Source organism: Monodelphis domestica, chromosome 4, assembly GCF_027887165.1.
Source record: "Monodelphis domestica isolate mMonDom1 chromosome 4, mMonDom1.pri, whole genome shotgun sequence".
Lineage (NCBI taxonomy): Eukaryota > Metazoa > Chordata > Mammalia > Didelphimorphia > Didelphidae > Monodelphis > Monodelphis domestica.
In genome coordinates, this window is record NC_077230.1 from 149,681,407 (window position 1) to 150,804,001 (window position 1,122,595).

The 1,122,595-nt window shown below is 35.7% G+C and overlaps 4 protein-coding genes and 2 long non-coding RNA genes across 30 annotated transcripts; 3 read left to right on the forward strand and 3 right to left on the reverse strand.

Annotated features, from left to right (window-relative positions):
• Window positions 1-11,362: 11,362 nt before the first annotated feature.
• On the forward strand, window positions 11,363-151,417 carry ACVR2A (activin A receptor type 2A). 2 transcript variants are annotated; one of them, XM_056797202.1, is made up of 12 exons: window positions 12,573-14,331; window positions 104,499-104,706; window positions 105,136-105,196; window positions 109,733-109,842; window positions 110,040-110,194; window positions 132,484-132,627; window positions 134,878-135,021; window positions 137,074-137,219; window positions 139,773-139,887; window positions 142,052-142,190; window positions 146,801-146,931; window positions 147,542-151,417. In XM_056797202.1, the coding sequence occupies exons 3-12, from the start codon at window positions 105,192-105,194 to the stop codon at window positions 147,734-147,736; spliced, it is 1,284 nt and encodes a 427-aa protein (XP_056653180.1). In that variant the 5' UTR covers window positions 12,573-14,331; window positions 104,499-104,706; window positions 105,136-105,191; the 3' UTR covers window positions 147,737-151,417. The 2 variants fall into 2 exon arrangements, with proteins under 2 accessions (XP_007494189.1, XP_056653180.1); XM_007494127.3 differs by lacking the exons at window positions 12,573-14,331; window positions 105,136-105,196 and adding an exon at window positions 11,363-12,419.
• Window positions 151,418-157,629: 6,212 nt separating this feature from the next.
• On the reverse strand, window positions 157,630-257,301 carry ORC4 (origin recognition complex subunit 4). 9 transcript variants are annotated; one of them, XM_056797203.1, is made up of 15 exons: window positions 257,067-257,248; window positions 256,619-256,852; window positions 234,896-234,969; window positions 226,292-226,368; window positions 225,983-226,073; window positions 207,684-207,759; window positions 206,519-206,604; window positions 204,120-204,168; window positions 187,798-187,949; window positions 185,380-185,553; window positions 182,222-182,308; window positions 160,832-160,940; window positions 160,370-160,465; window positions 160,219-160,286; window positions 157,630-158,203 (listed from the first exon to the last, which is right to left on the reverse strand). In XM_056797203.1, exons 3-15 carry the CDS (start codon window positions 234,950-234,952, stop codon window positions 158,015-158,017), a joined length of 1,311 nt encoding a protein of 436 aa, XP_056653181.1. In that variant the 5' UTR covers window positions 234,953-234,969; window positions 256,619-256,852; window positions 257,067-257,248; the 3' UTR covers window positions 157,630-158,014. The 9 variants fall into 9 exon arrangements, with proteins under 9 accessions (XP_056653181.1, XP_007494191.1, XP_056653182.1 ...); XM_007494129.3 differs by lacking the exon at window positions 256,619-256,852 and having other exon boundaries at window positions 257,067-257,301; XM_056797204.1 differs by lacking the exon at window positions 257,067-257,248 and having other exon boundaries at window positions 256,816-256,858.
• A 114-nt stretch (window positions 257,302-257,415) lies between these two features.
• Window positions 257,416-704,495, forward strand: MBD5 (methyl-CpG binding domain protein 5). 11 transcript variants are annotated; one of them, XM_056797196.1, is made up of 18 exons: window positions 257,417-258,273; window positions 402,344-402,398; window positions 477,249-477,342; window positions 506,845-506,973; window positions 508,618-508,731; window positions 528,131-528,311; window positions 529,887-530,036; window positions 562,005-562,137; window positions 642,799-643,456; window positions 646,888-646,990; window positions 647,906-648,086; window positions 649,237-651,372; window positions 664,192-665,217; window positions 666,891-667,102; window positions 668,703-669,911; window positions 683,230-683,303; window positions 697,926-698,001; window positions 701,935-704,495. In XM_056797196.1, the coding sequence occupies exons 9-18, from the start codon at window positions 643,344-643,346 to the stop codon at window positions 702,004-702,006; spliced, it is 5,202 nt and encodes a 1,733-aa protein (XP_056653174.1). In that variant the 5' UTR covers window positions 257,417-258,273; window positions 402,344-402,398; window positions 477,249-477,342; window positions 506,845-506,973; window positions 508,618-508,731; window positions 528,131-528,311; window positions 529,887-530,036; window positions 562,005-562,137; window positions 642,799-643,343; the 3' UTR covers window positions 702,007-704,495. The 11 variants fall into 11 exon arrangements, 10 of the variants coding, with proteins under 10 accessions (XP_056653177.1, XP_056653174.1, XP_056653175.1 ...); XM_056797197.1 differs by having other exon boundaries at window positions 506,845-506,942; XM_056797195.1 differs by lacking the exon at window positions 506,845-506,973.
• On the reverse strand, window positions 321,369-323,489 carry LOC103100953 (uncharacterized). The gene is made up of 2 exons (XR_467470.3): window positions 323,247-323,489; window positions 321,369-321,761 (listed from the first exon to the last, which is right to left on the reverse strand). It is a non-coding gene; the product is annotated as an uncharacterized LOC103100953 (long non-coding RNA).
• A 15,648-nt stretch (window positions 704,496-720,143) lies between the features above and the next one.
• Window positions 720,144-739,689, reverse strand: LOC103101365 (uncharacterized). Of its 2 annotated transcripts, none has more exons than XR_008911764.1 (3): window positions 739,342-739,689; window positions 736,054-736,214; window positions 720,144-720,688 (listed from the first exon to the last, which is right to left on the reverse strand). It is a non-coding gene; the product is annotated as an uncharacterized LOC103101365 (long non-coding RNA). The 2 variants fall into 2 exon arrangements; XR_008911763.1 differs by lacking the exon at window positions 720,144-720,688 and adding an exon at window positions 728,714-733,616 and having other exon boundaries at window positions 739,342-739,685.
• A 184,915-nt stretch (window positions 739,690-924,604) lies between these two features.
• Window positions 924,605-1,117,057, forward strand: EPC2 (enhancer of polycomb homolog 2). 5 transcript variants are annotated; one of them, XM_056793822.1, is made up of 15 exons: window positions 924,921-925,055; window positions 946,766-947,153; window positions 975,995-976,154; window positions 1,037,476-1,037,621; window positions 1,072,694-1,072,900; window positions 1,076,287-1,076,435; window positions 1,077,679-1,077,811; window positions 1,081,812-1,082,003; window positions 1,094,348-1,094,437; window positions 1,096,387-1,096,532; window positions 1,096,626-1,096,969; window positions 1,108,792-1,108,928; window positions 1,110,496-1,110,655; window positions 1,112,697-1,113,030; window positions 1,115,793-1,117,057. In XM_056793822.1, the coding sequence occupies exons 2-15, from the start codon at window positions 947,112-947,114 to the stop codon at window positions 1,115,863-1,115,865; spliced, it is 2,313 nt and encodes a 770-aa protein (XP_056649800.1). In that variant the 5' UTR covers window positions 924,921-925,055; window positions 946,766-947,111; the 3' UTR covers window positions 1,115,866-1,117,057. The 5 variants fall into 5 exon arrangements, with proteins under 5 accessions (XP_001364998.1, XP_007494201.1, XP_056649800.1 ...); XM_056793823.1 differs by having other exon boundaries at window positions 946,766-947,114; XM_001364961.5 differs by lacking the exon at window positions 946,766-947,153 and having other exon boundaries at window positions 924,605-925,055.
• The last annotated feature ends 5,538 nt before the right edge of the window (window positions 1,117,058-1,122,595 follow it).

The window sequence follows — 1,122,595 nt, forward strand, 5'->3', positions numbered from 1 at the left end:
GCATTGGCTACATACCTTATAATCTGATTGGCTCAAGTAAATATACTTCTCTCCTACTGATCACAGATAAACATGGACTAATGGGTCCTTTACCAAGGGAGCTCTACACTTTTGTTTTCGCTTTGTACATGTAGTAAGTAAGCAGTGTGCTAGAACATAAAAAACAAAAACCTAGAATTTGAGTCAAGAACTGGGTTGCCATTTGAGCTGTCACTAGCTGCATGATCTTAGGTAAGTTGCTTACCCCCTTTGAATATCAGTTGCCTCATCTGAAAATTGAAGGGGTTGGCCTAAATGATATGTGGTTCCATCTATTTTTAACATTTTATTAGTATTAGTTGTGTTTATTATTTGTCAAATAGCCAGGTATCTGCATCATAAGGTAGGTCACTCATGTATTAATGATACTGAGAATACCAAAATGGAAAGAAGTAGTCAATTTAGCAATCTGCAGCATTTATACTGAGATGAAAAGTGAAGTCCTTGTCTTCCAGGAGGGAATAGCAGCACCCTTAGACCAACTGCTCTGTTTCCAGTCCAGATCCTTAAGCCATTGTCCAGGAAAGGGATACTTATACGTGGCAACTTCTCATACAAGAGCTACATCCTGCATTAACAACTACAGCTATTACAGACCTGGCAAAGAAAATTCTTATCACCAAAGTACTCGGCATTGTCAAAAGGTTCAGTATCAGAAGCAGATATATTTGTTTTATAGGTGGAAAAGAAATTAATGAAGACTCATACCCTAATATTTTGCTGCTGTATACTCTAAAGAATCCATGGTACCTTTCTATTTGACATGGAGCTGAGGCTTCCTATAAAGTTTTTCTCCCCTTTTCAGAACTTGAGAGCAGGAAAAGTCAGGCTTTTCTGTTTGTATACTTTGTTTTATAATTTCAAAATGGATGTTAGTTTTTAAAAGTAGTCAACTGTGTCAACTGTTTCAAAGAAATCAAAGACAATGAAGACTGAAAAACAAGCCACTAGATTTGGAGATGATGAGATCACTGGCAACTTTGAAAAGAACAGAGGTATGAACAGAAGAAAGATTTTTGAGGTTTGGGAAGTGGGTAGGAAGAGGTATGGAGAGTAATTGTTTTGGTTATTTTTTTTTTTAGAATCTGAGGAGTGAAAAGAGATGGGAAATAGCTCGAGCAGGTAGAAAGAATGGAGGAACAGTCGGTGGGAGGGTTGATGATAAAGCAGAAGAGAAAGAGCCAGTGCAGAAGAAAAGATTGAGATGTAAAAACAAACAAAAAAAAGAGATGACAGATACAATAAGGTCCTGGAGTAGGAAGGAAGGAAAAAAAAACTTTTTAGTATAAAGGTAGTATATTTTTCCTATGGAGACAGAAGGAAATAAGGGGGGTAATGGGTAAAGACAGATTAGAAGTGTGAAGAAAAGTATTTGACACAGATTACATCATATTGGCTCCCTCTCAGTAAAGATCATCTGCTGAAAATGAGTGACAGGGTAGAATTGAGATGTTGGTGAGGAAAATATTTGGAATGATCATTGTGGAGGATGTTACAAAGTATCTGAGTTGAAAGGAAAATTGCTAAGTAGCAATTAAGTCTGGGGTTGGCTGGTTAAGAATTTGTAGTGGATGAACTAATAAACAGTTACTTAAGGTTAAGGTTTGGCAGGGTAGGAATAAACATTGAATTGTTGAAATGGCTGACTATGGGGGTCTAGACAGAAACTTTCAAATCCATTAATATTTCAAAATTTATTTCTTCACATTCATTCTCCTTATTTTCTTCAATTTCAGAAGTAGAATAATTTTTTTCTATCTATATTATTACAAAGTCAAGACTTTGATAAATTATTACTTATGTAGATTTGTAATTTAAAAGAAATATACTGTTTAGAAGATGGTTAGAAGGATATTACATTTATCCGGTTTCCTCCTTCTCTTGTTTTTAATTCTGTTGCAGCAGTTGGTATCAATCAACCTTTCCCATTCTTCTATTGCTTGCTTTTCTAGTCACTTTGGTTGTGATTATCCTGGATTCTTATGGAGATGAAAACATAATCAAGCAGTTCAAGGACCAAAAAGCAAAACAGAGCTTCAAAACGAAGTGAAAATACAACTATTATAAAATTCTTGGACTGAAGGATGTTTTGCTCATCAATTGAACATCAATTCTAAGCACATGGGTGGCAATGCTTGATTTGGGCTAGAAAACCAAACTGTAATACATGAAGACTCATACCTATTTTTATCAGCTAATGTTCTTACACAAGTCACAGACTTTTATGTACATCTTTGGAGCAAGATATTTCAGGCAGTATTATATACTGATAGTCACATTCAAAAAGGAACACTAAAATAAGCATAAGCAGATTCTTTAAAAATCTTAAATCAGTCAACTTCTGAGCTCTGGGCTTCATGAAGATCTATAATTTAAAATTCAGAAATTTTAGAGAGAGTTTAAGGAGCTACAAGGATTAAGGATGACTACCAGAAGTTGTAGAAATGGACAGATAATTAAAGGATAGATTTAACAGATTCAAAGCTGGGTAAATTAATGGAAAAGAATGACAAAAAATATAGATATCAGAAGGAGAAATGATTAACTTGGTGGGGGAAGGTGGGAAAGAGATGAAAAAGCAAAATATTAATTAACAATGTAGTGTACTTTATCTTTTTAATTTTGTATTTATTTTTAAAGCAACCATTTTAAAGTACTAATACAGACTTGTTGCATGTAGGAATTAGAAGGCAATACTTCTCTAACTAGTTGTTTTTTCCAGACAGAATTTGACTTGTTATCATTTAAGTTCAATGTAAAGAAATGTGTGAAGAATTCAGTATAATCAACCAAAAATTACTAAGTATATACCATGAGCAAGGCACTGTGTTTGGTGCTGGGAACATAAATATGAATCAGACATGGTCACTTCTTTCAAAGAAATTGCAGTCTATGATGAAAAACAAGACATGGACACAAATAAAGAGAAATGAACAAATACAAAGGCAAAGATTAGATAGAGGCAGATCAGAGAAAGCTTCATGGAGGAAACAGGACCAAGATTAGGCTTTAAAAGAGAGGAGATCAATAGGTGAAGGCAGTGGAGAAAGGGAAAGAAGAAATGTCAAATACAGGAGCTGCAAAATGTAAAAGGCAGGCACAAGAAAATAGGATAAAAACAAGTGTCAGTGAATATTTAAATTTGGATGGAAACATGTATAATGGGAGATGCAGTTGGAGAACATAGGCTAGACATAGGTTGAACTGAAATAGGCAGATTATTGTGCCTCATAATTTCCTGTGAACATTCAAGCCATACTATCATGAGCATTCTTCTTCCCCCTCTTTTAATACCTTAAAAGATCTCTATTTGTGCCCTTGATTCCATCTTGTATAATTCCTTTCTATTATCATCAAACTCTTTTCTCCTAGATTTTCTTCCTTTAGTTTCAAGCACAATCAAGTCTCCAGGACCCTACAAAACCTTCTCTTCATCCTGCTAATCATCTCAGGCTTTATTTATTATTCTCTTTTTCACTAGCAAATGTCTTTTACTGCTGCTCCATTTCATGAAACATTCATTCCCCAACCCTCTATCTCTGTCACTCTACTCTTTTAATGAGAAGCCATTTAATGTTCATCCCATTTCTTTTAGGAAAAAATTATTTTTTTCAATTAGCAAAAATTCACCTTCTCTCCCTGTTCCTCCTCCTCCTCCCATTAAGAAAGAAGTGGGGGAAAAAAACCCATGTCTATATTGCCCATGTCCAAAAAAAAAAAAAGGTCTCATTTCAAACTCCAAGTCTTTTACTTGGCTATTAGGAGGTGGGTAGAATATTTCATCATTAGTCTTCTGGAAGCATGGTTGATATGTAAGTACATATAGATCTCTCCCAGGTTCTCTGAAACCATCTCTTTCATCCTTTCTTATATAGCACATCACTATTTTATCATGTTTGTATAACTTGTTCAGTCATTCCCCAACTGATAACCCCTCATATTGCAATTCTTTGTCCAACAAAGAGCTATATTTTTATACATCCTTAGTTTTTCTTAGACTCAATCCTTCCCTTCTCCTCCAATTCTCCTATCTCCCATCTCCCCTTTCCTTCCTATTATGTGAAATGTATTTTTGTTGAGGTGTTTTGAATGCATACAGTTGAGTGAAATGTGCCCAACTAAGTATGGGTATTATTCCTTGCTTCAATGAGTTCAGATTAGCCTTAAGTGGAAATGTCAGTTACTCCCTAAACCCTTCCGCCTTGTTTGTAATAGACTTCTATTTGAGCACCTTAATTATGTGAGATAACTATCCTTAACCTTACTTTCTTTTCCTTCCCTAGTGTATTACTTTCCCTCTTCCTTCCCATTCTTCTTTTAAGATTGATGTATCACAAGACCTTCTGTCAAATTAGACTCCTTTTATGATCTGTGATGATAGGATTCAAAGGTGACACATGGATCATCTCATATTAGGACATAAACAGTTCATCCTTTAGTCTCTTTTGGTCATATATGCTTGCCTTAAATTTCCCTTAACTCCTTTGTTTAAACCTCAAAGTTTCTTTGTATCTCTGGCCTTTTCATCAGCAATACTTGAAAGTCTATTTTACCCTAGATTCATTTTTTTTTCCTCCTGTAGAAAATGCTGTTTTGCTAGGTTAATGTTTTTGGTTCTAAACACTTATCTTTTTTCTTGAATTCCTTTTTTGTTCTGGCTGCTTGCAGTAATTTTTTTCTCTGACCTGGTAGCTTTGGATTTTGATTATAATGTTCCTAGGAATTTTCATTTGGGGGTTTTCTCTTAGGATGTGACTAGTAGATTCCCCCCCCCCCCATTTCTATCTAATTTGTCCTACGGTTCTAAGATGTCTATGCATTTTTTAACCTTTACATTTGTCTTAGTAACAATAGTGCTTTCATTTCATTTATAAAAATAATTTCAATTAAATTTAAAACACTTGTTTAATCTTTCCCAGGCATTTTAGTTGCAATTTGTGCCCCAATTGAGGCTTTGTTTTTCAAGATATTGCTTATAGATGTTTAGGAATAATTTCCTTCTCTGCTTTTCCTCAGCACCTCCATCACCAAAATAGTTTTTGTGGGACTCTTTTTTGTTTGTTCGTTCTTCCATCATATTTTCTGATTTTGAACTTTATGTTAGGGCAAGATTTTACACACTTCAGTAAGGAATGTGGAGATTAGTCCTGCTGTTTTCTCTTAAATAGAGTGCTACATTAATTCTAGCAGGGCAAATCTTATCCTTGCCCCCATGATCTGACCTCTGCAAGTTACTGTTTCAGTTGTGGATCTGAGCAATTGAACTGTGGGCTTACCTACTTTGGAGTTTCAGTAAACTGCAACTGGATTAGGTCCCTGAAAGTCTGTTTCAGAGTGACAGAACTACAGTGATACCTTGGTTTTCCTCGATAATCCATTGGAAAACAATTGGTGAAATCCAAAACCAATAAAAACTGATGCAATTATTTCCATATGAATCAATGTAAATCCAATTAATTAATTATAGACATTCCAAAATACATACCAAAAACACATTTTATAGAGAATAGTGTTTAATACTAAAACAATAAATTAATATAAAATGAATATAAAAGACTAATGTAAAGAATAAATGAACATTTCACATGGCAGTTACCTTTCTGAAGATTCTTCTATGGAAGGTGGTGAGGAGGGGAAAGAGAGGTTATTGTTTGGAAGGGGAATCCCCTCCAATAAGGACTTTAGGTATCAAGGCATTATCTGGACTTTGGAAAGAAGCTGGCATGTAGAGGAGTTGTGTCTTGATTATTTCCCTCTTCTTAGCTGCAATATTATAGGAGAATTTCCACTTGACCTTGATGAGATATCTCACTCCCAATGAGAGAGCTCATTCGTTTTGTATAGTCAGGTATATATTCTCCTCCTTATGCATTATTTGATTTCCGTTTGCTATCTGTGTGGATAAATGGATTTATTTGCTTTTCAATACATGTATTGCTCACACTGAGCAGGAGAATGTATGGGTCATTGCCTTTTGTTTTAGCATGGAGGTCAAGTGGGTGCACCAGTGAAATCTGGCAACCAATGAAAACTGAGACAAATTTTTCAGGCAAAAACTCAGTGAAAACCCAAACCGATAACTGACATCAATGAAAACCAAGGTATTACTGTATTTAGCTTTTTCAGTGACAAATTTGTAGGCTACCCTTTGGTCTGGGATTTCTGCCTTGGTCCTCCACAGACTTCACATGAGAAGGTATGAAACTTAAAGATCATATGCTGCTCCTGTGGTCAGTCACATAACTGCTTTCTACTGAATTTGTACCTTATTTAGGAACACAGTATAGGGTCTAGCTCTTAACCTGGAATGCCATTCCTAAATCCAGGTTCTTTTCTCAGTCTGCCTTAGATTTATGAGTGGAAACTCAGAAGTGAATGATGGAGCTGCCAATTGGCCTCTTTTCTCACATTTTGTATAAGATAGTGGTGCCCTTGTATGGATCAAGTGTTTCATCTTGCCCTTGGACATAGTCTTGGTCCTATTTTAAGTCCTTTAGTGCTGCAATGCTCCATGGGTCTCACTACTGGCCAGACTCCATCCTCAGCATCCACAGCCTTTTCTATCTCATTTTGGTGACCCTAGCTGGAAAATGATTTTGACTTTTAAACATTTCCTAAGTGGGAAAAGACAAGTATGCTTTTTTTCTTTGTTTTTGACTTTTTGAAGTTTTTTGACCAGGGAGCTCACTGTACTTAGCTCTACCTACTCTGCTCCATCCCATTTCTTTTTCCACAGGTCTACTTGCATTTCTATTTCTTATTTATTCAAATCTTCAAGTTCCTGTAACAGACCTTCTGTTTTTACCACTTTAATGAATTTGTTCTCACAAGAATATGGTTGATATCATTGATACTCGGGAAGGAAGAGGAAGATAAACCAATGGAGCTTAATAAGTCAGTAATAGGTTTATTTAGATAGGCAAGAGAGAACAATGCCAGGTGAGTTATTATATTTTGGAGGTTAATATGGAAAGGATGTCCAATAAGGGTGCTTTAGAGAATTACTGAATTGTTTTGAACAAAGAAGTAAAATGTCCAGAATCATTCTTTAGGGAAATTATTCTGATAATTATTTGATTCAGCTTATCAGGTGCCTACTTATGTGTCTAGCACTGAAGTTACAAAGGTAAAAATGTAATATTTTATGCCCTTAAGGAATTTACATTCTAACAGGGAAGGAAAATATACATATAAATGCTATAGGAATAATATTAGAAATTAAATCTTGTTATATTAGTTTAGAGATAAGAAGCATAGAAGCTGGCTTGAGAAAGAATTGGAGTTTCAAACAGAGCTGAGAGTGTCAGTTTCAAGTCTTAACAGTTTTTCTGTGTCAGTTGGTCTCTAGCAATTTGCAGTCAGACTCTCTTTGAGGGCTTGAAGGAGGTAACATCTCTCTCTCTCTCTCTCTCTCTCTCTCTCTCTCTCTCTCTCTCTCTCTCTCTCTCTCTCTCCCTCTCCTGTCTGAAATAGAAGAAAAGTAGGGAAAGACCTGAAGGAGCTAAATGTTTTTCTTTCCCAACTTAGGAAACACTAGTGACTATCTATTGCTGTTTTTATAGATTGTTTTAACTCTGAGAAGACCAAAGAAAGACCCTGTTTCTGTTTTGAACTCTGAGTCTGCTAAGGCTCAGTGTCCTAACAATTTTTGCTGAGGCTCAGTCAGCTAGCCTTTGTTATTTTTATAACTTGGGAGGCAAAGTTAAGAATTATAAGGATAATAGTGTTAGTTTACTTAGAATAGTAAAAATTTGGGCTACTCAGATCAGGAAGGATCAATGTAGACTGTGGACACAGGAGAAGCCGTTCCTTTTAGAACCAGGGAGTTTTATTTGGGTGGAGTTAGAATTCCTTAGTTATCCTTTTTTATCCTTATATTTCAATAAATATTTTATTTTTTATAACAAGAGTCTCTTTAGCATTCTTGTGCCTGGTCCTGAAGAGAAGTTCACTTATGAGCTTCACTTCACTTATATAAGCTGAAGATACTTTGTAAGCACAGCAAGCAGGGTATTGTATTAAAAAAAGATAAAAGAGGGAACCTTTGGAAGCTTGGACTTTCAGTATGGAGAAGGGGAGAGAACCCCCTTCTCAAAGTGGGGTTCAGGGGAGACAGCAGATATAACGGGTTGGCTCAGAGAGAGGAGAGGGGGGTTTGAAGATTTTCCCCCTTCTACCTTCCCTACTTAGCTAAAGCGGCTCTCCCCAATTCACTCTTGTCCCTCTTGTCCCCCCTCCACTACTCAAGACCAAAAGTGATCCATTCACTCACACTCAGCTTGGGGAACAGATAACTTTTAATGTTAACTCAATCAGGTAACACAAAAGGAAAATGGGCAGGGAAGAATGGAAAAAGGAATGTGGGAAAAGGGGGTTCATGTCTCTATCTAAACCCTTTCCCCTCCCTCATTGAGTTTGGGGGGAACTCGGGCCTTGACAGCCTGAGCCCCCTGAGAGAAAGCCAGGTTGACTCACCCCTGGGCAACAGGAGCTGAGGTAAAGTCTGCTCACTACTCTCCTCGTCAGAGTCTCCTCCTCCTCCTCTAGATTTCACTCCCTCCCCCATCTAGGTGATCAATTTCACATACTCTTCAGTCTGGCACTTTTCTCTAGTGCCAGCCTCTGTCACAGTATCTAATCAATTTATAAATCAATAATCAAATCCATTACTGTATTATTTTTACAGTCTGCTATTTATTTTTACAATGTATATACACTATGTTAAATAAATATAATTGTATAGGGAGACGCTGGAATCTTAGGGGAATCATGAGAAGCTTCTCATAGAAGTTAGCACTTGAGCTGAATCTTTAGGAATTAGCAATTCTAAGAAACCTTGAAGGTAAAGAGAAAGTACTTTTCAGACATGGGTGACAGACTGCACAATCTTGGTGATAGGAAATAGAACATATATGTAAAGAACAGCAATAAGGACAGTTTGGCTGAACTGGAGATTCTGTGAGAGAAGTAGAAGGCTATAATAGTGGGTTGTGATATGAAAAACATTTAGTTGGAAGAAACTAGTCACTATGGCCACTTAGGAGGTAACAGTCAACACAAGGTCTGATGAGAACCTCAATCAATCAACAAGCATTTATTAAGTACTTACCATGTGCTATTGTGTTAAACTCTAGAGATAAAAAGGAAAAAAAAATACTATCCCTGGGAGATCACTCTTGAATGGGGGAACTACTTGTAAATGACTAGGTATAGGCAAGATTTAGGAGTGGGAGGTGTAGCAGGAAAGGATTCTTACAGATTTTGGAACTTGATGGTCCAGGGGAGAGGGAATTCGTTTTAATTTTTCATATTTTTTTTTTCCAGCAAATGCCTCTGCTTTAAGTAAATTGTATTTTCTGGCTATTAAAAATATACACATATCAGTGGGTGTGTCTTACCCTACAGTTTGGGGAGTGTAGTCCAACAGAGTACCCTGAGCCTTGGGTATCCACTTGGAGATCAAAGCTGCAAGTTAGGAGGTAGCTAGGTAACTCAGTGGTCAGACAACCAGGCCTAAAGACCAGAGGCCCTAGACCCAAATCTTACCCTGGGAGAGTCACCCAACTCCCATTGCCTAACCCAGGAGGGGAATAACATAAAAAGCCAGGTTCTCTAAAGGGTTTTAAATACCAACTCTTTTCATTTCTCTCCTGTCTGTGGGGCTGAACTCTTCCAGGTTTCCACCATCATGATTTAGCTGCCTTCTCACCCAGAAAATTTCCTTAGCCCTTGGGGCTTTCTCACTGTGCAATATTTCCATTTCCTTCCTGAGAAGTCTTCATTTTGGGAATTGCTTCCCCTCCCCACCATGCTTCATTCCTCTTCACTCTCTACTTTCAACTCTCTAGACTTCTCATTTGTCTAGACATCTTAAAGTCTCTAGAATTTGTATTTCAGCATCATTCCTCCACATTGGGGAACTCTGACAAAAGCTGATACTAACCTTAGGAAGGTCATTTTCAGTTAACTGGTTAGGAACCAGTTAGATTTGCAAGATGTTGAAGAATTGAATCGGTGGAGAAAGGAGAAGGCACTGGGAGTCTGCTACTTTTTTTCTAGCAGTCTGTCAGTGAATGGGAGGAGAAATAAACCACAATAACTTTAACAAGGAAGGTCAAGGTTAGGTTTGTTCACTATAGAGGGCAACGAGCCAGTTGTTTACTTTTTCCCCCCACTTTTGTCTCTTCACCTACTTCTAGTACCTTAGTTAAAAATACTCATTGACTAAAGTTATTTAAGTTTGCAGATAATCTTGAGGAAATAAAAATTAGGGGGAGAAAAATGCTAAGGGTAAGCTCAAGATCTTAAAAATGGCTGTAATTCATGCAGAGATTTATTAAAAACCTTACCCACTTATTATCCTCATTTCACAGTTGAGGATACAGTGGTTCCTAGAAATTAAAAGGACTTGCGCTTTCATGAAGTCAACAAAAGCCGGAGGCAAGATTTAAGCCTGTCTCGAAGCAGTTTTGGCCATTCTGCTTTCAGCAAGTATTTGAATACCTATTAGGAGCTTATGTAAACACTATGCAATGCAAGTAGTAGGCGCCAGAGGTTGGAAGGTGGGAAAAAAGAGAAAGGATTGTTGATTCAAGTTGCACATTGGGCAGACTTACAGATAACGCTCAAAGACTACAGTCCAAGCCATACGAAGTTGTGAAATTCTGGAATGCTTAACCAGAGCAAACTCCTTCTCTCCATTTGTTTTCCCTTGAAATTCTGGAAGGCTTAACCATGGAAGACTCCCCCTCTCCATTTTTTCCCTTTTAAATCTTGGAAGGCTAACTCAGAGGAGACTACCGGTCGGGGGGTACCTGGGACGAATGCTTGCTTAACACCTGCAAGCATTCAACAGAGGCCTGCCTGCACAGGAGCCAAGCTAAACGGCAGTCAGACACAAGGCACAGCAGAAGGCCTAAGACAGGCCTCCCAGAGGGCGCGGGATCTAAGGGGGTTGCCATTGAGTCCGCAAATTTCTAGGTCCGGTGGAACCAGGCCTACCTCTCGAGGTAGAGCTTCCAGCCCCCATAATTGCCCCCGTGGTTGGCCACAGACACCGCCTACTCGGTCCCCAGCCCTAACAGTGGGGTGTGGGGGTGGTATCAGGAGCGGAGAGACTTCGGCAAAGCCCCAAGGATGCAGTAGTCTCGGGTTGCTAGTTCCCAGCAGCAGTAGCAGCAGCAGCAGCAGCAGCAGCAAAGAGGTCAGGGGTCGAAAAGAGCCAGTGCGGGATCTCCCCGCAGACCAACGGCGTCGAGACGTCGCGGTATTTGAGGGGGAGTGAGGAGGGAAGGGGGACGGCTCGGATCCACTCCTTTCTCTTCGTCAGTCCCACAGAGCCCCGCCCTCGAGCTCCGTCCCTCCCTTCCCCGCCCCCCTGCCCTCTGCCGCCCCGCCCCCCCTTGCCCAGCTTTCTACACTCCTCCCCTGCCACCTCCCTTTCCTAACCATCTCATCTCCTTCCCAGCTCCGGCACGCGCGCCTGCCGCGCCCGGCAGCCACCGGCCGCTCCTCGCCCGCTCCTAGCTTTCCTGCTTTGGGCCGGAACCGGAAGCTTGGGGGGCGGGGCGCCAAAGAGGAGGCCGGGGGACCGAAAAAACTCGGCCGAGCCCGGAGCCGGAGCCCTGGACACAGCCGCCGCCGCCGTAGCCGCCGCTGCCACCGCGACCAATCACTACGACTGCCGCCGCCGCCGCCGCTGCAAGCGTCGCGTTCAACGGGTTCCCGGACTTTGGGCGTCCGGGTTGAAGGTCGGTCCGGACATCGGACTGGAGTCCACGACCGCCGGACTGTCCGGGCGGCAGGCGCCGCCGCCGCCGCCGCCGCCGCCGCCGCCGCTGCTGCTGCCGCCTCCCGCTTCTCCTCCGCCTCCTCCTCCACCACCTCCTCCTCCTCCTCTTCTTCCTCCTCCTCCTCCTCCTTCTCCGCCTCCTCCCCTCCGCTGGCGTTTTGTTCTGCGAGCAATGAGAGGGGAGATGAGTTGACAGTGATTTTGACAGTGATTTAAATCTGCTTTTGTTGGTGGTGCCCTTTTTATTTTTATTTTTTTATTATAAAATATTTTTGTTGTTGTGTGTGTGGTTCTGGGTTTTTTTTGCTTTTGTTTTTTGTTTTTATTTTTTATTATTTTTTTTTTGGTTTCTGGTGTTGCCTTTTGTTGTGATTGTTGTTGCTGGTGTTGCCCACCCTGTGGAGCGGTTCGATCGAGGAGGCTCCGACTATGCCCTATGACGGTTGATTGGACACCGTGTTTGGCTCCGAGGAAGACCCCGGGCACTGGATATCTCGCCAGAACTTGCTACGGATTCCCCGGCGCCTCGGGAAAATGGGAGCCGCTGCAAAGTTGGCGTTTGCTGTCTTTCTTATCTCTTGTTCTTCAGGTAGGTTGTAGTTGGACGACTGTTGTGGTGGCTTGTCTGGGCGTTTTGCTTTGGTGGAGACTGGTGAGGATGTCCTCGCTTCCCCCTACCCTCAACCTTTTTATATCCCCCCCCCCTCACCCCCCCGTTTGCTTATGATCTGAAAATCTCCATGAAAAAAAATTTTTTTAATCGGCTTGAGTTAGCATGGTTTGCTGACATGAGTGAATGCTATGTTGTCGAAGTGAGTGAGAAAGTAATTGGTTTGTGGCCATAACGTTGGATGACAGCTTCTGTAGGGTTTCAATTAAGCCGCAAATACCACAGGTGACATTTTATGTAAATATTTGAAACCTGGTAAGGCGGATACCAAAATATGTAGCCTCATTTGAAATGGAATTTTTAAAACCAGTGTTTTTAAATTAGTGTATCTTTCATAAATATTATAGCAGCAATTTAAATCTGCTAACTATTACTTTATTTTGGTAGTATAAGAAACATTCATCTAGGTCAATCTGTCATTTTAACTGGGTTTCTCATCTTCTTAAACTTCAGTGTCCAGCAGTGTTAAAAAAAATAGTCGCGGTTCTGAGAGTAATTAACTAGTACTACATGCAGAGGATATATTTGAGCTGTGTGTTATGGTAGCGTTCTGGATTTTCTAGTACCTTTTATAAGTACAGATTTTGCTCACCTACCTAATGCTCCTTGTTTTAAAACTCTTGCTTAGAGGTATTGTTTTCCAAATAGGAAAATAGCTTATATAAAATAGCGTATATAATAAGAAAAATGAATTTTTGGTGAGAATGTTTCAGGGTTGCTATCATTGGTTGGATGGATGATATAGCTATTTTTCTATTTGAAATTTTGAATGTGAGATAATGTTTTATGGTCGCAACCAGTGGTTGGAAAGCTGTCTAGTCTTCTATATTTGAAATTCTGTTAACGTTGTTTTACAGTCTAAAGGTGTTCATTTACATCCACTATATGTTGAGTAGATTAAATGTACTTTAAAATGTACTAGATCTATTTATCATAATATCCAGCACTTAATTTTGTAGATTGTAATGTGAAAAGACTATTCTATATTTGTCATTTGACAATTGGATTTTTGTGGCCATATCTTAATCTAACTTGCCATAGGAAATAGGAGGTGGTAGTCATTTCTTTGTGTACCTCTCTCTGTCTCTGTCTCTCTGTCTGTCTCTCTGTCTGTCTCTCTGTCTCTCTCTCTCACTCGCGCACACACACACATACAACCTTTGAATTCTATAGGATTTTGCTGAATGGTACATTTCCTTGTGGTTAATAAATGGATAAAGTCTAGTCTTATGTCTGTAGTGGTATTGATCAGTTCCGGGTGGGCTGAATGTGCTGTGAAATGGCGATCATTGCCAGAGATTAACCAAAAGAATCATGTCTGTTTAAATGGAAGAAGGAACGTGCTTAAGGCAGGCTGACAGCTCATTTTGTGCATGATTTGGGAGGGAAGATGAACAATGGCATAACTAAAAAGAGTGAAGGCCTCAATAACATTAAATCTTTTGCTTTTGCTTACAAGATACTTTAATGTTGTGATTTTTATTTTCCCTAGTACTCCTATTCTACCCTTATATGATCTGGCTGGTGTAATCTCCTCGATCTTCTTGAGAAATCTTTTATTTGAACCCCCTTTTCAGCTCTCCTGCCTTTGAGGAGGAGGAGCATGACTGATTCTTAACTGCCCAAGGAATTGTGGACATTATTCCATTCCAAACCCACCTGGGTCACACTAATTGGTGAACAAGGTTGTTCATGAGCAGACATAAGGCACTACTTCTAGAAAAGGAAGCTTGCTGTATAGCTCTTGCAGCTTTCTTCACTTAGCTTGAAAGAGGGAGAAGAGAAATTGAGCAACGGTTTTCCTGTAAGATCATTTTCACTAGGCCAGCAGGTAAATGGACATAATTCTGCTCCTGTAAAATGTTTCATTTACAATAAAACTAGTAGGAAAAGAGAAAATAAATAATACATGGCTTTAAAAAATTCTAAAGATCTAATCTGTTAACATTTGAGCAATTTTATAATTTAAAATATTAGATTTTTAAAGGATTTTTTATCATATAAATGTGCTCTCAGTGTTTTATTGTATTTCTTTTAGTATTTTTATCTTTGGTATAAAATCTGTTATTAAAACATTTATGATTATTTTTATTTTTAAAAACAGTTTTTCAGATTCATCTTTCTGGACTAGTGCATATTATTTAAATCTCTCCTTTTTTAAACAATGAATAATAGAGAAGAAGAGTTTTATTCCACATTAGGTTATCTGTTAGACCTTCTTTTAAGTGTCTCACAAACTTTCTTATTTAATTTTTCTTCATATTTATATGTTTATGCACTCATAATATGTTCAAAGGTCAGGTTATGCTGAGTCAACCTGTTGGATATAGGCAGATGTGTATAACATTTAATTTGCTGTTTTAATCATCTAGGAGATATATTAGGTACTTAGAATAATCTTAGAATGCCTTTCATAATCTCCTTGGTTTTGAATTTTTTTTAGCCTTTTTTCATGTTTCAACTTTTAAAATTGTGTCAAAACAAAAATCTGATTGGGAATTCATCCCTATCATTTTATTTCATTATTATTTTCTTTCTTTCCAGAAGTTGTTAAAATGTGAGGATGATTAAAATTCAGTGCACCAAGGACTTGGTTTTATCATGAATTCTTATACTATTGTAATATTTGAAATACATTGAAATAAGTTGAAAAATTCCTTGTCTTCTGTGGGAGCTGGATATCGGCTTTATTGATGAAACAAGAAATGAAAATAATGTATTAAGTATTTTCATGTGATTCAGGTAGTCATTTTAATTTTTTATTTTTGCTGTAACTGAATTTTTTTCATGGCTTAAGAGTAGTTTATTTGAAATGCTTTATTGTATTAAAGGAACCAGAATCTGTATCTACACAAATTCAAACTATATATCCAGAGACAATCCAGTCTAGAAGTAAAGAAACATTTTAATTTACTCAGGTTAATAGAATTGGCTCAACCTTTAAAAAAACAACAAAAACCTCACCATTTGTTTTGCCAGCAAATGGAATCTTTTTGGAAAAAAAGAGCCTTATAAATGGATTGATTTGGTAATCTCTAGTCAACTTTGGATAGGAATATTTTTCATTTTTTCATCATCTTTTCTAAAGCTAAAAAACTGGAAAATGGATTATAGTTTATTATGTGATTAAGATTTTTAGTTATAATGCCTTTTGATGATAATTATAGGTATATACAGATATATACATATGTAGTATAATTTCTTATTAAGCTAGAATTCTTGTGCAAATATTTTCTTTAGGGATTCAATAATCATTGCATTTAAGCTAGACCTGAGTTTGGTTTGCTTGGGGCAATCAACTTAAATGATTCTTTTCTGTGTTCTTGTTGAGATGTCTTGAGGCTTTTTATTTTATTTTTTTATTTATTTTTTACCTGGTGGCTATAAGTTTTGGAATTGGACTGTGTTAATTAGCAATATTTAGTATCTCACTGTAGCATTTTATGGAAGGGAATTTGAGTTCTTTTTTTTTTTTAAGGAATAATTTTATCTAAGCAATTTCATTCTCAAAGACCTTTTAAAATTATTTCATGAGTTTGTGTGGTGTTGTGTATTACCGAGAATCATTAGTTACATTTGAAGACTACATTGAATAAAACTTTGACAAATGTTCTTGCCCTACTGAAGGTCAAGGTTTGGCCATAATTAGACTTGATTGCACCTTATGATAGAACTCTTACTTTTTAAGAAGACAATCAACTATGTTGAAGATTTCAGTGAAACTCATATTCAGTAAGCAGCATAGCATCCTCAGAGGGAAATCCTGAAGAAACTTCTTAAGAAGGTCTTCTTATAATGCCTTAATAACAGCTTCCCAGCATATTTTCCTAATATTGTTGATAATTTTTCAAATACATTTGACTCACAAAAATTTAATCAGTAAGAAGCACAGAGAGGCCTAAATACTTTGATTTCATTCTAGTCTTGATGCCAGCTAGCTTTATGGTTATGGGCAAAACACTTTTCTAGACCTTACTTTCTTCAAAGGTTGAAGTAGGAATACTTACTAAGATCTCTTCTGGTTCTAAAATTCTATGTTCCTTATATGTGAAGATCTGGGCACCTGTTGTTCTCTTTATCTCCTTCCTATTCTAAGAATCTTCTGTTACTTCATTGTTGGAATTCGATCTTACTTCATTGTTGGAATAATCTTGATTTTTTGTATTAAATTTACCTTTTTTTATCCTTTTACTCCTGTGATTCTTTTACTCCTGTGATTGGGTAACCTTTTGTGATATCTTTGAAAAGTTGGTTTAGATCATGGTAGGCATTACATGGAATGAGTCAAGTTGGTGAAGGTTAGTTTCCCACCATGAACTTCGTCTTTTTCCTTTTTTCCCCCCTGTTCTGTTTTGCCTCTTTTGGATATGTTTTTACTGTGTCACTGACATACAGGCATGGTTTATCTCCACTGGCAAGTTACAAGAAAAAAAAATCTGAGGCTTCATTTAGAATATTAAAGCAGATTGAATTTAGTATCCTTAAAAACTGGCTATATAGAAATGCTTTCCAAATTTCCAGAAATGTCTTTCAACAGAGAATTCATTTTCTGGAATGAGAAATACATATATACACACAAATTTGGGAGTTGTATTTCTTATCTAGAGTTGAGTGGATTTAACATTATATACCTATCTATATTTTTTTAGTAATTCCTTTCTTAGTATATAATGTGTGTTTCAGTGTACTCCCAAATGTAGCTAGTAATCTAGGCTGCACACACATATATGCATATATATGCATATATTTGTTTATATATATTTATTTTTTCCCTTTCTTATGATTTTATTTAATTATTCTATGACTTTTAAGAGGTAAATTGTCTATTAATGTTTGATGGTGCTTTTTTTTAATAGCCCAAATCTGCTCAGTGAGAATGCAGATTACATTTGAAGTCCTATGTGGCAGATTTCACTTTGTTAGGTTTAAATGTGACATCTAGACAAAATATTGATTTTTGACTTGAAGACTGAACCTGAAGATTCCAGTAGTAGTATATTTAGATGTGAGGAGTAGAAACGAAGAAAGTAAGAGAATAACTGGGGAAAATATTCTCAATATTGATCTTACTTTCCCTCTTTTTCCAAATAAGTTATACTTCACTACTTTTAGACGTCAAATAATAATAACTCACATTTGTGACCCACCTAAGACATATAATAGACAGATTTTATTTAGCAAAATGACTCAGGGATTTGTTATCGGCATAGTAGATGTCCTTAGATTAAAGGTAAGGATTTTGGTAGGTGTAATTGGATTGATGATAACATACAAATAAGACCTTCTTGCATCATGGTTTGATCTGGTTCATTTGAAGGCAGAAGGACTGATGACAAAAGCGTTTTACAGAAAGGGCATTGGATTGGGAACAAGGAGATGGAACTCTCAGTACTGTTCTGATACTAACCATGTGACTTTTATCAAATCACATACATTTCTCTCAGCTTCAGTTGAGGGCTGAATTATTCATCCTTATCTTCAACACCCTGTATAGTTCTTTGAACCCAGGTACCTAATAATTGGTTGTTGAATGAATGAGTGAATGAAAGGGATTGGGGTTGGACTCTAATGTCTTTCCAGCTTTAAAATCCTGTTGTGTGTTCAATAGAGAGTTTATTAAAAAATTGTTCCTAAAGTTTTCAATATCTTCATTATTTTCTCCATATTGTTTTTTATTCTTAAATCTGTAAAGCCCTTTTCCATGAAGGAATCCTTTTTACGTATAGTATTCCTGAGTGTCATGTTGCTTTTGTATGAATAATTCCAGTGAACTCATAAAGCAGTCTGTTTCACTGCTGGAAAACTTTATTGGTTAGAAATTTTTCTCTTTACTGTGCTAAAGTATGCCTTCCTAGAATTTCAACCCATTGGTACTATATCTACCTGAGTTGTTACACAAAATAAGTCTACCCCCTTTTCCTCATAAAGTCCCTCAAAAAATCAAAGACACCTAGTATTTCAACTCAAATCGTTAGTTCTATCAGCTGTTCTTTATATAATGTGACTTCCAGGCACCTGACTTATCATCCTGTTTGAAACATTTTGGTGAAATGGAAGGAGTTTTGGGGACTTGGCATCAGTGGGCTTGGGATAGTACCATAGTTCTGCTACTTAGTTACTACCAACATGACTGAAGGCAAGTCACTTTGAAGTGTTTACTCTGTAAAGTCATAACAAAACAGGACTCCCTTTTATAGTATCTCTGTCAAGTGATTATTAGTCTTTCAGCCTCTTCACACAAGTCTCCAGCACTACTTCAGAAGACATTCTATTCCACTGTTGGATTAGCTCTAATTAGGAAGTTTTTTCTGTATTGATTAAGCTATGAGTCTACTTTTTAAACTTTCATAATTTATTGCTTGTTTTCTCTCACTGAGTCAAGCAGAACAAGTGATATCCTTTCATATACTGGATCCTTACATGGAAGACAGCTGACATGGCCTCCTCCATATTATCTTTTCTGGTCTAAACATCTCTTAGTTTCTTTAATTGATTAAAAAAAATCCTTACTTTTTGTCTTAGAATTGATACTAAGTATTGGTTCCAAGGCAGGAGAGAGGTAAGCATTTTAAACATTTGGGACTAAGTCACTTGCCCAGGGTCACACAGCTAGGAAGTGTCTGTGAGTAGATTGGAACTCAGGATCTCCCAGATCTGGTTCTTTATCCCCTGAGCCACCTAGCTGCCCTTCTCCAATTTCATTACTTACTATTCTGGCCATATTTTCTTTCAGTGTTCTTCCCAAGTTTTGGTATCTCCAAAAGAGTTTAGATAACAGAAGAGATTTTATTTAAATCAGTCCATTGACAGTAAAAGATTACATAAAGACAAAATCTCAGGAGGGAAAAAGAGTTCCTTGACAGCCACAGGGTTAAGTTTCTCTTCCTATCAGGACATGTTTGTCCTGTACCTGCCCTTTAATGCTGTTCAACTATTGTCTGGAAAATAGTTTTGAAGGAAATAGTTTTGGTTGGGCTAAGACTAAGAATCTGTAACTTTTATTGGATTTTCATCTACTCTTTATTAGGAGGGGTAAAAGGGCATTGGGCAACTAGGTGGCACAATAGGGTGCTGGCCCAGGACTTGGGAAGCCTCATCTTCCTGAGTATAAATGTGGCCTCAGATATTTCCTAGTTGTTTGACCCTGGGTAAGTCATTAAGTCCCATTTGCCTTACTTTCCTCATCAGTAAAATATGCTAGAAAATTAAATGGCAAACCACTCCAGTATTATTGCCAAAAAAAATTGCAGTTACAAAAAGTTGGACAGCACTGAAAAATTGGGGGGGGCATATTGTTTTTCCATTTGTAATTCTGTTTCCCCCCCCTCCCTCATAGGCCTTAGCTTCTTTAAAGTAGTTGTCTTTAACTTTTTATGATCATTCTAGTCAGGGAAAACAACCCATATGATAAAGACTCCTTTTGTTTACAAAAAGATGCTGACATACAAGTTATATTAAAGCAGAAGTATATTAAAGTTCAAGTGTCATTTTAGTTATACTCTGCAGAGGGGGCACAGAGCAAAGAACTTATCTGAAGTAAAATTTTACATGATTGTTACTGAGAAATATTTAATATTCAGAGGGCTCGATTTAGAGATGGAAGTCTAGTTTTCTTGGTGAAGAAACTGGTGTCCAGGGAGGTCAAGTGCTTTGCCCAAAGCCCCACAAGTAACAGGGTGAGGATTTATATCCAGGCCATTTGACTTCAAATCTGGTGCTCTAAAACATATGGCTTTTTAATATGAAGTATATAAAAAGCAGAATTTCTGCTTTATATTCTGGACCATGTCTGCTGATAGAATTAAGATATTGAATTAACATTATATGTATATATTAACTGAGAAAATTTCAGTATCTTCCCTGGGCAAATACTTGGAAGAGGAGGATAGGCTTTTAATCAGAAAAAAATGTGTCCTGGTAAATGGATAAGAATTTGTTCTAATTTCAGCAGAGCCGTGTGGATAAAAAGGAACAAAGTTGGGTCAGGGAAATAGACCAATGTAGCATTCACAGTATGTAAAGAGTAGGATTGAACAGCAAAGGTTATTTAACTGATTCTGAACTACTAAAAAACCTTGAAGAAAGAATTAATGTGATTAGGAGACCTTTGTTTTATGAACACATTTAGTTTATTCGTAACACTGAAGTGGGTAGTTCTAGTATTATCTTTCTCATTTTACTGATAAAAAAAAGTAACCTTTGGAAATCTCTTTAAGACACTGACTTATCCTGGGTCTCCAAGGTAATTAGATCCCATAGGTGGCTTTTGAACCTAGGTTTTCTTGCTCCAAAAAGTCCTGCACTTTTTGTATCTTATCACTTTCCTTCAATTAGCAATTGTGAATGCAGAGAAGCTTTAAATTGATTCAACAATTCAGATAATCAAAACTTATACAAAGGAAAAGAAGGAGTAGATGAGGGAAATGCTGTCCCCCCTTCATTCCAAGTTTGAGCAACTAATGAAATTTGTGGTATATTGACAGTGCAGAATATTAAATAATTCAAAAGTTATAGATGTAATTTTGGTATTTCCATATAAGATTTTGGACGAGACTATACTTGCTAAGGGCATCTAGGTGGTGCAGTAGATAGATGGCCTGATCAGGAGTCAGATTTTGTTTCACTTACTAGCTATGTGACCTTGGACAAGTCTCTTAATTTCTGAATGTCTTGGTTTCCTTTCCTTTTTTTTTTAATTCTTTTAACAATATTTTTCTATATTTACATTGATTCATTTTCTTTGACTCCCCTCTTCCATCCCCCTCCCAGAGCCAACAAGCAATTCTACTGGGTCATACATTTGTTATAACTTGATAACCTATTTCCATATTATTCGTTTTTGCTATAGAGCATTCGTTGGAAACCAAAATCCCAAATCATATACCCATATAAACAAGTGATAAATCATATGTTTTTATTCTGCGTTTATATTCCCACAGTTTTTTCTCTCCATGTGGATAGCATTCTTTCTCATAAGTTCCTTGGGAATGTCTTTGCATTGCTTCAAGTAGCAAAGTCCCTTACAATGGATCATTTCACAGTGTTTTGCTTTCTGTGTATAATGTTCTTTTGGTTCTACTCATTTCACTCTGCATCAGTTCATTGAGGTTCTTCCAGTTCACATAGAAATTCTCCAGTTCATCATTCCTTATAGCACAATAGTGTTCTATCACCATCATATACTTTGTTCAGCCATTCCCCAATCAAGGGTCAACCAAACTCTCATTTTCCAATTATTTGTCACCACAAAGAGCGAGTCTATAAATATTTTTGTACAAACATTTTTCATTATTATCTCTTTGGGGTACAAACCCAGTAATGGTATTGCTAGATCAAAGGGTTTGCATTCTTTTAAAGCCCTTTGGGCATAATTCTAAATTGCCTTCCAGAGTGATTGGATTAATTTACAACTCTACCAGCAATGCATTAGTGTTCTAATTTTGCCATATCTGTTCCAACATTTATTGTTTTCCTTTCCTGTCATATTGGCCAATGTGTTAGGTGTGAGGTAGTACCTCAGGGTTGTTTTGATTTGCATTTCTCTAATTAGGAGGGATGGAGAACACTTTTTTTTTTTAAACCCATACCTTCTGTCTTGGAGTCAATACTGTGTATTGGCTCCAAGGCAGAAGAGTGGTAAGGGCTAGGCAATGGGGGTCAAGGGACTTGCCCAGGGTCACACAGCCCTGGCTGAGGTCAGATTTGAACCTAGGACCTCCCATCTCTAGGCCTGGTCCTCAATCCACTGAGCTACCCAGCTGCCCCTGTAGAACACTTTTTCATGTGATTATTGATAGTTTTGATTTCTTCATCTGAAAATTGACTATTCATGTCCCATGACCATTTTTCAATTTGGGAATGGCTTGTTTTCTTGTACATTTGACTTAGAGACTTAATTTGAGAAATTAGACCTTTGTCAGAGGTTTTTGTTATAACATTTTTTTCCCAGTGTGTTGCTTCCCTTCTAATTTTGATTGTATTGGTTTTGTTTGTACGAAACCTTTTTAATTTAGTATAATCAAAATTATTCATTTTACATTTTGTACAATTATCCCTTGCTTGGTCTTAAATTCTTTCCTTTCCCATAGATCTTACAGTTATACTATTCCATGTTCCCCTTACTTATAATTTCCCTCTATATTTAAGTCATTTATCCATTTTGAATTTATCTTGTATAGGATATGAGATGTTGATCTAAACCTAGTTTCTCCCATACTGTTTTCCAATTTTCCTAGCAGTTTTTGTCAAATAGTGGGTTCTTGTCCCAAAAGCTGGGATCTTTGGGTTTATCGAACACCAGCTTGCCAATGTCATTTACCCCAGTCTATTCCACTGATCTACCCTTTATAATTTTTTCAAGTTTAATTAAGTATATTTTTACATGGTTACATGATTCCTGTTCTTTTCCTCCCCTCCTGTTAACTCCCTCCCATAGCCAACGAACAGTTCCACTGGGTTTTATAAGTATTATTGATCAAGACCTATTTCCATATTATTAATATTTGCAGTAGGGTGATCATTTAGAGTCTGCATCTCCAATCATATTCCTAATAAACCATGTGATCAAGCAGTTGTTATTCTGCATTTCTGTTCCCATAGTTCTTTCTTTGGGTGTGGATAGCATTCTTTCTCCTAAGTCCCTCAGAATTGTCCTAGATCACTGCATTGCTGCTAGTAGAGAAGTCCCATCACCTTCGATTGTACCACAGTGTATCAGTCTCTGTGTACAATGTTCTCCTGGTTCTGCTCCTTTTGCTCTGCATCAATTCTTGGAGGTTGTTCACATAGAATTCTTCCAGTTTATTATTCCTTTTAGCACAATAGTATTCCATTACCATCAGATAGCACAATTTATTCAGCCATTCCCCAATTGAAGGGCATCCCTTCATTTTCCAATTTTTGGCCACCACAAAGGGTGCAGCTATGAATATTTTTGTACACATATTTTCTGCTATTATCTCTTTCCAGAATAGTGGTATCATTTCATAGCTTCACCAAAAGTATGTTAGTGTACCTCTCATTTGACAACCACTCCAATATTGACATTTTTAGTCAGTTTTTCCAGTTTGTGGGATGTGAGGTAAAACCTCAAAACCTTTGATTTGCATTTCTTTTATAGTTAGTGATTTGCAGCATTCTTTCATATCATTTTGAATACTTTGCAATTCTTTCAAGAACTATGTGTTCATATCCTTATCTATTGGAGAATGAAAAAATACAAATACACACTTAGACCCCATATACATATAGTCACAGATATATACAACTGTGTGTTTATATATGCCAAATACACATGCACATATATACATAAACATATATATATATATATATATATATATATATATATATATAATATGTTTACTAGTTGACATTATATCTTGAATACCAAACCCTTTTCAGAGAAATTTGATAGAAAGGCTTTCCCATATTTGACCACTTCCCTTCTTATTCTAGATAAATTAATTTTGTCTGTGAAGAAGCTTTTCAGTTTCAGGTAATCATATTTATTTATTTTTTTAATTTTTGTAATTGTTCTTATTTCTTGCTTAGTTAAAAATACCTGTTTCCAAATCTGTGAGAATTGAACAATCTTTTTCTCTTCTAATTTATTCAGGGAATTTTGAATCCCATCAAACTGTACTATTTGTCATCTTCTATCTCTTCATCTTTTCCGTATCTCATCAATCTGGAAACTTTTCAATACAATACAGATGATAACTTCTCTAGTGACTCTCATGTTCTTCTATAACTCTTTCTTCAGAGTTTAATTCATTGAACATAGTAATTGTTTTCTTTTATATCTTTCCATATCCTATACATGGTGCATGTGGGTTGTTAATCAGCTATTTAGAAGTATTGCTATAAGCCAGACTGTCTCTTTTTCCAACTCCTTCATTTTTGGCCTTTCATTTCTCTGTTATAGTCTACTCATGTGCTTTTCAGTTGCTTATTGGGAGACCTACAACTTTAATTCCTTGGATATTGAGAAAGTCCATATCTTGAAAAGAATATTAATGTTAAAAAGATAGGTTTTTGTTTTGTTTTGTTTTGTTTTTTCAAGAGGAAACGAGGTCAATAAAGATGAAATAATCTGTTTTGGCTGGAGGGGGAATGGTCATTCTAAAGTGCCATATTCACCAAAAGTTATCCACAGCTTAGAAAGGATAGGGTTATTCTTTTATAATCTTATTGCTTTATCATGTATTTGAAAATTGAGATTTTTGTCTTCAGTACATGAGAATTAACAATAATAGATGAAAGGATATTGAAAATGTTCATTCTTAAATCATTATATTACTTCAAAAGACTTAAAATTTGTATTTGGGTACCAACTATTTAAGTTTTGGAAAGCTAGTTCATCTAATTTAAAGCTTTGGGACAGCGAGGTCACACAGTAGATAGAATGCCAGACCTGGAGTTGAGGGAACCTGGGTTCAAATATGACTTCCTACTCATGTAATCTTGAAAAAGTCACTTAACTGATTGACTAGCCCTCACCACACTTCTGTCTTAGAATTGATACAAGATAAGGGTTTAAAAAAAAATTAAGGCCTCAGAGTTGAAAAAACACTGGACAGAGTCAGAAGACTATGGTTCTTGACTTGACTCTGCTGATAATGAAACAGATCATTTAATATGTTGGGACTTTATTTTCCTGAGTAGTAAGTTAAGTTCCCTTTTTAACTTGAAAAATGTTACCACCTAATTCTAAACCCTGGACTTAGTTATTGATACTGTTAATGCTATTTTCCTCCTTAAATATCAATTAAAATAATAGTTTATATTTAAGTAGTTTTTCCTATAATATCTCATTTGAGCTTTATAACAGTACTATATGATAGACAGTTGCCACCACTTGGATTTTACAGAGATTTTACATGTAATTTGTGTCAAATTTACATGATTAGTAAATTGCAGAGAGAACTCCAATTGATTTTCTGGTTTTCTCATTTCCAACTCCATTCTTTGTTTTATATCATGCCTTAAAAGTTAAAGTAATAACAACAACTGACATTTATAGCACTTTTACGTTTTGCAAAATATATATTTTTTAATTTTTATTTGGTCATTTCCAAACATTATTCATTGGAAACAAAGATCATTTTCTTTTCTTCCCTCCCCCCCTCCCACCACTTCTCCCACAGCTGACACGCAATTCCACTGGGTATCACATGTGTTCTTGATTCAAACCCATTTCTATGTTGTTGGTATTTGCATTAGAGTGTTCATTTAGAGTCTCTCTTCAGTTATATCCCCTCCACCCCTGTAGTCAAGCAGTTGCTTTTCATCGGTATTTTTATTCCCACAGTTTATCTTCTGCTTGTGGATAGTGTTTTTTAGATCCCTGCAGATTGTTCAGGGACACTGCATTGCCACTAATGGAGAAGTCCATTACCTTCGATTGTACCACAATGTATCAGTCTCTGTGTACAATGTTTTCCTGGTTCTGCTCCTTTCGCTCTGCATCACTTCCAGGAGGTTATTCCAGTCTCCATGGAATTCCTCCACTTTATTATTCCTTTTAGCATAATATAGTATTCCATCACCAACATATACCACAATTTGTTCAGCCATTCCCCAATTGAAGGGCATACCCTCATTTTCCAATTTTTGGCCACCACAAAGAGCGCAGCTATGAATATTCTTGTACAAGTCTTTTTCCTTATTATCTCTTTGGGGTACAAGCCCAGTAGTGCTATGGCTGGATCAAAGGTCAGGCAGTCTTTTATGGCCCTTTGGGCATAGTTCCAAATTGCCCTCCAGAATGGCTGGATCAATTCACAACTCCACCAGCAATGAATTAGTGTCCCTACTTTGCCATATCCCCTCCAGCATTCACTACTTTCCATAGCTGTTATGTTAGCGAATCTGCTAGGTGTGAGGTGATACCTCAGAGTTGTTTTTATTTGCATCTCTCTGATTATAAGAGATGTAGAACACTTTTTCATGTGCTTATTAATAGTTTTGATTTCTTTGGCTGAGAACTGCCTGTTCATGTCCCTAGCCCATTTATCAATTGGAGAATGGCTTGATTTTTGTACAATTGATTTAGCTCTTTGTAAATTTGAGTAATTAAACCTTTGTCAGAGGTTTTTATGAAGATTGTTTCCCAATTTGTTGCTACCCTTCTGATTTTAGTTACATTGGTTTTGTTTGTACAAAAACTTTTTAATTTGATGTAGTCAAAATTATTTATTTTACATTTTGTGATTCTTTCTAAGTCTTGCTTGGTTTTAAAACCTTTCCCTTCCCAAAGGTCTAACAGGTATACTATTCTGTGTTCACCTAATTTACTTATAGTTTCCTTCTTTATATTCAAGTCATTCACCCATTTTGAATTTATCTTGGTGTAGGGTGTGAGGTGTTGATCCAAACCTAATCTCTCCCACATTGTCTTCCAATTTTCCCAGCAGTTTTTATCAAATAATGGATTTTTGTCCCAAAAGCTGGGGTCTTTGGGTTTGTCATAAGCTGTCTTGCTGAGATCATTTACGCCAAGTCTATTCCACTGATCCTCCTTTCTGTCTCTTAGCCAGTACCAAATTGTTTTGATAACCACTGCTTTATAGTATAGTTTGAGATCTGGGACTTCAAGTCCTCCTTCCTTTGCATTTTTTTTTCATGATTTCCCTGGATATCCTTGATCTTCCAAATGAACTTAGTTATGGTTTTTTCCTAATTCAGTAAAGAAGTTTTTTGGTAGTTCAATGGGTTTGGCACTAAATAAGTAAATTAATTTGGGTAGGATTGTATTTTTATTATGTTAGCTCGTCCCACCCGTGAGCAATCAATGCTTTTCCAATTGTTTAGATCTAGTTTTAGCTGTGTGGAAAGTGTTTTGTAGTTGTGTTCATATAGTTCCTGTGTTTGTCTTGGTGGATAGATTCCTAAGTATTTTATATTGTCTAGGGTGATTTTGAATGGTATTTCGCTCTCTAATTCTTGCTGCTGAAATGGGTTAGAGATATATAGAAATGCTGATGACTTATGTGGGTTTATTTTGTATCCTGCAACTTTGCTAAAGCTGTTGATTATTTCGAGTAACTTTTTGGTTGATTCTCTAGGATTCCTTAAGTAAACCATCATATCATCTGCAAAGAGTGATAGCTTGGTCTCCTCATTGCCAATTTTAATACCTTCGATTTCTTTTTCTTCTCTAATTGCTACTGCTAGTGTTTCTAGTACAATGTTAAATAATAAAGGTGATAATGGGCATCCTTGTTTTACTCCTGATCTTATTGGAAAGGCTTCTAGTTTATCCCCATTGCAGATGATCTTTGCTAATGGTTTTAGATATATACTGTTTATTATTTTTAGGAAAGGCCCTTCTTTTCCTATACTTTCTAGTGTTTTCAATAGGAATGGGTGTTGTATTTTATCAAAGGCTTTTTCTGCATCTATTGAGATAATCATGTGATTTTTGTCAGTTTGCTTGTTAATATGGTCAATTGTGTGAATGGTTTTCCTAATATTGAACTATCCTTGCATTCCTGGTATGAATCCTGCCTGGTCATAGTGGATGACCCTTGTGATGATTTGCTGGAGTCTTTTTGCTAGTATCCTATTTAGAATTTTTGTGGCTATATTCATTAGGGAGATTGGTCTATAGTTTTCTTTCTCTCTTTTTGACCTGCCTGGCTTTGGCATCAGTACCATGTTTGTGTCGTAGAATGAATTTGGTAGCACTCCTTCTTGGCCTATTCTGTCAAATAGTTTGTTTAATATTGGGATTAGTTGTTCTTTGAATGTTTGATAGAATTCATTTGTGAATCCATCTGGACCTGGGGATTTTTTCTTAGGAAGTTCTTTGATGGCTTGTTCAATTTCTTTTTCTGAAATGGGGTTGTTAAGGTAATTTATTTCTTCCTCTTTTCGTCTAGGCAATTTATATTTTTGTAAGTATTCATCCATATCACCTAGATTGCCATATTTGTTGCCATATAATTGGGCATAGTAGTTTTTAATGATTGCCTTAATTTCCTCTTCATTAGAGGTGAGGTCTCCTTTTTCATCTTGGATACTGTCGATTTGGTTTATTTCTTTCCTTTTTTTAATTAGACTGACTAGTCTATTTGTTTTTTCAAAGTACCAGCTTCTAGTCTTATTTATTAAATCAATAGTTCTTTGACTTTCAATTTTATTAATTTCTCCTTTGAGTTTTAGGATCTCTAATTTAGTCTTCATCTGAGGATTTTTAATTTGTTCACTTACTAATTTTTTAATTTGCATGCCCAATTCATTGACCTCTGCCCTTCTTAATTTGTTAATATATGAACTCAAGGATATAAATTTCCCGCTGAGTACTGCTTTGGCTGCATCCCATAGGTTTTGAAAGGATGTCTCATCATCGTCATTTTATTCAATGAAGTTGTTAATTGTTTCTATGATTTGTTCTTTAACTAACTGGTTTTGGAGAATCGTATTGTTTAATTTCCAATTAATTTTCAATTTATCTCTCCATGTTCCCTTACTAATTATTTTCATTGCATTGTGATCTGAGAAAGTTGCATTTATTATTTCTGCTCTTTTTCACTTGTTTGCAATGTTTTTATGCCCTAATACATGGTCAATTTTTGTAAATGTACCATGTGCTGCAGAAAAGAAGGTGTATTCCTTTTTGTCCCTATTTATTTTTCTCCACATGTCTACTAATTCTAATTTTTCTAAGATTTCATTCACTTCTCTTACCTCTTATTTATTTTTTGGTTTGATTTATCTAGTTTGGATAGAGGAAGGTTCAGATCTCCCACTAGTATAGTTTTTCTATCTATTTTGTCCTTGAGTTCCTCTAGTTTCTCCTTTAGAAATTTGGATGCTATGCCATTTGGTGCATACATGTTGAGTACAGATATTTCCTCACTGTCTATACTACCTTTTATCAGGATGTAATTACCTTCCCTATCTCTTTTAACTAGATTTATTTTTACTTTGGCTTTGTCAGATATCATGATTGGGACTCCTGCCTTCTTTTTGTCAGTTGATGCCCAATAGATTTGGCTCCACCCTCTTACTTTCACCCTATGTATATCTACCTTTCTCATATGTGTTTCTTGTAGACAGCATATGGTAGGGTTTTGGACTCTAATCCACTCTCCTATTTGCTTGCGTTTTATGGGTGAGTTCATTCCATTCACATTCAGAGTTATGATTACTAGCTGTGTATTTCCCAGCATTTTGATTTCTGCTCCTTTACCTGCCTTTTCTCCTTTCACTATTTCCTTTTACACCAATGTTTGCTTTTGAGCAGTCCCCCTTGTTCCCACCCTTATTTTACTTCCCTTTCTACCCCCTTCTTATTTATCCCCCCCCTTATTTTCCCTGTAGTCTTTCTAAAATTAACCCCCAGCTCCCTCCCTCTCTTGTACTGCTTCCCTCCCCACCAGACCATTTGTTACCCTTCTACTCCCCTATACGGTGCAAATCTATTCTCTGCCCCCAATGGATTGGATTGTTTTTCCCTCTTTGAGTCACTTTCAAAGCAGGTAAAAGTTGAGTATTTCCTGTCTCTGACCTCTTTACCCTTCCAGTGTATTAATGTTCTCCCCACTCCCACCATGAGCTTCTTTATGACATATAAATTTACCCCCATTTGTTTCTTTTCCCATTTCTTTTAATATTAACCTATTTTAAAGCTCTAGTTAGATATATATATATATTTATATATATATATGCATACTCATGCGTATGTATTTTTGCATGCATATATCTATATACCTATTTATGTCTTGTCCTTTCATTCTATATAGTTTGTTACTGTTCCCTCTAAGTATACTTCTTTTTGCTGCCCAGCTAATAACAACAGTTTTTAAGAGTTACCAATGACTTCTTTTCTTATAGGGATACATATCATTTTAACTTATTGAGTCTCTTAAAAAAATTTTTTTTTGTTTTTTTTTCCCCTCTTTTTAAATTACCTTTTGATGATTCTCTTGATATCAAGATGTGCTTGGACATCAAATTTTCTGTTCAGGTCTGGTCTTTTCTTTACGAATTCTTGAAATTCTTCTATTTTGTTGAATGACCATACTTTCCCCTGTAAGAATATAGTCAGTTTTGCTGGGTAGTTGATTCTTAGTTGTAGACCTAGTTCCCTTGCTTTCCGGAATATCGTATTCCATGCCTTTCTTTTTTTCAGTGTGGATGCAGCCAGATCCTGAGTTATCCTCACTGTGGTTCCTTGGTATATGAATGACTTCTTCTTGGCAGCTTGTAATATCTTTTCTTTGGTCTGATAGTTCTTGAATTTGGCTATAACATTCCTGGGTGTTGTCAGTTGGGGATTAAGTACAGGAGGTAATCTGTGGATTCTATCAATCTCCACTTTTCCCTCTTGTTCAAGGATTTCGGGGCAGTTTTCTTTAATAATTTCCTGTAATATAATATCCAGGCTTTTTCTTTTGTCATGGTCTTCTGGTAGGCCAATAACTCTTAAATTGTCTCTCCTTGAACGATTTTCTAAATCCTCTGTTTTGTGAATGAGATGCTTCATATTTTCCTCAATTTTTTCATTCTTTTGGTTTTGTTTTATGGCATCTTGCTGCCTTGTGAGGTCGCTTGATTCAAGTTGTATTCTGGTTCTTAAAGACTGGATTTCATCCTTAGTTTTTTGGTCATCCTTTTCCTTTTAGTCAGATTTTCTTTGGAGGTCATCTTTCATCTTCTTCACCTCATCTTTCATCTGCTTTGCCTCATCTTTCATCTCCTTTGCCTCATTTTCCAGCTGGTTGATTTTGGCTTTCAAGACACTATTTTCTGTTTCCAGATGACTTATCTTAGTTTTTAAGTTCTTTTCCCAATTGTCTTCAGCCTCTCTTAATTGTGTTTTGAATTGCATTTTGAGTTCTTCCAAAGCCTGTATCCAATTCGCTGGGATTTCTGATTTTTCCTTTGCTGGGTCCTCCCCCTCTGTTTCATTCGCTCTTTGTTCATTACCTGTGCAGAAGCTGTCTATTCTAATTTCTTAATTCTTTTTCTGTTGTTTGCTCGAGTTTACCCCTTCTTTGCTCCCCATATTTGGCTGTGCTCTTGCTCCTTTCATTTTGTTTTGGTTTTGGGGCTGTCAGTCTCCCCTCTTGGAGCTTTGTCAGATCTCTTGGTACAGTCTCTAGGGGAGGAATGTTAGCTTCCCTGTCCTCTGGAGGCTTTTGATTGGATTGAGTTCAAGTGGGTTGGGCTGTATGTGGTATGAAGCACTGAGGCTCTGAAGACTCCTGGAAGGCTGGGCCACCCAGGCTCTCTCCAGGTCTCTCCAGCTGCTTCTCTGCTGTCTGCAAGTGCCTTTGCCAGCCTCCCTAAACTCTGAGGAGTTCTGATGGGATTAGTTCAACTGGATTGGTCTGGATATGCCTGAGACAAGGGTGAGACTGGAGCCCGATGGAGGGACCCAGCCACCTCCCGTTTCTCCCTGGCTTCCTCTCCGCTGTCCAAGCTGGATGCTCCGAACCCGGTGCCCCGCTGCTCCCAAGGTAGACCCTGCAAACCAGCACCTTTGCCCGCTCAGAGGTTCCCGCTGCTGCTGGGGGCTCAGCGCTCTGGGTTGTGGGGGAGGGGTCCTGGGACCTTCGCTCTGCCTTTCCCTTAGCCCTGAGTATTCTCAGATTCCGGCTTTTGGGGGGGGCATACCTTTTGATTTGAGTCCAGAAGGAGGGTTCCCCCCTTCTGTCCTGTTGTTCAGCTTGAATTTCAGTGCCGTAGGAGCATTCAGTCTGTATCGGTAAGGAAGGGTCTTCCATTGAGGTCTGAACTTTTGTTGCTTGCTAAGCTGACATCTTGACTCTGCCCCCTCCCTTCTCCCAAAATATTTTTTTAATCCTCTTATAGCCCCGTAATATATAAATGCTATTATAATCTCTGTTGTCTGACAAGGAAACTAAGACTCAGAGAGCTCAGGGTCACATAGTGGATGTCTGAGGCAGGATTTTAACCCAGGTCTTCCTTACTCCTAGCCTAGTGTTCTATCTACTGTGACACACTGCTTCACAGAGTCACTCAAGGAAATCCTTATGTATGATTGTAACTGCATAGCTTCAGATTAGTCTTAAATTCGGGGTCTTAAATAGATCAGAAGACCAGTAATAAAATGAAAATAGATCCAGCCGAATTTCATTTTAGCCAGCTGCTTATGTTAATGTACATTAGTTTATTAAAATATTCCTACCAATCTTTAAAACCTTGGCTTCACTTTTTCCCAAAGTACCTATCATAAGACATAGTGTATTTATTTCTAACATGCAAATGATATAGAATTCATTATTCTTTGAGGATTTGGAAGGGAAGATCAAAGAGGTGTTGTATTTCAAAATTATACATTTTATATTATAGAGTGGGGATGGGGTAGTTTTATTACATCTTTAGTTGAATAATTTTTAATGTACTGGCTAACTGTTCTATGACCATAGATTTCACCCTTCTTTCAGTTTGAAAACTTATCTTCAACATTGTCTTGTATCACCACTACTAGAAATGGGGAAGGTCATACCCCTTGTCCTACTGGTAAGTAAGTAGCATTAGCTTTGGATGACAATGACATTATTATTTCTGACAATATTGATTATAAAACAAGAATAATCAGCTTAAACTTTATTGGGATGAGGAGAACTATACTAGTAAAATCAATCAAATGGCACATTTAAAACTTCCTCTTTATCATGCTAAAATGATTTTCTAAAGGCTTGGCAGAACTAACTTTCTTTACTCTTATAGTTATACTTAAGTGGCCCAAAGTCAACTATTAAGAATTTCTGTGACACTTCCTGGCTTTTATGCTATATATTAGTGAAGCTTGAAACTACTGTCAGTTTGTGACTGATGAATAGACTATGCTAATGTTTTACATTTAAGGCTGGGACTTCATTCTGACTTGTAAAAGTGCATAATAAAATGGTATCTAGGAGAAATGTAAAGTTGCAGGCCTGAAATAGAGGTGACTTGCTATTGTCCTTGTGCATAATAGTTAACATTAAAGGCTATATTGCTGACTACTTAGGAGTTTTTTCAGTAAAGCATAAGAGTTTTGGAGATCCCACCTTTCCAAGTGATAATGAAAAGTGACTAAAGCACTATTTACTTCTTTGTGTACACCTTAAGCAGATCTCTTGATAGGACCTTTTTCTGGTCTTTTTCTTTGTTTTTTTCTTTTTTTCTTTTTTAAGTTGCCCTGGGGTATTTGCTAAATGTAAATAAATGGAGGTTGCTTTCTGGACTGAAGTGATTTAAATATCCCTAGCATCCTTCCCTTTCTCTAAGCTTACAGTAAAACTGAGGTCTTCTATGTCTCTTCTTAGAGATGTGATTAAGGTCTATAGTTTTATCAATCAATTACCCAAGGAACATTAATTAAGGGCTTAATATGTGCCAGGCAGCATACTAAGAACTGGAGATACAAAAAGAGGACCAAGAGAGTCCCTGCCCTCAAGGCCCTTATAATCTAATAGGGAAGACAACTTATAAACAATATATATACAAAACAAGTTATATACAGAATAATTGTTATTGTTTAGTTTCAGTTCTGTCTGATACATTGTGATCCTATTTGGGGTTTTCTTTGCAAAGATACTGGAATGGTTTGCCATTTTCTTTCTCCAGCTCATTTCACAGATGACGAAACCTAGGCAAACATGGTTAAGTGGCTTGCCCAGGGTCATACAGCTGGGAAAGTGTCTGAGACCAAATTTGACTCAGAAAGAGGTGTGTATATGATTTTAGGCCTGGTACTCTATCCTCTGCACCTTCTAGCTGTTTCACACTAGATAATTAGGAAATAATTACAAGAAGGAAAGCAATGGAAGAGGGGCTAAAGAAGGCTATAGAAGGTAGGGTTTTAGTTGGGACATAAAAGGAAACCAGGTCAGTTAATTGTCTGAGTAGAGGAGGGAGAACATTCCAGGCACAAGAGACAGCCAGAGAAAATACTGAGATAGGGTGTCTTGTTTGTGTAATAGCTAGGAGGTCATTGTCACTGAATCAATGAGTACAGCAACATAATATTGTTTGAAGAATAACTTGTATGTGTCTTCTTCCAGAGAAAGAATTGATAAAATTATATGTAAATATATATAATGATGCTTTCTCTAGTACAGGGAGAGTGAGAGATACCTGGGGATTTTAATGTAACACACTAATTTTTTAAAAAATCATAACAACAAAAAAAAAAGACTACATGTGGAAGAATGAAAGAATGAAGACTGGAAAGGTTGGGGGTGGGAGTTAGGCTATGAAGGGCTTTACATGCCAAAGGGACAAAACATTTTGTATTCACTCCTGGAGGCAGTAGGAAACTACTATAGACTCCCTTAATCTGTACTATATCTATAAAGTAGATTTCTAATTAGTCTCTCTCATTCAGATCTGCCTCTTCTTTTTCTAGTCCATCCTGTATAAAGCTACCAGAGTGATATTCCTAAAGTTCAAATTTGACAATGTCACTCTGCTACTCAAAAAGCTTTGGTGACTTTAGATTAAAATACCAAATCCTTTGTTTGCCATTAAAAAGAAATATGGCTGGAGCCTACCTTTCCAGATTCCTTTCTCCTTTATGTCCTTTGTGTTCCATCCCAGCTGGCTTTGCTGTTTGTCAGTACTGTCCATAATATTGCATCCTCTTAGTGCTTTTGTACAGTTTGCTTTTTCCCTATGCCTAGAATATGCTCCTCCATTAGCTTTGCCACATAACTTCATTTAAAACTAAAGTCAAGAGACACCTATATAATGCCATTCCTGTTTTTTTCCCTGTCTGTTAATACCTACTCCCCAAATTACTTTGCATCCACTTTCACTTACACCTGTTTTCTCCATGGAAGGTAAGCCATTGAGGGCTGGGACCATTTCTTTTTGGCATTATATTTCTAGTGTCCTACTCTGTCACCCATAATAGGTTGTCCATAATGAATGCTTCTTGATAAGCCCTGATTGCCCAAAAGTCAGTTTAGGTGGAAAGTAGAACAGACATTGGAGCAATTAGAGAATCTTAAAGAAGATAATTCTGCTGTCCTTATTTCCCAAGACAAGGTGAGTATGGAGGGTTAGGAGAGCCATAGGTAGACAGACTAGTTGTCATGGGGTTCTTAAGCTTTCTTATTTGTGTTATTACTGCTTCTGAATCTATAAATGATTTGTTTATACATGGTCTACAAATCATAACTTTCCCTTCTACTCAGTAAAGTGAGAATTATAACTTTTTTCAAGCTATAATAATCTTAGGTGTATTTGAGGGGGAACCCCAAACAACCCCAAACCAACCTGTTTTTAACTGTGAATTGTATTTTTAGCATTAATAAGGTAAAGTCTTGTTGAGTTCCTCATGTGGAAAGAAAAGCAACTTGCTGCTCACAATTGCACCTTATCTCCGAGAAGCAGAAGAGTAAATGAGTTACAGAGACATTACTGAATTTTTAGCTAGGGCCTTCTAGGAAAAGGAGGAGAAAGGAAAGACAAGCTTGTTTGTTGATGGAAGTGCAATATAGTTTGTCCTGCAACTTAAAGATAGTTTCATTTATGTGAGAAAACACTTAAAGAAGGTTGGCTACCCTTAGAATGAGTTTAAAGTACAGATAATAAGTAGAAGGTGAAGGGGAAGCAAATAAACTACACTAAAACTTCTTATTTAGAATTTGCTTAATTCAGATGAGAATTGGGCAAAAGTTTGTTATCCTTATACTATTAACGAAAGAAATAATTAAACAGCGAATTTTATAAATACATAAATATAATATATCATATGTACATATGATATTTAAATATAATTAATCAGGGGAATGTTTGCTTTAGAAAACCACCTGACTTCAAGGTTTTTTGAAACACTGGCTTGCAAACAATTCAGAAACAGTTTACTTTCTCAGGGCCCTATTCTGAAACTTAATTTTTCAAGCTAGCTATTTGAAACTTCAAACATTTTTACATAGAAGCTGTCTCTTGATTAATTTCACAAGCTGGCCCACAATAAAACTATTAGACCCTATTATGTATTGAAGTTAATATGCTCTTTAGACCTTACTATCCTATATAATTATTTTTGTAGCACAACACATTGAATTTCAATAAGGGATGCCAGTAACAACTATTTCTAAGCTACTGAATGAGTGAAAAAATTATTAATTATTTTGTCCAAAGCACTGTGTGAAGTGCTGGGGGTTACAAATAGAAAACAGATTTGGGCCATTTTCTGAAGGAGCTTACATTTTTGGAGGAGATTTCACATAAAGGAGGGTTCAGATATATTAGATAGAAAGGCCACTGGTCCTTATGGGGAAAGTGAAAAGCAAATGATAATATGCTGTCTTTAGTGCAAATTTCATTGATAAAATAGTATCCTTTTCCTTTGCTGAACTATTTATTAGTATGTAGAACTTGGGTAAGAATGTTCTTTTCTTGATCTTCAATACCTATAGGAGCTAAGGGGGCAAGGACTGGAGCACCTTCATGTCATGTCCACCCTAAGGTTATTCCTCTTTATAATGGTCATGGTGCTGAATTGAAATGAGGATTACTAGTGTTGGAGCAGGGGTGCTGTTCCTGGGGCTCGACCTATGTGTCCTGTGTTGTCTTCAGGGGGAGATAATGGTTGAGGGAGTGGCTGCAGTTTGACCCACCTGATACCTCCTGCCTCTTCCTTAGCTTCAGCTTGGCCAGCTTGTCTGCCATGGTGGTGGCAGGGATGATGGGCCTTTTTTCTTCCAGGTTTGTTCACCTGGATTATGGTTGTAGGAATCTAGACTGAGAGTAGTACTAGTGATGGGGGTGGGGGGGAACGACATACACTTTGACTGTGGTTCTTGGATTATTAGTCTTGGGCACTCCCCCTCCTATCTCCCTCCCTCTCTCCATGAGGGGAATTAGTAGTCAAGTGATGGAGGAGGTCTATTCACATCCTTGGGGACCTGAGCAGAAGGAGCTCCTGAGGAGGAGATGAGGATACTGTTTTCTCTTTAGGAACACTTTTTGGTCCAGGGTAGATAGTGTTCCTCTTCTCCATCCTCACCTGTGCCCCCCATCCCCTTTCCCTTCTATTGACTTCAGAGATTCATCTACCTACTTTCTTTTCTATTTCAGTCATTCTTGTGTTTCATCAGAATTTTCCTTCTTCACTCACTGAGGGATAGAATGTGGACTCAGGCTTCTCTCCTATCATTTCTATTATTAGAAAAAGCACGTGGTTCCTTTTGAGACATCTAAAGATTTTTAGTTTATAAAAACTAGAAACAGACTTTTAATCTACATTTGAGAGGAAAACTTTGACTATGATATATTGGCTATCTTGAGCTTTTTCTAAAATCAACTTTTTGAAGGATGAATTGATAGGGATGCTGACAGACATAAATGAAGATTGGGATTGAGGCATAGAAGTAGAATTTCTCAAGTATCAGAGAGAAGGGAAATTTCTCAGCTAACTGTTTAAGGCTTGAGTGAATAATAATCAACAAAAACAATACCATTAATAGTTAGTTTTATATTCTATAGCCATTTAGGGTTGACAAAATAGTTTACAAATGTTATCTCATTTGTTTCTTACAATTCTAATTTTACAGATGAGGAAGTAGAGGCAGATAGAATTTAACACAGCTGGTAGATATTTGAATCAGAATTTGAACTCATGTCTTCCGGACTCCAAGTCCAGTGTTCTATCCAGTGCACCATTTAGCTACCTCAATATTGTAATTACATGTATACAGTAGTATTCTATGCTTATGTTGGTGATTTTGCTGTCCTTATCTAGTCCATAAGACTTGACTCTTAGTTGGTGTTTGGTTAATCTACTTCTAATTTCAGTACATGAAGGTAAAATGAAATTGAGAAAAGCAGACCCTGTTGTACAAATTCATAACCTTTAATTTTCCCCTGGTTACTTCAGATGATCATGTTATACCTTTTCCTTATTTGCTGTCAAATTTCTCAAAAGATGTGTATACTTGCTACCTTCATTTCATCATGCATTTACTCTTTAACTCCATGTAATGTTTTCAGATCTTTCTACTTCAGTATATCTTTCTTGCATTCTTGTTTGTTTTGTAAAACCCCTCCTTTCTCTTTTAGAATCAATACTGAGTATTGGTTCCAAGGCAAAAGAGCAGTAAGGGCTAAACAGTTGGAGTTAAGTGACTTACTCAGGGTCATACAGCTAGGAAGTGTCTGAGGCCAGATTTGAACCCCAGGACCCTACATCTCCAGACCTGGTTCTCTATCTGCTGAGTCACCTAGCTTCCCCTAGCAACTCTTTCAAAGGCCACCAAATCTGATGGCCTCACTGCTGCATTCACTATTTACCAGCCACTTCTTTTGACTGTTTTCTTTTCCCTCAGCCCTTTCATCTTAGTTCTTAGTCTCCTACTTGTTTGTCATCTTCCATTGCTCCTTAAGTATGGGTATTCCCCTCATGCACTGTCTTGGCCCTATCACCCTATTTCCTTGGTGATCACATTTGTTTCCGTTGGTTGGTTGGTTCAATTATTGTTTCCATCAAGGTAACTCCTTAATATATGTGCATGTGCATGTGTGCCTGCAGATACGCATGTTTGTACATGTATATATGTGCTCTCTTTTGAATTTCAGTCATCCAATTGCTTGTTCAGCTTCTTTACTTGGATCCTTTAAACTTAGCTTATCCAAAACTGAACTTTTATCTTCTTTCTCCCTTTGCTCCCTGACAGTTTTAATGTCACCCAGGTTTGAAACCTTAGAGTGATCTTTGACTCTTTCTTCAGAATCAACCCTCATCTAATGATTTGCTAAGCCTTGTGAGTTTGTAAGTTTTAACTCCGCAAGATCTCTTTTACCAACTTCTCTAGTCCAGTGCCATGAATCTACTTCAGGCCTTTAGTTCTCCTTCCCTGAACTGTTCTACCAACCTCCTAATTGAACTCCTTGCTTCTAGTTTTTCCTTATTCTAATCCATCCTTTATACATCTGACAAAAAATAATTTCCCTAAGGTAAAGGTCTTACCATGTCATTCCCCTGCTCAAAAATTTCCCTTTCTGCCATAGGATAAATTATCAACTTCTTAGTCTGGAATTTAGATATTTAACAGCTTGTTTCCAACCTACCTTTACAATTTATTTTATATCACTCCCTTTCATTTACTCTGTTCAAGAAAAATTGAACTACCAGTTCAATTTAACATGGTTTCTCTTGTCTTCCTGTATCTCTGCCTGAAATGCAGTCCCTTCATATCTTTGGCTTTCAGAATTATTCTTTTATCCTTCAAGACTTAACTCACATGCCATTTTCTTCCAAAAGCCTTCCTTGGTTACCAGGAATTTAAAGTGTCCCTTTTCTCTTCTTTCTTCTCATTTCTTTAGAACTATTTGGCACTCTCCTTTTCCCCAGTCACATCATATCCTATAGAATATTTATCTGTTTATGCATTTCATTCATCCAATATGATATAAGTATTTTGAAAATAGAGCCTCCCCTTTTCCCCTACAAGGATGATTTTTAATCTTTGTATCTCTGTTGTTTAGAATAAAGCTTTGAACATCAAGAATCCAGCTTTACCTCATCTTTTATTCTTGCCTCTTTCTCCTTTGGGAGCATGGGATAATTTATTGTACCCCCCCTACATAGAGCTCAAGGGCAGGGAGAGGGGACATTTTATTAGAGGAGTTCCCAGAATGGATTTTAGTGATGTATACTCTTATATTTAAGGCTTTAACCATAATTTAAAGGAATTTTCTAACCATAAATCAGATGTGGCATTTAAAAAAATTTTTCTATAACCCAGGATTTCTTACCTTTATAGTTTTCTTATACTTTTTTCCTCCACATAATCTGTGGTCTCGCCACATTGGCCTACTTGCTGTTCCTTACACACTATGCTCCATATGTCCATATGCCTTTGTACTGGCTGTCCCCGCCTTCCTGGGAAGACTCTCTTTCTCTTTCTTCACTTTTGCCTCTTGGAATCCTTTATGCCCTTCAAGATCTCAGCTCAGAGAAGGTGCTCAATAAATGCTTGTTTATTGTTGTCTGTAACCAATGAATCTGAATCTATACCAAGAGAAAGTTGGTTAAAAGAACAGGTAGGCTAAATGTTTACCTGGCTACTTCTACTTGCTTCTCTTGTCTTCTGGGCTGGGTGAGATGGACTCATAGGGCTATGCTCTAGAACAGTGATGGTAAAACTTTTAGAGATAGAATGCCAGGCCCCCTTCCTCCCCAGGCTGAATGCCTTGCTCATATCCCCCAGAGACTGTGTGCCATGCCCCTTCTCACAGCCACATGCTGGGTACATCCTGCCCTGCCATAACCCACACAGGAGAGGGAAGAAGCACTCCCATTGGGCTGCCAGGCAGAGGGGTGGGCCATGTGAGACATGGCCTCAGGCATGGTGGAGAGGAGGAGGAGGGAAGCTCTTCCCAAGTCCCTTTGCCTTTCTGTGACCAATTCTAGGGTGTTGGGGATGGGGGGAGAGCAGCCATGTACCCACAGAGAGCTCTCTTGTGTGCCATAGGTTTGCCATCACTGCCCTAGAAGTCTTTTTTGTCTTTCTGTCTATTGCATCTGAAGTGGAAGAGCAGTCAGCTAGACATATGATGGTCAAAATTGCTGTAGCCTAGCAGATTATTTCTGTCTGGAGCTCAGTGACCTTCAGACCAACAAAGACAATTAACTTAGCCCAATGAAGACCCATAACATTTGAAAGTACTTATTGAAGAGGGAAATAGAATGATATCATTGGAAGGTATTGGTGTCTGCATTGTTGCAAGTGCAAATTATGTGGGGGATAGGAATTAAATTGGCCAAATGTATGCCCCAGCTATGTGTTTTTGTGTGTACCCTACATATGTCCCTTGACCACTTGGGTTGCTTCCATGTGTGCACACCCTCCATGCATATTCCAGGATTACATGTGTTATCTGCATACGTTCACTTCCTTTGGCCATATGGAAAAGTCTTATGGGAAAGAGTTCTTTCTGTCTGCATGGGGAGGAATCTTTTCTTGTCTCTTTATTTGCTATGCTGTTTTGATTAAATTTATTTTTCTTGAAACTAATATGTGCTCCGAGTTAAATGATAAAAGTAAATTAGTGGAGGCTCATGGGCTATGATTTTGAGTGTGAATACTGACCAACAGATTATCTTCGTCATGGGGGAATATTGAAGGGTAGCACTTGTAACAAATTATATCTAAAGTTATAAAATGAAACTCATATATTGCTTGACATTTTCCAGAGTAGCTTTCATATTTCATTTTATCATCAAATCCTCCTATGAGGTGGTGGGCAAGCAAACTATTATTCCCATTTTTTACATTATAAAACTGAGGTTCAAAAGATTTGCAAATTGCCATAGGTTAAAAAAGCTTAGTAAAATTTCAGGTTTTCCAGTTTTTGATTTAAATACTTTTTCTACCATTTCATGTCATTTTTGAGAGTTGGAAATCAAGACAGTGTTAAAATCATTGATATGCTCCAATTGGAAACAATCTATCACATGCTTCAGCAATTGATAGTTGTAATGTTGTAGAAGAGAGTAAATGGGAAAAGTCTGCAGCAGAGCTGGAGAAGCCTAGACCCCTAATACATAGTACTATATACACATAACACAATTGAGGTTTGTATTGTTTGTGTAATGAAAAAAACTGATTACTGTATAAAAATATATTAAAAACAATATTCCTAGCAGTTAGGATTATTATCATTTTTTCCTCCATGGTGAGGGTAGTACCCAAATTAATTAATGCAGACTTTTGCTTTGCACTCTTGCTTCTATAAGAGCTAACCAGAATCTTGGAAAACCCTTTCAGGATCTTTGCTTTTATTCACATAGATAAAGATTTTTAAAAAAGACAGCATCAACCTTAGACCCTGACACCAACTCTTGACTTCTCCTTTTTAGTTATAAGGTTCAATGATAATAGTGGCTTCAGTAATTTTACTTCCTACTTTGTTATTGGAATATTTTCTTGTGTGTTTTTAGGTTGTTTAAAAATGAAAACAACAAAGCCTAGGATTGCCAAGTATTTTTTGATCATTGTCTGTGAGATCTGGGTATCAGTGGAACAGGACTACCCAATTGGTACCAGAGTACATCTGGATTAATCAGATATTTATCAAGTGCTTAAAAGTACCAATACAAATGTGAAATACCCCTTGCTGTTGAGGAGCATTGGGAATGTGACCAGGGAGGAGTGAGTCTATTGGTAGGGACTCTTTGGCAATAAAATTTCAGTATTTGTAATCTTTGAGTTAAATCAGATTCTTAATCTTTTTTTTTTTTTGGGTGTCACTGACCCTTTTGACATTCTGATAAAGCTGATGACTCCTTCTTAGAATGACGTTTTTTAGTGCATAGAATAAATGCAGAATAAATGATCAAGGAACCTGATTATACTTAAACACATTTACCAAAATATTAAAAATGAAAAGTTCACAGACCCACATTAAGAACTCCCAAATTACATGAAGGCATAGATGGCATGCTTATTAAATTTAAAGAATTACACAATGTTAGGATAATAAACAAATGTTAGATTTTGCTGCATTAAGCACAATAAATTAAATGTCTTATTGAAAGAAGGCAATTTGACTCATATATATCACCAAAACTTAGTGGGATCTGCCCATGAGTTTCTGAATTGGTGTTTGCATAATTTAAACTTAAGATAAGTAAAAAGAAGGTAGAATTTTCTTTGAATTTTTATTGATAAATTACATCACCTTTATTTCCTAGTATATCCTGTTCTCTTTCTTCATCTAGAGAACCATCCCAAATAAAAAAATAAAAAGAAATAGAAAACCAAGTAATTCATCAAAACTAATCAGCACATCAACCAATGTTAACATTATATGCAGGGTTCTACACCCAGAGTCTCCCACCTCTGCAAAAACAAAAAAAACAAACAAAAAAAAAAACAAAGGAGGTTCATTCCCAAAAAACAAAGGAGGTTCATTCCCAAATATATATATATATATTTTTCCAGAGATAAACTTTGTTTTCTTAATTACAAAGCATTGTTTTTATTTCTCCCCTCATTTTCATTGTTGTCATTGTGAATAGTTTTCCTGGTTCTGTTACTTTACTTTTTATTAGTTCATTTTTAGAGCTCAGTAATATACATCACATTCATATATATCACAATTTGTTTAGCCATTCTTTGGCTGGTAGGTATTTCCTTTCTTTCTAGTATTTTGCCGTTATATATATGTTGGTTTATATGGTCCTGCCCTTCTACCCCTCAGTCATCTTTTTTGTATGTATATCTAGCAGGATTTAAAAAGTAGGTTAGATTTAAGACCTGTGGAAATGTAGGAAATGGGATCGATAAAGCTCAGTAAAGGGAGAAACAGAAATGATTTTGATATTGGAATATATTGTAAATCAGCATACTTGTATTCATTGCCATCTATGTGCTGGGTGTTGTATTAATCACTGAGTATAGAAATGGAAAAGCTAACAACTTCCTGCTCTCAGGAACCTTAAATTCAGTTGGGGAGAACAACCTGTACTTAGATCAATGCTCTTTAACCTGGTGTCTCTGAGCTTGTTTTTCAGATTTGTTTAGAATTGTTTCAAAATAATAGGTTTCCTTTGTAATATTGTAAGTTTTATTTTATGTTTTATGATCATGTTTCAAATCCAAGAAGGGGCCCATAGGTTTCAGTAGGGTGCTAAAAGGTCCATGACACAACAGAGGTCAAGAACTTCTGGCATTACAAATAACAGGGTAAATTGGGAGGATCAGAGGGAGGCACTAGTATAGCTGGTAGATTAGGGAAGGGCCTCATATAGGAGATTGTGTTTGTTTTGATTTTGATGAGAGGTAGAAGTGAGGATGGAATATATATACCAAGGATGAGAAGCAACAGGTGGAATTTTGTGTCTGGAATAGGAAGTAGACCAGTTTAGCTGGTCCATAGAATACATGAAGGCCCTTCATTGAAGGGAAACAATAATATAATAAGCCACAAAAGATAAGACACAAAAAAGGAAGTAGATTGTAAAAGTGTTTAAATAGCAAGAGGGGGAGTTTGAATTTTACCTTAGAAGAAAAAGAGATCCACTGGAATTTTTGTTTGTTTGTTTGTTTGTTTTTTAAACTCTCACTTTCTATCTTAGAATCAATACTCTCTATTGGTTTCAAGGTTGAAGAGCTTGGGGATAAAGGACTTGTCCAGGGTCACACAGTACATTTGTCTAAGTCTAGATTTGAATTTGGATCTTCCTGACTGCAGGCCCAGAACTCTTATGTACTTTGCCACTGAGATGAATTATAAATGCTCTATTATTATTAGTTTTTATTCTTTCTTTTGGGGGTGGGGCTTTTATTCTCACCAATAAAGAGGGATCAGTTGCTTGGATGGAATGATGGAAACCTTGCAGGAGGAAGAGCAGATCATCTAGTTTGTAATACAGAGAGGAAAGCTAGACATAGAATGATATATGCCCTAGATTTAGGGAGAACAGATATCTAAGGCCCTGGGATGCTTAGGACCTCACAAATGAAAATTCTATAGGAGAATTCAGCTTAGGAAGTATGGGAAGCTAGGAAGATTGAAAATTTTAAGACACAAATGGAAACATGATGAAGAGGAAAAAATGGACTTAACTGATTTTTTGAGACATTCAAAAGAGAGAAAGAAGGGCAAGTAACAGTATGAATATAAAAAATATAGCACAGAATCATAAGAATCTTGTATTGTGTGCTAAAAGCTCAGAGTAAACTGAAGTCTGTAAGGAAAACAAAGGATCACAGAAGTAGATGTTTAAAGAAAGCTACATTGAGGGAAAGAGGAGAACCTAGAAGGGATAAAATAAGACTGCTACCCAGGGTGGATGAGATTACTAACAACAGCAAGAAGACAAGCTGCTCTGCTCTTATTTTTGCTTATTTTCTTTGCCAAGAAGAGTGACCTTTGGACTGGAAATGACAAAAAAAAATGTCTAATGGGAAGTTGATATACAAGGTAAGTAAGGAGCTAGTATGAGAGCACTTATCTGCCATTGATGGATTCGAGTATACTGGCTCAGATAAAGCATACCTTTGGGTACAGAAAGAGCTAGTAGATGTAATTACCGAATCACTCTTGGTGATATATGAAAAAATTTGAAGAATGGAAAAATTGCTCCAGGACTACAGAAGGCCAAATATCTGAATTTTCAGAAAAAGAAAGCAAATGAAAATACAAAGAAGCCAATATTTGCCTTCTATTTCTTGGAATAATGTACCATGTGATAAGAATAATATCTACTAGCAATTCCCTACAGTATCTAGTATAAACATAATAAATGGCGAGGTATAAAAATAAAATATTCTCTTCAATACAGGTTCAAACTGTTCAGATACTTTTGAGTATCTTTAGTGATGAAGTGAAGCTCAAATTTGAACTTCCCTTCAGGGCCAGGTGCAAGGACACTAAAGAGACTCTTATTATAAAAAAAAATATTTATTGAAATATATAAGAATAAAAAAGTATTTCTAATTCTAAGGGATTCTAAATCCACCCAAATAAACTCCCTGGTTCTGCAAAGAACTGCTTCTCCTGTGTTTCACAGGCTACACTAATCCTCCCTGATCTGATTAACCCAAATTTATACTCTCTAAATAAAACTACCACTATTATTCTTATAATTCTTAACTTTGTCTCCAAATTATAAAATAGCATAATCTAGCTGGTTGAGTCTTAACAAGAATCAAGTTAGGACTCTGAGCCTTAACAGACTTAAAGTCCAAACCAAAGACCAAGTCTTACTTTGGCTTTTTCAAAGTGAAATCAATCTATAAAAATCACAGTCAATAGTGTTTCCCAAGTTGGGAGAGGAAAACACTAAGCTCCCTCAGATCTGTTCCTCAGACAGAGAGAGAGGCAAAGATGTTGTTACCTCCATCAACCCTGAGAGCTGAGTCTCTGAGTGTCTCTGTCAACTGCCAGAGACTAACTCCCAGCTGCCAGAGAGAGTAATTGACACAGAAAAATGATTATAACTGTCAACATCTGAAATCAACATGCTCTCTCAACTCTGCTTCAAACTCTTAATTCTTTCTCAGGCCAGCCACTCTACTTTTTACCCCTGAACTAATAAAATAATACTTATTTTCTAATATCATCCTTACAATTTCCTGCTTTCGAGCATATGGAGAGAGAAAAAATCTCTCCCTTATGCTCACTATTCTATGTAATTCTAAAGCTATGCCTAACTTTATTATTATTATATTTCCTAAAAATAGTCTTAATCTTACACTTATCATATTCTTATTGCTACACATTTTCTATGCTAACCCATACTAGGGACATAAATGAAAGAAAAGAAAATTTCAGTGCAATGAAAACGATTTGCACAAATGCAAGTGCAAAACATACAATTACAGAAATTCAAAATGGAAAATATAAAATGCAAACTTGAAAAACTTTTACTTAACTTGTAAGGTAAGGAGTTCTCCATCAGTAGAAATCTTAGCCTGTTGCTTATATCTTGGAGATGTACAAAGGATTCTTTTTTCCATTAAGTGTTGAACTAGATAACCTCCAAAGACCTTTCCAGCTCAAAAATTTTTAGGATTCTTGGTGTAGACAAGTCTGAAAGGATCATTTGGATGCCATAGGTTGGGTAAGAGTTGAGTTGTAGAAGAGGTAGCTTAAATCAGGAAGGATTAGTCATAGTAGGCAGATGGGCAAGGTTCTAAAAAATCAAGATTAGTGATACTAGCAAGTATGAAAGAGATTCCAAATCCTGAGGCTTATTCTGTGTTTCCTAGCTTGTTTTTGGTCCTAATATGTAATCATAATGTAATAATGGATGATCAGCACCACTGCGAGCAAACTTAGTTTTTGAATGGGAAAACATTGCTACCTCAGATCTCTGAAGAATAGAAGCAAATTTTATTTTATTGTTGTTCAGTTGTGTCTAACTCTGCACTACCCATTTTGAGATTTTCTTAGCAAAGGTAAGGTCACACAGGTAGGGTCAGATGAATCTCAGCCCAGATTTGAATTTAGGGAGATGATTCTATATGGCTTCAGGCTCAACACTCTTATCTACTTTATTACCTTTGATTTACTTTGTGGATTATTATAAACAACTCATTTCATAAATATTTAACTAGATAACTTTAGTCAAAACTTAAAAGTATAACTATGATTTTTTTAAATTTAATCACTAGATTTATTATCATGTAAGGAAGTCATTCCTGCTTTCTTGACACTTGACAGAAAGAACCTCTTGGGCTGTTTTAGAGTCTTGTGTTAGGTTGTTGGGTCTGGATTGTAAAAGATAATTTAATGAACCAACCAACAACTATGATTTTTTAATGTGTTATTAAATCAAGTACTGAGGTTGGGGGAGAAATGTTGTTGAACATGGTCAAAAGAATAAGCCAAAATCAGAATCACATGAGAATTCACTAATTCAATAATCATTTATTGTTAATAATAAGATACATTATGTCATAGTTTGTAAAGCACTTTACATAAATTATCTCATTTGAGCCTCACAACAACAGTAGGAAAGCAGGTAGAAATAATTCTTCTATAAAGATAAATATTTGTTCCTAAAAATAACACCATGCAAAATCCTTCAATAGCAATCACAGGGCTTATTGGGAAAATTGGGATACAATACAGGGATTACAATTAAGGGATACAATTTTCAAAAACTGTCAGTTCCAAACAAAAAAACGGAACCTAATAAAAAATGGAGACATAGTTGGTTAAGAAATTCACAAATACTAAAATAAATAATGGCCCGTTCTTGGCCTCAGGCTGCCATTTAACCTGTCCCTAGGTTCCCAGGGGAGGCAGCTATAGTAGAAGGTGGAGAGGGTGGGGGTTTAGAGTGTGTGTTCAGGAATTAGATGTCCTCTGTCCATGGCACCTACTTCACCAGAAGATAGACAATAAATATGGTACTTATAGATTACCATAAAAATATCACTTTGAAAAAAGACCTGATTTGCTTGTGGAATTGGGTTTCAGAAGGGTTTCATCTTGTGAATTATTGTCAAACAACATAGTTTTCTTCATTCTTGTTCTTTTTTGAGGACAAAATTGCTTATAAGCAAATTCATGTTATGCTGAAATTGTTCCCTAATATAATATCTGTCTCATTGGAACAAATTTGTGTTTTCAAAACTAGCTTTATAACAGAACTATTATTCCTCCTCATTCTTTTTACAGATGATAAAAGTGAGGCTGAGAGAGATTGTTTTAGGTCTTCCTGACTTCCAAGTTCAGTTCTCTATTCACTTTGCCACCTGACTGCCATAAGTGTCCACCTGGCGCTGTGGTAGAGTTTGAGAATAGAAAGACAAAAATAACAGTTCCTCTCCTCAAAAAATTGATTGATCTAGATCCTCTACTCATTTTAGATGATCTGTGTATTCAGTTCTTGCCTTTGTAACTATATCTGATATAGATTTAATAATAAGGACAACTTGTTTCTGAGGGAAAATATTTTAAAATTATTTTTTCAGTTATATGTAGAAACAATTTTTTGACAATTGTTTTCTGACATTGTAGGATTCAGATTTTCCGTTCCCATCCATCCCCTGTGGTATATAGTTTGGTATATATTATACAAGTACTTACAAGCAATATGTATTTCCATATTGCTCATGCAATGATAGAAGACATGCATCACATATACGATAAAAATCTCATGAAATAAATAAAGTGGAAGATGGCATGCTTTGGTCTTCACTTAGACTTCAACAGTTCCTTCTTTGGCTTTGGATAGCATTTTCATCATGAGTCCCTTGTGGTTATATTGGAAACTTGCTTTGCTGATAGTGGTTTAGTCCTTCAGAGTTGATCATTGTATATAATATTTCTGTGACTCTATATTGTTCTCCTGATTCTGCTTACTTTGCTTTGCCTTAGTTAAGTCTTTCCAGGTTTTTCTGAACTCATCCTTTTCATTATTTTTTATGGTGCAGTGACATTCCATTACAACCAAATTTCACCACTTTGTTCATCCATTCCCCAAATGATGAGTAACCCCTACGTTTCCAATTCTTTGCCACTACAAAAAGAGCTACTAAAAATATTATGGTACCAGGTAGGTCTGTTCCCTTTATCTCTGTTCTCTTTGGGAAACAGACCTAGGAGTGGTATTGCTGGTTGAAAGAGTATGCATAGTTTTATGGCCCTTTTGGGCCAAAATTTTTTTTCAATGAGAATTTGCTCTTGGAAAGGGAAAAGGTATCTTGTTTTTAAAAAAAATGTAGTTAAAAGATCTCTGAGTAATCAAAATAAATATCATTCAGTAAAACTGTCGGAACAAATATTTTGTTCTATTGGAGATGGCTTTTTTTTGGTCATTAAGAACTTAAGTTACATCCCCTTTTAAAAGTGGTTATTTATTTATTTTATATTTGTATTCCTAATGTTTCCTAGTGTATCCTTTTACTGCCTCCTATCGCCAGTTATCCTGCAGAATAAAAAAAAGGGGGAAACAATATGTCAAAAAAGTCTGTTATGTGTAGTGTTTTTCACCTTGCAAAGAAGCAAGGTTCCTTCCAATATCTTTTCTTTGGGGCCAGATTTGGTTATTATAATTTCAGGGTACTTAATTTAGATTATTTTGCCTTTTTCATTTGTATTTGTCTTGGGAAAGTCTCTGTGATTATTGATTTCCTGGTTGTGCTTGATTTCATCAGTTCACATAGGTCTTTCCATACTTATTTGTATTCCTCATATTTGTCATTTCCTACTACATGTCTGTTATATTCATGTATCATAACTATTGAGCCATTCCCTAATTGATGGGCATTCTATGATTCCATTTCTATGATACAAAATGTTTTGCTATAAGTATTTTGGTCTATATAGGGTCTTTCTTTTTGTCATTGATCTCTTTGTAGTATATACCTAACAGTGAAATCTCTAAGGCCTTGGTATGGACTTTTTAGTTACCTTCTTTTTTTTTTTAATAGTATTTTATTTGATCATTTCCATGCATTATTCATTAAAGACAAAGATCATTTTCTTTTCCTCCCTCCCACCCCCCCACCCCCCCGTAGCCTACACGTGATTCCACTGGGTATCACATGTGTTCTTGATTCGAACCCATTGCCATGTTGTTAGTATTTGCATTAGAGTGTTCGTTTAGAGTCTCTCCTCTGTCATGTCCCCTCAGCCATTGTAGTCAGGCAGTTGCTTTTCCTCGGTGTTTCTACTCCCTCAGTTTGTCCTCTGCTTATGGATAGTGTTTTTTCTCCTAGATCCCTGCAGATTGTTCAGGGACATTACACCGCTACTAATGTAGAAGTCCATTACGTTCGATTATACCACAGTGTATTAGTTTCTGTGTGCAATGTTCTCCTGGTTCTGCTCCTCTCGCTCTGCATCACTTCCTGGAGGTCGTTCCAGTCTCCATGGAATTCCTCCACTTTATTATTCCTTTTTGCACAATAATATTCCATCACCAACATATACCACAATTTGTTCAGCCATTCCCCAATTGATGGGCATCCCCTCGTTTTCCAATTTTTGGCTACCACAAAGAGCGCAGCTATGAATATTTTTGTACAAGTCTTTTTGTCCATTATCTCTTTGGGGTACAGACCCAGCAGTGCTATGGCTGGATCAAAGGGTAGACATTCTTTTATCGCCCTTTGTGCATAGTTCCAAATTGCCCTCCAGAATGGCTGGATCAGTTCACAACTCCACCAGCAATGAATTAATGTCCCTACTTTGCCACATCCCCTCCAGCATTCATTACTTTCCTTTGCTGTTATGTTAGCCAATCTGCTAGGTATGAGGTGATACCTCAGAGTTGTTTTGATTTGCGTCTCTCTGATTATGAGAGATTTAGAACACTTCTTCATGTGCTGATTAATAGTTTTGATTTCTTTTTCTGAAAACTGCCTATCCATGTCCCTTGCCCATTTATCAATTGGGGAATGGCTTGATTTTTTGTACAATTGATTTAGCTCTTTATAAATTTGAGTAATTAAACCTTTGTCAGAGGTTTTTATGAAGATTTTTTCCCAATTTGTTGTTTTCCTTCTGATTTTAGTTACATTGGTTTTGTTTGTACAAAAGCCTTTTAATTTGATGTAGTCGAAATTATTTATTTTACATTTTGTGATTCTTTCTATGTCTTGCTTGGTTTTAAAGTCTTTCCCCTCCCAAAGGTCTGACATGTATACTATTCTGTGTTTACCCAATTTACTTATGGTTTCCTTCTTTATGTTTAAGTCTTTCACCCATTTTGAATTTTGAATAGGGTGTCAGGTGTTGATCAATTCCTAATCTCTCCCACACTGTCTTCCAATTTTCCCAGCAGTTCTTATCGAATAGTGGATTTTTGTCCCAAGACCTGGGATCTTTGGGTTTATCGTATACTGTCTGGCTGAGGTCACTTGCCCCCAGTCTATTCCACTGATCCTCCTTTCTGTCTCTTAGCCAGTACCAAATTGTTTTGATGACTGCTGCTTTGTAATATAGTTTGAGGTCTGGGACTGCTAGGCTCCCCTCATTTGTGTTTTTTTTCATTATTTCCCTGGATATCCTTGATCTTTTGTTATTCCAAATGAACTTTGTTATGGTTTTTTCCAAATCAGTAAAGAAATTTTTTGGAAGTTCCATGGGTATGGCACTAAATAGATAAATAAGTTTGGGTAGGATGGTCATTTTTATTATATTGGCTCGTCCTACCCATGAGCAGTTAATGTTTTTCCAATTGCTCAAGTCTAGTTTTAGTTGTGTGGAGAGTGTTTTGTAGTTATGTTCATAGAGTTCCTGTGTTTGTCTCGGGAGGTAGATTCCTAGGTATTTTATTTTGTCTAAGGTGATTTTGAATGGGATTTCTCTTTCTAGTTTTTGCTGCTGAGCTGTGTTGGAGATATATAGAAAAGCTGATGACTTGTGTGGGTTTATTTTGTATCCTGCAACTTTGCTAAAGTTGTTGATTATTTCAATTAGCTTTTTGGTTGAATCTCTAGGATTCTTTAAGTAGACCATCATGTCATCTGCAAAGAGTGATAACTTGGTCTCCTCCTTGCCTATTTTGATGCCTTCAATTTCTTTTTAGTTACCTTCTTAACATAATTGCAGATTTGGCTTTTTGAAATGTTTGGGACCAAATAACAACTCCACCATCAGCACAGTAGTGTCCCTGTCTTTCCACAGTCCTTCCATCATTGACTGGGTGAAACTTTAGAGTTAATTCTATTTTATGTTTCTTTTATTTGTGGTTTAACCTCATTCTTTAATGTGATTGTTAAGTTGTCATTCTTTTGACCATTTAACTGTTGGAATTTTGGTCTTCTATATTTTTGTTAATTGTCTTTGTGTATATATATATATGTACATATATGTGTGTATATATATATATAATATTAGACCTTTATCAGAGATAGTAATGCAGTGTTTCCTTTCCATTCAACTGCTTCTCTTTTTACTCTTTTGATTAATTTTTTTCATGCAAAATAAACCACAAAAAGAACAGCTTTTCTACATAAGAATAGTAAAATCTAGGGGGAAATAATAGAAAGGGAATATCTTTTCAACATAGCTACTAGCTGCATACAATATCTGGGAGTCATTCTACTAAAGTATATTTGATACTTGTATAGATAGAATTACAAAATACTCCTTAAAGAAAGAGTAATTCAAATAAATTGGAAGGAATATTCTGTGCTCAAGGCTGGACCATGCTGAAATAATAAAAATGACAGTACTACTGAAATTTTAACATAAATATTTAATACTCTGCCAATCACATTCCCATGGGGTAATTTACAAAGTTAGACAATGCAGTAAAAAAATTTTTTTGAAGGAAGAAAAGTTTAGAATATCAAAGGAAACAATGAAAAATAAGGAATGAAGGGGAAATAGCACGTCTGTAACTCACACTTTTATAAAGCAGTATTAAAGCTATTTGGTAGTGGTTAAAAATTTAAAAAAGTAATAGATCAGTGGAATATACTAGACTAAGAAGAATCAGAAAAAAATGAACTCGATAACTTGATAGCTAATGATTCTCAAAGCTTTACTTGAGAGAGAGCATCTTAATTCATAAATTTGCTTTGGCAATTGGAAAGCAGTTTGGCAGAAACTTAGATCAACTTTATACTATTTACTACAAACTCAAAATGGATGCATCACCTCAATTTAAATTTCATATCATAAAAAAGAATAATGAAAAGGAACCAGATGAAATAATTTCTATGGCTGGGAGTTTGGGAACTTGGGAGGTGAATTCTTAATCCAGTAAGGGATGGAAGTGATTATGAAAGATCAATAATTTTCATTACAGCATATTGGACATATTTTATATGATGATAAAATCATACCCAAGTCTTTAAAGAAGGTTTAAACCAGGAGGCAGGTAGGTGATTCAGTGGATTGAGAACCAAGTCCAGAGATGGGAAGTCCTGGGTTCAAATTTTGTATGATCCTGGGCAAGTCACTTAACCCCTATTACCTAGCTCTTATCACTCTTCTGCCTTTGAACCAATACACAGTATTGATTCTGAGATGGAAGGTAAGGGTTTTAAAAACCCTATTTACTAAGGCATGGAAGTGCACACAGTTCTAAAAAGATGCTAAAATTAATATTTTTTTACCTAAAGATAAGTGGTTTTAATTTTATAGTCACTTTTAAATTATGGAAAACAGGTCATTAGTATATTTAACAAACTTGTGTTTACCTTCATAATCTCAGGATACTATAGATTTGAAGAGGCTCAATTTATTTTCCCCAGTTTTTATATTTCATCTCTACCTCTTTGATCAGTTTTGATTGTATTTTCTGAACCCTTTGTAGTACCACTATGACTTTTTTTGAGGTATAGTTTTAGTATTTAAGGGTTGACAATATAATTGTTCTTTGCTCCTTTTGATCTATGATCTCATGGATAAAGGTTTCTCTATGCTTTCTCTTCTTGAAACTGTAAATCATCTGTGAGAGAACCTCTCAATGTTCTGGGTGGCATATTTATATGCTTTTGTGTGTGTGTGTGTGCGTGCGCGCGTGTGTGTGCGTGCGCGCGTGTGTGTGCGTATGCATGCACATGTGCACGCTTAATAGATGGCTTTTGACTTGGTAACATTCTCTGATGAGTAACACTTGCTGTCAAGACTTCAACATGTAGTTGGATAATCAACCTATAGATGTAGGCTATTATTATCTGTATTTTTGACCATAAGTATGAACAATGAACTGGACCCAGAATCATACAGGAGAGTGGTCTGAATTGCATTTGGAAAATTGTGTACTACTTAAAAAAAAACAAAACATTAAGTTTTAATTGGGAGAGTGGTTCAGAGAGCATTTTTTTTTTCTGCTTCCATAAGATTTTCCAAGTAAACCATCTTATTATCAGCAAACAGGGATAGTTTTATTTCCTCTTTACATATTTATTCCTTTAATTCTTTTCTCTTAGTGCTTTGCTAGCATTTCCAGAACTATATAAAATAATGGTGGGGAGAGTACATGTACTTGGAATTCACTCTCATGTTTATTAGGAAAAGGTTCTAATCTATATCCCCATTGCATATGATGCTTGCTTTTGGTTTTAGATAGATGCTTTTTATGGTATTAAAAGATTCCTGTATGTCTATACTTTGAAGGGTTTTTTGCATAAAAATGTTTTGTGCTTTGTCAGAGGCTGAGATCATCACATGACTTTGGGTGTTTTGGTTTTTAATAATTATGTTTTCCTAATGTTGAACCATTTTTGCATTCCAGATATATATTGCACATGGTTTTGAGAGATGATTTTCTGGATAGATCATTGTAGTCTTGACAATATTTTGTTTAATTTTTTTTAAATTCGTTTAAAATTTCTGTATTGACCTGTAGTTTTCTTTCTCTGTTTTAGCCTTCCCTGGTTTAAGTATTAATAAGAACATATTTGACTCATTAAATTATTTGAAAAGTGTGCTTTCTCAGTTTTTGAGAATTATTTGTGAGATGTGAGTACTAACTGTTCTCTAGAAGTTTGATGTAATCCTCCTATAAATCCATGAGGATGAGGAATTTTTTATATTTTATCTTTGGTAACTCCTGTACCGAAATGTTGATGTTATTTCATTATCATTTCCTTTCATATAACTATTATTCAGTTGTTTCTTTGGTGAGAATTGCCATGAAAGATTCAAGTTTTTCTATTGCACCAATTATTTTTGCTTTGCCGTCTATAAATTCTGCTTATGTGATTCTCATTTCTCTTTTTAACTAGTCAAGAATAGTGTTTTATGGTTCCACATTCTCTTCAAATTCCACCGAGTGGTCTGAAAGGCCCCAGATGGGAATCTTGGAAACTGTAATAGTAGAAGAGATTGGAAAGGGAAGGATTTAAAGTGGGACATTCAAAGACCAAGGACTAAATATTCTATCCTGAGACATCAGAGAAGATCCTAAAGATTAAAAGCTCTGAACCTCAAAGACCTGAGGAACAGAAGCCACAGAGGGTGGAGGTCAGGGCAAGACTGCAAGTGATGGGGTCAAGACTTAGCAGGGCAGAACACCTACGGAAAAGCCCAGTGGAGGTTGAACCTAGTGCTGACACAAAGCTTTTATTCAGAAACTAAAGTTGTAGAGATAAGTAAATAAAAAAAGAAATACCAACCAGATAAAAAATTATAGTCTATCTAGAGATTTCCAACACTGGTTTTAATTCTATAACAATTGTAAGCAGAGATTTAAAGGAAAAAATGGATTTTCCACAAGGAATTGGAAAAAGTGAAGCAAGACATTAAAAGATAAGGAAAAGCTTCATGTAGGTGATAACACCAGAAGATGAGGATTTTCCTTTGAAAATCCATTGGGCAAAGAGATCAAAGATAGTGGAAAAGACCCTATCTGCAAAAATATTTATAGCACTTCTTTTTATATTGACAAAGAACTGGAATCTGAAGGATTGTCCATAAATTGGGGAACAACTGAACAAGTTGCAGTTTATGATTGTAATGTAATACTATTGTGCCATAAGAAATGGTGAATATGGTAATCTCAAAAAATCCTGGAAAGACATATGAAGTAATAGAAAGTCAAGTGAGCAGAATCAGAACACTGTACACAGTAACAATAATAAAGAACAATAATCAACTGTGAATGACTTACCTATTATCAGCCATGCAGACTGGACAATTTCAAGGGACTCATGATCTACCTACCACTATAGAAGGAACTGATGGAGTCTGAATGCAGATTGAAGCATACCCTTCTTCATTTTTTTCCTCTGTGAGTTTTTCTTTAGTGTAAACAATATGTGTCTTCCTTCACAAGAAAAGAAACACAGAGATATGTATTAGAAGATAACATACGTACAACCAAATCATAATACCTGCTGTCTTAGGTAGGGTGGAAGAGTAGAAGGGAGGGAGAGAACATGAATCACACAATGTCAGAAAATGATTGTTGAAAATTGCATCAATCACTTCCATCTCTTTGACTAGGTAAGAAAACATGGGTGACTAAAATATTTTCTAAGACAGGTTTTAAGATTCTTTTAGCTCAGTTCTTGAAAAATATTACCAGGGCAATAATACTGTTTTTAAAGCATTACTGATTTTATTTAATGCTACAGTTGTGTGTGAAAAGTGCTTAGAGTATATGTAAAGAAAGAAAATATACTGCTAAAATAAGTTAAAAGAATAACATTTTGGTCACGTCAGTATAAGCTAACCTTTAGGTACAATATTCTGTGATTTTTTGTATTTTCAAAATTTTCCTTTTTTTACCATCAGAAATAATTTTTCTTATCTTTTGCCCTTTTATTTCATTAATAGTAGCCTACACTCATTTCTTCTGATCTCTACTGAACTGAAATTGCTCCTTCCAGAATTCTAAAAGAACTGTGTTCTCTCCCTCCTACTTTTCACTCACCAACCACTGCACTGAGAAATAAAAAACAAACTCTTTCTCCCAGTTAGAAACATGTGTAGTCAAATAAAATAAATGCTCCCTTTGACCACACCCTAAATGATTATTATTTAATTGTACTTTGATTCCATCTCCTTTCTTTCAGGAGGTGAGTAACCTGTTTCATTATGAGCCCTCTGGAGTTGTTGTTGTTCTTTGCATATATCAAAATTCTAAAACTTTCAGATTTGTTTGTCTTTATGATAATAAAAACAAAAACAACAATTTTTTTTGTAAACCATTTTTCTGGTTCTGCTCACTTCATTCTGCATCACGTCCTACAAATTATAAGTTTTTCTGAAGTTGATACTGTTATAATTTCTTAGAGCACAATGATAATATTTAATCATATCTCCTAACTTGTTCAACCATTCTCCAGTGAATTGTCACTCCTGCAGTTTTCAGTTCTTTGCTACTGTAAAACAAACAAAATTTTATTATAATCTTTTCCCTTTCTTTTAGATCTTTGGGGAATGCATTGTTAAAAAGGTAAATCTGAAGTTGCCTATGGATCATTTACTTAATAGTAACTTAAATATTGAGTGAATGTTTTCTTTCACATCCAAATTCTAGTTTCTAAAGCTTTAGAATCTTTAGGGAATTGACCATAGTTTTGGTTTCTAATGTATTATAATTGAATTAAAACTTAATTATGGTTTAATAGATTTAGAGCTAGAAAGGACCTCAGAAGCTCATTCCTTTCTTCCTCATTCCTCATTTGAGGAAATTGTGGCAGTAAACATCAATGGTTAGATTTAAACCCTTGTCCTCTGACTCAAGCATCAGCATTGTACTATGTACATCACATATTTATACCAAGATTATTGCAGAAAGATTATTGATATAGCAAGATAATTGATTCCTTAAACTTCATATTCATTGATCACTTTAATCTTTTGAACAGGGCTATCAGATGAATTTTTATAAAACTACTTTTATTGTACTTCTGTTGTTTAAGATTTATAAAGTGTGTAAGATGTTCCCTAGGAATATTATATCTTTACCTTTCAAATCAAATCCTTATGAATATATCCCTTGCCCCTGTCAGAAGATTCTCCTTACTACCTCTCAACTAATACATATTCATTCATATTTTTGTGCCTTTGCTTAGATTCCCTGTTTTCTACCAAACTTCATTCCTCAATTCTTGCCCAGTTCAAATCCTTCCTCTTCCACAAACCCTTTCCAGACATTTGCCTTCTCAGACCTCTACTTATGCTTTCTTCCTACCCTAACCAAGTGATCCAGAGGAAATTTTAGATTATAGTTTTCACCTGGTGTCTGTAAGACTAATTACTATTAAGTACACCCTACATGCATGGCATAGTGTGTATATATATATATATATATATATAATTTATGTGTGTATATAATACTCAACAAACATAAAAGTTAGCTATGACCTTGACATTTCTCATTTCCTGACAATGCTACATAACAAAGTTATTAATGTAATATTAATCTATTGGTAATGAGTTATCTCCCTCTGATCAGTGTTGAATATATATTAATGATCTAGTAGCTTACTATGACTGAAGTTAATTATTAAATAGCTTTCTCTTCCACTTTGCTAGTTACTTTTCTCTGCAGTATAGCATATTATCAATTGGTCTGGGAAGTAATTTAATTCATATCTCAAGAAAGGCTTCATTTTAGTCATACTATGGTTATCAGAAAATTTCTAAAGGAGGGAATGGGAAACATCTCTAAAAATTTCATCAGAATATTTAACATTGTATAATATGTATAAATGCACATTCAGAGATTATCAGCCTAGTCTTTGCCTTTACTTCAAACTGTTTTCAGATAACAGAGTAAATTAATAACTTAATTTAATGTAAAATAATAAGTACAGACAAAAGGTGATTTTTAAGGGCAACCTAAGCATCATTTCCTGATCTTCTTTCTTAAGTCTTAAGTTGCTCTTAAACTCTATAGAAACTTTTTATTCTTATTACAACCAGTATTTGAATGCCTACTCTTATACTCCACACTAAATGTACCCTTTTCACATTTACCTAGTTCAGGAATTTTTACACTCTTAATAGGTTTTGATCACTAGAAGTAATATTGCAGTAAGCTCAAGAAAACAGTTCTCCTACACTGTTGGTAGGGATGTAATTTCTAGTTGTGCTAAATAAGTAACTAAAATTTCCACATATCCCAAAAAAATCAAGGAGGTTGAAGAAAAAAAAGGCACATATGCACTTCACAATATTATAGCACTTTTGTGGTAGCCAAGAAATATAAAGTAGATAATCTGTCAGGGTTACGACCAGAGGGGCCCTCTTGTGTTTTTGTTTGTTTGTTTTTTGAAAATTTGATTTAATTAGTTAGTTTAGAATATTTTTCAGTGGTTACAAGATTCATATTCTTTCCTTACCCTCCCAATCCCCCTGCTGTAGCTGACACGCAATTCCTCTGGATTTTACTTGTGTAAAATCCAGATCAAGCCCTATTTCCATACCATTAATATTTGCACAAGGGTGTGTGGTAGAGGCAGAGAGAGCTTGTAAACCAAGATGCAAGGACCTAACCTGGAGACCTATCTGTTAATCAAAAGAAGGAGTTTCCAAAATGGAATGTTCCTAGGAGTTGGCAGTTGAGCTGACCAGAGGGAGGGGTCTGGACTTGGAGTCACTCTCTCTGGAGGTTGGAACCTGGCTGAAAGACCCTGGTGGGGCTGACTTGGTTTTTGGGGTTCTCTGGCTTTGGACAGTTGAAATTGACAAGAAGGAGAAACTTGGCTTTTGAGTTGGTGGTCTATTTAAGAGCTGAGCTGGCCAGGAGAAACTGAGAGACTTTGAACTTTGTTTTTCCCTGGGGTTGAAGCTGAGAAGGAGACAAGCCAGGCTGAAGGACATATTTTGAACTTCCTTTCTGGGGTTAAGCCGAGAGACCTTGATGATTTTTGAAGAAGACAGAAAGAAGATTTAAAAGCTGTTGTCCTCCATCTCCCTAAACTGTTTTAGAGTCACATTTTGTGACTGGACTACTTCCTCAAACCCTCCTAAAATTCCCCTTGTAGTTAGGGACATCCTCATCCCTCTTACCTCAGTTTCCCATCCTGTTATAATAAACCCCTTACCTGAGAAAAGAAAATTAGAGTATTTTATAGTCCACTCAAAAGGCGGGGGGGGGGGGGGGGGGGGTGGGAGCGGGAAGCCAATTGCTTCCAGAAAGAGGGTGGTTAAGGGAGAGGGTGAGGGAGGAAGGAGGTTAGGAAATAGATTTGTCTATTAGCCATCAGTAGGGATCAGTAGGCAAACCCCAGAGTAAACCCCAGAGCAATCCCCTGTGTACCAGAATCCCTGTGTGGCAGTATCCCTCAGCTTTCCTTATTCCTACCTCCATTACAAATAAGCAGCCTCAGGTTCCCTTAGCAGCTTTCTCTCCCTAGTCAAAGCCAGAGAATAGCAGTCATTGCACAAGAAACAGTTTCTCTTCAGTTTACTTTCTCTATTTCAACAAGTAATAGTTTCTTTCAGTTTAGTTTTTCTATTTCAGGTGATCATTTAGAGTCTATATCCCCAATCATTTCCCCATCCAGCCTTATGATAAAGCAGTTATTTTTCTTCTGTGTTTCTATTTCCACAGTTCTTCCTCTGAATGTAAATAGCATTCTTTCTCATAAGTCCCTCAGAACAGAAGGGCCTCTTGTGATGAATTTTTCAGCCAAGGCAACCTTCGAAGCAAAAAAATATAAAACTGTCCTAATCCTAATATCCTTCCATTGCTTCTGCAAGGGTGGTCTCAGCCTGGCTCAGAAAGTGGGGAAGAACGTGCTGAGAACCATTTTGTATCTTTGATTTTGACTATCAAAATGCTTAATGTTAGATAGATCCTTGTATGAAGATCAAGTGGATCATGTCAGCCTTGACATTATTATACATTATACCAGAAGCATAATACTAATGGATTTTAGGGTAGGGTAACAACTTTGGTTTTGAAGTAGGAAGTAATTTAATTGACCCTTGGGGACCAGTTTCAAGAGGAGATGAGAACAATTGATAGCATGTGCAATAAATAAAGCAACAAGAAAAATAAAGTAAAAAAAAAGTACACTTCAATCTGCATTCAGACTCCATTAGTTCTTTCTCTGGACATGGATAGCATTTTTCATGAGTCCTTCAGGATTATTTTGAATTTTAAGAGAATAACTATTATTCATTTGATTGTTGTACTATATTACTGTTACTGTATGCAGTGTTCTCCTTGTTATGCCTTATCAGGTCACAAAAGTCTTTCTAGATTTTTCTGAACTTATCCTTTTTATCATTTCTATTGATACAATAGTTTTCCATTACAACCATTTACCATAGCTTGTTCAGCCATTCCCAAATTGATGGACATCCCCTCAATTTTCAATTCTTTGTCACTACAAAAAGAGCTGCTAAAAATATTTTAGTACAAGTAGGTCTTTTTTCCGCATCTCTGCTCTCTTTGGGATATAGACCCCAATAGTGCTATTACTGGATCAAAGGGTATGTACAATTTTATATTCCTTTAGGCATAGTTCAGAATCTCCAGAAAGGTTAGATCAGTTGACAACTATGCCAGCAGTGCATTTGTATCCTAATTTATCCACATTCCCTTCAACATTTGTCATTTTCCTTTTCTGTCATATTAGCCAGTCTGATAGGGGTGAAATGTTAGTTCAGTTCTTTTCATTTGCATTTCTCTTATCAATAGTGATGTGTAGAGTATTTTTTTATGGGACAATAAATCATTTTGATTTCTTCTAAAAATTGCCTGTTCATATCTTTTGACCATTTATCAATTGAAGAATGACTTGTGTCCTTATACATTTGAATCAATTCTCTATGTATCTGAGAAATGAGGCCTTTAACTTTCTGTAAATCATTCCATCCACCCCCTAGTTTTCTTGTTTAGGGGTTGGGTTTTGACCTGGATTTTAAAGAAAGTTAGTGACTGAGTCAGAGGTAAGAAGGGGCATTTCAGGTATGGAGTAAAATCTATGTAAAAGGTATGGGTAAAGAATGTCACATAAGAGGAATAGCCAAAAGACGAGTATTACTGGACCAAAATATGTACATAATGTGATATACCTCAGGAAAGGTAGATTTGAAGAAGGGCTTTTAATACTAAACAAAGTACTTAATCTGGCATTTATTGATGGGGAGTAACTCGATATCAGACTTGTGCTTTAGAAATCTCACTTTGGCAACACTGTGAAGGAATAATGGGAGTGGAAAGAATGTTGAGGTAGGAAACTAGTTAGGATATTGCAGTAGTCCATGTGAAAGCTGATGAAGGCCTGAACTAGGGGGACAACCATGTAAATAAAGAGAAAGGGATAGATATGAGATCATGTAGAATTGGATTCAACAAGACTTGGCATCTGATTGAATATATGAGGTGAGAGAACATGAGGATTGAAAATGATTCCAAAGTTGTGAATATCTGATTCAAACAGTGGTGCCTTAGAGAAAAATAGACAAGTTTGGAAGATGGGTGAATCTGGGGCAGGAAAGATGAGATCAGTTTTGGACAAGTTGAGTTAGACATGCCTATGGAACATCCAGTTTGAAATTCCTGTCTACTTTCCCCACCCCCACTCCCCCAACCCACATCTACCTTTTTTTTTTTAACTAAACCATATGCTTTATTTTTGCAGCCGTGTATTATTTTTTATTCAATTTTATTTTCAGTTACATATTCTTATCCTCTCCCTCTCTTCTCCAGCCTGTTGAGAAGGCAAGAAATATAAAACACATTACAAATATAAAATTGAATATAAAATAAATTTCCACATTAGCCATGTAAAATTAAAAGGCAAGAAAATACACTTCCACCTGCATTCTAGTCTTTCTGGATGTCTTTCTGGAGGTGGATAACTTACAGTCTAATGAGGAAGACTACATTTAAAAGGAAGCTGAAAAGTGGGGTGGTTGGGGAATGTATCAGAGAGTAGTAGGTAGAGCTTCATTAAAAGGAAGCTTTCTTGGAATAAGAAAACTGGAAGCAGGAACAATTGTTTTTGGTAACATGTTATGGTATGGTGGAAAGAATTCTAGACTTTGAATTGAGAGATTAGGGATAAAGAGATTTTTTTTGTGAAACACTTCAACTAATTATAAATCATGACTTTGTTATGTATGTTTACTCCTACCCATGCTTTATTTTTTTTTCAGTTCTTAAAAAAGTTTTTTAAGTTTCATTTTTATTTTCAGTTCCAAATTCTTTCATTTCTTCCAGCCTTGACTCTAGTCATCAAGAAGGCAAGGAATATGATATGCATTATACATATGAAGTCATGCAGAATATTTCCGCATTAGCCAGGTTCTGAAAAAAAATGAGAAAAATAAAGGAAAAAAAATATGCTTCAGTTTGCTTTTTGAATCCATCAGTTCTCTCCCTGGAAATAGCATTTTACATAACAAGTTCTTTGGAGTGGCTTCACATATTTTATAGGTTTCATAGAAGTAGGTGGCCCACATAAATGTTGTGTTTTAACTGAAATATTGACTAAGTGGTGGGTATTCCTTTAAAGCAGTGGTTCTTAAACCTGTTGTCCATGGACAGATTTCAGTACAATCATGATTTTGCAGGAGGGGGGGAATTGTCTTTATTCTCACTAACTTCTAATTGAAATTTAAGTATGAAAGTAGATAGCAATCTCCATACTAATATGTCTTAAAAATAAAATTTACCTTTACATTGGCCTAATTTTAAATATATTATCTTTTTAATGTATAAACAAAGAAGTGCATATATTACATTACAATTTTTATATTTCATTAATCTCACTTGAACATAATTTATTTCCTTTGTAGACCTATTTATTTTATGCACTTGAAAACATAAGAAAAACATAAGAAGTCTATAAGATTTACCAGGCTGCCAAAGAGTTCTTGACAAACCAGAGCTTTTTCATTTATTTTGGTGAGGAAGAAATCCAGGACTGTAATTTATGTAGTTCTCCAAGTTTGATTTTTCTTTGCCAACTACTGTGTATACCTGAGCAAAAAAAAAAATTCTGTCTTTTCTTTTTTTCTGTAAGCTTCACATTGTGAATTTTTAGGAAGGAATTAGAATGTCTTAGTCTTAGGAGCTCTTTTTTCCAGAGCACAAGCATCAGGTAAGTTTCTATTTTTTTTTTCTTTCATGTAGGTATGAGGTGGAAAAGTAAGATCATGAGCATAATATAAAAAGGAAAATCTTAATTCAGTTTTTGTTTCCTGGAAGCAGAAAAGATGACTATAGTTTTTTTTTAAAGCAACAGATATTAATTCTAAGGAAAAGACTATTTCTTGTAGTTTAAGATATATTGCAAAACCAAAGCAATTTCTTACATATTTTCCTTTTGTAGCCACTTTTTTCCTTGCTTTCTTTATTTTTATCTTTTTGTTGTTGCCCTTAACTTCTCATTGTCTGTTCCCTATCCCAGTAGGATAAATAAGCCCAAGTGTCTTTACATAAATAGGCACTGCCAATTATCTAACAAATATTCAGAAATCTACTTAATTTTGAAGTAGAACATAAAAGACTAGAATATAGACAAGGTCAAAAGAGGTAGAGGAGACCTCTTCATAATTATCAGCATGAAATCCTTGGTGGATCCATTTTCTACAACCCTTAAAATTTAGTAACCTACCCAAGTCCTTTAATTCAGACTTTGTTAGTTTGTGTAACACAAACTGTTGTGTTAATTTTATTTCATACATAGTGCCAGTAGTTATGATGTTTGAGTTGCTATCTTTTCTCTTGCTTTTCCTAACTGCAAATTCACCTTCTTGTTGTCAAGTTAAGATGTTGATTAATTGGTTTTTAAACTAAGAGCTTTGAATTTATGTCTGTGTAGAGAGTTATTGTTAGGAATTTATTCACTTTCTTTATCCTTAGTGTCTACTATTTAGGGATAATTTAGGACTGTTTCATATTGTGGATGAGTGAAAGTTCTGTCCTTTTGGACAGCTCATTTAATTTTGTTGTTTTTTCTTTCTGTTTTTGTACAGGAAATTTTCAAGGTCCTATTTATTCCTCAAGCAGTAACATAATTTAATTCTTTAGAAGAAATCATACTTATAAAGTATTTCTCAGGGAGAACATACTTGGAAATTCCGACTCTTCTCTAATGCTCTTGGTGTCCAGATAGTGTTTGACCTCATACTTAAAGTGCCTTGAACAGCCTCCTCCTTTCTTTGAAAATTAAACTTTTTTTTCCCTCAGCCTTTGTTAGGAGGTTAAAAGTTTACAGTTATTTTCTTGTTAGATGGTGTTTCTATTAAATTAGCTTCAAATATGAATTGGAGTATCCTTAGGTCTGAATATGTGAAATTATTGGCTTCCTCAAATCATTTATGTAATAGTTTACCACCAAAATATTTCTTACTTCATTTTAGATCATATGGGAAACAAAACAGCTTCATTTTTGTTAGTTCTTGCCCAGTGCAGGCCTCTGTTAACATAGTGTGAGAATTGTCTCAAAAGACCTATCCATTTCTACCATTTCCCTCCTTTAAGGAAGGAATCTTTGGAAAGCAACATGTTTTTCAAAGATTATTAAAGAAAAACAACCTTGATCGTTGGTTCTGTTCTAATGAATTAAATACCTGTGGTTTGGTATTTTCTACATTCCTACTATATGTACTGTAGATATCAGGTCAACAGGCATTTATTAAGCACCTATCATGTCAGACACTGTGCTAAGACTGATGATGCAAAGAGGTGAAGGAAAAATAAAAGCCTTCAAGGAGCTCACAGTTGAGCATGAAAAATAATTATGTACAAACAAGATATATACAAGATAAATTGGAGATAATCTCAGAGGGAGGATTATAGAGGTCTGGGAAAGATTTCTTGCAGAAGATAGGAATTTTAGTTTAGAACTGGTAGGAGGTAGAGATTAGAAGGGAAAGAGTTCTAGGCAGTAGGTACAGCTAGTGAACATTCCTGGAGTTAGGAGCTGGAGAATGTCTTGTTTGGGAGGAACAGCAAGAAAGCAAGGGTTACTGAGTCTGTAGATTATGCTGTGGTGGTGGGCAGAAGGTAGGATGAAGAGTAAGAAGCCTGGAAAGGTGGAGGCAGAGTGAGCTTTAGTAGTCAAAGAATTTTATATTTGATTCTTTTTTAAAAAAATTTATTTAGTCAATTTAGAACATTATTCCTGGTTTACAAGAATCATATTCTTTCCCTCCCTCCCCTCCCCCAACCCTTCCCTTAGCCTGCACACAATTCCACTGGGTATTACATGATATTTGATTCTTAAGGCAATCAGGAGCTCCCATATTTATTAAAGAGAGAAGATGATATGGTTAGAATATATTAGAATTATGTAGAAAGATCAATTAATTACCAGTTGTGATATCCTGTTGTGATTGGGGATAAGGGATTGGACTGGGATAGTAGCAATTGCAGAGGAGATAAGGAGATATTTATATGAGATGAATGAAAGTAGAAACAAAAGGAAAGTAGAAAAGGTTGGGAACTAATTGGTTTTATGGGATGAGGAGAATGATCTTCAGATTATGAAACTGGAAAGATGGTGGTAGTTTTGATAGCAAAAGTACTGTTTGGAAAGAAGAAGGTTTCGGGTCTAGGGGGAATATTATGAGTTTAATTTTCGATATGTTGAGTTTAAGATGCTTATGGGTCATCCAGTTGGATGTGACCTATAGGCACTTGGAAATTCAAGACTGTAGGTATACAGAGGTTAGGGCAAGACAAATAAGTTTGAGAAAAGAGTGGGCTGGCTATAAGAGAACCAGGAAGAGCAGTTTGACAGCATCAAAGGTTCAGAAAGGTCAAGAGGATAAAGACAGAAAAGAACATTAGATTTGGCAAAAAGATCATTGTAGAGTTTCAGTGGAATGCTAAGCCACCCTGTCAGTAGTTAAAAAAAAGAATGAAGGTCAAGGAAGTGTAGATTCTGATTGTAAATAGCTTTCTCTAGAAGTTTAGCCACAAAAAGGGTAGGAGGGAAAAAGATATAAGCCCATTGCTAGCTGAGATGGATGAGATAGATCAAATGTACATATTTATAGGCATTTGGGAAGTAGCAAATGTACATATTTATAGGCTGTTTGGGAAACCTCCTGTAGACCTGGAGAGATTTAAGATAAACAAGAATGGGAATAATAGAAGGGCAATCTGCTGGAGGATAAGGAATAAAATGGCACTACTTATGTATGTAGAGGTATTCTGCTTAGCTAGGAGAAAGGTTACTTCATTGTTTTGTTTCTTTTTCATTTTTCATCATTTGCTAAAGGATAAGTTTGTTACGTTAGTTCATAACCATTCAGTCTAACATTTCTCTCAACCAATTATAGCCATTTCTTGGAATATAGAGAATTATTATTTTAAAAATTCTTTCCTAATTTAAAAAAGGAAGGAAGAAATTTGATTGGGAGGATAAGGAAAATGATAACTATGAATATTCTATTTCAAGTTTTTTTTTAAACCCCTGGATAGACAGCTTTTGTTTATTGTGTTTCTTGATCTTTATTCAAGTTTTTTAATGTAAATTTGTCTCCTTGTTTCAGCTTTCTGTTACTATTTTCCCAAATAGAATGTCAAATCATGATTTTCTAAGAAATTTTTCTTTCTGTTTGGAATGGAGTTGTGGGGGGATATATAGGGAATTAAGTGGAGAGAGAGAGAGATGGAAGCAGAGTGGCAATGAAATAATTAATGACTATGTTTAGATTACTAACTGAATACTTATTAGTCAATATCCTTATTGCTAGAAGTGATTCATCCCTTCTTAGATCGTCTCAGCACTTTGTCTGGGCCTTTCCTTTTCCTATATTACATTCTACTTTATATCCTTCTTATTTGATTGTCACCTCCAGGGAATGTGTTGTTTGTTTTTTTTTATCTTTGTATCTCTAATACCTAACACAGTGCTTTATATGGGGGGAGGGCTTAATGAATGGTTTAATTGTTTTTGGGGGGCACTTATTGCTTAGAGAAATAAAGAACAGATCATATATAGATAAATGGAGATAATTTTCTCTTTAAGAAAAGAGGCCAACTAATAAAAGGGATTATGATTATAAAGAATTAAGGAAAACAAAGACTTACATGAAGTGATATAATGAAGAAAGCAGAACTAAAGAACAATATACAGTGTCTATAGCACTATAAATGCTCACAACATTGAGAGGAATGATACTTGGGACAAATAATGCATTATTATTATGTTATCAAACTTCATTGCTGTTAACAATTGATAAAATTTTTGGATCATTTCCTCAGATGTATTTGAGAATGGTCTTATATAAAAATAAACCATGTCACTAAGGTTAATGAAAATAAATAAGGTGCAGTGGGAGGCAGCTGTGCTTTTGCTAAAATTTAAACCTGGATTTCTTCATTGTCTTTGGTTGTAGAACTAGATCAACAGTGAAAGTGAAATAGGAAATAAGCAAATTATAACACAGAGGATATACTACTGATAGTCAGCAGTATACTTTTTCTCAAATTTTGTTTGACTTCATCTGATACAACAGAATTGAACTATGCCAAATTTAGAGAGAGATCTTCTTTGGACACAAATTTTGCATAACACTTTAAAGATTTTGAAATGCCTTGATTGTTGTAGCTACTATCAAATTTTTTAGTTACAGTCAATTCTGCTATGTGTTCCTAAAAGTCACCCACATATGCAAAATCTCAGGGGAAAAAATCACATGGTATATTGGGAAAATGGGGTTAAGGATACAACACTCAAAAACTTCATCCTGACATAAAAAAGATAACCTAATAAAAATAATGGTACAATTTTATACATGTTAAATGGTTAAGAAACATAAATATTAAATAGACGATGCTCTCTGTGTCCTTGATTGCTGCTTGACCCTGCACCACCTTTCCTACAAACCCTAGGTTGGCAAAGCCCAGGTGCTTTAAGTAAGAGGCTACACCATGGTAATTGGGGAAGGGTGGACCAGTCCTTCTCAGTCTGCAGCTCCTATTATGCTAGAAGGTATACAAAAAACATGGCATTTTAGCTTGAAAAAGACCTGAAGTTTGTGGAAATGAGCATTGGAAAGGTTGGAACAATTTTCTGTATTCTTTCAATGACAAAATTGAGTATAAGCAAACACTGGATTCTGACTGAACTAAGTGAAATATTTTAATAACTGTTCAGACATTCTGTAATAAATACTATAGAGCCCCAAAAGCAAAACAAAAAAACAAAACAAAAACTTCCCTAACTGAGAAAAAATGCCATAGAAAGTATTTGTATTTTCCTCTGCTTAAAGTTCATTTTGGTAGAACCTAGCTTGTTAGTATAACCATACAGAACTTATTTATATTTTTAAAATTTAATTAATCAATGATCAAAAATAATTTTCTTATTTTTCCCACTTAGAAAAAATAACAAAACCATTGTAATAAATATAGTTGAGGAGGACTAATTTCCCCATCAATCTTGTTAAAAAAAATGTCACAGTCTATATCCTAAGTTTGTCACCTCTCCTAGGAGATGGGTCACATGCTTCTTGGGTACTTTGGAATTGTTGCTGAACATTGCTTTGACTGGTAATGAAGTCTTTCAAAATCGTTTGTCTTTACAATGTCATTATTATCTAAGTTGTTCTGCTAGTTTTGCTCACTTCAGAATGCATCAGTTTATTGAAGTCCTCACATTTTTTCCTGAAATTTCCCCCTTCATATTTCTTACTCCTTTTCCAAAATATGTTCCATCAGTCCCCAATTGATGGTCACTTCCTGAGTTTCCAGTCTGTTGCCATCAAAAAAAGAGTGCTATAAACATTTTTGGACATATGTATCTTTTTCTTCTTTCTTGGGTCTCTTTGGGTGTATAAACCTAATAATGGTATCCCTGGATCAAAGGATATGTACAAGGGAGTGCAACTTTTGGAGGATAGTTACAAATTGTTTTCTAGTAATCTAGAACCAATTCATGGTTCCCTCAGCAGTGCAGTGTATTAGGCTTCCAGTTTTTCTTTGACTCCTCAAACATTTATCATTTTCTTTTTTGTCACATTTGCCAGTTTCATAGTTTCAAGGTGGAACTTTGCTTTAATTTAAATTTTTTCAGTTTAGCCATTTGGAACTTTTTTTTATGTAGCTATGGTTAGGTTGGATTTTTTTTGCTGAGAACTGCCTTTTCTTTGTCCTTTGACACATTTATCAATTGGGTAATGGATCTTATTATTAGATATTTGAATCAGTTCCTTGTAAATCTTGGAAATGAGAAACTTGCTCTAAACATTCCTTCCCACCTCCCAGTTATGTTTCCCTTCTTATTTTAGCTTCATTGGCTTTGTTTGTGCTAAAACATTAAAATTTTCTGCAATAAAAATTGTTCTTTTTATCTTCTGTGATGTTCTTTCTCCTTTGTTTGCTCATGAACTAGCTATCGATCCTAAAAGTGTTAACTTCCTTGCACATTTAATGTGCTTATGATATAAACCTTAAAGTCTAAGTAGTATAAGTTTGGAGTTTATCTTGGTATATAGTCTGAGATGCTGGTCTGCATTTAATTTTTCAGAATACTTCCCAGTTTTTCCATGAATCCTTACCTAAGTAGCTAGGATCTTTGCGTTTATAGAACCCCAGGCTGCTGTGCTTGTTTGCTTGTACCTAATCTCTTTCACTGATTGACCTCTATATTTTTAAAGCATTTCAAATCACTTTGATGATTATTCTTTGTATTGTAGTTTGCGATCTTCCCAGACTCCCATTTAATTTAAAGTTTTAATTGATTTTTTTTTACATCATACAGTTATCCTCTCCTCCTTGTCCTCCAGGAACACTCTTCCATATAACAAATAGTAATTTTAAAAAGAATAAAATAAATTAGCACAACTGTTCAATAAATTGAAAAGGTTCCAAAAAAGCATGTTCAGTATGTAATACCTGTGGACTTCCCACAAAGAGACAAGTTGGAGATTTCTTTTCATAATATTTTTATTCGAAGCATGCCTAATCTTTATAATTTGGTTAATTCACTCTTGATTTTCTGAGTGGTTGTTCTTTTCATTTACCTTGTAATTATTGTGCATGTTGTTTTCTTGGCTTGCTTAGAGATTATTACAAAGCTTATATCTCTGCTTACAGCCACGTGGTACAATGGATAGAGCATGGGGCCTGGATTCAGGAATACTAGAGTTCAAATTTGGCTTTGCACTTTTACTGGCTATATGACCCTGCATAAATCAATATCATCTCGGTTTGCCTCAGTTTCTTCATCTATAAAATGGGAATAATAACTTGCCTTCCAGTTTATGAGGTTAAATAATTATAAAGTGCTTAGCATAGTGCCTACTATGTAGTTGCTGCTACAAATGTTGGCTACCACTTCTGCTACTACTTCATTCTACATGTAGATGTTCATGTAAATCTTTTCATGTATTTCTGAATTCATCATATATAATTCCTTACACTAATATTCCATTGTATTCTTATGCAACACTTTGTTTAACTCTTCTACAAGTGGTTGGATTTACTTTGTTTTTAATTCTTTGCTATCACAAATAGTGTTGCTATAATTATTATGGGCTGTTCTACAACCCTTCTAACATTGACTTGCTGGGGAGTTTTTTGTTTGTTTTACACCAATTTGCAGGGTATAAAGTGAAACTTAATTGTTTTGATTTGCATTTCTCTTATGATTAGTCATTTGAATCATTCTTTCATGTGGTTTTGAATACTTTAGAATTTTTCTTTTGAGAACTGTTCATCATACCCTTCATCTGCTTATCTAATGGCTATTGTTCATCTATCTATATGTGTGCACATATATTTGTTTACTAATTATTTAGATATCTTGTATTCCATACAGTTTGTTAGAGAAATTGGTTTCAAAGATTTGACAGGTTCTCTTTTTAGTCCAGGTGTATTTTCTCTTTGCAGAATCTTTTTAGTTTGACTTGATCTACGTTAAATATATTATCTTTTGTAATTGTATCTACCTCTTGTTTAGCTATGAATACATCTACTACTCTTAACAATGAGAAGAACTTGATCTGCCATCCATTTAGAATAAGTTATGGAATATGGTGTAAAATATTGTTCAAAAACTAATTTCTACCAGACTGCTTTCCAGTTTTCCCAGCAGTTTTTATCATATAAAGAGTTTTTTCCTAGTTCATTTATGTATTCTGTTTTATCAAATACTTGAGTTATTGAGTTCTGTTGTTTCTCATTCTCAGACTAGTCTGATCTATTTATTAATTTATTATTTATAAATGTCTATTTCTCCAATTTTTGATTAATTCTACCTGGTTGGATCACTATTACTTTATAACAGGTTGAGGTCTCAAAATATTAGTTCCCCTTCATCCCTATGCCTTTTTTTGCATTTCTCTTGATAATCTACGTCTTTTGTTTTTCAAATGAATTTTATGTTATTAAGTTCTATAAGTAACAAATGTGGTCTTATTTTGATCTCTCAACAAACCCTGAGAAGTAAATGCTATTATTATCCTCATTTAATAGTTGAGGAAACTGAGACAGACAGGTAAAGTGCCTTGCCCAGGGATACAAAGCTAGTAGGGGTCTGAGACTAGATTTGCATTCAGATTTTCCTGTTCTAGTCTCAGTGCTCTATCTACTCTGCCACCTAATTGTTTCTTGTTTATTTTTATTTTTTTCAGAGATTCTTGACCCTTTTTCTTGTTCCTCTAGATGACTTTTGTTATTTCTTTTCTAGCTTTGTGAAGTAGTTCTTTGGTAGTTTTGATTGGCATGGCACTGTATAATTATATAAAGTAATATTTTAATTTTTAAAATAATTGCTTGAGCAGTAAACATTCTGCAAATTATTTAGGTTTATCTTTATTTCCCTAAAGAATACTTTTTAGTTATATTCATATAGTTTTCACATGTGCTTTAGCTGTTTTTGTACTGTCTAGTTATTCCAAATAGAATTTCTCTTCCTATTTCTTTCTGCTGAATTTTGTTAGTATTATGCAGAAATATTGATAAGGGATGGCAATTTTCTATCCTGCAACTTTGCTGAAGTTATGAATTGTTTAATTTTTAATTGACTTTCTATATTATCTGCAAAACCCCAATATTTTTGTTTCTCTTTTACCTATGCTTATTATCTCAATTTCTTTTACTATAGTCAGCATTTCTAGTACTAATTCAGATAGTAGTTATGATAATGGACATCCTTGTTTTACCTCTGATCTTATCAGAAAGGCTTCTAGTTTTTCCTGCCTTGTATTGGGAGATTTCATTATACATACTGAAGTTCACTCAAATACCCAAGCCTCCCCGTTCTCAGTCTTCTAACTTCCAAGAGCTACTCCTCTACTTTGCTTCAACAAGACACAGGGATGACTTATTCTAATCTTGTCATTAGTCCTCTAATCAGTCAGTAAACATTTATTAAGTATCTACTATATGTCAGACATTGTGCTTAGTTCAGAGATACAACAAAGAAAGGCAAAAGGCAAAAAAAAAATTCCCTGCTCTCAAGGAATTAATAGTCTAATGAGGTAAACAACTAATAGGAATTCAGTTGGTATTGCTAGTCAACATATTACCAACTATTAAATATAGCACATGTAAGTCTCACTTTTAAAAATTCCAAAATAATGGAACTTTAAATAGTTAAAGGTTTAATGCATTAAAAACAAACAAGACAAGCTATACACAGGCTAAACTGGAAATAATCAACAGAGAAAAGGAATTAGAATTAAAAGGGGGTTTGGGAAAGATTTCCTATAGAAGGTAGGATTTTATTTTATTTTTTAATTCAATTTGGTTTTAATTCTAAATCCTCGTCCACTCACCTTTCCCTCCCCTATCTATTGAGAAGGCAAGAAATACAAAATCTTGTTAGAAATATGTAATATTAAGCTAAGTAAATTACTGTAGTAGTCAAGCCTTTAAAAAATGACTTCAGTATGCCCTTTTGAGACCACTTTCTATCTGAAAATGTTTAGAATGTTTCATTTTGAATCCTCTGGAATTGTGGTTGGTCATTGATTGTCAATCAGAGATCCTAAGTCTTTCAAAGTTGTTTATCTTTGTAATATTATTGTTATTATATACATTGTTTCCTGATTCGGTTTACTCAGTTTTTTTTTTAATCAGTTTGTATAAGACTAACTAGGTTTCTCTGAAACCATCTTCTTCGTCATTTCTCATTGTAATATAAAATTGCATCACTTTTATATATCATAATTTGTTTAGCCACTTTTCAACCGAGGGGCATCCCTTCAGTTTATAATTTTTTGTTGGGTGAACCTATCTCTTATTTAATCATGAACTCTTTCTCTTTCCAAAGATTTGAAATATTATTATTATTAAATAATATTATTCCATGTTCCTTTAATTTCCTTATGATATCACCCTTTATGTAAAAAGTGTTTTTAGTCAACCTAGTTCCTTTGTTTTATCTTAGGAAGAGTTTCAACTACTTTTTATTGGTCATAGTTACTCTATCTCTTCTGCTGAATTATTTTGGTAATATACAAATGTTGTTATTGTTCAGTTGTTTCCACACATGTATGACTTTTCCTGACTCCATTTTTTTTTTTTGGCAAAAGTAATGTTGGGGGGGGGGCAGGTAGGTAGCTCAGTGGATAGAGGCATGCCTGGATATGGGAGATTTTGCATTCAAATGTGTCCTTAGATCAATGATGGTGAACCTTTTAGAGATGGAGTCCTATGTCCATCTTCCCCACTGAGTGCTGGGTGCACCCTGCCCCCCACCTTACCCCACCCAGGGTAGGGAGTAAGCACTCCAATTGGACTGCTCTGTGCATGGTATGGTCAGGCACATGGGGAGATAGGTAGGTATTTTTTTTTAAACCCTTACCTTCCGTCTTGGAGTCAATACTGTGTATTGGCTCCAAGGCAGAAGAGTGGTAAGGGCTAGGCAATGGGGGGTCAAGTGACTTGCCCAGGGTCACACAGCTGGGAAGTGTCTGAGGCCAGATTTGAACCTAGTACCTCCAGTCTCTAGGCCTGGCTCTCAATCCACTGAGCTACCCAGCTGCCCCCGGAGTTTGTATTTTTATAAATATTCTTTTCATTTAGATACTTAGTCTTATTGGGTGAAATTTAATATGTATTAATTAATTGTAATTATAAAATAGAATAAAGTAATTAAATCTAAAATTTTTAAAAATTTCTTCATTGGTTCTAAATTTACCTTTTTCACTTTTTATTCTGGTAATTTGGTTTTTTAAAATTAAATTAAAAAAAATAAATTAGCAGTGGCTTATTTATTTTCTAAAAGGCTATCTCTTAGTTTTGATAATGAAATTTTTCCCCTTTAATACCCCCTTTTGAAGATTTCTGTTTTGGTATGAAATTGGTAGTTTAGAAGATGAGATTTTAGCTGGAATTTAAAGGAAGTCAGAAACAGAGATGGAAGGGAGAAAATTTCAGATTAGGAGACAACCTGTGAAAATACCTGGAGTCAGATATATTGTGTCAGAAACAACAGGGAGGCCAGTGTGTGGGAGTATAAAGTATAAGAACTATGAAAAAGTGTTTTTTAGGTACAGGTATAGTTACAGGTACAGGTAAAAAAACCAGGAGAGGAAGCTTATGGAGGGGCTTGAATGCCAAACAGGATTTTATATTTAATATTCATCTTTAAGGTGATAGGGAGCCACTAGAGTTTATTTTTGGGGGGAAAGGTGGCTGCTCAAACTTTTCCTTTAGGAAGATTACTTTGACAGGTGAGTGAAAGACAGTCTAGAGTAGGGAGAGACTTGTGGCAGGGGGACCATGAAGTTTTTGCAGTAGTCCAGGTGTGAATTGATGAGGCCCTGTATCAGTACAGTGGCAGTGACAGAGGTGGGAAGGGGAGCGTATACAGGAGATATTACTAAGGTAGGATTGACAGGCCTTCACAATATATTGGATCATGAGGGAGTGGAAGGCAATGAGGGAGAATAAAGAGTTGAGTATGCAGTTATCTAGACTGTTAAACTACTTATCATCCTCAGGGATATGAAAGTTATGAGCCTGGGTCATAGTGATAGTGACATCCTCAACAGTAATAGGAAAATTGGGAAGAGGGGGGATTGTGGAAGAAAGATAAGTTCATTTTTGTACATGTTGTTTAAGACGTCTAGGAGACATTGAGATACTTAATAGGCAATTGGAGGTTTTCAGAGAGATTAGGGCTGTCAGTAGTACACACTTATTAAGCACCTACTCTGTTTCAGGAACTGTGCTAAGCATTTAGGATTTAAAAAACAAAACAGGCAAAAGCCCCAAGGAACTGTCCTCCAAAGAAGAAATCCAAAGGAGAAGATCCAAGGAGCAGACTCCAAAGAAGTTTCAAGGAGACGTCCCTTGGAGAGGAAGTTCAGGACTTTTTATAGTCCCTTTTTCATGTTACTTCCTGTCCCCTCCCCACTTTACAGGAACCAATCACAGTGCTTAGCATTGTGGTGGGGGTGGGGAGGGCAGTGGCCTCTGGAATTGTTACCCACTCTAGCAAATGATGTGTGAACTCTAGTGACTGGTAAGGTACTAAGTAAGGGGTACTTAAGTTTTTGATTGATTAACTTAAAAGTTGCTGATTGATAGACAAAGAGAGTTTGATTTCATTCTTCACATGTGTGATAGATATAAATTGCATGAACCTTATAGGAGGATAGGTTACTGAGTGATGGTAGTAGAGGGACAAAATATTACAACTACCCTGCTTCAACCAGTCGACCAAGGGAAATGAATGAAGGTGTAGCCAATACTGGAAAGGATGGCAAGGAAGGGGCTCTGTAGATTTCAATAATCTTGGAAGGAGTGGGAGAGGAAAAGATATGAGATGAAGAGAAATTTGTTGCCTGTGGAATAGGTATTCCAAAAGGTTCAGTGGAAGGAATGGGTGTGGTTTGGTTGGAACTTAGGGGTGGTAGTGTTAAGGATGACCTTTAGGGTGTTTCATTCAGGATCACTGGAATGTGAAAGGTTTGACCAAGTGTGAGAAGATTCATCATTCAGTGGAAGGTACAACTCATTCTTCTCAGAGAATGTGAGAAGTTCCATTTCACTTCTACTTATTCTTATGTCTTATTCCTAATTCATTCTCATGTGACCTCCAAACTCACAGTGTTTTTTCAGATCCTAAACTCTGGTTTAGTTATATTCTCCTTGCATGGTCAGTCAGTTCAATTTTACAGTGTCTTCTAATCTTTAATCATGTTCTTTTGCCAATTCAGCCTTGCCAAACCCAAATCTGAGTTATTTAATCCCTTTGCCTTATTCATTCCTATTCTTTTATTGGAGAATCAAGGGGAAAGAAGTTATGTTATGTCCCTGTGCTGACAGAATACAATATAGTTATTCTCTCTCATCTCAATTCTTTGCAACAAGCAATCATTCCCTTTTACTACATTATTTATCCCACTCATCACAGTAGCTATTTCAGATCTTATTAAGCCCCTTCACATATCCTCTCCTTTGACCCTCTTATCTGAGACCTCACTTTATATTTCGCAGAAAAAATTGAGGTATTTCTCACCTTTGGACACAAAAACAGCCTGTTAATCCTGCAAGGCCAGGAAGGTGGTGTTGCTGACATCATTCTGGCTAAAATATTTAATAACTAATATCAGTAAGTCCTATTGGGCAGAACAAGTGTAACATATGCTATCATGTATCTAATTCATTTTTATTGTAGTTTGGCATAATTAGTTTTACAGATGAATTCCATAGAATGAGGCTGTCCAGAAATATTCTATCATGAGACCTATACATATCTAAAGATACCCTACATATTTTCATGTATGAACAAAAATTTAAGTTTATTTTGTGCCTTTCTTTTGAAGCATTCAGGTAACTGTACATGTAACTTATTGGGCAATGGAAAGTTTAAAACAGTCATGTGAGCACTAGGATGAGTGGGGCTGTCAACAGCAGAGAAGACAAGAATAAGCATTTCTAAGAGCAAGCAGATAAACTCAAATGGTAGCATCATCTAAACCAGGAATGCCTAATCTTTTACAAGTTGGCCAAATTTATTTCACATTAAAGTTTTACAAGTGATCCACTTAGCAAAATAGTACACATGTGCCTTGAAGTTTATAAAACATTCCCCTCTGAACTCTGTCAAGTAGGGAATGAAATATCATTATCCGTATGTAATAAATAGGTAAGGAAACTGAGGCACAAAGGTCCAGTGACTTAACCATGACTGTGGAATGTATGGTTACAAAAATCAAATCCAATTCTCCTGACTGCAAGTGAGGAACTCCCTCCACTCCACTGGCAGAATCACTTTTTAAAAAAAAAATAATTTATTTAGTCAATTTAGAACACTATTCCTTGGTTACAAGAATCACATTTCCCTCCCTCCCCTCCCCTCCCCTCACCGTTCCCACAGCTGACACTCAATTTCATTGGGTATTACATGTGTCCTTGATCAGAACCTATTTCCATGTTGTTGGTGTTTGCACTAGGATGTTCTACATCCCCAACCATACCCCTCAACCCATGTATTCAAGCAGTTGTTTTTCTTCTGTGTTTCTACTCCCACAGTTTTTCCTCTGAATGTGGATAATGTTTTTTTCTTCTAGATTCTTCCAAGTTGTTCAGGATCACTGCATTGCCACTAACGGAGCAATCCATTACATTCGGTTGTACCACAGTGTATCACTATTGTACAGTGTTCTCCTGGTTTTGCTCCTTTCGCTCTGCATCAATTCCTGGAGGTCATTCCAGTCTCCATGGAATTCCTCTACTTTATTATTCCTTTGAGCACAAGAGTATTCCATCACCAACATATACCGCAGTTTGTTCAGCCATTCCCCAATTGAAGGGCATCCCCTCATTTTCCAATTTTTTGCCACCACAAAGAGCACAGCTATGAATATTCTTGTACGAGTCTTTTTCCTCATTATCTCTTCGGGGTACAAACTCAGCAGTGCTATCACTGGATCAAAGGTCAGACAGTCTTTTATGGCCCTTTGGGCATAGTTCCAAATTGCCCTCCAGAATGGTTGGATCAATTCACAACTAGTGTCCCAACATTGCCACATCCCCTCCAGCATTCATTACTTTCCATTGCTGTCATATTAGCCAATCTGCTAGGTGTGAGGTGATACCTCAGAGTTGTTTTGATTTGCAGTTCTCTGATTATAAGAGATTTAGAACACTTTTTCATGTGCTTTTTAATAGTTTTGATTTCTTTGACTGAGAATTGCCTATTCATGCCCCTTGTCCATTTACCAATTGGAGAATGGTTTGATTTTTTGTACAATTGGTTTAATTCTTTATAAATGTGAGTAATTAGACCTTTGTCAGAGGTTTTTGTATTGAAGATTGTTTCCCAATTGGTTGTTTCCCTTCTAATTTTGGTTGCATTAATTTTGTTTGTACAAAAACTTTTTAATTTGATGTAATCAAAATTATTGATTTTACATTTTGTGATTTTTTTTCTAGCTCTTGCTTGTTTTAAAGTCTTTCCTTTCCCAAAGATCTGACATGTATATACTATTCTGTGTTCATCTAATTTGCTTATAGTTTCCTTCTTTATATTCAAGTCACTCACCCATTCTGAGTTTATCTTGGTGTAGGGTGTGAGGTGTTGATCCAGACCTAATCTCTCCCACACTATCTTCCAATTTTCCCAGCAGTTTTTATCAAATAATGGATTTTTGTCCCAAAAGCTGGGGTCTTTGGTTTTGTCATAGACTGTCTTGCTGAGGGCACTTACCCCTAGTCTGTTCCACTGATCGTCCTTTCTGTCTCTTAGCCAGTACCAAATTGTTTTGATGACCACTGCTTTATAGTATAGCTTGAGATCTGGGACTGCAAGGTCTCCTTCCTTCACATTTTTTTTCCATTATTTCCCTGGATATCCTTGACCTTTTGTTTTCCCAAATGAACTTTGTTGTTTTTTTTTCTAATTCAAGAAAAAATGTTTTTTGGGTAGTTCAATGGGTATGGGACTAAATAAGTATATTAATTTGGGTAGGATGGTCCTTTTTATTATGTTAGCTTGTCCTACCCATGAGCAGTTGATGTTTTTCCAATTGCTTAGATCTAGTTTTAATTGTGTGGAGAGTGTTTTGTAGTTGTGTTCATATAGTTCCTGTGTTTGTCTTGGTGGATAGATTCCCAAGTATTTTATATTGTCTAGGGTGATTTTAAATGGAATTTCTCGTTCTAATTCTTGCTGCTGAAATGTGTTGGAGATATATAGAAATGCTGATGACTTATGTGGGTTTATTTTGTATCCTGCAACTTTACTAAGGTTGTTGATTATTTTGATTAGCTTTTTGTTTGATTCTCTGGGGTTCTTTAAGTAGACCATATCTTCTGTAAAGTGTGATAGCTTGGTCTCTTCATTGCCAATTTTAATACCTTCAATTTCTTTTTCTTCTCTAATTGCTACAGCTGGTGTTTTTAGTACAATGTTAATAATAGAGGTGATAATGGTCATCCTTGCTTCACTCCTGATCTTATTGGGAAGGCTTCTAGTTTATCCCCATTGCAGATGATGCTTGCTGATGGTTTTAGATATATACTGTTTATTAATTTTAGGAAAGATACTTCTATTCCTATGCTTTCTAGTGTTTTCAATAGGAATGAGTGTTGTATTTTGTAAAAAGCTTTTCTTGCATCTATTGAAATAATCATGTGGTTTTTGTTGGTTTGCTTGTTAATATGGTCAATTATGTGGATGGTTTTTCTAATTTTGAACCATTCTTGAATTCCTGCTATGAATCCTACCTGGTCATAGTGAATAACCCTCGAGATCACTTGCTGGAGTCTTTTTGCTAGAATTCTATTTAAGATTTTTGCATTTATGTTCATTAAGGAGATTGGTCTGTAGTTTTCTTTCTGTTTTTGACCTGCCTGTTTTTGGAATCAGTACCATATTTGTGTCATGAAATGAATTTGGTAGAACTCCTTTTTTGCTTATATTGTCAAATAGTTTGTATATATTGGGATTAGGTGTCCTTTGAATGTTTGATAGAATTCATTTGTGAATCCATCTGGTCCTGGGATTTTTTCTTAGGAAGCTCTTTGATGACTTATTCAATTTCTTTTACTGATATAGGGTAATTTAGGTATCCCATTTCTTCTTCTGTTAATCTAGACAATTTATATTTTTGTAAATATTCATCCATATCACCCAGATTGCCATATTTATTGCCATATAATTGGGCATAATAGTTTTTAATGATTGCTTTAATTTCCTCTTCATTAGAGGTGAGTTCTCCCTTTTCATCTTTGATACTGTCAATTTGGTTTTCTTCTTTCCTTTTTTAAATTAGATTGACCAGTACTTTGTCTATTTTTTTTGAAGTACCACCTTCTAGTCTTATTTATTAAATTAATTCTTTGACTTTCAATTTTATTAATTTCTCCTTTGATTTTTAGGATCTCTAATTTATTCTTCATATAAGGATTTAAAATTTATTCACTTTCTAGTTTTTTAATTTGCATGACCAATTTATTGACCTCTGCCTTCCCCAATTCATTAATATAGGAGGAATTCAAGGATACAAATTTCCCCCTAAGCACTGCTTTGGCTGCATCCCATAGATTTTGAAAGGATGTCTCATCATTGTCATTTTCTTCAATGAAATTATTAATTGTTTCTATGATTTGTTCTTTAAACAGTTTTGGAGAATAGTATTATTTAATTTCCAATTAATTTTTGATTTGCTTCTCCATGTACCCTTACTAATTATTATTTTCATTGCATTGTGATCTGAGAAGGTTGCATTCATTATTTCTGCTCTTTTTCACTTGTTTGTAATGTTTTTATGCCTTAGTAACATGCTCAGTCTTTGTGAATGTACCATGTGCTGCTAAAAGGAAGGTGAATTCCTTTTTGTCCCTATTTATTTTTCTCCAGAAATCTAAGAACTCTAATTTTTCTAAGACTTCATTCACTTCTCTTACCTCTTTCTTATTTATTTTTTGATTTGATTTATCTAGTTCTGATAGAGAAAAGTTCAGGTCTCCCACTAGTATAGTTTTTCTATCTCTTTCATCCTTGAGCCCCACTAGTTTCTCCTTTAGATATTTGGATGCTATGCCATTTGGTACATACACTTTGAGTACTGATATTCCCTCATTGTCGATACTGCCTTTTATCAGGATGTAATTACCTTCCTATCTCTTTTCACTAGATCTATTTTTACTTTGGCTTTGTCAGATATGATTGTGACTCCTGCCTTCTTTTTATCAGTTGATGCCCAATAGATTTTGGTTCCCTCCTCTTACTTTGACCCTGTGGGTATCTACCTTCCTCATGTGTGTTTCATGTAGACAGCATATATTAGGGCTTTAGATTCTAATGCACTCTGCTATCCCCTTGCGATTTTTTGGGTGAGTTCATTCCATTTACATTCAGAGTTATGATTACCAGTTGTGTATTTCACAGCATTTTGATTTCTACTCCTAGTCCTGCATTTTCTTCTTTCATTATTGCCTTCTACACCAATGTTTTGTTTTTAATTAGTCCTCCTAATTCCCACCCTTGTTTTACTTCCCTTTCTACCCCCCTCCCTTCTTATTCCCCCCTTATTTTCTTTACAGTCTTTTTAAACTACCCCACCACCCTTTCCCTCCCTTGTACTGCTTCTCTCCCCACCAGTCTGTTATTCCTCTGCTTCCCTATAGGGCACAAATCAATTATCTGCCCCCATGGATTGGATTGTTCTTCCCTCTTTGAGTCAATTTCAGTGTAGGTAAGAGTTGAGTATTTCCCATGTCCAACCTCTTTCCCCTTCTGGTGTATTGATATTCTTCCCCCTCCTGCCATGAGCTTTTTTTGTGACATATAAATTTACCTTTTGTTTCTTTTCCCATTTCTTTTAGTATTAACCTCTTTTTTTTAGCTCTAGTTTTATACACACCCACACATATGTATTTATGTATACATATATCTATATACATATTCATGTTTTGGCATTTCATCCTATACAGTTTGTCACTGTTCCTTCTAAGTGTACTTCTTCTAGCTGCCCAGGTGATAATAACAATTTTTAAGAGTTACCAATGACCTCTTTTCTTATACGGATACATATCAATATAACTTACTGAGTCTATTAAAAAAGGTTTTTTTAAATTTGTTTTGTTTTTCTTTTTTCCTCTCTTTTTAAATTACCTTTTTATAATTCTCTTGTGTTCTGTGCTTGTGCATCAAATTTTTTGTTCAGGTCTGGTCTTTTCTTTACAAATGCTTGGAATTCTTCTATTTTGTTAAATGACCATACTTTCCCCTGTAAGAATATAGTCAATTTTGCTGGGTAGTTGATTCTTGGTTGTAGAATTAGTTTCCTTGCTTTCTGGAATATCATATTCCATGCCTTTTGGTCCTTATGTGTAGATGCTGCCAGATCCTATGTTATCCTCACTGTGGTTCCATGGTATCTGAATGACTTCTTCTTAGCAGCTTGTAATATTTTTTCCTTCATCTGATAGTTCTTGAATTTGGCTATAACATTCCTGGGTATTGTCAGTTCGGGATTAAATCCACAGTGATCTGTGGATTCTTTCAATCTTCACTTCTCCCTCTTGTTCTAGAATATTGGAGCAGTTTTCTTGGATAATGTTCTGTTGTGTGATGTCCAGGCATTTTTTTTTGTTGTTGTTGTGGTCTTCTGGTAGACCAATGATTCTTAGATTGTCTCTCCTGGAACGATTTTCTAAATCTTCTGTTTTGTGAATGAGATGCTTCATATTTTCCTCAATTTTTTATTCTTTTGATTTTGTTTTATAGTGTCCTACTGCCTTGTGAAGTCAATTGCTTGCTTCTAATTGTTGTATTCTGTTTCTTAAAGACTGGATTTCATCCCTGGATTTTTGGTCATCCTCCTTCTCTTCTGATTTTCTTTGGTGCTCATCTTTCATACTCTTTGCCTCATCTTTCATCTCCTTTACCTCATCTTTCTTTTCCTTTGCCTCATCTTTCATTTTCTTTGCCTCCTCTTTCATCTCCTTTGACTCATTATCAAACTGATTAATATTGGTTTTCAAGACACAGTTTTCTGTTTCCAGATGACTTGTTTTGCTTTTAAAGTTGTCTTCAGCCTCTCTTGATTGTGTTTTGAATTGTATTTTGAGTTCTTCCAGGGCCTGCATCCAATTCACTGGGTTTTCTGTTTTTTCTTTTTGTTTTTTGCTTGGAATTCCTTCATCCTTCTCTGTTCTGTTTGCTCTTTGTTTATTGCCTGTATAGGAGCTGTCAATTGTAATTTTCTTTTTCTTTTTCTGTTGTTTGCTCATATTTACCCCTCCTTTACTCCCTGCTGTTGCCTGAGCTGTTGCTTCTCTCAGTTTTTATGTGCTTTTGCGTTTTTTGTTTCTTCCTTCACCCATGAAGTTTTGTCAGTAAATCTGTTAGTGCAGTTAGTGGAAGAGGGGTGTTGTAGCTTGAGATTCTCTGCCCTCTGGAACCTGTGATGGGATTAAGTCCAGCAGTCTGTTGGGATATGGTTTTGGAGCTTGAGTTTCCCTGTCCTCTGGATGATTTGATGGGATTAAATCTTCCTGGGTTGCTGTATGTGCCCTGGGGCCAAAATCTAGGGAAGGCAAGTGGTGATATAGAATGTCTCTGCTGCTACAACTCTGCCTCCAGCTCTATGATCTGTATTTCTCTTCTTTCTGCTTCCCTACTACCTGTGTTGAAAGCTCTGAGTCTGGCACAGCTTTATCCACAAGGTACTCCTTCCATACCAGAGCCATTGTCCACCCAGAGGTTCCAGCTGCCACTAGAGGCTTAGTGCTCCAGGTGGGGGAGGGTTCCTGTGACCTTTCTTCTTCCTTCCCCTTTATCCAAAGTGTTCTCGAATTCTGACTTTTGGGGACATACCTTTTCAGTGTTCCTTTGCTGGTCTTGTTGTTAGGTCTGATTTTTCAGTCCCCTAGGAGCATTTAGTTTGCAATCAGAAAGGAAGGGTTTTTAGAGGGTCTGAATGTTTGCTGCCTCTATGCCACCATCTTGACTCCGCCTCCAGAATAACTTTTTGACCTAATATTATTTTTCCTTTGTGGGATTAAAGACTTTCTTGCCCTCTTGATTCATCAGGGGCATTCTTGAAAGGAGTATATGTATCCAACACTCAAGTTTTCCTTTCTTTATTCCTTTTGCTAATCCCCTTCACAGTCCTGGATTTGACAATTGACTAGCATTTTACAGTTGTAGATTCTAGATTTTCTTTGGCTTGCACATACATATATTTTTTAATGGTTACAACCTAGTTCCTGACTTTTTTTTTAATTTCTTTCTTTCCCACCCTCACCTCTACTCCTATATTGCTGTCAGGCTAATGTTGTTCATTAAGTATCTTTTTTCATTACATTCAAAAACTTTCAATGAATTTCAATGAATTGGATGTTTGAAAACATCCAAAAGTTTTTCAGAATAACATTCAGAGTTCTCAAATATTTGGCCTTATCTTTCTTTTCCAGCCCATTTTTCCAGTGGCAGTGTGCTGTTGTGGATAGGGCACTGAACTTTGAGTCAGGAAAACCTGGATTCAAATCCTGCCAAAGATCCTTATTGGTTGTGTAATCCTGGATAATTCACTTAACATCTCTGTGTCTGTTTCTTCAGTAAAAACATGAATTTTGATTCAATTATCTTTAATTATTTCTTAGTGTGAATATGATATTTTTTAATAGTCTTACAAATACAGTGCTTATTCTGGGCCCTTTGCTTTTCACTATCTAGTTCTCTTCTCCTTTCTTCCCCATTCATGTCCTATTATGAGACCTTCAGTACCTCTGGCTTATATTGAGGACCCTTAAAAAATGATATTTTATTTTACTAATTACAAGTCATAACAATTTTCCATATGCATTTTCTGAAGTTATAAGATCACATTTTCTCCCTTCCTCCATTCCTTCCCCCCTCTCAGAGACGGTAAGCAATTTGACCTGGGATATACATGTAGTGTAATGCAAAACATATTTCCATGTCCCAAACCCCAAAATTGAAACTGAAATTAACTAAAATTAAATGTTGTATGCTTTGATCTGCAATCTAACTCCAACAATTCTTTCTTTGGAGGTAGATAGTATTCTTTGTCATTTGGTCTTAAGAATTATTCCGGATCATTATATTGCTGAGAGAAGCTAACTCCTTTCATAGTTGATCATCTCATAATATTACTGCTGTGTGTATACATACATACATATATATATATATGTATATAAGTATATATATATATATATTCTCCTAGTTCTGCTTATTTCACCCAGCATCATCAGTTCATATAGATCTTTCCAGTTTTTTTCCATCACCAATATATAGCATAGCACATGTTCAGCTATTCCCCAATCAATGGATTTTCCCTCATTTTCCAATTCTTTACCACAACATAAAGAGTTGCTATATTTTTGTACAATTAGATCTCCTTCCACCTTTTAAAAAATCTTTTTGGAATATGGGCCTAGTAGTGTTATTACTCAATCACAATTTTGTAGCCCTTTGGACAAAGTTCCAAATACCCTCCAGAATGGTTGTATTAGTGGAGGACTCTTGTCTTTGAAGTTCTTTTGTATTTATTACCTACTTCATTCATTTTGGTGTGCAATCATATACTACCTTACTATTATTTAGAAGTAAGTCTGCTATATTTATTTAAATATATATTATTTAAAGTAAGTCTGCCATAAGCAATAGTAAGCTAGCATCTGAATCAAGAAATACTGGGTTTTCACATGCTACCTCTGACACAGATTGTTGTGTGGTACTAGGCAAGTCACTTAGCTTTTGGGTCTTCTGTTTATAAGGCTCTACGTTTTAGAATATCTGGAGATAGGGAGTTTCCTCAGTGTCAGTTGCTTGCACTAATGAAATCACAGGTCTCAATGAAAAAAAAAAAGTAGTAGTTAATATATCCATGTATTTCTCCAGAATGTAAGGTTTGTTCCCAACACAGTATGGTATACAATTGTATTTAACAAATGTTGACTAGTGAACCAGAAGTTTATCTTCTTTAGTTTACACAATACCAGAAGTGTTCACATTGTACTATATTGTTAGCATAATTTTACAATAAATTGCATTAAATTGGTTCTTCAGTATTTTATTTTAAAATTTGGTTATTATTGGACATTGCTGAATGTAGCCTACTTTTGAAGTATAAATTCCATATCTGAATCCTCCATAGATTCAGTTTGCTTGCTTTTCTTAAGTATTTGGATGGAAAGGGCAAAGGGATTGGGTTGGATGATAGTAGTAGAAGAATGAGTGATAGTGAGTGAAAAATAAGTTATTAAGATTCATTTCTATTGACTCTGAACTCTGTTCATTTTCTTCCTCTTCCTTACCCTTTGAATCATGATTCTGATTTACACTGGTTTGGTGAGAAGGGAGGCTTCCTGTGGTAGTGGCAGAGCAATGAATTAAAAGCCAGAATACTGGAATATCAACTCTGCTAATTTTCTCTCTTTGTGACCTTAGGGAAATTACTTTATGTCTTTTAAAGTCAGTTTTCTTATCTGTGAGATGAAAGTGTTGGACAAGATGATCTCTGAGTTCTAGAACCTATAATCTTATGTTTAGGCAGACAGATAGTCTAATGCAGATTAACTGCCATTTCTAAGAGTGGCTCATATCATATGTTGTAGGAAATTATTTTTTTGCCTTTCTCAGAGAAGATAGTGAAGTTTCCTGAAATCAGAATTTCCTATCAATCTAAAGTTCTCAGCTTTATTTTCATTCTTGGTGACCCTCATGAGCCTTGAAACTAGCAAATCCTGTATGTACTGTTGTTGCCAAAATTCTTACCAGTAGCCTATGGATAGATTCAAGGTACATTGATATTAAAATAAAAAGATTTTATATCTTAGATATAGAGTGACCTCAAAAAACCATTGACCTGGAATTTAAATAGGTTACAGATACAAGTTGGATATGGAAAGCACAGTTTATCTGTTGAGAACCACAGTTCCATACTTAACCATGCCTCAGAGGGCCAAGGTTTGAGAAAGGTTGTCAGTTTATTACCTCATATTATGTATACCCTTTGCACCCTATATGTAATCAACAAATATTTGTTGATGGCACTTAGTGGAGTTCCTTTGAAGAATTGTGGGAATGCAACTTTGTCCTTTTCTTATATTTTTCCAGCCTTTCAATCCCTTTTACCTTTTGCTAGATGAAATGGGATCTAAGCAAGCAGGGTAAGTAAGAATTGTACCTGCCTTAAAAGACTTCAGTATTTAGTACTTGTGTAATTTAGGCAAATCACTTAATCCCAGAGGCCTTGAATTTCTAAGTAAAATGAAGGAGATAGATCATATGGTCTCTAAGGTCCTTTCAGAGTGGTAAATATTCAGCTCCAAATCCATTTTGGTGAAGGGTGAAATGTGTAATAATAATATTACATTCAAAATACATAATCCATATATAGTTGGAAGTAATTCCAGTGGTCAGTGGAGTTTTTCCAGGAGCAGTTAGGGAGAGCAGTGGCTGGAAAGCATGCTAGACCGCAGGCACTAGTTTTGTGACTTAATCGCTGTCTGCTTCAGTAAAATGAATAACACCTACCACTCAATGTCATTTTGAGGATCAAATGATCAAATGATGTATTTGTAAAATGCTTTGCAAATCTTAAAGTGCTATATGAATGTTATTGTTATGATTATTCCAGTGGCCAACCAGTGATAGTCTCTGTTTAGATCCAAAATAACACTAGCAAGCTAGGTTACTTAAATGGGCATATTAGGGGTTTAGTACTGACTTGGGGATAAGGTATAAGGATCCATTTCTGGACTTTCAGTACTCTTGCTTATTTGCCTTTCTTTTTTGAATTCTTAATCATATCTAAGAATCAGTCTTCATCGGAAAGCCACTTAATGTGCTGTATTATCACGCATGAGAAGCCATGTGGCCCCTCCTCCCCAAACTAAGAAGTGATTATTTTGCAATCATTGTACTTGTCCTGAGTTGTACAGGTCATACCTGTATAACCAGGTAGTATGGTGAAAACTGACAGCAGCATGGTTGGTGATTTAACACATACCTGCCCATCCTCCATGTCAAATTCAGGTAATTAGGGGAATCTGGACTCTGTGTAGGTAGTTGTGATTTGGGAGGATAGGGAAAAGAATATTTGATATATGGTAACCCTAAGCTATCATATTTAGTTTCTTTTCAGCAAATATACATGGTATAGTAAGTAGGCTTTGTCTTTTTAAAAAACATTTTTCAATTTATTATTTTTAGCATTCTTTTTTTAAATTTTGAGTTCCACATTCTCCCCCTTCTAACCCTCTCCCATTCATTGAGGAAGCAACCAATATGATATCAGTTATACATGTGAAGTCATGCAAAACATATTTTCATGTTATCCATATTTTTCAAAAAGCAAGAAAAGTGAAGTGAAAAAATTATATTTCAATTTGAATTCAAAAGTTTTTCTGTGGAGATAGATAGCATTTTTTTCATCTTTCATCCTTTGAAATTGTCTTGGATCATTGTATTGATCAGAGTAGCTAAGTCTATTACAGTTGATTATCATTACAAAATTGCTCTTTCTGTGCACAATAATCTGGTTCTTCTCTCACTTCACTGTTTATCAGATGATATAGATTTTGCTACACTTTTCTGAAACCCTGCCCTCTTGTCATTTCCCATAACATACTAGTGTTCCAATTCCATCACAATCATGAAACAACTTGTTCAGCCATTCCCCAATTGATGAATTCCCTCCATTTTTAATTATTTGCCACCACAAAGGATTTTTGTTAATCATAGATTCTTAACTTTTTTTTCTTTGTCTTAGTAGTGGTATTGTTGGGTCAAAGGGTATGCACAGACCTTTTGGGCCTAGTTCCAAATTGTTCTCTAGAATGGTTGGACCACTTAATTATTCTACCAAACAATTAATTCATTAGTGGAGCTATTTTTTCCTCATCCCTCCTAGCACTTGTCATTTCTGATAGGTTGAGGTGGTTACCTCAGCTTTGTTTTAATTTACCTTTCTTTACCCAGTAGTGATTTAGAGTATTTTTTTTCAGAGGATTCAATATAGTTTGATTTTTTTCCTGAAAAATACCTGTTTCTATCCTTTTGATCATTTATCAATTGGGGAATGACTCTTATTTTTATAAATATGCTTAGAAACTAGTATCTAGCAATATGTTGTTATATGAGACACACTTGAAAAGAAAGACACACAAAAAGTTTAAAAAAAAGAGCTGAAGCAGAATCTAATATGTCTTGATTATTTTAAGGGGGGAAAAAAAAGGTCGCAATCATACACTCTCAAAGCAAAAGCAAAAATAAGACCTAACCAAAAGGGTTAATCAGAGAAACTACATTTTGCTAAAAAGTATCATATACAATGAAGTAATATTAAAAAAAAATTGCCTCTTTTATGTGAGAAAATTTTCCCCATTCTACCTCTCCCTTCCCCCTTTTCTTAGTTTATTCCTCTTTCTCAAACATTTCTTTTGGGATGATTTGTATTTTAATAAAAATTCAAAATTTTGAAATTTTTGTTCGAGAAAGATCTTCAAGGAAGAAGCTTGCTAATTCCTAAATCCAGAGAACGAACTGTTGCAGAAAGATGCCAGAAAACCTATACTACATCAAGAATATCAAGAATAAACTTTAAATGTGGTTGATTGAACTGAATTTTGATTGAACATTTATTTGAATGTATACTCCTATGCCAAAAAGGGATTGCCCCCTAATTGGTTTTTGTCAATATGATCAGCAAACATTGGTTTTGCTGTCTGTCTTTCTTCTATTTCCCTCTTTATCTAACTATTGTAATTTCCCCTTAGAAATTGAATATCGTATACATCTGTAGTTAGAAGTGCTTTAGGACTACAAGATAATTATGTTAAATGATCAGTGGGGAGACTAGTCTGCAAATGATCATCAGGGGGGATTGTGAAGATTGAATTTAGCTATCTCCTGATTGTAACAATGAAGATACTTAGTCAAACAAAATCAGGGATGTATCGGGAACTTTACATCACTCCACCCTACTTTGTCTAACAAAAACAAGAATGTCTATAACAATACTTAAGGATTAAGTATTTAGGAGGATGGCCTTTGATAGAGAAAAATGACAAATGAGAAACAACTGACAGACCCCTGGGCTGTCCTGAGTCAAGCTTAAGCTACCATTGGTACAGATGAGATGCAGGAAAGTGATATAAAATCGTCTATATATTTCGCGTCACTTCCTCTCATCCCTCTCTTTCCCCGGAGATGTGGCTCGGGCTGGCACTGTACTAAGCGTTCTGACATCTTGGCATGTTGGCAGCTATTTGGGTTTTGGTGGTGAGTTTACCCTTGAGGCAATTCAGTTTCAGGCATCTTAGCTGAGCCCTCTTGGAGTTTAGGCTGATTTCTTCCTCCTTTACTCTCCAAACTTTATCTTCCTAAAAACCTCTAATCTTCCTCCTGGCACAGGCCAGGAGGGAGAAATACTACATCTTTTCCCTCTCCCTTCTCCTTAATTTCTTTCCTTTATATTAATTAAAATCACCATAAATTTCCGGCTGACTTGGGTATTTTATTTGAGATATCTCATGGAGACCAATAATTAATATAGTTTAGGTCACAACGCTAAAATTATCCGTTACAGATTCCAATATAATTGACTCACATCTATACCTTCTGTCTATGTAAACTCCCTTTAAATGCCCTAATAATGATAAAGTTCCTAGCAGGGACATCTTTCATCTTCTCTATAGGAATGTAAACAGTTCAACTTTATTGAGACCCTGATAATTACTTTTCACGTTTACTTTTTTATGCTTCTCTTGAGTCTTGTGTTTGAATGTCAGGTATTCTATTCAGTTCTGGTCTTTTCATCAGGAATATTTCATTAAATATCCATTCTTTCCCCCTTCCCCACCCCACCCCCATTATACTTAGTTTTACCAGGTAGGTTATTCTTAGTTTTAATACTATTTCCTTTGCCTTCCAGAATATCATATTCATATTCTAAGCTCTCTCTGCTCCTACAACATAGAAACTTCTAAATTCTGCATTATCCTGACACTATCCTCTACAATATTCAAATTATTTTCTTTTGGCTGTTTGAAGTATTTTCTTTCCATTCAGGGAAATCTAGAATTTGGGAGTTTTCATTTTGGGATATCTTTTTGGATCTAAGATATAGGGCCAATTTTTCTTGAAATATGATGTCTAGGCTCTTTCTTTAATTGTGGTTTTCAGGTATTTTTTTTCAAGTAGTAAGGTTTTTCAGCTCTTCTCTGCCCTGGAACTTGCAACTCAGAAGTCTATATGGGCAATAGAATTGCCAATTAGTGCTAGCTGTACCTAATGCCAGCAAAGGGCCCTCTTGTAATCTCTTTATGACCCCATTGCTATATATGGGCTTCGGACAGGCTTCTACTCCAGTGTCATAGACTTCTGCCAACCTACTAAGTTTTCTTAGGCTGGAAAAGTGTGTTACCCTGACCTTTTGTTAGCTTTGCTGCTTCAAAATTTAATTTGAGGCATTATCTTAAAGTTTTTAGAGGAGACTGTTGAGAGCATTCAGTAGGGTTGCCTCTAATCCATCATCCTGACTCTGCCTCCTCACTACTAATCCCTTGGTTATGTCTTGCTGGAATATTTATAGCCTGAATCATTACAGGGTTCCTGCTGAAATGAACCTTTTATGAAACTCCAAACAATAAGTGTTTTTCTGGTAATGATGATAATGATAATTTTGATATGAGAACCTAAATGAGGTAGTATGGAGTATATATGTGACTCAGGAAATACATTCTCATCTTAGAAACATGTTTACTTAAAAAAAAAAAAAACTTTAAACAATTCTTATATCTTTGCATAGGATTTTTTTGTGCCTTTTTTTGTACTTTTTAAAAGCATTTGCTTTGTATCATTTTGAATTATTATTGTCTTTACCTACTTTTTCCATTCCAGTGAGTACTATTTTATTTTACCTTATGCCTCTCCCAATGTCTACCACAGTGTACTTGAATTCAGCAAACTAAATTAATCAAATACTCATGTAATATCATCAAACATAGTTGTTTAAGAAAGGGGAAAAAAACAAAATAATAACTGACAGCAAATGAGTAAAAACCCACCAACAGTCTTCATTTTTTAAATTAAAATTTTATTTTGTCATTCTGTAAATCAATAAGCTTTTGCTAAGTGCCTACTACATGCCAGGTATATGCTTATAAGGAGAATGTTTCCTCATATGGCAGGGATTCTTAACCTCCATTATATCATTGACCCTTATGGGTGAATGGGTGAAGCCCATGGAGTCAGAGTAATTTTTGTTGCTTACATTTATGATCAAAGGAAATTTTAAATTTCCATTAAGAGCTTAGTGAAAATAAAGGTGTATTTTTTCCACTCCAAATTCACAGGCTTCCCTGAGCTCTACCAACCCCAGGTTAAGAACCCTTATTATTAAAGCAAGTCATTATCCTCCAAGAGAGACAATACTGTTTGAATATAGTTGTCTCTATAGGCAAATAAACATTTAACAAGGAAAAGATTGAAATTAAATATTTAAACTGACTTATAATTAGAAATTACATACATATGAGGAATGGGGAGGGGGGAAATGGAGCAGTTATAACTGAATAACTCTACAAGGCAACAAGAAATATTGGAGCCAAGCCAAAAGGAAGGAAAAAAAAGAAAATAAGAAGTTTCTGACACTCAAAATAACTTTCCTAGCAAACAAGTCAAGGAACATAATTTGGAAATGGTCACTTTTCACAGCTTTTAGTCCTAGAAGGTTTTGATAGATGTTGGGTTTTCAGGACCTGCCTGAATAAAGATGACACTTGATACTCATGGGTTGGAGAAGTGGGGAGAGAAAGGGATGATAATCAACATATATAATACAGTTCAAAGAAGATTAGATTATGTTGTTTTACTCTTAGGTGTTCAGAGTTCAGGCCAAGAAGGTAATGAAAAAGTACAGGAACCCATTACTTTGCCCAGGAAATATCTAAAAAGGTCCCCAAACAGAGTAGAAATAGACTCTTGCTTAGAAATAGACATGAATTCTGCAGTCCTGTCCAGACTGCACCATAAGATGGGGCAGGCTGGCTAAAGGAGTCTTGTTAAGAAAGTTGGAAGGAGCCTTTATAAATAAGCCTAAAACCTGCAAGTTCTAGAAGGAAGGATAAGGAGAACAGGGAAGTTGGTATGAGCTGTAGTAAATGGGCTGAAGTCTATGGATGCTCTTAAGAACAGTTCTAGGTATTGTGAGTCAGTGTTCAGTTCCTGAGCCTGCTAATCTGTTTAAAATGGAGGTTAGAGCCACCCCTGTAAGAGACTGTGCAGGGAAATGACACTTGGTTGTGGACTTATTAGAGCACTAGAACAGGAAACAAAGTCAATTCAGCACCTGAATGCCCTCACTGTAGGAGGCCTTTCCAGAGGCTACAGAATAGCATGATCTCCAAAATTGAACTAGAGCCTTTCAGAGCCACAGCAGGGGATGAAACCAACTCTTATTGGGAATTGTGTTCAGAGAGGGGAGAAAGGATGGGCATAACTCAGCACTCATAGGCATTTACCAAGAGATTAAGACAGAAATCAGGGATTGAGGCAATCATCCCATTCAAAGAAGCAACAATAGCATTTAGACTAAAGAAGAAACAACCAAACAATACCCTACCCAACCTATGCAAAGGTATTAGATGGCTGAGATCCCTGGCAATAAGTACCCAAAAAACCGAGGTAGAAATTAAAAGTAACCAGAAGAAAATATTAAATCCAACTATGAAGAAATACTATGGGCTAGTTGAAAGGCCAAAAGCAAACAGAGAACAGAAAAAAAAAAACCAAACCAAACAAACAGAAAAAACATGGCTTGACCACAAGGATGGCTGGAAGAAATGAAGCTGGAGAAGGAAATGTAAAATGAAATAACTGAAATCAAAATCCTAATGGAGAAAATTTGTAAAGGCAAACACAAGACTTAAGAGAAAATTGCAAATGTAAATTCACTGGAACATTTGGAAGGTGTTAAATGATGAAGAAATGTATGCATTCCAAAATAGGAGAGGTGGAGAAAATCATGCTATTGTCCTGTCTTGGTCTACTACAGATTTAGTAGGACCCGCAACTGGGTCCTTATTGCTGTTTGACAATCCTACTATATATACCTCTATAATCAGTTTGCTTCTTACTCCCCCTTTTTCTACCAGTAGCTCTACCAGGCCTTTTCATCCCTAAATAAACTTCTCATGGTTTCTCCCTCTCTCCCTACCTTCTCAGCTGAGAACTTTGCTTCATATTAAAAAAAAAAAAAGTCAGAAGCTACTTTTCCACCTTTAATGCTAGTGCCTTCCCTCTGTTGATTATGTCTAATTTATCCTGTGTATATCTTGTTGTGCATGGTTTGTCTCCTTGTTTAGAATATTATATCTTTGAGCACTGGACTGTCATATGGTTGTTTATATATTGTTTCTCCCATTAGAGTTCCTTGAGGAGAGAGACTGTCTTTTGCCTGCCTTTTTATGACACATAGTAGATGCACAATAAATGAATAAATAAATAAATAAATAAATAAATTAATTAATTTGGTTAACACTACCATTTTATTATATTGGCATAAACCAATCATGTGCCAATTGCTCTCCAAATATTTAAGTCTATATTTCTAAGAGGGTTTTGGAGATATGTTCTTTGTAAGCTGACTGACAGTTAATTTTATAAGTATTTTGAAATTAATTTTTATATAAATTCTGATGACTGAGAGGATTACCATCCTCAACAACAATAGGGTGATTAAGAAGAAGAAGGGTTTGGTCTGGGAATGTGGGGTGGGAAGTTAATAATGAGTTCACTTTTGGAGATAGTGAGTTTAAGATGCCTATGAAGTCTAATTTATTTGAGATCTTCATTAGGCAGTTGGCGATGCAAATCTGGAGATTAGGTGATAGGTATGGGCTAGATAAGTAGAGCTGAGAAACATGATCAATCATGAGATAAGTAGAAGCAGAGTAGAGAAGAGGGCCCATAGGGGTTATCTGCTGGAGAAGACAGAATGGAATATGATCACTTATACATGTTACAGGGCATTTCTTAATAAAGGAGAAAGCCCATGTTTTCATGTAAGGCAGGGATGAAAAGAGGAAATCATGGTAGAGGATGCTTGCTTAAAGTGAAAGGAGGAGAAAGAGAGAAGAAAATATGAATGAGTTATCAGAGTCCTTTCATAGCTTTTTATTCAAGTTCTGCTTCATCTTTGTAATTTTATTATATTTCTTTTTTATTTTTTGGTGTGTCATTGTTCATTTATATTGTAGTTAATATGTATATTTTTTCTTAGCTCTGCTCAATCCACTTTTCATCAATTCACAGCTCTTCATATGCTTCATGTTCTTCACACATATTTCTTATATTAATGTTCCATTACATTTATGTACCACAATTCTACTTTGTTTCCAATTCTTAGCTACCACAAAAATGCTGCTATAAATATTTTGGAATATATGAGGCCTTTTTGAAAAATATTATGAATGGCTTCATTGGAGTATTAGCTCAAAAGGAGTCTCTAGTTCAAAGGGAATGAACATTTTGGTCAATTCATGGCACAATTTCAAATTGCTTTCCAAAATGGTTATATAAGTTCACAGCTTCACCAACAATGTATTAGTGTACCTCTCATTCATAACATTTCCAATCTTGACTATTGCCATTTTTTGTCATTATTTTCAGTTTGCAGGATGTTTGGTAAACTTCAGGGTAATTGTGATTTGCATTTCACTTATAGTGATTTGGAGCATTTTTTCATGTGTTTTTGACTACTTCGCAGTTCTTTTGAAAACTTTTTGTAGATATCCTTTGACCATATAGTAGTAGTAGTAGTCTCTCGGTAACCGAGGATGACGATTGTCTTTGTGCGCTTTCATCTATGATAGATGAGTGTGCACAAAGACATTTGTGCGTGAAGATTTAAGTGGAAAAGTCGGTGCACAGAGACAGTCCCACTCTTTTGGCGTTGGAAGCCTGGGTCCAATGGCAGGAAAAGTCGTTACACCTGGAGACTTCCTCAGCTGCAGGTTACATGATACATACACAAGAGTTTGCCAGTTTTAGGGGTAGTAAACACAAACATAATCTAGATGCAGAAGGAGAGAAGGGAGGGACAATGTGACTGAAGAGTTTCTGCTCTATGGGCCTGAATCTTGCTGAGGGACTTTGGCCCCAAGGGCCTAAGCCTGCCGCAGGTTCTAAAAGGTTGCTTTTAATAGTCCTCTCCATTAGAAGGCAAACATTTAATTTTTTAAAAAATCTCTTCAGTTTTCTTTGCATCTTTGTTGTTGTTTATATTCCAGAATTTTTACACATATCAGGAATGCTTAGGTATCCTTTATTTTATCAAAGACACATTCCTTTTCCTTCTATACTCCCAAAGGATTATATATAGTTTTCTGAGTAAGTTATTCATGGCCATAAGTCTATGTATTTTGCCATTCGGGGAATATTATATTCAATATTCTCTGCTCCTTTAGAATTGTTTCTGGTTTATTAGGCAAATGTATATACTTTTTTCTCTAGTAAAGAAATGCCAACAAAGTTGGTACCCATCAATATGGAATGGCTAAACACATTATGAATGCAATGCAATTGCATTGTGCCTTAAGAAATGATGGAAAGAGAGAATTCAAAGGATCTTGGGAGTATTTATATCAACTGTTGCAGAGAAAAGTGTGAAGAGCCAAGAGAAAAGTGGTTTTATTTTTTGAAAAAACAATAGTTTATATTATTTCTTCAACATTATAAAGTAATAACAGCCTTGAAAGACTCAATAACAATGATCAATATGCAGACCAACCATGACATCAGTCAATCAATAAATATTTATTAAGTACCTAAATAATGAATTATGCTGCCTACTTTGGGCTAAAGCTATATAAGGAGACAAGTTTTTGAGCTTGCTCATTTTGTTTTTTTGTTTTGCTTAGCTACATTTATTTGTTATAAGATATGTTGGGTGGGAAGAAAGAAGAGTTGAGATAGTTAGGGGTTAGTGATAGTAATGGATGAAGAAGAAAGCATTAGTAAATCCTTTGAAAATCCTCAGAAGAGAATGGAAGGAATAAGTGACCAGTGTTAAATATAGCAGTATTGAATTACTAGGCCAAATTGAATATATGATTTACAAAAAAACTGTAAAATCATGAAAAAGAAAACTTTAAAGTATACTGCTTAGGTTCTGAATTATAGTTTTGAATTAAATCATTTCAAAGTTGCATAGTAATTTTGAAAGCTGGCAAAATTCTTTTGTTTAATATTTTACAAAATAGAACAACAAAAGGGACTACTTCTTAGATATAGATATTTTAGCTAAAATTTCTACTTTTATGCTAAGGACATTATGGATCTGAACACAACTTTTTTTTTAAATAGAGAAAGTGAAATAGTTATTCACCAAGTATATAAAAAAGAAGGCATTTGTCTAGAATATGTATGTACAGTACTGATTTATAATCCTTGTAATTGACTAACTCTTACTAGGCTCATAGAATCATACCTTTAGAATTGAAAGGGGAGATAGAGGCTTGTTTAATCCAGCCCTCCTCATTTTATAGATTTGGAGACTAAGCTTAAGCAATTTACCCAAAGTCCCATAGGTGACAGTGAGGAAATATTGATGTAGAAAAAGGAAATTACTTGCCCACTATCCAGCTCTATATAGAGCCAAGATGTTCTAATTTCTAAGCCAGGGTATGGTTCTCAAACTAATAATAAAATGAAAGATATTTGTAAACAATTTTTTTTTATTGTCAGGCATTTTTTTTCCTCTTCAACCTTCCAACCTCAAAAGGAAAAGTGAATGCCCCATAAAAAAATATTCATCAAGCTACACAAATTCTTAATATTGGTTCTATAAAAATGTTTTTCACTTTGTATATTTAATCCATCATTTCTCTCTTTAGGAAGTGAATAATATTTTAATGAAAATATTAATGAAATGAATAAGTTAAATGAAAGACAACAATCATGCTAAAATATAAAAGCCAGACAGATCTTGTTCTTAAAGAAGTTATTTTCTAGAAGATATCTAGAAGATAATATGTAGAGATGAGTATTGATGGCAAGGGTATTTTGACCTGGTTACTTAAAGAGATGGTGAATGGAGATAATACAGCTTAGTGAAAGTAGAGTAAGATGGCATGCCTTAAAGATGGTTGGATAACAGCTGGGATGGGTCTGGATCAGGCTATTTAAGGAGAACTGTTATCACTCAGCAGCATTGGACCCTTAGGGTAAGAGTTGGAGGGTTGACTGGAGATGGTACCTGAAATGGAGTGATATGGCATAAAGATGGCCAGAGCATTGTACATATAGCTATTTTCCAGTAGTATAACAAAAATATCCCCTGGATCCACTGGAAAAGGAAGTGGCAAGCTACTCTAGTATTCTTGCTAAGAAACCCTGTGGATAGTTATGGTCCATGGAGTCACAAAGAGTCAGATATTGAATGACTAAATAATAAAGTGTTATAAAAGCCTAATGTGCTAGGAAATTTTAATTTTATTTTCTTTAATATATTAATATCTTTTTGAATGGTACCTTAATTTGTAAATATGTCTGTCCAAATTCTCTTCTCCTAACTCCTACGTCCAGAAAAACATCTTCTTATAACAAAAAAGCAAGAAGAGAAAAAAAAGCATCAGTAAAACTAGCATATCAACCATCTCTGAAAGTATATGCAGTGTTCCATACTTATTGGTTCCCCACATCTTCAAAATGGAGGGAGGGTTCTCCTCCCCATTTCTCAGTTGTTATTTTTAGATGCAAACTTATGAAGAAACAAAACATTTGAACACAGACAAATCCTTTTTTAAAAAATTTGGTAGAAAATGGAAATAGGTCAAAAAGATAGTTTATCTTAGTGTCATTTGTGGTCATTTTTAAGATGAGAAAATTATGAAAGAATAAGTATATATTGTGTATAACTTTTCTAATAAAATGATCACATCTGGTACAAGTGATGTATGTTGTAAATCCTAGACCTTCTGTTCCCCAAAATAACAAACCTTTTAAAGTGTTTTTTAAAAGTACTTAAGAAAGTGTTTTGGGACCTTTAAAAGTTACTAAAAACATTGCTTGGGAAACATGACTGAGACCTTAGATGGGATAAGATAACATATGATAAAGAACAAAATCTAAGTTGCAAAGGATTTAATAATGTTCTTAAGTATAATGGAACTAGGTCTCATATTCTCTTGCCTTCTTCCTCTCATTTGCATGAATTTAAAATGAATTCTTGTTGAAGAAACAAATGGGTAGCCTAAGCTTCAAATTTTGTTTTTTTGTTCTCACTGTCCGAAGACTCAGTTTTGGCCATAAGAATTCTTGTATAGGTGTCCCTATCCATTCTCCTAATTAGGTCATTTTCATGATATTGGCTATTGGCTATATCCTTCTGTCATTAGAAAAAAGAATTGTTTAGTTCTACTCCCCCCCCCCCCCCAATCTCTAAAATAACTACAGGAAAAAAAGATTTGGGCAAGGTCTTCCTACCCGAGTGAGAGTGGAGAAAGCTTTCAGATTAGAACAAACTGATTCTTTTCTTTCCCCAAATGGACAAGGAGACTAGAATCATAATGTTGACAAGGTTTGTTCCAGTTTACAACAGTATGGCAGGTCAAAGACATACCAATACAAATCTTGATCTTAAACCTTCTAATCATCTATCTTGGATTCATTCTCCAATGATAACCAGCCCCACCTACTTTCCACATCCTCCTGATACCAACCCTAGGGCCATTGAATAACAAGTCAGCTCCCCACCTCAGTGGCTACAACTCTGAAGCAGGTCCTATTATAGTCCTTGAGGAAACTGAGGATTAGAGAGGTAAATGACTTTCCCAAGGTGGTAAGATTGTAGATATCTGGGGCAGGATTTAGATTTAGGGCTTTCTGACTCCTAAATCCAGTGCTTCAGCCTCTTCACCAAACTTGACTGCCTCCTTTCTGCTTTATTCCTGACTGCTGTGACTGTGCACCATCTATGCCCCCTCCCTCTTCCAGTCTGAAATGCTATCCATCCCAAACATTGATTCTTTTTGAATTTCTGGTCCTACTGGCTTGTGCTAAGGTTATTTTTCCATATCTACTCTGAATTTACCTTGCTTGTTTTGTTTTTTTAAATGTTCTCTCCCCTGTTAGAATGTGAGCTCCTCCAGGGAAAGATTGTTTTTTTTTTTCCTTATTCTTTATTTTCCTTCTGTTTAGCCCAGTATCTTGCAAAAAGCAAACAAGCCCTTAATACATGTTTGTTGATTCCTTGAATTTTATTCTTTGTTTTCAAACTTAGTCCTTTTCACCAGTTTCCCTAGCCCCTACCATTGGGACTTCTCTAAGTTCTGATCCTTCTACTCTCCTTTCAAAACCTCTACCAACTGGACAGATTATTGTGGTATTCCTCCTTCAACCTTCAGGCATTTGAAGTGTCTCAAAGTCTGGGCTTTCTGCTATTGTCCAATGTTTGCCTTCTGTTCCCCACATAAACTTTTCTCTCTTTATGGGCCAGCTCCAAGCTTCTACTTCATTGCCAGAAGCTATAGAACCAATGAAGATTAGATAGAAATAAGAATAACAGCTTTTATGTAGCACTTAGTACTTTACATAGGTTACTTTGATCCCTTATTCTTATTTTGAGACTGAGAAGTATCAATGGTGATTTAGCAATACTTATTTTAGAGTGATAAGTATTCCTTTGTTCATGGTTAGACCCCTCTGCTCTGGGCTGGGGAGAGGAGGGAACTCCTATAGATGACACTTTTTTCTTTTAATCATAAATACAAGGAAAAATAAATAGTATTACTACAAATATGTAGGTAGGAGACAAAATAAATTCTGGAAAAAACATGTTTCTAGTTCCACATCAATATTATCTCCTGAAATTTGTGCTTGATTTCGCTGTGGATTTTAATTCTGTAGATCCAGAAACATTGAATGTGTTCTTGAATTTAGATTATGATAGAACAGGAGAATTTATTAATTGAGGTTTTTCCTCTCTAACAATGGACAGTCAAGATGAACATAAGTTAGACCATAACTTTAAGGCAGTTGTTATTAAAGTGTATTTGGGGATCCATATTTTCATGATGCCAAAACCATCTTAGTGGTTCAGTGGATAGAGTGCTAGATCAGACCCAGAGTTAGGAAGACCTGAGTTCAAATTAGGTCTCAGATATTTCCTGGCAAGTTTCTTAACCTCTGTTTGCCTCAGTTTTTCTTATCTCTAAAATGGGGATAATAATAAAACTTACCTCACAGGGTTCTTGTGATGATCAAATGAAATAATATTTCTAAAGCATAATGCCTAGCCTTTAGGTGATTAATAAATACTTGTCCCCTTCCCTCTCCCCACCCCTACACACCGTTAAGTATCCTTTCCCCTCTATTTGCAATTAAAATATGTGAGACCAAATTTTCTTCAGATACTTCTATTGAAACAATGTTTTGCAACAATTTGAATGCAAAAAACAGATATGAGAATCCTTCTATCTTTTATTAAGCCAGTCATTAAAGAGATTTGCAGAAATATATAAAATAATGCAACTCTTACACCTTTTAATGAAATGTAGTTATTTTTCATAATTTTTCTACATTAAGAGGTAATGGATTTATTATTTTTTAATGAATTAAGAAATATTTTAAAATATTTTAATTACTAATGCATTAATTTTGAGAAAGACAAACAAAAGCTCACTGAAGTCTAAAGCAGTGTAAAGGAATCTGTCTTTATTAGTTTTACTTAACTTTTTTCCCTTTTTTATAAACAGAACCCTCAGGAATTGAAAGTAACATATAATGCCTGTAATCTAAAAACAAAACACCAATGATTTTTTTAAAGAATGCAAAGGGATTCTGAAATCACAAAGTTTAGGATGTGCTACTTTAAAAAATCATACTAAGATTTAAAAAAACTGAGTTCCAAATTCTCTCCCTCTCGCCATTCCTACTCTTACCCACTGAGAAGGCAAATAATATAATACCATTTATAAATGTGATGTTATGCAAAACATTTCCTTATTAGCCAAGTTACAAAAAAAGGCAAGAAAAATAAAGTGAAAAAAAAAAGTGTGTTTCTTAAGTAAAAGCGTAGTACCTGTGGTTGTTTGACTACTATTAGATTTGCCCCCTGGTAATGACCAGGTCATTGCTATTTTTCCCCCTTTAACATTGATCCTTCCTCCCCACTCCCCACATTAAAGAAGGTATTATTTCTGCACTGATGAACAATAATGATGTTAGTCATTTAAAAATAGAAATATAGTCATAATGTTATCATCCATAGTTTAAGTTATTTGAATAAGCTATTTCATGATAAACTTCTAGGATAATGGCATGAGTAAACTTTCTTATTCCAAGTAAATTGGAGATCCACTGAGAATCATTTTAATTATTCTAACAACTAAGGGTCCTAAGAATCAATGATTATCTAGGTCCTGTATAAAGGAAAAGAAGTATATAACCCAAGTATTTTCCTCTAATACATGTCTTTCATCAGGCACTTAGTTACCTATTATGGCTAATACAATATAGAACTCTCTTCAGTGATGTAAAGCTGAAGACTTAAATTTCAGAAATATTCAACTTTTTAAATCCTTTCTTTTTGAATCAATGTAGCAGCATTGACTGAGCTACTTTTGCTCTTTCTCTTTGCTATTATTAGTGTTAGGATTATTTTGGGGAATGTGCACCTTAAATGAATGGTTTAGAAGACATTGTGAGGTATTGGAGTCTTGGCACTTTTTTACAGATAATGAAAAAGAGAGGAAGGGACATAGCTAGGGTTACTGAACAAGTTATTGGCAAAACCAGAATTTTGACCTGAAGTCTTCTTGCCTTCATGTAAAGTGTTCTTATACCAATTATGCTACTGTATCCTTTTTGCCTAAAACCACCAACCACCTTAAAAAAAATCCAAACACCTGAGTAGCTAAGTGTACATGGTTTAAGTATTTTCTTATTTAGTATGGTTATTTTTTTTAGTGTGCCAGAAACCTTTATCAGAATGGAGTTCATGAAGAAAATCAGGGCAAAGAAGAGAAATTATGAGCAGAATAAAATATAGACAACCTGATTATTCTTTTCAATTCATTCATTTGAATTGATAGTGATTGTGTGTATACACACACACACACACACATACAGCATATATATGTATATATACTGACAAAAGAATAGAAGCAGGAAATAGGAGAAATGATCTTATTTTAAAACATGAATAAAAATACATTGATTACCCATTTTAAACAAAATACTTATTTCTGATGCTAACAGTTAAATTGTCTTTTTTTTTTAAATTTTTTGACAGGTGCTATACTTGGCAGATCAGAAACACAGGAGTGCATCTTCTATAATGCTAATTGGGAAAAAGATAGAACTAATCGTACTGGTGTTGAACCTTGTTATGGTGACAAAGATAAAAGACGACACTGCTTTGCAACCTGGAAAAATATTTCTGGCTCAATTGAAATAGTAAAGCAAGGTTGTTGGTTGGATGATATTAACTGTTATGACAGGTAAGTAAGCAAAAGTCTTATGTGACTCTGAAATATTTTTTTTAGTGAGTGTTACATAGCGATACAAAGTATTTTAATGAGTTACTCTGTTTCTATGTCTTCTGATTAAAGGATAGGGTTGGTATATCAGTAAGTCAGCCAGCATTTTGGAAGCATGTTCTATGACCTTAGGGCACTGTGCTGGTAAATAGTACAGTGCAAAGAAAGTAGCATGGCTAGGAGCCTCTGCCATCTGGGACTTCTAGAGCAGAGGTGTCAAACTTCTGCTACAGTGCCTCTGAAACAGATTAAAATGTAATTGGACAATATTAAACAAAACAAATCAAAATATAGTATAACAGAGAATGTTAATTTGTGATTGTTTGTTTTTTAGTTAATCTGTAGCCCATAGAAATATGTTCCTATTTGCATTTTATACTACTTTTTTAGATGAACATTGATCTGGAGCTGAAAGGAATCTCTGAAACCACTTGACTCATTTTAAGATGAGGTAACTGAAGCTAAGAGGGGTTAATAACTTGCTAAAGGTTATATAGATAGCTTTAAACATCTCTGGGAAAAAGGAAGAAGAAATCTTAAACCAAAGACCCCTAACTGTTTTTAAAGAAACAGAATTCCAAATGAAAATAGGGGTTTGTCTGAAAACACTGGAGAACTCCCTAACAGATTTAAATATTAAGTACAAATGCTCAAAAGATAGAAATGAGGCCAGGTAATAAAGGGTGAACATAAGGTGGCATAGTGCTGTAAAAACAATTGTCAGGAAAGCTAACATACAAAATGAGCTGAGAGAAATGAAGGACAACTAAAGGATTTGTGCTATTTGAGGTATATTAGGAGAGAAAAGAGGATCTAAGAGGGAGAGGATGTTCCATGGGCATGGATGGGATAATAATTACTTCCTTTTGAGGTTGGGCAAACCTGCTCAGTTCATATTATTGTCTTGTGTTCTCTCAACAATAATGATCCTTGCTCTAGAAATGACTAAGAAAGAGTTTATATTCAAGATAAGTGAGGATATTGTAAAAAGCACCTCCTTAGCTTCTCTTGATGAATTCAGATTACTCAGCCTAAATGAATTGTGATATTTGAAAGATCACAGAAAATGGGAATCCTATTACATGGATCAGGGAAAATGTCCTGATTTTCAAAAAGGGGAAGAAAACACTCTGCAAACCATAGATAACTTGATTTTGCTTCCTGGGAAAACTCCAGAATAGATCATTGATGACCTGCCTGGTGAATATCAAAAAAGTAAAGCTATGTTTATAGAGAAGCAAGCATGATCTTATCAGGACAAATCATGCTACTCTACTCACATTTTCTTTTGTGTATGTGAATTTAATATAAATTTGTACCCCTCTTAAAAGGAAAGAGGGTTACAAATTTATATTTTTTATCTTGATTGTAAAACCTTTGTGGCAAAAAAGAGGAATACCCTCAATGGCTCCTTGTCAGTATGGCTATCAACCATTTTTTAGTATGTTAAAGAAACATCCAAATGATGTTAGACCTTTCTTGAAATGTATAATGTTTTGGGGCCCTTATACACCCTAGTGACACAATCCTGAAATATATAGATTTTATATGTAGGATGATTCATTGGGGAGACTAACATGTCAGTCAGAGGGGGGATTATGTAAATTTAATATAAACTTGTATCCTTTTTTCTTTTTAAAAAGGAAAGATTTGAAAATCCATTTCAGTCTCAAGTTCATCCTTTGATTGGCTGCACATGCGTACAATGGGAGGATGGATGTCAGAGGCCTCATGGTTGTCTGGCATTTTTGAAGACACTTGCCTCTTGTCCTATGTGGCTCTTGGTGTCTAATTTAAAGCTGGCCTCTGACCTGGAATGAAGCCAAATCTGTCCAACCAGGGAGACCCAGAAAGAGCTATGTCACTAGGGTTATAAGTTAGGGAATGAGGAAGCAATGCAGTCTATTAGCTAGTAAATGGAGACACAGATTAGCTAGATGTTTGGCCATGTTATTATGTGCCTTTTCTCTACCAACCTGTTTTCACTATCTAATAAATAATTATAAATTAATATAGTTTCCAATTAATTTTAATCCTAACATTTTGATGGATTTCTAAACTTGTAGGTGAAAAAGATGCTGTGGATATATACTTCAGCAAAGCTTTTCATATAAAATATTTTATACTATTTTTGTGTAGAAGGTGGTGGAGTTTGGATTGGATAAAAATTTAGATTAGATGGATTTTAGAAGTGCTTGGATGGCCTTTCTGAAGATTTATTGTAGGTTGTGTGGTCAGAATGGCAGGATGTTTCTAATATAGTACTGTAGTAATCTTGGCTTGGCTCTTTGCTGTTTTGCATTTTTATCAGTCATTGAAATAAAAGCATAGATAATATTTTCTCACTAAATTTGCAGGTGAAAAAGTTAAGGATAGCAAACAACACTAGATGATAGAGTTATGATTTAAAAGTGTCTTCACAGGTTTACACCATTGGATTGAATCTGTGGAATTCAAGGGGGATAAATACCTTTTATTTGAGCTAAAAAAAAAATTAACCTTAGAAGTAGAAGAGGAGGAGGGCATGGTTGGACAATAATTATACTAGAAAAAATCCGTAGATTTTAGTGGGTCTCAAGTTCAAAGTTCAATATAATAAGTCAGTAGAATGACATGGGGACCAAAACATTAGTGCATTGTTGAGCTTGATGAAAAAAGGAATCTCTTCTGGGATTAGAGTGAGCCCATCTATACCACTATCTGTGTCAGACCTCCAGTGTTGTTCAGATAGAGCTTAATAAGGAGATTGATGATCTAGTGAACATCCAGAGAAGGACAACAGGAAAGATGCTGGGCCTTTAGTCCATTTCATATGAAGATTGGTTAAAGGATGTGGGGGTGTTTAGACTGGAGAAGAAAAGAAAGGCATAATGTAACTGTTTGCATGAATTTTCATGGTTGTCATATCAAACAGTAATTAGATATCAGAATCAGGGTAGAAGGTGCAAAATGTCCAATTTAGATTTTTTTTCAAAAAAAGTTTCCTGACAGAACATTCCCAAGTAGAATGTATGTTACAAGCAGAAGCTAAACTACCACTCATTAGCCTTTTTCAATTGATTAGTCCCTTCTGAGGGACCATTTTTGAAAATGATGAAACTTAGACAATTATAAATATTAAAAGCTAAACTCAATTCAGAGTAGTCATTGAAAATTGGCTGTCATCTCCAATGACTAGTTCATTGACATGATGCTCCTTAGCTTCTTTCTAGAGAGAAAGCAAAAAATTTGTGAGTTTTCTAGTGTTTAAAAGTTTTATTTTGTTTTTTAAACAGGGAGTATGATTTCTTGGGTGTAAGGAATTCCAGATCAGAAGCTTTTTACAGTCTTAGAGAGATATTAACTGTGGGAATCAAGAGGTTATGTGACTTTCTCAGGGTGACACAGTTTCTATGTGACAGAGGCAAGGACTGAACACATTTCTTCCTGGTTCCAAGGCTAGCTCTCTATCACATCACTATGCCTTGCTATTTCTCATCTTAAGCATCAGCTTTTCTAAATAAGATTAAAATGAGTAGGACTACAGGAAAAAGCAGGAGAAGGAAAAGAAGGGCTTAAAAATGCACAAAAATAAGCAGTCCAGGGTATTAAACATAAATCTAGATATGGAAAAAATAATTTTTGCAAAAATTGGTCAACTGTTACTTACCTGTAGTAAGTGTCTATAGTTGGACACTTATAGATGAAATATTCACCTTTTGCTGTCTACTAAGTAGATGATCATTGGTATTACCTTTTAATTAGAATTTAATTCTACCAAAATTTATTGAGGATTTCTTTAGAGACTTATAAACTTTAGGGCTGAATGTACTTGTAGTTGTGAATTCAGTATCTTAATCTAATGAAGATTATAGATTATTTAAAAATATAACTTAAATTTATTTGACGAATTTTCAACTAACCCAATTTAAAATAACTAAGAGATACTCAATAATGTCATTACTGTTTGTTGTGCACAGGTCTAATGTTGAAGGTTGCTTTATTACTTATATTTAGTTTGGTGGCATTACTGTGCTTCATCTTAATGTTTGTCTACAAAACACATTTTAGTAACTTCATATTTACTTTTTTTTTTTTGGTGGAGTTTTCAGAAAGGCAGAATGCTTCTTTAGTTAGATATTTATACAGTTCAGTGCTTTCTGTATGTTTATTACCCTCATGTGTTTAATGAATAGAAACCTGCTACTGTAAAAATGACATAGCACATTCCAAAGCCAAACACAACTGAATTTTAGAATCTACTGCTCCCTTCCATTAACTTGAATTAAGAATTGATAGTATGCTGCTCTCTTCTTAACAGGTGGGGAAGGGAATTTTATTTCATATTATCCTTTAGAGAAGATATTCTTAGAAAGTGCCAAATGCTAATCCATATATTGTCATTTTTAAGGATTTAAGGATTTCAAAGGATATATTTTTTCATTGTGATTGCTGTTCTCTTCACCAACTTCATATTACAGTCCCTCACCATCATCCTACTAGAATTTCATGTTTTGCTGTTGCTAACACCTAGTATTCAATCTTTTAATCAGCCTTTCTGAACTTAATATAGTTTTAAAATAACAGACTCCTTTGCCATATGTCAGTTTGCTAAAATCTATTTTGCACTTCCTTGATTACCCAAAAGTACTTCTGTATCACAGTGAAGCATCTTAATAATATTTCAGTACAACTAAACAGGAGGACACCTCACAACTTTTTCATTTAAAAAATGAAAGAAAGCAAAAATTTTAGATCATTCTCATTGATAATTATTAGAAAACATATCAAAGGAGCAAGAAACTAAATTATAGATAGATCTTTTTATCAGAAGAGATCTAGAAACAAGATGCTGTGTCATTTTTGTGAAATGAATCCATAAAAATGCCAAATTCAACATATATATCATTTTAATTTATTTTGATGTTAATTATCTTTTTTATAAAACTATTTATAGTTTATAAATCAAAAGACCTCAATATTCTTTTTCTTTCCTGTTTGTTTATAGGAATGATTGTGTTGAAAAAAAGGACAACCCTGAAGTGTATTTCTGTTGCTGTGAAGGCAATATGTGCAATGAAAGGTTTTTCTATTTTCCGGAGATGGAGATCACAATACGTAAGTCAGCAGAAGGAAAAGCCCAACTAACAAGCCAGTTTATCTTTTTATGATTTTGACTGTAGGTCAGTAAGATTTAGATTTGTCCCTTTTTTCTTACTTTTCTTCCCTTTCTAAGCTTTTGAGCCTTTAGGAAATATTTATTGATATAGAACTTTGAATATCAATTGTAAATGTAATTTTTTTCTTATCCTCAGCAACTTCCAATCCAGTTACACCCAAGCCACCCTTGTTCAGCACCTTGCTTTACTCATTGGTACCCATCATGCTAATTGCAGGAATTGTGCTGCTTTCATTTTGGATGTACAGGCATCACAAGTTAGCATACCCTCCTGTACTTGTTCCAACTCAAGTAAGTTATTCTGTTGTACTTATTTACTGTTGTTCCAAAACAGTAGATGCTTAGGATTTTTTTTTTTAAGAAAGGATTTGTTTTAGGATTTTAAAGTAATTGAAAATCTAATTTTATTTCTCTTTTGCTAAATATGAGTGCATATAGTAAAATATGACAGTGAAAATATTTTTTGGGGGCATTAAGAGCAGTTTCCTCTTTTGAGTTAGTTTATACAGTTGTATTGTATAGAGATTTGGGTAATTCTTTTGTTGTTAATTTGTCTTGCTAACATCCCTTTTTTCCTAGATCTTGAGGTAGGATGGATAGGTGGGGAGTGGGACAACATTCCATTTTTTTTAAATTTGTTTTTATTCCATCACTTCCGGGAGGGTAAAAATAATTCCAGAAAGCATCCTGTTGGACTTCTTCCTTTTTATGTACTCATTCATGGGAAGCAGAGGCTGGGAGAAGGAGGGAGGTAACCATTACAAGTCTTTTTTATCTTCCCTCCAACTTGGCTTCTTCTTCAAATACCTACCTCAGAACTTACCAAACCACCTTTCTTGATAGATGATTCTCACCTAGATGAAGTAGAACTAGTAAGAAGAAAGTTCTGGCTTGTAGAATAAGATTTTTTTTTTTTGGAAGAAGTAATAGCCTAAAGATTTCAGAGGATATACTTATAAGAAAGAGCATCAGAATAACACTGAAGTAATGTTGTTTAAACATAAAAGAGGATGGTTACCTAGAGTAAAAACCCTTGCATCTTTTTCATCTGTACTTCGTGATTGAATCTTACCCTCTAATAATGTCTCCCAAACTTTTTTAGTGGTAGTTAAATTTCTGAGGCTCATTCCTAAGAAAGTTACTGATAGTTTAGTTTGGGATGATCATATTAAATAAACTAGGTTTTTCTCATCTCGGATCACAAGAACATATGATTCTGTTTAAAACAGGTATGCTACTATGGCCTAGAAAGTCGTATACTAGGTTATGCTAGTTCCAGATTTCTGTGAACCCTGGGCTATTTGTGTTTCTTTTGATATAAAGATCAGATTACCTTGCCCCTCTGAACCTCTTGCTTTATCTTTGTCTCTATAATACCTATAGAATTACTGGTTAAACTTTGCTGAAAGAAATGGTCATTTTATAATTTTATGTCCAGAACAACTTTTTGCCCTGTAGATTTATTTGTATAGTACATTTTTTTCCTCTTGCCTTAAAGTGATTTTGGGTTTTTTTTGGCATTAGCTCCCTGATCTCTTAATCTACGTCAGATTAAAAAAAGGACACCAGAGTAAAGTGCCCTTAAAGTAGTATTCAGTTTCTAAACTTTTAAATAGCTATGGTTTTAGATGGTCAAAATGATTGGTTTGTAATAATAGAAGTTTGTACTTGTATTAAAAATTGTTTCAACCAACATTTATTAGACACTTGCTCTTTACAAAACACATTAAATACCAAGTTTAGGTAAGCCATGGTTCCTTCCCTCATGGAGTTTATAGTTTAGCAGGGAGAATAAGTTATAAGCACAAATAATTCATTATATTAAGTGCATTAGAGATCTGCAAAGCAAAGAATTATTTGAGGTTTGATGTTAAATGCTTTTATTAACAAGGTGGGGAGGGTCAGTGAAGGATTCCTGGAGGAGATGGCATTTGAACTGGGCTTTAAAAGTTGGGTAAGAATTCAATAAGTGAATAAATGGAGGGAAAATATCCCTGCAAAGAGAAACAGTGTAATTGAAGGCTGGTAAGTGAGAAAACGAGCACAAAGCTCATAGGAAGGAGACGGCAGATCACTTTGTAGAGTATAGGGGGTATAATAATACAGTGCTGTGAGAAAAACCACAACAATTTATCAAAAGCACCTTTCTAATACCAATCTTGGGAGGGAGGTAGTACAAATATTACCTCATTTTTACAGATGAGGAAACTGATGTTCAAAGGGCTTATGTTAAATATAGATGTTAAATGTCAGATTTGGGATTCACACCCAGTTCTCCTAAGTAGAGTACTTTTTCCCAGTATGCTAAAATACCTAAAGAGCACTTTAGTCACTTGATTTTCTTATATCTCAAAGAGACTTCAGTTTTGCCAGCTATAGTATGGAGTTTGCCTTTTTTTTCTGACAGAGCCATTATTCTTTTTATCTTAAGATTTCAAATGTGAAATTATATAATAAATGTCTAAAACTGTAGCATTCTGGGTTCATAGGCATGATCACATATTTAAAGATCAGGTATTTTTCTCTTGGAGGCTATCTGTTTGAAACTTTGGCTTTATAAAATAAATACATTCAGAATCATTCATAAAGAACCTAGAGACAACTGTCTCTAGAACTTGGATTATTTGTCCTCATGCCTTTTACTTTAATGTATTCATTTCAGATATCTTTTACTGCAATGATTATTTTGAATTTCTATAAATTGGGTGGTTTGTTGAGAGGAGAGAGAATAAGTTCGGTTTTGTGAATTATGTTTAAGTTGATATTCTCATTCCTCTCTTGTTAATATGTTATGAAAGAGAAATGTTGTCACCAAGCATAAATGAACTGCCCAACTGTCATATAAAAAGTGGGAAATATTTTAAATATTATTTATTACTTTGTATATAAATGTGGAGTTCTCTAGGGTCTCCTTTTAATTTTACTTATGCAAGGTTAGATAGATGATCTTCTACTTCAGAAAATAGATTTTTATTTCATTTAACTTAATGGATATTCCTTTAATTTTGTGCCATTTATATAGTACATATCACTTTTGAGAGTTTACTGAAAGGTTTGCTTTTTTGTCTTATATGTCATTGGCCTTAAGATACTGAGTAATTCTCTTCTTCTTGAAGATAATTCATCAAAATATCCAGTATTTATGGAATGCTTATTATGTTTATAAAATTCCTCTAGCTTTTGTATTAAATTTCACGGGAGGTAATTTTGTTATCTTTAATGATTTAAGTATGAAATTGTACACATGAATGTTAACATAGAGAACTGAAGGGGATCTAAAACATAGAAGCAGAAGGCACAGCTATATTTTTACACACAATTTGATCCTTTACAATGATGACTTACAAATTGGGGGTTAAGAACATACATGATAGGATTATAAAGTGTGTGTTTACATATTCATGTGTATATATACATGCATGTGTGCATCTATGTATATGTGAGCATATCCTTGTCCACATATAAGTGCATTTATATCCCAGGGCTGTTGGATTGGCCTGACTGCAGTGCTTCTTGAACTGTAGCTGCTGTGTTTTGAATGTGGTACTTTGCTTTCCTTGAAGCAGGCATATTTGTGTGTGTGTGTGTGTGTGTGTGTGTGTGTGTTGTGACCGCAAAAAATATGGTTTTCAAGACTGTGAATTGCCAAAACTGTAAAGATAATTTTAGTGTCTTGATTTTTATCAAAAATAAGTGGTCGCCATGGGGAAAATTCCCAAATATGAAATACCCAAGTCAGCTGGGTTTTTATGGAGATTTTAATTAATACAAATGAAGGAATTAAGGGAAGGGAGAGAGATAGAGTAAGAGGAAATAGTAGGAAAAGATCTAGGCCAAATGGCCTAGGGCTAAGCCTTAAGAGAGACTAGTCAGTTTTTTAACCACTAACCACAAGATTTTGTCCCAAGCAAAACTCCAACTAAGTTCAGAGAGCCAGCTCCTCCACACTAACTCCAAAAACTCCAACTACCCAATTCCACCTCAAGCTCCTTCCTTTTAAAGAAAATTTTCTCTTGTGTCACCTCCCCTAAATTTTCACACCTACCAATCACAGTAGATGTTTTCCCCAGGACTGACCATTCTTAGTTCACATCTTCTTTTATTATCACCTTCTCTGGATATACTAAAACTTCACACCTCTTTTGTTAAGCTTGCCTTTTGTAAGTTTCTTGACCTTTTAATGATTAATTTAACCTTTATAGGTACTTAGCACCCCTTTGTATTAGATCTAAAAATAGACCTAGCTTAAGGTTCTAGCTTTACTATAAGTATGAGTTAGGGACTTTTTCATTGTTCCATCAGGAGTTTACAACTTTATCTTCCTCTAAGGTACTGTCTGAGCAAGGTGGAGTAATTTTAAAGTTCCCAGTACATTCCTGATCAAGTACCTCCATTATTTAAATGGGGAATAGCTTAACCAAATCTTCTAAGGTATAGTCTGAGCAGTTTTAAGATTCACAGTGTATGTGTGTGTGTGTGTGTGTGTGTGTGTGAGAGAGACAGACAGACAGACAGACAGACAGACAGAAACATGGAACAAAGTACCTTACTTAGTTCATTTGGGAAGCAGAGTGATTTAGTGGAAGGAATGCTGGATTTGGAGTCAGAGGACTGTGGTTTAAGTCTTGCTTCTTTGAGTTACTTCTTTTATTACTGGATAAGTCCCTGCACATCTCTGCCTTGGGTTCTTTATGTATAAAGTGAAAGAGTTGGACTTGATGACTTCTAAGATTTTTTTCTTGCTCCAAATCTATAAGTTTATGGGGTTTTTTTTGAGAATTAATTCCATGTAGCTAGTAGCTGGCATTTTGTGCATTTTTACTCCTTTATATCCCTATGTTAAAAATTCAACACTAATGTTTGATGTTATGTAGAGAACAAAGATCTTTCTTACGGGTTTTCCATACATATTTGCTGTGGTCATTTCTGTGATAGTTTTACTCCAGAGTTCAATCAGGATAGTAGACTGTAAAATAATGGTTATTGTTTCTTTACTCAGTTAATTTTTTTTCCTCAAAGTTTTGAGTAAAATCTAATTGTATATATCACTTGGCACCAAATTAAAGCAATCATTTGTATTAAGATTGCTATAAGACCATTGGTATTCCAACATAAAATAGTTTATACTTCAGTATAGCATTGGAAAACTTGCCTACACCTTGTAGTATTTGAGAAGAAATTTATAGTGACTGATGAGTAAATGCTAAGAGTCTTATTTGTGTTCTCTATCCAGTCATCTAAACTTTCCTTTTTCCTCATGGGTGGTCAACAGTCCTTTGGGAAATTTCACAGAAAATTGAACATTCATGTATATTTTCCTAAGAATCCATCTTTGTGAATGATATTAAATGATTGTTTTCACCCAAGGCATTTATAGTTGCTGATTGTTAGCATCGTGAGGAAGTGTTATGGGATGTAAATATCTTTTAGACTGATTTCTGAGAATGAGAATCTGAAATCATAATATAGGAGATTGTCATATGAAACTGAAAAAAGTTAGGGATGCCTATTTGAATGTGAGAGAGAAATGGGCTTTACCTGCCCATTGCATTTGGAAGGGGGAAGTGTAAATATGCTCAGATTATTAGGCATCCTACTGTCACTGTATCTGCAATAAATCGAAGGTGAAACCCTAAATAGTTAAGATTTCTTTTGTTTGGTAAAATCAGTATAAGTTATCCTGATTTTGTGAACCCCAAACTATCAACTGAAACATCTTTTAATGCAGACTGCAAGGTGATAGCTTTCTTTGTTTATAGGCAGTGAAATCCTTCATGAATGTCAGTGGATAAATTGAAGGTAAACCAGTTTTCCTGGGTCAATGAGTCATGCCTTTACAGTGATACTGATGTATAGACTCTCATTTAAAACAAAACAAAACACCAAACCCAACCTTTCAGTGGCTGGATATCACTATAGTCTTTGAAGCTTCTTGCATCTTTTGTGGAACTTCTAGTGAGCTCAGGTTCCTCACTTGGAAGATTCATATTTGTAGTTGCATAGTTAGATGTTGGTCTTGCCTAACCATATTATAAAGAGGGGAAGGCTGCATTCTTTTCTTTTTTTTTTTCTGGACTTGATTTCTCTTTGTGCTCTGATCCTTTCACATCCATTTCCTTCTGACTGTTTGGGACTCAACAAATAAATGTTAATTTTTAAGGGATGTGATGCCTGTGTGCAAGAGACCAAGAAGCATTTAGAATATTTTGTTGTTTTTAATTTACAAATGACCTAGGCTTTATATTTTCTCACCATGGAGGTCAGTTATAGGAAGACACTGCTTCAGCCTTTTTTGGCAATTATTGGGATATGGGGGATGAGTAAGAAAAATACTGATTCTAGATTTTTAGTGATATTGGAGAGGAGCAGTCAGGTTGATTGTATGTTGAAGAAAGGATCCTAGAATTTGCTAAGGCAGTAAGGTACCCTGGAGGTACATCTGGGCATTGGGGAGCTAACTTCATAGCATTTCAGTTGGCTTATTGAAGAATATAACATTCCAAGTTAATATTAGAAGTATTTTTTAAAGCATTCTTTATGTTTTAGCCTTATACATATGCATCTTGAAATTCTTTATATGTTTTTACTTTTGTTCATGAACTATATTATATTGTTCACCAAAGTTTTCTTCATTGATATGGCTTGTTTCAGTAAATGATTGCAGGGTTTCATGAAAAAAAAAGGTTAATGATATAAGGGGATAGATATACATTTAATTGACTTAATTAAACAAGTATAAATGATTTTACTAGTCCTCAGTGATATTTGTATGTATGGCCCTTCCCTAACCTGACATATAACTGTAGTAATAAAATTAAAGTTCTCCAATGTAATCCACCATAAATTTTAGGGTATGTAGGCAAGGCACCACTTAAACAGCATTTTTTTAAAACCCTTAGCTTTTATCTTGGAATCAATATTATGTATAGTTCCAAAGTGGAAGAGTGGAAAGAGCTAGGCATTGGAGGCTAAGTGACTTGCCCAGGATCATACAGCTAGGAAGTATATGATGCCATATTTGAATTCAGGACCTCCTGTTTCTAGACCTGGCTCTCAAGACACTAAGCCACCTAGCTGCCCCCAATGGCATTCTTAATAAATACATTTAGTTATTTTTTAACTGTTTCAGTTAATCTTTTTGTTCAATTTAGACTTTTATATAATTTTAAACAGAAATAATGGTCAACTATAATTTTCACTTGAAAATTAGCTACTTGGAGAATCTTAAAAGGGACACAATTTTAGTAATCATAGGTCTGGTTATTTCCCTTAAGTGTAATAGATTCTTCATTGTTGTTATTATTTAAAATAATAATTTTAAGCTTGCCAGACATATATAATCTTGGATTTGGCAGGAACTCTCTAGGTCATTTGTTGAACCCATATCTGACAACAAGGCTTTGACTGGTGGTCACCTAGGTTATCATTCAAGATTGCCAGAGATGGAGAACTGGTCTTTGTGTGATGTGATTTCAACGCACCTAATCATATGCTGAGCAGGCAATAACTTATAAATATTATATCTAAAAATATGGTTCCAAAACTGAACACAATTCTTCAGTTGTCATCTGTTCAAGGCAAAATACAATAGAACTATTCATGTTCTAGATGCTATTCTGTTAACATAACCCAAGATTGAATTTCAGTGGTGTTTTATCATTTTATCGCAACTGCATTTTACTCATATGAAAAACAATAATTTAAATAGTGTTGAAAACTGATATTCCACTCATTAAAAAAGACCCTTGTAACAGATAAGCATAGTCAAATAAAACAAATTCCACATTGGCCACATCTAAAAATATATGTCTCATTCTTCATTTTAGTTCATCATCAGACCTTTGGAATTGTGGTTGATTATCATTAATTAGAATTTTTAAGCCTTTCAGAGTTGTTTATTTTTTCAATATTGATTGCCCTCTTGATTCTGCTCACTTTATTCCATTATCAGTTCATGCAAGTTTTTCTAGGTTTCTCTGAAACAATTTCTTCATTTCTTATAGCACAATACTATTCCATTACATCAGTATATCATAATTTGTTTAGCAGTTGCTCAATTTGTGAAAACCCCTTAAGTTTCCAGTTCTTTGCTTCTATGGAACTTACTCCTATTCTCTGCTTTTAAAAATTGTTACAATTGTCCTCCTTTTTTTAAACATTGTTGTTTATTTTTCAATTCATAAGATCAAAAAAAGTAACAAATAGTCCAGCAAAATTAATCTAGATAGTGGGTATGTCCAAAAAAGGCATTTTCCTGTGCTTTGAATCTGTCCCCTCTCTTTTGCCTTGGCTACATGGTTGGTCATTGTTTTGATAAAGAGTTTTTAAGTCTGTTAAAGTGGTTTTTCTGTATAATGTTGTTGTCATATATATGCTCTTCTGGTTTATTTTACTGTGATAATTTATATTACACAGGTTTCTGAAAACATTTCTTTCCTTATTTCTTTAGGGCAGAATAATATTTTAGTATGTTCATGTGCCACAATTGAGACATCACATGGTTGATGGATCATCCCTGTTAGATTCCAGTTTCTTGTTTTTCTTTATAATCCCTCCTTTAGCATAAGGAAGTTTATTTATGACTCTTCTTTTTATAGTATTACCTTCTGCTTTAACCCCTACTTTCCTTACCTGTTTCTCTATTGAATCTGATACATTCTACACCTCTGCATTGTGTGTATATGTATATTTTCAACACTTCTCTATCCATTTCAGATAAGAATGAGTTTAATGTCCTCAGTCCCATCTCTTCTTACTATTTGTGTGTTCTTTTGACTTCAGCTATGAAAAATAGTAATAACAATACAAATGGGCACTTTATCTGAAACTTAGTTGCCTAGGACACTGAAAGAATGATTTGCCAAGGGTAACACATTTGGAGTGTGTCAAGAGTATAGACTTGAGGGGGCAACTGGGTAGGTTAGTGGACTGAGAGCCAGGCCTAGAGATAGGAGGTCCTGGGTTCAAATGTGACCTTAGACACTTCCTAGCTGTGTGACCGGGGTTAGTCACTTTATACCCATTGCCTAGCCTCTACTACTCTTCTGCCTTGGAACCAGTACAGAGTACTAATTCTATTGATTCTTTAATAATAAAGGTTTATTATTATTTTTTTAAGGTATAGACTTAAACTCAGGTCTTCTCAGCTCTAAGAAGAGAGATAGGAGATAGAATGTCTCATATGAGGAATAGCAGAAAGGTCAGTTTAGCTGAACTGTATAGTGTAGGAACAGTTAGCTGAGTTACATAGTATTGGAAGAATAGAATAAAATTGAAGAAGTAGGCTGGGTTCAGGTTGTAAAAAATGATGATGCCTTTGACAGAAACAGGGAAGTTTGAGGAGAGATGAATTTTTGCAAAAGATAATGGGAAGGGTCAGCTGAGTGGCTCAGTAAGATTGAGAGCCAGACCTAGAGACCAGAGGTCCTAAGTTCAAATCTGGCCTCAGAAACTTCTTAGCTGTGTGACCCTGGGCAAGTCACTTAACCCTCATTGCCTAGCTCTCATTGTTCTTCTGCCTTAGAACCAATGAACAGTGTTTATTCTAAGACAGAAGGTAAGGTTTAAAAAAAAATGATAATGCGATGAGGCAACTTATGATATGGTTTAAGTGGGTTGAGAGTCACACTTAGTTGTGGGAGATCCTAGGTTCCAATGTCTCTTTTTGCCAATTCCTAGACATGTGACCCTGGGCAAATCACTTAACCCCCATTGCCTAGTCCTTAACGCTCTTATGCCTTGGTACTAATACTTAGTATTGATTCTAAAACAGAAGTTTAGGGCTTTCTTTTTCTTTCTTTTTTTTTAAGGATTTCTATTTTAGAATTCTTGAATTTATATTTGTATATATAGCTAACAATTTGCATGGAAATGAAAATTAAATCCATGAGAACTAAGGAGGTCATCAAATGATAATGAAGAAGGAGAATAGAAGAGGATTTGGAACAGAATTTTAGGGAAAACCCAAAATTTTGGGGTATAATGATCCAACAGAGGAGATTGAGGAGCCATCAGAAAGGAGAACCAAGAGAGCATTAACACCAAAACCTAGAGGGCCTGATGGTCTACATGTTGCAGAAGTGTCTGGAAAGAATAAAGAATTACAAAACTCACCAGATTTGACAATTAAAGAGACCACTGGTGACTTTGGAGAGAATAGTTTCAGTTGAGTAAGATAAGAACCTACCCAGATCCTTGTGATAGCATGTTGCTCTTCCTTCGTAACTACTTCATACTTCTCTTTTGCTTTTTGGGTTCACTAAAACTTTAATTTTTCAGAATTTGTGGCTTTCCATGCCTCATGGCCGTAAAGCATCATTAGAAATATATTGATGTTAAAATGATGTGCTTTGATTCTGGAATAAGCATAAAGCCATTAAGCTGAACTTCCCAAAGCAATTCAGCCCACTCTTCTCTTATTTAAATAATCTTCTGTGTCTAGTACTGTGCCTGGATTATAATAGGTGTTCAGTAAATGCCTAAATTGGATTAAACTGTAATTTGTCAAAAATGTTTGTATTGTTGAATCAACTATTTGCGTTTTCTATCCCGTTTTGATTTTTGATGATTTTTTTTTCTCTATTGTATGTTCCTCAGTGGATGAAAAGGACTTGTATCCTTTTCATGTGGACGAATTTCGAATGGGTCAGAAGTAATATGATATGACTTGGTTCTAGAAGAAAGACAATAAAAAAGTACAGCATGTGGCAGAAATATAAGTGAATCCCCCTCCCCAATTTAGTGACAGTCTTTTTAAAATGTGAATTTTACATAAATCTTTGAAGCTTAGAAACAGTCTACTGTATCTTTTTTAGTTTTTCATGGCATAGTTTAGTTCCTGTCTTAGAGCATATATTTCTAGATAGTGGAATTTTATGGGCTAAATCAGTTTTTAGGTAGCTGAACAATGGAGATGGAGATCTTGTTCTTAAAGAGGTTTTAATGCTTCTGTATAAACGATGGTGGTGTCATTAACAAGTGGCATTAGAAGTTTAGAAGTGGTCGTATATATGTAATCTCATTGTCTATGGCCACAGTTAGATCCATTCCGTGTACATATCTTACTTGTACAATGTAGGAACTGCTTCATTTTTTTGTCTTTGTAGTAGAAACCTTGGAACATAGTGCTTAATAAATGCTTGTTGACGGAGAAGGATGGTATGTTGTCCGAAGGATATAGGATTAGAAAAAGAAATGGGCTAGTCATGTGGCAATTTTGAGAAATAATGGATGGACAACCAATATATTGTTAACCTCACTGGTTGGTATCAGAAGATCTACAGGATTGCCTCTGGCACTTTGGTTGAATCTTTTGTGAAGAATTTTTAATTCCTTTCTACTTGTGCTTAGGGCAATAAATTAAAGACAGGCTTTATTTTGTATATACCTCCTATTTCTATTTTCTGCCCACTCTCTTCTTCCTCCTAAAAATAAAATCCTACACTCTCACTGCACAATTACAACTCCTTTTAAGCACATATTTATAGCATCCAACTTTTCTTCTTTCGTTGTCACTTCTACCAAAAAGGAATCAATTAATCCAGAAAGTCAGGAAGCATTTTGTGACTTGGTGACTGATGCTCCTTATCCCAGAAGTGACAGGATACTCTGATTAGGAAATAAGGTCCAGGCCATGAAAGAGTGACTTGATTAAGACCCCAAAATTTAGTTTTTCTTCCTTCTTATTACCACAGAAATGTTCAGTTTATTGCCATTTCACATGCTAGATATTATGTAAACTTTACTGGTGACTTAAAGCTTTTGGATAAAGCAACACTGCCATCTGGTGTTGAGAATCTGGTTTAAATTATTTAATTACAATAACATTTAGTTTAGAGTATTTCTGGAATATGTTAGGGAAATTAGCAGTAATAACAACGTAGGCTATAGATAAATACTTACCTTGGTATTAAAAAATATTGGTTTAGGTATTTTGAGTGAAGAAAAATTACACAGGCTTCTGTAGGCTCAAAATATCATTCAAGAATCTTCTTTGTTGTGATTAATTCTTCTGAGAGTCACTTCTCTACCATTCCTTAAGGGGGAAAAATAAGTTGAAGAAATCAGATCGTTATTAAATTTGTAAAATAAAACCAACATTCTCCCTCTTTATCTTTCATAATTGATGTGTCATTTTTCATCTCATTTTGAATACAAATCGTAATTTCTTTTGCCTGTGTTTTTTCTTCACAAGCACGCCTTTCATATAATGATAGAGGTAAGATGCATTGCTGTTTGTGTTATGGTTGTGACCTTATTTTTTTTTAGTACATACTTAAAATATTTTATTTTGGGATTTTTGTTGCTTTATTGTGCATCTTTCATAGTTCAAAAATTATAAAGTTTATTTTCACTGCATAACTTTTAATGCTAAAAACATGGTTAATTTTATTCATATACATTTTTGTCACTTAAGAGTTTACTAAAATTACACATATCTATAGTATGCTTCTAATTTGTTGCAAGAAAAAAATTAATGAAAACAAAGTTAATTTTGGTTTTCCTTTCCTCAAAATTCTCTTAAGTACTCTTGAGAAGTATAATTTGCCCAAATCCAACTTTTTAGCATGTCACTAAGCCCTTATTTTAAAATTGCCGTCCCTTTGGTTTACTGAGTATCATAGATTATTTACTTAAAGCTAAAAGGGGCCACAAAAGATAACCTTGTTCAACTTATTCACTTTACTGGGTAGGTTCAGTGACTTGCCCAAGGTCACTTAAGTAAAAAGTGGATTAAAGATCTGAACCTAGGTTCTCAAACTCCAAATCCAGCACACTTTCAATTATGCTACATTGTCTCATTACTTTCCCTTTATTCCCATCCCCTTTACCTTCTGTCATGATCAATTCTAAGACTGAGGAGTGGCAAAGGCTGGGCAATCAGGATTAAGTGACTTGCCCAGGATCACACATCCAGGAAGGGTCTGAAGTCAGATTTGAACCTAAGTTCCCTAACTTCTGTCCTGTTGCTCCATCCGCTGTGCCACTTAGTTTCCCCTTAGTCTCATTAACTTTCAGCTTCTAGTCCATATTTTCAAGCTTTGTTCTGCTTTAATAAAACTAAAGAATTTGTGGTGATTAGTTGTTTTTGTTATTTATTTTAGAAATTAGCCCTAAACATAAGAATCTACCATATGTTAAAGACTTACTGTCACCTCTTTATTTAGGGTGCTGTAACTTATTCCTCTATTAACTAAAATACTGATGCAACAGAAAAATTAACTCAAATTCTACCAAAGCAGAGCTTTAATTGTAGAGGGCAAAATGAATCTGGAAAGGGAGACCTATTTAGTTGGTATCCTTTAAGTCCTGAAAATGACAAAAATTTCACAGAGAAATTGAGAACCAAGGTAGGGAACTTACAAGGATTCATAGAATTCAGAGTTGTGATCTTAGAGATTCTTTACCTTCCCAATTTTGGCAGTGAGAAAACTGATACCACAGAGAAGTCATTTGCCAAGGTCTTATAGCTATAATATAGTAGGGGGAACATTGAAACCCAGATGGGTGGGATTTACATTCTAAACTCTTCCTACTATATGTAGAAGGTGTTCTACAGTCTATAATTGTCTTCAAAAAAGTTAGTCCTTTTTTTTTTTTGCATGACTAGATTAAACCATGTTTCATGTGCTGCTGCCTGAATGCCGTTGGCAGATGCACATGTTAATTCAGAGTTTGATTGAATTTAAGTAGTTTTTTTCCCAACTAAATCTGTTTTTAAAAGTATGTGTATACATGTATGTGTATATCTACATAGATTTCTACTTCTAGTTGTAGAAATAGAGTGTCCTTTCCAGGTGAAAGCTTTTGTTTTTGTGTATACATTGCAAAATTGTGGTTCTCTATGAATTTTGAAAGGCCATTTGCAATGTAGTATATATAAAATCCTAAGTATAAATTGATATATTTTATATTACCCAGGAATACTTCATATATTACTACTCTGAAGAGCATCAATGGATCCAAAGAAGATTAGGGCTTAAAAAGGTCTTATAAATATTATCTTCTTATCTAACTTATTTTATTTTAAACAGAAGGAAACTGAGGCCAAGTGATGTGGCATGAGCCAGTGGTCATATAGAAATTATTGACTTTGTTTTCCTATTTTCTCAGTCTAGGATATTCAATTAATTCTAATAGGGAGAATAATGGAATTAACTGCCTAATGGGTACTGAGAGGTCCATTGACCTTTTAAATAAATATCCATTGATTTACAACTACCTATATTACATTCTAAGCCACATTCTAGAATGTTTACATTTTAAAAACTAATACATGAAGTCAGTGTTATGATGTATATAAATTTTTAAAAAATATTACAGAATTATTCATTTTAAAATCCTAAACCTTCAGATGTTGAATGGCATGTAATCCAGGGTTACATTTTATTGTTATAATTCATTACGTTGTCCTGCTGTTAACATACTCTGTTGGTTACTTCCTAGAACTTTTAGAGGAATTTCATGTGTTTGTAGTTCCTCATTTTGTAAACTAGATTAGCTCAGTCTTTGAAAACTAGTTAGCCTTACTTTTAATCAAAACTGGTTTCATTGTTGGTAATAAAATTGATAGAGCTGTTAAGAAAGAATCATATGGAAAGGAGAGTTGGTAGTAGTGGTGTCATTAGAAAATTGACCTAGTTTTTGACTAATTCAAAAGGGAAAGAAAATGAACTTAGCATGTGTTTGGGACCTTAAGACAGTGTTGGTGAAGTATTGGCATGCATGCCCAGCCAGCGTGGGGAGCTGCTCCATTCCCCCTCTGTCCAACCACCCAAAAAGAGGACTTCCTCCTTCTGCTGGGTAATCCAGGGGCTCGTAGGCAGCTTGAAGTTGCACTTTGGGCTTGTGAACTTGAAAACCTTTGCCAATGCTGCCTTAAGAAAACTTAGAAGTTTATTTAGCAAGAAATTGTGGGTAAGAGGAATTTATTTAGCAAAATATTTTTAAATATAGGATTTAAAAATTATTAAAAGTCTCTTAAGATGTATGATTCTTAAAAACAGAGCACTCAGAAAACTTCTTAACAATATAAGAAATTTGTGGGAGTAGAAAACTTTGCTTTTAACAACTTCTGGAGTGCCTAGTAGCCCCATTGTTAAACTGGGAAAGGTATAGTCAGAGAGTTTTATACATATAAGCTATTGAGACTAGAAAACTTGGGTGCTTAACTTCAGATCCATAGGATTCTTTCTCTGTGATGTACCATCGTTTTTGTCTTAAAGTCTCTCTATTTTCTTTAGTTTCCAAGAGTCTCTTAATCAAGACTCCCTTTCTAGCTCATCTACACTTAATATTTCAAGGATCTGTTATTTCAATGGCATAGTAATTCTTTATGTCTTAATATTGTGAATTATACCTAAAAACTTTTATCACTAACTGAGCAACAGTGAGCCTTTCCCAACTTAGGTTGGCCAGATTGCTCATGTCTGTAGTTTTCTTTTTCTCTAGAAATCATATTTCATGAAAAAATTCTTATCTGATTTACATATTCAGTAATTCTTTTGAATTTAAGGCATTGTTATCATCTATTCTGGTAACATTGGAGGTGGGAAAGAAAAGAACAAATTAATTTACCATAGGTATGAAATAATTAGATTAGGAAGAATCATAAAAGTTCTTTTGATTTATTCCCTTACCTTAGAGTAGAATTTAATTTAGAGTAACCTTCATCTTGGAAAAATTATTGTTTGCTCATGTTCAGGGAAAAAAAATCCTAAACTGTCTTGTTAAAAAATGTTCCCAAGCCTTCTGCTTTGGGGTGGGGTAGAAGGAGAAGGATTTAAAATGTGATAAATAGTAGCATCAGTAGTCTTCTTGAGTGCAGTCTTCTAACCTACATGTGTCCTGAAATAGCAGTTGCAGGCCTTAGGGATTATGAGGGAAGAAAGAAAAAAAAGGGAAGAGGAACACAAATAGGTGCTTGTAGGAAACAGTTGCTTTAGATTGACACTCTGTGCTATTAGTTAGTTGTCTCTACAACCTCAATATCTAGCTTAAATCCCTTTTATGCTCTAATTTATTTTGTCTTGCTCTTTGCTCTTTACATGAAAAGTACATTCATATTCTTAGAATCGGTTGATAAAGACCTCCTTTGGACTTCTTTTTTGGGTCTAAATTACTGAATTATTTTATTTTTTCTTTACAAAACTTTGGATCTAATCTTCTTAATCATCTCATCTGCTTTCTCTACAGCCCCTCCAAGTTTTCCACGTAATTGTTTTAGCTCTAGGTACCAAAGTAAGTATAGTATCATATTAAGGGATACTTTGGAATGAAGGAAGATTGCTTGGTCATCTAGGGCTGGCCCTGAACCCTCAAAGGTTCAACTCTTGCTTCTGCTACATTCTGGCTATGTGGCCTAGTCACTTAACTTAGGAGTGCACTTTTTAAGTTGTGTGACTTAACATTGGTAGAAGGAACTTCCTCACCTAGGACTTCTCTCTATTCATGAAAGCACCGGTCTCTATCCATATGCTTATCTTCGTCCCTATCAATGTATTTTTATAGCATGTTTCTCCTAGTATCCAAGACTTATTTTGTGTGGACATGCTCTCTCTCTACTAATCACAGTGATTGATGGATGGTTTTAATGAGTTGTTATAATTTTAAAAATTGTACCACATCACTATAGCCAACCTTCTAAGGTTGAGCTCACCAGATTTAACTAGGCTGGTCCTAGGATGACAGACATATAGTCTGTCCATACACAAAACTTATTTATATTTACATTGGTTAGAATTTTCTTTACATCTTGTGATTTAATGTTTGCAAATCCTCTCTTTTCAACAGTGGTGTAGTATAATGGATTGGATACTAGATTTGGAATCAATGAAACTTGGCTTTAGATCTGTATGGCACAGTAAACAGGTGATCATGGGCAAGCCAGTCAAGTGGCAGCCATTTTGAGTCTTTAAAATAAGTCCTCTGATATGTCTAGTATCTCACAGGGTTGCTATAGTGCTCCAATTAGACAATGCCTGTAAAGTATTTTGTAAACCTTAAAAGTTTATAATAAATATCATTTATTAAGTCCTACACTGATGACTCATTGTGACTTAGAGGTGATGCTGGGTACTAAAAGACTGCAGTGAGTGCAAATCCTCATTGGGTCTCTGCCATACTCGAAAGGAAGGCTTTGGGAATGGGCAACCAGTTATGTTTGCTTTCCAAAGACCAGCCTAACTAATTAAGAAGAATCTTATTAGCAGTATGTTGGTCACTTCATGATGAATTCCTTGGCCTTGGCAACTGATGAAATAAAGAAAAACTACAAAACAGTAGTAGTCTTAAATTTATAGCATGACAAAAAAAGCAACAGAGGTAGGAAGTGGTTGCTAAAAATACAATTTTTAAGCCCTCTCTAGAAATTAATGTAATTGTTAGTATGTGATTCTTGTCTGGTGAACAGGGAGTGTGCATTCTATTGGAGCTGAATCCTATCAGTCAATCTCACCATCCTATCTTATCAGTCTTGACTGTAAAGTAAATCAGAAGACAAAGGAAACTTGCTGCTAAATGAGAGGATGACTCAGATCCTCCTTGGAGATTCAAATAAACATGTTGTCAGAAAAGGTTTTATTGTTACTTGACAAACATTTATTAAGCACTTGCTATGTGTGATGAGACCCTGTAACACTAGGAGTACAAAGAAAGGCCAAAGAAGTCCCTATTCTTAAGGAACTCACATTCTAATGAGGGAGACAGATATAACTACCTGGGCATGTAGAGGTATGTACAAAGTAGAGGTGTAAATTGTAATGATAATTGTGATGTAGGAATAATTAGCTTAGTTAGAAATACTATGTAGTCAGAGAGTTCAAAGGAGATGATTTGAGGTACTATGGTGCTTTAAGAGATTTCTATGGAATTCTGATCAGGTCAGACATAGAGAATTTTTGGAGGGTGCCTTGAGAACGTCAGTTGAGTAACAGCAGCTCCATTTCTTCTGGGAGAGAGACTGAGAGGGTGATTATTTCCTGACTTTCCTCTCAAATCATCTGTGGAGGGTTTGTGGAAGACTTACAACATGTAAATCTGATCTAAAAGTGAAGAGATCAGCTGTTTGGAGAACCAACTTCCAACTCAGATTATCAGAGTTGATGAAAGGAGGATTTCTATAATGTTAATATTTTGTTTTTGTAAATAGGTTTAGTAAGATAGAATTATAATTTGATTAGCTAGTGTAGATATAAAAGGATTACCATTTGGAAATCATCGAATTCCTGTGAGGGAAAGATTTGGTGGGAAACTTATATAGAATTATTAGTTAATAGGGAATCTTTTATAAATACATATTTTCCTTTACTTCCTTTTCCTTTACCTTTTTGTAATTATTTAATAGTTACAATAAATAAGTTGGGTTTTTTTATGACTGGCCTGAAAAAGATTTTTCTACAATTGCCTGGCTACCATATATTTTTCAACAGTCAAATTTGAGAACCTGTTCACACCTGATACAATTATTGGCATCATCAATATACCAATAACTAATAAAGAGTCAATAACCCCTTACAACAGATGGAAGGTCATCTCAAAGTCAAAGGCACCAGCAGCTAGCCTTTGCAACTAGAATGATAGTGTTGTCCTTAATAGTTATAGGTGTAAAAAAGGGAAGAAATCCTAGTGAGTTACCCTTAACAGACAAGGGAGACTTGGGAAGGTTGGAAGGTTTGGGGAAAAGATAAGTTCCCTTTTGGATCTAGTTTGAAATTTCTTCAAGGCAGTTGACGATGTGTTGTTGGCGAATAGCAGAGAAATTAGAACAGGATAGGTAATTTTGATAATCATCAGCATAAAGATGGTCATTAAATCCCTGGGAACTGAGAATATCATCAAGTGAAATAAGGTAGAGGGGGAAGAGAAGATGTCCCAAGACAGAACCTGGTAGTACATTATTGTTAAAAAGTGTGATATGGATGAACAGAGAAGACTGAGAAGGATTGGTCATATGGTAGCCAAAGAACCAAGAGAGGATGGTATCCTCAAATCCTAGAAAGAAGAGAGTAATTGAGGAGGACTGGATGATTATTAATGTCAGAGGTTGCAGAGAAGTCCGGGAGAATGAGGGGTGAGAAACGACCACTGAATTTGGTAACTAAAACATCATTGGTAACTTAGGAGGCAGCAGTTTAGCTGGAATGACAAGCCTCAAGTAGAAATTGTAAGGGATTAAGAAAACAGTAAGAGGAAAGAAAATGGAGATACCTATCACAGATGACCTTTACAAGAAATATTTCAAGAGTATTCAGAAATTGGACATATTTAATTGAAAGGCATTGGAGATGGAAAATGGGAGTGTTGTACACAAGGAACAAGTAGGTGAGTTGGTCAGCTTGTATTATAATACTGATAAGAATTTGCAAAGAGATAACTATGACTAAAGGTTATATGCAAGCATCTTTTTAAAAGGATGAGGAGGTAGAGACATTCTAAGAAAAAACTTGATAAAATCTTCAAAATTAAATTGGCATACACTAAAATGTGTAATGACTTCCATGCAAAGCTAGGCACAGGAAAGGCAACAAAAATCATTTTCGAAAGTATGTTTCAGGAATAAGAAACAAGATGTAAAAGACTTGATAGTATAAAAGGAGCAAGAACCAGATAATATAAACAAATTATTATATTTTGACAGATAGGAAATAATCATTACTCTATTTATGATCAGATCACTGTTTATTGAAAATAGAGATCAAAATTATTACCAAAGAAGGAACATATATGAAGCTAAGAAATAATGTGCAGTGCAGGAAACTTCATCCTGATCTATTTATTTAAACAAGGTACTAATGACCCAAAAATGGGAAGTGAGCAAAAGGGTAGATATTGAAACATTGTTTTTATTTTCTAATGAAATTTAACCAGTATAAATCAGTTGCCACAATTAGCAGACTATTAGAACCTCAGTGGAGAGATTTGGTACCCACAGGCAATACCAGTTTAGAATACAGATTTGTTTGTAAAATCTTGCAGAAGGTTATGGAAGATTATGAGCAGTCTCGCTTCATAAGACATTGAGAAATCAGTAGAGAGAAAAACAAGTTGTCAGAAAACTTGGCGAGGTTCAACTAAGGCAGATAATCCAGAAGGCATTTAAGGATGAAATTGGAAGGGATGCAACACAGACAAAAAATGTAAAAGCCTTGTCAAGATTTCTGTAGCAAACTTTCTTCTTTAATGGTAATAAAGCCACCACATTTGAACTCATGATAGCTCTGATAAAATCTTAACATCATTATAGGGAAGTAGAAATTACCCTGGAAAAAAAAATGAGAAGAGCAGCTGTACTGGACTAAGTATACATAGGGGAAATTCCTCTATGTACTATGGTTTTAAGGGGTTTGGCAGGTTGATTCTCACGATACATGAAATCAAGATACATGAGAATGGGGAATGATAACATGATGCTTAGAAAAAAAAGTCATTTTTTTTACTGTTACCATAAAAGGCTGCTGAGGAAATAGCAATAACTTCTGATTCATTTGCCTACTTTTCCATCTCTCCAAAAACTTTGAGAACAATCTAACATGTTTTGGAGGCATCTTTGAGCAAATGAGAGGGGACAAGGTGGACTTTTACAAATGATAGTTTCTGACAAACTTGGTCCTTTCTAGATTGGCATTGTTGCTAGAGTGAGTTGAGACCAGAATAGAAGGAGGATAGTAGTATAGAGTAATAGAGTAGTAGAAGGAGGATATGCTGAGTTGCTTTTGGGAAATTTCCCAGTACTTTTAATGAATAGATTTATCCATAAAACAATTACTCATCTTTGTGATCTTTGTATTCTTTTGGTGATGCTATATGACTATGAATCATGGAACAATGCAATCTTAGCACTTAAGTTGCAGTTCACTATGGGAAAATGGCAGTGACATGAGTAGCATCCAATCTTTTACTATTGAAGAATTATAACAAAGAAGTAAAGTAAAGGTCGTCCTCAGAGAGTTATAAGAGTAGAAAAGGAGATAGGTCACTTGCATGACAAGAATGAAAGTTAGTGGATAGGCCCACTATCCTTTTTCAAATTTCAGTTTCAAAAAGTTTAGAAGAAAAATCCAGACATTTGAGTGGAACCTCTGTATAGAATTTTTAGGAAGGCATGGACAAGGATAACACGAGACAAGAGGATATGAATGGGTTACAGTCTGTATTATATAGTCTGCATGGTGGCACTCAGGATTCATCAAAATATATATTTATTATTGTCCACACTTTGAAGATGAAGAAAATGAATTCAGAGTATTTAAATGATTTACCTGTGGTCACACACTTACTAGCTATGTGACTCTGGATGAGTAACTTAACCCTATTTGCCTCAGCCCATCATTTATAAAATGAGAGCAAGAAGGAACTGGCAAATTATTCCAGTATCTTTTCCAAGAAAACCCAGATCTAGTGCCCTTCCCCCCACACTAGTATTCCCTAGAGAACTAAGAGCCTTTTTATGTGTCAAGATAAAGTTGTGGAGTAGGTCTTTTGTAGAAGACAATATTCTTTTTTAGTTCATTTGTAATTATAAGAGCATGTTTTTTATTATTATAGTACATTCTAGATAACCCCTTTCTGCTAATCACCTTTTCACTTCCCCCCACCAACAAACAAAACTAAACCTTTTTGACTATAATTAATAGTTAATCATTGTATGACTCAAACTTTATCCTGTCAACTTCAAAACATTTCAATGTGCCTCTCTAGAGTAATTTGTGATAAACAATTGCTCATGGCTCATAGATTTAGAGCCTAAGTCAGAGGTTCTCTAATCCAATCCTTTTTTTTTTTTTTACAGATGAATAAACTTGGCCCCTAAAAAACAGTTGCCCATGTTCACTCACACAGAGCAGTTTTAGGATTTGAACCTAAGGCCAATGCTTCCAAATTCCACATACTTTCCATTATGCCTTGTTCTTCATTATGAGCCAAGGCATGAACTACTAGTTGGAAAATTAGATTTAAGTTAATTAAGGAAGCATAAGTTTGGAGATATTTGTTTGTGCATATTATCCTTGTGTGTGCATACATATCTATGCATAATCCTTTTGACATTTTTTGTTTTGATTCAGTTAATTAGATTGAGGGCATACTAGGCACTCTAGAGTGAGAGGTGGATATTGGTCATTTAGAGGTGACTACAAGTTACTGATAATTTCCTTTTCCTTGTACTTCTAGTATTATTAAACATTAAGTATAATAAAGTAGACAAAACCTGCTAGAACAAAAGTTGTCATTAGTATATTCTCACAAAGATATTTTTCTTTGAAATTTCATCTTATTGGTGTAGCAAAGAATTTTTCAATGTTCTTTTCACTGTTTATCTCTAGCTCCAGTACAAAGTGATATCATAAAAACTTGTTATTTAAAATTTTAGGTTGCCTTCTTTGTTATGATGAATTAAAATAGTTATTAATTAAGGAATTCACATCTGAACATTGCTGTAAAATTTTAAGTAAATGTAAAATGTCATTTATGTTATTTAGTCAACTATTATTTTGAATACATTTCTATTTTCTTATTTATTTTCAGAGTTTAACTTTGTGGTATGTTGCTTATTCAGACTGTTATAATTTTTCTCTAATTTGTAGGATCCAGGACCACCCCCACCCTCTCCATTACTAGGCTTGAAGCCCTTACAGTTATTGGAAATAAAAGCTAGGGGGAGATTTGGTTGTGTCTGGAAAGCTCAGTTACTCAATGAGTATGTGGCTGTTAAAATCTTTCCAATACAGGTATGTTAACTTTTGTTTTCAGTTCTTCTTATGTTGTTTCTAAACACTTGTAACTTCAGGATAGCCTGTGCAATTCAAAAATGGTCTGGAAACAGAAGAGTTTTAACTTACAAGGTGGTTCAGCCCTTAGTTGCTGAAGGCACTTGTCAAGTATTCCTGTTTATTACCTTATCTAGAAAGTGCAGTGTGCAAGACCAGCCTTCCTCTGCACTTTGTAGTTAGAAGAGCTTACAAAGATTTGTTTTTTAGTTCTCAGCTAATAAAAAGTGCTAAGTGAAAGTGATGCCCCCAATATATCTTGTTGTCTTGGTAATTAGATTTCTTTTCCAATGAGATGTATAATTATAGTCCAGAAAAGCAAACAATTTAGAGAAGAGAGTAGGTTGGCTTTCAGGGAAATAGCCATTTTGAATTTAAATGTCAGACTAAAATTTAATTCAACAAATCCTTTTTAAAATGTCTTCTGTGTGCATGGATGCTTGTTGTAAGGGATGCCAAGATGAATAAGATATCTTTACTATCTATTCTCTTTTGTACTTTAACCAAGAAGAAGCAAACAATCCTCACATAATCATTCAGCCTTAGATTCTTCTGTTAATGATGGAACATGGCAACTATAACATTCTCCTACAACCTCTAATAATTTGCTTCCTATTTTAAAAATTGTTCTTGTCCTTTATGTATTATACTGAAACTCCTGACTTATCACCAGCAGAATCATCCCTTTATATTCTCATCCAAGAAATGATAATCTCAAATAGTCAGTGCAGAAGTAATTTTTAGAGAGTCTCCTTTGTGACTTACTTATATTGGTGACTAAGGGCATATTGTGATAGCTCATTTAGCTGTCTTGGCCACAGGAGAGAATAAATGCTAATTCTCAAATATAGAGAAGTAACCTGGGACTATATTATCACTCTGTTTGGTCCAGCTGAGATAGTATACTTAAAGTTTGCCACCTATGTTAATAGCCAGAATTTGAGATGGAATATGTCTTTTATTCAATATCTTTGTTTTAATACAGAGTATTCTAAAGGTCTTAGTATTTAATATCTCAAGGCTTGTCAAGTTATTGAAGATTAAAATGGCACTAAGACCTTTGAGATATTTTGGATTTCTCTTTTTTGGTCTTATTATCATGTCCATCTTCTTGAGATCTATTGAAAATAATACACGGGGAAATGTATCACCTTTAAAAAATATTAACGGTCATATCACTCACAGTCTGGGCCAAGAAGGCTAAAACTTGATCAATCTCAGCCACATTCATAAATGTATAATCATGAGAATATTGGGATTTTCCTGTGGGAATCTTAAATTCACAGGTTTCAGCAGTGACAAGTGATCTTTTAAATGACCAGCTTAAGAAATGCTTTAGCTAATAAAACTATCCTTTTAGAGATAATACAAACTTACATTTCATAAGTAAATGTTAGTTAGGGATCATTTTCATAATGAAATAGAGGTATACTATTTTTGATGCTTACTGAAATGCTGCTCCCAGATAATTATCAAATGAAACTAGTTAGGAAAATAGTTTAAAATTGCATGCCAATTGAATCTTTTCTACTTAATCTTCAAAGTCTTTGGGTGTCTAAGGCTCTGTAAATCTTAAAGCTCCACATGAGTTATTGTTCTTTAGGAAAGATCATTTTGAATTAGGAATTAGGGTTCCCAGACCTCATGCTGGTAGGTGACATATAGACCTTTCAATACCATGTAGAAATATGTATTGGAGTCCCAAGTATTGCTTTTGTTTTGATTAAAATGAAACTATTAATATCATAAGATGGAGCATCTTAATAAATACTAATATACAACATGAGTTATATTTTTCTTTAGCTTCAAATAAAAAAACATGTATTAAACACCTACTAAGTGTTAGGTACTATATTAAGGCCCAAGGATACAAAGACAAAGGTGAAATATCCCCTTCTTAAGGGAACTTAACATTCTACATTACATCCTCTTTTTTCCTCTTTATCAAGCATAAGCTTTTTTTTTTTTTACCAATGCATAATTAAAACAATAAAGCAATTCTAATCACTTTTAAACTATACATATTTAGAGATACCTATTTTGCAGGTACTTGGAGTGCAAGAATTCTACCTTTGTCAGGATTTTGATAACCTTTTTGAAAGAGAAACTTTTTCAGTGCTAGCTTTATTTATTTTGGAATTTGTCCCAGAAATTTTAGCTTAGCAAAATACACATCTGTATCTTTTGCACTAAATTTTTTCTCTCTTTCAGGACAAACAGTCATGGCAAAATGAATATGAAGTATATAGTCTTCCTGGAATGAAACATGAGAATATATTGCAATTTATTGGTGCAGAAAAAAGAGGCACCAGTGTTGATGTTGACCTCTGGCTAATCACAGCATTTCACGAAAAGGTAAACATTTCCAGCAGTTCACTGTTCTATCCACAGGGAGAAATGTCTTTGTCTCAGCAATTGTCCACTTCTAATGATTACATTTTGGGATGCACCATCTCTTTGAAAAAGGCTAAAAATTTAAGAGTTTTTAGGAGCCCCCAAACCACTATTTTTATTCTTTGCATATAGACATTCTGAAAACAGAAATATGGCAGATGGTTTCCTAAAATTTATTTGAAAAAAGTTAATATTTTCTATGATGTTTTACTAAAACTAAGACATTGGTATTGAAATATAGTATCATTAGCAAAAATCTGGAAATGGTATATGTTTTGTCATTTAGTGAATAGGGAAGAAGTAAAAAGCCTTTTACCTCAATTTTCTTCTTATTCATTTTGTCATCATCCTCTTTCTCAGAACATTTCCAGGTGACTATTTATGATACAACCAGTGGTTAGTAATTTTCATCTATTATTTGTGAGTCATTTTGGGTAATTCCTTTTATTCAAAGTGATTTCTTCTCTTTGCTTCATGTTCTAGTCTGATGCCTAGAACATAGAACTTAGAAAGCTAGCTTCTCTGTTCTCACCTTTATCACTGACTTGCTGTTAGTTAGTCAATAAGCATTTATTAGGTGGTGATTCTGTGCTGGGCACCATGCTAAGTGCTGGGAATGCAAAGAAAGGCAAAAGAAATCTCTGCTGTCATGGAGATTTGGGAGTAGACAACTTCTGGTTGATTATGACAAAAAATATTTGATGGACTTTCTTCTCAGTTTTACCATATATACAGTAGGAAAAAACATCTGCTCCTTAACTCATAAAGATTTTGTGATAACGTAAAAAAAGGGTATTTGCACAATTGTTCATTCTCTAGTGGTGAGCTGTTATCCTTCTGTGATATTGTTTCCTCCTTTATAAGTTTTGCCCTTTTCATTCAAGAATTCTTTAATTCTCTCTAGAAATTATTTTAAAAGTTCTTGAAAGTACAATATTACTAAATTGTATTTCAAAATCAGCAGGAACATTCAAGGTTATCTAACTCAAATCCCTCTTTTTAGAGATGAGGAAACTTTAAGTGCCAAAGAACTTGACTAGTTTATTATATAGTAAGTAATAAATGGCACAGCTAGAACTATGAACTTTGCATTATTCTTTGTGAGTGAAATATTTCTTCCATTAAACTGCTCTTGATTTCATATTTTTTAGTTGCTTGACTTAACATTTTATGTATATCCTATCATTGAAAATAATAGTAACAATTTTCACTTTTCTGTAATCCACTTAAAAATATACATACTATATAACTTCTGTGTGTAAGTACTAATGGAAGAAATTGGTGGTTACCCTCACAGAAGATATCAAAAAAATTGTCTTTTCATAGGTGTGGGTTGTCCCTCGATTAGGACAGGTTGTTCCTCCTTGATGTCTTACTAGACAGTCTTTATGAGATGTGGCTGAAATTATTAATCACAGGGTGGCCATCCTTCTGGCAGCAAGTCTTTCCAAACTTAACTAGGTTGGTGTTAAAATAACAGAGCTGAGGTCCTGAGACTAGTACTTAAAATTCCTCCAGTTTGGTAAAGTATGCCAGAATCGGCATTCTGTTGGTGTAGGCTCTGTGGTACTTCTATACAGAAGCAAGGCATCAGAATATAACTAGAGTAGATGCTTGCAACATTTAGAAATCAGTGCATTCCCAGATATAGGGCAAATGTTGGTATCTTTGATCACTGAAGGAACAGGGCATATGGAAACTTGAGAGAATTCAAACTATGCTAAAAGGATAATTTTCTAGATGTTTGTCGAGATTACTTAGAAGATGCTCCCCTTTTCCTATTTCTTAAGAGACAAGGAAGAATGCTGTCATTATAAAATAGATAAGCAAGAATGAAATAACTGATGGGGATAGCCTGGATATTACAGGTGTCATGAAATCATGCAGAATGAGAAGGTTGGAAATAGGGGATTGGGACAAATTTGCACAAATGGAGGTTATAATCCACAGATGAGATCATGAATCATCTGCATATTGTTGTAAATGAAATATTTTTATTCTTTCTTCTTTCAGGGTTCATTAACTGACTTTCTCAAAGCCAATGTGGTTTCTTGGAATGAATTGTGCCATATTGCTGAAACTATGGCCAGAGGGTTGGCATATTTACATGAAGATATACCTGGTTTAAAAGATGGTCACAAACCTGCCATATCACACAGGTAGATAAATCTGTATGATATTCCTAAATAGTTTAGAGCCTTGTTATGTCTTCCTAAACTTCCCTTTTAGACAATATTCAGTTTTGCAAGTGATTCTAAAGAAAGCAGCTAATTTGTATTTGTTTTTTAAATTGATTCTCAGTTTTATTCAAAAGTATCTTGAGTTAACTGCACATTAGCATTGTCAATGAATTTCACTTTCTTGTTCCTAAGTTTGCTTTAAGAAATTTGGTAAATGACATGTATTTGCTTTGTTTAAAAAAAAAAAGCTAAAAATTGGTATTTTAGCTTAACAAATATAAATTAGGAGTAGTAAGATGCATTTGAGAAAGACTGTAAACATTTCTAACTCATTCCCTACTAATCTCTGAACTGTCACATAAATATTTTTCCAGCTGAGTATAAGGAAAATCACAGATTGAACCAATATTGTCTCTGTAATAAATTGCCTTTTTCGGAAAAAAAAGTACTTTGGAAAAACTATTTTTGGTTCATATAAAGTGGTTAGTTTGCTTTCAAATATGAGATTGTTTGCCTCATTTTATTTTTTCTTTAAAAGGCAGGTACTTGTCTTATTTACAACTGTGCGAAGTAAAAATAAAAATATCTGGAGAGGCACAGGTTCACACCCTGTCTTTGATGCTTAAAACTTGCGTGATCTTAGGCAAGCCACTCAGTCTCTCAGGGCTTCAGATTGTTCATCTGTAAAGTTGAACTAGATGATTCCTAAGGTGCCTTACAGCTTTATATTCCTGTTATATGCTACCATAGACATTTCTTCTGTAGATTTTTCATTTCTCCTTAATGTCATGCTCTCCCACTTGTTACCTCATTATCGCTCTTCCTCCATTCCATTGAGCTGTTCAAGGAGTAAAATCTCTGGGGAACTTACCTAATAACATGTGTGTTTGGATCTGTTTTTTTCTCATTCATTTCTACACATTTCTATGTGTCCTTGCCACATGTGATTTTCTCTATATCTTACTTTTTGTACTTACATAGATATAGACATTGAGTTGAAGACAGAAGAGACCTTAGAGGTCATCTAGTCAAACCTCTTTCTTTTAGACTCAGAATAGCTATATGAGGTTGGGAAGTAGAAGGGAATATGGTTGCCAATAGATCTACTGTTTTGCAGGATCCCATAGTTGATAAAGTCAGTTAGGGCTTAACTTAGTTTGTGATTAAAGTAGAAAAAAAAATTCATAGGCAACTGCAACTCAGAATTAACTATGTAGGGAAAAAGAAGGCAAAAATACCCATAATAGAGAATATCTTGAAAGATTGTAGAGATCCAAATGAACTTACTATAAGTATTTCTGATCTCTTCCATTTACATAGGTGCTTATTTGAATGTGAACATGGAATATAATATCTGTAGGAATACACTTATTCTAACCCAGCAGTTTAGAGATGAACAGTAGAGGAGGCATAGATAAAATGTGGGCAATACAGTACAAGTGTTTTTGGATTAAGACTGCTTCTTATTACAAAACTGCTTTAAAGTATGCTTTCATTTAACTTCACTTACAGGACAGGAATTTGTAATTAACTTATTGCTTTATTTTTAAATCAAGTTTTATTTCATCTGTAAATTTTGTTTTTTCTAATTATTCCTTTTACATTTGATACTATAAAAATAAATGATGAGACTTCAAAAACTAACAGCAGTGGATTTGATTATAAACTGATTTTGATACTCTGCTTGCTGTGCTAACAAAGTATCTTCAGTTTATATTGGTGAAGTGAAGCTCTTAAATGAACTTCTCTTCAGGGCCAGGTGCAAAGATGCTAGAGACTGTTGTTATGAAAAATAGAATATTTATTGAAATATATAAGTATAAAAAAGGATTTCTAACTCTAAGGGATTCTAATTCCACCCAAATAAAACTCCCTGGTTCCGCAAGGAACTGCTTCTCCTGTTTTTCACAGGCTACACTAATCCTTCCTGATCTGACTAACCCAATTTTTACCTATTCTAAAATAAACTATGCTATTATCCTTATAATTCTTAATTTTGCCTCCAAGTTATAAAAATAGCAAAGGCTAGCTGGTTGAATCTCAACAAGAATCAAGTTAGGATTCTGAGCCTTAGCAGACTGAGAGTCCAAACCAAATACCATGTCTTCTTTGGTCTTCTCAGAGTTAAACAATCTATAAAGACAGTAATAGGTAGTCAATAATGTTTCCCAGTTTGGAAAAAGAAAACACTTAACTCCTTCAGGCCTTTACCTCAAACAGTGAGAGAGAAAGAGAGGGGCAAAGATGTTACCTCCTCAAAGCCCTCAGAGCAAGAGTCTCCGTGTGTGACTCAGCCCAGTGCCAGAGACTAACTGCCACACAGAAAAACCATTAGACTTGAAACTGACATTATCTCAGCTCTGTTTGAAGCTCCAATTGCTTCTCAAGCCAGCTTCTCTACTTCTTATCTCTAAACTAACAAAACAATACTTATTTTCTAATATTATCCTTATAGTTTCCATACTCTTCTTATGGTCAGATAATTTGTTTTAACTTATTTCAAGTTAACTTGCCTATCTTTTTATTTCAAAGGGACATCAAAAGCAAAAATGTGTTGTTGAAAAACAATCTCACAGCTTGTATTGCTGACTTTGGTTTGGCATTAAAATTTGAGGCAGGGAAGTCTGCAGGTGATACCCATGGACAGGTAAGAAGAATGACAAAATATAATATAAAATAATTACATACGTTGGCTGTCTATCATTTCTGTCATGATAAGATGCCTTGGAAGTTTTGTGCCTTTTTTTTCTCCAGTGAATTTAAAAAGTTGTTATTTTTATTAGTCTTTTAAAATAAGATGGATTTATATAAAGTATCATGCACTGAGCTTTCTTAAATACATACCCTTTTTTTTTCTTTTTTTAAATTCTGTGGTATAGAGTTGGGGTCCTTGAATGGTGTAAGTATATCTCTCAGATAGATATGAATGAATGTATACTGTACTTAAAACTCAACAAAGAAAAATCCTTTGCAACTTGTATATTTTTTTAAAGACCCAAAATTCTTTCTTGCTATATCAGCAGTTTTCTTGTCAGAACTCAAATATATTACGAAGCAGTAATCATCAAAAAGACTTGGTCCTAGTTAATTATTCAATAATCATTTATTAAGTGCTAACTATATGTCAAGCAGTGTGTTAAGTACTGATCAAGACATGAAGAGGTTGATTAGCAGAACAAATTACTTACACAATGTACAAAAGCAAATAAACACAGTAGCCTGGTGTTTGATAAATATAAAGATCCCATACTGTTGATATTATTTATTAAGTTCTGCATTCTTCCTCAAAGAAATCAGAGTGAAAAAAATGACCCATATTTGGTGGCAAAGAATCAGTAGCAGGAAATGCCCATCAGTTGGAGAATGGCTGAACAAATATATGAATATGATGAAGTACTATTGTGTTGAAAGAAATGATGAAGGGAATAGTTTCAGAGATATGAAGTATGAAGTGAATGTAGAATGAAGTGAGAAGAACCAGGAGAACAATTTATTGAATAATAGCAGGATTGTAAAGATGAACAACATTGAATGACCATAGAACTCATCAACACAATGAGTATATATAATTCCAGTGGACTTATGATGAAACAGGATACCCATCATGTGGAGGTTGATTCAGACTGCAGAGTGAGACTTTTTTTTTAACCTGACTAAAACAGAAATTTGTAACAAAGGTTTTGTTTTTCTTGCTTTCTCAGCGGCAGAGGTAGGAAGACCAGGTAGGAGGGACAGTAGGCAAACTTTCATCTTTAAACAATTTTTAATATAAAAAAAAAAGACAGACTAGGAATAGTTAAATCATTGGAATAATCTTTTCTTCTTTCTCTATTATTTTCTCCCCCTACTAAATGAAATGAGAATGATATGCTTTATAATTTGGTCTTTGGTTTAATGGATCTTTTGGATAGTGAATTAGATAGCTAAAAATATTTCCTTCTATTGGACTTGTTCATACTGCTAAATACATTATTTGCATATTGCAGCTGCTTTTATGTCTTTGGAAAATAGTCCCATCTTTCCCTGATTTGCTGATGAAGAACATGTTGTAGGAATTTTTAAGTTAAGGCGTTTGATTTCTCTCAATTCCATATTGGACAGTATTCCTTTTCTCCATGTCAGAATAAGAAAAATACCAAGAGTTTACATTTATTTTATATTTTATCCCTTATAAAGTATTTTACTCCAAAAAAGGAAAACATAAAAGACATTGTCATTTTTATTATTGTCTTTTGTTTTTGTATCAGATTTATTTCAATATATGTCATTTTTACTCTGCTTTCTCTTGTAATAAGTATTAAAAAAAATTTTAAAACAAAACAAAACCCACCATAGCTCACTTAAGCCATATGACACATCATTTTTCTGACAATATACCCATCAATCTTTACCAATAGTTGCTTACCTCTCTTTAGTGAAAGGAAGGAGTGATATTTTCTTAATTTTCGTCTGGCTTCTGGCTTTTTCATTATAACTTAGTTCATATATTATCATCTCCATTTTAAAGTTGAGAAAACTGAGACTAAAATGTTAAATGCTTGCCCATAGTTACATAGAAAATTAAATAATTGTGCTGAGATTTAAACCTAGGTCTTTCTTGACTTCAAATCCAATATTCTTTCAATTTATCCCATCAGAAATTCAGTGAATGTGAATTAACATAGTTGTAGGTGGTTTTGACCAATTCGTTAATCTGCTAAAAATGAAGCTACCTCATGTGTTTCTTCATTAATTTGAAATGTTAGCTTTTACCTATGAATGTTAAAAAACATTCATAAACAAACTCTATTTGTCTTCAACATCTTTTCCAGGTTGGTACCCGAAGGTATATGGCTCCAGAAGTTTTAGAGGGTGCTATAAACTTTCAAAGGGATGCATTTTTGAGAATAGACATGTATGCCATGGGATTAGTACTGTGGGAACTTGCCTCCCGCTGCACTGCTGCAGATGGTAAGCAAAAGTTTTGTCTTTTTTTAAGAAAGTAGTATAAAATATGTAGAACAGCTAACTAAATTTAAATATAATATTCACTTTATTTCCACTTACCAATTTTTATATTGCTTCTCTTCAGAATTTTAGCTTCTTATGGAAAAAGGATTGTTTGATTTTTGTTTTTGCGTCTCTAATGCCTAGTATACAATATAATGCTTTATGATGTTTGTTGACCTTATTCTTGAAGCTATGATATAAGTATTTAAAATTAAAAGTCATTACATGGTCCAGGAAGCTTTGACCCAAAGGCACTGGTTTGTAAGGCATTTCCTTTGCCATTGCTCTCATCAGATGTAGGGTGGCAAGAAAGGCATATTAACTGCTTCATTTGGGTCTTATGGGAGATTAATCAATTAGCAAATATTTATTAAGCACCAGCTTTGTGCCAAACACTGTGTTAGAACTTAAGGATACAAGTACAAAGAATGAAATGATCCCTATTTTCAATGTGCTTTAATTCTAATTGGGGGAGACAAGATACGTGTGTGTGTGACATGTATGATTATATTTGTGTGTATTTGTACATGTAATTCATATATGTATGTGTATCATAAATAGAAAGGTTTTTAGAGAGGGGAGCCTGGGTCTCCCTATTTTGTCCAAATTAGAAGTGACCACTCAATGGGCTTGATTCTACTGTTGACTGCTATAGAAGTAATATGAGAGGAGACAGAAGTCAAATATGTGATAGTTTGGGAGGAAGGGGAGCCTCATTGTTAGGAGATCAGGAATCCAGATTTCCTGCAGAAGATGATGCTTGAGCAACATCTTAGGAGGAAAGAATCTATGAAATTGAGGTTTCTAAGGTAAGAGTTCCATGTATGGGGGATAACCAGTTAAAAAGTAGAGAGACCAGAGATGAAAATTGAGGAACAGAAAGAAGGCAAGTTTGGCTGGATTTCATGTGGGGTCCTATTGTTTATATTAGCTGTGGGATATGTGCTAGAGATCCTTCACTAACTTGGTGGTGCATAGTTTCTTGGTATCCCCAGGGTAATAACAGGGTACTTTTAAAGTCTTTTCCCTGAATTAGACATCTCTCTTTTTTCTAAGTACACTTAGTTAAGATGAGCATATATTAGATCTCTGTTATGCTGCAGTCTTTACACATATTCAGATACTGAAAGGTCACATAAATCTTATGCTTACAAATGAGTGTAGTAACAAGAGCCTCCTCAGACCTAGTGGTAAGAGGAATGTCAGTATTGATTAAAGGGTCTGGACCAGAAGTTGTATTATTCATTTTACTCTTTGTATCATTTGAAACACTTCTTAAAACCAATTTTTGCATACTTCCATTTTCCTGGTATTTCAGCAGTGTAAAAATATACAACTTTAAATGTGCTACTCTGGTGCTTCCTCAAGGAGTGGAAATGATTGGGTATTCTTGAAGGATGTACCAGGAGAACACAAATACTAGCAGGTTCTACCATGCTGGAAAGATTTCCTATACAGCCCTGATAAGCAGTGTGAGGCTGCTTTCTGAAGACCAGCTTAAAGACTCCTGGAGAGGCACATGCCCAGGAGATTGGCCTCCTAGTGATTAAGCTTCTTTTTGAATGTGACAAGCCATGAAACAAAAAAATGAAATCACTCTCATTTTGCTTTTGCAGTGACAATGTTAGAACAATTAGAAAGGGGACAGAGAGCTTTGAAAATCACTAGTTTTTTTTAACACCATCAACATATTTTAATTTGCACTCTTATATTAATTACTCTAAATGCAAGATCCTCATCTACTGATTAACAAGTGGATATGCTGGAGAAGATGAAACATCAATCTTGACATTATATAATAGAAAGCAAGAGAAAGAATGAAATTGTAGTTAAATGAAAGGATGACTTGTAGGTCTCCTTGGAAAGCAAAGACAGGAGTTGATGGAATGAATTTTATAAAACACATGAAAGTAATTTTTTCATATTTGATCAATACTTATCACAGTATTAATAAAAATAATTGCCACTTATGCATAACATAAGTTTTTGAGTACTTTTATAAAACCAAAAAAAACAAATCACATATATATTATTATTTGTTAATATCAGGGCAAATATAGGAAAAGTTGGGATAAGAAAAATATGGGCAGGACTGGTTCAAGAGAAAGAAACAGGAATTCAAAGACTCCTAGATCATACCAAATTCTCATTAAAAAAGAATTCGTAAGCACTAGAAATGACAAACAATAAATAATCACAAATATTGGATGAAACAGATGGGAAAAGACATGGATCCCTGTATCAACTTTTTGTGCACAGACCACTGTCTGATAAAAGCTAAGATGAGAATTTATAAGTAAGGAAGAATAAAGAATAATACACCCCCCCCCCAAATGGCATACAATTAGGAAGATTTAACATTGACACCAACTCTAATAATTTATCCAAGTTAGACCAATCTAAATTACTTCTATAATAAGCAAACCAAAGAATCCAGAATGTGCTTTAGCAAGCATTTAATTTACTTACTCTGGTGTATTGAGTGTTCAGGGAGAATTAACACCTCTGGTATAAGAGCTTGCTGAGCCCTTTTCAGGGTTGCTTATCCATCTTTGGTGCCAACCTATCATCCAACTCTCACATGAGGCTCCAAGAAGTTGTACTGGCCACATTCTAGTAAAAAATGTCTCAGCAGATGGGTTAAACCAGATTGAGGGTGACCAATAGGCCTCTTACCTATCAGTGACAGTAAGGCAGGGGATGTCTATCCCAACCACTGGAAGACTTCTCTTGTCTAAATGGGTAGATGAGGACATTTTTTTTTCCAAAGGCCATGAAAGCAGCTGAAGCAATATGGAGTGCTTAGAGTGCAGTCCGACATTGGAGACTTCAAGGTCATCCAATTCATCCCAGACAATCACCAGTCAGGACTTCAGTGACTCTAGAAAAGAGAGTAAGGCTGATGACTCTGTACTACTCTGCCTCATTTAAATCCACTTCACTTAAAGGTCAAGATATCATCTTCTTAATGTCATTGGACCTTTTTGAAAACAAAGAATGAAAAAACTACTTATTTATCAGAGGGAGAGAGATGACTCCCAGAAGTGACACTGGATTAGAACATAAATTTGCCTGTAAAATCTCATGAAGAAGGATGATGATGAACAAGCAATAGAGGATAAGACCAGTGTAAGAAAGCTTGCTAAAACATTCAGCTAATTAAAGTAATCCCAAGAGATGATTGCAAATAGAAGAAAAATGGAGAAGATTTGCAAAAACTCTTATTATAAACCCTTTTCTCCTTCAGGTTTAGTAGAACCACCATACTTAGACCCTAATTTCAGCTTCTGGTTATTATAGAAGAAGTAGGAATGGCATTAAAGAGAACCAAAAAAGGAAGAGCCACTGTACTGGATCAAGTATGTATAAAAAGAGCTCTATGATGGAGGTGATAGACTTCTGAGGGCATTGAGGGACCAATTTACAGGCCATGTAAAGGAGAATACCTTTACCAAGGTATACCAAATACCAAGAATGTGAAAAAAATTCTTAAACCATATTTATGTACATGTGTGTAGATATATATGTGGGCGTTTACACACACACACACACACACACACACACACACACATATCCATCTATTTAAAAAAGTGACTGAGAATAACTCCCAGGCTGTGTATCTACTCTCCCATCTCTGTAAGGTCTTTGTTAGTCATCAACACGTGATATAAGGGCAGTCTTAATGAGGAATTAATAAGGAACAACTTGTTGTTCAGGCATTCAATTGTGTCTGTCTCTTCATGACCCCATGGATGCTGGGCCCTTCCTTCTGCCCTCTACATCTCCCAAAGTCTGGCCAAGCCTGTGTCCCTTGCTTTGATGACACTATATCCATCTCATCCTCTGTTACCCCCTGTTGCTTTGAATTCACTCTTTCCCAAATTGGGTCTTTCTCAGTGAGTCCTGTCTTCTCATGTGACCAGCAAGTTTTTATATACTTCACCTTCAATATGTTTCCTTCCAATAATAGTTTGAATTAATTTCTTTTGAGTATTGACTGATTTGAAGACTTCTTGCATTTTTCTTATACTTCACATAGTCCTTCTTTTGCAGTGATCAACTGCATTTAATTGCATAGTGTATTTTGTAATTTAGTTATTCCTGTCCCGTTAAAAGGATCCCAGTGCCTTCTCATAGTGTAGAGGTGACCATGGATTGTACAAAGGCAAGTTGGTAGTTCTACCAAGGTAGAAATGTTTCAAGTAGGGGTTTGATGATGGATTGATGAAGTTGCAAATCTGAAGTATAAACTATGATGTATCTCCTACTGGATGCAAAGTGCTAAGAGATCCTGCAGGGATAGTGTCTCAACCTACACTTTCTGTCTCTCCCAGCATAGAATATACCTAATAGGTGCCCAATGTATATGACTGATGCTTCATTCTATTTAGTTGATGTTACCATCCTTGTGTTAGAGACCTAGTTGTTTGCCCACTTCTCATGTAATTATCTGTCACTGAATGAATTCCTTGTAACAGTTAAAAGGATGATACAGAATGTGTTAAAAGTTTGTACCATTTTCTTATGGAAGTCAGCATGACTTAAAATAACCTTATTTTTAAAAATTGCAGGTCCCGTGGATGAGTACATGTTGCCATTTGAAGAGGAAATTGGCCAGCATCCATCCCTTGAAGATATGCAGGAAGTTGTCGTGCATAAAAAAAAGAGACCTATTTTAAGGGAGTGTTGGCAGAAACATGCTGTAAGTTTCTGAAGTGAAACTGACTTGAAATTTCAATAAAATCCTTTTTCTCAAGGCTTGTGTTTGTGGCCACTTCTGGAAAAAAGGCTATTTTGTAAAGGTGATTTCGATACTCTACCAGTGGTTGAAGGAGTTTTGGCAACTGTGTGATTAGAATGGACCTTTAGAAACTATATTAGTTTAATACTATAATTCCATGATCTTGTCAGTGTTGTTTCTTTCTTGAATGATTTTCATGCAGTGTTGTGCTTGGGAGGTCACCAAACAGTCCTTCAATCTGCCTGCAAGGAGACTAAAATTAGTTTTGACCCTGGGATGTGTAAGGGTTAACTGATTGGCTGTCTCTAGTTTTTATTTTGTGTCCAGCCATAGTGAGGAGCCTCATTTCCTGAGCTCTGGATGAGAGAAGGGAGTTAGTTTGCTCTTTACTGGACCCCTCCCAGGCCAGCTTTGGCTGGTCTGATAATTTGGTTCAGTAGATGGAGTAAAGATTTAGTGGCTTATCTTTGGTATAGTCTCAGTATGGTGTACTGTTGGACAAGTCAAATCTTAGATTCTTTGGAGATTAGAAAAATGACACATTGAATGTTTTCTTTTTTCTTTTTTTAAGGGAATGGCAATGCTCTGTGAAACAATAGAAGAATGTTGGGATCACGATGCAGAAGCCAGGTTATCAGCTGGCTGTGTAGGAGAAAGGATTATTCAAATGCAAAGACTAACAAATATTATCACAACAGAGGACATTGTGACTGTGGTCACTATGGTGACAAACGTTGACTTTCCTCCCAAAGAATCCAGTCTATGATAATTACATTGGTTGTTCACACTGAGAAACAGGACTCGGAACTTGGAGCTGCTAAGCTAATGAGACTGCTTACAGTTTCAGATGTTTTCTGTGTGAGACGGAGTGGTGAGTCTTTTGGGAATGGTGGGAAGGCGGCCCGCTTTTAAAATGTGGATCCAGAAGACCTACTGCATTCCCTACATGGACTTGAAGGACAACATATGACCATGAGAAGAGGCAAACTCTGTCAATCAAAGAACTTTTCAGATGTAAAGGAAGAATGTGGCCCTCTACGGATCATATGGACCTGTCTAATCAAGCGTTTAAAAACTGACATCAAATTTCTTAATGTCTGTCAGAAGACACTAATTCCTTAAATGAACTACTGCTATTTTTTTTAAATCAAAAACTTTTCATTTCAGATTTTAAAAAGGGTAACTTGTTTTTATTGCATTTGCTGTTGTGTTTATATCAATGACTATTGTAATGCCAATATGACACAGCTTGTGAATGTTTAGTGTGCTGCTGTTCTGTGTACATAAACAGTCATCAAAGTGGGATACAGTAAATAGGCTTCCAAGCATTACTTTAACCTCCCTCAACAAGGTATACCTCAGTTCCACGGTTGCTAAATTATGATTGAAAACACTAACAAAATTTGAATAATAAATCAATCCATGTTTTGTAAAGACGTATTACAAATTCACTGTGTTATTTAAAAAAACAAAAACAAAGGGTAAGCTACGCTTTGTGCCAACAGGAAGTGGCCATTCCTAAAGCAGTGTTGTAAGCCTTTTCTTGTGCTAGCTCATGTTAAAAAAAAAAAGTGCTGTTTTTTGAAATGAAAACCTTAATATCGTTTCCTCACCCTCCCGTCTCCTTCTCCTTGATTTTAGGTTTAAAGCTTCATCTTACCTCCAGTTCCCAAAATAATACATATGCTTATTTTACTTAAATACTATTTAGGTTTGCTGTGTCTGAGGAATATTTGAAAATGTAAAGCATGATTTTTTAAAAGTGTTTTTTAAGTGAGCTGTGACACTGGAAAGCTCTTAGTTTTCTTATTAATTTTTTAAAATAGACTTTTTCCTATTTATGTATGTACAGTCTTAGTGTATTTTCTTTCATCCAGCAGTATGCAGTGCATTCTGTATCACTGTTTCAAGGATCACCTCAGGAAGCTTCATTACCCAGAATTCCTCACTCTCTGCTTTGAGACTTTATAACTAGGTACACCTTTTTGCTTGGTGCCATCTTGTCAGAGTAATATTTGATGTCTGTGATGTGTAAAAGATTATTTAGAATAAGTTGTGCATTTTAGACACAGATTTCAGATATTACTGCTAAAAAATCAGGGATAACAAGTTAAGCTTATAACTTCAAATATGCAATGAATTTAGAGGTAACCAATGTTGATGTAGGTAGCATGGCCTAGCAAAAAAATGATAATATTCAAATTATTTTCACAACTAATTGCAAGATTACTTTAGAATAATCCATGGCTTATTCTTGCTAAAGAAACAAATCAGGATTGATACGAAATAGGTGCCAAAGTACTTTTCATAGGAAAATGATTGGGTCCTCCTTCAGCTTATATAGGCCAAATTCAAATATAATGGTTTCTAAAATCACTAGATGACTGACCAGTGCTAGCCAGTATTATGCGATATAATTTCATCAGGCCTTTTGAAAATCATGCATTAATTTTATAAAGGAGTTGTTTTTTTTAATGTCATTATCAGGAGCTCACTGTGAATGTGTTCTATTCAGATGGTTATTTAAGACTACACAGTACAGTTCATTTTACATATGACATGCACTTAATCTCTGGGAACAATAACAAATTAATTATTTGAGACTTCTGTCAACATACTCTAAGCAGGGAGGGGAAGAAGGGTAATAGCAATGTTGTTTGTACTTAACATCCCATCCAGAACTGTTCTTGTTTGCTGTTTGTCCCTCTTATCATTTGGGTCTCATCGTAGCCATAAATCCCCATTTCAATGTGGAATGCATCTGCTTTATGTGTTTTAGCAAAGCAAACTGCTTGGGCTCCCTCCTGATTTCTTGATTTGAATTTTGTTTTGCTTCCACCTTCTGACACAAATCAAGAAAAGAATCCGTGGAGGAAATTTGAATACATGATGGAACTTTTTCAACCTTTTAAAGATTTATTTCTACCTATTTTCAGTGTTTAGCCCTCTTTTTAAAACACACACACACACACACACACCCAAGGGGTATTATGAATGTTTGGCTTATGTGAGCACTAGAGATAAATTTTATAAAACTCATTAGCAAAAATGATGTTTTTCTCTTCATGGTAGAAAAGAAATGAACCCTGTTTTTAGAACTCCTGAATATTGTACTTAACTGTAGTTAGCCAATTTTATGACTTGTATCCTTTTGAAAACTATGTTGGTAGTAAAATACTTTTATAACTAGTGAAGTAAGAATGCTTCAGTGACCTGTCCTGATTCCTAGTCATGTCAAGACTTTGTTTTGCAGGGCATTTTGTATTTGGTTTACAGTCAGTGTAGAAGAGGGCAAGCCAACAGAAGGGAAGTCTGAGCTTGGCCTAGGAATATGGAAAAAAAGGAAGATTGAAAAGAATGAAAATCCTGACCTTTGTTGTGGGGCTCTTTGGTGGCCCTGATAACTTTTTTCCTCATGTATATGGTGCTCCTCATGGCTCATCTTGTATTTTGCCTTTCTGATACCAAGTCAGACTCGCTGCTCTAACTTATACTCTTTACCTTGCCCAGATCTACGAAAGAGGATTCATTGCTGGATGACCAACTGCCATAGGACTGATGGATTAACCAGTGGGTTTGGCTTTACTGGAAGTCTATGCCCTGCACAGCTCTTGTATGTATTTAGATGCTAGGAAGTTTTTAGCATGTGAAGTGTGATTACTATTTGAACGTTTATTACAAGTACCTTATGAATTCCAGAACAGAGACTGTGCCTCATAATTGTTGATCCCTTGAATTTGCACTATCCTTTATGGTGACATTTAAAAAAACAAAAAACAACCAATCAGGAAAGAAATGCACTATCTTGTGAACGTTTGGGGAATTCAGAAACAAAATTCACTGTGCATGTAAGTTTTAAAAAGTCACGCCCCCATCCCTCCAACAAAATGACTTCAAAATTTATCCCAAAATATCAATGGGGAAAATAGACCTTGAACAAGGTTCATTAGAATAAATTGATTAAGAAAAATGTTTCACCATTCTTTTTTTCCACTTCCTCTTTCCATGTTTCAATCTTTTCAGCAAATTTATTTTTAGAAACATTTGGTATAATATGCATAAAATTATTTACTGATTTATGGGCAAAATGATACAAGTAGCATCCTTGATTGAACATCATTTACCTCAGATATCCAACCAGCAGTACGTTTTTTATGCAGTCTCAATCCATACACTATTTGTTACCTCTCAAAATATTGGTAAGCAATTATTTGAGCTTTACTCTCTGTATTTCTTGTCAGTGTTTTGGGCACAGGTTGTTGTACTACTGTCAAACTTGTACTTGCTATTTTTTCTGCAAGTATATAACAACGAAAAATACAAAAAAAAAAGCCCCACAAAACCCAACCCTGGATAAAAGTGATTGTTAAATATTGTAAAAATAAAAATGTATGCTATCCCCGCTCCACTTCCCCCAAAGTTAAATAAAAAATAAGTGACTACTGTATGACTTGCATATGCAGTTTTTTTCCCCCCCTTTGGCTATAGGTGCTTCTTGGAAGCAGTTTGGGCTTACTGCTGAGCCCTTGCCATTCTATTCTATAGAGCTGTCGGGACATTGGGTTGTACAGTGGTGTCAGGGGTGGGGGATTTAGGCGGCAGAGAATACCCTATGACCTTCTCACGTCTTCTCTGGATGCTCTTTCCCCAGCAAGCAGCATTTTTAGTTCAGGGGGTGGGATGCTATTTTTCTCCTTAGGGAGAAATCAGAGTCTGGCGGGGGCCCGGCGGCTTTTTTGAGTGCAGAGGTTGGAAATGGTGCCCAGGGATTACGTCTACCCAAACGGTGCCGGGAACACAGTGGTCGGTGGCCTTCATAGCTACTGGGCTAGTGCGCACTCTTTAAACTTCGGGGCAGGAATTCCGGGGTGGGAAAGGCTTTTGTCCGTGCTTGTTCCATTGTTGCACTACAGGCCATTTGGCTGTGGGTTTTGTAGCTGCTCCTAGGATTTAGAGCCGGGCAGGACCGCGGCACTGAAGTCAGCGTCTCCCATCTCACAGCGGAGGCTCAGCATCTGCTGCTCCTCGGGATCAACCAGAGGCGCCTTGTACAGACCGCCTCGAGTCCCACACGCGGCTTGTGAGGCTACGGAGCAGCCAGGGCGCGAGGGCACGCCCTCTTCAGCTGCTAGCCTTCTGCGCATGTCTTCTACAAGGAGGCGGGGCCTGGCTTTACAAGTGCAAGAAGAGGAGACTACATGCTGTGCTTTGGCCTTGCTCTGCTGACCCTTTTGCCTCATTTTGACCTATAAACAATGAACACAGGGAGGCCTTGTGTCCTTGATGTGTCCTCCGTGTGATGGCGAAGATGTGGTGGAACTTCGGCGATCAGGGCCCCCATCAGCTATTCTGTACGCGCACTCGTTGTTTTTATACAAATGGAAAGGAGGCCCGGACGTGGGTCCGAAGCTAGTGTCCTTCTTCTATTTGCCTTTTTTCTAGCCCTCAACATGACCCCAAATGTGTTCCTTTACTATCTGAAAACAAAACCAGATCCTCAATGGTAGACAAAAACACTGCCTTGTGAAAGGCCCTCTGCTGATGAGGTGTTTGTCAAAATTATACAAATAGTGGCCGCTGGCTGGCTCAGTGGATGGAGAGTCGGGCCTAGAGATGGGAGGGCCTGGGTTCAAATGTGACCTCAGACACCTCCCAGCTGTGTGACCCTGGGCAAGTCACTTGATCCCCATTGCCCAGCCCTTACCACTCCTGTCTTGGATTGGCTCTAAGACAGAAGGTAAGGGTTTAAAAAAATTATACACATTTCAGGTGACTTTGTTCACTGACGTTCTTTGATCATGAATATCAAGTGAGGCATAAATGGGGCTACCTATGCTTGGCAAAGGCATTTGCTGCGGTCACTGACCAGTTTTCATGGGCATTCCCAATAGATCATGAGGTCGGGGGAGGGGCATCCTCCAAGCGGCACTGAGCCCCAGAATGTGTTTCCGGTTCCGCAGAAGACACCCGATCACAGAGAGCGACTGCTAACAGAGGAAAACCAGGTGACTGAAGAGGGAAGAATGCCTGAGGGCAGTGCTCGGAGATGCAGTCGGGTGGGCCTGCACTTCTGTACAAGCTTGGCAAGCAGACACACTGGGGATAGCCGCGAGGCAAGAACAAGGAAGTGTGGGCCTGCTCCAAACTCCTCCCCGAAACAAAGGCGGCGCAGCAGCCAAGAGGGCGAGCAGGCTGCACAGCACACACACAGGAAGCCACCCAAGTGGTCCGAAGATGAACGACTTTTGGAATGAGTGCGGGCTGGTCACAGGGAGGGCGAGGGAGAAGCCCTGGGGAGGGCCTGCAAGTGCCCCTCGCAGCCCGAGCGGCGCCTTTGGGGCCCGGGAACGCAGGCCGCCTTACACACTGCTCCCTGGGGTTTAATAAAGGTACTACATATTTTGGGGGAATGTTGTCTAATACTCAGTGACACACACATTGTCCAATTCATTAGTGGTCATGCCAACACCTTGCTGAATTTGGCTCCCCCTCTAGGAGGCAGAGAGAGGGGTTAGAAGCAAGTGGACTGGCCCAGGCTGGGTGAGACCTGCACTGCCGGCGCGGAGGCTCTCCTGCCTCAACAAGCTCTGTACGGACAAAGGCAGGGAGAAGCGTGGCAGCAAAGGCTCCTGGGGTAAAGCCTGCTTGAGCCAACGTCTGCTTGAAGGCTTCTAGTGAGGAAGAGTTGTTTTTGCAGTGACCACAGGCCTTGCACTGTTGTTGGGCTTTCTTAGTTCATCTTCAGTTCTTGATGCAGTGATAACACCAGTGGATTTAAAAAACTTCAGCAACATTTTCTCCTTGTGTAATTGGAATTTGTTACCCTAAAAACGACAAGAACCAGAATCCTACTCACTTCCTGTCATTATGCGCTGATGTGAACAGGACATAAATTGTGTGGAGGTCTAGCTCTTGCTCTTTTTCCTTCCTATGGCAGCTTTGATGGAGCGGGGATTTTTGAGCAGGTAGAAAAACTTCAGTCACATAGTTCTATTTTGTTAGATAACTTTTTAAGTTTAGTCAAGTACTGGACATTTAATTTAAATCCTACATTTATGGCGATGAGAAGTGGGGTTCAGAACCCTTAATTCTCTCAGAGTAAATTAGTTTGAAAAGAAGCTATGTTCCTCCTGGCCCTTCCTCCCTCCCCTCCCCCCCACTCTTTGGAGTTTTCCTGGTCCTTCCACCTGCTACTGACAATCCTGCTCCTGCTGCTGTGACTGCTGCTGATTGCTACCAACAAGCCGCTCTCCAAACAGACTTGGAAAGTATAAACCCCTTTCCCTTACATTGGCAAAAGCTGAGTGAGGGGCTGCTTGCCTTGGGAGCTGGGGTGTGTTTCCCTTAGGCAATAATTAGCCTCCTAAAGGGCTTTTACCCTGTCCTTGTGGCAGGGGAAGCAAGCTACTTCCTGGCATTTTACCCCTAGGGGAAAGGGGAAGGAAGGTTACTCTTCCAAACAGGAAGAATTGCAAGCATGACTCACTCTATGAAAGAACAGTGCATCACCTATCTCAAACAGCTCCCACTTTTAGGATGTCTCTTCTTCCTATCATACCTGGGTGCACTGGTCCTTTTGATGACCTTGAATAATCCTGAGATTCAGGAGAAAAATTCATCTCTACATCCCCTTGCCAATTTGGCCTGACCACTCTCTAAAATACATCCAATATGGGGCTCCTCCACAGGAGTTCAATGTGGAATTCTCCCTCACTATGGGAGATACCAGAAGTATGACCAAAGGGAACCTAGATGGATGATGATCCTGGGGAGGGGAAAGAATTTTAAGCCTTTTCAGACTCCATTATTTTATGAAAGTCTGTATCATAATTGGAAAAAAAGGACTCCTGTATTGTCACATATTGTGTTTGCTGATTGCTTGAAGATTTTATTTTGTTACATTGTGTCACTTTTAAGTTACTGTGTTTTGACAGCTATATGTGTTGTTACATTATCTGTATTTGTACCTCCCCATAGGACTGGACTGAAGAAAATAACCATTGTAAAAAGTCCAGGAAAATGTAATGATCTAGAAAAATTGATTTTAAAAGGCCTTTCTGGAATGAAGTGCCTATTATGTTCCCCACCTCCGCATTTGTAAAAATGTAGTGGATGAGATGTCTCATCTGGAAGGTGGAAGTTAGTTTCTAAGGGGCATGGTACCCCTAAATATCTCTCCTCCACATTAAAATGGACGAGGCACATAAAAGACATGCCTTTAGAGCTGTTACAGTCCCATACCAATGAAAGGAGCAAACCCAAGGATTTGGTTCCCCCTTGATGGGTTATAGTCTTATAAAGTTTTCCTAAGGTGCTCGGTACCCCTAAATGGCCCTGAAGAGAGGGAATCTAAGACAAGATTAAAAGGCATGAGCTTTAGTGGCTACCTGAGTGGATCTGAGTACACCCTCCTTGGGGGAGATGAGGGGGGATTGCGTAATTGTCATAAAACTAAAAATAATTTAAGAAACAAACATTTTAGGAAAAGGAACTCAATAACTTTTCGAATCTAGTGTAAAAATTAAATTATATTTCTAATAATAGTTTTTTTGTTTATTAAGGATTATTAGAAATCAAGGATACAAAATAAAAACCACACGCCCATGGATGATTAGCCCATTCAGAGTTCCTGCTCTTAGCTTACTTGTTACATCATTGCAATGGCAGATGAGAGTGTGGGAGTCCTTACTGCCAGTTAAATACTAATTGTGATCTTGCCCAGGTGGAGATTCAGGTGAGAGTATAGGGAATTCTGGGAAATACCAAGGACTTCTGGGGATTGAAGTCTAGGGTTCAAATCTCCATTTTTACACTAGAAGACGAATTATTTGAAGAAGGCACCATGAAGATGCCTGAAGAAACCTCCACAGCACCAGAAGACCCAGAATGAACCATGTTGTATAATTGATTGAACTATACGGGGTTGTAACACATTTATTTTGTTTGTATACACCTATGCCAAAGGGGACTTCCCCCAATTAGCTTCTTGTCAATACGCCTAGCAATCATTGGTTTTGTTCTCTTTCCCTTTTATCCCCAAATTATTGTCATTTATAAGTTGGTTATGTTTACATGATCCATTGGGGAGACTATTCTCCCAAAGGATCCCAGAGATTATATAATTTGAATCTGTTACCCTAAAAACCATGATCCTCAGAACCCCATTTACTTTCTATTGTTACATGCTGATGTAAATAGGATATAAATTGGGTGGTCTGTCTCTTGCTCTTTCCTTCCTGTGGTGGCTTTGATGGAGTGGGGGTTTTTGAGCAGGCAGAAAAAGTTATGTGGTTCTAATACGTCAAGAATTGGACATTTAATATAAATCTTACATTCTTCACCAGAGGAAGCGGTGTTGCAAAGGTGCAGATCAGTTTGATACCTGAGAGACTGTGGGATTGTGCTACATTTTAATAGCCACACTGAAATCAATGACTTTGGTAGCTGATTTTAACTCTTTAGTCTAGAAAGGAAAACTTCTACTTTATTGACGAAATGTATAAGTGCATTATTATACCTTATCTTACAGGAACAAAAAGGGAAAGCAGATTGTATGTTATGCCAATAAAGGTTTTCAATCCAAAGAACACAGGTGAAGATAGCCCTTTAAAGTAAATTGTTAAAATTGGATTTTTAAAAAAACCCTTACCTTCCATCTTAGAATCAGTACTAAGCATTGATTCCAAGGCAGAAAGCCAGTATGGGCTAGGCAATGAGGTTTAGGTGGCTTGTCCAGGGTCACATAGCTAAGAGGTGTCTGAGGCCACATTTGAACCTGGGATTTCCTGTCTTTAGGCCTGATCCACTAAGCCACTTCGCTGTCCTTAATACTTGGAAGTATATCTGATGATTGTTGGGTATATTATAAAATTCAAAAATGATTTTTAAAAAACCCTTTCACTTTCTTCAAATTATACTGTGTAGAAGGCAGAAGAGCAATAAAGGCTAGGCAATGAGGGGATGGGGGAGGGGTGTTAAATGACTTCCGCAGAGTCACACAGCTCAAAACTGATTTTTAACTAACAAATATAATGTGTCCTCATAGTACTGTTGGAGGCAGTATTGTTATAAACGAGGAGAGATCAGAAAGAACGTGGGTTCTGATTCTACCTGACACCTATTAGCTTATTATCTGTGGGCAGCTCATTTAACTTCAGTCAATGTTAATACTCTCATTCATATTGTCTACTAAAGCATTATTTTCAAAACTATTAAACCTTCAAACCAAACTCAAATTCTTGTAATCGCTGAAGCAGGGTGTTGATAGTTCTGTATTTCAGAAAATTGTCCTTACATGATGAGGGTTGTGAAGATCAAGTGAAGTATTTGAAAAAAACACATCGCATAGTACCTCTCACGTAGTAGTCATTACAAAAATGCTCATTCCCTTTTCTCCTCCCTTCTGTAGAAATAATGAATGTCTCCTAAGGAAGTCATCTATCCTCCATTTGAGGTTTAAAAAAATGGGATGGTTCTATGTGTGATGTAACACAAAATCAACTCGGGAGAATACTATTTTCTCCTTAGACTTATGAGAACCTCTGTGGAAAAAAAGGAAGATGTACACTGGAACTAGCATCGGCAAAGAAATCCTCTTATGGATAAAGGTTTCAGTTTCTCCTTATCAATACATTAGAAAATCAAGACAGTAAGACTTGATAAGATGATTAAATTTTATTCTTTCCTAAAAACCTATTCCTTGAATGTACAACATACACCAAGCCAAATAGAATTATGAACATTGAATAGAAATATAACAAAAATAATTTGTAGCAAACATCAAAATGCAAAATTGTTTCAACAGTTTAGTAAGTTAAATGCACAAAGATGACCTATAAACTCATCTAAGTGTTTAAGGAACAACATGTTTCTATAATCCTTTAAATTTTAAGGAGGGGCTTGCTTGCCAGCACATCTTAGAGAAAACGCCATCTCATGCAAGAAATTTTACAATTCATAGTGGAAACTTGTACAACCCTGGGGCCTCTCTTTAAAGGGGACATTATGATTTCATTTACTCAGACACCTAAACTGCTGGTCAAATTCACAACCAGCTCAGTGAAGAGGCTGCCCACTGCCTAACATCTGTAGGGCAGTTTGGGTACTTTTGTAGAGCATCCATAATTTGATTATTGTCCAAAAGCAATTTCACCAGTTGGAATTCTCTCTGTGTATTTACTGATGTTCTCTCCATTACTTTGACTAATTCTAGTTGCTGTAAATGTTCAAATGCCTAAAGGGAGAGAAATATTTCAAGTTAAACAAACAAACCAACACCACCCTCATCCCCCCTCAAAGTTAATCTTCAAACTACTGATATTTTCTGCTTGATACCCTGACCTGGGAATACTTCTACAATGAAAGTGGCTCCTTGCTAGCTGGTACTGGTTTGTATCTGTGTGACAGAAATATCACTTTCCTACCTCTTTATCCTATAGGAAAGGATTACTACTAATAAGCCATTAATATCCAGTAAATAATACTTTCTGAAGCTCCCTGATATTGAAATGTTGTGCCTTTGACAACAAAATAATGTTAAAGGGATTTAAAGCATTGGTGAAGAGTTTATATTGGGGGGGGGGCGCAGAATAAGGGGTTTGGAGAAGGAAGTGGAGACCAGTGGTCTACCAGGCCTGTTCTACTGTTCCTGAAGAATATTGATTAAAGGACTAGAAAGAGATGGTTCTTTGGCTCCTCCAGACAAGTTCCTCAGATGAGCTGAGAGGGAAATGAAGATACTTGGCCCTAACCCCAGCGAAGGTCATGCCAAGGTAGCCACACTTCCTCCTTTCCTCCCCTTGCCCAACTTAAATCTTCTGCCTCTAGAGTCCGAAATTATGTTCGTATCATAAAATATCCTGGAGATACAAAGATAAAATCAAATGGTCTCTGACCTCAAATATATAAAGTATTATATGTATAAAATAAAGTATTATGGGAGGCAATATGTATATATAAAAGTTTATACAAAATATGTAAAACTTTTCTTTATTATTTATTTTCATATTTATTATCATATTGAGATAAATATTTTAAAAAATAATGTCTCAAAAAGTCTGAGTATTCCTCAGAGAAGAATTGAGAATGTTTTGAACACTAGGGGTAGCAATGCTCTCTCCCTAATGTCACCAGAATTAACAATCAGTCTTGTTTTCAAAAGCTATTGGTAAATTTACATAGCTAAACCTCTCTATTCTGAGAACACTCATTATATAAAACTAGATGGCCTAGAAAAAAAAAGTTAAGCCTACAAAATGTTTTGGGGTGCTTGGCAAAAACTGATATTCTGGTATTGAACAAATTGGTTCACTGCCTAAAAAAAAAAAAGAGGACCAACACTAAAGGGTTCTATCTATCCTACCTTAAGGTTCTCGCTCTCTAATGTGCTCTTAGATTTTTACTCAGCATGGTTTTTTGGGGGTAGAGAATATTCTCTGCCCAATGATTGTTTTAAATGTTAGTCACACATTTCACTTGCTAGCCTAATCTAAAAACTGTTGGTAGGGGTGAACTGAGGGCATATTCCACCTTGAGACTCCTGGCCACATTTAGAGCCTTTTGCATGGAACTCAATTCATCTGTAATTCCACTTCACCTTGCTACTTCCTTGCTCTTCACCTTGCTCTTCCAGAGATCTAGGATATTGTTGGTCCAGAGGAAGACAAAACAACCCCAAAGCTATCCACATAAGCCATCAGATCTGAGTTCAGCTACAGGACCTACTTGCCATAAGTTGAAAATCCTGATTCTCACAAAACCATATATGATCCTAAGCAAGTCACAATTTCTCTGGGCCATAGTTCCATCATCAGAACATGATGAGGAGGGACTGGATGATCGATACAGCCTTTTCTAGCCCGTAACATTTCAAATATATAAATGATAGACACATCTTAATGAATTCAGTTTCCTAATTTCATTGGCTCCTTAAATTAGCTGCCGCAAGTGAAAAAGTTGGGTTGGAAATAAACAGACATGGTAGTTTATACAATGAACTAAATAAAAATGTAATTCCATGACTGTATATACCTATAATCAGACAGCAGAGGGCAGCAGAGCCCCACAAAATAAAAAAAAAACTAGATTTCCATGGCTATACATTCTTTTCATTTTTTCTTGTCTATGTAAAATTTCCTATAATAAATTCATGCAAAGGAGCAACCTCATGTCAAAGAGTCCTCTCTTTTGGAAAGAAGAGAAGAATTTGTTTTTATTTTTGGTAAAAAATTTCACAAAATCATATCTTACCTTCATAACAACAGGTTTTTCAAAATTATAAACTGAATGGGCCTTCCTTTGGATAAACTTCTGAAATTCTGCATTTAAAAAAAAAATGGTATTAAGGGTATGCTTGAATACAAAAAAGATACGCCATTACATAATTATTAAAATATCTTACCATTATAGACCATCTGAAAGTTAAAAGGCTCATCCTGATAAATATCATTTAGATGTTTCATTGCTATAAGAAGACAAATTTCTAACACTGAAAGACCTGAAATGAGAAAGAAGCAAAATTAAGTTGTTCAGTCGTGTCCAACACAGTAAGTTTTCAGAGCTGGGGTTTGAGCCCAGGTCACCTTGCTGTAGGTCGAGTATACTCTCCATTGACTAATGTTATAAAATTAGTTTCTACAAGAAAACAAATCTCTCTCTCTCTCTCTCTCTCTCTCTCTCTCTCTCTCTCTCTCTCTCTCTCTCTCTCTCTCTCTCTCTCTCTCTCTCTCTCTCACAAGTACACTACATGAAACGAGTAATGAAAAACTTAAAAGAGGTCTTCAATCTGATGTATAAATTACTTGGTTTATAAATGGAAATATTATTTCATTAAACACAAACACAAAAAAGGTAGCACTCTTACCATGTACAATATTTCCTTTAGAGTCCATACTACACAAATGGTTTGCCTCCACCAGGTCTGTTGGAATAATAAATGGGCGAGATGGCGTTATGTGACTTAAGGCAAGCATCTAAAGGGGAAACAAAAGGGAATTGGAAAAAGTAAATTACTCAGTGTGGGAACTTTGGTGATAACAATAAGGACCAATTACCATTTTAGAACTTGGTCTTGGTGAAAGATTAAAAAAGATCAGCTAAGTGAGGTCCTTTCAGGTTTCATTCCCTATCAAAGTGCTTCAACTCTAACTACGGGAAACTTTTTTTTTTTTAAACCAGGTAAAAACTAGAGTTGCTTAAAAAAGGCAATTATATGTATTATTTCCAAAATATGAGAACATTTTAACTAGTGACTTGGGGAACAGGGCAAGGGTAAAAGAAATATGGAAGACTACTTGACAGATTTTTGTTTCTAAGTTCAAAATTCTCTCACAGTAATTTAAAGATCATATTTATAAACTTGACTTCTCTGCTTTCAGTTTTATGCATAAAAGACCTCATTTATTTGACAAGCATTCACTGAACATTCACTTAAAGGGGCTAGTATATGAGATATGAAGTCTATAAAAATGATATGATTCCTTTCCCTTAAAAAATTTAAAACCTATTGGTGAAGATAAGCTACATAAATAACTAGAAATCAAAATAGAATGTGATAAAATCTCACCAATTTTCAGAGTGCTACAAGAGTTCATGAGTAAAGTTACCGCTTTTTTGTTCAAATGGATTGGTTTCTGGTAGATTGATTGCTCCCTCCACCCAATCCCTTACCCAGAGTTTTCAGCAGAGTGCCCTCAGAATCTGTCACTACTACTTGTTCCTTCCCAGTTCCTTACAAACAAAACACTCTCTACTATGCTTAAAAAAAAAGAAAAAAGAAAATGTAGGTCTTGAGTAATGTTTTTGTCCTTTATCTCTTTGCTTTCTCAAATTGTTAGAAAAAGATATCTGGTCTCCTGTCTCTTATGTCTTCTCATTTCACTCTCTTTTCAAAGCCATGCAATTTGGCTTCTGACTTAAATCACTAAACTGAAATTGCTCTCTCCAAAGTTATCACAACCTCAATGGAGCCATTTCTTAATTCTTATCTTTTTGGATCTCTTTGTAGAATGCGACAACTGGATCACCCCTCACTTGGATAGTCTTTCCTATTTGGGTTTTTATGACAATGTTCTCTTGGTTCTTTTATCTCTATGACCACTCCACAATCTTCTTTGCTGGATCACCTCAATGTGATGTAAGACAATCCAAAGCTCTGCTTTGGCTCTCTTCTCTTCCCCCTCTACACTCTTTTGACATCATCATTTCCCTTAGGCTAAATGATCATCTCTATGATGTGAACCACCAGATTTAAGTATATATAGTACCTGTCTCCTTCCTTAGGTCCATGCCCTCACAAACTGCCTTTTTTTACCACATTTTGAAAATGGCACAAAATCCTTAACTCAAATGCAAAAATCCAAATCTGAACTCACTGTTTTTCTCCAAAATCTTACCCTTCTTCCAAACTTTACTATTTATTGAAGACAACAAATTTCCCCACTCCCATCATTTCCCCCCACAGATATTCATGAGATTTCCCTAGGGCTCTTAGGAAGGTTAGGCCCAGACCACCTTTCCAGAAGTTTTTTTACATTACTTTCCTCCTTTACACAGGCAATACCCACTTCTCTTTCGAATCAGGATCTTTTCACTGGTAATCATTTCAATAATACAATTTCTAGTTTCCTTCAAGGTTCAGGTTGTAGGTTTCCCAGTTGCTGGCAGCTTCCCAACCCCTTCATGTGCAATGTTTTTTGGATCTCTATTGCCTGCCTAATTCAAATAGAAGATAAGGGCCTCAAAGCCTCACTGTTACATTTTTGTCTATACCTAGACAAAAGAAGAACTTAAATGTATATAGAATGATTTGTCATTCTATTCTCTTTCATAGTAAGAAGAGATCAATTATTTTTCTACAGCGTTGGAAATCTCTTCCTTTATCAAAAAGCCTGACCATCGATTCTCAATACCCCAAACATACTGCCTATGGCAAAAAATCTCTCTAACTAATGTAGTCCAACTGTTTTTCTCATCTTATTTTTCCTTTGGCACCGGTTCCACTTCATTAAGCAGCACCTTTAAGATTTCGATATACAGAATCCAAATGTAACTTAAATGATCTTCATTAAGAGAACAGTATTTTAAATCTTTACTCCATTTCAATTTTTCATCTTAGTTTTTCTTTTTCTCTAACATACAGAAATACCCTTGGAATGACTTTGTATAGAAAATTCTATCACCCAGTTTTTAAAGACATTTTTTCCTCCATTGCTTCTCAATGTTTAAAACAAAACATTGCTCATGATTCTTCACTTATCTTTCTTTGTAAGATCTTAAGATGCTATGGAGTTTGTATTCTAAGTCAACATTGCCCATAGTTATTCTTTCATCCTGGTTGGTAAAGAGATCAAGTGTTTACTGGCCTGTTTTTTGTTGCCTCTTTATGGTAATTTTTTAAAAATATTTATAACATCTTCTGGAAATTGATGTACAAATTTTCCATCTATTTCCCATTTTTCTTGTCAACAGCTCATTTAGAGAGGCCAGTTTGAAGTTGTTCTTAATAGTATATATCTTTTTTGAGCTTTACATTAATTCCGATCTTTCCTGTAACAATCTGATGTATTCTCAGATTAATATGCATTTGTTTACTGACAAAAATTCATTTCATTTATCAGTATTTGGTCCTTGTTACATCCTGTGCAAATTCTTTTCTTGAAGCTTTACCAGGTTATAAGCCACCAGGTTTTCCGGAACCATATTTGCCAATACATTTTTCATCTTTGAAACCAATTACTATCAAAGTATAATAATAGGCTGATTTCATTTTGAGACTGGGATATCAGTAGCATTAATCTTCCTTTTTTCTCCTTGGAAACATATTTTGATACATAAGCTGAAATTATTTTTGTGGTGGACTTTCTATAAATGCTTATCAAAAGCAGTACAATATGATATGAATAAATGTCCTAGGACATGATTTTTCTTGTTGTCTTTGAATGCATGACAGAAATCAACTCCATCATCTCATTAATTTGCCTCTCCAAAGAAAAACTTGCAGATCATTCTTTTGCTCAGCTGAAACTCATAGCATAAATGTCAATACTGATATGACTTTGAAAGCACTATACAATCTATATTATACTGTTTACCACCTTAGGAAGCAAGAAAAAGGAGAGAGAATCTAAATTGAAGAATGTCAGAAAACAATTGTCAAAAATTGTTTCTATGTATAATTGGGGAAAAAAGTTAAATACCAGGAGTTAAGGTAGCATTTGTAGACTAACCACCTTCTGATTCTTAGCAAAGTTGGTCTTTTCTGACCCTCTGCCATGTATGGCACTTAGAAGAAGCACTGAGAGTAACTTTACATTTTCACTGATTATGAATCACTATTATCAAAGAATTCATCACCAACTAACCAGCCTACTTTTCTATACCGAGTTAGGTTGGTCCATTTTTCCAGACTGGTAAGATCTGGAAGCATTTCTGCTTCACTAGTACAACCTTCTGGGACCTTGGGACATCCCTCTGTCTGTGGCTAAGTTGATGCCCGTTTCATCTCCAACCTCTAGAAGGAAGAGGAGCCACTGTAGATCCCTCAATCTGTGGTAGTCCTCCACTTCTGGAAGGAAGTGGAAGTCAAGGTGCTTTCCACATGGCTGTATCTTTCTCCTGACTGTTCTTTAGCCTCCAGGAGAAGCATGAAGAGGAGCCTCAACACCAGAAGGAAGAGAACAGGAGAAAATGGGCAGGGGTTTGGGAGCCCTTCTAGCAGGATTGCACTAATTCTGTCTGGACCATTGTTCAACTCCTGCATAATCTTCAGCTTCTGATCAGAAAGAGGAAAGGCACCTTCCAACAAATGATTCTTAAGACACATCTTGCCATTGACTACTTCTGATACATATACACATACATTGACTCTTAAATCCTGCAGGTCATTATCCAAAACCCACTCCCCATTGCTCTTAACTCTCCTACCACAAAACTCAATCAAAAGCTCCCCACACCTTCCACTGTGCCCCCTGAAATACCTGTTCCACAGGCAACAAACCTGCTTTTACTTTACACTCTCTCCTATCTCATTCCTTCTATCTTCAAGCTCTTACTGAGACCAAGGTCCCTGGCTACCCTTTCCCACATTCCCTTGCACTCACTCATCTTTGCTCCCAATGGACACTTTTAGGTTCTCCACCTACCACCCTCATTCTACTCTATCTCCTTTCCTCCTTAGAGGACCAATCAATTCCTACCCTCAACTCCCCAATCAAAATCCTTTTGGCTGTTGTCTCCGCACCTCCAGGTCACTCTCTTCCCTCCTTCAATGAGGACAGCACATAGCTCACAGATCATGCTCTCATATGTGGGAGGGTAGGCAATGGACTTCAACATGATCCTGCCTTTGAAGTATCTCAGGACCCAATTCTTCAATCCACATTTCCCATGGTCTAACCCTCTCTGCCACACACAAAAAGGGGGTCACACCAAACATTTTGCCATTAACTACAAAAGCACCATTAGCTCCACAACCTTTTTGTTTCTTCCCTCTCCTGTGTGTTCCCATAACAAACAAAATCTTTACTTAGATAGAACATGCCTTGTGATTCCTCAAAGGCAGTTCTGAGACAGTTTCCCTTGCACTAGCCATTCTCCCCTCCTTTTCCCTATCTTAAACTTCTTGGTGAACCAGCTTGGCTCTTTATTGTTTTCTGGAGTCCCTTGTCCTATTATATTGTGCCCAGCCACATTTCAGGCTTGGATCACTCCCACAATCCCCTACTTTCAGTCCTCCACATATGCTGGTGAAGGAAAATGAAGAAAATTATGAAAGTTTTCTGAGTCCACCACAAATGTATCTCATGTAACTTTATCTGGGGCCACCCAAAGTGATTTTCGTAAAGCATAGGTCTGACTATATGCCACTTAGATATTAAATAAGTTTCAGCGACTGTATATGGTGTTCAGAGTCCTTCAGTCTAGTCCCTCCACCACAATCATTCCAATCTTGTTACACCTTTCCCATCCATTCCATGTACTCTTCAATGCACTGCCATTGGCCTCCTTGCTATTACTAGAAAAATAAACTGCATCTCTCAACTCCAGGTATTTTTTGATTTCTGGCTGTTAACTATGCCTAGAATGTTCTCCTTACTCATCTTTGTCTCCCAGCTTACCTGAGTTCCGCTAAAATTCTACCTCTTACAAGTCTTTCGTAAGTGCCTTTTCTGGTTCTGATTTTTTCCTCTATATCATTTATTTGTATCGCTCCTTGAGATCCTGAAATTGGATCATGAAATCTTTGAGGTCAAAGACTGTCTTTTGCCTTTCTGTATATAACTAGTGCTTAGCACAGGGTCTGGCTCAGAGTAGGTGCCTAATAAATGCTTACCAACTTAGAGGTCCTTAAATTTTTGGACACAGCACAACTTTACAATTTTAAAAGTTTAGAACCCTCAAAAGCTTGTGTTATGTGAGTTATATCTACTGATAACTGAGAAGAATTGTATTGTTTTGTATATTTTTGCATATCTTTTTAATATCTGGCTTAATTGAAAGTAGGTAAGATTCTTATATCTGCTTCTTTTTAAATCTATGGCAACATGTTAGTAAATCCAGCCTCACAAAGATAAGGAGTAGGAGAAGAGAGGTAAATTTTAATATGCAATAATAGTTTAGTACTACTATGAAAATAATTTTGAACTGCAGACTCCCAAAAGAACCTTGAGGGTCCTCCAGGAGTTTACAGATAATACTGAAAACTGCTGTTATGGGATTTTGTGGTAGATGTTAAGTATTTGGAAATGTGGATTTGGAACTAAGAAGGGAGACAAGTATTTCAGAATCAGTTGTATATACGTAATCACTGAAGGCATGATCACTTGAGGGGGAAGAGAGATAAAAGATGTAAGAGAGGAGAGAGAAGGAAGGGAGGAGAAAAGGTCTAAGAATAAAATCCTGAGGGAACACCTATAGAGAGAGAGGTGGAAAAAAAGGAATACAATGAAGGAGAGGCAATGAACATAAAGAATGAGTTAAGTTTAATTTCAAAAAAGAGATTTCTATCTGAGACAGGAAGTGTAATATGGGGAGAGATAAACACTCTAAGATGGAGAGGTGCCAATCAAAACACATAAGAAAAAACAAGTATATTTAGCAATAGAATACTGTAATTATCAATTTATGTTGCTTAATATATCCTCATATATAAAATCCTCCAAATCTCTACATATAATCCAGAGGAACAGTGGAACATTTTCTATAGGATTCTATCCTTGCTCATGTAGTTAACACTTAGGAATAACAGTAACTTAAGTACCCTTACTTAGTACCTCACTAGACTGAAGACAGTATCAACTCTCTTTTGTCTACTTTTGAATTAATCAACAAAAGGAATACACCCATATTTAAACCTTTATTAACGGAAGTCCACAAACTCTTACTGCTAAGAGTAAGTACCTTTAGAGGTGAGAAGCCAACAAAATAATTGGAAAAGCTCCACCCCTTTTTCTAACTCAGTAACTTGTGAATTCTTTTTCTTCTTTAGTTTTTAAGACATTATTTTATTTGGTCATTTTCATACATTGTTCATTGGAAACGGATCATTTTCTTTTCCTTCCCCACACCATCAACACCCCCTCCACCCCTTCCCTAGCCGACGGGCGATTCTTCTGGGTATCACCTGTGTCCTTGCTCTGAACCCATTTCCTTCATGTTGGTATTTGCGTTAGGGTGCTCATTTAGCATCTCTCCTCGATCATGTCCCCTCAACCTCTGCAGTCAAGCAGTTGCTTTTCCTCGGTGTGGTGTTTTCACTCCCTCAGTTTGTCCTCTGCTTGAGGATAGCATTTTTTTTTCCTTATAGATCACTGCAGGTTGTTCAGGGACATTGTAAAGCCATTACTGGAGAAGTCCATTACGTTCTTTTGTACCACAGTGTGTCAGTCTCCTTGTACAATGTTCTCCTGGTTTTGCTCCTCTTACTCTACATCACTTCCTGGAGGTTGTTCCAGTCTCCATGGAATTCCTCCACTTTATTATACCTTTTAGCACAATATCAGCCATTCCCCAATTGAAGAACATCCCCATATTTTCCAATTTTTGGCCACCACAAAGAGCACAGTTATGAATATTCTTGAACAAGTCTTTTTCCTTATTATCTCGTTGGGGTACAAACCCAGCAGTGCTATGGGCTGGATCAAAGGGCAGACAGTCTTTTAGTGCCCTTTGGGCATAGTTCCAAATTACCCTCCAGAATGGTTGGATCAATTCACAACTCCACCAGCAATACATTAATGTCATGACTTTGCCACACCCCCTCCAGCATTCATTACTTTCCTTTGCTGTCATGTTGACCAATCTGCTAGGTGTGAGGTGATACCTCAGAGATGTTTTGATTTGCATCTCTCTGATTATAAGAGATCTAAAACACTTTTTCATGTGCTTATTAATAGTCTTGATTTCTTTACCTGAAAATTGCCTGTTCATGTCCCTTGCCCATTTTGCAATTGGAGTATGGCTTGATTTTTTGTACAACTGGTTTAGCTCTTTATAGATTTGAGTAATTAGATCTTTGTCAGCGGTTTCTGTTATGAAGATTGTTTCCCAATTTGTTGCTACCCTTCTGATTTTAGTTACATTGGTTTTATTTGTACAAAAACTATTTAATTTGATGTAGTCAAAATTATTTATTTTGCATTTTGTGACTCTTAAGTCTTGATCGGTTTTAAAATCTTTCCCTTCCCAAAGGTCTGACATGTATACTATTCTGTGTTCACCTAATTTACTTATACTTTCCTTCTTTATATTCAAGTCATTCTCCCATTCTGAGTTTATCTTGGTGTAGGGTGTGAGGTGTTGGTCCAAACCTAATCTCTCCCACACTGTCTACCAATTTTCCCAGCAGTTTTTATCAAATACTGGATTTTTGTGCCAAAAGCTGGGGTCTTTGGGTTTGTCAAAGACTGTCTTACTGAGCTCATTTACCCCAAGTCTATTCCACTGATCCTCCTTTCTGTCTCTTGGCCAGTACCAAATTGTTTTGATGACCGCTGCTTTGTAATATAGTATTCTTCCAAATGAACTTTGTTATGGTTTTCTATGATTCAGCAAAATAGTTTCGTAGTTCAATGGGTATGGCACTAAATAGATAGATAAGTTTGGGTAGGATAGTCATTTTTATTATGTTAGCTCGTCCCACCCATGAGCAATCAATGTTTTCCAATTGTTTAGATCTAGTTTTAATTGTGTGGAGAGTGTTTTGTAGTTGTGATCATAAAGTTCCTATGTTTATCTTGGCGGATAGATTCCCAAGTATTTTATATTGTCTCGGGTGACTTTAAATGGAATTTCTCTTTCTAATTCTTGCTGCTGAACTGGGTTGGAGATATATAGAAATGCTGATGACTTATGTGGGTTTATTTTGTATCCTGCAACTTTGCTAAAGTTGATTATTTCGATTAGCTTTTTGATTCCCTGGGATTCTTCAAGTAAATCATCATATCATCCTCAAAGAGTGACAGCTTTGTCTCCTAATTGCCAATTTTAATACCTTCAATTTCTTTTTCTTCTCTAATTGCTACTGCTAGTGTTTCTAGTACAATGTTAAATAATAGAGGTGATAATGGGCATCCTTGTTTTACTCTTGATCTTATAGGGAAGGCTTTGAGTTTTTCCCCATTGCAGATGATGTTTGCTGATGGTTTTAGGTATATACTGTTTATTACCTTTAGGTAAGGCCCTTCTATTCATATACTTTCTAGTGTTTTCAATAGGAATGGGTGTTGTATTTTGTCAAAGGCTTTTTCTGCATCTATTGGGATAATCATGTGATTTTTGTCTGTTTGCTTGTTGATATGGTCAATTATGTGGATGGTTTTCTCAATATTGAACCATCCTTGCATTGCTGGTATGAATCCTACCTGATTGTAGTGGATGACCCTTGTGATGACTTGCTGGAGTCTGTTTGCTAGTATCTTATTAAAGATTTTTGCATCTATATTCATTAGGGAGATTGGCCTATAGTTTTCTTTCTGTTTTTAACCTGCCTGACTTTGGGATCAGTACCGTGTTTGTGTCGTAAAAAGAATTTGGTAGAACCCCTTCTTGGCTTATCCTGTCAAATAGTTTGTATAGTATTGGGGTTAGCTGTTCTTTGAATGTTTGAAAGAATTCATTTGTGAATCCTTCTGGACCTGGGGATTTTTTATTAGGGAGTTCTTTGATAGCTTGTTCAATTTCTTTTTCTGATATGGGGTTGTTTAGGTGATTTATTTCTTCTTCTTTTAGTCTAAGCAATTTATAATTTTGTAAGTATTCATCCATATCACTTAGATTGCCATATTTTTTGCCATATAATTGGGCAGAGTAGTTTTTAATGATTGCCTTGATTTCCTCTTCATTAGAGGTGAGGTCTCCCTTTTCATTTTGGATACTGTCAATTTGGTTTTTTTCTTTCCCTTTTTTAATTAGACTGACTAGTACATTGTCAATTTTATTTGTTTTTTCAAAGTACCAGCTTCTAGTCTTATTTATTAAATCAATAGTTCTTTGACTTTCAATTTTATTAATTCCTCCTTTGGTTTTTAGGATCTCTAACTTAGTCTTCATCTGAGGATTTTTAATTTGTTCACATTCTAGTTTTTTAATTTGCATGCCCAATTCATTGACCTCTGCCCTTCTTAATTTGTTTATATATGAACTCAAGGATATAAATTTCCCCGAGTACTGTTTTGGCTGCATCCCATAGGTTTTGAATAGATGTTTCACCATTGTCATTTTCTTCAATGAAGTTATTATTTCTACAATTTATTCTTTAACTAGCTGGTTTTAGAGAATCATATTGTTTAATTTCCAGTGCATTATTGATTTATCTATCTATGTACCCTTACTAATGATTATTTTTATTGCATTGTGGTCTGAGAAGGTTGCATTTATTATTTCTGCCCTTTTGCACCTGTTTGCAATGATTTTGTGCCCTAGTACATGGCCAATTTTTGTGAATGTACCATGTGCTGCTGAAAAGAAGGTGTATTCCTTTTTGTCCCTATTTATTTTTCTCCACATGTCTACTAACTCTATTTTTTCTACGATTTCATTTGCTTCTCTCACCTCTTTCTTATTTATTTTTTGATCTGATTTATCTAGTTCAGACAGGGGAAGGTTCAGCTCTCCCACTAGTATAGTTTTTCTATCTATTTCATCCTTGAGCTCCTCTAGTTTCTCCTTTAAAAATTTGGATGCTCTGCCATTTGGTGCATACATATTGAGTACAGATATTTCCTCGTTGTCTATACTGCCTTTTATCAGGATGTAATTACCTTCCCTATTTTGTTGGATATCATGATTGCTACTCCTGCCTTCTTTTTATCATTTGATGCCCAATATATTAGGCTCCATCCTCTTGCTTTCACCCTATGCTTATTTACCTTCCTCATGTGTGTTTCTTGCAGACAGCATATGGTAGGGTTTTGGATTCTAATCCATTCTGCTATTCGCTTGCGTATTATGGATGAGTTCCTTCCATTCACATTCAGTTATGTTTACTAGCTGTGTATTTCCCAGCATTTTGATTTCTACTCCTGGTCCTGCCTTTTCTTCTTTCACTATTTCCTTCTATACCAATGTTTGTTTATAGTCAGTCCCCCTAGTTCCCCCCCTTATTTTACTTCCCTTTCTACCCCCCTTCTATTTCCCTCCCTTATTTTCCCCTGTAGTCTTTTTAAAATCCCCCCCCCCCTCCCTCCCTTGTACTGCTTCCGTCCTGACCAGTCTGTTTTTTACCCTTCTACTCCCCTATAGGGCGCAAATCTATTCTTTTCCCCAATGGATTGGATTGTTCTTCCCTCTTTGGGTCTCTTTCAAAGTACGTAAGAGTTGTGTATTTCCTATCTCCAACCTCTTTACCCTTCCAGTGTATCGATGTTCTCCCCCCTCGAGTCATGAGCTTCTTTGTGACATATAAATTTACCCCCATTTGTTTCTTTTCCCATTTCTTTTAGTCATAACCTCTTTTCTTTTTTAGCTCTAGTCATGTATATGTATTTATGTATGCATATATCTATATACCTATTTATGTCTTGTCCTTTCATCCTATACAGTTTGTCACTGTTCCCTCTGAGCATAATTCTTCTAGCTGCTCAGATGATAGCAACAGTTTTTAAGAGTTACCAATGACCTCTATTCTTATAGGGATACATATCATTTTAATTTATTGAGTCTCTTATAAAATTTTTGTTGCTGCTGTTGTTGTTGTTGTTTTTCCCCCTCTTTTTTAATTACCTTTTGATGATTCTCTTGAGTTCTGTGGTTGGACATCAAATTTTCTGTTCAGGTCTGGTCTTTTATTTATGAATGCTTGGAACTCTTCTGTTGTGTTGAATGACCATACTTTCCCCTGTAAGAATATAGTCAGTTTTGATGGGTATTTTATTCTTGATTGTAGACCTAGTTCCCTTGCTTTCCGGAATATCTTGTTCCATGCCTTTCGGTCCTTCAGTGTGGATGCAGCCAGATCCTGTGTTAACCTCACCGTGTTTCCATAGTATCTGAATGGCTTCTTCTTGACAGCTTGTAATATCTTTTCTTTCATTTGATTGTTTTTGAATTTGGCTATAACATTTCTTGGTGTTGTCAGTTGGGGATTAAAGACAGGGGGTGATCTGTGAATTCTTTCAATCTCCACTTTCCCCTCTTGATCTAGGATCTCGGGACAGTTTTCCTGGACAATTTCCTCTAGTATTATGTCCAGGCTTTTTCTTTTATCGTGGTCTTCTAGTAGTCCAATTATTCTTAAATTGTCTCTTCTTGAACGATTTTCTAAATCTTCTGTTTTGTGAATGAGATGCTTCACATTTTCCTCAATTTTTTCATTCTTTTTGTTTTGTTTTATAGTGTCCTGCTGCCTTGTGAGGTTACTTGATTCTAGTTGTTTTATTCTGGATATTAAAGATTGGACTTCATCTCTGGCTTTTTGGTGATCCTTTTCCTTCTGGTCCGATTTTCTTTGGAGATCGTCTTTCATCCTCTTTACCTCGTCTTTCATCTCCTTTGCCTCATTTTCCAGCTGGTTGATTTTGACTTTCAAGACACTATCTTCTCGTTTTAGTTCATGTGCCTCTGTTTCCAGATGACTTATCTTAATTTTTAAGTTCTTTTCTCAATTGTCTTCAGCCTCTCTTAGTTGTGTTTTGAGTTCTTCCACAGCCTGTACCCAATTCGCTGGGATTTCTGGTATATTGTTTGCTAATCTCTCCCCCTCTGTTCCATTTGCTGAGTAGTAGCTATCTATTGTAGTTTCTTTCTTCTTTTTTCTGTTGTTTGCTCAAATTCACCCCTTCTTTACTCCCCGTATTTGTCTGTGCTCTTGTTCCTCTTACTTTTTTGTTTTTTGGGGACTTCTATCAGTCTCCCCTCTTAAAGCTGTAACAGAAAATCTCTTGGTGTAGTCTCTGGGGGAGAGTTGTTGGGGGTTTGAGCTTCCCTGTCCTCTGCAGGCTTTTGATTGGCTTAAAGTTCAGCAGTCAATGAGGATGGGTGGGGAGCCGGAGACTTGATCAGATTAAGTTCAGCTTGGTTGGGCTGGGTTTGCTCTGAGTTCTAAACTTCCTGGAAGGCTGGAGCAAATATGGAGGATCTCCAAAGCTCTAGCCAGGCTGCCAGGTCTATGCTCCTTCTAGGCTGCCATCTTGACTCCTCCTCTAGGTTTCTGTTTTTTCAGAAGATCCTGCTCTCTAAGGAGGGGCTGTGGCCTCCCTGGGCTCTGAGGGCTCCTGATGGGATTAGGTTCAGCTGGTGTGGGCTGAATTATCCCAGAACCAACCAACCAACCAACCAACCAACCAAACAAACAAACAAACAAAAAAACCCCTCCTCCTCTACAGTCTGTGTTGAATGCCGGGAGACTGGCCCAGGTTACTTTCAAGGTCAGCTCTTCAAAGCAACCCCTTTTAAGGAAATGAGGTTTCTGTCCTTTCAGAAGCTCTGAAGGCTCCTGATGGGATTGGGTTCAGCTGGTGCCCTAAAGCTGGAACCTCCCATGAGACTCAGATGGAAGGAACCAGCCAGGGGGCTACAGGCTTCCCCCTTCTATGTTTCCCTACAGTATGTGTTGGGCCCCCCAGAGACTGGCTCAGGTTGCTTTCAAGGTGAATCCTTCAGAATAGCCAGCCCTGTGGCCCTTTTGCCGGCCCTGAGGTTCCCACTGCTGCCGAGGGCTCAGCACTCTGGATTGGGGGGGATGGGTCCTAGGACCTTCCTTCTGCCTACCCCTTAGATCCGAGTGATCTAGGGTTCTGGCTTTTGGGGGGCTGTACCTTTTGATTCAGATCCAGGAGAAGGGTTCCCCGGGTCTGTCCTGTTGTTCAGCTTGAATTTTGGTGTCCTAGGAGCACTCAGTTTGTGATCGGTAAGGAAGGGTTTCCGAGGTCTGAACTTTCGCTGCTTCTAAGCCACCATCTTGACTGGAAGTGTCTTGTGAATTCTTTTAAGTGTTCACACCATCAGAAACTATAAACTTTTTTTGATGAGAAATTAACCTTCAGAGGCCTTTGAAAAGAGTTGCTATCTTCAGAGGATTAGAGGTCTAGTAATTCTGGAAATTGTGATTGTCCCTTGTGAAGAGAGGAAGGGATAGGAGACCACCATAAAAGCCACAAAATCCTTCAGCAAGCAGTCTGGTGAAGCTGAATCTTGGGGAGAGTGTCTCCTCGAGATAGTTTTTGAGGGAAGAAAACTCCAACTCCTGGACTACTTGGGTGGATGAGTGAAAAGGACTCCCTTCCTAGTTTCCTAAGAGACTAGATTCCATCTTAGAGGAGGCCAAGTGATTACTAACTACCAGCCTTCCTGGCTGAGGACTAGTATAAGTATTTTTTCTAGTCTCTTCCACATTTCTCTACGTTATTGTTTCCCCTATATTTTTCCCCCTATATTTTGGTAAATAAACTGTGTCCAAATATTCAATTTAATTTTTACAGTAGGAGTGAAATAAAGGTAAGGGAATGATTGTAAAAACACAAAATTTCTGTGTGGTTCCCAACAGTAGCTATTTCTTATGTCTCAAAAGAAATCATATTATTCGTTTCCTTTATCCTTTCTCCCAATATTTTAATATAGATGAATCAAGTTTCTATGATCTCCAAGGTGAGACTGAAGAAAGAAAAATTAGGTGAGATCTGAAAACTGATCAATGTGGGTACTTTTTCAAACAATGCAGATTGAAACTCATATTTATCAACAATGAATAAAAATATAAGGGAGACAAGTTACAATTCAATATAAGGAACTCACTAACAATTCCAAAAGGCTTCCCAAATACTGAAGGTCATAAAGTGGTTCTTATTCAGGCTATTATACACAGGATTCATGATTGGCTAGGGTGTTGGCCCCTCTGAGACCCCTTCTAATTTTGAAGACTCAATCATGAACAATGTTCTTCCACACTTAACCAGAACTCTACTTCATATGGATATCTGCAAAGATTTAGGAAAGAGACAATGGTTTTACGATTTTCTTTGCCATACTGGCCTATATCTGTAACACTAGAAAGCCCTACTTGCTCTTCTTGGGTTTTATTTAGCAGCTTGATAGTGTAGGTGTTTCATATATCATGTTAGCTTGACTGAATGTTCGTCTAGACAGGTCCTGTTGTGAAGCATCATGATTACGGTGCCATACCAATTGTTACATACAAAGGCATGACATTTATTTACAAGTATTTACTGAGTGCCAACTATTAACACTTTCAGTGTTAGTTTCAGTCAGTCAAGAAACATTATTTACCTACTATGTGCCAGATATGGGGTTTGGGGGCTAGATACAAAGACAGATTACATAATCTCAGACCTCAAAGGATTTATACTGAAGATGTTATAACAAAGCAGGGGTAGCTAAGTGGCTCAGTGGAGGCCTACTGTGAACCTTAAAATTGCTCAGACTATACCTAAGAAGATTTGGTTAAGCTATTTCCCATTTTCTACAATGCAGGTACTTGGTCAGGAATGTATTGAGAACTTTAAAATTACTCCACCCTGCTCAGACAGTGCCTTAGGGGAAGATAAAAGTTGTAAACTCCTGATGGAACAATGAAAAAGTCCCTAACTCATACTTATAGTAAAGCTAGAACCTTAAGTTAGGTCTATTTTTAGATCTAATACAAAGGGGTGCTAAGTGCCTATAAAGGTTAAATTAATCACTAAAAGGTCAAGCAACTTACAAAGGGCAAGCTTAGCAAAGAGATGTGAAATACTCAGAAGATATAGATATAATCTAATCAGAGAAGGTGATAACAAAAGATGTCAACTAAGAATGGTCAGTCCTGGGGAAAACGTCTACTGTGATTGGTAGATGTGAAAATTTAGGGGAGGTGACACAAGAGAAAAATTTTCTATAAAAGGAGCTCGAGGTGGAGATGGTTAGTTGGAGTTCGGACTAGTTGAAGTTCGTAGTTCAGAGTTGGAGTTCGCCTTGGAAGTTGGAGTTTGGAATTGGAGGAGCTGGGTCTCTGAACTCAGTTCAGGAGTTGAGGATTTCAGTGAAGGATTGGAGTTTTGCTTTAGGATGATCTTGTGGTGAGTGATTAAAGACTGACTAGTCTCTCTTAAGGCTTAGGCCAAGGCCATTTGGCCTAGGTCCTTCACACTATTTTCTCTTATTCTCTCTCCTTTTCCTTAATTCCGTCATTTGTATTAATTAAAATCTCCATAAAATCCAGCTGAGTTGGATATTTTCATATTTGGAAATTTTTCCCATGGCGACCACTTATTTTTGATTTATATCAAGACACTAAAAATTATCTTTATAGTTTTGGCAATTCACAGTCTTGAAACCCACATTTTTCAAGGTTATACTACCAGGGTTCAGATCTGACCTCAGACACTTCCTAGCTATATGACCTTGAACAAATCACTTAAACCCAAACTGCGTAGTCCATACTGCTTTTCTGTCTTGAAATTGATAAATATTATTGATTCCAAGAGATAAGGTAAGGGTTATTTAATTTTAAAAAGTTACACACACACACACACACACACACACACGAGTGGACAAAAAATAAATGAAAAGCTTGGGGGGGGGGGAGTTAGAGAAAGAGAAGACAACAATTTGGAGGGGCTGGACAAGAAAGAGCTTATATCTTGAATCAAATCAATCACTGCAGGGATCTCAGAGAACACCTAATGTATCCCCTATATTTAACAGATATGTACTAAATTGCAGAGAGGTGACTTCCCCGCACCCCCCAGGGTAACAGGTAATTAAATACAGCCTATGTAGAAAAACAGAGAAAGATGGACTGGATTGGGTGAAGACCATGAGGAAGGACAAGTGGGCTGAATGAGAGAATACGAAAAGAATAACAGACAGAAAGGAAGGCTGAAGCAGGCTTTAACTGCTATAGAGTGGAATCTCTATTTTACCCTAAAACCAATGAAGAGGTATTAAATTAGTGATGGGACTTCACTCCAAGCAAGAAGACTAATTAGGAGACTACTAAAATAGCACAGGTGAGTGAGAAATGATGAAGGCCTGAGTAAAAGAGTGATTTTGTGAGTGGAAAGAAGGCATAATACTGATAGAAACTAGCAACTGATTAGATATGGTGATGAGGGAATGGAAAGAATTGAGGATGATTCCATGTGGAAGCTAGAAGGCTGATGGCCTCAAAATAATTATACAATTTAGAAAGTGGGCTGGGTGACGGAAATGGAAGTTCTGATTTTGAACTTATTGAAATGGAGCTATCTATGGGGCATAAAGTGGAGATGTCCAAAAGATGTTAGCTGAATGCCAAAGAGGACTGTGAAAAGACCAATGCAATTAGGAAAAACTAAAGAGCTCATCATTTAAAACACAGACTGATGGAGATTAAACTATGATTGGGAAATGTTTAACGAAATAAATACAAATGCAAACCAATACAAATAATGTTAATACATACTTTTCTAAGTTAGTATGTTGTGATTCCTTTTCTGTTTAAGTCTAAAACTAAAGATTTAAACAGTATGATAATCCCTATAGGATGTAGAAGCCTGACTTTTTTATCAGTCATAATATTATAACTGTTAGCTTCTTCCTGTCAAGCTGTCCAAAGTGAACATAAAATAAATTTGAACAAAACAAAACCCTAAGGATTTCAGAGCTGAAAGGGCTTTTATTAGAGTTGAAGTAAAATGACTTGTCAAAGATCAAATGGCCATCCAGAGCATATCTAGGATTCTAAGTGAGTTATTACAACTTTAAATTTAATGGTTTTTGGTATTATGTAATTCTTTCTAATACGATTTTGAACCTTTGATTTAATTCCCCAGAAGTCCTTAGTATTTCCCAAAATTCCCTATAATCTCTCCTGCGTCTCTACGTTGGCGAGATCACATTATGAGTATTTAACTGGCGCTAACTCCTCCCACTGCCTCTTTGGTATGATGTAGCAATCAGGGGTGATGGTAGTAAGGTGGGGATTTTAAAATGGGTAAACAGCCATGGGCATGTGGTTTTTATTTTGTATCCTCTTTATTCCTTGATTTCTAATGATCATGTAATAAACCTCATAAAATATAATTTTTATTATTTGAGATTTAATTTTAATTTTTACAAAATGGAATACTACACTTGTAAAAACTATTCTAAACTTAAGGGAGAAAAAAGTTAACTTTCATATAATTCAAGTAGAGTATATTTCTAAAACTAAAACTACTACTAGAAAACGAGAGATTCATGAATTATTCCACTAAAGTATAAATACAAGGTAAAGGTGAAATGGTAATGGGTATAATATATACCATATAACTATATCTCTAATTTCAATAGTAAGAGCAGGCCAACAACCACAAATATCCTAAAGGGATGCCATTCTGCACCCCATTTCCCAACTTCCTTGTAAACTTTAAGAAAATCAGTTTAAACAGTTTAAGAAATGGTAACGAGTTGCCTTGTAGGCTAGTACAAAATAAGATCAAAATTATCCTAACAATATTGGGAGGAAGTGGGGCTCAAAAGGTAAGATTGTAGAAGGATCTATATGCCAAATAAAACAGGTATTTGTTATTTGTTTCTGGGGATTTTAGAAGCTATGAAAGTCACTTAAAAAATAAAAACAACTTGGTTATTTTCTCCTTCAACTCCTCCCGCCCCCAGTTTTATAGTGTAAGATCGGAAGGAATTTTCTAATATTCAAGACAGCCTTTGTGAACAACACAAAAATTATGGGCTGTTTAAACCATTCAGTTTTAATGTAATTCCACTGGGCTCTGCACTTGACACCTTTTAGCTCCACATTTTTACCAGTGACTTTGACAAAGAGAAAGAATGCTTATTAAGTGAAGATGACAAAGAAGAAGAAAAAACTAATCAGTGGATGAAAGAATCTAAAATCAAGCTCTTGGTAGGTCAGAATGATAAGGTCAAAATCAGATGGTTGAAACATAAATAGAGGTAAATCTAAAGTCATGCACTTAAGCCAAAATAGAAAGTAAGGCTTAAATGAAACTAATATTGAAACACTAAGAGGTTTTAGTGAACTACAAACTCAGTATGAAATAAAAGTATGATGTTACTACCAAAAAGAAGCCAATACTTTCAACAATTCAAGTTTCATTCCAGAATGATGGAGAATATGTAATAGCATTGATATAGTCTTCCTGCTCAGAGTATAGAAGAACCTACAGAAGGTTCTATTAAGTTCCAAGAGCAAACATTTGAAAAGAACACTGATAAACAAGAATGTTTTAGAAAAAAACTAGGATGATAAAACATTTACAATCCATATTATATGAAGGCAGGAAGAAGGAATTAGTCATATTTAGGCTGAAAATTATAAGACAAACGAGTTTTCTTCAAATAATTTTTGGATTGTCAGGTGGAAGGATTAGGCATTTCGACTTAGTTCCAGAAAGATGTGAAATTAAGTTGAAAGGGTTTGGGCTCAATACATTTTCAAAACTTTAAAGATTGGAGGATAAGTATCCTATATTTAAACAGGACTATGTTGGGTGTTGCAGAAGTAAGAGTTTAGATAAAATTAGTTCCTTGTTTTTGTGTAGATGGGGTATGGAGGTGGGAAGAAGAGAGCCATGAGAGGGCAGAGAAAGGGGAGGGCAAATGAAGAAGAGTGCAAAAGCAGAACAAGAAAGATAGGTCTTGAAAGGACTGACATTTAAATCGGGTTTTAAAGGATAAATAAGAAATTTGCAAATCTGACAGTAGGAGGAAAGGAATAGACTAGTGGCAACTGAGCAGCAGAGTTCAGTAGTCTAGTTTAACTCTGACATGAGTTTGTGATAGGGTGTTAAAGAGTCAGAAAAATGAATGATGAGAGTCAGGAAAAATAATAGAAACTTTACTTAGCAACCAAGGAGGGTAGATATATTGAAGTTCTTTGAGTAGGGACGTCACCAGAACTATTAATTAATTAATGCTATCATATTTTAAACGGCTGTTTGGAGAGGGGAAGCTTAGAAAAGAGATAAGAGATGAAGGAAGATAAGTTAGTACAAGAAAATGAAAAGGACTTGAAATGGGAGAGAATAGAATATAGGATATAGAAGAATGGGTAGAAAGGGGAGAAAATACAGGGAGAAGCAGGAGGAAAGGATTTGTCTCAGAAGACATTCACCATATCACAGTTATACAAGGAGCACAAGACAGAAGGGCCACCACAGAGGACTAGCCTCTTGCAATTATGTAAATCATTAGGGTCCTCACACTTTACAGTTCTTCAATGACCAAGTACAATCAGCATATTTCTCACTCTCAGAGGTTTAAGTTCAAGAATAAGTATGAATTTAGAATCTGTTGTCCTGGCTTCAAATCCTATACTGGTCAACTTATCTGTATGACCTGGAACACCTATTTAACTTCTCTGGTGGCTATCTCTCCAATATCTCGAGATATTGAGAGGTGGCTCTCTCACCTGAAAAATGAAAAAGGGGTTGGGTTAAACAGTCCCATAAGTGTCTCTGCCAGCTCTGTACCTATGACATGACCTTCAAAAGCTGAGACCTTTCATTATTTTGGGTACTCTGAAATTCAGAATGTGTGATCTGTTTGTGGACTCTTCAAGGCAGGTCCTGTACTATCTCCCCAATATCCCAAGGCTGAAGTTCATGATGCTAATTTAACCAGGCTATCAATGGACACTAAAATCATGTAACAGTAAATGGAAGAGTTTACTTTTATTATTTTTATTAAACCCTTACCTTCCATCTTAGAATCAATACTGTGTACTGGTTCAAAGGCAGAAGAGCAGTAAGGGCTAGGCAAGGGGAGTTAAGTGACTTGCCATGGGTTACACAGCTGGGAAGTGTCTGAGGTCAGATTTGAACCCAGGAACTCCCATCTCTAGGCTTGGCTCTCTGACACTCAGATGTTCCTTTAGAGTTTACTCTTAAAAGAAGTAGAAATGATCACCTGAAATTCAGATAATTTCATTTTTTTGCCCCATAATAACTGTATCAAATAAACATTAGTGATAGAAAAGACTTCATGAGTTCATTTCTATAGTAAAGAAGATATTGTGCTTAGTCTCAATTTGATGGCAGAAAAAATGACAGATATACACAAAAGAAACTGATACATCCAACACATGGAAAAAAAAAACCACACACAAACAATAAAAATATACTACTATCAACCTCATATTAGTAAAATTGTCAAAATCGGGACCCTCCATGTTAAATGCTACAAAGCACAGGTTTAACTAGCTTTTCAATAATACCAGCACAGCCACTTTCTAGACATTAACCAAAAAGTAAACAGGGCTCTTACATGAATTGATAAAAATTGGTCTACCAGACTGTAAAGATTAAAATTTAGGGAAACTGAGACAGGTAGAAATTAGTTTCTCTCTGCAAGGAGTATTATATTTTTATGAGGTTTATTAAAGATTGCAACTAAATACTACTAATTTTTCAGATATTCAGCATATCTAATGTTTTTGACAGTTAGCAATTACATACAGAAAACAGACTTTGTCCTTAAAAATGGACATAGGAAACAGGGTCTAAAAATAAATATAGAAAAAGACACCAAGGGAGACGATTTGGCTACTATATCTTGAAAAGGTGGCTAGAAAATAATGCGTTAATAGCTCTAATTTCTCAAAAAAATATTTCTCATATCAATTCTTCTCTAATAGACTGATCAAATATTCTTAGAAAAGAAAGAAGCTTTGAATATCAGAAAAGTGTCTTATATTTTAAAATAGTTGGGAAAATGTTTCCAAAATCCAATTAACTTGTGAAAGAAAGTGATGAGCAAGTATTTTAGAAAGTAACATACATTTCCATAGAGAAAGGCTATAATTTAAATGAATACAAACCAGTAACATATGTAGTGATCGAAGGTCTTTGCTTGTGTGGAAATGTTTTAGCAGAACTTCTTTCACATTCTTGTCTTCTGAGAGACACTAAAACAGAATAAAAATTGAAGCTGATGCCATCTACAGTAAAAAAATTGAAAAATAAGAGTGCCATGCTGGGGTATATGACAGACAACACTAACTGGCAGAAATTCATTAGTAAATAAATGTTACTGTTTTTATTAAGGTAACTAAAAGCTAAAATTAAAATTAAAAAACAAATAAACAAACAAACTTCAGTACCGAGTTTTAAAAATCAATTTTATTTGTCAAAGAAATTAATTAATGGACTGAGTTTCTCCTTTTACAAATTATATTAAAATATTTTACTGTTCAGAAGAGCTCAAGTATATATGCATATGCTGACAACATATCAATGCCACAGGGAATTTGAAGAATGATGACTACGTCATTATGGACCATCAGAAGTATTGAAACTGCTTTCTTTAAGTGACAATCAAACTCACGATTTAGGTACATGGAATTTCCCCCTGAAATACTGTTTTGTTCTATATAATGTCAAATGCATTAACACTTATATAAGACCTATTTTTCTAAGCTAGGCTGACTACATTATATATTTTATTTAAGGGTAATTATTCTTTTTAACCTATAACCTGAACAGAAAATGCACTTAAATGTTTCTTGAAGTTTCTCTGTCATTTTACCTAACTAGCTAACTAGATTGGTTAACATCTTCTGAGTGGATATTTGATCTTCTTTTGTAATATAAAGCACCTTGCAAAATGCTAGGTATGTAGAGAGTTCAATATGCACTGTTAGGGAGAATATCCACTTTGACAAAATAGTAATAATGAAGACAATGATAGCTAACATACATAGTAATCACAATGTGCTAAGCACTTTTCTATTATCCTCACAACAAACTTGGGAGGCAGGTGTTATTATTTCCATTTTACAGTTGAGAAAACTTGAGGCAAACAGAGATTAAGTGACTTACCCAGGACTGAGGACCGACCCAGGACAGCTAGTAAATGTCTGAGGCTACATGTGAACTCTATAAGTGTTCCTGACTCTTAGGTCCAGTGTCTTATCAATGATGCTACCCTACATTCACTGAAACATTCATAAAAGAAATAATCTAGTACGATTCTCAATGTTAAGAAAAATAATTATCTTAAAAGTTAATTTAAAAAGTTAACTTAAAAGTTAATTTTGCTATTAGTTTTTCTCCTTCATAGTAAATTCTATCTCTAGAAGCCATTAGCACATACTTCAAATAAAGGTTAAAATTAATAATGCTCAATTCAAAATGCACTGATTATTTTTATTGCTTCTTTCCAAACAATGATGCTTATGAGTTAAGATTTCAACAATGTGATGATTAGGTTCCAGAAACTAGTCATTATAGTAAAATGACTAATGACTGCTAATATATATTTCAAAGAAAGGATACAGTTGTATCATCCAAGAGCTGGTGATAAAAGTAAATAATTTTTAAAAGAAGGCAATTGGAATTGGAATGGTATGTGAAGCAGGATATTCCCAAGGGAAAATAAATTAATGAAAAAAAGAGGCTCTAGATTTGGTTTAGGTAAAGGTTGACCTAGGCAGGCAGCTCTCTGCCAATACTTTAGGTCAGAAATGGTGAACATATGAGAGATCAAGTGCTCAAACTAAACTGGCATGCTGAATGTAAGCCACCCCACCCCCCAACACCTTACTCTAGAAAGGGGAGGGAAGAAGAACTTCCACTGGGCTGCTGGGCAGAGCATGTGAAAAATGTCCTCAAAAGAGCATGGAGAGGGTGAGGGGAGTAGAAACCTCTGGCATGCGTGCTATCGGTTTGCAACATGGCTTTAGTTTATTTCTTTGACAAACAGCCCTAATTGTCCTAAGATTCTGAATTCTTTGCAATTTTGAGAAGTTAATTTATGATTAGATAATAAACCAAAGATGATGGAACTTTTAATTAGTATTTTCAATTAATATTGGTCTTCCCTTTACATATAGTCCCACCACCAATTGCATTCCATACTAAGACCTGACCTGAATCTGCAGCCCATCATTAATCCCTATTCCTCTCTGCAGTCTATTACTATTTCCTATAATTATTTCATTTAAGATAACTAAGCCAATTAAAAATATTATCCAAATGAACAAAATCTAGGAACTAACTCTTTTAGAATAACAAAGGATCTTGGAGATCATCTAGTCTATTATTGTTGCAGATGAGAAAAATGCAGACCTGGTAAATTAAATGATTTGCTTAAAAGTATCAAAAGTGAGAATTGAAACTTGCTCTTCAGAATACACTGCCAAGTTGCAAAACAACAACTTTAAGAAGTACACATAAACCCGACCTTTTCAGTCCTTTTAGAGAATCACATGATAGGTTATTAGGAGTACCTCCAGTCTTCCTGGAGTCAGGAAGACCCAAGTTCAAATTTGGCCTCAATTACTTACTAGTAGTATGATGCTCTGGGTAGGTCATTTAACCTCTGTTGCCTTAGTTTGTTCAAATCTAAAATGTAAACAATAATAGCACATATCTCACAGGGTTGTGATGAGAATGAAATGAGATAATATTTGCAGAGTGCTTACACAGTGACCAACACAAAATAGGTGCTAAATGAAATGTTTATTCCCTTCCTCTACACTTTAATCTTACCTTAAACTTTAAGTCATTTAGATCTTTTTTATCAAATGAAAATGTTCAAAGTCCAATGTACATTAATAAAGGTAACAAGTACCACTAAACACCCACATTATTTACAAATGTATAATTTTAATTGGTTTATAAATGGAATATATTGATATATTTATAAGGAGAAATAAATTGGAATCATTTACCTATGAAAATGAGTCAATTCATGTCCTAAAATTCCATTATCCAATCAACTGAATATATCTTTAAAATGCTGATTAAAAAAACCTCAGTGTAATTAAGTTTACTAGCTATCACATATTAAGTCTTAATAACAAAATGGTATCTTTTAAGAGAAATATGATTTGATATTTCAACTCCCTCTATAAGTAAATAAAGTATTTGTAGGCAATTTAGTTTCCATTTTATACCATGGTAACATTAGATGCAATTGCGCAAATTTTAATTGCTTTCTAAAAACCTGTACTTGTTTATCTTTGTTTAAAATTACCTGAATTGTTTCGTTCCATTTCTCAGTAAAGTGCTTGTCAGAAAATTCTTCAGGTAGTGTTAATTGTTCTTTAAATATTTTAAGATATTGTGAGAAACTAAAGGAATTCATTAAATGTATCTGCCGGTGAGAAAATCGTGACTTCACTCTCTTTTCTAGGAGTTCCAAAATATCCTTTAAAAAAAAATAAGATAACGTGCATATCATAAAAAGTTACATAAATGTCACATTGACAGAAATATTTAAATGATTAGGTATAATTTGCAAAAATCATTGAATAATAGGAATGTGTATGTTGAGACAACAAAACATTAAAACGGATCTCTCAGTTACAATTTTATTGCAACCTAGTCAAAAAATTACTTTCAAAGGTTCTTAGTGATTTGCATTGTCACAGCCTTTCACTTTGGATATATTTACAGCTTTATTCACAGCCAATCTTCATCACTCTAACACTTCAGTGAATGTTGAATATATATCCAAAATTTCAATATGGATAAGACAACCTAATCCAGCTACTAACAAGACTTCAATCAGGAAGATGGAGATGTAAAATGAAGCAAATGCTTATCTACTATTCATGCATATCTCAGCAACATCCAGACTCATGGATGTCAGGTATTTCTGGCATGTGCCTAATTCCCTGTCATCTTGGGATAGGGAACCTGAAGCATAGCTTCAGTTGAGCTCCTAGAGACCTAACACTTTTCTATATCTCAACGAAGTCTCAGAACTATAGAAGATCCAGGTCCTCCAGTAGTCAAGAGAGAGTAAGGATTGTGGTAAACCTATGCTTGGACCGTGAAGGATTCTACAGGGCAAGTGGTCCTTATTTTCAATATTTATCATATGGTAAACAAATTTCCAGTTGGCCTTTTTCGCTCCCTAATCCTTTCTCTTCCTGTATTCTCATTACTCCTCAACTAAGCCTTACTCTACCAACAGTCAATATTGCCCTTTGCCTTCCCTTTTCATTTTACCATCTAGGATGTTTCCTCTGTACAACAACAACAACAACATCCTCCTGTTCCTACCAATATCACCATTTCACTTTCTTGCACTAACAGAATACTAGTCACTACAAAGGGAAATAATTTTCCTCATCAATTTCTATAAAACTGGTTGTTCTCAAATGCCTTCTCAAGACCTGGAAAAAGAATAATATATTCATAATCTTCATGTATTAAACCTACTTCCAGACCTACTTTGTTACCACTGCCTAGCCATCTCCTTTCCTGTGAGGTTCACCCTAACCACTATAGATGCCAATTCCTTGTCAGTGATCTGGTAAGCCGGTACTTTAATATACATGGGGATGTCCCCCTCAAAATCCCTGCCCTTCCAATTTATCAAGTTCCTAAATTCCATGATTATCATTGTCACTCCATTTTAGTCACATATATAGATCATCATGTTTATAAAACCATACCTTTTTTATCTAATGGTCCACATCTCCATCAGACAACACTCTGGAAGTTATTAATCTGGCCATGACATTTAAAGGATATATCATCCTTCCTAATGTTATTCATTCCATGACCTTCATTTCAGAAACTTTTCTCAGTTGTACCAATCCATTATCCTCTCTCTGTTTAGCCTTCTCTCTCTTTAGTCTTGAAACTTTTGTTAACTAGCTTAGTTAGAACCATAGGATATCCCTGAATCACTTAATTCTTTGTCAGTCCTATCATACAAAATTTGAGTTAGTGATGATCTGATTAACTTGTTTTCTCTTTTGACTTTCATGGGGCAGCCTAGTAGCAGTGCAAAGCTCTGAGTCTGGAGTCAGGAAGACCCGAGTTAAAAATATGACTTAAAACATTTGTTTGATCTTGAACAAGGCACTTAACCTGTTTGCCTAAGTTTCCTCATATGTAAAATAAAGATAACACCCATCTCTCAGATTTGAACATTAGATCAAATAAGTTTATATATTTTAAACATTTTATAAACCATATATACCTTAAAAAAGCACCACTACTTATTATGATTACTATTATATACCACTTATTACTCTGAAAGCTGTTCCAATCTTGATCTTTGGAGAAATATACTGGTTTTAGACTGTCACTGTATGTGGCTGATATTCAAGGTTAAGCAGCAAGAGCTGCTGAGCTAGAGACGTGTGGGTCCCATATCAATAAAATTACAGATTACAAACTACCTATCAGATTCCCACTATTTCCACATGAAAATTACAATCCCTTCTAAATTGTCTGATAAAGTAAAAATACTCATTATTTTGGTAAGTGATACACTGTACTTCTTGCACCCCTTCATTGTGAGTTTGTTTTCCTTTTGTTAAGTTTAGCAACCTAATCTGTAACCTAGATATTAGGAAGAAATGATATTCAAACTACACGAGGAAAATAGATTAAGTTATGGTGTCTGAGGCTTAAGATTTAAAAGAACACTTACCAATCTACATGTAAGGCCAATAACAGCAACTGGAGTCTGTGCTGACTGAGATATGTCAAAAAGGTTATAAAGAAGTGTTTGGTTTTTATGATGTGCAAAGAGATCAAATTCATCCAAGATGAAGATCACAGGACAAGAGCTAGTCCGGTCACCTAAGATGAAGTTAAGAGTATAAAATGGAGAGGTACATAAAACTTCTTTATATTTAGAAACTACTCACATTACATTTTTAAATACATTGTGAAATGAAGGAGTTTATGATCACATTTAAATATTAATAAAAAGCCTTACAATAGTACTTTCTTCCCACAATGAACCAACAAAAACCATATAAAAATATCATAAAATATTTTAAGTAATGCCTTTTGATTTTGGAAGATAGATAACATACTTCAATTAATAACTGCATAGAAGACCATACTTTTGATTTTTAAATATTTAAGTTATCTCTCTAGTTTGCAGAGGTGGAGGAGAGCTCTCCTATAAGTGTATAATATTATATATATTATCAAGCATGGTTAATATGTATGATTTTCTCCCAGCTTTTGGGATAAGAACTCACTATTTGACAAAAACTACTGGGAAAATTGGAAAACAATATGGGAAAAATTAGGTTTAGATCTATATCCTACACCCTATACCAAGATAAATTCAAAATGGATAATGTCTTAAATATAGAGTGAAATCATGAATAAATTCGGTGAACATAAAATAGTATACCTGTCAGATCTAGGGGACAGGAAGAAATTTAAGGCCAAGCAAAACAGAGAGAACATTACAAAATGTAAAAATGACTTTGAATATAAATTTAAAAAAGGTTTTGTATAGACAAAACCAATGCAACCAAAATTAGAAGGAAAGCAACAAGCTGGGAAAAAAATTTTATAACAAAACTCTCTGACAAAGGCTTATTTCCCAAATATATAAGGAACTAAGTCAAATTTTAAAAAATCAAGCCATTCCCCAGTCAACAAATGGTCAGGAGACATGAATAGGCAGTTTCACATGAAGAAATCAAAATTTTCAAGAAGTACATGAAAAAGTGTTCTGAGTAACTCCTGATTTGAGAAATGCAAATTTAAAAAATGTTTGAGATACCACCTTACACTTAGCAGACCGGCCAATATGGCAGCAAAGGAAAGTGATAAATGTTGGAAGGGATGTGGCAAAATTGGGACACTAATACACTGCTGGTGGAGTTGTGAATTGGTCCAACCATTCTAGAGAGCAATTTGGAATTATGGACAAAGGGCTTTAAAAGAATGCCTGCCCTTTGACCCAGCCATATCACTGCTGGGTTTGTACCCCAAAGAGATAATAAAGAAAAATACTTATGGCAAAAAAAAAAAAATGAAAAATGAGGGATATCCATTGATTGGGAAATGACTGAACAAATTGTGACATCTGATGGTGATGGAATACTATTATGCTATGAGGAATGTTGAACTGGAGGAATTCCATGTGAACTGGAACAAGAATTGATGGAGAGCAAAAGGAGCAAAGCCAGGAGAATATTGTACGCAAAGATGGGTACATTATGGCACAATCTAATGTAATAGATTCTTCTCCTAACAGCAATGCAATGACCCAGGATAATCCCAAGGGACTTATGAGAAAGAAGTATATTCACATCCAGAGAAAGAACTGTGAGAGTAGAAACACAGAAGAAAAACATATGATTTATCACATGGTTGGATGGGGATATGATTGGAGTTCTGGTGGTAAAGATCACTATATTGTAAATCTGAATAATATGGAAATAAGTTTTAAACAATGATACATATATAACCCAGTGGATCTGCTTGTCAGCTCCTAGAGTGGGGAGGAATGGGGGAGGAGGGGAGCAATCATGAATCATGTAACCATGGAAAATATTCTAGATTAAAAAATATATATGTATGATTTCCATGAATTGTCTTTTTAAAGTTTTATTATAATACATGGTTCATCAGGTAGATGAAGGAGAAAGTAATTCAGTAATGAATGTAAATAAATAAAAGCTATCAATTGAAAAATATACATGAGTCTATGAACAAAATTCTCAGTCTCAATTTATTAATGGGTCATATTCCTAAAGTTCATTCATAAATCAGTTTTTTTTTGGAATTCAGAATACATTTTCTAGGAAAAACCAGCATTAGGATAATGATGACAAGAACAACTATTCTGACAGCAAAAGGAAGCAAAGTATAATGGATAGACAATTGGCACTGATCAAGACCACCTAGGTTTAAGAACTCCTAACACTAACATATGGTGGGATTTTATGATTGGGGGCAAACTACTTAAATGCTTTAAGTGCCTCAAGACACATTTAAAATTAAATGTGGCAACTAAGTTGCTTATCTCCAATGGGTGTGGGAATTTCCTGAGACTACTCAAATAAAACCACAGGTACAAACCTCCTATCATACCTTCACTCCTACCAACTACAGAGATAGTTGGCACAAATATTATTCCACTATTTTAAAAGAAGAAACTCAGATTCTGGGAGGTGGCTTGTTCCAAGTCACAAAGCAAATAAATATCTGAGAGAGTTAAACCTATGACTCCAAGTCTAGGCTCTCGATGGTCTTTTAGGTAAGCCCCTAAAGTCTATTTAACCCATTATGAAACTACTCTATTGGTGACCTTTAACCACGACATATAAAGATATCCCTATTGAGAAAAAACACTTGAATTCCAATTCTGGATTTCTGGACACCAAGCCCATTAGACTGCAGTACAGAAAAAAGACCTTGGGAAGAGTTGGAAGAGGTGAGGGGAAACAGCATAGATTACTCCTGGCTATCTATCATTGAATTAGGAGAAAAAAAGCAAATGCCCTTTGGGGCTTTTGCTATTACCTTTCTGAATAGATGGGTCACATTGGAATTTTTGATGAGTTGGGAACTGTTGGTTTATTATTATAATATTGGAGTAAGACATATATAGCAATCTCAAATCTGAGAAATGTGCATTAAAAGTAATTTATTAAAGAATGTCAGGGAATGTGAGATTTTACAAGCTGTCTTGTCTAGATAACTGAAGCTATTTTACAACTGTAAAATGTTGAAATTTCATATTTTCTTTGAATAGAAATCTATTAAAAACATTTAACTGACTGCAGGAATATATTATGTCACATAATTTAAACTATGCAACTAGATAATTAAAATAATTTCAACAGTAGGAATAAGTAACAATAGAGATTTTAATTTTATTAACAGAACTGAATGGCTTAAACTTTGAAAGAATTAAAAATCCTGGTGAATAGATTAATACACCATGCGTCTGAAACAATATTCACCTCTTTTCATTTTGGAAGGATTGAAATAAGCATTTATTAAATGCATATTATCACTAGGCATTGCACTAATAAGCATTTTTAAATTGTCTTATTGGCTCCTCCTAAATATTCTGAGGTGGGTGCTATTATTATCCTCATTTAACAGTAGAGAAAGTTGAATTACTTGACAGGGTCACAAAACTAATTGGTAACCGAGTCCAGATGAAAATTCAGTAATTCCTGACTCCAAGCCCAGATTTCTAGCCACTAGACTATTTAATCACCAGAGAGAGTACTGAATTTAAAAGCAGACAAAGAAACATACATTTTTTGGGTATGGCCAACATGAGAATTTCATTTATCTGGTCTATGCACACTGATGATGAGGATTATTTATTCAGGTTCTGCTTGGTCAGGTTCAGTGAGAAAGAGGCAAAGGTAGAAGGACAAGTTTCTTTTTTTTTTTTTAACCCATATCTTTCATATTAGAATGAATTGTATGTATTGGTTCTGAGGCAGAAGAGTGGTAAGGGCTGGGCAATGGAGATTAAATGATTTGCCCAGGGTCACACAGCTAGGGAATGTCTAGGGCCACATTTGAATCCAGGACCTCCTATCTCCACACCAGTCTCTCCATCCAACTATCTAGTTTGAATTTCAAAACTACTCCACCCTATTCAGACCATTCTTTAGAAGTTCTGATTTAGCTATTTCCTGATCAATAACAATAGAGAACTTGGAATAACAGAATCAGGTCTTGGAAACTACATTCTCCACCCAACTCAGTGTAACAAGATTAGGAAGGGCTGCAGCAAACTCAAGATTTAATTATTTGAGAATATGGCCTTCAACAGACATGTGCAAAAAAAAGGACAGACCTCTGGGCTGTCCTAGGTCAAGCAAGAGCCACCATTGGCACATGTGAGATGCAGGAAGTGAGGTAGAGAAGAGCCTCTGGAGTTCTGGGGACTTCCTGTGAGGAGGGCTAGAGTTCAGTTCGAGGCTGGTGCTTGAGCTCGGAGGAGTCCCTCAGACTGCTTTCTTTCAGAATGGTGATGTGAGTGATAAGTACTGATCCCTTTCCCTGCCTTGGCTATCCAAGGCCTTAATGCCCACTTTGGCTCAGCGTGAGCCAGAGTGGTTGTTATTTTCTCTGTCTCTGTCTCTGTCTCTCTCCCTCCCTCTAATACCTTCTTCCTACTGTTGTAATTTCATTTAGGAATTACATAAGTGAATTCCTTGGTGACCTTAAATTAATATATCAGTCTTTAAAAGTGATTTCAATATCACACTAGCTGCTCCCAAAAAACATGCTATTAAAAAAACCCTTCCTTACCGATCTCAAACCGAATGCTCCTAAGGCACCGAAATTCAAAACGATCAACAGCATAGACCCTGGGGGTCATCCTCCTGGACCTGCACCTGGATCAAAAGGTACGGCCTCCCCACAAAAGCCAGAACCCGAGACCACTAGGACCTAAGGGGTAGGCAGAAGGAAGGTCCTAGGACCCATCCCCCCCAACCCAGAGTGCCAAGTCAAAGTCTGAGGCAGCAGAGGCAACCTCAGAGCCCCACAGCCTGCTATTGTGAAGGACACATTCTGAAAACAACCTAACCCAGTCGAGGGGGCACCCAGACAGCAAGGAAGCAGAGAGGGACGGGGGAGCTCATAACCCCCTGGGAGGAGCCCTCGGAGCTCCGGGAAGCCGTGGCCCCTCCCCCTCAGAGAGCAGTGTCTTCGGGAACAACAGCAACCCTCAGGGCTGGCAAAAGGGCCTCGGGAGACGGCTATTCTGCAGGCCACATCCTGAAAACAATCTAACCCAGTCAAAGGGGCACCCAGGCAGCAAGGAAACAGAGAGAGGGGGGAGCTTGTAACCCCATTGCTGGATCCTTCCATAGGAGTCTCACGAAAAAAGTCCTTGCCTCAAGGCATACTAAATTCAACCCAGGGAAAGCTAATCTCATTAAAAGCCCTTGGAGCTCCAGGAAACCGCCACCCTTCCCCTCTCAGAGTGCTGGAACAGGAACTAGGGACAAGCCAGGCTTAGAATGTGGAAGTAAGGCAATGGAGAAGCATCAGGAGGGTGCCGAGGAGAGGAGGGCAGTAACAGGGACACACCAGCAATTCCTGGCTTCCCAGGAAGACAGAACAACAACTGCATAGAACGGACAATCTGCCTAGGGTTAAAACCTCTGAACACCAGACAGAGATAAGAAAAGCCAGTCCCCCCCACTCAGATAGAGATGGCAAACGCCACAGAAGCACAAAAGTCCCAAAATTCCAAAAAAAAAAAAAGAAGAAGAAGGGGGCGACTTTGGACACACTTTATGGAGCAAAAATACAAAACACAGAGGAGATAGAAGAGGAAACACAAGCAAATGCTCCGAAACCTTCCAAAGGAAATGGAAAGTCTCCACAAACCCATAAAGAATTTGAATCTGAAATGATCAAAAAGATGGAAGCCTTCTGGGAGGAAAAGTGGGAAATAATGCAAAAGGAAATTCAGGCATCTACAAAACCAGTTTGACCAAAGTGAAAAGGAAAACCAGGCTTTAAAGCAAGAAATATAAAGCAAAGCCAAAAGACCAAGAAATTAGAAGAGAACATAAAATATCTCACTGACAAAAGTGACAGATTTGGAAAATAGAGGGAGAAGAGATAATTTAAGAATAATTGGACTTCCAGAAAAGCCAGAACGTAATACAAGATATAATCAAAGAAAATTACCCATAGATTCTAGAATAAGGGGGCAATACAGCCACTGACAGAGCTCACAGAACACCCTCTACACTAAACCCCCAAAAGACAACTACCAGGAATGTAATTGCCAAATTCCAAAGCTCTCAAACAAAAGAAAAAATCCTACAAGAAGCCAGAAAAAGACAATTTAGATATAAAGGAATGCCAATCAGGGTCACACAAGACCTTGCAAGTTCTACTCTAAATTATCGTAAGGCATGGAACATGATCTTCAGAAAGGCAAAAGAGCTGGATCTTCAACCAAGAATCAGCTATCCAGCAAAACTGACTATATACTTCCAAGGGAAAGTATGGGCATTCAACAAAATAGAAGATTTCCAACTTTTTGCAATGAAAAGACCAGAGCGCTGTGGAAAGTTCGATATCGAGCATCAAAGAGCATGGAATACCTGACAAGGTAAATATGAAGGAAAGGGAAAAGGAGAAAAATGTTATCTTCTTCTTTAACTCAAACTCTCTTCTAAAAGGACTACATTTATATCAATCTATGTATACTAACATGTGGAGAAAATGTAATGTGTAAATAGGGGGAAAAGAAAGACCAAATAGAATAATCGTTCTCACACAAAGATTTACATGGGAAGGGGAGGGGAAGAAAACTCCTATAAGAAGGAGAGGAAGAGAATTTTTACTTAAACCTTACTCTCAGGGAAATCAACTCTGAGAGGGAAAAACATCCATATCCATTGGGATCCTGAATTCTATCTTACCCAACAAGGGTAGGGAGAAGGGAAAACCAAGGGGGGGAGGGGGAGAGGGAAAACAAAAGGGGAGGGAAAGAGAGGGGGGGAAGGAGAGGGAACAAAAAGGGAGGGACAAAAAAGGGAAACATATCAAAGGAGGGGACAAGGGGGACCAATTTAAAGTAAATCACTGGACTAAAAGATAGAGCGGAAGAAGCAAAGGTTAGAACCAGGGAAGGATATCAAAATGCTAGGGAGTCCACGAATGACAGTCATAACTTTGAATGTGAATAGGATGAACTCTCCCATAAACCATAGACAAATAGCAGAATGGATTAGAATCCAAAACCCTACCATATGTTGTCTTCAAGAAACACACATGAGGCAGGTTGACACCCACAAGGTCAGAATTAAAGGATGGAGTAAGACCTTCTGGGCCTCAACTGACAGAAAGAAGGCAGGAGTGGTAATCACGATATCTGAAAAAGCCAAAGCAGAAATAGACCTGATCAAAAGGGATAGGGAAGGTAATTATATTTTATTAAAAGGGACTTTAGATAATGAGGAAATATCACTAATCAACATATATGCACCAAATAATATAGCACCCGAATTTCTAATGGAGAAACTAGGAGAATTGAAGGAAGAAATAGATAGTAAAACCATATCAGTGGGAGACTTAAACCAACCATTATCAAATTTAGATAAATCAAACCAAAAGATAAATAAGAGTTGAAAGAAGTAAATGAAATCTTAGAAAAATTAGAATTAATAGACATATGGAGAAAAATAAATAGGGATAAAACGGAATACACCTTCTTCTCAGCACCACATGGCACATTCACAACAATTGACCATACATTAGGTCACAGAAACGTAGCACACAAATGCAGAAAATCAGAAATAATAAATGCAGCCTTCTCAGATCACAAGGCAATAAAAATAATGATCATTAAAGGTACATGAAAAACCAAATCAAAAATTAATTGGAAATTAAACAATATGATACTCCAAAATCGTTTAGTTAGAGAAGAAATCATAGAAACAATTAATAATTTTTTTGAGGAAAATGACAATGGCGAGACATCCTTTTAAACGTTTTGGGATGCAGCCAAAGTGGTAATCAGAGGTAAATTCATATCCCTGAGTGCATATATCAACAAACTAGGGAGAGCAGAGATGAATCAATTGGAAATGCAAATAAAAAAACTCAAAAGCGATCAAATTAAAAACCCCCAGCAGAAAACCAAACTAGAAATCCTAAAAATTAAGGGAGAAATTAATAAAATCGAAAGTGATAGAACTATTGATTTAATAAATAAGACAAGAAGCTGGTACTTTGAAAAAACAAACAAAATAGACAAAGTACTGGTCAATCTAATTGAAAAAAGGAAGGAAGAAAAGCAAATTAACAGCATCAAAGATGAAAAGGGGGACAGCACCTCCGATGAAGAAGAAATTAAGGCAATCATTAGAAATTACTTTGCCCAATTATATGGTAATAAATACACCAACTTAGGTGATATGGATGAATATATACAAAAATACAAACTGCCTAGACTAACAGAAGAGGAAATAGAATTCTTAAATAATCCCATGTCAGAAAATGAAATCCAACAAGCCATCAAAGAACTTCCTAAGAAAAAATCCCCAGGGCCTGATGGATTCACCAGTGAATTCTATCAAACATTCAGAGAACAGTTAATCCCAATACTATACAAACTATTTGACATAATAAGCAAAGAGGGAGTTCTACCAAACTCCTTTTATGACACAAGCATGGTACTGATTCCAAAACCAGGCAGGTCAAAAACAGAGAAAGAAAATTATAGACCAATCTCCCTAATGAATATAGATCTTAAATAGGATACTAGCAAAAAGACTTCAGCAAGTGATCAGAAGGGTCATCCACCATGATCAAGTAGGATTTATACCAGGGATGCAGGGCTGGTTCAATATTAGGAAAACCATCCATATAATTGACCACATCAACAAACAAACCAACAAGAATCACATGATTATCTCAATAGACACAGAAAAAGCCTTTGATAAAATACAACACCCATTCCTATTAAAAACACTAGAAAGCATAGGAATAGAAGGGTCTTTCCTAAAAATAATAAACAGTATATATCTAAAACCATCAGCTAATATCATGTGAAATGGGGATAAACTAGATGCATTCCCAATAAGATCAGGAGTGAAACAAGGATGCCCATTATCACCTCTACTATTTGACATAGTACTAGAAACACTAGCAGTAGCAATTAGAGAAGAAAAAGAAATTGAAGGCATCAAAATAGGCAAGGAGCACACCACGTTATCACTCTTTGCAGATGACATGATCGTCTACTTAAAGAATCCTAGAGATTCAACCAAAAAGCTAATTGAAATAATCAACAACTTTAGCAAAGTTGCAGGATACAAAATAAACCCACATAAGTCATCAACTTTTCTATATATCTCCAACACAGCTCAGCAGCAAAAACTAGAAAGAGAAATCCCATTCAAAATCACCTTAGACAAAATAAAATACCTAGGAATCTACCTCCGGAGACAAACACAGGAACTATATGAGCACAACTACAAAACACTCTCCACACAACTAAAACTAGACTTGAACAATTGGAAAAACATTAACTGCTCATGGATAGGACAAGCCAATATAATAAAAATGACCATCCTACCTAAACTTATTTATCTATTTAGTGCCATACCCATTGAACTCCCAAAATATTTCTTTACTGATTTAGAAAAAATCATAACAAAATTCATTTGGAATAACAAAAGATCAAGGATATCCAGGGAAATAATGAAAAAAAAAACACATATGATGGGGGCCTTGCAGTCCTAGACCTTAAACTATATTACAAAGCAGCAGTCATCAAAACAATTTGGTACTGGCTAAGAAATAGAAAGGAAGATCAGTGGAATAGACTGGGGGAAAGCGACCTCAGCAAGACAGTATACGATAAACCCAAGGATCCCAGCTTTTGGGACAAAAATCCACTATTCTATAAAAACTGCTGGGAAAATTGGAAGACAGTGTGGGAGAGATTAGGAATAGATCAACACCTCACACCCTACACCAAGATAAATTCAAAATGGGTGAATGACTTAAACATAAAGAAGGAAACCAAAAGTAAATTGGGTAAACACAGAATAGTATACATGTCAGACCTTTGGGAAGGGAAAGACTTTAAAACCAAGCAAGATATAGAAAGAATCACAAAATGTAAAATAAATAATTTTGACTACATCAAATTAAAAAGCTTTTGTACAAATAAAACCAGTGTAATCAGTGTAATCAGTGTAATCAGAAGGGTAGCAACAAATTGGGAAACAATCTTCATAACAGAAACCGCTGACAAAGATCTAATTACTCAAATCTATAAAGAGCTAAACCAGTTGTACAAAAAATCAAGCCATACTCCAATTGAAAAATGGGTAAGGGACATGAACAGGCAATTTTCAGGTAAAGAAATCAAGACTATTAATAAGCACATGAAAAAGTGTTTTAGATCTCTTATAATCAGAGAGATGCAAATCAAAACATCTCTGAGGTATCACCTCACACCTAGCAGATTGGTCAACATGACAGCAAAGGAAAGTAATGAATGCTGGAGGGGATGTGGCAAAGTAGGGACATTAATTCATTGCTGGTGGAGTTGTGAACTGATCCAGCCATTCTGGAGGGCAATTTGGAACTATGCACAAAGGGCGATAAAAGAATGTCTACCCTTTGATCCAGCCATAGCACGGCTGGGTCTGTACCCCAAAGAGATAATGGACAAAAAGACTTGTACAAAAATATTCATAGCTGCGCTCTTTGTGGTGGCCAAAAACTGGAAAACGAGGGGATGCCCATCAATTGGGGAATGGCTGAGCAAATTGTGGTATATGTTGGTGATGGAATACTATTGTGCTAAAAGGAATAATAAGGTGGAGGAATTCCATGGAGACTGGAACAACCTCCAGGAAGTGATGCAGAGCGAGAGGAGCAGAACCAGGAGAATATTGTACACAGAGACTAATACACTGTGGTATAATCGAATGTAATGGACTTCTCCATTAGTGGCGGTGTAATGTCCCTGAACAATTTGCAGGGATCTAGGAGAAAAAAACACTATTCATGAGCAAAGGATAAACTATGGGAATAGAAACACCGAGGAAAAGCAACTGCCTGACTACAGAGGTTGAGGGGACATGACAGAGGAGAGACTCTAAACGAAACTCTAATGCAAATATTAACAACATGAAAATGGGTTTGAATCATGAACACATGTGACACCCAGTGGGATCACGCGTCGGCTATGGGGAGTGGGGGGGAGGAAAAGAAAATGATCTTTGTCTCTAATGAATAATGCTTGGAAATGATCAAATAAAATATTATTTAAAACAAAACAAAACAAAAAAAAAGATGCTGGATGATTTATTTTAAAGCTCATATTGGTTTGAAATTGTATGACTAGGAACACAGATCTGATCCAGGGAAAAAAGAAAAAACTTAACATTGAGAAATAATTGTTGTTACAAGGTGCATTTCCACAAAGTCCTATTTAGTACTTCTAATGTCATAAAATGTAATCCTGGTTATAAAAAGGCTATGAACAAGGATCTAGAATGCTAGAAAGGATTCAAATAAGGTCCTGAAAATAGAATAAATGTGGTTTTTAAAAACTGTCCTAGTTTAATAATTAGAGGGCTCATCTCCAGAGGGCCTACTACTTGGTGAGGAAGCCTCTGACAATAACAAATACCCGCCCCCCCCCAATCTTGTTAGACCACGTTTTATTATTGCAGTGGCAAATTGGCACATGGGAATGGTTTAACTCAGGTTTTGGCACTCTAAATATGAGAAACTTATTAAAAGCCTAGAAGACCAAAGTCCTATCAATCTTGACATTCTTGGCATAAATGAAACCAGAAAAAAGAGGAAGAGGCAAATATGGAAGATGACTCAAGTTTTCTTTGGACAGGCAAGTAAAGAAGTTGATATAACCTATTTTACCATACATGTGAAACTAACAAGAAATCTAATTTCAATGGGGCATGCGTGCATTTTATATTAAGGGCCTTATGAGAATTTTCAAAAAGGTAATTTTGAAGAACTCTGGAGCTTCTATGCCAAGATATGATAAAGAAGAAAAGGGGAGGGACACTTCTAAGGGGAATGGTGGTTGGTAGAAGAAAGTATACTGAATATGGAGTCAGAGGACTTAGATTCGAATTCTGACTCACATCATTGATTCTGGATAAATCATTAAATCTCCTGAATATAGCCTCTTTAACTGTAAAATAAAGGAAATGGACAAGATGACCTCTTAGGTCCATTCCAGTTTGGAATTTATAATTCCACGAGATGGGGAAATCTATTAAGATCTTGACACGGAATCCTCCACATTAAATAAATAGGTAATTAGCACAGTGAATTGAGCACTGGGCCTGGAGTCATAACACCCGAGTTCAAATCTGACCTCAGATACTAGCTGTATCATTTTCAAGTCACTCAATCCATTTGCCCTGGTTTCCCCAATTGTAAAATGCAGCTAATAATGGCATTTACAACCAGGGTTGTTGTAAAGATCAAATGAGATATTTGTAAAAGCATTTAGCAGCATGCCACATAGTAGGTGCCCTATAAAATTATAATTACTATTGTAAAATTCAGATTTGAACTCTGGACTTCAATCCCCACAAGTCCTTGCTCCACTTCCCCAAAATGCTTTGTAATCTCACGGAATTCTGAGGTGGGCAAGATCGAGAAGGTACTTAAGCTGATTGCAAAGGCTTTTGAGCTCTCTCTCTCTCTCTCTCTCTCTCTCTCTCTCTCTCTCTCTCTCTCTCTCTCTCTCTCTCTACTTCCTTTTTGGGGCAGACGTGGTTCTTTCCATAATGTAGGTGAAGTCTTGTCTAGGCCTCTGGCCTTGGCATGTTTTCCTTATCCTGTATTTTCTTTAATCCTTAATCCTTAATAAACCTCTAAAAAAATATAATACTCCTTGCAGAGAGAAACTAATTTCTACCTGCCCCAGCTTCCCCCTAAATTTTAACTGTTACACTATTCTATTCATTGACGTCAATGAAAAAGTAAAGAAAGGATCTCAAAAACGCATTATAAATGTTAAAAAACAAACAAACAACAGGTTAATCAAATGCCTTTTGATTATGGGAAGTTCCATGGTCCTCAGACCAAGAATAAATTCTTTAAGAAAAAGGTACAAAAAAACAAAGTCTATGTTAAAAGAAAGGAAATTACTGGATACAGAAGTGGAAATCATTTCTTAATTACCTATTCACAGTTATCCCATTTCTTGTTAGAATAAAAAAAATGATATCAAATTTGAAAAAAAAAGAGATAAAAGCATAGAAACTGACACAAGGAATAAAAAGACAAATCTACACAAATAAGTCCCATCCCTACTCTCTCTCTCCTGTCTCTGTCCCTTCCTTCCTTCTCCTCCCCCCTACCAAGAAATACCCTTAGGTAGCCAACACTGAATCTCGCCCTAATAGGTGGTGAGATACTATACCCAAGAGGAACTTGGTTTCAAAAATATAAACTCCTCTTTAAAGTATTTCAAGAGGAGTGGTTCACAGGTCAGAGGCTGAAAAGATCATAGAGATTAATCAATCCCCTCAATTTCACAGATGAGTAAAGTAAGCACAGAGAGCATAACTAGCCCCAAAATTATTGAGCTGGTTGAGGTAGCATTTGAATCCAAGTCTTTTTCACCCAAAATCCAACCCTATGCTTTATGCCATACTTTCTGGAAGATAACAACAAATAACATCCCATAAAATAACAAGAAACAATGGCGGAGTTAAAAGTTCATAAAAGGCTTAGAAAAAGGGAAGTAACTAAGGCAAATCAAACTTAAAAGGCATTTAAGGATTAAGATCAAAGGATAACTCCCAGATGAAAAGGGAAAAGATCAAAATAGCTTTAACAAATTTCTCCCAATTAATGACAAACATCAGAGTACATTGTCCTGCACAGAGAGTTGAAAGAGGCACTAGGGAGGAGTAAGCAGAGCTGGATATGGTTTACATGGAAGAGGTTCAACATATTGGAGGTTATTGTTTTCTAAGTATTATGGTATTGATTCTTAATATGTCTTGGGGAGGGATGGATAAGGCGTATTTTGGAATGAATTATAAACTACTATTACAGAGGAAGGGTAAAAAGAAATACTGCATACATCAATGCTGTGCTTGAGGAAAGTATGAAAGAGGAGAGATGTTTTGCAAAGGAGAATTCTGCAGTTCACTAAGGGAATGAGGGAGTAAGGAGAATGCAGGATCCTAGGGGGTTTTTTTGGTATTGCTGATTATGGAAAAGCATTTTACTTGGTGATACAGGATAATGTTTTGAAGCTAGACTGTCTTTCTAATATGTTAGGTATAGGGATTCTTTGAGGGATATAGCAGTAGAGGTGGATTTGTTTAAGGACTCATCATTGATTAGAGAAAGCTAGACATGTACACAGAAATGGAAGAGAAGTTGAAAAGGGTTTCCTGATAATGGTGAGGTAATCCATATACTCCTATTTGGAGATGATAGTACATTCATTGCATCAAATACAGCAGCAGAGCAATGGGACTGGGTCTTAGCAGGAATAAGACAGTAGACTATGTTGCCTTTGGGAAATTATATAGTACTTTTAATGAACCCAAGATTATCCCTGATCTAAAGGTCCATTTAAAAAACTATCAACATTCTTCTAATCATGTTGCATTTCTGTGAATCATAGAATATTACATCAACAAAATGGCAACGTAGCAGCACAAGGTACTGTAATTGATGAGATGGCAAAACAAAATGGATCTGCAGAAAAAGCAAGAAGCTTAAAACTCTTGGAATGTCAATTATCGGAGGAAGGGCGAAGGAGAACAGTGTTCCAATGGAATCTTGAAGGGACCAGTAAGGAAAGTCCAGTTCCTGGAACTTCATTTCCTTCTCTGGTTGTTGGATGAGAACGTGGAAGACAAACTTTCTCTTTGGTTATTGCTTATCCATTAGAATGAGTGCAGAGAAGACTCTTGGGTTTAACACAGAAGAAACCTGTCAGCATCTCCCCTTAGGGAAAGATAACTTTGTTTCTTGAATTTGAATACATCTTGAACTCTTCAATCAACAGGGATAACTTGAAAAATATAGACCTATTTTCCTCTCACTCCTACCCTCTCCTTACTGCCTCTTCCCAAAAGAATAAAAGATCTCTTAGTTAAAAGATTTGATTGTGGGATTTAGTTATTAGGTGAAATCTTCAAGCTGACCATTTCTGAGAAGAACATTTCAAGACAGTTGAAAGGGAACAGGAAGTAGTGTAGGAGGACAAACCCAAGATTCAGTCTTTCCCCTAGCTTGCTTCCTGGTGTTACTGTTCTAATACTTCCCTATTACCATAATTCCCCTAAAAGCGGCATCTACTACAATTTGGCACCCCAAGAACAGTCTGACCCACCCCAAGCTAAGGGATATAGATTAAAGTGAAAAAGATGCTGCTGCAAAATAGTATGTGGAGTTATGTTATTGGCTGCTTTTGCCTTTTACTAGATTTACAATATATTATACAGTGCAGTCACAGGTGTGGTTATAGACACTATAGAAATGATAACTCATTCAATGGCTTTCATAACAACTATGCCATTCATTAACAAGACAGTGGTATGGCAAATAATAACATAAGCCTATGAATTTGCCATGGCAGTTATCCATACATTAACGTACATTAGGAACATCATTAAATTCACGACACCTAAAAAGGCAGGCTAGATTTTAGTAGTACATACCAACCTGGAACAACTGGTCAGGAAGATGTGTAAGGAATACTTAACTGAGCAAGAAAAAGGACAGACTCAAAAGTAATTACAGTACATATGAGTAGGATGCAGCAATATTCCAAAGGAAGAACTGTACTGGAGAAGCCATAGAAAGGATATCACCAGACATAAGAGTACTAAAGGAAAGTGGTCTGGTCATGTAGTACAGAGACAAGGGTCAACTAATGGACAGTCTCTAGTCTCCATTTAAATTTATACAATGTAGTGAGATCTACAGCAAAGACTCTAGAAGATTTATAGGGGACCATGGATAAGAGATGCATAGGATGAAAATGCTGCCATTTATAATGCTGGAGATGAAGTAATTACATTAATGGGATCAAATTCATCTTAAATTTGAAATAGAATGTATATTTATTTATGAAATTTATGAAAGAGATTTTGGGGAAACGATCGTCCTATATTAAGACCAACAACGACTCTTCTTAGGAATAACAATATTTGTTAATTTTTCCATCAAATATACTTTTTAAAAAACCCTTACTTTCCACCTTAGAATCAATACTATTGGTTCCAAGGCAGAAGAGTGGTAAGGGCTAGTCAATGGGATTAAGTGACTTGCCCAGGGTCACACAGTTAGGAAGTGTCAGAAGCAAAATTTTAACCTAGATCTCCTGTCTCTAGGCCTGGTTCTCAATTCACTGAGCTACCCAGTTGACCTTCCCCCGCCACCCCCCATCAAATATTCTTTTAAAATTTTACCAACGTTACTCAGCTTTGCTGGTATCTGCCAAGCTGCATCGCTGATCCTTACAATTACCTTTTTTTAAAGCTTCCAGAAGAAAAGAAAGATTTTCAGCAAAGGATCCCTATAACAAGTAAAAAAAAAAGAAAAGAAAAAGAAGAGATGAGAAATCTAATCAAAAAGGTAAGAATATATCCTCAGACTTCTGTTTGATATTAGAAAGTAACTGGTTAACACCAATATAATTTAATTAAACTCAAATCTTAAAATTTAACTACAATTTTGAAGCACACCAGCACATTCCAGGTGAGGCCAAATTGACTGATCTTGCTAAAATACTGGCCTTGGCTTCTAAACAAGCTATCAGATGAATAACTTTCTTCAAATATTAATCCCTCAAATGATATTTCCCCATTAAAACAGAGTGCTGAATTTGTACATGGAATCAAATGTCTATTTGTATTTGGCCGATAGTCAAGACATTTCAGTCATGCCATTTCTGTATCAGAGATGGGAATGAAAGATGAGCAGATGTGCTATACAGATGCTGCAGTTGTGGGTGGAGACCTTGCTAATATATTCCTTTTTAAAGTTCATTAGTCCTTACTTCATTTGTGTTGCTTAATTTAAAGAATCATATCAAACAACTTTAGATATCAGCAGATGTATAAATGGGGAGGAGAGAGAAATAAATCCACTTCCTCTTTTCCTTATTAATATTGCTGATAATAGAACAAATGATTAGCAATTTCAGTTTTCCTTTTCCTTCCTGAAACTGAATGATGTTCTAGTAAGAAAAAAGCCAAAGGCAAATGGCAGTAAGGGAGAAAGAATATGAATAATTCCCAAACTAACAGATCTGAAGAATGAATAAAACCTATTATTTAAGCAACAATGTCAATTTTTTCACATGTTATTCAGTGTTAAATTTGCATTTTAAGTAAAAATAACAATTAAATATATTCCTAATATTTTCAAAACACATTTAGATTTCTCATAGTTAGCCCTAATAACACCATCTCTTTGGGTGTTTTGTTTATAAATAATAGGTTATCTACACTAAATCTCAATTATGTTAAGGGTAGAATTTAAGGTTGAGACTTAATATATTTTTTTTTAGTGGTTGCCAAGGATTTAAATTCTAATTCTCAATGAATTACTCAAGTCAGAATGGAATTTTACGGTGGTTTATTTACAATAGAAAGAAGAAATTAAGAATGAGGGAGAGAGAGAGAGAAGGGGAAGAAGATCTGCTGCAGCCTGGTCTGAGCCAAGGGGAGTTCAGAGACCTCAGCCAAGGGGCCTTCCCAGAAGCTCAGCTTCCAGCCACAAGGTCTCTTCTAAGATAAGAGGCCTCCTTAGAGGCTATTGCCTCCAGAAAGAGCCAAGGAAAAGGGGAGTCAGCCACATGGATCTAAGGAAAACTGTCTGAGGTCCTACACTGGAGCTCCTCCAAGTCAAGTTCCACCTCCAAAATCCCTCTCACAGGAAGTGACGCGAAATCTAAAGGCAGTTCTTTACATCACTTCCTGTGTCTGACATACCAATGGTGGCTTAAACTTGGCTTTGGACAGCTCAGGGGGTCAAGTCCGTTGTTTCTGATTTGCCACTTGCTAGCACACCCGGGTCACAGACCTTCATCCCCCACACTTAATCCTTAAATGGGGGTGTATATATTCCTGGGTGCTAAAATCCTAAAGATTAAGCAGGGTGGAGTAAATCTAAAATTCACAATCCCCTCTAATGATGATTGGGAGACTAGTCTCTCCAACTGATCACTTAACAAAATAATCTTGTACCTCTAAATCTTCTAACTAGAGGTGCATACAAAATTTCATCTTCTAAGAGGAAATTACAATAATTAGAGATAAGAGGAGAATAGGAGAGACAGCAAAACCAATGTATAAAATAATTATACAATTATTATGTTATTTTAAAATTATGAAAATACTCCCTAAATATTCATTGAATGGCAAATATAATTCATCTATCTAAAACAAATCAGAGGATGGACCATTTTTTCAGTCATGTTAATTAGTAGTCTTAATTAAAACAAATCCAATTTTCTATTATTTGATTCACTAATACTTGTTTCTTACTTTCTGAATAAAAAACAGAAATAAAAAAAAAAGAAAAAAGGAACGCTAATTATGGATGGCTTGGTGAAGAATTTTTAAGGGTTAATCTAAGTATATTTTATTTATAAATTGAGACCCAGACAGAAGGAATGGTTTTCCTGAGGCATTTAGGTCAAAGTCTTAAATGAATTCTGATTGCTACATTAAAATATAAATCTCAAACACAGAGAAAACCAAATTCAGTTTTAACATCAAATATGTAGATATCTCTATAATGAAGGGACTGTACTGGTCATCAGCAAAATCCAATTTGGAACACTAACTCTTAACTTCATAAATAGATACTCCAGAGACTGCACCTGAAATCATATTTGAATATATTAAATTGCTACTTACAAAAATTTTATCTCCAACTACATTTTCCAGACATAATTGCTTTGTAATTTCCTTTAGAGCAATTTTATCACTGGTCTGCAGCAATCCTGAAATAAAATGTTATTTAAAAGTATTAAATAAAAGCTGTATTTAATGCAGAACTTTAAAAAATTATCAATACCTAAGGTTGGTTTTTAATGTTACTTAGCTGTCAGTGAAAAAAAAACCTAATCAGTTTTTTGCAACTTTTCTTCTTTTTATCATCAGTGAAGACATCTGAAACACTACCGGTTCTAGATCTGACACTATGAAAGGATGGAGCTAATTGTAGTAAAATATTCCTACAATACAGGTCTTACCGTGCTACTCTTTTACTTGCTTAGTAAAGTCTGGTTGGTGACTCTTTATAAGCTCTAGGATGAACTATTAACTACTGTTTGCACTAAAAACCGTTTACAACCCGACAAGATTGTACCTTTCAACCCTGATACATACTATTCCACCCATCGTGGCTTTCTTATAGTATTCTATATAACATTTCACTTTCATCTCCCTCTTCACACCAGTTTCTCAGAATCTCTAGTGTTTTTCAAAGTTCAACTCAAACACCACTGCCAACAAGAAGACTCTCATCTCAGCATCTTAAAAGTCTTCTCTCTGATATTCACTTATATTTAATTTGCATATACTTATGTTCTTTATAAGTTGTGTTCCTTGAAAAGGATATAAGGTCATTTATTTATTATCTACCACAGCACAAAGTTAACAAATGCTGATAAATTGATGTGTAAAAAAGAGCTTTTGTGTTTTCGGTTTCCTTAACTTTCCTAAAGTGTTATCTTGTTTAAGAAATGATAATTGGTACAAGTTGCTGAGGGAAATCTTAGAACTGTTTATAAAACCTGGATCTAAACATACAAATTAACTACACAGCATTATAAAGAATTATGGATGATTTTTTAAAACGCTTTCCATTTGTCTTAGGATCAATACTATGTATTAGTTCCAAAGCAAAAGAGTGGTAAGGGCTAGGCAATGAGTGTTAAGTGACCTGCTCAGGGTAAGGGTTTCAGGCCAGATTTTAAACCAGGACTTCCCACCTCTAGGCTTGGCTCTCAATCCAGTGAGTTACCAAGCTGCCCAGTGATAGTGTTTTTGAATGCCATCAACACAATGATACACTTACCATTTAGGTGAACTTGCAAAACATTTTCTCTCACTTGTTTTATTTCCATAAGTTCTTCCAAAGCTTGATTTAATATCTACCCTCCAAAAAAAAGACAAAATAATCTATAGTTTACAAAACTACTTAAATGAGATAATGGGTTTAAAGAGGTAAATATATAGGTTCAAAAAGTTGTGCTATGAAGCCATATTCATCCTATTTTTTATTTTTAAATAATTAATCAACTTTTGATCATAGCTAATTTCCAATATTTTAAAATAATAATTTACATTTATCTAACATTTTAGAGATAGCAGTGTTTTATACCTATCATGTCATTTGAACCTAAAAATAGCCATATGTGGCAGATATAACATATATTACATCTCATTTTGCATATATGGAAAGTAAACTTAGGTTAAATGAATTAACCATTGTCATATTGCCGAAAAGGCCTGGAGACATGATTTTGAACTTAGTCTCTAAAGATTATAAGTTCACTATTCTTCATATCAGAACATAATAGTTCTATGAGATAGCTTGTACAAATGCCTTGAAGAAAAGAAAAGAAAACCCAACAGTTCTGTAAATTCAAGTCTAATCCTCTCTGTGTGACCTCAATGGTATCAAATTATATTGCAGTCACCTAGATATATTGAAAACATTCACTATTTGAAAAATGTCAGCTTTAAAGATATTAGAATGAATGACGGCAGAACAACTTGTACCTAATGTATATACACACCTTGACATGACATAAGCATAAGAAAGTTTTTCTTAATTTCTCCCTTTTTCTCTTCCAGAGAAAAGGGAGCAAAAAGATTTCTGAGTAAGAGCCCCTTGCTGTGCAGACAGTCCATTGGTGATAGGAGGGTGGTTGGGTTGACAGTTAGTAGTTTGAATTGCAGGCAGTTGAAAGAGCCTTTTTGTTTCTGGGTCCCCTGGGGAGGGGAGCAGCAATTTCTGGCTCTCTTTCTGAGACTGGGATTTTTTGACTAAGTGACAGTTGTGGATAGAAAAAATGGATTTAAGACCTTAACAGCCTTATTGATTATAGATTAACTTAGTTAGATAGTGGGTAAATTCTTAGTCAGAGTAGGAGAGTAGGCTGGGTTTGGCTTGGCAGAAGACACTGCCCTTAAAGCCAGATAGATTTAGGGTTTTTTAGAAACTTTTGGTTAGGATTGGGATCTTAGGTATAGGTATAAGAGTTCTCTCACTTTCCTCCTATTTACTATCAGAACTTTTTTTCAAAATAAATTGTTTAGAGTTTTACTAAACTGCTCTCCTGACTTTTGTTCAAACTCTTACCCCAAAACCTAACCCTTCACACATATCATTAAGTAGTTCAAATTTTATTCAATTCAGACAATTTTGAAAGTTATCAAGTAAGCCACTAATCAATTTCAATGTTTATAGAGTTTCTTCTAGAGTGAAATGTTAGCCTGGGTTTTGAAGACTTTTATCAACATGACACAAGCCATGGTGTAATCCTATTAAAATGGAAAGGTTCAAAGCATTGGCCCAAGAGAGGATTCCATTTCTACCAATCAAGAACTAGCGGATTAACTAAGTTCAGAAAGACTTTCACTGGGTTGCCTACAGCAACTCTGCTCCAGTACTTCTTGAGATGCATTGTCACATAATAAAGAGAAAATTAAGTGGATTTGGAATCAACAAAACTGGGTGACCAGGGGGGAAATCACAGCACTTCCTGGGCAAGTATAAAATTAAGGACTTAGCTCTAAGTTCTTTCTAGCTTGAACTACTACCAAGTTATATAAGAGCTGAGATCTAAAAATCCCTGATCCTTTTAAGATCCCAACAGTTAGAATACCTTTTGGGTAACTATGTCCCAATTCTGTCCTTTTTCACCCTATCCATCATGGTCCAGTTTTAAAATACTAACACTTCCATTAAGTGTTTCATGCTTTGAACTCCAACTAGACTTATATTGCTTTGTCCTCTAATATTATGTATTGTTTTATACTACTTATATTAGTTCCTCAACTAGACCAGGAGCCAGGCCCCATTGTCATTCTCAATAAATAATTATTGGGGGGAGGAGGGGAAACTGGGTGGCTCAGTGGATTAAAAGCCAGAACCAGAGACAGGAGGCCCTAGGTTTGAATCTGGCCTCATTTCCCTAGCTGTGAGACCCTGGGCAAGTCACTTAGCCTCCATTTCCTAGTCCTTACCACTCTTCTGTCTTGAAGCCAATACATAATACTGATTCAGATGAAAGGTAAGCAGCTAAAAAATAACTAAATAAATGATTGTTGAATTGGGGGGAGGTTAGGAAAAAAGTGAGATACTGACAAAAGTTGAAATGCTGATTTTACTTCATGTAGCTGACAACTAAATGAAAATTCTTATTAGAGAAAGATAAGCTTACAGAAAAAAATGGTGATGAGCTGAAATGATTTGTTTTCATGATTACAAATAAAAGTAAAAAATATTTGTAACATCTTAAGTTGCTAATTTAGCACTGACTGGGACAGCTAGTTAGCTCAACTGACAGAGCCAGACAAGTCAAGAGGACTTGGGTTCAAATCTGACCTCAGAAATTTCCTAGCTGTGTAACACTGGGCAACCTCTATGGCAACCCTCAATGGAAATGTAACTCCAATGTTATTTTGTAAGTCCATGTAATTTTTCTGTTGTAGAATAGGTATTAAGACAGAAGGCAAGAGTTTGTTGTTTAAAAAAAAATGCTATGCTAGTAGAGTAAAACCTAAAGAAAGTTCTACAAAATTAGAAATGCTTTTGGTATTGGTCCCACAATAGTCTTAAGAGTGCTGTGTGAGAACAGTCTAGAATGTAGAGTGGCATTACCAGAAAACTGATTACAAGGTTATTCTTTTGGCCACAGTGATCAAAAAAACAGTCCTCTGAGAGAACACTAAGTATTTCCCCTGTAGCAAATGATGTTAATAACCACACATCTCTTAGGCTACATACAGATCATGTTATAGTATGCTATTGAGCCAATGATCAACAAATAGTACTGGAGGAACTGTAACATATCTATAGAGATTCTTGTTATAGAAATTACTCCAGAAGACACCAAAAAGCTATAACTAAACAGAAAAAAGGCTTATAAATTCTCTGGGGAGATAAGAAATAAAGATGTTGGTTTCATCATGTATACAAAAGTAGCAAGACTGATCACTTCACAAGATTCTGGGTCACCTTGTCTTGTGGTACTTAAGATTGGGGGAGGGAGGACAGGATGGAGGCAGAGAATCTAGAACTAAAATAATTTCATCAGTGAGGACACTTTGTATTATGAAACTTGTCTCTACAACACAAATCAAAACCTCTTAAATCTCACTGGAAGTGTAAATAATTAGCTTAGATGATTGAAGTTCAGAGCTCCTAAATTCAAGTAAAAGAGATTATAGGGATATGCCACCATAGCCAGCTCACAAATTTGAAAGAAATACTATTTTAATTAGTCTGGATAATGGAAAGAATGCTATTACTGATTAAGAGTTAAGTGTAAATGAACTACCTTAATGTATACAGGTAGATGAAAACATGTATATTTATAGGTCACAAGATACGCAAACTGAATTAAGCTAAATAATGTGAAAATATATTCAAATTTTCACAATTATAAAACATATAATCAAAGTAGAATGGCCAGTTCCTTCAATTGGTCATTCTCCACTAGACTTCAGTCTAAAACTTGGGGTAATATCATTTATGGACATGACTCAGGAGTTGATACTATATGATTATAAAAAATCCTCTAATTTGATGTGAGGTAGAAGAACTGATGACTGAGAATTTGCCAGTTTAGAAATGAGTTTGTATATGATAAATATTTCTTTCTCTTGTTACTCTGTGGATGCAAAAACAAAAACAAAACAACAACAAAAACAAAACAAAACAAAACAGGATGACTTTGAGCTATCTCCCAAAGAGTCAGGCACCAGTTATGTCTTGAACCCAACCAAAGCAGAGGTGAGCAAATGGACAACTTTGTGTTTTCTTCCCTGATTTTAGGAAAATTAATTAGAAGATGAGAATGCTCAGTATGCCAGAACACCTGGTGAAGGAAGGAGGAATTCTAATGGGAACTTCATGAAGACTTGATTAAGAGAGAAAAGGAATTCACTCAAAGGTCAGATGCAGGGCAATACTACTTTCCCACAAATAGTGAAAAGTACAATGAAATCCTCTCATTTGAATACTGTTCTTCAAAAATAAAGTCTGTAAACTCATTTCTCTCACCTCTTTACTTACTTAGGTAAGCTACTTCAGTGAATCAATGGCTGAAACCTTTGAAAAAGGAGAGAAAATGACATGGAGGCTGCTAAACAACAGCAATGATTTGGACTGAGTGGAAAATTTTCATGTTATGACCTTCAAAGAAAGAAAGGTTATATATCGACCTATACAAAGAATCAGCAAGAAATAATGAGAACAGGGAGTATGCTGCCCACTTCCTACAGTACTAATGTGTATTAAAGGAAGAGACAGAAGTAAGAGTCAAGAATGTAGTGCAAACATGATACTACAGAGAGGACTAGTATATGGAAGGACTGTAAGGAAAAAAAAAGTCCAAACAAAGGAATGCTTCTTCACTATGGAATGGGAATTTCAGAAGGCACAGTGGAAGGCTTGGGTAAGGTGAAAGTGGAACATGAATGGAGTAGGGTTTAAAAGGATAAAAAAAAAGGTATAAGAAGATGAAGAATTTTCTTTTATGGAGCTATAGAATGATATATAGTGAAGATAATGAAAAAAGGTAGTTGAAAATTGTGATAAAACAGTTCTGTGGATCAAAAATTAAAATAAGCTCACCATCTGTGAGAAGTGTTGTTGATAGGCAAAAAAGGGTACAAAGCCTTAATCACACTCCTTAGCTATTCTTGAAGGGATAAAATCAAGAATAATGCTGCTACAACAGCTGGGCCAGGATCTTGACTTATCACTAAGTTTGATGGGGCTATTGGCAAGATTGTTCTCAAACCTCTTATAATTCCAAATCCCTCTTCTACTCAGCTAAGGACATCACCTCCTACTATACTGTATATAAGGTTGTTCCTTGAGAACTTAACTTTTCTTCCCTTCTCTTCACCTTAAAACCTCTAGCCATTATGTGTTCCTTTCTTCTCTCTCCCAACCCCCAGGTGTCTGACAATAAAGTGGAGTTTTTTTCTTGCTAAGGTCAATATCTCTCTCTATATGTACACGATCCCATTCTGTCTTATCTTCTCTAGCAAAACACAACTGTAATCATCTACTCTCATGTTTCAGCTTCTGGAATTCTCCTCCTCAACACTGCCTTCCCACATGCTCTAAACCCATATTCGCAGCTTTGGAATCACTTGGACCTCTTCCTGATTGACTTACACCATATATCCAAATCAATTTCTAAGACTTGTTGATTCTACCTGCAAATGTACTTCCATAGACCTCTCTAATCACATAGGACCACACTAAATTAGGCCCTTATCACCTCTCAACTAGACCAGTGGTATCAAAATGTAAATAGATTTTTGAATCCCCCTATTAAATTAGAAACCACAACTTAACATTATGTTGTATTGTATTTTTTCCCTCAAATCACATTTCATTCTGGTTCCTGGGGTTGAGTTTGACATCTCTAATAAAGATTATTGTAATAGCTTCCTATTTGGTTTCACTACCTCTGATTTCTTCCCATTCCAATCTATACTTTACACAGCTGCTAGATTGATATTCTTAAATAAGGCACAAGTCTGATTATGTCATTCTAATTCTCAAGAACTTCAGTGGTTCCCTTAGGCTTTAAGAAAAAAACATAAACTTCTCAATTTGACAATTAAAGCCTTTTGTCACCTGATTACAACCTCTAATTCTGGACAGAACTGAAATGACTTCCCTCATGGGTATGTTACATAAATCTATGTTTTAGGTACAATAAATTAAAAGAAAAAGTTAAGCACCTACTCTTGGCCAGACACTGTACCAGTCAGGAAAATAAGTCTCAAAGGAGTAAAAGAGAGAACTAGAACTGAAAAGATTCTTTTAGGCATTTGGTAATTGCTCTGGGCTACAGGGATAAAAAATATGTTTTCAAAGGACTAAAATGATAGCACAAGAGCTCCACCTAGGAAAAAAAGTTGACAGTAACTTTGGAGATCTGTCTCATATGACACTCTTCTCATCCCATGATGGCAAGAGGAATAATGGTAAGAGGGAAGGAAATGGACAAAGGTAGAAACACAAAAATAAAAGAATGATACTGAGACAAGAAAAAGCTGTTCTTTACTTAAAGGGGAATTCAGGACCTTGCACAGACATTAGTGGGAAGGAGAATAAGTTTTTACATAGTGTCTACTATTGTACTGAGGAGAAAAAGCAGATGGTTTATTTTTTTTTAACCTTCCCTTCAATTTTGGAATCAATATTGTGTATTGATTCTAAGGCAGAACAGTGGTCAGGGCTAGGCAATGGGGGTTAAGACACTTGCCCAGGATCATACAGGTTCGAAGTGTCTGAGGCCAGATTTGAAACTAAGATCTCCCATCTCTAGGCCTTTGATATTTATTCTTGAAAACAGATTTCCACATAATAAATTGGCCAAAGAAGGTATTGAGGTTATTACACATATTTAAAGCATTTTCCAAAATATTTTTGCATCAACTCCATGAATTTAGTAGAATTAGTATTATTTCTGCAGGTTCACAGTTCAGGAAACTGAATATTGTGGTTAAATACTGGTCTATTTTAGTAGAAAATTTCTAGCTCTAATAGAACTAAAATTTGTTCCAAGACTTCCTAAACAGAAGTCCATTTTTTCCCCCTGCTTATACTATGCTATTATTTTTAGCTTCTCACCAAATGCATAAATCAAATGCAAAGTACTTTTTGGGTTGCTCACAAAGTATAATTTTTGTACTCAAGAATCATAGAGGAACAGTAATACATAAATAAAAAGTGATTATTTTCTGAACTTATTTTCTACTATCTAATAAAAGTAAGCCCAATGAATTAACGATGTACTAATAATCTTTGGGGCTAAATATAAGTGTTAAAAAAGAAACAATAAGAAATAAGAATAATGTGCTGAGTCTCCTGAATAATAGTTAAGTGGGGGGATAAGGCTAGAAGTATTTTCCAATCAAGAAATTAAGTCTTGATTATTCCAGAAACCATAGGGGAAAGGAACCAGAATTCCTAAAGGAGGAGCAGATTCAGACAAGATCATCAGACAGCCAAGTTAGCAATAAGGAGAATTTATCCAGATCATTGTGGAAATGGTGTGTGTGTGTGTGTGTGTGTGTGTGTGTGTGTGTGTGTGTGAGAGAGAGAGAGAGAGAGAGAGAGAGAGAGAGAGAGAGAGAGAGAGAGAGAGAGAAATCTAAGTTGTAAGGTAGAGAGGGTTGATAAAAATTATAATTAAGGTGGGTTATTTATGATATGGATGAGATGAGATCTAGAGTTATAAATTTTTGTATGGAGAGATTTTACAAGTTTTTACAATGATGAAATAAATAAGAACACTAAATCCCTTGCTTCCTTCTCACGTGCCACAAATAAACAGCAATAATGACAACTATCATTTATAAAGTGCTATAAAGCTTTATGAAGTACTTTCTTCACCAGAAACTTTTAATTAGACTGTACCAGTATTATTATGATGTTATAAATGAATAAAATGAAGTTCAGAGAGATTAAAAGACTTAACCTGGGTCACTTAGTTAGAATCAGCATTCAAACCCAAGTTTCCAGATTTTATATTCAAATAAGCATAATGAGGAAATACAAGGTTGCTGAAGCACAACTTACAAAAAGACCCAGGTTGTGGAGGGCCATAATTTCAACAGTCAAGAAAACAGGAAAAATTTAAGTAGAATATGTCACAATTAAAAGTAGCAATCTTGGGGAAATGAATCTGGAGATACTTGAGAAGTTTGGAGGGTGAAAAGGCTAATAGAAGAAAAGTCAGGCAGAAGAGGGTTTGTACTTCTGGTTTGAGACAGGTGATACAAGATTAAGTAAGAATTTTAATAATAAGACAGGAAAGGAAAGATGTAGGAGACAGAATAAAGGGATAGCAGATAGGACTTGGTCATATGTATGAGTAAGAACAATGTATGAGTATAAGATGATTTTAAGAAGTAGAAGCTAGATGACTAAGAATCAGGAACCATGAACAAGCAAAAGTCACAGGAACCTCTCCCTCCCTTCCTGGGAGAAAATCATAAATTTGATTATAGCCATATCATAGTCAATTTTCAACCAAACAAAAATTATAATAATGCAAATAACGATAGTACTAACAGACAACTAAATTAATGTCAGAAATAACAATAATCAATGTTAGTTTACATGTCAGACACTAAAGAGGGCAACTATTTTAAGTGTGAAAGGGCTCTGTGAATCCCTGTTCTTGAATCCTAGTCCTATTAAAGTCCTTAATGATGCACTTCCTATTAACAGTCATGCAATAAATAATTGGCTCAAAGTAAAGCAATTAATGGAATGCTATATTAATAACAATAGGTATAAATTATTACCCCCATAAGCCTGAGATGCATTCTCCCACGAATACACACAAAGTTTGTACAAAGAATAGGTAAAAATTTAAAGAATAGAATAGCACTTCTAAGGAGGTAGAGAACACATACTATATTGCTATGGGAAGTACAGGACCTGGAAGACTTCGTTCCCCTGGGGGGGCCTCAAGGGAACTACTTAATAATTTCTCCCATTGCTAGTAAGAAAAGAGGAAAATTAAATCCCCATTCCACTCCATTGGAAGCTCTGGTCTAAAATTATATTCTTTAAAGATCACCTATCCCTGGACACGTAATGAAATTAAAATATCTACATTTCCTAAGCTGGTTAATACTTGATTGTTCTTGTGATTATTTTGGGGTTTATTAACACTATGCCATTTTATAAAGTCACATGTCAAGATGAAAAAGAAAAAAATTAATGAAATCATAAAAAGATAATTCTTTATTAATATGAACTCTATATCAATTTCTAACTTAAAAATGACACTCATTTTCTGTTCTATTATCTAAACTTTCAACATTTAAATAACTTTCAAAATTCAAGGAGGTAATACTTTAGAAAATGGCATTGATTTGGTAATATGTGTTATTAGATTTTTATAAATTAATGGACGAAGTAGAAAGAAAGGAGTTTGGGAAATGAGAGGTTTAGAAACAGATTGCTATGAACTGGTTATATTCTTATGATACTGGATTTAGGGGTACAACTTATGACAGCTAGAGTGTGGGATGGTTAGAGGAGGTAGGGAGAGGCAAGAAAAGGGAAAGAAGGGAATGAAGTATTATGATTCTTGTACTCTATTAATGAAAATAAAGTCAATGTGAATTTTTCTGAAGGGGGTTAAGGATGTTCCATCTGAGTAAGAATAAGAATAAAAATCCTGGACTTGTGGTTTCAGTGTTATAGGGAACTCAAAGATGATGAAACTTCCTATGCCATATGGATCAGCACTTTCTACACAACTTATAGTCCTTAAAACAAAACAAAACAAAACAAAAAAACATACCTTCCAACCTTCCATCTTAGAGTCTGGTTCCAAGACAGGGATAGGCAATGGCAGTTAAGTGACTTGCTCAGGGCCACAAACTAGAAAGTGTCTAAGGCCAGATTTGAAACCAAGATCTCCTGTCTCTAGGTCTGCCTTTTAATACACTGAGTCACATAGCTGCTCCCAACAATTTATAATCCTAAAAAAAATTGCCATAGGCATTAAGAAAAACCCAGGGTCAACAAATTGGGAGAACATTTTTATGACAAAACTCTCTGACAAGGTTTGATTTCCCAAATACATAAGGAACTAAGTCAAATTTGCAAAAAAATCAAGTCATTCCCCTATCAATAAATGGTCAAGAAACAGGAACAGGCAGTTTTCACATGATGAAATAAAAACTATCAATAAGCACATGAAAAACTCTTCTAAATCCCTCCTGATTAGATAAATACAAATTAAAACAACACTGAGGAACCATCTCATACCTAGCGGATTGGCCAATATGGCAGCAAAGAAAAGCAATAAATGCTGGAGGGGATGTGGCAAAATTGGACACTAATACACTGCTGGTGGAGTTGTAAATTGGTCCAACCATTTTGGAGATCAATTTGGAACTATGCTCCAAGGGCTTTAAAAGAATGCCTGCCCCTTTGATTTAGCCATACCACTGTTGGGTTTGTACTACAAAGAAATAATAAGGAAAAAGACTTGTACAAAAAAATTTATAGTGGTGCTCTTTGTGGTGACAAAAAAATTGGAAAATGAGGGATTGCCCTCTGATTGGGGAATAGCTGAACAAATTGTGGTATCTGTTGTGAAATAATGCTAGGGATTTGGGGATGGGATTGTATGTGCAGAAGAGTAACCTGGTTTGGGAAGGCTACCTGAGCCCAGTGCAGGCAGAGCCAGACTCTGAGATGAAACACATACACAGAACTCTATGTTATAAAGAACAGGTGTTTAATATAATAAGGACAAGTTAGAAGGGATTTGGATATATCTTACTATAATAATAAATATCTACACCTCCCCAGGCCTACAATCTCTCCACAGATAGCGTCTGAGTGGTTTCCCTACACTATTCCTATACTCACTATATAACCCCATAATTATTATACTTAACTAAACTAACACTAAACCCCTCTTTGATAATATAAGAGAAAGGGTCTGTATGCAAGTCTGACAGGGCCCAATGATCAGCTGTTACTTGTCACAAAAGCAGTACAGGAACTCAGAGGCAGGTGTCAAAGGCCAACAGGTACAGGATAATTCAAACAGCAAGTAAGATGTTAAGAAAAAGTAGTCAAATGCCACAAGGAAAAAGCTAACTCTCTTCAGGTCCACCAGAGAAAAATGTCACAGCCCTAGGTTTAACTCTCTCTCTCCAACAATAGCTGCTCTATCCCAGAATTCCAGAACTCTGCCCTTTGCTGTCAGTCTAACTCACACACTTTCCTTAGAGCACTTGGTGATGGAATATTATTGTGCTGAAAGGAATAAGGAAATGGAGGAATTCCATGAGAATGGGAATGACCTCCGGGAACTGATGCAGAGAGAAAGGAACAGACCAGGAGAACAATGTACACAGAGACATTATGGTACAATCGAATACAACAGACTTTTCTACTACCAGCAGTGCAATGACCCAGGACAATCCAAAAGGAACTTATGAGAAAGAATACTATCCACATCTAGAGAAAGAACTGCCAGAAATGCATAAGAAAAATATATCCTTGATTACGTAGTATGTGATTAGTGTTTTAATATTAAAAAATTCCTCTACTGCAAATATGAATAACATAGAAATATGTTTTGAACAATGATACATTTGTATAACCCAGTGGATCTGGGCAGGAGGGATAGGAGGGAGCTGGGTTGAGGGGGATTATGAATCAAAGAGCCATGAAAAAATATTCTAAATAAAAATTAAAAACAAAAACAAAAAACACAACCTAGGGTCCCAGAGGTTAGTTTTGAAGGCAGATTTACCTGGCTCTGAAAACTACTCCCTATCCATTATGTCACACTGCCTAAAGTTATAACATATATAGCTAAATTTACTGCTTAATTTTAAAATTGGACAATGGGATACACCTTACAATTTTGTTATCTTTACTGTAATGAGATAGATCACCCACTTTCAAGAGGCTCATGGTTGCTGATTCTTTTTAACATAAATCTACTTAATATCATTAAACAGAAATTACATTGATAAAATATAGAAATTTTTTACAACTGGTGTCATTCTCTACCCATTATACATTTCAACCTCATCATTCAAAAGAAACTGCTCTTTGCAAAGTACTAACAATCTCTTAATTGCCAAATCTAACAGGCTTTTTTCCCCCCGAAATGCATCTTTTTTTAACCTTTCTGCAGGCTATTAACAATGTCAATCACTTTCTCTTTAATACTCTTTTCTCTCTAGATTTTGTGCTACCACTTACTCCTTGTTTTTCACTTACAAAAGTGAATGTTCCATGTTTCCATTCTTTCCATCTAAGATCTTTGCTAGATTTTAATTCAGGTTAGCCCACTAACCACATCTATCTCTTCTATATACTATTTAAGTCTACTTCATAAAGCTTCTATGGATTCACTCATCATCTCTGCTGATAGTTCTCAAATATTATCGAACCCTAACTGTGGTATGATACTTTCAACTATTTATTAAATGTCTCATAGACATAAAAAAATCAAAATGTCCAAAACTGAATTAATTATGTATTACCCCCTCCCCCCGCCCCGGCCCCCAGCTTCCTCTCTAACTTCCTTATTACTGAGAAGGGCAGGACTATCCTTTCAGTCCCCAAGGCTATAAATCTAAGTGTCATCCTTGCCTCCTCTCTTGGGCCATATCCAATCTATTGTCAAGAACATTATTAAGCTTTTAGAAATCTTTTAAAGATTTCTCATATATACTCCCTTCTTTCTTTTGACATTACAACCACTTTACTTATCACTGCAGGCCTAGACTACTGTAATAAGTCTGTTGGTTAGTTCCCTTGCAACAACTCACATTCCAGTCCATTCTCTAGTCCTCTTGCTAAATTATAGGCCTGACTATATGTAATTTTTGTTATTTTCTACCCAAGAAAAAGTTCTTTATAACCTGGCCCATTCTAAAATTCACAAACTATAATACCTTATCCCCCTCTTCCCCCACATATTCTGCAACCTGGGGATACTGGCTTCCTTGTGGTTCTCCATCTCTAGAATTTAGGCATTTCTACTGGCTATCCCTGATGCCTGGAATATTTTCCTTCTTTATCTCTTTATACTGACTTCCCCAGTTTCCACTAAAATCCCACTTTCCACAAGAAGTCTTTTCTGAACTCTCTACCATTGTTGATTATTTCCAATTTATTCTGGTCAGTTTGTGCAAAGCTATTTACATATTGTCTACTCTTTTAGACTGACCTCCTTGAGAGGGAGAATCTTTTTCTTTTCTTAATATCCCCATAGCAAAGAGCCTCACATCTAAACAGACCTTAATGAAGTACCTAACTGACTGATACAGAATAGGTAAAACTATATATTGTAGCTGTCAATTTTCACCTATTAATTACATATACAAGAATTTCTCAATCATTCTTTGAGATATTTTTCTTCAACAATAACAACAAATTGTGAAAGACAAAAATAAAAGAAGGCTAATTTAAAGATGAGTTATTGCCAAGATTAATTTCTGCTTTGTTACATTGTCGCCCACCAATTCTTTATTATATAAGAATGGTGTTTAGCTTCCAATTTATTTAATATTCTATTTAATACATATGGTAGCAGAAGTGTCACGCAGTTCAAATGAAATAACTAGGAAAGATTATTGCTGTAAAATTAACTAATAAAGAAAAACCAGTGAATTGAAAAAGAGAGAGGAAAGCTAATTTAATCAGAAGATAGCAAATGATGGAAACCTAAAGTGAGTCATAGTTGGATCTAGGGCAGTGTTGGCAAACCTTTTAGAGATCACATGTCCAAACTATACCTTCCAGTTGCCTGTAAGCCCCTTGTATTACCTCAGACAGCAGAGGAAGGAAGGGTTCACATTGGGTGGCTGAGTGGAAGGGTGGGACATGCAAAAATATGTTCTCAAGTGCGGTAGAAAGGGGGGGATGGAGCAGCTCCCTCTGGCATACTGGGGCACATGTGCCACATCCTTGCCAACAGGGGTCTAGGGAATGGTGGAATGATATTGGTATTAAGAATCAGAAGAGACCTGATTCTCCATAAATATCCCAGGAAAAGCTCTAAAAATGCACCAGAAAGAACAGAGATAAGGGAAATATCTTTAAGTCCATTCATTTAATTCAAGACTTGACAAAAATGTCTGAGAGAATTCTATCGAGGCTCTATGTACACATAAGCCACGGTTGGCACAGGCAGGCAGGGCAGATTGAGAAGAGACAAGAGCCAGATTAACACCCAGGGAGTAGAAAACCCAGGCCCAGGATGCAGAACCTATCTAGCCAGCCTAGTCCCACAGAGCAGAAGTTACAGCTAGAGAAAGGGGCAGGGAGGCAAAAAAAGCTCAGAACCTATTCAGTTACCATCTGGTAAGGGTACTCTAAGATTCACAGTAAGGAATGGAGTTAATTCTAGGTTTGGAACTGTTCAAGAAGGTGGGAAAGAAGCTAAGGTTATATCCTAAGATGAGTCACTAGGAGACTAAGCCAAAATACAGGCATTCCTATAAAAGGTAATATCTAGTCTTAGCCAACATATCTAATATTAAGCAGAGCTTGCTCAAAACCTCTGTTAAAAAGATACGAAGGAAGAGTGCTCCCAACACAGAAAATGAGATTGGAGATTCCAGGAGGAAATTGGTGAAAACAATGAAGAAATGCTATGGGTCTTAGAAAAGGACAGGAGGTAAACCCAAAAGAAGAAATCCTTGCTAAAAGAACCACCACAAAACTGCCTGGAAGAAATGAGACAGAAAATTCAATGTTAATATTTTAAGCTTATTCAGTTTCCTAATTTAAAAGATAGAGAAACTGAAGCCTAAGAAGCCAATAATTCTCTTTTCTTTAAGTATTTTTAAGAGCTTAAGAAATGTATGCCATTGTTTTACATTAGGTCTAACTAAATGTTACAATTTATAACATCCCTTTTCCTCAATAATAAATATATTTCTATCATTATATTTGAATTTGTCCACCATGACTTGTTCCAAAATGAAAAGGAAATGGAAGGAAGAAGAGAGAAAAAAGATTAAGACAATGAAATAGGGAGAAAGAAAAAAAAATGAGAGGAAGAGAAGGGAAAATTTTTTTTAGGGTACTGAATAAATGTGAGAAAAGATAAGGATATAGATATAATAAATGTGTGTGTGCGCACACACACACACACACACACACACACACACACTAGATGAAATGGAATAAACCAAAAAAGATACACATAAAAAATTCAGTAAAGTTGAATTTATTAAGTATCTATTATGTGCCAGGCACAATGGTAAGTTCTAAGGGATACAAATAGAAGCAAAAGGCAGTTCTTGCCCTCCAAACCTTACAATCTAATGAGAAAGACATCATGCAACAAATATATACAAAGCAAGATGTACACAGGATAAATATGAAATATTTAAAAGAGAGAAAACATTCATAAAAAAGGAATTAATGAAGGTTTCCTATAAGAAGGTGGGATTCTAGTTGTTATTTAAAGGAAGCTACAGAGGTTAGCAGTTGGAATTGAAAGGGGATTGTTCCAGGCACTGAGAAAATATCTGGAACTGAGAAATGGAATGCCTTGCTCATGGAAAACCAGGAGGCTGGTGTCACTGAATCAAAGAGTAAAATATAACAAGAATGGAAAGGTAAGAGGAAGCTAGATTGAGAAGGGATTTGAATGTCAAGCAAGAGAATTGTAAGAGAAGAATTGGACTCAACCTGTCAGAAGGAAGATAGAAGCAGATTTTGCAGGCTGAAGGACCAGCTAGAACGGTGGAACGGCAGGAATGAGAGAATTCTGAAGGAAGTAAGAGAATCTAGACAGTTGGAGAGGGGACTTCTTTCTGAGAAGCCTAAGAGAAAGAAGGACCTGAGTCAACACTCTCCTCCTGTGACCCCTGACCCAATTTCCAGAGAAACAAGCTGAGTGAACAGGACTTAAGTCAAGACATCTTCATAACTGACCCCAGGAGGTCAGGCAAGTAAAGCCTGATCCTGCCAGACTTTGGGGGAGAAGGGGTTCAGTTACTTTAGGGACCTCCCATTCCCTCTTTCCCATTACCTTATTCTTTAATTCAATTGCCTTACCCCTTTATCTGTTCCCTTAGAATAAACAGCTATTCTTAAGAGCAAGAGACTGGCTTCATAGTATCTAAGAAAGGAAGGAGACTTTGGGAGATTGGAGGGAGGAAAGTTACATTTCTCTCCTCTGAGAGGGAGAAGCTATAAGTATCATAACTGTTTCCACCAAGTCTGAGGGAACAGAAGTTTGTGATCTTGAAGGCAGTCAGAGTGGGGTTTGCCAGGGAGAAGAGAGAGGGAAATCAATCCATCCCCTTTCTCTTTATACTTGAAAACATTCCACCTCTATATCACTCTGGTCCTGACCCAGCAGGGGAGATTCCATTCTCTCCCTGCCCTTATATTATAGAACAAATATCATTTTCACAACATGACTTTTCCCATTGTGATTTTAATAAAGTGCAATTGGGCATAAGAAATTAAATGGGAATTTTTTGGAAGTTGTGTAGAAGATACAGATGGAATGTGAAGGCCAGGAGACAACACAGAAAAAGATTAGAAACTCAGAAATATATATATATAGTTGTAAAACCTCAATGTTTTATCTTTTAATAATACAAATGGACACAATTTCTTCTACAGTAGACATTTATAAAAAAAAAAAGAAAATTCAGACTTTTTCTCTAGTATGAAAAGAGGGCCAAAAAATTTTATGCAGACTTTCCAGACTGGGTGCTATGGAAGGGGTATCTATTTTATATTTATATTCATTCTGAAGGGAACAGGAAGCCATAGAAGTTTATTGAGTAGGGGGTATGACTTGATTAAAACTACATTTTATGAAAATCTCTTTAGTGGTGGCAAAAGGAATGGAGTGGGAAGAGATCTGAGGCAGGCATACCCCAAAGCAAGCTGCAGTTCATGCAGTCATGAGGTGATGAGGAGCTGTACTAGAGTAGTGGCAGTATCAGAGGAGAGAAGGGTGACACTCAAGATTTTTTGTAAAGGTGAATTTGACAAGTCTTGGAAACAACTTGGATAAGGGGGGAGGGGAATTAGATATAGAGAGGAATTCAGTACGGTCCCCTAGGTTTAGAGCCAGTAGGACTTAATGTAATATTCTGGTGTAAGTATTAAGGTTTTGGATTAAGGGGATAACTGCCTTTGTAAGGCTGTAGTGCCAGCCCACCCTTCAATGTTACTATATATCAGGCACCCTAACTGGTGATCCATTATATGCCAGGATGCCTGACCTTTAGTTCAGAACCTGGTACCACTCATCAGTACCCAGTCTTTGACAGGCAACATTGCTTCCCCTTTTTCATCAAGTGACTCTTAGGTAATGGTCAGAAGATGTATCTAACCTATGGACAAATAAGGAGTGCTTCCTATTTGATCTAACCAATGAATTTTGGTTCTTTCTATTTTTTGAGGGGCATGACTATTTTGTTCTATTTTTGGACTGTTATAAAAATTGTCTAATTCTTTGGGGTATAAAGGAAGGCCTCTTCACAGTGCTTGTGGTCCTCTGGTCAAGGCCAGTGTTTCAGCTTTCTTGTGGGATCAGTCCTCTCATAATAAATCTCTTTCTTTATGGCTTGGATATTTTGCTTATCATTTGCATACCTATGGTTAGAAAAAATTACTTAATAATATCTAGTCTGAGATAACTGAAGGCACTTGGAGATGTGAAACTGGAGGACAGCAAAGAGGTTAGGGTAGGAAAGGCAGCCTGGAGTATAATCTACATTTTGATGATAATTAAATCTATGAGAGCTGATGAGATCACCAAGTGAAGTAGCATAGAAGGAGAAGAGAAGATGATCAGGACATTGACCTGAGGAATACCTAAAGACAGTTGCTCTAGAAGTGGATCTAGCATACAGAGGAGTGGTCAGAGAAACAGGAGGAAAACCAGGAGACTAGTGTCCTAAAAACCTAGAGAGAAGAGTGAGTATCAAGGAGGAAAGAATGATCAACAGTATCAAAGTTGCAAAGAGCTGAAGAAGGAAAATTAAGAAAACCCATCACTGGGCCTGACAATTAGGAGAACATTAGTCTTTAGAGAAAGCTGCTTCAGTGGAATGATAGGTCAGACGTTAAGGAAGAGAGTGTGAGACTTAAAGAAGAGAGTGTGAGAGAGAGAAATTAAAGACTTCATTTTATATGACCTTTATGAGGAGTTTAGTTACAAAGAGCAGAAGAAAAATAGGATGATAGTTAGCAAAGATGAAAGGATCATGAGGAGAATTTTTAAAGATAGATAAGACAGGGGCATGTGTGCAGGTAGTAGAAAAGGAGCCAGTAGAAGAAGAGACTGAAAATAAGTAAAAGAGAGAATATGATGGGGATGGGGGTAGAGGGCATTTTGTTGGAAAAGATAGGATAGAATGGAATAAATAAATAACAGGAATTAAATATTTGCAAGCAGGTAGCTTGAAAGTTTCTAAATATCAATATACTAAAATATGAAAATCTGTCAAAGGGGGGAAATTCATATTCAAGATATTTTCACTTTTGAATATAACAAGAAGTTATTCATGTAATTCACCTATTCATATATTTAAACAAACAAAACAAAAAAAACCAAGGAAACTCAAATCGATTTTTACCATGGTTTTTCCTGATCCTCTAGGTCCAATAATTAATGCAGAGTTACTTTCTCCATTGATAGCTGTTCGTTTTAGCAGATCAATTAAGAGTCTGAAATTATAACAGGTAAAAATGAAAAGAGAGAACCTATTAAGTTCTGATAGCATTAAGGAAAAGATAAAAAACAAACAAACAAACAATTTAAGCAGAAATGTAGTAATAACTTTTAATACCAAGAAGAGGGAGGGAGAGCAATAACATTAGAGTCAAAGTACCTTGGAAGTGGTCAAGTTGCACTAGTCAAGTTTAAAGGTAACAGGTAAGCTTACTTGTACTGTGTCTGTACTCCAAACAGGTTGCCCTTTGGAATCTGGTGACAAAATCTTTCACGTAAAATTCTTTGTACCTTAAAAAAAAAAAATTTCAGTGGAAATAAAAATATACTTTTTGGCTATGAACAAAATTTTGAAATATACTGGGAAAACTTGTGCCCAGAATGAGGTACTAAAAATTCCATTTCTAAAGCCTTGGAGCAAATCAATAAATAACTCTTTAGAAACTTATTTCCCAAACTACATAAAATAGAGTTAAATAATTGTGAAAACTTGCAATTCCATAATTTTACTTTATTTCTGTAAATGCTTACCTTCCACCTTAGAATCAATATAGTGTATTAGTTCCAAGGAAGAACAGTAAAAACTAAGCACTAAGGGTTAAGTGACTTGTCTAGGGTCACACAGCTAGGAAGAGTCTGAGGCCAGATTTGAACCCTCAATCTCTTGGTCTGGTTCTGAATCCACTGAGAAACCTAGCTACCCCCAATTCTAAAATTTTATCATCTACCTCACTCATCAAAACTCCATGCTTCTAAAAAAGCCTTACTAATTATCATGATGCTAGTACCTTCTTCTATAGATTTGGAAAAGAGCCTGAATTCTAGAAGGGGAAGGAAGATGGAAGGTCCAGGACCCCTCTCCCACCTATAGTGCTGAGCTTCCAGCAGTGGCTGGAATCTCTGGGCAGGCAAGGGCCCAATCCAGAGAGTACCTTGCCTGAAAAACTGTGCCAGGCCCATGGCATAGAACATAAGTGGTGTAGAGTTAGCTGGAGAAGCGCAGAGCAAGTCTAGTCTCAGCCAAGGCCCTCCATCTTGTACCCCTCCCCCCTTTGGGAGGTTTTGGCCTCAGTACACATCCAGCATTACAGATCAACTGCCTCCCCCCTGCCTCAATCTCATCAATAGGGCAGATAAGAAGCCTTCAGAGGGCAGGAAAGCTCAAGCTCCAACACCCCTATCCCACAGACTGATCTGAGAGCCTTGCTAACTAAGCTCCAAGGGCAAAAGCAGCAACAAATTACAGGCAACAACCCTGACAACAGGGCAGGAAGCCCAGCTCCTTTGCAGCTTCTATAGTCAGCTGAGAAAGATCTGAATAACATTATCAACCAGCAGAACAAAGTTAAGAAGCCCCTTCAGGACAGAACAGCCCAAACCCAAAGATCCAGCACATAATGAGAAGAGCAAGACTACAGGCAACTAAAGGAGGACAAGAAGAGAAAAATCTGAGTAAATAACAGAAAAGAAATTACAATCGACAGCTTCTATACAGGCAATGAAGAAAGAACAAATGGAATAGAAGAGGATCAAGGAACGCCAAGCAAAAACACAGAAACTCCAGCAAATTGGACACAGGCTTTGGAAGAATTCAAAATACAATTCAAAAAACAATTAAGAGAGGCTGAAGACAACTGGGAAAATAACTTAAAAAGCAAAATAAATCATCTGTAAACAGAAAATATTGTCTTGAAAGCCAAAATTAATCAGCTTGAAAATGAGGCAAAGAAGATGAAAGATCAGAAGAAGGATGACCAAAAAGCCAGGGATAAAATTCAGTCTTTAAAAACCAGAATACAATTAGAATCAAACAACTTCACAAGGCAGCAGGAAACTATGAAACAAAATCAAAAGAATGACAATTTTGAGGAAAATATAAAAAAACCTCACCCAAAAAAAACAAGAGATCTAGAAAACAGGGGATGTAGACTCTAAATGATCATCCTAGTGCAAACATCAACAATATGGAAATAGGTTTTGATCAAGGACACATGTAAAACCCTGCTGAGCATCAGCTACAGAAAGGGTTGGGGGGAGGGGAGGGAAAGCCTATGATTCTTGTAACCAAGGAAAAATGTTCTAAATTGACTAAAGTTTTCAAAAAATAAAATTAAAAAAAAATTTTTTAAATTAAAGATCCCTGGGATTTTAATGACTTTATCTCTTTTTGTCCTCTGGCTAGTCTTTAGTCGTTTAAATCTAAGATCTGTTGCACGTCACTCCCAACACACCATAATCTTAATTCTTTCCCAGATGATTCAATCTCCCCCTTTGCCAGATCCTTGACCTTAGAAACAATAATTTGCCAAAGTAGGTTAAAACAAATAAAAATAAAACATTATCCTAAAGCCTGGTGGTCTTTTAATTATAATGGCACTTCACTATAAACTTGTTTAGCCAAACTTCTCCAAGTAGCTACCAATCCTGGCATTTTTCATTTACTATTCCTTAAATCAGACTGCTACCAGCCTTGTGTCCCAAACAGTCTACTAGAATTGTTCTCTAGGGTCACTAATAACCTCCTAATGTACCAAGAACGACAGTGTTTTCTCAAACAGCAGAGGACTCTTAAGGGTTAGAATTGGAATAGGCCTTGGAAATCTTGAAACTACCTTAATTTTCACGTCAGGAAACTGAAGTCCAAAATGAAAAAAAGTAGAAGAGCTGAGATTTGAACCCAAGTTCTAGGATTTTAAATTTAGGGTTCTTTTCATTATGCCATAGTGTTTCACAAGTCATTTTTGTCCTTGACCTTTCCACAGCATCTGAGATTATTGGAAAAAAAATAATCTCTTCAAGAATCCCATAAAAATATTATTATGCATTTATAATGTTCCAGGCACTATACTAAGACTAGGGATACAATTAATAAAAAGGAAATAATCCCCTATCCTCAATGTTCTTAGTATCTAAAGAGGGGAAAATACATACAAAAGGCAGGTTGGTTATTTAATATATCTTGACCTAACATTTCTAAACTGTTAAGATAGCATAGCAGAGAGAGAAACCTGGGCCTAGACTAAAGAAGAAGTGAGTTCCAATTCATTCTCATTCTCTCTCTCTCTCTCTCTCTCTCTCTCTCTCTCTCTCTCTCTCTCTCTCTCTCTCTCTCTCTCTCTCTCTCTCTCTCTCTCTCTCTCTCTCTCTCTCTCTCTCTCTCTCCTCATTAATTTAGGGTATTTTTACATGGTTACATGATTCATGTTCTTTCCCTTCTCTCCTCCCACCCTCTCACATAGGCAACAAGCAATTCCACTGGGTTTTACATGTGCCATTGATCAAAACTTATTTCCTTATTAATATTTGCAGGAGGGTGATCATTTAGAGTCTACATCCCCAATCACATCCCCATCTACCCATGTGATCAAGTAGTTCTTTTTCTTCTGTGTTTCTACTCCCACTCTGCTTTCTCTTAAGTCCCTCAGAATTGTCCTGGATCATTGCATTGCTGAATGCAGGCTTTCTTGACTTGGCTATTCTATCTGTCTACTGCCCCAGGCTGTACTCGTGAATCATCAGCAGTCAATTGGATAATTTAAATTTTATCTCCCAGGAAGCAGATCTCAAACAGGACGTATGAAAAACAAAACTCATCTTTAACTCCTTAAAGAAGCAATTAAACCACACTGTCCTATTCTGAAGGACTTATGAGAAAGAACACTATTCACATCCAGAGAAAGAACTATGGAAGTAGAAACAGAAGAAAAACAACTGCCTGATCACATCAGTGGATAGGGATATAGGGATGTAGATTCTAAATGATAACCCTAATGCAAATGATCATATGGAAATAGGTCTTGATCAATGATACTTGTAAAACCCAGTGGAGTTGCTTATTGGCTACAGGAGGGGGGTGGGAGGAGGAAAGGGAAAGAACATGAATCATGCAACCATGGAAAAGAATCTCTAAATAATTAATTAAATAGAAAATTTCAGATAAAAAAAATAAATTACACTGTCCTTCTCTACGCCATCTGCCACAACCTGCTTTCACCTGCCTTCAAGGAGATGACTACAAGGCTACATAACTCATCCCATTCCATCCTGTCTCATCAGATTTCCCCATTAATCCCAATTCTATCACTTACTTTCACTCTCTCCCTATTGACCAGTGTATTACAGATCTTGTTCCTTTGGCTCTGCTGCAGGCTTTTTTCCAATTTTTCTCATCCACACCAAGTTTCCTTCATTACTGCCTACAAACATGCCCATGTCTCCTTATCCTGAAAAAACTCTTACTTGATCCTTCTAATATTGCTAACTATCATCCTATATCTCTTCTAGTCTTCATGGCTAAACTCCTAGAAAAGGTTAGCTGCAAAAAATGCCTTTACTTCTGTCTTCTCTCACTCTTTACTTACACTCTAACTGTGATCCTATCATTTCATCAAAACTATTCTCTCTGAAGACATGCCAATGATCACTTAGTGGCCAAATTCAATAGCTTTTTCCCCGCCTCAATACTCACTTTCAAATCTCAGATACTGCTGATTATTGTCCTCCTTGATATTCTCTTCTCTCTAAGTTTTTGGGACACCTCCCTGACCAGCCTTTTCTTTGTCCCCTTTATAGGATCTGGGTCCAGATCACATCTTCTAGCCCTAAATGCCTCACATGGTTCTATCTTGGGTTCTCTTCTTTTCTTCCTCTATACCACTTCACTAATTACCACTTCAATGCTAAAAATTCTCAAAACAATTTACTCTGCACCCTCAGTCTCTCTGCTAGCTTCTAATCTCAGTTTTCTAAATGCTTTTCAAACATGAATGTTCAATAGCTATCTTAAAATCAACGTGTCTAAAATAGAATTCGTTTCAACTTTAACTAATCTCCCAATGACTATAGGGAGTAATACCAACTGCCTAGTCACCCAAGCTACCAAATTAGGTGTCATTCAACTGCTCATTATCTATTAACTCCTATACTGACTCCCCATCCTATGTGCTATTAAGGTGTGTCAATCTTATTTTTGCAACATCTCTCAAATATTCCCCCAGTTCTCTTGATGTAGCTACTACTCTGAAACAGGCCCCCATCTCTGCATCTATGGATTATCACAAGAATATGCTATTTGGTTCAGTTGTCATAAGAGTCCCAAAGTCATTTCTATTCATCTGCTAAATTCATTTCCCTAAAACACAGGTTTAACTATGTCAACTCACTACTTAATAAACTCCAGAAGCTCCCATCACTTTCAGGATCAAATATAAAATTCTCTATGTTTTTCAGAGTCTTTCATATCCTAACCCTTTCATTCTTACCTTTCAAGTCTTTTCCTAACACAATATACTACACCAAAAACATTTTATCTTCTCAATTCTGCCCATTTCCTTTTTGGCTTTCTTCAAGTCCAAATTAAAATGTGACTAGATAGGATGCCTTCTTAATTTTAGTATCTAGCCTCTGTTAATTAACAACTATTTACCCTGTGTAAAAAGGAATTCTTTATTTTTTTTTTAATTTAACCGGACCTTGTAGGTCCTCTTACCATAGATATGTATAGGGATTAACCAGCCCACAGTGACAGTAAGTAGAAAACATAGAGATAGGAAGTGAGAAAAATAAAGGGGATAAAAGGCTGGCAGCCTCAATTGGTGGGAGTGTCAGTTATAGGGAAATTGGTTGCTAGGTGTGAATTGGTGGTTGGCATTTAATTGCTAGAATATAAAGGCAGGCCTCGGCTTACTGAAAGGGCTTTTGGCTTTAGCCTTTAGAGTGCTTTTTGACCATTTTGGTTTGGGAGGTGGCTGGTCTTTGTGGACCAGACCTAATTGGGGTTGAATTAAACACTGATTGGGTTGGTTTTGATTGGGCTGGAACTTTGGGTGGTTGTTATTATAGGTAGTTATAGGATAACTAGTATAGACATTAGGACATTTTCTTTCTTTACCTCTTTTCTCTATTTATCTCTTTTACTATATTAATTTTACTATATTATTTTACTATCTCTATTTTAATTAAACTAAATTGTTAATTGTTAAATGCTGCTAGACATTTTCTTTCCTCTGACATAAAGAGATAATATCAATTTACAATACTACTAAATTCTAATGAAAATTAAATTATTAAAAGCTGCACTTATTTAGTCAAAACCCCTATTTTAACCCTGATACCTGTAAATAGCTTTTTTTTGTACATATGCTAATTTATCGGCTTCCTCATTCCATTGGGAGCTCCTTGAGGTCAAGAGATTTTTTTGGTTTCTTCTTAAAACCCTAACACTTAGCACAGGTCCAGAGGTTGCTATCTTTTCTCCAAAATCACTCTTCCTCCAACTTCTCTATTTCCTACTGTTAAGCCTCTATTACCCAGGTTTGAAACCTCAGTGTCAACCTCATTTTGATTTGTCTCACAGATCCAAATGCTTATATATTCTGCATACCCCTTCTTCTCTAAACTCAAACAGTTAGCACCAAATTTTAACTGTTAAAGAGCCTACTACCTGGTCTCCTTACCTCAAGTTTCTCCTTACTTCAATTTATTCTCTAAACAGCTGTCAAAGTAGTCTTCCTAAAAAGTGTTGCATGATTTCTAGTGACTCCCTGTTAACTCTAGGATCAAATATAAATGGCTGTTTTGGGTTTTTAAAGAACAACACATGGCTCCTTCCTATATTTCCAAATCTTCTTACACATTCCTTTCCTTCCCACACTGTACAGTTCAGCCACACTGGTATATCTACTGTTTCTCACACAGTTCTCCTTTTTTCAGCTCCATGTCTTTTCAATAGCTGTCCTACATGGCTAGAATATCCTCCTCTCATAATGCCTTCTATCTACTCTCTGTGTACCACATGTATATGTATATATTATCTCCTCCACAAGTATTAAGCTTCTTGAGGACAGAACTTATTTTTGCCTTAATTATCCAATGCTAGTCACTGTTCAGTCTACATTCTTATGGCTGTTTTTTTTTCATACTGTTTGGTGAATCTTGCCTAACAGCTCTAGTGATTCCTATGGCGTTTACCAATTTAATGCCCCTATATCTTTGAAATAAGATACAGACAACCTTATGTCATTTTTTTTACACTGGACTTTCTGTCTTAGTATCAACTTTAAAGGCAGAAAAGCAGCAAAAGCTAGACAATTGGGGTTAAGTGACCTGCCGAGGCTCACATAGCCAGTAAGTATCTGAGGCTAGGTTAGAACCCAGGTCCTCCCAACTCCTGTTGCTCTATCCACTTGTGCCACTTTGCTGCCCTAACAACCTTGTATTCTTAAAATAATGGTCATGTGGTTACAGTGAATACCATTCAAGGCAGTTTTCCTTGTCATTTTTGAATATCATTCAAGCCCCACCTAGGCCTCATTCATAGCAGGATTACTCACTTTATTTCCCCTGGTCCACCATAACAATCTCTATTACAGATTTCAAGACACTTCCATTGAGAATGTCTTCCTCTTTCTTTTCTCCTAATTACCAAATCCTAGTCCTTTTTCCTCCTCAGTCTCAAGAAGTTATAACTTCGTGCACATTTACAACTTCTACCACTCATATTCAGTCACAGGGTGAAAAAGTTATAGTTACAATACTTCCAATCTATCTTTCTGATCAATCCAATCTATCTTTTGAAGTGTTACCATTTTGTTGGCTGGTTGTCCTTTGTACACAAAGTAGTCCAAAATGAATCACTAGTGATAATTTCTGACTCAAGCAAAGTAGGCCTTTCAGACTACCATTTAAATATTCTTAAAGGATAACTTTGAATCATATTTCTCCATCTTTGACAGCTTTTAGCTATTCTTTAACTTCAACTGTCTAAAGATAAAAGTCTAAATTATTTAATATGGCATATAAGGAACTCCACAATATATTCCAAATCTACAGTCTCAAGAACAACAAGGATATAAATGTTACATTCTTAGTATTAGCTTTCTTCAAAATGGTACTACTGTTCTGGAATTCAATCTGATCAATGGGGAGGTTAGTTGAGGTAGAAATGAAAGAAAATTTCAGGTTAAGACTGAATAAACTTTTCATACTAGATTTCATCATAAAGCAAGAAAAGTCAACCAGAGTCTAATACTTATGGGCTAAAGATGGAGAAAAGGTAATTTTAAAAAACAAAATTCCATTTTTTATTCAAGGGCATACCAAATCCTTCATAGCTCAGAGGTGCCTATTAAATCTGAGAACATTCATCAGACTGTAAACATCTACCCTCTAAAAATGTTATGGGAATTAAAAAACATTTTTTAGTGAATCTTTAGTCTTCTCTCCATTGAGGAACTAACAAAATCTGCTAAATGTATTAATAATTAGAAAGCAAAATTGTTCTAGAATTACAGAAATTGCCAAATATTCTACATCACTTTGTATCATGCCACATATCACAAAAAGAAATGCATCTATACTTATTCTTATAGGCTGAGTAGAAGTTTACAGTGGAGGTTACAATTTATTTACCATTTATGTATTTCTTAAGCATTTAGCATACATAAAGCTGGGAGGGATAACTAAAAGATGTTAATCGACAATATGGATCCAGACATATCTGGGCAGGAAAATGTGACAGAAAAAATGTAGAGGTGACTAGCTAACAGTTTCTATAAAAAATATTTTCTGTCAGTTTTAGTGAACCTGAAGCTCAGTATGAACAAGTTGGGTCATGTTAGCCAAGAATTAATGTCATCCTGAGGAGGCTTTAAGTGAGTTATAAAGTACAGAATGAATAAACTATTTTTATTTTGTCCAAGCTTAAAATGCTTCCATTCAGTCTTTATCTTCTAAAATATACCCCTTAAAAGGATATTACAAGTTCAAGCTTATCAATAAATGTTATTAAATGCACAGTAACTTCAACACATGTACTAACCTGTGAAATACACTCTCCATATTTCAGGTTGTTGTTTTTTGACTTCCGACTGCTCATTTCAACAATTCAGATCCCTAAAATGGAAAAAAAAAACAAAAAAACTAACCACGTATTACGATGCCATGAACATTCTCAATTTTGTTCCCTTAGTAAGTTGCACCAGGCTGGGACACCAGAAAGGAAGCTCTTGAGGGCAGGAAGTATTTGTATTTTTTAATGGGATCTCATATCTAATGTAGAACACGAAACATTGTGGCCTATTCATTAAAAGCTGGCTGACTTGGTTCCCAAGAGAAAAAGGACAAAAACAAAGCTTTATTCATGGCAAAATCTGTATAGAAACAGAAAAATATTTAAAATAAAGGAAAAGTTATGGGAATAGAAAGAGAAGACAATCTTGGTACTCTTTTTAAAAATAAAGGTTTTCCTAATATTCTGTTTTTCTATCACAAATTATAAACAAAAATTTAATGTCTCACTTCTACTCTCCAACTTCCCCCTTTAGGGAGGAACTTCCAAAAAAAACAAAAAACAAAGCAAGAAAAACACACCCATATTTATCTTATACTTCAAAACACACATAATTCTGCATCTGAATCCATCCTTGTTCTGTTAGGAGGTAAGTAGTAGCATGCTTCAACATGGTATAACATTTCTAGCTATTGATTAATTATTGGCTATTGTCATTTTAGGAGTAATCTTCAAATCAGTTTTATTTAGCTTTGTCATTCATTAAACCATTTATTTTGAGTAGTTTTTCTTTGCAAATTCTTTATCCTCTAAAACACCTTTTCACTTTGTCACCAACACAGCAACTACTGATATCCTGGTAGGCAGAATTTAGTGGAGTGAACACTTTTAAAGGAAAATTGTAATTAAGATGTGACTAGTTATGTTTCAAGGCCCTAGTGACAGTTTCCAAGCAGACCATATTATCTAGCCTAGAAGTTGTGGCACATTTATAGATTTCTAGGATAGTGAGGCTCCAGGTAAATCATAGAAAGAATGTTTGTTTTTGGAAACACAAATGATTATCCAAAAGAAACATAAGTCAATATTTTAACTTCCCCTAAAAATTTAATCTAATGGCTAAATTTAACATCTCAAATTCTGGCATTTCTAGATGAGTTAATTCAAGTTATAGAAAAAATAATCTTTCAGGACAAAAAAGTTCTCATCAGAATCTCTCAAAATGGTAGCTTCCTATTAAGTACTGCTTATATTTCATGAAATAAGTGACTTATCCTTCATATATGATTAATTACTATATTTTATAATATTGTGGGTTATAAAATTAACAATCAATAACTAAGTATGATATTTTAATAGTTTTATTAATAATTACAAAAGTAAAAGAACTAACTGAACACAGCCCAGTCACAAGTAAAAACAGAGCGTGGGAGGAGTCACAGCAAACCTAAATACCCTCACACAAACAGGACACAGGAAAAGGGAAAAGAATTCTAGGTAAAACAGAAAGGAATTTTGGGTAATTTAATTTTAGGGATTCAAGAATTTCTAACTATACAATATTATGCTTATATTTCCTTCAACTAAGATACTAAGATTAAGCAGTTTTATAAAATGGACTGTTAACCTTCAGGCTTGAAACTAATCCAATTTAAAAGTGTTTTTTTGAGAGGTAAGATCACCTACTCAAAAGTATCTTGAATTTGGCATCAGTGTACCAAAGGCTCTTTTATTTCATCCTCAGGAAAATGGGTACTCACAAGCCAGTGTGCTACAAGTATTCCAGTCATCAAGCAAGTACAAAGTATAGAAGCATGCAGGCTCCTTTCATCCTAGTTCCTTTGCAAAGATGGTCCCTCCCTTCTTGTTCATCATTGGCTCATTACTTGAGTGTTACAAAACTCATCCACCAAGTCAGAACCTATGATTTACAAAGCCTGTTATCCTAATTATTTAGCAGTTTTTACCAATCAAAACAAGGACTGTTTCAATCTTATCTATATGCATATCAGCCTGTTCTGTCTTGTCCACCCAGGCTGAAGAGGTTTGGGGGAAAGGGCACCAGACTGGGAAAATTAAAACTTAAATTTGTTTGTATAGAAACTAAGCTGACATGGCCTGACTTCTTACTTCAGCTCCATTTTGTATCTTTCTGAGATGACCACTATTATATGGGTTCCTACTCCTCACACTTTTAAAAAGAAAGATGAAGAAAATAAGGTTTTTTATCTATGTAATCAATAGGTAGCCCAACAACAATAATCAAAATTCTGAAAGTAAATTTTTGGTCTTCTTTCATGTACTACCCCGATTGCTATCATTATTGTGCTAAACTATTATCACCTTGCTCTTATCTATCATTTTCCACTCAAGTTCTGGTACTTTTGATTTTCTCTTAAATCATAGTACATATCATCACAGGCTCAGTTGTAATCCTGAAGTAGTCTTAAGAAGTCACTTATGCAAAATCCTATTTTACTGTTGAAGAAATAGAGAACAAAAGTAGTAAAGAAAAAGCATAGATTTGTATGAATGTAATGAATGGTACACATTATGTGGAATCATAGTGCCTCTCTTATTCCACACATTTGGAACTCAGAGGGAGTAGTTTTACTCAACAAATATACTGGCCTGGAGCAGGGACATGGAAGCTTATTTTATAATTCATGATAGAATAAGGATTTATAACCTAAAACATTATAACATTAAAAATGTAGAGTTATTAAATGGAAAAATGTCACTCTTTTGCATCTTCTGAGTGAAATGCCTCCTTCTGTTGACTTATGTGGAAAAATGAAATGAAGGAAGCCTGCAAACAGAAGCAAGGGGATACAAGTTTGCAGAGCTGTCAGTCAAGGTGCATTCTGGAAAAGAATGTCACCAGGAAGAAGCAGTTGAAGAGAGATTCAAAACTGCCTGGCTGCCTGGAAATACTTCTCTCTCTCTTTCTCTTGGCACCTAGAGATTACTGAACCTTTCTCTCCTGATACCTGGAAGATACTGACTTTTCCTTTGGCCCATGGCTGTTATTGAATTTATTTTAGAAGAGCCTAAAGATCCTAAACTCTGCCAGCCCTGTCTTTTCATCTAGGCCTTTATAATTTTATTCTTTATTTAAGACTACTAAGATCTTGGAAACACTAAACACTCTCCCATCCAAATATCCTTCCTTTCCCTCCCTTAAATAAATCCCTTATTTTAACAAATACAGAGTAAGTTATATATCAAGCAAAGTCAGGCTACATACTCATTTCTGAATCTCAGTTGGACACCATCTGAAATCTAACTGAAAGTTGGAGGGAGAGGCTGGAAGGAGGCAAAGTCTGAGTCCTCAATTTCCATTGGTCTGTAGGGTTGCCTAGGAATCTTACAGGGCCACAAAATATTTAAAGAAGTACTTCCCTAATACACTAACCCAATTCCAGTTTCTGCAACTCTCTATATGTTGGGTAGGGGGAAAATAAGTAATTTGTTAATTTTTGTATAATAAGACGAAATCATAACCCAAAGAGAATTAAGTCAATATCAATCTGAGGTTTACTAGAATCTGCAGAGGCTAACAATCTCTTGCCTTGACTCCACAAGGGTCTCAGGCACATAATGTCAGAAAGACAAAGAAGATATGTATTACAAGTCAGTATATAGTGGACTAGCAGAGGGTTACATAATCTCAAATTACACATCTAAATTATATAGCATTAAGTACTATAGATAAGACACTGGCTAAGTGAAATAAAACAAGAAAAGAAAATGTGGTGGGAAAAAAAAAGGCACCTCAGAGGCAGAGTACTACATTTCTTCATTTCACAAGTGAGGAAACGAAGGTCCAAGGAAATTATGGTGATCAACCAAAAATCACACAGAAAACAAACATCCTGAGTAGTATGTGACCCTAAGTCTTGTAATTTCAGGGCAAAGTGCTCTTTTCATTGTAAAGGAAAGAATAATTTATTTTTTAAATTTAAGTTTATTTATTTACAATCATTTAAAATTTTGAATTTCAAATTCTTTTTCCTCTCATCCTCTCTCCGACCATCAAAAAGCTGAACAATATGAACCCACTATAAATATGTAAGATTTAGAATTGGTTTTACTAAATATAAGAATTAACATAATTGAATTGTGGTCACAATTTTCTCTCTGTCTCCTCTGCCACATTTTTGTAACTTCTAGATATCGTGATGATGTTCTACACCAAAATAAGTTTTACTTTGTTTAAAAATGTTTGCCAAGGTTGAAAAAATTTGCTGTTTGTAAAACTAGTGAAAAATATCCATCAGTTCATAGGCTTTTTAAAAATGCCAAACAGCAACTTATGTGAAATATGATAGTGGGTTTGTTTACTATTGTAATTAACTGGACTATTGAGAATTTTGGGGATAGTGATACCTACATATTTGTACTACTGTTCTTTATTTTAAAAAAACCATTACCTTGTGAAATTCATTTGCTTGTACTCACAGTGGATTATAGCCAGGGATGAAGAAATGGATCTCATTTTTTGTGAGAAAGCCTTGTATTCTGTATTTTCTTAGCTGACACAGAGTCAATGATTATAAGCTATATTTTTATTTTTAAAACTTTTATTATATTTTTCTTGCAGGTGCAATATGCTATTTCAGTTTTTTAATTTTTCTCTCCTTTTTATATTTGAAGCACATGCCACTAGTATTAAGATTTTCTTTAACTTTTTGATTTAGCAGTAATGTAAGTTTAAAATATATTTGCTATAATGTCAATGAATACCCCCAAAAGCTACAGACTATAAAAATGATGCCACTAATTGTTTAAAAAAATTATGGGACTTTGCCTAATGATTCTGTCCGATTCCAGGACAATACATACAAATGAGGCATTGCACAGGGCAAAAGAAACATCAAGCTAAAACTGAATAGTGCCAAAAAGAGCATACAGGAAATATTAATGTGGACTCAAGGTAGTGACACTTGATACTATGTTAAGTCGCAGGCCTTCCTTGCATACACACTCTTCTTGAAAATACTTACAGACAAGTATCTCAAATTTGGCTCCAACCTGGCTCCTATAATTTAGTCCCTTTTCTGTCTTTCATAGCGTGGCATCTTTCTGTAGTCCTGGCTACTGACTGGGTAAATGCTTATTTGCTTATACCATTTTAATTGGGCCCTGATTCAAGGACCTGTTAAAGATTTATTTTTCCTTTACTTGAGTTCATATATTAACAAATTAGGGAGGGCAGAGATCAATGAATTGGACATGCAAATCAAAAAACTTGAAAGCAAACAAATTAAAAACACCCAGAAGAAAACCAAATTAGAGAACCTAAAAATTAAGGGAGAAATTTTAAAAATCAAAAGTCATAAAACTATTGAACTAATAAATAAGACTACAAGCTGGTATTTTAAAAAACAAACAAAACAGAAAAAATACTGGCCAATCTAATTAAAAAAAGGAAAGAAAATCAAATCAACAGAATCATAGACGAAAAGGGAGAACTCACCTCCAATGAAGAGGAAATTAAGGAAATGATTAAAAACTATTTTGCCCAATTATATGGATATAAATATGCCAATCTAGGCAATACGGATGAATATTTACAAAAATACAAATAGCTTAGATTAACAGAAGAAGAAATAGAATTCTTAAATAATCCCATATCAGAAAAAGAAATTAAACAGGCCATCAAAGAACTCCTTAAGAAAATATTCACAGGGACTGATGGATTCACAAGTGAATTCTATCAATCATTCAAAGAACAGCTAATCCTAATATTATACAAACTATTTGCAACACTAAGCAAAGAGGGAGTTCTACCAAATTCCTTTTATGACACAAATATGGTACTCATTCCAAAGTCAGGCAGGTCAAAAAAGGAGAAAGAAAACTAGAGACCAATCTCCTTAATGAACATAGATGCAAAAATCTTAAATAGGATAATAGCAAAAGACTCCAGAAAGTGATCAGGAGTGTTATTCACTACAATCAGATAGGATTTATACCAGGAATGCAAGGATGGTTGAATATCGGGAATAATTGAATATATTAACAAGCAAACCAACAAAAATCACATGATTATCTCAACAGATGCAGAAAAAGCCTCTGATAAAATATAACACCCATTCCTATTGAAATCACTAGAAAGTATAGGAATAGAAGGGCCTTTCCTAAAAATAATAAACAGCACCTTTCTAAAATCATTAGCAAACATCATCTGCAATGGGGATAAACTAGATGCACTCTCAATAAGATCTGTAGTGAAACAAGGAAGCCCATTATCCCCTCATTTATTTAACATTGTACTAGAAACACTAGAAGTAGCAATTAAAGAAAAAGAAATAGAATGTATTAAAATTGGTGATGAAGAGTCAAAGCTATCACTCTTTGCAGATGATATGATGGTATACTTAAAGAATTCTAGAGAATCAACTAATAAGCTAGTGGAAATAATCAACAACTTTAGCAAAGTTGCAGGATAAAAAATAAACCCACATAAGTCATTAGCATTTCTATATATCTCCAACACATCTCAGCAGCAGGAATTAGAGAGATTCCATTCAAAATCACCCCAAGACAATATAAAATATTTAGGAATCTATCTGCCAAGACAAACACAATTACAAAAGACTTTCCACACAACTAAAATTAAATCTGAGCAATTGGAAAAACATTAACTGCTCATGGGTAGGACAAGCTAACAAAATAAAAATGACCATCCTACCTAAACTTATCTATTTATATAGTGCCATACACATCGAACTTCCAAAAAACTTTTTTACTGAAATAGAAAAAAAATAACAAAGTTCATTTAGAAGAACAAAAGATCAAGGATACCCAGGGAAATAATGAAAAAAAAATACAAAGGAAGGTGGCGTTGCAGTACTAGATCTCAAACTATATTATAAAGCAGTGGTCATATCAAAACAATTTGGTATTGGCTAACAGGCAGAAAGGAAGATCAGTGGAATAGACTTGGGATAAGTGACCTTAGCAAAACAATCTATGACAATCCCAAAGATCCCAGTTTTGGGGACAAAAATCCACTATTTGATACTGAGAAAATTGGAAGACAATGTGGGAGAGATTAGGCTTTGATCAACACCTCAGGCCCTGCACTAAGATAAACTCAGAATGGGTGAATGACTTGAACATAAAGAAGGAAACTATAAGTAAATTATGTGAACACAGAATAGTATACTTGTCAGACCTTTAGGAAGGGAAAGATTTTAAAACCAAGTAAGACTTAGAAAGAGTTACAAAATGTAAAATAAATAATTTTGACTACAGCAAATTAAAAAGGTTTTGTACAAACAAAACCAATGTAACCAAAATCAGAAGGGAAATAACAAACTGAAAAACAATCTTCACAACAAAAACCTCTGACAAAGGTCTAATTACTCAAATTTACAAAGAGCAAAATCAATTGTACAAAAAATCAAGCCATTCTCCAACTGATAAATGGGCAAGGGACATGAATTGGCAATGTTCAGTCAAAGAAATCAAAACCATTAATAAGCACATGAAAAAAGTGTTCTAAATCTCTGATAATCAGAGAAATGCAAATCAAAACAACTCTGAAGTATCATATCACACCTAGCAGATTGCCTAACATGACAGCAAAGGAAAGTAATGAATGCTGGAGGGGGTGTGGCAAAGTAGGGACATTAATGTATTGCTGGTGGAGTTATGAATTGATCCAACCATTCTGGAGGGCAATTTGGAACTATGCCCAAAGGGTGATAAAAGACTGCCCATCTTTTGACCCAGCCATAGCCTGTTGGGTTTGTACCCCAAAGAGATATTAAGGAAAACGACATGTACAAAAATATTCATAGCTGCACTCTTTGTGGTGGCAAAAAATTGGAAAATGAGGGGATGCCCTACAATTGGGGAATGGCTGAACAAATTGTGGTATATGTTGGTGATGGAATACTATTGTGCTCAGAGGAATAATAAAGTGGAGGAATTCCATGGGAACTGGAACAATCTCAAGGAAGTGATGCTAGAGTGAGAGGAGCAGAACCAGGAGAACAATGTACACAGAGACTGATACACTGTAGTAAAATCAAATGTAATGGACTCCTCCATTAGTGGTAATGCATTGATCCTGAACAATCGGAAGGGATATAGGAGAAAAAACACTATCCACATTCAGAAGAAAAAACAACAAAGAAAAACAACTGCCTAATGACATGGGTCGAAGGGATATGGTTTGGGATGCAGACTCTAAATGAACATCCTAGTGCAAATACCAATAACATGGAAATGGGTTCTGATCAAGGACACATGCAATACCCAGTGGAATTGGGCATCAGCTATGGGAGGGATGGAGGGAGGGCTGGGAGGAATAGAAAATTATTTTTGTAAACAAGGAATAATATTTGAAATTGACCAAATTAAAAAAAAAAAAGAATTCTCACTACTGATTCTTCCTTGCCAGATCCTATTGAGGGTTCCCAGCAACCATCCAAAAGTTCTCGTTCCAACCCATACCTTAGTCTGATCATTTGTAACTATTCTCACTTTCTTTATATTCAAGACTGAATATATATTATATTCAAGAACCACCCAGAAAAGGTTCAATAGTCCCCCTTCCTCTTACCTGGGTCTGAATACAGATTTATGTGGTCCAGGTATGCATAAGCCCCCTTCCACTTCACTGTCCTGACCATCAAAACTACTTCTGCAATACACTGACCAAAGGCTTCCCTAGGGTTTCTTCAGAGATGGAGACACACAATGTCCCAGCAACTGAGTGGCCACTGGGAAATGGTTTAGCAAGATGCAGGCAAGTTCAAGCAGTCACCATACACCCTTTCAGACCCCAAACATGCCAACTGAGAGGGACAACTGCTGACTCAACTGAATCTTCTGACACTCTTCCAGTATAGTAGAAGCTCTAATATTTCTTTCTCATGAGAAAGGGCACTCAGGAGATGAATACTGTAAGCAAGTGCTTAGTGTGTGGACACACAGCCTCCCTTTTATCCTAGTCCCTGACAAAGAAAGGTCTCTCTCCTCCTACACCATTGGCTGGTTATTGGAGAATCATAGTTTTGTCTCAAAATCTAGCTACTCGGAATGTGCATTTTATAAACCCAATTGTCCTAATTATTAAAGTAGGGTTGAATCAATTGAAACAAGGATTGTTTCAATCTTATCAATCTGAAATCCTATATCCATTTAAACAATCAAAGGAGAAGGTTATATATTGCTCTTTAGGGAAAAACAAAACTTGGTTAATTCACCTTTTTTCCCCCTATCCCATTTGAATTAGTTTATTTAGTTAATTTAGAACATTATTCCTTGGTTACAATAATCACATTGTTTCCCTCCCTCCCCTCCGTCCACCCTTCCCACAGACAACATGCAATTTCATTGGGTATTACTTGTGTCCTTGATCAGAACCTATTTCCATATTGTTGGTGTTTGCATCAGGATGATCATTTAGAGTCTACATCCCCAACCATATCCCTTCAACCCATTTCTCAAGCAGTTGTTTTTCTTTGTTGTTTTTACTCCCATAGTGTTTCCTCTGGATGTGGATAGTGGTTTTTCTTGTAGATTCCTCCAGGTTGTTCAAGGTCATTGCATTCCACTAATGGAGAAGTCCATTACATTTGATTGTACCACACACAGTGTATCAGTCTCTGTGTACAATGTTTTCCTGGTTCTGCTCCTCTAGCTCTGCATCATTCCTGGAGGTTGTTCCAGTTCCCATGGAATTCCTCCACTTTATTAGTAAGGGTACATAGAGAGGTAAATCAAAAATTAACTGGAAACTAAACAATACGATTCTCCAAAACCGGTTAAAGAACAAATCGTAGAAACAATTAATAACTTCATTGAAGAAAATGACAATGATGAGACATCCTTTCAAAACCTATGGGATGCAGCCAAAGCAGTACTCAGGGGGAAATTTATATCCTTGAGCTCATATATCAATAAATTAAGAAGGGCAGAGGTCAATGAATTGGTCATGCAAATTAAAAAACTAGAAAATTAACAAATTAAAAATCCTCAGATGAAGACTAAATTAGAGAGCCTACAAATCAAAGAAGAAATTAATAAAATTGAAAGTCAAAGAACTATTAATTTAATAAATGAGAATAGAAGCTGGTACTTTGAAAAAACAAACAAAACAGACAAAGTACTGGTCAGTCTAATTAAAAAAAGGAAAGAAGAAAATCAAATTGACAGCATCCAAGATGAAAAGGGAGATCTCACCTCTAATGAAGATGAAATTAAGGTAATCATTAAAAACTATTATGCCCAATTATATGGTAACAAATATAGCAATATAGATGATATGGATGAATACTTACAAAAATATAAACTGCCTAGACTAACGGAGGAAGAAATAAATTACCTAAACAACTCCATATCAGAAAAAAAAATTGAACAAGCCATCAAAGAACTCCCTAAGAAAAAATCCCCAGGTCCAGATGGATTCACAATCAAATTCTATCAAACATTCAAAGAACAACTAATTCCAATATTATACAAACTATTTGACAGAATAAGCAAAGGAGTTCTACCAAATTCATTTACTACACAAACATGGTACTGATCCCAATGCCAGGCAGGTTAAAAACAAAGAAAGAAATCTATAGACCAATCTCCTTAATAAATATAGATGCAAAAATCTTAAATAGCATACTAGCAAAAAGTCATCATCACAAGGGGTTATTCAATTATGACCAGGTAGGATTCATACCAGGAATGCAAGGATGGTTCAATATTGGGAAAACCATCCACATAATTGACCATATTAACAAGCAAACTGACAAAAATCACATGATTATCTCAATAGATGCCAAAAAAGCCTTTGATAAAATACAACACCCATTCCTACTGAAAACACTAGAAAGTATAGGAATAGAAGGGCCTTTCCTAAAAATAATAAACATATAAAACCATCAGCAAACATCATCTGCAATGGGGATAAACTAGATGCACTCCCAATAAGATCTGGAGTGAAACAAGGATGCCCATTTTCACCTCTATTATTTAACATTGTACTAGAAACACTAGCAGTAGCAATTAGAGAAGAAAAAGAATTGAAGGTATTAAAATTGGCAATGAGGAGACCAAGCTATCACTCTGCAGATGATATGATGGTCAAAAGAATCCTAGAGAATCAGCCAAAAAGCTAGTGGAAATAATCAACAACTTTAGCAAAGTTGCAGGATACAAAACAAACCTACATAAGTCATCAGCATTTATATATATATCTCCAACCCATTTCAGCAGCAAGAATTAGAAAGAGAAATTCCATTTAAAATCACCCTAGACAATATAAAATACTTGGGAATCTATCCACCAAGACAAACACAGGAACTATAAGAACACAACTACAAAATACTCTCCACCCAATTAAAACTAGATCTAAACAATTGGAAAAACATCTATTGCTCATGAGTGGGATGAGCTAACATAATAAAAATGACAATCCTACCCAAATTAATCTACTTCTTTAGTGCCATACCCATTGAACTACCAAAAAACTTTTTTACTAAATTAGAAAAAAACATAACAAAGTTCATTTGGAAGAACAAAAGATCAAGGATATCCAGGGAAATCACGACCTCAGCAAGACAGTCTATGATAAGCCCAAAGATCCCAGTTTGTGGGACCCAAACCCACTATTTGGTTTGTTCATCTTGTCAGTCAGATAGTACTTCACTGAGTCTATGTTATCTCTATTCACCTCAAGGAATAAAGCACTTATATTTGTTTCTGAAATGCATTTTGATTGTATTAACGAATTATTTATCTCTCTAATCATATTTTACTCAGGTTGTTATTTAATATAAGCATACATTATTTAAGCTAGTAAAAGGTTGAAAATTATTTGTAACTGACAAAATAGGCACATTTCTTAAAGTTGTTATTTTAATATTTCCTGCATAGACATTACATTTCTAGTACTAAGTTTAATGATTTATTTTGGTTATCCTTCAAACCTAAGTCAATTGTAATATTAAAAACAATATAAAAAAGTTAAATAAAATTATTAAAGCAAAAATGCAATCGGAAAAAACTGTATACATTTATCTCCTTGTTAATGGATTTAAAGTTTTTTATTATGAAACATTTTTCAGAGAAAAAAAGCAACTCTTGATTATCTATAAATTTATCTATATAATCTATGTACATGTACCTTGTCCACATTGAGGGGGGTGAGGAGCATGGTATCCCTAAAATCTGAAAGATACATGTAAAATTTTTTTTGGCTCTCTCTTTGTACTAGAAAAGTCTAAATTATTTTTATGGGGTGTTTCTTGTGCATCATAATGGTATTAAAAGATAGAATGTTGCTATTGTACACTATTAAACTTATATTTTATGCACTTCTGAGTTTCTGAACTTTTCCTGTGTTGTCTGCTGGTCTATGAACGCTGTCTGTAGTTCCCACAAATCTCAAAAATTCCTATTTAATTTCTTATGCCAACTTGTGATGAGGAACAGTCAAGATGTAGAAGGGATACCTTTGCATATATTTATAAATGAGGTGCATGTAAAGAGGCTGTGAAGAATAGCAGATTATGACCTGGCCTCAATGTCAAAAAGACCTGAAATCTCAAGCCCTGTCCCTGATATACTAGCTATGTGTTCTTACAAAGTCAATTAACCTCTCACTGCTCTAGAGCAATAGTGCTGAAGTCAAATAGAAATAGGGATCACTAAACAACACAAAAGGAACCCTATGAGCCACAAAGAGACTTGGTTTTAAAAACAGAATAAAAATAAAAATATAATAATTTAAATTTGAAAAAATTTAAAATAAAACAAAATAATTTTAAAATATAATAATAAAATAAGTATTTTTAATTATTTTGTTAAAAATGTCCTAGTTGCAGGGGGCATTAGTGGAATGAGAGCCAGGCCTAGAGAATGGAGGTCCTAGGTTCAAATCTGGCCTCAGACACTTCCCAGCTGTGTGACCCTGGGCAAGTCACTTGACCCCCATTGCCTAGCCCTCACCATTCTTCTGCCCCAAGACAGAAGGTAAAGGTTTTCAAAAAAATAAAAAACAAATTTCCTAGTCACATTTTATTCTGATCATTGCTCTTGGTAACACTTGGAGACTATTTGTGGCAAAGAAGTTCCTGATACCAATGAAGGGGTCTAAATGTCTACTCCTATTCCTTTTTGTGTATTACTGTCATTATAATTATGTACATTATAAAATTCACAAAAACATAACATTAAAAGGATGAGATAAAGATAAAATACTATTTAATCCTAAATATGGAGAGGTAAGATAGATGGATCACAGATGGATCCTAGCGACCCCCTGGAAATTATAGAGTAGAGGTTTGTCATGGTCAGATATGTACTTTAGACAAGGTTGCTTTTGGATACTGTGTAAAACTAACTGGAGTGTAAATAGACTTGAGGAAAGAAGAGCAGTAAGGAAGCATTCCCAGGCAAAAGGACATTAGAGCCTGAACTAGAGTGATGGGTGTATAAGTAGACAGGGACAGAAATAAATACTGAGATAAAACTGACAATATATTTGGCAACTGATTGGCTATGTGGATATGAGGTGAGGGAAAGTGAGAAGCTGAAGACTAATAGGGTGTAAGAACTTCAGACAACTGAAAGAATTGTGGTGCCCTAAAAATCAGGTTTAAACTAATATCTCATACAATATGAAAAGATGAGCTATAAATGAATACTGTTCTAATTATAAATAAATTAGACAAAGGAAGAAAATTCCTTTTGGGTTTCTGGATAGAGAAGAGCAAATGAGGGAAAAAGAAGATCATCTAAAAAGAAAGAATTTTGACTACATAAAATTATTCAGTTTTTGAACAAACAAAACCAATTCAGATAAAATTAGAAGGGGAAGTTGGGAGAGGGTAGAAGTCACCTTTGTAGTGGAATTCTCTTATGAAGGTCTCATTTTTAAGAACTATAAGGTTCCAATTCAAAATGGTAAGAATAAGATTCATTTCCAAATAGAAAAATAGTCGGTGGATAAGAACAAGTCATTTTCAAAGAAAGAAATCCAAGCTACCAAATGTCATTGAAAAAAATGTTTCAAATTACTACTAGAAAAATGCAAATTAAAGTCAATTCTGTGGTTCTACTGCAGAGGACAAAAAAGAATGCTGGTCACTGTGTGACACACATTAATATAGCTCTTACTAGCAAAAAACTGATTATTATCAATGGAGCACAGTGCTCCAAAAGGATTGCCATTTTTTTGGGTGGCAGAGGAATTTTTTTAAGAGCAACTGCACAATTACTGAGAGTAGCTGTTAGTTCAAGTCCAAAGTGCCCTTAAAGTGCTAGATAACTGTGAATTTTAAAACTACTCCACCCTACTCAGACCATACTTTAGAAGATCTGATTTAGCTATTTCCTGATTAGTAACAATTGAGATACTTTGTCTATCAGAATCAAGTCTTGGGAACTCCACATTCCTCCACCTACTTAATTTAACAAGGTCAGGAATGTCTGCACCACACTCAAGGATTAAGTATCTGAGAAATGGCCTTCAACAGACATGTGCAGAAACAGCAGACAGACCCCTGGGCTGTCCTAAGTCAAGCTAAGCTAACATTGGTACAGATGAGACACAGGAAAGTGAAGTAAAACCTTCTATATAGGGCTCGTCACTTCCTCTCTTTGGCTTCTTTTCCCAGAGAGGCATCCCTGGCTGGCAGCCTGTTAAGCATTCGACATCTTGGCGAGGTGGCAGCTATTTGTCTGGGTTTTGGCAGTGAGTTTGCCCTTGAGCTAATTCAGGTTCAGGAATCTTGGTTGAGCCCTTTTGGAGTTCAGGCTGATTCCTTCCTCTTTTACTCTCCAAAATCTTACCTTCTAGAGCCTCTAATCTTCCCTCCGGGCACAAGCCAGGCGGAAGAAATCTTACACCCTTTTCCTTCTCCCTTCCTCTTAAATTTCTTTCCACTATATTAATTAAATCACCATAAATTTCCAGACTGACTTGGGTAAATTTTTTTAAAATTATTTCAGATATCCATGGCAACCAAAAATTAATATAGTTTAGGTCACAACGCTAAAATTATCCTTTACATAACCTAGCTCAAATGCTGGGACACCTGGGGCTTGATCAAGGAAGCAGAGTGGCCTAATTGGGAGAGTTCCAACATAAGGAGATAAGGCCCATGACTGGCCTAAGGATGAAACAAGTCCTCTCAGACCAGTGATGATAAATCTGAGATGGAGTGCTGGGCCCCAGCTGCCCCCACTCTTGTGCCATGCCACTTCCCCCTCTAGTGCTAGGCATGCTTGGCACCAACCCAAAAAAGGGGAGGGGAAAAACTGCTTCCATTGGGCTACTGAAATGAGAATAGAGAGGGGGAAGGGAGCTGCTTGAGTACCACCCACCTTGCCCCCTGTGAGTTCTCATTGGGCTGCTGGGCAGAGGGGCTGGTGATATAAAAAATGTCATCAGTGCAGGTAAAGAGGGGGAAGGAAGCAGCTCCATTCAAGTTAAAGTATTGGGGGGGAAGGAGGGGGAAGGTACCAAACCCAGCTACATGCCCACAGGGAGCCCTCTGAGTGTTATCTTTGGCACCTATACCATAGGTTTGCCATCACTGTCCTAGATTTTATCCAAATGGCTTATTATATATCCTCATATTCTCGAAAGAAATCAATAATTACTTAAAAAAGAAGTTCATCCCTTTTAAATGAGAACTTCGTTTCTAGTTGGATATTTATATGAACAAAACACAGAACTCTGAAGCAAACTTCTCCCTATGAATGTAAATAACTAAGTTTCTTGAATTTGGGCCTTCATGCTCTTTAAAACAGCTTTTCTCTGTACATTATGTCAAAATCCAACTCTAAATATCAATAAACTTAAATGTATTTCAAAATTTAAGTCTATTAAAAACAAACACAGAATTTTTGCTAATTCTGTTTCATATTTAAAAAAATACTCTATGAACCATAATATAGCAAATCTGTTAATACTACATTGTAGAATATGGATTATAACATCTAAGTATAACTTCATTTTTTATAATACTTACAATATTTTTCCAGTCCTGTATGACTGAGATATGATCTTCAAGTGATTTCTTAGTCATCCTGTCATCATAGAAGTTTAGAGATATAACTTGCACTTTTCCCATAAGGACAACTATAAAGAAGTTGAACTCAAGTACAAGCTTTCCTATTTTGTCCAAAGTTATATAGCTGGCTAGGTCTCCTCCAATGAACAGAAAATATATTTCCTATACAATGTAAATCTCAGGAACCATCACAAATCATACACTCAACCAATAGCTTCAATCCCCGTGAACCTCTTTCTCTTAGATATAATAGTCAAACTCATTAGATCAAAATAAACTCCAATCTCAAATTCAGTAAAATTCCCTTCCTTAACATTTTGAGCTATAGTTCATTAAAGCTAAAAACTTTATGGGAAGACTGTTTGCCTGATAAATTCATATTGACCTTGAGAATGTTGATGGCTCAATAGAATGGTGACTCAAGATTGAGCTAGAAGAGAATGCTGTAATCTTACCCACAGAGTGTGGAATAGCTACATGTCTTATCTGTTTTTTTTGGGGGGGAACTAGCTAAATTTAAGCAGGCCATATATTAGGATTTTACAGCTCTTTAGAATGGGCACAAAAATAACTTAGCCTAATTAGAAAACATACATTGGTATCCTCACATGCTTATTGTATTGTTACACAATAATAATTAATTTGTATGTGTATAATATGAAAGGAGATAGTAGAAAGAAAGTAGGGCTTGTACTCAAAACTAACTTAAATCCTTTCTATGACACTTATTAGTTATTTAATTGTAAGCTAATTACCTAATTGCTATCTCAGGTTCCTAATCTATTAAATGGGATTAATATTTGTAGTACTGAATTTACTGGCCTACTGTAAGGAATGAAAAAAATATAAAAAATTCATTGCAAACTGCAAAGTTAAAGTGCTATAAGTTACTTGAAATCATATATAAAGTTAATGAATTACAAACAGCATGTATTATTTTTTTAAATCCTTACTTTCTATTTTATTAACAACTAAAAACAGAAAAGCAAGAACTAGGCAATTCGAGCTAAGTGATTTAACCAGGGTTATAAAGTTATGAAGTGTCAGAGGTCACGTTTTGAACCTAGGTCCTCCCAAATCTAGGCCAAGCACATTATCCAACAGGCCACCTGGCTGTCTGTCAAAAAGCATCTATAAAGTACCTATGTACAAGGCCCTATCCAAGGCACTACAGACACAAACATAAAATGAAAAAAGTTCCTGAACTTGAGCACCTCACATTCTACTGGAGTAGTATACATTCTGCAGAATACCAATCAATAAACATTTACTATGTGCAAAACACTGAGAACACAAAAAAAAAAAGGAAAGATAGTTCCTGCCCTCAAGAGCTTAAAAATCTAATACTGGGGACAACATGCAAACAAATTTTGTAGGGCCCCTAATCTATGGTTCATGAAAGGTCAACTGAACTGGGCCTGGGGAAGGAAGTCTCTTCAGCTTTCATTTTTTCTCCCCATTAAATTTTTTTTAGATTTTTTTTTTCAGAGAAGAGAGAAGGGGAGAAGGGTCAGCAGGTATTCACTTATATCTGAAGTTTCAAGCAGCTATGGACCCTCTCATGTAAATGCAAAGCATTACATATAAGATAAATAGGGAATATATATGTATATGTATGTATGTGCGTGTGTATATATTTTTTTTAAATCCTTACCTTCAGTCTTAGTATCAACTCTAAGGCAGAACAGCAAGGGCTAGGCAACTAGAATTAAGTGACTTGCCCAGGGTCACACAGTTAGGAAATGTCTGAGGCCAGATTTGGACCCAGGTTCTCTTAACTCCAGGCCTGGCACTCTGTACACTGTGCTACCTGGCTGCCCCAATTGGAAATAATTACGGACAGAAGGCATTAGAATAAAGAGAGTTTGGGGAAAGTTCACTGTAAAAAGTGGGATTTAGCTGGGACTAAAGGAAACTAAGGAAGCTAGTAGTTAAGGAGCATTCCAGGTATGGCAGACAACCAGAGAAAAAAATTTGGAACTGAGAATTTGGGTCAAAATTCTGGTCTTCCTACATACCAGCAGTATGATGACCTTGCACAAATCACTTAATTATTCTGAGTCTTTGGTCCTTGGATTAGGGATTATTTTATTCATGGTATTTGTATCCTTAGGACAAATGTCCTTAGTAAAAAATGTCCTGCATATAGAAGGCATTTTAATATTTATTGATTTTTTTTTCCATCTGTGAAACAGAATGGTAGTGAAAAGAAAAAAGTTGAAATAGATGATCTTTTGGGTTCCTTCCAAATCTACTTCCAAAACTACTTTTCTACATGATAAGTAAACTAAATTTGATGGAACTCTGATTTTGTCAGTGATGGCAGACCTTTTAAAGATTAAGTGCCCAATAGCAACCCTCACAGTGCCTTTGGGGGGGGGGGGGTCCCTACCTTTACCCTAGACACAGGAGGGAGGGAGGAAGTACTCCTATTGGGCTCCTGGGCAGAGGGGCAAGTGAAGTGAGAAATGTCCTCAAGTGTGTGGAGACTAGGAGGGGAGCAGTCCCTCCCAGCACAGTGCCATAAGTTTGCCAACAAGTGCATGCTGCAAGACTAGTGCATGCTGCCATGTTGCCTCTCTTTATATTTAAGGACAGTGATGGTGAACCTTTTTTAGAGGGGCAAATTATATGAAAAATGTCCTCAGGTGTGTATGGAGAAGGGGAGGAGGAAGCAGCCTGGCCCCAAACCCTGGGGGGGCTTTCTAGTAACAAATTCTGGAAACTCTGTGCTGGAGCATTAGTGGGTGTGCCCAGATGGCAGAGTGCCACCCCCCTCTCCTAGCAGGCATGCCTTAGTTTTGCCACCACAGGCATATAGCATTCTACAGGTGTAGATCAAAGTTTTCTATAACTTGTCTTGGTTTTTGTTGATGTCTTTCAAGAATCCTGAATGAGGATCTATTCAGAGGACTGATGCCCTCATCAAAACTATTTTATCCTATCAAGGCAGCAATATATCACTTAGCAATGTTCACTCTTTTTTTTTTAATTTTCCAGGTATGTCCAACCCATTTCTTTTTCCAGTCATCGAGGAGGACCTCAGCTATAGATTTAGAGATGACAGTCATCTGATGTAACTCCCTCATTTTGCAGATGAGGAAATTAAGATACTGGGAGGTGAAGAGACTGACCCCATAGACACTTAGGTAATAGCAGAGCTGGTATTTAAACCCAGGACTTCTGACTCCAAATCAACCACTCTTTCTTTTGTACAATTCTGCTTTTTTGTAGCTCTTTTCCAATGCAAGTCACCATTAATGATAAGTTGAAGATTACTATGCTTTTCATTGCCCCTGGCCATGCACAGCCAAATATCAACAACAAGGTAATTGGAATTAGTCGTTATTTTGCAACCCAATGTTTTTTTCAGGAACCTAGACAAGAGGGAATGGCTGAAATGAATGTGCTGCTCTCTGCCAAAACCCACAAAAAGTACAACAATATTCCTTTACAAGTAAAGGACTGGTTCTTCTGTAAAACCAAAATGAGGGCTGCTATTTTTACCAAAGAACTGAACAGTAAACAAGAAAAAATGTTTCATGGACATCAACACTAACAAATTTTGTTCCAAGATTCATAGATAATCAGCAAGAATTATTAACACTGTGATATGGCTGCTTAGAAAGCTCTACTCTAATCCCAGCACTTTCTTCTGTAGCTATCATTGACTTTCTAGACTTCATAATCATGCCATCTCTACCAATGGCTCATCCTGAAACTTCCCTTAGTGACTAGGGACTCCCCCTGGATCAACCAACCACACTGGCAACCTGCTAACTCTTCTCCCAATGGTGAGTTCCTCCTGGAGTCTCCATTTTGTTTAAAAGCCCAAGACAACTTACTTTCATTTTTCCCTCACTCCCATCACAGACCTTTTTGGATTTCAAGACTAATGCCCTCATACCAGGTATTTTTGTTTCCCACATAGAAGACTTAATAAATATTTCCTTCAAGCCCTATCCTCAATTTTGACTCTTTCAAGGTTGTCTTTCCACCATTCATAGCCAAATACCATCAATAAGAGAATGGGTATTAAAATTTTGTAACAGTGAAGTTAAGCTGCATGTAAAATACACAATTTCCATTATAACTCAATCCTAAAATTTTATCTATGTCAGGGATCATATTTTATGAGCGTGCCATATACCAGGTATGTGCTAAGAACTGGGGATACAAAGAAAGAAATAAAAACAAAACACCCTAGTCCCTGCTCTCAAAAGTGCTCAGTCTAATGAAACATGCAAATAATTAATATACAAAAATAAGATGTATACAGGATGATTTGGAAAAAATCAACTAGAGTGATGGCACTAGCATTAAGAATGAGCAGAAAAAATTTCTTGTATAAGGTGGAATTTTAGTAGTATTTGAAAGAAACCAGGAACTGTGGAGGAGTTAAGAAAAACAGAATTGGATAGTCAATGAAAATGTTCTGAATCAAGCAGATGAAGTGCCTAGTAGGCAGTACAGTAAGAAAGCCAGGGTCCCTGGACCATCAAGAGTATGGGTGTAAGAAGCCAGAAAGGCAAGAGTGAGCAAGGCTGTAGAAAAACCATAAGATTTTATATTTTATTCTGAAGGTGAAAGGTAGTCTCTGGTGTTTACTGAATGGTGTGTGTCTTATGTGGCCAGATCTGGAAACTAGTTTTACCAGTTTTCCCTTTCTATTAAATAGGGTATACAAATAGAACGCTGAGAATCTAAGCATTCTTTTAATAAACATTATTCACTTTGAGTATGTACCTATTTCCAAAAGTATCTTTTCAAATACCTTCAAGTAAAAAGATTCCAGTCTTTCCCTGAAAAATTTTCTACTGTTTAACATCTCATTGAAATGAATATTATCTAGTCATCCATAATTTCTTTGCTTCTGACAAAAATTTCATTATATTAGTCACGTTACATCAAATACTTTGTCTTAATCTGTATTCTTGTATTTATAAAAAGGAGTAAACTTCCAATATTAATGAATAAAATAGTTTAGTGCAGCTAATGCACTGTGAAAAATGTTTCGTAAGAAATAAATTCAAATTAGTTTTAAGAGAAACCACTAGTAGAACACTGTTAACTTCCTAGGGGGAAAAAAAAACACTACATAAATATTTTCCTGAAGAGGTCTTTCAGAGGATTTTTCAAAAATGGAGGAAGAAGCAGCAATATGGAGTTTTACCAAAAAAAAAACAAAAAAAAAGCTTTATGTCAACTCCTCCGCTTCTTTCAATCACATTCGCTTTTAGCATTGGAATTAAAAATGTGTGCTTTAGAACAGGTCCTAAGAGTAACTTTCCTTCTCCCTCCCCGCTGAACACCACAGCATTTTTTTTTGAGTGAGGAAACAAATTAAGCTTAAAATCCAAAGAAATAGGACAATCACTAGGACCAACACTCCATCCCCCTTTTTGTGATTCGCATCACCAACATTCTATCTCCTAATGACATCGAGAGCGTCCCTTCCCCCTAGACTAACTCTAGGTTTCCTTAAAGCGCTATCTAAATTCCAATTCTTCATCATTATTTTAACTGCAACCCAAGCTAGTCCCTAGCTTCAGATAAGAAGAATTAAGAGTGAGAGAAGGTTCGGGGAATAGCACGCGGCCAGAGAACCGCCAGGAGTCCTTGTCTATCCCCTCCCCCAGTGGGGATCAGATGGAGAAGGTGGGGGCGACCAAGGGTAACGGGAGAATGGCGCAGGGAATAAACATTTGGAGTACTGCACCTCGAGAAAAAAATGCACACGTCTGCGTCCCGTTTACCAGGCCAGTTCTTCCAAGACAGGTTCGCCCTCGCCTCCCCACCCCCATCACAGGATGGATTAGGGGGTTCACTTAAACGACCGCCTCGGGACCTTCACCTAAGGCCATCATCTCCCTCTTAGCATCATTCCTCCGCCACAAGCCCCAGTACAGCCACGACCTTGGAAGGTTCGACATCAGACGACGATCGAGAGCCTCTGCAGCGAGATGGGGGAGGGTGGGTTGACTGGTCCCGCTGGGGTCCATCCGGCCTATCAAGCCTCCCTGATACCCTCGTTTCCTTCTTCCTCATTTTTCCTTCTTCCTCTGGTCTCCCATCACCAGAGGGGCGGCATAATATCGCTCCCCTCTCTCTATCACATCCTGCTTTGTATTTAACTAACTGCGTATGCCTGTTGTTTCAGTCCTTACCGAAGAGTGAAGACGACACGTCCAAAGGTGGCGGCAGCAGCGTTCGTTTCTCTTCAGCCTGAAGGCTTCGCCTCCTGCTACAGCTACGGCCACCGCGCAATCGATCCCGGCATGCTCCGCTCTCTTCCAGGGCTTCCCAGTCCACTGCCCGCCCCTTTCATCACACGTGACACTCCTGCTCCTTCCCCGCCCATTTCCGCTATCTGCCCTCCTCGAGGTGGGAGGGGGAAGCTGAAGCATTCAACTTCCTCCTCCTCCTCCTCCTCTTCCTCCTCCTCCTCCTCTTCCTCTCTGTCTCCCCCCAGTTCCCGCCCCCCCCCCCCGCCTCCTTCCCCTTATCCCTCACCCCTGTCCTTCCCTCCAACACCTTCCGGGTCGCAGGAGCCGAGGTGTCCTCTGGGTAACCATCTCATTTCCTCCCCTCCCCCTCCTCCTGCCCTCGACCAACCAGCCTCCCGTCAGGGAGGGACATGCGCAGTGAGAACCTCCCATCTCTTCTAACAGAACCCCCCTCCCCCCCAAACCAGAGAGACCCCAGCAGCAGCAGCAGCTGATGATGAAGAGAGAGGCAGAGGCTAAGGGGGGGCACCTTTTATTTCTATTTTTAAAGGGACAGGACACTAATTTTACCCCACTTCAACCTTGAATTGCGAGGGGGGGAAGCGGTTGAGTTCCTTCCCCCACCCTCCACCCCTGAGCCCAGAGAGGGGAATTAAGCCTGAGAGAGAAGGAGAGTTTCTTCTTCTTCTTCTTCTAACCCCCCCTTACCACTCCTGCCCCCCTCCTCTCTCTCTCCTCAACCCCCTCCACCCCCCTCTCTTTGGCCCTGAGAGGAGGAAAGAGACCAAAAGCCTCTTAGCAACACAGCCCCTTCTCTGCTGTTGCTGCTGCTGCTGCTAAAGCTGCTGCTAAAGCTGCTGCTGCTAAAGCTGCTGCTGCTGCTGCTGCTGCTGTTGCTAAAGCTGCTGCTGCTATTGCTGCTGCTGCTGCTGCTGTTCTTGCTTGGCCCTGGCTGGAGACATCTCACTACACCCAGGAGCAGCCACTTCCCCCAGCTCTTCTCCTCCTCCTCCTCCTCCTCCTTCTCCTCCTCCTCCCTCCTCCTCCTCGTCCTCCTCCTCCTCCTCCTCCACTCCCCCCCTTTATTACCCTTTGTGTCATCCTCCACAGCTCCAGGGAAGGGACTCAAAAGTGGGGGGCAGGAAAGGTAAGTGTGTCTGTGGGGGCTTCATTGCCTCCCTCTGGCTCTGACTTTCACTTCGGGGCAACAGTAGCACCAAACCACATACGCAGTGGAGATGGGGGGGGGTGAAGTGGGGGGCGTAGGTGGTGGTGCTGGGAGGTGGGGGGGGGAGCCTGGGGAAGGGGATGGACTGGGAAGTGTGTGTGTGTGTGTGTGTGTGTGTGTAGTGGGATGCCCATTCCCTTTTGCTAGTCGGGAAAAGGATACTTTTATTTTTATTTGTTGTTTGCCAAAGTGATTTTTCCCCTTCATCTAGTATATTATTGTCTCTCTTTGCTTCAGTGGAAAAATTCACAAAAACAAACCCTTTTCAGCAATGGGGCTCTTGGGGGGAGAGAGAGACAGACAGACAGACAGAGACAGAGAGAGAGAAAGAAAGAGAGAGAGAGAGAGACACTGACTTTTTAGATCTGTCACTTTAAAAAAATTCAATTGCAGAGCCTTTTTCCTCTTTCCCAGTAAAACCTACACTGGCTTCCATTCTGAGTGGGAAAATGTCATAGTATGGATTGTATTAGAACTACTTTGCCCATTTATAGACGTGAGTGTTTTCCCCTTTTTGGCCCTGTATCTAATTTGGATATTGACTCCAGTTTTGGAATAGGCTTCTTGTCTTTTTTGGTTTTGTGGTTGAAATTTCAGTTTTTTGCTGTTTTTGTTTCTAGAAAGATAGATTTCTCTTGTAAACTACTGAAGATATTTACTAATAGAAGTACTAGGGCATGGGTTGTCTTCTGTCCTTCACTTTTTAATTAGTTCCATATATCACTTTATAAAGTTTATTACTCAAATGCACAAAGTTTAAATGATACCTGTATTTTCCATATTCATTTCTGGTGGAATTTGTTTTGAGTAAGACTTGAATTATAATTGCTGCACGATTAAGTAGGGTATTCCACTGCTTTAAGTTAGCAGAAACAAGTCACCCCCACTTGAAAACTTTTGTTATTTTGATTTCAAGGAAGGCCTAGCTTTTCCATCAATACTTTCTTTGCTGGATTGGGTACCACTTTCAGTTTTAACTGAATTATTTATTTACTCTTGTAAATTGCAATGAATTTTTCATCTCTTGGGGTAGTGAACCTATTTGCTTATTACATATAAAAGAGAATTTTTTGCAAGATGCTTTTGAGAGTCAAGGAAATCACAAAGTAGAAGTATCAGACCAAATAATAACCATCAAAGGTCTATAGGCTTAAAGTTTATCACATTATTTTTAAAAATGACCAATTTTTATTTTTGTTAATAACCTTCCTGATTTTCCTTAAAATTGAGAGAGTGCTTTCATTTTACAAATGCTAGAAAGTATGTTTCTGAACGCTGGTATGTAGGCCTTTCGGTAGGGCTTGAGTTAGAAAATGGGATTCAGTTTCATACATGCATGTTCTTTATCCTTTATTCGAAGAAGGATATACACATACATATACACACACAAATCCTTTCTTTGTAAATGCATTGGTATCTCTGATCCCATAATTTATGTCAGCAAAAAAAAATATTCTTCTGTAAAGCAGCAATTTTGTGATCAGACTAGCAATATGAAAACAGCAATTTGATCAGCCTGGAAAGGATTGGGAAAAAATAAATCTAGAATAATATGTAACAAATATTATGAATAAGTGATTAGAAGAATATATATATATAACTAGCAATTTTTAATTTAGCAATTTTTTAGATTAAGTCAAAAGAGATAGCTAGCATTTTAATGTGACATCCATATGTGTAGAAACTTGCTCTGTAAAATTGTAATTATCAACTTGTGCAAAAGTAGTCATTTACATGCAAGGGGAAAAAAGCTGTTGAAATAAGCATATGATTCTATTTCCTGTTCTCTTGTTACAAATCAGTATAGTCCTTCTTTCTTCTTTATTTGAGGTGATATTGATGTGCACCTTTTGCAAGCAGAAACCTGTGCCATATTCAAGTTTATTCCCCAAACATCAATATCATTTCAGGTCTGGCTATGATTTTCTATCCTCTAGATAAAACTAGAGCATCTTGTAACTTCTGAAACATAGGGTGGCATTTTAGTGAAAAAATCAGTTCTATTGAAGAAAATGTATAGATAACTGGGAATGGTTCTAAGTAGTTGACCAGTAGATAGCTAAGTAAAACTTCTTTAGTTTGTATCTTGAGTATAATACCTTTTATTTGCTTTATGTGATTTAGCCTCTGAAAATCTCCCTGAACACCTGATATAAATCCCTATTTAAGTAAATCTTTGTGGGCTGTTTTTGCTAAACTTCCCAAATTGAAGGATATTAACTAGTATTTGAGAATATTATTGGCTATGATTTTCTTATCTTTATTTGGGGAAAAATAATTGTACTGTTAAGTGTCACAAAGGTATAATAATAGTAACTTTTAATTAGTTGGTACTTTAAGGTTTACCAAGAACTTTCCTCACAGCAGTGTGTGTGAGATATTATAAATTACAAATATCATTACCCCCATGTTACAGATGAGGAAACTGAGATGCAGAGAAACTTGTCCAAGGTCATGTAGGTAATAACAAGACTCAAATCCAACTCTACTGACTCAAAGGTCACCACCATCAACCTCCCCCATCCCTACCCCCTTTTAGCTCAGGACTTCAGAAATAATTCGTTCTTAGTACATTTCTCCAAGCAGCTCCAGTTTTACAAATGTATCCACTGAGGCCCAGAATGATTAAGTAGCCCAGTCCAAGGTCACATTGCTTTCAATGACAAAATCAGAACTAGAATTTAGGGTTTCTTACTTTCAAAGGATGGTCTTATCACAATGTCACACTTCGTTATTTAAGTTTGTATAACTTTTTCCATTTTTATTTAAATTTATGTTTGGAGTTTTGGTCTATAAAATGAACCAAGAAAGTCGTTTTTGAAAAGCATGGCATTTCTATGAAAAAATTAAAGTGAAAATCAAACTTACTGTGTTATGATAATAAACAATTCATTTCTATCTTAAGTAATTTGCCATTGATTTTCCATATTATAAACTGAATTCACTCATAATCAAATTGTTCATCACTTTGTTGTGAGAGCCAGATTGCTTCCTTTCACATTTGTTATTTTCACTCTTTTTTTAATCAGTCTATTTTTCTTCCACTATTGTATTAAGGATCCATAACTGAATTTTTACAATAATAAATAAAACTCCAAGAACTAGAATTTTGTTTTTTAATGTTTCTTCCTCTTCTTCCTCTCTAGCTTTTTACTCAAATAATTAATTTCTTTCCCCCCTCCCCATCTCTAATCTTTGTAGTTGGATTGTGTATATAAATATATATAAACAGTAATCACAGTTTTCATAAGAAAGACTACTATCAGTCTTAATAAAAGCATAGAGTATCCTTAAACATTTTTTTGAATGATAGGATTCTACTAGATAATGGCCATTTATTCGTCACAGAAAAAAATATGTCAGCAATTTTTTGTTTGAAACTTATTTCATTGACTTCAATTTTGTAAGGTGATGAATACAATGATGGGTCACTGGAGTACTCCTGCTCCAGGTATGCTGTGTAGCAGTTACTTTAGAAGCCATTTTTTTTCCCTAGAGGGTTTTGGTTTTATGTTGTGTTGTGTTTTTCTTTTGTTTGTTTATTTTTGGTTTTTGGTTTATTTGGTGTTCTTTGAGGGGGAAAGGGCACAGTTCTTATCTAGACAGTTTTCAGCTTTCTACGTTGCTGTGAATATAAAGAACTACTTCTCATCATCCATGGGACATACCTGAAGTTAGCCAGTCTTTCTGCCCTTGGCTTTAATATACAAAACAGATTGCACAATAGATTTACCTGATGAAATATTTTGGTTGTATTCCAAATTTCTTAGCTATGATGATTTTACATTTTTACATGATGTATCTTTTGCATGTAAATAGGCATTGTTGGGTGGAGAAATCATGTTTTTTGAAGAGTATTACTGTATACTGTTAAAACAGTATGATTTTAAAATGAATTTTTCACTTAATATAGTATTCTGGTTATTTCCATTGCTCCCTTTGGACAATGAAAATCGACTCTATGGTTTCCATTTCTAGTTCTCCAGAACTAACCACAATGATGTTTAGGTCGATAATACCAGAGAATGTTTTAAAATGACTTTTTTGTTAATTGAAAAAGTAAGCTGTAGAAAACTTATCTCCAGTAAAATTGCCAATATCAATTCGTATAACAGTTTATCTCACATAATGATTTAGAAACTTATTTTCAGGAAATTATTATTTATTTTTGTTTGGGTCCTCCCCCCTCCTTCCAGATTTTATTTATATAACACCCGGCAGTATACCATTTCTTAACTTAATTTAAATCACTTAAATTAAAAGTGATTTAATTAGGTAGTACTATGCCCTATTTTGGAATTTTTATTAAAGTATACTAAGTGCCTGCTAGAATTGATAATTTTTTCAGTTCTAAATAAGTTGGGACTTTAAAATAGTTATATGATGATGTTTCTATAACTTTAAGAGAATTACTTGATAAAAGGCAATAGCCTAAAGACAGGGAATAGCATGTCATCCCATGTCCTATCATAGTTACTCATGTTAGCCCCCTTTGTGGTATTACTTTTAAAATATAGGTTTAAGTAGAGGGTCCCAAAACTTTTATTGATTACTAGTTTAATATAATTGGTTTCCTCTGTAACCTTATATATTGTACTTTATGGGTACAAAAACATCTTTCTGAGAAAGGATGGGAGAATTCATCAGACTTTCAAAGGGTTCATGAAGTAAAAAAAAAAATTAAGACCCCTATTTGAGTACAATATCTAAGGCACAAGTTAATGGCTTCATGCTTTTATAAAGACAAGTAAATATCTGCTTCTATTCTTGTGACAACTTTAAAATGACTTCATATTGCCCAATTCTAAAATTACTAAAACTTTTATCTTCATCCTTTGAAAAATACTCACTGTTTTACACTAACTACATTGAATTTAATAATGAAGAGTAAATAGTTAGTAATGGTTAATGACATACTTAAAATAAAAATGATAGTATAACAATGTGAAGTGATAGTTTTCTTTTTTCTAGGGACATATATGGAGTATGTTAGAGCAGAATTCAACTTGGTTTGCTTTTATTTCTTTTTTATGGAAGCGAAGATATCTTTCTTGTGCCTTAAGAGAAGTTACCAGGTCTTTAAGAACATTTACACAATTTTTTTTTCATAACTTTGGGTGATAAATTATTAAGAAATTCTATAGTTTGACCCAATATTTGCCAATTAAAAAGCATAGCTTTTGGGATTGTTGATTTTAGCAAACTAATCATTATTATACTCCAAGTAAATAAACCAAAAATGGCCAGTAAGTATCTATTACGAATGCACCTGTTTTAATAACCTAGTGTACTTGATTTCCTTTTTATATTCCCTGGTAATTGCTATTATATCTGTAAGATTAATTTTGAGGCATCTTTCTATTTCCTCCAATGTTTCCATTATAGGAAGAGTTATTATTTTAGAATACCTAAATTATTTGGAAAACCCATCTTTGACTTAATCACCAAGTGGTCATATTGACCCAACTAACTACAATACTCAAATGGATTTTTCCACTTCTGTGTTTACAAAGAAAAAATAGATTAATAAGAAAATAAACAATGTATATCCAGACAACCTTGGGACAAATTGCTATTCTACTATTCTACTATTAAAAATAATTTACTAGGAGGAAGCTGGATGGCTCAGTGGATAAAGAGTCACACCTGGAAATAGAAAAATCCTGGGTTCAAATCACTCAGATATTTCCTAACAGTTTTAATCCTAGACATGTCACTTAACCCCCATTGCCAAGCTCTTACTGCTCTTCTGCCTTAGAACCAAATACATATTGGTTCTAAGACAGAAGCAAAGGGTTTAAAAAAACTAAAAAACAACTAATTGACAGTAATGACCCAATAACTTTGCAAACTTTTAAATTGTAAAACAAAAGATCTCTTTCTTTGTGAACACCCTTGAAGTGTTTATTAGTAAGTCCTTTATCAAATATAAGTTCCTAGAGGGAAGGAAATGTTTTTTATTCCTTTCCCTTGAACTGAGCACAGTTTTCTGCTAATAACAGGCACCTTACTTAGTAAATTTTGTTGAATTGAGTTATATTTTACTTTACTTAGAATGGTATGTAGTAAAGCATTTGAGGAATTTTCAGCTATAAAATATTATAAACACTGTCAAATACAAAATTACTTTTTTGAATTTTAATTCTTAGAATTGTAATTTTTATATTACCTTTATTTCCAAATATGCCCTTTCTCCCCTCAACAGGAAACATAACAAAAAATAATGGAAAAAGAGGAGGAAATAAACAGTTTTGCAAAAATGAACATATTCACTTATATATTGACAATATTTGCAATTTTCCTCTCTACCACCAATACAAGAAACAGGATTTTTTTCTTTTTCCTTAAGGACTATGTTTGCCCTTTATAGAATTAAGTTTGTTGTTCTTGTTTTACTTAAGTTGTAGTTACTTTCAAAATGCCAAGCTAATTTTTTTTCAAAAGAGCAAGTAGGCTGAAACAAAAAAAGCTTTCATTCTGAATTAATCTAGATATTAATTTACCAAAATAACCCTATTTCATCAGTTTCGAGTTACTTGAAACATCTTTATATTCTGTGGTCTCCTAGATCTGTAAGAAGTAATATGCCTTTTGGTAAGCAGGACCTAATTATACAGTATAAGCATTAGAAAAGCAAATATTAAGGTTTTTCCAAAGTGGCATTCTATAGTGCAAGTGATTTAATGAATTAGTGTTCCAAAAGAAAAAGTGAATGTTACAGAGGAAAAATCTTAACCTCTTTATTTTGTAATAGATGGTATATTATTACCTTCACCTTCTTGCAATTCTTTAAGTCAATTATTCCCATTCCTTGAACTGACTACTAAACTAGTTGATTGAGATATAATAAAACTACTACTAACACTACTTTCCACTTCAGTACATTAGCTAACCATGGGCCATTAATATCAGCAATTAATATATGACCCTTGTGTTGAAATAGTCATTTGTAACTTAACATTTTTTTAAAATAATAATAATAACAATGCTGCCATTTCAATTGGGGACCTATAAAAATGTTTGTCTTGGCTAAATGTTAAAAATTCCATTGGGTTCCAAGGTTATTAGTTTTTCTTAAATATCTTATGAATATTAGTAGATCATATCTACCTTGATCAGTGTGCTGATAATGATGAATTTAATCTGTTAGATATATAATGTTAATGAATAAGCACAAACATAGATTTGGATAAGTATTTTACATTGGGAGAAAAAGGAAATGTAATTTGAAAAAAGATGTACATTTTATGGCAAGCTTTTTTTAAGGGAGTTCTAGAAAAGTAAAGGTTTTTATTTCTGTGAAGTTAGAAGTAAAGTGTATCACAAAGATTTATTAAATGGCATTGAAATTTATACAGAATTTAACATATATTACAATCATGCCAGCAATTATTTTTTTATGACTCTTTTCAGAATATTTTTCTTTCTTTAACATTTCTCAGATGGGAGTTTTTGCTGAAGGGTTTGTTAGCCATTTTAGAGACTGTAATCTAGTTAAAAGGTTTGTTTATGCTTCTCATCCCTGTTCTGCTGATGGTATTAGAATACAGGCCAGAGCCAGACATGTAACTGTTTATAATGTTCAAACTTCAATTAAAGCTGTAGCATTCAGTTTACGATATATCAGTATGTTCATAAAGCTACAGATAACTGTCAAAAATGATAGGGCTGGTTTTTTTTGCATAGATATAGGATTTTCTCAGCCTTGCCACTCCCTAACAAATGTTTTCCCTATTCTGTTTTTACCTTTAGCTTTAAGCTCAAACTCATTTCATAGAATTTTAAAACAAGAAGCTTGTTTCCTACCAAAACATATGCAGAAATGTCTATAATCAGTATGGGTTTTTTTTTTTACATAATGATTGAGTTGTCAGATGACCCATGTCTCAATTACTTAAATATACATTCCTATTTAATAGATTTCAGTTTAATAAGCTTACTGTATAGTTTTGATTGTTGATTTTGTTTTATAATTTGGAAAATACACTGTAATATTGCTTATCAGGAAAAAAAACAAAACAAAAATCCCCTTTTACTCTTAAGGACTTTAGTAATTCGGGAATGCTGTATGTATGAAAAGAGAAACAGGTTTTTCTAGCCTTGTATAATAATAGGTTTTAATTTATATTTGCTTTGCATTTTGAGGGCTGCTGCTAGTTATATTGTGGTTTCTATGTTCTTTAGTTGGCAAAGGGACTAAAAAGATTTTTAAAGCCAGTGTTTAGCACTGTTCTGAAGCTTGTTTATTGATCAGAATATCATAGATCTATAGTTGGAAGGAACTTTAGAGGCCATGTAGTTTGACTTACCCATTTTATAGATGAGAACACTGAGGCTTAGGGAAGTTAAGTGACTTGCCCAAGATTATATAGGGCAGTGCAATTTAGAAGCAGGATTTAAATAGAAATTTTCTGATTCTAGAGCCAGTGCTTTGTCCAAATGTATCTTGCTCCGTGCTTCATAGAAGGTTGTCTTATGAAGCAATAAATGAATTTTATGGGTAAGGGTTTTTTTTCTTAAGTAGTAATTAGTAAATTTGCTATTTATTGTAACTTGACATGGTTTTTAATGAAATATATTTTATTTTAATATACCTTTTCAAAATTGACTTATATTACCATATGTAATATATGGCATGTTGGATTTATTTAAAGTTTAAACCAGCAACCAAGTACAAAAGTACTCTGGGAAATATGAGAAATCTTACTGGAATATAAATGAAGATTCAGCAAAAGGATACTTTAAAAATATATATTAAAATTACAAATCTCTAAATACTGAAACAACTGGCCATATTCTCTGGGCCACTATAGCAACCTTTTTGAAAAATAGAGATCTATACTGTAGACTAGGAGAATACCCATGGAAACTGAAGATTACAAAAGAACCTTTTAAAAACATGAAAAATGAGTGGACATGGAAAGTGCAGCTCAGACCTAATTAAGACCCAGAAAAAGTATCCTGACAAATACCTTAAAATGGCTATAATAATACCTGTGGTATCTTACTTCATAAGTTGTGAAATTCAAATGAGATAATATACTGTATAGAATGTTACACAAACCTTAATGTATTAGACATATGTATACAGTTATGTTTATTATTACCTTGAAGAGATTATTTTGTTGGCAAAATCTACATAGGTTTTTCAAGAGTCAGTATAGACAATCTTACAAAGTGAAAGTCTCAATTTTGAGGGGGAACAATATAATAATAATAATAGATACTTTTGTATAGTGATTTAAGGTTTACAAAATACTACTTTTATATCATTTCATTTTATCTCAGAAAATCTAGTAAGTGGGTACTATGGATATTATTAGCATATTATAAATAGTGAACGAAGCTTAAAGAGGTTTGGTCATTTTCACAGAGATAATATTGTCAGTAATTCAATATATCATTGGATCTAGTCTCATTAGTGTTGATAATCCTTTTAATGATATAGATCACAACTTGTCCACATTTTGTCATTCTGTCCAATTCTTGTCTATGACTTCATGTACGTCCAAAGAAGTCTGACCCTTTTGATTGGGAGTAGGAAGGAACACCTTCCAATAGCCATTTTTATATTGCATAGATAACAGGAGAGCACATGTGTTCTCCATCAGTTAACTGTGTCTTACTCCTACTATATGCCTGGCATCTTATTTTCTAGTTATGGATCTCTCTGGTAAGATCTTTATGTTACATTCAGTTCTTTATTGGTAATATGTTGTATCCTCCTACAACCCATAATGTGCCTTTTGAATGATCTACAATTTTAATTGTTTAGAGACTGGTCTTTTATGAGTCAAAGCTATTTCATATAACATCACCAAAAGAATATTGTTGTTTAAAACATAGTAGGGCTTTTTTTTTTTTCAGGAATATATTGACGTATTTCTTGAGAAGATAGAAATAAAAGAATAGAAAGGACAACTAGACTCAACTAGAGTACAATATACTGAAGGTGATATGGGTTGAACATATTGAGAAGTTTAGGTTTTAGAATATCTGACAAGGGAAGATAAGAAATAGGGAGAAATAATTAAAGTCATTACCCTCCCCCCCAAAAGACAGTGAAGAAAATATCAGTAACTATTGAAACCATACCTACTTTTCCCTTTTCTATAAAATCCCAATGAGAATAATTATAAGCATGGTGTACATATGTAATATGCAAGGGTATATTTGGTAAACTATGAAAATGGAACAGCAGGCTTTTGTTAATGAATTTACACAGCACACCATATCTAATCACATAGTTGACTAAAAGATATAGAAAAGATTGGACTTATTGACTATAAAAAAAAATTGACTTGGCCAAGTGAAATATTGTCTTAAAGCTCACTTCACTATAAATATCTCCTACACATATATTAAAATCACATAAAATTACTTGGAAGATGCAACAATAAAAATAGCTTTATTTGATGACCTCTGATTATTGGCATAAAAAAGGAAGGTCTGTGTTTGCCATTGTCATCCAGGGTTTCCTACCAGGTTTTCCATCAATATAGAAATGGTTGGAGCATGTTCACCCAGTTTCTATACCATAACATTTTACAACAATTTTTGGAGTATCAGTTACATGCAGCAAATTTTAAAAAGAATTGGACTTGGGTTTAGCACTATCTTTGAGAGGAGAATATAGATGCGGAAAATGCAGTGTGTTTAAAGCAATCTATAAAGACATGTTTAATATTATAAAAAATAAGAATTTAAATATATTGATCAAGAGAGAAGTGAAAATTGGGTAAGGTAATTCTATAAGTCTTTCAAAGAGAACAAGAGAATTCATCAAAATTGATTAATGTGGATTAAAACAGGATTGAACAGAGAAAATAGACCAAAGAGGAGATTTTATATGCAAATAGGACAGGCTATGGTTCTATTTCAGGCCAATAACCTTGAAAGGAAAAAATCACCTGCAAAAATATAATATACTAAATGGCTATTTGTTTTTGTTTTTTTTTTAACTCTTACCTTCCATCTTGGAGTCAATACTATGTATTGGTTCCAAGGCAGAAGAGTGGTAAGGACTAGGTAATGGGGGTTAAGTGACTTGCCCAGGGTCACACCGCTGGGAAGTGTCTGAGGTCATATTTGAACCCAGGACCTCCGGTCTGTAGGCCTGGCTCTCAATCCACTGAGCCACCCAGCTGCCCCTGGCTATTTGTAATTATAATTTGAAATTAATCAAGCTGAATATAAGTTAGAGGAGAGCTATTTTAAAATTGAAAATCTCTTCTTGAATATTTAAATAGGTAAATAATAGCATTTATTAATATAATTTAATAATTAATATCTATCAATGATATCATGATTACAAAGCATTTTTATATATTATCTCACTTGATTCTCACAATAACCCTGGGAGATAGATGCTATTTTTGTCACAATTTATAGATAAAGAAACTGAGGCTAAGAGAGAGGTAAAGTGACCTTAGAGAGGGTCACACAGCAAATTAGTGTCTGAATCCAGAATTAAATCAATGTCTTTCTGACTCTAACTCTAGCATTCTTAACTGCTTAAATATGAGGGGAATAATAATAATAACATAATGTGCTGTCCACTTCTGAGTATAACTAAAGATGAACCATAAATATTATAAAAGGGTATAAATTAAAGGCAAAGAGAAACGTTTAAAATGATAGCTTATTCAGTTTTAGTGAGGTTTGAGAGACTAATAAATTTGCAAGTACAGGAAGACCCTTTATCAGAGTATAACCATCTGCTTTCAGTTTCTGAGATAAAATGTAAGAAAGAATATTGATTATTATGCCTTTGTAATGTATTAAATATAATTCTTTGAATTTTGTTTTTAAAAAATAGGAAATAAATTATTTTCCCTTTGCTTTCCCTACATCTTCTTTCTCCCAATTATAAACTTGACTATCATTATTATGTTTATTTGTGGACATGACTAATTAAAATTTCTCTTAAAGACTACATATAATGGTCAGCTAGGTAGAATAGAGGATAGAGCTGCCAATTTAGAGTCAAGAACTAAATTCAAATTCTGTCTCAAACACTAGTTGGGTGGCCCTGGTCAAGTCATTTAATCTTTTTACCCTTGGTTTCCTCCTCTGTAAAATGGGAATTATAATAATGATACCACCTCATCAAGTTGTTGTGAGGGTCAAGATATGTAAAGTTACTTTGCAAAGCCTTAAAGAGTTGCTTAAATGCCATTTATTATTTTTATTGTTGTTTTCTAGGTAGGAGATCAAGACAATTAGTGGGTTATGCATGTGGCCTTGGTGTGTCTGATTCTAGTTTCCTTTCTTCCCTCTATCGATATTTTACTAAAGTGGTACAAAGTAGAGAAATAATAATAGTAACTAAAATTTACATCTCAATAATATTCCTATTTTACAGGAGAAGTTAAGTGATTTGCCATGGGTAGCATTGTCCTGAGGCTGTATTTTAACTAAGAACCTCCTGGCTCCAAGGTTCAGTGTTCTGTCCACCTTCCTAACCCATTGTTATAAATTTGCAAACATGTATTTTGTTGAATATCCACTATACAACAAAGATAAGACTTCATCTCCATATGCAGATTCTTTTACTTGGTAAATTAGAAAAAAAAAACAAACAAGTTCAACAAAGATTATTTCAGTGCCCTTCTGGACAAGGTAAGAGATTGGCAACCAACAAGATACAGCTAAAACACCACTCCATGGTCTTAGTCAGTAGCTATTACCAAGCATTTATTAAGTGCCAGGCACTGTGCTAATAGCCAGAGATATGATCCCTATTCTCAAGAAATTCAGTATAATTCTGAAATATAAATGTATTAAAGGGCACAAAGAAGAGTGCTATATGAGGTCTAAGGGGGAAAGGTCATCACGGACTGGGAAGGTTTAGCAACTTACAGGAGGTAGTGTTTGAATTAGGCCTTAAGGAGTAGGGAAAGGGAAAGAATTCAAGCCATAGAGAATATGTGAGCAAAGGCATGGAGCTATGAGTAGGGCGCTTCAGAAGCAGAGTGTACTCGGGTTGGCTTGAATGTAAAGGGTTATATAACTTGGAATAAGCCTAAAAAGGGAGAGTGCCTTCCCAAATAGAGAAGAACTTGAGTATCAGGCAGAGGAGTATGAAATTTACTCCTTGGGCATTAGAGAATCACTGAATATTTTTAAAAGTGGGATTGGAACTTCTCCCACTGAAGAGTGAAAAAGCCTTCTTCTCAGGATTAGTAGCCTCCTTTACTACAAAGTTCAAGAATAAATAGTATCTATTCTGCCTCCTTCCATAACACCCAAAAGAAGGGAATATCTGACCTTAATGAGATGAGTGTTGATTGTTATCATTATGTGGTTGCTTTCACCTTACAGGTGTCCAGACCACCATTGCCTTTGATTTTCCTGTCTTCTACTCTTAGCATCTGGTAATAACCTCATTCTCTGACTAGTAAATTCCTGCTTCCCTAATCTCTTTTATTTAAAATTAGCATTTACTGAGTTGGAAATCTCCATTACCTTTCATGTTGGTATCTCCTTAAATATTCTGGCATCTTTCTTCATTATCAACTCCCTTAACCCCTAGACCTCTCTATTTCAGCAACTCATAGAGAGTCTAACATTAAACTTTATCATTAACCCATAATGCTACCCAAATAGAAGATGATGAAGTCTGAAGTTTCTCTCACTGATCATACTCATGTATTTTTATACCTTTCCCTTTGCCTCACTCCTCTCTTAAGCCTATTTTTCAGTCATCTTCACAGCAATCTCTAGTTCTTCCAGCCTTCTCTTTTGTCTCAAAGCTCAATTCTTCTCTGACCTACTTTCTTTCTTCACAGATTTGATCTTAAAATTAACGAATACTGCTCTGGACTGCCCTCCATCCTTGAATTCCTTATACTTCTGTTCATATTTGCTATCAACTTTGAATTGTCTTTTTTTGAAAACTATTGAACACTGTTGGAGAAAATCACATAACTGTACTGACCTGGTGCACTTCACTGTAAATTATGTAATCTAATCTCAACTGTGTCTTAAATATAAAACAATCTATTTATTTTGTCCATAATTAACTCTGATGCTCTGAAGCAATAGCTTCAAAACTTTTCCTTTCTCTTTAAACCCTTAACACTGTTCCATTCTCAATTCTCTCTCCCATGGTAGATCATCACATTTCCTATTTTACTGATAAAATTGATTCCATGTGTCATAAACTCTTCACTTTTTAAACATTTTTAATTGAGTTCAGTTTTCTCCCTCTTTCCAACTCCTCTCCCATTTATCCAGGTGAGCAATATGATATCAATTATACATGTGAAATCATGCAAAACATATTTCCATATTTTCTGTGTTGTTTAAAAAAGTAAGAAAAATAAAGAAAGTGGGGGAAAATATACTTCAGTTTACACTTGGTGGGGCAGTGTTCTTTCTGGATTGTAGTGAGTTAAATAGTGGAAGATACAAATTATGATAGATATAAGAGTGGGTGAGTAAATTTGACCGCAGAAAATATGTTTCACTTCAGTGTCTTGGTTTTTTAATCAAATATAAGGTGGTCGCCAGGGAATATATTCCCAATCATGAATATGCCCAAGTCAACTGGGTTTTATAGAGAATTTAATTAATTATACAATGAGTAATCAAAGAAAGAGAGAGAGAGAGAAAAAAAAGCATAAGTATGAAGGGTCTTAAGCCAACATGGCCTAGACCTGAGTCTTCAGAGAGAGAGAATCAGTCAGTCTTTTATCAAGGTCTGTCTAAGCAAGGATTCTAGTGACACCAGGCCAGCTCCATCTCATCTTACTTCACCAGAGAGAGTTCCAGCCAGAGTCCTCCTCAAAGAGAGATCCAGCCAGAGACTGTTTCAAAGGGCCTCTTTCCAGAGCCTCCAGAGGGACAGAGTCCCCTCAGAGGAGCTCCAGTGAGACCTCCTTAGAGATTGTCCTCCAAGAACTTCCCTTCTCCAGAGCCTCTCTCAATAGATTCTTCCCAAGTGATCCTCATCAGAGATTTCTCCAAAAGGATTCCCTCCTCAAGAGATTCTGCTTTTTCTTATATAGGGGTTTTTCTCCTATGTCACCTCCCCTAAGTCCTTACATCTACCAATCACTGTAGACGTTTTCCAAAGGACAACCCATTCTAAAAACACTGCTGGGTCGATTTAATCCTTTAGTAAGTTTGAATCAGAAAAAACACTGCTGGGTTGACTAATCCCCTCAGTAAGTCTGAACCAGAGAAAACACAGCTGAGTCGACTAATCCCCTCAAGAGAAAACCTCTAAGTAAGTTTTCACCTCTTTGCTCCTGGCAAGTTTACAAGTTGCCCGACCTTTAAAGGTACCTAGCATCCCATTGTATCAATTCTAAAAACAGGCATGGCTCAAAGAACTCCCTACCTCATCATAAGCATGGGTCCAAGTACTTTCATTGTTTAGCAAGGAGTTTTCTCCCCTAAAGCAGTCTTAAGTACGGGTGGAGTAGAGGTCCTCCCATTTCTGATCCTGGCGAGTTCTCACAGTCAAAATGGGGAATGTACCCAGTAGGGAATTGTTCCAATTGAGAATTCCCCATTGGGGAAAATTTTTAACTTTCACGAGTCTGAGAAATTTCACGATTTACAGGATGTAGATAGCATTTTTCATCATGAGTTCTTCAGAATTGTCTTGGATCATTATATTAATCAGAGTAGCCAAACCTATGTTTTACTTTTTTGTTCTAAATGTTGTAACCCTTCCAATTCTCCATTTTCTTCTACTGCCTTTCTTGCCAGAGCTAACCTAGGCTTCTGATCCCATCATTGCCTGTCTTCTCTGGGAACTTCTTCTCCTTCATCTTTGATTTCACTTCCTCATTTCTTCCCCATTACTTATTAAAGTCTATAATTAAAGCAAAACTTCATTTGACCCTGCCTTATCTTCAAACTATTGTTTTTTATAGGTTATCCCCTTACTTTGAATATAAAATGCCTAGAAAAAATTGTCTACACCTGCTTCTTCCAGCCTCTCATTATCCATTCCTGACACAATGATTTCTTCCATTCCTACTTCCCTACTGAAGCTTATTTCTCACAAGTTAAATGCTAAATGTCATATTTTCTTAGCTCATATTTTCCTTGGACTTTACAGTTTTTAACGCTGTTGACCATCATTTCTATTTGTGTCATGCTGTATCATTTGCAGATACATTGTTTGAAGATTGGAATACATTTTGCCATGGGGATCATGTTTTAAAACACACTTAGTTTGGTGTGTCTATGTATCATTGTACACACATCCATCTGTAGATAGTTGGACAGGCTTAGATCTCAGAAAGAGAATTCAAAAACAGAGACATACATTTGGTTATTTTCATTGTTATTTTCATAAAGGAAGTACTAGGTGCAGTGTCAGTGATTGGGGATACCAAGGGAAAGACTATAGAAAAAGTATAGAAAAAGGCTAGAGTTTTAACTTTAATTTTATAAACTTTTTCATGAGATGTGAAACCCTATAGCAAAAGAGGGGATAGGGTTGGCAAAACAATAGGCAATGTTACTGGATATGTTAAGCACAGTTCCTACAATAATATGCCTACATTTTAAAAATTAATGGAAATGAGATTGAAATGGCAAATTTTTTCCAAATGACAGTGAAGGCAATGTAGTGATTACTTAATATTATTTAATGTACTACAAATGAAGTCAGTTTGAATGGGAATATATCAACTTCTTATGTGGGCGTGTTTCGACTCCATCACCACAATTGCAATTTGTAATAAGTATAGTTGAGTTATGTCATCATTTAAAAGTAAAGTATATAAATTTGAAGCAAAACAAGCTATATAATATTTTTCAATGTCTTTCATTTTGGTAAATGGTTTAATAAGAGAATGCAACTTCAAATGCAACTTCTAGAAAGTTGAAATATCTATAACTACTTTATTTGTAATTTTCATTAATAACATCTAAAATGTATCTCCCTGAAGATTATATTATCTCATTTTTTGAAAAAATGAAGTAGAACATTGTAACAGATTATCTATTTTGAAGGTAAAAATTCTGTTGAACAGTTGAAGTTAATATAGGTAAAGATAATAAGGATAGTTTACAGAGTAGAAATACAGAAACAATAAAAACTTAAGAACTGAAAATCAAATATAGTTTATTTAAGTTTTGTCCTCCATTCCTGGAATGCACTCTCATCTCCCTTGTACCTTTTAGAATCCTTTCTTTTCTTCAGAACACTGCACAAGCCACACCTTTTAAGCAATTCCTGATTTACTCTTACTGTTAAGGGTCTCCTCTGACAAGAATTTTATCTTTTACTATATTTTGTATATACTTACCTATGTACATATGATCTCCCTTAATAAAATATAAACATATTGAGGACAGTGAGTGCCATTTAATAGTTGATTGGCAAATGCTTTGTTCATTACTGATTGAACATGTAAAAAAAAAAAGGAAGTTGAAAGAACAGATCTAATGGATATCATTAGGGAAATGTATATTCAAAAGAAGATAGGTTAGTCATGTGTGAAAGGTTAGTGGTAACTAGTGGATACCCTAAATACCCTACTGGAATCCTTGCTCTACATTGAATAGACCCATTTTCAGGAGCTTTAGGACTGATGGCCTGAATGAATGGCAATCTTCTCATTAAAGAAAACACTCAAATTGCTTACTATTATTAAAAATGCTTATGAAGAATCTACTATGTACCAAGCACTAAATAGTCCTTGCATTCTAATTGAGGAAAAGAGTACATAGAAGGAAGCTGCAAAGAAGCAGAGGATACTTACCAAACAGAGATGATGATGATCCTGGTGATGATTGTGGTGATGAAGACAATAACAACAATAAAGTGGTGGTGGTAATAAAATAAACCAAATGGGACTGGTGGTAAATGAAAAGATGGTGAATTTTGAGCCGTTTATGAAGGAAGACAACAAGAGGGTTTTTGTTCCACCCTCCATTCAGAGGGGCAGAAACAACTTGAGGATATTGATGAGGTATTAATACCAAAGCTGAAGTAATTTCCACGATGAAGAACTTATTAGGGAAAAAGGGGAGAAGGAAAGGAGGAGCATGATGATGGTTGTAGTTGCATGTAAAGGAACAGAGAAGCTGGTGGCAAATGAAGATATGGATGGGATTTTGAGTTCTCTATAAAGGGAGGCTGTATGAAATTATAAATGATCTTAATAAATATCTACAAGTTACGTCATTGTTGTATGATTGAGATTTGTTGAAATTGGCAAAAAATTATTTTAAAAATTAAATGTAAATGTAGAACATTTTTTACATAGATCTAATTTATATAAATGGGCACAGGTGTGTACAGCACACTTGGGGCAGGGCAAAAGTGGGAAAAAGTTGGGAAACAGTTGCCATAAGGGATCAGAAGAATGATGAGAAGTCAATGAAAACTGAAGTGTCAGAAAAGTAGAAAGTAGAAATGCTGTCTTTCAGGCAAAGAAGGAAAGACATCTAATTAGAGAAGATGATCAGTGTTATCAAAAACTGTTCAGGAAGATGAGGGCTAAGTAAAAGTCATTGGCTTTGGCAATAGAGAGTGTGATTGATCTATGTGAGATCTAGTTTCAGAAAAGTATTAGCAGTAGAAGCTCAAGTAGAGGGAGTTGAGGCAGTAGTGGATAGTGAGGGAAGTAAAGGCATTGAGAATATGCAACTTTCTCTAGGAGTGAGAGTGAAGAGAAAGGTAATATGGAAAATAGATAAAGTGTCAAGAGAAGATTTATTTGTTTGTTTTCTGAGAGGGAGAGAGGGTTTGGGCTTCAGGGATACAAACATGGCCTAATGAACAGAGATCTGGGCTTGAATTCAAATCTTACTCTCTGGGCCAGGCAACCTTTCCCAGGCTCCTCATGTATGTAAAAATTAGAGGGATTGGGCTCAGTGGCCTCTAAGAAATCACTAAATATATTTTCCTAAAATCAAGGTTCAAATTCTACTCATGCTGCTGTCTTTGTTGTGAACATGAATAAAGCTCTTAGCCTGTTTGAGCTTTAGTTTCCTCGTTTATAAAATTATATACTACTACCTATAGTGCCAATCCATCCTACAGAATTGTTGTGAGATATATGCAAAATATTTTGCAAGCTTTAAAGTATTATATGAATAGTCTTTGTAATTAATAATATGATTATTGGAGGCAGTGTAAACTAATGGATAGTGGGCTAGGCCTGAAAGCTGACAAGAGTTCTCTGGCCTAAGTGTTTTTTCTGGAATAGTCCAGGACTGAATTGTTGAATGGATTTCATTCTTCATTGGTAGAGAGAGTTTTCTCAATAGTTTACTACATGGATAAAATTACAAGTCTTAAAGAAAAATTTTCTCATCCTTATAGTCCTCTTCTTCCATGGAATGGAGTGAGCAAGAGGTAGAAAATACATGAGATCTTCCCAGATCAAGGTGTTTGAAGAGGTAGAAGGGATTCAGTCAAACCAGCTCATCTTCTAAATCTCTCAATTATTTTTAAGAATATCAATATCCAGATCAGTGATGGCAAACCTATGGCATGCATGCAAAAAAAGGGCACACAGAGCCCTCTCTGTGAGCATACCTACCATCTCCTGCCAGAGTTCATTATTAGAAAGGCAGATAGACTCCTGGGGACTGAACTATTCCCTTCCCCCTCTCCATGCCCCTAAGAACATTCCTCACTTCAGTGCCCCTCAGCTTGTCAGCCAAGGAAACCCTTCTTCCCTCCCCTTATCTGGGGTAAAGCATGGGGTGAGGGGGGGGGCACAGGGACAGCTCACATGCTGCTGAGGGAGCAGCACAGAGGGCAGCCTGTTGAATCTGTGGTGAAGGTGATTCCCATGGGTGGGGTTGGAGAGGAACTAGGTTTGAAGGGAGCATAGCTCAAAGAGTGGCATAGCTGGAGGGTAATTGAGTGCTGGGACCACCCTTCTTCCCTTCCCTTCTCCACACATGCCCCTCATCACCCTCCACTGTGCCCAGCAGCCCAATGGGAGTACTTCCTCCTACCTCTGTCTATGGTAAGGGGGGAAACTAGGGTCGGGGGCCGTGGCACTTAGTCTCTGGAAAAGGGGCATGGCACTTGGTCTGTGATGTGGGGAGGTCAGGGGGACCAGCACTCCATCTCTAAAAGGTGTTCACCATCACAGATCTAGGTGATCCAAGTTTACTACCTCTGATCATTTTGGACTTGGCTTTCAGCACCATATCCAGGAATTAGCAATGTTCTCATTTCTACCTTGTTACTAGTAATCTCTCAATCAGTCCCTTTCTTTCCATTAACATAGTAGAAACCCTAGTTCAGACCCTAAAACATACATAGGTCAATTTGTATCCCCAGTGCTTTGCACAGTGCATAAATGACACAGAGCAAATGATTAATAATGCCTGTTGATTTACTTTTATATTGTAAACACTTCATCTTTGTTTAGTCTTTTATATTTGCTTGCTTTTTTTTTACTTTTGTATGTTTCTCTTGACTTTCATCTTTCTATTAACTTTTTATTTTAGTTTGATCTTTCAATTAGGAATGCTTGAAAATGGTCTTTATTAAATGCTTATTTTACAGTTCCACTGTAGGATTATTCTTTTTTTCATGTGTAAATTATTCTTATATATTTTGCCTTTTGGAATATGATATTCCATGTTCTCTACTTCTCTATAGTGGAGACTGCTAATAAATTTTATATTCCTGACTGTGTCTTCATTGTGCATGAATTCTTTCTCTCTTATTGCTTGTATTATTTTTTTCTTTGACGTGGAAACTCCCAATGTTTCTGGAATTTTTTATTTTAGGATTTATTTCAGGAGATGAAAGATTCTTTTTATTTCTCCTTTTTATTTTTTCTCTGGTTCTAAAATTTGGTCAGGATTATTTTTTGAGTTCTTGAAATATGATTTCAGAGCCATTTTTTTTTCAGATGATCCAGTTATCCTTAAGGTATCTCTCTATGATCAATTTTGTTGGCCAGTTTTTTATTTGAGATATCTTACATTTTCTTCAGGGGGGAGGGGAGGTTTCACTTTTTAGATATTTTTATTTTTGTTATCTCATGGAGTCATTAACCACTATTTGGCTCATTTTAATTTTCAAGTACTCTGTTTTCCTGAATAAGATTTTATACTGTTTTCTCCATAGTTTTCATTTCTTTTCCAGTTCTTTTCTTTAGAGCACTAGAGCTCTCATCTCACTTTTAAAGTAATAATTTTAAAAATTCTTTCTTCATTTTTTCTAGGAATTTAAGTTGAATTTGTGCTCAAAATGTGTTTGGTTGTTTTTTTTTTTTACTTACAAATATTTCATAGCCATTCTCTTCCTTTGGGTTTGTTTCAGAATAATTGCTGTTTATGGTAGAATTCTTATTTCCTTACCAACTTTGGAATTTGTATTAAGGCCAGGCCATGAGCACTTTGGGAAGGAATGTCTGGGCCAAGCTTAGTCTCTGCTGTTTTTTTCTGTCTTTGACGGTTGTGTGTTTTAAGGATCTCAAAGACTATTCTGGCTGTGCAGCTATATATTTTCAGTGGGTCCATAGGGCTCTGATCCAAGGCAAAGGATGCTTCCTTCCTTCCTTTTCTGAACTTGCCCTTGTTGGAGAACTTATAGGCTGCTACTGGCCCTAGGTTTAATTCTACAGAGGCAGCTGTAGAGTCCGGAAGACCTGAGTTCAAATGAAGCTTCAGACTCTTACTAGTTGTTTGACCCTGGGCAAGTTACTTAACCTCGGTCTGCCCCTGTTCCCTCAATTGTGAAATAGGGATAATAACAGTACCAACCTTCCAGAGTTGTTGTGAGGATTCAGTGATATATTTGCAAAGTATTTAGGACAATACCTGACACATAGTAGGCATTTAATAAATTTTCATTGCCTTCTGTTAGTTGTTTGAGCAATGTTTTATACCTCTATTGCTAAGCCATTAATTTTCCTTCCAAGACTTTCCTCTATAGTTCTCAAATTGTTTTCCAGTTCTTATCTCCACTACTCTCACTTTATTCATAAATAATTTTAACCTTTTTTTAACTCTCTTGCTTTTTACAGGAATTCTTATTGAACTTGTATCCAAGCTGTGTTGTTCTTTGAGGTTTTACTTATAAATATTTTGGAGCCATTTTCTTCATTAGATTTTCTCTTGAGCATCCCTATCACCATAATAGCTTTTGTACCCAAGCTACATGATCTCAAGTGAAGTCTGATTGCTTCCCTCTTGACCTGAGCTTTTTAAGTTACAGATCCAAGTGTGGTTATTGTCAACATGTGTGGGTTTGGTCCAGGAGACTGTTGCTAAACCTAGTTGCTGTCAACTAGCTTGAAAGTTACTAAAAAAAAAAAGTTACTCACATTGTAGTTTGTGCTTTCCTTCCTCTGCCTCTGCATTCTGAGTTCTCTGTCTTGGTTATTCAGCTACAGGTTATTACACAAATGCTACTCCTTTCTGTTTCTTCTTCTTGCTCAATTCACAGTCCTCAGGCCCCAAAGTATACTCTTTGCCCTCTCCTGTCACCCCTAGTCTCATGTTTCTTTCTCAAGCTACAGTGGATTTCTGATCCCAGCTCTGTGGTACAAGCAGTAGAATTGTCCTTCAGCATCTCTTCTTATTTCAACCACTGCTTGTGATCCCTCCATACTCAATATATCTTCTGCTTGCCCTGAGTGCCCAATGAGCAAGTATTCATTGGCTGCAGGGTTCTTTGGGGCTAACCTGGTTCCCAGACCTTTGGCTATCTCCCAATAACTAACTAATGAGGAAAAATAACTCAGTGTAACTTTTTTTCTTTTTGGATGTCTAAATAAAGACTTGATTTGGTGTTTTTCCTAGGCTTTGTTGAAGGTATCAAATTCCAGGAAAGCGGAGCCAGACTGCCCCACTTCCTTCTATTTCACCATCTTGTCCGGCCTCCCTCTCATACACCCTCTTCCATCCCTTGTCTCTGGGCCTGGGGATGAATGTCCCCTATGCCATAATGCGTTAGTCCTCAGCTCAGTTCTTGGTTGCATTTGTTTCTGTCAAAAATTAAGTGAGGCACCAGGCACCAAGGAAATCCTCTAATTTCCCCTCAGCTGCTGGTGCTCTTTTACTCATTCTCCCACCTTCAGAAAATTGCTTTTTTTAGGTATGTTTTTACATCTCTTTGTACACATTATTTTTCCTTTGTGAACTATAAGCTCCTCGAGGGCATGGGCAGTTTTATTTATGTCTCTTTGCCCCAATTACCTAGAACAGTGTCTGGAACATAAGGGCACTTGAGAAATGTGTATTAAACTGAATTATGGATCAAATCACAAGTTGAAAAAGTAGCCTTTGTCATGAATTAGTGATACCTCTTCTTTTGTGACCAGAAGGAAGGAGGAGGGAGTGGATAATCATAGAGTAGTAGAAGTATGGGGGAATAGGGAGAGAGCAAAACTAAAGCTATAACTTTAAAGACAGTGTTCTACTTTAGTAAAAAGTTGTTGATTGTCGACTTCTGTAAGAGTGTTTATACCACCTGCTTCATAGAGTTGTTGTGAGGGAAGTATTTTGCAAATCTTAAGGAACCATTCATGAGTTTATTAATAGATTAATTATATTAGATGTAATTGTTACTGAGTTTAAGAGAATGGAAGAAGTTACTCAGGGAATAAAATAAAGACTCAGTAAGAATAGAAGAGGATTTTTTTTTTCAGCAAAAATCATCTTTGTTCTTTATCTCTTTTTCTAGTTAATGCATTTATAGCATTAGAGCCAGAGTAGAAAAATTAGATGGTGAGATTTGCCTTGGAATAAGTACTCTAAGATTAGGAATGGAGGAAGAGAGATAAATAATTGTAGAATAGTAGCTAGTAACATGTAATAGGTAGAATCTATGGGATCATGACTGGGTGTGGTGGTCACATAGATGTTGGCCAGTTATGCAAGGTCTCCCTTTTGTGGTTCTGTTCCACTCCTCCAGTAAAAGATTTCCTTCCCCCACACTCCACAAGGATTTGTATTCTTCTCTCCAAGCTTTCTTCTCATTCTTTAAATGCTTATAATTACTGTTTCACCACATAGACCTGTATATTTGCTGAATCATTTTCATGAGTCTGACTCATTGTTGCTTTTTCTCTATATTTGAAATGACCTAGCCATCTGGACCCAGGTTCTGTTTTCAGTCTACATTCTGTTCTTCCTCATATTGAGGCAATTTTCTAATCACCAATGATCAATAGCAACCCTGAGGCTACTTTCTATTGGCCAAGGTGTGACCAAATCTACCATGTGATTGAAATTGAGGGATCATTTGAATTAAGGAGGCTGGAGAATTGAGTGTTGATATTGTTTGAAGAATCATTAAAATGAATTTTTAAAGGCCCAATAAGTGATAGTAAAGGATGGAGAGAAAAGGATCACTAAGATCCAGGTACTAGAGATGACAGGAAAAAAAAAGGATAGGGAGGAGAGATAGAAAATAATAGTGGTAGAAATTGATTGCTTGAATGAGAAAACAGGAGAGTTACTTATTGAGGAGTGGTGGTAGAATTTCTCCCAGTAATAATGAGGAGCAGATATTCATCCTTTTCCTGACCATAATGAAGACGACTAGTCTCCAATGTCGACATTATTATTTTTTTTTGTTTATTTTAGAATTGATACTAAGGTATTAGTTCTAAGGCAGAAGACTGGTAGGGGATAGACATTTGGGCCTAGGGCCACACAGCTAGAATGTGTCTAAGGTCATATTTGAGCCCAGGGCCTCCTATCTAGACCTGGTGCTCTATCCACTGAGCTGACCCTCAGTGAAGGAATATGTTATGCTCAGGTTAGAGCCAGATTTAGGTGAAAAGTTAAGGAATGGAAAGAAAAGTTAAAACATGTAAGGAAATTTATTGAGAATGAAGGATTAGGAAATTCCAAAGGTCACTGGAAAAGGGTTATTTACTGTTTACCTGGTCTAGAGCAGGAACTAAAGCAATTAAACTAAAGAAAAAAGAATTTGAGGAGATAATATAGGGAGTTGCTGCAATCAAGGCAATGAGGCAGGAATTGAAGGCCATATAGTGGGACCTCATTTGGTCTGGGGCACTTAATCTAAAAGATATAGATAATAGGGAAGTTCTAACAGTAGAATTAATATCTTTTCATTCTTTCATTGCTTCCTGAGTGAAATATTTATAAAATGAGTGATTTTATTTCCAGTCAATTTATTAAATGGTTCTTGGAGCCCAAAAGGGTTAATAGCCCTCCAAAGTGAATATTTAATTTTGTATTATTCAAAAATTTAGTAGAGGGCTTTTATTTTTCCTCTCTATCTCCTCCCATCTCTTCCTCATTTCTGTATATGGGGGAAGAAGGATTTGGTTGTGTTCCTTCTCACTCCCTCAATTGAGATTATTATAGGAAACTTGATATTAATATCTTATCAAACTAAATAGGTCTAGTATGCCAGCATCTCTTATGTGATGGAGTCATATGATTAAAATGGAAGGGAAGTTGGTTATTGGCAGGGAAAGGATTTCTTATACCTCGGGAGGCCTTAAGAAAAATAATAGGATAGAGAATCCTTGCATAGTCAGATAGTTCCAAAGTTGGAGATTTGAAGCAGAGAAAAGCTTTGTGAACTTACTCTAGTGCCTTTACAAGAGGGCAGTTTTAAGTGAGATACTATGAACCAAATAGTTGCACTCATCACTACCTGGAAGCAGTTTCTTAGATTAAGAGAAATTGAGGTATAAGTATACCATAGGGAGCAGACTCAACTTATATATTGACATTTACCCAGAGGAGAACCACATTCCATCTCTACTGTATCCTCTGGCACAACAAAGAAAGGTGAATGAATTCAAGAGAACTAACCCAGACAGGCCTAATCAAAGCTGTGTAGAAGAACCCAGCAAGGCAGATACTGACTCCCCAGGAAAGGAATGGGACTGCTTTCAGCAGAGGAGAATAGATATCAGGGTCCACCAGCCTGGACATGCCATTGTTTATGATTGTTATTTCCATGGACATTGTGTTTATTTGTGGGCCCCAGATTAATAAAAGAAATGTCAGTGTTATTATACTATAACATCTTAGTAAATGCCTTTGCTTTGCATTCATTTTGTTTACTAGCTTACTATTAAAACTAAGCACACTGGTGAGAGTTTATGAGCTATTATTTGGAATATTGATCCACAGTTTATCCCATAATTAGGAGTAGTTCTCCCATGAACCTAACTTTAAAACTTTTAAGTAACCCTGAGTGAGGGAATATTAGATTTAATCAATCAGTAAATATTTATTCAGGGTCTACTATAGGCCAGGTAGGGTAGGACCCCTGTATCCATAAGGGTTACATTCTAAGACTGTGCTGGTAAAACTATGTAAGGCAAGTGTGCTGGAGGGGGCTGCTCCCCTCCCCCTCGCTACAGGCACCTGAGGACATTTCTCACATGCCTCTCTGCCCAACAATCCAGTGGGAGCCCTTCCTCCCTCCCTTGTATGGGGTAAGGGGCAGGGGGCTCACATGTGGTGTGAGGGTTGCCACTTGGGCATTCAATCTCTAAAAGATTTACCATCACGGTTCTATGACCTATTGCAAATGGCTGAAAACTCAGATTGAAGTAAACACCTGCTGAATAAAGTTAAACGCAATAAAATGTTACCAACATTAAATACAGTAATAACAAAGTTCATGGTTTTACAGTACTGTCCCTCCTCATCTATGGGAGGGATATGTTCTAAGACCACCTAGCCTCCAGAGGATTACTGAAATTAAGGGTAATTCTCACATTAACTTTTGACACCTATGTTAACTTTATAATATTGTACTCACCCTCTCTCTCTCGCTCTCTCTTTCTCTCTCTCTGAGGGAGCAATTAGAAATTTTGATCAGATTAAGTTTGAAATTTTCTGAATATTATTTCATAGGAACTCTATTCTTCATTAGCACAAATCATTAGTAATTGCCATATTTAACATTATTATAAATTGGATTCAAATTATTATTAATAATCATATTGCCTTTCTTTCTTATAACTTGTATTAATTAATAAATGTTTTTATTCTGAATTTTCTATCAAAATATCTAAAAGATTGAGAAATATTATCTGTAGGATTTTTTTTCCTCAGTATGATACTCAACATTATTAAAGCCACTGTGGTAGTTGTGTTGGTAAAAGGTGGGGTTGGATGTGAGCAGAATCATCAAAGTATAGAAATGACAAAGTTTAGAAACTGATGGGGTGGGGTATGTGTGGTAAAAGAGATTGTGGAATCAAGGAGATTTGGGGGTTAAGGAGTGTGCCAAAGTAACAAATGAGAGATTAGAAGAATGATGGTGCTTTCAACAGAAATTGGAAAGTTTGGAAGGGAGATAGAGTATAGGATGAGACAGCCAGGTAGATGGCTCAGTGGTTGGAGCACTGGGCTTGGAGTCAGGAAAACCACAGTTTAAATCTTGCCTCAGTCACTTATTAGCTGTGTAACCCTGGGTAAGTGACTTAAACTCTGTTGCCTTTATATCCACAAATGAGAGAACTGTCAAACCATTCCAGTATTTTTGCCAAGAAAATCCCATGGACAGTGTTATATGTTGTGTTCCAAGGGGTCACAAAGAGCAGGACACAACAGTAATAAGAGTTTAGAGTATAAGATGCCAAGTTCAGTTTTGGACCTGAATTTAAGAGTTCCAGGATATCCAGTTTAGGGCATCCAATAAGCTGATTTGAGGGAAGAGACTGGGGCTAAATTATATCTAGGAGTAATTTGTATAGAGAATAATTGAATATACATATGCAGATGAAGTTACCATGAAAGAAAACAAAGGGGGGGAAAAGGCTATAAAGAATGAGATAGATGATGAACTAGCAAAAAGACTGAGAAAATTAGCATTTAAACAACAGGTGAACCAGGAGAGAATAGTGTCTTAAAAATTGAAAGAGGACAATATCAAGGAGTTTGTATTATCAAATGCAAAAGTGAGAGGGGTCAAGAAAGATTCAGAATGAGAAAAGACCTTATATTTGGCAATTAGAAAGAAGAAAAAAACAAAAACCCTCTTACAAAGTTGTATAATCAATAAAAAAAATGCCAAAATTGGCCATGTCCAAAAACAAAGTAGATCTCATTCTTCATATTGAGTCTATCATCTTTCTGTAAAGAGGAAGGTAATCTTCTTTGGTTTGGAATTGTGGTTAGTCACTGCACTGGTCAAGGTTGTTAAGTCTTGGATTTATTTGGCTTTGCAATATTGTTATTGTTGTATAATTTTTTCTTCTGATTTTGCTCACTTCACAGCATCTGTTCAAAGTCTTCTCAGAAACTCTTTATCGCAGCACAATAGTATTTTTTTAAAATAACTTGTTCAACCATTCTCCAGTTGATAGAAACATTCAGAGTTTCCAGCTCTTTGTCACCCTAAAAGGACCCACTCTAAATGTTTGAATATATAAGTACTTTTCTTCTTAAGTTGCACAGGGCACACTAAGCCTGGATTCAGGAAGACCTGAGTTCAAGTATGACCTCAGATACTTACTAGCTGTGTGATCCTGTAAAACTTTTGTTTGTCTCAGTTTTCTCATCTGTAAAATGAGAGTAATAATACCACCTACCTCCCAACGTTGTTGTGAGGATCAAATGAAATAATGATTGTAGGATGCTAATCACAAAGCCTGACACATAGACAGCATCACATAAATGTTAGCTATCATCAAAATTATTATCATAAATGTAGGCATAGTATCAATATCACTGGGTTGAGGGATATATACAGTTAGGTAACACAAAAGGGCATTTCTACAAATTATCTTCCAAAATGACTGTGCAAGTAATCCACAATACCACCTGTAGTGTATTTATGTGCCTGTTTCCCCACAGTCCTTCCAATATTCATTATTTTACTATTTTGTCATCTTTGATATGTTGTGAGGAAGAACCTCAAAGTTGCTTTAATTAGTATTTCCCTAATTAGTTATTTTGAAATATTTTTTTCATAGCTTAGTTTTCTTTGAGAACTGCCTGAAATGCTTTGATTACTTACTAGTTGAGGTAACTTTAGAGAACAGTTTCTCTTTTGAAGTTTTCTGGTGTCTGATTATTTCGGTTTTAGGACTGAGTTTAATGGAGAGGAAGTAGAGGCAGCCAGCATAGATGTAGCCTTTTCCAGTAAATTTGCTGGGAAAACTGAAGAGAGATACAATATAGAAGATAGTTTGAGAGAATAGGAGGGTCTAGTACAGACTTTTTAAAGAATTAGGGAGGTCAGACATTGGCCATATTTGGAGTTTAGGGAGGTTGAAGATTTGAGAGGTGGGGACCACTATGAATATAATCTGAGTGAGAAAAATAGGTAGAAATGGGATCTAGTGCCTACTCCTTGTCATATACAGAGATAAAGGAGGAGAGAATGAGAAATAGCAGAGTTTTGTCTTGAAGAGAATAAAAGAATAGTAAACTGCACAGGGAGAAAAGAAAGCTCAAATCAAAATCTGTTTTCTTTTTCAAATAGAGACAAAGTCCTTTGTTAAGAGTGGAGAATGAACATGTGAAAGAGGGTTGAGAAGGAAAGAGGTTAGTAGCTGCCCTGGAGATTGAGTTGGAGAATCGAGGAGGAATAAGACAACTGACTTGCTTCAGTGAGGACACAGTTGAGAAGGGGATAACATGAATTTGTAATGGAGCCAGTCAGCAGGATTTTGCTACTGCTGCAGTTGCTTTCAGCAGGTTAGAGAAGGCTTTCACCACAGATGGTGGTGAGAGTAATTCAGATCAAACATTTGACCAAAGAAGAGTTGGTATATGATAAGGGGTCCAGAGCAGATGACCATGAAGAATTGAAATGGCTATTGGGTTAAGAATAGTGATGTTGAGGGCAGACAGTGTTTTTGCCTTTCTTTGTATGCCTAAAGCTTTAGCACAGTGCCTGCCACATTTTATAATGTTTGTTGATTGACTGAATGTTTTATTGACAAATTTCCTCTGCTTTCAGTGAATATAGCATATAATGCAGGAAAAAAAAACTGATTTCATGTAATTGTGAATGTATTCATTGTATCTTCTTGACCTTTTAGGAAAATGGGGAAGGAATGCAGTGTAAATGTGATGCCTCTCATTTTGGAGAATACAGAATTTAAATTTTGGACAGTTTTTTTATACTTTGAAGTCTATGTTATAAAATAATTTTGAATTAGGCATTTTATCATAGCATTTTATATTTTGCTAAATACTTCAGATTCTTTACTCCTTAAAATAGCACTGAGAGAGGAACCATACAAATAGCCTTGTTCTTTCCAATAAAGAAACTGAGGCATGAAGAAATGTTCAGAAGAGAGGCATTATAAAGGGAGGCACACAGTGAGTCATAGAAAGTGCTAAAATTAGAATCCAAAATACTCTGGGTGCCAGTACATTGAGCCAAACTATCTCCAACCCTTAAAATGGATTGAAACAGCCAGCCTGCCAGATAGAAGAATAATATTTGTAGATATTTTATCATATCACTCCCAAAATTCTTCTGGATGTGGTAGAGAAAAATAATTTTTTCAGTTGGTTTCATGTGGTTTGACATTTATTTAACCAGATGATTTAATGAAGATATATTATTTCAAATGGGATTAAGACTAATGAATTACACTGTCCATCTAGATATTTAAGTCTAGGGTGGAGCACCTTATTTAGTTTGTCATTCAAATGACAGTTTTCTTTTGTATTGAGGTCACATTAACTTTAAAGTGATAAATTTTATCAACTTTTCTAAACAGTCTTCTCTTGGAAAAAGACTATCAACATTTTTTTTTTGCTTTAAATTTTGCCTGCTGCTTTCAGTGGGAAATTTAATACTAAAACTAAATAAATGTGAGTTTTAAGTATTAACTTTTCAAAATTATAATTCTGTATTATTTTCTGTATTTTAATTATTACTATGATTATTATATATGGAGAATAATGTAAACTAATTAAAATTCTATTCTGTATTACTGTAGTTCTTAATTATTAGAGTTTTTCATTTAATGAAGAGTTTGACAGTAGACCACACTATGTTAAATCTGTTTGAACACATATACAGTTCTCTATAGTTTTGTTAAGACATTTCTGACATAGTTTAGATTAAATTACATATGAAGACAGATATACTACAAATTAAATTTAATACGCTGCATTTTAAAATGCTTTGTAATAAAATATGTTGGTTTTTAATATAGATTCCAATAAAATAAATGCATTGTTTAAAATTCTGTAGTAAATAAATCATAATCTTTTAACTAACATTATAAGTTTTATGGGTTTTTTAAACCGAAGATTGGATTAATCTTCCCTTTACAGCATGTTATTGGTGCTGAGAAAAAAAAAAGAGAGAATCAGCCATACCACCCACACTTTCTGGGGTTGCACCTATGTCCAAGAGAGTAAACTAGCCAGCAACTTTCTTCTCTTAAATTGGCTGGGAAAAGAAGCTAGTTATGTTTTAGACTATTCTTCTGTAGGTAAGATAATTTTAGGGGAATCATTGAAGAGTTTATAGTGGTAGAATCATTATATCTTTGCTCTCCTAGATACATCTCATACACTAGGGTGCATACCCTTCCTTGTTGCCTGCAAATATTGATTTCATTATGCCTCCCATATGTGAATATGGTCTGAATACTAAATACAGTGATTTAATTTTGGACACTAAGGATTTTTCTGTTAATGTTTCAGAAAAATATCCCCAAATATTAAACTTCTACTGAGATAAAATTTAGAATGGGAACACAGAAAATAAAGGAAAAGTTAAAAGTACTTTGATAAATGGGCCAAAAAGGGAGGGGAGGGGGGGAGATATAGCTTTCAGTGCGCATTTGAACTAAAAAAATCTGAAGCAGAATTATGCCCAATGATGCTAAATGCATGTTAGCTTTGTTAGTTGAATGTCGCATGGAAGAAAGTTTGGAATTATTACATTTTCCCTTTTTATTGGGCCCTTCAAACACATACTATATAATTCTATTTAAATGATGGCACTATAACTACAGAATTTTAGAGAATGTTATAGTTAAGTAGGAAGCATTTTTTTAGTGAGTATAAGAATAATTGTTACTGAAATAAGTAAGGCGATAATTTAAACACATTTTTGAAAATTAAGAAATAAGTTAAGACTTATAACAGAAAAGTCTTAAAATGTGGAAAATCATCAGTAGAGTCCAGGGAATAGAGATATTTAAAAATCTCTCCAAAATTATTTTTGACATTTTTTGTTTCTCAATATTCAGAATTTGATTTTGTTTTTATGCTTATTTTCCCCATTGTTGTAATTCCTGACTCCCTCATCCTACTCAAGTACCTTGTTCCTCCTAAATAAAACCTTTCCTCTTAACAAACATAGTCAAACAAAACATTTATCATGTGTAAAAATTACCTTTAGTTCGTTACATCTTTTCTGAGAGATTGGAGTCAAGTTTCTTTGGCATTATTATGGTCACCGTGCATATTTGTTCACTTCTTTGCACATTGGTTTCCTATGTGTCTTCCTTAATTTTTATGAGTTTTTCATGTCTTTATTCCTTATAATGCAATAGTACCACATTCACATGAAATATTTTTAACCCTTTTCCAAATCTATTAGCAACAACATTTTTCCAGTTCTTTGCTGACAGAAAAAATTTTGTAACTATAAAACTTCCCTTTCTGTCTTGTGTAGTCTTTGTGTCTTCCTGAGGATATGTTAGTCAATTTTTTTTTTAATACTGTGTGTTGGTTCCAAAGTGAAAGAGAAATAAAGGCTAGGCAATGAGGGTTTAGTGAATTGCCCAGAGTTACATAGCTAGGAAATATCTTGAGGCTAGTTTTGAACCCAGGACCTCTCTTCTCCAGGCGTGGCCCCCTGAGCCACCTAGCTGCCCTCTTCCATCAACATTTATTTAGCTCCTAATAAATGCAAGGCATTGCCCTAAGCTCTGGGAATATAAAAATAAGAAAAGACAAATCCTCCCTCCAAGGAACTTCACATTTTAAAGAATAGCAAGCAAAGGGATATGCAGAAACAGACTGTATACCAGATAAGTAGGAAATAATTAACAGAGGCTAGGCACTAAATTAAAAGGAATTGAGAAAGCTTTCCCAAAGAAGATAGATTTTTAGCTTGGACTTGAAGAAAGTCAGGGAATCCCAAAGCTGGAAATGAGGAAAAAAGAATTTTTCAGGCATGAGGGATAGCTAGAGAAAATGCTTAGAGCTAAGAGATTGATTGTACTCGGAACAGCCAGGAGGCCATTGCCATTGGATCATTGAGTAAATGGGAAACTTTAAGGAAGATGATTGAAAAGGTGGGGGGATAGTGACTAGGTTTTGAAGGGCTTTGAATGCCAAACAGAGCATTTTGTATTTCATCCTGGAGGGGATAGGAAAGTTTCAGTGAATATGGAGAATGTAATATAAGTAGGTGTATACTTTAGGAAAATCACTTTAGTGACTGAACGGAAAATGAATTGGAGTGGGGAAAATTTTGGGGCCGACTGACCCACCAGCTGCTTATTGCAATAGTCTAGGTATGAGGTGAGGAGAGCCTTTACCAAAGCATTGACAGTCCTAGAGGAAAGAAAAGGAACATATTAGAGAGACGTTGCAAAGGTGAAATTGACCATCTTTGGCAACAGATTGGATATGGAGGGCAAGAAATGGTGAGGAATCAAAGAGGATTCCTAGGTTAGGAGCCTGAGGGACTTGAAGATAGTATTGCCTTCTACAGTAATAGGGAAGTTAGGAGTGGATAGGACTTAGGGGAAAAAATCATAAATCCTGTTTTGGACATGAGTTTAAGATGTCTACTGGATATCTAGTTTGAGATATTTGAAAGGCAGTTAGAGATGTAAGATCAAAGAGAATTGAGGCAAGATAGGTAGATTTGAAAATCATCAGCATAAAAAATTTTTTTTTGGTAATAGGAGCTTATGAGATCACTTAGTGAAGTAGAAGAGAGCCCAGGACAAACAATTTGAGGATTCAGCAAAGGGATCTCTGAAGTAATGATCAGAGAGGTAGGAAAACTTGAAGAGAGTGATATAAAAACCTAGAGAGAAAGGATCAAATTCTTAATCAGCAATATCAAGAGACTATAAAAAAGTTGAAGAGAATGAAGTTTGAGAAAAAGCCATTTGAAGGAACAAGAGATCATTGGTAACTTTGGAGAGAGCAATGCTGGTGGAATAATGAGATTGGAAACCAAATTGTAAGGGATTAAGAAATGAGTGAAAAGAGAAAAAGTGGAGGGACCTATTGTAGATGATCTCTTCAAAGCATTTAGACACAAAGGGCAAAAGAAATATACAATGATAGTGAGGATGGAAGGATCAAATGAGTGTTTTTTTGAGGATGGTAGAAAGGTGAGTGTGTTTGTAGAGGACCTGAGTCAGAATGGCTTTTTGATTTTCTTAATTTCATTCAGGAATGTGTTTGAAGTGTGCAATTGATGAAATTATAAGAGATAAGTACTTGAGAAGAGGACAGTGTAGATTTAACCAACAAGTGGTCAAAACGGGGAAAAAAGGAGAAAGTAGGTGGTGCATGGGAGATGGTCTGGGAGTAAATTATAGTTTTAGAAGAATATTATTTGCTAAAGGAAAGCAGAGGGAGAAACATTAAGCCAATAGTTTATGGTCAGATAACAGGATTTTGGAGGTGGTACATTTGTGGGTGATGACAAGAACAACCATATTGTTATGGGCAGGAAGGATCCCTTTTGCAAGCATGCAAGACTCCAAAACTTAGCTTAAAAACAAAAAAGAGATTTATTAATTTAGAAAGTAATGTTGAGAGTGGCCAGGAGGATAGCAAGGTGGAACAGCAAGATGGGGAGCAGTTCCTTGGGAGGACAGCATGAAAGGCTGTTCTTCCATGGGGACAGCATGGATGGAAAGGCTGTCCCCCAGACAACATCAGTTCTGGGGATTTTATACTTTTTATATGCTATGTCCTGGTGTGGACTTGACCTAGAGTATTATTCCCTCAGTCATTTGGTGGGGTGAGGTGGTCATCTGACTGGGGCCTGCCTGGGGGCATAAAGATCCATCTCTTTGTCCATCTTAAATCTAGAGGACAAAAGAGGGTAAACATCTCAGGACCCTAGGTGGGGTCATTGGGTGTTTCTATGTTGAGTCATGAGGATGCAAAGGCAAGGGAGTTTCCCTGATAATAGTTGGCTTGGGTTTCTGGGGTACAGTGCCCATGTCATCTCCCCCCTCTCCTAATATGTAAGGGAAAAAGGACGGTGGTCTCTGTATTCTGTAACTTATTCACAGCTGAGAATGGGAGTAGAGTTGTCCCTGCCTATCTGTTAGGAGGGAGAGGTATTGACTGTAGACCGTGTCCAGAGCATCAGGCTGGGATGTTTGCCGAGGTTATGGTGGCATCTGGCATCTGGGTGACTCCCATGAGTGCTTTTACCCTAGAAGCAACTAGAGAGATGAATCAGAGAATTATATGTCTAGATGGCTGGATATGCATGATTTAAAACATAAGAGAAGACCCAAATTTTAAGGAAATAAATAGTTATGGCCGGGTAATTAAGAGCTAAAGTAAAAGGGGTTGAAGATAGCAGGGATGAAAAGGCTGTGGGCACAGGGTCTTAGGGACATGTCCTCAGTGAATGTCTGGGTCCTAGGTAGCTGGGAACCTGCTTGGAGATGTGAAGGATGTCCAGCGACTGCTTCCCCTGGTTGGCAGCACAAGGGGAGATTCAGCCCCTAAGATAGAAGTTTAGGAACCAGGACTAGGGGGATAGAAACAAGGAAATTTATACAATAGCAATTGGCATTACACATTTGCATTTGGGTATCTTAGCCAACCTACTTCTTCAGAAATCATCTTCTGACAGGAATAGATGCCTTTAGGAAATCAGATTCCTGAGTTGTTTGCAGAGCTGGTATGTGATGTTTCTGTTAAAGAATATCCTTTTGCAAAGTACACATTAACTTTAACATCTATAAATACTTGAGTAACAATATTTTACAGATGAATTTCTTTTACCCCTGATTCTGGGGGAAATTCAGGAAAGCTTTGAGCTATATTTCCAAGCTCAAGATTCAAACTTCAATTAAGGCTGCTAATACAAGCCATCAATTAATAACCTTCACCTACTTCTTAAAGTATGTTCCCTAACAGTTTGAGAATGTCCAATTATTAACCTAACAGGTTGTTTGGGGAAATGGAAACTTTAATTTTCCAATTTGTATTATGTGCTGATTATGGGAATTGTCACAAAGGAAGAAGACCCAGAAAGGGAAAATATCTCCTCATGTCACAAAGGACACAATGAGTGGCTTCGTGTACCAAGCAAGGCTGTCACTGCCATTGTTGTTTCACTCAAGGATTAGCAGCCTAGATGGTCAGTTAAGTCTAGTCCAAAGTGAGTTTTGGGCTGTCTTCTCTAACTATTCTAGGACTTTCTCTCTCCTTAGAGCACTTGCCATTGGATCCCAGAAGCCTTCTTTTTCCTTAAAGGACAAGTCTCGGCCATTACAGCTCAGAGAAATTCTGCTTATCAGCAGACAGAAACAAATTTCCATACCCTCAAACAAGCTTTTCTGACCATTTACCCTCTCTAAGAATTCCTTAAAGCCTAGGAGTCTACACTATAGCAATTATTCTTACATATTTTGGCAGTAATTAATTTGTCACAATTTAGTCATAAGACCCGAACAGGAATGTTAAATTCATTAGCTCTATAGCAATATACAAATCAAGGCTAGATCATAACCTGACCTTTGGCCATCTGAAGGAACTAAGACAAGATCAGTCAGGAATCTCTCTAAGGAATTTTCAGAGAAATTCCAGAATTATTTGTGATTTACCAAAACTACATACATCAATTCTAGAAATGATCCCGAAGTTAAAGATCCAATTATGAGAGCAAAACATCTATCTGTTCTCTTTTACCTTCTCTCTCTCTTTTCCTTCAAAACCCTCTGCTTAAAAGGCAGAACACAACTTCCATTCTTCCTTCACAAACTTGCATACTCTAGCTTTATGGACTTTAGATCAAAGTCCCTCTTTCTTCTGAATTCAAACCCCACATACCTCTTTATCTTCTCTGACTTGATTTTACCATCATAAGTCAAACAAACATTCTATTGGTATCACTTCAATTGCTAATCAGTAACCAAAAGAATTCTGATTTAAAAGATCATTGAAATACTGTATCTTCAGCATAGTACTCATCCGTTATAAATTTCAGTTCATAGAACAAATTGGTAAACTGAGGTAACCACTGAGTATTGAACAAAATCTATGGTAGAGTCAGGTTTACAATGAGCTTGTTTACATCCAAACAATACTTAAAATACATAGTTTAGCAGCAACGCACATAACATTTTAAAAACATTTCATAAAGCATTCTTAAAGCATTTAGTATTAAATTTAGAGATTTGAAACCTTTTAGGGAATGTAAACCTTAAAGCAAGCCTTTTGACAAGCAGGCTGATTATCTATTTTCAAGACCAAAAAGTTAAATGTAATAATAAAGTTAGTCCAACTTTAATACACTGGGATGAAAACCATTGAGATGAAAACCATTTGATAATTTTAAACAAAAATCCATTTTTGGCAAGTTTAAACACTGCTAAAACCTATTTTACAAAACTGATGTGTGGCTTTTCATACAAACAAATTTCACTGACAAAATTAAAATTAGGATGTTATTTTCGCAATTTTGAAATAAAATACCAATAAATACCTCTAATAGACAAATTTAAGCATTACTTCCTTTTGGCTATCAGACTGGGAAAGGAGATTTATCAGGTCTTCTTATCTCTTCCTGTTTACCTCAAAACAGAAGATAATTAATAGATTGTTCTACAAGTTTCTGGGGTACAGTGCCCATTTCAATATGTTATCTTTATGTGTTGTTGAGGTAAAATGGAAGAGTAAGTCATGGGATTTAAGTATATTGAGTTTTAGAGGTTACGGTCAATATGTAAATTGATATTCTCTGTATAAAGACAGGAGTTGAGGATGAAAAAAAGGTTTTTGAGTCATTTACCAAATTTATTTAGAGGAGAAGAGTAGTAACTGAATTTTATCCTGGGTCCCATAGCTAGTAAGTAAGATTTGAACCCATGAAAATTAATGAATCTTCCTGACTCCAAGCCCAATGCTCTATCTGCTACTCCACCTAGTGGCTATAGGTTTGAGGAGGATGTAAATAACTGTGGAATAGTGGGGAGTAGGGAATGGGATTTGGATACTGAGTTAACTAAGGGACACACTGATATATTATATATAGAGGATCTCACCACATTTGAAAATGTGCATCATTGAGTGGAAAATGCCACCCCTCTTTCCAAAAGAGACTGAGATTATCCTGGAGTCAGATGCAGTACCAAATAGAAGATACAGTCAGATGGTTTGATGGGAGGTCCCATTTCACTACTCCTCATCTCTTACTAGGCTGGAGATTAGTAAAGACACTTCAAAGTTAGAAATGGAAGTCCCACTCCCCACCTACAGTCTTTTATATTCCCTCCAGGGACTGCCATAACTAGAGATGGAGGGCCTGAGGTCAAGGAGAAGATCCTTTCACATTTCACCAGAAGCTATTTGCATTTCTTTTCTTAGTGATTTGGAGCATTCTTCTATATCTGTAGTTAAGACTGTCATCTTGCATTTCTTTTGAAAATTTGTTCTCTAATCTTCATTCTCCATTTATATATAAAGAAATTGCTCTTGCTCTTGCATATTTGTATCTGTTTTCTAAAATATGTTGGATTTCAAACTTTTTTCAGCAATATTTACTAAAAATGATTTCCCCCAATTGTTCCCATATTAATTCTAGCTGAATATTCTTCATGTAAAATTTTTTCAATTTAATTTTTAAAAATTTTATTAATGTGGGATGAATTTATGTTCTTGTTTCTATTGCAAACTTAATTTATCTGGATCTTAGTTATCTGGTTCCTACCTTAATGCTAGATGTGGTTGTGCTCTTGTATTCACTGACTCTGATTCTGCTGATTCAGTTACCCAAGTTTAACCACAGAAAAGAAATTTTTATGAATTGAAAATTTTGTTTAATTCCAGAAAAGAAAAAGGGTACATAACATAACACATCACAATACAGCATAGCATAGTGTACCACCCCTTGTGTATACCTTGTAGTGTACATGATTCATCTCCCTTTGTCCCCCCATGGAAGCTTCCATGTAAAACTTTCCTTCCTCCAGTCTGCCTCTTAGTGTTGTTCTGTTTGATCATGTTCCTTGTAGAATTATCTCAGTACCTTTGTTTAAGAAAGCTCTTATTTACTATAATAATGGCCTCAAAGTGCAAGAGTAGTGGTGCTTGTTAGTACCATTGTGCTCCCATATCTGCTGATTCAGTAACCCAAAGTTAACAGCAAGTGTTTGTTTATGTCCATGATTTTAGCCTTTCACTGTAGGTCTTCTTAACACCATGGTTATGGTGGGTCTTATCACATTTGAACATTTAAAACCTTGAATGAACTCTCTTAACATATATGATAATCCTTTAATTCATCTGTCCTTAACTTCCTATCATGCTCCCCATAGGGGCTATTCAAAACTTCCTTAAAGAAAGAAACTGAATACCCTAATTATACTCCAGCCTTCTCAGGGAACCTTGAGTGTAATGATCTTTATTATTCAGTCAGACAAAAAGCATTAATTATTTTTTTTATGGTAATACTGTATTAAATGCTCAAGCTATAAAGAAAGGCAAAAAATAGTCCCTGCTCTCAAGTGGTACCATTCTAATGAAGGAGACTACAATCTCTAGGTATGTACATATGTACATGCATATTAGATATATAAAGAATATATGGAGACATTATAATTTGGGAGTAACAAGAAAGGCCCACTTTTCCTAATGGAATTTTCCATCTGACCTATCCCATTATTTACTTCTCATCTATACTAGTCATCCTCACTGCCAAAACCAATTTCTGACTTAGATCTTATATCCTCTGAAGTCATGTTGTACTGATTGATCATCTATTGACTCATTCTCCTCTGCCTACAAAACTGATCATGCCCTCAAATCTTAAAAACATTAAAAAATCCTTTGATTCTGTCAGTTGATTCAGCAGACATTAAGTGAATGTTGTCATGTTCTCTCTTCCTCTTTAGTGCTAGATTTCTAGAAAGTTTTATTCTCACTTGCTTCTACTTCCTGACCACACATTTGTATTTCTCATTGCCTTATAATCTGATTTTCATTCCCACTATTCTACTGTAACTACTCTTTCCAAAGTCACTAGTGAATTCTGGTTCTTCAACTCCAATGTCCTTTTCTCACTATTGTTCCTTCTTTTACATATCATTTAAAACTTCCCTTCTCAATACTTTGTTTTCCCTTGCTTTTTGTGACATTGTTCTCTCCTAGATCATCTCTTATTCTAATTTCCCTTCTTTGCCTCTTCATAAGTTGTTCTTTCTCCTCCCACCCCAATTGCAGATGTTTAAGTTCTCTCCTATATCCTCTTTTCTTTGTGTATTTTCTCTAAGCAGTTTTAGTACTCTCTTTGTTCCAGTCATCACTTCTTTACAGATTCATTCATTCTACAATATTTATTAAATCCATAGTATGTGCAAGGCACTAAGCCAAACATACATAGACAAAAGATGACATCCTTAACTATAAGGAACTTGCATATTACTCAAGAGAAACTGCATTGTCTACAGATAAGTCCTTATAGTGCAGACAAGTTAATATGAAATAAGACAAAAGAGTTTCTTAAAGAATTAGAAAATTTTTCATAAATGCTTACTGAATTGAATTAATCTCAATTGACTCTCAAAAGGAGCTAGAGAGTCTAGGAAGTAAAGATAAGAAGAGAGCATTCCAGCTATGGGCAAAGATCTAGTGGTAGAAGATACTTTTGTATATAGAGAGTATCAAATGAAGTCAGTTTGTCTGGAACATAGATCACAGGAAGATATTGAGTCATGTTTCATCAATATAGAAAGACAAATTGCAGCCAGTTTGTGAAGGGTTTTTTAAAGGTCATGTAGAGCAGTTTATATTTGCTCCTAGAAGCCATAGAGAGCCATTGAAGTTTCTTGAACAATAACATGGCCAGACCTAGGCTTGAGGAATATCAATTTGGTAACTGAGTTTAGCAACAGATTAGAAAAAAAGAAATATTGCAATAGTCAAGAAATTATAAGAGTGGGAACTTATGTATAATATTGTGGAATGTGACTGTTAAGGTAGAGTAAACAATTAAGGAATTTCCCGATCTCTTTTGAAGAAATTAGACTTTCAGGACAATTCTGATCAAGTCATTTGTCTTCCCTAAAATATTCCATGGCTATAAGATAAATATAATATCTTTATCCTGATATTCAAGGCCTTCTGCAATCTGTCTCCAACATTAATTTTTAGCTCTTTTTTTTTGGTCACACTGATTCTCTTAAGGTACTCTGTGTCCCAGCTAAACTAGACTTTTATCTTGTTTTTTATTTTGTTTGTCTTCGCTATATCACATAATGTCCCTGATATCTGGAATGAGTTTTCTTCCCATCTGAGCCACTTGATGTCTTTCTTTTAGATCCAGTTTAGTTGCTATTTTATTTCTTCTCTAAATAATCAGAAACTTTCCACTGGATGTGATACCACTCTCAGAATTTCTCAATGTTTCTAATGTAAATTAGCTTTCATGTGGTTATTTGCATATGTGATATCCCTTAGCCAAAGGGCAGGAATTTTGTTTAAGAGCATAGTTAGAGCTGGGAAGGCCCTTAGAGTTCTTGTCCAACCTTTTCATTTCACTGAAGCAGAAGTTCAGAAAGAATAATTTTAAGTTTATAAAGTGAGGGGAGACAGAATTAAAAGACAGGTCCTCTGGCTCTTGATCCAATGCTTTTGCCACTACGTCATGGTAGCATAGCATTATTTTATCATATTACCCTCATAATTGAACATAGGTCTGTCTTCCTTTAAGGATAGAGTATAGGTACTTAACATTGAACTTTAGTCCTTTGGACTGAATGATTACTTATGGGATAATTCTGTAAAGGCGTTGCTCTAAAAAGCAAATTAAAAATTTCTTGATATTTTAAAATAGTTTTAAGACCATTAGAATCCCTGGAAAGAAGAGAACAATTAAAGGAAAGTTTAGCTAAAATGTTAGCTACTGCTAATTTAAGATTAATCAGAAAGAAGGATAAAACTGCTCTGAAATGATAATTCAGTCAAAAGAAATATGACTCCCTTCTTAAAATTCAATACACAAACCTTTTTAGAATATTTCCATTGTAAAGATTTTGTATTAATTGCTTTTGGAACATTGTAACTATTTCATAGTGTAATCTATTAGGAAGTAAAAGAGAATGAATTAACCACCCATACTAGAAAAACAAAGTAGGTAAAACATGTTTTCAGATTTTGATATACATCTAGAGAAGAAAACTATTCAAATGATTGTAACCCTGCACAAATCATTTAACCCCAATTGCCTAGCACTTACTGCTTTTCTAAGTGAAACCACTACTCAGTGTTCTAAGAAAGTAAAGGTTTTGTTTTTTTTTTAATGATATCACACAGACCCAATTGAAGCCTCAGGAGGACTAAAGACAGAAGGAATAACTACTGTCCCTTTCTGCCAAGTTGGCATCCTTGGAGTGGTAGTTATTCATCTGTCTTTAGTCCTCCTGAGGCTTCAATTAATTCTTCAACTCTTAAATTCAACTCTTAAAATGGCTAATCAACTTTTTTGTTGCTTTTTTGTTGTTTAAAAATCTATTTTTTGATATGTCTTGGGGATCCTTCTTTTTCAGGGATTCCTTAATGATAATTGATTCAGTGATGTCTACTACTTTTTGACCCCATTTGGATTTTCTTGGCAAAGATGCTGGAGTGATTTGTTATTTCCTTCTCTAGCTCATTTTACAAATGAGGAAACAGGCAAACAAGGCTATACCTGCCCAGGTTCATACAGCTCAACTCTTTAAGTCTCTGAAACTGATTTTGAACTCAGATCTTCCTGACTTCAGGCAGGCACTTTTTTCACTGCAACACCTAGCTGCCTGATAGTAGGAACCGAGAAGATAAATGTTATTTCCTGTTTACAGATTTCCATGTAGGAATTTTTGAACACTTTTAATGATTGAGTGGTATAAAATGCATACAATTGGAATATGCCCCGTCTCATCAAGACTGGCTAAAGAAGAGGACATAGAGGGTCTTATTTCTGATCCCAGACGTATTGGAGCCATTTGGGCACTAGTATTCAAGTGATTTCACTAATATTTATTTTGGAAAAGTGCTAGAGATAATAATGATCTTAGATTCTTTGAAAGTGCTATATGATTTTCTACATATGAATCCAGCTAGCTCTCCTATTCAATTTTGGGCTCAGCTCATTCATTGTCTTTCTGTCTACTTGTGTATATATGAACTAACTCTTGCTTATTCTTTGTTATAATGTGGATCAAAGGGCGTCTTTAACTACTATGTTTTTCCTTTCTGAATTCTAGGCTGCTCTCTTTTGAGTAGCCATAGATATCATTTAGGAAGCCCAGTAATGTTTCAATGCCTGATAATTAATACAATCTCATCTCTAAAGTGAAACATTTGCAGAACCTCACAATTTATAGGGACTCAACTGAGAGTGAGCTTTTTGAAATCAAGGACTTTGAAATAAAATCTTTTAATCAATCAAAACATTAATTAATCACACCTTTTCTGTTGTTTCCCCAGTGTTTAGTATATTGTAAACACTTAAATGCTTTTTCATTCAGTTATTTTGACTTTGTACAGAATGTCTTCTATGAAATTGTTCCTCATTTGATATTGATATTCAACATTCATTCAGTACTTGAATGAAATGAAATTATTTAATAACCCATGATGATAATATATTTAGGGGAGAATCTATGTTGGAAGAGAGTCATTAAAACTACATTTTCATTCTACAAAGTGATTTTTATAATTAAGCAGTAAGAATAGTTGGATTTTGTTGTCTATAGAATTTGGTCAATTTCAGGTAAAAGGACAGTGGAAAGAAAGACGTGGTGGGTATTCATAGAATTTATGGAATTGCCATTGAAAACTTAGACATGAGAAGTGACATAAAACTCATCACGCTACATACACATGACCAGAGGGTTGATATATCTGAAGAGTGAGGTATAAACAGTGGATGGCTAGAATATTGCCCTTGTACTGAGGAAAGGCTCAGAGTACTGCCTTAAGATAAAGAATTTATAGAATGATATCCACATGCATTTCATGGGATAAAAAATAATGGAGAGTTTGAAATATATTTTTATGGAGGAATTGCTCATCTTAATGATGTGGATTCATAGAAGTAAGTAAAAAGACAATCTGTGGTACATAAACAGGAAACTGAAGACTAAGACTATGAGCATAGTTTAATCCTATAATTAAATAAAACATTTGTATCATTATATTTGCATCAGAGTAATCAGTGTAATAGTCTTAAATTGCATTGTAATTCAACTTGGTAAGCAATTGAGGTATAGGATTATTATAACTTTTGTACTGTTAAATTAAATTTTTACATTTTTTTCTTTGCTATTAGTTTTTTTAGTGTCTCCCGTCTACCTAAATGTTAAGCATTTGCCCTATTAACACACACTATTTCATTATCAACATGCTTATGCAGCACAATTCAAGAAAATTATCCTGGATCTAATATCCCAATATCCAGTGCTCCCTTTGTCCTAAAATTCCCTACCTCTAGTATGCCCTAGTATAGATATTCCCATTTTTCTTTCATTTCTTCTTTCCTTTTCCCAAACTAATCTAGATAATCTAATAATCAAACTATTATTGCCCATGAGAACTATGCACAGAGGCTATATTAGCAGCTATGTAGCACAGTGAATGAGTATTGGACCTAGAGTTAAGCCGGAGTTAAATTCTAGGCTCAGATATTAAGCTTTGACCCTGGGCAAATAACCTAATCTGTCTGCTTCAGTTTCTTCTTCTGTAAAGGAAGATCATAATAGCACCTACCTTAAAGGGTTGTAATGAGGATAAAATGTTATTTGTAAAGTGCTTAGCACTGAGCCTGGCACATAGTAGGTGCTTAATACATACTTGTTCCCATGACATAAAAGCTATAGAGCCTGAAAACAGGACCATATTTCACTTTCTCTAACAAGCTTTGGAATTGGTCATGGATAGTCATAATTGAAATTCTTTGGCTCAACCTTCTTAGGGGGTGGGGAGGTTGGGAAGAGGGAGGAACTAGGGTACGAGTACCATAAATTATACCTTCTCATCTTCTTTAACTCTTCTTTTCCACTTTTCCCTAAAAACCTAAACCACTGAATCTGAATGCCTAAATTAGGTTTATTTTCATAGCTAGTCTTATAAGTAGTCATAGATTTTCAGAGACTGAAAAGAACATCCTTTTAAGGACTGGAACTTTTTCTCTCCTTTAAATTAAATTGTTTAAAAAGTAATCAAAATGGCTTTTTTCTAAATAATCCTTTCAAATTGGACAGGAGGAGAGTTAATTCTTAAATAAGCATACTCAAGTACAAGGAATAAGAAAAAACCTTTGTTATTAAATATTTTTGAAATAAACAGTAATATCATTGAAGTATCTATTGTCAACATTTGATAAAAGTAAAGACTGTATTAAGTTTGTAAGGCTAAATGAAGACGAGAACATATCATCATCAGGTAAATCCTCCAAGATAAGTTCTAAATATGTCACCTATGAAATTTTTAAAAATTTGTGAAAATCAACTTGTCCTTTCCTTAATCCATTGAAATTCTGGCAGCAGGAATGCCTTCAATATTAATCAACACCAGAATCTCATAAAAATAATTATATCAATTTTATCATCTCATTTCAGTGCAATATCATATTAATCATAAGTTTGTATGTTCACAAAAACATTCATCACTTGGTGGCTAACCTTTCAATGATGATCCTCTAAGTTTTTCTGGAGTGGGCTTTAAATGGTACATATATGTTATGTCAAGGGCTGTCTCTATTCCAAGCCTTTGTACCTTAATAAAGTCTGCCAGGGAATAGCCATTGAAAACCCAGATACACTTCCATGCTAAAATTGTACATCAGAAGACAATTATAGTGCAGTAACATAAAGTCAACTTTATTTAAAAAACTCTTGTTACTGAGAGAAAATTTTCACATCCTGATTGTCTGGTTGCATAATTAGTAAAACAAGATAAATTCAAATTACTGTTCTTTAATTTAAAAAATAAGATTACTTTAAAAATATTATCTTTTTTAAAAGATTTACCTTTTGCCTTAGAATCAATATTGTGTTTTGGTTCCAACGTGGAAGAGTAGTAAGGGCTAGCTAGGCAGTGGGATTAAGTGACTTGTCCAGGGTCACACAGCTGCGAAGTGTCTGAGGTCAAATTTGAACCTAGGACCTCCAATTTCTAGGATTGACTCTCAATCCACTGAACTACCCAACTGCCACCAAATGTTATCTTTTTTGACAGTATTTTTAAAAAATGATTATACATTATAAGAATTGATTTAGAATTTGTCAGTGAAACAGTGAGAATACTGCCTGATTAGTTGGAGGTAAATCCAATCTGATTGTTAAAGTTTGATTAAATGGAATTTATTTTAAAGAAATATAATTTTACTCTTTAGTATATATAATAGCATAAATAACAGCCTAATACTATAGAATGAAAAGAGAATCAGGAAACCCTAGATTCCAACTCTGCTATCAAGTGATTGTGCAACTTAACCTCTTTGGGCCTTAGAAGTACATAAAATACTGGTTTGGGGTTGGTTCACTAAGTTCCCTTCAGCTCTAAAATTCTATGGTTGTATTTTCAAAATTCTATGGGATCATGTGTCTTTGCATTTAAACCTTACATGGTTACTGAAGTGCTACCCAACTCTGAAATTCTGTAACCTTTTGTGAAACTTTTGTAAGTGACATACAAAAGTTATATCTAAGGTATATATTAAGTGCTACAGTGTATGTTAATATTGTTTCAAGATTTTTATGAAATAATTTTGCTTAGGTTAAACATGCCTGCTTTAATTTGTTGATCGTATTCATTTGTTCAGCTTGCCCTTTTTTTAATAGATGTACTTAAAACATAACCTTTATCCTATATTTAGTCCAAATTATCTCAAATTCTAAATTATTGGCATTTCTGAATTAATAAGTTTTAGCTGTCATCAGAACATTATGATATAGTGGAGCACAAGTTTTGGTGCTGAGAGACATGGATTCAAGGTCCATTTTTAGTACATAATAGTTATGTGACTGTGTATAATTCACTTAATCTCACTGAATTCTTTTTCACATCTGTAATATGGAGATTATTATGTTTATATTAACTACCTCACAAAGTTATTGTGAAAAATACTGTTAGTAAACTTTAAAGCTATATGTGAATGTGAATTATTTTTATCCTTGTGATTAACATGCACACACACACACACACACACACACACACACACACACATTTCTTCGTAGTTCTTTTGGAATCAAGAGTTGTAGATCCAAACCTTGTATGGAGCTGGCTAGTTCTCCACAAAGAAAATATTGTCATTATTAGCAGAGTTAGTCATCACAAAATCTGTGTTCAAATGTCACAAAAGTTGGAATGGCTAGTTTAATGCAGTTAATACTACTGTTAAGGCTACTTGGTGTGTTTTTTTGTTGGCTAAAGCCCTAAAAAGATAATTTTCGTAATTTAAAATATTGTTGCTATGTTAGTCTTTATTATATAGATTTTTTTAAAGGACATTTTCTTACCCATTCTTTATTGAAAGTAAATTAAAATCAATTCAATAAAATTTTGTGTGAAATCTGTTGGGTTCAGTAATGTCAGTAAAATAATAAAATGTACATACTCCCCAAAATTCTCATTCCCAGTGATTATCAAATTATTTCAGACAATCAAAAGAGGTATTTTTTTGCTATCATCTTTTTGCTAAAGGTTATAATTTAATTAATAATTGTTCTCTTTATTACAAAATGGAAAGTCATATTCTTGATCAAAGAAAGGTGGTAATTTCTGATTGTTTAATGTAGCTTATTTCTTTTAAATTTTTACTTTTCTCCTTACTTAGGAGTACTTGGCTACATTTTATTAGTTTTTATTTCAGTTCTGTAGTATTTACACTGCATTAAAAAGTGTAATTATCTGGTTTGAGAGAAAATGACTTTCTTTTAAATTGATTTTAATGTAAAGTGAAAATTTTATAACTATAGTTGATTTAGATTGATGTCTACCTAGACATTTGGAATTGAATCAGTTAGCAAATTCCTTTCTAACATTTTCGTAAGTTTTTCAGAAGAGGGAAAATTGAATGTTGTTAGTTAAATGAAGTATTGTTAAGATTCATTTGGATTACTTTCTCCAAGTATCCTGGGAAAATTCCTGTGAGGAGAAGAAAGTAGACTGTTCTCCTTCTCAATTGTCCAGCACCTCAAAATAAAAAAAAAAATACAGGTTTCCCCATAATTTAGTGGAGAAATTATTTTGGCATTGTCTATCCCAGACTACAAGTAATGAGAAAAACATATTTTCGTTTCCTTCACCCTCTTTTTTAACCATTACTTATCTTTTAAATTGGGGTTTTGTTTTGTGTTCAGAAAAAGACATTTCAGGTTTTCTAGGGATTTAAATAACTTACTGTTTTTACTTCAGTAGACCTATAATATCATCTGTGTGGTTATGCCCTCTAAAGATGCAGTTCAGAACCCATCTAATCCCCCATATCACGTGCCAGTTCTTCTTGTGTCCCTCTATGAATTTGACATAGGAGATCCATCCAATCTGCTGGGTTCATTCCTCATATTCTAATCACATTGGTTGGTTAACAGGTTGATTTTTGGTTGTCCATTCCTCAAGCTACATAATTGACCTTTGGTTTGGGTTTGTTTATTTTTTTTTCTGTTTGTATTTCTTTGATGACTTCTTTATATACCCCCTTTCCTATATGGTTACTTAATTTGTAATGTCTTACAGCCTGGTAATACCCACTTTGTGGTTCTCCATTATCCATTTGGTGATTCTCAACTTCACTTCTTTGGACCTTGTAACCATGCAGTAACAGGGGAAATACTGTTGTTGAATATGGTGGAATTTGTTTCAAGGAGCAATTTGTAGTCATTTAAAGAAATTTATCATTTCCCAAAGGGCACACTAATTGGTTTTAGGAATAAGCATCTAATTTTTTCACAATAAGCTCATATCAGCATTAATTTGAAGTATTGATAATAGATCTCTATATTTCTGGACAAGTATGACAGTTTGTTTTTTTTTTAATCTGACTGTATATAATGATATGGACAGCAGGCTTTCTTCATCCACTTTCCATACATATAAAATTTTTATGAGAATAATCTACACACATAACAAAAGAACCTTCAGTATGGCTTTTGGAAACATATAGTTTATCATAAGGAATATTCTATACTATACCACTTTTTTACAATCAGTCAATTCACTTACAATATAGAATATACCAGATCCTACTGTACTTATTTTAAACTATTTTTAAAAAATTGATTTGGTGGAGCAAAAATGCGACTTCAAAGGCTTTCCTTCAAATAGTTGTCTGCTTAAAATTGGCATCTTAAATTTATGCAAGATACGTTGAGAAATAACTTTGTTCTCTCATTTGATTATTAGTTTAAAACAAAGCTTGTATGCTTGTCAACAAGGTATTTTGCTATCATGAAGGAGATCCAAAGCATAGTCCAATTTGAAGAGAGCTAAATGGCGATCTGCTCCAAAGTCACTTGTTTTCAGATATTTTGCTTATTGCATCAAGCCATGCAACATTGCAAAGCACTCTAAATAAGATTCATAGTAACTGAAAAGAATTTGGTCTATATTTCTATCCAGAAAATGTGCTGTATTTTAGTGTAACACGATAAACCTGCATTGTGTTATAAGTTATAGTGTTGGATCCCTGGTGTTTTTTGTAATATGAACAAAGATATGATGAAAATTTTGGTACCTGTGAATCATATAGAAATGACCCCACCCCACCCACCCACCCCTGAGTAATAAAGACCTACTCCATGAAGGTATTATGCCAGACTTGGTGTTTTCTTTCCTTCCCCAGTTAACACTCAAGCCACATTTGTAGAAATCAGCACAGCTTGGGGAAGGAAACCATCTCCGCTTCACTATTCTCCAACGTTATACTAATCTAGAAGTCATTAATTCTAGCTCTCTCTTTTCTTTCTTCCTGTCTTCTCTGCTGCGCTACATATCCCCTTCCCTCAAAAGGAAATTGCAAAAAATATTAAGAGAAAGATTGCTGTCCTGACTTCTGTTTATTTGGGTTTTTAAATATTTATCCTCTGGCCTTCTCTCTGTGCCCTAAACTTTGACCCAGGTTCATATAACCATGCCAGATACATAGTCTCAAAGCTGTTTACATCAATACTAGTGGTTTGGATCAGTTTGGAAAATGCTAGGCCATAGCAATCAATTGTTCTTTTAATTCTAATATAGTCCACATTCTTCAAATTGGTTCTTTTTGAAAGCCTGGTTTTTTTTAAAGCAATAAAAAGTATATGTCATACATTAGATTAAATGATATACAATTACAAATAGATATATTTATGATGAACTATATTTTCACTTTTCCTTCAACTCAAATAAATGTGTTTTTATCTATTTTGATTAGCATTGGCTTTACCTTCATTTTTGTTGTTTCCATGTTCCCATTTTCCTAATAATATATCATCTTTACCACCATCTATTTGATTTGGAAAGCAGAATTTTTCCCAGGAGATATCCTTTTATACATAGGTCCTTAAATATCCTAGCTGGTTTGGGGGTATGTATTCCCAAAATAAACTGTAAACATTTTCTCCAGTACTAATAGGATCATCAGGAACTGTAATTAGGTTTTTGATAATATCATATTTTTGAAAATTAAATGACTTATTAATACTAATATAGTAGGTTTATAGCACAGTACAAGGTTTCATAAGACATTACAGAGCAGAAGAAATATCATGTTTCCTTTCCATAAGAAGTTTTTATTTCATTTGAAATAAGACAAACACATCAGACAACTAAATAACAATCCCGTACTGCCAAAATAAGTATAGAGTGTTAGCTCCTTGAGGGCAAGGAAAATTTTTTGCTTCCATTTTTAGTCCCAGTACTTAGTGTGGACAATTAGAAGTACTTTCAGAGTAAAATAAGAGTACTTAAAGTAGACCAAGAAAAATAGAAAACTGGAAATTGAGCTGATTACTTATAGATATGTATAGGTAGAAAGCTGCTTTCGAATCTCTATTTTGTATCTTACTAAGAATCAGATTGAAAGAGTTCTGAATTTGGAGTTAGGTGAACTAATTTTTAATCCTGGTTCTATTATACTTCCCTTAAGTCCCTTCTAACTTTAACATTTCAAGTTTTTTAGCCTTGAGATCAAGTCCATTTAACTCATTTTATCTTGTGTTCACACAACCAGTCAGTGAAAATTACTTTTGGACCCCAGGGCTTCTAATTCTTTACTCCCTTTAACCTTCCCCCACTCCCATTATTATTACTTTATTGCCTCTCTATCTTTAGTCCAATGCTTGAAAAATTAAATAGTTATCTCCACAGTGTAGAAGTTCACAAGTAGCATACAGTTTCAGAAAATCAGCTTAATTGATAATGTGTTATATGCCATTCTTAGCTTGAAGGACCAGATTATACTTGTCTTGGAAGGAGCTTGCATTATAAAGAATATGAAGTGTGTAACTGCAGATGTGTAGAGACAAAAATATGATGAAATCTTTTCACTATTTTTTTCTGTCTTATATATAGGATGCTAGAATTGAGGGAGAATTTAAGTGAGGAGATGCACTTATGAAAGCCATCAAGGGATGGGTTGCAAACACAGAACCTATACCCAAGGAAATAGATGCCAACATGCTGGTACATGTGCTAACTCCAATATTTTTTCCCCCCTGTGGGCCTTCCAGTGCCTGGAATCCTCACTATTAGAGTTACTATTTTTTGTTACTGCATTATCTCTAGAAAACTGATTAAAATTCAAATGTGTTCATCTCAAATATATAACACCTTAGCCTTATTGTGGGTATTCAGTTTATTCATTAGATTGGTAAAATTAAGTTTTACAATAGGCCATGCTCTCGTTTTTTCAGTGTCTAAAATCTTCACTCAGCCTTAGTACAGTTCTCATATTCTACTGCATGTTCAGCATGTTGACAAATGAATAAATAAAGGATATATGGAAACTAAAAACTGATTTGGCAAGTCATAAAAACTGAGAAGAATCAGGAAAAGACTCTTGATGGAAAAGCTCTTGAACCTTGAAGGGACCCAGAGGTTCTAAATGTTTATGGTAAAAGTGGGAGCACAGGTATTCCATTCGTGGAATACCTATACAGAGAAAGGAAGAGAGAGACAGATTGTTGTATTCAGGGGATAGAAAGTAGGCCAGTTGGACTGGAGCATAGAGTAACAAACAGTAATTAACATTTGATAAGTGTAGAAAGATATACTTTAAGTATAGCCTCCAGTAGTGAGAATGGACCCCAGTAAAATCAAAGCCATCATCTGGTAAGAATCATTCCTCATATGAGGCCCCCAAAACACCTCCTTTCCACCCATCCCCACAGAAATTAAATGTTCTTCAAAAAACCCACTAATGTATGCATTCCCTGAGAAAATGGGGGGTTACACATTTACATATGGATTTATCAGCCTATAGAAAACTCTGTCTAGATTTGATGAGGTAAATTAAGTCTATTGTAAAAAAGTGATAAATTATCTACATACATTGTATATGCAAAAACTTTACCTAGTCCCTTAGCCTACATCACTTTCTCTATAAAATACTGTGAACAATAAACTCTGATTGCTACCAGCTTTAGTGGCCCTCCTGATGCATATCATCCTCACCACATCTCATCCCTCTTATTCTTCTCACCCCTTCAGGACCCCCAAATGTTTGTCAGGACCCCTTAGGACCCCCTGACAAATGCTGCCTCATGGGGCTCCCCTAGACACATATTGAGGGATTGTAGGTAAGGAGAACCTTTCCCCCAGGGATAGATGCATTATTCATAGGGCAGGAAAGGCATACCAGGTAAGTTGGACCTTCCTCCCACCCCCAATGGCGGGGGAATTAAGTAAGAGTACAGGGAGGAATATTAGGAGTAAAATAAAAGGCAAGCCAGTGTGTGTCTATATATGTATGTTTAGAAAAGGAGAGAATTATTTTTCCAAGTAAATTCTTTTGCCTACTCCCCCCCCCCCAGATTCCATTTAGTAATAACCACAGACCATTTAAAAAGTCTTAATGATGTTCAAAAACCAACAAGCCCTACACTTAGTTAAATCAAGCTCTTTCTAAACTTCAGGTATATAGGATAGATATTTCTCTTCCCATTGCCCTTTTGAGCTTAACAATAGTATATACTCCCACTGCAGTAATTTATCAAACAAAAAATTTCTTCAGCAATGTGGTGTGCATGGGAATTATTCAGATAGATATTAGAGCCACTTCATAATAATAAGTAGGAATCTGTATAGTTATTAGACAATTCTCCATATTTACCCTTCTTTTATTGACCCACCTCTTCTTCCCCTTTCCACTTCTGTCTCCCCACCATCACATCAAAAAAAACCTGCATTTCTCAGAAGAAAAGTGTGTATGTTGATTAGGAAATAAATTTAGGAAGCTTTCAGAGTCTGTTGGAGCATGAAAAGTAATTTAGAATTGAGATTTGTCAAATGTCAACTTCTTACAAAAAGTGAACCCATTTTCTGAACAACCAACTTCTGAAATGAAAAAAAGCCCCATATTGGGCACCATTTGTCAGGGAGTCCTAAAGGGTCCCGAAAGGGTTAGGAGAATGAGATGACACAATATCAGGAGGACCACTGAAACTGGTAGCAATCAGAGGGGACGTTTATTGATCACAGCTAGTATTTTTATAGAGAAAGTGATATAGGCTAAGGGATTAGTTAATCTTTTTGCATACACAATGCATGTAATTTATCACTTTTTTGCAATAGACTTAGTTTACCTCATCAAATCTAGACAGAGTTTTCTATAGGCTGATAAATCCATATGTCAGTGTATAACCATCTAACCCATTTTCTCAGGGAATGCATACATCAGTGGGTTTTTTTGGAGGAACATTTAGTTTCTGTAGGGAGGGGTAGAAAGGAGATGTTTTGGGGGCCTCATATGAGGAATGATTCTTACCAGATGATGGCTTTGATTTTGCTGGGGTCCACTCTCACTACTGGAGGCTACATTAAAGTATAGAAAGATATACTTAAGTGAGATTAAATGCCAAGGAGAGGGGTTTCTTTTTCATTGTAGGGGGAATGGCCAGTCACTGAAGCTTCTTGAATAGGCAAATAACATAATAGGCCTGTGCTTTAGAAATATCCGTTTGGGCAGCAATGTGGAAAAATGAAATTAAAAGAACAGAGATTGTAGGCAACAAGAACAATTAGAAGGCTATTGTAGTTGTCTAGATATGAAGTGATGAAGTCCTGAACTAGGCTAGTGATGGTGAGACCAGGGGAAAAGGAAAGGGTTGAGAGAAATTTTTAGGAAGTAGAATTGGTAAGCTTTGAAAACTGTAGTAGGGAGGAGAGAAGATTTCTTGTACTAGGCAGGAGTAGCATAGCCCATACATTTGTTAGAATATTGACAAGCCTGGGAAAATTTCTGAACAGCATCAAAATGTTGAATAGGGACACTGTAGGGCACCCCAAAAGAAACGGATTACAGAACACTATTGGTGATATATTACCATTAACAATTGTTTTTAGACCAGACCTGAAACTTGAGAATAGAAGAATGGTTTTTAGAAATAGTAATTTAAATATCTTAGGCTCTACATATTATTCTAACCAAATAAATGCAGGGGATAACTTGAGGGGAGGAGAGGAAATAAGGGAATAAGTATTTATTTAAGGACTACTACATGTCAGGTACTGTTATAAGTGCTTTACAAATTCATTTAAGCCAAAGTAGCGTCATGCGTCCCGGGTTTTGAACATTCTATGAAGTATCCTTTCTCAAACCTCAAAAACATAGCAGAAAAATTTTTTGAAATACATGTATCTTGAAACAACACGATGAAGTGACCTGATTCCTAATACTTTCTACTTGCGAGTCACCCTGTCCTCAAGAGGTTCTGTCAGATCCTATATTTTCCTCAATAGGTAATAGAAACAAACGAGCCATCATTTATAAAATATTGTTGCTTTGTGAAAACTTTTTTTAAAAGATTGTAATGGAAAGCATCTTATTCTCAGGAAAACAAAAAAAAACCTCATGATCAACTTGGTGAATGTTCCACCAAAATTTGACTTTGTTGACTAATAATAGAAGCGATTGTGAAATTCTTATTAGAAGCATATGTGATTATAAGAATTTAAGAAATCTCAGTAGAACCTGTGGGAATAAGGTTAACCAGGTTTAGACAGAAGGTCTTGAGTTCAAATGTGGCCTCAGATACTTCCTAGCTGTATGATCCTGAGCAAGTCATTGCTCACCCCATATCATTCTTTCGCCTTGCAACCAATACACAGTACTGATTCTAAGATAAGAGGCAAAAGTCTTTAAAAATAGAAAAATAAAAATAAAGATAGTCTAACTTTTAAAATTTGGGAAATAATATTAGCTAATCTTATATGTAGGATGGAGTTAGGGAATTTAATTGAGGGAGTCTGAATAGCCACACAGAGAACCTAATTTTAGACTTGTAAAATTTATAAATAATTTTAAAATAATTCTGGCATAATTAAGTTATATGAACTCTTATAAGTTTCTTTTATAGATCTAGTAATTTTGATCATTTATAATACAGAAATTTATTTGTAATTCATTGTGTTTGTGCTCTGGTCAAGTACCCTCTGTCACCAAAAGTCCCTCAGACCTACCTTGTCTGAAATCTTCCATTGTGATCCAGATACAGCCACATTTAGCTCCACAGAGCTTGCCATGTCCCTCCCAATATACTTTCCAATTTCCTTACCACCACCACCTTCTTCCAGCCACACACACAGCTAACATCCTGAGACAATTCTACCTAAAGATAAAACCCTGTGGACAGTGATAACCCTACCTGAACATATTCCTCAATGATTACCATACTTCTATCCCATCATACCAGTCCAGTTCCACAGATTCTTACTCCCTGGTTGCCAATGTTCAAGTCTCATCCTCTATCCCCTTCTCACTTCTCCTTTATCCAAAACTCCCAATCTCCATCTTTAAAGCTAATAACCTTTCCACTGTGGTCTCCAGAAGACCTACTCCAGAGATGATGAACTGAATTTCATCTTGAAATTTTTCTTTTCCTGATCTCTTCATCTTCTTGCACTCTGTGAAACCAGATTCCTTCCTAGTGACATCTTCCTTGATTACCCTTTCCAGGACCGATGACACTCTCACTCATATCCCCTAAATCACTGGTTGTGATGGTTATGTTGAATTTCTTATAACTTTCCTCACTGCTACCTCTAGGCTCTCTCTTTACCACCATAACTCAGTAACCTCTGCTCCTCTGAGGTTCTTTCAGTTCATCATCAAGATTCTAGCAGCTGTTGTCTATAGACCACCATTCTTCCTTCCTCGGTGAGTATAGTACCTGATTCAGTCTTCAGTATATACATTGCTATTACCTCAAATAACCTGACCTCCCAAATTCTCAACTTACTCATTTCTCTTTGTAATAGATGCTCCTATTAGGATATTTATGGTAACAGAGAGGTGTTGGGGCAATAACACCAGGAAATAAGGTAGAGGAAAGGAGGTCTTTACTCCTTCCCCCCATCCCACTTCCTGTCCCTCTTTCAGTTGATCTTAAGGACTCTTCTCAATATGGTAAGTTATTAGAAGTTTCAAAGGAATCTCACACTGAAACTTTTCTGAAAGAGGTTTTATTCTTAATTTAGGGGAATTAAGGGAGGTGAGAGAGGGAAAAAGGGAAATTAAGGTCTCCATAATCTCTTATGGAGTTCAATGCAGGGAAATAAAGTTATTTTGTCTATGTCATATGAGAAAATATGTCTATTTTATCTATTGTTGATAAACTGAAAAGGCTCTTCAGAGCTAAGCTCCAATCCTTTCAATATTAAGTCAATGAGTAGCCAGAAATCCAGAGTAAGTCTGTCTCTCAGCATCTTTTCCTTCTAGTCAGCAGGAAGGAAGTCTCTCCGTTCAGCTGCTGGTTTTCCCAAATGCCTTTTCATCAGATTCTATTGGAATCTTCCTACTTTCTGGTTGATTGACAGTTCCTTCAAAATTCCATCTCTTGCCTTTGCTTGCCAATATCTCTCTCATGTATTAATCTCTTTCTCACACCTTGACCTATCCTTCCACAACAAACTAGTTTTTTCTATTACCCACATATTCATCACTTAATATGTTCATAAACTCTGAAATTAATTTATCTGATTGTAATATATTGTTATTTCGTTTCTCCTTCTACCTTGTAATTCCAAACCCTGTTCTTTATATTTATTATGAGATCCAATCTCACCACTCACAAGCCAGTACCCCTACTTCTTCCTTTTCCCATCTTGAGTCCAGTGGGTTCAGTCAGTTCAACTCTGAAAATCTTGCTCTTCCAAGCCTCAGCCTTGAATTACTCCTATCATCTGCTGCCTTTGTTCCTATTCATATGTTACTACATGAAATTGTAGAAAATCATAAAACCATGGTTATTCAGTCCATTATATATGTGTGTATGTATGTATATATGTATATGTATGTGTGTGTGTGTGTTACAAAATTTCAACTGGACCTTTGCTGCATCTAGGCAGTTCTCTTAAACCTCCTGTATCCAATTCATCCCAGTGGCTTTTCTGTACTTTTACATACTTTGTCACATTTTTCTCAGCTCCTCCTCCCTACAACTGAGAACCTATCTTGCCTCATACTTCATTGAAATATTGAGTCTTTTTGCAAAAAGCTCTCTCTTTTTCTGTGTTACTTATCTCACATCACTCAAGTGCCTTCTATCAGTCTTCTCTAGCTCAACATCACATGAAGATGTAGCTCTTATTCTTGCAAAGGCAACCCCTTCTATATTCACATAAGATGCCTTTCAATCCCATTTCCTCCAACTACTCCTTATCATCCTTACTGTGTTTGTTATTGTTGTTGTTCAGTTGTGTCCAGCTCTTCATAACCACATGAACCATAGCATTCCAGACCCTTCTATCTTCCACCATCTGCAAAAGTCTGTTCAAACTCACATTCATTGCTTTCATGACATTATATCTCATCCTCCTTCCATCTTTCCCAGCATCAGGATCTTTTCCAATTGTCTTGTTTTCTCATTATGTGACCAAAGTAACTAATCTTCAACTTCAGTATTTGACCTCCCAGTGAATAGACTTAATTAATTTAAGTATTGACTGATTTGAGCTCCTTGCTGTCCTATTGATTCTCAAAAGTCTTCTCCACTACCATAGTAAAAGTGTCAATTCTGTGATGTTGAGATTTCCTTATATTCCAGTGTTCACAGGCATATATTGCTACAAGAAAAACCATAATTTTGACAATATAGATCTTTGTTGGTAAGGTGATATCTCTGCTTTTTAATATGCTCTCTAGATTTGCCATAGTTTTCCTTTTAAGAAGGTATGCATTTTTAAATTTCATGGCTGCAGTAACCATTTGGAGTCATCTTTGAATTCAAGAAAATAAAATCTGACAATGCTTCCATTTTTTCTCCATTGGCCAGAAAGGGATGGGATCAGTTGCCATGATCTGAGTTTTTTGATGTTAAACTTCAAGCCAGATTTTACACTCCTCTTTCACCTTCATCAAGAAACTTCTTATTCTTTACTTTCTGTTATCAGAGGTAATATCTTCATAACTGAGATTTTTTATATTTCTCCCAGCAACCTTAATTCTGGCTTTGAGTTTATGCAGTCTGGCATTTTACATGATATACTCTGCCTGAAAGTGAAATAAATAAAGTGATATTACATACCTTATATTCCTTTCCCAGTCTTGAACCAGTTAGTTGTTCCATGTTCATGTCTAATGGTTGCTTCTTGACCTACTTACATGATCTGGTTCTCTCATCTATTTGAAGACTTCCCACATTTTGTTGTGATACATACAAGTCAAAAGTTTTAATGTAGTCTGTGAAGCAGAAGTAGATGTTTTTTCTGGAACTCCTTTTCTTTCTTTATGTCCAGTGAATGTTGGCAGTTTGAACTCTAGTTCTTCTGACTCTTTGGAAACGAGTTTGTTTTTCTGGTAATTCTTGGTTCACATATTGCTGAAGCCTGGCTTGTAGACTTTATCATGATTTACTGACTTGTGAAATGAGAGCAATTGTTAGGCATTACCATTTTTCTTTGGCATTGCATTTCTTTAGGCTTGGGGTATAAATTTATCTTTCTCACTTATCTTTAATCTCTTCTCTACTGACAGGCTACAAACATGCCCTTGTCTCTTCTATTGTTCTCTCACTTGGTCCTTCAGTTCTCTTTGGCTCTTGGTCTCATCTTGCTAACTTTTATGGCTAAATTCCTTGAAGAAGCCATTTGAAATATTTGCCTTCACTTCTTTTATTTTTTTTTTGAAAAATTTTATTTAGTCAATTTAGAACATTATTCCTTGGTTACAAGAATCATATTCTTTCCCTCCCCTCCCCTGTACCCCTTCCCATAGCAGGTGCACAATTCCACTTGGTTTTACATGTGTGCTTGATCAAAACCTATTTCCATGTTATTGATATTTGCACTAGGAGATAATTTAGAGTCTACATCCCCAATCATATCCCCTCGACCCATGTAATTAAGCAGTTGTTTTTCCTCTGTGTTGCTACTCCCACAGTATTTCCTCTGAATGGGGATAGTGTTCTTTCTCTTAGATCCCTCCGAGTTGTTCAGGATCACTGCATTGCCACTAATGGAGAAGTCCATGACATTTAATTGTACCCCACAGTGTATCAGTCTCTGTGTATAATGTTCTTCCGGTTCTCCTCCTCTCACTCTGCATCAATTCCTGGAGGTCATTCCAGTTCCCAAGGAAATCCTCCAATTCATTATTCCTTTGAGCACAATAGTATTCCATCACCAACAGATACCACAATTTGTTCATCCATCCCCCAATGGGAGGGCATCTTCTCATTTTCCAATTTTTTGCCACCACAAAGAGCTCAGCTATGAATATTTGTGTATGGGTCTTTTTCCTTATTATCTCTTTGTGGTACAAACCCAGCAGTGCTATGACTGGATCAAAGGCCAGACAATCTTTTTAGCGCCTTTGGGCATAACTCCCAAGTTGCCCTCCAGAATGGTTAGATCACTTCAAAACTCTACCAGCAATGCATTAATGTCCCAACTATGCCACATCCCCTCCAGCATTTATTACTTTCCATTGCTGTCAAGTTAGCAAATCTGCTAGGTGTGAGGTGATACTTCAGAGTTGTTTTGATTTGCATCTCTCTTATTATCAGAGATTTAGAACACTTTTTCATGTACTTATTAATAGCTTTAATTTCATTAACTGAAAATTGCCTATTCATGTCCCTCGCCCATTTATTAATTGGAGAATGGCTTGATTTTTTGTACAGTTGATTTAGCTCTTTATAAATTTTTGTCATTAGACCTTTGTCAGAGGTTTTGGTTGTGAAGATTTTTTCCCCAATTTGTTTCTTCCCTTCTAATTTTGGTTGCATTGGTTTTGTTTGTACAAAAACTTTTTACTTTCATGTAATCAAAATTATTTTACAATTTGTAACTTTTTCTAACTCTTGCTTAGTCTTAAAATCTTAATTTTCCCAAAGTTCTGACATGTGTTCTAGTCTGTGTTCACCCAATTTACTTATAGTTTCCTTCTTTATATTCAAGTCATTCACCAATTCTGAATTTATCTTGGTGTAGGGTGTGAGATGTTGATCCAAACCTAATCTCTTCTATACTGTCTTCCAGTTTTTCCAGCAGTGTTTGTCAAATACTGGATTTTTGTCCCAAAAGCTGGGGTGTTGGGGTTTGTCATAGACTGTCTTGCTGAGGTCACTTACCCCAAGTTTATTCCACTGATCCTCCTTTCTGTCTCTTAGCAATAAGTACCCAATTGTTTTGATGACCACTGCTTTACAATATAGGTGGATATCTGGGACTGCAAGGCCAACTTTCTTCACATTTTTATTCATGATTTCCCTGGATATCCTTGATCTTTTGTTCTTCCAAATAAACTTTGTTATGTTTTTTTCCAATTCAATAAAAATGGTTTTTGGTAATTCAATGGGTATTGCACTAAATAAATAAATTAATTTGGATAGGATTGTCATTTTGATTATGTTAGCTCCTCCTACCCATGAGCAATTAATGTTTTTCCAATTGTTTCAGTCTAGTTTTGCTTGAAGAGTGTTCACAACACAAGTTGTGTTCATATAGTTCCTATGTTTGTCTAGGCAGATAGATTCCTAAGTGTTTTATATTGTCTAGGGTGATTTTAAATGGAATTTCTCTTTCTAATTCTTGCTGCTGAGATATGTTAGAAATATATAGAAATGCTGATGACTTACATGGGTTTATTTTTGTATACTGCAACTTTGCTAAAGTTGTTGATTATTTCTACTAGCTTTTTAGTTGATTCTCTAGGATTCTTTAAGTAGACCATCATATCATCTGCAAAGAGTGATAGCTTAGTCTCCTCACTGCCAATTCTAATACCTTCAATTTCTTTTACTTCTGTAATTGCTACTTCTGGTGTTTCTAGTACAATGTTAAATAAATGAGGTTATAATGGGCATCCTTGTTTCACTCCTAACCTTATTGGGAAGGCTTCTAGTTTATCCCCATTGCAGATGATGTTTGCTGATGGTTTTAGATATATACTGTTCATTATTTTTAGGAAAGGTCCTTGTAGTCCTATACTTTCTAGTGTTTTCAATAGGAATGAGTGTTGGATTTTGTCAAGGGTTTTTTCTGCATCTATTGAGATAATCATGTGATTTTTGTTGGTTTGCTTGTTAATGTGGTCAATTATGTGTATTTTTTCCCTAATATTGAACCATCCTTGCATTCCTGGTATAATTGGTCTAAATCCCATCTGGACATAATGAATGACTTCACTTCTTTTCCACTCATTTTCTTCCTTACTCTTTATATACTGGCTTTCAGTTTCAGTACTCACCTGGAACCATATTCTTTAAAGTTAATGATGATATCTTAAAAAAAAAAAAAGCCTTCTCTTTTAGTATAAGTTCCAAGAAAAAAGATCTGCAAGGTCTGGGGAATGAGGATCAAACGACTCTCCCCAGTTTATATAGCTAGAAAATGTCTGAAGCCAGATCTGAACCCAGGTCCTCCCGACTCCAGTCCTGGCACTCTATCCCTGGTACTATTTGGTTGCCTAACTAATAATCTCTTAATTGCCAAATCTAATGGCCGTTTCTCTTACTGATCTCTCACAGCATTTGTCATTATCAATCAATTTCTTATCCTTGATGATCTCTTCATTCTAGGTTTTTATGACATTACTTTCTCCTACCTATTTGGCCATTCTTTTTAAGTTTTTTTTTTTTTTTGAAGGATCTTTATCTAGGTCACACCTTCTAATTGAGATTCTTTCCTTTTCCTTCTTCTCCCCCTATAATATTTCACCTGGTGTGACCTCATAAGCTCTCCCACTTTATTATCTAGATTTTCAAATCTTTCTTTACCTTTTTCTTAACATCCCATCTTGCATCTCTACCTTCTTTTTAGATATCTCAAAACTAGATGTCCTGTTGACTTCTTAACGTCAACATATCCAAAGCCAAACTCATCTTTCCACCTAAGACCTTCCAGTCTAGTTAATTTGCAGTCTATCCTACTGGTTGAAGTTACTCCCATCTTCCTAGTCAAGGTGTCATCTTCACTGTCATCTTCAACTCTATCTCTCTCACCCACCATATTCAGCCACTTGTAAAATCAAGTCCTGTCTTTTCTCCCTTTGTACCTTTTCTCATATGTCCCCTGATTTCCTCTGACACTGCCAACAGCATGCTGCCAGGCCCCCATCACCTTACATATTGACTTTTGTAATAGTCTACTGGTTGGTTTCACTGACTCAAGTCCCTCCCCACTCTAATATATTCAGCACTCAATTGTCAAATTAGTATTCCTAAAATGTAAGTGTAATACTCTCCTTTTCAGCAAACTCAAGTGGCACCCAATTATTTCCCCTTTCAATGATCAATCCAGTATTTGTCTTTTAAAGTCCTTTATAACTTGGCCTCTTCTTGCCTTTCCAGTCTTCTTATACCTTACTTCTCTCCATGTACTGTGTTATCTATCCAGTAATGCTGCCATCTTTATTCTTCCTTTCACAAGACCATCTCCCAGTTCAAGTTTTAATTGACTATGACTCATTCTTTCCCTTCTCACCTCTATTTCCTGCCTTCCTTTTTGTCCCAGAAAATGTCCCACCTTCTCCAAGAAGCTTTAATGGTTTCCCTCTGAGATTGTCTCCTAAATATGATCCCTTGTGCATCTTCTTTGTGCAAAACTGCATACATATTGCCTCCTCAATTATGCTCTGAGCTTCTTCATAGCAGAGGCTGTTTATTGCCATTCTTTGTATCCTTAATGCTCAATGCCTGAAAAACATAGTAGGTACTTAATAAATTCCACTTGACTTCTTATATAATCATGTTATTGGACATATTTAAAAGATAGTTTTTTCATACAATGATTGTAAATTTAGCAATCATTTGCTTTTAATATTTTCTTCCTTCTTTTCAAATGGTTATGTAAACTGCTGAATTCTTAGAAATATTTTTTTAATTTACTATTAAAAGCAAACAAAACTTGTGAAAAGGAAGGAGGCATTATGTTTTTTTTAAGTCCTATCATATAAAAGATCATTATGATCCCTTATCTAAGGATCCACTACAGTTTCAATTACTTAGGATCCTTTTATTTGGAGGGGAAACAGGATTGATAGCACCAAAAGTAGGACAAAATTCCCCCAAATTTATTCATCTCAATTTTATCGATTTGTAATTAATTATGTGTGCTTAATCACAATTTTTTGAGTGATCTCGCCAGGAATATCTGCTTTTGCATTTTTCACATTTTCTCAGGATAGAGAAAGCTGGAAATTTTCTTTGGATAGAGACTTGGTTCCCTGTAACATGATAGTAAATTCCTTAATTTGGTATGAATATATACAGAGATACATATTGCTGAAGATGAAAGAATCTGAAGCAGTCAAGAAGAAAGTAAAATTGGAGGCTAAGTTACATAAGATCTTACTATTATATTCTTTCTAGAACAGATCCTTGAAGATGTTCTGTTTTGTAGTGTTTTTTAAAGTATATCTAGTGTGATCTTAGATGAATATTGATTATTTTGTAACCTAGCAAAATGCAGTAATAGTTTTAAGAGTATAATATTTTTAGTATAATAAAAAAGTATAATATATAATATTTTTCCCTTTCAATCCTACATCTGTTATAAGGATTTTAGGTTAAGGGGAAAAGAGTTTTAGGAAAGGGAGAACATACTGTCAATGTGGAAATCTAGAAATCCCCAGTGTATTTAGTTGGGAGGTAGAAACCCCAGGTTTTTGACCTTGTCACAGGAGAGTTTTCCCCCTGAGGGAAGGTCCGACTTTGCTGGGCAGTAAACATCCATTTCAGCTTTGGCTCAGTAGGTAGGCATCAGTCTGGCAAGCTGAAGGTCCAGAGTAGGATCCTGGAAAGGAGGGTGTGATATACTGGAAAAGGCTTCTGGAGACAAAAGAGTTACTTGACTTTGGATGGGGTCTACCTCCCACCTGAAGTGGATGTTTATTGTCTGGGGAAGTGGTACCTTCCCTCAGGGGGGAAAACTCTCCTGTGACTAGGTCAAAACCTGAGATTTCTACCTCCCAACTAAATAAACTGGGGATTTCTATATTTCCAAGTTGACAACACTGTTAAATTAACAAATAGGAAATGATGGGGAAGGGAAGAGGATAATGGACCAGCTTACTAATTAACCCCAGATACTTAACCCACTATAATTATTTTCTAAGCCTATCTAAACTAAACTAAACTAAAACTAAGGATAAGTGTACACAATAAGCCCAGATTTCTCACACAGAGTCCTTAGTTGGTCAGGCAGCAGAGGTCCAGTTGCAGAGTCCTTAGAAACTCCAGAAAAAGCTTCTCTGTCCACCAGAATGAATGGGGAACTTCTTCTTCACCTTTGCTTGATGTTATTATAAGACAGGCAACTTGATAGATGGGTTTGTCCAGGAAGAGTCCAGATCCACACCTTCAGGCTTGAACTCCAAACTCCAGACTGACTGAGAGTCAGTTGAAAAACTGTTTTCTCTAAGCCATTAGAATTCTGGCCTAGCTCTTAATAGAATTCTTAGCTTGAGGGCTGTCAATCAATCCTTTGCAACTTCCTTTGCTACACATCCAAGAAATTTACGATTGCATGAATTGACTGACAGAAATTTCTTTCCAATTTTTAATAGTCTCACTTTCTTTTCTAAGTTTCTTTTTTATTTTTTTTATTAAAGCCCTTCTGTTCTCTCTTAAAATCACTCCTAAATATTGGTTCCAAGGCAGAAGAATGGTAACAGCTAGGCAGTTGGGGTCAAATAACTTACCCAGGATCATACATCTAGGAAGTGTCTAAGGTCTAATTTGAGCCCAGTATCTCCTGGCTTCAGGCCTGGCTCCCAATCTATTGAGCCAACTAGAGCTCCGCCCCCCCTTTTTTTTTACTTGTAAAGAGAGACCAACTAATTCAAATATTTTTGAGAATCTTTATGTGTGAATCCATATTATTTAGTAGGGAATATAGTACTAATAATATTAGATAGTGTAATAATGGGGAGTAGGACAAAAGAACCATTGGAGGAAATTGGAATGTAAGAATGACAGTTGTTAACTGAACAAGGACTTCTGGGAAATTCTCCACTGTAATTTTTGGGGTACTCACTCCTTAGATAGAGAAATAAGGGTTGAATACAGTGAGGAAAGGGTTGATGAAATGGCTTCCTCACTACTCCCTCCCAGAGTCCCTGAATTACTTGAGGGAGACAAAATGGAGATCTCCCCTCAGTGAAGGCTTGCCCTTTGATGGCTGTGCTGCCCCTCAAGGGTGGCGGGGAAGTCTTCTCTACAAGGAGAGGTATAAGGGACCTCAGTCCAGATATGTGCTGCTTTGGGGCTCTTATGAGCCTCCCCCTCCTGTCTTCTTGAAAACTGGTAACAAGATGGAGTCTGCCAATGGGCTACTCTCTAGATGTAAATAAATGAGATTGAATTCCCTATCTGACTGCTTATTTGATTTAATTGTTGATTGGGGCAAATGGTAAAATTTAGAAGGGTTCTGGGTCGCCCTAAATCTCTTTCTAAATAAAACTAATTATTGAAGTACAAGGTTTTCTCATAGCCAGGGGAGACGTAGGAAAAGGGGAGAGCACCACTCACTGATTTGAGTCCAGTATCTTTTTTTTTTTTAATTTTAATATTATTTTATTTGGTCGTTTTCATACATTATTCACTGGAAACAAAGATCGTTTTCTTTTCCTCCCCTCCCCTCCCCCCCTCCCCCCCCCCCCCCCCCCCCCCCCCGCCTTTCCCTCTCCCATAGCCGATGCATGATTCCACTGGTTGTCACATGTGTTCTTGACTCGAACCCATTTCCCTGTTGTTGGAGTTTGCATTATAGTGTTCATTTAGAGTCTCTCCTCAGTCTTATCTCCTCCAACCCTGTAGTCAAGCAGTTGCTTTTCAGCGGTGTTTTTACTCCCACAGTTTATCCTCTGCTTGTGGGTAGTATTTTTTTTTTAGATCCCTGCAGATTGTTCAGGGATTGCATTGATACTAATGGAGAAGTCCATCACCTTCGATTGTACCACAATGTATCAGTCTCTGTGTACAATGTTTTCCTGGTTCTGCTTCTCTCGCTCTGCATTACTTCCTGGAGGTTGTTCCAGTCTCCATGGAACTTCTCCACTTTATTATTCCTTTTAGCACAATAGTATTCCATCGCCAACATATACCACAATTTGTTCAGCCATTCCCCAATTGAGGGGCATCCCCTCATTTTCCAATTTTTGGCCACCACAAAGAGCGCAGCTATGAATATTTTTGTACAAATCTTTTTGTCCATTATCTCTTTGTGGTACAAGCCCAGCAGTGCTATGGCTGGATCAAAGGGCAGACAGTCTTTTATCGCCCTTTGGACATAGTTCCAAATTGCCCTCCAGAATGGTTGGATCAATTCACAACTCCACCAGCAATGAATTAATGTCCCCACTTTGCCACATCCCCTCCAGCATTCATTACTTTGCATAGCTGTCATGTTAGCCAATCTGCTAGGTGTGAGATGATACCTCAGAGTTGTTTTGATTTGCATCTCTCTGATTATAAGAGATGTAGAGCACTTTTTCATGTGCTTATTAATAGTTTTGATTTCTTTGGCTGAGAATTGCCTGTTCATGTCCCTTGCCCATTTGTCAATTGGAGAATGGCTTGATTTTTTGTACAATTGATTTAGTTCTTTATAAATTTTAGTAATTAAACCCTTGTCAGAGGTTTTTATGAAGATTGTTTCCCAATTTGTTGCTACCCTTCTGATTTTGGTTACATTGGTTTTGTTTGTACAAAAACTTTTTAATTTGATGTAATCCAGATTATTTATTTTGCATTTTGTAATTCTTTCTAATTCTTGCTTGGTTTTGAAGTATTTCCCTTCCCAAAGGTCTGACATGTATACTATTCTGTGTTCGCCTAATTTTCTTATAGTTTCCTTCTTTATGTTCAAGTCATTCATCCATTTTGAATTTATCTTGGTGTAGGGTGTGAGGTGTTGATCTAAGCCTAATCTTTCCCCCACTGTCCTCCAATTTTCCCAACAGTTTTTATGAAATAGTGGATTTTTGTCCCAAAAGCTGGGATCTTTGGGTTTGTCATATACTGTCTTGCTGAGGTTGCTTGCCCCCAGTCTATTCCACTGATCCTCCTTTCTGTCTCTTAGCCAGTACCAAATTGTTTTGATGACCGCTGCTTTATAATATAGTCTGAGATCTGGGACTGCAAGACCCCCTTCCTTTGTATTTTTTTTTCATTAATTCCCTGGATATCCTTGATCTTTTGTTCTTCCAAATGAACTTTGTTATGTTTTTTTCTAAATCAGTAAAAAAAATTTTTGGAAGTTCCATGGGTATGGCACTAAATAGATAGATGAGTTTGGGTAGGATGGTCATTTTTATTATATTGGCTCGTCCTACCCATGAGCAGTTAATGTTCTTCCAATTGTTCAAGTCTAGTTTTAGTTGTGTGGAAAGTGTTTTGTAGTTGTGTTCATATAGATCCTGTGTTTGTCTCGGGAGATAGATTCCTAAGTATTTTATTTTGTCTTGGGTAATTTTGAATGGGATTTCTCTTTCTAGTTCTTGCTGCTGAGCTGTGTTGGAATTATATAGAAATGCTGATGACTTATGTGGGTTTATTTTGTATCCTGCAACTTTGCTAAAGTTGTTGATTATTTCAATTAGCTTTTTGCTTGAGTCTCTAGGATTCTTTAAGTAGACCATCATGTCATCTGCTAAGAGTGATAACTTGGTCTCCTCCTTGCCTATTTTGATGCCTTCAATTTCTTTTTCTTCTCTAATTGCTACTGCTAGTGTTTCTAATACAATGTCAAATAATAGAGGTGATAATGGGCATCCTTGTTTCACTCCTGATCTTAATGGGAATGGATTTAGTTTATCCCCATTGCAGATGATATTAGCTGATGGTTTTAGATATATACTGTTTATTATTTTTAGGAAAGACCCTTCTATTCCTATGCTTTCTAGTGTTTTTAGTAGGAATGGGTGTTGTATTTTATCAAAGGCTTTTTCTGCATCTATTGAGATAATCATGTGATTCTTGTTGGTTTGCTTGTTGATGTGGTCAATTATGTGTATAGTTTTCCTAATGTTGAACCAGCCCTGCATCCCTGGTATGAATCCTACTTGATCATGGTGGATGACCCTTCTAATCACTTGCTGGAGTCTTTTTGCTAGTATCCTATTTAAGATTTTTGCATCTATATTCATTAGGGAGATTGGCCTATAGTTTTCTTTCTCTGTTTTTGGCCTGCCTGGCTTTGGAATTAGTACCATGCTTGTGTCATAAAAGGAGTTTGGTAGGACTCCCTCTTTGCTTATTATGTCAAATAGTTTGTATAATATTGGGGTTAACTGTTCTCTGAATGTTTGATAGAATTCACTGGTGAATCCATCAGGCCCTGGGGATTTTTTCTTAGGCAGTTCTTTGATGGCTTGATGGATTTCAATTTCTGATATGGGATTATTTAAGAAAACTATTTCTTCTTCTGTTAGTCTAGGCAATTTATATTTTTGTAAATATTCATCCATATCACCTAGGTTGGTATATTTATTGCCATATAGTTGGGCAAAGTAGTTTTTAATGATTACCTTAATTTCCTCTTCATTTGAGGTGAGATCCCCCTTTTCATCCTTGATGCTATTAATTTGCCTTTCTTCTTTCCTTTTTTTAATTAAATTAACCAGTACTTTGTCTATTTTGTCTGTTTTTTCAAAGTACCAGCTTCTAGTCTTGTTTATTAGCTCAATAGTTCTGTCACTTTCTATTTTATTAATTTCTCCCTTAATTTTTAGGATCTCTAGTATGGTTTTCTTCTGGGGGTTTTTAATTTGTTCATTCTCAAGTTTTTTGATTTGCATTTCCAATTCCTTGGTCTCTGTCCTCCCTAATTTGTTAATATATGCACGCAGGGATATGAATTTTCCTCTAAGTACTGCCTTGGCTGCATCCCATAAGGTTTGAAAGGATGTTTCGCCGTTGTCATTTTCTTCAACGAAATTGTTAATTGTTTCTATGATTTCTTCTCTAACTATCCGATTTTGGAGTATCATGTTATTTAATTTCCAATTAATTTTTGATTTGGGTCTCCATGTACCCTTGCCGATCAATATTTTAATTGCCTTGTGATCTGAAAAGGCTGCAGTTAATTTGAGTCCAGTATCTTAATAGTTCATGGAATGAATGTCTTTGAAGAAATTAGGTTTCTTGACAGGAACCAGTGATGTTTTAAACAGGAATCCTCAATGTTAGGAATTCTCTCAGTGACAGAAATCTCCACAGGTGTCTTGAAATGGCCCAGAGAAAAAGCTCCTCCTTCCCCACCCTTCTGCATCTCTACCCCCAAGACCCTGCTTCTCAGTAGAATTTCCCTGAAGTCCTTGTTCAGTTTCCAACAGTCATTCCTACATTCCAATTTCCCCCAATGGTTCATTTGTCCTACTCCCCATCATTACACAAGCATTTAAATAACTCTTTAAAGTTTGGAATAAAAAAAACTTTAAAATTATCTAACTTTATCCTTACAACAATCTTGAAAGGTAGATGCTATTATTATTCCCATATTATAGATCAGGACATTAAGGCAGACATAAATGGATTTTTAGGGTCACTCAATTATTTAGAGTTTGAGGTCAAATTTTAAACTTGGGTCTTCTTGACTCTAGACCCAGTTTTACCTAATGCTCCATCCTACAATATTCTAGATTGAATGTATAACAAATGTAATTTGTGTTTCAGATACAATGTACTGAAAAAATTGACTTGAATATATTTAGTTCTGCAGTTGAATCTGAAAGATATTCTTATTGAGAATATAATTTCCTTTATTATTATTATTATTATTGAGTAAAAGAATATATTTCTTATAGTTTGAGATATTTTGGTATCTGCAACTATTAAGTTCATTTCCTGAGAACTTTTCCCCAAATTCAATAAACTACTAAGGGCCTACAGTGTTCCAAGCATTGTACTAAGCCCTGGAGATACAATTTGAAAAAGACAGTTACTTCCCTCCATTTGAGTTTATAGTCTAAAGAGAAAGACAACATGCAAAAAAGAGTCCAAAAGGGGAGGTGGGGTTGGATACCTGGAATAGCTGGTTCCATAGAGTTGAAACCAGACAGAGCAGCAGATTCAAAGAGTTTTGAAAGCGTTTTCTATTGAGTATTAAAATTTCCCTTTAACAGGATTTTACTAGTGATTTTCCTTGGCAGTATTTTATTTTCTATATTTTTATTCAGCTATACAAAGATTTGTAAGATTTATGTCTTATTTTTCTTTTTTGAAAAACTTACCACATGACCAACCTCATAATTCATTAATAAGCCAGATGCACATCTTTTACAGTAATGTGTGGGCAGTTTTTTCACTCTGATTCTATTTAGTTTTTTCTCTTGTCATCATTGTTGAAACAATGATGTTTCAAACAAAAAAAATCAAATCTCTCCATATTTTCTAAAGGACTTCGCATATTTTATAATTCCTACAGTGTGTCAGTTTTCTCTCATTTCACTACTTTTCATAACACCTTAAGGAATAGCTAAGTAGTTCCGTGGGTAAGAGCCAGGCCTGGAAACTGGAGGTCCTGTGTTGAAATATGACCTCAGATACATCATAGCTATGTGACCCTGAGCAAATCATTTAACTGCTTTTCTAGCCATTACCACTCTTCTACCATAGAACTGATACTTAGTATCAATTCAAAGAAAGAAAGTAAAGGTTTCCCAAAAAATTATTTTTTTAAATCACCAAGTTATGATTTCTTCATACCCCTTCCATTCATTCAACCATTACTGTGACTTCTGCAGGAGAAAGTGCTTCATCGATAGTTAATTGTGCGTTTTATTCATACTACAACATTAAAAAATTTTGTTGAAAGACTGTCTACTGGACAATCAATATGATAATCTTAGTACTTTAAAAAATTAAAATTGCCTCCCAGTATTTGTTCTAGTTACCAGTGAATATGTTTCAGAAGAATGTGTTTGTGCTTCCAGAAATATATTTAATGCCCCCCATATTGAGATATTCAGGCAGTCTTAAGATATCAGTTTTATCTAAATTTTGAAAGACTGGTTTTTGTTTTGATAATGCTTCATGTTGTATATATTTACTTAAAGTTGGGGACTGGCCAGCATTTGTTATAATTAAATTAAAACACATGAAAATATTTCAAAATTTTCAGGCATTCTCTTCATGATTATGTAGAAATAACAACAGAGACCCGACTTCTGAATGAAGGACACTGGAAATAGCTATTGGTAATTCCTTTATCATTCCTCTAAACACAATGAAAGATTTTATTTTCTGCAAAAATATATTTGGTGATCCTAATAGCATTTTAAAATATCTATTTAATTTGAGAGTATTTGTAAGTCATTTTGGGTTTGATTCTGTAAGGTAATAGTTGGTCTGACACTTTCCCTTAGGAAAGAAGGAGGTAAAATGTAGTTTGGTTATTTACATGCATATTTATACCACAGTAGAAATTTAGCAACATATCCTTTCATATTTAACAGATTTTTGTTTTGTTTTTTAAATTTTCCTTTTTCACTTCCACATTTTCTCTCTTCTCTCCTCCTCTTTCCCCAACTATTGAGAAGGCAAGAAAAACAAAATCCATTATAAATAATGTAGTCACACAAAATAAATCCCTACATTAGGCATATCCAAAAAAGAGGGAAACATATGCTTCAGTTTTCTGAGTCATTCATTTGTCTATCTAGAGTAGGTAGATAGTATGTTTTATCATGAGTCCTTTGGAATTGTGGTTGCTTACAAATAGAGATCTTGTATTCTTTTTTAATGTTACTGATTTTTCCTTCTCTTCTTTCATATTATCTTTCACATACATATATTTGTATTTTTAATCAGTCGTTTTTCTTTTTGTTTCTTGAAATAGACTTAGTTGGATTCAAGTTTTCCAATTCTGATTGTTATAAAGGCCATGAATTCTGCCATTTGTTGTTCCCTTTTCACTTTTTGTCAAGATTCTGATTTTTCTTTTATAAATGTCTATTTCTAGTGTTCTTTCAGAAGTCATGTCTCAACTGTTACTTCTATAGCATCATGAAGACAATGCTTTGAAAATTGTGAAATATTTTCTTGTTATTTCATTTAATTATAACAAAGTGCTGGCCAAGCCACAATTTTAAGTGTAGATAGATAGATAGATAGATAGATAGATAGATAGATAGATAGATACATAGATACATAGATGTCATTGAGTTGTTTTCAGTTATGTCTGATTCTTCATTATCCCATTTGTTGTTCATGCAAGATATTATTAAGTACCTACTAGATAGATAGATAGATAGATAGATAGATAGATAGATAGATAGATAGATAGATAGATAGAAAGAAAGAAAGAATGGGAAGAATAATGTATTCTTCTGAAACATCACTTATGAAACATAATCACTATTAATTAGAACGCTTACTAGCAGGCAATTTTAATTTTTTAAATACTAAGATCTTATTAAGAGATCTGATTATTCTTTTATATAATTTTTCTCATATATTCAGAAACATTGTGTTATAGTTCTGTGAATTTTGGGGTATTTTACAGCATCCAATGTTTCAAGAGGCGTTGAATGAAGTTTCTTTGTTTTCTAAAATTTATTTAGAGATGTTATGGTCAAATGTCCTTGGTAGCCATATTCCCTTACTGTATCTTCACTGTTGATTTTTCTCTTTGTGTTATAGGTTTTTAACTAAATTTTCTTGTTCCTGAGATTTGTGGCGATTTAAAGTAATCTTTTTTTCTCTTTTTCCCTGCCATTCACTTTATGGTTCCTCCTCTGATGGAGGAGGCTTCCAGTTGTTGGACCTTAGAACTGTCTCAGCCTCCTACGATGTTGGAGAATTAATTTTGAACCAGTGTTGGATTACGACCCCATATAACCTCTGGCAGGAAAGGTATAATAGGGAGCTATCCTAGAGGAATGTGAGATGATAAACAATCCACTAGGAACTCCCCAGGGCCCGTAAAGCACAAGCCCCTTGACTTATAAGAAAAGAGAATTTATTTATAATAAGAGTAAGTAAAACTGGTAGGTAAGACCCTAACACTTAAAACTAAGCTCCACCCAACTTCTGTGTCTCTTGAAAAAGGAGAGTCTTCTTTCTCTTCTATGGGCCCTACCTACAGCTCCCTGCTCTTCTCTAAAAAAAAACCAAAATTATCTGACTCTAACCTAATCTTCCCACTAGTGATTGACCAAAGAGGAAAGGAAAAGCTGGGAGGGTGAGGGGGGAAGGTTGGCTGTACTTTCTAAACCAAAGTCACAGACAACAATATTTGTATTACCTTGACCAAAGAGGATTTCTGACAAATGGATCACTGGCAGATGATCTCTGTACCCAGGGAAAATAGTTCTCTCCAAAGCAGATTCTCAACCAAGAAGTCAATAATTTCTCCACTAAATTTTGACTGTCTAGAGAAAATCTCTCAGAGCAAAACCTCCTTCCAGCTTGATGGAAATCCAGGCAAACAGTAAAGACCTTTAATTGCCAGTAAAACTCCCACAATCCTTCTCTCCTCAGAATCCTCTCCTAGGGCTTATATCCAAATTCCCTTCTCTTCTTATAGGTAATCTCTGAAATTACTCTATCCCTAATTTATATTACTATAGAGGGAGGGGCTTGGAGATAATCTGACCCCATCTGGATTTTAGTTTCATTACCTGTTTTCTTGGCCTATGAAATAGCCATAATTGTGACACTTCTAACTCATCCTTTTTTGCAATTTTTTTTCAGTGTGAGTACTGTGATAAATGTCTAGTCCTCCATTTGTTACATCATGTGGCTCAGATATTCAGATATGCTATTTCTGATGTTAATTTATAAATATTATAGACCATATTTCTCCAAGTTTGTATTTAGTTCCTTTTTAAAAGAATTCTTTAATGAATATGATCCTATTGATTTATTCATCACATTTTAAGTATGTTATATCTGCCATTTGAATTTATCATAACATCCATCATTTAAAGGAATACACTTTTACATTAAGACTAGAACTGTTATCCATTCCATTCTATAATTTACCAATCTTATTCACTTTCCTCTTGACATCAATTTTTATCTAAAAATTTTTAATAATTATTTTAGCTAAAAGACAAAAACTATAGCTTCTTTATCTTATTTCCAGTATACTTTGTATCTCAAGTATCTCATCTTTATGATTTGCCCTCCATGCTGCTGCCAGAATAATATGTGACAAGGAACAAATCTGACCATGTCCAGTGCCTTCCTCTAAGCCTCTAAGACCATATACAAATTCCTTTTTGACATTTAAAGCCATAAAGCTCTCTAGTACTTAATTAAGTGCTTGGCACATAGTAGACACTTAATTAATGTTTGTTACTTGCTGCTTCCTTTATTTCAACCTGTGTCTAACCTACCTTTGTAGACTATTTCTAAACTTACACATTAACTCCCTTTATGAATTGTTTATTCAAATCAAACTTCTCTGTGTTTGGCATTTCTCATTACATTCTACCTCCATCTCTGCATTTGCCTAGGTATACCTCATGCCTGAAATATACTCCTACTCATCTCCTTCTAGAATCCCCAGATGCCTTCAAAGTTTAGCCCCACTGCTATTTCCTATTTGAATTTTTTAAGGAGCTTTCTAGTTGCAAATACTTTTAAATTCCTTACCCTCTACACATTCTGTTTATTTAGTATTTAAATATACATATATATGTATAGTATTTCCCTATAGAATATAAACTTCTTGAGATTAAGATTGTATCCCTAATACCTACCATAGCACTTAATACTTAATACTTGCTTGTTGATGAATTAATTGAGATTCTTTGAAAGGAATGATGTTGATAAGTGCTAACACTGATATCTGCTTTATAATGACATTAGATTTAAACCAAAAGTAGCAGTAACAGTCCCTAAACATAATTTTTTAAGATATAGCTATAAATTTCTATTTGTTGGGAAGTTATATAAATAGTATAATTAACATTTGTTTTGTTATTCTCACTCTTGTTTCGATGCCATTTCCTCTAGCACTGTTTTACTATAAGAAAAAAACCTTGGTTTTGTATGTGTGGTCCACATTCCTCTGAAAAATAAATGATTTTATGTAGTTTAAACTATAGTGATTATAAACTGGCATTAGTTCAATTTAAATCATTTTTTCTTGTATCTTAAACTTTTTTTGTCTAACTTCTATACAGCTTCAGTTAATACTGACCTTGAATAGATCCTGTAGCCTCCAAATGCTTCAATAGTCTCAGGAAAAAGAATAATGATACCTAGCTTTTATTACTTCATATAATATGAACAAGTAATAGTTATGTTACTAAAGGAATTTTAACTGATACCTTCAAATTATCTCGAGGATTTTGGCTTAGCATGTATTTTTTTTTATAACCAAAATCAAGTACCAGTGATATATTTTTATTTCTTGGTAACTTGACTTATTTGTGTACATACATTTAACTATATATACATATTTATAGATAATGTAACAGATAGGGGGAATAGGATAATGGAACAATGCTTACTAGACTTCAAGTCAAAAAGACTTTATTCAAATCCAACCTTAACAGTAATTTGTGATGACACCCAGTTCACTAACTCACTAACCTGATCCTTGATGTACTGTTACTAATCTGCATGTAATAGAAAATCTGTAGTGTACCTAAGGGCCATGATTGTATCCATCCTTTCTTTTTGTATGATTCTATTTATTCATTTCTAAAATTATGATAATAATTATTTGAACTACCCACCTCACAATGCTGCGGCAAAGAGAGTAATTTGTAAACCTTAAAATACTTGATAAATGTTCATAGTAGTTGTTTGTTTATACACTTAAGAAATGGCTTGGTTTTTAACAGCTTCCTGACCAAGACTTTTGGAAGTTTCTATTTATTTCTTCTATATAGAATACTCCCTGTAAGCCCAGAGACACACTTAGACATCTTTAGCTTAGTCAAAAATTTGTGAGAAAATTTTCTGAGACATGGCCTTAGTGGCATTTGCAACAACTACTTAAAAATGACCATCTACCACTATTGTTTAATTTATTCAGCCTGGAAAACTTATACTTTAGAGTACTTAAATGTGCTTTGTGATATCTTGCATTATATCTCTAAAAGACTCAGTAAAGACACTCAATTTTATATATTATCGATTTTTTTTTGTACTTCTAAACTTTTTAATTCTTTAATATATATTATTTCACTTTATTCTCACAACAGTCTATTGTTATAACTAAAAAGTAAAAAAGGAATGTTGTTTATATTTTATAGATAAGTAATTTAAACTCTGCTTTTGCCTAAAAGGTGTTTGGAAAAGTCAGTGAAAAATCTTGTGGTTCCTAGTTCTGAACACTTTCTTTATCATGAGTTCAGCTCAAAATCATTGATTTGGTACATAACCTTTTTTGCAAATAACGCATTCATCATTAAGATAAAAAAATTTATTGACGGTATGGTTTTTGTGGGACTTTGTTGGGAATTTATACTCTTCATTAACTAAATCCTTCTCTAGTTCTTTTGGCATAGACAAGTGAGTGAAAGAAGGAGAAATTTAGCACCAGGTATATCTTGGATCCTGAGAAAATGCATGTTGACTGAAGCGTAGGATGACACTATATAAAAATAGTAGGTTACCTAGTTTTTATATGTTTAGTATAATATTAACACAGCAATCATAATGATAAGTTCTTTAAGCCTTAAAATGCATGTACAGATGAGAGTATATAGAATGAAATAGCATAATTAAATATCTTTTGAGGTAAAATGATGTAGAAAATGCAGAAAGATATCCCTTTGAGGACTATTAACATTTAAGAAGGCTAATGAAATTCACAAGAATAATGAATTTCATGAGCAGAATTTCCGAATCTGACCTACTAGTTTAGAACTGCCACATGAATCTATATTAAATATGATCAGTCTATATTGAAAGTTAACATAATTCTGTCCAAAAATTTAGTGCTAAATTCAGAAATTTCTAAAACAACATTTAAGTAGGTTACATGCATGTTTTCTTATAAAATTCTCAGATCCACCAGCTATTCCATACATTAATGTATGATCAGTTTAAAAACATTTATTGTGTCCCTCCCTTTGTAAGCTACAAAGATTTGGAAAATTTATTGGAGCTAGGGGGAATAGCTTTGTAAGCTCCTGGAGAATAAAATGTCTTGCATCCATTTTGCATTCTTGGTACAGAGAGGTTCTTTACATACAATAAGAAATTAGTAAATTCGTGTTGAATTGAATTCTTTGTTTCTAACAGCAATTAAATCCCTTTAGTTAGCGAAATCTTTTTCCTCTAAACAGATAGGCATGTCCATATTAGTTTGCATGTTAAACATAATAGATGCAAAAACATGTAGAATAAAACACAAAAGGACTACTGACCAATATAATATGAGACATAATATATAGCATCATCTCTAAACAGTTACATAATTTTGTTATTTCAAATAAAACACTAGTTCATGAAGTTGATCAGATACAAGTTTTGACATAAATCAGGAGGAAAGTTCAAAGTTTAAAACACTTTATCTTCATCTTGCTAGATATAAAACCTACATGTTTTTTTTTCTATAGTATGTTTAAGTGATGAGCCAAGAGATGAACTATACTGCTTATATATAAGCTCTGTGAATTATTATTTTAAACAGAATTCATCTCGATTTGCAAAATATCTTATCTCTTCTACAAAATCAAAATGTCTATAATCTGGTTTGTTAACATATTAAGTTATGGTTGTGATAAGAAGTGATTCAACATATGTGGGAAATTTCAATGGTTATTGGGAAGATTTTTCATTTTTTAAAAGATTGAGACTAGTTTAAAAACTTTTTAATGATCAGAAATGATCATATTATATTGAAGATTACAAGTATATTCAATCACTGTTGCTAAATTCACATTAGGATGCCAAATCAACATTCTATGTTTTTTCCTGGGTTATATAGAAAATGATAGAGGTTTAAAATAGGAACAGGGAAGCTAATATACTTTAGTTGTGTTAAAGTTTTTATGGTTTGTACTGAATATTTAATTGGTGGTCGCCAAGGATTTCGTTTCTAAATCCCAAAATGAATCACTCAAGAAAATGGAATTTATGGTAATTTATTTTACAATAGAGGGAAGATATATATATATATATATATATATATATATATATATATATATATAGAGAGAGAGAGAGAGAGAGAGAGAGAGAGAGAGAGAGAGAGAGAGAGAGAGCGAGCGCGCGAGCGCTGCGGCTCCCTCTGACCCAGCTAGCAATTTTAAGGCCCTAGTCAGGGAAGACGATGTACCTTCCAGAAAGGGCAAGGAACTAAGTCAGCCTTTACACTCAATACAGTGATCCTCTAAAATGAAAGCAGGTCTCTGACATGAGCTCCGTCCGGTTTCACAGCCAAGTGTCTTCACTCCAAGTCTGAGTGTCTGTCTTCCAGTCCGAGTGACTGTATCTTCCAGGCTCTCCTCCGAGTGACTGAATCCTTGATTCTATCTTGTGTGTCCCTCTTTCCTCTATTTAAAGACCCTTTTCTCTTGTGTCACCTCCCCTAAATTTTTTCATCTACCAATCACATCAGACACTCCTCTACAGGACTGCCCACTCAATGTATGAAATCCATGTTCCCACCTTTTGTGGTTAGGTAACATTTTTTGGTTAGTTAACACCTTCTTGTATTTAAAATAGGTAGATCTACTTTAAATACTGAGTTAACACTTCCTAATCTAAAAATAGATAGGGGTTCACAATTTTATCTTCACAATAAAGGAAGAGCTAAGTACCTTCATTGTTAGAATCATGGAAGAGCCAAATTCAATCTTCACAGTTGGTAACCTTTGGGCATTTACTAATATTTGTTGATGCACTTAAGCTTCATTGTGACACCATATTTTTAACCCATTCTATTGGACTGCTTTATAGTTGAAAGTGTGTCATAATAAATATTTACAGTATTATACCCCCATTGGATTAGGTTTTTTTTCCTTTATTTTTTTTTAAGTTTTGGTCACACCATTAATTCCTTTTCCTTTTTCTTTTTAAAAAATCCTTAAAAATGATACTGATTGTTCCAAGACAGAAGACCATCTAGGACTAGGCATTTGGGATTAAGTGACTTGCTCAGGGTTATACAGCTAGAAAATGTCTGAAGCCAGATTTTTTAAAAATATTTTTTTCAGTGTCATTTGGAAACAATTTTTGAGAATTGTTTTCTGATATTTTAGGATTCATATTTTTTCTTTCCTCCCTTTCCGAGATAGTAAATAGTCTGATATAAGTTATACTAGTGCTTTAATGAAATACATATTTCCATATTGCTCATGTCATAATAGAAGACACATATCACATACAATAAAAATTCTTGAAGTAGAATAATAATTCATAAAGTGAAGATGGTGTGTTTTGATCTTCATACAGACTCCTACAGTTCCTTCTTTGGCTTTGGATAGCATTTTTATCATGAGTTCCTTGTGGTTATCTTGGAAACTTGCTTTGCTGATTATCATATAATATTTTTGTTACTGTATATATTATTCTTCTGATTCTGCCCACTTCACCTTGCATCAGTTCATGTAGGCCTTTCCAGATTTTTCTGAACTCATTCTGTTCATCATTTCTTGACACAGTAGTATTCCATTACAACTATATATCACAATTTGCTCATCAATTCCCCAAGTGATTGGCAACCCCTCAGTTTCCAATTCTAGCCACTACAAAAATATCTGTTAAAACTATTTTGATACATTTAGGACCTTTCCCCTTATCTCTGATCTCTTTGAGATACAGACCCAAGAAGTGGTATTGTTGTTTCATTACATTAGTTTGGGGGTAAACTTGTATTAATCTAAAGTCTGTTTCATAGCAAATCATACTTTGAGGATGTTTGACTTTATTTTTACAGACTCATATTGTTATTCAATTTTTTCAGTCATGTCTGACTTTGTGAGTCCATTTGGAATTTTCTTGGAAATAACTGATGTGGTTTTGCCATTTCTTTCTCCATTTCATTTTACAGATGTGAAAACTGGGACACACAAGATTAAGTGACATGCCCAGTATCACATAGATAGTAACTGACTGAAGCTGTATTTGAATATACTTATGTCTCCCCCTTCTTTAAACTGTTTCTCATATCATGTTTGTTGCCCCCTGACAATTGTGGTTATAACCTGTATTGCATTCTACTATCAAAATGGCTCTTAAAAACAGATTGGCCATACTTAAACACAATACATTTTCTGACCATTACCAAAATAACCAATAAGATTATTGCCCCTTGGCATGTGGATTTAATCTTCCTATTACTCCAACTTAATATTGAGTTAATATTTTTAGTATTAAATGATTTGCACTAAGTACAGCTTGTGACCAAGTAAAACCATCAAATTTCCAAGCCAGGTCTCCTTCATACCTTTTATTCCTTTGTCCATTTTAGTAATTGAGATATTTGTCACGTAAAGACCAAGGTTAAGACCATTGGCAATCTATGAGAAACATCTCTTTTATAAGTTTGTAGTGTGCTTTGTAAATATTGAACCTTTATGTAAATGCTAGATATTATCATCATTATTGCCAACCCATGTTAACACAATGCCTCTTCTTTGGATGTAGCCTCTTTTGAATCTACCACCATTTACATTGTTATCTGCAAGGATATCTTGAAAGTTCTGTTTACTCTGTAAAATAATATTATTTTGATTTTTTTATCTCCATTTTAATTAGGAAAGCATTGTACACAGTAACAGCAATATTGTATAGATTGTCAACTATTAAAAGACAGCTACTGATCAACACAGTGATCCACAAAAGTTCCAAAGGTCTTAGGATAAAAAATGCTGTCCAACTCCAGAGAGAAAACTGATGAACTCTGCATGCAGATTGAAGCATATTTTCTTTTACTTTCTTTATTTTTCTTGTCCCATCCCCAAACATAGCTAATGTAGAAATATGTTTTTCATTACTTCACATGTATAATGGGTATCATATTTCTTGCCTCTTCAGTGAATGGGGAGGGGATGACTGGGAGAGAATTCAAGACTGGAAATGCAATTTTTATATGAAATTTTATTTTATTTATTTATTAAGCATCTAATATCTCTCCATCCCAGCTGCTCTACCATTGGACAGTTAAAATGAAACAAAAAAAAAATCCCATAATGGATATGTGTTACCCAGGAAAATAAAACCATATATTTTTTTAATGTCCAAAAATATAAATTTCATTCTTCATTTTAAGTCTTGGAAATGAATTTTTTAATGAATGAATAAATATATAAATGGATTTTTTTTTTGCTAAACCTAGCCATGTGTGGCCAACTTCTCTCCCCAGTTTCATTTAAAGTTGTTTTATCTGAAAAGTTCTTACCACTATTTTCCATGACAAATACGAAATTTTGAGTCATCCAAGTGACATATTTACAATTTCAAAATTCATTATCATATGATTAATCTCACATTTATTTTTATCATGAAATATTTCCTAAGAATCATATTTATGTTATTTTCCTGTCACGTTTCTAGTATTTTTAGTTAATTAGTAAATGGCATTAAAAGTGTCAATGGAATGTTGCTATTTTACCTACCCTGAAAGTATTTGATACTTAAAAGCAACAATTACAATCCATGTCAATAAATAGAATTCATAAATTGAGAGATTATTACATAGGTATATAAATATATCATAACAAAAGAATAACTTGTAAGGGAGAACAAATAAAAATTTAAATAAATAATAAATTAATTTTAAAATGTTTTAAAATAATTTTAATTTAGAGGTATACCTTTTTCCTAGTCTTTCAGTAATTATTCATCTCTACAGAATTCAACTTCTGTTGGAAAAATTGTTACATTGTGGCATTAGCTGTCTTTATGATCTATTTATATCTCAATGTATATATATACACATATAAGATGAGTCAGAAATTCCCTCTCCTCCCTCCCCCTTTTTATGATTGTTTTAGTTTTAAGGCTTGATTTAGTTAAAATTGTGGTTTCAGTGTAAGTTTTATTTTTATCCAGACAATATGGCCTTGCACATGTAACCTTGCTCTTTCAGCATCTATCATATGATTTGACTTTGTCAGGCTACTCAAAAGGTGTGTCTTGACTTTTAAATGTCACCCATGTGACAGACTTAGGACACTTTCCTTTTTCCTGTATTATATTTATTTCAGTATATAAGTTGTGTTAAGTCTTTTAGGCATAAAAAGGAGGCTATCTCACAAAGCTCGAGGTTTTAGGTTTTGGCCAGAGCCCCGCTTTCTTGTGAGACTGGCCCCCTCTCAATAAACCTGTTTTTGGCTTGGAGACTTTGTTTCTTTTATTGACATTTCTGCTGATAGAAATTTCTCAACAATATACATATATACCCAAACATATGTGTATGTAGACTGATATCTCTGTTTACCCTTATAATAATGGAAGGTGGAAGGAAAAGTGAGCCAAATGTAATAATTAAATTAAACACTTGTATTGAGAATGTAATTAATATTTAAACTAGTATTGGTAATGGGTAAATCTAAATATTGTATATTGAATTGGTATGAATATAATTGATCTGTCTGTGTTGATATTGTGTATTGATAGCTTTGATTGAAGACCTGAGGCAGTTTGATTCAGTCTCAATTTACCTGTAGGAATATGGACAAGAAATAAGGAGTTATAACTATTAATCCTAACTATTTTTCTTAATAAACCAACTCAACCAAACTGCTTCTCACAAAGCTGCTTCATAAAGTTGCACTGTACTACTCTAAAAGATCATTCCTACAACTATCTTATCCTAAGCTAATTTATAAATCTTGAATTGATATGAATTCTTTATCTTCATACACCTCCTTAAAATAATAAAATCAAACTTTCAAAAACAACTGTCAGTTTCTCTTCACAGAGACTGATGCTGCTTCTCATTCTCTCTGGACTTCACTGGTCCAAATCTCTGGTGACAGTTCTCACACAAAAACTGCTCTTTAGTGTCCCCTGTGGCTCAAAAGGGAAAAGCCCTCTGTAACGCTTTTTCTTAGTTCTTTATATATCTCAAAACTCAAATAAAACTCTCCAAAAATAACAAACAAATCTTTTCTGTCAGAGAAATATCCAGCCAGCAACTTTCCCTAAAACTGGTCCAAGACCTAGGCTCAGTAAATCTATATCTCCCAACTATCTCTCCTCCCTTAAAGTAACCTCTCCAAGTTCTATGGTCTTCTCCCTTAAAGGAGAAGTAGTAAAAATCCTCAGACCCTTACTTCTGACCTCATCTTTACTCTTAACTAGACTAATTAACTTATTTAAAATAATTATAATTAACGCCTTTCTGTCTGTTCATCCATCTATCTTAAATAGTAACTGGACCTGTCATTTCATTACTGTAATGAATTCTGAACTAAGCAATCTACCTCTAAATGCAGATAGCAACTTTTCTACAGTTTTCTTTCTTAGACTTATCTAGATCACTAACAAGTTATGTGAATTGCAGAGGGTTGTAATGCCTGTATTTGTCATAGATGGGACTTGAATTCTGATCTTCCTGGTTACAGGGCTCACTTTTTTTTATCATTTATGCCATGATCTCTTTTTTATACATCCATTTATATATAAATATATAATAAAGATAGACATATATATACATATAACTCCCTTTAATTATAATCACCCACTAATCCAGCCATATCAGAGCTGTTCTTTTTTTAATAAAAACATTGTTTTTTTTTCAAGAATTATTTTCATCTGTAAATATTATTTCTTTACATTTCCAGTTAGACTTGACATTTCTTTCTGTAACTTCATTTAGATTTCTTCCTACATATTACAAATTGGTCTCAGATTTTAAATTGTTGAGTTCAAAAAATTTGGTTTTCCATATAATTTTATTGCACAAATTATATTTTATATTTTTATTTAAGTAAAATTGCTTCTAAGGAAACCCAAGTTATCATTCATAGCAAGAAACTTTTTGGAAGCATTCTCTTTGGCTAGGGAATAACAGTTGTACAAAATGTATTTGATCTCTGAAGATTCAACCTTTGCTAAAGAAAACAATAAAGACAGTAATAATGATACCTGCACAGGATGTAAAAAAGGTACTGGCCGCCACTGCTGGACATTAAAATAAGGACATGCTCCCAAATTTACTAAGGACCACAACTGGAGATGACTCTTTTGTCTACCTTAGTACAACATAATTCATCTGGTATTTTAACCACTAAAATCTATATCTTCGACTGCATTTCTCTTTACTGGCTTTTGTGCCACTTTCTGATTTCAGCTACTTTTACTTGAGACACTATCTCCTGCTCCTGGCCCTTTGAGCATTGTGACTCCTGTATTTGACTCACATTGTAATTGTCATCCTCATCTTGTTGAAAACAAGATTCACATCTTTGCTACTTGACTTAAGCAAGGAGGATTCACTTTGCACCATTGACCAACAAGGTAGAGTAGTAAAAGGAATATACTAACTAGTAGAAGGAATAACAATGGATTTGAGGTCAAAGGATCTATGTTTGATTCTGCTATTTACTAGTTATATGACCTTGAATATGTCATTTAATATCTTTGAGACTCCATTTTATCATCTATAAAATAAAGAGACTAATGAACCCATTGATCCTACTACTGGGCATGCAACTATAAAGAGATCAACTAAAGAAAAATCCTATATGTATCAAAATATTCAAAGCAACACTTTTGTCTGAGCAAAAATATAGGTAAGAAAGTAAGTGTCTACTAATTGGAAAATAGCTTCAGATTTTACTATATAAAAGTAAAGGAATAATTAGTTTAAGGACCAGTGGCAAATCTGTGGAATTCAGAATACAGTAAGATTTTCTTCCTAAAAACTCATGCAGAGAAAGAGAGCAGATCCAAGAAAAGAGTATACATAGTGATTACTGTTTTAAAGTAACACTAAAAAGCAACTGAATTCAAAGACATGACCAATATTAGTAGCAACTAAGTGATAAAATAGAGAACTGGACATGGAGTCAGGAAGACCTAATTTCACATCTAACTACACATTGGTTTGTTACCCTAGACAAGTCTCTTTACCTGTCTCCCTCAAATCCCTCGTCTGTAAAATGGGAATAGTAGCACCTTCCTACCAGAGTTATTGTGAGAGAAAAAAATTAGCCAATTATATAAAATGCTTTCAAACTTTAAGTGCTATATAAATGCTGTCCATTATAATATATTTGTTGCTGTTGCTACTGCTGTTGTTCCTACATGACAGATGATGAAGTGCCTTTGTCATGGGAGAGATGTGACAAACTACAGATATCAAGTGTATGTGCTATTAGTTATTTTATATATTTATTTATTTGTTATTTATTTTATTTATTTCTTGCTTTGTCATGCTCTTTGTACTGAAAGTTGAGGTGAGATAGAGCATTTTTGTAAAGATATTTTATCCCTTACATGTAATAACAAATTTCCACATAAATTTTCCAAAGTTATATCCTCCAATATGTCTTCCTTTCTCATATCTCTTCCCCTTCTCCGGGCTGGCAAGCAATTTGATCTAGGTTATACATGCATTTTCTATAAAACATATTTCCATATTGTTATTTCCATAAGAGATTAATCACATAAAATCAAAACCCAAATAAACTACAGTAGAAAATCATATACTTTGTTCTGCATTCTGACGCTGACAGCTAAAAATATTTTTTTAAATAACATATAGATGTTGGGTTTGACTCTTTCTTATTCTAATTACTATGACCCTATTACCTTACTTATTCATGTGCCAAAGGTGGCCAGAGTGGGCATTATATCATGTTTAGTTAAGTAAACTTTCTAAATTAGCAATTATAAGCTTCCCATTCTAAATATCAAAAAAAGGCCTGTGATCATGCTTCTGGGAAATATCAAAAGCTAGAAGATTTTTGCAGTGATCTAGATAACATGCTGTTTGTCTTTTATATTGTCTGTTATAGTTCATTAGCTTATCGATAAACAAAGTGTAAGCAGTCCTTTGTGTGTGTGTGTGTGAGAGAGAGAGAGAGAAAGAGAGAGAGAGTGAGAGAGAGAGAGAGAATGTAGTAGTATTCAACTAATGCCTCTGCATTTTTTAAATGAAAAGATGAGAATAAAGTATTCTCCTAAGGAAAATAAGTAAAAGAATCTTAACTAATAAAAGAGAATTCTGATCTATACTAGTAGTTTTGGGAATAGAAGAATGTCATCCAGAGGAGAAAAGGAAGAACCACTGAACACTAGTATTTCAAGGGAACTTCATAAAGAGAAAGAGATTGGAGCTCTAAGAAGGAAGTTGCTCTTTGTCATATAAGGAATGATGGTGTGAATTCTTTGGTATTGTCAAGAAGAATACTCAGTAAAAATCAGAAGAGGAAAAAGAATTGTATTGATAGGTATTTTCCTTCTATTTGTTATCCTGATGCAGTGAACTAGTGTCTTCCTGCAGGCAGATATCCAGGAAGTCAAATCAGATAATTACTACTTATTTCTGGTGATTCATTTGGGCACAAATGATATTGCCAGAAGGAACTGAGAAAGCACTATTCAAGCTAAGGTAAACTTGACTAGGAAGCTGCAGACCTCAGGCACATCAGTATTGTTTTCCTCTCTGCTACTAACTCAAAACAAGGACTTCATTGGAAACAAACAACATTTAGAAATAACCATATGGTAATGAATATCCTTACAGTAGTATTTGGATTTCCAAATCTTATGGAATAAAATAGAGTACTGACAGGCACCTGGCCTGTTATGTGGAATGAGAAGAGGAAAGTCTTAAAAAGAAGAATGCAGGGAAGGTAATAGTCACAAGCAAAATTAGCTACTTAATTCTGGGAATGACTTAAAAGGAAGGAAAAGTAAAGAGCTAGAATATATCGAGTTGCCTTAGAATTCCTCTTGCCCAATTGGTTAATGGCTGAAAAATTACAGTATATGAATGAAATTGAATGTTATCATGCTGTAAGAAATAGGAGAAGAGATAATTTTAGAAAATTATTTGAAAGAAATGATGCAGAGTACAGTGAGCAGAACCAGTAGAAAAATCCATACAAGGACAATATTGAAAAGAACTCTGAAAGCCTTAAAAATGCAGATTGGCTATATCTCCAGGGAACATGTGATGAAACATGAAACACCTCCTAAGAGAAGTGATAGACACAGTATGCAGATTCATATATTTTTGGACATTGCCCCTCTGGATTCATTTTGCTTATTATTTAATTTTGTTACAAGATGTGCTTTCTTATGTTTTCCCCGTTAACTCTTACTTAATTGAGGAATTTGGAAAATATAAAATAGAGAGAGGGGAGTTTAGCAATACTAGTATCAAAAAAAAGAACACTGTTGTAATATTTTTGTATATATTACACACACACACACACATATATACATATATACACACATATGCAAACAGAAGGAAGTTCAAAGGGAAGTACCTACATAGTAGATAGTATTGAAACTAACATATATAATTTATCTTTTTTTAAAATAAATAATCTCAAATGATGAGTGTTGATTTCATACAAAATCCTCTTTTGTGTTCTCTTAATATCTGTGTAAAGATATTCTAAGCCTGAAGGTCAGTGGGTGTTTGAGCAGAATTTAAAAAAAAAAAAAAACTTAAGTCCTCAAGCATGAAATACTATCCTGGGAAATTGACAGAAAATAGAGAAATGGGAATGGAGATCATTTAAGAGAACAAATAAATTTTTGTTTTGTTTACATTTAAATGATGTAAAGAAAGCCAAGTGGCAATTTTTAAGAGACAGTTGAAAATAAATGCATTTCTCACTTTAAAAACATGAAACCAGAAACAAATATATATGCATTTTTCATTTAGTGTTTTTTCTCTTATGTAGTTAACTAAATATATTCTTCAAATTGTCTTTTAACATTGTACCCTCTCAGTGTTCTGCTTTGCTCATTCTAGGCAAGACTGGTAAAGGTAAATAGGAGGAAGAGAATCTTGGTGTCTCATTATACTGCCAAGCACACACTGTGCATTTAATAAATGTTTGTTGATTGGTTGATTCGTTTAGCTTATAAAAACTTAAAGCCTTCATGTCCTTCAGTGATATCCTCTTGGTTAGTTACACAGGGCTTTATACTAATCAGAGGAAGCAGAAAAGTGCCTGAAATGAAAAGATTATAGAGACCATTCAATCTTATTTTCCTTCTTAAATAATTTCCTTGACTTTGACTATCTTTATAGAAAGAATCCAGATTGTTTTCTGGACTCTCACAAAATCATACTTAATAAAACTTATATTAAAAAGCCTATCTGAGATCCATAAAAAGGGGGTATAATATGTTCTAAGAATCAAAACCTTCTGTTTATACTAAAGCCTTGAATTCTGTAGTCTAGCATAAAAAGTCAAGCCTTGACGCGGTTTAACAACAGAGTAATAAATGTAAAGAAACTTTTGACGACCATGAATTACGAAGAAAAGACAAAATAACCAAGATTGTTAAATTTAGTTTTTTTTTATTTTTATTAATTTTTAAATATTTTTCCATGTTTACATGATTCATTTTCTTTCCCTCTACTCTTCCCGCCCTCCTCCCAGTGCTGACAAGCAATTCCAGTAGATTGTACAAATGTTATCACTTGATACCTATTTCCATATTACTCATTTTTGCTAAACCCCAAATCACACACACACATACACACATATATAAATGTGTGTGATAAGTAGGGTCATATATTCTTCTTTTCCTTTTCTACTCCTGTAGTTCTTACTCTCAATGTTGATAGCATTCTTTCCCATAAGTCCTTCAGGAGAGTCCTGGCTTGTTGAATTGCTACTAGTAGCAAAGTCCACTACCTTCGATAGTTCCACAATGTTTTACTTTCTGTGTACAATGTTCTGCTCATTTCATTCTGCATCAGTTCATTGAAGTTCTCCCAGTTCATATAGAAATCCTCCGGATCATCAATCCATATAGTACAATAGTATTCCATCATAATCATATACCTCAATTTGTTTAGCCATTCCCCAATCAAGGGACAATCCTTCATTTTCCAGGTGTTTTTTTTTTTGCCACCACAAAGACTGCAACAAGTCTTTTTCCTTATTATCTCTTTGGGGTACAAGCCTAGTAGTGGTATTCCTGGATCAAAGGGCATGCATTCTTTTAAGTCCTTTGCATATAATTCCATATTGCCTTCCAGAATGGCTGGATTAATTCACATTATATTAGTGTCCCGATTTTGCCACAACCCCTCCATAATTTATTATTTTCCTTTACTATCATATTGGCCAGTCTGCTAAGTGTGAGGTGGTACTTCACATAATTTCATTTCTCTAATTGTGAGAGATTTAAAACACGTTTTCATGTTTTTATTGATTGTTTTGATTTCTTTATCTGAAAACTGCCTATTTATATCCCTTGAGCATTTGTCAATTGGGGAATGGCTTAATATTTTGTATAATTTACTTAGCTTCTCATACATTTAAGAAATGAGACCTTTGTTAGAGGTATTTGTTATAAAAATAATTTCCAGGGGGCAGCTGGGTAGCTCAGTGGATTGAGAACCAGGCCTAGAGACGGGAGGACCTAGGTTCAAATCCGGCCTCAGCCACTTCCTAGCTGTGTGACCCTGGGCAAGTCACTTGACCCCCATTGCCTAGCCCTTACCACTCTTCTGCCTTGGAGCCAATACACAGTATTGACTCCAAGACGGAAGGTAAGGGTTTAAAAAAAAAATAATAATTTCCAAATTTGTTGCTTCCCTTCTAATTTAGGTTGCATTGCTTTTGTTTGTACAGAATCTTTTAACATAGTCAAAATTACTCATTTTACGTTTTATAATGTTCTCTTTCTCCTGCTTGTTCTTAAATTCCTTCTTTTCCCATAGATCAACAGGTATACTATTCTATGATCACCTAATTTGCTTACGATTTCCCTCTCTATTTAAGTCATTTACCCATTCTGAATTAATCTTGGTATAGGGTATAAGCTGGTGATCTAGACCTAAACTCTCCCATACTGTTTTCCAATTCTCCCAGCAGTTTTTCTCAAATAGTAAGTTCTTTTTCCAAAAGCTCATATTTTGGGGTTTATTGAACACTATGTTGCTACTGTCATTTACCCCAAGTGTATTTTATTGATATACCCTTCTACCTCTAAGGCAGTACCATATATATTTAATGATCACTACTTTATACTATAGTTTGAGATCTGATAGAGCAAGTATGATTGTCATTTTTATTATATTAGTTTGTCCTACCCATGAGCAATTGATATTTTTTCCAATTGTTTAGATCTACTTTTATTCGTGGGAAGAGTGTTTTTGTAGTTCTTTTCATATAATTCTTGAATTTGTCTTGGCAATTAGATTCCAATTATATTATCTAGAGTAATTTTTTTAAATGGAGTTTCTCATTCTGACTCTTGATGCTGGGTTTTGTTGGAAACATATAGGAATGCTAATGATTCGTATGAGTTTATTTTGTACCCTGCACATTTGCTAAAATTAATGTTTCTGCTAGTTGTTTAGTTGATGTCATCTGCATAGAGTGATTGTCTAGTTTCCTCATTGCCTGCTTTGATCACTTTAGTTTCTTTTTCTTCTCTAATTGCTACTGCTAGCATTTCTAGTATAATATTAAATCGAAGTAGTGATAATGGGCATCCCTGCTTAATTCCTGATCTTATTGGGAAGGCATCTAACTTATCCCTATTGCTGATGATACTTGATGATGGTTTTTAATAAATACTGTTAATTATTTTGAGGAAAGGCCCTTTTATTCCTATATTTTCTTGTGTTTTCAATCAGAATAGTTGTATTTTGTCAAAGTCTTTTTCTGTATCTATTGAGATAATCATGTGATTTCTATTAGTTTGATTGTTTATATGGTCAATCATGAGGATGGTTTTCCTAATATTAAACCAGCCTTGGATTCCTGGTATAAATCCTGTCTGGTCATAGTGAATAATCCTTGTGATAATTTGCTGTAGACTTTTAGATGTTATTTTATTTAATATTTTTGCATATATTTTCATTAAAAATATTTGTCTATAGTTTTCCTTCTCTGCTTTTTGTCTTCCTGTCTTGGGAATCAGTACAATATTTATATCATAAAAAGAATTTGGTAAAACTTCTTTGCCTATTTTGTCAAATAGTATGGTTTTGAGATTAGTTGTTCCATAAATGTTTGGTAAAATCACTTGTGAATCCATCTGGCCCTGGGAATTTTTTTCTTAGGGAGTTCTTTTATGACTTATTTAAATTTTATTTCTGAGATGGAATTATTTTAGTATTCTACTTCCTCCTTTGTTAATCTAGGCAGTTTATATTTTTGTAAATAATCACCTATTTCACTTAGATTGCCATATTTATTACCATATAATTGGGCAAAATAGTTCTTGATAATTACTTTAATTTCCTCTTTATTAGAGGTGAGATCACCCTTTCATCTTTGATAGTGTTAATTTGATTCTCTTTTTTTATTAGATTAACCAGTACTTTATTTTATTTATTTTTTTAAAAAATACCAGCTCTTAGTTTTATTTATTAATTCAATAGTTCTTTTGCTTTCAGTTTTATTAATTTCTCCTTTGATTTTTAGGATTTTCAATTTGGTCAGTATTTGACAGTTTTTAATTTTTTCTTTTTCTAGATTGTTTAGTTACATATCAAATTCATTAATATCCTCTTTTGCTTTTTTGTTAATATGGGCACTCAGGATTATTAATTTTCTTGTGAGTGCTGCTTTTGCTGTATCCCAAAAATTTTGATATGTCGTTCCCTCATTGTCATTCTCTTAGATAAAATCAGTAATTTTTTCTATGATTTTTCTTTTTTTTTTTTAACCCTGCTTCCATCTAAGAATCAGTGCTTTATTCTGAATCAGAAGAGTGGTAAGGGCTAGGCAATGGGGGTCAAGTGACTTGCCCAGGGACACACAGCTATGAAATGTTGGACATCAGATTTGAACCCAGGACCTCTTATCTTTAGGCCTGGCACTCATTCCACTGAGTGACCTAGATGCCTCCCTATGATATATTCTTTTATCCACCAGTTTTGGAAAATCAGAATATTCAATTTCTAATTAATTTTTAATTTGCCTCTACATGTACCCTTACTAATTAGAATTTTTATCATGCTGTGATCTAAAAATGTTGCATTTATTCTTCCTTTCTGTATTTTTTATGCCCTAGTACATGGTCAATCTTTGTAAATGTACCATGTGCTACTGAAAAGAAGGTATATTCCTTTTTATCCCTATTTAGTTTTCTTCATATATCTATTCATTCTAATTTTTCTAAGATTTCATTCCCATCTCTTAATTCTTTCTCATTTATTTTTTGGATTGATTTATCTAGATCTGTAGAGGAACATTGAGGTGTCGCACTAGTGTAATTTTAGTATCCCTTTCCTCCTTAAGCTCTAATATTTTCTCCTTTAAAAATCTGAAAGTGATACCATTTAGTACATAAATTCAGAGTACTGATATTTCTTCATTGTCTATACTAGATGTAATAATCTTCCTTATCTCTTTTAATTAGATCTATTTTTACTTTAGCTTTGTCAGATATCATAATTGTGACTCCTGCCTTCTTTTCTTAGCTGATGCTCAGTAAATTCTGCTGCAGCCTTTTACCTTTGTCGTGTGTGTGTGTGTGTGTGTGTGTGTGTGTGTGTGTGTGTGTGTGTGTGTGTGTCTGTCTGTCTGTCTGTCTGTCTGTCTACCTTATGTGCATTTCTTGTAGACAATATGTGGTAGGATTTTAGTTTTTAATCCACTCTGCTATCTACTTCCATTTTATGTTGAGTTCTTCACATTCACATTTAGAGTTATGATTACCATCTGTGTATTTCCCATCATTTTCATTTCTTCCCTCTCAGAACTGATTCCACTGACAGTAAAGATTAAATATTACCTATTACCAGTCTTTTCCTCCCATTCTTGTAATAGTATTCTTCCTAATCCCCTCCCCACCCATCTACCTCTTAAATTTTAACCCTTAAAAAGGCTTAAATTTTGGGGTAGCAGTTTGAACAAAAGTCAGGAGAGCAATTTGGTAAAACACTAAACACTTTGTTTTGTTTTGTTTTGTTTTGAGAATAGTTCTGATAGTAAATAGAAAGTAATAACTTGAGAGGACACTCATACCTAGACCTAAGATCCCAATTCTAACTAAAAATCTCTAAAAAACCTTAAATCTCTCAGCCTTTGAGGGCTGTGTCTTTTCCCAGGCCAGGCCTATTTACCTCCTCTGGCTATCTAATATTATACCCACTATCTTACTACCTATCTTAAGTTAATCAGTAAGTATTAATCACCTTCCACCTCCTTAAATCCATTTCTCTTTACCCAGTTTTTCAACTGCCAATTTGTCTGAGAGACACAGAGAGAGACCTCTGCTGTACAGGGAATCCAGAGACAAAAGCCCCTTTCAACTCCTTGCAACTCACCTACCAATTGTGAACCACACCCTCCTAAATGTCATCAACTGGACTTCTAGGGGTCTCTTACTCAGGAATCTTTTTGCTCCCTTGCCTCTTGAAGAGAAAAAGGGAGAAATTAAGAAAACTCTCTTAACTTAACCCCCCTGAGATCTGTTGGAAGACCAGTCTCCCCAATGGATCTTTCAAATAAAGCTATCCTACACTCTTTATTAGAAACGGGGAGAAGTAAAGAGAGAAAGAAAGAAAGCAAAACAATTCTTGCAACATGCAAGTCTCAAATAGTAGACAATTACAAATAATTACAGTTAAAGAATCACAAAATACTATACTGAAATAAAAACCTATTCTTCTTATACTCTTCAGGAATAAGAACTTAAATATATTAATCCAAATAAATCTCATAGTTACTATGCACAAAAAATAAATAAGAACCTTATATGTGTGTGTATATACGCGCACACACACACACACACACACACACACACACACACACACATATATATATATTATCCACCTTATATACTCATTATATACATCTAATATCTCCCCTTAGTTGGGTGTTGATCAACACTTATAACCCTTTGAAACACTTTACCATTTACATATCAAGTAGGTATTATAATCTTATAAAAGCATATAGTTCTTAATTACATATATAAATAGTTATAATTCTATAAAAATATGTTAATTATAGTTATTTTAAATAGCATTCCTTAAATCACAAAACAACATAAAATATGATATAAATTATACATTTACCTATTGAATATTACTTTTCTGTTTTAAAATTAAACCTTTATGTAAAAGAAAATCAAACCTTTTTATTGAACAGCAAAATATAAGTTCAGGAGTTCATTGAAATGTTCTTGAAAATGGTTTCCCGTTGTCCTTGTAGTCTTCTTGATGAGTTCAATGTCATTAAAAATAGTGTACAGTTGTATCTATAGTCTTATACTTTATTATCACTTTTGATGGTAGGTACTCTTTTCCACATGAGAGCAATGAATTCACCCTGTCTTTTTTTCCTATTTTGATTGCTGTAAGGTTTGTTAAAAGTACTTAGAATGGACCTTCCCAGGCTGGCTGCATTGCTCTTACTCGCTGAAAATTTTTTATGTATAATGTATCTCTGGAATGTAGATTATGTCATGAAAAGTCTATAGGTACAGCTTGCACTACAGCTCTTGATTCATGAAGTTCTTTTAATTTGTAGATCCTCATATATGTAGCAATAGTTATATCTCCTTCTAATAACCATATGTATACTGAGTTAAACAGTTTTGCATGAACAGGTGGTTGACCAAACAGCATCTCAAATGGTGTGATGTATAGCTCTCCCTTTGGCCTACTTCGCAGGTAGAACAATGCTAAAAGTAGACCATTGGGCCATTTCAAATGAATCTGGTTATATGCTTGGCAAGTTGCCCAAGCTGCACAGACTTTAGATGTGATAATTATTATGCCAGGAGCTATCCATACTTTCTTTACTGCAGCTACGATGCCTTGTGTTCCAAAATGACCATTTTTATGGATTGGTTATCAAATTTGTTGATAAAAAGTTCTAGGAAGTATTGATTTACCTTATGATGCCACCCATAGGCCATTAATTTGTTTAGCCTTAGTGTTTGGTTTCCATTTTTTAATCTCCTTTTCATTATATGCGAGGGATAAATCTTTTTCACTGATGATTGTAAAATTTAAAATCAATTTGGGGCCATCTATATAGCAGGGAGTTTTGGAGCAACGTCTGCTCGGTGGCTTTCTTTCAAAACAAAGCTCGTTCCACCAGTGTGGGCAGAGCAGTGTACAACAGCCAGGGTTTCCGTTAGTTGTACAGCTGTAAGAAACTCATTTATAATTTTTGCATTCATGATGGTTTTTCCAGTTTATATTAAGAAACCTCTTTGAAGCCAAAGAGTACCCACAGCCTGAAATATTCCAAAGGCATATTTTGAATTAGTATAAATTGTTTTTTTTCTTTTTCTTTATTTTTTTTTGTTGTTGAAATTACACAGGCTTGTTTTAATGCTATTACCTCTGCACCTTTTGCACTTATATTTGATGGAAGCAAAGCTGACCACAGAGTTGTAAATTCTGTCACTACAGTTGCTCCAGTTCAACATATACCATCTCTCATAAAGGAAGAGCCATGCATAAACACAATTAGATCTACATTTTTCTAATGGAGTGTACAAGAGATTTTCACATGGTTTTTCTACCATAGACACTAATGATTCACAACAATGCCATGTTTCTCCTGTAGCAAGGTTGAGAGTTGTCCAGCTTTTTAAACTAATTTTTTCATTGCCTAATAAAGTTATTTCATATTTTGTAAACAATGCAATTGGTCTGAGATGCCTGTGTTCTGTGTCTTTGCAATAATGCTTCTACTTCATTTGGGCACATTATTATTAGTGGGCATACCTACACTAAATCTGTAGATTTTGTTACTAATAGAGCTAGTGCAGCAACTCCTCTATTATATGCCGGTGCTCCAAAAGCTATTTGGTCTAACTGAGATGAATAATATGCAATAGGACTTTATACAGGTCCTAAAACTTGGTTAAGACACCTGAAACTACTTCTTTTCTTTCATGCACTTGCAAAGTGAATGGTTTTTTATAATCTGGGTTGCCTAGAGCAGGTGCAGATAAAATTGCCTGTTTTAATTTAGTAAGCTCTGCTAGGTGTTCTACATCCAATTTAAGTGGTTTAATAAGTGTATTCTTTGTCATTACTATAACGGGTTTGGTGATTTCCCTATAGCAAGGAATCCATTGCCTGCAAAAACCCATTGTTCCCAAAATTTCTCTTAATTATCTTTTAGTGTATGGAGCACTTAATTTTTGGATATCTTCAATACATTTAGAAGAAATGAAATGAGAACCTTCAGATAAAACAAATCCTAAATACTTCTCTTTTGGAAGATACCACCTGAACTTTGATTTGTACATTTTGTGTCCTCTTTTATATAACCCTACTGGGAAATATTTGCTATCTTCTTGATATACTTTATTATTTGGCAAGGCTAAGAGTAAATCATCCACAAAATGTATTAAATGGCTCTCTTTAAACTCAATATTTGCCAAATCATTTGTCAAAATTTTCGAAAACAATGAGACAGATGGCACCACATATATCCATGTGAATGCAAATATGTTTTGGGAATCATCATGGATGAGTGTTGAAAAAAAAAGCAGAGCACAAATCCATTACTGTAAAATATTAAATGGTGCTAGGAATAGAGGAAATAACAATTGATGGACTTGGAATAACACGTCTTTTGATCACATGGTTACTAATAGCCTTTAAGTCTTGGAAAAACTGATAAACCGGTTTTCTTTTTTATTCTAGTTTCGGTTTTTTAATAGGCAAGATAAGTGTATTATATTCAGATTTGCAGTGGATTATTATTTTCTGTTTGATTAAAGAATTTATCACTGGGGTAATTCCCTCTATTGCATTCTTTGACAATGGATATTGAAGAATAGACAGAGGTAGACCACCTCTCATTCAAATTTGAACCAGAAAAGCTGGCTTAAGCAGGCCTACATTGATAAACGATGTAGCATAGAGAGATTCAGGTATATCTGTTGGTATTTTAAAGGTTTGAGTATTATCCACCCCTAAGTTATCTAAAAAGAGTACGATGAACAAATTTAGAGATTCTTCAGATAGTTCTAATATAATATCACCATCCTGGGTACATATTATTGTGACTCTTAATTTACACAGATCTCTCCCCAATAATAAATTCATAGGGGAGTTTGGCATTAGCAGGAATGAATGTTATATGGATAAAGGTCCCACAAACACCATTTGTAGTGTAAGCTTTTGGACTTCCAAGGGTGTTTTGGACACTCTGTCAACACTAATAGAACCAATAGAATTACAGTTAGGATCAGGTGTACTCATTAGCATAGATCTAGATGCCCCAGTATCTAAAGACAATCATATAATATATTCCCTACTTTCCGTATTACATGTGGTTCGATGCTATCTGGGGAGAATGAACTGGGATAAATGGTGTAATTATAGCTGCATCTTGAAAATCAAATGTTTAAATGTTTGATTACAGAATCCCTTTTCCCCTATTCATCCTTCATAAAGGTCCATGTGCATCTTTCTGAGATTCCTCTCGTTGAGTAGGATTTACATTTTGGCTATTGCATGAACGTGCACCATTACGAATATATTGTAACAATTCAATTGCCTCAGCTTGGTTATGGTTTCTATCATTTCCATAATTGTTATTTCTGAAATTGCCTCTGTTATTACTATTTCTACAATAGTTATTCCTACACTACCCACCATTATTTCTGAAATTACTGGATATTTGATTCCAGCATCTGCAGTTTATCATTAGGTGTCCCCTTTTTCCACATAAGTAACAAGTTAGTCTCTGGTTTGTATATCTTGAACCAGAGCCATGGGTACTTCAAAACTTTCTCCCTTTTCAAGTTTATCAATTTTTCTCTTTAATACTTTTATCTCCTTAATGTATCCACCAAATCACTATCATCAGCATCTTTCATTTCATGCCCATTATAAACATAAACTGCTGCTCTCCTTAATGCATCAAAGTCTATATTCATCCAATTCGGGCAACTGGTTTTCAAATAGCTCTTGACTACTTTGCAATGTTTTTTTTTTTTTTTTACAAACTCTCTTCTCAGTTGTTTAATATCTCTTTGTCTGATTAAATCTATATCCACGTATCTTCCTCCCAGTTCTATGTCGGTCCATGAACTGCAAAAGATTTTTCTCCTATCTCTTGCCTTAGCTTTTCAAATTTTGTCCAGTTACCAGGTCTATCTGAAAACTCTCTCATTGCCTTAAGTACTGCCTCCCTAGCTTGTCATAATCTTGCATAATCCTGGGGATCATTACAGTCCTAATGAGGGTCAACCTCTGGCCAGTTGACTACCTAATTAGCCTCATTGGTAAGTCTGATAACTTTATCTTTTTTTCCCCCTTTTAGTTAATAACTCATCCAGAAGATATTAAAAATCAATCCAGGTTGGATCAAATTGCCTGCTGTTATAAGGAGTTTTATTAAGTTCATTCTGTCTCGTTAAGAGCAGGAATTTTATGTTAAAGGAAGTTTTATTGAGTTCATTCTGTTACTTTAAGAAGTCAGAGGAGATAGCTCTAAAATGAGAATTTCATGAATTCTGGGCTCCAATCTCTGACTTTATTGGGAGCAGGTTGCTAGATCATCCTCTCTGACTAAGAAGATCTGTTAGTGACTCGAGACAGTTACCTTTGAAAGTTTAGTATACACATGTAAATCTGAGAAAGAGTGTTTTACTGAGAGCTTTTCTCCTGAAGGGAGAAGCTTCCGGCTGCCAGAGATGGCTCTGTCCACTCTCTCTCTGACTTGGAAGTAGGCCTATGTCAGACACTCTCTGCTAAGATATTCTAACTGTTATATCTGGCAGCTGGCTTCAGGCAGCTTTTGTTTTTTTTTCATATTACTTTTAGCAATTCATTATAAATTTAAGGTTCATTGCTTAGCATAGGCTAGTAAGATAGAATTTAAATATAGATAATGAATTTAGTTTATTAGCTCTGCTTTGGCAGACAAGAAGAAATTGCAAAGAAAGTAGTCAGATTTGGGGAGGAGGGGTGTCAGAGATTTTAGTATAAGGTTAAGAGATTTTCTATCCTATTCCTAACTCCTAGTTTCTATCTTTCTATTTCTTCTCCCTACCTCTACTATAGAAGAAATAAATAAGGATTGTATCCAACTGCTTCTGGCCTTCCATCTACCACCTACAAGTTAGTTTACCCTAACTGCTTAAGGACAATTTATCAATACTCCTATCAATAATTGTTACCAGTAACAGCTTCAGGTTACACATTACCATTGGAGAGTCACAAGGATTTTGAACCTAGAATCTGTAATAGGGAGAAGTAATAACCATGGTATTTGAAACTACTATGACCCAAATGCTACAGGAAGGAATTCCATTATACCTTCAACAACTTCCTTTACCTAAATCTTCCACTTAGATTTTACATCTCATAAGGCTGGACATTTTGAAGTTAATGCCATTGTGTGGATTGGTCATGCTATTGGGATTGGTAGAGGAGTACTAAATATACTCAATAATCACTCAGATAATAACCAGAAAAAAAAGACACAAATAAATGATAGGCAAACAGAAACTAGATTAGTGTATTTAAAAGAGTTCATTACAAAACTGACAGAAACTGTCACTAGACAGAATGAAATAATAGCTCAATTTGGCAAACTCACCACTAATACTGCTAATATTATTTCTAACACCAATGAGAAAACAAAAACCTGCTACCAAAATCTAAATAATGTAGTCCTTAAATATAATGGAATGTTATATCTAATGGAATCATGAATTTCAGGACTTGAGAGGTGAATTAAATTAATAAGCAGAACCAGGAAAAAAATCATATGCAATAACTGCAATATTATGAAAAGAAGGAACAATTAAATGTAACTGCACAGTTTAATTGCAACTTGTTTTTGAAAAAATATAAGAAAATGTACTTCCCTTCTTTGCAGAGGTCGGGGACCATGGATATGCATATATTTTCAGATGGGACAAGTAGGTGACTCAGTAGATAGACCTGAAGTCATGAGGACTCTTCCGCCGTTCAAATGCAACCTCGAATACTGGCAGACACTTCCTATAACAAGTTACTTAACCCTGTTTGCCTCAGTTTCTCATCAGTAAAATGAATTTTAGAAGGAAACAGCAAGACATTCCAGTATCTTTGCCAAGAAAATCCCACCTGGAGTCAGAAAGAGTTAGATAGGGCTCAACAACAATGTATTTTCAGTCTTGCCTGTTGGTTTTATTTAGCTGCTTTCTTTCTCCTTCCCCTGCTCTCTTTAGTCTTTATTACAGTGTTTGGGAGGGAGAAAGATATGTTTGGAATATAAAGTGATTTAAAAACAAAAAATAATAAATTAATGACTATCCTTTTTTCGGAATATATATAATGTTTTAGAGACCTCACATAGAAAAAATGTCAGTTATTTGAAATTATTATATATAGACAGATAATGCTGAAGTATTTATCTAGTCCTACCTACTCATCCCAAAATCACCAACTTAATAACCATTCCAAACTGTATGCCTTTTTCATTAATCAAATTTTAATTTGTTCAATACTGAAATCATTTTCCCTCTAAACTAACCCATCTTCTAAATTTCCATTTTTCTATAACAGCCACCATTTTTCTTGTCACTCAGATTTTTAACCCAAGTATTATGCTCAGTTTTTCACTATTGCTCCTATATATCCCATTATTTATCAACTCTTTTCAAAACTTCTTTATTCACAATTCATACATCTTTCCCCTTCTCTCTGCTCAAATAACATCTCTGTTAGTTCTTGCTCTCATTGCTTCTCACCAGGCCTATTCCTCTCATTTGATTCCTTCTCCCTTGTCCAATCCATCCTTCACATTGCTCCTTAAATTATATTCTTAAATCATGACTGTGCTTACTACATTCCAGTGGCAACTTAATGCTTCCCAAGATCAAATGCTAACTCCTCTATTTGGCATTCAAATCACATTGCTATCTAACCTCAGCATTCTTTTTTCAGCTTATTACATATAGCCCTTCTCCACACTCTACAGATCAGCTAATCTGACTTTCTTTCTGTTCCTCACATTATATGCTTTCTCCCATCTTATCCACATATTTGCAGATTAAGTACTTTTACCCAAATCAAACTAATCCAAAGCTCAGATTCATTTCTGTCCTTTACATGAGGCCTTCTGTCTCCAGGTGTTTGTTACTTCCTTTGCTACAAAAAATTATCTTGAGCTTATTTTTTATATGTGTATGCCTTTTTTATGCATATAATCTCTTTAAACTTTATTATTTGTTTTCACCACTCATTAAAAGCATTTTTGAATTCCCAGTTCCTTCCAGGCCTTCCTTTCCTCCCCCGACCAAACATACTAATTAAAAAGGCATGCAATATTATATCACTTATACATGGTAAAAAAAATTTTTATGTTATCCATGTTGTATTTTTTTAAAAGTCAAGAAAACTAAAGTTTAAAAAATACTTCAATTTTCACTGAATTTATCACTTTTTTCTTTGAAGGTAGATAGCATTTTTTATCACGAGCCCACTGGAATTGTCTTGGATCACTATATTGATAAATTCATTTTTGTTAACCATTATTACAATATTGCTATAACTGCAATGTTCTAATTCTGCTTACTTCACTTTGCATCACTTCATAAAAGTCTCAACAAGTTTTTCTGAAACTTATCCCCCTCATCATTTCTTATAACAAAATAGAGATGAGTAACAGTACTCAAATCAAAACTGCCATTGATTCTAAAAGGGGAATATCATTTGCCTTCCCTGTGACATCATTCACTTTATCTTTGTGAGTTGGTAATCTAAAATACCACTACCTAACCACTACTCTTATATATGCTGGTCAAAGATTATCTTGCCTTTGCTTTTATATCCTGCTTAATCAAAGCACAATACTTTAAATATTAGTGCTTCAAAACTTTTCATTTATTCATTACCTCATTTTTATTTGTAAAATATTAATAATAAACCTCCTATAAGTTTTATATTGTGTGTATCTAAAAGCACATATGCAATATAATTTTTTGTCATTAAAGAAATATCTCATCTAAGAATGATCAGGATTAGATGGCAACATAAAAAAAAATGGTAGAATTAACCTCAACAGAAGACTTGGAAATGGGGAACCTTAAAACAGGAATTTCAAAAGCCTTATTAAAATTTCTTAAGACTGAGAAATTAAATAAAATTACTCTTGTAGGCTCTGGTTAAATTTCCTAACTACTGGTAATAGGAAAATAACATTTTAAAGGAGTTGATTACATTGGAAAATGCTATTTCTTATACAGATTTAAATCTGTTTAAAGATCAACAGCTTGGATTCTTGTCCAATCTTTTATTTAGAAGAATGAGCTGAACATCTACTCATTTAAGAAGGTTTATTTAAAGCACCCAAAAATGTCCAATGAGAAGGAATTCAGGAATTATTATAGTAATTTAGTGTTTTATTTTGTGCATTTTCTGTATCTTATTCTCCTCCTCTAAAAAATGATAATATTGGTCTTGGTCGATTCTGTCATCCATTCAGGCTTTGTTTCTAATATTCCTGTACTTGTTTTCTTGATATGCTTTTAAAATCTGATAAAGTCTCAATATTTTCATAATTACTACCCTTTTTTATTGATGGAGTTAACTTTTTTTAAAATTATATGTTTGATAATATATTCAAGAGATGCCACAGGACTCTGATTGTTTTTAAACAGAATACATTTTTTTTAACAGAAAATGTGGTTTTGTGCCTTTTTTACTGAGTTTTTGGGCCTAGTTTAAAAAAAAATCCCAATAGAAAAGTAAACTTCATAATAGCATGTCTTACTGATGATAAATCATTGTATTTATTGGTTGAAAACCTCAGCAGTGGTTTAAAAAGAGCTACCTTTTTACATGAAATCCTTAGGGGAGAGGAAATGCTAATTCAACTTGCTTGTAGCCCAGCATAAGGTTCTAGGTTGCTGTACAGGATTTTAAAACTCAAACCATATTATTTTGCTGTATAACTGGAATATTATTTAGCATAAGCACTACTCCTTTGTCAAAATGATGCTACTAGTAACATTTTCTTTTTAAACCTTCCCTTCCCTCTTAGAATCAGTATTGTGTATTGGTTCCAAGGCAAAAGAGAGGTAAGGGCTAGGCAATGGGGGTTAAGCGATTTGCCCAGGCTCATACATCTGGGAAGTGTCTGAGGCCATATTTGAACCTAAAATCTCCCATCTCTAGACCTGGCTCTCAATCCACTAAGCTAGCCACCTGCCACCTTACCTGGACACAATTTGATATTGGAGTGGTAATATTTCTCATCTTATTAGCTTATTATCTCTGAAGGGAGAGGTAAGGAAAATACTATTTTGTAGATGTTTGGAAACACAGTACTAATGTATAAATGTTCAGCTAAAGAAGAACTAAAAAGTTAAAAATGCAAATAGTAATAACCTTTTGAATGTTTTTAGGTTTTGATAAGAGAAGTTAAGAGTTAAGGCTTTTCAAACTAGGAAGCTTAGCGAGTCGGACTATATTTTTCTTTATTCCCATGATAATATTGTCCTTCCTTTTTGGGTACGACATCAAACCCATGCCTTTTTCCTAAAAAATAGGAGCTGTGTTATTAATATCTTCTGCCATATTAGCATTAATATCTACTCTTTAATTAACCTCTTTTAGTCTGACTTTACTTTGTATTCTTTCAAAGGTTCCCAGTGGTAATAAAAAAAAATTAAAAATATATATATATATATAATCAAGTCTAAAGGCAGTTTTTCAGTCTTCATACTCTTTGACTTCTCTTCTGACTCTTCGATAGTTTTCTACCCTTTACTGGAAAACTGTATCTGCTCTTGTCTCTCCCTCTTCACTATTTTCTTGTGAATCGCTTAAAGTCAGTTTCAGCCACAAATTTCTAAAAGTTCAGATTTATAAGGATTTAAATTGTTTTTGTATATAAATAAGATAATATTTTTTTTTAAACCCTTACCTTCCGTCTTGGATTCAATACTGTGTATTGGCTCCAAGGCAGAAGAGTGGTAAGGGCTAGGCAATGGGGGTCAAGTGATTTGCCCAGAGTCATACAGCTGGGAAATATCTGAGGCCAGATTTGAATCTAGAACCTGCCGTCTCTAGGCCTGGCTCTCAGTCCTCTGAGCTACCCAGCTGCCTCCTAAGATAATATTTTTAAAGCATATAGCACAGTATTTAGGACATAAATGTCTATTCCTTTCTTCCATTCCACAAAAGACCCTTAGTAATGTTTGTTAAATAAAGCTAAATTGGGGGGCAGCTGGGTAGCTCAGTGGATTGAGAGCCAGGCCTAGAGATGGGAGGTCCTAGGTTCAAATCTGGCCTCAGAAACTTCCCAGTTGTGTGACTCTGGGCAAGTCACTTGACCCCCATTGCCTAGCCCTTACCACTCTTCTGCCTTGGAACCAGTGGAAGGTAAGGGTTTAAAAAATAAATTAAAAAATAAATTAATTAATTAAGCTAAATTTGATAGGAAAGGTGAAGGGGGCAAGGGATCAGACAGCATTTAAAACTCATTCTTATTTATTCTTATTTAGAGAGAAGAATAAACATATGCATGTAATTGGATAAAGAAATTCATTTTAACACAGAAATAGAGTGGAAATCAATTTTCAGAGAGATATTAAGAGGGGAACAAGAAGGAGATTAGATTAACGGAATCAGTGATCAGAAGCAAAATAGCCTAAAGGGAAAGGATAACATTTTTTAAAAGTAAGGATAAGAGAATAGGATGGATGGAAATACATAATTACTAATCATAATTGTGAATGTGAATGGGATGAATCACCAAAAAATGGAAGAGAAAAGCAGAATGGATTAGAAACCAGAATCCAACACTGTTACTTACAAGAAATAAACTTGAAACAAAAATATCTACACTAAGTTAAAATGAGCTGACAAATTTATTGTACTTTACCTGAAGTAAAAAAAGGCAGAAATGGGAAGCATGGTCTCAGAAAAAGCATAACTGGAACATATTAGAAGAGATAAGGAAGTAAACTACACTTTATGTAAAGGTACTATAAAAATGCATTAATATCAGTAGTAAACTTAAAGAAAAAGTTAAAGTATTTACAGGAGGAGATGGAGAATAAAACCAAATTAGAGAGAGACTATTATCAATTTCTTTCTTAAGACCTCAATAAATATAAGCACAAAATAAACAAGATTGAAATTAAAATGCTGAATAAAAATTTAGAAAAGTTAGATATGATCATGTTTGGAAAATATCGAATGGAAACAGAAAGGAAAATACCTATTCTCAGCTATGTATGGCACTTTCACAAATGTTTTTATATGTATTATTACAATATTAAAACCTTACAAATGCAAAAATAATAAATGCATTTTCTAGCTAAAATGTAGTAATAATTATATTTAACGATGGGCCTCTGATTCATATATTAAAATTACTTAATAACTCAATCCACAAAGATGGCTTAAAGATCATAGAAATATTCAAAAATTTTATTAAAAATAACCATGAGTAAACACTAAAATTTGTAAAATGTTGTCAAAGCAGCATGTAAATGCTTATATCAATAAACGTGAGAAAGAACAGTTCAGTGAATTGAGCATACACCTAAAAAAATTAGATGCCCAATAAATTTAAAGTCTACATTTAAAAAACTAAAATAGAAATTCTAAAAATCAAAGATATTAGTAAAATTGGAAGTTTAAAAAATCCACTGAAATAATAAATAAAATTAGAAACTTAGTTTCAAAAAACTGATGAACCATCATCTAATCTTTTTTAAAAGGGAGAAAACAAAATTACCCACATCAAAAGTGAAAAAGTTAAATTTGCAACCAATTAGGATGAAAGAAAAGAAATTATTAAAAAAAACTATTCTGCCCAAGTATATGCCAATAAAACTTAAGATCTCAATGAAATAGATGAATATTTATAAAAATATAAGTTATCCAAATTAATAGAACAAGAAATAAAATAGCTATTCCTTCCTTTGAAAAAGAAATTAAATAAGCCCTAAATTTCCTAAGGAAATAACCTACCAGGATTATAAGTGAATTTTACCAATTAATTCCAGTACTACATAAACTGTTTGAAAAAATAGGTGTAAAGGTATGTAAGTCCAGTTCAAAATTTAGAGAAATTATGATTATAATTGTCCATATTGAAAACAATAAAATCATATAACTATTTGCCAATAATGTCAATAAACACTAATTTTTTTATAAAATATGTCACCCATTCTTATTAAAATCACTAGAAAATATAGAAAAAATGGAAATTTCCTTAGATGGTAAGTAGTTCCTATCTATAACAAAAAGCAAGCATTATTTGTACTGGAGATAAACTAAAAGCCTTTCTTATTAAATCAGAGCTAGCACATAGATTACATAGATAAAAGGGATAGAGCATAGGTCATCACCGTTATTATTCAGTATTGCACTAGAAATGTTAGCAATAAAAAGAAAAATTGAGATAGAAGAAACACACATGTGCAATGAGGAAACAAAGCTATAACTTTTGGAGATGTTGGTTTATTTGGAGAACCCTAGAATGTCAACTAAAAGTCTGTTTGAAACTATTTCAATAAGTACAGCATATCAAATAAATTCCCACAATTCTTCAGCATTCTGCTATATTGCCAACAAACCCATCAGCAAAACATGGAAAACTTCCATTAGTACCTATAAACAGTATAAAATACTTGGTAGTCTACCTGAATAGAAACACTAAGGAACTATATGAAAACAATTACAAAGTCTTCTTCATACAGATAAATGACATCTAGATAATTGGGAAAAATTTTAATCATTCATGTGTAAGCTCAACCAATATACTAAAAATAACAATCCTACCTAAATTCACTTACGTATTTAGTGCCATACCAATCAAAAAATTATAATAAAAATCACTTTTAAGGAAAATATGATTAAGAATTTCAAGGGAGTTTGTGGAGGGAAAAAGTAGTGAAATGAAGCTTAGAAATACCTGTTCTCAAACTATATTGTGGAATTTTAATTATCAAAATATTTTGATAATAGGGAAGATATACTAAGATTAATCAGTGAAACAAATTAGTTGTATTATATATAGAAGCAAATGAGCACAATAAGCTAATGTTGGATCAGCTAAAAGATCACAGCTGTTGGGACAAAGACTACTCAACAAAAAACTGATAGGGAAACTGTCACGTATTATCACAGAAACAGAAGCCAATATCATACCTACACCAACATAAGTTCAAAATAAGCGCATGATTTAGAAATAAAGACTGAAAGGAATTGCAAGTATGAAAATGTTCATGAACAAACAAAAGAGATTCAAAGGAGCTAAAATGTATATTTTTGATTTCATAAATTTAAACTTTTAAATATGCAAAAGTAGCATAAGTAAAATTAGAAGAAAACCAAGAGACTTTTCTACAAGTTTCTCTGATAAAAGTCTCATTTCTAAAATATATATAAGTAGCTGCTGGGAATTGAGGAAAACTATGAGTCAGAGAAGAGGAATAAAGAGTATTATTCCAGAAATAGGATACAATCAATAAAAATGCATGGAACCTGGAGATGTAGTTTCTCATTTGAGAAACAGGGAGGAGGCCAGTCAGGGTGACTGGATAACAGAGTTTATAGGGGTAAACTAACAAGGTATAAGAAGACCAAAAAGGTAATGTAAGCAGATAATTAATTCCTTTCTATATCATTTCTTGATGTAATAGGGAGTTCGTTGAAATAGAATAGGAGGGTCATCAGATCTATACTCTAGGTAGATTAAATTTTACTATATGGAAGCCAGAATAAAGGAATATTAAATTGGAATTCAATGGAGAATGGACTGGAATGAAGAGAAAATTGAGACGGGAAAACCAACCAACAGGTTCCTGTAATATTCTAGACATGAGATGATGAGAACCTGCACCAGAATGATGGCAGTGTCAGAGAAAAGAAGAGGGCATGCACATTAGAAGGTAAAATGAATAGGATTTGGCATCAGATTAGATATTGTTTGATAGGAAAAAATGAGGAATCAAAGATGATATCTAGACTGTGAGGCTGAGTGTCTCCCACCAATAATAGCAAAGTGAATATTGGTATTTGAGACTTGGCCATTTAACTAACCAATCTCTTTTTTTTTTTTTAATAAGAGATTGGCTGGTTAGATGGTGAAGGCAAGGAATGAGAAGTGGAAAGCTAAATTATTTTGCTCATATCCCTATGATATTATCAGGAAGGGGGAAAAAAGGACAATTTTCTCAAATTGGGTGGAACTCTATGGCAAATTTATAAAATCTCATTTAATGGGGCTTCATTCTTCAGAGTTGAAAGGATTTACCAAATGAATGATATCATACATCCATTTGAGTATGTCCTGTATTGTACCTATGAATGTATCACCATAGAATGTAAACATCTATAGGAAAGAGATTCCTACCTTTGTATTTTAATCTCCAGCATACAGCACTATACCTTGCACATTGTAAGTCCTTAATAGTTGGTTCTTGAATTATTGGTCAGTAGTCAATAGTAAACAATATTGTTGTTGTTCATTGTTCATTTTGAAGAAGACCTATAACAGCATTGGCAAACCTTTTAGATATCAGGTGCCCAAACTACACCCTGCATTACCCCAGACAGGAGATGGAGGTAGTGCTTACACTGGGCTGCTGAGTAGAGGGACAGGGCATGTGAACGTTGTCCCCAGGAAGGTGGAAAGAGTGAGGGAAGCAGCCAGGGCACATGTGCCACCCCTTCACCAACACAGACCTATAGCATCAAAGGTAGTGTCTGGATTTGCCCATGGATTGGATTTAAGTGAGGCAAAGGTGCATGAAGTCATCAATATCACTCTGTCTTCTAGAGCCATTGAAATCCAATGGCAAGACCAAAGTCAGAGTGACTGAAAATGACTGAGGATGCAGTTAATGAACTTGGTGTCTTCAATGTCTGAGCAAGTTCCAAGTGTTTTCTAGTGCCAGCTTCAGCATCTTTCATGACCATTGGAACCATTATGCTAGGGGAAGTCTTCTCATCCTTGGGGTACACATCTCTCTAACTCACAGACAGGTTTGAAGCCTGCCAGTTACTCTCAACCTGATTTAGTCCATCTGCCAAAATGGTTTTTCTGGAGGGTGGCTTCAGCATTGCTATAACTTCTTGTAGCATAGAGCTACATGTGAGATTATAAAGTGGACACCAAACCTGGATAAGCAGCCCTGAAAAGGACTTGGCAAACCCTCTCACCAAAGGTACTAATCTTTTTGGAACACTCCATATCTCCCATATATTTATTAAGGCTATACCCTGGGGATACAAAGGAAGGCATTAGATGGTCTCTGCCTCAGGGAGCTCACATTCCAATGGGGGAAGACATCACATAAAAGAAAATGAAATGAAAGGATATCTGATATGGCTTTAATCTTGCCAAATTATAAATTTCTAGATATTCTGAGATCCAAGAAGCCAGTCACAGGAAATAAGGAGTTGAGTTTCTTGAGTAGACTTTTTATAGATTGTAGAGAATTAGGGGGTTGCTCCTAAATGTCCTACCCTTTCCAATCAGAGGGAAGGAAAGAGGACTTAAAGGAGAAAAGGGTGGTAAAGAGGGATATGTGTTTCAGCGTTGATTGCATTTTGCAGAATGGTAAGTTACTAGAGATCATGAAATCCGATAGTTCAGCTAGGTGAGAAATGATAAGATGAATACTCTGAGTGCCCCTTAGGTGCATTTATAGAAGAGCTTTTGATGTTCTGTATTGAAAATTTGCCCCAATTTAGGTATTTTCATGAAATAATGAGGTAGCAGTTAAGATTCTTTAGGGCCTCATATAATGTATTACATGAATATGATGTTTTTCAGGATATGTTAGAGTTACAATCAAAAATAGAATTGAGTTAAGGAAGACTTAAGCTTTTTCTTTTGGCAATTCTGTGGAAGAAAAAAAGCGAGTAATTTATATGTTGTATAACCCCAACAGCCACCATAGCACAGTTCTTTTAAGGTTTGTAAATCACTTTATATATTCTCATTTGAATTTCACAACACTTTGTTCAGAGATAAACAAAATATTATTAGTTCCCTGAGAAATATTATTTCCTGAGAAACCAGGAAAAAACCTTGTATGAACTGGTAAGGAGTGAAGTGAGCAGAACCAGAATAGTTTATTAAATAACAACATTGTAAAGAGAAACAGTTTTTAAAGACTTAAGAACTCTATAATCAGTGAAATGACCAATCGTGTTTCAAAAAGACTGGTGATTAGGAATGCGGCCTGCCTTCCTAACTGAGAGGTGGTGAACCTATTGTAGAATGAAACACTTATTTTTGAACATAGCCAGTGTAGAAATTTATTTTACCTGCCCAATCATCGTTCTTATTGTTGTATTCTTATTGTATCCCACTGAATACTTGTTTTACCTTCTTTCAGCCCTTTACAATGAGAGTAAAGTTTACCCATTGGATGTCACCACCTCTCTATAAAGATTTTTCATGCCTCTTTATGTTATATAATTTACCCCATGAAGTGCAACTCTCTCAGCCCCAGATTAATTTTATATATATTTATATATATATATGTATATCATTCATATGCATACATACCATATCATATATACATATCATTTCATATCATATCATCATCAGTTTTCTTCTCCACCCTCTTTCTGAATAAATTCCTTCTATCTTCTGTATTACTAAGAGTAATTTTTGAGAATTATAGAAATCCTCTTTCCATGTAGACATATAAACATTTTTACCTTAATGAGTCCATTAAATTTTCTCTCTTACTTATCTTTTTGAGCTTCTCTTGTTTAGGTTTGGCTTATTCCTCAGGAATGCTTGGAAATCTTCTATCTTATTGAATTTCCATTATTTTTTTCCCCTGAAAGAATACACTCAGTTTTTCTGGATAGGTGACTGGGTTGTAAACCTAAGTCTTTTTTCTTTTTGCCTTCTTGAATATCATTCCATGCTTTTCAATCTTTCAATATAGAAGCCACTAAGTCCTCTGTGATCTTCATTATAGCTCCATGGTATTTGATTGGTTTATTTCTAGCTGTTTGAAGTATTTTTTCCTTGATGGCTCTTGAATTTAATTATTATGTTCTTGGAAGTTGTCATTTGAGGTTGGAAGTGATCTGAGAATTCTTTCAATTTCAATTTTATTTTATTGTTTGAGGATCTCTGGGCATTTATCTTTGATAATTTCTTGTAATTTGACATCCAAGTTTTTTCTTGATCATAACTTTCAGATAGTCCAGTAATTATCTAATGGTCTCTTCTAGATCTATTTCTAGGTCAGTTTTTAAAAAAATATTTCTTGTTTCCCTTTTTTAATTCCTTTTATATTGCTTTATTGATTCTTGATTTCTCATGAAATTATTAGTTTTTAGATGGTCAGTTCTGATTTTTAAGACCTGATATTTCTGTCAGTTTTTGATTCTCCTTTTTCATTTGGCCCATTTATTCTTGCATTACTTACCTTTCTCCTTTCATCACTTTCAATTCTCTTTCCTACTTTTCCTCTGCCTCTCTCAATTGGTTTTTGGTTTTTGAAATTCCTTTTGAGCTCTTCCAGAATCTGTGTCCAATCCATATTTTTCTTTTGGACTTTGGGTGTGTTTCCTTTGCTTCCCCTTCTTTGTCTTGCTCTTTGTCTTTATAAAAATTCTTTAATGTTAGGTGGTTGTTTTTTTTTTTTAATTATTGTTTGCTCATTTTCCCTCTCCAATTGTAGATAGGCTTGGGGAGAAGATGTGATGGTCTGAGGGCTAAGATCTCTCAGAGCCCTCTTCCCCTGCTGATTCAATTGGCCCTTTTGATGTTGATAGTTTAAAGACTTGCCTAAGACTTAAGTGTAAGCTTTTGATCTCACTGTGATCTTGATCAGTTCAGGGGTTGATCAAATTCTACCCTCAGGCTTAGGCTCTAGTTTTTGGTCTCCCTGAGTACTTGATCCAGTCAGGAGCACTCTTGATTGTCCTGTCTTGGAGCTCTGCCCTGAGCTTTAGGCAAAAGGATCAGTACTTAGTACTGTTATACACTCCAAGGTGTGAATTAAGTCCTTTTTGCAAGCCCAGACTAGAATTCCCTGGACTGGGGTTCAGAACTTCTCCACAGGTTTGAAATTTCTAGGAGTATGAATTGACTTTTACCTCTTTTTGCTCAGTCACGGTCTCAGAGCCTGGATGTTGGCTAGGGCATAAGTTTCCCGAACTTCAGACAACAAATGGGGGTGGGGGAGGTTGCTCTTGGCTTGTTCTTCTCTCCTGTCTACAGCTTCTTGCTAGGTCTTCTCTCCTCTAACCCCAGTGCCCCAGATTTTATTTTGCCTACCTTTTGAGTTTTTCTTTTCTTGGAGGTGTTTCACCTTTTCTCCTTTTTGGTTATTTCATTCCTGTCTTCTTTTAATTTTGTTTGCGGAGGATTCCCATGGTGGTACCAAGCTGCTAAGAATTGCTCTACCCCTGGAAGTCTTCCCCATGATAATTTTAAACTTTCTGGGCTTGGTGTAAGCATTAGACATAAAACTGATGAAGAAGATTATGATTTTTAAATCATGTTTTGTTGTATAGCAACTTCATTTTCATGTTTTTAATATAGGCTTTGCTATATATAGCTAATGTGGGAATTTTATTTTTATGACTATATATATATATATATATATGGCTTTCTTTTTTCCCCTTACCTTATCAATGGATTGAGGAGGAGGCAGTGGGCAGGAGAAAATTAGGGGAAAATTATATTAGATTTTATTAAAATAAATATTAAATTATATTAAATAAAAATTAAATTAAATATCAAATTATATTAAATTTGAAAAAATATAAATAAATTAGATGTAGAAAACAGCATTGGGAAAGCTCAAACTGATTTCATATTACTTTTTATGTCAACCATTTGATTCTTCACAAGCAGAAATGCTATAGCAACAACCCTATAAAACATGATAAAATGAAAGAACAAATGAAAAATCAAGTAAAGTAGAAATTTATATTATTATTTGTTTAGGGTATCTTTTTTCCACAAGAGGGTTAAGTTTAATATTCTAGGATAAATCTAATAATATTTTGATATTATTATGTAGTTTTCCATAAAAACATTCTATGACATTTTTCATTTGGATTATTCGGATAAACCCAAACTCTCATTTCTTTCATCATCTTTGATTGCACAAAAAAAGAAAGTGAAAAATCTTACAGAATATGTTTAAGCATCTTTAAAAAGTTTTTCTGATTTTAATCATTTCCAGACTGATACTTAACTTCATATTTTAGAAGATAGCTTTATGTAATGATTTAATGTACCAGACCTAAGAGTCAAATGTAGAGTTCTCTTTCTTGATTCATTATTGATATTAGATGAGTTATTTAACTCTTTACATATTTATTTAATTATTTTGTGATAATGTTACCTTTAATTATTGAGAACATAATCTTAGTTGATTTTAGTTACTTAAAAGTTGGTTTAAAAAATCTCTTTGTGTGGTTGGGCTAGTGAACATAGTAGAAATTATACCCATAAAAATCCCTGAAATGTGCAATTGTTTAGATATAATATAATATGTATGTATAAAGGCCACTTAAACATTTTAATTTTTAGAATTCTAAGGTGATTTTAGAGGTAATTATTTTAGCCTCAAGATCAGTGGAGAAAAAGCTAATTGACTCTTCATAACAAGATAAGGTACATGAATGTATTTGAATTCACTAAACATTTATTTGATAGGTCTCTTGGATTGTAGTGTACATTGTAGGGAATATAGAAATCTGAAAGTGAAACTTCTACATTTTATCTTCAAATAACCCAGAGTTTTATATGCAGGCACTGTAGGGGTATTTTGGTTATATAGGCGAAGAAGTAACTCATATCCTTTGGAATTGTGATTAATGGCGACCTAAGTACCAGCCTTCCCAAACCATACCCTCCTCTTTACACCACTTGGCTCAATGATCATGACCTTATAGTTCATACTTTTACTCTGCAACTAATTTTGTTGTCCAGAAACTACAGTGAAATTTTAATCACTTTAGTCTACTTGAATCTTTCTTATGGCTTCATCAAATAGCAACAGATAGTTGAGAGCCACATAATTTGTCTCTGTCTAATGTTAGGAACTTAAAAAAGTAATGAACGCAAAATATATTTTTACTATTTTAATTTTGTATTAGATCAAATTCTGTTACATTCAATTTAGACTCCAAGATGGAGGTGTTACAGAGAGAGGGGAGGGCTAGCCTTTTGAACAAAGTACAAACCTTTGCTATGTTTAGTTCTTTGTATTCCAAGCTACTTATTGGCTTCCTATATACAATCAGTTAACAGATGGAAAGCCCTAAGCAGCTCTGATCCATCCGAGTTTTATATGAAATAAATCAAGAATTAGAAATAGCTTAAAGAAATGGAGAAATCATGTAAAAATCCCTTCCAGATGCAAACATAAGGAAAAAGAAAGATTAGAGAAGTTAAACTTTCATTGACTTTTGCTGATCTTAAATGAATGATAACCAATAATTTCATTTCATTCTAATCACCTCCATCATATTTTTTTTTAAGAGCATAGGCCAGTGAGGAAATTGATATCTGGCAGCTGAATATTGACTTAGAAAAACACAGATCAGCACTATATATGGTGTATTGTGTTTTTAATTATTTTATTAAACATTTCCTAGTTAAATTTTATCTGATTTACCAAGTCTGGGATATCCCTCAGTCAAGAAAACAAGTCATTTTCCTTCCAGCTCTTTGCTCCAGAACTTTTATTTCCTTTTTTAAATATCATTCTTCCTTTTTTCTGTGTCTTTATGTAATTCTTATAAAAAAAAATATGTTCCTCTTCCTAGATTAGATTTTTGAATATCTTTGAATCTACAATAATTCCTTGTAATCAATAATGTCTTCATATTCTCTACTCTCCAGCCTAGCCTCTGAAATGTGGCTTTTTTGTGTGTGCCAACTTCCATCCATTTCTGCTCTTTTGAATGAGATTTTCATTCCTGTTTGTTCTTGATCTGGGTCACTTGGATTTCTGTGCTGACCTCCACATTCTGGGATTCATGTCCCTGGATCTTTTGAAATTCAGAGCACTGGACTTCTGACTGCACAACAGAGTGCTGTGGACCTCTTGAGTCTCTCTGATCCTGGAGTTTCTGCATCTGAGTGCTGCTGCATTTGGATACAGTTTTCACTTCTAGCTGTGGAGTAAGCACTAGTTTCTCTTGCACACCCATTTACCTTTCTTCTTTGCCTTATGCTTGCTTGTCTTTTTATGCATTTTTACACTGGATTAAGAACAGCTAGATGTCACAATGGATAAGAGTGCTAGACCTTAGTTTAAAACTCCTCTTCCTGAGATCAAATCTGTACTCAGGCACTTATTAGCTACATGACCCTGAGAAAATTACTTAAACCTGTTTGCCTCAGGTTCCTCATCTGCCCAATGACCTGGAGAAGGAATGGCAAATCTCTCCAGTATGGTGCCTATGAAAACCACAGATTGGATCACATAGAGCTGGATGGGACTGAACAACAACTAACTGGGATGGAAGAGCTTACTTTTATCTTTCTTCATGAATTCACATTGCCATCTTAATCAGTAGTCTCCAAGGGACAGAACCATGATGGTGTAGAAGGTACACAGATCCACCTGATTTCTACCAAATTATCCTCCAAAAAACTATAACACCGCAAAACAAATTCTGGAGAAGTATAACTCACAAAGGACAAAGTGAATAATTTTTCATCCCAGAACAACTTAGAAGGCTAGCAGGAGAATTCTGTTGTATAGCAGCAGAAGTGGAACATAAAGCAGCACACCAAGGCAGTCTCCATCTCAGCAACAGGACTTAGCAGCAGCTGAATCAACAGCAAAGGCTTTCTGAGCTCTCAGCCACAAGCAGTAAGGGAGGTGGGGTCAAGGTGTCAAACTACTGATCAGAAGAAGATTATAGGTTCCCTTTGCTACTTCTCGATGCAAGACTCTTATTGCATTGCCCATATATCGATCCAGGTCACTGTCCTGGGTTGCTGTGTCAGAGTGAGGAGGAGCACTAGCAAACCCCAGCCCCTATATCCACAGGGGAGCAGGGGACCCTGGTTACATTTTCAAGGTGGAAGAGAGTACTTGTGGTTACTCGCAGACCAGAGCATAGACCAAGAGAGTATTAAGTATTCTTTTTTTAATATCATATCAACTTAGTAGAACTGTAAACAAAGAGATCCCCACAACTGACTGTGAAGGCAACTGCACAAAGAATCTAAAGCTTGGAACAATGCTCCCTTCACAGTTACAGAGACCATTTTTAACAATTTTTTTTAAGTTAAAAGAAAAGAAGAAGCCCTGGGAAATAAGCTAACAATAACAACAACGACAACAAAATCTCAACAAAGAAAGTTATTTTAGTGACAGGGAAGACCATCACAATCTCAGAAGAAGACAACAAAGTCAGGACTGCTGCATTCAAAATCTCAAGGAACAATCTGAATTGTTCTCAAGCCCAAAAAAGAGGAGCTCAACAAGTATTTTAAAATATCAAGGAAGAGAAATAGAAGAAAAATGGAGAAAAGAAATGAAAGTGATATAGGAAAATCATGAAAAAAAGAGTCAATGACTTGGTAAAGAAGGCACAAAAAATACTAAAAACATCAATACCTTGAAAAATGGAATGGGCCAATTGGTAAAAGAGGCACAGAAATCCTTGGAAAAGAACTCCTTAAAAAGTAAAATTGGCCAAATGGTAAAGAAGATACAACCGTACTCTTTGTGGTGGCGAAAAAAAAATTGGAAAATGACAGGTGTCCATCAGTTGGGCAATGGCTGAACAAATTGTGGTATCTGATGGTGATAGAATACTATTGTGCTGAAAGGAATAATGAACTGGAGGAATTCTATGTAAACTGGAAAGAGCTCCAGGAATTGATGCATAGTGAAAGAAATAGAACCAGGAGAACAGAGACTGATAAATTGTGGTACAATAGGATGTAATGGACTTCTCTACTAGCAGGAATGAAGAACTTATGAGAAAGAATGTCATACACATCCAGAGAAAGCACTATATGAGTAGAAACTGAGGAGAAAAACATATAATGGATCGCATGGTTTGATGGGAATATTATTGGGATTCTTACTTTAAGATATCACCATTGCAAATATGAATAACATTGAAATAGGTTTTGAACAATGATACATGTATAACTCAGTGGAATTACTTGTTAGCTCTGGGATGGGAGAGGGAAGAAGGAAGAGAAAAATCATGAATCATGTAACCATGAAAAAATATTCTAAATAAGTTTTTTTTTTTAAAGAAAAGAAGGTACAAAATCTCACTCAAAAAATCATGCCCTAAAAATAAGAATTGAACAAATAGAAACTAATGACTCCATGGCCAATCAAGAATAGAAGAAACTGTAAAATATCTAATTGGAAAAAGAGAGACCTGGAAAGTAAATCCAGGAGAGATAAAGAATTATTGGACTACCTGAAAACCATGTTAAAAAAAAAAAAGAGCTTAGACATTCTTTCAAGAAATTATCAAGGAAAACTGCCCTGATATTCTAGAACCAGATGATAAAATAGAAAGTTAAAGAATTCACTGGTCACCTTCTGACAGAGATCCCAAAAGGATAACTCCCAGGAATATTATAGCCAAATTCCATAATTTTCAGTTCAAGGATAAAATATTGCAAGCCACCAAAAATAATTAATTGAAATATCGTGGAGCCACAGTCAAAATAACATAAAATTTAGCAGTTACTACATTAAAGGATCAGAGAGTGAAGGAACTAGGCATTTAACCCACAACACCAAACAAAACTGAGCATAACTCTTAAGAGAAAATCTGTATAACATCTACATGGAAAGATGATTCTTATAATTCCTAAGAACTTTATCATCTTTAGGGAAGTTAGAAGAAGTATACATAAAGCATAAAAATAAAAAGGCATTGAGAAAAAGGAATACATTAGGCGAAGGGGCAAGAGAGAAATAGAATAGGGGTTATTATTGCACCTAAAAGAGTCATGAAATAACTTTTACAGTGGAGAGGAGTATGTGAATCTTCACCTCATTGGAATTATCTAAATGAAGAAAGAACATATACTTGGGTGTAGCAATCCATCTTATCCAACAGGAAAGTAGGAGATCAAGTGGCTAAGAAAATGGGCATGGGGCTGAGAGAAAAGAAGGCAATTTGGGGGAGATGGTAATGAGGAACTAAATAGTGGGAAATAGGATAATGATACACGTGATCATAATGGTGCAAAATTTCTTCACAAGCTTCTACTAAAGACCTCATTTCTCAGATACATAGGGAAATAAGTTGAACATATAAGTATAGAAGTCATTCCCCAATTGGTAAATGGTCAATGGACGTGAAAAACCAGTTCTCAAACAAAGTAAAACTCTCTGTAGTCAAAATACTCCAAATCACTTTTAATTAGAGAAAAAGCAGATTAAAACAACTCTAAGATACCATCCCACATCTATCAAATTGACTTTTTTGACTAAAAAAAAAAGGAAAATGACAAAACTTGAATGGGATGTGGGGAAAATTGAGACATTAATGTGCTGTTGGGAGAATTGTGAACTGATTCAACCATTCTTAAGAACAATTTGGCCTAGGACCAAAGAGCTATAGAACAGTACAAACCCTTATATCCAAAAGAGATAAAAAACAAAAAAAAAGGAAGTACTTTTATATACAAAAACATTTAAAGCAGCTATTTTTGAGAAGGTATAGAATTGGAAAGTGAGGGAACACTCATCAATTGGAGAATGAGTAAGTTATAATATATGATTGTGATGGAATACAGTTGTGTTGTAAGAAATTAGTAGGAGTATCTCAGAAAAACCTGAAAAGACTTACATTAACTGAATCACAGTGAAATAAGTAGATAAGGGAACATTATACACAGTAACAGGAATACCATACAATGAACAGCTGTGAATAACTTGGATATTTTTAGCAATACAGTAATCTAAAACAATCTCAGAGGACACATGATTTTTAAAAATCCCATCTATTTCCAGAGAAACTACTGATGGAATCTGAATCCAGACCAAAGCAAATTTTTTTTCACTTTCTTAATTTTTTTTTTAGTTTCCTTCCACAAAAAAGATTAATGTGAAAAAAAATTTCAATGACTGCATATGTAAAATCTATATGAGATTTTTTAACATCTTGGCTTGGAGGGAGGGAGAGAGACAATTTGAGACTCAAAGTTCTTCAAATGTTGGAAACTGTTTTTATATGTAATTGGGGTGAAAACTAAATTTAAAAAAAATCAGTATTCTCCCTACTTTCTTTTCTAGACATACATGTTCTTTATAGCTTTTAGTTAGCCTCTGAACCAGTGTTTTTTTATCCTACCATATACCCTTTTTAAAAAAAATTTTTTTTAAACCCTTCCCTTCTATCTTAGTATTAATTCTAAAATAGAAGAAGTGCAAGAACTGGACCATTAGGGTTAAGTGGCTTGTCCCAGGTCATGGAGTTATGAAGTTTCTGTGGCCAAATTTGAATGTTGGTCCACCAGACTCCAAGACCAGTGTTATATCTACTGTACTATCTATGTGTCCCCCTTCTGTTTTTTTTGTTGGGTTTTTTTTGCAGTTATTGGCATTTTATTGTGTTTACCTCTTTTTTTTAATCCTTATATTCCCTCTTAGAATCACTAGTGTGTGTTGGTTCTAAGTCACAAGAGCAGTAAAGCCTAGGTAATGGGACTTAAGTGATTTGTCCAGGATCACACAGCTAGGAAGTGTCTGAGGCAAGATTTGAACCTAAGACCTTCCGTCTCTAAACGTGGATCTCAGTACACTGAGCCACCCAACTACCCTTATTTTTTGCTTCTTGTTTTGCATCCATATTAGATAACTTGAAGAATCATGATGAGAAGAAAGACTTTTGTGACTGCTGTTCTTTATCTTTGAAAAAAACTGCAATTTCCCATTATAGTCCAGTAGATCTCCCCCTTCCAATTAATTCCATCTATTAATAGGAATTTGAACTGAGTCCCTTTCACAAATATATTTCTCCAGTACCTTACTGTATATTCAGTACTTCACAGATGGTTGAGCAAAGTTAATCTCTGTTGTAGAAACTGTCTTGGACACTTTTATGTTTTTGACATCAGCTTATGATATACTCAGTTTTAGAGAGAAGAAAAGTTGGCATGTTGTTGCAGAGCAAAGTGTACTAAAACAGTAAAACAATAAATAGAATGACTAAAACAATATGAATGGAAATAATTTTTTGACTTCTGAATGCTATATAGCTATAATGAATAATTTGGGCTTGAAATAATGATAAAAAATATATTTCACTTCTTTTTTTGCCGAAGTAGGACACCACCAATGTAGAATATTACATATACATGGTTGATGCATTAGTTTTTCTAAATTGATTTTTTTCTTTCTACTAAATCAAGTAATTTCTTAAAAACAATAAAAACATTGGTTTGTTATTGTCTATATGTTAGTCAGCTGTTTTATTGTCAAGCTAAGAACAGATTTGAACTGTTTATACCCTTTGACCCAATTATTGTAGTACTGCACAGGTCAGGCCAAAATACACACACACAATTCATGTCTCTTCCTTTTCTGTTAAGAAAGAACTAGAAACAGTGTAGAATAGCAATGCAAATGACCATGCAAAGTTAAACATACTCCTCTGTATTAAAAGCATTGCATATGTAGGATTTGTAGAAACATGGACTTGTATGAACTGATGCTGATTAAAAGAAGTATAATAGTGGGAACAATGTACCCAAATTTCTGAGAGGCAATACAACATTTTAGAAAGAATCAGGACTTTGGTTTTTAAAATGATTGTTCAAATCTGATACTTTTTCTCTTCCTGATCTCTGGCAAATTCCTTACCCTCATTTAAAAAAAAAAAAGGAGGTAGGGTATAAACTGAAAGACTTTGAACTTCTTTATAGTTCCATAGCTATAATAATATGATCTTCTGGGCATACTGTATAACATTGAATCATAATAATCACTAACATTTATGTAGTGTTTTAATGTTTACAAAGGACTTCCTTTTTATCCTCTCATTTTATTTTCACAACAATCCTTTGAAGTAGGCACTATTCCACCCAATTTACAAATGAAGAAACTGAGACTTAAAGAGGGTAAGTGACTTCACACAGTTAAGAAATATGTGAAGCAGGTTTTGAACCCAGGTCTTTTTGAGTCCACATCTAGCACTCTTGCACTGTCTCACTTAACTGAACTACTAAAAGACAGATGTAATCAGATAAGTTACCATGCCTAATTTTGACTCTAGAAATCATAATGAAATACACTTCTTTCTCCTTTTTGTAGCAAATTGTAATTTTGGAGGGATCCACATTCCTTAGATGGAGAAATAAAGGTTGAATACAGTGAGGAAAGGGTTGATGAAATGGCTTCCACACTTCTCCCTCCCAGAGTCCTTGAATTACTTGAGGGAGACAAAATTGAGATCTCCCCTCAGTGAAGGCTTGCCCTTTGATGGCTGTGCTTCCTCTCAAGGGCAGCGGGGAAGTCTTCTCTACAAGGAGAGGTATAAGGACCTCAATCCAGATATGCGCTGCTTTGGGGTGCTTATAAGCCTCCCCCTCCTGTCTTCTTGAAAACTGGCAACAAGATGGAGTCTGCCAATGGGCTACTCTCTAGATGTAAATAAATGAGATTGAATTCCCTATCTGACTGCTTATTTGATTTAATTGTTGATTGGGGCAAATGGTAAAATTTAGAAGGGTTCTGGGTCGCCCTAAATCTCTTTCTAAATAAAACTAATTACTGAAGTACAAGGTTTTCTCATAGCCAGGGGAGAGGTAGGAAAAGGGGAGAGCACCACTCACTGATTTGAGTCCAGTATCTTAATAGTTCATGGAATGAACATCTTTGAAGAAATTAGGTTTCTTGACAGGAACCAGTGATGTTTTAAACAGGAATTCTCGATGTTCGGAATTCTCTCAGTGACAGAAATCTCCACAGGTGTCTTGAAATGGCCCAGAGAAAAAGCTCCTCCTTCACCTCCCTTCTTCCTCTTTACCCCCAAGACCCTGCTTCTCAGTAGAATTACCCTGAAGTCCTTGTTCAGTTTCCAACAGTCATTCCTACATTTCAATTTCCCCCAATGGTTCTTTTGTCCTCTCCATCATTACAATATCCTGGTTTTGATTTTTGTGAGTTTTTTGCTATTTCCTATTCTTATCCTATATTCTATCCTATCTTACTATCTTTCTCTAGGATTCTATCTACCTATGCTAAGAAAGATATATAGGAAAGTTTGGGGTAGGAAAGAATAATACAAATGGCATTTCAATGTTGCAATAGGTGAACAATTTTGGTAACAGCAAACAGGTTTTTCTCAAATCCAATGAGTAAATTCAATGTTACAATACAACAGTTTTTAGTATTAACCATTCTTTACTCTGTGTTGTTATACTTTTCTATTTTAAATGTTAACCTACTCATGTTTACATAATAATGTTAAATTATGCTATTATTTATTTGGTTATCTATCTTATTTTTGTTAGTATCACTATCCAAAATATAATAATATATTATAGTCTTATCCTTATGCTGTCCCTAAGCTAGCTAAACAAAACATAGGTTTTTCCTAGGCCCTGTCTGCTTCTTTCCCTGTGCTACTATTTTAATGTGGTTAGTTGCTACACTATTCTATATGTTGGAATTTTTTTAATAAGTTTTATCTACTTTTATGCATATATATTACAAGTATGTTCATATTTACATATGATACATTTTTACAAGGTTTTTTCCATCTTGTCAGGTTAAAAAACTATAGACTTTGGAAGTATATACATACATTTACACAATATATACATATATACATTTTGCACGTATGCAATCTTTAGACACTCATTTATTTACATGAGGTCTATGTCTAGAAATCAGTTTTTATGTTGTGAAATGTCTAATGTGTCCTGTTACATGCACATACCCTTTTTATTGCAAGGTATCCTTTGTCTAAGTAGTTGCCTGTAGGTTCTCTTCTTTTTTGAAGTTATGTAGTGTTGTTTACACATTTATAGTGTGAGGTTAAGTTGTGTTTTTTATGTTTACACTGCACTAGTCTTACATATACAGTTTTCCTTTTGTCTTTCTTCTTGGACTATCCTTTATTTTTAGTTTTAAAGTTCTAATTGTCCATTTTTGTTGCAAGTTGATTCATTTCTTATTTGCTTTTATCTTTTTCTTTATCTGTAGTAGTCAGATTTTTGTCTATTATCTACATGTTGACTGATAAGATCTTTCCTCTTGCTCTGAAACTTAATATGAATGTCATGTGATATTTATTGGTGTCTTGTGTTTTCTTCATTAATTCTCTAGGTTTTGATTTGATTCTAAGTTTTGAGTAGTTTGTGAGTGTTCTGATTGTTCTGTGTCTATGTTTGGTTTTTGCAATTTTATGTGGGAACAGTAGAACCATGAATCTTTGGAATTTTTACAGCCGATGGAAAAATGAACAGAACTTGATGCGGACTCAACCATTTTGGATCTGTTAAAGTTCTTTGTTTATACTATGTCTCCAAGTTTTATATTGTGCAGCAAATATTCTAGTGGAACTCTTTGTTGTATTATGCCCATTTCATGTAATTCTTTGTCTCTGTTGAATAGCCTGAATATATTAATGGAGTTGGCAATCTCCTCCTAACATTGATACATATGCAGGTTTTTGTGTTCTCCCATTCCAGATTGCATGACCATATAACATCTCGAATGGAGATAAATATAAGTCCCAACTTGGCTTTGTCCTGGGATGAAACATTACTATTGGCAGAGCATCTGTCCAGGATAGATGTGTTTCTGTACAGACTTTGCCAAAAAGCGTTTTTACATCTCTGTTGAATCGCTCAATCTGGCTTGCGCTTTGAGGATGGTATATAGGATGACTCAGGATGATTGGCAAAGATTTTCATACTTAACACCAAGTCCTCTCTAGCATTAAATAAATTAAATTTGAATGGTTAGAAAGTTCCAGGTCCTCAAAATGTTCTGGCCGTGAGGTTATATTAGGGTTATTTCTAGTTTTCTGAATGAATTCTACTTTTTTTTGCTAGAGTAAACATCTCTAAAAGAAGAATTTCAATGTCTGAGAATGTCGGATCAAAAAGTCTGATCGAGGATTTAAATTCTTTTTTTTTTCCTACTCCCTATCATTACACAAATGATTCATTAACTATACAAGCATGTATTGAGTGCCTACCATGCACTGTTAAATTTAAAATTAGTTTCTCTGCTAAAAGTATTATTTTTATGAGTTTTATTAAAAATTAAGAAATAAAGAAAATACAAATATAGAAAGCACATGGCTAGGAGGGCCGAAAGGCCCATTTAATTCCACTCACTACATCTTGAGAGACGTGTGTCCCTAGAAGTGGAAGCCGAGACAGTGAGCCTGAAGTAGGAGTTCGTTTAAAAACCCCTCTCTCCTCGCAGCCCAGGTGATGACCTCACCTGGGATTATGGGGAACTCTGGGAGCTACCAAGGTCTCCTGGGAATTAGAAGTCCAGGGTTCAAATCTCCATTTTTACATTTCCCTGTTTGATCCTTGTTGGGAAAAGATTTTCCAGAAAAGGATCATGAAAACATAATCAACTTAAAGATTACAATAATTTGAGGATAAGAGGGGAAAAAAAAGAACAAAACCAATAATTTCTAGATGCAATGACAAAAATCCAGTTATGGGGCAGTCCCCTTTGGCATGAAAGTATAGATATAAATAAATGTTCAATCCACCACACCCCCAAGTTCATTCTTGATCTTCTCGTGCAACATGTGGTCTGGTGGCATCTTCATGGTGTCTTCTCCAAACAGTTCAGTTTTTGGATTCAGAGAGGTAACATCTTTCTTAACCTAAAATTCTTCTAATAAGGAATTTAAACTTTGCAATTTAAAATAATATTATTTTTACATTTCCCTGTAAAGATGGTGATTGAAAAACACTGGATCACTTAGGGATGCATGGTTGAGTTATAAGGTATATGAATCAATTTGACAAGAGAAATTAAAAAGACATCAGAATAATCCAAATAAAAAAAGATAATTTCTGGATGGAAATATAGACTATCAAAGTCATATGTATAAAAATTACAAGTAAAGGAAAAGTAAATCTATAACAGGTCCATGAATCAGGGCCCAATTATAATGATCTAAGCAATGATGCATTTACCCAGTCAGTAGCCAGGACTACAGAAAGTTTGCCACACTATGAAAGACAGAAAAAGGGACTAGATTATAGGATCCAGATAGGAGGGGCTAAGTTTGGGATACTCATCTATAAGTATTTTCAGAGTGAGTGTGGACACAAGGAAGAAGACCTATGTCTTAAAGTATGTTAAGCATAGCAACCTTGAGTCTTCACGCTAGGTTCAAGTCATTTGTATTGGCTTGGAAGTGCATCAATCCGTCCTGGATTGGTTTATCTTTGGCCCTGTGTAATGGCTCTTTTGTATATCTTATCCTGGAATCAGATAGAATCATTAAGCAGAGTCCCATAATTTTTTTAAACAATTAGTGGCATCATTTTTATAGTCTCAAGCTTTTGGGGCATGCATTGACATTATAGCAAAAATTTTTAAACTTATATTACATCAAAAATTCAAAGAAAATCTTAATGCTGGTGACATGTGCTTCAAATATAAAAAGGAGAAAAAAATAAAAAACAGTATATTGCACACGCAAGAAAAATATAAAAAATGTTTTAAAAATTCAAAAATGTAGCTTATAATCACTGACACACTGTGTCAGCTAAGAAAATATAGAATACAAGGCTTTCTCACCAAAAATGAGATCCATTTCCTCTTCATATCTGGCCATGATCCACTGTGAGTACAAGCAAATGAATTGAACAGTAGTACAAATATGTTGGTATCAATATCCCCAAAATTCACAATAGTCCAATTAATTACAATAGCACACAAACCCACTATCATATTTCACATAAGTTGCTGTATGGCATTTTTAAAGCCTATGACCTGATGGATATTTGTAACAATTTTTACAAACGTAGAAAATTTTTCAACCTTGGTAAATATATTTTTAAACAAAGTAAAACTTATTTCAGGTTTTGAACATCATCAAGAATTCTAGATATCATTCTGGTAGAAGTAAAATGAGCTGAAGAGTTATAAATGAGAGGTGCTCCTTATTTTTTTTGGAGACCTCTAGGGGTACAAATACCCTGGGCTTAACTGCCCAGCTTCCATTCACATTTTTATAAATGCGGGAGGTTGGGGGTTATGATTGTATTTCACTTCAGCTACTAGAATGGGTCTTACCTCATGGTAGGGGCAGGCAAAATGACCAGAGATTGTTAAGAAAAATTCTAAAAATCATCTCTAAAAACCCTTAAAATTCCAATTAAATTCTTGGCTTATTAAAGTTGTATATTTTTGATGAAGTCCATCCATCATCATCTATGTGACAATTTACAAAGTCAGAAATAGAAAAGCTGTTTTTATATGGGCTTACTCAATAATGTTTGTTCAGTATAGTTATAGGGGGGAAAACAACAGAATATAACAGTAGTTAAAACCCAGTACATTAAACTGATTCAGTGTAACAGAATAGTATTGAATGCAGTAATATATGAAATTAAAATCACAAAGTTAAACCTTAAACAAAATCAGCAAAATGCAACAGAATACAGAGATTTTCATAAAACATTGGGAGTTTGAAATGCCTTAAAAATATAACCTCCAGTCTCTTTAAAGTTCGTTGGGTTTTTATCCACTTAGATGCCTATTGTCAGAAGGCAGTAAATTGGTAATGGTTAGGCTATGGCGGTTAAATGACCTGTCCAGAGCTGCTAGGAAGTGTCTGAGGCCAGATTTCAACTAAGGACCTAGCGTCTCTATGCCTGGCTCTCAATCCACTGAGCCACTGAGCTGCTTCCCCATAGTGAGGAATCTCAAATTTGGCTAAAGCATTGCAGGGAGCTGAATTGTTCCCCTGGCACGCAGGTGAAATAAATGATATCAATACAGTCAAAAGACATTCTTTTAACATAGCCATGCTTGTAAGTTCCTGTTTGGAAAAATCTCTACCTTCTTTTCTTTCTTTCTCCCTCCCTGTGATCCCCTGCCCCCAGTCCACGTGGAGGCTAATCGTAGCCTAAGGAAACAGACATCCCCGTTTTTACCAGTGGAAGTGAGTCAGGGGGTGATGAGTGATCTGCTCCAAGGCTAGAGTCTGCTGGGGCTGGTCACCAGATGATCGAGATCACAGTTCCAGATTGCAGGCAGGCAGGCAGAAGCAGGCAGCAGCTGGGAAGGGTGGGCAGGACTGACACCAGGTGAGAATAGGCTGGTTCCCTATTGCAGGCAGGAACTGATCAAGATGATTTTCTAAAAAAGCATCTTGGAGAAACATGGCTTAAAGATCACTATCTAGGCTATCATTTTTTTTTTAACTAAGAGTCTTTTGTCCCATTAGTTCTCCAACTGTTATAATTAAAATTTAGTTTCTAGTAATAAAAGTATTATATTTTAGAGGTTTATTAAAGATTAAGAAATAAAGAAAATACGAATATAGAAAGCACGTGGCTAGGAGGGCCAAAAGGCTCATTCAGTTTCATTCACTACATCTTGGGAGACGCGTGTCCCTAGAAGCGGAAGCCAAGTGAGCCTGCATTCAGAGTCCATTTAAAAACCTCTCTTTTCTCTTGGCCCAGGTTATGACCTCACCTGGGATTATGGGGAACTCTGGGAGCTACCAAGGACTCTTGGGAATTGAAGTCCGGGGTTCAAATCTCCATTTTTACAGCACTATGCTTTGTGGTACAAAATAACAATACAAATACAAGAAAAATAAAAGGTATGCTGTCCAGTAGCTTATGTCCAACTGGGGTCAACAAATGCATTAATACATACCAGATATAAAGAGAATAAATACAAGGTATTTGGAATCCTGAAAGACTTTTCTTAGCATAACGAAGGAAGGTAAGGATTCTGTGAGAAGCCGAGTTCATTCTTGCCATTGGGAATTAATCACTGTAAAGGGATAAATTGCCAGATGGAGTACACTCTTGGGATGAACAGAGAGAAGGCCAGTTTGGCTAGGCCAAAGTGTAAAAAAAGGGGATTACGTGGGTGACCAAAATAATTTTATCAATCTGGTCAGAAACTTGTTGGTGTAATAATATTCCATGTTTTTCTTATATCACAGTTTGTTTAGTTATTCTCCTGTGGGTATTAATTATATATTCAGTTTTTTGGCTACAACAAAAAGCTTAAATTAATTTTTCACTATATAAATCCTTTTTTTCTTTGCTCATTTGGGGCATATGTGCTTCATTATGATATCACTAATTCAAAAGATATGAATAGTTCAATAACTTTTGGAATATAGTTTCAAGTGATATATTCCAAATTATGCCTTTTTTCCCTCAGACACTCACTTGGGATGCCATTTTTCGTTTTGCTTGTCACTCTAATAAATGTTGAGTTGGAATGTAATATTTGTTTTAATTCCCATTTTCCTTAAATGATTTGTGATTTTCTAAATGTTGGCTTTATCAAGTTTGTAATTTTTTTTAACAACTATCTTTTGCTATATTTTGAACAATAATCTTTTGGGCAATACCTCTTCTTATGTATTCATGTAAATTTTAGACCCTTGTCATTTTTATCTCATTGAGATTATAATTTTATTTTTTATAATTAATAGTATCCCTAATTTCATAAAGAATTTTTCTAGCCATAATTGGAGAAGTAATCTCAATGTTATCTGGGGCAAAATTAGTCATTGTTCAGTTTCATTTTATTATTCTTTCTGTTTGCATAATTAAAATCAATATATAAATTGTTTTCCTTGCTCTGCTTACTTTACTTTTTTTTTTAAGCCCTTACCTTCTGCCTTGGAGTCAATACTGTGTATTGGCTCCAAGGCAGAAGAGTGGTAAGGGCTAGACAATGGGGGTCAAGTGACTTGCCCAGGGTCACACAGCTGGGAAGTGTCTGAGTCCAGATTTGAACCTAGGACCTCCCATCTCTAGGCCTAGCTCTCAATCCACTGAGCTACCCAGTTGCCCCGCTTACTTTACTTTTTATCAATTCAAAAAGTTATTTTGTTTTGCAGTTCTTTGAATTATACATATTCATCATTACTTAAAACTCATATAGCACCAGTTAGCCATTCCCCCATTGATAGTTTCTATTTTTCTTTCCCTATTATTCACTATCACAAAAAATTTTTTTTAATTTTTATACATATGTCATTTTTATTTCTTTCTTTAATGCCCTTGGGGTATATACATTTAGGACCAGGAATTCCTGGTCAAGGACAGTGCCATTTTATTCTAATTCATAAATTCAAAAGTGAATAATTTTAGAACTTTATCAATAAGGTATTAGTGTGTTTGTCTCTACAAGAGCATGGCATATTCCAGTCTATTGTTGCTTTTCCTACTTAAGCTGAAGTATGATTCTGTTCCCAACCTTTGCTTTAACTGTCTTTCTGTTTTTTTAGAGACAATATACTGTTGGGTTCTGATTTACAATTTTGAGCTCTTCACATTTCCCTCAATCTCTCTGTCTCTCTCTCCCCTTGCCTCCCTCCTTTCTTTCCTCACTCTCCTTTTCTCCTGTCCCTTTTAAAAAGTCTGTTTTGCTTCTTACTATTGTCTCCCTTTTTATCATCCCTGTCCCCTTCCCCTCCTATTTCCCTACTGAGTAAGTTATATTTCTATACACAACTCAGTACGTATATATTCTTCCCTCTTTGAACCCAATTAGACCTTGAGCCATTTGAGGTCATCCACTCTGCCTCTCTTTGTTTCCCCTGGACTTAGCACAGTGGCTGGCATATTAAAAGCTAGATATCTGTTGACTTAATTTGACTTAAATAGAAAACAGTTCTCTCTTTTTCTATAGTTGAGATATGCTGGTACATTATTCCCTTTTTCTTCTATCTTGTTTGTGTTTGCATTGCATTCAGCTTTAATTGGCCAAAAAATAATGTTGTAAGATAATCTAAACAATTTCCTATAAAAATAATGACAAATTTTCTATAGTAAAGTTTTTGAAACAATGAATTTTTTCTTAGTTTTTCAAACACTAATAATACATATGCTAACACATGTGACACTCTTTAGTTTTCCATTGTTTTATTTCTGTTTTTTTTTCTTGCTTTGCCTTGTGCCAGGACTGAGTTCAGATGAAGAGCAATAATGTATGGCTTTTTTTAATATGTATTATATTATTATATATATTATGTTATATATATAAATATTTTCATTTTTTATCTTAATTTTAATTTTTAAAAATTTTTCCATGATTACATGATTTATGTTTTCTCCCTCCCCTCACCCTTCCCCCCTCCTGGAGTTGCCAAGCAATTCTACTGGGTTATACCTAGATACATATATACATACATATATATTTTATATATATTATTACTCAGACCCATTTCCATATTGTTCATTTTTGTAAAAGAGGAATCATTTAAAATCAAAACTCCAAATCACCTACCCATCACATATTTTCTTCTGGATTTCTCCTCCCACAGTTCTTTCTCTAGATGTGTAAAACATTCTTTCTCATAAATCCTCCAGAATTGTCCTAGAGCATGCATTGCTTTTTCTAGAAAAGTCTATTACCTTTTATCATCCCACAGTATTACAGTTTCCACATATTATGTTCTCCTGATTCTGCTTACTTCACTGTGCACCAGTTCATGTAGGTCATTACAGTTCATATAGAAATCCATCAATTCATCATTCCTTATAGTACACTAGTATTCTATCACCATTACATACTTCCCCAATCGAGGGACAGCCTCTCATTTTCCCTTTTTTTAATTATTATTATTTTTTTTTTGCTACCATGAAAAGCACAGCTATAAGTATTTTTTTTACAAACAGAATCTTGTTTTGGTTTTTTTCTTTATTTATTTTTGGTTTGGTTTTTTTATATCTCTGAGATACAAACTCAATAGTGGTATTGCTGGATCATAGAATATGCATTCTTTTAAAGTCCTTTGGGCATGATTTCAAATTGCCCTCCAGAATGGTCGGATAAATTCACAACTCCACAAGCAGTGGATTAGTGTCCCAACTGTGCCACATCACCTCTCAATTCAAAAACAGTAAATTCAAAAATTTTACAGTCATATTGGCCACTTTGCTAGGTATAAAAGAGAGTAGTCTTAAGTTCTTTTGATCTGCATAGAAATAAATGTCTTATTTGTCAGATGAAAGGAAATAGATATGAAACAAATAAAATTTAAAAGAATGGCTAAAATTTTTACAGCTGTTTTGTCCTTCAAGGGTAGTGGCCCCATCAAACTTGGACACTGGCATCACAATCTCTGAAATGCTTACATGAGTAAAAATGTCATTAAGAGAACAGATGTGGAAAAAACAACCAGATTTGATCAAGCATTTATATATACATATGGATATGTAAATATATGTGTATATTGATATATAAATAGACATATAGATAGACAGATAGACAGATAGATAGATAGATAGATAGATAGATAGATAGATAGATAGATAGATAGATAGATAGATAGAAGATCCATTTTGGAAGCAATAAAATTGTATAGTGATAATCGTCGACTTTATTGCTTCCAAATAAAAGTAGCTAAGAAAAATTTAACTACTGATATATGTGCCGACTTTATATAAAAATACTTAATATCATCTGCATAAGAAATTATAACATCCTTAAAGGAGAACAAACAGGCCCACAAAAACAATATCAATAATGGAATACATTTTATGATCTCACAATTGACTGGATGAGAATATAAGCTACTGTGTTATTGGTTCATTGGTATATTAATACATCAATATGTCATTTGGTACATTGAATTCCTTTCCAATTAGCTTTTATTTTAAGGTAATTTCATAGTTGTTCTTCATGTAAATTCTTTGTATTTCAAACATCCTTTGGTAAATCTGACATCAATAATCCTATATTTTAACTGGAGGTTTTGTAAATATTAAGTGAATACCTAATATTAAATATCAGATAAGATATAAAACATGGAAATAATGTGTGCTTTCCATAATGTTTGCCACTGTGATGTAGGATATCTGGTAGAGTCCTGAAGACATTCATTGTGGATGGTAGTCTTCCAGAAACTCCTGTTTACTGATTGCATGGTTGTGGATTAAATCTCTTCTTTGAGTCTAAGTTCTTTATAACTTTCTAAAATTCATTATAATCTGTTTATGATTGTGGCTCTTTTCATTTACATTATAGTATTATGTATATATGATTTACTGGTCTCTGTTTCAGTTTGTATCAGTTCTTGTAAGTCTTTCCATGTTTCCCTGTAATCATTCTGTTCTTTATTAAATTACTAAAAGACTTGTGTAGTCTTCTGAATGGAATTTTTAAAGAAAATACCATAATGTAATTTTTAAAATAGTAATGAATCCAAGGAGCACAAAAATAAAACTCCAGAATAGCCAAACAAAAAAGTATGTATCAAATTTAAGGTTTCTGCTTCCTTGACAGTTGATAAAAGTAATATAAGTTCCAAAGCTACTCCCTAGTACACAAGTGATCAAATGATACGAACAAACATTTCTCAAAAGAATATTAAAAGTATTAACATCCATATAAATAAATGTTCCAAATCACTAATAGAGAAATTCAAACCAAAGCAACTTTGAAGTTTCACCTCATGCCCACCAAATTAACAAAGATAACAAAATAAAGAAATAATCAGTTTTAGAGAAGTCATAGCTAAGCAGGTATTCTAGTGCATTATTGGTATAACTATGAGTTAATTCAAATCAACTTCTTTTTAAGCCTGGCCCTTCGCTTTTTTTTCATTTGTTTTTCATATAAATGTCAAAAGTTTATCTGATAAAAAGGCCATTTATTGGTATTTTTGCTTTGTGTTGTATTGTCTATAAATGAATTTAGACAATATTGCTATGACGTATTAATTCAAAACATCTATGTACATTAAATTCCTTTCTCATTAATTAGGTCTTTATTTTAATAGTATAGTTTCATAATTATTCTTATACAAGTGCTTTGTTTTACCAAGGTAATTCCCTAATATTTGATAATTTGGAGCAATGTTTTTTGTTTTTGTTTTTTCATTTGCTACCTGTTTCAATCTAAGCCCTTTTCTCCCTTGTTTTTGGAACTGGAAAAATGATTGAAGTAAATGTTAAATTAGATATTCCTTCGAAATAGCAAGAATACTAATTATTGTTATAGAATTGATGTTGACTTGAGAGGGTTAAAATGGTGTAATAGACAAAAAAAAACTGTACTCTAATCCAGGAAGACCTGGTTCAAGTTCTGTCAGCGACAGACAGAAAAGCTAAGTAGTTAAGACGGCACTGGCTTAGTGTTAATAAAGTTAGTTTCACAACCAGAGAACTCCCCAAATACTCTTTCTTGATCTTTTTTACTAGTAAAATACTATGTGTTTGGGGGGGGGGGGTGCTTGTTATGTTTTCATTGCACTTGCCCATTGTTTCCATTAATTTTTTTTAAATTCTTACCTTCTGTCTTGGAATCGATACAAGTTTTCAAGACAGAAGAATGGTACGAGATAAGCAACTGGGGTTAAGTGACTTGTCCAAGTCATAGAACTAGGAATTGTTTCCCTGAAACTGGATTTGAAACTAGGACCTCCCATTTTCAGATCTGTTTCTTTATTCATGGAACCACTTGGCAGCTCTTTCCCTTCATTGGGGTGGTGAAGGGGAGGGGGGGTGGGGAGTTCATTTTCTAGATGTGATGTTATATCATGAAGAAATAATCAAGTTTTGATTGCTTAATTTCAAATAATATTCCCTGTCTGATAAATGTGGTAAATGTTGGCATCCTTGTTTAATAATTGTTCTTAATGGGAATCCTACTAATATTTCTTATTTTCATTACATAAGCTCTGGTCTCTGGATAAATATTTTTTATTGTATTCTACAAAAATACCTCCAAATATTTAACCTTAATGTTTTCCCTATCTTAAATACTTACTTGGGTCATCCTCAGCAACTCACTTAATCTGCATTAGCCTCAGATTCCTTATATATAAAATGGATAATGGCACCCACCTCACAGTTCACAGCTTCTGCAAGCAACTTTTTCTCTTCTTTTTCCATCCCTCCCCCATGCCCAGCAAGTGTTACTGCCTTCCCTCTGAAATTAGCCCCCCCCCGTTTATATTGTACCTATAGTTTTTTTTTTTCATGTCATCATCTTCATAAATGTGAGTTCCTTGAGAATATGGGTTCATTGTTTTGCCTTTCTTTACATTTCCAGAGTTTTGCTCATATGAAGTCCTTAATAATGTTTACCGTTGATGATGCTAATGATGGTATGATAGATTGTTTTTATTGGTCTGTGGTGTTATTTTATATTGATTATTTGGGATGAGGTGTTGAATTTGCCTTTTTTCATGATATAAAGATTGTTGTTACTGGATTTTAAAAAATTCTTCTCTCAATTATTTATTAATATTTGATTCTTTATATCTCTTCATTAGGAAATGATTTATAATTGGTTTGCTGTTGTGTCAAAATATTTTTATAGATAATGATCTATTGCTTTTACAATATCTGATTTGTTAAAATATAACTCTTGGTGGTATAGTTCCACTGAAAGTCTCTAGTAATTTTTACTTGTATGATCTTGGGCAAGTCTTTTTAACCTCTCTGTACCATAGTTTCCTGATTTTTAAAATCAGGAAGTTGAGTTCAGTAGTCTTTCAAACCTTATTCCTATGGTTTTTTGAGCACATGCCCTTGTACTTTTTTAACACATTACATCATTTATTAAACAATGACCTCTTTCCATTTTCCTTATGAAATAAATTGGTCAGATTAGATTATCTATTATCTTATCAGTGTATAGTCACATATTTGTAGATATTTATTTCCTTTAAATTCTAAAATACATTAGGATAAAAGCTATGCAAAGATTCTGATAATTATATTCTTTCTAATTTGTTATGATATTTATTGATCATTACTATTTTTGATCATTTGAGATTTCTTATTTTAATTAAGTTTGATAGTTCAATTCTCTTAATCACTTGTTCTCAGTTTTCATTTTCTTAATTTTGCCTTTATTTCAACAGTATTCTGGTTGTTTTGCATCTTTTGCATTCAGTTGCATTCAGTAATATGAATTTGTTTCTCAGCATTCTTTTGGCTATACACCATAAATTTATGTTGTATTCATATTTATCTTATATTTGATGTAATCTGCTGCATTTAACTATAATTTCATCTTTAATGCAGAAATCATTGTTCAGTAAACATGTTTTAAATTTTCACCGTACCTTTTGTTTATATTAATATCTTTATGTTCTAGTTATATTTTTGAAGCTCTATAAATGTAATATTTAAATTTCCCACACCTATGCACTTTGCTAAGATTTTCCTATGACCTAGAGGGTGATTTTTTGGGGGGTGACTATTCCTTGTTTATTTGGGGAGGGTGGAAATTATTGTGTGACTTTTTTTTCCCCATTAAGTTTCCCATGTATCTTTTAAGTCAAATTCCTTCAGTATTCTTACTAATTCATGTAATAGTTCATGATTTCAAATTTCCAAATCACTGACTTTTTAATAATTCTTAAAGATCATGATTCTTCATCATAAGTTTAATTTCTACACATACACACACCCCACGTAAACATAAACATAATAAAAGTAATGAGAAACTGTCTTATTTCCCCTTGGAATAAGTTTGAGTTGAACATGGTTCAAGCCCTTCCTCTAATGCAAACTAGCTTTGTGATTGAGTACAAACTGCCTAACCAGTTACTCAGGACTCCAGAGCAAAGGATTTGCTCCTGTGTGTAGATGAAGGAGGAGTTTCCATATAGCAATTTCCCCCACATAATGAAATGACCCATCTGGATTTAATTTTTTTAAAACTCAAAATTGGTCCCCCATTTTTCAGTGTTGCTTTAAATTTCTGTGATTTTAAAAGTCTCTCTTGTGTTTCCAATTTGCAATTGACTTGTCAAATATTCTTAATGTAGTTCTTTATTTTCTTTAGGTAGCATTCTTTATCTAATCTTTATTCCATTATTTCAATTTACATCTGTGTATATCTTTCAGCATTAATTGAGGATTTTTGAAGATAACATGTAACAAAACAAAACAAAAACAAGCAAACTTTGTTCTTAAATTGATTTTGTAGCCTTCTTTTTTTTTAAACATTATTTTATTTGGTCGTTTTCATACATTATTCACTGGAAACAAAGATCATTTTCTTTTCCTCCTTCCCCCCCTCCCCCCCGCCTTTCCCTCTCCCATAGCCGATTCATGATTCCACTGGTTATCACATGTGTTCTTGACTAGAACCCATTTCCCTGTTGTCGGAATTTGCATTATAGTGTTCATTTAGAGTCTCTCCTCAGTCTTATCTCCTCCAACCCTGTAGTCAAGCAGTTGCTTTTCAGCGGTGTTTTTACTCCCACAGTTTATCCTCTGCTTGTGGGTAGTATTTTTTTTTTAGATCCCTGCGGATTGTTCAGGGAAATTGCATTGATACTAATGGAGAAGTCCATCACCTTCGATTGTACCACAATGTATCAGTCTCTGTGTATAATGTTTTCCTGGTTCTGCTCCTTTCGCTCTGCATCACTTCCTGGAGGTTGTTCCAGTCTCCATGGAATTCCTCCACTTTATTATTCCTTTTAGCACAATAGTATTCCATCACCAACATATACCACAATTTGTTCAGCCATTCCCCAATTGAAGGGCATCCCCTCGTTTTCCAATTTTTGGCCACCACAAAGAGTGCAGCTATGAATATTTTTGTACAAGTCTTTTTGTCCATTATCTCTTTGGGGTACAAACCCAGCAGTGCTATGGCTGGATCAAAGGGTAGACATTCTTTTATCGCCCTTTGGACATAGTTCCAAATTGCCCTCCAGAATGGTTGGATCAATTCACAACTCCACCAGCAATGAATTAATGTCCCCACTTTGCCACATCCCCTCCAGCATTCATTACTTTCCATAGCTGTCGTGTTAGCCAATCTGCTAGGTGTGAGGTGATACCTCAGAGTTGTTTTGATTTGCATCTCTCTGATTATAAGAGATGTAGAGTACTTTTTCATGTGCTTATTAATAATTTTGATTTCTTTGGCTGAGAACTGCCTGTTCATGTTCCTTGCCCATTTGTCAATTGGAGAGTGGCTTGATTTTTTGTACAATTGATTTAGTTCTTTATAAATTTGAGTAATTAAACCTTTGTCAGAGGTTTTTATGAAGATTGTTTCCCAATTTGTTGCTACCCTTCTAATTTTGGTTACATTGGTTTTGTTTGTACAAAAACTTTTTAATTTGATGTAATCCAGATTATTTATTTTGCATTTTGTAACTCTTTCTAATTCTTGCTTGGTTTTGAAGTATTTCCCTTCCCAAAGGTCTGACATGTATGCTATTCTGTGTTCGCCTAATTTTCTTATAGTTTCCTTCTTTATGTTCAAGTCATTCACCCATTTTGAATTTATCTTGGTGTAGGGTGTGAGGTGTTGATCTAAGCCTAATCTTTCCCACACTGTCCTCCAATTTTCCCAGCAGTGTTTATGAAATAGTGGATTTTTGTCCCAAAAGCTGGGATCTTTGGGTTTGTCATATACTGTCTTGCTGAGGTTGCTTGCCCCCAGTCTATTCCACTGATCCTCCTTTCTGTCTCTTAGCCAGTACCAAATTGTTTTGATGACCGCTGCTTTGTAATATAGTCTGAGATCTGGGACTGCAAGACCCCCTTCCTTTGTATTTTTTTTTTCATTATTTCCCTGGATATCCTTGATCTTTTGTTCTTCCAAATGAACTTTGTTATGGTTTTTTCTAAATCAGTAAAAAAAAATTTTGGAAGTTCCATGGGTATCGCACTAAATAGATAGATGAGTTTGGGTAGGATGGTCATTTTTATTATATTGGCTCGTCCTACCCATGAACAGTTAATGTTCTTCCAATTGTTCAAGTCTAGTTTTAGTTGTGTGGAAAGTGTTTTGTAGTTGTGTTCATATAGATCCTGTGTTTGTCTCGGGATATAGATTCCTAAGTATTTTATTTTGTCTAGGGTAATTTTGAATGGGATTTCTCTTTCTAGTTCTTGCTGCTGAGCTGTGTTGGAATTATATAGAAATGTTGATGACTTATGTGGGTTTATTTTGTATCCTGTAACTTTGCTAAAGTTGTTGATTATTTCGATTAGCTTTTTGGTTGAATCTCTAGGATTCTTTAAGTAGACCATCATGTCATCTGCAAAGAGCGATAATTTGGTCTCCTCCTTGCCTATTTTAATGCCTTCAATTTCTTTTTCTTCTCTAATTGCTACTGCTAGTGTTTCTAATACAATGTCAAATAATAGAAGTGATAATGGGCATCCTTGTTTCACTCCTGATCTTAATGGGAATGGATTTACTTTATCCCCATTGCAGATGATATTAGTTGATGGTTTTCGATATATACTGTTTATTATTTTTAGGAATGACCCTTCTATTCCTATGCTTTCTAGTGTTTTTAGTAGGAATGGGTGTTGTATTTTATCAAAGGCTTTTTCTGCATCTATTGAGATAATCATGTGGTTCTTGTTGGTTTGCTTGTTGATGTGGTCAGTTATGTGGATAGTTTTCCTAATGTTAAACCAGCCCTGCATCCCTGGTATAAATCCTACTTGATCATGGTGGATGACCCTTCTAATCACTTGCTGCAGTCTTTTTGCTAGTATCCTATTTAAGATCTATATTCATTAGGGAGATTGGTCTATAATTTTCTTTCTCTGTTTTTGGCCTGCCTGGTTTTGGAATCAGTACCATGCTTGTGTCATAAAAGGAGTTTGGTAGAACTCCCTCTTTGCTTATTATGTCAGATAGTTTGTATAGTATTGGGATTAACTGTTCTCTGAATGTTTGATAGAATTCACTGGTGAATCCATCAGGCCCTGGGGATTTTTTCTTAGGAAGTTCTTTGATGGCCTGTTGGATTTCTTTTTCTGATATGGGATTATTTAAGAAAACTATTTCTTCTTCTGTTAGTCTAGGCAATTTATATTTTTGTAAATATTCATCCATATCACCTAGGTTGGTATATTTATTGCCATATAGTTGGGCAAAGTAGTTTTTAATGATTGCCTTAATTTCCTCTTCATTGGAGGTGAGATCCCCTTTTCATCCTTGATGCTGTTAATTTGCCTTTCTTCTTTCCTTTTTTTAATTAGATTAACCAGTACTTTGTCTATTTTGTCTGTTTTTTCAAAGTACCAGCTTCTAGTCTTATTTATTAGCTTAATAGTTCTGTCACTTTCTATTTTATTAATTTCTCCCTTAATTTTTAGGATCTCTAGTATGGTTTTCTTCTGGGGGTTTTTAATTTGTTCATTCTCAAGTTTTTTGATTTGCATTTCCAATTCCTTGGTCTCTGTCCTCCCTAATTTGTTAATATATGCACGCAGGGATATGAATTTTCCTCTAAGTACTGCCTTGGCTGCATCCCATAAGGTTTGAAAGGATGTTTCGCCGTTGTCATTTTCTTCAACGAAATTGCTAATTGTTTCTATGATTTCTTCTCTAACTATCCGATTTTGGGAGTATCATGTTATTTAATTTCCAATTAATTTTTGATTTGGGTCTCCATGTACCCTTGCCGATCAATATTTTAATTGCCTTGTGATCTGAAAAGGCTGCAGTTATTATTTCTGCTTTTCTGCATTTGAGTGCCATGTTTCTATGACCTAGCGTATGATCTATTTTTGTGAGTGTGCCATGTGGTGCTGAAAAGAAGGTGTATTCTTTTTTGTCCCTATTTATTTTTCTCCATATGTCTATTAACTCTAATTTTTCTAAGATTTCATTCACCTCTTTTACCTCTTTCTTGTTTATTTTTTGGTTTGATTTATCTAAATTTGATAGTGGTTGGTTCAAGTCTCCCACTAATATGGTTTTACTGTCTATTTCCTCCTTCAATTCTCCTAGTTTCTCTATTAAAAATTTGGATGCTATACCATTTGGTGCATACATGTTGATTAGTGATATTTCCTCACTGTCTATACTCCCTTTTAGCAGAATATATTTACCTTCCCTATCCCTTTTGATCAGGTCTATTTGTGCTTTGGCTTTGTCAGATATCATGATTGCAACTCCTGCCTTCTTTCTATCAGTTGAGGCCCAAAAGGTCTTACTCCAACCTTTAATTCTAACCTGTGAGTGTCAACCCTTCTCATATGTGTTTCTTGAAGACAACATATGGTAGGGTTTGGGGTTCTAATCCATTCTGCTATTTGTCTACATTTTATGGGTGAGTTCATCCCATTCACGTTCAAAGTTATGATTGTCATTTGTGGATTCGCTGGCATTTTGATATCTTCCCCTAGTTCTGACCTTTCTTCTTTAGCTTTCTCCTTTTGAACCAGTGATTTACTTTAGGTCAGTCCCCCTATTCCCCTCCCTTGAGATGCTTCCCTTTCTAGCCCCTCCCTTTTTATGCTCCCTTCCCCTCCCCCCTCTCCTTCCCTCCCTTTTTGTACTCCCTCCCCCCACCCCCTCCTTAATTTTCCTTTCTTTCTTGCCCTAATGGATAAGATAGAATTCAGGATCCCACTGGATCTAGATGTTCTTCCCTCTCAGATTTGATTTCACTGAGAGTGAGGTTTAAGTAATTCCACTTCATGCTCTCTTCCTCTCCTTCTCATATGAGAGTTCTTCCCCTCCCCTTCCCATGTGTATCTTTATATGAGAAAGATTATTCTATTGATTCCCCCCCTATTTCTTGAAGTTATTCTTAGTATTATCGACGGTTCCCCCCTCCCTTTCCTTTTTTTCCCCCCACTTTCCCCAAATCTTCTTAATGCCCCAATCTTTCCCTATGCATGTTTCTTCTAACTACTCTTATGATGATACAATTTATGAGAGTTACACAAAACATTTTCCCCACATATTAATATATATAATTTGATGTAAATGTAGTCCTTATAGAAGAGAGTTTGACTTAAAGAAAAAGATAAGATTTGTCTCCTTTTCCCTTTCTTTCATATTTACCTTTTCATGTTTCTCTTGCTTTCTGTGCTTGGATATCGAACTTTCCACAGAGCTCTGGTCTTTTCTTAGCAAATGCTTGGAAATCTTCTATTTTGTTGAATGCCCATACTTTCCCCTGAAAGTATATAGTCAGTTTTGCTGGGTAGTTGATTCTTGGTTGGAGACCCAGCTCTCTTGCCTTTCTAAATATCGTGTTCCATGCTTTGCGGTCTCTTAGTGTGTTAGCCGCTAAGTCGTGTGTGATCCTTATGGGAGCCCCCTTATATCTGAAGCTCTTCTTCTTGGCTTCTTGTAGGATTTTCTCCTTTACTTGGAAGCTCTTGAATTTGGCAATTACATTCCTAGGGGTTGTCTTTTGAGGATTTAGTATAGAAGGTGTTCTATGAATCCTTTCTATTTCTATTTTGCCCCCTTGCTCCAGAACGTGAGGGCAATTTTCTTTTATAATCTCCTGTAGAATAATATCGAGTTTATTATTTATCTCTGGTTTTTCTGGGAGACCCATAATTCGGAGATCTTCTCTTCTCCCTCTGTTTTCCAGATCTGTGACCTTCTCAGTGAGATATTTTATGTTTTCTTCTAATTCATTAATTTTTTGGGTTTGCTGTATTGATTCTTGCTGTTTTATGGTCTCAGTTTCTTCGAGTTGCTTGATTCTGGTTGTTAGGGACTGGTTTTGCTTTTCAGCCTTGTCTGCCCTTCTATTGGATGCTTCGAGTTCTTTTTCTAATTGAGCGTTCTTATCTGTCAGACAGCTGATCTCTTTCTCCCATTTTTCTTTCCAGGTTTCCATCTTTTGGATAAGTTCCAGTTTGAGATCTTCCAGAGCTTGTTGATAGTTTCCATTTTGGGAGGCGTGTTCTGAATTTTTTTGGATTTCCTCCTCATTCTCCTCTTTTCCTTGGGTACTTCCACCATAAAAGTTTTCAATAGTCACTTTTTTCCCTTTCTTCCTGGAGGCTTGATTTTGGGCCATGTGAGCCATCCCTTTGGTGGTTTTATTCCCCTTTCCTTTTTGGTCTGGGATCTGGGTTATATGGGCGGTTTTTCTGTGAATTTAGGTTGCTTCAGACTAGTTCTTCCCAGCCTCCGAGGTTTCTTAGAGTGCTGGGTCCCTGATCACAGCCACACTGCCCAGGTGTTCAGCTCCGCCCAGATAATCAAAGCGTGGTCCGCCCCTGTTGTTTAGCTCCGCGGAGATGTTCTGCGCAGCCGCCCCAAGTACAGCTCCGCTGAAGCGCTAGATTCTCCAGTGAAACCGCCCTGAGACATTTTTTCCTGGCAGTCCCCAGATCCCAAGGACCCTGGAGTACCCCTCCCCAGACAGAGATGTTCCCCACTCACTCGTCCCGGTGAGCGCTCAGGTAGCTCACGCTGGTTTAGTGTGGGAGGGCGGCTCAGATCACTTTTCTGTGCAAGCTTTTCCTCCTTATTATAGTGTAGAAATGTTCAAACCCCACGTACCTTTGCCTCAGTGGAGTACTGGGAGTACTGGAGTGTCCTTCTGTTCCTCCAAAGGTGATTTTTATGCTCCTTTGATGTAGTCTATTTCGTTCGGTGCCGGGGAGAGGAAGCGTGTGGCATCTAGATTGCAGCCATGATTACCCGGAAGTTGTAGCTTTCTTTCTTTAAAGAATTCATTCTAAATGATAATTTTTCCCTGGCATTTGCTATTTTTTTTTGTTAAATTAATATTTTTTCAGAAGGCAAAGCAGAATTTTAAATAACTATTTCTAGTCAGGAACTAAACTCAACCCAAGGAAACTTGAAGAAGGAAAAAAATCACTGCATTTGGTATTTTGATTTATAGCTATAAAAGCTCTTTCTTTCTCTACTTATCTATTAAGGGGTAATTCTGGCAGTGCTTTGTCTCTTCCTAATTAATATTCCTTTTTACGAATTTCTTTTACTTTTTCATTATTTTTCTATGTTGCCATACATATTTTTCCTCTAACCCATTTGTGTTAATCAGTTATTTGATCAATATAAGTTTAGTTATTTTTATCATCCTATAGAAAAGATGTCTTCATTAAGAGAACTAAATTTTACTATTTTAAACCACATTTAAGTTCTTAAGTCTCTGGTGCTTCTTCGAATAAAAAACTTTTTTTTAAAAGGCCATGTAGTTTGCTCTACAAATTGTAAAGTCCTCTGGGTTTTTAAATGTATGTTTTTATTTTTGAATAAAAGTCTTCTGTTAATTTGGAAATTGATACTGCATTGGATATTCAAATTACAGCAGCATTTTTTTCCCTTTCTGTGGTCATTTTTGCTTTTTTGTTAAAAACATTTTTCTCATATTCAATTTTATGTTTCTTTGTTAAGTAATTATGTCTTTCTTCTTTTAGCAGCTTGAAAGATTTTTGTCATCACAGTTTTGACGTTTCAAGATAATGTGCCCAGGTAAGTTGAATTTAGAGTTTCTTCTTGATTTCTGAATTGTTTGTTTCCACAAGATTGCTTGGTGTTTTTTGTGGTTTTTTTTAGTTATTGTTTTTAAAAGGTTTTTTAAATTTCTCAAAATATAAGGATTAACTTTTTTTCTGTATTTCCAAGAATATTTCAAGAATTTTCCTCAAGTCCAACTGTCACCAACATTTCAAATATTTTCTCAGCTTTTTTTTTTCCAAATCACAAATCTTCTCAGCCATTCTTTTTTCTAGTATGACAATCTTGCCTTCTAGTTGTGTTCATTGGTATTTTTAAGTCTTTTTAATTTTTTCTATTCTGCTTCATTTTGTACTCTTGGATTTTTTTTTTTAACAACTATCTTCCTTTTTAAAAGAAGTTTAGAAACCAGATTTCTTAGCTGTCATAATACTTTAGCTGAGCTATAAAGACTACTTGTATATGATATGTCCCTGCTGTGGGGTTGAATAGTACAAAATTAAGGGTATTTTCCAGCCAATTACATACTTGGGATCAGGAACTATTTTCCATTTTACTTTGTAATGCTTTTCAATGGCCCTTATGGTATTCTTCTCACAGCTGTCACTTTATGCTGTAGTTTTTGTATAAAAATAAAAAATTTTGAAAAATATTTTCTTCCCAAGATTGACATCACAAAAAATCCAGTCCGGTAAATATTATCATAAGCATTTTCAATATTTAATACAGCTTTGTTAATGTTAAACAGCACAGAAACCAATTTTCAAGTAATTTTTTTTTTAATTTTTGTGCCTTTTGCAAAACTTATCTTAGATATTGGCTTTTTAAAAAAATATTTACGATTAGACTTTGACCTCAACCAATTAATTTGAAACCTCCTCAATGGTAGGAGATTTAATCTTCTATTTTTCTATCATTTGGTAATACTGAGCACAATGCTAGAAATACCTCGTGAACTTAACTTCTAATTTAAAACCTTTTGATAATTAGATTTATTAACATGGTATTAGTACATATTTTTTACAAAGTTTTATTTTCATTAGTCACAAATAAATCAAATTTTAAAAAATATCTCACTGCTACAGTTTTCTCAAAACAGTAGGTCTAAGGTCACATTGCTTTTCATTGAAAGTATGGAATGGAAATTACTATGTTCATAACTAATATCTTTTGGGAATCTCTTTAAGGATTGAGATTAATATTTTTAGAAGTCCAAAGAATAAAGTATCCTTTTCAGACAAATTTATTATATCCTGTATCCCTGACTTCATCTTGAAAATAATATTTCTTAAGTAATTTTTTACCAACACAGCAATGTTTGAGTGCTGTTCAAAGTACTTTAAATGGAAATAGTACCTACCTTCTAACGTAATATGAATATATACAACTTGTAAAAATTAAAATTAATGTCAATAATACAAATGTTATATTTAAGGAGGTTAAATGATCATTAGAAATCAAGGAATAAAGAGGATACAAAATAAAGACCATGTGCCCATGGCTGATTAGCCATTTCAAAATCCCCACGCTTAGCTTATCATCACCACCACGCTGGCTGCAAACCCAAGAAAGAGGCCCAAGAGGACCGCCCACTCTCTAATATCCTCTGTCTACAGGAAGTACATAAGGACAGGAAGTCACTGGGCTCCAGTGAAATTTTTTTTGTTTTTTTGTTAGTAACAGATTTTCTAATATACATTCCCTCCTGAGAATCTTGGAAGACTAGTGTCTCCAATGGATCTTATAAACATAACCAACTTGGAAATCACAATAATTATAGGATAAAAGGAAAAGAGAACAAAACCAATGATTGCTAGATGCATTGACAAAAAGCCAGTTAAGTGTCAGTCCCCTTCAGCATAAGAGGATACATAAAAAACAAATGCATTCAACCCCAGGCAGTTCAAATCACCACATCCCACAGTTCACTCTTTATCCTCTGTTGCAGTGTGTTGTCTGTGTAGGCATCTTCATGGTACCTTCTCCAAACAGTTCACTTCCTGGATTTGGAGAGGTAGCATGTTTCTTAAACTAAAATTACCCTCAAAAAGGATTTAAACTTTGCATTTTAGAATAATAATACATCCCCACCCCCAGAGGGTATTGAAAAACACAGGTATAACTTGGGGAGGCATGGCTGACTTATGAGGTGTATGAATCAATTGTCAAGAGAAATCAAAAACATCAAAAAAATCCAAATAAAAGAGAAAATATAACTTCTGGATGAAATAGACTATCAAAGTCTTATTTGAAAAACTTCTAAGTAAAGGAAAATAAACCTATACCAGGTCTTTGAATCAGGGCCCAATTAAAATGATTTCTATCCCACAATTCTGTAGGACAAAATGCAGTAATATTTCACTTACCCATTTGCAGCCAAGACTACAGGAAGTTGCCATAATATAAGAGATTAAAAGGAGTAGATTATAGGTACAAATGGGAGCCAGGATGGAGGCAGAATAATCAATGCCATGTATTTTATATAGTATATGGTACAAGGAAGACCTGCATTTAACACATTTTAAACAGCCGCAACCTCTAGTCCTCACACGTGATTAAGACCTTGAGCTCTTTGCGCAGAATGTCATCAGTCCACGTAGTATCTCTTTGGTCTCTTTGACCTTATGCTCTATTAGCACTATGCAAGTAGCTTTGTGCTTCTTTGGCACTGTGCAGTGACTCTTTTTGTATTTCCTTCTCCTAGAATCAGACAGAGCCAGTTAGCAACCCATAATTTTTTTAAAACAATCAATGGCATCATTTTTTTTGATCTAAAGCTTTTTGTGTATGTATTAATATTATAGCATATATATATATATATATATATTACTGCAAAATCAAAAAAGTTAAAGAAAATCTTCTCAATACTGGTGACGTGCTTCAAATACAAAAAGGATAGAAAAAAAAATACTATATTGCACATGCAAACAAAAATAATAGTAAAAAGTTTTAAAAGTTAAAAATTTATAGCTCACAATCATTGACACACTGGATCAGCTAAGGAAATGTAGAATACAAATGTTTCTCACCCCAAAATTAGACCTATTTCCTTTTCGAACTTGATCATAATCCACTGTTTACAAAGTAACAGTTTTTATAAAGAACAATAATACAAGAGGTAATGAACATTCAAGAAGTATCAAAATCCCCAGTTATAGTAACCCACTTAATGACAATAGCAAATAAAACCCACTATCATATTTTACACGAGTCTGCTGTATGGCATTTAAAGCTATTGGATACTTGTCACAGGTTTTTCAGCTGTAGTAAATCTTTCAACCTTGGTTGAGATATTTTTAAACAAAGTAAAACTTATTTGGGTCTAGAACATTACTAAGAAATCTAGATTGTTCTGGTGAAAGTAAATTAAAATGAAAAGTTACAATGGAGAGGTGCTCACTCCTGGGAGCCATCGAGGGGTACCATGCCCTGGGATCAACTTCCCAGCTCCTTTGGTATGAGAATGTTATATCCCATCCATTCACATTTTTACAAATGTGGGAGGTAGGGATTATAATTGTACTTCACTTCAGCTGCAAAAATGGACCCTTTACCTCTTGTTACAAATAACTCAGTGGTAGCCAAAATGATCAGTCAGAGTTTTTGCCCCCCTAAAAATTTTTTAATCATGTCTAAAGACCTCTTAAATCAATTTAAGATATTTAGCTCATTAAATTTACCAAAGATCATTAACCAGGTTGACAGACTCCATCCATCATCTGTGTGACAATTTACCAAGCCATAATGGAATAAAAAGCTGTTTTTATATGAGCTTATTCACTCATATTTTACAATATTTTGTTCAGTAGTCATAGGGGAAAAGCATCAGAATATAATAGTAGTTAAAACACAGTAGATTAAACTGATTCTGTGTGACAGAATAGTATTGAATACATTAATATATGAACTTAAAACAACAAAATCTTAAAGCAAACAATCAGGAAAATACAATAAAATACAGAGACTTTCATAAAACACTAGAGTGCTTTTCTCAGAACTGTAGAATTTCCCATAGTGAGAGAGAACACGGATTTGAGGAATCTCAAACTGCATGAATCTTAGAGATTGGGGCAGGCCCAAATGGCAAAGGGTTGTAGGGAGATGAATTTCTCTCCTGTATCTCAGGCAAGATAAGTGAAAGATCAGTGCACTCATGAATGGTAGACACTGTTTGAAATAGGCAAGGTACTGCTCTTTCATAGAGTACACCATGCTTATATTTTACTTCCTGTTTAGAAGAGTAACTTCTTCCCTTCCCCCCTGAGGTAAAACACTAGTTTCCCCAACCATGGGGAGAGGGAGTCAGGAGTCTAATCATTGCCTAAGGAAAATACACCCCAGTTTTTACCAGCCTCCCAGAGATCAGGTCCAAGGACTCCTACCTTCTGAGCATCAACTACCAGCAGCCCAGCAGGAACACAATAGTAGTTTGGGCTTGGGGACAGAGATTAGGAGGAGGATTCAGGAGTTGGAGCAAGTAGTATCAGGAAGAGAAGCAGGCTGCTGGAATTTAGCAGCAGAAGCAAGCTGAATCAGGAATAGCAAACAAACAAACAAAACACCAAACAAACCTACAGGAGCAGGGCAGCAGCTCAAGTTGAGAGTTCGGGGTTCTCTCAGAATTCGAGAGGGGGGTAGGGTGTAGGTGGGGTGACGAAAATCCTTGGTAGGAGAAAAGTGGCTTATAAAAACATATCTAGGCTATCTTTTAAAAAATTGAGAATTTTTCTCATCCTTTCTGGTTGCTGTAACTGTAAAAATTAAAATTAATGTCAATAAAAATGTTATATTTTAGGAGGTTTATTAAATGATCATCAGAAATCAAGAAATAAAGAGGATACAAAATAAAGACCACGCACCACGCTATTTAGCCATTTCAATATCCCCTGGCAGCAAACCTAAGAAAGAGACCCAAGAGGACCACCCACTCTCTAATATCCTCTGTCTACAGGAAGTACGTAATGACAGGAAGTCAGCTGGCTCCCATGAAATGTTGTTCTTTTTTAGGGTAACAGATTTTCAATTATACAAACTTAAGTAGGCATAACTTTATTATTGGTTTAAAAACACACTAACATTTAATATTTGTTACTCCATCAATTGCATATTCTATCTTACATAAAATATGACTTTGTAACTCTGTATCCATTATAGCATGGAATCTCTTTTCATCATTATTTAAAATTTATTCATAAATTATTGGTACCAGATTGTTTTTAAATTAACCTTTTTATTCTGTTTACATAATTATCATGTCCAGGTATTTGAAATCTATTTAAATTGAAAATACCTATATTAATAAATTGGTAAATGACCCACATTACAAATTGTCAAAATATGTAAGGGAATCTTCTTTTTCATGTTGTATGTGTTTGTTGAAAACTTCTATTCAAATTCTACTTTCTCCTGAAGGTCAGAAGTTGTCACTCAGGCTAAATGTTCAGTAGGGTTAAAAGCCTCTGATCCATTTTTTAAAAATTTCCTGTTGTCTGCCTCTGCCTTGTATTTTGATATGTTATTCTTTTCTGTGCCTCTGTACAAAACTTTTTCTTTGCATATAACTGCCAAATTAAACTTCATCAAAAGTCACATTCATCTAGTTCTATGCTTTACACAAAGAATCTCTTTGAAAACTTGAGAGTTGTTTTATTCCAAATGCATTAAGTCCAGACTTCTTAACTTTGAACTTCAAGCTCTCCATCCATAACTTGGTTCCATCTTTCCTAATGAATGTTATCTTCTGCTATTTACCTACTCAGGTGCTCATCCACCAAGTAAATAAAGTCTTGAGTTCTCTTTCCCCTTCTACTTTCCCCTAACCCCTCTCATTCCACTCTATATACCATCACATCATTCTTATTCCTGTATTTTAGTTCTTAAAATTCTTGCAGTCTTTTCATGTATTCTGCCTATTGAAGCCCATTCAATCTTCTTTACTTTCCTCTGTGAAGCCACCTTTGATTACTTCAGAGCATGATAATCTCTACTAAATTATAATGCTTAAAATGTCCATGCAATTTAGTAATTAGAATCATAACTTTAAATCTTGAAAATGATCTTAAAGATTATCTAGTCCAACACTTTCATTTTACAGGTGAGGAAAATAACCAAAGAAGGTGTGAGTTGCTAAAAATCAAACAGAAAGTGTCAGGACCAGAGTAAGAAACAGTGCCCTCTGACATCAAATGCTTCATTTCCACTAAGCTGTGGTGCCTTCATTTATTCATACTTTTCTTCTCGAGTTAATCTGTGTGTCCAAACTCTTATCTCGTCAACAAAATTATACATTTCTCTATCACTAGCAACTTATTTTATTATTTTATATTCTACATCTAATTTATACAGATCTAAAATTTGTGATTTTTCTCTTTCCAAAGATCCTTGCCCAGTATTAAGCACATAGTAGATATAGTCAATCAAATGATAAACATTTTTTAAGCTTCTACTAAATTTCAGGTGCTGGGGATGCAAAAAAAAAAAAAGGGAATAAAATAATCCCAGTCCTCAAGGTGTTTATAATCTTATGAGGAGACAACATGCAAATATGTATACAATGCAAGCTATATTCATGATTAATTGTAAAAAATAACAGAAAAGGCACTAGAATTAAGAAGGATGCAAAACAGCTTTCCTAGATAAATTAGGATATGGTTAAAACTTGAAGGCACTAAATGGAGTTGTGGAAAGAGAGCATTCCAGGCAGGAGAGACAGTCAGAGAAAGTGCCTGAAGCTGAGTATCTTGTTTGTGGAATAGCTAGGAGGGCAGTGTCAATGGATCAGAGGGTATATGTCAGGGAGTAAGGTGTAAGAAAACTGGAAATATAGGAGGAAACTACATGATGAAGGGCTTCAAATGCCAAGTAGAACATTTTTTATTTGTCCCTGTAGATTCTAGTTAGCCATTGGAGTTTATTGTGTAGGAAAGTGACCTGATCAGACTTGTGCTTTAGAAAAATCACTTTAATGACTTAATGACAAATAGGAAGAGACTTGAGGCAAGCAGAATCACCAAGAGACTGTTGAAGTATTCAAGACATGACATGATAAAGGCCTTCACTAAATTGGTTGCAGTTTCAGAGTAGAGAAGGGAAAATATTGGAGAAATGTTACAAAGGTAAAATCAATAAACCTAAGCAACAGATTAGAGATGGATTATGATAGAGAGTGAGTAATCCAGATGACTCCTAGGTTTTGAGCCTGAAGGGTTGAGTAGTTAGTATTGCTCATGATCATAACGCAGTAAGTTGGGAGGCTAATTAAAGGAAAAGATAATGAGTTGAGTTTTGGACATGCTTAGTTTAATATCTTTACTAGACATCCAGTTTAAGTTATGAATATGCCTTATTGCCTAAGGGGTTCATGACACAAAAAGGGATAAGAACTCTGTAGTAGTAGTCCACTTTTCACAATGTATTTCCTACTTCATGGAGGTCTTCAACCTATGTTGAAAAAAAATGAATATATTTATGTTAGTATATTGTATGTACATCCTATTTTTAATAATGATTTTCATATTTAAAATGGAAATCGACACATCATAGGTAAATAAAAACAACAGTCTAAGATCTTGCTTATAGTACCAAAAACTTTTTTCTTTTGATTGAAATGGGAAGTACAGAAGAATGATCAAACATTATCATGGAATTAATGTAATTTTAATGAGAAGATGAGGGAACCAAACATTAGTATTTAAAGCAAAGAAATGTGAACCATAAATCAGATGGATTGTGTTCTACTTATGTTTCACTAATGTATTAATAGTAAAACACTAGGTAACTCTTTTAACCCTTCTAAGCCACAGTTTCCTCATCACTAAAATAGCGGTAATGGTTCCCATCTTACATGGAACTTTTGGTATATACACTGAATTTGACCATTAAGTATGTGAAATTGTTTTGAAAACTTTAAAGTGCTATTGAAATGGAAGGTGTTTTAGTAATGGTTTTTAATCACCAAAAGTCCCTAAATCTGCTATTCCACTTAAAGATAACAAATGTTAATGTACTTTAGTCAAAAGGCCATCCAAACATGTCCCTGATCTGATAGTCTTACCCAAGATGCCTTTCTTCCGTCCTCTGCACAGTCTGCTTTTTTCCCTTTCCTATATTGCTACTCCTACTTGGCCATTCTCTAGGTTAGGACATTACAAATGTGTTTCTTGACAGTGTGCCAGTCCTTATCTTTAATATGAGAATGGAGTTTTCAAGCAGGAGTTTAAGTAAAAGTTTTTCTAAGTCATTAAGATTATGCTAAATAATTGAAAAAAGTTTACTTTGTGTCTACATGCGAACTCTGCCCTCCAAACCCTAATCCAAGATTTTTTTTCTCTACCACATCATCAATAATAATTAAAGTAATCCTAGGTAATGGAAAGCTATTTAAGTGGATTCCCAGGCCTGGCATTTTCTGCAAAGCTGAAAAAAGTTTGTTTACTGTCATAGTCAGAGGATGTATGCCTGGCATTCCTAGGATACTCTTGCTACATAGAGTGGAGCAATTTATTGTCAGCAGGTTGGCCACTAGGGTGATGAATTATTTTATCATGGTATCCCATTAAATAATGAAAGAAAAAGTCCTCTCTCTCCCAAATTATCAGTAATTTCTTAATTGCCAAATACGACAGTCCTTTCTCAGTCCTAAAAGCTTTCTTGAATTTTATGCTACATACACTTTCTCTGTCTGCTCCTGGCTGCTTATTTATTTCTTGTTTTTAATGATTGGGGGAGGAGGAAAGAGTTACCTCTTACCTGAGTTCTCCTCATGCTCCTTTGTTAGATTATCTATCCTAACACTGTTCAATATATCATTCCCTAACTATTTTTGAACCCCAAAGTTCAGTTTTAGGCCTGCTTCTCTTTACCCTCTCTTGATGTTCTCATCAGCTTCCATGAATTTAACTGTCATCCCTATGCATGTGACTTCAAGCCCCATTCTCTCGCCTGAGATTGGCCTATATTGACACTTGCCTTCTGAAGATTTCAAAGTGCAAGCAAAGTGCCCTGGAAATACCTGAACTTGTTATAGCAAAATCAAAATCATGATCTTTTCCCCTAAACCCTCTAGTCAAAATTTCTCTATTTTATTGAATGTACCATAACCCTTATATTTTCTAAACTCCATAAACTTAGCATTAATGTAGACTTGTTATTCTTACCCATTCCACATATGTAACCAGTTTCCAAACTTTTCCATTTCTTCCTCCACAATATCTCTTACATCTAATTTCTTCTCACTATTCAAGCTGGTCTGGTATTCAGGCCATATACCATTTCTGCTTCATTGTATCACAACCACCTCTTAACTGGTCTCTCTCTGCCCTATGCCTCTTCCCATTTCAGTTCTTCCTACACATTACTTCCCAGATTTATTTTCTTAAGTACTATTTGACCATGTCACTGCTCCACTCAATCAACTCTAGTGGCTTTCTATTGTCTTTTAGATAAAATATATACCCTTCTACTTTTTAATGCCCTAAAAATCCCAACTTCAAATTCTATTTCCAACCTGGTACAATTCCATTAGTCTGGACTTCTTTTTATTTCATACACAACATTTCATATCCCAACTCTGGGCTTTATTCTGGCTGCCCCACATGCCTGAAATGCACTCCCTTTCTTCCTCCTTCTCAGAGAACCTTCTTGTCCCTGAAGACAAAGCTTAGGCAACACACATGAAGCTTTTTCCCCCATCCCAGCTACTAGTACACTCTCTCCCAGGCTATCTTATATTTAACTACTTTGTATATATTTGTATTTATTTCACATGTTTTATGTGTACTTGCCTCTCCCATTACATTGTACGTTTCTTATAAATTGGGATTTACTTCATTCTGTTGCCTAGCACATAATGCTTGTCTTCAATGATCTTGGAAAGTAGCCATCAAGTTTCTAAAAATTAGGCAGTTTTTAGACTGTCTTTCATGGTGTTGACCTCAATACAGTTATGGCTAGTCTAGCAGTCTAAGAAGGCTGTTCTAGTCACTTAAGATTCATATGGGATATGAAAAGGCTATATCATTCTGTAATACTGAGGTAATTTCTTCTGAGATGTAGTATTTATGCTAACTCTTAATAAATCTTTCTAATGCTTACAACTATTCTCTTCCTAAACTCAATTTCCACATCATATTCAAATACAGTATAGCATATAGTATAGAATCTCTTTATGATTATATGCAGCATTACCTGCACCCCATGGAAAGTTGTTTCAAGATGATGCTATACAGATCCAGTCTGTTTCAAAAATGACTTGTCAAGCTTTCCACTTGGCTTATGAAAAAGAACATGTTTCCAGATGTTACTTGAAATCCTAAGCACAATAGATTGCATTTTTATTTTCCATTAAGGTTTATAAAATGCATCATTTACATTATTTGCCATACACAATAACCTCATAAAGTAGAAATTGAAAGCATTCTTTTACTCATTTCACAAATGAGGAAAGTAAGGTTCAGTGTCTGACACTGACTGTTGACTTAGAAAGTTTAAATACCTTGTTTGGGTCACTCAAAAGCCAAGAGTCACCAAGTCAAAGACTTTTTCTATGATATAACATTGACTCATAGGTTTCCCTCATGAATCCCCCACCACTTTCTGCTGGGTTGTTCCAATTGGCATACATATGGATGATTCCCTCATTCTCTCCCCTCTTCCCAGATTTGAGATAGGGTAAGAACAACTATAGGATCCTTTATTCATTCCTTTATGAATTTCAATGATTTCATTTGGTGCAGATGATCTTTTTTTCACTACCAGCTTACAGTCCTCATTTTTTCCCCCCAGTGTCCCTAGTGGATATATGTAGAATTCTACTAGATATGAAAACATGAATTTCAGTGTACTATACATTTGTGGGTTTCTCCTCGTATCGGTGAAAGTCTCTTCAACTGATATAAATTTGAACTATAAACAATGGTGACATTTTCCAGTTATATCTTTTTTATTTTTCTTTGATCTCTATGGCATATGGTAGTAATATCTTTCATGTAGGCCTTGTGGAAAATCCTTTTTTTTCCTTCGAGTTTCTGCTCATGGTGAGTATGGATTTAGATTTGCAATAATTTATTATTATTAGAGAGTAGTGTCTTTCCTTTACTCTCCTACTTTAGTTTCTAGATTAAAGTTTTATACCAGGACCTGACTCTTCTCCCTGCTATTGCCTAAGGTGAGATGACTACTACTCCATTCTCTTTTTAACTGGGTCTTCTCAGTTCATATCCTAACTTGCACCTCGTAGAGTCCAGGCTTATCTCTAAACCTTTGAGGTTTAAGAGGGCCAGAACCCTCTCTACTATCTCAACTCGAAGAGTTTGAATCATCAATACTCTTGAGGTCTGAGCACTGAGACAGGCACTAGTCAGCATTTTACTGGTGTTAATTGAAAGTTGGCCCTTGACACCCTCCCCCACAGGACTTCTAAGGTCAGTACTATGGATATTTTCAACAAAGGCTTTGCTGCCCCTGGTCACATAGCCTTCCTTGTTAACACATGTCTCTGATGATAGCTAGATTTGGCTTCTTTTCAGAGGTGGAAGAGTAGCTTTCCTTGTGCTAGTCATCTTATGGCTAACTTTTTGGGTATTTCTGGTTTGAAAGACACTTGCTATAGTTTCTCATTGCATTACTTTATCATAATTTGGTCTTAACATCATCTGTAACCACAATGATGAGGTAATGATATAGAACCAGACATCTTTGAAAATTTAGTCAAGTGGGCCTTTGGAATGGAAACATTGCTAAGAATAAGATTTGTAGAGGGGCAGAACTCTAGTCAAAATATCTAAAATGCTAAAAGAAGATGCTGTTAAAGTGCTATACTTACTCCAGCAAATTTGAAAAACTCAAGGGTGGCCCCTGGATTGAACATATACCTGAGAATTACCAGAAATAGTGACTGGTTTTTCAAAGAGACAGTGGAACTAGAAACCAAATTGCCCACAGTCCCTGGATTATGGAAAAAACAAGAGAGTTCCAGAAAAGCATTTGCTCTTCCTTTCCTACATGAAAGACTTTAACTGTGTGGATCACAACAAAATGTGACATGTACTCAAAGAGATAGGAATACCAAATAATCTTACTTGTCTCCTGAGGAACCTGTATGCAGTTCAAAAAGCAATAGTTAGAACTGAACATAGAACAACAGATTGATTTAAGATTCAGAAAGGATTATGACAAGACTGTATATTGTTTTTTTGTTTACTTAACTTATATTCAGATGACATCATGCAAAATGCAAGGCTAATCTGATCCAAAGATAAAGTTAAAGTTGCTAGGAGAATTAGTAACAATCTCAGATATGCAGAAGATACTATTCTGAAGGCAGTAAAGAAGAGTAAGAAGATTCTTCATAAGAATGAAAGAAAAAACTGTAAAAGCTAGTTTTGAAGATCATTATTTAAAAAAAAACAAGATCATGGGAATTAAGTCCATCACTTTCTGAAAAATAGAGGGAGAAGAAATGAAAATAGTGTCATATTTTATATTCTCAGACTCAGAGATCACTGCAGATGGCAACCATAACCATGTAATTAAAAGACACTTGCTCCTTGGAAGGAAAGCGATGGCAAATCTGAACAATTCATTTAAAAAGTAGAACTATCAACCTTGCCAACATAGCTATAGTTTTTCCAACAGCACTGTATGGCTCTGAGAATTGGATCATAATTAAAACAGCACCACAGAATCAACACTTGTGACTTTTGATGCTGGAGAAGACTTTTTTTGAGAGTCTCTTGGCCAGCAAGGAGATCATATCAGTCAACCTTTAAAAAATTAATTCAGACCATTCATTGGAAGAAAAATTACTGAAGCCAGTGCTTAAATACATTGGCCACTTAATGAAAAGACAGAAGTCATTGGAAAAGACTGATATTGGGAAAGATTGAAGGCAAAAGGATATCATAACATCAGAGGATGAGTTGAATAGATGACGTCATGGAAGCAAGAGACATTAAATGGACAGACTTTTGGAGATAGTGGAAGACATTCTATGGTTCATGGGTTCATGAAGAGTTGGACACAACTGAACAACTCAACAATATCAGAGCTGAGCATCTTACTTCCTGTTCAGGTAACAGTTATCTTGGAAAGAAATCTCTTTTATGAATATTTTGGCATCATATTGTTGGCCATTCTTTCCTTCTCTTCAGTTTCTTAACACTTTTCTTTTTATTTCTCCTTCCTGCATTTTTTATTACTCTCTTTCATTTCCTGCCTAGATCTTCATCCATATCATCATTTGGGGGCTCTGTCATAACTATTTGCTATCTACATCTCTAGCCTTAATTAGTTCTCCTTAACTGCCTGGCCTGCTTTACCAGCTGCCTATTGGGCATTTCAAACATTTTATTATATAGGCTTCTCATTCTGTTTATGATTTCATTGATTTAAGGAATTAATTGCCTTACTAACTAATGCAAATGATAAGTCACCTACAATTTGTATTGTTAGTAATGTAGGATACTTAAGTTAAGTCCTTTGCCTGGGTCTCACTGCCAGCCTATGCCAAGAGACTCTGAGGCCTGACTTCCAGCTGCTATGCAGCCCCTATCTCTTCAACCATATTACAACCAAAAAATAATTCATTCTTACTCTCTGTACCTGTCCTTCTTCAGTACTTCTGTTTCTGTCAAGAATCAACACTTCATTGTTTCCTACTTCAAGTTGATTGATCCTCAGTGTCATAATTCTAGAGACCCAGATCCCCAAACTTTGTTTTCTTCAACAATTCACTTTACATCACCACACAGATCCAGTATTTTGACAAATTTTGTTCATTCTGACTCCATAACATTTCTCACATTTATTTCCTCTTGAATCACACTATCTTCACCATACTTAATTCCAAGCTCTCCTGATTTCTTACCTCCACTAATATAATAGCTTCTTTGATCACCCAATTAAGTTTTGGAAAAAGAAGGCAAAAAGGTAGGATAATTTTATAATATAGGCCACTACTCAAGAATCAGAAAATAACTGAATTTTAGAGACAAAAAAAAATTGGAGGTAAGTTGGACACAGGTTGTTAAAAGCCCTTAAATGCCCAATGGATAATTTTGTATTTTATTTTAGAAGTTAATAGAGAGTTACTGGTGTTTATTGGATAAGGGAGTAACATAGTTACAGGTTTATTTAGTCTAACCCAAACCTATATAAAAATTACTTTTTTTAATATTCCCAATAAGTGATCCCTGAGATACTTAAAAAATAAAGCCTTTTAGTGAGAAGCCATTGTTTCTATAAAATCAGATCATTTCCCTGACTGATAACTAATTGTTTTTAGAAAATTTTCTTCATATTAAGTTAGTATCTTCTATATTCCAGTGGCAGTCATAATCCAAAAGATGACAACTACAATAGTTTCTTAATTAGTTTCCCTTCCCTGGGTCTCTTCTCTTTTCAGTCCATCCTCCATACAGCTACCAAAATAATAAATAAATAACATCAACAAAATGAACTGAGTGATAAAGATGAATGGTACAAAAATCAAAGGTTGCTTAGTTATGGTTGTGGAGAGAGGATCTGGACATGGCAAAAATAGAACAGTGAATCTAATATATCTTCTGCCTGGCCCAAAATGTTTTGGTGGTGTCAAAAAGGAATAGCCAGCACTAGAGAGCCTTATAAAGATTTAGTTCTCTTCAGGAGAAACCCAGGTTTCAATGATTACCAAGTATGGAAAAACTTTGGTACTAAATCATTTCCAAGGTTCTAATGTGCCTTTATTAATGATAACTTCATGTGGTATGTTCAATTGATGAGAATTTGTGCTAGTAGTGTTTCTGAAGTAAACCTCTAGTCCTGAATATCAGGGAGCAGGAATAGCTATTCTGCCATTCTCTCTCACAACTTTGTTGAGGAACTTGGGAAATAAGTATTATAATATAGAGTATTGGTATGAAAATCAAATAGAAATAATGATCACTAAATCATACATAAAGATCTCTGTAGACACATATTGACTTAGAAAACTACACATTAATATCTGTTTTATTTTTATTTTGTTAAATATTTCCCAGTTACATTTTAATCTGATATATGAGTGCCCTCAACAGTTTTGAGTCCATATATGCATGTTTGACACCTGTGCTTTTTCTCTACTTTGGATCATCAACCTCCTCTATGCCTCTTTAATTAGTTTACATAATCTGGAATTTACTGTAAATCTTATGTAATTAATATCTGACTGCTTTTCGTATAGAAGATTGAGAGAAATCAAACATTTAAAGTTGTTAGTGACAGGGAGTATAGAAGGAATTACCCATATTGTTAAATTATGTAATGATTATTCTTGGAGATGGTGTTTGTTGGTATAAAGGAGGGTACTATTTTGAGCAGGTAATGTGATGAAGGGTAGAAGTCTAGGTGGAGTGACTCCTACTGTGTTCATCTTCCCGGCCTATGATACAAGAGATGTAACTCAGAAATAAGTGGTTCCCCTGAGGTAAGTAGGTGATGGGGAGTTGAAGGGAAGTCTCCCCTATTGGATGATGGAAGGGGTACCCCCCAAATTCCTGTGCACAAACTGGCCAGCTGACTGGCCCCCAAGTCTGCTGACGCAGTGGGGGAGGGGTCTAGATCAGCACTCAGCTATGACTGATCAGCTGCCTCAGTGAGTTGCTTTCTCCAAATGCCTTTGAATAATTCCTCCTTGCTATCTGACTGTGTTTTAATATTTAATAGATACTGGATATTAGGAAAGTGGTGATTTTCTCATGAGGTCTTTCGTTCTGCTACCTTCAGAGCCAGGTCAGAATTTCACCTTTCCTTCCTGCTATCTTTCACACTCAATTAAATATTAGAAGGATCAAGGAATATGTAGAGCAGATGTAATAAGGCTGATAGAGGGTCCCACTCTCAGACTGTGAGTCTGAGAACCCCTACAGGTCCAATGAAACCAAAAACCTCTTTATAGATGTTGTTAGAGATATTAAGATGTAGAATCACTCTTCTGGAGAAGTCCCAGGACTAGTCACTTGGAAATCCTTCAGTTGGCGCTTGACAAGATCTCTAGCAAAGAAAGGTGCTTCCTGCCACCATGATCCCAACTCAAAAGCCCAGCTCAAAAGAAGCTCAAAGCTCTTCCAGGTCCATTCTTCTCTCCCATCATATTCTCTTCTACCTACGATCATTGCCTGTCAATCACGTCTTCTTCCAATATTCCATTTTTCTCTTTGCATCCTGCTCTTACAGTTAGGAATAGAAAATTCAAGCACAACTTTTCTATTATACAGGAAACTTTAAACTCTTAATATTATCATTCCAGACTAAAATATGTTCAAAGTTAGTCTTATGGTTCTGAGACTATATAATTTAATATTAAAATGTTACAACTTTAGAGTAAAAGAATGCTAATTTATGTCTTCTATAAAACCAACTGTCACATTAGTATTTGTCATTTCATGACTTTACATATTGTGATAATAATATGGCTTGTCATAAAAACATTTTCTTCCATTTGAAATATTATAATAATGAATTCAGCATATCAATCACTAGCATTTTAAGAAAAAAAGTTTTTTCATTAATATCTACTTTTTATCCATTTGTGGTTTTTTAATTAAATTGAGAAAATTATTTCAATCGTGTTTTGAGCTACAAGGTGATATTTCTGCTTTTGAAAAAATTCTGGATATTGCTCAACAAAACTAGGTCAAGTTTTCAGAGGTAAAATTGCAAAAATTATAGTTACTCTATTGCTTCTTGTACTACTTTAATAAATATAATTTATAGTTTTAAGTTGATAAGAATCAGTTTATAAGCGCAAAACAGAAAATGGGATGAAGTAGTAATGGGTGAGACTTTTAGTGTTCAGGAAGTTTGAAAGGAAAAACTTCTATTTCTGTTGTAATGCTTATACATATTGTGGGACAAAGAATAGTTCTATAAACTTTCTACTTTGAAGATTTGGAGGAAGGGGAGTTTAAGCACAATTCAATTTAAGAAGCATGTATTATTTTGGAAGTTATTGTGCTATGCCTTGAGATTAAAAATGAAAAAAGTAGTTCCTGTCCTCAAGGAACTCATATTTAATATTATATCCAGGATATTTGCAAATACAAATGAAACCTCAAGCACTAGCACCAATCAGTGACAATAGTAAAGTCTTCCTGTCAGAAGGTAGCACAGAGAAAGCTAAAGATTCTAATGAGAAGGTTCTATGGAGGGGAAAAAAAACCATATCAGTCATGCAGGATAACCTTTCAGAAGGCATTACAGTAGAAAGGAATGTAGAGATCTAGCAACCAAGTTTTGTTAAAACGTGAAGTGTGAATGGGTTATAATAAAAATGAAGTTTAGAAAAATTGCTTTGAGCCATAATGTGAAATATTTTAAATTTCAAGATGAAGTTATATCTTAAAGCGAAGAGGTAGCCATTAAAGATCCTTGAGCAGTATAGTATCGTTTTCAAATTTGAGCCTTTGGTGATATAGGATGGAGAGGGAAAAGAGGCAAAACATTTGAAAGAAAGTGGCCGATCATAGAATACTTGTATAATAAATAATATTGGGGTAAGAAATAGTCTGGGTATTTATTACGATTGCTATCTTTATAATTGGAGAGATAGAGATATTAATGAGAAATGTTATGAATATGACAAGGAATTAAATATGAGGTACAATAGAACACAGAGTCAAGGATCGTGATTAGATTTTGAACTCCTTTCTGACTAGGAGAAAAGTAGTGTCTTCAATAAAAATTGTTGGGTATGGAGAGGAGTGGTTAGATTAGGAGGAGAAATAATATGTAGAAGACATTAAGTTTCACATGGCAACAGCCATAATGCTCATGTCTGGGAGGCAGTCAATTATGTGGTAGAAATAACAGCTAATAGTATCATGCATTTATATAGTACTGAAAGGTTTGAAAAATGCTTTACATATATATCACTTTATTTTCACAACTGTAGTAGTTAGGTACTTAGTTATTTTCCAGTTTTTCAGATGAGGAAACTGAGAAAAACAGGTTGTATGATTTGCAGTAGAACTAGAAATTAGGACTAAATAAATAGAATTGGGAATATTCTGGATAGGAGAGATTATTGAATGCATGGTAGAGATCACTAAAAAAGTTTATGGAAAAAGAAAAGAAGAGTACCCTAAGTCACAACCTTAGGGGATATGAACTTGATGAATCCACATCTTATAAAATACATTTCTAGTCCATGAAGGAGAGTAGAGTACAAAATGAATGAAATACACTTTTAAAAGATATTTTTATATTATCAAAATTAAAACTTTCTTTTACAGGGTTTTGTTGTTGATTGGTTATTTTTCAACCATGTCTATCTCTTAGTGACACCATTTAGAGTTATCTGCAAGACCAACTGTGAGTTATGATGAGGTCCTCTGCTTGTAACCATCCCTATCTGTGTGGCTAAGATAGAGGCAAGAACTAGTAACAGCCAGTTCTTCAGTCCACTCATGACCCATTTCTCCACTCCTATTGAGCTACAAAGAGAAATAATCATAGTTTGCAATCATTTTCTCTCCCTGAGCCTATTCTTGTTCTCACTATGCCTCTATCTTTTCCCTTTTCCCATCAAAACTTTGTATAATCAAACCCATTTTGGATTTACTTCTCTTTCTTCACAAACCCAGCAATTTAAAATATTTCAATTCCATATTATTTTCTACTCTTCATTTCCTTGCTGCCATTTTAGATCTTTCTCAAGCCCCACCCCCTTCTTATCATCTTGTTCTTATCATCTACCTCTGCCTCTACTACTCACATTATGCTGAATCTGTTATAAATTTGTTACTTAATATTAGCTCTCCTCCTCTCTAGCAAGAAAATTCTTGTTATTTTTCCTAATTCATCTTTCTTTCCTTAAAGTAGTTATTCCAAACCACTTTTCTAGAGCCTACTTTTCCATTGTTTTCCCCACTGTCTCATCTGAAGGCCTTACCTTGACACTACCAAGAAATGAAATGAAAATACCATGAAAATTTCTAAATCTCTCTTATCCTAAAATGAGACAAGACCTTTTCTATTATCCTCACTTTTTGGTCTCATCAGCTATCCTAAATTCAGGTTATATCCTCCTATTTTCCTTTCCTAATGTTGTACCTTACTCTTATAGTATTCATTTAGCAACCTTCCCTCTTTTAAAGTCTAGTAAATCAGAATTTTCTACCGAACTTAAATTTTGGTGACTCATAGTATACTTATACCCAGGTCATTGTGCCAGCCTTTTCAAGGAAGTTAGTATCTAACCCACTACCTTCCTCTCTTTACCAATTCCTACCTTTTTTACTAGATGTCTTGAAAAGTTACATTTATATTCACAAATCCCTTCACTTCCTAATTCTTAAGAATTTTAAATACCACAACTATTCTCATGCCACCCTAGATACAAATGGATTTTCTAAACTTTCAGTTTCAAAGTTTTTTATCCTTTCTGGACTTTTTTGTCAAGAATGCATGTAAATTCTTCTCTTTCATTAAAGGTCTGTTTTTCCTTTGTTATATTATACTCTGCTTTGGTATATAGGTTGTTCTTTGCTATAAGACTTAATATTTTGTCTGTGGGATATTGTATTCTAATCTCTGCTTTCCTTTAGTATGCTAGCTGCAGAGTCTTGTTTAATTGTGGTTGTGACTCCTTTGTAAGTGAACTCTTTCTTCTTGGCTTCTTGCAGTATATTTTTATTTGATCTGGAAGCTTTATATTTTGGTTCTTATATTCCTAGAAGTTTTCATTTTTTTCTTCCAGGTATTTTTGTAGTGCTTATAACCAAAACACTCTTTCTGAGGTTCTGTTTGAACTTGTGGTAGCTTAATATCTTATTCTTCTGGGTTTTACAACTTGGGCTTCTATCAGTCATCAGTCTATCAATCCCACCTGTCCACCTTAGTTTTCTGAATGGGAGCTTATGTGATCTCATGATTGTGAATGGTTTAAGTAAGTCTAGTTTACTCCTGAATTTAATAGTTAAGACTAGGCCCCTATTTCTGCAGAAATTGTTTCACCTTGTATCCTTCTATGGTTCTGGCCAAGACTGTCTTTATCATGGGCTACCTGGATGCTAGGTTTGGTACAGCCCCCCTGGATGTTTTATCAGCTTAATCTGCTTTGGAAGCCTGGCAGAGGAGGCTGCTTAGTCTGCCTTTGTCTCCTGTTTCAGGGGCCCCTGACTTACTGATTACTATATACTGATCTGTCCTTTCATGCTCTAGTTAGTTAAGGCTTCTGGGTCATCCTACAGGATGCTACTTTTACCCTTTCTTTTACTGTTCAACTAGCATATTTTATTTTCTGCCTACACTAATTTATCTCTTCTCAGGGTTTTCACAAGATTCTGGCATTCTTCTACAATTGTGCATTTTATAGAAGAATTTTTAGCAGTTTATTTTTTTGTTTTATCATTATTTTTGTTGGTGCAATATCAAAGCTTTCCTAGTACTTTTGGACGAATCTGTGATCCTCTGTATTTTTATATGTCACCCTTTCCCCATGTTATGCCTGAGACATAATGTGCAAGTTTCATCTAATGTATTTTACGAATGAGGACATGAATCTATAAAAGTAAAAGAAACTTTTCAAAGTGGTATAATCGGGATTTTTCAGAGCCAGGACTCCAGGTCCTTTTGACTCCAAGCTCTGTATTCTTTCCTAAACATTAATTCTGAAGTCTCCTGTTAAAATGCAAACGCCTCTAATGAACTGTTTTAATAAAGTAATAAGATCTCTTATCTAGATGAATAACATTCAGAAGATGAAAGTTTTGATTTGAGTTTTGAGTATATGAAAGCCTTGGAGTGTGAGGAATATAGTAAGAGTGATAAAGAACTTGGGAGACCCAAAGGACACTGAGAGTGATCAGAACCTTAAAGGTAGGAATAGTCAAAATCTTTGAAAGAGTGGTGAGTGGTTTAAAACAAAAACTGCCAGTTTGAATGGTTGCAAATCTAAATTTCTTCCATAAGAGCTTTTTATATGATGGGAAGCAGAATTATAATAGTAGAAAAACTGCTGGAGTTAAGTCATAAAAATGGATTTGAATCCCAGCTCTGTCATTTTCTGCCTATATAAAGTTAGTCAAGTAATTTTACCTCTCTAAGCCTTTGTTTCCATTAAGAGAGTCTTTTCCATCCTTTCCTCTAGTACATCATCTCATCTCTATACTTCTATAATGCCAATCCAAAGAAAAAAAATAAAGTTATATATGTGTTTCTTCCCCTACCTACATCATCACATGATACTTACTTTGAATCTACTACTATAAACTTACTTCAGTATTCCAGGGTTGTTTTGTAAAGCTATTTTATTTTACCAATTATATTTAATAACACTTTTCTACCTTAGTTTTATGAAGTTGTACGATCCAAATTGTCTCTGTTCCTTCCCTCTCCCTTCCCTGTGTGATACTTGTATTTTTGAGGGTATATATTCGATTGATACTAAATGACTAATGTATCAAGGTTTTCCTACTCTCCTCCCTATTCCTCGCGTTTTCCTCCCTCTTCAGAAGCCTTTCAGCTTCCCCTCCCCCCCTTTCTTCACTCACTCAGTGTGAGCTATGAGATTTCAGGGAAAATGATCTTTTCTCCTCTTTTCTTAAGTAAGGGTTTATTTGGGGAAGACAGGACAAGGGTAGAGGATAAGGTAAGAGGAGTAGGATTTCCCTATTCTCTATAGAAAGTGATAGATTGGAGGATATTGAGGGAAATGACAATTCTGTTACAATCATGAACTCAAGTCAGTCAGAGAGATATAAGGACCACTGTCCTTCTTTTTCTGCCAATCAGCCATGTCACCTCCAATTTTATTAATTCAAGTCCCAGAGATACAAATAGCTAGCTTCTTTCTCCACATCAGCCAGAAGCCAAAAGCCATTTAGCTTCAGTCACCACCATCAGCCAGAGACCACATGCCTCTTAGCTCAGTCCAACCAGTTCGCTTGGCTCCAACTGCCTTTCCCAGTAACATTCCAAATGGAATTTTCATTTGACTAACATGATCCATCCTCAGCTTTCTGTCCTTTGCGTGTATTATAAATTCTGTCCTCCACATATGCCTCCCTTTTTTGTGTTTAAAAAATGCAACTGGCTTCCTGTCAAGATGGCGGCTTAGAGGCAGCAAAAGTTCAGACCTCTTAAAACTCTTCCTTACCGATCACAAACTGAGTGCTCCTAGGACACCGAAATTCAAACAGAACAACAGGACAGACCTGAGGAACCCTCCTCCTGGACCTGGATCAAAAGGTATGGCCCCCCAAAAGCCAGAACCCTAGATCACTCGGATCTAAGGGGTAGGCAGACCCATCCCCCCCAACACAGAGTAATGAGCCCACGGCAACATCAGGAACCTTAGGTCTGGCAAAAGGGCTTCAGGGTTGGCTATTCTGAAGGACTCACCTCGAAAGCAACCTGAGCCAGTCTCCGGGGTGCCCAACACAGACAGCAGGGAAACAGAGAGAAGGGGGAAGCCTGTAGCCCCCTGGCTGGGTCCTTCCATCTGAGTCTCAAGGGAGGTTCCAGCTTTAGGGCACCAGCTGAACCCAATCCCATCAGGAGCCCTCCGAGCTTCTGAAAGGACGGAAACCTCAGGGCCGGCAAAGGGGTTACTCCGAAGGGCTTACCTTGAAAGCAACCTGGGCCAGGGTCCAGGCATTCAACACAGATTGTGGAAGAGGAGGTTTTTTGGTTTGGGGATTATTTGGCCCACACCAGCTGAACCTAATCCCATCAGGTGCCCTCAGAGCCCAGGGAGGCCACAACCCCTCCCCCCTTAGAGAGCAGGGTCTTCTGTAAGAATAGAAACCTAGAGGCGGAGTCAAGATGGCGGCCTAGAAGGAGCATAGACCTGGCAGCCTGGCCAGAGCTTTGGAGATCCTCCATATTTGCTCCAGCCTTCCAGGAGGTTTAGAACTCAGAGCAAACCCAGCCCAACCAAGCTGAACTTAATCCGATCAAAAGTCTCGAGAACACAGGGAAGTCCAGGCTCCCCACCCATCCTCATTGACTGCTGGACTTTAAGCCAATCAAAAGCCTGCAGAGGACAGGGAAGCTCAAACCCCCAACAGCCCTCCCACAGAGACTACACCAAGAGATCTCCTGTTAAAGATCCAAGAGGGGAGACTGATAGAAGTCCCCAAAAAAACAAAAAAATGAGAGGAACAAGAGCACAGACAAATACGGGGAGTAAAGACGGAGCCAATTTGAGCAAACAACAGAAAAAGAAGAAACTACAATAGACAGCTACTACTCAGCAAATGGAACAGAGGGGGAGAGATCAGCAAACGATATACCCGAAATCCCAGAGAATTGGATACAGGCTGTGGAAGAACTCAAAACACAACTAAGAGAGGCTGAAGACAATTGGGAAAAGAACTTAAAAATTAAGATAAGTCATGTGGAAACAGAGGCACTTCAACTAAAATGAGAAAATAGTGTCTTGAAAGCCAAAATCAACCAGCTAGAAAATGAGGCAAAGGAGATGAAAGACAAGGTAAAGAGTATGAAAGATTATCTTCAAAGAAAATCAGACCAGAAGGAAAAGAATGACCAAAAAGCCACAGATGAAATCCAATCTTTAAGAATCAGAATACAACAACTGGAATTAAGTGACCTCACAAGGCAGCAGGACACTATAAAACAAAACAAAAAGAATGAAAAAATTGAGGAAAATGTGAAGCATCTCATTCACAAAACAGACGATTTAGAAAATCGTTCAAGAAGAGACAATTTAAGAATAATTGGACTACCAGAAGACCACAACAAAAGAAAAAGCCTGGACATAATACTAGAGGAAATTATCCAGGAAAACTGTCCCAAGATCCTAGAACAAGAGGGGAAAGTGGAGATTGAAAGAATCCACAGATCACCCCCTGTATTTAATCCTCAACTGACAACACCAAGAAATGTTATAGCCAAATTCAAAAACAATTAGATGAAAGAAAAGATATTACAAGCTGCCAAGAAGAAGCCATTCATATACCATGGAAACACAGTGAGGTTAACACAGGATCTGTCTGCATCCACACTGAAGGACCGAAAGGCATGGAACAAGATATTCCAGAAAGCAAGGGAACTAGGTCTACAACCAAGAATAAAATACCCATCAAAACTGACTATATTCTTACAGGGGAATGTATGGTCATTCAACACAACAGAAGAGTTCCAAGCCCTTATAAATAAAAGACCAGACCTGAACAGAAACTTTGATGTCCAACCACAGAACTCAAGAGAATAATCAAAAGGTAAAAGAGGGGGGAAAAACAAAGCAACAACAAAAAATTTTTAAGAGACTCAATAAGTTAAAATGATATGTATCCCTATAAAAAAAGAGGTCATTGGTAACTCTTAAAAACTGTTGCTATCACCTGAGCAGCTAGAAGACTTACACTCAGAGGGAACAGTGGCAAACTGTATAGGATGAAAGGACAAGACATAAATAGGTATATAGATATATGCATGCATAAATACATATACATGTGTATGTATATATATACACATGAATAAAGCTAAAAAAGAAAAGAGTTTATGACTAAAAGAAATGGGGAAAGAAACAAATGGGGGTAAATTTATTTGTCACAAAGAAGCTCATGGCAGGAGGGGGGAGAACATCGATACACTGGAAGGGTAAAGAGGTTGAAGATAGGAAATACTCAACTCTTACGTACTTTGAAACTGACCCAAAGAGGGAAGAATAATCCAATCCATTGGGGAAGAGAATAGATTTGCGCCCTATAGGGGAGTAGAAGGGTAAAAAATGGACTGGTGGGGAGGGAAGCAGTACAAGGGAGGGAGAGGGTCGGGGGGGATTTTAAAAAGACTACAGGGGAAAATAAGGGAGGGAAAAAGAAGGGAGGGGGGTAGAAAGGGAAGTAAAATAAGGGGGGAACTAGGGGGACTGACTATAAATAAACATTGGTGTAGAAGGAAATAGTAAAAGAAGAAAAGGCAGGACCAGGAGTAGAAATCAAAGTGCTGGGAAATACACAGCTAGTAATCATAACTCTGAATGTGAATGGAATGAACTCACCCATAAAATGCAAGCGAATAGCAGAGTGGATTAGAATCCAAAACCCTACCATATGCTGTCTGCAAGAAAGACACATGAGGAAGGTAGATACGCATAGGGTGAAAGTAAGAGGATGGAGCCAAATCTATTGGGCATCAAATGATAAAAAGAAGGCAGGAGTAGCAATCATGATATCCAACAAAATAGGGAAGGTAATTACATCCTGATAAAAGGCAGTATAGACAACGAGGAAATATCTGTACTCAATATGTATGCACCAAATGGCAGAGCATCCAAATTTTTAAAGAAGAAACTAGAGGAGCTCAAGGATGAAATAAATAGAAAAACTATACTAGTGGGAGAGCTGAACCTTCCCCTGTCTGAACTAGATAAATCAAATCAAAAAATAAATAAGAAAGAGGTGAGAGAAGCAAATGAAATCTTAGAAAAAATAGTAGACATATGGAGAAAAATAATAGGGACAAAAAGGAATACACCTTCTTTTCAGCAGCACATGGTACATTCACAAAAATTGGGCATGTACTAGGGCACAAAATCATTGCAAACAAGTGCAAAAGGGCAGAAATAATAAATGTAATCTTCTCAGACAACAATGCAATATAAATAATCATTAGTAAGGGCACATAGATAGATAAATAAATAATTAATTGGAAATTAAACAATATGATTCTCCAAAACCAGATAGTTAAAGAACAAATCGTAGAAACAATAACTTCATTGAAGAAAATGACAATGGTGAGACATCCTTTCAAAACCTATGAGATGCAGCCAAAGCAGTACTCAGGGGGAAATTTATATCCTTGAGTTCATATATAAACAAATTAAGAAGGGCAGAGGTCAATGAATTGGGCATGCAAATTAAAAAACTAGAAAGTGAACAAATTAAAAATCCTCAGATGAAGACTAAATTAGAAATCCTAAAAATCAAAGGAGAAATTAATAAAATTGAAAGTCAAAGAAATATTGATTTAATAAATAAGACTAGAAGCTGGTACTTTGAAAAAACAAATAAAATTGACAAAGTATTAGTCAGTCTAATTAAAAAAAGGAAAGAAAAAAACCAAATTGACAGTATCCAAGATGAAAAGGGAGACCTCACCTCTAATGAAGAGTAAATCAAGGCAATCATTAAAAACTACTATGCCCAATTATATGGCAAAAAGTATGGCAATCTAAGTGATATGGATGAATACTTACAAAAATGTAAATTGCCTAGACTAAAAGAAGAAGAAATAAATTACCTAAACAACCCCATATCAGAAAAAGAAATTGAACAAGCCATCAAAGAACTCCCTAAAAAAATCCTCAGGTCCAGACGGATTCCCAAATGAATTCTATCAAATGTTCAAAGAACAGCTAACCCCAATACTATACAAACTATTTGACAGAATAAGCCAAGAAGGGGTTCTACCAAATTCTTTTTATTACACAAACATGGTACTGATCCCAAAACCAGGCAGGTTAAAAACAGAGAAAGAAAACTATAGGCCAATCTCCCTAATGAATATAGATGCAAAAATCTTAAATAGGATACTAGCAAAAAGACTCCAGCAAGTCATCACAAGGGTAATCCACTACGATCAGGTAGAATTCATACCAGGAATACAAGGATGGTTCAATATTAGGAAAACCATCCACATAATTGACCATGTAAACAAGCAAACCAACAAAAATCACATGATTATTTCAATAGATGCAGAAAAAGCCTTTGACAAAATACAACACCCATTCCTATTGAAAACACTATAAAGTATAGGAATAGAAGGACCTTTCCTAAAAATAATAAACAGTATATACCTAAAACCATCAGCAAACATCATCTGCAATGGGGAAAAACTCAAAGCCTTCCCAGTAAGATCAGGAGTCAAACAAGGATGCCCATTATCACCTTTATTATTTAATATTGTACTAGAAACACTAGCAGTAGCAATTAGAGAAGAAAAAGAAATTGAAGGTATTAAAATTGGCAATGAGGAGACCAAGCTGTCACTCTTTGAGGATGATATGATGATTTACTTAAAGAATCCCAGGGAATCAACCAAAAAGGTAATCGAAATAATCAACAACTTTAGCAAAGTTGCAAGATACAAAATAAACCCACATAAGTCATCAGCATTTCTATATATCTCCAACCCAGTTCAGCAGCAAGAATTAGAAAGAGAAATTCCATTTAAAGTCACCCAAGACAATATAAAATACTTAGAAATCTATCTGCCGAGACAAACACAGGAACTATATGAACACGACTACAAAACACTCTCCACACAATTAAAACTAGATCTAAACAATTGGAAAAACATTGATTGCTCATGGGTGGGACGAGCTAACATAATAAAAATGACCATCCTACCCAAACTTATCTATGTATTTATTGCCATACCCATTGAACTACCAAAAAACTCTTTTACTGAATTAGAGAAAACCATAACAAAGTTCATTTGGTAGAATAAAGGATCAAGGATATACAGGGAAATAATGAAAAAGAATACAAAGGAAGGTGGCCTTGCAGTCCCTGATATCAAACTATATTACAAAGCAGCGGTCATCAAAACAATTTGGTATTGGCTAAGAGACAGAAAGGAGATCAGTGGAATAGACTTGGGGTAAATGACCTCAGCAAGACAGTCTATGAGAAACCCAAAAACCCCGGCTTTGGGGACAAAAATCCAGTATTTGATAAATACTGCTGGGAAAATTGGAAGACAGTGTGGGAGAGATTAGGTTTGGATCAACACTTCACAGCCTACACCAAGATAAACTCAGAATGGGTGAATGACTAGAATATAAAGAAGGAAACTATAAGTAAATTAGGTGAACACAGAATAGTATACATGTCAGACCTTTGGGAAGGGAAAGATTTTAAAACCAAGCAAGACTTAGAAAGTGTCACAAAATGTAAAATAAATAATTTTGACTTCATGAAATTTAAAAATTTTTGTACAAACAAAACCAGTGTAACTAAAATTAGAAGGAAAGCAACAAATTGGGAAATAATCTTCATAACAAAAACCTCTGACAAAGGTCTAATTACTGAAATCTATAAAGAGCTAAACCAGTTGTACAAAAAATCAAGCCATTCTCCAATTGAAAAATGGGCAAGGGACATGAATAGGCAATTTTCAGTTAAATAAATCAAGACTATTAATAAGCACATGAAAAAGTGTTCTAAATCTGTTATAATCAGAGAGATGCAAATAAAAACAACTCTGAGGTATCAATCACCTCACAGCTAGCAGATTGGTCAACATGACAGCAAAGGAAAGTAATGAATGCTGGAGGGGATGTGGCAAAGTCGGGACATTAATGCATTGCTGGTGGAGTTGTGAATTGATCCAACCATTCTGGAGGGCAATTTGGAACTATGCCCAAAGGGCAATAAAAGACTGTCTGCCCTTTGATCCAGCCATAGCACTGCTGGGTTTGTACCCCAAAGAGATAATAAAGAAAAAGTCTTGTACAAGAATATTCATAGCTGCACTCTTTGTGGTGGCCAAAAATTGGAAAATGAGGGGATGCCTTTCATTTGGGGAATGGCTGACCAAATTGTGGAATATGTTGGTGATGTAATAATATTGTGCTAAAAGGAATAATAAAGTGGAGGAATTCCATGGAGACTGGAACAACCTCCAGGAAGTGATGCAGAGTGAGAGGAGCACAACCAGGAGAACATTGTACAAGGAGACTGACACACTGTGGTACAAGAGAACGTAATGGACTTCTCCATTAATGGCTTTACAATGTCCCTGAACAATCTGCAGCGATCTACGAGAAAAAAAACAAAACTATCCTCAAGCAGAGGACAAACTGAGGGAGTAAAAACACCAAGGAAAAGCAACTGCTTGACTACAGAAGTTGAGGGGACATGGTCGAGGAGAGACACTAAATGAGCACCCTAATGCAAATACCAACAACAAGGAAATGTGTTCAGAGCAAGGACACATGTGATACCCAGACAAATCGCGCGTCAGCTAGGGAAGGGGGGGGGGGGGGGGGATGAAAATTATCTGTTTCCAATGAATAATGTATGAAAATGACAAAATAAAATAATGTTTTAAAAACTAAAAAAAAAATGCAACTCGCATTTTTTAATGATGTTCACCTTTCAGATATTCCTAACTATCTTCTTAACCTCTACTATCTTAAATATTCCTTAACCTTTCCAAAATAACAAATCCTAGACTTAGCTATTCTGTCTATCTAGTTCTATGCTAAGTTTGGGTATAGGAAAATGATTTTGGTAACAGGGATTTACATGAACATGTTTTTGACATAATAACTCATGTAATGATTTCAAACAATTCCAACAATTTCAATAGCATTTTGAATATGAAACTGTCTTATCTCCTAATGTGTATAAATTCTACTAAGGAAAATTTTCTATTACTAACAATAGCTAACCTAAAATCATAATGCAGTCTAACTTCTATACTTAAGCAGTTTTATTCCCTAAGACTTTGAACAAATTCTCTAAACTGTGCATATAGTCATTAGAATATTAATAAATTATTCTAATATAGTTAACATGTTAGTACATTAGAATCTACATGTGTACATAAGTTGTACCTATACAGATTTACATACATACATCCATATACATCGTTCTATATTTCTGTGCAAACTCAACAGATAAGAAATATCTTTGTTTGATTTTCCACAGAAATTTATATCACTGTGACTTTTGTTTTGCCACTATGATGTATATTTACCCATTCCATGAAATATCTTCCTATATTATATTTCTATATAGCATGTGTATGCATATATGTGATGTTAACATGTATTATGCATGCTTACATAACCTCATAATCACAAGTCCAAACTTTCAAAGTCCTTCCATGTCCTTTTATGTTGATTGTATAATTCTGTCTTCATCATCTCTTGTCATGTGGTCCGCATGCCACTCTCATTTGCAGTTACTCTTGATTTTAGTCCTGTGTTCTTCAATTCAGGAACAACTGGAACAATCAGGAACATGCATGAGTGTAAGGCTTTTACATGTGCATGGATGTAAGATTGAAATTTTCATTGTGCATGGAAGTATGCTGAGTTCTTCATGAATGCTTGTCAAAATTCATCACTTATTTTTCATGTGTGGAAATAAGCTTTACATGTGTTCATCTTCATGTATGGAAGTAGATTTACTTGTATTCATCTTCATGGGTGTGTATAAGCATAATATTATAGTGCATAGGTTCTTAGAATTTTGGTTTTTCAGGTATATGAATTTTAATTTTTTCTTATCTTGCTATTTTATTTTTTCACACGGAGTATGTTTTCTTATATCTTGGAGATAGAATTTGGATATAATGTGTTTTGTTTGGACATGGAGTCATGTATTCATTTGAGATAACATTGTTTCTTTTCTGTTACTATGTTTGGCAGAGTTTGTATAGAATGTATAGACTTTTCTTTGGCTGCTAATCTTATAAATGCATATTTTCTTTTACTCTGTGTTACTGGCTTATGCAGTGCTTTCCTTTGTTTTCCTTTCATAGGCTTTCATTTTAACATGTGCAGTGCTCTCTTGTCTATACTTTCTGTTGATATGTATTCTCATGTGTGTTTTCCTTTGTTTTCCATAGGGGCTGTTACTGATTTTTTTCTAGGGCTATTCATGTTGCTTCTTATGACTAAGGCTTTTTTTTTTTAATCAGATGTCATTTGTATGTATCTTCACTGATGACATGATCATATTGTTTTGTCTTGTGAGGTATCTGAAACTATGAGGTAACATCTTCATGGTATACCCTCCTTCTCTTCCTTCCCCCAATAGAGAGTGTTAAGGATGAAGGTTGAGAGATATGGATAACCTGTCTCAGTTCTCAACTATAACTTGATGTTAAAGTCTTTGATAACAAATTTATCCAATGTGAATCTATGCTTCTATAGCATTTTAGGTGTTTGTGTCTGTTATAGTTATGTATATGGAGTTTTCTCCTACAAGCTTAGGAGTGTTCTTGTTGTTGTAGTTGTTGAATTACTTAGTTGTTCTTTTCTACCCAAGACTAATCTTCATTCTCATAAGGTATTGTGTTGTATGTTACCCTTTGGAATTCCAGCTAATCTTGGTTTCACTCTTACAGCATGAATGGTATTTGTCATGTTTTTGAAGTTAGAGAATAGATGTGAAATTGTGTATCTATCTCTACTCCTCCAGTTCTTAATATGGTCCTTGATATCCTCTTTCCCATTCAAAATCTTTATCAGTACAAGGCATGTAATTCAATTTCTCTATAAAGGCATCTTCATTATCAACCCCTAATCTTGCATAAAGTTCTTCTAATGGTATACAATTTGTTCTGTGCCCAAAGAATATCTCATCATCATAATCTTGGTAAGATTTTAATTGGACTTGTTTCAGGTATTCAGTTTTCTCACTTGTGTCCCACACATCCCCTTCTTAGTCTGCCTCTTCATAAAGCTAATAAAATTGGTGAGGCATTTGTTCTAAATCATCTTGATCCATTATTATTACACCCTCTGGTGTTCCTTCTGACTCTGTATCTGAATCTGACTCACTGAATCCAATCATTATGTTATTCATTGGCTTTTGTTCAGTGGCCTGTAAACTTGTGTCAGATGACGCTAACTCTGGCTTTGATTTAAACCTATGTCACCAGCTTTTATATTTCCCAAATCGGTTTCTGGTTGCCTCTCATTGTTGAGCTTTAGATTTTTGTTTTGATTTTGTAAACATGATGGTAAGGGGTTAGTTTCTTCTCACAGATATTCTATGCTGTTACTATTCATAGGTACTACTCTATCACCAGTCTGAGGTTCATGTTCATCTTCACTCTCTTTTGACTGTGTAGAGATAGAAATCTGTCCCTCTATGTTGTTATTTTCTTCTGGGAATAAGTTTAGTACATCTGCATTTTCCCCCGCATCATTAGGATGTATGTCTTCATTCTGTCCCACAGTACTACATAAATATGTTTCTGGCTGTGTAGCTAAGGTGTTTATTGCCACTGTTTTATTGTTCATTTCTTTGCTACCCTCTGCCAGTTGTATGTCTGGATCTGTTAATTCTTTTAGATTTAATTCATTTCCTATGAAGTCTTCATTTGAGGTTGAGTGTACTATATCCTCTACTACATTGGAACATGAATTTAAATCATAGCTGTTGCTTATCTCACATAAGTTTATTTGGCCAGATTCCCCTCTGCCATTTAGAATGTTGGCTACAAGTCTGCCATTTGAATCCTTGGTTGTTCTTTCAGGTACTAAGACTTCCATTCCATTCCTCTTTTTAAATTTAACTGTCATGTCACCTCCATTGCTTTGAATAGGATTATTGTTTTCAAATGTAATGTCAGCTTCATTTTCAGTAATTTCTGTATTATCTAAATTAATCATTGCTGGATGGAAGGTTTCTGCTTCTGGATTCCAATTAGATGTTTTTTTCTAAGGGTATCTGTGCCATAAAGCTTTTGGAAGAATTAACTGAGTTTGGTAGAATGTCTTGCAATTCTGTGAATGATTTCAAAGCATTTACATCTCTAGCAACAGTAACCTGTAGGGAATTGAAATTATGTTTCTCTATATCTCTCACTAACTCCTGCTTGAGTTCTTGAGACTTAATCTTTCTATTCCTTTTATACAATCCAATCCCATGGCCCAATCTACATTGAAAAAAGTTCTCCAAGAATGTTTTGATTTGATTTACATTTTTTTTCTGTGTGGTTACTATACAGCCTTTCTCTAAGTCATCTCTGTTACTGTTTGAGTTATATCTTTAATTTCTTCATCTATCTGTATTAGTACTCTCTGCCTTTCTCTTGATTTATTGCACATGCTATCACTCACACATTCACTTTCTTGCACAAATTTTTCACTGTTTCTCATCTTTTTCCTCCCAATTTTAACATCAGTGTCTTTTTCACTGTCACTTCTATCTCCTTGTAATGGTAGTCTCTCGGTTACCGATAATGACGATTATCTTTGTGCAGTTTCATCTACGGTGTACCCTCATGTGGCTTTGGAGTCCAAAGACTGAGGCGCAAAGTTTGTGGCACATGGGGCATGGGACTCCAGTTGTTACAGGAGGTGCGGTTGTGGCCTGGTGTCGGGGTTCATGCGCAGCGGCAAAACTGCAACGTTGCTCATCTTCAGAGGTGGCGGCGGCATGGTTAATGTGGGTTCGCCAGCTGCTTCTGTCAGAGGCAGTGAGTTCTAGTTGCTTTGGTGTAATGCCAGCCCACTTCAAGTTGGACTTTAGCTGATCCTTGAATCTTTTCTTTGGTCGGCCTTGTTTCCTGAGTCCAGCTGACAGTTCACCATAGAATACCTGTCTTGGTATTCGCTGTGGGTCCATGCGGATGACGTGTCCAGACCATCATAGCTGGGTTTTGAGGACCAGGACTTCGATGCTGGTGGAGTTGGCTCTGTCGAGTAAAGATAAATGGTTGCCTTGTATCTCCATGTACCAAGCTACATACATTACAGGCCTGTCGTCATAATTCTTTCCTAACCATGTCTGAATACTTAGGTTTGGCTCCAGATTTAATGGCCTGTTGCATCTCTTCTAAATCAGTTGTTAGCTTGTGAATTTTAGCTTACAATGAGAACAGATTGTGGAATTTTGTTTTCTGTATCTTTTTTGTGTAGTTTTGTTGTTAATTTTATATTTCTTCTTCAAAAAACAATCTTTTATCAAGTGTTCTCTCGTGGCAAAAAAAAAAAGCATTGCCTAGTCTCTTTCTGCACTGGTTTTGGTTTATAACTAGACTTTGTGTAAGTCCTAACAGTGTTTAGTTTCTTGATTTCCTCTATCTCCTTTTCCCTCAGATTTTTCTCCATTATCTCTAATTTATCTTTTAAGTCTTGCATTTGTTTATGTTGTTCTGAATGATTATCATGGAGGTAACTAACTGTTTCATATAATTCAATCAGACTGACAGTATTATGTTTAGGGAAATAGTGTTTTAAAATTTTTTTCAAGTAAGGTGTGCGACCCCTCAAAAACTGTCTTCTCATGTGACTAGAATACTCCTCACTATTAGACCCATAATTGATTCTGCCATTTCTTAGAGATGACCTATGAATGTGGCTGGATATTCCCCTTTGTTTTGCATGAGTTTATCAAACTTTGCCCATGCATTAGGCTTCAAGCAACAGAGCTTTACCTGAGATGGTAAACAAGTTGATCTGGATTATACATATATTATCATGCAATATATATTTTCATGTTGTTCCTTTAACCAAAACCACAAAATAAAAACCCAAATAAATGAAAGTACAGAACTTCATGCTTTGATCTGCATTCCAATTCCACCAATTCTTTCTCTGGAGATGGATAAAATTCTTTGTTATAAGATCTTCAAAATTGTCCTAGATCATTGTATTTCTGAGAGTAACTAAATCTATCACATGATCATTCCACAATATTACTGTTACTATATACTGTGATCTAGTGGTTCTGCTTATTTCACTCTGTAGCAGTTCAAATTATCATGTTCATCGTTTCTTATATGACTATAGTATTCCATCACATACCACAATTTGTTCAGCCATTCCCAAGTTGATTGATACCATCTCAATTTCTAATTCTTTGTTACTATAAAAAGGGCTGCTATCAACATTTTTATATTAATAGGTCCTTTTCCCCCTCTTTTAATCTTACTGGGATACAGACCTAGTAATGGTCAAAGGGCATATGCACTGTTATATAAAATTTTTGACATAATTCCAAACTGTCTTCTTCAATGATTGAATTAGTTCACAACTCCACTTAAAATGCATTAGTGTCCCTATTTTGCCACATCCCGTCCAAAATCCTTTACAGCCATTTTAGCCAATCTACTAGGTGTGAGATGGATCCTAAGAGTTGTTTTAACTTGAATTTCTCTAATGAAAAGTGATTTAGAACATTTTTATATGATTTTTTTAAATTTTTAAATTTTTTTAAATTTTATTGTCATGCAAAACACACTTTCATATTGGTCATTGTAAGAGCATACTCATATAAAACCAAAACCTCTAAATAAAACAATTCCAACAGTTCTTTCTCTGAATCATATGATTATTGATAGCTTTTATTTCTTCATCTGAAAACTGCTTGTTCATTTCCTTTGATCATTTGTCATTTGGTGAATGGCTTTTAGCTTATATAGTTAACTTAATTATATATTTATGTTTTTATATTATATATTATATATATATATGTTTATTATGCATATATATTTATATTATAGATTATATATTTAAGAAGAATGAGACCTTTATCAGAAAAATTTATTCTAAAAATTTTCTCAGTTTGCATAAAAACTTTTTAGTTTAATATAGTCAAAATTATTCATTTTATTTCTTATAATGTTCTCTCTCATGTGGTCATAAATTCTTCCTTTCTCCATAGACCTTCCTAGTAAACTATGTTTCTCTAATGTACTTATAGTATCACCCTTTATGTCTAAATTTTATATCCATTTTGACCTTATTTTGGTAAATATACAATGTGAGATATTGTTCTATGCATAGTTTCTACAATACAGTTTTCCCAGCAATTTTGATCAAATAGCAAGTTTTTTTATCCCAAAAGTTGCAGTCTTTGGGTCAATCAGACACTAGGTTTTTATGGTCTTTTATCCCAAATCTATTCCATTGAAACACCATTCTATTTCTTAGCCAGTAATAGATTGCTTTCATGATTGCTGCTTTATAATACAGTTTCAGATCTAGTACTAGCAGGCCAACTTCCTTCACATATTTTTTCATAAATAAATTAATTTAGGTAGAATTCTCACTTTATATTAGCTTGGCCTACTCATGAGCAATTAATGTTTTTCCCCTTGTTTAAATTTTACTTTATTTCTGTGATAAGTGTTTTGTAATTGTGCTCATTTAATTCCTATGTGTATCTTGGCAAGTAACTTCCCAAGTATTTTATATTGTCCAGAGTTATTTCAAAAAGGAATTTCTTTTTCTTTTTCTCCCTCTTGCTGCTAGGCTTTGTTTGAAATATTGTAAAATTTAATCTCTAGTAAATAAAATAAATATAAATATTTTAATACAAATAATATTATATATTTTATATACTGTATATTATATATAATACATAATTAAAATATATAAATAAAATAAAAATATAATTTAGGAGGTTTATTAAAGGATCATTAGAAATAAAGGAATAAGAGGGATACAAAATAAAGACCATGTGCCCATGGCTGATCAGCCTGTTGAAAATCCCACTCGCCACCATTGAGCCAAGATGCCAAAAAGAGGATGGGACCCTTCTCGTCCTTGCCTAATATCCCCTGTCTACAGGAAGTACTTAATGACAGGAAGTCAGTGGGCTCTATGGAGGCAAATGGAGTTCTTTTTTAGGGTAACAGATTTTCAATTATACACCCCCCCCCCATGTCCAGTCTCTCCAATGGTTTGTAAACATAACCAACTTTGAAGTTACAATAATTTGAGGATGAGAGGAAAAAAGAACAATAGCAGTGATTGGTAGGCACATTGACAAAAAGCCAGTTAGGTTGGTGTACGAGTATACATACAAAACAAATGCATTCAACCCCACACAGTTCAAATCACCACATCCCAAAGTTCACTCGGTATCTTCTGGTGCAGCTTGTGGTCTATAGAGGCATCTTCATGGTACCTTTTCCAAATAGTTCACTTTCCAGATTCGGAGAGCTTTTTTTTTTTAATTTCTTAATCTAAAATTATTCTCAAAAATAACTTAAGCTTTGCAATTTTGAACAATAATAATAATAATAATACATTCTCCCTGGAAGAGAATGTTGAAAAACACAGGGATCACTTAGGAATGCATGGCTGAGTTATGAGGTATATGAATGAATTATCAAAAGGAAAAAAAGCATAAAAGAAAAGCAAATGGAAGAAAAAGTAAACTTTTGGGGGAGAAAGAAAAAATTCAAAATCAGAATCAAAATATCAAAATTTATGTACATAAAATTTTGAGTAAACAAGAGTAAATTCATAACAGGCCCAATTAGGGTCCAATTAAAGTAATTTCCATCCCACAAATCTGTAGGACAAAATGCAGTACTATTTTACTTACCTATTTGCAGTCAAGACTACAGGAAGTTGCCACACTATGAAAGACAGAAAGGGGACTAGATTATAGGAGCCAAATTTGAGATACTTGGTAGAATGTGGGATAAGGAAGATCTGCCTCTGACATATGTCAAAACAGCCACAACCTCGAACCCCAAACAAGTTCAAGGCCTCTTGTCTCAAAATTTCATCAATTCCATCAAGATTGATTGATCTCTTTGACCTTGCGCTCTATTAGCACTGTGCAGTTTAGCTTTGTGCTTCTTTGGCACTGTGCAATGACTCTTTTTTGTATTCTCTTGTCCTGGAATCATTAAATCATTAAACAAAGTCTCATAATTATTTTTAAACAATCGATGGCATCATTTTTATAATCTAAAGCTTTTTGGGTATGCATTGACATTAGGGCAAATGTATTTTAAACTTATAAGTTTATATATATATATGTATATATATATATAAACTACAAAAATCAAAAAAGTTAAAGAAGATCTTCTCAGTGTTGATGACATGTGCCTCAAATTTAAAAAGGAGAGAAAAATAAAATTGAAATAGTATATTGCACATGCAAGCAAAACCAATAATAAAAAAGTTTTAAAAATCAAAAATATATAGCTTACAATCACTGAGTGCAAGCAAATGATTTCACAATAAAACAATAATACAGTAAATGATGAACATTCAAAGAAGTACCAAAAGTTCCCAAAATTCACAATACCCCAGTTAATAACAATAACTTACTGTATGACCAAAAACAAAAATCAACCTATGAACTGATGGATATTTGTCCCAATTTTTAGAGACACACGTGAACCTTAAAAATTCCCAGACCCTACTTCATAAGATTAGATTAAGACCATTACCCATTTGGGCAGTGAACTCTACTTAGATCAGAAATGTGAGACCTCTACTCCACCCATACTTAAGCCTGCTTTAGGGGAGAAAACTCCTTGCTGAACAATGAAAAGTACTTAAACCCATACTTAAGCCATGCCTATTTTTAGAACTAATACAAAGCGGTGCCAAGTACCTATAAAGGTCAGGCAACTTGTGAACTTACAAGGAACAAAGAGGTGAGAACTTACTCAGAGATTTTAGTCTACTCAGGTGTGGATTACTCAAAAGTTTAGTCTACTCAGGTGTGAATTCAGAATGGGCTGTCCTTTGGAAAACGTCTACTGTGATTGGTAGATGGAAGAACTTAGGGGAGGTGACATAGGAGAAAATGCCCTTTAAAAGGAGACGAAAAGCTCTCTCTAGGGACAGTCAGCTGGGAAAAGGCTGCCTTGAAGGGAGGAGGCCTGGTGTCACTAGAATCCTTGCTTAGACAGATCTTGCGGTGAGTGATTAAGGACTGACTGATCTTTTCTATTAGGTATTAGGCCTGGGTTGGCCAGGACTGGCCAGGGCCGGCTTATCCCTTTCTCATTATTCCCTCTTTTTCTCTTCTTTAATTCCTCATTGTATTATTAATTCTCTATAAAACCCAGTTGACTTGGGTATATTCATAATTGGGAATATTTCCCTGGTGACCACCTTATATTTGATTTAAAACAAAACACTGTAGTGAAAACATATTCCCTGCAGTCACAACTTACTCATCCACTCTTATATCTACTATAATTTATATCATCAACTATTTAATCACTATAGTTTATGGCCTCAACCATTTTAATTATTACAGTTTATGGCTCCCACTCTTTTAAATCTTACACACAGCAAATCTTTCAACCTTGGCAAATATATTTCTAAACAAAGTAAAACTTACTTGGGTCTAGAGCATCACCAAGAAATCTAGTTTGTTCTGATGGAAGTAAATTAAACTGAAGAATTTTGCAGGAGCTCTTTTTGGTTTCCTACTTCATAGAAATCACTTGGTAGAAACATTTCTTTGTTTCTCTGCCTTTAATACAATGTTCTTTATAATATAAATATTTTAAAAATCATCCATTCAGAAACCACTAGTTAATTAAAATTATTTCTGAATATTCCTTAGAATTACCATTTAAATTCTTAGCTCATTAAATTCTCCAAAGGCTATTAGCCAAGTTGAGTCTGTCCATCATCCATGTGGCAATTAACAAATGCAAAATGGAAGAAAAAGCTGTTTATGGGCTTTACAATATTTTGTTCAGTATGGTTATAGTAGAAAGGTAACAGAATATATTTAATAGTTAAAACACAGTAGATTAAACTGTTTCAGTATAACAGAATAGTATCGAATACATTAACGTATGAACTTAAAACAACAAAATTAGATCTTAAACAAAACAATCAGCAAAATACAATAAGATACAGAGACTTTCGTTTTGTTTTTTTTTTTAATGGAATCTGAAAAGGCTTAAAATTTTACCTCCAGACCCTTTAAGTCTCTTTTTCTAATATTCAAATCCCTATTGTCAACACTGTGGTATTTCCCATAGCTAGGAATAACAAGGGTTTGAGGAATCTCAAACTGACTGAATCTTAGAGACTGGGCAGGCCCAAATGGCAGAGGGTTTTAGGGGGATGAATTTCTCCCCTGAATCTCAGGCAATATAATTGAAAGAATCAGTGGTAGAAGGAAAAAACATCCTAAAGCTGGAAGCTGTTTGAAATAGGTAATGCACTGCTCTTTCATAGAATACACCATGCTTATAATCAACTTCCTGTTTGGAAGAATAACTTCCTTCTTCCCTCCCCTTCTAAGTAAAATGCTAGTTCCCCCCAGAGGGAGTTAGAAAGCTAATCATTGTCTAACAAAAAGACACCCTGGTTTTGTTTTGTTTTTTTACCATCTGCCCTGAGGAGTGGCTCCAAGGACTCCTACTTTCTCGGGTGGCAGCAATAGGCAACAGCAGTAGGGGTCAAGGTCTGGTTGGAGGCCAATTTTAGGAGCAGAACCAGAGATCAGGAGGAGGATTGCTGAGGGCTGGGGCCTGGGGCTGGGTTAGCGATCTGGGTCAAGAAGGTCAAGCAGAAGCAGTTTAAGCAATGCCAGAGTCAGTAACAAGGAACAAGGAATGAAGGAGGAATGAAGGACTCGAGCAGTTGGGCGAGAGAAACTGTTTATCTCTTCTTCACTAAGAGTCCCCCAGCTAAAAATATCCCACCCAGTAGGGAGAATAAGCAAATGGGAAAAAAGACTTGGAAGGAGAAATGTGGCTTTAAAAAAATCATCTAGACATCTTTTAAAAAATTAAGAGCATTTCTCATCCCTTTTGGTCACCATCTATAAAATTTAATCTCTATTAATAAAAATATTATAGTTTAGGAGGTTTATTAAATGATCATTATAAATCAAGAAATAAAGAGGATGTGAAGTAAAGACCATTTGCCTATGACTGATCAGCCAGTTCAAACAACTGACTTACCACCACCAAGCTCTGTAATGGAAGTAAAGAGATCTTCCTCGTCCCCGCCTAATATCCCCTATCTACAGGAAGTACATAATGACAGGAAGTCAGTGGGCTCCTGGGAAATGTAGTTCTTTTTTAGGGTAACAGATTTTCAATTATACAATATATGGAAATGCAGATGATTTATGTAGGTTCATTGTATTTCCTGCAACATTACTAAAGTTATCATTTAAGCAAGTTTTTTAGTTGATTCTCTGTAAAGAGTGATTGCCTACTTTTAACTCCTTGAATTTCCTTTTCTTCTCAGATAAATTTGGTCTTTTAACCTTTGTCTTATATTTCTCAACACTTACTATGTGGTCCTTCCCTCTTAATTGGCATTACAAATAATGAGCAAATATTTCCTGATGAAAGAAAGAACCTTTTAACCTCCTCTTCCAGAGAACATAAAACAATAAGAAAGTTCAATATCTCTAAAAAAATAATTAAATATGAAATAAATTTAAATTGGGTTTAAATAAGAAATTAGAAATGGAAATTTAGAAAATAAAGCTTTTTTGCAGAATTAAAATAAAGCAACATTAAGGTAGAAATCTCCATCATGGAGAATCTTAAGTGAAACAGAAAGTGTTTCAGCAATTCATGTAAAAAAACTAGTATATAAGCTTCAGTTTCTGTAGCAGTCCACCCCTAGCTATGGGCAAGGGGAACAGTTGGTATGTGCAGATTGCCTTAAAAAAGAGCATGCTCAGTCTTGAGCATGCTCAGTATTGCTCATGGCTGGGAAGGCCTCTGACCCTTGACCCCAGCTTCCCCCAGGTTAGGCGGGAAAACAGGTTTCTTTGTTCTCGCCTGGTTAAGAGAAACCACACCTATGCCTTGTCATTAACCAATGAGGGTCATCCCTATGTACTGTATATCAGAGGGTATAAGTAGCCCAGCAAGCTCCGCCTCTCTCTCTCTCTCTCTTTCAGGCTAGCTGATGGCTGTCCTTGCAGGAGCTTGGCCTCTGGCCAAGCTCCATCTTTAATCTTTTTCTATTCATCTCTCTGACCTGTGTGGTATTAAATATGGATCTCTGGACTGGTAAAAGCCTTCGGAAGGGTCCTTTGATCAGAGCTTAGCTGTGGCTCATTGATAATTAATAAAGACTCATTCTGACCACCTCATATCTCTAATTTGACTCCGTCATCCCCCTCGTGGTATCTAAAACTTCTATCCTGTCTCTATCTTCCTACCTTGAGGATTCTCTCCCCTCTGAGAGAGCTTCAGTTTCTAAGAATAGTTTCTGGAAAATATTTTTAATATGCTTTTAAAAAAACAGTATTATTGTCATTTCCCAGTAATGTCCCCTCATGGAAGTTTTCTTAATTGCAACTATAATTAAGGAAAAGAAACCAACACATTAACTAAATCTGTCAGTACTTGTGTCATTTCATTCCAGTTAATTGTCACCTTAAAAGTGAAAAGAGATTGGTGTCATTATCATTTCTCCAGAGTCCAAAATTTTTTTGGATTGATAGAATCTTAACATCTCTTCTTTCTTTTATATCTACCCAACTATATAAGTGACTGAAGCCAAATTTAAATGTATGTCTTCTTGACTCCAAGTCCAATAGTTTATCCACTGTGCTCTCTAGATCCATCTCTTTGCAAGTCCTTGAAAAGCTAGACAGTGATGAAAAACCTGATACTAGCTGGTTAAAAGATAGCAGCTTATCTCTCAGATTGAACTCAGCTGAGTTTTTTGTTTAGCCATTCCATATTCCAGACTTCCTTTATCTAGATATTAATTAATTTAGATATTCTACATATTTTGATTAGATAATTTTATTATATATATAACATTGTATTAAATTAGATAATTTAGATTAATCTAGATATTCAATTAGTTTTTAATTGACTGGTTTGTTGATCTTGCCACATGATGTCTTTGAACATCTTCACTTGGTCTTATAGACCTAAATTCTTATAATCCTTCTGAAGGCTCCAGCAGCACACAGCTAGTTCCTCATTCAATAAATATTTTTTGAATACTTGCTATGTATCAAGTATTATACTAGGCTCTGGTTTAAAGATCGAAATAAAAACAAGCCTGCTTTCAAAGAGCTTACATTCTTTAGGGAAAACAGCATGAATACAGAGAGATGAAAAAAACATTGCACTGTTACCCATTTGTTGACATGGGTCCCCATTATTTGAGAAGATTGTTCTCATGGTAATAGTAGTATGCATTATGAAGTCTTAGTGGTAAAAATCTTAGGCAGTAAATAATACTTGGGTAAGATTTCCTCTTTTGCGAAATTGAATATGTGAATTTTAATAGACATAGAATCAAAAGAAATTATATGAAGTATTGAGACCAGCAGAAATTATATATTGATTAGTTCCCAACCCTTTTTAATTTAAATATATAATACATAATCAAAAGTTGCTTTTCCTTTGTCTCTTATATTACTTTAAATGGCAGAGGATTATCTGTCCACTTTGTATGTCTTAAAAATATAGATTTAGATCTAGGAAGTACCCTATCAGTAATATGATCCAAACCCTAAATCTGACAGATGAGAAAACTGAGACTTAATGATTTTCTCAGAGTCACACAAACTTCACATGTCTGAATCAAGGTCCTCTTAATCCAAATTCAAAACAATTTCATCTAAAAATTTTACATCAATAATGTTTAGGTTGATCACTAGTTTAGTGTTATTTCTGCTTTTGTTCAGCTACATTAGGGGTCATAGATGTTTGTGTAGGCAAACCTTTGAACAAAACCACTACTTAAATCATTTTGTTTTAAATCTAAAGATTTTTGAGAGAATATAATAAACAAGATATTTGAACATCACCAACATAATGATACCTACTAATATTGGCAATCTGGACCCATCTTTAAAATGGTCTATATTTCAAAAATCCATTTAAAAAAAGGCATTTCCTTGGAAGTCATTATGCCTTTGCCCATGGGAACAGTTAATTAACCATAGTTTAATTATGGCTATCAGTTGTCATCAAAAGCATTTCTTACCTTTGTGTAATGTAGTAGATGTCTCCTGCCTTCTATAAATTAATAGTATAATAATGAAATAAAAAAAATCTGCTGGAAGAAAGATAAGGGGGTTAGTGGAATAGAGAAGAGAGGTTATACATATGACTAAGTTTAAAGGGTTTCAGTTAAATAAAAAGTAATGTGGATTTTAAGAAATTTACACTTGAGGAAAAATAATTCCAAACCCTGGAAGCAGTTCAGTTAGTTTCCTAGAAGTATTTCAGCTATAAATTGGAGACTATAATGATAATATGGATTTTAGAAGAGGAGTTCACATATAGCATGTGCCCTAGAAAATGATCTGAGGAATCGGAGGATACACGGAAAAAAAGAGGTTTTACGTTAAATTTTCTGAAAAGAATAAAAGCATATATCAGTGCACAACAACATCTAGAGTACCCTAGTGAAGATTTCTACATGAATGATCCACAATTCTGATGCATTTTTCTTTGTAGTAAGGGCACTAGATAATATGGAAGCATCAAAGAAGCTTTTTTTTCTTCTGGTGTAATTCATACATGATATCTATTTGAATATTTGATTACACATATCTATATACTCCTATTGTGCCTTTGAAGATGAGAAAACAGGGTTTTTTTTATCCCATTGATTTAGGTTTAAAAAATAAAAACATGAAGAAAAGCATTGTTAAACTCAAACAAGTGGTCAGTGACAAAGCTGGCAACAAAATTTAAGACACCAAATCTTTAGTGAACCAAAGTTACTACCCTGATAGAAGCCTTCCACAAACCTAACTTATAAATTCTCCTGGGCAGATTTACTGTTCTTGTTTTCCTTAACCCTTTCTACTACACTAATCACTTCAGAAAGCTGTATATTTGGAGTACTGGTAGACAGATTTTGATCCATTTGAATGCTTCAAATTTAAATAACTTTTGTATGACTAGGAAATTAAGGCTATGATCAGATTAAAAAGTATATATAGAGGTAAAGTCATATATAATAAGTACACAGTATTTTTATGCTTACATTAAATTAACCCCTGCCTTTCTGTCTGAGGGAATGATGCTTTTGTAATACATTTTCCTTAAAAAATGTTGAAGTTTTTGTTTAAGAAATATTTTGTTCAGAATATTTTGAAGCAGATTTTAGAAAAATTTGTTTTAAAAGGTCTGAAAATGTTTTAGCATTCATTGATTTCTTCGTATAGTTCCTCAATTTTTCTTATTTCATATATGATTTTAATTATTTAGTTTATTTCAATTTACCCTACATAATTATGTTAAGTAAACTCTTAAAATATATTGAACTAAAACTTCTTTGAATTTTCATCAGTTATAAGTTTTAGGCAGGTGCTATTAGTCATTTTCAGAATTTCAACACTTATGTATTAAGCTTTTCATGCCAGAAAATGTTCTGGACTTTAAGACTACATAGACAAAAATGAAATAACCTCTGCCTTCAATCACCTTATATTTGACAGAGGATTAACAGCATGTGCATCGACAAGTAAATAAAATATATACAAAGTAAATATAACTAGGTGGAAAGAGTAATCTCTTGAAGGTGATTGCACTAATGGAGGTCAGCTTGAGGTTGTTGACTCTTTAAATGATTGTGGGTGTCCTAAGAAGGAAAACTGTGGAGGGGGTAGCAATCTAGAGAACAGAGATGAGAGGAAATGTTATGTAATGGTATTATTCAGTAGGAAACATAGCAGGCCCTCATCTTACCAAGGGATTGTTTCCAGGAGTTGATTTGTAAATCAGTTTTTTGTTTTTTGGGGTTTTTTTTCCATTAAAATGCATTTCATCAATAAGTGGGGGAGAGGAGGGGCAGCAATAGAGAAACAATGGTAGGAGATCAGGAAATAATGAGAGTATTTAAATAGTTTCATTAAACTTTAGACAGTTTAAATAGAATGCTATAACAGCCACTCCCCAAAGCAGAGGTGATAGAGGTGACCCTAGAGAAGTCTGAGACTTCACTTGGCCATCTAATCTCTAATATTTGGTTCTCGTGTGACCTTGGACATGTCACTTAACATCTATATGTCCTGTAGTATCTTCTAACTCTATCTGTGGTTTATGAAAAATCCTCATATGTGTACATTAAAACTCAAAATCCCTTTTTTAACCTATTTAAAAATCTTTCTGATAAGTAGCTTTGTTGAGTTTTAAGAAATTTGTAAAAAATATAAAAATACAATACCCTCTGATTAGTTTGCAAGAACAGTTGATTGGGGGAAGCTAGGTAGCACAGTGGATTGAGAGTCAGGCCTAGAGACGGAGGTCCTAGGTTCAAATCTGGCCTCAGACATGTCCCAGCTGTGTGACTCTGGGCAAGTCACTTAACCCCCATTGCTGAGCTCTTACCTCTCTTCCGCCTTGGAGCCAATACACAGTATTGATTCCAAGACAGAAGGTAAGGGTTTTAAATTTAAAAAAAAAGAAGAAGAAGAACAGTTGATAGACATGAACAAAAATATAAATTTGTAATTTAAACAAAAACCCTGGAATGGTGAAATGAGTGTCATGATTTAGTAAATGTAGCTGTGATGTTCTTCTATTTGGATCTCCATATCTTTGTTCAGCATCTTTTTTACATATGTCAGCCATTAAAGGCAAGTATCAAAATAAACTGATAAACAAAATAAACTAGTTCTTTGAATTACTGTATTACAAAGTTGTCCAATACTAATAAAGTATATTCAGTCACATTACTCTTACTGAAAATACCATTACTGATAATACTTATTATCTATCTCCTCTATTTGAAAATAAACTTCTTGTAAGAATTGTTCAACACTTTTTATATGTATCTCAGTGCCTTATATACTATAGATATTTAATAGTTGTTTGTTGTTTACTTGATTCATAGTAGAAAACATGGATTAAGTACTTACATTCTAATTTATGGATTTGCTAATAGTTATAATAATGACTAGCATTTATAAAGGTATTTAAAGTTTGGAAAGTACATATTTATATATGTTACTTAAATTTTATTTTTATATGTAGTATTTCATTGATCCTAAAGTGCTGTCATCCCCATCTTACAAATGAGTAAATTGAGACTAAGAAAGTTTAAGTTTCATTGCCAGTAAGTATCTGAGTTAGAATTGAACTCAGGGCTTCCTTACTCTGCTACATGTTTTCATATTTTATTCCCTCTATAATCTTGAGCACATCAAACTTATCTGGTCTTCATAGAGGGTTAGATTTGATGCCTTCAGCAACATATAGTAGACCGATAGCTGTTCTTGGAGGCAACATGAGTTTAAGTCATACCTCTGATATTTATTAACTCTAAACTAAACCTCTACATAATCCAGTCAATCCTCTAAAACTATTAGCTACATAGAAGACAGTGACTCTCATTGGTAGAGTTTACTCACCTGAGAATTCTCCATTACAGATTCTCATCAGTTATTTTCTATTGTCACCTTTTTCCCTAGAATATTGTTTTTAAATACATAAAATGAAACATATGGGATTATAAAGGAAACTTTATATTCCCCTGTGTGTAATGTAATTTTTTCCCATCCAAGTGTATGGAGCTCCTTAAATCTGTCCATGGGGTCCTTGACTAATAGGTTAAGAGTCCTCATATCTTTTAGTAATTAAATCATAGTAAGAGACCCTATACTTATCCTTTCTACTGACTTTCATGGCCTTATTATTACCATCTTCTTAGTAATTTGTAGCATTCTTTTTTTTAAACCCTTACCTTCTATCCTAGAATCAATACTGTCTATTTGTTCTAAGGCAGAATAGTTGCAAGGTCTATGCAGTGGGGGTTAGGCAACTTGCCAAGGGTTAGGAAGTGTCTGAGGGCAGATTTGAACCTAGGACCTCCCAGCTTTAGGAGAATCACTTTGACAGCTCAGTGGAAGAAGGGCTGGATTTGGGAGCAACTTTGGCCACACAGACCAACCATCAGATTATTGTAGTAGTCCACATGTGAAGAGACAGGATATTTCACCAGGTAAATAAAACAAGGAGCATATTTAAGAAATGTTGCAAAGATGAACTCAACAGACCTTTAAAACAGATTGAATGTAAAAGGTGAATGATAGTTTAAAAATTGATGAGTAAATGGAGGAGTCAGTAAAACAATTTATATATATGAACTTTGCAAAGGTAAACCACTTTTGAAAAATGTAATATTTGATCAGTTTAATGACCAGTCATGATTGCAGAAGACCTTTTATTGTGATGGAGTCAGAGTAGAGAATGAGTCATACATTTTTTGACATGGACAATGGCAATTTATTTTGCTTGATTCTGCCGGAAAAAAAGATTCAAATGTGCCTATATTTTCATAGGTTTTTTTGTGCATAAGTGAGTGTCGCACTTTGCCAAAAACTTTTTCTGTATCTGTTAAGATAATGTGTTTGTGTATGGTTTTTTTTTTTTTGGTTTTGTTTTTTAGTGTGGTTGTTTCTGTTGATTGTTTTCCTAATATTGAACCAGTGTGGCAGTTCTCATATAAATCCTAGTTAATTGCAATGAATAGTTTCTCTAGTAAATTACTATGTTCTCTTTGACAGGATACAATTTAAAAATTTTAAAAGAATATTCATAAATAACATTATAGGTCCATAGTTCTCATTCCCTGGTTTAAGTGTTTAATATTTCTGAGTTTATTAGCACCTTATTTGACTCATATGATGAATTTAGAAAAAATTCAGTGATTCTTAATTTTTAAGAATAATTTTAAGAATATATCAGTTGTTCTCTAAAAGTTTCATAGAATTTTCTTGTAAATACAGTAAGACTAAAAGTTTTGCTTTATTTTCCTTCATAGCTCATGATAATTATGTCTTCATTTGGTATTGATATTTTGTTAGCTTAGACATTTCATATTTTTGGGGTAGGAAGGAAAATTCATGCATTTTTCAAAGTAATTACCTGTAATTTTGCAGATAGGATTTCCCACTGGGCTTGTTATGGCTTTGCCTTCATTTTTTAGTTGATATTTTTGTCCTTTTCCTTTTTTAATCAACTTAGATAAAATTTCGTTGACCTTTTAAAGAATGGTCTTTTGATTGATTGTTAATTCTTTTGTTTTGTGTTTTTAACCCAAATTATACTCTCTTTGATTTTCAATTATTTCTCCTCTAGTTTTCAAGATTGATATTTTATGCTATTTTAAATTTTATTCATTTGTTAAGTTTGTAATTTTTACAGCTGGGTGTCCAGATTATTAATCTTTCATTTTTCCTAATGTATGCTTTGGGGATTTAATTTTTTTCTCTGAGGGCTACTATAGCTTCAAGTCAAATTTTGGAATGCTATCATATTTTTTGTCTCACATAATTTTTTATTTGTTTCTTCCTTTTTTTCTTTAACCTGGCCATTGTTTAGGTTTTTGAATTAAGTTTCCATTATGTGTCTTATTTGTCATTCCTAAACACATTACAATTTTTTTTGCACTGTGGTCTATAAAGAGTTTTTATGATATTTCTGACTTTTGCATGTATTTGCAGTTTCTCTTTCCCAGTTTTTAAAACTTCCATGGTGCCCAAAAATGTGTATAGTTTTTAGCGTTCTCATTCAGAAGGAACCATAAGTCTTTTATCTCTACTTTCTCCAGAATTTTTTTCAGTTCTACATTTTTTTTCTTATTCTGTCCATTAAATTTGTCCATCTCTGACAGATTACTATTAAAATCACCTACTCTTACCATTTCTTTTCACAATTCAATTCAACTTTCTTTATTAATTTTAGATACTTTATCATTTAGAGTATTACAAGTTTAATTTCACTGTTGCTTAGTGTCCATGATTCTCAGCATAATGTAATTCCTCTATTTTGTTTTTTTTTTGCTTAAATATATATATGGTAATGTAATTATAATTCTTCTTTTTTTAGATTTACTTGAGGCACAGTAAATTTCATTACTGCTGCTTATTTTTATTCTCCATTTTTTAGATGTACTAAGTTATGGGATTTTGCTCTCCTCTAGTCTGTCATTCTTATTTTCATTGAATTGTTTCATCTTTTCACATTTAAAATTAAGGAAATATGTGGCTCTAGTATTGGAGTTTTTTCCCTAAATTAAGTTGGGGGGGGGGACTTTTTTGGCTCTGCTTCCATTTTTTTAGTCAGTACTTTGTCCCTTAAATTACCTTTACCTGGCCTATTTTTTTCAAATTTTATTTAGTCAATTTAGAACATTATTCCTTGGTTACAATAATCATATTCTTTCTCTCCCTTCCCTCCCCCAACTCCTTTCCATAGTTGACTCACAATTCCACAGGGTTTTACTTATGTCCTTGATAAGAACCTATTTCCATGTTGTTGATGTTTGCACTAGGATGATCATTTAGAGTCTACATTCTCAGTCATATCCCCTTCGACCCATGTAATCAAGGAGTTGTTTTTCTTCTGTGTTTCTACTTCTACAGGTTTTCCTCTGAATGTGGATAGTATTCTTTCTCATAAGTCACTCCAAGTTGTTCTGCATCACTGCATTGTCACTAATGGAGAAGTCCATGACATTCGATTGTACCACAGTGTATCAGTTCTCCTGGTTCTCTCACTCTGCACCAATTCCTGGAGGTCTTTCCAGTTCCCATGGAATTCCTCCAGTTTATTATTCCTTTAAGCACAATAGTATTCCATCACCAACATATACCACAGTTTGTTCAGCCATTCCCCAATTGAAGAGCATCCCCTCATTTTCCAATTTTTGGCCACCACAAAGAACACAGCTATGAATATTCTTGTACAAGTCTTTTTTTCCTATTGACTCTTTTGGGTACAAACCCAGCAGTGCTATGGCTGGATCAAAGGGCAGACATTCTTTTATTGCCCTTTGGACATAGTTCCAAAATGCCCTCCAGAATGGTTGGATCAGTTCACAATTACATCAGCAGTGCATTAATGTCCCAACTTTGCCACATCCCCTCCAGCATTCATTACTATCCTTTGCTGTCATGTTACCCAATCTGCTAGGTATGAGATAATGCCTCAGAGTTGTTTTGATTTGCATCTCTCTGATTGTAAGAGATTTAGAATATTTTTTCATGTGCTTATTAATAATTTTGATTCTTTATCTGAAAATTGCCTATTCATATCCCTAGCCCATTTTTTGTACAATTGATTTAGCTCTTTATAAATTTGAGTCATTAGACCTTTGGCAGAGGTTTTTATTGTGAAGATTTTTTTTCCAATTTGTTGCTTCCCTTCTGATTTTAGTTATATTGGTTTTGTTTGTACAAAAGCTTTTTAATGTAATCAAAATTATTTATTTTACATTTTGTGATTTTTTTTTTCCTAACTCTTGCTTGGTCTTAAAATCTTTCCTTTCCCATGGATCTGACATATATACTATTCTTTGTTCACCTAATTTACTTATAGTTTCCTTCTTTATATTCAAGTCATTCACTCATTCTGAGTTTATCTTGGTGTAGGGCATGAGGTGTTGATCCAAACCTAATCTCTCCCATACTGTCTTCCAATTTTCCCAGCAGTTTTTATCAAATAGTGTATTTTGGTTCCCAAAGCTGGGATCTTTGGGCTTATCATAGACTGTGTTGCTGAGGTCACCTACCCCAATTCTATTCCACTGATCCTCATTTCTGTCTCTTAGCCAGTACCATATTATTTTGATGACCACTGCTTTATAGTATAGTTTGGGATCTGAGACTTCAAGGCCATTGTGTTTGTTTTTTTTTCATTATTTCCCTGGATATCCTTGATCTTTTGTTCTACCCAGGCCTATTTTAAAGCAACAGTGTTCCCATAAAACTTTGTTCTTCTCAGAAAGTACTCCCTCTCCTTTGTCAACCTTTTCCTTAGTTTTAATTTCTTTTTCATTCTTGCTTTCATTTTTCTTCCTTCCTTTTATTTTTTTAAAATTTTCCCTTTCTTAGGTAAGTGATCATTCAGATCCTCCTTCCTCTACTATATCTTTTTTGTTGTTAACCTAGTTTCTTTTTTATCTCTTTTCTAAGATGAATTTCTTTACCTTGTTGTGTTCATGAATACTCTTCTAACAGTTTCTATGTTATTGCTTTTTGAAACCTGCCCACTTTTCCTTTTTTTTTTCTGAATTGCCTCTTTGAAGTTTTAATTCTTGAGAGAAATAATCAGAATATAAGCATTTCCTCATGGTAGAAATTTTCCTCTGTCTCAGATCTGATTATATCCCCTTCCCTTCCAAAGATCAGTTTCTATCTTTTTTCAGGATTATTGTGAGCTTTAAATGAGATGTTCTTTATAAAGGGCTTAGCCCAATGCCTGGTACATAAAAAATACTTATCCTATCCTTTCTTCACACATTTCTTCTTGTTATGAAGTGATTATATTTAAGGTTTATGCTAAAAATAACTTAGCTGATATCTTGCTAGTTATGTGTATCAGTTAAATTTTCAGTAATATTTATCTTTATTGAATTAATTATTGTGTTGATTTTTATTTGTATATATCGAGCTATGTTATATGCCTAAATAATAATAATAATATATGTTTTAATGTACTTTGGGTTTTACAAATATGTTCTCTCATCTCTTATCTCTTGATCTCCATGAAAATAATTAGGGAAATATGACCATTATCATTTTAGAGATGGGGCAACTGAGTGACAGTGCTTTGTTTTTGTTCATTAGAACAAGGGAAGGGCAGAGGTGGGACCAGAACCCATGTTTTTGGTTTATGATTCTAGTGTCCCTTCCAGTATACCACCATACTTCTGTGATTATTACTCAACTAGGTTCTTAACTATAACAAAATCCCACCACCCTCAAAAACACCTTAATTTTTTTTGTGTTTTTAAATATAGCATTCAGATTCAAAGCATACACCTAAACCTAGAGCTAGTAGCAAAAGTTTATAATTACATACTTTAAAGTTTACAAAATGCAATAATAGATTTTAGAACTGGAAGGAATCTTTTATATCCTTAGTCCAACAATCCCATTTTATCAATTAAGAAATGGAATCCCCAAAAGGCTACATGATTTATCCATGGTCACTCAGACTCCAAATCTAGTCTTCTCCCCCCCCCCCCCCCGAACCCTCTTTGTGTGACAGCTTCATAATCTGTGAAATATATAAATGAAATATCACTACATTCATTTTACAAATGAAAAAATAGAGGTTATGCGGAATAACTGACTCTGGTATTAAGTAGCAGAAAAAGATCTCAATCTCGGGTCAGCTTGCAAGTCCCGGACTCATTGTACTCTAATAATTAGAAACTCCCTCAGCATAGCAGCAGTTGCTTGATTTTAAGTTCTACATATACTCATAACAAGTTTTGTCTTTGTTTTATTAGTTTTTCACTTAGTAAATTTAATTTGAAGTAGACTCTTTAATAGATTATATACTTCGAGAGAAGAAACTATTTCATTTTTTCCTTCTGTTTCTCTTGTCAACCTAGCAAAGTTTTCTGTTTTTGCAAGTCATAGAATCTACTCAAATCTAATTTGTTTTTGTTCTATTTGTTTGTGTCAGAATTCTTCCAAAACCATTCTTTTATTTGTGACAGTTGGTGGTTGGGGTTCCTAATCTTATTCTCTCAAGGAGTTTTTCTATACCAAAGTATCATTATTTTTAGGTGATTAGTAGACATATAATATTGAGAAGAAAGTAGTGAAGATGGGGACTCTTGGGTGAGGAAATCCCTTCTAACACTGGCATTTCAGCACCTCCTTGGAGCACTGTTCAGAGAGACTTGCTTAAGAGACTTGCTCAGAATTCTATGGTCATCAGATCACAGCATCATTGATTTTTTTTCAGCTGGAAGGGAACTTAAAGATCCTACACCTGTATTTAAAAAAAGATAAATAAAAAAGAGGGAAGTTTTGTACTCTGAGGGAAGCTTGGACTTCCGGTATGGAGAGGGGAAAGAGAGGCAAACCCCCTTCTCAAAGTGGGGTTCAGGGGAGACAGCAGATGTAACGGGTTGGCTCAGAGAGAGGAGATGGGGTTTGAAGATTTTCCCCCTTCTGCCTTCCCTCCTTAGCTAAAGCTGCTCTCCCCAATTCGCTCTTGTCCCTCTTGTCTCCCCTCCACTACTTGAGACCGAAAGGTCTCCCCTTGATCTGTTCACTCACACTCAGCTTCGGGAACAGATAACTTTTAATGTTAACTCAATCAGGCAATGCAAGAGGAATAACGGGCAGTGAAGAATGAAAAAAGGAAAGTGGGGAAAGGGGGTCTCTTTCTCTATCTAAACCCTTTCCCCTCCCTCCTTGAGTTTGGAGGTAATTCAGGCCTTGGCAGTCTGAGCCCCCTGAGAGAAATTCAGGTTGACTCACCCCTGGGCAACAGGAGCTAAGGTAAATTCTGCTCAGATTTTCTCTTCAGAAGTCCTTTCAATTGGGAAGTGTTGGGGGTGGGGGGTGGGGAGATTTCCAGACATCAGCAGGAAAAATGGGTAACCCTCAGGAGAAAGTCTTTTTCCCAACTTCTCTCTTGGGCTTCTCAAGACCAAGACACCCTCATAGTTCTCCAAGCCGGAGTCTTCTCCTCCGGATTCCACCCCTGGGGACCCTCCCCTGTCGAGGGGATCAATTTCACATACTCTTCAGTCTGGCATTTTCCTCTAGTGCCAGACCCTGTCACAGACCCTAACCTCATTTAGCAGATGAGGAAACTTTGAATTTATACATAATTTGCCAATGGTCACACAATCTCTGGCCCTGAAAATTGGTAATTATTCATAGGCCAGAATATCTCTTGGAATAGTTCTTTGTGTTCTCATGAGTTCCTTCTGCCAAAAATCTATATAAAGTTAAAGATCAGAATATTCCCTAATGATACTGTCTGTGACTTCTTAGAAAAATGTCCCCACATTTTTATGGGTAACATCCATTCCCCTCTCATTTTTCTCTTCTTATATTTATATTGTTTTTCTGTTAGAACATTTTGGGGCTTCTTTATGTATTTGCACAGAAATTCTAACACCTCTGCAATTTAAGGTAAATGCTGTCACTACTCTAAACTTTTAGTGGCTTGAAACATCACAAAATAGTTTGTTTTGATTATTCCTGAAGCATTTATTCTGATGTTTTATCATTTGGTTCTATTTTATAACTTTGTGATTAAAGCATATCTGTATTCATATATCTATATACATATATATAAAACACATGTGTAGTTCACTTGCATTTACATGTGTCATTATTTTATCTACTTTTTCTTAATTCATAGAAACCACAAAGGGACTTTAAAGTAAATCCCATTAATTTGACGTCCTACAGAAATCAAGCTAAACTTTTCCTTTCCATTGCACAAAAAAAATGTTTTCTACTTAAGATCACAGTGTAAACAAAATCTTAAGCCAGGAGTCTTTATGTGTTTGAAAATTTTCAAATATCTCATTATGACCTTTTGCATATCGATAAAAATGTGATGTTCTGATTTAAAGTGGTGAATGAAAACAATTTTTTAAAGTGCTTATTGGCTGTAAAACACTGCAGAGACAGTCCTTACTTTCAATGGACTAACATTCTAATAGGGATTTTAGAGTAAGTGTAGTGGAAGGGTCCCACTGTTCTTAGAATAATACAGCAGAGCAAATGGTAATGTCTTTATTGTAATTTCTGTGTCAAAAAATCTTTTCTGTTTCCAGTGTTGAAGTATTTGACAGTGCCAGAGATTTTGCTGACAAAATTTTCTTTTCCATATCTTTAATAGTTTTCAGTCCCATCTCACAGGGATTGTTTCTCAGTATAATGCTTTTGGTAACTAGATTGAAAGTAGAAGAATTGGTTTAAAAAAAAAAAAGATATTGTCATTCAGAAGGTTCTTGGTTAACCTTTCTATCAGAGGTGATATTTTGGTTATGGTCATCTTCATAGTGATATCTCCCTCTCCTTTCTTTTATACTCTGTATTTATACTTTTATAATTTTTACATTTTCTTTACCTTTCATATGATGACTTCTTAAAGTGAGGTAGGAGGCATTTTTTTCCTCTAAATTCTTCCCATGTTCATAGGACTGTTCAGTAAAAAGCCTCAAAAACATGAAAATGAAGGCCACTAAAAATTTCTTAGGGCCTTGCCACCATTTTATGGTTTATCAAGTGATCCAAATAGTATCTGGTGTTCCCCACAAAATGGTTTAGTGTACTCTTACTCTCCTCTTAAAAAAAAAAAAAGCCTGAAATATGCCTGTGACTTTGTCTTCCTTTTTTTCCTTTGAAATTAAACACTAAATAAAGGGTATTTCTAAATACCAACAGAACATTAAAAAGAGAATTCTGTATGAAACAGTGAATCTCCATTTCATATCACTTTTTTAAATGTATATATAATAAATTCCACACATAGCTTTCAAAATTGCCCTGCTTGTCTGTGCTTCCTTTTGAATATTTGAATATTTTATTTAAATTTAATTTAAATTTTTTGTTGTTGCTCTTGTATAAATTTTTCTCATTTTACTCTGCATTTTTCATAGTACTGTTATAAGGTGTTTTCTTAATTTCACTGTCTCGTTAAGAGACAGTAAAAGAGATTGGCCCTCTGTCTCTTTAAGAGGACAACTATAAAAGAAAACATCACTTAAGAAAAAGAACTCTTTCTCTCTGACTTCCTAGGGAGAAGGGTTTCTGTGCCATTATCTTAGTCGAGAAGATCTGGCAGTCACTTTTGAGAATTTGCGATACAGATACCAATTTGAGAAGGAATTTGGCTCAGAGGTTTTTTCTCCTCAATACCTTGAGGGAGGAGTCTGTCACTGAGGGCCTTTCTCCTCAGAACTTTGAGGGAAGAGTTTTCTGTGTCTTTGACTTTGTGACAGGCAGTTTATAACTGAGAGTTAATAGAAGAATTACTTTAAGGTGTTTGTTGATAAATGTTCACTGATTAGTTAGCTTAAGGTAGATAGTGAATTTAATTTTAGTTAGAGTAGATAAGTTTGGCCTGCTTTGTCAGGCAAGAAGATCCTTAGATTAGGGTTTCTTAGAAATTTAGCATAGGGTTTAGATTTTTAGGCATAGTTATAGGATATGAGATATACTCTCCTATTTCCTACCTCCTATTTTTCTATACCAACTCTTCTACAAATAAATAAGTAGAGGTGGTTTACCAAACTGATCTCCAGATTTTTATCACAATATTATTAACCCCTTACAGTACCTAGGTTACTGCCTTGCTTAATCTTACTTTGCATATCCTAGCCCTGTATTGGGGAACCTTTGAAATGTGTGAGGGAGGGTGCTACTCCCCTCTCCCTCTCCACCCATGCCTGAGAACATTTCTCCTTTTACCCACCCCTCTGCCCAGCAGCCCAATGGGAGCACTTCCTCCCTCCCTTGTAAGACAGGAGGCTCACATGTGGCATGAGAATTATAATTTGAGCCCTTGGTCTCTAAAAGATTCACTATAACTGGTCTAGATCCTTGTGTTGATCTCCTTGTCCTAGGATCAGACTTCTCCTTGGATCTTTGATTCAGAAAGTACTGGTTCTCGAGAACTCTTTGTGATACTATATAATATAGAATGCTAAAGACCTCAAAGCCCTAGAGTGCTTCTAAGGACCCTGTTGTCAGTTACCACCACCACAGGAATTTCTTTGTGGAGAGCAATATTTACCTCAGGTAAAAATAGCATAAACATGACATCCCATAAAAAGGAGAGTTGATATGTGGTCTCATAAAAAATAATGGTTTTAGCAAACAAAAACTTTATAAATTGATTAATCCAATCAAGAAAATACATCTTTAATGAACTATATGATTGACTTTCTGTGGCACTCACAGAAATTTCAAGTCTTTTGTTTAAAAAAATGGCTATGTTAAAGAAACACTATTTAAAATATATTTTTATTTCAAATGATTGTATAATTTTGGATGACTTAGAATCAACATGTAATATTTATTGGGAAAGGAAATAGGATTGGAAAAAAGGGGGATAAAGGGAGGTTTGTATGGGGTATGGAGTAGTTGAGGGGAGAGAGGTATATTGCTTGGAGAGTCAAAGGAGGGAGATGCCCCCTGCTGAGAGGAAACAGCAGGGGTCCAATAAGGTCTTTTATTGCCTTGATGATCCCTCTCTGACCAGAAAAGATAGTCCACTTATCTGACTGCGAATTCAAATAATATAAAGTTTAATAATCCATTTGGAATTGTAGTTTTTTCTTAGCTTCAGAGTATAGAGCCAGGCCCTAGAGGTTGGTGGAGGGTTTTTCCACTTCCGTCTCCTCTATATCAGTCCAGTTTTGTATACTTCAGAATCTTAGCAGTAGATAGAAAGCAAACAAGAACAGGTCTAACCTTCAGAAGCGACTGGGCCTGAATCTTCCAGCTGAACCAAGAAGAGCATGCCACTCCAGACTGGGCTGAATAAGCTCCTCTCTCCTCCAACACCCGGAAGCAAGTCCCCCCTCTGCAGGAAGGAAGTGCTAGTCACAAGACCCAACTGCCACACCCAATTGGGCCCTTCCCCCACAAACTGTCAGTCTTGTTTCCTTTCCACAATATGCACAAATTTGTGAATCCGTATTTCCAGAAGGCCAGTGTTTATGAGATGGAATAAATATTATAAACTTCCTCTGAAGATGGCTTCCTGAACAGGAAGGCAGTCTACCCAGCTCACTACACTAACTCCAGCAACACTCCAAAGGTCATCTAGGTCATGTAACTAGCAATATAAATTATTTCAAAATGAGGAATTAGTGCCAGAGGTACACTGTCTTCACAGGACAATAAACCAAGAAGCTAAACATGATGTTAGCCTTATTAATTAACATCGGAGAATGATAATTCCTGACTAATCCACTAGTGTGTCAACCCTACACTATCTTTGCTCCAGTAGGTCATACAAACTTATCCACATCTTTGAGCTAAACTGGTACCAGTTTAGGAATTTTCCTTCTGTAAGTCTTTGCCATCTCATTTAGCTCTGCCCTTAGCACAATATTTCCTTTGAAAGAAGCCTCAGACCTCAACTCAGCCCAACCATATACCAAGCAGAGGGAGGTGTAATAGGATAAACTGCAGTTTGTCTGGAGTTTCCCTTAGATTAGGGAACTCCAAGATGACAATCTGTGTCCAGTGTACCTATTTTACCCTTTCACATGACTGCAAAAATGGCAAATGCTGATTTAGCCCAAATAGGAAACTTAATAACAGAAGAAAAATGAGGCAAGAGGCTAGTGGGTAGAGCCCAAGTAGGTCTCAGGGAAAAAGAAATGGAATCCATCTGAGGCCAGTCCTGTTCACCTAAAGATAACTTGAGGCAGGGACAAAGGCAGGGAAAAAGAGAATTTCCTAATGTGAATGAGCTTTGAAGTTCAACCTCACTATCAAAAGAGGAAAGATACAGATTTTGAATGACAAGATTTTTTTAAGGCAAAAGAATTTTGGGGCAGGGGGAATTACCTTATTAAAAATTTTAGAGTATAAACAGAAAAAAATCAGTCCAGTAAATAAAAAGGAAGATAAATATCAAGGCTTCTAAAAAATTGCCAATATCTAAAGAAATAATTCAAGATAATGTTGAGCCAATATTGTAGAAAACCCATCTACTGGAAATAGCTTAGAAGATATTTCAGAATGGCTCAGGAAAAAATACAGGACCCTGAGAGAAGACTTAAGGGGGAAAAAATGTTAAAATTTATTGCCTGCACAGCAAAAATAATTAGAAGAATTTATAATAGTGATTCTATCCAAAGAAGAATAAGAGAACAGTTTGGAAATACATATATGCTAAAAGTGAAAGTCATTTGTAAAGAAGAGAAGCAAAAAGCCACAGTATTAAAAGAGCACAAATCAATGTAACAAGCAAAGCACTTTGAACTTGAAGACAGGATGCAGAGAGGCAATTTGGACCTTCCAAAAAAAATGACAAATTACAAAAACTGAACATTTTAATGTGAGAAATAATATTAGAAAACTGTTCAAGACTTCTGAAAACAGAAAAAAAGACTCCAGTCATGAATATCCACAAATTGCATGCAAAAAAGCATCCTATCATAAGACACATGTTGATTAAATTTCAAAATTACAATAACAAATTCTGCAGGTCACCAGGAAAAAAACCTTCAAACATAAAAGAAACAATTCAAATAACACAGCTATTTTATAAAATTCACAAAAATTCAATGGAGTAAATAGAATAAGTTATTGCAAAACCTAAAGGGCTCAAGCTGTGACTCAAAATTGTATAATTTTTGGTCAAAAAAAGATAAATGTTCAATAAAAGCTGTCCTAAAGACAAAAAAAAGTACAAAAGGACATAATCTAGTTGACACCAAGTGGTACAGTAGTTAGAACATTGGGCCTAGGGTCAGGAAAACCTGAGTTCCAATCCAACTGTAAATGCTTTCCATGTTTTCCTAGAACAAGTGATGGTGAATCTTTTAGAGATCTGAGTGCCCAATTTGCAATCCTTACACCACATATGAGCCCAGCCTGCCTTCCAGGGGAGGGAGGAAGCTCTTCCTTAGACTACTGGACAGAGAGGTGGGGCATGTGAGAAATGTCCTCAGGCATGCATGGAGATGTGGAGGGGAGCAACTCCCTCCAGCATGCTCCAGCACCCATGCCATAGCCAACCCAGTCCTAGACAACCACTTAGCTTCTGTTAGCTTCTGTTTCCTTATCTTAAAAACCTGATAATTATAGCGCCTACATCACAGGATTATTGTGAGTCAGTCAATAATCATTTATTAAGTACCTACTGTAAGAATTTAAGATTAGATTTTTATGCTAATATGAGAATTCTGAGGTAATATTGTGGTGGCCAATTTAAAATATTTATAGCTCAATTCAAAATGACTTTTAGTAGCATTTATTTATAAAGAGGTGGAAGGAGTGAAAGTAAAGAAATGAAAGAAGAGGTTAGAGAAAATGTCTAACCTATCACACTAAATGTTGTTATGTCGTCAGCCTCAGCCATGGTAGGGCTCATTAACCCTCAGCCGGAAGACTTGGTGATATCATATGCTAGGGTTCCACCTACACAGCCTCTTCCAGGAAAGAAAGGCCTCTTTGGAACTAATCTCTCCAGAAGCCAGGAAAGGAAGGCCAGCTACTAACTCACCCAAGATGAAGTCCAAAGGAGTAAAACCAGGAGCAGTCCTACAAGAAACAGCCCAAGAGCCAAAGTCAAGGTCCAAACCAAAGGTCAAGTTCAAAGCCATCTCCAAAAGCGAAGTCACCAGGAGAAGATCCAAGGCAAAGATCCCAGCTGAAGATTTTCTGGACAGGAAGTTCAGAACTTTTTATAGTCCTTTTTTCACGTGAGTTCCTGTCCCTTCCTCTCTTCACAGGGGCCAATCACAGCTTCCAAATTGGCTAGCACTGCTCAGGGGGTCAGTGATCCACCTCTCATCCTCTGAGGGTATAAATTAAAGGATTCACAAGTTTCTGAGTTTAAAGGGTGGAGCTCTGTAAGTGACTTGTGAATTCTCTTACTTGATAGCTAACAAAGTGTTAAGTAGGGGTTTTCTTGATTGATTAACTCAAAGTAGACAAAGAGAATAAAGAATTCTCTTTCATACTACCATGTGTCAAGCACTGCAATAAGTGCTTAAGACTACAAATATGAAAAAAACATATTGTTCTGCCTTAAAGGAACATAGAATATAGTGGGAGAAAACCAAATACAAAAGGAAAATGAAAAGGTTGGTGGGAGCTCTCCTTAAACAGAAATTTTATTAAAATTAAATTAAAATTAAATTTTATTCTGGGGAAAAAAGTTTAATAACTTTCTTTTTGAATATAATGATGCATCTAATCAAGGTGTTTTGGGTTACTATCTTTGACAATTCTAATTATACCTTTAAACAATTATAAAATACTTCACCAATATCAAAGTAGAGTATTAAGTATTTTGATATTGTAACAATGTAACAAGAATAAAACTATAAAGTATCAGATCTAATAAAAATATGAGAACTGCTTATTAAGCAAACTCTTCTACTTTTCCTGAAAAAGTAGGAATTTAGTTACATGTAAAAATATTATTCCATTCTAACTTTGGCTAAAAATATTATAAAAATTCTAATCTAGTCCAATCAATGGGACAGAGAGTAGAAATGAGAGGGAGTACCAATGCTGGTGAGATCTAATGAGATAATATTTATGAACAATATAATACAATGGCTGTTGCATAATAGGTGCTATATAGATGCTTATTATTTTCCCCTTGTCCTTTTCCTATTACTCCTGGGGATTAAAAAAAAAAAAGAGGAGAAGATCCTTTGCTCAGAAATTTCCAGATCTAGAGACCTCAAACCTTGGAAGGGATAAATTAAGACACATACTATGGGACCCAGAACAAGACCAGCCCACTCAAAAATTTAGTTGTATGTTTCCTGGCCTTGGTGCAAAGCCCCTTTTCAACTATTAAAGAGAGAGATAAATTAAACACCAAAGTGTATAAAATCTCCCTCTCATTGTAACTGTTAGCAGAGAATCAAAGCAAAGAAATATGTTCTTCAAAGACTATAGGAATGCAAACAAGTGAAGCATTAAATAAAATCTCTGAGGATTAGAATAAATAACTTAGAAGAGAAAGTGGTCAGCCTTGGGGAAGAAATGAAGTTTTGAATACTAGACTAGACCAAATGGAAATCAATGATTCCAGAAGACATTAAGCAATATTATAACAAAATAAACCAAAAGTCCGATATTAAAAACAGCTGACTTGTAATAGAAGTCAAGGAGCAGTCATTTAAGAAATAATGGTCTCCACAAAAAACCATCTTTCAAGATGCCATATACATTTTCAAGAAACATAAAAGAAAAGTTCCAAAATCTGTTAGAACCAGAGACCAGTGGTGTTCCCCATAAAAGATACAGTCAGTGAGACATTTTTAAATGAACCAAAGAGAATTAAAAGATGTTCTGAAGGGAGTAAAGAAGAACAAGGCAGTTCTGAAAATAATGTATAGAGTGTTATCTGTTTTTAAAATGATACCCCATAAAATGGATATTGATATTTTCCTATAGATTTCCCATTCTCCTTCTTTAGTATTCTTTTGGTGTTTTCAGTACTCAATTTAAAAAAATAACTTTTTTAGCTATGTATGCAGTTTGGAGTTGTTAAAATATCCATACAACATTAATAGCATGAAAATATTCACCTACAGAAACTACAGATTTTTATTTCCTTTCTGAGACTAGATTAGAATTTTTATAATATTTTTAGCCAAAGTTAGAATGGAATAATATTTTTACATGTAACTAAATTCCTACTTTTTTCAGGAAAAGTAGAAGAGTTTGCTTAATAAGCAGTTCTCATATTTTTATTAGATCTGATACTTTATAGTTTTATTCTTGTTACATTGTTACAATATCAAAATACTTAATACTCTACTTTGATATTGGTGAAGTATTCTATAATTGTTTAAAGGTATAATTAGAATTGTCAAAGATAGTAACCCAAAACACCTTGATTAGATGCATCATTATATTCAGAAAGAGTTATTAAACTTTTTTTCCCCAGAATAAAAATTTTCCATGGAGTCATAGGCCTTTCATCATTATTTATTCTCTTAAAGCTAAAAAAGATATGTTATAGCTTTTTAAAACAAAACATCCCAATATTTCTGTGAATAAGAGCAGTTTCTTTTTATTTCCTTGTAAGCTTTTGATCATAAGAATAATAAGGGAATTGAAGGGAAAAGTGAGCATTTTCCTTATTTTCAGTATTTTTTTTTGGCTTTCCTAGCAATCTCTGGGGAGAAGATAATGTAATGAATTTGATTGTATGATAATGGCACATTTCTTATCATACCTGGTGGCCCCTTTATCAGAAAGATTAAAAAATCAATGCATGTATGTATGCACTATTTTATATATGTCCATATAATTTTATTTCTGCGCACATAAGGCAGGAATAGTTTTGGAATCACATAATCAGCACCCATTCAAGAAAATTGATGGCATCACAAAAATCCCTTGATATTGTTTTAACCAGAACTATTTCTTCATTGACACTTTTTAAAACCTTGTCTTTGGCAATAATTCCAAATATGACCTGGCAAAAATTGTTCTCGTTATGATGTCAAAACTGTCCTCAAAATCAAGTTCTTTTCCTATATGAAGTCAGATTAAAATCAGAAAAGAACATTTTAAATAACTTTATAATTTTAGTCCCAGCTTACAAGTTTTAGCATTTTATGTTGCAGTTATTTTCTTTAATAGAAGATTAGTGATAACCTATTTTTATGCCATCCCTGCCCACAAACACCTTCCCCTTTGCTTTATGTGAAGATATACAGTTGCTGCACGTTGTGCATAGTGCAACATGCGTGCATCTTCACCTTAGCTTCCCCATACATTAGCTTTGTCAAATTAGAGAAATCATTTGATTTGTTTTGACTTCAGTTTCCTTATCTATAAAGTAGGGCAATTGTACTAGCCAGCCTCCAACATCTCCTACTTGTCGGGGACTATGCTTTGCTGAACTTTTTTTCTTTCTAGCAAGATAATTTTCATGAAAAATCTTTTAGTATATTAAGTCATAAATATACTATTTTTCATAAGAAACAAAAGTTGTGCTTGCTTATAAGTAATCTAAAATGTTGACAACCTACTTCATTTTATTTTTAGTGCCTTATCTAGATGTTCTCACAATTGTGCCTTCTAAATTCAAGGAAAGTAATTCCAGGGTTGTTGTTTTTTTTTTCTTTTTAAAAAAATTCTACTTTATATTTGATATGAAATAAAAATCAGGCTTGCATATCCCATATGTTTTGTAGCATACTTTTAGCTATATTTGAAGTTTTAGGTTAAATTTTTTAAGTTAGAAATTAAAGGTAGTTGGATTTTTGTGGTTCTTATTGAGTTTTGTTCTTTTAAAATTGTTTTGGGGGTTTAGGAAAGGCAATGAATTTTTTTGTTATTTATTTTTTCTAAAATCAGCAGGCCAGATTGGTTGGGGGAGGGGGAGACTGCTCCAAAATTCCATGTCTGAACTTAAATACTTAGTATCTATATGAAGTCAGTTTTGTTTCCTCTTTTTCTAAAATGATGATGATATCTTATCTACTTCGAAGATGTTTGACAGGAAATTTCCTTGTAAACTTTAAAACACAAATAAACAAGTTGGAGTTTTTGTAGTTAAACATGTTTCTACCCTTTTTGTCAAAAATTAAAATTAATTTTTTTGCTGATTAGTGGACTTTTTCCCATCTTCCTTAAATCAATGGGAATCAGAAACAAAAAATTATCCTTTAAAACCTGACTTGTAATATGCAGAGAGGTTTCATGAAGTCATGTAGGTCATACTATAGTTAAGACAAATTGTATACAAGCCTTACCAGTTTGGTTGAATAATTGCAGTGCATGATTGGTTCAATGAAAATTTGATTATTTTTCTGATAGGATATTGAGTGGTTATGCCAATATTTTATGAATTTAGCTTTTGTTGGCAATTAATTTTAATCCAACTACTTCCTAAAATTAGCTAGTTCTGAAGCACAAACACTTTTTAATTGAGAATGTTAAAATGTTCTTTCTGTTCTACATCCAAAATTTAGTTTAAAAACTTTATTTAGAGTTTTTATCTGCATAAAAATTAGACACCAAATTTAAAGTAAACTCTTGATTTGTGACTTAGTACAGAGTTTTGTTTTGTATGATTTGCTAGAACTATGATTTACAATTTTATAGGATCATTGAATGTCAGAATTAGAAAATACTTCTAGAGACTTCATAGCCATCTGGTCAAATTTGTAGCTGAACAGTATCCCTTTCTGTAATTTACCTAAAAAAGGTTGTCCCTTGCCTTAAAACTTCAAATGAAGAAAAATCCCCACTTTTCTGAGGAAGACTTCTGTTTCTCATAATATCACATCAACTTAAATCCTTTGCCTTTCTAGTTGACCTCTTGGATTCTCTTATGTTTATCACTGTCCTTCCTATGATATGGCATTGAGAATTGAACACAGTACTTCAAATGTGCTGTGAAGAATGCAAAATAAAATAAAACTGTTACCTTTCTGGTCTTGAGCATTATCACTTTCTTAATTCATCCAAAATTCATGCTCCTTTATTTGCTATTATATTTAACTTTTAATTCTTATTCAATTTTCAGTCCACTAAAATCCTTAAGGACTTTTTAAAGATAAATTGCTTTTAAAGCATACTTCAACTTTGATGTTAATTTTTTTAGTCAGTGCAGGTATAAGACTTTAAATTTATTTCAATTTAATTTATTCTTCCATTTGGCCTAGTGTTCTTCTCTGTCAGGATATTTTAAAGTCTTGAATTTCTCATCTAGTATGTTCCATAGTTAGTGTCATGAAAGAGTTTAAGCAATAAAATATATATTATTTCAGATTTTAATAATTATTTTTCTTTTGAACTATAATTACTGACCAAACTATACAAAAAACAGAAAAATAGCATTGTTAGGAAACTGTGAACCTCAGTTATACAGTTATTTCAAACAGCGTATTTAACACCATATTAACAAAAATGCCCTCCTCTGCTTGATTGTATTCCCTTCTGAATTTTTTTGCTTTTTCGTCTATTTTAATATGTTGTCCATACTTTCTGCTTTTTTTTTTCAGTATTATTGCTCCCTGACAACCCCCAGACTTCTTTCCCCTAGAAACCTTCCTTTATGACAAATAAATATAGTCAAGCAAAACCAGTTCACCCATGGTGCACCTAATTTCTATTGCCATTGCCAAGTGATGAGAAACATGCTTCATTAGTCTTCTAAAGGCATGATTGGTCTTTTCATTGACTGGAGTTCTTAGATCTTTCCAAATTGTTTTCCTTTATATTACAACATTCATTCTCTCTGAATTATTTTCTTGTTTGCGCTCACCTCTCACTGGATCATATCATATAAATCTTCTTGGATTTTTCTGAATCAATTGCATTTATTTTTGCCCAAGCATTACATTCCCAGTGTATCATTTCATTACATTCACCTATTCATCCATTCACTTATTCCCTAATTGATCATCACCCACACCTTTTACAGTGGAATGCCATAACAAAAAAGTGTTACTATAAATATTTTTGTACATATGGTTTCTTTCCATTGTCTTTGACATCTTTCTGATATATACCTAAAAATATCAGAGAAGCAAAAAATATATATGATTTGGTAACTTTTGATTATTTTTGAGATATAGCTCAAAAATGCTTTCTGGAATGGCTAACTTATGGCTCCACTTAACAGTGTTTTAGTGTTCTTGCCCTCTTACAAACTCTCCAGTCATTTTCCCCTTTGGTCATCTTTGCCAAGCTGATGAGTGTGAGGTTTAGCATCAGAATGTTTTTAAATGTAGTTTTGATTTGTAAATTGATTTTTATTTAGTAAATTAATTTAATTTAGAGTTCTCTTATCATATAAATTGTTGTCTCAGAGCAATGGTGTCAAACTCAAATGGAAATGGGGCTACTAAACCATGCCTATGGATCTTTACCTGTGTATGCACTTTAAAAACCACATATATTAACATTGTCTATGTATATTTGTATTTTTATTTTGTAAGTTTTCCTAATCATATTTTAATCTTTCTCAAACCACATTCCTGAGTGTTGCTAAGGGAAACATATTTGACATTTATCTTTTAAAGCATTTTTCCCTTCACTGTTATTGATTATTTGCATTTCTTCTTTTGGGGATTCCTTGTTCATATCCTTTGGCCTTTTGAAAAGTGGAGAATGGTTCTTGTTCTCATATATTTTTGTCAATTCACTATTTATCTTGGATAGCAGATCTTATTGGAAAAATTTGCCACAAAAATTTTTCCTCAACTTTCTCCCTTTAAATTCTAATTGGTGGCAGAGTCAAGATGGCAGCTTAGAAGTAGCAAAAATTCATACCTCCAAAAGCCCTTCCTCACTGATCAAGAACACAGCACTTCCAAGGGACTGAAAACCAAATCTAACAACAGGACAAAGCTAGGGAACCCTCCTCCTGGACCCAGCTTAAAAGGTACTCCCTCCAAAAAGCCTGAACTCTAGAACATGTGTGTTAAGGGGAAGGAAGAAGGAAGATGCCAGGACTCCTTCCCTATCTATAGCTCTGAGCCTCCAAGAGTGGCTAGAATCTCTGGCCGGGCAAGGGCACTAGTCTGAAGGGAGAACCTTGTCAGCAAAGCTTTGCAAGGCTCAGGGCTTAGAACACAGGCAGCATAAAGGCAGTTGGAAGAGAAACGCAGAGCAGGCAGCACAGTCTCAGCCAAAAACGCTTTATTTCCTTTGCATCCAACACCACCCATTCTAGAGGTTTTGGCCTCAGGGCATAGTCAGCTTTGCAGATCAACTCTGCCCTTGCTCAATCTCATCAATAAGGGCAGATAAGCCTTCAGAGGGCAGAGAAACTCAAGCTTCAACACTCCTCCCCAATGGACTGACCTGAGAGCCTCACTAACTGAGCTTCATGGGGCAAAGGCTACAACAAACTACAGGCATCAACATGAAAACTGTGCAAGAATCCCAGCTCCTTCTCACCTTATGCTGTCAACTAGGGAAGATCAGACTACCTGACCAAACAGCAGAACAGAGAAGAAGCCCCTTCAGGACAGAACAGGCCAAACACACAGATCCAGCACAAAGTAAGAGTAGTAAGACTACATACAACTATAGGAGGACAAGAAGGGGGAAATATGAGTAAACAACAGAAAAAAAATTACAATTGACAGCTTCTATCCAGGCAGTAAAGAAAGAGCAAATGAAACAGAGGAAGATCAAGGAATACTAACCAAAAACACAGAACCTCCAGCAAATTGAACACAGGCTTTGGAAGAACTCAAAATACAATTCAAAAAACAATTAAGAGAGACTGAAGACAACTGGGAAGAGAAGTTAAAAAGCAAAATAAATCATCTAGAAAGAGAAAAGAGTGTCTTGAAAGCCAAAATGAAAGATGAGGCAAAGAAGATGAAAGATGACCTCCACAGAAAATCAGACCAGATGGAAAAGGATGATCAAAAAGCTAGGGATGAAATTCAGTCTTTAAAAACGAGAATACAACAACTAGAAGCAAATGACTTCACAAGGCAGTAGGAAACTATAAAACAAAATCAAAAGAATAAAAAAATTGAGGAAAATATGAATCACCTCATCCACAAAACAGAAGATTTAGAAAACAGATCCAGGAGAGACACCTTAAGAATCATTAGTCTACCAGAAGATCATGACAAAAGAAAACACCTGAACATCATCCTACAGGAAATTATCCAAGAAAACTGCCCCGATATTCTAGAGCAAGAGTGAAAGTGGAGATTGAAAGAATCCATAGATCACCTCCTATACTTATTCCCCAGCTGTCAGTACCCAGGGATATTATAGCCAAGTTCAAGAACTATCATGCCAAGGAAAAAAATATTGCAAGCTGCTAAAAAGAAGTCATTCCGATACCATGGAACTACAGTTAGACAGCACAGGAACTAGCTGCATCTACACTAAAGTACCAAAAGGTATTGCATATGATATTCCGGAAAGCAAGGAAACTTGGTCTATAACCAAGAATCAACTACTCAACAAAACTGACTATATTCATGCAGTGGAAAGTATGGTCTTTTAATAAAATTGAAGATTTCTAAGCATTCGTAAAGAAAAAACAAGACCTGAACAGAAAATCTGATGCCCAAACACAAAACTCAAGAGAATCACCAAAAGGTAATTAAGGAAGGGGGAAAAACAACAACAACAACAACAAAACAGCAACTTTTTTTAAGGGTCCCAATAAATTAAAATGATGCCTATACCTACAAGAAAAGAGGATATTGGTAACTCTTAAAAATTGATATTTTTCACCTGGGTATCTAGAAGAATTATACTTAGAGGGAACAGTGACAAACTGTATAGAATGAAATGCTAAGACATAATATATAAATCTAGAGGTAAAAAAAGAGCTTAATTCTAAGAGAAATGGGAAAAGAAACAAAATGGGGTAAATTTATATATCATAAAGAAGCATATGGTGGGAGTGGGGTGAGAACACCAAAACACTAGAAGGGTAAAGAGGTTGAGGATAGAAAATAACTAATTCTAATGTGCATTGAAATTGACTCAAAGAGGAAAAAACAATCAAATTCATTGGAGAAGAGAATTGTTTGGCTCCCTATAGGGAAGTAGAAGGGTAACAAACAGACTGGTGGGGAGGAAAGCAATACAAAGGAGGGTGAGAGTGGAGGGGTAGTTTAAAAAGACTGTAAAGAAAATAAGAGGGGAATAAGAACAGGAGGGGATAGAAAGGGAAGTAAAATAAAGGTGGAATTTACAGGGACTGATTAAAAACCAAACACTGGTGTAGAAGGAAATAGTGAAAGAAGAAAGGGCAGGGCTAGGAGTAGAAATCAAAATATTGGGAAATACATAGCTGATAATCATAATTCTGAATGTGAATAGAATGAACTCACCCATGAAATGCAAGCAAATAGAAGAGTGGATTAGAAACCAAAATCCTACCTCATGTCTACAAAAACCACACGAGGCAGATAGATACACATAGAGTAAAGGTTAGTGGATAAAGCAGAATCTATTGGGCATCAAATTAGAAAAAGAAGGCAGGAATTGCAATCATATCTAACAAAGCCAAAGTAAAAATAGATATAGTTAAAAGATAACAGGAAGGTAATTACATTCTGCCAAAAGACAGTATAGACAATGAGGAAACATCACTAATCAACATGTATGCACCAAACAGAATAGCATCCAAATTTCTAATGGAGAAACTAGGAGAATTGAAGGAGAATATAGACAGTAAAACCATATTAGTGGGAGACCTGAACCTTCCTCTATCAGAACTAGATAAATCAAACCAAAAAATAAATAAGAAAGAGGTAAGGGAAATGAATGAAATCTTAGAAAAATTAGAGTTAATAGATATGTGGAGAAAAATAAATAGGGTCAAAAAGGAATACACCTTCTCAGCAGCACATAGTACATTCACAAAGATTGACCATGTTACTGAGGGATAAAAACATTGCAAACAAGTGCAATAGAGCAGAAATAATAAATGCAACCTTTTCAGATCACAATGCAATGAAAATAGTAATTAGTAAGGGTATATGGAGAGGGAAATAAAAAATTAATTGGAAATTAAATAATACTATTCTTTAAAATCGTTTAAAGAACAAATCATAGAAACAATTAATAATTTCATTGAAGAAAATGACAATGATGAGACATCCTTTCAAAATCTATGGGATGCAGCCAAAGCAGTACTTAGGGGGAAATTTGTATTCTTGAATTCCTATATTAACAAATTGGGGAAGGCAGAGGTCAATAAATTGGTCATGCAAATTAAAAAACTAGAAAGTGAATAAGATCAGATGAAGACTAAATTAGAGATCCTAAAAATCAAAGGAGAAATTAATAAAATTGAAAGTCGAAGAACTATTAATTTAATAAATAAGACTAGACGGTGGTACTTCAAAAAAAAATAAAATAGACAATGTACTGGTCAATTTAATTTAAAAATGGAAAGAAGAAAACCAAATTGACAGTATCAAAGATGAAAAGGGAGAACTCACCTCTAATGAAGAGGAAATTAACGCAATCATTAAAAACTATTATGCCCAATTATATGGCAATAAATATGGCAACCTAGGTGATATGGATGAATATTTACAAAAATGTAAATTGTCCAGATTAACAGAAGAAGAAATGGGATACCTAAATTACCCTATATCAGTAAAAGAAATTGAATAAGCCATCAAAGAACTCCCTAAGGAAAAGTCCCCAGGACCAGATGGATTCACAAATGAATTCGATCAAACATTCAAAGAACACCTAATCCCAATATTATACAAACTATTTGACAAAATAAGCAAAAAAGGAGTTCTACCAAATTCATTTCCTGACTCAAATGTGGCACTGATTCCAAAGCCGGGTGGGTCAAAAGCAGAAAAAGAAAACTGCAGACCAATCTCCTTAATGAACATAGGTGCCAAAATCTTAAATAGAATACTAGCAAAAAGACTGAAATAAATGATCACAAGGGTTATTCATTATGACCAGGTGGAATTTATACCAGCAATGCGAGGATGGTTCAATATTAGGAAAACCATCCATATAATTGACCATATTAACAAGCAACCTGACAAAAATAACATTATTATTTCAATAGATGCAGAAAAAGCCTTGGAAAACATACAACACCCATTCCTATTTAAAACACTAAAAAGCATAGGAATAGGAGGGCCTTTCCTAAAAAATAATAAATAGTATATATCTAAAACCATTAGCAAATATCATCTGCAATGGCAATAAACTAAAAGCCTTCCCAATAAGGTCAGGAGTGAAACAAGGATGCCCCTTATCACCTCTATTATTTAACATTATTACTAGAAACACTAGCAATAACAATTAGAGAAGAAAAAGAAATTGAAGGTATTAAAATAGGCAATGAAGAGACCAAGCTATCCCTCTGCAGATGATATGATAGTCTACTTAAAGAATCCTAGAGAATTAACTAAAAAGCTAGTCAAAATAATCAACAACTTTAGGAAAGATTTAGGATACAAAATAAACCCACATAAATCATCAGTATTTCTGTATATTTCCAACACTTCTCGGCAGCAAGAGAAATTCCATTTAAAAATCTATCTGCTGAAACAAACACAGGAACTTTATGAATACAACTACAAAACACTCTCCACATAATTAAAACTAGATCTAGGCAATTGGAAAAATATTAATTCCTCCTGGGTAGGAAAAGCTACCATAATAAAAATGATAATCCTACCCACATTTATTTGCTCATTAGGACCATACCCATCGAACTACCAAAAAACATTTTTACTGAATTAGACAAAAAACATAAAGTTCATTTGGAAGAACAAAAGATCAAGCATATCCAGGGAAATAATGAAAAAAACAAAAACAAAAGAAGGTGGCCTTGCAATCCCAGATCTCAAACTATACTATAAAGCAGTGGTCATCAAAACAATATGATAGTGGCTAAGAGACAGAAAGGACGATCAGTGGAATAGACTTGGGTAATTGACTTCAGCAAGACAGTCTCTGATAAGCCCAAAGATCCCAGCTTTTGAGACCAAAATCCAGTATTTGATTTTTAAAAAATAAAAATAAAACTGCTGGGAAAATTGGAAGACCGTATGGGAGAGATGAGTTTGGATCAACACCTCACACCCTACACCAAGATAAACTCAGAATGGGTGAATGACTTGAATATAAAGAATCAAACTATAAATTGGGTGAACACAGAATAATATACATTTTAGAGCTCTGGGAAAGGAAAGACTTTTAAGACCAAGCAATAGTTAGAAAAAAAATCACAAAATATAAAATCAATAATTTTGATTACATCAAATTAACAAGGTTTTGTACAAATAAAACCAATGCAACCAAAATTAGAAGAGAAGCAACAAATTGGAAAAAATCTTCATAACAAAAACCTCTGACAAAGGTCTAATGACCCAAATTTATAAAGAGCTAAATGAATATCAAAAAATCAAGCCATTTCACAAATGATAAATGGGCAAGGGACATGAATAGGCAATTTTCAAAAAAAGAAATAAAAACTATTAATAAGCACATGAAAAAATGTTCTAAATCTCTTATAATCAGAAAGAAGAAAATAAAAACAACTTTGTGGTATCACCTCACACCTAGCAGATGGCTAACATGACAGCAAAGGAAAGTAATGAATGCTGGGAGGGGATGTGGCAAAGTTGGGATATTAATTGATTGCTGGCGGAGTTGTGAATTGATCCAACCATTCTGTAGCACAATTTGGATCAATGCCCAAAGGGTACTAAAAGACTGTCTGCCTTTTAATCCAGCCATAGTACTGCTCGGTTTATACCCCAAAGAGAATAAGCAAAAACACTTGTAAAATAATATTTGTAGCTGTGCTCTTTATGGTGGCAAAAAATTGGAAAATGAGGGAATGCCCTTCAATTGGGGAATGGCTGAACAAATTGTGGTATATATTGGTGATGGAGTACTATTATGCTCAGAGCAATAATAAACTGGAATATTCCATGGGGACTGGAACAAGCTCTAGGAATCGATGCAGAATGAGAAGAGCAGAACCAGGAGAACATTGTACACCGACACACTGTGGTACAATCGAATGTAATGTACTTCTCCATTAGTGGTATTGCAGTGATCCAGAACAACTCAGAGAGATTTATGAAAAAAACAAACAAACACTATCCACATTCAGAGGAAATACTGTGGGAACAGAAACACAGAAGAAAAACAACTGCTTGAGTACATGGGTCGAGGGGGATATGATTCGGGATGTAGACTTCAAATGATCATCTTAGTGCTAACATCAACAACATGAAAATTAAGTTTTGATCAAGGACACATGTAATACCCAGTAGAATCGAGGGTCGGTTGTGGGAAGGTGGGGGGAGGGGAGAAAGGGAAAGAATAAGATTCTTGTAACCAAGGAATAATGTTCTAAATTGACTAATTAAATAAAAATTTCCAAAAATAAATAAATTCTGATCGCACTGATTTTTTTTTTACATGGAGCTGCATTATAGTTTTATGTAATACATTATTACCCTCTATCCTTATATTCTCAAGAACTTGCTTCTTATACATAGTTCTAAATAGTATCTCCTCTTCAAATCTGATTTATTTGTTTGCTGATTGATTTGCAGATGAATGAAAGGTGTTGATCCAAACCTAATTTCCTCTAGACTAATTTTCCTAGACGACTTTCCCATTTTTCCTAGTACTTTTGTGCCCAACCCAGAGTAAAGTGCTTGGGATTTTTTTTTGGTTGTTTTTGCTTACTTTTCATCCTGGTCTATTAAAGTCTCCCCAATTATTTTAAGTTTTCATGATTTTTATTGAATGCATTTTAGTTGAGTTTTTATTGTCTTTTCCTTCATCTAAGGCATTGATCATTAGTTAGATACTAATCATCGTTAATCATTTAATCAGAAAATACAGATTCATATTTGAGACACTACTACTTTTCATGAAAACATTATTTAGTTGTTTCTTCTTGCCTTTTAGCTAGTTTCTAATCTACATAATTGCTCATCCTACATCTCTATCTTTTCTTCAAGATCTTATCAACTTCTTTAATAACATATAGTATATTGTTTCCACAGCATTCTTGTTTTGTTGCAAAATTAATAGCCATTTCAATCAAATGAAAGGAATAAAGTTTATTTGGATATAGTCCAGGTCTGGAAAAATGTACTTTTATCAGTTTCACAGAAGAAGTAAAAAAGCATTTCAAGGGAGTATTTTCTAGATCCAGAATGGACCTTAAATCTTGTCTAATCCTGTTACTTTGTAGATAAAGATTTTAAGCCCCAGAAAGGCTAAATAATTCATTCCAGATGACATAGCAGGTGTTGAATAAGAGAACTAGGATCAAATCCAGGTAACCTCATCCCCATCACGTTCTCTTTCCATTTTGCCAAACTGATTCCTTGTATGAAGTTATGATCTTTCACATACATTTTTTACACAGAATATGTTATGCTAGATAATTTTTAAAAATTAACTGCTTCCATTTTCCCCAAACTTAATGAAGAAAATAATAGAGTGCCATTATGTAATTTCTTCATGTATTATATGAGAAAACATATTTACTCTCAAATTAATTGCATACCTTTATTTTTTCCTTTAGGAACTCACAGAGAATGTTACTTCCTGGGTATATGAAAAAGATGTGGAATATTTTATTGTTTATAGACAAGAACTCTCAAATTTAGCCCATCAAGGTAGGTCATAATTCTAGTCATATCACAGTTTCATTTGGCATGTTTAATTTGAACATTTACCACGTTAGCCACATCTTTGTAGCTTCACATTCATGTATATGTTTTTACTTTCCAACATCTTTTGACAAGAGGTATTATAATTTATATACCTCCAAATAAGTGTCACTGATATACAGGAATTAAAAATAGATGAAAAAATAAATTAAACATGAATGAAGTAACTTCCACGGAAAAGAACAATCCAAATAAGTAAACAGTAAAAAACAACAACCATGTTACAGGAGTAAATAATTGAAACAGAAATAGATTAACCACTATATCCTTTCCTTGTCAGTACACAATTTTGTTCAGGTCATATTCAGAAGCCCAACCATTTTTGAAAAATATCATATGCAATGTAATTCTAATTCATCCTAACACATTCATGCTCCCTTTTTATTACTGAAACTCAGCTTAGGGGAAAAAAAAAAGTTATCTAGATAAGTAGGTATTAATCCTTCTTTATCTTTTTTTTTCCCCTAATTTGTTCTTAACTGACCCAAGTTTCTAGCTTCCTTCAATATGATTGATTCAAATTCTAGTTTTAAGTCCAACAAAGAAAGTGTCCTAAGGTCTCTGGGTCAGGTATGAATAAAATAGAATCTTTTCCCATTTTTCTAATTTTTAATAGATAAAATATTTTTGAATAATCCATTTTAACATATTAATTGATGGTATCGTACCTTGATATTTTTTCCTCATTACTTTCTTTGCTTTTGAGTATCTTTAGAAGCCTCTTTGCTTTTGAGTATCTTTAGAAGCCTCTAAGTAAAGAGTTAATGATAAGAGTCATTCATTTCTCTCCTATTACTGATCTGGATATTTTAAAATTGTCAATTGACATTATTTTCACAAATGCTTCTAAGTTTTTTCAATTTCTTTTGTCTTTATGGACTACTACTTCTTTAAGATAAAGAACTTCTTAAATTTTATTGGACTTAACATCTTTTCGTAAACCTGTTCCCCATTCTAATTCAGAGTGATACAGGAAGAATTTCATTACCTGTTGTTAAAGAGACACCTACCCTGACTTGCATGATCAGTTAATTAAGTTTTTTTATCGATATCTCTTCAGTCTCTCGCATCTGTTCTCTTTCTTCTGAATATGTTTTTGAAAGAAAAAAAAGAATATCTTTTTTGGATGAAAATTTGTTTAATATTCTCAAATAGTATGGAAATGTTTCTGTGTTTTCATTTGACACATTTAAGTCAAGAACAAGTCACAGAACATTTATCAAGCTCTTACTCTATGCCTAACACTGATCCAACCTCTGGGAGTACAAATGGAAGTATAAAGAAAGCTGAAGAAGTTTACATTCTAATGAGAGAACACAACACATTAAAGAATGGATTAAAAGTAGTAAAAAAGGAAAAGGAAAGAAAGAAAGAGACTATGCCCCCAGGGGCATCATAATCTAGAGAGTGCAGCCTAGAGTGGAATGGATACACAACTAGCCTGGGTGTCCTTCTTAAGATGGAGGTTCAGGTAGAAATTAGCCAATTAGAGGAAGAAGGGAATACTGGCGGAGGGAACTTCCGGTATGAAAAGTCCACAGAGTAAACTTCTAACATGAAACGTTTCTGTAACATGCATGCTAGAGGAAATTGAGTGACTTTACAAGCCAAGATACTAAATAATTACCATACTTTATATATTCACTTAAATAAACCAAGAATTTCTCATATAAACTGGCTTTGGAACCTTAAAACCAAAAGGTAAAAAATCAGAACATAAAAAAAGCATTTCTTTACAAGGCATTATGTGGCATCATTAAAAATATATATTATATACAATGGGCCCTTTTTTCTCTGAGAAAATGATAATCATCATTTCATTGTATTTATATTCCTCTCATTTATTTGAAATGAATCTTTTTTTATAGTAGCAAATATTGAATGTTAGAAGTGAAAACGTTCTAGACAGAAAAATTATAAATCTTTGTTTATATAATTACGGAGGGGTGTGAATATGGGAGGCATTGATTGTTTAAATACACTTTCCTGGGCAGCCAGGTGGGTTGTGGATTGAGAACCAGTTCTTTAGACAATCTGGTCTCAGTCATTTCCTAGCTATGTGACTCTGGGCAAGTCACTTAACCCCCCAATGCCTACTTCTTACAACTTTTCTGCCTTGATTCTAAGATGAAAGGTAAGTGTTTATTTTTAAAACAACACAATCATTTTTCCACTTTCACTTTTGCCACTGCAGTAAATTAAGAGCCCCCTAATACCCTGAACCGTTTATATTTCCTGTGTAGCTTTTTATTTCATACTAAAACAGATCCATAATCTCTGGGTTGTAAATGTTCCTTCAAACTACACAAAGGTGCAATACATCACTGACTATCATATGTGTCTCTTGTCCATATATTCTTATAAATCTTTCACAAGATTATCCTGCTAATATTTGGGGGACCTTATGCTGCTTAGACTTGTTGGAAAATCAGTACAATAATATGCATGAACTTTTTTTGCCTTTGCTATGTGACTATTTGTATTTTGCCCTCTCTGTCTCCCCCTCCACCTCCATCTTCTCTCCCTGTCTACTGATTCCTTCCCTAAAGCCCTCAAAAATATCCATATCTCCTTCATCCTTAAAAAAAATCTTTACTAGACCCTACCATCCCCTCAAGATATCATTTTATATCTCTCTTCTCTTTTTCAGTCAAATTTCTAGACAAAACTTTTTATTCTGTAGCTTTAATTCCTTTCTTCTCACTCCTCAACCCTTTGCAACCTAGCTCCTTACTTTCTCTCTCAACTATAACTGCTCCCACTGAGGTTACCAACAGTCTCTTAATTACAAAATCTAATTTCTCAGTTCTCTCATACTTTTCTTCTGCATTTCCTCCAATTGAATTCTCTCTTTTCCTGGTTGCTCCCTTTTCTCTGTTTTTGTGGTACTACTTTTCTCTGGTTCTCCCACCTTTTTTACCTCCTTTCCTGACTCCTCATCCATATCATATGCAATTATTATGACTATATTCCAAGTCTCAGTGCTGGATACTTCACTTTTGATAGACTAAATGACTTAATTGGCTCTCATGGTTTTAAATATCTTCTCTATTCAGTTGACACCTTAATGTACATATACTCTTTCTCTACTCTTTTCCCCTGAATTACATTCCTTTATCATCTGTTTATTAGACAGTTCAAACTCATTGTATCAAAAGCATAATTTATCTTCCCTTGCTCTCAAATCTACTCCTCTATCAAAACTTTCCATCTTTATAAAGGGTACCACTATTCTTCTAGTCTCCTACAAAACCACCCTCATTATCATCCTTAATTCCTCACTCTTCTCACTGAATATTCAGTTATTAGATCTCAACATTTCTACCTCCTAACATCTCTCACATCCATATCACAGCTACCTCCATAATTCAGATTCTCATTACTTCTTACCTAGATTGTTGGAGTTGTATTCTAATTGGCTTCCCTACTTCAAATCTCTCTCCATTCTAATTTATCATTCACAAATCTCCCAAAGGTACAAAAATGACTATGCTATTCCCATACTTGTTAAACTCCAGAGGTTTTTTTGTTGTTGTTCTTCTGGAAGATAAAATATAAACTCCTCCGTTTGGCTTTTTAAATCTTTGATAATTTAACCCACTTCTATCTTTCCATATTCATGTTCTCCTCTTCCTGCGCTTGATAATTCAGCCCAATTGGCCTTTGTTCTGTTACTCACATATAGCACTATCTCCCATCACCTATTTTGCACTACCTATCCCCTATATCTGTATTTCATTCCATTCTCACCCCCTTTTCTTAAAATCTCTTTTTTCTTTCAAAATGCAATTCAAACACCACCTTACATTTAGCCTTCCCTCATTTCTCTTCTCCTAGTTCCAAGTGAAATTCTTTCATAGCTATCTTTTATTTAAATCCTCTTTTTATTTTTATTTTATTCTATACATATTTCAAATATGTAATACATGTATTCCATTATATTGCATATGTCTTTTATTTACATATATAAATAAAAATACATTTATATACTTTTATTTCTATATTTTTTCTTCCCCAATAGAATGTAAGTTCCATGAGAATAGGACGTGGTTTTTTGGGTTTTTTTATCCCCGGTCTTATAGTGAGTACTGAATCAATGTTTTTTGATAATGTAAGAATTTGATTTTCTATTATATGCCTATTATTACCACATCTCTTATGCATTAATTAATGGTCAGAGTTCTAATCATTCAGCCCATTAGGTGCATTGTAGGTAGTCCATCAAAGATTTATTATAATATAACATATGAAGACAATTGGGTTTTTTTAAATGTACTTTTTTTTTCTGGGAGAAGTGTATATTCAATAAAAGCATCATAATTTCCCAAAGATTTTCTTGCCTTTCTTCTGTTTCGTGCTAGTCCCTATTTATATGTCTAGTTGCAGTGCTGCCTACAACTTAGATAATGATGGGCTAACTCTGTTGTCCATTTAACTAATCATAGTTTAGGCAGATATTCTTCCTCCATTTTTTTCTACTTTATATAGTTATGGTTAATTATTTTGAATATGCATAAATATCATTTAGGAGACTGCAGTTTTATAGGGTTTAATCCAATCAGAACATCATATATAAACATTTTCATAAATAACTATTCTATTTGTATGTTAGACTATATAGCCTCCTTGATGATGGCAAACATTCAAAGAATCTCATATAATTTTAGCATTTGCATAGGAGACACTGTTTTATGAGTGCCTTTAACATAGCATTTTCCTCTTCCAAATAATTTTTTTTAATAGTCAAGAAGAGTAAGCACGATGTGAACACATATTTCAGTCAGCATTGTGACTAAAAATGCTGTCAGCTCTGAAATGTTATTTCTACAGGCCTACCTGTTAACTTTTTTGTTGATATGATAAAGCATGAATATCGGTTTTTAGTTACTTATGTTTTGTCATTCATCTTTTTTGTGGATAATAAGATTTTTTCCCCCAAGTCCTTGGTGTCCTTTCCCCTTTTTGGTACCTTAAAAAACTATTTCTCAGTGCCCTGTAGCACAGACCTCTGTTGATTTCAATATAATTTATTTAGTCCACCTACTTTATCTTTGTTTTCATTACTGCTATTTCCAAATATGGTAGCTCCCCCATAATTGATGGGATGGAATAAAAGTAACAGTTGAAAGCTTTATAGTGCTTTTCCATATTTTGTCTATTTCCCCAAGATGTGCCTTTATACTTCAACATTAATATTTTTAAATTTTTCCTAACTTCTTAATTTCTCAAGCTACTCAGTTCCCATGGCATGTTTCAGCTATATGCCTTGAAATTGTCTTTACCCAGAAAATGTTTCATTTCCATGTTTATAAATTCCTAGATGCCTTTATCTAATCACAATCCTTTATCATACTGTCTTTCTTTATGCCTTAGGACTTCTGCCCCTGTTCTTTGACCTCACTGTGTCCTTCAGTTCTTTCCTAAATCATCACCCTTTCTACTGCTCCTATTGTCCTTCCTTCCCTATCTTGTTCCCTTTCAAGATAAATGAGTTCAGTTTTGCAATCTATTCTATACTGAAATCTCATCTCCTTGTCCTATTGCCAATCATGCTATGCTAAACTCCGATCCTAGAATTCTCATCCTTCCTTCAACTTTGCTTCTACATATATGTTTTTGAGCCTAGTTAGAGATGATCTTAAAGCTGCACTAATTGTGGCCATGAAAATTTATATTTTTTAACATAAAGTAAGCCTTCAGTACTATACAGTGATCCTCTTCCTCCTTAATCATTTAACTAACCTTCTCTTCCTACTAGCTGCTCCAATGTTTCCTTTCCTTTCTCAATCCTGTCATGGACCCTTATTTTGTCCAACTATCTCAGCTGAGAGTTCCTTTTTGTACTTCACTGAAAAGATTGAGATAATCAAGTTATAGGCCTCAAAATGTCTACACCCTACTATGACCTCCTTCACTCTAGTCTCTGATGAGACTTTTCTCAACCAAAGCCAACCTCTTTTCATGCACCCTTCATCCCAGTCACATACTTCTCTGGCAAGATCTTCCTCACTTTCATTCCCAATTGCTCTCTAATTATCAATCATTCCCCATTCACAGGCCCATCCTCTCTGCTTCCTAAACAAACTCCAATATCTCCCCTAGTCTTTTTTTTTTTAAGTAATACTTAATGTCATTTGCTGTCTATCATCCTATGCCTCTTCTCCCCTTTTGAGAAGAATTGAGAAATTCATCTATAAACAGGTGACTACCATTTCTCTCTTTTTACTCTCTATTAAACCCTCTGCAGTCTGTTCTCTTCAAAGTTGCCTGTGATCTTTTGATGAGCCTATTATGGTCCTATTCCTACTTCTCATTCTTGAAAACAGAATCAAGCATTTGAATCTGTTCATCATTTTCTCACTTGATCTTCTCTATTCATGTGTTTTCTAGATCTAGATATCTGGCCTTAGTGTGCCTTCTGAGCTGAATTCCTACATCACCAACTGTCTTTTGTACATACTAGTCCGGAACAATATGGTTTCACTCATTGAAAACCACTTATCTATTGTGGATTTTGCTTTTTCTCCTCTAAATAAGAAGGAAAGAAGAAAGAGTATAAACAGGATTTGATAAAGGGTTAAAGAAACTTAATAATTAGAACCTCAAACAGAAAAGTATAAGAGATGAACTTGCTCAAAAAATGAACTGGTTGATAATCAAGGTATACTCTAATTTTTTTTTAAGAAGCATACTTTAAAAACATAGTGAGTCATACAATGAATTTTAAAGGGGACTGACTTCATTTTGCTTCTTGTAAATCCAGAGGATCAGGAAGAACAATTATTATCTCAGATGGCAACAGTAAAAATAGATAGTTTAGAGACACAAGTGGGGAAACATTATGCCAAAAAGAACAAGAAATGATGAAACGATATTGATTTTGTATTTTAGAAAAGCCAAAGAGAGATATTTTTTATTGTAGATGATATCAGGAATCACTTCAGCACTAGAGGAGGAGACAACCTTGTTCAGCTCCCTGTTATGAGTTATCAGGTATCATCCACCTACCTAACCAGGCACCCATGATTATTGAAAGGAATCCTGTTAGCCAGTCACTAAGGACATTACTTTCGCTCTCCTTTTTGTAACTGTTTAGCATTAACTTCCCTCTGACCATACCCACAAAACTGGTGTCAAGATTGCAATAAAATGTCCAGTAGCTCATAATGCCTTTTTCTTAAGTGGTTTGACTTCTAAATTCCTCATGGAGACCAAGATGCCCAAATGAACCTGTTAGGTGGCCCCTGTTGTAATAGTGATCTAACAGTCTAGCCACCCCTTATGTCCCTATGAGACAAGGGCTTTAGGGGATGTCATAGGCCTTAATGAAGCCTCAACTGCTCCAATGTTTGATATATAGTATGTCTAGAATCTCCATTGCCTCATCATTGCTCTCCTCATGAGAGCCATGTTTCACAAGCCTCATCCAAAGTTCCTTATAGGATTCCTTCTTTTTTTTCTCAGTAAAATCATTGCAGAGTTTTGCAAAATTAACTTTTTTAGTAATAGCCTTTTTTTCTGTTGCTTTTAGCTAGATTATATTACATTATTTTCTTTCACATAGTTAAAACTTAGTTCTGAATGATTCCAACTTGGGTTTTTTTGATAGGTTATCCTCTAAGTCTCTAAGTGATTTCTCCATGACCTAGATAGGTTCTCTGAAATTTGATAGTCAACGTTCATGTTGGCAAAGTGTGGCACAAGTGACCCAGCATGCTTAAGTGGGCTGCCCACCTTCACCTCTCCACCATCCTGTGGATAGTGTTCACATGCCCCACCCCTCCACCCAGCAGCCCACTGCAAGCACTTCCTCCCTCTGCTGTCTGGAGTAATTCAGGAGCTCACAAATGGCTTGAAGGTACAGTTTGGACACCTGATCTCTAAAAGGTTCTCCAATGCTCAACTAGATAGTACAGTATGTACTTAAGTCAAGAAGTCCTGAGTACAGATCAGACCTCAGATATTAATGTTGTCACCCTATGAAAATTACCTAATCTCACTGTCCCCTTTCTTTATCAATAAATCATGTATCAGTCAAATATGTATAATAAAAGTACTTACCTCCCAGGATTTTGTGAAAATAAATTGGAAAAATGTTTGTAAATCTCTTTGCAAACATTAATGGGATAGATATGTGCATATGTATGCATATATATATCAACATCATTTCTGTCTGCATTGTATCTTGTTTCTTTTTTCTAGTTTCCTGTGGATTCTCCCTATGTTCCCTTTCCCTTGGATTCCAATACTACTGCATAATTTTGCTTTTATGATGTTGCAAAATTGAACAGTTAGAGTTTTTGCTTCAGGTTCTTCTGGAAGCACAATGTTCTTAGATGATTTTCTTATTCCTCATATTAAAAGTCATTTGATTCAGAGAGTAATTAGCTCACAATTTCTTGTTAATTTACTTTCTTTTGGCCTTGTTAAAATATTTTATCTGGTCGTTATATTTCTAACTTTTATACTCTCTTCTGTTGTTGTTGGTTTTCTTTCTTTTCCCAGATGTGCACTTTATTAACGATTTCCTACCCTCTTTTCTAAGCTCTTCTTTCAATTCTTTCATCAGGACTTCCAAATACATTGGGGTTTCTTATATATAGATCTTATTCATTTATAATTCTTATTTCTTATTTCTAGTTCTTTATAATGATTCATTCTAATTGGAATAAATATGGAATTAAAGAATTAATCTCTTTTGAAGTTTTATCTCAGGATGCTTTTACTGTTTTGTGTTTTATTGGTTTTTCTTTCCTTTTTCACTTCTCTTCCTATATCCCACATATCTATGTGAGTGAACTTTCTCACTATAAAGGAAAAGGCAGCAGTACTCATCTGGTAGAATTATTATGTCATCAGTACAGTGGTTGACTTCAGTGTCAGATTAGGATTAGCAGTAAGAAGTGTTCAGATAGCCATGGAAAAAGGATGCTAATAAATTCTAATTCTAATAAATTCTAATCAAAAGATCACTTTTGAAACAAGACTTCTACAAAGGGAACTCATAAATGCAATAGGTCCATGTTGGCAAACCTATGGCACAAGCATGCCAAATGGGACTGCTCCCCTTCCCCCTCTCCACATGTCCCTTAGGACATTTATCACATAACCTTCCCCTCTGCCCAGCAGCCCAATGGGAGTACTCTCTTTCTCCCCTGTCTCAAGTAAGGTGGGAGGGTCACATGTGGTGTGAGGGTTGCATTTTGGGCACACAGTCTCTAAAGATTCACCATCACTGCACTAGATAATTGTTCATCCTGTATTAGGGTGGTGTTGGGGATGGGATAAGGGATTAAAACAAAGGAAAGGAAAAGGGAAAAAATATACAATGAACAGTTCCAAAGTTCAAAATACAAAGCAGATATATGCATAAGCAAACAAGCAAGAAAAAAACATCAAAATAGAAACACAAAACTTCGTGTAAAACAATTAAAATTCTATTCTCATAATGCTATACTTATAAACTAATATAATAAACTATTACAGTGCTTAAAACAGAAGACAGAACAATTAGAAAAAGTACAATAAACACAACTTAGTATAAGTTTTTACAAAAAAGTCAAACCAATCCATCAAAACTTACTTATGCAAAATATGATCAAAAGTAGATGAAAATTCAAAACAATCTTATTCTAAATTAAACTTTATCATTATTACACAAAACTCAAAGTATTACATAGAACTGTGCATCTGTCTTATCCAAAGAACTTATCAAATACTCACTACATACGTAATTTTATATATATAGGTAATAAACATATACATACTATATACATATATGCTACACATACATGCATTATATACATATGTACAAATATGATAATATATTTTAACCCTAGGATGCATATTATTTATAAATATTTATATATCTATTTACATATTTGTGTGATATATATGTTGTAGTGTGATTGGCTACCCTTCCTTAACCTATAAATCATAAACTCTAATCTATCTAAATACATCCCTATACAGATCCTGATACCATCAAAACAGAACATCTCAAATCAGACATCTTATTTTAAAGTAATCTCATAAAAACTAACCTACCTAGCTATTCTAATCTATCTAAAATCTAAACAGTATCCATTTATCTACATGGACACTCATATATAACTAAATCCTATAACTAATAGTGAATCAATATATCCTAACCCTGTTTGTTTATGTTATATTTATATGTTTGTTTATTTAGCACACGAGATACTTACAAAAATTTCAGATCCTCCATCTTCTCATTTTGCCTGATGAAATCTCCTCTTCTACAAAGTCTATGGCAGTAATATGTACTCTAGAATGCATTGTAATATAAAAATATGCTCCCCTGTTGTCTCTGAATCCTCCTCTACCAGAGGAATTGTCCTCTCCTTACTGATCCTTCAGACTGAATGGGATTTGACTGTTGAAACTCAGCTTTCTGATTCACAGTTATTCACCAACTCTTTTTCATCTCCTTCAATTTCTCTTTCTTCTATCTCCACTATTTCCACACTTTTCATCATCAATTCTGTTAACTAATTTTACATGAGAACAACGGAACCAAGAATTTCTTCCTAATACTTTCACTGATGGAGGTGAAATTAACACAGTATAAGGACCAACCCAACTTTCTTGTGTAGCTGATGTTTTGACAAATCACCTGGTTGGATATCATCGAGAGAATAATCCAGTGGGTCAGATTGGATCAAACCTCCCATATTATGCAAATCTCTAAGTCTTTAGTGTAAAGCAACTAAATATGAAGCAATTTGACAATCTTCCCCCAAGAGAGAAGTATAGACAGCCTTACAAGTTTTAGCCTGCAAAGCAGCAGGACCTAATAGCATTTTACTTGATGACACATGCAAATCAGCTTTAGGTCTTGTATGCAGGAGAAACAAAACTGTGGGAAAAGTATCTGTCCATTTTAGATGAGATTCAGCACAAGTCTTCCCCGCCATAGTCTTGAGTTCCCTGTTCAAATACTCCACCTGACCATAACTTTATGGATGATAAGGAACATGAAACTTAGGTGTTATTCCCAGATTCTCATAAACTATTTTCAAAATGTCCTGAGTGAAATGAGATCCTCTGTCTTAGTCTATGGTGATTGGAACACCAAATCTAGAAACAGTCTCCCTAAGCAACACTTTTACCACAAATACAGCTGTATTTTGTAGTAGATGAAAACACTTCAGGTCATTTTGTTAAACGATCAACAATTACAAGACAAAACTTGTATCTTTCAGCTTTGGGCATACTTATATAATCTATTTGCAAACTCTCTAATGGGCAATATGCCAAAGGTCTTCCATCTAAACCTTTCTTTCTGAATGCACCTTGATGGAATTTTTGGCAAACAGAACAGCTGCTACAGATCCTATTTGCAACAGTACTAAATCATGGTGCTACCTACTATCCCTTAACAGAATCCACAACAATCTGTGTGCCAAAATGACCTTTCTTATGAATGGCTTGACACAAGTAGGTGTAAAAATCTTTTGGTAATAGTGGTTTCCCTGTGTCTACAATCCATATACCATGTTCTTTCCTAGCTCCAAATTTCTCCTTCCATGATTGAACCTCTGAGTCTACATAAGCTTGTTGTAAATCAGAAGACTCAATAGTGAAAAGAGTCATTAGATAAACTGGATCATTTTGGACTGCATACTTTACAATTATATCAGCTCTATGATTTCCTTTAGACACTGAGTCTACCAAAAGTATGGCTTCTGCAATTTTTCTGCAAAAAAGCCAGCTGTTTTGGCTTCTGGATATCATCCAGCAACACAATTAATATTTCTGCATGTGCAATTGGTTTTCTTGATGCAGTAATAAAACCATACTATTTCCAGATTTTCCCTGTTGTATGACACACTGAAAAATTTTAATCTGTATAGATATTAGCAATTTTACCATCAGCTAGAAGACAGGCTTGCTTCAATTCCACTAGATCTGCTCCTTGAGCACTAATATTTCCAGGTAATGAGCCAAATTACAGTCTCAGATTCTGTGACCACTACAGCACCGGTTCAGTGAACACCATTACACAAATAAGAAGAATTATCAGTAAACAAAATCTAGTCTGGATTTTCAAGAGGAGTTGTCTTTCAAATCTATTCTAGGCATGTCTGCCAAATCAACCACTTCCACTCAGTCATGTAATGGTTCATCATTCTTTGGAAGATCAGGAAGAAGCTTAGTAGGATTTAATACACTACACCTCGTCAACTGGATGTTCTCACTATGCAGGGGAATAATTTCATATTTAGAAATTCTCTGATCTGAATAAGCTTAAGTATGAAATTTTCTCATCAATGATTCTATTTGATGTGAACGGTATCAAGTCAGTGTACATCTGAAAACTAAATCAGTTGACTTCTGCACTAACACAGCAGCAGCAGCTACCCCCTACAAACAAGGTACAGTGCCTGCAGCTATGGGATCAAGCTGACAGCTATAAAACCCAAAAGGATGATAACTTTGTCCCAAAGTCTGTGTTATCACCCCAGAAACTATTCTCTTGGCCTCATTAACAAATAATTGGAATGATTTTGCATAGTCTTAGATACCCAAACCTGGAGCAGACAAAATGGATTCCTTAAGCTTAGCAAGAGCTTGCAGATGTTCAGGCTTAAGTTTCAGAGGTTCAGGTTCTGTGTTCCTGGTCAAATCAGTAAGACACGGTTATCTCACTATAACCAGGGATCCATTGACAACAGAACCCAATGGTTCCAAGAACAGTTCTGAGCTGCTCTTTAGTTTTTGAAGCAGTCAGCTTTTGGATATCAGCTATTCTCTTCTGAGTGATACTCCTTGAACCCTCTGATAACATAAAATCTAGATATTGTACTCTAGACAAAATTCACTGTAATTTTGCCTTGGAAATCTTATGACCACACTTATACAATTCTAACAAAAGAACTCTACTATCTCTAAGATACATTTTTGTTTTTGGGGGTGCAAGAAGAATATCATCCACAAAATGCACCAATTTGCTCTCTTTGAATGTTATGCTCTAAAGGTCTCTATTTAAAATTTGTGAAAATTGACTCAAAGAACACAAGAACCCTTGAGACAAATGAGTTCAGGTCCACTGTGTCTTTTCCCAAGTAAAAGCAAAGATCCTTTAGGAATCCTCATGAATGGGAGAAGAGAAAAAAGCTGAGCATAAGTCTACCACAGTGAAATATCTTGCCTGGCTTGGAATGGAAGAAATTATAGCAGCTGCACTTGGTACAATAGGATTTATAACAATCATTGACAGCCCTCAAATCTTGGATAAAATGATACACAGGTCTGTCATTCTCATCTAGCTTTGGCTTTTTAATAGGAAGTGTAGGAGTATTAAATTCTGAGAAGCATAGGGATGATTGGTCTAATTCCCTCAATTGCTTCGTTGGTCAGGGGATATTGAGACATACAAGGTACTGGCCCTTCTTTAGTCCTCGCCATTACTGGAGTGGCAGATCTTAAAAATCCCACATCTGAAGAAAACTTTGACCAGAGATCTGTAGAGATGTCATCAGGTATTAGGTAAATTGAACCTACTTCGCCCTCTAGTCACTGAATCTAAGAAAAGCATTGGAAAGTCTTTTAAAGATTCTTCTGGAAGATGCAATGAAATTTCTTCAGTTGAAGTACAGTGGATCGTTGCCCTCATTTTACATAAAAGACCTCTTCATAAGAGATTCATTGGGCAACCTGGCATACAAAGAAAACCATGCTCTATAGTTAATGGACCCAAAGAAACCATCTTTGATTGCAATTTGGCTACTTTTTGTGGTCTTCCAGTATCTCCCATTATTTCCATTGTACCAATAACTCTACAATTTTCAGGAGGAGTTGGTAATATTGACTTGCTTGCACCTGTGTCAACGAAAAGGTCATAGATCTGGTCTCTAGTAGTCACACACAGACACATGTGGTTCCATGTTATTTGGTGGTTGGAATGTTTCTGACACTGGAGTTTAACACAGTGACATCAGTGCAAAGTTCAGTCACCTCCTGTCCATCCAAACACACATATGCTTGCATTGCATGATTTTGCATTTTTATCACATTGCCCAGATTTTACACTACTCTCATTGGTCCCCTCAACCATTAGTTGGCATTAGTTAAATTGTTCACATTTACAATCACATTTTCTTTATCCATTTTACATTCTCCATTATTTTCCATTTTTACACAATCCTTTGAATTTTCAGACATTATTACATCAAAATTTTCTTGTTTCTCACATTCACCATCATTAATTACATTTCCTTTTGTTTCAGTTACATTATTCACTAATGTATGTATATTATCCTCATCACATCTAATGTCCATAGCCATAAACCCATTTTGCAATGATTTACCCAACCCTGGAGAAGTCTGGGTACACCTTCATAATGAACAGGCATCCTTATTCTGATCCCCCTTCTGGCAACCAGCTATTTGGCTAAACTTGGGCCTATCTCCAGATTTTATCCAATCCTAAATGTTTGTTAGGTTGGGAACTTGGCTTCTCTGACAACAAGCATTAGGATAACCATTAGCATTAGCCTGTGCTTGATATTGTGAATATCTGTTTCCATTATAATAATAATAATTATTATTATTATTACTATCATTATTCCATCCAAAAGAATTTTGTCTCCAGCAATTATTAAATCCATTATTTCTATTTAATTGTCTAGAGAATTGTCTCCGAAAGCAACAATCCCTAACAAAATGTTGTAATCAGTTGCATAAATAACATCTTAGAGCATCTGTCCTTCTCTCCCTAGTCACATACTAAGTTTTAGGCTATACAGATCTTAAAGCGGCTACTGTTTTTATCTCCTTAATTTCACTGTCTTTTATTTTCTTATTAGCTTCCTGCAACTGTTTCTTTAAATCTTCAATTACCCTGTCTTTTTTATCTGCATATTTTTCTTCATCAGCTAAATAAACATATCGATCTTTCCTCTTTAGATCTTCCAAACTTAATGTTTCTCAATCAGGACAATTGTTGTAACAACTTTTTTCTCCGGCATGCATTTCTCACAATCTCCTTATATGAGCAATAGTTTCTTCTGCTAAAATATCAATCAATTTATCTAAAAATGTTGCAGGTGACTCTCCAGCCTCCTGTCTTTTCCACTCAAATTTTGACCACAGATCTAGTCTTTTGCATTTGCCTTCATAGCCTCTAAAATAGATTCCCTCGTTTGTCCCAGAATCTATAATTATCTATAGAATTCAGTTCAATTTCCTCAAAATTATGAGGCCATGAAGTTAATGTTCTACGTATCTCCTCTACAAACTTTTCCCTTTCTCTCCTAGTTCGTATTTTCTCCATTAAGAGAGAGAAATCTGCAAAATCTAGGTCAAAAATCTTAATTGCATGCTTAAATTCCTTAATTACTCTATGGGATTTATTTTAAAAAATGAGGTGTTCTTTGTTTTATGGAATCCAAATCCACAGATGGAAATTGTGTTTTGTTCTCAAATGCACTACTCCTATTTCTGGAGTTACATAGGCTAAATCCTGTAAAGGAAACAAAGAAGCAGGTTTAGTGTTTAGTGCCTCGGTTTCCCTTTCAAGCCTAGAGAGATTTTTTGATGTTTCAGCATCCCCCTCTGCTTGCTGACCTGTAGCATTAACATTTGTATTATTAATACCAGTGCAATAACATTTTTCTATGTTGTCTAGTTTAGTCTGTAACAATAACACAATTTATTTCAATTCTGGATCTCTAAACAGCATAGACACAGTAACTTTGATCTTATTTGCAACTGTCATAAAAATCCACTTAAATTTATAAAGGCAACCAAATAATCAATAATGCTATCATTATATATGAACATATTCTTTGTAAAGTTAGTTTCATAACAGATTTAAAAGCATTCCAACTTGACACCGCATAGCACCATCCTGGGATGACAACCAGGAAGAGATATGGTAGTAATATCAAATTGGTATAAACAGCTTCTAGAATCCCCATAACCATGACATCAGTTAAATAAGAATAGTCTGGAAACCATATCTTATAAAACAAATGTTCTGAAAAGTTCCCAGCCACTTTGAAATTACAAAGTGTCTGAGAGGGGGGGAAAAAACTGCTTCCAAAGTTCTATTCAGCTGCTAGCTTGAGTGACAGCTCCTGCAGCAAAATTCTACATTGTCTGCCTACACAAAGTTCTGAGCTGTCGGTACTCGTTCTCAAATGGCTTCCAAAATACTGCTAACAGGTTTCAGGGTTTCGTTAAGGCCTTACATGAAACCCAATACCCACAGTAAATTTAACAACAAAACCTAAGTTTTTACCAAGTTTAGACCATCTGATTTGCCAAACTGTATTAGGGTGGTGTTGGGGATGGGATGAGATGCATTAAATTGGGCCAGTAACAAGATGTTACATCATGGGTGGAAGGCCAACAGTTACCTCTGACCAGGGCATAGCCTGGTCTGAGATCAACTCATAGACCACTCAGTAAATAAGGAAGTAGTTTAATTTAATAGGGAAAGGGTAAAAGGGAAATAAGATAACCCTGATGCTAATTTCCACTATCTAAATTCCCCCCCATCTAAATGTATTTCACGGAGAGTCTTCAAAGAGGTGGTTGGACTACTCTAATCCCTCTCCTCACTCATCTAAAAAATACCAGTCCCTGCTCTGGCTAACCTGTACTCAACCCCCCTTAGTTGGTATTAAAGGTAATGGTCTGTGGCAAGTTTGGCAGGGCCCAGGGAGGGTTCTAGATCCAGATTGGAACCAGGTCTTGTCTTACAATTAGTGCAGACAGCTGGTTCAGGATCACAAGGTTCTTCTCCAAGGGAAAGATAATAACCAGATAACAATAAGACAGCAAACAGCAAAGGACAGTAGAATAGGATCAGTAGCCCAAGGACAGCCAGCTATTCTTCCCAGGTACACCCAGAGAGAGCTAGCTCAATAGTCCCTGAGATATTGCTCAACACCCCTCCTCTTTTTTAGCATTCCAGAATTCTTTTCCTGTTGGTCCCCCTGGCTCTATCCTCTTGCAGATTTATATTTTCTTATTAACTTTATCTCTTCCTTATAACAATTATACCTGTTAGTATTTTGAATCTGCTTTTGTCACTACTACTGAAGAATCTTGCACCACCAGTAAAATCAGAGACCATATTTCTAGTAATTTTAGTTTATTCTAGGTAGAATGAAAGGAATATTGGATACCTCCATTCAAATAATTCTAAACTTCTTTCAGTACTGAAACTACAACCAGGTAATCTACAGCATTCAAACTAGAATAAGGTCAGAAAACAGAATAGGAAAATGATGGTACAATATTTTGCTTTAAAGAAAATTCTTCATGTATTACCTTGAATAAATTGCTTTTCTGAATTCTGTTTTGATTATTTTTTTCATTTCACTTGATGTATTCTTATTATTTTTGAAGTCTGGTATATTTCATACTATTTTTAAGTGTGAATTTATGTAGAACATATAACCTCACAGTACTGCTGGAAGTCTCCTTGAAAAGCATTTCTCAGAATATTCAGTGACTGAAAGTCTTAATGGTGTTAAAAAGATAAAGTAACCACTAATTTAACATCTTACAGTCTGGTTTTTGTCTTTTAAAAAATTCATCCATTGTACTTTATTCTAATATTCCAGATATTTTAATACTGTATTTTTGGTTGTGCAGTTATTTTTCAATCATATCCAATTCTTCGTGCCCTATTTGGGATTTTCTACTGGAGTGGTTTGCCATTTCCTTCTTCTGCTTATTTTACAGATGAGGAAACTGAGACAAAAAGGATTAAGGGGACTTGCCCATTCTCACACAATTAGTAAGTGTATGAGTCCAGAAAGATAAATCTTTCTGACTTCAGGCCTAGGACTCTATCCCACTGTACCACTTAGGTGCTAATTCCAAAACTACATGAACTTCAATAATATTTATTATTTTCTCATTTGTTGTGAATTATCCTTTTTCGTTTGTAATACTGATAATTCAATTTTCCTTTCTTTTTCATCAAATTAGCTACTAGTTTAATATTACAAGGACTGTAAATAAATTGACATTAATAACAAAACCATGTAGCTATGTCAAAAGAAAGATAAAAACTTTTAACAAATTATAATGCTAATTTTTATTAAAAAAAAAAACACTAGAACTCATAAGAGTAAATGCACCTTTTTTAAACTAAGAGTAAATGCACCTTTTTTTAGACCAAGTGTCAGTGTGAAATGTAATGGGGGATAAACTAGAGTTTGTTCCTAATATAATAAGATAAGTCATCATAAAGTATTAACATATCCCTATAATGTCAATAAAATCCAACAGAAAGAGTTGAGAAGGGAAACTCCATTTAAAATAAGTTAAGAATTTTTTAATACTTGGGAGCCTACCTAGCAAGATATCCATGATAGCTATAAATATAACCATGAAATACTATTTACAGAAATAAAGTTAGACCTAAATATTGGAGAAATTGTAATTTATTCTGAGTAGTTTATATCAACATAATAAAAATGGCAATACTATACTTACTCAATGACATCTAATCAAAGTACCAACTTTATTTTATGGAGCTAGAAATAGTAAAGAATAGATTTTTTTTCTTTTTTCCATTAATGCTTAAAATACAAACATAAATTAATGTTTATATACAAACAGAAAGGTATTACAACCTCTGAGAAGGTTCATTTCAGAGTTTTCTGCATGAGTACATAAATGGTAGCAATGAAAGGGCATATAGTTAAACTTTAATATTTACATATAATCAGTATCTATTGTTACTTTAAAATAGAGCAAAACTAGATCTTAGCCAAAAGGCAAAAATTCATTTGGAAGAAAAAAGATGAAGAATCTCAAAGTAATTACTTTTGAAAAGTGAGAATTAAGTATGCATTAAAGTACCAGTTCAAACTATACTACAAAAACAATTTGGTATTTCTTAAAAAGTAGAAGTCAATCAGTGGGCAGATTAAATACACAATAAACCAAAGCAACTAATCAATTGTTCAGTAAACGTAAGTAATCCAACTACTAGAATAAGAGTTTTACTATTTTTCAAAAATTACTGGGAAAACCAGACATCATCTGGCAGAAATTAATTTTAGACTACCAACTTAAACTGCAGCCCAAGATAAGATCTCATTGAATACATGTCATACATCCTAAACAAATTAGAATGAAAAAATTTGCCTTTAATTTCTATGAAAATAGGAATACATGTTGAATCAGTGCTTAGAGAAGATAACAAAAAAATAAAATGGACAATTTCAATTACATAAAATCAAAAGGTTTGCACAAATTAATCCAGTGCAGCCAAGATTAGAAAGAAAGGAGTTAACAGGTGGTGGAATGTTTACAGTAAATTTCCCCAATAAAGGTCTAATTTGCAAACTTTATAAAGAACTGATTTAGATTTGTAATAAGCATTGTTCCCTAATTCATAAGTGATTGGAGGATATGAACAAGCAGTTCACAAAGGAAGCAATCCAGACCTAGTCATAAAAAAAAAATTATCCAAATTACTAATAATTAGAGAAATGCACATCAGAGCAACTCTTTAGTTATACTTTATACTCATCAGATTTACAAAGCTGACAGAAAAAGAAAATGACATTGTAGAGATTATGGAAAATATACATACAATGATGCACTGTTGTTGGAACTTTGAATTCATCTAGCTATTCTGGATAGCAATTAGTAACTATGCCAATGAATGTCTTTTAACCCAGTGATAACCCTGCGAGGTCTATATCCCTATTAGTGAATTAATGAATAGATAATGGTATGAGAATGTAAAAGAATACTTTGGTAATATAAGAAAAATAGGAGGTGTTTTCATAGACAAATGGGAAGATGTTTATAAAATGAAGGAAATGAGCAGAACCAGTAGAATAATTTGTACCAAAAAATTATCATAAAAATAAATGATTCTGAAATAATTAAGAATTTTGCTCTATCACTCTATAGAATCTGGATTCCAAACTGTATTTTTATCCTCATTATATAATATTCTTATATGTTTCAGATACTTTGCATGTTTCAAAGATATCAGTAATTTCCCTCTCTGATTTTGCACATACTGTTACCTGTGTTTGAAATATCACCTCCATAATGCCTTCCTTTATAGTCCTAAAAAATATATTTTTAAAAGTTATTTAAACATTTTTAAATTTTTTTAGTTTTTTTTTTTTTAATTTTTAAAAAAGGCCATTTTTAAAAATGGTAAATTCAGAATTTACCAAATAGCAAATAAAATTAGCATTGTCTGGGAAATTATTAGTGTCTATTCTTTAGAGCTTGCTTCTCTTTTTACATGGAAAGATAATAAACTCAGCAACTTTCAATGCAATGTTTGTCTGTGATTCTTTGTGGCCTTTCTCTATCCCAGGCCACCTTCTTCCTTCCTCTTTTCCCTTCCAAATTTACAAGAAAGGAAAAAAAAATTATTTTAAGAAATACGCACTCAAGCAAAAGAAATTTTCGCATTAGCCATATGCAAAAAAAAAAAGTACTTTTCAATTTGCATTAAGTCCATCACTTTCCTTTAGATAAATAAGTGCCATGCTTTGTCAGTTGGATTCTGGAATCATGATCAGTCATTTTCTTATGAATCAGAGTTCATAAATCTTTTTTCTTTACTACATCATGTTTATGGAATTCTCCTGAATTTGCTCTCTTCACTATGCAGCAATTCATATAAGTCTCTTTAAGTTCCTCTGAAACTGTCCCTTTCATCATTCTTGATGGCATAGTACTATTTTATTACTTTCATATACCTGAATTTTTCCAGCCATTCCTCACTTAATGAATAGCCCTTTAGTTTTCAATTCTTTGCCACCACAAAAAGAGCTGACAAATATTTTTTTATATACAAGATCTTTTTTCTTTCTTCCTAACTCTCTTTAAAGTATAGGTTTCATAGTACTTTCTCTTAATTTTTCCCCTTCCCCCAAACCTCCTTGTCTTCTAGCCAAAAATGGTCTCACCTAAACATTCCAAGTATGTTGTGACTTTTGCTTCTTACAACAGTTACTACTCTGTAGAAGAGACATCCTGGGAGTTTAGGGATAACTTATTTTTTAAAAATGGAAAATCACTGCAACCTATGTAACTATAGCCATAGCCCCAATTAATTCTTTAATCAACTACCCTTACCCAAAGCAGTGACCCCACCCTATATGAGCCCCAATGAGTGTTTTTCCTGATCAGTAATTTTTCAGTTCCCTTCCTAACTTTGCTGAGGATATTTTGCAAAGTAATAACTGTTTTAGGATTCATTGGGTCTTCTACAACTTGCTACTCTAGGAGTCTTATGAGGGACTCTTACATACCTTTCTTTTTTGGTTATTACTTCAGAAAATGGTTCATAAGAAATGTGTCTGTGTTCCAGGGCAACAAAACTTCCAACTGTGTATCTCCGTAATTGTCCAGAACTTAGACCAAGCTGGTTATACTGCTAGAATGCAATGACAGTTGATGAGTATTTGCTATTAATTTCATCTGACTGTACTAACATCTTAAGAATATATAGTTCTTACACATCCTGCTCCCAACTCTAATGGCCAGAGAGAGCTATTACCCAAGAAATTATACATTTGTTTGTGTTACTTCATAGCTTTTTTTTTTTATGAGAAGCATTTAAGAGAAGCAGTAGGTAGGCTTGAAATCAGGAAAACTCATCTTCATGAGAGTTCAAATCCAGCCTAAGTCACTTACTAAACTGTACGACTGTGGGCAAGTCATTTAACCCCCATTACCCCACTTTCCTCATCTGTAAAATGCTGGAGAAGGAAATGTCAAACCACTCTAGTATCTGCCAAGATAACTCCAAATGAAGTCATGAAGAAGTGAAAAACAACTAAACAACAAATAGCTCTTTTATATTCTAATTGTATTCTATTTGCATTGTCACTATTTGAGAACATGTTTTATTAATCTTTATCTCCTAGTATAATACTTTACTCACAATAGACAGTAGATTTTTTTAATGCTTAAAGCCAAGTATTTTATTATTTCTATAAAGCAGATGGCTAATAACTATTACATCAAGCAAAGTATTGGATTTAACCTAGGAAATTTTAATGCTATTTATCATTGTGGTTTGGTTAAAAAATCTTTGATATGGAATCAAAACTCCTGATTCCATATCTCAGATCTTCTACTTAACTATTTCATCAAACTTTAAGAAGTTCATTTAACCTCTTTGGGCCTCAGTGTCCTCATAAAATGAGGATATTGAACTAAATGATCTCTAAGCTCCTATACAACTCAAAATTCTATTATCTTATAAAAGCCTTTGGAAATTTCATAGATTGTAATCACCTCCTTATAATCTTAAAATAGCAAAAGAAATGCTGCATTTAAAGAAACTTCTTGGAAATCCAGCAACAAAAGAAAAACCAAAAGAGATAGTGGGGAAAAAATGATGCAGTAAGAGAAGTGGTGAGAGGGATCAAAAAAAGGGCACACAGAAACACCTTAAGTTTGTATCCAGAACAATTTAAGAGGTAACCATTGTGATGATTGTTAGAGTAACTTTGCATAATTTGATAATATGTAGAAAACACTAAATTGACAAAAATGAAAGGTGTATTAGAGGGATTTAAATGGAGGTAAAGAATCTTGGGAGAATATTATAAAATTCAGAATTATGGCAGATAGCTCAAAAATAGGAAAATATTATAAAATTCAGAATTATGGCAGATAGCTCAAAAATAGGAAAATATCAAGTTATATCAAGACAGGAGAGGAGAGAATGGCAGGTGGTGCAACTTAGAAAGAAAAGTTAGATCAGAAAATAATTCAATTGGAAAAAATTAGAAAGCAATGTAGATTAAAATGACATTCTGCACAGAAAAACAATTTATGAAACCTTAGAAAGGAGAAACTTGCATCAGTTCATCTAGCCACCTCTTAGTTTTGAAATATGATGATAATGGAGACAAAAAAAAACTTTCCATCTCTCAAAATATTTTTTTAAAAAAACAGGTATGGACAAAGACTCTAGAATGATACTAGGAAAAATTTTAATCTTTCTAGGTCTCAAATTAAGAATCAGTTTTTTAGTATATTCTAAGGCTTATTTTTGAAAATAAAAGGTTGACATTTAGAAACCAAGAAACTTCCAAAAAATTATCCTTCTTTACTAAAAAATAGAGAAACTTAAGAAAATAATCTACTTAGAAAAATAAAATAACTTCTGATTATGATTAACCTTAAATATCTCATCAGTTTAACAATAGAAATGGTATTGAATATGTTCATGAATAATTAAAATATATTATTTGGAAAAAGGTAAATATTTAAGTAGAAACTATATAATTCAAAAGGTTTTTAATTTTCCTTTTTCTTGTGAATCTAATTAGCAGACATCAGTATATAAATGGATCATTAATATATATAAAGAACAAGATTGTCTAAGAAACTTAAGTGGTTTGTGTGTATGAGTATATACACATATGTATAATTTAATGTGTTATTTTTAAAATTACTCTCTGTACCCCATCTAAACTTATTTTTATTTTATTCTATGAGTTGTTTAATAGTATATTAATATTGTTTTTATTTTTTCTTTATCTACTTTTGGCATCTGTCACAAACCCCTAACTTGTTGTTTGTCCCCCAAATAGAAACCTTCTATCAAATCAAATAGTGTACTCAACAATCAGAATGCTTATGTCTTTCGATAGCATTTCCTTTATATAGTTTGGTTTACTGTATAAATTGTTTCCCTGGTTTTGCTCAGTTTGAAGCTCTTCTAAGTAACACTAAATTTTAAGGGCATTAAAGATTATAAATTAAAATTTATTTTCTTTGCTTCTAAAAAATATAAGTAATTAGGACTTGACCAAGCTTAGATGAAATTGTGTTAAAATGCTGAAGATAACTTAATGTCAAAATGTTAGAAGAAATGAAGTCCAAAAAGTTCTAAACATTCATCTCTATTTTCATGGTCATTCATTGTGGGGAGGGGGGGAATCATTGTTTGGGGAGATTTCAGGTTTTTGTTTTCATTTACTTAAAGATAGATTTTTCACCTAATGTAATCAACCTCTTTTTTATTCTAAATATCAGTTTTATGAATTGATTCACTAGTGTTTCAATTTGTCACAAGAGATAAATATTTCATCCTTAAGTTTATTTTATCTGCTTACTCAGAAATTAACTACAGAATGTATTTGACTATCCTTGCTGAAAATAGGAGCTTGGAACAAGAAGATTTTCAAAAAGATTTTTTAAAACTGACTATATCTTTACATTCAGACTAAAATATTCAGAATATGGAATATCTTCCTATTTCTTTTGTTGGCTTGAAAATAATATTTTATTTGTTTGAGCAAAATTGATTAATGGCTTTTCTCCATTGCATCATCACCGTTGGATATGCTGAAAATATATAGAATTCCCTGATAATTGCAACAATGATGACAATTTAGAAGATATATGTTAAAGTGCTTTCCTTTATCATGGAAGATATATAGTAGAGTTCTAAAGGAAAAGAATTCCCTATACATCTCCATATGATCCTATTTATACATCAGCTGTTCTCAAACTTTTTGGTGTCATGCACCCATTTTACAGTCGCATGAAACTTATGGACTCATTAGAATGTTTTGTTGGATTTGAGGATTTCCAGTTCTTTTGTGTTCTTGAATTATCAGATCTTGAGGCCTGGCTCCATTCATTGAACCACTTATTTGATATTTCAAATATTTGATATCTGAAATCATCCTCCTTGACTCATATAAATCTCTTTCAGGAAATGCCTTCAACCTCTAGGAATCCTCCTCCTAAGGATTATATATGTTGTTTATCTTTTATTCAAAAATGAATTCATTTTTCCAGGAAAAAAAAAGTTTGGAAGTGTTAAATATGAGTTAACATTTTTGTTTAAATTACTGCTGAAAATAGCAATGTAATTTTTTACCATGTAAGTTTTTTGCCCCTTACCCCCACCCCCAGAATATATCCTATTAGATAATTATATTATTCAATACATTAAGTCCAAAACGTTAGAGACAAAAATAATGCAAAAAAATTTTAACCTTCCAATTTACAAAGGAAAAACTCAGTAGAAGAAGAAGAATGGCACACAAGGAAAATAGACAGGTCCATTGTGGTCGTAAATAGACTGCATATCATCAGTTTTCCCTCAAGTAATGAAATAAAATTTATCATTCAAAAAGGTATGATCACAAAGGGAAGTAGCAAGTGCCAGTTAAATGAAAATGAAAGACAGTTATTAGACTCCTTAATAATTGTGTGGTGTTTTTATATGTGTATGTTTGTACACATACTCCCACATAAACTCCACAAGCTTCTAATTAAAATAGCTAAATGAAAACCTTTAAAAGAACCTAGCTCTCTGACACATATGCCAACACATATCACTAAGAGAGGATAAGATGAATCATAAATGATCAGGAATACAAAAAAAAACACTGCAGCAAACACCATCATCCAGATAAGGACTATATTATATAAGTCAGTCTTCTATAGAAGTCTATGGGTTCTCCAAGAGGGCAAGGAAAAAGTCAACTTAAACTATGATTAACAACCAGAAGCCTACAGGTACTTTTAAGTAAGACAGGCCAAATGGCTTCAAATCAGCCTAAAATCATAGAGCTGGAACCCTTGAGTCTCTCTGAAACAGCAACAGTATCTTTAATGAATATCAGCAATAGTATCTTTAATGAATATCAATGTAAAAATATTGAATAAAATGTTAGGAAAGAGACCATAGAAACATTTTTAAGTGTTATTTTGTGACCAGATCAGATTTATAGATAGAATGAAGGGATGTTCAATATTAGTGTGAAAATTGTGACTCTAACAAACCTCATTAATTACAAAACAATAAGAATTACCTGGGTATATCAATGGTAACATAAAAGGATTTTGCAAAATGCAACACCCTTTTATGTTTTTCAAATAAAATTTTATTGATACCTTTTGTTTTTTGTAACACTTTCATTTCCCACTGTATTTTACCTCCCTGCCTCTTGGGAAGCCATGTCTTTTTCTTTTAAGTCCTTCCCTTACAATTTAGTATTAATACTAAGTATTCATTCCAAGGCATAACAAAAAGGGTGAGGCATTTGGGGGTAAGTGACTTGCCTAGTATCACACAGTTAGAAAGTGTCTAAGACCAGACATGAGCCTAGGACCTCCTGTCTTGAGGCCTGGCCCTATCCACTGAGTCACCTATCTGCCCTTCAAACCACCTCTCATAAAGAATTTTAAAAGAAAAATAAAGGGGGGAAACAAAACATGGCATAACATGCAATGCTTAACACCCACGATGTCTCTCCTCTGCAAAAGAGTTAGAGGAAGATGAGAATTAGAAGACTATTCCTTCTTTCATTTTCCCTGCCTTTACAGTATTCTGGATTCCAAATCTCAGTTTTATGTTTTACTCCTTACTCACATTCACCCCATATATCCAATCTCTTGTAAAGGCTTCTTATTTCTCCTTTTGTAATATCGCTTATATATGTTTCTTTCTCTACATTTATTATCTTACCAGTACCTTTGCTATAACCTTCCAGCTTAGCTCCTTGTCTTGTTCATTGCTATTCCAATCCATTCTTCACTTAGTTTTAAGCCAAAGTGATTTTCTTAAGCAGGAGCTTGGCAATGTCATTCTCCCTACTCAGTTACCTCCAGTGGTTTGCCATTGCTTCCATAACAAATGTAAACTCTCCTGTTTGGTATTTAACACATTTTACAAACAGGTTTCCTTCTTATCTTGCCTCTCTTAATATACTTTATTCTCCTCTGCATAATCTGTGGTCATGCTACATTGGCCTTTTTTGTTGTATCTCTATTAAGATACTTCATCTTCTAATACCTGCATTTTGCTGTCCCCTAGGCATACTAGAATGTTCTCCTTCCTTCCTGTTCTTCTCTTTCACTGATTTAGGAATCAGCTTCTGAAAGAAAACTTCCACCTTCTGAAAGAAAACTCCTGTTCTCTGCTACCAGTGCCTTCCTTCTGATATCATCTTCAATCTGTTTTCTAGATAGAGATTTATAGTTAGATATAGATACTCATCTTTATAGTTAAATATGTATAGACATCTGTACATACATATTATATACATAGTTACTTGAATTTTCTTTCTCACATTCTAATATCACCATTTTAAGGGAAGATATTGTCTATTCATCTTTTCTTTCCATTACCAACATTTAGCATCGTGTCTAATTCATAGTAATTTAGAGTTCTTTTAATTTACTTTTTTTCATTATTTGTCAATTAGAGCATTGTATACTGGTGAATTCATAGAATTCAGTAAAAATTTAAAACATGATATGACTCAAATTAGAACAAAGAGATTGAATGAGCCTCTCAAGCAAGTATAGTAAAAATGTCAATATTAACAAAATCATTTTCCACCATTAGCACAATACCGATCAGACTACCAAAGGGGGTCACATTATTGAACTACATTAGAGTTGAGAGGGGAGAAAACAAGCATTATTAAGTACCTAATATGTGCCAGGCACTGTGCTAAGCACATTATAAGTATTAGCTTACATGATCTTCACAACAATCCTATGAGATAATTGTCATTATTATCCCCATTTTCCAATAGAAAAAGCTGAGAAAATCAAAGATTAAGTGACTTGGTCAAGGTCACACAGTTACTCAATGTTTTGTGACCAGATTCAAACTCTGGTATTCCTAACTCCAGGTCCAGAACTCTTATCTACTGTGCAATATAACTAAATAACAAATAAAGGTAATAGCTAACATTGATATGAACTTTAAGTTTCCTAAAGTACTTTGCATACATTATCCTCACATTATTATTAACCCTTTACTGCAAAGTTAGGTGATTTTCTTAGGGTCACATAATTAATGAGACTGGTCATCTGGATTCTAATTCACTCTACACATAATACTAAACTGCAAAGAATATCAAAGGAAATAATGAAAAAAGATAGAAATGAAGAAAGAAAAGGACTACTGGACCTTAAACTATATTAGAGGGCAATACAGTTTGGTACTCAACCCAAAAATAGAAAATCAACCCTATGAAACAGGCTGGACAAGAAAGATGAAAAGTAATCCACTGTGGATAGCTAGGTGGCTCAGAGAATTGAAACCCAGGCCCAGAGATGGGAAGTCCTAAGGTTCAAATCTGACATCAGACACTTCCTATCTGTGACCCTGGGCAGGTCACTTAATTCCCATTGCCTAGCCCTTACCAATCTTCTGCCTTGGAACCAATGCATAGTATTGATTCTAAGATGGAAGGTAAGGCTTTAAAAAAAAAAAAGCAGAATGAGGTAGAGGAAATAATTACATTCAAAATAACAACCCTGGGATGCAGGAGCTATTATTATCTCCATTTTACTGATGAGGAAGGTAAGGATAAGTAGAGATTAAATGACTTGCTCAGGGTCTCACAGCAAGGAATTATTCTAGGCCAGATTTAATCAGGACTTGATGACTCTAGGCCCAACATTTTTATCCACTATACTGCCTGGCTGCCTCTAAGAATAAAACCATATTAAACTATTATTTGAACCCAGGCTCTCTTTACTCCAAATCCAGAGTTTTTAAAATCTGTTTAGGCATATGTAAAAAGTTAAAATTCAAAAAGTCATTTCAGGGGGAAAATCATTAAATCAAATATATCTGATAACAGTTAAAAATTCAACTATGGAGAGAATTAACACTGATAAGTTACCAAGAGCTTTTCGCAATAGATATTTGTCCAAAGTTTCTGAACAGTTTTCAAAAGAATTATAAAAAACAATGTGACATATTACTCTTAGTCATTAAAAATGCAAGAGACGCATATCAAAACAGCTCTGAGATTGTGTAAACTGCATAACTATCAGGTTGACAAAGATAACAAAATATGGAAAAAGTGTTGGAGGAGCAACAAGATAAACATGCTAATTTACTATTGATTGAGAAATGAATTGCTCCAACTCTTCTGGAAAACTTATCTGAATAAAACAATTGAGCAAAGAAAAATGAAGCAAATGATATAGATAATAGTTTTAATAATGTAGATAAAAAGTATCCTAAAATCAAATAGAAGCAAGAGTAATTATAGTAACTGATCTTTACTTTAGAAAATAGATGGGATATTCCTCCATTCTTTTTTGTAGAAATATGTGTCTCTGAATAAGAAAAGTGGCATCGATGATGTTGTCAGATATGGTTGCTATATTCATTAGTTTACTCTAACAGCTTTTCCTTGTTACATAAGCAAGCAGGATGAGAGGAATATATATGGGAATGATGGTGATATAACAATCAAAGAAGGAATGCCATCTTTAAAAAAATTTGAGTCTTCTAAATTAAAGTAGTAGCAGCTACTTTTTATCCAAGGAATAACAGAGTTTCATAGATGCGGTCAAGTAAGAAACCTTCCAGTGAGGGTCAGTAGAAGAATAGGTTAGTAAAACCCTACCAAGAGATACATAAAGTATTTGTACACTCCAAAACAATAATAGAATGAAATCTATTTTCTTCTATAGGCATGATTCCAAGAATTGATAGAGAATCTTTCACAGCTTGCCAGATCAAGGACAGGTGGCTGGTGCACTACTCATGATTGACCTGAGCCACAAGCATGGTAGACATTGACAAAAGTTATTTAATTTATGGTAAATAATCTGGAGATCTCAAAAGTGCAGGAAATGTTTTTACCATTTATGTCCAAAAGATAAAAAAAGATTTTGAAAGTTAATGTCTAATTAGGATTACAATGTTAGTAGAATTACTGAATTTCTAGATCATAACTTAAAATGTAGAAGTACAAAACTCCTGGTTAATGGAAAGTGTACCAAACACATATTAATAAGAATGTACTTGGTAGTGTCTAATAAATCTAATCAAAATCTAATCAGAAATGCTTTAAACTGAATAGGAAGTGGAAGGTCAAAATCTGCTTCTGTATATACATCAAGCCAGGTAAGGTAATAACTAAGTAGGGAGAATAGTAGGTATAATGTCAAAAAATTCACAGGCGGCAAAAGCCAAAACCAATCCTTTATATACTTATTCACAAGTACACAAGCAAGATGAACTAGCAGACAAGGACAGTGATTCAACTTAACTTAAAAAAATTGTTTTTTATATAACTGATTTTCTCTGTGGATAATTATATTCAGAATTAACAAAAAAAAATTTAAAGTGACTATGGGGTAGGATGGCTTTCTACCATGGAATGACAGATATGATGACAACAATAGATCATAGAAAGAAAACAAAGTGATGAGAACAACGTAAATGGAAAGATCACTCATCACAAAACAATGAAAAATTTATGTTGCAAAATTATGAGGAAACCAATCCCCCCAAAGATATGATATGAAACGGCACCCATACACATTTGCAGAAACGGAGATGATCAAGTGATGATGAGTTGAGGAGGCCATGGGAGCAATTTTGTCATATCAATCGAGTTATTAGAAATAATAATGACATAGCATTCTATTGTACTATATGATCCTTTAATATTTGCTTGTACTTCCTTGTCTCAAACAAGTGCCTAATAATTTCTTAAATTTTTTTCCCCTGTTGTTCATTTTGGTCTCCAAGAAGTAAAAGAACCAATAGAAAGGAATTTGAGTTCTGAATCCAGTTCCTAACAATAGCAAAGAAATGGTGACTCGTGTCATGATGGGAATTTTGGAAGGATATTTGGAAGGATCTATATTACAATTTATGACAAAAAGGGGAAAGAAAGCCAAAAAGTCTTACCTCAGTTTTAAATTTTGGTAAAAATTGATTTCAAAGTATTAGAGAAAACATGTTTCCACCGATTAAAATTCTACAGGGTAAGTCAGCAAAAAAGAGAAGAGAAGCTCTCCAACGCAAAATTCTAGAGATATAAGAGAGACTTCAGTTAAGGAGCAAAAGAGGCAGCTGTCAGAAGGGACTTCTGTATTACTGGGTTCTTTTTACTTTTTGAAGTTAAGATATTGATTGTGATTAGAGAGCAGGGCATGCAAAAAAAAGTGCTTTGGAAGCAGAAAATTCAAGAATTAATAGCTTTTTTCAATATTTGGTCTGGAACAGGGAGGGAAAGTACAACCTGAGACACAAAAAGAATTAGACTTGAAAGCATATCAAGGAGGAGAAAGGTAGTCTATAGCTGTGATATCAAACTCAAATAAAAATGGGTTCCCTGCTAGCCACATAATGACTTAGAAAACCACAAATTAACATTTTATTTTATCATATTTTTGTTAAACATATCTCAATGACATTTTAATCTGGTTTTGAAGCTTTTTGGTGTTTTACAGGCCACTTTCATGGATCTGGAGATTGACAACTTTAGTAAACAGTATCAAGTACAATGCAAAGGTCATGTGAAATAAAGTCTGAAGAAAGACTATCAGATTTCACTATAGATCACTGTGAGTATTTCTAGTTGAGATGACAACATCAAAGATTCTAGCAGAGCCCAAATCTTCCACAAATGTGTCCATAGAGTTCCAAAAATGCACCACAAGGAACAATGTTAAGACACCCAAAGAAGCATCTAGAAACTCATTCATCTTGTGTAAGAAAATTGCCAAAAGTGTTTAGAAACAAGGTAGTGAAGGCAAAAACCACAGTACCTTGGTAACACCCTCCAAAGTCAGAGCAGGGGAAAAGGCAAGCCCCTCTCCCAGCTACCTCATAGTGGAAATAATGATTAAAAAATTGATCCTCACAACAATCTTGTGAGATAGCTGCTATTATTCTCATTTTACCAGTGAGGAAACTGAGGTTAAATAACTTTCCCAGCACCACTCAAAAAGAACTATCTGAGGTAGTCTTTGAAGCTAGGTATTCCTCAATTCAGAAGTAATGAAAAACTTGCCTTATTACTTTATAGAGTTACTCAAAATAATTCCATAATTCATCTGGAAGAGCAAAAGACCATAAATCCCAAGGAAAAATAATGGAAAAAAATGAAAGGGCTTTAATCTACTGACATGTGTTCCTAAGATCTGAGTAAACTATATTAAAATTTTTCCAGAAATTGAAATCATGCCCACTTGACTGAGGTTTACATATTCATTCTCTTCCCCCATTTTTTGGAAACTCAGGTATCATTTGCCATTCATGAGTTCTATGGTTCTCTTTAGTTATTTTTTGTGGATATATTTTTATAAATCCAGGTTGTATATTGGTATATTAATCCTCTAATTTTTCATTGTTATTTTAAATGAAATTTCTCTTTTTGTCTCTTCCTTGTTTTTCCAAAGCTGTCTCTTAGTATTAAATAAATGTTTTTTATTATATTAAGGAAATATCGTTTATTCCTTTGCTTTGTTTATTATTGATTGATTGATTTTCTAATTTTTAAGTGTATGCTCAAATTTATTAGTCCTCCTTTTTGTTAAACATTCTTATTCAGAAATATAAGTTTTCCACCAATGACCCTGTTAGTTGTATCTCAATAATTTTGGGTTAGTGTATCATTGTTACAGTTGTCCTTCATATAATTCATTATTTGTCTCATGAATAATTTAGGTTCTGCTGTAGACTCTTTTGATCTGTGTGACTCTTTTGAGTTTACTTGACCTCTCTAAGCCTGTAAAATTGGAATAATAATACCACTTAACTCACAAAGTTTTTTCTTTTGAAGATCAAGTCATATAATACTGATAAGCACTTTGCAAATCTTAAAAATGCTACATAAATTGTAACTATCATAATAATATGATTCAGATTTCATATAAGTCCCCTACCTTAATATCCTTTGAAAGATATTTGACACAACCCAAAAAAAAAGTCAGGTTTGGAATCTGAGAACCTGGCTTCAGGTCTCTTCTCTTATACTTAATACTTTACTGACCTCCAATAGGTCACTTAAGCTTTTGAGCTATTAGTTTCCTTAAGTGTAAAATGATGAGTTTAGAATTGTTGAATTCTTGGGTCCCTTCTATCCCTATCTATGTAATACCATTGCATTTTTTAATTGGGATAGTCTCTATAAATGATAACTTTAATATTTCTTCTGCCTTTCAACATTTATTCATCAATTATTCATTTGCTTAGCTTATGATCAGTTTTTGTAAAGATGTCATTTATTTCTGAAAATTAAGCATATTCCAGAAGTCTCATTTCATAATCACCACAAATGTGTTGATATTAGTTTTACCAACAACTTTTTAAAAATATTAGTGGTTTATTCTGAAGATTTTTTTTCTGAAAGAAGTCTGCTAAAGCTTCTAATTTTTGTCTTACTCCAGATCTCCTGGTAAATAACTTAGATTTATTGTGAATTCAATTGTATATTAGTGTAAATGTATTACAAATTCAATTAATAAATGTACAAATTTGCTGTAAATTTAGATTTATAATATAGTATATCAGTAAAGGATATGTCTTGCAGTACATATATATGTGTGTGTCACCCACATGAAAAGGATCCATAATACAAAAAAATGCTAAAAATCCATGCCCGATTCTTAGATCTGAAAGGTAATCTTTTCTTTCTTTAGTTTTTTTTAATGGACCTTTTATATCTAGGTCATCCATCCATTTGGAGTTTATTTTGGTGTGTTGTGTGAAGTGATCATCTAAATCTAATTTCTGCCAGACTGCTTTCTTGTTTTCTCAGGATTTGTTTTGAAGTTAGGTCCTCATCCCAATGACAAGTATTTTTGAGTTTGTCAAACAGATTACTTGTTTGTGTTTGTGGCATACCTTCTCTATTTCACTGATACAGTTATTTCCTTGACTAGTACAAAATCCTTCTTTGGATTACTAATTTTTAGTCTAATTTTGGTCATGACTTTCAAGTACTCAAATAATTCTTAAATTGTTTCTTTTTTATCTATTTTCCAGGTCAGTTGTTTCTTCATTGAAATATTTCTTATTTTATTCTATTGTTTTCATTCTTTTGATTTTGTTTTATTGTTTCTTAATGTCATATGAATTAATTAACTTCTATTTGCCCAGTATTAATTTTTAAGAACTATATTTTTTCCATGACCTTTTGATCCTCCTTTTCCATTTAGTCCTTTCTACTTTTCCTGGTACTCTTTTCATCATTGGATTTTTGGTACCTCGTTTTTTAGTTGACCAATTTTGCTTTTTAAGCTATTATTTTATTTTTGCATTACTTTCATTACTTTTTTCCATTTTTCTTCAACCTATCTTATTTGAGTTTTGAATTCTTTTTTGAGTTCTTCCAACATTTGAGACCAATTTCTATTTTTCTTTGAAGTTTTGTATTTGGTTGCTTAGATTTCACCATCCTTTTTGTCTCAGTAGAGGGTTAACTGTTTCTTTCTATTTCCTCATTTTCCCAGCTTTTTTTTTTTGCCTGTGGACTGGGAATTCTGAAAGCTATTGGTTCTATCTCCTCTGCTGCCAGCTTGCAGGACTCTGCATTATGAGCTACTTTGCCCTAGGTTTAGTTCTTCACCACTTCACTGGCTTGAAGGAGCCAGTGCTATGGAATTCCAGGCTTCACTGCAGGGTGGTGCCAGGGCCTTGGACTTCAAGGGGTATGTCTGGGGTATAGGGTGATCTGTTTTTGCCATCCTGGGATCCTGAAGTTAGCCTATGCCCAGTCTTGGTACCTGATACATTAGGTGGGGCTGCAGGGCAGCACTCCTCTGTGAGTGGTTTTACTTCTGGTTCCCCCTTATCCCATGAAAAATGAGTCTCTCTGCCTATGTTTCAAGTTGGGTTTTGACTCCTGTTGTTGGGAGGTTCTTTTTAAGTATTAACTTGGAAGGACTGGAAGGAGCATTCCTTTGATTCTCATATAGATGACTTTCCTAAAGATTTTAGAGCTGAGAAAGTATTCATGTAGGTTGATAATTATTGCTTTTCTTTCAGTTGTTTTATAATTACATATCATATTCTTGCATTGCTATATAAACTTTTCTTTACTATTTGCATTTTTTGATATCTATTACTCATTTTTTTCATTTCATTGTAACATTTCCTTAGTCAATAGTGAGTAAACATTCATTAAGCACCTGCTGTGTGTCAAACAATTCTCTAAACCCAGATGGCAAATACAAATGAAAAACAGATTTCAATGTACCTGACCCTTGGGCATGATTAAGAATTCCAAAAAACTCCTGAAGTTGGATAGTTCATAGGAAATGTGGAGAAAAACTGTGCTAGCCTCCCTCTTCAAATAAAAAGCCTGGAGTCCATGACACTGCCCTCTAGTTATAACATCCAGTCAGAGGACCAGGCAGATTCAATCTCATAACATGAAAATTTCCAGTCATGAATTACTTGTCTACTACTGATGTTTTTATGTCATTCCTGTTTTCTTCCAGCTTTTCTATTTCCAGAGATCTGTGTTCTCATCAATATTGATACCTCCTAATGGTGCAGCTTACATTCATTACTTCCAAAACCACCTCCCTAAAATAGTATACACCTTTTCATTCTGTGAGATTCCTGTCTTTTTTTTAATTAACATAGGACTTTGATTCTTTTTAGTTATTTAAACTATATATCAACATACTTGGTTTTAGTGTTTTATTTTTAAAAATAAAAACTCTTGGATATCTTGTATCTCTCTTCCAATATCTGAAGTAAAGATTACTTGTTGCAATTGGAGATTATCAGCCTTTGACTTTAGCTAATTTTCAGTGATTTACAAATAGGTCATTCCTTCTTTTTCACTTATTCACTGCATATTTTTGAGCCCTTATTTTCTGTTTTAGAATCAGTATTAAGTTTTACTTACAAGGCAAAAGAAATATAAGTGCTAAACAATTGAGGTTAAATGCCTTGCCAAGATCACACAGAAATGTCTTAGGTCATATTTGAACCTACATCTTCCAGACTTCAGGCCTACCTCTCTATCCACTGAGCAATCCAATTGTCCCTTTTTAAATACTTTCTAAGGGATCAACTAAACTATAACATGCACCCTTTCACACCAGACAAATAGTCTTGGCATACCAATCTTGAAAGATCATAGCCCCAGTTATAAGTAAAACTAAAAGTGACCCAATGTTTTATAAATCCAATAGTAATCTGATTTTTATAGAATGAAAGCAATCCTTACACATTTTATTAAAATTAATTAGATTAAAATAGGAAATATTTTATACCACAATTTTTATGCTTTTTTCTTTTAATTTTTTCAATTCAATTCTAATTTTTTCAATTTAAAGTAAAAGTTGTCTTAATGTGATATAATTCATCAAACTGTATAGTTTTATTATGATTGTTATAAAATACTACAGTAAATTTTTAAATGTCAACTAAAGGAGTTGCTTAGATTGAACCAAGACTTTGTTATATATATTACCAAAGTAAGATTGTTTGATCTTTGTTTGATTGTTTAAAAAAATACAAATCACACAAAAAAGTATTTTATGTAAACTGAATACCCACAATCAGGTATTAATAATGTAAGAATTGAGAAAATTATTTTACTTTATCAAATTCATATTTTTCATATGAATCTTTATCTACCATATGCTGCCTTTATATTATTTTATATTTTATATTATTAGTTTTATTCTCTCTAAAAAATCAGTTGTGCTTGATTTATAAAAGTTTGCTTCATTTTTTACACCATAAAATATTCTGTTTTCTTGTAGGTGTTTTTTTCCTATTAAATGATATATGTTATATAGTGTTCCATTCAGTATAAACTCTACCTAGCCTGAAAAAATAATTTAATTTTCTCCTTTTTTACACATGTCTGAGCAGAAATGATCTGCCTGGGGAAGAGCTTGTTCTGCAGATGAATTCCTGATTCGTCAAGTAGTTTAAGTTATAAATTGCAGTGAATAATAGCTTCATCCTACAACTTATAAAGCATCAATATCAGGACAAATACGACCTAATTTTAATTTAGAAAAAAAGTTGTGTTGTTTTGCATAGAGATAGACTTTATTATTTTTTTTTACATTCCCATTTGGTGTATTCCTACCTTATGTCTTGAAATAGCTGGCTACCTAAAATGACTATGACAGGGACTCTAGTTATTTAATTCCTTGTGAGCATCTTTCATTTTATGTTATATCCTTTAGCAAAGACCATGCCTTATTTCTAATGTTATTCAGAAACATTATCATACCTTATTTGCAATTGAAAGGAACTTGGACTCTTAAGAGTAAAGAAGAGAATGTCAAAAATGTTTTTATTGTGCTTTTAAGAAAATAAAGGTTTTAATTTTTAGTTCATTAGCACATGAAAATAATCAGGTATTAAAAACTTGTTCATTGATCTTTTATGCCATACCCCTTCGTTTTTCGTTCTTTTCACATATTTTATATACTGTAGATTTTCATTTGGGATACCCTCAAGAGTTTCTAAAACTTGCTGAGCTTTTCAGAGTAGAGATTTACAATGTTGTATCTGGCATTTGTAAGTGAAAATTTTTGTTTTTTTAACTAGAATTTTTTTTAATGGCTATACTAGCTACATATGTAATATGCTTATCAAATAGTACAACATCTTTCTATTCTCAGATGTTATACTTGAACTGTAATCAATCCTCAAAGTCTTTAAGAGTTTTGTAGTAGAAAAACAATCAAAGTTATAAGCAGTGGATTCACGTTCAAATTCTGGCCTTCCTTCATTTTCCTTGGGAAGTAACTTAATCTTTCAATTTCCTCCTGAAAAATGAAGTGACTGGACCAAATGAATTCTAAGATCCCTCCTAGCTCTACATCCCATCACCTTTTATTTAGTGACTATATAATTAATTCTCAATATTTGCATCATTTAGGTTTTGTGCATTAAGCAGTGCCATCTACAAACCCAAGTCATCTTCAAATTGGTTTGTGAGAGATCCCCATTGACAATGTTGAATAATTTTGGCAAGCATACATCTCCATTTTTCTTTTCTATGTTGTATTGGTCATCAGACTGGTATCAATCAAGGTTTTCTCTGTTGTATCTTTCCCGGAATCTTTTTAGAGGAAGCATTTAAGATTATATGTTAAGCTAATGAATCAGATACACTAATAAGCAGTAACTTTTCCTCAGTTTTGTAATGTTCAGGATAAGGTCTACCATGGAATAAGTCTTATCTCCTTTCTTTATTTTAACCTGTAATTATATATTGACACTAAAAATCAATTTTGGGACAGAAGAGCAATAAAGGTGAGGCAGTTGGAGTTGCCCTTGCTATGTCTATTGACTCATTTATCCTGAGCACCCATTTTTCAGTATCATGAACATTATGTCACAGCATATGTCAACTCTGTCTATAGCACTGGTTCTGTCCCATGGTTTTGTTTTCTCTAGTGCCATTTCTTCTTCCAGTGGTCCTGGGGAGTGAAATTGGTGACTTCTCTACTTTGGGTGCTAGGCATGGAGATTTTCTTTTAAAAAATTTTTGCACGCTTTTTCCTGATCCTTTATCTGTATGTTTTTCTGCTTTCCAATTTCTAAGCTCCATTAGGCTGACTTTTATTTGGGTCCCTAATAAAGCTTACCTTCATCTTATTTTTCTCTCTTTTTCTTTTCTTTGTTCTATTGGGTATTAATATTCATAATATGCCATTATGCCTTTTAATATAATTTCATTTTTATTGTGAACATATTTTATTTTTTTTACTAATTACATATAATAAATTTCCACAGAAGTTTTCCAGTTATAGGATCCAAATTGTCTCAATACCTCCCTTCCCCATCCTCCTCCCAGAGCTGACAAACAATTTGGTATGGGTTATACATGTATTATCATGCAAAACATAGTTCCATAGTGGGGTTTTTTAATAGATAATCATAAAAAACCAAAACATTAAAACTAAAATAAACTTAAGTGAAAAATCAGAATGTTTTGATCTGCTTTCTGACTCCCAGCAGTTCTTTCTCTGGAGGCAGATTTAATTCTTTGTCATAAATTCTTCAGAATTGTCCTGTATCATTATATTATTGATTATATATAGCTAAGTCTGTCACACTGGATCATTCCATAATATTGCTGTTATTTTTGTACAATATTTTCCTGGTTCTGCTTATTTCACTCTACAACAGTTCATATAGGTCTTTCCAGCTCTTTCTGAAATCATCCTGTTCGTCATTTCTTACATCACAATAGTATTGCTTCACCATCATATGCCCAGGATTTATTCAGTCATTCCCCAGTTGATGGATATCACTTCATAATTCTTTGACATCACAAAAAAGAGCAGCTATAAATATTTTTGTACAATTAGTTCCTTTCCCCCTTTTAAAAATCTCTTTGGGATACAAATCTAGTAGTGGTATTACTGGGCATAGTTCCAAATTGCTCTCCTTAATGGTTGGATCAATTCATAACTCCACTAACAATGCATTAGTGTCTCAATTTTGCAACATCCCCTCCAGTATTTATCCCTTTACTTTACTGTCATATTAGCCAATCCTCATAGATGGGAGGTAGAACCTCAGAATTTCTTTAATTTGCATTTTGCTAATCAAGAGGGATTTACAACATTTTTTCACATAATTATCAATATCTTTGATTTTATCTGAAAACTTCATAACATTTGACCTTTTGTCAATCAGAGAATGACTTGTTTTCTTATAAATGTGACTTAGTTATATATATAACTAAGTCACATTTATATATATATATATATATTAGAAATCAAACCTTTATATACGAGAAATTTGTTATAAAATCTTTCCTCCAATTTGTTGTTTCCTTTCTAATCTTGGTTACATTGCTTCTGTTTTTAAAAAACTTTTAAATTTAATACAGTTAAAATCATTCCCTTTTTCATAGATCTGACAGTTAAAGTATTCTATGTTTCTCTGATTTACTTATAGTATCATCCTTTAAGTCTAAGTCATAGATACCCATTTTGACCTTATCATTGTATGGGTTTGAGATTTTTCTATACCTAATTTTTGCCACATTTTCCAGTTTTCCCCAGTAGTTTTTGTCAAATAGTACATACTTATCCCAAAATCTGAGAACTTTGGGTTTATTAAACACTAGATTGCTCAGGTTATTTGCCCCTCATCTGTTCCTTGTGTATAATTGGAAATCTTGTGCCTTGAACTACATTTCCCAGGAAGCCCCTGTCATTATGTGCTGAAGTAGACAGGAGATAAATCAGGTGGTCTTCTATGGCTAGCTCTCTTTCCTCCCTGGGTCAGGACATTGGTGGAGCAGGCTGTTTGAACGGGTAGATTCGACGTGGGCATGTGGTTTTTGTTTGTTACTTCTAGAGATCATTAATTCATCTTATAAAATATGATATTTTAAATTATTGTATATTAATTTTAATTATAAACATGATTCATCAGTCTATTTCATAGCCACTCCCATATTGATATGACGATTACTGTTTTATACTACAGTTTAAGATCTGGTACTGCTAGGTATCTTCATGGTTTTATTTTATTTTTCATTAATTCCTTTGATATTATTGATCTTTTGTTCTTCCAGATGAATTGTTATTATTTTTTCTGGTTTTATAAAATAGTTTTTAGATAGTTTTAATTTAGGTAGAATTGCCATTTTTGTTATATTAATATGGCCTATCCATGAGAAGTAAATGTTTTTCAGTTGTTTAGATCTGACTTTATTTGTATGAAAAGAGTTTTATAATTGTGTTCATATAATTCCTATGTTTGTCTTATCAAATAGATTCCTAAGTATTTTATGTTGTCTAGACTGATTCTAAATGGAATATCTCTTTCTGACTCTTGCTACTACACTTTTTTGAGACTATATAGAAATGCTGATTATGTGGATTTGTTTTGTATCCTGTAACTTTCCTAAAGTTATTAATTATTTCTACTATTTTTCAGTTGGTTCTCTAGGATTCTCTTAAGTATAACATAATATCTGGAAGGAGTGATAATTTAGAATCATCATTAACTACCTTAATCCCTTCAATTTCTTTTTCTTCTCTAATTGCTACTAGTGTTTCTAGTACAATTTAAATAATAATGAAAGTGATAATAGGCATCCTTGCTTCACTCTTGATCTTACTGAGAAGGCCTCTAACTTATCCCCATTACTGATGATAATTGCTTGTGGTTTTAGGTAGATACTACTTATTATTGTAAGGAATTTCCCATTTTTTCCTATACTTTGGGTACTGTATTTTTTGAAGGCTTTTTCTGCATCTTTTAAAATAATGATGTGATTTCTGTTAATTTGATTATTAGTATGGTCAATTATGCTGATATATATATACCCCATACAAACCTCCCTTTATCCCTATTTTTCCAATCCTATTTCCTTTCCCAATAAATATTACATTTCCTAATATTAAACCTGCCCTGCATTCCTAGTATAAATCCCACCTAGTAAGTGGATGATCATATATTGCTATATTCTCCTTGCTAAAGTCTCATTTAAAATTTTTGCATCTATATTCATTAGTGAAATGGGCCTATAATTTTATTTCTCTGCTTTTGTTCTACTTAGTATATTCTTACTTACTACTTAATTATGAAATGAAAAGCATATTCATTTCATAAAAAGAATTGTGTAGGATTCCTTCTCTATTTTTCTAAATAGTTTATGTTGTATTGGGATTAATTATTCCTTAAATGTTTGCTGGAATTCACTTGTGAATCCTTCTGTCTCTGGGAATTTTTTTCTTAGGGAGTTCATTAATGGCTTGTTTAATTTCTTTTTTTAATATGAGATTATTTAAAGATTTTATTTCCTCTTTTGGTAAAATGGGTAATTTGTATTTTTGTAAATATTTATCCATTTCACCTAGATTGTCAGATGTATTGGCATATACTTACTCAATATAGCTCCTAATGATTGCTTTAATTTTCTCTTCATTGTTTTTGTGTTCACCCGTTAACACTCTATTTTACTTATTTTTCATAAAATCAACTCATAGTCTTATTTATTAGTTCATTGTTTCTCTTTCAATTTCATTAATTTCTCCTTTAATTTTTAGGATTTCAAATTTAGTTGTTTAATGAGGTTTTTTAATTTGCCCCTTTTCTAGTTTTTTTAGTTACATGCCCAAGTCATTAATCTGCATTTTTTCTCTTTCATTGATGGGTTTAGATATGTAAATTTTCCCCTAACTACTGCTTTGACTATATCCCATGAATTTTGATATAATGTGTCCTCTTTCTATTTAATGAAATTTAAGTTGCTATTCTATGAACCCTTATTATTTTTATTGCATTATGACCTGGAAAGGATGCACTTATTAATTCTGCTATTTCACATTTGTTTGTGAACATTTTATGCCCTGGTACATGGTATATTTTTGTGTACTTCCCATGTGCTGCTGAAAAGAAGGTATATTCCTTTTTATCCCCATTCAGTTGTCTCCAGGGAGCTAGTAAATCTGTCTTTTCTAAAATTTCATTCATTTTTCTTTCTCGGTTTTTTTTTATTAGATTTATCTATCTCTGAGAGGGGAAGATTGAAGTCCCTACTAGTCTACTTTGACTGTCTATTTCTTCCTGAAAGCCTTTTAGTTTCTTCTTTAAAATTTTAGGGGCTATGGGTCAGCTGGGAAGCTCAGTGGATTGAGAGCCAGGCCCAGAGATGGGAGGTCCTGGGTTCAAATCTGACCTTAGATACTTCCCAGCTGTGTGACCCTGGGTAAGTCGCTTAACCCCCATTGCCTAGCCCTTACCACTCTTATACTTTGGAACCAATACATACCCAGTATTGATTCTAAGACAGAAGGAAAGGGTTTTTTAAAAAATTTAGCGTCTATACCCTTTGGTGCATATATGTTAAGTATGGATATTACTTCATTGTCTGTACTACCTTTTATCAAGGCATTATTTCCTTTCCTTTCTCTTTTAATTTAAGTCTATTTTTACTTTAGCTTTGTCTGACATCATATTTGCGACTCCTGCTTTTTTTTATCTCAGTTGAAACCCAACAGATTTTGCTCGATCCTCTTACCTTTACTCTGTGTGAGTCTGTCTACCTCAGATGTGTTTCTTGTAAACAATTCATCAAAGGAATCTGGATTTTAATCCACTCTGCTATCTGCTTCTGTTTTATGGGTGAATTCATCCTATTTATATTCATAGTTAAGATTACCATCTGTATATACCCCACTATCTTGTTTTCCCTTTTTACTCTTGATCTTTCTCCTTTCACTCTGTCCCTCCACACAAGTGTTTTGCTACTCATCACCCCACACATACACCATTCTCCCTCCATTACATTTTTCCCTTCCCCACCACCATCCATGTTATTTCCCTCCTACATTTCTATGGGGTAGGATTCTATACCATAGTGAATCTGGCTGTTATTCCCTCTCTAAGACAGTTTTGATGAGAGTAAAGTTTAAGAATTGCCCACCACCATCCTTCTGCTCTCCACTGCTTAATGGTTTGCATTTTTTTCCTCATCTCTGTAGGCAATATAATTTTACTGCATTTTATCTCTCTCTTCCCTTTTCACTCAGTGCAGTCCTCTTTTTCACCCCTGGATTTTTTTTCATGTTATGATAACCAACTTACTCTCATACACTCTGTATATGTATACTTCTTCTAACTACTATAGTAATGATAAAAATTTTAAGAGTTACAAATATCTTTCCATGTAGCAATATAAACAACTCAATCTCACTCTTGTAAATTTTCTCTTATTTACCTTTTGATTGTTCTCTTGAATCTTGTTTCATTTGGACATCAGATTCTATTAAACAGGAATGTTTGAAAATTCTCTATGTAATTAAATGACCATTTCCCTCCCTGAAAGAATATAGTCAGTTTTGATGGGTAGATGATTCTTAGTTATACACCTAGTAGTAGTTCCTTTTCCTTCCAGAATGTCATATTCCAAATTTTTTAATCCTTCAGAATATATAGACTGCTAAATTCCTGTGCTATCCTGCCTATGACGCCATGCTATTTGAATTGTTTCTTTCTGGCTATTTTGCAGTATTTTCTCCTTGGCCTGGGAACTCTTGAATTTGACTATCATATTCTCGGGAGTCGTCATTTGCAGATCTATTGCAGGAGGTAATCTGTGAATCCTTTCAATTTCTATTTTACCCATTTTTCAAGATTTTTAGGGTAGTTTTATTTTATAAATTCTTATAATTTTATGTCTATGCTTGTGGGTTTTTTATCATGACTTTCAGGTAATCTAAAAATTCTTAGATTGTCTCTTCCTGGATCTATTTTCCAGGTCAGTTGATTTTTTCATGAGGTATTTCATGTTTTCCATTTTTCATCCTTTTATTTTATTTTATTGTTTCTTGATGTCTCAAGAATTCATTAGCTTCTATTAGCCCTATTTTAACTTTAAAAGCATGATTTTCTTCTGTAACCTTTTGAACTTTTCCATTTGATCAATTCTGCTTTTCAGTCTATTTTCTTTTTGCATTACTTTCATTTCTTTTCCCCATTTTTCTTCTGCCTTTCTTATTTGATTTTTTAAAATTATATTATGAGCTCTTCCAGAGCCTGAGACCAATTCCCATTTTACTTTGAAGTTTTGCATGTGGTTGCTTTAATCTCACTGTCCCCTACTTAGCCTGTGCCTTGCTCTTCTTTGTCTCCATAATTTTTTTCTGTTTGTTTAGGCGTTTCTTTTGGTGTTTTGCTAATTTCCCCAACCTTTTTTTTTAAACTTTTACTTTTATCTTAAAAGGTACACTCTTTTCAGATTAGAGGGTGCACTCTGTTGAACTTTAATTTTTCCTTTCTGATACCCTCAGATACTTCTTGTTTTCTTCAAGTTTCAGTTCATCCAAAGTAGCATGATGGCCTGTGGGTTCAGATCTCTTAAAGCTACAGAATCAATTTCCTCTAGAGGCAGAGCTTGGGTTTTAAGGATCATTACTATGAGCTACTTTTCTCTTGTAGTCTAGACTTCACCACAGTCTAGACTTCACCACAAACTGGAATGGACCAATTGCCATTGATTTAGGGCCTCACTGCCAACTTGTGTCAAGGCTTGTGACTTCAAGTAGTGGACATGGGGTGCTCTGCTATTTTTTTTGGCAAGGTCCCAGTGTCACAGTATTGGTTTGTGTCCAGTTTCAGAACTCAGCACAGTGGTGGATGGGTAGCTTACTTTCCTCTGTGCAGTTTTATTTCCAGTTTCCCTCTTCACCCAATTTATAGACCTAGTCTGCCCAACTTTAAAGTTGTTTTCTACAGGAGTGGTACTTCACTCCACCTTCTTATTCATTCTATGATTCCAGTGTTCATTTTGACACTCTTTTATAAGGTTGGTCTGAGAGGATTCTCAGAGCAGTTCCAGCTTTCCATGCTACTACTCCACCATCTTAGCTCAACCCCCTCACTGATTACTTTGGATACAATTCTTTTTTGTTTGTTTGTTTATTTAATTAATTAATTTAGAATATTTTTTAGTGCTTAAATGATTCATGTTCTTTCCCTCCCCTCATCCCACCCCCCTCTTATAGCCAACAAGTAATTCCACTGAGTTTTACATTTAGCATTGATCAAGACCTATTTTTATATTATTAATATTTGCAATAGAGTGATCATTTAGAGTCTCCATTCATATCTCCATCCAACCATGTGATTAAGCAGTTGTTTTTCTTCTGGGTTTCTACTCCCACAGTTCTTTCTCTGGATGTGGATAGCATTCTTTCTCCTAAATCCCTCAAATTGTCCTGGATAATTGCATTGCTGCTAGTAGAAAAGTCCATTAATTTCAATTGTACCACAGTGTATCAATCTCTGTGTACAATGTTCTCCTGGTTTTGCTCCTTTCGCTCTGCATCAATTTCTAGAGTGGATTCAATTCTTAATACAAGTTCATGTTCTTAATCATTGTGATTTTTGGCTATTATCTCTCTCAATTTGGAAAAATAAGTGTTTGCTGTGTCAGATAACTTCTAAGTTCTTTCAGTCTCCTAGTTTTATCAGTTAAATATGCAATTTTTGTAAACTATAAATGACATTATTTCTTCTATCCAGTCCTCATTTTTCATTGAATAACTTTATAAAAACAAATCAAGCTGAAGTTGTTTTAATTACAAACTATTCTTATTTTTATACTTATAATTGTGTTTCAGTTTTTATCTTTTGTCTAACCATTAAAAAATGAACACTACATCAATAGCAAGTTGTTTTCTGTCCACCAACTTCATTTTTTTCTGTCATTTAATTTGGTGCTCACCGTGTCCAATTCCTGCTGATTCTTTTCTTGAAGACATTATTCTCGATAAGTGAAACATGGTTTTACTTGTGGTTTTTTTTAATTTTTAAATCTAACCATCACTTCTCAATGTCCTCTTACTCCTTGGCCACCATCTCTTTTAACAAAATATGTTTTTACTAAATAAATAAGCAAAATAAATTGACAGCATTGTCGCATCTGACTGTGCCTCAACTTTTCCCTATAATTCTCTACCTGCCTGACAAAAATATGATTTTACATATCTCCTCACAATACAAATTGGCCATTGCATCGATTAGAGTTCTGAAGTTTTTATATTATTGTGGTTATCTAAACTATATTTTCTAAAATATATTTCATTGTTTTCTTTGTCCTCTATTATCATCTCTGCAGTGTCATCACTGAGTACCAGGAACATCTTGATTTCTTTATTCATATCAATTCTAGTTATTAGGCAAGATAACATTTAATGTTAGCCATGGGAAAACTGCTCTCAATCATGAATGATAAGAGAAATGCAAATTAAAACACATCTGAGGTTTTACCTCACATCCAGAAAAGTAAATAAAGATGACAAAAAATGGCAAGAGTAAATTCTAGAAGGGTCATGAAAAGACAATTTTTATAATAATACCCTTTTGATATATCTGTTGGCCTCACCATTCTGGAAAGCAGTTTTGAATATGCATTTTTAAAAGTAACTATCATGTCTGTACCTTTGACTCAAATTCCACTACTAGACATATATCCCATCAAAATCAGATTCTTTTTTTTTTATTTTATAATATTTTATTTGATCATTTCCAAGCATTATTTATTAAAGGCAAAGCTCATTTTCTTTTCCTCCTCCCCCCAATCCCCATAGCTGACACATGATTCTACTGGGTATCACATGTGTTCTTGATTCGAACCCATTGTCATGTTGTTAGTATTTGCATTAGAGTGTTCGTTTAGAGTCTCTCCTCTGTCATGTCCCCTCCACCCCTGTAGTCAAGCAGTTGCTTTTCCTCAGTGTTTCTACTCCCACAGTTTGTCCTCTGCTTATGGATAGTGTTTTTTCTCCTAGATCCCTGCAGATTGTTCAGGGACATTACACCGCCACTAATGGAGAAGTCCATTACGTTCGATTATACCACAGTGTATTAGTCTCTGTGTACAATGTTTTCCTGGTTCTGCTCCTCTCGCTCTGCATCACTTCCTGGAGGTCGTTCCAGTCTCCATGGAATTCCTCCACTTTATTATTCCTTTGAGCACAATAGTATTCCATCACCAACATATACCACAATTTGTTCAGCCATTCCCCAATTGAAGGGCATCCCCTCGTTTTCCAATTTTTGGCCACCACAAAGAGTGCAGCTATGAATATTCTTGTACATGTCTTTTTCTCCATTATCTCTTTGGGGTACAGGCCCAGCAGTGCTATGGCTGGATCAAAGGGTAGACAGACTAGACATTCTTTTATCGCCCTTTAGGCATAGTTCCAAATTGCCCTCCAGAATGGTTGGATCAGTTCACAACTCCACCAGTAATGAATTAATGTCCTACTTTGCCACATCCCCTCCAGCATTCATTACTTTCCTTTGCTATCATGTTAGCCAATCCGCTAGGTGTGAGGTGATACCTCAGAGTTATTTTGATTTGCATCTCTCTGATTATAAGAGATTTAGAACACTTCTTCATGTGCTTATTAATAGTTTTGATTTCTTTATCTGAAAACTGCCTATCCATGTCCCTTGCCCATTTATCAATTGGGGAATGGCTTGGATTTTTGTACAATTGATTTAGCTCTTTATAAATTTGAGTAATTAAACCTTTGTCAGAGGTTTCTATGAAGATTTTTTCCCAATTTGTTGTTTCCTTCTGATTTTAGTTACATTGGTTTTGTTTGTACAAAAGCTTTTTAATTTGATGTAGTCGAAATTATTTATTTTACATTTTGTGACTCTTTCTATGTCTTGCTTGGTTTTAAAGTCTTTCCCCTCCCAAAGGTCTGACATGTATACTATTTTGTGTTTACCCAATTTACTTATGATTTCCTTTTTTATGTTTAAGTCATTCACCCATCTTGAATTTATCTTGGTGTAGGGTGTGAGGTGTTGATCTATTCCTAGTCTCTTCCACACTGTCTTCCAATTTTCCCAGCAATTTTTATTGAATAGTGGATTTTTGTCCCAAAAGCTGGGATCTTTGGGTTTATTGCATACTGTCTTGCTGAGGGCTCTTGCCCCCAGTCTATTCCACTGATCCTCCGTTCTGTCTCTTAGCCAGTACCAAATTGTTTTGATGACTGCTGCTTTGTAATATAGTTTAAGGTCTGGGACTGCAAGGCCCCCATCATTTGTGTTTTTTTTTCATTATTTCCCTGGATATCCTTGATCTTTTGTTATTCCAAATGAACTTTGTTATGGTTTTTTTCTAAATCAGTAAAGAAATTTTTTGGGAGTTCAATGGGTATGGCACTAAATAGATAAATAAGTTTGGGTAGGATGGTCATTTTTATTATATAGGCTCGTCCTACCCATGAGCAGTTAATATTTTTCCAATTGCTCAAGTCTAGTTTTAGTTGAGTGGAGAGTGTTTTGTAGTTGTGTTCATATAGTTCCTGTGTTTGTCTTGGGAGATAGATTCCTAGGTATTTTATTGAAAATCAGATTCTTAAAGTGGGATTCCATTAATACTGTTGACACCAAAATCTAAAAGGACTTTACTGCTACCAAAGAATTGGGAACAAAAGAAGGTACCTGTCAATTACTCATTGGCTAACAAGTTATGGTACACAGGTAAAATGCATTTCCCTTATGAACAGGTAAAAAGAAAAATTGATAAACAACTATATTTGTCCCTTCCACATCATGGGTTAATGGTAATTGTATGATTCTAGTGATTGGAAACATCCACATAAAGTTCCTTGGCCCTTCCATCACACCAGAGAACTTATTTTTTTCTTTTTTCTTTTATGGGATGTTCATAGTATGTTATCATAAAATTTGGGTTAAATATTTAGTCATAGGCTATAGGTAGGTCAATATTAATATATCTCCACTTTTCTAGTCTTTGTTTCATCTTCTGGTTTTCATATTTTTTTCATAAACTTTAACTCTTTAATTGTACTAATATTAAAAAAGAAATTGTGTATTTTTATGGCATTAAAAGATAAACTATGTTGATAATATACAATACTATGTATATATACATATTTTATATATTTTTTGTTTTTAAACTTTTTCTACCTCATCTGCTGGCCTTTGCATATCATTTACAGCTTCCAAAAAATTTTTTCCCAAAATTCCCATTTAATCTCTTAAATATTTCTGTAATAGATATATCAAAACTCCTATGGGGAAAGTCACTATGTGGAAGGGGTATCTGTATAGGCCTATATGAATTGATGTACAGTAAAAAATAAAATAATCAGAGCCAGGAAAATAATACACATTCATTTTAAATTGTAATGAATAATCACAACAAAGAAAAAGTTAATGTTGTGTTATTATAGTAATCATTCCTGTCTTTAAAGACGAGATGAGAAAATACCTTTGTTTCAGCATTCTAATGTCAAATGTTTAACAGTGAGCTCTGAAGAGGGTAACATGGCATACTCATAAATTTAATCTACATTATTAACATTTTCATCAGTATGTTCTTAAGTGTAGATAACGAACAAAACAATATATCAAAACTTGATCTGTATTATTTGTGTATAAATGTTCACACTGAAAATCTAATAGTACTTTAGTTTGAGCTGCCCCCAACACATCTCTGCTTAAATAATATAAATGAATATTAGCTTGCCTCCCCAAATCAAGTTTAGAAGGTTTACAATAATTTAAAAGGTAATTTTCTTGTGATCTGTTAGTCCATAAGCATTTATTATATACCTACTATGTGCTAGTCCCTATGCTAATTGCAGATTTCAAATGATTATGTCTTCTATAAGGAAATTTGCTGAGAGATTTCCCATTTTTTTCCCCTCCCTTACATTGAAAAAGTATTTCTTATCTTTTGGATTCTTTTCTGTACTTTATGAAACTAAAAAAAAAATGGTTGGCTATGGCTTTTCTAGGCCATTTTCTTTCTTCTTTGAGGTTATTAAAAAAAACTTTGACAATATTATGAATCCTTTCAAGCTATCACATAATAAAAATGATGTCCTGTGTTCAACATCCTGCATTTATCTACTAATCTGAATAAAATGGGCATTTTCATATCATGATCTTTATAGATATATATATACATATATCCTCATAACATGATGAAAATAAGGGATAATTTTAAAGCTAATATTTTGATCTCTAAACATATAGCCTAGTACAAGCTTAAACAGAACTTAAGAGATATATTAGTTGGATCCCACATTCAAGAATTATACCTTGCCTTAAAGAAATAAATGAAAAAAAAGCTAACTTGGGTGATACCATGCTTTATAAAAACAAGATAACAGATATAGTACTTTGATCTTAGAGCTTTATGAATTTATACAGCTTTTTTACTTCAGTAATAATACTCTTACTAATCTCTGGAAATAATAGTTAGCAATATCTGCAGGATAAATTTGTGTAATCATCTCTACACCTACAGATTAGCAACCTTTTTACAATTAATAGTATTATGATTTCCTGAGACATTGGATGATGGTGGTGGTGGTGGTGGTGGTGGTGGTGGTGGTGGTGGCGGTGGTGCTTGTGATGGTGCTGGTATCCATTCTGTGCCAGGCACTGTATTACTATGATCAGCATTACTTTTTTCTTCTTTTTATTTTTATTTATTTTTTTTTTTTGCAGTTGGAAAACCTGAGGCAAACAGAGGTAAAGTGACTTGCCTAGGGTCACACAGCTAATATCCAAGGCCGAATTTGAATTCACGTCTTCCTGAATCCAGGTCCAGCGTTCTATCCACTGCACTACCTAATTGCCCCTGCGAGGAGATTTGTGTTAACCAAGATTACAAACCAGTATGTGCCAGGTGGGAATTGAGCCATGGTCTTTACTGACTTTGAGAATAATTATTTATTCAACATCATTCCTCTCTTAAATATATAATATATTGCTAAACAAACCCATATCTCTTTTGAAATTATAATTATATAGTCCTGTACTACCGTTATACTCTAACAATTCATCCTGGTATGGAGATGAACCTGAGTTCTCAAAGGCTATGTCAGTGGGGTATAAACTTTGACAGATTCTCCCATTTGGAAAGGCTTAGAATACAAACCTGATAATCAACTATGTGTCTGTCCTTAGAGGAACAACCTTTGTAATATAAAGCTGCTCATCACTGGAATTGCCTGAAGATGATGAATTATTTGTTTTGGTTATATCATCTTTCAAAAATTATCTCCTAAATTTTAGAGATGTATAGCAGATTAAAATCAGACCTCAACCAAACACAGTGAAGCTCACAGCTGGTGTAAAGGTGTGTCATAGCTCCAAGGTAGGAGTATTTCCAGGGAGTGTATAAGGTCTGCGTACCTATTACTCAGACTATGCAGAATGACTGTGCAAACTACATGGGCTTCTTGAGTAGGCCTTGAAAAACCATAGGAAGCTGCACTCAATAAAATAAATGCTTCGATCAAATACTGTGTCCTTGAGGGCTTTTATTACACCATATCAAAAAGAAACAGTGCTTGCCCACAAGGGACTGTAATTTGTACTGGTATGTGGGAGGATCCCTGAAGGAATGAAGTAAGAAAATCAAGGCAAAATTAACCATGTAAAATGTCAATATAAATAAATTTAGGTTTATTGAATTTAAAAATCAAGGAACTAATCTTAATATATATATTATCTGAACACTTTGGTGTATGTTTAGGGCCTCTCAGCTCTTTACTGTACTGTGTTGCTACTAAGTATTTTCTTCCTAACATTTAAAGAAAACTATATCATTTGTAATATGTTATAAAGCTATCTCTACTTTTCACATAGGAATTAGAAAGATGTTATTACAAATTTCTTTGAAAACAATACTTTAATCTTGCATCAAAAATTCCAAATCATGATGTAGTCTTTATTTTTCTTCATTACTATTAGATATTATAAAAGCATTAGCAAGGTTTTATGCCAGGAATTTAGTTTCCATACAACACCACATTGGGGCCTGTCTAATTATAATGTTTGTCAGTCAGTTATTACTATAAGAATTTCCTTCTAAAGAGACTAATCATATCCTTTTTTAAAAATGTACCCCAGATCTGACCTATTTCTGGCTTGTTGAAAAGTATAATGTTCTTTTATAAAGCATAATGTAATAGAAAGATCTTTTAAATGGGAGACCTAGGTTCTAATTCTGACATTGCTAACAATTGTGAAATCCTGAGCTAGTCCCTTAACTTAACTGGACTTTTTTGTTTACCTGTAAGATGAGGTTCTTGAACTAGATAACCTCCAACATTCCTTCCTAAACATAAAATTATTTGCATCTGTCAGACAATCATCTGAGAGTACTATTCTGTTTAAATGAGATTGCCTAAAAATATAAAAATAAAGGGTTGTAATCCAATCCAGAAGTTACTAATTTTTTGTTTCTTTTCAACAGGACCAAGGGAACATATCATACCAGAAACCAAGAACACAGAATATTTCCCTTCTCTCAAATTCTTAGAATTGTGATATTTCTCCACTTTTATCAAGAGAAAGGGCCAACTTGTCAAATATCCACAGATTTCAGGTGTCAACAATTCTTAAGGCAAGTAGTAAAAAATTTTTGAATAAAACATTAATTAAAATGTGGTAGATAGATTAGGGTGTTTTTTTTTACAACAAATAAAAATATTCTTAAAATACATAAGCTTGTAAATTTATCAAAACATGACTTCAGTTTTTAGTGTACTAAAGGAATTATGGCTAGATTTCACTGTAACATCTAATGACATTGCACTGGATTTATTTTGAAACTATATAGATTATTATAGAACCTCATTACATACCTAAACACCACATATAGTTTAAATAATATAAATTAGCACCTATGATTATAAATTGGGTCAATACTAAGTCTTTTTTTAATATATTATCTTTTGTTGCTCTAAATCCTATCAAAGTGGAAATGTAGCATTCTTTTCCTTTAAGCTTATGAATCTCTTATTAAGGTATCTCATTTGTGAAAATTCCATGATTTAAGTCATTCTAGGAATTTTTCTAAATTGTAACTTTTCTGAGCCAATGAAAATTTTTAAATAAGCCTTACTCTTCTGATAAGCCATTTTATTTTGTGTTAGAACTATATCAGAAGGTTCCATTAAACTTTTAGTTCATTTCATGGCAGGTTCTATTACTCCTAGAAGAGCATTCAAGTGAAGATCATGGGCCACAGATCTGCCTTCAACATTTAGATTAATTGCATTACCCTTTAAAGAGAAATCTAACTTTGTAAGAAAAACCAGTGAAAGTGTTTAAAGAAACTTAAAAAGAATACCTTTTTCCCTCCAAATGCAAAATCAAGGCTTTAAAATCTAAATGTGAATGAAATAAAATATTATTTTAAGAAAGTTCCAGATAAGTATATTCAAATAAAGACATTCAATATTTTTTTAATCTGTATTTAATGCCAATTCAGCATATCTGTTTTATAAGTTTTACTGGATGGAATACTCTCAAAAAAAAATACTGCAGCCACATATAATTTCTCAGTAGAGTCCAGTCTGTTTTCCCTAACGGAATCTTCAATTCTGAATATGGAGAATTACATCTAATACATTTGCAATGCACTCTAGGAACTGATCACCAAAAAAAAAAAAATTGCAGCAGCTGAATTTTCCTTTGTCTCTATAGATTTAACTGCCATATTTTCATTTAATCATCGGCTATAGTTCACTGCCCATTGTGCATTCCTACCCTCTATATTCTTTCAAGAATACACCTGACCTTTTTAAAATCTTTATGTTTGTCAAGACCTCCAGAAAAATAGACCTCACAACTTCCTTCAGTAAACTAATCCCATATTCCAGTTTTCACTCTCCAGAGAATCCTTCTGACCCTGTTATAGAAGTTCTTCTCAAGATTCAGATCTTTAATTGAGTCATTCTTAAGTTTTCTTTAATAACCTCAGGTACTTTGACTTTCCATAATATCTTCTTTATCCAGTCACACTTTAGTAACAGTGTAACATTCTTCTGAATTCTGTTTTCTTTAGTTAATCAGTTAAATTACAAGTAAATCACTACTTCTGAATATGATGGAGAGATCATAGTCCTCAAAATACGTAGACTTCATGTAAAACAATGACACATATCTTTTCGTGTTAATGCATTACTAATTTATTCAGGTTATTATCTACTTAGATTCCCTAGATATTTTTCAATGATTACTGTCAATATTCTTGCATAATATTAATTTTATTTGTTTTTCCTCATTAATGTACCACCTAGTAGTTATCCTCTTCAATTAAACAAGTTTATGTTCTATACTTTACTGGGTTTAAAATTTAATTCAATAATTTATAGTTTTATTTTCTTAGTTTCTGACCACTTTCTTTGTTTACTATAAAAACTTAGAATTATTATTCAGTGTTATTGATTTCTTTTCTCTATATCGCATTTGGAGGCCACTTATGAGCAGTGAATATACTACTTACATATTGTGTCAAGGACTACAAATGTTAACAAAAAAAAATCACAAATGATTCTCAAATCTACCTCTCCTTCCCCAGTCTCTCTGTTGACATCTAATCTTGCATCTCTAACTTCCTTTCAGACATCTTCAACTGGATGTCCAATAAACACAGAACTCATTAGCTTTCTCTCTAAACCTTCCCTCCATCTTCTAACTTCACTATTACTGTAAAGGGGAACACCATCCTCCCAGTCTCTCAAACTCCCAACATAAGATTCATCCTGGACTCCTAATTATCTCTCCCCCACCACCTCCACTATCAAATCTGTTGCCATTCTGTCAATTTCACTTCTACAACATCTCGCAAAAACACTCTTTTCACTTCTTATACACTGTCAACACTCTAGCATAGTTCCTCATCATCTCATGTCTTGATTATTAAAGTAAATTGAGGTGGGTCAGCCAGCCTCAGGTCTCTCCCCACTCCAGTCCATCATCCAGTCAGCCACAAAAATCATATTTCTAAAGTGCAGTTCTGATCGTGTCATCCACTTTAACTAATAAATTTCAGTGTCTTCTTGTTGCCTTCAGGATCAAATTCAAAATTTTTGTTTGGCATTCAAAGCATTCCATGATGAACCATTCTACCTTTCCGGTCTTCTCATACTTTATTCCCCAAGACAGAATCTTCAGTCCAGTAACACTGGCCTCATGGCTGTTCATGAACAAGAGCTTCCATCTTTTGACTTCCAGCATTTTTTCTGAATGTTCCTCTTGCCTGGATTGTTTTCCTTCCTCCTCTTCAACTGCCTACCCCCCTAGCTTCCGTTAAGTCCCAACTAAATCCCCAGATTTATGAAAGTCTTCCCTAACCCCTCTTCATTTTGATATCTTCCAATAGTTTTCCCTATTTATACTGTATTAGTTTGCTTTACATATATTTGTTTGTATCTTGTTTATTGCATTCGATTGTTAGCTCCTTGAGGATAAGAACTGTCTTCTGCCTCTTTTTGTATCCCAAACTCTTAGCATAGTCCCTGGCACATAGTAGACAATAATTGTTGATTAATTGATATGCCTTAAGATACACAAACCCATATTTTTTTTTAAAATAGGCATAGTTATAACATAAATATTCTCTTTATAAAACAGTCCAACACAGGCTTCCTATAAATAGCTAACCCCACATACATTTAAAATATTTTCTTTGAAATTTTTTATAGAATGTTATTTAGTTTCAGTGTATCACAATAATTGTACATAAAAGTTAAAATTGAACTTTGAAATTTTCTCCACTTCTCAAACAGGCTAAAAATTCATACCCAGTATTACAAAGTATTTTTTCACAACAGTTTTGTGAATAGCCATGTTTTGTTCATATTGAATAGATATTAATATTACATATTTTCATGATATATCTTTGTTGGATAAATTTTACTAACACTAAAAAATCAGTTTTATGTTTTTAATTAATTACTAATACTTACAGTTCTTAAAAGACAAGTATCATTAACCTCTTATTCTTTAGTTTTTCTATAATCAGATTCCCATACTAAGACAAAGATTTTCATTAGAAAAATGAGTATGAAAAATAGTATTTTCCACCTAGACAAAGGTTGTATGGGATAAGCATAGAAGCACATGTTTCTCCACAAAGTAGCTCCACTCTTGTCTTTTTCTATTTTCTGTTGTAGACTTGATAACATTTTTCCAAACTTCAGTATGGATATAGTCACCATTAAAATTATGAAGCAGAGGAGGGTAATGGGTACTTAATGACATTTTTCTCAGTTTCAGATTGGTATTGATATAATAGAAGGGTTGTAGTCTTATGATTGAAAGCTTGTGCCCCTTTTGCATGTCTCAACAACGGAAATACTGTAGTCTAAAGAGCTTGTTGTCTTTTGTCTTGTGAGAATGGTAGTAGGATGGTGTAAACCTTAAAATTTCTTAGACTTGTGAATGTTGGAAATTTCACCATTGGAAGGTTTCATGCTTGTAGGGAATTTCCTACTGATAGTGGGAACTCTATTGGAATGTGAACCCCATTGGCATGGGAGGTTCCTTCTCCTCCCTACTTGGGGCTGCTTTAGGACAGAAACCTTTTGCTGAACAATGGAAAGGGCTTTGACCTATGCTTAAGCATAGAACAGGAAGTTCTTTGAGTCATGATTGATTTTAGAATTGATACAATAGAGATACTTGGAATGACAGAACCAGGTCTTGGAACTTCCAATCTCCACCCTACTCAGGGTAACAGGATTTAGGAAGGGCTGCAGCAAAGGATCAAGATTTAATTATTTGAGAATATGACCTTCAACAGACATGTGCAAAGCCACAGACCTCTGGGCAGTCCTAGGTTAAGCTAGAGCCACCATTGGCACAGGGAAAACATGGACAATGATTGGTAGATGTGAAGAACTGAGGGGAGGGAACTTGGATGGTTTCCTTAAAGATAGCGGGGTCTGAGGACTGAGAGGTGGTTGGAGAGGTTGTGCTCTGAGAGGTTGTACTCTGAGAAGCTTGCTCTGAAGGAAGCTGGAGGTGGAGGCCCCTGAGACTGTTTCTCCATTTTGGTCATGTGAGTGATAGGGACTGGTCTTTTTCTTTGCCTCAGCTATCTAAGGGCTTGGGCCTTTTGGCCCAGCCTACACAGAGGGGGTATTTAAGCCCTATTCCCTTCTCTCCCCTTTCTTTCTCACTCTCTCTCTCTCTCTCTCTCTCTCTCTCTCTCTCTCTCTCTCTCTCTCTCTCTCTCTCTCTCTCTCTGTCTCTCTCTCTCTGTCTCTCTCTCTCTAATACCTTTCTTCCTCCTGTTTGTAATTAAAAACTCCATAAAAGGTTGACTGCTGACTTGAGTTTCATTTAGGAATTACATAGCTGAATTCCTTGGCGACCTTAAATTAATATATATCAGTCTTTTAAAGTGATTTCCTTGTCACAATGGGGAGTAAGCTTTTTTAAGTTAAAGTTCCTCTGTAATTTTCCTCCTGCTTTACTTGACTAAAGGCAATTGATATAGTCATTGAAAGCTAAATATTTGAAAGTAAATATAGCATTGTATTATTTTTTAATGTTTATTGATGCCCTTTGATTTGTTCCTATGAGCACACCCTCCTTTTTAGGAGCACAACCTCCTTTTTAGATAAGAAATTCAGGGACACCAAACATTCAGCTCAATATTTATTTAGGTACCTATTATGTGCTAGGCTTTTTTTTTTTTTGGTAATGTAGACTTGTTATTCCACAAGTTCACATTCTTTTCCATCTTTTAGAATCATGCTTTTAACTAGTTCTTTTTCCAAGTAAGGCATATAATTGTGGGCATATTTTTACAAAATATTATGCTTAAACAAAAGAATTTAAATGCTTATAAGAAGACAGATGACATCATGCTGGATCTATAGTCAGACAGATCTGAGTTCAAATCAAGCCTCAAACATATTAAGTCACTCTTTGATTTAGCTTCCTCAGCTATGAAAATGGGGATAACAAAAATACCTATCCTATAGAGTTGTGATTAACACAAGAGATAGTATTTTTAAAGCACTTTGCACAGTACCTGGTACATAGGAGGTACTATATACATACTTTTTCCCTTCCCCCTTAAAATATAAAGTAAAATTGATCAGTCAAATAATTTCTTTTTTGGTAAATATTTCAGTTATTATATATATTTATACCTGTTCACATAGAAACCCATTAATCAGGTAGAGTGACATGGGGCCAGAGGCAGGTCTCTAAATCATAGTATGTATTACCATACATCTTATACACACATATGCACACACTTAAGGCATGCATATACAAACAAAATTCTCTAACCTTTGAGATTAAAATTTACCCTTTCTAATTGACTTTATCTCAAGTAAAGAACAAAATGTGACTCCAAGTAGCATATGATGTACATTTTGTTCTTATACAATCAAATATTCAAACATCTGTAATCATATTAGTAACTTTGAGAATATGTAAAAAATAACATCAGTATTTTTAAGAATAAAGCACAGGAATGAAGTAATAGTGTAACTTAGAATATAAGACAGACATGAATTTTATATAAGGAATATTTCATTTGTTTCCACTGAAATTTGGCCCTTTATTTGTAGCATATGCTTCCAAATGCAGACTATTTTTCTCTAAAACCTTGTATGTACCTTACCAACCAGTGTACTCAGAATGACTTTTGTTTCCTGATTCCTTTGTCTTCCTATGGGAGTCACATGTGAAATTCAAAGTCATTCACACTGGGGTCTCTTAATTCTTCCTTTCTGTCATAACTTTTTTCTATCTATTTTTTTAAATACTATCTTATTTTAATAATATTTCTAGAGTAGCTTCCCTTAACCTGACTTGAACAATAATAGTTCCCCACAATAAATAACCTAATTCCCCCTTCCCTAGCTACCTAACTTTTATTATAATAAGTTTTAAATTTGATAATTTTGTATATTTTTCTATTTAGCATGTACCTGTTTTATCAGCCATATTTTCTGAACAAAACTCACAAATTTTAGTTGACTACAGGCATAATATGAGTTCTCAGTATGATATAGCAACCAGAAAATTGGGGGGGAGGGGTTAAAAAGAGGAGGGGAGAATCTTCATTTATATTAAGAGACATAGGTTCTAAAGAAACAAGGAGGTAAAAGTTCCTCCATACTATATTCTTTCTAAGATACATGTTTGGCTTTACGTAACAGTCTTTAAAAAGCCAATAGACTCTTTCAAGAGCAACTGCCTGCTCTTCTTAAAAGCCCCAGGTGTTTTCTCTTTGTGTTGCCATGCATCTTGCTCCATTAAGCTTGGGTCCAGTTCCTGTCCCTTCTCCCCACCGCACTGCTCTCTTTTGGCATTTCTGCTGGGCTGCTTTCAGTTGCTGTTTCTCCATGTATTGTCCTTTCTTAGTATCTTTTTCTACTGATTTCTCATGCTGCCATCTGCTGGCCTGTCTACTGGACTGTGGCCATGTCTCATTGAGACTATAAACTTAGGGTTTCAGGCTTTTTTTAAACAAGGGTTTTTTCAGGCTCTTTTTTAAAAATGCTTTGTCAATATTTTTTTTAATTTTGCTGTCATTTTCCAATAATACTCCCAGAAACTTCTTCTCTTGTTAAAAAAAAAAAAGTGAAAAAGTTAACACATCAGACTGTTCAATACAATATGTCACATCTGTCTACTTAAATTCACTACCTCTCTACCAAAAGAAGGGAGGTATATTTCATTATCATCAATCTTAAGTTCTAATGTCATTTAGTATTATGTTACTATAATGCTTAAGTATTTTGCTTTAAGGCTGCTTTTGATCTGCTATTCAAGCTTTCTCTATGTACCTCACATTTCTGTTATATAGGAGAATTTTTTTTATGTCTTCTGTCATGACCCTGGTTACTAGTTTGGGTCTGCACAAATTGTCCTTTGCAATCAATCTAAAGGAGCTGTTGAAAAAATTTGACAGAGATATAGTGAACAGATTCTCTTCAGTCCATGTCATGAGCCTCTTGTAAGGATAGAGGTATAAGGGAAAATGCAAAAGTTGTTTCTAAAAGGGAGAGTGGAGAATTTAGCCATGATCCCTGGGAAAAGATCTATTCAATTTGTCTGTGGCAATTTGGCTAAGGTAAACCAAAGGGTTTAACATCTGGGACTTTGGGGTTTTTACCTAGTAAGCCAACCCCAGATTTGGGAAAGGACTCAGTCCACTTGTGTCCCTTTCAGGGACAATTAAGTTTAATTGATTATTCTTAGTCTAGAAAGCTAGTCAGATGTTTTTGGGGTTTAGAAAGATCGGGGAGCTGATAAGAAGGGTTTAAAGAAGATCAGAAGAGCTTTCTCATGAGAAGAGCATAGAAAGTAAGAGGAAATAGAGCTTTGTATAGTCAGGGACATATTGAATAATGACTATCAGTTCCCTAACCTTAATAAGCAAAAAAACCTTGTGTTTTCATATAGTCGCAAGGGGTTTGCACTTCACTTATCACCAATCCTTCTGAGTCCTTCTCTATTCACATATCTCCTTTTGGAGGTACATTTCTTTTTCACTCTTCATTACCAGAAATAGAAATGTGTAGATCCTCAATACTTCAATTCTTTCTTTCTAGTTGCTTACATTATTTTTTCTGTGCCTTGAGAGCTCTAAATTTTACCTATAATATTTCTGGAAATTTTCCTGCAGGGGTTTCTTTCAGGAGGTATGCAGTGCCTTTTCTACTTTACTTTTTCTACTCTTACCTTTTTCTACTTTACCCATTGATTCTAAAAATGTCTCTGTGATTTTCTCTTATGATTTCTTGAAATAAGATATCAAGGCTTTTTTGGGAGGTCCCAGCTTCCAGGTAGTGCAGTGATTCTTAAATTAGTTCTCGTTGGTCTATTTTCCAGGTCAGTTGTTTTTGCTTTTAGATAACTCACATTTTCTTCTGTTTTTTCCTTCTTCTGACTTTATTTTAATATTTCTTGATGTCTCATGGAGTCATACACATCTCGTTTGTCCATTTTGATTTTAGGAATTTATTTTCATTTGTAAGAATTTGTGCCTGTTCAAGCTGTTAATTCTCTTTACAAATCTTTCTTCTGTAGTCCTCATTTATTTTACCATTTTTCCTACTATTCTTATTTTGTTTTTAAAATAATTTTCAGCTTTTTACTTATTTTTGCTTATCTTCTAGTAATTTTGATATGACTCATATCTAAAATGCATTTTTCATTAAAGCTGTGTATGTAAATGTTTTTGAGTCATTCTCTTCTTATGTCTTGAGCTTCCATATTGCCATAATAAGTCTTTGTGGTGGGATTCTTTTTTTCTTTTTGCTTATTTTTCCAACCTACTTGTTGACTTTGACTTGGGACTTTATTTTAGGATTGGTCTAACTGTTCTTATGTGGGGAATGTCTGGCCTAAACTTCTGTGTTATGATTCTATACTTATTCCATAGCTCAGGCTAGGGACCTGCAAGCTTTGCATACACTCAAAGTGATGTGATCTGGGCATAGTCCACTCAATGCCTTTATCTGCATGAACTCTGTCACTTCCTTACCCAGTTTTATGAATACTGGCTTGTCCTTGGTTAGAAGTTACAGTTGATAGCTACTGGACTCATTAAACTGTTAGGTCCATGAGGGACTCTACAGGCTTAGAGCAACTCAACTGCTGGCTCCTCATTGTTTTGGGAGTCTTGCCCTACTTGTTTCTAAAACACCTCAGCTTGGGCTAGATGCAAGAAAGGCGTCCCCTCTCTGCTCTTGGGGTCAGGGCATACAGCTCCTATGGCCTTCTGAGCTTGTTCCTTTCTCAGTTGAGAGCTAGAGTCCATTGCTACAACTATTCCTCTTCACCACTTCTCTGTTTTGGTCCCCTCTTCAGTCAGCTTTGGATTTTTCACCTGGACATGGGCAATATGCAGGAGCTTCCAAAGGACAATTCTTGCATAGATACTTCTTGCCTTAAGGCCCAGTAATGGCCCTCTTTCAGTGCCAAATACATATTGATATATAGAAATAAAGAGAACAAGCCCTAGTCTCTTCTTGAATTCTAGGTCCTCATCACTAACTCCGAGAAATTTTGAATTAGGTCTCCCATGACCATATAAAACTTAGTGTGTCTACACCATAATCCATAATTGAATCTTCACACATACCCCAACCCCATAAATCTACTCTATTTCTATAGTTCCCTATTTCTATCACCCACAAGTTATCCTTGCCTCTTCATTCATCTTCACATCACATTTGTAATTAATCTTTATATTTTTCATTTCGACATTATAGGATTAAACCTTTAAAAAGGGACTGTAGTAATAGGACAGGAATCTCCAACATCTTCACTTTACAAATGAGGAAAGTAAGGTATAGAGAAAAGTTCAGTGATTCCCTCAAGGTCAAAAAGCTGCTTCCACAGCATATATTCTGTTTGTAACTTTCTCTGTTTAGTTACCACCCAAGATCAGACCCTCCAATTACTGTAGCTTCCTAATTGGTCTCCCTGCCTCTGAAAAAGGAAATGGATGTGAATAATGTTGGCAGAAGAGAGTTTCATGTTACAGAGGTTTAATTTTTCCCAATTATGTAAGAATAACCAGAATGTAATATTGGTTGACTTTTAATATCAGCAAGTTTTACTTTAAAACTTGGTTGCTTTAGAAATTTAAGTTTGTGTAATACATTGTAATACTTGAGAATAATTTATAATAAAATTTTATGTAATGATTTATAAAATTCTAAATAGAGTGAGGTAATAGCCTCTGATTATAGTGTTTCATCAGAGAGAAATAAGAATGTGAAACATGAAAATATGTCACTTTGAATCTATTTAGATTGTTTACTAATAAGCATCCTAATTATAAATGAAGTAGGACATATGTAACTAAATGAAAACTCAAGTCAGCCGTCAACCTTTTATGGAGTTTTAATTACAAACAGGAGGAAGAAAGGAATTAGAGATAGAGAGATAGAGGTAGAGAGAAAGGGGAGAGAAGGGAATAGGGCTTAAATACCCCTTCTGTTTAGGCTGGGCCAAATGGCCCAAGCCCTTAGATAGCTGGAGCAAAGAAAGGAGATCAGTCCCTATTACTCACGTGACCAAAATGGAGAAACAGTCTCAGAGCCCTCACCTTCAGCTTCCTTCAGAGCAAGCTTCTCAGAGCACACCGCAACCACTCCGACAAACTCCTAAAAAACCACCACCCTGAATCTTCAGACCCCTCTCTCTTTAAGGAAACCATCCAAGTTGCCTCCCCTCAGTTCTTCACATCTACCAATCACTGTCTCATCAATTTCCCTGTGCCAATGGAGGCTCTAGCTTAACCCAGGACTGCCCAGAGGTCTCTGGCTTTGCACATGTCTGTTGAAGGCCATATTTTCAAATAATTAAATCTTTGATCCTTTGCTACAGCCCTTCCTAAATCCTGTTAACCTGAGTAGGGTAGAGATTGGAATAATTAAATTTTGATCTATGCTGCAGCCCTTCCTCAATCCTGTTAGGACTGAGTAGGGTGGAGATTGATTCCAAGTATCTCCATTGTATCAATTCCAAAATCAATCATGACTCAAAGAAATTCCTGTTCTATGCTTAAGCATAGGTCAAAGTCCTTTCCATTGTTCAGCAAAAGGTTTCTGTCCTAAAGTAATCTTAAGAAGGGAGGAGGGGGAAACTCTCATGCCAATGGGGTTCACATTCCAATAGCCAAGACCCACTATCAATAGGGAATTTTTCAAGTATGAAATTTCCCAATGGTGAAATTTCCAACATTTATAAGTCTAAGAAATTTTGAGGTTTACAATTGCTATCAAACATTATACATTTAATAAATCAAGTTGGAATATATAATTTCACAGTGCATTGTATAAATTCAGAGTCTAATAAGAAAAAGAAATCCAAGGGTAATAAGCCAAGTTCATTTTCATTTGAAAATGGTTAAGAGGCTATTAAAATAGTGTCTATTTTGTGTGATCAGAACTGCAGGAGAAATGAGTCATACCTAAAAATAACACTGTCTTAGAATAAGCTTCATATTCCCTGTAAACAAGAAAGGTAGTAGAAAGTTAAGTTCAATGGGTCCCTTAGAAGGAAGTGTTTGAGGGAATTATAAACGAAATGAAATAAGCTGGAAATTCAGTAGAAGTACTTTTAAGCTTCAAATGATTAATGATTTCATTACTCTGGCACTCTCTCCAGTGTCAACAGATTTTAATACATCCATGCTATCTCATCCTATTTTCTTATACATGTACCTTATAAATCTACTCCAGAAAATCTACCTAGTGCTGACCTTCCTTTTTTGTTTTAACATTATATCAATACCATGACAGCAATTGTCTTATCCCTTTACTCTAAATATATACCTGGACTAATTTCTTTTTTGATAATACATCTCCTGAAAAGCATCTTTTATGTTGAAGTTGGTAGTATGTTCCTATCTATTTACCTCTAACTTGTGCTTCTCCATTGTTCTTTGGGGTTCAGTGACTGTGGAATATACATTTCCTTGATTCATAAGCATATCATCACCAAATGAATATTATTATTTTTTAAGTATCTATGTTTCTGTTATCACTTTAGGTTCTTTGTGCTGCATAATTTACTAAATGCAGTACAACCCGTTCTTTCTTTTTCCTGTTCATATTCTGGACCTACCTCATTATGCCTTGGTGCCTTGTGTATTGTATGTGTATGTGTATTGTGTATTGCATTTGTATGCGTATTGTATGTGTATGCGTATTGTATGTGTATGTGTATGTGTATTGATGGACCAAGTCATTGGACTGTTCTTTTAAATGCCTATCAGAGCCTAGATAATAGGCATTCTTCATCCACTTGATTTTTTTTAATTTATGTATTGTTAAGTCAAATTCATAAGTGCTTAGAAATATAGTTTAGGAGGCTCTGTAGTATCCTTGTTCCTGATAAAATCAGTACAGTATCATCATTTAGTATGGGCATATAAAGGACTTAACCATCTCTAGAAAATCCCTTTTTTCATTTGGATTTCATTTATGAACCTCCTCTATGGTATCAGAGGTCTTAAGTGAGCATATTACCATTCACTGATGTATGGCCCTGTTTAACATAGATAATCAGTGTCTCCTTGAATTAAGTTATCTCTGTTGTATGTATAAAGGAAGATTTTGTTCTCTTAAGATATGCAGAGAAGAAACTTTGTAAGGGGAACATCTTTCAAACTTTTTTCTGGATCTACTAAATTAGGCAATTTTTTTTTAATTCCACAGACAGTTGGATCTTGTAATCTCTATATTTTGGAGCCATTTCTGTGGAAATAAATATGTAATCTACCATAAAATATAGCTTGTGAAAGCCTGCTTATTACAACTCCTCCAAGATACACTAATATTTATTTGGAAAGATGGGATATTGAAAAAACAGTGGATAAAGGAAGGTTTGTAGCAGGGAATGGAGAAGTTGAAGGGAGAGAGAGAATATGGCTACCAGTGAGGCAAAGAAGAGAGATGCCCCCTGCCGAGAGGCTATTTTTTACCAAAATGGGGTGCCCGAGAAATGAGCCACTTATGATAGCATGCGGGGATGTCTTCTCACTGGATTGCTGCCAAAGTTGCCCAGTGCAAGCTAAACACGGACCCTCCTGAGGGACAAGCCTTTCGCCATAATTTGGTCACCCAACAGGGGTCCAATAGGGACCGTTTGTAATTGGATCACTGAACTGAGGTTCAGCTCCTTCTATGCCCAAAAAAGATAGTCCACTTATCTGACTGCAATATTCTAATAAGATAGATGCTAATAACCAGTTCAGATTGGAGAGATATCAGGGAAAAGGTAAGAGGGAGGTCCCTAAATAAGGTTGGAGTCTTTCTCAGCTTTGGAGCTGAGGCCAGGCCTCACAGGCTGGTGGAGGGTTTCTCCCACTCCCTTCTATGCTATATCTGTGCTAGCTTTGTTATTTTCAGAATCTTAGCAGTAGTCATCAAGCAACAAGAATAGTTCTGACCTTAAAAGTTGATTGGGCCCATCTTTTCCAGCTGAATGAAGCAAGTCGAGGCACCTCAATCCCAAAACTCAGAAGAAAAGCTCCTCACCCTTCCCATGCCAGGAAGGAAGTCCTAGTCATATGACCCACTGGCACTCCCAGTTGCCCCTTCGCCCACCAACTGTCAGTCTTGACAATCTCTACTCTATGGATATTCCCACTGTTGCTTGTTCCAACAAAGTGGCAGAAAGTTCAGAACTTGTTCTTGTTTCCTTTCCACAATACCTCTCATATATGACTTATAGATATTAACGACATCACAGTCTGTATCCAATTTTGTAACTATAATACTACCTTCAGCTGTTTGACATAAAGGAATTTTTTCTAATTTATTAGCTTTGTAACCTTGAACCAAACAACCCTGTAATTCTCCTCAGGTGTTAAATTGGTATATTAATGATCCACTATATAGGACTTTAATTTTTTTATTGACAAGTTTTGTTTCTCCGTCACATGAGTTTCTCAATATTTTTTTTACTTGTTAGCAAACTAACCAATATATCAGCTTTGTTTTATAGTAGTCCCCTATCTCTACACCTAAGGAAAGACGGTGCACTTTCTAATCCTTCTACAGGGCCAAGATGCTCATTATGGGTATTGTGTTCTATTTTTTTTAATTGGTATTTCCATTTACATTGTCATATGCATTGTATATTTTTCTCCTATTTTTGTTTATTTTTCTCTCTCCTTTTCCCATGCTTCATTATTTCCTATAGCACATTCCATTACATTCATATAGTAAAATTTATCTTTTCCATAATTAGTAATAATCTAATTAACCTCAAGTTCCTTACCATCATGAAAAACATAGCTGTGATTATCTTGGTATGAATAAAACTATTCTGATCTTTGATCTCTTTGTGATATCTCAGTGGGATTTCTGAGTCTAAGATAATGGACAGTTTAGTTTCATTTTTAGCACAATTCCAAATTCTTTTCCAGAATAGATAGATGAATGCTCATTTCCAACAAAAGTGTAAATTTATTCTTAGATTTTTCACAACCCTTCCAAAATTTAATTATTTCTATCTTTTATCATATTTTCCCATTTATTGAATATCTGGGTGAAATCTCAAAGTTAATATTTTTACTTGCTTGGACTAGTCTTTTATATACTTTTTGGTAGTTTATCATTTTTTTGAGAACTCTTTATTCTTGTTCCTTGTCATTTATCTCCTGGAGAATGGCTGTGGTCTTTTACATGTATTTTAAATTCCTTTTGGCCATGTGGGAGATATATGGTAAAATTTTTCCATTCAAGTGTCCTTTCTTAGATTTGTTGATTTTGTTCATATTTTCCATTTCATGTTATCAGAACTGTCTATGTTTTGTAGTCTCCTTCATCCATTGGCAGTGTAAAGACAAAAGATGTCAACAATAAAAACTTAATTTAAAAAAAATATTCCCCTCTCTGTAAACATTACTTTATCCAGTTTACTCCAACTTTTTTATAATAAGAACTTTCATCTTTAAATTAAATATCCACTTGGCATTTATTGTGATGTTAAGATTTAATGTGCTAAGCTCAGCTGAGTTTTGATCCAACTTCTTTCTAGTTTTATAAAGGTGCATTATTTTATTTTGAGAAGAGTTACTTGAATAAAGGGGGATCAGAAAAGTCATCATATGGGAGGTGACATTCAGCCTGACCTTGGGGAAGAAAGCTTAGAATTCTAAGTTCAAGAGAGAAGGGTGCACAGAATGAGGGATAGGATATCCTTCTTAATAGCACAGGGAGTAGAGATGGACTCTTATGCTATAGGAACTGTAAGTAGGCTGCTTTAGATAGAACAAGCCAATCAAATACGTATGTATATATGTATGAGAAGAATTGGGAGTTTAGAGCCAGATTGTGTAGGATTTTAAATTTTAAGAATTTATTTGATTCTAGGATACATAGGAGGCACTGAAATTTTTTGAGCAGAAGAGTAACATGATCAGACCTGTGTTTATATCTCTTGGACAACAATATAAAGCATGTTTTGGAGAGAGAAAAGTATAGATACAAGGAAACAAATTAAAAACCTATTACAGTAGAGAGGTTAAGAGTAATGATGACTGAAATTTGTGATGGGGCTCTCTGGGTGAAGAGAAAACCCTTAGTGTGGACAACCTTGGCCCTCACCACTCAAGTAACTAGAGAAGGCAAGGGAAGTCTGACCACTGATAGACATACTGTCCACAGTTTATATCTCATTAATGAAGACCTCTTCTTTGCATTGGTGGAGACTACTAGAATGTTTTTTCCCTAAAGTAGATGATCTTGGAACCAGCATGTATCCTAGAAAAAAGGATATTCCCAACTTTCAGCTATATAAGGCCTCTTGTTATAGCATTATACAGAGTGCTCAATCTGGAGTCATGTAGACCTGATTTCAAACCTTTCTGAATTCAGATATTTAACTATCTGTGTAACCCTGGGAAAGTAATTTATAATCTCTTTCTGACCCAGTTTCCTATTTGTAAAGGGGGGGAGGGTGTCATAATAACACTTGCCTTCAAGGGTTTTTATTTTTTTGGTTTTTTAATTAAAACCCTTACCTTCCTTCTTAGAACTAATACTGTGTATTGGTTCCAAGGCAGAAGAGCAGTAAAGGACTAGGAAAGGGGAATTAAGTGACTTGCCCAGAGTCACACAACTGGGAAGTGTCTGAAGCCAGAATTGAACCTAAAACTTCCCATCTCTAAGCCTGGCTCTCAATCCACTGAGCTACCCTGCTGCCCCACCCCATCTCTACCCCCAGGCTTGTTTTGATGATCACATGAGAAAACATATATAAAGCACTTAGCAAACCTAATGTATTACATTAGTTATTGTCATTCAGTCGTAACAGTCCAACATCTTTATAACCCAATATGTCATTTTCTTGGCATAGATACTGGAGTGGTTTACCATTTTCTTCTCCAATTCATTTTATAGATGAGGAAACTGAGACAAACAGGGGTAAATGACTTACCTAGGCCAGAAAGGTCTGAGGTTAAATTTGAACTCAGAAAGATAAGTCCTCCTGACTTTAGGCCTGGTTTTATATCCACTACATCACTTAGCTGCCCAATACAATATTTAAATGCTAGTTATTTATTATTGTTTTCATTGTTTCTTTGTTTTTTTTTGTTGTTGTTGTTATTTTCAAAACAGGGAATACTGTTTCAGGAAAAGCCTGACTATCTCAAAAAGCCAAATTTCACTGACCAAGCTAAAGAGTAATTATACTGATATTTAAGAAATTTGGCTTCCAGTTCCTGCTCTGCATAAACATTTGTTGTTTCTTCCTTCCTTTGTGAAAGAAGTGGTTTGAACAAGGTATTTTCTGAGTCTCTTTCCAGTGCTAACAGTCTGAAATTCAGGCTCCATTAAGACCTTCCCACCTTTTCCTCATGTTCAATAATGAAATAAATTATCTTTCTTCACGGGGTTGGAGCACATCATTTCCTCTTGAAACCTCAGTTTTATCCTCTATGAAAGGAGTGAGACTAGGTAATAGGTAGTTCAGTGAGGAAAGTCCTTTGGCCCTGGAGTTCCAGGACCTGAATTTGTTTTACCTCCAACATCTATTACCTATGTGACCCTGGGTAAGTTCCTTCAAATCCCTTGTTTTATATGAAAGGATTATACTCTAGGTCTCTGAGGTTTCTTCCAGCTATAGATCTATGTTTCTATGATTTTTCTACTTCTGACATTCTGTCACGATATTTGGAATAATTGGGGAGTCAAGAAGTTGAACCTTATTTTGGGGGGGTTGTTGACGTCACCACTCCACTCCTATCGTCAATAATCAGGCTTCTTGGGTCCCAAAGTAGAAGAAACAACTGATTTTATAGCATCCACTTATCAAGAGTAATTCCTTATAATCAGGAGCTGTCAAATGGCCTGCTTTTCCTCATCAGGATACTCTTTTCAACAATGGCCTCTTGGTAGCCTGGGGTTCTTTTTTCTCCAGCAGAGCTGTGCCAGGTCTGCTAGCCATGCCATATTAAAGTGTGTTCTATGCCACTTGACCCACATATAATTTGTGAAGTTTGCCCCAAATGCAAAAATTCCTAATTAAAGATTGATTCTAGAAACCATTAGGTAGACCTGAAGAAAATGTTCTCAATATTTCTGTAAAGAAGAAAAATTCCTATTTGCTTAAGGAATATGAGGAAATAGGCGAGAATAGTAGAGAGAGCGGGGGAGCATTCTTTAGGTTTAATATAAAGTCAGTAACCTGATAATCACATTAAGCATTTTCATGAACTCTTTGTTCATTGTCTCTAGTTTTTACATGTCCTTCTTCATAGACTCCTGGAATGAGATTGATAAGATTGTGAAATATAAAACATTTCTTAATAGTTCCTACATACTCTAGTATTATTTGTATACTCAGTACGGTTTGCTTTTTAAAACAACCCCCCCCCCTCAAATTCTAATGATGCATTCCAGATTTCATTTTGGGGAAGGGTTTATTTGTTTTTGTGTGTGCCCACTTTAATGCCAATGGTCTTTTTCAGCGAAGCTGAAGATAATCCAGTCACTGTTATTTAACTCTTCATCTTATATTTGCGTGGTTTATAATTTCTCATCCTTGGGGATCTTACACATCTCTCAATAGAACTAAATCCTTCAGTCTTTTTTTTACCTTACCATGGTCATTTAAAATTCATATTTTTATCTTCTGGTTTGTTGGTTTCCCACTCTTTCCAGGTAAATTTGATCTAAAAACTTAGCAATCTTTCCATAAATTATGCAGACCAATGATGAAAAATTTAAATAGTGCTAGGACTGGGCGATACCAAACCACTTGTTTTTCTCCCTTCTTTGACACTAATTCGTGTCTAACCACTATGAGGATATAACTTTTTAGTCACATACATTCTGCTTTGCTGTGGAATGCATATTTTTTAGGAAAGAAAAACAAAGTTTAATGAACTAAAGAAAGGTTTCAGCTCTTTAGATTCAGCCTACTTACAAGGCCAGAAAACCTAAAATTCTGAGTCTGCTCGGATATAACTGTATATATCACATTTGGTATGTGTATTGGTTCAAATGTGAAATCAATCAATGAGTTAGAACAAGACTCTAAAATTTTTTAGTTTAAGCAGTTCAAAATAAATTCATTTAAACAAATATTTTAAGTGCCTGTTTTTGCAAGGCACTGTTTCAGACAATGAAATCTAAAACAGAAAAGAAAAAGAAGTAAAATCTCCTGGGAAGTAACTTCCATTTTACTAGAACCATGATAGTGAACCTATGGCACATATGCCAGAGATGTCACTCAAAGACTTCTCTGTGGGCACACATACTGTCACCCACCAGAATTAGTTGCTCGAAAGGCAGTGGGACTCTGGCAGAGTAGCTTCCTTCCCCCTCTTTACTACTACTCCCTTCCCCTCTGCCCAGCAACCCAATAGAAGCACTTACTCCCTCCCCTGAGCAGAGCATTCGGGCCACTCCTTTTCTTCCACATCTGTCTGGGGTAAAGGAGTGGGGGAAAGCACAGCAAGTACCCAGTCTCGAAGGGGGGCGGGGGGGAGTTGATGGCACACAGTGTTTAAAAGGTTTGCCAACACTGTACTAGTGGAATAAAATCTGAACAAAAGGTAAAGAATTTATGTAGAAAAGGATAAGGACTAAATATGTGATTTCATTTGAAGAGCAAACTTTGAAATGAGAAATGTAGCTTCGAGGTGACGAAACTTTCTGTATCAAAACAGGATGAACATTCCACAAAACTTATAAAAGGAGATAAAGGAAAAACCCATGGAAAAAGCTCTGTGTATATGTGTGTATATTTTATGTGTATATGAACATATATGTATTTTATAATAAAATTTTTATTTAATTAATTGATTAATTTAGGGTATTTTCCCATGGTTACATGATTCATGTTCTTTCCCTCCCCTTTTATCCTTCTTCCCCCTCCTGGAGCCAGTGAGCAATTCCACTGGGTTTTACATGTCTCATTATGTAACAAACTTTTCTAACAGTTTTCCAGGTATAACAGTTGAGCTTCTATGTTCATAATTTCAGTGTTTATTAAATTATACTTTTTATAATGAGTGCAACAAACACAAAAAAGATACATTTCCATATACTAATTAAAACAGAAAAAGATTATATGTAAAACTCAAATCTCTTACATTTAGTTACCTTATTGAGTACATAAATTCAGCATGTTACTTCAGAACTGTCCTGTAATATGTGTATCCTTCTGTGGACTTTTAAAAATTCTTAAATGGTTCTCATCATTTTTTAAAGCAAGATAATCACTATTTGACCTATCTCCTTAATACAATCCTTATAGCAAATTAACATTAACAAATAGCAATTTTTTTAAAGCCCTTACCTTCTGCAAGTCAGGAGAGTGGTAAGGGCTAGCCAATGGGGGTCAAGTGACTTGTCCAAGGTCACACAGCTAGGAAGTGTCTGAGGCTAAATTTGAACCCAGGATTTCCCGTCTCTGGGCCTGGCTCTCAATCCACTGAGCCTTCCAACTGCCCCCTGCAAATATCATTTTTAATTAAAATAAATGTATGCATTTACCATCTTTTAAAAAGTGTGTCACATTCTGAACATTGAGTATATTATCCCTCTGTCACAATTTGGATAGTATTCTTAAGTTCTCTGTATTTTCTGTCAGACTTTAAGTCTTTCAGACTTTGTTTTTCTTTACAATAGTATTCTTTTCTTTATTTTTTAATTTTTACTAATAGAATTCATTTCTAAGTATCTCAGCAAAGCACCTTCCTTCCCACCCTGCACTGTAGAAGGCATCTTTGGGCAAACAGATACGCATGTATAGCTTACAGCTCTCATGTTTCCATTTTTTATTTCATTCTCTGGTAGTTAACATTCACAAGTTATTCTTCAAATATTAAGTGTGTAACTGTATATAGTGTCATCTTAGTTCTTCTTATATCACTAATCATCATCTCATGTAGTTCTTTTCCAACTTTTTAAAATTAATCTATTCATCTATTTCTTATACCACAATATTATTCCATCATAATAATGTATCACAATTTGTTTAGTTGTTCTTCAATTGATAGACATACCCTCGATTTCTAGTTCTTTGCCACAAGAAAGAGAGCTTCTATAAAAATTTTGGATCATATAGCTTCTTTTCCTTTTTCCTTGAATCTCTAAGAAATAGACGTAGCTGAATCTCAGGGTATAACAGTTTTATAATTCTCTGAGCATCATTCCAAATTGCTCTCCAAAATATTTGGATTAGTTCAACCAACAGTATAATAGTGTCCTCCTTTTTCCCACATCCCCTTCAACATTTCTCATTTTAGCCAGTCTCATGGGTTTGAGATGATATCTCAGAATTGTGTTGGTTTGCATTTCTCTAATCACTCATGGTTTAGAGCATTTTTTTCATATACTTATATGAGATTTCAACTTCTTGATCCTAAAACTCTTTGTTAATCAGTTGGGGGAGAACTTTTCTAATTTTGACAACACTTGTTTTATTTATACAAAAACTTTCCAATTTAATGTATTCAGAATTATCCATTTTACTTTTCACAATACTCTACACCTCTTATTTACTCCTAATTCTTCTCTTATCCATAAATCTGATAATTAATATAATTCTTGTTCCAATTTGCTTATGATATCTCCTTTTAGGTCTAGATCATTTATCTATTTTAAGGTGATATCAGTGAATGGAGTAAGATATTGTTCTATACCTAGTTTCTGCCAAACCATTTTCCAGTTGTACCAGCAATTTTTACCAGAGTGATTTCTCATCCCAGTAGCCTGAGTCTATTTTGCTATTGTTATATGTCTTTGTTCCACTGATTTACCTTTCTATTTCTTAGCCAATACCAGATGGTTTTAATAATTTCATTTCAAAAATATGGTAATGCTAGAGCTCCTCTTTACTTTTTTTATTCTTTTGTTCCTCTAAATGAATTTTGTTATCATTTAACCCTGTAAGGTAACTTCAGTAATTTTATTAGGATGACATAAAATAAATAGATTAGAGAATTGTCATTTTAATTATTGATTCTGCCCATCCTTGAAAATTAATATTTCTCCAATAATTTAATGACTTTATTTGTGTCAAGGGTGTTTTATAATTATATTCTTGTAATTCTTTGATTTGTTTTTACCAGTACACTCCCAGGTTTTTTATTTTATTTGTAGTTATTCTTAAAGGAATGTTTCTTTCTGTCTTTTCTTGCAGGTCTTTGTTTATAATATATAAAAATTCTGATGATTTATGTGGTATTATGCTATATCCTGCTACTTTGATAAAATTATTGATAATTTCAGCTGACTTTTTAGTTAATTATCTAGCATGTTACATATATATGATCATATGGTTTATAAAAAGAGATAGTTTTATTACCTTTTTGCCCATTGTGATTTCTTCTGTTTCTTTTTCTTTTATTGCTATTGCTATCATTTTCAATACTATTTTAAAGAATATTGGTGATAATGAGCATCCTTTTTTACTTCAGATCTTGTTGGGAATGCTTTCTAGCCTTTTCTCATAACAAATAACCCATAATAATGGCTTTAGGTAAATGCTTTAAATCATTTTTTATAAAAAATCCATTCTTACCTATACTTTCTGGTGTTTTTAATAGAAATGAGTGTTGTAATATATAAAAAGTTTTTTCTGCATTTGGTGATATCTTTTGTAATTAACAGTTAATTATAGTTTTCCTTACATTAAACCATCCTGACATTCCTGGTTCAAATCCTGTTTGGCCACAATCTTTGTGATATATGTATAATCTCCTATGTAGTATTTTATTTATGATTTTTGCCTCTATATTCATTAATGAAATTAGTCTGTTATTTTCTTTCTCTGTTTTTGCGCTTTCTGGTTTAGGTATCAGCAACAAATTTTTTCATAAAAGTAATTTGGTAAAACTTCTTACCCATTATTTCGTATAATTTATTTAATATTGGGATTAGTTGATGTTAAAATGTTTTTGTAGAATTCACTTGTGAATCTGATGCCTTTTTAGTTGGGGTTTTTTGTTGATTTTTTTTTAGGAAATTAATTCATGATCTGATAAATTTCTTTTTCTAAAATAAGTTTTTTTCTTTTTATTTTCTACTTCCTCCTCTGTTGTCTAGGCAGTTTATATTTTTGTAAGTATTCTTCCATTTCACTTACATTGTTCTTGTTAAATTTATTAGCATATAATTAAGGAAAATAACTCCTAATATTTGCCTTGATTTCATCTTCACTAGTGGCATAGTTGCCCTTTCATCTTTAATGCTAGAGATATGGTTTTCTTCCCTTTTCATATTCACTAATGGTTTATGTTATTGTTGGAGGGGGTATTTATTTCAACTTTAATTTTTAGGATTCCTAATTTGGTGTTTAGATATGGATTTTAAATTTTTTATAGTTTTTTTAAATTCCAAGTTCTTTGATCTGTTCTTTTTCTATTTTATTAACATAAGCATTTAGAGAGCATTTACTGCTTTTACTATTGTCCATAGGTTTTAATATGTTGTTTCATTATTATCATTCTCTTTAATGAAATTGTTTCTATGATTTGATTTTTAACCCATTCATTCTTTAAGATATAGTCACTTAATTTCCAATTAATTTTTGCTTCGTGTTTCTATGGTCCCTTATTATATACAATCTTTATTGCAATCTAAATTGTACTTCATCCTGAAAGGGATGAATTGTTCCCAAAAATTCCTCCTGAAAAGGATGAATTTCTTTTTTTTTACTTTTCTACATTTAACTATGTTTTTGTGCACAAACATATAGTCAGTTTTTGTAAAGATAACATGTGCCACTAAGAGAAGTTATGCTCTTTTCTATTCCTTTACACTTCTCTACAGATATATATCATTTAACTTATCTAAGATTCTATTTATCTCCTTCACTTATTACTTTTTATTCAATTTGTCTAATTCTGAGAGGGAAAAATTTCCATCTATAACTCATTTAGCTTTTCCTTTAAAAATTTGGTTGCTGTAACATTTTCTGCAAATAGGTTTAATATTGGTAATGCATCATTAGGTATGGTACTTTTTAATATGTTAGTTTCTCCATCTGTCTCTTTTGATTTTATCTATTTTAACTTTGTCAGATATCATGACTGCTAGAGCTCCTTTTTTTTTGTTTGTTTGTTTCAGCTGAGGCATAGTATGTTCTACTTCAGGCCTTTATTTTTACTCTATATGTGTCTCTCATTTTTTAGTATTTTATAGTGTTTTATAAATATTATTATCAGGTTTTGCTTTTTGATCCAATATGCTATTCCTTTCCATTTTATTGGTGAATTCATCCCATTTGTGTTTGCAGTTGAAATGACTAATTTTGTATTTCCATTCCATTTTTCCTCATGTTATCTATTTCTCTCCTTTTGTTATATCTCTCTTCAGATAATCTACTTTCTTTTGTCCACTACCTCTCCATTTCATACCCCCTTTTTAAGACCCCTCCCTCATCCTCTCCCCTTGCCCTCCTAGTTTTAAATCAACCCATGCTTTTAAAGGCACCTCCTTTGTCGATTCTATCTTCCCCCTAGTTCTTATTCTATTTTCCTTTCCAAAACTTCCTTCCTGATCCCTCCACCCTGTCCTTCTATTTTTGTTATGAACTCCCTTCTAAAAATCCCTCTTTTCTTAAGTGAGCAACTGGAATCCGCTTCACCTTGCCCTCCTAATTCTCTGTATATACCCCCTTCTAAGGAATCACTTTTCTTATCCCTTAACTTCTTTTATCTTAATCTACACCCCCTTGTCTTAAACCATTAGTCCCCTAATGGAACTCTTTTTCCCGCCCTTATCCTAACCCCACATTCTCCTGTTTCCAAGAAGGGTTTTACCTTTCTTCCAGTTGTATATGTTGTTCCCCCTTTAAAGCAGATCTTATGAGAAAAGGGTTCTAGTATTACACCCCTTCCTCCCCTTCTCTGTGATAGTTCTACCTCTCATGCCTCTTTTATATAAGATAATTGTCCTATTTTACCTCTTCCAAACCTATTTTATTGTTATTTTTAGCTCATTCTATTATATTCAACTTGACTTAAAGTCTTCTATTTATGTATGTTCTTTGAAACTAAGTAATGATATCATTCTTAAAGTTCATAGATAATATTTTTCCATTAAAAAGTAAAATTTCAGTTCCCGTATAATTGATCTTTCATGTTTACCTTCTTATGATTCTTATAGATCTTGTAACTCAAATTTTCTACTGAGTTCTGTTTTTTCCCTGCAAAATACTTGAAACTGCTTTAGTTTGTTAAATATCCATTTTTGCCTTGTATAATTATACTGATCTTTGCTGAATTTCTTATTCTTGATAATAAAATCATCTCCTTTGCTTTTCTATGTTTTATCACCTTCAAAACTTCTAAGTTATGTGTTATTCTGACTCTCGCTCCATGGTATTTAAATTGTTGGGGTTTTATTTTCTCCTTAACCTTGGAATGACAAAACTCAGCAATGATATGCCTGTGCATTTTCATCTTGAGATCTCTTTGAAGTAGTAATTGGTGAATTCTTTCTATTTCTATTTTATCCTCTAGTTCTTGAACTTCCAGGCACATTTCCCTAATAATGGTTCCATTTTTTAAAAATAATCATCCATAATATTCTTGACTTTTTGATCCTCCATCTGAGAAAGCTGAGGCAAGAGTTAAATGACTTATCAAAAAACACAATTATTAAATGTTTAATGAAGTATTTCAGTTTTCTTGACCTTAAATCCAATATTCTATAACCATTTTGTCACTTTACTTCATAAAGTACACTGAGAGGCAACTTATTTCTTTTCCCTATTTGAATATGAGCACTTCATCATCTTATAGTCCCTTTTTATTGCTCAATTGTATTCTGTGTTTCTCTTAACTTCTTTGTTGGCAGGAATTCCTAGGAAATACTCAATTTCATTAAAGTTATTTTTTTTCCTCAGAGGATCATACTCAGCTTTGTCAAAGTTATTCTTAGTTGCAATTATCTTTTGCTTTCTGGGGGGGAAAGGAGGTGGTGGAAAAAAACTTTTCCCATGCTCTCCTCTCTTTTTAGTTGTAGCTGCCACATCTTGTATGATCCTGGCTGAAAGTCACATTGGAAGTTTTTGTTTTGGTTCATTATTTTTCTTTGTACTGATTTTAGTTCTATTTTTCTCTGATATATAAGCTCTGGATTTGGGCTACAATGCTCCATATAAATATGGAGGTTTGGGGTTTCTTTCAGGAGATGACAAATGATTTTTTTTCTATTTCTAGTTTGCCCTTTGATTTTAATTGTTTTTTAAGTTTACATTCATTTCTTGAAATCTAGGCATTATGGTCAAAGTTTTCAAGTAGCCCACTATTCCTTAGATCTCTTCTTGCTCTATTTTCTGTATCAGTTTTTCCTTTTGATCAAAGATATCTTAAATTTTCTGATAGATTTTTTACTCTCCTGACTTTAGTATTTCTTCTTTCTTTATTGTCATTGATTTTTCCATCTCTGATCCAAACTAATTTTCAAGGAGTCAATTCCTTAAGTATAGTTTTGTATTTTAATCTGTGTATTGTCCAATATTTTTCCCTATTAGCACTTTCATTTCTTTTCCCATTCTTTCTAGAACTCTCATTTCACCTATGTAATCATTTTCCACTTCATTTTTTGATAATTTGTTCATTTAAAAAATTTATTCTGAACTTTAACAAGCACTATTTAAATTAGCTCTTCCATTTTTATATTATAGATTAGGAGGAGAGGACTGTAAATGTAACTGAATTTCTGTTATTTATTGTATATTCTAATACTGCACACCATCATCTGAGGGAACAACCCTTGTGGAAAATTGATTCACTATCTTTACCTCTATCAATACCAATTTCTGACCCCCTGCCACCATTTAGCAGGTAATCCCAATAGCTCTTGGAATAGCAGCACATGTCAATTACCAGCCCCTCTTGCAGCCCAGACCCTATAGCATGGAAATAACCCCTTTGGAGGTAGGGCTAACCATACTACCAAGAGTCCATCAATAGCCATCTGTAGGATAGGCAATCCATTCTAGATGAAGCAGCAAAGACCTCAAAGAGAAAGACCAGAAGCAATTTGTGTCAGGCAAATTAAATTAAATTAATTTAATTTAATTAAGTAGCCCTTATCCCAAGATTTCAGAGAATAGTAGATGCCCCCCTAGACCAATTGACCCTTTTCTAACAAAGTCCTATAGCAATCATCCAAGTAAAAGAATCCCTTTGGAAATTTTACTTTCATCTGTTTTTGCATATGCCATAGCCACTGATTGCTCTACAACCATAAGCACTGAAGACTTAGAAAAGAAAATTCTTGCCACTTTGGCATTGGCAAATATTGTGAATGTTAAAAACTGTAAATGCCAAACTCTGTAAAGGTTTTGGCCAAAACTGTAAGGATAATTTTTAGTGTTTTGACTTAAAATCTAAAATAAGTGGTCGCCATGGGAAATATCCAAATATGAAAAATACCCAAGTCAGCTGGGATTTATGGAGATTTTAATTAATATAAATGAAGGAATTAAGGGAAGAAGGGAGAGAGAGAGAGAGAGAGAGAGAGAGAGAGAGAGAGAGAGAGAGAGAGAGAGAGAGAGAGAGAGACACTAGATAGTATTTCAGGTTCTTTCTAATACAAATTCATTCTATTCTAATAATGATCAAGTTCCTAGACATTACAATTATCATCTTCCCATGTACAAATGTAAACAATTTAACCTTATTGAATTCCTTATGATTTCTCTTTACTATTTTCCTTTTATGCTTCTCCTGAATCTTGTAATTTAAAGTCATATTTTCTATTTGGCTCTGGTTTTTTGTTAGGAAATGCAAGAAAGCCCTCTTTTTTCATTAAATATCGATTTTCCCCCCAAGAAGGATAATACTCATTTTGCTGGGTAAGAAATCACTGGTTCTTTTGCTAACTCTTTTGCCCTCTGGAATATCACATTACAAGCACCCAGTTGTTTAATGTAGAAGCTGTGAAATCTTATTATCCTGTCTATGGATCCACAATATTTGAATTTTTTCTTTCTTATTGATTGCAGCATTTTCTCCTTTAATTCTGGAATTTGGCTATGATATTCCTGGGAGTTTTCAATTTGTGGATCTCCTTCAGGAGGTGATCAGCGGATTCTTCTTATTTCTATTTTACCATCTGGTTTTAGGATATTAGAGCAGTTTTACTTGATATTTTTCTGAAATCGGATGTATAGAGTCTTTTTTAATCATATCTTTGAAATAATTCAATATTTCTTAAATATCTCTCCTTAATCTATTTCCTATGTTAGTTGTTTTTCCAATGATATATTTCACATTTTCTTCTATGTTTTTATTCTTTTAAGGAATTATTTTCTTCAGTGGGCTCTTGTATCTCCTTTTGCATTTGACTAACTCTGTATTTCAAAGTCTTTTCTTCAGTCTTATTTTTTTGTGTGCATCCTTTACCAGGTGTTGACTTTTCTTTCATGATTTTCTTGCCTCACCCATTTATTTTCTCAGTTTTTCCTCTACCTTTTTTCAGATTTTAAAAATCTATTGTGAGCTATTCCAGGAATTCTTTTTTGGACCTGAGTCCATTTTCTTTTCTTTCTTTTTCTTTAGAGGCTTTGGGTGTAACTGTTTTGACTTTCCCGTCTTCTTCAGAGTTTGTGTTTTGATTTTCCCTGTCATCATAGTAACTATCTATGGTTAGGTTCTTCTTTTGTTTATTACTAATTTTTTACAACCTATTTATTTATGTTAAAGTTGGCCTCTGCTCCTAGGGTTAAGTGGGCACTATCCCAAGGTTCAGATTTATCATTATTATTTGAGTTATTGAGTTTTAGTTATGTTAAAATCTTTGTGATCCTATTTGGGCATTTTCTTCCCAAAGATACTAGCGTAATTTCACATTTCCTTCTCCAGTTCATTTTTTGTATGAGGAAACTGAGACAAACACGGTTAAGGGACTTGCCCTTGGTCATACAGCTAACAAGTGTCTAAGATCAGATTTGAACTCAGGGAGGTAAATATTCTGACTCCAGGCCTTGTATTGTATCCCCTTGACCCATCTAACTTCCCTACATACTAAATCATTGCAAAAAGCATCTAATACCCATCAAATTGGTATTTCCTTTATTAGTATTTTCAAAGTCCTTTAATTTCTTTAAAGAACAAGAATACTTGAACAGAAAATCTTTTTTTTTTTTATTTTAAAGTATTTTTCCATGGTTACATGATTCATGGGGATTTTTTCCCCTCCCCTTTTTCTCTTCCTTCCTAGAGTCAACAAGCAATGCCACTGGGCTATACATGTATTATCATTCAATACCTATTTCCATGTTATTCATTTTTGTAATAATTTGTCCTGGAGGGATAGAGAACCATCAGAATTTATTGAGAAAGCTAGTGACAGACCTGTGTTATAGGAATATCACTGTGAAAGCTGTGTTACCAAGAACTTGCTGGAAAAAATAGCTGAGTTTCTTCAAGAGAGGCAGGATCCAAAAAATCTTGATAAGTTAGAGCATCAGACTTACTTCAAGATGAAAATCAGTCAAAAAAAATTCAGCTTCTTAAGTAGAGGGTGGGGAAGACATGATTAGGCAGTAGTTTTTCTGAAAAGAAGGATAGTACACTGCAATCTTAGTATAAATCAACTGTTCTATGCCAAGAAGAAAAATAATGTGATCTTGAGCTTTTTTAAGAGAGTCATGGTTTCCAGAAGCAAGGAGTTAATAGATATGCCCCGAGAAGATCAAATTGTAGTATTCTATTTTAGGAGATTTTTAGACTAGAGATTATACAGAGAAGGGCAAACAGATTAGGATATTAGGAAACTAGGCTGAAGGAATTGAGATGTTTAACCTAGAGATGAGAAGATACTAGGAAACATGACAGTTCTCTTCAAGTTTTTTAAAGGACTGTCATGTGGAAGAGAGAATTAGCTTTTCTTTTTGCCCGAGAGGACAAAACCTACAGCAATGGTTAGAAGTTTATAAAAAGGCAAATTTACATGTTAGAAATCATTTCCTAACAATTGGAGCTGGAATGTACTGCCCCTGGAGTCATCTACTTTCCCCTTATTTCAGGACCCAAATATTAGAAAGGTAGTAGTTTGAGATTCCTTTGGAGTGTTAATTGGAATAGATAGTTAAGATTCCTTCCAGTTTGAAAACTGTTGGACCATCATCACTTTCAAAGTAGTCACCTTGGGAGGCTACCAATTTATCCCAACAATACTTCCTAGCATGTAGTACCTTATACACCCACTAATCAGTCAATAAATATTGAACTGCTCATATACTTTATTTGGCAGTTCATTGATATTGTATTCCCAGGTACTAGCACAGTGCTATATATACAGTAGCCAAAATAAATGTGGGAGTGTTTTTGTACTGGTAATAAGGCCTAAATTTATGTAGGGGGGTTGGGGGAATATTTTCAGTATAATGATTTTCATTTTCTCATGCTTTTTAAAAGTCTCATAGGCTTAAGGTGAAACTATAAGTAAGAGTGATTGCTAGAGTTAGAGTGTAGAAAATGAGACTATTCATTCCACTTATCAACTAAGTTTTCTATAAATCTAAAGAGGTTCTTGGGAGCATGACATTGTAGAGCTAGATTTGCAGTATTCCTTAGAAATAATAGAATCCAGTCTCCCTTTTTAAATTCTTTTGTTGCATTGATGCTTTTTAATTTTACACAAGTTATTTTCCAAAATGCCTTCCTTTGTGGCCAAAATTTTAAAAAAATGTTAAACAAAACCAATTGGCAACTATATCTGACCAAATAAGAAACATTCTACATCATGATCTGCTGCTTTTGTGCAGATAAATAGAAATTGCATTTCATCATCTGTTTTACTGTACCAATATTGGTCATTATATTTAATTAAGATTCAGCTGCCTTTCAGTTTTGCTTTTATTTTCATTAATTTGTCATTTTAAATATGATTCTTCTAGTTCTGCCTATTTCCCTCTCTACCCATTTATGCAAAATCTTCCTGTGCTTTTTTGAATTTTTCACATCCATCATTTTTTTATATGCATAAACCACATGTTTTAGATCATCCCTTCTCCAGTAGTTGGCTATCTGATTTATTTCCACTTTTTGCTACCACCAAAAAAATGCTTATATGAATGTTTTATTTATATATGGGCCGTTTCTGTTTTTCATTTTCTTGCAGTATTTTGCCTAGTGCTAAGATCACTATATCAAAGAATGTGAATAGTTTGTTGACTTTTCTCACAAAATTCCAAATTATTTTGTATTAATTGAACCAAGGCACAGTTCCAACAGCTCTGTATTTCACAATTGCCTATCCATAGACCCTCTGACACCGACTACTTAGTTTTTTTTTTGCCAGTTTGACTGGCATGAGATAAAATTTCAGTGCTTAATCATATCAAATCAAATGTTTCTTAGTGAGTTGGGACATTTAATCATATTGTCATTGATAGTCAAAATTTCCCTTTCGAAACTCTTCCTAACCTTTGACTGGTGTAACTATAGTAGATAACTTTTGTTCTTACCTGTTTGTGTCAGTTCCCTATAGATCACATTTACCAATCTTATGTTATAGGAATGTGTGAAACTCCAATTAAAGATTTTTTTCTCTCCTTACTTAAATTTTCTTTGTGAAAAGATTTTTAGTTTTATAGAATTGAAATTCTCTATTTTATGACTTCCCTTATGTTGTTGGTAAATTCTTCTATTTTCTTCTAATCATTTTTAATAATGTGAGTATTTGTATTTAGCTCTGTTTTATTGCTTATGTCAATATTATATGATTTAAAATGTTAGTTTAACCTAATATCTGCCAAACTGCATTTTAATATTTTTTCTCATTATTCTTATTGAATAATGAGTTTTTCTCCCACTTTTTTGTGCTTTTACAACCTCCTTATTTTGCTCAAGAGTTAATTGAGTCCCACAGATATTGTTGCGTACCCATGTTCTCAGAAGGACTAAGCTTACTAAGAGTTTGTCACAAATTTAATGACTATATGTTGAACGTCAATACAAGTAGATTTTTTAAACTATAAATGTGACATATTTTCAGTTTCTCTAGTATATACATAGTGATCCCCTGCTGGTTCCCCAAGTTAGGCATGATGGCCCTAGTTACATGAGAATGATCCCTATTCTCTTATTCCTTCTCACCTGCTTCTTAGTCCACCTGGCTATCTGCTATTTGGGGCATTCAAGAACACAATGGATGTAAATATTTTGAGACTAAGCAAAACATTATTCTGATGACTACATAGATTTTTGATGTTAGTTTTAAAGTCTATTCTTAAAATGTGTCACATTTTTTATAATATATGAAATAATTATGGTGTTTCTTCAGATGTTTCTGATATGAAGAGGTAGAGAAGGGATGGTATGGTGTGTCTGTAGAAATAAAGAGAGGAAGAGAATGAGTACAAGAGAGACATTCTCCCAGTATAGGCTATGTAAATTTTTTTATATGTGGTATCCTCTTTACTAGGTAGCTTGCCTCCTGTAGTGTCATTATGGAACCTCTTGCCAGCTTATTTCTGTTTTATTAATGAAAAAAGTAATAAATAATCTAAAGTCAAATGTTTTATTTTTTGTTTGTTTGTTTTTAATTTTTAAAGTTTCCTTAAATGAATGTATACCTGGTTGGGGTTTGTTTGTTTGTTTTGTATACAGGAAAAAGAGGTGCTGTCTTAAAAAAAAAAAACAGGAATTGTAGAAATATAATAAACTATTTGAGAGATTTGATCTCCCAAGTAAGCAGTGGGCCTTGAAAGATTGGCTTGGTTTCATCAGTCCCTCTTTTGGGGTAAGTATGAAGTGTTTTCTCTCTCTCTCCCTCTCTGACTCTGTCACTGTCTCTATCTCTGTCTCTCCCCATTTTGAAATTATATATTTTTCCTTCTTTATAAAGAGTTGATTTTCACTAAATGTAAAAGACAATTGACAATTGCAAATTAAAATGCCAGATGACATTCATTAGATAGCCAAACGTATTATTCAATTAATTTTGTAGTTATTACATTTTTTACGCCTATTACATGTTGAAGATCCTACTTAAATCATTGACTTCCATTGGTTATAATAACATAGGTATCAGAATATGTCATTAAGGAAGGACACAGTTCCACCAGAAATCACAATGAAATTTGTACCTCAATTTAAAAAAAATGTACTCTAAAAATTCAATTTTTATCAAAAAAATAAATAAATAAAAATAATACTTGATTCATGGACCACAGACTAAGTTAATAGTATACTTTTGATTACCATCTAATGACACATAAATGAGAGTGATCTCTTCCATTAAAAACCAAGCTTCTTTTTTACCCTTTATATATCTGACATACTTCTAGCTTTGAAAGAACATTAATTTTGAAACTTCCAAATGAGTTACTCTGAATATTTCCCCAAGACTTTTAATTTAATTGTTAAAGTATAATTTAACAATGACTGCCTTTTCAAAATGTTAAGATAAGTTTGTTGTCCATTTTTAATCAAAATATCTTGGCATTCCAGATTTCAAACGTTATAAGGAATTGATGCCTTATTAATTTTTAAGATATTAGTTATGAAGAAAATAATTCATCCTCTTGAGTTTTCAATAGTTTTGTCAGGCAGAGCAACAACTTAGAAATAGACTATGTAAGCAGCTTCTTGCAATCTTGGTCTAAAGGACATTTTAACAATTCTTATAAATGTATAAATTTCTCATGCTAGAGTTCTGCTTTTCATGTTATTTTGTTTTGTAATTCATTAAATTGAATGTGTAATAATGAAACATCAAAATCTCCTGTAGACACTGGTGATATGATCATTCATTAAATTAGGAATGTGAAGACTAAAGCAGAGGGACAGTTTTCAATCCTTGTCCTAGAGCTTTGTCCTAGCTTTGGTATACAAAAGATATCAAGTATAAACTAGATGTGTAGCAAATAATACATTGTAATCCAAAAAGGACAAAATACAATCAAACCTTATTTTTCTTCAATTAACTAAATTGGAAACAAAACAATGAAAGAAGAAAAGTAGATGTTAATATACACCAAAAAGGAAAGATTGAATTCCAGGAATGAGTAATATAGTTTGAATGCAGCTATCCTAATTTTTATAGTTGAAAAGGACTTTGGAAATCTTTAACTCAACTGCTCATTTTACAGATGAATTAAGTAACTTGCTCAGTCCTATAACTAATTTTTCCTCATCATATCACCCACTCTTGAATTTTAGCCCCCTGACAGAAAAGATTAGTTGTTTTGTCTTTGTTTCCCTTGTGCCAAGTACAGTGTCATAGAAGTACATAGAAACTGTCTAATCTAATGTCATTTGAACTGAACTAAATGAAATACAAGTAGGTATGTAGTGAATAGAACTCTATACATTGAGTCCAGAAGACCTGAGTTTGAATCCTGACTCAGACATTTACTAATTATGTGACCATGGGCAAGTCACACAATCTCTTAATTTCTTCATTTGTAAAGTGATGAGTTGGGCTCAGCAGTCTCTCAGGTCAGTCATTCCTGCTCAAAATCTATGATCCTATGTTTCTTTGAATTAAAGTTATTGTCAGAGTTCGAATTAAAGCCCAGGTCTCCTCGTTCTTAAACCAATGTTCTTTTCCCTTATAATTAAGACTTCCAGAAAGTAACTCTGTAAAATCAGTATTTAAAGGTCAGAAAAACATAAGTCTTATTGACATATTTTGTTTTCATTTCTCTACTTCCCAATATCTCTCTTCTCTTTCACCAACCCAGAGAACTATCTTATGTAGTAGTTAATGAAAGAGAAAAAAACAGTTATAAATTATCAACCAAGTCAAGAAATAAATGCAGTGTTCCACACCCATTGTCCTGTACCCCTATAAAAAAAAGGAATGGGGTACATTCTTGTATCTGTTCTTTGGGGTCAAACTTGGTCATTATAATTTTACAGCATTGTTTCTATTTTTGTTTTTCTTTCCATTTACATTGTTGTCATCTTGTATATTGTTTTACTCCATCATGTTTCCCTTTGCATCAGTTCATTTAAGTGTGCTTCTCTATATTTTTCAAGTACACCATTTTTTATGGGGCAGTATCCATTGCTTAGTTCAAATGTCAGTAGATGATAAGCTACAAGCTGTATCAGACCCAAGTGCTTTTGTACCCACAAGCTAAGAATAGTTTTTAACATAGATGATCTTTGTCAACCTCTGGCATAGTTGATAGCCATCAATTTATTTTAGCTAGACTGAGGGAGTGAGCATTTATTATGTACTTACTCTCTGCTAGCCTCTAAGTGTCAGGGATACATAGGCAAGTAAGCAAGACAGCACCTCACTTAAGAAAGTTTACAATTATAATTGGGAATGAATAAAGGAGAGCTAGAAATGCAGTGGAATGCGGTGCTATATTTTTTTTTAGCAGGGCATAGCAATGGCAAATAAGTGCATTGGAGGCCTGGGCCATGGGAACATAAGGCAAAATCTCCCCTATCACAAGGAAGGTGTAGTTCCAGATGATTGATCCCAATGTAGAGGCCATGTTGTGGAGATGGCCAAAAAATTCAAAGGAGGCCTAAGGTTGGCAATATAAGATAAAAGCTCACCTATTAGAGTCACAAGTGGATTATTGGAGTATATCCAAATGTTGCTACAAATATAAGGTATATTTGAGGCTTCTTTCCCTCCCCCCCCCATTTTTGACCTTTTAGGAATATAGAACTAGGTAAAGTTTCCTGAGCATGGACATTTTAGTCACTTTCTTAGAATACTTCTGAATTCCTCATAGAATTGTTGAGCCAATTCCATCTCCACAAACAGTGTATTAGTGTGTTTATCTTTCTACAGCCCTTCTAACATTGATTATTCCCACCGTTTAATGTCTTTGCCAGTTTTCTCTGTATGAGATGAAACCTCATAGATGTTTTGATTTGCAGAAATCTATTTACAATACAGTGGTTAATAGCTTGTTCTTTAGGGAAGTATTCATATCACATGACAACCTACCTATTGGAAATAACTACTGGTTGAATATATTGTGTCAGCTGCATGATATAAAATATATTCGCAAAAATCAGCAGCATGTTCCCATATCAGTAACAAAATCCAGAATGAAATAATAAAATGGAATGTCATATTCAAAATAGATACAGCATGCATAGGATACTTGGGAGTCAGTCTACCAAGACACACTCAAATTCATATAGAGTTGCAGAATGCTGAAAGAAATAACAGAATGAAAGATTAATATTCAGTGCTTTGAGCTGAACTCTACCATTATCATGAGGATATTTTTATACTGCTGGGCAAATAATAATGAAATTCTTTCAGAGAAACAAATCTAGACTCTCAAGAGTACTAGTGAAGATTAATAGTAATAATGGAGGTAGCATACCATTTCAAAATCTCGCATTATATTCTAAATTAGTGACATCAAACTCAAAAATAATCCCTCCAGACTACATTGTGATTTTAAAAATACCAATTGACATTCTTATTTTACATTTTTTATTTATTAAATATTTCCCAATTACATTTTACTCTGATTATATAGCTCTACAATGAGTAGTGCAGCATTAATCCTTAAAATTATCTAGTAATGTAATACAAATATTAAAATAGATCAGTGAATATAATCTTTATGAAGAACAATCAAAAAAATGAACTCAACTCAATGTTTCATAAACCTGAGGACATAAATTATTTTAGAATAAGGTCCTTATTTAACTATTTTATGGAAAAGCTAGAAAGAAGTTCTTGCTAACAGTTGGATGGAAATTAGTCTTCAAAAAGCATCTTATAACATGTAATAAAATGGGCTCAAAATGGATATGCACCCTAAATATTAAAGCTCTCACTTTAAAACAATTAGAATAGATCTGGAAGAAGTATATATAAAAGATAGTTAACCACAAAATATAGACTAGATAATTTAGAATTATATGAAGTTGAAAAGCTTTTGTACCAATAAAATCAATAGATAAAAAAGGAAGTGGCAGGTTACAGGAGAAAAAAAAATCTGCTTCAAATGGCTCTGATATCCAAGTTATGCTGAAAACTATTACTCTTGACTCTTAGGACTAGGATAGATGGTAAGAATTTTTTGGAGAACCTAAATAGGAAAAAGTAAAAGGATCAATATAGGAAGTGTGTAATTGTAGAAAATGATGTTTTATCTTTCTTTTACTTATTACTAAATATTTGAATTAATATTTGCAAACATTTATGAAGGGAAAAGTAATGCTATATACATGTAGATTTATGTATATACATGTAACACTTCCGAATCCCTATTTAGTTTTAAGTTTCCTGAACTCTTATTTCCATTGTTACGTCCTTTCCTGTCACCATTTACTCCTTTCATAAATGTTTTGCATTTATTTTTTATTAAAATACCTTGTTAGAGATTAAATAGAAAGCAACTAATGGAACAGATTCATGATACCTTCAGCTAATCCTCTAAACTTTAGAGTCTAAAGATACATGTGAATTAAACAAAGACTAAAATTTCAGAAAGAATTTAGTTTCTAAATAAATTTTCAAGGCATTTAATTCTAAATAGCAATCACAATTTTAGCTTTGGGCTTTTTCCATGAGGTTGTAAATAATTGTTAGGCAAGATTATAGGCCCCATGCAAAGCCTTAGGACATTATTCTCTTCTGCCTAGTTAGTTATCCTCAGGGCCTCATAATGGTCTTTTAGATTTATAATATTTTTTGAATTATAGGAAGTCATCAATACTCATTTTCTCAGTTTACTGTTGAGTACTCTCAGAATTCTGAAGCTCCAATTGGCAAAATAATGGCTTACTAAAACTAGAATTATTGGTAGACTTTTTAGATCTAAATGTTATTCTGTCCTGAGGGATTGTTTTCCTTAAATAAGTTAAAAATGGGTTCCCCCCCCCAAAAAAAATATTTTGCCAACCATTCCAAAAAAAGGTTGGAAAATCATGTGTGCCTGACACACACACACAAGAAAATAACAATTTATGTTCAGCATTATCAGCAGTGCAATTCATGTGCTGAAAGCCTGATTAAAATGCTAACGAACCTAAAAGGAATTTCAGGTTTGGGATTCTTTTATATCATCTTTCTAGAGATTTATGTTTGAGGGAATTTCATCTCCCCTACACTGGTGTAAAATGAAAGTATAGTGAACATATCAGTGTCGGTGTCAAATTTTTAGTTTAGACCCATTACTATTACCTGGAAAAAAAGGAAATATTGGATTGCTCATTGTGTTTTCAGCTTCTTTCTAAGAATATCACAGTCTCCTCAGTTAGGGTCACTCCTTTGTTTGAAAATTTTTTTCACTTAAATCATCATTCAGCAAGCATTTATTAAGCACTAATATACCAGTTCTAAAAACTGAAGATTCAAAGAAAAAAATCCAAAGCAATCTTTCCCCTCTAAGACCTTGCTTGTACATATGAAAGTGCATGTGGTTTTAAATAGCTTATATACAAAGTAGATAAAAGGAAACTATAGATAGGAAGAACATGCAGCTATGGAGACCAGGAAAGTTTCTGTGCAGGTAGCACCTAAAATTACTCCTGACATCCATCTTATATCCATTATGTACAAAACTGAGCTCATTATCTTTCCCCAGAACACCTCCCCCTTCTAAACTTCAGTATTCCTGCCAAGGTACTGCTATTCACATTCATAACCTCAGCATTAGTCTCATTTCCTTACCCTCCCTTCCCTCACAGAGCCACTCTTTTGCTGGATCTGTCAGTCTTCTCACAGTGAAAATCTTTGCTTCAAATGGCTCTGATATCAAAGGTATATAGAGAACTAATACTCTTGGCTCTTAGGACTAGTATAGGATGGAAAAAAAAATTTTGGAGAACCTAAATAGGAAAAAGTAATAGGATCATTATAGGAAGCATGTAATTGTAGATAATTCTGTTTTATCATTCTTAAACTCACCCAGCCATCTCCTTCAGGCCCCTGTGGCTTCTTAGCTAGGTGATTACAAAAGCCCTTTTTTTTTTTAAACCTTCTGTTGGAATCTTGAGTTTCTTCATCTTGCCAATGCTGGATGTATAGCCATTGATAAGCCCAGGAGCCTTGACTGCTCCTATTTCTGACCTGAGATAGTACAGGCCTCCCTAGGCAACCTGGTGCCCCCTGCCCTCAGGGAAATCACTACTTTGTTTCCAGACTAAATGCAGACACCAGACTGGCTAAGTCCACTGCAGCACAGAATACAGAGTGGATCTACCAGATGATAGACTTTTCATATTGGTAGCAGCACTATTCTCAGAAGGAGCTTTCTGATTGGACTCCTTGCCTTAAGGATCACAACTCCAGTATATGCTATATACCACTGGCAAAGGAACTTTCCTTGAACTTAATTATGATCATATGACTCTGCTACTCATTCAACTCCAGTGGTTTCCTATTGCCTGAAAGAATCAAATATAAACTGCTCAGTTTGGTTTTTTAAAGCCCTGCGTAACTGGATTCCAACCTCCCATTTAGCATCAATGGTTAAGTATTAATTAAGAGCCTTACTGAATACTAGACTCATTTCTGGAACTTCAGTTGCTTTGGCTGTAGCACCTGTAGAAACTGGGCTGCACTGCACTGCACTTGCACTGCAGATAGGATATACTACAAACCCTCCCAAGATAAAGGCTAAGGGCACTGGTCTGGAAACACTGTCATTCTCAAGGCTCTTGAATATAAAATCCTGGGATATCTCTATTAATGTCTGAGGAAAGATGATAATTGAAATGGTAGTAATGATAATTGGATTTCCCTGGCACATGCTGTCCCCTCTCCCTCATAATGCTTTACTTGCCTAGTCTTTGACAGTTGATGGGAATGGCTGACCCCTCATCCACAGGAGTTGTTTCCCTATATGATGGCTGGACTAGAAGCAAAATTGATGGTCTTCAGGGAGTGATGGGGGGAGGGGGTTTGTCACTTCCAAGGCTCCACTGCCTGTCTGCTTGTTGGTGGTTGTTTCAGATAGCAATGAGGAAGATGGTCTTCCTCTCCACAATGATCCTCCCCACACCCCCAATGTTGATTGTAGAGACTGGGCTAGACAAAGGTCTGGTTGTTGGGGAAGCATTGCTCTTCTGAGTGTACATGGGCTCAGGGTCCAGAGCTATCTCCTTCAAGATCTAAAGAGGAAATGAGGGTCAGTGTTGTGGTGCTGGTTTGACCTGCCTGGCACATGCTGCCTCCTGTTTCTCCATCAGAGTAGAAAGAGAATAAAAGAAGACTCAGGCCAGAGCCTTGGAGGATATTCAGTTAATGACCAAAAACATGGATCAAGATCCAGCAAAGGAGGTTGGCAGGGAATAAAGGAACAGGAAGAGAATGGAGAGAATAGTTAAAAAGTAAATAAATAACCTGATGAGAAGAGCATATAGAGAAGGAGAAAGCAGCCAACAGAGCCTGGTAATCTTGGAAGAGAGTAATTTCAATTGTAAAGATGAGGATGAGGATTGAAGCCAGATTGCAGGTTTAGAAGAGAATGAGAGGAAGGGAAGAGGAAACACCAAGGATAGATGGCTAGGAGTTTAACTAAGAAGGGTAGAAGAGAAATAGAATGATATCTCATGACAATGATAAGAGGGGAGATGTGTATATCTTTAATGGGCAGGAAGAAAAGAACTGGTGCTTGAGAAGAGTTGAATATTAGAGAAAAAAGAAATGATACAAGAAGAATATTTTGTTTGAAAAGACAGGAGGGTATCTGCCCCATAAGAGGAATCCTAGGTACACATAGAAGTTTTGACCTTGGCCAAAAAGGACACAAATAAATGCCACTTGTTAATATTGAAATCCTAATCTCTTCTAATAGGAGATAAAGGAAAGAGGTTAGAAAACATCTTCAACTAAAATCAGTATCTTCATCAGAATCAAGGGGGGAGGTTGAACAATTAGTTATACAATAGACTTAAGAAAAAGTTGTTTTGACCTTATTTATTTTGATCTGATGAATACCAGAATTGTGATCAATTTTCAAATTCTTTTGAGTTTGCCTTTTTTGTGTGTGACCTCAGTTTTATTTAGGTACCAAAATCTGTAGCATTTTTCCCTTCTATTAGGACAAATATAAAATTAATTATATTTAAATTAAAATATACTCAGTATCCTGACTTCCATCACTTATTAAACTTGGATTTATAAGATAGTCTTGTTAGGATGTAATTGATTCCTCCTAGGCACAGAACATGAAGGACAGAAAACAGTGATTACTACATACTATGGGGTTCTGGGGATTAGGCAGGATATTTATGACCTCACATTCCTATACACATCCCTCTTAGGTCAGGGCTTAGTGCCAAACAGTACATGCATTCATTGTCCACTCAAAAGTATAGTATTCCCTCTGTAGTACCACCCAAATATTATCCATGAAAGTTGGGTTTCTCAGAGAAACAGTTACCCCAGGTTCATGGTACCCAGTGGTTTCTCCTCCTATTTCTGTGGTTTATGAGAAAACATTGATATGTTCTTTTCTCAAAGGTCAAACAGAGGGCACAGTTACTTTAAATCAAAAGCATTTACTGTAATGGTATTGTAAGAAGCCCAATATCCCCTCATAAACTTGGATTATACTCTCATGAATTTACCTGCTCATTGAAGAGAATGAAAACATAGAAGTCATAAGTTAGAAAGATATTCAAGTAAGAAAAAAATGCAACCAGAATCCATAGGAGGCAGGCAACTTATCCCAATGACCCAATGGTGTCAGATTGCAAATGATTCTTTAAAATTCAGATGTTAGAGGTAACTTTTAAATTATCTACACTAGTGAAAAGAATTAGTAAAGATCGAAACTACAGAAGTATTTAATTTCATGTCCAAGACAAGCTTGCTTTCTATTTCAGAAAGGGTAAAACCTCTAAGAAATTTCCTTAAAAAACAGAAGTTATTATAAAAATTAAACTAGCAAAGCAGGGGTCTACATGTCAGAAATGCATGCCAAAGTAGCTCAAGTCCTCATCAGTTTGAGGTTGCAGTGTCTTTTCTCTATTTATGGAGCTTTTATACTGCCAGCTTCTGAGTACAGCATATCTTCTAGGAGGGTCTTTCCTAGACCCTGCCACTCTCTACAACCCAAATCTCAGTGGCCAGAATCAGTTTTCTCTTGAGTACATAACATAATGTCTTCTTTGCTGCCAGAAGTCCTGATGCCTTGAAAATCACCTCTCTCCTTTTTGTATTGCTAGTGGTTCCATTCCTGTGACCAAAGACAGGGTGGAAGAGATTCCTTTTATTGCCCCAGTATAAGTATTAAGGATATTCTCTACCCATTGTTCCCAAATGTGATTGGCCACTGAGCTTAACAACTTTATAACTTTATAAAGGCTACCACCCAGGGGCATGACTAGTCTCTGCCAGCCAGTGCCAACTTCTGCATTACCAGCTTACTGTTACTTGGTTTAACACCTCATTAACTGTGGTTAAATGCTGGTCTGGCAAATCAACCAGTTAGGAGACCAACTTCTCTGTTTTCATTTAAGTAATCATCAATCCATACTGACTTAAAAAAAACCCAGACAGTCCCACACTATGAGCTGAGCATATTCCTATGACTCCTTTCAACTTACCCAGACCAGTTTCCAACTATTCAAAACAACAGCAATGTGAAACTGTCCTCCTGATGTCCTTGAACCTGCCCCAGGAAGGCTAAGACCATAATATTGTGCATTCTGGGAAATCCATTCTTCTACTACCCACACTCCTGACAACCTCCCTCCCATATCACCTTTGTTTCTGTGTTGCCAGCCTTGTGCCTGGCACACGGGCAACATGTAATCAGTGCTTGTTAATTGATTGACTGATTGAGCCTGGTACTTCTAAATACTCTGCTCACCTAGGGTAGACAAGTTATTTTGCACAGATTCACTAAGTATTCTCTTTTATTTTGCCTGGTGTTCTTTGCAACTTATTTTCATAAAGGACTACTTTTCTCGAAAAGCTATGACTTTCTTCCCTTATCAGTACATTAAATCCATTTGAAATGAATAATTTAAACAAATAATACAGGGTCATCCAAAAATTACCAAATTATATTTAACTATAGTAAATATTCATTTCCCAAATTAAAAACCTGTGAGTATATAATGATTTCATTGTGTTTTTCTTCAAATGATGTGTGAAGTGGGGCAGTGTACAACTAAAAATATCTCATATACTCATATCTAACAGAATAATTTTATAATTACTTGAGTACGTGAAAGATTTCTTTATAGGTTGAGATAGCTGAAAGCTTAAAACTATTCATCTTGCTTGAATAAATATAATAGGAATCATTTCTGTATCAAAATTCTATCTTTTTAAACTGGGCCATTTAAATTCACTCAGGTATTTACTACTTATATTTTAAAATGATGGATTGGCAAATGAAATTTTTATAAAATCCTGTAAAATAATTTTAAATTACCTTACTATAAGATTGATTTATGTTCCTTCCTCCCCCCCCCCCCCCGTTTTTTCTTCGAGATACTCCCAATTTCTAGTAGCCAAGATTAGGATATAATATTATGTCATGTTATTTACTGTCTGATTATTTAAGTATTAATTAATTGGGACAGAGAAGAATTATTATTTAAATTATATAATTGAGTTAGTAAATTTCAAGAAAAATAATAGAATTCTCCAGAGAAATTAAATTCAAGAACTATTGCACACTTTCTATATAATATATGCCAACTACTATGGGTCTTACGTTGTGAGAAATATAATTAACAAAATTTTGCTTTCAAATGTTAATGTGGGTGCTTATAGTTACCATTATTCTTTATGGAAACGATAGCATCTCAGTATTAGTATCTAATGCAGCATTTGTTATAAAATAGCATGATATGTTTTTAGTTGATTTAGTTTATTGCTGGGTTTATCTTCGCTATAGTTTTGTTTTATCTGTACCTGCCTATTTATTCTGTATTACATGTGAATATTTTATGTAGAATTTAAAAAATAAAGCCTTATAGTTAAGGGTAGGAAATACCTAAAAATGTTGTTTAATATATGTAAAGGGAGGGGTGTCCATTTTTATCCAGTGAGTACTATTTTAATCCAAAGTTATTGTTCCCTCTAATCATGTTATGAATTTTTATTCATAATTCAGAAGAAAAATATTATGTTTCTAGTTGACTTTACAAAAATTTTCCTACTTTATTTCTTTTTTATTTTATTTGCAGCACTTAAAATAGTCCATGTGACCTAGATATTGAAAACCAAGGTAGCACGTGCTACATTGCTATTATTTACTGTGAAGTCTTAGAAACATTCTAGTTCTATATAGTAGAATTATAGGGTATAACCTGTTCAGCAGTGTTGGTTTTTAAAGGTCTCTAAAAATATATACAAATGGTATTTACTTAATCTTGTAAACAATATGTCAAATAAAATTACGGTTAAAATTGAATAGCTTCTTCAAATTCTAACATAAATATAGCTATAATAAAATATCATTTTTTTAGGTGATGCTATTTAAAATTCATTTTGCATTGTTTTTTGTTATTTTCCTTCTGCTTACAGTTACAGGAATTGTATTTGTTTCTCAGATCTAATCATAGTGTAATCCCTCAACTTGTATTTCCCAATGTGGGACTGAAATAATATCTTTATTTTTAAGAAGAAACTGTTACAGTGCCTTTGTCCTGAAAACTCATTTAACAAGAGAAAGTAAATTTTGTCACTTGTTATTTATGAATAATAAGTATCAAAGGATACTTAGAAGTGCTTCAGATTTTCTTATTGAAATCATATAGCTCTAGAAGTGAAGCCAATTTGCTGAATACAATAAACATTACCCTGAAAAGGCTTTACTATAAGGTGGCAGAGTAGGCAGTGAAAAGATATGGCAAATTTTCTCTTTACATTAGTGGAATTCCTATAAAGTAGGGGAAAAGGACATGTAACATTCCCAAGTCTCAGTTGGAAAATTATCTTTCCTGAAATTTGCAAATCATCTTGTAGCTTCTATGTCCTTCTTAAATTTGATATTTACAATTAGGCACAAACTGGCCTCCAATGATTGGGAATCCAGCCTGAATCAGACCATGTAGTAGCTGGAGCCAAATCCTAGAACACAATTCCTGACTCAGTAGTCAGTACTATATCACTACATTCAAGACCCCTTTTTGGTAGCCTCAGCAAATAAAGTAAGCATTGAGACTGTGCCCTGTTAATCTATGAGGCAATGTGATAATCAGAGCAACATTGTTCCTGAGCCCATATCCTGATTACATGTAACAAGCAGTATAACTTTGAGCAAGTTACTTGAATTTTTAGAACTGTTTCCTCACATATAAAATGCAAAGGTTGGCCAAATGATCTATAAGGTCCCTTCTGCTACTGAAAGTATTTCATGAGTACTTTTAATGAATTGAAATATTTAAATAATTGTATCTCATTTTTAAAAGATTACCCATAGTCTACTAATTTAATTTATTTTAATTAATTTATTAATTACTAATTTAATTAATTTACAATTAGTAGTCTACTAATTTAAGTAAATATACTTGTTTGAATGGTAATTTTTAAATAGCTTTTTCTCACAAATTTTTATGTTTAATGACTTTCTTTATCTAATATTCATGTTAAAAATCCCAATATAACAACCTCAAACTCAACAGATTGTTATTTTCCTTTTTTGTTAGCTTTGGCAAATACTGGAGGGGCTGTCAGAAAATAGATATATTAAAGTGCTGTTTATGAAGCTTTGAATTGGTCCAGCAATTCTTGAAAGCAGTTTGGAACAACTCAAAAGCTGTTAAACTGTGCATACCTTTTGACCAAGTGAAACACTGCTATATATAACAAAGAAAAAAGAAAATTATTCATATGTACAAAAACATGGTGTCAAAGGGAAACTGAGGAGATTCCCATCAACTGAAAATGGCAAGCATTATGGTATATGTGCTGTAAAAAAATAATGAATAAAATGGTCTCAGAAAAAATTGGGAAGACTTGTATGAACGGATGCAAAGTGAAATGAACAGAAAAATTTATAGAAACAGTACTTGCATTTATTGTTTATACAAACAGTACTGTAAAGACAAACAACTTTGAAAGACTTAGAAATGCTGGTCCACACAATAGAATCAACCATTGTACTGAAGGACTCATGATGAAACATGCTATTTATCTCCACAGAATTGATCAACTCAGTCCAAGTTGAAGTATCTGTGTATACATACAGATATATGTTTATTTATATACATATAAAACATGGTTAATGTTAGACTTTGTTTTGATTGATACCTATTTGTAAAAGTTTTCTTGCTTTTTTCAATGGAAGACAAGGGGAGGTAGGAAGAAGAAAATTTGGAATTTAAAACTGTATTTTTGAAATCTTGATATAATGTTAAACCTTACATGAAATCTTGCATTCATTATTTTCATCTTTTTATGCTATATAAAAACTATTAACTCTAAGGTAAAAATGGCAAAAGAAAGTCTTTTTCAAAATAATTTTTATTGATTTGATTAGCATAGTAATTATTAATATAAAGACTTTGTAGAGGATTACTGTGTGTGATAAGGCACCATTTCTTAGTAGACAGAGAGCTGACCTTAGCTCATTCCCAGGAATACCTGTGTTCATATTGAAACATAATGGCTTTCTGACCCTGGGCAAATAACTTAACCTCTTAATGTCCTAAACTACCTTCCAGGACATAAACTGCTAAGACAGTTTTGAATTATTAGTAGTAGAAGTTCCTAACTTCAGAACTCTTGCCAGTAAACTAGGCCTGGTCTTTATCCTTTGTGTTTGTATGCATATGTGTATATTTATATGCCTGCACGTGCATATACTTGCATTGTATACTCATGGATATATTCATGCCTGTGTGTGAGGATGCATGTTTGTATATGTGTAGCTTTATTTGTTTGCATATGTGTGTGTGCCATATGTATATCAGTGTCAGCTAACATTCATTAAGTTCCTATGTGCTAGTCACTGCACTAAGCAAGAAAGCCAGAAGATACACCCCACCCTTGAGCATACAATGTAATGGGAAAAACATGGCAACAAGATTTATTCAGAATAAATTGGAACTAATCAATAGAGTGAAGGCACTATGATTAAGAAAGAAAGGGAAAAGTTTCCTTATAAAAGAGGGATTTTATTTGGGATTCAAAGGAATATAGGGAAGCAGGAAGACAGGATAAGGAGGAAGAGAATTCCAGACATGAGAAGCAGCCTGAAAATGCCCAGAGTTGGGAGATAAGAGTGTCCTATTCAAGAACTAGCAAGGAAATAAGTGTCACTGGTTCAAAGTGTACATGGCAGGGTATAAGGTGTAAGAAGACTAGAAGGAATGAGGGAGCTAGGTCATAGAGAGCCTTGAACATCAAACAGGATTTTGTTTTTGATACTAGAGGTAAAAGAGAAGCACTAAAGTTTATTGTGAATATCTGTGTGTACATGTATGTGTGTATACATGTGTGTACATCAAACTTATAGGCATAAACTTACAAACTCCTCTAAAAAATAAAAAAGACCATATATATCTCATTTTCTTGAAGGTATAGAAGTTTTGTTTAAATGAACAATTTATTTGCCAATGTAAGTGAAAATAGTACTTTTTTTAAGATATGAAGACAGTGTGACCTGTGGATCAAAATACATTTAACTATAAATATCCAACAATTTTGTAAAAATAAAGTATTTTAGGTAGAAGATGTACCACACTTCTGAATTTCATGCCCTGTTCTCTACATAGAATGACAGACTTATAAAGCAAGTTAGGAAAATTAATGAACTACACAGAGAAGATAACGGTTTTGATATTTGTAGGCTATCTTGGGTTCTTTATATTAAATTCAACATGTGAAATCAAAGTATTAATATCATAAATGATAGCATTTAGAGAAATACCCAGATGCCATTTTGACAGAGCAGAAAAATCTCCAACTCCTTTGTATTTGCCTAATTCTGATTTATCAGAAATTGTCATCAATACTATTTTTCCTATAGGTTGCACAGTAAATCAGTGTCCTCCCTCTAGAAAGACAATTTATCATGTACTTACATAAAATCTGTATTCAGTTGAGGGAAGATAGAAAAAGTAAACTATTCTCTATTAGCAAATTGTCCAGTTTTTTCTCCTATTATCATATGTCACAAACTACTGTATTGTATTTTTGCAAAAATGTGGGGTAATTTCTGTAATATCTGCAATTTAGAATGTTTTGAGCACATCCAAAAAGAGTTCTTAAATCTGATGTAGTTAGGGTGCTCTTATACCTTATAAATTACATTTGTAGTTTATGTCCTATAACTTTCTTTTATGGAAATGTAAGTTACACTTTTTTGGTGTATATCTAAATTATGCAACCTTGACTCTCAGGTTGACCATATTACATCTTTCTGAAAAGCACTTAAAAGTGCCAAATTAGCTGGTAATCTCCAAAAAGGAGGAATCATTAAGAATAAGAATAGCTAACATTTATATCATGTTTTTAAGATTTGCAAAGCATTTACATATTTTTTCTTACTTGAGCCTCACAACTCTTTCCGATAAGTGCTCCTATTATCCCCATTCTGTAGATGAGGAAGTTGAAGTTGAGAGATTAAATGATTTTCTAAGAGTCACACATAAAGTAAGTGCCTGAAACAAGATTCAAATTTACCGCTTTCTGACTCCAAGGTCTGCCCTCTTATCTACTATAGTTCCTTAATTTAGGTCTAACTTTTAAAGATCTCTGATCAGAGCTAAGATTAGAAGACAAATAATACTATTTTTAATAGATGTAATATGAAAATAACCTCACCTTCCTAAAATTGTAGTTGTTTTTGTTAGAACATAAATCTAAATTAAAACTATGTACCCAGAATTTCAAGCATTTAATTGGTCTATAAGGTACCTAGAACCATTGTAAGAAGTCATGCCTTCATGTGAGTACCTACACATTGCTAGTATCTATTCTCAATCAAAATTTTAAAATTATTTTCATTTTAATGTGTTGCAATATAAAATTTATTCTCAGAGTTTTAATACTTTAATGTTAGATGATTTTTCAAGGGGGGTAATTTTTCTAGGTTAAAATAGTGCCTTTTTTCCTAATTGAGTTTTTTAAAGCTTCATAAAAAAATTGATCTGACTTCACTAAAAATTGTACCAAGCAGGGTATTTTAATGATGATCACCTTCTTTTGTAACTGTTTAGTTTTTATTAGGAATTTGCCTCCAGTAACTATTTTTTATAGAAATTCAATATAAAATGCAAGACTGTTACTGACCTAGATTTTTTTTACTCATGTAGATTTTTTTAATGAAATAGATGTCTAGCACTAAGATATGAAGCCAGAATTTTATTGTAAAATATTAAAAAGAGAAACGCTCATTCTTGCTGTGTTTTCATAATTAGAATATAAGGTTACATTATATCAACAACCAGCAGATGGAGAAAATGAACACTCTAGGAAGCCAGGCCATAAATACTAGCTGATTCTGAAGCCTCTAAATTGTGAAGATTTCTCTAAAGCTTACTTAAAGTGCCTAATCTTTCAGGAAGAAATTATACTATGCCATTTTCCAATTTTTGATGGGAAAGGAGGACATATAATCTCAAATTGAGATCTATTTATTATGTCATATTATTTGCATTATCACATTTAATGCTATTAAACACGTTTTTCCTTGAGATTCTTTTCATCCTTGGTCTCTTGTCATGATGAATTCAAAAGAATACCTTAGGCAGTGTTTTATTTTTTAACAGAATTTTTCTCCACTAGAATTATGATTATCACAGTTACATATATATGTCATCACACAATTTTCAATACACCTACGTAAATAAAGTTCAGTAGATTAAATCAACCCTTTGATTAATTCCCTGTGAGTTTGTTTTTTAATTACCTATTAGCAAATCCTGTTCTGACATAACTACAATATTTTGGTTTAAAATGAATAGTGTTTCATTTTTAGGAATGAAAACTCTTGCCAGTGTCCAAAATTTTTATAATACTTAGATGAAGACAGTTTCTGTAAATAAAAAGTATAGGGAACTTTTAATTTGTAAATTCTCTCTACAGATACAGATTAGCAATTTTTCTGTAATTTAGAGTCTTATACAGTCCTACAATCCTGTGACTGTCTATGGTGATAACACTACAGTGAATCATATGAAGGACCTAAATCTAGACTTTGCTGACTGAAAAGTTAACCCCCAGTTCATTATTATGTATCACACTCACTTAATCTTTTAGGAATTCACATTCATGTGCACTTCTATTTTATTTCATCCTAAGATATCATGGGGGGAAAGATCTGGGAAATGTTAGTAATAGCAGAAATTTATTAACACTTTAAGGTTTGCAAAATGCTTTTTGTATATCTGCCCAACAATCCTTTGATAACAAACACATTAACCAGTTTGCCCAGTGTCATAGTTAGCAATAGTCAAAGATAGGGTTCAAACTTACATCTCTCCCATTTCCAAGTCCAACATTCTTTCAACTATAGTAATGCTGCCTCTTGACTAAACGTGAAAGTATTCTGCTAAAGAAAAACAAAGAATTTTATTATTTAATATTTTAGAATTTGCTATTGACACAATATTTGAAAGTGTCAGAATTAATCAGTCTCCCTTGCTTATTTTGCACACTTTCTGCAAAATGTAGATGAACTGTCTTGTGATTCATTATTCTATTTTACAGGCAAATTAAGATTAATTGAAAGCGCAAATATCATGTTAAGGAAAAGGGGAAAGTATCTTTCTATTCCCTTTCTAGAGTCTCCAAGTATGCTGGTTTAAACTTATTCATTCCTAGAGAATCACTTAAGTGCTACCCTAGCCTACAATCCAAGCTGCACTTTGGCTGAAGAAGACAATTTGACTGCAGACTTTTAACAAATCTAAAGGATTGTTCTTCAGAGACCTGAGAATTTTATAGCAGAATATCTATAACTGGATATAGCAACAACCCTTCTCTGTCCCAAGATAAACCCTTAAACCAGACTTGTGGAACCTGTTTACGCAAAGATGCTATCATCATCATCATTAGTAAGCATTTATTAAGTGTTTACTAAAAAAGGCCATCTACTGTGCTAAGCTCTGGGGATACAAAGAAAGGCGAAACAGTTCCTGCCCTCAAGGACCTCACATTCTAATGAGGGAGACAACATGCAAACAATTATGTGCATATAAGACATAGACAGATAATTTGGAGATAATAGGAGATAATCAGTAGAGGGGAGGCATTAGCATTAAGGGGCACTGCAAAATAAGCCTTCCAGATGGTGGGATTTTAGCTGAAACTTAAAGGAAGCCTGGAGACATAAGTGAGGTGAGAGATTTTTTCAGGCATGAGAGGAAGCCTATAGAAATGCAGAGCCTAAAATTGAGTGATTAAATATCTTGATTAAAATAACAGCAAGGAGAATAATGTCACTGTACAATCCAGGGGCCCAAGAAGGAGGAAAGTATAAGACTAGAAAGGTAGGAAGGGGCCGGCTTATAAAGGTCTTTAGAAGCCCAACTAGGGGTTTTATATTTGATCCTGGAGGCAAAATGGACAACATTTGAGATTATATCATTAGGAAGATCATTTTGGCAGCTGATTTTAGAGAAAGACTTGGGAGATAATCTCATTAGTGATGATTTGGGGAGTCAGTGAGTCACTGAAGCAGGGAAACCAGTCAAAAGTTCTCGTAATAGATAGACATGAGGAAATGAGTGCCTGAACTGTGGAAAGAAGGAGGGAGAATGTGTGAAGCTAAATGTGGCAAGACTTGGTGGCATAGAAAAGTAGAGTGGATAAAAGTGAAGTTGGGAGTTGCCAAGATGCCAGCTTGGGTGACTAGTGGTGCCCTTAACAGTAAAAAGGAAGATTGAAACAGGAGAGGATGGGGAGGAAACTAATGAGTTCTGTTTGGGACCTTGTTAGTTTGAAATGTCCAATAGGCAGTTGTTGGTGTCGTACTTGAAGCCAAAAAAGATGTTAGGGCCAAAAAAATATATCTGAGAATCATCTGCAGAGAGAGGATTGTTGAATCCATGGGAGCTGAAGAGATCTTTTAGCATTCATGAAGTGCTGTTTACTTTGAGTTAAAAACGAAAACAGGAATACATTCCCTTCTCCCCCAACACTTTGGAGGCCCACTTCCCCTATACTGTCTCCATCTCTAGGGAGAGTGGACACAAACTTGGCACAGTTTCCACAAAGCATTGGCCTCCTAAGAGCTATGCTGATTGCAAAACCCAGCATGGACTGGACATTTGGATTCCTGGATGCCTTTCTTTCCTGATTTTACAAACTTACAAGTTCTTTACCACAACTTCCTTCACCAAATTGAGAGAACAAAATGTCAAGGCAGACAGAGGTCCAAGGACTGTATTTATCGGGTACATGTTGACCTCAGATGAATAGAAGGGCTGAGACCTCTCCTCTTTTCTCATGGTCTCTCCCTGGACACCGTCTAACAGGATGGAAGCAGCTGACGGGAAGTCAAATCAAGAGAAAAGTGTATGCTAGCTAATGCCTAAAGAAGGCTCCTTCATTTCCATTTCCTCAACTGCTGCCAATCAAAGAGGTGGCTATATTCAACATGTGTTTAACAAACTGGAATCAGAATGATTATGCATGCTCCAAAATCTCTCCAAAACATAGCCATCACATCTCATCATGACTCTTCCAGAAGTAGGTTCCCAGTGTCTTCCACGTGGGTAATTGCATCACTGGCACGCTACACTTAAATGTTCTGTCTTTACGTAAAAAGAAAAAGTTTTATTTCATCTTCGGTAAGCCCCTTTTTCCTTTCTTGTTCCCAATGCATGACTATGCAAGATAGAATTGGATTCAGCAAAATGTGTGCATATTTTTAAGCTACTTAAAAAATGTTATTTGAATTAGATTCAAGATAGAAAAAAATTAACCTGAGATTTTTTTTTTCATGCTCAACTTGTTAGATCTAGATTCTAACACTGAAACAGGTTTTTGTCGTCATATGGTATAATCAGAGCAGTAGTAAGCCCTGCATACATTAAAGGTCAGCTGCCAAAAAGGGTTAAGCAAAAGACCCAATTTCATAACAAATACAGAAAAAAACTACCTTCATAATACATTCCTTTTCTGGCATTGCCATCAGACAGGATAATCTTTTACTGAAACTAATGAAATCTAATGAAAATGCAGGAAAAGTTCACTCTAAATGAAGAAACTTGTTAAATCCTTAGAATTTTCAATGGTGCTCTCTGAAAGACTTTTCCCTGTAAGTCAATATTTTTGTTTCGATATATACAATACAAAGTAAAGATGTCTACAGACACAAAAAGTATCAGAATGAAATTTTTTTATCTGTATAATATATCAGATATGGGTTTATGTTTGCACTTTTTACAAATTTATTTCCTATTTTCTGGTTTGTTTGGAACTTTTTTTAGTTCACTTCCTTTAAAAAGTTATTACATTTCTGAATGCTTTTCATTCCTGCAATGAAGGAAAAGTTTTTCATATCTTAATATTAGATTATTTTTTTATGAATAAGTGAACTCCTTTGAAAAAAAAGTTCTTTTAAAAAACAGACTTAGGAACACCTTGAGTGCCCTTTTTTTTTTTTTAATTAAAAGTGACTGCAGTCTCAAACATTGTATGCCCTGGGGAGGCCTTACAAAACAAACAAATTTTGATCCAGTATGATGCATTATATAGATATTGCCAATATCTGAAATAGTTTGTTTTTGTTTACTGTACCATCCCTGGTCAGTCATCTGTCACTTCCCTAAAATGCAAAGGAAAAGGGGATGAATAGCAGAAGTTTCCCTATTCCATGATAATTTAAACCCATTAGGGTTCTACCTATTCTGAAATCTGTTCTCATTATTACTGAATAGAACTGATATACATGGAATTTGTCATTAGCCTCCACTGAAAAAGAAAAGTACATTAAATAGCATTTACATACTCTGAAAGTTTTCAAGTAATATCAAATATACACCAAGGAAAACTGGAGACTGAAAGCTTTGAGGTTGAATCTAAAGACCAAATTGAACCAATAGATGAAGGTAATACTTTCCAATCCCTCAGTCTTCTCCAGGCAAGATATAAAGACCATTAGGCTAAAAAAAAGAAACAAAGAAATCTAAAACTATATAAGTTTAGAAATGGACTGGCATCCTATAATTTAATGTGACAAAGAAATTATCAGCTCTTCAATTCTAAAACCACAAAGTAGGTAAAAGTGGATCTAGATAGCATCAAAATCTACAAAAACTCATACAGTGTTAGTGAAACACAGGGCTAATCACCCCAAGGTAGCTGTAAAAAAGATGTACTCTTCCTAGACAAAGAAGAGAGAGAATATTGATGTTCTCAGAGCACATGATAAACAGATTAAAAATTAACAGAAATTCTTTAAAAACGAATAAACCTCCCTTCACAAAACCTTAGTAATAGCTGGTCACATCTACATACTTCAGGATGTTTTGAATGACAAAAAAAAATGGTTTTTATAAAGACAGCCTATGATACAGCTCAAATCTAAGAGTTAAATGAAAAGATTATGGATATCAGCCACATTAGTTCAACCAACAATATATAGACAAACATCTACAGAAAGCTTTATTATAAATTCAGAATAAGTGAAAGAGGTTTTTCGAGCAATTCAAAATCAAGTCATTGCCACTAAAAAATTACCAGAAAAGTTATACTCAAGGAGCCAGAATGGCTGAAGCAGATTATGCATTAAAATGAAAACAGCAACATGTATGTTGCAAAAAAGAAAATAATTTGCTGACTATCTAGAGAGACACAAGTATACAAAAAATACACTAAAACTTTATATTATTTATACATTAACAAATAATTCATCCCCATATTAGAAATACAAACTCAGAAAGGTCCTTGACAATTCAGCCAACAGACTGTTTAGAAACCAGATAATTATAGACACAACTATTGCGCGCCATCATTTAGACAAAAAAGTTGATCCATACAAATTTAATAAAAGTTTAATAGATGTTATATCAGATATATTCTCAACTACACGACATGAAAAAGTTCTCAAATATATGGAGAACTGAGCCAAATTTCTAAAAATATGAGCCATTCCCCAGTTGATAAATGTTCAAAGAATATGAACAGAACATTTGCAGAGGGAGAAATCAAAACTATCAATAGTCATGAAAAAATACTATGCATCACAAGTAATTAGAAAAATGCAAAATTAAAACAACTGACGTACCACCTCATATCCATTAGGTTGGCTAAGATGACAAAAAAGGAAGTAGCAAATGCTTGATGGAATGTGGAAAAATAAGTAAACTTAAACACTTGTTGGAACTGTGAACTAGTCTAATCTTTCTGAAGAACAGTGTGGTATTTTGCACAAAGAGCTATAAAACTCTGCATACTTTATGACTTAGCAGTAACACTAATATGTCTATACATCAAGGAGATCAAAGGAAAAGGACTAGTACAAATATGCATGTGTTTGTATATCAACCTTTTTATGTGGCGGCAAAGAATCAGTAAGTGAAAGGATCCCCATCAATTGGGGAATGCTAAAAAGATCATGGTATATGTTGATATTAATAAATAGGAGGCTATTACATCTTTCTAGGAATCTTATATGATTCTAATATATTCATGGAATGCATATTGTTGAAACAAAACATTTAAGGTAACATTTTGCTGTACTGAATCATATAGTTTAAGAATCAACAAAGGAGCTTGCATTTTCTATACCTTCTAGTTATAGTAAGAATAACATATTTGAAACCTGGTTGTTCTCTTTTCATAACTTCATCCTAAGCATATGTTTAGATTATTCCTGGGAAATTTTTGCAGAAATTAAAATATAGAAATAGTGGTTGGTGATTATTTGATATTTTATCAGTTCCCTTTTTTGTGTAACAATAACCTCCATGGTTTTTTTTCCCAAATGTTGATCATCCTTGTGTCTTTCACGTATCCTGAGAATCAGTCCTTAGAACCCTCAAATTATATTGTATCCCATAGACTTCCTTTGTATGTACTTGAACTAGTCCAGCTGTTCTTGACATTCCTCATATCATTTCTTAAAGTCTTAACAGACTCTCTTTTTCATTTTTATTCTGTTTGTCCTTCCAGTTTCATGAAATTATCTAATGATAATCTGGTTCAATTGGATATTTTGCCATATGGTAAACTGTAAAAATGGAAATTAATTCTTACTTAGAAGCAGGACCTTTTAGTAAATTTATTTTGTAAGATCTCTGGGTTCACCTTGAAAAATCAATGTTGTGGCAAAACAAAATGTATGAAGATACCTTACACACACACACACACACACACACACACACACACACACACACACACACACAAGAAAATAAAATGAAAGAATGAGATTAATGACCTCTTGAGGTCCTGAATAACTGTCGGTCCTAGAAAATATTTTTTCATGTTATTAGCTCTTTGGAGTTCAGGTCTGTCTTTATTAATGGCCACACTGCTTACTCTGACTAACCATCATCACAAAAATTCCTGCTACTGATTTAAAAGTGAAAATTATTGAAAGAATATGGATAAATCAGTACTTATATAACATCCAGTACTGGAGAATTAGCTCAAAATTGGTCTCAATACTTGATTAGCAACAATTTTTTTATGTACAAGGTCAAGAGGCTTAGTTATGTCAAGCTACAATGTATTTTTGGTATGGCATTAGGAAATATATTAGGGGGGAAAAGTCTTGAAAAGAAGAGATCAAAGTTAAGGTACTGATGAAGAAATTAAAAAACCTAGGAAATGTTAGGAATATGAGATGGGTTTCAGCAGTTAAATTTGAGATCAGTAATATACTAAATAGATAAAACAAATGGTTCTACTTGTTGAAGAGTCTTATCATTTAAAAATTGTATCAAAAAGAATAAAAAATTTCTGAGATAATTGGAAATTGGGGTATGTCATGATAATGTCTATTTTTGTGATTCTGACTCTAACTTTCCATCCATTTTTTTTGTGATATTTAAGATAAATAATTTTTCCTTGAGCATTTGTTTTTAGTAATAATTAGTAATGTTACAATATCTTTATCTGTTAGTGATCAAGTAAATATGTAGTCTGACTACATATTGTTATAATTTCTACATAAAGAAGAAAGTATATTCTGATGTCACACATTTTAATTGTGTTAAGGACAGACTTTAATGAAAATAATTTTCATGGATTTATCCCATTTTGTTAGTCTTAACTCTTCACTTTCTGTCACCTCTCCCACTATATCCAATTTGTGCTCAAGGCCTACAGATTTTGCCTTTAGAGCATCTCTTATAACTCAGCAGTTAAATAAATTCGACCATGTCATCCTCTATTCAATAAACTTTACCTCCAGGAAGATATATAAAATCCTCTGGTTTTCAGAGTGCTTCATAACCCAGCCCCCTCCTATCTTTCTAATCTGCTTATTAGTTACTGCTTCCCACTTATTCTGCAGTCCAATAATCCTGGCCTCCTTAATATTCTTTGCACAAAATACTCCATCTTTTGACTCCAAGACTATAAAATTCTCCCTCTTCATCTCCATCTCCTGGTTTCCCTCATTTCCTTCAAGTCCCTGATAAAATACAGCCTTTTATGAGAAGCATTTCCTTTCCCCTCCTTAATGCTAGGGCTTTCTTTCTCTCTGTTGATTATCTCCAATTCATCCATTCTCTGTCATTTATGTAGATAGTTATTTATCTCCCCCTTTAGATAGTGAGCTCCTTAAGGAAAGATATCTTTGGTCTATCTCCAGACTTAAAACAGTGCCTGCCAGGCAGTTATCCAATAAACATTTCTTCTGGACTTACTGTGTAGCAGGACTTAATAAAGAGATGCCTAATTTAGAGACAGATAATCTCACTGAAGTGATAAAAAACAATATTGATTAGAGGGCAAGATTTTGAAGCTGTAGTAAGCTAGGATTTTCAATGCTACTTCAGATACATACTAGCTGGTAATGAGATGTAGGACAAGCTTTTGTATGCTCTATGGCCTCTTAGGAAAAAAGACCTAAGAGAACTTGACTTCCAAGAACTGAATTTAACACCTAAGAGAATCCTGAAAATTTTGAGAAGAGGCTAAAAGGTAAAAGAAGTTTTATCTTAGAGCCAAAAGGGAGTCACTAGCATTGATTGAGTAGAAGAGTCACATGATCAGATGTATACTTAAAGGAAATTACTCCAGCAGCATTGTCAGTGATTGGCTGAAGTAGTAGAAAAGAAGGAAAGAGGGCCAGAGCTAGCATGGTAGTTGTGTGAATGGTGATAAGTTATAGAAATGACAACTGATTGAAAATATAGAATGAGAGAGGCATCAAGGATAATAATGAGAATCCGAAAGGATGATAGCCCCTCTGACAGAGATTATTGGAAGGAAAATCGAGCACAATTTTTTGATATGTTGAGTCTGAGATGTATTCCTTTTTGAAAAAGCCAACAAGTAATTTGGTGATAGGGACTAAAATTTTGGGGAAAGACTGGTCCTTGAAAAATATATCTGTGACTCATCAGCATTGAGGTGCTTATTTAATACTGTGGAAGCTGATGAGTTTACTGAAAGAGAATAAACCCTCCCCTCCAAAAAGAGATAAAAGTAAACCTAGGAAAGAACCTTGGAACTTCCACAGTTTGAGTGAATGAAATGATTTTTGATCCAGAGAAGGAAACAAAGGAGAGTAAGAAAGGTAGAAGGACATCAGTAAAAAAATAGTGTCACAGGTATAGTATCCAGTAGGAAAGAGTAGCCAACACCGTCATATGCAACAGATAAGAACAGTAAGGACTAGGACCATCAGATTTGACAACCAAGAAATCATACTTTACTTTGAAGAGACCATTTTCAGTTGAATGATAAGATTGAAAGCCAGATTGCAGAGGCAGTAACTATAGACAGTCTTTTCCCAATCATCCATTCATAAATCCTTCTAGTAATGACAGCAACAAGAAAAACATTTAAGCAAAACTAACCAAGCATTTTGCTGTCAATTTTATTTTTATTTATTTTATTGCAGTCTTTGTATGTATTCAACTCTTCACTCTCTTCACTTATGAATAAGTTTATTATACAAGCCTTTTCATGTTTCTCTGAACTTAATGTTTTTTATGGCACAATATTTAATTATATTATTCATATACAACAGCATATCTGGCCAATCTCCAGGTGATGGATATGCACTTTGTTTCTAGTTTTTTGCTATTAAAAAGTGCTAAGATGAATATTTTTGTCCTTTCATATGAACTTCCTATCTATTATTGATCTCCTTAAGTTTTTTGCCTAGAAATGGGTTCACAATATGAATAACTTAGTAGCTTTTATCACATAATTTAAATTATTTTCCAGAATTGTTGGGCTAATCCACACTTCCAATCAAAGTCAGTTAGGATACTATATATACTCCAATGTGTTTCTAACAGATTTTTCCATCTTTTATCAAATCTTCTAATTTGGTCAATGTGAGGAAAAACTTCAGATAGTTTAATTTACATTTCTTTTTCTCCTCTCTCTAGTGTGTGCTTGACAAAATTACCAAATTGATATTCCCATAATCCACATCTTCCCATAAGTGTAAACTCAGTTCAGAAATCTTAAATTGCTTCATTTCTGGAAAAAACATATCACCATTTTTCTCCTTTTGACTCCCACTTCCCTCTCCAATTTTTTGTTGTTGTTCAATCATTTCTGACTCTGTGACACCATTTAAGGTTTTCTTTGCAAAGATACCGAACTGGTTTGCCATTTCCTTCTCCAACTCACTTTACAAATGAGGAAAGTGAGGCAAACAGTGTTAAGCAACTTGATTAAAGTCATAGAGCTAGTAAGTTAGCTCAGGCAAGATTCTGAACTTTCTGACTCTCAGCATTTTATAACCTAGCTTCCATTTCCTGTTTTATTTAATTTATTTTTTTTTTTATACTTTGTCATAGTCAAACTGACCTTCAAACTGATTCTTATGCATTACACCCACTACCACCACATCTGTGCCTCTGTACAAATGGTCATCCATAGTCAGAATTCTTACCTTCTGGTAAGAAACATATCTTAAATACATATTCTACATAAATAATTTCCTGATTTCCCTAGTCATTCACACTTTCTTCCCCTTAAAAAATTTTGTAGTTTACTTGGTATGTCCTTTTGTTTTCTTACTTGTTAACTTTTTGTATCAGATCCTCCAGAATTGGTAAAATAAAATATTTTTACCAAAAGGAAAAAAAAAAAGTAATGTGCTTGAGAATAAGGGTGATTTTATTTTTATTTCTTCTGTAGCACCAAAAAAATTTAATTCACTTAATCTCACAATAAACTTTTTAAAAATTAACTATATTACTATTAATATAGAGCATTTTATCAAAGTTTATTGATCATTTGCATTGAAACCCTTAAAAACTGATTGTTCTTCTTTATAAAAGTAACAACCAAACTTGATGCCAGAGAAAAGAACCTATATCATTTCTTTTCAGTACTATAGGAAAGTGATTGTGGAATATTGTACATACTACCAAACATGATTGATGTATGTTTGGTTTTGCTGAACAACATTATTTTTCTTTTATATCCTATTTTTAAAAGAGTAGCTTTATAGTTGAAAGAGCACTATATTTGGAAAGAATGTTTCACTTTTAAACAAAAGATATCAGTAAAAATAAGGTTTTTAAGCTTTAAATTGCCTTTGATCATTCTTTATTGAAGAATAACTCAGTCATATATTTTGTATATTCCACATTATAAGTAATATGTTTATGTGTAAATGTATATATGTACATGTATACCTAGATGTATCCATCAGATATTAGGCTATTAAGAGAGATATTTTATGCAAAGATTTTTTTAGATATTGATAGCTTCCTATTCTGGCATCATTCATTTTATTTGTCCAAAAAAAGTTTTTAATTTAATCAAAATTATATATTTGCATTTTACAATTACCTTATCCTTCATTTAGTTATTAATTATCCTTCTAAGCATAATGGGAATCTTGTGGATGATCAACTGTGAAAGACCTAGCAATCCAGCAATACAGTGATCCGTTACAATTCTGAAAAATTTATGACCAAAAAAAAAAAATGCTCTCCATCTCCAGAGAAGAAACTGTTAAGAGTCAGAATGCATATCAAAGCATACAATTTTTCACTTTATTTGGGTTTTTATTTTATATTATTATTCTCTTACAACAATGAACAACATGGAAATGTTTTACATGATAATACATGTATACACCAGATCAAATGGCTTACCATCTCTGGAAAAGAATAAGGGAGACAACTGGAATCTTATAACTTCAGAAAACTTTTGTTGAACATATTATTGCGTGTAATTGGCCAAATAAAATATCTTTAAGGGAAAAAATAAACAATGTGAAAGAATATGAAAGATACCTCCTTCAGCTCCACCCTAATTTTTAATGACTAACTTTTTTATATTTTGACTTTTGGAACTTATTCTGGTATGTGGTATAAGATATTGATCTAAATCCCTTTTTTCCCCCATTATATTTTTATAGTTTTGCCCACAGTTCTTATATCAAGACCTTTCCTGTTTATTGGTTAGACTACTTTTCTTTGTACAAAAAGCTTTTTTATTTAATATAATTGAATTTGGTCATAAATTCTTCCCTTCTTCAAAAACCTGTCAGGTAAACTCTTCTGTACTCCCCTAATTTATTTATGGAATCACTCTTTATATATAAATCATATATCCATTTTGATTTTATCTTGGTATAGGGTGTGATGTGTTGGTTTATACCTGGCTTCTACCATATTGTTTTCCAATTTTCCCAGCCGTTTTTGTTAAAGAGTGAGTTCTTATTCCAAAAGCAAGGATCTTTGAGTTTATCAGACACTAGGTTGCTATGGTCATTTACCCCAGCATATTGTGTATTTAATCTACTCAATTGATTTACCATTCTATTTCTTAGCCATTACCAGATTGTTTTGATGATTGCTCCCTTATAGTACTTTTTGAGATCTGATACTGCTAGGCCACCTTCCTTTATATTTTTCTTTTCATTAGTTCCCTGGATATTCTTAACCTTTTGTTTTACCAAATGAATTTTATTATTTTTCTGGATCTATAAAATAATTATTTGGTAGTTTGCTTGCTATGGCAGTAAATAAATAAATTAATTTAAGTAGAATTGTCATTTTTATTATAATAGCTCAGCCTACCCATGAGCAACTGATATTTTCCTAGTTGTTTACCTCTGACTTATTTGTATGAAAAGTGTTTTATAATTGTGTTCATATAATTCCTGTGTTTGCCTTGGCAAGTAGATTCCCTGGTATTTTATATGTTTAAAGTGGCTTTAAGTGGAATTTTTCTTTCTAATTCTTTCTGATGGACTTTGTTGGTAATATATAGAAATGCTGATGATTCATGTGTATTTATTTTGTTTCCTGCAACTTTACTAAAGTTATTAATTACTTCAACTCATTTTTTAGTTGATTCTCTAGGACTCTCTAAGTATATCGTCATATCATCTGCAAAGAATGACAGTTTAGTCTCCTCATTGCGTTCAATTTCTTTTTCTTCTCTAATTGCTAAAACTAGTATTTCTAATGCAATATTAAATAATAGTTATGATAATGGACATCCTTGCTTCACCCCTGATCTCACTGGGAAGGCTTATAACTTATCCCTATTGCAGATGATACTTGCTGAAGGTTTTAGGTATATACTACTTATCATTTTAAGGAATGCCCCATTTATTCCTATGCTTTCTATAGTTTTTAATAGGAATAGGTGTTGTATTTTGTCAAAAGCTGTTTTCTGCATTTAAGATGATCATGTGATTTCTTTTAGTTTGATTATTGACATGGTCAATTATGCTGATATTTTTCCCAATATTAAACTAGCCCTGCATTCCTGGTGTAATTCCTACCTGGTCATAGTGAATGATCCTTGTGATATATTGCTATATTCTCCTTGCTATTATTTTATTTAATGTTTTATATATATATATTCATTAATGAAATTGACCTATAATTTTCTTTCTCTGTTTTTTAAGTTCTTTCTGACTTAGGTAATAGTACCAACTGAATTCCTTTTGTGTACCAAGTAGAATTCCTTTTGTGCCTATTTTCCCAAATCGTTTATGTATTATTGGGATTAATTGTTCCTTAAAGGTTTGGTAGGAATCACTTGTAAATCCATTTACCCCTAGGGATTTTTTCTTAGGGTGTTCATTAATTGCTTGTTCAATATCTTTTTCTGATATGGGATTATTTAGAGATCCTATTTGCTATTTTGGTAATCTGGGCAATTTCCTCTTCATTAATGGCAAATTCACCCATTTCATTTTTGATACTGATTGTTTGATTTTCTTCTTTCCTTTTTTAATCAAATTAACCAACACTGTCTATTTTATTTGTTTTTTATAGAACCAGTTCCTAGTCTTATGCAATAGTTCAATAGTTCTCTTTCAATTTTATTAATTTCTCCTTTAAATTTTAGGATTTCCAATTTAGTCTTTAAATGAGGGTTTTTAATTTGTTCTTTTTCTAGTTTTTTCATTGCATGCTCAATTCACTGATCTGCATTTTCTCTATTTTATTGATGTAAGCATTTAGATATAGAAAATTTCCCCTACATACTGCTTTGGCTGTATCTCATAAATTTTGATATACTCTCTTCATTGTCCTCATTAACAAAATTATTGGTTGTTTCTATAATTTATTCTTTGGCTTACCCTTTTTTTAGCATTAGATCATTTAGTCTCCAATTAATTTTTTTATCTTTTCATGGAGCTTTATTGAATATAATTTTATTGCATTAGGATCTAAAAAGGATGCATTCATTTTTTTCTACAATTGAATATTAAGTTTCTGTGTCCTAACACATGATCAGTTTTTGTGTAAGAGCCATAAACTGCTGATAAGAAGATATATTCCTTTCTATTCTCCAGATATCTATTAGTTCTAACTTTTCTAAGATTTCATTCACTTCCTTTACTTCTTTCATCTTTGTTTTCTTGTTTGATTTTTCTAGATCTGAAAGAGGAAATTAAAGTCTCCCACTAGTACAGTTTTACTGTCTATTTCCTCCTAAAGTTCATTTAATTTCTTCTTTAAAAATTTAGAGGCTATGCCATTTGGTGCATATATGTTTAGTACTAATACTTCTTCATTGTTAATAGTATCTTTTCAGGAGATGTAATTTCCTTCCTTCTCTCTTTTAATCAGACCTGGTTTTGCCTTACCTTTCTCTGAGTTCATGATTGCTACTCTTTTTTCTTTACTTTAGGTGATGTACAATAAATTCTGCTCCACCCCCTTACCTTTATTAGTTGGATTCCAGTTTTTAATCTACTCTGCTTCCATTGGGTTAGGGTTTTTTTTTAATCCTTTTTTTTTTTAGATTTTCACATTATAGGTTTCCTTTTCTCTTTTTTTCCCTTGATTTCACTTGGGCCTTTTAACCACCTACTATTCTGCTAAATGAATTTTACTCTTATTTTTGTCTCCTTTTCTACAAAGGCTCCTCAGTGGTTTTGGTATAGCAATTAATTTACAAACTACTTCAGTGATATAGTTATTTATATTATATTGCCATAGTCGAAACAGGGACAACAATTATCCCTTCATTTTTACATCACAACAATTTGCCAAAATATCCCTTTTAACCTCCCTTCTAACAAATAAAAATAGTTAAATAAAATAAATACATAGCCCATACCAGATCAACACTTAACATATCCATAGTACCTTACCTCTTTAATGAACAAAGGGAGATAAGTTTCATTATAATTTCCAGTGCATGTCTCTTCCCCGGATGACTTTTGGATGGTCAGAACTAGCCCCTGCTGGATGATATACTCTTTCCCTCAGACTTAATGGAGTGTTGTATAAATCCCTACAAATGTAGTGTCCCCTTCAAGGTTCCTGCCCTGTTCTCTCTTTTCTCAAGTCTGTCGCCCAGCACTGTTTGTTCACAGCTTTGAAGCCCTGATGCTATAGGGTTGTAGCCTTAGACAGTCTTCTGCTTCTAAAAGACTACCAGCACACTGGCTATCTGATGCAGCCTGAGCAAACTTATGTCATGTGGAACTGAAGTGAGGGAGACTGAGATGAGATATTGGGTGGATTTTGCTGTAAGCCTGTATAGTGTCTCTGGGTGTGCTAGTGTGACCTTCCTGCCAATAACATGAGAAGTGACAGAGAAGTACTAAGCGAGCATAAGTTAATGGATTTGGGTTTGTTAGTTTATTTTCAAACTTCTTTTGGATTTTTTAAAATGTAATTAATTAATTTGGAATATTTTTCCATGATTACATGATTTATATTCTTTCCCTCCCCACTCCCATAGCCAGTGAGAAATTCAACTTAGTTTTACATGTATCATTGATCAAGATTTATCTCCATATTTGTAATAGAGTGATCATTTAGAGTCTACATCCCCATCAAACTATGTGATCAAGCAAATGTTTTTATTCTATGTTTCTACTTCCACGGTTTTTTGTCTGGGTGTGGGTAGCGTTCTTCCTCATAAGTTCCTCTGAATTGTCCTGGATCTCTGAATTGTCCTGGATCACTGCATTGCTACTAGTAGAGAAATCCAATACATTTGACTATAGCACAATGTATCAATCTCTGTGCACAATATTCTCTTGGTTCTACTCCTGGAGGTTGTTCCAGTCCACATGGAATTTCTCCACTTTATTATTCCTTTTAGCACAATAGTATTCCATCACCAACATATGCCACAATTTGTTCAGCCATTCCCAAATTGAAGGGCATGGTTGGATCTATTCATACTTCTACCAGCAATACATTAATGTCCCAATTTTGCCACATCCCCTCCTACATTTATTACTTTCCTTTGCTGTCCTATTAGCCAATCTCTAATTATGAGAAATTTAAACACTTTTTCATGTGCTTATTGATAGTTTTGATTTTATCTAAAAACTGCATATTCAGGTCCCTTGCCCATTTATCAATTGGTGAATAGCTTGATTTTTTTTTTACAATTGATTTAGCTTCTTATGTTTGAGAAATTAGACCTTTGTAAGAGGTTTTGTTATAAGGATTTTTTTCCCAATTTGTTGCTTCCCTTCTCATTTTGGTTGAATTGATTTTATTTGTACAAAAACTTTTTAATTTAATGTAACCAAAATTATTCATTTTACATTTGGTAATATTCTCTGTCTTTTGCTTGGTCTTAAAAGCTTTCCTTTCCCATAGATCTGACAGGTATGCTATTCTATGTTCACCTAATTTACTTATAGTTTCCTTCTTCATATTTAAATCATTTACCCATTTTGAATTTATCTTGATATAGTGTGTGAGATGTTGATCCAAACCTAATCTCTCCCATACTGTTTTCTAATTTTCCTAGCAGTTTTTGTCAAACAGTGGGTTCTTGCCCCAAAAGCTAGTATCTTTGGGTTTATCATATAATTCCTGTGTTTGTCTTGGCCAATGGATTCCTAAATTTTTTATTGTCTAGGGTGATTTTAAATGGAATTTCTCTTTCTAACTTTTGCTGCTGAATTGTGTTCGAAATATATAGAAATGCTAATGGTTTATGTGGGTTTATTTCATATCCTGCTGCTTTGCTAAAGTTGTTGATTATTTCCACTAGCTTTTTAGTTGATTCTCTAGGATTCCTTAAGTAGACCATCATATAGTCTGCAAAGAGTGATAGCTTAGTCTTTCCCTTGCCTACTTTAAAATCTCTTCAATTTCTTTTTCTCCTCTAATTGCTACTACCAGTGTTTCTAATACAGAGTGGCTCAGTGGATTCAGAGTCAGGCTCAGAGACAGGAGGTCCTGGGTTCAAATCTAGCCTCAGACACTTCCTAGCTGTGTGACCCTGGGCAAGTCACTTAACCCCCATTTCCCAGCTCTTTACTGTCATTCTTGGTCACCGAGAGACTACCACTAATGCAATGTTAAATAATAGAGGTGACAATGGGCATCCCTGCTTCACTCCTGTTCTTATTGGGAAGGCTTCTAACTTAACCCCATTGCCAATGATGCTTGCTCATGGTTTTAAATATATACTCTTTATTATTTTTAGGAAAGGTCCATCTATTCCTATACTTTCTCATTTTCAATAGGAATGAGTGTATTTTGTCAAAGGTTTTTTCTCTCTCTCTGTATCATTCCAATTTTAGTATAAGTGCTGCTGAAACGAGCATTACTTAAGCATTGGTTCATAATTTCTATTTTGGAGAAATTTGAGTGTTTATTAAGATCAGAGAATGTGTCTGCATTTTGTTTCCTCTTAGGTTTATTACATTATTATATTATATAATTTATATATAGTATAATATAATGTATTATATTGAAAATGCCACTTTTTAGAAGATTTTGTAACTTTCCTCTTACAAAAACTACTAATCATCTTGATTAGTTTCTTTTCTAATTCTCTGAGGTTTTATAAACTATTACAAATAAGGATAATTTAGTTCTCTGTTTTTAAGTTATGTTTACACCTACAAAAATATTTATAATAGCCACATTTATATGACGCTTTAAATTTTGCAATGTGCATTATACATATGTTATCTGATCCTTACAACAACCCTATGAGATAATTCCTTTTATAAGATTAACTTGAAGATAAGAGGTCAACTCTGGAGTCCATGAACTAGTTTAGGTATAAAGATACAAATATCTATATCGACATAGATATACACATATTCATACATATACGTATATGCAAACATGTATATTTATATGTATTTTATGCATTTATGTTCACTCTTCACTTCCAACAAGCTAGTTTCCCCAAATCTTATTCAAAATGTCACTGGGCAAAGAAACTTTTCCCATTTCTCCTAATCTTAATTCCTTCACTCTGTTAATTATTTCCAGTTAGTCCTGTATACATCTTTGTTTGTATGTGACTGTTTGCATATTGTCTCCCTTAAAGTGTGAGCTCCTTGAGGACAGAAATTGTTTGGGGCTTTCTTTAATTTACCAGAGTTTAACCAAGTGCCTGATTCATAGTAATATGCACTTAATAAATGTTCACTGACTAACTCAGAAGTCTGCATTAAGATTCAAACTCAGATTCTGACTCCAAGCCTAGCAACTCTTTCTACTATACCACTTAGTTCTCTTTAGTTCCTGTATTTGCCTTAATGTTATAATTAGCATTGCTAGAAATCTGTCAAGTAAGAGTAGACATTGGGTTCTTGTCTTCTGTAGTTATTAGAAAACTTCCCACTGTTTCTCTTTTGAAAACAATGTTAACTCTTAGTTTTAGAGATATACTTTTGTTTATATTAACAAAGGACCCTTTCATGCCTATGCATTTTAGAATATCCCATTACAAAAAATGTGCCATATTTTGTTAAATGTTCTGTGGCTATGGATATGACCACATAGCTTTTGTTCTTTATCCTATTAATTATTCTAATTGTTTTCCTAAAATTGAAACATATGCATCCCTGCTAAAAGTTCAGCTTAATTATAGCAAATAATATTTTGGGTACATTTTGCCAAAAAAATGTATTTTAAAATGTTCTATTTAAATATTAATGATAGGTATTTAATTCTTCCTTTTTTTCTTTCCTTTATTTCTCCATTGATTTGGTGACAATGCCATGTTTGTCTCAAAAAGTAATATAGTAATATGTCTCCTTCCCTTCATATTAAGAAATCAGTCAACAAGCATTTACTAAGTATTAACTTAAGAGCTACTAGGTAGCACCAGGACAGGAGTCAGGAAGACTCAAATTCCTGGGTTCAAATGTAACTTGAGATATTAGTTTTGTTACCCTGGACAAAAGCAAAAATCCTGTTTTTCTTCGATAAAATGATCTGAAGAAAGAAATGGCCACCCACTCTAATATCTTTGCCCAAAAAACTCAAAATGGAGTCAAAGAGTCAGATAGTACTGAAAGGACTGAACAACAAATGTGCTCACTTAAAGCAGAACCAGCTGAAGATATGGTAACAATGATCAGCTGTGAAGGACTAAACTATTATCAATAATGCAAGAATCCAAGACAACCCCAAAGCACTCTAAGACAAAAAAGGCTATCCATAACCGTTGAAGAAATTATCAGACTATGAATGCAGATTGAACTATACCATTTCTTGCATTATTTCTTTCATGAGCATTTTCTTACATGTGCAATATATGTTTTCTTTCACAATATGAGGAATATGGAAATGTCTATTGTATGATAACAAGAAGAATAATCTATATCATAGATTAAGAAATGTTGTAAAAGACAAGATTTGGCAATTAATTGGCCATGTTAGACAAGAATGAGAATTCCAACAGCAGACCTACATTACTAGAAAGATGATGGGGTTATATATTAGGAAAGTTGGAAAGAAGGTAGGGTTTGAGTGGAGAGGATTAAAAACAGTTCTGTTTTGGATGTATTTAATTTTATATGCCTACTTAACATCAAGTTCAGTGTGGACAAAAATCAGTTGGTAATGCAGGATTAGAAATCAGTAGAGCTGGACTGACTCTATCTGGAAATTATCTGCACAAAAATGAAGTGAAAGATTATAGAGTAAAATAAGAAGAAGCAAGGTTTTGTTTTTTTTAAGTACGAAGGAAATAAGTTATGTTTATAGGCAGAAAAGGAACCAATTGATGTGGGAAAGACTAAAGATGAGGGAGAGTGGGGATGAAAGTGAAGTCTATCTAATGGAGAAGACAGGACTGGATGAGATTAAGGGAACATTTAGAAGGATTCATTCCCCTTGGCAAGGAAAAGAGTCAGTTCTTTATCCAAGACCAGAATGATGACAGGCATCTTGGGAAATGTCTTCATAATATGAAATAAATAATAGTAGAAGAGAGAGAAACTTCAGTGAATGACCTCACATTTTTCTGTGAAAAATGATGGGGTAGAGCAGAGGCTTGTTAAGAAGATTTGGATGTATTGGATGTAAAGGCTAGGATAAGGAATCAGGGAGATATACAATGAATGACTTTCTGTAATGAGATTAAATGATATTAGGTTAAATTAAATATTTTATTTGCAATTAAATAATATAGCTTAAATTTGTCATGAAGTCAATACAGCCTAGTTTTGTAATTTCCTCCCTTTCTGTTCAAAAATACCCAAATACTAGAAAAGGATTCAGATGATAGGGATAATACAGGGTTTGGGGTTTGACCATGTGAGGGTGCAAGGGACTCAAACTAGAAAATAGTATTGTTGTTATTGTCCTTGTTTTTTTTAAGAAGCCATTAAGGAGGGATATGACATAGCTAATTTTGTTTTTAAGAAAATCACTTTGTCGGTTGTCTAGAGGTACAATTGAAGTAGGTAGAAACTTGAGGTATGTAGATGAGTTAAGGAATCTTCTATAATAATTTAGTCAAAAGAATAATGAAGAGCTTTGTAGCTTTTTAGGCTTTTCTTGAGTGTTGTGGTCAGACATCACATTTTCTGTTTTGATCTGGTCTATTCATCAGGAAGGTTCGGAAATCTTCTATTTCATTAAATGACCACTCTTCTCCCTTCAAGAATATACTCAGTTTTCCTGGGTAGGTGATTCTGGATTGAAAGCCTAGATCTTTTGCCTTCCAGAATATTGTATTCAAAACCTTCTACCCCTTTAATGCAAAAGCTGCTAAGTCCTGTTTTGGCTGCTTGCAGTATTTCCTCTTTGGTTTGGTGGCTCTTGAATTTAGCTATAATACTTCTGGGAGTTGTCATTTTGGAAGTTGGTTCTGGAAATGATCTGTGAATTCCTTCAATTTCTGTTTTGCCCCCTTGTTCAAGATTATCAGGGCATTTTTCTTTGCTAATTTCTTGTATTATGATGTCCAGGCAATTTTTTTTTATCATGGTTTTCAGGTACTCCACTAATCCTTAAATTGTCTCTCCTGGACCTATTTTCCAGATCAGTTGTTTTTTCAGTGAGATATTTCATGTTTTCCTCTGTTTTTTTCATTCTTTGATTTTGTTTTTTGTTTTATTGTTTCTTGATGTCTTGTGAACTCTCCTAGGTGACAAATTGTAATTTTTAAGAAATGATTTTATTCTTTGAGTTTTTAAGCTCCTTTTCCAGTTTATTAGCTTTCATTTTCAAAGATGGCCAATGATATCATGGGGCAAAGTCTTAACTTGTCCAAGAATTACATTTAAGTGAAGCAGAATTGCATAAATTCATCAAACTCACTCTTTCTTCCACTCACTGAAGTTCAATGGCAAGGCAAAAATAAAGATTACTGGTTATGGCCTAAGATATGGTAAATAACTTCAGCAGTATTTAATGTCTGACCAAGTTCTGAGGCACTCCACAGAGTCTACTTCAGTCACCTTTGTGGCTGTTGGAACGAATCGTTATATATATATATTGGAACAAATTGATATTTTTTAATATCCCCATTGTGCATGGGGATGCCTTTACCTGCTTGGGATAGGTATCCCCCTAACTCATCAGCAGGTTTGAAGCCATAGCCTAATCTTAGCTCATGTGCCAAGATGCTTTACTTCGGCACTGTACATGTGTGGAACCACAGGTGAAAATTGGGTGACAGGGATTTACCAGAGGTGGATGAGTAGCCCTGAAAAGGGCTCAACAAACCTACACCAAAGATGCTAGTTCTCCTGAATGTGAACAGCCAGCCAGATCAGTTGATAGAGGGCCAGGCCAGGAAGACTCCTCTTTCCTGAGTTTAAATCTGTTTTCAGACGCTTACTAGCTGTGTGACTATGCAAGTTACTTCACCGTGTTTGCCTCAGTTCCTCTCTCCATTATCTTTCCGAAGCAAACCCTAAAAAGGGTCACAGAGTGAGACACAATTGAACTAATTAAAGAACATGCAGAATATTGAGTAGCTAGTAGAGAGCGCTGAGTTGGTGCACCAAGAGATTGCAATAGGAATTGGAAGAAAGTATAGGTAGCATAACGTTGCCAGCCTGAAAGGAAATGGGAGTCTGTGAAGATGAAGACAAGAGTTAGAGATGTTAATACACAGGGAAAAATAGAAAATTAAAAGATGATTGAATAAAATAATTTCAAGGTTATGAGCACAGATATGGAACATTTGTGGGTAATGACAATTTTGAGAGTATGTTCCTTTGTGTGTATTAGCTGGAGTGGATAGAGGAGACAGTCATAGGGCTTGAGTAGATTGTGGACCTGGGAAGTTAGGATGTTTGGGGGGAAATCACTCAGTATGTTAAAATTAGCCTCACTTAACCTCAACTTGCCTCAGTTTACTCAACTATAAAATGAGAATAACAGCACATATCTCCCAAAGTTGTTTTGAGGATAGTGATATTTATAAAGCACAGTGTCTGACACATTGTAGGCATTGTATAAATGTTTATTTCCTTCCTTCAAAGTTCTCCTTTTAAGGGAGGAGTTTTGTACCAAAGGCATTAATTGCCCTTTAAATATTTGATTGAATTCAATTACAAAGTATCAAAACCAGAGGGTGATTTTTTTAAATACCCGTTTGTAGTTATTTAAAGCTTCTTTGATCTCTCTGACACTTGTATAAGTTCTAAATTTTTTGCATTGGTTGGTTAGATGTTTCATATTTTTTTAACAGACACTTAAATGGTACAGTAGATACAGCAGAAGATTCATCTTCCAGAGTACAAATCTGGCCTCAGACACTTACTAGCTCTGTGACTCTGTGCAAGTCACTTAACCTTATTTGCCTCAGTTTCTTCATCTGTAAAATGAGCCAGAGAAGGAAATGGCAAGCCATTGCAGTATATGCCAAGAAAATTTTAAATGAGATCACAAACTGACTGAAAAACAACTGAATAACACTTATCTCTTAATAAAATCATCCACTTACTTGAAACTTTACATCTCTGTGGCATTTGTGTGCTGTAATTTTTTATTATTTTCTTTATTTCCTCATTGCTTATGAATTCACAACATTTATTTTTGAATGTAGTAATTTTATATCCTTATGAATTAGCTTATTATATATTAAACTGCCCTTTGTTTCATTTATGTTTCATAGTATTATTTTCAATTTTATCTATTCCATGATTTTTCAAGATTTCTTCTGTTGTGCCTTTCTGCTTAATTTGCTTTGCACTTGTTTTCAATTTAATTTTAATAATTATAATTTAACATAATTTATTGTATTATATATAAAATTATTGGGTGTTTTTTAAATTTTCATTTTAAATAAGTTGAGTAATATTTCTCTGACATTTTCTATACATATTAATTTTTCACTGAAGACTTTTAGGCACATCTCATTCATTTTGATATTTGTCCCATTGCTGTAATTCTCTTTAACATAATTATTAATTCTGTGATCTATTCTTTAGCCCACTTATTTTTAATGATGTTTTTACCTAACTTCTTTTTGTCAATTAATTACCATTTTATTATTCTCATAGGTTATCATCTTCAAAACAAGGTTTTGCCTAGAGTACCAAAAAATACCTCTCAGTATTCTCTGAGGCAACAAGTTACAGAGAACATGCCAACCTGCATTTCTATAGAGAATTCCCTTACCAATGAATTTCCAGGTCTAGCCCATTTATCAATTTGTACCTTTCCCTCTGCTTCTAATTCCTATTTCCTATAAGAAATTCCTACAACTTTACATGTACTTAAGATATCTATCATAATGGGAAAAGGGCTACAATTCCAGCACATACTGGGTATGTGAACAATGGCAAGTCAATTGACATCTCGGGTTCCCATCTTAAGACAGTAAATTACAGTTAATTTGCTAACTACTTAGAGGAGAAACTTTCTGCTAAGTGAGAGAGCTCTTCAGAGTGATAAAATCACAGAACCAGACTAAGTAAACAAAAAATACACGGACTGTAGGTAAAGTCAGGAACTTGATAATTTTATGGAAATTCCAGAGTTGAAGTATTTGGGGCAGCTGGGTGGCTCAGTGGATTGAGAGTCAGGCCTGGAGATGGGATGTCCTGGGTTCAAATTTGGCCTCAGACACTTCCCAGCTGTGTGACCCTGGGCAAGTCACTTGACCCCCATTGCCTAGTATTAGTATTCCTTTCAGAAAAGAAATTGCTCTGGAACAACTCAGACAAATAAAGTAATTATCCGGTTTTTAATTATTTCTACAGAGGAAGATCTTTCTTTTAAAATTTTAATATAGTAAATGTTTACTATTAGGAAATCCTGAATCCTTCACACCTAAATTTAAATTTGTTCTTTTATTTTGCCTACTAGAAAATTGAAAAAACAAATTTTGTAATCCTCTTATTAAAAGTACTTAACTTTTTTCATCATGGACCCTCTTTGACTCTCTGGTGAAACCTATTAGACTCCGTTCTCAGAATAATGTTTATTAATGTATAAAATAAAATACATACAATTTTAAGGAAAACCAATTATATTGAGATAAATATATGATTTTTTTTTCACATCCAACATCAGTGGACCCCCAAGCTAAGCAAACTTGCTCTATATGATTGTCATTCATAGGTACTTGAAGATCATGGGAAGATGGGAGATATTTATAATGCTTCCAATGGCCCCCAGATGCGTAAAGTTTATTTAAAGGATAACTTATAAGTGTCCTGCCCTTTAAGAAGCTTTGGAGTGGAGTTTGAGCTTTTGTGTGTGATAGAAGTAAAAATCCCATCTTCAGAGATTTAGACCAGTCAGTCATCTCTCGGATTCTGATCCTAGAGCCTTTGGTAAAAGTACAGATATAAGCAACTCATCCAGCCTCAGGTTATCCACATACAATCCTTACTTCCTTTTAACTTTACCTAATTTTTCTTAATTTTAATCTTTCAGTCATTTTAATAGTTTTTGCTTTTACCTCTTTACCTGTGTGCCATGTTCTTCTTAAATGGTCCCAGCTACCTGGGTTCAACAATGACTTTATTGCACATAAAATATCTGACTGAGCAGGGTATGAGAATAATGTACGCAGATCTAGAATTGCAAAAGACTTTAGAAATTATTTTGCCTACCCCAACTCATCATTTTATGGATGAGGAAACGGGAAGGACCAGGCTGGTTGTATCATCCAGGAAATAAGTTTCAAAGGCAAAAGTTGAATCCATATTCTCTGGCTCCAGAGTCAGAGCTCTTTTTCGTATACCAAGCATCCTTATCACTAAATTATAAGAGCTAAGGATTAACAGTGCTCTAGAAGTTCCCTCTTACATGTCTACTTCAAAGTTCCAGTTCAAAGAATACAGCTTTACACATACAATGGTACCAAAAAATGCATCTGTTGTCAGGCAACCTCCACTGAATCTGCATATCCTCCTTAGTGCTATTAAGGGCCTGACGGTACTACATTTTAGAGGGATCTTATTTTCATCCTTATGGAATCCTAATGTTATTGCTTTTTTAGGTCAGCTTATATTTTAGATGGTTAATAAGTCTTTATTGAATATCCATTATGAATAAATTTTCATTCATTCTTTAAATTGTTCAGGGATAAAAGAGAAAATAAAGACAGCCCTTAAAAGTTTCTACCTAAATTACTTCTATTCCTGGATAATGTATTATTCCCATGCTGTTTCCTTCTTCTGAAGATAACAGGAAGATGTTGAAGCACTTCCACACAGGCTGCTTCATGGCAGAAGTACATACCCCAGGCATGACTGCAAGTACATATACCATTTCTATAGAAAAAATAGCTGTTCTGAGGAGCTATGATATTGCATATTGTAATAAGGGACTATTTTGAATGGTAATTGATAACTAAAGATCAAGCTGTTAATCTTCTTCCTTCCTCCCTTCACCTTCCTTCTGTTAGTCTTTTAAATCTACTCAGGGTGAGTTTATGATGTCTCAATGAAAATATTCTTTCTCTTCTCTAAGTAAGGGATTTATTGGGGAAGACAGGGAAGGATAAGGAAATGAAAGGAAAGAGAATTTGGATTTCCCTAATACTAGGATGTCTTAGATGGAAGGATGGTGAAATATAGTTTAATTTGGAAAATGACTGATGGGTCTGGAAGTTCAGTCACTATCACAACAGAGCAAATCAGAGAGAGCTAGACTTTGTCCTTCTTTCTTCTGTCTTCAAAGCCAAAGAACCTTCAGGCTTCGGTCTCCAAAAGCCCAGAGAGCAGACTTCTTCCTGTATCTCAAGCCAAAAAGGTCCAGACTTCAGTTGGTGTGCTCCTTTCTCCAACTGCCTCTCCCAGGCACATTCCAAACTAGAATGCTTTTGTTTGAATGACAGGTCATCAGTCTCAGCTACTCCAAGCTCCTGCTACAAACCATTCTCAATTTCTCACTTCCACAATATACAAAATAGCTTTGCAAATTATGAAATCTTTTTAAGTTTGTCATTCCCTGTGTTTCTTTTTGCCTTATAAACCTATATCTACATTCAGACATTAAGTGCTTTGAAGCTTATTTTTTCCTAAGTTTACTATTTTGTTCTAATCACAGTTAAACATTATTATTCTCTTTGTATTCTTTTTCCATTCAAAGTTCAACAAAGTGCCTACTCTTTGCAAAGCATGATACTGATAATGGAAGAGCTTTAAGAAGTTTTCAATCTGGCACACATAAAATATGTTCAGAAATAAATATAATGAAAGTTCATAAGATTACAAAATAGTATGAAAATTTACCAGAAGTAGTTCACATTTTCATCCAATTTGCCAATGTCACATGAAACATAATCAGATTCTGCCTACTATTCTATGTATAAGAAATTGTTTTAGGTAATTAATGTGACTTTCTTGGCAGTAACTACCCTGTAAGTTCAGCATCCTCCACAATCTTAATGGGCATGAAGGACATCTTCAGTATCATTGGTAAAAATATCATAAAACAACAGGTGTAGCTCACTATGAGGAATAACTTAATCCCTGATAATCCCTGATAACTTTAATCCAAAGATTCCTGGGGAAATTACCATTTACGTGAGTGAATTAGAGTCAAAGGCCCCAACAAGTCATAGCTTAGAGGTGCCTTAACTCTCCCTGAAAAAAAAAAATCTAATCAAATGTTTTAGGGTTGAATCAACTTTACAATCTCCTTATATGTCATGAGCCTCTTAAATTTTCTTTGTAAGCATGAATAAATTTTAGAAGGTATATATTAAACACTTCCCCTGAACTGTTATAGGGAAATCATAGGGAAAGCAGGAAGTACTAAAGTAGAGGCAGAGAAAGAATTCCAGAACCCTGGAGAGACTGGCTCTGAAGAGTCAGTTGGTGGGATTTACTCTCTGGAGAGATTGATTTTAAATGATTTTAAAATCATTGAGATTGATTTTAAACTCCACAGGTACAGATCCAATAAGAAGGGGAGTAATGATTTAACTCACACAGTCCACCTGTTTAGTTTAAAACCAATCTCAATGACTTCCCAGAAGGTGAAACTTGCTTGAAGGCAAGGTCACATCTACAGTGTCCTACTCCAGAGAGTAAATCCCACCAACTGACTCTTCAGAGCCAGTCTCTCCAGGGTTCTGGAATTCTCTCTCTGCCTCTACTTTAGTACTTCCTGCTTTCCCTATGATTTCCCTATAATCGTACCACACTTCGAGCTTAAACCTGGGTATAAAATGAAAAAGTGAGAGCCCCTGCCCTCAAAGAATTCATATTGTAATTGAGAGAAAGAACATTTTTAGGAGAGTACAAAACTTAATGGCAGTGCCTATTGTGTAGAAGACTGTCTGCTTCTTTACAGTAGAAATATCGCATGTACTACCTTTCTTCAAGGGCATTCCAGTCATGAGGTACTCTCTGTGGTAAAAGAAAGGGAGGGAAAAAAAAAGTTTAGCATTCATACCTTGATAAGAACTTTGTAGTTCAGAAACTTTGTTAAGAGAATAATTATACATACATATATATATATTTCCTCATACTATCATACTAACAAATAGAATAAAAGTATCCATTTTTCCATTACATTAAATATATTTGAAAAAATATCCCAACTGTTAAGGAATGAGCTATTATATGCTGCCAATTTGGGAATAATGCTAAAACCCTCTTTAAGTAACCAACCCATATTTCCTTTTATAATGCACTGTGTTGGAAGAGAAATGTAGATAAGTCATATGAATCAGCTTTTTTCTCTATTTTCTACAGTGCTCATTAATTTGTATATTATAAGAATAAAGTTATTTCATATGTTAGTCCCTTACTCCTTAGAGCACAGATAAAATAGTAAAATCAGTTTAATGACATTTGGTTTCCTGATAAATTTCAAAGTTGACCTAAATTATATTGCTATTTTTTTCACATTAACCTCTAAAATTGCTAACTTTTCCCCAGGAATTATTATGTTGACTTCCAAAATGGAAGAGTAACCGTTTCTTCTATCATTTTTTTTTACTAAATTTACTTCTTAAATTAGAAGTTATATTTTCAAGCATTAGAACATGATTACAGTTCTTAGATAGAACTTTAAAATAGAATAAATAATATATTGCCTTTAATTAAGCCAAGGTCAATTTTTATAACTTCAAAATAAAAAAAATTTCCTCCAAAAAGTACTTTAGGTTTCTCTTTTGTAAATAATAATGATACAGAGGTTCACTTTATTCTCTCACCCTTTTTCCCCCCCAAAACAAGAACCAGTAATATGCCAGGATTTATTGTATTAATAAGTTTTAAAATATTTTGAATAAGCATATCTTGCTATTTCACCACAGTAGCAATTGCTGTCATGAAAACTTAAAAATTGATTTTTTTTCATATGAAATGTATCTGACTGATTATTTGCATGTATTTTGGCAATGTCCTGATTTTGCCATGTAGAAATTATAATTTTAAATAAGATAATGTGGTTGTTTGCAAAAGAAGGAAGATAATATGCAGTAAATGAGAAGAAAATAAAGGATTTTTTGAAGTTTATATATCTCACTTCTTTTTGTTGCTTTCAAAATTGTATTAAGTTTATCAAAATATAGAGTGTCTCAATACATAGACTCTATCTAATCCAAATTTTGAAAAGGATCATTTTTAGCAATCTTTGCATAAAGGCATATCTGATAACAAACATGGTAATTTTTTAAATAGTAATATCTATTTCTTATCATAATGTTTAAAGCAGGAATGGGAGGATGGCAAGTTAAATTGGAAAGGAATGGAATAATACAAGGTCTTTATATTACTGGATATTGACTTCCATATTTTGTTACCATTGGAAGGTCAGTATTTTCTAGAATTCTCCATCTTAAACTACTTCTGAATTCTTTTTAATTTGCTCATTACAAGATCGAATAGGGGTTGAAAAACAAATTTTAAAAGTCACATTTATAAAGCATTCTATTTAATCTATCAGTAAGCATTTATTAAACTCCTACTATACACTAGGAGCTATTCTAGGTACTAGTAATACAAATTTAATGACTGAATCTCTGCCATTAAGAAGCTTACATTCTAATAGAGGACACAGTCAGTTCATGGGAAAGTATCTGCATAATTATGTTAATTAATATAAACATATGCAAAGTAATTAAAGATGATTGAAAGGGAGGATACTAGCAGTTTGGGGGCATTAGAAAAGGCTTCATGTAGAAGATGTTGTTTGAGCTACGTTTTAAAAGAAGAGGTAGCAAAAAGAACACTGTGCTTTACAGATCTCTGGTATGAGCAAAGCCAAGGCACAGAAACAGGAAATATTGGGTCATTTGAGGAACAAAGACAAAGCCAGTGTGGCTAAATGACTGACTGTAGATGGGGGAAATAATGTCCACTTAACCTGAAAAGGTAGATTACAACCAAGTTGTATAAGACTTTAAAAACTAAATAAGGGAGTTCATATTTTTTCATACATTCATTAGAAAGCCATTGTAAATGATTGAGTAGGGCAGTCACATAATCAGATGTATATTTAAGGAAAAGTCACTGTGGTAGCATTATGTAGTATAGACTGGAATGGTGAGAGACTTGAGGTAGCAACACCAATTAGGAGATTGTTGCAATAATATAGTCAGCAGTTGACAAGGTTTTGAACTAAGGTTGTAGCTATGTAAGTAGAGATTGAGGAAGCAATTGGATATAAGAGAATGCTGTAGAGATAAAGAAATATCAAGATTTGGCAACTAATTAAATTGGTGAGATGAGAGGGAATAGGAGTTTAAGGATACTCCCAAGAATGTGAAATAATGTTGGTGCCTTAGACAAAAACAGGGAAATTTGCAAGAGAGTTTGAGATGCCTTTGGACATCCAGTTTGAAATGTACTGTAGTCGATGGATGATTTAGGACTAATGTCAGAGTAGAAACCAGGGTGGGAATATATAGATTTGTGAGGGATTTACATAGAGGTCATAGTTAAATCCATGAGAGCTAATAAGATTACAAAGAGAGTATAGTAGAAGGGAGGAGGACTCTATAACACAGCCTTGGGGAGATAGACATAATTTGAAAGTGGCATGAATAAAGAGCCAGCAAAGGAGACCAAGGAGTGTTCAAGAGAAAGAAGAAGAACCAGGAAAGAGTAGTGTTTATAAAAACTTAATTATAAAAAATTTAATAAATAAATACATCTTCAATTTTTTCATTTTTTCTTAGCATAATATAGCTTATTTTTAAAGATGTTTTACTCAAGAGTTATAGAAATGTTGATCATTTCCAGGATATTAACATAAACAAATTAAGAACAGTTTGTGTGGAGTGGTAACAATCCCATATCTACAAATAGATTTGTCACAACTATATTTTAGCACATGCATAATATACAGGTTTAATTTGTAATCTAGCTATATTTTTGGCACTTTATTAAAAAGCTTAGACTCAATGACTTATATTTCTATTAAGTGCTGGATTATTAGCACAAATTAGACTAATTTGATATAATTTATACTATTTAAGTCTCTACCCACTATTTTTTTACTTTAAACTGCTTTTCTTTCTATATATTCTGTTTCATAGTTAAGAATTTTGAGAATCACCAAAACAAAAAAAATTGTTATCTTATCAGCAAGCAGCATTCATTGACAATATTCCAGACTGTCAAGTTTTAGGAAGCATTGTAATTAAGAATTAATGGAAGCTTCTTTCACTTTAAAAATAGAAATATTTCTTCATATATTTATTAATGTGCTAAAAAAACTGACTGACTTTCCAAATACATATCATAATTTTTTATTCATTTTTTGTGTGTGGATTCTTAGGCCTTTTGAATAAAAATGCATGTTGATATTTTTTCCTATATTTTTCTAAAGCCAGAGTGATTCTCCTAAAGTACAGGTTTGAGCTTGTAACTCCCATATTCCATAAACCCCAATAAGCTCCTCATTGCCCTGAGGAAAAGTTTTAACTCCTATTTTGTTTTTAAAGCCCTCCATGATCTAGGCATAATCCTGTTTTCCATCTCTGTTATACATTACTTCCCTTCACACATTCCACAGCCTCACCAAATTGTCCCTCTCTGTCCTCATAGGTAACATCCCACCTTACCTTAGCTCTGGGTTCCCCCCAAGGCTAGAATACATTCCTTTTTTACTCAAGTACCACTTTCAGTATAAAATTTTTACTAATTCTCCTGACTCCTAAATGAAGGCCACTCACACTGCAGTATCAAAATGAATTCAAATAGTTTGAAAATGAAAAATCTTAATCAGTTACTTCTGTCCATTCCGATTTCTTCATATGACCTCTTCATGACTCCTCAAATTAATGATTATGTGGTAGCACAGATATGGGGACTGGAGAGGAAGGACACATATATAAAAAGGCTTTTTAAAAAGATATTCTGTGTTGCCATCTGAGACCTCAGGAGAGGTGTAGACAAAAGCAGAGTGCTATAGTCCTGCAAACCTACCAGTGAACTGCGGTGGTAGTGGTGTCATAGTCCTAAAGGTAATTTCAATCTTTCTTTTCATATGAGAAAAAGCTCATCTCTGGTACATTTTAGAGATACCCCTCCTTTTCAGGGGTTCCAAGGTAATGATTGATAGAAAGCTATATAACTTTATACCTGTGCTTCCATATGCCTTGAGATTTCTGGTCACAGTAAGTGATTAAGGGAAATGAGACTATGAGAATGGAATTTTCCCCAAATTGCTCAAGATTAGGTAACAACAGGAATGTAGTGGATCTTATCTGTAAGGCTACCTGCTGTGAGTCATTTGAGCCCAAATGGATCCTCTTTTTTTTTTAAGTTATTATTAGGGACATATAGGAACACCTCAGCTGATTTTAAGGTAAACACATAAGAAAGCAAGTACTTTACTCTTACAATATTGTGTGTTTGACATGGTCATGAATCATATCAAGGAGTTCAAAAATACCAGGAAGAAGACCTGAGGATATTTTCTCAAGTGAGAATTAAAGACTTTAATTATTAATATAGCTACATATAAATGTGTTGATAAATACAAATATGTGTGTATGGTTTTGTAGAAAACATTGTTGATTCATTTATATTCCTCAGAGGTGAGATGACCCGATTAGAGCATTTTAAGAAGCAAACACATCTTTATACATATAAAAAGGAAGGGTCCACAGAAATAATATAACTGACAATATGGAATTGACAATAGTCATGGATTAGGAAGTCTTCCCTCCCCTTCAAAACAAAACCACCCAATCTGTATAATGTGTGTGTATACATTTGCATATGTGTCTATATGCATAGACATATAGAGACACATATACTTACATACAAACATGGTATCTCCCAAAAATTTAAATTCCTTAAGGTCAGTAACTTTCATTTTTGTGTTTATATCCCCAGTTCATAAACCAGTGTTTGCTATGAGTTAGTGCTTAAAAAAATGCTCTCCCAAAATTCGTAGGTGGGGCATCTAAGTGTCTTAGTGGTTAGAATACCAGGCATGAAGAGAGGAACAATCATCTTTATGAGTTCAAATCCAGCCTCAGATACTTACTAGCTGTCTTCCTCAGTTTCCTCATCTGTAAAATAAGCTAGGAAAGGAAATGGCAAACCAATCTTTGCTAAGAAAACCCCAAATTGGATCATGAAGAGTCAGACATGAAGTATACATATCCACTTTGAATGTGCCTGGCATCCGAATGAGATCTCTACAAAGTCAGATTACATAAATAAAGGAAATGCTAGTTGTGTTTAAACAAAGGCTATTGTTAAATACAGGCTATACTCTTAAAATGAGATCTATTTGAAAAGAAAACATGTATTATAAAAGTCTATGAATTTACATATGAATCTATTTGTGTACATCTATGGTGTATGCAATGAATCAGGAAATGTGAAAATTTATCTTCCAACTGATTGAAAGTTTCACTTGTTTTTCAGGAAACTTTCTAATGATGAGATACCAATTGGTGATTCATTACAGGAAGCACTTTTTACAGTGAGGGAAATATGAAAAAAACCTTGCATACTAAGAACATGATTATACAGTCAGTGTTCTACCAGTAGATGAGTTGGTTTGGATCCTGGACCTGGATTCAGATTTTGGCTGTGACAGATAACAAAGATTTGTGACCTTGGGCAGGTCATTAACCATTTTGGGCCTCAGTTTCAATTGTAAAATTAAAGGATATGTCTATGAGGTCCTTTCCAGCTCTAAATTTATGCTTCTAAGAATTAGGAGGGAAGTTCAGAGGAGTGGTAAAAAGCTCTCGTTACTCCTACCTAACATCCTAAAAAAGCAAGATACATGATGATTGACACTTTCCTTTTCCAAAAACGAGTCAACATCTGTAGACTTATGTCATCTGTGCATTTTAGCAAGCAGTGAGTATTTTTAACCAAATTGAAACTTGGATCTTGCATCCAAAAGACAAAGCTCTGATTTTCCCAAAATCTGTGTTTAGCAGTCAGAATTTGTAAGTTGCTTCAAACTAAAGTAACCACATATCCTAGATTTTCTGAGACAAAGGTTGGTTTTACTTTCTTTCCCAGGGCACCAGTCTATCCTGATTTAAATCTTGGTTTGAGATTTCTTCCATCAGATATAAGTGAACTACTTTTAGAACAAAAGATCTTTTGTTCTCAGAACAAGTTGAAGTTTTTAAAAGTGCCCAACATCATGATTCCAAATTTTAGGCAGGCGTCTTAGCACTCCACATCATGAAGTTTGACAATGTGTACTCATTTTTATTATAGAGATAGTTATTATTTATTGATCTCTACTTTTTTGTTGTTGTTGGTAGTCCAGATCTTTGTAAATAGCAATATACATTTTTTTGGATCAGCCAGCTTTCAAGGTTTTCTTTTTTCTACATTTTCCTGAGGCAGATGGAATTCAGAGTTTAGCATCTATGAAGCTACTGCTCCTGTATTTCTTGAAAACAAGAAAGATAAGGATTTCTTCATTGATCTACCAGCACAAAACTCTTATTTTCCAAATTCAATCCCAAGAAAATTTCCATGAGGTGAAAATTAATCTAATTAAAACAACTTCTATTCATTTTGATGGGGAAACATGTTGATTTCCTCAACCCATCCCTACAGTTACCCATTTCCACTATATTCCTAGATATACACAAGAATAACTCTTTTATTGATAGTGTTTACCAAGAAAGAGACAGTGACAGCATATAAATGTTGAGATGGCAAGAAGAAGGGAAATGATATGAGTTCGTCCTAAGCCAAGTGTGAGGTAGAATGTGAAGGATGAGTAGACTACAGAAGGTACTCATCCTTCACATTCTACCTCACTCTTAGCAATTGTGTAATAGAGAACTGCTCTCTTTATAGAATTTTCAGCTTTTTCGTGTAAGTTTGAAAAAGTTTATATTCTTTAAAGACTTCATATTCCTTTTGTAGCTGCTATTGCCTCTCTTGGTTGAAGCAGCTTCAATTATCTGATCATCAGCCATGTAGACATGTCTGAGCTCTTGAACCTTTCAAACTAGCCATGGCTTTCCTTGAATTATGTGCCTTTCACATAATCATTGCCCTTTTCTATCACCATCTGTATTCTTCCATGTCTTTCTGAGTATCATACTTGATCCCCAAAGGAATTTGTCCTTGATAATTTACCTGGTAAAAAATACTATATGCATTAAAGCAAAAAAAAAAATTCTGAGAGGTGAGTGTCCTTATGATCATGGACAAGTATATTTGAAAGACTAGTAATTTTTCTCTTTTAGGTAAAAATAGCAGTAATACATAAAAATTGTAACTGTCTCTTAATAATGATTGTACTAAGCTTAAGAGTGGTAAAAGAAGCAGATTTGTTTTTACAAAAAGTCATTCTAAAACATTTAAAATTATATAAACCTTACATTTACCCATGATATAATGCACATTTGTTAATTTAGTACCTACATTTCATTTCAGAGGGACTAAAGAGTTATTTATTTGTACCTAGCAAAGGGTAAGAAAGTGCTTTCTTGAATTTTTATTTAAACCTTCAGAATTGAATATACCATGGAACATCTTAATTGGGGGATGTTTAATACAACAAATGTAAATCCTTTCCTCCTATATTTTGCAATGATAATTGAAGAGATGGCTTTGATTATTAATACCTCGATTCAGAAAAAGCTTACAAGTTGACATCATGATTCTCTCAAGATATCTCTATTTGGACAACTGAAAAAATAGATCTACAATACTAGTGACCTTGCAGAGGTACCCAGCTTTTTGCTGCACTACATTTATGTTAGCATTAATAAAACAAGCTAAATAAATGCTTTAAATTTGTAAAAGAATGGTTTACCCATATGCTAATATATAGTTAAAATGATTTCACTGGTTAAAAAACTAATAATTACCTTTTTCTGGAGATGAAAAAATCACTCCTGTGACTTCAATAACACAAATACTAAGTTACACTCCAAGCCCTGCTAGAAAATGATAAATGTATGACTTAGAAAGTAGAGTGAACAGTAAATTAATATGTGCCTTTTTTAACCATTAGATGAAGGAATAGATATAAGGCAAAGTGGTTAAAAAAAAGGTTACCATCCGTACACAGAAACCACAGACTATTTACAAAACTAATTATAACAGAGATTCACTCATCCTGTCTCTATTCTGTCCACATTTCTGATCCTGCCATTATGTAAGCAATATCATTAGGCATACAACTCCTTTTTGGCTTTTCCATAGGCTTGTCTCCTTTCACACACAGCCTAGTGGCTGTCTATGAAGTAGACACATGAGATGAAAAAAGCACAAAATCCCTAATGTAACTATGAAATTTCAAGTTTAAAGCAAATGGAATAATTATACCTAGTCAAATAGGCTTGTCACTCTCATTCATCAGCTCTTTCCAACCCTGGTTCATACCTTAGACATAAAGGAGAAAAAAAGAAAAGAAAAAAAATTTCTCCTTTGCTGGTAAGCAGTAGCTTTGGAATGCCAGTGGATACTATTTGCAAGGTAGTTGCAAATTTGGCAGCTGTTAGAACTTTAGGGGTGTGGCTCTAGGTCATCTCTGTTAACTAAATTTATCTGAATTATTTTCTTTTCTATTCATCTTGTTGTGAGTTCTTATATGTGTTATACTTTGGTTTTGTGCATTGGGTGTCTGGATTGGAGGGCAGATCACCTTGTATATGTATCCATCGCTTTGTCTGTGGGAAAAGAGGAAGACCCTTGAGAACTGCAAAAACTTTATATAATCACATGATCACAAGGACCTGATGAAACTGATAGTGATAATGAGTGTCTGATGTCATATTTTTAAGGTTCTCTCTCATCTCAGTCTTGAGACTTGGACACAGGCAAATAACCATTCCTCAGTGGTAACCATAGAAATAGATCCCGCCTATATAACTCCAACTGATAAAAGTAATTACCAACAGAGTCAAAACTGCCAACAATATGTCCTTGCATATCATCAGAAACTAGGGAAGCAGTGACTGCCCCATCACCATAGGTTATGGGTGCTCAAAGAACCAATAAGTGAGTCTCGCCCATTGATTGCTATTTATTGCCTTTGCATATCTAGTTACCTTGAGTTGCTAGAGTAATCTGCTGCATACTAGTGCTGAGTCTGGATTGACAAGACCGTAGGATTCATAGAAAAAATAGTGGCCTTTTGGAGCTATTGGTGACTTATCCCTTCCCTTGTTTCATATACTGGGACATCTTCTTTCCTGTTCCCACTCCACTGATATTTTTGTTTACCCAGATATGGTTTACCCAGATTTCTCCTTCTAGAAAGCCTTCCTTTTTTTTTTAATGTTTCACCTAATTATTTACCTGATTCTTTACTCATGGATGCCATCCCTGTGCTGCTACCTGACTTAGATAAGTTAACTATACAGGAATCTCTTTCCTAATGTGTTGATTTAGAATCTTGTACCCTAGAGACTACATTTCCCACAATCCCCCTTTCCTTTTCCTCTTTGTGCATCTCCTTGAGCTGGGGTTGCCTGAGCAGCAGGGGTTTCTTTTGCTGGCTGTGATGTCGGTTGCCCCGCCTATTGGTATCACTTGTTCCAAGTGATACATATATATATATGCATATATATATATATATACACACATATATATATATGCCTTATTAATTGCTTAACATCTATTCCTTACAAATTAGCTACCTCTGAGTGACTATTAATAGACTAGCCTGTACAATATGTTGATTCTCATAGAAGTAGCTTGTGCTGCTCAGAACTAATGTTGAACATGACATTATTTTCCTTTTCTTTTAATTTTCTCTTTGTTAACTATTTTTCTCTCTATCTTATTGGTTGGTAAGAAATATTGTCACCTTAGCTCACTATTGTGCATTAAATAGCCTGTCCCATTTCATTATGTGTATTTCAGTGCAAAACTCCCTCAACATTTATGAGGAATAAAGTTTTATGTCCAAATTCATCACAAAAGTCAGAAATTAGCATTCTGCCACTCTGTCTCTACAGTCAGATTCTTGTTTTGAAGAAACTATGTAGAATGTTCCAAGAGAAGGAAATATAGAATGGATACAGTGGAAGTTTTGATTGCTTGAAACATACAGAGAAAGGAGAGGAACCAGATAGTTTTAAGGGTTGTGAATCAAAGGTTGAGGGTATAACATAAACTGAAAGAGGTGGATAATGAAGAAAGAAAGAAAAATCCCTTTGGAGAAAGATTATCAAAAAATGAAGCCTTAAAAATTAAAGAAAAGGACCAACTTAGGAGAAGAAGGGGGAATCTACAAGACTAAGAGCAAAACAAGAGGAAGAAATAGGTAACTAGATAAAAGGAGAGAAAAATAACTAATAAACAAAATTCTTAAGTTAAAGAGATTAACAAACAAGAAGAGGGGGAGAGAGGAATGAGAGGAAGAGACCCAGAAGTCACCCCCCCCCCAAAAAAAAACCTAAGGTGAAGTAACTAAAGAAACATAATGTGTACAGTGTTTCCAGCAGAAGGGGGGGGGGGGCCAGAGATGTCCTAAGTTGGAAAAAAAAACATTTTCCTTTGAAAGAGGAAAATATAAACCTAACCCTAAATATGAATATATCAAACAATCCCAAAAAAATTAAAAGGGGATATATTCGATAACAAAACAAAACCCTTCAATCTGATGATTACAAGAAACATTTACCAAAAAAAGACATGCACAAAATAAAACTGAGGCAGATAGAAAAAAAAATTACTATGCATTAAGCAGATTTTTTTAAAACAACAGGAGTTGCCATCACACTATTCCATCATGCATTCAGCCATAAATAGGGAGACCATAATATGCTGAAAGGAACCAAGGATAGCAAACCAATATCAGTAATAAACTTAGATACTTCAAATGCCTTAGCATCCAAATTCATAAAGGAAATATCTGTGTTTTAAGAAGACATAGACAGTAACACAATAATGCCAAAAGACTTCATATCCCACTGTCAGTTTATGATAAATATAAGATAAAAGGGAAAATGTGAAACTGAAAAAAAATCACTTAGGAAAAGAGTTTAAAGATTTAAGGCATATTCAACAGAGAAGCAAAAGAATATATATCTCGGCACCTAAAGGAAACTTTTACAAAAATTGGCCATGTACTAACAGTGATATTACAAACAAATGTAAAAAGGCAGAAATAGTTTTAATACATCCTTTATATTCCATAATGCAAAAAAAAAAATTGGCTCAAGAACCATGAGCAAAAGAAACAGATCTAAATGGAGACTTAATAATGAAATCTTAAATAATGAGTGGATCAGAGAACATCATAGAAATAAGTAATGCCTATGTAAAAGAAAATGATACTACATCAATGGAGATAAGAGGTAATGATCAAGAAGTCACAGAAATCATTTTCATTACATAATAAATTTGACCTTATTGGCTTAGTGTTTTGAACTGTCAGTTGCAACCAAAACTGTCTGTAGCTATGTTGCCAATTTTTATTCCAAACAACTCCAACTGTTCCTAAATTTATTCATTCTTTCCTGCCACCTTTATGATTTCTCAAGTAGAGAAAACTCCCTCTAAGGAGAAAGGCCCTCTGCCAGAGCAGACCTGCCATGACTCACCAGTCCATGTTAGTATCTCCCTAGTATCATTTACCCAGTTGACATCCCCTCAATATTATCAGCAAACAATTAATATCCGTTATCTTTACAAAGGAATATTTACTGAGATGTAGTAAAAACAATAGTACAAAGACATCCTCCAAATCAGAACATACTCTTCTTCTTAAGGGGCAGGCAAATGAAATCAGCATAAGGAAAGTAAGTTCGTGGTTAAAGTGACCCCCACTATAAGCTTTGCTTCCACTAAGTTAAATTCAAGTATGGCATGGCCAGTGGATGAATGAATTCCTTTCTTATAGGACATGGTCTCAACCACTGGGTTGATTCCATTCTGGGCTGAATCGTTTTAGTTGTTCCTTAGCACTGCACTGGCTCTTCATCAAGCTCAAGGCCAACAGCTTATTTTAGGTTCTGTCACTTAACTACTCCCACTGGAACTCTGGTGGTTTGTCCAGCTTTTCAGAGCTCACATAGTCATTCCTTCTCCAAATCTCTTTCATCTAAGATCTGGAAAGAATATAACAGAGATAGAAAAGCTAAAAGCACCATACTTTAGAGGTAGGGGAGGAGCTATACTACCTGGAACTTCTCTGCATTTTTTTAGCCTCTATCAAAAACCACAAGGGAGAAAAAGAGTTTATTAAAAAGAATATGTCATGGTCAGATCTCTGCTTTAGGAAGACAGCTGAAATGGAGGATGAATGGAGTGTAGAGAGACAAGGCAGGGAGACCAGCCAGGAAGCTATTGCAGTAGAATAGGTATGAAGTGATGAGTGCTTTGCACCACAGAGGGGCAACAGTGTCAGAAGAGAGAAAGGAGCATACATGAGAGATGTTATGAAGGTAGAAATGACAGGAATTGGCCTCTTGGACATGAAGGTAAGAGAAAGAGTGGGGAGTTGAGGATGATGCCTAGGATGTGAGCCTATACACTAATCTTACTTTCTAACCATATTATTTGCTCTTAGAGGTCACTTTTTAAGCACTGAGCACATGTTGAGAATTCACTGAATATTTAATTGATTCAACAAATATTTATTATGACCTATTGTGTACAAGGGTATGAGAAGAAATAGAAACATAAGAAACAATTCCTTCTTTTGGTGACACTAATTTTTGATAGCTATAATTATCCTGCTTGTGTGTGTGTGTGTGTGTGTGTGTGTGTGTGTGTGTGTGTATACATATATATATATATATATATCACCTGAAATTTACTTTCTAATACTTCTATGCAAACATCCTAATACAATCAGAATCTGGGACTTAACATTTTGCTTCTTTGCTCCTGCTGTCCATACACTTCTACACAAATATAATTATGATTCATATAAACTATTTCTCTTTAATATAATTTCTTCTAGAGAACAATGTTTGCTTATCTAGCTGCAGGGTTATCATTTTCTATTTCCATCTATAATAGGCTTCTTTATCTGTCTGGAGAAACTAATAATTAATATTGCATCATTTGACAAAATGTGACTGACCTCAAATCTAAAGGATATTGTTGGAGTGACCATTTCATAACTCCTTCTCAAGAAAAATATTCTTTGGAAATTTTATTAAGAGATAGATAGATTATTCTCCATATTAATACTTTATTAACTAAAGATGTATAGAGTAGATGACCTTCAGGATTTTCTTCTAAAATCTATGTATAATACAAATAGTTCATCTAATATAATTTTATCAAAACTATAGAATCAGATTTTAAGATATATATAAGGAAGCTTAGTTATTCAGTTTGAAATGTGAATACTGGAAAAGAATCTCATCTATAGAATATTCAGCAGGTTTTATAGCTCATCTTTTCTTGAAGATTCTGTTAAAAATGAACTCATTACCCACCAATACAACACATTTCACTTTCAGTTAACTATAATTGTTGGAGAGTTTTTCCTGACAAACTTAAATTTGCTTTTCTACAACTTGCATGCCTTGTTTCTGTTCATAACCTCTAGAACAAAAGAGAACAAATAAAAATTTTCTCATTGATGACCCTCATATACATGAAGGTGACTATTGACCAGCTTTCAAGCCCTCCATTAGTCTTACTTCTGCAGGTTAAACATCCCGATTTCTTCAGTTGATCTCCATATCCTAGTCCCTTCCTCTGGATGTTTGTAAGCTTATCAATGTCTTTCCTTAACTATAGTGCTCAGGGAAGTAGTCTGCAGAATGAAGTACTACAAATGGAGTTTAGCAAAGCATAATAAAATAGAATTATTGCCTTATTATTTCTAAAAGCTATGTCTCAACCCAAGATTGTACTTTTGACTCATAATTCATTTTCAGCCCACTAAATTTTTTTTATTTTATTTTCAATTTTGAAATCTCTCTCCAAGTTTCTCCACTGAGAAAACAGGAATAACCACACCCATTACAAATATTTGTAGTCAAGTAAAACAAGTTCCCACATTAGCCATCATATAGATAATATATATACAATATATACACTAGTATATACATACATATAGTATATACACATATTTCTAGCTGGAGGTAGATGGCATGTTTCATTATGAGTCCTTGGGTCCTCTCGAATTATGGCTGGTCATTAATGTTGATCAAAGTTCTTAAGCTTAAGAATTGTAAATTTTTACATTATTGTTGTTAATATAAATTGTTCCCTTGGTTCTGCTTATCTCACTTTCTATAAATTCTTTCAAATCTTCTAGGTGTTTCTGAAACCATCCCCTTCATCATTTCTTACAGTATAATAAATAGTATTATGTCACATTCATATATCATGACTTATTCAGCCATTCCCCAATTGATAGTTATACTCTCAGAAACCATATCTTTGCCACTATGAAAAGCGATACTATAAATACACAAAAGTGGGGAAGGGAATAAAAATTCATAGAGTGCCTACTATGTACAAATATTATCTCATCTTATCTTCACAAAAACCCCATGGTATTGGTGCTGTTATCCCCATTTTATATTTGAGGAAATTGAGGCATATAAGTTAAACAACTTGTCCAAGATCATTAGGTTTTCCTGACCCAGCACTATTCACCACACCACCATATGGATCTCTTTAACTGTCATTAAATATTTGTTATGTGCCAGACATTGTGCCAAGCTCTGGGCATACAAAAATAGTCTCTGTCCTCAAGGAGACATATTAAAGTGGGTTTGAAAATGATGAGATGTCTGCCCTTGGTCTCTCTCCTTAAGTAGAGAATCTGGAAGTAGGTCCCCTCTGGATAAGGAAACCCACAAGCAGGGAGTACTGAGGAAGTATGAGTTTTAGAGTTAATGTAATCTTGCAATAAATTACTACAGACAATGTTGAAGTCCAGGAGAGTAGCCAGAAAGAAAATGATAAGATGGTTGCCCTGCCCCCTTAAGTGGAAGATATAGGAGGAGTTCTCTTCTAACAATCCATCTTCTACCCTTTATATCTATACATTGTTTGAATAATCTGTTCTGTTGACCAACTTCACTATTTCTTACCTAATGCTAAATTGTTTTGATGATTATGGCTTTTATAGTGCAATTTGAGATCTGTTATTGCTAGGCCTTTGTATTTTCCATAATTCCTTTGATATTCTTCACCTTTTTTTCTTCAAGGTAAATTATGTTATTACTGTTTTCTATTCCTCTAAAATAATTCTTTGGTAATTTGGTATAGGGCTCAATAAGTAAATTAAGTTAGGTTGTATTATCATTTTCATTACTTTGACTTCTGCTCATGAGCAGTTAATATTTTTCTACTTATTTAGATTTATTTTATTTTTGTTAATATAGTTTCTGAATTGGCCTTGGCAGGTAGATTCCCATTTGTTTTTATGCTTTCTGTTGTTATTTTAAGAATTTCTCTGTCTCTGATGGATTATGTTAGTAGGATACATAAATGCTAATGAGTTATATGTGTTTATTTTATATCATATTACTTTACTGAAATTATTTGAATTAGTGTTTTAGTTGGTTTTCTAGGGTTCTCTTAGTAATGATCTTCTGAAAAAAAGAGATAATTTTATTTCCTCTTAGTCTATGCTTATTCCTTCCATTTCTTTTTCTTGACTTATTGAAATAGCTGGCATTTTTAACCTTATATTGAAGCATAAGAATGTTAATGAACATTCTTGCTTTGCCTCTGATCTTACTGGAAAAGCCTTTAGATTATCATCATTGCCGATAAGTATTACATTATTAAATCATTAATGTTATTACTTTATAGATAATGGTTATTCTTGGTTTTAGATAGCTATTAGCTAGGGTCCAAGTCTATAACCTCATTCTTTCCACCATCTCTAGATATAAATTCCCTCCTCGGTCTAAACTGCAGGTGCAACCTGGAATTGAGTAGTGTGCAATAGAGCTACCCTGATGCACCCATTTCTGCTTTCTACTCAAGCTTGAAGATCCCCTTGAATCTTTCTCAGGCTCAGTGCTTCCTTCTATAGGGCCCAGTTTTACTCTCTTTTAGTTCCTGAGCATTAGAATGTTCTGCACACATGACATTCCTGACTAGACCCCAAGTATTAGTATATGCAGACCTCTCTGTCTATTTCCCTAAGCCACTTTGGCCTAAATGATTCACTGTGACTTTTTTTTTTTAATTTCCTGATCACAATTCAGTTCAGAATAACCTTCCCTGAATCTTTGTGACAGGGGTTTGATTTGATTGGAGAGTTAAGCTATACTTTTTTTTTTTTTTAACTCCTTACCTTTTGTCTTAGAATCAAAGGCAGAAGAGCAGTAAGGGCAAGGCAATGGGGGTTATGTGACTTGTCTAGGAAATGACTAAAGCCAAATTTGAACCCATGACCTCCCATCTCCAGGTCAGGCTTTCTATCCACTGAGCCACACAGCTGCACCCCCTAAGCTATACTTCTTACTGCTACTTTGCCGGGCTGATCTCACCCCTAACAAGTCAATCCCCATAGCTTTTTCTGATATAATGCTATCTAACCATACCTCCCCCATCTTGTATTTTTTGAACATAGCACAAGTATGTGATACTTTAAATCTCTTGTCCTTAAATTTCATCTCATTCAATTCAGCCCAATATTCTACTTACAGTACTTTTTTTGATCCTGACTCTTACCCAACAGTATTCAACCAACAGTTTTTGTCATCTGCAAATTTGGTATGTCTTTCATCATCCTCATCATCACTCCCTTCGAAGTCTAACTCATCCATCATGGGAGTTGGCATGAGAAATATTAACAAGAGTAATATATAAGAGGCTTGTTATGACTTTAGATCATCATGAAAATTATGAAGAACTGACTGGAATTTTGAAATAATAGAAATTTATGCTTGTGATATTATAATTAGGATAACATCCAAGTTAGTGTGATGCAGCTACTCCTTAAAGTCAAAAAAAATATATGAGATGACATCAAATTTTAGACTGTCCTTCCTGAAAACTGCTATAATAATCACCTGGACATGAATGATCATAGAACTAATGGCATTCTTTTATACTCTGCCTGGTATATAAAGAGGCAATATGGCACTCTCAGAATCAAGACGCTCTAGTGTATCCTGTCAAACCTGAAGACAGAAAGGTTGAAAAATGTGAGGTTGTTGAAAATCTTTACTTAATTCAAACTTCATAAATTCTACTTAACACTGAAACTAATGACAAAAACTGTTGATATCTCAAATGACTTAGAAAAAGAGATGGGTACACCTAGAGTGAAATTTCACAGTCATTTATCTTTTTCTACCATGAATCATACCTGCAAATTAACTATATAGCAAAATAGTTCCCCAAAGCTGACATTTATTTTGATCATTATGAGCAAACTATTTCTTCCCAATATATTAACCAGAAAAATATGTAAGCATTTTGAGAACTTCACACAAACATATATACAGTAAGTTTTTGCCATAGGACAGAATGTGGAACTATCACTTATGGAGGATCAAATGATATAATATTTGTTAAAAGTGAATAGTGCAGCATCTGACCCATAGTAAGCACTATATAAATGCTTACTACCTTCTCCCATCAAGAAATACTAATTCCTAAGAACAAGGCATCCTTGTCACCTTGCCACCATTCAAACAGGGAATTAAAGAACTTTTGAAGCTCTATATCGAGGAATTTATAGATTGCATTATGTCTAACTTGTTCACTCAATAGCAGGTATAAACTCCATTATCAATCTGTCAAAAAAAACAAAAAGGAAATGTAGAATGGAATCTGGTAAAGAAAATTGTATCCAAAATTTAAATATAGTATCTCAGAGCATCTAGAAAACAAAATTTTTAAAGGATTTAAAGAGGCAAAGTAGTCCTAAGAACAAAAAAAGCCATTCCACACCAGTTTATCCTCTGAAGAAACCAAAGAAAGGAGAACCCCCCCAAAAAGAATGGATGTAGATAACTTTTAAGTTATCTATGTAGACATAAGAAGTACAATACAACAAAAATGAAAATTGGATTGAATACAAACCAAAGGATTTTGCATTGTTCATTTAATAAGTGACAAAATAGTTGAGAGGTGAATGAAACTCTAGAAAATGACACGACTGGATAAGGTCCACACATTTTGACTCAGATATCTTTCGTAATGGCACTTGAATTGCTAGTAAAGACTCATCTCAAATGTAGTTCTTTTTTTGTTGTTGTTGTCACGAAATCCTAGAGAAAAAGGTATATACAGAAAAAAGGAATATCTGCATTGTCAAAACCTACAGAGAGGATGTGGATTGAAAAAAAGGCCATTCAATATGACAATTAAAATTGGTAACTCTGGAGAGAGTTCTTTCCCTTGGGTTATGAGTTCAAAAGTCTTATTTTGAAAATTATGAAGTCAGAAGAAAAGTTGAAGCACTTAGTATTAGTTACCTCAAGTAGTCTAGCCAAAGGGGAAAATAAAATAGGATGATAACTAATGAAAAGAGATGGATCAAGGCTTTTTTGAGAAGGGGAGAGATATGTTCATATTTGTAGGCAGCAAGAAAGCAGCCAATGGGAGAGATTGAAGATTAAGGAGATAGTATAAACTACAGAGGGAGCAATCTATTGATAAGGATGGGATGAAATGGTCACTTGAACACATAGAGGAATTTGCCTTGGCAAGGATGAAACTATATGAGAGAGTGTTAAAGGAGATAGCAAGGAAAAGCATCCGAGTTACATAAGATAAGGAGATCAGAGAGAGTTCTATGTGAATGGCTTTTTTCTTTCTTTTTTTTTACTTAAACATTTTATTTGGTCAATTTCAAACATTATTTCTTGGATACAAAAATCATTTTCTTTTCCTCCCTCCCCTCCCATAATCCCTCCCACAGCCAACGCACTATTCCACTGGGTATCACTTCTGTCCTTGGTCCAAACCCATTTCCATGTTGTTGGTATTTGCACTGGGATGTTCATTTAGAGTCTGTATCCCCAATCATATCCCCTGGGCCCTTGTAGTCAAGCAGTTGCCTTTCTTCGGTGTTTTTACTCCTGCAGTTTTTCCTCTGCATATGGATAGTGTTTTTTCTCATAGGTCCCTGCAGATTGTTCAGGTTAACTGCATTGACACTAATGGAGAAGTCCATTACATTCAATTGTACCACAGTGTATCAGTCTCTGTGTACAATGTTCTCCTGGTTCTGCTCCTTTCGCTTTGCATCACTTCCTGGAGGTTGTTCCAGTCTCCATGGAATTCCTCCACTTTATTATTCCTTTGAGCACAATAGGATTCCATCACCATCATATACCACAATTTGTTCAGCCTTTCCCCAATTGGAGGGCATCCCCTCATTTTACAGCTTTTTGCCACCACAAAGAGTACAGCTATGAATATCCTTGTACTTGTCTTTTTCCGTATTATCTCATTGGGGTACAAACCCAGCAGTGCTATGGCTGGATCAAAGGGCAGACAGTCTTTTATCGCCCTTTGGGCATAGTTCCAAATTACCCTCCAGAACGGTTGGATCAATTCACAACTCCACCATCAATGCATTAGTGTCCCAACTTTGCCACATCCCCTCCAACATTCATTACCTTCCTTTGCTGTCATGTTAGCCAATCTGCTAGGTGTGAGGTGATACCTCTGAGTTGTTTTGATTTGTAGTTCTCTGATTATTAGAGATTTAGAGCACTTTTTCATGTGCTTATTAATAGTTTTGATTTCTTTAACTGAAAACTGCCTATTCATGTTCCTTGCCCATTTATCAATCGGAGAATGGCTTGATTTTTTGTACAATTGATTTAGCTCTTTGTAAATTTGAATAATTACACCTTTGTCAGAGGTTTTTGTTATGAAGATTGTTTCCCAGTTTGTTGTTTCCCTTCTGATTTTGGTTACATTGGTTTTGTTTGTACAAAAACTTTTTAATTTGATGTAGTCAAAATTATTTATTTTACATTTTGTGACTCTTTCTAAGTCTTGCTTGGTTTTAAAAATCTTTCCCTTCCCAAAGGTCTGACATGTATACTATTCTGTGTTCATATAATTTATTGTTTCCTTCTTTATGTTCAAGTCATTCACCCATTCTGAGTTTATCTTGGTGTAGGGTGTGAGGTGTTGATCCAAGCCTCATCTATCCCATAATGTCATCCAATTTTCTCAGCGGTTGTTTTTTTTTTTTATCAAATATTGGATTTTGGTCTCAAAAGCAGGGATCTTACTGAAGTCAATTACCCCAAGTCTATTCCACTGATCCTCCTTTCTGTCTCTTAGTCACTACCATATTGTTTTGATGACCGCTGCTTTATAGTATAGTTTGAGATTTGGGACTGCAAGGCCACCTTCCTTTGTATTTTTTTTTCATTATTTCCCTGGATATCCTTATATTATGTTAGCTCATCCTACCCATGAGCAATTAATGTTTTTCCAATTGCTCAAATTTAGTTTTAATTATGTGGAAAGTGTTTTATAGTTGTGTTCATATAGTTCCTGTGTTTGCCATGCAGATAGATTCCTAAGTATTTTATATTGTCGAAGGTGATTTTGAATGGAATTTCTCTTTCTAATTCCTGCTGCTGAGATGTGTTGGAGATATATAGAAATGCTGATGACTTATGTGGGTTTATTTTATATCCTGCTACTTTGCTAAAGTTGTTGATTATTTCCACTAGCATTTTAGTTGATTCTCTAGGATTCTTTAAGTAGACCATCATATCATCCAGAAAGAGTGATAGCTTGGTCTCCAGATTACTGATTTTAATACCCTCAATTTCTTTTTCTTCTCTAATTGCTGCTGCTAGTGCTTCTAGTACAATGTTAAATAAATGAGGCGATAATGGGCATCCATGTTTCACTCCAGATCTTGTTGGGAGTGCATCTAGTTTATCCCCATTGCAGATGATGTTGGCTGATGGTTTTAGACAGATACTGTTTATTATTTTTAGGAAAGACCCTTCTATTCCTATACTTTCTAGTGTTTTCAATAGGAATGGGTGTTGCATTTTGTCAAAAGCTTTTTCTGCATCTATTGACATAATCATGTGATTTTTGTTGATTTGCTTGTGTATATGGTCAATTATGTGGATGGTTTTCCTGGTATTGAACCATCGTTGCATTCCTGGTATAAGTCCCACTTGATCATAGTGAATAATTCTCATAATGACTTGCTGGAGTCTTTTTGCCGGTATCCTGTTTAAGATTTTTGCATCTATGTTCATTAAGGAGATTGGTCTGTAGTTTTCTTTCTCCATTTTTGGCCTGCCTGGCTTTGGGATCAGTACCATATTTGTGTCATAAAATGAATTTGGTAGAACTCCCTCTTTGCTTATTATGTCAAATAGTTTGTATAGTATTGGGATAAGCTATTCTTGAAATGTTTGATAGAATTCACTTGTGAATCCATCAGGCCCTGGGGATTTTTTCTTGGGGAGTTCTTTGATGACCTGTTCAATTTCTTTTTCTGATATGGGATTATTTAAGAATTCTATTTCTTATTCTGTTAATCTTGGCAATTTATATTTTTGTAAATATTCATATCATCTAGATTGGCATATTTATAGCCATATAATTGGGCAAAATAGTTTTTAATGATTGCCTTAATTTCCTCTTCATTGGAGGTGAGTTCTCCCTTTCCATTCATTATTTTGTTAATTTGGTTTTTCTCTTTCCTCTTTTTTATTAGATTGACCAATACTTTGTCTATTTTGTTTGTTTTTTCAAAGTACCAACTTCTAGTCTTATTTATTAGTTCAATAGTTCTCTCACTTTTCGATTTTATTAATTTCTCCCTTAATTTTTAGAATCTCTAATTTGATTTTCTTCTGGGAGTTTTTTAATTTGTTAGCTTTCAAGTTTTTTTATTTGCATGTCCAATTTATTGACTTCTGCCCTCCCTAATTTGTTAATATATGAACTCAAACATATAAATTTTCCCCTGAGTACTGCTTTGGCTGCATCCCATAGAGTTTGAAAGGATGTCTCATTATTGTCATTTTCTTCAATTAATTTATTACTTTTTTCTATGATTTGTTTTCTAGTGTAATATTTATGGGAGAAAATGGGGAGGATATGAAGAACAGGGGATATGGGAGGGTTTGTAGGGAGGGGTTGAGGTGAGAGAGGGAATATTAACTCCTGGTGAGGCAAAGGAGAGAGATGCCCCCTGCCAAGAGGAAGCAGCAGGGGTCTGATAAGGACTGTTTGTTGTTGAATGACTGAACTGATGTTCAGCTCCCTCTTTGCCCCAGAAAAAATAGTCCATTTATCTGACTGCAAATTCACATAAGATAAAGTTTAATAACCAGTTTGGATTGGAGAGGTATCAGGAAAGAAGGACGAGGGAGGTCCCTAAATAAAGTTGGAGTCTGTCTCAGCTTTTGGAGCTACAGCCAGGCCCCACAGGCTGGTGAAGGGTTTCTCCCACTCCTGTCCTCTGTGCTAGTTTGTCAGTTTCAGGATCTTAGCAGTAGACAGAAAGCAACAATAAAGTCTGACCTTCAGAACTAGTTGGGCCTGTGTCTTCGGGCTGAACCAAGAAGAAACACCCCACTCCAGACTGGGCTGAACAAGCTCCTCCCACCTCCAACACCAGGAAGGAAATCCAACCATCAGGAAGAAAGTGCTAGTCACAAGACCCAACTGCCACTCCCAGCTTCCCCTTCCCCCACCAACTGTCAGTCTTGTTTCCTTTCCATACTAGCTAGCCTTTTTTGGAGAATTATATTAATTTCCAATTAATTTTTTATTTGACTCTCTATTTACCCTTACTGATCATTATTTTTATTGCCTTATGATCTGAAAAGGTTGCATTTATTATTTCTGCTTTTCTGCAGTTGTATGCCATGTTTTTATGACCTAGTATATGGTCAATCTTTGTGAATGTGTCATGTGTTGCTGAAAAGAAGGTGTATTCCTTTTTGTCCCTACTTATTTTTCTCCATATATCTATTAATTCTAATTTTTCTAGGATTTCATTCACCTCTTTTACCTTTTTATTATTTATTTTTTTATTTGATTTATCTAAATTTGATAGTGATAGGTTCAGGTCTCCCACTAGTATAGTTTTACTATCTATTTCCTCCTTCACTTCCACTAGTTTCTCCATTAGAAATTTGGGTACTATACCATTTGGTGCATACATGTTGATTAGTGATATTTCCTCATTATCTATACTCCCTTTTATCAGAATGTATTTACCTTCCCTGTCCCTTTTAATCAGGTCTATTTTTACTTTGTTTTTGTCAGCTATCATGATTGCAACTCCTGCCTTCTTTCTGTCAGTTGAGGCCTAATAGGTGTGGAAAGGAAACAAGACTGACAGTTTGTGGGGGAAGGGGCCAACTGGGAGTGGCAGTTGGGTCTTGTGACTAGCACTTCCTTCCTGCTGGGTGTGGCAGTTGGGTCTTGTGGCTAGCACTTGCTTACTGCCAGGTGGACTGGCTTCCGGGTGTTGGAGGAGGAAGGAGCTTGTCATCCCAGTCTGGTGTGGTGTGCCTCTTTCTTGGTTCAGCCTGCAGATTCAAGTCCAATCTCTTCTGAAGGTTAGACCTGTTCTTGTTTGCTTTCTGTCTACTGCTAAGATTCTAAAAAAGACAAAACTGGACTGATATAGAGTAGACGGGAGTGGGAGAACCCTCCGCCAGCCTCTGGGGCCTGGCCTCAGGTCTGAAACTGAGAAAAAACTCCAATTCCAATGGGTTATTAAATTTTATATTATTTGAATTCACAGTCAGATACGTGGACTATCTTTTCTGGTCATAGAGGTAGCTGAACTTCAGTTCAGTCATTCCAAAACAAACAGGCCTTATCGGACCCCTGCTGCTTCCTCTCAGCAGGGGGCATCTCCCTCCCTTGACTCGCCAAACAATATATCCTCTCTCCCCTTAACTCCTCCATACCCCATACAAACCTCCCATTATCCCCCATTTTCCCAATCCTATTTCCTTTCTCAATAAATATTACATAGGTCTTACTCTACCCTTTAATTCTGACCTTGTGAATATCTACTCGCCTCATGTGTGTTTCTTGTAGACAACATATGGTAGGATTCTGGATTCTAAATTACACTCTCCTATTCGTCTATGTTTTGTGGGTGAGTTCATCCCATTCACGTTCAAAGTTATGATTGTCACTTTTGAATTCCCTAGCATTTTGATATCCTCTCCTAGTCCTGTCCTTTCTTCTTTTGCTATATCTTTTTAACCCAGTGGTTTACTTTTAGTCAATCCCCATATTCCCCTCCCTTGATATGCTTCCCTTTCTGGCCCCTCCCTTTTTGTTCCCTTCTTGTTTTTTAGCATCTGTTAAGTTCCCTCCCCCTCTCCTTCCCTCCCTTTTTTTGAGCTCCCTTCCCCCTATCCCCCTTAGTTTTCCCTTCTTCCTTACCCTGTAGGATAAGATAGACTTCAAGATCCCAATGGATCTAGATGCTCTTCCCTCTCAGAATTGATTTCCCTGAGAGTAATGTTTGAGTATTACCTATTAGTACTCTCTTCCTCTCCCTCTTAGAGTATTCTTCCTCTCCCCTTCCCATGTGTATCTTTGTGTGACAAAGATTATTCTATTTATTTTATTTCTTCAAGTGTCTCTTGGTACCATCATCGATTCCCCCCACCCTTTTTTTTTTGCTTATCATTTTATAGCCTTTAGTGCCCCAATCTTTTCCTATGAATGATTCTTCTATTTACTATAATAGTGAAAACATTTTTGAGAGTTACAAATAACTTTTCCCCCATATATTAATATATATAATTTGATCTAATTATAGCCTTTAAAGAAGAGAGTTTGAATTTAAAAAAAAAAACAATTTTTCTCCTTTTCCCTCTTTTTCATATTTACCTTTTCATGTTTCTCTTGATCTTTTTGTTTGGATATCAAACTTTCCACTTAGCTCTGGTCTTTTCCTTACAAATACTTGGAAATCTTCTATTTTGTTGAATGCCCATACTTTCCCCTGGAAGAATATAGTCAGTTTTAATGGATAGATGATTCTTGGTTGAAGACCCTCTTGCCTTTCTGAATATCGTGTTCCAGGCCTTATGGTCCTTTAGTATGGAAGCTTCCAGGTCCTGTGTGATCCTGATTGGTGATCATTTGTATCTGAATTGTTTCTTTTTGCCTTCTTGTAGGATTTTCTCCTTAGCTTGAAAGCTCTAGAATTTGGCAATTACATTTCTGGGAGTTGCTTTTGGGGGGTTTAGGGTAGAGGGTGTTCTATGAACTCTTTCAGTGTCTATTTTGCCCCCTTGTTCAAGAATTTCAGGGCACTTTTCTTGGATGATCTCTTGTAGTATGGTGTCAAGGTTTCTGTTTATTTCTGGCTTTTCAGGGAGTCCAATGATTCTCAAATTGTCTCTCCTTCCTCTGTTTTCCTGATCTGTCACCTTGTCAGTGAGATATTTTATGTTTTCTTCTATTTTGTCAGTCTTTTGACTCTGCTTTATTAATTCTTGCTGTTTTGCAAGATCATTGGTTTCCTGTTGCTCAATTCTGGTCCTTAAGGCCTGGTTTTCTGTTATAATCTTTTGGTTTTCTGCTTTAACCTTTTGGTATTCAGCTATGGTTTCTTCCTTTTTTTTAACCATTTCCCACTTCTGTAACCAGAAGTCTTCCATCTTTTTTTCTAAGCTTCAATTGAAATTCTTCCAGGGCTTGTGGGCAATTTCTGGTTTTTTTTGGTTTTTTTTTAGGTTTTGCCTTTGTTTGAATTTCGTCCAGTATTTCCTCTGTAGCCTGGGTTTTTCCTCCTTAAACATTTTCAAGGGTGACTGCCTTTTTGTTGTTGTTGTTGTTTGTTTGTTTTGGGAAGGATTTTGAGGCTCCTGCACACAATTAACCATTTTCATAGACGTTTTTCCTTCCCTCTTTAGTCAGAAATCTTAGTGAGCTGGGCTAGTTCTCTGTGTATTAAGTTAAGAAGCAAGAATTTTGCCTGAGGCAAGTTCTCGAATCTCTGCAGTCCTTTGCAGCTCTTCTCTGTGCTACCTTCCCAGGGGCACTCAAGGTCTGCGCTCTCCTGCCCACCTGGGTTTTTTCCAGTCTAGCTGCTTTCAGGGGTTGTTCCCCAGGGGTCCTAGTCAGCTCCCAAGGACCTAGGGGTGCTCCTTCCGCTCTCTAGGGGTGCTCCTCACTCATTCCCTGGTTCTGGTGGGCACGCTGGCTCCGAGCACCTAAGGTCTGCGCTCCCTTGCATGCTGAGGCTTCCTGCCTAGCTGCTTTCAGGGGTGGGTCCCTGGCAGTCCTAGTCAGCTCCCAAGGACCTAGAGGTGCCCCTTGCTCACTCTAGGGGTGCCCCTCACTTGCTTGTTTTGGCATGCGTTGACTCTGGCTCCAGCTCCACAGGTGTGGTGGGGGAAGGTAGATTGGAATCGCATTTGGGTGGAAGTTTTTTCACCCTCTTATAGATTGGAAAAGCCCCAATCCCACATACCTTCAATACTGCACCCTACTGTACAGTTTCTCCGTTCTTCTGAAAATGATTTTTAAGATCTTTTGGGGTAGTCTTTGTCGGTGTGTGCTGGGGAGAAGTGACCCGTGTTCAGACTGCCTCCATACTTACCCAGAAGTCCAGCTTTTTTCTTTTTAACTGAAATATGAGGCAAAGTCCTCAGGCAGTTGATGTTGAAGGGTAGACAGTGCTGATTAGTGTGAGACAATCTAGAGGTGAGCTGGTAATGAAGAATGAGCAGTAAGGTTAGACCTTCTCACAATACTGAAATTCTAATCAAGGACTTACCAAACATTTAGATGGCCTTAAGAGTGGAGTCTTCTGTGGGCTCAGATAATGAGATCTAGGTGGAAAGCTAGAAAGATGTCAGAATCAATGGGATTAGTTTGCATAGGAGTAAGGCACCTGCTGTAAAATTGAAGTAGTGTGTTGAAAAGGCTTAAGAAATGGCTCACTCAGGTAAGGACTCTTCTCCCCATAATAGCATGGAGCTGTAGCAGTGTGCTGGAAGGACAGAGGAAAATCTGATCAAACGAAGACCTTATTCCTGGAGCAAACACAGAATATAATACTGAAAAAATTAAGACCTATGATCAATGCAATAATCACCATGATCTCAGAGTTGTGAGGATGGAGAATGCTGCCCTTATGATTGGCCTTCTGTCTGAAATCTCTGCTCATTCCAGTCCATCCTCTGCTCATGTGGCCACATCATTCTCCAGTTATCCTAATAATGCTTTTTGTTATAACTTATCTAAAATGTCCCTACTTTGAAAAATTGGTTTCTAGGTTTTGAAGAATTTCAGCAAAACTAATAGTAAAAATAATTTGTTGTGTTACTTAAAATCCAAATACAATGTTTATTTATTTTATGGTTATATTTACTTGCTCTAATTCATTTTATTCCTTATTCTCTCTGACTGGCTCTGTTTCATGCTAATGACTGAATTGCCATGTCTCTCAATATCCTCCAACCTAAGACTTACTGTAGATAATAGGGAAACCTCCAACCCTCTTACCTTATCCAATATCTTTCCTGTTTTTCCCCAATAAACCCTTACTTGAGATAAAAAAAAAAGAGTATTTCCTCTGAAACATCATAACTTACCCTGAGTGATTTAGAAGGAGGCTGAAGAAGAAGGGGGAGGGGAAACTGAAGAGAAGAAGAGAGGAGGAAGGGAGATTGGAAGAGGGAGAATAGAAAGTTTAGAGGAAGGAGGGTAGGCAAAAGAAGAGATAACTACCTGATCCATTAGTTATCTAGTATACCATCAAATATACTCTAAAAATATCATCTATTACAGATTGTAATTGTAATCCTTAAAGGGTTGATCGATAAATTTTGGAACCTGTTTCTTCAGGGAATCAAGCTCTTGGGTTGTAAACTGTCTATGTACTTTTGATTGTAACACACCAGCTGTATTTGATAATTTAGTGACCTTCTTTAGTGGAAAATTTTTTCAGGTTCACTATCAGACTTAGTGTCCTTGTCACTGTCATTTCCCTTTGCATTAGCCTTTGATTTTGTTGCCTTTCTCTCTTTCTCTTTGGGTGCACTATCTGTCTGGCCATTGTTCTTGTCCTTAATCTGGTCTGGCCCTTTTTCTTTGATAAATTCCTCAAACATGTTATTAATAACATTTTCCAAGTTAGTATCTACCACCATTATCCTTGCTGCCTTTTGGGGGATCACAAATCTATAGATATTCTTCAAATAGGTTAGAGTCTGAATGGCTGCCATGGAGATAATATAAACTTGAGTCATGATCTGCCAAAGTATAGTTTCAGTTTGAAATGTAAACTGGAGTATGAACATGGTGGTGATGCCAAGATAATCCAGAGAATCAAAAATCATGTTGGTCATTTTGCTATACAGGATGTTATATATCTAGTAAGCCATAATGGCTGCCAGCACAATTACACAGAGTTCTTGTTTGAACATCTTTTCTGCTGTTTCTTAGGGATTGTAAAGTTCATTTTAGGGGTGCCAATCTGTAATAGATGATATTTGGAGGGTATATTTGTTGGATACTAGATAACTAATGGATCAGGTAGTTATCTTCTTTTTGTCTACCCTCCTTCTTCTATGCCTTCCCTTCATCCCTCTTCCAGTCTCCCTTCCCTCCCCTCTTCTTCCCTTCAGTTTCCCCTTCTCCCTTCTTCTTCAGCCACCTTCTAAGTCACTCAGGGTGAGCTATGATGCTTTAGAGGATGCTTTTCTCTTTATCTCAAGTAAGGATTTATTGGGGAAAACAGGAAATATGGAGGATAAGGTAAGAGCAGTAGGATTTCCCTGTTATCTATAATGAGTGTTAGGTTGGAGGATATTGAGAGAATTGGAAATTCAGTCACTATTATGAAACAGAGCCAGTCAGAGAGAGATATAGGAACTATTGTCCTTCTTCTGCCTTCAGATCAGCCAGGTCACCTCCAACTTGATTATCCCAAGTCCCAGAAATAAAACCAGCTTCTTCCTTCAGTCAGCCAGAAAGCCCAAAGACCCAGAAAAAGTCCAGCAGTTGGCTTGGCTCCAAACTGCTTTTCCCAATCACATTCCAAAAGGAATTTTCCTTTGATTGGCAGCTGATCAATCTCCAGCTTCTTGTCTTGCTGTATGCCTTGTAAATTCTCTCCTCCACACTAGTAAATAATCAAAGCTATTTAATAAGTGGAATTTTTCAGTTTTTTCACCAATAAGATATGAAATTAACACATTCCTTTTGCTAATGCATCTACTGAATTTTTTCTAACTAAATTAGCACCATTCAGAAATCAATACCTGAATAAAGAACCAGAGAATAAATTCTTGTTGAGTCTTAAATATCTTTCATCTTATTTGTTTTAATAACTTCTCTTCCCTTTAATAACTTTTATTCTCTTTTATTTATTTCATTTATATGTGCATATGTTCCCTTGTAGTCATCAGCAATAAATCATATGCTTAAATTTAACAGGCATATAGAATTTTTATACTTGTGTTTCTTGGAAAAAGATCAAGGTTATCAGGTGTTTTCAAATGCTGACAATTATAATCAAGGTATAGACTCTAACTTTAACTTAAAACAAGCCCCTCAGCAATTAATCTGAATATGGAGGTGGCAGGAGGCATACGCTGTAGTTCATAGAGCACCCATCCTAGAACCAGGAAGATCTGAGTTCAAATCCAGCCTCAGACACTTACCTATCTGAGTGACCCTGGGCAAGCCACTCATTTTTCTGTTTGTCTCATTTTCTTCATTTGTAAAATGGAGATGATAACAGCCCCTAACCCTCAGGGTCATTATGATGATCAAATGAGATAATATTTATGAAGCAATTAGTATACTTCCTGGTACATGTTGGCACTTTATAAATACTAGCTATTATTATCAGTTTTTGCTTATTCAAGTATTGATGCAGTTTGTGAATTGTACAGACTGTTTGATTTCCATTTTCTTTCTTAGTTTGTGATAACTTTACTATCTATGCATTCCTCAGCCAGGAAATGTACAGGAAAAGTAAAAAGAGGGGAAAAAAACAAATGAGTCACTTCTGTCACATTTTAGTAGCTGGAAAAGGAAAAAATTTCCTGGCAAAGGTAGTTAAAATTAATGATGAAAATGTTTCCAAGTTAACTCAAGTTAGCTGTAATATTTGCATCAACTCCTGTGTACAAATGTAACTATGTATATCAGTACAAAATCCTGAAATTCACTTTTTATAACATTACAAAAGAATATTTAGCAAATATTTATTGAATCTTTGCAATTCTACATACAAGGACTTTTTTTTTCCGATTGTTCTCTTGACCTCAGAAAGGCTTACATTATCATTGATGAGATAAAGCAAATAGGACATAATATAAAAATAATTTTTTTAAGTTGCAGACCCAAACCCCATACCCTTCTATTCTAGTATGTATGGTATCAGTTTTAGCATCTTTAATTCTCGCAATCAAAAATTGTTCTTTGCATACAAGTTTAGATACATTTTCATTTACATTATTATAATTGTGCATACTGTTCACCAGGTTTTGCTTTATTCATTCTATATCCTTTCTAATAAGCCTTTCCATGTTTTTATAAAGTCATCATTTAGTATTCATGGTTTCTTAATATTGTATTAATATTCAATTGCATATTTACCACAATTTGTTAAATTGCCCAAATGATGAATGCACCATTTCAACTTTGTTATCCCTACTCGAAAAAGTGCTGCAATGGGACTTTTCTGCCTTTAACCGCTAAAGAAGTGAGATGACTGGCTCAAAGGGGTTCTAATAGTTTAAAAACTTTGTTCACATAATTCCAAATTGTTTTCTAAAAGAGTTTAACTAATGCATAGCTCCACAAACACTACATCATCATGCCTTCATCATTTTATAATTAGACCACAGTCTTTTCAGCTGTGTTTATTTCAACCTTTCATCATTTTTTGACCAGTTTAATGCATGTAGAACAATATCAAGTTTGTTTGAAGTTAGTTTTCTTATTAGATAAGAGTTTTCATTTCTCTTCTTCAGAGTATTTTTCCACTGTTATTGGTAATTTGGATACTTTGTGTCTCAAATGCCCCATGTCCTAAACAGAACTCATTACCTTTGCTTCCCAAACCTCATCATCTTATTTCCTTATATTTTTTGAGGAGCATCATCATCCCTTTATTTACCCCAGATCACAACCTCAGTTATCCTCATCTTCCTTTCCATTGCCCCTCACATCTAATAAGAATAATCCTTGTCATTTTTGTTTCCACTGTATATTTCCCATCATTTCTCTTTTCCTCACTCACACAGCCTCTATTCTGGTTCAGGTCATCATTACTTCTTGCCTAGACTATGTATGGCCAGTCTCCAAATTGGATCTGCTGCCTCTAATCTCTACTCTCTAATCAGTTCTCCATATAGCTACCAATGTGATATGCCTGACCTTTTTACTCCCTGTCTAAAGGAATTCTAATGGCTCCCATTTGTCTCTAGACTAAAATACAAACTCCCCTATTTGGTATTTTGAGTCCTTTCTTGACAATCTGATTTCTACCTATGTTTCCAGATTTATTGCTTATTATTCTTTTCTAGTCAGACATTCCATCTCATGTTTTTTGTGCCTTTGTGCAGGCTGTGCCCCCATCCCCAGAATGAACTCCCTCCTTATCTCTGCCTCAATGAATCTCTAGCTTCTTTCAAGGTTTAGTTCAAGTGTTTTCCCCTACAGAAAGTGTATCCTAAACCTGCCTGGACTCTTGAACTTCCTTTGTATGTATTTCTTTTGCTTTTTATACATCATGGCTATGTGCTTCCTGAACATATCACAATCTCAAGTAAGAGATTACACAACTCTGTAAGTGATGTAAATTGCAGGAAAGGCACCAACCTCCACTGATAAAGGGAGTTTTCCTCAATAGGAGTTCCCTAGACCAAATCAGAGGTCATACAGTCAAAATGTATAAGAAGCCAGTCTTCCACACTGGTCTCCCTAATTTCAAGGCCAGCTCTCTGCCCACTATTCCATGCTATTTCTCTGTGTTTTTATTACTTTTTGTAAGGCATTTATATATCTGTGTACATGTTCTTTCTCCTAAAGAATATAAGCTTTTGGAAAGCAGGGATTGTTTCATCTCTGGCTATATCTCTAGGCCCTGATTCATAGTATATGCTTAAATGCATACTTTTTAAATTGAAATCTTCCCTTGAAAACTATTTGGATAACTGCTAGAAAGTGACTCTTCCTTTAAATCACTTCTGCATACATCATAAATATCACACTTAATCACAGAGCAGCTTATTACAAAGTTTCCTGCCATTCACTATCTTTTCTTATTCTAGTTACATTGATTTTCCATAATTTTGTTGCTTTTTTATTTTATATATCTAGTTTACTTTAATGATTACATTTGTTTGCTTATTAATTCTTCCTCTAACCATAATTACAAAAGATACCACTTTCTGTCCTCTTGAATTGTTTTAGATGTGATTTTTAAAAACACAAAAACAGATAGTTTATCTGTTTAGAGCTCATTGTGTTATTTGACGAACACTGCTTTTTCTAAACCTATTTTCTTCCAAACTATTTTTCACATTTCCCACCAGTTCTTTTAAAATTTGGAATTTTTCCCCTAACAGTATGTGTTTAGGGTTTAACTGAAACTAGGCTATCTGGGGCTTTGTTTTAGCTCTTGTACATGTTGTGGTCCACCAATGTGCTTATTTTTAACTAATATCAAATAGTTTTGCTAATTACTATTATGTGATATAGTTTGAAATTTAATATAATTTAAGATATGATTATGGTTGGTCCTCTTCATTCTTACCTTTCTTCCTTTATTTTCCTTGGGATTTTATACCTTTTAATGCTCCAGTATATTGTATGTATTCTGTTTAGAATAGAATCTCACCTTATCCTGTTTGCTCTAGACTCTGAAGTCAACTTTCTAAACACTATGCTATATGGGCAGGCTCTTGTAGGATAACTGATAATTCTGACTAAGAAAAAATAATATTTTCTCCATTTGCATGTGAAGCTATAGCTTACTTTAAAAATTCAATAGAATCCTTAAAAATCTGAAATGGCTCAGTAAGATTCCAAATGAATCTCCATAGCCAGGAGCAAACAATATAATATATAACAATATAATTCCCTTCAAAATAACAGTATAAAAATAACTTCCATTTTTATTTTTCATTTTTTCATTTTTTTAATATGTACATTATGTAGGATGTCAATACTTAGTCTCCATTCAGGAATGTTTCTTTTGCTTATCTTTACTCTGTTATTTAGCATTTTTGCTATTATAGTCAATAAGAATAGGTCTAATGTTTATCCTTTTACAAAGTACATGATAAGTTTTTTTAAAGCTGCAATATATAAGTTTCTTTTTTAATACTGTCATGTAGAAATATTCTTGTCTTTCAAATGTAGTTTTTCTAAACATCTTTGGAGCTGTTTGGGTTTTTTTTTCCCTAATTTATCTTCATCAGGATTTTGTCTTGCTCTGGAAAAGGACTGTTAAAGCCTTCTAATTATTGATTTGCTTTCAATGTTTTTTTACAGTGTAGCTACCTTTCCTCTCAAAACTTTATTTCATTAAATAATGGGATTTGTTTTCTTATCTTATGGTCCCTTTAAACAGAGTTTATTTTATTGGTCCATTTAAGGTTATAGTTGTAAAGTTTATATTTTCTTCCTTTTAATTCTATTCTTTTTAACTTTTTTCAACTTTTAATTAAGCATTTGATCACAATTGTTTATTTTGCTTGTGCCTGTTCCCAAAGTTTTCCCATAAACTCTCTTTTCCTTTCTTCCTCACTTTATCTTCCTTAAATACTTCTTGCTTTTGATGTCTTTCTTCCTTTTGTTTCCTTTCCTTCCTTTTTCCCCTCCCTTTCCAATCCTTTACTTCTCTTGTGTTTTGACCCAATTCTTCCCCAATCAATACAGAATTGTCCACCCAGTTTCTTAATTTAAATGGCATTTTTTACATTACTTTCCAAGTAGTATTAATTTACTTTACTCCTTTCTTTTGCCTGTCTGCTCAAGATTAATCTAGTCCTCTATTCATGGGCTTTGTCATTACATATTCTTTATTTATTTTCCCTATATTCATAATACAAGGCAAGGTTTATAGAAGACAGAAACCTTATTCATTCCTCTGATTCATCTGTCTATTAATGCAGCTGGAGATCTCATCCCACTATTCTCTTACTCATTTTCCTTAAAACACACACATGTACACATCACACACAGACAGACACACTCTATCTCTGCCTATCTATCTGTCTCTCTCACCAGTCCCTGAGGAACTTCAGTACTAGAAATATTAATCCATGATGAAAATGGTAAAAGTTTCTCCACATATTGTGTCAAGTAGTCCAGTCCTATATTCAATATTCTTATTTATATCTACCTCCTGCCATTCTAAGACCTGTAATATTACTTGTGGACCTTTACCACCTTTTTTTTCTTCCACACTGCATTTCCCTTGTGGCCAAAATCTATCTACCCTAGTGGAAGCCTGACACAGAAGTTCTCACTTCGGAATCCATTATTGGACTCCCATAACACATCCTCCCACATCTCCAGGGAATTCTTCCCTCCCCGAATGGAACTGAACTTACTCCCCCTGCCCCCAGATATTTTTTCCACACTCCCATTGCTCTCTAGGGAGGTCTAAAGACTAAAAAAAGAATACATCCTTGTTCTCTCTCAAAACCAGGCAAGGAAAACAGTATAGCTTTGGTTCTCCCAACTCCCATACTTCTAGTAATTACAATGAAGTTCATTCCCTCTCCTGACTGTTTAAATCCCCAACTCCCATCCCTCTAATACCCACCCATGATATTTGAAACCTAACATTCTTTTCTTGGCTATTCTTCTTTATTCTATCACTGGTCTTTAACTAATGTGAGAGTTTTAAAAAAGAAAAACAAGTGACCTTGTCTTGCCATAAAAACATGTGAGTTTGGGCTTAATTGCTTAGTATGTTGTGTTTTCATGTCAAATGCTAAGCTTATCTCTGTTTTTCTTTGATATAAATAACTGAAATGTCTCCCTTTTTCTGACTTTTGTTAACAATTAGGCTCAACCTTTTGGTATGTTATTTTGTAGTACAAAGTGATCTTCTTAGCTTTTTAATTCAAATTACACTTTTTTTTCTTTAATTTCACATAAATGAAAAGTAATCTTGAGGTCTTTTGACTGATTTTCCTTAGTTGATGAAGGTTTTTCTTCTCTTGGTCTCCTAAGTTTTTGTTCTTTTTCATTCAAATTCTAAAGTTTGGCCATTTTGTTTCTTGAAGTTAAATTTGTTTCTAACTATACACTGTATTCTGTTTCCAAGATTTCTAAGCAGTTTTCATTTATTTTTTCCTTAAAAATGATATACAACTTAAGTCCTTTCTCTTCTATCCAATCTTCCTTGATCTATCTCCAGCTAAAGTTGATCTCTCTTTTCTCAAGTTTTCTTATACCACATTGCCTGTATCTCTCCTTTGCCACTGTCACATTCTGCTTTTTTTGTCATACTTGTGTACATGGCATATGTCTTTCCTACTAAGTACCATCTTTATATCCCCATTAACCTTCAACATCTCACTCATTGAAACACTTGATAAACATTTGTTGTATTAAGTTGAACTACAGTATTCTGTCAGTTATCACCTTTGTTTTTTATCCATGATGAGTGTAGAGAGATTAATTAGGTGAATTCTCCAGTTGACGAATCTTGGACTCAGTCTTAAAGGAAATACTAGTCTCATGCTGATGAAAAGTAAGAAAGACACCATATTTCACAAATGTATGTTTGTGTCTAAACACAAACATGGATCATTGAAATGTTGTATGTGTAAGACAACTCCTTATATAAGTTTAACTGGAGTGAATTGACAAAATTGGGGCGTAAAAGGAAATAAAGCTGAAATAGAGATTCTTTTATATAGGAAGAAACATGGTAAAAATGAGTGGTTCATTTAACAGTTCTATTTTAGAAATCACACAGCATTCCTTACCAAAAAATGGAATTTTCATACTTATATATATTTCAGGTTGCATTATTGGCATTGTGAAGACATGAACAAATCAGAAGAAAGAATCTACAACACTTTGAATATAGAAAAGAAGATAAAGTTGAAAGAATGTGGCATATAAAGTGGGGTAATACCTGGAAATATTAACTAGTTGATAATTGTCAAAGTAAGACTTTTTTCAGCAAATACAGAACTTATTAGGCTTCAAGTTTTGAGACATGCTATTGAATTAGAAACTTTACTTCCCTTCAATCCTTTCGAAGAAATATGATTTTCTTAATTTGGAAGCACTCACTTTTACACATGTAGTCTGTCCATAGGAATACATACATGGGAAGTTTAAAAGTCAGCTATTTAATGTAGATTATAATGGTCAACTGATTTTAACAATGGCAGATTTCAAGGACTTGGTTCCAAACTGAGCTAAAGCTTCCCAATGCACTTTGTACAGACTGCAAAAAACTGTACTGAATTGGCCTGTTCTTGAGGGTCATGATGCCATGTAATATAAGGATATCATCTTACTGTTGATATCTCTGAGGAGTCCCAAGCAGACACGGAAAATGAATGGAGGAAAGGAGTGTGATGGAGGGGACAAGGATGGAGGCCTGCCAGCAGTACAAGTTCCTGTAGGCTGGCAACGTCGGGTGGATCAAAATGGAGTGCTTTACATTAGGTGAGCATAATTCTAATAACTCTTTCCTCCTTTCCACTTTGCCTAGTTTGAATGAAACATGTTACTCTTATGAACATTTGAGCAAAATCATCATTACATGCAAAATTTCAATCTAATCTGAACAAATTATCATCCAAACAATACACATTTAAGTGTCTACTATATCCCAGCTACTTTGTTAGGTGCTTACAAACAATACAAATTGAATTTTCGCTCCTAAAATATATTTGAATGCTTTTATTTCATTTCATAGATCCAGAACTAGAAGGAATCTCCAAAACCAACAAGTATAGCCTCCTTACTTTACAAATGAGAAAGGCAAGCCCCAGGGAACCTAAGGCCACACAAATAGTAATGGCTCGAGGTAGAATTTAAACCCAGGTCCTAAGACTGCAGAACAAGGACATTTTCTACCATATCCCTGAAGTTTTGTCATTTCATTTTCCTCTGACCATTACTAAATTTGTGCTCTTTTTTTAAAGCATATAAATATCAGTGCTACATTCTAGAATATGTATTTTAGATTATGCCATAGCCATTTGATGGCATTATTATTTTCTGTAATGTTCTGGTGACTTTTCTGTTGTAGTATTATTTTCATTTACAATATGTCATATTAATGTTGATACCTCTTAATAATGCCTGAAATTTCCCCAAAATAATTATGGCTTCTTCTAGAGTTTTCATCAATTCACTTATATGTAATAACAGGAAAAAGTCATTTTTTATGTGATATTTACATTTTTTAACAAGTAAATATCTTCACAGTTATGTTTTAATTTCTTGTGCTGGGCTTTTAAGAGATTATAACTATGAGATAATTGCAGATTCCCAGTAACTATCTATTATAATAATAATCCATCAAATAATTAAATTTTTTTTGTATATCTATAAAAGGATTTTTGAGTATGGACCTGTGGTTTTATCTCTCAATATAGAAAAACCCATCAATGATTCACACATTAGCAATTCATGTGTAACTATTGTCTGAGGCACTGAGAGATGGAGTAATTTTGTTCATTGTCATAGAGGCAGCACTACAACCCAGGTTTACCTGATTCTACTTATTTATCTGCCTTTCATGTTGCCATATATTTTTGTGTAATAGATTTAGAACTTTAAATTTGAGAAACTTATTTTTTTTATTCTAAAATATGTAGATCAAGTCATCTTTGCTAATTCCAACAGGGGGATTTCAATTCCTATATTGATGTGTTTGGTTGCCTTAATATCTATCAGGCTTTCAACTGTGACTACATGGGTCAAATCCTGTTAAAGTGTACTTCAAGGAATTATCTCAATTCTGTTTTCATACTTGAAGTTTTGTAGTTAATTGTTTCTTGAGGTAAATCATCAAGTAGGTTTTGGAAATCTTCATGTCATAAAAAAATGTATGTCACTGGTATTTTTTGGTAAAAGAGTGTAATTTATATTAAATTATAGTATAGTGTCATTCTCTTAAATGGTAGACATATTGGGTAAACTGGGTAAAGATAAAATGTTTTCAAGTTTTTTAATTTACTAAATGTTGCCATTTATGTTATCAAGCAAAAGTATTTAAATGTGAATTTTCATAATGACAAGATATAGGAAGGACCTCAGCGATTTTTATTGAAATTTCCATTTTTAAGTGTAATCAGTCTATCAGCCATTGTTTATTAAGTGGCTACTATATGCTAGAATCTGAAGATACAAATACTAAATGAAACAATCTCTATTTTCAAGGTATTTACAATAAAACCTATTCAATATTTAATAATAACCTTTTAAATATAAATTGCTTAACTTTTTCTCTGGCTTTCATATACATATGTGTGTATCTGTGTGTGTTCATATACATATATACACACATAGATTCATGTCAGTTTTTCATTTTAACTAAGTGATGAAAAATAAAATTTTACCTTTAAAAGGAGTCTATTAGTCGTATTTCATATTTTTGGCATCATTGATGGAATTCTACTTAAGTGCCACCTTAATGATTGTAATAGTTTGATTTTTCTCATTTCAATTCAATAATTGATTCCTTTTAAAAATTAAATTCTGACCATTACCTCTTTGTTATAGAAAAGAAAGATGAGAGTAACTCTGAACAAATTTTCCTGGATGGAAAATAAAAGTAGGGGCCTTAAGCCAACATTAACCAATATGATTTTGATCTGGTTTTAGGCATCTTGCTAAATTGTCATAGCTCCTTCAGCAGCTACTTTTTGTTTTAAGTGAATATTTAGCTGACTAATTTTATTATAATTTGTAAGTCATATCTTCCACTATACTCTGGCCTGAGGGTAGCATTAATTCTCTATGTTAAATATTCTACCTGCTTCTGATCTTAGGCTATGTCTTACTACAGGCTTTATAACTGTTTATATTAATTATTACTACCTCAAGTTAATTAAAGAGCTACACAACTGTAGGGGCAAAATTAATTGAGAGGAAGTGTAACTGAATGGCTAGAACAGAGTTCTATAAAATAATTTAGAAATCTTGTGTCTGATTTTCATTTTATAGTTATTTCTCCCCTAATCTAATCCCTAACTATAAGATATCAGTGATGCTTCTTCTGCCAAGCGGCTTTAAATTTTTTATGTGAAAAGTTAATAATGAAAAGTTAATAATTTAAAGCAGATCAACCGGAATTTATATCCTTTTTTTCCTAAGAAGTCAGTAATGATGTTGCCTTTCTTCATCACTCATTTGTAATAAATTTACTTTTCACCATGGGCAAGAGGATATTTGACTGCTAATAAGGTTAAGGCCCTTTTATATGTCACATATAGATAGCTTGTGTGGTGTTTGGTAAAATATTTATAAAGAGTTTGCTTTTTCACCTTGCAGAAAATCTGGATGCATTTTCATAGATATAAAGAATATACTACTCTCAAATGAAGGATCAATACTGTAAAAGAATGGAGAAATTAATTTTCAAATTCACATGAATTGGAACAGGTGGTTTGTGGGAAGGTATATGTAAAATGGAAGCATAATCTGTTATGATCAATGTAGGATCACTTAATGAAATCTACATTAATCATTGAATGAAAAAGCTTAAAATGCAAAGTAGTCATTTCCAGTTAATTTCATAAGTACATTTCTAAGCTCTTTTTAGCCATCAGAGCTGGATAGGCTTGAATTTGAACAGAGTACCATGCCTTCAGAGGAGTAGAATCAAGGCATACACCGATTTTGGAAGATACAAAAAGTCCAGTTTAACCTGAACTTACTGTGCTACAAGGGAGGAACTTTTAACTCCAGCTTTGGCAAACCTGTTTAAGACGTTTCTTAGTTTAAAATAAAGACCTGTAATTTTATAGGCTGTAATTTAGTGACTTCTATAATTTTGTAAAAGAAAGTACAACTAAAAAGTATACTTTTTCATATTTTGTACATAGTTTAAATTATTTCCTGATTTTTTAAAAATATTTTTGCAGTCCCAGTGGGTCTTTGTTATCTTGCTTGGAGCAGGTTAAAACCTACCTGCTTACTGATGGAACCTGCAAGTGTGGCTTGGAATGTCCTCTTATTCTTCCCAAGGTAACAATTTTATAGTAGGCTTCTCTTCCCATATATTTTTCCTTCGAGTCTTATGCTTTTTTTTTTCTTTCACATTGCTTGTCATTTTACACTGTTTAATCATATGCTAAATATTTACTTAATAAGGTTTAAATTTTTCTTTTGCATTTCAGAATGCTTAAATTAATATTTGAACTGATTTTTTTCTTAAAAGTTTTGTAATCTAATAAAAACTGAAGGATGTTGGTATGTGTACTATTTTAGATATTTCCGTCAAAATGAATATACACCTTGTTTATTACAGCCATCACTATCCTCAGTTTAGTTTTTATAGCACATTTTGTTGCATTCCTTTAACTGTTCAAATATGCTGTGCTATTTTCAGATATGATGGTGGCAAATCTAACAGATTTTTCTAGAATCACAGAGCAAAACTGTCTTGTAGCCAGAAGGTGAAACTATTTTACTAATTGTGCAATGTAAAAAGAAAAAATGATACTATGTTAATCGACTTACTCGAATGTACTATAAGGTAAAAAGCAGAGCAACAGTTTTAGGTTATCTGTGTTGTTTGGTGTTTTTAAGTGCATTATAATTTTAAAATTATATTCTATTGAACTGTTTCCAGGAACCAAAACTGGGAAAGAATCTAAGATATGACTGCTTTGTTAGATAGTTATATGGCAAAGGAAAATCTTCAGTGAGCTGGGAGTAAGAGTAATGAATTTCCCACAAAAGCTCTGAGTTCTGCAGCTGTGTTTACTAGGGCATTTAAAATTGCTTTTCTAATATTTAAGAATCAAAAAAACTTTTATTCTGATTTGTATTCTCATGTCCAAACATTTTACTTTCCCAAGGGAGTTAGGAAGAGAAAAGGGGTATCCACAGGGAAAAGAGATGCAACATATACTCTGAATTATTATTTTGTATTTTTAGGTATTTAATTTTGATCCTGGAGCTGCTGTAAAACAGAGAACTGCAGAAGACGTTAAAGCAGACGAAGATGTCACAAAGCTATGCATACATAAAAGGAAAATCATTGCAGTGGCAACACTGCATAAGAGCATGGAAGCCCCTCACCCTTCCCTAGTCCTTACTAGTCCTGGAGGAGGAACAAGTATGTAATGGCTACATATGGATGAGAGACTGTTTTTTATTCTTTAGAGAGAATCCATAAAAATAGTTTTGCAATTCCATTATTTGTTACATTTTTAACATAAAATAATAAAAATTTTCCAAAAGTTTTCTGTATGTAGATACATATAAGCATACACATAAATATTAAAAATCAAATGTGGACCTATTGAACAGTTAGAAAAGAGGCTATTCAGAATTATCATACCTGACTCTGAAGAGGAAGTCCTCAAATTGCACATAAATTGTTATCACAAATTAGACTGTAAGCTGAAAGTTAGTCAAAAACCATATCCTCATTCTAAAAGTGATTCTGGGTAGCAGCTAGATGGATCCATGGATTGGGAGCCTGGCCTTAGAGATGAGAGATCCTGTGTTCTAAAGTGGCCTCAGATACTTCCTAGCTGTGTAACCCTGGGCAAGTGAAGGCCCATTGACTAGGCCCTACCATTCTTCTCCTTGGAACCAATACATTGATTCTAAGACAAAGTAAGTGTTTTTTTTTTTTAATAAATAAAAAATAAGAGTGATTCCAGGCCTAAAAAATTCAACCCTTCTCTCTTGCCACCTCTATCTTAAAAAAGCCCCCAGCTAAAATGTAGAAAATGGAACTTCCACTCTGATTCCATCTGTGCCCTTTGACAGAATATTCAGTTTAACCCCAAGGAAAAAGAAGACATGTGTCACAGAAAGTTAAGTAACACTGTTTAAATAGCACATATTCAATGGTTGGAGTGAACACTGCACTCTAGAAATACTATTATGTTCTAAGAGTTTGAAGGAATGTGTAGATCAGTAATTAATTGAATGATCAAGGAAGTTGTTATGGAAGAGAATAGTACATGACTTAACCCTACAGGGATAGGAGGGCTTTAGGTAAGATGGAGGGAAATGTTTTTTAAGACAAGAAACAACATGAGCCAAGCCTTGGAGTCAGAAATGAAAGAGAAGGTGGTGCCAAGTGCCCATCTTTGGGAAGTAATAAGAAAGGCTACCTAAGATTGACAAATGGAATGCATGTGCCCTTTTAAACTCTAATTTATAAGATGTTAGACTTCAGATATAAGCATATATATCATTTTCAGAATATTAACAGGTGTTTGTATTTTTTTTTGTTTTTCTTTTAATATCAGGTGCAACTCCAATAGTAACTTCACGGGCAGCAACTCCAAGATCAATGAGAACTAAATCACATGAAGGAATTACAAATTCTGTAATGCCAGAATGTAAGAATCCTTTCAAGTTAATGATTGGAGCATCTAATGCCATGGGAAGGCTTTATGTTCAAGAGCTGACTGGAAGCCAGCAACAAGAACTTCATTCTGTCTATCCTAGGCAGAGATTGGGCAGCAGTGAGCATGGTCAAAAATCTCCATATCGTGGCAGTCATGGTGGACTTCCTAGTCCAGCTTCATCAGGATCCCAGATATATGGAGATGGCTCAATCTCTCCTAGGACTGACCCACTTGGAAGCCCTGATGTTTTCACAAGGAGTAATACTGGTTTTCATGGAGCTCCTAATTCTAGTCCTATTCATATGAATAGGACTCCTCTTTCTCCACCCTCAGTAATGCTACATGGTTCTCCTGTACAGTCATCCTGTGCAATGGCTGGAAGGACTAATATACCTCTCTCCCCAACCTTGACTACAAAGAGTCCAGTAATGAAAAAACCAATGTGTAATTTTTCAACTAATATGGAAATACCACGAGCAATGTTCCACCACAAACCACCCCAAGGCCCACCTCCCCCTCCACCACCTTCTTGTGCTCTTCAGAAAAAGCCATTAACATCAGAAAAAGATCCACTTGGCATTCTTGACCCTATTCCTAGTAAACCAGTAAATCAGAACCCTATTCTCATTAATCCTACCAATTTCCATTCAAATGTCCACTCTCAGGTACCTGTGATGAATGTAAGCATGCCTCCTGCTGTTGTTCCTTTGCCAAGTAATCTCCCTTTGCCAACTGTTAAACCTGGCCACATGAGCCATGGAAGTCATGTTCAAAGAGTTCAACATTCAGCTTCAACCTCCCTGTCTCCTTCACCAGTGACATCCCCAGTGCATATGATGGGAACCGGAATTGGAAGGATTGAGGCATCACCCCAAAGATCACGTTCATCTTCCACATCATCAGATCATGGGAATTTCATGATGCCACCTGTAGGACCCCAATCTACTTGTAGTGGTATTAAAGTTCCACCACGGTCACCACGGTCAACAATAGGGTCCCCAAGACCATCAATGCCATCAAGCCCTTCCACCAAGCCTGATGGACTTCATCAGTACAAGGACATCCCCAACCCATTAATTGCTGGAATGAGTAATGTACTAAATGCTCCAAGCAATGCAGCATTTCCTACTGCATCTGCTGGAAATGGACCTTTAAAGAGTCAGCCTGGTTTGCTGGGAATGCCTTTAAATCAGATTTTGAACCAGCACAATGCTGCCTCCTTTCCAGCAAGTAGTTTACTCTCAGCAGCAGCCAAAGCACAGCTAGCAAATCAAAACAAACTTGCTGGTAACAACAATAACAGCAGTAGCAATTCTGGAGCTGTTGCCAATAGTGGCAACACCGAAGGACATAGCACTTTAAATACCATGTTCCCTCCTACTGCCAACATGCTTCTACCAACAAGTGAAGGGCAAAGTGGCCGAGCAGCACTAAGAGATAAATTAATGTCTCAGCAGAAAGAATCTATGAGGAAAAGAAAACAGCCAACTACTACTGTGTTGAGTTTGCTTAGACAGTCTCATATGGATAGTTCTTCAGTTCCTAAACCTGGTCCTGACTTGATAAGGAAGCAAAGTCAAGGTTCATTTCCCATCAATTCCATGTCTCAGTTACTGCAGTCCATGAGTTGTCAAAGCTCACACATGAGCAGCAATAGTTCCACGGGTTGTGGGAGCTCCAATCCTGCTTTGCCTTGCTCTGCTAACCAGCTGCATTTCACAGACACCAATATAAATTCCAGTGTTCTTCAAAATTCATTGACACAGAACTTACCTTTAAGAGGGGAAGCCATGCACTGCCAGAATGCTAACACCAACTTCATCCATGGTAGCAGCCCAGGGCCAAACCACCATCTTGCAGGCTTAATAAATCAGATTCAGGCTAGTGGGAATTGTGGAATGCTCAGTCAGCCAGGCATGGCTTTAGGAGGTCCATTACACCCAAACCCACCTCAGTCAAGGATTTCAGCATCATCCACTCCAATGATACCAAACAGCATTGTTAGCAGCTGTAATCAAACAAGTTCTGATGCAGGTATGGTTTTATTTTAAAATGGTACCCAGGGGTGCACTAGAGTTTTCTAATACTTTTTGACCTATACCAAAATATTTCATTACAAAAATGTATCCTTATTCATTTCAAAGACATATCAATATCTTTATTATTTGTGACTTTACTTTGTAAAGTGCTAAATATTTGCTTTTAAAAATTCTAGACAAGAGTATACCATGTCATTAATAATAGGTTTTGGAATACTCTAAAATTTACAAAATGTTTTACATACTTTGCATACTCATTGTAGTCTGACAAGATTCCTATGTTGGGCAGAGCTTGTATTTTTTTTTCAATAATCTGTGTTGATTTTATTATTCTGTTTTTTAGTCAGTCATAAAATCTTCCAAATTGCTCAAATTCAAAAGGAACAAACAAGGCAAGGCTTTCTGTTAGTTGATTTTGTTCATCCCAACATAAAACCTTCTTCACTAACAGAGAGATATTTTCAGATAAATGTAGTTCATCCTGAAAAATTCAAAGGGAGAAAATTAGCTTTATATTTTTAAGGATAATAACCAAAACAGATAGATAAGTAAATGAATGCAAAAGATGATAAGAAGCTTTAGAAATTTCTTGTCTTTTTCTTATACTAGTCTACTATCCTTTATCCTCACTTTTCTCTGAAAACCTGTAGAAAATATTGGTTGTTTGTTTTTATTTTAAAATGAAAAATTGGAGGTTTCATCATGATGATAAAAGAAATAATGAAAAGAATTGAATTTTTAAAAAAACAATAGATATCATGCTAATTATTAGTACAAAAGTATATGTATGACGAATGAAGATTTTTTGCAACATAATCTTAAAAAGTAATGAAATGATGAAGAATCACAAATACATACATTAAAGGAAATGAAATCAGTTAATTCATACAAACCTGTTAAACCTTTAAAATGAAGAAAGAAAAAGCAAAATTAAAACTAAGAGCATTCAAGATTTAGAGTAGGAAGAATGTCTGAAATGTGCGTCGTACACCCAGAGAATTTTTATGCTCTTTATTTTTTTTAAGAATACTGATTCACCAATAAGATAACTTGTTGTTTCATTGTTATTTTTCTCCTAGTATTTATAGTTTCCATGTTTTATATTTGGGTGTCATTTTATCGAACTGATTTTCCTGGTTACAAAAACAGTGGTTTTAGAAAAACAATTATATATGGGAATCAGTGATGCTTTTGTAATTTTTAAAATGCATATGTTTGTGTATACATATTTAACAGCTTGGAAAAAGTATTATCACCTATTTATCTTTGTTGTTACTGTTGAAATCAGATATTTTTCAACTGTTGTTGCAAGAAATGCTGCCATCTATAGCAGTCAACTGTATCGTATTTTCTTGTATAGTTTTTTAAAGATCTGTTCACTATGCTCTTGTGTTTGGCTGAAATAGAATATATGGTTCAGGAAATATTTGAACATATAATAATCAGTTTTATATTATTGTTCTCTGACAGCACATGAAATTTATTCTTTAATGAGTTATAGTATGAAAATACCTAACAGGATCTTTTCCAAGATTCATATCCTTTTGCAGATAATTCTGTGGGTAGAGCTATACAAATGAAAAACTGGTCCTATGCATACAATAAGCTGAAGTTATATAAAGTCAGTAACTTCAGTTAAAAATGTACAGATAGACTGAACACACATTTCATCATTTAGATCAGATTCGGTTAGTCCTTTTGGGGTGCTCTTTTTTTAACTTTTAACACTTCCTCATCTTTTTTTTTTATAAATTTTATTAATTCATCAATATTTTTATTTTTCTAATATATAAAACCAACTTTTACATTCTAATTTTCTTTAATTTTTATATGTAGAGTTTCATTTTTAACCTTTCTACTTTTTTTCCCTCTTTTTGTACTTTTTTGTACTTTTTTTTTGTACTTTTTTGAAAAATGCCTGGTCTATAGTGGTGATTTACACAATGTGTCAGAACACACTGGTTAAAAATCAGTTTTTAAGTGAAAGTTTTTAGTTGAGGAATGACCAAAAAAGATAAAAATAAAAATCATGCTAATATATCCAATCAAATGACAATAAGCAGAAAGTTTTTCTTTAATTGTCAGTAGGTTTTGTTGAAAAAAAAACTAACTTGTAGATATGATTATGAAAGTAAATATGTTTAATTACTAACAGCTATTTTAACAAGCCATTTTTGGTAAAGATTTCATCTGCCTATTCTTCTAATTTATAGTAAAGCTGTTGTGCCTACTAAAAATTTTATTATTTTATATAATTAGCTTAAGCATATATAACGTGTGATAGGCTGAATTCAGAGATCATTAATGAGACAATATAATAGTTCTTAGGATCACAAATTAAGATCTGGAAGGGGCTTTAGAGACCAGCTAATGCAACTCTTCATTTTATAGATAAAGAAAAAGGTCTATAGGTAGGAATTGACTTGTCCAAGGTCAAGTAGGCACTGCACAGATTTGAAGCCAGTTCCTCCATCTCCAAATCTAGTATCACACTGACTTAATAAAATCAATCAATAAAAAGCATTTATTAATTAATGTGAACCAGATTCTGTGCTAACCACTAAGAATACAAAGAAAATTAAAATAGCCCCTCCCCTTAATGAGCTCACATGAAGGAGACAGCATATCAAGAACTAGGTACATACAAAATATATACCCAGTGGATAAAAAGTGATATGAAAGGGAGCTGTGCTGTGGCAGGTACCAAACAGAGGGTCTGAGCTGAAACTTAATGGAAAGCCAGAAAAACAGGAAGCCTCAGCAAGGAGGGCATGTTCATTAAAGAACAGTGATGTAAGCATCCCATGATGCAAGCAAGAGGGGAAGTTGTTACTTTGTATTTCAGAAACTTATTTACAGTAACAATCATCATCCTCTTCATCATAACATAATTTACATAATGCTTCATCATTTACAAAGTACTTATGTACTTTTTCTCATTTGATCTTCACACCCAAACTGTAAGGTAACTAGTACAAGTGTTCTTAATTATCCCTATTTTACACATAAGGAAATCTGAGACTTAAAAATTGATGACTTACCAAAAGTAAAAGGACCACTAATAAAATGGCAGGAATGGTTTTGAGCCTGGTTTTGACATGTAATATTCATTCCACCATATCACTATGTTCACAAGTAATAAATTAAGTTCAACAGACAGGCAGTACATACCATACTTCAGGACTTTGAGATATACATTGTACTTTCTAGCTAACTGACAGGTTATCCTACTCACCTTTCACTGTTCATTCCTAGCTTATGATGTTGTATGCTTAGAATCATAAAGAGTTTATTTGATAACAGATCAATAATAGATAAACTGCAATAGTACTTTCAGAAATTGACCAATTGTCAATCCACCATTGTGTTAGTTGATTTTTTTTTTATCATTGGCCCATAGCATTTAATTAAGTTAGACTTCTTGGAAGGTGATATGTAAGGTGAATATCAAAGCTTTAAACAAAGAACCTTAGGTGGGAAAATGGGTCCAATTTTAGTCTTTTAGAGAATTAAGTATGTTCCCCAAAGTAACTTGACTTTGTTAGCTAGATTGCCTCCAGGTTAAATGCTTTTCCCACTCTCCTACATTAGTTGACTTGTAAAGATTTGGGATTTGAATAATTCTTTGCTTAGGAATCTGGAGGCTCCATGATGACTATCCTCCCTCTCTTCTTTGGTGATCTGTTTTATGAACTCTGTTTTAGTTATTTCCTCTGGGGATTATTTACAAACTTACATATCTCCATACCCATTCTTTTCTTCTCATTTCAGTCCTACTTTTCCAAAGACTTACAGATGGTCTCAAGGCCTTTTCTAGTTCTGAATCCCATCCTTTCCCCATCTCTTTATTGCTACATAAGTTCCCAAAAAGTAAACAATTCAATATTCATATTTGACTTGATTCTTCATTCACTTTCAGAATAACTCCATGAAGGAGGAGAGGGAATTAGTTGCCTTTTCTTTTCTCAGATAAGGGGATAAAGGCACTGAGAGGTTAAGCAAGAGAGTCTGTTTTGGGGTTTACAGGTTTTAGTTTAGCACCTATTAACGAAAGAATAATATTTCACTTAGTGATAACTTTTCATTTGTTCACATCAACATTTACATAAATCAAGGGGACAATTCTGTTAGGAATTGTGAGTGATTAATTAATAACTACTGTTGAAAATATTTGCACTCAAATCAAACTGTTTCTATATTTTCAATCACTATATGATTCACAAGGCCTCTCAGTTAACAATTTACTCCTGCTTGTTCTCTAATCAAACACTAAAACTACATCTAATTTCCTAGATTTAATTTTAGTGATAGTAAACTTTAAAACTATGGCAATTTCTCAAAGTAGTACAAAAGGAACTATTATTTCTCCTTTTTCCTGGGCATGATTTTTTTTTAATTGTTGATATTTCGCTACAACAAACTGTCAAATTAGTGCCCTGAATGACTACAAGATCTAAGAGTCACATGTCAGTTTTTAAGGACTCTGATACATTTCTTAAAATTCAATGCATTTTTCTATTCTATTGTACTTATATATATTTACATACAAACCTATCATTATCATTATAAAAAATTTTTATAATGCATCTGCCTTACAAAAAGATAATTTTAGAATTATGTCAGCAAACATTGGATAGTGCCAAATTACAGTAACTTTTGAATGTAAAGTTCTTTCTATTGTCACAAGTTCTAAAAGACAATAAGGTCAACAGCCAGAAAAATCTAATTTCTTGTTTCATCTGCATCACTGGCAACAACACAATGACCTGCCTTGGAAAAGTCATAATTTTTCTGGGAATCAAGTTTCTTTACTTGTCTCCTTACCTTGCTTCTTACAGTCATGTATTTTCCTAAATAATTACAAACTCTGTTGGCTCCTTTTCTAGAAATTAAGCGGCCATATTTTTAATAACCCAAAGAGGGCATTATCATATCAAGAATGCCTTTGACTGGTTATACTGATATAACTGTGTCTTTTAATCATTCTTTTATTTGTTCTACACATGTGATTTCACCTATATGGAAACTCCTAAAGAGGTTATTTGCTCTACCAAGGCTAGATCTTCCACCCCTCTGCAACATACACTCTTAGAGAGTGGCCTTGGGCTATGAGAGATTGAGTGACATGTCCCAGGGTCCCAGAGCCAGAATATATCAGAAGTGGAGTTTGAACTAGAGTAGAACTTGAACTCCAGGTGGGATTTCTATGGACCAAGCCAAAGTACCTCTCAATCACTACCTTAAGCTTAACCTGCAGTTGATTTGTTGGAATTTGTTTTGTTTTATTTTGTTTCTCTCTTTTAGTCGCAACAACCACAACTTATGTCAATCAGCAAGTTGACTTTTTTGGGTACATTTTTTATCGAATTCCTAGGCCTGGATCAGTAGTTGGGAAAATTACTCATGTTGATCCAAATGAGGTTGGAATGTATTTTGTGGAGGTTATCTATATATAGTATTTTTATAGATGTATCCTCTTTTATGAACAGCATGTTTAAAAACCCACACTTATAAAACCAATAAATTAAGATATGATTATAGACATAACTATTCTTTAAATGCTGAGTTGGGGTTGTATTTCTTTCTTTGCCTGTGGGTTACAAACAACCTGTCATAGTGTTTGGGATCAGAAAAAAAAAATTTAAGAGAAATAGCTATAACTTCAAAAAAAGGGGGAAAAAACAGAAAAATTATTTCTAAAATTCCATTTATTTCACTTCTCAAATCCATATTAATAACTGAAGAATGGTATGCTTTTTAGTCTGATCATTCCAACTATGCTCCTAAAAGTCCCTGTTTTAACAGATGATTAAAAGAAAAAGCAATGAAAGTTACATACTATCCCTTTCCAGAGAGCATCGTGATACAATTCCTAAATTTGACCCTTAATAAAATGGTCTGACCTAGGAGAAACCACTTTACTTCTATAAATCTGTTTCCTTATCTGCAAAATAAGCAAGTTGGACTAGATGATATTCAGAGTATCTTCCAGCTCTAAGCCTATGCTCCTATGGAATCACATGGAGCTTTACTAAAGATGTTAGTCATTTCTTAAAACTGAACCATGTAGCTTTCCCCCTGTGTTTGTTGGGTTTTTGTGGGGCTTTTGGTTGTTGTTTTTAGCAGTTTGACATAGTAGAAACTAGCATATTGATATGAAGCCAAACAACTCAGTTTTGAATTCTAATTCTGTGACCTTAAGCGAATCCTCTGTTTCAAGGAATGTACAGTGGCTAGCAGAGTAGGATTTAGTAAAGAGTTGTTGACTAATTGACTTTAAAGTAAGGAGGTTAGACTAGAAGATCTCTAAGGGGCCCACCTTCTCTAAATATATGATCCTGTGAACCTAGGAGTCTATTTTATCTACCAGAGCCCACACTTATCAGGTATTAAGGAGCAAGTTCCTGCTGGCCTACTTGAAATCCTATTATATTGTTTTCTTTCCTGAAGACTTCTTTCAATCAATTAATAAATATTTATTAAGCAGTTACTGTGCCGGGTACTGACTGGGCTTAATATCCAACATACAAATTGAGATAGTCCCTGCCCTCGGGGAGCTATAATCTAATGGGAGAGACAACATGCAAACAAATGTCAATACATATGAGATAGGAAGATATTTTATGGAGACTATCTCTATAATTATATTTTAAAAGTATATTCTGTTTTAATAAGAATAGCATATTAAAAACCCACACCTAAAAAAGGCATGATAGCTTTTCTTTAAAGGCTGAATTAAGGGTATATTTCTTTGCCTATAGATTGATGCAGAGTTGGGGATTGGAGAAAGTTAAATTGAAACAGATGTAACTCATTGGAAGAGCAATCAAAAAAATTGCAAAATAACATCAATAAACATTTATTAAGTACCTAATATGTGCAAGGCACTGTGCTAAGCAGTGGAAATACAAAAAGGAGGCAAAAGATAGTCCCTGCTTTCAAGTTTATAATCTAGTCAGGGAGAAAACATGCAAACAAAGTCATTCCAAGTGAGGTTAGAATGAATTTTATAGAGGTTCTATAAATCCAAGATAAATATGAAAAAAGTTTAACAGAGGGAAGGTACTGGAATTAAGAAGAATTAGAGAAAGCTTCCTGTAGAGGGTGGAATTTCAATTGGAACTGAAAAGGGAGCTAGGAAGGTTAGTAGTTGGAGAAAGGGAGGGAGAGAGTTAAAGCAATTCTTCCTCCCATAAAGAATTTAACTTCCAGGTATATACTAATTAATTTGCATCAAGTAAAGAATAACCATCTTCAAACATTGAATAAGATACAGAAATGCTTTCTGAAACATAGTCTGAAAATACAAAAATTTTAGCTGTATCAAAATTTTTTATTAAAAAAAAACATTAATACAGAAATTTTTGTTAAAAATAGTCTCACCGGAAAGTGACAGTTTAAAATAAATTGAATGAAAAAATATCCAACCACTAATTGCATCCAGTCATAAAAATACATTCTAGTTTAATACATTATTGATAAACTGATGGCAATAATGAACAAGTGGCTTCAGGAACTTACATGTGGTCACGTACTGAACTTATCTCTGCATTTTGATTTGAGATCCTGAAACATACTTCCAGAACCTAGATTTTTCTCTTCTCTGATTTTCCAACCATTCATTTTCCTTGTATCCTTTCTTTCTTGATATTATGTGGATATATGCAAGAGGATCAAATATAATTTTCTTCAACATCTATATAACTCCGATAAACGCCTAATAGCAAATTATTAGCAATAAAACCCCCTTTTGTCAAGACTATTTCTAGAATAGTTTATATATTTAAAGTAAGCTTCATCAAAGTATTATGAAATCTATGAAAGGCAGATTTGACACTCCCTTAGTGATTTATGATGATCAATTGAATCAGTTCTTACCCACCCATAAAGTCAGATGGATATAATGTATGACTTTTTCATTCAAAGTTTCAAAAAAAATATTTTTCAAGTTCATGTGATAAAAATTAAATATCATTAATTTATTCAGAGCAGTCGGTTTGTTTAAAAGTATTTATTAAGTACTTACTATTATCAGGCACTATGCTAAAGCACCTTTAGAGGGAAAAAAAACACACAAGAAAGTATATATGGGAAACGTATGAAAGAGACTGACAAGAAGGGGAAGAGAGAGAGAGAAGGAAATAATATCAGAGAAGGCTGATTTGGTTGATACTAAGAAATATCTCTTGTAGAAGGTGGAAATTGAGCAGTCTTGAGGGAAGCCAGGAGGTCAAGCTAGATATTAGAGCATTCCAGGTATGGGAGCCAGCCATTGCAAAGCCATGAAGTGCTAGATTTGAAAAACAAGTGGAAGTAAAGGCTAGAAAGGTAGGAAGGGGCTAAGCTTTGAAATGCCTTAAAAGCTAAACAGAGGATTTTATATTTAATTCTGGAAGTAATAGGGGAGCCACTGGAATTTAATAGAGAGACAACACAGTCAGACCTGTGAGAAAATCATTGTGAACGGAATGGAGGCTGTACTTCTCTGAAGAGAGACTAGAGCAGCAATGGCAAACCTTTTAGAGATAGAGTGCTGAGCCCTGCCCCTAACTCCCAGAGGTTTAGTGCTAGGCCCCACCACCTGGGCCCACCCCATGCAGGGGAGGGAGAAAGTGCTCCCATTGGGCTGCTGGAAAGAGGGGTAGGTGAAGTAAGGAATGTCCTCAGTGAGTATAGAAAGTGGGAGGGGAGTGGCCTGAGTACTCTGCTCCCCTTCAGCTCTGCCACCTTTGAGTTGACTACCTTACCCTCTATGCATTCACTGGCTACTGGACAGAGGGATAGGGAATATGAAAAAATGTCATCAGGCATGATGAGGGGTAGAGGGTGGAGCAGCTCTACCCAAGTCCCTCTGTCTCTATAGTAACCAACGGGAAGGGGGGGGGCAGCCACATGCCCACAGAGAGCACTCTATGTGCCATCTTTGGCACCCATTCCATAAGTTTGCCACCACTGGATAGAGGTAGGTAAACCAATCAAGAGTATTGCAATAGAACAGGCAAAAGGTGATGACGGGTTGCACCAGAATATTGACGGGGGAGGGGGGGGTAGACTTATAGGAAAATGAAAACAAGATCTGTCTATAGATTATATTTGTGGGATGAGTGCTGGTAAAGTAATAAAGATGATACTGAGCTTGCAAAACTGGGTGATCAGAAAAATGCTAGTACCCTCTACAGGAATAAGGAAGTTTGGGTTTAGAGAAAGGATAATGAGTTCTGTTTTTAATATGAGTGTGAGATATCTGTGGATTATCGCATTAGAAATATCCAGTCAGCAGCTGAAGATGTGAGACTAGAAGTCAGGTGAGAGGTTAGGGCTAAATTATAAGTAGCTATGAGAGACATCTGCATAAAGCTATTAACCCATAGAAGCTGAGGAGATCACCAACTGAGGAAGTATAAATAGGTAGTAGGAGAGGACCCACAACTGACCTTTGGATTATACCCAGGATCAGAGGATGTTATCTAGAGGGAAATCCATCAGAGATGAGAAGTAACAGTTAGACATATAAGAGAAGAACCAAGAAAACACTATCATGAAAACCTCAAGAGAAAGAATATTCAGAAGAGGATAAACAATGCTGTCAAAGGCTATAGAGAGGTTAAAAAAAAAGATGAAAACTGAGATGTTTATTGTCTACTAACCACTTCTTAATTATTTGTGATTAAATAATGCCTATTAATGAACCATAAGCCACTAATTTTAGACTGTGGTTTCGACTTCTTCCTTCAAATTTTAACAAGAATCACAGTAAACTGTTTTGAATTTCATCTCCATATATTTTACTGTTTACCTGCCTGTAGTATGTTACAGTGGGCCACACTGTAATTTCAATAGTGGTCATTTCAATACCTTGAATTCCACCATAACTCTTAAGAAATTATTATTTTAAAGATTAGCAAGTATATGTGGTTACACAGACAACAAAACTCCAGAATCTGAGAGTTGGAAGGGACTTCAGTGCCATCAAGCACAATAAGAAATTGCTTTACAGAACCAGGTAGTCATCCACCCCCTTACTGAAAATTTTCAAGAAAGGAAAACCTGCCATATTTTGAGGCAGTTCTATTGAACAACTCTTTTGAACAAGTGTTAGAAAATTCTTCCTAACATGAAGCCTAATTCTATACTTCCTTTCATCTCCCCACTTATTGTTCCTTTGTGACAAAAAGAACAAGTTTAATCCCTCCTCAACATGGTAGTCCTTCAAATGAATGATCATCCTTCATGTCCATTGGCAGTAACTTAACAATACATATAAGTAATGGTGATGGTCAAATTAAATAAAAATAAAATACATATGAAAGCTAATGTAAATTATTACTTTAAGATAGTTGAGAAACCTTTTGAAAAGATAAAGAGTATTTCTATAGGTGATGCTATAAAACATTTAATTTCTTTATTTTTATTGAAAGAGGAGTACATATAGTAATCAATCACTGAACAATAAACCTAGATCATCCACTAAATGAGCAGTTGAGATATATAAGTAGATGTTTAAAAAAAATAATGACCAAAACCACATCTGCTTGAATGATTATATTATGACTAGCATAATTTCTTTAGTAGTTTTGGCTAGTGAACTTTCTAAGTTTGTCAAAAAATTGCTTCTTCCTTGAATCTTAAATATGCTGGTTTGTTGGTGGCAAATGAAAGATGAATAAAATAACCTTTGTGAAAATTTTTCATAAATAAAACTTTATCCACACACTTGAGTTATTTTATTTTTTTGTTTGACTTCAAAGTAAAGGTGCTATGTAAATTTAAATGTTATTGTTTTAGAAGATAAATAAGAGTGATAATGATTGCCAATAAATTACTTTTATTATCTAATTTTTAAAGATTATTTCCAAATCCAATATTGGGAAGTACATATTTATTAAAGATGTAATAGATGTTAACATACAGTAAAATGTTTATACTTTTATAATAAGCCAGAAATCCTTTTAAAGAAACTGTTCTGTATGTCTGTGTCAGCATTCAGTAATCTTCTGTACTATATTCTATGACTAGAACAATTTTATTTAATAATTCAGAAATATTTATGTATTAGAAAAGATTATTTTCCTTTTTTACTTTAAGTCATCTACTTAATGTGTACCAAAAAAAAATGATCATGGCATGTGACCATAATGATATATGTCTTCCCCTACATTTTCCCTTCCAAGATCCTGTAAAAACTTTAAATATTTCTCTTCTTTGCAACTGTTTCCTAAGTACTTATGTTTCAGTACTTGAACAAAATATGTAATACTTGAATTATACATTTTTTGACCTTTTAAGGTACAACAAAAATCTTTAATCTATTGTTTATGTACAATATACGTATAAATATTGGTTTGACAAAACTCTTCTTTAAAAAAGATATTGTAATGAAGCAGGCTAAAGGTATGATTCAAGAATATTAAATTGTAGGCTACAACTTGATAAAATTAAGTTTCTTTAAAATGTAAGCACATACTCAACAGTCCTAAGTGATCTATGACATGTACATTATGCAGAACAACACAGGCAGGATTTTTATGGATAACCAGATTAGTATAAGCTGTTTTATGGAATGCCTATGAAATAATATTTCTAATTATTCAAGGCAAATTTTTGTTTTGAAATATGAAATGGCATTATTTTAATCATATTCATAATCAATAAGTATTTATTAAGACTTAAGAGAGAATATATTGTCATGCCTCTTTAATTCTAAGGATTTAAGTGGACCAGTTTGAATTAGTGAAACATGTCATTTAGCCCACTATATTTTCCTTAAAATTTTTTTTTCTTGAGGGCAGCCAGATGATTCAACAGATTGAGAGTTAGACCTAGAGACAGGAGGTCCTGGGTTCAAATGTGGCCTCAAATACTTCCTTGCTATGTGATTCTGTTTAAGTCAATTAACCACCATTGCCTAGCCATTGCCACTCTTCTGCTTTAGAACCAATAGACAATATTGATTTTAAGATGGAAGGTAAAGGTTTCACCAAAAAAAAAAAAACTTTTAAAATTGTTTTTGTAAGTACTCTAATGAAATAAACAGAAATCAAGAGAGTTAAAAGCTCAAAATTATTTATTTGAAACTATTTTAGGATCTGAGAATGTTCAAAAAATGTACCATTTTTCTGATATGTAATTGTTAATTGGTCAATGTTTGATAAAATGCAGAACTTTAAATTCACAACTCTTTACTACCTCAATAAAATCTTATTTGTAATTGAAAAAAATGAGGATGGTGTGTGTGCAAGGCCATAAAACATGTTTTGTAACAAAGTCAAAGGAAAAAATGCACATTGAAATTTTGTAAGAGATTCATGTATCCTCCTTTCATACTCCTTTTACATGAACAAGGTACTTCACTTCCAAGAACAACTTTTCACAAGTTTACCTATGCCCTTCAGTTTTTTGTCTACTGCTTACCTGCCTGGGATTCGGTGGAGTGGGGATTAGAGGGGGGAGAGGTGGATTATGATGTATTTTTTAAGAAATTAAATTGTATTACCTCCAAATCCATATAGCAATTTGAACTGCTAACAAAAATCTGCAAAATAGAGGTCCCTTTTGATCTACCCTCAAAATTAAAATTTACTTGCAATTAACAGTCATTTCTTGATGTACAAAGTCTCTCTAAACATGTACCTGAAATTAGTCAAGGTAACTTTTTTCCAAAGAGCATAAGTAACATTATTGTCATCATTACAGAGTGATAGAGTTCACATTCATGAGGTCTTACTTTATTAACAGAAGTAATTTTCAGTTATATCCAGTATAGTACATTCTCCCTTAATAGTCATGATTAATTTTGGTTGCTTTTTTATTTTAGGAGGTTCAGGACCATCGTCATCCATAGCCATAGCTGGCACCAACCAACCCGCCATCACAAAGACAACATCTGTACTTCAAGATGGCGTTATAGTTACCACTGCCACAGGAAGCCAACTGCAGAGTCAGCTGCCCCTTGGGAGTGATTTTCCCTTTGTTGGCCAGGAGCACACACTTCATTTTCCACAAAACAGCCCTTCAAACAACAATCTTCCGCACCCTTTGAATCCCAGCCTTCTCAGTTCTCTACCTATCTCTCTTCCAGTGAATCAACAGCATCTCCTAAACCAGAATCTATTAAATATCCTGCAGCCTTCAGCAGGAGAAGGCAAGTCTGAGGTCAACCTCAACCCTTTAGGTTTTCTCAACCCGAATGTAAACGCTGCTTTAGCTTTTCTCTCCGCTGACGTGGATGGGCAGGTATTGCAACCTGTTCATTTTCAGCTCTTAGCTGCCCTGCTTCAGAACCAAGCCCAAGCAGCTGCCATGCTTCCCCTGCCATCTTTCAATTTGACCATCTCAGATCTTTTGCAACAGCAAAATAACCCTTTATCCTCATTAACACAGATGACAACCCCACCAGACCATTTGCCAAGCAGTCAGTCAGACAGCAACAGAGCTGAGACCCTTTTAACCAACCCCCTGGGGAACCCTTTACCAAGCTTTTCAGGCAGCGACACTACTTCTAACCCCCTGCTCCTCCCCGCTGTCACTGGGGCCTCAGGATTAATGGCCCTGAATCCCCAGCTCTTGGGAGGTGTCCTGAACTCGGCATCGGGCAACACTGCTAATCATCCAGAGGTTTCCATAGCAACCTCCTCCCAGGCAACCACTACCACAACCACTACATCATCAGCAGTGGCAGCACTGACTGTCTCAACACTTGGTGGGACAGCAGTGGTGTCAATGGCAGAAACATTGCTGAACATATCTAATAATGCTGGGAATACACCTGGTCCAACTAAACTCAACAGTAACTCTGTGGTGCCACAGCTACTTAACCCTCTACTGGGGACGGGTCTGCTTGGTAAGTTAAATGTTTTCACAGATTTTTTACAAAAGAATTTTTTTTTAATTCTCCTTTCTCCTTTTTAAGGACTCCATTTTGTCACACTAGTTCAAGTCATGCTTTTGTTTTGTCACAGCTTACTTATGGACTATAAACAAAAACACACAAGTGTAATTGTGCACATTTTAAAGTGACTTTCCCCCCATCCCTAATTACAGCAATATTTAAATATCATTTTTGAATTTGTTTTCTTTTGTCTGATAATTCTGATACCACCTCAACATAATTCTCCCATGATAACTATGGTTTTCAAATAGTAAAACGCAGGTGCATTTTAACAAAGTCTTATTTCACTTGTATTTATTGTGGCATCACAGGGTTAATACGAGTCCTGCACTTTAAATGGAGACAGTTTGAGGCCTGTTTTCCAGAGGAATCTAAAATAAAGTAAAATAGAAGTGTGCAGCCAGCAAAATCACATATAAAGCACTCAAAATACAAATTTGCATAAGTTCAAGGTAACTAACTGCCCCAATAGATGTGGCACTTCCCTCAGACATTTTCTTTTTCATATCTTTATTGTCTTAAAAAAAATGAGTCATATAGATACATCCACAGAAAGAAGTGTTAGAAGATGCTTCAGAACATGCATCTTATCATAGCATACTCTGCTTTTGACAATGAAATCAAAATCATTGAGTCTACTTTGTTGAATGGGCTAAAAAAGCATTATAAAGTCAGTATTTTTTAAGATTAGATCTCCCTATCACACCCAAGATAGAAGTGCAAGGGCCATTCATAGGCCTAATCACATTACTAATCAGCATGGAAGCTTTGACCTGCTCCATTTCCAACCTTTTTTTTCCCCATCAACCCCGCCCCTCGCATTAGAGATATGATTTGAATTTAATTTAATTAATTTACTTGATTACCTTAACCCACTGCAGCTTACAGTCATTGAGCTCAAAGGATTCATCGACCATAGTAGCTGGGATAATAAGTATATGCACTAAGCTCAGCTAAAGTCAATATTTTTTAACCTCTAGGAGAATTCCTAATACCTTGACCTCAGAATCATCATGTGAACATAACTTTCAAGTTAGGTTAATTTAGAAATTTTAAAGTAGATTTAGTTACTAAGTAAATTTTTCCTACTGTGATGCTAATTGACTTTAAAAAATTTTAGGTGATAAATTTTTTACTTTTCCTACCAAAAAGGCAGATTTCTAAATTTTTTAGTTTCATTTGGCATCAATTAAAGACTAGGGCTTTACCAATGAACTTCATAAACCAAAAATATTGCATAAGTGCATTTGCAAGTGAGGACAAATTGGCATGCAACTTAATGTAACCACATTTTCATAGTTGCAAAAAGCTTTTAGATATATCAGAAATTTTGAGGAAGTTTTAAAAATAGTTCTTATGAAACAATCCTGCCAAATTTATACACATTTTGATCAAATGAAAAATTAAAAGCAAGGGTGATCAGAAGTGGTGCCTAAAAGATGTAAATACCATGCAAAATCATCCCTTATATCTTTCTGAGAGCTGAGAGAGGAAAAAACGTTTTATTACCTGTGTAATTCCAGCATTTAGTATTTGATTCAGGAATGGCTCTGTTCACAAACATAAGCTTAAGAACTCTTCTATAAATCATATTGACTTACATTTTTGTATTCTTGAAACTACAGGTGACATGTCATCAATAAACAATACTTTGAATAACCATCAACTGACTCATCTACAGTCCCTATTAAACAGCAATCAAATGTTTCCTTCAAATCAGCAACAACAGCAACTTCTCCATGGGTACCAGAATCTTCAGGCGTTTCAAGGACAGCCCACAATTCCTGGTTCAGGCAACAGTTCAAATCCTATGGCTTGTCTTTTTCAAAACTTTCAGGTACTTTATAGTTATTTTCCTATTATTTGATAATAAAAATTGCATTACACTGGGAACAAGGGGTATTAGGAGTAAGAATAGGAGGAGGAAAATGTATTCATTAGGGTTTTTCAAATTATAAAGTCCTTTCCTTAAAACATCCCTGAGAATAGGTCATAGATATATTATGGTCCCCATTTTACCAAGCAAAAAATTAAAATTCGAAATTCTTAAATAATTTGTCCAGTCTGGTGTGTAGCAGAACTAGCTCTTGGACTTCCAGGCTCAGTAGTCTGAACTACATGCTACCTTTCCTTCCTGGGTAATTTTAGTAGAAAACAATGTCTGTGATTAACCATTTAAATGTCTTATTTCCTTTTGTTAGAATTATTTTTGTAATTTTATGAGACCTGTTAATAGCTGTAAGAAAAGGCTGATATACCATTATAAAGTATATTCATAAAAAAATCTTTGTGATCAAAATAGAAAATGCTGGCATTAGAAAAAAGTAAAACTGAAATATTTGGGGACATTTAATAAGATGAAGAATTGAGTTATAAATAAAAGGAAGCTACTCAGGTCCCCAACTTTATAAAATATTTCAGTTTAATTATTTTCCTTATTGGGGAAGAGGACAAGAAATCTAAATGCAGGGAAATGTTCATAATGAATTTTTATAAAGGTGGGAAAATGCCTTGGACTTAACCCTCCCTCCTTCCCTCACCTTCCAACAGTGGCCTGCCTTCACCCCAAAGGTAGGTAGGAGGAACAACCTACTGACTGATCTACAAATCCTGCATTAACTAGTTCTCTACAGCAGCTAGTGATCTAGGATTGGTGCCCATAAAGCCAGTTTGGGAAAACTTAATTGCTATGGGCCCCAGAGAGCATCAGCTTTAGGAAAAAAAAAATAATGAATAGAAAGTTTTGAAATAATTGAATTACTACTTGCTTTTCCCAAGTTTGCCAAGTAAAAATAAGTCCTCAATCCAATTGTTTTGTTTTTTTTAGTAAATGTTCTGAAAAACTTATTTTTTCTTATGCTTTCCTCATAGCTTCTTAACTTGGTCACAATAAATCATTGGTAACACAGAGTGGCTAACTCATGTCCACAAAACTTGTCAGTTGTTATGAGTATTTCATCTTATTTCTATCTGAAGACTTCAGAAATTCAAATGATAGGGCTATAATGTTTCTCTATTGGAGAAAAGATGAGGTATCATTTATTTATTTCAAAGCCACTAGACATTTTAGTGAGTTAACATTGGAACAGTGCTGATGTGTTCTTTCTTTCTTCAAATCCTTAATCAAAAGTTATGACAGTTTTTAGAGCCATCACTTATAAAATTTTTGTTGTAATTTCCCTCAAAGCTAGTTGGAGGAATTAAGACATGGGCATTCCTTAAGGAAAAAACCAATCCTGATCTTTCTTAGTGGTCTTACCTGCCCTGTAAAAACATAAAATATGATCTTATAGCTTTCTACATTTTTTAATCTTTATTATCCCTATGTTTCCTTCATTTTTACATCTTTAATGTTGATTAAAATGTGAAGATGTCATTTCATTCAGTGAGGACCTTGGTGTTTCTCTCTCACTGTTTCTTCTGTATATTTCTTTAAGGTGAGAATGCAGGAAGATGCAGCTCTCCTAAACAAAAGAATGAGCACTCAAAGTGGTCTGACAGCACTTCCTGAGAATTCTAACCCTACACTTCCTCCTTTCCAAGATACAGCTTGCGAGTTGCAACAGAGGACTGAGCCAACACTGGGACAACAGGCAAAGGATAGCCTCAATGTGGCTGGTCAGGGTGATGCTTCAGTAGATGCAATTTACAAAGCAGTTGTAGATGCTGCAAGCAAAGGAATGCAAGTTGTCATCACCACTGCAGTTAGCAGTACAACTCAGATTAGCCCCATTCCAGCTCTGAGTGCCATGAGTGCCTTCACTGCCTCAATTGGTGACCCATTAAATCTCTCTAGTGCTGTCAGTGCAGTAATTCATGGAAGAAACATTAGTGGTGCAGATCACGACAGTAGGCTAAGGAATATAAGAGGGCCTCGCCTCCCAAAAAATTTGGAACATGGGAAGAATTCAAGCGAGGGAGATGGATTTGAGTATTTCAAATCAGGAGGTTGCAACACGCCTAAAAAACTGTGGGAAGGCGAGCAGAGTCCCGGTGGAGAGATAAACAGATGGAAATGTGAGGAATTTTTAGATCATTCAGCCCATATCCACAGTAGCCCTTGTCATGAAAGGCCCAATAATGTCTCCACACTGCCATTACTTCCAGGAGAACAGCATCCAATTCTGTTACCACAAAGAAACTGTCAAGGGGATAAAATGTTGGAAGAAAATTTCAGGTATAACAACTACAAAAGAACTATGATGAGTTTTAAGGAGAGACTGGAGAACACTGTGGAAAGATGTGCACATATTAATGGAAATAGGCCTCAACAGAGCAGAGGGTTTGGAGAATTGCTGAGTGCTTCAAAGCAAGAGCTAGTCATGGAGGAGCAATCTCCAAGTTCCTCAAATAGCCTGGAAAGTTCTCTAGTTAAAGACTACATCCATTTTAATGGAGATTTTAATGCCAAAAGCATTAATGGGTGTGTGCCTAGCCCTTCGGACGCTAAAAGCATTAGTAGTGAAGAAGACCTAAGGAACCCAGAGTCCCCTTCTTCAAATGAGCTAATTCACTATAGACCAAGGACGTTTAATGTTGGCGACTTGGTCTGGGGCCAAATCAAAGGACTAACTTCATGGCCTGGCAAATTAGTACGAGAAGAAGAAGTTCACAATTCATGTCAACAAAACACTGAGGAAGGGAAGGTATATCAATCTCTCTATGTTATACTTATTGTCAATGCCAGCCTTGTTCATCAGTCAATTGTTGCTTGATGTCACTTTTATGATCAGTTTCATAGTGGTTTAAATTGTATTTCTTCCTAACTCATTTTTGTCCCACAAAATTGAAGTATAAATGAAGAGGTAATTGAAGTTACAGAATGATCTTGAATGGTGCAATAAATAGCATCTATAGAGCCAAGAAGGTTCAAGGGGCCTCTTACCTGGGATCCTAATTGCTAATCATTGCCAAGTATGCCCACCTCTTCTATATATCCACCCAGCCGTGGGTGTCATGCAAAAAGATGGGAGGGAAAATGGGTTTAAGGGCAGTAAATGGCCAAAATGATTCAGCAGCAATTGGAGGCCCAAAAGTATTAGGCTTTCCCTAGTTTCATAGGTGATCAATTGATTGTCAATTCAGGGTACCCATCCCTTTTTTTTCTATCATGATATGTAGAACAGAAGAGATGCATTATGTAACATTATTAGTAGAAAGTGAAGGTATTTTCTATGTTCTGAATGGTATCTCTATAGGAAAAATCCTAGCCCTTCCTAATATATCGAAGTACTTAGTGTTGTAGTCTGGCTCTGATTAATTCAACTCAATCATATAAATTAAATGAAAACTTCTTCCTGAAACTACTGTTCAATTTTGAAGAAATTAGTATGAGACCTCAGACCTTTTTCCCCACCTTTGAAAGTATTGACTCTCTTTGTAAAATTAAAAAATTAGTAGGAAAATACATTTCTGACTAGAAGCAGATGATTGTACAGGTGCCCCTTGTGTGGCAGGGAAATATATAATTTTCAGTCTCTAAATCTTATGTTCTTGGGGATATAAAAACAATATGCATTTTATCTTTTTCTCAATTTCAGTCTAAAAGTGATTTAACTCAGACTTCGAATTAATTTCAATTTAGTGGCAGAAAACCAGAAATATTTCATCCTCATGCAAAAAAAAAAATCTCCCAAATCTCAACAAAATAGTTGAATAATTTGCATGTAATATTTAATTTACAAGGACACTGTGGCTCTGATGGTTAGGGTTTTGGTAAGCAGATGATTCAGCACCTCCTGGATTTGCAAAACATGTTTTTTCCAGTCCCTCTAATATCAAAGATATACATTCTTTAGGTTGTTAAACCCAAACATTACAGTAGAGTCAACTAAAAAGGGCTTTTGTCATACAAACAAAAGATTTAGAACAAAACATTTTGTTGTCACAACCAAATCTGGAGTATACATGTATGGCTTCAGAAAAAAAGTGTAACTAAAGAAACTGTATAGCATGAGCTTTCCCCCTCAAAAACTTTCTGTCAGTCATAGATGTCTAACCATCACATTAACTCACATTCTTGCATTTGCTAACTTATAGCTTGACTTGAACTGTTTGTAGGCTACCTCCCTCTCCACCATTTAGAAGAAAATGATCATTTTATGTCCAAATATTCATAAATACACTTAAATCAAAAAGCCATTATTAAAAGAGCATTACTTGCCCCACACCAACAGCATCCAATAAATATACTTCATTTTGGCATCAAGCTTATAAATATTGTTGCTCCCTGTGAAATCAATACCAAAAAAGCTTGTCTTCATACTTGCCAGGAGTAATCTCCCACTCTTCCCAGAGACCTTAGTGAAGACCCTTTCCAAAATTCCTCTGAGTAGGTCTAAAAAGCAAGAAACCTTCAGTCATGGGAATAATAGAGAGGAAACATCCTGAAACTACCCAAAAACTTTTTGCTCATGACTAAAGTATATAAATGTTGGTCTGCAGAGGAAAATTAAAAGAATCCTTTTATGGTATTAAAAAATCAATCCATAATGTACTGTTTCTACATTTTTGTAGCCAGGTAGAATTCCATTTTTAAACACTGACTGTTCTCATTCCTCTTGTTATATAGGTATTTATCAAATGATTAAAGTGTATGAGAACTTTGTTAGGTACTATAGGAATTTTCATGTCCAAGGCTTCAGTACATGTTAATGTTGCTTTGCTGATGAGATACAATTGTAGTCAAACCAGAAATCAAAAATAACAGTTGTGTCTACAATTCCCTGTCACTTTCTAGTCTTAGCATTTTTAGGAGTTAGATTGAAGACTTTAGGTTTTAGAACAGGGACATTTCATTTTGGTAAGATAATTACTTGAATGTTTGTATAGTGTTAAATATTCTTAAGTTTAACATGGTTCTTAAAACCTTATGTTGGAATAGATTGGGATTTTCTGAATAAGAAAATTAACTAGTAACATTGAAATGTTGTTTGGGCTTTCTGAAAGACTCTTATGAGGCTAGAGTGAAGAAAATTATAAAGGACTATGGATTATTTCAAATTATTTTTTCTCATCTGAAGCAGTGATTTCTTTTCTATCTTTTCCAGCAAAACAAATTGTAACAACTCATCTGTAACTTGTCAACTTAGAGAATTGCCTGGAGTACTGACAGGTTCAGAGTCTTCCCTATAGTCACAGTGTTTGGTTTGTTCTAAGTAATGTTTGTACCCTTCTATGTCTTCCTGACTCAGACTGACCCTCAGTAAGAATAATTCAAACTCCATCTGTTGTTGTCCCTGTTTGTTTTCCTATCAGGTTGTCATGTAGCTCAAGCCCTATATAAATACTAATTATCATTATTTCCTAATACACATAAAAAAGAACTATATTCATGAGCCTTCCAAATACCAGTGAAGGGAACAAATGTCTTAATAATTGAAGTTGGTAGTTGATACCTGAAACACATTACATTACAACTACTGTCAAACAATCAGTGCTTCTCTGTGTTTTCAAATTATATTGGTAGATTTAGGTCCCCCGTTCTCTGCTTGTGCTCTCCAAATATTAAGAGCATGACACTGAATTATCGGCAACAGTCAATTTTAATATTGATGTAATAGGATCCTTTTTTCCTCCCACATTAAGCCTTAAAGATTGGCCAAATTTCCCAGGTAATAGGATTTTAATATATGACTTTATTATGTTTTGCTATTAGAGTGTATGCATTGTACAACAAAACCCCATTAATCCATACCCTACTAACATTAAATTTGTGATGATTTGACTTAGTTTAGAATTTATTTTTGCATTGCCTTAATGAAGGAAGAATTTATGTAAGTAATTTAAGCATCAAAAGATTATAGAACATATTTTAAACTGCTTTTAAGCACTTCAGGCCATTGTTATACAAGTTGAGAGAATGGATTACAGCTGGATCTTCCATAAACAGTACTCTACTTGGAAATACTTTCATAGAAATTGTTACAAGTTGCTAAGTTTTAAGAGATTTTTTAAAATTTCATTTCTTTTGATATATTCTAAAATCAAACTTTACATTAATTCAGATTGACTTTCCCCATTTTTTTATTACTTGAGTTTTCCTGCACTCTTATTTATATTAAAACATTTTTGTTAATTGAAACCTCCCTGAATGTAATGTCACATGTCAAAATTGTAGAATTTGAGAGCTTCATTTTACAAATGAAAGAGGCAAGGCCTAAAGAGGAGAACAACTCACATACTGTCAAAAGGAAGGGCAAGACCAGAACCCAAGCATTTTGATTCCCAAACCATTGCTTTTACAGCTACTCCACATGGTATTTCATTTGACTTTTTACTAAAAAGTTTTTCTCTTTAGTTTTGGATTGTGACCAATTATGTCCTGGGAAGGATTTGCAGCTTACTCTAAGGTAGACACATGTTTTCTCTGACTTATGTGCAGACAGGAGTTATAAGAGCCAAGATGAAGGCCAGCATCTTGCTAGAATACAGAATCATAATATGAACATTATTCCAGACTTTTATAAAGATATTCAATAATATTTAAAGGATGAAGTTCATCACCTCTGGCATATAATATGTGCAATATTCTTTGCAACTGCTTTAGGACAAAATAACAGATAAAACCCTGCTATTTTTGTATAATTCATATAGTTCTCACTTTTCTAAAAAAAAATGTCATATACTCAACTGCTATCTTGGGTCCCTTCCTATATTATTTAACATTAAAGGGTAACTTTGCTTTAATACTTATAGAAATACACAATTTAATCAATGTGAGCATTTCCTCCACACCTTGGATGATGTACATGAGATACCATGGTCAAAGAAAAAGTAGCCACCTGTTGACATACCTTTTTGGTGATGTGATTCTCTGAATTTAGTTGAGATAGTTACTAGATTACAGGCACACAATCTGTTGGTTGGCCAACATTCAGCCTTTACCATTGAGCAGAGTTTAGACTCCACTGGCAGAGCTTCTGAGGAGCCAGTGTCTCCATCATACAGTAATGAAACATCAGAATAGCATGTTTGAATGGAGAAGAGTATTGCTTAACAATTTTTTTTAAAGAATGTTCTGTTTTGCCTATGTGAATCGTTTTTTCACTATTTTATTGTGGATTCATTGGGCCTAAAGTTAATTTTAAATTTAGCTAATGTATTGTAGCTGAGTTGAATGAAACAAATGAGGATAGGAGAGTTAGGAATTAAGATTAAACAGTGTGCTAAGTTGTTTATTTGGAATGAAATTTGGACAGGTTGGCTAGTTGAACTTAGAGACTGTTAACTAGTACTCTGATATATGATGTTTTGGTTCATTTGTTTTAAATTCTTACCTTCTGTCTTAGTCTCAGTTTTAAGACAGAGAAGCATCAAATACCAGGTAATCAGGGTTAAATGACTTGCTCAATCACACAGCTAGAAAGTGTCCAAGGGCAGATTGGAACCCAGGTCCTCCTGACTTCAGGCCCAGCACTCTGTCCAGTGTGCTCCTTAGCTGCCTCTCTTGCATGTATCTATAATGGTGTTTGAAATGAATATTCTTCCTTAAAGTGTACATATTATTTCTTCTTACCGACTATACTAACTACTTCCAAAGTTAAAGCTTATAATTATTTTTGCCAGGCAGAGGTTAGACTATTAGCAGTGTTCACAGTTCTAAATAAACCAATATTGTCTCATTATATTTAAAGCCTACAGTGAGGTTTTGGGTTTGGGGGAGGTTTTGGAGTTGTTAGCCAATTCAGTCACTTGTATTGCAAGTAAAGTGAGTATAACCTGAGAATTCAGCTGGCCTCATTCAAGGACTGGGTCTCTTGAAAAATCAAGATAGAGGTCTTAAATGTGAAATGTTGCACAATGAAGTCATAGTTCAAGGTTATGCTTTATAGAAATCCATGGCTGTGTCTTAATTACTGATAATAATTTCATTATTACCACATTTCTGTTGAAAGATAGTATCCTCTTATTTTGGGAATAGAAAAATATTTATATGTGCACATAATTTTTAACCCTAACAGCCATCGATTAATCTCTGAATTCAAAGAACAATCAGACTATTTGGAATATTAATGTATGAATTAAATTTATTATAAATTAATGTAACTTAATTTTAAGTGCTGTAGTCAGAATGTAAATGCTCTGTCGACAGGATCTCCTTGAAGAGGAGAGAATCAAGGAAAAAGACCAGGGTGGAAAGTTTGAATTTGGCTATCCAGGGTAATGTACCAATTAATAAGTTAAATATGTGGGCAAAATTAAAAAAATAAAGGGAAAATTTTTAGAAGTAAAAGGTATGATAACACACAAAACCTGATAAAGACTTGAAAATTTATGGTACCGAGCTGAACAGTTAGCACTCGATAACAGTCATTTTCTGAGGCAAATCAAAAAAGAAATGAAGGCACATCACTGCCTGCATGGCTGGTATTATTCAGCACAAAATAATGAAAAACCTATATTTTTGCATATATATTTTCCTCATTGATAGAAATGGAATCCAATGTTTAAGGCACAGGCATAATTTTGTTAGATATGACTAATTAGCAGGCTTTCATCCTTAGGGAGAAGGATTAAGATCAACAGTTTCATTTTTTAATAAATGACTAGTATGAGGTTATTTTTTTTGTCACTTTAAGATTAGATTTAAACCAGTCTTATGAAAAATAAAATCTATGGTTAGAGCCAACCATCTATATAGTAAGTATCCAGTACCAAATACTAGAATTAACAACACTGATTGAAATTGTAACAATTTGAATGTTATTTTATGTGGACATAATTAAAATATTAGCCCATATTATCCCTTTTCTATTTCATAGCAAAACTACTAGAAAAGCTTTCTATATTTGTTTCCACTTCTTTACTTCCTTTTTCTTAATCTCTACCTGTAAGTATATCCTATGGTCTAGTCTGTACTGTATTTCCAGTTGCCCACTTGGCATCCTTTCCTGAATATCCCAAAGACAACAAATTCTACATGTTTGAAAAATAACTTATTAAATTCATCCACACCTCCTCCATTTTCAGACTGTTTTTGCCCTTTTTATCCTCAGGGCTTGGCATAATATCTGCCATATAATCACCCTTAATAAATACTTGTTGACTAACTAAAATAAAATGAAGCCACTCCTCATAACCCTGTCAGAGTTCCTGTCAGAGGCTCCGCCATCTTTCCAGGAGCCCAGATTCGCAGCCTTAGTCAAGCGTCTGCCTGTCACTTTCACCCTGCAGGTCAGTCATTTGCTGAGCCATTGTTTCATCCTTCCATTTCCTTGTGTTCATATCACAGCCACCATAATGTAGGTCACTGGTATTAAGCTCAGATAGAAAACAGGGGCTCCAGGGGCTCAGTGGATTGAGAACCAGATCCAGAGACAGGAGGTCCTAGATTCAGACCTGGCCTCAGACACTTCCTGTGCCCAGCCCTTAGCACTCTTCTGCCTTGGAACTGGTACATAATGATTCTTAGAAGGAAGATAAGGATTAAAAGAAAGAAAGAAAGAAACTAGGGCCACTAACCCATATATATAAAGAGGTGGCCTGTTGGCTACATGTTGATTTAGAAAGCCATATATTACCATTTTGTTTAATTGTATTTTTAATTATTCTGTTAACGATTTCCTAGTTACAGTTTCAGCTGGACCTAATCATACATGTGGGCTAGGTTCACATCACACCCTGCCTGGCCGGGTACTGCAGCCCTCTGTTTGGTGTCAGGTGTCAAAGTCCTGCCTTTCCAGAGAGGCCCCAGGGATGTTCCCAAAGTGCCATCTGATCCTGTCACTCTTCTGCTCTAGAGGAATGGCTTCTCCTTTTCTTTTAGAATATAGTAAAGCCCACTTAGCATTTACAGCACTTTACCATCAGGGTCGAGCTTATCTTTCCAGATCAATTACACATTATTAAGCCTTTGTCTCCCCTAATTGTAGGTCTCTCGGCCCCAAACACTGGGTATTTATGAAAGGAAGGAAACAAGTATTTATTATGCTATGTTCTAAGGACTGTGCCAAGTACTTTACAAATATATCAGGAGGTAGGTACTATTAATATGTTCATTTTACAGCTGTTGGATAGAGTGCAGGACCTTGAATGAAGAACTGAGTTCAAGTCCAGCCCCAGTTACTACCTGTGTGACCTTGGGCAAGTCACTTAACCTCTACCTTAGCTTCCCAAATCTTACATATATATTATATATATATTATGTTATAATATGTATGATAGCACCAGGGTTATTGAGAAGAATACCTCAGGGTAGTTTGTAAAATGTGCTTAGCCCTGTACCTGGCACATCATAAATGCTTATTCCCCACTTCTTTTCTTCCCTGCATTTACTTATCTGAAAATGTGAATTCCCTCAGTTGCTCCATGAAGGCAAGAGAATTACTTGCTTTTATTTGTATTCCCAGGGCCTAGCAACTAGGCTTAACAAACCCTTGAGGATAAATTGACATTTTCTTCAGTTTAGACCAAGCTCAGAGAATCATAGGATTTTAGAGATAAAAGGAATCTTAGACATTTTTATAAAATAGAATTTGAGGCCACATGAAGTGAAAGTTGCAAACAGTTCATTAGTGTGCGTCAGCTGTGACTAGAACTCAGGTTCCTGACTCTTAGTTCATTGTTCTTTCTTCTGCAACATAGAGTCAGGCTTGTGTGAGGAGCAACTCAGGCTGCTTTTCAGGAAGAGTTGCTTACCTTTTGAATATGTTAATTCCCTTATTCCCATTCTTTTCAAATGTATAAAATTGTTTCATTGAGAAAGACTGGGATTTTGGTAGTTTGGGACTTCTATCACCATGATAAAAATAAAATGTACCGTTTTAGAAATAACAAGTTCCATCTTTCTGTGGCAGCTTTTTTTTTTTAACTGTTACCTTTCTGTCTTAGAATCAGTACTGTGTTTTGGTTCTGCAGCAAAGAGCAGTAAGGGCCAGGCAAAGGACTTAAGTGATGTGACTCAGCTTGGAAGTATTTTGAGTTCACATTTGAACCCAGGACTTCCCATCTCTGAACCTAGCCACCTAGCTGCCCCCTGTGGCAGCTCTTATTAAAGTAAAATGTCCCAAGAATTTTGAGATTTTTCATTAATAAAAAATTGATGTGTAAAGCATAGTTCATCCACTTTCTTCTCACACATGTTTTGCTTACAGGGAGCAAATTAAATATTTTTCGGGCCACAACATTTCCTTCCTATGAGAAGACTATCATTTAATAAGCTATTGCACCACATTTACCATCGATTCCTAAAAAGATTAACTCTATTCTCGGATTCAATAATTTATGTCCTTAGAGTATAGTAAGCAATGACTTGCTTTTGAGAATCGTCCTCTTCCTCAATAATTAGTTTAGATTAACAGTGAGTCTTGACCCCACTAAAAGGCCCAAAACAGGAGAATGCATCTGTGACAATGACGTTTTAAAAATAACAAGTACAGAAATATTGTTGTATGTAGTAGAGCACATTAGAGGATACCCATGGAATGTGACTGCAGAGGTGAAATAACTTAAACTTGTCCCACCTGAAGGCAGCATTTGATAGCAAGCAAGCCATTTGGGCTCCTAACAAGTGACCAGGATTTAGATTTATCATTACTCAGCAAAAATATCTGTAAGTTTAACTACAGGCAGTCCCTAGTTAGAAACAAGTGAGGACTGAACGGCCTTGTGGTGATCCAGGCCTAAGAACACAGTTTTTCTGTAGAAACATAAACAGTGGTACAACTCTGCAGCCCATCTTCACTCATAATGTAGCCGAGTGTACTTTCAGAACCAGAAAGACCTGGCTCCCAGGCCTACTTCTTACACAAATTGACTGGGAAAGCCTGGGCAAACCTCTGGGGCTTCAGGTTACTCTGTGTGCCTATAAGTGGCACAGAAGGGGGAGATTTCTCCCCAGAGAGTGGGCTCCATCAATATAGTAACAAAACTGGTCTCTTTCACCTTACTAATAGTACTATAGAGTGGTCACACCATCTATAAGAGTATTGCAACAGGAAAACATTCAGAATTCCAATGGACACATTTCCCCCCTTGAAATGGAATTGAAATCCCACCTCTGGGAAGGAGGACAACTTATCACTGGTCACCACCATAGTCTAGAACAGAATCTCCCCTGGACACGAGACACCATCCCAGAAGTGGGGAGGAGGGAGGGGAGTCAGGAACAGGGCCAGCAGGAGAGGGGCATCTAGTCTAGGTAGGGGCTCTTACACAGATACCAAAGATCTGTGCGAATCAGGATGGAAACAGCAGGGGGCATATCTTGGGGTCCAGTAGCTCCCCAGCTATCTCTTTAGTGATGAGCCTTCTGCCTTCAGCTGCTTTTCTTTCCACCTTTTGCTTCTGGCCAGAGTTTCTCCCTTCTTTTCCCCCATACTTACTGGTAGTGCTTGGCCTGAAGATCAAATCCAGCCTCAGTTTGTGTGTCTCTGGGCAAGTCACTTAGCCTTTGTTTACCTTAGTTTCCTCGAATATAGAATGGGGGTTATAATTAGCACCTCACAGAATTATCGTCAGGGTCAAATGTGATATTTGTAAAAGCCCTTAGCATAGTTCCTGGCACATAATCGATACTGTACATGTTTATTCCCTTCCCTAGCCAACAAAATATGAAGTCTCACAGTTTAGCTCTACTCTTGTGCTTAAAGCAAGTATAGTGTAACATAAAGCGAGATTTTCTAATTTTTTTTATTCTTAATAACCAAGAGAAAACAATTCAAAGACTCTTTCTGTGAACCCACCTATATACCACCTTTTTCCCCCAATCAACCCTATAAACAAACATAAAGTCATATGTAAGTGACAGATATTTAAATGCCCAAAAGATTCATGTAGGTTTCAGATAATTAAGTTTAGTTGTTCTCAATGTTTTATCACTAGAACCAGGAGACTTTGGGGTGAAAACTGAACCAAAATGCTAAGATCTGAGATTGGGAGAGACAGAAGATTAACACAAAGAAACAGAAACAAAAAGAAGTGTTGAGGCTAGTTTGGTGGCCATTGCCTGCTAAAACTGACCCAGGACTAGCCTTACAGTCATTTGTAATGAAAAGGGGGCAGGCATGAGATATATAGCATCTGGAGATATGATGCAAAGGGCATTGGTTAACATCAGTCCCAGCCAATAGAAAGGAAGATGTGGGGAAAATCTGGTTTTGTGAAGTAGTTGAGAAGATAGAAGAGTTTCTGCTGCCACCTGGCTGGAACTGAGGAGTTATTTCTAATTAACTTTTCTTAGATAACAAGGATCTAATCAAATTGCCTAATACTTGGTCTTCCAGTTAAGATATGAAATCATTTGGTTCCTAAGAGTTTTGCTTGTTAAGCTTTGACTATTTAATATTAACATTGCTGTGTTTTACAATTTTTTTTTGACACATTGGGCTCAGGAATTGGAAAAAAAAAGTTATGTTCAGAGTTTTTAAAATATTTGTCATAATTTCTGTTTTTTAATAAGGAGTTAATTTTATTTTCCTTTTCCTCCAATGTCAATTTATAAGATATTTCTAAAAGAATGTTCGAGATCAGTGTTTTACCACATAAAAGCATAGCATTTAATACATTATCTTTTGCAATATAGTTAAAAGGTAAGATGTCTAAAATACTGAAGCAAAATAAATGATGCCTCACAGTATTCACCTCCTAACTTGAAAAGATATTTTTATTTCAAAAGTAAGTCCAGGTATGTATTCTTCTTAGTTTCAAGTAACTGCAGCATTATTTGTACAATTCCTTCTCACAAGTTAAAACATTGCCTTCAAATTCTTTATGACCTTTAAACAAAATGTTCATTATTGCAATGTACAAAAGTTACATAAAAATCAAGAAATTGTGTTAAGGATTGTAGTGTTCAGAAGATGACCAAGAATTGCTCAAAAGTTTATAGACAGAACTTGATTTGTATGATGTAGCCTTTTGTTTAAGTCTAATATGGTTATTTGCATTTACTATTACTTGAATTGCTTCAAAGAAGTGAATGGACATGTTCCTCTCTCTTGATTCTGTGTTCTCCAGTTCCACTTGTAAATTCTAAAAGGTTTCTTTTAATTAAATAAAGAAGTTGCCACATACACACACACACACACACACACACACACACACACACACACACACACACACACACACACACACATAGGCAGGGACTTTTGTTTACATCTCTAGCACCAGCATGTTACTTTGCATACAATTGGCACAATAAATATTTGGGTGATTAAATTTATTGGCATAAATATCTGTATTCTGGTTATATCATGTTTATGTCAGTGACACAAGGCAACACTTAGTAGGCATTCTAAAAGAATGTCAGCTGGAAAAGGATTATTGAAATTATAAAGATCAACCCTTTCATTTTATATATAGATAAGATAACAAAGTTTTAATTTTTCAGTAATGTCTTTGGTTATACAAATTTCTCATTGTTCTCTTTCTGCTCTCCCTCCCTCTTCTTTTCCTCCCTCCTCTCTCTTTCTCTCCCTCTCTCTCTGTCCTTCTCTCTTTTCCTCTCCCTATCTCCTTCTCCCACTCTCTCCTTCCTTCCTAGTCTTCTGCTTCTAGTCTGTCACAATACAGCAAATTAGATAAATAAATTTCATTGGAATGGTACCTAAAATAAAGAGCAAAATAGACTGTGAGTCAAGTGCATTCACTTCAGTGTATGGACTTTCTGACTCCAAATTGGACTACTTCCTTCCTAGATCTTATCCAGGTGCCAAATGGTTACATATTCCATATTCAGTAGCAATGACATGTGAGAATAGAACATTTACATTTCACCCTGTCTTTAGTAGTTCTCAAACTTCCATCTCAGGCTCCCTTTGCAATCTTAAAAATTACTGAGCTTTTCTTTTTATTATTGTTATTTTAAATGAACTAATAAATATTTTCAAAATTATTAGTTTTAATTTATCTTCATATTTATCATTCAAAATAAAATTAATGACTTTTAAATATTTTATTAATTCATTTAAAATAACATTCAATCTGTTATGTTAACAGTGTTGTTTTTTTTTAACAACTTTTTCAAAAAATTTAGTGAGAAGAATGGCCATTGTTTTGCCTATTTTTGCAAACACAATATCTGGTTTAATAGAAGATAGGTAGGATCTTATTTTATCTGTTTTTGCTTTCATTATATTGTTTTTGTTGACTTATATGAAGGAAACCTGATCTCAGATAACCATATACTTGAAAAAAGAAGTATTTTCATAAGCAAATAACATTTAGTATTGTTCTAAAAATAGTTTTACCCTTGCAGAACCTCTCCCTCAAAAGGTCTCAGGGATCCTCCAACAGTCTATGGGCCACCCTTTGAGAACTACCATTTTAGAAGACAACCCAAAGCAATCAACTACAATCTCCTCAAAATCCAAAACCTTTCCTCAAGTTTCTCATATCCGCCACTCACCATGTTATTGTATCATCTGATCATTTAAGGAACTGTGTCAGTTTTAAGTATTTCATCATGCAAGTTATTTAAGAATCTAAAAAATAACATTCATCATAACCAGTTTCCTATTTATTCATTACTTACTATCATGCCAAAATTGATGGAAAGCCAAATTATGGCCAAAAATGTTAGTAATAAGCAAAAATTCATCATATGCAATATTGTCCATACTTTGTCCCAGTTTTTACAGTAAGGTAGATTACAAGCTCAATCTTTAGCTTCACAAGAGGCCCATCATTTGTTGTCAGTGACCAAAGAAAACGACAAATGTGTAATGACAAGAAAGGAACTTGAGTTGGCATCATTTGATGAATCACAAGTTTTCCTCAATGTATTATTTTCTAGATGTTACAGTTTACATTTATCTTCTCTTTGCAGTTTCATGTCCAAATGTTCTTTCATTTCAGTCATTCATAACTAGAGTCACTGAAACAGGAATATCTAATTGAATGATAACAGCAATATTTTACAGTGTATCAGGGATGAAAGACCTGCATTTTCAGCAGGAAAGAAAAGGCAATGTTTAATAATTGCAGGTCTGGGTAATGTGGTTTGGTCTTCATACATTCACTCAGGTGGAGCCCGAGAAGTTGAAGACACTAACCGAAGGTTTGGAAGCCTACAGTCGAGCCCGGAAGAGGAACAGAAAGTAAGCACAATTTTGTCCACTCTTGAAAAATATTATTTGCTGATCCTTTTAAAAATGATCATGAAATATCACCAAGTATATCTGTGTTGTGGCATGCATACATTCATTAGTTATTCATAAAGAAAGTCAGGTAGTACCGAACATTGTTAGCCATTAAATCTGTTATCTTCTCATCTGAACATTTGTACTCATATAATATGTTTTATGTGTTTTTTTTAATGTGCCTCCCCATTAGCTAGTGGGAAAAGAATAGCAGGTTTGTATGGAAACAGAAATTGTAATGTAAATTAACAAGTCAATATATGTTGAGGGGCAAAGTTCCCAAATATAGATTGCATAGAGTTGTAAGCAAACTTGGAAGTTTCCGAGTCACATTTATTCTAGAAATGTGTGGGATTTTTATATGGTTTAATGTTTTAACAACTTTTCTTTGGTATTATTATTACAATAGCAGAAATGATTGCAGAAAGATGAACCAAGACATTTATATCCTGAGTTAATTACTGTAGGACAGACGTAATGTTTAGGGTACAATATACACTTCAGTATAACAGAGTTTTATGGATTGTATATCAAGTCTAATTTAATATTAATTTTAAGATCATATCATAAACAAATCCTTCGCATAGTGGATAGAGGCTTGGATTTGGAAATAAGACCCAAATTCACATCCTGCTTCAGATACTTAGCTGTGTCACAGTGAACAAATCACTTAAACTCTCTCACCTCAGTTCCATCATCTATAACAGCAGTTCTCAACCTCTCAATTTGTAGCAATGAGAATGCATAATGCATATCAGGTATTTACATTCCGAATCATAACTGTAGCAAAATGACAGTTTTGAAGTAGCCACCAAAATAGTTTTTGGTTTGGGGTCACTGCAACATGAGGAACTGTATGCGGGGTCACGGCATTAGAAAGGTTGAGAATCACTGATCTATAAAATGGGCATAATCATAGTACCTATTTCATAGGGCTGTCATAAAGTTCAAGTGAGATAATTTATGTAAATCTCTATAAACCTCAAGGTGCCATATAAATGTCACCTATTAATATACATATCACATAACCAATTTTGTGAAATATAAATTGTCATATCTTATTGGTTGTTATACCATATTAGCAGAAACCTAAAAACACAGTGGATTCATTTTCAGCTAGGATAACTATTACACACACACACACCAGTTTTCCAAAAGTATACATAATGCATCATCTTACTGTCATAATTTTACATTAATAGAATAGATTCATTAGATATTCCAACATGGAAATTTATGTCGCTTACAGATGTCCATGCTCTGTTTCTACTGCCTCCACCCTGGAAACATTCCATCCTTTTTCTGACAGAACCTTTCAGTGCCTTTACTGCTACTTCCCCCCTATCCACTTCAGGAATATTTGGATCCTCCGGCCATGTGTCACCCCCTCCTCTTGCTCAGTCCTGCCCATAGTGACCTTCTGGAAAGTCCTGTGCTCTCCATGGACCTCACTTAGGGCCTGCCATACCAAAAACATTCTCTTCTCTTTTCTTATGAAACTGGTATATTCAAGGTCTCAGACTTCATTGGGGCCAGGGTGGGGGGTTGCCTCTGGGCTTCTCCACAACTTTAAGGAGAGCAGATACTCCAACAGAGAGACGATGGCTTGGTGCAGTGGAAAAATTACAGAGCCCAGGCCCTGGCTCTACCACTCACTGTCTGTGGGATGGGAGAAAGATCACCTCATGTCTCTTGCTCCTCAGTTGTAAAATGCAGGGCTTGGTCTAGATGGCCCCTGAGACTTGTAACTTGCTGGCCTTTCTCGCTCTGAATTTATTTATGGTCTTAAGAACCAGTAGGTGTTTGCTCATTGTTCTGGAGGGACTCCCCTGGAGCATCCCCATTGCCCCAGGGTGGGTGGACTCTGAGGAATGCTACAGAGACCCAGAAGGATCAGGATTGAGAGGGGGCCTTTAGACTACCCGGTCCCCTCTGCTAAGGAGCTTAGTGGCTAACATGCTGCCTCTTCCTGGGGTTCTCGTGCACTGGAGAGGGCTCTTTCTCTAGTCCCCATTGAAGATGTTCCTCCTAGGGCAGAAGAGCCTCTACACCACCATTTCATTTAATCACTTAATCAGATTAGCTTTTTCAAAGGAATATTCGCTTTTTAAATTCTCAAACATAACCCACCCATCCCACATCTGAGTAGGAAAAGGGAATCAGGGTTACAGTTTGTTTCAGTTAGCACAGTCTCAGTTTCCAAATCCAACACCTCTCCTAAGCATGACTCCTCGGCACCCTGGCTCCTTCAAGCTTCCCTGCCGGCCTAGCTGGCTACATTGTGCAGCCTGGAATTCCAGCTCCAGATTTACCAAGGGTTTGATTCCAAGTTGAGTGGAGATTCTACTTTCTACCTCCCTGCACCTAGAGCTGAAAAGAGCAAACAATACAGAGAACAGAAAACCTTGGGACACTGCTCAGTAAAAGAGCATAGGGAAGGATAATCTCTCCCCTTTTGTCTGCCTTTTTAAATCCTTACTTTCTGTCTTAGAATCAATACTCTGATACTTCCAAGGCAGAAGAACAGTAAGGGCTGGGCAATTGGAGTTAAGTCTAAGTCACACAACTAGGAAGGTTCTGAGGCCACATTTGAACCCAGGACCTCCCATCTCCAGGCCTCCTTCTCTGTCCAACTCAGCCACCTAGCTACCCTATAACTTTTCCTCTTTTACAAGTTCGAGTCATGGTGCTAAAGCAGTAAATTAACTCAGGCCTTTATCCTTTCTAAAGGTCATAGGAAAAAGTGAATGTCTCAGCCGGGAAACTTTTAAAGATGCAGCCTGTTCTGAGTTCTACCCATGTAGTGTGGTAGATAATTTTAGGGTTGTGACTTAAAATCTAAATTAATTGGTTGACAGGGAAAAAATACCAAATAAAATACCCAAGTCAATCTGGAAATTTATGGTAATTTTAATTAATACAGAGGGAAGGATTTTAAGGAGAAAGAGGGAAGAGGGTATAGAATTTCTCCTGCCTGGCCTGTGCCAGGGGGAGTTCAAGATCTACACTGCTAGGTCTCTGAAGGATATTAGAGGTTTCTAAGAGGATAAAGTTTGGAAAGTAAAGGAGGAAAAACTCAGCCAGAAACTCACCACCGAACCAGATAATAGCTGTAGCCACGTCAAGATGCCGAAAGGCCCAACACGCTGCTGCCAGCCACCTCTCTGCCGCCAAAAGGTACTGGAGAGAGGAAGTGATGCAAAATATGTAGACCTTTTACTCTTGTGTCCCCTCCTCTAAACTTTCATGTCTACCAATCACATCAGAGGCTTTTCTCCAGAACTGCACATTCTTTAGTTCTCATCTTCTTTGATTAGATTATATCTTTTGAGTTACTTAAAACTTCTTTGTTAAGTTTAACTTTTGTTAGTTACTTAACCTTTTTGTGAATAATTTAACCTTCATAGTTACTTAACACCTTTTTGTATTAAGATCTTAAAATAGACTTAGCTTAAAGTTCTAGCTTCACTATAAAGTAAGAACTAAGTACTTTCAATTGTTCAATCAGGAGATTACAATTTCATCTTCTCCATAAAGTAAGATCTAAGTAGGGTGGAGTAATCTAAAATTCACAGTAGTAGAGTAAAGAATCAGTTCTCTTAGAAGCACATTTCTAGCACTTCACAGGGTGCTAGATCACTTTCAAGTGATCTTGGCATGTTTAAAGCAAAGCTATGGTTACAAAGAGACCATTGGCAACTTCAAGGAGGGCAGTTTTAGTTGGATAAGGTTGGAAACCAGTTTGCAAGGGTTTAAAAGAAAAGTTAGAGGAAATGAAGCAGAGGCATTAAGTGTAGATGGCTTTTTCAAGGAGTATGACCATGAAGAGAAGAAGAGACATAAAATAACTAATGGGATAATAGGATATGGTGAGAAATTTTTAAAGGATGGAAAGACATGAGTCTCTTCAATAGCTTTTACCCAAGGGGAATGTTTTTGAAAATATGAGCTTAGTCCACTAAGGCACACCTATTATTCTGGATAAAATATCTCTTTTAAAAGGATAGGTAGCTAGCAGATCAGTTGGTAGTTCCAATGTAATCCTTTGTCCTTATGTTTTGTCCTTATATTTTAAAATAAGATTTTGTTTAGGTTATTTTTATGGCCACATATAGGTTGCAAAGTAAACTTCATAAAGGCCTGATAAATGAGCAATTTGTCTAGCTAGTTGCCTGCTGTACTCTGACTAAAGTGGCATTTTCTATGTAGAGCTGATAAAAGTGACAGATCCTGAGAAATTAATGTAATATATAGATAGGAAAGAAGATATTTAAATAAATAATTTAATTTTTTCACATAAAAATCCCTTATGATGTCTCTTTGGTATTTTACTGCAATTTGTTATCTAATATGCTACCTTAAGTAATCCCCCCCAAAAAGTTGATAATACAATTAATCCTGAAAGTGTATGTATAATACATAAATGCATACACATATATACATATATTTCTCTTACAGATTATATAAATGATAGCATCTAGAAAGGAGAATTTTTTTCATTAAATTATAAATATTTAATAAACATGAGGGTAGGTAAAGAGATGCCCTAGAGTACACAAATACATTTGTCATGTTGTTTCTAGTGTCTCCGTTGCTTCTTCAAAATGTCATTTGACCTCATCAAAACAAAATTAGAACTTTTTTAAATGTATAAATTTAAGCCTATAAGATAATAATGTACCCTTTTATTAGTTATGTGTATTTCCATCTCTTAATCATAGTAAATAAATACTTATTTTACATGTTAATTCAGTTAATTTTAACTAAAAATTAAAGTAGAAAAAGCTTTTATTTTATTTTTAAATTTTCTACAGCTTTAAGATCTGTTGCAAGTAGTTATCTTCTTTTAATTTACAAACTAAGTCTACCATCCAGATTTCTCATTAAGGATGTGGATATTTAATGACTTAAATAGCTAATTTCCCAATGAATCAGTCATTGACTTTCTTCTACAACTCACATATGTTTATACTTAAAAAAGAATTTTAGAATCACACTGACAAAATTTTATAACTGAAAGGAATTTTTTAAACCACTTAGTCCAATCCCTCTTTTATAGAGGAGAAAAATTGAGGCCCTGAGAGATAAGCTTACATGCCCAAAGTCTAACAGCTAAGTTGTAACAGAAGTTACATTAGAAGCCAGGCTTTCTGAGGCCTTTTATTGAGACATTCAAAAAAGAATGGTAGAGTGGAAAGACCACTGGGTTTGGAATCAGAGGAATTTGGTCCAATTACCAGCTCTATGGCCTTAAACAAATCACTTTGCTTCAAGGCTTTAGTTTCCTAGTCTTTAAATGAGACAGATGGATTTGTATGATCTCTGGCTCTATCATCATGTGGCTGCCAGTTCATTGTTTTTTCCACTATGCTCTACTGCTTCTGTTTGTAACCTAAATCTAATCCTGGCAAAAACTAAGAACAAAAAAAAAAAGAAATAGACCAAAGTTTCATTGCAAAACTAGCAACTAATAGTTCAGAATATTCAATTTGCTTAGGTGTGCCTACTTTCACTGATAAACCCAGTCCACAGCCCAGGATTCCTCCTAACCCAAATACTTTGTTTTGTTTAGTTCTGCATGAAGCAGTCCTTGAAACTCTAAAGTCATTCACTAGAAAGCAGAATGTTCTTTCCCTTCCCCCTCTTGTTCCTAATACAGTTCACAGATCTATTCCCAATTTCTTTATTAGCAGAGATAAGAATGTGGGACAGCATATGCCACGAGGGTGAAAGATGGCAGTTATCTCTATTAATAATTAGAAATATGGTTATGTAAAAATACCTAGTGGTTAATAAAGTAGTTTTTAGAGTGTCCATTAGCAAAAATGTTTATTATTAAATGTCAGTAGGGAATGGAAATTAGCTCCAAGGAGGCACTCTGGTTTTCAGAGCTAAATTTTTACTAATGCTTTATTTCATATTTCCATAATTCTGATTCTGACTTCTCTAATGGCTATACCTTTCCTTAGCCTGACCTCTGAGTGTAAAAATAGTCTCTGCCACTTTGACAAGTAAGAAAGTCTTCCTTTATCTCTATATCTCTTGATTTTTCCGGAGTACAAATCCTTTCTCTAAGCCCACATATTATTCTCCTCCTGTTAGCTTGTAACTTTTATAAAGAAAAAATGCTATTTTTTTAAATTTGCAATTAATTGTTGTCTCACAGCCTCCAGCCAAGTGTTACAACCAGTGATAGAGTTGTTGATTATACTTAATGGAAATACCATTGAATTCTAGCCTATTTTGAATGTAGTCTTTCATGATTTCTTTTTTGTTCTTGTTATTTCTAAGAGTAACATGTAGTTGTTTCCTCTTTGCACATTTTGACATTGGCCTTGATTGGCTGCCACAACAATCTGTGTTCAGACAAATAAAGGAAATATATACACCAAATAAAACAAAATTTCAAAAGATTGAGAGATGGCAACAGAGGGAATTTGGCAAGACCGTGGATGTGAGGGGAAGGTTCAGTTTGTATAATCCCGGGGTGACACGGGAGCAGTCTCCTCTGCTGCAGAGGCATGGAATAACTAACAGGGCAATCTGATGAGCCATGCATTAAGGGGGAGGCCAGGTGGCTCAGTGGACAGAGGCAGGCCCAGAATCAGGAGGGCCTGAGTCCAGATCGGGCCTCAGACACTGCCTAGCCGTGTGACCCTGGAAAGTCACCTAACCCTATTTGCCTAGATTCTGCCCTTCTGACTTAAAATGGATACCAAGATAGAAAGTAAGTGATAAAGAAATAAAAACCAGTGCATTAGGAGCACTAGGAAACGTGACTGGATTGTGGACCACGTCCCCTGACAGCCTGAGGAGTTTGCACCTTATCCGAGAAGCAAGAGGGAGCCTTGAAGTTTGTTTCTTGTTTTTTAATGGAGAGGGGACACGGCCATGTTGGTGTCTTACACACAGCATCTTTGTACCCATCTGGAGGAGAGATCCGAGGGGGGAGCCTGGAGGCAGCCAGAGCACTCATGAGGACCAGGCAGGCAGGCGGGGGGGGAGGGGTGGCTGATGCCTTCCCCAGGAACAGGAAAGCGAGGAGAGGAATGAGACTAGGGGCAAACCGGCTGAGTTCATCTCGATACAGAGAGGATATTGAGGAAGAGCTGTCCAGCCAACTAAGGCAGAGCTCAAGTCCAGGAGAAAAAGAGGTGGCATATGGATATTTAGATTGGGAAGCTGTCTAAGTTTTTGGTAGCTCCCTGAAAGTTTAGAGAAAGAAAAGAATAAAGCCTAAGAAAGAGGCTGGGATGGGGGCAGCTGGGTGGCTCAGTGTCTTGAGAGCCAGGCCCAGAGATGGGAGGTCCTGGATTCAAATCTGGCCTCAGACACTGCCTAGCTATGTGACCCTGGGCAAGTCCCTTAACCCCACTGCCTAGCCCTTATCTTAGAATTGATTTTAAGCCAGAAGGTATGAGTTTTTTTAAGAGGAGGAGAAGAAGAAAGAGCGTTAGAGAGTGAGCACACATACTAGGAGAGGAGGAGTCACAGAGAGAGCATGTCACAAGTCAGAAAAGGTGAGGGTCCAAAAAGACCGACTTCTTCAGCTTTTTTCCTCTGCTGCATCACACTGTGGACTCATTGAGTTTGCAGCCCACTATAATCCCCAGATCTTTTTCAAGACATACTGTCTAACCCTATTTCTTGTGTCTTTAGTGTATAAAGCGTAAAAAGGAACATTTACCCCTATTGAACTTTTATTACTAGATATATCCCAGTGTTTAGGACCCCTTAATTTGTATCCAGTTCATTAGCTAGTTGTGTCACCTACCATCATCTATGCCTTTATCCAAGTTATTGGTTAAAAATGTTAAACAACAAAGACACAACCATTTAATAACTACTCTTTGAGGCCTTAATCCATCTATCAGCATTATTGCCTAATCTGTATCTCTTCATCTTCTCCACAAAAAGAGCATAAAATAATCTTTCAAAAGCTTTATTTACTACAGTCTATGTAAAATATATATCTTTAGCATTCTTTTCATCCACTATTTTAATAATATGCAAATCTTTTTCTCTTGGTTCTTTATTCCTGAGCACTATTTTCCAATACTTTTCCATTTTACCTTACACTCACCTTTTCATTGAAATCATCAGGGAACATAGCAAGTTTTAAGTAGAATTTCTCTGCCTCTTCATCCTCCATAATAGATGTTGAAGCATACATTGAAATTACTTTCATAGTTGTCTTTTTGATGTTTCATTTTAGTGTATTTGGTTTTTTATTTAGGGGTTTTAGTTTTATGTGATTTTTCTCTTGGGGCAGCTGGGTAGCTCAGTGGACTGAGAGTCAGGCCTAGAGACGGGAGGTCTTGGGTTCAAATGTGGCCTCTGACACATCCCAGCTGTGTGACCCTGGGCAAGTCACTTGACCCCCATTGCCTAGCCCTTACCACTCTTCTGCCTTGGAGCCAATATACAGTACTGATTCCAAGATAGAAGGTGAGGGTTAAAAAAAATTTTTTTTAAATGAACACTATGGAAGTATGTTTTACGTGACAAAAGAGAACTCCTACTCTAAAAGAGAGAGACAATACATACCAAGGGGTTCCATGGTGCTTCAAGGGGAATGTGCCGCAGGTCCTTAAGGCTCAGCAGCCAAGATGACAGTATGGGACCCGCCCTCTTTGACATCCTTTCTATTGACAACATTATGTCTGTTTCTAATGTGAAACCATTTGACAGTGCCAAGGATCTTGTTGTGGAGGACGTTGTATGCCATTGCTTCAGTAGCCACAGCTTCTGAGGAGACTGAGGCTGAAGTACCCGCACAGGTGGTTGGCGGCGAGTCTCCCTAGAGGTTGTTCCCTGGATGATGACTGTAGGGGAAAACTGGGAATAGTTTGGTGGTCTGAGAAGGCACTTTTAGGCTTTCCTGCTCGGCGGCACTTGGGTTGATGGCTGGTAGGGCAGGGAGGGTCCCTATTTCTACAAGTTTTTGTCCCCTACATTATGGTAGCATGGGCCAGGCCTGGGGGACTGGGCACACTGCTATCCTGAGGCTTTGAGATTTACACACCTACATGAAATTATGTTTTTTATTGCCTTTGGGCCCACCATGAACCCAGTATCTTTATTTGCCTCTCCAAACACAAGCCATCCTTCCACTTAGCTGCAGCTTTTTTTTTCTCTTCTAATTTAATTTCTAGCAAAAATGTGGATATTGATACAATTCCGTTTCTCCAGCCATCTATTCACTCAATGGTCACTGGATAAAGATCTTGCATTTAGAGAACCAACAACTTTGTGTTTAAAGACAATCTAGAAATTCTAAGTGTCATCCTTTGCACCCTCTTTGGCCATTCTATAACCATCAATGTAAAAGTTAAGGAAGCTGAAGAAGTCTGAGGGCTCCTATCTCATTTTCCTTTTGCTTCGTATTTTGTAATCGCACAGGAATTAATCATCTGGTGGCCAACCTCCTGGTGATAAGCTTTTATGTTCTCAGCTCTTTTGGCCCTTGAAAAATAGAGAATCATGTGTTATCAGGACCACATTCAGCCATCTTTCTTGCCTGATAGAGCCTGCTCCCAAAGCTCCTCTATCTGGCCCTAAAAAGCCAGTGACACTTTGTGCCACGAGGAGGCACCGGCGCAGGCTCTCTGACCCCCAGAGCTGAGCCCGCTGATCTCCTCTGATCCCTGTATGAAATACCGCCAGCATCACTCCCCTCTTTTTACAAAGCTGGGATAAGTCAGGACCGTCTAATGCCCTTTTAGCTCTGCTCTTGCTCAGAGCCAGGAATAGCAAAACATCCGGGGAAAAATAAACCCATTAACCTTTTCTTGTTTCACATAAAAGATTTTGTTTTATATTCTATCATTTTATTGTATAACAAATATACCTTAACCTTGGTGTGAGCTCTAGATCTAGTTAGCAAATCTATCCATGCTCTCTGTGTATCTGACAGCATAGTCTTCTTTGAGCTCTCCTAGACTTAGAGAATTGCATTTAGAACAAAATTTATAAACTACTTTAGCCAACCATTTGGGTCAAAGAGACTGTCCTTTTCGTTTAACTTCTGTACACTGTTCATTCCTTCATGCCTATGCCATACACACATTTGGCCCTTAATAGCTATGAATAATAGTAGTGGTCCATGAGATTATATACCAGAGTAAAACTGTCCTTTAACCAAGTCCTTTATAACCAAATTTCCTCTTTTCAACTGGAAAAAAGTCAACTTCCAAAAATTAAATGAAGCAATCCCTTATAATTTGTTAACCTGGCATATCAATATCTATGCAAAGATGTATGTTTTTAATAAGGTCATACTCACCCCCCAAAAAATAAGAAAAAGTGGCCTTAAAGGAGAATGAAGTTTGATATATAAGAAACAAAAGGGGCAGCTGGGTGGCTCAGTGGATTGAGAGCCAGGCCTAGAGACGGGAGGTCCTAGGTTCAAATCTGGCCTCAGCCACTTCCTAGCTGTGTGACCCTGGGCAAGTCATTTGACCCCATTGCCTAGCCCTTACCACTCTTCTGCCTTGGAGCCAATACACAGTATTGATTCTAAGATGAAAGGTAAGGGTTTAAAAAAAAAAAAAACATGGGAATGGGGGCAGTGCAAAGGAGAGAGCTCAGCTCTTTTCTCCTCTGTGGGACCTTCTCTCAGATACCTCGCTGTCTCTGCTCTTCTAAGGGTCTTAGAACCCTTTGGATCTCTTCTTTGCTTCCATTTCCTACCACATACCTTAAATTTATCTTTATCTCCCCCTGCCTCTAGCAGAATGTAAGGGCAGCAACTTTCATTTTTGAAGTGAAATCATCATTTCATCTGTACCTTTAGTACCTGGCACAGTGCCTTTCACAAAGTAACCTTAATAAATGTTTGTTGAATCATATCATTGAATTTTTGAAAAGATGTGAATACCTAATTTTGAATGTAACAGAAATGGCACAGAAATTTGGAGTTAAAAAGCTAAGTACAATTCTCTTAGACTCATTTGGAAAGAGGAGGTAGGGATGGAGAGTAAGACGAGATGATCTCTAAGGTTCCATCTACATCTAAATCTGTGATCTGCACTTAAGAGTCTCTCATAATCCCTTTCTGGATATAACATGCATCCATCTGAATTGATAAGGATAGTTAAGGCAAGGCCTGGCTTCTCGAATGATCATTCCAAAGTGCCAGTTATTGATCATAATCAGTCCAAAGAGGTCTCTAACAGTGGGCTTCAGAATTCTATCTTTGTCCATATTCTTTTTCATTATTATTTTTATAGGTCCCAGAGATGAAGTGTAAATAATAAATAATGTGTTGAATAAAGGAAATAAGATCCTAAAAGATTTAAAGTGAAATTTATTAGAGATAAAATTTTACAACATGTGAAGTATAAAATTAGAAGATTTAACTTTGGTCATATGAAAACTTGCAGGTTTCAATTGGTGATATAATCAGTAGAATCAGTAGTCTACTATATTTTAAACTTCTTGAGGACAGGAATAATATGTCTTTTTTATCTTCCCTCAGTTCTCAGTACTGTGTAACAGTAACACAGTGGTGTACTCAGTACAGCATGTCAGATGATTAATATTTTTCAAATAAATGAATAATTCCATCAATGTGAGCAAATATGATCTTAAGGTGCATTAATTTGGAGTGTTGTGTTCAGTTATAAGTGTCATCTTTTAGGAGGGACGTTGGCAAACAGAAATGGGTCCCAAAAAACATGATACGTGAAGTGACTTAAAACCTTGTCATATGAAAAAGTATTCAAAGAACTAAGGATGTTTATCCTGAAGAAGACTAGAGCAAGAAGATGGGGATTCAAGTTATTTGGTATAGCTTCAAGGGGCAGAAGTTAGAGAAAAGAAGATTTCAGTTCAAAAAGAGAAGAAGTTTAACTTTAAAATGTCAGTGAAATAAGTTACTTACAACTGTCTGTCCCCATCACTAGAAGTATTCAAGCACAAACCTAATTAGCAGTTTTCAGAGATATCATAGACTAGTTGATCTTTTTAAGATCCCTTCCTGACACATGGTAGATACTTAATAAATGCTCATTGAATGATTAGTTAATTATTATAATTATCTAACATAATTAACTGATTAGTTAATTCTGTTAATGTAGTCGCTTTAGGAAAGAAAACAAAGTCATTAGTCTGAGAAGGGAACTAATTCTTCACAAATAAAGCAATTGGACATTTGGGGCCAGAGTTGAAGGAGTGGTTACAGAACAGGCCAGGATCCCCAGGGCTCCCCCGGCTCCCGGTGAAGCACTTCCACAGGGGCTCAGGCCAGCCTCTGGAGCAAACCCTTGTGCCCCCTCTCACCTCTTAATCTCCCTCAGCAGTGAGGTGCTAAGTGAAAAGAACTGTGTCTGGGCTCAGAAGACCCGGTGTCTCCCCCAGCCTGTAGGTAGCTGCCTGCATGATCTTGAACAAGTCAGACTCTTCCGTAAAATGAAAATCCTTGAGGTCATTCTAAAGTCCTTCTTGGACCCTCCCCCCCCTCCCCGCTTCCCCTCTCAGTTTTGGTACCACTGCTGTGGTCTGGGTCTCCTCCTCTGCATGGCACCTTCCCCCAGGTCACGCCTGCTGAACCAGGGCCTCTCCACCCCCTGGATGCAGTGATCTGCTTGTCTCCTCTCAGTTCTCTACTCACCAGCAGCCCTGCATCCCCAGCTGCCCTTTGTCCCTCACACTTCCCTTCCTCCCAGGTTCCTGGGCTCTGCGCTCTGTATCATCGCCGTATGCAGGATGTGGCCAGCACCTAGTGATCTTCCCTCCTAGGCACCCCTTTTCTCTGTGGCCTCCCGCCCCACCCAGGGGTCTCCCAAGGTGGACCATATCTCCCCCTCACCCTCCAGGAGCCTCCCTTCCCTTCCCTCTGAAAATCCATGAGCAGGGTCCTTTCCAAGGCAGAAGAGAGGGAAGGGCTAGGTCATGGGGCTTATTGACTTGTCCAGAGTCACAGACGGAAGAATTGCCTGAGGTCAAATTTGAACCCAAGTCCTCCCATCTCTGGGCCTGGGCCTCCACCCCAGGAGCCACCTATCTTATCACCTCCTGATCAAAGAGCCTTCTTGACTGTCCCCCTCTATCTTTCCAGTCTGCATCCCTGGGTCACCCCACTTGTTCTGTGATCCAGGAGCCACCCCATCCGCTGACTCTTCTCTGGCCTAGAACTCTCCCCTCCTCTTCTGCACCTCAGGGCGCCCCCCCCCACCGGGAGAGACCTCCCGTCTTCTCCCATCCATCACTGACCCTCTGAAAGCACAGGAGCTGGTTTTCATTCTCTCTTCCCTGCTCCCAGAGGTTCCGTTCCTCGATCGCCCCTTTGTGTCGGTGCACTGGAGAGAATGTCTCAAGTCCCTCCTCCAAGTGGGCCACCGAAGGGCCAGGAGAAACCATCCCCTGCCTGCCCCCAACAACAGAGCGGCCGGCTCCACTGTGAGAGCCGCCAGGCTTCTCCCGGGCTCCCCTTCCCATTCCATCCCAGAAGCCGCCTTCCCTCACCTGGCCCTTCCTTTCTGTAATGGTCGGCCGGAACCCAGGCCAGCACACGCTCCCGGGGAGATGGGCGCGAGGGAGAAGAGCCCCAGGAAGGCATCCTGGCCGGCCCCGGAGCCCAGATCCCAGGAGCCAGGGGGTGGGGGAGAGCAGCCGTGTGTGCAGGGGGCTGACCCGGAAGGGGCCAGGGAGAGCTTTAGACAGCGAAGGACGCTTTATTGGGTCCTGGACAGGATGGAGAACCACTCACGTGGGGAACAATGATTTTCACCTGCGTGTCATAGAGTGGGGACAGACTGAAGGTGGGAGACCATGAGGGCACTGACTGTGCTCCCGGCAGGGCTGGGGGAATAGTGATGCATGAGGAGGACCCTGGGGAAAGAGAAATGACTAGAGCCAGCTTTGACAGGCTGGGGGGGGGGGGCACAGCTGGAGGATGGCACCTCCTTTGTGCCAGTCCCATCTGACCTCCACCTGAAACATCCATGCTACATGGGCCGTCTGCCCCATCAGAATGGGAGCTTCTCCAGGGCTGGACTGTCTGGCTTTTCTTAGTACCTCCAAAGTTGAGAGCAGGACTTTGTATAGTTAGCACTTAATAAACACCAACGTTGCAAAATCAAGTGATGATTAGAATGGTGCCACTGCCCTTGAGGAGGGGGTCCACCCAGAGTATTTATGGCAGTCTCTACCAAAAAAAAAAAGAATGTGGCTCGATTTTTCTTCCAAAGGACATCAGAAATTGAGGGAGAAAATATGAATCCTAAAATGTCAGAAAACAATTGTCAAAATTTGTTTCTACACATAATTGAAAAAAAAGACAACAAATTGAGGGAGAAAAATCTAAGGTGGCAAACTGAACTGGGTTGTGCCTTTTTCCATAATCTGTCTCATGTGTAGATGCTTGTATTTTATATAGTGCAGCACTGAAGACTTCCTGTTCGAAGGCGAAACCCACAAATACCATACAATGAAATCTCATCTGCCAACTGTTAATACCCACACCTTTTCCCTGCTGGGATTGTTTGTGACCATGTCGCAAAGCCTGAAAGTGAATGATGGTAAAACAAGAGAGAAATGTGTTAAAATCTGATTGGTATTTTTTCCCCTTAATTTTAGGAGTGGAAAGCTAAACAACCATTTAGAAGCTGCTATTCATGAGGCCATGAGTGAACTGGACAAAATATCTGGGAACGTAAGTGACTGTTTTTACATTTACTGTACTTCTTTGAAAAGAAGGATATTGTTTTCAGCAATTTCTCTGTGATGATGCTATCAGGCTATATCAGATATAATTTCATAAGTATTAAATGGGAGGAGGGCAAAAATAACTGATACTTTAAAAGTAAATTTTTTTTAAATCACTGTCAACTGTATAATTATTCCCAGATGACAATCTTTTTTGTCATCTATGATATCTATATTTCCTTTTAAAGTCTAAGTTATAAAATATTGAAATTATTGAAATTACCAATCCCTTTCTTTAAATTGTTCCCAATGACAAATATTGATAATTGTTAGTTTACATCATATTGAACTAAATATTAAATGTGTAAGCATCCAGAAAACTGACAATACTTCATTGAACTCATTTAGAAGTGAGAGGAACTGCAGAGTTCCATCACCCTTGATTTTACATATGAGAAAACTGAGTCTTCGAGAGGATAGACTTACCTAAGGCTATTAGTATAGCAAGTATTACAGTCAGAATTTCTGGATAGAAGGTTAAGAATCATTAGATCTTTAAGTTCCTTTCTTCTGTGATTTTTTTTATTCTGATATGATAAAATTAAATTGTGAAATCTCCAATAGTAAATAAGCAGTTACCTTTTTTTAAATACATATATACATCTGTATATATAGTATATATAAAGACATTGTTCTCATGAAGGGAAGAGGGAAAAGAACAATAATTGATTAAGTTCTGTGTACTGTGTCCCCTGCATTATGCTAAACATTTTATGAATATTATCTAATTCAATCTTTAACAGTAACCCTGAGAGATAGGTGCTATTATTATTTGCATTTTATAGTTGAGGAAACAGAATCAGACGGGTTAAATGACTCTCTCAGGGTCACACAGCTAGTAAGAGCTTGAAGACATATTTGACTTCCCAACTCCAGGCCCAGCACTCTGTCTATGAAATCAGTGGTTTAAAAAACGGGGCGAAACAATGCCAGGATTTCCTGAGATCATAGACCTAAAGCTGGAAAGAACTTAAAGTCCCTCCATTTTATAGATAAGGCATCTGAGATTCAAAGAGATTAATTGACTCCTCACATAACTAGTAAACTACAGAGGTGATATTTGACCATAACTCTCAATCCATGACTCTTTCCACTTTACCACGAAGCCCCCTGCTTGTAGCAGGTTGCAGATGATTTACCCAGAATGCAATTAGAGCAAAAGGTTGGCATTCTTTTCCAGACAGAAGATCATTGATCCACAGTGCAAACACCTTTTTCTCTGACATTTCCAATTCCAAATAATGAGCATCTATTCACTGTTTATGTGTGAGGTACTGAGTGAGGAACTAGAGCTAGAGACAGAAATTAAACAGACCCTGATAGGTTTTCACTATGTCCTCAGTTCCAGAGTTTGTAGAGTTGGGTTCGAGGATATAGTTAGGCCCAGGACACTTAGAATGGTGCCCTTTGCATAGGAAGTCAGGAGGTAGCAGAGCCCAACTAGAATCCAGTTCCCTTTATTTATAGCCCCTTTTTTCTCTAAAAGCATTTGCCCCAGATTTCCAGAATTTTTCACTGTGATGTCAATAGAACAGAGGAAGTAAGGTCTCATTTCACTCTTGTTCATTTTTATTTGTGGTTGAGACTGAATATATTATTGGTGGTTGCCAAGGATTTAATTTCTAAATCCCAAAATGAATTATTAAAGTAAAATTTAAATTATGGTAGTTTTATTTAAAATAGAGGGAACATATTAAGGAATGAGAGAGAGAGAGACAACTCCAGCTTCCTCTGAGCCAGGTAGAAATTCTAAGGCCCTAATCAGGGGAAAAATCTCTCAAGACAATGGGCCTTTCTCGGAGGTTTATACCTCCAAGAAAGGCAGAGTTACTAAATCAGCCTTTCACTCACTAACAGTGACCGTCTAAAAAGAAAGCAGTCTAAGGTCTCCTGCACAATATCTTCCTGGGATCCAGTTCCACAGCCAAGTCCAAGTGTCCATCTTCCAGGCTCTCCTCTGAGTGAGAGTTCTTTGATCTAACAAATAAATATCTACTTCTGGCCTCTGTTTCTCTTTTTAAAGATCTTTTTTTCTTGTGTCACCTCCCCTAAATTTCACATCTTCCAATCACAGCAGATGCTCCTCTCCAGGACTGCCAGCTCTTTAGTTCACACCTTCTTTGGTTAGATTATACCTTTTTTGATTACCACCTTTTTTAGTTAGTTTACCTTTTGTAGTAAGTTAACACCTTCTTGTAGTTAAAATGGGTGGATCTATTTCAAATACTGAGTTACCACCTTTTGGGGATTAAAATCTAAAAATAGACTGGATTACAATTCAATCTTCCCAATAAAGGAAGAACTAAGTACCTTCATTGTTACAATCAGGAGATAGCTAAATCCAATCTTCACACTCTATCCAGTTTCGGGGAACTTAATGACCTCATAAGGTAGGTCCCTTTCCTAGTTGCCTGTCACTGACTGTTAGCACCTTCTTAATGGCCCCAAAGCAGGCCTGCTTGTAACTTCTGCTTTCTTAGTTCTAGCTCTGTCTTTAGAAGACAACTTAAGAGAGGCAAAACGGGGCCCTGAAAGGGGTGAGGGAGGCTGGAAGCCCGAGGGACCTTGAGCAGTCACTGTAGCCCTTCAGAGACTGTTCTCCGTAACATCAGCAACTTCATCCCTTCCAGGCTTTCAGCCCTGTGAGCACGGGCCTCGTTCTGCCCTAGGAGGAGCCTTTGGAGATTTTATATAGTGACTCCCGCCTGAGTCTAATCTCCAAGGGAAAATGTCCCTTTTTTTTGTCCTTCTAAACTCTTTCCCTTCTATCTCAGCATCCATACGGAGTATCCATTCCAAGGCAGCAGAGCGGTAAGGGCTAGGCAATGTGGGTTTAGTGACTTGCCCAGGGTCACCCAGCTAGGAAGCATCAGAGGCAAAATTTGAACCTAGGACTTTCTGACTCCAGGCCTGGCAGTCTATTCCCTAAGCCACCCAGCAGCCCCTGCTTCCTTCAAAGAAGCTAAAACTGCCTCCGTTCTGTCTTGTAACGTGTAAATGTTTTCAACCTAATTTTTGCACAAAGGTACTGACCTCTGGCTGGTAGCCATCCCCCCCCCCCCTGCCCTCAGGCCAGCCTCAGCAGTGCCTAAGACAGGAGCGCCCGAGGCCACCTGGGCAGACACAGCCCGTACCCCCAGCCTGCTCCCGGCTCCTCCAGCAGATGGCATTGTGCCCTCCCTTCTCTCCCAGCAAGCTTGTTCCTCCGTAACCGCACCGAACAATACGCGTCTCTGCCTCGAGACAGCCATTCGTCTGATGATCTCCCAAGTGGGCTGCGTGCCCACCAAGGCATGCTGGGTGTGTGCCTGCAGTCATTAGAGCAGGGGCATGTTGTGCTGACTGTCACTCCTCTGTTCAGCTCCTCTGGGATTCCTCGGCACAGGCTTGCTGGAGGTCACCCGATCCAACCCCTTGGTGGACAGATGAGGAACGTGTGAGACCCCAAAGATAAATCAATTGACTTGCCCAAGGTCCCACCACTGGCTGGTAGCAAAGCGAGTCCGGGGTCCGCCGGGTGCCTTGACGGGCTGAGGGGCATCCCGGGCGCTGTGCTGTTCCACAGGCCGCTTCCCGAGAGGGCTCTCCACCTCTCGAGGAACGGCAGACCTGATTGGAGGTTTGGTGTTGTACCATTATTCACTTACACAAACGAATACTAGGGCAGTAGGCTTTGCGTGAAAATGCATGTATAACCCGGATCCAACTGCTTGTCGGCTCCGGGAGGGAGACAACATGAATCATATAACTTGGGAAAACTTGTGGGGTCATTTGTTATTAAGATAAAGATCAAACATTAAAAATAAATAGGTCTTTTTCAGAAATCAGGCAGGATTTGTGACTTGCACCTCCTCAGTTTTTCTGGTTTCCTCATTTCCAGGTTCACCAAATCCCACAGGGAGATAGACAAGTGAAGCCTCCAAAGCCCAAGAGGAGGAAGATTTCCAGATAACATTGAATGTCTTGGTTGATGGTCCAGTATTTATCAAAAGGAACATGCACATACATCTGTCAGTAGGTACTGGTATAGCTATGCCTATATCAGTATCTGGATCAAGGCAGATCGCTGTCACCACTACCGGGTGCTAAATGAAACAGTGGTACCATTTTTTTTCTGATCAGGAAGGATACCGAGTGCTGGATAAGCTAATCAAAATCCTTGAAAGATGGTGATAACAAGGCATCAAGTGATTACTGAAAACTTTTTTTCTATAATACTAAAATTGTGATTATAAGAAATAGTCCAAATGTTTCTGAGAAATTTTCATTGTGTATATAGATAATACAGAATTTCATGGTGATATCTGAATTGTAAATACTGTACAATATTGTCATGTACACGCGTACCTGATGCACACTTTATCTTTTATTGTACAAAAAAAATAGTGTACAAAATTCTTTGGTTTCTATTGAGTACACATACCAGAGACTACCAGTGTAAAGTGATAAATAAAAATACAGCCTAAATGCTTTTATATGATAATGTAAAAGATGCTGTTTTTGTATTTAACAGCAGAGAAAAGGCATGATTATGTAATACCTTAATTATGACATACACTTCACACCACTGAGTGTTCATTTATATTGTCTGTTTGGAATGAACCCTGCCTGGAAGTACTGTACTCCATTTCGGGTCTCTGTAGGAGCGTGCAACCTTGCAGATTCCTAAGGGGATGTGGGCTCACAGGTCTAAATTAAGAATTCAAAACTGCAACCATTTGTTGCATATTTTTTTTACCTAAGTTTTAAAGTAGAATAGGTTTTATAAAAAAAAAAATCTTAGATGGACTATTTTATTCAGCCATTTCTGTAGTTAAAATTTCATAGCCACCTGTTGAACTGCATCACTTGTATGATACACCACCATTGACTCTCAAAAACTGTGTTGATTAGCATCCATTATCTGACCTGAGAAGACATCCTGTTTACACACATGGAGGCAAGGGCTCCATTTCAAAGGCATCATCCGATAAAGACAAAATCCATTTTGATTTTTATAGTAACAGAACCACACATGTGTCATCCGAATGCTTTTCATATCCATTCTTCAGTATTACTAAACCAGTCGTTAAGGTGGCTTACAAAATTATTAGCAGTGGTAATTTTTTATCAGTATTATGTAACATATCAGATTTATTTTATTTAAAGAATTATTTATACCATTAACAGATTCTTATATATATTAATGTGGCTGAAATGTGCAGGTTAAATCTATTAACCAAATTATTTATATTATATTAAGTAAAAAATGTGAAACAAATGTAGAGAGGAAATAATACACTACAAATATACAAACCTGAAACTGTGAGCCATTGTAAAGTACAAGAAAATTAATAAGAAATGTAGCACAACATCATTTTCCGTCTTCACATGTTTTGTGGTGGTGGTACAACCCCATCTCCCAGGCAGCAGAGCATAGGTTTCACTCCTCCGGCCTGGCCGGGGGGGGAAGGCCTGTTGGATGGGGTCCTCAGGAGCTCCTCTCCCTTCATGCGTGGAACCACCACGTTTTCCTGACCCAACGATGAGCGCGTGGCTCTGACGTTGGCTAGGAGAGCGAGTGAGCAGCGCGTTGGCGGGTTCCTGCCCATGCTGCCCGAGCATGGAGACACCGTCACGGAGCTCTTCCAGCATCCGCCTCAGCGCCCCCCCGCTTCTCACATGGCCAGCGCTTGGTGGTCCCTCCCCAACCCCTCTCCCACTCCCCCCAACCTGATGGAATGCAATCAGCTACACTAAGCTCCAGCGGCCTGGAGGCAGGACCCCTTCCTTCTGGGGGGTAGGTTCATTTTGTCTTTTCTGTAATGGCGGGGAGCCTTGCCATAGTCCTTCATGCAAACTCATGTGAAGTGATTCTTTGTGTAGTTCAGTTAACACTTTTTGTTACAAGTTGATGTGTTTGTTATGTTTAAACAGTTAATGTTGTCCATTTCCGTACCAACCTGCTTTTCTGCTGTTTTGTCTTTCCCGGATGTTTTTATTCACAGATTCACATATGTGTGCGGACACGTGTGGATGTGTGGCAGTGTGTGCGTGTGCCTGTGTGGGTGTTGATATTTAGGGCTTTTTGTTTTTCTGTTTTTAAAGTTTTGTTTTTCTGTCCTAAAACTGAGTTTGTATTGACCAACCCTTTTTTTTTTTGGACATTTTAAACTAATTAGGTTTGTACTTTTCTCACCAATGTATACTTTACATTAGTAGACTATGTAAAGTATTTTTATGCACTTGATCTCATTGGTTAATAATGGCATTGATGTGGGTGCTAGGAATAGTTTGTTTCAGTCCATACAGGTTTTTTTTTCCTCTTTTAGAGTTTTTATGGTTTCATGTAAGCAGTTAATGTAAATATTGTGAGCATTACAGGTCATGCAGTGCTGTAACATTTTTTTAAAATGTTGCACCTACTTTACAATTAAAAAAAACTGGTCACTCATACTTGAATTTTGCCCATAGAGCCATTTCTTTCTCTCTGCACTGAAGCATACTATCCATTTTTGATGGAGGCATGCCCTCCTCACTTAGAATATTTTTTGCCTAACAGCCACTTTTTTTGTTAAAGCTAAAGATGGAACTGATACAAAACAAAAACCTTTTTGTCCCTTTAATGAAAGTAGCATATCCTGCTGGAACAAAAGGAACCAGAGTATGGGGGTGACATCCCTAAGGAGCTCAAGTATGAGAGCTGAGCCAAAGGGTATTCTGAACAAGTAAGAAACAGCTTTTGCCTTCCAACTTCCAGCTGCTGCCATTAAAGGTAATTCAGGATTTTCATATGTTTGAATGGATTTTTTTTCTTGTTACCACTTCTCCATCCCAATATGACTGAAGATGCCAAATTAAGACGAGCGCCTGCAATGTGGAAAGTGCACACACACTCCCTCATGTCATCAAGCTCTTTTTACCATTTACTTCAAACACCCAATTTTGTATTGCTGATGGGCCGAATTTTTCTTATTTTGTCACCAAACACCATTAACATTCAAACATGATCATGCAGGCAGAAGTTAGAGGCTCTGCCAAAGATCTGCACACTAATAGTGACTTCCCTCCCCACCTCCACCAAAATCCAGTTCCTTTTGAGTGTTAATAAGAACAATGAAACTTCCCTACAATCATCTCTATGGACAATCCCTATTATTTTTCTTTGTGGATCATTCTGTTAGTTGCTACCCTTTCACATTTATGATTTTCCAAAGTTTTCAGTGCTTTCTAAAAAGTCCCGAGTAATTTTAAATTTAGATAAAGATTCTGAAAGGTTTTGTGTTTTTTTTTTTTAAAGAAAGGAAAGGTACTTGGCCAAACAATCCATCCGCTACTCTGTTCCTATTTTGCCCACGTATGCCAGTGTTGTCAGACATTCAGGAACCGTAGCACAGTGCATAAGGCAAGTTATGAATGTGTCACTTGATTTCATTTTTAGATGTTTTTAAAAAAAAAGCAGTTGTCAGAATTTTAATGTTGACTTGATTTCCCACTTGTTTCGTCCCACTTGTTTTATGATATGTATTAGCCAAAGAGATAACAACAACAATAATACCTATTTGTTAACATCCCCAAAGTTATTATTGTTAAATTAGTGAACCAGGAAACATTTTATATTGAGCTCAAGTACAAACCGTTGGTAAGAGTAAGAAGTCTGTTATGGAAAAAATATATCAAAATTATCATCAAATATTTTTAGAAATCTGTTCATAATATTCATCTTTATTTTCAAATATATGGCTATGCATTCACAAATACACTCTGTGTGTACCTTGAGAAATCCTTTTGAAACCTAGAAATGACAGTAGTTTGCACCATACCTACATTTAAAATTTAGGTAGGTAGTCCAAAAGAGCACACACTCAGAGAAAAGTATGTGAAAAAACAAATACATTTATTTTTGGATGGAAAAGGAAATGTTATGCAAAATAACTATAGAAAGTATAAAATACCTGGTTGTCCACATGCCATGACACACACACAGGAACTATACAAATACCACCATGAAACAACCTGTTTTTTTAAACCCTTCCCTTCTCTCAGAATGGATACTAAGCATTGGTTCCAAGACAAAATAGCAAAAAGGGCCAAGGCAGCTTGGGCCAAGGGACCTGCGCAGGGTCACAGCTTGGAAGTATTGAGGCCAGACCTTGAACCAACAATTACATTTTTAAATTAACCAAAACCCTTTTTCAAATTCAATAGAATCCCTATTGATAACCCACAAAAATGGGCACTTCTTACAATTAGCTATTTTGGTTCTAGGAATTAATCCTCAAGGATAAGATCCCACCAAATAGAATCTTTCCCAATATGAAGACATGTGTTTTCTCTCATGTTGTTCCTTCTGTGTCAGATAACTTTAGGGAAGAAATCCTGCCCAATTTTTTTTTTATTATATTTGACTTCCACACACCTTGGAAAGCACTACTCAGATTAATAGGACCTGAAAGCAGCAAGTTAAAGTTGCTCAGGAGGGACATCTTAACCGACTCGGTTATAAGCAGAGAAGGGGAGCATATGGCCAGGCAAGGCAGAGCGATATTTTGCAACCTGTCGATAAAAATCCAGTGCATTGAAGAGGAGCCAAAGATACACATGTCTCTCTACAGTAGAGGGAACCCTGCATTAGCTTCACATTAATAACAAACAGCCCTGGTATTTCTGATAATAAAATCAAGTTGAATCATGCAGATGAGAGTGCTCGGTGATGAATCAAAGGTAAGTTATCTGATGACGCAAAGCTGAAAATTTGAGAGAAGACTGAAAGATGACTTCAGATGATGAAGATTCAGGTACTGTAAGTTTTCTAAATGAATCTTCTTTCCTTTTGGAATAAGATATTTAATTTATTTTATAATGTGTGTGTATTCACTGTAAAAATTAAATTTAAATCTTAATAATAAAATTATTTTAGGAGGTTTATTAATGATCATTAGAAATCAAGGAGTAAAGAGGATACAAAAATAAAAGACCATGTGCCCATGGCTGATTAGCCCATTTAAAATCCTGGAGCTTAGCTTACACCATGCTGGCTGCAAGCCCAAGAAAGAGACCCAAGAGGACCACCCACTCGCTAATATCCTCTGTCTACAGGAAGTACATAACAATAGAAAGTCAGTGGGCTCCCAGGAAATGTAGTTCTTTTTTAGGGTAACAAATTTTCAATTATACAATACTAATAATAAGTTAACTACAGAGGTCTTAGTCTTCAAAAATGCTTGCATGTGCAATCATCAAGGGGAAAAAAGTCATTTCAGGTATCTGGACTTTAAAATATATACTGTTTTCACATAACTCAAGAAATGAAAAAAAGGGATTCCAGTGACCACCATAATTATTCATATAGCATCTGTTCAGTATATTCCAACAGAATAGAGGACTTGCTAAGAAGTCAAATTTCCCATCATCCAAATTTAGGAAGTAAAGGAGCAATTTCACCTTGATAAAAAGTTAAGAACTGCTAAATATTTTCTCAATTGTCTTTTCCCTTTATGAAAAAGGTATTTAAAGCAAAGCATAAACATTGAAATATATATTTAAACATACTGCACATATTGTAGCCATGATGTTTGTTGGATATCTTTTACTCGGGAAGGGTACAAAATTCTGAAGGGTGTGTTTAAAGAGCAGTCTAGACTTAGAAATAAGAATATAGGTAAAAATGATAAAATAATTAGGATTATCTGGTCTAGAGCAGTGATGGTGAACCTTTTTGGGATGGAGTGCCATGCCCCACCTCACCTCCAGAGACCACATGCTGTGCCCCTCCCCCCCAAGAGTGCTAAGTGTGCCCACCCAGGGAGGAAGAAAGCACTCCCATTGGGCTTCTGGGAAGAGGGGCAGGAAGTGTGGAAAAATGTCAGACAGGGAAAGAGGGGGAGGGGAGACTCCCTCTGCCTTTCTAGTAATTAATTCTGGGGTGGGAGTAACTGCATGCCTACAGAGAGCACTGCGTGCCCTCTTTGGCACCTGTGCCATGGGTTCGCTATCACTTCTAGATTTGTCATTCTTCAAGGCACAGGTATATCCTATATTGGTCTTGGAAGGTCCAAACAATGTGTATCTGCTGTTCAGACATCATCAAGCATCCTTTATATTGGGAGATACGCGCGCACACACACACACATGTATATATAGGATTTGTTTGCGATTTTGATGATTTATACACTTTCCATTCTTCTTAATGATTAATATACTTGAAGAATAGGAGCTACTAAGTGGCTCAGTGGAAAGAGAACCCAGGCCTAGAGACAGAAGTTGCTGGGTTCAAATCTTGCTGCAGACATTTCCTAGCTGTGTGACCCTGGGCAAGTCACTTCACCCTCATTACCTAGCCCTTGCTGCTCTTTTGCCTTCAAACCAATACTCAGTATTGATTCTAAGAAAGATAAGGATTTTTTAAGGTAAATGGAGCATACCTGTCAACATTACTATAGTCCATTTTCATTGTCAGTACCAAAGGAACTAATTCAATTCCAAATACAAGGAATATGAAGTCAGGGCAAGAAGCTGGGCCAGCCAAATCAAGTATACTTTAGAGTATACTTGTGCTAGAGTAAAATTGTGCTAGAAATTACTTCATCTTGAAAAAAGTAAGAGATTGCTTTTTAAACGAATCCTCAGTGACAAAACACCCCCCAAAAATGGAGGGGGGGGGAAGATGATACTACTCAGAAAAGGCATTTGAGGATATGTTAATAATTACCATCCAATGTACCTAGTTTCTCATCTTCAAATATTTATGATAATGAACTACACATTTTGTCCTGGATAAAAAAATAAGAAGACACCAGGATTTTGCCAAAAATTTTCACAGTTAGACAACATCTCTGTAGTCACAAAATTAATTAACAGGTGCAGAGAACACAAAATTCCATTTTTGTTTTTGTTTATATGATACTATTAGTAGAGCAAGACAGATGCAGCCTTTAAAAGTTTTGTTTCAATTAGAAGATATGTTAAAATTCTTAGTAAATGCAACCAGAAAAGTAACTTTATAATCATCTGATTATTAACCTTAAGGATGATATAAAACAGGAGATTTATGCCCACCAAAAGTGTTCACAATCAGCATAGAGGATGTTCAGTCCAAAAGGAAAAGAGATTTCCTCTAGGTGGTGAAATCCTCCAGATACTCTTTTTTTCATCACATTATGCTCATTTCCTCAAACTCTAAAATATCAAAAGCTCTTTTCAATGTGATTCATGATTATTCAAAAGAAATTGTCCTAATGTAGAAAGTGTTAAATGGAGGGAAAGTGCCTATGAGATGCTGTTGGAAGGCCAGTCCAGGGAGCTAGTCCATCCCTATAGATATGTGGTCAGGCACTAAAAGTGTAGACAATAAAGTGAGCCCAGAGCAGAATAGCAAGAAGTAGTCTCCATTGCATTTGGGATATTGTTCAGCACTTTTAGCAAACCTGAACACCGGGACTATCATTCTTTGAATATGTCTGGACCCAAACAGAACCTGGCACTTTAAGAAATGCTTGTTGATTAAACCTCTCCCCAACACAGGCTTAAGACACTTAACCAACTTGCTATGGCGTGGTTGTGAATATTGGCATCCTACAGTCTCTGAAGAAACAGTCGCGGATGAGCCAGAGTTCAATGGAAAGATTCGAGGAGGATACAAATAGTCCCCAATTTCTAATGGTGATCGTTTTGAACAAGAAGTGCTATAAAATAAAGTGTGATGTGAAAAGGAGATAAGTAAGCCATTTAAGCAAAGCAGGGGATAACAAAGTGGACAGCCGGTGCACTCCACTGGTGCCCCCAAGTGAAAACATCTAGAAGACCTCCAACACCTTCATTTGGTAGATCCTCTCGGCGATGGACAAGATCATGGAACTGCACACATTGAGAATCACAAAGAATACGAAGGTATGGATGTGTTGTGATCTGCACAGTGGCAAGAAGTCATACAAATGAGATCATAAGAGCCATTGAATTATTGAAATCTATCCGTGTAGCAAAAAAAACAAACAAAAACTTCCCTTCCACCAGTGTTTTGCAAACAGCGGGCAATCAAATCAGTAGTGATAATGAGAGTGATGACGACAGAAGGAAATGGACTTTAAATTGTTGCTTCAAAGAGTGGTATTTGAAAAAGGTAACTTTCTGGCAGTGAAAATTATTAAAACTTTAGGAAGAGTCACCAATGAATTTGTTTCCCTTATAAGCCTGGGAATATGGAACAAAAATCCATCTTTCTCAGGGTCACTAAGATTTAAGTCAGGAAACATTCTTCTTGGTTTTTCTGTCTTCTGTTCAAAATGCTCTTCCACCATAATTGGGTTTTTCTTTTCACTAGAATAAGAAATAGGCAGTGTTCTTCTCTTGACAAAGGAGGAAAATAAAAGCCCAAGAATCTCAAAAACTTGCTCCATGACCTTCACCAGACTGGTGACATATGCAGAGATAGGAGCTTCTAGATATATTATTCCTGATACTTTCAACTATAAGGACTCCTTTTTAACATAATAAAGTTTTGTAGACACACACACACATGCACAGCATCTGATGAACCCTCCCTGCAAAAGCTCTGGGAATCTGCCACCCACAAATTGGGATTCAGCCACTTGTCCAACTCCAGTGTGTAGCTAAACCAAGAAACAGAGAGGCTCAGAGGCTGACAGCAGACATGATGTGACCAAAAAACAAATGCTTATTCCTTCCCATTCCTTGATTTAATCTTAAGCAATGGCTTCCTTGGTCAAATATGATAGCTTCAGGAAATTCTTAGTGATTTTATAGGATGTACAGCCCTCCACTTCTGCCCAAGTATTACTTGGAATCCGTGGGTTATGTCAGAAATCAATATGTCTATCAGAAATACTCGATTTTTTTGGATTTCTCAGCCACAGATCATTTGGCTGAACAGGGCTGAGGGCGAGAGGGAGACTTTCAAGAACGAGAAGAAATCAAAGCTTTGAAGTAAACCATGAACTCACTTCATAGTCCTGGAAAGCTAGAAAGGACTTTTCTCCTTTCAGTATTTGCTTCCCGGGGTTACTCCAAACAAGGGAATATCATAGATGGATGCTTCATTCTCCTAGAGGAGAACATGGTGCCTTTAAAGAAAGCCAACAGGGAATTGTTCATGACAGCTTAGAAATGAAGTTTGCCTGTGATGCCTGTTTACTGTTTGTCAGCACCTGTTACTTCCTATAAATATAGTTGATAAAAGGTGTCCTTCCAGCCTTTAAAGAGGAACCAAGTGTCTAAAGAATGGGAGTAGAATTTATGGTAAGGACACACATATGTACACACATACAAATATGCTTCATGGGGCGGGGGGGATCCATACATGTAATTCCACTGGTGCAGAAACACCTTTTACAGAAATTCCATAAATGCAAATGAGCAATTCCTTAAATATAACAAAATCTCAAACAGTTGTTTGCCCATGATCCGGAGCCACTATCTGTCTGAGGCAGGCCTTGACACCAGGTCTTCCTGATGGCCAGCCCTCTATCCACCACTCCCATGTTGGCACATAGTCCTGGAGGAGAGTTGCTCCCCTCCCCCTCTCCACCCAGGCCAAGGACATTTCTCACATGCCCCACCCCTCTGTCCAACAGCCCAATGGGAACTCTTCTTCCCTCACCTGTCTGGGGTAAGGTGTGAGAGTTACAGTTTGGGCACTCAGTATCTAAAAGGTTCACTATCACTGCACTACTATATGATATATTCCAATCATTTAACACAATTCTCCACTTTTCCTAGTATTTACAGCCATGAAGGTCAAACTGTGGAAGGAACTTCAGTGAATACAGAATCTCCTGGGGTTATGGGAGATAGTCAGTCCCCAGGAGAGGAGGCAGGCTGATGGGAAGAGGTTTTAATTCTTGAATGCAAAAGGCAAAGCAGTATGGATGTATTTCTAAGAGGAAGCCACATCAGATCCATTGAACCACCCTGTATTTAAAAAAAAAAAAAGCTCAAAAAGCTGACAAGATATTCAAAAGAGAAAATCTCAATGCCTGAACAAGTTATAGCATATGAATTTAATAGTATATTATGATGCTGTTAGAAATGATGAATTTTAGACAAGAAAATCTAAGAAGATATTAACTGGTAAAAGGAATAGAACTGAGAGAACAATTTATACAGTAACACCACCATAAAGACAAAACCACTGAAAAACTTGAGAGCCAATCCATGAAATGACAGGCCACAGTTCCAGAGGACAGACATCAGAACAGGAAGTCCTCTTGCTGAAAGACAAATGATGGACTCAAAATGCAGAATAAAATCTGGGGTTTTTGGACAGGATCAAAGTGAGAATTCGTTTTGTTTAACTGTGCATCCTTGTTACAGAGGTTTAGTTTAGTTCTTTTTAATGAGGGAAAAGGTAGAAAAACATAAAAGTACATTTGTTCATTGAAAAAGAAGTAGAAAAAATGTGAGGGGCTATCAAATTCCTGGGGCCCAGCATCAATGTACTTCTTATTGTAATGACCCCAAAACCCTAAGTCTGAAAGACCCGTGTGAATAAGCCATCAGCATCACCAAGCAGGCAAAAAAGGCTAAGCACACAACCAAAGAGAACTCCCAGCATCTCCCACAAAGGCAGGAACAGCATGCAAACATTTCTTTGCCCCGAGCTGGTGGAAAACCTTAAGTTGTTCATGAGTTGGATGATTAAGCAGTTTTAAGTAACCATAAAAATAATCATTAACAATCCAAACTGCCATAACACCTTTAAGTTTAGCAAAGCACCTTACAGACATTATCTCAGAGAGAAAAGGAAGCATTCCTGAAGTCTTGGTGTCTAATGCTGAGAAAAGAGGAGACTCTTCTGGTTATTCTGCAAAGCAAAGAGAGGGGCAGCTAAGTGGTGCAGGGGATAGCCGGGTTCAAATCTGACCTCAGATATTTCCTAGCTGTGTGACTCTGGGCAAATCACTTAACTTAACCCTCATTGTCTAGCCCTTACCATTTTTCTACCTTGGAACCAATACCCAGCATCGACTCTAAGACACAAGGGAAGGGTTTTAAAAAGGAAAGGAAAGGGAAGGGAAGGGGAAGGGAAGGGAAGAGAAGGGGAAAGGAAATGGAAAGGGAAAGAGAAGGGGAAGGAAAGGGAAAGGGAAGGAAAAGGGAAAGAGAAGGGGAAGGTAAGGGGAAAGGGAAATGGAAAGGGAAGGGGAAGGGGAAAGGGGAAGGGAAGGGGAAATGGAAAGGAAAGGGGAAGGGGAAAGGGGAAGGGAAGGGGAAATGGAAAGGGAAGGGGAAGGGGAAAGGGGAAGGGAAGGGGAAATGGAAAGGGAAGGGGAAGGGAAAGGAAAGGGGAAAGGAAAGGGGAAAGGAAATGTTACTTTAGACAACAGCCGAGGTCCTGTGCCATGTCATCTTGGACCTCAGTTTCCACATCTGTAAAACGAGACAACATGGTTTCTGGAGGCCTCTGAAGCTCTAAAACTGTAATCCTAATCTGAGACCACACCCCGCAAAACTGATAGAAGGAAAGTTTAGAACAGCGCCTGCGCCAAAATAAAGTGCTTTATCCAATAGGCTGCAGTCATGCATTCAACAGCACTGGCTGCACGGGGCTATACTTCCACAAAGCTGGTTGGGCAAAGTCCACCGATGCCGATTCCGGGGAAGATGTTCCAGGAATAGTACCGTAGAGCTACATCTTCCCTAAAAAGGGCAAAAAAGTTCTGTACCTCACTCTGCAGCAAGCTAAATAGCCAATTGACTTTTTGGGGTGGACGGAGCCTAGCCCATTACAGATCCTAGAAACTGAGCTTTGGGGGAAACTTGAATGATGTCAAAGCAACTTAAAAGTGGTAACAGGTTTAAAACCCAGAACCTTGAATGGCATAATGGCCTTTTCTTCTAAAACTTGTTTCCCTAGGGGGCAGCTGGGTAGCTCAGTGGATTGAGAGCCAGGCCTAGAGACGGGAGGTCCTGGGTTCAAATCTGGCCTCAGACATTTCCCAGCTGTGTGACCCTGGGCAAGTCACTTGATGCCCATTGCCTAGCCCTTACCACTCATCTGTCTTGAAGCCAATATACAGTATTGACTCCAAGACGAAAGGTATGGGTTTAAGAAAAAAATTTTTTTAATAAATAAAACTTGTTTCCTGGAACTGAGATGTTATCAGTCTGTAAATGACCACATCTTGGTTTCCTATCCTTCCCATCAGACTTCCATGATAGTCTAAAGAATATATATACATATATATATATATATATTTTTTTTTTTCCTTTCAGACCTCCCAATTCCCTATGCAAAAAGAAAGTAATGGTCCTAGCCAAAAGCCAATCAGGAGTCCCAACACATTTTGGCTTCAATTCCTAGACTCCATGGTCACATGTTTAAAGCAAAGTGATCTGATAACAATATAATCAAATCCAATGGTAGATATTCACATTCGTCAATGATCTGGTGAGGTGAAAACCATTGGGAGCAAAATGTTTTTTTTTTTTTCTGAAATAAAGGGAAATGCCTAACCATAACCTAATTCTTTCTTTCTTCTTCTTTTTTTTATCAAGAATCTGATGTTCTGCTATTTCTTGCCTCCTTTCCTTCATAAGTGTTTTCTTACATGTGCGATTCACATCTTCTTTCACAACAGGAGGAACAAGGAAATTTGTATTGTGTGGCAATGCTGGAATAACCTAAGTCAGATAATTTGCCACCTGTGGAAAGTAGGAAGGGAAGGAGAGAATTTGGTTTGCAAAAGGTCAGAAAGCAATTGTTAAAAAATTGTTTCTACACGTAATCTTTAAAAAAATAAGTAAAAGAAATGAGTTGGGGGAAAGTGATGGAGTGGGAATGCAAAAAAAACTGGAAACTCGATGTGGGGTAAATACTCATGTTTATATACATTTCTGTTTATAAATTCAAAAGTGGCCATTTAGACACCCCTGTTATAACTGGCAGAATGATTAATGGGTAAAAAAGAATGAGTCAGGGGCAGCTAGGTGGCACAGTGGATTGAGAGTCAGGTCTAGAGATGGAAGATCCTGGGTTCAAATTTGACCTTCCCTTACAGTTGTAAAAATTAAAATTAATCTCATTAATAAAAAATGTTATATATTTGGAGTTTTATTAAATGATCATTAGATATCAAGGAATAAAGAGGATACAAAATAAAGACCATGTGCCCATGGCTGATTAGTCCATTTAAAATCCTGGAGCTTAGCTTACCACCTCCACCATGCTGGCTGCAAACCCAAGAAATAGGCCCAAGAGAACAGCCCACTTGCTAATATCCTCTGTCTACAGGAAGTATGTAAGGGCAGGAAGTCAGTGGGCTCCCAGGAAATGTAGTTCTTTTTGAGGTTAGGGTAACAGATTTTCAATTATACACAGTGTAACCCTGAGCAAAGAATTTAATCCCCATTAAAGATTAAGAGCCCTTACTGCTCTTCTGCCCTAGAACCAATACACAGTATTTTATCTAAGACAGAAAGTAAGATATTTATTTTTTTTAAAAAGAGGGGGAAAAAGGCAATCAACCTAGTTGAGCAGAAATTACCACATTCCCTTTCAAAAAATTTGTTCCCTTTAATCCTAGTTGGAAAGAATCTCAATGGCCTTCTAGTTACAACATGACCATGAACCCTCTCTACAATATTTCCACTCATTCTTCACTTGAAAATGTCTAATGATGAGGAATCTATCCCCTCTCAAGACAGCCCATTCCAATTCTAGATAGCTCTAATTGTTAGTAAATCTTTTCCTCACATTGAGCCTAACTCAGTGTTTCTGATGTGTCCATCCACATTGTTCCTACTGTTCCACATGGAGGCCAAGTGGAACAAGACCTCCACGTGGTGGCCATTCAAACACTAGAAGACAGCTCTCATGTCTCTCTCCAAGACTCCCCTTTTCCAGGACCTTTTATTTCAAGATCTTAATCATATACCACAACTTTTTCAGCTACTCCTCTATTGATTGACACCCCTTCGATTTCCAATTCTTTGCCACTACAAAAAGAGGTTATAAATATTTTTGTACAAATAGGTCCTTGCCACCATCTTCATTTTTATTTCTTCAGGATACAGACCTGGTAGTGGTATTACTGGATCAAACGGTATGGACAACTTTATAACTCTTTGGACATAGTTCCAAATTGCTCTCCAGAATGGTTGGATCAGTTCACAATTCTATCATCAATGGATCAGTGTCCCAGTTCTCCCATGTTCCCCTCCAACATTTATCATTTTCCTTTACTGTCATATTAGCCAATAGGCTCCGGGTGAAGTGGTACCCTAGAGATGTTTTAATTTGCATTTCTTCAATCAATAGTGACTTAGAACATTTTTTCATGCTTTGATTCTTCATCTGAGAACTGCTTATTTATATTTTATATCCTGTTACCATTTATCAATTGAGGGATTGAACAAAACTGCTACTACCACTGCCACCCAAGCCTGTCCAATTAGTCTCTCTCCTCCAGGGTCTTTTAATGGCCTCATATGACATGATCTCAGATTCCTCATGATCCTGGATCGCTTTCCTTTGGACTTTTTTCCACCTTGTCATTGACATTCATCAAATACCAGCACACCAAACTAATCTTAATACTTCAGAAATACAGAGAATTTTTTAGTGAACTGCAAACTCAAAATGAGTTACCAGTATAATATAAGCCAAAAAATTTAATACAACAATAGGCTGCATTAAGAGAACCCTAGTATCCAGATGGGGTCAGCTACATAGCATAGTGAATATGGAGCCTGGAGTCAGGAAGATCTGAGTTCAAATCTAGCCTCAGGCACTTACTAGCTGTATGACCCAGGACAAGTCTTGACCCTGTTTGTTTCAGTTTGCTCTTCAATCAAATAAGCTGGAGGAGGAAATGACAAAATCACTCCAATGTCTTTGCCAAGAAAACATCATGGGCAAAGTCCATGGGATCTCATAGAGTTGAACAGGACTGAATGACTAAACAACAGCAACAACGTGTCAGATGAAGGATTGTACTGTGCCCTGGTCAGACTACATCTGTCAATCAGTCAATAAGCATTTATTAAGTGCCAAGCACTGTGCTAAGCTAAGCACTGGGGATACAGCAAGCGACAAAAGACAGTCCCTGCCTTCAAAGAGCTCATGGTCTAATGGGGGAGACAAAATGGAGGTATGATGATGGTCCTCAAGGATTGGAAAGACTATTATGTGGAAGAGGGAGTTGTAGACTTGTTTTATTATTCTTGTTGGACCAAGAGCACAAGTTGCTAAGAGATTTGGGCTTGATGTGGGGAGAATCTTCCTTGTAATTAGAGATATCCAAAAGTAAAATGGGCTGCCTCTGTAGGAAATGGCTTTTTCATTACTGTACATTCTCAAGTTAGAGATTATAATATCTTTATCAATGATATTATAGAAGAAATTCTTGGTCAGGTACAGTCTGAACTAGCTGGCCTCTACGGCCTCTTTAAATTTTATAAATCTGAGAAGTAAGAATCTGAAATATAAAGCTAAATCTTGATCTGTTTTGGGGGGACCCTTGCTCTCTTAACCTAGTGTTGATAGACCCTGGGGGATTGGGTCTTGTAAGGATAATTTAGGGTTGCGACCTAATCTAAATTTAATTTTTGGTCACCAGGGGACATCCCAAATAAAAATACCCAAATCAGTTTGGAAATATACGGTGGCTTAATCAATATATAGGGAAGAAATCAAGGAGAAGAGAGAGAGAAGGTATAGGATTTCTCCCACCTGGCCTGTGCCAGGGGGAGTTCAAAATCTTCCACCACAAGGTTTCTGAAGAAGATTAGAGGCTTCTAAGTGGATAGTGTTTAGAAGGCAAAAGAGAAAGAATCAGCCTAAAACTCTGAGAGATCTCAGAGAAGACACCTCACCAAATTAGGTTACAAGGCTTCCTCCAGTATGGTATCAAGGAAAACTCACCAGTAAAAACTGGACAATAGCAGCCACCATGCCAAGATGCTGACATGCTCAGTCAGCTGCCACTAGCCACCTTCTCTGCTGTCCAAGAGCCCCAAGAGAGGAAGTGATGCCAAATATATAGACAGTTTTACATCACTTTCCTGCATCTCACATGTACCAATGATATCTTAGGCTTGACTTAGGACAGCCCAGGGATCTGTCAGTTGTTTCTGATTTGTTATTTGCTAGCACATGTTTGTCATAGGCCATCCTCCTAAATACTTAATCCTGAAGTATGGGTGTAGACATTCCTGATTTTGTTAGACTAAGTAGGGTGGAGTAATCTAAAGTTCACAATTTACTGATTTTTGTTAGACTAAGTAAGGTAGAATAATCTAAAGTTCACAGTTTGTGAATAGTTCTGGGGTGGGAGTGGGGAGTTTGTGAACTTGGGTGGGGGGAAAATTTACATCTTTATTTTCTCTAACCTCTAACTGAAATTTAACAATTCTTTTATTAATTTTTTTAAAATTTATCTAAGAAAGGATCCATAGGCTTCACCAATTTGCCAAAGGGTCCCATGACACAAAAACAGTGAAGAACTCTTTTCTTGATCAAAAATCTTTTCATATCACAACACAATTATAGAACCAGCATTGGGACTCACTGGGAGACAACCTTATTCTATAAATGCCTATTCATCGAAGATGCTTTGAAACTGCTAAATGCCCCAACACAAATAGAAAGCACAGTCATGCATGAAATGTGCGGGGAAGTAAGAGAGAAGACTGAACCAGCTCATGATGGTGTATTGGCAAGTCCTGGTGGGGGTAGCCTGAGCAAATAAAGAATTAACTGACTAATCAGTGCTCAGTTGGGGAGGTCTCGTGCTTATGTGCTTGAGATTTCAGTTGTCACCAAAAAAAAAAAATTCAAAAATAAGTCCTCAGACTAGCAATTGGAAAGTCAAGTGAAAGGCTTCACCAATAGATTTTTGTTATATTTCTCTAAAAAAAAGTTATGGAAAGGCCTTCAGCACTTAGTTGAAAAATTGTATCCCAATGCATTCTAAGCCATGTGAGTGATCTGCTCTGTTGCCAACATTTCTGGCAAGAATTTTACATTAGAGAACGATATGTGCTGTCAATATTTACTCCTGAGCCAGGTCAGGATAAATGCTGTGATTTAAAAACAAGGAACAGTGGGGCCCAGGAGGACAGCCTAAAAGGAGGGGGCAATTTGGAATTGGAGAAGAAAATGTTTAGTCTAGCCCAATGATCAAACCAGGACTTTTCTTAGTCCCTGGGAAGGAGGATCTAAAGCGTTCTTTATCACCACACTATTTGACACTTTGCTTTCCTCTTTCTCTACATCTTTGTGTCTATCTCTTATCCATCTGTCTGTTTCTCTGTCTTTTCTCTTTTAATTCTTCTGGGTTTGACTCTATTATCTCTGTTCTAATTCATTTCGCATCACTGTTTCTTTCTCACTATCTTTGTCTTCCTTTGTGCCTCTCAGTATCTTATTTGGATGGTCTCCTAATTTACCATCCATTCTTTTTCCACTCCCTTTCTTCTTCTTCCTTTCCCTAAGCCTTGAGCCAACAAGTGGTATCTTTGGCATCATCTGAACCTGGGCAAAAACCATTGTTTCATCCCCCAAAGATCACCAGAGACCAAGGATTGGGTATAGAATCCATGATGAGAAAATCCTTAAGCATGATTTAAGGATAAGGAGAGCAACCTCCGCCCCCCATGAGTGGGAGCTTCCAAGGGCAAACTAGCAACCTAAAAAACCTGCAGAAATCCTATAAAGTCTGGCTGGTGTGCATGTCAAACAGCTCCAAAGCAACCAACCCGCTATAAGCTGTGTATTTGCTGCCACACACAGCAAAGATGGGTTTGTGCCCAGCTTTTGTTTATACTCTCACTCTCCTAGGTAAGAGGGAGCAACCCCAGACAAAACTGTGAATCCAAGATGTGGACTTCATCATACCTCACCTCCTTTCTGCATTAGCCCTCCCGCCCCAATGGCGACGTTTCCCCATCCTTCAGGTGTTCAGACTTCTCCAGTTCCTTAATACACCCCCCATAAAGCAGGAAACAGGCTGGTACCTACCTAACAAAGGGGACAGTGATTTAAAGATAAAATAGTTCTTCCAGGATCACCTCCAGTAAATTAACAGAGGACCTGGCCCACTCTTCTCCCCATGGGTTCCCAGATGCATGTGTAAGGGTAGAATCCAGCCTGGATCATTACCTGAACTTTTTTTTTAACCCTTATGTTCCACTTGGAGTCAATATTGTGTACTAGAAAGTGTGATACCAAATTTGAACCCAGGACGTCGCATCTCTATGCTTAACTCTATCCACTGAGCCTCCTAGCTGCCCCCTTAATCTTACTTTTTGAAGTAAGTGAAAGGGGAATATGTGCCAATATATTTATTATGTGAAAATCAGATGGGAACATGGCCAAGGCCAGGTAGGAAGTCTATTCAGACATGCCTTTCTGGGAAAGGACCTGTACAAAATTATGAGGCTGCTTGAAATCAGAGATACAAGAGTTAAAGGGTGTTTGAGTGCCTGGCAGCGTAGGAGAGAGAGTGTTCCAGACCTGAGCTGAAATTACTTGGGAATAGGGAAAGGTGTGACTCAGCCTCCTCCTTTTCCTCCTCCTCCTCCTCCTGTCACCCCTGGGCTGGAGGAACACTTTGTGAACTTTGAAGGACCGAAGTATTTGGACTCTTGCTTTAGTGCCCTCAGAGTGTCCCCAGAATAGCAGTGGTTGGCATCAGCGTCTGCAATAGAAGCCAAGGACAGACAAATGAGGGAAGAGCCCGGCATAAACACTGTGCCTTCCTAAAGGGCACATGTTGAGGACTCCAACAGAAGGACTCGAAGTGTGAGCCCCATAGCTGCTGCATGAATTCTCTGAAACGAGAACCCACTTTTCTCTGTGTACAAGGGGGAAAGGGTGTTGTAGACTTTGTGAGAAGAGGAGTGGTCTTTGTACTGACTGCTCTGACTAAGACACCTTACTCAATTGTTGTTCATTCCCTCCAAGAGTATCTAATGCTTTGGATCCATTTGGAATTTTCTTGGCAAAGATACCGGAGTGTGGGGATGGGTAGGTAGCTCAATGGATTGAGAGCCAGGCTGTTAATATGGAAAGAGGTATCAGATGAAAGTACAGGGATACTCTATATCGGGTTATTCACTGGCTCAGGGAAGGGAAGGAGAAAATCTGAATTCTAAAGTGTCAAAAAATAGTTGTCAAAAATTGTTTCTACGTGTAACTGAAAAAATAAAATGGAAAAAAAATTTAAGATTATTTGCTGTTTCAGGGATAAGATGGAAGAAAGAGAATTTAGATTGCAAATTGCCAGAAAACAAATTATTTCTACATGTAATTGGGGAGGAAGTGCAATAAAGATTATTGGGGGAAAATAATTTTAAAAGATCAAAATGCACAGAGTTGGGAAATTTCAACTGAGATGATCAAAAGACTTAGGACTCTTGATATGATTGAGCAGTAATGGAATCCCACTCATCACCTTAAGAAGAATGGGACAATCAAAATGGAGAAATGGAAGGGTCAGGCTAGTCCAACAGGTGATTCCCAACTTCATACCCTCTATAAGCTACATATAAGTACAGTCATTCAGAATGGGAACAAAACTGTAACACTTCATTGCCTCTGTTACTTCCCCCTTATAATGCTGGCAAGTAGAAGGGGAGACTTTGTCCCTAACAATGGAAAACAGTAAGAAATTAAGGGAGCCTAGCATAACTAAATTTCAAAAAAAATTTAAGTACTTATGGGGCACCTAACTAAAACAGTGGTTAGAGCACCAGGCCTAGAGTCAGGAGGGCCTGGGTTCAAATCTAACCTCAGTTACTTCCTGGGCAGGTCACTTAACCCCAATTGCCTCACCCTTATGGCTATTCTGCCTTGGAACCAATATTTAGTATTGATTCCAAGATGGAAGTTAAGGGTTTAAAAAAAAAGGCATCTCCAAAAATATTTGGGACCAGTTTGAAAAATAGATCAATGGAACAGACTAGAAAAGCAAGCAATAGGGGAGAAAATGCCAAGTCTCAGACTCATGGAACTACCCTGAACTTTCTAATCTATCCCATATTACAGTCACTTGGGTTTTAGCCTCACCATTCCAATTTATCCTGGCCCAGGATGAGAGCCATGGCAACTGCCTCCCTCCTGGACCCAGATCAGAATAGCATTTCAAGCTGATTTGGGAATTTTTCCACTTGGGTTCTCTGGATCTCTTCCACTGGTCCCTTCTTTAATCTCAATCAGGAAGCCTTCTGAAGGCATGCTAGGACTGTGGAGTGCCTCATCCCCTTCTCACTCCTTCACTAAGAGGACACGATAGACGGAGTGCTAGCCTTTGATAAGAATGCCTGAATTCAAATCCTGACTCAGACACTGTAAGGGGGAAAAGGGGTTAATTTTAAATGGTTTGGACTAGATTACTTAAGAGTGTGGTCGCCAGGAATTTATATTAATTCCAAAGAGATTTATTTATAATTTATTTACAAAATGTAGAAAGAGTAAAGTAAGGAAAATCAGAGAGAGGATAGGGTAAGATATCTAATCTAAGCACTAAGTAATTTACTTCTGGCCCCTAGCCCAACCTGGGCAGGGAGAGCTGGTTCTTAGCTGACCTTGGCAAAGCCTAGGACCTGGGGAAAAACTCTCTCAAGAGGCTAGTCTCTCCTGAGGCTAGTTTCTTCAGAAAATATCCAGGAAGGGAGTTATCTCTTTCACTCATCACGTGTCAGTCCAACAGTCTAATCAGGAACAAGGTCTCAAATCCAGTCAGCAGATTTCTCTTTCAGCCTCCACTCCAAAGAAAGAAGAAGTGTCAGTAGAACTCCACTCAGGAAGTTGTCACTTCCTTTTAAAGACACTTTCTCTGGCGTCACTTCCTGTGCCTTCCCCTAAATCTACATCTACCAATCACAGTTGAAGCCTTGCTTTAGGACTGCCCAGGAGGAAGTCAGCTGATTCTAGTTTGTCACCCACTATCGCACATGTGGGTCACAGACCTCCCACTTAATGATTAAGTTGGATGTTTACACTTTTGGTGATTAGATCTAAAAATGGGCAGATCTTCCCACTCAACTTTAAGTAGGGTATTCTAAAAATAGGCAGGGGTTACAATTTTAATCTTCACAATCAGGGGAGAGTTAATTTTAATCTTGACATTTAGAAGTTGTGTTGTGTAGACACACTTAGAAGTTGTGTAGACAAATCACTTCACCTAATTTAGCCTCAGTCTCCTCATCTGTGAAAAGGGGATAATAATGCCTACATCATAGAGTTGTTGTAAAGATTGAATAATCTATGTAAAATGCTTTAAAAATCTTGTGGAATAAACAAGGACCACAAGATTTAGAGCTCCAAGGGGACCTTAGAAAGTGTTTCAAATTCCTCATTTTATATTTCACATTTCTGTACCCCAGTGAAATCCTGTTCAGATGCCCCATTCAACTTACATGTGAACCCAGATTTTTTATGGTTATTGATCACCCCTTTTTTTTTACACCACAGTCATTTCTAAATACAGATCCTGAGCTCCCTTTATCCCATGTTCTTGAAGGCTACACCAGTGGGGATCATGGGATCGATCTTTCAAATCAGAGGAGCTGAGTTCAAATTCCACCTGTGAACTTATTGTGTCTCATGACATTGGGAAATCATTTCACTTCCCTAGGTTTCAGGGAGATTGAGTTTTCTCAACTGTCCTCTGAAGGAGTTGGATTAGAGGGCCTCTCCAGGTCTACCACCTCCACTACCTCTCAGTCCTGCCAAGCTGAAAATGCTTTGACTATGAGGCAGGTGAGGGACCACAAGTCTGCTGTCTGAGGACTAATCTGCCTAAAATCAGAGTTTCATCTTGGCATCAGACACAGTCTCGGGAATTTTTCAGAAACTTCAGCTCTCAAAGACCTATTAAGCCACTGAGCAGTTTCAATGTCTGTCTGGAAAAAAATGATCATACCACTGAAATCACAGGGCTTTGACATTTTAAAGCATTTCCATCGTGTTTTATGGTTTCCCAAGCATTTTGCTCACAATCTCTCTATGGGAGTAGCAAAACAATTTTTCACTTTACAAATGAAGTCATTGAAGTGGGGATAAGTAACAAGACTTGTACAAAGTCATATAGCCTGGCTTTGAATTCTACTCGATCCATCCATCCATCCATCCATCCATCCATCCACCCATCATACATCCACACATTCATACATCCATACATCCACCCATCATACATCCACACATTCATACATCCATACATCCATCTATCCACACATCCATACATATATCTATCTATGCATACATACATTCATTCATTCATCTATCCATACATCCATACACACACCTATCCATACATACATCTATCCACACATTCATACATCCATATATCCACACATCCATCCATTCATCTATCTATACATACATACATACATCTATCCATATATCCATACATGTATCCACACATCTATACATACATCTGTACATATACACATCTATCCATACATCTACACATACATACATACATATATACATATACACACATACACATACCCATCCATATATATGCATGAATGAATACTTTCACTATGCCAAACGGGTACATGCAAATGGTTCCTAATATCTCAAAACCAAAATATTATGGCTTTGTAGTTTTAGAACTGGAAGAGAACTTAGTGGTCATCAATCCCCTCATTTTGCAAATGGGAGGCTGGGCTATGCCCAGGGTCACACAGGGAGGATGTGTCAGAGGCAAGATTTGAACGTAGGTTTTCCTGACCCCAAGTCAAGGTTTTAATCTACTATACCTTATTCCCTCTAGATAGTATTATTTGTTGTTCACTCATTTTTCAGTGGTGTTCGACTCTTTGTGAGCCCTTTTGGGTTTTTCTTGGGAAAGACACTGGAGTGGTTTGGCATTTTCTTTTCCAGCTCATTTTATAGACAAGAATCTAAAGCAAACAGTTTTAAGAGACTTGTCCAGGGTCACACAGCTAGTAACTAAGGTCTTTTTGACCACAGACCCAGCACTCTCTCCACCATGCCACCTAGCTGCTTCCAAGTATAACCTGACACACAGTTCATTGCCCAAAAATGGCCCCAAAGTCACATCGACTCCCCATAAAAATACAGGATAAGTACTGTGTGTTTCAAGAGGCAATGAAAGAGCAAGCGCATGTAACGGTGAGGTTCTGAAGGACAGCCTGGGGGGACCCTCGATGTTGAAGTCAGGGGACAGGGAGCAGATGAAGGAAAATGGAAGGGCATTGAAAATCATCTTCACAACTTTTGCCTAGGGCTAGACCTGTCCCTCTTTTTGGCAAAGAAAGTCTTGGGATTTTATTATTCATGTGATCATTCCCTTTTGACTCATGCCAAAGGAGAGAGAATTCTCTAAAGACCTCCAGGGAGAGAAAGTTCTAACATCTTTTGCATCAGCCCACATGGTAAATAAGTTGGTCTCTGAAAAAAGAGACTCATTAACCATCTTCCCTGCCATGGAGTTCATGTACAGCAAAGAACAAAATCTTCTGTTCTTAGAGGTAGCCTGGTAGATAGAGTGCTGCACCTGAAGTCACAAAATCCTGAGTTCAAATCTAGCCTCAGATAGTTTCTGATTTCATGACCCTGGTGGGCAAGTCACTTACCTCCCTGCCTGCCTCAATTTCCTCATCTGAAAAATAGAAACAATAAGGGAAATTATGAGGGAGAGCTTTTCAAATTTTAAAGGGCTATTACTATTATTATTTTTTAAAATATCTTTTCATAGATAAAATTGATGGAAAAAAATTCTAACATAAGAATTAAGCAAAGCATGACCATGTATTGTTACCCTGAACAAAAAGTACTAAATGTATGGTCTAGGGAAAGTCATTTAATTTTCCTCAACTTCCATTTCTTCATCTGTAAAAACAGAAATAAAATAAAATAAAAATAGAGAAAGGGGCAACTAGGTAGCACAGTAGATAGAGCATCAGGCCTGGGTTCAAATCTGAATTCAGACACTTCCTGGGCAAGTCACTTCACCCCATTTGCCTAGACCTTGTTCTTCTGCCTTGGAGTTGTGACTAAAACAAAAAGTAAGGCTTTTAAAAAACAGGTGAAAGAATACTTGAGTTTGCCACATCATCATGCTAAGAAAAGCGAGTTATTAGTAATAGCTGTTGATGTTAATCATGGAAGATTTCATGAACAATATCTTGGACTGTGTCTTCCAGGATAAATGGTTTCAGAGAGGAAAGATGAAGTTCAGGAAAATCTGTTCACTTTCCTTCAACAAGCACTTCTCAATGGCCCCTTGTATAAGAATACTAATAACTCCTAGCGTTGATGTAGCACTTTCAGGTTTTCCAAGCACTTTATATATGTTCTTTGCCAGGTCCCATGTTAGAGGCTGTCAACACAAAACCAGGCTCCTTGTGGTTCTCATCTTCAGAGAGAAATGCCTTTAAGAGATGGCCAAGATTGGAGGCACGTACATCTGGTCCTTGGCCTTCTCCATTCCAATGGCGTCAACAAGTACAGTGTGTCCCGAGCAGCCAGCAAGCAATGTGGACTATGAACCCAGGGTGCAGGGGATGCTCTGTACTACACACAGATAAGAAGGCCCTAACCTTTGAAGAGTTTGTAATAATCTAGTGGTGGAAAACAGAAACAAGACCCAAAAACCTGTACTTTTTAGAGAAAACAAGCAGATGTGATTTTTTTCTCTTCTTTTTTTTTGACCTTTGTTGAAAACATTTTATTTCCATTCCCATGCCTCCTAATTTCCATTTGTCTTACATTTAAACACAACCTGTTTCAAACAGATTCAAAAGTGTTTTTCCCCCCCATGTTCAATATATGTTCATTCCATGATCAGGTTAACCATTTGAGAGGTTGAGGAAATGGAAGAGTCCTTGGTAACCCAGAGGGAGGCAGAGCTGCTCTCTGTTGGGGGGTGAGAGGTGGGGGAGTGAGGAGGGGGTGATGGTTATCAAGGTCTTTTGCTTTGTGTAGCACTTTGTACTTTCCAAAGCATTTTTACAGGCTTTATCTCATTCAATCTCATAGAAACTGCAGGCTATCAAACAAATGAAACTAAGCTAACTTCCAAATGAGAATCCTGTTTTTCAGGTGTGCATAAAAGCCAGATTCAAAAGCCCAGGAAATCCTTCAGCCTGAGAAAGGCAGGGAAAAGAGCAGTCATTAAAATGGATATCTTCCACATCAGGGCTCCTCAGTTAAAGGGACAATGCTATATTTCTCTGTCTCTCTGTCTCTGTCTCTGTCTCTCTGTCTCCTCTCCCCTCTCCACCTCTCTGTCTCTCTCCCTCTCCTCTCTCTTTCTCTCATCTCCTTCTCTGTCTCTGATCTCTCTCCACCTCCTCTTCCTCCTCCTCCTCTTCCATCTCACTCTCATCTTTCTCTGATCTCCCTCTCTCTCTCTCTCTCTCTCTCTCTCTCTCTCTCTCTCTCTCTCTCTCTCTCTCTCTCTCTCTCTCTCTCTCTCTCTCCCTTCTCCCCTCCTCTCTGTCTCTCTCCTCTCTCTCTGTCTGTCTTGTGTCTCTCTGTGTGTCTCTCTGTTTCTCTTTGTGTGTCTCTCTGTCTCTTTCTCTGACTCTCTCTGTCTCTCCCTCTCCCTCTCCCTCTTCCTTTCCCTCTCCCTCTCCCTCTCCCTCTCTCTCTCTCTCTTTCTCTCTCTCTCTCTCTCCCTCCCTCTCTCTCTCTCTCTCTCTCTGTCTCTCTCTCTGTCTCTCTCTGTCTCTCTCTGTCTCTCTGTCTCTGTCTCTGTCTCTGTCTCTGTCTCTCTCTCTCTCTCTCTCTCTCTCTCTCTCTCTCTCTCTCTCTCTCTCTCTCTCTCTCTCTCTCTCCCCTCTCCCCTCCTCTCTGCTTCTCTCCCCATCTCCATGTCTGTCTGTTGTCTCTCATCTCTCTGTGTGTCTCTCACCCTCTCCATCTCTCCACCCCCTCCTCTGGGGGAACCCCAAATGGAAAGTCTGACCTTTGGAGAGGATGAAGTGGAGGCAAGTGGCTGAGAAAAGGAATGTACAGCTTAAGGCATTCAGAAAGTCTCATTTCATAAGATCAAAGGTTTGGACCCGAAAGGGACCTCAGGTGCTATCCAGTCCAGCTCCGTCATTTTACAGATGAGGAAACTGAGACTCATAAAGGGGGAACCACTTGCATAAAGGTCACAGAGGTAGAAAGCAGCAGTCAGGATGTGGCCCTGTAACTTCAGACAACAAATCCAGAGTTGTTTCTGCTGTGCCTTTGCTCGTCTTCAGTCAGTCACTCTGATTTTCACTATGAGACACAGGGAGCAGATACAAGGCTGCATCTGATTGATCCGGGACCCACAATAGAAGGCTCCGGGGGCCCAAGAGCAGTGGTATAAGGAGTGCGACTGTCCTTCGGCTGCTGACATCAGGTTGTTGGGTTGGTGATAGAGTGGATAATGGGCCAGACCTATTCCCACCTGTTGCTCCCCTGGACAATGTCTGCAGGGGCCAGGCTAGCAGCAGAGTCGCTTCCCTGGGAGGGTGCTATTCCCTTCGCTAATGAGCACAGTCTTGTGCTGCCTTGAAAAAGATATCAAGGTAATACATGTACAGCCCAGATCAAATTGCTTATCATCTCCAAGTGAGGGGAGGGAAGGAGACGATTTAGATCTTATCATTTGAATGTATGTTGAAAATTATTATTACATGTATAATAAAATGTATACATAAATATGTAAAATGATATTAAGTATATAAGATGTAATAAAAATCAAATCTTTGAATTTAAAAATATTGTCTAACTACTTATTGGCATCGCCCCATGTTAATAATATTTGTATCTCTTCTAGCTATTCTAGAACATTAAAAAAAACTTATTCAATACAATTTTTAATTATTTTTAAAAAGATCTCAAGGGAGCATTGGTGGGCAAAGTGGAGGCAATTTGGCCTGCCTTCTCATCCTGAGGATATCTGAACTGATCCGTAAGAGGGTTCTGAGAGGCATAATTAAAGGGAGAGGGCATGCAAGAGATGAGGAACACCTACATAACGCAGGGAAGCCATTTGTGCCATGTCAAGTTTCAGGACAGCTGGAATTCCATTTTAGCTGTGAAGGTGAATATGGAGAAATTAGGTCAGAAAGAAAAGTTGGAGCCAGATTATGAAGGGCTATAAATGCCGAGCTGGAGAGTTTTAATTTTATCCCAGAAGCAACAGGGGATCATTGGAAGTATTTTGGTAGGGGAGTGACCCGGCCACATCTGCGAAGCCGGCTTATTGTGGGCAGTTTTGGAAAGGATGGATTAGACAGGAGAGCTGAGAAGCAGAGAAACCAATGAGGAAGCTACTCTAACAGTCAAGAGGAAGGTAACGAGGACCTGAACGAAGCCGGTGGCTGGGTGGGTGGAGGAAAGGGGCAGATCCAAGAGATGCTCTGAAGGGAGGACTGACGGGACACAGTGAGTGACTGACTGGGTGCAGGGAGAGGGATGGGACAAGGGAGAGGGCAGGGGGATTCTAGAATTATGAATCTCCCTTAAAAGTCAGCTCCAACCCCACATTCTTTGTCCCCGTACTGCTGAAGCCTTCTCTCTGAGGTGACCTCATTTACACATTATTCTGCACCTTGCCTGGATAGGTGGTCTGCGTGTCCTCTCCCCCTCCTCCAATGTTAGCTCCTCGAAGGCAGGGGCAGTAAGTGTCTAATAAAGGCTTGCTCTATTGCCACTGCTTGTTCTGTTGAATCTGGACGGCTGCAGAGATGGTGATACCCTCAACACATATAATGCTTGGAAGTAGGGCAGGGATAAGGAGAAGGAGAAGGAGTCCTGTTTTGGACATGATTTTTATGTGTATTCACAACATCTGGATGGAGAGGACAATCAGGCCACTGTGATTCAGGGCTGGAGCTCAGGAGAGACATTAGGGCTGGGAGTCACCTGCAAAGCAATGATTATTGAACCCCTGGGATAAGATGAGCTCACCAAGCAAGTGAGGTTGGAGAGAGAGGAGAAGAGCGCTGAAGACAGTCTCTGAGGACAGCCAATGTGTAGCGGGCTAGAGATGGATGATGAACCAGCAAAAGAAATGAGGAAGTCAATATGGAATCATATAGTTGGGCAATGGGCCAGGAGAGAGCAGTGCAAGCTGAGCCAAGGAAAGAAAGAATAGCTCCCAAGAAAGAGAGAACTATAACCCAAAACAGCAGCAATTCACAAGGGAGGAGAATTCTAAAAAGGTCATTGGTGGGTTCAAATCCAGCCTCAGACACTTTCCAACTGGGTGACCCTGGGCAAGTCACTTGACCACCATTGCCTAGCCCTTACCACTCTTCTGCCTTGGTCTTGAAACCAATACACAGTATTAATTTCAAGACAGAAGATAAGGGTTTAAAAAAAATCATTAAAGGAGGGGGAAAACCCGTTAAAGGAATATGGAAAAAAAGGATAGCTGAGGTCTCCTCCTGCCCCTAGGTCTTCCACACTAGAAAAATGCTCCAGATCTTATAGGAAAATCTAAGAAAGATTAAAAACAAGTCTTTTTTTTTTCAGCCCAGGGCAACAAAGGGAGTTAGAGCAATCTGTGGACACCAGGGGCCAGGATCTGGCCAAGAGAGCACTGTCTAGAGCATTCATTCTACCAGGGAGAGGCTGTGTCCCAGGTCAAAAAGGGGTCCCAGATGCAGTGAGAGGGGTCTGAACTTGTAGAGAGTGCAGGAACAGGTGCCAACTGCAGCTCTATCACTAATTTCCCAGCTGCGGATCAGAGATCTGGAACCCGAGCCTAGGAGTGATGTTCCAAGGAGAGGAGAGGTTAGTCTCCACCATTAGGATGTGCTGAGCTAAATAAAAGGGTCCAAGAGCTCTGCGGCTCATAGCAAGGTCTCACTTTCATCTCACAGTCCTGCGTGCAGCCCAGAGAGCAATAACTTAGGCAGGAAGCCCAGACCAAAGTGGCAGCCACAGTTCCCTCAATCTAAACAGCAGAACTTTCTAGATAGTTGAGAGTTGTGTAGCAGCAGCCTCCTGGAACCACGGCCAGAATAAGCCCATAGGAGTAGGGTTGCTTTAACCCAAACCCAAGTCAGAAACTTGTAATCCCACTGTGCCTGGATCAGACACTCTGGGAGTGCAGAAAGTCTAGAGATGGCCCAGCCTGAGCTGCCTCTAAGATCTTGGAATAACTCAACATTTGATACCCTAAGCCACAACTACTCGGATCAGACTTTAACACAGAGTCTGAAGGCATGAAGTAAACTGGAAGAATGAGGGAAAAAGAATCACATCATTAAAAAAGCTATTATGACACCAGAGATGCTTAAGACACAGCCCCGACTTTCGAAAAAGAATGCTCTCCACCTTCAGTGAAAGAACTGTGGGAGCCGGAATGTAGACGAAAGCACGTGCCTTTCCACTTGTTTATTTGGGAATATGTTTGGGGGGTTGGCTGTATAAGATTATTCACTTACAAACATGAACAATACGGAAATGTGCTTTGTGTGATAATACATGTATAACCCAGATTGAATTGCTTGTCAGCTCTGGAAGGGGGAAGGAGACAATATGGATCATCGAATTTCAGAAAACTTATGTGGACATTTGTTATTCCACGTAATTAGTAAATAAAATTTTTGTCATTAGAAAAAAGAAATCAGGCAGTATTAGAAGGACAAATAAGCAAAACAAACAAACAAAAAAGACACCAACCCAGAAGAAAGAAATGACTTCAAAATAGAGTCCAGGGATTCTAATACCAAAAGGGGGTTAAAAAAAGACCCCCCCATAACAGTTCTTTTGAAGTATTAAGGTAAGCTACTGGGTCACCCTGATTTCAGTTTTCTTAACTGTTCCTGCTGCCTGGCCAGTAACTCATCCATCAGAACTTATTGAATGTCCACTACTTGTAAGACACTGCTCTGGGGGAATGCTTTTTTCTCCATTAATGCTACTTAGGAAAGCAATTTGATTAAGCTACAGGAAATTCTTGGGATTCCTTGACTTGTAATTTAGTCACAAATATCTACTGTTAGAGCTGGTTCTCTCTTATCAGAGGGAGTTTGGGGAGTTGTTTCTGGCCTCTAGTGATACAGAAAATTTAGTACAGACCTGTATTATACATGAAATTCTTCCATAGGTTTCCCAACAAAATGCTAAATAAAAACATAGCAGTTTTGGCCCCCGCTCTTTCATCCAGCTCCTTGTACCAACAAGTTCTGTCTCTAAAAAGCTAGTATTTCTCTAGTATTTTGTCTGAAATAGGAGGAAGACTTCAGCTATCACTTTTGCCCCCTTGGGAGCCTTCAAATAATACCCTAGTCTGCCCTCTTTCATTCAGTCCTAGGAAGAGGAAAAAAAAGGACTGAGTGCCAGTTCTAACTCCAACTGGAAGCACAGAAGCTGGGGTTGTGGCTAGATGATCAGGAAGAATGGCTGCATCTCTCTGATTCTCCAGCAAAGCTCTGTTCCCAATCAATCACCAAACATTGATTCGGAAATTACTTTGGGCCAGGCAGTGTGTTAAGCACAGAAGATAAAAAAAAGAGAGAGACAAAAGGCAGCCTTGCCCTCAAGGAACTTACCGGAGACATCCAGCAAATAAATAGATACAAAGAAAGCTAAAGAAGAAATAATTCACAGAGGGAAGGAATCAGAATTGAATTGAGGGAGGCTTCCTGAAGAAGGTGAGGTATTAGTCAAGACTGAAAAGCCAGGGAAGTCAGTTGTCAAAGGAGGGTAAAGAGAGTTCCAATATGGAGGCTAGCCAGAGAGAATGCTCAGAGCCAAGAGATAGAGTGTCTTATTTGTAGCACAGCCAGGAGACCAATGCCCCTGGATGGAAGCATGGATAGGGGGTGGCAAGGGTAAGAAGACTGGAAAAGAAATGACTAGAGAACACAATGGATAGACAGCCAGGTCTGCAGGTCCCGGGTTCAAAAGTGTCCTCAGACACTTTCCAGCTGTGTGACCCTGAGCAAGTCATTTAACTCCAATTGCCCATCCCTTACCTTTCTTCTGCCTTGGAACCAATACCCAGTATCAATTCCAGGACAGAAGCTAAGGGTTAAAAAAAAATACAGCAAACAAAGATTCTTCCCATATACCCACCTCCACATGGTGCTACATTGTAAATGGAAAGGGACATATCTACAAAATATTTTCATTTATTTATTTATTTATTTTGCTTTCTCAATTCTTTTTCCAAATTTATTTTTTTTTTACCAATTATATGTAATAACAAACTTCCACAAAAGTTTTCTGAAGTTAGATAATAATTGTCTCCTTCCCTCCCATCCCTCCCCCCTTCCCAAAGCTGGCAAGCAATTAGATCTGGGTTATACACAAATTATCGTGTAAAATGTATTTCCATATTATTCATTTTTGTAAGTAAATAATCATATAAAACAAAAACCTCCAAACAAAAATCCAAATAAACGATTGAAAAACCATCTGCTTTCATCTACATTCTGACTCCAACAGCTCTTTTTCTGGAGGTAGATAGCATTCCTTGTCAAAAGTCCCTCAGAATTGTCCTGGATCACTCTACACAACATTTGTGACCGGGGCATACGTGGGAAGGGGGCATCTCACAACTGTGATGCTGCAAGGTCTCCAGTGTTTTCTGGTGATGTTCCCATGCTGCTCTCAGTGGGCCAGCACCCTGCCAGGCTTGATGTCTTTGTTCTTCCCTGGTGGGTATGATACAGACATAAATGTATATTAAAAAAGAAAAAAAAAAATATATATATATATGTCTGCTAATCTCTGCAATGGAAGGGGCCCTGGGCCTGGAGTACTTCATAAGGTTGTTGTCATGATAAAGATGATCAAGTATTTTGCATCGTGTCTGCACATGGTGGACATTTACCAAATAAATGTCTTTCCCCTTCCCCTATGTCTCTCTCTCTCTATTTCCTCCCACTGAGCTAGTCCTAGCTCATCTCTAGAAATCCTCTGTGAGCTGAGAGAAGGGATTTGGAACTCCCTTGGTAGCAGTATGGATGTCTGCCCCAAACCTCTCCTTGTCTCATCTTCCAAAATCCTTATAACTGATTTAACCCCTTGTGGGAGTCCCAAGCTACACAAACCACTTCTGAGGGCTCTGCCAAAGAAAACCCACAGGAGCTGGGTGGTTCTGAGGTGCCTGAAAGCCTTTGGGTATTGCCATACAAATAAATGGCTAGGTGGGGATGCCACAGAGGTGTATTTCAGGGCATTTTTCTTGCTTTGTTCTAAATTCCAGCAATTGTGACCTAAACAAGTCCTCTCAAGCTTTAAGTAATTCTGTCACATATTTTTCTGGGCCTATCTTTCTGGAATGTTATATCTAGCTACAACAAAAGTCTATAGGAAAAGGAGTGGCTAGGTGGCTTCAGTGGATTGAGAGCCAGGCTTAGAGACGAGAGGTTCTAAGTTCAAGTGGGTCCCCAGACACTTCTGAGCTAGGTGACTCTGGGCAAGTCACTTAACCCCATTGTTTAGACCTTACCACCCTTCTGCCTTACACCAATGCAAAGTATTAATTCTGAGGCAGAAGGTGAAGGTTTAAAAAAAAAAATCTTTGGGGACTTCAGTTCCAAAGGCTGAATTGAGTCTGAAAAAAAGGGATAGTGAGAGAATGGAAGAAAGGAAAGAAGGCAGAAGGGAAAGAAGGCAGAAAGAAAAAGAAAGAAAGAAAGAAAGAAAGAAAGAAAGAAAGAAAGAAAGAAAGAAAGAAAGAAAGAAAGAAAGAAAGAAAGAAAGAAAGAAAGAAAGAAAGAAAGAAAGAAAGAAAGAAAGAAAGAAAGAAAGAAAGAAAGAAAGAAAGAAAGAAAGAAAGAAAGAAAGAAAGAGAGAGAAAGAGAGAGAGAGAGAGAGGGAGGGAGGGAGGGAGGAAGGAAGGAAGGAAGGAAGGAAGGAAGGAAGGAAGGAAGGAAGGAAGGAAGGAAGGAAGGAAGGAAGGAAGGAAGGAAGGAAGGAAGAAACCAAAATCACAAACTTTAAAGCTATAAAGACATAAAGAAGTGGCTGAATCAACATTGGAACTGAGGAAATAGTTAAGCCACTGGTTACCCAAGTTGCTTGAAGTGACAAGGTCAAGGTCCTGGCCTCCTCTTTGAAAGGACCAGTTAGCTTTGATCTGTTCTTTGACCATACTTGAAGGCCACAGCAGTTATCTTTCATTTGCAGGCCTTTGGTCACAAGACTTCCCAAGCAAAAGAATGTGGGTGACCAAGACAAATCAATCACCACCAACAGAGAAACAGTTGACAATATGTGACACCATTGACTCAGCCTTCAAAAAGGCCTGTCTGTGCAGTGTGAACAATCAGAATTGAGGATGAAGGAGGAAGAGGAAAGATGGGTCGCACGTGGGGATTTAGCAGGGATGTTTCCTAGGAAGGACCAAAGCAGAGAAAATGGGATAGCAAAACACCTCTCAGAAATCAAAAATGGCCTGGCTCTCAGGGTCAAATGAAAAAGCAGAAAACATGGCCTGAGGAAGAAAGCACCGGTAATTAGCAGCCTCTACACAGATGAAAGATTAGGTTGTTTAAGGAATTAAAAACCATCTTTCATGCCCAGAAGTTTGCAGAAACAAAAGTAGAAATTCTTGTGCCTAAGGCTAAATGGGACAGATAGTGTTTTCAGTTGAAAGATGGGATAGAGATACTGTCCCTTAGGAGGAGACAGACTTCAGGACTGCTTCTGAGGAAAACTTCCATTTGAGAGGGAAAGGATAGGTGGAGAGGCCTTGGGGAGGGGGTTTCAAAGTTATCTACTTTTCAAAAACTAATCATTCTTCTTTCCTAGGTGCTTAACTCTATTTTCTTTTTCCTACTCTGCTAAAAGACTTCAAAGGGATTGGTGTCATCTAAATTCAGCACCTTGGGGCAAAGCTCTGATTGCCTCGACCTAGTTGTAGCCCAATAGGGCAGCAAATTGGCCACACTCCCTCCTTTGCAGAACAGCTGTTTGATCTTTGCAACTAGGACAAATACAGAAAACAGTTTTAATGGCATTATTGGTGAGAACAGTAAAAGGAGGAATGGGCTCGCTTCCTGTCAGTGTTCACCTGAGCCCCGGTGAAAAGAGGTCCTGCATTTGGAGTCAGGTTTGAATAAAGTTTTGCTACTGATGACTTACCTGTGGGTTTTGGGGCGAATCACTTCAGTTCTCTGGACTCAGTATGGAGGTAGACTCCAGCTCTCCTTAGGTCTCAGTTTTCTCCCTTATCAAATGAGAGAATTGGATCAGATGGCCTCTGAGGTCTCTTCCAGCTCTAAGTCTGCGACACTAGGATTGTCCTGTGTAAAATGAAGCAAGGTGGATTAAATTATCAAGGAGGTCTATGAAAAGGAGAGAGTGAAAAGGCTCACTCTCTGGAACATTCTCTGGTAAGCCTACCTCACTCCTGGGTAAGAGCAGGAGATGCTCAAACTAGCTAATATGTACTAACTAGCATGTATATAATGCCTAAACGTTTGCAAAGCCCTTTATAACTATTATCTCATTTTATCCTCACAATAACTCTACAAGGTAGATGCTATTATTACCCTCACTTTACAGATGGGGAAACTAAAGCCAGCTCATATCTGGGGTTGGATCTGAACTCAGGTCTTCCTAACTCCAGGTCCCAGTATTCTCTCCCTTGCACTACTAGCTTTCTTTAATTATACAGGGATGGGGCAGCTGAGTGGCTCAGTGGATTGAGAGCCAGGCCTAGAGACAGGTCCTGGGTTCAAATCTGGCCTCATATACTTCCTAGCTGTGTAACCCTGGGCAAGTCACTTCAACCCCATTGTCTAGCCCTTACCTCTCTTCTGTCTTGGAACCAACACACAGTATTGATTCTAAAATGGAAGGTAAGGATTTTTTTTTAAAATTATACAGGAAGTAGATGGATGTTCTGGACACTTATTCTCAGCACAGCTCTCTGAGATATGGCTGAGCTTAAGGGTGGCCTCTAGACAAGCTTCAAAAAGAGCAGGAGGGAATGGCTCTGTAGTGGCAGATGGTGAAGCCAATGGAGATTTCCTGAACCAGTGACAAGAAGGGGTGCCCGAGAAGAAAAGAACCCCAGCCATCTGTCCCACAAGGCAATCTATGATAAACCATTTAATGGCACCTTGAACCTCTTTGCAGAGAAAGGAAGTAAGCCTCCAAGATTCAGGAAACCCCTATACATTGTACCAACCCACAAAAGAGTTACCCGAGGAGACAAAGTTCTTCCTGCTGCTCTCTTCCTCCTGCCCATCCTCTCTGCTCCCCCTCCACTTCCCAAAGTACCAAGTTCAGGTTGCCTCATGGGCCATCAGATGCACGAACTTATAGAATGTCAGATTTGGGTGAGGCTTTAGAGACAAGAGGAAACAGGACATAGAAGAAAAAAGTTGGCAGCCCAGCAGACTGGAAAGCATGCTGCTCTGGTTTCATAGGAGTTGGCTTTCAAAGTTGAGTGACCTTAGGCAAAACCACTTAACTTCCTTGGGTCTCAGTTTCCTTATTTGTAAAATAAAAGGGTAGGACTACTGAGGCCCCTTTCAAATTCAAATCTAAACTCATCCTCTTAAGTGGAGTCAAGAGCCGCCTAGATTGGAATCCTGCTTCAAGCAAAGGGGATAGTAATGTACTTTTGTGGTGGGAGGGAAGTGCTTTGCCATCCTTAAAGCCCTACATAAATGTTAGCTGTCCTTTGAAAAACATTTGCTAAGCACCTAGAATGTGCCACACACTGCACTAGGGGCTGGGACATAAGTACAAGGAATGTAACACTCCCTACTCCAAAAAGAGCATTCATTCTAATATGTGAGACAGCAAATACACATATATGTATATATGGCACAGATGTAAAAATAATTATTACAAGTGTATACAAAGAAGTTAAATGAAGGAAGTGGGGAGGGAGAACTCTTGTAGCTGGGGGTATCCAAAAAGGTTTCATGCAGAAGACGGTGTCTCTCTCTCACCTGCATTTTTCAAAAAGCCTTACTTTCTAGTAACAAGTCTAAGACAGAAGGGCAAGGGCTCTAGGCAAATAGGCTGATGTGATTTATTCATGCACAATCATCCAGCTGGGAAGGGTCTGAGACCAGATCTGAATCCAGGTCCTCCCAATTCCAGGCCTGGAGAGCTATCCACCCCACCACCTGGCTACTCCTGCTTGAGCTTAATGTAGAAAGGGATTGGAAGAGATAAGAAGGGAGTGCATCCCAGGTGTGGTATTGTTCAGTCGTGTCCGACTTTTTTTTATCCCATTTTGGTGTTTTCTTGGCAGAGATACCAGAGTGTCTTGCCATTTCCTTCTCCATCTTTGTTTTAAAGATGAAGAAACTGAGGCAAACAGGGATAAGGAATTTACCTAGATTCACATAGCTAGTAATGGACATGGGGGAGGACCAAGACATAGAATAGGATAGATACATAGATGGACAGGTGAATAGATATAGATGGATGGATGGATAGATAGACAGATAAATAGATGGGTGGATGGATAGATAGGTGGATAAATGGATAGATAGAGAGATAGAAAGATGTATAGATTGACAGATGAATGATAGATGATAAATAGGTAGATGCAGAGACAGATATAAATAGATGGATGGATAGATGGATGGGTAATGGATAGATAAAGAGGTGGATAAATGTATGTATAGACAGACAAATGGATAGAAAGAGAAATGGATAGATAGATGTATAGGAAGACAGATGATTAGACACATGTATAGATAGATGGATGGATCGATGGATGAGAAATGGTTAAATAGCTAGATGTATAGATCGACATATAGGTAGATAGATGGATAGGTGGATCAGTAAGAGACAGAGATAGAGAGACAAAACCCAAAAAAGGTAGTTGGAAAGGCGTTACCCACTGGGGTGACCTGGAAAAGTGTATTACAGAAGGTGGGGATTTGAGCAGAGTCCTGAAGATAATCAAGAAGACCAAAAGGCAGCGATGATAGGCTACAGCATTGCAGCATGAGGGCCAGTCACAGTGCAAAGGCCTGGAGATAAGTGATAAAATGTCATATCTGGGGAGAAACAGAAAGTAGGCCAGTGTAATTGGATTGTAAAGTTCATGGAAAGGAATAAAATGCAAAGACTAAAAAGGTAAAAAAGGACCAGGTTTTGGAGAGATTTAAATACCAAAGCAAAGAACTTATATTTAATCTTTGAGAAAATAGTTCCCTCATTTAGCAAAGGAGTGTTGTAGCGAGACAGATGATTTAGAAAAAACCACCATAGCACCTGAATGGGGGATGGGTTGGACTGGGGAGAGACTGGAAGCTGGTAGACCAGATAGAAAGCTATTGAGGCTGTTTTTAGTAAGATTTATCATCCAGGCCTCTCATAGAGACGTCCAGTCAGTTTCCTGACTCCTAGGGTTTATTCTTAGAGGCATTCCTTCCTACAGCTGAAGTGGCATCTCACCGTAGGAAGCCAATCTGGTAGAATGGAAGGGGCACTGGCTATGAATTCAGAGGCCTGAGGTGCAAATCTCACTTTTCCTTACTACCAACCAACTCCAGGGAAATCAAGAAGCCTCAGTTTCCTCCTCTGTAACCAGGGGGCTGGTCTCAAAGCTTTCTGCAGTCGGTTCCTCTGGACCGTGAAGCTCCCAGGCTGCTGAGTGTCTCTGTCGCCATAGTTACCGATGACATCACAGAAACATCAGCCCTGGAGAAGACGGAGTGGCTGAAGTGGTTGGGGATTCCTAGGGGGTCGAGCCTCATTAACGTCCCTGATGCAGAAACAGCAAATGAGTATCCTGTTTTGCTCATGCAAACTCACCCCATTTCCTCCACTCTGGGAAAGTCGATGACGCCCGGGAGGAGGGCTCTGCTTTGATCTATAGCGGGAGGTTTTGCCTCTACTTTGCAATCGCTAATGATAGGAAGTCGGCTGTTAGGAGAAACTCGGGGTCCTTGGTGGCCTCACTTCCGATGTTTAAAATGATAGAGTAGCATCTCGGGGAGCTCCGGGACGTAGTAACAAAAATGGAACCACAAGGTCAGCTGCTGCAGGCCACAATTCATGCCGTAGGGAAGGAAGGGAAAGGCAGTCCCCATCTCCCACTTTACCCCAGAGAAATGATATGCCTTATGCTTGCACCACTCTCGCAGCCCCTTCTTGCCTGTAAACTCCTGTAGTGCAAGGATGAGGACTTATTCTTCCCTTTTCTCTCTTCTCATCCCCCGGCACCTCTCTCCAGCAATGATAATAATAATTGACCCTTTTGCTACACTTCAAGGCTACCAAAGTGTTGTGTTCCTCAGTCTGCACGTGAGAAAGTTTAGATTATTAAACGTTCCTGACGTGGTGGTTAGAGTTCTGGACTTTGCACCACAAAGAATTGGGTTCAGATCCCTACTCATCCCCAACCCTTGCTACCTATGTGACCACTGGTGGGATACTTACCATTTTTTTTGTCTCAGTTTTCCTCATCAGTAAAATGGGGATGATAATCCCATTAATAGAGTTGTTTTGAGGCTCAAATAAAATCTACTAAGTTCTTTGTAAATAAGATGCTAAGGACAAACTAATTATCATTATTATGAGGAGGCTGAGTCACACTAGTTGTGTGACTCCATTTATCCCTCCAAATATTAGCTTTCTTCTCTATAAACTGGGGAGAAACTCTGACATAGTATAGAGACTGTTAGCCTCCGAATCAGGAAATCGGGTTCAGATACTGCCTCTGACATGTACAAACTGTGGAACTCTAGGCAAGTGGCTTAAATTCAAAGGGCTCAGTTAGCAAAGATGATGGAAGATGGTAGTAATGTTAGAGAGTGGTTGTGAGAAGATAGACACACTGGTGCATTGTTGGTGGAACTGTGAATCAGTACAAACGTTTTGGAAAGAAATTTGGAATTGTGAAAATAGTCTAAAATGCCCACACCCTTTGATCCACATATTTTCCTCCTAGGCATCCTCAAGTAGGTAATTCATATTAAGGATGTCTCCATCAGCAGCAAAATATTAATTGTAACACTTTTTGTATTTGCAAAGAAGGGAAAATAAAAAGGATGCCTATTGATTGGGAAAAAGCTAAGCAATTGGTGGTACATGAATATAATGGAATCCTACTCTACTATAAGAAAAGCTGTGAGGGAAAGACTTCAAAACCAAGCAAGACTTAGAAAGAGTTACAAAATGCAAAATAAATAATCTGGAATACATCAAATTAAAAAGTTTTTGTACAAACAAAACCAATGTAACCAAAATCAGAAAGGTAGCAACAAATTGGGAAGCAATCTTCATAAAAACCTCTGACAAAGGTTTAATTACTCAAATTTACAAAGAACTAAATCAATTGTACAAAAAATCAAGCCATTCTCCAATTGATAAATGGGCAAGGGACATGAACAGGCAGTTCTCAGCCAAAGAAATCAAAACTATTAATAAGTACACGAAAAAGTGCTCTACATCTCTTATAATCAGAGAGATGTAAATCAAAACAACTCTGAGGTATCACCTCACACCTAGCAGATTGGCTAACATGACAGCTATGGAAAGTAATGAATGCTGGAGGGGATGTGGCAAAGTGGGGACACTAATCCATTGCTGGTGGAGTTGTGAATTGATCCAGCCATTCTGGAGGGCAATTTGGAACTATGCCCAAAGAGTGATAAAAGACTGTCTGCCCTTTGATCCAGCTATAGCACTGCTGGGTCTGTACCCCAAAGAGATAATAAGGAAAAAGACTTGTACAAGAATATTCATAGCTGCGCTCTTTGTGGTGGCAAAAAATTGGAAAACGAGGGGATGCCCGCCAATTGGGGAATGGCTGAACAAATTGTGGTATATGTTGGTGATGGAATACTATTGTGCTAAAAGGAATAATAAAGTAGAGAAATTCCATGGAGACTGGAACAACCTCCAGAAAGTGATGCAGAGCGAAAGGAGCAGAACCAGGAGAACATTGTACACAGAGACTGATACACTGTGGTACAATCGAAGGTGATGGACTTCTCCATTAGTGGCAATGCAATGTCCCCGAACAATCTGCAGGGATCTAAAAAATACTATCCACAAGCAGAGGATAAACTGTGGGAGTAAAAATACCGAGGAAAAGCAACTGTTTGACTACAGGGGTTGAGGGGATATGACTGAGGAGAGGCTCTAAATGAACACCCTAATGCAAATACCAACAACAGGGAAATGGGTTCGAGTCAAGAACACATGTGATAACCAGTGGAATCATGCGTCGGCTATGGGAGAGGGAAAGGTGGTGGGAGGGGTGGTGGGGAGGAAAAGAAAATGATCTTTGTTTCCAGTGAATAATGTTTGGAAATGACCAAATAAAATAATGCTTAAAATTTTTAAAAAATGCTGTGTAAGATAAATAGAGAGAACTATGGAAAGAGCAACACTAATGCCCCAGGCAGTTCTTTAAGACAATAAATAAGAGATACAATAATAACAGTAACAATAACTAACATTTATATAGTGTTTACTATGTGGCAGGCACTGTGCTATTCTGATTTACAATTATTATCTTACTTGATCCTCACAACAACCCTGGGAGGCTGATGCTATTATTTTCTACATTTTTTACAGTTGAGAAAACTAAGATAAAGAAAGGCTAAGTGACTTACCCAAGGTCACACAGCCAGTGTCTGAGGTTGGATATGAACTCAGATCTGCCTGGCTCTAAGCCTGATCTTCTATCCACTACCACTAAGAGATGAATGATCATTTGCATTGAGGGGAGTTTCCACACTTTGAATTCCTTATCCTGATGAAAGCACAAATCTAAACTCTTCTCTAACTCTATCACTTTTTCAAAAAGTGCACAATCACCAAACAAGTAAGGCTATAACCACAGGAAACAAAGAGACAACTATGAGAGGTCAGCCTGTAATCAGTCAATACCAAAGGAAGCTGGGATCAAGTTGTGTAGGTCTAAGCATATCATAATAGTGTTGTTCATCCATGTCCAACTCTTCGTGACTCCATTGGGATTTTCTTGGCAAAGATACTGGAGTGGTTTGCCATTTCCTTTTTCAGCTTATTTTACAGATAAAGAAACTGAGGCAAACAGAGTTAAGATTTGCCCTGGATCACAGAGCTAATGTCACCACATTGGTGACTGCTACACTGACTGGCTGGTCAGCATGGCCAGCTGTGGCTTAATTACGGAAATGACTCCCCAGTCTTTCCTTCACTCCTGTCATAGCATTATTTCTTCCATATTGTGTCTTTGCCTCAAGGTTCTTAATTAGCTGCCATGACCTCAGGTTTATAACAAGCCAAGGTAGAAGAAGGCACATAGATCTAGAAGGGACTCCAGCGGGCACCCATGCCAGTTGTCTTGTTTTGCAGATGAGGAAACTGAGTCTTAGTCCAGGGTCATATAACTAGTAAGCCTCTGAGGTAGGATTTGAACCGAAGTGTTCCTGATTGAATAAACTACCTGTCTTATTTGACAAGATGATAAAACAGAGAGCCAGAAAGGCTTATATGATTTGCCCAGGGTCATACTTCCAGGGGTGTTGTAGGAGTCAGATGCCCTGCTTGGGAAAGTGAGTTGTTAAATTTTTAGGATGAGCATTTATGTCTCTGAAATCAGCAAATGCTATAAATCAGGGTTTAATTTAATATTTTGATAATTGCCCAAACTTTAAAAACTGTTGGAGAAAAAAATAATGCAGATTAAACTTTAAAATGTGTCATGATTTATCATGTGTTTATTTGGGTATGATTTGGGATTTGGGCTATAAAAGATTATTTTATTACAAAAATGAGCAACAGAGAAATAGGATTTGAGTGATAATATATGTATAACCCACTAGAATTGCTTGTCAGTTACAGGAGGCAGGAGGGAGACAATATGAATCTTGGAAAACATGTGCAGATTTGTTACTGGAATGAAATAAAGAAAATTTAATAAATAAATAAATTAAATGTGTTAAGAGGACATCTTTCCCCCTCCAGAGAGTCAATTATATAACATTTACCAGAATATCCCTGGACACAGCTAGACTCAAATGTATGTATCAAAGACACAGGAATGGCCTACAGTTTGGGAAATTCTGGATTCCCTAAGAAGTATTGAAAAGAACTGTTTTGTTGTTTTTCAAAAACCCTTGTCTTTTGTCTTAGCATCAGTTCTAAGACAGAAGAATAGCAATGGTTACACAGTCAGGATTAAGTGATTTGCCCAGGGTCACACAGTTGGGAAGTGTCTGAGGTCACATTTGAAAACAGGACCTTCTCATGGCAGGTCTGGAGCTCTAACCATTATGCTACCTAGCTGCCCCTGAAAAGAACAATTTTAGAAAAAACTGGGAAGAATATTAACTGATACAGAGTGAAGTAAACAGAGCAAAGACAACAAATACTATAACCATGACTTGGGACAATGAATAAATTTCAAAGACTTAATAATTATGATCAACACAATGACTAATTATGTCTCCAAAAGACTTGATGGTGAGAATTGAAATAACTACTAATTTGGAGGGGTTTAAGATGGAAAACACAAAGAGATTAACATATAAATATTTTGCTTTTATTCCGCAGAGATTAGAGGTTTGGGAAAGGAGGGAGGGGGAAAAGGAGGTCTTACGACTTAACCCTTTAGTTTAATACTCCTCACTAATAATCCTATCTTATCTTATCCTAAACTTCTAAGGGCCAGTCCAACAGAAAGTTCAGAGATCTTACATATAGTCTTTTGGCAAGGAGAGGCTGGAGTCTAGATGAGGAGTCCTAGGTGGTCCAGAGAATGGCTGGAGCTCCCAATATTGTCCCTTAGTCCACCTAAAGGTATTGAAAAAACTCCTATTCACTCCTGCTTCAGAGGGCTGCTTGTAGAATGATCCAAAGATGAAAGATGTCCACAGGAGCATAGATCAGCTACCTCCAGCTTCTTTGGTAGCTGCCAACCCCCAAGAGAGACCAGTAAACTTTCTCTCCAACCCATTTGGTTTCTTTCCCCTGTCAGCTCTGAAGATTCTCTGCCTGTCAATTATGTTTATGCACTAAGCATTACATTGTGTAAATATTAAAATTTAGGGGAGACTGAGGCAGGTAGAAATTAGTTTCTCTCTGCAAGGAGTATTATATTTTTTAGAGGTTTATTAAGGATTAAAGAAAATACAGGATAAGGAAAATGTGCCTAGGCCAGAGGCCTAGACAAGACCTCACCTACGTTATGGAAAGAGCCATGTCTGCTCCAAAATGGAAGTCCAAAAAGAGAGAGAAAGATCCCCCAAAACCTTTGCTACCAGCTTAAATCCTTTCTCGATCTCGGCCCACCTCAGAATTCCCGTGAGATTACAAAGCATTTTGGGGAAGTGGAGCAACGGCTTGTGGGGATTGAAGTCCAGAGTTCAAATCTCAATTTTACATTTGCAACAGTTCCCCCTTTGCACAAAGCCTAAATTGTGTTGAAAACACTATTTTGGCATTTGCGCACAACCTAAACTACTTACAGATTACCTAAATGAAGATATCTACCCAAAACAACAAACAACCTACACTCAACTATCTTAATCTACCTAATATTAACCTATTCTAGGGATTTTATTAAGGAAAGGGAAAAAAGGAATTAAATAATGAACAAATACAAATTTCAAATATATGCAAAAACACAACAAGCAAATAACATCAAAACCAAAAGATAAACACAACTTCTATGCAAGCATTAAACTCATAAATACTACTCATATCAACTAATACAGAAAATTCTACTACTGTTGTAATGCATTAACATCAAATTTAGAGAAAAATTTTTGAAAATTACAATAAACACAGGATCGCATAAGTTTTACAAAGAAATTAAACCAAAACAGTAAACTCACTTATGCAAACTACATGTAACAATTGATAAAATAAACATAAGTGATTTATTTACATAATTTTATATATACACATACAATATATACATGTATGCTATACATATACACTCCACATTTACACATGATACATATATTACATATATAAATCTACAAAATCTATAATACAATTAATTTACTATCCTATTATACATACTACATATATTTACACCTGTATTTATAATTTTGTTTGTTTGCTATGTGATGTTTTATGTTATTTGTGTCATGTGATGTATATTGTTATATAACACAAGTCAGTATCTAATCTTATCTTATTTATCTTACCCAACTAAATCCCTATCTTCAAAATTCTTCTGTCTAACCACATTTCTATACTAAATTAAGTATCTAAACAACTAAGTTTTGTTAGTAACTAATTTGTAGCTAATTATAACAATGTTAGTATCCTAACTATGCATTGTTTTACTCATTCAAATAGTGATTCAATGTAACCTAAGCCTGTTTATGTATTTGTGTTTATGTTCATGTTGTTACTTTTGCTATGTCATGTTGTTTTGCTAGTGTAATGTCAGTCTTACTGTTATGTTACTTACCAATGCTTCAGATCTTTCCTTCTCTTCTCATCTTATCTTGATTGAATAATTCTTCCTCTCCAACTCCATGGCAGTAAATATATTTGTTTGTTTGTGTATATGTTATGTTATTTTGTGCTATAATACATTACCCCCAAATTTTAATTCATCAGTTCATTAATCCTGTGATCTTCTTCATTGCAAAATTTCCAAAGTCTTTAAATTTATAAGTTTTCAATCTTTTAACAATATCCAGTAATTTCCAGAATTCTCCTCTTGATCTGCATTATCCTCTCTATCCTCTTCCACTGGAATGGTCCTCTACTTACTGATCTTTTTGACTGCAGACTCAATCTGCCTGATGATTCTAACTTTCTATGATCTCTTCTTCATTTTCTTCTTTGTTGATTTGTACATTTTTGTTTTTTATACCATGGGCTAATTTTATATGTGAACAATGATACCATGAATCTCTATCCAAAATTTTTACTGAAGATGGAGAAACTAACACAATGTTGTAAGGACCTACCCAACTCTCTGTGTGTTGCTGATGTTTTAGCAAAAATTTTAACATATACCATATCTCCTGGTTTGAAAATATGGAGAGAATAATCCAATGGACCAGCTTGAATTAATACTCCCATATCATATAATTCTTTAAGTCATTGTTGTAAAGCACTTAAGTAAGAAGCAAGTTAACAATCTCCTCCCAAGAGAGATGTATAGACTGTCTAACAAGACTTTGCCTGTATTGGAGCATGTCCAAAGAGCATTTCATAGGACAATACATGTAAATCTGCTCTTGGTCTCGTACATAGGTAAAACAAAGCTATGGGAAGAATATCTGATCATTTGAGATGAGTTTTAGCACAAATCTTCCCCACCATAGTCTTGAGTTCCCTTTTTACATGCTCCACTTGACCTGAACTTTGTGGGTGATAAGGAACATGATATTTGGGTGTTATTCCTAGATTCTCATAGACTCTTTTCAGGATATCTTGGGTGAAGTGAGATCCCTTATCAGAGTCTATGGTAAGTGGTACTCCAAATCTAGGAATAATTTCCTTAATCAACACTTTCACCACAAAGCTAGCTGTGTTTTTATTTGATGGAAATTTACATTGCAACAGGATGCTACCCCTCAGTGGAGAAGTGATGGAATAAATATGTACAATGAGACATATTTTTGGACATGACCAATGTGGAAATTTGTTTTGCTTGACTATTCGTATTTGTTACATTTTTGCTGTGTATTTTTTTTTTCTGTCCAGTTTGGGTAGGAATGAGGTGAGATGGAGACAAAAATACAAGTTTATTGGTTGAAAAAATTAATAATGATTAAAAAATAAATACTTGGCTGGGTAGAATGGGCTAGGTTCTGACATCACTTTCTTTTTCTTTAAAACTCTACTTTCAATCTTAGAATCAATATTATGTATCAGTTCCAAGGCAGAAGAGCAACAAGGACTAGGCAATGGCACTTAAGTGACTTGCCCAGGGTCACCCAACTACAGAATATCTGAGGCCATATTTGAACCTAGGACCTCCCATCTTCAGGGATGACTTTCAATCCTCTGAGCCACCCAGCTGCCTCCCTTGACTTCCAAGAAAATGTTTGTTTCCATTTTTAAGAGAAAAGTATTAAATTAATTGAATAGTGTTAATATTTACATCTTCAGTTGAATTTATTATGTCATGAGAAAGTTGACTTTGCTTATGTAAATCAGAGGAACTGGACTGCTGGGGTTTATTTTTACCGTAATAAGCAAATTAATATAGAGATAATCCCTTGAGTTTTTTTTATTTCTCTGGTTTCTGCTTAGATTGGTTTTGATTTTATTTTCTTTAAACCTCAGGTAGGTCCAATGCCCTAAAAAAGAAAAAGATATGATATGTGTGGGCAGAGGAAGGGGGTGGAGATTTATGAAAAGAATGTTGCTTGATTGTTCTCTGTGATATTACCAACAAAAAAACTAGTAATTGATGCTTATGACTTAGAAGCTGTTTTTACCCTTATCTTTTGGTTGAAACAGATTTTTAAAGTAACCCTTTCTTTTACAAAACAAGGCAAATGATTTCACCCCAAAGCAAGTTATGAAAAAAAGAGAACAGGTTTCCATGTGTATTCACTGCACTACTAAAACCCACAATGGAGCTATGATATTGTGGTAAAAGACAAACCGAGGAAGCTGCTTTTAACAATATAATCTGAGCCCTTTCTCTGACTGTAAATAACATGTAAGTGATTTCTTTTGGCCTCTGAGTATTGTATATGATGGCCAATCTCTTGTCCTTAAGGGGAAGAAACGATTTTTGGCAACAGCCAGAAATCTGAGTCTCAGTGACCTCAGAGGACATGAGTCCAGCCCTGGACAGGAATCCCTTCCAGTAGGATACTGGCAAATGGTCAGGAAGGCTCTTCTTCATGACTTCATTGGGAGGGAACTTCTCATTGAGTAGAACAGGCAGTACTAGAAATCAGGAAGAACTAGGTTTGAATTCTGCCTTAGAAATGGAATCTCAGGGCACCAAAGTGGCTAACCAGGACTGGCCTCAGATATTTCCTAGTTATGTGACCCTGGGCAAGTCCCTTAACTCCAATTGCCTAGCCCTTATCCCTCTTCTGCCTTGGAGCCTATACTTAGAAATTGATTCTAAGACAGAAGGTAAGGGTTTAAAACAAAATGAAATGGAATCTCCCTGTGACTGTGGCAAATTACCTACTAATCTCTTTGACCCTTAGGAAAATGGAGGTAAGAATCACACCTATTTTCATTGATCAAATAAGATGATGAAAATAAAGCCCTCTGTAAACTTGCAAGTGTTATAGAAAATGTAAGATCATATTATCACTTCAAGAGTGCCCATTTTGCTTTTGGAATAGCTCTGATTGTTAGAGAAAGTGGGAGGTCCTGGCTAATGGATATTCTGTCCCTTGGGCATAAGCACAGTTTTTACTACTGCATGTCTTCATAGAGGGTGAGTATACTAGGTGGTGCAGTGGATAGGGTGATGAATTTGGAGTGAGGAAGACCTGAGTTCAAATCCTACCTCAGATAGTAGCTTTAGGACCCTGGCAAGTTCCTTAACCTTGATAAGTCTCAATTTCCTCATCTGTAGAGATAATAACAGTGCCTGTCTCACATGATTGTGAGGATAAATTGAGATTACCTGGGTAAAATATTGTAGAAATTATTAAAAGCACAATATGAATGCTGATTATAATGGATAGGCTCTGTTCCTCATGTGGGTATTCTATTTCTGGTCCATGGCAAGCCTTTTTGAATTAGTGGCTGGAACAGAATTGAATGAGTATATCAAAGAAACCCCTCTAGAGGGCAGAGAGGAGACTCAGTGGTAGCCCAGAGCCAAGCCTGGTCTCATTCACTTCCAAACTATATGACTATGGACAAGTCACTTAAGCCCTACTGCCTAGCCCTTACTACTCTTCTGCCTTGGAACCAACACACATTTTTGATTCCAAGATGGAAGGAAAGAGTGTTGCTTCTGTCCCCATTGTCTCCATTCTCTCTTGCATTAGGCGAAAGAACATTAGATATAGAAGGGGTTTGGCTGTGAGCTTCCAAAGGTCATGAGGAACACCGGAACTCCCAGCGTTAGCGTCCATGCCAGAGTCTGTGGGCAGGCACATTCACTTCTCTGCCCCATTCACCAACCCACACTATTGATTTGCTTAGTCTTTAATTGTACCACTTCCTTTTTCTTACCTTAATTGGCATATCTACTGTCTTTACCTTGTCCTTCCTGAGTCTACCTTTTCAATTTCTACTCTTTAATCCTCCTAAATCCTTTCATGTCTTTTCATTGTCTTTTCATTCTTGCTTCCCTTGCAACCCAGGAGTAAAATCCAGACCACTGTTTCACTCACTTAATTTACCTAAAGCATGCTTTAGTGAGTGAAACATGGGTAATGGATATCAGATTGCTTGCCTTTTCAGTAGGTAAGGGAAGAACTGAAGGGAGTGAGAGAATTTGGAACTCACAAAAATTTTAAATAAATGTTAAAAAATTTAAAATAAAACAATATGAAAAATTTAACTGAGTGAAAGAGGAACTATTGAAAGCATCATGGATGAATAATTAGAGAAAAGAGAGGTAGGGAAAATACAATATAACTTTGGCTAGTCAGACAGACTGTTGGGCTGCTTTTTATAAACTATTTGCAAGGTTACTTTAGGAGACAGTGGCATCCACATTCATCCATAAGCAGGACAGGCTACTTATGAAGTGATTCGAGAGGCACCAAGTAACTCATTTATCAACAGTCTTTTCTTTTAATCTACCGTGGTCCCTGGAATCCTCACTTGAGCCATCCCTTTAGAGTCATCTGGCCATGAGTGCATCTAAACTTGGGCAAAGTATCATCCTACCCATGAAGGGTAATACTTCAGCCCACTAATATATCCACAGTGATCAGCCAGTTTTCCTGCTCATTACTTTCACCTAGCCAAGAGTAGGGAATGCAATAAAATGGGACACAAAATGGGTGAGTGTTGCTAGTAGAGGAGGAGAGAAGGGAAAGTCCCTGAGCACAAGGCACTGTTGGCCCTGCTGAACAACCACATCTGTTGGTGTGGTTGAGTCTTTGTCAGTCGTGTCCAACTCTTCATGACCCCATTTGGGGTATTCTTGGCAGAGATAATGGACTGGTTTTGCCGTTTCCTTTTATAACTGATTGTATAGATGAGAAAAGTGAGGCAAATAGGGTTAAATGTCTTGTTCTGTGTCACACATCCAGTAAGTGTCTGAGGCTGGATTTGAACTCAGGAAGATGAGTCTACCTGACTCCAGGCTTAGCACTTTATTCACTGCCCCACTGAGCTACCTCAAGAGCCACAGAGAAAGCCCTTAATCAGTATAAAGTCACTTAAACAGAGGTAAAGATGGAGTGGAAAAGAGGGAGAACTACCATTCCTCCTCACCATCTCTCCTTAGGTCCTCTGCCTCTCTGGTTTGTGTGTAGGACAGTAATTAAAACTACCAGTAGGATAGCACCTTCCATTTGAAACTATCTATAGTCTAAGGATGTGCTCAAGTCATCTCCAACTGCTTTCAAGAGCTGACTTCAAGTTCCCCATGAGCATTTAAAACTCACAAATTGGCAAATGTTACAAATTAGGGCTTGATTTATTGCTTTGTTAATTATCTAGACTTAAGAAAATTATGAAGAAAAATAAATAATACAGATTAAACTTAAAATATGGCATATACAATCTTCCCCCCATCAGACTAGTCATTTACACACCATACCAGTACTTAATCTATCAACAAGCAATAGTATGGGGGACAAGTAAAAATCATACCAGAGAAATTGAGGATCAGGAGGAAATGCAGGAATAAGAGTAAGGAAAAATAACCTAATGGAGCAATAACCCAATGAAGTGGTCTTGTAGAAATAAGTAGAGCTGGAATTGGGCATCCTAAAGTTCTGAAACATAGATCAGAAGAGGCACTGATTTTGAGTTACCAGAGACTTAGAACAGCTGGTGAGCTTTCATACATGGACACAAAGGCTATCTTTAGATCAGAATTTTAATTGGGCTTTACCAAAATATTCTCTGAGGCATGGCACAATGGACAGAGTGCCAAGCCTGGAGTCAGGAAGATCTGTGTTCAAATTTGGCCTCAGTTCCTTACTAGCTGTGCAACCCTGGCCAAGTAACTTAACCCTGTTTGCCTCAATTTCCTCATCTGTAAAATGAGCTGGAGAAGGAAATGGCAAACCATTCCAGTTTCTTTGCTAAGAAAATGCCAAATGGGGTCAAGAAGAGTCAGACACACTTGAAACAACAACAAAATGATTCTATAGAAAGTAACCACAAAGCAGATTTTAAGAATTCCTCTAAGTTGTTTTGATCCCTCTCCCTTCCTTCTGCAATTTCATTACTCCATTATTTTTTCCAGAGGGAGAAATCAAGAGGAATTTGTACTATTTCTTTAAGAGAGAAGAATTGACCTCCCCTCCCTAGGTTGGAGGTGAGGTTTGTGCAACTCTGTGGGAGTTCTGCTGGAGCTGTTGTGGCTTCTGGGGTTAAGAGAAGAATGTCAGCTCCCCATGCCCTTGGTTGTAGCACAGCCGTCTTGTGAGGGGTTGTGTCATCCTCCATAAAATGAACCAGCCACCCCTGCAAATAGGACCCACTTCCACCATGAAGGCAATGTTCTTCACTGACCCCATTATTCCATCTGATCCTCCCCCCCCCCCACTGGGTTTAATAAAGAGTTAGTTTACTTGGTGAGTGGAGGTGGAACGATGAATGTCCAGAACCATTCACTTTCTTTGGAAACCTTTACTTTTGAAATTGTTAGTTCATAAAAACATTTTAGGACGTACTGTAGGGAACAGTTCAATCTGAGCATGAAGACATTTTGGATTCAAATAAGGCCTCCTGGCCTCCTCAGAGTTTGCTTTTCTCCACACTTTTCTTCCCTCTGCTCCATTTTTGCCCTGTGGCACCTGAACACATGTCGAACACCCTCAGATGGTGAAGAGACTTACAAAGTTCCTGACTGTTAAAGAGATGAGTCATTTGGTGGGAGTTGGGGGAGAGAGTAGAGAGAACTCAAAAGAGATCAACCCAATTTAGATTAAAACCCAGTATTTTAGATTGTTGTTGTTCAGTAGTTTCAGTTTTGTCTTACCTTTCATGAACCCATTTGGTGTTTTCTTAGCAAAGATACTGGAATAGTTTGCCATTTGCTCATTATACGGGTGAGGTACTCGGGCAAACAGGCTAAGTAACTTGCCCCTGATCACACAGTTAATAAGAGCCTGAGCTCAGCAACAGCTCTAGTCTGAGAGAACAGGTTCCCCCAAATCCAATATATAAAAACATTTAAACAATCAGCTAGAAAGTCAAGTTCACTCATACTAAAACCCAGATGGTAGAGCAGTGAATTGGCTCAAGCATTTCCAATAGATCAGTAAACATTTATTACATGCCTACTTTGTGCCAAGCAACATGTTAAGCACCAGAAATACCAAAAGAAACAAAAAATGTTGCCTACCCTCAAGGAGCATGTGATCTAAATGAAAGGTAAGACAAAACTAAAAGATATCAATTTGCAATTGTCCAGAGTTAACTAAACAATCAAATCTCTTTGACCTAAGGATCCCACTGTCAGACCAAAAGAAGTCACCAAAGAAGTCAGACACACAAGTTGGTGCTTGTTCATTGGTGAATGGCTGAAAAATACTACAGTGCATGACTGATGAAATGATATGAGGAATTCAGAGAGATACTGGAACATTTGTACAAAGAAATGCAAAGTGAAGCAAGCAGAACTAGAATAATATGCAAAATGACAATAATGGAAATGAGAAGATTACTAAAAGGAAGGTGAACTCTGAGTAACTAAAGCACCAGTGAAAGTCCCCCAGAACAGATAATGAAGCAGAGCATGGCAGAAAGATGGAGGACAACTAGGATCACATATTCTATATGTAGTCAGATTCAATCAATTCTTTCAAACATTTTTGCTTAATTACTTATCTTTGTCCCAAGAGGTACAAAAGGGGTAGGAGGAAGTGTTATTCCCACTCCCTAGAAATGATTATATTATAAAGATTATCAGTAAAGGCATCATTAGAACAATTTAAAAAATTCAGGATCCCTTTTGTAGGCTAGAACTTTTGGGGGGAACTTCAAAAGATATCTTCAACAAGTAATTCTGATGTAGCTAGACTCATCTTACATTCCCATCATCCTTCCATTTACCTAGGTTCGAGTCGTTGGAGTCATTCTTGACTTCTTCACAACCCTTATACCATGTATCCAATCACTTTCCAAGACTCCATGATTTGTCTACCACAATATCTCTCCAGGCACTCCCTTCCCTATACTCACACAGCCACCATCTGAGTTAAGGTCCTCATCACCCTTCTTACAGACTATGGCAATAGTGTCCTAATTGTTCTTGCTTCAAGTCTTTCCCTTCTCCCATCCATCCTTCATACAACTGCCAAAGTGGTTTTCCTAAAAATCGACCTGAGCACATTATTCCCTGATTCAATGAACTTCAAAGCCTCCTTATTACAGAATCACAGAATTTGAGAACTGAAAAGGACCTCAGTGGCCATGTAATACAATACTTTTGTTGTTGTCCAGTCACATCTGATTCTTCATAACCCCATTTGAGTTTTTCTTGACAAAGATCCTGGAGTGGTTTGTCATTTTATTCTCAGGCTCATTTTACAGATGAGGGAACTGAGGCCAACAGGGTCAAACTCCTTGTTCAGGATCACATAGCTAGTCAGGGTATGAAGCCAGATTTGAATTCAGGAAGATGAGTCTTTCTGATTCCAAGCCCAAATCCAATACATTCATAAAAGGAGTTCCCACTATGACATACCCAGCAAGTCATCATCTGACCTGGGATTGACAGCTTCCAAAGAGGAGGAACCTACTACCTCCTGAAGCAGTCCATTCTACTTTGGGGCAGCTCTAATTGTTGGGAAGTTTTTCCTGATATCAAGCTTCAATTGGATTCTTTGTAACTCGCACCCAATGTTCCTAGTTCTCCTCTATGAGGTCAAAGAGAACAAATTTAATCCATATCCATAGGATAACTTTTGAAATACCTGCATACAGAAGAAAACATGATTTATCACTTGTTTATATGGGTATATGATTTGGGGTTTAGGTTTTTAAAAATTACAAAAATGAATAATATGGAAATAGGTTGTGAGCAATAATATATGTATAACCCAGTGGAATTGCTTGTCAACTCCAGGAGGGGGGAGGGAGGTAACATGAATCATGTAACCATGTAAAAAAATAAAAATAAAATAAAATAAAAATAAAATGCCTGCACACAGCCATCATGTCACCTCCCTACCCACCTATCCCACCCTGCCCCAGTCTTCTCTTCTAAGATCAACAACTCTAATTCTATTAGTTGATGGTTATAGTAAAAGGAACTCGAAATCCCTCACAATTTTGGATGCCCCAAACTGAATACAATACTTCAGACAAATTTCTGACAGGACAGAGTTCACTGAGGTCATAACCTCCCTATTCCAGAAAACTTTTGTTTACTCTCAACCTGGTTTAGCCTATGTCCTCAGATGGCTTACCAGTGTGTTGCTTCTGCCCATGTTACAGCATCCTAGAGCAACAGGTGAGAATTGAGTGAGAGGTAGATCCCCAAAATAGATGAGTAACACTGAAAAAGACTCAGCAAACCCTCACACCAGAGGTGCTAGTCCTCATTGAATCCCCACATATTGTTGGTGAGTTAGGATGGCAATCCCAGCAGTGAAGACTCTCCCCAGTGGAAGAGCTTGATGAGAATAATTTGTTCCAATGGCCATGAAGGCAGCTGAAGCAGATATTAGGGAGTGCTGAAGAAGCCATAGCCATCCATTGAATGCCATTCCGTCACTAGCCATTCTGACTTCTGTCTTGGACTTGGAAGACTCTGAAAGGGAGAATGAGGCTAATGACTTTGTATAACTCTGCCTCACTTAAATACAATTAACATGTAAGTCAAGACATCATCCTGTGATGCCATTTGTCCTCTTCAAAAAATAAGAATAAACAACAGCAATTCCTAAAAATTATGCCCCTCCTCATGTAGTCCAAGAGAGCATCTGCTCCAATAAATTGGCTACCACATCACATGGCTAACTCAGAGCTTACACTCTATCCAAACCTTCACATCTTTTCCAGACCTGACTAACCACTCCTTCCTGGTGCTATTACTTCTGTGACTTCCTCTCCTAGGCATTTAAAACCTTTCACAACCTTCCTTCAGCCTATGTTTCCATCTTATCACGTATCACTTTCCTTCATACCTTCTACCAAACTAGCTTTCTTTCTGGTGCCTCACACATAACATTCCAGTTCCAAGAATCTCATCCCCTCTATCCCTTCCTCACACCATAGAAGACATCATCCAGCAAACAACTACTTATATAAAGATTATGTCTTTTGTGTTTCCATTTTTCAGTTCATTCTCTGGAGGTAAATGTTCACAAGTTATTCTTCAAGGGCTAAATCTGTAGCTGTATATGATGTTCTCTTGGTTCCATTCATTTCACTGTTTATTATTCCATGTATTTCTTTACAAGATTTTTTCAATTAGCCTGCTTGTCATTTCTTAAGGCATAGTAGTGTTATATCATACAATCATATATCACAATTTGTTTAGACATTCCCAATTGATGGACATCCCCTCAATTTTCAGTTCTTTACCACCTCAAAGAGAGCTGCTGTAAATATTTTGAAACATATAAACTCTTTAGCTTTTCCCCTGATCTCCTTGGGAAACTGATCCAGCAAAAGTATTACTGGGTCTAAGAGTATGCATAGTTTTATAACTCTCTGGGTGTAATTCCAAAGTGCTCTCCAAAATGGTTGGATAGGTTCACAATTCCATCAACAGTGTATTAGTATCCCCATTTTTCCCATATCCCCTCCAATATTTGTCATTCTGCCCTTTTGTCATTTTAGCCAATCTGATAGATTTGAACTGATATCTCAGAACTGTTTCGGTTTGCATTTCTCTAACCAGTAGAGATTTAGAGTATTTCTTCATATACTTATATATGACTTTGATTTCTTCATCTGAAAATTTTCTGTTCATGTCTCAGCCATATATCAATTAGGGGATACTGAAAATGTATAATTGCATCCATACACCATTACTCCAGTAGTCAACTTCCTAGTAAGTTGTGAGGCATAGACATATACTTTATCCTAGAAGCTTTTGAAATTATCATTTGATTCCTGAGACATAGGTAGGTTGCTATATTTCTGGATTGGTTTGAATGGCTTCTTGAGCTAAAGCAGAAGGATTCATGAAATGACTATACCATTCTTTCTAAGTTTCATATTCTGTAATAAATAGATAACAGTTTTCCCAAAACAATATTTTACATTGGTAAAACACTTCTACCCTTCTGAAGCATATTCATGTGTACAAATTCATTTAATCTCACAAGTTTCCTATAAAGAGAGTAGAGTATGAAATCTTATTCTCCTTCCTAGACTTTGAGCAAGTCACTTAACTCCAATTGCCAAATCATTAATATTCTTCTGCCTTAGAACCAATATTTAGTATCAATTTTAAGAAAAGAAAAGAAAGACAGAAAGAAAGACAGAAAGACAGAAAGAAAAAGAAAGACAGAAAGACAGAAAGAAAGACAGAAAGACAGAAAGAAAGATAGAAAGAAAGAAAGAAAGACAAAGAAAGAGAGAAAGAAAGAGAGAAAGAAAGAAAGAAAGAAAGAAAGAAAGAAAGAAAGAAAGAAAGAAAGAAAGAAAGAAAGAAAGAAAGAAAGAAAGAAAGAAAGAAAGAAAGAAAGAAAGAAAGAAAGAAAGAAAGAAAGAAAGAAAGAAAGAAAGAAAGAAAGAAAGAAAGAAAGAAAGAAAGTCCCCATTTGATCAATCAGTACTTTTGTACATGATTGGTACTCACTGAATACCAGAATCAACAAGCAAATAGATGAAGTTATTGGCCCAGTAAATTTCAAGTATTCTGATAGTAGCCCATAGCCCTTTCTCAGATATCCTTAAAAGCACTTTATCTGATAGGATTAGAAGTATAGCCCTGAGACTAGCCTGTGAAGCCTTCAATAACAGATTGAAAAGATAAGAACAGGTCAAAAAGGAAGTGGGTTACCAACTGCAGAGCTTGCCTGAAGGCAGTTTAGAGAGATGCCCACAACCTACATCACTCCAGCTCTACCTGCCAGAGTAGTTTCCCACCATGGGTAAAGACCAGGACCTATGATATCTTGGGCATACAACAAAGTGGAGAAGGGGAGGAGACGGAAGGAATGAGCATTTATAGACTACCTACTATATTCCTGGCACTCTGCTAAGAACTTTTTATAAATGTTATCTCAATCCCCTTAAAATTGTTAACTCTTTGGTCACATACAAACTTGCCTAATCCTAGGTGGTCCCCTTTTAACACTACCAAAGGTTGTGCCTGAAGGGCAGCAAGGTGGTTCAGTGAACTGAGAGCCAGTCTTAGAGATGGGGAGGTCCTGGGTTCAAATTTGACCTCAGATCCTGGACAAGTGCTTTGACCCCCATTACCTAGCCCTTACACTCTTCTGCCTTGGAATATACATTTTTGATTCTTATAAGGAAAGTAAGGATAAAAAAAAAAAGACTATGGCTTATTTTGTTCAATTCATGCACCTGGACTATATACTTTTGGAACTGATCTGCCTGGATGGGGTTTAAACCACCCAATTTTGGCTCTGGTCTCTTGAATAGAACACGATAATCAGAATGGAGTGTGAACAAGGGCCTGGAGTTAAAGCCATTGTGTGAGAGATTGGGTCACTCCCTGAGCAATTTGTATAAAATGGAAACAATTTTAGAACTAGAGATTCAGAGCATCTGGATTCAAAAGCCTGGAGCCAGCATGGTGTGGAGAGTCAGGATATCTTGAAGGAGCAGAGGCGGAGCTCAACTGTGGCAGAGAAGGGAGATGGTGAGAAGAATGATGGATTCTACAGGCTTTTATGAGGGGAGGACACAAGTTAATGGAGATTCCAAGAAAAGCCCCAATCTTTCCTCAATTCCCCTCGTCCCCACCCCACTCCTGTTCATCTACAGATACTACAATATAATCTGCTGATTCATTTAACCAAATCATTTCCATAAACTGAATTTTGCCTTGACCACAGAGAGGTCAAAGTTTAATTAAAGACAGAGAATGATAATTATGACAGATAATTACAGACTTTTAAAAGAGAGAGCAAGGATATGCAGGCTGAGAGAATGACCGCAAGTGACATACTGAGAAGAATTTACTCCCAGACAACAGAATTGGTCACCTGATGGCAACTTTGTCCATCCCTGGAACCTCTCTAGGAAGCTGTACAGATTTATGAGTGAAGGATTATGTAGATTCCTGGGGAAAGAGAAGCTCATGGGAAAATTTTCTTGACTTGGGAGTGGGATGGGAAGAGGGAATAAATATTTAATAAGAACCTTATATATATATATATATATATATATCTGTATATACATATATATATATATGCTGGATATATGCTAACCACTATTATAAATATTTTCTCTCAGTTGATTCTTAGAAAGACCTGTTGACGAATATGCTAATATGGTCCCCTCTTTGTAGTTGAGTAAATTGAGGCAAACAGGTTGAGTTCTATCTAGGATCATAACTATATTTATATACCTAGCAAGTATCTGAGGTCAGAGTTGAACTCAGATCTTCCAGATTCCAGATCCACTGCACTACCTAGCAATTTGGAGTGCTTTCTTCTTATGCACTGTAAGATTAGGAGTGTTAAAAACTGAAATAATTACTTTGTCCAGTGGATTTATAGTCCCTTAGGGCAGGTATGGTTCAGTGGAAAGAAAAAATTGAATTGTTTTAACTATATATGGGCTGGAGTGAACAACATCTTTTCAAGTATTTTTTGTTGGGTTAAATAAAGTTTCCTATATTAAATGTTACATTAGCTCCTTTTTTGGAAGCTTAGGGCCTTTTTTTTTTCTTGTTGTGGCAATTTAGACATGAACCAAATTTCTTGTTACTGGGGAGATTCCCTGGATGAGGGGAATAAGGGAAAGAATACGAATAACGCAGAACCTCCAAGCTTAAACCTGGGCTATGTCAAGGCAGAGTTTTTATTACTTTTGGGCTGTGTTGGAGCCAGTTCCAAACAGTAAGAATTGATCATTAAATGTTGAGTCTGAACATTTACACCCAGGAAATTGGCAAATGCTACAAATTAAGGCTTGATTTATGTTCATTTGGTTTGTCTAGATCAGAGGTGTCAAATGGAGCAGCCCTGCAGGCCTAGGCTTGTGCACAAGCAACCAGATTAAAATGGAGTTGGGAAATATTTAATAAATACAATAAAACATAGCATTACATTTTAAAACTCAGTCAATATGCAGCCTGAAGGAATTCTTATGTATGGATTAATGACTCCCATTTCCATTTGAGTTTGATATCACTGGTCTAACTTGAAGAAAGTGCTAAAGGAAATATTAATAATGCATACTAAATTAAAAAGTGTGTTGTGCCTTTCTGGAGAGTCAGTTGTTAAACATTTTCCAGTTCTGCTCTGATTTCATTCCTCTTATCTTTCAGTCAGGCTCAGTTTTCATTTTCTCTTCTTTTCTTCTTCCTCTCTTTGCTGTTTGTTTGTTTGTTTGTTTTTAATTTAAAATTTTTTTTTATTTTTAATATTAAAAATTTTTGATTTCCAAATTCTCTTCCTACTTTCAGTCCCCCCCCCCCACTGAGAAGACAAGCATCATGGTATCAATTATATATTTGAAATCATGCCAATCATATTTCAAGTTAGCCATATCCCAAAAAAGGCAAGGAAAATTTAAGAGAAAAACATATTTCAATTTGCATTCAGAGTTCATCAGTTCTCTCTTTCGAAAATTCATAGTATTGCCTTATAGTAAATAGCAAATTCCTTGGAATTCTCTTGTATCATATTGCTGAAAATATCTAAATCACTTACAGTTGATTACATTACAATTACCATATTACAATATTGTTGTAACTGTGTTCAATAATCTCCTGGTTCTGCTTACTCTACTTTGTATCAGTTCATATAAATTGTCCCAGGCTTTTCCAAAACCAGTCTACTTGCCATTTCTTTTCCCCCCAATGATTTCTATTTATTTCTTAAATATCTCCCAATTACATGTAAAAAAACTTTAGCAATCATTCTTTAAAATTTTTAGTTTCAGATACTTCCCCTCTCCTTGAGAAGGTAAGCAATTTGGTATTGATTATATGTGTGAAATCATGTTAAGCATATTTCAATATTAGCCATGTTGGAAAAGAAAATACAAACAAAAACCAATAAAAATAGAGTTTAAAAATATGTTCAATCTGAATTTAGAGTTTATTAATTCTGTCTCTGGAGGTAGATAGCATTTTTCATCATGGGTGCTTTGGAATTGTGTTTGATCACTGTCTTTTTTTTTTATTACATTAGAAAAATTTTTTTGGTTACATATTAAGTTTTGAGCTGTCTCTTTTCCTCCCTCCCCAATGGGATGCTATCTTGATCAAAATAGTTAGGTCTTTCATGTTGAGCTGAGTGGCACAGGGGTGAGAGTGTGGAGTTAGGAAGATTCTTTTTCCTGAGTTCAAATCTGGCTTCAGACACTAACTGGGCAGCTCACTTAATCCTGTTTGTCTCAGTTTCCTCATCTGTAAAATGATCTGGAGAAGGAAATGGCAAACTATTCCCATATTTCCAACAAGAAAATCCCAAATGGAATCATAAAGAGTCAAACATAATTGAAACAAATGAAAAACAAACTTTTTACATTGTTGTTATATACAGTGTACTCCTGGTTCTGCTCAATTCACTTCATATCCATTCACATATATTTTCTCAGGTTCTTCTGAAACTATACTGCTCATTATTTTTAATAGTACTATAATATTCCATCACAATCATATACCATAACTTGTTCGGCCATTCTCTAACTGATTGGCATTCCCTCAATTTCTAGTTCTTAAACACATAAAAAGAGGCTAAAAATATTTTTGTTTCCCCTCCCCTCTTTTTCTTTCTCCTTTTTCTTTGATCCATTTAGGATTCAGACCTAGTAGTGGTATTTCTGGGTCAAAGGGTATAGATCTTTGGACATAGTTCTAAGTTGTTCTCCAGATTAGTTGGATCAGTACCTTCGTGTGGCTATTCTCCTTCATCTCCTCCAGCATTTGTCATTTCTGTCAGATTTGTTTTAATTTGCATTTCTCTAATCAATAATGATTTAGAGCATTTTTTATTCTAATATAGATAGTGTTGATTTCTTCTTCTGAAAATTGTGCATATCTTTTTACCATTTATCAATTGGTGAACAGCTCTTATTTTTATAAATTGACTTTTCTCCATATATATTTTAGAAATGAGGCCTTTTATCAGAGAAACTGGCTGTAAAATTTTTTGATACTACATCACTGTCTATAGTGCCTTTTAGCAAAAAGGAGTTTCCCTGATTATCTCTTTTAATTAGATTAATTTTTGCTTTTGCTTTGTCTGAGATCATGATTGCTCTCTCTGCCTTTTTTTACTTCAGTTAAGCATGATAGATTCTGACAATTTATAATGCCAGTGTTATAGTTGATTTGGCTTCTCTTGATTGTTTAATAGTTCTCTTATCTCATGTATCTCCTTTCTAGATTCTTCCTAAGCTGACTATCCACCCTTTCCCCAGGTTTCCCTAACCTCAATGCCCATAATTATCTGCCTACATTCTCTCTGCAGTAGCTTCAAGACCAACCAGATTGGCCAAACCTTCTACTGACATATGGAAAAATAAAGTCAATTCATTAGGAGCTAATCATTTTTTGATTCATTTCAATTCATCAAACCTTAAGTAAGCTCCTTCTAAGTTGCCAGACCTGATATTAAGTGCTGAAGAGGAGAAGGCAAAAAACTAAACAGTCTCTACCTTCAAGGAGTTTACTTTCTGCTGAGGAGAGACCATATACAGAAAAATGATACAGGGTGAATGGAAGGAAGGGATGGGGTAAGATTGTGCTATCTATATTATTTTCTTACTGACGGGAAAGAGCTTTATAGAGGTTTTAATTCTTTGACTTGACAAAAAAAAAGTGGCTCATGCCAAGCACAGGACACCCAGTGGGTTTTGAGGTTTACCAGTTAGCTAAGGCTGGGAGTGGTATTTTCAAGAAGTAGGTTCCTGAAAGTGAACTAGTTTGACCTTATCTAGTCATGTCTAAATATTTGAAAGACTTAAAGACTGTCTTTCCTTTCTCCTCTCTTGCCTTAAAAGGAAGGGAACTTACAAAGAGGTGGCATCCTAAAGTGACATTTAATATGGAGAGGAGGAGGAAGATGAAAAAAAGATGACTGGTGACACTGGAGAAACACAGAAACAGTTTAAATAAAATGACTCTAAGTCAGTTGAAACACATTAATGTCTGGTATGGGAATGGGGAAAATAAAACTGGATAGACTTACTTTTTTGTTTATTTTAGAGATGGGATGAAATTATGCTTTTATTTATTTAAAATTATTTAATTGATGCTCTTTTATTTTTGTTTTTATTTTTAATATCACTGTGACTTCTTGATGACTCTGTACCCTCTAATAAAATCCTCTCTTGTAACAAATAAAGTAAAACAAATCAACACATTGGCCAACTTTGAAAACACATGGCATACCTATTGATGAATCACCTCTCTTCATGAAACTGAATGGACTTTCAAACTTTCAAATCTATTCTTTAGGAAAACTTACCCACCTTTAGGGATGAATCACTTAATCTCTGGCAACTCTTTGAATTATAACATTCTGGGACATATTTCTTCTCACCATAATTCTCTGACCAGTATAGCCAAGTACATATAATTTGTTTTTTAAAGGGGAAAAAATGTTATAGAGTTCCTCCTCTGGGTTTTTGGTGAATTGCCATCACTGCTTCTTGGCTATCTCCTCTACATCCTGACTTCCAGTTGAATTGAGGTGTAGACCAAGTAATCAGCTCCCTAATTCTGTGCTTAGAGGTCATTTCCAAATGTTTCTCTATCATATGTCTGAAATTTCTTTAACAGAGAACAAAGCTGGGGTCAGTTAGGGGACTCAGTGTATTGAGAGCCAGGCCTACATATGAGTTCAAATCTGGCCTCAAACACTTCCTAGCTGTATGACCCTGGGCAAGTCTCTTTACCCCCCATTGTCTGGTCCTTACTTCTCTTCTGCCTTGGAACCAATACACAGTATTGATTCTAAGAGGGAAGGTAATAGAGAACAAAGCCTTTCCTTCCCCAATTAGAGGTCAGGCTCAAAATGTCTATACCTTTGGGAGACATAAGACATAAACAAATTTAAACTCAAGTATAAATGACTAATTTGAGCTACTTTTCCAGAGTTGAGGGTGAGGACAAGGAGGATAAGATAACCAGAAAAAGTCTGTTGGAAGACTGAAGGATGGGGATAGATGGAAGGAGGATCAAGAAAGAGGAAGGAATGAGAAGAAAAAGTATGCTCGAGTCAAGAGAAGAAAATCTTTGCTTCATAGTTTACCTCAAAGAGGAGAGCACCTTAAAAGAGTCTGAGATAATCTTGATGAATCTGAGAAATTTGATAAGCTTACCAATGATAGAGTTCTCTAGCATCTCCTATGAAAAGGTGGTATTGGGAGGAAGAAAGAATGACAAAGGTTGTAGACTCTAGGCTGGAGGCTGGTTGACAAGTCTTAAAAGCAGTGTGAAGGATAGAATTGCTAAGTCTTGACTGAGAGAGAAATAATAAAATTTCTTTTAATTGGTTAAATGATGCCCACATAGTTCAGTAATGGACACTTTAAATATAATACTGTGACAGGTGTAACATATCCTCTGTTAATTTACCATAAAAGTAATCATGAATGGATTCCCCTCATTAAGAGACAGTTATACTATAATACTATGTGATCAAGAAATATAATCTTCCTGGTGAGATGACAACATTCCAAGGCTTTCATATAGGTCTGTCTCTCTTTTGTTCTCTAGTACATTTGCCCTGATTTTTTTTTCCCAAAACTTGCAAGATTGGGTACTATTTAGGCCAACCCAAAGTAGGTTCCCATTTCCAGTCCTTTGGTAATATGATCTTCCATCATGGTCTTTTGGGAAACTGAAGATCCATGCTTACAGCTCATTAATTATCTTTTGATGATGTTAATATGAAATCAATTTCTGAGAAGACATCAGTGACAGATGCCAAGGTTAACATGAGGGAATAAATGGCCATGTCTATAAAGCTATTAAACCAACTATGTTCATTATGGGTGATTACTTTTTTTACAGTGACAATTATAGGGAAATGAATAACATGCTGAAGGAATTAATAATAGATGTTTTAGATGTCATTCTAAGACAGAAAATTAGAGCAAAATACATCATTGGCTTAAACTTCTCCACGGAACATCACCATGATGGACGTTCTCCTTCTTGGCAAATAAAGTACCTTTATTTCCATGGGATGTTATCAATCTTACTTTTTAACTTTCATTCATCCAACTTTCTGTGCCCTGATCTCCCAGTTTCTTTTTAACCTGAATTCTTTGTTACTGTGTGCTTCACCTTTCTTTCTGCTGCATAGCACTACTCAGAGAAGGACAATTTTCCAAGGGCTATAATATTCCTTCCCATATTTCCCAAATGAAATCTATTTGCATCTATCATTATATCTTTGTTATCCCTTTGATGATGGGCAGAACACATTTTGGGAGTCAAAAAGCTGGGTGTGTTTGAAAGGGGCTGGTATACTAAATTTTCTTTCAAGGACCCACTAATACCCCATATCTTCCTTTTGATGAATGGTGACACAGACAGAGGATGCTAAAAACTTTTATTGGTTTGACAATTTCGGACTTTCATCAGGGTAGAGATAATGGAATCCAAATGGATCTTGAAAGGATACAGAATTGGACTGAATCTAATAAGATGAAATTCAGTGTGAATAAATGTGAGGTCCAGCACTTGGATACACAAGTACAACTTTGTAAGTACAAGATGGCAGAATCATAATTGTTCTGAAAAACATCAGAGAGTAGTTCTGAAAAAAAACACCTGGGGAGAAATTCCTGGGGTTCTGGCTAATCATATTGTGTGTCCTACTGCCTAACATTTTTTTAAATCCTTACCTTCCTTCTTGGAATCAATACCTGTATTGGTTCCACGGCAGAAGAGTGGTAAGGGCTAGGCAATGGGGGTTAAGTGACTTACCCAGGGTCACACAGCTGGGAAGTGTCTGAGGCCAGATTTGAACCTAGGATCTTCCATCTCTAGGCTTGGCTCTCAATCCACTGAGTTACCCAGCTGCCCCCTAACATTTTTATAAAGGTCAAATATGATAAATGTGAAGAACAAGGACAGCCTTGACAGGGTAAGGAGAAGACAAGGGACATGCAACCTGAGCACACAGGTGTGTGTATAAGTCTGATGATACTAGGCATCAATCCCCAGTCTATCAGCCTTGCTGACTGTATGTTTAGGAACCACTTATCTTTTATGGTACCTCCTTCAGGCAATATCTTTTTCTCACATACCTACTATTTCCCAATCTAACTACTACTTCCAGTGAACATCTTCATCCCTATAATTCAGAAGAATTCTCAAAACCTTGAGTCCAGGGAAATTTATTTCCTTGATCCAGAAGTTAGCATCCTTTAAAAGAAGAGATTAAGGGTGATTTCCTGAGGATAACCCTATGGCATTGTGTGTTCTGTACAAGTATCGGTATTGTAAGGAATTAAATTTTATGGTTGGATTAAACATATGAGAATTCTAAGATAATACGGTGGTTGCTGATTTTAAAATTAATACAGCTCAAGTCAAAATGACTTTTAGAAGCTTTTATTTACAAAGAGGTGGAGAGAGTGAGAGTAGAGAAACATGAAAGAGGGTAGAGTAAGAAGTCTAGCTCATCACCCTAAATGTTGCTCTGGTCCCCCACTCAACCCACACAGGACTCATTAAACCCTCAGCTGGAGGACTTGATGGTGATTTAAGCAAGGATTCAACCCATGTGGCCTCCTCCAAGAAGGGGAGGCCTCTCCAAAACGAATCTCTCCAGAAGCCAAGAAAGGAAGGTAAGCTTTTCATTCACCAGGGGAAGATTCAAAGGGAGGAGATCTAGGAGCAGTCTTACCAGAAGCAGTCCAAGATCTGCAGTCCCAGTCCAAGCTCCTTCAACCTGAAAATTCAGGACGAAGACCTCTTGGTCAGGAAGTTCATCACCTTTATAGTCCTTTTTTACTTCCTGTCCCTTCCTCCACTTTATAGGGACCAATTGTAGTCTTTAAATTTGCTTAGCATTGCCCAGGGGGTGATCAGTTGTTTTTGAGTTGTCACCTACTTTAGCAAGTGGCTTGTGGACCTCCCCTACTTAGTGTTAAGTAGGGGTGTTTTCAGTTTTTGTTGATTAATTTAAAAATAGGCAAGGGGAGAGTCAATTCCATTTTTACAGTATGAGGGATAAAATGACTGCTGATTGGCTGAGACTTCTGAGTCTGTGGCACTGAGGACCTTTGGATTCAAAGAGACTACTGAAAGAAGGAAAGAATTTGTGTGAAATTGGAGCAAAAGAGGAGATGAACTTTTGTATGGTGGATTGGATTCCTTCTTGGATTGGAAACATTCCTAGGGCCATAGACCTTCAGTACTTATAACCTTAGAGATAAAGAACTAACTCACTCTGTCTCTATCAGTCTTTTTTCTTGGTTGAGCTGAGGACTTGTCTCACTCCAAAATTGAGTTCAATCACTCTGTTGTGTTCTGTTGTCACTCTAATATGTATAATCTCCCTGATTTCTGTTTATTGCTTACTTTTATGAGGAAGTTTACTTGGTATCCATAATTATAATTGGTATACCAAGTACTGGGGAGAAGGAGCTAAAATGATGAAAGTAAGATCTTTTCCCTTCTCCTTTAGAACAACCAGAGAAAATGGCTTTCATTTTGAACCTCAACTTCTAAAAAGAGAGAGCATTGTATTGTTATGCTACAAATTTTGATGTATGGAGATAAATCTAGTTCTAGCCTGGTACCCCTCTTGGAAACAGGAGAGTGAAGGAAAGATCACCCAGCCACACCAGTGTTGTATCCTGCCTTCCCTTCCAATGCCAAATGATTGGTAATATTGGCACAATCCCCCTCTTACTTTCTATAAAGGGGGACATTGAAATTTTTCTTTGGAGATATGGCATGAGACTTTTCAGATCACATATCAGATATCTATCTATCCATGTCATATACAAGGCAGATGTCTTGATTGGGAGAAAAAGTCAAAAGTCGAGCATTAGAATACAACTTGTTAAACACAACTTTTGAAGTCTCTACAAAAGTTCTAGTTCAATGTCCTTCATTATGCTGTAGAGGTGACTCTGGATTCTTGAAGAGTATGCCATGGGGCAGTTAGGAGGTCAGTGGATTAAGAGCCAGGCCTAGAGATGGGAGGTCCTGGGTTCAAATGTGACCTCAGACACTTCCCAGTTGTGTGACCCTGGGCAAGTCACTTAACCCTCATTGCCTAGCCCTTACCACTCTTCTGCCTTAGAACACAGTATTGATTCTAAGATGGAAGGTAAGGATTTAAAAAAAAAAAAGACTGTACCCTAGCAGGTCTAAATAACTTAGAAGGACTTCAAAAGGCAATCCACATCTACTTTCTGAGGACTAGTCTCTCTAACTATGGAGAGATTCCTTGTGAACATGTACCTCATGAACATGGGTTACTACAATATACATTCTATCTAAGACATAAGACTTTCTCCAACCACATCTTAAAATCTCCCATCCCCCCTGAATATCTCCTATCAATCTGGAATGAAAGATGAGATAATAAAGTAAAGTGATATTTACTTAAAACACAGTGTAAGGTAAGTAATAAGAAAAAATCCCTTCTGTTCATACATGGCACACCATCCTATAGATTTTGATGCCACTGGTGGGAAGAGGAACACCTAGTCAGATCCTAAGAAATTCATATTCCCAGGGCTGTGTCCCAGATCCCACAGCTCTGTCTTTCAACTTGCTGCTGCTAGTTGCTTCCTCAGAGCTGCTGATGTCCTGTATTGGGCTGCTTTCTTTTCTGAACTGTCTCTACTAAGCTGTCACTGCCACCTGCTGCTTCTCCACTGACTTAAAGTTTACTGGAAGCTTCTTCCTTGTAAAGTGATGTTCATGGCTCTTTTGTGAACCAACTTACATCCTCAGGGTATTTTTTGTTCTTATTGTTGCCCTTTGGTGTATCAGACCTATAACCCTGTACTCAGGCAACACCCAGAAAATCCTCCGGTCAAGCCTGCCTTTCCAACCAACTCTACTGTCCATTAGATGAAAACCATACCATTTGATATTTGGGTAAAGGTGAATACATTCCTTTTAATTCTTATCATGCAAATGGTAGCTACTGTCAGGGTCTTGTAACTTACCCTGGAGCTTACTTGGAAAACTTGAGGAGCAGGTAGAGATTGTAATGTAAGAAAAGAGACCCTGTGGTTGAATAAGCAGCTAGCCTGAGGGGGAGCAGCTGGTTGAGGAGGAGGGGAGAGTGAACAAGGAGGATTCTAGGAAAAGGAACTGGGGGCTGAGAGAATTCTGGAGCAACTGACTTCACTCCCAGTCTGGGAAGGAGACTGCCAGTAGCGCTTCCTGAGGGTCTGAGAGAGATTCCTGAAGCCAGGAGGACAAAGATCCTGATTTCCACCTTGCTATATACCTGTCTCCTGCTAGAAAATCCTCCACAACCCTTCACCATTAGACTCCTGCTACTCAAGACTGCTACTCAAGACAGAGTCAGTTGGACTCTGAGGCAGTGGCCAATCTGCCCTCTCATTTGGGTCTTTTCCCCTTTCCCTGGTTAAATAATAAAGGTATTAGCTTAAGTTAGTATAAAGTTAGAAGATAAGGAACAGGGTATTTGACCAAAAGGCTTTGGGGCATCAAGCCTCTGGCCAAGGACCTTGGATTTCAAACATCTGTTGAACTTAATTATTAGGGCTCTCCTGATCCCTCCCTCCATCCTGCTTCCTGATCTCTCCTGCCTTCATTTCCCATCCCTTTTGAAATACATTTCAGTTACTGTCAGAGATTGGTTAGAGTTTCTTGAAAGATAGCAGTTGGGTGTTGGGGCACAAGATCAAAGTGAAATCTCTGTTTCATCTGGGATAAGCAAAGAGCCAGCTTGTTACTGGGGTTATAGGGAAGGGTCTCACAACAAAGACCTTTGCCCCTGAAAGGGGCTGCCTGGGATATCACATCCTCCCAGCAGATTGAGCCCACATTCAAGTGAAGAGAAGTATACAGATTCCTTCTCTTTCTCCCTGTGTGATCCTTAGCTCTGAGGTCAGCTAACCTTGGGGAAGGAGAGACATAGCCATCTCTCCACAGACTTTCAGCTTTCCTCACATCCTTTTGCCTCCCTGTTTCCCTTCAACCCCTCACTAGAGAAATGCCTCCATCCAGTGAGTTAAACCCTGTTTAACCCCTCTCCATCAGTAAGAGAGGAGAGAAATCTCCCTTCATTTTCTCTCTGTTTGCCTCCTCTCTTACACAATGACTATCTTTGTCTTGGATTCTTGCATCTATACCCAAATTACTGTTATTTTTTATAATAAGTTAGCCCTTAGAAGTTGAAACCTTTGGCTATGATGAGCCATAAAACAGATACAAATGGAAAATAGAGCTTGGTCCTATGTGGCCCCCTTCTACTTTTGTAGTGATCGTGTGTGAGTGGTAAATAAGAGAACAGAGGATACTAAGAATTATATGGTTCTAAAGAATTGGAAATTGAGGGGTTTTCCATCAATTGGGGAATAGCTGAACAAATTTGATAATTATGGAATACTATTGTGCTATGAGAAGTGAGAAGCAAGATGATTTCAGAAAAATCTGGAAAGACGTATATGAACTGATACAAAACGAATGAGCAGAACCAGAAGAACATTGTACACAGTGACAGCAATATTTTTTTGAAACAACTATAACTGTCTTAGTTGTTTTCAGCAATTCAATAATCCAAGACAATTCTAGAGACTCATAATGAAAAATGCCATCTATCCTCTGAGAAAAGAACTGATGGAGTCTGAAGGTGGACTGAAATATATATCATGTTCTTCCTTCGTTCCTTCATTCCTTCCTTCCTTCGTTCCTTCCTTCTTTCCTTTCTTCGTTCCTTCCTTCTTTCCTTCTTTCCTTCCTTCCATTCCCTCCTCCTCCTTCTTTGTCTTTCAAGATTCCCTACACAAAATGTAATATGGAAGACTGATTTACATGGTTGCACATTTAAAATCTATATCAGATTGCTTACCATCTCAGAGGGGTGAGAAGGGGGAGAAAGAGGATTAGAAAAAGGGAGAGATTTTGGAATTCAAAAATTAAAAAAAAAAGAATGTTAAAAATTGTTTTTACATGTAATGGGGGAAAATAGGTTATTTTTTTAAAGACTTATAAGGCTCTTAGATCATATAAAATATTAATTTAATTGCTGATACTTGATAGGCTTTGTCCAATAGCCAACGAGTTAATAAAGTACCAGACAAACTGAATCACATCCACATAGTCTTGCTCTAAATGAGACTAGAACACATAAAGGATTTTGAGCTAATTTGAAAACCTGGCTTCAAATTCCATCTCTGTCATATAATACCTATGTGCGCTTGGGCAAATCTCTGGGCTTCACATTCCTTGTTTTTTGGTTTTTTTTTTTTTAGAAAACTAGCTGGCTTCTAAGATCTCTTCCAGCTCCAAAGTCATCACAGGTTCTCTGAGAAGAGGCAAATAAAAGAGTTAGCAAAGGGTCATTTTCTGCCCAAAGGCAACAAGGAACCTGAAGACACTTGATCATCTTGTCTAATAGAGTGCATGAAGAATGCAAGCAAACAGATAACTATGAATATAATTGAAGCTTGTAAGCCAAAATCTGTTTTACAAAATTTTTAGGAAGGACTTAACAAGAGATGTGGAATCAGGATGGAGTAAGAGACAACATTTGTACCCAGCTCACCCCAAACACCTCCTCCATAACAACCTAGAGAAGGTACCAGACCAGATTTTGATGATGAAAGCCAAGTAAAAGTCATAGTGACTCATTTGTCCCACCCAGGCTAGTTTAAGAAGCCCTCAATAGCACTGGTGGGGAGTATTCCAACACCCAGGAACAGTAAGAGGGTTGAGACTGAATATTGAAGCTGGTAGTGCCAGGATGGAAAGAGGTGCCAGGGGACTCCTGAACTAACTACTCTTGGGAACAAGAACAAGTGTCACTCATTACCTAGTTCCAGGCTGGAGAGGAGGATTTGAGAGCAAGTGAGGTCTTAGCTATGTATGGAACAAGAAACAAGTTCCCAAAACAGTTGTGTAACTCTGAACCCAAATTGTGGAAGAGAAGGGGAGATTATATGAACAGATTGAAATATTGGAGAAATATTAATTGCTTATGGATAACTTGAATCAATATAATAGAAATCTCTTGGGTTATGCATTCAACTCGATAGAATTCCATTGATCTGATGAAGACCAACTTTTCTTTATCTTCCATCATCCATGAGGATTTAATAGCATCCAAAGCTGAAAACTGCTGTTTGATCAGCAGACAATAACAGGGCATTCTGAATTCTCATCATAATGATGATATCACACAAAATCCTTATCCCATTTACAAGAATTAGTTATCACCTTGGAAAACCAGGAGAGCCTGGAGCTAAGGGGACAGATAGGCTGTGACACAAGGTCATAGGAACAAGGAAATAGAGTAGTAGGAAGCACTGGTGTGTGAGGAAGGAGAACAAAGAAGGAGAGGAGACCCAAATAAGTTATTGTGCTTTAGGCAAGTGTGGGTAACAGAGTAGGAAATCCAAGAGATTTTAGACCTGAGTTCTTTATACTCACTCCAAAATTATTTTTTAGCATGAAAGAAGTTTATATATGAATGGTTTAACTGAACAGAGGTAGAGACACATATATATTGGCTAAAAGGGCATCTTCCTAGAGCCAGCTTTGGTACTTTTCCCTAGACAATTTGCTCTGAGTTGGGTGGTGGAAAGAACACTGGATTTGGAATCAGAGAACCTGGTCTCAAATCTATACTGCCCCTCTGAGGGTCACAGATGACCATCAGCAAGTCCTTTCAAATCCATTCAATAAACACTGATTAAGAGCCTCCTGTGTGCCAGAAGGTGTATGGTGTGTTCATGGAGGATTAGTACCTCTTGTATGAGGGCTTACTGAACCCTTCTCAGTGCTACCCATTGTGAACCTTAAAAATTCCCAGATCCTAATTCATAAGGTTGGGTTAAGACCATTCCCCATTTTAAACAATGAAGGAACTTAGATCAGGAATGTGAGACTTCTACTTAGATCAGGAATGTGAAGACCTCTACTCCACCCCTACTTAAGCATACTTTAGGGGAAGATAAAGTTGTAAACTCTTTGCTGAACAATGAAAAGTACTTAAACCCATACTTAAGCCATGCCTATTTTTAGAACTAATACAAAAGGGTGCTAAGTACCTATAAAGGTCAGACAACTTGTGAACTTGCAAAAGGCAAAGAGGTGAGAACTTACTCAGGTGTGAATTACTCAAAAGTTTAGTCCACTCAGGTGTGAATTAAGAATGGTCTGTCCTTTGAAAAACGTCTACTGTGATTGGTAGATGTAAGGAGGGGAGGTGACATAGGAGAAAATTCCCTTTAAATAGGAGCTCAGATAGAGCTGGAGGGATATTCAGATTCAGATTCAGTTTCAGATTCGGGATTGAGCTGGTGGAGTCAGCTGAGATGAAGCTGGCCTGGTGTCACTAGAATCCTTGCTTGGACAAATCTTGTGGTGAGTGGATAAAGGACTGACTGATCTTTCTCTTAGGGGTTAGGCCTGGGTTGGCCAGGGCTGGCCAGGGCCCGCCTATTCTTTTCTCATTATTTCCTTTTTTTCTCTCTTTCTCTCTTCTTTAATTCCTCATTTGTATGAATTAAAATCTCTATAAAACCCAGCTGACTTGGGTATATTTCATAATTGGGAATATTTCCTTGGTGACCACCTTATATTTGATTTAAAACAAGACACTGTCTTGAAACCATATTTTCTGCGGTCACATTTTTAACAACCACTCTTTTATCTACTACAATTTAAGTCTTCCACTATTTTAATCACTACAGTTTATGACAACCAACTATTTTAATTATTACACCATCCACCTTTGATATCTACCCACCATCCAACTCTCACGGTGGCTCCAAGAAACTATTGCATGTACAGTGGCCACACTGGGGCAAAACTCTCTTCTGAGAGGCTAAACCAGGTAGAAGGGAACTGACAGGAATCATCAGGCAACTTGAGGAATGTCTACCATAAGCATGGGAAACCTTCCCCCAGTGGAATGGGCAAAGGAGAACAGTTTATTCCAAGGACAATGGAGGTGGCTGAAGCAGGTACTGTGGAGCTCTCAGAGCTCCGCCAGATATGGAAGATCCAAAGCCTTCCACTGTGCCCAGTGTCAGCACCAGTCATCCTGACTTTTCTCTTGCCACTGAACTTAGATGACTCTGGAAGAGAGAGTGAGGCTAATGACTTTGTGCTCTGCCTCCTAATAACATGCAAGCCAAGACATCACTCTATGATGCCATCAGTGCTCTTTGAAAGCAAAGGATGAAGAACAAATATGTGCCACACACTATGCTAAGCCCTAATGAATATAAAAAGAGCCAAAAGATACTCCTTCCTCTTCAAGGAGCTTACAATCTAATGGGGGAGACAACGTACAAATATGTACAAGGAAGCTCTATATGGAAAAAAATGGGAAAGAGGGGGAAACCATTGGAATTAAGAGATTTTAAGAAAACTTTCCTATAGAAGATGGGATTTTGGTTGAGACTAAAGGAAGACAGGGAGGCCAGAAGTCAGAACAAAGGAGGGAAAGTGTTCCAGGCACAGGGGACAATCAGAAGGAACACTATGTGCCAAGAGATAGAGTGTCTATTTCCTAGAACAGCCAGAAGGCCAGTGTCTCTGGATCAAAGAGAACAAGTTGAGAAGTAAGGAATAAGAAGAAGAATGGAAATGTAGGAGGGGGTTAGGCTATAAAGGTTTTTGAATACCAAACAGAGCATTTTGTATTTGATGCTAGAGGCAATTGGAAACCACTGGAGTTCACTGATTTGGGGATTTGATTGGGAGGGTGGGGGACATAATCAGACCTGAATTTTAGGAAAGTCACCTTAGTGAATGAATGGAAGAATAAATTGGAGTGGGGGGAGAGACTTGAAGTCTTAGTTTTTTTCATATAAAATGTGAGGTAATTTGGACTAGATAATCTCTAAGGAACTTCTCTTTTTTTTTCCATTTGAATTAGTTTATTTAGTCAATTTAGAACATTATTCCTTGGTTACAATAATCACATTATTTCTCTCCCTCCCCTCTACTCCACCCTTCCTGCCAGCCAATGCGCAATTTCATTGGGAATTACTTGTGTCTCTAAGGAACTTCTTACCTCTAAATAAATTATTCTAATCCTTCTAAAGTGATGACTGATGACACTTTAAGCTATTATACCTTTGGGGTATATTTATGTTAGGGGCTCTTGTCTACTAAACTACTGGTCTACTAAAATGACTATTTAAAGGAATGAATTATAGATACCATGATGTTTGTATCAGGTGTCTTGTACCTTCAGTTTTATACAACCCAAGCAATTGCCCCAACTCATAAAGCTGGCCAAGTCTAAAAGTCAGGCCTGGCTTCATCTGTGTTCTGGATTTTACTGCTGCTCCCAAATTGCCCCCAAACCAGATTGTTTGCTAACCTTTTTCCTGAACCTCCCCACCTCCAATTCCTTCAGGTAAAGAAATCACATTGTTTGAATTCCTCTGCCTTACAAGGTGGTGAAAGAAACAATATAATTTAAAATCAGATTATGGTGAGGGATAAAAATGAGGGGCAACATCTTGAAAACTCAGATGAAAAACTAATGACAAAATTCAACTGCTACATTGTCAAATGTCTAGGAACAATAACTTCAATTTTCTGAACCTGTGGCCCCTGAGGCAGAAAGATCAAAAGATCATAGCTCTGGACCAAAAAAGGAACATGGAAATTGTCTAATTCAAGCTCCTCATTTTTTCCCCATTTAAAAAAAAATATTTTTCCAGATTACATGTACAAACACGTTTTTTTAACCCTTACCTTCCATCTTGGAATCAATACTGTGTATTGGTTCCAAGGCAGAAGAGCAGTAAGGGCTAGGCAATGGGGGTTAAGTGACTTGCCCAGGGTCACACAGCTGGGAAATGTGTGAGGACAGATTTTAATCTGGGACCTCCCATCTCTTGGCCTGGCTCTCAATCCACTGAGCCACTCAGCTGCCCTCATACAATTTTAATAATCATTTTGCAATCCATGTTCTCTCCCACTGTTCTTTCCTCTTCAAGACAGCAGGTAATACAAGTTCTACATGTGTTATCATGCAGTACAAAATTCCATGTTCATCCTGTTGTGAAAGTAGACGCGTATTGCTTACACTGGAGAAAAATTCATGGAGGAAATCAAGTAAAGAATGGTATGCTCCAATTGGCATCCAGACTTTGTTAGTTCTTTCTATGGCAGTGGTTAGCCTTTGTTATAGTCCTTGGAGTTGTCCTGGATTCTTACATTGCAGATAATAGTTAATTCATTCACAGTTGATTATTATACTTTATTGCTGCTACTGGACAACGTTCTCCTGGTTGTGCTCACTTTACTTTATGTCACTTCATATGTCTTTTCAGGGTTTGAGGGATCACCTTGTTTGTCATTTCTTATGACACAATAGTATTCCATTACAATCATATACTAAAACTTGTTCAGCCATTCCCCAACTGAAGGATATGCTTTCAGTTTCTAATTCCTTACCATCACAAAAAAAGCTGCTGTAAACATTTTTTGTGCAAGGAGGTTCTTTCTCCTATCTTTGATTTCTTTAGGATATAGACCTAGTTATGCTATTGTTGGGTCAAAGGGTATGCACAATTTGATGGCCCTTTGGGCTTGGTTGTATTGCTCTCCAAAATGGTTGTATCAATTTACAGCTCCACCATCAGTATATTAATTCCCACATGTCCTCCAACATTTATAATTTTCCTTTTTTTTTTTTTGTTAGATTAGCCAGTCCAATAGGTATGAGGTAGTATCTCAGGGTTGTTTTAATTTGCATTTCTCTAATTAATACTGAAAAGCATTTTTTCCATAACTAAAGATAGTTTCAATTTCTTCATCTGATAATTGCTGTTCATATCCTTTGACCATTTGTCAATTGGAGAATGCCTTATATTATAAATTCAACTCAGTTCTCTCTATATATGTTTGAGAAAAGAGACTTTTGTCAGAGACACTTGCTATAAAAATCTTTTCCAAGTTTGTGGTTTCCCTTTCAAACTTTGTTGCATTGGTCAACCCCATTGTTTTGCAGATGAGAGAACTAAGACCTAAAGAGTCTAATAAATTCACAGCCCATGACTACAAAACCTTGGTACTCTGCAAATCTAAAGTTGTTCAGTTGAATCACAATGAATGCTTAATGGGTCCTTTCCAGAGAAAGCAGAATAATGTTTAGCTCCCATGCTAGAGACTCTGAAAATGTGAAGAACCTTAGGGGCATATTTTTGGGGGAATATTCACTTCTCTATAGTTGATAACAGCCTCATCCTAGAAAACTGGGGAAATCTCTACCTGACTCTTGCTGGTAAATTGACATCAATCTGTCTTTGCAAGCTTGTAGTTCTCAACATAAAAGGAGAATGTACATTTATTGAGATAGCAGGGAATACAAAACAGTAATCTCATAAAATAAACAGAAACCCTTCAACAAATATCTCCCCCAAATCCAGATAAACCTCTAGTCACTCTAGTCATCATTTCTAAATATGCAGATTCTTGTCCAGTTGTCCCTTCCTTAAAGAGGTTTCTGGTGCTGCTACTTACTTATTGACCTGTGCTAACCGAGTAACACCAGTGGCACAAGCAAAAGGCTCACAGGAAGCAAAGTTCCTTTTCTTAGACAAGCACATCAAAGAGTTGAATTTTGGCACTAGTTTTTTCAGTTGACTATTCAAGATATTCTAGCCTACTTTTTCTTCCATCATAATTTGATTTGAAGTTGTATTGCTCCTTTTAAGGTGCCAGCTCCATTGTCGCTTACTACTTGGCATAGGTGTTACCAAATGTTGCTGTCTTAGCTCCTTTTGTAGTTCCCAGTTACTTCCAGTAGGTGTCACCTGTTTACTTCCAGCAGGTGTCACCTGGTATTCATGGTTTTCTCCATCTATCTTGGTTTCTTCTGCAGTTCCCAGTTACTCCCAGCAGGTGTCGCCTAGTATTCATGGCTTTCTCCACCTAGCTTGACTTCTGCAGTTCCCAGTTACTACCAGCTGGTGTCGCCTGGTATTCATGGCTTTCTCCATCTATCTTGACTTCTGTAGTTCCCAGTTACTCCCAGCAGGTGTCGCCTGGTATTAATGACTTTCTCCATTTAACTTGGTTTCTTCTGCAGTTCCCAGTTACTCCCAGCAGGTGTCACTGTTGTCCACGGCTTTCTCACTCTTTCCCAGCAGTTCCCAGTTACTCCCAGCACCTGGTATTCAAGACTGTCTGATTTTATCCTGGCTCCTTCTGTAGTTGCCAGCTGGTTTCAAAAGGGGGCCTCCTAGTGTGGCTCATTCTTCCTCAGCCCCACAGATGTATGACTACTCTTTCCTTTAATCTATCCTTAGATGGCAAGGGGGAAAGCCCTGTACATATGCAAACACAGTTCTCCTGCTACAGGTTTGCAGTGTTAGACCAGACTTTTTCTCTTCCTGGGGCTTTTAATTTTATTTTTGCCACGGCTACTATCAGCTCACAACAGATTTCCTGGAATAGACTCTCCTGTTCTTTTCCATGTTCAGGTGAACTCTTCCGGGAGAAATTCGAGTTTTACACCCAGAAAACAATAAAAACAAATGTTGCAAAATTATGAAGAACAAGTATGCTGATGTAAATAGATATTCTATCCCTATTCTTCATTCTTTGCAAATGAGGATGAGGGGTAATTTCTGTCTCTGGAAAACTGCATACACTACCAGGCTTTTAAAAAATATTTTGATAGGTTTTGTGGAATTTTTTCTCCATGTTTATTTTTTCTTTCTTTAAAAATATTGTCTGTTATAAGAAATGACTCTAGAAGGGGAGAGGGAGATGGGGCAGAAATTTGGGTGAAATAAAAAGAGAAGATAGCAATAAAATCCATTTCAGAAAAGAAAATTCCGTTCCAGATATTATGTCTATAAAGCTTGGTATTCTTTTCTCCTCTGAAACCTGGCAGGTGTGTCTTCTACCCCAGGGAATACTCCCTACTTGTTGAAGAGCTAAGAAAGTATCTTAATTGCTCCCTAGTTAGCTCTCTTAAACAGGTGAGTGAGATTATTGGCATCGTTCCGCATTGTCAACAATCTGAAGGGGAGGAGGGGCCCAGCACTATCCCAGCACCTCCTCGCACATAAAGAAGCAGCTCAGAAGGCTACTGAGACACTAAGGGACTCAAGCTGTCCCAAGAGCACCGAAGGTGAAGCCAGATTTCAATTATCCAAGCTTTTAGGAAGCAGAAAAAGCACAGTGGATTGAAATCAGCAATTAATATCCAAATTTAATTTAAGGGACCGTTTCGGCTCTCTCCCCAACCAAACCTTTTTGTTAGAGAAGCCAGCAAGAAACAACTGAGAGATGAGTCTAAATTTGGGAACCATTCCTTTACCCTGACTATGCTTTAGGTAGAGTTCATTTTTATAAGTGAATAATCTTATAAAACCAAAATCCCAAAACATATACTCAACTCAGTGAAAAACGGTATGCTTACATTTGCATTCCTTTTTTTTTTTTTTAAAGAACAAAGAAGGGGGCAGCTGGGTAGCTCAGAGGATTGAGAGGCAGGCCTAGAGATGGGAGGTCCTGGGTTCAAATGTGACCTCAGACACTTCCCAGCTGTGTGACCCTGGGCAATGACTCCCATTGCCTAGCCCTTACCACTCTTCTGCCTTGGAACCAATTGACTCCTAGATGGAAGGTAAGGGTTTTAAAAAATAAAAATAAAGAACAAAGAATCTGTTTAACTCCCAAACTGGATAATAACAAAACCCAAGGAAATTAAGAATGAACTGTTTTTAACAATTAGATTAAAACATTGATTTCTTTTAAACTTTTTTTTTAACTCCAGATGGGCTTAAGGTGCTAGGGTAATGGGAAGGTGACATCAGTCAGCAATTACTTCACATCTGTTTTTTCATCCCCCTAGACCTTCCAGGATTTCCAGGATTCTCATCTTTGTCTTTTCCTGTCCAAGTCTCTCTCTCTCTCTCTCTCTCTCTCTCTCTCTCTCTCTCTCTCTCTCTCTCTCTCTCTCTCTCTCATCTATCTCTCAAATTGTATTTTCCCTCAGTTGCATATAGAAATAATTTTTAACATTCACTTTTTAACACTTTGTGATACAAATTCTCTCCATCCTTCCCTTTCCTATCCCTTCCCTGAGGCAGGAAACAAAATGTGTTATACACGTGCTGTCATGCAATACATATGTCCAAGGCCTTTCAGTTTTGCGCCTCTCCATATGAACCTGACTTTCTCCACAATGCCCCCCAACAGTGTTCCATTCCGTTATAGGAAAAAATAATTTCTTTCATTTTTTTAAACTCTTACTTTCCATCTTAGAATTAACACAAAGTATTGATTCCAAGGTATAAGAGAAGTAAGGGCTAGGCAAAGGGGGTTAAGTGACTTTCCCAGGGTCACACATCTTGGAAACGTCCGAGGTCAGATCTGAACCAAAGACCTTCCCATCTCTGAACCTGGCTCTCAATGCACTGAGCCACGCAGCTCAGAGAAAACCATTTCTTTATTTCAGTTATTCTAGTGATCCCAGGCTCCTCTGACCATAGGGAAGGGCATCTTTAGTTTTTATGAAACATCACACTGTTCCCAATTTTACTACTCTCCTATTTTTTTATTTGATTATTTCAACTGTCTTCCCTTTATATGAGTCGTCCCAGGAGCTTGGGGCACAGTGGGACAGGCTGAGGAGGGTAAAGGGAGATATTGTATCACAGAGGATGTCTTCATTATCTTCTATCCCATGAGAACAGCTGCAAAAGGAAAAAATACCTGTAATTCTTTGGAGAGTATCCAGGCATGTCAGGAAGTGTCTCCAGGCTGGTTGTGTATGGGGGCATGGGAGTCATGTCATGTGTGTGTGTGTGTGTGTGTGTGTGTGTGCTGGATGTGCATTCAAGTAAATGAGGAAGAACACTGGGTCTGGGAGTGAGTTTGTTCAAAATTAGAGACTGAAAGGTAATATGGGTAATGATGAGTAGGGTGCTTCTGAGTCTGGCAGTGCACTGTGACAGTGTAAAGACAGGAGTGAAAATTAATTGTAGAAATATGTAAATATAAATTAACTGTTCAACCTGTGTCTGGTTGCTGATATCACCTTCCCTTTGCAATTTATACCAGTATGGAGTGAGTTATACTCAAAAGCAGATTCTGTCTTTATATGAATAATTAACTTTTTAAAATTTAAATTAAAAAACCCCCTTACCTTACAATACTGTGAATTGGTTCCAAGACAGAAGAGTGGTAAGGGCTAGGCAATGGGGGTTAAGTGACTTGCCCAGGGTCACACAGCTGGGAAGTGTCTGAGCCTAGATTTGTCATTAGCCTTCTTTAAAAAAAAATAACCTTTACCTTCTAATACTGTGTACAAGGCAGAAGAGCAATAAGAGCTAGACAATAAGGCTAAGTGATTTGCCCAGGGTCACATAGCTAGAAAGTGTCTGAGACCATATTTGAACTCAGTACCTCCTGTCTCTACACTTGGCTCTCAATCCACTGAACCATCTAGACGCCCACAAATCATTAGTTTTGAGCTTGGTGTTCGTACTTGCAATGAAGTAGCTCAGTGGGTAGAGTGCTTGGACTGAAGTCAGGAAGACCTCAAACACTATTTGTGTCACCCTGGTCAAGTCACTTGACCCTGTTTGCCTCAGTTTCCTTTTCTGTCAAATAAACTGAAGAAGGAAATGGCAAACCATTCCAGAATCTTTGCCATGAAAACCCCAAATAGGGTCACAAAGAATTGGACATGACTAAAAAACTCATAGCTGATCAAGTAGCATCTCCTACTTTCCAATTTTATATCAAGGATTCTCAACCAGGGGGAGCCACCCAACCCCAAAAATCTGTGGATAGGTTTTGGATCAAGCGGGAGGGAAGAATTGTATCTTTGTTTTCATGAACCTCTAATTGATATTTCATACTCTCTCTGGTTATCTAAAAATATTACTCTGAGAAGTCTATAGGCTTCACCAAACTGTCAAGGGATCCACAATGCAAAAATGGTTAAGAAACCCTATTTTACCTAAATTCAATCTCAGAATTTGGAGGAGTTGTGAGCTGTATGTGTCGATGGAATGCTCACACCAAAGGAATCACTGAACATGGAAGTATATGTGGACAAGGCTTCCATTATTTCTCTTCATTACTCTAATAAAACTAGTCAACTGGATGTTCCCCACTCAGGCTATTCTACATTTCCTCTTGCACGTCCAGACTCCTTTTTAGACATTATTGCTGCCCATCTAGAATTCTCTCCCGCTTAATCTAGCTTCTTCCAAAGTTTCGCTCAAGTGCCCTAAGAAACAGAGGTTTCCCCCAGTTGTTGGTATATCCCACCACTGCTGTATTTATTATGTCCATACTCATCTACAAATATTTTCTCCAATCAGTATGTAAACTCACTGAGGGCTGAGTCTGTTTTTGTCCTTTCCTCTGAGAGCCTAGCTAGATGCCTGATGTGTAGAATGCCTTCTTGAACTGAATTTTAAAAGTTTGAAATTCCTCATCCCAGAATTTATCCTTTCATTTTATTCAGCTGTTCACTGACTTAGAATATTATTCTGGGAGTTACATGTGTTGTGTGATCCCAGCTGATCCTTTGATGTGTGGAGACGGGATTTCTCCAATGATGGAGTTGTCTCTTACAAGAATCTTGGGTGAGAACAAAGTCAGAGAGCAATTCAGTGCAGATTTCCATACCAGGACTTGTTGTCTTGAGCTACTTCTAAGAGCTTGGTTTCAGAGTGCCCAAATTTCCCTGGTCCTTTCTTTCTTCCTCTCTGCTTTCTTGATGACCCTGCCCTAGTGTCTAGTGTTTTCATGCTTGGCTTCCCAGATCCCCTGGGTATTGTAACATCCCAACTAGACCCATTCTCTCCTGACAGCAGCCACATAATGACCCTCTTTCTCCACCTTCTCCCCAATAAAATTCACCTTTTGTGTGCCTTCCTTATGGAAAGAGTGGCTTCTCTCACCTAACCAAAGACCTGTCTTGGAATGTATCACGTACATTCATTCCCTCTAGAGGTAACCTACTAGGTTATCTCTGCCAAAGAATTGACATTTCAACCCCCAAATTTCTTAGTTTGCTCAGAGGAGCAACTGTCTAATAATAGAATTTCAGACATCAGAGATAAACTTGTGGGGAAAACAGAGTGTTTGTTTATTTGATAGAGACAACCTCATCTGTGATGTAATGGAGGAATTAGTTGGTGGTAAAGAGGATAAAGGAGGAATGGATATCTTCCCCCTCAAGGCAGGGTCCAGAGGTAACAGCTGGTAATTGAAACTGGTCCAGAGAGAGGAGAGAGGAAGTCAGTAGTTTCCCCCTTTAGTCTTCCCTCCTCAATTATGGCTGTTTCCCTAAACTGGCTATTGACTTCCTCTACTACTAGAACCTAAAGGTTTCTTCTAAGGGAGATTACTCTCCTCCTTAAGCTGTCCCATTCACACTTGAATCACTTTGGGAAAGGACAACAACTTTATTATAAACTAAGTCAGTTAGGGTAACACAAAGAAATGGCTGGCAGGAAGGGAATTGGTGAGGAACATGGGGATGGGGGGGGTAGTGTCCCTTCTCTAAATACCCTTTTTTCCCTCCCTCCTTGAGTCAGGGAGGCCAGGTCTTGGCAGCCTTGGGCCCCCTGAGATAGTCGGGCTTGGCTTGCCCTGGTCTTGACCCAATGGCACAGTTCAGATCCAGGGCACCAGGAGCTGTGAGGTAAGTTTGACAGAGGCTCAAATGTCTTCTTCAGCTATCACTTCAGTTGGCAATTGGGGGGAGGGGGATGATGTCCAGTCACCAGGAGAGGAAAAGGTGAGTATCTCCTCAGTAGAAAGTTTTGGCCAGATCTTCCTCCTAGGCTTCTCAAGGCTGAGAGCTAACTGCCTCTCAGACAGAACCTTCTGACTTCTCATAATTCCAGACTTCCTGGGGCCCCTCCCCTGTCAAGGTAAGAAGATTCATCAGCACTTTAGCCTGCCACTCTTCCTTGAGTGCAAAACCTCTGTCACAGTACTCTTTCATGGATGGGACTACCATAGAGAGGAAGTGTGATATAATGGATAATCTGCTCAAATTAGGAACATTTGAATTTGAATTCTGTCCCTATCAGCTGAGCTACCCTTGGCAAGTCAAAACCTCTTTGAGCCTGAGTTTTGGGAGTGATCAATGCTGTCGTTCCTACTTCCTTGGATCGTGATGAAGCTCAGATGAAATTGTGTAAAGTACTTAGGGTAACCAGGTGAGACAGTGGATTAATTTCTAGCCAGGGAGTCAGAAAGACTCACCTTCCTGGGTTCATATCTGGCCTGAGACACTTATTAGCTATGTGCCCCTGGGCAAGTCACTTAATCCAGCTTGTCTCAGTTTCCTCATATACAAAGTGAAATGGAGAAAGAAATGTCAAATCACTCCAGTTGTTTTTGGTTCTTTCAGAGAGGACCAGTGGTATCACAGGGTGATGTCTTCACTCAAGCTTGAATTGGATTTAAGTGAGGCAGAGTTACACAGTCATCAGCTTCATTCTTTCTTCATCCAAGTCCAGTGGACTGGGATTCAACGGATGACCTTGGCTTCTTCGATGTCTGACTGAGCTCTAAGTGCTCCCTAGTGCCTACTTCTGCCACTTTAATGGCCATTAGAACAAATTGTTCTCATCTACCATTTTCACAGGGGAAGTCTTCACATGCTTGGGGTAGACACCCTGCAAGTCACTGATGCGTTTGAGGTTGTTGTTGCTCTCAACCTGCCTAGATAGTTTTACAAAGGTGTAACTTCTTAGAACTACAGGTGAGAGCTGAGTGGCAGGTGGACACCAAAGGGGGATGAGCAGCCCTAAAAAGGTCTTGGCAAACCCTTACACCATAGGTACTTACCTTCTCTGAACAACTAAAAAAAGAGTCAAAAAGAATACTGAAATATAAGCAGTCTGTGCTTTGGAAAATTTACAGTGTGATGCAAATGTCAGTTGTTATGATTATTATATATAAGATTACAGCACCTGGGGCATAATAGATAAAGAGGTCATCTCTTTGTCAGGAAGACTTAAGTTCAACTCCTTCTATTAACTATGAGACCCTAAGTCACTTAATTAAAAAAAAATTAAATTAAATTTATTTTTCCATATTGTTCACTTTTGTGAGTAATCTTATAAAACCAAAACCCCCCAATATATACCCAAATAAAGAAACGAAAAATCATATACTTTCATCTGTATTCTGACTCCAACAGTTCTTTCTCTGGAGGTGGATAGCATTCTTTGTCCTAAGTCCCCCAGAATTATCTGGATCATTGTATTGCTGAGAGTAGCTAAGTCTATCATAGTGGATCATTCCACAATATTGTGGAATTGTTACTATGTACAATGTTCTCCTGGTTCTTCTTATTTCGCTCTGTATCAATTCATGCAGGTCTTTCCAGTTCTTTCTGAAATTATCCTGTTCATCATTCCTTACAGGAAAATAATATTCCATCACTATCATATACCACAATTTGTTCAGTCATTCCCTAACTGATGGACATCCCTTCAATTTTCAATTCTTTGCCACCACAAAAAGAGCAGCTATAAATATGTTTGTACAATTGGGTCTCCCCCCTTTTTTATCTCTTTGGGATACAGACTAAATAGTGTTATTACAAGATCAACGGGTATGCACAGTTTATAGCCCTTGGGGCACAGTTCCCACAATTGTTGGATCAATTCACAGCTCCATCAACAATGCATTAGTGTCCCAATTTTGCCACATTCCCTCCAACATTTATCACTTTTCTTTTACTTCCATACTGACCAGTCTGATAGGTGTGAGGTGGTATCCCAGAATTGTTTTAATTTGAATTTCTCTAATCAAGAGGGATTTAGAATCTGAAAATTATTTGTTTATATCCTTTAACCATTTGTCAACTAGGAAAAAGTCACTTAATTCTGAATACCTCAGTAACTCCTTAAGACAACAGATTGCAGAGGAGGTGCTAATTTTCTTTGGTGAAGGAAATATCCTCCCTCCCTATACCTATGAAATCATAGATTTGGAAAGAAAAAAAAAATCAGACAGTCCTTGAGATTTTATTTCCCAATTTGTGGCCAAACTCTGAGTACTGAGGCCTGGAAGTAGAAGTGGAGGCAGAGGTGGGGGAGGATTGAAATTTTCTTGCTACTCTTTTGCCAAACTCAATGTGGCCTTTTTTTCTTTTTAAACCATTTAATAGTAATAACAAAAGCTATCATTTTTATAACATTTTAAGGTTTGTAAAGCTCTTTAGAGGTGTTATTTAATTTGAAACTATTAACCCTGGAAAGTATGTGCTATCACTATCCTCATTTTGCAGATGAGGAACTGAGGCTGAGGGAGGTAAAATGATTTGCTCTTGGATCACACAACAAAACAAATTGTCTGAGGTGGGATGTGAAGTTGAGTGCTTCTGACACTAGGATCTGCATTTTATCTACTAGACCATCTGGCTGCCTAAATGAGGCAAATCTCATTTTTCAGGTCTATCCCCTGTCCTTCTCCCATTTTTGACCCTGAGACTTCCCAGGCCAAGGAAGCAGTGCACCAATGGGGAATCCACCCCTCCGCCATAACCATCTATATACACACTCATTGGTAGCCAAATGCATTTGATCGGGCCTCGATGGTGGGCAACTCTGTGGTGAGGAGGGCTCAGGTTTCAGGCTCTGTTCTCACATCAAGCTGGGGAGGGATGGGGAAGTAACACAGCTGTGAGCCATTAACAAATAATCAAAGGGCAGCATTAAGAAGGAGCAGGTCAGGAAAGGAACCTTCCTGGGACTTGTGGGAAACTCACATTCCATTGCAAAGAAAAACCCAAGGACATTGGATGAAACAACTGAGCAAGGAGCAAATGCAGAACAGACACACTTCTAAGAAGTAGACAGTTGTTTCACAGGACTAGAGAGTTATATAAGAAGTAGATATTTGTTACACAGAAGTAGATATAATATAAGAAGTAGACATTTGTTACATGCTAGCATCTCCTTCATTAGAAACAGAAACAATACCTCCTGTTGTTACAGAAAAAGCTGATGGGGAGCCAGAAAAGAAGTTGGGTTTCTTAAATCTATTCTCTAACATGGAATTAGTCCTTCTAATCCAGTGCTTTCTGGGGTTCAAAGACTAAAAATGACTTTACTTCTTGCGGTGTACAATTCTATCTGCATGATGGTCTAGGCAAAGGAAGCCTCTGTGGGACTCCCCCTCCTTAGACCGCCTGGCAATCCCATCCTACCTTCCTTTGAGACGGAGGGAAATTCCTGTAAGGATCTAAAGAAACAGCAGGAATATAAGAGGGGGAAGGGCTGCTCTGACAGGGCAGGGGAGCAGATCTGGATTCAATCCTTGAGTAACTGCCCAGGCAGAAAGGGCAGGAATTGGAGCTCAGAGAGGGAATTCTACAAGAAGCCTGGGTCAGAATCAGAACCATAGGCTCCAGAGCTAGCAGGGACTTTAGAGGCCAGGGAGTTGGACCCCCTCATTTTACAGATGAGAAAACTGAGGTCCAGAGATAGTAAGCAATAGGTGAAATTCAATAAGGGAGTAAATTACAGATGTGGGCCCTCAAACACAAGCCTTCTGATTACAAATACAGTAGTCTTTTTTCATATTGTGCTGCCTCTAGCATCTAGTCCAAGGAGCTCAGAGCTCTATTTTTCACTTTATTTCCCAAGAGGCTCTGTGAGTATATACCTGGGAGGAATCTGCCTGCTTGTCACTCTTTTATTTTTCCCCCACAGCTTTTTCTTAGTGAAGGCAGCAATTCCTTGATTCAGTTCTTAGCTACTATCCATCCTTAGCTATAGCCTTGTTTTAAAGGAGGGCCTCTTTACCAGGGGCTTATGAACTTGTTTTTTTTTTTTAATATACATTTTAATGATTTTAATATAATTAGTTTCTTTTGTATGTAATCTATTTTATGCATTTTAAAATAGTCTGAGAGAGTTCAAGGGCCTTAGCAGACTGCCAAAGGGGTTTGTAATACAGAAAAGATTAAGAGCCCTCATTTTTAAACTAGCCAAAGCACAAATGCCCAGGCTTGAGCCCAACTGAAAGTAATTGTGGGTAGTTCTGAGCCTTGTGCCCTTCAGGAGGGGGATGCAGAGGAGGAGCTGTGAGTGAGGAATTCAGCATCGTGGTCCCAGGCTTCCTGGCTGACATGGCCCTTGACCTTCTGTCATTACTGAGTCCTCTGGCTCCCCACTAGAAAATGGAGATAATGACCCCCAGCTACTTGGGGCTATTTGATTGATTCTTGTTGGTGATGTGGTCAGCAATCCTGGGATGGAACCAATCTGAAGCAGTTTAATTAAGAAGTATAAGAAGGAAACACAATCTAGTAGGAAGAGCAATCAATGGGGAGACTTGGCTATTTAACAAGCAAGCTGGGCAGTCTTGGGGGAAATGATTTGTTCTGTTTAAGTCTGTCTCCCCTTCTGACTGCATGTTACCTTTCCAATCTGATCTCCTCCTACTCCCCTATACAAACCCTCCTGGTTATTCAGTCTTCCTGGCATTATCACTCACTTCTTCTATATATCTTCTATCAATCACTTGCATCATTTTTATGTATCATTCAAGGCCTAGCACAAATAGAGATGATTGGAGGTAAAGACTGCTAGTTGTAGATGAGTCTAGGAGTCAGGAATTGATTAAAAAACAAAACAGAAGCTGAACTCAAAGGGTACAATCTAAACCAAAGAACTGGAAACCACGGAAAACTAAAATTGCTTGCAGCACGCAATCCTATTATAACAGATTTGCATATTATATCCATATTCCCTTCTATTTCTTAAAGAGGGGAAAGGAGGGGATTCAATAATTCAAATTCAACAAATATGTATTAAGTGCCCACTCTTTTTCAATCTATGGGCCTTTGGGGTCACTATTATTGGCAGAACCTGCCCCCATTCTGCCCTCTTTCATCTCAGAACCCAGTAAGGTAAAGAAGCTACCACTAAGGAAGGCTTGGTTAAGTAGACAGTCTACTTGGTTAAGTAGACAGTGTGCCAGGCCCATAGAAGTTCAAATCTGGCCTCAGACACTTCCTAGCTATGTGACCCCAGGCAAGTCATTTAACCCCCAATGCCCAGCTCTTACCACTCTTCTGCCTTGGAGCCAGTACACAGTATTGATTCTAAAATTAAAGGTAAGGACTTAGAAAGGAAGAAAGAGAAAGAAAGAAAGAAAGAAAGAAAGAAAGAAAGAAAGAAAGAAAGAAAGAAAGAAAGAAAGAAAGAAAGAAAGAAAGAAAGAAAGAAAGAAAGAAAGAAAGAAAGAAAGAAGCTACCACTAAGGAGAGAGAGGAAGTCTCTAAGTCAGCAACTTGTACTTATACATATATAAACAGGGATTATAAGTATCTTTAACTAAGTAGTTTTTACTACCAATCCCTCTACCTCCTTTACCTCATGACCTTATCTGGAAGGGATCAACACAACCATCAATTCTATCCTTTCATTTTACAGATGAGGAAACTTAGGCCAACAGACATTTAGTGACTTACCCAGGGTCACACAGTAAGTGTTTGAATCAAGATTTGAATTCATATCTTCCTGATTCTTTGCTGATTCCCAGTGTAGTATTTATCTACTACTCCATGCTGTTTCTCAAAAACACATGTTGACTTGAATGTGACTCCCTTGTCTTATGACTAGTAAATTCCTACCTCTGCTCCCCTAGTACTTGTGGTTCAGAATCATCTGTTGAATAAAAAATCCCATTCTTCTGCTTTTTCTCTTTGCCTTGTCATAACTCTCAGGCTCACCCCTATTCCTCTGTCATTAGCCTCCCTTTGCTGTGTCCTTCCATTGGGTCTCCTTCCCTCTCAATCTTTTCATCTCATGCTTTTTCTGCATCTTGGTGAAAAATGGAAAATTTATCCCTCACTGCTTGCTTCACAGCTATTTTCTTCTTCTCTTATGAGCTTCTTCCTTAACCCCCAAGTTATTCAACTTCCTCAGCTCCCATGGTCACTCTATTTAATCCACCTATCCCCAAAGGAGGTTGTACTGCAGATTTTGACAAAGGAGTTACATCTCCATGATTGTGAACTCTGAAATGTCCTTCTAATTGCAACCTTCTGTCCTCTCACCCAACTGTCTATTTTTCTCATAAATTGGTCCTCACAATGACTTCTAACCTCTCCATACTTCCTTATTCTCTTAGTCTATCACCTCTGCTCATTTCCTCTCCTCAGGATCTTGATCCCATTATTAAACAAGTCAAAACTCCACTCTTGAAGCTTCTCCCCTCTGTCTTGTTCCAATATGCTGCTGGTCCTCTACTGATGAACACTAATGGAAAAAAAATCATACAACTTGGTTGATTGGGTCCACTACAAATTCATGTTATCTAATTTCAACTGGGATCTCACCAATGCACAGCCATTTTTCCATTCTTGGATTCTCTCTCTCTCTCTCTCTCTCTCTCTCTCTCTCTCTCTCTCTCTCTCTCTCTCTCTCTCTCTCTCTCTTTCTTTCTCTCTCTCTCTCTCTCTCTCTCTCTTTCTCTCTCTCTCTCTCTCTCTCTCTCCCCCTTTTCCCTTCCTCTTCTCTTTCTTTTTCTCTTCTGTTTCCTTCTATTCCCCCCACATCTAAATCTTTGTCTTTTCAAGACCCCAGTGATACCCTCTCCAAAGATATCAACAAAAGACTGTGTCTCCTACTCAACTAAGCAAATTGAGGCTATCACTTTGGGTTTCCTCATTTTGCCTACTCTGGACTTCAAATAACTCCTTCACATGTTCATGTTTTCTCTCCTTCTTTGCTTCAGGCTCAGAGGATGGAGTGATCCTTATCTTTGCCAAAACTGATCTCTACTTGTACCTTCAGTCCCCAGCTTTTTAGAAGTTTATGCCATCTAACATTCACTCAGTCTTTTATCTTCAATTTCTCCCTATCATCTTCCTCCTTCCCAGACATCTATAAACTTGTTCTGGTCTCTCCTATCTTTAAGAATCTTTTACTCGACTTTGCCATCCCCTTGAGCTACTACCCACATTTCTTCCCTTCATTACTAAAATCTTGGGAAAAGTCATCTATACTCATTGTCTCCATTTTCCCACTCCTCAATCTCTTTCAGCCTGGCATCTCAAGGTAGATACTTTAAGGAAATTATTCTCTCAAGTGTTATCAATGATCTTTTGTTTTGTTAAATCCTTACCTTCCATCTTGGAATCAGTACTGTGTATTGGTTCCAAGGCAGAAGAGTGGTAAGGGCTAGGCAATGGGGGTTAAGGGAGACTTGAACCTAGGACCTCCCATCTCTAGGCCTGGCTCTCAATTCACTGAGCTACCCAGCTACCTAGCTACCCAGCTACCCCCATCAGTGATCTTTTAATTGCCAAATCTAATGGCCTTTTACCAGTCCTCATACTCCTTGACTTTTCTATAGATTTTGATACTATCAGTTACTCCCACTTAAGATACTATATTTAGAGACAAAAGGGATCTTAGGGGTCATATAGATGAATCCCCTCCCCATTTCACAGGTGAGAAAACTGAGGACTAGAGAAGTCAAGTGACTTTCCCAAAGTCACACACATCGTATTAACTGGGATTTGTACCCAGGTCCTCTGACTTCAAATCTAGCATTCTTTCCATTGTTCCATACTGCCTCTTTAGGAATATTTTCTGCTCCCTCACCTTGTGTGACACTGATATCTTCTTGTTCTCCTCTTAAAATCTTAACTGTTCCTTTTTCATCTTCTTTGATGGTTAATTAATTATCTCTTACCTCCAAAGTGTGTTGTGCTTAAAAGCTCAGTCATTGGTCCTCATATCTTTATAGAGTGTCTTGAAAATTTAGTGCAGTTTTAAGCTATTTTTTTAAAACCTTACCTTCCACCTTAGAATCAATACTATGTATTGGTTCCAAGGCAGAAGAGTGCTAAGGGCTAGGCAATGGGGGGGTTAAGGGACTTGCTCAGGGTCACAGTTTTAAGTTTCTTGTTGTTCAGTCATATCTGACTTTTTGTGACCCAACCTGGCAAAGACATTGGAATAATTTGCCACTTCTTTTACAGGAAACTGAGGCAAACAGGATTAATTGACTTGTCACAGCTGTGGTACAGCTGATTAGTGTCTGAGGCTAGATTTGAACCCAGGTCTTTTCATCTTCAGGTCCAGCATTCTATCCACTGCATGACCTAGCCTCCCCTTATAGCCTTTTGAATTGTCTCTTGAATTCCCTTCAGTCTTCCCTCTATCAATCCTTCACAAAACACCAAAATAATCTTCTCAAGGCATAGGTCTGACCAGGTTACTACCCTGCTCAAGACCCTACAGTAAGGGAACTTTCTATTGCCACTTCAATAAATACGAACTCATTTAAGACCCTCCACAGTCTTCCTCTAAACAACCCTTTTGGCTTTATTTCACACCATTTCTTGCAAAATTGAAGCCCGACTCATCTATCAGCTTTTTGAGTTTGATAAACTATAAACACCAGTCTTTGTCTACATAATCCATCCCTTGTGCCCTTAGATTTAGGAAGGCCTGAGTTCAAATGTGGCCTCACTTACTATCTGTGTGACCCTGGGCACGTTACTTAACCCTTTTTGCCTCAGTTTCCTTATCTATAAAATGAGCTAGAGAAAGAAAAGGCAAAGTACTCCAAAATCTTTGCCATGAAAACCACAAATAGGGTCACCAAGAGTCAAACATGACAGAAACAATTGACATTGGAACAATGTCCCTTCGTTTCTGCTTGTATAGGTATTATCCATAGGCCTTCTTATATTTCTCCTGGAATAGTGCAACAGCCTCTTATTTGGCCTCCCAACCTTCAGTCTATCCCCACCTCAAACCATCCTCCACTCAGCTGCCAGAATGATGTTCCTAATCCACTCATCTCCCCTATTCACTAAATGTCAGTAATTCCCTGTTATTTCTAAAACCAAGTATAAATTCCTTTGTGTTTGGCATTTAAACCCCTTTGTAAACTGGAGGCCTCAGAATTTTTCTAGCCTTACTCAGTAGTGCCTACTACATTCCGGGCATAGTAGGCTTTTGGGGATACAAAGAAAGGCAAAACAGAACCTCCCTGCCCTAGAGGAGCTCCACATCTAATGGAGGAGACAAGATGCAAATGTCTATGGAGAAAGAAATTCAAGATAAGTAGGAAAAAATCCAGAGGGAATGTGCTAGAACTAGGAGACTTGGAAGACAATTAAGAAAGGCTTCCTGGAGAAGGTGGGATTTCAGCTAGCACCTGAAGGAAGTGAGGAGGTAGAAATGAAGAGGGAGAGCATTCCAGGCCTGGGTGACAACCAGTGAAAACTGTCTTGTTTGTGGAACAGCCAGGAGGCCAGTGCCACCAGATCAAAGAATAGATGATGGGAATGGGTGAAGGGTAGAAAGGTGCTCAAAGCCGCTTTCCATATTATTCACTTTTGTGCATACTCCAGGTTATTCAAACCTGACTTCATGCTATTCCTCATATTCAACATTCCATCTCTGTGCTTTCACACTCCTTCCCCTTGCCTGGAAAATGTGTCTGTCCATCAGGGAGTAGAAACAGGGGTCAACAGATGTGTGGGGTGGTGGCCCAGGATGAGAACTGGTGATACAGATACAGCAAGGCAGCAGAGCAAAGTGTAGAGGATAGTGTCCAAGTCTGTCTGAGGCATATAACTTATCTACTTAGAGCAACCCCCTAAAATCCTAGGTTCAAATCTGACCTCAGCCACTTCCTAGCTGTGTGACCTTGGGCAAGTCACTTAACCCCCATTGCCTAGCCCTCACCGCTCTTCTGCCTTGGAACCAATACACGGTATTGATTCTAAGACAGAAGATAAGGGTTTAAAAAATAAGTAAAAATAAAATTATATATATATATATATATATATATTTAATTTTGAGCTCTAAATTCTCTCTCTCCCTCCTTCCCATTCCTTCCTCCCTGATGTGATAAGCAATCTGATATAGATTTTACATGTCCATATTAATCATTTAGTGGAAGAGATGTCGAACAAAAAAAAAAGAGGAAAGAAAGTGAATATAGTATGTTTCGATCTGCATTCAAACTCCATCAGTTCTTTCTCTGGTGGCATTTTTCATCATGAGTCTTTGGGACTGTCTTGGATCATTGTATTGCTGAGAACAGCAGCTAGATGATTCACAGTTGTTCATCAAACTTGTTCAGCCATTCCCCAATTGATGGACGTCTCCTCAATTTCCAATTCTTCGCCGGCACAAAAAGAACTATAATATCTCTTTTTGTGGTGGCAAAGAAGTGTAAACTGAGATGGTGCCCATTAGCAAGTTATGGTGAAAATATATAAATGTGATGGAATCCTGTTGTACTATAAGAAATGATGAAGGCTAGTGGTCAATTGGGAGAAAATTTGTTTGCATGCATCAGATTTTTCTGATAAGGGTTTGGTATCTAAGATATAGAAATAATGAATAAATATATAAAAGACTCATAGCCATTCCCCAACAGACAAACATCCAAAGGATATGAACTAACAGTTCTTAAGAGAACTACAAAGTATTCAAACTACATGGGGAAAAGTGCTCCAAATCACTGATGATGAGAGAAATGTAAATCAATATGGCTCTAAGGTTCACCTCTTTCCATGTGAATCAGTAAAAATAACAAAAGATGGCAATAGCCAGTATGGGAGGGGTTTATGGCATAAACCACTCTAGAAAGCACTTTGAAATCAAGCTAATAAAGTGACTAAAGTCCATAATCTTTGAACCTGAGACTTCATTATGAGTTTATACCCAAAGAAGCCATTGTTAAGGAAAAAAAAGTCCCTACATCCTCCAAAATATTTAGAGCAGCTTATTTTGTGATAGGTAAAGCCTGGAAACAAACGAGATGCTCATCAAATTAGGGAATGACTCAACACATTATGGTATAAGAATTTAATGAAATATTATTATGCTATAAGAAATGTATTTGATGAATATGTATAAACATGGAAAGATCTCTATGAATTGATGCAGTTGTTCTAAAAATCAAATAGAACTAAAATGAAAAGCTTTGAGAAGACACCCCCCAATCCACCCTTCATGGAGATGGTAGGTCCACAGGTACTATACGTGGCATAGGTTTGGAGGCTTTTTCAATATATCGATCGGTTGGGCTGACTTTTTTACTTTTGAGAAATACTGTTTGTCATATGGGATGGCCCTCTGAGAGGGAGAGAAGGAAAGGATGTGTGGTATACTATGGTGAGGTAAGAAAGAGAAAATATCAATAAAACATTTTTACAAAACAATAATGGGGATGGGTTTAGAGAAACTGAGGGAAACTTATATGAAATTATAAAGAGTGAAATGACCCAAATCAAGAGAATGATTTATATAGTTACAATATTGTAAAGAAAAACAATAAGGAATCCTAACAGGAAATGATTATCTACTCCAGAATACTCAAATGGGACATTCTACCTGTCTCCCAATAGAGAAATGATGGAATGAGTGTAGATTGAACCCCCCCCCCCCATCATGGCCAACTTGAGAATTGGCTTTGCTTGAATCTACATATTTGTTACAGGGGCTATGTTTTCTTGCTTTCTCAATGCTCTGGAAATAGGGGAGATGTGGGAGGGAAAGAAGGTAGATGTTTGAAAAAACATAATTAAAAATTTAAAAAGAAGCATACTACCCACATCCTGAAAGAAATGTGATGGACACAAGATATATTAAAAAAAATTCATATTGTCTGACAGCAAATGTGATTTGCTTAACAATGCATATGTGACAGGGGTTTTAGTTTTTCTTTTATTCTTTTTCCGATTGGGGAAGAGAGGGAGAAGGAAGGAAGGAAGGAAGGAAGGAAGGAAGGAAAGAAGGAAGGAAGGAAGGAAGGAAGGAAGGAAGGAAGGAAGGAAGGAAGGAAGGAAGGAAGGAAGGAAGGAAGGAAGGAAGGAAGGAAAGAAAGAAGGAGAAGGGGAGGGAGGAAAGAGAAAGGAGAGTCATTAACACATTTTTCAGAAAAATGCAGAGATGAAAACAGAAGGAAGCCCCCCCAAAAAAAAGAATAGACAAGCAAGATAATTTCAAAAGCTGCAGGTTAAATTTATTATAAAAGTTAAAAGAAAAGCAATCTGTACATAATAGAAATACGTAATTTCCTGTTCAGTCCTTTTTCCTTGTTCTATTCTGTCTATTTAAATGCCACTTTTATTGTATGTTTGTTAAAATTCAGAATAAAAAAATAATGAGATGGCAGAGCTAAACCTTAGAGGAGAAGCAGGGATTGAGACAGATTTTGGAGACTACTACAAAGAAAGTAAATCTATGGGAAAGGATGATATCATCAGGAGCAAGAAATTAGAAAAGAAGGCAGAAAACATACTTGGAGCACACCCACACTTTGCAAGTAATAAGAAGATGAATTAGGAAAAGAGACTAATAAGCAAAGAGAATGGAGAATTGAACCTCAAGAAAACAGTGTCATCCCCTTTGATGGAGGAAATTACAGAAGTTCAAAGAGGATGCAGCTCAGAAAATTCCATTGAAAGAGAAACATACATGGATAAGTGTTTAGTTTGAGAAATTTCTGGCATGTGAACTCCCCCTCCCCATCTAGCCTACAATCCACCTAAGCTTTAGTAGGTAAGTACAAGAGAGTTGATTGGGGTACATAGAGCTTTTGACTAGGCCAGGATCACACAGCTACTAAATATTACAGGTAGAATTTGAATAAAGGTCTTCCTAAATCCAAGTGTCTCTCTGTGTGATGCTTTCTAGTCTCCCATCATTTATATTTCCATTTCACTGCCATCTCTTCATGCTGATCAGAACCATAGAAGTCAGGCATCTGGAGGAACAAGAAATGGAAGAAACAAATAAGGAAAACTCAAGCAAAGGTTGGAACAGAATTATTCTAGAAGAGGGTCTCTGACCAGTGGTGCCTTTGTTTTCCTGCCTTTTTGTCCTTCAGGAAGCCCATTAAATAAGAAGGTTCCCCAGGTTTGGGAGTGGGTACATTCACTGGGCATTTGGCCATCTGCATTGCTGAAAACAGTTGCCAAATCAAAAGGAAATAAGTGCTTTTCAAACTATACTTTAAAATGTTCCCTGTGGGGCCAATTTTGTTGAGGTCTGCTTTCAAGCAGATTAAAGGCAGTGCGTGTGTGTAAAAATGTCACTTTGGCAGCCTGCCATCTGCCACACCTCCATAATATTTGCTAGTATTTCTCAGTATCACCACATCCTGGTTCTGTTAGTGCTAAGAGGTGCAAAGTGGCTGTTCTGTGGGAGTGACAGGAGGAAACAAGATCCTGAGTTTTTTGCAAACTCCCTGATCCTCATCCATTACAGAGGAAGGAAGAGAGAAGAGGATCCTCAGACAGAAATCCCATAGAAAACTAGAAATGGACTCAAAGGAGATGAATGTCTCCCAGTTGCTTGGTTTATTTCCTCATTTTTTTAGCCATTTATCCCAAGTCACAAGGTGTCAAATAATCCCCTGGTGGAAATGCCTGTCTTATAGTAGCCTATTCCTGTCATGGAAGAAGAAGGGAAAAGGAGAGGGTGGGATGAGCAGGGGTGGGTGGATAGGACTGGAGAATGAAATATGGCTCAATGGGCATCCATTAATCAAGATGAACTATTTGTCAGCAGGGAAGTTAAATATAGAGAAGAATCTCACATAAGCAAAGCCAAGGTGAATAGGTGTTTTTTACACTGAGAAATCCTCCTGAAGTAGATACTAGATGCAGGCAGAGAAATCAGAAAAATAAAGCATCAACCTATGTCCATAAAAGGCCATCCTTGCCCCTAAACCTAAGGTTTGACATCAAGAACTGAAAGGATGATGAAAGGACCTCAGCTTAAATCTTAGTCCTGCTACATACTTCTTGCTTCACCATAGGAAAGTCACTTTACCCCTTTTATTTTTTTTCACAACTTTACCCCTTTGTGACTTAGTTTCTCCTTCTGTAAAAGAGTTCCCTGTTACTTTTAAATCTGGTCATTTTCTTCATTCCCATTTTCTTACCATTCTCTGCCTCTTGGTCCTAAAAGAAATCAAGATTGGGGAAACTAAAAGAGCTATCAACTTGGAAACTGAGGCTTCCTTCACCCAGTTCTGTTATGATTTCAAGCTCTTTTAGTGAAATAAGATGAACACTAGATTTAGAATCAGGAATCCCACTTACCATGGTGGAAAAAGTATTAGGTGTGGAATCAGAGGACCTAGCTACGCCTCTTATTAGCTTTGTGATTTGGGGCAGCTGAGTGGTTCAGTGGATTGAGAACCAGGCCTAGAGACAGGAGGTTCTGAGTTCAAGGAGGTCTGGCTTCAGACCCTTTCTAACTGTGTGACCCTGGGCAAATCACTTAACCCCATTGCCTAGCCCTTATCACTCTTCTGTTTGGAACCAATAGTATTGATGCCAAGACGGAAGGTAAGGGTTTTAAAAAAAAGTTTAGTTTCCTCATCTGTAAAATGAAGGGGTTGGATTAAACCAGAGCTGTCAAAGGCATGGCCCATAGCCTGAGGGTAGCCTAAACTAGATGAAAGTATAATTGGGAAATAGTTAGCCAAATCAATAAAAATACAATAAAGCACAAATAATATTAATATGTGGTTTTCGAAGTCAATATGAGGCCAGCAGGAATCCTTGTCTGGTTTTGTGGCCCCTGCTTGTATTTGAGGTAGACACCATTGAACCCGAGACTTCTAAGGCCCCTTTTGGCTCCATATCTGTGTTCCTGTGTTCTTTGTGACCTTAGACAAGTCCCCTAACCTCTCAGCAGCTGTTTCACCTTCTATGAAATGAGGCAGTTGAGTAAGTAAACTCTGGGGTCCTGTACAGTCCTAAAATCCCATGACCCCAAAGGAAAGTAATGCTTGAACTACCTCTACCAGCAGACTCGTCATGAGGAAAGTTGCTTATCAGCTTCAAAGAGGCGTAGAGTTATCTTCATGGCAAACGGCAAATGTGAGAGGGTTACAGAAGACGTGGAAGATGATATTGAAAGTATTTGCAGCCTAAATCTTTTGAAACTGCCCAGAAAACGAACTTCTTTCAGCTGGGTTCTCGCACACACTCCTTCAAGTTGAGGGCAACAATGCAGCAGACAGGATCTGTTTTCAATCCTTCCTTTTAAGACCATTTAAGTTATTTCAACGTAAATGATTTGATGTTAGCATTATAGATCTGAGCCTGGCAGAAACTTGAAAGAGCATCTAGACTAATGTTTTCCTTTTGTAGAAAAGAAAACTGAGACCCAGACCCTGAGAGGGTGACTTGACCAAGGTCACATCAGTGGCAAAGTTTGTCATCTGCTATGGCTAGAATTTGAACCATGGTCATCCTCTGCTTGTAACTCCTTTCTGTTTTACTGTGATGCTCTTTTCCTTTTGTTCTCTCTTCAAATGGTTACTCTGAGAAGTAGATACTACTACAGTCTGGATTTTTTTTAATTACCTGAAACAAACCTTAAATAGCTAAAATTATGCTTGGCAGCAAGAAGCTGTGTGAACACTGACTGTCCTATTTGTTGGCCTCTCCCCATCTGTTTCTGTTCTCTTTTATACAGAAGCATGTATGCCTTATCATTCCAACGAGCTAATAAATTTGATAAGGAGACTTCAGATAAATTGCAGAGATTTGGAAAGGGTAAAGGAACATTTTTGAGGTTGATAAAGCCTTTTATTTTCTGCTCAAGCTGCCTTTTACCATAAATTCCTAAAATGCAATTATAGAGAAAGGCATTCATGGCAAAATGGAAGGAACACTACCAGAAGACCTAAGTTCAAAGTCCATTTCTGATGAGTAATTCCTGTGTGACTTTGCTCAAGTGACTTAACCTCCCTGGGCCTCATTTTCTTCATCTGTAAAATGGGGGGTTTGGACTAAGGGACCTCAGAGATCCCTTCGAAGCCTCTATCTAGGGTCCTATGCTGAACTATACCCTTCTTAAGGAATGTCCTTTAGCTTCTCTCAGTGCAGACACTTAGGTCCCAGAAAGGTAGGAGTCTTCTCTGGTCCACGATTCCTGCCAGCAATTAGTCACGTTGTCTGCTGGGGTTCTGGCAAGTGATCTGAAGAGGCAGAACCAAGCCACCACATCAGGGAGACTGAAACCCTTTCCCTCAATAGCCCCTGAGGCTCTGTCCAGAGAAACCACTTTGACTTAGTGGAGGCAGAAAATTTCCATGGCTATGGAATTCTTGGTTCCACTGCTGATGCTGCTGTGGATTCCTCAAACAGCCAGCCAACATTGGCTCTGCTGAAAAACATAATGGACGCCATGGCTGGGCTTTCTTGATCCCCTCCCCAATCATTCTGCCAGTGTAGGATTGGTGATCTCCATTTTAAAAAATGTATTTGGGGGGCAGCTGGGTAGCTCTGTGGATTGAAATCTAAGCCTAGAGACAGGAGGTCCTGGGTCCATATATGGCCTCAGACACTTCCCTGTTGTGTGACCTTGGGGAAGTCATTCAACCCTCATTACCTTGCCCTTACTACTCTTCTGCTTTGTCCAGTATTGATTCTAAAGCAAAGGCAAGGGTTTAAAAAAGGAAGTAGTCCTTTGGGCATCTGTTAGATCACTGGGCAGTTTCATAATTCTTTCTGTCCATCCTGACCTTCTTGGCCCTTCCTTTCCATCCTCCCAGAAAAGCGTGAATGTTCAGATCTTTGCAGGGGATGGGATTGTACAGATCAGAGCTGGTCACTGGCCCAAGGGCCTGACTATGGGCCACTAAGTCACAGGGATGAGCTGGGAATAATGTGGTTCTGTTTGAAGCCAGTATGGTAGAAGCTCATCCTGGTCGTGTGCTCCCAAACCACCCCTGCTTGGTGGTTTTCCACATTCCCACTGTGTCAGGTCACAGAAAGAATCCAGTTAAAGTTTCAGCTGGGAACATGAGAGTTCAGTATTAGTAAGACTTCTCATCAATTCATTACTCCCTTTCCCACCAAGTATAAGCAGCCATTTTTGGCCCTGGTGTGGAAGGGAAAGACTGTGCTAGTCTGGTCAACAATGTGGTCTTGCTTTAGGGAGAAACTAAGCCTCATTCATCACTTGGGAATCTGGGTTCTCTCCGCTGGGCGAGAGGTGGATCACACACCTTGCCGGCTCCTTTCAGGGAATTTGTTCACATCAAAGGGCCTTCTGCTGTCAGTCTCCCCTCCTGTCACTTGTTGGATTAGGGGACAGTAGAGTGAATAATTGTGGCATCTCCAGAATAGGTAACCTCTGAGAGCCAGAGAGAGGAGACGAGAAACAATTTCTTTTGGGGGTTTGGCCAGGATCCTGGTAATTGGCAGCCTGCTGTATCTCCAGAGCCAAGCTGCCTGCTAGCAATGGTTTGTGTTTCAGTTGTTCTTACAAAGTGCTGGGGCTCCCTTTATTTCATCCTTTATGCACTTTACCTGTTGCTGTTATTTGTGGTAATTTGGGATCGGGGTGCCCCAGGAGTAAGCCTCACTCCATCCAGTGCCAGGCTCTGTGGGAGGCACTGGGCACACAAAGGCCAAAAAAATAAAACCATCCCTGTTCTCAAAGGACCTGAGCAGTCCCTTTTACTCCAGCCCCCACATTTGTTTCGTTCTTTATTGGCATTGTATTGGCACAGGGCACTCTCAGTGAGGAAACTTCCTTCACCAATGCTCATCAGCAATTGCTCTGTAGGTTACAGCCCTGGAAAGTTGCCTGAGGTGAAGAATGGTAAAGTGACTTGCCCAGGACCAAATAAAACGTGGCAGATTTTCGGAGTCTTGGTCTGGTTTTCTATCCACTTCTTCAGAGGTGCCAAACACTCTCCTGAGTGAGACCTGAACCAGATTAAAATGTAATTGGAAAATATTTGATAAAATAAATAAGAATATGATATAACATTTGTTGTTGTTCAGTTGTGACTGACTCTTTATGACTCCAGTTGGGGTTTTCTTGGCAAAGATCCCAGAGTGATTCACCATTTTCTTCTCCAGTTCATTTGACAGAAGAGGAAACTGAGGCAAACAGGGTTAAGTGACTTGCCCAGGGTCACACAGTTACTATGTTTCTGAGGCTAGACTTGAACTCAGGTCTTTCTGATTCCAAACCCAGCTGTCTATCCACTACCCCACCTAGCTGCCTGTGTGAACTTGAGCAAATCATTTAAACCTTTGTTCTACACCATATTATATTTCTTTCCTCAGCTACATTCTCTTCTTCCCATTCCCAGAATCTGGATGAGAAGAATTCCTGATGACCCCCAAATTCTTCTGTCTCTTCACTGCCCTGCTAACTATTTTGTTGCTTCACAGAAGCCTTGAAGACAAGGAAAGGAGAATAATAAGCTGTGTTGGGGACACCACCTTGGCTTGAACTAGAATTTGTGTTAAGAAGTGTGGGGAAAGGAGAGGGACAGGATTGGAAAAAATAGGTTCAAGCTAAATAGACTAGGATGCCAGACTAAGGAGTTCTCTTTTAGAGAATGGGAAGAGATTTAAAATTTTGAGCTTTTGAAATCAGGGCTTTAATTTCTTTTAATTTAATCAAACTGAATTTGAAGGGCAGCATGGCATACATAGTAGCTAGAGCCTTGGCATTGTGAAGGCTTAGGTTCAAATGTGGCCTCATAGCCTTTCTAGCTGTGTGACCCTGGGCAAGTCACTTACCCTCTGATGCCTAGTCCTTGTTGCTCTTCTATCTTAGAACTGATACTAAGACAGAAGGTAAGGGTTTTTTAAAAAGGTCTTTCCTCTACCACAAATTGCCTGTCTTCAAGCAAGTCACTTAAACTCAGTTCCCAGGCCTGTCTCTAAGACTATAAACTCTAGAGTGATGGGTCATAAAAACTAGCGTTTAGATAATAACACGATAATGTTTGCAAAGCACTTTACAAATAGAATCTAATTTTATCTTCACACAATCTTGGAAGTAGATGTTATTATTGTTCCCATTTATAGATGAGGAAACTGAGGCAAACAAACCTTAAGTAGCATCACACACTTAATATTGGATCTTGTCTTCTTTTTTTTTTTAAACCATTTCTTTCTGTCTTTACTATTAATTCAGATAGAAGAGTGCTTAGGGTTAGGCAATCAGGGTTCAGTGACTTGCCCAGAGTCACACAGCTAGGAAACATCTGAAGCAAGATTTCAACCCAGGTCCTCTTCACTCAAGTCCTGGAGCTCTATCCACTGTGCTACTTAGCTGCTCCACTTCAGTCTTCTTTACTCCAGGTCAAGGACGCTAACCACTGCACAATCCAGTCAAAGGTAAAGGAAATTCCTTGATGATAGTTTTCTTCACTGATGAAATCATAGATACAGTCAAAAAAGAGAAAAAGAAAACTGATGGCAGTGTGCAACTCTATGGATGGAAATGTGGGAGACTGAAGGCAGGAGGCTATTACAATGGCAAAGGCAGTAGAATGAGAAAAGACTGAATCATGATAGAAATGAAGAGGAATGGAAAAACAAAAGCCATTTCAAGGGAATAACACATTGGACTGACCTGGTAACTAATCAGAAATAGGGGGACGAAGGAGGAGAAATCCAGGGCAATCTGTGAGAGATAGAGCCAGACAGAGCTGCAATGGATCTCAAATCCATTTCTCTCATTTTACATCTGAGTTAACTGAGGCATAGAGAAATGAATTAGCACACCACAGGCAAAGCTAGGACTAGAACCTGGGTATCCTCTCCTCTAGTCCAGTCTCCTTTTCATGACAACAAAATGGTGGTAAAATAAAGGGATTAGATGAGATGATCTCTTGGGTCCCTTCCAAGGTCCTCTCGATGAAAACAAGAAATTCTGGAAGGAAAATCAGTTCTGAAGGAAAGATTAGCATTGGATTTCAAGTCTGAGGAATTGGGTTTGAATCCAGGCTCTGCCATTTACTACCTATGTAACCTAGAAGAGCTTTATTACTTAACCCCTCTGAGCTTCAGTTTTCTTATTTATAAAATCAGGGTGGGAGTAGTTAGGGCTTTGAATGGGATATCCTTAAGTCTATGATCTCATGATAAGCTCAGTTTCAAACACAAATTCAAAGAATGTTAGATCTGGAAAGGATATGAGAGATAGAAATAATAGCCAACAATTTTATAGTGCTTTAAGGTTTGCTAAGCTCTTTACAAATATTAACTGATTTTATCTTCACAACTACCCTGGAAGGTAGGTACTATTATAATATCCCCATTTTATACATGGGGAAATTGAAGCAGAAAGAAAAGTTAAGTGACTTGCCCAGAGTCACATAGCTAGAAAGCATCTGAGGCCATAAAGGAACTCGGGTCTTTCTGATTCTGGGTCTGTTGCTCAATCCATGGTGTCACCAAGATGCCCTAGACAGTGATGGCCAACCTTTTAGAAACCAAGTACCCAAACTGCAACCCTCATGCTGCACATGAGCCCCCTGCCCCTCCACCTTACCCCAAACAGGGGAGGAAGGAAGTCTTCCCATTGGGCTGCTGGGCAAAGAGACAGGTCATGTGATAAATGTGTTCAGGCAGTAGTGGAGAGGGGATGGGGAGCAACCTCCTCCAGCACTCATGCCATATGTTTATCAACATGACCCTAGATCATCTCATTCTACAGATGATGAAATGGCCAAGGTTGCGCAGCTAGTCCATGGCAGCATTAGGTTTCTTTGCTCACAATCCCAAGATCTTTCCCCTAGACATGCTGCCTGTGCACATGACCTTGGGATAGACAAGGGAAAATGCCCTGCAGAAAGCAGGCAATTCAAGGCAACTCAAACAGGAGGGAAATAATCCAGTTATCTTCTGACAAGGTTGCAGATTGCCTTGCAGATGAGGGAAGCCAAGGAACTCTCAAAGCTCTTCCTTGTCCCACATACTTCTACTCTTAAGATTAAATAAGTCACACAGGTAATAAGTAATAGAATTGGATTTGAACTCAGATCCCACATTTTCCACTGGGCCATGCCATCTCCCAAGCTCTTTATTTTTACAGATGAGTAATCTGAAGTCCAGAGAGGGTAAAGCTTAGTTGGGACTAAAATTCAGGTCTCCTGACTCTCCTGAAAAGCCAAACAAGATTGGGAAGATTCCAGAATATAGGAAGCAAAAGCTAGGGGTGGGGCATGACTGACTTAAAAAGCAAATTGGTGCCATTCATTTTTAAAGGAGATCTGAATGAAATTTATTTAAAATGTTTTTATATTTACAAAAGTAAATGTCACAGACAATTTCCAATGTTGCAAGACCTTCTTTTGAAGGTAAAAGGGAAAGTGGAAGTAAAGGATGTACAGAGAAATGGAGGTGGAAGCAATATATTGCCTGAGACCCATAGGGTCAAATTGTGAATAACAAGGTCCTTTTTTTTTTTCAACAACAATTTATGAATAAAGGAGAAAAAAGAGGAGTTTGGATTATTTTGGAGATTAATATAGATTTAGTAGAATTTTTTTTCTTCTTGAACTGAGAAAAAAACCATATCAATTGAAAATCTTTTTAAAATTGTGCTCACTAAAATTCCCATTCTATTCAATACCCCCCCCACACCCACCCACACACTAGACCTTTCTTCTCACACCCTTTCAATTTCCCTGCCTTGCTGATAATGTGGCTTCCTCCAAAAGCCACTTCCCTGGTTAATCACTCCAGGACCACAGCCTTCTCTCAAAAGTCAGGATGGGAAGCAGCCATTGCAGCTCCATTCAGACCTTCTATCACTGCTGCTATCACTCAGCAATCTCTTCTCTTTTGAAGTGCACACCATCTGCTTAGACTACCCTGTCCAGACCCAGGGCTCTGTCATCTCCAGGTCTCTAGGTCACTCTCCTTCCAATTTTTTTAAACCCTTACCTGCTGTGTGTTGGTTCCAAGGCAGAAGAGCAGTAAGGGCTAGGCAATGGGGGTTAAGTGACATGTCCGGAGTCACACAGCTAGGAAGTATCTGAGGCCAAATTTGAACCCAGGATCTCCCCTCTCTAAGCTTGGTTCTCTATCTACTGTGCTACTTAACTGTCCCTCTTCCTCTGTTCATAAGTTTAGTACCCAGAACAATATCTTCTTCTCAACCCCAACCCCTCCTTTTAAATTCTTTACTTTAACTTTAACTTCACTTTAACTTAACCTTTAACTTCAATATACATGTGACTGGCTGATATTATTTTATTTTTTTTACACACATTTTTTTTATACCCATACCTTTTCTCTTAGAGTCCAAACCCATGAGCATCAAGGGTTAAGTGATTGGGGTTAAGTGACTTGCCCAAGGTCACACAGCTCGGAAGTGTCCACCTAACTGCTCCTTACATTTTAAAAAGAAAATACTTTTTCTCTAGTTCTCCTCCATCATTTCTGCTTATAATGGGTTTCGGATGGCTCACATCCACCCTGAGCTTCTCTACAATCCTTTGGGCTATATTCATTTTCAATTCTTCAGAGACTGTGAGATCAAATTCATAGCCTTTAATTCTATATACATATTAAGTAAATATATGAGATTACTATGAATTAAATGAGATAATATCTACAAAGTGCTTAGCAGAGTACATGATATATAGCAGGTGCTTAATAAATGTGCATTTTCCCCTTTCCCCCCTCTAGGCAATACCCATCCATGCTTGCCTATCTTGTCCAGCTCTTGTCCTTGCTCTCACCCTTACTGAAAAGGGGTGAACTCAGCCTATGGGGGGGGGGGGGTTGTGCTTTCTCTGGACAAGTGTGGAGATACCAAAACATATAGACTGTTTAGCCCTTATTTGTTGCTTTCATCATGTGATCAGCTGATCTTTTTCGCTCACACATTTCTTTTATGACATGCTTTACTAGATAGAAATTCTCTTTTTCTCATCTGTTATAACTGTTGCTACTCCCTTCAGATGAACTGGCTTCAAATCCTACCTCTGCTACTTAGTATCTGCATGACTTTGGAAAAGTTCTCTCACTTCTCTGTAACTCACTTCAGCTGAAAAATTAGGGAGCCGGACCAGATCATCACTGAAGTCCTTTTTAGATCTAAAATTCTAATCTCTTATCTGACCAATTCTGTTCCCTACCACCCTTATTTCTTGTCCATTTGCTGTTCAATTGTTTCAGTCTTGTCTGTCTCTTTGTGACCTGATTTGGGGTTTTCTTGGCAAAGATACTAGAGTGGTTTGCCATTTTCTTCTCCAACTCATTTTGCAGATGAGGAAATTTAGGCAAACGGGGTTAAGTGACTTGCCAAGGGTCACACAGCTAGTAAGTATTTCAGTCCGGATTTTGAACTCATGAAGACAAGCCTTTCAGACTCCAGCCACGACACTCTATCCACTGCAGCACCTAGATGCCCCTTGCCCATTGAGCTTCCCTCAATGGGATCACTTTTAAAATACCCTTATAGATCTCTATTAGCCTCAGTGGCTCAGATAGGTTTCTGAGGTCTTTTTTTTTGGGCTTCCCAGATTTGGGGGAGGCAAGTATACCCTCATAAGGATTTAACTCTTCCCTCTCTGCTTTTTGTTGCTGCCTCTTTCTTCATATTCCTGTTGCCAGAGAGAAAGTACCTTTCTTGCCTAATGAGCAACCCACACCAAAGAACTGATTTCACATCAAGCTTTCACAGGAGTTTCTAGCATTAAGCTTTTAAATGGAGAAAAGAGTCTCCTCCGTAGAGATTTAATGTCTTCCTGTTGATGAGAAGGACTCTTGTCAAAGCCATTTTAGCTACAACCAAATAACATACAGAATAGGGTACTTCCCAGGAGGCTTCCAAGACCTTTCTCATCTGCCTCAGTGGAGAAGGGAAGTCCAGAGAAGAGGGCATACCTTAAAGAGAAGGACACATTATTCCCAGGTCTCCACAGCCAGAGTAAAAGGAAGAATTAGAACAATGAGCTCCATAATTCAAATTAAAATCTTGCTATTTGGGCTTGGGTTACTTTAGTTGAAAACTAGGTGAGATATGCCTAATGTGGCTGTATGCCAATTCCATTCCAGACAGAGCAGACTGCTGTTGGGGTGACATAATTTGTTGCATGCCACCAGGTCTCTCCTGTCCAGAAAACATGGAAGGTTGAGGAGGGTCATCTTTGGTTAGGCACCACAGTAACGAGTGCAGGAAGCAGTATACTGGCCAAAGTCATAGAAAGCCTACTAGACTGGTGGGTGCGGGGAATGCTGTAGGCAAATTTTGCCTAGACTTGAGCAAAGGATTTTTATAGTTTCTCATGCTACTCCTGTAGATGAGATGGCTAGATAATGGCTACACAATAGTACAATTCGGTGCATTTGGAACTGGCTGAGTGGCTGAGCACAAAGAGTTGTCATTAAGGCATTGAATGTCTCCTTGGAGAGAACTAAGAATATAGTGTCCCAGGGATCTGTGCTTAGCCCTGAACTAGTTCACATTTTTATCAATGACTTGAAATTAGTATAGATGGCATGCTTACCTTATTTGCAGTTGATGTAAAGTTTGGTTGACTAGTTAACCTGCTGGAGCCCAGCAACAATGGGATAAATCTAACAAGAGGAAATTTAATAGTGATAAACATAATGAGTCCAAAAATCATCAACTGAACAAGTGCAGAATGAGGGAGGCATGGAGTGATAGTGATTCAGCAGTAAAAGATAGAGGTATTTTAGTAGACTGTAAATTTGATATGTTAATGGTGTGATATGGTAGCGTCAACATGGAATCTAGAAATCCCAAACTTGTAGCCTAGTAAGATCTGATGAACTCTAAGTTCTAGGACTAGATTGTAAGTGGGAGACCCTGGTGTTTGTACTTGTTCCCTGTTTCTGTGAGAATCCACCCTGAAGGGAATCTCAGGCTAGCAGTTTCAGACTGAATAATGAACCCTAAAGTAAAGACAATCCACTTGAGGTGGAGGCTAAGCCAAAGCCAAGTGACTCTTCTTGTCTCCAGAAGCCTCTCCCACTGTATCACACCCTTCTTCTGAGGATCAGACTCCAGACCTTCCGCTTTTGAGACCGATGCACTGCGTACGGTGCTAAAGAATCACTTGGCTTGGGCTTGGCCCCACCTGTGGGGATTGTCTTTACCTTAGTCTATTATTCAGTCTGAAACTGCCAGTCTGAGATTCCCTTCAGGGTGGATTCTCACAGGGAACAAGTAGAAACACCGGGGTCTCCGACTTACAATCTAGTACTAAAACTTAGGGTTCATCAGATCTTACTAGGCTAGAAGTTTGGGGTTTCTAGATTCCATGTTGACAGTAGCAAAAACATTCTGTCCATGCTCAACTCAAGCTCAACTCTTGCCATCTCCTCCATGAGGGATTCCTCAAGTGAATCCTTCCCTTGATGTCCTAAGTAACCCTTTGCTTTGTAATATAATCCTCCAAAGGCTGGACGGCAAATGGTCAAGTACAGTGGAGAGTAGATTATTGCTCTGGTCTGGTTGTGGGTAGATTGGCTGGCCTCTTCCAACTCGGAGATTCTGTAAGTCTTTTCTGTGATTACTTTCAAGAGAGGCACATTCATTACAAACAGGGTAGATCCAGGAAGACTTCACAGAGGTGACATTTGAGTTGAGGTAAAAAACAAAGGTAAGACAAAAAAACAACTGGAAAGAATTATATGAAGTGAAACAAAGTGAAATGAGCCAAAGCAGGAGAACACTGTACATGGTAAAAGCAATAATGCATGATGATCAACTGTGAGTGACAACTATTATCAACAATGCAAGGATCCAAGACAACTCCAAGGGACTCTTGATGAAAAAGGCTATTCATGACCTTAGAAGGAACTGATGGAGTCTAAATGCAGATGGAAAGGGGCCATTTTTCACTTTAATTCCTTCATGATGTTTTTTCTAGTATAAATGATATGTCTTTTTTCACATGACAAATAAAAATATATATTGATATATGTTGCATGATTGTACCTGTATTCCCAATGTCACATTACCTGCCATCTTGGGGAGGGGAAGGAGTGAGAGGTAGGGAGAGAACATGGATTGAAAAATATCAGAAAACTTATTAAAATCTACAGGTAATTTGGGGAAAATATGAAATTAAAAAAACACAAGTAAGAATTCACCAGGCAAAGAGGGGGAAGGGATGGTATAATATAACTGCAAAAAGAATAGCTATGAAGAATAGCAGGAACCCAAGGAATCCACTAAACACACAAAGATTGTATTATAAAGCTATACAGGCAGCAAATGGGGCAGCAAGGTAGGTTTTGAGCTAGGCCTGATGTCAGGAAGACACATCTTCCCAAGTTCAAATCTGGCCTAGTTTTGTGACCCTGGGCAAGTCCTTTAACCCTGTTTGCTTCAGTTCCTTATGTGAAAAATGAGTTGGAGAAGGAAATGGCAAACCACTCCAGTGTCTTTGCCAAGAAAACCTCAAATGGGGTCATGGAGAGTAGGACATGACTCAATAACAACATGGGCAGCAGGCATGCCTATAAGTCCTACACCTTTTTTTTTTTTGTCTAGTGAAACCTATAGATGCCTTCTTAGTATAATATTTTAAAATATATATTACAAAGAAGACTAAATCCATATTGACATGTATATGTATTATATATATATGTGTGTATTTGTATGTATATGTATGAAGGCAAATAAACCTGGATTCTTCCATGAAATGGAGGCTCCAAAAGGAACTCACCAACGAGAGAGGAGTGGGGAACAGATCTCGTGGAGGAATATTCTGGGGTGAGCAGCCAATGACAAAGGCTGCTGCAGGGCAAGGGGACCTCAGGTCTTCCTCAGAGAAGAGAATATATGTGTGGAAAGAGAGAAAGAGAGGATGAGGCAGACAGAGACATAAAGATAAAACTAGAGTCTGGAAGAGGAAATGTAGGTGCCACTCAGTCATATCCCACAACTCAAGGGGCATAGAAACTTTAATTGACTCCTGTTCTGACCTTGACCAGTTCCTTACTCCTTAGGCAGCCTGGTGGCCTTCTGCTCTTGGGAGCTCCCCTTATTGGTGCCAAACTTAGTGGGGCACCCAATTGTAATGCTTTTGCCTTTCTGAAATTCAGAATTCCCAAACTCAAATGATTCTCCTTCCCAGCAGGGAGTGTAGTCATGCCTCACCTCATCCAAGGAGACCAATTATATTGTAATACAATTGCCAAAATATTTTTTAAAGAACCAAGTTCCCGAATCCCAAATTGCAATAAATTCCCCAGGTGTACCTGTTTTGTTAAAAAAAAAAATTATCAGGATGATTACATCAGGCTCAGAATGGCATATTCTTGCCAAAGAGGATAAAACTGGGACTAGAATTCTGGTCATTTGACTGCATTTCTCTAACCTCTCCTTAATCTCCTTTACTAGCTCCTTATTTTTTTGACCCCTTAAGAGGAGTGCTTCCCAAGGTCTTTTCCTTGGCTCTCTTCTCTTCCCTGAGGAAGACCTGAGACCTCTTTGCCCTGCAACAGTCTATTTACCCCTATATCCTGCTCTCCCAAGAACATTCTTCCATAACACCTTTCCCCTTTCTTTTATTGTTGAATTCCTCCCAGGTCTTGCTCTATCCATTGAGCCATCTGTCCCTCCCCCCCTTTTATTCTTTTATTAAATCATGGGAGGCAATTTTCCAGTCAGGCTGAGTTTTGCTCTTATTTCCCACATATTTGAATTCAGTAAACACTTATTAAGCCCCTACTATGTGCCAGGTATTGTGCTAAGCACCTCAGATACAAATAAAAAGAAAGACAGTGCCTGTCCTCAAGGAGCTCACAACTGAAAGGGGGAGACAATGCAGAGGATACTGGAAAGGGGGAGAGGATGCCATGAGGGGGCAACATATTCCTTGGAGTTCAAATCAAGTAGAGCTTCAGAAGAAAGAAAAATTAGTGGCGTCCTGGTCCAGCCCTCTATAAATAAAGAAAGCTGTATGAGGAACTGAGTACCTTCCAGTCCTCCAGTCAGAAGGGAGAGAAGGCTGAGCGAGCTGGGAAGGTTTGGAGTTAAACAATATGGTTTCCAGGCGTTGGTTTATCCAGGGGTTAGCATCCTGTTCCTTGGCGTTCAAACTAACAGAGGGGCAACTGAGGTCAGCCAAAGGATCTTGGAGATAAGAGATTTAGAGTTGGAAGATACCTTAGGAATCATCAAGTCTAACTGTTTTCTTTGACTTCATTTTTATTGTCATGCAAAACTCACTTCCATATTGGTCATTGTAAGAGCACACGCATACATAACCAAAGCCCCAAGTAAATCCATAAATACACTGATGAGAAAGATGACCCATATCTTTCTGACTCCACCAGTTCTTTCTCTAGAGATGGATAGCATTCCCTGCTGGACTTCATTTTTTTAAAATGCAATCCACCCGAGGAGTATAGTTCCTTGGAGTGATTCTATTATCATTGATGATGAAAATAGATCCTTCTACATCCACTGACAAATCTGCTCCATTCATGACTGTTCATTATTATCTTCCCTCTAGCTTTCTTTACAAATGCTGGGGAAAAGTGACATAATCAGGTCTTATGCTAATCTTTCTGTTTCTCAACTGGGGTTTTCTACTTGATACAATTATAGTACAATTTCTTCTCTAAGGTTTTCCCAAATATGCTCATACTCTAAACTGGTGGTTCTCAATTGCTGCCATGTCTGTGCTTAGCAAGGAGTCTTTTCTTGCTGAGGAGATTTGTAGGCTCTTTTGGCCTCTTCATTGTGGTGATTTTCACATGTTAAACTTCTCTAGGAAATGGTGATTTAATTCAGAGCTTATTTTATCCTCTAACTTATGATTCTCTTGAAGAAAATATTTATGATGTCTGAAATTTCCAAAAGGCTATAGGCCTTTGGTCTCTTTTGTTTCTTGATCCTGAACCACATTTTCTTTTTCTTTCTTTTCTTTATTTTGTACCAGATTTCTGATTCTATTGGTATAGTCAACTAATTCTACCAAGGTACATAAGCACTAGGTCTATAATTTATCATTTTCTCTGGGGCAAATGAGAGCCTAAGGGCTACACAACTAGTATGTGGGAAAGGCAAGACTTGAACATAAGACTTCCTAGCTCTGAGGAAGCCCTTTATCTATCCAGTATTTTCTAAATCATATATTTCAGCAAAGTGTTGTCATCTTCCCTATTCCCACATTTGTATTAGTCATCTAGTATTAAGGTACATGTGGACTAAGATTAGAGGATTTTGTCTAGTTATTTGTTGATTGAATACTTCTATTTCTTTATCTTCTACCATCAATATTGATGGCAATATAAACTGCAATTATGTTCATGATATTCTGTTTATTTACATAAGCCCCTTGTGAATAGAGATTGTTTCTTTGTATTTGTATACCGGGTAATTGGCACATAGTACCCACTTGATAGAAACTTGTTGACTAATTTTATCTGTCACAGGGGCTACAAAGGAAAAAGATCACTCCATGAAGTCATTCTTTTAGACACATGTTCTGAGGGCAAAATGTGAAGCTTCCTCCCATTTGACTATGATTTCTTTAGGTCATAGCATTCCATTAATAGAGATAATGTTAATATGAATGTACACTTCCCATGGTAGCATGTCAGTTAATTAACTGAATTTTTTTAACCCTTATGAATCAATAGAATCAAGTCTTGGAATCAATAATGTGTATTGGTTCCAAGGCAGAAGAGTGATAAGGGCTAGGCAATTGAGTTTAAGTGACTTGCCCAGGGTCACACAGCTAGGAATGTCTGAGGTCACATTTGAACCTAGGACCTGGTTGGTTCTCTATCCACTGAGTCACCTAGATGCTCCTAATTCATTAATTGTTTAAGATTACACAACTAATAGTGACAATAGTAAAATTAATGTTTGCAGGAAGTCTAGAAGCTCTGTGTAAATGCCAATACTTTTAGTTAAGTTGTAATTTATATGTAGGCCTATTTATAGTGTCATTATTACAGCTAGCTAGCTTGCTGTGTTAGGAGCCATGCTTCGTGCTTTCAATTGATTATTGTGGAGATGCAGAACAGCTAAGCAGTATTGTAGATAGAATGATCAATACAATGATACAAGCTAATTTTGATGAAAAAAAATCTACCTCCAGAGAGAGAACTGAAGACCTATGAGGGCAAATTGAAGTATAATTTTCTCACTCTCTTTTTCTTGTTTTTTTTTTAATATGACTAATATGGAAATCTGTTTCACATGATTACAGAACTGATGTCTATTGCTTACCTTTTCAGTGGTTGGAGGGAGGGAGATAAAGAGAGGAAGTAAATTTGGAATTCAATTTAAAAAAGAAAAGAATGTTTAAAATAACTAAAAATCTAAAAAGAAACAGAGAACAATATATGATAGTGTATTTATTGTTGTTCACTTGTGTCTAAATCTTCATGACTCTATGGGTCATGGCATGCCAATGCCATTGTCCATGAGTTTTTCTTGGCAAAGATATTGGAATGATTTATCATTTCCTTCTCTAATGAATTAAGGCAAACAGAGGTTAAGCGATTTGCCCAGAATCACACAGCTAATAAAGGTCTGAGGCAAGATTTGATCTCAGATCTTCCAGTTTTCAAATCCAACTTAGCTACTATGAAGATTGGATTTAGCTATCTCCTGATTTTAACAATGAATATACTTAGCTCTTTCTTTATTGTGAAGATAAAATTTTAATCTCCTGATTATATCAATGAAGGTACTTAGCTCTTCCTTTATAGTGAAGCTAGAATTGTAAGCTACAATCTATTTTTAGATTTTAACTACAAAAAGGTGTTAAGTAACTACAAAAGGTGAATTAATCACAAAAGGGTGTTAAGTAACTACAAAAGGTGAACTTACCAAAAGAGGTGTTAAGCAACCCAAAAAGATATAATCTAACCAGAGGAGGTGAGAACTAAAGAGTGAGCAGTTCTGGAGAAAATCTAACAAAAGGTGAGAACTAAAGAATGGACAGTCCTGGAGGAAAGCGTCTGCTGTGATTGGTAGACCTGAAGATTTAGGGGAAGTGACACAAGAGAAAAAGATCTTTAAAAAGAGGACCAAAAACCAGAATATCATTCATTCGGGCACTGACTCAGAGGAGCAACTGGAAGGCAGACACCCACACTTCTTTTAGACTGTCACTGTGAATGAGTGAAAAGCCTCCAGTAAATGCCCATTGTCTTGAGACTCTCTTCCCCTGGCTGGGGCTTAGAAATTTCTAACTGGCTCAGAGGAAGCCAGAGTTTTCTCTCTCTCTCCCTCTCCCCCTCATTCCCTAATATCTTCCTTCTATTGTAAATATTGTAAATAAACTACCATAATTCCATTTACTTTGTTAATTCATTTTGGAATTTAGAAATTAAAACCCTGGAAACCACATAACCTAATAATATATTTGAGTCCAACCACAATAAATTTTAATACTATCTAAAAGAAAATGCAGAAACATGGTGCCTGCTTCTTCAGGGAATTTATTTTCCAAATCCTCAGACATATGGTGTTCACCAGGGTTTTGATTTCATCTTCTTTGTGGCGGTCTCTGTTTCTTATCATTTCTAGTCAGTTTAATCTCATTAGTTCAGTGACCTCATGGGCCTGTGAGCATTCCTCAGTGGGACCAAGACAGCAGCTTGTTTGGCTTCTCTGCTCCTGAGAAGGACTGATGATGACTCAGAGACCAACCTTCCCATATCAGTTTGTTTCTCCCCTCTCAGGTATGTGATAACAAACACATTTCTGGCCTGAGGCAGTAGCACAGGGACTTTCTGCCTCATGCTTTCCAAGTGGGGACTTGTGCCAAGGTAGTTACACAGCTCTTTAGACCCTTCTTCTCAATGAAGAGATCCCCATTCATCTCAGTCACCCCAGGGCACCTGTCACTCTTGTTTTAGACCAACGGCATCTCTTGACCCTTAGTAATCCAGTGTATCTTATCTGATATGTCAGGGTTTTATTTCTTTCTGTTTTCAGTCTTATTTCAATCTTTTTTTTTTTCCATTGGAAAGAAACTGCAAGTGTCAGCATAAGAGGAGAAGCATATCAGCCTGGTGGATAGCCTCTACACTGAAAAAGGAGGCCAATTGCTATTTTCTCTTGCTTAGCTTCATGGTGGCTCTTAAATACCAAGACAAGCCCCTGATTTCAATCTCAGAGAGCTCTTCTGAAAGACAGCCCTCTGGGGAAGGTTGAAACCCTGTCTTCTCCATCATATCTCCTAGGAAGTGAGCTCAATTATAGGCTCAAAGTATTTCCCAAGAGACCAATAACCCTCCAACCTCCCAGCTCCAAAAATAACTCAAGAAAACCACTGGAAGTATGGTTTTCTTAGAGAGAATTATTTAGACTTTATAAGGAGACATTCATGAACTTAAAACCATACTCTCTAATAAGCATCATTTTTTGACATTGGCCAGATTTCCCAACTAACCTGTTTAGGTATTCAATGCCTTCTACATGCAAGGCATTGCTTTGGGTACCAAAACACAGAGGTAAAATGAAAACCATCCTTCCTTTCAAGGAGCCTACATATTAGGGATGAGGGGTGTTACAAAGGGGTGGAATAGGAAGGAAAATATGGACACAAGTAGGCGCAAAGTCCATACAAAGTCATGCGAAGTAATTTCAAGAAAGAGAGGAATGCTCATTACTGAGGGCCCAGGAAAGGGCCTGAGAAAAAGGTATGACCCTGATCTTTGCTTAGAAAAAGCTAAGGGTTCTACAAGATAAAGGGGAGATGGCATTGAATTCCCAAGGGCCTGGATGCTACAGATTGGAGTATTGTGTACAGGCAACTGCTGGCAGCAACAGTGATCAGATGGTACTGACAACTTTTTTCTAAGGTCTCTTAACTGAAGGATAAATAAATGACCCTAATCAAATTCTAATAATAATAATAATAGCTTACATTTACTTAGGGCTTTAAGGTTTTCAAAGTGCTTTACAAATATTATCTCGTTTGACTCTCACAACAATCCTGGGAAGTAGGTTCCTTATTCCATCTTACAGATGAAGAAACTGAGGCAGGTAGAGATTAAGCAACTTGCCCAGAATCATACAGCTTGGAGGGAGTCTGAGATATGATTTGAACTTAGGTCTTCCTGACTCCAAGTCCAACATTCTGTCCACTACAGAATGTCTCTCCCAACCATCTCACTTTATTCAGTGAAAGAGAAAGGGAGGCTGTTCGTTTGGACAGGTGCCACCTAGCTACCTCATTACTCTGGATAATAATGCATTTGTATAGTATTTTATTGCTACAAAGCAATTTATAGGATCCTCACTTGACCTTCTCAACCACCAGTGAACTATATGGAGTGCTATCACTTCCCAGGCTCCAACAGCCACATGTAGCTCCTATGCCAGGTCATGCAGGAGAGGCGATATGCCAGGGCTCTATGGCAGAGCCCGTGGGGCAACATTCACCCTTCATGTTCCATGTGTCCTCTGACATAAATGTAGTGTTTTTCCTCCACACTATTAAGCCAGGGCTCTGTAATACTTTTCTCTCTCACTGCTTCCTTTTGTACATCACCAAAGTCTAGGAACTCAGCATAATGTTTTTAAAAGCACAAAATTCGTACAATTGTAAAGGAAGCATGGCATTGAAATATAATTATCAAGATGGGGGGGGGGATTCATGGAGGGAGCAGTTAAGAGGCTCAGCGCGGATGGAGAGCCAGGACTACAGATGAGAGATCTTGGGTTCAAATCTGACCCCAGACACTTAATTTTTGTGTAGCCCTGGGCCAATCACTTACTCCCATTGCCTAGCCCTTACCACTCTTCTATCTTGGAACCAATGCACAATATTGATTCTAAGATGGAAGATGAGGGAAAATAAATTTATGGACTTCTGTTTAAAAAAAAACACTATAGATTTAGAAACGGTAAATAAAAATAAACTTTAAAAACTGTAACTTAAAAAAAACTGTAAAAACTGTAAATAATATGAGTCCAAGAGGGGCTGAACTTAGGCTCTCCTTATCCAGCAAACTCAGACACAGGTGCCCTGCCAGACTGCAGCCTGGGGCAAAAGCAATTGTAGGGGCAGACCTTGGGGATCCAGAGGAAGGTTAGAGAAAAAGGGAAAGTCACCTTGCCAAAGAGAATAGTTCCATTTCAAATGCAGTCATCCTGGGAGGTGATGGCTTGTCTCCAAGAGGTCATTCCCCTGGAGGAAAGCAGGCGGGGTGCCCAGTAGTTACTCCTACCCTCAGGCAAAATTCCATTTTCCCATGCTAATTCTGCAGGTGTAGAAAGAGAACTGGCTCAGAACCAGGGAGACCTGAGTTCAGGTCTCACCTATGATGCATACTGATGCTGATTCTGGGTGAGTCACTTAACCTTGCCCTCTTCTAGTCCACTCTCTATGATCATCAGATGCTGAGAAGGTCTTAGCCTGCCTTAGAAGAGGGAGCCGCTCCCCTGGCGCTCTTTATACCCCTGAAATCACAGGGCTTGGCCTTCTGCCATATATGGCCATTAGAGCACTCTCCATCACCACCAATGGAAGGGAAAGCCCAGGAGCTTGCCTGCTCTTCAGGGCCATTTTCCTCCCAGGTTCCTTTCAACCGATCTCAGTCCTGAGATTGAACTTCACCCTCAATTAATCCTGTCCTCTCTACTCAGAGATTATAATCAGGTGTGTGCATTTGACTGTCTCTTTATCAAGGATTAGAAAGTCAATAAATTCCTTTGCTATAAGGAAGAAAGTAGCTGGTCCTGGCCAACCCCTGTGAGTGTTAGCAATTGAGTAATTATAAAGTTACAAAATCCCCAAACCTAAAAGACAAAACGATGCATATTTCTCTGACCCTGTGTGAATTTTTGAACATATTACCCAATGACTAAACATCCTGTTCTGGAAAATGGCAGGATAGGGAAGCAGATGCAAAAAACCCTGCCGCTCTAATCTTCCTCTCCGGCTTTATCATCTGGTAACTGATAAAAGACAAATTGGTGGGACAATCCTAGATAATAATTTAAAGATAAACTGTCCATACCCTAATGTCACTGCTCCATAGCTAGTTAGTACAGTGGATAGAGCGCCAAGCCTGGAGTCAGGAAGACCTGGTTCAAATCAGATCCTGGACACTAGTTGTGTGACCTTGGGCAAGTCACTTAATTCTGTTTGTTTCAGTTTCTTCATCTGTAAAATGACCTGGAGAAGAAAATTGCAAACCACTCTGGTATCTTTGCCAAAAAAACCCAAATGAGGTTACAGAGAGTCAAATACAACTGAACAACAATCTCACTCTTGGACTTACTCAAGGGTGTCAAAAACAGACTATCAATCCTAATATATGTCAAAATATTCATAGTAGCATTTCTGCGATAGTAGAAAACTGGAAGCAAAGCCCACTGGCTGTGGGAAATTTAGCTGTGAACAAATTTTGGTAGAGCGATAGAATGTTATATTTGTGTACCCTAAGAAAGAAAGAATATGAGGAGCTCCGAAAAAGCATAGGAACACTTGTTTGAATGCTCCATAATGAAATAGATGAACTAGAACACAATTATAACAATGTACACATAATAATTATATAATAGAAATAGTATAGTAGTATGATAATTGTATAGAAACAATATGTCATAATGTTATAAATGGTTATTGATTAATGTTATAGAAAGGAAGCTGAGTTCTGAGTATTCTCAGTAACTGTAATAAAATATTATTATTAATTAATAAAATAAAATAAAAACAGATTCCAGAGAATCAGACTGACAAAATATATCTTCTTCCTTTCAGTAAAGAGGCAGAGATTTTTGCTTACAGGGTGTTGTAGACATTATCAGGATTGATCACTGTAACTATGGTTTTTACTTAATTTTGTTTCAGATAATTAGGTGGCCCAGTAGATAGAGCACTGAGCCTAGAGTCAAGATGACTTGAGTTCAAATCCAACCTCATATACTCAGTAGCTGTGTAAATCTGGGCAAGTCACTTAACTTCTATTTGCCTTAGTTTTTTATTTATTGATAAAATTTTATTGAATGGGGATGATAACAGTACCTACTTCCCAGGATTGCTGTGAGAATCAAATAAGATAATAATTGTAAAGTCCTTAGCATATAGTAAGTACTTGGCATATGCTAAGTGTTATACAAATATTAGCTATCATTAACTCATTTATTGTTGTGGAAGTTGAAGTCCTATGAGAGGGAAGGCATTTATTTGGAAAAGACTAGGGGGCAACTGGGTGGTTCAGTGGATTGAAAACCAGGCCTAGAGATGGGAGGTCCTGGGTTCAAATCTGACCGCAGACACTACGTAGTGTGTGACCCTGGGTAAGTCACTTAACCCCCATTTCCTAACCCTTACCATTCTTCTGCCTTGGAACTAGTACACAGTATTGATTCTAAGATGGAAGGTAAGGGCTTAAAAATAAAAAAAGAAAAGACTGCAACTTGCAATGTAAAAACAAAGTATGATGATACAATTAAATAACCCACCCACACACACAGTGTAGATAAAAAGCTGCTAGACTAATGAGGCACTTGACATGCTTGTTAAATTTAATTGAATTAAGAAGAAATTTGATTTTTAGAAAAATTAATTCTATCCTTGCCAATGCTTCAGAGCCTTTTCCTCATTCAGCAAAGAACAATTGCAAACTGTAACAGTATTATAGCATCTGAGATAGCCTTGGTGTTATATTGTTATAAAGGTTTATACTTCAAACTACCAAAAACTTTTTTATAGAATTAGAAAAAAAATTATAGCAAAGTTCATCTGGAAGAACAAAAGATCAAGAATATCAAGGGAAATAATGAAAAAAAAATGTGAAAGATGGGAACCTATCAATACCAGATCTTAAACTGTACTATAAAGCAGTGGTCATCAAAAATATGGTACTGGCTAAGAGACAGAAGGGAGGATCAATGGAATAGACTTGGGGCAAATGACCTCAGCAAGATTGTATATAATAAACCCCCAAATCCCAGTTTTGGGACATGAATCCAGTCTTTGATGAAAACTGCTGGGAAAATTGGTAAACAGTATGGGAGAGATTGGGATTGGATCAACATCTCATACCCTATACCAAGATAAATTCAAAATGGGTGGATGACTTAAATACAAAGAGGGAAATTATAAGTAAATTAGGGGATCATAGAATAGTTTACCTGCTAAATCTATGGGAAAAGGAAGAATTTAATACCGCAAGAGATAGAGAACATTACATGATGTAAAATGAATAATTTTGATTATATTAAATTTAAAGTTTTTGTACAAACAAAACCAATGTGACTAAAATTAGAAGGGAAGCAACAAACTGGGGGGAAATATATATAATAAAATTCTCTGACAAAGGTCTAGTTTCTCAAATGTATAAGGAACTAAGTCAAATGTACAAGAAATAAAGCCATTTCCCAACTGACAAATGGTCAAGGGATATGAATAGGTAGTTTTCAGATGAAGAAATCAAAACTATCAATACTCACATGAAAAAGTGTTCTAAATCCCTCCTGATTAGAGAAATGCAAATCAAAACAACTCTGAAGTATCACCTTACACCTAGCAGATTGAACTATAAAGAAAAATAATAAATGTTGGAAGGGATGTGGTAAAATTGGGACACTAATACATTGCTGGTGGAGTTGTGAAATGATCCAACCATTCTGGAAGGCAATTTGGAATTATGCCCAAAGGACTTTAAAAGAATGCCTGTGTTCCAGCAATACCACTACTAGATTTGTATCCTAAGAGACAAAAAAAAATGTTTGTACAAAAATATTTTTAGCCATGCTCTTTGTAGTGGCCAAAAATTGGAAAATGAGGAGGGTGTTCCTTGATTGGGAAATGACTAAACACATTGTGATATATGATGGTGATGGAATACTATTGGGCTATAAAGAATGGGGAACTACTTGATTTCTATAAAAACTGGGAAGACCTCCATGAATTGATGTGGAGTGAAATGACCAGAACCAGGAGAACATTGTACACAGAAACTGAAACATTATGGGACAATCAAATGTAATAGACCTTGCTACTAAAGGCAATGCAATGATCCAGGAAAATCCTGAGGGACTTATGAGAAAGACACTATCCACATCAAGAGAAAGAACTGTGGGAACAGAAATGCAAAAGAAAAACATATGATTGATCACTTGTTTATATGGGTATATGATTTGGGGTTTATTACAAAAATGAATAATATAGAAATAGATATCAAGTGGTAATACATGTATAACCCTGTGAAATTGCTTGTCAGCTCTGGGAGGGGAGAAATCGAGAACATAAATCATATCTTAGAAAAATACTTAAAAATAAATAAAATTAAAAAAATAAAAAAGTATTATACCATCTAAGGTAGCCTTGGCATTATTTTGTTATAAAAGTGTTACACTATCTAAGGCTAGACTCACCCTGGGTTGAATGTTTTCTGGGACAAAGACTGAATCCTCCTAGACCTGGGAGCGAGGAAAGGCCATCATGATTGGAAGTTTCTCAATCAAAGCAAGATATAAAACATAAGAATTATCCTGCAAAACCAAAAGGGATCAAACAGTGAAGATGGTTGGGATCTGAAAGAAGAATCAGCACCAGGATCAGAATTTGAGAAAGTAAAATCAAGAGGCATGATTTAGGGGTCATCAAAGGGTTTCATGATGGGATAATAGAATGGGGCTGAGTTCCACAAAGAATTCATACAGTTTGCTTCATTGTTTGCTGAGGGCACACACGTTTTTAATGACTAACCAGCCTTCTAGCCTTCCCTAAATTGGTTGCATCTGGAAAGCTCCTCCTAGTGTCTGCCACATTATTCTCTATGGAAATGGTCCTCGTGGAATAGCAGTAGACAGAGGATGGGTTAGCCTTATTGACTATAATTAGTATCAGAGGATCAGTTTCTGACTTACCCTGGTACAAATAACAAAAACATATTCTTCCCAACCTGATCCATTTTCCTGACAAGGCCTGGTAGGTCTTATCATAGCTATTGCTCTTATTAAAATGCATACGGATCCCTCAGGTATCTGCAATCAATTTGACTGCCTTCTCAAAGCTATATTTTCCAAGTTTTCATCAGCTGACATAATCAATTTAAGAGATTTGGACCCCAGGACTGTCCATAGATCTGCCAAAACTTCATCCTTAGGAAACTTGGACTGGAAAGATTGCTTCCCTTTGGGCCATTCCTCCCGGGATTATTGTTTGAATCAAGAGAGAAAATACCTGGTCAAATTCATTTATCATCATGATCTTATAATGTGAAGCAATAGCCCCTGGGATACGTCTAGGGGAAATTTCTCTTACCTTTCTATCCAAGAGGCCAGCGTTACTGGCTTTTTAATAATAAGCCCTCCCTTGCTCATCTCTGTCCTTGAGATGGCTAGGGGAGGCAGGGTTGAAAGTGAGAATTTTCCCTCTACAGTTAATATGATTCCTCAATATCACTGGCCCTGAGCATGACTCTATATGTAATGGGAATGGTGAGATGGTAGGGGTAAGGAGGTTAGGATGGGATAGGTTCTCTACAAATTTCATGCTTACTTTTCTGAGCTCTAAAGAATTTATGCCACTCAGCTCACACTGCCTTCTGGCAGAGGTTCCTCCTCTAACTATATTTCAATATTTCAATAGTCTATAGACAGACTGAAACCACTTTCGACTCCTTTGTACTTGGACAGTCAGAGGGCCAGCCATCTTATTTCTTAATTGAATCTAAAGATTGCAGGAAAGCCAAAAAAATTTCTGGCAAAGTTATTGAACTAGCACTTTGAATGGGATTCAACCAAAGTCCCCCAAAGACTTAATACATTCAAATCCTTTTCAAAGCAACTCTTCTGTTAAGTCATTGTACTTTTACAGTGTCCTTTACTGTGGTTCAATAAAAAGAACTCTGGATATAGGATGAGTGTTCAAACCCTGGTTCTGGCATTTACTACCTGTGAAACCTCAGGTGAGTCACTTAATCCTCTTTGATCATCAGATTCTACATATAAAAAAAATGAGGGGATTGGGTTGTATCACCTTTGTGATTCCTTTTCAGCAATATGTGTCTCCAGAGTCATAAGCTTAGAGCTGATCTCTTTGTAGTGGCAAAGAACTAGAGACTGTGTCAGCTAAGTAGTACAATGGGTAGAGCGCTAGACCTGGAGTTGTGAGGATTTGAGTTCAAATCTGGCTTCAGACGTTTCCTAGTTCTAAAACCCTGAGCAACTCACTTAACCTATGTTGCCTAACCTCTGCCACTCTTCTGTCTTAGAATTGTTTCTAAGATAGAAGACAAAGGTTAAAAATGAAAGAACTGGAAATTGAGGGAGTTCCCATCAATTGGGGAATAGCTAAACAAGTTATGGCATATGACTGTGATGGAACATGACCGCATAGTAAGAAATGAGCAGAGTAATTCATCCTGTAAGAATAGTTTCAGGAGTTCTTTTTAAAAAAAAATTAATTTATTTAGTCAATTTAGAAAATTATTCCTTGGTTACAAGAATCACATTATTTCCCTCCCTCCCCCCCTCCCACACTTCCCACAGCCAACACGCAATTTCATTGGGTATTACATGTGTCCTTGATCAGAACCTATTTCCATGTTGTTGGTGTTTGCATCAGGATGTTCATTTAGAGTCTACCTCCCCGGTCATATCCCTTCGACCCATGGGATCAAGCAGTAGTTTTTCTTCTGTTTCTACTCCCACAGTTTTCCCTCTGAATGTTGATAGTGCTCTTTCTCGAAGATCACTCCAAGTTGTTCAGGATCACTGCATTGCAACTAATGGAGAAGTCCATTATATCTGATTATCAGTGTGTCAGTCTCTGTGTCCAATGTTCTCCTGGTTCTGTTCCTTTCACTCTGCATCACTTCCTGGAGGTCGTTCCAGTAACACATGGAATTCCTCTAGTTTATTATTCCTTTGAGCACAATAGTATTCCATCACCAACATATACCACAATTTCCCATTCCCCAATTGAAAGGCATCCCCTCATTTTCCAATTTTTGGCCACCACAAAGAGCGCAGCTATGAATATTCTTGTACAAGTCTTTTTCCTTATTATCTCTTTGGGGTACAAACCCAGCAGTGATATGGCTGGATCAAAGCGCAGACAGTCTTTTATCGCCCTTTGGGCATAGTTCAAAATTGCCCTCTAGAATGGTTGGACCAGTTCACAACTCCACCAGCAATGCATTAATGTCCCAATTTTGCCACATCCCTTTCAGCATTCATTACTTTCCTTTGCTATCATGTTAGCCAATCTGCTAGGTGTGAGGTGATACCTCAGAGTTGTTCTGATTTGCATCTCTCTGATTATAAGAGATTTAGAACACATTCTCATGTGCCTATTAATAGTTTTGATTTCTTTACCTGAAAATTGCCTATTCATGTCCCTTGCCTATTTATCAATTGGAGAATGGCTTGATTTTTTGTACAATTGGTTTAGCTCTTCATAAATTTGAGTAATTAGACATTTGTCAGAAGTTTTTGTTATGAAGATTGTTTCCCAATTTGTTGCTAGTTTCAGGAGTTCTAAAGCTCAGACTAATCTAAGGTTGGAAAATCAAAGAACAGAGGGTTTTTTTAAAAAAAAGAGATAGGTCTACAGTTAGGATGAATGGGATGAATACAATAGGCAACAGATAGAAGGCAAAATTCTTTAGTTCTTACATTGCTTCTGTTTTCTCTGCCAAGGAGAATGATCTTTGAACTGGGAAAAGGGAGAACAAAAAATGATAGAGCAGGAGCTGATACCCAGAATAAAAAGGGAGATGGAGAACTCCTAGCTACCTTTCATGAATTAGTTACACAGCCCGGAGGAACTACATATCTGGGTACTGAAAGAACTGGTAAATGTGTTACTTCTCTTCAACCAGGGTTATTTTAAAGACCTGGAGAACAGAAGAGGTACCATTGTACTGGGGGAACACATATTCTGATGTTCGAAAAAGGGGAGAAAATAGAATCTTCTAGCTAGAGGACAATTAGTTTGACTTCAATCCCTGAGGGAAACGATCAACCATATTACTAAAGGAATGATTAATGAATGTATAGATAAAGCAACAGTGATTGCCACAAGCTTCATCAAGAGCAGGTCATACCTGACCTACTCCATTTCTTTTTTTGATAGAGTTACTATATTTTAAGAAAGACGTTAAGCTGGAGAATACTCAGAGGACATCAACTAAGCCTTTCCTATCTCTCATAATTCTAGTGCCTCCCTTCTGTTGCTTATTTCCAATTTATCCTGTATCTAGTTTGTACATAGCTGTTTGCATATCATCTCCCTCATTATGCTGTGATTGTCTTTTGCCTTTCTCTGTATCTCTGGTACTTAGCATATAGTAAGACTTTTAGAAATGCCAGCTGATTGACTCCCTAACCAGGCCTTGAATACATGCCATATTAGGACTAGTTTAAGGAAACATGGAGGTATTTAGCCTGGAAAAGTAAAAGGGTAGAGATGAATAGGAAGAAGGAGACACATGATAGCTATCTTCAAGCATTTGAAAAAGATATTCGATATGGAAAAATGTTATATGTGATCATATGTGTAAAGTCTGTATCAGACTGCTTACTGTCTCAGTAAGGGGGAGAAGACAGAAGGGAGAGAATTTGAGACTCAAAAATTTTGTTAAGATTATTAAAATTATTTTCTATGTAATTGGGGGAAAATGAAATATTATTTTTAACAAGAAAGAGATATTAGATTGTTCTATTTGGTCTGAGAGGGCAGAACTAGGAATAATGTGTTCAAGTTGCAAAGAGAAAATTTAAACTTGATGAACAGATAAACTTTTCGGTCTTAGGATGAATACTAAGTATTGGTTCCAAGGCAAAAGAGCACTAAGGGTTAGGCAATTGGGGTCAAGTGACTTGGCCAGGGTCATGGACTAGGAAATATTTGAGGTCAGATTCAAACCCATATCTTAATTTCTCCAGGCGTGGCTCTCTAGCCACAGCCACAGAGCCATCTAGCTGTCCTCTTGATAAACTTTTGAACAACTAGCTATCCAAATGTAGAATGGGTTGCTTCTGGAGGTAATGGTTCCTCTACTAGGAAGGACCTCTGATACAGGTTAAATGATTACAACTTGAACAAGAGAGAATAAAGATTGTTTTTCTGAATATGAGTTTTATTAAAGGACTCTCTGAAGTCCCTTACACAGCACAGTGCCAGGCACTTACAATGTACTTAATAAATGTTTATTGATTGAATGCTTGTTGACTGACTGAACAGGTTTCTCTTTGCCTCCATTGCCAGGGAAACTGAGTTTAGTTCAGTGCTAAATTCCAGTCTCAGTTTATCTCTCTCTCTCTCCTTTCTCCTCCCCCCCAGTTTCTGTCTTAGAATCAATACTGTATATTGTTTCCAAGCAGAAGAGTGCTGGGGGCTAGGCAATGAGGGTTAAGTGACTTGCCCAGGATGACACAGCTGAGAAGTATCTGAGGTCAGATTTGAATCCTGGTCCTCCCAACTTTAGGTCTTCTACTCCAAAAAAAAAAAAAGTTTTGTTTTGTTTTGATTTTTCTGTTTCATACTGTGGTTTAATTTTATAAATTGCCTCAAATCCTTTCTGGAAGTTATCAAAAGGTAAATCCTGAAGAAACATCTAGGTACTGTTAGTGAAGGAGATGCATGATCTTGCCTCAAAAGACTGCCATGACAAAAGATGATGTTAAGCTACTGCAGGGACTAAATCAGTAAGCCTCAACCCTCCCCGCCATGGCTCCCTCAGCTTTCGGAACTCTCTTCTACTTGGAGAGAACAGAGAAGAGCTCTCTTTTACAAAATGCCTGTTGATTCTTGTCAAAAGAAAGAGGGACACGCCTTTCAGAACTTCATTCCTTCCCCACCAAGAGTTATGGCTCAGTTTTCTTATTCAATTCATCCAGCAATTTAATTGAATTTTTAATTAAATTGAACCAAACCGACACATTATTTACACAGTCCTTAAGTTCCTCTCAGCTCTTTTACCATAGTTAGAAATTGGAGAACATAGAGACAATGGTCCATTATTTCATTTTCAAATACCTTTCTATCCCAAAGACTACAATCCCTCTAGCTATGCTTCTCTCCTTATTCCCTATAGCATCCCCTTGCTCATGGAGCTTTTAACCTTTGTTTCACTTACAGAAAGAACCTTTCTGTAGAGCTTATGCCCAGAGGTATTGGTTGGTATAACTTTGCTAAAAGTAGCCCCCAGTTCTGTACTAAGATAGCTCACACAGGTTCCCCCGAGGCAAAAAATTACCTTTTAGTTTTGTTGGTGTCCTAGAGCAGGGAGGAAATTGTATCTAGACATTTTAGCTATCAGCACAGTGTTGGATTCTGGGGGGAGTTAGGTGGCAGGGGTGGTGAAAACACTGCTGCCTCAGCTTTGTTCCCCAGGGCTTGGGGGCTGCTCCGGAAAGTGTCCTTCCTGTGGCAAGGAGTGGGACAAGAAAACGTGGGTGGGTTGGAAAGAATGAACCCAAACTTTCAGCAGAGTCTTGTGAAGACTTCTAAAGTCTGTGATTTCTCTAATTTTCTGCCTATAGAACCGACTCTCCCCAAACTGTTTCCACTCCATCCCACTGTTCTTACTTCTCAGTTTTCTTAGTTCTTTCTTTATTTGTGTTGTCAATGACAATCTTTCCACACAGTGTAATGCCTAGGAGGGACAAAGTAGAAAGTTTGAGAGAGCTCAGCCTTTCTGTTGTTATCGAAAGAGACCCAGCGAAGCTGGAGAGTGGCTTTCTGTGAAGCTGCAGGAAGTAGATTTGTACCCAAGCAATTTCTGAGGAAGAACTCTGTGTTAGCACCAACTGGATACCAGTTAGGTGGTGAGGCAGAGGATGAGAAGGAACCTCCCAGAACCTGAAAAAACTCTCCTTTGATCCTTCCATCCCTGCTAACTATCAAATGATTTCTTTTCTCTCCTTTGTAGATAAACCCCTCCAACTGTACTATAAAGCAGTAATCAACAAAACAATCTGTTCTGGCTAAGAAATAGAAGGGTGAATCTATGGAATAGACTTGGGGTAAATGACCTCAGCAATCTAGTGTTTGATAAACCCCCAAATCCCAGCTTTTAGGATAAGAATTCACTACTTGACAAAAACTGCTGGGAAAATTGGAAAACAGTATGGTAAAAATTAGTTTTAGTTCAGCATCTCACACCCTATACCAAGATAAAGTCAAAATGGAAATATGGTTTAGACATAAAGAGTGATATTATAAGTAAATTAGGGAGGGGGCAGCTGGGTTGCTCAGTGGACTGAGAGCCAGGCCTAGAGACGGAAGGTCCTAGATTCAAATCTGGCCTCAGACACTTCCTAGCTGTGTGACCCTGGGCAAGTCACTTGACCCCTATTGCCTAGCCCTTACCACTCTTCTGCCTTGGAACCAATACACAGTATTATTTACAATACTGTTTACACAGTATTGGCTCCAAGACAGAAGGTAAGGGTTTAAAAAAAATAAGTAAATTAGGGGAACATAGAATAGTTTCTTATCAGATCTATGGAGAAGGGAAGAATTTAATACCCAGCAAGAGATAGAGAACATTACAAGATGTAAAATGAATAAAATTTGATTATATTAAATTTAAAAATTTGTGTACAAACAAAACCAATGCAACAAAGATTAGAAGGGAAGCAAGAAAGTGGGATAGTTTTTTATAACAAATTCCTCTGATAAAGGTCTCATTTCTCAAATAGGCAAATAAACTCCTCCAAAGAGCTGTTTACAATAGGTGCTTAATTCTCTCCTTTCACTGTTTTTAACCCCTTGTAATCTGGCCTTCAGCTTTATTATGCCACTAAAACTGCTCTCTCCAAAACTATTAATAAATCTTAGTTACCAAATCCAGTAGCTATTTTTCAACCCTCTTCCTTGACATCTCTTGAACCTTTGACACCATTGATCACTCTCTTCTCTTTGACATTCTCTTCTTTCTAGGTTTTTGGGAAACCATTCTATCCTAGTTTTCCTCCTCCTTATCTGATTGCTCCATCTCAATTTCCTTTTCTGGTTTCTCCTCCAGATCACTCAACCTAAAATATCCCTCAGAGTCCTGTTCTGGGTCTTCTTCTATACTATTTGGTGATCTCATTAATTTTCATGGATTTAATTGCCATCTCTATGCTGATGATTCTCAAATCTACATTTCTTGCCTCTATTATCTCTCTGCTGACCCCCCAATCATGCAGCCCCAACTGCCTCTCAGACTGGATGTCCATTAGACATCTTAAACTCAACATGCCCCAAACAGAACTCATTATATTTCCCCCTAAACCTTTTCCTCTTCCTACTTTCCCTATTACCATAGGTGGCAATACTATCTTCCCAGTTCCTTAGTCTCACAAACTAGGAGTCATCCAGAATTCTATACTATCTTTCATCCCCCATATTCAAACTGTTGCCAGGGCCTGTGGATTTCACATTTGTAGCATCTCTCTAATATGTCATCTTGTCTCCTCTGATGCTTTCTCCACTTTGGTACAAGCCCTCACCATCTCATGCTGAGACTATTGCAACAACCTGCTGTTAAGTCTGCCTGCCTCAAGTGTCTCCCCACTCCAAATCATCCTCCATTCAGCCACCAAAGTGATTTTTCTTATAGTTTGCCCCTAACCACATATTCCTACATCCAGTGATACTGGTCTTCTGACTTCCACAAACAAGTCACTCCATCCCTTGGCTCTGGCTGTTCTCTCTGGTTGTCCCCCATTCCTGGAACACACTATCTTCTCCACTCTGACTATTAACTTCCCTGACTTCCCATAAGACCCAACTAAAATCCTACCTTTTCCAAGAAACCTCTAGTACTTTCCCTCTTTCAATTCCTTTCTATTTATCCTGTGCTTGACATTTTTTTTGGTCTTTATTTGTTTTCATGTTCTCTCCTCCATTAGATTATAAACTTGAAGGCAAGGACTATCTTTTGCCTATTTTTCTATCCCTAGCACGTAGCACATAGTAGATGCTTAATAAATATTTATTGGTCTATAGATTAAATGTGAACTCACATCCTCTTCACTCCCAGCCCCAAACTCTATTTACTCTGCCACTAGTCAAGGAGAAAACAGAAGTTGCTTGGGGGGGGGGGGCAATTTCATGTTTAGTTTGTGTCTAAAGATGACCTAGGTGGAACTTAGATCCATGTCGATTAATTAATTGCCATTGAGCTTTCAAAATACTTTTTCTGTTATTTCTATTTTCTTAAAGCAAAATTTTTAAAAAGATGTGAAAGGAATCAATCAGTCACCATTTATGAAGTACTCTGTATGAGAGAGGCACTATACTAAATGCTAGGAAACAAAATGAAACAGCACCTGCTCTCTGGGAGTTCTCATTTGTAGAAAGGGATAGAGGCTATGTACCTGTTGTTTGTTGTGGTTCAGTCATTTCTTCATGTCCCCCTCTGACCCTATAACACACCAATACTGTCCGTGGGGTTTTCTTGGTCAAAGATACGGGAGTGGTTTGCCATTTTCCTCTCCAGTGGATTAAAGCAAACAGAAGTTAAGTGACTTGCCTAGGATCACACAATTAATAAGTGTCTGAGGCCAGAGTTGACTTCAGATCTTCCCAAACGTGGACTTTTTCTATCCACTGAGCCACCTAGCTGCCTCCACACTTAGATGAGTATGTAGGAAATAGTCACAAAATGAATGCAAGGTAATTTGGGAAGAGAAGGAACTCCTGCTGGGGAGGATTAGCGAAGGCTGCATGTAAAGCTTGAAATTCAGCTGGGGGATCGTGAAAAAACTTAAGAGTCAAAATGAGAAAGCATCGTATGCAGGCAGGGTGGGCCACAGAATATGGGCAGGGAAATAAAAAAGAAGAATATTGGAAAGGTAGGAAGGAGTCAGATTGTAAAGAAGATTGAAGATTGAGGTAATTGTTACCAGATCTCATTTTTGCTGGTTTTCCAGGTAAATTCAGAGATAGACACATTCCTCTCCCGTGTAAGAAGATACGCCAGACAGGGACTAAGACAGGAAAACAAGACACATGGTTCTCATTCTTCATTTGAATACCTCCTCCTCAGTTAAGTTTCAGGAGAAGGAGCCTCTTTTAGTTGGATCGGAAAAGAATAGGAAGTTTTAGAGGCTATCCGGAATAATAGGAACAAAGGCACAGGAGGCAGAGAAGAATAAAGAAAAAGGCAAATGATGACTTGATGAAGAGGGAATGCCGTCGAGTGGAGGGAGAAGATAGGAGTGAGAGCAGAGAGGTCAGAGTGAAATAAAGCACAGGAAGTTGGGATTTAAGAGCATAAAGAAGGGAATTCAGCGAGGGTACAAGTGAGTGAAAGGTGATCTTGTCGGAAAGATTTTTTTTTTTTTTTAAGACGCAGGGGTGGTCAGGTGAGGAGTAGCCAGTCCAACAAAGAGAAGATTGTTTGATCTATTTTTATAATCATCCTCCCCCAAACTTGCCATCTCGTAGAAGCAGAATGCCTTTCCTGGCAATGTGCTCCTTCCCAGATGGTCCCATGACAGGAACCATTGTGCAGCCAGAGCCCCTCCGCGTCCCAGCGAATCCAGCTGCTGCGATTCGGTCTGTCCTCAGTAGTTACTGTTCTCATATCATTGCGGGGAAACTAAGCAGAGTTTCCTTGTGAACGATGATAACTTCAAGGGAAGGGCGAGTGGACATTATGGCGACATTGAGAATGCCTCTAGAGATGCCTTTTGTCACTTCCCCTTAAGAAATATCCTGGAGAGTGGTACCTTGAACACTGAGCGCAGAATAACGGCTAAATATAGGGCAAGCCTGTTAGACATGCGGAGGGAGAGGACGAGTCCTTACCCATCTCCTGAGTTCACCGAATCACATTAGGCTTTTAGTGTGTTTCTTTTTGTTTTAGGAAACACGATCCTACCTGAAATATGTCCGAATGCATGCAACAAATAACCATGCAATAATAGGGTTCTCCTATAGAAATCATCCAGCATGTGAGAGGCTTTTCCACCCGCTTGTTATTATAGCGTCCATATTGGTGCTCTAAGAGCAACTTATTCTTGTCTATTGCCACTTAGAAGATATAGAAATGAATGTGGGGGACATATAAATGTGCCATATTATCATTCATATGATGTTTGATGATTTATATTTATGGAGGGGAGAAGAGAAGCATATAAAGTATATAAATGAATATATAAATATGTCTATATTTTGTAACAATATAGAAATATTTATATGCATTTTATAATAAAATAAATGTTTATCTTTTATGATGAATAAAATACATATAAATATATGATAAAATATATGTAAAATCTAAGATTAATTATGTTTGGTTTTAGTTAGTTAGGCATATGCAATAAGAAAATGTCTATATAGTATAAAATAAAATATGTATAAAATCTAAGATTTATTGTGTTTGGTTTTATAAAGTAGTTAGGCATATGTGGTAAGAAATTCATATATAGCATAAAGAATTAATCATGGGGCAGCTAGATGGCCCAGCCATCTAGTCAAGCCCAGAGAGGGGAGGTCCTGGGTTCAAGTATGACCTCAGTTACTTCCTAGCTATGTGATCCTGGACAAGTCACTTAACCCTCATTGCCTAGCCCTACTGCTCTTCTGATTTAAAACCAATACTTAGTATTGATTCTAAGATGGAAGAGAAGGGTTTAAAAAAAAGACTTAATCATGCCTTGTATAAATACATACTTGCACATGTGTGAGCATACTTGTATTTGTACATAAGTATATATGTATAAACACATACAAGCATGCATTTATACATACATATTTATCCACATCCACCATAAATTTATGCATGTGTCTGTACATATGAATGTATGTGTCTATATACATGTGAGTCCATGTAGTTATATCCAAATGTATCCATTTATAGGTATACATATATTAGTAGTATGTGTTTGTAAATATGTATTTTTGTGTTTGTACATGCATGCCTTATATTTATATGTACATGAATATGTTGTATATATATAATAAATATGTATGTGTATATATATATATATTTTAAAATGGATTAACCAAATATCTCAGTCTTAAAGAAGCAATGTTACAGTAGAAAGACCACTGAACTATGGGAGTTCTAAGACCTTGTTTTGAATCTAGCTCTGCTACTTTCTTCCTGTATGACCCTGGGAAAATCTCTTACTCTTTATAGACCTCAGTTTCCTCATCTGCAAAATAAGGGGTTTGAACTAGATGCCACATAAAGTCCTTCCCAGCACTCAATCTATAGTCCTGTGATTCTGCCAAGCTCCATACAAGCTCTGCCTCCTCCACTTTTGTTGATATTGTGCTTGCAATCATGGCTGGAGTCCCTGCTGCTGCCATGGTGGTAGAGAAGGTGAGTCCACACCCCATCAGGAGATCTTGAGGGTTGGGCCTAAAGAACGAGCATAATGGCAATAATAATAAAAAATAACAACAACAATAAAAACAATAATTCCACAGGTCCCAGAAGACAAGAGAAAGGGGCTTGTCTAAGACCTAGTGAAGGGGCAAGCATAGCCAAAACAGAATTGAAAGTGTCATATTCTTTTAACCCAGAGATGGGCAGAGAAAGAGAAAGAGAAACAGAGAAATGACTTGCCTCCTAAGGAAGATATTTATTAAACGTTTAAATGTTTAAGTACCTCCTGTGCATGAGAAATTAGATTTTAAAGATGTTAACAAGCTATAAAATAGAAAATAAGGCAAATCAAGACAAGGGGACTGGGGAGAGCAGTCAGTTTGCCTAGGCCAATTTGATAGAAAGTCTATAAACTCTTTCTTTCTTTCTTTCTTTCTTTCTTTCTTTCTTTCTTTCTTTCTTTCTTTCTTTCTTTCTTTCTTTCTTTCTTTCTTTCTTTCTTTCTTTCTTTCTTTCTTTCTTTCTTTCTTTCTTTCTTTCTTTCTAGAGCTAAGCCTGCAATCTTTTCAGCTAGATTCTCACCTACCTTATTTCCTGAGGCCTGGACCTCTAACTCTGTTCTTCCTCACTGTGACTTCTATTCTCTCATTTCTCTCCCTGGCCATCAATGCACTGGCTATATTTTTTCCCCTTCTCCATCTCAACCTTTTGGTGAACCAACTCAACTCTACACTCTCCTCCTTCCTTTATTCCCTGCCCTTTTGTCCTAATCATGTGTCAGCCATTCCAGGTCATAGCTCTGAATTATTTCCACCATCTACTTCCTTCACTCCAGTTTATGTGCTGTTAAATAGTGGAAGGAAATCATACAATTGTGTCCCTTACAAATTTGTGTTATTTAATCTCAACAGAGTTCTCCCCTCAGCTAAGCAAACATTCTCTTCCTCCTTAGTTTTATTATCCCCATCTCTACATTCACTATTTCAACTTATCAACTTTTCTTAAGTTTCTCACCATAACTCTAAACCCCTACACTCCTCACCTGGAGATCTCATGTTATACTCACTGAAAATGCCATCATTGAAACAACTAAGACCAATCTCAGATAGTTTCTCTCCCTTATTCCTCATCTCATATAAGTCGAATATCATCCTCTAATATCTCCTCTTCCTTCTAGTCTAAGAAGAGATGGTTTTCCCTCAGCAAACTGCCCTTACTATTATTCTATTATTCTCTCTCTCCTCCTTCCTCCTTCCTCTCTCTCATTCCCTCTCTCCTTTTTTCTCCCTCCCTCCTCTCTCTCTCCCTCTCTCCCTCCCTCCTCTCTTTCTCTCTCCCTTCCTTCCTCCTTCCCTTTTTCCTCCTTCTTAACCTCTCCCTCTCCCTTTTCCTCCCTCCCTCTCTCACTCTCTCCCCCCCACTCCCTCCTCTTTCTCTCTCTTACTTTCTTTCCCTTCCTTCTTCTTTCTTTTTTTCTCCCTCCCTTCCTCTCTCCCTTTCCCTCCTCCCCTCCCTCCCTCTTTCTCTTTCTCTCTCCCTCTCTCCCTGTCTCTCTCTCTCTCCCTGACTCTGTCTCTGTTCCCCCCCTCCCCTTCTGTCTCTTTCTCTCTCTGCTTCTAAACCCTTCACAATCTGGCTTCTGACCTCATCAGTCATTCAACTGAAACGGCATTCTCCAGAGTTACAAATGATCTCCTAACTGCCAAATCTAATGACCTTTTATCAATCTTGATTCTTCTTGACTGCTCTGCAGCAGCATTTGACAGTGTCAATCTCTACCTTCCTCCAGATACTCTTATTTCTCGAGGTTTTTGTGACACTGCTCTGTCCTGTCTGGCCACTTTTCAGGCTCCTTTTGTTGGGGGCAGGGAAGAGGCTTAAATCAGCACCCTGTCAGTAAAGATTCAGTACTGGGACAAAACGAAGCACTCACATGTCTCCGAACTCTATACATATCTGTCTCCTGGGAGATGCCCTCTATGATGTGGGGAGGGAAGGAGAGGCTGAGAAACTTTTAAATAAATTCTATTAGTAAAAAAAGTGAGGGCATGCTTTAGGGAGAAAGCAAATAATTGATCTCTGTGCCATTTCTTCTGGCCAAGTTCATGGATTTGGGGAAAGAATCTGTTATGGACACTGCATGAACAGATAATGCTTTCACAATTGGGGTAGGAGAATCAGGGAGAAAGTGTGGAGGAAGAGAAGGAGATAGGGATGATGAAGTTAGGAAATTCCTGCAGGAGTACATAGATTGTGGCCAGAAGTAGCATGCAAAAAATGGGCATTAATAATGGGGATCAAAGACACATGATATGAAGACATAGGCCATAAAGCTGAGGAGCCTGAGGTGGAAAGTGATGTCTGGAGCAAAAGCACGCTAAAGACTAGGATAACCCCCCCCCCCCAAACAATTCAGTGAATGGTGGACAAAAGGGAATTTGCTTTGCACCAACCCAGAAATGATGTGCAACAAAAGCTTGCTTCTCTGGATGTGACTCTCCCACATTCACCAAGTTGTAGGCTGTGACTCCACATGGGTGTGACTTTTTATGGCTTTAAGGAACTAGGAAGCTGTATCAAGGGAGACAAGACCCATTGAAGTCCCAGGGATATCTTTGTTGTCTTTTAGGGAAAACTATTGTGTACTGTGGGGGAAACCAGGGAACCTCTGGTTCTATCCATTGTTCTGGTTAACAATAATAAGAGTTAGCATTGATATAGGACTTCAAAGTTTTTAAACATATATTACTTTATATGTTATCTCATTGGCTCTTCCTCCTTTGTTATACCCTCTCCCATAGGTGGCCCTGAGACTCCTTGCTGGGCTCCCTTCTCCTTTGGTTCTATATTATTTTACTTTAGTTTCATTAGTTCCCAGTGGTTCATGATCCAACTCTACAGAGATGCTTCCTAGATCAATATATCAAGCCCTGATCTCTCTGTTCAGCTAGTCATGCATCTTCAACTGCTTCTTAAACCTGACAAACTGGATGTCCCATAGAGATCTCAAATTCAACACGCCCTAAATCATTCATTATTTCCCCCCCTCCCAACTTTGCCATTATTACTGGTGAGGACACCATCTGCCCAGTCACCCAGGTCTACAACCTTGGCAACTGACTAGACTCCTCCTTCTCCCTCTGCATAGCCAATCTATTGTCAAACTTTCTCATTTGTACCTTCCCAACATTTTTTCTCTACTTTGGGCATTTTGTCTCTACTTTTGTCTTTGTCTCTGCTGACACTGCTAGAGCCTCAGTTTAGGCTCTCATCACCATTTGCTAAGCCTACTAAAACAGCCTTTTACTTGGTCTTCCTGCCTCAAGTCTCTCCCCACTCCATTCCATCCTCCACTCAGCTGCCAAGGTGATTTTTTCTAAACTGGAGGTCTGACAGTGTTGCCCTCTGCACAACAACCCCCCCCCCCCCAAGCTCTCAAGTCAGTCAGGAGCCAATCAACAAGACTTTATTGAACACTTACTATGTGCCGGTCAATGTGCTATGTGCTGGGGCTACAAAGAAAACCAAAAAATATGATTTTTAGAGGAGAGGATATGAAAATAACTATTTAAATGTGAGATATCTAAGAGGAAAATCACTAGCAGTTGGGAAGACCAGTAAAGGCCTGCTGTTGAAAGCTAAGATTCAAGCTGAATCTTGAAAGAAGCCAGGAAAACCAGGATTCAGGGGTGAGGAAGAAGAGCATTTCAAGTATGGGGAACAGCCAGTGAAAAATTGGGGGATGGAAGTTGTGAGCTAGGACTAGCAAGTAGGCCATTCTCAACCTCTAGGATTAAATATAAAGTCTCCTGATTAGCATTTAAAATGTTTCATAATTATGTCCACAGGGTTATAAAACTGTGTGTATCCTTTGACCCAGCAATACCACTACTAGGTCAAAGAAAAAAAGATCAAAGGAAAAGGAAAAGGACCTATTTGTACAAAAATATTTATAGTAGCTCTCTTTGTTGAGGCAAAGAATTGGAAACCAAGGAGACGCTCATTAATTGGAGACTGGCTGAACAAATTGTGGTATATGACTCTGATAGAATACTATTGTGCTATAAGAAATAATGAGAAGGATGCTTTCAAAAAAACCTGGGAAGCCTTATATGAACTCATGCAAAGTGAAGTCAGGAGAACACTGTACATAGAAACAGCAATATCGTATGATAATCGACTATGAATGATTTAGCTATTCTCAACAACACAATGATCTAAAACAATTCCAAAAGACGTATGGTGAAAGATGCTATCCACCTCCAGAGAAAGAACTGATGGCATACAAATGCAGATAAAATCTTTATTATTCTTGGGTTTTTTTGGTCTGGATTGTACTTTGCAACATGGCTAATATCGACATGTTCCGCATGACATCCACCCCAGCCCCATAACTAGTTCCTTGCCAAGTCTCCTTTATTTCATCTCCTCAGCAGCTCTCCCATCCTTCTCTTCTCTCTACTCGCACCATAACCTAGGTGAGGCCCTCATCACCTCTTACATGAACTGCTAAAAAAAATCTCCCTTCTTCCATCTGGTTTCTTCCTTCTCTGATCCACTTTTCACACCGCTTCAAAATTTATATTCCTGAGGTATAAAGCTAACCATCACTCCCCTTCTTACAAAGGGTCAATGGCTTCTGTTTGCCCTTACAACAAAATATAGGTTCCTCTATTTGTCATTTAAAATCCCTTACCAATCTGACTCCGGACAATCATTCCAGCATGATAACACATTATTCCCTGCTCTCCCACTCTGTATCCCAGTAAACTGGCCTACTTGTGGCTCCCCCTAATCAACATTCCTTTATGATTTTTTAAAGGTTGCCCCCCCATGCCTGGAATACTTTCTCACCTTACTCTTTTTTGGGAACCCCCTAACTCAGCTCTGAACCTCAATGCTCAGGTCAAATACTATCTCCAATGTGAGATTCCCCCTGATTGGCCAAGCCATTGGTGCTCTCCAAATTTCTATGTGTCTATTTTGTATAAATCTTGAATATTGGTTGGTTGGTTGGTTGGTGACCTTTGTATTTCAAGAATACCAAAATAACATCATGGGTGAGGTCTTTTGACTTGGGCATAAATTGGATTTAAGTGAGACAGAGCTGCACAAAGTCATCAGCCTTATTCTTTCTTCCAGAATCATCCAAGTCCAGTGGCAAAGCAAAAGTCAGGATGACTGGTGATGGCCCAGGATGCAGTGGATGACTTTGGCATCTTCCATAACTAACCAAGCTCCAAGTGCTCCACAGAGTCTGCTTTCGCTGCCTTCATGGATATTGGAACAAATTGCTCTCATCTACCCATTCATCAGAGGGAAGTCTTCACACAATTAGGGTAGACATCTTCCTAAATAACCAATGGTTTTGAGGCCTATGGGTTACCCCAATGTGGTTTAACTTGTCTTTGGAGATGATTTTACCAGGGTATGGCCACTGCACCTGCTACAACTTTTTGAAGCTACAAGTGAGAATTGGGTGAGTACTCTGTGACATTAAATGGATTAATCCTTTATATATATCAGTGTGAGACTTCATCTTTTCCTCATGACCCTGTAGGTTAGCTAGTACAAATAAATATATATATATATATACACACACACACACACACACACACACACACACACACACACACACACACACACACATATATATATATAATCTCTTTTGATGATATAGAGAGTTTGGAAAACTGCCTTTTAAAAAAAGTTTTATATGTAGAGTGAACTTCAAACTAAAGTATATTAAGTATACTCATTTAATAATCTATAAGTACTACATATACTTAATTACATGAAACAATATCCTTAAGATAATATTTAGCTATGCTCAACAGTGTGGGTAGAAAGTCTGTGTAAGAAAACTGAAATAATGTTTTTAAGGTGATCAAACAAGGAAATGGTTATTATAAAAGAACTTAGCTTTCTTTGTTGTTTTAAGTGGTGATTTGGAAAACATGGATTTAAATCCTCGAAAAAGCCTTGAATTTGTAGTAAGAAAATGTGAGATCCAATTCAACCTCTTTCACTTTTTGCCTACATGAACTTGGACAAGTCTGAACTTCTTTGGGCCTCAGTTTGCTGCTCATCTGTAAAATGAAGTTGGGGGTGGTAGATCAGTTGGCCTCTTGGGACCCGTCTGGTCCTATGTCCCTATGATCATACCAAACAAGTTAGAAAGACAATAAAATCCTCTGTCTTCTGGAGAGGCAGGCTAAACAATAGTATAGGTAGGTAGATTCAGAACTAGTTGAAAGACTGGATTTCCCCTCCAAACCCCAACTTAATGATTTATTGCTCAGTGTCAATCATCAGTCTGGAGGGAGATGTCAGGGTATCCCAGGGCTCTTTTCCTTGACCCCATTCTGTTCTTCATCTTGAGATACCCTGAGTTGGAGGAAGGCATTTGTGTCTGGCTTATCAAATTTGGAGATGACACAAAGTGAGGATGAATAACTAACATGTTGGATGACAGAATTAGGATCTAAAAATATCTCAAGAGGCTAGAATGATGGGTTGAATCTATTAAGATGGATTTAATATAGATTCATGTGGGACTTTAATCTACACTTATTTTCAGAAAAACCAATGGCACAAATACAGCATATAAAAGACATGGCTGAATAAATTTGTTTGTTTTTTTAAGTGATTATTAAATGTAGTATTTATATATTATATATGTAGTATTTACATATACATATATGATATAGTATTTATGTATAACAACTACGTAATCTATAGTATTTATGTATAATTAATTAAAAGTAGTAGTAATAAAAATACCATTTGTCACTTTCTACACTCTTTTTGCTTTCTTCTGTGCATTTTTTGCATGAAAAGAGGTTAGGGGTTTTAGGTTATTTCAGCATAAGGCAATAGTCATAAAAGCTAATCCAGGTTTTCAAACAAGGGAGCTGGTGGTCCCACTGTATTCCCCCTTTTTTGTTCACTCTTATCTGACTCTTCATGACCCCATTTGGGGTTTTCTTGGCAAAGTACTGGAGTGGTTTGCCATTTCCTTCTCCATTTCATTTTACAGATGAGGAAATGAAGTTATATAAGGTTAAGTGACTTGCCCAGGATCATACAGAGTCTTCCTGACTTCAGGTCTCACACTCTGTTACTCCACCTAGTTGCCACTAACTGCCTTGAATTCCATCCTAGTCAGATTCTATCTGTGGTATTAGAGTCAAATCTGAGCATGATGTTTTAGGAAAGACATTGCCAAACTGAAGTGCAGACAGAGACTAGGGGACCAGGATGACAAGAAATTCCACACTATGCCATATATAGAATTGATGAATAAACCAAGGATAGGGAAGAGAATATCTAGAGGGAGCAGGATAACAATCTGTCTTCCAGTATTTGAAGGACTCTCTGGCAAAGTGAATGAATAAATAAATTTATTTTTATTTATTAAGTATTTACTATATATACAAAACAACCTGCTAAGCCCTGGGCATAAAAAGAGAAAAATGAGAGTTTCTGATCTCAGTGAGGCTACATTCCAAGAGAGAGGGATGATACATAGTTTTCAGCTGCAAAAAGGAATAGACTTATTTTGCTTGACTCCAGAGGTCAAAGAAAGAAAGAATGAAAATTGCATAGGCTTTAAGAAGAAAATCCTGGCAAAATTAGACTAGACAAGAGGGAATAATCAGTGATTTGGTGAAAGTAATGGGCTTCCTCTCAGTAAAGATCTTGAAGTAGAGGCTAGGTGATTGCTCTTTGGAAATAGCTAGAAAGATAGGTCAGAAATCAGGAAGACCAGAGTTCAACTGAAGCCTCAGATCCTAGTTGTATGACCCTAGATAAGTCATTTAACTGCTATCTGCCTCAATTTCACCTTTTGTACAATGAACAAAATAAGAGCACCTTTTTCACAGGGTTGTTTTGAAGATCAAGTGAGATATCTGTAAAAGCTTAGCACAACGTTTGGCACATAGCAGGTGCTATCTAAATGTTTACTTATAAGTAAATAAAATAGAAACAAAAATAAAAAGAAGTCGGGAGATTTGTTGAAGGCTTCTTATGTGAAACAGAATAGCTTTCAGCTTCATCTGTAGGGCTAACCTGAACTTGGCAGTTATCAACTGCTTAGCCAGACAGTGACCTCACTTGAATTCGGGCTGGCCTGGCCATCAGAACACCCTTTTCTCTAATAACTGCCTGGAGAAGGTACCCAAGGGTGAGCTAGATTAAAGGAACTGCCTTCATCGGGTTCTTTGAAGTCTTTGTTCACAAGGAGCCAGTAATGTCTTTCCCATCCCCTAAAGGTTGTTGTTTCCCAGAGCCTCTACCTGGGTTCTCCCAGGGTCAGGGATTCAATAAAAAATTCTTTTGGCTACATCTGTAGTGCTCACTGTCCTGGTGCCCCATGATTCAGCCTCAGGCTCTTCTGTGACATAGGATTCCTACATTTAATAAATATTTATTTTATTGAATTGAATTCAATTCAAGTATAAGTTAGACTGGATCATCTATGAGGTCCCTTCCACCTTTGACAGCCAATGATTTTATGATCTAAACAATAAAACAGTTGTTCACTTGAGCTAGGTCAGGGCTTTTTGTAATTGTTGAATCATCTTTTGGGGGGGCAATGGAGAGGAGGAGGAAATGTTCTATTATTTTTGTACTCATCTAAAAGACTTTTAAATCCTATATAATAGGTGGACCTGACCATTGTTAACCTGTCTATTGTTAACATGGCCAATAGTTCTGAGCTAACCATAATGAACGAGAACCTAAATTTCTTCATCTGTAAAATGGGAAGAATAATATTTGCATTACCATCCTCAAGTGAACAGCTGGGTGGCCTGGTGGACAAAGTGCCAACCTGGAGTTAGGAGGATCTGAGTTTGAATTTGGCCTCAGCCTTTTACTATCTGTGTGACCCTGGGCAAGTCACCTCTAACCCTGTTGGCCTCAATTTCCTCATCTACAAAATGAGCTGGAGAGGTACATGGAAAACCAATTCAGTGTCTTTGCCAAGAAAACTCCAAATGGGGTCACCATGAGTCAGACACAAATGAAAAACAACTGAACAACTACCAGCCTTAATTAAGGATTGTTATTCTGAAGTACCACCTCACACGTATAAGACTGGCTAATATGACAACAAAGGAAAGTGATAAATGTTGGAGGGGATTTGGCAAAATTGCCTTGGTGGAGTTCTGAACTGATCCAATCATTCTGTAGGGCAATTTGGAACCATGCCCAAAGGGCTATAAAACTGTGCATACACTTTGATCCAGGAATACCACTACTGGGTCTGTATCCCAAAGAGATTTTTTAAAAGGCAGGGGGAGGGGAGGACCTACTTGTGCAAAAATATTTATAGCAGCTCTTTTTGTAGTGGCAAAGAATGGGAAGCTGAAAGGATATCCATCAATTGGGGAATGACTGAATGGTATATGATGGTGATAGAATACCTTTGTGCTGTAAGAAATGATGAGCAGGATGATTTCAGAAAAAGCTGGAAAGACTTCTGTGAACTGATGCAGAGTGAAATAAGCAGAACCAGGACAACACTGTACAAAGTAACAGAAATATTGTGGGATGCTCAACTGTGAAAATCTTTGCTATTTTCAGCAATACAATGACCTGGGACAATTCTGCAGGACCTATATAACAAAGAATAAGATCTACCAACAGAGAAATGAATGGTGGAGTTGGATGCAAATCAAAGCATATTATTTTTCACATTAGTTCATTTGTGGTTTTATTTGGGTGTTTATTTGGGGTTTTATATAAGTATTCTCTTATAACATTGACCAATATGGAAGTAGGTGTTACATGATAACACATGTATTACCCAGATCACATTGCTTACCATCTCCGGGAATAGGGAAGGAAGGAAGGGAGAGGGACATTTTGGAGCTTATAATTTTGAGAAACATATGTTGAAAATTGTTATATGGGAAAATATCTTTTAATAAAAATAATTTAATTTTTAAAATTAAATTAAATTAAATTAAAAATAAAATAAATTAAAATAATTTAATAATTAATTAAAATAAATTAATTAATTTAATTAAAATTTAAAAATAAGGATTGCTATCAGGAATTCCCTTTGGAATCACTGAAGTGCTATATGGAGACAATATGATGGGATGATTCAAGTCAGAGGTTGACTGGGTCAGGAGAAAACATGTACAAATCTTGCCATTTTAGACTAACAAAATCACAGGTCAAACCCCATCCTAAAAGTGCTACTGGTTAGCTTATTACTATTGTTGAGACCTAGAAGCTTCAAATTCAAGGTATATAGAAGATGGAGAGCTAGTTTTGGACTCAGGAAGACCTGGATTCAAGGCTATCCTCGGATGAATGCTGGCTATATGACTTTGGACAAGTCACCTACCTTCTCTATATTCTTGTCAACTTTCTAAGGTAATTTCAACTTTCTAAGGTAATTGATTCTGGAGAAGGTTGTTTTCTAAGGGGCTTTCTTCTCCAGAAGTTCCCAATCGCCATGAAATCCAGTCCTGATCCCTACAGGCTGCAAAAGGGGAGAGGAGGGGGTGAAAAATGGAAAGCATTACTGATTGTTGTCTTCACAGGAAGGGAAATATTTCCTTATAGAGATGTTTTGATATTTGCTTTTTGTTGTAAAATGGAAACTTTTGAGTTTCTTTAAAAAAAAAACACCCTTATCTTCTGTCTTGGAGTCCTTATTTAGTGTTGGTTCCGAGGCAGAGGAATGGTAAGGTTGAGATAAGGTGAGGTTAAGTGACTTGGCCAGGTTCACATAGCTAAGAAAGAATCTGAGCAAGGCATTCCAAAAACTAGAAAAGAACATTTAAAAATTCCTGTCCTTCCACTGGTGCTGATAAAGGGTTGTGGAAAAGAAAGGCTTTATTATTTTTCAAGTCATTTCTGAGCTCGGTAAATTAAAGAAGTATGAATTATGGTGGTAGTTTGGGATTTTTTAAAAACCCTTATCTTCTGTCTTAGAATCAATTACTGTATATTGGTTCCGTGGCAGAAGATTGGTGAGGGCTAGGCAACTCGCACAACCAGGAAAATGTCTGAGGCCGGATTTGAACCAAGGACTTCTCATCACTGGGCTTGGTTCTCAGTCCACTGACCCAGGTCCTCCTGACTCCACATCTAGAGCTCCATCCACTGTGCTATTTAGCTGCCCCAACTGTCCTGTGTAATTCAGTGTCTCTTAAAGAGTGCACAGGAGATCAAGCAACAACTTCTTGTTCAGGAGCCTGAAAACATATTCTGGAATCAGCCAGGAGAGGTAATCCACAGCTAGTAGACTGTTTCAAGAGAGCCAATCTAGTCAAGCAATAGAATAGAGGGCATATCTCAGTCAGAAATACCTACATTCAGGGCTAGTTTCTGACACCAGCAGGCTGCAAGAGCCTGGACAAATTCTCTAAAACTGTAAATTCCACAGTTAATTGTCTGCCTTGGTAGAGGGAGTCTCCCCACAGAGATTAAATCACAAGTCTTGGGGCTTGGGGAGTGGGGAGTTGTGCCCAGTTGTGCCCAGGTCAACCTCCAAAGTTGTTCAAGTCAAAAGCTCTAAGGCACACAAGAATAAGCCATGTGTGACTGCCCATTACAGTAAATGAGTGCTAGAACTCTTGAAATCCTACTTCCTCTAGGATTATTTCCAGGACTAATTACAAGAGATCTGAGCACATTGCTCCAAGAAACTGAGTGCTTGCCCTCTTTAAACATAATAATGATAAATAATTTAATAATGATTAAAAACAAAAATGATGATAAGGATAAAAGTTCCTTTTTTAGTATAAAGTTAACAATCATCAACAATATTTCAACATACAAAGAACAAAAAAAGAGGATTATTTAACATAAAACTCTGGAGCCTATTCTCCAAATTGTTTTTAAGTATATATTAAATTTACAATGTAGTAATAAAACTGTCCTATTTTGTGTTCCTTTCTGAAGTTATTTTTTGTTTTATTGTAGGTCTTTGTTGTACATTTTATAGTTTTATTGATATCCTATTTTTAATTCACCCCTCCCTATTTAAAAAGAAACCTTTCTTTGTAACAAAAAAGGAAAGTCAAGCAAAATATGTCAACACATTCGGCAGGTCTGAAAAATTCTCATTCTTCATTTCTAATCTCTCACCTTGATGTCAAGCAGAAGGAAAGGTACTTACTTCACCGTTAGACTTTCTAATTTGGGGTTGATTAGTAGATGGTGAGCTCCTTGAGAGCAGGGGTTACTTTTTGTTTTCCTCAGTCCTTAGTGCAGTATCTGACACAGAGTAGGAGCTTAATAAAGGTTGGTTGGGTGATCAGAATTCTGAAGACTTCCAAAATTGCTTTCCTTTATGTTATTGTAGTCATCATGTTCTCCTGATTCTGGCTTATTTCTCTCTGCACCATTTCAAAGTAGCTCAGTGGATAGAGAGCTGAACCTAAATTAGGAAGACCCGAAACAAAATCAAGCCTCAGCAATTACTAACTGTGTGATTCTGGGCAAGTAATCTGGTTTCTGTCTGTCTCAGTTTCCTCAACTGTGAAATGGGGATAATAATAACACCTGCCTTTCATGATTGTTGTGAGAATCAAATGAGATATTTGTAAAGTGCTTAAGACAATGTCTGGTTTACAGTAAGTGATAAATAAATAGCTTTTTTCTTATTCTTCATTTATTATAGCACAATAACATTCCTCTAAGTTTATATACCATTATTTTATTCAGTCATTCTCCAACTAATGAGTGTTTACTTTATTTCCAGCTCTTTGCTAAAATAAAAAGTTCCGTTAAAATGGTTTTGTACAAATATAGGTCCTTTCCTTCTGTCCCTGAACTCTTTGAAGCATTTGCCTAGTATTGGTATCAATAAAATAAAGGATATATATAGTTTGATGATTTGGAGGTTATATTTCTGAATTGTTTTCCTGGACAGTTAGGCCAGTTTCCAAGTATTCCATTACACATTAGTGTTTCTGTCCTACCATAGCTCCTCCAACATTGACCATTTTCATATTTGCCATGTTGATGAATATGAGAGAGAGCCTTACAGCTGTTTTAATTTATATTTCTCTTATTACTAGTAATTTGATACATTTTTCATATGGTTGTTGATAGCTCACATTTTGGGCAGCTAGGTGGTGCGGTGGACAGAGCACAGGACATGGAATCACAAAACTACTCTTTGTGAGTTCAAATATGGCTTCAGATTGTGCAATCTGGACAAGTCACAACCATATTTGCCTCAGTTTTCTCATCTGTAAAATGAACATAAGAAGGAAATGGCAAACCACTCCAGTATTTTGCCAAGAAAACCCCAAATTGGGTCACAAAGACTCAAACAGGACTGAACCAAAATTGAAGCTTGCATTTTCTTTTGACCTTTTGAGCAATGGCTTTTGTTTTGACATATTGGCATCACTTTCTTGTACAGAGTTTTCCAAACATCAAAAGCTATTAGATTTTAAAACTTGGCTAAGGTTTTTGGGATGACCTTGGTGGCTTGGATCTAAGACCTCAGGAATAGTTGCAGCAAGGGATTACCCTCTTCTTAGAACTTTCCCTGATAATATCAGGTACAATGCCAAAACAGGCATTTACTTAATACTTCTTGATCGATTGTTTTTCCTGTAAAAGAACTAACAACTTTGCTACCCTGATCAAACTCTTAGCTCCATTGAGCCTCTTTGCCCATACACTGCTCCTCAAACTTAATTATTGTACTTGGAAACCAAGTAAATATGCAAACTCATTAAGATCCTTTTTCATAAAATATGTGCTTGTTTCACACTGATCTTACAGTGTTTTGTATCCATGTTCCATTCCTCTTTGTGTCTGTCAGTGTTTTCAACAATAATGACCATTTAAAAAAATTTATTTAATTGATTAATTAAGAAAAAATTTCCATGGTTATGTGATTCATGTTCGTTCCCTTCCCTCCTCCCACTCCCTTCCATAGTCAACACACAATTCCACTGGGATTTACATGTGTCATTGATCAAGACCTATTTCCATATTATTAATATTTACATTAGGGTGATCACTTAGAGTCTACATCCCCAGTCATATTCCCATTGAACCATGTGATCAAGCAGTTGTTTTCCTTCTGAGTTTCTACTCCCACAGTTCTTTCTCTGGATGTGGATAGTCTTTCTCATAAGTCCTTCAGAATTGTCCATTACATTCTATTGTGCCACAGTGTATCAGTCTCTGTACAATGTTCTCCTGATTCTGTTCTTTTCACTCTGCATCAATTCTTGGAGGTCATTCCAGTTCACATGGAATTCCTCCAGTTCATTATTCCTTTTAGCACAGTAGTATTCTATCACCAACATATACCACAATTTATTCAGTCATTCCCCAATCAAAGGGCTTCCTCTCATTTTCCAATTTTTTTGCCACCACAAAGAATGCAGCTATAAATATTTTGGTACAAGTCTTTTCCTTTATTATCTAACCACAATTTTGACTTAAAGAAAAGAACTAGCTTTAAGTAGGTTTTCTAAAAATGTATATATGTTGGAGGTAGCTAGGTGAATCAGGGGATAGGGTGCCATGACTAAAGATGGGAGATTCTGGGTTGAAATCTGTCCTTAGATACTTCCTAGCTGTGTGACCTTGAACCAGTCACTTAGCCCCAATTGCATAGTCCTCACCACTCTTCGCCTTGGAATCAAGACTCAGTATCAATTCTAAGATAGAAGGCAAGGGTGTATAAAAACTAAGAAATATACTTTGTCAGACAAAAATCTCTCATTTTGAAGCTCAGAAAACATGATTCTAGTGGCTTCTGCTTTGTATGCAAAAAAAATCTTCCCCCAGTTTATCCTGCATTTATTTTTTTGTAACATGACTCTCTGCATGTTGTTTTCCCTATTAGACTGTGAGATCCTTGAGATCTGGTTTTTGCCCTTTTTATCCCTAAAGCTTGGCACAATGCCTGGCACATAGTAGGTGCTTGAAAAGTGCTAGTAGATTGACTAGCAAAGCAAAGCCCTTGTGTAATATTATACATTCAGAGCTGGAAAGAATCTTAGAGGTCATCTAGTTCAGTTACCCTTCCCCCATTTTATAGAAGTGAAAATTGAGGTTTGTAAAGGTTTAGTCATTTGTTCACTATCTCTCTTACCTTACAGGGTTGCATAGTACATTTTTTTTGGCCTGGACCTATAATATAATTGCTATAGGAAAATTTTTTTTCCAGCATTGCAGATCAGTAACATTCAGTATTAGTTTCCTGGAACAGAACAACTAAATGACTTTTCAAGGGTCTCACACAACACTGTACTAGAGGCTGGATTTCCATGGCATGGTGGCACACACATCAATGCTTTTTATTTATTACTATGATAAACTCAAGATACAGGAGAATGGTAACTCAGAGTAAGAGCCATATACATAGCTGATTGCACATAGTAGGTACTTAAAGAATATTTGTCAAATTGAACCAACTTGAGGTTTGTAACCTTGAATGAATGAATATCTGTGGTTAACTCAGTGAGAAATAGTCCTGTTATTTTATCTTTCCATGAGAATGCTATCTCCAGGGATCATAATCAATACTGTATTTCAGCAAAGGGCAATAATACCAGCGCTCATCTGTTAATCCTTCCCCTGTGATTTCACATTACCCTTTTTTCGATGACAGAGACTAATTTCCCCACAGAGTTCACTAGGATTTCCCTGCTGCTCAATAGAATTTTCTGATCGATAGCAAGGAGAAAAATGGTTCTCGGTGGGGAGAGGAGTTCTCCAGGGACCTGTGATTCTAATGAATTCCATTTCCCAAAGGTTGGTGGTAATATTATTGAGATACCAACAGCTAGAAAAAATAAGCAAAAAAGAAGGAAGATGGGGGAAAATACAGAAAAGATAAAGGCTTTCAAAATTTACAATGGCTTTTGTGTTATTTATTTATTTTTTGCATCCCCAAAACACAATGTTATATGGAAAGAGTAATTCTAGTCAGCAGTCTGCTGCTCTCTGGAATCAAAACTCTAGTTATTGTCCAGATGAGTGATAACTTACTCTATAAATCGTTAACTGCCTTTTGCCCAGTTGCCATACTAAAAGGCCAATAGAGGTACCCACATCCCCTGCTTATTTTACCCTAGCTCAGCTTTAAGATTTATTCTTCCTTTGCAGCTAGGAACCACTTCCTGCCTGATTGTTACCAATAAAAGCCATGGGGCTGTTGGAGGGAGAATGTGTGACAGGATTCCATCATATATTTTGTCACTATTTTCTCCTTGAACAAAATGTATCTCTTCATCAATCCCTATAACACTATTTTCTACAATGAGTTTTCCAAGGGTCCATCCATTCAAAAGCAGAGAATAGTAGAAGGTAAGCAACAAATTGGAAAAAAATCTTTATAACAAAAATCTCTAACAAAGGTCTAATTACTCAAATTTATAAGGAGCTAAATCAATTTTACAGAAAAAGCAAACCATTCCCCAACTGATAAATAGGGAAGGGACATGAATAGGCAATTTTCAGATAAAGAAATCAAAACTATCAATAAGCACATGAAAAAGTGTTATAAATCTTTCATAATTAGAGAAATGTAAATCAAAACAACTCTGAGGTACCATCTGACACCTAACAGATTGGCTAACATGACAGCAAAGGAAAACAATAAATGTTGGAGGGAATGTGGCAAAATTAGGACATTAATACATTGCTGGTGGAGTTGCAAATTGATCCAACCATTCTGGATGGCAATTTGAAACTATACCCAAAGGGCACTAAGAGACTACCTACCCTTTGATCCAGCCATAGTACTGCTGGGTTTGTACCCCAAAGAAATAATAAGGAAAAAGACGTACCAAAATATTCATAGCTACATTCTTTGTGATGGCAAAAAAAAAAGGAAAATGAGGGGATGCCCTTGGGGAATGGCTGAACAAACTGTAGTATATGTTGGTGATGGAATACTATTGTGCTAAAAGAAATGATGAACTGGAGGAATTCCACGTGAACTGGAACGATCTCCAAAAATTGATGCAGAGTAAAAGGAGCAGAACCAGGCAAACATCATACACAGAGACAGATACACTGTGGCACAATCAAATGTAATGGACTTCTCTATTAGCAGCAGTGCAATGATCAGAGACAATTCTGAGGGACTTATGAGAAAGAACAGTATCCACATTCAGAGAAAGAACTGTGGGAGCAGAAACACAGAAGAAAAACAACTGCTTGATCACATGGTTTGATGGGGATATGATTGGGGATGTAGACTCTAAACGATCACCCTGGTGCAAATAATAATAATATGGAAATAGGTCTTGATCAATGACACATGTAAAACCCAGTGGAATTGCGTGTTGGCTACAGGGGAAGGGGCAGAGGGGAGGGGAAGGAAAGAACATAAATCATGTAACAATGGAAAAATATTCTAAATTATTTAATTGAATAAACATTTTTAAGGGAAAATTTTTAATAAAATAAAAGTATTAGGAGGCAACTTAAAAAATTAATTTATTTAGTCAATTTAGAACATTATTCCTTGGTTACAAGAATCATATTATTTCCTTCCCTCCCCTTCCCATAGCTGATGCATAATTCCACTGGGTAGTACATGTGTCCTTGATCAGAACCTATTTCCATGTTGTTGTTGTTTGCATTAGGATGTTCATTTAGAGTTTAGGAAGCTACTTTTGAGGATCAGAGAGAGGTTAAGTCACTTGCCCATAATTATAAAGCTTACTGTGTGAGGCAAGGTTTGAACCCAAGTCTTCCTGACTTCAAGTCAAGCACTATATTTTGCTATGTTATTCCTCCCTTTACCTTGTATGTAATAGGTATTTAGTATGTTTGTTGAATGACTTGAATAAATGTGAGAAGTCAAGGGCATTGCTTTTAATTCTAATATGACATAATTAAGGAATATAAAAAAGAATTCTAGACTTGGAGTTATAAGAGACTTAAATTCAGATGTTAAGTTGGATGCTTATTATACTTGACTGTAGTGAAGTCACTCAGTTTCCTAGAACCCCATTTTCCTCATTTGTAAAATGGGGATAATAATGCCCCAACATCTATGCCATGGAGTTGTAAGAAAAATTCTTGTAAACTTAAAGCATTGTGTAAATATCATCTATCATTGAATGGTCATGTTGGTAGCAAAGTAATATACTCTAAGGAGGTCAATATTAAAGGATTTTTGCATGATAAAAAAGAACAGAGAATAGGTACTACTCATTCACCCCAAATATCTGGATTAGTTGATTTTCTACATTTTGTGATTCTATGATCTCTAAGCAACTGTCATGGACAGAGCACTGGGCCTAGAGTTAGGAGGACTTGAATTTAAATCTTGCCTCAAATGTTACTATCTGTGTGACCCTGGGCAAATAAATCAATTCATTTCTGTCTGCCTCGGGTTCCTCAATTGTACAATGAGGATAATAATAGCACTGCCTCCCAGGGTTATTGTGAGAATCAAAAGATAATATTTTTTAAAGCACAGTGCCTGGCACATAGTAGGTACTTAATACAGGTTTGTGTCCTTCCTCCCTATAGAACTCTTTAGGATGTTTAGAGACTGTAACTAAAGTGAGTAGTAAATATAAATGTAATGGTTGTGTTCAAGGAAGTCTCACGACTTTTGGTAGGAAACTTTCATTGAACTAGTAAGACTGGTTATACCATGAAACCTGTGATCTCCTGGATAGACATTTATGAAAACTATCATGGCAGTGGCTGGAGTTATCCTAGGACATCCTAGTCTCCTAAAGGCAATCCCTGGTTCCCAGGAAGTTTAAGGGTTACACGAGGGAACATGACCAAAGAGTTCAGTCCCAGTTTTGGAAGAGAAATCTAAAAATGGGACAGGTGGGCCCTGGGGAACTTGGCAGAACCTTGACAATTGATGTATAGGATAGGGCAAGAGTTTTCTCTCTGTCACTCTCCATCCTTATCTTCCTATTATTAGCTTCTGCTATTCTTATCTCCATTTTTCTTCTCTATCCTCCTTTACCACCACTACTCCCAAAGAACTCAAAGCAATCTTGGAATAATATCTTTGGATTATTTAAATAATAAATAAAAGATATTTGGAAATAGCCTTACAGAAATTCCTACTTCTGAGGATTTCAATTAAAAGTGAATTACTTTTAAACACTTTGGACATAGATATTACAGTATACAAATATATAAGTATATCAAGTATATTAATACCCTCCATGATCTGGTTCCAACTTTCCTTTCCAGTCTTGTTTTTCATTCTTGCTCTTCATGGGCTCTAGCCAAAGTGCGCATATCTTTGTTTTTCAGCCCTGTTCTGCTGTCTCTCTTCTCTCTCTTGATGATTTTTTTTTTTGCCCTAGAATTTAATAATTCCTTCTCCATCTGTTTGTTGAAATCCTACTCTTCCTTCAAAGTCCAGTTCAGGGGCTACCATCTCCATGAAGTGTTCTCTAATATCTCTGGCTAAGGAGCAATCCTCACTCCCTAAAGCTGTCATCTCATTCCATTGACATTTCTTGTGCATTTGTCATTTTTAACATGCAATTATTTGTGGACATATTTTAATCCCTTCCTACCCCTCTCCTTATCAACTAGAGTATAAGAGTCTGTAGGGCAAGGGACTGTGTTTTCCTCTGTCCTTGTATACCTATCCCCATCAGTGCATTGCACAATGTAGTTAACTGAGTTGAACTGACGTAACTTGGCAATTGGACCACACTTCCCCCTCCTTCCTTTACCTTTTCTTCCCATTCTCCTTTCACTTCCCCATTTCAAGAGAGAGAAACAAAAGGGAAGAGGGGAAAGAGGTTAGGGACTAGACTAAAAATGAGCCCAAGAACCAGAAAAAGGAGCACTGGCAAAAGAGAGTGGGAGGAATAAAAATAGAAGAGGGAGAAAGGCAGAAGAACTAGAGAAGAGGATGATGGAGAAGAAGGGACAGACAGTCCTAAACCATAGTTTGGCCTGAATCATATGCCTTTAGTAAACTGAAATCTTGAAAATAAGATCCTATGCAACATTTTGTTAAAAACAAAAACAAGTTTCTCTCCTCCCTCCTCTCAAAATGGGCACAGTAAGGACAGACGGATGAGGGTAATAAGAACTTCACCCATTTACTTTTCTGCCTAAAGCCAACTATGTCTTTTGGTGGTTAGAGGGCTAAGAATGTTGAAAAAGATCAAACCAATTTAAAAAATAATTACAAGCCATTCCTGTCATTACTTTCTAATCAAATAGAAAGCTCTAATGAGCACAACCCTAGTGTCACTTGTAATCACAGGTATTTAGTGGAGTTGAAGCTGGTAAACTTAGTATTTGAAATTGTCTCACTTTGCAAATATTTCACATACTATCTTGCAAATTTAAGTGCAGTCTCCTTCTTAAAGTAAAAATACTTGGTATATTTAGATAGGCTGGTTCTTCACTCAGCCTGGAGGATGGTAGATAGGCTCTCACTTCAGCATTCTCTCCTCACCGTGAAGTGAAGTTAAATACAGTTTCTTCTTTGTGCATCAAAATCCTGGCTGAATGAACAAGGTTTTGTACTGGACAACATAAAGCAAGATAATTTATAGGCTGCCCCTTGACAGATTCCTGGTATTATCTCGTTATCATCGTTGAATTATTTATTGCTATTTATCAAGAGATCTAGATGCCAGGGGAATGTGGAACAATTAGTTTCATTGTGTTAACCACCTTCAGCCCAGGAAATAAGACTGATCTGGAGGACTGACTTACCTGGTAGTTTATCACCCCCTTTGCATCACACCCATACACATGTGATTTGTTGATTGTGGGGGATAAGTGACTGAAACTTTATAGAGCTGTACAAATCCATGATGTTCCATAAACAAATAGGTAGGCAAAATCAAGGATTTCATAGTCAATCAAGTCAGTGGGCATTTATTTATTTTTAACCTTTAGAATCAATACTAATTATTAGCATTAGAATCAATACAATACTTAGTATCAGTTCCAAGACAGAAGAGTGGTAAAGACTAGGTGATGGAAGTTAAGTGACTTGCCCAGGGTCACACAGCTAGGAAGTGTCTGAGGACAGATTTGAACCCAGGACCTCCCTTTTCTAAGACTGACTCTATATCCATTGAGCCACCTTGCTGCCCCTCAATGGGCATTTATTAAGAGGCTTCTTAATATACCAGATACTGTGTTAAATGCTAAGAATACAAAGACTCACCTCTCCAAACACCTACCCATAAAAAACAAACAAACTCATGGCCCCTGCTTTCAAGGTGAATGGCTAAAGCGATATACAAACAACTATGTATAAACAAGACATACTGGATAGAAACAAGTGTTAATGGTGAAATGGAGGGGAAAGATAGGGAAAGGAAGGTTGGGGTGGGGGTGGGGGGGCAGCTTTTCCTGTAGGGAAATTGACCAGGCTTTTCTTTTTAGCTATAATTATTTTAGGGATTTAAATTAAATCAAGCCAGACTTCAGGGATCTTTAGATAGGTTTATTTTTGCTCTGAAAATAAAGGTCTAGAAAGGCTAGAGAAAATTAGATCTCCAGCCCAGAGGTAAAAGGGTCTGGGGCAAAAGGCTCTTCTACAGCAAAGGTGCTTCTCCAGAAAAGGGGCCAAAATCCGTGCTTCTCTCTTCTTTTTATACTTTCTCAGACACCTCCCACAAAGGAAGTGGGAGTTCAGGGTTCAGAGCCATTTTAAAACGCACACAAGGTATAAGAAGACTGGAAAAGTAGGAAGAGGCCAGGCTATGAAGGATTTTAAAAGCTAAATATATTTTTGATGCTATGGTAATAGGGAGTTATTAGAATATGTGGAGTAAAAGGGTGATATGGTCATAGTTAGGGCAATCATCGCAGTTATTATTTTTTTTCTAAATATAGGAACAATTTTGAATTTTTTTAATGTAACAGGCTAAATTAATTTTCTTAAGGAGAAACTACAAAACAGTGTGGCAGAAAACTCAATTCATGGATTTGGGTGATTTTGATTCTTATCTCAAGTTTGCCACTAAAGAGTTGAGTATCCTTGAACAAATCACTTTATCCTCCCCACCCCCAATTCAGTTTCCTCATCTGTAAAATAAAGAAGTTGGACCATATGATGTCTAAGCCATAGTCCATATTTATGATTCAACTCTTAATTTGAACCATTCATTTGGTGCTTGTCTCTTTTAAAAAAAATTATAGCTTATTTTAACATTCATTTTTTAAAAATTTAGTTCTAATTTTTCCTTCCCTTCAGCCCTTCCTCCACCCATTAAGAAGGCAAGCAAATACGATTACAATTATACATGCAAAATGATGCAAAACATTTCCACATTAACCACATTGTAAATAAAAAAAGCAAGAAGAATAAAGTAAGTGAAAAATGCTCCAGTCTGTGCTCAGAGTTCATTAGTTCTCTCTCTAGATATTAATAGCATTTTTCTTCATGAGTCCTTTGAAACTCCCTTGTTTTATTGTTTTGATTAGAAGAGCTAAGTCTTTTACAGTTGGTCAGTGTCACATTATTGCTGTTACCCTGTACAGTGATCTTCTGACTGTTCACTTCATTTTGCATCAGTTCATATAAGTCTTCTCGGGTTTTTCTGTAGGTATCCTGCTCATCATTTCTTATAGCACTCCAACACAATCATATACTACATTTTGTTTAGCCATTCCAGGGCTTGACTGTCATGCATATAATGATCCTTGAGCCAGTCTGACAGCTGGGTTTGACTTCTGCTTGTCCTGCTGAAGTTATAAATCCCTCTCCTTGGAGACCAGAAGGGCTCAGACTGATCTTCAGCTTGAGTTACAGCTCATGCAAGGAGAAGGAAAGCACTAAAAGGGAGTTTTCTTAAGGGCATGAAAAAAACAAACTAAAATGAAAAGGCATCATTTTTTAAAAATGTTCCAAATGGCTGTCACATGTTGGTTTCCAAAACAAGCCAGAGTTTCAATCTCATTAGCAGCCCCATAACTTTGCCCTCTACTCTTTACCATTCCCTCTGAAGTTCCTGAAGCTGATACCTTATTAAAAACACACCCAACTCTCCAAGACCTATTTTCAGAAATTTCTTCAGATAATCTTTGAAACACAATTGTAGATTTGTAGTCGAAAAAGACCTTAGGAATCATCTAGTCCAACCTCCTCACTTTACAGATGGGGAGACGGAGGCCCAGGGTGGTGAAGTGATTTGTCTAAGATTAATTAGTAAGTAGCAAAGAGCCAGGATTCAAACCCAAGTTTTCTGACTCCGAATCCAATGCCCTTTTATCTATTTCTCCATAGTTTTTTGATGTGTATAAATAAATAATAATAGCTCATATCTGAGTCAGTGATGGACCTTAGATACCAGGAAGAAAGGAGCTCATGAAGGAAATAGAAGCAGCAAGTAGAAAGACTGACTGTTTTGTCATATCATGGAAGGAAAAGGAGAGGATTCTAAGGACATGTGGCAAGAATATAGGCATAGCAGGGAGCTCCTGGGGGACAGTGACTGGAAAAAGGTCATTCCACCATTCTGTTTGCCAAGATGATAAGAGGCAGTGTGAAATGGAAGCCCCCTACTACTCTCTTTTATGATTATAATAATATTAGCCTTTATAATTATAACACAAATAATGTAGTTTGCTTTATATTTATTACAAGCATTAGCTAAGAAAAATACAGCTTAGGATGGTATTAAATCTTGCTGACAGGCACTTTGACCTTAAGCCTGTAACCCAAAAGTTTCTATCAAACTCACTACACCCCGCTGCATGTAAGACAGTCATTAAGGAGGCAGAGGGCTGCTTTGGGGTATAAGCTCAAGACAGTCAAAAGGGAGGTGGAAGGCTGCTCTTAGGTGCAACTATCAGTCATCCAACTGCTATATCCTACTATTTCATAATAATTGTCAGCAAAAACCATTAGACCCCAACTCCTTATTGCAAAGGCCTTGGAAAGGTCAGCCATAATAATAGAGATTTCTTTGCATAAAAAAGACTATCTCCTGAGGCTCAGAGCATTTAGTCTTGATCTTGACCAGAGTCCAGCTTTATTGTGAAACTGGTCACCTCTCAATAAGCCTAATAATAGCTTGGAGACTGTATTGGTGGGATAATTTTTCACCACAGCAGAGATCATCCTCTTTTCCCTCCCTGTTCTCCTTTACCATTTGGGAACAAATGTTAAGAATATAATTTTTTAATTCAGGTTCTTAGATTTACTTTGCTTTCCAGTTTCCTTAAATACTCTTGCTAGCTTCACACACACACACACACACACACACACACACACACACACACACACCCTCCTGTTTGAAGTCATATCTTGTGTTTCTGAGACCCCATTTCCATTGAATTTTACCACTCCAAAGCAGAAGATACAATCTCACCGTAAGAGATTAAGCAAGCAAAGAATCAAGAAAGACAATGAGAGCATCTAATGGAAAAAGAAAGTAAAGTAAATGTTTTAAAACTCTGAATTAAGTAACCACATGATTGTCTGATTGGCTGATTCTGTCCAGCTATCCGCCAGGAAACCAGTCTTTTCAGCTTGTACATCTTGCCATTGCCACTGTTATTGCCCTCCCCACCAGGAAAAAACCCCTCTGGAAAACACTGCCCCACCCCAATTTTTAATTAACTCAGCTTTGACATCCTGCCTTAGGACTGAGCTATTTCAATTGATGAGCTTAGATTTGGAGTTAGAAAGACCTGCACTCCAATCCTGCCTCAGACACTTATTAGCTAAGTGACCCTGCTAACTTCTAGCATAGCTTTGAATAGTTCATAATGCAACATAAATGGAACACTGCTCATGCTAGAGTGCCCAGGTCTCAAGGAATTCTGGGGAGCCTGGTTCCTAAAGTATGTCAGCCAGGAAGAGGGAACTCTTGTGAGAAAGCTAGTGTATCAGAGGAAGGATGGAAGTGAGCAGAGGTAGTGGGACACCCAAGTAGCAGAGAAAGAGGCATAGGCAACCAGCTGCAATGTGATCAGAAGACAGAAGATACAGCAGCCCCTGAGTAGCATCTCCAGGAAGCAGCCATAATGGACAGCCATGGGGAGAACTGTGGAACATCAGTTGGAATGCATGAGGAACAGCCCTATTTGCATGATCATCTGCTGTTTGAGTTCAAAAGTCCAACACCTACAGGTGTTCAAATTTTTCTTTGGAGAACCAAGTTCCCCTTAGCTGTGTTGGAAAAATACACAAGATTTTATTGGAAACAAGATATTTCCTCCTGGGAGATATATTATAGGTTGAGGTGGCAGCAGCAATGTGGGAACAGGAGCTGAGAATGTGACTACTCAATTCAGGGTCTTAGATTTACTTTGTTTTTGTATTTCATTAAAAGCTCTTCCTTCCTTCTAATTTTCATTGGAAAAATCAAGAAAAAAAACCATAGTCTTTTTGCCAGTCTAGGACAGCATAGGAAGGCAGTCAGAAAAGTCTTCCAACAGTGGGTTTGGGGCTGGTCAGGGAAACACAGAGATGATAAGACAAGGGGGAAAAACACAGAAAGAATAAGCATAGACAAAGAGGAAACAAAATTATCACTTTTTATAGATGATGCGATGAACCCTAGAGAAAACACTAGAGAGTCAAGTACAAACTAGGTGAAATATTGAACCACTTTAACAAAGTTACAGGATAGAAACACACACAAATAATCTGCATTTCTAGATATTGCCAACAAAATTCAGCAGGAAGAATTAGAAAAAGAAATTTCATTTACAATAACTGTAGACCAAATAGAATATTTAGGACTTTACTTGCCAAGACACACAGAAAAATTATATGAATACAATTACTAAATATTCTTCATGTAAATAAAGACAGATCTAAATAATTGGATAAATATTAATGAAACATTAATTGAATGACCCAATATAATAAAATGATGATGATATATAAATTAAATTATACAATGCCATACCAATCAGATTACCAAAGAATTATTTTAAAGAGGTAGAGACAATAATAAAATTCACCTAGAGAAAGAAAATGTCAAGAATTCAAGGGAATCAGTGAAAACAAAAAGTGAGTATGGGGTATTAGTAGTATCAGATCTTAAATTATACTATAAAGTTATAATAATCAAAACAATTCGGCACTGGGTAAGAAAAAGAGGGATTAATCAGTAGAATAACTTAGATACACAATATAACTGAACAAATGAATACAGTAAGCCTTGATAAACCCAAAGATTCCAGCTATTGGGGTAAGAACTCACTATTCAACAAAAACATGGGAATACTGTTTGTCAGAAACTCAGTATAGACCAACATCACATACATATACCAAAATAAGTTCAAAATGGGTACATAAGTTAGACATAAAGAGTGATATCATAAGTAAACTAGTGGAGCAGGGAAGAAATTACTTGTCAGATCTATGGACAGAAAAAAGAGTTTGTGACCAAACAAGAGACAAAGAGGAAGTGAAAGTGAAGTCAAAGGGAAGTGAAATGGATGACTTGGAGAACATAAAATTAACAAAGGTTTTACCCAAACAAAACCCAGAAAGCTAAAATTAGTGGATGATGGGGGTGGGAGGAGCAGGAAACTGGGGAAAATATTTCCAGTAAGTTTTTCTAATAAAGGTTTAATTTCTAAGAGAACTGAGTAAAATTGATAAGAAAAGGAGCCATCCCCCAAATTATAACCAAAGGCTATGAAGAGTCACTTTTCCAAGGAAGAAAGCAAAGCTATCAATAGCCATATGGAAAAAAATGCTATAAATTCCTAATAATTGGAGAAATGAAAATTAAAACAACTGTGTAGTACCACCTTACACCCATCAGATTGACTAACATGACAAAAAAGGAAAATGACAAATATTGGAAAGGCTGTGGGAAAACATTTACTATTAATAGAGCTGTCAATTAGTCCAAGGATTCTGGAAAGCAATTTGGAAGTATTCCCTCAAAGCTATTAAGCTGTGCATACCTTTTGACCCAGAAATTCTTCTATTAGGTCTATACCCCAAGAGATCAAAAAAAGAGGAAAAGAACCTACATTTATAAAACTATTTATACCAGCCCTTTTTGTGGTGGCATAAAATTGGACATGGAAAGGCTGCCCATAAGTTGGGGAATGATTGAGCGAGTTATGGTATATGAATAGAATAGAATGTTATTGTGCTTTAAGAAATAATGAAGGAAATAATTGCAGAAAAACCTGGGAAGACTTCTATGAGCTGATGCAAAACAAAATGAGCAGAACAAAGAGAACAATTTGTACAATGACAACAATATTGTAAAGACAAACAATTCTGAAAGACTTAAGAATCCTGACCAATGCAATAACCAAACACAATTCCAAATTACTCATGATGAAACATGATATATACCACTAGATTTAGAAATGATGGGCTCAGAGTACAGATTAAAGTCTATTTTCTTTTTCTTCCTTCCTTCCTTCCTTCCTTCCTTCCTTCCTTCCTTCCTTCCTTTCTTCCTTCCTTCCTTCCTTCCTTCCTTCCTTCCTTCCTTCCTTCCTTCCTTCCTTCCTTCCTTCCTTCCTTCCTTCTTTCCTTCCTTCCTTCCTTCCTTCCTTCCTTCCTTCCTTCCTTCCTTCCTTCCTTCCTTCCTTCCTTCCTTCCTTCCTTCCTTCCTTCCTTCCTTCCTCTCTCTTTCTCTTTCTTTCCTTCCTCTTCCCTTCCTCTTTCCCACCCTTCTTTCCTTCCTTCCTTTCTTCCTTCTAATGCATTTAAAGCAGGAATTTATTTTGAATGACTATATGTATATTTATAATGGGTTTTGTTTTTTTTGCCTTCTTAATAAACAAGAGAAGGGGAGGACAGTAAGGGAGAGAATTTGGAGCTTCAAATAAAAGAATTTTTAAAAAAGAAATATTTGTATTTATGCAAAGTAAAGCAAGCAGAACCAAACAACCAATATTCACAACAACTGCAATAATTAAAATAAAGAAAAATGAAAAACTGAAATCAAATGCTTCATATTTTCAATGATCAAGCTTGGCTGCAAAAGAGTAAGTACAAAATATACTTCTTTCCCTTTTTGTCAGAGGTCTATGGCTCTGGATCATTGAATATACTGGCAAACTAGATTAAAGTGCTGGTTTGTTTTACTGAAATGATTTAAAAATTTTTTTGTTATGAGGTGTCTTGATGGTAGGGGAATGGAAAGGGATATGTTTAGAAATGAAAACAATGTAATAAAAGGCAAAATTATTTAAAATTCATTAGGGAATTTTATTTGTCACATGTGAAGATCAACCCATTGCTTTCTCATCATACCATTTCCACAAATATGGTGTAGTGGAAAAGGCACTTAATCTCTCTCTATCTCTGTTTCCTCATCTGTCAGATTTCCCTTCCAACTTTAAATTTATGATCCTATAACACTAAAATATATTCCAGACAGTCATTACACTGAATTCCTCGATTTGGAAAGTACTTCAGGCTGTTGCAATGCTGCAGGGTCCTCATTATGGTATATTATCCTTGTGTAATTGTATAATCAATTCTGGTTATTTGAGCTTCTTTTAGATTCTGGATAAATGGGATTTTCCTATGTCAACATATTGTGTTTGAATGTAGTCTGTCAACCTGATATAAAGGTCCCTTCCATTACGGGGAGGAAAATCTGAACCTTTATCACTATAGACAAATACAATTTTCTGGACCATTGAGCAGTCTGTTGTCTGTAATGGAAGAGCATCCTTTCAAATAGCTTAGGCTAGGCCAAGGAAAGTGAGTGTGAGATTGTCAGTAAGGGAGGAGGACGAGGAAGGAAGATAAGTGAACATAATAGGTTGTGTTACTTAATTAGTTTTAAAATTACATTCTTGGATATTTAACAGATATTTCCCCAAGTGAACCAAGCTCATTGAAAAATCATCTTGTTGGAATAAGCCTATTGTATTTCAATACCTGTCCAACAGGATTTCTGATGTGAGCATGTTCTTTTCTATAGATTCCTGGGGTCAGAATTTTGAGGCAGAATATAACGTAAAGAGCCTTGGATGGAGGGCAGAGACCCCCAGAGAAGACTATGGCAATGATACTTCAGATACTTCCTAGTCATGCAAAGTCACTTAACCTCCATTGCCTAACCATTACTACTCTTCTGCCTTGAAACCAATGCACAGTATTGATTCCAAGATGGAAATGAAGGGTTTTAAAAATAAAAATAGCCCCAAGAACGAAATCTCTGGTATGCAACCACGAGTAAACTATGAGTAAACCAATTTGGTAGCATATATATTTAAGTGCAGTGGTCATTATTGTGTTCATCTGACATCTGTACAGCACGTTAAAGCCTGCAAAGTACTATACATCATGGTGCAGTGGTAAAAAGAACTGGCTCTGGATTCAGAGACCACGGATTGAAATCTTATCTCTAATGCCTAACCTAGGTGACTTTGGGTAAGTCACTCCCTTGGTAGCTCTCAATTTCCTCTTCTATAAAATGAGAGCACTGGACTAGCTGACCTCTAAGCCCCTTTTTAGTTTTAGATTGATGACTCTGTTTGTTTGAGGCTTACAACAGCTCTCCTGGGTAAATAGTAAAAACATTATCATTCTCTTTTTACAGATTAAGAAACTAGATAGTGGAGAGAATAGGATTTGCCCTCTGTCCCAAAGCAAATAAGTGTCAGAGAAGGGATTTAGATACAGGTTTTCCTAACTGAGTCCTGTATTATATCTGTTATGACATGATAAGATAGATAGAAACATACATCCATATGTACTTAAATATAAAGATATGCAGATAATTTGTCATCTTTAATGATTTTTAATCTAATTCATATTAATTTGATTAATGTATTTTATCTAATTAGTCTGATAGCTTCCAAACTAGACTCTGCAATCTGGAGAGGAAAGGACCATGTCTCCTTTCTTCTTCCCTAGAGTACCTAAAATGGTGGTGGACATTTAGCAGTCACTGTGGTGTAAATTCACTTCAACTAAGATTTTTTTAAAGCCTGTTTAAGGTAAGATACTGAGTCTTAAAACCAGAGAATTCAAGTTCTAGTTCTATAGCCATGGCTCCCTTAGCTATGTGTTGTTTAATTGAATCCAATTCTTCATGATCCTCTTTGGAGTTTTCTTGGAAAAAACCCTGGAGTAGTTTGCCTTTCCTGACATTTTATAGATGAGGAAACTGAGGCAACTAGGTTAAGTGACTTGCCTAAGGTCACAATTCAAGTCAGTGTCTGAGGCTGGATTTGACCTCTGGTCTTCTTGATTCTAGGTCTGGTGCTCTATCCACTGCACCACCTAGCTAACTGCCCAGATAGGTAACCTAGGACAAGTAACCTAGCCACTTCTGTAGACCGCTGGATGCTATAATGGATAGAAGGGTGGATGTGGAATCAGGAAGTCCTGAGTTCAAATAGTTGTATGAACCCAGACAACCTCTCTGCAGCTCAGTATTATCATCTGTAAAATAGAGATAACAATAGCAGTTACCTCCCAAGTTGTTGTGAGGATAAATGAGATATTTATAAAATGCTTTGCAAATCTTAAAGTGTTATATATACATCAGCTAATGTTATTTTTCCTGTTCCCTCATCTTTAAAAGAATAATAATAATATGTGTTCCCCCTTCCTCATACCAGTTGTGATAAAAGCACTTTGCAAATGAGGGTTATCATCATAATAAGAGTGGTGGAATAAGTTGACTATGGCACTTTGGACATTATTTGATGATGGGTGTGATCTATTTACTTTGTTTTGCAGAGCTGTTCAAGTCCTACCTCCTCTGAGAAACTACTCTAGCCCACTGAAAAAGGGTGACCTCCTCCTTTTTTTGAAGAGATGAGTAACTATGAATGCTGCTTGTTGCATATAGTATTATATGCAGTAAATGTGTTGGTTTTGCTGAAGTGTTTTTTAAATCTTTATTACAAGGTAAGGTTCACTGGGTAGGGAAAATGAGAAGGATATTTTGGGAAATAAACATGAAGTAAATGCAAAAGGCATCAAAAAACATTACTATAGTCCAGAGGGATCTCATTTTTTCTCTTACACCCCCCATCATGCTCATTGCCTGTGCCAATCATTTTGGCTCTTAAATATATATTGACTTTTCTTATAATTTAGCTATTTCATGTCTGTAGATATGTCTTATCTCCCCATTAAAATGTAAGGCTTCTAGGGGCAAAGGCTTAGATCAATCATTCTTCTATCTCCCCTAGCACTACCATAGGACTAGAATATTAATTTATTGACTGAGTCATTAAAGAAAAAGCCATTGTGATGAGAGTCAAATGAGGTCATCATGCATCCCCCAAATGATTAGCCACTCACCAAAAATGACCATACCTTGACACCATGATTCAATTGTCTTCTCTTTCTGAAGCCTCCTCTCTCCAGTGAGTTCTTCCCAGAACCTTCGTTTTGAATAAGAGTTCAAATCAGCTACTGTTCATTCTCCATACTTGACCACCATGTTTCCATGCAGCTACCTTTCCTTCTACTTTTTAGCTTCCTTGAATGTATAGTATTCCCTCATTAGAATGTAAGCTTTTTGCAGGCTTGGACTATTTTTCTTTTTTATTTATATTTGAATCCTCAGTGCTTGGCACCATTCCTAGCACATAATAAACAAATGCTTATTGACTTCATTTGACTTGACCTTAGAATTCATCTTCACCTGGAATTACAACACCTCCAATAACCTAACCTCAGAAATTTTGTTCTCTGACCATATCCTCCTTTCCCCCACCTCTTCCACTCCTATTAAACCTATTCGTTGTCCACACCTTGCAGTGGATGGAGTGATGGAACTGGAGTAAGGAAGACACAAATTCAAATCTAGCCTCAGTCACTTACTACCTGTGTGATCCTGAGCAAGTCAATTAACCTTTGTTTGCCTCAGTTTCCTATTCTATAAAATGGGGATAGTAATAGTCCCAACTCAAGTTATTATGGAGATCAAATTAGATAATAATCATAAAACATTTAGCACAGTGCCTGGCACATAATAAGTGCTATGTAAACATTAGTTATTTTGTTATTATTATTATTATTATTATTATTCCAGCCTATTATCTCCATTCTCCATTTACTAGCATCTATACCCATCCTTAACCTCATGGTCAAGTCACTTTGGCAAATGTTGCTACCACTCTAATATGCCTTGCTTCCCTTGTCTTTATGCTATTACTGCTCTGATACCCTAGACACAGAGAAAGGTAATTAATTCCTATCATCTTATTTCTCTGAGTACTCTGGCATTTCTGGAGAAAGTCATAACAATGACCCGATCTTATCCATGATAAATTAACCTCAGTTGGGCTGTCAAGGATGCATGGTAATCTTTCTATTCAATTTTTATTTACTAAAGTTTTACATTCCCAAGTAGTTCTTATCCCAACTCTTTTCCAGTTCCAAGACCCCAATTTGTCCCTGCCTCCGTATTCCTAGTATATAACCTCCTTTCTTACTTTATTGAAAAATAGAGTATCAAATCTAATAGTTTCAGTGTCCCTTCTCCCCATTTCAAAACCTTTGTGCGTCTTTTCCCTTTTCCTGCCTCAGATAGTGTCCCTTCTCCTTTCCAAGGTTAACCGCATTTATCTTTTCCCTTAGCCCCAACCTCTCATACTTCCTCTAGTATCTAACTCTATCAGTCATCTCTTCTGACTCATGTATCTTTGATTTTTTCTTTCTTTAAATGATTCCTTTCCCCTCTGCCAAAAATCCCATCTGCCAGTTCTTTCAGGACCATAAGAAGGTAATTCCTCTGGGTCAGGTGACTTGAATTCATCAAGGGCAACTAGGTGCCTTCTTATTATCGCTTTTCTTATCTTGAGTATCAACTCCCTGTTAGTCATTTTTTTTCTGTCATTCTCAATATAAAGGTCATTTTCTTTCAAAGAGAAAATAGAAGCAAAATAGACATTCAGCAGCCTTGCCTTCTCTCTCTTGTCAGTTATCATCCTATCTCCCCAGTTCCCAAATAAAGGTCCTGTTCCTTCTTTGATCCTTCTTTTTTTTTTTTCAATTTAGCTTTTTAAAAAAACTATACTTTTTCTTGTTTTTAGCCTCCCTCACTAGTTTCAGATTATTCTAAGGTTTAGAGTTTCTTAAACTATTTTTATAGGACTGGGACACACTCATATTCAATCTTTGTTATCTGGCCTCATTTCTATCATTTCTATGTTTCTTTCTAAAACCTATGAATCTACATTGGCCTTCTCACACAAATCCCATTTTCCCTCTTTGTTGGAATTACTTCCCTTTGTGTCTTCAGAATTATATTCTTGAGAATTACCCATTATTCTTGGACTGACTTCCCCTGAAGCACTTTAGTACATGAGGTCCTGTCTTTTTTTTCTCTGAACTTTTGGGATCTGCTTTCTTTAGCTCTAGAATTCATGTCAGGCTATGTTCAGATTTCCTCTCCTCCATCACAAACTCTATGAGTGGTCACTTTCCCACAAGGTTCCCATTATTTTAACCCCCAGCAACCAGTTCCTCTCTTTTATTGTTTCCTCCGTTGACTTCTGTGACATCTTACTCATCTGGTTCTCCTCTTGCCTCTCTAATTGCTCTTTCCCCTTTCTAATCCTCTTAATAGAGATATTGTCCAAGGCTCCAACTTTGATCCATGCCATCCACCATAATGGCTTCAAGTATCACCTTTATGTAGATAACTGCTCCAGTCTAGGACCCCATTACATTTTCCTTAAATAATTGCAATGACCCTCTAATGAGTTTACTCATCTCTAATTTTTTTTCTCCCCTCTCCAGCCTATCTTTCACAACGATGCCAGATTACTCTTTCTAACATATAGATCCAATCACATTACTCCCCTGTTAAAAAATCTTGAGTAGCCACTCATTGTTATTTGTTCTTCATTTTCAAAGAGGACCAATAACATCCCAGGGTGATGTCTTGATTTGTGCATGAATTGGATTTAAATGAGACCTAGGAGCAGTACAAAGTCATCAGTCTCACTTGTCAGTCTTACTCCCTCTTCCAGAATTATCAAAGTCCAGTAGCAAGACTGGCAATCACCTGACATGCAGTGGATGACCTTGGCCTCTTCAATATTTGACCAAGCTCTAAGTGCTCCACAACACCTGCTTCTGCCACCTTTGGAAAAAAATTATTGCCATCTGCCCATTCCACCAGAGGAAGTCATGCTTGGGGTAGACATTTCCCTTGGGCACTGATGGGTTTAAGGCATGTTGGTTACCCTCAACCCAATTTAACTTGTCTGCCAAAATGGTTTTACTGGGGGTTAAGAGTTGGATGAAAGGTGGAGGAGCAACCCCCCAAAGGGCTCAATAGTCCTCATACCAGAGGGGCTAGGCCACCCATTACTTACTAAATAAAGTTAAACGCTCTAATTTAGAACTCAAGGTGCCCTGTATCTAACCTACTTTGAGCTTCTTCTTCTTCTTTTTTTTTTTTAAACTATACCTGCTCACAAATTCTATGCTTCAGCCTAACTGGACTATTCATTATTTCCCAAACATTTACCATGAATTTTATGACTTTTCACCTTCATGCTTGTGTCCTCTTCCTAGAATTCTCCTCCATCCTAAAATTATTGCTGAAATCCTATTTATAGTGCTCCACTTACCCCACCTACCTTTTTCTTTTTAAGCTTTTTCCTGTTTGGATTTTCTGATCAAAGTGTAGTGAACGTGTGTGTGAGTGTGTATGTGTGTGTGTGTGTGAGAGAGAGACAGAGACAGAGACAGAGACAGAGACTGACAGAAACAGAGACAGAGACAGAGAGAGAAGGTTTCTCCCTTTTAACTCCTCAGTAACAAAAAATAGCAACTTGTAAAAGAAGCTTGCAATAGAGTCTCTGCTGGCCCAGGTGAACTTCCTGAATATTCTGTCTTTGAAAACTTTCTTCAGCTTTTCTAGTTCTTTTCTGAGCATAGGTGTGAGACTAGAACCCAGACAATGGACATTTCAAATCTTGTGGATTACCTCATGGCTAATCCTAAATTTAAGAGTTTTTGAATTCCAGTCAGGCACTGCTCTGAGTCTCCAGAGGGAAAAAGTTTCTTTAATAATCATGCCTCTTGGAGAAGAATCACCCAGCAGCTGGAGAATTAAAGCCATGCCACAAGAGACCCAGAGATCTGGACCTTGCCAACCTTCCATTACATTACTGTGAGTTGCTCACATAGGGCAGATCTGAGGTGAAAATTTAGCATTCCCTCAAAGTGTCTTTACCTTCTGGGCTGAGTTTAATGAGTCTCTGGGCTATTTTGGTGTTTTATGTCTCTGGTTTTGTCCATGAATCCTTTGTATCTTTGAATTTCATGTGGTGGATGAAATAAAGGGGGTTCCATAACTGAAATTTAAAAAATCTTACTCATTCTTCCAAATCCAGTTTCAATATTACCTCTTAAATACTAAACTCCTCACTTGCTCAGAAAGATGGGAACTTAAGGGTGTCGAAAATGACATATACTGTCAAACTGTCACTGTTGTTTTTGCTTAACTGACTTTCTTTGTTATAAGGGGAGACTCATTGGGTAGGTGGGGGTTTGGGGTATATCTGGGAGTATGTGGCATGAAAAAGAAAAGACATCAATAAAAGGATAAGTTTTAAAAATAACTACTAATTTCCCCATGAAACCTTCTCTAATCTCCTTAAATCTGCACTATCTGAGCAACTCACAGGAATATAATGGATGATTGGCAAAGTCCGGATTTCCTGGTTTTTCAAGTGGCATTGCTTTAACCTTCCAGCTTCAGGGTGATTCTCATCTAAAAGGTATGGTTATTACTATTTTTTGCTTTTAAATTATATTTACTTAATTAAGATAATTTTTCAATGGTTACATGATTCATGTTCTTTCCCTCCCCTCCCCCCAATCCCCTCCCATAGCCAATGCACAATTCCACTGGGTTTTACATGTATCATTGATCAAGACTTATTTCCATATTATTGATAATAGCACTAGGGGAATTGTTTAGAATCTACATCCCCAGTCATATCCCCATCAAACCATGTGATCAAGCAGCTGTTTTTCTTCTGTGTTTCTACTCCCACAGTTCTTCCTGAATGTGCATAGTGTTCTTTCTCATAAGTCCCTCAGAATTGACCTGGATCATTGCATTGCTGCTAGGAGAGAAGTCCATTACATTTGATTGTACCACAGTGTATCAGTTTCTGTATATAATGTTCTCCTGGTTCTGCTCCTCTCACTCTGCACCAATTCCTGGAGGTCATTCCAGTTCACCTAGAATTCCTCCAATTCATTATTCCTTTCAGCACAATAGTATTCCATCACCAACAGACATCACAATTTGTTTAGCCATTCCCCAATCCAATAAAAGACATGATTATTAAAGAAACTTTTTCCCTCTGGAGACTCACACTTCAAGCCTTGGCTCTCTGTTGTGGTACCCAGTTGCCCTTTTCTCTACCAACATTTTAAGGGACTCTCTTATTCCCCTTTGTACCTCCCTCAGGACCTAACACAATACTCTGAACATAGTAAGTGCTCTTTAAGGAAATTAAGGAAGGAGATTCTATTTCCTCTTTTCTCCTTTCTTCAATGGTGCATAGCCCTGGAAAGAGGAAAAAATGCCTGAGGCTGTATGATGCTCAGTATAACTGGTTTGGATCCTGTAGCTACTGAAAGACCCATTCCAGGTGGCACCTATTACATCAAAAATAGTTTTACCCTAAATAAAAAGAAGCTAGCACTTTGTTAGAATAAGGTGTTACTCCATGACTCATTAATAAATCTGATAACAACAGTGTGCTCATCTGGTTACAATCTCTAATTGTGTTAATTTTCTTCACGGGAGAAAGAGTGTGTGGGGGGGGAAACGTGACTCTTCTATTTTATTTTACCAACTTGATTGCTTTCTGGTTTGCAGAACTTTTACCTCTTTTCCCATGAAACTCAAGATATTATTCCCATCTATATTCAATATTTTCAGTAAGAGGTCAGATTTTTTTGACTGGGAAAATTTAATAGCAGATAGAATATTGGACCTAGAGTTAGGAAGATCTTTTTCAGTTTTATAGAACAAACCTCCCTCTCTTTGGTGAAGATGTTGTGGTTTGTAGGTTTGGAAAGAGTCATATGTCATTAGGTATGACCAATGTGTTGATTTGCTTAGCTTAGCTTAGCTGTAGTTCATTGTGGTGATAGAAGTTTCTATTGGCTATGGGGGGGGTTGGGGTTTAGGGAAGGAAAAGTATTGGGAAATTATATCGGTGTCAAAAATAGCATTAAATGGGGCAGCTAGGTGATTTGGTGGATTGAAAGCCAGGCCTAGAGACAGGAGGTCCTAGGTTCAAATCTGGCCTCAGATACTTTTAGCTGTGTGACCCTGGTCAAGTCACTTAATCCTTATTGCCTAGCCCTTACTGCGCTTCTGCCTTAGAACCAATATACAACATTTATTTCAAGACAGAAGGTAATGTTTTTTTTTTAAATAGCATTAAAAAACTGTTTGTTTTAAAAAGGGGGGTGGGGGGCAGTTAGGTGGCTTAGTGGATTGAGAGCCAGAGATGGGAGGTCCTAAATTCAAATATGACTTCAGATATTTCCTAGCTGTGTGACCTTGGGCAAGTCACTTAACCCCCATTGCCTAGCCCTTACAGCTATTCTGCCTTGGAACCAATACACAGTATTGATTCCAAGATGGAAGGTAAGGGTTTTAAAAGAAAAGAAAAGGAAGACTTCAATTAAAATCCACTTTTGGTAGTTACTAGATATGTGATCAGGAGTAATAGACTTAATCATTTTGAGCCTCATTTTCTTCAACTGTAAAATGGGGATAATATCTGAAGGACCAACCTTTCAAAATCATTGTAGGACTCCCATGAGAAAACTTATGTAAAGCACTTTGCAAACTTTGAAGCACCATATAAATATGTGGGTAAATTAAGATAACCTCACTCTATACCACTTAAAATCAGTTATAAGATACTCAATTATTCAATCTTAATAATCAGCTTTAAACTAAGTATGAACACTCTTTGAAATCTATTAACTGAAAAGAAATGATCCAGACAAGAAGTCTGTTCCATCTGACTGAGGGATTTCTTTATTCCCTCTGGGTCTTATATGAAAACAACGAGTTAGCTGGAATTGGAGAATTCTAGTGAGATCCAGGAGAGAAATAACATTCTAATGGAATACCCAACTGATGGGGAGGGAGAGGAAGACCTGGTCTAGGTCTGGTCTCCTTTTCTCCTTCTACTTTTGGCCAGAGGAGGACTTTATGAAATTCAAGGAATTCAGAAGATGTTGGACTTCCCATCCTTCCCTTGGTGTCCAATATTTTTGGATCAATTGGTGGCAGTGTCTGAATTGGGGGCCATACAATATGACAGTAAAGGAAAGTGATAAACGTTGGAGGGGATGTGGCAAAATAGACACACTAATGCATTGCTGGTGGTGTTAGGAACTGATCCGACCATCCTGGAGGACAATTTGAACTATGCCCAAAGGGCCATAAAACAACGTATGCCCTTTGGTCCAGCAATACCATTACTAGGTCTGTATCCCAAAGAGATTTTTAAAAATGGGAAAGGACAGACTCGTACAAAAGTATTTATAGCTGCTCTTTTTGTGGTGGCAAAGAATTAGAAATTGAGGGGATGTCCATCAATTGGAGAATGGCTGAACAAATTATAGTATATGATGGTAGTGGAATACTATTGTGCTATAAAGAATGATAAACAGAATGATTTCAGAAAGAGATGGAAATACCTATTTGAACTGATGCAGAGTGAAATAAGCAGAACCACTAGGTCACCATACATAGTAACAGCAATACTGTGGAATGATCAGTTGTGATGGACTTCACTACTTTTAGCAATACAATGAACCAGGACAATTCTGAGGGACTTATGACTGTCCACCTCAGAGAAATAACAATTAAAATCAGAATGCAGACCAAAGCATGTGATTTTTCACTTCAGTTTAATTGGATTTTTATTTTGGGCTTAAGTTTTATGTGATTATTCTCTTATAAAAATGAACAATATGGAAATTTGTTATACATGATAATATATATGCCATATTGCTACATACATAACCTCTCTTCCCCTTTAGGTGATGTCTTTCCTTGTTCAAATGTAAGTTCTTTGAGAGCAAAAACTGGCTTCCTTGTGTTTGTATCCCCAGCACTTAGCACAATACTTGACAGTCAGTAAATAAGCATTTATTACATATCTACTATGTGCCAAGCACTGAGGAATAATACAGAGGAAAGTAAAAATTAGTCCCTGCACTCAAGAAACTTTCTATCCACTGGGGGAGAAAACATGTAAACAACTATGCACAAACAAGACACATACAAAATAAATTGGAGAAATTGGAGTCAATAAAGGGAAGGCAATTGAAATAAGGGGAGTTTGGAAAGGGATGTAGTAAGTGCTTACTAAATGCTTTTTCTATCTATCATTATCCTTCACTTATTAAAAAAAAACCTTACCTTCTGCCTTGTAATCTATATGAAGTACACAAAGACAGGAAGTCAGTGGGCTCCTGGGAAATTAGTTTTTAGGGTAACATATTTCCAATTACACACTAGGCAATGGAGGTTAAGTGACTTGCCCAGGGTCATACCGCTAGGAAGCATCTAAGCTAAAATCTGAATCTAGGACCTCCCATCTCCAGGCCTGGTTCTCTGTCCACTGAGCCACCTAGCTGCCCTATTATCCTTCACTTTGGAAGACACTAATAGTGCTATATCCAAGTGAATGAATATAGTTGAATGGACAAATACACTTGGCCTCCATCCTTTTGCTCTTCCCATAAATGCCAAAATGAAGGTCATGTGAAGATTGGATTTATCTATTTCCTGATTGTAACAATGAAGATACTTAGTTTAACAAAATCAGGAATGTCTTGGGAACTTTAAATTACTCCACCCTACTTAGATATACTTTAGGGGATGTTGTAATCTCTTGATTGAATAATGAAGGTACTTAACTCTTACCTTATAGTGAAGCTAGAACTTTAAGTTAAGTCTATTTTAAGATCTTAATATAAAAAGGTGTTAAGTAACTATAAAGGTTAAATTAATCACAAAAAGGTCAAGTATCTTAATACAAAAAGATCTTAAGTTAACTATAAAGGTTAAATTAATCACAAAAAGGTCAAGTAACTAACAAAAGGTGAACTTAACAAAGAACTGTTAAGTAACTCTAAAGATATAATCTAATCAAAAGAAGATGAGAACTAAAAGTATGGGCAGCCCTGGAGTAAAGCCTTTGATGTGCTTGGTAGACGTGAAAATTTAGAGGAGCAGACACAAGGGTGAACGATCTATATATTTGGATCATTTCCTCTCTCTGGCACCCTTTGAGGTGGAGAATTGGTTGATAGCAGGGTGCTGGACTTTTGGCATCTTAACATGGCTACAAGCTATTGTCCAGTTCGGTGATAAGTTTCTGGCTGAGTTTCCCTCCTTTACTTTTCCAACTTTATCACCTTAGAAGCCTCTAATCTTCTTCAGAGACCTAGAGGCAAGGATTTTAAAACTCCCCCTGGCATAAGCCAGGCAGGAGAATCCTATATCCTCATCCCTCCTTCTCCTTAAATTCCCTCCCTCTATATTAATGAAATTACCATAAATTTCTAGACTGACAGGTATTTTATTTGGGATTTTCCCTGGCAACCAACTAACTCTAGATTTTAAGTCATAACACTGAAATTATCTTTACAGTCAATGTAGAGGACCTTATCCAAGTCATGTCATCCTAGCACTATTGTTGATGCTACCAGAGTATATGCTTACATCCACATGACACATACTCTCCCTTATAACCCCATACATGTAACTTAGTTCTCTAAGCTCTGGGAGGCTGAGACAACAGGAAAATCCAGGGAGTTTGGGGTAGACTCACAATCTATGTCTGTCTAGGTATTTGGAATGCATTAACAGTCTATATCTCACCTCTACTTTCTACATTCTATATGCTCAAACACTGACCTTTAATTTAAGATCATAACTACTATGAGTAAAGTCAGTGGCCATTTGTGGTGTCTCTCTTCACCTCACAGGCTGCTCATTAAAAAAATGAATCACCCTTCCACTATGAGCCAAAATGATCCTTCTGATTCCAGTGTTCCCTGAAAAATAGTACAATATCATGCTGTGATATTGAAATCACTTTAAAAAGACTGATATATATTAATTTAAGGTCGCCAAGGAATTCACTTATGTAATTCCTAAATGAAACACTCAAGTCAGCTGCCAAATTTTTTTATGGTGTTTTAATTACAAACAGGAGGAAGAAAGTATCTGAGGAGAGAGAGAGAGAGAGAGAGAGAGAGAGAGAGAGAGAGAGAGAGAGAGAGAGAGAGAGAGAAGGATAAGGGAGAGAAGGAGGCCCTGGATAGCCAAGGCAAGGAAAGGGATCAGTCCTTATCACTCACGTGACCAATCTGAAGGAAAGCAGTCCTCTGGGCTCCTCCAACTCCAAGCACCAGCCTCCAACTCTCTCTAGACCTCCTCACAGGAAGTCCCGAGAACTCCAGAGGCTGTTCTCTACCTCACTTCCTGAGTCTCACATGTGCCAATGATGGCTCTAGCTTGACCTAGGACCACCCAGAGATCTGTCTTTTTTTTTGCACATGTCTGTTGAAGGCCATATTCTCAAATAATTAAATCTTGAGTTTGCTGCAGCCCTTCCTAATCTTGTTACCCTGAGTAGGGTGGAGATTGTAGTTTCCAAGACATGATTCTGTTATTCCAAGTATCTCTATTGTTATTGATCAGGCAATAGCTAAATCCTATTGTGATTGATCAGGAAATAGCTAAAATAGCTAAATCTTCTAAAGAATGGTCTGATTAGGGTGGAGTAGTTTTGAAATTCACAATGCTAACTTTTAAGTCACCTTTTGGTATGAAATCTTTATCTCCCTCAACAATGGTTATGTGTCTTCAAAAGAAATAGGTTAGAAAGAAATGGATTTCCCCTTTAACTTTCCTTCACAGGTCCTCTTCACCCTTATCTGCCCTATCCCTCTTCCTTTAGACCCAATCTGCTTGCTTGGAAGTACCTTTTGGTAATGACATTTGTGCATTCTTCACAAATTAAAATGAGCAATTCATTTGGCACTAAGACACATTCAATCCTTGGGTGAGTTTCTCATTTACTAATGAATTACTCCCTTTGGGTTTTATAGACAACAAAGCCAAGCAAGTGACTTCCCTTGTGAATTATTCTCTTGACTCAGCAATGTAGGGCAAAAGAAAAGTTCCTAGAATTGGAGTCAGGCACACAACTAGACTCACAAACCACCTCTGGAGCTTGCTGTGTGATGATGTTTGGCAAGTCAGTCAACTTATTTGAGCCTTGATTTTCCTTTCTTTAAAATAGGATGCTACTTTAGAATCTAGTTCACTAGGCTGTTTTGAGGATCAAATGAAATAATGTCTCATTAGCTTAGTATATGCATAAATGTTGGTTGTAGTTTAGAAAGTGAGAATGAGGGGTAGCTAGGTGAATCAGTAGATAGAGAGACAGGCCTGGAGATAGGAAGTTCTGGGTTCAAATATGATATCAGATGCTTCCTAACTGTGTGACCCTGAGCAAATCACTTAGACCCAATTGCCTAGCCCTTTCTGCTCTTCTACCTTGGAACCAATAGTCAATATCAATTCTAAGGCAGAAGGTAAGGATTTCTCTTTAAGTGAGTATGAATCAGAAACTTTCACAATTCAATGGAAAGTCATTTTTAAGGTGTAGTTCCCATATCCTCAAAAAGTATAAACCCGTTGTAACCAAGGAATAATGTTCTAAGTTGACTAAATTTTTTTAAAAAGTATAACCCCGGACCATATATCATAGCAGGCAATTACCCACATAGTGAGGCTTCAGAGATGCTGAAAGGTCCCTTACCTTCAAATAGCTCTCTCATCAGCCTTCCTCTTCCCCCAAATTCTTATCATCATGTTCCTTTCTTTCAGTTAAGTACCCACAAAGTCTCCGTGGAAAACTCAATTACCTGGGAGGGATATTATTACAAAAGGGGAGATCAGAAGGCTGGGAGAATGGGACACAAGACAAATCAGTTCTGATGTGAGTGGAGGTTCTAGATTTGCTATGGAGAGTGGTCTAATAGACAGCCAGCAGTCAGGATAAGGGCACTAGATCCCTAAGAATGGGATAGTAGGAGAGCTAGCCAAAGGAGAAAGAAGGTCATTAAACAGAAGCATCAAAGTCCCACTTTGAGTTCACAATTTTACTCTTAAATTCATTGATTAATAAAATTTTAGAGCTAGAAGGGATCTTCTTATAAAAATTCCATTTTATTTTCAGTTCTAAATCTATTTCCTTCACCTTTCCCCTACCCCTTCCCTATCCATTGAAAAGGAAGAAAAATAAAACACATTATAAATATGTATAGTTGCACAAAATAAATTCCCACATTAGCCATATTAAAAAAAAGAAAGAGAAAGAAAATATGCTTCAATCTCAGTCTGAGTCCACCAGCTCTTCCTCTAGAAGGGAGAAGAATGTTCCATCATGAATCCTTTGGAATTTGTAGTTGGTCATTGAGTTAATCAGAATTCTCAAGTCTTTCAAAGCTGTTTGCCTTTACAATGTTATTATTATTGTGTAAATTGTTCTTCTGGTTCTGCTCATTTCACTTTGCAAAAATGTTCATATAAGTCTTCCTCAGTTTTTCTGAAACCATCTCCTTCATTATTTCTTTTAGCACAATAATATTTCCTCCTGGTCATATACTATAATTTGTTCATCCATTCCTCAAATAATGGCTACCCCTCCAGTTTCCAATTCTTTGCCACTACAGAAAGAACAGTTTTAAATATTTTTTGTACTTATAGATCTGTTCTAGAAGGGACCTTTGAAATCAGGTGCAGGAAAATGAGTAAGCTGAGACTCAGAGAGTTAAAGGCAACAGGGAAAGCTCAAGGGTCCAAAATCACACAGCAGTTAGTGGGAGAGCATGAATGAGAACCCAGGTTTCCTGATCCTCAGTCTGGTGCTTTTGATGCCACAGGATATTGTCTCCATGTTTGTAAAGTTCATTTTCTTCCTACAGGCTGACTCCATATTTGGTTTTGGGAAAAGCACATTGTAAACCTGAAGACACTATAGAAATGTGAACTTTTATGGATAGAGACAAATGGCAAATAGAGAGTCACATAATTAGTACATGGATTCTCAACCTTTATTAAGTTCTACTTTGAATGATGGCTCTTCCAGGGTTCAAACAAGAACCACATAATGAAGTGAAATTGAAGAGGAAATGACTGCTTTTTAAAAAAATAATAATGTGGGTTTTTTTTAATCCTTTCTGAACCTTTGGAAATCTATCCACTGAATCTTTAGGGGTCTGTGACTCCAATTTAAAATTTTCTGTTCTAATAAGAGGAAGTCACAGTCTCCAAGGATAAACCCACTAATCACCTCAAGGGTATTGATATGATATCAGTGTAGTCTAGGGCTGGGGAATGACATAGACATGGCAGCCTGGTACAATAGATTGAATGCTGGATTTGGAAATCAAGGGAATTGTATTCAAATTGTACCTCTACTACTCACGACCCATGTGACCCTGGACAAACGGCTGTCTCTCTAGGGCTCAATTTTCTAATCTGTCAAATGAAGTCAAATTACATGATTGATTTAGTGCCTACTGACTCAAAACCTTATGATACTAGACTTTTTCCAAATTCACTCTTTCTACTCCTCTTCATTTGACTTCAAAATAGTCAATTAAGTCCAAAAAATCAAGCCAAGGAGCCAAAGAAAAATAATTATAGGGTTTTTTTTACTTGATGTAAATACAAAACCAAAAACAAACCTTTTCAATTGTTTATGATAACACTATGAAGAGAGAACTGAAGAAGAAATAATAATGCTGGGAAAGTAGCTCATTACTCTATCACAAAAAAAATTCTTTGAATAAGTCATCTTGGGAAATAGGATTTAATTACACTGAATTGTGTCTTTCTCTGAGTAATGCAAGGTTCAATGAGTTTAGTAATGTAAAAGGAGAGAAAGGGATGCCTAGAAGTAGTTTGATGGTATAGTTAGTGTATAGAGTGGTGAGCCTAGAGTTAGGAAGACCTGAATTTACATCCAGCCTTAGAAACTTCCTGCTTTGGTGACTCTGAATAAGTCACTTAACCTCATTCTGCCTCAGTTTCCTCACTTATAAAATAGAGATAACAATAGCACTTGCCTGACAGGGGTGTGGTGAGGATCAAATGAGATGATATTCATATGGTTCCATAGAAACACTAACTTTGGGAAATCTAACTTCATCTGATTTGAGGAGGATTAAATACTTGTAGAGCAGGTAGATGGCGACCAAGGTAGAGCACTGAGCTTGGAATCAGGAAAACTCATCTTTCCAAGTCCAAACCCTGCTTCAGTCAATACTTGTGTGACCGTGGCAAGTCCCTTAACCTTGTTTTCTTCACTTTCCTCATCTGTAAAATGAGCCAGAGAAGGAAATGGCAAATCATTCTGGTATCTGTGCTAAGAAAATACCAAATGGGGTCACGAAGAGTCAGACGCGACTGAGCAACAATAAAAACAAATACCTTCCAAACTCTTACTTGCTTATAAGCTCCTTGAGATGAGGCAGGGGGTCATATGTTATTTAACTTTTTGTTTGGGCTTTGAACATAGTAGGTACTCAGTAAAGGCTGGGTGAAGTGAATTTTGCCTTTAAATTCTCTTTTAACTGCATCAGAGTTTCAGCTGACGGGACAAATTGGTTTTTGCTCTCCTTGGTGGTGTATAAATGGACTGAACTGTTCTGTTCAGAGAGCTAGCTCTGCAGGAATCTCATGTTTGTCAATGAGTGGGAAAGGGGATTTCAAATGGAAGATTTTTCATGGAAGACATAGAAAGTCTAAGTAAATATAAATGCATTTTTCTTTGCTTGGATTTCTTGTCTAGGTCTCATGTTCCTTTGTTTCAAAGTTATTCATCATCTTGGCTCACAGTAGGCACATAATAAATGCTTGCTTGTGTGACTCATTTATTACTGCTCTACAGATCAAACCAAATGAAAAGTAAAAAAAAGTTTAAAGTATATATGGAAAAAAATAAAGTATATGTGGACCAGCAAGGGGGTACAGTGGACAGAGTGCTGGGTCTGGAATCAGGAAGACTTATCTTCCTGAGTTCAAATATGGCCTCAGACACGTGTTAGCTGTGTGACCCTGAATAAGTCACCTAATCCTGTTTGCCTCAGTTTCCCCATCTACAGAATGAACTGAAGAAGGAAATGGCAAACCACTCCAGTATCTTTGCCAAGAAAACCCCAAATGGGGTCAGAAAGAGTCAAACACAATGAAAAGACCCCAACAAGAAGGACAACAAAGGAGTATATAGTTTATGGTATCTTTAGAAAGGTGTTGTGTAATATGACATAATCGAAGCTAAGAATGAGTCTGCTGTTCTCTTGGTCTCTACAAAATAAAACTGTTAAGCCATGTCTGTTAGTCTAAACACCACCATGTGATGAATTTATCTAAAAAAAAAAAAGCAAAATATAACTCATTAGATCATAGATTTAGAGCTAGAAGGAAACTTAGAAACTATCATTTCCAGCTCTCTCATGGTACAGAATAGGAAACTGAGGTAGACAGTAAATATCTTGCTGAGGGTCACACAGTAAGTAAATGCCTGAATCCGATTTTAAATCCATTAATTCCTGATTCCAAACACAGTTTCCTGTTCACTGGTCCATGTTCCATGAATCCTCTGTGCACCTTGCTACATGGCAATTGAACATGACTGGCTGCTTTGGACAATTCAGTCAATCAATTCAAATACTTTTTGTAGGACCCTGGTTAGGATTGATTCCCAGAGGAGAAGCAGATAGATTTTTTCAGCATTGTAGCTACTCTCTTTCTTCCAAAAAGTTCATTTTAATATAATAAATGGCATAGCAGTGAAGAGTTTTCTCCTAAAAATATCATTTTCAATAGGTTCAAGCTTTGGCTGCTTCCCTAGAGGAGAAAAAGAGGTTATAAATGGAAAATGTTTCAGCCATTAGTACACATAACTAGTTCCTTTGGGGAATGTGAGAAAGAAACAGTTGAAACCAGATCGGATGTTTAATTCTGAGAATTAGTCAGTAAGAAGTCTTAGAAGCTACTTGGATAATATGGTCAGACTTTTTTTTTCTTTCCTTCTTCCCTTTTCTCTTTCTTTTCTTTCTTTTTCTTCATTTTTCTTTCTTCCTTTCTTCCTTTTTTTACAAAACCCTCATTGAATGAACTGGACAGAAGTTCCATTCACTTCAATGGGAGTTTTCAGGCAAAAGGAGAAAGAAGGATTTCATAACCTTTAAAAAGCCTCCGAACCCATTCATAGATTTTTCTAGCATTCCCTGCACTTTTCCTGTGGTCAGGATACTAAGCCTGTCTCCTCACTATCTTTATTGTCCCTCTTGGGGACTACCCTTACAGCTGAGTTCCCTGAACCACATCATAGCTTTTGAGGTATAGATGTGAATCCATTTAAATCTTTCCTGAAAGGGAAAACTGGGCACCAACCCCAGTTACAGACCTAAAGGGAGAAGCAGATGGGCCCAGAAAAATAGAATAACTCGATTAAGAACACAGGACTGTCTTCTCTCCTATTTAATTACACGTTCTCCAGTCCTCATGCATAGTATTCCTGCTGCAACTTACTCAAGCTACTGCCCTATCCAACAAGGAAAAACTCAAATAGAAGCTTGTTTCTTTGCATTCAAAACACCAAAAGATTGTCTCTGACTATTCTCTCAAGTCACTTCCAATAGCGTTCCTTTCCTTACTCCCTAATTGCCTTCCTTTTCCATATAGCACTCTGTTCCCTTTCCTCTATTACTATATCACTCCTTAAGATTTTCTTGCAATACCTTTCAATTATTTTTAAACTTCAACTGAAATTTCTTCCTGCAGTTATTAGGGCTAGACCTTGACAGTTGGCCAGGACCACTCCAAACTCCCTGCTTTCTAATATTTTTGACATGAAAAACAGGCTCTTTTCTGTGTTTTCCTCATTTTATAATGGACGTAATTTACAAATATTGGAACATCAGGTTTTCTGACAAGTTAATAGGGAAGGTTTGATGAGCTTTTTTTTCTTTTAATTTGTGTGTGTGTGTTTAAAGTTTCCTTTGCCTTATTTCCAGCTAAAGTACATTTCCCAGACACTTATTTTTTCAGTAATCATTCCAGATACAAGATGAAATCCTGCCTGATTTAAGCTCATATGAAAATGAAAGACATGGACCAAATATAGGGAGCCAGAGGGGCTCATTTAGAATGCTCTTTGATGGCCTTGAGACTATGTCTGCCCTGCTTTTCTGCCTGAGTTCTAAGGAACTGGACTGAACTTGAAAATACAAAGCCAGGGTGATTTTCCATAGAATCCTGGAGTGAAGGAGAGATCCTATCACCATTATTCCTTTTTTTTTCTTTTTCATGATTCTTACTAGAGGAGCCATCGTTTACTCCTAAAGTCCCTTGCTCCTGGAGATTAGAGATAAGTAGACAGACTCAAACAAAAGCAGACTTTCAGAGATCCAGTGGCTTCAGCCCCTCCCAGACCCTCTTCTACTCCACAAAAATGCAAATATCTTTCCAATTAGGTTTGCTCCTGGGAATTTGTGGGGGTGGAGCCAAGATGGTAGAGTAGAGCATTGAAGCTCAAAGTCCCCATGAGAATCCTGTCCAACAAATATTAAAATAACACCACAAAATGAATAAAAGAGTGAAAGAACCAACAAAGAAACAGAGTGAAAACAACTTCCAATTAGGCTTGCTCAAAGTGAAAATTCCCAACACGAATTCATTTCTATGACTTGAGCCAAATAGAGGCTTTTATCCATGGCTAAAAAAACAAGTATATTAAAAACTTCAATAGTCATTTTTCACTTCAGTGTGATAGTGTGTATTATTATTATGGGCAGAATGGAGGAAGCTAAATAAAGGACACTAATTATCTGATTGGGAGCCTGGTGAAGGGAAGAGACAAAAAGAGGAGACTAAAAGGCAAAGAAAAAAATCAGAAATTTCCTCAGTTTGTTGTAGGGTGATAGCCTCATTAGAGGATGAGAACACCCCCCCCCCCCTCCATGGGCATGAAAAACGGGACTGGGAGTCATAAGGACTAGAAACTTACAATTTTGACCAAGGTTTTGGTTAGAGATGATTGTTTATCTATGGCACCTAGAACCTTAAATGCTTACAAGGGGGGGGGGGCATCTAGGTAGCTTAATGGATTGAGAATCAAGTCTAGAGATGGGTGGTCCTGGGTTCAAATTTGACCTCAGACACTTTCTAACTGTGTGACCCCAGGCAAGTCACAACCCCCATTGCCTAGCCCTTACTGCTCTTCTGCCTTGGAACCAATATGTGGACAGAAGGTAAGGGTTAAAAAAAAAAACAACACCTAAAAAGGTTTAAAAATGCTTATAAGTAAAATTGCTGAAGCAAGGATATTGTTGTACTTCAGCAATCTTGTGCAACAACTTGGCATCCAGCCTGGCACTCAATCTACCTTGTGGTAGACATTCAATGAAGGCTAGCTAAATTGAATAAAACTAATAATCATAAGGGTATATGGTAAATTGAAGACACTAGCTTCCCTTACTCTTTTTTATTTTTTATTAACCCTTACCTTCTATTTTTGGATCAGCTCTAAAACAGAAAAGCAGCAAGGGCTAAGCAATCAGGGTTAAGTGACTTTCTGTGGGTCACATAGCTAGGAGGTACCTGAAGTCAAATTTGAACCCAGGTCCTCCTGACTCCAGGTCTGATGCCCTATCCACTGGGATACCTAGTTGACCCTGTCCTTGCTGTTGTTAAAGAAGCCTTCAATAAGTCCACGAGGACCTAATAAGCACCTACTATGTGCCAGGCACTGTGATCTGTATTAGAGCTAGGAAGTCAAATTTGAAAATATCTCTAACCTGGGGAGGTTTACCAGGGTAGAGATAATATGTATACATATAGATATAAAAGTATATATATACAAAATATGGTGATGGAGGAGGAAAAGTAGGAAAGAATGAGCAGGTGGAGATGAAAAAAAGCTTTATTTAAAGAGGAGCTTGAGTTCACTTTGGAAGAAAAATAAGGATTCTAAGAGGAGAAGTATGGAGAAAGTACATCCCTCTAGGCATGGGGGATGGTGCATGCCGGAGATGGTCCATGCCAAGCATGGAGATGGAAGATGGGGTATCCTGTGGGAGGTACAATAAGATGGTGAGTATGACTAGCCTAGAGTGACCACAAAGGGCAGTGTTGTTGTTTTGTGACCCCATTTTTGGTTTTCTTGGCAAAGATAGTGGAGGAGTGTTCCCTTTCCTTCTCTAGCTCATTTTGCAGTTCAAGAAACTGAGGCAAAGAGGATTTAGTGATTTGCCCAGGGTCCCACAGTTAGCAAATCTGTGGCCCTAGATCTGAACTCAGGAAATGAGTCTTCTTAACTCCAGACCCAGGACTCTATGCACTGTGCCACCTCGCTGCCTATGGAGGGGAATAATATAGAATAAAGCTGAAAAAGTAGGTCTGAGTTAGGTGGTAACAGGCTATGAATTCTAAACAGGGGAGTCCCTGGGGTTTATTGAGGAGTTGGGTGGCATGGTCAGACTTTCACTTTAGGAAAGAGTAAGTGTCAAATTCAAATAGTATCAGGGCCATTAAACCATTCATATCAATCACTGAAGCTTGCTTATTGACTTGGAAAATCATATTTTGCATGTTCTATTATCCTTTTTTTGTTTATCTAATCTCGAAATAAAATTCATTTATTTATTTATTTTTAAATTTAACAATTCATATGTATTATTTATGATATACATAATTCATATATAAAAATAAAATCAATTTTAAATTAAATTAAAAATAAATAAAACCAAGAGATACACTGATGTGAAAGGTGACTCAACAGTTCATTTCCTTTTTATTTATTTTGTTAAATATTTAGCAGTTATTTTCTTTATCTGGTTTGGGCCTCGTAATTGACAGTCAACTAATTCCAACCCTATCCAATTGTATTACTTCCCAGTCTATAGTATTAAGTGGCACAGTGGATAGAATGCCAGGCTTAGAGACAGGCGGTCCTGGTTTCAAATCTGAATTCAGAAACTTCCTAGCCCAATGACCCAGGGCAAGACACTTAACCTTGTTTGTCTAGCCCTTGCCCTTTTATCTTAGAGTAGTTACTAGAACAGAAGATAAAGATTTAAAAATATATATATTTCATGAGAGGCTGTCAAGAATTTTGCACAAATCTAGGCAACTATATCTATTAGAAACTTAGCATCTTCTTTTATCTTTTCTCACCTTAGCAACTATCAGAAAAGGAGTAAGGTCACTATGACATGACCTGTTCTTGATGGAGCTATGCCATCTATTTATAATCACCATTTCCTTTTTGAATTTTTCACTAACCAACTCTAAATATTTTTTAAGGAATTAAAGTCAAGTTCACTGACCTATAGTTTGCAGATTATATTCTCTTCCCTTTTTTGAAAATCAGTACAGCATTTTCTCTTCCCCAGGTCTCTCCCATTCTCCACAATCTTTCTAATATCATCGACAAAAACTTAGTAATCACACCTATCAGCCTTAACAGGTAAAATTCATTTGGGCATGGTGGTTTGAATTCATTGGAGGTGCTGAGTGCCTTCCTAGGGTCTCCTTACTTTTTCCCATTTACCCTCCTCCTTCCCTCTCCAAGACTGCCTCCTCCCACCCTGTTCCTCATTCTGTCATATCCTTCCCAGAAGAGTTCTTGGGGAAGAGTCATTGTGTTCCATTTCTCTGATTGAACAGTTCCTCCCAGAAACTCTGTGCCAAGGAAATGCCCAGACAGATAAATTCACTCCTTCATTGCCTTTCTGACTCTACTTCTGACTTTCCGCTTTCCTTTTTTTGGGTGTTGCCTTCTCCGGACTGAATGTTAGCTCCTTGAGAGCTGTTCAATCTTTTCAATTAATTTTTGACTCTTCTTGGCCCCATTTGGAGTTTTCTTGGCAAAGATACTGCAGTGGCTTGCCATCTCCTTCTCCAGCTCATTTTATAGATGAGGAAACTGAGGCATTAAGGGGTTAAGTGATTTGCTCAAGATCATACAGCTAGGAGGTGTCTGAGGCTGGATTTGAACTCATGAAGACGTGTCTGATTCCAAGCTCAGTGCTTTATCTACTTTGCCATCCAGCTCCTGCTACTTAAGAAATTTTGTATTTGTATCTCCATGCTTACTAATGCATATTAATGGCGCAGACATCTCCATCCCCTAGGTCTGATGGGCCAGTCAGACACATGGTACGTTGACTAGGATATCATTTTGGTCCTCTTCAAGTGCAAAGGGCAACAACACCTATGACTACTGCTACTTCTAAAAGCTTGTTGATTCACTGGCTTGCTTATTTCCTTTTCCACTCCAGTATCTTTGCCAAGAAAACCCCAAGTGGAAGGAAATAAATAGCACAATATATGAAGCAACAGACCCGGAGTTGGGAGGACTTGGGTTCAAACATGACCTCAGACACTTCCTAGTTGTGTGACTCTAGGCAGGTCACCTGACCCTGATTGCCTACCTTTTGCTGCATTTCTAGCTTAGAAATAATAGTAAGACAGAAGGTAAGGATTTTTTAAAAAGGGAAACCTCAAATGGAGTCACAAAGAGTCAAACAGATCTGAAACAACAGAGCAACGAAAGAAATAATGAATATGATGAATACAATGAATCACAGAAAAGAGTCAGGAAATCAATATACAAAATAATGACACTGACAACAATGTAAATGGAAAAAGTCACCCTGAAACAACAAAAACTGATTATGAGATTATAGATAGCAAGTTTGGCCCTCAAAAAGATATATAAGAAAACACCTTCTTCCCCACCTTCCTTTGCAGAGATTATGGTCCATGGGTGTGGAACATTGCATAAATTGTCAGATTTTTGCAATGTGTTGATTGATTTTGCTTCATTTTTTCTCTTATTTATCTTTTTAAAAAATTCTTTGCAATAAAGGATGGTTCTCAAAAATGGAGGAGGGAGACAAATATAGGGGGAAATGTGGGTGATGTTAAAATATCAATTAAAAGCAATTAAAATATATCTTTACAATAACAAAAATATAGAATATCTTAAAACAAAGGGCTAGTAGTCTGAATGTTAATTAAAGGAAAAATTATAATTTCTTTTTAAAACCCATACCTTCTATCTTATTATCATTTCTAAAATAGAAGAGCATCAAAGCAGGGCTAAGTGACTTGCCTAATGTCACACAGCTAGGAAGAGATCAGATTTAAACCCAGATCTTACCAACTGCAAGCCTGGTCTCTCTCCACTGTGCTACCTAGCTACCCTTAAAATTATTATTTTTAAGAATAGGTGCTCAAAGAACTCAACCCACTGCAAAGACCCCTTTATCCTGTGTCTGATCCACAAGTTTGTCTAGAACTCGTTCTCCATTCACACTGTTGCCTCCAAACACAGTGCCCTAGAGAATACTTTGAGTGCAAGAGAGAAATACAGTAGAGTGTGTAGGAGAAATTGTCCAGGAAGTAAAAGCATGAATGAAAGTGGAAGAAGTAAAGGGTAGAGATAACAGTGACAAACAAAAGGCTGATTCTGATTATAGTGTCCTTATCTCTATAAGAAACCTCTTCCCAGGTTTTGTTTGCTTTTAAAATAAGACCTTTGTATCCCCAGTGTATAGTGGAGTACCAGGAATAAACTAATCCCTTAATGAATATTTATTGCTTGCCTTAAAGGAAACTCAAATCCCATCCAGTCCAGTGTATGTCTTTTCAGTGTCAGACTCTTGTAATCTCATTTGAGGTTTTCCTGGCAAAGATACTGGAGTGGTTTGCCAATTTCCTTCTCCTACTCATTTTATAGGTAAGGAAACTGGGACAAATAGAGTTAAGTGACTTGCCCAGGGTCATACATCTAGTATTTATCTGAGACTAGATTTGAACTTGGAAGATGAATCTCTCTGACTTCAGACCTGGCTCTCTATGCACTGAGCCATCTAGCTGCCCCCATCCAGTCCAATACAGAGCTCCAAAAGAATTCCTACCACAATACCTCTGAGAAGAGGCCATCCAGTCTCTCCTTACAGACTTCCAATGAAGGAGAATTCATTAACTTTCAGCATAGCCCATTCTGTTTATAGGTGAAGATAACTAATTATCAGGCAGTTCTTACTGAGATCAAGCTTGAATTTAACCTCTTTGTACCTTCTATCCATTGCCTCTAGTTTTATCTTCAGGGACCATAGAGAAAAGATCCAGACCCTCTTCAACATGACAATTTTTCAGTACCTTGAACATAGTTGCCATGTCCTACCCAAGTCCTCTCCAAGCTAAAATTCCATTCAGTTCCTTCAACTGATCCTCTCAGGGCATAGATTTATTACTCTCCACCAACTTGGTTGCCTTTCTCTAAATGCTCTCCACCTTAGCAGTGTCTTTCCTAAATTGAGATATCTGCAACTGAGTGGAATATTCCAGATGTGGTTTGAACAAGGCAGATTGGTGGGGTGGGGAGTTATCACCTCTTTTTTTCTGGGAAGTTATGCCTTTCTTAGGGCACCTTAGAATCATACGGGGGTACGGTGCACCTCTGGAATGAGGGTTTGTCTAGCTCTTTTCACAGCTGCTCATCCACCTTTGATGTCTACTGCCACCCAGCTCTTACCTGTGACTCCAAGAAGCTGTAGCACAGACAGTGGCCATACTCCAGTGAAACTGTCTCAGCAGATGGGCTAACCCACGCTGTAGGGAACCCATAGTCACAAATCTGTAGGCGAGTTAGGGGGATGTCCACCCCAAGCATGTGAAGACCTCCTCTGGTGGAATGGTTGGATGAGAACCATTTGTCCTAACAGGTACCAAGGGGCTAAAGCAGGCACTATGGAATGTCTAGAGCTTGATCAGACATAAAAGGTGCCAAGGTCATTCACTGCATCCCAGGCCATACCTAGTGGTCTTGACTTTTGTCTTGTCATTGGATGTGGATGACACTTAAATCCAATTCATGCACAAGTCAAGATGTCACCAATGATGTCACTGGTCCTCTTCAAAAATAAAGGACCAACAAGAATCATATCAATAGCTTTGGTTGTCACATCACTCTGTTAATTCATATTAGCTCACTATGGATATATGAACACTCCTTTGTGGTTCATTAAAACCTTCAGGTGTTTTCCAAATCAATTGTAATCTAACTATGCCTCCCCCACTTGTATTTTTGGGGGTGATTTTTGAAACAAAAGTTTAAGATTTTATATTGATCACCATTGAATTTCATCTTGTTAGAATCAACCTGTTGTAACTTTTTCCAACCTGATAATGCCATACAACATATTGGTTGTCCCTCCTAGCTTTGTGTCATCTGTAAATTTGATAATGATGTAATCTGTGCCTTTATCCAAGTCATTTATTAAAATGCTAAGCAGCATAGGGTCACACATAAATACCACATATGAAAATCATTCTCATCTGCTTTTTTAAAAAATACAAAACAGCATTGCCCAGCTTAATGTCTCTTTAATGAGACTGGGCTCTAAAAGATAAAACCTATACTTAAATTATGACTTGTCATCCTTGGAGATATTCCACAATGTACAGGAGGCTCTGAAGATTATTCCAAAGATGCTTTGGGGCTATGGCAGCATCACTGAAATAAGAACATAGCCTCTCAAGTCTATGCACTTTAAAAGACAGCCCTGATTTAGATCAGGGTTTCTTAACCTTTTTTTGTGTGTGATATGGACCCTTTCTATTGACACTCTTCTCTGAATAATGTTTTAAAATGCAGAAAATAGAATACACAGAAAAGAAATGGAAACATTTAGCAGAGGATGGACAATTACAAAGGAAACCAATTTCATTGAAATAGAGATGCAATCCCCTTCACCACCACCAAGTTTACACAGTCCTAGGAATCTCTCCCAATGCCTCTTGAGAGTCTGAGGCCCCCAGGTTAAGAATTCCTAGCTTAGATGTATTATTATAGTTTTGAGATAGTGCTTAAAATCTCAGCCCCAAAGCTATAGAGTCCTCACATATACCTGTAATGTTGTGATTCTAGCTAGATCAGGTTCTGGAAGTCCAAGTAGTTGCTTTGGGTAGTTCTAACAGGCCTATGATCTATGCTGAACATGAAGGTCTAAAGTCATCACAGACTACTTCCAGAGTGTCAAGAGGAAGTCAGCTCACTCATAGACCCAGGAGATACAGGGAGAGGGAGAACCCAAAAGTTCCTATTTAAGTCTCGTTGCCCTCTGGCAAAAAACTATGACCCACCAAAGTTCCCAGTATCTGTCTCTGTTTCTCTGTCTCTATCTTTGCCTCTGTCTCTATATCTGTGTCTGTCTTTGTCTCTCTGTCTCTGTCTGTCTCTGTCTCTATCTCTGTCTCTGTCTCAATGTCTTTGACTCTCTCTTCTCCCTCTCCTTCCTCCCTGACTACTCTGTCACTCTCTCCCTTCCTCCCTCCTTCCCCATCCCTCTTTGTTTCCATTTATGTCTGTCTGTCTCTGTCTGTCTGTCTGTCTGTCTGTCTGTCTGTCTGTCTCTCTCTCACACACACACACACACACATCCACCACTGAAGGACTCAAAACTACCAGAGTCATGTTATAGCAAGGCTGGGAGGCAAGCCTCCTTCTCCCTGTGTTCAGGAAGTATAGCTCTGCATCTCACCTTACCAGATACATCAACAAAGAAGGTATGGCTTATCTCCCTTAAGACTTTGCCTCTGGGTAGCCCCTGCAGAATGGAAGGGCTAGAGCACTTTCCTGGTACCCATGGCCATACCTGCCTGCTTCCTTCCTCTGCTGTTCCCTCCCCCACTGCCCTAACATGTCACAGATGAATATGGAGCATGAACTAAAATAGAGAAGAATAATTAGTGAATTTATTTGCCAAGATCTCTTTTGTACTTCCATTGTGGATTTGAATAATTTATTTAAACTAAGGTAATTTATTTTCATTAAATTCATTAGTTCCAATAAGTAAATAACAGTGTGTTTGACTTTTTATACATTTTGAATGAGGCAAAAGGGACCTGGCCCAATTGATATGTTCATATATTATCTTTTGTAATCAGTGTGTTGCTTGAGGTAACAAATAATTATTAGTCACAACAAAGACACAAACAGAATTCTGTTCACAAAATTAATAATCATTTTTTCTAATATGGATGTTAATTAGATTCTATTCAAGCTTCAATAATAATAATAGCTATCATTTATGTAGGGCTTTAAGGTTTGCAAAATGCTTTATTTCATTTGATCTTCACAACCCTGTGAGGTAAGTGTTATTTTTATCCCCATTTTACAGATAAGGGAATTGAAACACAGAGATTAAATGGCTTGCCCAGGGCCACATGGAAGTAAGTATCTGAGGTCACTTTTGAACTCAGGGCTTCCCGACTCCAGGCCCAGGGCTCTCTCTCTATTTATAATCATTGCTTTTGTTTTTGCAGATGCTTTTGCTATTGCTGCTATTCGTAACCAAGCAAAGAGATTGTTGAAAAATGCACATAGAACTAGCATTTTTTTCATACTAAATACATGTGAAGTCTAAGGAAGCTCTCTACACAGCTATTATTTTAATGTGCCACAGGATAATTTTGATTAAAAAAAAGAATTGCTTCTTCTCTACATTCCAGGTTGACTCTCCATCTCTGTTGAGAAGAATTTGGTACAGAATTGAAGAATATTAGGCTTAGAAGGGATTCTTAAGATCATCTAGTTCAGTCCATCCCACCCAGTTAAAGAAAGTGTCAACTATAACAGACTTTGCACTCTTTCCTGGAGCATCTCCAGGACTCTGAAACTCAGGCTGGTGAAGCACCCAACGTTTCTTCCTTCCTTCCTTCCTTCCTTCCTTCCTTCCTTCCTTCCTTCCTTCCTTCCTTCCTTCCTTCCTTCCTTCCTTCCTTCCTTCCTTCCTTCCTTCCTTCCTTCCTTCCTTCCTTCCTTCCTTTCTTTCTTTCTTTCTTTCTTTCTTTCTTTCTTTCTTTCTTTCTTTCTTTCTTTCTTTCTTTCTTTCTTTCTTTCTTTCTTCTCTTCCTTCCTTTCTTTCTTTCTTCCTTCTCTTCCTTCCTTCCTTCCTTCCTTCCTTCCTTCCTTCCTTCCTTCCTTTCTTTCTTTCTTTCTTTCTTTCTTTCTTTCTTTCTTTCTTTCTTTCTTTCTTTCTTTCTTTCTTTCTTTCTTTCTTTCTTTCTTTCTTTCTTTCTTTCTTTCTTTCTTTCTTTCTTTCTTTCTTTCTTTCTTTCTTTCTTTCTTTCTTGTCTTCAGGCCTGACTCTATCCACTAAGCCACCTGGTTGCCCCTGCTCTCAATAATTTCTATCCACTGGCACTAATTCTGACCACACAATACATTTAGCCCCTATCTAAATATTTTAAACTACCTTGTCTTCTTTGAGAGGCCTTTCCTGCTTACCCTATTACTGTGCATTATTTTGTACATAGTCTTTATTTATCTATTTATTTGTCTGTGCATATGTTGTATTCCTTCAAAAGAATATTAACTCCTTTGATGCAGGGACTGTTTTTGCATCTCCAACACCTCATACAATGTCTGGCATATAGTAGGCATTTAAAAATGCTTTTTAATTGGGATTTATGGATTCCCTAGTCTTTTTTACCCCCAACCTATACCTCTTTAGTTCCTTCCTCCTAGAACAATTTTTCTGGACCCAAATCTCATACTGGTCACCCCGATTTGGATGTGCTCTAATTAATTAACCAATGTACCCATATTTCAATGATTCACAGCTTTATTTTTATGTGTATGCCTAACACCGGTAAAAATTGTAAATCCTCTTAGTATTTGCAGAGGTTTTTTTCATTACTTTCTGTAACTTAAAAAAAAATTGACAATTAACCTCATCTGATAAAGCTAGACTAGTCCCAGTACAATATGCAGACCATTGTAGGGCTAAACCCAAACCTTTCCAACTTACCAGAGTTTGTTAGCATACCATTTAGGGTGCCATCCACACCATGCTGAAGCACCAGCATCTCTCCTAAAAGGTAGTTTTCCTGACAAGATGCAAAACTGCAAATGTGGCCTGATTGGGCCAACTACTATCTGCAAAAGAGAAATCAGCATAAAGTCAGAAAAGGAGAAACAGGAGAAAGGGAGCAATAGATGGTAGAGGGGTCTATTTCTTGTAGATTCTCTTCTGCATACAGTCTTTTCTTTATGACTAAGTATACTGACAGGGTCTCTACTGCACTCTACAGTCATCAACGTCCTCAATACTCACTCCTTCATGTACATTATTCCCCTCAACTTCCCGTTATCCACAGATTTGATAAGCATGCCCACATCTTTATCTAAGTTGTTGACAAAAAGTTTGAAGAGGGCAGGGTCAAGGACAGAACCCTGAGACCCACCTTTGTTTCTGCAGATGCTGTGGCAACCTTCTTCTTTGACTTTGAGCCAGTAATCAAACTCAGTTTTTCAACTAGATAGGCTGTCATCTGACTAGACTATCATTCAGCCACAGTTTTTCCCATTCTGTCTTGAAGTTTGCTATGGAAGACTTCAAATTCCCTGATAAAATCAAAATACTTACATTTAATATTTTTATTTATTATATTTACTTATGTTACTATATTTTAAAGTATATACATGACATTAATGTAAGATACCCATTTCCAAATTAATACAAAAAGTAAATACATTAAGTTTTTGTTGTTTGATCATGTCCAACTCTTCATTACACAATTTGGAGGTTTTCTTGGTAAAGATACTAGAGTGGTTTGCCATTTCCTTTACCAACTCATTTTACAGATGAAGAACTGAGGCAAAAAGAGTTAAGTGACTTGCCCAGGGTCACACAGCTACTAAATGTCTGAGACAAGATTTAAACCTATGAAGATGAGTCTTTCTGTTTCCAAGCCTAATGCTATATCTTTGGTAAGGCTTAAATTTAGGTTTTATACTAAATAAGAGAGTCATAAAGTGACATCCTGGTCCCTATTTTAAAATATTTCAGCTTAATTCAAATGACTCTTAGCAGCTTTTATTTACAAAGAGGTGGAAGGAGTGAAAGTGGAAATGTAGAAAAGAGACAGAGCCCTAACAAACCTAGCAACCCTTCTCCAGTGAGAGCTCCTGGTAGGTGCTTCCCCAAGTCTGATCTCCTCGTGGAGCCTTCAGTCAGATGTCCACTAGTGCAGTCTCCTCCAAAGCCAAGGCAGGAATCTCATTATGAAGTGTGAAGCAGACTTTCTTTGTCTAGCATCAGCATCTTTAAAATTGATCAACCAAAACTGAAAACACCCCTACTTACCACTTCATAAGCCATCAAGTAAGAGCATTCACAAGCATTTACTTGGAGAGCTCCACCCTTTTAACCCAGTCACTCAGAAACTTGTGAATCCTATGATAAGAGTTGAGAACTTCAGAGGATGAGAGGTGTGAATCCCATAGACACTGCCACCCCCCCCCCCCCCACCTTCCCTGGCAGTCCTAAACAATGTGGAAGTTGTGATTGGCTCCTGTGAAGAGGGGAAGGGACAAAAGGGACTATAAAAGTCCTGATCTTCTCTTTGACTGGTGACCTGCCTCTTGGAGGTAACTTAGGACTTGGACTGCCTCTTGAGTGAGTAAGTAGTTGGCCTTCCTTTCCTGGTGTATGGAGAGAGATTAGTTTCTGAGAGGCCTTTCCCTTCTTGGAGGGGGCTGTGTGCATGGAACACAGAGTCCTACAGTCCAGGGTCAACAAGCTCTGCCAGGATGAGCCAAGCACCAGAGCAATATTTACTGTGATAGGGTAGACATCTTCTCTCTACCCTCTTTTTCTATTTCTCTACTTTCCCTCTTTCCACATTTTTTTGTAAATAAAAGCTATTGAAAGTCATTTTGACTTGAGCTATAATATTTTAAATCAAGGACCAGAAAATTATTTTAGAATCCTCACTTATTTAGTCAAACCCTTAAATTTAATTCCTTATACTCAGCCACTCACCCAGCAAGCTGATGCAGGATCCAGGGAAAAAAGCCTCCTCCAAAAGCCCACAAAAGGAATCTCTACTACCTACTCCAAATGCCAGGAAAGGAATGGAATCCCAGATCATGTTGGTCTCCTTTAATACCCTTTTTTCCACATCACTTCCTGTCTCTCCTCCTCTTCACAGAAACCAACTGTAGCCTTTCAATTTGCCTAGCACTGCCCAAAGGGGAGTCAGTGGCCTTTGGTGGTATGAGCTTACTCTAGTAAGTCACTTGTGAACTCTCATACTTCATGGTAAGTAGGGGTACATTAAGTTCTTGAGTTGATTAGCTAAAATAGATAAGAGGAGAGTTAATCCTAGCTTCACAATCCCCCTGTGATTCTTTGGGAGACTAGTCTTCCCAATGAATCATTTACCATAACTAGCTTATATACCTCTAAAGATCTTCTAGCTAAAGATGCATAAAATATAACATTTTCTAAGAGGAAACTACAATAGTTGGATATAAGAGGGAAATAGAAGAGAGAAAGCAAAACCAATGTTTGCTAGGCACATTGATAAAAAGCCAATTGGGGGCAGTGTCCTTTGGCACAGGAGTTTACATTCAGAATTAATGATTTGTTCAACCCCCTTCAGTTCAGTTCATTATATCCCAAAGTTCATTCTGGATCTCTTGATGCAGTGTAGGTTTCTTTATGGCCCTTAGTTCAGTTAACAAGCTTCTTTTCCTGAAATTTCTCTCAAAAATTTTTAAATCTTGGATATTATAAAAATTATCCACTATACTGTACTGCCAAATTAAGTTTAGCCAAATTAAATTAAGCTGCCAAATTAAGTTTAGCCTGACTTATTCTCAATGGATCCCTTCTGACTTGTGGTAACTACCAACATCCTCCCTGAAAGCACACAAATTATTGGTTTAATAATCTCTCCTTGAAATCTGTTGGCAATCACTATCAAACTCAAGTTATTGTTTCTGGAATTCTTATTTTCACACTCGATTACAATTAACATGACACTTGTTGGATCCAAGTTTTTCAGGAACCTCTCCTGTAATTGGTGCCTCCTAAAGAACTGCTCCTATTCTCCATGCCTTTTAAAAGGTTCTGGATCATAGTTAGACAGTCACATGAGTTTTATTTCAATGTCCTTGGATGGAATTAATCTTGAGCTGAAATACATCATTATTCTAATTATCTTTACTTACTTTGTGTTGGAATCCCATCATTAAGATGTTTTCTCTTTCCTTTCCATCTTGATGATTATTCTTCATGGGTAAGATGGAACCAAATAGGGACTGAGTGAACCACTTTCTATCTTACTAAATTTGTGACATTTCTTTTAAGTCACAGGCCCTATTGTCCTTCCTCTAAATGTAGTTTTAAAAGCCCTTTGAGTTTTTCCTCACTGCTTTTTAGGAGCCTCAGTTTATGGGAGCTTTAGCCTACCTGATCCTCTTCTTAATATCTGAGTCACCATTTTGTTTTTATAGTTAATTATTCACCACTACTCATTTTTTTACTATATGTACCAAACTTTAAATCTAAGTTCATGAGAAAACTTCCTATGTAGCTACATGATCTGAATAGCCAGGAGGCACAATGAATAGAGCATGCATGGAATAAGGGAGATTCCTGTTCTTGAGTTCAAATCTAGTCTCCAAGAACTATCTGTATGATTCTGGACAAGATATTTCACCCTGTGTGCCTCAGTGTCCTCATCTGTAAAACAAGCAACAGAAGGAAATGGCAAACCATTCTAGCATTGTTGCCAAGAAAACCCCAAATGGGGTCATAAAGAGTCAAATATGACTGAAACTACTAAGCAACAACAAAAACTGCATGGTACTCCATAAATACTTTCCATCTTTCTTCTTCCCTGTAATTATTCCTAATTTTGTACTTAGAGTTTCAATTTCCAGAGTCTCCTACCATGACCTTTTGGCACAGTCTCCTTTAGAGTCGAAACCTAAAGGATTTTATCTAATTTTTCTCCCAAGTTTTAATTTAAGGTTTAGGTGTCAAACTAGGTCCAGCAGTCTCTTTTCTTCTTCTTCTTCTCCTTCTCCTTCTCCTTCTCCTTCTCCTTCTCCTTCTCCTTCTCCTTCTCCTTCTCCTTCTCCTTCTCCTTCTCCTCCTTCTCCTTCTCCTTCTCCTTCTCCTTCTCCTTCTCCTTCTCCTTCTCCTCCTCCCTCCTCTTCTTCCTTCGTTCTTTTCTTCTCTTCTTTCTTCTCTTCTTCTTCTTCTTCTTCTTCTTCTTCTTCTTCTTCTTCTTCTTCTTCTTCTTCTTCTTCTTCTCTTTTCTTCTTCTTCTTCTTCTTCTTCTTCTTCTTCTTCTTCTTCTTCTTCTTCTTCTTCTTCTTCTTCTTCTTCTTCTTCTTCTTCTTCTTCTTCTTCTTCTTCTTCTTCTTCCTCACAATGGCATGATCCCTTTTTCTGAAGGGTCTTATCCCTCTCCCCTCACCAATTACTTCTTCCTTGTTGAATCAAAGTAAGTCTAAAATAGCAGCTCTCCTGATTGCTTCCTCTACTTACTGAAAGAGAGCATTTTTGCTAACAAGATTTGGCAATAATGCCTCAGATACTTTGCTTTTAAAAGAATTGGATGTCCTAAAGACAGAAGCTTGGATAATTGAAGACTCTCATCATCAAAAATAATTTCTTCTATATCAGTTTGCTAGGTTTAACCCACAAATAGTTTGGATTTCAAACTCCCTGTTCTGCTTTTCTAGCCTTGAGTACTGAGGAAACTATGGAAACAATATACTCACAGCATGAATGATGTGCCAGGGAGAGAATAGTGTGTAGGTGGGAGAAGATATGTGTTGATATGGCCATACAATAAGACATTTCAATTGCTTTTGCCCATACTGAGTGAACAGTTTCAATCTGAAATGGAGGGAGTGGAGATGGTTTTCTAGAGATCAGAAGGGCTAAGAGAAAAATGATTTATCAAGGTCTGAGGGAGCTAGCAAGAATTAGCATCCTGATTCCTAAGGGTATCCTGAGGGTAAGGGTTAGAGAAGGAGTCAGCTGACTAGAAAGAGGAGAAACCAGGACTGATTAGAGGTCAAATCTATACCAATATAATCTAGTAATGTGACTCTGTCAACCTTAATTTATCTAATCTGTATATAGTATGTACTCCCAAGATTGTCCAAAAACAATATTCTGGAGTGGAGTTAAAGCATCTGAGTTAAAATTCTGGTTTACTCCCTCTCTGGTTTGGGTCAGATCTCTTGGTCTTTGGAAGAAAAATCCACCCTGGGGTTTAACAGCAGAAAATTACTCAAGAAAAGGGATAAAAGAAACTCACCCAAGAAACTTTCGGTTTTAGTATTAGTTATCCTTGGGGACTCTCATTTCCCCATATGTTAAATAGAGTTCAAAGGGTTTCATCAGTGATACTCAAATGAATCTGTGATCTCATTGATATGGGTACTGTCCCTACAGTGGTGTACATTGGAACTCATTCCTCCCTTCTTACATAGAATTGGTCACCAAATTAAACTGCTTTAAGTGGTATAATTGCTTAGAAGACAGGTAGTAGTTTGGCAGATAGTGTAGGGCCTGGAATTAGGAAGATCTACATTCAAATCTGGCATCAGACTCTTATTAGCTCTATGATTCTCAGCAAGTCACATAACCTCTGGTTGTCTCAGTTTCCTTAAGTGTAAAATGAGGATAATAATAATCTCTCACACAATTTTGAGGATTTCCCCTCCTTTTTTATTGTCATGCAAAACACAATTCCACATTGAACATTGTTGTAAGAGCAAACTCATGCATATCCCAAACCCCAAAATGAAAACAAAAATACAATGATGTGAAAGATTACTCCAACAGTTCTCTTTGGAGGTGAAGAGCATACCCTGTCATGTCTTTCAGGATTGTCCCAGATCAGTGCATTGCCAAGTTTTCACAGATAATCATCATCCAATATTGCTGTTCCATGTTCTCCAAGTTCTGCTCATTTCACTCTGCATCAGTTTCTACAGACCTTTCCAGTTTTTTCTGAAATCATCTTACTTATCAGTTCTTATAGCACAATAGAATTCCATCACCAACATGCACCACAATTTGTTCAGTCATTCCCCAGCTGATGGACATTTCTTGAGGATCATTTTAAAAAGTATAGTGCAGTGCCTATATTAAGGCCTCTAATATAGTGATACATAAAGATATCTTACATGTCTTTTGGAAGAGTGACAGATGGAAAATACTATCAACAAACTACAAATCTCCCAAACAAGATCATGGACTACTGAGTAGTAGTAGTGACCAAATTTCTTTTCTTCTTCTTCTTCTTCTTCTTCTTCTTCTTCTTCTTCTTCTTCTTCTTCTTCTTCTTCTTCTTCTTCTTCTTCTTCTTCTTCTTCTTCTTCTTCTTCTTCTTCTTCTTCTTCTTCTTCTTCTTCTTCTTCTTCTTCTTCTTCTTCTTCTTCTTCTTCTTCTTCTTCTTCTTCTTCTTCTTCTTCTTCTTCTTCTTCTTCCTCTTCCTCCCTCCCTCCCTTCCTTTCTCCTTCTTTCCTTCCTTCATCCCTTTTTAGCAACAATACTGTTTATTGACTCCAAGGAAGAAGAGCAATAAAGACTAGACAATGGGGGTTATGTGGCTTGCCCAGGATCATAAATCTAGGAAGTGTCTGAGGCCAGATTTGCACCAAGGATTTCCTGTCCCCAGACTGACTCTCTATCCATTGAGCCCCCTCAAACTTGTTAATGTTTAGGAATATATAACTAGTAATGTTACCCTGAATTCTTGTATTGTAACCTCATACTGTTCACAGGTGTTTAAAACCAAGAGCACTAAGATAAGACTTAATGCTTAACTGATATCACATCTGAGCAAGTAAAAGAACCAGAAGAAGGCAGATAATTCCTTTCACTTTTTTCACAAAATCAGAAATAGCACCAATCCCCTAGATTCTGAGGTCACATCCCAATCCTTCCCCCTGGAATCAGGCACACCTTCTCTAGGGACGGGGAATCCAGCTCAGCAGATGAGGATCAGATATGTAGCTTTAAGCTGTATCTGTGACACCTGTCCTTATCACTCCGACCCCCTTTTCAATGTCCTCTTTATCTAGCCTCTAGAGCAATAAAGGGGCCACACATAAACACCTGGGCAACATAAACACAGTGCATGGAAGCCTAATGACCTTTTTCAAGGGCAGCCAGGTGTCACATACCAGATGCAGAGAGAAGCACTACAGCACAATTGCTCAACCATTCTTCCAAGTCTTACCTACAACACATTTATGCCACTACCATCCCCTCACATTGCATGATGAATGACACCAAATCCTGGTGTTCTAATATTTATCCTCCTGCTCTGAACCCTACTCTATGGTCTCTCCTTAATTCAGATGTGGGCAGAAGCTGCCAGAATTGACTCTCAGTGTGCAAATCTCAGCCGTATTCCTCTCCTCTTAGGTTACTATTTATCATTCCCAACTATATTTCTCATTATTAATTCATCTCTTGCTATTTATGATTTCTCTTTTCTTCACATTTCTGGTCCTGTGTACAGGCCTACAGTTGCCTAGAAGTTGCAAATTAGGGAGAAGGAAGCACAACTTGCTCTTTCTCCCACTGTCCAGGTAAGACTCATACAGTCCTGCACCTGTTCCAAATGACCCTGCGATCTACATCATCACATGGAGGCCAGTCATCAGAAACTCTTGACTTTCAAAGATCTGATGGATCAAAGGTAGTAGTAAATGTACAAACATCAATAGTCATTCTCCCTTTCTCACTTTAGATTTGTTGTTCATTCATTTCAGTTGGGTCTGACTCTCTGTGACCTCATTTGGGGTTTCATTGTCAAAGATACGGGAAGGGTTTACCATTTCCTTTAGATAATTTTACAGATGAGGAACTGTGGCAAACGGGGTTAAGCAACTTGCCCACAGTCACCCACCTGGAAAGTGTCTGAGGCCAGATCTGAACTCAGAGAGATGAATCTTCCTGACTCCAAGCCTAGCACTCTATGATGCTACCTCGGCTGCCCTCACATTTTAGATTGCTACATGTTTTTGTCTGATATTTAAAATCTTAATGCCAAATGCTCCTGAGTCATCTATTGAGCAGCTGATCAATAATAACTAGGGCTTCTCATATTCTGACTTCATATTGTTCACATATGTCTACACCCGAGTGCACCAAGATAAGATTAATTTATCGAGCTATGACGAGTTGGTTAGAAGAAGGAACATCTCATCTGACATGTTACTTTTCCCATTGTCCTAGAAGTAGAAAATATGTATAGTGAATATAAGATGGGATTGTCATGGAATGACACTGATTCCATAGGCCACTCATTAAAATCAGTCTCATTATTCTACAGTCATATTGTGTTATATGAACAGAAAGGGAGCTGAAACAAAAATAGAATTTTCAATGTATGGCAATTTATGGTTGCCTTCACTTATATAGGTTTTTTAATTGAAATTTTTTATTTAATTAATTAATTTTGAATATTTTTTCCACGGTTACATGATTCATGTTCTTTCCCTCACCTCTCCCCCCCCTTCCCCATGTGGGTTTTCTGTGTATCCTTTATACTAACTGGGCTATTCAGGAAAAAAACAAGTTTGATTCGACTGTGGAAAAATTGAGATTTAGGGCAATTGAGTTGATATTCTACCAGATGTTGTGTTCAGATTGACTAGTAGCAATGAATGTCAGAGATCACTAATCAGTACTCCCTTTAGCCTGGTTGTGAGATTATGGAGGATCCTACTGACTTATGTTCCTGTACTTTTCAGGTTCACATACATTTGTTTTACCTCCAGCACCCAAAGATGGAGGCAAAAAAGGGGAATAGAAAAGGAATATTATTTCCATTTTATGATGGTTGGAGATGAGAGTGTGAGCTCAACATTCTTTTTTCCAGTTGATGATAAAAAATGTATCTGAATCTCAAGGAACTGAAACTTTAGGTCCACATTTATATATTTATATGTACTTAGTGGAGCAGTTCCATACATATTCCAGAAACTGAGCAAAATGACAGCAATTCTATCATAGAGATCAGATATTTTGCCCAAATGCAAAGAAATCTATTTCTTAAAAGTTCCCTTCTGAAACCTTTCTTTTCATGTCTCTTGCCCCTAATAGTTCTCTCAGATGTGTTGAAAATGATATTAAATTATCTTTTTTGCTTGACTTAAAAAACATCTAAATTTTGGTTTGTTTACACTGGTATTCTTAAATAAAGACAAATTAACACTTGAAAGGAACAGTGGTCTTTACTTACTTTGTCTTGAGGAATTGCTGTATCCAAAAAAGCCCTCAATATGGATTTTTCTGTAAATGTATGTTAGTCATGAGAAGATAATGGTGGCTGTTGTATTTGAGATTAAGCTGAGATTATAGTTAAATAAAGTTATGCATGTTATTACTAAAAAAAAGTGGGTTGTAAGAATCATTAATCCATTATTTTAAAGCACTCCAATAAACTTAATTTTTAAAAGCTACTTTTAGGTTATTTAAAGGGCTATCAAAATTAAATAAATACAAGTGAAGTTTTTTTTTAGCTATAATGGAGTTAAAGAAACTAGTGGCTTAATCCAGCTCAACAGTCTATTTTAAAATATGCTTATATTTTTATAATTCAGACACCTTTTGATAATGCTCTAGCAAAAGTTATTTTTAACAATAGGAAATTTGGCAGGCCTTTAATTTTGAAGGTAGACAGGGTATCCTTTCCTGCTGTGATTAATGTAAGCTGCTGATTGACACTTAAAAAGCAACTGCTTCTAACTTTTATGGGGGGTACAGACTAATCATAGAGCAGCCTAAAGATTACTCTTACATGTTCATGTTACATCATATGGGCTATTACTATGTACAGAGCTCTGTTTGTTGGAGCATAGGCCACTGGCTATTACTATTTATAGTATTAAGAGTTTCACTCATGACGTTTCCCATCAAAAAATCTGATGCACTTGGCCTGATTTTTATCCTCTTCTCTGTAGATTTCTTCTGGGCTGAGAGCTAACTTTGAAGTCAATGGGAATCTGTCTGTCATGGAGAGAGCCAAATGGCTTTGGTACAAACATGATCAGATAGTCACCTTCAAATATAACAAGGGCTCTTAGATTTAAAAGGGTTTCCAGACTGCAAATGTCTCACCCTATACCTTTTTGCCTCAGGGAATGCCACCAGGGTAATATCTTCTTGTTCTCGACTTCAATCCAGTTATAGATGCGTTCTTTATAAGACTATGATGAGGGGCTGCTAGGTGGCTCAGTGGATAAAGAGCCAGGTTTAGAGTGGGGAGGGCTTGGATTCAAATTTGAATTCAGACATTTCCTAGTTGTCTATCCCCAGGCAAGTCATTTAACCCCAATTGCCCAACTCTTACTACTCTTCTGTCTTTGAACCAATACTTGGTTCAGACAGAAAGTAGGGGTTAAAGAAAATAAGATTGTGATGCTTTATTCTATACACTAAAAGCACTGAAAGAAATTTCTCCTTATTGCTCAAATTTCTATAAATATTTCAGGGGACTACATTAACTTTTAAAAATATAATTTTTGAATGGGAAAGTCTTAGCAATTAACTAGTCCAACACCGCCATCTTATTTTATTTTTATTCTGAACTCAGCACACACCAAACACAATATTTCCAGATACAGAGTAGAACAGAAAAGGAAGATCATACATGAAATTGCAGATCTTTACTATGGATAGTTTGACCCTTCCTTCCTCCTTTTCTTCCTTCTCTCTCTCTTCCTTCTTTCTCTCCTTTCTCTCCTTCCTTCCTTCCTTCCTTCTTTCTTTCTTTCTTTCTTTCTTTCTTTCTTTCTTTCTTTCTTTCTTTCTTTCTTTCTTTCTTTCTTTCTTTCTTTCTTTCTTTCTTAATTGACTTGTCTAGGTCCACTTCCCCAGATAGGGGAAGTGTCTAATGCCAGATTTGAACCTAGGTCCTCTAGACTCCAGAGTCTCCCTGACTCTTTTTCCACTGTGCTACCTACTGTGACCATGCCTTCCTTTATAAGTATTTAAGTTCCATCTATAGCTTTCAAATCTGTTTTGTAGAAGAAAGAGAACTTTGCTATTGATGGTTGTCGTTCAGAAGTTTCAGTCCTATTCTTTGTGACTCCATGTTAGATTTTCTTGGCAGCTAATTTTACAGATGAGGAAACCAAGGCATACAGTGTTAAATAACTTGCCTGGGATCATATAGTGAGTAAATGTCTGAGGCCAGATTTGAACTCGGGAAGATGAGTCTTCCTGATTCTAGGCCTGGTACTATTTACCTAGCTATTTACTTACTATTTACTTCCTTCTATTCTTTTCTCTGGATTAAAAAAAAATCCTCCAGGACCTATTTTTTTTTCCTTTTTTTTTTTGGTCCTTCTTGCTATCCCTATCCTATCTCATCTTCTTATCCCCTACCCTACAGAAAAAAGAAAAACCTATATATAAATATGTATATATACAAATATAATATAAAAGAAAAGAAATAAAATAGATAAAAAGAAATACCTATATGCATACATAGTCAAGCAAAACAGATTCCCATGTTGGTTGGGCTTGAAAATATGTGGTTTAATCTGCATGTGGATCCTATAACTTCTTTGTGGAGTGGTCAAACTCCTCCCCTCTCATTTTACAGATGACTAAATTGAGGCCTAAAGAAGTTCAATTCATCTCTTCAAGGTCCCACCCACAGCTAGTAAGTGGCAGAGCTAGAACTAAAAAATTCCCTAATTATTAGAGAGGCTTTCTTTTATTGTACTTCACTTCGCTGCTTTTCTAGAAGTGAATTTTCTTCCCAGATGATTCCGAAGGTCTCCATGAACACGGTCTTATGACTGTGGGAGAACTGAAGACAACCAAAATATTTGGGTTTTTCTGGTTCAGTTATTGCTGCGCAGTGGATGGGGTGGGAGTGGGGTTGATAGTTGCAGCAGGGGAGGCTGGCTGAGAGGGATGGGCTATAGACAGAAGTCCCATTATTTAAAGGGCTAGGATGGGAAAAATGAACGAGTGAATCTTCTGATCACATACAGGTTTGCTTTGGGTGCTTTGGTCATTGCCATTGTTAATGAATAAAACTCCTGGGGAAGCCAGGAAAACAAAAAGTGATGGGTGAAGAGAGTTAAACCTAGAGGTAGAGAAGAAAAATTGGGATATCCTCACTCTCCCTGACAAATCTCCTGGTTCTGGTGTTCTTACCCCAGGAACCCATATTTGATCAATGAGAAAACACTTAGCATTGAGTTATGGATGATTGGAAGTCATGAACTGCCTGATCCATAATTGGTGATAGATTTTGCCCTATTAGGGGTCTTGAGGCCTTTGTTACTCAATGATTCTCTTCTTTCTTCTTCTGCTCTTAGATTGACTCAGAGTTTTTACAACCACACACCCACTACCAATCCTATACACTAAGGGAAGAAAAAAAGAGGAAAGAAGAAAGGAAAACAGAAAAGAGTGAAAAAAAGAAAAGGGAGATGAGGACAGAAGGGAGAAAAGTGGGGAAAGAGAGAGGAAAGAAAAGAAAGATGAGGTGACAAGACAATGGATGAGAAAACAAAAATGAGACAGAAAAAAAGGAAAAAATATCAAACATGGCATGTTAGAACTGGAAGTGACCACAGAGGTCATTTGTTTCAACTTTCTTATTTTATAGATGAAATAACTTGAATCCCCAAAAAGGCTAAATTACCAGCTGAAGGTCACAAAGGCTGAAAGGAACAGAAGAATCAGAATTATGAGGACATGGAGGAGAGTTAAGGATATGATAAATATAAGTAACATTGTGTTCTTTTGAAGTCTGTTCAATTTAGGCTTTCAAATAAAAAACAAATCCTTCACCTAAGCTCTCAGTGCTACTTGGTAATCCTTTTTTCCATTTCTTGTCACCTCCCTACCTTTCACATTCCCCTCAGTGACTGGTCCAAACCTTTTGTGATCTCCTAGAATCTTTCTTTATTTCATTGTCGATGGGAAATTTTGACCATTTTAATTAGAATGAAGGCCATCTGAAGTGATACTTCTAACTTAACTCATCTCCTATCTTCACTTCCACAATATTCATTCACTCCCATCTTGCTTCTTTTTAAAGAATAATTTCTTCCCAAGAATCTTGGGTTCCATTCTCTTCTATCAGCACTCTGGAGCCTCACTCCATCAGTCACCCTCTCTCTTCCCTGTATCTCCTGTTATCTGACCTACTCCACTGGCTACTCTCATCCTACTTACATATACAGGTTCAGATGCCCTCTATCTTTAAAAAAAAAAGAGGCACAGGTAGATGATTCAGTGCATAGAGAGTCAGGCCTGGAGTCTGAAGGTACTGGGTTCAAATCAGACTTCAGATATTTCCTAGCTATATGATTTTGGGCAAGTCACTTGACCCCCATTGCCTAGCCCTTACCACTCTTCTGCCTTGGAACCAATACACAGTATTGATTCTAAGGCAGAGGGTAAGAGTTTAAAAAAAATCTTCCCTTAAATCCTGCTACTTGGATCCCTTTTTTCCTTTTTGCTTACAAACTTCTGGAACACAGTCAACACTCAGTGCTTCCACTTCCTTAACACTCATTCATTCCTAAATACTAGATTGTTTTTAAGAAGTGGCTGCTGAATAACTCCACAGTGATATCCCAGTAGCACCTCCAGTTCAGCAGGCCTCACACTGAATGAATCTTTTCCCCAAAACCTCTAATTCCCAATTTTTCTATTGCTGTGAATAAAACCACTATTTCCAGTCATCTATTCTCAAAGCCTGTCATTGAACTCCTCCCTCCCTCTCACCTTCCACATTTAATCATTTCACCAGGTCCTATTAATTCTCCCTTGGCAATTGCCCTCTCCTCTTTACCCTCATTTTCATTCCCACTATCACCAGCCTAGTGCAGAGTCTCATTTACCTCTTTCCTTTATTATATTTATCATATACGTGTCAGTAGTGGAAAAAAAAGAGGGTCTTGTAGGAAGAAACCATGGATTCAGGCCTGGTCTTGCTTCTATCTAACTGGATGAGCCTTAGTTTCCTCAGCTGTAAAATGGCATTAATAACATTAGAATTACCTACCTCACAGGGATTAAGAAAAATGCTTTGTGAACCTTAAAGCATCATATAAATGTTAGTTATGTTTGTTGTCATCCAAGTTTTCTATTTCCCCCAATGTCAATGAGCATTTACCAATGGAATGAACAAAGGAGGACAATTTATTCCAAAAGCCATGAAGGAAGCTAAAACAGAGTTTGGTCAGACATCTAAGACACTAAGGCCATCCACTGCATCCCAGGCCATCCCAGCCATCTTGACTTTTGTCTTGCCATTGGACTGGAATGACTCTGGAAGACAAAATGGGGCTGACCACTTTGTGCAATTCACTTAAATTCGTTTCATGCATGAGTCAAGTTCTCTTCAAAAGCAAAGGATGAACAACAAGAGGGACATACCTTGTGCCAGACACTATGCTGACTAATGAGATTCAAAAATAATTTTAAGGCAAAACTAGTTCCTGCCCTCAAGGAGTTCACATTCTTTTTTGAAAATTTTATTTAATTAATTAATTTAGAAAAATTTTCCATGGTTACAAGATTCATAGTCTCTCCCTGCCCTCCCCCTACCCACCTCCCATAGCCAATGAGAAATTCCACTGGGTTTTACAAGTGTCATTGATCAAGACCTATTTTATTGATGTTTGCACAATCATATCCCCATAGAACCATGTGATCAAGCAGTTGTTTTTCTTCTGTGTTTCTACTCCCACAGTAAGGAGCTCACATTCTAATGGGGGAGATGACATCCAGACAACTATGTACAAAAAAGATATATACAGGGTAAATTGGAGGTAATCTCAGAGGGAGTACACTAGTATGGAAGGAGACTGAGAAAGGATTGCTACAAAAGTGGGGATTGAAGAAGCCAAGGAAGCTAGGACTCAGAGCACATCTAGCACAATACTCACAGGCCGGTTAATAAATGTAGGGGTTCCTCTGGGAGCCCAGTAACTAATAGTAGCAAATAAGATGTCAAATGGGCATCATTAGATGGCTCAGCAGATAGAGAGCTAGCTCTGGTACAGGAGATCTGATTCAATAACTTTGAAAAGCTGATTTATTCATAGGTTTCTCTTTCAACTTGATGTATTTACTCTGCATATTAGCATAATTTAAAATAAGCATTTTCACATTAAAAAGTAAATTAAAAGCCTTGTGATAAAACAAACAAACTTCTTTTGTTTTTGTTAAATTAGAAATACCTGAAAAGACTAACATTGCAAATTCATTTGCATTTTTTAATGTTCAAGGAAGAAGCCCTTCCATTTATATACCTGAAGGGATCTTTTTTTCTCCATAAAAGTTGGTAACATTACTAAGTATATATAACAGATGAGAAATAAGTTGCCCTGATTTAATTTACATTAGTTCCTTCCTTCTTTCCTCCTTCCCTTCCTTCCTTCCTTTTCCTCCTTTCCTTCCTTCCTTTTTCTCCCTTCTTTCCTTCCTTTTCCTTCCTTCCTTCCTTCCTTCCTTCCTTCCTTCCTTCCTTCCTTCCTTCCTTCCTTCCTTCCTTCCTTCCTTCCTTCCTTCCTTCTCTCTATCTTCTTTCTTTCATTCTTCTTTTATTATTGTTGTTGTTTAGATTAAATCTCCCTATCTTGCCCAGACTGAAAGTGCAGTTGCCACTGATGGGCCCTATCCCACTTCTCATCATCATGGAAACTTGGATCTATTCCATTTTTCTGACCTTAACCAATCTGACCTTTTTTAGGTAGCCTGGTATACCCTTCACTCTTGACCCTGCTTCTAGAGGCTTACCATATACTTAGTTCACACACCTGTTTGATTTTAGTTCTGTTGTAGTAAAAAATTCCTAAGCTAAAGCAATCCACCAGGTTCAACCCTGATTACCAGCATCCCTCACTACACCAGCATCGCTATTGTTTAGTTGTGTCCAACACTTCTTGGCCTCATTTGGGGTCTTCTTGTCAAAGATACTGGAGTGGTTTTCCATTTCTTTCTCCACCTCATTTTACAGATGAGGAACCAAGGCACACAGGGTTAAGTGACTTGCCCAGAGTCATACAACTGGTAAATGTTTGAGAACAGATTTGAATTTAGGAAGATGAATCTCCCTGACTTCAGGTCCGGCACTCTATCCATCTGTGCCTACCCCATACTACCTACGCCTGTCACATCACAGCAATTTCCCAATTATATTATCTTGTGCCAAAAAGGTCTACCATACTATACAGAGAAGGATAACTGTAAGAACTTTCTGCTCTGATATAAGTGCTATCATGGCTGTAGAAGAAGCATATGGATATATTAGGCATATGGAAAAATGTACATCTTAATTGCTTCTAAGTATGTTCCTTACGAGGGTCTCCCAACTGGCAATTCTTTCACTTTTCATAAAGCTCTCAAAATGTATTCCCCTTTAGCTGTTGCTAGAACATCTCTAGACATAGTCTGATTGCACTGTGAGACCTTATCCCGTTTTATCTTGCTGCGTGAGGGATCATGCAAACCATCTCACTGTCCTTGCTGAGTTCACGATGGTGCCGAAGCTATGGTGGAACCTGCTGAGCTACTTACTGATAGTGTAGGGGTCCCCGTCAGACGGTGCATGTGGGTCTGGTTATTACATTAGCTGTCCTCCTGGGTTGGTTGTGTCAGATTCATAGAGTATTAATCATAGTCATGTTGGGAGTCCACCCTGAATGGTGCCTGTGGCGTAAGTGATCCTCTTGTCCAACCGTATTGAGCAATGCCGACAGGCTAAGTGATCATGCTATGTATCTCCGTCTAGCTGGACCTGCTGTGTTAGTGATCACATCATGTATAATTGCAGGGCCACCCTGGGAATTTACTGCTATAGATCGGGAAATGGGGCAGGAGGGCAGCCAATAATTGTGCATGTTTCGGGTTGTTAGATGTACTACTGAGTGAGATCATCAACTCCTGTAATGGAAAACAAGTTTTTCGTTTTAAAATGGAAATAGACTTGACAATCCTAATCCTGAACCCATTTAAACCAATTTTTCTCCTGTTATCGTAAATAAAGATAAATGATGTGTATCAAGAATAGGGGGAATATTAAAAGGCTCTCATGTGCTAGACTGAAGGCTCATCTAATAATGCCAAAGAGAAATAAGCAGGAAAGTCATATAACCCCTCCAAAGAGAATGCTTTTATTTTTTAACAAGATAAACACACTTCAGGGCTTAATTCAAGAAAAAAAGGTGATTAACCAAAAGGAATACATGTTTTGTCTGAGACTGTGGGTGGTCTTTTGCTAGCTATGCTCTTATCAGCAGAGGCATATGTTGATAAATGTTTAACAACTATCTGGGGGCTAGAAGGTGGGAGGTATACACCGGACAAACTTTTGAATTTAATCTGGATTATTAACATTTTCTCCATCACTTTTCTAAGTAATTTTTTCATTGAAAATTTTTATTTAATTAATTAATTTAGAATATTTTTCCATGGTTACATGATTCATGTTCTTTCCTTCCCCTTCTCCCTCCACCCCTGCCAATACTCAATTTCACTGGGTTTTACATGTGTCATAGATCAAGACCTACTTCCATATTACTGATGCTTGCACTAGGGTGATTGCCTAGAGTCTACATCCCCAATCATATCCCTATCAACCCATGTGATCAAGCAGTTGTTTTTCTTCTGCATTTCTGCTCCCACAGTCCTTTCTCTGGATGTGGATAGCGCTCTTTCTCATAAGTTCCTCAGAATTGTCCTGGATCATTTCATTGCTGCTAGTAGAGAAGTCCATTACACCCCAAGTAATTTTTTAATCAAGCACTGATTTGTAGCATTTACCAATTTCAGATGGTATAAGTGATTACACTTAAAATTTTAACAATCAGCTCTCATAAGACAGTATGAGCCAGCTTGGTAAAATCTTGCTTATATGTCTAGAGAATTCCCTCATCTTCCAGGATCCAGAAGGAACTGCTGAAACAATCAATTCAAGCTTTATATCTCAATATTTTCATCTGAAAGATAATAATGAATTACATGGCAAAAGAATAAAACAAAATTAAAGACTGTGATTACAATGCAATGAGAATATAATAATTTTTATAATAAAAGTATCCAAATGAATATTATTTTTCAGAGAACCACAGAATTTCAGATGGGATCTTAGTGGACATTTGGTTTCCCCTCAGCTGGTCATATTCTTAGACTAAAAATTCTGCCATTGCTCAAATTACTTCTGAAGCCACTCTTTCAGAAATAACTCTCCTGCAGGGATCTAGGTGGCTTAATGGATAGATCATTCAGATCTGGCCTCAGATACTTCCTAGTCATGTGCTTGTCCAAGTTATCCAGTTGCTTAACCCCAAGTGCCTAGCCCATGCCCTTCTGTTTTAGAATTGTTACTGAGACAGAAAGTATGAGTTTCAAAAAAAAAGAAGTAACTCTCTTGGATATTGTCCTCTAGAGGTGATTTCAGTAAGGGGGGAGTAAGGGCAGTCTTTTTTTTTCCCCTTTTTCTATCAATTCTAAGACAGAAGAACAGTAAGGGCTAGGCAGCTGGGGTTGTGTCTTGATCAGGGTCACACAGGAGACCAAATTTGAACCCAGTCCTCCTAGTGCTTTATCCTTGATGCTACCTAGCTGCTCAGGACAACCTTTTTCTACCCTGACATAATGGGGATAAGGACTAAACTCTCCACATGGACTCAATTGGTTGGGTTTTGTACCAGGACCTCTAGCTACCTTTGCTCCTTGTGGATGTTCCTTTCCTTTTAAATTAGTCATAAGACTTGAAGAGTCTGCAGAGATGGAAGCTTGTATCTTATCCTTTCCTAGAAGCCGAACAACAAGGCAGAGAGAGTACCCAGGAAGTTGGCTTGAGAATGAAAAATCAAGTTTGTTTTTTTGATTGGACCATATCAAGGAAGATGAAATATAATGTGGTTAATAAGCAGTCTTGCAAAAACTTTATTAAGTCCTTGTGAGATATAAATATTAACCTCTCATCTGACTTCTTCATAAATGCCCAGGTCTTCTTGACTAAGTCCTGTGCACTTCTAAAATATCATTCTGCTTCTTTAAGAAACCAAATTCTCTTTAAATCATTCTATCAGTACACATTGTGATTCTCTTATTCTTACCATTGCTTTCTGGGTAGGAGCTGCAAAGGACGTTAGAAGTCACCAAGTCAAATCCTCCAATTTTATTTTATTTTTTTATAAACAAACAAACAAATAAAACCCTTACTTTCCATCTTAGAATGGCTGCTAAATGTTGGTTCCAAGGTAGCAGATCAATAAGGGCTGGGCAGTTGGAATTAAGTGACTTGCCCAGGGTCACACAGCTAGGAAGAATCAGATCAGACTTGAACTCAGCATTTCCCATCTCCAGGTCTGACTCTAACCATTGAGCAACGAAATGTTGCTCCCAACCTCTTCATTTTAAAGCTTAGAAAATGAATCATATTTGCCTAGGATACTGTATCTAGTGTCTGAAACAGGATTTGAATCCAGCTTGTCTTGATTTCAAGTCCTGTACCCTGTCTAGTATATCATTCTGCCTTTTGAAAAGACCCAATCTTCTTTACTTAATTAATTAATACATGCCATGGTTCTCTTATGTTTCTCCTATATTTATCAATGCTTCTATGTAGGAATAAATGGCCTATCCTAAACACCAGGAAAAAATATGAAGTAACTTCTATGAAAGTGAAGCTGCTCATTTATTTATAGACATTTTGATATGTTTAAATAAAAATCATAAAATTTAGATCTGGGGAAGATCTAAATAGAGATTGTTTAGTCTAATCCCTTCATTTCACAGATGAGGAAACTTGAGCCCAGGGAGGATGATTTGCCCAAAGTCATATAAATATTGAGCAGCAGAGCCAAGAGTCATACCCAAATCAACAAAGGGTCATAGATTTAGAGCTGAAAGGAACCTTAATGGTCATTTAGCTCAACTTGCTTAATATACAAATAAGAAAAATGAGGCCCAAATAGGTTGTTACTTGACCAACGTCATGCTGGTAACAAGTAGCTAAACTTAATTTAAACTCTGCTCTGACTTTACCAGGCACTTAGGTAGGTGGCACAGTGGATAGAGTGCTAGATCTGGAATCAAGAAGCCTCATCTTTTTGAGTTCAAATCTGGCCTCAGACTCTTATTAGTTGTGTGGTCCTGGGCAAGTCACTTAACCCTTTTTGTCTCAGTTTCCTCATCAGTGAAATGATCTGGAGAATGAAATGGCAAATTGCTCCAGTGTCTTTACCAAGAAAATCTCAAAGAGTCAGATAGGACTAAAATGACTGAACAACAACAACCTCTGACTCCAAATCCAATGCTCTTTCCACTAAGAGAAACAAATTATAGTATACACACATATGCACACAATGTGCATGTACATATACAAGTATGTATATTTTTTACAAAGTTTCTTAGATGTGATATAAATCTTATAACACCGTTCTGAAAGTTATTGTTTTATTTTTAACAGATAGGAACAAGTGCAGCTCTTCTAAGGTTGCTCTTGGATGAAACTGTAAAATTTCCATTTATTTATTTGTTGTGTTGTGATTATAAACTATTCATGATGTTGCTCACATTGCAACCTCACTTCTTCTTAAAATAAGGAGTAAAAAAGGAAGGAAAAGAAGTTGGAAGGAAGTTAGGAAAGAAGGAAGAAAATGAGAAAGGAAGGAACAGAGGAAGAAAAGAAAGAAAGGAAGAGGAAAGAAGAAGAAAGGGAGGGAAGGAAGAAGGATGGAAGGAAGGAATGGAAAGAAGGAAAGGAAAGGAGGAATAGAGGAATAAACAAAGGAAAGAAGGAAATAGCAAAAAGAAAGGAAAAAGTTTTTCCTCATCTAGACTAATGGGTCTTGTGCTTGAAAAAAGATTGTATGCTTATATCCTTTAAAATATACATGTAAATAATTCTAAAAATCTTTTATGATCAAAGTATAAAGTATCTGACTTATTTAAAAAGTTGAATTCCACTTAAATATTCAATACTGATATGTTTTCATATTTAATAGATTTGTAATGTCCACATATTGAAGTATCTAATGTTAGTTCTTTAGCAGAGTCTACAGTCATGACAATTTGAATAATAGTTTAACTCCAAGCCTTAGGAACTGACTGAGCAAAGCAGGATAGCTTAATGAGGTGCTAATGAGGAAGGAAAAATGCCCTGGTCTGCTTCAGCGTGACTTAAATGCTTTAAATGGGCCTCAGTATACGATAGAACCCCCAGTTTTTGTCCCAAGTGTTCTTCCTATAGAGTTCCAGGTATATGATCTCAAGTTATGGAAACAACAATAATTCTTCAAAATGGGTTAATGTTGCTTTTTTTGGGTTAGATTCCCATCTATAATGTTGATGAAGTTTAAAACCAGGGGAAGTATTTTACACATGGATTGAGGCAAGTTATTTAAAGGCTAGTCCACTCCCGGGGAATAGGCTTGTGTTTACAGTCTCGATGAAGAGGAAGTAGAAAACAGGACCAAGAAGGCCAGTCTGACCTTTAAGAGGCAAATTGACAGATTGTGGCACTGGCATGCCATCAAGCTCTAGCCTGAGCTAAAGTTCCCCAAAGCTATTGTATAAAGTTTCAATGGAGTTGTGAGCCTTGGACTTGCTGGTGATTGCAACGACCTTTCTCTGTCTTCATTCTGCAAACTTCTCTGTAGCTTTTGTCACTGTCAATCACTCTGTTGTTCTGGACTCTCCTCCCTAGGCTTCCATGACGCTGCTCTCTCTTGGTTCTCTTTTTATCTGTCTGGCTACTTTTTCTCAGTATCCTTTTCTGTTTGTAGGAAGCAGAGAGGGAGTCATGGCTAAGAAGAGATTGAAGGGAAGAGGAAAGGGGAAGGATTCAACTCAGTTCAATAATCCAGGGGATCAGGAATCTTGAGGAGATAGAGGGGGATGGAATCAAGAACACAGTTAGCCTTAATTAGTATAGCACAGACTTCTCTGGGCCCTGCTGCCTGAAGACCAGGCATGCTGCATTTCACTCCACACTTTGGGGTCTCTGGTACCCTTAAGGGGATTTAGGAGATTTGATCTTTCTGCCAATTGTTTCAGTGTTCCCTCAATTGTAAGGGGAGGGGTCCCCTGTACCCCATTTCCGTTAGCTTCCAGATTAGCTTTTACACAGAAATATTTACTCCAAAAAGAGGAGGGGGAGTCCCTTCTACTCTAGTATCATTAGCCATGAACAACTGGATTAGCTTTTATGCAGAAATATTTACTTAAGGAGGGTCTCTTAGGGGGCAGCTGGGTAGCTGAGTGGATGGAGAGCCAGGCCTAGAGATGGGAGGTCCTAGGTTCAAATTTGACTTCAGACACTTCCCAGTTGTGTGACTCTGGGCAAGTCACTTAACCCCCATTGCCTACCCTTACTCTTCTGCCTTGGAGCCAATACACAGTATTGACTCCAAGATGAAAGGTAATGGTTTAAAAAAAAGGGTCCCTTACACCCCAATTCCATTAGCCATGCATAGTACAATTAGCATTTACATAGAAATATTTACTTCAGAAGTTATAACCACAAATATACAGATTTATTTCCCCAATATGTAGGAGACCTAATCTCCCCCTTGTACCACCTCAGTTTTTGGAGAGGGAAAGGGAATTAGGTACCTAGTTTAGCTCCCTTCGTATAGAGCACAGTCCTGGTTCCCCACAGGCTTGAGTTCTAGGTATACCAGCTTCTCACAACTCCCAAGCCAGGCTGAATGATTGTACCTCCAGGACTACAATCCTGGCTCCGAGATTGCCATGACTTGAGTTCCTGGGTCTTATGGAGATCTTCTCTGGCACCTCAAACGGAGAAGGACAAACAACACAAAATAGAAACCCCTGCCAAGCCTATTTCTTAGAGTTAGCGTAAAAGAGGGACACCAGAAGGAGCATCCTGTCATGGCACCCACACTCGTCACAGCCAGATAAGAGTTGCCGACAAGAATGCAGCCAGAAAGGAAGTAGTAGTTGTAATTGGCTCAGTCTCATGAGTTTTAATGATACAGCCAGACAATCCAAACATGGCAGGGAATCAGACACTTCCACTAGCACCCTGGATCCATTTGAGTATTTGGTATATAGAAGTATTTCTAAATCACCTCAGAGATGACTCTGGTGGAGTAGACTCAAAGCTTAGCTCAGTTCCTGCATAGCATTGGTCCTACCAAGTTTCCCCTCAAAGGCAGCATCACTGCCGGATGAGTCCTCATTTCAGCTTTTGCTGGCACGTGTCCAGGGTTATCATTAGTGCTTGGCTGAGTACAATACCAGTCCGGGAACCCAGGCTCTGTAATGCCTGGATGCTGGAGCACCCTCATGATGACCTTTCCAGCTCAATTGGTTCTGAAGCTCTCCTCTCTTCACTTAGAACAGAAAAAGGACAAATAAGAAAGCCAAGGCCTGTTTCTTCTGGCCTGTATGGATGGCCTCAACAGCAATGAAAGCCCTAAGGCTGTGTCCCTTACTAAATGGTTTCTTACCAGATGCTATGAGCAAAAGAATCACAAAGCTCACGAAGTAAAGAGATAACAAACGCTGGCTCAGCTCTGCAGTCCTTTGCGAAAGGTTCCTCTCAAACACACAGCTGGCCAGCTGTAACCAGCTGCAGAATGGCCACCCATGCACCTTGGTCTCTCCACACATCATCCCGATTCTCCCAGAAGTCATCTCCTTATTGTCTTCCACATAATGAGGTTGCACTAGAAACCCAATGAGAAAGCTAATAAGTAAACACTTGACCACCATTGCAAAGGGATCTGGATAAAGAACTATAGGAAATATGTGGAGGGAGTAATCTCTCCTAGAAACTTGTCTACATATCTCTGGATGCAAATAATGATAATTCCAGGTAGAATGTATGTGTCCTGAGAGAAGTTTTTCATTTGTTCCCGAAGAGAGATTCATTCTGACTTGAAGAATCAGGAAAGACTTCACGGATGAGGTGATGTTTGGGGCTTTGAAAGATATTAAATTGGATAGACCAACTTGTAAGAAAGGATATTCTTCTTGAAGAAAACAATAGGAACAAAGCTTTGAAAAACGGCATGTGCAAAGGATAACTCATAGCCCCCTCCCCTTTTTCTCCAGTTTCAGGTAAACATATAAATATCAACATCATTAATAACATCACTGAAGAACTAGGACATCCATGTATGACTTGTTTAGGAATAGATTTTAAACAGTGTGTTTAGTCAGAAGTCCAAGCTTTTCCAATTCTTCTAGCCAAAAGGTATCTTTGAAATCTTACTAAGTTGCCAAACTCTTCTAATTTATAGACCAAAATTTTCCCCTTTCATTAGGCCTCATAAACAGTGTTTGGAAGTTCAAGGAAGGTGACTCAGAGGTTTAGGAAATCCATAATCCTAGGATTTTATCTTGAGAAACAGACCATTTATTACTTTGTTTTTGGGAGAGGGAAGATGCAGTGTTAAAGGGTTAAATTCCTCCAGTGTAGCTGGTGACAACTGTTTTTAGTCATGTTCTCATAGCTTGCTTTCTTTACAAATCTCTGCTAATAATCATGTACTTCTTTTCTTGGGGGAGGGAAATTTTGAAAAGGATATTTTTGTATATATATAATCTGCATGGGTATGTATGTACATATAAGCAACATATGCATATAGGTACATATATTGCCTATACATACACATAATCTATATAGAGCAGCTGCTTAAGTAGGCTTCAGCTTTGCACCTGTTTTAGCTTCAGGACGAGAGAGAAAGTAACCAGAAAAATTGGCAAAAAGTCAACGTGGACTGAGTTGCCTCCAAAGGGAGTAGAGAGACCACCGCTGAGGTTGGCAAGCTACCAGCCCCTTCCAAAGACACTTGAAGAAAACAGGATATGGAGTGGGAGTAGATGAGAGAGGGAGGCTGGGTGGGATGGGGATAGGGAAAAAAAAGTTGGAGGAGATCTGAACCAGTAGCAGATTTCAGACTGTCAGACTATGAGCTGAGGTAGCCTTTTTCCAGATCTGTTCTACAAAATGGTTCGACAGGCACAGATATACATGTGTAATAAATACACGGATGGTTTTAGTGGTGTGATGGATAGTAAGATGCCTTGTCTGGGCCAATCCTGATTGTAGAGTCATAGAGGGATTCAGAGCTGGTTTCCTAAGATTCACATTTCTCAAAGTTCTAGCAGAGGAGGCAGTTGTTTGGGATGGACTCTTTTGTTTCAAATAGATTCACTAACTTAGTTTGTTTCATTCTTTTGTACTTATATCCTCAAAGCCTAGCACAATCCCTGCTATCTAGGGAGCACTTGATAAACACTTATTGATTTATTAGTTTCCTCTTTAAACTCTAACTTAATTTAATTTAAACTCTAACTTAAACTCTACATTTCTAATGCCACATCATTTTTTCAGCTCTGGTGAAAGGATGAGAACCTTCCTTGATTGTTGTTGTAGTGTCATTTAGTTGAAGAAACTGTGGCAAATAGTGTGGTGACTAGTCCAGGGTCACACAGGTGGTAAATGTCTGGGGCCAGATTTGAACTTAAATTCTCTATCCATTTTATCCACTGAGCCACTTAACTGCTCTGTTCATTACTTCCTTATAATCCATATGCCAGGAATGGCAGTTCATTGGTTCAGGATTACAAGGTAATTTAGATATCATTTAGTCTAATCTCCTCCTTTTACAGATGAAGGAACCAGAGACTGGAGAAGTGAAATGATTTGCTCTTTGCCAGGAAGGTATCAAATAGTTGAAAAAGAACTTGAACTATAGGGTTTTCATTTTAGATCGAAGGAATGGAGTCTTGTGGAGTCAGGGAGACCTGAATTCCATTTCTATCTCTGTTGTCTTCTCTATTGCCATGGGCCAATGACAGCAGTTCAGAGCTTTAGTTTCCTCATCTGTAAAATATTTTAAATATATTCTTCCCAGGATTTTTGAGGCTCAAATGACATCATATATTCAAAGTGCTTTGCTGAATTTTAAGTATTAAAAAGTGACAGCTATTATCAATAATTTAATAACATTTGTATCAACCCAAATTCTTGAATCAAAAATCTGAACTTGGATCCTTGCTCTATATTGCTGTTTTAAATACAGAAATTCTTCCAATCACAATTATCTTTCATTTTCATCAGCTCATTCAGTTAACTATTCCTGGTGTGTACATATATAATCGCCTGAATGATTTGGTACCATTTGTGTCATGAATGGAGGGAATGGGATGAGGGGTGGTAGGGAGCAAGGAAGAGATTTCAGAGTAAAGAAAGGAGCCAGTAAAATGTTAAGGGTTTGCATTATCTCCCCCCCCCCCCTGTCGTTTGGTTAATAAAGAAAATGTGGAGCATTCCTGAATATTTTAATTTTAGAGATTCTCTGCATCCTTTGTGGAGCTGGAAAAGCAAGTTGTCAGCTTATACACAAGGTGGCACCCTGTGATACCAGCCAGGTTTGAGAGGAAAGGGAGAGGAGAGATTGAACCACATTTTTGAATTTAACACCTGGCATTCTAAGTGTGGAAGAAACAGAAAATGAATCAGACAATGCCCGCCAACACTTCTGAATGGTGTCTTCTTGAGTGAGTCCAAGGGTTGGGAAAAGCCACACAGGTTAGGGATGTAAGGGGCTAGGAAATTATTCTGATTGATTATAATAAGGAAAGCAAACATTATGTCCAGATTACTTTTAGATAAGAACTGAACTCCATTGAAATTGTGATTATTCCAGTAAAACTGGGAAGTGGGGGGTTGGGGGCGGTAGAGTGAGGGGTCTGGAGGCAGGAAGGAAATCCACATACCAACTTAATTAACTTTAAATTGGATTGTTGAAATTCAGAGCCAATTTGAAAGAATGTGACATTTACAAAACTCTTAAATAGTTGAATAGTAACTATGACTATTTGTTTTTCTCAACCACATTAAGTTTGCTTTTTAAAAGTTATTTGCCAGTTATTTAGAAAAAGCCTGTTCTGATGAGAGGAGTGGGAAATGGATAGTGAGGTTTTATTCTGGCTTTTACAATAATTTGCTGATGGATCTTGAATACTCAGTTTATGTGAATCACTTTCCTTATTTTTTACCTTAAGGAATCACAGAACTACAGTTAAAAAAAAACAAACTTTAATATTGCTTTAAAAACCAGTTCTGATTCCCTGTTCTTTATTCATTTACATTGGTTGGGTTAAATGTATGCAGTTCACTGTGGATTAAGGGAAAAGCATATTTGAAGGGGAAGGGTATTAAACTAACCAATAGTGAGTAAAGTACCCAGATCAGTAAAAACATATTCTAATTATCCCAAACTTTTCAAAATTCTTTTTGATAGAGAATTTTTTCTTGTTTAGAGGACTTGTCTCAGAAGTTGGAGACCATAATCTGATGCTACTTATGGCACTAAAAACAGTCATGAAATTCAACACATTTTAATGAAGTTTAGTTTAATAAGAAATAACTTTATGCACAAATGAAAATTTTCCCAGACCTCAATTAGAGTCAAATACAAATTTGATCAATAAACTGGAAGTCAGAAAACTGCCTTATGACAAATATGCATTGTGCTGTTTCCTTCAAACTCTTTTACTCCTAATTCTATAATAATTACCCACATGGTGAATGGAAAGGAGAGACCTGAGCTAGAAATTTAACTAAAGTTTTTTTTTTTTAAACACTTATTTTTAGTCTTAGTAACAACTCTTAAGACAGAAGGGCAAGAGCTAGGGGGTTGAAGTTAAGTGACATGCCCAGGGTAACTCATATTTTTGATCCTAATGATTCTAGGCTCTGCACTCTGTCCACTGTGCTATCTGGCAAAAGTTTTAATAGTTTTTTATAAAGCACTTGTGTGCATTGGCTCATTTGAACCTTACAATGTGAAATAGGTACCAAAGGTCTTTTAATTCTAATTCTATAGCTGAGGGAATGGTCATTGAGGACTTGTATAACTTATTTGCTTATTATCACACAGCTAATGTTTCAGGGGTAGAATTCAAATCCACTTTCTAGTGGTCAGGTACAGCATTTCCTATTCACAGTGATGTGCAGCTTCTCTGAGCTGATAGAACATCTGTTCTTATTGCTTTGTGCCAGGGCTTAATATGATTTATTGAAATGCCTTGTCTTGTCTCCCAAATTCTTCTTGGCCCATCCATGCAGGGGTGAGGAACCACAAATGCTGTGGGTCATTACAGGACATGCTTTGGACAACCAGCGGAGTTCAGGTGAGAGACCGGCGATGCCCCATCCATCCCTCAAGACGCCCTTTGGAGTAGGAAGTGTCCTGAGAGCTTCACTGAATCCACAATGGAATAGATAATAGATCTAAATCTTGCCTCTAGGCTTGCCTCCAGGTTATAAGCCTTTTTATTGGGATCTTTGGGGGAGTTTAGGTTAGAAACTTTACAAGCTGGAAGGCTCAACAAAAGGATGCATTTTTCTAAATCAGAGGGTGAATAATAAAGGAAGGGAAGAGGAAGTTTGGGAGTTTGGGGGAGGGGGAAGAGGGCAGGAGAAAGGTGGCCAGATGTGTTAGTGAAGCTTAAGACTGTTTGTACCTAAAACATTTCTGGAGACCTAGGGAAAAACCCGAGTAGCCCTTTCTTTCCCCATATTCCCCTTGCTGTTTGCATATTCAGTTCGGTGTGGAACCCTCCTTTTCTTGTTTTTCCCTTTCTTTATGCCTTCTTTTTGCACTCCTGGGATTCCTGCAGCGAGCACCATTCATAGTCAAACATGCTCGCTAGCTTAAGAAAAGTTCTAGTTTGAAACATTCCTATTGTTTTATTAAAAACATCTTCCATGGAAAATGGTCAGGATTTTAGATTTGGAAAAGATCGATTTACTATGTTAGAGACCAGCTAGTCCATTCCTCTCTCATTCTATGGATGAAGAGATTGAGGCCCAGGGACTTTGTGACTATGTTAAAGCCCTAGAGGTAAGACTAAATGGTATAATCAAGATTTGAACTTTTTTTTTTCTTTCCTGTTTCTAAATCCGGTGTTCTTCTCTTTCCATCATGACTTAGTGGTAACTGACATTGATACAGGCTGTCCCAAAAGTCTTATTGCAGTTTTAGGCTTGAAATGTCTTGAAAATGCACACAGACTTTTGGGACACTCAGGATAACCTTAGGTTGCTCACAGGCCTTCAAATGCCTTATTTTCTTTGCTTCTCACCAGGGGGCTATGAAGTAGGTACAACAGGTATTATTATCCACATTTTACAAATGAGGCAATGGAGGCTTAGAGAATTTAAGTGATTTGCTCATAGTTCTACAGGGAGTGTAGACGTAGATTTTCAGCCCATTTCTTTTTTTGGCTATGAGATCAATGCTTCAACTCAATATTCCACTTTAAAAAGTGTTTTAAACTGGCTTGGCTATTCAGATTCCACATTATGTGACTATCTACTCTTCCCAGCTAAAATTCCACCTCTACCACCTTCTTTTCCTCCTCCTTCTCCTCCTAAACCCATACCTTCCATCTTAGAATCACTACTGTGTATTGGTTTGAAGGCAGCAGAGCAGTAAGGGCCAGGCAATGGGGGTTACATGACTTGCCCAGGGTCACACAACTAGGAAGGATCTGAGAGCAGATTTGAAAAAATTCCATCTTCTAAAGGAAACCTTTTCCGATTCTCTGAATTGCAGGTGCCATCCTATTGATTTTCTCTAGTTTGCCCTGTGTACAGTTTGTTTGTACATAATTATTTTCATGTTGCCTCACTCATTAGACTGTGAGCTCCTTGAGAGCAAGGGCTGATTTTGAATTATATCTCTAGCATTTAGCACAGTGCTAGGTGATGAATTATTTCATTATTTATTTTTTGTTAGGTTCAAAAATATTTTTTTCGTAATTAATAAATGTTTATGGACTGGAAATGTTGATAGTTTAAAAAATCTAGAAGTCATACAGAAATGACTAGAGTTTCCATTTTCAGTATCAGACTTGAGCAATCCTATTACTTATGTCTTTTTACTTCCTTGATCAAGCATTCAGTATTGATAATACTTATTACCAAATTTCTAGGAATTCTGTTAGCATTATGCAATTCTTTTAAGACACTCCAGCTAAACTAAGTGCTAAATATTCTGTCATTAAGATAGCGCTCAAATTGGACTTCTATAACCCTAGCCTACAGTGGTCTCTCCCTCTTATTATTATTTTGTTAACCCTTACCTTCTGTCTTAAATGGGTTCCAAGGCAGAAGAAGAGTAAGCTCTAGGCAAATGGCATTAAGTGACTTGATCAGGGTCACACAACTAGGAAATATTTGAGGTCACATTTGAACCCCAAACCTCCTGTCTCCAGGCCTGGCTTCTCTATCCACTGAGCCACCCAACGGCTCCAATCTTTCCCTCTTATGAGCTGAATAATTATTTTCTGCATAGTTCCTTTGGTATGTAATAATTTGCTGCATTTTGACATGATCCCTCGCTTTGCTCCTGTGTACCTCTGAAACTTTGGAAGGGTCCTCACCCTCAGTCTCCATAGCCAACAATGAAGGGATAGTCCCCGCTGATCTTTAAGGCCCTTTCCAGGTCTGAATTTGACACATTCTTGGTTTTTGTTTTTATAAATTTGTATATTTTCGACAAAATGGATTTTTTTCTTGCATCCCAGCTAGAACATAATTGGGACTACCATGTCTTGATACACTTCTCTATTCTATCAGCATGGAATGAAATGCGTTGCACATGAGTACACATTTTGTCGGTTTTATCATATTTTATGTTTATGTTTAACTACTCTCCCCCCCTCCGTCCCCCCCCCCCCCCCGACTTTTTGAAGCCCTTAGAATAGCACCGGTGACATCTGAAGTTCCTCCACACTAAAGATTGTAGGATTTGGTGAAAGAACGATTAGTAGTTCCGGAATCCTCGGACCTAGGTAGCACTCCTGCCTTAGGCATTGTGCTAAGGAAAGCATATCAAGGGCAGGTCGCTCCCTTAGGACAGCTCTCTCCCTCTCTCTCATGATTAGTATTTTAGGCAAAAGGGGCCCAGGAAATTCGACTAGGGTAACCAAACTGGCTCCAGAAGCGGAGACTCCGCTGCAGTTCTGTTCCCCAGCGGTGTAGACCAGTCCTTCGGTATTTTCACACCTCCTGGGTATGTGGTGAGGAGGAATTAAGAGTGTGCTCTGGGCTGCTTGGAGATAAGCACTGTCTAAACACTGGGAATTATGATGATGACTGTTTTACTCTCTTATTTTGCCTAAGTACCCATGGGGCAGAGCTAGGGTGAGCATGCATTTTCCAGGCTTCCTCATTCGTTCAGTGGTATGCGAATAGGATGAGTTGAGGAGGTGGGGGACACATGTCATGGTACATAGCAACCCACGCACACCTGACAGCAGTCAGGTTAGTGGTGGGTCGCATGGTTTTCGCCAGTCCTCTCACCCCGGGAAGTCCCGGGGCCCGCGCACACTCCCGCGGGCCGGGGGCGCGCCGAAAAAGGAGTGGGTGGGGAGGGGAGCAGACTGGAGAGGAAGAAGGGAGGGAGGGAAAGAGCGAGGGAGGGAGGGGACGGCGAGGAAGGAGGGAGGGAGAGGACGAGGCGCGTCCCCGCGGCGGGGGCGCGCCCTCGCGCGGGCTGCCGGGATCGCTCGCCGCCGCTGTGGTAATGTCCGCCATGTTGGCCATGGCGCAGGGAGCGGATCGGGCGGGCGAGCGGCGGATCTAGTGTGTGGAAGCGGCCGCGGGCGGCGGTGGGTTGTTTTCGGGCGGGGTGGGCGCCCATGCTGTGGACGGGGGCAGTGAGGAGGAGGAGGAGGAGCGGGCCGGCCGTGCTGCACTGAGGAAGGAGGAGGAGGCGGCGGGAGCCCTCCCCCCCTCGCCCGCCCCGCCGCCGCCGCCGCCGCCGCCCGGGCTGTTCCTGTGAGGCGGGGAGACAATGAGTAAACTCTCCTTCCGAGCGCGGGCGCTGGACGCCGCCAAACCGCTGCCCATCTACCGCGGCAAGGACATGCCTGACCTCAACGACTGCGTCTCCATCAACAGGGCCGTGCCCCAGATGCCCACCGGGATGGAGAAGGAGGAGGAATCGGTAGGGACTCGAGTGTTTATTATCCCCCCCACCTTTCCCTCCTCCCTCCCCCCCTCCCCATTGTCAGTCGGGCATCGCCATTCACGGAGCGCTCTACGCACGCTGGAGGGCGCAGCCGCTGCTCCGCCGCATGGGACCATACGCCGGCGGAGTAGCGTAAACTCTCTCCGGCAGCGCAGAGCTCTCCGCGGCCGCCATGTTGTTGCGTCCCAGTGTTGTGATTAGCTCGCCGCGGCGCTTACGCTGCCGTATGGGGGCCTTGCCGTAAGCGGCGTCTAGGAATGGCGCAGGGGGATGCGCTGGCCGCTCTTGGCGTAGTGCCTCTTGCTCGTTTATACGCTGGGGGCCTTTGGGGCCAGAAAGGTTTGTTTTTCTTTTTTTTTTTGAAGGGGGGCTCATTTCTTTACCCCCCTTTTTGGTTATTGCTGCAGCGAGTTTCCTTTTCTGTTTTAAAATTACTTTCGGGAAGTAAAATGAACTCAAAACACCCATTTTATTCCTGCAAGATAGTCTTCCTTCTGCTCTTCTCCTCCCTTTTCTACCCCCCCCCCAAGCTTCCCATCCTCAGTGCAGCAGGAAAATGTATTCCGTAGTGCAGCATTGCAGGGGGTGGGGGGAAACGGGACGACGATGGCGACGACACGGGGATCACTACATTGCAGCCTGCGGTATTGCAGAAAACCGGTCAATATGCAAAGGCAGATCTACCCTTTTATAATGTTGCTTTCATGGTAGCTTAAGGGATACGCATTTTCAGTAGAATACACGCGTCCCGTTGTGGTACTTGTCAGGGAGGGTCCCTGCTCTTTTCATTTTGAGATTTGACATTTCGATGGTAGAAACCATTTTCTATGGAATACTAAGTTGTGGATTGTGACAGTGCCTTTTTGGGACTACATACTTTTATTGTTTATGGGGGCTTACTTTTTCACCCGGTTGAATTTTTCAGCTGTATTGATATTGGGTGTTTATGACCCCTCGAGTGGTATTACTTGCATGCGGAGTTCATAGTAACTGCACCCTCAAGAATTTCTTCAATGAACCTACTTCCCCGCCTCATTGTCAACCCCCGGTGTGTGTGGATTGGTTCTCCTGCCTCTGTGGCTGTCAAAAGAAGGCTTGCATCTCTGTGATTGGTTTCCTCCTTTGACTATTAATATTGCAGGAAACGCTTTTATGTCTTTGATTGGCTGCTCATGGTTCTGACCTCATTGTATTGCCCTGTTATTACTACTTTCCAGCTGTGATTTTAATCACATCTCCCTTTAGAATTTGAATTACTGACTTACACTTCAGTTGAAAACTTGGTGTCATTTTTACTTCTGAATTCCTTTGTGATCTTGGAAAATATATTCTCCAATTAAAAAAACAACAAGTAGTCAAATAGTTGCCTATGTGACTAGCATTTTAAAACAACAAAAGTTCTAGACCTGTTGAAGAATTCCTTTCGTTTTGTCAGAGATAGTCACTTGACCTGTGTATGGGAAATCTCTGGTGAGGAAACCCTTTTTATCAATTAAAGTTGACCTTTTTTTCTGCACTGTACAATCTTAGAGAGTTGCCTAGCACACTGAGAAGGTAAATGACATAGCCAGGATCACACAACCAAAATGTGTCAGACTCCAGGTCTTGCTGACTGAGGGTTCACTATCCACTATACCCAGCTACTTTATTATAGTTTATTAAACTTTTTTTTAAAAGAATTTTTATAACTAATCTTTGATCTTGGAAAACTAAATTTCTGTAGCTACCATAGACGCCTTTTTAAGCGTTTGAAAGACAAGTATGAAATGAATCTAATTTAAATAATTAGTGTAGCAAAAAGAGCTTTGATTTAAAATTCGAATTTAGGGTCTGAAGATGATATTGATTATATGTCTCTGATCCTGGACAAATTGCTTAACTTTTTCTAGGTTTCACTTTTCCTCATTAATAAAGTGAAGGATTTATATTAGATAACAGATTCAGCTTATTCATTCTGTCCTGACCATATCTTTTTGGATCCTGATTCTGTCATGTACAAATTATTTCACAATATTGCAGAGATCATTAGTTCAACCTGAAAAAAATTTTTTTTCTACAGCATCTGAGAAGTGGTCAGCCTTTGCAAGATCTGATGTTGGGGAATGTCAGCCCTTCTACTTTGAAATACCTCTCATTGTTAAGAAGTTTTTCATTAAATCAAACCAAAATGTGTCCCTTTACAACTTTTAGTTATTTTTTTTTCTTGGCTTTATCTTCTGGGGATAGAGGGTATGAACATACTCCTTGTCTTCATGATAGCCTTACATTTGGAGCCATCTATCCTATAGCCTCTAAGTATTCTCTTCTCCAGAGGAACTATCCTAGTTCCAGATTTTTATGTGGTGCAGTGTTGTGAACCCTTCCTATCTTTGTTGTCCTCCTCTGGATAACTCATAGGGTAATTAACAGCCTTCCTAAAATGCTGTATCAGCACCTATTAGCCTATTCTCTCCCTCTTTTATTTTCCCTCCTCTCTTTCCTTCTCCCCTCTCCTTTACTTTCTCTCTTTCTTCCTCTCACTGGATTCCAGGAAACTTCCTCTGCCAATCCAGATTGTCACTTTCTTTGATCATGTACTCTTAGATAATTGCCTTGAGGATTCAGAGGTTAAGGGGCCTGAGCAGGGTTATAGCCTCTATTTGTAATTTATGTAATACCTGTCTTAATGAAGCCTACAAGCACAACATTTTTTGGATACCATGTCTAAAAAATCACTTTCAGCTCTAAAAGTCTTCAACTCAATATTTTGGTTAAATATTTTTGGTATTAATGATGCATCAGAGCTTTCTTGCTTATTAACTTCCTTAAATGTGATACCTCCAAATTGAGAGCAGGGAACTCCTGGATGAAAAAGCACCCTCTACTAATGTAGATGGACACTTTTTCTGTAACTTATAGTTTTACTTACTTAGAACACTTAAAGATGAGTTAAGTGACTCTCCCAAGGTCACAAAGCTAGTTTATGTCAGAGATGGAACTTAATTCAGGTCTTCTTGACTCCAAGACCATCCCTCAATCCACTAGTCAGTAGCCATTAAGAATCTTTTATATACCAGTCACTCTGCTTAGTGCTAGAGATACAAAGAGAGGCAAGAGACAATGTTTGTTCTCAGGGAGTTTACAATCTTATGGAAAAGACAATATACGAAAAAGCCATGTACAAAGTAAGCTAGATGTAGGATAAATTGAAGATAGTTAACAGAGATAAGGCACTAAAATTAAGGTGATTCAGCAAAGATTTCTTGTAGAAAGTAGAATTTTAGCTGGGAGGGAGCAAGGGGGAAAATCCAAAGGCAGAGATGAGGAGAGAGAACATTCAGGATATTGGAGATAGCCACTGAATGGATGTGTCTTATTGGAGGAATAGCAAGGAGGCCAGTGTCACCGGGTCGCAGAATACATAGCGGGTCATAAGATGTAAGAAGACAGGAATAGTGACGGTGGTGTTAGGGGATGGCTTATGAAGGGTTTTGAATGCCAAACCAAGGATTTCACAGTGGAGTGGAGGTTGGACTGAAGTGGGGAAAAGACTTGACAGTGAGACAACATCAGGCTTTTGCAGTAGTCTGAGTGTGAGGTAATGAGGACTTATTACCAGGGTGGTGGTGGTGGCAGCAGAGGAGAGAAGACATATGGGAGAGACGTTTATATATATATAATATACATATAATACAGAGACACATACATATCATATCATCCTCATATCATATCATATATCATATATCATAATATAATTTCTTATAAAGGTAAACTCAGTGGGTTTTGACAACAGATTATTACATAAGGGGTAGGAGGGAGAAAAAGTGAAGAGTCAGGATGATACCCAGGTCTTGAGCTTGGATGACTGGTAGGATGTTGATATCCTCAACATTAATAGGGGAGTTAGGAAGAAGGGAAGGCTTGGTGAGAATGGAAATATAAAAAATTCAGTTTTGGAAATGTTGAGTTTACAATGACAATGAGACATCCAATTCAGAATGTCCAGTAAGCAATTGGAGATGCCAAGCATGGAGTTCATATCAGAGGGTTTAGTGCTGGATGAGTAGATTTGAGAATCATCAGTATAGTGTGGTGGTATTTAGATCCATGGGAGTTGAAGAGATCATCAAGAAATCATAGAGAAAAAGACAAGAAGAAGGCTCAGGATAGAGCTCTGGGGGACATCTACCTTTAATGTCATCTGGGCATTAAATGGAGAGAGATACAACAAAGGAAACTGAGTGTTTAGGTAGGAGAAAAATCAGGAGTGGTGTCCAGGGAGCCTAGAAAGAAGTAGAGTATCATAAAGAAGGTGATCAGCAGTGTCAAAGAATGCAGAGAGGTAAAGAAAGATGAGGATTGAGAAAAGGCCATTGGATTTAGCATTTAAGAGATCAATTGATAATTTTGGATAGAGCAGTTGTGATTGAATGATGAGTTTGGAAGTCAGATAAAAAGAGTTAAGAGATTGAGAGGAAAAGAATTGGAGCCTCCTGTTTTAAATGATTTTTTCAAGAAGTGTAGCCATAAAAGGGAAGAGATATGAAATAGATGGTGGCTAGTAGGGATGGATAGATTGTTAGTTTTTTTTTTTGTATGTTGTGTTTTTTAAGAATGGAAGAATATGGACATGTTTGTAGAGGGGGAAAGCAGCCAGTGATAGAAATGGAAAATTTGTAAGAGAATAGGGATGATAGAGGGAGCAGTCTTCTGGAGAATGGATGAGATGTATTGGGGATTTTTCTTTTTAGTTATTAAATTCATACATAAATATTGATTCATATTTTCAAGGAATTGTGTACCTCCTAACGACAGTATTGGAACATTTTTTTTAGTAGAGCAGAAGTTGTGAAGCTGTTGTGTTAATTGTCAAACAACTGGTTTGTGGTTGTCATTGACATATTGGCTGTGGCCATATGTGCTGCTACTTTCTCCTGTGTCCCAGAAAATCTGACCTTTGGCTGCTCAGAAGTTTGCATGAATCAAGATGTGAAGTTATTGGTAAATTCCATACTCAGTGTTCCAGAAGAGCATACCAGCTTGGTCCTTTAAAGAATTCTGTTTCTTAAAAAAGGAACAATTTAAATTCTGTTTCCAGAGTATGCCAGCCATAGGATTTTAGAACTGGCAGAAACCTAAGAATGCATCTTTTTTCACTCACCTCATTTTGCATATTAGCAAACTGATGTCTGATAAATTGAGTGACTTATCCAAGGTCACCTGACTAGCACACAAATGAGCTGAGCCTACATCTCTTTGAGTTCTTTCTAGTTTGGTATTCTTTTATCCCCCAGGTTGTTGTCAGGGTAGCATGAGATTGTTTATGTCAAAATATTTTATATAGTGCTGGATATGCTTATTAGTATTAGATTTGATGCTTTTTTGCTTTACATATGTGGAATCTATAGCAGAACAACATACCAATTTATTTCTTTTAGAATTACTAATGTGTATATGAAGAAAACATACAGGAAGACTAATTAGAAATTTTAATCCTTGTTTACTTTTATTTTAGCAAGGGGAATTTTATTTAAAAATTTTTTTAAACTTCTATCTTCTCTCCTAGAGTGGTTTCCAAGTATCCTTTCTAACGCAGAAGAGCAGTAACAGCTAGGCAATTAGGGTTAAGTGACTTGCCCAGGGTCACATAGCTAGGACATGTCTGAGGACAGATTTGAACCCAGGTTGACTTTTATCCAGGCCTGGTTCTCTATCCACTGAGCCACTTAGCTGCCCCTTATTTATGATGCTTGCTTTTATAACTGTCATTATTGTTTTACTGTCTGAGTAAATGATGTAAATTTTGCATGTGTTAGAATTACACATTTGTTGCATTGAAGCTAGCCTTTAAAACTTTTAAGGGATACATGTTCTCATCCATGTGCATGCTTTTTCCTCATTAGTTTATATTCAACTCAACCATGCCTTCTGATCTTGCATCGTTCTTATCTATGTCCTTTATGGTTCTTCCACAGAAGGTAACACTGTGGATGTCTTTTAAAATTTTGTAGACAATATTCATATATCTTGTCCGCATTTTTTACCACATGGTCAATTGTTTTTTGCTTTCTGCACATAGGTGCAGTATATGCTTAGTTTCATAATTGTCTAATGGACAAGAAGTAAATAGGTGTGTATATCCAGTTTCATAAATGTATTTGATGAATAAGGACTAAATCACATTTTTCTTGCACAGTAAAGTTTATTTTATGTGAAATTGCAGAGGAATATAGATTCTACATGGTCGTTCTAGATATTTTGATAAAAATAAAAAAATTTTTCATTTATACAAATTTCAGTAGGTCATTTTAAACAAGACATTTGATTTATCTGCCCAAATATAGGGTTTAGCATGGAAATTCTGAATCTCCTGAATCTTTTAATTTTTTATTTCAGTCTCAAAAAGTTCAACCTTATTAGCCTAGAGAATTTTCTACCACTTTACTCCATGTTCTCTTTTCACATTGCTGTACAATAATAACTGATATTCATAATAATGATCCTTGGGCACTGCAAGGTTCCCAAATTCCTTTTTTGAATTAGGCAGATTTTAAATTGTTTTCCACAGTTTTATCCTTAAGTATATAATTGCATTTTAATTCTTAAAAAAATAAGTCTTTGTATGCCAACTTTACATTAATCTCATTATTCAGTTACCTTGAAATGATGCTGAATGTGTGACATTTTGTTGTTCGGTGCTATTTTCTTAGCAACACAACACCAGCAGTGAGAAGTAATTGATCCTTATTTGTCTAGTTTCTCCCTAGTACTGGTAACATTGTGGTTATATGAGTAATTGTTAGCTAGTATGTCTCAAAGTGCATATTGAAGTACACAGGAAGTATGTGGAAAGCATTCTGTTTTACTTTTTTTTTTAACTTTTCAAAATACCTTTTACATTAATTGTTTCTGGAACACAAAACAATCCTGCTGTTAAAGGCTGAGGCAGGTAAGAGTCATTCCCATTTTAAAGAAAAGGAAATAGTACATTGAAGTGAAGTATACTTCATATTAATATATTAAAGTTTATTATACAGTATATAACAATAATTCTCTATAATAATACATGTTTATAATAATATAACTAGGAAGTGCAAACTTTCAAAGTAGAAACCAGGTCTCCTGATTCCTAGTCTTATTTTTCCAGTTCAACATCTTATGTAAAGACAATTCCATGAGGTTCATGATTTTTTCCAGGAAGAGAGAGCTACAGATAAAGTGATCAAATACAATAAATAGGAAGGTTCTATTAAATTTGATGCCTGGAGGATATTATTTTAATACTATGTTTACTCCAGTGTCTGCAGCTCCCTCAGTGCCATCTTCATCAATGCTGAATACAGCCTTATGAAGAATTTCAGATAGTTTAACTGAGGCTTGTTTAGTGATGCCTCAGAGATTTGACTTTGGTGACTATGTCCATCATTCCCATTTCCCTTTGGATATTACAGGTTTCAGACATAAAGAACTTTGTAATTTTTCATGTATCTGTCCTAGAGGAGCTGTGACCACCCATTTAGCAATTCTTGGTTGAGGGTAGCTAGCCTCCATCTGGTTCATCTTCCCCTCATCTGGCAAAGTGAATATTGGTTCAGCATTGTGCAGAACAGCACCTTGTCAAACAAGTGCTTATTGGACTTTGATTGGAAAATCACCAACAAACCATGCTTATAATTCTTACATAAAATTTTTGCACTTTGGTGATATTAGGGTTGAGATGTTGAAACTGTTCAGGGAATTTGAAGTTCAGTATGCTTAGCAATATTAATAAAAACAAGACCAAAGTGCTTTCTTTTGAGTTTCTTCTGTAAGAGCTGAGCTCTGTTTGCTGCTTAATGAGCAAAAGGAAGATAGAACCCAGATTAGGGATCTTTTTTAAACCCTTACCTTCTGTCTTAGAATCAATACTATGTATTGGTTTTAAGGCAGAAGAACCATAATGGCTTGGCAATGGGGGTTAAGTGACTTGTCCAGGGTCACACAGCTAGGAAGTGTCTAAAGTCAATTTTGAACCTAGGACCTCCTGTCTCTAGGCCTGGCTCTTAATCCACTGAGCCACCTAGCTGCCTTCTTTTGTCCCCCCCTCAACCCCCCCTTAAGTTTTGATATTGTTCTTTAGAGTTCATTTCTGATTACTGGTTTTAATATAATTAATTTAATGACATATTTCAAGTAACCAGCTGCTATCCTATCTTTCCTGATGGGTTTAAGTAGCATCTGTAAATGACAGTTAATCCCCTAAAAGCCTTGTATATTTCCAGGTACTAGTGGTATAGTTTTCTTTTTTTAGGCTTTCTTTATGTACCATAGTGTAATGGGGAAATTTAAGGCTTCTGGGAGAAGGTTATAATATAGTAATGGTTACAAATGTGGCTACAAGATTTATATAATATTTAACAATGGCCGCCAAGGAATTTACTTATGAAATTCCTAAAATGAAACACTCAAGTCAGAATGAGGTTTATGAAGGTTTAATCACACTGGGAGTAGGGAAAAGGTTAGGGAGAGAAGGAGAGAAGAGAAAAGGGAAAGAGGCTACTCAACCTCTGACCAAGGCAGGGGGAGTTTTAGGCCCAAAGGCCCAGGTGGAAAGAATCAGTCCTTAACTCACGTGACCGATCTGAAGGAAAGCTGTCTGCGGGCGTCCTCCCTCTCCAAGCTCCTAACACCAACCCCCCTCTAGCTCTCCCCACAGGAAGTTCCGCGAATCTCAGAGGCTGTTCCCTACCTCACTTCCTGTGTCTCACAAATCCAATGGTTGGCTCTAGCTTGGCTTAGGACAGCCCAGGTGGGCAGTTAGTTATTTCTGATTTGTCACTGACTAGCGCATGCCCGTGTAGTGTGGGTGTGCACAATTTTTGGGTGCTAGACCAAAATGGAGACTTTTAAAATTCACAATAGTTATATCCCAGAGTTAAGAACATTGCTGTAAGAGAAATTTTAGAGAAATTTCATTCTCATACTACATCAAGCTATATAACTCTTTAGAGGGTAGATAGGAAAAATTGTGTCCAAACTTTGAGATTTGAAGGTTTTGACTAGAACATATCAGACTCATTGGGCAAAAGAGATCGACTTGATTCTGATTATTTCTTGTATTAATCTTAAGTGTACTTTAAGAATTTCTTATAAGAAAATCTTTCAGAAAGTAAGAATTTTGTTTTGACTGTTGAGTCAAAACAGAAACTTAATATTATATTGCATTTTAAAAAAGTTAAACTTAGATTAACTTAAAAACAATAAATTGTTGTTTGTTTGTTTCAGTCCTTTGCGACTCTTTGTGACCCCATTTGGGATTTTCTTGGCAAAGATAGTGGAGTAGTTTGCTATTTCCTTCTCCAGCTCATTTTATAGATGAAGAAACTGAGGCAAGTATGATTAAGTGATTTATTAAAGATTGCACAGCTAATAAGTATCTGAAGCACTCAGGTCTTCCTGATTCCACACTCTATCCACTTAGAATAATACTCCTGTTTTCATTTACTTAGAGAGACCGTACCTTTATGGGACATTAGTAGAATAATTCCAAAACATGTTCCCTGTTACTTAATGTTATGTGGGAGATATTTTTAGAATTATAGATCTCACAGCATGAATTTATACACTCATCTTTTTAAATACATTTAAGTTCATACTTGAGTATATTTTTAATATTTTATCTTTATTGTAGCATTTAATATAGATAGCTTCACACAATAGATATATTACTGAAAAAGTTATTTATTAATTGGTTATTTAAGAACTGATTCATGTTTTAAATTAATTTGAATACATCAAACATAATTCATTCATCACTTTATTCAGAATTGTTTGTATTAGCCTTTATATGGGATATCAAAAAATATAAACTGTGGCTTTTGGTGTTTTCTGTTCATAGGGAGCATATAGTCTATTTGAAATGGGTCAAAATACCAATTAGTTGTATACAAGAAGGAGACAAGAATGGTTTAAGAGACTTGGTTTTCTTGTTATTGGATGAATGATGGGTGAAAGAACTATGGCCTTGGATCCTTGGGGATTGGGTTTGGGGGGTGGGAAGGGAGATGTATAATAGCTGTCTTCAAGTATATATTTGAAAGGCTGTCATGCAGAATAAAGATTTTAACTTTTTTTCTCCAGAGGGCAAAACTAGAAGATATGAGGGGTACTTTCAGAGTCGTAAATTTAGGCTCGATGTCCTGAAAGCCTTCCTAAAAATTTAGAGGAGATCAAAAGTGGAATACACAGTTCTTGGAGGTCTTCAAACATAGGCTGAACTGATGACTTGTCAGGTATTATATGGAAATTATTTCTGGGAATAGGTTGGAACATCTTCTTGTGGAGATCTCTTCTAAGCCTAACATTCTGTGGGTAATATAAATAAATACTGAAGTAGTTCCAAGGAAATTTATTTATTTTTATTTTTTTTAAAATATTATTTTATTTGGTCATTTTCATACATTATTCATTGGAAACATCATTTTCTTTTCCTCCTCCACCCCCCACCACAGCCACCCCCCCCCCCCCCCCCCAGCCGACTCGCGATTCCTCTGGGTATCACATGTGTCCTTGCTCTGAACTCATTTCCTTGTTGGTATTTGCATTAGGATGCTCATTTAGCATCTCTCCTTGATCATGTCCCCTCAACCTCTGTAGTCAAGCAGTTGCTTTTCCTTGGTGTTTTTACTCCCTCAGTTTGTCCTCTGCTTGAGGATAGTTTTTTTTTCTCGTAGATCCCTGCAGATTTTTCAGGGACATTGTAAAGCCATTACGTTCTCTTGTACCACAGTGTGTCAGTCTCTGTGTACAATGTTCTCCTGGTTCTGCTCATCTCACTCAGCATCACTTCCTGGAGGTTGTTCCAGTCTCCATGGAATTCCTCTACTTTATTATTCCTTTGAGCACAATAGTATTCCATCACCACCTGATAACACAATTTGTTCAGCCATTCCCAAATTGAAGGGCAGCCAATTTTTCCAATTTTTTGCCACCACAAAGAGCGCAGCTATGAATATTCTTGTACAAGTCTTTTTCCTTATTAGCTCTTTGGAGTACAAACCCAGCAGTGCTATGGCTGGATCAAAGGGCAGACAGTCTTTTATCGCCCTTTGGGCATAGTTCCAAATTGCCCTCCAGAATGGTTGGATCAATTCACAATTCCACCAGCAATGCATTAATGTCCCTACTTTGCCACATCCCCTCCAGCATTCATTACTTTCCTTTGCTGTCATGTTGACCAATCTGCTAGGTGTGAGGTGATACCTCAGAGTTGTTTTGTTTTGATTTGCATCTCTCTGATTATAAGAGATTTAGAGCACTTTTTCATGTGTTTATTAATAGTTTTGATTTCTTTAACTGAAAATTGCCTATTCATGTCCCTTGCCCATTTTTCAGTTGGAGAATGGCTTGATTTTTTTTGTACAACTGGTTTAGCTCTTTATAGATTTGAGTAATTGGACCTTTGTCAGAGGTTTTTGTTATGAAGATTGTTTCCCAATTTGTTGCTTTCCGTCTAATTTTAGTTATATTGGTTTTGTTTGTACAAAAACTTTTTAATTTGATGTAGTCAAAATTATTTATTTTGCATTTTGTGACTCTTAAGTCTTGCTTGGTTTTAAAATCTTTACCCTCCCAAAGGTCTGACTACATATGTATACTATTGTGTGTTCACCTAATTTACTTATAGTTTCCTTCTTTATTTTCAAGTCATTCACCCATTCTGAGTTTATCTTGGTGTAGGGTGTGAGGTGTTGATCCAAACCTAATCTCTTCCACACTGTCTTCCAATTTTCCCAGCAGTTTTTATCAAATACTGGATTTTTGTTCCAAAAGCCGGGGTCTTTGGGTTTGTCATAGACTGTCTTGCTGAGGTCATTTACCCCAAGTCTATTCCACTGATCCTCCTTTCTGTCTCTTAGCCAGTACCAAATTGTTTTGATGACCCCTGCTTTGTAATATAGTTTGAGATCTGGGACTGCAAGGCCACCTTCCTTTGTATTTTTTTTCCATTATTTCCCTGGATATCCATGATCCTTTATTCTTCTAAATGAACTTTGTTATGGTTTTCTCTAATTCAGTAAAATAGTTTTTTGGTAGTTCAATGGGTATGGCAATAAATACATAGATAAGTTTGGGTAGGATGGTCATTTTTATTATGTTAGCTCGTCCCACCCATGAGCAATCAATGTTTTTCCAATTGTTTAGATCTAGTTTTAATTGTGTGGAGAGTGTTTTGTAGTTGTGTTCATATAGTTCCTGTGTTTGTCTTGGCAGATAGATTCCTAAGTATTTTATATTGTCTCGGGTGACTTTAAATGGAATTTCTCTTTCTAATTCTTGCTGCTAAACTGGGTTGGAGATATATAGAAATGCTGATGACTTATGTGGGTTTATTTTGTATCCTGCAACTTTGCTAAAGTTGTTGATTATTTTGATTAGATTTTTGGTTGATTCCCTAGGATTTGTTAAGTAAATCATCATATCATCGGCAAAGAGTGACAGCTTTGTCTCATTGCCAATTTTAATACCTTCAATTTCTTTTTCTTCTCTAATTGCTACTGCTAGTGTTTCTAGTACAATATTAAATAATAAAGGTGATAATGGGCATCCTTGTTTGACTCCTGATCTTATTGGGAAGGCTTTGAGTTTTTCCCCATTGTAGACGATGTTTGCTGATGGTTTTAGGTATATACTGTTTATTATTTTTAGGAAAGGCCCTTCTATTCCTAAACTTTCTAGTGTTTTCAATAGGAATGGGTGTTGTATTTTGTCAAAGGCTTTTTCTGCATCTATTGAGATAATCATGTGATTTTTTGTCAGTTTGCTTGTTTATATGGTCAATTATGTGGATGGTTTTCCTAATATTGAACTGTCCTTGCATTCCTGGTATGAATCCTACCTGATCATAGTGGATAACCCTTGTGATGACTTGCTTTTTGCTAGTATCTTTTTTGCTAGAGTCTTTTTGCTAGTATCCTATTTAAGATTTTTGCATCTATATTCATTAGGGAGATTGGCCTATAGTTTTCTTTCTCTGTTTTTAACCTGCCTGGCTTTAGGATCAGTACCATGTTTGTGTCATAAAAAGAATTTGGTAGAACCCCTTCTTGGCTTATTCTGTCAAATAGTTTGTATAGTATTGGGGTTTGCTGTTCTTTGAATGTTTGATAGAATTCATTTGTGAATCCATCTGGACCTGGGGATTTTTTCTTAGGGAGTTCTTTGATGGCTTGTTCAATTTCTTTTTCTGATATGGGGTTGTTTAGGTAATTTATTTCTTCTTCTTTTAGTCTAGGCAATTTATATTTTTGCAAGTATTCATCCATATCACTTAGATTGCCATATTTTTTGCCATACAATTGGTCATAGTAGTTTTTAATGATTGCCTTGATTTCCTCTTCATTAGAGGTGAGGTGTCCCTTTTCATCTTGGATACTGTCAATTTGGTTTTTTTCTTTCCTTCTTTTAATTAGACTGACTAGTACTTCGTCATTTTTATTTGTTTTTTCAAAGTATCAGCTTCTAGTCTTATTTATTAAATCAATAGTTCTTTGACTTTCAATTTTATTAATTTCTCCTTTGAATTTTAGGATTTCTAATTTAGTCTTCATCTGAGGATTTTTAATTTGTTCACTTTCTAGTTTTTTAATTTGCATGCCCAATTCATTGACCTCTTGTCCTTCTTAATTTGTTTATATATGGACTCAAGGATAAAAATTTCCCCCTGAGTACTGCTTTGGCTGCATCCCATAGGTTTTGAAAGGATGTCTCACCATTGTCATTTTCTTCAATGAAGTTATTGTTTCTACGATTTGTTCTTTAACTAGCTGGTTTTGGAGAATCATATTGTTTAATTTCCATTTAATTTTTTATTTATCTCTCCATGTACCCTTACTAATTACTATTTTTATTGCATTGTGGTCTGAGAAGGTTGCATTTATTATTTCTGCCCTTTTGTACTTGTTTGCAATGATTTTGTGCCCTAATATATGGTCAATTTTTGTGAATGTACCATGTGCAGCTGAAAAGAAGGTGCATTCCTTTTTGTCCCTATTTATTTTTCTCCATATGTCTACTAACTCTATTTTTCTAAGATTTCATTTGCTTCTCTCACCTCTTTCTTATTTATTTTTTTATTTGATTTATGTAGTTCAGATAGGGGAAGGTTCAGCTCTCCCACTAGTATAGTTTTTCTATCTATTTCATCCTTGAGCTCCTCTAGTTTCTCCTTTAAAAATTTGGATGCTCTGCCATTTGGTGCATACATATTGAGTACAGATATTTCTTCGTTGTCTATACTGCCTTTTATCAAGATGTAATTACCTTCCCTATCTCTTTTAACTAGATTTATTTTTACTTTGGCTTTGTCGGATATCATGATTGCTACTCCTGCCTTCTTATTATCATTTGATGCCCAATAGATTTGGCTCCATCCTCTTGCTTTCACCCTATGCATATCTACCTTCCTCATGTGTGTTTCTTGCAGACAGCATATGGTAGGGTTTTGGATTCTAATCCACTCTGCTATTCGCTTGCGTTTTATGGGTGAGTTCATTCCATTCACATTCAGAGTTATGATTACTAGCTGTGTATTTCCCAGCATTTTGATTTCTACTCCTTGTCCTGCCTTTTCTTCTTTCACTATTTCCTTCTACACCAATGTTTGTTTATAGTCAGTCCCCCTAGTCTCCCCGCCTTATTTTACTTCCCTTTCTACCCCCTCCCTTCTTATTCCCTCCCTTATTTTCCCCTGTAGTCTTTTTAAAATCCCCCCTCACCCTCTCCCTCCCCTGTACTGCTTCCCTCCCCACCAGTCCATTTTTTACCCTTCTACTCCCCTATAGGGTGTAAATCTATTCTCTTCCCCAATGGATTGGATTGTTCTTCCCTCTTTGGGTCAGTTTCAAAGTACTTAAGAGTTGAGTATTTCCTATCTCCAACCTCTTTACCCTTCCAGTGTATCGATTTTCTCCCCCCTCCCGTCATAAGCTTCTTTGTGACATATAAATTTACCACCATTTGTTTCTTTTCCGATTTCTTTTAGTCATAACCTCTTTTTTTTTAGCTCTAGTCGTGTATATATATACACATACACATGTATATGTATTTATGCATGCATATATCTATATACCTATTTATGTCTTGTCCTTTCATCCTATACAGTTTGTCACTGTTCCCTCTAAGTGTAATTCTTCTAGCTGCCCAGGTGATAGCAACAGTTTTTAAGAGTTACCAATGACCTTTTTTCTTATAGGGATACATATCATTTTAACTTATTGAGTCTCTTAAAAAATTTTTGTTGTTGTTTTGTTTGTTTTTTTTCCCCTCTTTTTAAATTACCTTTTGATGATTCTCTTGAGTTCTGTGGTTGGATATCAAATTTTCTGTTCAGGTCTGGTCTTTTATTTATGAATGCTTGGAATTCTTCCGTTGTGTTGAATAACCATACTTTCCCCTGTAAAAATATAGTCAGTTTTGATGGGTATTTTATTCTTGGTTGTAGACCTAGTTCCCTTGCTTTCTGGAATATCGTATTCCATGCCTTTCGGTCCTTCAGTGTGGATGCAGCCAGATCCTGTGTTAACCTCACTGTGTTTCCATGGTATCTGAATGGCTTCTTCTTGGCAGCTTGTAGTATCTTTTCTTTCATCTGATTGTTTTTTAATTTGGCTATAACATTTCTTGGTGTTGTCAGTTGGGGATTAAATACAGGGGGTGATCTGTGGATTCTTTCAATCTCCACTTTCCCCTCTTGTTCTAGGATCTCGGGACAGTTTTCCTGGATAATTTCCTCTAGTATTATGTCCAGGCTTTTTCTTTTGTTGTGGTCTTCTGGTAGTCCAATTATTCTTAAATTATCTCTTCTTGAACAATTTTCTAAATCGTCTGTTTTGTGAATGAGATGCTTCACATTTTCCTCATTTTTTTCATTCTTTTTGTTTTGTTTTATAGTGTCCTGCTGCCTTGTGAGGTCACTTAATTCCAGTTGTTGTATTCTGGTTCCTAAAGATTGGATTTCATCTCTTGCTTTTTGGTCATCCTTTTCCCTCTGGTCTGATTTTCTTTGAAGATAGTCTTTCATATCCTTTGCCTCATCTTTCATCTCCTTTGCCTCATTTTCCAGCTGGTTGATTTTGGCTTTCAAGACACTATTTTCTTGTTTTAGTTCAAGTGCCTCTGTTTCCAGATGACTTATCTTAATTTTTAAGTTCTTTTCCCAATTATCTTCAGCCTCTCTTAGTTGAGTTTTGAGTTCTTCCACAGCCTGTATCCAATTCGCTGGGATTTCTGGTTTATTGTTTGCTGATCTCTCCCCCTCTGTTCCATTTGCTGAGTAGAAGCTGTCTATTGTAGTTCCTTTCTTCTTTTTCTGTTTGCTCAAATTCACCCCTTCTTTAATCCCCGTATTTGTGCTCTTGTTACTCTCATTTTTTGTTTTTTGGGGGCTTCTAAATGTCTCCCCTCTTGGAGCTTTAACAGAAGATCTCTTGGTGTAGTCTCTGGGGGAGGGTTGTTGGGGGTTTGAGCTTCCTTGTCCTCTGGAGGCTTTTGATTGGCTTAAAGTCCAGCAGTCAATGAGGATGGGTGGGGAGCCTGGACTTCCCTGAGTTCTGGAGACTTTTGATGCGATTAAGTTCAGCTTGGTTGGGCTGGGTTTGCTCTGTGTTCTAAACTTCCTGGACAGCTGGACAAATATGGAGGATCTGCAAAGCTCTGGCCAGGCTGCCAGGTCTATGCTCCTTATTGGCCACCATCTTGACTCTGCCTCTAGGTTTCTGTTCTTTCAGAAGACCCTGCTCTCTAAGGGGGAGGGGTAGTGGCTTCCCTGGGCTCTGAGGGCTCCTGATGAGATTAAGTTCAGCTGGTTTGGGCCGAATGAGCCCTGAAGCAAAAAAAAAAAAAACTCCTCTACAGTCTGTGTTGAATGCCCAGAGATTGGCCCAGATTGCTTTCAAGGTAAGCCCTTCAGAGCAACCCCTTTGCAGGCCCTGAGGTTTCTGTCCTTTCAGAAGCTCTGAGGGCTCCTGATGGGATTGGGTTCAGGTGGTGCCCTGAAGCTGGAACCTCCCTTGAGACTCAGATGGAAGGACCCAGCCAGGGGGCTACAGGCTTCCCCCTTCTCTCTATGTTTCCCTCCCGCCTGTGTTGGGTGCCCAGGAGACTGGCTCAGGTTGCTTTCAAGGTGAGTCCTTCAGAATAGCCAGCCCTGAGGTTCCTGCTGCTGCTGCCGCCGCAGGCTCAGCACTCTGGGTTGGGGGGATGGGTCCTGGGACCTTCTTTCTGCCTTCCCCTTAGATCCGAGTGATCTAGGGTTCTGGCTTTTTGGGGGCCATATCTTTTGATCCAGGTCCAGGAGGAGGGTTCCCCGGGTCTGTCGTGTTGTTCAGTTTGAATTTAGGTGTCCTGGGAGCATTTAGTTTGTGATCGGTAAGGAAGGGTTTTCAGAGGTCTGAATTTTCGATGCCTCTAAGCCGCCATCTCGACCCCCAAGGAAAATTTAAATTACTACAAATTGGAATGGTCAGTGAAGGCTTCAAGGAAGTAGATCTTTTATATTTGAGAATAGTGGGAGATACTGTTAGAAAAGGGAAAGCATTGAATCCTTGGTTGAGGAATATTTAATCCTGGAGACATAGGGGAATTATTTGTTATTTAGGAGAGGAGGGACTTAATGAAAAAAAAAATACTGCGTTTCCCTTTTAAAAATATAATGCTACCATTTATCTATAGTTTAGATAAAAAATTGATTAAAATTTGATTAAAGTTAAAAGTCTAGAGTTTTGTTTACAAGTTTTCCTAAAAGTGGAACATACCTAAATTTTTATCACTGGAATCCCTTAAAGGTAATTAGAAGTCTGTTTTGGTTTTTATAACATTTAGTGTGATATTTTAATGTTTTTATACTTTATTATTAAGTGTTAAATAATGTTATCAAACTTAACATTAAATGTTTTATTTATATAGGAATGTATGGTGCAAGCATATATGCTGTATAGCCTATATATATATATATATATATATATATAATGACATATATAACATACATATATGACAATACAATATATAGATCTAGATCAGCACTTTTTTTTTGCAAATGAAGAAGCAGATATAAAGAGATGAAGTACTAAAAAAATTGACAAGCCCATCAGAAACATACAGAAGAAAAATCACCTAGTTTTTTTTTAAACCCATATCTTTTGTCTTAGTAGCAATTCTAAGGGAAAAAAAGTCGTTTAGGCTAGGCCAGAGATGGTGAACTTTTTAGAGATATAGTGCTCAAACTGCAACCATGTGAGGACCACCTTCCACCCCCCACCCCCCACCTCCCTTACCCCCCTTACCCCAGACAAGGGAGGGAGGAAGCACTCCCATTGAGCTGCTGGGCAGAGGGATAGGTGATGTGAGAAATGTCCTCAGGCTTGCTTCAGCACAGGTGTTAGAGGTTCCAGCATGGGTCACACAGCTAGGAAGTGTCTGAGAATAGATTTGAATCCTCCTTCCTCCTGACTCCTGGCCTGGTGCTCTGTCTACTATACTACCTAGCTGTCCCTAGTAACCTGATATTTTTATAAACAACAGACCTTTGCTACTGAGAAAACTGGAAAATTATCTGGAAAGGAATTAATTATATATCAACATTTCACACTGTATATCAAATTTAGCTTCACATGGATACATGATTTAGCCATAAAGGGTGGCATCATAAAGTAGAAGAGCAAGGAAGATATGGATAAGGAAAGATTTACTGGTTAAATAAGAGATAGAGAGAATCACAGAAGACAAAAATGGACGATTTTTATTACATAAAATTTCAAAGTTTTTACATAAAATCAGTATAGCTAAAACTAGGGAAACATAATTGGGAAAATACTTATTGATTGATTGTCTTGTAAGTGGCTCATCCAGGACTTCAATTTAGATAGATCTTTTGTCTTTAAGATTGCTACTCTTTTTATTCTCTGCTGCATAAGTTTGTATCATATAGTATGGCACTTAATCGTGTGCCATTTTGTGGTGTTTGTTGTTTCATGTGTATTAGTCTTATCTTTCCAACTAAATAATAATCTCCTAAAGCAGGGATTATGTCTCATGCTTCATTTTCACCTGCACTTAGCACAATGATTTGTTAATATCAGACTCAATACATACATACTTAAGTGTTATGTTTGTTCCTTGTCTTTATGTAACATATGGCTCTACATCTGTACTGGTTGTAAAACTTGTTTTGCTTTAAGAAATGAATATGGAACAAATTTCATTTAAATTTGATTTTGGCAATTTTAATATATAATTTGATAGCTTTTCATTCTTTTGTACCCTATAGAAGGTTGTCTGGAGAAAAGTTTGACATAAAAAGGGAGCAATAGTAAATTCAATTTGTGGCACCAAATTCGGTATTGATAAACTGGTAGGGTATAGATAGTTAATATCAAATTAGAGTGAGACCAACATAGAAATGAATATAATTCTATGCCTTTGTTTAAAATATACAATTTATCAGTTGAGCTAGAGACAGCATGTGGTAGTTAATAATTGGCCCTTCGAGTCAGTATGACTTGTATTTAATTCTTTCTGCTGTTTCTGAGAAACTCTTTTAAGATTATAAATTACTGAACCATATCAGATCTCCTCCAATAGAGGGAGTTTTCTCAATGACAGCTCCCTCTTTGGATTTTTGAATCACAGGTTCAGATCAAAAATACATAAGGAAGAAATCTATGCCCGTGTTTTGAAGTATACAAAAGAAGTGAATGACATCACCTGTGCCCCCCAGAACTTACATATAGGAAACATTTTAAGTACAATATGAGAATAAATATAGTTAAGTGCTAAAATATGCATGTTCTGGAAGGTTATAAAATAGAACAATCAGTGTTACCCAAACACTTGGGGAAGTGTAATTTAGTTTAAATCTTGAAGGAAAAGTAGGTTTTAGATAGATAGTATTGGTGAGTGTATATTACTAATGGTTTGGTGGTAGTGAGGAGAGGCTTGGTGAACATAGACCCAGGAGAAGCTTAGGGAACGAGTTGTGAGAAGCTATGAGATATGGAATACCTTGTGAAATGTTTTTTAAATGTAATTGATAAAGCTTTTGTGAAACCTGATCTTTGATTATTCCTTGTCTGTCTTGTGTTATAGTTGAACATATTTCAAATCCAGACATTCCATTATATAATTCCAGTTCTTTTCTGTCTGGTGCTTTGAAGGTAAATCACAGCTTAGATTTTAAAATTGCTTCTTGGTTGCCTGTTACACTGTTCTCTTTTCCTATTCACCCATGGTGGAAATTCTCTTAATATCATTCAGTTAGCATTGTTGAGGAAGGAGAGAGATGAACTATTCAATTTTCAAAGAACTTTTATTTAGGACTTACTATGTGTCAAACTTTGGAGAAGGAACAAAATATGGAACAATAAAATTTCCCTAAAATGTTTTAAAATATTAAAAGAATATCTTAGAGTCTTATTTAGAAGTACTATAGAAAAGTCCTCTAAGAACAGGTTAACTTTTTTCCCCCTAATGAGCCTCTTAGGATGTCTGGTGAAGCCTTCCTGTTTGGATTGAAACCCCTACTTGGAAAAGTTTTTATAGGATTGCAAAGGAAACTACTTATATTGAAATGGATATCAGAATATTAAAAGAAATTCCACAGATCCCAGTTTAAGAACTCTTGCCCCAGAAGGATAAAGATAGAACTTGGCTATACGTGATTTTAGTCAAAATTTTTATAAGTGGTAGAAAGGCAGCACAGTGTAGAGAGAATACTGGCTTCAGAGCCAGAAGACTTGAGTTTCCCACTCTATTCTCTCAAATATATTGTCTGAGGTGGTAGACAAATTGCTTAACCTCTCATGCTTAGGTAACTAAAACCATATAGGTTATCAAGAAGATGCTGACCTGCCTTAGTAGAGGGGGTTTTCCCATTTAGTTTTTCACTGTAACAGGCCTACTACTTGTCTCTTGTTTCTATGTGCTTAGGTGTAGTACTAGGTGCTGAGGATACAAAGACAACTGTGCTGGCGATACAAAGACAACAAAGCATTTGTTCTTCAAAAGTTGCTTATAGTCTGTTGGGCCAATACAGTGTAATACAAATAGATGCAAGTAAAAATAAAGTTTGTACAAAGTATTTTTTTTAAACCCTTACCTTCTGTCTTGGAATCAATACTGTGTATTGGTTCCAAGGCAGAAGAGCAGTAAGGGCTAGGCAATGGGAGTTAAGGGATTTGCCCAGGGTCACACAGCTGGGAAGTGTCTGAGGCCAGATTTGAACCCAGGACTTCCCATCTCTAGGCCTGACTCTCAATCCACTGAGCCACCCAGCTGCCCCCTGTACAAAGTAATTTTAAGAGGGAGAGAATATAATATAGTAGTGGGGAGGAATCAGGAAAGCTTTTGTGTAGGAGGTGGTATCCATTCTACTTAAAAGAAGATAAGATTCTGCCCCTTGGAAGTGAAAAAATGCATTCTAGACATGTGCCAAAACACTGAGGCAGAGATATATTGATAGATGTGGACAACAGCCTGGCATTGTCCATTTTTATTGGAATATAGTATTGTGAAAGGGAAGGGCTGGCATAAAACTTGAAAGATATTTGGGAACCATATTGTGGAGGACTTGAATTACCTTAGGAGTTTGTATTTTATTTTCTAGGCAATAGGGAGTCACTGAAGAATTTTTTCTTTCTTAAAGTAAGTTGACTACGTGGTCATATCTGTTTTAGATATATCAATTTGGCAACTGTATGGAGGACGGATTGGAGAGGGGAGAGACTGGAGGCAGGGAGACCAACTAACAGGAGACAGGAGGACCACATGGATGGATAAGTAGAAAGGCTGCATAAACAGACACTTGGCTGTCTTTCTGCCTACTCATCTTTTCTCTTAACTTTTAATTTTATTTAAAAATTTTTTAATTTTATAGACATCTCTTATTTTTATGTAACCTTTATTTCTAAATCTTTCTCTTCCCCTTTCCCTATCTAGGGAGCCAGCCCTTGGAACAAAGAACTTTTTTTAAAAACTGAAAATAAAAGCAGTTAAACTTAACCAGTGTATCAGTCACAATTGATGGTATGTCCAAAGTTCCACATCCATGTCCCCCCACTTTTGGTAAGAAAGGAGTACAGTTTTAGCTTTTTATTTTGTTCCTTTTTTGGACAGAAAAGCTAACAGTGTTTACAAAAAACTTCATCAGCAATTCTATATCTGTACTTCCTATGGTACCTGTGTATATATCATTCATTTTCTCAATGAAAAGTGCCCAGTAATTTTCTTTTTTGCTGTGGTGGTGGATTTTGAGCTTTTTTTTTTTTGCATTAGAGTTTTCAATTCTCTTTGTTATATGGACAATCAGGAATGACAAGGACTAAATTGAAAACCCCACATAAATTTTAAACCTTAAGGAGAACTTTAGAATCTTAGATAATCTAAAAATGCAAAAATTGGTTCCTGAAATTGAGTTGGTTGTATTGCATTTATTGGTTACTCATAAGTTAAGTGTTGGATCAGTTAGGTTTTCTCCAAACCTGATGCTTCACCACTCCCTCCTAGAGGACTTCGCTTTTGAAGATGACTATTTTGCAGTTCTTTGGATTTTAGTGTTTATTAATCCACTAATGAGGGAATGGGGAAGGATGCCAATATATTTTTATTGGTAGCTTGTGTTTTATGCTGCACCAAAATTTCTTTCAATATTTTTTCCACCTGAGCATCATCCCACTTAACAAACAATATTTTTTAAAGAAAAAAAATTAGCAGAATTGATAAATATCAAAAGAGTACAGTGTGCCACAGTGATAGACCTTTTAACTCTGCAAAGATATGGAGTGGGCATGTCTTCTCATATTCCTTCTTTACACCCATGCTTGTTCTTCCTAATTTTGAAACATTTATTTTTGATTTTTTGTGTATACTATTTTTGTTTTTTCGATTTACAGTGTTAATAGTTGGGCCTATTTGCTTCACTTTGCATCAGATTGAATACATTTTCCCATGCTTCTCTGAATTTATCATATTCATTGTTTCTTATTATACAGTATTGTTCCATTACATTTATGGACTAGATTTGTTTATCCATTCCCCAGTTGATGTGTTTATATTTTATTGCCAATTCTTTGCTATCACAAAAAAGTGTCACTATAAATATTTATATAGGAACTTCTCATCAATAATTTTCTTGGGATATAAACCTAGTAGTGGAATCTCTGAGTAAAAGGATATAGATATTTTAGTCAATTTATTTGTAAAATTCCAAATTGTTTTCCCAAGCAGTTATTATTGATTTCTGGATTGTGACCATAAGTCTGACTGAGTTGGAACCTGGAGAGAATAGAACTGGACAACCAAATAGTCTTTGCTTTGTGGTCAAGGCTCATGGAGGAATTTTGCCTTCCTGTTGCATAGGTTTGTTTGGAATGTTAATTTCTAACAAAGATGATGTTTTCTGTACTGAATATTCAGAACTGGATCTTTCTTTGGTTTGGATCCTGACACTGTGCTGTAGTGAACATGGCACCCTTAGCTGAGAACTTTCCTATGCCTCTACATAAATTGCTGAGAGAGGATGACACTACTGTGGGGCTTTAGGAATTGTGTTAAACTTCTGCCACCGCTTGCCTTTTTTATCTCAGGCAACCATGAAGCAGTGCCAGTAGTTGAAGCTCTAGTATTTTGGACCAACCAAATACTGAAGTTAACCTTCTTACAAAGAAACTTTATCAATCTATATAAAATCTGTGCTACTCCTACCATATTGTATCTCAGTACAAAAAGGCTTTATTTAAGGAAATGAATTAAGGGTAGAAACTATAATTAATAGAATATAGCTTATTTTGTTAAACTCCTCTACTTCCCTATCCCCTGAAGCAATTGAGTTAAATATCCTATTCTATTCAGAAAGGATTGTATCCATATTTGGAAGGAGACCCTTTCACTCTGTCAAATTCTGGTAAATAAATATTTTCCCATCTCTAAAGTCTAAATTATCAACAAAAAATTAAGTCTCAAACTGTAGAGTCGTGATATAAATATGTATAGTTAACTCACTAGAGCTGGTTCTGGAACATCTCTGTTTACTATCTTTGTGGGGAGTGGTCTAAGATGGGATTGAGTAGATTTTCCTCCTCTGTGTATCCTTAAGTATCTGGCCTGGTCTTATTTTCTGACTATGCAATAATTCAATGAGTATTTAAAAAAAATTATTTAGATTAGTACCCAAATCCCACAAAACAAGTTAGTGTTGTCGTCCATGGAAATTGGTCTAGTAGAAAGAGCCCTGGGTTGCTCTTGCTGCCCTCCTTTCTGTACTTTTCTCTCTGAATCTGGACTTCCAAATCTACAGATTGAATACCTCTCTCTGTAGAATACCTCTCTCTAGAAGAGAACCATGGTTTATCAATCATTAAGTAAATAAACAAGTCTTCTAATATATTTATCCCTTTCTGAAAAAACAATTATAAAGCTAGATTATAAAATACTTTTGTTTGTTTATTTAAAACCCATACCTGCTGTCTTACAATCAATTCTGTGTATTAGTTCTAAGGCAGAAGAGTAGTAAGGACTAGGCAATGGGGGTTAAGTGACTTGCCCAGGGTCACATAGCTGGGAAGTGTCTGAAGCCTGATTTAAACCTAGGACCTCCTGCCTCTAGACCTGTCTCTCAATCCACTGAGCTACCCAGCTGCCCCCATAAAATAATTTTATAATAGTCCCCAAACTGAGTGGAATTTAAACCAGAAAACATTTAGGTGTGTGTATAGAATTATTTAGAATTAGAAGGAACTTTAGAGTGTAGCTAGTGTTATCTCCCTCATTTTGTAGTTGGGGACTCGAAGCCAAGGAAGTAAGTGAATTGCCCAAAGTCATATAGCAAAGCCAAGATTCAAATCACCCTCTGACTCTAGTGCCGACACACTTTCTGTTGTACTAGGATGCCTGCCTTACATATTTTTATATATTCTCTGCACTGTTGAGGAGAGGAAAAACTGGAACAGAGAGGAAAAATATATACATCAAGAGAAAATAAAACCTGTGGAATATTTAGGTAGCATAATTATGTTGTGGTACTTCATTTGGGAAATAGCCTTGTAGTGATGAGCCCAGTTGGTTAACTTTGCTTTAACCAAAATCTCAAATGACACCACTTGTTTTGATCATCCATAAAATAAATGTGTGGTTTAATTAGTGTAGATAGATTAATAATTTTGGATGCTACAAAGCTGGGGCTAAGTGGGCTGCCCAGCCTTATCCTAGGTACCCAGACCCACTTCCAACCTTCCTGATAGTGTCTCAGTGCCCCCTTACCCATTTCTCTTTGTGACCATATGACCTTTCTGCTGCCTCCACCCCTAAAATTGTTATCCCTCTCAGAGGGAACCAGAATTCCTCCTTACTGCTTCCCTCTCATTGGTGGTAGGCTGATTCTCTTTAGGTTTCCAGCTCTGGGATGAATTCCCTAAAATTGAAAGGATGATGATGTTCTCTCTGCAGTTTAATCCTCCTTTATGGGGGCTGATCTTTCACAGTCAGAAATTGAGCTACTTGAGATTCAGGACATGGCTATTATTTAAAATGTTTATTTATTTAGTATTGATTCATGATTCCCACTTCCCCCCTTCCCTCTTCCCTCCCCAGAGCTGACAAGCAATTCTACTGGGTTATACATGTATACATGTTCAAAACCGATTTCCATGTTATTCATATTTGCAGTAGAACGATCTTTTTACATCAAACCCCTAATCATATCCCCATCGAACCAGGTGATCAGCTGTATGTTTTTCTTCTGTGTTTCTGCTCCCACAGTTCTTTCTCTGGGTGTGGATAGCATTTTTTCTCATACGTTCCTCTGGATTGTCCTGGGTCATTGCACTGCTGCTAGTAGAAAAGTCCATTACATTCTATTGTGCCACAGTGTATCAGTCTCTGTGTATAATGTTCTTCTGTTTCTGCTCTCTTCACTCTATATCAATTCCTGGAGGTCATTTCAATTCACGTGAAATTCCTCCAGTTCATCATTCCTTTGAGCACAATAGTATTCCATCACCAACATATACCACAATTTGTTCAGCCATTCCCCAATTGAAGGGCATCCCCATATTTTCCAATTTTTTGCCACCACAAAGAGCCTGGCTATAAATATTTTTGTACAAATCTTTCCCCTTATTATCTCTTTGGGATACAAACCCAGCAGTGGTATGGCTGGTTCAAAGGGCAGGCAATCTTTTAAAGTCCTTTGAGCATAATTCCAAATTGCTTTCCAGAATGGTTGGGCCAATTCACAACTCCACCAGCAGTGTATTAGTAGGACATGGCTATTTCTAAGCAGAGACTGGGGTCTCTTTCAGCTTCAAATTCTTCAGACTAGTCAAACAGTCAGTAAACATTAATTTATTACTACTATGTGTCAGCACTGTGCTAAGCACTGGGGGATAAAAAAAAAGGGCAAAGACTAAATATCATTTTAGCAGTGGTTTTATTTATTTATTAATAATTATAAGGGAGTTTGGGGCATTAATTAAATTAATTAATTTTGTGTTTTGGTTTGTTTTTTAAATTGTAATTTTACAGTCATGCAAATGCAAGAGCACACTCATACATTATTGAAATCCCAAAATAAAATAATAAATATACTGAAGAGAAAGATGATTCCAACAGTTCTTTCTCTGGAGGTGGATAACATTCCCATCGTAGTCTTTCAGGATTGTCCCAGATCATTGCATTGCTTAGAGTAGCCAAGTTTTCACAGATAATCATTGTACAATATTGCTTTTTTTTTGTGTGCAGTGTTCTTCCAGTTTTGCTTATTTCATTCTGTATTAATTCTTTTTTTTTTAACCCTTATTTTCCATCTTGGAATCAATACTGTGTGTTGGTTCCAAGGCAGAAGAGTGGTTAAGGCTAGGCAATGGGGGTTAAGGGACTTGCGCAGGGTCACACAGCTGGGAAGTGTCTGAGGCCAGATTTGAACCTAGGACCTCCCATCTCTAGGCCTGACTCTCAATCCACTGAGCTACCCAGGTTCCCTGTTCTGTATCAGTTCTTGCAAATCTTTCCTGACTTTTCTGAAATTATTTTGCTTATCATTTCTTATAGCACTGGCATGTACTACAATTTGTTCAACTATGGATATCTCCTCAATTTCTAATTCTTTGCCACTTCAAAAAGAGCTGCTATAAATGTTTTTGTACAAGTAGGTTCTTTCCCGTTTTTTATTATTTCTCTGGGATACAGACACAGTAGTGGTATTATTGGATCAAAGCATATGCACAGTTTTATAGCCCTTTGGGCAGAGTTCCAAATTGCCCTCTGTAATAGTTGACTCAGTTCACAACTCCACCAACCATGCATTAGTGCTCCAATTTTGCAACATCCACTCCAACATTTACCACATTCCCTTACTGCCATATTGGCCAATCTGATAGGTGTGAAGTGGTATCTCAGAGTTGTTTTAATTTCCTTTTCTCTAATTATTAGTGATTTAGAACATTTTTTTCATATGATTATTGATGGTTTTGATTTTTTTCATCTGAAAATTGCTTGTTCATATCCTTTGACCATTTGTAAATTGGGGAATGCCTTAACAATTTGACTTAATTCTCTTTAAGTTTGAGAAATTGAACCTTTATCAGAGGAATTTGTTATAAAAAATTCCCCCCAGTTTGTTGTTTCCCCTTCTAATCTTGGTTAGATTAGTTTTATTTGTGCCAAAGTCTTTTATTTAATATAATCAAACTCATTCATTTTATATCTTATATTATTCTATTTCCTCTTTGGTCACAGATTCTTCCCTTCTTCAAAGATTTGTCTGATAAGCTATTCTGTGTACCCCTAATATAGTTATGGAATCACTTTTTATATCTAATTCATATATTCATTTTAACTGTAACTTGATAGGCTATGAGATATTGGTCTATATCTGGCTTCTGCCTTACTGTTTTCTAATTTTCCCAGCAGTTTTTTTTTTTTAAACCCATACCTTCCGTCTTGGAGTCAATACTGTGTATTGGCTCCAAGGCAGAAGAGTGGTAAGGGCTAGGCAATGGGGGTCAAGTGACTTGCCCAGGGTCACACAGCTGGGAAGTGTCTGAGGCCAGATTTGAACCTAGGACCTCCCATCTCTAGGTCTGACTCTCAATCCACTAAACTCCCCAGCTGCCCCCCCCTCCCCCCCCAGCAGTTTTTATTAAATAGTGAGTTCTTATTGCAAAAGCTGGGATCTTTGGGTTTATCAAAGGTTGCTAAGGTCACTTACTACTGTATATTGTGTACTAATATTCCATTAATTTAACATTCTATTTCTTAGTCTTTACCAGATAGTTTTGATGATTGCTGCATTATAGTACAGTTTGAGATGTGGTACTGGTTTTACATTTTTTTTCATTAGTTCCCTTGATATTCTTGACCTTTAGTTCTTCTAGATGAATTTTATTACTATTTTTCTAGTGCTATAAAATAATTATTTGGTAGTTTTATTGGTATGGTGCTGAATAAACAAATTAATTTAGGTAGAATTATCATTTTTATTATATTAGCTCAGCCTACCCATGAGCAATTAATATTTTCCTAATTATTTAAATCTGACTTTATTTGTGTGAAAAGTGTTTTATAATTGTGTTCATATTAATTCTGTGTTTGCCTTGGGAAGTAGATTCCCAGGTATTTTATATTGTTTAGAGTGATTTTGAGTGGAATTTGTCTTTCTAACTCTTGCTGCTAGACTTTGTTGGTATGCTGATGAAAATGCTGATGATTTATGTGGATTTATTCTTGGCAACTTTACTAAAGTTATTAAATTATTTCAACTAGATTTTTTAATTGATTTTCTAGAATTCTCTTAAATATACTATCTTATCTGCAAAGAGTGATAGTTTAGTTACCTCATTGCCTACTTTAATTCCTTCAATTTCTTTTTCTTTCCTTATTGCTAAAGCTAGAATTTATAATACAATATTAAATAATAGTGGTGATAATGGGCATCCTTGCTTCACTCTTGATCTTAGTGGGAAGACTTCTAACATTCCCCTGCAGATGAAACTTGCTGAAGATTTTAGGTAGATACTACTTATCATTTTAAGGAATGACTCATTTATTCCTATACTTTCTTGTGTTCTTAATAGGAATAGTTTAATTTTGTTGAAGACTTTTTCAACATTTATTGAGAATCATGTGATTTTTGTTAATGTGGTTATTGATATGATTAATTACACTGATAGTTTTCCTAATATTAAATCAACTCCAGTGGGTACAAAATCTATTACAACAGTTTAGATTTTGTAGAATGTATTAGTCTTTGTAGAATATATTCTAAGGAATTTTTTCTTTACTGTGTGCCAAATTTTGGCAAAAGTGTAAATGAACAAAAGCTATTTCTTCTATTATACTGTTATGTTTGATTTAAATCTTAATTAATAAGTCTTAGTAGATAAAATTGAATGTGTAAAGTGTGACAAGGAAATCACTTTAAGACTGATATATATTAATTTAAGGTCGCCAAGGAATTCAGCTATGTAATTCCTAAATGAAAACTCAAGTCAGCAGTCAACCTTTTATGGAGTTTAATTACAACAGGAGGAAGAAAGGAATTAGAGATAGAGAGAGAGAAAAGGGAGAGAAGGGAATAGGGCTTAAATACCCCTTCTGTTTAGGCTGGGCCAAAAGGCCCAAACCCTTAGATAGCTGGGGCAAAGAAAAGAGATCAGTCCCTATTACTCACGTGACCAAAATGGAGAAACAGTCTCAGAGGCCCCCACCTTCAGCTTCCTTCAGAGCAAGCTTCTCAGAGCACACTCCAACCACTCCGACAAACTCCTCAACCACCACCCTGAGTCTTCAGACCGCCCTATCTTCCAGGAAACCATCCAAGTTCCCTCCCCTCAGCTCTCACATCTACCAATCACCGTCCATCAATTTCCCTGTGCCAATGGAGGCTCTAGCTTAACCCAGGACCGCCCAGGGGTCTCTGGCTTTGCACATGTCTGTTGAAGGTCATATTTTCAAATAATTAAATCTTTGATTCTTTGCTACAGCCCTTCCTAAATCCTGTTAACCTGAGTAGGGTAGAGATTGGAATAATTAAATTTTGATCTATGCTGCAGCCCTTCCTCAATCCTGTTAGGACTGAGTAGGGTGGAGATTGATTCCAAGTATCTCCATTGTATCAATTCTAAAATCAATCATGACTCAAAGAAATTCCTGTTCTATGCTTAAGCATAGGTCAAAGTCCTTTCCATTGTTCAGCAAAAGGTTTCTGTCCTAAAGTAATCTTAAGAAGGGAGGAGGGGGAAACTCTCATGCCAATGGGGTTCACATTCCAATAGCCAAGACCCATTATCAATAGGAAATTTTTCAAGTATGAAATTTCCCAATGGTGAAATTTCCAACATTTATAAGTCTAAGAAATTTTGAGGTTTACAAAAGTTATTTCTACTATTCCAACTGTATTTCTCATTTTGTTTATTATTATTGACAATCTGCACACAACATATAGCATTATATACTGTGTTATGGGTTTTGGACTACTTTAAGCAAGCCAATTAAAACTGGATTTTCACATGCATGCACATTTATATTAGTATAGAAACACATGTGTGCAAAACTTCCTATCAAGCACATATAAAATAAATTAAGTATATTGATTTATATTATGAAAGAATTATGCCTAGAAAAAGGGACATAATTAAGGATTGCTCAACTTTCTCTTTATTTCTTTTTATTGCTTACAGGATATTAGTATATTTGAAAGTATATTGCCACTGAATTGTGCTAGTACTGATTCAGTGATTATTGGTGATGTGCTCATCTGTGTGATGCTGTGGATCCATGTGTATATATTTCTCAAGTAGAAGTAGCTAGTACTTACCAAATTACATGGTTTTCTTATGAATTATGTTTGTTAGCTATATTAATGTATAATGAGTGTTCATTACATGTTGGTACAATAGTTATTAGTAATACTTTGGTTAATTTGACAAATATCAAAATACTTGACTACATACAAGAAAAATATGCCTATATGTAGTCTTCATATTTATACATTTATCTATTTGTGTATTACTCTATTTCATCGTAATATTGGTGTTATTAGCAATAGCCATTTTGCTGAGAAAATGTGATTTTTAGATTGGATATGATCTTCTAGTTGTCATGATTTCAAATTTCTTTTATTGTAAAGAGTGAATTTTGGAGGATAGTGCTTTTATACTTTTGAAAGAAAAGAAGTTTAATGTCTTTGGAGATTGGTAAGATTATAAAACCTTTTTGTTGCATAGTGAATTCTTTTTTTTTTTTAATTTAAGTTTATTTGTTTAATTTATTTAGAATATTTTTCCATGGTTCCATGATTCATGTTCTTCCTCTCCCTTCCTCCTACCCCCCTCTTGTAGCCAACGAGTAATCCCACTGGGTTTTACATGTATTATTGATCAAGACCTATTTCCATATTACTATTTGCAATAGAGTGATTATTTAGAATCTACATCCCCAATCATATCCCCATAGAACCATGTGATCAAGCAGTTGTTTTTCTTCTGTGTTTTTACTCCCACAGTTCTTTCTCTGGGTGTGGATTGTATTCTTTCTCATAAGTCCCTCAGAATTGTCCTGGATTATTGCATTGCTGCTAGTAGAGAAGTCCATTAAATCGATTGTTCTGCTGGTTCTGTTCCTTTCCCTCTGCATCAATTCCTGGAGGTCTTTCCAGTTCACATGGAATTCCTCAAGTTCCTTTTAGCACAATAGTATTCCATCCCTAACAGATACCAAAACTGGTTCAGCCATTCCCCAATCGAAGGGTATCCCCTCATTTTCCATTTTTTTGCTACCACAAAGAGTGTGGTTATAAATATTTTTGTGCAAGTCTTTCCCCCTATTATCTCTTTGGGGTACAAACCTAGCAGTGCTATGACTGGCTCAAAGAGCCAAAGGTCTTTTAGTGCCTTTTGGGCATAATTCCAAATTGCTTTCCAGAATGGTTAGATCAATTCACAGCTCCACCAGCAATTGCATAGTAAATTCTTAACTTTAAACATTGATCTCGTTGAGTGTCATGTTTTCTTAGGGATATTTAAAAACACGATTAATATAACTCATGTCTTGAAGTTGATTGAATGTCTACAATTACAATAATGTGTATTTCTGTAGATGTTGCATTTTGCATAGCTTGTTATTCAATTGCATGTTTATATGCTGACAAAACTATGACAAGATAAATTTCAGTCTTTTCCTCCTTATTAAATTACCTGAAATTATAAGGCTGTATGTTACTATAATACCTCTGATTCAATAATATCTTTAACTGGAAAGTGATTTGTGTAGAATTACTAAATAAAAGTTGATAATTTGCTTAACAGGTTTTTATGTTCTCTGCACAAAAAGTCAAATTATTGTTCTGATTTATTATGATTTTTAATGCTCAGGCTAAAGTGTTAACTTAAAATTATAATGTTTAATGATTTGAGTCAAGGAGTTATTGTGTTTATTTTTCAACTTTTTAAGTAGGTTTTTTTTCTGTTGCTTTCTCAATTGAAACTAGTACTTTCCTAAAGGACTGCGGTGAAAAGACCAACTAGTTGAAGATTAATTTCTCATCTTTCTTTGGCTTGAAATAATCTAAAAAAAAAAGTTATTTCAAGTACACTGCGTACTGCTACTACTAGTGATAATGGTACTAGTTTATCTATGTGTTGCTCGTAGCATTTTAAGGTTTGCAAAACTTTGTAAGAATTACCTCATTTGATCATCCTAAGAGCCCTTTGAAGTTAAGGATTTGCAGGTATTTCCCTCATTTAAAAATCACTAAAACTAAACCTTGGAGGCTAAATAACTTTCCCAAGATCATATAACTGGTTAGTGTTAGAGGATTCAAACTCAGGTCTTTACTGATCTCACAACTTGTACTATTTCCTCTAGAGCTTACTGTTGTTTCTCAATATCATAATAGTGAGTTATAGTACTAAGATATTGACTTAAGTATACAGGATATCAGTAGAGATATAATTCAGCATGAAATAATTCTAGCAGTATATGGATTTTGCATTTTTTTTTCATCTAAAGAGGGAACTTAGAAAGTGTTTGAAGTAAATCCGCATTTAGCACATATTGTTAGTTTAGTACTTGGTTGGTCGGAATGTTATAGAAAGCCTAGTAAAACCAGTAAATTATTTTGTGCTTAAATTATTGCTATATTAGAAAACATTCATCATTCAATCAACAAGCATTTATTAAGTGCCTTCTCTGTGCCAGTCTTTGGACTAAGAATTAAATTTGAAAGGAAACATCCCTTGTCCTTTAAGGATTTTTCTTTCTTGGGGGGGGGGGGCGACAAAATGTGCATATATAGGTACAAACAAAATTATAAACAGTCATTTTGAGGGTGAAGGAATTTAGGAATAGCCTCATTAGGCTTCCTGTAAAAGGTTGCACTTGCTGATTCTTCAAAGAAACTAGGGATTCTGAGAGGTAGAAGTGAAGTGGAAAGAGCAACATAATCATAAATGACAGTTAATGGAAAGACATAGATAAGGAATATGAGTGTGCATAATGAGGAACAATAAAAAGGCCAGTTTGACTAATCTGTAGCTAGAATAGAGTAGCAGTTCTTAAACTTAAACTTTTATGCTGTTAAATTTGAGGACCCCTTTACATCCTTAAAAATTGAGAACCCCAAAGAACTTTTTTATGTGTCTTCTATTGATCAGTATTTACCATATTGATAATTTAAATGGATTAATTTGAAAATAATAATTTTGCAAAAATAAAACTATATGGTAACATACAGAATCTATTTTTATGGGAAATAACCATATTTTACAAAATAAAAAAATTAGAAGAGTTTTGTATATTTTCAAAATCTGTTTAATTTCTAGCTTAATAAAAGACAGCTTGCTTCTCATCTATATATTTTTTTCATTCAATCTCTTGTAATATATTGCTTGAATTATGTGAAATCTTATGTCAGATTTTTATTTGGGAAAGCGGAGAATATTTATTTATTAAAATTTTTTTTTTATTTGGTCAATTTCAAACATTATTCCTTGGTTACAAAAATCATTTTCTCCTCCTCCCTCCCCTCCCCCCTCTCCTCCCATAGCCGATGTGCAATTCCACTGGGTATTGCATGTGTCCTTGATCAGAACCCATTTCTTTGTTGTTGGTATTTGCACTAGGATGTTCATTTAGAGCCTGTATTCCCAATCACATCCCCTTCGAACCATGCCATTGAGCAGTTGTTTTTCTTTGGTGGCGAGGCATATTTAAATAGACAAATAATGTCTTAGTATTATGATAATAGTTTTGGACTCATGAACCCCCCTGAAAGGTCTTGGAGATGAACCCCAAGGGATCCTTGAGCCAGACTTTGAGAACCACTGAAGTAATGTGTGAGATTAAAAAAGAAAGTTGAGGACTGGTTATTGAAGAGCTTTAAAATGCCATACAGAGGATTTTTTTTTTTAATCCTATGAGTGATAGCCAGTGGTGATGGATTACAGATGAAAAATTTTGAGAATTGCGATTTATTTTCTATCAATCCTTTTATGCTTTTTTATTTAAGACTAACAAAAAGTTGAACCATGAGGTATATGGTGAATTAGCTTAAATAAGTGTAATTAGAATATTTGATTGTTTTTTTATCTTTTTAAAAATTCTAATCTTTATCTTGACTTGTTTCACACTGACCAAACAATATCAAGTCCTAATTTGCTATTTTTTCTCTTTGTGTGCTATTACCCTTTTTATGATTAAAATTTAAAATAAACTAATGTATGTGTATCTGCATATACTTTTTCTTCTTGGAGAGCCAGTTAAACATTTGTCAGCATATCCTTACCTTACCCTAAACTCTGTCTACTCTTCTGAACTTCCCTATTGCTATTGAGGGAAATACCATTTTATTGGTGACCTAGACCAAGCCAGGGTATCAAGGTTATATTTATACCTATTATATATATGTCTCAGAAAATTTCTTGGAGTGTTGAGATAGCATCTAGGGAACATAAAATTTTTTTCCATAATATGTGTCAGTGTCATCCATGGCTCTTTTTTTCTAAGGCCAGTCAATTTTTGTTACAGGGCATCTCCTGTATATGATCCCTCAACTCTGCTCACATAGTTATCTGGTACAATCTCTACTCAGCTCATGCCTGGAGTATTGTAATAACCTTCTGTTTGACCTTTATTCCTTGAGTCTCTCCCCATTCCAGTCTATACTCCACTTAGCTGATAAATTGATCATTCTTAATCACGTTTGACCAAACCTTCCCTTCTTTAATAAATTCCAATGGCTCCCTTTCACTTCTAAGATAAAATAGAAATCATCTTGGATTTTTAAAGCTATTCATAACCTGGCCCCAGTATTTTTACACTTTATTTCACTCTATGTATTCCACAATTCAGTAGGTATTCAATGAATGCTTCTTGACTTGACTCTACACTGAGAAGAGTGATGGTACCAATGATGCCTTTGTTTCACTTGATACAGAAATGATCAAATTTCCACTTGGATATACCTTAGCATATTGGAGTTTATAGAGGCTTAGGTGGTGGTGGGGGGGGGATGCAAAAGGTGGGAAAAAGGTAAGTAAATGGGAAAGCAAACTAGAAAGAACAGACAGTGCTAATGTTTACAGGCTTTGAGACAGTTTCATGTTATAGGAACCCCATTCTGTAGTGTCTCTGGCTGCAGAGAAATATTTGGTGGTCCTTATAATTTAACTAGTTAACAGGAATATTAATCCAGCTCCCAACAGGGAAAGAAAAACTTGGAGGGCACATTTGTTATATACCCTCTCTATATGAAACTATGTCATGCTTAAGTTGTATGCAAAAGCCAATTGATAAGTAGTAAAGATTGTAGAATAGATTTTTCAAGATCCAAATGAATTCATTCTCTTCTCTTGAATCCTGTAGAACATCATTTCTACTTATCTGGTTCTCATATATTGTGTTACTAACAATAATTTGCATAGAGCTTTGGACTTAGTCAGGAAGATCCAAATTTAAGTTCTACCCCAGACACAAGCTAGCTTTGTGACTTTGGACATTTCATTTAAACACTTGCTTTCCTTATCTATAAAGTGGGAATAATGATAGCACTTACCTCAAAGGATAGCTTTGGGTATCAGATGAGATAAGCAAAGTACTATGCAAATATACACAAATATTAGTAATCATTTTTGTGTGTGCTTGCCTGTATGTACACACATTTCATTTGCCCAGCTACATTCTCTGAACTTCTTGTGAGCAGGTCCTATATTAAATGTGTAAGTGTAGATCTTCAATAATATTTGTTAATTGAAATAATTTTCCTATTTTGACTTGTACTTTTTAGTTGAAGGCATTTTTTTAAACTAGTCAGAGCATGCAGATTTTTTTTTTTTTAAAAACCCTTACCTTCCATCTTGGAATCAATACTGTGTTTTGGTTCCAAGGCAGAAGAGTGGTAAGGGTAGGCAATGGGGGTCAAGTGACTTGCCCAGGGTCACACAGCTGGAAAGTGTCTGAGGCCAGATTTGAACCTAGGACCTTCCGTCTCTAGGCCTGGCTCTCAGTCCACTGAGCTACCCAGCTGCCCCCGAGCATGCAGATTTTTAAAGAAGGAAAATATCACTTGTAATTTACTCTGGCAATTAAGAAAACATGGATAACTAATACAGTGTTTTTGAAAAAGAAACATCTGAAGATGTCAGATCTCTAAGAGTCAGAGATTTTGCTAAGTCATTTTCAATGAACTTTTATTATTTTTTTTGACCCTACCCTTCCATCTACTGTGTTTTGGTTCCAAGGCAGGTCAGTAAGGGCTAGGCAATAGGAGTTAAGTGACTTGGTTAAGGTCACCCAGCCAGGAAATGTCTGAGGGTATATTTGAACCCAGGTTCTGTCTGTAGGTCTGGCTCTCAATTCCCTAAGCTACCTAACTGGCCCCTGCTTCTTATTCTAATATTGTCTGGAAATAGTCATTATACTAGATAAGTGTGTACTAGATACTTAGTATACACAATGTAATATGTAATTATATAGTACTTTTAGTTAGCATCATGTCTCAATGCCCATATTAATTCAACTCATCCTTTAAACAGAATGGCATAGATACATGCAAATTTGATGTTGCCTCAGTCTTAAGGATTTGTTGTTGCTAAAAACTTATTCTAGAAGATGAAACATTGCTATCAACTCCTTTCCAATAATCTTATTTGTGTATTTTCACAGTAAAAAATGCATCTAGTAGCTAAACTTTCTGATGATGGACCTCTCTGTATTTTGGTGGAATTGGGCAGATGCCAGCAGATAATAAAAACCTTTAATGCTTTTTAGGAGCTATAAGACTTTTTATACATAATGATGGAATGGCGAGGATCCAGGGTCATCCTCTGTAATGTATGGAAATAAAAAAAAAGACATGAAAATAATGCTGTTGTGGACTTAAGGTTCACTTTTGAGTCTGTGGTTTTGTTATATTTATTCAAATATTTGTTAAGTACTTAGGATAAGGCACCATGCTGGGAGATAAAAAGAACATCATGCAGTTCCTGCCCTCATAGAACCTAAAGTTTATTTAGTAGATTGTATAGCTGTCAATTAATATAGAACACCAGAATTGACTGATTTCAGAACCAACTAATCAACCCTATACTTGAAAAAAAATTCAGAATGATCATAAATATTTACTTGCCAACTTCCAGGGAAGTGGAATCACATTGCCTCTCAAGGTAGCTCACTCATTGTGTTTTAGGAGAACTCTCAAGCAGAAATTTTTTTGGGGGGGGGCAGCTTCACCCATTACTTCTAATTCTATGCTTTGAGACCAAGCAGAATAAGTATAACCTCTCTTCCCCTACCATAATAAATCTTCACATATTTGACAATTGCTATTATTGTCACACCTAATGCTTTTCCAGACAACATCCCTAATTTCTTCATCATCTTACTTGCTCTTCTTTGGATAATCTCAAAATTATCATTGTGCTTTCTAAAATGTGCTCAAAATAGAATATGGTATCCCTTTGTTCTTGGGTGCTACAATGCACTTTATCTTTCTTTTCTGCCAAATCACACTGCTGATTCTTATTGAGCCTTGCAGACCTCTAAAATCCCCAGGCCTTTTTTTCCCCAGACAAATTGATTCAATTAATTTTCACCTGGCATAATTTGAAGCCTTTTACCAGCTTTGTTTTACCTTTTCTGGAGGTATTTCAGGTCATGAGTGTCCTTCCTAAAATGTTGTACCCTCTGTAATTATTTAGTGGCAAATGTAAAACATAGCCAGTATATTTGATACTTTATTGAATAAGCACAAATCATTGGATAGTTTAATACTGGGTCATATATTAATAGTCTTTGTCCAATATTCTCTTTTTTGGAATACAATTCTTCACACCTGCAGTACTATGATAATTAATTTTTATGTTGGCGTGTTCTCTGGATCATTAAAAAAGGTAAGTTATTTATAGTATAGTTTTAATGTTGTATAGTGTGTTCTAATTCTTTGAAAATTGGTTAACTAATTATTCTACATAGCAATTTTCTTAAATAGATTATTTGATTAATTAGCATTCCTAATTGCTCAACTCAGGATTTATTTCATTTGAAAAGATCTACATCGTTTGGAGTGATTTCCTTATATTAGATTGTGTATCCATTTTCCTCTACTGCATTAAACACAGAAGATATTTCAAGTAGAGAGCTTTGCAGCTCCACTTCTTGTTCCTTTGTACATGATGGGCTGGAGTGATAGCTTGATACTATTTCTAAGTGCTGTATATTTTTAGTCTGCACCTTTCAAAAGTAAGATCATTATATTTTTATCTATAGCCAATTCTTTTATTGTTAATTTTTATTTTTAAAAATCTGTATCTTCTGTCAAGGGAGAAAGAGTGAATAGGCAGTGGGGGGATTAAGTGACTTGTCCAGGGTCACACAGAAAGTATTGGAAGCCAGGCTTAAATCCACGACCTCCCATCTCCAGGCCTGGCTTTCAGTCCATGAAGTCTCCATTTAATTAGCTCTTGATTACTTTGTGGATCTCTTGATTCGACTCCTGTTGTCAGTGCTTAGGAAATTCTGATAATTTTAATATACTTATTAAAGGATTACTTTTTTAAATGGTGGATCTAAACAAAATCAAAATTTAAATACAAATATGAGTGATTTATACATTATCTACAATTTTTCATTTAATTCAGCTAAGCAGTCCAGTAGATAGAGTGCCATGCCTCAAGTCTGGAAGACCTGAATTCAAATCTGTCCTCTTATATTTACTTAGTAGCTGTGTGATCTTGGGCCCTTCTGTCTCTGTCAGTGTCCTCAACTGTATAATAACAGCATCTACCTTCCAGGTTTGTTGTGAAGATAAAGTAGCATTTGTAAAGCACTTTGCAAGCTTTAAAGTGCTCTATAAATATAATTACATATAATCATATAATTCAATATAGACAATAAGCTCTTAAAGGCAGGAATCATTTTGTTTTTATATCTCACCAGCATATAAAATTATACTCAGAATTAAACAGAATGAGAGAAGGCTGAATTGCCTTCAGGAAATTGATGGGCTCTTTTAATGATCCCATATTTATTCTGGAAAATCATCTTCTCTTTGGGGAAAAAAGCTTTTACTAATGTCTTTTTTGTCTTTTTTTCCCTTTTTTAAAAATATAAGCATAATTTCTCCTAATATTCCTTCTCTTCTTCCAGAGAGCCATTCCATTTAGCAAATGATATTTTTCAAAGAAAAAAAGTGAAAAACATCAGCATAACTTATCAATTAAAAAAAAACCCATGAAAATATATATAGTCTTTCATACTCATGGATCTCCCACTTCTGCAAAGAGGTGAAGTAGGAAAATCTACTCAGAGTTGTTGTTTGTTTTTTTTTTGAGCCATAAAAGCTTACCTTTCTAATACTGATATTTTACAGACACTATTATATTGCTTTGACATATTAAACACAATAGCCTCTAAAGAATTGAAAAATGAGTATCATACATGGTTGATGTGAGCAAGCTGTAAAACATGCCCCCTTCCAATAATAAAACAAATTATTTTGAAGAAGGAGAAATTCTTTTAAATGTCATCCGAGGAATGTATGCCAGACAAAAAATGATGAGTGGCTGGTCACTTGGTATATGTGAAAGATGACAGAGTACCCAGGGACTTCCCTAGTGTTCTCTGACTGTTATGAGAAAGAAAGGAAGGTTTTGTTATATTGAGTGTCTTGTAGTGAATTTATCTTACAATATAAATAGCCACTGAGAAGTGAGGGGTGTGTATAATTGGTTGTTATCTGCATTGTTGGAAGAAGCATGGAAATCTTTAAATCAGATCCAATTTATCTCCTAGCTTAGAATTTTGCACATAGGGCTAATGCATACTTATTGAATTTAACTAAACACTGAACTGGAAATGATAAAGATAATTCTATGAAGGAAAACTTTCTTTACTCATAGAGATTGCAAAAATATTCCTTTGCTGGGAGGTTCTAATTATTATGTTTTTCCTTGTACTATGTTGAAATCTACCTTCCTGTAACTTATGCCAGCTGCTCCTCATTCTGTCTTCTGGAACTGTAGATGCCTTAGTTTTAAAGTCTCTAAGTTAGTGGACCAAAATCAGTGGCATGTTAGAATTTGATGTTCAGTGTGCAACATCTAAATCAGAATGTGATATTTTAATTGACTTTAGAGAGCATGTAGTCATCATCATTGGGCTTTTTGCATAATGATGATGCCTGATGTGACTTTTCTTGGGTGCAAAGTTAGGATTGAGATACATCAGTTTTTTTTCTATACAATTATATCAGTATAATGTAATAACCAAAGATATAGGGAATGTGATTGAATAAGAATTTTGTCTCAGCTTTTAGGTTTTATAACAGAGAATGTCTTTACAGCCTCAGTGCTACTTAAAAAAATTTTTTTATAGAGCTAGAAATTCCCTGTTTGGAGAACATTGCAGAATTAGTTATTTTCCCCCTCAAAAATATAATTGTTTAAGGAACAGAATCTTATAATTTGCTTCAGAAACCTCATTTGCTTTTACAGTTGGTGACAGAAAGTCATTCTTTTTTTGTCCATATCTGACCTAATCTAAGAAAAAAATCTATGAAATACTTTGTAGCCTGGAAATAGCAACTGAAGCCTGATTTCATTTTTTTCAGTCTCATATTTTATATTTCATTCCTGAGGGAAAAGTAAGAAAAGGTCAAGTTATTGATCAAGATGAAGTTGGGATGTATATCAAAAGTTGATGATTTACTAGATTCAATATAATGCAGGACTCACCGTATGGGGGAATGGTAATTTTATTCATAAAGGAATTGTATCAGGAGATATACAGACATGTAAAATTTTCTAAAAATATTTGGAATTTGAGATGCCTTTCCCCATAAAAAGTTATAATATTCTGGATTAACCCCTAAAACATGTTTAATAAATAGAATGGAAAAATATTTATTGTTTCCTATTTGTCAAGTACTCTGCTAAATGATAAGGATTGTTATTTATATAGAAAAATTGAGAGTCAGTGATCTAGCATTTATTAAGTATTGTACCAGGAATTGAGCTCTCAAAGACTTCATCTTCTAATAGACAACACATGAAAAAGAAAATACAATTTCAGAAAGGTGGAAAAGCCTAGAAATACTAAGGAATGAGGTGGGAATAGAGGGGAAGGTTACAGTAAGGCCAGCGGGGGCCTTAGGTTAGTTAAGTTAGAATGAATATAAAGAGCTAAGATGTGTTGTGTTATATATATATATATATATATATATATATATATATATATATATATATATATATATATATAGTTGTTATAATTGGATCAGTAGTAAAAAAGTGTTTAACGTGAGTGCTTTAATAAAAACAGATTTAAGGGAAAAGAAAACAATTTGGAGGAGAATGATGGGGGGAAAAAGACTCCCTATCTTTTATTTTTACATTGCCTATATATTTTCATATCTATCTATCTATCTATCTATCTATCTATCTATCTATCTATCTATCTATCTATCTATAGATATATATCCTCTCTTATTGCAGAAAACCATCACATAACATTTTTTAAAGGAATAAGAGAACAAAAGTTGAACAAAACAAATCAATCTCTTGTTGTATATAATGTACCATACTTCACAATGTAGACCTCACATCTCTGCAAAGGGAGCAAGCTGGGGGTGTTGTTGGGAGTGGTGGTTTTCTTTGGAGTATTTTCAGGAGACTTATGTGTTGTTGTTAATGGTTTCTTTTCATCCAGTTTTTCTTTAAATCGCTTTTATTTTCCTCAACATAGGCATATCAATAGCATTGTTGTTCAGCTTATTGATCATGATTAGGATTGTTTTTTGGCTCACAAACGAAACAGAGGAAAAAAGAAGAGAAAACTTTTCCTGTGTGATCAAGGTGGAAGATTTGGAAAAGATAAGGAAGGAAGTGGAAGTTTTAAGAACCTATTGTTATGAGTGCAAGATTGTCTGAATTATAATGAACTTGACCATGAGCTGGTGAATAATGGAGAAAAAGGAGGGGGCATGACCAATTCTTTAATGTTGGGGGAATGTGAGTCCACTTCAAAGAGGTGCTGGTTTTGAAATCAGGAGACTTGACAAATTACCTCCTGTTGGCCCTCAGTTTCCTCATTTATGAAATCAGAGATTAAAGACTAGATGGCTTCCTTCTAATAACCTTATGGTTTTGGAGGTGATTCAAAGACATAGGTGAAAGTGTAGTCCTTTGCAAGAAGGCCACCTTTTCATCAGATTGTAAAATTATCAGGCATTCTCCTAGGAAATTTGTGATGTTGTTTTCTCTTTGTTCTGCCGTTTTTACCTTTTTGTCTTAAGGCAGAATACTTCTGTTTTTCAGTGAATCTATGGTTTTATTTCTATGTTCTGTGGATATTTCCATGCTTTTGTGTTTTGTTAATATTTTGACTTGTTCCTTTTTTACTTATGCCAGGCACTGTGATATGCACTATGGTTACAAGGAAAGATAAAAGACAGGCCCTTCTCTTTGGAAACTCACAGTCTAATAGGGGAGACAACATAAAATAATTATGTATAAACATTATACAAATTGTGTATAATGTCAATCATAAAATATTTATTTGGTGTGTTCTATGTGCCAGGTACTGTGCTAAGTGCTGGATACACAAAAAAAGAGGCAAAAGACAGACTCTGCCTACCCTAAAGAGCTTACAGTCTAATAGAGAGAGACAACAGGCAAACAAATATATACAAAGCAAGCTATATACCAAATAATAGGAAATCATTAACAGAGAGAAGGCAGTGGAATTAAGAGGGGTTGAGAAGAAGGCTTCTTGTAGAAGGTGGGATTTTGGGTGTCACTTAAAGGAAGTTAGAGAAGTCAATAGTTAGTGCAGCGTAGGGAGAGAACATTCTAGACCTGGGAATCAATCAGAGAGAATACCTGGAGCCCATAGTGACTTGTTCATGGGAAAACCAGGAGACGAATGCTACAATATCTGAGAAAAATATTGGGGGTGAGGAATAAAGTGTAAGAAGGCTAGAAAGGTAGGAGGAGGGAGCTAGGTTATATATTGCTTTGAAAACTAAACAGTATTTTGTATTTGATTCTGGAGGCAAAAGGGAGATATTGGAGTTTCTTGAGTGTGAGTGTGTCTGTTAAATCAAACCGTAGAAAAATAATTTTAGAGGAAGGAGGAGTAGGGAGAGATTTAAGTAGGGTGACCAACCAGCAAACCATTAAAATAATTCAAGCATGAAGTGATGAGGGCCCGCAACTATAGATTGATGGTAGTGTCAAGGGAGGAAATGGGCCTGTGTATGACAGATGTTGCAAAGGTGAAATTGATAGTCCTTAGGAGTAGATGTAGGGTGAGGTGAGAGATAGTGAGGAATTCAGGTTGACTCGGGTTGTGAGCTTAGGGGACTAAGAGAATGATGTTGCTTTCTACCAGCAAAGTGGAAAAAAATAATGAATTCTGTTTTTGAGATATTAAGTTTAAGATGTCTACTAGACATCAAATTTGAGATGTCTGAAAGGCAGTTGGAGATGTGAAATTGGGGCAGGAAAGGTAGGTTTGAGAAACATCAGTATAGAGATGGCAGTTAAATCTATGTGAGCTGATGAGATCACAAAGTAAAACATTTTAAATACTAAAGTATAAATAATTATGTACAGACAAGATGTCAGTTAATCATTAAACATTTATTTAGTGCCTACTATGTGCCTGGCCTTGTGCTAACTGCTGGGGACACAAAAAGAGGCAAATGATAGTCCTTGCCCTCACGTTTCTCAATTTAATAGGGGGAGACAACAGGCAAAGAGGGAGCAGAGAAGAGGATCCAGGATAGAGAACCTATAGTTAAAGGGTAGGATTTGGAGAAGTTTCCTGCAAAGGAGACAGAAGGAATGGTTAGATAGGAAGGAGGAAAATCAAGAGAGGGTGCTATCCTGAAAACCTCAAGAAAAGAGAGTAGTATTATGGAAAAGAGAGTGATTAACAGAATCAAAGGCTGCTGAAGGAACATGGAGAATGAAGACTGAAAAAGGGTCATTGGATTTGGCATCTAAGAGATCATTAGTAACTTTAGAGAAAGCTCATTAATGACTTTAGAGAAAGATCATTAGTAACTTTGGAGAGAACAGTGGAATGATAAAATTGGAAGCCAGATTATGTGGGGATAAGAAGAGACTGAGAGGAAAGTGGAGACATCTTTTGTAGATGATTTTGGATCTTATGTACAAAGGACAGGGGGAAAAATATAGGACTAGAGTTAGCAGAAATGGAAGGATCAGTATTTCAGATTGGAGGAAACATGGGTGTTTGAACACAGTAGGAAATGAGCCAGGAGAAGAGGAGAGATTGAAAATGAGTGAAAGAATGGGGATAACAGGAGGCAGTCTGTTGAAGGAGGCAGGTAAAATGAGACCACTTGAACAAATAAGGGTGGTTTGCCTTGGTAAAGGAGTAAGGCTGCATCATCCTGTGACACAGGGGTAAAGGAGGAGAGAATGGCAGAATGCATCGGAGTGATAGACGAGGAATAGAGAAGAGGGATAGTTCTCAGCTGAGAGGATAGGGGCAGGGAGGAGCTATGGGAGACTTAAGGAGGGATGAAAATATTTGGAAGAGCTGCTGTGGAGAGTGGGATAGCGAGTTGATGAAGGTAGTATTGCCTAGGAGCAGTGAAATCCCAGTTGAGTAGTGCACCCATTCAGAAAGGTTGCATGATTTTTCTCATTTTCTTTTAGTTCTGTGTCTAGGAGAAAAAGTTGGGAATTGTGGGAATGGCCTAGGGCTGAGGCTTGGCTGGGATAATCAACAAAATGATAGTAAAGAAATTGAGATTCAAGAGAGGACAGTGTAGAGTTGAAATGGCTTATCCAAGAGTTAAGATGGGTAGAAGAGGAGAGAATAGCTAAGTGTGGGGGAGATGGCCTGGGGAGAGAGGTGAAGGGTTCAAGGGATGTTGTGGATGAAGAGGTATTGGAGAGGTGAAGAGCTAGTAGAATGTGGTCAGATAAGGGGATTTGAGAATTCTTGAACATAGAGGTGGTGCCTTTGTGGGTGATGAAAAATAGATTTAAGGGCATGATAAATTGGAATGTCACTATTTTTCCATATTCTCACCAGGGTTGCCATTTTTCTTTATTGTTAGCCAATCTGATAGATGTGAAGTGGTGCCTCCGAGAATTTTTACGTTTGTATGTTTCTAAACGATAGTGATTAGAATTTTCCTTCATAATTTCTTGAAATATGATGTCTAAGCTCTTTTTAAAATCGACTTTTGTAAGGAATTAAAAATAAGGGTTTGATATGTGAGAATTTTAAGATAATATTGTGGTCGCCTATTCAAAAATATTCTAGCTCAAGTCAAAATGACTTTTAATAACTTTGAATTACAAAAGGGTAGAAAGTGAAAGTAGAGAAATACAAAAAGAGGGTAGAGAAGATGTCTACACTATCACTAAATATTGCTCCAGTGCTCAGCACTGGCAGGGCTTATTAACCCTGGACTGGAGGACCTGGAGTTCCACACATTCAGCCTCCTTCAAGAAGGGAAGGCCTCTCTGAAACTCTTCTCTTTCCAGACACCAGGAAAAGGAAGGCCAACTACTCACCCAAGAAACAGTCCAAGAGCCAAGGTCCCAAGTCCAGAGTTACCTCCAAGAGCAGGTCACCAGCCAAAGCTCCAAGGTTAAGATCCCTCCTGAAGACAGCCTTCTGAAGATTATCTCCAGAAGACTGCCTCCAGCCAAAGAATTTCAGGGCTTTTATAGTGACTTCTTGATCCTTTCCCCTCTTCATAGGGGCCTATCATAGCTTCTAAATTGCCCAGCACTGCCCACATTTTCTTCTATTTTAAAAATTCATTAATTTGATTTGTTTCTTTTTATCTCATAGAGTCAGTATCTTTCATTTGCCCTGTTCTAATTTTTAAGGAATTATTTTCTGGGACCTCTTTTTCCATTTAGGCAATTCTGCTTTCTAAAGAGTTCATTTCTTTAGTGAATTTTTGTACCTCTTTCTACCATTTGGCCAATTCTGTTTTTTAAGATGATATTTTCCTTAGCATTTTTTGTGCCTTTTACTTGAGCTTTTTAAAGAAAAGTTAAAATTTCCTTATATCACTCTCATTTCTTTCCTCAGTGTTTTCTCTCCTGCTTTTATCTCTTTCTTTAGCTTACTTCTAGGAATTCTTGTTGGAGTCCAATTTGTATGTTTTTCCTTTTAAGCCTTTTTTTTCTTTTGCTGCTGTTTTCATGGTGTTGTCTTCCAGCCTAGTGAAGCAGTGTAAATGTTTCTAAAGTTTTTTTTTTCATAAGAAATAGAACCTTGTTTGAAACTCATAAAATATCATGTAACTTAATTACTTTTACCTTACTACTTTTATGTTTAAAGCATAATGTTTTCTTTAGCTCCAGCACAGAGATATTCTTTATTTTTAAGTATTTTGATATACTATGTTAAGAATAATTGTGAACCCCTAATGAGAGAGCCCCCATTGGTATAGTGGAGTAGAGAACTAAAAAGACATGGGTTCAGGTTCTAGCTTCTTGTATATGTGACCTGTGACAAGTTATATTCTATTCTATTCTGTTCCATGTTTTTTAATGATGGATATAGTATTTGTGATGAAGCTGCCCATTGTTGCTATGAGGACCCAATAAGATAATGTACATTAAGTCTCCTGCAAACTTATTAGTTACTATTGAAATTATTCATAAATCATTTTCCCTAGTCTTACTCATTTTATTTTTGTACTTTTATTGTACATTTATTACAAATGCTATCTCTTGTCAAAATAATTTTAAGTGATAGTTGTAGAAATGTCTAGTTCCATGTTATGTAGATCACTATATTGTTTAGAATGATTATAAATGCAATAAAACAGATGCTAAATAATACTTTTAGGTAAACTTGACACATTTACTTTTCTTTTTTATTTGATATAACTTTTTAGTCTCTGCAGATTAATAGATTTTCTTCACCAATTGAGAATATCTGTCAAACTTGAGAGTACCTGACATTATTTTTGTAAACGGCTACTTTTTCGGGGGGGGGGATTTGGGACCCTCCTTTTTAGTTTTACATTTAAAGTATTACAGAAATTGAGATACTTCTTTAGTAAAATATTTTATTTTCTTGTTTTTAATATTGTTTTACTCACCACAGTAGTGAGAAAACATTAAAAATCATTTACTAATATAGTAAAGTAATTGTAACATTATATAAATTAACATTATATAACAATTAACTTGGTTTAATTAGCAACATTAAATTTAGAATTTTTAGCACCGTGCGGACTTAATTTTAAAGATTTTCCAATACCCTGTCCTTGTTAATTATAATTCCAGAGGTTTTTAGCTTTCTTTTTTCCCCCCTCCAGTGAAGAGTAATGAAAAATGATAAGAAATGCATCTTACTTTTACCTTTCTTTCTGGTTTTGAAGCCAAAAGGCTTGGGTTGAAATGCTCAGTTCCTCTACTTTAGGACTTTTGGTGAATTACTTAAGTTCCTGGGGTCTATAAAGTCAGAAAGAGAGGTTAGATATAAGATTGATTTTATAATATTTTTTAAGAGAACAAATTAATGATTCAGATAGACATTTTAATGAGAATATTAGTTTTTACCCCTACATTTGAGATAAAAAGAAAAAAGCATACAATTATTTGCCATACTGAAATACCAATTAGATTGAACAGCAATTGACTAACATCTTTGTGAACTAGAAATAATAAAAGAAAATGTATAAGGTTTGTAAAGTACTTTGTTACTTCATTCGATGCTTACAACAACCATGGGAAGTAAGTGCTATAAATTATCCTTATTTTAAAGATGAGAGATGTGCCCTGGGTCACATGGCTAGGAAGTATCTGAGGCCAAGTTTGAACCCAGGACTTCTTGTCTCCAAGCCTGGTACTCTGTCCACTGAACCACCCAGCTGCCCCTGTATTATAAAGATGAGAAAAGCGAGACAAAGAGACATATATTGAGTGACTTGTACAGGATTACAGTTAGTTGTGATTGAGGTAGGATTTGAATTTAGGTCTTCCTGACTCCAAGTCAGCCTGTCTCTCTATATGAATAATTATATTCAAGAAAAACTAGTGTATTTATAGACTTGCTTTTCCTCAGACTTTCCGACATTTGTCATTTTTGTCAGTTTAATGGGTGCGAAATGCTTTCCCCAAATTTGCATTTGCAGAGATTTGCATTTCTCATATTAGTAATTTTGGAGCACTCTCCCACCCCCTGTTATTGATACCTTGGATTTCTTTTGAATTCTCCTAGCTTATATTATTGAACTGCTTGTCAGTTGAGGATGTTGTAATTCACAGCCCCTTTGTAATCTGATTCCAACTTTTCAAGCTTCTTAGAGAATTTTTGATTTGGCCAATTTTGACTTTTTGCTGCTACTCAAACATAACATTACTTCTCTGTTCTTTTAGCTTTCTTCAAAACCCAGTCTAAGTAATACTTTCTGTGTAAGACTTCTTCAGATCTTCCCAGCTGCTAGGACCTATTTCCCAATTATAGTTGTATTCCTATTTTATACATCCTCACATTTGTTGTTGTTTTTAATAGAATATACCTTTTTTTTTAGTGCATTGTATCCCCAGCTCCTATCGTAGTGCCTGGCACACAGTAGGTACTTTATGAAAGCTTATTGATTATAACAAAATTCACTTGTTTGCATTGATATGCCCTAGATTTTGACCTTAGATTTTTTTGCATTGATATTTTATATACCTAAGATAAAATTGAGTAATCACAGTTTTGATTAGAATCTTCAAATGTTACACATTATATATATATATAGGTGTGTGTGTGTGTGTAGGTATATATATATGTATATATATATTTAGTTAGTTTTTCAAATGGATTAGTAATCTCATCAATGTGAATATTCCCTCCAAAATCTACAATTCTTTCCTTCTCCATCCTTTGTGACTTGTCCATGTCCTCCTAATATGTCCTAGAGGGTTTGCCAATATTTTGAGACTCTTTTTCTATTAAGGGATATCAGTGGAGCACATGAGTTATCTACCATTTACTCCTTGTTTTAATCACTTGAGCTTCCCAGTTTTTTTCTCATATTTCTTTTTTTGGCATTCTTTATTTGGATTGTTGTTCAATAAATCTACCATTCAGTAAATATTCATTAAGAGCTTATTCTCTGCTTAACACTCTACTGGGCTTTGGAGTTACAAATACAGTAAGTGAAATAATTCCTACTCTCAAGAAGCTTGTACTCCAGTTTTGGAGTTTGCTAGCAAGGGCATATATAAGTATATATATAATAAATAAAAAGAGAAAAAATGGAAATAAATAGTGAGAGGTTAAATACAAATTAATTTGAGAAATAGGGCACTAATAGTTGAGAAGGCTTCTTGTAAAAAGGTGGAGATTGAGTTATACCTTGAATAAAGAGAAGGAAATGAAGAGATGGAATTGAGTACCAACCTGGAATGAGAGAAAGTAATGGAAAGACACCAACTTGATAAAGGAATGGTATGTGTGAGTGTTGTGTTCTTTCTTCCCTTAAAAAAAGTATTATAGCCTCAAGATGCAGGGCTCCATGACTTAACAGCCATACATTAACACCAATATAGCTAATATTTAAGCAATGGGAGTTTTATTTCATTGTCAAATTTGGGATCACTAATAAGAATATATTTTACAACTTCTTAAAAGTAGTTTAGCTTGCTCTCCTTGTGTTTAATTCTTGGTCCAGTTCATTGTCCATTTGCAGTGATTGTTAAAAATACATACATACAAGTATGTATGTATATGTGGATGACCAACTCATTTAAAAGATCTAAAGAAAATAGCAATTGGGATTTGTGGAAATTAGATCTATTGTTGATAAATATTTTTAACTATGTTAATCAGATTTTTGTTTTACTTTTGTTTTCAAAGGTCTTTTTTGACTTAGGAATATTGAGCATAATTGAATCTCTAAAAAAATTATCTTTTAGTTCAGAGGTGTTAAACTTGGTGGGCTATAAGGGGCCTGAAAGATGACTAACTGAAGGTTCAACTGAATTAAAGTATAGTTGGGAAATGTTTAATAAGATAACAATTTGATATAACATAGGTAATATTAATTTGTGGTTTTCTAAGTCAATATTTGACTTAGAAAGAGTTCATTTCTATTTGAATTTCTCATAGCCATTCCAGTTCTTTATCCTTAATAGTTTTTAGTTCTTATGTTAAAAGAAAAAAAGATGTAGATGACTGAATGGATGGTGACCCTAAGCTATAGTCTGAAAGTTTTTTTTTTAAATGCATGAATGATACCAGAATTTTTTGATTTGCCTCCTTTTGCTATTAATTAGTGGCAGAAAAAAAAAGTCAAGCCTGGGTTATTTTGGTTCTTTAAAACTACTGGTATATAATAGAACAAAATGAATGTTAAGTACAATACATTGAATCTTTATTATTAACACAACTTAAATTGCTCACTTTACATTTTCCAGGAACACCATTTACAGCGAGCAATTTCTGCACAGCAAGTGTTTAGAGAAAAGAAAGAGAGCATGGTCATTCCAGTTCCTGAGGCAGAAAGCAACGTCATCTATTATAATCGTCTGTACAAAGGAGAGTTTAAACAGCCGAAACAGTTCATTCATATTCAGCGTAAGTTACTTGAGCCATTGATTTCTGTTTGCAATTTGGTTTTTCAAATCCCTACTTCCTTCCACCTTTTCCTAAAATATACTTTAAAAAATGTATACATTGGTTAAAACAAATTTAAAAATGGGATCTCTTGTTTCTGCTTTTAAAACTTAAGTACATTTTGACCACTGATATGGTTTGTTAAAGGTAATATTTATGTGGCATTTAGTACTTAGGACCAACTTCATCTGATAGTTTATTAAGACTTTTTAATATTTTTTTTGAGAGATGAAGAGAGAAATGCTTGCAGTTTTTTTAAAGGTTTGGTTTCCATGAAATCCATTGCCAGGATGAGTTAAAAAAATTTTTTTTATACTGATTCAGGAAAGCCATCACTTAAAAATGATTTAAAAATTCCTGTATGTTGCAGTTTTATTTCCCAGAGATCCATTTTTAAAAATTGAATTTCTTATAATTTGTTGTATTCTTTGATTTTATATTCATCTGCTCAATTTATGGGGTTAATTCCACTTATATTAAGTCAGGCAAGAGTAATAAGCTTTTTAGTTTTGATTAGAGATTCCTGTTTTAGTGAATCTTATTTTCTTTCAGTTTTCCCATGTTGGTTAAAGCTTTCTTTGAAGAACTTTATCATTTTATTTCTCTGTTAACACTGGCAATTTAAAGGTTTAAAAAATTTTTTTCCCTTTTTCTTTTCTTGCGTGAAAGATATTAAAATCCTTCTTAAAAATCCCAGAACCAAAACCAAAACTCCATAGAGTCCAGCAGAATTTTAAAGCCTGCATATTCTTGCTGAAGTGTTTTAAAGAAAAATACAGGGTTTTACTTTTAATTGTGAAGAACTTAAAATTATTTCCCTCCTAAATTAAATGTGAAAAAAGTATCTGGTTTATTATTAATAAATTAGAAAACTGATATGAAATTACCATAGGGCTTCTACGATGAAAATATCACAGTATTTTATAAAGAAAGTTTTTAGTCTATAGGTCTTTATGTAACAAATATGCTTTGAAGACTCATTTTGTGTATAACAGTCCTGAGTGTTAAGGTGGTACTGAGTTGCAAAGACACGACCTGTTTAAGGTCATACAGAGTTGTTCCTGGATGAACAAAGACTGTTGTTTAATGAAATTCAACCACAGTGAAATATTAAAAATCAAAACTTATTTCTCAGTGTTACCAGAACCACCATATTAATTAGCAATCAAGCTAAACACAAATCTCAAGCCAAAAGTAACCAAATTTGAGCCATTTATATTTTAATCAGATAGAGGATTTATACCATGTGTTTTTATTTTCATTTTAAAAATTAGAATATTTTTCCATGGTTACATGATTCATGATTTTTTCCGCTGCCCTTTCCTCCCCCCTTCCAGAGCTGACAAACAATTCCACTGGGTTATACATGTATCGTTGTTCAAAACTTTTTTCCATGTTATTCATATTTGTAGTAGAGTGATCTTTTAAGGCCAAAATCCCAATCATATCCACATCAAACCATGTGATCGATCATATGTTTTTCTTCTGTGTTTCTGCTCCCACAGTTCTTTCTCTGGATGTGGATAGTGTTCTTTCTCATATTTTCCTTGGGATTGTCCTGGATCCTTGCATTACTGCTAGTAGAAAAATCTATTACATTCGATTGTTCTACAGTGTATCAGACTGTGTATACAATGTTCTGGTTCTGCTCCTTTTACTCAGCATCAATTCCTGGAGGAATCCAGTTCACATAGAAATCCTCCAGTTCATTATTCCTTTCAGCACAATAATATTTCATCATCATCATCAGATAGCACAATTTGTTCAGCCATTCCCCAATCGAAGGGCATGCCCCCATTTTCTAATTTTTTGCTACCACAAAGAACGTGGCTATAAGTATTTTTATACAAGTGTTTTTTCCTTATTATCTCTTTGGGGTACAAATCCAGCAGTATACCACTGTATGGCTGGGTCAAAGGGCAGGCATTCTTTTAAAGCCTTTTGCGAATAATTCCAAATTGCCTTCCAGAATCATTGGACCAATTCACAACTCCACCAGAAGTGCATTAGTGTCCTGTCCCATTTTTGCCACATCCCGCCAACATTTATCACCTTCCTTTGCTACCTTATTGGCCAGTCTGCTAGGTTTGAGTTGTTTTGATTTGCATTTCTCTAATCAGGAGGGATTTAGAACATCTTTTCTTTTTTTTCCTTTAAATAATATTTTATTTGATCATTTCCAAGCATTATTCATTAGAGACAAAGATCATTTTCTTTTCCTCACCCCCCCCCCCTTTCCCCCATGGCGTGATTCCACTGGGTATCACATGAGAACACCTTTTCTTGTAATTATTGATAGTTTTGATTTCTTCATGTGAAAACTGCCTATTCATGTCCCTTGACCATTTATCAATTGGGAAATGTGCCATGTGTTTTTAACAAATAAAATTGAACAGTTAATTCACTCAATTACCATTTTTTTTAAAGTTATGCATTATGTTAGTGATTATAGATTTTTTGTTCAGTTGTTTCAGTTGTGCTTGATTATTTGTGATCCTACTTGGGTTTTTCTTAGCAAAGATAGTAGAGTGGTTTGCCATTTCTTTCTCCAGTTCGTTTTACAGATGAAGAAATTCAGGCAAACAGGGTTAAATGACTTGCCCAGTATCTCACAGCTACTTCAAGAGTTGCAGACTAGATTTGAATTTAAGAGTTTTCCTAAAGTCTTTAGGCTCAGCATTTTATCCACTGCGCCACCTAACTAGGGATTACAATTATAAAAAGAAAAATGAAATAATACCTACTCTAAAAGAGTTAGAAATGGCTTAATAGGCAATGAAGATCAGAAGAAAGACTAGGGTGGAAATGATCTTGGATTTATCTACATAGAGATAATGATTGAATCTCTAGAGACTGATGAAGATCACTAAGAGAGAGTATAGGAAAAAAATGGAAAGAAGACCCAGGACAAATTATTTAGATGTGAATGATAATCTAGTAAAGATCCTGTAAAGATCATTAGTAGGTGAGCCAGGATGGTGCAGTACCAGACAATTTTCACAGAGGAGGTTGTGATCTAATAGTTAAGAGATCATTGTTAACTTGGAAAGAACAGTTTTTGTTGATTAATTATCAGAAGCCAACTGCAGAGCATTTAGAAAAGAGGGGAAAGAAGTAGAGGTAATGAAAGCAGATAGCTTTTGAATGAGTTTGACAAAGAGGAGAAAATCTTGGATTAACAATTGAACATGGGAAATGCTTTAATATAAACCGCTACCAGTTAATAGTAGAACTTTTAAGGTTCAGATTAGACAAACAGCTCTCTAGGATTTAAACAAATGATCTAGAAAATGTGTTTTAACTTTGTGACTTTCCAGATATTTTGAGTATTCTTTTAGAATTTTAGGAACACTCTAGTTTTGTCTTCTTTTTTTCCCCCCAAACCCCCTGAATTCTTGGGCTTTTTATTTCAGCTAGATAGAATTAGTGAAAACAAAAAGGAAAATTGGATCCCCTGTTGAGGCTTTGCATTCACGTCTTGTACACCTATAAAATAAAGTTGTTGAGAATATGGAACATCATTTAATATCTTGAGGCCTAAGAAAGGAGAGTGATGATCTTTGTTATTTCAACTTGAAAAATTGGGAACAAGGGTGTTTGATACATAGACCTTACATTTTTTCCTAAAGGCATTTGCTGATATGTTCTAGGAAATCTGCTTATAAGTTCCACATTAACATATTTGTCATTTCTATAATGGAATCCCATTAGTGTTTATATTCTTTAAAACTCTGTTCTTGGCCTTTTTTAAGCCTCCATGTTTAACTGAGAGTCTATATAAACTTTAAAAAACATAGATATTTTGGTAACTATATTTCAGGAATTAGTTTCCTTTGCAAATCTATGTATTTATTTTATGCATTTAAGTTCTTTATTCATAGAAAGGGTCAATAAGATTGCCATACTATCAAAGGGGTCCATGAGAGAAGAAAGATTGAGAACTGCTACACTGCATGCTTTCCCTTTGTGGTCTCATCTGCTTAACCTCTTTCTGCCTTAGTTTCCTATCTGTAAATGAGCATAACAACAGCCCCTACCTCACAGGATTGTTGTGAGAATAAAATGAGATCATATATACAAAGTTCTTTATTATTATTGATATTATTAACAGGCAGAGTATTATATACACACACATGGTCAGCACATTAAAGAAGTTGAGAATCAATGAAAGAGGCAAAATTAAAAATGTCTGAAAGATTTTTGAGCATGGACAATTAGGAAAGTAGCTTCTTTATCAGAAATAGCAACTGATTTCAAAGGTGAATGAAGTTTAGAACACCAATGAGACATTTAGATCATCTATGACAGTTGGAAATCAAGTTCTAGAACTTAGAACATTTGTGCTAACCCTAAACTAAATTCATGCCTCCATCAGGGATCTTTTTAATATATACTTGGTTTCAACTGCTTTTCTGGTAGTTACTCACTTTAGTGCTGTTTCTAATGCTTTTGTAAGTACCTCTGGGACTATAATGTTAGTCTGTAAGGGTGATGTTCTTGATAGTCTTTTCCATTTCATAATTTAATTACCTTGAGATGACTTTACTTAGTTGAGTTGCTTGATAAGTTTTCTTTAAACTGTTAACCTCCATTTCTTTTCTTTGTTTCATGAGTATAGAATAGTTATAACTTTCCATTAGTCTTTCTCTGTGGTTTTGTTTCCCAAGGTTCTGTTCTAGGTCTTTTCTTCTCCATCTCTGCTCTCTTTTGGTAACCAATGACCTCATCATTTTACCTAGGTTTAATTGTCATCTCTGTACAGATAATTCACAGTTTTATATATCTTTCTTCCAGTCTCTGAGAATTAGACCTATGTTACTAGTTGCCTATAGGACATTTCAACTTAGATCCCCTAGAGGCACCTCAAACTCAGCACTCCCCAACTATTAGTATTATTACCAAACCATTTTTTATTTAAGTCTACTGTATATTTATTCATTTTGTATTTATTGCATATGTGCATATACACAAATGTAGATTACTTTTTAAAATTAGACCACAACCTCTAGAAGTTCAGGAATCATCCCCCCCCCCCCCCTCCACTCCCCCAGTTACTTTATAGCTAGTTCATTTTTATTTTCTGAGGTTAGATTGAGATCCTTTTTCGTATTTTGTCAATTTGGCTGTTTTATGTTTTTGTGGGTAATATTTTTTTAAATAAGAGTTTTGCTGATATATTGCAAAATTATATATGATCATTTTGGTTCTGATAATTTTTTCCTTCTCTTTTAAAATTTCAAGTTGTTCATTTTTGGTAATTTCATTTCCCCCCTTTTTGGGTCAGATTAACTAAAGGGGATTATTGGCTTTCTTAGTAGTAGGAGTAGTAGTAGTAGTAGTTTTTTTTTTTTTAAAGAACCAGTTCTGTGTTATTATAACATTTAATTGTTTTTGTGTATTCCCAAATAAAATTTTTTCAAAATACTTCCAAGTTGGTGCTTATTTTTAGTTTGCTATATATTTGTTTTTAAAATGGAGCATTTAGTTCATTGTTATTTCTTCAGTTGCCTGAATTAATATATCCTCCTAATTGTTCTTCCTACCTTGTATCATCTTTATTCTAACCTTTATTTAGCTGCCAAAGTGATTTGATCATGTCCCTTTCTCCAGTGCATTCCCCATCACCTTCAGTAAATCCTAATGATTTATTTATTGAACTTGGCAGGAAATCTCTTTATAGAATGCTCTAACCAGATTTCTGTGTTTGTTTCCCCAACTTTTTTGTCAGTGGTCCAGCTGCTAATATTGTCATATTTGAAGATGCTACAAAATTGGGAAACATAGCTAGCACATTAGATGATATATTTGGAATCTAGATTGGGATAAAAAAGTTAGAAGGGATTCTCTTTTAGATTCAGGTTCAGATTTTGCCTGATATTACCTACACGACTTTTGGTAAGTCACTTAACCTCCCTGGGCTTCCAGTTTTTCATTTCCAAAAAGAAGAGATTTGGCCAGATAGCCTTTAAGTTTTTTTTTTAATCTATGATTCTATAACTTTTTTCTTTGTATTCTTAATGCCTACTGAAATGCCTGGTAAATAGCATTTAATAAGTAAATCTTTGTTTATCAATTCAATGTAATTTATGTTTAACCTCTTAACCAGCCAAGGTATTATTATTATTATTATTAATTTCACATTTTCGGCTTTTTTGGTTTATTCAATTAAGTTAACTTTTTATTGCCTGTTGTTCTGTAAAAGATATGTTTGATATTTATTTGTTTTTGCATTATTTATAATATGTATATATAATATATATATTTTAAATAAATATAAAATGTATTACTTTTACAAAGATTGTGTGGTGCCAAGAAATATATAAACATATATATATTTCTCCCTTTTAATATTCCCATTTAGAAGATGCCACAAGCCTTTCAGTTTTAAATTCTCCAAGTTATTATTTTCCTTTTTGTTAATTTTTCTATTATAATTATCTAGCTCTGAAAAGAGTAACATTAAAGGCTTCCAACAGTTGTATTATTGTCTTTATTTTTAAGTAATTAAATAAACTACTGAATTTAGATACTATGCCATTTTATGTATACTTGTTTACTGTTAATATTGGTTTCTTGTTTGTGATTCCTTATAGTTTCCCTATTAATAATCTCTTAATATTGTGAATTTTAATTTTTACTTTATGTTTTGCAATTTTTTTTAATGAGTGAATTTTTTTTTAATTAACAAGGCTAAGAAAGATTTCACTGAGTCAAGGAAAGCCATATAAATACATGGTGAGCTGTATATAAAATTCAGAAACAAGTTTGACCTTGTGAAGAGTGTGTATGTATCAAAAATGCATTAAATCAACACTAAATTCTAGCACATAGGCTTATGACACAGATGGGGCCAGTTAGTCAGACATAGGGGACCTAATAAATGGTAAATTGTTTTCCTGCTTCTCATTTTAATTGTGTAGTTTTGATTTTTAGGTACCTTTCTTGTATGGCAGAATATTGGATTTCATTTTCTTATGCCTTGTTTCTCAATTTTTTGAGGTAGCTACGTGGTACAGCATTTGGAGTCAAGAAGACTATAGTTCAAATCCTGGCTCTGACATTTATTAGGTATATGACCCTAGACAGGTCACTTAACATCTCCTAGCCATACAAATGCTAATTATTATTTTGATTTATTGCATTGTTTAATTTATTTACATTTTAAATTATGGTTATTAGGCTTATAGTTCATTTATTGTATATATTTTAATCTTCTTCTTTTATGCCAGTACTTGGTCTCTAGGGTTAGTTTTTCTTATACTACTTTGTTAGTGTATTCTTTACAGGTTCTTTCTAGTTTGCTTACTCTATCCCAGTGATTTTGAATTTACCTAGATATTTAATTTTTCTTTTTCCTTTTTTCTATTTCTTCCTTCCTTCTTTTTTCCTGATTAGTTAATTAAGATAATCATGATTTTCCTTTCTCCTTTTCTTTAGCCTCTCATTTTTAGTAACTTTGTTTTATTGCATTTTTCCCTAAATTTTCCTTTGCCTTGTTATTTCTCTTTTTTGCAAGTCTTCTTTGAATTTTACATTCTTATTCATGAACTTTACTTGTTTTTTTCCCCTATTCTCTGTTTCTTCATTGGTCCAAAGCTTCTAAGGTGGTAAGTTGCAAGTACCTCTCCTTATAAAGTATGTTATTACTTTAAAAAAAGTACCTTTACCTTCTGTCATACTGTATATTGATTCCAAGGTTGAAGAACTAGCAATAAGGGTTTGGCAGTGGGATGGGGGTGGTGGGTGGTGGGTGGTGGTAAGTGATTTGCCTAGGGTCACCCAACTAGGAAGTATCTGAGGACAGATTTGAACCCCAAACCTCCCATCTCTAGGCCTGGCTTTCACTCTATTAAGTCACCTAGCTATCTACTATTACTAGTTGTATACGATCATTCCCCACTCAGTGTATTTTTTTTTAGCAGTTTTGCTGCTCTCTTAGAACTGTTAATAAATGTAAATAAATGTTAATAAAAGTCATGTTAAACAGAAACTTGTGAGGTAGGACTTATTATGTATCTCTGAAGCCTGGTCCTACTCTTCTCTTACCATGATCAGTCTTTTTTTTTTTAACCCATGCCTTCCGCTTTGGAACTAATTGGTTCCAAGGCAGAAGAGTAGTAGGGGCTAGGCCATGGGGGTTAAGTGACTTGCCCAGGGTCACACAGCTAAGAAGTGTCTGAGCTCAGATTTGAATCCAGGACCCTCTAGGTCTGGCTCCCAATCTACTGAGCCACCTAGCTGCCCCCTACCTTGATTAATCTTCATTCCTAAGGCCATTTTATCCTATTTCTGATTCTGGGTATACTTTATCACTCTGATGCTGGTTGGAGGAGGAAAGAGTTGATAAAAAGCAGTTCTTAACTTTTTTTGTATGCTTAGATTATTTGGCAGTCTTGGGAAGCCAATGGGACCAGTTCTCAGAATATTTTTAAACACATAAAATACATAGGGTTGCAAAGGAAACATCATAATGAAAGCATTTTCAAAGTGTTAATATAACAAGTTCATAAATCTTGGATTAAGAACTGTAGCCCTAGACAAAACCCATAATGAAGCCATTACAGATTTATATGTCCAATTAGGGGGCAGCAGAAAGGGAGAAAGGGAATAAGCATTTATGTAATAATGTCTGCTATATGCCTACTATATGTCAGGCACTGTGTTAAAATTTTTTTTAAATTAAATTTTATGTAAAAACAATTTCCAATACTTAAAAAAGAATTTTGAGTCTTGATGTGCTAAGTTTTTTTCCCCCACTAAGCTCTTTGTAAATAGTATATTGATCTTCTGAATGATCCTTTGAGGGTAATCCTTTGTGATTACCCCTATTTTACAGTTGAAAAAATTGAGGAAAATAGAAGTTAAGTGACTTGGCAGGTTCACATAGCTAGTAAGTGTCTAAGTCCAGAATTGAACTCAGGCCTACCTGATTCTAAGCACAGACCTCTATCCACTGTGATATTTGTCACCATTACATGGTAATGCTCTTTAGTGTCACTGCTTTACTCTTCCCTTTTTGGTGTGGAACCTCCTTCTCTCCCTCTCCTCCAATTGTTTGTGGAAGGCCTTCTACAGTCCACTGTACCCTTTGAGACAAGCAAGGAATTATTGCTCATTTTTCTGGTTCATATCTACTTTCTTTGAACAACAATCACATTTTGTTATTCTGACCCATAGAATGTTTTGTTTCACCATGGTTCAGGGAATTTAGTTAGTCTATGAAGTTTTAATTCAGCTCTTTTACCTTCCCTTTGGATTCTTAAAGTTACTATTGTAAGGATCTTTTTCTTTTCATATTGATCTTTTTTTTAACCTCCTAGATCTGTCTGATTCTTTTTTTCTAAACAATAACCTATGAACATACAATAGTTGATTGTATTACACAATCTTCTTGATAAATGGCTCTTTTTTAAAATTGCTGTTTGGGATTTTTTATTGCCTGTTTTTTTTTTCTCTGAGGGCAGGAATATCACAAATTCTGTTAAATGTCTTTTCATTGATGAATTAATTGGATTAGGTTTGCAAAATAAATTGAGTTTTCAGCCTCATCTTTGGTTTTTGGCATATAGTATTTTTAATTTCTCCTGAGATTTTTTGTGAATGATGTACTCCTGTGTTATTTTAGTTATCTTTCCTTTCATATTTCAAGATCTTATTTTTCCACAAAAATTCTTTTTAAAATAGTGAAATTTAAATCTGCAGGCTTTGTCGTTTGAATGTGGTGTTTTGGGCAGTAATCTAGGATTTCTCTGGTTTGCTGCTTTGTTGTTTATATTTAGAAGTTCTGGAAAGTTACTTGTGTTATTCTTTGCATTATTAGCATTTTTTGATTTGCCATATTCTTTTGGAAGACATGATCCTTAAGTTATCTCTTCACATTATTTCTTGAAGTTTAGGCTCTTTGCCTTGTTAAGCGATCATGTCTTTTTAATGCTCTTACCTTTTGTTTCTTTTCTGCCTAATTTTCTTTGTGTTCAAATTTGTTATAGATAATTGAGCATGTATTTAATTTTTCCTATTTGCTATTTGTGTTTTTTTAAATACTGGAATGAACTAGTTTTGTTAGTAATTTCTTCTTTTGGAATTTTTCTTTTGTGCTATTTTTGAGCTTCTTTCTCTTATTGTTAATTTTCTTTTCTCTGATCTGTTCAAAGTGCTTTGCTTTTCCTTCGAGTTTTCATTCTGTCTTATTTTATGATCTTCTCTTTTGTCTTCAGACAGGTTTTCATTGGATCTTTTGGTCTTTCAATTTTTCTCTTATATTTCCCATTACTAGCCTTTAGGAATTTCCTACTTGTATTTCGTATAACTAGCACCCATTCCTCCCCCAGTCCGTATCTTAGAATCAATAATACTGTGTTTTGGTTCCAAGGCAGAAAAGTGGTAAAGGCTAGGCAATAAGGTTTAAGTAATTTACCAAGGGTTACACAGGTAGGACTGTAACTAGCTTTTGTTTATTTTCCATACTCTTTGGTTCTTTGCTCATCTACATACAGACTGAAAGGAACTTCTGTCTCCTCTGCCTCCTTCCACATACTTGGGCCTTTCTGCAGAACACCCTCCTCACATTGGGAGATATGGAAGTCCTAGTTATGAGTGACCTGGAGGGGAATGAGAAAAAGGATTGGCTCCAGATGTACCTCTAGTTCCTTCCCTCAAGCTTGACTTTTTTTCCCCTAAGACTTGGGTACCTGGTATGGCTCCCACCTAGTTTTGATTTTTTTGTTGTTCTTTTATGTGACTGGACAGAATCTTATTCATTGCTTCATGAAGGGTCAGAATGTGATTTGGGCCATATCAATACCCTGTGTGATTCCTGTACCTGAACGCTGAGTCACATGCTTGTGAACTTGCTTGCATTACTAATATGGGTACACAGAGTTGGTTAGATGGTGAAAGTGTTGAATGGGACCTTGGAGTATTAAGTTCTTTCTTGTTAATTATGATATTTTACTATGTATGGAGTTTCTATCTTCATATCTTTTTAATTCAGCTATAATTACTCAATATCCAGTACCTGATTCTTTGGGTTGGGGTGGAGGGGGTTGAAGAGTTTTGCAAAAAACAGCTGCTTCATTTTCTCTGGTCATATGCTTATCTGTGATTGACTTTTAAATGCTTAAAAAAATACTTGTTTTCAAAAATTGGCCTTTAAATCCTTTAAATACAAATTTATTCTGTCTTTCTAGATCAATTTCACATTGTTTACCCTCTTGCAAGCTCTCTTCCAGCCAAGCTGACTTGCTTGATGTTCTCTGTATATGACATTCCATCTCCTATCTCCTTGCTATTGAACAAGATGTCTGTCCTTCCTGTTCTTTGAAATGCTCTTTATCTTCATCTCTGCCTCTTAGAATTCCTAGCTTTCATCAAAGCCCAGGTCAAAATTCCACATCCTAATGGAAGACTCTTTGTCTTCCTCACTGAATTGTTTTGACAATGGCACCTGCTAAATCTCTTCATAAATAGCCATTAATATGATTGTTAATATTACATGATTCCCCTTTCGTACTCATTGGATTTGCTGTCACCTGAACTTTTAACCATCTCTTTTGTTTTTGCTTTTCCAAGAGCTGAGAGAGCATGTATAAGAGTATAGAGTTTTGGATTTGGAGTAAGGAAGATCTGGATACAAATCTTATCTTCATTACTTATTAGCTGTGAGACAATAATCAAGTTTTATAACTTCTCTTAGTCTCAGTGTCCTTGTTTTCAAGGTGAGGATAATAATGGTAACATCTACTCCACATGTTTGAGGCTTAACTAAATGAGATGATATTTGTAAGGCATTTTGCCTCAAAGAGGTATTATCTTGTTACTGGAATATCTATTTTATCTCAACTATTGAAATATACCACCCAAAATTCAAGACAAAGATAAATACTTGCCTATAGCTTACATTAATTTTTAAAAGTATGAATTTAGATGCTTCCTTCTTAAAAAAGCATATTTCCATATACGAAAGAGCATAAAATTTTTGTATGAACGTACGAATCTTTATTTCTTACTGTTTACTTTTTTAAAAGAAGTAATGGATTCACAGTTAAGTTTTTTTTTTTAACCCTCATTTTCTGTCTTAGAATCAATACTGTGTATTGGTTCCAAGGCAGAGAACAGTTAAGGGCTAGGCAATGGGGATTAAGTGACTTGCCCAGGGTCATACAACTGAAGGGTCTGAATCCAGATTTGAACCTAAGTCTTAGATCTCTAGGCCTGGCTCTCAGTCCACTAAGCCACCCAGCTGCCTCCCCTCCCCTTACCCCTCCCCCCCCCAGTTAAGTTTTAAAATTATCCTGCTTTTATGTGATTCCTTCTGAATTTACTTGTCTTCTATGTGTTAAAATTTTTTTTTATATATTTCAGTGTCTGTCCTTTTTTGGGCATTATTGTTATTATCCTTCCCCCAATTTAAAAACAGGGGAAAAATTACTTGTAACAAATAAAGACATCAAACAAAACAAAGCCATCCACGTGTTTATGTTGAAAAATTGATATCTCTTTCTGTACCTTGAGGTCACCACTCATCTATCAGGAAGTGGGTAAAATGCTTTATTATACTTTATTTGGTGACATGATTATTATTGTTATTGTTATTACTATGCAGATTAGAGTTCTAAAGTATTTCAAAGTTCTTTTTGTTTATGTTGATGTTATAATTTTTTTTTCTCCTGATTCTGTTCACTTCATCATGCATCACTTCATGCTATACAGGATTCTCTGAAATGCTTTACATAATTTTTTGTGGTGTAAAAATCAGTCTATTATATATATTTACTATGATTTGTTCAACCAGTTACCATTTAGATTCTAGTTCTTCCTTCCCACCCCCTCCCAGAATCAAGAAGTTTGTTTTACTTTCACTGAGTATTGTGCTTTCTCTTAACTCCTCTCCCTGTTTTCCTGTTGAGTCGATATATTTTTATGTCAAATTCTGTGTCAGTTTCTTATAAGAGTGAGGATCATTTTATTCCTGTTCTCCCCCCCCCCCTTTTTTTTCCTTATAAACCCCACTTATGAGGCATAGCAATTTCTGCCCTTTTCTTTCTCATTCTTATTGTAAGGCCAGAATGTAAGAGATAAAAGGGTTGGACTAGATTTTATCAGAGTATGGTCACCAGGAATTAATCAATTTCAAATATTTTTTATGGTAATTTATTTACAAAAGGAGAAAGTAAAAGTAAGAAAATCAGAAAGAGAATAGGGTAAGATATCTAACCCAACACACTAAGTATTTTGCCTCCAGCCCCTGGCTCAACCTAGGAGAGGCCTCAGCCTAGAACTGAGGGTCTGGAGATGAATAAAGCAAGGGCTTGGGTCAAGAAGTCTTTCTCAAGAGGGGAAGCCTCTCCTGAGGGTAGTCCCTTCAGAAAATCCAGGAAAGGAGTCAGCCTTTTTCACTCACCACATGGTAGTTCAAAGGGAGAGATTTAAGAACAGTCTCACCAAGTCCAAGTAAGCAGATTTTTTTTTTTAAGTAAGCAGATTCTTCATCAGCCTCCAATTCGAATTCAGAATTCTGAAGAATTGCCCCTTACAGGAAATTGTAATTCCTTTTAAAGATGCTTCTTTGCATCACTTCCTGTGCCTTCCCCCACTTTTACTTGGACAAATTATGGTTTATAGTTTTGCTTAGGACTGCCCAGGGGGCAATCAGTGGTTTCTGATTTGTCACTCACTTTTGCACACGTGGATCACAGACTTCCCCCACTTAAGGGTAAGTGGGGCATATATTCTTATAGTGATTAAATCTAAAAATGGACAGGGGAGAGTTAATTCCATCTTCACACCATATAGTGTATTACTTTTTTCTTTTCTTTTTTTTAAACCTTTCCTTTTCTTCTTTCCTTCTCTCCTCCCTCCTTCCTTCCCTCTTCCCCTCCCTCTCTTTTGACAATCCTCTATTCCATTAAAGCTCATTTTCCCTTCCTCAGCTTCACAGGGAGTTGTTCTTAATTATAAAAGCCTATCCTTCCTATTTTTTTGAAATATTGTATTCCAAGATAGTGTATTTAGTTGAAGCTGCCAAGTCTTATACTTGGTATACTTGGAACTTTGGTTCTTTGATATTTGATCTTCTTACTTCTAGATACTTGCATTTTTTTTCCTTTGGTGTAGGAACTTTGAATTTTTGCTATGATATTTTTGGACTTTTCCTTCTGAGGAATAGGAAATGATTGATGGGTTCTTCATTTTGCTCTCTGTTTCTGACAAATGAATACTTTTCATGAATGAATTCTTCAAATATAGTGTCCATTCATTTTTACTTTAAAAAATCATAGTTTTTGGTATTCTCGTGATTCTTAAATTACCTCTCCTTAACCTCAACAGGTCACTTGTTTTTTATATCAGTTATCTAGTCCCCATTGTTACTTTTAAATTTTGTTATACTGTCTTACTTTCTCATTCAGTCATTGATTTTTATTTGGTGTCTTCTCTAGTTCTCAGAGAGTCTATTACTTGAATGAGATATACCATTTTTCTCTTCTAAGCTATTCTATTTCTAGTCAGTGATGATTTTATTTGTTTATTTCATACCTCATTTCTTCTAGGTACTTAAAAAATCTTTATGGAAAATCCCTTTTTTCCTTTGAATCCCACACCTCCCCCATCTTCTGTCTTAAAATTGGCATTAAGTATTGGTGCAACACAAAAGAATAGTAAAGTCTAAGCATTGGGGTTCAGTGACTTGCCCAATGTCACACAGCTAAGAAATATCTGAGGCCAGCCCTCCCATCTCTTAACAACTGAGCCAATGAGCTGATCTCTTTGAATTACTTCTTGTAGTTCTTCTAGGTAAGATTTTTTGACATCTTAAAATCTGTAGCATTTTTTTTTATGCTATTCAGTGTCATCTTTGGTTTATTCATCTCTAGCTTTTTTTCCTGTATTGAGGCTTTATGCCAGAAAAGGTTCTGTCTTCTATTGCTTTTGGATGAGGTCTTGCCCTCCGTAATTTGGGTTCCTGTCCTGACTTCTACTTCGCCAGATAAGACCCCTGGGTCATGGAGGTTCAGAGTGCTAGATATTCAGGGCCTTTTAAAAACATCTTGGGATAACATGCCAAGAATCTTGGGAGTTATTGCTTTCCTGGGCTTGTCTTAGGTTGATTGCTGCCACAACACACTGATAACTAGCATTCCTGGTGCCTTCCAGGGTTCTTGTGGTTTTTGACCACCGGGGAGTCCTCCACTCCACCTGACTCCAGAAACTGAAGTTTTTAGGTCACTATAGTCTAGCTTGTCTCTGGTTGCCTTGGGAAGCTATTGGCTAATTTGCTACTCTGGTTCTGGTGTTGTTGGAGGCTCCCTTTCCTATTGCTCCTGGGCCTGGTTGATTTTTTTAGTGTACTCCTGTAATTGCTCATTGGAGTTCTTGATGTATGTTTAGTCTGGTGAGAATTTCAGATTTTTCCGGGGGGGGGGGGGGAGTGGGGGAGAGGAGAGTGAGTCAGTGAAAATGATACCTAGACCTACAGAATCTATAGTTGATTTTGTTGAGTTATTTCTATGAACTAAGATTTCTAAAGGACATATTCATACATTTCATTTTTTTTCCAGTGAAGAAACCTTCACCACAACCATATCAACACAGAGATATGTGAACCCCAAAGTAGGGAAATCATGCTTTGGCACTTTTCTTGACTGACACAAGGCAGTGGGTTTTAGAGGTCTTTTATATATCAGAAACTTGGATAAGTTAGTGCTGATGTTTGCCAGTTGTTTTAATTTCTCTCCATTTTCTACCTGTGAAGATCCTAGGACAGAGGTAACATTTCTCTCTCAGAATCCTAGATTTGGATGGCATGTTAGGGGCTTTCTAACACAACCTACACCCAAATCTCTTCTACAAGAAAGAGTACAGCACATATTTTATCAAGTTTTTAGGACTCTCTTTTAAGATTTTAGTGCTATAAAGACCAGGCACAGCAATTGATAAAATAATTTTTTTAAATGATACTTTATAATTTTACTACGATTTACTATAATTTCTCCTTTCTTTCCAGAATATAAATAATTACAAGTGGATACTATAATTTTACTTTGAAATAAATTTTTTCATCATACTCTCTCTAGTATGTATATTGACACAGCTTGGTTCCTTCAAACTATTTTTAATTTCTGGTTCTTTTAGTATTGAAGATTACTTATGTTTTCTAGCACTTTGTTAGAGAGATACTGGCTTATCTAAAGCTGGGGTTACATAATCAAGAGCTAAAACAGAACATTGCTGGAAAATACATAGAAAAAAAGACAAAAATTTTCAATTACTTTACATAAAATGTTCTTATATTATTTCTCAAAGTTTCCATTCAGGAAGTAGAGGAAAAAATTGTCATTTAATACGTTTTTTAATTCCCAAGCCCTCAGCCATTTAAAAAACAAAACAAAACAAAACTCTTACCTTCTATCTTAGAATCAATACTTTATATTAGTTTCAAGGCAGAAGAGTGGTGTAAGAGTTAGGCAGTAGGGATTAAGTGACTTGCCCAGGGTCACAGAGGTACTTCCTGAGGTTAGATTTGAACACAGGAACCTCTCATCTCTAGGCCTAGCTTTCAATCAACTGAGTCTCCTAGCTGCCCCCACTTTCATTATTATTTGATTCTCACTACCATGTAGCAAAAAATAATGACAAGGAGTCAATGAACAAACAGAATTGAAATATATGTCTTATAAAATTTTTCCCTTTCAGAAATCTTGGGATTCCTAAATAGTGTTGCTTAAAAAAGACTAGGGTGGAAGATAGTAGGAAATTATGAGAAAAATAGAAAATGAGAGTATTTTGGCATGTATAAAGAAAAAAGTGCTGATTATATTGTTTCTTAACCCAGCTATTAGCAAGTACTCAATTGATTTTTCTCAAAGGCAAACAAATTCAATGAGAGTCATTTTTTTGTTGTAATATTTTAGAAAGTTAAAGTAATATTATGCCAGAAGTTAATAACTTTCAGGTACCAGATCACCACGGCCTTAACATTTTTGTCACAGTCTTAATAAAAACTGCTAAAGTATACTTTTTACCCTCTACCATGACTATTCCTAAAAAAAAAAAAAAGAAAAAGCCAACAATCCCCAACAATTTAATTGAGGATTTGTGGCAAGATTAGATAAAGATCAGATCTGTGAGTCAGAGAAACTAGGCTCATGGGTTTTTTTTTTTAATTGTCTTTAATTGTAAGTTGCAGACCACCTACTGATATGAATTGGTAGATGTTCTTCACAAGGATCTTTTCCCCTATGAAATCATAGCTTTAGTAAAAACAAATATTTTTCATAACCTTATTAAATGCAATGACTTGTACAGCATACTCTTGTAGAAGAAAAATGTTAATAAAGCTTTTGCCTTCATGGATCTTTCATCCTTGAAACAGGTCAAATAGAGAGGGATGAGAGATTGGCAGTCATTAGCTATGGGACTTGGAATACTTTAAGGAAGCAACACTTGAGATAGATTGTGAAAGAAGCATTCAGTCAACTAGCATTTAAGTGCTTACACTTAGTATATCCCAGCTACTGTGTAAATATGTAAATAAAGGCAAAAAATAGTCCCTTGCTCTAAAGGATTACAATAGGGGAAACAATATGTAACTAAATGGGTATATACTAGATAAATACAGAATAGATGGAAGGTTCCTGCATGAACTGAAGCAAAGTGAGCGGAACCAGGGGAACATTGAGCTCATTGCCATCAATATTGTCCACTTTTGAATGGCTTATATCTTGTTAGTAATAAAATGATCCAAGAGAATTGCAAAGGACTCGTGTTAAAAAATGATTACACTTCCAGAAAAAAATAACTGATGGAGTCTGAATGCAGATTGATGCATACTATTTTTTGCCTTATTTTCTTTATGTTTGTTTTTAATTTGTGAGAGTTTTCTTCCACAACACAGACATTATGTTTTGTCTAATCGCACATGTAAAACTTAGACCAAATTGCTTATAATCTCAGTAAGGGGAGAGGGGAGGAGAGAATTTGGAGCTCAGATTTTTGCGAGTGGGATGGACTATGGAAAAAGACACAGGACTTGAGAAATCAGATACCTAGGTATGATCCTTATCAGCTGCACTAGCATTTTAAAGTAATTTTACCTTAGTTTCCTTATCTGTTAAATAGGATACTAATATCTGCATCACTTACCTAATAAGCTGTCTTTGAAGAATGTGCTTTCTAAATCTTAACCAAGTTATTATTGAGGAAGAGAGGTTTCAACAGAGGGAATGCAGTCCAGTCATGGTGAGTAGCCTTAACATATATGGGAAGAAGGAAGGAATAGGACATGGCAATTAAGTGGATAATAATAGAATAGAGAGCAAGGAGGATTGGTGTGGAATAGCAGCTAAATTATGGGAAGTTTTGAATGTTAGGACAATAATTCAAGTTCCTGAGTGGTTACGGTATTTTTTACCTTTGATCCAGGGTTGTTATCATTTTTAGTAAGTTGTTAGATGATTAAGGTGATATATACCTGTGATACCTTATCTTTGATTACAGAATCATATAAGTTTGTGTTAGTGAGTGTTAGAGTGTTTTTGGTAAGTAAGATGATGAATAGAATGCCTCAAATCCACCCTTCCTTTCCATTTTGTATGTATTCTCCATGTTGAAAGCATATGGATTTTTTGTATTGAATACTTCCTCAGTTATGGAGGTCTAGGGGGAAGAAGGAGGCAGGGAAATAATTTTTCCTTTTTTTTCCCCCAAAGCTCTCCACTCCAAGTTATTCATAGACTTTTTTTTTTACTCTTTATTGCACATGGGTAGCTCCATATTCAGTTTCTTTACCTTTATTCAAGCAAATAATTTAATTAAGAACTGCCTGAAGGCTCTTAGGAAAATTGAAATGATCACAGATCCAATCAAGGCAGGAATCTGCTTTAATTATAATTGAGACTAGAAATGTAAATAGGAATTCAATGTATGAATCTCCTGATTCTCTGTTTAGGACCTCGAGTTGAAACTTAAACTGGAACAGCAGTGTTAAGAGAGCTGATTTTTAAAAAACCCTTATTCTTACTAAAAACACTAAAGAGCATAGGAATAAATAGAGTTTTTCTTAAAGTGGTAAATAGTATCTCTCTAAAAGCAATAGCAAGCATTATCAGTAATGGGAAAAAGCTAGGAGCCTTCCCACTAAGATCAGGAGTGAAGCTAGGTTGCAGATTATCACCACTGTTATTCAGTATTGTACTCAAAATACTGGCTATAGCAATAAAAGAAGAAAAAGAAATAGAATCAATTAGAATAGTTAATAAATAAACAAAATTTTCACTTCACAGATGATATCATGGTATACTTACAGAATAAATTAAAAAATTAGTCGAAATAGTTAACAATCTTAGCAGAGTTGCAGGATATAAAATAAATCCACACAAATCGTCAGCATTTTTATTACTGTGAATGGGATGGGTTTATGAATAGTGGATCTCCCCGCAACTGCAGTAAGTTCACAAACATGGAGTTGAAAGGTATAAGACAGCAGTTTATTCTTTCGAGATGATTTGGATGCTTGAGGAATCTCCAAGTATTGATTTCCAGTACCCAATTTATAGAGTCTTCTAATCATAGGCTCCCCTCTCCCCCTTTGTTTCAGACAGATCTGGTCATAACAGGAATCTTCTTTGACATCTTTAAAAAAATGAGTTAACTACTCTACTCCTCAAGGTCTTTGAAATACAAAGTGGATGGGCCAAGGGTTTTGTTTTTAGAAAAGGTAGGGGAGGTGTTTTAAAAGGGAGGGAAATACTAACATCTATCTAGGTTCTTGAAAATATTGGGATAAAACACTTCTTATGGGAGACACAGATTATATCCCACTCATTAGCAATAAAGTCCAGCAGCAAGATAGAAAAAAAAGAAATACCACTTAAATTAATGATAGATAACATAAAATACCTATGTATAAGTAGTTGGTCCCCAAAAAATAACAGTTTGGGTAATACTACATGAATTCTTGGGAGTCTTCTAGACCCATTCTATCCTTTCTTGGGTAGGAAACCAATTCCATCACCAGGATCATACCATACTTTCCTTGGGGATGTGTGTGGGTATGTGTATTTAGTGTCTCCATCTGCTGAAATAAGGAAAAGTTTTACATAAAACTTGTTGCTTTAATCAGTCTTGAAAGAAACAAGGAATGCTAAATCAGAGGTAGGGTACATTCTATGTATGGAGGGATTGTTATGTGTGAGGAATAACAAGGACACCAACCTGACTGTTTCATAGAGTGAGAAGGGGAGTAATGAATACATATACATACACATACTGATACACACTGATACATATGTAAATCAAAGTTAAGTTGGGGGCAGGTTTACGAAGAGCTTTGTGCTCATCTTTGGTTATAGAGACAGTCACTGGAGTTAATTGACTATAGGATATGTAACATGGTCAGACTTGCACTTTGAGAAAATCATTTTGACAATTGTGTGAATAGATTGGAGAAGGTACACTTGAATCGGGGACCAATTAAAGACTACAGTAGTATAGTAATTCAGGTGTTAGATAATGAGAGTTTGACTAAGGATGGCAGTTGTATGCATTGAGAGGTAAGAGATATGATAGAGGAAGAAACAATATTTGGAAATTATTGGGATATGTGGATTAAAGACAAATGATAAGAAAAGAAATGAATTTAGTTTTAGAAATTAGTCTGGCTTTTTCTTTACTGTACCAGTTATTCTAGATACAGTCTAATCATTGTTTTTCTTAAAATATAGCACCACAAATGGAACAAAGACTTAAAAAAACATTTCTATTATTTGGATACTATATTTCTATGCTACTTTTATATAGTTTCCAACTTTTTGTAAGTTTTGCTGCATGGTGTTGTCTCATGTTGTTGAGCTTTCTATTTACTGAAGCCAGACTTTATCATATTAACTTTTATTAAGCCCAGCTTCCTCTAGATTTATGTAGCAGATTTGTGAAATCTAAGTTCAGGGACACAATTTATTTGTTATATTTTAGCTAGTTTGGACTGTATTATAGTCCTCCTCAAATAGAATATGAAAAGTTTTTATTTAAACTGCTAAACTTCCTATATACAAGAATGTTTTGGTTATTCTAGTAAGATTATTCTACAAATGAATATTTGACTTTACAGTAAAAATTTTTTTTCTCATTCTATGCAACTTATTATTTTTCAGAGGGCCACAAAAACTCAACAAGTATAAATAGTGATGAATATTAAGTTGTGTTACATATATAAATTTAGTAAAACTACACCCAGATTTAATTGTAAATAACTTTATCTTGTTCTAGTTCTAGTCTTTTTTAGTGTCTGACTTTTTGTGACCACTTTTTGAGGTCATCTTGGCAAAGATACCAGAATGTTTTGTCATTTCCTTGCCCCCAGATCATTTTACAGATGATTATAGAAACTGAGAAATAATGTTCTTATTTAGTTAAACCATATTTGGAGTCTTTGTTCCGCTTGTTAAGAATGATAAACTAGACTATCTAGAAGAAATAATTAAGGAAACTAAATGACTTGCCCAGGATCATATAGCTAATGTATGTGGTCAGAGTTGAACTCTTGTCTTTCCTGTCTCCAGGCCTAGTGCTCTATCCACTGTGCCACCTACTTACCCATACAAGTGCAACAAATATTATTAGTAATGAATACTAAACGTAACACACCAATTTAGCAGTAATGTGTACCCAGATCCTTATAACCTCATTGCTATGATTAGGTAGATAATTTTTCCATAAAATTTCAGATTCATATAAATTCAGTTTTGATTAGGGTACATAAAAATAGTTTAAAAGTATCTGAATTTGTCTTGATATATATATATACATATATATATAGCTCTTCATCTATATTTTATATCTATTCTTTAATGTTTTCATTCAAAAGATGCCATAAGTCTTTAGCTTTTAATTCTCCAATTTATTTAGTTCTTAAAAATTTTTTTGTTTATCTTTCAGTTAGATTTTTCCAGCTCTGAGAGAGGAATATTAAAGTTTCCTATAATTTTTGGATTATTCTTACTGTTTTACTGTTGTGTAAATGAAGCAAAAAATATAACAGCATCTCAAGAGAAAAATAAAAGGAAACAATTCAATTAAAAAAATCTTTAATAAAAAGTGCAGAAAATATTCAGTAAAAGCCTAGGCAGACAAATTGATAGAAAAAATCCTCAAACTAGAATGAAATGAGTATTTAATATAAAAGTCTCTTAACAAATAATGTAAGACAAAGGAGGAAAGTAAATGAATTGGTGGTATTGATTGAAAAATGGTTTCCTGTGAACTCTCAAGAGAACATTGAACAACATGATTTGAGAGGGAAATGACATCTTTTAAAAATATATTAAGGAATAAGTAAGAGTTCTTGGTGAAGAATGTTTTTAAAAAATCTCAACAAGCCGATTAAACTTCAAGTTGCAGCATCTGTTTAAAGAAGTATAAAAAGTAAGATAATTTTGTTTTGAACATAAAAATTTTGAAGTATATTAAAATCTGACAGAAAAAGGAAAAAGTAGCATTAAAAGAACACATGAATTCTCTGTAATCCAAAGTAATTTCACCTTGAAGAGAGGATGAATAGATATAATTTAAGGAATATAGGTGTCTCAGAAGAATATGCTAATTTTTAAAAAATCTCTGAAAACTTTAATCTAAGAGATAGCACAACAAAACTACCTAGAGCTTCTGAATATGCATAATTGGCATGATCTCCCAAATAACTCCAGAAAGACAAAAAATTCTGCACTTCAAACTCCAAGATACATGATTGTTAAATTAATCCATTTTAGTAAAAAAGCAACAAATTTTACAAGTGGTCATGAGAAAAGCCTTTAAATATAAAGCAAAGGAAATTTGGATAATGCAGATTTAATTTGCAGTCATGTCAAATTGCACAGAGAATTGGAAAAGAAAAGTATCCTCCCTGCCAAAAGGGAGCTGCAACCACAAAGGACATATCTTACTAAAGTGAATTCCAATTATTAAAGAAAAAGATAGATACTCAATAGTGTGGAGGCATTGGAAGTATTCCTACAATATATTTGGCATGTAAATATTCCAAGCAACAGAGTAAGTAATTAAATCAATACTACTATATTTGGAACTGATTAAAAAGAGAAACAGACTTTGTTCTATAGGATTTTTAAAAAGGAATTATCAAGTATTAAAAAAAAAGGACAGAAAGGAATAAATATGGCATCAGAATTTAAAGAAACAGAAGTGAAGATGGAAAAAACACTGAGGATTTAAACTTGATGGCTCCCCTATAGGGGAATCAGTGTATCTTTTGAGAGAGATTAGCAGAATGGGAGGATGTATAAATGAGGTGAGGAAGATGAGGGGCATGAGGAAGCAGATGATGTACCCCATCAGAGTCCAAAGGTGTATAGATAGAAATTCTTGAACCCCTAAAATACAAAAAAACTACATTTCCCCAAATTCCCTATAGTCTCTCCGTGACGCCTCCCAAGCCCTCTTTGACCTGCGACCTGGATAAATCCAGGCAGTTCCTTTGCTTTAGTTATTATTAATAAAACTGTTAAAATATAATACTTAGTTATTGATTATTAATTTTAATCTTTACATTTTGGTGACCACGAAGAGATAGGATTCCCAAATATTTTTAAAAGAGGTTTTCAGTTAAGTTTATAAGTTTTTCACTAAGCACCCAGCTCACCTGTCTTCAGCCATCATGGCCACTGCTGCCACAAAAGCCTGGGAGTGGTTTCTCCTCCCCGTGTTTGCTCTCAGGAAGAGCTGCTCTGCTGCTGACTCCCACTGCTATCTCTGATTCCAGTCTCTGCGCTGATGGTGAGACCCAATCTTTTCAAGCGCCCCCCCCCCCCCCCCCCCCCCATATGGGAGCCTGTGCTAGCCATTTTTCCATTCAGTGTCTCTTAGGAAAAATGCTATTGCAAAGCATCTGAAACAACAGTTGGAGTTGGTAGAGCTAAAAAGTACAGTTTGGATCTGCTTAATTCTTTTCCTGGGACTTTTTATTTTCATTGGAGATTTCCCACTTTATTTTCTTCTCCTTAAGAATGTGCCACAAGCTAGGCTGCTTATGCTACAAACCAACCTGAAATATTTTGACAAAGTTCTAAGAGTCTTAACTACTCTCAACATGCAGAGTGGAGATTCTTCCCTGTACTTCTATGAGGAAATTCAGAGCTCTGACAAAAGAAATCTAAATGGATAATAAATACTGGGGGACGGGAAGGAAACTTTAAAAGACATCTGGAGGTTCTTGCTAACTATTTTGAGTTTATTCTCCTATAATAGTGAACAAGTCTTTTGGTATTGGTGACATTTTTAGATCCAACATCAACAGTAAATAGGTTTGATTTTTTTGTAGAATCCTCTGTCATATCTCTGTAATGATGACAGTAGTAGATTTTTAAAAATATTTCATCCAAGGTTGAAACATTGCCATACCTGAAAAACTTGCAACAAGTATCCATTAGTTTTAAATGTCACACAGCAGACTCATGTGAATCCTATATGATTGTAGGTTTGTTTGCTATTGTAATTAAATGGGCTATTATAACTTTGGGGTTTTTGATACCTTTTGAATGTGCATTACTTGTTGCACTGCTGTTCTTTATAAAAAAAATTATTAGTGTATCATGGCCAAGTTTGAAAAGGAAATGGATCTCATTTTGGGTGAGAGACCTTTGTACTCTACCTTCCCTTAGCTGACACAGTGTGTCAATGATTGTAAGCTACATATTTTTGATTTTTAAAACTTTTATTATTGTTTTTGCTTGCATGTGCAATATACTATTTCAGTTTTATTTTTTCTCTCCTTTTTGTATTTGAAGCATATGTCAACAGTATTGAGAAGATTTTTCTTTAATTTTTTTTTATTTTGCAGTAATATAAGTTTAAAATATATTTGTTATAATATTAATGCACAAAAAAAGCTTTAGACTATAAAAATGATGCCATTGATTTTTTAAAAAACATTATGGGACTTTGCTTAATGTTTTTGTCTGACTCCTGGAGAAGGGAATACAAAAAGAACCATTACACAGAGTGAAAGAAGCACAAAAGCTAAACTGCATAGTGGCAATCGAGCACAAGGTCAAAGAGACCAACCAAAACCCATTGGGATTGATGAAATTTTCAGCCAAGACAAGAGATCTTGAACTTGTTTGGGGTTCGAGGTTGTGGCTATTTTGACATATGTCAAAGGCAGGTCTTCCTTGTCCCACATTCTACCAAGTATCTCAAATTTGGCTCCTGGTACCTGACTTATATAGTAGTAGTCTCTTGGTAACCGAGAATGACATGTCTGTGCGTTTTCATCTATGGATAGATGAGTGTGCACAAAGACACTTGTGCGTGAAGGAGATTTAAGTGGAAAAGTTGATGCACAGAGACAGTCCCACTCTCTCGGCATTGGAAGCCTGGGTCCAGTGGCACGAAAAATCATTACACCTGGAGACTTCCTCAGCTGCATTGGGTGGCCCTGTTGTCTTTTGTGCTCCAACACTCCCTAAGCACTCCACAGTGCTTTGCTGCATCGCCCTCTCAGCCGTTGAACCTTCTTATTGGTTTCTTCCGTCTGTTCGGCCGAAGCAGTCTTCACATGCTGGGTGAGCAAAGCCTTAGTTCACCAGGGGTCGATGACCCGATGGCTACCCTCACAAGGTTTAGCTGGCTTGTTGAAGCCGTTGCCCGGGGTGCGGCCGCAGCCACATGCTAGCAGCTACTAGGAGCCACAAGTGAGAGCTGGGTGTCAGGTGAGGGTCAGAGGCTGGAGAGCTGCCCTAGGAGGGCCCGACAAGCCCTCCATACCAGAGATACTACTCCTCCCTGAGCACCCCATAAGTAGATGATCCATGTATCAAAGGGCACCCTATAACCAGGGAGATCAAGAAAATACTTCTAGGAGATGGTAACAGAACTGAGCCTTGAAGGAAGAATGGGATTCTAACAAGTGGAAGTTAGAAGGGAGAACAGTAGAGGCATGGAGAATAGCTTATGCAAAGTACTGTTAGGTGTGGAATGTCCTTTTCTAAAAGAGCTAGAGGTAGTTGGTGAAGGGTTTAAAATACCAAAAGAACTTTGCATTCTATTCTAGAATCAGTAGGAGCCACCTTAGACTCTTGGATTGAGTAGTGATATTATTCCATCTGTTCTTCAAAAAGAATGTTTTAGCAGCTATGTAGAGGATTGATTGTAGAGGGGAGATTCTGTAAATAGGAAATTCTTAAGAGTTGATGAAAACCGTAATTGGATCTGTAACTATGGGGAGAGATGTGGAGATATTATGAATGAAATGGGGCAACTCATTGATCGAAAGTGATAGGGAAGAGATAAGGAAGTTTGTACTCTCTAGAGAAGTAAGAAGTAATGATGCATTCAGCAGGAAATGTAACAGATCTTTTAGGAGACACAATAAGTTTGAGATATAGTGCTATTTAGGTGGAGATGTCCTGCAGACTGATGGGGAGGACTGAATGTTAATGGTGAGGTGGGGAGGGTCAGAGAGAAAAGATAAGAAATCAGGAAATACATCTACTAGAATAAACACTTTAAGAACAGTGTCTAGTGTAAAAATAAAAAGCAGACTGCAAAACTAATAGGCAATGAATTGATTATTAACTTATTTAGATACTCTGCTTTGCTGTGCTTACAAAGTATCTACAGTTTATATCAGTGAAGTGAAGCTCATAAGTGAACTCTTCAGGGGCCAGGTACAAGGACACTAAAGAGACTCTTCTTGTTAAATAAAATATAAACTATAAAAACAAACTATTTATTGAAAATATAAGGATAAAAAAGGATTTCTAAATCTAATGGATTCTAACTCCACCCCAATAAAACTCCCTGGTTCCCCAAGAAACCACTTTTCCTGTGTCCACAGGCTACACTAATCCTTCCTAATCTGACTAATCCAAATTTTCCCTATTCTATAATAAACGAACACTATCATGTTTATAATTCCTAACTTCCTCTCCAAAGGATAGCTGGATGAGCCTCAGCAAGAACCAAGTTAGGACTGTGGGAGAGAGAAACTCTTCACTACCTCCTAGAGTCACTCCCAACTCCCTCTGAGTAACTGCCACACCCAGAGTGTGTAACTGTCATCTGAAAAACTGTTAAAATGTCAACAATTGAAACTGACACTGTCTTAGATCCACTTCAAACTCCAATTCTTTCTCAAGTCAGATTCTTTACTTCTTATCTCTAAACTAATAAAACAAGACTTAATTTCTAATATCATCCTTATGCTAGCAAATAGTAGGCATTTAACTGCTTGTTGATTTATGGATTATCCTAACCTTGTCTTGTAGCAAACTCCCAACATTACTTAATAAATATTTGTCAAATTAAATTATTACAACCAGGGAACTTTTCAAATTATTTTGTTTGAACTAAAGTTTTTTTTTCTTTTGGATGTTAATATTTTATTTCTTCATTGCCTCTGCTGTTACTTTATTTTTACTTTAAAATTTATTTTATTTTATTTTATTTTTCTGGTTACAATACTCACTTTATTTCCCTCCCCTCCACACACCCTTCCCACAGCTGATGTGCAGTTTCATTGGGTATTACTTGTGTCCTTGATGAGAACCTATTTCAATGATCTTGTTTGCACTAGGATGTTCATTTAGAGTACAACCCCAACCATATCTCTTCGACCAATGTATTCAAGCAATTGTTTTTCTTCAGTGTTTTTACTCCCATATTGTTTCCTCTGAATGTGGATAGTGGTTTTTCTTGTAGATTCCTCCAAGTTGTTCATGATCACTGAATTCCCACTAATGGAGAAGTCCATTACATTTGGTTGTACCACAGTGTATCAGTTTCTGTGTACAATGTTTTCCTGTTTCTGCTCCTCTCAACTCTGCATCAATTCCTGGAGGTTGTTCCAGTCCCCATGGAATTTCTCCAGTTTATTATTCCTTTGAGCACAAAAGTATTCTATCACCAACATATACTACAATTTGTTTAGGCATTCCCAAATTGAAGGGCAGCCCCTCAATTTTCCGATTTTTTGCCACCACAAAGAGCACAGCTATGATTATTTTTGTACATGTTTTTTTCCTTATTATCTCTTTGGGGTACAAACCCATCAGTGCTATGGCTGGATCAAAGGGCAGACAGACAGTCTTTTAGTGCCCTTTGGTCATAGTTCCAAATTGCCCTCCAGAATGGTTGGATCAATTCACAACTCCACCGGCAATGCATTAATGTCCCAACTATGCCTCACCCCCTCCAGCATTCATTACTTTCCTTTGCTGTCATGTTAGCCAATCTGCTAGGTGTGAGGTGATACCTCATAGTTGTTTTGATTTGCATTTCTCTGATTATTAGAGATTTAGAGCACTTTTTCATGTACTTATTAATAGTTTTGATTTCTTTAACTGAAAATTGCCTATTCATGACCCTTGCCCATTTATCAATTGGGGAATGGCTTGATTTTTTTTTGTAGAATTGTTTTAGCTCTATAAATTTGAGTAATTGGAGAGACAAAAAAACCTTTGTCAGAGGTTTTTGTAATGAAGATTGTTTCCCAATTTGTTGCTTCACTTCTAATTTTGGATGCATTAGTTTTGTTTTTATAAAAAGTTCTTAATTTGATGTAATCAAAATTATTGATTTTATATTTTGTGATTTTTTTCTAGCTCTTATTTAGTTTTAAAGTCTTTCCTTTCCCAAAGATCTGACAAGTATACTATTCTATGTTCGCCTAATTGCTTATAGTTTCCTTCTTTATATTCAGGTCATTCACCCATTCTGAGTTTATTTTGGTGTATGGTGTAAGATGTTGATCCAAACCTAATTTCTCCCATACTGTTTTCCAATTTTCCTAGCAGTTTTTATCAAATAGTGGGTTTTGGTCCCCAAAACTGGGATCTTTGGGCTTATCATAAACAGTCTTGCTGAGGTCATTTGCCCCATGTCTATTCCATTGATCCTCCTTTCTGTCTCTTAGCCAGTACCAAATTGTTTTGATGACCACTGCTTTATAGTATAGTTTGAGATGTGGGACTGCAAGTCCTCCTTCCTTTGCATTTTTGTTTTTCATGATTTCCCTGGATATCTTTGATCTTTTGTTCTTCCAAATGAACGTTGTTATGGTTTTTTTTTTTCTAATTCAGTAAAAAAGTTTTTTGGTTCAATGGGTATGGCATTAAATAAGTAAATTAATTTGGGTAGGATTGTCATTTTTATTATGTTAGCTCATCCCACCCATGAGCATTCAATGTTTTTCCAATTGTTTAGATCTAGTTTTAATTGTGTGGTGTAAGATTTAAAAGAGTGGGAGCCATAAACTGCAATAATTAAAATGGTTGAGGTTGTAAACTGTAGTGAGTTAAAATAGTGGAAGACTTAAATTGTAGTAGATATAAGAGTAGGTGAGTAAATTTTGACTGCAGGAAATATGTTTTCACTACAGTGTCTTGTTTTAAATCAATATTTAAGGTGGTCTCCAGGGAAATATTCCCAATTATGAATATACCCATGTTAACTGGGTTTTATAGAGATTTTAATAATACAATGAGGAATTAAAGAGAGAAAGAGAGGAAAAAAGGAATAATGAGAAAAGGATAGACCGGCCCAGGGCAGCCCTGGCCAACCCAAGTCTAAGTCCTAAAAGAAAAGATCAGTCAGTCCTTAATCACTCACCACAAGATCTGTTCAAGCGAGGATTCAGGGGGACAGAGTCTCCCCAGAGGGAGTTCCAGCCAGAGTCAGCCTCCCTTGAGAGACCTCCTTAGAGATTGTCCTTCTCTCAACAACCTCCTTAGAGCCTGTCTCTCTAGAGACTGTTTTTTTTTTCAACAGTCTGTCCTTTTCTTATATAGGGGGTTTTCTCTTATGTCACCTCCCCTAAGTTCTTCCAACTACCAATCACAGTAGACGTTTTTCAAAGGATAGACCATTCTTAGTCCACACCTAAGAAGGTGTGGATTTTTGAGTAATTCACACCAGGAAAGCTCTGAGTAAGTTTCCCAGTTCCTTGTTCCTTGTAAATTCACAAGTTGCCTGACCTTTATAGGTACTTATCAACCTTTTGTATTAGTCTTAAAAATAGGCATGGCTTAAGTATGGGTTTAAGTACTTTTCATTGTTCAGCAAGGAGTTTTTTCCCCCTAAATCAGGCTTAAGTACGGGTGGAGTAGAGGTCTTCACATTTCTGATCTAAGTAGAGTTCTCACTGTTCAAATGGGGAATGGTCCTAGTAGGGAATTGTCCCAATGGAGAATTCCCCAATGAGGAATTTTTTAACATTCACAAGCCTGAGAAATTTCAAGATTCACAGTGGAGAATGTTTTGTAGTTGTGTTCAATATAGTTCCTGTGTTTGTCTGGGCAGATAGATTACTAAGTATCTTATATTATCTAGGTTGATTTTAAATGGAATTTCTCTTGCTTATTCTTGCTCCTGAAATGGGTTGGAGATATATAGAAACTCTATGACTTATGCGGGTTTATTTTGCAACTTTGCTTATGTTGGTGATTATTTCGACTAGCTTTTTGGTGGATTCTCTAGGATTCTTTAAGTAGATCATCATGTCATCCTCAAAGAGTGATAGCTTGGTCTCCTCATTTCCAATTTTAATACTTTAATTTCTTTTTCTTCTCTGACTGCTACTGCTAGTGTTTCTAGTACAATGTTAAATAATAGCGGTGATAATGGGCATCCTTGTTTCACTCCTGATCTTATTGGGAAGGCTTCTAGTTTATTCCCATTGCAGATGATGTTTGCTGATGGTTTTAGACATATACTGTTTATTATTTTTAGGAAAGACCCTTCTATTCCTATGCTTTCTAGTGTTTTCAATAGGAATGGGTGTTGTATTTTATCAAAGGCTTTTTCTGCATCTATTGAGATAATCATATGATTTTTGTCAGTTTGCTTGTTAATATGGTCAATTATGCGAATAATTTTCCTAGTATTGAACCATCCTTGAATTCCTGGTACGAATCCTACCTGGTCATAGTGAATGACCCTTGTGATGACTTGCTGGAGTCTTTTTGCTAGTATCCTATTTAAGATTTTTGCATCTGTATTCATTAGGGAGATTGGTCTATAGTTTTCTTTCTCTGTTTTTGACCTGCCTGGTTTTGGGATCAGTACCATATTTGTGTTGTAAAATGAATTTGGTAGAACTCCTTCTTTGCTTATTCTGTCAAATAGTTTGTATAATATTGGGATTAGTTGTTCTTTCAATGTTTGATAGAATTCATTTGTGAATCCATCTGGACCTGGGGATTTTTTCTTAGGGAGTTCTTTGATGTTCAATTTCTTTTTCTGATATGGGGTTGTTTAGGTAATCAATTTCTTCCTCTGTTAATCTAGGCAATTTATATTTTTGTAAGTAAGCATCCATATCACCTAGATTGCCATATCTGTTGCCATATAATTGGGCATAATAGTTTTTAGTGATTGCCTTAATTTCCTCTTCATTAGAGATAAGGTTTCCCTTTTCATCTTGGATACTGTCAATTTGGTTTTCTTCTTTCCTTTTTTCAATTAGACTGACCAGTGCTTTGTCTATTTCATTTTATTTTTTCAAAGTACCATCTGTTGTTAGTTTTAAAAAATGATATAATAATTTAATTATCCTTTTGGATAATATTAGTTTTTGCCTAACTTTCAATCTTGTATATCCACCTACTTATTTTTATACCTTGAACTGGATATCTGTAGACTTCTTAAACTCAACTTATCCAAAAGTGAACTCATTTTTTCCTTCCAAACTTATTCCTCTTTTTAGACTTCCTACTGTTGTTGAAAGTATATCTATCTTTCCATTTTCCCAACCTAGAAACCTAAGTATCACCCATGACTTCTTTTTTCTCACCCACAATACCAATCTATTGCTGATTATATATAACATCTTTTATATTTTCCTTTCCTTTTTTTTTTTACACTGTTACCACTGTGTTTCGGGTTCTCATCACTTCACATTTTGGCTGTTTATAATAGTCTGCTAGTTGATCTGCTTGTCACAAGTGTCTTCTCCCTTTAATCTCTCCTTCACTATGCTGTCAAAAATTATTTTCTTTCAGGGCAATTATGATTCTTCCACCCTTCTAACAAACTCCAGTGATTCCCTGCTACCTCCAAGATCAAATATAACCTTGGATCTTTTTCAACTCTTTATAACCTCTTTACTTCCTCTTCCCTCCAACCTTTTTAGCCTTATATTTTACACTCTGTCAAATACTAATTCAGTGACACCTGACCTTGCTGTTTCTCACACAAAACATTTTATCTCTCAACTCCAGACATTTTGACTAGGTATCTTCTTTACCTGATTTTCTTCAATTCCAGTTAAATTCCACCTTCTACAGGAAGCCTTTCTTTTCTGATTTCCCTTAATTCTAGTGCCTTACATCAGTAATCATCTTTTAACTTATCCTTTACAAGGCTTTTTTGGGGTACATAGTTGTTTGCATGTAATCTCTTCCATTAGACTGTAAGCTCCTTAAAAACAGGGAATGCCTTTTTGTTGTATCCCTGGTTAGAAAAATCCCTGGCATTTAGTATTTTTTATTTAGAATATTTTTCCTCGGTTACATGATTCATGATCTTTACCCCCACACCTCTACTCTTTTCTCCCCCCTCCCAAATCTGACAAGCAGTTTCACTGGGTTATACATGTATCATTGTTCAAAACATTACTCATATTTGCAGTAGAGTGATTCTTTAACATCAAAACTGTATTCATATCCCCATCACACTACGTGATCTATCATATTTAATAAATGCTTATTGACTTGATTTTGACTAATCTTTGAAACTATTTTTGAGATATATAAATTATTTAATAAAGAAATGAAATTGTTCTCAAATTTGGGTTAAACAGTGGCAAAATAATCAGAATCTGAACCTCTTAGTACCATGTCCCTCTTTATCCTAGTTCACCTCCCGAAAAGTGTATCTTAGGGGAAAAATTGCTTTAAATTCACTATTGTGCTTTAAATGAAAAATGGTAGTCGAACCTCCTCTCAGCCTGTTTATGAGAGATTAGGCAAAATGATTGGATAATATCACACATAGAGTTTAAATTCAATTTGACAAGCATTTATTAAGTACTTTCAATTTGTAGATACTGTGCAATACTGATGAGATAAAGACAAGAAGTATAGGGTCCTTGCCTGAAGTAGGTTACCTTTTATTGGATTTCTTTTTTAAACCGGGGGGTGGGGGGGTAGGGGGGGCAGTTGTACATTTTTGTCCAGCAAAATAAGTGTGATTAGGTATTCTAGCTGTAGCTCACTCCATGGGACCTGCATAAGATTAGACTTCCATTAGGAATAACCATATACCCTGTCCCCTGGACTGATTCTTACAAAATGCCCTGGAAGTTTTGCAGTCCTGACCCAGAGAGGGATGCAGGAGTGAAGATAGTGTTAAAATTGAAGTAGAATGATTATTTTTTGGTTGGTGGTTGGTGATAGAAAATCAGTCTGAAATACTAATCCCACACCCTCAGCAAGTGACAAGCAGTCAGTTCCATTTGGCTGTCCCTTTTCCTACCTTAATAATAAAACTAGTTTTACTTTGTGATATTGAATTTTTAGTATAGGTAAAACATTTAAAACCAGAAATTATTGAATTCTTTTGGATAACTTCTTCCAGCTATGAAACTTATATATTATTACTATAATTGGTTTACAATTTGATGTTGTTTCCAAGTAGAAAAAGTATTTTCATGGGGTAGTTGGGGGATTAAGTGTTTTCTCTTGGAAAGAAGTATGAGAAGGCATAGTGAGACTGACTTAGTTTAGTTTAAGAAAGAATTGTATGAAAATTAAATATACTAGTTGAACAAGTTACTTTTTTTATGGTAATGATTTACCTGATCACTGAAAATGTTAAAACACTAATTGACAGAAGGAAACATAGTATAGAGTAATAAATAATTGGACTAGAACTAGAAAGATCTGTGTTCTAACATCAGTCTGTTATTTACTTGCCGAGTGAACTTATAACATATCCCTCATCTCTAAAATGGAGGATGATTGTTAATAATAATTTAAATTTAAATAGTTTGTTAAGGTTTGCAAGGGCTTTCCCCAGGACAACCCATTGAGGTTAATAGTTGAAGCATTCTTATTATCTACACTTTACCGAAAACAAGAACAAAGAGGCTGAATTATTTATTACTGGTCATAGAATTAGTGTTAAGAGGGCTAGGATTTAATTCAGTTTAATTCCATAGATTTTTAGGAATTTACCAAGTGAGAGAGATCCTGGTAGTGGTAGTGAGAGAGAGATCCAGTGCTAGATTTAAAGTCAGATTCGGGTCATTACAAGCTGAATGACCAATGACAACTCAGTTTATCTTTTTAAATCTCTAGTGCTCTCATCTGTAATAGAGGGATAATACTTATCTACATCCCTCCTTTATACAATGTTTTCAGGAATATATGACTAGAAGAAATGATGGCTGGGTCATGTAGTTATTATTCAGAGTGAGAGAGAGAGGCTTTGAACAATGTACACGCTCCCTGGGTTTAAATGCTGAGTGAGACCACTCACCATCAGTTAGATGCTCAGTAAGACATTTAATCTTTTTGAATCTTTGTTTCTTCTTCTGTAAAATTCAGATATTGTACTTTATAGGATTGGTGTTGTCCCTGGTCTCAGAGTTAGTGATAGACAGACTAGAATTTGATTCAGTTCTAGCATATATCAAGTTTATGGCAGAGGATAAAGTGATCCATAATTGTGAGCTATCCACCCAGTGTGAAAAGAACTCAGGAAAGTTCCTCTCCAGCATTTTGGGGCTACTTCTTTTGGCAAATTTATGAGATTAAAGATGATGGACAGGTAAAGATGGGTGGCCCTCTGTGTCTGGAGGGAAGATCCGTATGGATAAGATCAGAGATCCAGTGGAATACCTATTTCATTGGGTTATACTTAGATTTAAATACATCAATGGAAATTCTTTTGAAAACTTAAAATAATAAAAGGCAGGCAATAGTAATACTGCTACTGGAGATACAAAAACAAAATAATCTCTGACCTGAACGAAGTTAAAATTTTTTATTGGTGTACATGTTATATTTTCTCACAGTAAAATGGGAAATTTGAGGCACAGTAAAATGGGAAATTTGAGGCACAAGAGTACATTAATAACTTGAGGTTGAAAGCAGAGATGGAAGACTATACAAGGAGATTAATACCTGAGCTTAGCTTTGAAGGAAATTAAGAATTCTATGAGGTAGAGAAGAGGAAGAATTACATTGTAGATATGGAGGCAAGAGGAAGAATGTAAAATAATTTAGTTTAGTTGGAAAATAGAGTATGTTAAGGTAGGTAATATGAAATAAGGCTAGAAAAGTTAGACCTGATTGTTGAGGGCTGTGATTGCCATGCTACAGAAATTGGATTTTATGTTAGAGTCCCTATTTGTTTCAGTAATGAACCAGTTAAGGTTTTTGAACAAAAGAGATTGAAATAGAATTTGTACATTGGTTTCCTTACCTCATGTTCAATGTTTTTCCTACTGTATTGTATTACTATCTCTAAGGGTTCTTCCAATTATTTAACATTCTCAGCTTAAAAGGGTAGAATGAATTTTATCAGTGGTTAGGAGGTTAAACTAGATCTGTTTTTGAAATCACAGTACTATTGCAAACATTTTCATTTTTCCCTCAAGCCCCAATCTGTACCCTCTGACACTTAAAGCAGATGATCTAGCATCTTACTTCATTGGAGATGGGGGAGAGATTGTTCAATAGGATCTCCCTCTCCTTTTCTTTTCCCCATGTGAATATTTTTACCTGAATTCTTTTATTATTGCTAAGGCTTTCATCTTTATTCTCTTCTCATCTCTCAGAATCAAATCTTATTAGTCATCCCTTTTCTCTCATACATATACAGTTTCTCCTCTCTCTTTTCCATTTGTCTAAAAATTCAAGAATCTCTAATCCTAGGAACAACTTCTTTTGATCATTCTACTACCATTGAGATATTTTTCCATTTTTTACCTGAAATTTTCTAATAAAAAGCAATTCAAATTTGATACTTGTCATTTCATTTTCCTTCTGTATCCATTCACTCTTCAACTTCTTGCAGTCTAATTTCTAACCTCATCAGTCTACTGATTATTTTCTTCAAATATTAGCATGATTTATTATTTTAATTTTAATGAAGTCTTTTTCCTTTATACCTTCTTTCAGATTATAATTTATATCTAGTAGGACCCTTAGAGATAATTTTGTTTAACTCTCATTTTTCAGATTAAAAAATTGAATTTAGGGAAAGTTAAATCATTTGACTATAGTCACATAGGTAGTTGAGTATGCAAGATGAGATTTCAGTTTAGACTCATTTCCAGTATGTATTGCTTCAGGACTTCCACTATGTATTGCTTATAATCTTTGGAATTGTTGACTATCCCCTGCTTCTAGAGAATCTCTTTTGTTGCTTCCGAGATGGAATAGTTTATATTTATAAAGCTCATCTTCTCTTTCCTGATCTTTCCCAGAGCCTTTCTTACTCTCAGTTTTCTTCTCTGTGCCTTTTTCCTTTGTTCATCCTTCTATATTCATCCACATAGCTTCTAGATGTAGCATAGAATAATCAAATGTGAGCCAAATATTGGTTAAAATCCTGCTTTCTGACAATTGTTAGCTGTGTGAAAGTAGGAAAATTACTCTTAAAGCCCAGTTTCTTCACCTATAAATTGAGATTGATAGTTGCAGGAACATACTTCACAGGGCATTGTAACAAAAGTAATTAATAAATTTTGATATATATATTTCCTACCTCCGACTCTTTCCCGATTTTTAGACACACATTTCCGTCTACCTGATAATATAATACCTAGATGAGTTTATAGTGCCTCCAACTCAATGTCATAAACTGAGCTTATATTTTCCTCCAAATATATTATTCTTCCTCATGACTTGAACATTTCTGCTTAGTGTCACCATCCATGCAGTTAGTTGTTTTGGAAACCTTGGTGTTATCCATATTCTTTTCTTCTTCCCTATCTCCAATTAGTCAACCAAATCTTATCAACTAACTGTACCTCATAATAAAAATAACAATAATAGCATCTATATAGTACTTTAAAGTTTACAAAATGCCTTATGTTCTCTATATTTGCTCTTTATAACAACACTATGAGGTTGGTGTTGTTATTTTCATATTTTACAGATGAGGTAAACTCATTTTTGAGTTTGAAGTAGGTTTGAACTCGTCTCCCTCATTCCAAATTCCCTATTCTCTCCATTATACCACCAGGCTACCACTTTAGTATACTACTTAGTATGGACCTTCTTTAGCTTTTATTTAAAAAAGAGGTAGAAAGAGTGAAAGTAGAGCAGGACTTGTTGACCTTGAACTGGAATTAAACTCTCTCCAGAAGACAGGAAGGGAAAATTTAGCTATCTATTCAAGTTCCCTCCAAGAGGCAGGTCAATATAATGACTTGCACTGAAGGTGATTCCTGAGCCCAACTTTCTTCTTTTAGTGGATCTTCTTGAAGCTGACTTCTTCCTGAAGTCCAACTACTTTTTGAAGTCAACTTCCTTCTTGGAGCCCACTTCACTTTAGCCTCAGAAATTCAGGGCCTTTTATAGTGGCTTCTTGTCTCCTCCCCTCTTCATAGGGGCCAATCACAGCTTCCAAATTGTTTAGCATTGTTCAGGGGGCAGTATTTGTGGGAACCAGTTTGCACTTTCTGGAGAGGTGAATACTCATCAAAAGGGTTCACAGTTTCAGAGGGTGTGAACTCCTACAAGTTTCTGACTGTTAGAAAAAAGGGTGAAGTTCTCCAGGTATCTTGCTGAGTTCTCCCCAGCCCTAAGTAGGGTGTGGAGCTCCTCCACCTAGTTCAAGCTTGTGTTACAGGTAGACAAAGGAGAGTTAATCCTGTCTTCACAGTCTAGTGAGATACTTAAGTTAGTGTTAATTCAGGATAGACAAGAGTAAAGAATTCTTTTTCACAGAGGAAAATATTATTTTTAGATATTCACAGATAGACATTACTCTGAAGTGTATAGACTAAAATGGAAAGTTCCTTGGTCCCACTGATGGAGGATAGAGAGGAAGTGCCAGTTGTGGACTCAGTTTGTGAGTAGAATTTGAAATTATTTCATATGCCTTGGCCAGTAGTATTATCTTTATCCTGTACTTATTGTGAGCAATTTTCTTCCATTTAACTCATGTTTACTTGTTTTCTGAAGTTCCCTTATCACATGTCCTGACCTAAACTCTGCAAATTCAGTTATGATTCACTGCTTGCTTCCTCTCCTGATCCCCTCCCTCCCTTAGGACTTGATACAATAATAGGAAGAGAGTTATACTCCTTACTCTGCTACTTGTTATATTTAAGACCCTGAACAAATAGCTTCCCCTCTTTGAGCTTCAGTATTTTCAGCTTTCCCCATGTATAAAAAGTAAGAAATTGGATTAGATGATTTCTCAGGTCCTTTTGAGCTCTCAAACTGTGATCTTATGATTTCCTTTGCACTGATTGTAGCTTATGTGTGGTATAGCTCCACTATACCTAGCTAAGGCTTTCCTTTACCTTATAAATTTCTAGGATAAGTAAGCTCCACCCTTGCTGAGCAGTTCTTATTCTCTGAGTTCTATTTCTAGTTTTTTTTGAGTTCTCTATTCATCTTGTAGATGATATCTAGAAATTATTTTTTATTTTGTGTAAATAAGATAAAGTGAAATGAGAAGAAACAGATTATTGTGCCCAGTAACAGCAGTGTTGTAATGTTGATCAACTGTGAAAGACCAATCATGTCATCTTGCTTTTTTAAACAGTGTAGGGCTTCTTGGAGCTTACCAACATTTTCCTCCCAAATTTATTATTTGTTTATTTTAAAACATTCTTTTAAATTTTTGAATTCCAAATTCTCTTCTTTCCTTCCATATCCTCCCTCATCAATGAGAAGGCAAGCAATATAATATGTTATATATGTGAAATCATGCAAAACATTTCCATTTAATTAAGTGCCCCCCAAAGGAAGAATAATAAAGTGAGCAAATTATAATTCATTGTGCACCCAGAGTTCATCAACTTCCTTTGGAGATTAAGTAGCACTTTTTCATCATTAGTCCTTTGGAATTGTCTTGGATCATTGTGATCAAAGTAGCCAACTCTTTTACAGTTGATCATTATAACATTGCTGTTGTTTACCATGATCTCCTGGTTTTTCTCACTTCATTTTGCATTAATTTGTATTGATCTTGGCCTGTTTTTCTGAACTCCCTGGTCATTTCTCATAGCATAATTGTACTGCCTCATAATCATATGCCACAATTTGTTCAGTCTTTCCCTGTTGGTGGGCATCCCCTCAATTTCCAGTTCTTTGCCACCTCAGACAGAGCTTCTAGAAATATTTTTGTATATGTACATCCTTTTCCTTTTCCTTTGATCTTTTTGGGATACAGACCAAGTTAGTGATATTGATAGATCACAATATGGTGTACATAATTTTATAGTCCTTTGGGCCAACTTGCAAATTGTTCTACAGTTCACTATTCTACCAGCAATTAATTTTTCCCTGGCACAATCTGAAAAGGACAAAAATTCCTAGGATTAAAAAGAGCCCATTTGGCCCTAATTGATAATAGATCTGGACCCTACAGCCATGAGAAGTTCCAATATGAGATATCACATGGGTCTCTAATGATATTTGCTGAGTGTCATTCAAAATTCTTTGAAGCTTATGGACATTTGTAATAATTTCATCTCATCTGTTTATGTAAGAACAACAAGATTGATTAATAGGAGCACAGGCATCTTCCCTCCCCCCCAAAGTGGCCATAAGCATATCAAGTCTAGCTGATTTTGTATGACTGCTTTTGCCAAGGAATTGGTCTCTTGGAGAGAGGAAATAACTTTAGAAGTTTGGGAGATGACTTGAATTGTATCCTGAGCCAATTTCTGGACTTCAGCAGAGATATTCCTAATTGAAGCTATTATTGCCATCATCCCAAAAGTGGGGAAAAATCTCTTGCTCTGTGTATTCCACCAAACACCCAAATTCCAAGCTCTGGACTTGTCTGGACTTGCCAATAAAATGATCATGTACTGACACTGGTGTGGGGTAACATAGGCCAAACCACAAGGCCCACCCTTCGGGAAGGGTAGAGTTATAAATCTAGATGTGCCCAGGGGTCACCCAACCCCACAGGAAGATTATCATCAACTATGATGAGGCAATACAAATTGCAAAAGATATTTACTTATGTGACCAATACTTTATGCTATCGAGTTTCATCTTAGCACAGATAAATATTGTGTGGAAGGGAATGAAATAGTGAAGTTGTACTTCATCATGCCACCCATCTATCTACTAGTTTATGGTTCCTTATGTCTTACTTAACACGCAGATCAAAAGTGAGTAAATGATCAGTCAGTGGGAGTGGGGCTCCCATATGTCTGAAAATTACCTTAGAAGATATATTAAAATAAAGTGAGATTTGAAAATCTATGGATCTATCAAAGACCACTGGTAATGATTTTGACCACGTGGATGGACTCCATCCATATTGTAAAGATAATTTTAGGGTTGTGACTTAAAACCTAAATTAATTGGTTACCAGGGGAAAAAACCCAAATAAAATACCCAATGATGAGTTATGGGGGTGTATGAGTCAATTATCAAAAGAAGAGGAAAAACAAAACAAGCCCAAAAATATAAAGAAAGAAATGGAAGAAAGTTAAACTTTTGGGAGAAAGAAAAAAAATTCAAGATCAGAATAAAAAATACCAAAATCTATGTATATAAAATGTTGAGTAAGCAAGAGTAAATTCCTAATAGACCCTTGTTCAGGTCCATTTTAAAGTAATTTCTATCCCACAAGTCTGTAGGACAGAATGCAGTAATATTTCACTTACCCATTGCAGCCAAGACTACAGGAAGTTGCCATACTATAAGAAGAAAAGAACTAGAATTTTGTTTTGATAGGGAAATGTCATTCCTTGGTCTGATTTTTGTCATTCTCAGGGGTATAGGATGATAGTCAGGATGATAGTCAAACTTTGGTACTTGTCTGAGTACTTCACAAAAAGTGTAAGATACAAGGAAGTCCTACGACTTAACATTTGTCAAGCATCTCCACCTTGAATCTCACATTAGTTTTTCAAGTCTTTTTGTATTGGCTTAGAAGTACATCAATCTGTGCTCCTTGTTTTTATCTCATTTCCTAGATTCAGACACAAATATTAATCATAGTCTCATAACATTTTGTCAATAAATGGCAGGTTCCCACAGTTTAAAGCTTTTGGGTATGCACTGATATTATAGCAAGTGTGTGTGTATATATACACACACACACATAAAGCTTATATTACTGCAGAAAAATAATAATTGTATGTACCTTTAGTACAAGAATTGAGAAAAAAGGGGAAAAATAAAATATTCTAATGAAAAGTAAAGAAAAACTAATAAAAATAAGAGGGAAAGGAAAAAATCATGAATTCAGTGTATTCTTGAAAACCAGCATCCACTTGTCAATGGATTATTATCTCCAATGCATGTGATAGGGTACAGTCAATCAGTCTCAACAGAAGATGTTCTCTTTACATTTGAGCAATGAATCCAAGAGTCCTTCTCTCCAATCTTTATAGATGATGGAGTAGTCAGCAGTATTTGGAATGGCCCTTCCCAGTAAGACTGAGTTGCTCCAGTACGCTGGAAATTCATAATATTCACCTTGTCTCCTGGGTTCAAGTCATGAAGTGAAAAGTCTGGTGGTCCAGCTTGTACTGCAGCTCCAGATTCATGGAGTTCACACAGTTTGTGCTGTAATTCCTGTATATAGGAAGAAATAGTAGAATATAATTTATAATCATTGACACATTGTGTTGTCATCTAAGGAAATGTAGAATACAAGGTTTCTTACCAAAATGAGATCCATTTCCTCTTCATGCCTGGCCATGATCCACTCTGAGTATAAGCAAATGAATTTCACAAGATAACAGTTTTATTTCATATAAAGAACAGTAGTACAAATATGTAGGTATCAATATCCCCAAAATTCTCAATAGCCCAATTAATTACAATAGCAAACAAACCCACTATCATATTTCACATGAGTTGTATGACATTTAAAGAACCTATGAACTGATGGATATTTGTCACAATTTTTACAGACGTAGCAAATCTTTCAACCTTGGCAAATACATTTTTAAACAAAGTAAAACTTATTTGGGTCTAGAACATCATCAAGAAATCTAGATATCATTAAAAAAAAATGTGGCAGAGGAGTCCAGGAAAAACCCAAATCTCTGTACTGTTGATGCTGGGTAAAGTGAGCTGAAGAGTTATAAATGAGAGATACTCCTCTTTTGGGAGTCGTCCAGAGGGGTACAATGCCCTGGAATTAACTTCCCAGCTCCTTTGGTATGAGAATGTGATGTCCCATCCATTCACATTTTTATAAATGTGGGAGGTTGGGATTATAATTGTATTTCACTTCAGCTACTAAAATGGACCTTACCTTCTCTTAGAAGCAGGCAAAATGATCAGAGATTGTTGAAAAAATCTAAAAATCATGTCTAAAGGACCTCTTAAAATCAGTTTGAGATATTTAGCTCATTAAATTTTGTAAAGGTTGTTATACAATTGTAACCAGTTTTTTATGAAATCTTTCCATTCTTTATGTGAAAATTTACAAATTCAAAACAGAAAAAAGCTGTTTTTATATATGGGCTTATTCAATAATATTTGTTTGGTATAGTTATAGGGGAAAAACAACAGAATATAACACTAGTTAAAACCCAATACTTTTTATAAAGAACTGTGTAACAGAATAGTATTGAATGCATTAATATATGAACTTAAAACCAAGAAAATTAAATCTTAAACAAAACAAGCAGCAAAATGCAATAAAATACAGAGATTTTTATAAAACATTGGAATCTGAAAAGTCTTAAAAAATATAACCTCCAGTCTCTTTAAAGATCCTTGGTTTTTATCCATTAAGATACCTATTGTCAGAAGGCAGAAGATTGGTATGGGCTAGGCAATGGAGTTCAAGTGACTTGCCCAGGGTCACACAGCTAGGAAATGTCTGAGGCCAGATTAGAACCCAGGACTTTCTTTCTCTAGGCCTGACTCTCAATCCACTGAGCCACTGAGCTGCCTCCCCATAGTGAGGGTGGGTTTTTGGAATATTAGGTGAGATAAGTAACAGAATCAGTGCACTCAAAATATATCCTTTGAAAGAATCCATGTTTTAAATTCCTGTTTGGAAAATTCTCTTCCTTCTCCTCATTGTCTTCCCCCCACCCCCCAAAGTAGAGGCTAGTTGTAGGCTAAGGAAAAACACCCTCATTTTTACCAGCTGGGTTGTGATCCCGGAAGACACAGTAGCAGCTACCAGCAGCCTGGGTCCTGGGGCGATGAGCTATCTGGATAGGAGGCCAGAGTTGCTGGGGCTGGGGCTGGCCAGGACTAGGTGAGCAATCTTGGTCAAGAAGGTCAGGAGGAGCTCAAGAATCAGCTTTGCTGAAAAGCCTTGGCAGGACTTAAAAGAATTATCTAGGGTATCTCATTTAAAAAAAATTGAGTTCTCATCCAATCTAGTGGTTGCCATTAACTGTAACAGTTAAATTAGTTTCTAGTAATAAAAGTATTATATTTTGTGAGGTTATTTAAAGATTGTTAGAAATCAAGGATACAAAATAATAAACCACGAGCCTAGGGCTGATTAGCCCATTCACAGCCTACATACTACATGTGGCAATGTCCGAGTAGAGGAAGAGACTTGGGAGGCAGAGAGCCCGTTAAATACTAAATTGTGATCTCACCCAGGTGAAGACTCAGGTGAGATTATAGGGAATTCTGGGAAGTACCAAGGACTTCTGGAGATTGAAGTCTTGCGTTCAAATATCCATTTTTACAGTTTGAGCTATTATTTCCCCAATATCTGTTCCTATAGTTATTATTCCTAAAGTTGTGGTTTCCATTATCATTATTATAGTTATTTCTATAATTATCACTTCTGTAGTTGTTATTAAACTGCATATTCCTTCTGAGTGCCTTGAATAAAGTTCTACATTCTATCATTCTGTGGCCCTTTTTTCTCACAGAATTGGCAGGTAATGGATCAATAATTAGATTCCTGGAGAGGGGCAAGGGCCATTGGTTGAGTATCATGCCTACTTCCAGTTTAGCAATCTTATCTTAACTGAACGTGAGAAAAATAAAATAATTTCACATGTCAACAAAACCTGGGGGCGCAATGCAGCACACTGGCCATTTTAGGATCCCGAATGGGACTATAACAACTCTGAGGATTATTTACAACTATACTGTTGTAGAGAGGCCATCTTAACAGCTATGAGAGAGTGTGCAGACAGTACAGATAAATGGACAGAATTTGAAAGGATTAAGCAAAATGAGGAAGAGACACCCTCCAGATTCATGGATTGAGTTTGGGGGTAGATACCTGGCTTTTGACCTATCTAAAGAAAATTGCATGAGACAAGTTAGAAGGAACTTTGTCAATAACTCTTGCAAAGTGATTAGGGATTATTTTAGAACACATTGCCCGAGATGGCCGGAGATGGACCTTGAAGAATTACAGAAAACAGCTCTATATGTTTCAAAGGGAAAAAAAGAAAAGGCGGGAGAAAATAATGATCTCATGGAGGAAATGAAGAAAGAATTGAGATATTTAAAAGTTTGGAAAGTAAAGGAGGAAAAACTCAGTGAGAAACTCACCATGGAACCGGACAATAGCTGTAGCCATGCCGATAGGCCCAGCATGCTGCCACCAGCCATCTCTCTGCCGCCAAAGGTACTAGGGGGAAGAAGTGAGTCAAATATATAGACCTTTTACTCTTGTGTCCCCTCCTCTAAATTTTCACGTCTACCAATCACATCAGAGGCTTTCCTCCTGGACTGCCCATTCTTTAGTTCTCATCTTTGATTAGATTATATCTTTTGAGTTACCTAACACTTCTTGTTAACTTTACCTTTTGTTAATTACTTAATTTTTTTGTGATTAATTTAACCTTTATAGTTACTTAACACCTTTTTTGTATTAAGATCTTAAAATAGACTTAGCTTAAAGTTATAGCTTCACTATAAAGTAAGAACTAAGTACCTTCATTGTTTAATCAGGAGATTACAATTTTATCTTCACCATAAAGTTAGATCTAAGTAGGGTGGAGTAATTTAAAGTTCACAATATAACTATGGCATATAACAAAAATAAAAGGAGTGAAAGGTTTTTTTTTTTTGGGCAATATATGACCCTATAAGTTGTGCAAGTTGTGGTAAAGTCTCATTCATATGGACTGGAATTATTGCCCTTGATTAGCTAGAGCTCTGATCAAGATGGTGACAGACCTAGCATCCATAAGGTCCAGTGGCTTTGCTGTGGTGTAGGGTATGTCCCATTTGGCTATGGACCTAAATAACATTATCATTAGAGTAGTGATAAGAAGAGGGAACAAAGGAATAAGTGATTTCCTGAGAGAAGTCCCATGGACACAATGCAAGAAGAGTGCTTACTGATATTTTGAGGCTTCCCTGACACTCCTTCCACACTTAAAGAACCAGTGGAAGTACATTCAGAATTGGGTTTGCTCACTAAGACTGATCTGGTAGACCTAGTGTCCAGAAGACAAAGTGTCTCCAACCTTAAAGTGCCACCTGAGGCTCTTTACTAGAGGGAAGGAGGAAAACAGTTGGAATAATTTGCACCAAAACATCAGTGTCTAGGAAGGAGTAGACACCACCCTCAGACTCCATGGTCTCTTCCCCTCCATTACAGCATCATAAAAATGTCATGATTCTTTTAGGTATTCTTCTGGCATTCCCCCAAAGCGACTAGGCACTATGGTTTGCCTCATGAGATGTATGAACTCTGATTCCAATTTTTGTTTCTAAATTTCTGACTTTTTTCTCCTTCACTTTATCACTATATGACTTGTCTGCCACAGAAATAACAATGTATTATACCTCTCTCTGCTAGAGTATTTGTAACATCTTTCAAAGAAGCTGCAAGTTCCTCTACTGCAGATGTCAAAATAGGAGGCAAGAGCAATATCTCCCTTTTCCTGTCTTGTTTAATTCTGTCCAGTTTTTCTTTTTTGACTTTCTCCTTTTCCTGTCTCACACCTGTCAAAAACATGTACACTATCCTCTTCAACAGTTTTATATTTATGCTGGCCTATTCTGGGCAATGCTTGTCAAAATATTCTTTTATTTTAGGGGAGGAGCATTCACAAAATGGTTCTTTTTGATATGAGCATGAGATGTAAACTTGCATATCTTTTAGCTGCTACAGGTACTCAATTATAAAACTGGTTTGGAAGCTAATTTTCTTGATTAACATATTCAAATTTTTGCTAGTTTTTTTTGGCAAGTAGCAAAGTCCTTCATTCCTTTCACCAGTGTCTCCCTGGACTCGCATATCCCCGCATAGTTCTTGGGATTATTGGGATCCCATTGTGGGTCCTCTAATAGCTAATGTTTTACATCCTCATTTTGAGAATTATTAGTGGCCTCAAACATTGTTTGTCTTTCTCCTTCAGTGAGTAAGGCATGCATTAGATCCACCACATCATCCTAGCTTGGATTAAAATTCTGAAAAATGCCTCAAACTTTCTGAGGAGGATCAGGGGTTTGCTGCAATAGCTGGGAGTGTCTTTTACTCACATGTTGAGATACGAGGAAGAGAATGGGACATGATTTCTTAATGTCACCGAGTTGCCTCTGCCGTTATTTATGGCATCTCCACTCAGAGAATATATACTCTTGGGGAGTCATCATTTTCCACTATTGAGTCTTTGTAGAGACTAAGTAGAAAAGACGAGAATGAAACTGAGGGAGATAGAATGCAGAGAGTGGACAGGAAAATTGAGGCAGGAATATAGTGAGTGGGTAGAGGAAGGTATATATAGTGAGTTGCCAGGGAGGCAAAAACAGAATAAAGGGGTGTGGTCTACGAGATTTGGTCACACCTGGAGGGGGAGAACAAATGGGAACGATATGGTTGAAAGGTTCAAAAATGGTACACACCTCAGGGGGTGGGGAGGAGCAAGGGTCAGAAAAGTTGAAAAGAGAATGGCTCTGGGTAAAAAGAATGTGTAAGGAAGAAAGTGGCAAAGGAAACTTTGGGGAGGGACCCCAAAAAAGTAGGAAGGGGAATAGAAGGCTGAATAGGCTCAGACAGTGGCAGAAAGGCCAGATGAGAAAGATATGGAAAATTAGTGGAGGACTCTGGCTCCTTGGTTGAACTTTAGTAGATTCATCAAGGAGTGTGGCCCAAATGTACCAGTAATTTAATTCTTCAGGGTTGTTGTTTCCGGTAGCTTATTTTAACCTTTTAATGTCTTAAAATCAAAAGACTCATAGTGAGGTCAAGTAAACTTAGTCTAAGACTATTTTTTATGAAGGTTAATGGTGTCTTTCCTAGTCATGCCTGGCTCAATTAGCAATAAGTTTTTTGGGGTTTTTTTCCAATAGAGAAGCAGTTTATGTAAAGGGGTTCCACATGAGATACTATGAGTGTTCCCCATTTTCAAACCAAGACTCTCCAAAAAGAAGGGAAAAAATTAGATTAGAAACCGTTTGAATCTCCACCCTTCTCCTCTCCTTACCTTAGAGGCCATTTGGTTGTCAGCATCTGTTTATCTTGGTAATTTTGCTGTTCTCCCAACCTATTTTTGCCCAATCAAAGTGTGGGACTATTTCAAAACTTGCTATTTTAAAAGGAAAGAGGGATACAATTTATGTTAAATTCACATAGGGGTTGGACTCATATAAAAGAGGCAAATTGTGGGATGTGTTGATCAAAAACTAAACAGGGGAATACGATGGAGAGTAATATACAGTAATCATAATGGTGCAAAAAGTATAATAAATTGCCAAGACAAACACAGGAATTATATGAAAACAACTACAAAACACTTTCCATACAATTAATACTAGATCTAAATAACAGGAAAAGCATTAATTGCTCATGGGGAGGATGAGCTAATATAATAAAAATGACAATCCTACCCAAAATAATTTACTTATTCAGTGCCATACCTATCAAACTACCAAGAAACTTCTTTACTGAATTAGAAAAAATCATAACAAAGTTCATTTGGAAGAACAAACGATCAAGAATATCAAGGGAACTAATGAAAAAAAAATGTGAAGGATGGGGACCTAGCAGTACTATAAAGTGGTGGTAATCAAAACATTATGGTACTGGCTAAGAGACAGAAGGGAGGATCAATGGAATAGACTTGGGGTAAATGACCTCAGCAAGCTAGTGTTCAATAAACCCAAAGATCTCAGCTTTGGGGTCAAGAAGCCACTATTTGACAAAAACTGCTGGGAAAATTGGAAAACAGCATGGGAGAGATTAGGTTTAGATCAACATCTCACAGCCTATACCAAGATAAATTCAGAATGGGTAAATGACTTAAATATAAAGAGAGAAATTATAAGTAAAATAGGTGAACATAGAATAGTATACCTGTCAGATCTGTGGGAAAGGAAATTTAAGATCAAGCAAGAGAGAGAGAGAGTATATTACAAAATATGAAATGAATAATTTTGATTGCATTCAGTTAAAAAGCTTTTGTACAAACAAAACCAATGCAAACAAAGTTAGAAGGGAAGCACAAATTGGGGAAAAGTCTTTATAACAAAAACTTCTGACAGGTTGAATTTCTTGAAATTATAAGTAGCTAAGTAAATTGTACAAAAATCAAGCCATTCCCTAATTGATAAATGGGCAAGGGACATGGATAGGCAATTTTCAGATAAAGAAATCAAATAGATAGTATCAATCATATAGATATTATCAATAAGCACATGAAAAATTGTTCTAAATCTCTTCTAATTAGAGAAATTCAAATCAAAACAACTCTGAGGTACCACCTCACACCTAGCAGACTGGCCAATATGACAGCAAAGGAAAGTAATAAATGTTGGATGGGATATGAAAAAATTGAAACACTAATGCATTGCTGGTGGAGTTGTGAATTGATCCAACTATTCTGAAAAGCAATTTGGAACTATGCCCAAAGGACTTTAAAAGACTGCCTGTCCTTTGATCCAGCCATACCACTGCTGGGTTTGTGCCCCAAAGAGATAATAGGGAAAAATACTGGTACAAAAATATTCATAACCATGCTCTTTGTAGTGGCAAAAAATTGGAAAATGGGGGGCTGTCAGTTGGGGAATGACCGAACAAATTGTGGTATCTAATGGTGATTGAATATTATTGTGCTAAAAGATGAATTGGAGGAATTCCATGTGAACTGGAAAGACCTCCAGTAATTGATGCAGAGTGAAAGCAACAGAACCAGGAGAATTTTGTATACAGAGACTGATATATTGTGGTACAGTCAAATGTAATGAACTTCTGTAACACTAGCAGCAATGTAGTGATCCAGGACTTATGAGAAAGAATGGTATCCACATCCAGAGAAAGTACTGTGGGATCAGAAATGTAGAAGAAAAAGATATGAATGATCACATGGTTTGATGGGGATATGATTGAGGATGTTGACTTTAAATCATCACCCTATTACTAATATGAATAATATGTAAATAGGTTTTGAATAGCGATACATATACAACCCAGTGGAATTGCTTGTTGGCTTTGGGAGAGGGGAGGGAAAGAACATATATCATGTAATTGTGGGAAAATATTCTAAATTAATTAATTAAAAACATTTTTAAAGTAGGCCTCATTTCTTAAAAACAGAGAAATGAGTTGAATGTATAAGAATACAAGTCATTTCTCAGTTGCTAAATGGTCAAAGGATATGAACAGGCAGTTTTCAGATGAAGTAACTAAGTCTCTATAGTAATGCAAAAAATGCTCTAAATCACTATTAATGAGAGATATGCAAATTAAAACAACTGATATCAGAATGGCTGTTACGACTGAAAAGGAAGATAGGACTTTGAGGGAATGTAGGGAAATTAGGACACTATTGCACTGTTGGGGGAGTGGTGAAATGATTTATCCATTCTGGAGAGCAATTTGGACCTAGGCCCAAAGGGCTTTAAAACAGTACATTTTAAACCTTTGACCCAGCAATACCGTTACTAGATTTGTTTCCCAAAGAGATAAAAAACCAAAAATGGAAAGGACCTATATAGCTCTTTTCCTAGAGTCAAAGAATTGGAAAGTGACGGGGGTACCCATCAATTGGGGAATGGGGGCGGGGTAAATAAACAAATAATAAAATAAATTTTTAAAAGTTTATATTGTGCTTTAAGAAATGATGAGCAAGAGGAGCTAAATAAAAACCTAGAAAGACTTTCATGAACTGAAGCAAAGTGAAATAAATAGAACCAGGAGAAGATTGTACATGGTAACAGGAATATTGTACAGTGGGCAGCTGTGAATAACTTAGCTATTCCTAGCAGTAGTAATCCAAAGCAATTCCAAAGGACTCATGATTAGAAAATGCCATTTGCTTCCAGAGAAAAAAACTGTTGGTCTGAATTCAGACAAAAACAAACTTTTCTCTCTTAATTTTTTTGTTGTTGTTCAAGTTACCTTCCACAAAAGGATTAATGTTGAAAAAATGTTTTACGTGATTATACATGTAAAACCTATTATCAGATTGCTTTCTATCACATGGGGGAGGGAGAAATCAAGATTCAAAATTCTTTTCAAAATACAGGAAACATTTTAAATATAATTGGAAAAAATTAAATTAAAAACATTATTTTGATATCTTTTGTTTTTATATCACCAGAATTTCTCTTTATTATTTCTTCTTCCCAGAGTGCCATGCCATATAACAAAGTGTAATTTTTTTCTTAAAGGACAAAGAGGAAAGAATTAACAAAATCAGTTTATACACTGAAAAATTAGTCTATCCTCTCAGGTTCCTGTCATTGCCATCTTCACCCAAGGTCACTGCATCCTGGAGGGAGATGGCCTCACCAGAGCAGATCCACTGTCTTGGAGTTGCTAGGGCTTTTCAATGCTGCCTCTGCTGTGGGTCAGCACATACTCGTCTACCTTGTGGTGGAGCACCTCCTGAAGCTTTTTGATATCCAGACTATGGGAGTCCTGTCTGACTAGAGCTGATTGAAACATACTCTTTGTTATTTCTCTAATGAAAAAGTAGTAATAAAGGTATTATCAAGACTTTATCAGTTAAAAGTTTTCGGTCATACTTTAGTTGTTGAATTTGCAAAAGAGCAACACTATGCTTCCCCCCTCTGTCAGATTTCATATTCAGAGAAAAAGAAAAGGTCTGATGAGAATGTGGAAGAAGGTAAAGAAAAGAGCCAAGTTGTTTAACCATAGAAAATGGATTGCACCAGATTATGGGCTAATGTTTCTTTTAAATTTGTGCCTCAAACAGAATTCTAGCCAACATAACAAGTGCCTTGGCAAGTGTGTCTATGTTCTATGTGTACACATGCTTCATCTTATGAATAAAGTTAATTTACCTACACTGTTTGGACCAGTTACTGCCCGACCTCCCAAGAGTGTATGTCTGTTTCCTCTTTTGATCCTCAAGAGCCTCCTGTGCCAGTAGAATGTGAAGGCTCTTGTGGAGAATAATCACAATATGAAAGTGATAACAATAAAGCCTGAAAGAGGAGGACAAAACTTCCTATATTAGCCAGACTGCAAAGCAACGTTGTGTAAAGAAAAAGGCAAAAGATAAAGGACATGTTGAATACACCTGCATTTATTTCACATAGTAATTTACACCCAAAAATGTTTGTAAAAGAAAAACAAAATAGTGATTTCTCAGCTTCTAGAAATGAAGAATTTGGAAAGATCTTTCCAATTCCCATTTTTAATGACAGAGAGGAGATTCAAAATGACTCAGATGAGATACCAGCAGAATTTGTCTTTCGGGGGAAAAAAACAAACAAAATTGCTAAAGAAGAAATAGCAACACTTTCAATTTTCAAAAATTAAGAGGAATCCAAACTGTAGGATTTATGTAAGCAACTTAGCAAAGCAAGTTGAAGAAAATGATGTTGTTTATTTTCGGAAAATATGTTGACTTTTCATTATAAACAAAATGAATCATGTTTGACATAAGTTTGATGAAAGAAGGTCACACGAAAGGCCAAGCTTTTATTGAATTTCCAGATGAAAAAGCAGCAACTAAAGCTTTAAAAGAAGCTAATGGATATATAATTTTTGGAAACCCATATGGTGGTGCAGTTTGCTTGATCTGCTCGACCAAAACAAGATCCTAAAGATGGGAAAAGGGCAAAAATAGATAATTGCTAAAGTTTCCCTTTGAATTCCATATCTTTCATGTATTCTCAACCTTTGAGAAGAAATTTGACCATCTGGAATCTTTAATTGTATCTAATAACTTTCATAATATTTTGGATTGCATTGAAATCTTATAAGAACATATGTAGTAAATATGATTTAGTTAACTTTCTACTACCTATAATAAATTATTGTTGTTTTTTAAAAGTCTGAAAAGATATATAATGACTCGCACCTGTGGACTTCTCACTTATGCAAAGGAGTCAGAAGAATCTTCTAATCTCCCTTCTTTTGGGCCACATTTATTCTTTGTAAATTGACAGCATTCTCTTTTAATTATTTTGTGTTGGCTTTTCTTTCCAATCATACTATATAGTTATTGTGTATATTGTTTTATTGACTCTACTTATTTCTACTTTGCATTAGATCAAGAAATGTTATTTCTTTATTCATCATATTCATGATTCTTATAGCAGAGTAATATTCTTTTGCACTTATGTTCCACAGTTTGTAAGTTCATTCACTATTTGATGGATATCTACTTCGTTTCCAGTTATTTCCTCCCGCCAGAAATGCTATTATATATATTTTGATAGAAATGAAGATTTTATTCTTCTAGGAGGTGGATTTACCTAGTAGTAGAATCCTTTTGGTCAAAATGTATGGAAATTTTAGTCACTTTATTTTTAATGAATTGTAATCTTATTGTAGGCAGCTAGTTGAAGCAGTGGATAGAGCACTGAGCTTAGAATCAGAAAGACTCATCTCACTAAATTCAGATTTAGCCTGACATTTATTAACTTTGTGACCTTGGGCAAGTCACTTGTTTCCTTCAGTTCTTTATCTGTAAAATTAAATGGTAAATCATTTCTTTATAAGAAGACTCCAAATGAAGTTTCAAAGCATGAGGCATGACTGAAATAACTCAACAACAATAACTTTATATTAAAGAATTGGACCTATGATTTCATTGATATAGGGAATTCCTAGGTGAGGAAACTATCTCTACCAGTGCAAGTTGGCTTCCTCTTTGAATTGTAAAATCTTTTAAAGTTCCTACAGCACTGAGTGGTTAAATGATTTGCTTAATCACATAGCCAGTGTGTCACTCAGGACTTGAACCTAGGTGTTCTGAATCAAGGTCAGAAAAAAGCCCATCAAAATAGATTAAAAATCTACAGACTTGATTAATTAAGGACTCATTCATGATATTTAATTAAAGCCTTACACTTGAGGGCAACGGCTTCGACAGGCTGGCTAAACCTTGTGAGGGTAGCCATCGGGTCGACGTCGACCCCTGGTGAACTAGGGCTTTGCTCACCCAGCATGTGAAGACTGCTTCGGCGGAACAGGCAGAAGAAACCAACAAGAAGGTTCAACGGCTGAGAGGGCAACGCAGCAAAACACTGGAGTGCTCGGGGCGTGTTGGAGCACAAAAGACAACACAGCCATCCAATGCAGCTGAGGAAGTCTCCAGGTGTAATGATTTTTCATGCCATTGGACCCAGGCTTCCAACGCTGAGAGAGTGGGACTGTCTCTGTGCATCGACTTTTCCACTTAAATCTTCATGTACAAGTGTCTTTGTGCACAAAAACACACAAAGACAATTGTCATCCTCGGTTACTGAGAGACTACTACTCTCTCAGTTACACTTGAGGAGTTTTAAATCTGAACTATATCATGTTTTATGGTGGCACCGTGTGTGTGTGTGTGTGTGTGTGTGTGTGTGTGTAATTGCATTGCAACTGTCGCATATAATAAATAATTAGAAAAAAGAAAGAAGGGACAAATGATTTTGAGATTTTTTTTGGAATAAGTGGATAAGTGATTGGAAGGAGATAGTTGATGCCAAATGAGAGATATAATAGTCAAGAAAGTATAACCAATTTCTAAGCATATTGTAATAGGAAATGAAAATATTAAGAGCCCACTATTTCCATAGTTCAAGGCTTTCACCAAGGATACCCATGTGGTCAAATGACATGGGATTAGTTACAATTCTGGCCTCTGCTCTCCTCAGTGTATTCTATCTGACTTGGTCAAACCACACTTGGGATTGTGTGTTCATCTTTAAGTGCCACATTTTATGAAGATATTGATAATGCTAGAGAATATAAGTTTCTTGAAAGCATGGTCTATTTTGCCTTTCTTTTACCAGATCTAGTACCTTGTACGTAGCAGTTGTTCTATAAATGCTTGATGACTGATTGGTGTGTCTAGTGGGAGGTCAAGAAGGATTGTGAGGGGCTTTGAATTCATTTCATATAAGAGCAGCTTGAAGGAATTGGGAGATGTTTATTTTGGAAAAGAGCTTTCAAACAAACATGACTGCTTTTTAGGTATTTGAAGGGCTGTTATGTGAAAGAGGGACTAGACTCATTCTGCTTGTCCCTAGAGAACAGAATTAGGAACAGTGGTAAAGAAGTTTCCTATTATTTCCAGTTAGAACCATCCAAAACTAGAATAAGCTGCCTCAAGAGGTATATATTAGATTTCCCCACATTAGTGATATTCTTGCAAACATTAAACCATTTTTTAAGGGGATTTGTGTTTATTTAAAAGTTAGGTAATATGGCTTTATATTTCTTCCAATTTTGAGATCTTGTGAGTTAACATTTTGAAGTGAATTTCATAGAATTTGGTATTCTGAGGTTCAGGTAAACAAATTATAAGTTATCAAAATCAATTGAAATTGATCTTCAGTATTTTGATACAGTATGTTGGTTTCTCATGGTCCTTTTTGAAAAGATTCCAACTAAGACAGTTGTATGGACTCTTTAAAGTGAATGTTGGTAGAGAAACCATACATTGAATTAATTTGAACATTAGACCTTGCTCCCATATTCATTATTATAGAGGACAAATCCTAATAAATAAATTTTATATTGTAAATTTTTTTCTACATAATACATATGTTAACATGAGTCAGTTATTACTGTTGCCAGTTCAAATTTGCATATAGTTAATGATAACTTAAGAGTTAATAGAAATGTTTACAATTTAAATTTAGTCACCAAACTTGTATATTTTGGACTTCTTTAAGATACTGTATATTTTGGAGCACAGGTCAATAGCCTATGATACTTCTGCTATAAAGATGGCATCTATGAATAGATTTTTATTAGTGGACTCATCTCCTACCAATATAGTGCCTTTTTTTACTATTAATTTTTTTCTATTCTTGAACAAATAACACTTGTCATGTGGAAGACGTAGGGCTGGATATTTCAGGATGTATGGAGATAGCTTCTCCAATTTGGCGTAGAGAAGAGAAATAGTATATAGGGTATAAGTATTAGCAAGTAGAGCACTTGCTGCATCATTGTGTTTTTGAGGGGAAGTAATGTATCATCAATTTGAAAAGACAGTCCGAGAGATATACAGTCAAGTGAGCAAAACTAGGAGAACAATTTCTACAATGACTGCAATGTTGTGAAGAAAAATATTTCAGAGACTTAAGAACTCAGACCAATGCAGTGAACAACCATGACTTGAAAAACCTGATGATAAAATATTTCTCATCTCTTGACAGAAATGTTATGGACTCGACGTAGTGAATGAGTCATATATCTTTGGAAATGGCCAATATCTATATTTGTTATGTTTGACTATGCAATTAGTTACAAGAGAGGTTTAAACATTTTTGGGGTAGAGTCAACTGGGCAAATGCAGATGATGATAATGATAGAGCATTAATGAAGCATTAAAAATATGCAAGCATGAGTTCAGAAGAAAATAAAAATAAAAGTGACAACTTTGGAATCAATAAGATGAATGTGTTACATACATTATTATTATTGTTGTTGTTGTTATTACCCTTACCTTCTACTTTAGACTCAATACTGCATATTGATTCTAAGGCAGAAGAGTGGTAAGGGCTAGGCAGTGGGGGTCAAGTGACTTGCCCGGGGTCACACAGCTAGGACCTCCTGTCTCTAGGCCTGGCTCTCAATCTTCTGAGCTACCCAGCTGCCCCTTTTATTATTATTTTTTAAAACCTTCTGTCTTAGAGCTGATACTAAAGTATTTTATCAATTCTAAGATAGAAAAGCAATAAGGACTTAGACATTAGGGTTAAGTGGCTTGCCCAGGGTCACATATCTAGGGAGAATCTGAGGCCAGATTTGAATGTAGGTCCTCCCAACTCCAGGCCTGATGCTTTTTCCATTATGCTACATAGCTGCCCCCTACTGTATTCTTTTAAAAACTCCATTTAATAGAGATGCATGGTTTCATGTACAATCTACCATTTCTCTTTTTCTTTGTATAAGGAAATGCTTATAATTGCTAGTGTTCAGTCTATAAGAAAACAAAAAAATATATATTTAAAAAGATAACCCTTGACCAGTTCGTGCAGAACTTTGGAAGCTAAAGTTGGAAGTCACTGAAATTCCTTGCATAGGGACCAACCTGTAAACATAATCATGTTGTACACGGAACTAATGACCAAATATTGAGACTATTAGAAAAGAGAAGAAAGTAGAATCTGTCTCATTTTCTATCAAGAGCCTTTCCAAACCCCTCTTAATTCTAATGCCATCCCTCTTTTAATTTTCTGCTTATCCTGTTGTATACCTTGTTTATGTTTATTTACTTGTTTTCTCCTTGTAAGACTATGAGCTCCTTGAGGACAGGGATTGGCTTTTAACTACTTTTATTTCTCCAGGGCCTACCACAGTGCCTGGCACATAGTAGGAGCTTATAAAAGCTTATCAACTTACATACAGATCCATGAGTTTGATTTTAGTTCCCTGCAAATTTTTGCCATGAATTCTGCCTGCTGCCTGCCACACTCCCAAGTTGTTGCCTCTTGAACGTATCTAGATGAGCTATTATGACAAAATAGGAGATTGTTTTAGTAGTATTTTGGCAATATCAGCCGTTGCCTAGATCTGCTATGGCTATGGCTCATCTCCTACCTCATCCTTCTTCTGCTGTTTTCTCACCTTTAATTTTACAGCTCTCCTATTATGTATTGTCTTCCTTCCATTAGAATGTAAGCTCTTTTGGGGGAGGGACTCTCTCTTTGCTAATATTTATATCCCTAGCACTTTAATACTGTGCCTGGCACATAGTAAGCACTTAACAAATCTTACTCACTGATTTTTTTTTTAAATAAGTAGATAAGATTACTCCCTTTTAAAGGATTCTTCACTCTATAAAGAAATGCACTATAAGATTTTACTTACCTATTTATCTATTTGTTCATTCAACTATTTAAAGTTGAAAATTTTGCTTCTCTTAATATTGTTTGTTTCTATATCACATTCTTTTCTCGATAATATTTACATGCCTGAATCATCATCATCTCCATTCAAAAGAGTCATCCCTTGCAAAAAGCTTTAAAAAAACAGAAGGAAAAGCACCTGAGCAAAACTAATAAGTACATTTTCCGTGTCTGATGATATACATTTCACATCTGTTGTCTCCTACCTTTGTATAAAAGAAAGGAAGACAACATTTTACCCATTTTTCTTTGGGTCAGATGACTTGATCAACACTATAATTATACAGTCTTTGTTGTTGTTGTTGTTGTTTACATTGCCATAGTCATTGTGTAGTTTTCTTGGGTCTGCTTACTTCAGTCTTCATCAGTTCATATAAGTATACTATAAGATTCTTTTAAGTAGCAAGATGTAGTTGATTTGTTATTGAATGTGGTTCTTTAAATGGTTTTTGAAATGACTTCTTTAAAAAAAAACAACAAAGTTGTTTATCTTTTTCAGGACTAATTTTGTTATATAAAGTGAAAATATATTTATATACTCATTTCAATTCCCCACATTTATTTGACCATTAGACCTTTCTCAAAATTAAGGGAGATTAGGGAATTATTATACCTAGTAAAAGAAATGGAAAGCTAAACATTACTAAACTATTTATGCCTATTGGTTTAATACTAGTAGTAGTAGGCCTTTACTCCAAGAGATCAAAGAAAAAGGAAAAAGTCCCATAAGTAGAAAAGTATTTACAGCATCTCTTCTTTTAAAGTAGCAAAGAATTAGAAACAAAGGGAGTGCCTATTAGCTGGGAAATGGTCTAACGATTTAATTTAGGGCTTGTAAATGTAATGGAATACTATTGTGTTGTAAGAAATGAAGAAAAAGATATAATTTCATAGAAACCTGGGGTCATGTGATTACAAACAGAACAATTTATAGTATATCAACATTGTAAAAATGAATTATCTTGAAAGACTTAAGAATGCTTATCATTGTGGTGATTTAACCAAGTTTCCAGAATACTAATGGTGAAGTGCTACCCACCTCAGAAAGAGGTGATATATATTAATTTGCAGAATGAGACATGCAGTATTCTGCCAAGTTCTGTCCAACCTATTTGGCATCCCTCAGATATTCTCCTCTTCTCTCCTCTGAAACTGCTACCATCCTGATGCAGGCCCTCTTCTTCTCCTACCTATTTTATTGCAATAACCTAAGTTGATCTTTCTGCTATGTCTCTTCCACTTCAGTCCATCTTCCCTTCAGCTAAGTGGTGATCTTCCTAAAGTGCCAGTCTGACCTGAAGAATAGGTTCTCTATTCAGTAAACCACAGTGACTTCCTGCTACCTCTATTGTTGAAAGTCATTTGCTATCTCTTCTCCACCCCCTCCCTTTCAGTAGTCTTACTTCTTAATGGCCCCTCTACATTCTTTCTCTCCTCTCTTCCCCTCTCTTGTTGTTCCTAACATAAGACACTGTTATGCAACTCCTTACTGTGAGTACCTTGAAAGCAAGGACTGTTTTTTGCCCTTTTTTTGGGTGGGGGGTGTAGCTCCAGTGCTTTTAGCACACCTGATATCATAGTAGATGTTTAATAAATGTGTATTGACTCACTACGTGGATATGACTAACATGGTAATTTTTTTTCCTGCTTGACTGTGCTTATTTGTTAGATTTTATTTTATCTTTTATTATTTTTATTTTTCCAGTGGAGAAGAGAAAGTAGAAAGGGAGATGGGAGAGTAAATACTAGATAATTTAATTAATAATTAAAAAAACAAAATAAAAACAAAAGGGGAGTAGTAGTTTGGATACAGTCAAACAAAGGCATGAAAATGGATGATGTAAGGTGTGAATAATATAGTGGAGTTTATATCAAACAAGTACTTTATGTAGATATAGTATATGAATAATTGTGATAATAATAGTATTTCTATGGGGTTTTAATATTTTGCAAAGTACCTTACATACATTATGCCATTTAATCCTTATAACAATTCCATTATATAGATAATCTGTTTTTATAGATGAGGAATCTAATGATAAAAAGATTTAAGTGACTTCCCCATACGCATACTGATAATGAATGTCAAAGAATAGAACAGTTGTGGTTTTTTTTGTTCGTTTTTTGTTTTGCTTTTTGTTTTCAAATCTTTTGCCCATATTTTGCTTCTTCTCTGAATTGAAATAGTGGAAGATGTGTAAATTAGACATTAAGTTGCAAAAAAGGGATGGTGCTATAGTTGAATGAGTGTTGAGCCCGAAATCGGGAAGACCCGAGTTCAAGTCCAACCTCAGCTATCTGTGTGATAGTAGGCAAATCACTTAACATCTGGTTTATCTCAGTTTTCTCAACTGAAAAGTGAGGATAACAACAGTGCTCATCTTGCAGAGTTGTTGTGAGGACCAAATGAGCTATTTCTAAATCTAAAGTATTTAGCATAGTGCCTGGCATGGAGTAGGTGCATTGTAAGTGCTTATTTCCCTTCTCCTTCCTGGTTGGTGTGTGGGAGATGGATAAAGAAGGGCTTTGTGATGGGTCTGTTACAAATAGAAGAGAAGATAGTTGGGGATAATTATAGGAGGTAGAAACATGAGGAGATATTACTGCAAGATAGGTATGAAAGAAGTCTCTGCAGGTTGAGGAAAGAGATAGGTGGATGGGATTGAGTTTATAACATGAAGTCAGGGGGAGGTGGTGTACAGAATTATCTCATATCTGGGATGGGATAACAGGATGAGGAATGTCAGTGCTATAATTCACTCAGAGCATCTGGACTTCAAAAATTTCAGGCCATCTTTGTTAGAATAACAGTTTTCTCTTAGAACCTCACTTCAAATTGTCAGGTTCTGTGGAACACAGTTTGGGAAATGCTAGTGCATGCTATCAGTGTAAATAACACACATTGAAAAGCTCAAGTAATAGAAGACATACTTCCTGAACTCAAGTTCTGTAATTGGGGGCAGTGCCTTGTAAATGAATTTTTATGAATTCTTTTCAACTTAAATAAAAGTAGTAGTTATATCTGGTTTTTCCTTCCCCCAGACCATTGTTCCCCCGGTAATACTGTTTACCTCCAACATTTAAATTCACATTCTCTGTTTCTTGTTAAAATGATTTATACCAGAGATAGTTTTTCTATACTCAAGCTGGGATTTTTGTAACTAACAATAAAGGAAAGCAAGCTGGAAGCAAACTTAAGTCTGCTTAACCAAAAACAATTGAACTTAAAGTAGGAAAAATAAATGATCTATTCCTTGAAACACTACTAATAATGCTGGATGTCTGAACCTGTGATTATGTGATTGGGCATTTTATACTGGAGATACATTTTGTTTATGAGTTGATTTAGAAGATATCTTAGCTCCTTTCCAACTCTGTTTTTCTAATTCTTTGTGGGGAACTCCCTTTCTGAAAATGCTCTCCACTCTGTGGTTTACAACTTATCTATAACTTGTAGTCTTAGAAAATAACCTGGTGGTAGAAAGAGTTTTAAGTGATTTGCTCATGGTTATATAGACAGTATATATCAGACTTAAATGGAGATCTTTTTACCCTAAGGCCAGTTTTTTATATAAATATTTTGTAGGCTCCTTCTATTACTTTTTGTGTAGGTGTGATTAATAATAGCTGCCATATATATAGTGGTTTACATATGTTACCTCATTTCTATATAACAGGAATTTATATCTTCTTTCATGTTCTTTGTGACTCGAAATGAAACATTGGTATTACTTCCCAGTGACAACCAATGAGACCTTTCCGTGGAATAGAAATGTGTATTTAAACAAAACACATTGCTCACATAGTTTGTGCATTTTCCATTGTTTGTTCTTAGTTTTTAATGCTTCACATTGTGTAGCTTTATAATTTGCATGTCAATTGATTCTTTCTCTTTTTAATCCTTCTAGCCTTTAATCTGGACAATGAACAGCCAGATTATGATATGGATTCTGAAGATGAGACATTATTAAATAGACTCAACAGGAAGATGGAAATTAAGCCTCTGCAGTTTGAAATTATGATTGACAGGCTTGAAAAAGCCAGTTCTAATCAGGTATAGTACTCCATAAAAATACAATTTTATCTTGTTTTATTGTTAATCTAATGGACAATTAGTAGTTTTCATTTCATTGGATATTTTAAAAATGCATATACTTTTCCTTGAATTTCTTTTATTTGAGTCTATAGTTTCCATTTATATGTACTTTGAGTTCAACATCAGCTATTCATTCAGAAACAATCCTACCCTTTAAATGTATTTGAGATAGATATTTGTAGATACATGCTCTGTTAGTGTTGGTGTATATCAGAAGGTAAGAGACATTGTCACCACAATTAATCTACACAGTCTTAATAGAAGCTAATAATTTCTGCCATACTCGGCCCAACCCCCCATCTCTCCAACCAGAATTTCCATTGTTCGCCTCTTGAATAATACTAGATGAACCACTGGAACAAGAAATACTCCTTTTGAGTTATTGGCTTCTCAGTGATGAATTGATGGTGGGGAAGAAAGCTTTCAGAATTATTGATTGCTCAATACAAATGATTCTTTTCAAGCCCCCATATTGGTATCTTTGGAATATTTGAAAGATAGTTCTTCTTTCTAATATTGCTGGACACATTTACCTTACTTTTCAAGAAAACTTTGTATTTGTCCATCTAGAAATATATTTTTTAAATCAATGAAAAAAGTTATTCCCTTTATTCTTAACTTTGCAGAGAAATTCCACTATGTCCTTTCTTTTTAGACATTTATACTAATAATAGCTAGAATTTTTATAATGCTTTAAATTTTGTAAAATATTTTTAATATACTCTCTCATTTAACCCTCACATCAACCTAGAAAGGTTATGCCATTATTGACCCCATTTTATACATGGTAAAACCTAGCTTGAATAGTCTAGATTATTTGCTAGCATCATAGTTTTTAATTGTATGAGAGAGGATTGATGTTCAAGTCTTCCTAACTCAAAGTCCAACAGTATACACTATGCCACTTGGCTAACTTCTATACTATTTTAAATGTAATTTTATTTTCTTGATACCTTTAATTTTTATTTCACATTAATTTTTTATGTATCTCTGCTGATGAGCTTTCTCTTTTAATAAATCTTTTAAAGATAGCAAAAAAAAAAAAAAGCAATTCAGCAAAAACAGCCAGTGTATTAGTCATTTCTGACAGTATCAGTAATATTCCATACCCTCAACCCTACCCCCCAAGTTCCCCTTCCAATCTGCTCTGCAAAGAAAGAAAGAGCAATGCATTTTTATTAGCTCTAACTTTGGGCTAAAAGGAAAGTAGGCAGTCTGAGTCAGATTAACTATAGGTAAATTAGCTAAAATTTGTTCTTAAAATATATCATAGGAACTAGGTTTATTGATTGTCACTCCTGGGAAGTCTGGCAGCCGAGTGTCAGGTTAGAAGGATCTAAATTTTGCCAAATACTAGAATCTGAAGAGAACTGCCTTCTCATAACATGAAACCTGAAAAGTATAATGAGATATCAAAGAGAAAATCAGAATAAAAACAGATTAGTCAAAATATTGAAGATGTTAAATGAGAGGTGTTAGGATCAGTTACTGCTGAAAAGTTGTCCAGTGGCAAGATAGTTTTGTTCTGACTCGTTTATTTTTTTTCTCCAACATAATTGTTTTCTTTCTTTTTCTTTTTTAAACCCTTACCCTTCTGTCTTAGAATCAAGACTAAATCTCAGTTCCAAGGCAGAAGAGTGGTAAGAGGTAGACAATTGGGAGTAAGTGACTTACTCAGGGTTATACAGCTAGGAAATATCTGAGGCCAGATTTGAACCCAGGCGTAACTCTCTATCCACTGAGCCACCTAGCTTCTTCACATCCCGTTTTCTTAAAGGAGCCATAATTGATTTCTGTAGGGAACAGTTGAGGAAAGAAGCAATCTTATGTGCCAGGCACTATTCAAAATACTTTATAAATATTATCCTATTTGATCCCTATGGACCTGAAGCTGAAGAATCTGTTACTTAGAGCTCTTATTATAATTTTAGTTCTAAGTGTCTTCATATTTGGAAAGAAACCACAATATATATCATTAAGTTTTTAGTTAAAGAAAAGTATTTTAATCAGTTTAGTGAGACAATAAACGTTTATTAAATATCTTGCTATATACCAGAACCTGTGCTAAGCACTGAGAATTAAAAAAAAAATCAACAGGCAATCACTGTTCCTAAGGTAATTACAATCTAATATGCGAGACAACATGGAAGAAATACCTTTGTACAAACAAGCCAAATAAAGTACAAATTGGATATAATCAATAGAGGGAAAGCATTGGAATTAAGTGGTACTGGGAAAGGCTACTTGTAATAGAAAATTTAACTCAGCCTTCAGGGAATCCAGAAGGCAGAGATTAGACATCCTGTTATGGGAGACAGCCAATCTGGAAAATGCCTGGAGTTGGAAGATAGAGTGACTTGTGAAAGGAACAGCAAGGAGGACAGTGTCACTGGATCACAAAGTAGGTGGTAGCTGGAAATCATGAACTCTGAATGCCAGAGCGTTTTTCATTTTATCCTGAAGGTAGTAGCAGGGAGCCATTGGAATTTTATTGAAATAGAAGATGATTTGGTCATCCCTGTGCTTTAGGAAAATCCCTTTGACAGCTAAGTTGGAAGGTGGACTGAAGTGAAAAAAGACATGAGAACAGCAGATCAACCAGCAGGATACTTTGAGTTATCTAGTTGTGAAATGATGAGGGTCCACAACAAGGTAATGGTGTCACTAGTGCCATAGTAGAGAAGGAAGGTATATTTGAATGATGTTATGAAGGTGAAATTGACAGACCAAGGTCTGACTGCATGAATGTGATGAGAATGAGAAGTCAAGACTGACAGCTAGATTATGATGCCTAGTCGACTAGAAGAATGAATGTATCCTCATCAGTAATTGGGAATTTGGAAAGAGAAAGATGGGTTTGAGGGAGGGTAATAAGTTCACTTTTGGACATGTTGAGTTTGAAATGTCTATGTAATAGGCAGTTGAAGATGAGAGACTAGCAGAGAAGTAGGGTTCTGATCATTTCTACATAGGCTATAGATACTAAAGAATTATCAATGTAGGGTATTGTATCATGTGTCCATATGTTAACTTTGCTAAAGCTAATAATAATTCATTATTAATATAGTTTATGGTTTTTTCTCTTTACAACAGCCTTCTAATATATGTAGTGAAATATTAACTTATATATTTAGAAAGATTAAGTCACTTTTCCAAAATTAGATAATTAATTCCTGAGCCAAAATCTAGTGTTCTTGTCTCTGTATTATACTTTCAGACACTCTTATATGTTTTACCATCAGTCTGTTATTTTAGTTCATCAGATGAATAGATTTTTATTAACTCATTAATACTTTTACACAGTTCTAATTACTATAAATCTGTTTATTCACTATTGATTTCCAAAATTCCTTACTTATTTAAGAATTTTCCCTTAAGTATAAATTTGATAACTCACACTTTTCACTCTAGTCAAATCTTCTCAACTTTTGTCAAGTCCTAACCTTCTGAATGAATATTCCCCAACTTTAAAATATATTTTGTTTTTGGAGGAACTGCCTTGTCTTTTTAGATATGTAGTTTTATTTTGAGGAAGTTTTATGCCATTCTGTTTTGGGATTTTTATGATCTCAGCCTGGAGAATTCTTTGGAGATTTTTTAGCTTAAGCTCCACATTTTTTATAAGAAGAGAGGTTAAATTACTTGCCTCTGATCAAATGTCACTCCTTTTCTCAGAAACTTTTAGTTGATCTCCATTGTTTGCTGACTAAACCCAAATGCTATCCTTTGATATTCAAAGCTCTTCACAAAGCTATTTTGTCTCCTATAACTCACCTAACTGGAATACTTGTTCTTCTCCAATAAATTACCTTTCCTCTCCCGCCTCCCATGGACTTCTGCCCATCATCAACTCGAGCTAAGATACCATCTAATAAACTTTAGTAGGCTAGCTGATCTTTCATTTCCATTTGTAGTTGAAAATTTGTGATCCTGGTAGACTTCATTATCCAACACAAGTATTTCTCTCATGAAAATTCTTTTTGGACTTCTTGCTTAGTGTTATATTTTATTCTTTCTTTTTAACTTCTTTTTATGGGCTGTCTTCCCCCATTTGGATGTAAACTCCTGGAGGTCAGAGATTCTTTTTTTTTCTTTTCTTCTAGTTATGTCCCCAATTTTTAGCCTAATACTTGGCACATAGTGAACACTTAAATGCTTGTTGACTGGTTGAGTTTAATTCTTTCATTGTTGTTTTATATTATTTGTTCATGCCTTATCTTCTTTGGTACATTTTAACCTTCCTTAGAAAATGGAGTATCTCTTTTTTAAATCTCTGCATTCCTCCCAGCCTCTCATGGTAGCTTGCATATAGCAGAATTTCAGTAAATACATAATAAATGTAATTAGCATTAATTATAATTAGTACTCATGCTTTTCCTAAAAATGTATTTAACAGTTGAAAAGCTATTAAAGTATTTGCTATGTGTAAATCGCCATAGCAGACATTAAAGGAACACATTGTCAGTTGCAGCAAAAGTACTATTGCTTCTCAGGTTTCCTCTTGCTTTAAAATACTTTGCCTTTTTATTACTTTATTCTCTTATATCTATTATTTCCAAATTTAATTTGCTCATGTATCCATAATGTATAAGGAATGTAATTTTCTGTTAGGGACAAGAATTTGTGTCTTTTTGAAATCCATTTTATCAAATGATTTCATCTCCCTGAGTGATTAGCCTAGTGCATAGTTGTTTTTTTTTTTAAGTCTCTATAAACATGGTATTTTTAGCATTATCTGATTTCATGATGACTTGGATTATATAGCCAGCTAAGCCATGGAATGAAATTTTTTTGCATATGAGAGTTCCTGATTTCATTCCCATTGCCTTTTCTTCACTTCCTACCTTACCCTATCCACCAGTAATAAGCTGGTGATTATTTTTTTTTAAATATCTTATTTGATCATTTCCAAGCATTATTCATTAAAGACATAGATCATTTTCTTTTCCTCCGCCACCCCACCCCCCCACCCCCCCAATTGCCGACGCGTAAATCCACTGGGCATTACATGTTTTCTTGATTTGAACCCATTGCTATGTGGATAATATTTGAATTAGAGTGTTCATTTAGAGTCTCTCCTGTCATGTCCCCTCAACCGCTGTATTCAGGCAGTTGCTTTTCCTCGGTGTTTCTACTCCCACAGTTTATCCTCTGCTTATGAATGGTGTGTTTTTTTTCTCCTAGATCCCTGCAAATTGTTCAGGGACATTACACCGCCACAAATGGAGAAGTCCATTACGTTCCATTATACCACAGTGTATTAGTCTCTGTGTACAATGTTCTCTTGGTTCTGCTCCTCTCGCTCTGCATCACTTCCTGGAGGTTCCAGTCTCCATGGAACTCCTCCACTTTATTATTCCTTTTAGCACAATAGTATTCCATCACCAACATATACCACAATTTGCTCAGCCATTCCCCAATTGATGGGCATCCCCTCGTTTTCCAGTTTTTGGCCACCACAAAGAGCGCAGCTATGAATATTTTTGTACAAGTCTTTTTGTCCATTATCTCTTTGGGGTACAGACCCAGAAGTGCTATGGCTGGATCAAAGGGTAGATATTCTTTTGTCGCCCTTTGGGCGTAGTTCCAAATTGCCCTCCAGAATGGTTGGATCAGTTCACAACTCCACCAGCAATGAATTAATGTCCCTACTTTGCCACATCCCCTCCAGCATTCATTACTTTCCTTTGCTGTTATGTTAGCCAATCTGCTAGGTGTGAGGTGATACCTCAGAGTTGTTTTTATTTGCATCTCTCTGATTATAAGAGATTTAGAACACTTCTTCATGTGCTTGTTAATAGTTTTGATTTCTTTATCTGAGAACTGCCTATCCATGTCCCTTGCCCATTTATCAATTGGAGAATGGCTTGATTTTTTGTACAGTTGATTTAGCTCTTTATAAATTTGAGTAATTAAACCTTTGTCAGAGGTTTCTATGAAGATTTTTTTCCCAGTTTGTTGTTTCCCTTCTGATTTTAGTTACATTGGTTTTGTTTGTGCAAAAGCTTTTTAATTTGATGTAGTCAAAATTATTTATTTTACATTTTGTGATTCTTTCTATGTCTTGCTTGGTTTTAAAGTCTTTCCCCTCCCAAAGGTCTGACATGTATACTATTCTGTGTTTACCCAATTTACTTATGCTTTCCTTCTTTATGTTTAAGTCACTCACCCATTTTGAATTTATCTTGGTGTAGGGTGTGAGGTGTCTAGTCTCTCCCACACTGTCTTCCAATTTTCCCAGCAGTTTTTATCGAATAGTGGATTTTTGTCCCAAAAGCTGGGATCTTTGGGTTTATCGTATACTGTCTTGCTGAGGTCGCTTTCCCCCAGTCTATTCCACTGATCTTCCTTTCTGTTTCTTAGCCAGTACCAAATTGTTTTGATGACTGCTGCTTTGTAATATAGTTTAAGGTCAGGGACTGTAAGGCCCCCATCATATGTGTTTTTTTTTTCATTATTTCCCTGGATATCCTTGATCTTTTGTTGTTCCAAATTAATTTTGTTATGTTTTTTTCTAAATCAGTGAAGAAGTATTTTGGTCGTTCAATGGGTATGGCACTAAATAGATAAATAAGTTTGGGTAGGATGGTCATTTTTATTATATTGGCTCGTCCTATCCATGAGTAGTTAATGTTTTTCCAATTGCTCAAGTGTAGTTTTAGTTGTGTGGAGAGTGTTTTGTAGTTGTGTTCATATGGTTCCTGTGTTTGTCTCGGGAGGTAGATTCCTAGGTATTTTATTTTGTCTAAGGTGATTTTGAATGGGATTTCTCTTTCTAGTTTTTGCTGCTGTGCTGTGTTGGAAATATATAGAAATGCTGATGACTTATGTGGGTTTATTTTGTGTCCTGCAACATTGCTAAAGTTGTTGATTATTTCAATTAGCTTGTTGGTTGAATCTCTAAGATTCTTTAAGTAGACCATCATGCCATCTGCAAAGAGCGATAACTTGGTCTCCTCCTTGCCTATTTTAATGACTTGAATTTCTTTTCCTTCTCTAATTGCAACTGCTAGTGTTTCTAGTACAATGTCAAATAGTAGAGGTGATAATGGGCATCCTTGTTTCACTCCTGATCTTATTGGGAATGCATCTAGTTTATCCCCATTGCAGATGATATTAGCTGATGGTTTTAGATATATACTGTTTATTATTTTTAGGAAAGACCCTTCTATTCCTATGCTTTCTAGTGTTTTTAATAGGAATGGGTGTTGTGTTTTATCAAATGCTTTTTCTGTCTATTGAGATAATCATGTGGTTCTTGTTGGTTTGCTTGTTGATGTGGTCAGTTATGTGGATGGTTTTCCTAATATTGAACCAGCCCTGCATCCCTGGTATAAATCCTACTTGATCATGGTGGATGATCCTTCTGATCACTTGCTGGAGTCTTTTTGTTAGTATCCTATTTAAGATTTTTGCATCTATATTCATTAGGGAGATTGGCCTATAGTTTTCTTTCTCTGTTTTTGACCTGCCTGGTTTTGGAATCAGTACCATGTTTGTGTCATAAAAGGAGTTTGGTAGAACTCCCTCTTTGCTTATTATGTCAAATAGTTTGTATAGTATTGGGATTAACTGTTCTCTGAATGTTTGATAGAATTCACTGGTGAATCCATCAGGCCCTGGGGATTTTTTCTTAGGGAGTTCTTTGATGGCTTGTTGGATTTCGTTTTCTGATATGGGATTATTTAAGAATTCTATTTCTTCTTCTGTTAGTCTAGGCAGTTTGTATTTTTGTATATATTCATCCATGTCACCTAAATTGGTGTATTTATTGCCATATAATTGGGCAAAGTAATTTTTAATGATTGCCTTAATTTCCTCTTCATCGGAGGTGCTGTCCCCCTTTTCATGTTTGATGCTGTTAATTTGCTTTTCTTCCTTCCTTTTTTTAATTAGATTGATCAGGACTTTGTCTATTTTGTTTGTTTTTTCAAAGTACCAGCTTCTTGTCTTATTTATTAAATTAATAGTTCTATCACTTTCAATTTTATTAATTTCTCCCTTAATTTTTAGGATTTCTAGTTTGGTTTTCTGCTGGGGGGGTTTTAATTTGATCGCTTTCGAGTTTTTTATTTGCATTTTCAATTGATTGATCTCTGCTCTCCCTAGTTTGTTGATATATGCACTCAGGGATATGAATTTACCTCTGATTACCGCTTTGGCTGCATCCCAAAAGGTTTGAAAGGATGTCTCGCCATTGTCATTTTCCTCGATGAAATTATTAATTGTTTCTATTATTTCTTCTCTAACTAAATGATTTTGGAGTATCATATTGTTTAATTTCCAATTGGTTTTTGATTTGGTTTTCCATGTACCATTACTAATCATTATTTTTATTGCCTTGTGATCTGAGAAGGCTGCATTCATTATTTCTGCTTTTCTGCATTTGTGTGCTATGTTTCTGTGACCTAATGTATGGTCAATTTTTGTGAATGTGCCATGTGGTGCTGAGAAGAAGGTGTATTCCTTTTTATCCCTATTTATTTTTCTCCATATGTCTATTAATTCTAATTTTTCTAAGATTTCATTCACTTCTTTTACCTCTTATTTATTTTTTGATTTGATTTATCTAAATTTGATAATGGTTGGTTTATGTCTCCCACTAATATGGTTTTGCTGCCTATTTCTTCCTTCAGTTCTCCTAGTTTCTCCATTAGAAATTTGGGTGCTATATTATTTGGTGCATACATGTTGATTAATGATGTTTCCTCATTGTCTAAAGTCCCTTTTAACAAAATATAATTACCTTCCCTGTCCCTTTTGATCAGGTCTGTTTTTGCTTTGGCTTTATCAGATATCATGATTACCACTCCTGCCTTCTTTTTGTCAGTTGAGGCCCAGAAGGTCTTACTCCATCCTTTAATTCTGACCTTGTGGGTGTCAACCCGCCTCATGTGTGTTTCTTGAAGAGAACATATGGTAGGGTTTTGGATTCTAATCCATTCTGCTATTCGTCTACGTTTTATGGGTGAGTTCATCCCATTCACGTTCAAAGTTACGATTGTCATTTGTGGACTCCCTGGCATTTTGATATCCTTCCTGGTGATTATTTTTTAAGGTATAGATCTGCTTTTGTAGGACTATTTTAGATTACAGTAACTAAATTGGATTGCAAGTGCTAGAAAATAAGTATAAAGTTATTCATAAAATTGTTGAAATTTTGCTTGCTGTTTTTCCCACAAATTAGGTATCAGGAATATTTAGTTCAAGGGTTTAGATCCAGATTTTAAAATTGTTTTACTCTCCTCACTACTTCTGCAGCTTAGTTATATCATTATTCTTTTAAGAAGGGGATTTTATATAGACTTAAGGATTAGAATAAATGGAAGATATAAAGATCCATCCATGAACCTTTTTTTAAACAATAAATTATATTCCTTAAAATTTCATTTATTTATTTTATTTAGGGTATTTTCCCATGGTTACATGATTCATGTTCTTTCTATCCCCTCTTCCTTCCCCCCTCCCTTATAGCCAACAAGCTATTCCACTTGGTTTTACATGTATCTCAGTGGACATTTAAGAGATAGCTTAGTGTTAGTTGAGACGCACTGCATTTTTTTAGTTAAATGTTTGGAGTTCATGTCTTGGGTCTATTAGTTTCATACAGATCACATAATCTTTTTTTACCTATTTTCTTCATCACAAAAATGAGTGAATTAGGTACTTTTCAGCCTGAAATCTTGGGCTCTTTTGAAATTACATATCAATTAATCAGCCGTCAAGTGTTTGTTAAGCACTTTACTATGTGTGAGGCATTGGTGCATTTGTAACTGGAGTTAGAAATATGAACAATAAAAAAATCCTGTTCTGGACAGTTCTGAAGGACCTATGACAAAGAATTCTATCCACTTCCATAGAAAGAACTGGAGTAGGAATGCAGATGCAGATGTACTATTTTTCACTGTTTATTTGGGTATATGTCTTGGGGTTTTAGTTTTATGAGATTATTCACTTAAAAAATGAACAAAGTGGAAATATGCTTTGTGTGATAATACAGGTATTACCCAGATTGAATTGCTTGCCAACCCTGGGAGGGGTTAGAAAAGGAGAGAGGGAGACAATTTTGGAAACCTTGTAGAAATTTATGTAACATGTAATTGGTAAAAAAAATATTTTTTTAAATAAATAAAATCCTGTTCTTAGCGGATTTCGTAAGATTTAGACATTAACAGTAGAGTCAAAAAAGAAGATGCCTTTTTATGACCAAATCATACTTCATGATGATCCTAATTTCTAATTTTGTTGTCACTAATTTTTATTTCTTTTCCTCCTTTTATCTTTCTAGCATTCTTTTTATGTATTCCTGTTTCTAACTTTTTCTTCTTTCCAAATTTTTAAACTTAAATAAATGCTTTATTGATGCTTAAAAAACATTCCTATTTCTTCCCAGTGAACTCTGTTGCCTTTCAATACTGCTCTTTCATAACAAGGAAGCATAATTAAGTAAAAGAAATCAACACATTATTCATATCTCATAGCATGTGCTTCATTCCATACTCAAGTAGCTCATTACCCCTCTGTCAAGAGAATGTTGTTATACTTCAGTTTTGGTCCTCTAAAAGTCACAATTGGTCATTGCATCTATAAGTTCTTTTTTTACCTTTATATTACTTTGGTTCTTGTGTAAGGTCTGCTCCTAGTTCTACTGACTTTGCTTTATATTAATTCTTACAAGTTTTCTTGTTTTTTAAATTATTTTTTATTTTATTTGGAGCAATAATAGTCCATTACATTCACTTATTGAAATTTCTTTATTCATTTTCTAGTTAATGGATATCCTTTTACTTTTATCTTTTTTGCATTGCCTTTTTGTTGTCTCTTTTCTTCAGTTTGTTATTCCTTTCATCTTTTTATTTTCTCCTTTGTTTTCTTCTTATCTTGCCTCTCTTTCCTTTTGTTCCTTCTCTGGACTCCCTACCTTTTTAACTAACTGAAATAGCACAGAATCATGCAATTTTAGAATATTAGATTTGGAAAGGGTTCAACCTTAGTCAATGCAGAAGTCTCTTTTGCAACATAACTAACAGATAATAATTTATTTCTGTAATAAATAACTTTAATAACTCATAACTCATCACTTCTCGAGGCAAATTTTCATTTTAAGACTTCTTTAGTTTTTACTCACTTTTATATTGTGCTGAAGTCTTGTTCCTTCTACCTTTCATTAATTGGTCTTAGTGATCCTAAAGAAGCAACATAAAATCGTGAAAGATGGGGTAACCGTTCAGATATTTGCAGGATATCATGTCAGTTCTCAATTGTTTCTCCAAACTAAATACTTTATGTGGTTCTTCAGCTGACATATGACTTTTTTCCTCTCTCACATAGTTCACATTGTTGTTTGCCTTCTCCTGTATGTTCCAATTTTATTATTGTCTCCATTAAAATGTGATTCCAAAAGAACAGAACAACACTTGCAACTGTGGTCTTATCAGTGCAGAGTCCAGAGTCTTCCACTAGAATTGTTAAATTTCACATTTAAGCATCGTACTTCTGTTAATGAAGTCTGAGTTTGTGGTAGTATTTTCAGTTTATTTAATTAATTATTTTACACTATTTTTCCATGGTTTCATGAATCATGTTCTTTCCCTCCTCTCCTGCCACCCTCCCCCCCCTTTATAGCCAATGTGCAATTCCACTGAGTCATTGATCAAGACCTGTTTCCACATTATTAATATTTGCACTAGAGTGATCATTTAGAATCTACATCCCCAGCCATATCCCCATTGGACCATGTGATCAAGCATTTGTTTTTCTTCAGTGTTTCTACTCCCACAGTTCTTTCTCTGGATGTAGATAGCGTTCTTTCTCATAAGTCCCTCAGAATTGTCCTGGATCATTGAATTGCTGCTAGTAGAGAAGTCCATTATATTCAGTTGTGCCATAGTGTATAAGACTCTCCTGGTTCTGCTCCTTTAACTCTGCATCAATTTCTAGAGGTCATTCCAGTTCACATGGAATTCCTCTAATTCATTATTCCTTTGAACACAATAGTATTCCATCACCAATAGATACCACAATTTGTTCAGCAGATCCCCAATCAAAGGGTGTCCCCTCGTTTTCCAATTTTTTGCCATGTGGTAGTATTTTTAGTAAATAAAACATATTGTTGGCTAATCTTATGTATCTGGTTAACTAAAACCCCAAAGTATGCCAAACCAAACCAGGTATGCATTATTATGCTTTTGAGTTGTTTTGGGCCCAACATTTTAGTCTCTCTAAATACTTTTAAATTTGGGGTGTGTGTGTCTGTGACTCTCTTTACTAACTTTGGGCCTGTCATCTCCAAATTTGACAGTCATGTCTTTTGTTACCTCTTAAATCATTGGAAAAAAATACTGAATGAATTAGGGCCAGTGACAGTATCATTCCATTCTTCTGGGTTAAATCAGCAATCATTGTTATAGTCAATATAGTAGTGCTTATTCCAGTGTCTAATTTACCATTATATCTATTTTTTAAAAGTTTTTTTTGAAAGCATATGCTTTGATGGATAAAAATACACTATAGACCATTTACCTGATTTCCTTAGCACGTATCCTATGTCAAAAAGAAATTAGTTTGCTATTATTTATGCTTCATCCATGTTGATTCATAACAATTTCTATAATTTAAAAATACAAAGCATGTTTGTAATACTTCTAGAATTTTACTGGGGATCAACACTAAATAGGAACTAGATAGAAGATAAAGGACATTGAAACTCCTCATAACAATTTATCATTGAAGTTTGACTGATGTAAGTCATTGACCATCATGAGAGGTTAAGAGACCCTAGAAACACCTAAGACTGTAAATGCTTGATCCACTTTGCCCAGGAAGGAGAGATATAGACACAGGCAACACTAATTTAGAATATAAATTATATCAAAGAGTATTATAGAAAGTTGGGGGCAATATTACTTAATAAGATAATGAGTAGTAATAGAAGGGAAAACTTAATGAGATATCTGACTGAACAAAAGCATGATGGTGGCATTTAGAGATGAACCTGGAAAGAGGATTACAAGCAGATGAAAGAAGATTTTTATAAGAAACGTTTTATCCATAATCAAGACTTACTACCACATTTGGACTCTTTAATATTAGAACTCTACTTGGGCTTACAGAGAATGTGGAAATAGCATTTGAGTAAGTAAAAATGGACAGTTCAGCTTTATTCTACTGACTCTATCAAAAGATCTCTGATCTGGTAACATAATTCTGAGAGCATTGGTGGATTGATTCTATAGATATCTAAAGGAATAGATAGTAAAGCCATGGAAAAAAAAATCTTGGCCCTTATTATTAGGTTAAAAAAATGCAACCCAGAGAACAATATCAAATGACACACCTGCTTTCTCATCCAGAAATGTTTATGGGAATGATATATGCATTCCTTAATGGCATCTTTGATGAAGTTACAGACTTTTGTAAATGATGATTCACATCTTTATCATTGCAGTATTGATATTTGATATTGAGGAAGAGAGAGGGAATTCCAGGATAGTACTTAAGTTGTGAGGATGGGTAACCAGGAGGATGGAGGTATACTTGATAGTAATAGGGAAGTTTAGTAGAGGGGTGGATTTATGGGAACAGATGTTGTGCACAGTTCTGAAAATGTTGAGTTTAACATATCTTTGACACAGCCACTTTAAGATGTCTCACAGGCAATTGGAGAGGCAAGACTGGAGTTAAAGTTAGAGGTGAGGGATAAACAAATAGATTTGAGAATAATTTGCATGAGATGATAATTGGATTGATGGAAGCTTGATTCCATTCATGAGAAGAAGTCTAACTGGTATAAATCTGTAAAAGTGTAACAGAAGAAAAGGCCTAAGATAGAACCTTGGGTGACATCTGCAGTTGTCAGTCACAAACTGGATGAAGGTCCAGCAAAGAAGACTGATGATTCAGCAAGGTAGGAAGGAGGAGAATCAAAGTAGACTTGTTTGAAGAAGACAGAAGACAGTTTAAAGGAGAAAAATTGTCAATAGTATCAAAGGTTTAAAGGGTTCCAGAAGACTAAGAATTAAAAAACAAAACAAAACAAAACAACCCATTAGATTTGACAATTAAGAGATTATTAGTAACTTTAGAGAGTACCTCTTGCATATATCCCCTCTCTTCTCTGACACTAATTCCAACCTGGTAGAGTCCTTTATTACTTGATGCTTTGATTACTGGAATAACTTACTGATTGATCTCTCTGCCATAAGTTTCTCCTCACTTCAGATCATCTTCTACTTAGCTGTCAAAATGATCTTCCGAAAACATTGATCTAATCATTTGCTAATTACCCTCTGTCTAACCACCCTCAACTTTACCCAGCCCATTAAATAAACTTCTCTGGCTCCCTATTAAATATATCTTCTAACACTCATGAGCCCATAGTAACCTAGGGGATCCCTCCACCCCATCTTTTAATTTTAAGTCTTCTTATATCTCCTGCCCTTCCCTTCTGTCCCTCCACTCCTCAATCTCCTTACTGTTTTAGAACAAGAGATTTCTATCTCCTAATTCTAGACATTTTCACTGGTGTTCCTCACTCCTGGAATTCTCTTTCTTCCCATCTCTATCTCCTGACTTCCCTGTTTTTTTTTTCAGGTTTCATCTAAAATCTCAGCTACTACAGGAAACCCCTTCCAATTCCCCTTAATTATAATGTATTCTCTCCACTGATTAGTTCTAATTTGTCCTGTATTTAGCTTGTCTGTAGTTATTTTTATGTTGTCCCTTTTATTAGACTGCAAACTTCTTAGAGTAGGACTGTCTTTTTCATTGTCTCCCCCCCCCCCCCCCCCCCCCCCCCCAGTGCTTAACAGTGTCTGGAACATACTAGAAACTTAATAAATGTTATTTTATATTTTCTGTTCAATAATGAAATCTAAAGCTGCACTTCAGAATACTTACAAGGAAGTGAAGGTACTAATTGTAGATGGCTTTCTTAAGGAATTCAGCCATCGGAGGGCAAAGATAGATAGAGGTGATTAATGGATTAAGTAAACATTTTCTTTGAGGATGGTGGAGATATAAGTGTGTCCATGGACAGTAAGGAAGCAACCAATAGACAGGGAGAGATTGAATATTAGTGAGAATATAAAGATGATACAGGGGACACTTGCTTGAGAAAATGAGATTGGATGAAATCAGTCCTGTATGTAGAATGGTTTGCCTTGGCCAGGAGGATTGCCTCTTCATGTGAGACAAGGAGGAGGAGATAATGAAAGTATCTGAATGATAAGAGATAAGGAGTTTGAGAGACTAGGGAGCTCTGAACTTTTTTAGTGTACTATCATTTGGAAAACAGAGGTAAGAGGAGGAAAGAACATCATTCTTGGCATTGCCTATAAAAATGAAACCCGAAAACAAAAAGAAGTTGCACCTAAATGAAATAGAGACTGATTATTCTTAGAAGGGCAGATAAAAGAATTAGCAAAGTTAAATTGTATATATAAAGGCACAAAAGGGAACACTTTTATAATACAGCTATTTATCTCTCATTGTAAGGCTTATGCTTATAATTTTCTAGAAGACTACCATGAAAATAATTTCAATTTATATACTTAGTTCTTTTGCAGAGTCACTGTGTGATGTTGTTTCAGTTACTTCACGTCTCTTCCCTAGAATTTCCTCATTTTGGTTGAAATTATGGACCTCTAAAATCCCTTCCATTTCTAAATAAGAAGGTAAAGAAATTCTATGAAGAGCTGATAAGATCATCTAAATTAAATTAACATATACTTTAAGACTTGGTGATTATATTTGAGAAAACTACTTAATAAGAAAAAAGGAGACCAAAGTTTTGTAGACTACAGAGAGTCCTCTTTCCTAACATGAAAGCTTTTTTGAGGATAAGGAAGAGGTACTATACATGGTACCAAGTAACAGGACAGAAAATGAAATTGACTAGCTTTAATAAAGACCAGAAAAAAACTAGAAGATAATGTGAAATTCATCTCCTAAATGGTAATATTTCACTTCATTAATACACCACAATTAGTCCAAGCTTTCCCAAGTTGTTGGCATCTCTTTTTTCTAGTTATTCACTACTACAAAGCATTTCCTTAAATATTTTTGTACATATAAGTTCTTTGTGGCCGCCCCCCCCCCCCCCTTGATTTTCTTGGGCTATGTGCCTAAATAATATAACTGGGTCAAAGATATGTATGGTTTAGTGACTTTGGGTATGGGAGAAAAAAACAAAACAAAGCTTTGAAATAATCCATCTTTTTCATCAGAGAAATCTAATCAAAGTAGTAAATAATAATGACTTTTAAAAATTATTGATTAAATCTACTTCCTAATTCTTAACAGAGCTATTAGACTAAAGAGACAAAATGAGATTTGCATTCTCTGACATGGCCAATATGTTTATTTCATTTGCTGGAATATGCATATTTATTACAAGGGATAGCTTCTACTTGTGATGGGAAAGAGAAGATGGTAAATTAGTTTGTAGTGATAGATTTGTAAATAAAAGAACGTCAATTAAAAAAAATTTAATGTACCAAAAAAAGTGCAGGAAACATAGTGTAGTTTTGTTGCTCTGTTAAATTATATACATATTGTATACATATATGTCTCTAAAATTGTGTGTAATAGCAGTTCACAGTTTCTTATGAAAGTCTTATGTTCATTTTTGTATATTGAAATGTTTGTTTATTAAAGTTGACAATAAAGAAAAATTTGAAAAAAAATGTTGAGTCATTTCTCAATTGCCTAATATGTACCATTAGACCACTGAACTGTTAAGATAAAGCCTGGAATCCATACCAAGCTGGATGAAAAATAAAAATTTGAGGTTTTGGCAAACATTTACATCGATCTTTTAAAACACATTATTAGTACCCCTCCCCCCCAAGTTAAATGTATAAAAGAATAAACATTTAACATATACTATCACCATTTCCTAAGGAAATTTAATCAGTTTACATTAATTGGCTCTATGAAGAAACCAGAAGAGTTTAGAAAGTATGTAGTAGCTAAAGATAATACTACTTGAGGATATAAATTTTAAAGCCTCAGAATTTATTTGTAAAATTTGAAGTAGGAAAATGTTTCAATTTCATGAGAAATGAGATGATGTGGAGAGAAAAAGAAGATGACAGGTGACTTGGGTGATAGTTAATTAAGACAAATATTCAGAGATAATTCAGAGATAATTTAAATATGTCTACAAACTATAAAAGCATGGAAAAGATCTTATAATTTTTGCAGTACACTATTTTCTACTCCAGTCACCATAGAGCCAGCACATGCAGATCTTTAACATCAGCCCCCAGTGGATAGCATAAAAAAGTAGATAGAGCACTAAAGAAAATAAAAATTGGGAGAGTAACTGAGTCAGACCATGTATACATACATAGAGGGAATCTGTACTATGCTCAGCACAGCTTTGCAGATGTGAAATAATAAATTCTCAAGCTAACTGAAAGAAGAGAATGTACCAAAAGGTTGTAAAAGATTATGGGCTTTTTTCCTATTTGGTTTCATTTGAGAAAATGTCTGTATGTGCATGCCCGTTTTCCTATTTTTTCAGTTCTGTCAAATCTTATGAGTTGTGTACATGCACCTAAGGCATACTTGATGTGAGAGAGAGAGAGAGAGAGAGAGAGAGAGAGAAAATATAAGATCCTACTATGCTTATTGTTGGTTGACCCTTAATTATTTGATTTGATTTAATTTAAATCAGTCAGCAAATATTTTATGTGCTAGGCACTCACTATACTAGGTGTTGGTGATAAAAGTATAAAGAATAAAAGTTTTTACTTGTAATGAGTTCATATTTTAATAGAGTAGAAAAATGTGTCTATACACAAATTAGTTAAATACAAGCTAGATTGAGAGAGAAGCCACTAAGCAGTTAGGCGATGAGGAAAGGTTTAATTCAGAAGATGGTGCTTAACCTCTATCTTAATGGATTAAAGGGGCTCTGTGAGATGTAGATAATGAAGGAAGTGCATTCTAGGTATGTAGGATAGAAAACCAGGCTTGTGAAGCTGGAAGTTAAAGTGTCTTAACTGAAGAACAGACAATAGTTTGGCTGAATGACAAAGTTTAAGTTGAGATGAGATATAATGTCCTTTGAGACTAAAATTAGGTTGATGCTATTTGTAAAAGGATTTTTAAAAGTTAGGGTGAGAAGTAGATATAATAGGTAATCATTGGAATTGCTTGAATAGGAAGGTCATATGGTCAGATTTGTGCTTAAGGAAAAATAATTTTGGTCACAGTTGAAGAATGAACTCTAGAGTAATGAGAGTCTTGACAGAAGAAGTCTAATGAGACAATTGAAATTATGTAGGTCAGAGGTGATAAGGTGATAGCTATGTGAATGAGGAAAAGAGATGTTTTGAAGGTAGAAATAATAAAATTATTGGGTAACTGGATATATTGGATGAGTGAGAGTGATGAGTCAAGGATAATGTTGAAATTATAAACCTGAGAAACAGGAGGGATAGTGTGATACATTTAGAAGTGGGCGAGTTTAAATGGAAAGTTTAAGATATCTATAGGACATTTTTTAAAGTGCTTAATATCTCAAAAGAGATGGGCTGATTATGCACAAACACTGTGTATATGTGTGTATATATATATATATATGTATTTAAATATGTTATCTGAATAGATATGGTAGCTAAACCTTTTGGGAACTTAATATGAAGTAAAGTGATAATAGAGGCAGAAGAGGAACTGTAACATTATCGAATAACAAAACAGTCTGGAAGAACAAAAATCCACAATTTTGACAAATTTGAGGAATGAAAAATCCATATTTGGGGACTGTAATTTAGATGATGAACCAACAAAGAGATTTAGAAGGAGCCATTAATAGGTATGAGGCAGCTAGGAGAGAGTGGAATCACAAAAACCCAGAGAGGAGAGTATTTGGGAACAGAGGGACTGTTAACAGTGTCAAATGCAGCTCTGTGTGTGTGTGTGTGTGTGTGTGTGTGTGTGTGTGTGTGTGTATTCAGATTTTATGATTAGGAGACTTGGTAACTTTAACTTTGGATAGAGCAGTTTTAGTTGAGTAGTTAAGTTGAAAGCTAGATTTCAGAGTGAAAGAAAAGAGCGAGAACAGAGAAAGTGAATGTGTTGAATATAATCACTTTTTAGAGGAGTTGGGTGAGAAAGAGAAGGGAGATACATGATGATAGCAAGTTGTTTTCTATCCATATGTCAATGTTGTATGAGATTCTTGAAAAACCACACACAAAGATTTAGAGCTAAAAGGAACCTTAACAAGCATGTAGTACACTTCCAACCCCTTGGGGAAACAAGTTCCAAGGAAGTTTTATGAGTTCCCCAAGGTTGCACAGACAGTAAACAGCAGAGCTATATTTGAAGAACTAAATTCAAATTCTTCCTAATGCAACTCACTGTTTAAAACAGAGATAATTTCTGTTCATTCTCATGATTATCAGTATCAGGTAGGTCACAAAGAACATAGAGGTGTAGATTTGACAAAGCTGTTTACCAACCCTAATGACTAAGCTGTTGCAATCTCACCTAATCTACTGTATTTTCTAGCTTCAGAGTGGACCATTCTTCATATATCACCCAGTCATCCACCCAGGTCATTTTACCATTTCTTTTTTTTTTTTTTGGTCTTTGCCCACTTCTCCATTATGTGTGCCTCCACTACTACTTTTTATTTTTTGCTCTGAACACAATAATCATGTCAGCATTACTCTTGTTTTTGAAAAGGGAATATTATTCATCTGCCCTATGGCAGTTTCCTTTCCTTTCCACCATTTCTCCATTACTTTTAACATTCCTTTTATGAATAGAAATTTCTTAGTGAGAAGGACTATATAGATTTAGTATTAATATTCCCATTGTTTCCCACAATATTAAGCACCTAGAAATCACTTAATAGATACCTTTTCATTTATTTAAACTATTGTTTTAGATATTAATTTCAGAGTACATTTGGAAGAAGAATTCCCTACATATGCCATGGTCCTATACTATTTGTATATTATATTGGGTTGATTTCATCAAACCCCAGAATATTGTAGTACCTTCTTGAGGTCCGTAGTCATTTAAGAGATTGACATAATAAAAAATCATTGTGGTTGAAGAATACCTCCTTTTCAAAGTCTGAAATGTTGTTGAGTGCATGGTTACCAATAGAGCCAGTTCATTGGTTCTTATCTTGGACAGGTATTTGAAGCTTGAAGATGACCTGAGCTCAAAATGCATTGAATAGGAACAAGAGAGTAGGCTACATTGCATTTGGGAAATTATGCTGTTTGTTTAGTGGTCTTAAGCCTCTCTTGACACAAATGCCCTGAAAAAACAACCCTTTTTCTTGAATCATGAGTTTCCACTTCTGAAGAAATAAGGTTGTAAATAACTGGAAAGTCTTAGAGAGATGTATTGGAGGGCATTATTTATAGGATTCCACATTCTACCAGTGAATAATTATATACCACAAGTACTGTTAAGAATTAGATAAATATATAACTGGAAAAAGTCAATCTATGCATAAGAAATGTTACCCCTTTAATGTGAAGAGATTTAGAGGAAGATCATATACCATATTAGCCTGAACCACTGAAAGAATTCTGTGAAGTTACTAAAAATCGTCGCACAGAGGGGTTTTAATTTGCACTATTTGCAGGAGCATCTACCTGAATGAGATCACATAATCATTGAATTAACAGTATCAGGTATGCTGAATAAGGAGAAGTTGCTTCTGCTTTGTAGAATGAACTAAAATAGCTTTGGAAATAGAATTTTAAGAATTATAGTAACTTGTCAGGAACTTTAGAAGTAATCTATTTAGTCTTTAAGCCTGTACCCAATCACCCCCTAGGGGTAGGGGCCAAACCTATAATTTCTTTGCTATATATCCCTATACTCTTAATTAAAAAAATATTTTATCCCTGAAGTTCAGTGTCTTCTCTGCAACTTATAGTCTTAGAATTGCCTGAAGCACTGAGATATTAAATGACTTACCAGAGCCATACAGAGAACATGTCAGACTTTTTTGGTTTCTAAAGCAGCTCTTTTGATTATGCCACAGTGTCCCTCAATTGTATGTTCTATTTTTTTTTTTTAACCCTCTACCTTAGAATCAATACTATGTATTGGTTCCAAGGCAGAAGAGTGGTAAGGGCCAGGAAATCGGGGTTAAGTGACTTGCCCAGAGTCACACAGTTAGGATGTACTTATGGTCAAATTTGAACTTAGAACTTCTAGGCCTAGCTCTCAATCTACTGAGCTACCCAGCTGACCCCCTCTCCCCCACCGCCCTTCACTCACTCTCTCTCTCTCTCTCTCTCTCTCTCTCTCTCTCTCTCTCTCTCTCTCTCTCTCTCTCTCTCTCTCTCTCTCTCTCTCTCTCTACTTGAATGATGAGGTAATTACTGGACTGAGCAAACTTCACTAAATCTCATTAGTAGGTTTCTTGTGTTTTGTTTTGTTTTTTATATGGGAGCAATTAAATTCTGAATCCATAAACTTGCTTATCAGCATCATACTGGAATCTTGCAGTTCAACATAGCAACTTTCTTTGTTAGTTGCACATGCAACACATTCTACTACTATTTCAGGATACTTTTGTGGTGGCAAGGTGATCAAATGAAAGACCCTCTCACATTTAACATGGAAACAGAAAGAGGCACTTAAAATAACTGGTTTATATAATTGGCCTCTTCCCCATGTCATCCTGCCTGACATTTAGTTCTGTAACACCTAGTTCCTCTGAGACTTACACACAAACCTAGCAATAGATGGCTCTTGGCACATATATACACATGTTCTCAACAATGGAAAAAAAGTCCTCTTTTCATCAAAATAGTCTGGGTAGGGATTTCTGGGAATTTCTTCTCTAATGATAGATAGTTATAGCTGCTCAGAGCCAAGATGAGAGAGTGTAGGCATGGAATTGCCTGTACTCTCCCAAATTCCCCTCTAAACAATTTGAAGTTAATGCCTCAAAATGAATTCTGGAGTAGCAAAACCAACAAAAGGTCAGAGTGAAGCAATTGTCCAGTTCAAGACAAATTACTTGAAAGGATATGCCTGAAACACCTGTGTTACCAGGGTGAGAATGGAACACAGTCAGTGCTGGCCATGCCCAGGAAGCCGGTAGCAGGCCATGGGGATTTGTACATTGGCAGTGGCAGCTTCCCATGTTTTCCAACTCACATATGGTAAAACATTCAAAAAACTGGTAAAAAGAAGATTATAAGGAACCCTTTGTTGTTACTGTGTGCTGATTGCCCATAGGTGGTTCTGGATCACAGTCCCAGGATGAAGATGAGGTAACTAGCTCACTAGCTCTTGGGGCCTGAGATGAATTAGGACTCTGGTCTTAGTTCCAGAGTAGAAAAGAGTGCTTGTTGTCACACAAAGAGGAGAGCACAGGCCAGGAGAACAGTGACCACACCTCTCTTTAGATCATATCACATTGGAAGAACTGAAAACTTAAAGAATTCCTGAAGTAGCTCTGAAAATAGCACTAAGCTTGAAATATGGGACCCCCTGAAGCAGAGCCCAACTTTAACATAATGTTAAAAATCAAGAAATCAACTGGAAAATGAGTAAATGACAAAAAAGAATGTGACTATAGAAAATTATCATAAGAAGATTAAGACACAAACCTAGAAAAAGACAGTGAAATCAAAATATGCAGAGCCTCTAAGAAAAACGTGAATTGGTTATAGATCCAAAAAGAATTCCTGGAATCACTCAAAAAAATTTAAAAGCAAATAAGATAAACAGAGGAAAAATTGGGAAAGTAAAATGAGAGTGATGTGAAAAAAACACAAAAAGAGAGTCAGCAGCTTGATTAAAAAGATACAAAAAGGGGGCAGCTGGGTAGCTCAGTGGATTGAGAACCAGGCCTAGAGACGGGAGGTCCTAGGTTCAAATCCGGCCTCAGCCACTTCCTAGCTGTGTGACCCTGGGCAAGTCACTTGACCCCCACTGCCTAGCCCTTACCACTCTTCTGCCTTGGAGCTAATACGCAGTATTGACTCCAAGATGGAAGGTAAGGGTTTAAAAAAAAAAAGATACAAAAACCCACTAAAGAGAAGAACTTAAAAAAAAAAGCCAAATAGGTCAAAAAGAAAAGGAGTTACAAACATTTACCAAAAACATTAAAAAGCAGAAATGACCAAAGAGTTATAAAAATCTCACTGAAGAACGTCATGCCTTAAAAATTATAATTGAACAAGTGAAAACTAATGACCATGAGACATCAAGAAACAACAAAAAGAAAATGAAAGAATGAAAAAATTGAAGAGAATGTGAAATATCTCATTGGGAAAACAACTGACCTGGAAAAAAGTTTGAGGAAAGATAATTTGAGAATTATCATACTACCTGAAAGCCAGGATCAAAAAAAGCCCAGACATCATATTTCAAGAAATTATTAAGGAAAAATTTCCTGATATCTTAGAATCAAAGGGCAAAACAGAAATAGAACTTACTGGTCATCTCATAAAAGAGATCCCTAAATGAAGACTCCCAGGAATATTATAACCAAATTCTAGAGGTTCCAAGTTAAGGAGAAAATATTTTAAGTGGCCAGTGTAAATGAAGCTATTGGGCAATGACAAATGCATTTGCACAAAGAAATGGATTATTTACTATACTAGAAAGAAACAATTCAAATTCATGGAGCCATAGTCAGTGTAACACAAGAATTAGCAGTTTCTATATTAGAGGATTGGAGTGCTTGGAACATGATATTCTGGAGGGAGGTAGGATTATAAACAAGAACCCAGCAAGACAGTATAAGGAAAGGGGAAAAAATGGAAATTTAATAAAATAGAGGACTTCCAAGCATAACATGAAAACAACTGAGCTATAGTTACCCTACAGAGAAATAGAAGAGGAGGGGAATGAGAGGGAGTAAGGGGCTGATAAAAAAGGAGGGTAGATTGTGGGAGGCAGTGGATAGGTAATCAGACAGCTATGCACATTGATTTGCTTGGAAAAAAAAATCCCCTCCCCCTGCCCCCAACAATATTGAAGGCCTAAAAAGAGGGGGGAAAAAGTGAGATTTTGAGCTTCTAAACTGTGACCAACAGAATCATTTCCAGAAGAAAGAGGTTATAGCCATGCCAATTTCCTGTTGTCTTTTAGGAAATAGTTGTTTGTTCAAACAATATGTTAGACTATCAGACCATGGACAGCACTTCTTTTCAGGAGGTTCAAAAACTATAGATGGCATCAATATGCTTGTATATTTCAGCATATTAGACACTATGAGAATTTTTAAAATTATAGCCATAATTAGTGGCAGTTAAAGCCTGATATATTTTCCTTTAGAAAACTTTTGTATCATTAAATGAGATGTTAGTTATGTTTTTTCTGAAATAGCTAAAATGCAGAAATTTTAAAAAATTTATTACATGTAATGGCTTAGCATAATCATGATGATTTCATGAAGCAGTCTACCACATATTTCATGACATGTTGCCACGTCATACATAGGTAATAGGTGTGAAATTGGCCATGACTGTTCATATCATTGCAGAAAAAGAGTTATAAAACCAAGAATTGAACACCATGATACGATATATGTATATCCAGGACAGTTCTTTTACTTGGTGTTCTCATTCTCTAAGAATCACTTTTTCAGTCCTAAAGTTAACCATTGGAATATAATCATTGGAAGAGATTTCCTTTATTGAGAGGGAGAGAAACTTAAATAATGACTGTTACAGTTAGGCACTATATTATTGTTAGGTATTGTAATAGGTATATTCTATTATGGACACCTGCCACAGTGCTTTGGGTAGGCTCTAAAAACATGGGAAAACACTTTATAGATTGATCACAATTTAAGAATTGGATTGGCTCTCTAGTATAATTTATATTTGGAAAAGAATTCCCCCTACAATATACAAGACAAATAATTATTCATCCTTCAATTTAATCTATTACATCCAAGGTGTAACCCATTCCACTCTTGAAAAGCTGATTGTAAGTTAGCAAGTTTTTGTTTACCTGAAGCCTAAATTTGTTTCTGTAAGCCTTATACTCATTGCTCCTAATTCCTACTCCTGAGGAAAATATTCTGTAATGTTTTAAGTCTTTGCAGTCTTCTATGAGGGGTCTAGGGTAATTATAATTAGGCAGGAATTAGAACCACCTCAGGGATGAGTGCCAGAATTTTCCTTTTTCCCAAGGAGAATCTAGATTAATCTTCCAGACTTAACCTTTGACCTTTTTGCCATTGTCTTATTTCTTTACATTCTGTAGCAGCCATCACATGTGCCACATCCTTCTTGAAACTTTTTCTGGTTCCCCATTTGCTAGTGTCCTCCACAGATGTCCTCATATCTATTTTTTCTGTGTTTATCCTTATCTGTCCTTGTCTTCCATATTAAAATCTAAGTTTCTTGAGGGTAGAAACTATTTTGCTTTTGTCTTTTCATCCTCATTACAGTAAAACTTTACTGTACTTTGCACATAGTAATACTAAATTTGATATGCACAAATGCAAGATGGTAGGGTCAGGGCAAGAACATATTTATAGAAATAGAAAGCAGGAGACTAATCTGCATTTATGTATGGTGGGAAATAATTTAGGAATGATAAAAGAAAGAAATTCTATTTAAACTACAGATAATGTGATTAGAAAGACAGATTTAATATTGAGTCAGTTCTATAGAAATTTCTTATTCATATTCAACAATTAAACATTATGTTTAAAATTGGGCTTCAAAACTTGAGATGTGAAAAATCTGGAAGTCAGTCCAGAAAGTTGGCCTTTGGTTCCCCACCACTCTGGAGAAGTGAGAGGAGGTGACTTCCTATATCTCTTCTGGAGTTCTAAGATAACCCTTATAATTTTGTAGCAGTTATTTGGTTTTGTTGTTGGTTTTTTAATCTTTTTTTTTTTGCTATTTACATTGTTGTTGTAAAGGATTTGGGGGGGGGGTGTTTTTCATCAGTTAATATGCCTTTGCTTCTCTGTATTCTTCTTCTTATTTTTTTTTCCAGCACATTAATGGATTGTGTAGTTGATAGAGCACTGGGCCTGAGATGAGGAAGATCTGAGGTCAAATCCTACCTCACATACTTATTAGCTATTTGACCCGTGGGCAAGTCATTTAACTTTTGCCTTAGTTACTAATCTGTAAAATGGAGACACAGTGAAAAAGGATCCAAGAAAAAGAGTCTCTACACTGAACTCATGCTGAAAAGAGTGCCCCATCAAAGCACCAATGAGCAGAGAGGGTCTTCTCTCAGAGCCACCAAGGCAGGAATCTCTCCAAGCTAGTAGTCCTAAGGAGAAATCCTCCAAAGGAGAAGTCCCAAGGAGCAGTCCTCCACAGAAAAAGTCCAAAGGAGCAGTCCTGAGGACAGGAAGTTCTGGGCTTTTTATAGTCTTTTTTTTCCAAGTCACTTCCTTTCCATTCTCCTCTTCACAGGGGCCAATCACAGCTTCCAAATTGCCTACCACTGCACAGGGGGGGAAGTGTCTGTGGGATCCACCTCTCTTCTTCTGAGGGTATACACTCTTATCAAAGGATTCACAAGTTTCTGACTGATTGAGTTAAAAGGGTGGAGCTCTCTAAGTAAGTGACTTGTGAATTCTCTTACTTGATGGCTACAAAGTGTTAAGTAGGGGTTTTTTGATTAGCTCAAAATAGACAAAGAGAATAAAGAGTTCCCTTTCACAAGTAGCTTACATTCTATTTGAGGAAGACAATACACAAAACTAAAGAGTGGACTGGGATGGACTGGGAGGAATACATTGATTTAAGCTAATGAAATAGTACTTTCTTCTAAAGGAGAAAGATACTTTTACCAGGAGCACTGACTACAGTTAATTTGATTATAGTTTAGGAATTAGAAAAGATAATGGGGAGGGCAGATAGAAAGCATTCTGACTTATGAAGCGAGAAATTAGAGCACTGCAATGCCCAAGGTTAAGAGTTTTGGAGTATGAAGGGTTAAGTTTTCCAGGGCTTGGTGCATAGGCTGTTATACAAAAGGAAGGAATGAAGATTTATAGCCCTAAAATTCATCTGTATAGTAGTGATACTTTAACTGATAGAAACTCATAATGTCATAGAGATATAAAGAGAAGAGGTTATTACAAAAATACATTCACAATTAAGGGATAAATACAATTATATTCATGAGTAGGCTAAAATAAGTGATATAATAGTTCAAGAAAAGGATCACTTCCAATAAGGGGCATCTGGCAAAATTTCATGGAGGAGTTTGGTTTTGAAGGACAGGTAGACTTTTCAATGCAGATACTATGAGATGGAGTTCCACCTAGAGAAAATACCTTGAGCAAAGATGTAGCTACAAGAAATAATAGGATGTGTTAACATAACCCAGTTTAGCTAAAGTGTTACATCTAAAGATGGCAGTATTTGGAAAAAGATCTAGAAAGAGAGTTCATGAGTATATAGGAAAGAATTTTGAATGACAACCTAAGACTTTGAATTTTGTTTTATTGAAAATGTGAAATCATTAAAGAATTTTTGTTCAGGAAGATTTTTCTAGTGACAGTATTTAGAAGATACTGAAGAGAGTAGACAAGGGAGAAGGAGACCAGTTAAAAGAAGTCATTGTATTAATTCAAATCAGAGGCAAGGAGGGCCTCATTAAATTAAAGGCAAGGGGGAAATTGAAGGGATGCTTATTAATTGGGGAATAGATAAACAATATATGGTATATGATTGTGATGGAATACCATTGTGCTATAATAAATGACAAGCTGGATAGTTTCTGAAATAATGCAAAGTGAAGTGAGCAGAGCCAGGAGATCATTATAAACAGGAATAGTTGTTTGTCCTTTGTTGTCAAAGAGGGCCAGTGGCATCATGGGTTGATGTCTTGATTTGTGCATGAATTAAATTTTAATGAGACAGAGTTGCTCAAGGTCATTGGCCTCACTCTCTTCCAGAGTTATTCAAGTCCAGTGGCAAGACTCAAGTCTGGATGACTGGTTATATCTTGGGATGTAGTGGATGACCTTGACCTCTTTGACGTCTGACCAAATTCAAGGCACCTGCTTCAACTGCCTTCATGGCTACTGGAACAAATTATTCTCATATATCCGTTCCACCAGGGAAATCTTCACATGCTTGGGGTAGACAGTTTCCCAATACACTGATGATTTGTGGCCCACCCGTAGCCTGATTTAACCCATCTACGTATGATTTACCTGGGTATTGTTGTGTATACTACATCTTCTTAGAGCCACATGTAAGAGTTGGGTAAAAGATACTAAAGATGGATGAGCAGCCTTGGAGTAGGCCCAGCAAACCTTCATACCAGATTTTCTAGTCATCCCTGAATACCTTACATTTATACAATAACAGCAATATTGAATGATGATCAACTGTCAATGCCTTAGCTATTCTCAGCAATACAATGATTTAAGACGGCTTTGAAGGACAGAGGATAAGAAAGAAATCCAAAAAAAGAACTTCTAGAATCTGGAGATCAAAGCATACTTTTAAAGCTTTATTTTTCTTTTGTTATTGTTTCTTTTTTTGGTCTTTGTTCTCTTGCAACATGGCTAATGTGGAAATATGTTCTATATGACTGTATAATCTATATCAGAATACTTTCTCAAGGAAAGGGGAAGAGAGGGAGAAACTCAAATTAGGAAAAATCAATGTTAGATTGTTTTTACATATAACTGAGGGGAAAAATCTTTAAAAAATAAAGATGTGGATAGAAACCAGAGTACAAATATAAAAGTAATTGTTGAGGTAGAATCTATAGGATTCATTTATCAATTAATTAGAATAAAAGGAAGAATCATAGCTGATTTCAAATTTTGGGGCCTGGGTAACTGTAAGACTGGTGATTGATTACCAGAAATAGAAAAAAGAGGAAGAACTAATTTTTTATACAGAAAATGATAATTTGATTTTTGGTTAAAATTCAATTTTTGAGTTTGGAAAGCCAACAGGAGGTTAAGAGTTTAAGACTGCTCAGTGGAAAGACTATGTTCTAGGCTTGAAGTCAGGAAGACTCATCTTAGTGAATTCAAATATGGCCTCAGACACTAGCTCTGTGACCTTGGGCAAGTCACTTAATTCTGTTTGTCTCAGTTTCCTCATCTTGTCAGATGAGCTGGAGAAGGAAATGGCAAATTACTCCAGTTTCTTTACCAAGAAATTCACAAACGAATTCATGAAAACTTGGACACAACTGAAAAATTACTGAACAACAATAGCCCATCTCATGATTTTCTGGAGACAGCTAGATGACCCAGTGGAAGTGGTGCTGGCTGAAGCCAAGAAGACTCATCTTGCTCAGTTCAAATCTAACCTAAGATCTTATTAGCTGTATGATTTTGTTCAAGTCCCTTAACCCTGTTTGCCTCAATTTCCTCATCTATAAAATGAGCTGGAGAAGGAAATGGCAAACCACTCTAGTATCAGTGCCAAGAAAACCCCAAATATGACCATGAAGAGTCAGACCCAATTGAACAATAACAAAAGTGTTATTGGAAAATTACAAATCATATCTAAGAGGAAAAAATGAATAAAACATTTTCTCATGATTCCTGGATAAACAATAACATGTTCTCAGATTCGTTTATATTCAGTGAGTCTTTTTCCAAAGAGAGTCATCAAAAAATATTGAATGGGTAAATGAAAAAAGCATTTGTTAAGTGTTTATTATTGCAAAACACTTTACTTAGTGCCAGAAAAACCAAGATTGTACTTGCTCTCAAGGAGTTCTCATTTTAATTGAAAGACAATGCATATATTTTGGAGATTTTTTTGCTTCAGATCAAATGGAAAAGTCTTAAGAGTTCATAGCAAATGTTAATGTATCGTTAGTATCATTTCAGTTGATAAGCCATCTCCTTTGCTGATGTTAAACCATTTGACAAGTCCAAGGGCTTTGGTTGTAAGAATTTTATTTTCTAGATCTTTAGTATTTATGACTGCTAGGGAGGCTATAGCCAGTTTATATCTCCTCCAGCATTTCTCCCTTTGATGATGATTGTCAGGGCCTAACAAAAAGTAGTACTGGTAGTCTTGTTGCTGTTGCTTACTAATCACAGAGTTCTTGAGCTTACCTGTAAGTAAGTCCATTGTTCAGAAGTTGATCAGTGAATTGTATTGGTGGTGTTTGGGTATTAAAGTACTTTTTTACAAGGCTTGTCCTCTTTAATGTGGCTTCAGGTTTCAGGTCTGAACACATTTTTTACAAGGCTTGTCCTCTTTAATGTGGCTTCAGGTTTCAGGTCTGAAACAGATCCTGTGTTAATGGGGAAGGCTCTGATATTCCCAAGGCACAGTATCCTGCTCTTTTCTCTGCCTCACTCTGAAAAGAAAACCAGATCTTGACATTTTAAAAGAATTAGATTGGACATTGAAAGATGAAATAATTGATTCATTTGTATTTTGACCTGTTTTAAGTTTATAACCTCATTCCAAGTAGAAGCAGGAGACAGAATTGAATTTGGGACAGTGTTAGGGTTTTTTTTGTTAGTTTGTTTCAGGTATACACAACTTACTACTAAAGAAGAGTTCTAGATACTTCCCACATCATACAGTTGTTATAAGCACAGATTCCTGAGGCTTATGATGAGGTCAGTATAGTTTTATTTCTTTTTTTTTCTTCCTCTTCTTTTCTGATCCCTCATTCTGTTCCATTAAGGAAGTTTGTTTTAATGAAGAATATCATAAACATTTTGACCAATAATATCATAAATTGTCTGATTTCAGGAATAAGTCTATTTTTAGTCACATATAAGATCTACTAACTTTGTTTGGAATAAACTCGTGAATCCTGCTAAAGTTTCAATACTTTTCATAAAATTGACATCAGCTTTCTATGTACTGTTAATATCATAAAATTTATACCTAACAAATAGTTTTATAAATTATTTTGTCTCCCAAATTAAATGATAAGTTTCTTAAGGGTACAGAAAATTTATCATAAAATATTTTCTCCTTATCCTTCACAGGATATGGAAGTATTAGGCTGGCAACATTTTACAATCAATTCACTGTTTGAAAGATAGTGATTTACACATATAAATTTATCATAATGTTCTTTTAAAAAAGACCATATATTGAACATTTTCTCTCTCACCCCATAAAAAGTCCAGAATGATAAATAAGTCTCTAGCAACCCTATTTCAGTTTCCATAGTTTGGTACCAGGTTCTGAGTTGGAAGATTTCTTTTGGCAATCATTGGAAATGCCAGTTTTTCAAGATTTTTGGATAATAAAGTGCTTTTAAAAGCAATAATGCAAGAAATGTGGTAACTACTTTTTTGCTTTTTTATACTTTGGGAAATCCTTTTCCCTCAGAGTCAACATAATTGCTTTATTATTTGATAATAAAGAAGCATTGATGTTATAATGTATTTTACTGTTGTCCAAATTGTGGAACTGAGGCTAACTTATAAAAAATAAGTTCTATTAAAATGTAAATTGGCAATACTGTAGAAAATACTATAAGAGTTGGAAGGGTATGGGAATTTTAACATTTCTATTGAGAATTGATTTCTGGTTACCTGAAAGAAGAAGAAGAAAAGCCTCTCAAGGTGTGGAAAAAAAGACAAGAAAGAATAATACTCAGAAAAAAAGTGTTTGTTTGGGTTTCTTAGTCACCTCTTAAATCAGGGGAGGACAGGAAGACAGTAGTAAATTGATAAGATTTTTATTAAACATGTAATACAGAATAAAAATGTTTAGGAGCCTTTTAACTGGCAAAATTTTACTGAAGCACTCAGACTCACTATCATCACCTAGGAATCTGAAAAAGTTAAAAGTTATGGGTTCCTATAGTCACTTTCACACATTAAGAATAGCATTTCCTTTTAAAATGATTTTCTGTACAGTTTATTCCAACTTGTGATTTCATTAAAAACTTTCAGAATAGCAACTCCGTTTATCAGCTATTGGAAGCTAGGTGGCACAGTGGAGAGAGTGCACTCAGCCTGGAGTTAGGAAGGCTCATCTTCCTGAGTTCAAATCTAACCTTAGACATTAACTATGTGACCTTGGGCAAGTTACTTAGGCCTTTTGGCACAAGTTCTCTACCTCCAAAATTAGCTCGAGAAGGAAATGGCAAACCTCTTAAGTATCTTTGCCCAGAAAATCCCAAATAGGGTTATGAAGAGATGAACACCACCAAAACTACTGAACAACAATAAAACATCAGCTTTCATGTCTTCATCTATCATTTCTATACTTTCTCAAAACTATCCAGTTCTAACCATTCTCCTCATCTTAATTCTAAGATCTCTAAATGCCTATTAGACTTCTCAAGCTGGATGTCCTATACACATCTTAGCTTAACATTTTAAAAACTGAACTCATTATCTTTCTTCCCAAATTTTAACCTCTTCTAAACTTTCCTACTACTCTCATGGGGCCTACCATCGTTCTAGTCCCCAGACTTGAAATCTAGGTGTTATCATTGACTTCACATAGATACAACTGTGTAATTCTTTCTATTTCAGTAAACTTCCAGTGACTTCCGATCACTAGGATTAAATACAAAATCTTCTTTCTATTTGGTCATCAGGGACCCCCCTAATCTAGCCCTCCCTCTTCTACCTTTCCAGTCTTCTTATACCTTATACTCTTTGATATAGTAAAACTGATCTCCATGCTGGCTTTTTGTGCAAGAAACTTCATTGCTTGGATCCAGGCATTTTTTGTGGCTGCCCTCAAGCTGCTTCCTGGTTTCCCTTCTTTCTTTTAAGTTCCAGCTAAAATCCTACCATTTCTAATTATTCTTAATTCTATTTCATTTCCTATGTGTGTTATTTCCTACTTAATCTCATGTATAGGTTTTTGTACATAGTTATTTGCATTTTGTTACCTCCCTCACTGAATTGTGAGCTCTTCAAGAGCAAAGATTGTCATTTGTCTTTCTTTGTATCCCCATCACTTAGCACAGTGTCTGGTAAAATATTTTTTAATGTTTATTGCCTGACTGACTCTTAATGCAGATCTGCAGTTTACTTGTAACTTAAATGTTGTTTATTGTTACTTTATTGAAATATCCAATACTTTTTCAAAATTGCTTGAAAATATACTAAAATATAGTTAGAAATATAAAATTAAAATTGTCTTGTAATTAAGCTAATTAAGCTACATATTTATTTGATTATTAATTAGTGTATCTTTTACTAGTCCTCAGTAGTCTCAAATATAACAAGATGTTGAAGTGCATAATCATATTTTGAATTAACAGATTTGACTTTTAGGTTATTGTTACTATTTTACATATTGAGTTTCTGCATAAGATATATGGATTTTGAAGTTAGTTGGTTGTTAGTATGCCTTCTGTGTTTAAAATTAGTATAAATTAGAGCCTCTTTCTTCCAAAAGCCACTTTTCAAGTTGTGTATAATATTGAAAGCACCTCTGAGACAACTAGACTTATATTTTACAAAATAGTATAAAATTTATTTCTAAAGGGAGGAAAAACTATTCCTTATAGATAGCTTACAGGAAGACAAAATAGAATAAAAAGTATTAAAAAAACCTTCTTTTATCTTGGTCTTTAAAAACTCCCCAGAGAAATATATAATTAGTGATTGGAATTTATCATTCACATGAATTGCAAGAATTTTCCAGAACAACTGACATTCATTCTTATAGTTGCTGAAATGTATTTTGGAATACAAGGGGAACCTGTTTAATCAGAAACTAAACATTTTGCCCATCAAAACAATATTTTAATTGTTTTGTTTTTAATTGTTTTGTATTTAATTGTTCATTTTTATAGTTGATGAAAACTTAATTTAAAAATACTCAAAGCTATTGATCAGAGAAAAGAATTTTGTAAGTTTGTATGTATTTCTAGGCGAGAAATATATATTTTTAAAGCTCTTAAATTGGCAAAACTCTGAACGTTATTGGTATTATCCTCTGGGTTACTCCTTCTATTCCCTTTTCTGCTTCTTTTAAATTGAAATAAAATATTCGCAGTTAACACACTTAATTCTTTTTCTTGCCCTAGGCAATGTATAATTTAGAGGTAAGGCCAAATTAGGGGTGATGAAGTCAAAAGGAGGGGAAAAAAAGAATGGAAATCTATGTAAATTTGCTAAATTTTTCTAAGTCATATTGTAGCCATTTCCTATTTTATTCATAAGATTTCATAGAAATTCAGACTAATACTTCATAAATTTAAAACATAATAATTATTGCTTCACCAAATAGTAATGAAAAAGATGTTAAATTCAATAATGTTGTTATCTTCTGTTAATGTATATAACTAAGTAAATGTATTTAGCAAGCAAATATAAGAAAATGAATTACTTAACATCTATTTATTATCTATTTCATATTTATATGATACCAGGGCATTAATTTCCTATCCAGCTAATACATTCTAGGAAAAGAGTAGTGGTTTATACTTTTGCCACTTATTTTTCAGTTGTTCTCTATATAAAGATATGTATATGTAAAAACAATTTCTTTAAAAGTTGTCTGCAAAGAATTTTTTAAAGGAATATAAATTAATTTTAATCTGAGACCTATTAACACCTACCCTCCATGAACTTTATGTCTAATATCCTTAGGAAAGCAGAAAAATCAGAAAGCCCTTTCTAGATATTAGGATATATACAAGCAGATTTTATGTACAAAATGTGTCAGAGCCACTTGCAAAACTATGTTTGTGAACATGGAATCCACTATACTTTGAAAAAAGCAATTGATTAAGTAGGCAATTCCCCTGCCTAACATGACAAGTAATCATGCAACATATATTCTGTTTACACCTTATTTCATCAGTTTCCAGGAGATGTGGGGTTTAGATTGCCATTATTTTCCTTATTGTGTGGATCATGGCATATAATTGCTATTTTAGTTTATCTTGTTTAGGTATAGAATGATAGATGCAAAAGAAACAAGAAAATTTAAACCTTTGACAAAGTCTCTTAAGTGATGTGGAAAGAACTATTACATTTTCAAAACGTATATGTTCTTGATGTGTCATTTGAATTTTAAGTACTCAATCATTTCTATTCTTTTTAGCTAAGTGAAATAGTAAATGTTTAACATTTCTTTTTAAAAAATTGTCACTGATGGCATTTTATGTTTTTCATTTAGCTTGTAACACTCCAAGAAGCAAAACTGCTGCTAAATGAGGATGATTACCTTATTAAGGCTGTATATGACTACTGGGTGAGGAAACGTAAAAACTGCAGGGGGCCATCCCTGATTCCTCAGATAAAACAAGAAAAAAGAGATGGCTCTACCAACAATGACCCCTATGTTGCTTTTCGGAGGAGAACAGAGAAAATGCAAACTCGAAAGGTAATTTTAATTCTGTTTTAAGCTTATATTTTTATGATGGAAAATTATAACTAAGGTTATAGAATTTTATCTCATTTTATCAAAGGTCTTTATTTCATGCTGCACATTCTGTTTATGTTTATATGTATGTCCTCCATATCATGCTATAATAGCTAGAAATAACAGTTTCCCTCCAAGGAAAAAAAATTTTACTTAAAAATTATATTCTTATGAACATTTAATTTCTTTGAAATTAAACATGCTATCTCCAGCTTACTGAGTCCAGAATGAAAGGCATGTCCATTTTTAATAACATTAGAGAGGAGTTGTTAGTAATGCTAATAACATTAAAAATAGTTCTCCATCTCTGTTGATAAGAGGTGAAGTAAAATTATCAATTTCAAACAAGAGGAACAGATTTGGAGCTGTGGAATACTTTGGAAGGTCTTTCAGTTTGGAGAAGTGTATGGAGATTGATTAATTTCAAAGACTTAGCAAAAAAATGTCAAAAAATGTCATTAGCCACAATTTTCATATTCTTAGTAGCAGCAACTACATAAACCCATCCTTTGCCATGCCCTACATTTGGGAAAACTGGAAATTGTTATAGTTAAGAGACAGCTAAATGATAGCGTAAATAAGAGTGCTGGACCCAGTGTCAGGAAAATATGAGTTTAAATGCAGCCTCAGACACTGTGTAAGCCTGAGCAAGTTATTTAACCTTTGTCTGATTTAGTATCCTTAATTGTAAAATAGGATTAATAACAGCACCTATCTCTCAAGTTTATTTTAAAGATCAAACAAAACCATCTCTCATCAATAGATTGTCAGCTCATCCAGGACAAGAACTTTCTCTTACTCCTATTTGAATTCTTGTTATTTGAAGTGCAATGTTCCCAAAATACTGTAAACACTGAATGTTCATTTGATGATATTAATATTTATTGATGAAGAAGATGATGATGATATATATATATATATATATATATATATATATATATATATATATATATATTAATGATTATAGATGCCTTTGAGTAATTTTTGAAAATTAGGGTCTAGGTCTTACCCAGAAACAGATTAGAAGTGAGAAGTTTCTTGGGGTTAAATAAAAAGCTGATATATTAAGGATTTTTTGAAATTTTGCGTTCAAAAATTTGATTTAAATGTTCTTTAAGTATTTTACTTATTAACCTTCATGTATATAACTTGATAGACTTTTCCTGAAACTCTTATATTCTCCTGTAGAAAAGTACAATTATTTTACCAAACAAGCATATTTGCCCTATATAAAAATGTACATTTCATTCTTCAACTTGGGTTCATTACTCTTCCATCCTAGTTCTTTCCATACCAGATCACTCTTTCTCAGGCTCCTTTGCTGGATCTTTGTCTATGTCACAATAGTTAAAAATGAATGTCCCTTAGAGCCAGATCTGGCCTGGATACTCTTCTTTTCTCACTCTGGTATTTTACTTGGTGATTTCATCAGCTCTCATAGATTCAGTAATCATCTCTGTGCTGATGATTCACAAAGCTATCCAGTTCTAACCTCCAGACTGCCATCTCCAAATGCTTATGAGACACCTCAAACTGGTTGTCTCATAGACATCTTAAAGTCAATATGTCCAGAACTGACCTCATCTTTTCTGTCAAACCTCCTTCCTTCCAAACTTTCCTATGATTATGTATTCATTTATTGATGGTGGTGGTGGCTGGTTGTGTTTTTTCTTTTTTTAAAACTTTATTTCTGTCATAGTATCAATAAGACAGAAGAAAGACAAGGGATAGGCAATCAAGATTAATTGATTTCCTCAGGGCCATGTCACTAGGAGTGCTGAGACCTCCAGGTGCGTTGTCTATTATGCTATCTAGTCGCACCTCCAATTACTAATGAGGGCACTACTACCCTTTCAAACACTTGGGTTCCCAATCTAGGTGTTATCTTTGACTTCTTATTCTCTCTCACACTCTATTTCCAATCTCTTGTCAGTGACGGCCAGTTCTATCATTGTAACATCTCTTGTTTGTGCTCCTTTTCTCAGACACTGCTACAACTGTGGTATAGGCCCTTATGACCTCACACCTGAACCATTGCAAAAAAAAAAAAGTTTCCCAGGTTTATCATAAACCATTAAAAAATTTTTTTTATGCACAATACTCCATTAAATTCAATAATATGCAATACGATTACATTATGTTCATAGATCATACTTTTTCTAGCCATTACTTAATTGACAGGCATTTCTTTTTTCTCCACCAACAATATATGTATTTTTGTCTTTTCATATCATCTTGAAGAGATTTTCCTTTTTTTCTCCGCTTTTCTAATCTGACAAATATTTAGTGTGACCTCTAAGTACTAACATAAAATTTTGTACAAAATAGATGAATGGATGAACAAAACTTTTACATTTAGAACATGGAAATATATAGCATACTCCTATAACAAGATTTCTTTAAAAAGAAAAATCATGCTTAGATATATAACTAAAAAGAATTATACTCTTACTATATTTTAAATAACTATTAGGTATGATTTTTATTTTAAACCATTCAGTTCAAGTAAAGATATTTTATTAATTTTATCATCACTTTCTTCTTTGTCAGTTTAGGTATTACTATTTTCTTTCCATTATCCCTATATTATGTCATTTTTAGACTTATCTATTCTATTTGAAATGTGTCTTGGATAAAGCTGAGGGAGGTCAAAAGACATTCACAATATTAGAAAAATTACCAAATTGTGCTATGATTCTACTTCTGACTGTTGGGATTTTACCTAAAGTGACATGTTTTCTTTCAAGAGCTTTATTTAAAATGCAGTTATATTTTGAATTCAGATTTTTTTGTTAAAATTTAAACAAAAGCAACAAATGGCCTATATTGAGACTATGGTGAGTACCAATGATTCTTATCTGTCTACTTGACTTCTTTCTGTAAATATTTTTAGTTCACTGCAAATATTTGAAAATAAATTACTTTTTATAAATGAATCTGAAATTCAAAATTTTTCCCTATCACTATATCATCTTCCTTTCAGCTGTTATTATTTGAAATTCACAGCATTAATTAAGATACTAACAATTAAGCATTTAATTTTTAACTTTCCTCCTTTAATATTATTCGTGGAAGACTTATTCACTATTTATATTTTATTTTCCTTGTCCCAAATTAGAATGATTGAAAATACTGTATTTCTGGTTATTTTTAGGTATTTAGTCTTTATATACTTGACTAAAATTAAACAATATTTTTCTGAAATTTTTGACTTTATTCACAGAAGTCTTTCTGTCAAAGTCTTCAGAGTAGTAATAGTTCAGACTCATGATTTTTGTCTTTGTACTAAGGTTGAAAAATAGCATTTTATTGTTGACTATAATCTTAAAATTATCATTTTTCAATAGAATCGCAAAAATGATGAAGCCTCATATGAAAAGATGTTGAAATTAAGACGAGAATTTAGCAGAGCCATAACTATTTTGGAAATGATTAAGAGAAGAGAGAAAACAAAACGGGAATTATTGCACTTAACATTAGAAGTTGTTGAAAAAAGGTAACACTAATACTATTTCATACCCTGATGACTGGATGATCACTTATGTTTTGAGAGTTCATACAAATAATTTCTTCATTTTTGTACACCCTCTATGTAGATCATAAACTTTATTCTTTAATAAACAGTTTATAAGTCATGACTAATAATACTCTGGTTGTAAGCCTTTTAAAACTTAACTATGCCTTTTCAGCTTCAGTCCTTATGAAAGCCTTCAAGAATGTATGGTTGCATTGGAATAGCACTTTATTATTTCTGAGTTTTTTAGAATTTCAACAGTTTCATGATTATTAGTACTATTGAACTTCATATAACTTAATATATCTTCTTTAAGATTTATTGTCGTCGTGAAATTCATCACTGTGATGAGTTTTTCTAAAATTAGCTGAACTATCCGGTCCATAGAAAATTGCTCTTCAATCCACCAGTAGGCCTTTACTCATCCCTGATGACAAGCTTCTCCACAATTAACTAAGACTGATCCTTAAAAAATTAACATACAACCCATTACTACACTCAGATCCTCCTTATCATAGTAAAACCTACCAGAATTTGTGTTCCTCTTGCATGGACTTCATGAGCTAAGGGCCTCTTTATTCTGTGATGTGGCAGTATAATAATGCTTTAATATAAGTGTAAATATTATTATTACATTATAAAATGTTGTATGCTTTTTAAAAATTTAAATTTATAATTTTTTGTTTTTATACCAGTCAAGATAATAAATTAGACTTGAAATATAAGTTGTTGTTTTTTTTTTTTGTATAATGTACAGTATTTTTGTAATCTGGTCAGTATTTATAAAACTAAATATCATCTAGAAATTGAAAGGAATAAAGTCTTATATTAGTTTCATTTTATACTTCATTAAGCAGAAAAGACTCATTAGAACTTTAGTGAATGAAACTTTATAATATATATTTTTTCCACTTTAGTGTTGTCCTTAATTGATGCTTAACGCAGATTATCTCATTACCTCAGATGGAACATTCTGAATGCTACTCTCACATGTTTAGTGTAGAAGGCTTAGTAGTTTGACTATGTATATTGATCATCCCATTAAAGATGTTTTATTTTTTACTGTGCTTCCAATATGAGATTATTTTCTTTTGCTCTTCATCTCCTTCCCAAAATGGATAAAAGAAAATTTTCTTGATAACATTTGATTTATTCTGGCCATCTCAGATTCCATTGTTCTCATGTTTGTATACAGTGTAAAGCATTCTTTTATTATATTTTAAAGATATCATTTGGGAGACTATGGTGGTGAAATCCTTAATGAAGTGAAAATTAATAGACCAGAGAAAGAAATATATGCCACTCCAGCAACTCTTCATAATGGAAATCATCACAAAGTTCAAGAATGTAAAACTAAGGTAAATAACTTTTGAAAAGAATTATGTCTGATTAATTTGACCAGAATCAAGTAAGTGCTGATTGTAGTACTTTAAGTCTGTAAGTATAAATTGAAAAATTGAGTTTTTAAAAAATCCTTTTAAACTGTAATGTATTTGTAATCATTATCCTTTGTAGTGTCATTTGTTATTAGTGGCAGATTTTATAAGAGAAGCATCTACTTAAACATTTTTTTCTATGTGAATATTTTTTACTATCATCACCATTTATCTTCTTTTTAGGCTTTATAACTTTAATCAAGGCACTTAATCTCTCTGTACCTCAGTTTTCTGATTGGTAAAATGAAGGAATAGAGCTAATTGACTAATTGAGCTTTTAAGTTCCTTTTCCCACTTTAAGATTCTATGGTAATAATGTATTCTTTGCTTACATAGATGTGTGACACCATTCAAAGTGCATTAACATGGGGTTATAGATTAATTTCATTCATTGCTATTTATATTCACTTAACACAGTGCCTGATGCACTTTAGGTGCTTAAATACTATTTTGATTAATTAAATCTCTCTTATTTTAGGAAGATATAATTTTAAGAACAGTATTTACTCAAATACATGAAATACTTTTGCTAGCCACATTGGAAAAAATTGAATTATTGACCTATTAAATGACCTGAAGAATCTTTGGAATACAGTTTGCTCCATTCTTTAGTTTCACTAAGATATTAGGAATTGATTATTTCTAAACTTGTTGAAAATAATGCTTCCACATTTCAAGTACGAGTTATCTATTTTAGAAATGGTGTACAATATACTCTCATTTGTTGTGGGTGCATTTCTAAAATATGTGATAGACAATAAAGTCAATTTAAGACAAAGAGAATTTATTAAGCACCTACTATATATATGCCAGACAATTCTCTAAACACTGAGGCTAAAAAGAAAGGAAGAAGACCATTCCTCCCATCACATTCTAAACAGAAGGGAGACAAACAGCAATCTTGAAATCCTATAAATATAGGATAAATTAGAAGTGATCAACAGAAGGCAGACACAAAAAGGAAAGTTTTCTTTGTAGAAGGTGAGATTTTTGTTAAGACTTGAAGGAAGCCAGAAAGTAGAGATGAAGTGGGAAGAAAATTCCAGTTGTAAGAGATAGCCAGTCAATGAAAATCTCCAGTGTTAGATAGGGAATATATCGTATGAAGAAAATCAAAGACCCCAGTGTCAGTAGATGGCAGAGTATGTGGAAGGCCTAAGATATAAGTTGACTAGAAAGATTGGAGGAGACTGGTTTATATAAAGGGCTTTAAAAGCCAAAGTACAATTATAGCCTCAAGCAGAAATACTCTTCCCTTGGGCTAATTCAAAAAGAATTTTGCAACCAAGAACAAAAAAATCTTAGTATAGGGGGAAGTGGGGAAAAGATGCTCCTTGTTTTAGTTCACAAATAAAATGATCATTGAACTCTACTATTGGAAGGAAAATTGAATATTCCATCCCTGGCCAGTGATGATTCAGCTGTGCTTGTTAAGAAATAGTTCAGAAGTAATAAATTGATTCAGATTTTGATTTTTAATCAAATTTTAAATACTGCCTTAAAAAAACTCAAACAGCTACTAAATTTAGATTATATAGTACCTTAGTCTTAGAAAGGTTCTTATAGCTAGTTCTAGTCCAGTACTATCATTTAACAGATGACTAATCTGAAACATAAGTTAAACAATTTGTCCTATGCTGGAATTAAATCCAAGTCATTTAACTATTATTCACTATGCCACCCAATTTCTCTTTGTATTATGCATCCATGCAAGCCAAGAGTACTAAATTGTTGGTACTACTCTTAATATGTTATATTTCTACCTTAGAATATGTCTTTTTAGATTGCAGATTAGAAATAAAATATTTTTACCTTAGAATATGCCTTTTTAGATTGCAGATTAAAAAAAAACTTAATGCAAAGTTTTTAAACTTCTATTTTTCCTTTAAAATAAAAAGGTAAGAGGCTGATGATACTTGTATGTAAATATATACATATATGATTTTTTCATTTTTAGTTTCCTACTTTTAGAAATATTTTCTTCTTCTAACCCAATTGTCATGTGTGACCAAGACTTGTATAAACTTAAGAAAGATGCTTTAATTCTTTTTAAAAGCAGTATGTCAATATGTTCTTTTATAAAATGTAAATTACAGGAAAATCTTTAATTTTATGGTAATTGATTTGTTTTTAGTTTTAAAAATTGTTATTTCAAATTGTGTTAATCATTAAATTCTTTCTTTTGCATTTTCTGATAGTGAAGAAAGACTCGCATTAAGTAATTCATTTTACTACTAAGAGTAAAATACATCACTGGTTAACATGATATCATAACACTTAACAGATCTCAAATTGAGCTCATGTAGTAGATTTCCTTGCTTCCAAACAGAGTGATTACGCTTTAAAAAAAAAATCCTTACCTTCTATCTTGGGATCTCAAAATACTTAGAACAAGTATTGTTTCCAAGGCAAAAGAGTGATAAGAACTAGGTAATTGGGATTAAGTAACTTGCTCATGCTCACACTGCTAGGAAGTGTCTGAGGTCAGATTTGAATCCAAGACTTTTTGTCTTCTGGCATGACTTTCTTATCCATTGAACCACCTAGCTGCCCTAGAAAAGTTACTTCTAAATTATTTTCAAGTAGAGAACATTTGCCAGTGCAACAGTCTTCTTTTTCAGACTAGCATTAGTGCAGGTAGTGCAGTAAATTGGTATTCTTCATGGTCCAGCTAGCATGGCATAATCATTACCCTAGCATAATGAGAATGATCACTTTGCTGGAATTATGCTTTCATCAATATATGAATACTCCATTGAGGCAGCACTCCTAACAAAGCCTTGAACATAATAATACTCCATAAATATTTGTTGATTATTGATTGATAACATCTCATACAGTGTTTGCCCATCCTTTACAATTTGAGTTTTCCATGTCTCTCTGTAAATCTGAAAGGGCACTTAAAATTTAACTCAAAAGAAAAAAGTTTTGAATTAAAAACTTAAGTAAAAAACTACCCTCAGGATTAAATATTTGTGTTGACTGTTAAACTCTTCATGTTCTTTTCTGTGAGAATATAAATTTGAATCATTATACTAAGTTATAGGAGTATGTGTATGGATTCCTTCATTTGTAATCACCATTTTTATATTTAAGCTGACATAGCCAGTAATTTTTCCAACACTTTGTTATATATCATGTATATAGTTGAGCCAATCTTATCAGATTTAATTTCTTGAAAACCTATTAATTTTTGTTATTTAGATTTTTATGTATAGTTTATTAGAAATTAATTTTATTTTATTCTGTTGTTGCTTCTCATTCTCATTTTATCTTACCAGGTTGATTTTCATAATATGAAATATCTTTGGCACTAAAGCAGTTTTAATATCGGAGTTATCTTTCCATGTGTATAAATATGCCATCAACTTAAGATTTGTATATTGTTTTTATTTAAAGATGACTAAGGGTATTAATATATTTTAAAATAATTAAACTTAATTTTCATTGAAATTAATCATCTTTATTTGTTTTAATTGCTCCCAAATAAATTGAAAGAGTTACTAAACAGGCATGCAAATGATTCATAAATTGAATTGATCTAATTATTTATAATATGAATTAAAATTTTATTATTTATTACCTATCTCATAATGAAAGAAAAAAGAAAGCTAATACAAATATCTTTGTAGTGTTTGGACTGTAAACATTTGAATAATCCCCAAAGTCACACTATTAATTTTAGTTTATTATTAATAAAATATAAAATCAAAGCCTCTGTTCAGTTTTTATTGTAGCTTTTGTGAAATAAAATACTTTGAAGTAGGTGACAGTAGAATGATTCCTGGCATGTCCATATTCAAAACAATAAATAAAATAACTTCTAAATAAAACTTTTGGTTTTCATAGAGCAGCTTAGGTTCTTTGAATTATAAAATATTTTCATTTTCCCTTTCATCTTGGACAAAATTATAACAAACAGCACCCTCATCATTCGTCTTTAAAAGAAGAGGCACCTGATGTTGTTCGTCAAAAGAAGAAGTACCCAAAGAAGCCAAAAGCAGAGACTTTGATAACTCCTCAGCAGTCCACTACTGAGACATTACCTGTGATCAATAAGAGTGATATTAAACAGTATGACTTCCACAGCTCAGATGAGGATGAATTTCCACAGGTACTTAATTTACACTTTATTTTAAAAGATCTAGTCACTGATGTCAACATTATTGTAATTTCTAGTTGGCATAAGTCAATTCAAATTCTTGGATAAAAGAAGCATTTATAGAACTTAAGGAAAATATTTCCTTTTTTTACTGTATAACTATTTCAACCATAACAATGGTACAATGGTAATTCACTAAAAGTTTTGATGGTTTTATTCATTGTAAAAAGTGCTTTTTAAAATAAAAGCACATTTTAGAAATTAATATATTATAGAAAATGTATCTACTAAATTAGTTAAAAGTTCCTCTTCCTTGCATTAATTTCATTGCTCACATATTTGGGCCCCATTTATGCTTAATTTCACCTTTTTCCACCATCAAATAATTTTTTTTAAATATGCACATTAACAATGATGAAGCATAACTTATATACAGTTTTTTGAGTAGTTAAATTTATTATTCCTATCAACTGAAGAAATAATATTTTAAAAGATTTAATGTTTGAGAATATTGTTATATTTAACTTACTATATTTACCTTTTTCTGGTTGATGTAAGATAGAATTAGAAAAGGCAGGAATTATTGGGAAATCTTGTTGAGTCACCTGTTAGACTTTTAGAATGTAAAGGAAAGATAGTCTTAACTGAATGGAGGAAAGTCTTCACCCAACAATCTATAACCAGAGGATACTAAGTTTAATATCATTATTTCTCTGGTTCCTCCTTCCCTCCTAATAAACTGTGGCAAGGGAGACCATTTTACTACAGGTTTATGTCTAGTGGATTCCAAGTGGTGAACTCACTGAATATCCATGTGCTAGAGCCATGATTACCCTATTACCTGATAAATTAAAAGTTTTAGAATTTTTCTGGAAAACTATAGAAATACCTATAGAAAATGACGAGAGATTCTATGTTATAAAGTCATGCTGTAATGTTTTTCAGAAGCCAAAGTTAATGTCTATGGCATCTTCCCAATAATATACAGAATGAATTTTTGACCAAAACAAATTTGCCTATCAGATTTTGACAGAGATAATAATTTGATACTTTCACTGAGTGATTCTTTAAGGTTTAAAAAACTTTAGAACATACAATTTTTAAAATTATTCTCCCCATTACAAAATAATTTTTATAGCTTTATTATTCATAACAGTTTTTAAAGTAGTAAATTACTCTATTATATTTTAAATAATTTAATTTATGAAATACTGACTTAAATGGAACTTCTCAAGAAACAGAAAATAAACTAAGGTGGTTGAGGCCTTCTGTCATTCTTTGTTTACATGATGATAAATCTAAAACTGGAATGAACTTCAGAGACCATCTAATTCAACTCTTTCATTTTACAGATGTGGAAACAGGCTTTCCAAAATTCTTGAGTAATTAATTAAAGTCTCATCTAGAACCATTCTAGACTACTTTTATGTCAGAGAAATATAGTGAAAAAAATTTTAAGAGACTAGAAGGACTAATCTATGAGGACAAACTAAAATAACCTTCATAAGTTTGGGAAGACTGTAGAAAGCAGTTGTGGCCACAGCTTTTAAAATTATAAAAGGGTATGGATATTTTGCTTAAGGACGTTTGCTCACCTGATTTCATTGCCTCAGCACTCTCCTGCCCCTCATTTCATTCATATGACCTTTTGTTTTTTTACTTTTATCTTTTTCCGCATCTTCTATTTTTTCATTGTTAATACTAATAAAATTTATGATAATTAGAAAACCTCAGAAGGTCAGTGTTCATACAACAGAGAAGTAGGAAGAAAACCATGATACTTCATTCTCTCCTAAAGTGGCTAAAGTATAGACAGATCTGGCCAAAAGTACCCATTGAAATTCATAGAACAGGGACATTAAGTTTCTGCCCCTAGATCTGTGAGAAAGAAAGAAAAGAAGCATTTGCAGAGTCAGTTGTACTCAGAAATGTCCTTGTTTAGCTATATTACCACTTGTCTGAGGTTTAAGCTTCTTATGTAGACCTACTCTTGGTAGACTTTTAATAGAAAGTTTTATACAAGTATGTATTCTCTGCCATTTATCTCATCATTGATCAGTTCCCCCTAAATTCTTATTTATGTAGATTCCTAGATTATTTGCTCAGGAAAAAATAGCAAATGATTTTTCTATAATCAGGCACCAAAGAAATAGAGCCTAATCTTAGTGTTTTATCAAGGCAAGAGCTGCCATACACAATAAGACAGGCACAAATGTACTTAAAAGGAAAAGTATCCATCCTAATTACCCATTGTGAATCACCTCATTTACATAGGAGAAACTGACCTTTCTGGCTCTAAATCAGAGAACCTCAGAATTGGAAGTTACTTCACAGGTCATCTGGGCTATGCCTAACTAAAAGTCCCTTTTTACAAAATAATTGAGAAGATGAACTTAGGAACGTATAACTAAGATGGCTTCAAGCCTAACTCTCCCTTATCTACTTCATCAAACACTTAAAAATTCCACCAGACCAAGTAAACAAGTATTATGTCGAATAACTACAGTTAATAAACTTCTTCCTCCCTAGAACTTCACAAAATATCACCAAGAACTTCATAGGAGATAAGAAAGAGAACTATTTGAAAGTAGCCTCCCTCAGCAACACAGAATGGCCAAAGAATTCTGTATCCTGCATTCTCTCTGGAGGCAATGAGAGGAGAGGGCCTCCATCTCCCAAAATAGGGACCTTGGAAGGGGCCAGGAATGGCATCCAAGGGCTTCAAGGGACCTAGCCACTATGTCCTGAGGTATTGTGGAAACCCTAATAGAGCACTCAGATTTTCAAAAATCCAGGGATGCAGGGAGGAAGTTAGTAAAGTAACCCAGAGTGAAACTAAATAGGGCCTAACCCTTCCACCCAGAAATACAGCATGGGGGCAGAGCCAGGTCCTGACACAAAGCACCAATTTGAGAACTAAAGCTACAGAGTTGAGTACAGAAGATGTTATAGACTACTACTAAGAATTAAAGTAGACCTCTAAGATATTCCAAAATCCAAAGCAGTCCTGAGAAGAAAAATATGTGTCTAAAAATATACATAAGTAAAGTTGAAAAGTAGATGTTAATTAATCAATTATGTATTTTTTAAAAAATGAGAATCCCAAGAAATGAACCTTAAATAATCAAAAGCAGAAAATTTGAAAATTAAAGAACTAAATTAAAACCCAAAACACATAACTAATAAGACTAAAACTAGTTCTTTAAAAAAAATAAGCAAATTGATAAATCTTTACCTAACCTGATTAAGAAGAGATCAACAATAGTCAGATCAACAAAATAAAAACTGAACACAATAAAATCACACTAGAACCACGAGAAATAAAAGGAATTAGTAGAACTTACTGTGCACAATATATGACAACAAAACTATGAACACAAAAGAAATAGAGGGTTATATCCACAAATATGAACCATGCAAACTAAGAACACAAAGTGAGGTCTTAGAAAAATACTTTTTTTCAGAAAAGGAAATAAAACCAATTGGAATGGAACCACCAAAGTGGAGGAGGTGGGCTTCTTTTCTAATGGATTTACAGGAGAATTCTGTCACATTTTAAAAAACCAATTGATACAAATACTCAAAAATAAGAAAGAAAGCATACTACCATTATCTTTTATGAAACAAATATTGTCCTAATACCTAAAATTTTAAATAAAATCCTATGAGATAGACTACCATGATTGACTCAAGAAATCATTCATTATGACCAAGTTGAATTTATAGATGGGGATATAAGGATGGTTTGACATTGATATCCAAAAAAAGAAAAACAGCCAAACCATGTGATTATCATAATAGATGCACAGAAAGAAAACGGGGGGAAAGACCTTTGGCAAAATGCAATATTCATTTATTCTAAATATCTTAAAAATTATATAAACAGAGAGGTTTTTTTCATAGAGTATAAGAAGTGTGTATATAAAACTAAAAGCAGTCATCATATACAATGGCTATATTTTAGGTTTTGCAATAATACAGGAGTAAAGCAATAATGCTCCATTTAATCCATTATTACTTGATATTGTTCTAAAAATGCTAGCAATAGCAATAAGAGAAAAGAAAGAAAAGCACAAAGATGGGCAAATAATAGACAAAATTATTCTTTTGTTGATCACATGAAGTTCTAATATATGTTATACTGTGATAAAACCTAATTATAATGAATAGCTTTTGCAAAACTTGTAAGCTATAACCCAGTAAAGCTAGCATTTTTATATGATAACAAATTCAGAATATATGCCATATATTAAATATTTTATAATCATTCCATAAAAGCATATTCAATACTTGTATAGATTCAATTGCAAAAGAATCCTTAAATATATATATATATATATTTACATATATATATATATGTAAATAAAGAGTTAAAGGAGTATCCAATGCTCCTGGCCAGTCTATGCCAATATAATAAAAATGACATTTTTACCCATGTTAATTTAAAGAATGTTGTATCAATCAATATGTTAAAAGGATACTTTACTGGGATAGATAAAATAACAACATTTCACTTGGGGGTAATAAAAGATCCAGACTGTCAAGGAAATCAATAGAAAAAGTTAGGAATGAAGAGAGAATAGTACTTTTAGACTTCAGTAAGCAATAGTAGTAGTTTGAAAAATAGAAAAGCATATCAGTGAAAAAGATAAGACAAGTGAGAATCAGAAGTAATGGAACTTTGCCCAATGTTAAATAAAACCTCAAAACATAAATTAATTAGGAGAGAATTCCTTACTTGAAAAGAACTGCTAGGAAAACTGGAAAGGAGTTTAACTAAAATTAGGTTTGGACAAATGACTTACACTGTATTCCACAATAAATTCAAATTGAATATGAACCTAAATATTAAAGATCATACAATTAAAAACACTAGAAGAGAAACATAATGTACCTTTCATACTTGTGGGTACATGAATTTTTAAACAAACAAGTGAGAGAAAATGATTAAAAAATGCAATTGATGAATTTGATTATATGAAATAGAAAATCTTTTGCATAAACAGAACTTATATAGCTTGTATAAGAAGGAAATTTGTTTACTTAGGGGGAATCTTTGTTTTTAGTGTTTTTGATAATGGTTTATTATCTAAAACAAAGAAGCAACTAATAGAAATAAGATCATGTCATTAGACAAATCAAAGATATGCCCAAACTAATCAAAAGAAGAATTATAAACTATTAGTAATATGAAGGAATTCTCCACATCACTGGTAATTAAAGAAAATGCAAGTTTTTCAGGTTTCATTCACCTCACACCCAACAAATTGATGAGAATGACAAAAAAATGGGTATAGTCAATATGCGAAACAAGGACATGGATATGTTTGTGCATCTCTGAGTGAATATAGCCATTCCAGAAAACAGTTTGGAATTTTGCAAATAGAGTGACTAAAATGTCTATATTCTCTGATCCAGAGTTTATATTCCTTGATATATACTTCTTGGAAGTCATTGACAAAAAAGAGGCTCAACATGCACCAAAATAGTTATAGCATCACTTTTTGTGGTAGAAAAAAAAAGACAAAAAAACCCACAAAACACTGAAAATATATTACATGCCTTTAAGTGAAGAATAGATAAACAAATTATGCTATATGAATGTAATTACCATACTGCAAGAAATGTCTAAGGTCAATTTGAAGATGCATACCAAGATTTAAATGAATGGATATAAAATGAAGCAAGCAGAGGCAGGAAAACAGTATTCTCAGTGACTACAACAATGAAAATGGATTGAACAATGGCAAAAACACTGGAAAATTAGTATTGCAGAATAATAAAAGAACCAACTTTGCCTCCAAAGAAGATGTATGAGAAGATACCCTTCCCACTACTTTGTTTATGAAGGAGGAGCTGCCTGGGTATGGAACATTTTTTAAAAACATACATTTTAATTTACCTCCTTTATTGCTGCTTTCTGGAAGAAAGCCATCTCTTATCACAAAGAATTCAAAAACAATAAAAGTAGAAAGAAAAAAAAACAATGAGCAAAACTGACATGCATAGAATATTTTATATAATTTCAGATTTTCTAATAGATTGATCTATTTTGCTGAATTTTTTTCTTCCACCTTTCCTTTCATTAAAAAAATCTTTATTATAAGACATGGATCTTTCTCTTAAAAGGAATGTAGAAGAGAAAGTCTAGGTAATATAAAAGAAAATATTAGAAAATCTAACTCAAAAAAGGAAATATTAGAACAAAATCAAGAGACTGAAAAAAATTAGAAAATGTAAAGTACCTCATTTAAAAAAATAAAACTGATCTGAAAAACAAGTTAAAGAGAAATAAATTGACAGTTGTCAAATTCCCTGAAATCCGTAATTTTTTTAGAAATCTGGATACTTTTTAAATGAAATCATAAATGAAAATTGTCTGAATCTTTTAGAGCCAGAGAGGTTCTAAAAAAAGAATTCACCAATCACTGTCGGAAGGAAGTTTCAAAATAAAAAGTTCTAAGAATGCTATGGCTAAAATCTAAAACTTACACATCAAATAGAAAATATTGTATGCCTATATGAAGAAGCAATTCAAATTCTAAGGGGCTATAATCATGATCATTGATGGCCCAGCACTTTGAACTAAAAACAAGAAAAGATCTTGGAATATAATATTTGAAAAAAAAAATAAGTAAAAAAATAGGCTTATAACCAAGAATAATCTACCTTGCAATCCTGAGCATAATCCTATGGACCTTTAATAATAGATGACTTTGACACATTTCTGATGAAAAGACCTGAGTTGAATAGGAACTTTGAGATATAAATACAAGAGACTAGAAAATCCTTTAAAAGTACAATTATTTGAACAAGTAGAAGGGGCTCTATGAATTGAACAAAGGATGGGTGAACATATCCACAGAGTATGTATTGGGTGTTTCAGGAAAGACCAGCACTTCTGGCTATAATATGAGCAGCAGTCACAATTGGTAAAACTGCCTTGGCAGAATGGTTAAAACAGATTGAAGACAACCAACAAACCTCAAACCTGTCAACGAATTAGAGCGATATTCATCCCAATCATGTGACAACTTCCCCCAGAAGAAGGGGCAAATGAGAACAATTTGTTTCAAGGGCCATGAGAGCAGCTGAAGCAGGTGTTATGGAGTACTTGGAGGATGCATCCCAAGTCATCACTACTTATACTGCCTTTCGTCTTGCTGCTGGAGTTGGATGGTTCTGAAAAAGTTTGAGGCTGATTGTGTCTCACTTAAATCCAATTCATGCACAAATTAATACTCTATGATGCCATTGGTTCCTTTCAAAATGCAGGATGAACAATAACAAACTCAACAGGAAAATAGGTGGGGATAAGGAGGAGAGAGGTTAATAAGAAGGATACCATGGAAACAATACAGTAACAAGCAAGATGAACTTCCTCATCCTGAAGGATGGATGTAAAAAGAAAGAAAAAACCCAAAGAACTGGAAGCTAATGATGGGGCTCCCCTTCATTTGGAGAATGGCTGGACAAATTATGTTCCATTACAAATTACATAATAAAAGATATAAGTTCAGAGAATCCTAGGAAATATGTGTTGATGTAGAATAAAGTAGGCAGAGCTAAGAGAATAATTTATACATTATTATGCAGAAGAAAACTTTAAAAGACATAAGAACTGTGATCAAAAGTGATAACCATCCACATCTCCATAGGACTTATAATGAAGCGCATGCTATATACTTCTTGACAGAGGTGATGTGCTCCAAGGTGCAGTCAGGAAAAAAAAAAACAGACATTTTTGAATTCTAGTTGATTTCACTAGTTTATTTAAAAAGTGGATTCTGCCTCTCCCACATCCCCCCCCCCCCCCCAATCCCTTTTTTAAATTGGGGCTGGGAATGGAGACTAGAAAGGAATTAGCAAAACTAATGTCCCAAACGGGAGGACAACCACCAAGGCATACTTATAATAAAAGGAAACAGTAAGAAATGGATTCAGTTTTGTATACTAATCTTTTTTTTTTTTTTAATGCTGCCATACAGCTGAAGATGCTTTTGGGGGAGGGAGAGGATGTGATTTTTAAGTATAGTAAATAAGTGGACCTCAAGTTTGAAAAGATTTATAGGAAAGCAAAATCTATTACCTCCAGAACCTGCCTGTTTTGTTTTTGTTTTTTTTTTACAGCCATAGTAATCAAAGTTTACTCCTTACATCAAGCCACCATGTGTGTCTCTGCAAAGCAAACCCTGTTCTCTGGGTTTACAGAAAAAAGTCTAATAATTCCTCTTTTACATGATAACACTTCATATCATGACTTATGCCTAAATGCTGTCTCCGAGTCCTTGAATCAGTTTTATTATGTCTATGAGCCCCAAACATCTCATTGTTCTAGTAACCATGTGATACTTTTTAGAAATGAAGACAATGCCCAACTAGGAAAATATAAAGGAAGAATGAGAATGATGAGAAAATATGCATTTTTAAGCATCTATTATGTGCCAGGCATTGTGCTATATACACTTTTAATAAATATTCTCATTCGATCCAATTCGAAGTACAGCAGAATTGTCAACCCTTTCATTGTAGATATGTCACCTCTTCAAGCAGGCAAGGTAACTCCCCTTAAACCCCTTTCCTCTCCCCCCCATTTTTTCACATTTAATTCTTGACAGGATGTACATTTTGCACTACTCCTGCATAATTATATTTAGTGCTTTATATATACTAGGCAACGTGGAGTAATGGACCTGCCTTGAAAACCCATATTGACTGTGAGATCCTGGGCAAATAACTTGACCCTAGATAAATCTAATGAAATTAGAGGTCCAGTCTCTATCCTAATTCTGAATTGACTAGATAATAACAGTGATTCACTCCCCCAAAAGTTGTGAAATGGAAAATTGGTTAATTACTAACCCTGAGGCTATAGATTATCAGGCGCCAATTACTGGCTAGTACCTGACTGATTTTCATTTCCCCACCTTTTTAAAACCAAATCTATTGACTTTTTCTCTGCTTACAAATATCATTTTCTGGAAGGTGGGTTAAAAGATAAAAAGGACTTTATACTTGCAAGGGCTGTATTGATGAGTAAGTGTCACTTGAACTATCAAATTGAAATGCTAAACATGTTTATTTGTAGAAACATTGTTACAGACATACAGACTACAGACAGACATATTGATTAAACATACCTAGTGGGATTGGTTTAGAAACTTAACAATTATGTATAATTTGTTTTCTGTAGGAAAATACATTTCAATATGCAAACCAATTTAATAGATGAACTTTAAACTCCTTGCTTCTATCTTATAATCAATACTATGTATTGGTTCTTAGGCTAAAGAAGGGATAGGCAATGTGAGGTAAGTGACTTGCCCAGGGTCATATAGCTAGGAAGTGTCTGAGGCCAAATTTGAATCCAGGATCTCCTTGCTGGCTATCTAGCTTGTTTGTATGTTTTAGCCTGGCTATATGGATTCAAGAAATGTTAGGTAAATTCATGTCTGGTATATTCATAATGAGGTAGGAAAATCTGAGATGTTTTGAGGTACTTCCTTAAAACTGTTTACCACTGTTGTTAAGTCCTTGCCAAACATCCCTTATTCTCTGGCTAGTACATGGATGCTACTCAGCATGATAATACTTTTATGCTTACTGTATCTCAAACTTATTACTTCTGTGTAACTACTTTTACTCACACAATTTCTCCCTTATCCTTTCTCATTACAAAAATCATTCTAAATATATGTTAGTACTACACTCTGGCTCCTATTATTGGTAACCTTTAATCATTCTTTTGAGATTCTCTTTTCCCAGGACAATGAATCTTTGAAGTTAAGTAACAATTTGTAATAAATATGTTTTAAAGTGTTTTGATTTTATAATATCAAAAATTCACAGATCTAATTTAACATGGGCCCCCAATTTCATACAGCTTGTTATTGTAAGAACTGGAACTAGTACTCAGTATTGTGCTCTTGCCAGTATACTGCCTTGTAATTCCGCCTAACCTTACTTGTGATTTGTTCCACTCTGGTTCCTGAAAAGTTTTATAAGAACATAGATCTTTTGAGTAAGAATTTACTAGAGAGTCTTAAGAGACGAAAACTCCTTTATATGTGTATCTGTATGGGGGGAAGGACCAAAGGATAGAACTGGGTAGTGGGAGGTTGGGTGGTTGAAGAAAAGATGAAAGAGAATAAGATAATTTGCAAAGTGACTGAAAGGTGATGTTCACGTTTGGGATTTCCTTTCCTTTCAAGTTTCAGGTTTGGGGCCCTTGTCCCCAGGGAAGAAGAACCCTACAGGCTGCTAAAGCCTTGGCTCCCTGCTTTACTGTCTCCTCTTGGAGTTGTGAAGGTACATTTGTACCTCAAATAGACACCTTTCTTCTCAGACTGAACCTGCCCAGTGCCAGTTATCATAGTTCTTTGCCAGGCAAGCTGGTTGAGGCACCTTTCCATCTAGGCAGGGAGTAAGCAGCTATATTCCCTCGCTGCCCCCTTAATCCTTTGCCTGCCTTGCAAAGAAAGTCAACTGGTTAATATTCTTTAAATCTTTTAGGAGACTCAATTCGAAGTCATAGTTGCTTTTTAAAGGTGAAATGGCAGGAAAAGCAAAAGGGAATTTTATGTGGGAAATATTTTTTTTTCTTGATTCTACGAGATAGGAATACAAAGCTTTGTGAAGAGGATAAAACGTCTAAGTAAATATAACAGTAATGAATACCTCATTTGCCTAATATCAGTGTTGCAAATGAATGGCTTTTCTAGAGAACTGATGCTCTTAAGTGACAAATTCCTTTATTAATAACCATTATGAATATAATTCTTAAAATGTATTACACACTTTACTATCTGCTAAAATGAAGTATACATATAACTTAATTTTCCCCTGGCCACTGGGTATCAAAGGAGTGTTTGCCATATGTTAAATACCACTGGTTGCTGCACTTTTCCTACATTTTCTGTCAACTATCTCTTCTTTCTGCTATCAGTTTGATAGTCCTTAACAGACTCCTAATTTGCTGTTTATAATCCATGGTCTTGAAAATCAGATAGCCATGTTTGAATGAATTTTGTGTGAAGTATGAGTAAATAATTCTGATAAAGGAACCATGAGCTCTCCCTTATGTGTAAAGTACATGTACTTCAGTGCATATATATTATTATTAGATTGACTAGATGTTGTTATAATTATTAAATATTTACATTTTAAAGTAGATTTGGTTGAGTATGTTATAGTCATAGAATACTAGAGCTGGGTTCATTTTCTAATTAATTTTTTTTAAAGATGTATATACTATAGAGTTTGTAACTTGTCCAGGGTCACAGATATTAAACGATAAACCTGAGCCTAGAACTTTGGGCCTTCAGTCTTTGTCTAGTGCTTTATTGGCCATGCTGCCTTACTATAGAGGCTCTATTTGGCTTTGCTGTTCCTTCCCCGCTCTGACACATCCCATCTATTCCCCATGTCTTTTTTGTTTTTCTGAGTTCCCCTGGTCCTTTACCGTTTACTACCTACACCAACGAACTATATTTCATTCTCAGCCCTTTCTACTCCATTTCAGTCCTGTGTCCCTAGGATCTAGCTGTTTGCTAGTTACCTGTTTAAATGATTTCCTGGTGCATTTGGGTTGGGCCAAGGCTACACCTCTGATTTCATCGGTGTGGAAATGTATTCCAACCACAAGAGTTTGGCAATTTGACTATGAGAATTGCCTGGGACCCTAAGACTTAAGTGATTTACTTGTAATCCTATTGCTAATATGTTTAAGAGATAGGCTGTGAACCCAGTCTTCCTAATTAAGCAAATGCTAGTAGGTGTTAAAGAGTCATCATGTCACTCCACATTTTAATAGGAATCTTTTTTTTTTAACTTAAATTAATTTATTTAGTCAATTTAGAACATTATTCCTTGGTTACAAGAATCATATTATTCCCCCCTCCCCTTTCCCATAGCTGATGCACAATTTCACTGGGTATTACTTGTGTCTGACTGTATGCTTTTTGATATGTTTCACATCATTATATATAAATAGGCACCTACTTGCCTATGCTTAGTGCTTGATTCCTTGCTCAGTACAAAACACCATACACTTAAAATGGACTAGGTTTTTTGTTTTGTTGAGTAATTCCTTCCCCCCTCCCCCGGCCAATAAGAAATAATGACATTTCCTGTGTTTTACTTAATTCCTGATGTAATTATCTGACAGGATCTGGACCAGTGTGGATGGAATTTAAAACCAAAATAATAGCTTTTAAATAATGTTTTGAGATGAAATTGTATCTATTTTATCATTTAAGTGATCATTACTTCTGACCAGAATTTTGACTTTAGGAATATTTAAAGATAGAACTAAGAAGTTAATTCTTCCCTAAAAATGAAATGCCTTTTCTATTTAGGTACCATCACCAGTTTCAGAACCTGAAGAAGAAAATGATCCTGATGGTCCTTGCGCTTTCAGGAGGAGGGCAGGATGCCAGTATTTTGCTGTAAGAACTGCATTCTTTGTGTTATTATGAACTGGAATAAAATCATGTCAAGGAACCACATTCTTGATCTGGAAATAGGATGTTAGTGAGCAATATTTATTTAGCAACTATTAGATGAAGAACAGATGCTTAAAGATAGTAAGTGAGTCATTCCCAAGTATATCAAAGCTCCTTTATTTGGGGATTTCCATCTACTCATTTATGCTTGTTACATTTTTGGTTTACCTATAGATTTATTGACTACTGAGACTTTATTCAAGAATTTTACTCCTAGGGTTCAATTTGGAATGAGTATAATGTTTAGTCCAAAAATGATATATAAAAATAAAAGACATCAATACACTTTTTTAGAAGTTTCACTTGGAGAACCATTTGCCTTATGCAAGATATTAATCTGCATAATCATTCAGGTACAAAATGTAATCATGGTAATTTTAAAGCTGTTATATTGTAATATTTTATCTAATCATTCAGTTGATTAATTGATTTAAGAAGACAGAACTTTTTCTACTTAAAATGTGTATATTAAAATCAATTTAAATGGAATAAAAAAATGTTCCAAATTCTCTCCCTCTCTCCTTTTCCTCCCCCATCATTTGGAAGGCAAGCAGTTTGATAATGGGATATACATGTGCAAGCATATAAAACATTTCCATTTTATTCAACTTGAAAAAGAAAATATTTTTAAAAAATAAAATAAGAAATCGCATGCTTTTGTCTGCATTCAGACTCAGTTCTTTCTCTGGAGGTGGATAGTATTTTTCATCTTAAGTCCTTTGGAATTACCTTGGATCTTTGTTGAGGATAGGTGTCATTCATGGTCAGTCATCATACAGTATTGGTGGTAACTTTGTACAATATTTTCCTCTTTCTTCTGCTCATTTCAGTTTGCATCAGTTTAAATAAGTTTCCATTTTTTTCCTAACAACATGCTGCTTATCATTTCTTACAGCACAGTAGTATTCCATTGCTTGCTTAAATTTTAAGAATATAATTAATGTAAGATGTTGGGTTGGCTTATTGAGGTGCTCAAAGTATTAACACAGAAATGATTATTTGGAGGGAACAGAGGCAGAGGATAACAAGAAGCTAGTCTTTCTTGAAGGGAAATGGGAACTAAAAAGCAATTATTTGTATTTTGAAGGTAAATGTATAGAAAGCTTAAATATGACCTCTGACTACTTATGAAACTATTTTTAGATATTATAAATTATTTTCTATCTAGTTTCCTAAACCAAGGCATCTGTAATTTGGCAATAGTACCACCCCAAATTTGGTCCTAAATACCAAGAACTATCTTAATATTTTAGAAATATGTATCTCTAAAATAATTAGCCTAAACTAGAAGCTTTCATTAAGTGAACTTTTCATTTAATTCTGTGAATTTCTTACTCAGTGTAAATTAACAGCACAGTGTGGCAACCAAGAAAGTCAGTGCAATTACAGTTCTCTTTAAATGAAACTTAGTGTATATAATAAAAATAAGTGGTATGTACTAGAAAGTTCACCTCATAAGCTGGACCTATTCAAATGTGAGGGACCAAGATAGTGAGTGAACTTAAAATCATTCAATGCAAGGATCCATGGAAGAAGAAACTGAATTTGTTTTTACTGAAGAGATAATTTAAGGCAATTGAGAGGGGAAGAAATATTTTGCTTCACTATGTTAAAGAGCTGTCTTTTGGAAGAAAATACTTGTTCTGCTAGATCCCAAAAGGCAAAACTGGGAATGATAAACCCAAATTGCAAATCTAGCCAGAGATGAGGATAAATGAGGATAAAAAAATAACATTTAGAACTGTCCAAAAAATGGAATGAACTGGTTAAAACCACCTTTTCTTTAGTTAACTATTATAATGTTACTAAATTTAGGTTTTTTTTTTTTTAACTAGGTTTTTAAAAATATTGTTAGCTATGTGTTTCATTTTATTTTCTTCTTTTCTTTATAGCCTCGTTTGGACCAAACTAACCATTCATATGACAATTCAGAACTGGCAGATTTGGATAAGTTGAGATATAGGCACTGCCTTACAACTCTTACTGTTCCAAGAAGATGTATAGGATTTGCAAGGAGGAGAATTGGCAGAGGTGGAAGGTAATATCTTTGTTTTGAGTCTTCAAACAGTGGAAACTAAGGAACATTTTATAAAGCTCTTATAGTTAGTAATTAATCATGTATTTTTTTCAGGGTCATAATGGACCGAATATCCACAGAACATGACCCTGTCCTGAAACAGCTAGACCCTGAAATGCTGAATGGTTTTTCAAGCTCTTCCCAAACTGTAGACTTTTCTTCTAATTTCTCATGGACCAATGCTTCCAATAAACATTGTGAAAACAGACTGTCCCTTTCTGAAATACTAAGCAATATCAGATCATGTCGACTACAGTGTTTCCAGCCAAGGCTACTAAATTTACAGGACAGTGATAGTGAAGAATGTACCTCAAGGAAACCAGGGCAGACTGTGAACAATAAAAGAGTTTCTGCAGCATCTGTAGCTTTATTGAACACCAGCAAGAATGGCATATCAGGTAGGCTATCTATTTATTAAGAATGTGAGTTGTGGAGTTTGAAACATGTGCCTAAAGTATTAGCTTAATGATTTTTGTTGAAAAAATACAAGCTCCAAACAAATATTTAAAATATTTCTTTGCTTATATTTTTCCATTTTCCTTTGTACCAACAAAACTATTTCACAGTTGGGTATGTTTGCTGAATCCAACTTATTAGCAAAATGCTATTTTAATCCATGTTTTCTCTTTGTCTTGTATTGTTCAAACCAGAAAAAAGTAAGCAAATGAGACCAGTCATTTTAACTGTACTATAAACTACAATTTTAAAATTAATTGTGTTTTGAGTATGCTTATCTGGTATAGTAGCATACTGTAATGTCCCAGGGGGAATCCATGATAGAAGAACCAACCATGAAGCCCAACACAGCTAGAAAATTTTGACTTGTTTGTTGGGATTCAATTGACTTTTTAATCATACTATATTGCTTAAATTTGTAAGCAGAGTGTAGCTCCTTGTGAGTAACATGGAATTTTTATTTTAACTTCTGCAAAATCGCATGCTTTTAAAAAAAATCTGTAAAAGCTTGTAATTTTATTTGAAGTATTTTCTCTCCTTTGACCTAGTTTTTAACATTATTTTATAATTTTGAGACATTGCTCAGCTTTATGCTCTTCAGTTTTATTTTAATATTTTGTATGTGTACATTGTAAATAACATGGTATCCAAAGACTATAAAAATGTGACTTGAATTTTGTTTCATCTGTTGATAACATTTTTATATGGCATATGTATGTAATTTATTAATATCTTAAGATGTATATATTGTAAATAATGTGTCCAAAGATTATAGTCATTGTGGCTTGGCTTATACTGTGGGTATACTGTTTCTGTGAAACATATAATGTACCTGTATTTCTAAATTAATTAACATTATGGTGCATATTAGTATGCAAAATTAATTAAACTGCTTGAAATTGACTTAAATCATTTTAGCTTGAAATGATCTCAATAGGGTTCAATCATTTATCATTGAACTACTTACATTTAAGAATTGGAATAGAAGTATTTTTAAATGTTCATGAAAAATTTGATTTTAGCCATTTAAACTATTTTAAAATATATTCGTGAAATTAATTATTTCCTTCTTAAATGAGTATAAGGGGTAGAAATAACATCATGATACACAAAATCATTAATTAAGTTTATAGCCAATCCAGCATTAAAAAAAAAACAAACCCTTATGAATTAGTCTTTTACTCACTTGCGATTTGAATAAAAACTTAGTGAATAATAAGATTTTGAAGCTGAAATGCACATGCTTTATATTATTATTTAAGATTGCCTTTGGTTCATAAAATATTGTCTTAAAATAGCTAACTATAGTAGGAAGATATAGGCCAAATCTAATTTCATTGAGTTCCAAGGGACTTAAAATTCTCAAGTTGTATCAAATGGTGCTTGGTTATAACTTCACCATTAACAGGCTTTGAAAAGTTTTGGTCATACAAAGATATTTGATATGCTGTAATTTGACCAGTGTTATAACTGTATCTTGTAAAAAATTATACTATGACAGAAATCACTCATTTTTTTAGTACAATACAATTTAGCATAGGAACATATTTTTACTAGTTTTACTAGATACTAGCTTTTAAATATCCATTTCAAATAAATGTTAAATCTGCATAGCATTAATGTAGCAAATACTTATTAAACATTTGCTATATTCCAATTAGTGTTAGAATACAAACAAGAATAAGAGAAGCTTCTTGGCATTGTAGAGTTTACAGCCTAGTTGAAAAGAAATTATGTATAATGGAAAATAAACCAGGTTTTTCCTCTTAGAGAACTGGTTCAGTTCAGCACTTTCATGTGCTACTTTATACAAATAATTGCAATGTAAGGTAGACTGTGAAGATAGTATGAAGTACTAACTATATTTCAACAGAAAAAAAGAGATTACTTCTGGTAGGGAGGTAAAAAACATAAACATGTCACATGTTTTGTGTATATGTGTATGCTTTTCAAGAGACTTTACATTCCAACAACTTTCTCAGCAGTTAACATTTAAGTGAGAATGATGTGTACTGTATTTTAAACATATTGTGGTTTTGTGCTTCTTTCAAGAATATACTACAAAGTTAAAGCAGACTATCATGATTGCATGACATGATGTAGAAAGTTGTATTTTTTTGTCAGGAATTTCAAATATAAGCTTTTTTGTCACTTTTCAGTAGAGTAAGTTATTTTTTCTCCTTAAAACAAATTGGCTAGGCAAAATGGTAAGTAAACTTTCTTTTTTGGAAAGTTCATTGGACTAAGAGTCAGAAGACGCACCCATGTGTACTTCTGGCTGAAGCTAGTCATACAATTTTGTTTCAAGTCATTTAACCTCTTTGAATTAGTTTCCTTAGCTCTAAAGTTAGGGTAATATTAGACACAATCTTCTGTAGGAAATGAAGCACTGGATTCATTTAGAATACCTAGGTCTGAATATCAGTGCTGACATGAGAGCCAAGTAATTTAACCTCTATGAGCTTCAGTAGTACCCTGATCTAGAAAATTAGGAGAATAATGCTTTCCTTGTATTGCTCATAGAATTATCCTAAGAAAGCTTTTTTTAAGCCTTAACATGGGATACTATTAATGTTTAATCATATAAGAATAAAACATTATATAATAATAATTGTATAAAAGTACTAGAAATTTTCCTGTACTATAGACATAGAATATTAGAGCTGAAATAGAACTTAGAGATCAACTAATCTAACCCCTTCATTTCGTAGGTCAAAAAACTGAGGAGAAATGACTTGTCACAACAGTGGCTCAGTGGCAGAGACAAGTAGAATCTAGGCTTCCTGACTCTCAGCCCCATGTTCTTTTCTCATTATACAGTCTCCCAAAAAAGGATAGCTAGGCTCTTTTTGAAGGGTATATGTTAATGATGTTCAGGGAATTCAGTGATTCTTAATTTTTTCCCTTGATATATTTTTAGATCAGTTGTTTTTGCCTTAAAATACCTAACATTTTCTTCTAGTTTTTCTCTTGATTTTGTTTCAGTGTTTCCTTTTTTTCTTCTGGACTTATTAACTTCTATTTGGTCCAGTATAATTTTCAGAGAGTTTGTTGTTGCTTAGGCAAGGTTTTGTACTTGTTAATACCCTTTCCAATTCTTTCTTCCATAGCTCTCATTTCTTTTTTCAATTTTTTCCTATGGTTATTAAAAGTTTTTAAACTCTTAAGAATTCTAGTTGAATTTGTTACCAAGCTGCATTTTTCTTTTAGGCTTTGCTTGCTGGTGATTTGGAGTCAATTCTTTTCTGAGTTTGTGTCTTGAGCGTCCTTGTCACTAAAACAGGTTTTTTTTTTTTTAATGTGGAATTCTTTTTTTGTTGCTCATTGTTCCACCTTAATGATTTATTGTGTGAGGACTGAATTCTGAGTGCTTCCAAAGGGACAGTCTGGATTAGTCCTGCCTCTACTTTTTGGGAGTATTGATTTGTGTTCCAGGACCTCAGCGACAGCTCAGGCTGGGGACCTACAAACCCCCAATGCTTTTAAAGTGTCTTGATCTGGAGCAAAGTTTGATTACTACCCTCCCCCGGTCTGAGCTCCACTACAAGTTCCTGGCCTGAGGTTGGGTCTAAGCAAGAGTAAACTGCTACTGGAGTTAGCCCCTATCTGCCAGCTAAGAAGCTCTGCTGGTTTACTCCCTTTGGTCTGGGATTCTTGCCCTGGTTTTTCTTCTGCAGGATTCAACCTGATTTAGAAGCTGGAACTGAGATCCCCTTCTACTCCTGGGATCTGAGCCATACAGATGCTGATTACTTCTGGTACTCAGCCTATGGCTCCTTATTCCATAATGCCACTCTTGGCATAGGTGTCATTCTCAATTGGTTCTGGATCTGGGACCCAGGATTGGAGTAATGAATGACAAAGCTGCCAGATGGTACCTGTCGCATGTTGGAGGTTCCAGTATGAGTCTAGGACCTCCTTTTCCAATGGTGCGCACCTTTCTCTCCTTGCTAGAGTATTTCATGCAAAGTGCTCCTGGCCAAGCCTTAATTCCAGTGTCTATAGCTATCTTTATCTATACCCGCCTGGGCTGAAAAAAATGAGTCACTGTTAAAAGTAGTGGCAAGAGTGGAGGGGGTGGGGTGGAGAAACATCAGGGAAACAGGGCAGGATTTTTATTACTAAGAACAGTAATATAGAAGCTCTGAATGAACCAAACAATCCATTTATCTTTGGTATGTAAAACCAGTGCAGAATCAGTTTCTTTTTTTCCTTTCTCTTACCCCAATTTCTTGTGATTATTAGTTGAATTTTGATCTTTATCTATAATAGATACATTACGATTTATTTTAAAGGAATTAACATTTGCTCTAGGTTGGCCTTTACATTAACTCAGTAGTTTTTTTTGCCCTTGCTTTTAACATTGAACCTAAAAGTTTGAAACTGAGCCAGACAACGAAAACTTATTTATGGCAGGACAGAGGCCCTGTCTTTGTGACCATTTTTAATGAAAAAAAAAAATAAATTTGTAAACACTATAGAGAGAACAGGAAACTATTATCAGTGAGCATTACTATTACTTGTTAAGAATAAGTCCAACTAACACAAACTATTCAATGAGAGTGACAAGCCTGGTGACTCCAGAAAAAAAGTAGCAAATCATTAACATAATATGGTCATAGTTTTAATACTAGAAAGGAACTGTAGCAATCAATTTATCCCACTCCCTTATTTTATAGATGAAGAAACTGAAGCCCAGAAAATTTGTATTTTGTCCAGATCAACACAGGCAACAAGTAGCATAGGATTAGAACCCAGGTTCTCTGACTTCAGCGTATTTTGCACTATACTACACTATCCTTCTCTCTCCATATTATATCTGATTTTGACATTAGGATAATATACTGGATGATGATCCCTATTTTTAAACTGATAAAACTTAGACTAGACCAAGAGTTCTTAACCTGGGATCAATGAATCTCATTTAATTCATTTTCAAAATTTTGATAACTGTTGTTCAGTTGTGTCAGACTTTTCATGACACTCTGGATCATACCATCCATGTGGTTTTCTTGGCAAAGATACTGGGGTGGTTTGCTATTTCCTTCTCCAAAGGATTAAGGCAAACATAAGTCAAGTGACTTACTTGTCCAAGGTCACAGAACTAGTAGTATCAGTGGCTAGATTTGAACTCAGATCTTTCTGACCTCAGGTCCTGCACTCTATATACATTGAGCCCCTAACTGCCCATTTTGATAATTATATTTCAAAATACTTAGTTTCCTTTTCTATTTCCTTTCCCTGTGTATTTTATTTCATGCGTTTAAAAACATTATTCTGAGCAGGATTCCATATGTTTCAACAGACTGCCAAAAAGTTCCATGACAAAAAATGTTAACAACAGATCTAGACTGAGTTAGTTTAAAACTGATTAAAGGAATCCAGTGTCCTTTTTTAGTGGAAAATGTTCAGTCTCAGTATTTGCATTTACATCAAACTTAGTCTTAGAAATACTTTTTTAGTTTAGTTTAGTTTTAAATATATCACTCAGCTAGATGATGAGGCTTTCTAAGGCTTTGGAGAATGAACTCAAAATACCAAATAATTTTGGCAAATAAGAATAAAATTCAGTATAAAGTAGTATAATATACATTTAGGGTGTAAAGCCTTCCTATGATATTGGTATATTTAAAAAAAAACAACATTTTTCTAGTCAGTGAAAAGAAACTACTAGAGAAAGTATCAAGGGAGGCTTAAAAGCACTTTTCTCTAAGAGAGGATGATCTTTTAAAAATAGGATATATTTCCATATAGAATAGCTGAAATATAGCCCCATAAAAGATAAAGGAAAGCTCCTTTCAATGTTATTTCCAGCTTTTTAATTAAAAAAAAATTAGGACAATCTATGGCAACATGTCATCCATTGAAAATAGATATATATATATAATATTTATATATATATATAAATATTATATATTTATATATAAAAATTATTTATATATATATATATATATATATATATATATATATATATATATATATATATATATATATATATATATAATCTTTGCATGAAAATTAGGAACAGAAGACCTTTTCTACCTAGGGTTTGGGGAAAACTATTTTAAGTTTATCCTGTATAAGCAAGAATAGTATCTCCTGAAGTTTGGGGGGGGGGGGGGCGGGGCACGAGGAAATTTTAGTTAAAAAATAGGACAATATAACAGACCCTGTTATTGGTTTTAGGGAGTGGGGGGTTGGAATAATCCTCTGTCAATTTTGAGCTGTAGTTTGAGTCATGAGAGAAATCATAGGTTCATACATTTAAAACTGGAAGGGATCTTAGAAGTCAAATTGTCCATCCCTTTCATTTTACAGATGAAGAAACTAGGACCTTTTCCCTGTGAAATATATAAACGTAGATTTAAAAACAAACAACAACAAAAAAAAAAACACTACCTCCTCCCTTAGAATTGATACTAAGTATGGGTTTTAAGGCAGAAGAGCAGCAAGGGCTAGGCAATTGGAGTTAAGTAACTTGCCCAAGGTCACTGATTAGAAGTTTCTGAGGTCATATTTGAACCCAGAACCTATTATCTTTAGGCCTGGCTCTCTACCAACTGAAACACCTAGCTGCCCCTATAAATGTACTTTTAATATTGTTTTTAGAAGCTAGTAGCAGTCTTTGAGTAATTGCTCCATGCCATAAATAAGTATGGGATATTTTTTTTTTTTTGCATTTTGTGGGTCTTATATGTTTAAGATGGGTATGTCCTCAAAGCAATATCAAAAGCAAATTCTTGAATATAGAATAGGAGGGGGGATCTAGAATTTGCTACTTCTAGAAAATAAATATAATTTCCTTTACCAAACTAAGTAATTGTGGAGACAGTTTAAATTAAGAAGAAACAAAATAGAATTGCTTCATTATTACTGTGATATCACCCTTAATAGGGCTCCGGCCATGTGTATCTTTTTTTTTTTTTAAGTTTCTTCTCTAGGGAAGTTTTCCTCTTGATATCCTAGGATAGAAGTCATTTAATTTCAATTTTGATTTCTAATAAGGCAAACAAGCAGTTTCATGCAGGGTAACAAAAACAAAATTGCTGATATTAGAAAAACTTTGCAAAAGAATATTATAAATATGATAATGTGACCAGACAACCCACCATCCAAATTTGAATCTTTTTCATGGTATTTCTTTTTCTTAATAATCATTTAGTGCCTTTATGCTTTCCTCTTCACATCATTATGTAGTAATTCAATTGCTTTGACATCCATACAAATGCTAGTGAATTGGGGCTTTAGCCAATCAACTTTTTTCACCTATATATTCTTTAGGCTATGCCTATCAAAATAAATCTGACCAAAACAAAATAGAAATATTATGGCAAGTGCAATTAATTTTCCTGGTTGGGGAAAAAAAAACTAACAAAATAAAGTCCATTGAAGGAACAACTGTGATTTTAGACAGTCACTATTAGGATGCAACCTGATAAAGAATTATCTTAGCATATGAGGTAACCATGGTCTAGTGGAAAAAACATTGAATTTCAACCTTAAATCTGCTTTTTAACTAACTGAATTTCCTTGGTTAAGTTCTCATCCTTGTTGCACTGTAAAATGATAAAGTTGGACCAGATAGTCTCTGAGATTCTATTTCACTAAAAATTCTGTTATCCTAGAATGGGTGATACCTAAAGACCAAGAAATTTTAAAAAGAATCACTTTCCAGTGATAGGAATGGAGAGCATTTCCAACTATTCCTCCTATTATAGTGGAGAATATCAAAGAATACTTTTTAAAAAAGTAGTAAATTTCTCTACAACTCTAAATCTTATGATCTTATGTGAGGTTTTTCCTACCATAGGATGGTGAAATGTGAATATGATTTTGTGACAGTCATTTTTTTAATCAGTCATAATACTAGTAGGTCCTCTTTATATAGTTCTTTAAGAATCACAAAGCACTTTTACAAATATTATTTTATTGATCTTCTACTTCTATCCTGTAGGGTATATGCTATTTTTCCCCCCTTCATTTTAGATATGAGGGAAATTGAAATTCTCTGGGTGATGACTTGCCTAGGATAACTTGGCTAACATATCTGAAGAAGGATTTCTGCATTTTTGCTTTGATGATTTAAAAGTGAAGTGATTTTAAAAATCATTATTACTTTTATTACATAATTTGGGGAAAGTGGTAATACCGAGGCAGCAAGGTAGCTAAGTGGATAGAGAGCCAGGCCTAGAAATAGGAGATTCTGATTTCAAATCTGGCCTCAGACACTTCTAGCTGTGCTACCTTGGACAAGTCTTTTAACCCTAATTGCCTAACCATTACCTTTCTTCTGCTTTGGAACCAGTACTTACTATTAATTCTAAAACAAAAGGTAAGACTTTGGGGATTTTTTTTAAAAGAAAAGGGAAAAAACCAAAACAAAACAGCAAAACCAAAGTCTAAGTAGATAGATCTCTATTTCAAGAAGAACCAGATTTCAGTTTTAGTTTTCATATATGTAGAATCTCTAATTATTTGGAAAAAGGCTTAAGTTTCAGTTTTTTACCCCATTTCCAAGTTATCAAGATTTTACTATATTCTTATTTTTATGTGATTGGGGGAGGGGGCAGTGCAGCGGGATTCTATTGACATCCTATTCCTCTTCCTTAAAAATAATTCTATAAAAATATAAATCAAATATCAAAACATGCATTAGTATTCTCTCTTCTTCACTTAAAAAAAAAAGGATTTGCCACAATGTAGATAAACGGTTCTTTCTCACTCTTTTTGGAACAACTTAAATCACATTTGTGCAAAGACCTGATAAGTATTGCATTTAGGAGGATACATATTGACACAATTAAAAATGTACTTCTTGAAAATTGTATTATATTCCCATTTGGACTTTGGTTGTTTATTTTGTTTTTTAATTTCATTTACAATTTTACTTTTTTATTTTATTGGTTTCTTTTGCCTTTTACCAAGTTCTTGGAAATTTATATATAGCTGAAGTTTCTATTTTGATTCTGAAGACCCTAGATTTAAAATTAAAGCTTTATTTTTGTCAGAGTTTTAAAGTTTTATGTCAACACTTGTATTAAAGATGTGAAAAATTCATTTTGTTGATGGTTTTTGAAGGTGATGTATGTATTACAGGTATAGTGGATACTATTTATAGTGAGTATTATAATCTCAGATTGTTGAGTTTTTAAAAATAGAAAATGTTACTTGAAAGTTATTTTTCATCATCATCTTTCATTCTGTGAGACTATTCTAGAATAGCATTGTAGGTTTCTAGAGATTTGGTAACATCAAAGAAGGATTCAAACAAACCTAAGGCTAGATTTTCTAAATCTGCCTTGCATTGACCCAAATCTCTGGAACCTATAAAACTCACACAGAATGGAAAAGTCAGTCTCTTTTTTTTAACCCTTACCTTCCACCTTAGAATCACTACTGTGTATTGGGTCTAAGAAGAATGGTAAGGAATAAGCAATGGAGGTTAAGTGACTTGCCTAGGGTCACACAGCTAGGAAGTATCTGAGACCAGATATAAACCTAGGACTTCCCATCTCTAGGCCTGACTCTCAATCTACTGAGCCACCTAGCTGTCCTCCAATCTTTTTTTTTTTTAAATGGGAGACCAAAGTGTAACTTTTGCTTTGTGCTGCCATTGTTCATATGATAGAACGATTATGACACTGGCACATATAGGAATTATTGGCAAACATTTGGGGTCTATTAGCCCAAATTGAATAGGTAGTGGTAATCTCTGTAGTTGATTGTGCTACTCATTTTTCATTTTCCATATACTGTTATGTCTTCTCAGGTATTTTTTCATATGTATATTCATATATGTGTCATTTTACCAAGTATATTTCTCCTTCAGTGAAGACTTACTTTCCTTTGTGTCTCACCTGATACTCCATATATTATCATGGACATGTTATCAGTAAATATTCATTTTTTGATCACAAGTCAAAGACAGAATAAGGAGGAAGAAATAAAGAAAAAATGAAACAAAAACTTCAGTATTTTGTATGTGTGTGTGTATATATGTATATATGGAAAATATTTTGATGAAATTCAATAATGTACTTCTGGAGCAGATTGTCTCATACCATTGTGGCCTCTAGTCATTTTTAAAATGATGATTGTCATATAGTACAAAGAACAATGAGACAATATGAGGGGTGGCGACAGGAATTTGATCCTAGCTCTATCAAGGCAGAGAAGTGGTAAGGGCTAGGCAATGAGGGCTAAGTGACTTGTCCAGGGTCACACAACTAGGAAGTGTCTTTGGTTAGACATGGCCTTAGGCAAGTAATTTTCACTTCTATGAACCTTAGTTATTTTCTAAAGTAAAAGGATTTAAATAGATGGGTTGTAGCTTCTATTTCAGAGAGAGAGAAAAAAAGCGAGAGAACGAGTATTTATATTAAAAATACGTGTGTTTAAATATCAATGATAACATAATGTAATGTTTTACACATTCTTTCCAGAAAAATTTTGCTTGCTTTTATTGTCTAGTGGATCCCTTAAGTAAAAGTCTTAAATTTTATTTGAAGCCTTTCATACATTTGTTGTAACTATGAGATATTCAATCAAGCAATGGATTAGATTTTACTTGGACTTTACTTTTATTAAACATTTTCACTTGTTTCTTGTATGAGTTACTGATAGAGTCTGATTTCTTTTAGTCATTGAACTTGTGAGTGTAGCTAATTTGGAAAGCCTTGGCATCTAAGGGCTTTGGCAATAAATGCATATTACTTTCTTTTGGAATTTGGGAAGCTGAATTTGTACCATTTATATTCTTTTACTTGACTTTTTAACATCAAAGATATAATTTATTTATTGTTTCAGTGTCCTTGGTTAAACAAGGAGTTTAGAAAGACAGCTTGCAGTAGTGGATGTAAGATCTTTCTAAACCATTTTAGAAAGACTTAGGTTAAAATCTTACATATCTGATAAATACTGACTGTGTGACTGAAGGTTACTTGCCTATAAATGCCCTTGGCAAATCCCAGAAACTCCTAAATTGCAAATGAGTAACTAATCTGTGTGGGTGGATAGAGTTTCTATATAAGAAGCACACTACACTGATGAAATCATATCTCTTGACTAAAGATGCCAGGGCAGGGCATAGGGAAGGAGCATAAATGATTTTATTAGATGCTAGAAGTATACCATGTTATGGGCAACTGGGTGGCACAGTTGATAGAAGACAAACCTTGAGGTAGGAGGTCCTAGGATCAGATCTGGCTTCAGACACTTCTTAGTTCGTGATCCTGAGCAAGTCACTTAACCCTATTTGCCTAGCCTTTACCACTCTTCTATCTTGGAACTCATGCTTAGTATTAATTTTAAGACAAAAGGTAAGGGTGTAAAAAAAGAAAGAAATATGCCAGGTTATTTACAGAGTATAGAATTAACCACTAACCTTAAAAGGTAAAAACTACATCATAAAAATTGTAATTCAGTAACCATTCATCAAGCACTTGCTTGATGTGGTATGATACAGAGAAGATACAGAGAAGAATACAACCCTACTACTGCTCCAATGGAATTTACAGTCTAGTAGTGATAAAACAGTAAGTATAATTGCATCTAGGAAGCTTGTTGTTAAATTTCATTATGGCCCTTGAATAAACTGTCCTTTTCCAAAAGATATTATTATTATATTATTGTGTTTTCTATATTTACTTATAAATCCCGTTATAAAGATTTAATAACATTTTACTGACTTAGAGTTATTTTATGATAAGGTTTTTAATTACCATTTATGATATACTTATTTCCGAAATCAATGTCTTTTACACAGTAACGGGGGGTATCACAGAGGAGCAGTTTCAGACACATCAACAGCAATTAGTTCAAATGCAAAGGCAGCAACTTGCTCAGCTTCAGCAGAAACAGCAATCTCAGCATTCCTCACAACAGACACATCCAAAAGCACAGGTAAAGCGTTCTCTGGCTTTTCTTTCTTATCTAACTTTTTATTTTTGTTTAGCATAAAATTACTCTGATGCTGCTGCTCTTGGTTTTAGAGGGGTGCTTAAATTTTCTTTAAGTTTAATCTATGTTTTTTAAAAAGTAAATTTCTTTAATTTATTCTTGAAATGTTGGGTGTTACATTGAATCAGATATTGTTCTTAATGTTTTTTTGATGAGGAAAGAAACTCAAGGAATTTAAGGGTGTCGAGATAGAGTATACCTGAAAACATTTGTCCAAAAATGTAACTTTTCTTATGTATTTTATTTATTTTTCTAATAATTAAGTAAATGCTATATTGTTATACTCAATTTAAATGAAAGATTATTATACCTTAATTCAATAATTCAAAGGAACTAAGCAATTACTTCATTTTGTGCTTTGCTGCCTTACTGCCTGTCATTATACTTTTCATAGAGGAATGAGAAGTACTTTGCAAAAAGAATCTGCCATTGCCAGAAATTACCTCTAGTAGGAACAAAAAGACTACTAGAACTGTTTTTTTAATTCATATACCTGAGATTTTAAATCAGCATGTTTTTTATTTTGTTTTTTAAACCCTTACCTTCTGTCCTAGAATCTATACTAAGTATCAGTTCCAAGGCAGAAGAGAGGCAAGGGCTAGGCATTTTGGGTTAAGTGACTTGTTCAGGCACACAACTAAAGACATGTCTGAGGTCAGATTTAAATCTGGGACCTATTGTCTCCAGGGCTGGCTATCTGTCCATTGAGCCACCTAACTGCTCCCAGACCAATGTTTTTAACTTAAATAATACATATAGATTTTATTAAGCTTTATAATTTACTTGTATATCAAAAAGAAATTGCTCAGATTTCCTCCTCGGTTTATCATTGGCCAATATTCTATAAGATGCACAAATTAATTTGAGTATGAACTTTTGGCCCACATTGAAAATAAAATGCCTATAATGTATTGCTAAACATCTGAGTCTGAGCTTATTTCAGCTGTATAATATCATCATCTTGGATTCATTGATGTTGCCTGTGTTTTTCAGACAGAGTCAGTTTTTGTTTTTATCTGGGGAGACACTAGTTCTAAAACTTAAAGGGACCTCACAGGCTAACTCTTCCTCATTTTACTGATTAGATAAACTGATCATAGGAAGTGTAAATGACTTACCTAGGGTCATACAGAGAGTAGATATGATGAAGAGTAGAAATTTGAACCCAAGTCCTTGGTTCTATCTAGAACAAAAGTTTTTTTCACTATGTGGGCTGTTTCCTCTATCCCACATGGCATACACTTTATGGTCTTTATATAATAAAGACTATTGACTGAAGTTTCATTATTTCCATAAAGAGACTTGTTTTATTCCATGAAATACTTGCACTGGTCCTGGGGTTCTGAGTTCAGCAGTGAGAATTTCAAAATAGTCCAGAATCTAGATATTTTTGTTTATGCTTTTGAAATGATTCCTCAGGAGTAGTCAGCAGCCTCTTGGGGTCATCCCCTTCTTTGGTGTGCTTTGGAAGTCACAGAGAATTAAGAATTTAACTTTGTTCATTTTGTAGGGCTCAAGCACCTCTGACTGTATGTCTAAAACACTTGACTCAGCCAGCGCCCACTTTGCTGCATCTGCAGTGGTCAGTGCACCAGTTCCAACTCGCAGTGAGGTGACCAAGGAACAGAGCACTAGCCACAGTAATATAAATGGTGTTGTCCAGCCTTCAGGTAAGGCTGACATTTCAAGTGCTATTAACTGCTAAAACTTAGGTCATAGATCCAGAGTTGAGACACAAAGGATAAACGGCTCACCCACAGGCACATAAAATTGCAAACCTGTTTTCAAAACTAGGTCTGGTTTCCTACATTTAATACTTTTTCCATTGCACCACATTGCCAATCATGTTATTTACAAATTTAGGTTTTAATTTCCTTTTTGTTAACATCTTATGTCACTTATGGCGAACATAATGGGAAAAGATTATAATATTAAAACTTTATTCACAAAGAAAATATTAAAAATAAAACTTAGAGTTGACATAGTTGATAATTGATAATTTTTCCACTGTTATACATGCTGTAGTTAATGGTTAGTAATTGACCAATTCCAAAAGTTAGCTGATTTAATAAAATTGAAATGCTAAATCCCTCCTCTCTCAGTGATTTGAGTTTTAATTTACAAACCAAGGAAAAAAATATAGTCACAAATTTTAAATACCTCAATTTGGCTATTTTGTGGGGCCTGAATTTATATTTGGTAGAGGAAGGTAATTGGAAAGAGAAGAATGTCAGGAGTTATTATTCTGCATGAAAGAGAAGACGAATAATATAGCTTCCTTTCTTCCTTTTTTCCCCTACAACTCAGATTTAGCCTAATCTCCCCTATACTTATTCTTGCTATTCTTAACCTTTTCTAGTTTCTTGACAATCCCATCATCATTTATCTGACCCATTGTGCTTTTATATCATCACCACAACGGTATTCATGGGATAATAAATGACAAATGTAGTCAGCCACAATTAGAGAAAGGTATTCAGAGTTGTAAAATCAATACTAAACTTCCCATAACTAAATACATAAATAGCCATATGCAATGGCTCACCATTCATCCTGACCAGTATTAATATGGAAGCCTGGCTAATTTTCCCATCTTCTGTGGGTCTTTCAGTGACTATTATTTTTGCATCCATCACCCTTTAATATTCTGTCCACCTGCTAGAACACAGGCTTTTTTTGTGTTTCCATGATGGACTTCCTTATTCTAGATTATATATCCATATTGGTACTTATGCCTAGGCTTCTACAAATTGTCATAATATTTTCACCTGCCTCCAACTTCCAAAATGTGCTCTTTTCTTCTAGAATTTCCATACCACATTATACCTGCTCTAATTTACTAAAACACTGAAAGCAACTGGAAACTGTTATCTTCTATGATCCCATTTTCAGTGAACTTCAGATTTGTGAGATGAATATATGTATTTAGCAGTATATCACAAGTAGCAGGGATATATATTTACTTTAGAAGTAATGTAAAAATTAGAAATAGTAATGAGAGGACTACTGAAATAATTGTTGGGCATAAACACAGTTCGGGTGAATAGGTTAATTCTATATAATTCAAAATATTTTGTCAACCCACCTAAGTTAGAAGAATTGGGTACAAAGGCCATTTGGAATGTGATAGGTGGCAATGTTAGAAGGAAGGATAGGGCAGGAGTAGTGTTGGTTGAGTCTACAATAGTTAAGAATGATAGCCAAGATTCTTTGGCAACCATTTAGGTAACCTAGTACTAGTATATGAAAGGAATATGACTTAAAGTAAACCATTTAGTAAGCTGATTATTTTTGTCTTATTTTTGTTCCTTATTCACTCTTAATACTCTGGTTTAATTTCCCTCCCTTTTTGTCAAAATATCCTGAAAATTAGGGTGTACATTGCTTTATCTAATTATAATTGTCTATATTCAATAGAATATGTATTTCCTACAGTATCCATTTCTTTTTTTGTATGCTTCTGTAATGAAAATGAAAAGATGGTAAAACTCTAAATATAATTTACAAATTTTTAGAGCCTTATAATATAAATGATAAAATTTTCATTTCCTCCTAATTAAAAGCACATTTTCATTAATGAGTATAAAATATATTTGTGTTCAATCCTGATAAAATATTTACTAGTGTAAATATTTGCATTTGTTTTATTATATTTTAGTTTAAAATTATTTCATTCACATTTTCACCAAACGATCTTTCTTTCCTTCTTAGGAACCTCTAAAACTCTGTACTCCACCAATATGGCTTTATCATCCAGCCCAGGGATTTCAACTGTACAACTTGTAAGGACAGTTGGCCACACCACCACAAACCACTTAATCCCAGCATTGTGCACAAGCAGCCCTCAGACACTTCCCATGAACAATTCCTGCCTGACAAATGCAGTGCACCTCAACAATGTCAGTGTTGTTTCTCCAGTCAATGTGCATATCAATACAAGGACTTCAGCACCATCGCCAACAGCCTTAAAACTTGCCACAGTTGCTGCCAGTATGGACAGAGTGCCAAAGGTGACTCCTAGCAGTGCCATCAGCAGCATAGCAAGGTGTGTGTCAATGCCTAGAATAGAATAAAATACTAGAGCACCTTAAAAATTCTATATTCCAATCCTCCCATTATATGTTAGGAAACTTAAGTGTAGAAACATTAAAGTACATGTTTATATATTCAGCCTAGAAGTGGCAAAATCATTCTAGAAATCTAGGTTTCCTGGTTCTTGGTTCATTACTCTTTCTGATATATTATGTTGACTTAAACAGAATAATCAAAAAAGAAATGCTTATTAACAACTTTTAATTTGTTTAAAATGAATGAGTTGTGCAATTTCCAAATTCCAACCAGAAATGTGAATAAGCATAGCAAAGTCTTATGTCTAAGATGTCTATATAGAAATTCAAGTAATTTTTCTCTTATCATCAGATGTCTTCCTCTACTATCTCTTTTAGCCTCATCTAACATGAAGAAATAACCCTTCTTTCTAAGTCCAATACTTTACATGTACCCATCATCCCATGTCTTGTCCAATAGATTGCCCCACCAACATTCACATTCTCCTATCTTCACTGTCTTCTTGTCTCCTGCTGGCTCCATTCTGACTGCCTAGAATGCACCTATGTCTCCATCATTCTTTAAAAAAAAAAATCAAGAATCCTCACTACATAGATTTTCTCCATTTTTATTGGCAAAATGTGAAAAGCCATCTTTATCAGGTCCTTTCATTTGCTCTTTTCTTCATTGCCAAGTCTATAGTATTTTCTTAAAAGTTTTGTACTTCTGAACCTCTTTGCATCATTTGAATACACTCTCCTTACTAGTATCTTATTTCTGGGTTTTGGGAACCCTTCACCTTTTTTGATTTTACTCTTTCCTGGCTGACTACTCTTTACCTTCCTCAGCTGGCTTATCAGCATCCATAACCTAGTCTTTCCTTACAGTTAACTGTAGCTGTATCTCCAAGACTCTGTCCTTAAACCTCTTTCATTTTCTCTCTCAGTGATCTTGTCAGTTTCTCTGGTTTCATATTTCTTCTTTGTGCAGACAACTCCATACATCTTTATATCCAACTCTATTCTTTGGAGCTCTAGTCCAGAACTACAGATTGCCTTTTGGACAGTTCTAATTAAATATCCTGTGGGCATTTTGAACTTGGTACATTCAAAATGGAACTCATTGTCTTTTCCCCTAAATCTCCTTCTCTTCCAAATTTCTCAGATTAGGTAGAGAACACCACCATCTCACAAGCAGATTTACAACCTCAAAATAATCTAGTTTGAGTACTCCTTTACCTTCCTTTAAAGGCCTCACATTTCTGATCACTTTTTCTTCTCCCTTCCTCTTCTCCCTTCCTCTCCCTTTCCCCTACCATCTCCTTTGTAGTCAACAAAATAATATTCCTAAAGTATTTTTCTTACCATTCTTCTACTGTATACAAAAATTCCAATTACCCTGTTAACCTCTAAAATCAAATGCAGGCTCCTCAGTTTTGCATTTAAAGCCCATCATACTTTAGTTCTAGCCTACTGTACTATATAATTAACCTTTATTTTCCTCCTTTTCTTTCCTTTGGTCTAACAAGTTGCCCTTATTGTTATTCCTTTCTCCATTATTCATCTCTTTGCCTTTGTACAGACTGACCTCCTGTAATACATGCCTAATCCTCTCTTAAAAATTGAACTTAAGACCTTTCCTGATCCTCTCAGCTGTTATTACCCCTACCCCCTATTTCTTTGTATTTGTTTTCAGTGTATTTTTACATACATACATGTGTTTCCTACTATAGAATGTAAGGTCAGGGATCATTTTATTCTTTGTATTTATGGCCTCAGCATTTGACAGTGCCTGGCTCATAGTAGCATTTAATACATGCTTATTGACTAATTAATTGATTGTGTGTGTGTGTGTGTGTGTGTGTGTGTGTGTGTGTGTGTGTGTGTGTGTGTGTGTGTGTGTAGAATAAGTTTTTAGCCTTCTTTATATGCCTCTTAAAAATACCCAGAGTTCCTTAAAGGCAGTGATGATATCTTAATTCTTCTTCCCCCAGCACAGTAACATGCATAGAGTATACACTCATTTAACATTTGTTATTGATGAATGTGGGAACCTTTGGAGGAGAGCCAGGAGGTTATACAAGTTATATAAGGATGCCATATAGATTGATAAGCATATGGTTGTACATACTAATTTCTAAAAGACTAAATAAAACTATGTACTGCTATATGCATAATGTTTCTGAGACATGCCTTCACTGCAGAAGTTTCAGAAGACCTTTTTGAATACTGTTTTACTATTTAAGTTGTTCGTGTCATTAGCTTTATTAGATATTTCTTTACAAGTACAATAGAGTTGGCAAAATATATTATCTTGGGAGTAGCTGGGTGGCTCAGTGGATTGAGAGCCAGGCCCAGATATGGGAGGTCCTGGATTCAAATTTGACCTCAGATACTTCCTAGTTGTATAACCCTGGGCAAGTCACTTAACTCCCATTGCTTAGCCCTTTTCTCTCTTCTGACTTGGAGTTAATACCTAGCATTGATTCTTAAAAGGAAGGTAAGGATTTAAATGAATGAATGAATGAATGATCTTGATAAAGTAAGCAGTATAGCAGGTTATGAACAAGATAGAAGGGATTTCTTCATTGAAAAGAGTTATACTTTCCTTGTTTTGGTCCAGTTATGTCAATGCTTGATTTTTATTTCGTTTTATATATGTTTAGAATTAGGACTCACAAAAAAATTTTCTTGGGATGTAAGCAATGTTAACATCATATTTAAATTACTAATATTTATATTATCATTACTCTTTTTACAGAGAGAACCATGAACCTGAAAGATTGGGTTTAAATGGAATAGCGGAAACAACAGTAGCTATGGAAGTGACATAACCTCCAACTGTTGGCGCTGACCTGTGCTGATGGTGTGTAGTCATTTCTTTTCCAACTGAATGCAAAATACAACACTCTGTGGATCACAGAGAACTAAAATGGACCTATTGAACTATCAATATATCGTATATTAATTCGATATATAATGTACATTTTGTAAAATTGGGAAAATCACTACCTTGTAAAATAGTTTATTTGTATCATCAATATTATTTCTGTTACTTGAATAGTAGATATTCATCATCATGCTTTTGCACTTGAATTTGCAACTGAATGGATTTAAAAAATAATTCTTTAATGGGATCATGAGCATGAAATGGGATCCTGCATCACTTGTTTTAACTATTTATTTTGCCATGTTTACATTTTGTATCTTGTACAAATAAATCGAACTTTGTGTCTAAAAAGTTAAAGATTCATAGCTAGGAAATGAAATTCTTGTAATTTTTTTCTAATGGAACTGTAAAGTTTTCACTTGGTTCATTTTGTTTCACAATTTGACTAGATGGACTTTTTGGTAAATACTTTAGTGGCATTTCACTGTCAAATATGAAGTTCAAGGCAAAATAGTATTTTCTATTACTGTGCAGGGGAAAGGGATGGATCGATACATGCAAATTTAATGTAGTAACTCACTTTTCCATATATTTTGAATGTATATTTCTATTTATAATACCAGTTTATAAAAAATAATTACACAGAAAAAACTGACTAGGAAAAATTATGCATCTAGCACATATAAACTGTGCAGATAAGAAAATTTTTCAACTGATTACATTTTATCTGAAGACTACATATTTTAACGGCTTTAAAACTGTAACACACCACGTAAAGAATATTTTACCAGGTATGTATTGCATTATATCATTGCAATAATTATTGGATGTCTAGATATCGAGCCATCCCAGGTGGTGGGAGGGGGGAGGGTTGTGGCAAGATTGTCTTTTCAATTTCGGAGAATTTTCCTGTGGCTACAAGGCAAGTAACGGGTTGGAAAAAGTCTGACTGTAAGCGTTGGACACCTTCGTAGTGTAGTGTTTTAGTGACTTTTTTTATACGGTTCTTGTAAATTAGATATGTGTAGTGGTGTTTCAGAATGTTTGTTTATGCACTAGTTCAGACAACTTTCCCTGTTACTTGTTCTTGATAAGTGAAAACTGCAGGGAAATAAAAATACATATCAAAACATGAACATGTTGCATATGTTTATTTCAAAATGAAACAGTACAAATGGAAATTTTAAAAAGATAATAGCACTTAGCAGCACTTTTCATTTTCACAGTGCTTTTCAAGCATTAACAAAGAAAATTATAATAAGCCTATCATCGGGCATTATGGTTTTCCTGATAATACAATATAAGCTACCTTTGAGATGGAAAGACCTTAAATATTTTACAGAATGTAATTAATTTGCAGTATAATAGAAATTGGAAATCGCAAGTGAGCCTCTATATGAATAAAAGTTTAGTGTAAAGTTACTTTATAAGGGTTTTTTTGTCACATGAGGGGGGACTATAACTACTTTTAATGAGAAATGATGGAAGCTACATTTTAAACTTACATCAATGATTTTATACTTTACAGTTTTATCTGCAGTCCTGGAAGTTGTGAATAGTTATGTCAGTTGAATTAACGAGCCAAGATTTTAGAACAGCAGGTGAAATTTCTGTTGAGAGTCATTTTAATTGAGAGTCCTAAATTTGTATAAGTTTTGGGCAAAAATTATAGAAAAAATAAATTGAATTTCCTCCATCTTTTGACCTGATAAAATCCATGCTCTTTTCTGCAATTTTACACATAATTCTTTTGAGTTCTGTTTGTTGATATCACAAAGGTAATAACTGGTTTGGTATGTACTGTGACTATTAATCTGCTTTCAGTGGAAGCGTCTCATTGTTGAAGGAATATGGCAACTATATATATCTATACATAATTAGTAATTCTATGAAAATGAAGAGACTATCAACATTTAAGAGATGTTACCAGATCAGCAGTGTATCAAATACTACTATTATTTCTGTACTTTAAAAGATCCATGTTTTCATCTGTGTAGCTATTTCCTCCATTGATGCATATTATAGCCTCTATCTCTGTTCTTTAGTAGATGATCTTCATGAATTACTGTTAAGAAATCTTACCTGGTTCTGATCTAACTAAGTTGATTCTCAGATGATTAACATCGGGCCTGGCACCAGGTCCTTCATAGGACCTGCCAGAGGGTAAGTCCTCTGGCAAAAACCTTTGAGAGACAAGGGATGTCTCTATACTGTCAGGAGACTTTGATGGAGATGTAAACACCAATAATGTTTTCATTCTTTTGTGGGAGAGGGTCAGAAAGATAGGCTTTTGTAATTGAAGAGAATTGATCAGTTGGTATTTCTTTTTGATACATAATATTACAACTGTCTAAATTAATCAAATGATGGATTCTTACATTATAAAAATAGTCTGTTAAAATCTGTCAACCTTCTATCTAATATCAGAATTTCCCATTGTAAATGCTTTGTTATTTTGAAGCTTCACAGTGAGTCATTTTCAGCAGCCAAGTTTCCTTTTCAACAGAAAGCCTCTTAAGTTCTAGAATTTTATAATTTTGCCATTTGGGGATGGAAACTTTTTTCCAAAATGTACTTTATGCTTTCTTGCTTATTTAAAAATAATACCACTCATAACCTAACATTTTCTTAACTCAAATCTTTTTGGAACATTAGTTATTGTGTTATGATGCTATTAGAGCTGTAACTGAAGATAAAGATGTAGATGATACAGAACATAGGGCTAAAAGTGTAGTGATCCCAGCAGTGACTCAGTTTGCTTCTTTGTTATTTTCCTTTTTTCATATAGGTAGAATAAAGCATATGCAGATTTACCTGACTAATTGGGATTTGTAACATGCCTGCCTTTCAACACAAATTGCTTTCTCTTAAGTGACATATTCCTCTAAAAAATCACTATTCTTCACTGTTGTGATTGGTAGCATCAGAAGTGACTTTCTCCATCACTAGAACAATACACTACAGGTTCCTCTTTATCATTTTGTACCTATTCTCTTATTTTCATCAGTTTTTTGATACAGTGTGAAAGAGTCACCTAAGCATTTCAGGAATTTGGGTAGATTTGCCCAAAGATGAACTCATTCTTCATCATCTCTAGATGCAACTTCACTAAATGACACCAGTCCATAATTTTCTTCTTTCTCCTTAGTCTTTTTTTTTTTAACCCTTACCTTCCAGTTTAGAATCAACTCTGTATTGGTTCCAAGGCAGAAGAGTGGTAAAGGTTGGGCAACAGGGATTAAGTGGCTTGCCCAGGATCACAAAGCTAGAAAGTGTTTTAGGCCAGATTTGAACCTAGGACCTCCTATTTCTAGGTCTGGCTCTCAATCTACTGAGCCACCCTGCTGCCCCCTTAAGTCTTCTTTAATATTTGGTTTTGAACAAAAATCCAAGCAACAGCAACTTGTAACCTAAGTGCTGACATACTATATCATGAAATATCTTCCACAGTACTATTGCATATATTGAATTATGCCATTATAAGTGGAATCAAGTAGGATTGTGGCAAAAAAAAAAATTACAAGTAACTAATGTTGTTTCCACCAATTAAGCTTAATTAACAAAATGAATAGCTTTGCCATCCTCCAGGCAAACCTATGGTTTTGAAACATCATTTTACATTTGAAACATTAAAAAAGATAGTAGTCTGAAAAAATGTTTCTCTAAGTAGCAAAAGCCTCCAGATTATTGAAATTTTCCAGTTTTTCCTAAGGGATCCTGTATTCAGCATTCAGTATCTATTTTTAGAACTGGAAGGACTTTTGAGGCCATACCTATAATCCAAACCTTCATTTTATAAGATAGGAAGAACTAGGATTCAGACCCTTGTCTTTCAACTCTAAATCCAGTGTCCTTTTAACTATGACAGTGTTATCTTTTGAAAATCAATCAACTTGTCCTTGTTATGCTTAAACCCAGAGAGATAGGATCCTCTGGCACTTTTCTATGTAAAAATTGGCAAATTCTAAAAAACTAGATGATTTTTCTGGATTCATAAATGAATACTTGAAAAAAGCCACACAAATGTTCTCTACTTTCTCATTTTCTGATTTTTAAGAAACCTTCAATGCATATTCTGTAAAGCTATATTTCAGAATTAGATTAAGTCAACCCCATTATGTCTTCTCAACTAACATTGGGCCAGAAACAAGGGAACTTCATGAAAGGCAGTTATACAAAGATATGGTCTGGGTGCTATAATTTAAAATAGGAGCATAATGCTAATTTACACTGTTTTTGCACTTTAAGTTTGCAAGGTATTTTCCTCAAAACAACTCCATGAGAAAGATAGAACATGCATGTCTATGCCATTTTACAGATACAAAAGTTGAGACTGTGACTTGCCTATGATCTTATGACTGAGGAAGTTTCTGAAATCAGATTAACCTAGGACCAGGGGTATACTAGAGTCCTCTCTAACCTTCAAGTACATTGTTAAATTTTTGTGTGTGAGCATTATTAACACCTCATAAATCAGTATTGGATACAATCTGGGCTTAACATATTGGAGGGTTTTGTTTAATGTTTTTTAACCCTTACCTTCTGTATTAGAATTGATACCAATATCAATTCCAGTGCAAAGGAGAGGTAAGAGCTAGGCAATTGGGATTAAGTGACTTGCCCAGGTCACATAGTTAGGAAGTTTTATGGTCATATTTTAACCTAGAACCTCCTGATTTCAGGCCTGGCACTCTATTCCCTGAGCCCCTAGCTGCCTCGGCTAATAATGTAGATGAAACATAAAAGTGTGTGTGTGTGTGTGTGTGTGTGTGTGTGTGTGTGTGTGTGTGTGTGTGTGTGTGTGTGTGTGTGTGTGTACATTCCTCCTTTCCTCACTCCATGTTGCTCCATGATCATTGCTTAGCCCAGCAGGCGTGTAGCGGAAAGCTTAGTGAATGAAGTCATCCCCAGACTTGGAGGCTCGGTAACTGGAGGCTAACAAGAATAATAATAATAACTGACATTTTAAGGTTTGCAGAGTACTTTATATCCATTATCTCATTTGAGCCTCACAATATCCCCATCTCTACCACTACCTTTATGTCTGACATTCTCCCCTTTTAATGACTTGTAAAACTTTTTCAGATAGAGAGGAAATTATCTTTTAAACCATGTACACTTTCCAGTTCAACAAATTTCAGTTCAACCAAAATTTATTCAGCAACTGTTCTGTTCATATATTACGTGAACTTCAAATTTTCCACATAAAATCTTGGCATGATGAAAGCTAAACTTAAACCGAGCCCATGTCAACAATCATGACCCATAGAAGTAATGCCTCATTGACATGGTTTTTAGCAACAGAATAATCCCTGCAACAAATGGTTTCTCCAGGCTTGATAAGTCACTTTCTATAAAGGATTTTTTAGAGGGGGAAAAACCCATGCAACATAAACTAGTCGTGTTCTCTTCCCCTATTGCTTCTCATTTGCTAATTCATTAAATTTATAATAGCTGACAGGTTATCATAGTAGCCTTTCACTTTTATCTCTTTTAGTATTATCTCTTAGGAGGATGAGTCTAAAAATCAGCATTTTGTTTAAACAAAGTAACTTCATTTGAAAAAAAGGAATTTATTTGCCAGACTTAAAGTTGAAATATAAAGCAGCTTATATTATTAAAGTTTTTTCCTTTAACAAATTATTTGTAAGAACCTTTAAAGCAATATTTTAATTTCATTTTCATATTACATTGCTTAAAATGTATTCTTTTAACATTTTAACTCACAAGTATAATAAATAAATGACAGAAGAGACTCTTCCAACTAAAGTGTTCTGCCATATGTAAAGGGCTATTTTCCTTCTATTAAAAAGTAAGAAAACTGGAATAAATGCTCTATCTGATGGATATAACATTTATCACCAATGATTCTTTTAAAATATTCTTGTTATTCCTATACCATTTCTCCCAGAGCTTTCACTACTAGATATATATCCCAAGGAAGTCTTTGACAAAAAGAAAGGCTCTGATTACACCAAAATATTTATAACAACACTTTTTGTGATAAGGATCTGAAATCATAGTAAATGCCTTTCAGTTGGGAAATAGCTAAACAATTTGTAGTATTTGAATGGAATGGAATATTACTATAGTATAAGAAACAGTGAATGAAATAAATATACAAAAGCATGGACACTTAGATGAACTAATGCAAAATGAAGTAAACAGAACAGGAAAACAGTATACTCAATAACTACTAAAATGTAAATGGAAAGAACTGCAAAACAGTATTTTAATTGCAAAATTATAAAATACAGGCCTTCTAAAGAAAAAATATAAGAGGATACTTCCTTCACCCTTGCAGAGGAAGGGGAAGGGTGTCCCCAGATGTGGAATATTGCATATAATGTTAGATTTTTCAAAATGTATTGATTGGTTTTATTGATTTTTTTCTCTTCTAAAAACATTCTTTGTTTTAAGGGATGACTCTCTGGGGAGAGGGATAAGGAGGGGATTCCAGAGGAAATCTAAAAATTGTTTTAAAAAAAAAAGAGCTAAATAAAATATATTTTTAAAAAACTTAGTGTCTATGACAGATCATTGTTTGCTATATGCATTTTGTTTTTGAACTATAACTTGATTAGCTGCAATTTTTCCATAGTTGTCAGGGACCTAGGCAATTATTCAGCAGAATTGTCTATCTTTGGAGATGGTAGGGTTCTCATTGTCTCCTA

Coding starts and splice junctions, on each gene's coding strand:
- ACVR2A (XM_007494127.3), top strand. CDS start 12,365: ATGGGAGCCGCTGCAAAGTTGGCGTTTGCTGTCTTTCTTATCTCTTGT. Junction 137,220..139,772: donor AAACCTGCCATATCACACAG/GTAGATAAATCT, acceptor TTTATTTCAAAG/GGACATCAAAAGCAAAAATG. Junction 146,932..147,541: donor AGTGTTGGCAGAAACATGCT/GTAAGTTTCTGA, acceptor TCTTTTTTTAAG/GGAATGGCAATGCTCTGTGA.
- ORC4 (XM_007494129.3), bottom strand. CDS start 234,952: ATGAGCAGTCGGAAGTCAAAAAACAACAACCTGAAATATGGAGAGTGT. Junction 226,369..234,895: donor ATGGAGAGTGTATTTCACAG/GTTAGTACATGT, acceptor TTTTTTTTTAAG/GTACAAAGAATTTTACGTGA. Junction 158,204..160,218: donor AAAAACCTGTTGTTATGAAG/GTAAGATATGAT, acceptor CTCTCCCTTTAG/GCATTTGAACATTTACAGCA.
- MBD5 (XM_056797196.1), top strand. CDS start 643,344: ATGAATGGAGGAAAGGAGTGTGATGGAGGGGACAAGGATGGAGGCCTG. Junction 651,373..664,191: donor TCAAACAAGTTCTGATGCAG/GTATGGTTTTAT, acceptor TTTTTATTTTAG/GAGGTTCAGGACCATCGTCA. Junction 698,002..701,934: donor TGGACAAAATATCTGGGAAC/GTAAGTGACTGT, acceptor CCTCATTTCCAG/GTTCACCAAATCCCACAGGG.
- EPC2 (XM_001364961.5), top strand. CDS start 924,903: ATGAGTAAACTCTCCTTCCGAGCGCGGGCGCTGGACGCCGCCAAACCG. Junction 1,077,812..1,081,811: donor TTCAAGAATGTAAAACTAAG/GTAAATAACTTT, acceptor TATAACAAACAG/CACCCTCATCATTCGTCTTT. Junction 1,082,004..1,094,347: donor ATGAGGATGAATTTCCACAG/GTACTTAATTTA, acceptor TTTTCTATTTAG/GTACCATCACCAGTTTCAGA.